Genomic DNA, 1142674 nt, shown 5'->3' with positions numbered 1-1142674 from the left:
TGGAGGAAAGCAGTCTAAGATCAAGGTGTGGGCAAGTTTGGTTTCTCCTGAGGCTTCTCTCCTTGGTTTGCAGAAGGCCACCTTCTCTCCATGTCCTCACGTGGTCTTTCCTCTGTGTACTTGAACCCTGATGTCTCTCCAGGTGCCCTAATCTCTTCTTGTAAGGATACCAGCCATATTGATTGGATTAGAGCCCACCCTAATGGCCCTCGTTTTAACATAATTACCTGCTTAAAAGCACTGTCTTTAAACAGTCACATCCTGAGGTGCTGGAGTGTAGGACTTCGACATGTGAATCAGGGAGAGGAAAGAAATACAGCTCAGCTCATAGCATCAATTAAGGTCCAAAGGATGCATAAGACGGAGAGATGGGGCAAGAAGAACCTTCCAGGCAAAGGGAAGAATATGTGTAGAAATCCTAGAAGGACTGTGACAAGTCGGAAGAAATGACAGGCCCATGTGGCCTGAGCTCAGAATGAGGGATCTTTATAGGAGGGACCTTGGGCCTTGGGGGAACAGCCTGTGCAGGGTCTTGGAGGCCACTTAGGTCTGTTGGTGATGTGACGAATTGTCCCATGAAAAGATGACCCTGCCCTGGCCGATTTGGCTCAGCGGTTGGAGCATCGGCCTGCGGACCAGAGAGTACCGGGTTCGATTCCCGCTGGGGGCACATACCAGAAAAAAAAAAGAAAAAATGACCCTAACTACAAATGGGTTGGAAGGAGGCTACTCCTCGCTCCAGAGTGGGGTGACAGTGAGGTCTCCCTGCATGTGAGTATCTCACAGTTAGGGTTCAGGAAGCGGTTAACTATGAATATTTTTTTAATTAAATGTAGTGGGATAACATTGGTTAATAGGGTCATATAGGTTTCTTTTTCTTTTTTTTTTTTTTTTTATCCTCACTCGAGGATATTTTTCCATTTTTTGTACAGATAGAGTGGGAGGGAGAGAGAGGAAGGAGAGAGAGAGAGAAACATCGACATGAAAGGACACATCGAGTGGCTGCCACCCGCATGACCAACCAGGGCTGGGGACAAACTGCAACCGAAGTACGTGCCCTTAGCGGGAACCGAACCCGGGTCTCTCCAGACCGCAGGCCGACGCTCTAACCGCTGAGCCAAACTGGCCGGGGCTGGGTCATATAGGTTTCAAGCGTACATTACTATGATACGTGACCTGTATATCGCATTGTGGACCCACCACGCGTTGCCGTGAGTATTCTTCATAATGCTTGCGGCGTACAGTTGATGGAAAGACTGAATGAAACAGAGGCCAGCAAGGGACTTCATAAATTGAAGTGGTGAACAGATAAATGTAAGAGCACACTAAGGGATTCAGTACATTCAAAAGTACTGAATCTCTGTATTTTGGGGTGCCGGATACAGTTTAGATAGATGTGATTTATGGTGAAAACTGAACATTTTAGATGAAATTAGTACAAATGAGACAAGGTGTAGATAGAGTAGCTGAATGCTTACCCATATGTCTGTCTACTGGGAACCAAAACACAATGGAAATGATTTAGTGAGAAGGAGCACTCGTCTTTATTTCTTTTCTTCCAGTTCAGCTAAAAGCATCCCTTAGATTTACCTTTGGGGAACTGATACACAGCAGGTATTGCTAAAAGATTCGGGGTGAAGTGGGGTGTTCATCCCCCACAGGTTCTCAGTAAGAGTTGTGTTGGGCAGCCGGAAAGTTTCTCATTTCATTCCCAGAATTCAGTGTCAGGAAGTGGAACCTGGTGTGGCCTCCCATCCCCCTTCAACTTGACGGGTGACTCTACCCTTTGATGATTTCATGCAACAGACTCATCACCTCTTTTCGTTGGAAGGAACCACAGTGAATATTTCATGCCAGTAGCCAAAGGACAATGACTATCCTCTTTGAGACCCTGGACAGAGGGCCATCTCCAGTGATTGGGAAGGTACAAGGCAGCCCGTTCTAATTTGGGACAGAATTGATTGTTAGAATCTGCTCTGTAATATTAGGCTGCATCTATGTCTTATAAGTCCTGGTCTGGCCTTCAGGAGAGACACAGACCCTGGTCCCTCCTCTTTATAGCATCAAGTATTTGACAGTAGCTGTATGGTACCCTTCTGAGGCCTCGAAGTCTTCTGTTCCCAACCGGAACCGCAGCTCCAAAAGTGTTCTTTTCTTCACAGTGCTTTTGTGAATATCCTTGTACATAAACCTTTGCATACTTGTCTTTGGATACATTTCTATAAATCAAACTCTGGGACAAATGGTAAATTTTATAGGTTTGTTGTATATTTACAGATTGTCCTCCAGAAAGGGAGATTTTGTTTCTACGCCCTCCGTGGTTTACCAGAGAGTCTATTTCCCCAGGCCTTAGCCACCAAACATGGGGATTGTCCTTCTTTTAACCATTGCCAGTCTGATAGGGGAAAACAGTTATCTCATGGTTGCTTTAATTTGCATTTCTTTGATTTGGGGTGAGGTTGGACATGTTTTCCAACTACATCCTATACTTTTGCAATCAAGTTTTGGAGCTAACTGCAGGACCTTACATGTATTCCAGTTAAATTTTATCTTGTTGGATAAAATCATTCTTTCCTGTTGAGATAATTTGGATCCTGATTCTGTAATTCCAACATATTGGCCTTCCCTCCCAGTCTCATGTTATTTGCACAGTTGATAAGCAGTTATCTTTGGCTTTATCCAAGTTGTTGATAGAATGTTAAAGAGTTTAGGGCCAAGGACAGAACTGTTTGGCGTGCCATTAGAGGACGCCTTGGGACAACGCTGTCCCATCTGCTGTTAACATTCCACCTCACTTTGCAGTGGGGGGAGCCTGCACCTGGGACAGAGAGCCAGGTGTGGACTGCGGCCTTGACACTAATTAGCTATGTGGCCTTGAGCAAGTGGCATCACCTTAAACAAACATGTACTGCATGATTTTAATGTCCCTTCAAGCTCTAGCAGTCTTTTGTCACTGTTTTGTCCATTGGGAGTTCATGAGAAACCCTCAAGCTGTTGTCAGAAGTCACTGCTTTGGGGCATAGGAAGTGCTCACCCGATTGATAAATCCAGTGAGAGATACTCCTGTGAGCATCAATACTGACCTTCATACGCGCCCTTTCTAAATACTGGTCAACCATTCATTTGATGATGTGCTCTGGAATTTGCCCATGATCAAAACTAAGCTCACTGGCCTTAAGCTTATCCAATCCATCATTTATTTTTAATTGAGGACATTTACTTTGATTCTCCATGATGCCTCCAAGTTCCCTGAGACCTCAGAAGTGCTCAGCGCTCCCTGCCGAGGCTTGTCAGCTCTGTCGCCCTGGCTCAGTTTACTTTCGTATCATGAAGAACAAGTCACTGGGCTTGCCTCCTCTTGTCCCAGCAGGAACAGAGGGCCCGGGTATAGAGAGGAGGGTTAATGAACAGCTGTGACAGCACGGAGAGGGAACAGGGCCAATGGCGTGGTTTAAGGGGAAAGGAGGTCTTTGTGAGACTGAAAAATGCCAATTGCTCTGGTCATCCGCTGGAGGAACAGCCCCTGTGACCTGTGACAGGAACCTCCGGTTACTCAGCTCCACGCATAATGAAGAACATCAGCATCAACGGAATTGTCTTCAGATGAAATGATGACACATCACAGCGCCTTTTTTTGTTGTTCATCCTCACCCACAGATACTTTTCCATTGATTTGTAGATAGAGTAGTGGGAAGGTTGGGGGGCAGAGAGAGAGAGAAACAATGTGAGAGACACACCCATTGGTTGCCTCCTGCACGACCCGACCAAGGCTGGGGGTCGAACCTGCAACCCTGGTACATGCCCTTCACCGGGAATTGAACCTGAGACCCTTCGATCCGCAGGCTGGCTCTCTAACCGCTGAGCCAAACTGGCCAGGGCATTGGCACCTTTCTTTAAGTTACTTCACTATCAACAATCAGACAAGACAATTCTAAAGAAGGAATAACAAACATTAACCCCATGCAACAGATATAAAGAAACTAAAAATGAAATCAGGTAACTGATTGAAGTGATATAATGAATCAGTCATAAGTGAGTCACCTGGCTGTTTGTCACCATACCTGGGATATAGCTGTTGATTTATGCCTCGTAAAGGCATCACTGAGCTATGTACAGTTATGGTCATTCCATATTGTCTGCTCTTACTCCTTCAGACTAATAATGACAGTGACAGAGCTGCTTAGCTCTTCCAGGTGGCAGGCATTGTTCTAAGTGCGTCACATGAACGAACCCTGGACGCCTCACAGCCGGCACCCCTGTCCGGTGGGTGCTGTTTCCACTCGCTTTTCACAGGTGATGAGATGGAGGCGTGGAAGAGAGTTTACGTGACCTGCCCCAGGTCACCTGTCCAGTCAGGGGAGAGCCTGGGCTGGAACCAGGGACTCTGACCACACGTCAGTTCTGCTGCCTTACAAGTAAATGAAGATAAGGAAGGAGCGGCTTTTGACTTTTTTTTTAATCCTCAGATATTTTTCTATTATATAGAGTGGGAGGGACCGAGAGAAATACCAATGTGAGACACATCCATTGGTCGCCATCAGCACTACCCGACCAGGGCTGGGGACTAACCGCAACCAAAGTACGTGCCCTTGACCAGAATCGAACCCACAACTCATTGGTCTGCGGGCCACCGCTCTGCCGCTGAGCCAAAGCTGAGCCAAACGAGCCAGGGCAGGAAGGAGCAGCTTTTGGAAATTATTTCTCTCCAGAGTGAAACTGCAGTGCAAACAGTGGTCTCGCTGACTGTGGAGTAACAAACCAACTGTCCCATCTCCCAAACGGAAAGGAAGGAGGCGGAGGGGCGGAGGGGGAAGAGGGAAGTCGAGGCCACGGAGGACCTGTAACCTGGGTGCGCAGCCGCTGAGCTCCGGGGACCGTCAGCCCACAGTGAGTGAGTGCGCCCACAAAGTAGAACACAAACGCCGGGACTGAGATCGCACCGAGCCCGGATCATGGGACAGACCCTGCTCTCCAGCCCCGTCTTCCAATAACAGGACTCCAAGGCCAAGTGCGGTAACTGCTGGCACGCGGACGGGCCCGGGCTCAGCCAGGACTGAGCGCCAATCGACGGGCTCCCAATATTGTCTTCCAGTTGCTAGACTACGCTGCTTTCCAGTACATTATCTGGAGTATAAAAACTAAAATGTAAGTAAAGCATTTTCATACAAATAATTTCAACCGCAACAAGGCTATTGGCTTCTGATTAAGTTGGCAAGAAAAGGTAATGAACTCATTCCGATTGACATATTTAGGGTTTCTCTTGCCAAATCCAATTGGCAGCTTCATAATTATGGAAACGTCCATGTTATTTCCACTCCGCCAGGGTTAGGCCTGCTGGTATCTGATTCAGTGTTTACTCCATGAATGAGGTCAGTCCCCAGCACAGCTGGGGTTTCAGCAAAGGAGTCAGAGCTGCTGGTCAGCACACAGCGTTCCCGCTAGAATCTGACCGGACTTGTCAGGGCTTCCAGGGCAACCTGCTCACCGTCCGCCCAGGTTCGCCACTGTCTCTGGCCCTGCTCACCGCTCCGCTGACACTTCCCTGCAGAGACACACAGAGCCCAGGCTGCAGCCTGGCATGATGAGGTCACGTCCAGTTTCCCACGGCACAGCATTCCCTCTCCAACTTGCCCCCCTGGTATTGCAACATCGCGCCCCTTAGGAGCTTCGGAACTGCCAGGAAACAGGGTAGATTTCTGTGTGTGTGTGTGTGTGTGTTTAAAATTATTTACTCCAGGATGGCTCCACTTGTGTGGTGAGAGAGTGACTCAGATGGCTTTGGAAGCCACCTCCGAAGGTAACGATGTCCCACAGGCCGGCATGTCCTCTGGGCCGACTCCCCACACTGGTAAAAACAAAAACAAAGAGCTCGCAACACTTATTTTTAAGAACACACATGTGTGGAGTGATGTTCTCTGAGTCCACAGAGGTCACTGGGAAGACCGCAGAGGGCAGAAAGGAATCAGACACCCACAGCAGTGACAGGGCTCCCCTTCAGGCGACTTTAGCAGCAGCAAGGGGCTCACGTGTCAGCGACCTGTTCACCCGTGTCTCAAGCCGTGAGAGTGGGCCGTGGGCACCAGACAGCACGCGGTTGACGTCTGAAGCGGCTCCGTGACGATTTCTTCATTTCGGTGCCATCGAGCCATGGGGAGCTCAGAGATAGCAATTGGTCTGGACCCCAAAATAACTGTGGGCATCATATGCTCAAGCAGTGTTGCCTGGCACAATCTGGGGGTGAATCTGGAGTAGGAGGTGGTCTAAGAACTGGGTGCAAAGGCAGATCCCATGAGGAAGCCCCCGCTTTCTCAGCACCCACAAGGCAGAGTGTATCCATGCGCCACGTGCTCGCCTCCTAACGCAACGGTGAGACCAGCGGCTGCTGATGCAGCTGCAAGAATAGAACAAGGCGGAGCAGACACTGTCCCAGGTGCGAAGAGGTGAGCTCTCGCCCTGGCCGGTTTGGCTCAGCAGCTCCACGGTTAGAGCGTCGGCCCTGGGACCAAAGAGTCCCGGGTTCGATTCCGGGCCAAGGGCATGTACCTTGGTTGCAGTTCGTCCCTGGCCCTGGTTGGGGTCATGCTGGTGGCAACCAATCAATGTGTCTCTCTCACATCGATGTTTCTCTCTGTCTCCCTCCCTCCCTCCCTCTTGCTCTATCTGAAGATAAATGGAAAGCTATCCTTGGATGAGGATTAAAAAAGAGGTGAGCTCTCTTCCTTTGACCTGAATAGAGGTCACTTTAGAGTGAAGACTCCATTCTCTCTTATCTAAGGGGTCGGTCTGGCTGCCACCGGAGATTTCAGAACATCTCTTCCAACTTGAGGGTGGACATTCCTGTAGAGTCCAAAAAGCCTGCTCAGGGGCATTTCCGGTCTCTTCTCTTACGCGCTTCCTCACCCTGTCTCAGACCTGAGATGCTAAGTCCTCTCCCTGCCCCTGTTACCCCAGTGCTAGTTACTGGCCGTCAAGTTACTGGCCACCATTGTCACAGTCATAACACCTTACCATCTAAATGGTCTTTTCCCTCGAATATGCTTCTGGAAGCTTTCGAAGATGGAAACAAAGTTCATTCCTTCACGTTCTCTGCCCACTCAGCTGTAGCTACCCTTGCCACCCTGCTGATGCTTGAACTCACGGGACACTCACCCACCTCAGGGCCTTGGCACATGCTATTCCCTTCGCCTGCAACACTCTTTCCAGGCCATCCATACGGCATCCCTCTCCCTTTAGGCCTTCCTCACACACCCAATAATCAGTGAGACCTTCCCTACTACCCTCATCCCTGGGCACGTGTCCCCCTCCTCGTGGGATTTCCTGAGTCCCTGCGTTCACATCCCCTCCAAAGCGGCACACACTGCTTGCTTCTGCCTTATCTGCCTCCCCCATCAGAATGCCAGCCCCACACGGGCGGGGAACTTTGACTCATTTGTTCGCTGCCACAGCCCCGTGCCCAGAGCCATGCTTGGCGTGTCCACAGGACTTGTAGACGGGCTGCGTGCGCCGTTCAGTAGTCTAGGCACTGGGTGTTTGTGCAAAAGTCTCTCCAGTGATGGAGCAATTCACTCTCCATGAAGGAAGCTGTGTGTCGATTCCTCGGAGACGCCTGAGGACTTGGAAAGCGCTTTGCCTCTGTCCCCCCACCTCACTGCCCCTTGGAGTCTGTATATTCTGCTTTCCCAACAGACAGGCAGGCGGGGTCCCTCCGGAGCAAAGACAGCCTTCCATGACCTAGGAGCGCGGGTGCTCCCGCCGCCAGAGCCCCCCGGTCTGGCTTTTTATGAGCTCCCGGAGGAAATGCATCTGAAATGTCGCTCCCCCGGCCGGCCGCGAGCAGAGCCGTTTCCCTGGCGGAGATGTGGGCGAGGCAGCTGCGAGCAGGCGGGCAGCCATTACCCAGGCTTTCCAGAGAGCTGATGCCCAAGCCACGGGCACAGGGACGGCCGTCTGCAGCCAACAGCCCGACTGGAAAGTCTGCGTAAGGGACACCTGGAGGAAGTGGGGCCTCCTCGCCTCCTCCGCCTGACTGTAACCCTGTATTCCTCAGCCCAACATGGGTGCTCACCAGCCTCGCACCCGAGACACACTGGCCAGTCCCCAAGGCTCACCCCTCTTTCTAATTTGAAAGCATACTACTGGTTACTGCTAGCAAATCAGAACTTCGCTTTCATCGGGCTTGAAAAGCTTTTTGTGAGACTGGGAGTTACCCCAGAGTAACCTCTCTATTCCTGTCTGAAGGGAAAATATTTCCAGATCAGAGACCGCACTGCGCAGTGCCAAGACTGGGCATATATGAATACTTGATTATGTTCTGCAGCCCCGTCTGCTGCCCCCGTGCCAGTCACCGCTTCAGAAATGAACCAGAAGCAGAGCGAAGAAATCGCGAATCAAGAGGTTTATTATTTTCCCCTATTAAGTAGTTTGAAACCAAAGTTTCCACATTTTTCAGGGTTTGATGTCATAAAATTCCCATGTATGACTGCATTTTGAAAAACAGGGTCTGTGTGTGTGTGTTGGAATGTGAGAGGTTTAGCATGTAACTTAGAAAATAAACTCCCAAACCCGGAATGAGATGCGCAAACAGCGGGCCACCGGGCTGCAGCCTCTGCTACGGCGGACTCGTGATGCTGGGACTGTCCCGGACCGTCTGGGCGTTAAATGAGTCTCTGCAAAGACCTGGGGCCTCCCGGGGCCAGCTGTCGTTGTCCCAAGTGCAGTGTAAGCAGGCTTCTATTTAAAACTCACACCTGGTACTTGAATATTTCTCGTCTTCTGAAGGGCACCCTCTTCCCCTTGGATTCTTTCCCACCTCCTCTCCGTGTTCATCTGGTTCAGCCCAGCCTGCTGGCATGAAGAGAGACATTGATAACAGGAGCTAGGGAGTGGTCTCCCAGCGTCGCTGCTGCAGCCAGGCCCAGATGAAGACAGGACAGCCCTAGAGCTGCTGGGGGTGAGGCCGAGAGGGCCCAGAGACGGGGGAGAAAGTGTTTTCCTCTTCGCGTTTAAGAGAAGGTGAAGGTAGACCTGCAACATGATACGCCGTCACAGACTGCTCCGGGAAGGCTCTTGGATGTCCCTGGGCCCCAAGGGGCCTTATCTAAATAAGCTCGGATCTGTCAACATCAGCTTGTTTTGGAGGGGGAGGGTACTTTGAAAGGGGATGAGAGAGGCTGGAAACAGAAACAGAGGGATGTGCAGCAAAAACAGCCCGAGCAGGAGGGGGAAAACAGTGTCGGGACCAGCCATGGCTGGCACTGCCCTCCAGGTCTAACCTGCCCGGCCTTACTGTGGAGTGAGCGGTGGTGAGGCTCGGATGCGCGGGGGCTGGGGTTTAAGGCTGTGGATTGTGTCCCTGTATTTCCCCGATGCTATGAAACATCTGAGTTCTGCCCAAAGGGTCTCCTCCTGCGCCTGGGCACGGCCACCCTCGGAGGGCCAGGAGTAGCTCAAACAGTGGCAGGGCCGCAGGGCCCTGAGGTCGCCAGCCCGGAACAAGGCAGCGCTGTGTACAGGAGCTTTTCAAGTCGGGCTCGCAGATGCAGGGACGAGAGGAACAGAGAAATTCCAGAGATTTTTCACGTGCAAGCGGATATTTCCTCTGAGAGTTTCTAGACTAAATAATACTCCTTGTGTCTAAGGGACGGTGTATGCTGCTGACCTGGCAGTGTGCTGCGCTGGGCGAGCACAGGGAGCCCCACAGGGAGCCCCGCGGCCGAGGGAGCCGGGCGCAGGGGGAGCCGCCGTCGCCCGCGGACCTGTGTCTGCGGGAAGAACAGCGGGGCTGCTCCCCGCCCTGAGTCACATCCATTCAACACGGAGGGAGAGCTGTTGGCAGCCCTGGGGAACGAACGGGCTGCACTTCTGAGAATAAACATCCCTGGGCCTCTCCTTGGCCGTGTTCATGTATATTTTAATAGACTATTTTTTAGAGCAGTTTTCGGTTCATAGCAAAATTGAGGGGAAAGGACAGACATTTCCCATATGTCCCCTGGCGCCCCTACTGTGAACGTCCCTCACCAGACGGAACAGTGGCTGCCATCGATGACCCTACATCGGCACGGCGTCGGCACCCAAAGTCTGTGCTTGACGTCAGGGTTCACTCCTGGTGGACATTCTGTGGGTGGTGCTAAATGTATGACGACACGTGTCCATCCCGGCCCTGTCACAGAGGCGTTTCACTCCCTAAAAACCCTCTCCCATCATCCCCCCAGCCCCCGCACCCACAGATCTTCCTGGTGTCTCCATAGTGCTGCCTTTCCTAGGGCGTCAGGGAGCGGGGATCACACAGTCCACGGCCTTTCAGATCCGCTTCTTTCACTCAGCGGCAGCACGCACGCCGCCTCCCCTCCGCGGGGCTCGCCCGTCTCTGTTCGGTGCTGAATAGTGTTCCGCTGTCTGGGGTAGCCACCTTTATGTACAGGGTGGGGCAAAAGTAGGATGCCAGTTGTGAGGACACAAAACAGACCTTTCTTGTATTATTATTTGTTAATCATTATTTTCCATACGAACAACTGTGAACCTACTTTTGCCACACCTGTATATTTAAGAAGCCAGTTTTTAATAGAATGATATACTTTATTAATAACGCATAAAATCTATGATAACATAAAAGCAATACTTGGCTTGCCCTGGCCTGTTTAGCTCAGCGGTTAGAGCGCCGGCCCTTGAACCAAAGAATTTCAAATTCGATTCCGGTCAAGGGCACGTACCTCGGTTGTGGTTCGGTCCCCAGCCCTGGTTGGGTCACGTGGGAGGCAACCAATCGATGTGTCTCTCTCACATTGATGTTTCTCTCTCTCTCTATCTCTCCCTCCAACTCTGTCTGAAAACAAATGGAAAAATATTCTTGGATGAGAATTTTTTTACAAAGCAATACTGCAATACTTGGCTTAAATAGAACAATCCCTATAACAAGCTCTATGCATGAAGGCTATTATCATCCTTCCGGTTGTAATAAGCAAACTGAGGCACAAGAGAACCCAACAGTAAGTCAGTGGGGGAGATCCTTTGAACAACAACAGAAGAATCTAGAATCCCAGCATTCGCTCTAACGAAGATGAGACGAGAACATAATACACTGGCTTACGATTGTAATGTTCGCCGTTTACGAATGTAAACTTATTCCCAGCCCCTCAGGGTGCCCAGCAAGGGGTTTCCCAACACTCCCTGCCTCTCCCGCACCCCCTTACTGCTTCCTCCTTTCACCCATTTCTGTCCCAAGCGGGGAGGAGTCACTCTCCCAGCTGGGCAGTGGGGTGGCACCGAGCATGCTCAGAGTATCCCCCCATACCCCCCTCTCTGGGACGGCCTTGCTGCCCAGAACACGCTGGTCCGCTGGTTGGCTCTCAACCCCACCCACAGCACGTCAGATTCAGGAGCACAGCATGAGCAAGCCCACTCACCCACAGACCTTGGCCGTGACCTACAAACAGCTTTATAAAAATAAGGACACTAACTAACATCCCCATCTCCATTTTCTCCGACACCTGCATCTGCTTGGTTACCCTGATTTAAGTGGGGACAACACCCCCTCCCATACCTAATACTGTCATCATCAATAGCTTTTTGGGGGAGGGGAGAGCTTCTAGGAAAGCTATTTATTGTTTTTTATTTTCATTGAATTTATTAGGGTGATACTGGTTAATTAAATTATATAGGTTTCAGGGGTACAGTTCTATAATACATCACCTGTATATTGTATTGTGTGTTCACCACCCCAAGTCAAACCTCCTTCCATCACCATGTACCCCTCTACACCCTCTTCTACCTCCCCCACCCCTTTCCCTCATAATCTCCATACTGTTGTCTGTGTCTGTGAGGTTTTTTCCTTTGCTTAATCCCTTCACCTTTTTCACCCAGCCCCTCAACCCTCCTCCCCTCTGATAGCTGTCAGTCCATTCTTTGTATCTATGAGTCTGTTTCTATTTTCTTTGTTTTCTTCATTAGATTCCACATATAAGTGACATTATATGGTACTTGTCTTTCTCTGACTGGCTTATTTCACTTAATATAATACTCTCCAGGCCCATCCATGCTGTTGCAAAAGGTGAAATTTCCTTCTTTTTTACGGCAAAGTAGTATTCTATTGTGTAAATGTACCACAGCTCTTTATGCACTCATCCACCGATAGGCATTCAGGCTGCTTCCAAATCTTGGCTATTGTAAATAACACCACAATGAACATAAGGTGCATATATTCTTTTGAATTAGTGTTTCAGGTTTCTTCAGATATAGCCCCAGAATTGGAATCACTGGGTCATAAAGCAGTTCCACTTTTAATTTTTTGAGGTAACTCCATACTGTTTTCCACAGTGGCTGCACCAGTCTGCGCTCCCACCAACAGAGCACGAGGGTCCCCTTTTCTCCACATCCTGGCCAGCACTTGTTTGTTGATTTATTGACAGCAGCCATTCTGACAGGTGTGAGGTGATAGCTCATTGGGGATTTAATTTGTATCTCTCTGAAGATTAGTGACGTTGAGCATCTTCTCATGTGTTTATTGGCCATATGTATGTCTTCTTAATTTTTTTATCCTCACCCGAGGATATTTTTCCATTTTTTTTTTTTACAGATAGAGTAGGAGGGAGAGAGAGGAAGGGAGAGAGAGAGAGAAACATCGATGTGAAGGGACACATCGAGTGGCTGCCACCCGCACGACCAACCAGGGCCGGGGACAAACTGCAACCGAGGTACATGCCCTTAGCGGGAACCGAACCCGGGTCTCTCCCGACCGCAGGCCGACGCTCTAACCGCTGAGCCAAACTGGCCAGGGCTGTATGTCTTCTTTAGAGCAGCGTCTATTCAGGTCCTTTGCCCATGTTTTAATTGGATTGTCTGTTTTTTTGGTGTCGAGTTTTAGAAGTTCTTTATAAGTTTTGGATATTAACCCCTTATCAGATGTATCATTGGCAAATATGTTCTCCTATTCAGTGGGTTGTGTTTTTTTGTCGTTGATGGTTTCCTTTGCTGTACACAAACTTTTTAGTTTGTTTATTTTTTCTTTTGTTTCCCTTGCTCAAGGCGATATATCAGAAAAAATATTACTGAATGTTGAGATTTTATTGCCTATGTTTTCATTTAGGAGTTTTATGGTTTCGAGTCTTACATTTAAGACTTTAATCCATTTTGAGTTTATTCTTGTGTATGGTGTAAGAAGGTGACGTAGTTTCACTTTTTTTTTTTTTGCATATATCTGTCCAATTTGCCCCACACCATTTATTGAATAAGCTATCTTTACTCCATTGTATGTTTTTGCCTCCGTGGTCTAATATTAATTGACCATAAAGGTGTGGGTTTATTTCTGGCTCTCTCTTCTGTTCCATTGATCTATGTGCCTGTTTTTATGCCAGTATCATGCTGTTTTGATTACTATGCTTTTAAAAGGCCCTCATCAGCCCAGCTGGTGTGGCTCAGTGGTTGAGCGTTGACCCATGCACCAAGAGGTCACTGGTTTGATTCCTGGTCAGGGCACATGCCCAGGTTGTGGGCCTGATCCCCAGTGAGGGGCGTGCGGGAGGCGGCCAATCCATGTTCTCTGTCATCGATGTTTTTATCTCTTTCTCCCTCTCCCTTCCTCTCTCTCTCTCTCAAGTCAATAAAGAAAAGAAATTAAAAAAAAAAAAAAGGCTCTCAACACATATCAGCCAGTTCTTTCTGGTGTCGAAGTGGGCCTACCGTCGCTGAGGCTGGTAACTTCGAAGCTGTTTTAGGCCTGAAGGACAAGACTTGGTGAATGGAGTAGTAACTTACATCAGAAGCGCTGAACTAGCCTGAAAGTGTAGGCAGCCCACTGTCAGGAACTCATTCGGTTCCCTTCAAGAAATCTGGCAGAAAAACTAATTTTAGACCCGAAATTCAGCGCACAGCCTAGCTAGCAATTCTATCTAGAAAGGTCTACATACAACCAGTTACAAACTAAACATCCGGGAAAGAAAAGGGCTATTCCCATTTTTTTGCAAAGAAACTTCCCCTTCTGTCCTAATGGTTTGATAACACGTTTTCGTGCCTTGAAGTCCGTCACTTGGTAACTTCTGCATTTTCTTGAGCCAAGGTTGAAAGGCCACCCAACTTATTGACATGGGCCACGACAGTAAAAAGTGTCATGTTTATGTGTCCCGCTGCGCAGGGACCGCCCGAGAAGCAGGACGAGCCCCTTGAGGACAGACCCGCTTTGCCTGTGTGCAGCATGTTGTGGACGCGGCCCGCGGGGGCCGGGCGAGGAGAGGAAAGGCTTTCCCAGCACGTCACACTTGGCCGAGGCGGCTGCTCGAGACAGACACTAGCTGGCACCGTGACCGACGTGGACGCTCCCATCCCCCTCCTCCCGTGCCCATCCCCACTCAGGCTGGGAGGGCCGACAGTGCCCGGCCAAGTTCCAGCCAAGGACAGTGCATGGATCTCTTCCGGAGCCCCTCTGGAAGAGGCTTAGCTTTTCTTCTGTAAGAGACGGACGGGGCTGGCCGTGCCCTCCCCCTCTTCCCGCCTTGACGGTGAGCATGAGCCCTGGAGCTGCAGCAGCCCTTGTTGACCATGAGGTGACCCACCAACCCTTGATCTACAGCCTCCAGTAGCCTAGCGCACAAAGGCCACCCCGGCTGCCAACCTTCTCTCCCCTGGGTGTAACTATGGCAAAAGTAGGATATGGGCAATGCCTCGCACATCATCAAACCGCAGAAGACAAACTGTGCTGTTAAAACGAATGCTGGCCTTCTACGCTCAGCTAATACAAATGGAACAAGATGTCAAAAATCAATTCTGTTTCGCCCTGGCCATTTTGGCCCAGCGGTTAGAGCGTCAGCCTGCATTCCAGAGAGACCCGGGTTCGGTTCCCGCTAAGGGCATGTACCTCGGTTGTAGTTTGTCCCTGGCTCTGGCTGGTCGTGCAGGTGGCAGCCACTCGATGTGTCCCTTTCACGTCAATGTTCCTCTCTCTCTCTGTTCCTCTCTCTCCCTCCCACTCTACCTGAACAAAAAATGGAAAAATGTCCTCGGGTGAGGATAAAAAAAAAATCGATTCTGTTTCAATTCAGGTGAAGGTCCTGAGGCAGAGAACAAACCAGTAGGTGCCAACTACTCCTGTGTTCCCAAGTGAGGCGCTAGACCGGCTCTTCAAAGAGCTGTCTGAGAACCTGCGCCCCCCACAGGTTGGAGGCTGGCAAGGCCAAGAGGGAGAAATTGGAAATGAGATAATGAGATGCTTTCTTTAAAGAGTTGTTGGGTGCCATGGGACTTTCCCCCACACACATCCACCGCCACCATGGATCAGAGGAGGAGCCTGCAAGGACTTCAAGGAGGCCATTCAGAGACATGACACACATACCTAGTAGCTTGGGGACCACACAACTGGTGTCTGTCACATGCCCAAGAAATCTTAACTTCAAGAAGCCCTAAAGTCAGAACCAGGAGAGAAAGCTGCCCAGTTGGGTACAGAGTCCCACCCCCTGGCGTTTTCCCAGTGACCAGATCTGGGTCATGAGAAAGAGCTGGCCCAGAAGGGCTGCCAGGAGAGAGGGCTGAGCACATGCTAAGGCACCAGCTGAAGATGTCCTCATTCCCTGTAGGGAACCACAGGTGAACAGTCTCGCAGCTCATGGGGAGTCTCCAAGGAACCCCAAAGCTCGTCCCTGGAGAAAAAGTCAGCTTTAGATATTTTCCATGGCCAAAGGAAGCAAAGGCCAATTGCATGGATGCCCCCCACCCCACTTGACCCTGGAGGGCCTGAGGCCACCTAGTGAGTGGAAGGGAGGAGGGTAGTCAATGTGGGGAAATTGAGCATGAGGACTAATTTTGTGTGTCAACTTGCCTGAGCCACGGGGTGCCTAAACATTGGGCCAAACATCATTCTGGTGTGTCTGCGGGGGTGTTTCTGGGAAAGATTAGCATTTGAGTTGGTATACTGAGTAAAGCAGATGGCCCTTCCCAAGGGGAGTGGACCTCATCCAACCCATGGCCTGACCGGAACAGCAGGCTGAACCAGAAGGAATTCTCCCTGCCCGAGTGTCTTCAAGCCGGGACACTGGTCTCCTGCCTCTGGACTTGGACTCAGGCAGAAACTTACCCCTTTGGTTCTCCAGTCTCAGGCTTGCCACTTGCAGATCTTGGACTTCTCCGCCTCTGGACTCCTCGGAGGCTAATTCTCTACACTAAATACAGGAGTAATCCTATCAGTCCTGTTTCCCTGGAGACCCAGCCCCAGAGGATGCTCCGAGAAGGGCCTCGCCCCCATGTCCCAGCACAGGCTTCTGGCTGGGAACAGCGCAGCTGCACAGGACCCTGGAGTCTCAAAGTGACCAGAGGACTTGTTGTCCAGCAGCACCTGGAGAGTCACAGGGCTGCCAGAGATCTCACCAGGGGGCTGAGCAGAGACCAGCCCCCAGGTAGTATTGAACCGGCCCTGGAGCGTAAGAGGGTTTCTCTCCGGGACACCCACACACCTCGCCTGCGCCACACCCTGGTTTCCCAAGTGCGGCATGTGATGCCTGCCCTGGTGTTTGGGGATGGAACCCAAGTATTTCCCAGGTCCCTTTTCCCAAACACTGACCTCCTTTTCCCTCCTCGGGAACCTGCAGGTTCTGGAGCACAGCGCCGTGTGGAACGCAGGCCTCCAGCTTATTCCGTATTAAAAAGTAGCTTCCAGGAGCATCGGATTACAGGATTCCTTTTTAAATTGCACGGGAAGCAGCTCCTTTCAAAGCCATGTCACTTCCCATCCTGCAGGAGCCCTGCTGCCGCGGGAGGCTCGCCCCGCTCTGAGGTCCAAGCTGCGCCTGCGCCTCGGTCTCAGCCGGTGAGAGGCGAGCGGGCCTTTGCACCAGACGGCGTGTTGAAAACCACCGACCAGGAGTCGCTGACATTGATCTGTTTCTGCCGGATTCCCAGGAACACGGGGGTGGGGGGGTTCAGCCCATTTGGGAGCCTCGCCAGCCTGTGCCCGGAGGTGCACGAAGAGGGCCGTGGGGACGTTTCGGCGTCTTCACTCCCACCGCCCTCATCTCGATGCCGTTCACTCTCTCCAAGACCCCTGGCCCCTGTGCCAAGGCCGGCTGGGCCCGGCCGGGATGTTTATGGTGTTGGTACAGCACTGGGCAGCGAGTGGGAGCAGCTGCTTTCGGACATGGGCAGAGGAGGCTATTTATACTGGGAGTTGGATGAAAACTCGTCAGAAGGGAGGCTGCAGCCATAGCTGAGGTTCTGCCCTCCCGACGCTGGAGAAAGTTGCCCCGACCCTCAGGTGAAAACATTCTTGCCCTCCTGCCAGGCGGTTCCAGTCAGCGGGCACTACCGGGCGTCAGGCGAGCCGAGATCGCCCGGCTGCCAACTGCGAGCACCGTGGCAGCCCACGCGGTAGAGAAGGAGGAGGCTGCTGGGCCCGGAGGTGTGTGGGCGGGGGTGGCAGGGTGGGAGGAGGAGTGGTCACCGAGGGCCACAAGGCCAGTGAGCGCCGGCCTGGCCTGGACGAGTGGCGGGGAAGGTCCAGCCTGAGGCCTTCTGGGAACATCCAGGAGTTAGATGTGGTCTGAGGCCAGAGGGCTTCCTGAGGGTTTCAGAGGAGAAGGCTGAACAGGTGAGCTGGGACCAGGCTGTGAAGGGTCCTCCTGCAGGACAGGAATGTGCGGGTGTGGCCTTCGGGCAAGGGGAACAGGGAAAGCTGTCTACGAAGGGAAGCCACTGGTACTCCAGAGCGATGGGAACAGGTCTGTGAGCAAACTCCCCCTGCGGCTCCAGTGTCCTATGGCAGGTCCCACGCCCTCCCGAGGTTGCTTCCGATCCAGCTGGTCCCGGCCCCTGCTTGGCCGCAGTCCAGTGCCCGCCTTGTCTCCAGCTCTGGCTGTGTGTCACTGTATCTCCACCTCAGCACCAGCCCCAGGGTGGGGTAGCCTCCCTCTGATGGAAAACCAAGGGACAATAATAATAACAAAAGACATTTCTATATATTCCGGGTAGGTGTGGGGAGATGGAAAAGTTTACGATGCAAACGACTTCAAGTTGGACATTAGCCTTGTCCTTTTTTCTTTAATCTTTTTATTGATATTTTAGAGAGAGAGGAAAGGAGAGAGAGCAACATCGATGAGAGAAACATCCATCGGCTGCCTCCTACTGGGGATGGAGCCCGCCACCCGGGCGTGTGCCCTGACCAGGGATCAAACCGGGACCTCTCAGTCCATGGGACGACACTACCCACCGAGCCACACCCGCCAGGCTTTTTCCCTTGTTCTTAAATACCCTAAAGCCATTTCTGCCAACTCCATCCTGGCCTCACCCCACTTCATGCCTCCCCCTGTCCCTCAGCCTCTCCTCCCATCCTCTCGACCCAAGTGCCTACTCTGTTATAATGCAGAACAGTGTAAGTCGTTCTGAGGCTTGGTTTGGGTTTTGGCCCCCTTTTCATCTAACTCTGAGGGCCTCCCCTTTCACACCTTAGCTGGGTATTTTCCTAAACGAAGATGGTGTGTCCCCTAAGAACACTGGTTTCAGAAGGAAGAAACGCTGTGTCCCGCAGCACAGCGGTAAGGAGCACCAGAGGGGATGCGACAAACAAGTGCTCCCCGTGGGGCACATGCTGGAGGAGGACCGTCTTGGCTTGACCACACTCTCAGGCTCCCAAACCTTCTACTGGTTCATGTGTTCTTCCTCATAAAAACTAGTGTCAGCGAGCACGCCCCACCCTCAGTGTCCGATGGGGTCCTTCATCCTCCACCACCTCCCAGGGGACGTCTGACCACCCTGGCTGCCTTCAAGAGGACCCGTGAGGTCGCTTCAGCAAGAACCCCCTAACTGCTGATGTTCCCTCTTCGTAGTTTTCCAGCCACCGGCCCTGCCCTGCACTTTGGCCATGAATTCCCACGCTGTATCGGGAGACCAGTCCAATCTCCCCCCATCACTACAAGACCCCATATGAGTGTCCCTACAGCTACCGCCACGGCCCCCTGGAATGAAGTCTGCCTCACCACGGTCAACAACTGTCACTGAATTGTTCCTTCTCCACCAGGAGAAGAGGCTCAGCCCAGGGGACTGCAGCTGGGGTTTAATCTCTTGCTCAATGGGTGGCTAGACTGTATGTGGAAAGACAGAGATGAAACATGTCTGGGAGCAGCAGGGTGGCACATGCCCTTCCAGATGACCTTGACACTCCCCGGCAACTGACTGGGCGTCAGGGAGGGAGCTGAAGGGGGCGAGAGAGGGAGGGCTCAGGGTTAAACCATGGGGGCGAGGGGGGTGTGGGAGGCAGTGATAAAATGCAGAAGATGGAGAGAAGCTGCTGGGAGAAGGAGAGGCGAGGAGTTGCACCTGTTTGGAGGAGGAGAAGGAGCTGAGAGGCGCCCGGGCTGAGCGTGTCTGCGGAGCTGGGAACTCGGGCCGGCAGTGGAGGAGCCTCTGGAGCAGCAGACTTGGGTTGTGCTCAGCAGGGAGCCTGTCCACCGGCACCACCTCCATCCTCAGCCCCGAGTGGGTGTCACGTTCTCGGTGCACCTTGTCTTCCTCCAGGGCTTGGGGACTTGCTGAAACATCCTGTCACGTTCCTGACCTTTAGATGTTTGATTCAAGTCTTGGTTTCTTCTCGGAACGCTTCAGAAGTCTTCAGTAAACCTGGTCTGTTCCCTCTCGTTTGTATATTTCTGTCCCGTGTCCTGCATTTGGCTTTGTCAGGGGTTCGTGGAGGAAGCGGTGCGTGGAGGTCCCGGTTCGATTACCGGTCAGGGCACATGCCTGGGTTGTGGGCTCGATCCCCAGTAGGGGGCGTGCAGGAGGCAGCTGATGGATGTTGCTCTCTCACATCAATGTTGCTCTCTCTCTCTAAAAAAATCAATCAAATATATTTTCTAAAAAAACAAAGGAAAGAAAATGGGTGACTCTAGGAAGCCACAGATTTAAGGGCCCCCCAGGGCTGCCTGCACCTCCCCATCACCTGCTTGCGGCGAGGGCTTCGGGAGGAAGGCCTGACGTGAGGAGCAGGAGTTCTGACCTCTCCGCGTGAGTCCGAGCTCCCTTTCTCTCCACCACCCCCGCCCGCACCGTCCCCACCTGAAACCTCCGCGTGAAAATGCCCAAGGGCAGAACCTTGCTTAAACCAGGCTGAGGGACGGGGTGCACCCAGGCCAGTCCCATCCGGGGCAGTGGTGGCTGGAACACAGGCCCCTGGGGGACAAAGGGCAAGCTGACCCTTAGAGGCCACTCCCAGGAGTGGCCTGAGGACTGGGCAATTCAAGTGTGTAGACTGTGAGGCCTCCAGGGCCACCTCCCGTGTCCCCGGCCACCCAGAGCAGGAAGGCTGCCTGGGCCTGGTGCGGGCAGGAGCCTGTCCGGGTGGAAACGTCCCTGGACGGCACACTGGGAACAGACAGACCCACAGGCCGACACTGTACATTGTTCTCAGCTAAGAGTGGAAGCTTCACCTCCTGCGGAATTAGGGGAGAGGGGTCACCCCGATTCGCATCCTGGTGACTTTTGCACACACGCATTCACAGTGTGCACACACCAGTGTGTGGCACGATCCCTCCACCCCTTGTCCACCTGGTTGGGAGAGTTGGGATCTCTCTCCAAGAGGTGGCTTCACCTCTACCCCTCAGGACTCCTGGGCTGGGCACCCCCAAATATCTGAGCAGCTTTGTCTTGTGGGGCCCAGTGGACAGTGAGGGCTGTGACGATAGAGAGTCTGTCCCTGGACAAACCTCCCGCGGCCCAACCCCTGTGTGGCTGAGTGCTTCCATCGCGGTGTCCTTATAACGACCAACAGCCACGAGAAAGAGAAATGTCCTGATACCGTTTCTGGGCGGAGCAGCTGCACCAAGATCAACAGGGTCTGCTCGGAGACTCTTTAGAGAAAGGCTCCTTGTCGTCCTGTCCGCTTTCTCGGCTCTCTTTACATAAAAGACCCCGAATGGGATCGATGCTGCACTCGGAAAAGGGAAATTATTCTTGAATCTAAATTGGAATAAAAACACTGTGGTTGCTCAATATTAAAAAAAGGTTATTTTGTCAAAGACCTGTTGTCTGCTCAGCTGTGTTTTCTCATAAAGTCACCAGGACGCCCAGCAGGGAACTAGGCTCCCTATGCGTAGTTTGCAGATTGAGAGACTCTGGCCCGAGGCTTTGAACTTGGGAAGCAAAGGAGCAGGGTGGCCCCAAAGGAGGAGTGTGGCGCCCTCTGGCGAGAGCAGACCAGAGCACCCAGAATGGGCTCCCACCTGCCAGGGACTCCAGCCTCCATCTCCTGTCGCCTAACCTCTTCCCATCTTTGTACGAAACCCAAGGCTCATAGCTGTACGCCAGGCCCTCCGGAGTCCGCAACATGGAGCCGATGCGGTCCGATCGTAGAAGATCTCATTTCGATGTTGGCCAAGAGGGGCGGTGGGTGTGGGTCCCAGCGGGAGATGCAGAGCAGTGAGGGACAGAAAGCTGGACAGCTGTGGCGACTCCGGCCTTGTGGTCCCAGATGTCGCCCACAGGCGCCAGGGAAGGAAGCCCTAACCTGTCTTGGCTGCCGAGGCCTGGGTGTCCCTCCAGGGCAGGGACTAGGCAGACAGCAGGAAACCTCCAAGTTGAGTGTAGCACTTTGTCCACCTGGCATAAAAGTATTTATCAGATACAATTCTAGAAAGTCCCAGGAAGACTGAAAACAAACGTCACACACATGGTCTCGGAGCAACGCAGCGCCAGGTTTCGCGTTCTGGGTCAAGTGACAAAGTCCGGGCAAGGCCCAAGGAGATGGATCCTGTCTTTCCCAGGCCTAGACTCGAAGCCTAGAAGTACAGGGAGTGGGTTCTAGACATGGCCCCAATGTTATGAGAATCTCTCCGGGCTCAGATTTACATGCCTGCTGTTTCCAGGTCCCAGATTGAGATTCCGTCCAGGGCCGGACGACTTGATACTTCCCATAAATAACATCTGTGTCTGCGTAGTGTTGATAAGGGGCGCTCTGGGCGCGAACCCAGGGTCACTGGGGACCCAAGAGGAATTTCTTTCTCTGCCATATGTGTTATTCATGCGGCAGGCTCCTTCCAAACATTCTGAAATTCCTTGGAGGGGATCAGCCACGGACTGTAGGAATTGGGCAAGAGATACTTTGATGCACTCTGACACCTGGGGGGGGCCAGCCCCATGCCCATCTCCTGCAGCTGGAGGGCCTTGATCTGGGCTCTCAGAAGGCCGGGCAGGGACCCTGAGAACGAAACACAGAAGATGCCTTCACAACATAATCAGTTCCACCGGGAAAGACCTGGAGGTTGCATAGACACTCTGGTCTTAACATGCCAAGTCTCAGAAAGCTTTCTTTTTCTGCAGGTATAGGAATACCCATGATCAAACTTGAAAACGTCCTCGTGTTTTCAGTAGAGCAGAAAAGGAAGAGCCTCCTTAGATTCCGGGTCTTGGGGGTGATGTTGAGAGAGTGTCCCCCCAGAGAGTGACGTGGGCATTGGGAGAGGAGCTGGGGTCCCGTTCCCAGGTGTCCATCCTTGCAGTGCCTACAGCTCTCACCCCACTCCCTCATTTCTTGTTCCTACTTTTGTGGCAAGTCTTTTTTTTTTTTATTGAGATATCATTCGAAGACCATACAATTCACCTTTGAAAGCATGCAGTGCAGTGGGTTTTAGTGTATTCAGGGTTGTGCACCCATCACCACAATTCATTTCAGAACAATTTTATGTTCTAAAAGAACCCAAAAAAAGTCTGGCCAATGTGGCTCAGTGGTTGAGCATTGACCTATGCACCAAGGGGTCGCCGGTTCGATTCCTGGTCAGGACACCTGCCCAGGTTGTGGCCCGATCCCCAGTGGGGAGCATGCAGGAGGCGGCCATTCGATGTTCTCTCTCATCAATGTTTCTATCTCTCCTTCTCCCTTTTTCTCTCTAAAATAAATAAAGGGAAAAAATTTCAAGAAAAAAAATAAAAGAACCCCAAAAAGAAACCCTGCACCCATTAGTCATCATCCCCCATCCTCCCATCCCTTCTAAGCCCTAGGAAATGACTAATCTACGTCCTCTATGAATTTGCCTATTCCGGACATTTCTTATAAATGGCATCATGCAATACACGGTCTTCCGTGTCTGGCTTCCTTCCCTTAACATAATGTTTTCAAGGTTCATCCATGTCGTAGCATGCATGGGTATCCCTTTTTATGTCTGATTCATTTTCCATGGCGTAGCTACGCCATCCTCTATTTACCTATTTACCGTCTGTGGCCATGCGCGTTATTTCCGCTCGTTGGCTGTTAGGACTAAGGCTGCTGTGGACAGTTTGGTTTACACGCAGGTTTTCATTCTCTTGGCAGATATCAGGGAGCGGGGTTGCTGGGTTATATGGAAACTCCACGTTTAACCTCTCCAGAGACCGCGAACCATTTTCCACCCCTCGTCACGTTTTGGGGCTCCTAGGCATCGGTCCGTCCTCCTCGACAAAACAAGAGCGGCGCCACTGATTTTTCCAGAAACATTCTAAACAATCGCAGTTCTATCTGAGAAAGTTGGCCAACCAGCTGCTTTGGTTAGATGAAATTAATAATGATACTTTTTATAATCCAATTTTGGCCCTGGCCGATTGGGGTCAGCGGTAGAACGTCGGCCCGCGGACCGGTCAAGGGCACGGACCTCGGCTGCGGTTCGTCCCCAGCCCTGGTCAGGGTCATGCGGGAGGCAACGAGTCGATGTGTCCCTCTCACATCGATGTTTCTCTTTCTCCCCCTTTCTCTCCCTCCCACTCTACCTGAAGATGAAAAGGAAAATATCCTCAGGTAAAGATTTTTTTTAAATAATAAAATAAAATCCAATTTTGTTTTAACCTCTGTGGAAAAGTCTTCTAATTCTAGCTAGCATATTATAGATGCATCCCTCAGAAGGGAGGGAGCAGGGAAGATCACTGGACTGTCCTGGACATCAGCATGAGTGACTTCAGGGATCACTCATCCATCCAACGAGTTATCAAGGGGCAGGCAGAGGTCCAGCCTGGGCCTGGGTAATTCGGATCCAGAGGTGAACAAGACTGACACGGTCTCTGCCTTCATGGGCCAAGTTCTAGTGTGGGAGAGGGCCAGACGAAAGGACAAAATTGTTGCTTTGCAGAGAGACTGAGAGAAATAGCCCGAGTGGGGGGGGGCTGGCAGCTGCTTCAGATCAGATGGTCAGGGAAACCCTCTCTGAGGAGGGGCATTAGTTTTTCTGCCCCAACAAGTTCGCATAAACTCCGCAGCTTATTTATTTATTTTTAATCCTCACTCAAGGGTTTTTTATTTTACATTTATCTTCAGCTAGAGTGGGAGGGAGGGAGAGAGAGAAACACCCACGTGAGACAGACCCATTGATTGATTGCCACCCGCACGACCCCAACCGAGGCCGGGGACAAACTGCAACTGAGGTACGTGCCCTTGGCCAGAATTGAACCCTCAACCCTTCGGTCCATGGGCCGATGCTCTCACCGCTGAGCCAAACTGGCCAGGGCTAAACTTCGCCGTTTAAAACAGCACCCAGGTCTTAGCTCATGGTTCTGTCGGTCAGAAGTCCGGGTGGGCTCAACTGGGTTCTATGCTCAGGGTCTCACATGGCCACAAGGAAGGTATTGGCCAGCCTGGGGTGTTCTCTGGAAGCTCTCAGGATCCACTTCCAAGTTCATTCCAGTTTCTTGCCGTTGTGGGACAGTCTGTTCAAGCTGCTATAACAAAACACCATCGACCGGGTGGCTTAGGCGAGGACAACAAACACTCCTTTGCCGCGGTCCAGGAGTCTGAGGAGTCCGAGGTCCAGTGCCATCAGGACTGGTGTCGGGCGAGAGCCTGTTTGCTGGTTCCTAGACGGCCGTCTTCTCGCTGTGTCCTCACGTGGCTGAAGGGGCAGGACAGCTCTCGGGGGTCTCTGTAGGCACTAACCCCATCCTGAGGGCTCCACCTCATGACCTACTCACCTCCCGAATGCCCCACCCCCAAACACCATCACATGGGGGGTTCGTTTTCAACATGTGGGTGTATTGGGGGAGACACGTTCAGTCTTAGTACAGGGAGGGGACAGGTCCCTGTCTTCTTGCTGACTGTCAGCAGGGGGTTACCCGCAACAACTAGGGGGCAACTTCACTCCTTCTCACCGGGCCCCTCCCCCTTCAAGGCTTCAGTGGCATGCCCCGCCCTCTGGAACTGCGTGCTCTCCTTCATTTGCCTCCAGCCAGAGAAAGCTCTGGGCCTTAAGGGCTGGTGTCTTCCTGTATTAAGGTCAACAGTCTCATCCAACATAACACAACCTCAGGAACGATGCCGCCTCACAGTCACAGGTTCCCGGGGCTACAGGAAGGCAAGTGATGGGGTGCAGGGGCCTCGTGGACACCTGCGGACAGGATGGAGCCGGAAGGAACAGGCCCAAGACACTTGGAGGGGACTTCTTTCTAGAATTAAACCCCTGGAATTGCTTTTTAAAAATAGCTTAAGAGCCCTGGTGGGTTTGGCTCAGGGGTTAGAGTGTCAGCCTGTAGATCAAAGGGTTGCAGGTTCGATTCTCAGTCAAGGGCATGTGCCTAGGTTGCAGGTTCGAACCCTAGCCTAATCGGGGTTGTCTCTCTCACACTGATGCTTCTTTCTCTCTCTTCCCCTCCCTCCCTCCCTTTCACTCTATCTAAAAATCAATGGTAAAATATCCTCAGGTGAGGATTAACAAAAAATAAAAATGAATAGCTTAAAATATAAGGTATGATTGACATGTAATGAACAGTGCATATTTCAAGTATACAATTTGGTAACTTTTGACATATGTATACGTTCATGAAAACGTCTCCACAGTCAAGATAATAAGCGTGCCCATCGCTCCCCAAAGTTTCCTGGGACCTCTCTGTCATCTCTTCCTCCCACCCCCTGCTACCCCTCTTCTCCAGGCAGCCCCCCAGCTGCTTCCTGGCACTGTAGATTAGCTTACGTTTTCTAGAGTTTTCCATCAGTGCTATCAGAGTACTGTAATGGGACGAACCCATTTTGAATTCCTGACCCCTCATACCTCAGAATGTGACTGCATTTGGAGATAGGGCTTTTTAAAGAGGTAATTGCGTTACAATGAGGTCATTGGATTGGGCCCTAGTCCAATCTGGGTTGTGTCCTTCGAAGAAGAGATTAGAACACAGACACACACGGGGAGATGACCTTGTGAAGATGCAGGGTAAAGGTCCATGAGGAGCCTAGGAGAGAGGCCTCAAGAAAAAGTAGACCTGCCGATGTCTTTTCTTTTTTTTTCTTTATTGATTTTAGAGAGAGAGGAAGGGAAAGGGAGAGAGAGAGAGAAACATTGATGATGCCTCCTGCACGCCCCCCACTGGGGATCGGGCCCACAACCTGGGCATGCACCCTGAATGGGAATCAAACCGGCGACCTCTTGGTGCATGGGTCGACGCTCAACTACTGAGCCACACGGGCAGGGCTGATGTCTTGATCTTAGACTTCCAGCCTCCAGAATGGTGGGAAAACAGATTTCTCTCATTTAAGCCACATGGTCTACAGCCCTAACAAACGAATGCAAGTATGTCCTTTTTTTTTTCTGTCTGACTTATTTCATTCAGCATAATTATTTTGAGATTTATATGCTATTGCATGTATCAATAATAGTCCATTTCTTGCCCTGGCCGGTTTGGCTCAGTGGTTAGAGCTTCGGCCCGCGGACTGGAGAGACTTGGGTTTGGTTCCCCCTAAGGGCACATACCATGGTGCAGTTTGTCCCCGGCCCCATTTGGGGTTGTGTGGGTGGCAACCACTCGATGCGTCTCTCTCATGTCGATGTTTCTCTCTCTCACTTTCTCCTTCTCTCCCTCCCACTCTATCTGAAGATAAATTTTAAAAAAAGTGGAGGGACTTCCGGTCAAGGTGGCGGGTAGGTAAACGCGGTATCCGTCCTCCCACAACCACATCAAAGTTACAACTAAACTACAGAACAACCATCATTCGAAACCGCCTGAAATAAAGCTGAATGGAAGTCGTACAACTACGGAATTAAAGCAGCAGCCACATCTAGACTGGGAGGAGGGGCGGAGGCGCGAGGGGCGGGGCGGTGGCCGCGCAACGGGCTGGTCCCACACTCACGTGTGGCAGATAAAAATCAGGAGGACACCTCGGCTGGGAAGGTCCTCCCCGAGGACTGAGGGGTCCCCGTCCCACACCAGGCGCCCCGCTCAGGTTTCCAGTGCCAGGAAGAGAATCCCCACAACTTCTGGCTGGAAAAACCAGTGGGAACTGAGGCTCAGGGAGGCTGAGGCGGCTGGAGCCCCAGGCAGCTCCTTAAAGGGCCCGCGCACGGACTTATCGGACTCTCTCCCTCTAAGCTTGGAGGGGAGGCAGCTCCAGGGGCGTCATACAGGGAAGAACTGAGCGGTTTGGCACTGGAGCGAGGGCTGGAGAGGGGGCTTTCTCAGGGACAAACGTGCTATAAAAGGCCTTTGTTCCTTTGGTGAGCCCTTCCCTGGGGCGCAGACAGCTGCCATATCTGGGCCTCCAGCAACCTGGCTCACACTGGTAGCCCCGCCCTGCTGACTCCCTGAGGCCCCGCCCCACCCAACTTTCAGGCCCACCCAAGCTGTTGCCACTTGCTTTACCATAGGATTGGCCTGTCTTGGATCCTGCTTCAGATTTTTCCTAAATTCTTTCAAATGAGCTGCATCTAGTCTCAGCGAGCCCCATACCTCTCGTTAAGTAATACACTGAAACAAACACAGGGAGGCAGCCAAAATGAGGATACAAAGAAACAGGTCCCAAATGAAAGAACAGAACAAAACCCCAATAAGAGAACTAAGTGAAATGGAGATAAGCAACCTAACAGATACTGAGTTCAAAATACTGCTTATAAGGATGCTCAATGAACTTAGTGAGAACCTCAGTGAACTTAAAAAAGGACCAGTCAGAAATCGTGGATACACAGTTAGAATTGAAGGAGGCATTAACTGAAATAAAGAATAATTTACACAGCTTCAATAATAGAGTACGTAAATCCAAGGAGCAAACCATCGATTTGGAATATAAGGAAGCAAAAAATGCCCAATCAGAACAGCAAAAAGAAAAAAGAATCCAAAAAAATGAGGAGAGTGTAAGGAGCCTCTGGGACAACTTCAAGCGTGTCAACATTCACATCTTGGAGTTGCCAGAAGAAGAAGAGCGAGATCAAGAAATCGAAAACATGTTTGAAACAATAATGGCAGAAAACTTTCCTAACTTGGTGAAGGAAACAGACATACAAGTCCAGGAAGCACAGAGAGTCCCAAACAAGATGAACCCCAAGAGGCCCACACCAAGACATATCATCATCAAAATGCAAAAGGTTCAAGACAAAGAGAGAATCTTAAAAGCAGCAAGAGAAAAGCAGTTAGTTACCTACAAGGGAGTTCCCATTAGGCTGTCAGCTGATTTCTCAAAAGAAACTGCAAGCCAGAAGGGAGTGGCAAGAAATATTCAGAGTGATGAAAAGCAAGAACCTACAACCAAGATTACTCTATCCTGCAAAGCTGTCATTTAGAATCGATGGCCATATAAAAACTTTCCCAGACAAGAAAAAGTTAAAGGAGTTCATCACCACCAAACCGTTATTATATGAAATGATGAAGGGTCTTTTTGAAGAAAAAGGTAAAATGTATGAACAAACAAAATGGCAATGAATACATATCTATCAACAATGGAATCTACAAATAAAATCAACAGGTAGAACAGAAACATTCTCATAGATACAGAGAACATTTTGTTGGTTGCCAGTTGGGAGGGAGGTTGGGGGAATGGGTGAAAAAGATGAAGGGATTAAGAAGCACAGATTCATTGCTAGACTGACAAACCTCAAAGGGAAAGGGGTTGGGGGGGTGAGAAGAAATAAACCAAAGAACTCATATGCATAACCAGTGGACACAGACAATAGTATGGGAAAAGGTGGGAGGGGGGTGGGAGTGGGGAGGAGGGGGTCAATGGGGGGAAAATGTGGAACATCTATAATACATTTTACATCCAACAATAAAGATTTTTTTTAAAAAAAAAAAGTATTCTTGGGTGAGGATAAAAAAATAAAATAAAATAATAGTCCATTTCTTTTTCTTGTTGAGTGATATTCCCTTGCATGGATATACCACCATTTATTTATCCATTCACTTGTTGACACATGCAATAGCATATAAATAGCATATAAACAAACCCACAAAATGGGTTGTTTCCAGTTTTTGCTTATTATAAGTCATGCTCCTATGAACATTTGCATACAAGTCTCTGTGGAGTCGAGTGGCTGGGTCATATGGCAGTTTATGTTTAACTTTTTCTTTTTTAATATAAAACGCCTCACGAATTGGTGTGTCATTTCTGTGCAGGGGCCCCGCTAATCTTCTCTGTATCGTTCCAATTTTAGTATGTGTGCTGCCAAAGGGAGCACTATGTTTAAGTTTTTCAAAGGCTGCCAAACTGGTTTCCAAAGTGGTCATGCTATTGTACATTCCCACCAGCAACAGACGAGCGTTCCAGTTGCTCCATGTCTTTGCCAGCACTTGGCATGGTCATTCTTTTCCATTTTCATCTTTCGAATAACTGTGCAGCAGTATCTCACTGTGGCTTTAATTTGCATTTCCCTAATGGCGAATGAAGCACTTTCTCATATGTTTATTGGCCATCCAAAAAGGAACGCATAGCTTATTAAATAAAATGAGCATCTATTTGTTTGTTCAAATATTTAGCCCATGTTTTTAAAATAGGTTTTCTTATTATGAACTTTTTTTCTGAGTTCTTTAGATTTTTTTTTTGAACACAACTCCTTTATCAGATATATGATTTGTAAATATTTTATAACAGTCTGTGGCTTGTCTTCAGTCTCTTAACAGTGTGTTTCAAAAAGAAAACCAGAAGTTTTTTATTTGAATTAGGTCCAATTTCTATCAATTTGTTCTTTTATGGATTGTGCTCACGGTGCCATTTCTAGGAAATCTTTGCCTAACCCAATGTTATCAGACTTTCTCCTGTGTTTTCTTCTAAAGGTTTTATATTGTTACGTTTTATATTTAAGTCTGTTTGGGGTTGATATTTTTATATGATGCAAGGTATGGATCGAGGTTCTTTTTTTTATTTTATTTTATGGTTATTCAGTTGTTCCAGAACATTTGTTGAAATGATTATTCTTTTTCCACTGAATTGCCTTTGAACCTTTGTTGAAAATCTGTTGTCCATATTTGTGTAGGTCTATTTCTGGGCTCCCTATTCTGTTCCATTGATCTAGTTGCCTGTCTTGACGCCAGTACCACACTGACTTGATTACGTAGCTTTGTAAGGTCTTGAAATCGGGGCGTGAGAGACCTCTGCTCATTTTCAGAGTTGTTTGGCTATTCTGTGTCCCTGGCATTTCCATGTCATTTCAGAGCCAATTTGTCAGTTTGTCCACTGCTATCCAAAAAGAAGCCTGCTGAAATTTTGGCTGGGATTCCATAAAATCTATAGATCAATTTGGGGAGAATTGACAGCTTAACTGTATATTTTTTAATTGACATATAATTCACATACCGTAAAATTCACCCTTTTAAAGTGTACTATTCAGACCAACCAGTGTGGCTCAGTGGTTGAGCGTCGACCCATGCACCAAGAGGTCACTACTTCAATTCCCATTTGGGGCACGTGCCCAGGTTGGGGGCCCGATCCCCAGGCGGGGCATGCAGGAGGCGGCCAGCCGATGTTCTCTCTCATCGATGTTTCTGTCTCCCTCTCCCTTCCTCTCTCTCCAAAGTCAATGAAGAAAAAATATTTTTAAAAGAATGTTTTTGAATAATAATGAAGTGTACTACTCAGTGGTTTCTGGAATATTCACAGGGTTGTACGGCCATCAGCACTGTCGCATTCCAGAACATTTTCATCACCCCTAAGAGAAACCCTGTACCCATTAGCAGTTACTCCCCACCCCTTCCTCCCCCAGTCCCTGGCAACCACTAATCTACTCTCTGTCTCTCTGAATTTGCCTACTCTGGACATTTCACATCAATGGAATCACACAACATGAGACCTCTTATGTCTGGCTTCTTTCACTCAGCATAACGTTTTCAAGGTTCACCAGGTTAGAGCAGACATCTTAAAAGTATTGTGTCTACAGCACCTGAGTAAATGGATAAATATAACACCCTGGGACACTGCAGAAACTGCTTTTGAGAATTAAGCCTCTGAAATCACCTTTTTTTTTTTATCCTCACCCGAGGACATTTTTTTTTGGTTGTTTTTTGTTCAGACAGAGTGGGAGGGAGAGAGAGAGAAAGAAACATCGATGCGAAAGGGACACATCAAGTGGCTGCCACCCACACAACCCAACCAGGGCCAGGGACAAACTGCAACCTAGGTACATGCCCCTAGTGGGAACCGAACCCAGGACTCTCTGGACCTCAGGCTGACACTCCAACCACTGAGCCAAACAGGCCATGGCTGAAATCACCTTTTAAAACATTAGATAGATAGATAGATGATAGATAGATAGATAGATAGATAGATGATAGATAGATAGATAGATAGATAGATAGATAGATATGCTTATTTTTCCTCAAAGTAAACCATGTAATTAATTCCAAATAACTGGGGCTGGCTGGAGTGTGTAAAATCACTGAAGCTCAGAACTGATGGGAAATCGAGAACTCGTGTAGTCAAGAGCCTGCAAGCCGGTCGCCCAGAGGCCAACTTGGCAGTCGGATGTGTTTGTGTAGCCTCTACAGGATGTCCTTAATATGCGAGCCAGCATTTCAGAATTTGGGAGTCTTCACAAAAATTTCTTTAAAAACTCAGATGTCTGGCAGGCCAGGGCTCACCTCCTGCCTGGTGGTGGAGGGCTGGTTGAGAAAAGGAGCCTCCTGTCCAGGCCTCCCTGGGCCCCACCACCCCGCAGGGCACCTGTGCCCTTGCACCTGCCCCTTCACGCTCAGATGAGCTGCCTGGCCTGGCGGAGGAGTCCGCACCTCCCCCACTGTCCAGTCTACCCCTGGCTAGGTAAGCCCTGGGAGGTTATCTATTCCCCGGGCAAGCAGGGAGTGAGGGGCACGGCACCCACGCCGGCACTCGGTGCTACGCTTGTTCCTACCCTGTGGACATCCCCGCCCCCCGAGTGGCTTGGGACTTCTCCAGTCTGAGACGGCAAAGCCTGCAGCCCGGGAACCCTCTCAGACCCCGGCAAACAGGGGTGGGTGCTCTTCCTGCCTCTCACTTCCCATCCTTCTTCCCACCAAGAAACAGTTTCATTAATTAAATAAAATAAGTTAAATTGGAACGTTTTTAAGCCGGCTTTTGCTGACCTAAGATGTCATCTTTTCTCCAACCTGCTTGTTGGGCCAGACATTGTCGTCGTCACGACCACTGTCCCTAGTTTCTCTCTCCAAGAGGTGCTCCCTGCCACCCTCAAGGCAGTGACCGGTGGGACTCCCCACGCCGGGTTTGCTGGGGCCCGGCGCCTGACACCGGGCCTGGTGACACCTGGCCCGCGCAGGGACCTCAGTCCCAGCTGACAGCAGCACGCGGAGGCCTGGCTGCCAGATGGCAGAGTCCTCCTCTGTTTATGATTAGGTGGCTGACTGCACTCGGAACCCGGCGAGCCAATGATGAAAGCTGTGAAAAGAACATTGTTATATGACTTTTCATAGTTTCCCAAGTAAATATCACACTCGCTGCTGCTTGAATTACTAATGCCTTGGAAGTGGAGGCCGAAATCTGTTCCCAAACAGACTCCTCTTTTTTTCCCTGTCACCTAGGCGCTGAGCATTGTTGTCGAACTGTTTTCCCGGGCTCACCCGGACTCACAGCTCGGTACGGAGTGATCTTGGCACCCCGGGAGCCCGGGTTCACACAGTCACCTCATCGCAGTTCCTCCGCACAGCTCCTTGGCGGGCAGGTGACTCCCAGATCCCGTGATGTCACTGCAGACGAGGGAGCCGCGCAAAGGCAGCCAGGCTCCAGGGAGACGCCGCTGTGAACAGGCAGCTCCGGGCACCAAAGGACCCTGCCGGACACCTACCTCCAGGGGCCCTCCACGCCTTCCTCGGGCCTCCTGGAGCCGCCAGGGAAAGTGCCTGGACCCACAGGGCTCTGGTCCTCACTGTCGTTATTACTGCTTATAAAGCTAGTAAACAGATGGTTTGGTTTAGAGAAAATATGCAGCCGGGGTTATTAAAAAGGAAGAAAAAGAAGGAAAGCAGAGGAATGAGGAGAGGAAAGGGAAAGGCAAGAAGGCTTGTCCGCGGGAGGACCGGTGACAGCTCGTAAATCTCGCGCCGCGGTGCGTGTGTCTCTGCCGGGAGGGGTTACAGCGTCCGCACCAGGCCGTCTGTCCGTCCCTAAAGAAGCCCCAACAAAACCAGCCTCATGTAGTGAATGCACTCCGCCCCCTCCGACCACCAGCCCCCTCGCACACAGACCCGTGACATTCCGGTCAGATGCGCCAGGTGGCACTTGGGGCAGAGGAAGCATTTGTCTCTGTCCTTTGGGGAGGCTGGTCACACGGTTAGCTGGCCACGGAGGAGCTGACCCGGATGTAAAGGGGAGGGAGGATGAGCCATCTCAAAGGTGTCCCTGGAGTAAGAGGCGCTGAGACCAAGGATTTACTGCAGAACAGAGAGCACGTTGGGGGCGAGGGCTTGGTTCTGTACCTGGTGGTGACCTCGGCCAGAATAAAGCTGCTGCCACCTTGGTCCTGAGACCTTCCTGCGGGAAAAAGTCCAGGATGTGTGATCTCTCCACTGAGCCACAATACCAGACTCAAGCAAGGAGGGGGGCAAAGGTGCCTTCCCACACCCTCAGCATCTCCCTGAGGGGTCACCAGGTCGTCAGGACCAGTGAGTGGGGGCAAAGGGAGAAGAGAAGACTGGGGTGCAGCTCTGTCTTCTTGTCAGCAGAATATTCCAACCCAGCTCCAGGGGGAATCGACCCATCTGAGAGAGAAAAGCCACGAGAGGGCAAAAGAAACGAAATGCGACTCCAGGGTCTGTAGGCAGCTGGACAGAGCAAGGCTTGTATGCGTGCGATTGTGGACAAGTGTCCCCAGGCGGGCAGGCAGAGCTTCCTGAAGCCACATACGCAGGACCAGGAAGAAGACAGGGCTGGCAAGGAGCCAGGAGGGGGCACAGGCAGATACCAGCTGCGGGACCCTTCACGGTCAGCTCAGGGCAGGGCCGAGGTGGGTCAAGGTCACGCTGCCGCAAGGATGGACCTGTGCTTGGTCAGCTTGTCCTGAGTCCAATAACATAAGTACAGAAATCACAAGTAGCACTGAGAAACGTCCATGTGTCCTTCTCCCTGGTTAGCTTTGTCCTATTATAGATTATGAAATGCAGCTTTGTGACTGTTGAACCTGGTAAGAAAAAAGAAATGCAGGTTTATACAGTCAGCCCTCCCTCCATATGCCCAGGCTCCTGGATCAAAAATGCTCAGAGAAAAACAAAAGTTGCGTGGTTGCTGACACGCACCATGCCCTGAGGCCTAGAGCGGCTGCGTCTGTACAGAAAGTGGACAGATTTTTTTCTTGTTATTCCCTAAACAATACAGTGTAGCAGCTATTTACACTGGTACTTACATTGCAGGAGGACTGGGAGTAATCTAGAGGTGATTTAAGTATACAGGAAGGGGGGCATAGGTTATATGCAAATACTGTCATTTTATGTATAGGACTTGAGCATCCTCAGAGTTCGGTATCCGAGGGGGGGCCTGGAACTGGTCCCCCCAGATACGGAGGAACAGCCGTGGTCTGTAATGCTTTGTTTCTGGCGAAGCTGCTGGATCCCCTGCCCGCACCCACCAGGCATAAAAGCAGAGGCAACTGGCCAGCAAAGAGGGGGTGGGGAGCCCCCAGGCTCCTGCTAGGAGAAGTGAGGGCTTCTGGAGACCTCTCTGGTGGCCTTGGTATGACTCTGGGGTCACCTTTCTTTCTCCTTCCCTGCAAATCAGGTGGAAACAAGCCGGGGAAGTCCAAGTTGCCACACAAGGAAAAAGGATGCTGTGCCTTTTAGAAAAATTAAGATCACCCCCCCTCCTATGCATGCTTCCCAGTCCCTGTCTTGACACCCCCATGGCCTGTGGGACAGGAAGGTGCCTTCCAGTCTGTTCTCTCCTCTCTGGAGCCAGCGGTGAGAAGGGCCACTCAGGTCTCTCAGAAGCTAAAAGTGCTGTTGACTTCAACCCAGCAGAGAACATGGAGCATGATTCATGTATATCAGTACAAATACAGGCCAGACTCAGCTGCACTGTGAACAGCCAGGATAATGGTTACCCTGGGGGTGTGGTCACGAGGAGCCGGGACAAGGGAGCCTTGGGGGGCTGCGCCTGTGCTGTTTATGGATCTGGGTGCTAGTGAAAGGGTGCGTTCAGTTTGTGGGGGGGAAAAATGTACACTTGTGGTTTGCACATATTCTTTGTGTATATTAAGCTTCAGTAAAAAGTTTGAAGAACCTATTGGCTCCAACCCTAACGGCAAAAACAAGATGACTATCAGGACAGAGGTCTCGCTCCGCTTGTGTGAAAAGTGCTGAGTCATAGGAGCGCAAAGAACAATTACCCCGTAAGAGAGGCTGGGCTCTGGTTTTTGGGTCACTGTTTTCCCAGGTGTTTGGGGGGTGGGGGACGATTGACTCATTTTCCTTGTTCCCCCTCCTGCCCTCGTCCCCATCGTGTGGAGCTGGATGGGGGCCAAGGGCTGGGAGATTTGGGCTGTTGCCTTGGTAATGCTTAAATATTGGCTTAAAGTCACGATGGTAAAATAAATAAGCAGGAGCCTTGAGGAGCTCAAAGTGGCCCTGCCCATAGTTCCAGGTCCCAGGCGAAGCCCTGCACCGAGTTGGCTACCGAGTGGGTAGCTGTCTCTGGGGAGACCAAGGACAGGTCAGGGCTGCATGGGCCCAGGAGGCTCAGGGACCCATCCTCCCTGCTCCACGTCCTAAGATTCTCCTAAAAGTTTTGCTCATGGTGGCCTGGCAATTTTGTGGCCAAGAACCCAAATCCAGAGCCCAATGGAAACTCTCCCCATCTCTGAAGGCAGGGGGCACACGGAGGAGGTTTGCAGAACTCACAGCTCTCATGAGCCATGCTTGTCCCCAGAAGGTGACCGCAAAGAAAACAGAGCTGTTTCTAGAGGCCACGACTCGGGAACCAGGAGAAGGAGAGAGGAGCTGCCCCGCAGCCAAGACGAGAACGCCGGTGCAGGGAGCCGGGCAGAGCTTTGCCCAAGATAAACCCTCAAGTCCAATCCTCTGTCGCCAAGAAGTTCTTATCTCTTCCGGACCTCAGTTTCCCCATCTGCAAGCCATTACTTTGATAAAGACCAGCCCTGGGAACCAGTGCCTTCGAAGCTCGCCTCAGCAGGCTGCCGCCTCACAGCTGTGGCAGACGCACAGCGCGCAGTCCAGGGTCCACGGTCCGGCTGCCCTAGGGAAGTGGAAACCGTTCGCCTCGCCCATTCCAAAAGCATCCAAATAATAAGCCTCTGCGCAAGTCTTGGCTCAGAAGGTCTGCTTGTCCTGCTGTGTGTGCAGAGGAAGGGAACGCATGCACACATGGGCAGGGGTGGGGTGGGGACAGCTCCCTCTGGGCAATGTTGAAGCTCTGGGCGGTGCTGGGAGGGGCCCTGAGTATGTGACAACCAGCATTAGGTCACGGCCGTCCTCCCGGGGGTGCAATGTGTCAGCAGGCAGCCATTGGCCTGCTGTGCCGTGATTCATGGCGGTGAGCATTCCTCCTGCAGACCTCAGCCCTCAGCCTGCAGCCTCCCTTCCCAGACGACTTCTTGTTCTCGCTCCCTCCAGGCTGTCTTCCAGGGCCCCAGCCTCGGGCAGCCGGGTGGGCATGGGGCGTGGGGTGAGACAGAGCACCAGCAGGGCCGGGGTGCCCCCTGGGGACCCTGGGGGTGCTCCTTCTGACACGCTGGTCCTCTCCAGGCCACAGGCAGCACAGGGACAACAGTGGGGTTCACTGCGCACCTGCTACAGGCTGCGTCTCAAATGCTTTAGGTGGTCACTGTCCTCTGAGGGGTGTTTTCGTCCCCTCTGGCAGCCCATAGCAATGACCACAGACTGGGCGGCTTAAAGCAACAGAAGTCAGTTGTCTCCCAGCTCAGGAGCCAGAGTCGGGAGTCAAGGCGTGGGCACGGGGTTTGCTCCCTGCGGAGATTCCAGGGGAGAACCTTCCTGGCCTCCTCCAGCCCCGGGAGCTCCTTGGCTCGTGGCCACATCACTGCCCTCTCTGCCTCCATCTTCACACGGATGTCTCTGGGGTCCTCTCTTTCTTACAAGGACACTGTCGTTGGATTTAGGGTCCACCCAAAATCCAGGATGATCTCACCTGAAGGTCCTTAACTAAATCCTCTGCAAGGACCCTGTTTCCAAATAAGGCCACATTTTGAGGGTCTGGATGGGCATGAATTTGGGGGGGCCCCCTTTTTACAAATGATGACACTGGGGACCAGTGAAGTGAAGTGGTCAGTCTAGAGTCCCTGAGGTGGTAAGGAGAGGAATCAGGATTCAGACCCAGACCACACGGCCCCAGGACCCACCACACTGTCTCTACCAGAACCCAGCACCACAAGAATTGCTACCCTGCAGGTCCAGCAGGAGGGGAGCCCTCAGCCTTGGGGAGCAGAACACGGTCCGTTTTCTAAGTTCAGTTGTGCTGGAATCCCGAGAAGAAGCTGGTAACTTCACTCCCCGAGGTTCTGACCCAGGTGGCCGTGGCGGGGAGGGGGAGGGGACCAGGATCTGCGTTGTAAACAGCCCAAACCCCACAGGCGGTGCAGACCGGTTCAGGACCGTGTCCTGAGAATCCCCCAAGCATCCACTGAGCCCAGACCCCGGACTGGAGATCAGCCTGTCCCCAGCTCAAGGTGGGAGCAGACAGCACAGCTGAGCCAGAGGGACTGGTCCCTGCGTCCGCACCAACGTGCCCAATGCCAGGCCTGCGGGGACCAGGAGTCCTCATCCGGCCGCAGCCAGCTGGTGCTGAGCAACCCAAGGAGGAGGCTTTGGATCCAGCCTCCCGTTCCTGAAGGAGCCAGTGCAGGCTCATCTGGGAGAGGCCCCAGGCGGCTTGGGCTCTGCCCAAACCCCAGCATGGAGGGTTTGGGAAGGCCCAGAGAGTGAGCCAAAACCCTCTTTCTCCTTTATGGTTCCAGTGCGCATAGCTTTTCCCCAAGCCCAGCCCTTTCTCATGGTGGCGTCATGTGCGCGTCCTCGGTGCCAAGCGATGACGGAAACCGGCCCTCCGCGTCCCGCGGCTGGTCAGAGCTGCAGGGGCACCCTGCGCAGGGCAGCGCCCTCCACCGCCCGGCACCGAGGAAGACGGATACAGCTGGCAAAGAGACGTGCTTGGCATCTCCCTGGAGCTCCTTGGGCCAGGTCTCCTGAAAACACATGAGCTCAGCCTCTGGAGCAGCCCCAGGTTTCCAGCCCCTGCAGTGGGAAGAGACCTGCGCGCGGCCGCGCCCGGAATTACCTTGGCTTTGCTGCTGCCCACGGCAGGTTGCAGCCCCTCCGAGCGCCAAGCAGGGGGCGCCGGCGGAGGCGGAGGAAGGAAGGAGTCCACTGCCCAGCAGCACCAGGACGCCTGGGGGTGGATAGTGATTGTTTATCGAGGTGAGATTCGCCTAAGGTAAAACTGACCATTGTAAAGTGAACGGTTCAGTGGCTCGTGCGTTCACGGTGTGGTGCGCTCTCCACCTCATTTAGTTCGAAACATTTTCATCACCCCAAAAGGAAACCTCATACCCACTTAACAGCCACTCCCCACGTCCCTTTCTCCCAGCCCCTGGCGACCACCAGGGTGCTTCCCTGCCCCTTGGATTTACCAGTTCTGGACATTTCATGGGAATGGGGTCTTCCAGGATGTATGTGACTGCAGTCTGTTGCTTTTACCTGCTCCATGCCGTTTCCCCTTCTGATCACAGCACCCGCATTTTACTTTGGGGAAGTCATCCCAACCCCCTTCTCTCAATCCACATGGCTGCACCACCCCCTGCTCACAGGGGAGGGCATGTGGCCCAAGCCTTGCAAATCAGTCCTGTGATTGGTTCAGAGATGGGTTTGTACCTCAATCCCAGCCAATGAAAACAGCTGCAGGACTTCTGCTAGAGCAGCCCCTCACCTTCTGCTTGGCACCTAAATCTACGGGAGACTGAGGTTGCTGGCAGCCACCTTTACCACCAGGCAAAGAGTGTCCACCTCAGAATAAAACCCACAAGGAAGAAATCAGACAACCGGGGAGGCCAGTTTGTTCCTGTTGACACTGTCTGCGCGCCTAGATCCAGCTCTGCCTGAAGGTGAAGCCATCTAGGCGCAGACATTTCACTTGTGAAAGCTAGTCAACCTTTTGTGCTCAGAATAGTTGGAACTGGGTTTCTGTAATATGCAACTAAAAGGGCCCCAAACAATACGTGTGGCAAAGGTGACTCCACGTCACTCACCTGCCTTGGCATCTCCCCATCCCTGGTGGAATGAAAAACAGCTCCTTAGCTAGAAACACAAGGCCTTCTAGATGTGGCCCCTGCTCTCTCCCCTTCCTCCCGAGTACCCTCCACCTCTCATTTAATATGCCAGCCACACAATTACACACACACACACACACACACACACACACACAATGCTCTTTTCTGCCTTTGGGTCTCTGCTCTTGCTGTCTCCTCTGGCCAGCATGCTCTCATCACCCCACCTGGACCCCAAATGCTTATTCATTCTTTATCACTCTATTCAGGAATTACCTCCTCCAAAAAGCCTTCCCTGACTCAGTGCCCCACCCCTCCTCTGGCTGGAAGCTGTGTCCCCCGGCTCCACACAACCCTGTGTGTGGTTCCGCCACAGCACTTGCCTACACGTTGTTTTTAATTATCTGTCCGTGTCTCCTCTCCGCCCCACACACCCAAACTGGGATCCCGCAGGGCCAAGTCTGTGCCTGGCTCACTGCTGACCAGCACAATGCTCGGTCCGTAATCAGGCCTCATTACATGTCTGTTGAGTGAGTGAGTGAGTGAGTGAGTGAGTGAATGAATGAATGAATGAATTGCCTTCGAACACTGCTTTAAAAGAGAACTTATTTTCCAAGTGCTTCCCAAAAATACAGAGTTTAAATTTATACCAGCAGCCTTCATCCTGGCAAGTGTCCTATATTTAAGAATGCAATTTCTAATATTTCAGTGATTGGTCTTTGCTTTGGTTCAGATTGGACTCTGAGGCCCTCCCCTTCCTGGGGCCTCCCACTCTTGCTGTGTAAGGGATGGGGAGAGATGGAGCTCCATCTGACACCCACTGTTGACGATCCCGATCGGGCCTTTAGACACCACCCAAAGCTTATATAGTGCTTCTGGTAGCGGTCACCTTTGTGTTTTTAAACATGACAGGCCGGAGGTGGTCAGAGGGGTCATTCATCACCCCTCCTTCCTCACCGGGTGATTCTGATTTGTGGACCAGCTGAGGCAGGGATGCCAGGCCTCTGCCTGCCTCCTGCCAGCTGGCTCCACGCCCTTTGATTCAGTGTCTGGTCCTCTGTGAGCAGAGGGGCTGGGGAGGTGACGTTGGCAGGGGTGGTACAAGGAGCCTCCCAGGCACCTTCTTCTCTATTCCTGGGGCTCCTGGGAGGAACTGCACTTCCGGATGCCACTTGGGGTCTGAGCAGATGGGGCGGGGCTGAGCTGGGTCCCCAGGAGTGCTTGGGAGCTGGCTCTCCGGAGAGTGCCTGCGCCAGAGGGGCAGGTACAGAGGTGCCTTGACCCGAATGGTAGTCAAGATCAGTTATGGTCCCCGGGGTGATCTTCCCCTGCCTGTCCCTCCAGCTACTTGTCAGGGAGCAGAAGTTGTCTCTCTGGACCCTTCGTTCCTCCTGGAGCTGCTGGTTTGATGGCACACCCAGCCCCTAGAATTCCAATAGCCCGGTCCACCCTCAGACTTAATCAAGAAGAGCCCTATTTCGGGTTCTATTAGGGGACCCACCGTTGTCTGAGTGACCACCAATCCTGGGGTCTGCAGGGCAGGGCAGGGCAGGCCGGGCTGGCTGGGAGCCTCATCCTCTGGGGAGCTGCCCCCCTCCACCCGTGCTCCCATCCTGACATGCGTTCCAATGGGTCACGTAGCAGTCCCACAAGTTCCCAGCCAGACGCAGCCGCCCCAGGCACGGGCACTAGCCCAGCTTTAAAAGTCTTTTGGAAATTACTGTTGAGGGTTGCTTCTCAGGGATTTATTTTTCCAGGATGAGTGTATTAATTTGGGGAGAAGGGGGGTTTCTTGTTTTCTTTTTCTTTTTTTTTTTTATCCTCACCTGAGGACATTTTTCCATTTTTTGTTCAGATAGAGTGGGAGGGAGGGAGAGAGAGAGAGAAACATCGACGTGAAAGGGACACATCGAGTGGTTGCCACCCACATGACCCAACCAGGGCCGGGGACAAACTGCAACCGAGGTACGTGCCCTTAGCGGGAACTGAACCCAGGTCTCCAGACCACAGGCCAAAGCTCTAACCGTTGAGCCAAACCGGCCAGGGCAAGGGGAGGTTTCTTTCACTTATCAAACATTCATCCACAGCCCACTCTGAGCCAGGCCTCGTGCTAAGCCCAGCCTGGACCCAGGAGCACGGTACACATTCAAAACAGCTAAGTGTTGGGACAGCACATTGATAAAGGGAGAACAAGAGAGTTGGGGTCCCTCTGAGAACCACCCTCTTTTGTTTAGTTTTTGTGACAAGGACTTACAGAACATTCTATGCTGGATGCCGATCTAAGAACAAATGCTCAGCCGTTTAATTCTCATACCAGCCTGATGAGACAGGTGCTGTAATCACCACATTCTACAGAAGCTGAGGAAGCAAGGGGCACAGAGAGGCTGAGTAAGTTGCCCAAGGTCACACAGCCCCTAAGTGGCAGAGCAGGGCTTACACCCCAGCCGTCTGGCTCCGGCCCTTGCCCTCAGCCACTGTCCGGGTTACCTCTGTTGACGCAGGTCTCTGGCCAAGCTGCCGTCAGCTGCCCGGCCACTCGGGAACAAGGGCACTCTGCTCAGGTGGCCAGGTGCAGGCATGCGTCCCCACCTAAGGTCACCCTGGGGGCTGCTGGTCCACCCTGCTTATCAGGCCAACCCCGAGGTCAGAGGTCAGCCCAGCAGAGGGCTCCCAGGAGCCTTTAGGGTGAGCTCCAGGAGCCGCCCTGTTCCCGCAGGGGAGCGGCAGGAGGGGGCCTCCCTGCTCCGGGGACAACCTTTTAGACCTGCCCTTGAAGGAACAGCTTGTTCCAGCAGGGAAAACAAAGCAGTGAAACCTGACTCCAGGTAAAGCTCCTCCGTTCAGCCAGCGAGGGGGAGCTCCCCCGGGAAGGGCCCGTCTGCACCAGGGGGCTCCGGGCTGGCCTGGAGCATGGATGTCCCACCAGCATCACGCCAGAGGACCATCCAAGCGGCCCACTTGGCCCGAATCACCTCTCCTGGAGAGGGTTTGTGAGGAGGCCTCACAGGGCAGGGCCGGCCTCAGAGGTCACAGGCTCCCACGACAGCTGACGCCGGTGCTGGGCAAAGGAGCTGGTGAAATTCCAGCAGCCCGAGTGCTGGCCTCAGCATCGCGGGAACGGCAGCGCCCGACCTCCGCTTTGTCCGCCGCGGCCTCCGTCTGCACACAGATCGCACAGCCCCGCGCTCGGTGCAGGGCCCGGGGGCGAGGGTCCTCGGTGCGCGGGCCGCGGCCTCCGCCTTCGACAGCCATCAATGCGTGCGGATGAGTCCCCGTGCGACCTTCCTTATGGGCGCTGAAATTTGAATGTCATCTCGTTTTCAGAGGTCATGACATAGTATTCTTCTTCTGATTTTTTTTTCTCCCAAGCATTTAAAACAGTAAAAACCATCCTCAGCTTGCAGGTTGTTCAAAGCATGCCATCCAATAAGGTAAATAATAACAAAAGAAGAAAAGCAAGCAAGCAAGAGGAAAAAGGAAGGAAGGGAGGGAGGGAGGGAGGGAGGGAGGCTGTGGCCTGTGGCTGATCAGGGACCCTGACATGGTGGCCCCGACCCCTGGGATGAAACCCAGGCTCCAGCCTCCTCACGCTGGGCCACAGCGAGACCTCCGGGGCCACACGGACCCATCCAACATCTGCAGCTCTCAGGCCACACCTGTCCCGTGGGTTCTTCTGGAACGTTCTTCCTTCCTTTCCAGCACCCGCTGTTTTTTAAGACTCAGTCCGGAGGTCCCGCTCCCGGGAAGCCTCCCTCGATCCCCAGCCAGTTCAGATGCTCTCATCCTCACGGCTCGAGCCCCTGCATCTCCCCGTGCTTGGAGCTGGTCCCACGCTTTTGCTGCTTGGTCCCCGCCATCGTCCTGGGAGGTCCCCGAGCACAGGGCTGGACCTTTCACCCCCCATCCCAGCACCTCCACATGCTCAGGGGCCCCTTTTTTAGAGAATCGCTGTGCCCACCCCTAAGAGAACAGCCCCACCCCACCCCTCACTCTTCCCCAGGGCCCTTATCAGTCGCCACTGGTCAGGGGCTTGTTTTGCTCACCTGTGTCCCCAGGGCCTAGATCAGTGATTGGCACGTAGTAGGGGCTCAATAAACAGTGGGGAGAGCTGGTCACTCCCAACAAAGCAGACCCTAGAACAGAGGTTCTCAACCTGTGTGTCGCAACCCCTTTGGGGGGTCGAATGACCCTTTCACAGGCGTCGCCTAAGACCATCGGAAAACACGTATTTCCGATGGCGATTCATAACAGTAGCAAAATTACAGTTATGAAGTAGCAATGAAAATAATTTTATGGTTGGGGGTCCCCACAACATGAGGAACTGCATTAAAGGGTCGCAGCATTAGGAAGGTTGAGAGCCACTGCCCTAAAACTTTTATCTTGTAAAATGTTAACGATGCAAATTGTTAAAGAACAAAATTCAAGTAAAAAAAAAAAAAATCGAATTGGCTTTATTAAGTGATTCATGACCTGAGTGGCATCCCGCCCAGCAACCCAGAGGGTACTCCACAGGGTTATACAAAATGGGAGGTTTTATGGGCAGAAAGAGGGTGAGACTAAGAAGTTAAAAGTGGCTCAATGTGTGGCCGGTGTGGCTCAGTGGTTGAGCATCAACCCATGAACCAAGAGGTCACCGATTCAATTCCCGGTCAGGGCTCATGCCCAGGTTGTGGGCCCGATCCCCAGTGGGGCATGCAGGAGGCGGCCAATCAATGTTTCTCTCTCATCAATGTTCTTCTCTCTCTCTCCCCCTCTCTTCCTCTCTAATATCAATAAATAAATAAAAAAGAAGTTAAAAGTGGATTCTTTCAGGCGAGGACACCTTTCCTGAGGGCAGGGGTGGGGGACGTCTGGCACACATGCCACGTAAGCCCCGCGAAATCAGTGCCGGCTGACAGCACACACCTCACCAACGCAGCCCAACCAAATCCAGCAGGCTAATTTTTAAGTTGATAATTTGGTATGGCCCGAGCATGATGTCATAAATCTCCAAATGGCCCTTGGCAGAAAAATGGTTCCCCACCCTTGCAGTTTAGGGGACAGCAGGGGGTCTTATCAGGCAGATTACCTTACAAGTGTGGGTCAGGAAATTCCAGATGGATTGGTTTAAAATTCCACTCCTGGGAGAGGCAGAAACTTCGGTGCGTTTAGGCAGGGAGTTTGGGTTTGGTGACGTGGCTGAGCAAAAGTGACTCCATTCTGAAAGGTTTCTTGTCTTTAATAGAAGGAAGGAAGGGAGGGAGGGAGGGAGGGAGGGAGGGAGGGAAGAAGGAATGCTAACTCTCAATGAGACTGTCAAGAGCAGTGTTTCCAACCTGGATGCACATGGGAACCCCCTTGGAGCTTCTAAAACAAGTGGGCAGCCCTGGCCAGTTTGGCTCAGCGGTTGAGCATAGGCCTGCAGACCAGAGAGTCCCAGGTTCGGTTCCCGCTAGGGGCATGTACCACAAATAAATAAATAAATAAATAAATAAATAAATAAATAAATAAAACAAGTGGGCACCCCTCGCATACCAGTTGGAGCAGAATGGGGAGCGGGGGAGCGGAGCCTGAGCAAGCTGGGTTTCAAAAGCTCTGCTGCACACACACACCCCGGTCATTTTAATGCACAAAAAGCGTTCAGGTCACTGGCTGAAGATCGAACCCTCCTGGGCCCCCAGTCCAGGGATGAAAGGTGTCTCCATCCTCTGGTCTCACAGGTACCTGGAAGCGCGAGGTAGCAACAGTGCAAGGGGGCCTGTGGCAGAGGGGACGTTGACCTGATTTGGCTTTGAAACTCTTATCCATTCTGTTTTCTGGGCAGTGGAAAGAACAGAGCCCACCCCCTTGTCACTCACAGTGCGGGACGTGGACCAGCAGCAGAGGCATCACCTGGAAGCCTATTGGAAACAGCATCAGGCTCCGCTCCGTGAAAATGCATGACTCCTCGTACGTGCTCCGGCAGCGCTGCCCTGGCACGTGTCATAGCGTGGGGCCATTGCACCACGGCCCTGCATTTCGCATGCGCGGTCTGGGTGTGCTGGGTGCCTTTGGAGAAGTCACTTACGGGCCTCAAGTTCCTTGCCAGCAAATAAGAGATCCAGAGAAGATGATCTGAAAGTTTCGGCCCGCTGGAGGTCAGCCTCAACCACTAACAATGAGTAGACAAGACGATGGGCACGAAGCCTGAGAAGTTGAGGTGTTCTGACCAGTGGGCAGAGGGACCATAGACATCAAAACAACTGGCCCAGAAGAAACCAACAAATGTTTGCTCAGCTCAGACCAGAGGCCGGAGCCCATTGGTAATTCCAGGAGCATCCCCTTTCTCCGGCCCTGGCTCCCGGGGGTGCAGATGCTCTCTGCCTACCACTTCCATCTGCTCCCCGTTGCGGGGCTCTCCTCCAGGCTCCTGTGCACGGGCCAGAGCCCGGCCACTGCCCCGACGACCCGGGCTGCAAACTTGCGACGGCCTTTCAGACAGACCTGTGAAAGGCTAGGAGTCCGAGCTGGGGAGGGGCGGCCACTCCCGACAGAATAGTTCCTAAGACTTTGATCTTGTGAAACGTTCACGGTATCAAGCCAAGGAGCACGCCCATGGCCCTTGGGACGCTATTATTCTCCTAAACAGGCTTTCTGCCCAGAAATCGTCTTGATCCTCAGCCTATCACTTCCTTTTCATAATATCACATCATTACTCCTTCTTATGTCCTCCCAGACTCTCCCAACTTCTTCCATCTGGGACCCTGGGCAGCTGCCAGGGGGAGGCCTGGTCTCTCCCAAGTCCACGCAGCGGCCAAGCTGCTGTTTCATTCTCTTCGTAATCAGGCCCTCCAGCCTCTTCATCACTTTTATTGCCTTTTCTCCTCAAAATTCTCTCCGAAGTCAGTGGTGAACGCTGTATGTGAGACCCACAAGAAAATTCCCTGGCTAAGAAACACCGTCCTGCCCTGGCCGGTTTGGCTCAGCGGTTAGAGCGTCGGCCTGCGGTCCAGAGAGACCCAGGTTCGGTTCCCACTAAGGGCGCGAATCTCGGTTGCAGTTTGTCCCCGGCCCTGGTTGGTCGTGCGGGTGGCAGCCACTCGATGTGTCCCTTTCACGTCGATGTTTCTCTCTCTCTCTTCCTCTCTCTCCCTCCCTGTCTGAACAAAAAATGGAAAAATGTCCTCGGGTGAGGATAAAAAAAGAAAAGAAGAAAAAAGAAACATCGTCTTATTTCCAAGGGCGCAGGTACCTCTCTTCGGCCTGATTGCAGACCCCGTTTTGACCGGTTGGAGCATTTGGGATCCCCACAGGTTTCGGCTCTGAGCCTGCATTTTCTCCCCTCTCCTGCCCTCCCTGGTTCCTTTCCCCCGGCTGTCAGAGGAGTGGAATCCCCGGGTGACTCTGTGTCTCACCTTTCGGGGAACTGCCAGACCGATTCCCACCGTGGCTGCACCATTTGACGGTCCCCCTCACCATGTATGAGGGTGGTTGGGGCCTTTGTGAATTCTAACTGCTCATCACCCTGCTCTGATCCCTTGTGTCACCTTTGTGTGTACTGGGGGTAGGGGGGGTCTTTAGACTCTGATTGGGAGAAGCCAGTTTCATGGAGCCATCCAGGGAGTATAGGGGCACGCTGCAACTTCCACGTTCCAGGCCAAGCTTGCAGAGGGAAGGGGCAGGAGGCCCGGGCTCTTCCACGCTGCTCTCCCCACCAGGGGGGACAGAAGGAAGCCTCCTCCCTTGTCAGAACCACAGGAGATTGTCCAGGCTGGAGAAGTCTGAAGACAGAAAGTGGATTGGTGGTTGCTTAGGGCTGGGGCAGGAGATGGGAGGATAGAAGGGTGATAGCTAAAGGGTACACAGTCTCTCTTTTTTTTTTAATATGTTTTTATTGATTTTTTTAGAGAGGGGGGAAGGGAGCGAGAGAGAAACATCCACGTGAGAGAGACACATCTACCGGCTGCCTCCTGCACACCCTGCCACTGAGGATTGAGCCCAAAACCCAGGCATGTGTCCTGACTGGGAATTGAACCGGGACCTCTCAGTCCATGGACAACAGTCAATCCACTGAGCCACACCAGTCAGGCGACAGTTTCCATTTAAGGTGATAAAAAATGTCTCTAACAATCACAGAGGTGACAGTGTCATATATCTGTGAATATACTAAAAACGATTGAATTGTACACTTTAAATGGGAGAACTGTATGATATGTGAATTCTATCCTAAAGAAAGAGGTTTTGGAAAACACACACACACACAAGGGAGACTGGAGAAACTCTGGGACAGAAACCAAAGAAAGAAAGTTCTCTGAAGTGACACCAGGGTAAGAAAACAGTAAGAAAATCCAATTTTCATCTGCGAGTTTCCAGCGACATTCCTGCAGTCTTGGCCCTCGCCTTGGCCTCCTGCTCTCTTAGGTTTGTGCCCAGACTTTTCCCCACGGAGGAGTCTGAAATCTCTGCAGACTCAGAGGGGGTTGAGACAGACGGTGCAGAGCACAGCCCAGTCCCTCGGCCCTGGTCTGTTGACGTGGTCTCGAGCGCCCCCTGGCGTCCGAGCCATGGAAGGGGCATAGGAGGGAGCCGGCCGAAGAGCCTGGCGCTCTCTCCTAGCCACAGGAGCACCTCTCCCTGACTCAGTCCCTTTGCACCCGAAGTTGGTCAGTCCTAGCCCCTGTGTGACCCCCTTATTTTTTAAATCTTTTTTAAAATATTTTTTCTTTATTGATTTTTAGAGAGGGAGAGAAAGATAGAAACATCGATGAGAGAAAACATCGATTGACCGTCTCCTGCGTGCCCCCCACTAGGGATCAGGTCCACAACCTGGGCGTGTGCCCTGACCTGGAATCAAATTGGCATCCTCCTGGTGCATGGGTCGACGCTGAACCAGTGAGCCACACCGGCTGGGCTGATTTTTTAAATATTTTTATTATGGACATTTATTATGGAGAATTTGAAACATAAAAAAATAGAGAAATCGTCTAATGAACCCCCACATACTCACCACCCTGCTTGAACAGTTGCCAACATGTGCCCAAGCTCCTTCCCATTACATCCTGATTCCCATCCACTCCCTCCAACTGCATTATTCGGAAGCAAATCCCCGAGAGCACATTATTCCATCTGTAAATATTTACGAATATTTTTTAATATCACCACAATATTATTATCACACCTTTAAAAAATTCTTTAACGTCATTCAGTTATCACTGTCATATTATCAATAGTCTCATCAATGTCAAAGATGTTCCTTTTGTTTTTTGTTTTTCTTTTAATGTTTCTTTATTGCTTTCAGAGAGAGAGAGGGAGAGGATGGGAGAGATAGAAACACTGGTGAGAGAGAACATCGATGGGCCACCTCCTGCCCCCCACTGGGGATCGGGCCCACAACCTAGGCATGTGCCCTGACCAGGAATGGAACCGGCGACCTCTTGGTGCATGGGTCGACGCTCAACCACTGAGCCACATTGGCCGGGCCCCCCTTTTTTTTTTTAATAGTCTGTTTGAATCAGGATCCGTTGAAATTAGTTGATTTGCCATTTAAATTTCTTTTTTTTTTAGGTTCCCTGTTGATCTTGCAATTTATTCGTTGAAGAAACCTGCTTTCCTATTTTTTGCCGCTTTATTGGGGTGTCATTGACAAATGAAAAATTGTACAGATTTAGTCTATATAGGTGAAGATTTGATATAGGTGTACATTGTGGAATGATCACCACAATCAAGCTAATTAACACATCATCACTTCTCGTAGTTAGTTGCATTTGTGTGTGCTTGGTGAGAACACTTACGATCTATTATCTTAGTGTTTTTCTATTTTAACACACAATTGGTCTGGGATTACCGCCAGGTTAACGAACTACCTACCGTGTTTTATGGTTGGAGACATAGAGGTTTTGTTTGTTTTTCTGCCCCCGATTCCTCAGCCCTCTGTGGTTCTGGTCCTTTAATCATAGAAAAACTATTTTTTAAAACAGAAAATGCACCTGAGACAAAGTCAGAGTAAAATGAAAAATGCTGCACAATTTACCTCTTTCAAATGACCGGGATGCGTTCAAGTCCTGAGGTTTCTGAGCCTAAGAAGAAGAAAGATTCTGTCTGTGAAGATGGTATGAAATCCAAGGAGTGAGGAGAACCTGAGTCCAGCGGTGAGCAGGTGGGGTCCCGCTCGGCCTCCCACCCACTCACCCCGGTGCTTGGCCGCCGTCTGCGCTGGGAGCCCGCGACCCTGTCTCTCAGCTGCTCACCTCCTTGAGCGCGGATGCCCACGCTGCCGTCTCTGGGACGGCCGCCACATCTGAGCCTGGCTGGCAGCACCCGACTTCCAAGGCAACACCAGTGATATAAATATTGTGACCGACTCAGATGTCACTGTGGGCAACTTGGCCTTTTGAAATTTAGACAAACACGGCTCAAATGCCCTGATTTCACAACCTGCTCGAGCCCAGACTAAAACCGCAAACACAGACACACACTGTCTTCCAGTTGTCCACTCACTTCCGCAGGGGGCCCGCTCTGCCCTCCCGGCCGTGGGTGACGCCTCCATTCTGCTTCAGGTCAGCACACCTGTGCCCTTCGCCCATCTCCTCCAGAATCCCATCACACTCAGGACGTCCCAGGATTAGTAAAGGGCTGGGCTGGGGAACATTCACCTGAAAGATCTCATTGACCGTCCAAGGACAACACCAAGAGGGTTCTTTAGTGGAATTTAGAATTTTCCCCGAATGGTCAACCAATTATTTCACCAGTAGAATATCCCTTTCTTTTAATTTCTTCCTTTCATGAATTAAACTGTAGTGCCATCAATTTGAGAATTTGAAATATGTACTTTGCCAATATTTTCATCCTTACTTGGGGTTGCTGGAGGGGACGGGGGAGCATCATCCCTGCAAGTCTGGGTACTCAGCCTCCCTCAAAATCCAGGTGACAGGGCCCTTTCCTGGACTTCCTGCTCCTTGGGGGAGGGTCCCAGAGAGGACCCAACCCTAGCAGCTGGGCTTAGTGGGGTGGGGTGGGCTGCCCTGGGCTAGTGTGCGTGCTGCTGTGGACTTTGGTGGGGGCTCCCTCCACCTGGGGGGGGGGGGGTGTCCTGGAAGAGCCCAAAAGGCAGAGGGGGTGAGTAGAGACAGGGTAAAGGGGAGGGAATTCCCTCTCTGGTAAGTTTGGTTGTGGTGGGTGAAGAGGTTTGAGCACAATCTTGCATACTGACCCGGAAGCATCCACCAATCCTGTCCTGGGGATAGCAGCCCAGGACCCTCAAAACAGAAAGCTGGGAGAAAACTCAGTGTGGCCACCTTGGAGGACTCTTGATTAGTAAACGGTAGTGGCCACCCCCAACAAAGCCTCCGGGGAGGCCCAGCCCCAAGTTGCCAGCTGGCCGGAGCGGCAGCTCCCCCTGAGGCCATCAGGGGGCGCAGCGGCCAGAGCAGGACCGGCGGAGAACTAACAATTCCGCTGGCGACATCAGAATTTGAAACATGTACTTTGCCAATATTTTCATCCTTACTTGGGGTTGCTGAAGGGGATGGGAGAAGCATCACCCCCACCCCACCCCGTCCACGCTGAGCCTTCCACCTGTGTCATCTCCGTAATCTTCCCCGGCACCTGCAAGCGGTGCAGTTACTGCCCCCGTTTTACAGACGGCAGGGTCTTTGCCAAGCTTCCCACCTGGAAAGCGACGGAGCAGCATGGGAACCCAGACGCAGCCTACCCGGAGGAGAGAGACCACCCAGCCCTGGCTTTCAATCACCATGAGCGCCCCCACCATTGTCCCCTCCCAGGCTGATGAGGCCTGGGGACACGAGGACGACCAGGCAGGCCTGGCCTTGGGGCAATTACAGTCCTTTGCCTCCTTGGGCAGCCTCTCCCAGAGGCCCATTTCCTACCAACCCCTCCTTCCCTTTCACTCCAGCTCAGAGGCTCACAGGAAGGGGTGGGGGGTAATAGACTCTATTTTTCAGAGCAGTTTACAGCAACACTGAGCAAAAGGTAGAGATTTTCATATATGTCCTCACCTGCGCTGTCTCCCCCACTATCATCACCTACCAGGTTGATACTGTTACAACCAGTGCACCTGCACTGACACAGTATCGTCACGGGCTCCACACTTCATGTTGCAGTTAGACATTCTGTTGGTTTGGACGGCTGTGTATCTGCCACTGCATCACAGTCATTTCCCTGCCTTAGAAATCCTCTGCGCTGGGCCTGTTCATCCAGCCCTCCCCTCTCACCGCCGGAAATCACTAATGTTTCTGCTGTCTCCATAGCTCTGCCTTGTCCAGAATGTCATAGAGTTGGAATCACACAGCGTGTGGGCCTTTCCAGATCGGCTTCTTTCACTTAGTCATGTGCGTTGAAGGTTCCTCGGTGCTTTTTCACGGCTTGATAGCTCGTTTCTATTTAGCGTTAATGGTATTCCACTGTTTGCATGTCCACGGTTCGCTTATCCGTCCACCTACTCAAGGACGTCTGATTGCGTCCGTGTTTTGACAATTATGAATAAGGCTGCTGTAACACCCATGTGCAGATGTTTGTGTGGACATACGTTTTCAACTCCACTGGGTGTTACCCAGGGGTGTGATTGCTGGATCCTCCCGCAAGAGAATGTTTAGCTTTGTAAGATGCTGCTGAGCTGTCCTCCAAGGCGGCGGCACCGGGCTGCACTCCCACCAGCCGTGGGTGCGGTTCCCGCTGCTCCGCGGCCTCACCAGCGCTGCGGGTTGTCAGTGTTCCGGGTTTTAGCTATTCCAATAGACGTGTGGTCGTGTCTCCTTGGTTTAATTTGTGGTTTTCTGATGACATATGATGTCGAACATCTTTTCATATGCTTATTTGCCATCTGTAGATCTTCTTTGGTGAGGTGTCTGTCTGTCTCTGCTTATTTTTCTTATCATTGCATTTTAACAGTTCTTTGTATGTTTTGAATGACAGTCCTTTATCAGGCATGTATTTTGCAAAGATTTCTCCCAATCTGTGAATTGTCTTCTCATTATCTTGAAACTATCTTTCACAGAGCAGAACTTTTTCATGTTAATCAAGCCCAGCTTATCCGTTCTTTCTTTCATGGATTGTGTGCCTTTGCTGTTGTAGCTACCAAGTTATCACCATACCTAAGGTCATCTGGATTTTCTCCCATTTTATCTTCTAGGAGATTAATAGTTTTAGGTCTGTGATCCATCTTGAGTTAATTTTGTTGAAAGGTTTAAGCTCTGTGTCTAGATTTTTTTTGCGTGTGATGTCCAATTGTTCCAGCACCATTTGTTGAAGAGACTGTCTTTGCTCCTTTGTCAAAGATCAGTTGACTAGCCCGGCTGGTGTGGCTCACTGTTTGAGCATTGACCCATGCACCAAGAGGTCACTAGTTCGATTCCCATTCAGGGCACATGCCCAGGTTGTAAACCCAATCCCCAGTGAGGTGTATGCAGGAAGCAGCCAATTGGTGTTCTCTCTCATCAGTGTTTCTGTCTCTCTCTCCCTCTCTCTAAAATAAAGAAAGAAAAAATATTTTTAAAAAAGAACAGTTGATTATATGTGGGTCTATATCCTGGCTTTGTATTCTGTTTCGCTGATCTATTTTTCTGTTCTTGTGATAATGCCACACTGTCTTGATTACTGTAGCTTTACAGTAGGCCTTGAAGTCGGGAAGCATCAGTCCTCCAACGTTGTTCCTCTTCAATACTGAGTTGGCTATTCTAGGTCTTTTGCCTCTTTATGTAACTTTTAGAATTGGTTTGTTGATATCCACAAAATAACTTGCTGGATTTTTTTTTTTTTTTTATCCTCACCCGAGGACATTTTTTGATATTTTGTTCAGATAGAGTGGGAGGGAGAGAGAGAGAGAGAGAGAAACATCGTCGTGAAAGGGACACATCGAGTAGTTGCCACCCGCACAACCTAACCAGGGCCGGGGACAAACTGCAACTGAGGTACGTGCCCTTAGCGGGAACCGAACCAGGGTCTCTGGGGACTACAGGCCGACGCTCTAACCGCTGAGCCAAACCGGCCAGGGCAACTTGCTGGATTTTGATTGGGATTGTGTTGAAGCTATAGATCAAGATGGGAAGAAATGACATCTTGAAATTATTGAGTCTTCCTATTCGTGAACATGAAAATCTCTCCATTTATTTAGTTCTGTGATTACTTTCATCAGAGTTTTATGGTTTCTCATACAGATCTGGGTTAGATCTATACCTAAGCATTTCTTGGGGAGGGAAGCTACTATAAATGGTAACGTGTATTTTATTTCAAATTCCACTTGTTTGTTTCTGGGATACAACAAAGCAATCAACTTTTATGTATTAACCTTGTATCCTGCAACCTTGCTAAAATTCTTACTCCTTCCAAGGGTTTTATTTGTTTGTTGTTGGGTTTTTGGTCAATTCTTTCAGATAACCTACATGGATAATCCTGTCATCTATGAATAAAGACAGTTTTGTTTCTTTCTTCCCAAGCTGTATACCTTTTGTTTCCTTTTCTTTTCTTATTGCATTAGTCAGGACTTCCAGTATGATGTTGAGAAGTGGTGAGATGGATGTTCTTGCCTTGTTCCTGAGCTTAATGGAAAACCTTTGGGTTTCTTATCATTAAGTATATCAGCTGCAGGTTTTCTGTACATGTTCTTGATCAAGTTAAGGAAGTTCCCCTCTATTTCTAGTTTGCTGAGAGGGGCTTTTTTGTTTTGTTTTGTTTTTATCATAAATGGGTATTAGATTTTATCAAATACTTTTTTTTTTTTATCCTCACCCGAGGACATTTTTTGCATTTACCTTCAGATAGAGAGGGAGGGAGAGAGAGAGAGAGAAACATTGATGTGAAAGGGACACATCGAGTGGTTGCCACCCACACGACCCAACCAGGGCCGAGGGACAAACTGCAACCGAGGTACGTGCCCTTAGCGGAAACCGAACCCGGGTCTCTCTGGTCCGCCGGCCAACACTCTAACTGCTGAGCCAAATTGGCCAGGGCTATCAAATACTTTTTATCTACTGATGTGATCATGTGGTTTTTCTGCTTTAACCTGTTATGGTGACAGATTACATTAATTGATTGTTTAACATTGAACCAGCCTTGTATAGGGTAAATCCCACTTGGTCACTGTGCTGAAGGAATAGTTTTACGAACTAGCCCTGTGACAGGCTGTGGATCCCATAAGCTGCCACCCCAACAAGATCGACCCGGGAGATCGCGATGTTCTTGCTGACTCAGGCCTCCAGTGTAGAGTGCTCCTCGGTGGAACTGTTCCCATCATTTCCGAGCAGGTAGACATGGCCAAGGGCCTGCAATCCTGACATTTTTCTCCTCTCTCCTCTGCTGCCTCAGAGATATGCTCTCAGGATCTGCTCACTTGAACTGGAAGCCTCCCCAAACCTTATTCAGCAGAACAGAGGCCAAGCAGGTCTGCATCACCCTTCTGTTGACCCACCGCCACCTGTGTGCTGGGACCCGGCTCCGAGGCAGAGCCCCCAGGCCCACACTCATCCCCAGCTGCCCTTCCAGCCTTGCCTCCTCGTACCGGGCTCCTCACTCGGCCTCCCAGCCCCTTAAGCTCCGGCTACAACAGACAACAAATCGTCGAGTAGTACATTCATCCTGCAAACATTTATTGACAGCCCCTTTGCGCCAGGCCCTGAGCCTAGTTCTGGAATACAAAGCAAACTAGACACAGTCCCTGAGGAGCCCAGTGCAGAGAGGTGAGTGAGCCACCACTGTCACCCAGGGGCGTCCATGCCAGAACAGGGGCAGCTCAGGGGCCTTTGGAGTCTCAGGTGTCTAGATCTCCTTTCCTTTTCTGCACACTCCTTTTAAATGTTCTTCCTGGTGTCTTGGCACAGCAAACTCATATTCATCCTGCAAAGCCCAGCTCTAATGTTCCATCTTCCATGACACTTCTCTTGGTTGTCTGTTCTGCCCAGGCAAAATCAATTGCCTTTTCATCCTTGCTCTTGCAGCACTTGGTGCATGCTCCAAGCTCCGCCATGGGTGCACACTATACTGGATGGTCCCGACCCAAATGCCACTCCCTGCGGTAGCACAGTGCTGGTGTCCCTGTGTGGCTACCGTGTCCCACCAGGCAGCCTGGTCTTCTGCTTTCAGTTCTAGCAGCATTCCTCCCAACCCTCCTTCTGGTGCCAGCCTGAGACCTTTCCCCCTGCCCCCCTCCTTTCTGCTGTAAACACTCCACCACCCCCTCCCCCAGGACTGGCTTATCATCACTTAGATCAGAAACTCCTTGAAAGCAGGCAGTGGCACTGGGGCACTTTGGAGGCCTGGACAAGGCCACCGGATATGGTTAGGCACATCACACTTTGAAGGGAGCACCATGCACACGGCACGGACATGAGGGACATCACAGATTTGTACGGCCATGGCACCAGAGTCCTGCAGCCAAGGGTCTTAAGGAAGGGACGCCATTTACTCATTCTCACGGGGCAGTGTCCTCGGGCCTGGGATAGCGAGGCTGCAGGGATCCGGCTGCCTCAGGTACTGGGCAACACCGAGGACGCTGGGCCCAGGGAAACTGAGGCAGGGGTGGGTGGGCAGAGCACGGCTCCAGGTGCAGCTGTAGCTCTGAGGTTTCGTCTGTACTGTACTTTCTGCTCCCGTAGTACCCACTGGGCCTGGTGCAAGTGGCTACTGATTAACAGAGGCCTCCGGGCAGCTTTTAAAGTGAACTGTGGGCATGCAAACTCCTCAAAGTCAAATGTGGGTGAAGAGGCACCTAGCAGAGAGGTTAAGAACCAGGCTGTGGGCTGTGACGAGCTGCAGGTTCAGCCCTAGCTGTGTGACCTTGGGTGAGTTATCTGTGGGTTGGGGGTCGCAAGGCTCCCCACCCCATGGCCGTTTCAGAGAAGAAATACGACTGTGCGTGTAAATCACTTTGCACAGAGGACCATTAAAGAATGAAACAGCAGGGGAGGGAGGCCCCGGCGGCACCAGGGTGGACTCGACCTCCACACCCAGGAGGCCCAGGGTCCTGATACTGTTAGGAGTTCACAGAAATGTTTTGATTACTTTATAAAATCAGAAGAAAAATAAATACACTAATAATAAATATATAATGATGAATCCAGCCTGAATTCGCTTTGTCTTTGTACCAACACAGTTATAAAATATAACTTTTATTTTTATCCTCACCTGAGGACATTTTTCCATTTTTTGTACAGATAGAGTGGGAGGGAAAGAGAGGAAGAGAGAGAGAGAGGGAAACATCGATGTGAAAGGGACACATCAAGTGGCTGCCACCCGCACGACCAACCAGGTCCAGGGACAAACCGCAACCGAGGTACATGCCCTTAGCGGGAACCGAACCCGGGTCTCTCCGGACCGCAGGCGGACGCTCTAACCGCTGAGCCAAACCGGCCAGGGCTATAAAATATAACTTTTGTCCAGCTGGTGTGGCTCAGTGGTTGAGCGTCGACCCAAGAGGTTGCTGGTTCGATTCCCGGTCAGGGCACATGCCCAGGTTGTGGGCCTGATCCCCAGTGGGGGGCATGCAGGAGGCGGCCAATCAATGTTCTCTCTCATCGATGTTTCCATCTCTCTCTCCCTCTCCCTTCCTCTTTTTCTAAAATCAATAAATGGCAAAAAAAAAATTTTTTTTAATATAACTTAAGATTTTTTCTGGAGGAAGAGAGTCACAAAAGCAAAGCTGCCCGGGGCCCCAGGAATCCTGTGCCACCTGGAGCCCTGCAGCCCTGAGCAGACGCCGCCCCGGAGGCCTCTCCTCCAGGGGCCTGTGTTCTCGTAAACAACAGTGAGGCTCTGGTGTGTCCCGCTCTGAGAAGGACGCAATCCAGGACCGAGTGTGGGCAGCTGCTCTTGGGAGCACCCCGCCCCCCAGCCCCACCGTTTCCTTCCCACCATAAAGGGATCTATCCAGGAGGGACGTGGAAAACAAACTGGACGTTGGAACCTTCGAGGCCTTAACCTCGGCTGGCGAGCAAGTATCGATCCAGTGATTTGATTCTGGGTTTACCTGACTGAGTTCAGATTTAGATTCTCGGTGGGAAGGGAAAAAAATTTGGCACGGGAAACTCAACAAACCAGTCTGATCCCGGAGCTCGGGCGCTGCCAGGGCTTATAAATAACCCCGCGCCTGGCTGCCAGAGCACAGGCCGCCCGGGGGGGCACAGGGAGCAGCTCGGTGACTGTCCGGGGGCGCTGGTTCCGGCGTCACAGATGGACCAGCTCCCTGCAGAGGAAAGGTCACGAGACTTAAGTTACTGGCCTTGACAGGTGTCCCTCAGAGCCCCACACCCCAGGACCCACACCTGTCTGCTTATTTTTAAATGCTTTGTAACAACAAGTGCTTCTTATTTCTGGGGCACAAAAATGAGCGATGAGGGGTGGCCTGTGGGGAGAAGAGCCATCCATCCTTAGATGCTATGGCCATGCGCAGGGACAAGGGGTCCCCGCCCTCCAAGGTCTCGGTGAGCTCAGCCGCCTTGTACACTGTTTGTGACCACTGTCTCTTCTCACAGGGCCCCATGTGCGCCCCACCAAGCCTTCAACATCTCGCCATCACTTCTGCATGAAGAAACGGGCCAGGGGTGTCTCGCCTGCACTGGGGGAAGACGACCTCTGGGGTGGCTTCCGGCTCTCCCCTTATTCCCTGCCTGCCAGGCACCCCTGTCCTAACTTGGCCACTTGGGGTGGCAGCGGCAGCAGGGGGATCCTTCTGGGCAGGGTAATAGGGGACCTCCAGGATTATTTACCAGCCGGGCCACTTGAAGCTGGAGTTTAACCCTTGAATTGCCCCCTGGCCCCTAAGGTCCCTGCAGTGCTAACTGGTACACAGACGCGAGCTCTCGGGACGGACCAGGCAGAGGCTGGATGTGTGATTCGGTGTTCAGAGCAGTCGGGAGCCAAGGGCAGGGGGGGGGGCTCAGCACACAGCAGGCCCGGCCCGGCCTCCAGCCGCTGCGCCTCCCACCTGGGAATGTAATGGTGCCCACCATGCAGGTCACTCCAAGGATTAGGTGGGGTAAGTAGGTTAATGCTCAATCCCTGGCATGAGGTAAATGCTGCTCTATTTTAAATTAATATATTAGCTTCCCATCAGGGGTCCTAAAAGGCTCTGTTCAGTGGTTTCCAGAAAGAATGGAACAGACCCACAAAACCTCTTCACACCTGAATGCCTCTCCGCTCAAAAGTCTGAAACCGCCCAGCCGGCGTGGCTCAGTGGTTGAGCGTTGACCCACGCACCGAGAGGTCGCCGGTTCGATTGCCGGTCAGGGCGCATGCCCAGGTTGTGGGCCCGATCCCCAGAGGGGGGCATGCAGGAGGCAGCCAATCAATGTTCTCTCTCATCTATGTTTCTGTCTCTCTCTATAAAATCAATTAAGGGAAAAAATTTTAAAGTCTGAAACCATCTAGTTTGTGTGCAGAGGTTGTTCAAGTAAAGGAATAAATGTCTGTTAAAATAAATAAATACATACATAAATAAATAAAATTCCATTATTACAGATGACTCAGAAGGACTGCAGCAATTTCCTGGGTCTGTGGTAACAAAGGCCACCAACAGAGTGGCTTAAAACCACAGAAGTTGCCCTGGCCGCTTTGGCTCAGTGGTTAGAGCAATAGCCCATGACCAGAGAGTCCCGGGTTCGGTTCCCACTAAGGGCACGTACCTCAGTTGCAGTTTGTCCCCAGCCCCGGTTGGGGTTGTGTGGGTGGCGACCACTCAGTGTTGTCTCTTTCATGTCGATGTTTCTCTCTCTCTCTCTTCCTCTCTCTCTCTCTCTCTCTCTCTCCTTTCCACTCTATCTGAGGATAAATGCAAAAATGTCCTCGGGTTAGGACAAAACAAAATAAAACAAAACAAAAAACCACAGAAGTTTTCTCCCACAGTTCCAGAGGCCAGAAGTTCAAAACCAAGGTGTGGGCAGGACATGGCTCCCGCCAGAGGCTCCAGGTGTTCCTTGGCTTGTGGCTGCATCACCCTAACCTCTGCTCTGTCTCTGTGAAGGTTTGGCTTCTGTCTCTTAAAAGGACAGCAGTCATCTGAATAGTCAGGATGAGCTCATCCTGAGATCCATAATGCAATTCCATCTGCAAAAATGGAAGATTTATTTTCCAGATAAATCACATTCACAGGTTCTGGGTGGAAATATTTTTTTGGTGTTTTTTTTGGGGGGGGGCACCATTTGACTCAGCAGGAGGCCTAAGGCTCAGGTGAGTTAATGGTGAAAAGGGAATTAAAACCAGCTGTTGTTTGTTTGTTTGTTTGTTATCCTCACCCGAGGACATTTTTCCATTTTTTGTTCAGATAGAGTGTGAGGGAGAGAGAGAGAGAGAAAGAGAGAAACATCGACGTGAAAGGGGCACATCGAGTGGCTGCCACCCGCACGACCCAACCAGGGCCGGGGACAAACCACAACAGAGGTACGTGCCCTTAGTGGGAACTGAACCTGGGTCTCTCTGGACCGCAGGCCGACGCTCTAACCACTGAGCCAAACTGGCCGGGGTTGTTGTTGTTTTTTTAATCCTCACCCAAAGATGTTTTTTCATTTATTTGCAGGCAGAGTGGGAGGGAGGGAGGGGGAGAGAGAAACATTGATGCGAAAGAGACACATCGACTGGTTGCCTCCCACACGACCCCGACCAGGGCCGGGGGCGAACCGCAACTGAGGTACGTGCCCTTGACCAGAATCGAACCCGCGACTCTTTGGTCCGTGGGCCGACATTCTAACCGCTGAGCCAAACCGGCCAGTGCAAAGCCAGCTGCTTTAGCGACTCTGTCTGGTGGCAGACAGGGAGAACGGGCACCAGGAAATACACGGAGTGCCCAGGTTCACCACAAATGTGCTAAGAGGTTGCAGAAAGAGCTAGACTCTGAGCTAGAGTGAAGTTTTTGTAATTGCCCTGAGAGCCCACCTGGCCTCCCTCTGTGTCCCCCTGTGATGGGTCAGCCTCCGCGGCACTGTGCGTGTGACACTTCACTCAGATTAGCTTCTGGAATCGATGTCCTTGGCCGCTTTGCTGCAGCATCCTCACTCTGCTGCTGCAATCATGTCTGTGTTTGATCTGGCATCGGAAGGTGGCCTCTCTCCGAGCCAGGGCAGCCGTGCCACCGTCGGGGCTAACCTTCTGTCACTTGCAAAACTGTCCCAGGGTCCAGTCTCAAGTTCGGGTCTTCCAGCGGAGAGAGATGACAACTGGAAGCTGAAACGAGTGTGACTGTTTTTGCTTTACGTGCGACCCGTTTCCTTCGGGCTCCCGCTCAGTTTCCAGGACCCCACAGCCCGAGAGACCTCCCGGGTCCCTCGGGGTGCAGTGATAGGCACCTTTGAATAAACCACCTGGGCTGGTCCTATATCAGCCCAAGTTGGGGCGGTCATGAAAGTAACTGTCACTCTGAATCAGCCTGAGAATTCACACAGCGACACCTCCCCTGTTCGAGGTTACTAATGTAAATAAATGAGGCCCGCCCTGGCCGGTTTGGCTCAGCGGTTAGAGCGTCGGCCTGAGGACCAGAGAGACCCGGGTTCGGTTCCCGCTAAGGGCACGTACCTCGGTTGCAGTTTGTCCCCGGCCCTGGTTGGGTCTTGTGGGTGGCGACCACTTGATGTGTCTCTCTCACATTGATATTTCTCTCTCTCTTAAAAAAAATAAAAGAAGACTTCCGGTCAAGGTGGCGGGTAGGTAAACTCGGTATCGCGTCCTCCCACAACCACATCCAAGTTACAACTAAACTACAGAACAACCATCATTCAAAACCGCCTGAAATCAAGCTGAATGGCAGTCCTACAACTACGGAATTAAAGCAGCAGCCACATGGAGACTGGTAGGAGGGCGGAGGGGACGGGCTGGTCCCACACCCACGTGTGGCGGATAAAAATCAGAAGGGCACCTCGGCTGGGAAGGTCCTTCCTGAGGACTGAGGGGTCCCCGTCCCACACCAGGCACCCGCTCAGGGTTCCAGTGCCAGGAAGAGAATCCCCATCACTTCTGGCTGGAAAAACCAGCGGGAACTGAGGCTCAGGGAGGCTGAGGCGGCTGGAGCCCCAGGCAGCTCCTCTTAAAGGGCCCGCGCACAGACTTATCGGACTCTCTCCCTCTAAGCTTGGAGGGGAGGCAGCTCGAGGGGCGCCAGAGACATACAGGGAAGAACTCAGCTGTTTGGCACTGGAGCAAGGGCTGGAGAGGGGGCTTTCTCCTGGACAGATGTGCTGTCAGAGACCTTTGTTCCTTTGGTGAGCCCTTCCCTGGGGCAGCAGACAGCCACCATATCTGGGATTCCAGCAACCTGGCTCACACTGGTAGCCCCGCCCTGGTGATTCCCTGAGGCCCCGCCCCCCAACCCCCCCCAACCCAACCTTCAGGCCCACCCAAGCTGTTGGCACTTGCTTAACCATAGGATTGGCCTGTCTTGGATCCTGCTTCAGGTTTTTCCTAAATTCTTTCAAACGAGCTGCATCTGGTCTCAGCTAGCCCCATACGGCTCGTTAAGTAATACACAGAAACAAACACAGGGAGGCAGCCAAAATGAGGAGACAAAGAAACAGGTCCCAAATGAAAGAACAGAACAAAACCCCAAGAAAAGAACTAAGTGAAGTGGGGATAAGCAACCTAACAGATACTGAGTTCAAAATACTGCTTATAAGGATGCTCAATGAACTCAGTGAGGGCCTCAAGGAAGCAAAAAACGCCCAATCAAAACAACAAAAAGAAAAAGGAATCCAAAAAAATGAGGAGAGTGTAACTTCAAGCGTGCCAACATTCACATCTTGGGGGTGCCAGAAGGAGAAGAGAGAGAACAAGAATTTGAAAACCTGTTTGAAACAATAATGGCAGAAAACTTCCCTAACTTGAAGGAAACAGACATACAAGTCCAGGAAGCACAGAGAGTCCCAAACAAGATGAACCCCAAGAGGCCACACCAAAATGCAAAAGGTTCAAGACAAGGAGAGAATCTTAAAAGTAGCAAGAAGAAAGCAGTTAGTTACCTACAAGGAAGTTCCCATAAGACTGTCAGCTGATTTCTCAAAAGAAACTTTGCAGGCCAGAAGGGAGTGGTAAGAAATATTCAGAGTGATGAAAAGCAAGAACCTACAACCAAGATTACTCTATCCTGCAAAGCTGTCATTTAGAATCGATGGCCATATAAAAACTTTCCCAGACAAGAAAAAGTTAAAGGAGTTCATCACTACCAAACCGTTATTATATGAAATGATGAAGGGTCTTTTTGAAGAAAAAGATAAAATGTATGAACAAACAAAATGGCAATGAATACATATTCATCAACAATGGAATCTACAAACAAAATGAACAGGTAGAACAGAAACATTCTCATAGATACAGAGAACATTTTGTTGATTGCCAGTTGGAAGGGGGGTTGGGGGAATGGGTGAAAAAGGTGAAGGGATTAAGAAGCACAAATTCATTGCTAGACTGACAAACCTTAAAGGGAAAGGGGTTGGGGGGGGTGGGAAGAAATAAACCAAAGAACTTATATGCATAACCAATGGACACAGACAATAGTGTGGGAAAAGGTGGGAGGGGGCGGGAGTGGGGAGGAGGGGGTCAATGGGGGGAAAATGTGGAACATCTGTAATACATTTTACATCCAACAATAAAGATTTAAAAAACAAAACAAACAAAAAAAAAAAACAACATTTTTTTTAAAGATACTAAATACTGGTGGGCAGGAGCCTGTGGAGCAAGTCAAGTTCCGGTAAAATGCAGGAAAAGGAGCTGGAAAACAAGGGTTGGGAAGAGGGCTGAGTAGAAGATGCACAGGGCATTTGGGGGCGCCGTGGAACTGTCCTGTACGATACTGTGACTGCCTGACTGTGTGTTGTCAGAACCCCTGGGGCTCTAGCACAGTGGGAGCTTTAATGGGCACAATTTTCTTTGAATCAGTTAAGGAGCTGCTGGGATGAAATGCAGGCTGTGATGAAGAATCTAACCGCAGCCCTGGTTGGTTTGGCTCAGCTGTAGGAGTATCACCCCACAGACCAGAGTCTCGGGTTCGATTCCGGTCAAGGGCACGGTCCCTGGTCCTGGTTGGGGTCGTGCGGGAAACAACCAATGGATGTTTCTCTTTCTCTCTCTCACTCCCTCCCTCCCACTCTATCTGAAAATCAATGGAAAAATATCCTCGAGTGAGGATAAAAAAAGAATCTAGCCCTGGCCGGTTTGGCTCAGCGTTTGGAGCGTCGGCCTGCGGTCCTGAGAGACCCGGGTTCGGTTCCCGCTAAGGGCACGTACCTCGGTTGCAGTTTGTCCCCGGCCCTGGTCGGTTGTGCGGGTGGCAGCCACTCGATGTGTCCCTTTCACGTCAATGTTTCTCTCTCTCTCTGTTCCTCTCTCTCCCTCCCACTCTACCTGAACAAAAAATGGAAAAATGTTCTCGGGTGAGGATAAAAAAAAAAAAAAAAAAAATCTAACTGCATCACACGTGTGTGACGTCACTGAAGAGGTGGAGGAAAAGATGCTATCAAAGATGCCTGAGTAACTCTGGAAATGAGTGGAGACTACATTTTTACACGAAAGGAACTAGCCCTAAGAGGTGTACTCTAGCTGGGAAAGTCTTTTCTCCTGGCGCAGGGGCTAAAGAATCTAAACCTCTGTGAGCCAGGAGTTAATACACAAGTAGGTGGGTGGTGGGAGGGAGCCGGGATTCCCACTGTCAGAGAGCAGAGCTGCAGGTAAGCAAGGGTCAGGAGAGGGACTTGGAGACGTCCGCATGAACTCACATTTAGCTTAATATAAATACAGATGGATGAATACAGAAATCACAGATCGGCAGACACACACAGGATACTGATGTTTACACGTACGTTTCCAGGTTTGCCCCTCGTTACTTGGAAACAATGATGCCCGAGGAACCAAGAGCACACGCTGCACCCAGGTCTGGTGCAGGAACAGGACCGGGGCTCCTGGGAGACAGGGCTGATTCTAGGATGCTGGAGGGAAGATACCAGAGGAGCCTGAGAATCCTGTGAAACCACAAAGAAAGGAAGTGCTCAGAAAACTACGGGTCGATGTTGAAAGGACATCAGAAGAGCTCCCAGGGGCTAACGACGGAACAACATGAACAATAAAATAAAAAGTGTCGCATTGAATAATAACGTATAAAATAAGTATCCCCGAGTCCATACTGATACAATTAAATGACTGAATAGGCAAATAAGTGGGGAGACCAAGCTCCCGTACAAGAGAATTCCAAATAATTGATGTGGAGCCCGACCCCTCCAGGAGGTGCCACGTGACGCCCGCCACCAGGGCTGCGCCTGCTCACGGAGTGGAAGGGGCACGAAGAGGAACCTACGGCGGAGACACCAGCAAACACCACCTCAGCCAGGTGGTGATCAAGGGGCAACAGTGGAAGCCACCTTTGATGACTTGTGATGAGAATGATGAGAATTTGGTCTTCCTCTCCCAAAACACATAAGCCCAGTCTAGTCGCGAGAAAAACGTCAGACACATCGCAACGAAAGTGACAAAATACCTGATCGCTACTCCTCAAAACTGTTAAGGTCATGAAAAACAGGAACAGTCTATCCCTGGCTGCTGTGGCTCAGTGGTTAGAGCATCAGCCCACGCACCAAAGGGTCGAGGGTTCAATTCTCAGTCAAGGGCACATACCTGGGTGGCTGGTTCCATCCCCAGCCCCGGTGGGGGTGCACGCAGGAGGCAACCAATCAATGTGTCTCTCTCCCATCAATGTTTTTCTCTCTCTCTTTCTTTCTCCCCATCCCCCCCTCCCTTCCACTCTCTTAAAGAAATCAATGGAAAGTGAGGATTAACGACAACGCCAAAAAGATAGGAACAGGCTAAGGAACTGTCACAGACAGTTGGAACCGAAGGAGACATGATGAGTAGACGTCATGTGGTGTCCTGGGTGGACTCCTGGAACAGAAAAAGGCCATTAGGTAAAAACTGAGGAAATCTGAATACAGTGTGGACTTGGGTTAACAATAATGTATCGATGTTGGTTCATTCCTTGTGACCACTGTACCACATTAAGGATGTTATCTGTGGGGAAAACTGGGTGGGGAGGGACGGGCACAGGAACTCTCTGTACTATCTTTGCAAGTTTGCTGTAAGTCTAAGCATCTAAGATTAAAAGGTTTATTTGAAAACAATGCCTGGCCCCAGGCTGGTTTGGCTCAGCAGTTGGAGTGTCGGCCCACAGACTCCAGAGTTGCGAGTTTGATTCTGACCAAGGGCACGTACCTCAGTTGCACTTCGTCCCTGGCCCTGGTCAGGGTCATGCAAGAGGCAGCCAATCCATGTGACTCACATCGATGTTTCTCTCTCTCTCTCTTTCTCTCCTTCTCTCTCTCTGTCTCTCTCCCTCCTCCCCTCCACTCTATCTAAAGATAAATGGAAAAAAATATCCTCAGGTGAGGATTAAAAAAAAATGCCTGGCTGGTGTGGCTCACTGGTTGAGCATCAACCCATGCACCAAAAGGTCACTGGTTCAATTCCCAGTCAAGGCACATGCTCAGGATGTGGGCCCAAGTCCCAATGGGGGGCATGTAGGATGCAGTCAGTCGATGTTCTCTCTCATCAATGTTTCTATCTCTTCCTCTCCCTTCCTCTCTCTCTAAAATCAATAAAGAAAAATATTTTAAAAATGAAATAAAGTAGCCCTGGCCGGTTTGGCTCAGCAGTTAGAGTGTCGGCCTATGGTCCCGATAGAACTGGGTTCGGTTCCCGCTAAGGGCATGTACCTCGGTTGCAGTTTGTCCCCGGCCCTGGTTGGGTCGTGTGGGTGGCAACCACTTGATGTGTCCCTTTCACATCATTGTTTCTCTCTCTCTTCCTCCCACTCTATCTGAACAAAAAAAATCGAAAAAAATGTCCTCAGGTGAGGATTAAATAAATAAATAAAATAAAATAAAAGTAAAGACAAAGCCACTCTGTAGAGGAGGGGTCATGGATGGAGCCGGGGTGGGGGAGCACCTGGCCTGGGACGGGACCCTCCGCGGCAGGGAGGGGAGGGGAAGCAAGGGTGCTGTGTGGATCCTGGCGGGAAGCCACGAGTTCCAGGCCAGCAGCCCTGTCATCTGTTTTCTCTTGGAGGCCAAGCTGGCGTCACTCGGGGACACGGGCTGAGCAGAGAGGAGGCTGCGGCAGCCATCGCCGGGCGGAGAACCTGCATGTGTCAGCATCACCTCCTCCGCTGCGGAGTGACTGGCATCTCCTTCCCCTGCTCTGGGAAAGAGGAACACAGCCCTTCACCCTCCTGTTCCCCACCCGAACTCACGCCGACTGGGCTCGGCGGCTGGACCTCAGGAGTTCTGGGCTCTGGGGCAAAGCTCAGAGTTTTCTCCATCTCCTGAAACAGTTGAACTAGTTGGCTGTGGCTGGGGCTGAGGGAGTGGTGGTCAGGGAAGGGCAGACAGAGGGCCTGCCTGCGTCCTCGGGGCTTCGGGCGGATGAGGGGGAAAGACTGAGAGTCTGGAGACGCGGGGTGGGGTTCCCACCTTCATCGAGAAGAGGGCAGTAAGGACAGAGGCAGATCGGTGGTGACCAGGGAGGCCAGAAGTCCCGACGGTCCTGCCCCAACGGCTGGGCATCTCCACAGGTGGGAAGGCAGGAGTAACCTCTGTGTTCGTGCCTGACAACGCATCTCCCATCCATGCCCAAGGGCAGGATCCCTGAGCAGACACCTCTTGATTTAAAGAAAATTATTATGGACTGAATTGCGTTCTTCCAAGATTCGCACGTCGAGGTCTTGACTCCTAGTCCCTCAGAATGTGGCTGTATTTGGAGATGGGCCTCGAAAGCTGTGATTAAGGTTAACTACGGTCGGATGGGTGGGCTCTCAGCCAACAGGACACAGAAGAGAGAGAGACACCAGGAATGCACAGACAGACGACCGCGTGAGGCCTCAGGAAAAGCTAAACCTGCCAGCACCTTGATCTTGAACTGTCTCTGGGACACAAGAAAAGAACCGTCTGTGGTCTAAGCCACCCAGACTGCGGTACCTCGTTAGGACAGCCCCAGCAGACCCAGACGGTAGGTAATCTGACATTCCCAGCTCCCGGAACAGGGACTGCATTCACGCCCGGGCGGTGTGCTCCTGAGCAGAGCTGGCTGGGTGGCTGTCCAGGGGGCAGTTTCCTGAAGGCCTGAGACTTATCACGTGGGCACACCCCCACTGTCCAGAAGTGTGCAGGGGCCACGACCACCACGTCCTCCTTCAGTCACTGGTGCGCCTGGACCGGGGGACGACGGCATTTAAACCTGTGTGAGACCAAGTACCCTTGTTCGTTCACTCCATCCGCTCACTCATTCCCGGATACGGACGCACTGCTGTCTTGCCAGGCGCCACAGATGAGCGATACCATTAACGGCTTTGTCACCAGTATTGTAACCCAGGGCTCAACCAACTTTCTGTGCAATAGTAACAACTCAGCTTTGCAGCGGTCCCAGCTCTGCCTCTGGGGGGAAGGCTGCCCCAGACAACATGGGAATGAATGGGTCCGGCTGTGTGCCCGTAAAACTGTTTCTAAAGACACAGAAGTTTCCGTCTCTATACTTTTCACATGTCACAAAATATTATTCTCCTTGTGCTGTTCCTCCAATCATGTAAAAAACACTCTTAGTTCCCGGGTCATACAAAACAGGCCGATAGGCCTTGTTCTAAAAGAAAAATTCATCAAGCCAGGTGTATCACACACAGGATTGATCAGTCTAACTGACTGATCAGTGTGGCTTTGCTTCGATCCTTGCTGATGGATTTAATTCCCAGTGTCAAATTGGAGCTACAAGAAAACACAGCTGCCCTGGCCGGTTTGGCTCAGCGGTTAGAGCGTGGGCCTGCGGTCCAGAGAGATCCGGGTTCGGTTCCCACTAAGGGCACGTACCTCGGTTGCAGTTTGTCCCTGGCCCTGGTTGGGTCGTGTGGGTGGCATCCACTTGATGTGTCCCTTTCATGTCGATGTTTCTCTCTCTCTCTCTTCCTCTCTCTCCCTCCCATTCTATCTGAACAAAAAAATGGAAAAAAATGTCCTCGGGTGAGGATTAAAAAAGAAAATACAGTTAAGTCCTGGACGGTGTGTTTCATCAGTCAGAGCGTTGGCCCACCCACTAAAGGGTGACAGGTTCGATTCCCAGTCAAGGGCACGTACCTGGGTTGCAGGTTTGAGCCCAGCCCTGGTCGGGGTGCATACAGGAGGCAATCGATCAATATGTCTCACATTGATGTTTCTCTCTCTCTCTCCCTCCCTCCCTCCCTTCCACTCTCTCTAAAAATCAATGGAAAAATATCCTCAGGTGAAAAAAAATTTTTTAAAGTTAAGAAAAGTTGTAACCACAGATAGGTTCTCCCCCCTCCCCGCCCTCCCCAGGAGTTGATCCTGGGTTGACAACACCCACTCAAAGTCACTTTTCCAGTTGACGTCTCATTCAAGACATGTGACTTGTGACCAAATGTGCCATTCAGAAACAGCATACCATTAAAGTTCTAGGGAAGGAAAAGTGATCCCTGACTGTCATGGGGCCCAAGTCCCTGTGCCGTGTCCTTAACAACCAGGGTTGCAGAGCGTTGAAAGACTGGCGTGTCCCCGTGGTTGCCTAAGACGACCTGGCAGCCCCAGGCTTGTCCTGAGGTCTTAGCTAGTCCCCGTCCTCCGCAGGAGAAAGCCCGTGGAGAGAGGGGGGCAGCCGGAGGAAGGAAACATCTCCACATTCCCACAGCATAGCAAGTCCCGGGGACCGCTGCCAGGACCAGCCAGTCTCCCGCGCGGGGCAGCACAGTGCCCCCCGCACACCTGGCATACCCTGACCCGACGGTGCATTTAAAACCCCACTAGCAAATAGAAGGTGAATCTCAGCTCCATTTAAAGCGAAAACAAAAACGCTTTCAAGGGAGACCTGTTCTGCACTTCACAGAGTGTTTGAAAGAACTAATATTATTTTCAAGGCCACAGGGTTATTGAAACTAAGTTGACCAACTTTTGTGCAGCCAGGCTTTTGGCGGAGCTTTGAGAGGGAGGACTTCCGCGCCGCGCTCTCTGTTTATGTAACATGTATTTCCTGGGCTGGGCACAGGCGGCGCAGTAAAAACCAACGCAGGAAAGACACGTGTAAACAAAGAGACTGCATTGGGACATCCAGCTGCAGGGTCCGAGGGTGCGGAGGGAGGAGGCTGAGTCAGCTGGGGTTGGGGCAGGACAGCAGTGCGGGCTCCGGGGAGACTGACATTTGAGATAAATCTCTGAGCACAGCATGTACAAAGGCCTGGAGGCATGAAGGAGTATCCCGTGGCAGAAGAATCTGGAAACATCGCCAGGGGCAGGTTGTGCTTTGAGAAGGTGGACTTGAGCTCACATTCACCTGCGTACCTTCGGACGGGGACCCAGTGGAGCTGCTGCTGAGGGTGGGCCTTCTGCCAGGCCCCTGCCCCACCAGCACTGCTACCCAGGACTAGTGAACTTAATGGGTCAAACACTGCCAGGACCCATCTTGACCAGACCCAAAAGTCACAGCAGACATGTCCCTGGCAGGCCCCTGTGGCTTCCTGAACCTGTTCCTGGGCTGTTGAACCACATGCAGTCTGAGGGCGCCAGGATTTAGGGCCCCCACCCAGGAGCACCCTAAACGGCGATGGTAGTAGCCTCATGCCCCACAGGGGGACCCTCTGAGCTGCTCCCACAGACTCCCTGGGGCCCCAGCAGGATTTGGCCTTATGTCCCCACAGTGGTACCAGCTCATTATTATCCCCTGTATACTTTTGTCCCTTCCTTCGCCCCCCTGCTGTCTGGGACCACCCCCAAACCAACTACCCGCTCCCTAGCCTTGCCACAGGTCTTTCTGGGGAAAGACTAAGACACAGGTAACTTCCCGATGTGGTTCTTTCTGGGTCACAAAGGCGGAACACTTTCAAACCCAGACTCCCGTGGGACAGGACTCACACGGTGGGCACGAGTTTTCAGAGGAGCTTTTCTTCCTTCCTCCTTGAGTCCAGATGAACAGACAACTTTCCTCAGTGATCTTCACTGGCAGACACGTTCAAGTCCCTTCGCAGAGGCTGTGGCCCCTGGAGCCTCCCTCAACCATCTCCCTCCCAACATCTGGGCTACAGAGTTCAGCAAACAGCTGGAGGGCAGCCCCGACTCCCTCTATCCACCCCCGGAGACTTCCCGTGACTTCTGGAAGACGCATGGCAGACCTCCAAAGCCTCGCCCTCATGCACAACCAGGAGCTTTTGGAGCCCAGAGGCCTTTGAGGGGTACCCTGCACCCCGCAGGTGTCTGACTTTTGCCTGAGCCTCTCCCCAAAACCACTAGACATCCTTTTAACCACCCTGGAGCCCTCTCCCATGCGTTGGACCAAATGGAAACGATAAAGCTTTTTGCAGAAAAAAAAGAAAAGACTTGAAAGCAGCATCTTGAACAGATCTTTGTCGTGTTCATAACAACATTCACAAGAGCCAAGGCGAAAGCAACCCACAGTGACTATCAACAGAGGAGAAGCAGAATGTGGGAGGCAGCCACTCGATGTGTCCCTTTCACATCGATGTTTCCCTCTCTCTCTCTTCCTCTCTCCCTCCCACTCTACCTGAACAAAAAATGGGAAAATGTCCTCGGGTGAGGATAAAAAATAAAATAAAAAGTGATTTGTGACATCTCATCTGGGATTGGTAGGAGTTTCGTAGCAAGTGGGGCTATTTGGGATCTGAGGTCGGCCGTATTTCCAGAAGCAGAGGCTCTGGGACCAACGAGCAAGTCCCTCAGCATCCGCGCCGCCATCCCCTCTGCAATCTTGTCAACACCACTGGTCGCTTTGCAAGCCTGGTCCTCCCTGGGTGTGTGATTCAGCTGTCTGCACGGATGCAAATTCACGAGCTTGATTTAGTGACGTTTTAGCATCTGACCTAGGATGTGTTCAGACATGGGCAGCTGCAAAACAATCCCCAGACTAGGAGGCAAAACCAACTACCGAAGGTAGAAGTCCATGTTGTCAAACCAAAACCTTCGAGGCTGAAAGTTTTTCTGAAAGGGGGTTTCCTGAGCCATATGCTAACCAGACAAGGTCCAGGTCCTGGGCATGCAGCCTAAATCCTCAGCAGCAGGGCCGGAGGGAGAAAGACTCATCTGCCCTCCTGGGCTCTTCTACACGTTATGTTTAGGGGAAGAGAGAAGCCGTTTGCTCTGAACGAGGTACAATCGCTGTAAATAAAGGGGTGGGAGAAGGAGAAGCAGGGATAGCTCTGGGATAGATGCGTTGCTGTCTCTCCCTGGGGCCCCCCTCGGTCAGCGACACACAATGAACTACAAGCACACGCTGTTTGGAGTGAAGGGGAACATCGCAAGAGAACAAATGCTCCAGATCTCTGGACACAGTCCAATTTATTTGCAAAGTGGTCCCCCAGGTTATATGTTGATTTAGGTCATTGTTTCCTTGAGATGGTGTCTCTGCGGACCATACAGCCAAGCCCTGTCTCTGGCTTTTTACAGCGAAGAAACATCAAAGGAGATAAAAACATAATAATAATAACAAACCCATTTACGCCTGGGCTTCCATGCCCATTATCTTCTCGGGTGGTCTTCCAACCCACTGACATGCAAACCTAATCTATTCACATGCAAACGCCAAAATGTATATCAAAAGGTTACATTTTGTTCATCCACCAAACCCCCATCCCTACAATGTATCATCGGTAAGGAAGAAGTACTTGCTGTTTTCGATTTTATTTTGAGCAAAAGTTCCTGCAGAAGCAAGACGCAGTGGCGTCTGGTGGTGGGCTGATCTATCTAGATGGCAGGCTGGAAGTTGATCCAAAGTTTCCCCGTACATTCAGGAATACAGGCATTCTTTTGTTGGTTTCGGTGGGAATCTGTTAACTGATGATCGTTCTTGTCCCGTTCCCCCACCCTCTGATCTAGCCTGTTCTAATTTAATTCAGGACATCTCAGAATTTTTCCTTGACAGTATCTATGCACACACAGCCCACCTGGCCTGGTGCCGACTGCTTCTTTATCCCCTGGCATCCCTCCTGCCAGTGCTCCCCAGGCCCCAGCCCCACTGGCCTCCTTCTTCCAGTTTCTCACATAATTCCACCTCAGGGCCTTTGCACCTGCTGCATCTGCTAGATGGGACACTCTCTCCAGGCTCCTACAGGTCTGGCTGCTTTGCATCCTCCACATCTAGTATTCCCTGCCCGCCTTCTCCAAAGAAATGTGATACTTAAAGCAACTAACCACCACGGTACCCCACTTATTTCCTTCATGGCATCAGGCACGATGTAATGAATTCATGTACATTTATCTCCTTGTTTACTGAGGGTCTCCTCTACTGAAACTTGAGCTCCGTGAAGAATGGGACCACTTCTTGTCCTTACACGAGACCCTGGTGTCCACACCAGGAGAAATTCAGATAGAAGTTGTGGGGGGAAAAAATTGATCGGACTTTTCATGATTCAATGACACCGTTAAGCCCTGAACTGATTCTAGGCCTAGAAATCACCCTGTGGGTAGCAGTGTCCCTTAGTAGCCACTCTCCCATGGGGAAGACGAGGCAGGCTGGGGACAGCAGATGTGGGGAGGATGAGATGAGGGTTAGTCGATGTGCTTTGTCAGTGTTAAATTCCACCACCGGAAGTATCAAGTGGGCAGATGTTCCAGAACTTATCTCAGGGGAAGGGTGAAGCTCCGGATCGAAACTGGGGGTCGTATGGATGCTATATAGATGGTCTTTAAAGTTTGGGACTAGATGAGGTCACCTGGAGAGAGAGAAAGGCATTGGGAAGCTTAGCAGTCTTTGAGCTGTATGAACCATTTCATACCACTTTGTCAACTACCCAGTACACATCCTTCAGGGGTGGGCATCGGGACTTCCCAGAAGGGTCACGGAATCGGGAAGAATAAGACTCAGGTATTCTGTCCAGCCAGTGTGGCTCAGTGGTTGAGCGTCGACCCCTGCACCAAGAGGTCGCCGGTTCGATTCCCGGTCAGGGCACATGCCCAGGTTGTGGGCCTGATCCCAGTGGGGGGCATGTAGGAGGTGGCCAATCTATGTTCTCTCTTATCGATGTTTCTATCCCTCCCTCTCACTTTCTCTCTCTCTAAAATCAATAAAGGGGGGAGGGGAGTAAAAAAAACCAAAAAAAAAACAGGTGTTCTCTTATCTCTGTCTCTGTGTAGCTCAGAAAAATTCAACTGCTCTGAGTCTCAGTTTCCCCATCTGTAAAATTACCCTGGGTCACGTGACCCGCTTCTTGATCAACAACCAGACATTCCCCAGTGCACTCGAGCGCCGGCGCTGGGAAGCAACGCGCCTTCGTCCTGGGGGAGCCCACAGTTCAGTGGGAGGAGCCTGGAGGCAGCGTCCCAAGGAAGCGGAAGGGGCCGCGTTCTAACCCCGAGAGAAGCGTGTGATGGGGAGATGCTGAACGGCCGGTGGAGCAGGCGTTTGAAGCACCTTTCTCTGAAAGAGGCAAGTCAGGCTCAGAGACGGCAGGTAACGTGCTCCAAGTTACACAGCCTGTGATGTCAGTGGCAGAGCAGCCAGTGATGTGCGCAGCGATCGCCAGCTTTGACGACAAGGGCCGTGGCCGCTGCAGGAGAAGCCCTCTGACGATGAGACCCCCACTTGTCTTTCTTTCCTACCCCTGCCTGCCTTCCCCCCACTGGGAACAGATTCACAAATTAGCACCCGGGGTGATCAGTGGGAAGATGGCTTTCTCCAGAGGGAGCGTCTGAGGACGCCTCCTGCTTAGAGCCTCTCTCCAGTCCTCAGCGGGCTGGAGCACAGATGTTGGAGCCAAACCACACTGTCAAAGCTTCAGCGCCTCGGTCTCCTCATCTGTAAAACGGGACAATTATAATAGTGTCCACCTCTGGAGGCTGTTGGGATGGTTGAGTGAGTTGATACGAGCACAGGCTCTAGAAGCATGAGCTCAGATTCTGGGTCCCTTTTGCACAACTTCCTCCTCCCCTTGTCCTGGGCCCAGAGTGGCAGCCTGGGCTCTGCCCCACTTAGACTGTGGCGATGCCAGGCCCGCAACCTGAGCCAGCTCCTCCGGGAGGGCAGTGAACCTGGGCTACTTTCCAGGAGCTAATGAATTCTTCAAGGGGGCCTTTGTTCTGCCTCCCTGGGAGAGTGGGCCCAGAAAAGGACCCATGCAAAAGTGAGCCGTCCCAGCCTCAAGCCAGAAAAGAACCCATGCAAAAGTGAGCGTCCCAGCCTCAAGCCAGAAAAGAACCCATGCAAAAGTGAGCCGTCCCAGCTTGAAGCCAGAAAAGAACCCATGCAAAAGTGAGCGTCCCAGCTTGAAGCCAGAAAAGAACCCATGCAAAAGTGAGCCGTCCCAGCCTCAAGCCAGAAAAGAACCCATGCAAAAGTGAGCGTCCCAGCCTGAAGCCAGAAAAGAACCCATGCAAAAGTGAGCCGTCCCAGCCTGAAGCCCAGAAAAGAACCCATGCAAAAGTGAGCGTCCCAGCCTGAAGCCCAGAAAAGAACCCATGCAAAAGTGAGCGTCCCAGCCTGAAGCCAGAAAAGAACCCATGCAAAAGTGAGCGTCCCAGCCTGAAGCGGTGTTTCACAGACAGCCCTGTCTGTCCACCAGGAAGCCAGAGACCCGCCGCTTCTCAAAACCCCGGCAGGTACGTGGGGGTGAAGCTGCCGGAGAAAAAAGCTCTCCCCCACCCGGTCTCCTGAGCCTCCCCCGATAAGCCAGGGGCTCCCGCTGCACGGTGCTCCCCACCCTGGGCCCCTTCTCTTTGAGAGCTTGCTGCATTTTCTTCTACACAGACAAGCTCCAGGGACACAGGCCCTATAAAGTTCACCAGCTCTGGATGCCCTGTGCCATGCCCAGGTGTGCAACAGAGTAGGGGGCAGATCAGTACTGGTTGCATGAATGAATGAATGAATGAATGGGGTCTGCCCTGTTTCTCTCTCCTGCTCTGCCCACCCCTTCAGCCATTGGAAGCTGCTATATGTCCAGACACCATGGCTTCTCCCTTTGGGACGGGTACATCCATGTGGATGCTCCTGACCCAGCATCCCTCGAGTTCAGAGTGTCAGCGTTGGGCCCCAGGCTGAGAAGAACAATGGGCATCTCCCCTGTTCAGGGCCACACTCCGTGGATAAGAACCCAGACCCCACCTCTCAAGGTCTCCTGCCCAATAACCTTGCCAGCTGCCAGCCACCCCCCACCAATCAGTGTGGCTTAAACCCCTACTGAGGGGCTGGGAAGCTAAAATAGTGATATTCATTCAGAGGCTTTATTTACTGAGTTTCTCTGGTCCAGGCCGTCAGTTTTCGTAACCTTCCCTCCTCACCACAACCCTGAGAGGCAGGTACTATTAGCCCATCTCCCTCTCCCTCTTTTTTTGTGTGTGTGTTAATCCTCACCCGAGAATATTTTTTTTATTGATTTTTAGATATAGTGGAAGGGAAGGAGAGAGAGAGAGAAAAAAATATTGATGTGAAAAAGATACATCAATTGGTTACCTGCTGCGTGACCCCCACCAGGGCCGGGGATTGAACCTGCAACCCAGGTACGTGCCTAGAACGGGAATCAAACCCAAAACCCCTTGGTCCATGGGCCAGTGCTCTAACCACGGAGCAAAAACAGCCAGGGCATCCCATCACCTTTTTACAGTTGGGAAAACAGAGGCTCAGAGAGGTTTAGTGACTTGCCCAAGATTCTGGAATTTGAACCCATGTCCTGACTGCCCCAGCCTGGTGGTAAAGCGTACTCATTCTGCAGGCAGGGGTAGCTTGCTTAGCGTCTCCTAAGCTCAGTTTGCTCATCTGTAGAATGGGAATAATAAGAGGCCATGGCTCATTGGAAGGATTAGAGGAGATAGCCCTGGACCTGCTATGGTGCATGCTCTTCTCATTGTGACTGTCATGTCTCACGACCTCAGGCACAGCACTCAGCCTGGCCACCTTGGCCAGAGAAGACCCACCTCGCAGGGTAGACTGCGGGAGGAAGTGAACACCACTCCGCAAGCCCTAAGCCACAGTTCTAAATCCCAAAGCCGTGAAAACTGGCAGAGAACCTGACCTGGCTGCACCTCATTTGGTAACAAACCCTGACCTTGCCTGACCGTGGGCTATTTACAGGGTGTTTTTAAATCCCACGCGGCGTGACTATTCCGAAGTTATGTGCTGAATGACAGAGCGCTGCCCTGGGCCAGGAGCGTCATCCACAATGTCGTGGTATCCGCACCACCTGACATCTCGAACATCATCAGAACAGCTCTGACTTGTGAAGCACTCCCCGTTCGGAACTGTGTTATGGCATCCGCCACACAAAACTAGCACAGGGCAGGTGCCCTTCTGCTGGGATTACGTGTGTCCTTAACCTTTCCCTCCAGCCCACACTGCTTCCACGTTGGAAACAAGAGTTCTTGTGCATTTCGAAGGATTCTAATAGATACTGGTGAGAATCCTGGTTTATTAAAAAAAAAAATCACTGTGTGTTCAGTACTGGGCATGGGCAGGGCCCTAAGCCCACTGAGTGTCCTCCTTAGACTGTGCAGCTGGTGGTGAAGCCGGTGCCCTCCGCCAAGGCATTCCCTCTGTTCAGACCGCCAGGCCAGCTGTGTGCCCTCTCCACGGCATAGCAGATGGGGGTGCAATCACAGCTCCGACTAAACAGTCCTAGAAGGACTTAGAACAGTGCCTGGCACATATCAAGCGTTGGCAGATTTATCATTATCGACTTTCACTCTGAGATATGTACCATAACTTGCCTGGTTGTACAGGTGGGGAAACTGAGGCATGGGAAGGTTAAGTAATTGGCAGTTTGGCAACAGAACCCTATGCTCCACAGCCTGTCCAAAGCTGGGACCAAAGGGAGACTGGGCGGGAAGGAGGAGACCGGGAAGAGGGCACCGTCTGCCCTGGACGGTCAGATAATCCAGCTACAAGTGACTTTGGTTAATACTGAATGTCCCTCAAATGCCAGGCATTATTCAAAATGTATTGGAAACACAGGCCTGGGCCTCTTGAATGGACATTTCACCCAAGGTGCGTTCCTTCTAAGAAATGGCCAGGGAAACTGCGGTGCAGGGACGGTGGGCCGACAAAGACGGGGAAACACGCTGCAGCCTGTAAGACACGGAGAGAGCATGGCTGGCAGCGGCTGACCCTCGCAGACGGGCTGAGTGACACCACGCCGGCTTTTCCTGTAGAAGCCTCAGCTGGCAAAGCCTCGTTCAGACTGGAGCTGCTCTGGCCACAAAATTCAGAGCCTCAGAAAAGGGACCAGCTTTCAAGATAATGAAGGTGACACCAAGAGTCTCCTCCGAACAGGACCAGTTCTTTTTTGTTTGTTTTGTTTTGGTTGGTTTTGGTACGTGCCCCTAGTGCGAACCAAACCCCGGACTCTCTGGTCCGCAGGCTGACCGCTGAGCCAAACCAGCCAGGGCCGAACAGGACCAGTTCTACGTAAAAGTTCCTCCAGAGTAACTACCAGGTCTTGTGGAACAGTCTACACATCTCAGAGACCATCAGGAATGAGTTAGAAGTAGGTGGCCCAGCATGGAGAAAGGGCAAAGGAAATATTATTTTCTTGTCGAATAGCTCATATAAGGAAACGCCAGCAGAGGTGAGAAAATATAGGTACTGGCTGTTTAAAAAGAAATTAGGACCCAACCGGTGTGGCTCAGTGGTTGAGCATTGATCCATGAACTGAGAGGTCATCAGTTCGATTCCTGGTCAGGGCACACACCCAGGTTGTGGGCCCGATCCCCAGTGGGGGACATGCAGGAGGAGGCCAATCGATATTCTCTCTCATCGATGTTTCCATCTCTCTCCCTCTCCTTTCCTCTCTCTCTAAAATCAATAAAGAAGCCCAGCCGGTGTGGCTCAGTGGTTTGAGCGTCAACCCTACACCAAGATTTTGCTGATTTGATTCCTAGTCAGGGCTCATGCCCGGGCTGTGGGCTTGATCCCCAGTGGAGGGCATGCAGGAGGCAGTCGATCAGTGTTTCACGCTCATTGATGTTTCTGTCTCTCTCTCTCTCTAAAAAATCAATAAAAACATATAAAAAATTATGAAACAAATTTTTTAAAAAATCAATACAGAAAAAAAAAAGAAAGAAATTAGGGCCTGGCCAATGTGGCTCAGCAGTTAGAGTGTCAGCCAAAGGGTCATGGGTTCAATTTCCATCAAGGGCAGGTACCGGGTTGCAGGTTCAATCCCCAGCCCTAGGGGGTTGTATGGGAGGCAACCAATCTATGTGTCTCTTTTTTATTTTTTCCCTCACCTGAGGACATTTTTTTCCATTTTTTGTTCAGATAGAGTGGGAGGGAGAGAGAGGGGGAGAGAGAGAGAGAGAGAGAGAGAGAGAGAGAGAGAGAAACATCGACGCAAAAGGGACACATCGAGTGGCTGCCACCCACACGACCAACCAGGGCTGGAGACAAACTGCAACCGAGGTACGTGCCCTTAGCGGGAACCGGACCCGGGTCTCTTTGGACTGCAGGCCGACGCTCTAACCACTGAGCCAAACCGGCCAGGGCCATGTGTCTCTCTTACATCAACGCTTCTCTCTCTTTCTCTCTCTTCCTCCCTTAGACTCTAAAAATCAATTGAAAAAATATCCTCAGGTGAGGATTGATTAACAACAAAAAAAGAAAGAAAGAAATTAGGAAGACTTCAAATATGGTGACGATGACACGCACATGGACACAATTAGAGACACAGGCAACTTTGTCCAGATTGCTGTTGATGGGTCAGGAAAAACAGTAGCAGACGCAAGAACCACGTCTCCGGCGAGGACCTAGGTATTCTTCCTAATGGTTCCAAATAGTCAAGGAAATATACTGCTGCAAAAAATATAAAAGCGGTTCTGATATTTTAAAACCCAAACAAAATTTTCTGCTTTTCCTGAGAGGCGCTGTTTAAGAAATTGAAAGGTAATTGCAAGCAACGTTGGATCCTTGTGACTTTTCCATTGTTGTTCTGTATCAGTTGAATGTTTGTCTTCTTTTCCCTGTGTACGTGGGGATTCTCTTTTCCTCCAATAAAACTTTTATGAAAAAGAAAGAAAAGACTGTAGCTGAAACTTGGCTCTGCTTGGATCTGTTAAGGAGAAAGCAAAGAAGAGAAAGCAGCTGGGCATTTGTCCTTTGCTCCTAACCACACCACCTGCCCTGTAGCCCTCCAGCCCCTGAGAAGCCAAAGACACTGTGTGTCCTCTCCCTCTGGGTGGGGCCTCTCCGGAGAGAAACCAGCCCTGCTCCAGCCTTAAACTGCAAAACTGAACTCCACCTACCATTTCCTGCAAAGATATGAAACCCCAGTCCATGGGGGTAAGGTTGAGATTCCCCACCGCCAGCAGCTTTTGCAGAAAAACAGCATTCAAGAAGCTATTCGAGGTTTGACAGTCAACAGAGAAAGAAAACTGGCAGAGACCTTGGGGTCCTTTAGAATTTGAATGGTTACCAAAAAAACAACAACAAAGAAGCCTCTCCTCCCTACACCATCAAGCCTAGGAATGGTCCCCTGGTCTGTCACTCAGCTACACCAAGGGGATCTCTGTGAAAGCCCTGACTCATTTCCAAACTTGATATGTTGCACATATTTACATATGGAGTCTGCCTTGCCTTTTTTCTTTCTAATCAACTTTGTTGAGATATAATTCACATTTAATAAAATGTACCCACTTTAAGTATAACTTTTTTTTCTTGATTGATTTTAGAGAGAGAGGAGGAAGAGGGAGAGAGAGATAGAACATCAATGAGAGAGAACATCGATTGGCTGCCTCCTGCATGCCCCCCACTGGGGATTGGGCCCACAACCTGGGCATGTGCCCTGACCGGGAATCGAACCAGCAACCTCTTGGTGCATGGGTTGATGCTTAACCACTGGGCCATACGGACCAGGCGTTTAAGTGTAACTTTTAATGAGTTTTGACTATTGTATGTTTGTTAGGCCAGATAGGTAGCTGCTAGGGCAGTAGAAGGGGAAGGGGGTGAGGGGGGGAAGGGGAGTTTATCTCACATACTGAACAAAGAAGTCAGCAGTGTTGGGACTTGCCAAGATAAACTGCCAGATGTTCTCATAAATTCTAAGGAAAGCCACAACAAGGTAAAAGGGGGACCTTGAAATCTAGTCTGTTGCCCAAGATATCCAGCAGGAGAACCTGGAAACCTATGGGGGGGGTATAAAACTATTGAACCCTACCAGGTAGGGCGCTCAGACTAGCTGAGTTGCCTGCTTTATACCAAATGTATTCCGAATACATTTGCTTGCTTTGATTTAACAATGCTTTCTTTTACTCACCTGGATTCTTCCTTGTGAGCATGACAAGAGTTAGGAGGGGAGCTCTCTACAACTCAGTAGCTCTCTGGTAACACTGATCAGGATGTAGAACATGCCCATCACCCTAAGAAGTTCTTGCAGCTTTTTTGTAGTCAAGCCTTTCCCTAACCCAGATCCAGCCCTAAGTACCTACTGTTCTCTGTCACTATGGATTATTTTGGTCTTTCCTGGAATTTCATTTCAATGGAATCATGTACCCCTTTATGTCTGGCTTTTGTTGCTGCTGCTGTTGTCTTATGCTATTGTAAATTTCATATTCAAATTGTTTGTAGCTAGCAAAAAATATTTCTTTTTTCTATTTTGTCCTTGTCTTCTATGATGCTGCTAAATTCATTTACTAGTTCTAGTAGTTGCTATATAGGTACCTTAGGATTTCTTAGTTAACAACTATGTCATCTGTGACCAAAGATAGTTTTAATTCTTCAGAGAGATTTGTTCTGCTACTAAAAAGCCGGAAAGGGAACCTGGCCCTGAGCGGTCTGCCTAGGGCCAGCAGGTAGTATATGGGTTCTTGACTTCATGCAGAAAAAAATTTCACAACACGAGTCCAGGTGAATTTTAGGGGACGTTTATTAAAGCTGGGGACAATAAACATGGAAGGGCTGGGGAATGAGCCTAGGCTGGGCTGCTTTGGCTCATTAAGAAGCCAGAGAAGCCTGGCCAGTGTGGCTCGGTGGACTGAGCATATCATCCCATGGACTGAGAGGTCCTGGTTCAAGTCCCAATCAGGGCACATGCCAGGCTGTGGGCTCAATCCCCAGTAGGGAACATGAATGAGGTAGCCAATCCATGTTTCTTTCTTAGGTCAATGCTTCTGTCTGTCTCTCCCTTCCTCTTACTCCAAAAAATAAAAAAAAATACGCCCTGGCCAGTTTGGCTCAGCAGTTGAGCGTCAGCCTGCAAACCAGAGAGTCCTGGGTTCAGTTCCCGCTAGGGGCATGTACCACCAAAACAAACAACAAACAAACAAACAAACAAACAAAACCCGTTAAAAATAAAAAGAATATGTTTTAAGAAGCCAGGGTTCTCTGGCTTCTTAATGAGTCAAATGAGATTTGTTCTCTTGCCTTCATCTGTCCTTGGGTGTGGTTGGCAAATGGCACTAATTGGATTTCTGCTATCTATCTCCCTGAGTAGAGTGATTTAAGCTATTTACGCTCTGGCTGGGGAGAAGCGCAAACCAGTGTCCTTGGTTTAGGGAAGAGAAGATTTACTAGATGGCTGCAAACTACTGATTTTATTTATTTATTTATTTATTTATTTATTTATTTATTTATATCCTCACCTGAGGACATTTTTCCATGTTTTATCCAGATAGAGCAGAAGAGAGAGAGAGGAAGAGAGAGAGAGAGAAAGAAACATCAATGCGAAAGGGACACATCCAGTGGCTGCCGCCTGCATGACCCAACCAGGGCTAGGGACAAATTGCAACCGAGGTACATGCCCTAAACGGGAACCAAACCCAGGTATCTCTGGACCACAGGCCAACGCTCTAACCAACTGAACTACTGGGCCAGGGCTTTGACTTTTATTTCTTTCTCGTGCCTTATTGCACTGACTGGTATCACTAGTACCATGTTAAATAAGAGCAGATGTTTTTTCTTATTGCCTATGTTAGGGTAGTAGGCAGGTAGTCTCTTACCATTAAGTATGATGCTAGCCATGGGTTTGTTGTAAATATCCTTTATCAGGTAGTAGAATTCCTTCTTGTTCTCAGTTTGCTGAGAACTTTTATTTTTCTTTATTGATTTTAGGGAGAAAGGAAGGGAGAGGGAGAAAGAGAAATATAAACATCAATTGGCTACCTCCTGCATGCCCCCCACTGGGGGTTTGGCCCACAACCTAGGCATGTGCCCTGACTTGGAATCGAACTGGCAACCTCTTGGTGCATAGGTTGATGCTCAACCCCTGAGCCACACCAACTAGGCGCTGAGAACTTTTTCAAAAGATGGGTATTCAGGCCCGGCCAGTATGGCTCTGTGGATTGAGTGGTGTCTCATGGACCAATTCCCGGTCAGGGCACATGCCAGGGTTGTGGTCTCAATCTCCAGTAGGGGATGTGCAGGAGGCAGTAGATCAATGTTTCTATCTCTCTCTCCTTCCTCTCACTCTAAAAAAATCAATAAAAACATATTTTTTTAAAAAGATGGGTATTCGCCCTGGCCAGTTTGGCTCAGCAGTTAGAGCATCGGCCTGCAGTCCAGAGAGACCCAGGTTCGGTTCCTGCTAAGGGCACGTACCTCAGTTGCAGTTTGTCCCCGGCCCCGGTTGGGTCGTGCAGGTGGCAACCACTTGATGTGTCCCTTTCATGTCGATGTTTCTCTCTCTCTCCCTCTCTCTCTCTCTCTCCCTCCCTCCCTCTTACTCTATCTGAACAAAACATCAAAAAATGTCCTTGGGTGAGGAAATAAATAAATAAATAAAGGGTATTCAGTTTCGTCAAATGCTTTTTCTGCACCTATTGACATGATCATCTGGTTTTTCTCCTTTATGCTGCTCTGTTTCTGTTTTTGTTTTGGGAGATTGCAAAAGTATGATTTAGAAACAGTTTTGTCTTTGCCAGCCATTTATTTTTTTTTTATTTTTATTTTTTAATCCTCACCCGAGGACATTTCTCCATTTTTTGTACAGATAGAGTGGGAGGGAGAGAGAGGAAGAGAAAGAGAGAAACATCGATGTGAAAGGGACACATCGAGTGGCTGCCACCCGCACAACCAACCAGGGCCGGGGACAAACTGCAACCGAAGTACGTGCCCTTAGCGGGAACCGAACCCTGGGTCTCTCCGGACCGCAGGCCGACGCTCTAACCGCTGAGCCAAACCGGCCAGGGCTGCCAGCCATTTATTTAGCACAGGTTTGCTGTGAGAATTATAATAATTTCACAAGCCAAGAGCACACGGGATAATATTTCTTAGTAAGCCAAATGAAGAAATAACATACTCCCAACCAATGACAGACTAATCGCACTCTTGTTCCCTGCAAAGGGAGGTGAATGCATGGAGTTCAGATTTCAATCGAGGTGTATCTTTTTGTGCAAGGAGGCACCGGGAGCAATGGCAACCAACCAGAGAGCTGATTTCCTGCTGCCAGCTCAAAAGTATAAGTCCTCTGTTGCTAGGGCATGTTGCTAGGGAACAAAGTCACCAGTGTTGGTGGGTGGGCTGATCTCTTTCACTGGGAGCTGAGATATTTATCACCATTGTCTTCCAGGAGTACTTCACCAAGAAAGGACAGATGTCTCAACAGGTCTTCAAGATGTTCTTTTTTTAATCCTCACCCAAGGATATTTTTCCATTTATCTTCAGATAGAGTGGGAGGGAAAGGGGGGGGAGAGAAACAGAGAGAGAGACAGAGAAAGAAATTGATGTGAGAGAGACACATCGAGTGGTTGCCTCCCACACGACCCGACCAGGGCCAGGGACAAACTGCAACCAAGGTACGTGCCCTTAGCAGGAACCGAACCTGGTTCTCTCTGGACCGCAGGTCAACGCTCTAACCTCTGAGCCAAACCGGCCAGGGCGAGATACGTGCCCTTTGTTGTGGCATGAGAGGACCAAGAGACTACCAGAGCCAAATTAAAGCCAAATAGAGAGCCAAGCCGGCCAGCGACTGATCCCGAGCTCTCGGAGACCAGCCCTGGGGCCCCCAAATGTTGTGGTGCAACAGAGTCAAAGAAAGCCCACTCGAGAATTGAAGTCCAAATAAGAGCCGTTTATTAGCCAGCCGGCGTCTGATTCCGAACACCCCTGTGACAGAGTCTTCGGAACCAGCCCCGATGTGCTTTATTACATGCTTTTTACACTTTACAGCAAATAGGACCTTCTTGATAGAATGCCCAGGGCCACAGCAATGCTGTATAGAATTAGTTTGCTTTATGGATAACAGGAACACCTAGGCACACCCAGTTGCACCCAGGGACACCTAGGTATTTCAGGTATTTCAAGGTCTTTTGGGTCATACTTAGCCCCGAGCTGCACAAACACAATGCAAGCCTGATTCCTTGAGATTGTGGGGGAGGTTCAGTCTCTGACTCAAGACCTCCAGGCTCCGTGGACTCTGTCAGACATGCAAAAGGCTCCCAACAATGTCTTGGTTCAGGGAGTATTCCAATTTACTGAGGTTATTTTGACTAAACAGGTTCAGCTAGAGGGCATACAGTGACTTTCCCAATCAAGTATGGGGCAGCACAATAATTTACCAATCATCAATTATGGGGTTATAAACATAACAGCACACCTTGACTGGAATCGAATTCGCTACTCTTTGGTCTGAGCGTCAATGCTCTAACCACTGAGCAAAATCAGCCAGAGCTTCAGGAAATTTTTATATTACCAAGGAGTCCCTCTGTCCAAACTGAAACTCTCACATTGTCCTCACGAACTCTCAGTATTTATAGTCTAAATGTCTGCTTGCCATAGTTGCTTCTCCATGTGTGCTAATAAATAAGCCCCTGGGGGGCCCCTCAGCTGCTAGGCTGCTGAATGCTTATCAATGATAACAGGAGTAAAATGATGACATCCTGGTAGGACTTCATTCTTATATCAAAGCAACTTTTTTCTTTGTCATAAACAAATGGATTTGAAACCATATTAAACCAATACACAACATATGCTCAATTCTATTGACTGATTTTAGAATGTTAAACCAACCTCAAATTCCTGGGACATATCTCATTTGATCATGATGTATTATCCTTTTTATCTGTTGCTGGATTTGATTGCTACTGTTTGCTAAAGATTTTTATCCATTTTAATTCCTGCTGTACACCCTCCACTCCCCCACCCCTCACACAAGAGCCTAGAACACTGTCTTGAACAGAGTACAAGTTCAATAAATATGTGCTGAATGAATGAATGAATCAGATAGCTTCCTCCATCTGGCGGGGCAGCAGGAGGGGGCTTCCTAGGCAACAGGGCAACAGCATGTTCCAGAGCATGGAGTCACAAAAGATTGTTGCATCATCCACTAAATAGCTGTGTGACCTTGAGCAAATCTACCCTGCTTATCCATAAAAAGGGAACAAAAATAACAGGGCTGCCAAATGCTGTTGAGTATCCAACGAGAAACCTTGGAAAAACTCTAACCTGAAGGCAGAGCAACTATTAAAAAGGAAGTTGGAAAGCCTGCTTCTGTGTCTAGCCCAGCCCTAGACTGACAGTCCTTGGGGAAAGAAAGCAGGAAGCTGGGTGCTGCTTTGGCGTGAGAGGCTTGGGTCCCAGCCTCAAACACCTCTGTGAGACAGCAGCCACCATGGAGGGCTGTGCTCCAAAGATGGCAGCATCTCCTGGGGTTTAGAATTTTACCCAGGTGGGAACTGCTCTCTCCTGGCTAGGGGGTTGCACTACTTTCTCCTCTGCCTCATAAATCTCCTGCTGAGACCAACACAGACTTCCTAAACAACTAAAGCAAGGAATTTGGGAGATCCAGGAAGCATCTGAAACTTTTTCTTCCTGCCTGCCTGCCTTCCTTCGTTTTCCCATTTGTAGAGCGTATATGGTTTTCTCCCTTTCTAGGCCTGAGAGTAATAATGGTTTTAATATAGAGTACTCACTGTATTTGTATTTTGGATGACTGCCCCCGAGAGTTGTTTTTAAACAGTCCCAGCAATCAAATTCCCAGCTCCTGTGTTTGCACACAATTCCCCTTCTACTTAAGCTTTCTTTGTGTTTACACACAGGACAGCTAGCAGCTGGGCCTGGTTCAAGGTACTGCTTTGATTGAAATCACACCAGCAGTGGAAGGATCACAGAGAAGGGGATGAATTGCCAGGTGAATGATGGACTGCTGGAAGAGAAAGAGAGAGAGACAGAGAGAGAGAGGGAGAGAGAGAGAGAGAGGCACAGAGATGGAAAGAGGGAGGGGGGAGTTCAAGGTAAAAGGAAAGTTTCTGGCATTGGTGGCTGTGCAGATGGTGGTGTTATCATATTTCCAGGAAGGAAATAAAAGAGGCGGACAGGTTCAAGGGAGGGGAAGAATGGAATGAGGAGTTCAGTCAGGGACATTTCTTCATTAATTTTTTTTTCTTTCTTTCTTTTTTTTGTTAGTACGTGCCCCTAAGCGGGAACCAAACCCTGGACTCTGGTCCGCAGGCCGTCGCTCCAACCGCTGAGCCAAACCGGCCAGGGCTCTTCATTAATTTCTTGGGCATTACTCATCACAGATACTTTGTCGGGAACAACCGTGAAGAAATGAAACAAGGTCCCTGCTCTCCGGAGGCTTACAGTTCAGGGGCAGAAGGACAAATTGAACAACGAAGTAACTGCGGACACCTACACGAGGAAGTTAAATGGAGTCATGCGATGGACATGCAGCAAGGGTAGCCAGGGAAGGCCTGCATGTGAACACCTGGAGGTAAGAAGATGCCAGGCCGAGTTTGACAGTGACCCAAGGACATACAAGTAGAGAAGCAGCTTGGATATAGAAGCTTGGAGCTCAGCAGTCTTGGCTGGAGACAACCAGAGAAGATAGGCCAAAAAAGCGTATTGCAGCATGTTGTGCTGTTTCTAGAAAAATAAAAAATACACAAAACGATACTAGGGATACTGGGGGTTTTCGGCTCTTTTGATCGTGTTTTATCCCTGATCTGGGGAGTGCGTACAGAGCTGTGAGATGTCATCTGTAATTTATATACCTTTCTGCACATCGTGAGTATCACAAAATAAAATAAAATGTAGGCTGAAAAAGTAAAAAGGCCAGGGTCTCTCCAGACTTTGCAAGCCCAGTTTCTCAGCGAGTGAGCAGGCTGCTTCGGCCAGTTCTCACTGCACCCGCTGGGGCCCAGACTGGCCCCGTCCAGTCTGGCGCTCCGGGCGGAACCCCGCCCCGGGCTGTGTGATCGCCCCGCCCACGCCCGCTCGCCGGCCAATGGGCGCGCAGATCCAGGTCCGCACCCCCGCCGCTCACCGCCCCGGAGCGCGCCGCCGCGTGACGTCCGACCCGGCCCCCGCCACGTGACGGCCGCGCGGTGAGGTTCCACTGGAAGCCCGGCTCGCACCGCAGAGGCGGGTGAGGGGCCGGCGGCCACGCCGCGGAGGGCGCGGACCGAGGGAGCCGGTCGGGGGGACGCGCGTGCATGGGGACGGCGCCGGCGGACGCCTAAGAGCAGCGGGGTAGCAGAGCGGGCCACCTCGCGCATCCCTCGAGCCGCCTCGCGCCCGTGGCACCGGCGGCGGCGGGCCGCGGAACCGGCACGGCCATGGCGACGGGCACTCAGCAGAAGGAGAACACGCTGCTTCACCTCTTCGCCGGCGGGTGAGCGTCTCGGCCCGACCCCGCGGCTCTCTCGGCCCGGCTTGCGCCCTCGATGCGCCTGACCGGTGACCGGCCCTCCCCAGGCCAAAGCGCCGGCGCCCAGAGGAGGAGGTCCCGGCGTCGGGGCGGCGATGAGGCCCGGGAGGCGTTGGCCTTCTCCCCTCCTGGGTCGGCATCCCCCAAGGGTGGCTTTACCCGGAGCGGGCCGCGCTCCCACGCCCCATCCCCCTCCCCGCGGCGTCTCCAGCTATTAATTCTTTTAAACAATTACAGGCTGGTGTGACGAGTGTCACTCGGGGGCGGTCCTGCCTGGTTACTGTGGCTCAGCCGCCCTGGCGACGCTGCCCTTGCAGTCCCTCTGCCTGGGGCTCCCCAGGGCCTGGGCAGTGGATGGATGCCCGGGTTGGCCGAGGGGCTCCGGGGAGCGCAGGGCCGAGTTCAGACAGTGGAGAGGGCTGCAGGTGTTGCCTATCAGCAGGGGCCTGGGAAGTACTTGCGAACCGTGATGCAGGCCAGCAACCTGTGGGAGAGCTATTGGGGGACCCCGGGAGAAAGTAAGGTCCGGAAGGCGTGTGGAAATGCTGCTTTCCTGCTGGTAGACGCGTCCAAGGTAAGATGTTTCTGTTTTGAGAGCTGCATTCGTTTGGTCATCATGCTGCTGGTGTTTTTCAGTGGAGCCAACGCATTGTTATGGAGGTCACGGGATTAGGAAGGGAGCTGATTTGTTTGTTTCTTCAGAAAATAGTCGTTACAATGTTTTTGAGTATTAGTTTTTTTTTTTTTCTTTCAATACAACCGGTGGCTTTGAGTCCTGGAGTCTTCCAGATGTTTGGAGTCTTATTTGAGGATCTCATAGGCCTGGCACAGCAGTTTTTAAGTGTGTAGGACATTCTGTATTGAGTCAAATTCACTCTGGATCGTCACCTTGACTTGAGTATTTTAGTTGCAGCTTAGACGGCTATGTGCCTTAGATATGTGCCTTGTTACAAACTGTGGTGGTTGAGAACTTAACCTGTGGAAAGAACTATGGTGAAAGGGTTCTGAATTCTATGTATTTACCATAGGTGCTCAGGCAGTTTCTTTGTTTTTCCAGCCCCTTCATCTCTTCCCTATCATTCCCTCCCATTCTTTCACTTCATCTCCCTGTTGATATTTCAACTTGGAGGGGGGGTGGTGGTGTATCCTAAATTAGGACAGTGTATTAATTTGTTATTCTGGGGAAATTTATTTGTTTGTTTGTTTGTTTGTTTGTGTAAATGCTCCTAGTGGGAACCGAACCCAGGACTCTCTGGTCTGCAGGTGGATGCTCCAACCACTGAACCAAACTGGCCAGGGCTATTCTGGGGAATTTTAAACAAGTTGGCCATATTATTAAAGCCATTTTTCAAGCCAAGAAGGATAATTCTTTCTAATGATGATATACTCAGTGATATTGACTTATTGTTTTTAGTAAGGTGATCTTGTAAAAAATTCTTTGTATCTCTTACTGGGAGAGCTACCAGCTCTGGAGCAGTCTCCGGGAGGCTTGCTGCGTAATGGATTACCCTGTCTGGATGAATCTCCCTGCACGCCCTTCACAGTGCCCTCTGGCTGCGGATTCTCTTAGCCGGAGCACCAGCATTGTGATGGAGGAAAACTGATTAAAATGTAGCGAGTTCATTAGAGTAAAGCCTGAAGCCCTGAATTTAAAAGGTTTCAGTTCCTTCCTTCAGGATTACATCCAGATACTCAAAGAAGAAAATAAATCTTCCAAAAGGAGGCTTTTCAGAGTAACTAAATGGATTTAGATTCCTTCCCACTAGCCTAAAATATATTACTTCCATTTCTTTTCGGGAAGAACATTATAGGAGCTAAGTGTTGAATGGGTATATCATACAGTTAAAATCAGTCAACCCAGTGCTCCCAGCCTGGTCCAGAGGATGACATGCTGCTTTGCACCAAGTAACTAGTTTTCATGTTGTTAAATTGGCGTCTCTCCAAGGAACTAAGTTCACTTCCTTTGAAAAGAAGTCAGCTTCTGCTTTTTAATGTCACCATTTCTCTTGTTTATTGAATAGCCATTAGAAACTAAGAATCGAACATGTTTGATGTTATCGTTAATTAATGACATTGAATAAGTATTGTATCAGGTATCACAGGCTTATGAATGGTTAAAAATTAATTTTAGATCCTACAAAATAAAAACTACACCCCAAACAACTCAGTAGTCTTTTTAGATTTAATCTTTTTTTTTTTAAGACAATTTCTTGGGTTCTTTGCAAAGGTGAAAATAGTCCTACATTAAGCTGTAAATCATCTTTTTAATCCAGTGTTGCCCTTTAAGAAAGAAAAGAACTGGAAGATAAACTACTCACAAACCAGCACCTAGAAATAAGCACTTAGAAAAAGGCTCTGTGCGTGTATGTGTGTACCAAATGTAATTCCATAGTTCATTTTAAAATAGGCTTATATTTTCTAAATTGCTCTCTTCCTTATAATATATTATGTTTTCATGGTGAGTTCTCTGCGGGTGCCTTTAGTGGAGCCGTACTGTTCAGTGGTGGCAATGAAGAAGGCAAACATTTCCAAGCCCATGACGGGAGTTCAGTGAGGATGTTGCAGTGATTTATGACAGGGCTGCCTAACTTACTCTATTTACATAATTTCTGATCTCTCACTGCTGTGTGTGTGTGTGTCAGTGTCAGTATAAATAACTAGACATCCTTATGTGTATATGTGTGGTTTTCTTTTTTGTGTGTGGTTTTCTGATTAGTTCCTTAGGATAAACCATTAGAAATACAATTGCTGAGTCAAGCACATTTTTAAGACTTGATACCTATCAGTACTTTCATAAACCATCTCTCAGGATGGGTGATTTCTGTGTGAGTGAACCTCATTCATTTGATGTTGACTTTTAGTATCTTTAGGGATTTTGCTGTTTTCTGCTTTTCTTCTCTCCTATCTCAAAATACTCACACACATTTTATTGTTATCACATAACAAAACCTATCATTTTTTTTCTACTGCTTGAATTTAACATCCCATTAATAGAAACGCCGAAATCCTCTGAAGTGGCCCTTCTGTGTCTAGACCTTATGTTTGTTGAGAAAAATCCCTTAACTTTTCCCTGCCAAATGACTTGGGGGCTCTGGTTGTCCATGTGGTGTTAGTGATGTCCTTCCCCTGCTGAGCAAGCAGTAAATCACAGGGTGTGATTTAGGAGATGTATTCAGTACCTGAAATAGACTAAGCTGTCATTGGATTTCCAGGTTAATGGCCTGGATTATATGCTTTAGGTCTTGTTTTTATGGCATGAGTTTTTCTTTTGCCATCAAACCATATTACATAGTCTTTAAAATCTATTTTTAAAAACATAAAATAAAATCTGCCTTAATGGGACTATGGCATGTCACTAAGGTTCTAAAATATGTAATCCAAGATATTTTCAAAATTCAGTATTTTCTCCCCTGTGTGGACAGCTGTCACCTGGGGCACTCCTGTGCTGTGCTTTTCCCTACAGGTTTAATCTGTATCGGCTAGTGGTTACTTTCGAAGTGTTGGGCACGTGTTAATATATTTGCTAGGGCAACAATGTGGAGAAGATAGAAGACTTATTTCAAATGCTTAAGGAAATTGTGGTAAGACAAATATGTGCACATAATATGGTGTATATGACTTATACAAGTATACTAGGAATATGAATTGATTTCATCCCATGTATATCATACATATAACAAACATTTAAAAACTGTATGGTGTTCGGATGAAAGAGTCCTGCTGGAACGTAAGCTTCCTGAGGATAGCGGCATGTCCGTTTTCTTCACTGGTACATCTCAAGTCCGGTGTCCCCATGTCACAGATGCTTAATCAACACTTGCTTAATGATTAACTAAGTGAATAAAAGGTATTATGGGTCATGCCTGGGAGTGTAGATTGATGGGCTTGTTAAATTGTCCCAAATTAAGAGAAGCAGTACTTTGATTATTTGTGAGTTGTGAACATGGTTCTATATTAAGATTTGCTGAAACTGCATTGGCATAGGTACATTTATTTATTTAATTGGTTTGAGAGAGTGAGAGAGAGAGAGAGAGAGAGAGAGAGAGAGAAACATTTATTTGTTCCAGTTATTTATGCATTTGTTGGTTGATTCTTGTATGTACCCTGACTGGGGATTGAACCCACAACTTTGGCATATTGGGGCGATGCTCTAACCAACAGCTACCTGGCCAGGGCAAGGTAAAATTATTCTGGATTTGTGAATTTTTGAAAGATACTTCCGGTTCAGAAGGTACTAGAGAGATTTTTTATGCATTCCCAGTGCTATTTAAAAATTTCCATCTAAAGGAGCTAGAAGACAGGAAATCACATCTAAACTATGGATGATTAGCTGTATCAAAAACTGCATTTTCCTTTGACTGAGTGAATACAGGATTTGCATAAACAAAATCTTCTAAGCCTTATGCCAGAAAATTCTATGTGCAGAGGTACTGTTGTTCTTCCAGGAGTGCCTGTAGAGGTAGAGATGAAAGGTGAGGTGGGGTCACCGGCCTGGCAGTGCCCTTGGTTGATAGAATTCGTATCACAGTTTATGTAAAAGCCGTGAGTCTTGAACCCAGTTTCCTGTCAATTGGGTGATGAGTATAATAGAAAAGCACCTTGGTCTTAGCTGTAGCACTTCAAACAAGTTGGTATATATGTGGAAAACAGGTTCTTGTTGAAAATACCGAGTTTTTAAACATGGTACCTGTAACTTGAAACTCAGAGTTAAAAGGTAAACATTTGTGTGTATAATTAAAACTTTTTTTTTTTTAATCCTCACCCGAGGACATTTTCCCATTTTTTGGTTCAGGTAGAGTGGGAGGGAGAGAGAGGAACAGAGAAAGAGAGAGAGAAACATCGATGTGAAGGGACACATCGAGTGGCTGCCACCCGCAGGACCGACCAGGGCCGGGGACAAACTGCAACCGAGGTACATGCCCTTAGCGGGAACCGAACCCGGGTCTCTCAGGACCGCAGGCCAGCGCTCTAACCGCTGAGCCAAACCGGCCAGGGCTATAATTAAAACTTTTAATGTCTCTGATCACATAAAGATACATGTGTGTAGTAATAATCTAACTTTGTTCTGCTATAAACTGGAGGAGAGGAGCCTAATTCACAGGAGGGGTGGGGGTCAAGCCAGGCCCGTGTGAGTAAAAAGATAAATGGCTGAATATATCTTTATGTAACAAAAACAAGACTTCAGTTCTGGGCAGGAAGACTGAGGGACTCGGGGGAGGGATGTTTTTATAGAAAAGGAAATAAGTAGTAAAAGTGGGGAAAGGCACAGAAAAATCCAGGTGATTTTTTTTTTTTTTTTAAGAAAATTAGGCAAGTAGATTTCAGAGAGTAAGTACCGGTTGTGACTGCTGAGACAAGTAATGTAATACTCCTCGTGGTCCTGCTGCTGCTTTGTTCAAACCCTTTGGGTGGTTTTCTGAATAGACTGTCCCAGAGAGGGTCCTCTGGACTTTGGCATCAGCGATTAGAGCAATGTTACCTGAGGGGCGAATTAAATGAACATCCAGGGCATTTCCTCATAGCTATTAGAAACAGCCTAACTGCTTTTTGGAAGATTACTGAGAAGAATAAAGCCCCCTTGCCGGTTTGGTTCAGTGATTAGAGCAGTGGCCCGTGAACCGGAGAGTCCTGGGTTCGGTTCCTGCTAAGGGCACGTACCTTAGTTGCAGTTTGTCCCCAACCGGGGTCGTGTGGGTGGCAACCACTCCATGTGTCTGATGTGTCTCTCTCACATCAATGTTCTCTCCCTCCCCCTCTCCCTCCCGCTCTATCCGAAGATAAATGCCACTCTGGTGAGGATTAAAAAAAAGAGTGAATCCCTTTAGGAGCTGTCTTGAAAAGCTTGGGTGTAAGGCTCTTTTTTGGATGAGGCTCATTTAGGAGGCTTTCAGTTGTAAATAATAAAAAATTCAGTTCCAACTGGCTTGATTATTGGCACATACCTCTGAATTCTAGAGAAAGTGAGGCTTCAGTGAAGACTTATCTAAATAGCTCCTTTGTGTCACCATGGACCTTCTAGAAATACCTGCTTGACTCCAGTGTTGGTCCCTGCACGAACACAGCATGGCTTACTGCAGCTCCCAGTGTTTCTCCACCATTAGCAAGTCTAGCTGGAGCTTAACTCTGATTGGACTAACCTGGACATGCACCCATCTCTAAACCAGTCGTTGCTCCCTGGGGAACTAGGCTACTTGGGCTGACCCATTGCTGAACACTGTGATTGAGTCAGGGCTAAGCTAGAAATGGGTACAATCCCATCTAAACTATGGCTTATGAAATCTGAGATTGATCTTGTTAAGACAGGAAGAGAGAATGGAAGTTGAGAGACAGACAAGCAGCAGTGGCCTCCACATTGGTTCTGCTGCCTTCGAATACAGTGTCCATGTTATAGCTGCCTCAACCTCAGCCAGAGGAGTATTTGCTTGGGGTAGGGCAGGGCTGTCCTGTGACTTGTAGGGTGTTTAGCAGCCTCCCTACTACCTACTACATGCTGATACCTGCTGTCCCAATGTCAACAACCAAAAATGTCTCCAGACTTTGCCAGATGTCAGAGTGTGGGTGGGGGCAGATTGTCCTGATTGAGAACCAGTGGTCTAGAGTTGTGGTCTTCAGACTTTGGTCACACAGCCCTGTGATTAAAACATTTATGCGTATCCCATGAATATTTATGTTGCTCTATTAATTTTACACATACTAGAAAAGATGCACAAACAAATTAAATGGTAGAGATTATAATGGTTAATGTAATGAAGTTCTGTTTCTCTCTGTACTGTTTTCTTCCTGTATGCCTGTGGATCATTGTGTGCACCTCTTCCAGTATGTCCCCCACTTTGGATACTCGTGGTCTAAAACATTGGTATCTCATCAGGATTAGTCTGTTTCCTGATGCCTGCACTGTGTCACCGTGCGAGTGGATGTTGAATGCAATTTTTCCTGTTGGCTGAGCATTGGCGCCCGGGCTCTGAGCTGAACCCAGAGAAGCCTGCTCTAAGACAGAGAGAGGGGCAGAGTCTGCCCGACTGCACCGACCTTTCCACCCCGGGTGTATGTGCAGAGCAAAAAGGTTATAGTTGTCGCCCTGGCCGGTTTGGCTCAGTGGTTAGAGTGTCGGCCTGCGGTCCAGAGAGACCCGGGTTCAGTTCCCGCTAAGGGCACGTACCTCGGTTGCAGTTTGTCCCCGACCCTGGTTGGTCGTGCGGGTGGCAGACACTTGATGTGTCCCTTTCGCGTTGATGTTTCTCTCTCTCTCTCTCTCTCTCTCCCACTCTATCTGAACAAAAAATAGCATTGGCTGTGGCCCCCTATACAGTACACCGCCTGGGGGGCCGCAAGACCAAACCATTAACATAAGACCGCTTCTTCCTGTCTTCATGCCCGGAGGACCCTAAAAGGCAGGAAAGAGGAGGTGAAAGAGCAGATCAGTCTCCTCAAACCACATGTCTAGCTGGCAGTGGTTTTGAGTCAGATCTGGGATTGATGTTTTAGATGGTACTGATTTGAAAAGCTACCAGGAAGTCATGGAACCTGCCTGTGACTCACAGGTAGGGAAGGGGCATTCAGTAGAGCACAGCTGAGTAGCAGTGATGGGGAGGGCGGGCCGACAGAGCTGATGTCTCTACCCTTTCCGAGTTGAGACTGGAAAATTCCTGTTAATAAATCCTGCAGAGTCCTGGTGGATGGGGCTTCATTGAGTAAGGTTAGGAGCCAGGCTGATGTTGAAGGGCTTCTTTGTATCAAACAGCTGAGAATGGACAGGAATTCTTCTACAAAGAATGTAATTTGTTGTACTCTTAAGTGCTGTGGACCCAACATGATCAAATATTTTGAGAAAAGTTTGGAAAGCTAGTCTGGAGAAGTCAGTATTTTGATTCATGTATCTTCTCAGACTGATCGATGTCTTATATGTATTGGCTCATGGAGAAAGAAAAAGAAGCTGAGCTGAAAGATGCTTTTAAGATTCTGCTGTGAAGTATGAAATTTTAGAACATTGGAAAACTTACATGCTACAGAGTAAGATAAAGACATAGCTGAAACTCATTCATGTTCAATACCGGAAAAGAACAACTTCTGGGAAAATTCTTTCATCAGAAAGTCAACAAGTTCAAATATGGCACAGGTCAACCACTTTAGCTTTGTCCCCAAGTCAGCTGCACTCCTTATCTGGCCAACTGTCATCCAAATGTATGCCACTAATCAAAGGATGGCCTTCAGGATGGTGTGCTTGCCTAACAAGGCAAAGTCCTACTATCAATGAGTCGGTGTGCTCTTTGAGGATGGCCAGCCACACTCACTACCAGTCATTTGTTACCTGTTGCACACTGTACCCCTGGTAGAAAGCGGGGTGGTGGTGACCAGGTCCTGTCTGGTTTTCTTGACACTTATCAGGGGACATACTAAGGATTATAAACAATGTTACCTCTCAGAAGTAAGTCCCTCCTTACCTACTACGATGTGTAGATGAACAGCTTAATTTTAGGGTGTATTATTGTCATGGTTTTAAAGCAGGTTTACCCAGATAACCCAAAATGGCTATTCCAACCCACCCCCATACATTTTATTCTCTTTTTTGACATTTAGATTCCTTGGGGTGAGTTGAGGCTAAGTAATAGTTCCTATCTCGTAGGATTGTTGGAGGAAGGCATGCTTGTCGTGAGATAATCATTCACCCAATGGTGGGAATGCTAGGATTCGAACCGCTAGCTTCCAGCTCCGACTTACCAGGATTTGACTTGCTCTGTGGAACTACGTGTTCCGGATTATAAAATACTGCTCGGGACTTGACCCCGTTCCTTACTTGGGCTCTGTGCTAGGCGCTGGGTTCACTGCCAGACTTCCAACACCTACATGTGGTGGAGGAGGGAAGCCAACCAACGTGATGTTCTGGGAGCAGGGGCTGTCCTTCCTGCCCCTCGGCATCACTTTCCCCTCAGGTACTCGTGCCGGATCGTTCTCAGGAAGCCACCAGTGTGCGCCAGGTACTACTGTACCCCAGCCAGTGCTCCTGGGAGACCACCTGTCATAGCAGGCAGACAGAAGTGCTATCTTCAGACATTTAGATCCCTTAAAAGACACACTCCTTGCCCTGGCCGGTTTGGCTCAGCGGTTAGGGCGTCAGCCTGCGGTCTGGAGAGACCCGGGTTCGGTTCCTGCTAAGGGCATGTACCTCGGTTGCTGTCTGTCCCCAGCCCTGGTTGGGTCGTGTGGGTGGCAACCACTTGATGTGTCCCTTTCACGTTGATGTTTTTCTCTATCTCTCTCCCCCTCCCTCCCTCCCCCTCCCCCTCTATCTGAACAAAATATCGAAAAATGTCCTTGGGTGAGGATTTAAAAAAAAAAAAAGACACTCTCCTTGAAACTTCAGTTTAATCATTCCTTTGCTCCGCAAATGGGTTACATAGATGAATAAGACAGGTCCCGAGTCTTCGTGTTTTCCATGGAGTAGTATTTCATGGGCATTATTGTCTGAGAAAAGATGGAAGGAGATATTTTAGGGCAAATGAGTTGTCTTTAAAAAAAACATTTTTAATTCAGGTAATATTTTGATATGAAAAATTGTAAAGGAGAACCCTGACTCAGACAGTGTGACTGCTCAGAACAGAGGATGTGTTGATTAAATCTGACCTCGAGGGCTGGTTAGTAAAGGAAGCTTTAGGTTAACTTTCAATGGAGTCCAAATTAATTAGATTTTAATAAAAGTTTAATGTAGTAGCCCTGGTTGGTTTGGCTTAGCGGTTAGAGCGTTGGCCTGCGGTCCAGAGAGACCCGGGTTCGGTTCCCGCTAAGGGCACATACCTCGGTTGCAGTTTGTCCCCAGCCCTGGTTGGGTCGTGCGGGTGGCAGCCACCCGATGTGTCCCTTTCACGTCGATGTTTCTCTCTCTCTCTTCCTTTCTCTCCCTTCTGCGCTATCTGAACAAAGAATGGAAAAATGTCCTCCGGTGAAGATAAAGGGGAAAAAAAAGTTTATTGTAGTTAACATTGATTTTCAAATAGTAGCATAACCTGAGGAACAGTTGTGTTAGACTGTGAAAAAAATGCAGCTTTAGAATATTCATTGCAGCCTGGTAGTGAAATTGGAAATGACATAAATGTCTAACAGTAGGAAATTGGTTAAAGTATTATACATCAATACAGAGGAATAGTATGCAACTTTTACAAATGATGTAAGTGTGTTTATTGACATTCACAGTATCTAGATAACGGGGGGGAAAGAGCGAGATTAAAAAGCCAGTAATGAAAAGTCCTCAAGGATGTTCTAACATGTTAGCAATGTTTATCTCTTTAGCTGCTGGGATTTCAACTCTAATTTTTTACCTCCCTTTGTGTTCTAATTACGAAACGAATGTAGGTCTTTTTTTTTTTCAATAAAATAAGGATCAATTTCACATTGTGTGTGTGTGTGTGTAGGGAATTGTATGGCCTTTCTGACCCTGTTGTGATTTCTTTCCCTGCAGCTGTGGGGGCACGGTTGGTGCTGTTTTCACTTGTCCACTCGAAGTCATTAAGACAAGGTTGCAGTCTTCGAAATTAGCTCTTCGGACAGTTTATTATCCTCAGGTTCATCTGGGGACCATTAGTGGAGCTGGAGTGGTGAGACCAACGTCAGTGACCCCTGGACTTTTACAGATTCTGAAGTAAGTTCAGCCCCCATTCTGGACTCTTGCCACACACCCCACCCCCACTGTCAACACAGATGTTTGTTAACCATCAGTGGGGATGTTCTGTTTGTACAGCCTTTGTCCAGACCTAAGAATTAGGTTTCTGTACCAATACTTTGAATTCTGACCTTGCTCCCTTGCCAGAAGGGTACCCAGCATGCACGTGGTCACCATCCAGGGACAGTTAAAGCAAACTTAACAAAGCAAACAAAAAAAATCATGTTTAACTCTGGCCGGTTTGGCTCAGCGGTTACAGCGTCCGCCTGCGGTCCGGAGAGACCCGGTTTCGGTTCCCACTAAGGGCACGTACCTCGGTTGCAGTTTGTCCCCGGCCCTGGTTGGGTTGTGCAGATGGCAACCACTCGATGTGTCCCTTTCATGTTGCTGTTTCTCCCTCCCACCCACTCTGTCTGAACAAAAAATGGAAAAATGTCCTCGGGTGAGGATAATAAAAAAAAAAGAAAAGTTTCAGTATATAGTAAAATGGTCTTTAAATTTTTTGTTTCATATCTAGGCTACCTGCCTAATTATTTTTACTGCGTTAAAAATGTCTCATATGCCCTGGCCGGTTTGGCTCAGCGGTTGGAGCGTCGGCCTGCGGTCTAGAGAGACCCGGGTTCGGTTCCCGCTAAGGGCGCATACCTTGGTTGCAGTTTGTCCCAGTCCCTGGTTGGTTGTGCGGGTGGTAGCCACTCGATGTGTCCCTTTCACGTCGATGTTTCTCTCTCTCTCTCTCTCTCTCTCTCTTCCTCCCACTCTATCTGTACAAAAGATGGAAAAATGTCCTCGGGTAAGGATAAAAAAAAAAAAAAAAAAGTCTCATATGCTTAGGAAGTAGCTAAATATTCCTAAGTTGAATTTGACTTGTTGATATGTATGCTTAAGGCAAAATCAGAAATTCAGAAGAGTGCTTAAGGAATTTTACCTTGGGCTCTGCTTTAAAGATGTTCAATAAATGATAGTTGGATTTAACTACACCTGGTATTAAGGTCTTTGAAACTTGCCACTGGAAGAGGGTGTGTTCAAGAAAGACGTCGCTCTTTATCGGTGTCGTTGTTTAGCTGGGAACTTAGGAAAAGATGCAGTAAAGTGGAAATGCTCTGTCTGAATAACCACAGCACACAGCACTTGGGACCGAGTTCAGTCGCATTTTAGATAAGGTAGCATAAGTTGGAAAGCATTTCATTTACTTTAGGTACGTTTTGTTTGTAAAGCCTGCGTACAAGTCACCCGGGCATCCATGCCAAACGTGGATGAGGTCGCATCCAAGCTTATTGAGCAAAACTCAACAAAAGACCAGCTGCTGAGGGCAGAGTCCCAAGTGAGAGAATCAGAAGCCCAGCCAGAGAAAGGAGGCCGGCACCCCACACCCCAGAGACCCACTTTTCAAATTAAACGCTGAGAAGGAGAGGGGAGATCACAAAGGCAGCAGGTTAGGGATGGGCCTGGGAGACAGGGACGGGGCACAGATGGGAGACCCACTCTGATCTCAGGAAGGAGAGACAGCCCCACGTCCTCAAGTCATGACTGTGGAAACATCCCCATCCTGGTTCACCTTTTTATACCTTTGGCCAGTGGCAGTGTCTCAAATGACACTTTCTTCTGAGGAACATAAAATACTTTGGATGTAATGAAACAGACAAGGAATTTGTCATCTTTACTAACATCCTACATGAACTTCCTCTTACGTGTTTGCAAATAACTCATGACTAGTGAGTTTATAGGATCACTGTAACTGGGACAAGGTTACCCAAAAGTTGTGGGTGTCAATGGGCCAAGCCCGTAGGTAGATAAGGTAAATGAGAATTGTTTCTGTAGTTCAGGTGTTTGAGATTGCATGTTCTGTCTCTGGTGTCTCTAGCTCCGATAAATCTCTATATTATATGTATTTCTCTCCCCAGTTAGAACTCTTGTTTACTAAAATGTAAATCAAAAGAGAAAGGCCTCTCTGTCTTCTCAAGTCCAAGAGCAGTGCCCCCAGCACACTGCACACAGATGCCATTTCACTGGGGGCTCGCAGCAGTCACTGCGCAATCGTGAGATGCTGCTCACACGTGAACTCACTCTAAAACCATTTATTCTGTCTCTGTCTCAAAATACAAGTAATGGGATTTTAAGTAAAATTCTTATGATATTTTGTTAGAAAAGTGTTTATAAAGTGGCATTTTTCACCCAAGAGCTATTTCATTAACGCTTTATTTCATCAGCTTGATGGATGTACATTATTAAGGTTCTCAGCAGATATTTAATAGCTCTCAGTTAAAAAATGGCTGCTTTTATATAATAGTTTTTCATTGATTTTTTCACACCAGCCCTGTGAGATTAGCACTCAGTCAGGATATGACCCCCTTTTATAGATGAAGAAATGCAAATTGGAGTTCAGCAACTTACTCAAGGACATTTGTAATGTATATTGACCTATTTCAAAGAAATATGTGAAAGCAGTAAACAGTCCCGAAAGCCCTCTGGGGAGCTCAGCTTCTGCGGGAGACGAGGGTAGAGACTTGGGGCCGCGTTGTCCCCAGCTGGCTGCTGCTTCTGTCTCCTTTGCTGCGTCTCCTGCCTCTTGTTGGAGGGCCCAGGGCTCAGACCCCACCCTCTCCTCTGAGCCCACTGTACATCCAGCTGCCTGTTGGATACTCCTCTTGGGTGTATGGTGGCACCCAAAGCATAACTGCGGAACTGAGCTCCCCAACTCTGCTGCTCCTCGAGTCTCTGCAGCAGTTAAAGCAACTCTGGCCTCCACTGCACAGATCCCAGAAGCTTCCGTCATCCTTGGATTTTACTTCTCACAGCTGCAGCCACTTCTGTCCTCTCTGCCTCTGAACACGCACTGTGACCCTTGTCCCTGCTTGTCCACTGCTGTCCTGCTGGGATTCACCAGGCCGCACCTGGTTATCGCATGAGCTCGTCACTGGTCTGGCCCGAGACCTGCTCCTCTCCCCACCCTCAGTCTGTGCTCCACCGAGATCCTCGCTCACATCTCCAGGGACTACCCTCGCCTGCCCCTGCGGCCCGCCAGTCTCCACACAGCTGCCGCCCTTCCCGTTACTTCTCTGATGTTTCCCTCCCACGCTCCTTCGGCTGTCCCTTTAAAGGGCCAGGAACTTTGACACATTTTGCCTCAGCGCCTTGATACTAGATGATGTCTGCGTGGCCAGCTCCCAGGTGTTGCCCTTGTAGGAAGGCCTCGCAGTGACTGTGCTATTTAAAACTGAGCCTTCCCTCATGCTCCAGCCTTCCTCCCTGCCTTGTCTTTATCCCCAGCACTTGCCCAGTCCAACAAGAGTGTAGCTTACTTGCTCGTATTGCTTCTCTTCCCCCCTGTCCCCACCAGAATGGAGTTCCTCAGAGGCAGGGACTTGGATTTGTTTTGATCACCGAGGTGTCCCCAACCACCTAGAATGCTGCCTGTCACATAGCTAGCATTCAGTATAAATAGAATGAATGAATGAATGGATTTTGGCACACCAGTAAGATACCACATATAAAGAGCTCAACACACACCCCATGTAAATAATAAACACTGGCTGCCGTCATAATATGCGCTTCCTGTACCTTTTAAATGCAAGATTTATAACTGTGTTTCTTAGGCAAGGCAAAAGGGGGACTATCGTATTACATAGTTCTCTTCTAAAGAAGGCACGCATGCTCTTCAGCGTGCATGTCTTCCTGCTGCTGAGTTCCGGCAGTGGCCTGTCACTCACCCTGCGGGCAGTGCGCCAGCAGAAGCAGCTTCACCGCCGGGGTGGGCTGGGAGAAGGTGACTGCCTTGCACTCTGCCACCGCCCTGGTTGAAGCGCCTCTTCTCTCCCTGGGTCATTGTTGGGCTGCTTTCGGGTTTCTCCGGTAACCTTCCCTAGCAAGGGCAGGGGAGATGCTTAGGTGGTTCTTATTAGTCTTACTCTTCCCTTCTTTTTTTAATCCTCACCTGAGGACATTTTTCAATTTTTTTGTTCTGATAGAGTGGGAGGGAGAGAGAGAGAAACCACGACGTGAACGGGACACATCGAGTGGCTGCCACCCACACAACCCAACCAGGACTGGGGACAAACTGTAACCGAGGTACATGCCCTTAGCGGGAACCAAACCCGGGTCTCTCCGGATCACAGGCCGACGCTCTAACCGCTGAGCCAAACCGGCCAGGGCGAGTCTTACTCTTTCAGGAAGCACCACTATGAAAGACTTAATAGGCAACAGAATTTGGTTACAGGCAGTTTTTCAAAATGCAAATTGGCATTTGCTTGTCACAGGCTAACGTGTTCGAGAAAACATGTTCTCCATTGCAACACCAGTAACCTTTATGCTTTGAATATAGTTACTTAAAAAGGCTCTCCCTGCCCTGGCTCAGCGGTTAGAGCGTCCGGTGGAGCAGAGTCCTGGTTCAGTTCCCGCTAAGGGCACAGACCTCAGTTGCAGTTTGTCCCCGGCCCCAGTTGAGACCGTGCGGGTGGCAACTAGTCGATGTGTCTCTCACATCAATGTTCCTCTCTCTTCCTCTTCTCTCCCTCGCTCTGTCTGAAGCTGAATGCAAAAATGTCCTCGGGTGAGGATTTTTAAAAAAGGCTCTCACTGTTAAATTTGCTGAAGGGGAATAATATGTTTCAGGTATCTGTTTTAAAAAGTCTATGACTAATCTTTTTTTTTGTTTGTTTTTTAATCAGCTCCTTCTGTTTTACATTACTCAGATAATTTTTACTTGGATGCCTTTTTAATCTGAAAAGTAATATATTAGATCTAGTCTGTATCTTGTGAAAATAAAACTGATGTGTTCAGATGAGATCTTTGTCTTGGATCATGATCTGAAACTCACGAAGATGAAATGCTCCAGATGAGGCCCTAGCTTCTTTTTGCATTTCTTTCTTAAATGAAAGTTGCTATGACTGTGGGAAAATCAGTTTAGATCCTAACATGCGTTATTTTGAGGCTGAAGTGTACCATTTATAGTAGGCACTTGATTGTTCCAGAAAAGTTTTGTACACAGCCCCCAAGGTTAGAAGTTTGAATTATGTAACAGAGTTGACTTCTTGCCCACTGTTAATATGCGTCACCATGGAGACAGTCTCTGCGCAGTGCTGAAGAGGCCAGAGTCACTTGAGGACGGTGTTCCCTACTGCATTATAGATGGGAGGGTCAGGCTTCCTGGAGCCAGCGAGTCCGCGATTGTGTCTAAATGACCCCTGGGCTGGCCCCACTGTGTCCATTAGTGGGAACCACAGATAGCATCTCAACTTGAAACATTTTGTTTTGAATATACCGGCCATTTGAAAATCTTTTACATACTGTAAGGTATAGGTCACTTCAAGGGGTTACTTAAAAAAAGATTTTGTTCAGAGAGCTGGGCTTCTTATCAGTCCTGTTTGTAAGAAAGAATACAAGTCAAGTAATTCAAGTGAAACCCAAATGACTTGTTTTGGCCAGTGTGAAAATTCACTGGAACTCCATGAGCTTTGTTTGATGTGTTAGATTTACAGAAACCTAAGAGCTGTCTTCGCCCCAGCCCTCATTCCCATAACTTGAGGGCTGTAATCATGAGTTCAATATTTTTGATAGCCCATGGCCTATAGTTTATTTTTATTTTATTTTATCTTATTTTTTATCCTCATCCGAGGACATTTTCCATTTTTTACTCAGAGCGGGAAGGAGAGAGAGGAAGAGAGAGAAACATCGATGTGAAAGGGACACATTGAGTGGCCGCCACCCACACCACCCAACCAGGGCCAGGGACAAACTGCAGCCAAGGTACGTGCCCTTAGCGGGAACCAAACCCGGGTCTCTCTGGACCGCAGGCTGACGCTCTAACCGCTGAACCAAACCGGCCAGGGCACCTATAGTTTATTTTTAGTTTTTTAATTTTTAATTCTAAAATAATATCAAACTTACAGGAATGGTTCAGATAATTTGCTTATACTCTTTACCTCAAGTTGTAGGTTTTTAACACAGTGTCACATTTGGGTTTCATTTTGTTCTCTATACATCCATTTTTTTCTGAACCATTTGAAAATAGGTTCCACACATTGTGCCCCCTTACCCTTAATTTAAGCATTTATTTCCTAAGAATAAAGATACTGTCTTAAAACCACAGCAGCTTTCAAATTCATGCACCTTAATATTGATATACTACTTTTTAATCTGCAGGTTTTTTCAGTTTTCTGTTAGCTATTGTAGATGATTGATTTAGCACAGGGACTAAATTTTGTTTTAAACTCATTTCCTGCCAATTTCTTCTGCTCTCTCAACCCCCCCCCCCTTTTTTTTTTTGGTTAATCCTCACCCAAGGATATTTTCCCCTTGATTCTTAAATAGAGTAGAAGACAGACAAATAGACAGACATCAATATGAGAGAGACACATCGACTGGTTGCCTTCCACGTGGCCCCAACTGGGGCTGGGGTTCAAACCTGCACCCCAGATATGTGCTTTTGACTGGGAATCGAACCTGCGACCCTTTGGTCCATGGGCCAACACTCTAACCATCGAGCCAAACTGGTCAGGGTGCTGTCAGCCTTTTTAGTGAGTCTTTTCTTTCTTCTCCCTGTGGGTGTTTTTTGTTGTTGTTTTTTTTAAAACAGCTTATTAAAATGTAATTCACATACATTTACCCATTTAAAGCAGACAGTTAACTGTTTTTAGCATGTTCACAGAGTTTTGTGCAACCATCATGACAACGATTTCAGAGCATTGCGTCCCCACTAAGAGAAACCCCTCAGCATTTGTAGTCATACCCATCCTGCACCCCGAGTCCCAGCCCTAGGCAGCCAACCACTAATCTGTTTTCTGTCTCTACATTTGCCTCCTCTGGACTTTTCATATAAACGAAGGCATACAGTTTGTTTATGGCCTCTTGTGTCTGGCTTCTTTCACTTAACCCAGTGTTCCTTGAGGTTCATACTTGTTGTAGTCTGTATCAATGCTTTTTATTGTTGAATAACATTCCATTGTTATGGCTACATTTTCTTTTAAATACATTGCTTTGACCTTGCCCGTATGCCATGAAAAAAAAGAGAAAAGAAATCTATACTGTCCTTGTAGTGAGATGTGCCTCCCTAGTTGTCTGGTGTGGGGGACAAAGCACCTTTATGTGACATTTAGGGGTGGCAGAGGATTAGTTTGGACCACACAAACAAGGGTGTTTCTTGGACTCACTTAAAGGGTCTGGGTTTATACCTGCCAGCAAGGAAAAAATTTTATGATTAGAAAATATAACTATTCCTAATATTTTGAAGTAGCTTAATAGCTTTATTGAGATATTATTCACATACCATAAAATTTATCCTTTTAAAGTCTCCAGTTCCGTGGGTTTTAGTATATTTATAGTTATATGACCGTTGCCATATCTTTTTTTTTCCTTGATTGATTTTAGAGAGAGTGGAAGGGAAAGGAGAAGAGAGATAGAAACATCGATGAGAGAGAACATTGATAGGCTGCCTCCTGCATGCCTCCTACTGGGGATTTGGCCCACAACCTGGTCACGTGGCCTGACCGGGAATCGAACCTGCGACCTCTTGGTGCATGGGTCGACACTCAACCACTGAGCCACACTGGCCAAGGATCATCACCATATCTTATTTCTAGAACATTTTCATCACACCAAAAAGAAAGTCATTCCTCGTTCCTTCTCCACCAACCCCTGGCAACCATTCATCTAGGGATAAGTATTTTAGTCTTTTGATACTATTATAAATGGAATTACTTTTTTTCCTTTATTGATTTTAGAGAGAGAGGGGAAGGAAGGGAGAAGGAGAGAGAGATAGAAACATTGATGAGAGAGAACATCGATTGGCCACCTCCTCCATGCCCTCCCACTGGGGATCAGGCCCACAACCTGGGCATGTGCCCTGACCAGGAATCGAGCCTGCGACCTCTTGGTGCCTCGGTCGTCGTGCAACCACTGAGCCACAATGGCTGGGCTGGAATTACTTTTTATTTCCATCTTTAGATTGCTCACTGCTACTTGTAGACATACAGTTGTTTGAGGGTTTTTTGTACATTGATCTTATGTCCTTCAACCTTGCTGAACTTGCTTGTTAATTTTTAGTGGATTCCTTATATTTCTATATATAACGTGTATGAATAAAGATTGTTTTACTTTTTTTCTTTCCAATCTAGATACCTTTTATTTCTTGTCAAATTGCTAGCCTACTGCTTTTTAGGAAAGCTCTTGGATACAAATACTCTTTATTATCAAGCTATTGAACTATTTTATAAACAGCCAAAATCTGGAGAGGAGAAGCTAAGATTCAAGATTTTTTTAAGTTTGTACATTCAGAGAGTCTAGACCGTGAAAATTGCACTGATCTGAGGAAGGAAAGAAAACTACAAATGGAGAAAACTTTAACATTACCCACCATGCCAGGGACCAAAACATCAACTTAACCTCTTGTACACCAAAAATTCAGCTTGGTTTTTAAAACATTTTCTGTGTGGAAAAGAGGAAATTGGTAGAATTAAAATAGGCAGGATTCACTTTACTGTTAGTTTTATAGGAGTATCTTTTCCATAAAGTGAAAGATGTCTTTTTATCTTACCTTCAATGTCATAATGAAGGTAAAACAGTATATAAACCTTAAAAGTGATGTGATTATTTCTGAGCTTGACCAACTTAGAATGCTGTCAAATTGAAAGTACTAATTACCAAGAAAATTCTCAGTAAGGAAAGGAGATTGGATTAAAGAGAACCCTAATTTAACAATGTAGATTCTATTAGATACCATGAAAATTTAGCTATTGTAAAGAATAAATTTAACCAACTTAATCATTACGTTGGAGTGGGAAAATGCCTCTAAAGAATGTTCTATACAATGCTTTTAGGATTTTCTTAGTCACTTTTATTTATTTATTTTTTTTTTATATTTTGTTCAGATAGAGTGGGAAGAGAGAGAGAGAGAGAAACATCGATGTGAAAGGGACACATCGAGTGATTGCCACCCTCACGACCCAACCAGGCCCGGGGCCAAACTGCAACCGAGGTACGTGCCCTTAGCGGGAACCGAACCCAGGTCTCTCTGGACCACAGGCTGACGCTCCAACCGCTGAGCCAAACCAGCCAGGGCCTTAGTCACTTTTAATCAGAAACTATACTTAATGTTTGTGTGTTTGTTTGTTTTTATCCTCACCTGAGGACACTTTTCCACTTTTTGTTCAGATAGAGTAGGAGGGAGGGAGAGGAAGAGAGGGAGAGAAACATCGACGTGAAAGGGACACATCGAGTGGCTGCCACCCACACAACCCAACCAGGGCCGGGGACAAACCGCAACCGTGGTACATGCCCTTAGCGGGAACCGAACCCAGGTCTCTGGACCGCAGGCTGATGCTCTAACCACTGAGCAAACCCGGCCAGGGCTGTGTTTGTTTTTAAACCTGTTGGCTGGAATGGAAAATGGTGGAGCTGCTGTGGTGGACAGTGTGGCAGATTTGCAAAAAATTAAACCTAGAATTACCACATGCACCAGCAATTCCATTTTTGGGTATAGACCAAAAAAAATGTAAGCGAGGGACTTGAACTGGTATTTGGACGCTCAAGTTCATAGCAGCATTATTCACAGTAGACAAAAGGAGGCGGCAATCCAGGTGTTCATTGACAGATAAATGGATAAACAAAATGTGGTCCATTTATACAACGGAATGTTAGGTTAAAAAAGAAGGACATTCTGACTTGCTCTACATCATGGATGAACCTTAAGACACTATGCTAAGTGAAATGTGCCTGTCACAAGAGGACAAAGACTGTGTGATTCCACTCATGTGAGATCTCTAGAGGAGTCAAATTCATAGAGACAGAAAGTAGGATGGTGGATGCCAGGAGCTGGAGAGGGGAGGATGGGGAGTTAGGGTTTAATGGGTATGGAATTTCAGTTGAGAAGATGAAAAGGTTCTAGAGAAGGGCGGTGGTGATGATTGCGTAACATTGTATTTAATGTGAATGTACTTAATGCCTCTGAAAGGTACACTTAAAAATGGTTTAAATGGCAAAAATTTATGTTACATATATGTTACCACAATAAGAAAACGCAGGCACAGTATTCTCTTTGTACTTGAGGTACTAGGCTTTAAATAATGTCCATCCAGCCCATGAAAATTATGTTTTTCTATTCTCAGCATCTCTGTGTAGGGCTCTCCCACAATAGGTGAAAATCTAAAGATGGGATTATTATAAATAAGGAAACAGTCCAAAAGAAGTGCCATCCAAAGAAATCTCTGAACCTGTTTCTCAGTGAACCTTGTACCATGCAGACATGTTCCTACGTCAGACCCTCTGCCCACCGGGTTTCCGCACAGACCCTGGGCTCCCATGTGAACAAGGGAAAAGGCCCCTTGGAAACATGTCCGGCTGATGCTTCCAGAGCTTGGCTTTTAACTGGGTTGGTGTAGCCGTATTCTTCAGCCTTCCGATTCTGTATTGTAACATAATCAGATAAAGCTTGGCGTCCTGTAAGAAGCTCTTTATTCAAGGAACTAATGGCAAGGCTGACACTTGTTTTGCGAAGGCCTTGCCTAAGGATTTTAAAGATAGATTTTTTTTTTTTTATTGCTCAGGTCGATCTTGGAGAAGGAGGGACCAAAGTCACTTTTTAGAGGCTTGGGTCCAAATTTGGTTGGAGTTGCACCGTCAAGGTAAGCATTCAACTTTCCGCTGGTTCCCTGCGTATGTCTGTAAGGCTCGGGCCTTGCCTTCCGAAGGGCCCTCCTGCTAGGTGGCCGGTTTCTTCTGCGCAGGATTTGCCTAAACACAATCGGCAGATAGAAGTAGTGAGAACCACTGGTGTGTCTTTAGTGCATGTGTAAGAAAGAGATTCTTGCTCAGCCAGTGTGGCTGAATGGATTGAGCGTCGTCCCATGGACTGAAAGGTCCCGGTTCGATTCTGGGTCAGGGCACAGGCCCATATTGGGGACTCATTCCCCATTAGGGGGTGTACAGGAGGCAGTGATTGATGTCTCTCTCACATTGATGTTTCTATCTCTCTCTCCCTAAAAGAATCAATACAAACATTCTAAAAAGAGAGAGAGATTCTAATTATTTTATTAAGTTGAAAATGAATCTGCTTTCATCCCTGGGATCTTCTCTAAGTAAGTGTGGTTTGTGGTGAACAGCATTGCGCACCCCACCCCACCCTCACCCCCACATCACACATACTCATTTTGGTGTAAGGCAGGACAAGTGTGATATATTTTAGAAATAGTACAAATTTAAAAGTTACAGTATAGCCCTGGCCGATTTGGCTGAGTGGTTAGAGCATCGGCCTGCTGTCCAGAGAGACCCAGGTTCAGTTCCCGCTAAGGGCACGTACCTTGGTTGCAGTTTGTCCCCGGCCCCCATTGGGGTTGTGCAGGAGGCAGCCACTCGATGTGTCCCTTTCACGTCGGTGTTTCTCTCTCTTCCTCTCTCTCTCCCACTCTATCTGAGCGAAAATGGAAAAATGTCTTCAGGTGAGGATTAAAAAAATAAATAAATAAAAGTTGTAGTATATGTTGGTGCTCAGAGGATTGGTATTTATCCAGAGTGAAGAGTGGAAGTGGACTTTGTGTGTATCACCAGAGCCTCGGTTTCCTCAGTCGTTTTGGACTTGCCCACCATCACTGAGTAATACTTGGTGAGGGACGGGCAGGCCTTCCTGAAGGCGGCTGCGGCAGGTTAGCACAGAGGTCAAGCTTTTGGTTACAGGTTAACTTCCTTCCCATATCGTTCTCCTGAAATTTCCAGAGGTTACGGAGGGACATACCTATCTACAGAGCGACACGGATGTCTTTATAGCATTCTCTCTTTGTTCTAACAGGGCTGTGTACTTTGCATGTTACTCCAAAGCCAAAGAGCAGTTCAATGGCATTTTCGTGCCTAATAGCAATACTGTGCACATTTGCTCAGCCGGTTCTGCAGGTACGTAACCCCGCGGGTGGAGAGAAGCATACCACCTTCCAAAAGCATGTGTTGTGCCCAACAGCCTTTTCCAGGAATTAGAAATTAGCTTTCTGCTTCTTTTGCGTCTAAAATCATTTTTCTAATGCTTTAATGTTAGAACTGGTAAAATATGACTATTTTAAGATCAGTTTGTAACTTGGTTCCTATTTCTTTAACCATTAAAGCTTTTAATTCTTCCTCGAAAGGTACATGTTCCATGCATGCTAGTCATTGGTTCAATGCTGCTTTTCAAGGAATTTTAATGTGTTCTATGTCTATTTCAATACATTGTTTTCTGAAGTTGGAGCTGCTCTTTTCATGACTCATGATGTCCAGCACCCCCTGGGGCAGCACTGGGTTCCACAATGAGGGCTGTGGCTGGTGGGCTTTTCGGGGCTGGTGACGGACCGGGGCTCCTCGCGAGGGAGTCGCCCCCCCTTACTGCAGGAACTTTGTAACAGATATCCCCTCAGAAAATACTTGGCAGAAAACATGGACTTGTAGGTTGCTGAGAGAAGCCTGGTTTTGTATAGATAAAGTTTATGCCTGTTTAATTGCAAAGGTATTTTAGGGAACTTAAATTGGCATTTTATAAAAAATTTCCACCACCTGCCAGCCTGTCTACCTCTCTTACATCAAATAACAGTACTGGGAACCCATCTGAATACTTGCAGATCGTGATCATTTCTGGACCCCAATAGAAAATGATGTTGAACGAGGAAGCACGTGTGTGCTGAGCGCCGAGCTCTGAGAGCAAGTGTGTGTCCACTTCTGAGGCCAACAGTGGGTTAGCGTGACCCAGGCCTGCTCATCAGGTTGTAACTTCCGCGAAGTTCACTTAGAAGAACCTCGGTTTCTAAAGCGGACCTGGAGGCAGTTTGTTGTTGTTGTTGTGTTTATTTTATTTTTTAAACTTATCTTTATTGACGAATGTATTACAGATGTCCCCCTCTTTTCCTCCCATTGACCCCCTCCTCTCCAATCCTGCCCCCCCCCTGCCTACTCCACGCTATTGTTTGTGTCCATTGGTTATGCATATGCATAGAAGTTCTTTGGTTTATCTCTTCCCGCCCCGCCTCCTCCCTTCCCTTTGAGGTTCATCATTCTAACAACCACTTTGTACTTCTTAATTCCTTCATCTGCTTTGCCCATCCTCCCAGCCCCCTCCCATTCGGCAAACAACAAAAAGTTCTCTGTATCTATGAGTCTGTTTCTGTTCTGCTTGCTCATTTTGTTTGTAGATTCAGTTGTTGATAGATATGTATTTATTGCCATTTTATGTTCATATTTTTGTTGTTCTCCTTCAAAAAGACCCTTCAACATTTCATATAATAATGGTTTGGTGGTAATGAACTCCTTTAGCTTTTTCTTCTCTGGGAAACTATATGTCCATCGATTCTCAACGATAGCTTTGCAAGATAGCATAATCTTGGTTGTAGGTCATTGCTTTTCATCACTTTGAATACCTCTTGCCACTCCTTTCTGGCCTGCAAAGTTTCTTTTGAGAAATCATCTGACAGTCTTATGGGAACTCCATTGTAGGTAACCGTTTTTCTCTTACAGCTTTTTTTGTTTTTGTTTTTACTTACTTTTTTCCAGTAATACTTTTTTTTTTTTTGGTATGTGCCCCTAGTGGGAACCGAACCTGGGACTCTGGTCCACAGGCCGACGCTCCAACCACTGAGCCAAACCAGTCAGGGCATCTCTTATAGCTTTTAAGATTCTTTCTTTGTCTTTAACCTTTGGCATTTTGATGATGATGTGTCTTGGTGTGGACTTCTTTGGGTTCATCTTGTTTGGGACTCTCTGTGCTTCCGGGACTTGTATGTCTATTTCCTTCACCAAGTTAGGGAAGTTTTCTGTTATTTTTTAAAATAGGTTTTCAATTTCTTATTCTCTCTCTTCTTCTGGCACCCCCATGATGAGAATGTTGGTACGCCTGAAGTTGTCCCAGAGGCTCCTTACACTGTCCTCATTTTTTTTCTCTTTTTTTGGCTTCTTTTTTGCTGTTCTGATTGGGTGTTTTTTGCTTCTTTAGATTCCAATTCGATGGTTTGCTTCTTGGCTTCACCTATGCTACTATTGATTTCCTGTAAATTATTTTTTATTTCAGTTAGTGCATCCTTCATTTCTGACTGGTCCTTTATTATGTTGTTATGTTCTCACTAAGTTCCTTAGAGTTCTCCTTAAGTTCCTTCAAGGTCTCACTAAGTTCCTTGAGCATCCTTATAACTAGTGTTTTAAACTCTGCATCTGATTGATTGCTTATGCCCATTTTGTTTAGTTCTTTTCCTGGAATTTTGTTCTGTTCTTTAACTTTGGACATGTTTCTTTGTCCCTGGAGGCAGTTTTTAAGCCCCTTGAGGTTCCTGGTACCTGGCTGATGTGCTTAGGCCTGGGGAGGGGAAGGTATTTGAGGCGAGTCACTGGGTCAGGCTGATGCTGTGACAGTGCTTGGCGTTGGCTGGTCTGGAGTGATTAGCAGTGTTAAGATGGGAAGACTTACTAAGAAATGTTTCCTGTAAGCAGATAGATCAGTGTTAAAACTTCAGTTTCCTGCAGTGATGAGTCAGGTATTAAAATGCTTAAGTTTGGATTCAGTTAAATGGAAATTTAGTTCCTTCTATTAAGTTTACTATAAGGCAGCCTTTTGGATTAGGACAGCAACTTTTAAAAACAAACTATTTTTGGACCTCATGCTTATAAATTGAGTGTTAGAGTGGTTTCATATTTACCATAGGAGTCACATAGACAGTGTCAGCAGCACCACCTAGAGGCTGGAAGCTCTAGACAGGACTTGAGAAACTGGAGTTTTCTTTTAGGTCCAACATACCAGTGCAACAGAAGTTACATTTTAGGGGACTAGAGCTGCCGTCTGCAGTACAAAAATGCAGTTGCTTCCTACTACCCATTTTTATTATTAAACTATTGAAAGTCTGATGGCAACATTTATCAGAATAGACTTTAATCAGCATTGCTGTGTTCAGTGATGACGTTTTCTGTGTTTTTTTTCCTTCTTCCAGCTTTTGTCACAAATTCCTTGATGAATCCCATATGGATGGTTAAAACCCGGATGCAGCTAGAACGCAAGTAAGTTATTAATGGTTGCTCCCTGAATGTAAGGCTTCTTGGGGGTGTTTTTGCCCGCCCCGCCTGTGGAGTGCAGTGTGCGGAGTCCTTGTTCTTTCTGAATGCAGCAGCTCCTTTTATTTTTGGAGGCTCGTGCTGTCAAGCATTGTGGGGGACAAAGACCAACAGAGATGGTCAGAAGTTCGCTCAGCTGAGGCCCCTGGCGTGTAGTGTGCCCTCCGCAGACAGTCGGGGGTCTCTGCTCCTGGCCAACCCCACCCCAGTTGCAGCTCGATGCTTCTCTTTCAAATGGGAAGATGCCAGAAGGGCCCTTTAAACCTCCAGGCCCCCTGACAGGCTGCGATTCCTCTTCCTCTGGTGGTCTGATGAAGCCTGCAGGCCCTTCTCAGAATAATAGAAGCGATGAAACGTTACTGAAATACTGTTATTGATGTTTTTAAATATTATAATATAGTAATATGCCTACTTAATATTATTAAATCAAGCCATGACCCAGTAACTGCTGTAATTTCAGATAAGTGATGATGCTAAGCAAGGTTGATGGTAAGATTCTAGCTAAGAACCCCGTGTAGCTGTGTGGCCCAGAATGTTTGTGGGCACTGGAAACTTCCAGCTAATCAGGTCTAACCTTAAGCTACCTAGAAAGGAGAAGCGAGAACAGGAATACCCTGGAAGTGCAGGTAGGAGGTTGCTGTGGTTTGTTCTTCCTCCCTAATGACCACAATAGCCTCTAGATTGGTCTTTGATTCCATATCCCGCATCCCATTCTGCCTGCAAGACCCTTCTGCAGTGCATCAGGTCTAATCACTTGGAAGAAATCACTTGCTTAGAATCCTTCCGTGAATCTCAGTTACTCTCAGGTTTAAGTCCTAACTCCTTGGCTTACCATTCAAGGTCCTTTGCAGTTTCCTAAAAACGTCACATGCTCTTACATGTCCATCCCGAGTCAGCTGTGCCCCGCCAGGAGTCCCGTCTCCCTTCTTGGTTGTACTAACACCAACTTGTCCTTCCAGCTTCTGACCAGCATCCTCTCCTGGAAACCGTAGGTAATCACTCCCCATTCCAGGTGTGGGTGAAGGCACGCGTCACCGAGAGCCTCCGTGCGCACCCCTCTAAACCCACCTTGTCGTGATCCGAGGGCTCTGTTAACGTGTCCCTCAGCAGTGAGCATTTCTTGCATGCGTCCTGTACACTAGTCACTGGGGAAACGGCAGGGAATAAGACACAGGCCCTGCCTTCCAGAAACTTGGCGTTACAGAAAATAAAGAGAATTACAGTTCGGTGGATAAGGGTCCTACGTACTGCAGGACCCTGCAGGGTCCCTCACGCAGTCCAGCAGGGTAGACAGGCAGCTAGGGGCCTCCTGTGGCAGCAGCGTCCACCTTACCGTCTCAGAATAGCTGGCAGTGAGAGGGCTGCAGGCCGAGAACCGTGTGCCCAGAAAGTCTGGAGGCAGGAAAGCATCGTTGATCCTGGGGAACTGACAGGGCAGTGCGGTCGCAGGCGCCACGTGGGAATGTGCTGGAGCAGAGGGAGAAATGGAAAGATGAGGCTGGAGAAATGACCGGACCACATCCTTAAAAGCCCTGGGAAGGAATTTGGAGCTGGACCTGGGCTTTATTTGGAGAGCAGTGTGAAGCCATTAAGAACAGTCGATGGCAGCCCGGGGGCACTTTGCCCCCAGGGGACATCTGGCAATGTCTGGAGACATTTTTAGTTGTCCCAGCTTAGGTGGGGCACAACTGACATGTGGTGGGTAGAGGCCAGGGCCCTACAGTGCAGAAGACAGCCTCACAACAGAGTGTCACCTGGCCCCAAATGTCAGTAGTCCCCAGGCTGAGAAACCCTGCATAGAGAGAGGTAAGCAGGGAGTGGCGTGGTTGGATCTGTATTAGAAAGAAAGGTCACCCAGCTCGGGTGTAGAGTGGCCTGGGGGACACAGTGGAGAAGGGAGAGACCCGTGGAGACGGATGGGAGGAAGGGGGGGTCTCTGACTGCGACCAGTGTAAACACTGTCAGGCCCTGGGATTCCGTTTGTACGCAGGCAGTTTACTAACACTTTCTGTCCTGGGGAGGAGCACCCAGCCTAAGGCTTTTGATTAGTTGTCATCTAGTCTATTTCATGTTTATGATTTTGTAAATTTGGAAGTAATGGAGTCACTTGGAGATGAGCAATGAGAAAGAACACGCTTACACGTACCACCCTGTCGAAGGTTGTGGGTTTTCATTCAATATTTTCTGAAAACACATTGGTACGGGAGCTGTAATTATGCTTGACGTGTCAGTTTGTCCGGCCTTCCGCCCTCAGCACTTCACGCAGTTTTCATCTGGCATATGGGCCATAGTTGACTTGTCTGTGCTATTTTAGGTATTTGGATGGTTTCGATTCTGGTAGTTATAATTTCTCTGTGATGAATGTCTTCCTCCATGAAGCTCTTTCCAAAATCAGCTCAGAGGCTATGAACATGTTCTTGTGACTCTCGTACAGACACACACTCTGGGCTGGTCAGGTGGCCCAGCTCGTGGGCCTGGGCTCGCAGTGGGCCGGACGTAGCTGCCCACAGTGCAGGCAGGACACGTGTCCCCCACTGGTTTCCTTCCCATCCGGCGATCGTCTTCGGTGTCCGCTCACTTGTGTGTTCTGACGGCCTGTCCTTGGTCCCCGTTGCCAGGGTGCGAGGCTGCAAGCAGATGAACACGCTCCAGTGTGCGCGCCACGTGTACCAGACAGAAGGCATCCGCGGCTTCTATCGGGGATTAACTGCCTCGTACGCGGGAATCTCAGAAACTGTCATCTGCTTTGCTATTTATGAAAGTTTGAAGAAGTATCTGAAAGACGCTCCGTTAGCCCCTTCTGCAAGTGGGACTGAGAAGAATTCCAAAAATTTTTTCGGACTTATGGCAGCTGCTGCTGTTTCTAAGGGATGTGCTTCCTGTATCGCCTATCCACACGGTACGTGCTGCTTTCTCCCCCTAGCAGTGAGCGGCTGCCGTTTGTCAGTACCCAGACCCCTGGAGCCGGCTGAAACGCAGGTGCCTGCAGGTAGTGAAGGGGCAGAGCCCAGGTGGGTCTGGCCTCCCGTGTGCGTGCGTGCACGTGTGTGCACGTGTGTGCAGGCTGCGTGAGGCCAGGGCCTAGGTGTCACAGCCCCAAAACTTGCTGTGCAGAATGTGGGCTCTGTGTTACAGAACTTCTGATGTTTTCAAGAAGCCAAAGATCTGGATTTTATTTAAAATCTCTTGATTTTAAAAAAATGACATAAGAGCCAAACAAAAAAAAGCTCTCAGCTTCCACTTTGAATGGAGTGCTGAGTAAAACTACTTTGGAGTTTATTTTTAAATTATATGCCTAATGTACTTCTGACCTACTATTAAGAAAAATTGCTTTGCTTCTTGTGCCTTGAGAAACAGGCTTTGTTTTCAGAAACTATATGTCAGCTATGACCAGTGTGTGTGGGGAACCCAGTAACAGGTCTCTGGGTCGCGGTGTGTGCTCCGGGCTCGTGGGGAACCCAGTAACAGGTCTCTGGGTTGCGGTGTGTGCTCCGGGCTCGTGGGGAAGAGGGTGTGTGGCTCCCTGGCAGGGAGCCAGCTTGTGAAGGGGTCTGCTTGCCAGGAGGCGATAGGGAGTGGGCTGTGGGCGCTAGGCGAGGGAGAGCCAGGTGGGACAAGGTTTGGAAAAGAAGGCAGCAGCCTTAAGCTGGACAGAGTGGAGAAGGTTCCAGGAAGAGAAAGTTGGGAGTACATGAAAAGAAAGTCTTATGGAAGATATTCCCATACTTAATACAAATTCCACCTTTGGTGAAATTACAGCGTAAACTATCTTAAAATTAAGTCCCATTCAAACAGCTTTTTTTCTTTTTAATTTTCATCTGAGGATATTCTATTTATCTTCAGATAGAGTGGGAGGGGGAGAGAGAGAGAAACATCAATGTGAGAGACCCCTGCATGACCCCGACCAGGGCCGGGGACAAACCACAACCGAGGTACGTGCCCACCTTGGCCGGAATCAAACCTGCGACTCATTGGTCTGCAGGCTGATGCTCTTACTGCGAGCCAAACCGGCCAGGGCAAACTAAGCTTTTTCGTTTCTTTGATTTCTTTTTATTTTTTTTTTAGATAGAGGAAGGGGGGTGTGGGGGACATCAGTTTGTTGGTCCACTTATTTATGCATCATTGGTTGCTTCCTGTGTGTGCTCTGACTGGGATCGAACCCAAAACCTTGATATCGGGACAACACCCAAACCAACTGGGCTACTCAGCCAGGGCCAAACTAAGCTTTTTAAAATCCTTTCAAAGTGATTTTGTGCTTTTGTGTGTCTATCCCTAACTGACCGTTTCCCAGAGTCAGGAAATGCTCCGAGCCAATCTTCCTGTCCCTCGTCTTTGTGCGACCCCGTCCAAACAGCCAAGGTGGCAAGTGGGGGGGGTGTACGTTGACGATTGTGACGTGTGCTTTGAAGTCTCTCCTCAGACTGTCTGGAAATGCAGTGATTTGTCACCTCAAGTATGTGTTTCTCTCTGCAGAAGTCATAAGGACACGGCTCCGGGAGGAGGGCACCAAGTACAAGTCTTTTGTGCAGACCGCTCGGCTGGTCTTCCGGGAGGAGGGCTACCTGGCCTTCTACAGAGGACTCTTTGCCCAGCTCGTCCGGCAGATCCCGAATACTGCCATCGTGCTGTCCACCTACGAGCTGATTGTGTACCTGTTGGAGGACCGTCCTCAGTAACAGGCCAGACAACTGCGCTCTAGAAGAATAAAACTGAAAAACTCCACAGAGAATTTCTTTTCCATTGATGTTTAGAATGTTGGAGACCTAAACAGGAAAGGCCGTAAAATATATGGCTCATGTCACCTGTTGGACATTTCCTTTTGGATTCATGTTTTCTGGAAGGTTTAAATTCATTAACGTTAATAGTTAATTATTAACTTTTGTGTTGGTTTTTTTTTTAACTTAAGAGTATTCGGGATTAAGCGGCAAGTAAATTAAATCATGCTATTTAATTTAAGTATAAATTTGGGTTTTGTCCTCTTTCATGTTTACTTACTGTAAACTACAGGTCTTGAGTGAAACATAACCTTAGAAACACAGAGAAAACCTCTCAAGTCAAAGTACACTTGTTTTCTAATCTGAATGTCAGATCTCACACGGGACAGTAGGAGGTGTCACATTCTGGTGGCTCTGGGCAGACCAAGACAGACTTCCCAGCTATTTTCCTCCTCTGTACATTTCCAAGTCTCATACAGATTGATACTGCAAGCTTTCAGGCTGTTGAGTTAAAAGAAACAAAACATACAACTCCTGACATTAAGTATTTTTAAGCTATGTAGGTTTTCCTGAAGTTGTTATCCTCCATCCCCAGTTTGAACCAAAGGCGAGAGTCTTAAACTGTTTACCAGCAGCCTTGCTCCTGGCTGTATTTCCTGAAGTTAGGCCGAGTCGAGACAACGTACTTTGTAGCTAAGTCAGAGTGCAGCCACCCGAGTGGCCGGCTGTGGACGTGGAATGTGGTGAGTGACATTTCCTCAGGCCGGGAGCCCTGTTAGTCCCTACTGTCTGTCGGTGACACAGGTTGATGGCCGGCTCCTTGCAGAGCTCGATTTTATTCTGACTGGAAGTGGTGTTGGTGTTTAAATACCCGAGTTCAAAAAAATTTTTTTTAATCCTAGAAACGAGAAATTACCAAAATTATAAACCCACCCTACCATCTGAAGAGGAAATTTAATAAGGGACAAAATGCTAAGACAGAAGGCAGGTAAGACAGATCATCTCCCATCAGCTCTCTCGGCTGTACTCATATGTACACTGGGTTCTTGTTCAGTCTGAATATCTGGAAGGACACAACTCTGATAACCAATGCATGGAGTTTCCGGTTCAGTTCAGCTACTCTGGTAGCGGTGAGAGGATGTTTTCCAACTGTATTGAAATTGAGTTTTATTTGTTTCCCTTGAGTCATAAAGGGAGTTGGTTGGTGGTGTTGAGCTCTCTACTAGAACCTGCTTCAACTGTCAACAGCTAGGTAGAAGTCAAAATAAATGGCTTCAGTCAAGCCTCAGGGCTTCCAAAATGTGGGACAATAAAAATATTTCTATTCCAGAACCTCATTTTAGTGACTGTTTGATAGTGGCACCTATCACCATCCTTCTGTTTAAAACCTTAATTTTTCCTCAAGATTTTACCTAATATGAAGATTAAAAATCAGGTTGCTTAATATTCACTGATTAGGTAAAATAGTTATTTCAAAATAATTTTCAGTTACACATTCTTGAATTAATAAATGTGATGTTGACCTAGTACCAGTTAGTTCTCTGCTTGCTTGCCTGCACCAGGGTGCTCAAACACAAGAAACGTGGGCCCAGGGGTAGGATGGGAACAAGCAGGAAAAGGCGATGCTTTCTCTATAAAGGAGCTTGCTGGATTTTTTTTAGAGAGAGAGGAAGGGAGAAGGAGAGAAAGAGAAACATCAATGAGAGAATATTGATTAGCTGCCTCCTGCATGCCCCCTACTGAGGATCGAGCCTGCAACCTGGGCTTGTGCCCTGACCAGTGATCAAACTGGCAACCTCTTGGTGCATGGGTTGACACTCAACCGTTGAGCCATACTAGCCAGGCACTTGTTGATTTTTAAATGGGTAATGTCACTGTCTGAGCTGTTCATGGAGAAGTCCCATGATTTTTCTCTTCTCCACAAGCTTAGTCATTGAGATTTTATCATTTTTAAGTAATATAAATTATTTTAAGTATTATATACAAGAGACTTAAAAACCCCTTATGCTTACCCAGTGTGTGCCAAGCACTGTGCAAGGTGGTGTGTTTTCTCATTGGAGTTAATGCTGACAACCTGGTGAGGCAAGTAGTATCATTGGCCACATTTTACATACAAAGAGGCTCAGAGTTTTCTACGACAGGCTTGAGGTGTCAGAGATGGTAAGTAAACAGCCGTCCAGAAGCCGGTCTGTACTGCTTGTCCCGTAGAAGAATGAAAAGTATCAGGGCATCTGAGCCTGTGGAATGATCTGACTGAAGCCAAGTTCCAGCAAAGCTTCCATTCAGCTCACTTAAGGATTGTGTGTCTACGCCCTATTGCCTAAGAGCTCCATGGAACCACTCATGCCCGGGATAGCCCTGCCTGTGAGTGGGATACCGTGCAGACAGTCTTCCGTGGAGAGAGAACGGCACTTCAACAGGAAGCTGCGTGTTGAGAGGGCAGCTTCACCGCTGCCCGTTCCTTTGCGTGCTGCGCTGGTGAAAGCAAGACTGCAGACCACAGGCCTTCTCTCTGACGCCGACTTGCAAGAATGAGCTTTCTCTGCACACCAGTAGGGTGTGGGGCAGGTTAACTGGCCACAGGAAACCAGGCTGGTGACCCCCGAAAACACTGGAAAAGTTGTGGGAATACGGAAACATTGTGTGATTAAATATAAATATTTCCTACTCACTTCTTTTTAGTTAGAAAAGTAATTTAGCCAAATGCATAATACTAAAACACATAAAATATGAATCTTTCCTGCTAATCCCACCTCCTGGAAGTAACTTAGCAGTTCATTTAACCATCTTCTACTTCCTATAAGCATACACATTACATTATAGGGGTTTATTTAGTTAAACTTCTGAAATTATTAAAATTAATGTGCATGTTGCTGTTGCTGGACAGTGTGTTATTCATCCCTCCAGGCCAATAGCTCTGACATTCTAATAGTTGCATTATGTTCACGTTCAGATGTGTGGCTGTCCTTTGATTGATTCAGCTTCGTCCCTGTCCGTTTCTATAGACATAATCATGTCTCTATAAATTTTTTTTGACCACGGGAGTGGCTTCAGTGCAAGTGGCTTAAGGAGCTGCGCCTTGCAGCCAACAAGCCTTGCGCGCATCGGCCGGCCGGGTTGGGCTGAGGCGCCGGGAAACGGGAGCAGCAGGAGCGAAGACGAAGCAGTCCTAGCAGCGCAGATGCTGAGGTTGGCAGGCTTTGGGAGGGGCCTGAGGAGCGCGGGAGCGGACCACGCCGGCCAGGGCTCCGTGCCGCCTCCCACCTCCAGCCGCGAGGGGGCGCAGTGGGCCGCCGCCGCTCCCCCAGAGCCCCGCCCACCGGGCTCGCCCCACTCCCTCATTGGCTGCGCGGCGGGAGCGCGCCGAGTCAGGGGGTGGGCCCGCGCCGGCTACAAAGCGACGAAGGTCACGGCGCGAGGAGGTGCGCGCCGCCGCCGCCCTGATCCGCTTGCGGCCCTCCTCCGCGCCGCCGCCTGCTGCCCGCTGCCCGCCCGCCGCCCCGCCGGCCGCGCGGGGAGCCATGGAGGGAGTGAGTGCGCTGCTGGCCCGCTGCCCCACCGCCGGCTTGGCCGGCGGCCTGGGGGTCACGGCGTGCGCCGCGGCCGGCGTGCTGCTCTACCGGATCGCGCGGAGGTGAGTGCGCGCGGCCCGCGCGGCCTCGGCCCTGCGTCCCCGCGTCCCCGCGCCCGCCGCCCGCGGCCTTCCCGCTCGGCGGCTTCTGGGGCCGCACCGCGCCTCCCTGCCGGTGCCCGGTGCCCGGCGAGGTCGCGGCATTGCGATGGGGGCCGGGCCTGCGTGCCCACGTGCTAGGACCCGCTCTGCACGCCCCAGCCCGCAGAAGAGGACGGCGTTTGGGATCCGTGTCCGGAAGCGGCTGAGGAGTGGGCTGGGGACTCCGGGACTGCGGGGCGGGCGAGACCAGCCAGCACGTGGGTTACAAACTTCCTTCCCCACCGAGACCTGTGCTGGCGGAGGAGCTGCAGCCTCCCCCAAACCCTGCGGGAGAATCCCCGGCGATCAGACCGCGCTGACTGATCACACCCAGCCCCGCTCCCTGGTCCTCGAGAGCACGTTGGGGTGGCCTGATGTCGGGGGCACTTTCTGGGCTGCTACACTGCCTCGGGCGCCCTAATCTCGCATTAGCCCATTGCAGAACCACAGCCCCTGCTCTCCCTAGAGAAGCTGAGGGACAAGAGAACTAAGTCAACTCTTATTGATTGCAGGAGTGAGGGTATCATCTGAAGTGGTCTGACCCTGGAGCCCGCGCCCCTAACCCCTGGGGAAAGCCTGGCGCACTTCAGGAGTGTTTAAGATGGGCCGGTGCTGCGGCTGAGCTGGTTCGGGGCGGCCCCCAGCCCTAGCCCACACTCAGGGATCATGACGACCCCATTCAGAGCAGCCTGTCATGGACCTCCCTAGCCAGGGCTTACATACAGCTCTTGCTTCAGCAGGGACTGCAGCAGCTGGACTATCTCCCGATCTGATCCCCCTTCCCAGGCGACAGGGAAAAAAGGTTGTGGTTGTAAGAACATTCTGAGGACCCGGTGGGTGTAACTTCAGCGAGAGAGGTGTGAAGCTCAGATTTTAGGTGGAAGAAGCCAAGGCACTTGCCTGCGGTCACTTGGCAGCGAGTGGAGGAGCTGGGGTGTAAACCTGGGCAGTCTGAATGTCCTTCCTTCACCACCACCATGCACCAGTTCTCACCCAGGAGTAAAAGAAGTGAGGGTGACTGAGTCACAGGCTTCTCGGAGGAGAAGGGGTAGGAGGAACACCAGCTGTGTCTGCAGGATGAGCCAGACTGGTAGGCTTAGGAGGGGGCGGTCTCCAGGGGAGGCAGTCGGGATCGAAGGAGCAGGAGCCCCCAACTCGAAGGGTCCCTGACAACCCACATCTCTAGTGTCCCAGTTCCTGCCCTATTTCTGGAAGCTGGGAGGGCTTACAGAACGAGCTGATTGAAACCAGTCATTTTATACATGAGGTGCAAGGTGCTTTGCCCCGCCTCATTTGTGTGCAGTGTGGCTGCTTTTGGACTGGGTTGCGTGCTCCCGTGTCTTGTGCTTCGGCTGTTGTCAGGCGGCCAGGCACAGCTTTCCCTCTCCCCAGGGCCAGAGTCGGGGGCCTCTGTGCAGAGCTGGGTGTGCTGGGCAAGCTGGTGAGGGGAGCTAGGAGGGTCTGGCAAGGCTCTTCACTCCAGCAGCACGAGGGATGCCGTGGGGTGGCCTTGGGACCTGTTGGTTGTGCTAAGGACCAGCCCTTCTCGGGATGTGCTGATATGCTCACAGAGCACGGCATTTGTCTGGGATCATAAATTGGCCACTGTCACAATTCGGGAGCAAGACCAGCCTCGCAGAGACTGAACCTTTCTCCTTCCAGGGAGGAAAACACCTCGACAGAGGAACGGTGGCTTTGGCCACTGCACGGGTTTTGAGTGACCCTCTGGAGGACACATAAGGAGAATTGTTTTTGGAAAGTGACTTGACCTTGTGGGTGTTTGCGGGCCCAGCATAGAGGTGGAGGGACATGGAGGGAACGCTGGCCGGGGGATCCACAGGAGAAGGTCCCCTCCCTGAAGGGCCGACCTGGCTTTCCCACCAGTACTGATGGCCGGAAGCACCTGCACGCGGCCACGTGGTGAAACCTGGGGGCAGGTGCTACTGTTCTCCCCTTTCTACAGCTAAGGAAACGAAGTCTCGGAAGGTTGGGCTTCCTGTCCTTCAGCACCCAGCTGTTAAACAGCAGATCCTGCGCACCCATGGGAGCCCATGGCTGTCAGCATTGGCATAATAGGGTACACTTCCTGTAGCCTGCATGCCTGGGTCCAGGTGGCTTTGATGGCCCATCCCTCCCCCAGCCCCTGCTGCTCTGCACTGCGTCCAGGATCCATCCTCTGCCAGCACGCCCATGCTCAGGACTCAGGGGCCACCCACAGCATCCAGAGGTGTTTACTGAATCGTCCACTTTGTCCTCGGGAGGCCGAGGAGGTGCAGCTTTCAGGTTAAGGAGCAGAGCCTTGTCCTGGCACCGAGTCCCTGTTCCCCTCTCCTCTCTTCATGCTCTCCTCTCTGGCCGAGGGGACATGCTCCCTGGACGCACGCTGGGTGGTCCCCCTCTTCCCAGCACCCCTGCTTTTTTGAGTGCCATCTGTTCCTTTTGCCCTGCTGGCCAGCAAACCTGTTTGTTGGGGTGACAGCAGACGCTCTGCTTTTTGGCCTCTCTCCTGTGGCATCTGTCACCAGCTGCCCCGTGAGGTCGTCACTGTCTTGTGTCCAGGTCAGAAGTGGAGAGCTTGCTCTTGTCTACCGCTCCATGAGCCTAGCTCAGTGAGCACCAGGTGAGCAGGGCCCGCCCACTCCGGCAGGGCTGTCCCCCTCCCCCCAGAGGTGGGCTGGGCTTGCTCCCCCTGGAGGCCCCTGGGTCCTGGCTGGCGTTTTGATGCTATCGTTGCTACAGCCCAGGAGACACCTTCTTGGATTCTCCCTGTTGGGTGAGACAACATGTGTTATCCAGTCAGGGCACAGTGGAACAAGTGAGGAGCCAACTACGGGTCCAGCAAGGACCCCCCTCCTGGGGCCCTGCCAGAGGATGACCACTTGGCCCCTAAGGGACCCAAGTCTGGCTCTGAGAACACCCTCAGGGCCTGGTGGAAGCTAGTTGACATACTGGCCTGGTACAATGCTGGGCTGAGCAAGTGCCCAACCCCTGGCAGGGCCCTGGGCTAAGGACCTGGAGCTGCAGCCCCTATGGTGAACTCCCTCCTGGGGCACACACCTGCATCTGTAGGGAGCTGTGGGATGTCAGAACATGGGCTTTGTTTTAACTGAACATCTGTGTTCGGGGCTGATGGACTGATGGGGTGGTACTGCTGTTGAGGGCATATGTTAGCTTTTTCCCTGGTGTGTGTGCCGGCTTGTCCGGGACAGTCCAGCACACTGCTCCTCCCGAGGGACGCCTGCGCTCAGCTGCTCAGGCCCCTCTGGCCGCAGGAGAGCCAAGAGCTCAGCACAAGGGTGGTGTGGTGGGAGCTGAGTGGCTCCTGTCTGCCCATCTGCTGGGGCCGATGCTGCCTCCTGAGGCGAACAGGGAGGGACATTCTGTCCTGTCACATCGGACCTTCTCCACCAAGAGTGGTTGGTCCCAGAGCCTTGCTGGGCAGAGGTTTTTGCTTGGGGAGAGGTGGGTTGGGGGGAGCTGGGGGCATTTCCCTGAGCAAGAGTGGGGCCGGGGCTATGCTGGCTTGGAATAGATGGACCCAAACGTTGCTCCCTCGGGTCAGGTGGAGGTGGGTGTAGCCCAGAGACCAGGACCACAGGACCAGCATGGAAACCGGACAAGCTGTGAAATGGTCTGTCGAGTGGAGCCCCGGACACAATTCACAATCGCCCACGTGTCAAACGTATGGGAGGCCCAGACTGGTGCGTGGGGGCAGAGATTCAGCCCAGCTCCCACTGCTTTGCTAGCCCATCTGCCACTCATGGACCTGTGACCCCCGCCTGACCATGAGAGAGGACCCTCCCCCACTCACCTGGGCAGGGATTACCAAGGGCTGAGAGTGACAGGAGCTGGAGCTGCGCGCCCCAGGGACTTGGGCTAATCCTCCTCCCCTTCCTGCCACCAGCTTCCAGGCCAGGCTCATTTCCCTAGCAACGGGACTCCCAGTGGAAATGATGACTTCTGGGATGGGAGGGGCTTCGAGGCTGGTTCTCAGGACGGAGGCTGCAGTTCCTGCGCATCAGCCGTAGTCCCCTGGGCTGGCGTCTTTGTCCCCTTCCCCATCCCTCTCTTTATTCATGGGCTGCCAGCTCCTCTGCTTGGCTTCAGTCCAGATGTGGCGTGGTGGGGTTCTGGGGTGAAAGGGCTGGAGGGCCCCAGGGGGCCGATGAGAGAGGTCACCTAGGCATCATCCCCCCGGGACACGCCCTGTGCAGTTACAGAGAAGCCTGGAAAGCAGGTGCTGATTAATCAAGTGAAAGCCGGGTGCTTCATTGCCCAGCGGCGCCACGTGCTGGCATCTCCGAGTGGGGCGGCGGCCACACCTCCAGCCAGGGCTGCTCCTCCGTGCTCTGTGCAGGAAGCACAGTGAGGTGTCAGTGCTGAGCGTTGCTGGATCCTCTTAGCTCTCTGGGGCGGCATTGTCGTGATCCCCACTGGCCAGACGAGCAAGAGAAGTGGAGGTTTCTGGAGGCAGAATGACTTTCTCCGAAGGCCATGCCTGTGACCACATGCTGCTCTTTCCAGGCCCTGCCTCTGTTGTTGACAAGTTGTGACATGACAGTCCTTTGTCCATTGTGAGGGCTTTGGCCAGAGCTGGGGCAGGGGTTGTGGGGCTGTGGCTGCATGGGGCAATCCGGGTGCCCTCTGGACCCTGGCCCTTCCCTGCGGAGCCTGCTTTCGTCTCCTCTGTCCATCTCTGGCTTGGGGGAAGAAGTAGGTTGAGAGGATTTGGGGGAGAGCACTTTCCTGAGCCTCCTCCGCCCACCGCATGTAACTGCATTTCTGGGACATTTTGGCCAGGCACTGCTAAGCACCCCTACGCACAGTGCCCTGTGAGGAGTCGTTCTCGTCCCCAGGTAACAAGTGGTGAGCACTGGGGAGCTCTGCTAGCCTGCCGCGGTCGGTGGGGGCGGGCAGGAGGCAGCTGCGCTGTCCGGAGTGGGAGCCCTGCTCACAGGGACAGGATAGTGACAGAGCTGGCCCTTTACGGCAGAGCACCTTTGTGTGTCTTGTGTCATTGGATCCTTGTGAGGCACAGATAGCCTGGGCGCGTGCTCTCGCACTTTGCAAATGTGGCTCTAGGTAGTCGGGCGGGAAGGACGGACAGAGGGCCTGGAGCAGTGGGTCTCAACCTTCCTGAGGCCGCGACCCTTTAATGCAGCTCCTCATGTTGTGGGACCCCCACCATAAAATTATTTTTGTTGCTACTTCATAACTGTAATTTTGCTACTGTTATGTCTTAGGTGACCCCTGTGAAAGGGTCATTTGACCCCCAAAGGGGTCGCGACCCACAGGCCCTAAAGGGATAGGAGGCGCTCCCGGGGACTGATATCTAGAAGTGGGCAGAGCTGGGGCCTCTGGCTCCTGGAAGCTGGGGGGCCACCTTTGTGGTGTGGCTGCCCACTGTAGCAGGGTCCAAGCGGCACCCCCACAGCTGGTGGTGGCCTGGCCAGGACCCCAAGGCTCAAGCAGCTGCCTCCCATCACCCACATGTGCCTAGACCCCCAGGGCTGGAGGGCTCTGCTAGGCAGTTGCTGCGCACACCCTGCCACACCCACAGCCCTCGAGGTGACTGGAGGGCCCAGAGCACAGCTCTCCTGGTGTCTGGGCTGGGATTAGCCTGCAGACCCCACTTGTCACCACACGTGTGGCCAGGAATGCCACTGTGGCCTGATGGCTCTGTTCCCTCCACTAGGGAGGGTTGGCCGCAGGCCCAGCAGCTGTCTCTGGTCCCCGCCCCTTCGCCTGCTTGGCCCCATTCCTTGGAGACTTTTCTTCTGTGCAGCGCGGGAGGCTTCTTCCGGGTGGAGGCTCCCTGGGAGCGCCTTTTCCGCAGCCTGAACAGGCCTCTCAGGGTGGGTGTCGGGTCTGGCTGGGCCCTGGGATACCTGGGGGGCGGGGCTCTGCCTGGTCCTGCCTCCCACCCCCTTCCATGTTCTCCTTCATGCACAGGGGCAGGGGCTTCCTCTGACTCTCCTCTTCCCTGTGCACAGGACGAAGCCGACACACACCACGGTCAACTGCTGGTTCTGCGACCAGGACACAGTGGTGCCCTACGGGAACCGAAACTGCTGGGACTGCCCCCACTGCGAGCAGTACAATGGCTTCCAGGAGGTGCGCCCGGGCCGCAGGCCTTCGTCCCACCCCGTCCCACCCTCAGCACAGCCCTGACCCTGCGCCCCTCCTCTGAGAAGGAAACAGGCCCAGGGGACCGGGGGACTAGAGTTGGCAGGTTGGGTTCAGCCTGGATCTTTCTGGCCCACGCCCACTCTCTGCCTTGCACTAGACCAGGGGTCTGCGGGCTCTGCAGACCACGCTGTGCCCACGCCTCAGCTCTGCCCAGCCACCGCAGTTATAAACGTGGTGCACAGCCCTGCACCAGACGCCCCCTGGGGGCCGTGCCCTCGGCAGCGTGCCCACCGGGCTTCCTTGTGAGGTGTCTGCGGAGGGAAAGCTGTGGCCTCTGTCCTCGCGCGGAGCCCGCTCCGGCCGCTGTGGAGACTCGCACGTTGGGTTGGGGCTCCTCTGCTGACTATCCCTTCTCCCCCAGAATGGTGACTACAACAAGCCGATCCCCGCCCAGTACCTGGAGCACCTGAACCATGTGGTGAGCAGCGTGCCGAGCCCCCGCACCCCCGCGCAGCCCCAGCAGTGGGTGAGCAGCCAGGTGCTGCTGTGCAGGAGGTGCAGCCACCACCAGACCACCAAGATCAAGCAGCTGGCTGCCTTCTCGCCTCGGGACGAGGTGAGGCCGGGACAGGGAGGGGCGAGGACGGGCTGGGGTGCCTCAGAGCAGCCTGGAGGAGGCGCGCCCAGGGCTCTCCAGACAGTGCCCGCGGGGTCCCCTCCCACCCTGACCCATGCGGGCCCAGCATTCCGGGGGTGTCATCTTTCATCTCGCCGGGGTGTGCTCTGTTCCCCCTCCGTGGTTCCTGCTCTCTTGGCTCTAAGCCTGGGAACATCGTAGAAACCTGGTGCCTGCCGGTCCGGAGGGGTTTGTCCCTGGGCAGGGGCAGGTCGTTCCGCCTGGGCCTTGTCACATCCATCACCTGTGTGCCTCTGAGTCAGGCTTGTCCACAGCTGGCCAGACGCTTGGTTCTGCAGGTGGTGGAGGAAGCCCCTGGCTTCTGGGAGGGGAGCAGAGCAGGGTGCTGCTGAGAGGCTGGGTGTCAGGAGTCCACCTCCCTGGGCCTGCAGTGGAGCCCGGCAGCCTTGTCATCTAGCCAGTCCTGCCTCTGTACCCTGTGGCCAGTGGTTGTGACTTCAGGAGCTGAGGCCCAGAGACGCTGGCTTTCCCAAGACCCTTCCGGGGGCGGGGAGTGAGAGGGAGGAAAACCGGGATCTCGGGCAGGGAGGGTGGGGCGTCTGCAGAAAGGAGGAGGCTTGTGTGATTTGGCAACCGGGGTAGCTTTTCTGTGAGTTTGGTCCCAGCAAGGTAAGATCAAACTGATAGCCCTGCTGGCCTCTACAGGCAGGTGTTGGCGCCCTGGAAATGGGGAGGGAGAGGGGCGTCTCTGCATCCTTAGGAGGAAAGGAGGGGTTGCACTCAGTCTTCCGGCTATTCCTGAAGCCCCAAGGACCCTACAGCTCCCACTAAGCCGAGCCAGGGGCCCTCTAGTGCCTTCTGGACCCAGGGTTTACAGGAGGGGAGGCCCTGCCTCTGGGGTGTCTGTCTACTCGAGTCCAGAACCAGCTTCTCCCGTGGCTCACCACCTTCCTGGAGCTTGAGTCCAGGAGCAGGGCCTGAAGCAGGGGCCCCGCTGAGAACTCCGGGCCTCCAGGGACATCCTCTGGAGTAATAGAACTTGGCCAGAGTGTCTCACATCACCTGCGGGTCCCTGCTGCATCCTGAGCTCTGGGCTAGCCCTTGTTCCCGGTCACCATCCCTGGTCACTGCCTCCATGCGCTTTGTCCTGTTGGGCAGCAGAGGAAGCAGATCAGAGTGGGGACAATGACCCACGGTCACTCCACTTGTGAGTGAACTCAGGTTCAAGCCACTAGGCGGCAGCCTCAGTGGACCCAAGGGCCTGAGCCTCTGCCCCCGACCCCGCAGGGCAGGTACGACGAGGAGGTCGAGGTGTACCGCCACCACCTGGAGCAGATGTACAAGCTGTGCCGGCCGTGCCAGGCGGCCGTGGAGCACTACATCAAGCACCAGAACCGCCAGTTGCGTGCCCTGCTGCTCAGCCACCAGTTCAAGCGCCGGGAGGCCGACCAGAGCCACACACAGGTCTGAGCATGGCGCCCAGGAGCATGTGGGGCGTCAGCCCTTGGGCTTGTGCAGGATACCCCCTCACGGAGGGCTGGGCACCACTGACTGGAGGGCAGCTCTCCAGAGCTGAGACTCTTCTCCCTGGGGGACAACCTTCCCAAGGGGCCACCTTTCCACCCTGTCCCAAGCCTCGTTGTATCAGCAGCTGGAGCAGTGTCCTGAGAAGAGTGGCTCAGTATTGGGGCCCACCGTCATTGGCGCATTTGATGGTCTGGAGGTGCCCTGCAGTGTTGGCACCTCCCACACCCGTCATGGGTTCCCACAGCACCGCGCGGCGGCCATGCTCTTCGGCTCTGTCTCTCCCACTCACAGCCACAGAGAGCACGCGGGAGGGCCCCGGCCGGTGTGGCTCAGCGGTTAGAGCGTCGGCCCGGGGACCAGAGTGCCGGGTTCGGTTCCCGCTAAGGGCATGTACCTCGGTTGCAGTTTGTCCCCGGCCCTGGTTGGGGTCGTGTGGGTGGCAGCCAGTCAGTATGTCTCTCTCACATTGATGTTTCTCTCTCTCTCTTCCTCCCACTCTATCTGAAGATAAATGCAAAGATGTCCTTGGGTGAGGATTTAAAAAGAAAAGAAAAGGAAACCACGCAGGAGGCTAGGTGACTGACAGAGGGCCCCACACCCCACGCCCGCTGTGCCGAGGCACAGGGATTTAAACCCAGGACCCTTTGGCTAAAACGCGTTAGTTTTTCATCAGCATTTAGTTAGTGGAATGTTCTGGTTTTTCAAATCTGATATAGTAGCAAGTGAATTTAGACATAAAAGCCATCCCCCCCACCCCCCAAGGAAATTTCTACCCACACCCTCAGGTCTCCAGATGTGCCCTGTATCCAATTGGCGTGTGGTTTCCGTCTGCAGCCACGCCCCTGCCACACCGCCACGCCGCCCGCCTGCAGGCCGTGTTTGCGCGGGACGCTCAGACCCGTGGCTCTCCTCTTCACGTGCTCCCAGGCTGAACAACCCGGTGCCGTCTTTTTAACTTCACTTTGGCCGGAGTCATGTATATGTTTATTATAATTCCAGTAGAAGTCACAGAAGGGGAAGCTATGGTGAGAATTTGGCAAAATTACCAAAAAACTTACTTGAAAGAATAAAGTCACCATAATATCAACAAGATTTCTTTAAGAATGTAGTGAACTCCCCCACATAGTAACTTTCGTAGTGGGGTGAAGACCCAGAGATGGGACGGGTCAGCGGAGCTCAGCAGTAAGCCTAGGGACAGCTGAGTTTTGTTTTTGTTTTTTCTTTATTGATTTTAGAGAAGAAGGGAGAGGGAGAGAGAGAGAGAGAAACATCGATTGGCCGCCTCCTGCATGCCCCCCACTGGGGATCAGGCCCGCAACCTGGGCATGTGCCCTGACTGGTAATCGACCCGGCAGCCTCTTGGTGCAGGGTCGACGCTCAACCACTGAGCCACACTGGCCAGGCCCGAGTTTTGAGCACTGTAAAGGCGTCTCTGCTGATCGGGACTGGGTGGCTTCTTCAGTGCATGCTCTGGGGCCCTGGCCAGACCCCAGAGCATAGAGTGGGCACCAGAATGGCTCTTGGTGGCTCTTGCCATCTCGCTGACCAGTCTCTCCCTCCCCCAGAGCTTCTGCTCATCTGCTGTGAAGGCTCCAGCCCAGGTCATCGTGCTCCGTGCCCTCGCCTTCCTGGCCTGTGCCTTCCTGCTGGCTACCACACTGTATGGCACCAGTGACCCCTTTGCCCCGGGAGTTACCCTGCCTCCAGCTTTGCCCCCTGGCGGCAATGGCTCAGCTGCTTCTGACAACAGCACAGCCCCTGGGGCTGAGGGCTGGCGTGTGCTGCTGGGCCTGCTCCCGGAGCATGTGACAGAGAAGCTATGGGAAGCCTGGGCCTTCGGGCGGGGCCACCAGATGGGCATCGTCGTGCTGGGCCTGCTCACCTGCCTGCTGGCCATGCTGCTGGCCGGCCGCATCAGGTGCGTGTGGGCCCCGTCTGCTCTGGATCGCTGGTTCCTGCCTCGGGCGCGGCTGGGGAGGGAAGGGCTGGTGCTGGAGCCAGGAGGGCTTGCTGGGCACGCCGCCCTCGACTCAGCTTCGTGTCCTGAAGCATGTGCCCCTCTTCCCAGCAGCTGGGAGCCCAGTGGGCGAGACGGAGCAAACGACTTGCCTCACAGGGCAGCGGCACTCACAGCAGGCCCTCCACTTTCTGCTCTGTGCCGGGGCCCCGGGGCCGAGTCACCGCTTCTCTCCACCTCAGGTTCCCGATAACCACCCCCACCTAATGGGCCGCTGGAGAGGCGGGGGGCTCTTGGGCCCTTGATCTCCCACCCCCTGCAGTTGCATACCCTGTTCTGAACGGTGTCCGCATCATCTCAGTGACGGGGAGGTTGCTTAGCCCCGTTTTACAGGCTAGAACCCTGAGCTCAGGACAAACACCTGCTCGGAGTCGTGCAGCGTGTACGTGTTGGAGGCGGATTGAGAGGCCCGCGCTCTTCTTGGCCCTGGGTTGTGTCCTCGGGGCGGGGCCGGTGGATGAAGGAGGCAGGCCGGGGCAGCATGAGGAGGGGACTTGCCCCGCTGAGATGGGCCCTCCCACAACCCCTGCTTTTCTCTCAGGCTCCGGAGGATCGACGCCTTCGCCACCTGCTTGTGGGCCCTGCTGCTGGGGCTGCACCTGGCCGAGCAGTACCTGCAGGCTGCCTCGCCCAGCTGGCTGGACACGCTCAAGTTCAGCACCATGTCCCTGTGCTGCCTGGTGGGCTTCACGGCAGCTGTGGCCACGAGGAAGACGACGGGCCCACGGAGGTTCCGGCCCCGAAGGTCAGAGAAGCAGCAGTGATGCGGGGGGAGGACAGACGGACGGACAGCCCCAGAGCTTTGCCCCAGCCCGGAGCAGGGCACTTCTCTGTCTTGCATCTTTCTTCCTGCCTCACTCTCACCCCCGTCCGGGCCCAGCCCTTCACTTCCCTGAGGAGTCGGGCCTGCCCCTCTCCCCTTCCCATTCCACACCAGGAAGTCATCCCCAACCTGGGGTGCCCCCGGGGGCCCTTTAGCTGCTCACCACTGCCACCGTCTATCTGGCCAAAGACCCCCTCATTGTCCCAAGGCCAGAACACGGACAACACCCACACAGCCTGCCTGTGACTCGTCTGAGCTCCTGGCATGGCCTGGTGATGATGGCCGCAAGCTGGGCCCTTGCCACGTGGCCTGACCACTTGGGGAACTTGATATGGGCAGGTACTGCTGAGCGGGGCCCAGAGGAGAGCCCTGCACCGCGTCCCCACATCACTTCTCTGGTCTGTCCCTTTGGTCCTGCCCAGTGCCCGCCAGCCCCGCTTGAAGCTGGTGGGACCAGGAGTCTGGGCTGCCCCCTGGGCCCACTGCTCCATCCACTCCAAGACCTTCCTGAGACCCCTGTGACCCCGCAGCCTCCTTCCTTGGGAGTGGAGGGTGCAGTTCTTGTGCCCAGCTGGCCTTGACCACGAGTTTGTAGGGCGAGGCTCTTACAGTGAACAGTGGAAAGTCCTTTTCTGCTGTGGTCAGCGGGTTTCCTAACTGCCAGGCCATGGTGGGAGTTGGCCCAGGCTGGGGAGTCTGAAGAGTCCTGTGTTCATCTATTTATTTGGCATGACTGTGGGCCAGACAGAACAGGACACACATGCCCTGCCCGGTTTCTGGAAGCCCCTGGCTCTGCCCTGGAAGGTCAGGACCCCAATCCTCATGGCTGGGCCTTCCCCAAGCCCCTGCAGGAACTGGGGTTCAGGCTGCCCCGACTGGCCGGCAGTGCAGAGCCTGAGCCACCGCCCCAATGCCTGGGATGTCCCCAGCTCTCCACCCACCCTCCGGATGACACCTGGGAAAATATCTGGTTGCCCAAGGTTAGCACAGGGTAAGCAGCCCAAGGGACATGAGGTCCATGAGGACACCAGGTCGTTTGTCACTTTGTCACTCTGGCCTGTCACTGTTCTTCCAGCCCCTGGCATCCCTCACTGAGGGTGCTCAGGCTTCTACTTTCTGCTTTGCAGTGGGGCAGCCACAGAGCCCACAGGGGCCTCCCTGGGTCAGGTAGGAGCCCCATGGCCCGTGCCAGCCTAGAGCCCCCGAGGGGCTGCCTCCCAGAGCCGCTGCTCCAGGGGCCTCCCTCCACTCCACAGTCGAAGGCCAGAGCAGATGGCAGGTGCTTGAGGGCACACTGAGCTAGGGGCCACCGACTGAGCCTGCAGGGCAGCTGGGACAGGCCCCAGCCAGACCCCGGGTGCGGGCCCAGAGAGCACAGGAGTTGTAGTGGAGCCCCACTGTCACTAATCCTCGTGTTCGCGGACCCTAGAGACTGCCTCTTTCCACATATGTGTGCGAAGAGCCTGGGGGGTCGGGAGCTGCTCCCCATTGGCCCTGTGGTCTCAGACAAGGCCCTGCCTGCTTGTTCTGTGTGAGGTGAGGTGAAGACATCCTGAGAAGACGGGAGGAGGAGTGGGGTGGCCGAGCCAGGTCCTAGCCCTGCTGGCCCGTCGCCTGTCCCTTCACCCCAGCCGGCCTGCTGGTGGAGAGCCAGGGGTCTGTCGGCTAGGCGGTGTGCGTGCCCTTGCGTCTGGAGCCTCCTGTTGCAGGAAGCTGACGGCCTGTGGCTAATTACTGCTTTTCTTGGTGTTGAGTAGAAGCAGGACATCTGTGTGTGTGTATTTAAGTTAGATTATTTATGATAGCTGGCCGGAGCCCTGCGGAGCAGATGTCTGTCCTCACCCCCTGGTGGGGATGGGAAGACACCCTCATGAAATGAGCCTCATAGAGGAAGGCTTCCTGCCCTTTTAGAGTTCTGTGTGACTCTCTGAGTCACCTATCTGTCCCTTAAAGTTTCATTCCTTGGAACATCCTCCAGCACCTTCTGACATTACTGGCAACAGCTGAGGAAGTGCTGGAATACTGGGATCGTGGTTGATTAACTGGGAACGTGTCACCCCTGCCACGGACCTGTGTCGCCAAGACCTGGGGGAGGTGCACGTGGCTGTCTTCTCTCCCTCTGGGCCTAGGGGACCCGTATCCCTGTTTGACTGTCGCGTGTCTCGTCGTCTCTCTGGCCATGTAGTAGAACTGCAGATGATTGTCTAGTGACCCTCGAATCACTGTAACGCAGCTCCCGCCGTAGACGCTGTGTGTTTGATGTTGTATCTCAAATAAATGCCTCCAGGCCCTGCTCTGGCCATGGGCGTCAGGTGCCATGTCTTTTTTGTTTTTTCTTTCACGTTCTTTCCGAGGCTTCTGTGCCAGGGGTGGGGACTGGGGGACAGGCATGCCTGCAGGGTCAGGTTTGGGAGCTGGTGGCAGGGGCGTGGACCGGCACGGGGCCGGCTGTCCTCGCGTGCCCTGCTGGGTGGGATTCCCGGTCTCAGCAAACTGCTGCTTAGGACCTCCTTGCGCCTTCCGCTGCTGGCTCTGGCTGGGACTGGGTGGAAACACGTCCCTCAGTGTCAGGACACTGCAAGCACCGGCCCTTCCTCAGACCCCTTTATCCCCGTGACGTGCAGGCGTGGGTTCTGGCCTATTTGAGGCCGTTCCAGAGCGCAGGGTGGTCTGGGGGCCTTGCCGAAGGGAGCGCGGTTCTCGGGGGCCAGCGAAGACGGGGCCCCTTTGACAGGAGGCTCTGCGGAGCTGGTCTCACACTTGGCACCTTACAAGGGTTCACTAATTGAATGGTGTCATTGGGTGTCACAGCAAGAGGGGTCAGACCAAAGAACTGTCTCCGCCTCAGTGCCAAGGTTTTTAGTATAATCAGAGACAGGACAGCATGGGGGAGGCCCCAGGTGTGAGCAGGATCGGGGAAAGTGCTGGCAAGACCCAGCTTGTCCTGGGCCAGCTGACCACCTCTGAAACCTGCAGCCTGGCTTGGACCCTCCCTGTCACCCGCTTGCCTGGTGGGGGTGGCGCAGGAGTTCCTGGCAGAGTCCTGCTGCTGTCTGCTGGAAGGGCCTGGGTGCAGGCAGACCTGGGTCCCCTGGGAGGCAGGCCCCAGCAGGGCACAGCTTTGTGTGTGATCGGAGCAAGTTGGCCAGAGGCCCCTCGAGCCCTTACTGCCTCTGCTCGCCCGGAGCGACCCTCCTGCCGAATGGTTGCGCAGTTCAGAGATGACGGCAGGAAACCGTAGCTTCTCTTCGGGGTGGAGCCTTCCCCCGGTGTCTCGGGCTTCAGAACAGGTCAGCAGGTGGGGTTCGGGCACGTGCAGCCTGGGGCCAGCCAGGTTGATCAGACCCTTCTGCAGCTTGGCCTGGTGAGCTCCTCCCTTTTCTCCACGTTCTCCAAACACCAGCCCGCCTTTGGTTCTGAAATCCTGATGGGCTGCTGGCCTTTTGGAAGGCATTAAAGAGGTCACATGGTCTGCAGGAGGACAACTCTGACCCTGCACTGTCCTTAAAGATTGTTTTGTTTTGTTTTTATCCTCACCCGAGGGCATTTTTCCATTTTTTTGTTCAGATAGAGTGGGAGGGGGAGAGAGAGAGAGAGAGAAGCATCGACGTGAAAGGGAGACATCGAGTGGCTGCCACCCGCACAATCCAATCAGGGCCGGGGACAAACTGCAACCAAGGTACATGCCCTTAGTGGGAACCGAACTGGGTCTCTCTGGACCACAGGCCAACGCTCTAACCGCTGAGCCAAACCGGCCAGGGCTCAAAGATTGTTTAAAGGGAGGGGTGAAAAATAGCGAGGAACTCATCAAAGTGCAGCTTGACTGGCCGTGCCCTGGGCGTTTGGTTGTGAGGGGCCTGGTGGGTTCCTTGGCCGCCCGGCTCTGCTGCAGGGTCTCAGCCAGCCTGCCCGTCCATCGGCACATAGTCCATGGGCTCATTTGTCCCTTGGGACCGAGGTAAGGCTGGACCTCCCGCAACTCCATCCAGACAGTGGGCAGACTAATGTATTAACTGTCTCTGTCCTTCCTCCTCTGTAATCGGTTGCCTTAATCAGAAGCATGGTTGACAGTCTGGCTTGGGCCACCGGGTCCTGTTGTGTGACTTGTACCATTCTCGAGTTAAAGAGACACTGTCACCTTCTGTCTTTTGGGCAGCCTTGCGGTCACTTACGGGTCTTTCCTAAGTTTGAGTTTGGCTTGTGTCCTGTGTGTCTCTTCCTGGGGATCCTAACCCTGGCTGCCCGCCATCCCCTGCTCTGCAAGGGGCTTTAGCTCAGTGTCCAGTGTCAGGCCAGAGAGCAGCAGTCGGGCCCCGGGGAGCAGGGCCCCCGAGCTTGGCTGCTGTCAGGAGGCTCTGGGCACGAGCAGGAAGAACAAGGAGCCCACGGCCGTCACTGAAAGCCTGGCGCAAGGCTGGACGTTTTGGCTTCAAGGCGAAGGGTTGGCGTGAGGTTGGCAAGGGCGACAGTGTCACTTTAATATCGAGATTCTTAGTGGAATTAGTTTGCTGTGACGCTGAGGGGGAACGGAGGGGGCATGCAGGGAGGGGTGGGTCACGCTGGCACCTCCCAGCCACCCCATCCTAATGGTGTGAATGTGGTCCGACTGCTTTTCCGCTTGAACTAACGCACGCCTCCTCCAGGACCCCGACTCAGGCCCCACCTTGGACCAGGGAGAGGGAGCAGCTGGCCGAGGCGCCTCCAGAGCCCCGGGCTGACCCTCTCTCCCCGCCCACGGCTCTTGTAGGTTCCTCTCTGGAGACTCTGCCGGCCTTTTCCCCGCGTGCCCCAGCCTGGCCATGCCCTGCCCGAGCGGCACAGGCTCTTCGCCATCTCTCTTCCTCCCCACGTCACCTGGCTTCCTGCCCCTCGCCAACCAGCAACTGTTCCGGTCTCCCCGACGGGCCTCGCCCTCCTCGCTGCCAGGCCGCCTCAGCCGGGCCCTCTCGCTGGGAACCATCCCCTCTCTGACCCGAGCAGGTAAGAGGCACTGGGCGCGACGGGCAGCTGGGCACAGGGACTCCAGCTGCGTACAAGCTGGAAGAATTGGGTTCAAGTCCTGCTGTGCCCACTGAGTAGCTGCCTTTCACCAAGAGACTTAACCACTCTGAGCCTCAGTTTCCCTCAAGAAAAATAAGACCAGTAGTAGCGCCTGCCTGGCGGTGGTGGTGGTGGTAAAGCGAAAGGATGTGTTTCTTTATTTTTATTTTTCAATCCTCACCCCAGGATGTTTTTGCATTTATCTTCAGATAGAGAGGGAGGAAGAGAGAGAGAGAAACATCGATGTGAGAGAGACACATTGAGTGGCTGCCACCCACACGACCCCAACCGGGGCTGGGGACAAACTGCAACCGAGGTACATGCCCTTAGCAGAAACCAAACCCGGCCCTGGCCAGTTTGGCTCAGCAGTTAGAGCGTCGACCTGCGGTCCTGAGAGGCCTGGGTTCGGTTCCCGCTGGGGGTGCGTACCTCAGTTGCAGTTTGTCCCCGGCCCTGGTCGGTCGTGTGGGTGGCGGCCACTCGATGTGTTCCTTTCACATCGATGTTTCTCTCTCTCTCTCTCTTCCTCTCTCTCTCTCCCACTCTACCTGAACAAAAAAATGGGAAAATGTCCTCGGGTGAGGATTAAAAAAAAACAACAAAAAAAAGAAACCAAACCCGGGTCTCTCTGGACCGCAGGCGGACGCTCCAACCGCTGAGCCGAACCGGCCAGGGCTGAGGATGCATTTCAAGGGCTCCCAAGGGCAGTGGCATCCAGCAGCAGTAGGGCACGTTCATGCCCTTGGGGTGTCCTTCTGTCGCCATTCTTGCTGTTACTGCTGCTGTTTTCAGACCTGGGGGCCGGGGCATTTGCCCCTGGCCTTCCTGTGTGGTCCGGAGGGCAGGATTCAGTTCAGGTCAGGCATACTGACTACGTGCTGCACGTGGACCCTGAGGTGACCGAGACCTGGTCCTTGTCAGGAGAGACCGTCCCACTCGTCACGCTTCCCCACCGCGTCTCCCCGGGAGGGCGACTGTGAGTCCACCTGGTTTTTCCTGCTCGGAGCTCTGCGCCTGTTCTGTGCTGGCCCTCCCCCAGGGAAGCCTGGGGCGGGCGGGGCGGGCCTCACCCCTCACCCTTGGGGTGGCCTCGCCGGACCCCTTCCTCCGAGAGCACAGGCGCCTCTGGGCTGCACAGAGCTTGCCCACGCGCAAACTGTCACTTCAGCCCTTCAGCAGCGCAGGTGGGGTCCAGCTCAGTCAGACCCCTCAGCCTGTTTCTTTCGTGACTTGCCTGGGGACCTGCTGCTCTAGGAGGCGACCCTGTTGGGTGCAGGCGGCGTCCTCGTAGGTAGAGGTGGGTCACACTGCAGGAAGGACGCTCACAGGGGACACAGCGTTTGGGCTGAGGTGGGTAGAGTTCGAGGCCTTCGGGTGGGATCGCCCCGAGGACAGAGACCGAGACTGGACATCGCTGGAACCAAACGCGGCGGGTCGCTAGGAGGAGGGGCTGCGCCTGCCCTCCTGCCAGGAAACCATTAACCAGCAGAGGTCCTGGGCCCTGCGTGCCTGTCACAGCTGAGACCGCGCCCAGTTCAGGCCCTGGGATGCCCTGGACATGGGAACCTGGGAGGCCTAGCAGCTGGCCCTTCCCCCAAAAGACTGTTGTCTGGAGCTGCCCACCAGGAAGGAGCCAGGGTTCCAGGCCCTCCGGGTAGGGGTGCGGCAGCTTTGGGCCCACATGGGTGTAGACCCTGCTGGAGCCTTTCACCGATCATCTTGGAGGGAGTGGTAGACTGCTTCTTGTTTATTCCTTCTTATTCCTCACCCGAGGATACTTTCCATTGATTTTTTAAGGCAATAGGCATTTTCTTTCTTTTTTTATTTATGTTTTTTTTTCTCCTTTATTGATTTTACAGAGAGAGGAAGTGAGAGGGAGAGAGAGATAGAAACATCGATGAGAGAGAACATCAATTGGCTGCCTTCTGCATGCCCCCCACTGGGGATCGGGCCCACAACTTGGGCGTGTGCCCTGACCAGGAATCGAACTGGTGACCTCTTGGTGCAGGGATCGACGCTCAACCACTGAACCACACAGGCCTGACCTTTTATTATTATTTTTTTTATCTATTTTTTTCATTGATTTTTTTAGAAAGAGGGAGAGAGAGAGAAACATTGATATGAGAGAGACACTTCAATTGGTTGCCTCCCACATGACCCTGACCTGCGCCCAGGTGCATGCCCTTGACTGGAATCAAACCACCAGTCTGTGGGCCCTCGGCCCTCGGCCCTCGGGCTGGAAGGCAGGATGTAAACAACAAAGATTGGATTCAGCAGAGCAGCCTCGGGGCTGGAGAGGTGGGCGCCCGTCTCTCTGCAGGCCTCACCTGTGTCACCTTCCCTCCCTCCGCAGACTCAGGGTATCTGTTCAGTGGGAGCCGCCCTCCGTCTCAGATGTCTCGATCTGGGGAGGCTCCTGTTCCAGGTAAGTGGAGTGACGGGGATGTGGCCCCGGTGGTTAAGTGTGAGCGCGGGCATCAGAGGGTCTGTGTCTCAGCTGGGCAGCCTGGCAAGTGACTAAGTCCTCTGCCTCCGTTTCCACTTCTGCGAAACGAGCATGGTAGTTTCCAGGGTTAGATGTCGTGCTGTCCTCATCAGTGACCCCCAGTGGACATGGCCATCAGCAGGTCTTGGGTGAGCCGGCTGACCTTAAGTCTCAAGAGCTGGTTTCTGTCCCGACCTTGCTGTCAGCTGAGGGAGGTACCAGGGCCTTTGGGTAGAGATCAGGAGGCAGAGGGGCATGGCTGAGGTTCTGTGGCCCTCTCCCTCCCTCGGGTCCTGGCGGGGAGGCCCCCTCCCTCCGCAGCCTTTCTTCCTGGGCCAACGGGCAGAGTGGCTGTGGCCAGCTGGCTGTGACCGTTGCATCAGTTCACGCTATCGGCATTGTTTTTGTCACCCTCCCACCCTCCAGATTACTTCTCCCTGCTGTCGGGGAGCTGCCCCTCCTCTCCGTTCCCTTCCCCAGCGCCCTCCGTGGCCGGCTCGGTGGCCTCCAGCTCTGGCTCTCTGCGCCACCGCAGGCCCCTCATCAGCCCTGCCCGACTCAACCTGAGGGGGCAGAAGCTGCTGCTGTTCCTGTCGCCCCCCGGGGAGGCCCCCAGCACCCCCAGCAGCTCAGATGGACACTTGCCTCCCAACGGCAGCCACTTCAGCACCGAGCCCCCCCAGAGGCAGCCAGCGCAGGACACGAAGCACACTGTGGGTACGACCCTCTGCCAGCAGGGCTGTGGGGCGCGCTGTGGTCTGTGGTCAGTGTGGTGGCGGGGACTCCGTCAGGCTGCACAGGGCCCATTCTTGACCTTATCCGAGGGTGTGCCTCCGCTCTCCCAAGCCCCAGGAGCCCCTGGCCTGGCTTCTCATGGCCTTGGACCCTCCAGGACGATGCCCTCTGTTGGCTGCTTTTATTGTCCAATTGTGTAATTGACCTTGAGGGTTGTCTGTTCCTTGGGATGGATCCGAAACGTGTTACATCCTGACAAGCGGTATCTGGTAACAGATATTCTTGCTTTGCTGAAATAATGTTGGTCTGCAAAGTAGTTAAAGCTTTTTAAATTAGACCTCAACCTTGAAAATTTGGAATTCTCACGTGAACATGTAGATTTCTGTCTCTTACGATGTCAGACGACCTGGCCACCCTGGGCCTGAATCCTGGCCAGACTGGTGATGGGCAGGTGGAGGTCCCCTTCCGGTGTCGGCTACTCCCTGCCCCACTGACCTGGACGCCTTACCATGGCTGTCGTCCACCAGCACCCGCTGGCCGGGCATCTCTGCTCCTCTGCAACCAGCCCCCTTCCTGGCAGCTCGCAGCCGGGGTCTGAACGGGGAGCGGGGCGGGCAGGCGGGCGAGGGCTGTCCTGGGCCTGGGGTGAGCTGGGAGCACCCACCGCGACGCCCTTCTCTCTGCAGACATGAGGTCCGTGCCGGAGAGACGCAGCGCCTGCAGCAGCCGCTCCATCAAGAAGGAGGACGACTCATCGCAGTCGTCCACCTGCGCGGTGGACACGACCACCCGGGGGTGTTCGGAGGAGGCCGCCGCCTGGAGAGGTCTGCGCCCTCTTTGTTTCGGGAAGAGGGCGGAGCAGCGTGGGGCCTTGGGTTTGCAGCTGCATCACCCCCGTTCTGTCTGGGACCCTGCCCGAGAAGGACCCCTTGAGGGGCCCTCTGGTGAAGGGCGGTTAGGTAACCCACCGGCGCCTTCTGGTGCGGCCTGTGGCTCAGCAGAGGGCACCCCAGCCTCTGCGGGTCTGCGTCTTCCCCTTACAGTGGCCTCGGTCACGTGGTCACAGGTAACAGTAAGCGGTCAGTCCCGCGGCTGGTCCGCTGACACCGCCTTCAAGGCAGTCGGGGAGGGCGCTGCAGGAGAGCCTGGGCCTGCTGGGGCGGCAGGGGCTGCAGCTGTGCTGGGCACTCGGCTGCCTGGGTTCAGATCCGCCTCCGTCGGGGGCTGCGGGGCCGCTGGGAGATCAGGCCCTGGGTCTGTGTGAGCCTGGTGGGCACTCGGCTGCCTGGGTTCAGATCCGCCTCCGTCCGGGGCTGCGGGGCCGCTGGGAGATCAGGCCCTGGGTCTGTGTGAGCCTGCTGGGCACTCGGGTGTCGCACCCGTGACCCTCCCCTGGGAGCGGGGCACACGTATGTTGAAGATGGACACGGGGTTTCCTGGAAAGATTGGGTGCTGCCCCCAAGTCAGGTGGGATCTGGGGCTGTGACCTGGTAGCACTGAGGTCACCCCCTGAACACAGACTGGGGTGGGGAACCCCACTTGCCTGCTTACCTCTGAGGCCTGGTCAGGGTTCTAGTCCCACCGAAGCCCCATTTCCTGTCTGTAAAGCGAGGTCACATCCCTCCCCCTCCCGAGGTGCAGGCCCAGGTCACCCAGGCCAGTCCTGCCTGTGTGCGGGCTCAGGAAAGAGGTGCCTTCAGGGAGGCAGGACTGACCAGGTGACCGGGTTAGTGTCCAACAAGTAGGGAGGCCCCTGGGGCCAGAAAGAGAAGGGGTGTGGCCCCGGGGCCCCATGGCTACACCTCTGGTGAGACCCCCACCTGTCTGCTGACCTGCGCGCCTTTGACTGGGTCTCTCTACTCCCTCAAAGGTCGTGTCGGCCCCTCCCTGGTCCAGGGCCTCCTGGCCGTGAGCTTGACTGCCAACGCCCTCTTCACCTCGGCCTACCTGTACCAGAGCCTGCGCTGACCGTGCCGCGCCCGGGAGTCCAGAGGGCGAGCAGGTCCCTGCTGCGCCACCACTGCCGCCTCCGCCCTCCGCAGGGCCTGGAGCCGGGACTGAGCCCGCCCTCGATGCCTTCTCCTCCGCCGGCGACTGCGGGCTGTGGGTCCGCCAGGTCCCGCTCCTCCCGCCATCTCGCTGCCATCATTGTGTTTGGTGCTGCCCCAAGCCAGCCGGGAGCCCCAGGGGCTGCAGGGTCCGGCCCTGCCTGCAGGGACACCACCGCCACTGAACCTGCCGCAGGAGCCGGCCGCCTGACCCGAGCTGCGGGCCCTGGCCACCTCTCGTACTGTGCTCCCCGTCCCACCGGGCCTCAGGCTCCCTGGGAGGCGAGAGGGATGGTCCCGGTGTCACCCGCCGCCCCACCCTGCCGGAGGGAAACTAACTTTTCGCTGGGCAGGCCGCTAAGATCCAGCGTCCTCTGCCCCATCTTTACCCTTCTTCCCAGCCCTGAGCCAGGTCTGCCTGGGCTCTCCCCCTGGGCAGGGGCGTCGGGGATCCCTAGCCCCAGGTACCTCAGGATTCCAGCCGGGCCTTCAGGACCAGTGTAAGCATCTCGCCCCAGACTCCCTCTGCCTGAGTGCACCCTGTTCCATTACCTCCGGTGGCCTCTCAGGCAGCAGCCCTGTCACCTGAGGACACGACCAGGGCCCTCGTGCTGCCCGCGGGGCCCTGCTCCGCCCTTGGCCCCATCATGCCGTGGGCCCAGGGCAGCCCGCCGGTCACAGGGGCGCTGGACCCTGCCCTGCCGTGACCCTGGCTCCTTTCAGCTGCTGAGACCCCGCTGTCCTCCCTCTGCTGTCACCATGGGCTGGGTGTGACCTCCTGTCGTCAGGCCACCTTGGCTGGCTTTCTTTCCTCCCATCTACTCTCCATCCCGCCATCGCCCTTCCAGCCACTACTGCAGGTTTGCCCCCCCCTCCCCCGTCTGGGTCTGGTCCTGGCTGGAAGAGGAAGGAGGGTCCTCAGTCTGGCACAGGGGCCCTCGCGATGCTCTGAGGAATGACAGTGTGCCTGTGGATGTCAGACCCCGTCCCTGCTGCCCTGGGCCTTGGACCAAGGTGTGGGGCAACGTGTGTGCGCGTGGCCGTACATGTGTGTCACTGCACCTGTGTGTGCTCATGCATGTGCATATTTGTGTATGCCACTGCACATGTATGTGCATGTTTGTGCAAGTGTGTGGCCATGCATGTGTGGCAGTGCACTCTGTGGTCATGCATTGTGTGGCTGTGCATGTGTGTTGCTGCACCTGTGTGCTCATGCATGTGCATGTTTGTACAAGTGGGTGGCTGTGTGGCAGTGCACTGTGTGGTCACGCATTGTGTGGCTGTGCATGTGTGTTGCTGCACATGTATGTGCATGTTTGTGCAAGTGTGTGGCTGTGTGTGTGGCCGTGCATGTGTGTCACTACACATGTGGGTGCTTGCGTGTGTGTGGCAGTGCACTGTGTGGTCATGCATTGTGGCTGTGCATGTGTCGCTGCACATGTGTGCTCATGCATGTGCTGCAGTGCATGTGTGTGCTCATGTGTGCATACTTGTGCAAGTGTGTGCTCGTGTGTGACAGCCCGTTTGTGCCGCCTGGGGCGGAATTGGCTGCCTCGATGAATTCTGAGGCTTGGGGGGCTCATGAGGGCAGGAGGAAGGGTCTTCACTCTGTCATTCAGGGATAAAGTTTAATTTTATTTTTCTACACGTTTCTGCCAGATGAGGCATTTTGCTGGTAAGCAGGATGTCCCCAATCCTCCCGGCTAGGGAGGGTTTGTTTTTTTAAGCTTTGGGTGCTTTTTTAGTAATTTTTTTTACCACATGGGGAAGGAGATTGCTCTGACTTCCCTCTCTTCTTCCCCCCACTCCTGTCCCGAGAGCTACTGTCCCTGCCCCGTCTCCTCCAGAACATGGGGAATGGGGGCACACCCTGAGTCCACCTGCCCGGGATGGTTCCAACTCCGAGATGGTGTTTCTTGGCCCCCATTTATATAATGGGCATGTGTGTCGAGTTTTTAATTTTATTTTTTTGCCTAATAAAGCCAAACTCTGTTCTCAAATGCACTTCCTCTCTGGCTCTGAGGAAGCCCGGTACAGAGAGCCCCCCCAGGCGCGGCCCCTCCCGGACGGGCCTCACCCCACAGAGCCCAGAGCCCGGGCAAGGAGGGGTCAACGTCTCCTCTCAAACAAAATCACAACCTTATTTTTCTTTACAAAAGCAAAAAAAAAGAAACCAAAAAAGATAACCAGCCTTTGAACTAGACTCCAGCCTGTCTTGTCTTTACTCTACGTGCAGGGTCGGGGAAGAGCCAGCGAGGGGCAGCGCTCGCTCCAGGAGGGTCCTGGGCTCATGGGGTGGGGTGCCGGGTGCGGTGTGACAGTGTCCCCCGGAAGGCAAGAGATTTGAAGAGGAGACGAGCTCGAGGAGAGAAGGTTCTAGAACCTCAGAGCAAGGGCTCAGACAGGAAGCGCGGGCGCCCCCAGAAGCCTGTCGCAGCCCCTGCCTTGCCCGGCCCAGGTTGCAGAGTGAGGGTCACCCATGTTCAGAGACCTTGTTTCTCCTGAGCCCACTCGGGTGATCCCGCAGCAGGAGGCGCGTGGGGTGGGGGTGGGGCGAGGTCACGGCCAAGGCCACCACCTCCGCCGCAGAGAGGGAGGCTCCAGTCTGGGTTGTGCTCAGGCTGTGGGCGGCAGGGATGGCCCTGGCTCTTGGGATACTTGTTCTGTCCCCCAGACCAAGTAAGGACCATTAATGCCACGGAGCTGGTCATGGACCAGCAGCTCGGAGGGCAGACCGCTGGTTTCCCCAGGCAAGTTCTGGGGTTTGGGGGATCTCCAGCTTTCAGAACTGCTCTTGCTGCCCAGAAAAAGCACATTCGAGGTCGAAGATAGCGGCCCCCTGGGGCAGAAACGGCGGTCGCTGTGTGCCCTGGACTCAGAAAGCAGACGGGTGTGACAGGCTGGTTCAGTGCGCCAGGGAGTCCGGCGGCCCAGGGGGTGCGTGAGGACTTCCTGGGGTCCTTGCACTGCGCCCCTCGATTCTGAAAGTGGAAAGAGTTTTCTGGTGTTTGGGTGTCATTGTTTTTTGTTTGGTTTTTTTAACTAAAAGTCATTCAATTTTTGAAGTATCAGGAAAGATCTGAGTTGAAGATTTCCGAGTGTAGCAGCGTTTCTGTGTCCTGTGTTTTCCCTACGTGACTGAGTTAAACTGGTGCTTAGCTAGAAGCACGTGTAGAAATTAGTAAGTGTACAGCCCTGGCCGGTTTGGCTCAGCGGTTAGAGTGTTGGCCTTCGGACCCATGAGTTGCAGGTTCAGTTCCGGTCAAGGGCATGTACCCTGGTGGCAGTTCATCCCCAGCCCTGGTTGGGTCATGTGGGAGGTGGCCAGTCATTGTGGCTTTATCACATCAATGTTTCTCTCTCTCCTCCTTTCTCCCACTGTCTGATGATAAATAGGAAAATATCCTCCAGTGAAAAATTAGAAAGATAATAACAATTATAAAACATGTACACATACGAAGGGGCTTCCTCAGTGCCTGCGGCATCTTAGCCAGAATCAGGCAGCCTGTGTGACTGGGTGGGCAAGCTGAGGGTGTGTTTTTACTGATTTTTAGAGAGAGGAAGGGAAAGAGAGAAACATTGATGTGAGAAAGAAACATCCATTGGTTGCCTCCCATATGCACCCTGACCGGGGATGGAACCCACAACCTAGGTATGTGCCCTGATCAGGAATTGAACCCGAAAAGTTTTGGTGCATGGAGTGATGCTCTAACCAACTGAGCCGCCCGGCCAGGGCTCGGTGCCTTTTATAGAAATAATTTCTCTAAGGGAATGAATGTAACTCTTCCTTCTAATACTAGTGGGTATTTCCATATTAATCTCAGTTACACACAATGGCTCAGCTCCCCCAAGAGCTGCCGTGCTGAGTCCCCCTCAGCTGTCATCCCGATGTAGGAAGAACTACAGGTGGACATAAGCACATGGTTTCCAAAGCTGATTTTACAGCAAAGTTGGGGACAGAGCAGCCATCCCGGCCAGGGCTCTGTGGCCCTGACCCCTCCCCGCAGCTGCCAGAGGCCTGCTGAGCTGGGGTTTTGTCTGGAGATTTGGGTTGGTATTTTGTTGTTTTTCAGAGACACAGTTTGTCATGAACTTGCAGCTTCCAAATTCGTTCTGATGGGGCGTGGGGACAAGGGTTCTTTATTTTGACCTTGTAAACAGAAAAGGGGGGAGTTGGCTTCAATATGTCATTTGGCCCCTTCACTCAAACCTGCCCAACTATCCACTGCATTTGTTGGTGACTTTACCAAAGGGCCTGTGCACATGTCCCCAAGTGGCCCTGGCACCGCCACACTGGAGAGGAAGTTAGCAGATCCCTTTCTCGCTTCTGTGCTGAGTAAACAGCGAGCGGTCTGCAGTGGCTTTTAAACACATTTTATTAAACTTCTCCCCCCGACACACACAAAATTATTAGAATGTAATGTAATTAATATTTCCTATTACCCAATGTAAAAACGAGCTTATGGAGTTTTGCTGATAGTAACATCGGTTTACTTGTTGCGACAGATGCCATAATAATAGGGTAGAAACGGGAGCCAGATGTGGGACATCAGGAACTCTGTACCCTTTTCTGTAAATCTAGATCTATGCTGAAATGCAAGGTTTATCTAAAAGCAACTTACAGCCCAGCAGGTGTGGTTCAGTGGTTGAGCATCAACCCATGCACCAAGAGGTCGCCGGTTCGATTCCGTCAGGGCACATGCCCAGGTTGTGGGCCGATCCCCAGTGGGGGGCATGCAGGAGGCGGCCAGTCAATGTTCTCTCTCATTGATGTTTCCATCTCTTCTCTCCCTCTCCCTCCCTCTCTAAAATCAATAAAGAAAAAAGAATGAGTGAGAGCTATACATATTGGCATATAAACATATGCAAGATTCATTTTTTAAATAAAAATAAAAGCAACTTACAGAACTTGGGTGCCTCTAGCTGTCACAACAACACTGTTTACTGGGACAGTTGCTTTAACTGGATATTTATTTTTAATCCTCGAGAATATTTTTCCATTGATTCTCAGATAGAGTGGAAGGAAGGGAGAGAGAGAGAGAAACATTGATTTGTTGTTCCGCTTACGCATTCACTGGTTGATTCCTGAATGTGCCCTGACTGGAGATCCAACCCACAACCTTGGCTCGTCGGGGACAATGCTCCAACCAACTGAGCCGTCCCGCCAGGGCTGACTGCTTTTCTTCCGCATTTCCCCGGTAAATTTCCCGCTCTTCTTGGCTCCCAGCTGCGCACCGGAGCAGACCGCCAGCCAGACAGCTTTCCCGTGAGCACGGACACGGCGCCCGGGGCGGCGTGAGCTCGCACGCTCTGACCAGTGCAGACGCAGCTCAAGCTGGGCCGGCCTGAGAGGTCATGAGACCCATTTTGCAGACGAAGAAACGGAGCCTGTCTCCCCCACAGTAACGGCATCTCAGGCCACTGGATTCCTGGCCACTTCTCTGCTTTTTTTTTTTTTTTTTTTTTTTTTTATATGCTTTTATTGACTTTTTAGAGAGGAAGGGAGAGAGAGAGAAAAAACATCGATGTAAGGGAGAAACATCGACTGGCTGCCTCTTGTATGCACACAACCCGGGCAGGTACTGCTCTGCCTGGGAATCAAACCAGGACCTCTCAGTCCACGGGGCAACGCTCACACTGGCCACACTGGCCAGGCTCACTTCTCTGCTTATTTTTATTAAAAAAAAATTTTTTCTCTTTATTGATTTTAGAGAGAGAGGAAGGGAGAGGGAGAGGGAGAGAGAGAGAAGCATCGACTGGCCGCCTCCTGCACGCCCCCCACAGGGGATCAGGCCCACAACCTGGGCAGGTGCCCTGCCCGGGAATCGAACCGGCCGCGTGGTGCCCATCTACTCAGCAAGGAAATACACAGACTCGCTACAGGCAACATGGACGTACTCAGAGCGTGATAGGAGGAAAAGCCAGGCGCACATGATCACAAATATTTATGTATAAAAAGTTCAAAGTCAGACAAAAGTATTATCTAAGGTTAGAAGCACGATAGTGGTTACTCTTTAGGGAAATAGGAGTAATTGGAAGGGGACCTTTGGGGCGCCTCTAGGTGCTGGTCACATTTTATTTCCTGATCTGGGTGCCGTCAATGCCATTTGTGAAAACTTGTCAAACCGCTCACTTAGGATTTGTGTGATTTCCTGTATGGATGATGTCATGGGCTGAACTGTGTTCCCACTAAATTGGTATGCGGAAGCCCTACCCTCAGTGTGATTGTATCTGGAGATGGGCCCTCTAAGGAGGTAATTACGGTTAAGTGAAGTCATAGAGTGGAATCTTAATTCAATAGAACTGGTGTCCTTATAAGGAGAGAGAGAGCCCTGGTCAGTTTTGCTCAGTGGTTACAGCGACGGCCCTCAGACCAACGAGTTGCAAGTTTGATCCGGGTCAAGGGCATGTACCTCGGTTGCAGTTGGTTCCCAGCTCTGGTCAGGGTCATGTGGGAGGCAACCAGTCAATGTGTCCCTCTCACATCGATGTTTCTCTCTCTCCTTCCCTCCGTCTCTATCTGAAGATAAATGGAAAAATAGCCTCGGGGTGAGGATTTAAAAAAAAAAAAAGAAGAGAGAAAACACCAGGGATGTGCACACAGAGAAAAGGTCATGTCAGGGACACAGTGGGGAGGTGGCTTCTCTAAGCCAAGAAAAGAGACCTCAGGGAAAGCCACCCGCCAACACCTTGATCTCGGACGGCTAGCCTGCAGGACTGAGAGAAAATAAGTCTCTGTGGCTACGCCATTGAGTCTGTGTGGTGCTCTGTTACGGCAGCCGCAGAAAATGAATACAGATGATACATTTCAGTATAAACTTGAACAAAATTTAAGTCCCTCCAGCTATTCTAATGTAGACCCAAGACAGAACCACTGCATTAGCCCAAGCTGTCAAATGGAGACCCTGGTGCAGAAAGTGTCTTCTCCAGAAGTGGGCGGAGGAGGGTCACGGCAGGGTTGTCTACGATACAAGACAGCGAAGCCGCCTGCACGCCCGCTGTCCGGGGGCTGATGCAACAAATAGGACTCGTCTCCGTTCAGGAAGGAGACGCCTGGAGACGGCCCGTCCAGTCTGCAGCAGGCATAGCCAGGCAGCGGTTAGGTGGGCAAAGTCCAAACCAAACGGTCTCCTACCCTCCAGCCGCCACTCACACTGGCCTCGGACAAGCCACTGCCTCTCTCCGTGCCTCCGTCCCCTCGTCTGTGGTGGGGACAGCGGTAGCGTAGCTACCCCCTGTGACGCCCACCGCGTAGCGCTGAGAACGAGGTGAGTGTGGAGGGGCCTCTGCAGAGTGTTCCTTCAATCCTCCGTGAGTGGGAAAGCAAGTTGCAGAAGGACATGAGCAGTCGGCTGCCTCTTTGTGCGTATTTACGAGTGTTTTTCAGAAGCGCTCCTGGGCGTGAGACCCATTGGGTGGCACAGCCCCCGGGTTCAGAAGGGCCCCGTGGTCCACTCGGTTCAATGCTCGGCTGTCACTGTGTTGAAATTCGTTTTTTTGTTTTTGTTTTTAATCTTCACCCGAGGATATTTTTCCCTTTATTTTCAGACAGAGTGGGAGGGAGGGAGGGAGAGAGAGAGAACATCGATGTGAGAGAGACACATCAATTGGTTTCCTCCTGTACAACCCCAACCAGGGCTGGGGGCCAAACTGCAACTGAGGTGCCCTTGACCCGAATCGAACCTGTGACACTTTGGTCCATGGGCCAACGCTCTAACCACTGAGCAAAGCCAGCCAGGGCAAAAATTCTTTTTTTTTTAAATAAACTTTTATTGATTGATTTTAGGGAGAGAGAAAGAGACAGAGACATCCATCGATTTGTTGTTCCACTAATTTATGCATTCATTGGCTGATTTTTTTTCTTCTTCATTGATATTAGAGAGAGAGAGAGGAAGGGAGAGGGAGAGATAGAAACATTGATGAGAGAGAACATCAATTGGCTGCCTCCTGCATGCCCTCTCCTGGGGATTTGGCCCACAACCTCGGCATGTGCCCTGACCAGGAACCGAACCAGCGATCTCTTGGTGCATGGGTCGACGCCTAACCGCTGAGTCACACCGGCCAGGCAATGGGCTGATTCTTGTATATGCCCTGACCAAGGATGGAACCCTCAACTTCAGCGTATTGGGATGGTGCTCTAACCAGCTGAGCCACCCTGCCAGAGCTGTCTGGAAATTCTCACTATGTTTTGAACAAGGAGCCCCACATTTTCATCTCTACCAGGCCTCTCAGTTATGTAGCCCGTCCTGCCCTGAAGGACTGCTACCAATAACTAGGCCTGGCAGACAGGCATGTGGAGGAGTGAAGCAGGGGAGGATTTCCTGTACCCCGTGTACAGCAGACGTGTAACATGCGTGTATATGTATGCATATTTCCAGAGCACAGGAGGAGACGTTCAGAAGAAAGCTAGGTGCCCAGCAAAGCTCGTGGGCTCAGCAGGCACCTGGGATCCTGCCCCGCTCACCTTGGACGAACTAATTACTCCGCTGAGGCTCAGCTTCCTCCTGGGCAAAACGGGACCTGCTGTCCACCTCTTGGGGCTGCTGGAAGATGCAACAAGCCGCTGGTGCAAAGGCGCCAGGTGCGAACACGTGTGCCGGCGGCTTGTTCCATAGTAACTGTTACTGGGGGCGGAGGGGCGGAGAGCAGAGAGGTTAACAGCACAACAGGATTTAAACCCCAGCTCGGCCACTTCCCATATAAAGTTGGACCCTTTATTTAGTCCTACTGTGCCTGGTCTGTCACCTATGAAATGGGGCGCATAGATTGACAATCCCTTATTGTCAGTTTCGAAGCCCCAGAGCTCTGAAAATAGACAGTGTCGCCCTGGCTGGTTTGGCTCAGCGGCTACAGTGTTGGCCCTCAGACCAATGAGTCGTAGATTCGATTCCGGCCAAAGGCATGTACCTCGGTTGCAGGTTGGTCCCTGGCCCTGGTCAGGGTCCTGCAGGAGGCAGTCAGTCGATGTGTCCCTCTCATGTTGATATTTCTCTCTCTCTCCCTTTCTCTGCCTCTCTCTCCCTCCCACTCTATCTGAAGATAAATAGAAAAATATCCTCGGGTGAGGATTAAGAAAAAGTGTTTACATTGGGCACAAACTGGGCAAAACCTCTGACTGACCTGATGTGCACTACAATCTAACCCCCCCTCACTCTGCATGAAAGTGCACAATTCACTGCAGAACTGCTCGTGGTTTTGATGATGGCTGTGATACGAGATAAAGGTCTGTTGGCTTTCAAAAATCTGAACACTGCAATTCTGAAACCCATCGGGCCCCAAGGGTTGGGATGAGGGGTGGTAGAATCAGGTCTGTGGCAAGGGTCAGACGCCATGCAGCCGTCAGGCCAAGCAGAGGGGGTCCGTGGTATGGACCAAGGAGGACGATTGGTTGATGTTGTTACTTGGTATCATCACACGGACTTGAGTTCAGATCCCATCTCTGCCCTCTATTATCTGGGTGAGCTTGGGCACAGTACACCAGTCTCTGGGCAGACAGCTTAGAGGGAAGAGGCTGGACTCGGAAGGTGCATCTGAAATGCTCTCGGTGACAGCATGGAGAAAGGGACTCGCACCAGCCTCCCAGGATGAGGCCCTGGTCGGAGGAGGTGGGGAGCTGGCTGGGCTGGGCCTGGACCCCCAGCCCCGGTGACTGGCCCTCCCTCCACTTCCCCCGGCGCCTCAGCAATGAAGAAGGAAGCCTCCTCTAGGCCCTGAGCTCCCCAGGTAAGGGGAGAGGGCAGGGGACAGCGTGGCCACCAAGCTCCCTGCAGCTGCATGGTCACAGGACCTCAAGGGGCCTCCGCAGCCGACAGTGCCACTCCTGGGTGCTCCTGGACAGACACCTTCACTTTCCACCTCCATCCTCAGCACCTCCTCCCTCTTCTCTCTCTGCTGATGAGCTTGCTTCCTAATTAAAGGGGGAAAATACAAACTCGGGAGAGAAGTCCACATGCTTCTACATTACCTCTATCAGCCCAGGGACCTCTGTCCCCTGTCCTCTGCCGCCTGAACCCTCCCCTCTCCTCCTCCAGGCCCCGCAACCTCCACTTGGTCAAGGTCCGTTTTCCTCCAGGACCCCGACCATCCGATTTTAGACAGGCTGCTTCCTCCCGTGTGGAGGTATCTTTAGGGCAAATGGCATTCACCGAACGACTCAGCTTTTTGAAGGGTTTCCAAGTTGAGGGTCCGCTTTCTCTCCCTCTCCCCTTCCCATTCCTTCTCCTTCCTTCCTTAATTAAATCCAGGAGGCACTGTGGGGGGAGGGGCAGGCTCTGGCAGCTGCCCTGGGCGTCCAGGTGTGGATGTTGGGCCCCCAGCCAAGTTAGGAGGAAACCCACAGGGGAGGACACCTGGTGGGAGGCATCAGCGGTGGGGGGTAGGGAGGAGTCCTTGTGTGGGGTCCACAGCCCAGAGAAAGGGTGAGAGCAGCAGCCACATGATGTGGGGTGTGGAGGGCAAAGAAGGTGAGGAGGGTACTGGGGGTCTGGTGATGTGGCCTCCACCCTGCTTGCTTCTCCCTGGCACAGGTCACATGCAAGGTGTTGTGAGCGGACTTGTCCGTTTCTTGTTTATTTCTGTATCATCTGCCCCCCTCCCCAATATCCTGGAGGCAGGGCTTTGGGTCACCGCCGGATCCTCAGGGGGTAGGACCATGTCTTGTGGCATTTGACAGCACCTGCTGAATGAATGAGTGAAACCTGTAACCCCCCCCCCCCCCGGCGGTGGCACAGACGGGGTGGCTTGGAGACACCTGCCTGCGGTGGCCCAGAAGAGAGAAGTGAACCATGAGCAGGTTTCTGCTTTGGCCACAGGGGGAAGAGGGACAACTTTCACTGAAGCAGGAAGGAAGTGAGGAGCAGACAGGTTGTAGGGGGAGTTGGGTTGGGGGCTAACGCCAGTGGAGGTGACTGCCAAATGCCCAGTGGGGGGCTGCTGGGCGCTGGGGAGCAAAGCCCGGAGGGAGGTGCCCGGCAGAGCTGAGCCAGCGGGAAGAGAGAGGGGGCAGAAGGTGGGAGCTGGGCAGGACCACCCAACACCAAGCGACTCCGGAAAAAGCCGCCTCTTGCAGGCAGGGATTAGAAAGGACTAGAAGTTTGGGGAAACATACAGTGCATTTTCAGCAAAATGAGCTTTGCTGCTTCAATGCTGCCCCAAGTCACCGGCAGCCCAGGCATAGCCGCACTAGGTGTACGCTCAGTTCCCGTCGCTGGAGGAAACTGGGCAGGGCAGAGCGGGAGTTCGTGTCTGCACTTCGCTGGTTTGGCGAATCTAGCCCGCCGGGCCCAGGGAGCGCGCACGGCACCCAGAAGTGCGGCTGGGACGGTGGTGGCGTTCGCCCCTGTCGCCACCAGGTGGCGCCCGGGCCTTCCTGGAGCCAAACCAGGCGGGAAGGCTCCCCGACTCGGGGTCTCCGCCTCTTTGTGGGTGTGCCACCCCCTATCCCACCCCATCCCATCCAGTGCAGGTGTGTGTGTAGTGTGAGTCCAGGGGGGACTGGAAACCACGCCCCATCACGGAGACACAAGCTCCCAACAGACATAAGTTCCAATCCACTAATGCTGTGAAACAAGCATGTGGCTTCGCCTCTCTGCCTCTGTTTTCTCCCCTGTAAAATGGGAGCGTAATACTGACCTCACAGGATTGTTGTAAACATTCAATTAGATGATAAACATGTACTGAGCCCTCACTAAGGGTCAGGCCTCATTCTAAGCACTTCACCTATATTTTTAATAGTTTGCTTTCATAGAACAGCAGCTGGGCCCAGAGGCTGTCTCTTCCACAGAAGAAAGGAGGCCAGGCCTCCCCCATCATGTCCACCTTCCTGCTGGCCCCTGGGTGCTGCTCGGGGCTGAGGAACACTGCTACCCAAACAGGGCAGAGGGGAGAGGGAGCACTTTTAGTTTCTGGCTCTGCGGTCCAGCAGGAGAGAGCGATGGGGCAGAGCCCACCCACCAGAGAGCACAGGGGACCACTGAGGCAGGGGTGCCTCCCATCCAGTCCTGTCCCCAGCTGGTCTCTCCTGTGGTCTGACAGTCCCCAGAGGCTTCGAGGAAAGATGCCCTGTCATGGCCAGAGGATGGCGTGGTGGGTGAGTGAGCCACAGCACATCACCATGGCGTCAACCTCGGGGACCATGTGGGCAGCTGCCTTCCGCAGGGGGCGGTCAGGTCTGGTGGGTCTGGGAGAGCTCTGTGGAAAGTTGGGGGGATGCCCAGAGGTACTGAGGTGATGAGCGGGAAGTAGATGTGGGTGCTAAGGGAGCTGGTGCACAGGGTGGGTCAAGGACTGAGAGAAACCTGGGCAATAAGGGTGACACCCCTCCCCCCACCCCCACCCCCAAAAGGCCTCAGGTCCCCAGGAACCCTGGGCATGGAGAGGCCGGTGGATCTGTCAGGAGAATCACCAGAAGCTCTGGTTTGCGTGTTGTGATTGTTGTGATTGGTCCTGCGGCGGGGGAGGGGGAGCTGGGGTCCAGGTGAGGGCTTGGGCCTGGCCAGGAGTGGCCTTCAGGGGTCTCTCACTCTGGTCAGAGCACCTGGAATTTCACCTTTTCTTGGGGTCTCCTGATGATGCGTCTTGGGCACGAAGCTGTGGGATTGGGGTTACTCCAAGTTCCAGGCCAGACAGGGAACGAGGGATCTGAATTTACCTGAAGTTCTGAGTCCTTTGGCTGTCAGCTAGGTGAGGTCAGAAATGCCTGATGTGTACAGGGGGGTCAGCGCCCCCCCTCCCTGGTTCGCCTCTCCTGTTCTCTAACAAAGGGGCCAGGGCACTTGGTCCTTTCGGGTCACACGTTCCAGGAGCCTCAGGGGGTGGGCCCTCAGCTGCCACCCGCTCCCCTTTCCACCGCTGCCGCTCAGATGTGCTGAGATGAAGGAGCCAGAAACAGCAGCCCTCCCGCCCCCCTCACCCACTGCGCTCACAAGCCCAGAACAAAAACACACCACAAATAGAAATCAAAGTATGAGAAAGAATCGAGGAGCCACGACCCAGCGGAGGAGCCACGACCCAGCGTGGGAAAGGCTGTGTGGCCTCAGCCCAGTCACCTAACGTCTCGGCATCTACTTGCCCATCTGTACAATGGGGTCATGGCACTGACCTTGAGGCGTTGCCGTGAGAAGGTAAGAGAAGATGTAAAACGCAGGATGCAGGTGTGATGTTTGGTCTAAAAATAAAGCCCCACATGGCCGAAGGGTCCCGTGCTGGACTCTCCCCGCAGCGCCGCCGACGCCCCCGCAGCTCGCTGGGGCGGCCCCTCACCCTTCCCGGTAAGGCTGCCCCTGGCCCGGCGCCGGGCCTCTGCAGGCGGGCTGTCAGGGCCACTTCCTGTTTTTCTCCCCAACGAATTTTGCACCGGGCGCTTTCATCGCGCTGAGAGCTGGGGGTGGTGGGGTGAAGGCAGAGGCTGCCTGGGAAGGGAACCTGGGGGCCAGGGAACCCGGGGGCATCAGGAAGCTTGGAGAGGAGTGTGCTGGACCAACAGCCAGGCTCTGGACTCTGGTCTCCAGCTCAGATGCTGCTAGTGGAGAGGCTGGTGGGGGGCGGCTGGGAGGCTGCTGTCGGGAGGCTGCCTGACTGAGGCAGGAGCCGAGGGGTCCTTGTTCCCATCCTCAATCTGGAAACAGTGTTTTTCCCTAGACTTGGGGTGGGACCTAGGTGGGAGCCAGGCTCCTATCTGGTGCTGTGGGCGGTGGAGGGGCCACTCTGCAAGGTGTCAGGCCTCTGAGCATCCAGCTCCGGAGTCGCCGGGTGTCACCCTTCTCCTGGAAGGAAATGAAGGAGCGGTTCCCACACTGGCTGGGCCCAGGACCTCTGTCCTTCCTCTCCCTCCACTGCAGACCTCTGGCTCTTTCCCGGGCAAAGCCTCACTTGTCCAGCCATGATTGCACTACTCATTCATTCATTCACTCACTCACTCATCCACTCTCAGCTCTGGGGTCCCACAGAGCTCGGGCAGGCAGCCAGCGGGCATCGTGCAGGTCCTGCTCCCGGGGAAGCCAGGCACATGGCATCATGGTGGAGCAGGCGGTGGGGTGGCACAGCCCGGAGTGAAGACCCCTCCGGACAAGGGAGCCAGGTGGTTAATATCTGTGCTGAGTATTCAAGCAAATAAGGGGTGGGGGGCAGGAGGGAGAGCTGGGGACACTCAGGCAAAGGGATGGCAGGAGCCAAGGCCCAGAGTCAGGGGGAGAGCCTGGGGTGTCCGGAGCTGCAGGTCAGGGCTCGTGATGCAGGGTGGAGAGCTGGGGAAGTGGTGGGGTAACTCTGGGGGGCTAGCTGAGTCGGCCCCCTTGATAATCAAACGTCCACCTTGTCCTCAAGCTGCAGCTTTATCCCATACGCAGTCCAGGTCTCTGGTCCAGCATACAAGTGGCTCTGAGCATCGCAAAGCAGCCCTGACGGCTCAAGTAGGAAAGGGAGCACCTCATAGCAAGGGTGCAGGGTGCACCTGTGGGACCCAGAGGTGCAGCCCAGCTTAGCTGCCAAGCTGATGTATCCTGGATCCTTTCACCAAGAGAACTGTTTCCAGGTCCCAAGCCCACCTTCCTGGGAAGGAGCTGACTATTTTGTCTTAGATCGGGGTCTCTGTTCTGACTCAGCCACCTATAGCCAGCGACCAGGTCTGTGCACTGAGCACTGTCCTCAGGACCACAGGAGGGAGGGTAACTGGGGAAGGGAGCCAGAGAGACAACATAACAGCCTAGAAGGCAGTTATCTCCACTGTAGTCTGTTCTATTCCTTCCTGCCCGGCACATGCCCTTGCTTAGTTCCTTTGGCCTTTCCCAGACACCTCCATTCCTCTTGTTCTTGCTTTAACCTTTACTTCACCAAGTCAACCAAGAATACCGCTCCCTTTGCCAAATGTGAGGCATCCAAGTCACGGCAAACTATTGTGTCTAGGGCTCCATCCCGGATCTCCTATGTCCAGCAGACAGCCCCTACTTACGCTGAATTTCCTTTAAGGTGTCTCCTTGGGGTCCCCTCAATCGATAGATTGATTATGTGATCAGTTCACCTCTCCTGCCACCCTTGATCGATGGAAAGGGAAGCACCATCCAGCGTGCACATCGTGGTTTTCTAGATGGACAGAGCCAATCAAACATAGGACGCAGCTGTCCCAGGCAGTGAGCTTTGCCGGTCACCTCCGCTGGCTCCTTAGTCAGCAAACGTCGCTGCCCCCAGCTCCGCCCATCGGGAAGGGATCCCTCCTCCAAAGTCTTTCAGGCCTGCCCTTGGGAGATTCTTGGGAAGGCTTCTTCTCAGAGGGTGTAGTTGCCCCGCAGCCTGCTCCTTGTAGGTGCTGTGAGGGCCGAGGAATTGCTGGAGGGTGAGGCCCTTCAAACCCCAGGTTCCAGGTTTCCCAGTTCCCTGGAGTTTCAACCCCAGGGGGTTGCTGTCAGTTTTCTTGGGGGTCATGTCACTTACCAATAACCAATTCCAGGAACTCTTGTCCAAGGCTGTTCAATATTCACCCTTAGACTTTTTCTTTTTAATCCTCACGCTAGGATATTTTTCTATTTATCTTCGGATGGAGTGGGAGGGAGGGAGAGAGAGAAACATCGATGTGAGAGAGACACGTCGGCTGGTTGCTTCCCGAACAATCCCGACCAGGGCCAGGGACAAACTGCAACCGACAGATGTGCCCTTGACCAGAATCGAACCCATGACTCACTGATCCAAGGGCTGACGCTCAGCCACTGAGCAAAACTGGCCAGGGCTCTTCTTTTTTTTTTTTTTTTTTAATCCTCATCCGAGGACATTTTTCCATTTTTTGTACAGACAGAGTGGGAGGGAGGGAGAGAGAGAGAGAGAGAGGGAAACATCGATGTGAAAGGGACACATCGAGTGGCTGCCACCCGCACGACCAACCAGGGCCGGGGACAAACTGCAACCGAGGTACATGCCCTTAGCGGGAACCGAACCCGGGTCTCTCCGGACCGCAGGCGGACGCTCTAACCGCTGAGCCAAACTGGCCAGGGCAGGGCTCTTCTTTTTTTAAAAAAATTTTTTAAAATTGATTTTTAGAGAGGAAGGGAGAGGGAAAGAGAGAGAGAAACATCGATGAGAGAGAACATTAATTGGCCGCCTCCTGCGTGCCCCACACTGGGGATCGGGCCCACGACCTGGGCATGTGCCCTGACCAGGAATCAAACAGAAAATCTCTTTTTTTTAATCCCTACCTGAGGACATTTTTCCATTTTTTGTTCAGATAGAGTGAGAGGGAGAGAGAGGAAGAGAGAGAGAGAAACATCGACGTGAAAGGGACACATCGAGTGGCTGCCACCCGCACAACCAACCAGGGCCAGGGACAAACTGCAACCGAGGCACGCGCCCTTAGCGGGAACCGAACCCAAGTCCCTCTGGGCCGCAGGCCGACGCTCTAACCGCTGAGCCAAACCAGCCAGGGCTCACAGAGCTCAAACAGGCAGTCTCTTGGTGCGAGGGTCGATACTCAGCCACTGAGCCCCACGGCCCGGCTAGGGTTTTCTTCTTTCCACCTACAGGTGGGAGAGGAGCTTATCGACTGACTTGGGGTGGAAGGAAGGCTTTTTCTCCCATTTCTCCTGGAATGCTACCCCTGCCTGGCCTCACGCCATGTGACCAGTGACCAGCGCCGCTTCAGAGGCGCCAGAGGGTTGTTCACTCCTGTGGCTCTTCCCAGGTGTCCCCAGTCCAAGGGCTGAGCTCACAGGCTGTCCTGCTCAGTGTGCCCACCGTGGTGTCATGAACACGGCGTGTCGGGAACGCGCCTGCTGCCATGGAGCAGGGGCACGGTCACCTGACACGGGCAGTCACCGGCTACAGGGAAAAAGGACTCCCCTTCACAAAGGGGGACATTGGCCCTGCCTTTTCCTGATCTCGGGCAGAACTGAACGGAAGCCCGACTCCCAGCACCTTCTGAAGGCTGCTGGAGGTAACTGGCATATCCCCTGCCTGGATGTTCTGTTACCAAGTTTCTTTTTTTTTTTTTAAGGTTTTTATTGATTTTTTAGAGAGAGAGATGGAAACATCCATGTGACAGATACGTCCATCGGCTGCCCCTTGCACCGAGCCCGAAACCCAGGCATGTGCCCCGACCAGGAATCGAACCGGGACCTCTCAGTCCACGGGACGATGCTCAGTCCACTGAGCCACACCGGCCGGGCTGCAGCTTTGTTGGCGCAGGCGCTGAGTCCCACGAGACCATTGAAAATAGTTTAGCTGGTCTGTTGCCAAGTGGCGGGAACTGTCAGCGTCCCATCCAGGAATAAGGACTCCTCACTGCCCCCCACGGTGCCGCAAGACCTCTCATTTCAACCCTTTCTTTGAAAAACTGTCTCTTTCAACACCTCTGATGCCAATTTATGTATTAATCGGGATTTGTTTGTTTCAAATAGCGTAAACCAACTCGAGGGTTTGCACCGAGGTGAATGTTGTCTTCCCCAAAGTCATGCCCACTTGGAGTCTCAGCATGTGACCTTAAGTGGAAATAGGGTCTCTACAGATCAAGTGCGTTAATCTGAGGTCACGCTGGATGAGGGTGTCCTTGTAAGGAGGAGGCATTTGCACAGAGACACAGACATACAGGGAGAATGCTTTCTGAAGGTGGAGACAGAGATTAGAGTGATGCATCTCCAAGCCGCTGACCTCCAAGGACCGCAGGCGGCCACCCGGAGATAAGACAGAGGAGTGACAGACCCCTCCTGTGAGCCTTTGGACAAACCACCCCTGCCGGCCACCACCTTCTCTGCAGACTTACTGCCTCTGCAACCGTGAGAACACGTTGCTGTTTTTAAGCCACTCAGACGTGTCACAGCAGCCCCAGGAAAGGGACACCGATGTTCAGCAGAATAGGGGAGTGAGGCGTAAGGGGATGGGGGGCTTTCAAAAGAACCCCAGGGCAAGAATGCAGAGGGGCCTCAAAAACGTACAAGGACCAGGAGCTGAAAAGTTGCCCGAAATCTTCTCTCTCATCTCTGCCCCTCTTCCTCTCTGCTTCAGGGTTTTCTCTCAGCCTCTCTCTGTTTCCTTCAGGCCTTTTGACAGATGACGAGGTAAGTCCCACAGCTCCCCTGCTCCCGTGTCCCAGCGCCCCAGTCGGGAACCTGACTCACCCTTCGATGGGTTCTGACCCGTGTTCCTGGGGAAACCACTGCTTGGCTCACCTGGGACCGGGTGACCACCCCTTGGCCAACAGGCTCAAAGGCAAGGTCTTGAACCAGAGACTGTCTGCCGGGTAGCCACGCGGTGCAGGGAAGGGTCCCTGAGGGAGGAACTGGCATCCACCCCCAGCGCTGTGCTGCCCTCACCTGCCCTGTCCCAGTTGGCTCCCCTTGCTGAGAACAGAAGGGGAAAGTGGACGGAAAACATCTGTAACCCTAACCCTCCCCCACGGCTCTACGGCTCTACGGCCCTGCGGACCGAGCCCTGTGCCTACGCAGCACTTCGCAGTGTGACCCCGCAGAGGGGACGCTGCCGGAGCCTGGCCACGCGCTGACATGACCGCTTTCCGGGATGCCACAGGTCTCTGGATGGCCATTTTCTGTGACAGTACTGTTGCATCAACTGGAAGGCCCGTGACTTTCTCTGGACAGTCGTGGCCCAAGGGAGAAAGCAGACCCTCCAGGTGACACGTTCGGTTCATGAGCTAAGTCACTGCTACTGCTTGTCCAGTAGACCCCAGAGCCTTCCTGTCCCCTGACTACAGGGTCATAGGAAGGGGAAGCTAGCCACCCAGGGCTTATGTGGATGGGGCTCAGGAACCCCCACCTGTCAACAGGCTCTTCTCAGCCTCACAACTGAGGTTGGAGTAACCCACCCCACTTTTAGAGGAGGGGATGGGCTAGAAGGGGTGGGGGCAGAGCTGAGTCTCAGGGTCCCCAGAGAAGGTTCAAAAAAACCTTCCAGCCCTGGCCAGTTTGGCTCAGCGGTTGGAGCGTTGGCCTGCGGTCTGGAGAGACCTGGGTTCGGTTCCCGCTAAGGGCACGTACTTCGGTTGCAGTTTGTCCCCGGGCCCTGGTTGGTCATGCGGGTGGCAGCCACTCGATGTGTCCCTTCACGTCAATGTTTCTCTCTCTCTCCCTCCCACTCTATCTGTACAAAAAATGGAAAAATATCCTCGGGTGAGGATAAAAAACAAAAACAAACAAACAAAAACACCTTCCATCCTCACCTCCATCAGAGTCCAAGGGCAGACTCTCCAGGGCTGGGAACAAGGGCTGGTCTCTCTCTCTCCCTTGTGTGACTCAGCCCCTCCCCCGCAACCATTGTATTCCAGGCTGTTTACCATCATGCCCTTGCCCTCGGCACAGCCTTCCGGCCCCCAGGGCTTGGCCCGGTCCTGCCTTCCTCCCCACCCCAACCGTCCTGATGCTTTTCTTTAAGGAACTCTCCTTTTAGAATGAGTTTACATTTCCAGAGCCGTGGTTCCCATCCCCGTACCTAGTTTCCCACACTGCTAGCGTCCCCTGTTGTGTGGTGCATTTGTCACCACCGATGAACCAATATTGACACATTACTAATAAGTCTATTAGTCTGTACTTCATTCAGGTCAACGCAGCTTTTACCTAACGCCCCCTTTCCTGCTCCAGGAGCCGCCCCGGACACCGCGTGACATTTCATCGTCCCGGCTCCTGGGCTCCTCGGGCTCCTCTGGGCTGACAGCTCTCAGGTTTCCTTGTCTGTGATCTGAGGACTGGTCAGGGGTGTTGTGGGCTGGCCTCATTCTGTGTGGGTGCGTGTTCTCTCGGGACTAGACTCCTGTTTACAGGTTCCCGGAAGGAAGCCCACAGAACCAAAATCATACTTTTTTTATCCTCACCCGGGGACATTTTTCGATATTTTGTTCAGACAGAGTGGGAGGGAGAGAGAGAGAGAGAGAGAGAAACATCGACGTGAAATGGACACATCGAGTGGCTGCCACCCGCATGACCCAACCAAGGCCGGGGACACACTGCGATCGAGGTACATGCCCCTCGTGGGAACCGAACCCGGGTCTCTCCGGACCGCAGGCCGACGCTCCCAAACCGGCCAGGGCCAAAATCATTCTTGTCTCATCATGTCAAGGGCGCCTGCTGTCAACATGAGTCATCATGATGATACTGACCGCGGTCACCTGGCTGAGGCGGTGTTCGCCCAGCGTCCTCACTAGGAAGCTCTGCGCTCCCTTCACCCTGTCCTCTGTGGAAGGAAGTCACCAGCACAGGGAGTGGGGACTTGAAAAGCTGCTCTTTCTTGAGGGCAGGCAAGGTATCTACATACTTCTTTGGAATTCCCTACAAGAGACTAGATAAGTCTCCCTCATTTATTTAGTCAGTCTTTTTGTTGTTGTTAATCCTCACCCAAGTATATTTTTCCATTTATTTTTAAATAGAGTGGAAGAGAAGGAGGGGGAGAGAGAGAGAGATCAATGTGAGAGAAGCACACCTTTTGGTTGCCTCCCACACGACTGACCCCTGCTGGGGCTGGGGGTCCTTGGGCCAGGGATCAAACCTGCAACCCAGGCCCTTGACTGGAAATCGAACCCTGGACCCTCAGGTCTGCAAGCCAATGTTCCACCCGCTGAGCCAAACCGGCCAGGGCAGTCAATCATTACTTTATATCTGTCTGAACTCTATACCGAAGATGCTAATCCAATACTACTTCCTTTTTCTTTATTTTAAATACTTTTTTAAAATTGATTTGAGAGAGAGAGGAAGGGAGAGGGAGAGAGATAGAAACATCAATGAGAGAGAACATCGACTGGCCGCTTCCTGCATGCCCCCCACTGGGGATCAGGCCCACAACCTGGGCATGTGCCCTGAGCGGGAATTGAACTGATGACCTCTTAGTATGTAAGTGGACACTCAACCACTGAGCCACACCAGCCTGGCTTTCTTTTATTGCTCAGTTTGTCCCAAATTTGACCATTGGAAATTTGTTCAGGTCACTACCATGTCCCTTGGGCAGGGCCCCATCTTCGTGGGGTTTGTGTTGTTTGGGGCACTTTTTTAAAAAGTGTTTTTATTGACATTGATTTTTTAGAGAGGGAGGAAGGGAGAGAGCGAGAAAAACATCCATGTGGGAGAGAAACATCAATAGGCCGCCTCCTGCACACCCCCCACTGGATCGAGCGCACAACGGGGGCATGTGCCCTGCCCGGGAATCGGACCGGGACCTCCTCTCAGTCCATGGGATGACGCTCAGTCCACTGAGCCACACGGGCCAGGCTGGGGCACTTCTTGACTGGGTCTGGCATTCTAAGATGCTCCAGGCTCGGCTTATCAGTTTCCTGCCCCCATCCGAGAATCGGCCATTTCTCCAAGGCCTTTCACTGAGCAGAATGGGGTTGGGAACCCGGATCCAGCGCCGGGCATACCCTCACTGTTCCCTGGTGTTACTATTCCCAGGACACTAGAATTGGCAGGGCAAGAACATACCTGTGCGCGTCATAGATTTTTTCATGCGTAAATCCGAGCCCAACACTTCCCAGCTCAGGTGAGAACCCTCCTGTTTCTCATCACTTTCAGCCAAATCCCCTCCCAGCTGCCCCCTCCCCAGAGGCTCCCCCCAGCCTGCCTGGCCTTCTGGCTGGTCCTCCACATGCTACAGCTCAGCCCCTCTGCCCTGGTCCTGCAGACACCGCAGGCCCGTCCTCCCTCAGCTCAGAGTCATTCTGCTCCAACGTCCTGACCTCAGAGAGGCCTCCCGGGCTCCAGGGTTCCCTCCCCCAGCCCTCTCCCCTTCAACCTGCCCGATGTTTCTGCGCAGTACTGACTACTTGACGACACTGTGTCTTGTTTTTATTTTCATAGTTTCTTTTCCCACCTGAGTGTAAGCCCCAGGAGGGGAGGGCGGGTCCCCGGCTGCTACAGCGCTGTACCCCAGAGCCCAGAATGCAGCCCTGGGAAGAGTCAGTGTTGCAAAGCCTGGGTCGTCCCCAGGGTATGAGGCGAGAGGGTGGATCAGCCTCGTGACCCCAACCCTCCCCCCGCCGTCCCCTTCCACAATTCCCTGGAGCAACAGCAGTAGAAGATTTGTTTAAAAGCCAACTGCTGTTTCTTTCCTTTCTTTCTTCTTCTTTTTTTTTTTCCCCTCTAACATCTCTCTCTTTTTTATTTGATGAATTTTATCTTTCCAGTTTTGACCTTCTTTTCTTATTTAAGCGTAAAAAGACTTTTCAGTAACGACATCCGCTATCACTTTGCATTAGTTTCAGTGGTTCAGTGTTTCTGGAACGCCGATGACGGTATCCTCCCAAGTCAGATTTTCCCAGGAACCCCCAACGCTCTGTGCTTCCCATGAACTGCGACACCTTCATGCTGTCCAGGGCACATGAGACCTGCGTCTGAGCCCTGGCCGGGTAGCTCAGTTGGCAGAGCGCTGCCCGATGCGCCACGGCTGCGGGTTGGATTCCCGGTCAGCACACATCGGAGAATCAAGCAGTGAACGCAAACGTAAGTGAACAACACATCTCTCTCAAAATCAATTTAAAACAGAAATGCACTTGACATCTTGACTTGATGGGCACACAAAAGCCCTGAGGGTGACGCCCACTCTTGTTACACCGAATACAGTCCTTTATTGTCTCAGCTGCTTCGTCGTCATAACCTTGACCCGCTGAGTGGATCGTCGGTACACAAGTGTGTTAACGTGTCACAACCTGCTGCTGTTGCTATTGAAAAATTCTGTTCTAGAGTGGAAACACCCAGTCCTGCAAAGCACAAAGACTCTTCTAGAAAGATAACTCAATAACTAACATTTTCTGGGAGGGGGGTTGGTTCACTCTGTGCCAGGTACTGTTAGAAACAATTCCAGCCCAGCTGGTGGGGCTCAGTGGTTGAGCATCGACCCATGCACCAAGAGGTCGCCGGTTCAATTTCTGGTCAGGGCATGTGCCCAGGTCGTGGGCCTGATCCCCAGTGGGGGGCATGCAGGAGGCAGCCAGTCAATGTTCTCTCTCATCAATGATTCTATCTCTCTCTCCCTCTTCCTTCCTCTCTCTCTAAAATCAATAAAGAAAACAAAAAAGAAACAATTCCAAAAATTGAAACCCATTATCAGCATCCCTGTTTTTCAGAGGAAGAAATGGAGGCACAGAGAGGTTCAAGCATATGCCCGAGGCCTCACAGTCCCACAATGGCGGTGCTGGGCAGTTTGGCTACAGGGAAGGAATTCTTAACTGCTAAGCTCACCACACTTTTCCTGGCCAAGGCAAAATGACAAGGATTGGAGCTGGATACGTTTTGTTCTGCCTGGAAGGAAAAAACTCACAGCAAAGTGGGCTTTCTGCCAGGACGGGCCATGGAGGCAGGTGCCTGGAGCCCTAGCTCCTCACACTTGCACCCCTGTGCCTGGGTGCTCAGCGTGGCTCTGGCTGCCTGAGATAACTCTGCCTGTGGGCATGCGTGGGCGGCAGTGGTAAAGCTGCTCAAGGTTGAACCAAGCAGAGCAGTTCGCCGCATCTGTGAGAAGCTGCGGAGGCTTGTTGGCTTTGGGAGGGGGAAGTTCTGCAGGAGTGGGTGGCAGGGAAGAAGGAAACGGAGGCTGTGCATGCTCCTCTGAGTGGCCTGCAGCGTGTCTTCTGTCCATCTGAGCCTGTGCCCTTCCCTCTTTAATAATGGAGCCAGACTCCCTTTCCTCCCATAAAGTGGGGCCAAAGGGTTCCCCAGCTAGGAGTTCATGCCAGAAACACAGGGTGATTTCCTTACAGCTAAGGCGCCCCTTTTTTTCTAGTGCTGTAAATTCTCTACCAAGACTAGTCCATTTCATTTACGATTCAAAGGGAACTTGAAGAGCTTCCTTAAATCACACAGGGAAACAGTTAAAAATAAAGTGAGAGAGAGATCAGAAGCCACAGGGGAAGGCGGAAGGCAAGTCTCTCGGGACCTTGGGGGACCGTGATGGCTGGACTGGACATCACAGTTAGCCGACGTTTTCTGGCCCTCCAGTCCAAGAGTGTGGTTCCCAATAGGAAGTGCATCGAGGTTTCAGGAAAGTAAAACTTTCAAAGGAAGAGGATCTGGAAGCAGTTGGACACTTACTGTGTGCCTTCCCCAACTGGTGTGACCTCTCTGAGCCTCAATTTTCTTACCCCTGAAGTGGGGATGATAAGATTTACCTCGTGGAGCTGTTGCATGATACAAAGCATGATTTGAACGGTTGTCAGCAAATGCTTTGGATGATGGAAAAGCATTCTTCATGAGACTTTGTTGCAATGAACGCTGAAAACCAGGGACTAGTGTTTAAATTGCAACCTAGCAAAAGCGGGGCTGGGACAGGTGCTGGGAAATCCCAGGGAAGGTTACTTTCCCTGCCATCAGATTTTCTCTCTGAGAATGTTCATTTCTCTTCTGGCTTTTTGGCAGGATCTCCCTGGAGGGGGCTGGAGACCTCCGCAGAGCCCCAGTGATCCGGGCCTGGGGTCAGGGGGGGACTGGTAGCCTCAGATGATCCTTGGGAAGGATGTTAGGGTGCACTCCTGGTGACAGAACCAACATCCTTCTCCAAAGGGACCCCTTGTCCCTCCTGGCTCTTCCACAGGTATCCAGCTGGGTGTACAGAGCTAGCAGCCTAGATTTTAGAAAACTGGGACCGGTTAGTAACCCCCTCTGCTTTCCTGGCTAAAAACAGACTAGTCTCTGGCCCTCCCTTGTTGCAGCCAGTGCTAGACCTCAGCTGGTCCGGGGAGGCCAGTCTTGGGTAGAAAGAGCCTCTCTCCAGGCCTCAGCTTCCTCCTCTGTCCAAGGGAACAGAATAGCTGCTCTACCTCCCAGGCCCAGTTGTGGATGGAAAAAAACAACAACGGGGGTTCTATGGAAAGTAACCTCACAGGGTGATCTGATCATAAATTCTTAATGGGCTCATCATGGTGGGTAGCCATGCCCCAGGCATAGGACATTTTTGTTGTTATTAATCTTCACTTGAAGATATTTTTCCATTGGTTTTTAGAGAGAGTGGAAAAGAGGGAGGGAGTGGGAGAGAGAGAGAAACATTGATTTGAGAGAGACACATGGATTGGTTGCCCCCCGAATGGCCCCCATTGGGTTGGGGAATCTATGGAACCTGCAACCCAGGTATGTGCCCTTGACAGAGAATCGAACCTGCAACCCTGGGTCCTGGACCAGATGCTCTGACTGCTGAGCCAAACCGGCCAGGGCCCTCCTTAACTTCAAATGCATAGAAGAAACTGCAAAACTGTTATTCTGTGGAGCTTTGTGATCCTACTCTCAGGCATGTGTGTTCAGTTAGACTCAAATATACTCTTTTAAAAATTCTCTTAACGCCTCGGCCGGTTTGGCTCAGCGCTTAGAGTGTCTGCTTGCAGTCTGGAGAGACCCAGGTTCGGTTCCTCTCTAAGGGCACGTACCTCAGTTGCGGTTTGTCCCCGGCCGTGGTTGGGTCGTGAGGGAGGCAGCCACTCGATTTGTCCCTTTCACGTCGATGTCTCTCTGACTCTCACCCCCCCCCACCCCCACCCCACTCTATCTGAACAAAAAATGAAAACATGTCCTCTGGTGAGGATACAAAAAATAAAAAAATAAAAAAATTCTCTTACATTGACAGATTAAGCAATTGACCTGCTCACTCCTCCACCATCCCCTAGAGGGATGTGAAGTCACTGTTATAATCTGGGGGTGGGGGTAGGGGGGCTAGTCCCCAGACCCCAGCCTCTGGACTCAACAAAGCATGGAGGCCACTACTTTTCCCCAGAGCCGAGCTGAGTGGACTTTGAGCATTTAACCTGCTCCAGTGGAAGTTCTTTGGGTGTGTAAATGGAGAGGGCCGCGGAGGCGGGGTCTGTGGGCTCCTGGGACCTTTATTTGGCTGTTTTCCTTTGTGTGCAAGTACGTTTGTGTCCTAGGGGCAACTTCCAGAGGCACCTGGGGTGATGCCCCTCCAGATAAAGACAAGGGGTGGGGTTGGGGAAGTGGGGAGGGTGAGGGGGAAGATGAGGCTGCGGAGGACCTGTTGTTTTTCCTGTTGCAAGTAAAAAGGAAACAAAGTGGGAAGTGGAGTGTGCGGATTGTCAGCAGGCGGGGCGCCCCAACCGCGCCCCGCCTCCCTCCCTCGAGGCTCACTCGCGCCCTGCGCCCTCACTCCGGGCGGCCGCGGGCCGAGCCACCCAGCTCTGTCAGCTGCGCCGGGACCGGTAAGAGCTCGCCTCTGGCTGCATCTGGGGAGGTAGGAGAGGGGACTGGGGACAAGGGCTTCGGGGAGCCTCGCGAAGCCGTGGGGCCAGCTCGCAGGGGTCTTCCCACGCGCACGGCCGGTGCGCCCTGCTCCAATGCGCATCCCCGTGTCTAGCGAGCCCGGCAAGGGGCGCCCCTAAGGCCGGCCGTTGGGACCTGGGCCGAGGCTGAGCTCGGGGCCTGGAGCCACCCCCGGTGCGCCCTCCTAGAGGGACGAAAACAGCCCCCCTGTGCCTGTACGAAGCGCCTTGCGGAGTCCGACCCAGGAGCTCCCTGGGCCGGCGGCGGGGTCCGGGGTGCGCTCCCAGTGCTAGGGCGACCTCCGAGGCGCGGGAGATGGGAAGCGCTCGGCCAAGTGCGCCCTGCCCCGAGCACAGGCGAGCCGGTGGAGGGGGCGCCCCGGCCGCGCGGCGGGGTGCAGGCTGCGTCTCCCCAGCGGTGCCGACTTCCAGGCTCCGGCGGAGGCGCGGGCAGATGGGCGCGCACACCGTCCGGGCGCCCCGGCCCGGCCCGTCCCCCCAGCTCTGGCGGGCGGGGCCCCGGGCTGGAGAAGAACGGGGTCGAGGTGTGCCGGGCGCTCGCCCCGGGCTCGTGGACTTGCGGCCGGGTCCGTCTCCGGCCCGCCCCGCCGCGTGTTTACTGCAGCCGCGCGGAAATCAGCCCCCGGATCTGCGGCGGAGACGGGGTTACAGCGGCAAAACCGCCTCCAGCTTTGCATTTCCGAACTCTTTTTTTCTTCTTTTTAATACTCTTACCGGTAACTCAGTCTGAATGAGGCTTTTTTTTTTAAAGATCGAATTTCCTGCTTTTATTTAGGTTTCCTCCCCTGCACCTCTTTCGTGGGGACGAGGATGGGAGGCACCGCGTCCCGGCCGCGCTTTGCCCTGGTGGCGAGATGGGTGCCCCGAGGGCTGGGAAAGGTCCGCTGGGAGGCCTCGGAAGGTGCCCTCCCGCAGGGCAAGAGGGTGGGGATCGGGTTTGCGGTTCCGGGCTGGGAGCGCCCTGGAGCGACTTATGTGCCAGGGCCGGGCGCTGCACCCTGGGAATCTGCCCAGTTTTGGGATGGAGCGCTCTCGAACCCTCGGCTGATTGAGCAACTTTCACTTCGTTCAGGTGGCCCCTGGAAGGAGGGACCGGCTGGTCTGGGACCTCACCAGACTAGCAAGTAGGGCGTCTTCACCCAGGCTCCTACAGAAGCCCCATTGGGCACCACCCTCAGAAAGGCTGTGCACAGTCGCTCATGCACGGGAGGGCGGGTGTGTTTCTGGGCGCGCGGGAAGCCCTCTCTCTGAAGTGTTAGAGGGAGGGGAAGCTTCACTGTTCTAAAGGGACCTTGAAGCGGGGGACTGATCCCACTTCCAGAAGAGCTGGGCACCGCTCGAGTGCCTGGCGGTGCCCTGGGTTCTGTCCGGTGAAGGGTGCCCCAGGCACTTTCCCTCCAAGGAGTTGATCCTTTTTCACATGTGTGTTCTCAGTTAACCTTAAGGGCTGAATGATGTGGTCTCCAGTTTCCAGTGGAGAAAACTAGGGATCAGAAAAGTTACCTAACTTGCTCACGCACACAATTTACAAGTAACTGTCCAGAATCCGAGCTGATTCAGATGCCAAAGCCGTTATCACCTGGAGACACTGTGGTGTGCAGATTAGGAAGATGTTTCCTGATAGTTCTCCGGGTGTGGGGATGGGGAGACTCAGGGTGTCCTTTTAGAGATGTAGCCTCTAATGCACCCCCCTGGATACCCAGTGTAAACCCACCACCACCATTGACCACCAGGTTTGGTGGATGTGATGAGTGGGGATGAAGATACTTCCGAAGCTGCTGCCAAGCCCAAGGAGACAGAAGTAGGCCTTTCTCTTCTGCCCTCTCTAAAGCAGACATTGCGACCACCTACCATGTCTGAGTCCTGTGGTTTGAAGTCTCCACCTCAGGGTCACGGCCCAGAGCATCCTCAAGTTCATTGCTTGTTGCTGCTTTCACAGACTTCAAGTCATGGAAGATGCTCTGGGTGCAGGGCTGGGTGCTCTTTCCACCTAGCGGGCAGTCACGTGCTCTGAGGGCAGCCTCCTTCGGCGCCCCACTCCCCACATCTCCTCTGTCCCTGTTGTTTAAAGCAGCTCTGGCCACTCTGAGAATATAGGTGTTTCTGGAATTAGGGCAGGTGGCCCAGAGGTGCTCCTGGGTGTGTCTGTTCCCTTCCAGAAGGAACACCCCTGCGGCCTCCGTCCATTCCTAGGGCAGGTGCAGAGAGCGCACCTGCAGGGTGCTGTGGGCGCCCTCCTTTCTCTGGCTGTGCAGCACATGTTTTCTGAGGTCCCCCCGGAAGCCAGGGGCTGTGCTGAGAGCCAGGCCGGCAGACCTGGAGGGTGCCTGCCCCGGGGGCCGGTTTACAGGACACACAGTCTACACCTACTGGGAGACCAGCCTCAGACTGTTAGCTTCTGCACCCAGCAGCCCAGCACTGTTGTGTCAAGGGAGTTTGTGGGGGTGTAAATGAGGGGTGAGGGGTCAGTTCCTGCTTCATCTTGTTTTTCTTCAATTGCACAGTTAAAGGGAGAAGTGAATGTGCAACTCGTGAAGCAATTCCCCTTTGGCCGGCTGATTTTTCAAAACCGTTTTTGTTTAGCGAGCAGTTCCCGCCCTCCCAGCCGCCAGCTGCTTCTGTGGGGCTCGGGGCCCTTCAGATGCCTCCTTCCCGAAGTTCCTTAGAAAAACTCTCCCTGCCACTCCTGGGGAGGCACACATGCTTCTCTGCAGCCCCCCTGCAGGGTCCGGAGCACCACCCTGTCCCTGTCCCAGGACCTCCAGCTGCAGGGTGGCAGGAGCCTGCCTTGTTGGGCGGGAGAGGAGCATTCTCCATTCAAATGACAAAGGTTGCACAACTCCTCCGTCTCTCCAGGCAGTTGCTGTTAAAACGAAATTTTCTTTCATTTGGTTGGTGGAAATCCCCCGCAATCATATCAGAAATGCTGCCAGTTTCAAGATGAAAAAAAGAAAAAAATGAAAACCTGGGAACCTCCCTCCTCACTGTTTCCTTGCAGACAAACACCGACTTTCTGTGGTTTGTCCCAAAGGATGGCTCCTCTGCCCTCCCGGAGGCTGCAGGGAGCCTGAGGTTGGGCAGCGGAGGTGCCCGCCGGCGGCACTGGTCCCCGTGTAGGAGAACCCCCCTAGAAGTGCTAAGTTCACCCCTCAGACAAGATCGGGGCTTCTCCTGGATGTGGGTGCTTTCCAAGGCCGCCTACCCTCCGGCCCCAGGGAGAGTGATCGGAGTCCTGGGCGAGGCGTTGCTAAAGCGGCGCTTTAGTTGCTTCTGTTTCACGCACGTTGGGGGAAACGGCTCTCCACTCAGACAAAACACCCGGAGAGCGACACTGGCGGTGGGGGTGGGGGGCAGCCACCGACGGAAAGATGCCGAGCTGCCTGACTTGGGAAGTCCTGTCCTGGAGGGCTGCGGCATCCTTTCGGTGGCCCCTGTACCAAATGCCCACATGTGGCTTAAAACAACAGGAATGTGTCCCCTCACAGTTCTGGAGGCTGCAAGCTCAGCGTTGAGGTGGCAGCGGCGTAGGGAAGACCCTTGTGGTGGCTCCAGGTGTCCCTTGACCTGGGGCAGCAGCACCCCAGCCTCTACCTCCGTCTTCACACGGCCTCTCTGTGTCAGTCTCTCCTCTTCTGTCCCTTGTTAAGGACACTTGTTACTGGATTTAGGTCCCACCTGGATAATCTGGGATGAGCTCATCTCAAGATTTTTCACTTAATTCCACCTGCAAAGACCCTTTTCCCACCTAAATATGTTTCCAAGTCATTCACAGTTTGGACGGGAGTGTGTTTCTTTTGATCTTTTCTGGGGAAGCTGCTGTGCAGCCATGTTTGCAGGGGACCAACCGCTCCCTGCCTCTGGGCCCTGGGCTGCTGCTTCCCCTGGGGACCTACGCAAGGATGTCGGAGTCCCCAGAGATCTCTGCTGTCCCGTAGTCTCTAGCCTCCCTCTCCTCCCTCGAGTGAGTAGTCAGCTCCGCTAACAGCAGCCTCCCGGCTCCCAGGGTGCCCATAGCAGAAAAGCGCATTTCTGCATACCCCCACCCCCACCCCACCCCACCCCACCCCACCCCCACCGACCTGCAGTCCAAGTTCTTTACCTGCAGAGAGCTGCTCCTTCCTGTCCCTGGTCCTTATTCCAATGCTCTCCCTCCCTGCGCTCCCCGCTTTTCAAGGACGCTCCCCGCTTTTCAAGGACGGCCTCTTCTGGGCTCAGGGCCCCTCCCAGCCAGGCCACCCTCTCTCTCCAGGCCCCTCCCATTTCAGAGTGTTCCCCGTAGAGCAGGCTCTGGGTGAGGTGGGTGCAGGGCTCAGTTTTGCTGTTGTGTCCCCATGTCCTCCAGGGATCACAGCTGTAAGAAGGCGCTGGGGTGCTGGAAGGGGTTCGGGAGCCCCACCCCCAACATTGGAGCTTGTAGGAGGGGAGGATGAGCACCCCCTTGGGGGTGTGCCAAGGGGTTTTCTCCTTGGCTGTCTGGAGCAGCAGACAGCTCCTCTTGCTTGACCCCTCCCTGGGGAGGGGCATTGATTATTTATTTATTTTTGCTTTGGTGTGAATTCTGGGGGAAGTGCTTTCTTATCAATAGGGAAACAAGATTGCAGTTCAGTTATTGACACTTTGAAAAGTCATTTATGTATGGGAGGGGAGGGGCCGAGTGGGCTACAGGGTGGGGATAGGGGGATTTTTTTGCTGCATGGGAGACAAAAGTGTCATCATTGGAGTCAGCCAGACTGGGTTTTCATCTCGACCAATTTCTGTCTGCTCCGTGAGCTTCGGCAATCGCTAACCCATCTGAGCCTCAGAGTCCCCAGCTGCAACCCTGGAATAGCAGTGCCTACTGTCAGACTTGAAGATTTCACGTATTGCCACGTGTGACATGCCAGGCTCGAACCGGCGACCTCTTGGTGCATGGTCGATGCTCAACCAGTGAGCCACACCGGCCGGGCCATAAGTACTTTTTAATTAGCCCACTATCCCAACATATTCACTGCCAATCTTTCCCATTTGTATGCATGTTTAATTTGCTTGTAACTAGTAGGCATGTGCTTTCTTATCTTAAATTTTAGGTTTTACCTGTGGTAAAATATACATAACAAAATGTACCATTTTTAAGTATATAGCTCTGTGGTGTTTAGTACGTTCACATTGCTGTGCATCCCTCCTTCATCCATCTCCAGAACTGTATCATCTGTACCCATTACACACTCAACCCCCTCCCTCTCCCCCAGCCCCTGGCACCCACCATTCTGCTTTCTGTTTCTGTGCATTTGACTAGTCTCTGTACCTTATGTAAGTGGAATCACACAGCATTTGTCCTTTTGTGACTTGTTTATTTCGCTTAATATAATGTCCTCAAGGTCCACCCATGTTGTAGCAGGTGTCAGAATTTCCTTCCTCTTTAAGGCTGAGTAATGTTCCATTGTATGGATGGACCACATTTGGTTTATCCCTTCTACGTCAAGGGACACTTAGTTTGTTTCCACTTTTGGGCTCTTTTTTTTTTTTAATCCTCACCCGAGGACATTTTTGCATTTATCTTCAGATACAGCAGGAGGGAGAGAGAGAGAAACATCGATGTGAGAGAGACACATCGAGTGGGTTGCCACCCACACGACCCCAACAGGGGCCGGGGACAAACTGCAATCAAGGTACGCGCCCTTAGCGGGAACCAAACCCAGGTCTCTCTGGTCCCTGGGCCAACGCTCTAACTGCTGAGCCAAACCGGCCAGGGCCACTTTTGGGCTCTTTTTTTGCTGCCGTGAACACAGATGAACAAACATCTGTTCGTTTCCTTGCTTTGGATTCTTCTGTGTATTACCTGGAAGTGGGATTGCTGAATCATAGGGAAACTCCTTGTTTTACTTTCTGAGGAGCAAGGCATGTGCTTTTGTTATTTGCTTGACTTCATTTATTTTAAAATCATAGTTGACGTACAATATTGTATTAGTTTCAGGTACACAACATAGCGATTAGATAGTTAGATACCTTACGACGTGATGGCTCCGATAATCTTGTACCCATCTGACTCCTTACGTAGTTATTACAGTGTCATTGACTATATTCCCTATGCTGTACCTTACGTCCCCAGGACTCCAGACCTGCACGTTGTACTTCTTAATCCCTTCAAGTAACTTGCTTTTTTTTTCATAACATTGACTCATCAGCATTTTCCACATTGCTTATAACCTAGCCATCTTTTTTTTTAATCCTCACCTGAGGATATTTTTCCATTTTGTTCAGATAGAGTGGGAGAGAGAGAGAAACATTGATGGGAGAGGGACATACTGACTGGTTGCCTCCCACATGACCCTGACCAGGGCCGGAGAGGAACCGCAACAGAAGTATGTACCCTTGACCGGAATTGAACCCGCAACTCATTGGTCCGCGGGCTGATGCTCTAACCTCTGAGCCAAACTGGCCAGGGCCTAGCCATCTTTTTTAGTGGCAATATATGTGTCTTAAAGCAGGACACCATCATTTTCTCAAGCATCCTCCATTGTGGGTCACTTATTTACTTACACACACACGCACACTCACATACACCAAACACCCCACTCTCAAAATACTGTAATTGATATTTTCAAGCATATGACTTTTTTTTAATTTTTAATTTTTTAGAGAAAGAGCAAGGGAGAGAGAGATAGAAACATCTGTGTGTGAGAGAAGAATAAATTGGCTGCCTCCTGCACAGCCCCTACTGGGGATCGAGCCCACAACCCAGGCGTGTGCCCTGACCGGGAATCGAACCAGGACCTCTCAGTCCATGGATGACGCACAGTCCACTGAGCCACACTGGCCGGGCCCATATGACTTTTTCATAGTCAAAAATGATGGCATGACTATTTATAGCTCTTAGAGCTAAATGGTTTTCCAAGAATGATTGGACCAATTTACCCCAGGAATATGTAATAGTTTCATGACACTTTTGTCAGCATTGAATAATATGGAAAAACAATGTTTTACTAATAGATCTAAAAGGCAATCATCTCTTTTCTCTTTTTTATTGTTGAGAGAATTATAAATGTCACCCTTTGTCCCCCTCAACCTGGCTCCCCACCCCACCCCGGCCTTCACAAACTAGTCTGTGTCCATGGACTATGCATATAGGCATGGAAGTTCTTTGTTTCATCTCTCCCACCCCACGCCCTCTGAGGTCCGTCAGTCTGCGCCCTGTTTCCACGTCTCTGGACCTGTTTTGTTCGTCGGTTTATTTTGTCCTTCAGATTCCACATGTAAATGAGATCCTGTGATGTTTGTTCAAAGGTGATCATCTTTTGTAATCTTCACCCAAGGATATTTTTCTGTTTATTATCAGATAGAGAGGGAGGAAGGGAGAGAGTGGGAGGGAGAGAGAGAGGGAAAGAGAGAGACATTGATGTGAAAGAGACACACGGACTGGCTGCCTCCGGCATGACCCAACAAGGGGGAGACAGACTGCAACTGAGGCACGTACCCTTGACCGGAATCGAACCTGAGGCTCATTGGTCCACGGGCCGATGCTCTGACTGCTGAGCCAAACTGGCCAGGGCCAAAGGTAATCATCTTAAAGGCATTTCTTTTATGACGAATGAGGTTAAATAGTTCTCTTTCCGGTCATTAGCTATGGATAGCATAAAGTTTGCAGCCCTTAAACCCCCGAATTCTGGAATCGGATGGATTCACATTCAAACCGTGGCTTCCCCACTTCCCAGCTGTGTGTCCTTGAGTGGAATCCTTACCTTCTCTGATCCTCCATGTCCTCTTCTGTAAAATAAAGCTAATGGACCTATTCCTAAGGTTGTCTTAAGAATGAAATGAGGTGGCCCTGGCCGGTATTGCTCAGCGGTTAGAGCATCGGCCTGCGGTCCAGAGAGACCCGGGTTCGGTTCCCGCTAAGGGCATGTACCTTGGTTGCGGTTTGTCCCTGGCCCTGGTTGGTCGTGCGGGTGGCAGCCACTCGATGTGTCCCTTTCACGTCGATGTTTCTCTCTCTCTCTGTTCCTCTCTCTCCCTCCCACTCTACCTGAACAAAAAATGGAAAAATGTCCTCGGGTGAGGATAAAAAAAAAAGAATAAAATGAGGTGAACTAGATAATGAACATTACCTAGCACATAGTCGATACTCAGTAAATATTAGCTGCTCTGTTAATATCCTAATTCGGGCTAACATCTCCATTCTCCCTGGAGGTTCTTGTTGGAACAAGGAGGGATGTTTTACACCTCAGCCATAGGGATTTAGGTTAGGCATAGGGTTCAACTTTTCTGCTATAGAGGCAGACAATCCCAGCTCCAGAAGGAGCTGAGGGAAGGGACCATTCCCTTCGCCGTCTGGCTGGATTTGGGTGTGAGCTTCCCTGGGACAAGAAATGAACCATTGGGTGATGCTTCCTCACTGAGGTTCGAACAGGGGCCGTGACGGGCGGTGGGAACTCTCGAAGCCCCAACAGGGCAGTTTCTCCAGGACCTGTCCCCATTGGTCCTGCAGTCTGTCATGTGGAAATGGGACCTAAAGACTTACTAGTGGTTATATGCATGTATGCATGAACAATGGACATGACAACAAAGCTGGGGACAGGGTGGGGAGGGAGGGGGAGGGGGGAATGAGTGTGGGGGGGAGAAACATCTGTAACAAAAATAAATTAATATTTTAAAAAAAGAATTAAAAAATTTACTAGTGGTGACTGTCCCACTGTTGACATCCAGAGGCTCCTTCATGCAGTTTGGGGAACAGCGGGCACTCATGGGCGGACCCTCGGGTTCTGGCACCAGCTTCGGTTCCTGCCCGCGGAGGCTCCTTCTGCAGCTCTTGAGAGCAAAGTGGCCTCAGGGAGCCTCAGGTGAGGGGGCCTATGTCAGGGACATGGCATATTTTATCCGTGCTCACTGTACCCATTTTCCTCTTTGCTTCTGACCTGTGTCTGAGGAGGAAGTTAATAAAACCAGCATCTTGGTAACTGCTTCAGAAGAAATTTCTCTTAGAGGGGAAAACACCAAAAAACCCCTACTTTCCCCCTCGCCTGGGGAAAAACCTCCATTGAAAACGTTTCTTGGGTTCAGAGCCCCTGAAAGGAGGGGAGGGGTCCACACCTCCTGTTCCTGATGGTTCCCAGGCAGGCGCTGGAGCAGCAGGTCATAAACATCTCTCCCTGTCGCGTGGTGTGACCAGTGTTTGAACGGTGCAGCCCCTGGCTGTCGCTGGGAAACCGGTGATGGGGTGGGGTCTATTTTTAAGTTAGGTGCTGCACCCGTCTAGGACTGCGTGGCTCCGTCTGACCAGCAGGGGGCGCAGTGCAAGGCACAGCGTTTCGAGAGTGAATAGAAAGCAAGCTTAAGGGCTTAGTGTCAAAAGCAGGAGCTTTAGTCCTGGCCGGTTTGGTTCAGCGGTTAGAGCATCGGCCTGCGGTCTGGAGAGATCCGGGTTCGGTTCCTGCTAAGGGCATGCATCTCGGTTGCAGTTTGTCCCCGGCCCTGGTTGGTCGTGCGGGTGGCAGCCACTCGATGTGTCCCTTTCACTGTGTCCCTTTCACGTCGATGTTTCTCTCTCTCTCTCTCTCTCTCTCTCTTCCTCTCTCTCTTCCTCTCTCTCCCTCCCACTCTATCTGTACAAAAAATGGAAAAACGTTGGTTGGGCATCCTTGCTGGGCATCGAAAAGGTTGCCGGTTGGATTCCTGGTCAGAGCACGTGTCCAGGTTGCTGGCTGGATCCCCGGTAGGGGGCGTGCAGGAGGCAACTGATGGATGTAACACGCTCACGCCAATGTTTCTTTCTCTCTCTCTCTCTCCCTCCCCCCCCCTGTAAAAATCAATAATATCTTTAAAAAAAATGAAGGGAAAACCTGTACAAAGTAAGGGTACTCTAAAAGTTGCTATTTTTGCCACTGGATGAGTGAATCTTTGCAACCCACACTGTAGGAGCAAATGGATTTGAAATGAACAGGTGTCTTTGTCTTAAGTCACTGAGGTTTGCATTGTAAAGTGAAATGTATTCATCTATGATCTTATTTGACCCGCCACGAGTGATGTGTGGAATGCATGGAGTGTTAGTAAGTGTCCCCAGGTTACAGGTAACAATGGGAATTGCTTTGTCCTTTGTGGTCAGCCTGCCCTTCTCCTCCGTGGTTAGTGTTTGCAGCTTTTTCTAACCCTCTAAGGTGTGAAGAAGCTTGGGGACAAGAGCTGAGGATTGTGGAGGGGAGATCTCTTCCAGGCCATTTTCTTCCTTTACCCCCTGTGGGGGGGGGGTGGCAGGAGCAGCCCCTGGACTAGTTCACCTGGCCAGACTGGTAGGTAAGAGCAGCTCACCATTGAGACCTATTGAGTGACCTTGGTCATGGCAGTGGACCTGGTTTTGCCCTGTCACCTATGAGCCGTAGCAGCGAGGTGGGAGTCCCAAGTGGGTGGGCTGCTCTGAAGGCAGCCTCCCCAGAAACTGTTACGTAGGTCTGTGGGAAAGCGGTTGAGAGATGGCCGGGCGCCTGGCAGTGACCCTGACCCTCACGGATTGTGTTTCTCAGACTTTCCCACCCACTCCCCCAGCCAGAGGATGGGATTGGTGCAGCCCTGGCCTGCAGCAGCCCCCCCAACCATGACCTTGCTTTGAAGCTTCAAGTCTTATTTTTAACACGAATGTGAACTTTACATCCTAGCCCCTGATAATCCATGTTTATCTTACTGTGAGGAGCAGTCCCCCCTAACTTTTGTGTTAGATGGACGCTCCGGGAAGATGTTTATGTTTTCTCTGTGGCTTCCGCTACTCCCAGCACAGTGTCTCCAACCACGGTTTGAACAACATGGAATAGGGCAAAATAGTATGAAGCTGCAACTTTGGTTTTGGTAGAGAATATTCAAAGGCGACATCTCAAATCTAAACATTTCGTTGTAACCTAAGACGTATAAATGTGCATTGGTTCGCTGGCCTTGTTAGCTAGGCTCATCCCCACACAAGGCGACAGCAGTGTCCGCTCCTAAATTTGTATCCTTCTCCCTAGTCCCTTACAGTCGCCTCTCCCAGTGTCATTCAACAGGAAGTTTGTTTTAGTGACTTGTCCTTATTAAGTAACTAAGGCATTCTGCTTTGTTTTCCTGGAAACAGCTCTTTTTCTTTCACACCCGTTTCATCCACTTATCCACTTGCTGTGTTGTGTAATTGCAAAGGTGACGCCTGGCGTGGGCACTTGGTGACATGCATGTCTAACTCTCAGCCCGCAGGGGCCTGGCGTCCTGGCAGCTGGGGAGCAGCCTGCTGGCCCCGTGGTCAGCACGCTGAGGCCATCGTCGGTCAGGATGTTTTAAAGTTGGAATAGGGAGGAGAATTCACCCCTGATTCTGCTAGTTGGAGGTCAGATAAGACGCAGAAATCACAGAGCCTGGGACAGGTGGGTTTGACTGAGAACTCCCACCCACTCTACACAGCCCCTCCCTCTGACTATGAGCTCAGCGGGCCCCAGGAGGGAGGCCTCAGGCCAGATGCTTTTCCGTGGCTCCCATCAGCAGCATTTGTATTTAGGAGCTTTGCTATTAGCCAGTTCAGAATTGACCCCTTCCTTAATCTAGCCTGCTTTTTGGTCTAATAATAACAATAGCAATGGCAAACACTTTTGTAGCTTCCACTGTGTGCTAGGCAGTGGTCGGGCACTTTGGAAATACGAATTTATTCAACATTATATGATACGTGTTATTGCAATTCCCGTGACGCAGAAGAGGAGCCTGAGGCATGGCAACATTTAGTAACGTACCAGGACCTAGCTGCCGGTTGCAGAGCCGGCTCAGGTCCTGTTCCTCTGCAGGTCCTGTGCTCTCCAAATGTGGGCCATTGTTTCCCAGGCGGGGGATGTGATTGGGGCCTGGGGGTCTGGTTCATGGTGAGGAGAGGTGTCAACTGGCTGTGCAGGGAGCTTCCCAGCTCCATTCTCACCGGTCCTCGGTCTCAGGACAGCGTCCCTGTTCTTGCGGGTCCTTCCTCTCTGGTTGAAGTTGGCTTCCTGGGCTCTGTTCCTCTGCAGTGGGAGAAGCCAGGAGGAACCCAGCCCGGTCTGCCCAGGGTGGTACCCACTTTCTCTGGAGGAAGCAGGGCCTGACCTCTTGCCTTCTTGCCCAACACTTGAAACTTTTATGAGAAATCGACCTAAGGATCCTTGAGCCGGGGGGGGGGGGGTGTGTGACACAATCAGGGCAACAGGACTCGGGCGTCGTCTTGGCCAATGGCCCAAATCTGGTTTCTTTGCACTGACCCAGGAGAGGGTGCCACAGTGGTAGGAGCGGGCTCAGGAGTCACCCTGGGCTCACAGCGGCCTTTCCCGTTGACCGGCTGTACAGCTGGATCCTCCATGGCCCTCGTTCCCCTGTGCAAACAGAAGGGGCTCACTGTGCTGACTAAAGGAGAGGATGGACATGAGGCACCTGCATCCTGCTGGCTTGTGGCAGGTGCTCGGCCATGGGCTGCCCGCTGTGGCCTCAAAGACAAGCCCGATAAATGATGCGGAGGCTCTTGTTCTGGGACAGAGTCTGACTCATCCCAGAGGCTGGCAGGGGAGGAAGGGCCTGGGACCTGCTCTGGGGGTGGGAGGAGCTGGCACGGGGCACCTGCTGAGGACAGATGAGGATGGGCGATGGAGAGGTGTGCAGAGTACTCCATCATCGTCCCCAGTGTTTACTGCTTGTCTGCAGATCGGGGCTTTCACGGGAGCTGGAGAGGAGGAGGAAGCAAAGCCGGGGCCGGTGGGGAGGAGGCCAGGGGCTGAGTGCCTGGGTGGGCGGCCAGCTGCAGAGCAGACCCCAGGAGCCTGGAGTGCACTGGCCAAGTAGCTAAGACCCTGGGGAGGGGGACCCATCTCCACTGCCACAGTGAGTGTGAGTGTGAGTGTGTGCGTGTGTGTGTAGGTCAGCCTTATAGGACTGAGCCTTAACCTGGGGAATGAGATGTTACCTCTGGGTAGATTACATCAAAATTGAGTTGCATTCTTGGGCTCCCCACTGGTGTCTGAGAATTGTTTGTTGTTGGTGGGGAGCTCTACCCCCACATTAGAATTGGGCCTGGACTGCTGGTGGGAATGCAGATGGTGCAGTCACTATGGAAAACAATATGGTGTTACCTCAAAAAATTAAAAATTGAACTTCCTTTTGACCCAGTGATCTCGCTTCTAGGAATATACCCTAAGAAGCCTGAAACACCAATCAGAAAGAATATATGTACCCCCATGTTCATAGCAGCACTATTTACAATAGCTAAGATCTGGAAACAGCCCAAGTGTCCATCAGTAGACGAATGGATAAAAAAGCAGTGGTACATATACACAATGGAGTACTATGCAGCTGTAAGAAAGAAAGATCTCTCATCCTTTGAGACGACATGGAGGGACCTGGAAAGTATCATCCTAAGTGAAACAAGCCAAGCAGAAAAAGACAAATACCACATGATCTCACTTATATATGGAATATAATGAATATAGCAGTCTGAGGAATAAGATAGACCCAGAAACACGGAAGTAGGGCACAGACTGACAATCCTCAGAAGAGGGGGTGGTGGGGGGAGGGAAGAGATAAACCACAGAACTTGTATGCATGTATGCATGACCAATGGACATGGACATCAAAGCCGGGGATGGGGCGGTGGGGAGGGATGGGGAGGAGGGTGTCGATGGAGTAAAAAAGGAGAAACATCTGTAACAAAAATAAAATTTTAAAAAATTAAAAAAAAAAAAAATGAGTTGCGCCTGGGAACCCCGTTTGTCCACCTGCCCTAGAACTCCACCATCCAGTGGTTTCCTAAGCTTTTTCAGATCTCAAATCCTTTTGAAAAGCTGCTGAAAATCGTGAACCCTCTCCCTAGGAAATGTTCTGTAAATGAGAAATTCTTGCATAAAATCCCATGGGGTTCCTGGGCGCATCCCAGGCTGTCAGGGTGCACTGAAGGGCTGTTGGGGTCCCACCGCTGGCTTCTCTGCAAGGAGATTCTGACTCCAAAACCAACCTCAGAGGCAGGAGAGGGACCCCCTTGAAGCCTCCGGAAGATACGCGCACCCCATGACTTGTTCCAAGTCTGCTTGGAAGCTGCTTCTATTTCCAGTCTTGACCGCCTCCTAAGTATCACGTGCAGGTTTTCTCTGTGCCGGTTAAGTCCTTTTCTTTGTCCTAAGTTCACTGGGGAGCACGCAGCAAGGACCAGCTTTCTGGACTCTCCTCTGTGACTCTCCTCTGTCGGGTGGCTCAGTCGCCAGGCCAGCGCCCTTTGGGACGGTTGCAGCTATGGTTTTGTGGCCGCCCTTCTGCATAAAAGGCTTTGGCTTGGGCAGTGGAAAGCACCTGTGCGAGCTGGTGCACATCATGGGCCGGTGGAATCATCCACGGAGCCTGCGATGGCAGAGCCCTGTCCAGGCTTCCAGGGTCTCCTGGAAGATTAGCCTGCAAACTCCCCTTTGCCAATGAGAGGGGCTGGTGCTGAGCACCCCATACCACGGTGCCCCAAGCCTGGGGAGGCTTTCCCCAGCCCTGTGGGTGGCCAGCCTCCCTGGGCCCACTCCCCTCCTACTCGGACCTGTGACATTGCCTGAGCTCCTCCTCCACCTTATTTAATATAATCAGCCTCATAGAAATAGAATTCACGTGCCATGACATTCATTTAATGTGCACAATTCAGTGGTTTTTACTATGTTCACAGAGTTATGCAGCCATTGCTATAATCCACTCTAGAACATTTTCATCACCTCTGAAAGAAACCCTGTACTCACAAGCAGTCACTCTGCATTTCTCCCCAGTCCCCCCAGCCCTGACAACCTCCGGACTTGCTTGTTTCGGACATTTCACATCAATGGAGTCACACAGGATGTGGTCTGTTGGGGTTGGCTTGTTTCACTTAGTCTCTTTAGGAACGTGTCTGTCTGACTCGTACAATCACAGTGAGGGGGTTGTTTGTTCTGACAGTTAGTCAATCACAGGTATGGATGGAACCTCTGCTCTGCTAATTCTGAGCAGGGGCTAGGCCACACAGCAGCCACGGTGGTGTATTAGTCATCTGCTGCTGTGTAACAAATAGCCCCCAAACTTAACTTAAACAACGAACACTTGTCATCTTACAGTCTCTGTGGGTCGGGAAGCTGGGGGAGCAAGGTTGTATTGGCAGGCCTCAGTGACCTGCCTGCTGCTGGCCAGGCACCTGTTTCTCGCCATCTGGACCTCACAGGGCAGCTTGCACGTCCTTACAGCATGGCTGCTGGCTTAGTTCAGAGTGAGAGATGACAGAGGAAGAGTTAGTGCCTAAGACGAAAGCCCCGTGGTCTTTGTTAGCCTAATATTGAAGGTGACCTGCCATCCCTCCACCATAGTTTGGTCACACAGACCAATCCTGCTGTTACATGGGAGGGGGCTGCAGAAAGGTGTGAAGGCCTGGGGGGGGGGGGTGGCGGCGGCACGTGACTGGGTGCAGTTTCGTGCAGAGAATGGGCCTTGGGATACCCGGCACCCAGCTGGATCGTTCAGAAAGGGATGAGCCCTGCGTCAGCTCCGACCTCTGGTTCCGACTTCCCGCACTCTAGTTAGGGAAGGGTGCCGGCAGGTCCATACAGCCTTGCACTCGGTTCCCACGGCTGGACCCACTCTGGCAAAATAGTTTGTACAGATGGTTTCTCAGGTACCTGTGAATTCTGCTTGCATTTCTGTCAGACTGATGAGCTGGTTTTGGGGTTTCCTTCCATTCATGTTGTGGAGAGGATGGTGACTAGAACAGGCCCCAGGACCCATTCCAGTGCACTGGACACTTCCCACCATGGCATTGGGTCACGCTCCCTAACGAAAGTCACCGGAGACCCCTCCTTTCCTGAGGGGTCCCTGAAATTGTCTTAAGGGGCAGGATCAGGTCTTGATAAAATGGGCATAATCATGCTTTAAAAACCGAGGCTCAGCCCTGGCCGGTTTGGCTCAGAGGTTAGAGCTTCGGCCTGCGGTCCAGGGAGACCCGGGTTCGGTTCCCGCTAAGGGCATGTACTTCGGTTGCAGTTTGTCCCCGGCCCTGGTTGGGTCGTGCGGGTGGCAACCACTCGATGTGTCCCTTTCACGTCGATGTGTCCCTTTCACGTCGATGTTTCTCTCTCTCTCTCTCTCTCTCTTTCCCTCCCACTCTATCTGAACAAAAAATGGAAAAATGTCCTCGGCTGAGGATTAAAACAAACAAACAAAACAAAAAACCGAGGCTCACCCAGCTGGTGTGGCTCAGTGGTTGAGCATCAACCCATGCAGCAAGAGGTCGCTGGTTCGATTCCTGGTCAGGACACACGCCCAGGTTGTGGTCCCGATCCCCAGTGTGGGGCATGGAGGAGGTGGCCAATTGATGTTCTCTCTCATCGATGTTTCTATCTCTCTCTCCCTCTCTCTCTAAAATCAATTAAAAAAAATTTTTTTTAAATAAACAAAAAACAACTGAGGCTCTTGCCCTGGCCAGTTTGGCTCAGCAGTTAGAGTGTGGGCCCACAGACCAAAGGGTTGTGGGTTCGATTCCTGGCCCTGGTTGGGGTCGTGTAGGAGGCAATCAATCAGTGTGTCTCTCCCGCATTGATGTTTCTCTCTCCCTCCCTCCCTCCCTTCCATTTTCTCTAAAATAAATCAGTGGGAAAATGTCCTTGGGTGAGGATTAAACACACACACACACACACACACACACACACAAACATTAAGGCTCCTGTCCTATAAAGATCTATTGTTAGAAACAGTTTTTGGTTGTTCAGTGTGGATCTCCTCCATTTCTGCCACTTACTGTGTAGATTTGGGGAAGTCATGGGCCTCAGTTTCCTCATAGAGTGGTGATAATAAGGATCTCAGGGAGCTGTTTTGAGGATTTAATGAGAGAATCAAAGCTGCAGGCATTTATTGCTGCATAGACAACCACATCAGACTTAGAGGCGGGAAGCAACCACTGTGTGTGCTCACAGGTTCTGTGGGCCAGGAGCTGAGCAGGGCTGGGCAGGACAGCGTGGCTCTCTCCAGGATCAGGGTCAGCTGGAGAGACGCTCAAAGGGCTGCCGATGAGCTGTGGAATCACCTAGATCGGTGGTTCTCAACCTTCCTGATGCCGCGACCCTTTAACACAGCTCCTATGTTGTATGTGGGCGTATCTGCAGGTGGGCGGACCCTCTACAGTGAATGTTGTACCAAATTAGAAGAGGAAGAGCCAATCAATTCCAGGAAGGTTGGTGGCTGGGGTACTGGACAGCCGGGAGAAGCTGACATTTCCTCCGTTGAGGTTACCTGAGAGTTCGGGAAAGAAAAGAAACTTCCCTCTTGTTGAACGTGGCGAGTTCCTCTGGCTTCCCGCCTCGTGATCTGGAACTTCAAAGAGGATCTGCTCTGGCCCTGGCTGGTCTGGCTCCGTGGTTAGAGCGTCGGCCCGCGGACCAATGAGTCGCAGGTTCGATTTTGGTCAAGGGCACGTACCTCGATTGCAGTTCGTCGATGTGTCTCTCTCTGATCGATGTTTCTCTCTCCCTCCCCACTCTATCTGAAAATCAATGGGAAAATATCCTTGGGCGAGGATTAAAGAAAAAGGATCTGTTCTGTTCGACCGGAGCAAGTAGAGGGGTGGGAATGTAATTTTTCTATTTTCTCTGATTTTCTCACAGTGGTAAAACAAATTTATCCAGTAAACTACAATAGCTCCCCCACCTTATCTGTGGTTTTGATTTGTCACGGTCACCCTCAGTCTGAAAATATTAAATGGACAGTTCCAGAAATAAACAACTCATGTTTTCAACTGCATGCCCTTTTGAGTGGTGTGATGAAATCTCACGCCACCTGGGATGTGAATTGTCCCTTTGCCTGTCGGATCCATTCTGGTTCTAGGTACTCTCCCCAGAAGCATCTTTTTTTTTTTTAATTTTTTTTTTTTTATCCCCACCTGAGGATATTTTTCCATTTTTTTGTACAGATAGAGTGGGAGGGAGAGAGAGGAAGGGAGAGAGAGAGAGAAACATCGATGTGAAGGGACACATCCAGTGGCTGCCACCCGCACGACCATCCAGGGCCGGGGACAAACTGCAACCGAAGTACGTGCCCTTAGCGGGAACCGAACCCGGGTCTCTCCGGACCGCAGGCCGACGCTCTAACCGCTGAGCCAAACTGGCCAGGGTTCCCCAGAAGCATCTTTGCTGCAAACATTTTTACTACACAGCTAATTGCCGAAAGACAGTTCTGCCATAAGAAAAAATAAAATAAAGGTAAACTGGTTGACAGTTTGGTACTTCTGTGTTCGGTTTCATTTCTCCATCGATGAATCAATCAACCCCTGTAAAAAAAGATATAATAGCCCTGGCCGGTTTGGCTCAGCGGTTAGAACGTCGGCCTGCGGTCCAGAGAGACCCAGGTTCGGTTCCCGCTAAGGGCGCGTACCTCGGTTGCAGTCTGTCCCTGGCCCTGGTTGGTTGTGCAGGTGGCAGCCACTCAATGTGTCCTTCACGTAGATGTTTCTCTCTCGCTCTGTTCCCCTCCCCCCCCCACACTCTACCTGAACAAAAAATGGAAAAATGTCCTCAGGTGAGGATAAATAAAAAAAAAGATAAAATAACTGGTTGGCAGTTTTTATATTGTTTGTTTGTTTGGTTTCATTTCTCCACTGATGGAGGTCTCACAGTTCCTCCCATTTCTGTCTCATGCATGGATCCTCTCTAGCTCTCAGAATGGCCTATACAGTGACCAGAGGTGGTGATGTCGGAAACAGCATTTCTTCCAGATAAGGGTGATTTTCTCCAGCAGCTGGTTTCTTAGTTTGAAATGCATGGCGTTGGGAGGAGGAAGAGAGGCCGAGGGCCCTCTGTAAAAACACAGAGTTAGTGGAACTCACATTTCTCATAAAACATAGACAAGTGCTTATGTACAATCCACACATTTTTAAAAAATCATTTATTTACGCAGTCTTGTCGTGAATCAACACACATCTGAAGTCTCAGTAGCCATGAGTGCTCCTGGGTTATCAGACCGACTGTTGTCCTGTTGCAGTGCTTGTGCTTAAGTGACTCATTTTACCTAATGGTGTCTCATTCACCTCACTTCATCTCCTCCCGAAGGTATTGTGTCTTCCCACCTCATCACGAGAAGGGCGAGTCCACTACAACGAGATATTCTGAGAGACCACATTCATACACTTTATTACAGTACCTTGTTATCATTGTTCTTTTATTATTACTAGCTGTTGTTGGTCTCTTACTGTGACTAATTTATAAATTAAACGTTATCATATGTGTGTATGTGTAGGAAAAGACAGTATGTATAGGGTTCGGTACTATCTGCGGTTTCAGGTATCCACTGGGGGTCTTGGAACGTATACCCGGTGGGTAAGGGGGAGACTACTGTATTTTATTCATAATCTCACTTGTATCTCAGAGAGGACTTCATATACCTGAGCCCTGAATGAGGAATCAGGAGGTTTTGGGTTTTCTTCTCTCTATCACTAGCTGTGTGACATTAAGCACTGGATCTCTGCCTGTTGCCCATCTGCGAGAGCAAACACTTACTGAGCATCTACTGTATGCACCAGGCACTAGAGACTTTGTATCTGTATTAGTTCACTTGATTCTTTCCCAAACAACTCATGTGATGTGTCTTTCTGGAATGTGTCAGTGCAGTTCCAGGATGTTTTTGTAATACAGGCAAGATGACTGTTTGTGGCTTTTGCCATTTCAAAGAATCTTGGATTTTTCTCTGGGCTCCATAGGAACCAGTACCTGAGACACCCGCCGCCCCAGTCTGAACCCCAAGCCAGTCAGGTCACCGGGTTCCATTGCTGATGAGGACCTTGTCTTTGAACTTGGTTTCCCTGCAGACGCACGCTGGAGAGAAAGGGAAGTCTGCAGGACTGGGCCATTAGGGAGAAGGGCACCCACGGTTGGGATCGGGGGAGTGGGACCACCAAAGCCTGTCTGCCCCTTGGGAAATCTTTTTGGTGGCGTGGCACTGAAGGTCATTATCTTTTTCTGGTTGGGGGTTGGTAGGAATTCCACCCCTCCCCAGCCAGGATGGCTGTCAGAGAACTCTCAGCCTCTCTCTTCCCATCCAAGGTCCAGCTGTGAATTCCCCGCTGCTTATTTCTCATCTGGAGAAGCCCCACCCTGTGGGTCAGGAAAGCTCAGCAGGGGGCCCAGGCATTCCTCCATCCCACTGAGTCAAGGGCCCCAACCACCAAGCCATTGGATTGTCTTGTGCTGCAGGGCTCCCTCCCCAGGCGGGGACGCGGGAAGTGAGAGGGTGGGGGGACGCTTAGATCTGAGCCCTGGATTGGACCTTGGGTCTCCCTGGGGCTCAGGCTACGCCTTCTCCAGAGGTTGTCTGCCAAGTGCACAGCCCCGCCCCGCTCTGGGGGTGGGTGATCAAGGTTCAGTGTGTGGATGTGCACGAGTGTGTGTGTGTGGGCTTGGTGTCTGTGACATTGTGTGTCAGTTTACATAATTGTGTGTGTATCTGGGTTGTATATTTGTGAAAGTGTGCATCTGTGTGTTTCTTTGGTCTCCGGCTGAGTGCGTGTGAGGGAGTAAGTGACAGCGTTTCCCTAGGTGTCACTTTACATAATTGTGCCTGCGTGTGTGTGAACACGTATGTAAGTGCGTTTTTCAGTGTGACTGGCTTCTGGGGACGAGATGTGGAGGGTTGCCTCCTCCCATCCTGACATTTCCCCCTTTTGTCTTTTTCAGATTTTCTTTTTATTTTATTTTATTTTATTTTTTTTATTCTCAACCGAGGACATTTTCCCCCCCATTTTTTGTTCAGATAGAGCAGGAGGGAGAGAGAGAGAAACATCCACGTGAAAGGGACACATCCAGTGGTTGCCACCCACACGACCCAACCAGGGCTGGGGACAAACTGCAACCGAGGTACATGCCCTTAGCGGGAACCGAACCCGGGTCTCTCTGGACTGCAGGACAACGCTCTAACCGCTGAGCCAGACCAGCCAGACCCCCGCCCCCCTTTTTTCTTCTCCTTGAAATGCTTGGGGTGTTGAGACCCTGGCCCTGACAGGTTACTGGGTGATTGGGGCGGGGACCCCCTCATTACCCGGCCACCTGGTCCTCTCCTCCCGCGCCTCTGGCCGAGTTTTGCTCCTTGCCCTTCCCGCTGGCTCCCCGCTTGCTCCCCGCCGGACCTGCGACCTGTGGAGGCTCCTGCGGGCTCAGGTGGGCGGGCCCTGCCTGGGGCGCCTCACCGGGAACACCCGACAGCGCCGGACACCCGCAGAATAACTGGCTCTCCAACCACTTTCCTCCACTCACGTCTGCTCCGCCCGATGGAACCCGCTGGGGTGACTCTGAACCTCACGCTCCCCTCGAGCTCCACTGTGGCAAAGGTTTACATGCAGGGCTGTGACCCGAAAGCACATTCTGCGGGGCACGGGGCGCCGCAGGGCAAGGAGCGTGTGGGTGTAGGGATCGAGTACCAAACCCACGCAGTTCCAGTGCTCTGCCGCTAAGAGGCAGTGGGATTGTCTGCGGGCTGGCTGTCTGCGTGTGCGTGTGTGAGGCTAAGTTCCTTGTCCTCGAGCCCGGTTTTCTCATTTACAACCCCAGGGAGACCACAGCCACCTTAGTGTGATGCCCGGATAAAAACTGCAAGGCGGGTGTCAGGGCAGGGGGTGGGCGCTGCGCCGGCACGCACGGGTCGTGGTAATGAAAAGATGCGGTAGTGAAAGTCCCCGGGAAACCCATTCGTTTTCTAAATCCGGCTTGTAACGGGAACCTGGATGGAAAGGAAGACTGGGAGGCTGGGGAACAGCCCGCAGCTGGATTTGAGCCCACAGCCCGGGATAGCCAGTTATTCGGGTGACCCCGGCTCCAGATCTGTGACAGTCGTGCCCCGCCCTTTCTGGTGATTCCCTGGGAATCCGGGAGCGGAAAGCGGTTGGCAGACGACCAGTCCTCGCTCACTTCGCATATGGCATTTTGCCCCTCTGGTTGCAAGGCGGGAGGCGGGCAGAGGGCAGCGCGAGCCTGCCGCCCGGGTGCCGCGGCGGCGCGGAGGCTCCGGGGTCCTCCCTCGCAGGTCGGCCGGGTGCAGCCAGGGTCGGGAAGGATTTGCCGTCCACGGCCACTCCGCGCCTGGCTACCGCTTGCGCTCCAGTGCTTCGTCTGGCTGTGCTGTGAGAATTTGGCGACGGTGCCCGCGCCGCGGCAGGCCCTGGCCCCGCCCGAGCCCCGGGGACGCCCCGCCCCCGCCCGGCGCCCCGCCCCCAGCCCCGCCCGCGCCCGCGCCCTCCCCTTGTCCGGGCCCCGCCCCGTGCCGCGCCCCTCCGCCGATGCCCCGCTTGCCGGCTCCGCGCCGCGGCCCTGCCCTCAGGCCCCCGCGGGCTCCGCGCCGCTGCCCGGAGGCTCGTGCCCTCCCGCCGCTCCGGGACCAGCCTGCCGCGTCCCCTGGGCAACCGTCTCCAGGGAGACCGGGCCCCGCCCCCGGCACCGACACCCGGTACGGTGCCCACCTGTGCGCGCGTCTGCGGGGTCTCAGTGGCCCCCCCTCCCCCCGCCGCACGCCCCGCCCCGCCCCGCCCGGCGCCGGGCTTTGTCCGAGTGGGGAGATCAGGGGTCCAGGGACGTGGGGGCTGGGGAGGCGGGCGCGTTCCCGGACTCCACCGGGAGGCCGAGGCAGGGGGCCGCGCTCTGGTGTGGGCTGCTTCGCGCTCTCCCCCTCTCTTAATCTCATTGCATCCCTTTTGTGCCTCTGGGGGGCCGGGAATCGGGGTGTCCCGCTGTCGCCCTTCATGGGTTGAGCAGGGCCCTCAGCCGTTCAGGGCAAGCTGTTTACTTGTCAGGGACCAGCAGTTGCTATGCGCGTCCTCCCCTCCCCCTGCCCCCGATTCGGGACGGAGCATCCTACTCTGTCCATTCCTAGCGTTGCCTCCCAAGCTTTGCCCTTGAACCCAAAGGGACAGAGGGCGGCAGACCCAGGTCCTGAAGTCCTGGCTAGCGTGAGAACCATAGCAGAGACCCACCTTACTGCCGAGGAAGAGCCTCCTCCCTGGCCGCCCTCTTGTGAATTCTGTCCCGGCTCCGTATTTCCTGACCTGAATTCCTGAGGACGAATTTCTTCCTTGCCTTCTCTAACTCTTCCCTCTCTCGGCTCCATCATGCTCTCTGCTTTGTTTTCCTCGGGTTGAAAGTGCTTTCTCTGTTGTCCTGCCTCATTTCCCTGTGACCGAGCTGCTGTTTTTCCGTCCCCTTGTTAACTCCATTGGTCATCAATGGAAGTTATTTCTTCCTTAGCTCTTGGCGCTGACCTCCTACTTCTCTGGTGGCAGTGCCTTGGGAAGTCCTTGCCATCGTCCCCTGGATGCTGAGTGAAGGGACCCTCCATGCCCACGTTTCTGGGCTCCAGCATCAGGGTCCCTGGGGTATATCCTTCCAACCAGTAGACTGGCAGCAGGGAGAGTTTCAGTTGTCCTTGGGAAATGTGTTCTTGGAATGGATACCTTTTCCAACAGCTTCCTAGCACTGGACTTTTGTCTCATGGGGAAGCCAGTGTTTTTAAGTTTATTTCTCCTTAGCAGCCCTCCCAGGCCACGCCTAGTGGGTTCCAGATAGGCGATTTCTTGCTGTGTGGAGGTAGCTGTGCCCAGGGTCTGGGGTTAGGTAAAGGGGCTGGTCCTAGTCCCTCTCTGGGGCCAGATTATTTCCAGGCGCGGCCCCTCCCCATACTCCCTTTTCATCTCCTGGAGCTGGGATGGATCTTCCTTGATGATGTAATTTGGGTCTGGAATGGGGACCTCGAGTTCAGGAACCTGCTGTTTGCAGCGATTAAATGGAACTCAAATCCAGGCTTGGCTCAGATCACTTACTTTGCTTTCAAAAGCCAAACAAAACCAACAAACAACTCTAAAAATGATCTGAGTCATCTGTATGTATATATATTTCTGCTTCAGGCACTGGAAATGTTCCTGTGGTTTGCTTCAGTGCCACCAAAGGGAGCTGGGGTTGCATCGCCACAGATGGTGAAAAAGGCCCATCCAGCAGAATGTGATTGGTTTGCAAAAAGGGAGCCTGGGTGAAACAGTCACTTTTAAGTTAAAGTTCTGTAAGAGAATGCACAGAAGGTTTCTGAGACTAATTTTTTTCCCCTTTTTTCAAACAGATAAGGATCTCTCAGAGTCAAGCAAGGGTGGAATGATGCTCACTGATTCCAAAGCATCTTTAATCTGCCAGGCAGAGGGGCCTTTGCTGCTGGTCTTTCTTGGACCATTCCAGAGAGGTAGGTTGGGTGAAGGAGACAAGTGAGATGCTGGGAGGAGAGATGTTATTTTGTAGATAAGTTGAAATTTGAATGTAACCCTCTGCCCTCCCTGACCATTCAGCCAAAGGAGAACCTATCTGTAGGACTAGAACCGAAAGGAAGGGAACGACCCACATTTGTGCTTGGAGTTGATGAGTGGGAAGTGAACTAGACCTTCGCCAGCTTCCCAAGAGAGGGATGCTACTGCCTGGGAGAGGAAGGGGCGGCTGTGCTCCGAGGAGCCCTGGAGCCCATTATTCTGCTGCAACATTTGGTATTTGACTTGTTCTGGTCATGGTAGACTTGGGCTGGCCTATTTGGGGAGAGAAAAAGTAAAATATTCATTCTTCCAAAGGAAGTAGGTTGAATTTTGATAACTTGGTATCTTGCTTCTCAAGGAGTCCTTACTGGGGACATTCTGTTTCTCCAGAGAGTTGGCAATCACTGTATCAGTAATAGGATGCTCCTTACAGCTTCTAGAACATTAGTTTGGAAGATGAATGCAGTCCTTTCATTGTGCAGGTGAAGAAACTGAGGCCAGAGACTGACACTGGCTGGGCATTGGCTGGGCACTGGCCAAACACCCTGCCTCTGGCATCTGGGAGTACCTGGGTATGGTTAGCGAGCTCTAGATCCATAGGCCAGCAGTCTATGGGTACATATGTATTCTGTTCCCATCTCTCCTTATCCAGACCCTTGAACAGTTAACCATCATTTCAGGATGGAAAGCTTTGGGTTATAGCCTGGTGTCATCCTTGGAGTCCACCCCTTCCCCCAATCTCATTTTCTCTAGATCTTCATTGATACTTTCCAAACATTTTTGTTACATTTGTATCTTTTTTGAAAGATCAAAATGGTCAGCAGAATTTTAACCCATAAAGCTGGTAAAAAAACAGAGCCACTGCGGCACCAGCTAGCTGAGAGACTGGCCCAGAATTTCTTGCACTCAGCACCTCTCCCACTCTTGCCACCCTCTGGAGGCTTCGGGTACTTTCTTGGGACCCCTGGCCCTGGAGCATAGGTGAAGCCATGGCTTGTGTAGAACTATGTTGCAGTGATTAGAGTTTCTTCTACACACCTGTTTACACTATCTTGAGTCTTGTTTCAGAAGATGCCTTTTAATAATCATTTTAACCCTCATATGTGTTCATTTATAAAAATACCTATTTACTATAAAAAAAAATTGCAAAATGCAAAAACACACGCAAGCATAACTCTCCTTTTTTGCCCCAACCATTGTTTCCTTGTAGGAGTATACTCCCCCCACCTAACAGAGAGTCTTCGGTGTGTATCTTTGGAAACTTGGTTTTTATTTATTAAGTATTATGGACTTCCATATAAACATAACTGAATGTATATGTTTGTTTCTGCCCTCAAAAGCCCACTAGATGAGAGTAAAGGTATATATCTGTAAGGAAGAGGAAAGGAGGAGAGAGGAGGGAATGTGAGCAAAAATGTTGAAAGATACTAACCAGGTTGGGGAAGAGGCCATGCACAGAGAGCTGGATGTCCTGTGCTGTGGGGGGGCAAGCTGGTGTGTCCACAGGAGGACGTTCTCCCCAACCCAGGCTCGAGAATGGGGCTACAGAGTGTTCCCAACCTGGGGCAGAGGTGGCGGTGAGCTAGAAGATCGGTTGAAAGTGTGTGTGAGAGCGACAGACGCCTTGCTCAGCCCACATAGCCATGTGGCTCCGGGCTCCACCCCAGCAGAAGGTGCTGCTCAGGACCAGCCTGGGGCAGAGGGAGGCTGAGGAGGCTGAGGAGGCGCTGTGCTGAGAATGGAGGAGTCAGGCAAGGTCTGTGTACTGACTAGCACGCCCTCGCCTGGTTGGCTCCCGGTTCTCGTACTGACTAGTAGGCCCTCTCCTGATTGGCTCCCGGTCCGCGTACTGACTAGCACGCCCTCTCCTGGTTGGCTCTCGGTCCGCGTACTGATTAGCAGGCCCTCTTTTGACTGGCTCCCGGTCCACGTAATGACTAGCACGTTCTCTCCTGATTGGCTCACGGTCCATGTGCTGACTAGCACGCCCTCTCCTGGTTGGCTCCCACCGGTTTGCGTAGACTAATAGGCCTTCTCCTGATTGGCTCCTGGTCTGCGTACTGACTAGCACGCCCTCTCCTGGTTGGCTCCTGGTCCGCATGGTGACTAGCAGGCCCTCTCCTGGTTGGCTCCTGGTCCGCATGGTGACTAGCATGCCCTCTTCTGGTTGGCTCCCGGTCCGCATGGTGACTAGCAGGCCCTCTCCTGGTTGGCTCCCGGTCCGCGTACTGACTAGCACGCCCTCTCCTGGTTGGCTCCCGAACGTGGAGCCACCCACCCTCCAGGCAGGGCCTTCAGGAACTTCTGAGAAAACTGACCTCATGAGAAAAATGACCCTCAGATAACTGACATTGAGGGGGACCCTTTGAATAACTAGGTTGCTACTTTGTCACTTCATAGTGACACCTACGAGCAAGTAGCCCGACCTGTGCACAAACAGCTTTGAGTACCTTGCTCTTCAATTCGAATGGGCGGCTGTGGATCATGGTGCGTAGAAGGAGGCTCTGCCCGGAGAAAGAGACCCAGACAAAGAGAAAGACGTGGTTCAGAAGTCATAAACATGGTTGTTCTAAAAAAAGAATATTCAAAAAACAGCAATAAGCTCTTGGATATAAAACTATGATAGGAATGGTAAAAACTTCAACAGGATAGTGCTGGAAGATTGAAAAATGCATTTCTGGAAAAGATAAGAAAATTAGAGAATCAGTTTGGGTGGCCCACTATCCATCTCATCGGAGGTCCAGAAAGAGTGGAAAGACATGGAGAAGGGGAAATTATCAAAGAAACTACAGGGGAAAATTCTAGAATTGAAGGAGTTCCGGCATTCAGCGTCTTTGAGTCGAACTCAGCACAATGAATAATAAAAGAAACACTAAGTAAAATCATGAGATGCACTGTGGGATATCATCATCAACTCTCAAAACTCCAGAGGTAGAGAAAAGTTAACAGACAAGAGGCCAAGTGGAGCTCAGAGCGCATGATGCCATTGAACTTGACAAAAGCATCGCCAGGAGCTGCAGCACAATAGGGCCACTCTTTCAAGTTTCCAAGGGGGTCCGGCTGGTGTGGCCCAGTGGCTGAGTGTCGACCCATGCACCAAGAGGTCACCAATTTGATTCCCGGTCGGGACACATGCCCAGGTTGTGGGCCTGGTCCCCAGGGGGGGCCATGCAGGAGGCGGCCAATTGATGTTCTCTCTCCCTTCCTCTATCTCTATAATCAATAAAGAAAAAAAATAAAAATAAAAAGTTTCCAAGGGAAATTAACACCCAACCCAGAATTCTGTAATTGTCATTCCAGCGAAATAATAGACTAAAGGTATTTTTTATTTATTTTATTTTATTATTTTTTTTTAATCCTCACCCGAGGACATTTTTCCATTTTTTGCATAGATAGAGTGGGAGGGAGAGAGAGGAAGAGAGAGAGAGAGGGAAACATCGATGTGAAAGGGACACATCGAGTGGCTGCCACCCACACGACCAACCAGGGCTGGGGACAAACTGCAACCGAGGTACATGCCCTTAGCGGGAACCGAACCCGGGTCTCTCCGGACCGCAGGCGGATGCTCTAACCGCTGAACCAAACCAGCCAGGGCGACTAAAGGTATTTTTTAGACATGAATTCTCAAAAACTTCACCCCCACCTCCTTTGTAACTTTTCAAGGAAGATACTGGAGGATGTGCTCCACTAAAACGAGAAAGTAAACCAAAAAAGAGGAAAGAGTAGTACAATATGCAATTGTCTCTTGTTCTCATTTGGCTCAGCTGCCAAATGGCTTTCTGGATTTCAGCTGTCATCTTACTTTGTGTCTTGGAAGTGGGGAGAAAAACAAAACGAACACCTACCTCACCATGGGAACTGGAAAGGATTCACTTCCAAGCCTCCTCCACAACCAGGACCTGTGACCTGGGCTCCATTTATGAGATGCACTGATGTGATATTTGACACAGAAGAGAGGGATGACTCGTGGACTGGATCCATGCAGCAGTGATGGGCTACAAGGTCAAGTTCTTGGCACCGAGTAACCGGGATACAGACTGACACCTAGTCCTCAGTGGCAACAGGAGCAGTTTTGCCATCAGATAAGCAGTATGGAGTCCACATAGTGGACCACATCATATTTTCTTGTCCAGCTTTTTGTTTTTCCAGGACTTGATAGTTGCCTCATCTTTTCATTTGCTTTGTTTTCAATGTACTCATCACTAATCCTTCCTCAGACCCTCCAACAACAGAACTATGAACTCCTCATAGTACAGCAAACATGTCATAGTCCGTCAGTTCCTTTCCTGCTTCGTGGGTGAGAGTTGGCTTCTTTACTTGCAACCAAGCCCCCTGACTGGGGGAGAGCTGGTGAAGGGAATTTGTATGATGGTGGAGAGAAGTCCCAATGCTACAGCCGAGCAGCTGGTCTGAGAGCACACAGCCCCTCTTGGGCTGGGGAGGAGTAGCTCCAAGAAAAAATGGAGCTGGTGGTTTTTCTGACATATTTGCTGCATTACAAGGAGTTTTATAGTTCTGTTGGAAAGTTTAGGGCGGAATTACATATTCGTACATAGAAAACAGACAGTTAAAGGTGAGGCAACTATTAACTACAAGAACAACAAAAAGTTGAACAAGAAAGGAAATAAAATCATAGTATACTGAGTGGCCTAGCTTTGAACAATATTTACATAGTTGTAATCATGTAAGCACTGACATTTAATTAACAACGATCGCATAGCTGTATTCGGAAGATGAATGAGACGGTGTGTGCGTGCATGTGTGCGTGTGTGTAGGGAAGCACAGACACCTTCAAAGGTAAGAAGTTCAAAGTTGAAAATCCAGAAATACAAGTACAAACCTATTATTTAGAAATGTAGAGATAAATATCCAAAGAAAGAACTGAAATTGGGGGATGGTGTGTTTGCTTGTGAAGTTCAGAGGACTGCAAAATATATATATATATTTTTGCTGCAAGCATTTTAGTTTTAAGTAATTTAAAAAAAATCTTCACCCAAGGACACACCCTTTACTGATCTTTAGAGAGAGAAACGGTGAGAGAGAGAGAAAGAGAGAAACATCAATGTGGGAGAGAAACATCGATTGGCCGCCTCCCATACCTGCCCCGACTAGGGATCAAACCCGCAACCCAGAATGTGCCCTGACCGGAAATTGAACCCGAAACCTTTTGGTATATGGGATGATGCTCCAACCAACTGAACCACCTGGCCAGGACTACTTTTAAGTAATTTTAAAAATCATCTGCTTGTGTAACTTTCATAGATACTAAAATTTAAAAGTCCTTTTGTGGCATCCATATGCATTCATAATATAGCTGTTTTTGTTTCTCTCTGCTTTCTGAAATGTTTTGCCCATAAACGGGTTGTCACGATCAATGTGTGTGCGTTCTGGTGTCCTTCAACGTGGTTAATATTTGCAGTGCCGTGTGCACGGCGTCCTTCTGAGGACTGCATTCTCGCCTCTAAGTTAATGTGTCTTAGCCATTTCCTTATTGTTTTAGATTTATCACTTTCACAAACAATACCACAATGAATGTCTTGGTGCATGTACAGCTTTTTTTAATCTTTGAATTGCTTCCTTAGGACACTTCCTGAGTTCCCCCAAAGTACCAGACTGAGACCATGGGTTTTTCTATTGCGTTTGATGCGTAGTGTCAGGGGCTCCACTTGGGGCGGCCCCACCCTTCCTGGGTGGGCCTGGAACTGAACATCAGAAGAGAGAGTCGGGGTCGAATTTTTTGCAGGCTCATTTGTTCTGATAGTAACAGGAGTCAGAAGTCTTTCTTCTCCCATGTAGAACAGAATTGCTGGAGACTCGCACCTCTCACCTTTAATGTCTGTCTTGGTCTCCCCCATTTAAGGTTTTTTTTTTCCTTTTTAAATATTCAAATGATAAGTTACTATCCTTAAAAGAAAAAAACATTAAAAAAAAGTTACTGTCCTATTGGAAACAAAGGCCTCAAGGGAGACACATTTAAAATGGGAGAGAGTACAAATTTAAAAACAGAAGAATGAAAGCCCTGGCCAGGCGACACAGTTGGTTCGAGCAACGTCCCAATGCGCCAAGGTTGCAGGTTCGATCCCTGGTTAGGGCCCATACAAGAATCAATAGTGAATGCACAAACAAATGGAAAAACAACATGTATCTCTCTCTCTCTCCTCCCTTCTTCTTTCACTCTCTCTCGTCAGTAAATTATAAACATAAAGTAAAAATTAAAAAAGGAGGGCCCTGGCCAGTTTGGCTCAGCGGTTAGAGCGTTAGCCTGAGGACCAAAGACTTGCGGGTTCGATTCCAGTCAAGGGCATGTACCTCAGTTGCAGTTCGTCCCCAGCCCTGGTTGGGGTCGTGTGGGAGGCAGCCATTCGATGTGTCTCTCTCATATCGATGTTTCTCTCTCTCTTCCTCCCTCTCTCCCATTCCATCGGAAGGTAAATGGAAAAATATCCTTGGGTGGGGTTTAAAATATTTTTAAAAAATAACGGGGAGGCAGAAGTGGGTAGACAAGAAGCCCGGGGAGCGGGGCATTTCCCACTCCTTCCAAGCAGACGCGGGGCTGCCGTCTGCACGGTGGCACAGGACTCGGCTATCACGTCCATCCTCATCCTTCACTGCGCCACCGTTTCTCCTGTGGCAGGAGCTCAGGAGGTCAGACAGCCCTCCAGACAAGCCCCCCCTTCCTCGTCCTGGTCTTCGGGACGCCCTACCTGCCTGGTCTCTGGCTTCCGGATATTCCCTTCCCTTTCCCCTTGTGGACACGTCCGCACCCCAGGTGACCAGCACGGACAGGAGCTCCCCGTGGAGGACAGTCTGGCTGCTGCCGGCACCGGCTTTGCTCGCGGCCGCCCTCTTGCTGTGGTTGACAGCTGTGGTGGGGTCAGCTTTCCACCCCAAGGACCGTGGTGGCTACCAGGGAGGGGGCTGTTAGATGGGGCCTCCCCCAGAGACACACTGAGGTGGCTCCCATGCAAATTATTTTGGAAAAACAGCACATTTGTCCTAAAACTACCTGTTGGGGGACACTGGACCATCCACTTTTCCTTCTAGTTTGTAGCTTCGGTTCTTTGTCAAGAAAGCTCTGAAGGACAGGGAACTCCAAGGCCGAGTGCTGGGATGCTGGTCCTCGGGGAAAGCAGACGCTGGGTTGGGGTGGTGGTGACTGTGGCCTGGAGGGCCCAGCTCATTCCCCGTGGATCAAGCCTTACCTGGGACCCTGGCCAGATGCCCCTCCCACTTCCACTCTTGCTTCCCTCCCTTCCATTTTCCTCACAGCAGCCAAAGTGTCTTCTTTGTAAAGTATAAAATCCCATCACACCAACCTCCAGCTAAACACCCTCCGACGACTTCCCATTGCAGTGATGACAACACCTGGACTCCTTCCTGTCCCTGCCAGTCAACTCCCCTTCAGGCCCTTGACTCCAGGAACCTGACCTCAGGGCCTTTGCAGTTCCCATTCCCGCCACCTGGGATCTGTTTCATAGCTTTCCTGGATCCTTCTCGTCAGTTGAGCCTCAAATCCAGTCCAGTCTCGCCCAAGGACCCTTCTCTGACCAGAGACCCTCCCTGCAAGCTTGTTTTTATTCCATTCCAACTCTTTCACTATCTGAAATCGTCTTGTTCTTCATTGTCCTTTTCCTTGTTTCACTTTCCCGTTAGACTAACAACTTCGTGAGAGCAGGGATGGTGCCCGCCCGGCCCATTCCCATCTCGTTCCCTGATGCTCAAATCCAAATCCATATATTTGCGTTTAGTTTCAGATAGAGCGGGAGGAAGAGAAGGAGGAAGAGAGAGAGAGAAACATCGATGTGAGAGAGAGACACATCGACTGGCTGCCACCCACACAACCCCAACCAGGGCCAGGGACAAACTGTAACCGAGGTGCAAGCCCTTAGCGGGAACTGGACCTGGGTCTCTCTGGTCCATGGGCTGATGCTCTAGCAGCTGAGCCAAACTGGCCAGGGCTCAAATCCATATTTTCTGAATGAGTGAATGAATGAGCAGGACTTGGGGCCTGCAGCCTTCCGGGACCAAGAGGGGCCCAAGAGGGCCCTTCGCGTTCTTTTTCCCTGGGTCTCCAGGAGGGTGTGGTGGTTGCAGGGTCTCTGGGCTTTTCCTGGCAGTCAGAGCAGGGGCTGGTTTCTAGAAAACCCCTTCAAGCTGAATGTGCTGGAGCTCCGTGGGGAAGTGGGGCTCTGGGTAAACACCTTTGACTCTTTCCGAAGGGCCCACTTGCATCTGTTCCCACGTACGTGGGGCGATAGGAAGAGTATCTGTTTCATTCTCCATGGGAGACTAGTTGGGACACAGGACACTTGATTAGAAGGACTTTTTGAGGCTGAGAAGTACCTGGAAATAAACCCAGGTCAAGAGGCCCAGTGTGGACTCGGCTCCGTTCAGCACAGTGCGGAAGGCTGGCCCGTGTGGCCCCTGCCCCTTGTCATGGTGGCTGCTGGTCTTGCGTCCTCCCAGCCTGAGTTGATGGTAGATACTTGGGCTATGTGTATAACCACCTCCGAAAAGTTTCTGAGGCTCCTTATCTTGGGCTTTTGGGGTTGTAACTTTCAGCTCGAAACCCAGGCATTGGGCACATGTTTTGTCCCAGGATTAATGAGCATCTCTCGCTACAGACAGATTCGATTCATAGGAATGGCCCAGGGAACCTTTATTCACACCCTTGCTCTAGAGTAACCTGCTCTAGAGAAGGATGCTTATTGTTTAGATAAACAGGACACACGTCTCTTCCCCAGCACAGAGCCTGCCGGCTGCAGCGCCAGAAACCTGTCTTTACGTTGACAAAGGCCGGGCAGCGGCGGCTGGGCAGAGCGTCAGCCACATTGGCGATGACTCAGGAGACGCCAGCTCAGAGCCCCAGGTCTGTGGAGTTACAAAAGGAATGCGAGGAATTTTTTCAGCAGTTCTGAGCTTAGGCCACCAGCCAGCGGCTCTGCCAGCTCAGAGGACTGATAGGCTGCAACCTCATTCCCAGTCGGGAGGGAGCGTTTGTGACTCTGGGCTACTGCATCCTTGGCTTGCCCTCCTCAGAACTAAATCCAGGCCCCCTGGAGCTGCTGGCTGGGAAGGATGTCGGTGGCGTAAGTACTTTTACTGAAATTTGGAGGGACTCCTGTGCTGTCTGGGAAGGAAGGACTCGGGTCAGAAGCCCGAAACGTTGTCGGCCAGAGAAAGTACATCTAACAGGACATGTGAGAACGGCTCGCAGAGGGAGGGCCTGTGTCTGCACTGTGCTCGCCGGGAGTAGAAGGTGAAGGAGGGGAATCGAGCTCCTTCCTGTCCCGTGTTTGTTTGTTTTTCATATTTCATTAACGGTTCAGATGTGGACAGACGGAAGGAAGTCCGCCTCAGGATTCTGGGTGACCCAGAGTGAAGAAGGATCGGGTCCTCTCGGCTTGATCCCTAGTGCCTTGAGGGTGGTCCTGGCCCTTCTTACCCTATGTCTCGGCTATCTCCTCTGTCCCCATGGCTTCACATCTGTGTGTCACCTACTGACCCCAAATTATATCTCTGTGACCCCAAAGACCTCTACCCTGAGCTCCCACTGGGGACCTAACCCTTTGGCTGTCTTCACTGGGATGTTCAATTAGCAGCTCAGGGTTAATGTGTCTGAAATGCGGCTCTTGCTGTTTTATGGCCCCCAAAGTCGGTTTCTCCTTGACACCTCCCCATGTCCACCATTCATCCAATCTCTCAAGCCCAAACCTGGCTGTCATCCCTGCCTCCTCACTCACTGTCCCCCATCTGATCCACCCCAGCTTCTAAGTATACCTTGATTCCCTTTCTCTGGCCAGCTCCTAGGGCGAGCCACTTCGTCGGCGGCACGAGCCTCTCCACTCTCCGCCACCCCGTGCTTGCTCCTCTCCAGGCCTTCCCGCCGCAGCAGCGGCCTCGACTCAGATGCAGGCAGGGCCCGGCTCCCTTGCCCAAAACTTACCTCCAGGGCTGCTCATCACTTAGAGTGCGACTCAGGTGTCTCCCTGTTCTAAAGACCCTACAGGCTTGGTCCCTGTGACCCCCCTGAGCCATCTCGTCCCCGCCTCTCAATCCCCCCCCCCGCCCCCCAGCGCTCCAGGGGCAGTGGCCCACCTCCGTCGGTTCTGGATGGCACTGGCTCACTCTGGTCCTCAGCTCCGTGTCCCCTTCTCAGAAGGGCCTTTCCTGGCCTCCCTGCATGGAGTAGCCCCTCCGGCTGTTCTCAGTCACGTCCCATTTGACATCCTGTCCCCTGCGTTGATACAATGTGTGGCCATCCCTCTTCCCTACTGTGCACTCGGCTGTGAGTGTGTCCCTCCTGGAGAGTAAGAGGTTCCTGACACACAAAATAACCAGGTGAATAAACTAGTATATCTCAGATGAGTGATGGGTACAAACTGTCCAGTCCAGTAATGCAGGTGTGCCGATGATTTCCGCGAGATGGAATTAGCAAGAATAATTGTGAATTCCTGCCTTCAGACTCAGGAGTTGGGTTTTCGTACAGGCTGGGCGAACCTGGCTTATTCTGATAAATATCTGGAGGGTTGGCAGCCAACAGGCTCAGTGATCCCACCAGAGAACTTTTTGGGGGATGGGGTGGGGGAGCCTGATACACATTTAGGCTGAGCAAATGGGAGCTTGGTGCCCATAACGTTCTTCTACAGTTGGCCTGTCAGACCCATCTGGAGCCTTTTGAATGCTCGGACGACGGGACTCTGGCAAACGTCTGAAAACCGTGTTGCACAGAGAACAGTCAGGTACCGGGGCCACCATCCAGCCGAAGAGCCATTGGATAACAACTATGTGTGCCTCAATGGTGGCACAAAGGACAGGTTGACTCCAATTTCCAAGGAGAGAACTTTCTAAACATTAGAAGCTTCCCAAAATGCAATGTGTTGCTGCATAAATGTAAATAGATCATTTCAGCAGTGATTAAAGAGTAAACCCAACTCGAACTGCTGTAAGTTTAAAAAGAAAAAAAGCAGGGGGCGGGGGAAGCTTCAGGCATGGCTGGATCCAGGAAATCAAAAGGGTGGCCTCGGGACCCCACTGGTACTCTCCACACTGAGCTCTGCTTTCCATGTTGGTCTCTTCTCAGGTCACCCCTTAGGGCAGCAGGTGGGCACCACTAGGAGTTCTAGGTATACATTCTGTGTTTTCTGCTACCACAGTAGGAAGGCTCCAAAGAAGTCCAGATGTCAAGACCTACTGTACTGATTGGGTATTCACACGCACATCCTGGAATCACTGTAAAGAGGACGTGCAATGATTGGCTGGGCCTAAGTCCCATTCCCACTTCTAATCCAATCCCCATGACTGGGGAGATGGGGAGGGGGGATTCAGGGCATTGATTGGCTGGGCCTGGGTCTCGGGCCAGGAGTGAAGTCAACCCATCTGAACCACTTGGGCTGAGGATGTGTTGAGTTTATGAAAAGTCCCCAGCCTCCAGATCAAGAAACCAAAACTTCCCAGCACCCAGAGGTCATCACTCCCCATCCCCCAGGGTAACTGCTCTCCCCTGGGGGTAAGCCCCATCTCTTCTGCCAACATGGATAGTCCTGCCCCGGCTTGTTCTCTGTATAATTGAAATCATGAGCACACACTCTTCTGTGCCTGACTTCTTCCGTTCAGCTTCATGCTTGTGAGATTCGTTTATACTGTGTGTATTTGTAGACCGTTCTTATTGTTATGTAGCATTCCATTGGGAGTGGATACAATTTATTTTCCATTCTACTGCTGATGCGCATTTGGGAAGTTTCCAGCTTGGGGCTATTATGAATAGCACGCTCTTGGACTTGTCCTGGTACCCGGGCTTGCAATTGCATTTCCGTTAGGTGTATACCCAGGAGTGGAATTGCTGGGGCAGAGGGCATAGTTGATACTGTCAAACAGTTTCCCAAAGTGGTAGTACCAATTTGCATTCTTGGAGTGTTCGGAAGTCCCTGGATCAGCTGGCATCTGTGCCCTGTACAGACTGCAGAGCCATGAGTCTGGGCTTCATAAACAGGGGGGGCTTGTTAGCAGCTGCACCCTGGGTCCTGGGCCCACAATGAGGGAAAGAGCTCCCACTTTCTCCTGCCCCATGTCTGGCATCTGGTTATGTGCTACCCACACCATCCAGAGTCTTCCCCTAGCAGTGAGGGTTGTTTTGGTTATTGTTTTTAATCCCCACCTATAAATATGTTTTTATTGATTTTTTTTTTAAGAGAGAGAAAGGGAGAGGGAGAGAGAAATAGAAACATGCACGAGAGAGAAGCATCAACATTGACCGGTTGCCTCCTGCATGCCCCCTGCTGGGGATCAAGCCTGCAACCTGGGCATGTGCCCTGACCGGGAATCAAACCAGTGGTCTCGTGGTGCATGGGAATGACGCTCAACCATTGAGCCACACTGGCTGGGCTGTTTATATTGATTTTTAGAGAGGGGGAGAGAGAGATACATTGATGTGAGAGAGAAACATCGATCGGTTGCCTACTGTGAGTGCCCCTATCGGGGATTGAACCCACAACCTAGGTATATGCTTTGACCAGGAAACATACCCACAACCTTTTTGGTGTACAGGATGACGCTCAACCAACTGAGCCACCGAGCCGGGGCAGGAATGAGCCTTTGACATCAAGGTACTTCCCTGCATTCCAGACGGATGAATGTAGTTCAGGCTTTGTTTCCATGGTGCTAAGAGGCAGGGGAGTGAGGGGAGCCTTGTTTGTCCCCTGAATCATCTCAGCCTTGGGAATGAATGGGTGGAGGTTCTCCCGACTTCCCGAGCTCAGCCTAAGCACACAGAGCATTGTAAGTGGGTTCTCCAGCATTCCTGTCGAGCCCCAACATTTTGAATCAGGAAGAAAGCATGCCCTGGCTGGTGAGCCTGTTGGTTGGGTGTCATCCCAGGCACTGGCCTGTTGGATTCCCGGTCAGGACACAAGCCCGGGTTTCGGTCTTGATCCCTGGTGGGGGTGTGCAGGGGGCAGCTGATCAGTGTTTCCCTCTGACATTGATGTTTAAAAAAAGAGAAAGCAAGCCTTGGCCTGGTCCATTCTCAGAAAGAGGAACCCAAAGTAGGATGTGGTTTTATAATCAGAGGATGGGAATCTCAGTAGTGGTATCATGGTAGTGGGGGGCGAGGTGCCCATTGAGCTGCTCAGAGAGGCTGTGCATCAACCTTGGGCGAGAGGCCTGGGCCTACCTGGCAGACCATCTGTCTCCCACTAAACATTTCCTTTCAACTTTCTTGTTTTTTTTTTAATCCTCACCCCAGGATATTTTTCCTTTTATCTTCAGACAGAGTGGGAGGGAAGGAAGGCGGGAGAGAGAGAGAAACATCAGTGTGAGAGAGACACCTCGACTGGTTGCCTCCAGCACCAGCCCAACCAGGGCCGGGACAAACCGCAACCGAGGCACGTGCCCTTGACCAGAATCGAACCCGCGGTTCTCTGGTCCTTGGGCTGACTCTCTAACTGCTGAGCCAAACCAGCCAGGGCTATTTTTAAAGGTCATTTAAATCTAGAAGGATGTGACTTTAGGTTAGGGGAAGTATTTTTCTAAAGAATAAAAATAATAAGACAAAGGAAAAGGTTGATAAATTGGATTGCATCAACATTAAAAAACTACTCATCTTAAAAAAAAAAAACAAAAACACCCACTATAAACAAAATATAAAGATGATTCAGAGATCTTTCCAACGCATTTAATCAACAAAAAAATTTAATGTAGAGTATACAAAGGAAGTTACAAGCTCATAAGAGAAGGATAAATAACTCCACAGAAAAATGGGTATTTATAAGCAGGCTATTTGGAGAAGATTAACCTTTTACGGAAAATGGGGGAAATGCAAATTAAAATAATGAACATTTTGATGCTTCTCTGATTGGCAGAAATGAGTAAGTTTGATGATACCAAGTGTCGGTGAGAAAGGAAGATTGTGTTGCTGTTAGTGATGGGCGCCACCCCTTTGCTTTGGTGAAGTTCACGATGTGGTTATACCTGGGACCCAACAGCTCCCTCCCAGTGTGCACCCAGGAACTGTGCGTCCCACGTGGCCACTGGCCCCACGTAGTCCGTGAGCACCCGAATCGGTGTGATTGAGGAACAAAAATTTTAAACATCTTATTTACTTTTAGTTCATTTAAATGTAAGAAGTGAAACTTGAATTCCTTTCTTCGAAAACTTTTCGAAGTATATTTGGAACAACGTGAGTTGGTGAGCTTTTTGCTTCACCTGGCAACTGCATGCAATGCACTGAGACACGAGATGGAGAGAAAATCCGCTGTACGAACTGCAGTGTGCTCGCCGAGTGTTGCCGCCGCACCGGGTTTCGAAATGAAAGCGAAAAACAATGAATGCGAAATACTCCTTAGTACTTTTTCTATATTGATAACATCAAAATGACAATATTTTGGATATATTGGGTTAAATAAAATATATCACTACACTTAATTTTATCTGTGTCTTTTTATTATTTTTAATGTGGTTATAGGCAACTCTTTTTTTTTAATCCTCACCCAAGGATATATATTTTTTCATTTATCTTCAGATAGTGTGTGTGGGGGGGAGAGAGAGAGAGAGAGTCAGTCCAGGGCCGGGGACAAACTGAAACCAAGGTGTATGCCCTTGACTGGAATCAAATCGCGACTCTTTGGTCTGTGGCCTGATGCTCTAACCATTCAGCAAACCGGCCAGGGCTTACAGGCAACTTTTCCATTACCTGTGTGTTCACGTTGTATTTCTCTTGGACAACATGCATCTGGACTCTGACATGCCCACAAGGAGATGTGAGCAAGAATATACATTGTAGCATTGTCTGTAATACCTGAACAGTAGAAACAGACCTTGAGGTTCATCAGCAAGAGAAGGGGTAATAAATTGTGGTTTATTTACACAGTGAAATATCACAAGAGTTCAAATGAATGAACTAGAGCTGCATGTATCAGCGTGGATAAATCTAAAGGGTATAAGCAAGTTGGAAGACTTACTCCATAGGAAGTTTTTAAGCGTGCAAAACTATTAGGAATGGTTTGTGGATACATATTGGTATAATGCAAGTATAAAAACAGCCGTGGTCATTATAAACGATCAGAATGCAGGTGGTGGTAACCTGAAGTGCATGTGGGGTACCCTGAAGTGTCAGGGGTAATCTGAAGTGGGGTAGGGAGACACTCCGAGATCTTTCATTGTATCTGTAATATTTGTTACTTTCTGGGGAGGGTATGACTGGGGGGTTTGGTATGACTGAGATGTTTCAACAAATTGCTTGATGGTGCAAAGCCAATTTTAAGCCACTTGGTTTCTGGTTAGAAAGTTTCAAAGACCTAGAGCCTTCGAGTCCTGCTTCGTGTGACCAGTGTCCTGCCATTTTGCTTCTTTGCCCGTCGGTGGCCATGGCAAGAGGTCTCCCACTTGCGTGTGTTTCCGAGAGAGAAAGATTTGGAATGGGTCTGCTGGTGTCCAGGACGCGGGCCACCGCCTTGAGGGATGCAGACAGAGTTCTAGCCGCTGGCCTGGGGCAGTAGGAGCCACGAGCCACCCCAGGCAGGAGGAGGCCCAGCGGGAGGCCGGCTTTGGGTGCCCAGGCTCTGTCCCGAGCCTCCTGCTGTCAAAGGTCCTGACATCCTGTTTCCACCCAGCACGTCTGCAGTGGCTCATTCGCCTTCACTCCCTTTTCAGGACAACTGGTGTCTGAGAAGTGAAAAAGCAGGATGCCCCCGGGGGTGGACTGCCCCATGGAATTCTGGGCCAACGAGGAGAATCAGAGTGTGGCAGTTGACTTTCTGCTGCCCACAGGGGTCTATCTGAACTTCCCCGTGTCCCGAAATGCCAACCTCAGCACCATCAAGAAGGTATGATCTTGACCTTAAAACTAGTCCTTGGAACTCAGAAAGACAGACACACAGCCGTAATTTCTCAGATTTAAGATCCTTGGATATGAATTTTAAAAGCTATCAGCCCTGGCCGGTTTGGCTCAGCGGTTAGAACATCGGCCTGCGGTCCAGAGAGACCCGGGTTCGGTTCCCGCTAAGGGCACGTACCTCGGTTGCAGTTTGTCTCCAGCCCTGGTTGGGTCGTGTGGGTGGCAGCCACTCAATGTGTCCCTTTCACGTCGATGTTTCTCTCTCTCTCTCTCTCTCTCTCCCCCTCCCACTCTATCTGAGCAAACTATCAAAAAATGTCCTCAGGTGAGGTTAAAAAAAAAAAATTAAAAATAAATAAATAATAATCCAAGAATTGTTTAAAAGCTTGCAGTTAAGCCCGGCTGGTGTCGCTCATGGGGTTGAGCATGACCTATGCACTAAGGGGTCGCCCGTTCAATTCCTGGTCAGCGCACATGCCCAGGTTGTGGGCCCGATCCCCAGTGGGGGGCGTGCAGGAGGCAGCCAATCGATGTTCTCTCTCATCGATGTTTCTATCTCTCCGTCTAAAATCAATAAAGAAAAATTATTTAAAAAATGATAATAAAAATTAAAAATTTGCAGTTAGAGTCTGCCTAGCATTTCGAATTCGGCTTCCCCCTATGTGGTGCACGTGGGTTCCAGGAAGAGCTTAGGGTGCCGTTGGCAGGTGGTGGCCTTTCACTTTCTTCATGGCCTTACTGTTGTTTCTGGAACCACACTCCACCCATGACCACTTTGGAGTTTTGCTGGTCTTTTGTCTTTAGAGCTGTTATCCTAGTAAACATCTTTGGAAGCAGTTTTTGGTTTTGTTGCATAGTTTTCAGGGTAAATGACTGAGTCAAAGGATTCGACATCTGGATAGTATTTGGTAGTGACTGGCTTGTTCCACTTACAAAGTGTGAAATTGAATAGGTCATGCCACAGGGCAAGACCTTAGCTCAGAATTATAAAAGCTATACTTGGGAGCAGAAAAAGAGAGAGAGAGAAGCAGAGGACCAATGGACCATCCTTGAGGTTTATTGTTTGTTTTTAAAACATGTTTTCTTTTTTTCTTTCTTTACTGATTTTTTAGAGAGAGAAGAAGGGAGAGGGAGAGAGAGAGAGAAACATCAATGAGAACACTATTGGCCGCCTCCTGCACGCCCCCCACTGGGGATTGGCCCCACAACCTGGGCATGTGCCCTGACTGGGAACCGAACCAGTGACCTCTTGGTGCATGGGTCGATGCTCAATCACTGAGCCACACTGGCGAGGCTGTTTGGCTTTTAATCTTCCCTCCTTGGGAGATTTTTTTCTTTCTTTTTAAAAATCTTTATTGTTGAAAGTATTACAGAACCCCCCCTTCACCACGCTGTTTTCTATGACCATTGGTTATACATTTATGCTCGTAAGTTCTGTGGTTTATCTCTTCCTGCCCTCTCGTCCCCCTTCCTCTGAGGTTTGTCAGTCTGTTTCCTACTTCCATGCCTCTGGATCTCTTTAGTTCATCGCCTTATTTTGTTCATCAGACCCCACCTGGGAGGTTTCTTTACATATTACATGTACTTATTTATTTATTTATTTTCTATTTCAAAAGTAATATGGACACATTGACATTTAGGAACAGAAGAAAAAGTAGAAGGAAAAATGATCTATGATCCAGCCGTATCAGATGACCACAGTTAACCGTTTGGCTATTCCCTGTTTTATTTTTATATACAGTATAGGGTTGTTTTTGTGTGAAAAATTCTGATTATGAACTTTTATACCCTTTTATTTCAAAGTTAACAGGTAACATCTTTTTCATGTTATTAACTTTAGGTAACTATCGTTTTAAGGTGAATCTTAGTTTTCTGCTTACAGAGCTAAACTTGAGTTTTATTCCAACTCAAACTTTGTGCAAATGTAAAACTTGGCAGTCTCGCCCCACTTCAGTTCTACGGCCGTATCATATATTTATTTATGCCACGGGCCAAACTGTAAATATCTTAGGCTTTGCTGGAGGCCGTGTGTTAATTGCTGCAACAACCAAGTCCGCCTCCTAAGACAAAGGCCTGCTTAGGCAGCATGTAAATAAAGGGCGGTCTTCCAGTAACCAGGTGGCTTGTTGACTGAATCCTGATCTGTATAATGAATGTTTGTGATTGATGTTTTTATGCGATGGGTTCGAATCACATCTGCTGTTCTACAGCTTCGGGTTTTCCCCTTAACACGCCTCTGGAGCGCAGGCACCCCTAGGCTCACCCCGAGATCCCTCTGCGTCCATGGGTGGAAATGACCATCCCCCATGGAGGAAAACTAAGGCTGTTCCCTCCGTTTTGGTCTCTGTGACTCTGTGGCAAGCACCTTCACACTCAACCCTGCTGTTAGGTGACACCCCAGCGATCCCTGGGGACACCTCACCCGGAGGGTACACCGCCCACCGAGGGTTTCATGGCCCCTCGGTGCGGTAAACTTTTCTGAATGGGCTACCAGGGTGTTGAACCCCAGAACGATTAGCTGGGGATGCCTGGAGGTCGTGTCCGGCTGTCCGGCTCTTAGAGTGCCCTGCAGGGAGGCTGCCGGACCCACCGCTCAGTCCCAGGTCTAGAGCGTGCCTGGCATCCTGCTGCGACGGGCTCCTGGCGGGCCGTGCCCCAGGGGTCAGGAGAGGGTGCTGGCCTTGGGGTCCTGCCATTGCCTTCTTGTAAGGGCCACACAGGGTGGGACACCAGCCGAGCCAGCCTCCACCTTCCCCTAGCTCCCTGGGGCCGCGCCCGCCGTGGTCAGAGGGCTGACCAGCGACTGTCCCCCCAGGTGCTGTGGCACCGAGCCCAGTATGAGCCGCTCTTCCACATGCTCAGTGACCCCGAGGCCTACGTGTTCACCTGTGTCAACCAGACCGCGGAGCAGCAGGAGCTGGAGGACGAGCAGCGGCGGCTGTGTGACATCCAGCCCTTCCTGCCGGTCCTGCGCCTGGTGGCCCGGGAGGGTGACAGGGTGAAGAAGCTCATCAACTCGCAGATCAGTCTCCTCATTGGCAAAGGTACCCCGGCCAGGGTGGGCCGAGGGCGCCAGGCCGCCCTGCCCCACGGGCCCCCCCCTGGCCCCGCTGACCCGGCCCCTCCCTCCCCGCAGGCCTGCACGAGTTCGATTCCCTGCGCGACCCCGAAGTGAACGACTTCCGAGCCAAGATGCGCCAGTTCTGCGAGGAGGCGGCGGCCCGCCGGCAGCAGCTGGGCTGGGAGGCCTGGCTGCAGTACAGCTTCCCCCTGCAGCTGGAGCCCTCCGCACGGAGCTGGGGGGCTGGCACCCTGCGGGTCCCCAGCCGGGCCCTCCTGGTCAACGTCAAGTTCGAGGGCAGCGAGGTGAGCCACGGCTTCTGCCGGAGCTGTACCCAGGCTGCCGTGTCCACGGGGGACGCCGCCCCTGTGAGACTCCCCAGTCACCCACCAGCCCCCCAAATTCACTCTCCTCCCAGTAGCATCACATGTGTTTGTGGGGTATCCATGCTTGCCGGGGGTTCAGCTGAACGTCCCACCAGGCAAGTTTGACGAGGCAGAATGACCAGGTGACCGGATCCCGGGTCTGTTCACTCACTGAGCAAGTGTTCCCTGTGTGCCTTCATCACACCCTGGCCTTACGGAGCTCGATGGGGGCAGGGAGGGCCCAAGACGGCAAGTGGCGGTCCCACCCCGTGCCCAGGACCCTGTGGTCCCTCACAGGGCGGACAGCTGACCCTCCCCCTCCCCCTAGGAGAGCTTCACCTTCCAGGTGTCCACCAAGGACATGCCCCTGGCACTGATGGCCTGTGCCCTCCGGAAGAAGGCCACGGTGTTCCGGAAGCCCCTGGTGGAGCAGCCCGAGGACTACGCCCTGCAGGTGAACGGGAAGCATGAGTACCTGTACGGCAGCTACCCCCTCTGCCAGTTCCAGGTGAGGGCCGGGGGGCCCTGGGCTCCTGGGCGGGGCTTGGGGAAGCTGCTTCTTTGGCCCCTCTTGAACCCCGTGAGCCAGGCCTTTGGGGGTCCCAGCGAGAGTGAACACCGGGATGGCTCTGAGGTGGGCGAGGGCAGGGAGAGCCACGGGCGCGGCCCAGAAAGCCTGGGCGAGGCAGTGGTCAGCCTGGGGGAGTCCCCTGGTAGCCATTGTCCTGGGAATGGTTGGGACTGTTTGTCAGCCACTCACTGCCCCCCCCCCCCCGCCACCTCAGTACATCTGCAGCTGCCTGCACAGTGGGCTGACCCCGCACCTGACCATGGTACACTCCTCCTCCATCCTCGCCATGCGGGACGAACAGAGCAACCCTGCCCCCCAAGTCCAAAAGCCACGCACCAAACCGCCCCCCATTCCCATGAAGAAGGTGAGCTGAGCCTTCTCTTTACCTCCCCCCCCCACCCCTCCTCCCACCTCTGCCCATGGGGGGTCCAGGGGCCCTTGTCGCCTGCCCCTTGTTGGTCGGTTGAGGGCTGGGCTCTGAACTGGGAGCCAGCAGGGCTGGAGGGCCGGGGTGTCAGAGCTTCCCGGGAGTCCCCAGGCCTGGCTCCCGGCCGCCACCCTCCTCACCCTTGTCCTGCTTCCTGCACCGGAGACGGGCTCTGCCCTGCAGAGCTCGGGGGGTTGGGGTCCTGCCACCTGCCGGCAGGTGTCTGGTAAAGGGTGGAGTTGGGGAAGGTACCTGAGCCTCACCGCACACCTGCAGCACACTCACCCCCCGAGCCCCCAGCCCCTGGGTCCCTCTGCTCTAAAGGCCTGTGTCTCCTCTGCCCTCCCAGCCCTGCTCTGTGTCCCTGTGGTCCCTGGAACAGCCCTTCTGCATCGAGCTGATCCAGGGCAGCAAAGTGAACGCCGACGAGCGGATGAAGGTGGGGCCCTGGGCCAGGGGGATTGTGTGTTTTCTGCACAAACAAGGTGGCTGTGGCCTGGAGGGGCGGCAGAGGAAGAGGTGGGGGTCACATGAAAGCCACCTGACCACATTACCCAGCATCCCTGCCCAGGGTGGTTGTGAGCTGTTTCAAAACAGGAAGGGGGGAGGGGAACAGGCCATGGCCAGAGAGGCTGATTCGTAGAAACTGGGCGAGTTCTGGGTACTTGACTTTGGTGGAGGCTGTGGGCCGGGCCTAGCCCAGGGATGTGGAAACCGCAGCCGGGGAGGTATCAGGCGTTGGAAGAGGAGCCACTCCAGCTGGGCTGGGGGCCTTTGGGGCTCTGGGGGGCATGGGGTGGGGGAGGTGTGTGCACCTGTGGCTGGGCTTCTGGGGGCCAAGCCCACACCGTGTCCTTGGTCCTTGGGACAGTCTGCTAGTGTAGGTTCATTCCGTTGTCCGGTTTGCAGAATGTGCAACCTGGGTGCACAGAGGTGGGGTCTCTTTGGGGAACCCTTTTTGGGGTATTTTATCAGCAAACAGGTCTGGGTTCCCCTGGCAGGATCACAGAAGCTTTCTGTCCTTGGAGCTGGAGAAGGCTGGGCGTGGGAGTTGATGAGGCATTATCCTTCCCCGGCCACAGGGGGCGCACAGCACTGTGAGCTGTGCAGGGAGCCCAGCTGGGGACACTGAGGGCAGAGCAGGAAGCAACAGGTCCTGGGGTCCCACCGAGCCACCGGGTCGCTGAGACGGTCCCCCAGGCACAGCCCATGGCCTTCTCCCTCTCAGCCCACCCGGGACCACGGCCACTCATCCCACAGGCGCCAGCCATCCCCTTGCGTCCCTCCTTCCACGTGGGAGGCGGGATTGGACATCTGGAATGAGGACACCTCAGGAGGAGACTCTGGCCTTAGCTGGGTGGGAGAAGTTGGGAGGGGAGAGGGGACCAGGCCTCTGCCACCTGTCACCTGTGCCCGCACCTTCCCCAGCTGGTGGTGCAGGCCGGGCTCTTCCATGGCAACGAGACGCTCTGCAAGACGGTGTCCAGCTCGGAGGTGAGCGTGTGCTCGGAGCCCGTGTGGAAGCAGCGCCTGGAGTTCGACATCAGCATCTGCGACCTGCCGCGCATGGCCCGGCTCTGCTTCGCGCTCTACGCCGTGATCGAGAAGGCCAAGAAGGCCCGCTCCACCAAGAAGAAGTCCAAGAAGGCGGTGGGTGGGGCCGGCTGAGGGGTGGGGCCAGCCTCTGAGAGCCCGCCACGCCCTGCTGGCCCCAGTCCAGTCCTGCGCCTGGGGTCACTCAGCCTGGGGATGGGTCCCGGAGCCTGGGGACCCCGGCTCCCCAATGCCCCCACCCTGGCCACTGCCCCTGCTGTGTGACAGTTCTGGGTCCCCAGGCTTGCTGGCAGGATGACGTGGAATATAGGATAGGGGAGGACAAACACACGGTCCTGCAGGGAGCAGGGTGGCCTGAGTCAGCAGCTGGCCAGGAAGGAGTGGGGGTTGGGCCCTGAGTCACGGGCCCCAGAATGTGACTGGCCACGGAGCCATGCTGACTACCCCCCGCTGAGCTGGGCCAGCTTTCTGGGGCCCATGTGGTTGGTTTGGGGGTTCCTCCAGAAGCTGGGAGTGGGGAACCAAGGGGGGCTGACCTACCTGTGTTCCCTTCCAGGACTGCCCCATCGCCTGGGCCAACCTCACCTTGTTTGACTATAAGGACCAGCTCAAGACTGGCGAGTGCTGTCTCTACATGTGGCCCTCTGTGCCAGGTTGGCCCAGGCCAGGAGGGGGAAAGTGTGGGCATCGCCCCAATATGGGGGTGTCCCCCTGTAACTCCGCCTCTCCCTGCACCCAGACGAGAAAGGGGAGCTGCTGAACCCTACAGGAACCGTGTGCAGCAACCCCAACACCGAAAGTGCTGCAGCCCTGGTCATCTGTCTCCCCGAGGTGGCCTCCTGCCCAGTGTATTACCCTGCCCTGGACAAGGTCAGTGAGGGCCCCTCTCCACCGGGGTCCAGGACCTGCCCTGCTCAGAGGCTGTGGGGCTAAGTGAGGTGAATTTTCTTGCCCCTGGCCCTGGGGCTCCCCAGAGCGTGGTCCCTGCACTCCGGAGCAGCGGTGCTCAACCAGGGACCACTGCACCCAGGCAAACTCGGGCAATACCCAAAGACACGTTTGGCTTTCACAACTAGTGGGAGAAATGCCTGGCTTCCCAGGAGGCCAGGGATGCCCGTGAACTCCTCCAGTCACGGGACAGTCTCCCACGGAGTCACTGGCCCGCAAGGTCGGCAGCGTTGTCTCCGGCCCTGGGCTCCTCGGGCTGGCCCTGGTCCTGGAGCACCGCTGAGCAGGCCTCTCGTTGCAGATCCTGGAGCTGGGCCGGCACGGGGAGCACGGGCGCGCTACCGAGGAGGAGGTGAGCAGGGCTGGGGGTGTGGGGCGCAGGACCAGCGCAGAGCTGGGTACGGAGCCTGGCGTAGCCAGCTGCAGCCTCACCCCCTGCACCCCTCAGCAGCTGCAGCTCCGGGAAATCCTGGAGCGGCGTGGGTCGGGGGAGCTGTACGAGCACGAGAAGGACCTGGTGTGGAAGATGCGCCATGAGGTCCAGGAGCGCTTTCCCGAGGCGCTGGCCCGGCTGCTGCTGGTCACCAAGTGGAACAAGCACGAGGACGTGGCCCAGGTGGGCGGAGGGGCAGGGCCTGGAGAGGGGCAGCCCGGGGTGGGCACAGCCCCGCCCTGACCTCCAGCTTCCCCAGATGCTCTACTTGCTGTGCTCCTGGCCAGAGCTGCCGGTCTTGAGCGCTCTGGAGCTGCTGGACTCCAGCTTCCCTGACCGCCACGTGGGCTCCTTCGCCATCAAGTCCCTGCGAAAACTGACGTGAGTCCCACGGGGTCCTGCCCCTCCTCGGGAGGGTGGCTTTGCCCAGGCCGCCTGGCAGAGGGCACAGGGTGGGGACGGAACTCTCCCTGGGGGCCTGCTGCAGACCCCTGCCCTGAGCCACGCAGCTCCCGGCCCAGCCGGCCTCCCTTCCCTGCAGGGACGACGAGCTTTTCCAGTACCTGCTGCAGCTGGTGCAGGTGCTCAAGTACGAGTCCTACCTCGACTGCGAGCTGACCAAATTCCTGCTGGACCGAGCCCTGGCCAACCGCAAGATCGGCCACTTCCTCTTCTGGCACCTCCGGTAGCTGGACCCAATGTCCCTGGAAGGCCACGGGGAGGAGGGCCTCCCCTTCTGCTGGCCTGGGTGCCCGAGCGGGCTGGGAGGGGCCGTGTGGCCCTGCCCGGGGAGGCTCAGCCCCTTCTCCGCCCCCAGCTCCGAGATGCACGTGCCGTCGGTGGCGCTGCGCTTCGGCCTCATCATGGAAGCCTACTGCCGGGGCAGCACCCACCACATGAAGGTGCTGATGAAGCAGGTGAGGCTCAGGCCCCCCAGCCCCGTCCCCACGTGGGCTTCGCTCTTGGGCAGGGTGGGCCGGGCCTCGTTGGGATCACCTGGCCGGCCGGAAGCTCGGGCCGCCCCTCCGGCCTGCCCACGATGCCTCTGGTTCTCCTGCCAGGGGGAAGCGCTGAGCAAACTGAAGGCCCTGAACGACTTTGTCAAGGTGAGCTCCCAGAAGAGCCCCAAGCCCCAGACCAAGGAGCTGATGCACCTGTGCATGCGCCAGGAGACCTACCTGGAGGCCCTCTCCCACCTGCAGTCCCCGCTGGACCCCAGCATCCTGCTGGCCGAAGTCTGGTGAGCCCCCCACAGGCCTCCCCGCCCCCGCAGAGGCCCAGGGCCCTGCTGACTGCCCTCTCCCGGCAGCGTGGAGCAGTGCACCTTCATGGACTCCAAGATGAAGCCGCTGTGGGTTATGTACAGCAACGAGGAGGCGGGCAGCGGCGGCAGCGTGGGCATCATCTTTAAGAACGGGGACGGTGAGCAGGCCGGGCCTCCCCACACTGCACTGTTCTTGGGCTCCCTGGAGGGTGAGCCGAGGAGAAGTCGGGAACCAGTGCTGGGGCCTAGGCGTGGCTGGGAGTGCAGAACCCTCTAGAAACTCATGCGTTTTCTTCCGGGGGCCGGCGGCACAGACCTCCGCCAGGACATGCTGACGCTGCAGATGATCCAGCTCATGGACATTCTGTGGAAGCAGGAGGGGCTGGACCTGAGGTGAGGAGCCCGCCTGGCATCCGTCAGTGCCTGCACCAGCCCTGGGAGCCTGTTCCTCTGGAGGGGTCCCCTGCCAAAGTGGCATCACCACCTCAGGAGAAGTGGCTGTTCTCAGAAGTGCAGTTCAAAACGAGGGCGAAGGGGGCGGTAGGGCCACAGGCTGAGGGTGGAGGAGGCCAGCCCGGTGCTGAGCATCGGGCTCGCTGCTCCCTTTGCCTCAAGTGTCCCTGGCTTCCTGCCCCCTGCTTCCCAGCCACGTGAGTTTTTCTCTCTGGGCAAACGGGCTCAGCCGAGGAGCTGGCTTGTTCTGTCTGCATCTGAGTGTTGGCGTCTCCTGCGGCTGCTCTGGATGTCTCGAGTCCACTGGGGGTCGGGCAGCCCCAGGGACAGCCCCTGACCACTGCCTGCCCCCTCCCACCCGGCTAGGATGACCCCCTACGGCTGCCTGTCCACCGGCGACCGCACGGGCCTCATCGAGGTGGTGCTGCACTCGGACACCATCGCCAACATCCAGCTGAACAAGAGCAACATGGCCGCCACGGCCGCTTTCAACAAGGACGCCCTGCTCAACTGGCTCAAGTCCAAGAACCCCGGGTAGGTTTCAGGCCCTGGGGACAGATGCCCTCTCCTTTCCACGAGGTGAGGTGTGGGAGTCAGAGGTGAAGGGACAGTGTGTGACGGGCTCTGTGACTTCCAGGCTCGGCCAGGGTCCGGCCCTGGTCTGTGTTGGGTGGGCTGCGTGTCCGTTCCCCACGTGTCAGTCACCTGTTGCTGTGGAACCCTCCCCCCCAGCCCAGGGCCGGAAGACAGCCCTCGTGTGTTACTGGCTCAGAATTGTGCCCCTTGAGCTGGCTCAGCCGAATGGTTCTGCTGCTGGGTCACCTGTGCAGCTGCTGTTGTCTGGGAGCTGGGCGGGGCCTGCAGGCGGCAGGTCCAGGGCCCCACTGCCTCGCAGCAGGGAAGGCTCGGGGGCTGCAGGGTGTCTAAGGCCTTGGTTTCCAGTCTCCCTGCTCCCCCCAGGGAGGCCCTGGACAGAGCCATTGAGGAGTTCACCCTCTCCTGCGCTGGCTACTGTGTGGCCACATACGTGCTGGGCATCGGCGACCGGCACAGCGACAACATCATGATCCGCGAGAACGGGCAGGTAGGCGCGGCGTGGGGCGGCGGCGTGGGCGGCGCCTGTCCTCTGGCCCCTCCCTTGGCCTCTCTGCGCTCGGCTCCAGGCAGAGCCCTCCGCTGCCCGGTCTTGACCCTTCCTTCCCTTCCCTTAGCTGTTCCACATTGATTTTGGCCACTTCCTGGGGAATTTCAAGACCAAATTTGGAATCAACCGTGAGCGAGTCCCGTTCATCCTCACCTACGACTTTGTCCATGTGATTCAGCAGGGGAAGACTAATAACAGTGAGAAATTTGAAAGGTGAGGGTGCCTCAGACCCGCTAGATGCCCCTAGGGCCCGAGGGCACTGATCGGGTGCAGAGCCCACCCTGGAGGGGGCAGTGTGGGGAGGTTGCTGGGTCCGGTGGGAGGAGGCAGGCTGGCAGGTGGGACTGGTAGTGGCTGGGAGGACCAGGGCCGCCTCCCCCCGCAGGTTCCGTGGCTACTGCGAGAGAGCCTACACCATCCTGCGGCGCCACGGGCTGCTCTTCCTCCACCTCTTCGCCCTGATGCGGGCGGCAGGCCTGCCGGAGCTCAGCTGCTCCAAAGACATCCAGTATCTCAAGGTAAAGGCCCAGGGCCTGCTGGTCGGGAGGCCGCAGAGCCCCCAACGTCCCCAGGCCGGCCTCCCAGCAGTGTGACCTAGGGGACCCCCGAGTGTGGTGGACCCTACAGGGCACTCCTGGCTCAAGTGTTCCTCGTTCCACTCGGGACCCAGTGGGGTCTGGGGGAAGCCGCCAGAAACAGCCTGGTTGCTTCCAGCGGGCATCTTGTTTTGAGGGTGGCTCTAGGGACTTGCCTTGGTTTGGGATCAAAATAAAAAGATCTTTCCGAGGGAGATGTGGGGTGGCCATCTTCTCTCTTCACGGTTAAGAGGGAGCTTAAAACATCCGGAGAGGACAGACGTCTGGGGAGGCAAGAGGGGGTGCCTTGCTGGGCAGGGACCAGGCCCCTGAGCGTCCCCATTCTGCCCCAGGACTCGCTGGCCCTGGGGAAGACAGAGGAGGAGGCGCTCAAGCACTTCCGGGTGAAGTTCAACGAGGCCCTCCGGGAGAGCTGGAAAACCAAAGTGAACTGGCTGGCCCACAACGTGTCCAAAGACAACAGGCAATAGCAGGCCTCCGGCGGCACACGGACCCCTCCCTGCCGGGCTCGGACGTGAGCAAACCGTCCGTCTGGGGACCAGGCGCCAGCAGGCGTCCTTGGGGCCCGAGAGCCAGGACTGCGCCCAATGGGAAAGGACTCTCCCAACTGCCTTGTGTTTACACTGGTTATTTATTAATGACTTGAAACGTTTCAGGAACTAAACAGCCATACGTGGAAATGCATCCTTTGTGCAGGGGAGGGTGCTGTCCTCAGCGTCCCCAGCTTTGCTAAGACACTGTGAGGTGGGCACCTGGAGACAGCACCTTGTGGAGGACGGTAATCCCAAGTCTTCCAGCAGGGGGCTCTGGACCCAGCAGACTCATCCCCGCTGGGGAGCTCCCTTCCCAGGGCTCCCGGGACTTTACCTGGTGCCTGCTGTCCAGACGGGGCGCCCACCCGTCCACCTTCACGCCCTCCACTGACTGAGTTCTGGGCAGCTCCCTGAGGTAGCCTGGTACCCTCTCGATTCAGGGATGCTTGCTTTCAAAGTGACTCTTGGGTACGGGATTTCTCTTAGCGTTCTGCTGTAAAGTGAGTTGGTTTGCGGGTAAGAAAATAGCCAAACTACTTATGGAACCTCTGTGGCTCGGGAGAACAGCCTCAGCCCCACAAAGTATACTAAATGTTGGTCCTCAAGACGTATTTAAAGAAACCTGAGCTTGATTGAGCTCATCCTGGTCGGGGGAAGCAGGTCAGAGCATTTGTCGGCACCCGGAGCTTCCTCTCGAAACAGGTTCCAGGGAAGGAGCTGACCTTTCCCAGAACGCTCACCAGGCGCCCGAGTGTGAGTTAGGGGCGTGGTGATTTTCTGTGACAATATCCGTAGCCTTAGGTGGACCTGGGTAGCTCTCGAAAGGCACATTCCTGGGTTTGTCTGCAGCTGGCTCTGGAGACGGGCAGGAACCTGGGCCTTTGGAAACCCACGGGGACCCCAGTGAAGTGACAGCCGACCTGGGACCCCCCCCCCCCAGGCCTCGTGGGCTCAGGGAGCCGCTAGCAGCTGCCCTCTCAGCAGCCCAGGGACCAGCTTTCTTTTGGGAGGTGCAGTCCGCGAGCCGTCGGTATTGCCCAGACTCCACGGCCAAGGGCTGAATGCCTCAGACCCACCTCGCCGCCCGAGTAGGAGAAGCCGGGTGTATGTCTGTGTGTTATTTATTTAAAGGAGTCTGTGCTCCCTGGCGCGGACAGACACTTTGCATAGACAGAGCAATTTCTGACTCGGGTGCACAGCCTGTGTGCCTGGTGAGAAGAATACTATCTATTTTTTTAAATCATTTCATGTTTCTGTGTGGGGGAGGGGAGTTCGACGTAGCAGATGTAGGCTGACAACCAGCACTCTGAAACCTTGAACTGAGAGGTACAAGCGGATTAAAAGAAATAAAAAGGCCTTCGTGTTGCGTCCTCAGCTCCAGAGGAAACGGGGATGCGGGGTCAGAAAGCACACGCGTCCCACTGGAGTCACACCAGAACTTTATTGCACGGCAGACACCTGCCCTAGCGCCAGCGTACACACGGGGCGGGGCGGCTGCCGGGCGGACACCTGGTCCCCACCCGGCGTCTACCCACCGACTGAAGAGCAGCTGCAGCGAGGGCATGGGGGCCACACAGACAGGACAGCGGCCGTGTCCTTGACACTAGCAGAGGGGTCACAGAACAGTATTCAGAATTATCCCCCACCCCCCGTTTTAGAAATCTAAAATTTTACAAGTCAGATAAAACAAAGTGCTGCAGGGGTTTGCTGAGACTCGCTCCCTTCCCTTCACAGGCAGCCCCCACTCTGGGAGCCCGGGGCTCTGGGAAGGAGAGCAGAGCTCCGGCTGCTGGGGGTCGGGGGGTCTGATTTTGACTCTGGGCCACTGGGCGCCCGTTCAGGGGTGTCCCAGACTCCGAGTGCATCACTCAGGCCTGCCGGCTCCCTCAGGTCAGACTGTCGACCCTCCGCGCCAGCCACGCGTGTCTGAGCTCGAGCCCCGAGGCTGCACACGAGGGTCCCGTGCAAACAGGCCAGGGCCCCGCGCCTCCCCCTCGGCTCGTGAGAGGGTGGGGTCCCAAAGAGGGCCTGGCCATCTCCAGCCTCCAGAGGGTCCCCTCCACCAGGCAGCACTCCAGATCCCTGCCCACAACTGGCCTGGCCCCAAATGGGGACCGAGACCAGCAGCTGGGACAGTCCAGGTGCCCATGTGGCAGGCCCTGGTCTCCTTGTCTGGGGGGAGCAGGGGCCCGAGGGTCCCCCGATCTCTGTCTCACACTCCATCTAGCACCCAGCCCTGGGGTACACTAGCACAAAGGACACGAGGAATCCCAATTTATTTACAAAATATTAAAAAGTCAGTTCGTCATCTATAGATGAACCCCCATTTGGCCATTTTATACATGCACTAGTTGGGGGGGGGGTTAAAAGAGAAAGGAAAAAAATAAAACGAAAGGATTACCAGGTGGGAGTGAGCAGTTAACCCTTCGTCACCGGGTTCGGTGGAGGCGCCAAGGGGCCGCGCGGAGCGAGATGACGGGACAGCGTGTCAGCCCCTCGCGGGACAGGACCAGGTCGGGAGAGGGAGGGAGCCTGGGGTCCTGCACACCCAGCACAGGCAGCAGGCAGGTGGCAGTCGGCGGGGAGGGTCAGCAGACCTACTGGCCAGAATGACTTTGTACACGGTGGACCCTGGGGTGGACCCTGGGGCGGGCGCCATGCAGGACGGCGTCTCCCACGGCAGGAGGCAGGTGTGTGGCTCAGTAGCTGAGGGTGGAGTCGTCCCACTCCAGCTGCTGCTGCCGGCTGGCTGTCTGCTGGTCTCCGTGCTCCCCCTCCTCCTCCTCGCTGCTCTCTGACTCGGCGCTGGTGACGTCGTCCTCCTCCTCGCCATCCTCACTCTCCTCTTCCTCCTCCTCCTCCTCCTCCTCGCTGTGTTGGTCCTCGTATGTCTGACAAAGACACAGCCGCATGAGTCTGGCCCTCGCCCCCAGGACCCCAGCTCACCACCCAACTATCCCATGTCTGTTCACATCCCAGGAGCCACAGAGGAAGGGGCTCCCGTGTCACACCCACAGCGAGACAGGCTGGACCACACTGGAAGTCGTCTCGTCAGACGAAACGGGAAACAAAGCTCTGTCGCCACCCACAGGGTCTGTGCAAGTGGGGAGCGTGCGTCCCACATACTGGGCGGCAGACCTCCAACAAGGCCTCACTGGGCCTCAGTTTACCCACTTGAAAAACGGGAACACCTGCACCTCACAGAGTGGTCGTGTGGATCGCAGTGCTGGGGCTGCGTTGCCCCGAGGTGAGCCTGGCTCGACCACGGCCTGCAGAGTCACCATGGGGCCACCCGCCGTGCCTACCTCCATGGGGTTCACGGTGATGGTGAGGGCGGAGTCGTCCCAATCCATCTCGCTCTCCTTGCCGGTGTCCTGGTCCCGCATGGTCCGCTGGTGAGCGGCCCGGATCCGGAACACTCCCAGGATGATCATGAACACCAAGAAGCTGACACACACGACAATCACGATGGTGGCCGTGCTGGGGACCGCTGCAACGAGATGACGGGCGTCGTGACCACGGGCCCTAGCCCAGGGGCTCACGTGCTCATGACCGCTTCCACGCCAATGCCAGAAGCTTCCTCGGACCCCGCAGGACAGAAGGAACATCGGAAAAGCCCAGCACAGGTTTCAAATCTGGTCCGGCCACTGCCCTGAGCCCCGGCGGGGTCTGCGCTGTCAGTGCCTGTGGTCCCTCTGGGCCAGGGCTCTGGGCAGGAAGGGGGAGGGCCCCACAGTCCTACCTACTAATGGCTCATGGTTGGCCAGGCTGTGACCCAAGAGATCAACGAAGGAGCGGTGCTCAGGGTGGACGAACTGTGGCTGGGCGGCCATGTGGCTGGCGTGCTCCATGGGGTTGGCTGTGTGGATCACGTTCACCTGCAGCAGACACAGAAGGGCAGCCTGAGTCCATGTGCAGTTCAGAAGCTGACACCGGGGGCCCCAGAGTTCTCCCCGGACCGGGGCTGGAGAGTGGCGATAAAAGGGCAACCACTTAGAAACCGCTGTGACGAGGTGACGCTGTCACACGCTCAAGCACCTGTGCACGTCGGACCGGGAACGAACCCAAGGGACCGCTCCGGTCCTTCCCGACGGGCTGTGTGAGAAGCACTGGCTCGGACCGCCGGCCTCTCATCCCTGAAACCCGGCCCCCAAGGAAAGCACGCGTTGTAACCACTTGTTTCAAATCGTTAACCCCCCCCCAGACAAAACCCTTTCCTGTGCTAGGGGTCACGCTGGATGCAGCGCTCAGTTGCTGAGAATGATTCTGAGTTGGTTTGTCGGCACCACTGAAGCCCTGATGCTGTGCAGGCCCCTGAAGACTCAGAGGAGGATGAGGCCCTCTGGCCGCTGTCACCTGTCACCAGTGCCAGGCTCGGAGACCGCAGGCCTGCCCGCCTGGCCCTGCACCGGCAGCCCTCACCCTGAGGCGAGGACCTGCTCACAGTGCGTCAGCCGTCTACAGCCAGGGAACCTGGCTCCCTGGGTGCTGTTCTTTTTAAAAAAAATTTTTTTCTTTATTGATCTTTTAGAGAGAGGACCAGAGAGGGAAGGAGATAGAAACATTGATGAGGGAAAACATCAATTGGTCCCCTCCAGCATGCTTCCCACTGGGGATCAGGCCCACAACCTGGGCATGTGCCCTGACTGGGAATCGAACCGGCGACCTTTGGTGCAGGGGTCGACGTTCAGCCACTGAGCCACCCTGGCCGGGCAGGTGCTGCTCTTTCTCCTGTAGGGTCAGACCTGAAGAAACAGCCGTCCCCACCCCGAGGTGTCCACTCAGCCCCGTGCTCTTGACCACCTCCCTCCAAAGGCCACGCTCGCGGGCGGAGGCAGCTGTGAGCAGGGAGAACCCGCGGCACCCTGGCCGCCCCGCGAGGGTCTGACCAGCAGCAGCCCCCAGGCCGGAACAGACTGCACCCCGGGACCAACCCCAGTCGTTCCACCACGGATGCTCTGAAAACCAGCATTTGCCAACACCAGGGCCATGCGTGGGGCCCTGCCCAGCGGGAGCCCCGCGCTCACCTCCACCTGGAACTCATTGCTGATGTAGCGTCCATTGAGCTCGGAGCAGACGAGCTTGAACTTCCGGTCGAGCAAGGACCTGGCGCGCCAGTTGCGGTAGCGCAGGAGGTGCAGCACCTCCTCGTAGCTGGCCATGGTGTCCACGCCTGTGGGGGGAGGAGGTGAGGTCAGGGCCTGGGCTGAAGCTGGGAACACGGGCAGGGCCAGGGCTGGCTGCAGCCAGGCACCTGGGCCAGCTGGGCCAGCAGTCACGTTTCGCTTTCCAACTGCAGGAGCGAGTGCCAAGTGTGTGGGGGCCCCTCCCTCGTGAGGGGCTGAGCCACATGCCTGACCTCTGCCCTCGTAAGGACAGGGCACAAGGCAGCGAGGGCCTACACTTCGTCCGATCCCGGAAGACACCTCCCTTCCCATCTCCTCCGGGACGCGCTCCAAGCCCTGAGACAGAAGGGGGGGGGCGCGTCTAGGGCTCTTGCTGCCCCGGCTGGGTGCCTCTGGCCTCTCACCTGTGAAGATCACCCCCAGGTCGGAGCTGCTCACTTCCATGCCCTTGTGTTGCAGGCGGGCCATGTCCACCTCCAGGCTCTCCTGCTCAGGGTTCAGCTCCTCTCCCTGCACTGTCACCTCGCACGTGTCCAGGTCGTGCACGATCTCCTCAGACACCAGTGACTCTTGAACTGCAAAAACGGCCCAACCAGGACTAGCAGAGGCCTTGGTGCACGGGTGGGGTGGGGGGACGATACACTCCACAGCTTGAGGGGTCATCGTCAAACTCAGAGTCCTTTTCAGGACAAAGAAGGGGGGTACTGAATGTGTCCAGGTGGACTGGTCACTGGGAAGGCTGGAGAATGGGGCACCCGTCCCCCTGGGGGCAGGCCGGCCAGCAGAGGTGCAGCCCAGGCGCAGCAGCGACAGCGTCTCCTGGGACAATGTCCTCCTCTCTACCTCCTCAGAGCTCAGCTCGGATTCAGACCTCAAGCCAGAAAAATCGAAGGACCCCCCAGGTGGGTTTCCAGAGATCACAGTGAGCTCTGCCCTTGGGCCAGGTTCCAGAAGCCATCAAATCTCCCCAACTCCCAGAGAAAAGGCCGGGGACAAGGGCCGCAGTGCGGGGGCTTGGCAGCCGTTTCAATACAAGGTCAGGGCGCTGTCCCCGGCAGAGGGGCTGTTACCTGTGGGGTCCTCGTCCCCTTCTCCATTGGGCTCCACTTCTCTCGTGATGGTGCTGATGATCCGAAGCTCGGGGAAAAGGAAAACCCCTTCTGAGCTTTCAAATTCAGAAGCTGCTCGAGCAAAATGGTGGACACCACTGAGGCTGATCTTGGGCTCCTCCGGCTGCAAGACCATCACGTAGCTGTCGACCGGCGGGACCGGAGCACAGGTGGCCTCATTGAAACACCTGCCAGCAGGACGGGAACAGAGGTCAGGGCTCTGAGAGGCGGGCAGAGGTGGCACACCAGAGGGAAGCCACCAACACGGAGACAGCGCCACTCCCCGACACGCTTCCAACACCAACACACGTCACCCCGACTTTCTGGTGGTGAGAGAGGGCTCACCTTTCCTTACAGAGGGGGCTGGGCTGTCTTAAAACCTAAATACACATGTTTTTTCTCAAGTGTCAGTGAGCACAGAAGGCTTACTGTTAAAAACCAGCACAGCCCGGCCGGTGTTGCTCAGTTTTGAGCGTGGTCCCATGGACTGAGAGGTCCGGTTCGATTCCCGGTCAGGGCACGTGCCCCGGTTTCGGGCTCAATCCCCAGTAGGGGGTGTGCAGGAGGCAGCCTATCGATGTTTCTTTCTCACATCAATGTTTCTATCTCTCCCTAAAAAATCAATAAAAACATATTAAAAAAAGAGAAAGGAAACACCCAGCACATACTTGACGGTGCTGGTGAGCCTGAGCCTCCGGATCCCAGGCGTGGGGAACTGCCGGGCGTTCAGGTAGGCGACGCGCTGCACAGCCTTCTCCAGCTGCCCCGCGTCCTCGGCCTCCAAGGTCAGCACGGACTGGCGGGGGTCGGCTTGGACCTGGAGCGCGCCGGACGGAGAGAGGAGAGGAGTGAGGTTCTGGCCGGAGACAGCTGAAATCACAAAGGCTTCGGCAGAGAGCACTGATTAGCTGGGACTGACTCGGATTGACCTGGAGAAGAAAACTCACGTACTTCTGCTGCTCAAGACCCTCTTCTGGCCCTGGCAGGTTTGCTCAGTGGTTAGTGTCGGCCCACAGACCAGTGAGTCCCGGGTTTGATTCTGGTCAAGGGCCTGTACCTTGGTTCCAGCTCGTCCCCAGCGCTGGATGGGGTCGTGCGGGAGGCAACCAGTCGATGTGTCTCTCACGTTGATGTTTCTCTCTCTCTCCCTGAAGTAAAAAATGTCCTCGGGTGAGGACTGAAAAAGGCCCTCTTCTACAAAGTACTTCTAAGGCGCAAACGCATGTGGTGTAAGAAATACACTTGGTCTTTGGCCCTGGCTTCTGGCACAGAACTCCTTAACCCTAGGCATTTTCTGAGTGACCAGAGCAGCTCTTATTATTCATTCCTAAGTCCCTTCCAACCAGCCCAGAGTGTAGTTAACAAGGTGACTCTTGGTGGGGTCCTAGATAGTTTCAGAAAAGGGGCTGGTTGCCAGGGGAACCAACCATGTGACGAGTGGTTGGAGATGAACTGATCACCAATGGTCAGTGACAGTCAACCATGCCTACGTGATGGGACCTCCATAAAAACCCTGCACACAGGGCTGGGAGCTTCCAGGTGAACACAGGAGGTGCCGCAGGGAGACTTCTGGACACCAGGGAAGCTTCGCGCACCTGCCCTCACCGTGGCCCTGTGACTCTCTTCCGTTTGGCTTTTCCTGAGTTGTAACCTTTATAAACAACTGGTAACAGTAAACAGTTTTCTGAGCAGTTCTAACAATTGTTGAACCTAAAGAGCAGGAAGGTGTGAAGATTGTAGGAACCCCCAACTTCGTAGCCAAGTCAAACAGAAGTACAGGCCATGCAAGGGCCAGATTCTTGCAACTGGCACCGGAAGTGGGGGCAGCCTGGTGGGACTGAGCCCTTCGCCAGCTGTTGCACACCTGGAGAGCTGGTGTCCAGAGAGCTAGGGAATTGGCTGGGACGAGAGAAAAAACCCACAGCTCTGGGCCAGAGGTGTTATGAGGGAAAGAGTTCAGGATCAGTCACAGACCAACCTCTGCCAACAGCCTCCACCCGTGTGGTTTAGAAGCCGGCACCACTGCGCAGGCGGACGCGTTACCTTCACGCCTCTGCCGCCGTCTTCCGGGACTTGCAGGTCTAACCCCTCTTTGCAGGTATACAGACAATCGATCACCTTCTTGTCAGTGAGTCTGCCAGACCGGATCGTTAGGCCAGCCAGATCACCTCGAAAAAACTGGGTCATGTGCAGGTCACCACCTTTGGAACAGGGTGGGGGGAAAACAGGCGGTTAGGGGTGCAGTCCAGAGCCCCCCGCTTCCTTTCCCAATGCACTGTTACTGGTGGCAGCATAATGGATGGACATGCGGGTTAGTTCGGACCAGTTCTGTTAGCCTTGCGTCTACATGAAGAAATTAACGTGTGTGTGATCATGCACATGGCCTGGAGCAGAGGACTCGGGTCCTTCGCCCGAAGCCTGGAAGCCAAGAGGTCCCAAGTGTCCCCACACATCTGGCCACTCATTGGTGAGAGTGGCCTAGCCCACACCTGTCACCATGGTGCACAAGTGACATGTGCTATAGCACAGCCTCTTGTCAACCAGCTGGTTCACACTCTGGACTGCTTTTTCTGGGCAAACTCTGGGACACAGACCAACATGGCAGTGAACCCACACAGCATGCCTAGAAAAAGAAAAGGGTGCTTATAACCCAGCCTGCTCTTACAGGCCTGGGGCAAGGCCTTTCAGGGGGCTGTGGGGAGCCATCGCGCCTCCTCCTAAAGCTGAGGGTGTCCGGGAAGTGCGGACGTCAGAGGAAAAACCAACACCCAGAAACTGGCCCTTGACAGAAAGCACAGGTGACAGCGAGTCTTATTCTTACACGGACTAGAGGAGAGACCAGTTTTCAAAAGCATGTCTCACCCCTGATAAGGACACCAAACAGCACTATCAACCATCGCTAGGGACCGAGATTTCTTACGAACCTATGTTTAAAATTTGGCATCAGTCAGGTTAGGATCTAGAAACAAATCTTTTCTTGTCTCATGGTTCAGCCACCTGAGAGCCAGGAGGTGCCCTAAACCTGGCGCCGGAGACTTGGGCAGGGAGGAGCCTCATGTAGGGGGATCAGGGTAAAATTGGATGAGAAAAATAAAAATCCCATTAGTGCATGAATGAGTCATTGGCTCTCTGTAACGGAGCTCAGAGTGGGAAGAAAAGGGAAATCCCCTGAAGCCATGGGGGGGGGGGGGGGGTGCACGCAAAGCAGCTGCTAAGATGGTGTCTGGGACCAAATGCAACTTGGACATTCCATGCAAAATGTGCAATGAATCGATGTCTCGTGTTAAGTGAAACACAACAGTGAACCAAGAGGGGAATCCAGCAACCTGCCGAGGCCACAGGTACAGGCTCAGTGTCATTGTCAGTGTCAACTCCCGAGTACTCTGCAGAGAAGCAAGACAGAGACAACAGAGAAAGACCACGAGGTTAGGCTCTGCACACTGGACCTTAGGAATTCGTTTTGAAAAATTCCCCTCGCATCCCTCTGCCTTGCGGACATACTGCACCTGGAAGCAAGTCTGTACTTGATAACCTTTCCCCAGAGGGTGCCTCCCACCCCACACTTCCCGTACTCTTCTGGTCCACCTCTCACTCCCCCTGGCCAAACCGTAGGCTGGACTCAACGAGGAGGAGTCAGAGCACATGCACTGAGCTCACGTGTCTCCGCAAGGAGTCCGCTGGGCCGGACGTAAGGAGGGGCTCACACGAACTGCAGGGATGAACCAGACATGAGTGACACCCGGCCCGGACCCGAAGCACTGTCCTTCCTACCAGGGACACGCAGGTGTCCACAGGCTGGGGTCCAGTAACTTGTAAAAGGACATCTTTTTTGAAAGTTCAAAACAAGTTCGCATCAGTCTAGACTTAAACCTCTAAGTGAGAGAAAAGAAGGCATTTTCCTCCACTTTTCCCGAGCAGGAAGGAAGAGGCAGAGGTTAAGGAATTCACCCAGAGAAACCGGATTCATCCAAGGCGGGCCCGGGGCTCCGATTGCACACAGCTCCTGGAGCTCCAGGTCCAGTGGCCCGAGCACAGCGCCAGAGCAGAGAGGCACACCCAGCGACGGAGTCAGGACGCCCACCGTCCAGAACACGGTGTGGGAGCCCTATCTGTGTGCACAGCCCCGCGGTGGCTCGGGGCACACAGGGGTGGGGAGGGCAGCGGGGGCGGTGAGCCAGAGCACCGAGGCTCCTGTGACCTCGACACACCATCAGCCGTGGCTCTCGTGGCGAGTGTGTAAGGAAGAGAGTTCAAATCCACCGGAAGGACAGAGGAGAGCTTCCTCCCTGTCAACCAAATTTTATAAAACTGGTGTTTGATTTGGGAATTCAGGCCGATTTTTCTGGCCGAGGATGCTGAGGACGAAGGCAGAAAGAGAGAAGTGGGAACTGCCATGGCCGGTTTGGCTCGGCGGTTAGAGCATCGGCCCGCGGTTCAAGTCCGGTCAAGGGCATGTGCCTCGGAGTCATGTGGGAGGCACACTGATATTTCTCTCTCTCTCCCCTCTACTCTATCTGAAGATAAATGGAAACAAGTATCCTCAGGTGAGGATTGAAAAAAAAGGAAGTGGAAATTGGCGTTTTGAGGGCAGAACTGTGCCATAACAGGAACTAAGGAAGGCAGGGTGTCAGGATGGTCTATTTTAACCCAAGCAACAAGGCTCCCAGAAAATAAAACAACATTTATGTTTGTCCTTGTATTTTTAGTTGTAAAATAGTTTTCCAGAAATTTTTGTGTAATTTGGGAAGCAAATTCGAACTGAGAATTTAAGAATAGCAACTAAAAAATTCCTGTATCCCTAATAATTTATTCCTCATCCCTTGGTCTCAATGGATGAATTTTCACCAAAATTAAATCTGGGAATTTGCCAAAGAGATTCACTCTAAATTACTGTCTTACTCCTTTTCAATGGAAAAAATCTGCAGGAAAATCATGAAATTCAAATTCCTGTAAAAGACACAGCCGTCTTAGAAAGTGGGCTCATTCGCGAACATCTAACCTAACTCAGGGCCGACGGCGCTTCCACAGGGAGGAACTAAAAGGCCTGCCTAGCAGGTGTCTGTACGGCGGTGACGCCCTGAAGTGACACGGCTCACGGCCGAGTGCGAGGGCTGCTGCGGGGCCTGTGACCTCGAGGGCAGGCTGAGGGGTCCCTTCACTAACTTCTCAGATTTAGTTCTCTTTTGGTTGTAAACGGTCAGCCACCAACCACAGCGGTGTCGGCAGAAACTGCGCCTGTCCCGGCGCCGCAGACATCACTGGGCCAGCACCGCCCCTGCCGCTCTGAAGCCACGCAGCCCGGGGCCTGCTGCGAGGCACAGGTGACGCCATGCACACACCTGTCTTTCTGTGCTTTGGTAACTACATTTCAGTTTAATGGTTACCTGGGAAAATCTATGTATTCTATTTCATAGATTAATACGAAATTATCTGAGGGGCCCACACGCTTCCCCAGGCCACCGAAGGGCTCCATGGCACAGAAAGGGTTACACCTCCTGGACGCACCAGCTTCAGGGGCTCAAATCCTTGCTCCACGAGGACCCAGCTGGGAACACGGGCTCACTACTTCTCGGAGCTTGTTTCTGCAGCTATAAAAACAGCTTCCTCCCCACAGACTCACACAAGGATAACGAGACACTTATGCAAAGGAACTGGCACGGAGCTGCCACTTGGCGCAGATAAATGGCACCATGGCCCTTCCCGGTGCTCCAGCAGCATGTCCGTGCATCTCGCAAGCGCAGCGCCTGTCGGAGGCGCTCCCACCAGGCTGTCAAGCGCTGACCACTCTGGAAGTCCTCTGGCTGAAGCCTGTCGCCTCCGTGTTTTCATTAACTTTTCATCAAACGGATTAATTCACAGAATGTGCCTCAATTACAGTCTCCCGCTGTGCAATGCTCCCTCCCTCCCAGCCCCTGAACTTCAGGGAGCGCCCATCCACAGGGCCGCCGCGGAGCGGGCTCCAGCAATGCCCTGCGAGCGATGCCCGGGAAGGACGAGAAGGCGAGGGAAAGGAGGGGGAGGTACTGGGCACAGCCTGCTCCCACCAGCAGAGCAGACGGGACTCATCTCATTCCCGAGCCCGGGAGGCAAGGGGTGCTCGGGACTGTTACCTTGCCAGCAGGCGCCGACCACAAGCTGAGTCTCGATCTTGGCTGGGTGAAGCGGGAAGTCTTCGGTCACCGAGAAGGGCTCGTGAGAAACACCGTCCACGTAGAGCGTGACCCTTGGGATCTCCACGTTGAGGACGTAGTGGTGCCACTTCTCATCACAGACCTACGAGAGGCGGAAGGAGGAGTAGCGCGTGACGGCCCACCTCCCTCTCACCCAGAGTCACCACAGTGACAGCAATACAACCGCACATGGAGGACAAGTCACTGAGAAGAAATACGTGTCTTCCTAGAAAGAACAAGATTTTTAAAAAGTATCTAACAACAAAATACACCTCACCCAACATCTCACCAAAAAGGCCAAGGCAACACTATCGTCTCTAGGATATGTCAGACCAGGGGGCACTGCTCAACCCTCTTCCGCTGAGCGCGAACGTCCCATATCGCAGGATGGACGGCCCTGCCGCAGCCTGCCATGGGGTCACACTGACACGCCTTGTCTGCATCGAAGCCGCACACACCTCCTCTCGGAAGGCACACTGGTACATGTATTCTCCTTTCCCACTCAGAGTTGATGATCTACGTAAATAGGAATATAAGCTCAGCTGCCAAATTAAGCTGAGTTCCTCTCCTATCATGAAGGCGCATCTCCAGAGTGTCTCCCTGGCTGTCGGGGGGACAGTGGTCTGCAGACGCCAAGGCCCTTGCAGGTCTGGCGTCCCCTGACTTCTGGCTCTAGCGGAACAGGCAGACACTCAAGAACACAGAGAAAGAGATGTTGTGGGATAAAATTGTTTTAAATGTTCTTTGAAAAAGCTTACCCAATTTAAACTGCAAGAAACAAATGTGAAATCGAGACCCGAGACATCTGAATAAATGAAGTTACCAAAGCATACTCCCTAAAAAAGCAGCTGCAACTAATGTAAATTAGTTGAAATTATAGAAAAAAATTAACCCTTTAACACTGTATATTTATTATATATGTACACACATTACATGAAATATTTCTAAACAAAGGAACCACGCAGTAGTTCACTTGTGAGATTGATAAAACCGTAATTTTAGTTTAAGTCTCTATTTAAAAGAAGTTCTGATGGGAGAAGCTCCTTCAGAAAGCAGCTTTGCCCAGCCGGTGTGGCTCAGTGGTTGGGTGTCGACCCCTGCACCAAGAGGTCGCGGGCTCAATTCTTGGTCAGGACACGTGCCCAGGTTGTGGGTCCGATCCCCAGTGGGGGGCATGCAGGAGGTGGCCAATCGATGTTCTCTCTCATCGATGTTTCTATCTCTCTATCTCTCTCTCTTTCCCCCCTTCCTCTCTCTCTAAAATCAATAAAGAAAAAAAAGTATAAAAACAAAAAATTTAAAAAGCAGCTTCTATCACACCCTGGTTTATAAGTACTGCAGGTTTCCAGGGCGGCAGCAGAGTAACATTGTACTTAGCATCCAACACCCACGGCAACCCTGGCGACAAGGTGACCACTTAGCCCTGAACTGTGAGCAGGTGGGGAAAAGCAGTGGGCTTCTGATCCTGGGGCGGCAGAGGGCGGGAAGCATCTATTTTAACACCATGAAGATGCTAGAAAACAAGTCATTCTGACCAACTGTGTCTTTTGAAAGTAGTCAAACCTCGGTTTTCAAACATCTCCCATCTTTTAAAATTTTTTAATTTATTTTTCTTTATTGATTTGAGAGAGAGAGGAAGGGAGAGGGAGAAAGAGAGAGAAAAACATCAATGAGAGACTATCGACTAGCCGCCTCCTGCATGCCCCCCACTGGGGATTTGACTCACAACCTGGGCACGTGCCCTGACTGGGAATCAAACCAGAGACCTCTTGGTGCACGGGTCGACACTCAACCACTGAGCCACACTGGCTGGGCAAACATCTCCCATCTTGAACAATTCGGTTCTCAACCAAGTTGCTCACAAAAAAAAATGTCTCAGCTGTCAAACAAAACTTCAGTTCTCGACTCGACAACCCTTTCACACTAATACCTGTATGATCAGCCAACAGTCTCTCAGGTGACAAACAGGAGAGAATGCCTGAGTATGAGTCAGTTTACTGCTAAACTGCAAGTTGTTAACATCTCAGGAAATTGTGCTGTGAATATTTTTGTGGATTTTTTTTTTTTTTTTTGCTTTTGGGGGTCTGGAATGGATTTATTTCATTTACATTATTTCCAATGGAAAAAAAATGATGATTCGTTGCAGGTGTGGCTGCAGTGCCCCATTTGCGTCATGAGGTGGCAGAGAGCAGAGAGGCTGGTGTTCGCTCAGCGTTCTGGCCGTGAACGTCTGCAGACTGATGGCCTGACACTGGGCGCGGGTGCGGGGAGGCTGGTTTGTGCTGGCAGCCTGAACCCCCCCGGGTCAAAGCTCCTGCTTCTTCCCCAGCTCTTGGCGGCCCTCCGGTCACCAGGTTGTCATGCGCCCTGCAGCGGGAGGTAGGAGCCGGTTGCTGGCACAGGGATGAGTGGAAAAGGCAGATCAGAGGCCGAGGAGGGGCGTGGGCCTGGCCTGGTGCAGCCGCTCCGTGGGATGGACTGCAAGTGTGGCACAGTCACCCCAGGACTCCTTCAGGACAGGTGGGGGCTGCTGGACCAGCCCAGGTGTCGTCCTCGGTTCTGGAGCTTCTGGAAGTGAGCGGAGAGCCTGGGAGGGGCTGCCTGACGCCCCACAGCCTGCAGGGCAGCAGCTGCGGCAGCCCCGGGCCCTCGGTGCGGAGGGGTCTGCGGGGAGCCTTCCGACGGAACCAGCACATCATCGCAAGGGGTGCGGGGTAGCCCTGCAGTTGTGACTCTTACAATAAAGTAATCCACGTTTATTTACAAAAAAAAAAAAGATTCAGTTTTTCAAACAAATTGCTTCTTGTGCCCTGGCCAGTTTGGCTCAGCAGTTAGAGCATCGGCCTGCAGTCCAGAGAGTCCTGGGTTCAGTTCCTGCTAAGGGCACGTACCTCGGTTGCAGTTTGTCCCTGGCCCTGGTTGGGTTGTGTGGGTGGCAGCCACTCGATGTGTCCCTTTCATGTCGATGTTTCTCTCTCTCTTTCTCCCACTCTATTTGAACAAATAACAAACCAAAAACATTGCTTCTCGAACAGCCATCGGAACGAACTAAGTGAGAACTGTGGCCGCACCGAGTGCGTTCTGGCCCAGCTGCTGGGAAAGGCATGCCTGTGTCCAGAGGGGTGTCATGGGAGCCGCCTTAGCACCGGAAACTCCCTCCAGCTGGCGGCTCCTGCTGCGTCCGAAAGACGTCAAGCTTGCTGGTGCCTTGAGAATGTGAACACTCTCGGCACCGTTTGGGAGGCAAAGCCTTAAATGATGAATGAGCAAACGCAAGGATCTCAATCCCAACTTTTAAGCAAGGGCTGCTTTTTTAGAAAGTTATAACATGGTATTTTGCATTTAAAATATAATGTCTTTATATTACTATTTCATGTATAAAATACATATATGTAAAAATAACGTAGGCCTTCAGTGGACAGGAGTTCAGAGGACTTAATCTGCTCTCCTGTGACGCACAGACGCAGAACCAGAACCATAAGAATCCCTGCCCAGAAGCAGCCAGGCCCGGGTGAGGTCGGCACACCTTGTTCGTCTCTGGAAAGGGCAGAGTCGGCGAGTTTCCCATTCGCTCACCTGAGTCAACTTCCAGTGGAATTCTGCAGGTTTGTACTTCTTCTCTCCCGAAGGATCCTGACGGAGGAGGAAAATAAACCGGCAGCCGTGGACAAAGAGGGAATAATGGTGCCGGTTCATATCTGCAAAGAGAAATGTAACCGGTGAATTGCCAAATTAAGACCTGAGGGAGAAATAAAAGCTATTTCTTCAATGGATTTTGAAGACGGTTTTATCAACATAAATGAACTCCCCAGTTGGGCCAAGGCAGGGTCAGAAACAAACACAGTTGGGTTTCTACTTCAAATGCCCAAACACAGGGCGATGGTAGTACTGACAGGTGACCTGGTGCAAGACACAGAATGATGCATGTAACCAATCAGCCCCTGGGACCTCCGGGGAAGGTGTCCACAGCCACCGTGGTAGACACAGAAGCACCACCCTCCCCAGCAACGCTGACCTGCTTTGTCTGAGCTGCAGAGAATCGTCTCCTTCCTCTTGCCAAGAGGCCCGTGCCTCATCCACACAGAGATCGCAAAGGGCTCCTTCGGGTTAACAGAAACGACGCCATCGGGGATCCTGACCGCCTGAGTGCCATTGAACTCAAAGACCTGGTCGCTGTCGTGGCCGTTGTCAGTGGGGAGGCCGACGGTCCAGTTCAAGGAGCCATTCGGGGAAGGGAGCAGCTCCGCAGTGCCAGACGCTGCACCTAGAGCACCACAGTGACACTTGGTACGCAGCGTGGGCAGCCTCAAAGGCACAGCCCTCAAAGCCACGCTGATCACCATCCTTGTCTCAGGGTTTGTACAGTCACTAGATCCACTTTATTTTTCTCAAAAGGAAGGGCTTTTATTACAAGAAAAGTTCATAAATAATAAGCATGGATATTTGTTTAAAAGCTAGGAAGAAAAAAGAAGCATTACCTGTAAGCCACAATTCACATTTGCACACAAGCACTTCTAGTCCTTTATGAATATGTACATGTTGTAGAAATGGAGTCATGCGCACATACACACGTGCATTCCCACCCATCTCCTTCTAGAGCCTGAAGGAAAATGTCTGACCAGCAGTTCATCACACAGATACACCGTAACTGACTGAACCGACCTCCCTGGCGGACTGAGGTTGTCCCACATTTTTTCCTAAGATAAACCTTGCCTTGATGAACACGTTTGCGTGTCTCCATGATCACTCCCTTAGAATAAACTCCTAGAAATGGAATTACTAAGCCAGGGGAAAAAAAGCATGAAAAAATTATCAGCTATTTTACACACTACTTTTTTTCTTTCTTTTTTTTTTTTTTTTTAATCCTCACCAGAGGACATTTTTCCATTTTTTGTTTAGGTTGAGTGGGGGGGAGAGAGAGGATCAGAGAGAGAGAGAGAAACATCGATGTGAAAGGGACACATCGAGTGGCTGCCACCCGCACAACCGACCAGGGCTGGGGACAAACTGCAACCGAGGTACATGCCCTTAGCGGGAACCGAACCCGGGTCTCTCAGTACCGCAGGCCGACGCTCCAACCGCTGCGCCAAACCGGCCAGGGCACTACTTTTTTTCTTAAATATGTTTTTATTGATTTTTGAGAGAGAGGGAGAGAGATAAACATCTTTGGCCGCCTCCTGCACACCCCCTATTAGGGATTGAGCCCACAACCTGGGCATGTGCCCTGCCAGGAATCAAACCGGGACCTCTCAGTCCATGGGGCAACGCTCAGTCCACTGAGCCACACCAGTCGGGCCAAGCTCCCTTTTTAAAACAATCTGTCCGTATAAGACTTTGCAAGCGCTCCCAGCCACGCTCTCCTTGACGTCTCAATTCCTAGGAGCTACATGATTTGGCTGGAATAACCTGATCACTAGAATAATATCTGACCTTGGTCCACACTCCCGTTCTGCCACTTCCTCCTGAAAGTGTGATTTTGGGCGAGGACTTGGTCTCGCTCAGTCTCAATTCCTCTGAAAGACGAGGCCACTGCTGCCTCCGTCGTAGGCCCGATGGGAAGTCAATGAAACAACTCGCGGAGACACCCAGCATACAGGGAGCACTGACCAATAACACTCTTCCCCTTCTTCCCACCTTTACACTACTCTGCTGAGAAAATGTTCATGTAATACCATTAAAAAAATGGCATTACAAGAAGGTAAGTTTTATACATTATTCTTATATACATAATTCAATACAGAAAACATTCCAGACCTCTTGACTTACATGGATTGGGTACATGGTTATGAATACTTGGACTCAGAGTCGTAAAACACTTTGGTATATTAATCACTGGGAGGTGCCACGACACGTTTTCCCATTTGCTTATTCACCATATAGCACTTACCTGTAGTTTTTTCTTCCGTCCCCAAATAAACATCTCGTTTCATTTAAAACTCCCTCCACGTATATAATTTCTATTTTGATGATTCTCAATGTATGTCGGAAAAACAGTCTTCAGATCAGTGATTCTTAAAAATGCACATAAGCCTAGTCGGGTGGCTCAGTGTTTGCGCGTCATCCCATGCACCGAGAGGTCTCGGGCTCAATGCCCAGCAAGGAGCGTACAGGAGGCAGCCGATCGATGTTAATGTTTCTCTCTCATTAATGTTTCTATCTCTCCTTCTCTCTCTAAAATCAATTTTTAAAAAACGTATTTTAAAAAATGCACATAAAATAACATTTTCAACAGACTTTCATGGGGAATGTACCCCATCTGGTAGGACAATTAGCCGGAGAGGCAGCAACAGCCACGTCAGAAAGTCAGAGTCTGTTCTAGGTAATGACCATGAACACCCCCCCACACACACACACACTTCCACATGGGGGTGCCTCTGGCTCCTTACCACAGAGCCGGTGAAGGGACTGCTCAGAGTAGGTGTCGCGGTCACACCCTTTCCCTATGTGGCTGGTCTCCAGCTCCAGCTTCACCTGCACCGAGGCCACTGATTCCTCACAGGTCTCGAGGTGGGCGTTCGGGAAGAGGGCCAAAGCGCCGGTGCCCGGCTCGTACTCGACCTTGCTGTTCCATCCTACGTGGGCCACAAGTCAGTGGGAGGAGAGGAGGAAACACACAGGTTTCTGTGCCGTACAGACGTAGGAACAGGGGTGAGCAGAGAGATGCGAAGGGGCTCACCTTGCCACCCAGGGGTGCAGCTGGGCCTGATGCTGATCTTGACCAACACGTCCTCGGCTGCTCTTTTCTTCCCGCAGTCGTGGGCCGTGACGGTCAGCTTGTACTGGTGTTCCTTCCCATAGTCCAGCTTCTCCGTGTTCTTTATGTAACCTTCCAGGGAAAAGCAGCGGTGAGAACCCAGACCCAGGCTGGTTTCACTTCCGCCCTCTGCCGGAACTCGAACTGCACGTGTCCCGGCCCTGGACCCACTGACGGGAACCACCTGAGACAGCGCGCCGCCTGCGCTCGAACAGCAAGCCCGCCGCGGAGCCCGCGCAGCTCACCTCCATTTATTCTTAGACAGTTTCGGACTGTTTTCATATTTACTTCAAAATTTACATATAGCAGAATAAAAAAGATAAAGTAATTCAAGTTCTTCAAATATTAAATATAAGAGCAAGCTGCTTTAAATACTTCTTTTTTTATTTTGTTTTTTTATCCTCACCCGAGGACTTTTTTTCCCCGTTTATCTTCAGATAGAGCAGGAGGGAGACAGGGAGGAATGGAGAGAGAGAAATATTGACGTGAGAGAGACACATCGAGTGGTTGCCACTCACATGACCAACTGGGGCCGGGGACAAACTGCAACCGAGGTACATGCCCTTAGCGGGAACCGAACCCGGGTCTCTCTGGTCCAGGGGCTGATGCTCTAACCACTGAGCAAAACTGGCCAGGGCTAAATACTTTTTGCTAAAAGTTTACTTTATGACAGAGAGAGAGATTTCCTCCCCACCCACTAGAAGCGAAGCCTGCTTTTGACCTTGAGCAAAGGTGTCTGCAAAGTGCTTGCCGTGTCGGTAATTTTGGCAGATTCTGGACTGTGCATTAACAATGGAGACACTACATCATCCTGAAGCCATAACCTCATCAGGCAGTTAAACTCTAGAATGAGCTGATTCTATCCAACGACTGAGGATGGAGGGGCCTGCAAGCCTCATCCAGATGCATGCTGACTGAGAGTTCAGAAGATAAAAACAGCGACATGATAGGCAGGGGATTTACTAGACTTATGGGAAAGGAAAAGGAACCCCCAGCAGAGGTCACAGGCTTTCAGGGAACAGAATAAACACTGAACCGTGAAACACACACACCCTAGGTCTCTGCTATGGACCGGATGTTCCTGTCCCCCAAAGTTCACATGTTGGAGTCCTAACCCTCGGTGTGGCCATTTTAGAAAGTGGGGCCTTTGGGAGGAACTTGGGTTTCGGGGAGGTGATGAGGGGGAGTCCCCATGTTGGAATTAGAGGCCTTATCAGAGGAGGAGGAGACCAGAAAGCTCTGTCTCTCCTGCCCCGTAGACACAGAGAGGTGGCCTCTGTACGCCAGGAACGCGGGACCCTGAATGGGCTGCACCCGGACCTGGACTTCCCAGCCTCCGGAACTGAGACACAACTGCCTGTTGTTCAAGCTGCCCAAATGGACTGGGTGTCCAATCTGTGAGTCACTGAAACATCGAGTTTAGTCTTGAGACTGGCTGGCTTAGAAGGGACAGCCTGCATGGACTGCCCCTTAGAAGGGACAGCCTGCATGGACTGCCCCTTAGAAGGGACAGCCTGCATGGACTGCCCCTTAGAAGGGACAGCCTGCATGGACTGCCCCTTAGAAGGGACAGCCTGCATGGACTGCCCCGTAGTGGGGAGCGGCCGCCCCGTTCTCACCGTCCTTGTCGACAGTGAAGGGCACGTCCGGGGTGACGATTTCATAGCTGCAGATCTGGCTGAACTGAGGGGAGCAGTCTGCGTCCACGGCCTCCACCCTCAGGATGCTCTCGTACCGCTTCCCCTCGACGACTGTCGCTTGGTAGGACTTCTCCTTGAATACAGGTGCGTATTCATTAACATCGTTCACCTGGATGTGGACAGTTGCCCTGGAAGGGGAAAAAGAACTGCATTATCTTTTTATCCCCCCCAAATTCTGCCCTATTTTTAAATTTTCTTTTCCTGATACCTTTTATTAAATTTTATAGTAAAGATAAAAGTTAAAAATTAAACTATTCATGCCTGTCCGGTGTATCTCAGTGGTTGAGCGTTGACCCCTGCACCAAGAGGTCACCGGTTCAATTCCCAGTCAGGGCACATGCCCAGGTTGTGGGCCCAATCCCCAGTGGGGGGCATCCAGTGGGGGGCATGCAGGAGGCAGCCAGTCGATGTTCTCTCTCATCGATGTTTCTATCTCTCTCTCTCTCTCTATAAAAAAAAAAAAAAGATAAAAAAAATTAAACTATTCATTGTTTTTAGTTTAGCGTGGAGACAACAGGAAAGTTAAAATTTGGGTTGATTTTTCCAGGTCCTAGGAATAAGGCAGCTGGTAAGAAAGCAGTAACACAGTCCTGGACAGGTGGCTAAGTTGGTTGGTCCTATGTACCAAAAAGGTTTCAGGTTTGATTCCTGGTCAGGGCAATATCTATGTTGTGGGTTTAATCATGGTCGGGGCACGTACAAGAGGCAACCGATCAATATTTCTCTCTTACATCAATGTTTCTTTCTCTCTCTCTCTCTGCCCCCCACCCTTATAAGTTAATTCAAACATATCCTCAGGTGAGGATATAAAAAAACAAAAAAGCAGTAACATAAAATAAGAGACACCCAGGATGCTATCTGACAACACTGGACAGGGCATGCAGAAGGGGATAAACTATATCAGATGTGGGTTAGCTCTCTTTATCACAAAGTTAAAAATATTTTGTTGCAAAACACAGAAACAACTAGAGCCAAAGGAAGAAGGGGTGAGGAACAAGCTGGAAGATGGGAACTGGTGAGCACTGAAACGAGGCTTGTCCTGCTTCCATGGACAGGGACCATTCGCGGCGTGTGCCTGGGACACCACCCACTGTTGATTCAGCAAACAAGGGGCCTCAACGTGACCTCAATGCTGCCCTTCCTGACGAACCCCATGCTGCCAGGTTCCATCTCCCCAGCTTGGCACAGTCAGACCAAGACAGAAAACTGCTGGTCTTAAGGGCTATTGATCAGGACGTGTTCCGAATGAGACAAGATCTCTGACCAAAATAAGACCCTTTTCAAGGAAAACAGTGTGTAACAAGTATAAGGAGTGGTTCATTGGCACTCGCACCCCCACTGTTCACCAAGACCCTCTAGACCTCAACGCCATCCACCCCATCCGTCCATCCATCCACCCCATCCATCCACTCACCCCATCCATCCATTCACCCCATTCATCCATCCACCCCATCCATCCATCTATCCATCCATTCACCCCATCCATCCATCCACCCCATCCATCCATCCACCCCATCCATCCATCCACCCCATCCATCCATCCACCCCATCCATCCATCCACCCCATCCATCCACTCACCCCATCCATCCATTCACCCCATTCATCCATCCACCCCATCCATCCATCTATCCATCCATTCACCCCATCCATCCATCCACCCCATCCATCCATCCACCCCATCCATCCATCCACCCCATCCATCCACTCACCCCATCCATCCATTCACCCCATTCATCCATCCATCCACCCCATCCATCCATTCACCCCATTCATCCATCCATCCACCCCATCCATCCATTCACCCCCATCCATCCATCCACCCCATCCATCCATCCACCCCATCCATCCATCCACTCCATCCATCCATCCACCCCCATCCATCCATTCACCCCATCCATCCATCCACCCCATCCATCCATCCATCCATCCATCCATCCACCCCATCCATCCATCCACACCATCCATCCATCCAGCCATCCCTTACAGCTATCTATTCCTTCCATCCAGACAGCCATCCATCCCATCTATCCATCTATCCATCCATTTATCCATCCATCCAGCCATCCATCACAATAGTTACATGACATCCTCTCACCCACTTGCCCATCTTTCCTGAGTCAATGTACTAAGTAGAAACTGAGATGTAACAAAATTGAGTTGACCTAATGACAAAGGGCAGGTGAGTGGCAGAAGAAAGACTAGATTCGAGCTCCATGTCTTACCCAGAGCCCTCTCCGCTAGACCAGCATCCTCAACTGGTGGGAAGGATGTAATCACACCCTGGGCCAGACACGCAAGTCGCTTTCTTCCACCAGCTCAAATTTACAGACAAAAGATAAACATAACTACAAAATATCTTTCTAGGGAAAAGTGGGCTTTTTGTATTTTCACTGTAGGGCCTTTGTTTCTTTACTAGGGTATTTGGTGAATTCAATCACTCACATTCATCTAAACTACTGTGTGCCAAGTCATGTGCAAGGGTCTCCAATCAAACTGCTATGTCATGATGGACGACTGAGCACTGTTTTCTTCTTTTATTATGTTTTTATTGACTTTAGAGGGAGAGGAAGGGAGGGAGAGAGAGAGGGAAACATTGATGTGAGAGAGAAATATCAATCGGCTGCCTCCTGCACGCCCCCTGTTGGGGATCGAGCCTGCAACCCAGGCATGTGCCCTGGCCAGGAATCGAACCAGGACCTCTCAGTCCATGGGATGACACTCAATCCACTGAGCCACACTGGCCGGGCCTTTTATTTATTTTTTATTGATTTTTAGAGACGGAGCAACACTGACTTGTTGTTCCATATACTTCTGCACTCACTGGCTGAGTCGTGTGTGCCCTGCCAGGGAGGAAAACCTGCAGCCTTGGCGCATCAGGACAACGCTCTGACCAAGTGAGCTCCCCGGCCAGGGCTGAGAACTATCTTCCATTTCAAAAGACCACCGAGTCCTGGGGCCTGGGGCAATAACGGTCACGCCTGTCTTCTCCCACACTCTCTGCCCAGCTTACTTACTTATGAGACTTCTTCGAGTTGGCACTGCCGTCCGGCCCCCTCCCGCAGTCATAGGCCTGGATGGTGAACGTGTAGTCTTTCTGCAGCTCACAGTCTAGTTTCTCTTTAGAACGAATCAGGCCCTCGCCTGTGGATTTATCCACCACCACTGCGTCAAAGGGGACATTCTGCCCATGGATTTTAAATCCACAAATCTCACCTGGGGAGTCAAAGCAGCACAGGTTAGAATTTCTGCCACTCGCACCCTCTGCACGAGTCAGCCCTCCCCCCCAAAGAAATCAAAGACCACAATTCGGCAGCCAGGGGTTGAGAGGGTCTGTGGACAAAGCAGGGGCGTTTGTGCTTGGTAACAGGGTAAGTTCTGGGGCTTTAGTACAAAGAAGCAGGCTCTGGCTTTCCAAGCAACTTGTTTCACTTTGCATCCATTCATGCAGGAATACAAAAGAGAGAAAGAGAAAATATAGACAGGCATTTCACAGGAGTACTTAGGTCAGCTCCAGGGTCAAAGTGGTCTCATTAGCAAACAGCCAAGGCCTGATAACACGGAGAAACCGCCCCAGCTACCGGGGACAGCTGGGCAGCTATTTTGGTTTGGACCAGAGAGAAGGCTACACGCACAGTTAAGTGTTGAGAGAGGAAGAAGCGTGAGATATAGGTTCAGCACCATAATTACAGAAAGTCTGTCAGGAAAAAAATCAGAAGAAACAAGTCTTCCTGTGCAATGAGCCTGGCTAAAATTAGGGAATCAAAGCAAACTACTGAACAAGAAAGGTAGAAATACCAACTTTTCAGGCATCCATTTCAACAGCTAGTGTCTACCAGTGAGATGCAGTGCCCATTACGGGGAGATTTGCTAGACTGTCCCTTGTTTCGGACTGTTCCCCATCACACCCGAAAAGGAAGCCTGACTAGGAACTTAGGGTCACCTAAGTTGGCTCACCAGCATAACTAGGAGTTAAAATCTAGGTTCCATTCTTGCCCATGGGAGAACAAATAGAAATGTGTCGATGTATATATAAAACTTCGCAAAATATATTTCACTTAAAAATATGACAGACCTCTTCCAAAATTACAACTAATAGAAAATGGTTATGACGTGAATCTCTTAAGTTCAGTTATGAAAAAAAAGTACAATATTTTCCATATAGTTCAAATGGATGTCTGATTTCCGGATATTTCTAACCAAGGGTTTGGTTACATACAATTTCCATCAATATTTTTAAAAATAGAAACAAAGTAGGAGAATAAATAGGGTAAAAGAACATGACAGCTTCTTCTGTTTAAGGGCTGATTCCCAATTTTATAAACAAAGTTAGTGGGTTAATATTCATAGGAGGGATAGAAAGAACCCTTTATCACCTTCTTTGGTGACTGTCACCTCAAAACTCTCTAAAGGGAGAAAAGATAAACCCATGTCAGTAATACAGGAAAGAACGAAGACGGAACAACAAGGAGAAAAGTCAAAGATGCACATGTTACATAGAAAAGCTTGACACCACTGAACAGTGAGCTCAGAGCCAATTGCTGGAGGGGCTAGAGCAAAGCCGGACCTTCACAAAAGTCTCTGAGTCCCACTTACCATGAACTACTGCGTACTTTCTGAAAGCACGCAGACCTGCCCATGAAATACTGCTGCAGCGTCCTGACACCCTCAGACGCGGTAGGACTTCACAGGGACGCTTTCACGATACTAGTTCAGACACCTATTTGTTCTTCAGTTTTCAGATTTTTGTTTTCAATGTGAGTTCCTGTGGTTAGTCTGGTACCATTCAATTTACGATTAGAGTAAATGAAACAAACAGTTGGAGCCGTGCTTTTATTTTAATCCTTTGTTCTTGAGCTGAATAAATAACAGTGTTTTCTAATCTAATCTTGTTCTAATGCAACCAAGGCAACAAATATAATCACCTCTTTGAACGGAACATCTGCGTAAATGGGAACTGAAACCAGATTCGGTAGTCACGGTGGTGACGCCACAGTGGCCGGCGTTTCACGGTGGAAACACGGGGCCAGCGGGCCCACACACCCCCTTCCCTCCCCAGGACACCAGACGAGCAGCGCCCCACTGCCCCACCACTGGGGCCTCACCGGGGCACCTTCGCTCTCCCAAGGGTCTCACAGCCTGAATCCCCTTGCTTTTCTTAAAAAATGGTTTTACCATATATTTGTATACCCCCAAATAGTGTTGTTTCCTCGTGCTTGTGTTTGAGGTTTGGAAAATGTACCGGACAGTGTAGAATTTTTGTGACTTGCCCCCTCACTGGACCTGAGGGTCTGAGACCCAGTGGCCCGGATGGCGCGCAGCCACGGCGCACTCTTGGCCCGGCCGCGTGAGTGGGGACCCGGGGAGAACACAGGCGCGGAGGCAGGACGCTGCCGGCGGAGGGCAGCCCTCCACCGCTGTCCAGCGCCAGCTCTCGGCCGTCCACGCACGGCCCTGGACAGCGCTGTCCGCGTTCCTGCTGCACCCACACATCTGTGCTGCCAATGCCGCAGCCACACGGGCTGTGTCAAATTAAATTAAAATTCATGTTAAAATAAACAAATGCAGTTCCTCCGGCGCACTGGCCGCATTTCAACAGCCACACGTGCCTCGTAACCACTGAACGGAGAATGCGGACCGAACCCGGCCCGCGTCGCAGCGGCCTGCGGATGGCACTGCCCCGTCCGGTGGGCAACCTACGGCCTGCAGGCCAAACCCACCGGTGTCACTTTTTGAACAGCCTGTGTGCTAACGGTTATTTTTTTTTTTGGTACGTGCCCCTAGCGGGAACCGAACCCAGGGCTCTCTGGTGTGCAGGCCAACGCTCCAACCGCTGAGCCAAACCGGCCAGGGCTATTTTTATCTTTTTAAATATTATATGAAAATTGTATGAAATTCACATTTCGGTGCCATAAGCAAAGTTGTACTGGAACACAGACGTTCATTCGTTTTTGTATTGTCGAAGGCCGCTTCCCACTACGGTGGCAAAGGTGAGACCCGGTGGGCCCCGAACCTAGACACCTCATCGCCAGCCTTGACCGAGAGGCACACAGGAGCAGCACTCTGGGCACAGACACGCAGACTGTCTCCGGAACGTGCTGATGCTGCACTGGGCTCGCACCTCTGAGCTGCGTAACAGTCTGCATTTCAAAGTAGGGCGAGCTGCCAGCTTTCCCTCAGAGAAAACTCCTCGGTTTCAACCCGGGCTGACTGCTCCGAGGGGAGAGCACCGAGGTGTCTGCGTGATCTGAGCCGGCGGAGCTGCGGCTACTGCGCGGCTACTGCGTGGCTTCCGACAAAGGCTGTGCGCAGGCAGGTGGACGCAACACCTGGGCACACACGGGCCCGGGCAACGCCGCCCTCGGCAGGCACTGTTGGATATTAGTCAGGCCATGTCCTTGAGATGGTTTCTGTGAGAAGCAGAACCATCTACCAATAGGTTAGACTCCCGAAATCTGCCTCTGAGATTTCAGACAGGGAGGAGCAGGAGGGGGAATGTGGACGTGGGAGGGCAGTGGGTGCTTCATTTTACACCCCAGTGTTCCGGGGAGGCGTCACTGATAGAGGACACCTGAGTGGAAACCGGAAGCCACGGAAACGTGATGCCTGGGTGAGCACTGCAGGCAGAGGAGCCCGGAGGTCCCCGCAGCTCCGCTGGCTACACGAGACCTGCACCCTATCCCCAGGCGAGAAGGGAATGACCGAGAGTTCTGAGCAGAGAAACGACATGTTTCTTCCATTCCGAGTCTCCATCTGGCTGCTGTGCTGAGTATCTGTCTGAGGGCAACGATGGTTACTGGGGCAAGCCAGGCATGAGATGGTGAAGGCCAGAGCAGGGGAACACGGGGTGGACAGAAGTGGTCAGATGTGGGATGTGCTCTGACAGTCAGGCCAAGGCTGTGGGATTCCACGTGAGAAACTGCAAGGAGGAAGCTGCCTTCCGCCGACACGGGGGAGCCTTGGGGAGGTGGGGGGGCTGCACTGTAGCTTTTTTTTTTTATCCTCACCCGAGGACATTTTTCCTTTTTTTTTTTCAGGTAGAGTGGGAGGGAGAGAGAGGAACAGAGAGAGAGAGAGAAACATCGACGTGAAAGGGACACATCGAGTGGCTGCCACCCACACGACCAACCAGGGCTGGGGACAAACTGCAACCGAGGTACATGCCCTTAGCGGGAACCGAACCCGGGTTCCTCTGGACCGCAGGCCGATGCTCTAACCGCTGAGCCAAACTGGCCAGGGCTGCACTGTAGCTTTGAATATGCATCTACACTACAACGTCTGAAGGAATCGTTGTCTCAAAGGTATGGTCATCAAATATAAGAATATAAGTTATTTGGACACCCATTAGGTATTTCCAGATTGCTCTCTGAAAGATTCGATTCATTTACAATGGGAACAGCAAAATATATATATTTGTATCTTTTCCACACGATTATTACGTTGGCTACTCGAATGGCTGCATCAACAGATTTTGGTGCCTCAGACCCACGGGCACTTATTAAATGGGCAGGCAGGCCGGGTCCTTTTGCCTAGATGACGTATAAGCCCTCTGGCCAGGTGGCCACCTGCAGAGCTGGCGCAGCACAGGCTTCCCGACCGGACGCCTGACCCTATGCACCTGGGCTCAGCCGTCACCTGTAAACAGGCCAGGCGCGCACGTCACGGGTCCATCTATGTGCTCCACCTAGGAGCCCAATACCAACGCGGAAGACGAATCCAAGTGCAGCAAGGCCGGGGGCGAGTGGACAAGATGAGATCTGATGAAGGCTAAACTACGGCAGTTTCTAAAAGAAAGACTCGGGGACTTTTAGGAGGATGGACAGGACGCAGTAACAACTGGAGAGGGAGAGCGAAGGGCTCTGGAGCGACTCCCTGGGTTCTGGCTGATGGTGCCACGCAGGGAATGGAGGCACTGAGAAAGAGAAAGACAGGAGGAAGTTCTGCTTCATTTGTCCAACGCCTTGCTTCCGGAGGGTTTTAAAGCCAGACATTAGACTGTTTCTTCCATACAAAATTCACTAGATGTCTCTAACAGATAGACTTTTTCTTTACCATAACTACAGAAACATCACAGAGCTAACAAAAATTCCTCAGATGTTTCAGTGAGTTTCCTACTGTCTCTCAAAGGACACTCGGCTTTTGCCCCTCCTCCTCCACAGCAGGGACCAATTCCCATCAGCAACACCCCACTCTCCCAGGAGCTGGTTTTCCAAACTTTAGGTTGCCACTGACTCACTCTTCTTCCTTCTCTCCTCTACCACCGATGTACAGGTCTATTTGTTACGTACGGGACAACTGTGTACACGCAGCTACACGCACCGATTACGTGGCGTTACATGGTGGTGACTACCTGTAGAGGTGCATCTCCTCCCCTCTGCATTCTCAGACCTCTCTCCTGGACTCACCCTCTCTCAACCTTTGCGAGGAAGGCCTCTCAGAATCACCTGTCAGAGTCTGTCCTTTTTCTGCCCGGCCCCTTCCCACTCATTTCAGGCCACGTGCACCTGCTCTGCTAATAAGTCTACCTGAAGCCCTACTCTCCTTGTGCTGGAATGCCCACCAGGTTTCCGGGACAACTTCTCCAGCTGCGCTAGCCCCAGAGGGGACCACACCTCTCCCATCTCTCTCCTGCTCACTCCCCTAAGATCATCTAAAACAGTCTAAAGGGACTTTACCACCAAACTTTTAAAATGCAAAACATAAAACTATAACAACAGATGAACCCAACATAGTACAGATTTGATTTCTCAAGATCCAAAGTCACGTCCAGGGCTCCTGGTTGACAGTGTTTGGCCTTCATGTTCCTTGTCCATCCCTCTGAGAAACCTGGCTTCACTTCTTTCCAAGTCTCCTTCCAAACCCGGGTCTAACCTCAAACTGCACTGCTCTTCCTCGAGAGCAGGGGTGCCTCCGGAGCCCGGCCGACAGCCTCCCACTCTCGGGTCACCCTGCCCTCGCCCGCACGCTCATGGGGGTCACGAGTGCCGGCTCCAACAGTTAGCTTCTCTGGTTGCAAGCAACAGAAGCCCATTCCAGCTAACTCAGGCAAAAGGGACTTCACTGAAAAGCCATCACGAGCTCATGAAATTGACTGCAGGCCAGAGAAAGGGACTTGGAAACAGCTCGAGACCAGGAAACAGGGGCCACAACAAGCCCAGATGGACCACAAGCTCAACTGGTATTAATTAGCATCTTTGTCTCTCTGCTCAACATTCACATGCCAAGGAGAGAGCATCTGGTCAGCCTAGCTTGGGTCGTGCATGCGCTCGGCTGGGAAGGGCGCGGTACCGGGACCCACCGAGCTGGACCCAGGGAAAAGGGACCCCTGCTGAGCAGCAGCAGCTCCCACTTAGCAGTTAGCTCCCTGCTAACCCAACTCTCCGCCTCACCCGCTCTCTTTACTCGGCCATGGTGCCCGCTCGCCAGCCGACATCCAGGCTGATGCTTATTTTTGGTGACTGGTCCCAGGCTGGTTTCTGGGACCTGAATTATCAGTGCTTTGAGAACAAGGGCCAACTTTTATGCTTCTTTATATTCTCCAAAGACCTAGCACAGTTATCTAATAGTCAGTGATTACTGATCCCAAACCATCCCTGGAGGCAGCTGCATCCAGAGTGAGTTCCCGCTAGTCAGTGACTGACTTCTGTCTGCTACTCTACTGACACTGCCTTATATTAATTAGGCTGAGCACAGGAAATTTCCAATAGTCCATATTTTCAAATGTTTTGATCGTTTCAACATATAAAAATGGCAATTTCATGTGGCTTCACCAAATACATCCACCGCTGCTGCAAACACGTCAGCCCATCACATGTGCTAGGGCAACACTGAGGGCAGAGGCGCTGAGGGCGGAGGTGTGCGGCCCTTGGCCCCATTGGCCGCAGGGCTCCAGTCACATAAATGACAAAGACTATGGAGAAAAGGCTCACAGGCCAGTGTTGGTTCTAATAAACTATTGAAGAGAATCAAGTTTCCATTCTAACCCTGAAATGTCTTTTGGATTCCACTTATATCACAATTGTTCAACTAATCTTGTAAAATCTCTGTACTCAGTCTGGGAAATCAGGAAAAAGATGCTGGAATGAAACCACCTACTAAAAAGAAGCCTGAAAAAGGGGGGCTGACAAGGTGAGGTGCTTGGCACCTGACGTGGGGGGTGAAGGGACAATTGTCAAAAAGGCAACAATGTGGCCTGTGTAAGGGGTTCAAGTTCTGAGTTCCCCATCAAATACACAAAATGGACAACACTATTTCTTACCCACCTCCTCTCAGGCTTTTAGCAGATTAAGGAAAAGTGGTTGAATAAGAAATTTAATCATTTTAATTTCTTAAACTACTTGACAAATACAAAGACTTTATTTTCCTATTTCATCCAACAACAACAAAAAAAACAATTGGGGCCAGACCCTGTGTGTTCAATAGGAACTTCTGATTAGTGACAATTTATACTGCACTTTGGTGACTAAGCTGCCACCCATGTCCTTATTTCAGAAGTTTGACGAGCAGTCTCCGGCGGCTGCCCACACATTCTTGTGATGGGGTAAGTAAAACTGCGAACCAGGATGTTTCTAACGTTTTAAAGATAATGTCCTGAGAGCCGCCAGTGAACCTATACATCGAGGCTGGAGCCGGACCACCTGGAGGGAAGGGGGCGCTATCACTCATGAGCTGTGTGATCTTGGGCAAACTCATGCGCTCCTCCTACGATATTTACAGTGTCAACTAGTCCCAGGCCCTGGTCTAGCTACAAACACAGGGCTGTGTAGAGCTGACACTTCAGAATAGAGAGAGGCCGGAGAGAGTCAATACAGAGCTCCCGACTGCAATCACTTCTCAGAATGCAGGAAATGCCAGGAATGTGTAAGCCCGCTCAGAAACATAAGCTAGATAATCCGGTTAGAGTGGTTTCCAGAGACTGACCATCACTCCCCCAAAGAGGAACATATATGTAACTGAACATGGCCTGCAGGGGCTGTGTGTCCCTGCGCAGACACACACTCAAAAATCTATTAGTCCCAGAGGACACCGATATGCAATGCTAAAAATTATTTCAAATTCAGGGGAAGGAGGGAATAGACAGGAGAATCACCTCAGCTACTAGACAAATACCGTGTGCATTCATGGCATTGGGAGCTTCCTCTCCTGTCTATCTGATCGGATTTCCCTCTAAAAACCAATAAACAGCCCTGGCTGGATTGGCTCAGCAGTTAGAGCGTCAGCCCATGGACCAAAGAGTCACGGGTTCAATTCTAGTCAAGGGCACATACCTTGCTTGCGGTTTGGTCCCCAGCCCTGGTTGGGGTCAAGCGGGAGGCAACCCAATCCATGTGTCTTTCCCACATCGATGTTTCTCCCTCTGTCTCTGTCTCTCTCTCTCCCACTCTATCTGAAGATAAATGGGAAAAAAAATACAAATCCTCGGGTGAGGGTTAAAAACTAAAATAAAAACCAATAAACAAGCAAAACTACTGGAAAGGTCTGTGCCCATTGCTGACTCGAACAGCACAAGCTGGTTCTCAGGTTATTTTTCCAAAAATGGCATGAAACCCATCCGTTTCCCTCAGTTTACACACAGTAAAATTAAGGTACCATCTGATCTATGCAAGTTAATGGAATTTTTCTCATTGGTCCCCAAGCAAACAGCACACACTAACGCGAGAAATTTTGTCCTGAAAAAATATGGTGCAACAACTACTCTTTAACAACCAACTTCACAAGTCGACTGTGACTCAAGGCAAGGAAAGGGTGACATGGCACAATTCTCCACCAGTCAGGGGAGTTACTATGGATACAACTCAAGCAAGAACCGCTCTGATGTGCAAAGTGCTATTAAATGTCAGCAAAGCAGCAAATCCCCAGCAATCCCAGATTTGTCGCTATAGTCAGGTTACAATCTTATGAAATACCTCCACTTTAAAAATGTATTGAAAGTGAAATCTAAGCCAAAGGACTCCTCTAAAAAGATTGCTCGACATTTTCAAATTAGTCTGTTCAGGTCACTGAAACCAAGGTCGTCCAGGAAGACCCCAGCTACGATCACCCAGATCCTTGCCTGTCGAATCTGCATTTTAAACACGATCCTCAGGCGCGCTGTTCGCACGATTTTTTTCAGACACACCGGCCTAGGTGTTATCTGTCTGATAACATCAAGACAAGCAACATAATGATGCAATGAAATACTTTGCTTTTCAAGCAAAACTACAGGCTTTTTTTGGTCAGGTGTCCCAACTATTAAAATTAACCAGAAAAAAGTATGGCGCCTCAGGAGCCGCAAACCACCCTTAGTCATCAAAACACTTCGAGAAAGGGAGAGAAACATTCCTGCAGCATCCCACCCGGTCCAGGCGTATCGAGAGCAAATAGAACCAGGCTCATACCTGCGAACCGAAGAGGGGCGTCTTTGTCCAGGGCAATCAGCGGGGGGTCAAGGAGCACTGCGTTGTCATTTTCCGTCACTATGCCATGATAGGTAGGCTCGAGCCACGGCTTGTGCTTGTTAGCTGTGTTTGAAAACAGAAAGGAAATACAGCAGGTTAGAATGATTATTTCATTTTTAAAAGATTTTCATAAATTGGTTTTTCGAAAGAGAGAAAGGGAGAGGAAGAGAGAAACACTGATGTGAGAGCAGAACATCAACAGGCTGCCTCCTGCACGCCCCCTACTGGGGATCGAGCCTACAACCCAGTCATGTGCCCTGACCAGCAACCTTTTGGTGCACGGGACATAGCCCAACCAACTGAGCCACAGCAGGCAGGTTAAACTCAACTGCTTTGAAGACATACATCTATTTTTGCAATAAGAACACTCTCACCAGTCTGGAAAGCAATACCTGTATTTTTTGTTTGTTTTGTTTTTTTATCCTCACCCAAGGACACTTTTCCATTTTTATTCAGATAAGAGTGGGCGGGAGAGAGAGGAAAAGAGAGAGAGAGAGAGAGAAACATCAACGTGAAAGGGACACATCGAGTGGCTGCTATCTGCACAACCCAACCAGGGCCGGGGACAAACTGCAACTGAGGTACGTGCCCTTAACGGGAACTGAACCCAGGTCTCTCTGGACCGCGGGCCAACGCTCTAACTGCTGAGCCAAACCGGCCAGGGCTATATACTTGTATTTTTTGTTGCAGAGTTTGGTATCAAGACCCAAATGGGATGAAATTCTAAATTCTAGAGCAAGTAATGGAGAAACTATGAGCCCAGGAAGAAACTAGATTCTGCTTTAGAAATTAAGAGAAAAAAGACTGATGGGCAGTAGACAACCTCAAACTGTTTTCAGTCTAGCACAGAAAAGTGAAAAGAAAAATGTTATTTCTTTATTACAATAGTACTTATTTAAAATTACCATTACAAACAAAAATGTAAAGCAGAGATACAAACTAGATAAGACTTATGAATATAAAATTACAAACCTAAGGTATTGATATAAAACAACAAAATGCAAATTTCCTAAAATACTTGACTGAAAACAGTGTTTAAGAATAACCCACTTTGGAAGCTGATTTGGGGTCAGATTCCAGCCCCCCTCTGACTTTATTCCCTGTGTCACCTTGAGCGCGATTAGCTGACTCTCAGTCTTCATCTCCTCGTTGGTAAGCCAGGCCCCACCCCCAAGGCTGGGCCATAAGTGGAGCAGGGATGTGTTCCTTCCAGACTGGGCACTGTAACGCTCCCTTTGTTTCTAAGGTGAGCACTGCGCTGTTCCGGCAGGTGCTTAGCTGGTACTATCCCTCGTCAGCTCTGGTCGCCCGTCCGGCCTGCGCCGGCCTTGTCTGGTCATAGCACCACTCCCTCCCTGAGCACTAGCTCCGCCGGCACCTTTTGGGCTCCACCTCACGGCTGGAACTTTTTCATTCTCTCTACTCTCGCCCTGATGGTCACCAGCTCACATTACACCTCAGGACACGTATGAACCACAGAACCTCTCAGTTTAGCTGACCCAGTGAAAAGGAAGGGTACGGAACATTATTCTCAACCCAAGTAGGTTGTGCCTATTTGGTGAATGAACTACCCAGACTCTTTCCCGTGAGTGCAAATCAATCCAGAAGCATCTAAAGCTAAATTAAACACTTTCCTATGTCTGATGCAATGCCCCTCTGAGGAGACACTACTTTTCTGTCACAGGTGATGACTGTCACGAACCGACAGGACGTGGTGCTGAGAAGCACCTGGGCCTCGCCTGCACCTCCCAGCGAGGCGCAGTGAGGAGCACCGGGCTCGTGGCCAGCTCGCCAATGGAGGGCGCATCCATCAGACACCGTGCAGCCATAGCCGAGCCCAAAGCTACGGCAAACTCTCTGCCTTCACTTTCAAGGTCGCTTCACACCCACAGGACTAGTTTAATGGGTACAGAGTGTCTGTTTTGCAAGATGAGAAGAGTTTTGGGAATGGGTTGCATAACAATACGAATGAATACACTTGACACGGCTGAACTGTACACTTAAGATGGTTACGACGGGAAACTGTCACACACATTTACCGCATTTAAAACTCTGCACACACACAAAAGGCGGCCGCAGCCACTTCTCGGGCTCACCTGGACTATTGCCTACAAGAGCCAAGGGACCAAGCGCATCCTCACTCCTGTGTTAGGGCTTCGCGCGGCAGCCGGACACATCTGCTCTGAGCCGCGTCCTCAAACTGGTGCGCTCATAACCGGCCACACCAAAAAGGTACTGAGGACCCTCAGAGTTTTTGGGGTTTTTTTTGTTTGTTTGTTTGTTTGTTTTTTTTATCCTCACCCGAGGACATTTTTCCATTCTTTGTTCAGGTAGAGTGGGAGGGAGAGAGAGGAACAGAGAGAGACAGAGTTTTTGTTTATGTGGGCTGTATCTGTCTAATCTAATCTACCTACCTACCTACCTATCAGTATTTACTGTATTGAAAATGAAAACAAAGATAAAATTTAATATTAATTCATTTAAAAAAACAAACCCATTGTAAGTTAACATAAATAACCTTTTTAGGAAAACTACGTGTTTTGTTTTCTTTTCAGATGGAGTGGGAGGGGGAAAGAGAACCATCCATGTGAGAGACTTTCCCCTGGCTGCCTCCCACACAACCCGACCAGGGCCGGGGACAAACTGCAACTGAGGTTTGTGCCCTTGATCGAAATCGAACCTGAGACTCTTTGGTCCGCAGCCCAAAGCTCTAACTGCTGAGCCAAACCGGCCAGGGCTGAAAATTCCGCTTTTAAAACAACATTTCCTCAGGAGAGCAGCAGTCTCGTCCGGGAGCCTTCCCGCCGCCCGCCCGGTGCGCAGGAGCGGCCCGTTCTCAGCCCCCGGCCGCGCTCCGAGCGCCAGGGAAGCAAGGACAGCAGGCTCGCGTCCTCACAGCATGAGGCTCCAGCCTCTTCAGTCCCCTCAGGGTCTCGGGGACTTGTCGCCTCACGTCAGGTGTCTGTTCAAGTGTTTCCAGTCCAACTACGACAGCGCCTGCCACCTGGGCCTACTGCCGCCGCCTCTTCTGCTCATCGCCACCCGGGCCGGAGAGGGCAAAGGAGCCAGCCTGGGACCTCGGGCAGGTTACCTGGCTGCCTCCATGGGCCTGTTTCCTCATCCGTAAAGTGAGACAGGAATCGTACCCACCTCACAGACTGCTGTGCAATCAAACCCGTCACGCGTGACAGGCTGAAGACCACGTCAGACACGGGAGATGCCACAAGGTGCTGTTGTATAGTCACCTTCTCCTCCTCCACTCGGATGTGGACAAAAACAGATTCCAGGACGGGGTGACCTTCTGTTGTCTGCTAATTAACATCTCATCACTCAGAAAGTATTTGGCCAATGAATGAGTGTGTAAGGAACCTTATATAGTACAAATAAAATCAGTGTCCTAGCCCTGGCTGGTTTGGTTCAGTGGTTAGAGTGTTGGCCCAGGGACCAATAACTCGTGGGTTCGATTCCAGTCAAGGGCATGTATCTCAGGTGTGGTTTGGTCCCCCGCCCTGGTCAGGTCATGCGGGAGGCAACCAGTTGATGTGTCTCTCTCACATCAATGTTTCTCTCTGCCCCCCCCCCATCTGAAGATAAACAAAAATATCCTCGAATGAGGATTAAAAAAAAAAAATCAGTATTCTGGTTTGTAAAGTCTCCTAAAGAAGTTAGTTTTGGTGCTGAGAACGGAGAACCAGGTATGAGTTGGTGTTTTGCTCCAAGCAGAGACGACAGAATCTGGCAGTCCACGGGCAGCCAGCCCTGAAGGTGAGCTGTGCTGAGATCATGCAGGACCGACCACAACGCCCACCCCGACCATAAAGGCTGGAACTTAAAGTGCCTTTGGAGAACATCTCCCCACACTAAAGCAGCCCCTGGGACAAGAGACCTGGTAAAGAAGGGCGTTCCGAAGGCTGTGGTGCACCTGCCCTCTCCTTCAGGAGCACTCTGGGACGGCGGCGGGCTTGCTGCCGCAGTGCTGTGTGTGGGCCCCGAGTTTGCTGCAGCCTTCACTCGGGGAAGGTCCCCTGAACATAACCTTACTCTGCAGCCAGGCTGGATGCTTCTCCTAATGGCTGCAACTCCCACCTTCTCCAGCGAGCTCCTCGCGGCAGGCTGGAACGCTGCCTGGGCTACAGGTGTGACTCAGGTACACGGGCCATTGTGAAGAGGCCTCTGAACCTCCACTGTTTGTCACTAACCTCTCCTTTCCAAACGCAGAAGCTACTCATTCAATTTACTGTTAGTAATGTGCCACTAAGAGCAAGCATCAATTCCAATTTGTTTTCATATTTAAGGTTGTGTTAATAAAACTATAAGCATAGCAAATGAAGCGGAAGATTATTTCAATATATGAGTCCATAAAACTCCTTATACTTTAAATGAATTTATCTAATGCAATAAGAAGGGAAAATACTAGGCAAACTGCCGAAAACATAAGACAGCAGAAAACATCAAAAGGTAGTAGCATAAAATGTGCATTTCTGCTACTCCAATGGAAAGACCTGCAGCTGAAAAGGACTAATACTTCAAGTAAAAAGATAATGTCATAGCGATATCCCCAGTTCTTTTCTTTCTCCCCAGTATTCTAATTTTATCATTCAAATGTTCTAAATTGCTCCTTTAGGCTGGCAGCAGAATGAAGAGAGCTGGCCAGTTCCAAAGACTGAACTTCTAAATATTTAATAAATGATATTTTTAATATTTTATCACATTCAATTGGCACTATTAAATATTTATGGAAACAAGTGACTGATGTTTCTGTAATCATCCCCAAAGAACCCACAGACAGAGCGCGACTACCGACCAGAACTCTAGGAACTGGTCACCCACGCTGGAAGTCTTTACCTGACTCATTTCTTCACCTCTGAGACAATAAAAAGCCAACGCAGTTTCGCATGGCGCAGTATCCATTGAGCCAGGGAAGGTCTGGCGACCAGACCTTCTGTAACCATAGGCTGTGTCTGGGGTGTACGCCTGTTACTCTCAGACATGGCTAGTTTTTGTGGCTATGAAATTGCCAGTAATTAAAAAATCAAAGCGAAGCCCTGGTCTGTTTGGCTCAGTGGTTAGAGCATCAGCCCCTGGACCTAAGGGTCTCGGGTTTGATTCCGAGTCAAGGGTTACAGGTTCAATCCCCGGCCTCCGCTGGAGCATGTGTGGGAGACAACCAATATCCTTGGGATTATTAACCAAAAAAAAAGTGAAAAGTATACCATAGTCAAGTTCAGGGTTGATTTTAAATATAAAAATCTATACCTTCCTAGTACACCCCAACTCTGTGGGCAAAAGAGAGGTTGGCACCTTGTCTGGGTCACACAAGTCACAGATTCTGGGCAAAGCCTGTGTGCAGCCCTGACATCAACTCTGCACCAGCGTTCCTGTCTGATAAATTTGTTTACAAAGAAAAAATCACTTTTTCCAAAAACAAATTTGATGTGTGCCCCTTCTCATTCCAGAACATTTACGTTGGTCATATCAGCCCAATAACGACATAATAATAAACAATGACAGCTATATGTTTTAAGAGACTGCAGGCATTTCACTGATAAATCTTAGATAACGTTAACATGTTTCTCTTGCAGATTCAAAGGCTAACCTTGGTCCATCAAAAGAACCTGCAATTAAGAAACACTGACACTAGGTGGCGGTAAGTGCCTTTGATTAGTGCTGCAAATAATCAGGCTTTGATATTAAAATCCAGCTCTTGACTTACTGAAGGAGCAGAATGTAATGTTATCAGACTCCTTGTTAAAGGCAATATGCATAGAACAGTGCCTTAAATGATATAAATATAAAATCTCCAGCCCTGGCTGGTGTGGCTCAGTTGGTTGGGTATCATCCTGTGAACCAAAGGGTTGCCAGTTCAATTTCTGGTCAGGGCACATGCCTGGGCTCAATGCCTGGTGTGGGGTGTGCAGAAGGCAGCCAATCGATGTTTCTCTCTCTCTCTCCTTCTCCCCTCCTCACTCAAAAATCAATAAAAACATATTAAAACATACTAGGGAAGGGAACTCACTCAGTGTTGGGAACATCAACAGTCAGCAAAGACCAGTAAGACCGACCACGCAGCCTCCATCTCAATGTAGCCACGCCCCTTTCCAGGGGGACAGCAAGAGCATTCTGGAGGGTCTCCTCATAGGAGCTGGACCACCCACCCAGAAGAAACACCTCCTAACTCGTGGGCCAGAACTAGTCAGATGGCCCCAACCAAACCCTCCAGGGTGGGGAATGCAACACTAGCATGCGTCTGGGAGGGAGCCGGAAGTGTCCGAGATCAACTCAGGGGACCACCAGAAGCACAAGGTGACACCTCCGAAGGACATCTTTAAAAGGAATGTCCTTGTGAGGAGTATTTTACACTGAATAAAATTACTAGTAAGGTCAAAGGTGGGAAGGCTGTGGCTCATTCTGGGACTAGCGAGCGGGATAAGTGACGTACGAGGAGGCACACGGAGAGGGGCTTGAGCTGTGGTTTCGGGCAGCAGGGCGAGCACCCCTTCTCTGCTGTGCCAGTGGCTCCCTCTATTCTGTCAGGAGCTGTTGAAAGTTTAAACAGAGGGGTCTGGTAAAAAAAAGGCAGGAACGCAGTTAATCCACAAACCGCTTCTCACTCATCCTGACTGCGGCCAGCTTCTTTGACCACCTGTGCCTACTTCTACATCGTAAGTCGGGAATGGGAGTGAAGAGCCCACTCTATGCCTGCCACACAGGCACTCAACAAACGTGAGCTGGTAAGTTCACCTTAAGCAGGAGCCATGTTTTAGAAAAATAACAAGGGTAGAACGACCAGAGCTCGAGAGACTCAGAGGCATTCCCAGGACGGCCTCCCCACGAGCACCTTCCTAAATATAACCTACTGCTAACAGAAGTCCCTCTAGGCTCAGTCCCTGGAGAGGCTTGTTTTATCCCCTCTATTCAGAAGAGAGAAGCAGTACTACACACTGATACTCTTCAGTCTAAAACAAAAGGCAAGCAAACAAAAACACCTGGCGTTTTTTTTTTTTTTTAACAAGAAAAGAAACTCTGGCCCTGGCCGGTTTGGCTCAGCGGTTAAAGCATCGGCCTGCGGTCCTGAGAGACCCGGGTTCGGTTCCCGCTAAGGGCATGTACCTCGGTTGCAGTTTGTCCCCGGCTCTGGTCAGTCGTGCGGGTGGCAGCCACTCGATGTGTCCCTTCACATCGATGTTTCTCTCTCTCTCTCTCTCTCTGGTTCTCTCTCTCCCTCCCACTCTACCTGAACAAAAAATGGAAAAATGTCCTCGGGTGAGGATTAAAAAAAAAAAGAAAAAGAAAAAAAAAGAAACTCTGAATCAGCCACAGCTGGTAAGTGGACATTTGTCCCTTGATGACCACTCACTTCACTTAGCAGAGTGTCTTCCTGCAAGTGCCACCCTGAGGCTGAACGATCACCCACTGTATGTATGGACCACATCTTGTTCATCCATTCACCTGTTGAGGGTACTTGGGTGCTGCCACATTTTGGCTATTGTTAATAATGTTGTCATGACCAAGGGGACACAAATACCTGTTTGCTTCCCTGTTTTCAACAATTCTGGGTACGAACCCAGAAGTGGACTTTCTGGATCCCTCGGTAATTCCAGGTTTAATCCCTGGGGAACCACCAATATTGTCTTCCACAATGGCTGCGCCGTTTTTATATTCCCACCAACAGAGCACAAGGGTCCTGATTTCCCCCAGCCTTGCCAACACCTGTTATTTTCTGGGTTTTGACAGTAGCCACCCAATGGGTGTGAACACACAAGTTTTATATCAAGTAATTTTATCTTTTTATATTATGTAAAATACAAAAGTAAAAAGAACAGTACTCAGGACTCAACCACTACAGTTGTTAGCATAAAACCAGTCCTATTTGACTTACTCCCATTCCGACCACCAGTTTCAATGATTTTTAAACCAATCCCAGACATAACTTCACCCCCTCAATACTTCAAAATACAGCTCTAAAAGATAATGACTCCCTTTAAAACTAACCATAATGGTACTATCATCTAAAATATTCACAATTATTTAATGTCATCAAACATCCGATCAGGATTCATACTTACCACATTATTTTGGTATATTCCATCCTGAATTCTACTGCTATGAAAGAAAAACTCTAAACCATTTCATCACCCTTAAAGAACAATGTTTTAGTGGTTTCTACAACTTTCCCCTTTTCACATTATGTCTATTACACAGGTTTCTTTATAGATGTTCTTTACCAAGTTCCCCTTTCTCCCTAACTTGCTGAGAGTTTTCCATCATGAATGGGTGTTAGATTTTGTCAAATGCTATTTCTGCATTAATTGATATGACCATGTGACTCTTTTTTAAATACGATATGGTGAGTTACGTATTTAATTGACTTTTGAATGCTAAAACAGCCTTGTGCACATGGAATAAATCCTATTTGGTGATGGCGTAAAATTCTTCTTCTTTCTTTTTTTTTTTCTTTGATACATGTCCCTAGTGGGAACTGAACCTGGGATTCTCTGGTCCGCAGGCCGATGCTCCAACCGCTGAGCCAAACTGGCCAGGTAAAATTCTTTTTATACATTAAGATTTGACTTTATAGTATTTTACTGACAACTCTTTAACAGCTTTATTGAGATTGTCATTTAAAAATTCTGTCCCCTCAATATATTTCAATTGTTTTGACCTAAAAATTCAACTGACTTGAATATACCGTTTTACACAGTCAGCATCAAACACAACACACTGAGCGCCAACGACTCCCGGGTGCCGTGTGCTGCTTCTGCTACCACGGAGCCTGGCCTCCCAAAGATTCAGCCACACGGTTAGGCAGACAGCAACAGTCACTATGCTATTTTTGAGAAATCAGGGTGTGATGATCTCAAAGGTGCTTTTAAAAATTAGGATTAGACTTCCGGTCAAGATGGCGGCGTAGGTAAACGCGGTATCCGTCCTCCCACAACCACATCAAAGTTACAACTAAGCTACAGAACAACCGTCATTCCAAACCGCCTGAAATCAAGCTGAATGGAAGTCCTACAACTACGGAATTTAAAAAAGCAGCTACATCCAGACTGGTAGGAGGGGCGGTGGCGCGAGGGGTGGCGGCGGCGCGGCGGCGAGACGGGCTGGTCCCACACCCACGTGTGGCGGATAAAAATCAGGAGGCTCCCGCGGCTGGGAAGGTCCTTCCTGAGGACTGAGGGGGGGTCCCCGTCCCACACCAGGTGCCCCGCTCAGGGTTCCAGTGCCAGGAAGAGAGTCCCCAAAACTTCTGGCTGGAAAAAACAGCGGAAACTGAGGCTCAGGGAAGCTGAAGCCCCAGGCAGCTCCTTAAAGGGCCCTGCTCACGAACTTATCGGACTCTCTCCCTCTAAGCTTGGAGGGGAGGCAGCTCGAGGGGCACCAGAGTCATACAGGGAAGAACTGAGCTGTTTGGCACTGGAGCGAGGGCTGGAGAGGGGGCTTCCTTGGGGACAAACGTGCTGTAAGAGGTCTTTGTTCCTTTGGTGAGCCCTTCCCGGGGGCGGCAGACAGAAGCCATATCTGGGCCTCCAGCAACCTGGCTCACACTGGTAGCCGCGCCCTGCTGACTCCCTGAGGCCCCGCCCCACTGACTCCCTGAGGCCCCGCCCCGCCCCACACAACTTTCAAGCCCACCCAAGCTGTTGCCACTTGCTTAACCATAGGATTGGTCGGTCTTGGATCCTGCTTCAGGTTTTCCCTAAATTCTTTCAAAGGAGCAACATCGGGTCTCGGCGAGCCCCATACCTCTCATTAAGTAATACACAGAAACAAACACAGAGAGGCAGCCAAAATGAGGATACAAAGAAACAGGTCCCAAATGAAAGAACAGAACAAAACCCCAATAAAAGAACTAAGCGAAAGGGAGATAAGCAACCTAACAGATACTGAGTTCAAAATACTGCTTATAAGGATGCTCAATAAACTTAGTGAGAACCTCAGTGAACTTAAGGAGGGCCTCAAGAGCATAAAAAAGGACCAGTTAGAAATCATGGATACACAGTTAGAATTGAAGGAGGCATTAACTGAAATAAAGAATAATTTACACAGCTTCAATAATAGAATATGTAAATCCAAGGAGCAAACCATCGATTTGAAACATAAGGAAGCAAAAAATCCCCAATCAGAACAGCAAAAAGAAAAAAGAATCCAAAATAATGAGGACAGTGTAAAGAGCCTCTGGGACAACTTCAAGCGTGCTAACATTCGCATCTTGGGGGTGCCGGAAGGAGAAGAGAGAGAACAAGAAATCGAAAACCTGTTTGAAACAATAATGGCAGAAAACTTTCCTAACTTGGTGAAGGATACAGACATACAAGTCCAGGAAGCACAGAGAGTCCCAAACAAGATGAACCCCAAGAGGCCCACACCAAGACACATCATCATCAAAATGCAAAAGGTTCAAGACAAAGAGAGAACCTTAAAAGCAGCAAGAGAAAGGCAGTTAGTTACCTACAAGGGAGTTCCCATTAGGCTGTCAGCTGATTTCTCAAAAGAAACTTTGCAGGCCAGAAGGGAGTGGCAAGAAATATCCAGAGTGATGAAAAGCAAGAACCTACAACCAAAATTACTCTATCCTGCAAAGCTGTCATTTAGAATCGATGGACATATAAAACTTTCCCAACCAAGAAAAAGTTAAAGGAGTTCATCACTACCAAACCGTTATTATATGAAATGATGAAGGGTCTTTTTGAAGAAAAAGATAAAATGTATGAACAAACAAAATGGCAATGAATACATATCTACCAACAATGGAATCTACAAACAAAATGAACAGGAAGAACAGAAACATTCTCATAGATACAGAGAACATTTTGTTGGTTGCCAGTTGGGAAGGGGGTTGGGGGAATGGGTGAAAAAGGTGAAGGGATTAAGAAGCACACATTCATTGCTAGACTGACAAACCTCAAAGGGAAAGGGGTTGGGGGGGTGGGAAGAAATAAACCAAAGAACTTATATGCATAACCAATGGACACAGACAATAGTGTGGGAAAAGGTGGGAGGGGGTGGGAGTGGGGAGGAGGGGGTCAATGGGGGAAAAATGTGGAACATCTGTAATACATTTTACATCCAACAATAAAGATTTGAAAAAAAAAATTAGGATTAAAGTGAAATTAATGTTTCTGATATTAAATCTGCCTTAAATATAGCATCCCCTGACCTGAAAGACAAATAATCGGAGGTCCTGAAGTGGCAGGATCTTCTCCAGCAAAGTTCATTACTGTTTCATGGGCTCTTTGGAGAACCTTAAGAAAGCCATGGCCCTGGCTGGTTTGGCTCAGCAGTTAGAGCATCGGCCCGCGGACCAGTACGTCGCGGGTTCGATTCCGGCCAAGTGCATGTACCTTAGTTGCAGTTCTGTCCCCGGCCCTGGTCGGGTCCTTCGGGAGGCAACCAGTTGATGTGTCTCTCTCACGTTGATGTTTCTCTCTCTCTCTCTCTCTCCCTCTCTCCCCCCATCTCCCCCCCCCCTCCTCCCTTCCACTTTATCTGAAGATAAATGGGAAAATATCCTGAGGTGAGGATTAAAAAAAAAAAAGCAAGCCATGAATCCTCTCCGAAGGAAAAAAACAAGAAAACACAAAATACCGGGCAGGAGGCTTGAGGGCCTCACACCCGCGGAAAGCAGTCCAGGGAAGAACCGCTGTTTCCCACAGTGAAGCCTCCAGCTGATCCTCGGACACCTGGCATCTTCATCTAGCACAATGGAACTGGAATCAGGTTGGAAAGCTAGGTTCCTTTCATGCCGTGGTTCTCAGATTTTACTTGTATTTCATGGTGTTTTGCAGCAACATCTTCTCAGTTCCCCGGGAAACAGACCAGGGAGGAAACACAAGTCAGGTGCAACCCTGCTGCTGCATTCTGAGAGGCTGTCAAGGCCAGTGACACAGAGAGGTTCAGGGTAACACAGAGGACAATCTGGGGCTGAGGTGAGAGAGTGGCTTGAATAAAAGGGAGAGGTGCAGGGGAAAAGACAAACACAGTGCTTTTACTGAGAACACAAAAATAAGGAACTTCCAAGAGGGTTGCTTTCCATGCTCCTCCCCCAGTTACGAACTTCCCAGATGGGTGTCTGTGACACCGCTCAGGTTACGTTATTGAACATCCCTGCTGCACTGTTATGAGCAAGATGAAAAGGAAGCTGCATAGACAGATAGATGCTGGCTGGCGGGGGACGGATGGAGACGATACTACAAGGAGTCCCTTCTTCAAACAAGTCCCAGGAGTGTTCCGCGGAGGGCAGGGTCCGTGCAGACCTACTCCAGCCGTCTCCAGTCCGAGACCTGATCCTCGGCCATCAAGGATGGTGAGCACATTTTACTCAGTACTGTCATGAAAAATATGAAATTTTAAAAGACGTCTCCAACAAATGTTTTCTCATATGCTTACATTTGCTACCCTTGCCCTGGCCGGTTTGGCTCAGCAGTTAAGAGTGTCGGCTTAAAGACCGAAGGGTTGAGGGTTCCATTCCCAGTCAAGGGCATGTACCTGGGTTGCAGGTTTGATCCCTGGCCCCAGTGGGGTTTGTTCAGGAGGCAACCCTCTCGCTTTCTCCTTCCTCCCTTCAACTCTGTCCAAAAAAAGTCAATGGAAAAATATCCTCAGGTGAGGATTAACAAAAAAAAAAAAAGGCTACCCTTCAGTTACCCATTATCTCATTTTTCTACCACTCAGGTTTTTATTAAAAGTTATTATTTAGCTCTGGCCGGTTTGGCTCAGCGGTTAGAGTGTCAGCCTGCGGTCCAGAGAGACCCAGGTTCGGTTCCCGCTAAGGGCATGTACCTCGGTTGCAGTTTGTCCCCGGCCCTGGTTGGGTCGTGTGGGTGGCAGCCACTCAATGTGTCCCTTTCACAAAGATGTTTCTCTCTCTCTCTCTCTCTCTCCCTCCCTCCCTCCCGCTCCATCTGAACAAAAAAATGGAAAAATGTCCTCAGCTGAGGATAAAAAAAAAAAGTTATTTAATTTTCAAAGCAACTTAGTATCATCTTGTAAAGCTTTTCTAGTAAGCAAATAAAAACATTTCACTAGCATGAAATGCCGAAGTCAATTACTTTTCTAATCAAATTGTTTTACTCACTATTAAGAGTTACCCCATATACCCCAGCCGGTGTGGCTCAGTGGTTGAGCGTCGACCCATGCATCAAGAGGTCGCTGGTTCGATTCCCAGTCAGGGCACATGCCCAGGTTGTGGGCCCGATCCTCAGTGGGGGCCATGCAGGAGGCAGCCAACTGATGTTCTCGCTCATCGATGTTCCTCTCTCTCTCCCCCTTCCTCTCTCTAAAATCAATAAAGAAAAAAAAATTTTTAAAGGCATTACGCCACAAAATTAACAGGCCGGGCACCAACCCCAAACATCACCGGCGCCTCAGTGACTTTGGTACTCCTTATTTACTTCAGTCTCCTGAACTTCGCGAAGCTCCCATATCAACTGAGAGCCACCTGATGTCACAAACGTGCCTGACAGTCACTGGTGTGGGAACCTCACGTCCAGCTACAAGATTTTCAAGGGCAAAAGCTCCTGCATGGCTCTTCTAGATGTTCCACACGGTGACAGCGAGGTGGGCAGGAAAGAGTCCTGGAAGTCAGGTCCCAGGGGTCTCCCCGAGGGCTCAGCGGTCATGCTGGGAGGGGTCCAGGTGGAAGTGCTCCTGGGTCACAGGATTTCTCTCAGGTCCCAGTAATGAATATCCTGCAGCAAGCCTTGCTCCCTGGCCAGGGACACCTCTGAGCCCTAGGGTCTGGAGCCCTGCTCTTGGCTACAGTATCCCTGGAAACAGAGAAGGCACTTAGCCTGAATCCCACAACACCCCAGAGTGATGCATAAAGATGGTGTTTGCAGGCCAACATCCCCAGGAAGATGGGGATCTTCTCTGACCAATGTGGATGGGCACAGGTCAGGTCCCGAGGGTCCTCTGAGGGTTTCTCTGTTCCCTCAGGTGGAATAGTCAGGAGCCAGCCTTCAGAACTCAGTTTTGTGAGGAGTAATAAGGGGGGTGAGGAGAGAAAGGGACGGAGCTGGGAGAATGTGTGTTCCTCGTTCAGATGTTTGTCTCTGTAGTAAGGAGAGGTGGGAAACTAGAGAAAGGTCACTTATTAACGTTGGTATCCTAACAGACGAGGGAAGACCAAACCAGAGAGGGCCAAGAGCGAGCCTCGATGCATCCCCATTCAACAGCTGTGGTCTGTTCCTGGGAAGCAGGGCAGAGTGTTCTGGACACTTTCCCTCAACTACACCTCCTAGGCTGAACCCTGGAGTCTGGGTCGGTCAGGCTGCCCTGGAGCTGGGCAAGTGGGAACGGAACCTTCTTTAGTTCTGAGACCTTCGCCAACAATGAATGTGTCAGGAGGCTCACGAACAGAGGCATTTGGAGAGTTCTCGGAAAGAGAAACGGGCAGTTTTCACTATCGCTCTCTTCATTGCTTCCTTGCCTTCTATGTGCCCCCACCCCCTCCATCTCCAACCACCCCACAGAGCTACTGGCAGAGTGGGGCTGTTTCTGGTTTCCCTCTTCTAAGATACTGACTCAAAACTGCGATGTAATGTCTAGAATTGCTCACAGGCTACACGATGCAAAACTGCAAACTTGATCTTCACTCTGCTGTCCTCTGTGCATGCTGCTAACAGGTCCCCGGAGCGTCGCCCAGAGTGCACGACTGCCCACCTTGCAGCCCCTGCACCACATCAAACCCACCTGCTCCACCTTCCAGCCCCTCCCAACCCAGCCACGACTGGTCAGCTCTTCTGAGAAACTAGTGTGAGCTGGGTGCTCAAGAGTGATAATGACCTAAGGTACCCAACTTGCATTTTGCAAAGACCTTCAATGATATACTATAAAAGTAGAAAATAAGAAAAGAAACCCCAGCACCCTGCAAGCTGATGAAGACAAATATTTTTGGAATGGAGAAGTCCTTTAACACCTCTCAGTTCATATCTTGTATGCTTGGATATTATTCAGAGTACCTGAGTTTTTCTGCAACGTCCTACAGAATGAAATATATAGCATGACAGGAACAATTCCACCACCAAACCATGATGGAGCGTTTCACCTTGTTGATTTGTAGGAGCCTACTTATCAGTTAACTCTTACAATGCAAGTTGATCAGAAATCCAGTTATGCAAAAAAGCGCATGCCACGGTTTCCTGAAATTTCCTATTTTGCAATGTTATCAGAAAATACAGGCTAGGTCTGCCCTTTTCTTTATCATCATCACATTTGTCCTGAATTAAAATAGGACAGGGCGCTGTCCTGAATCGTAACATAATAGTCCAGTGGTAATTCCCAAGCTCTGCGTGTGCTTTCGGTCTCCTGACCTTCACCACAATGGAAAACTTTATCTCGTGTGGTTCAGAAAAGGGCGCACAGCATTTGAGATCTGCGGACATTCTCTACCAATGCCAAGTTCTGAACAGCTGTTACCAAGTACTGCCACGTGCTGACTAGACCTGTCCAATAAATCATGATGCTGGTCAGAAAAATCAACACGCCGTCCTTGCTACCCTATTTTTTGTTTCTTTATGAGTTACATTCTTACAACATTAATGATAGCAAGACAAATGCTTTTTACACAGAGTTCCTATGTTACTGATAAAATAAGGTTGTAACGTTTTTATGTTGTTGTTGTTTTTTTTTAATCCTCACCTGAGGACATTTTTCCATTTTTTGTACAGATAGAGTGGGAGGGAGAGAGAGGAAGAGAGAGAGAGAAACATCGATGTGAAAGGGACACATCGAGTGGCTGCCACCAGCACGACCAACCAGGGCCGGGGACAAAGTGCAACCGAGGTACATGCCCTTAGCGGGAACCGAACCCGGGTCTCTCCGGACCGCAGGCCAACGCTCTAACCGCTGAGCCAAACTGGCCAGGGCAAGGTTGTAACGTTTTTGAAATAAACATAAAATGGAACGGCTCTCTGTTACCTTGCCATTGAGTCTCTCAAGAAGCACGTTCATATTAAAGAGAGCAGATCCCATGTTGACAAGGGAACGAGGGTCGGGCTGGGAGGACAAGAAGAAGAAAAGGACATACTTCCCTAAGTGATGCTGGGTGTTTTGAACCCAGAGCCCTGAGACAATGTGCAGACAGAATTGCCCCCCTACACGATGGTTGCTCCTTAAGAAACGTGCCCAGCACAGACACCTGGTTCTAGCTGGGAAGAAGGACGTGTTAAAGTCTCCTTCAATGAGTGTCACTGTGGACAAAAGTCTACATTGGTTTTGGTGCCTTTAGAGAAGGAAAAGAAATCACCAAGAGTTGGAGACATTTTCACAAGAACAAAGTACCCAAACGTTTTCTTTGCAGAGTCATCAGGAAGGAGAGGAAGGCGGGGAGGCGGGGTAGGAGCAGCTGTGATTTATGAGGGGTCCAGCACCCTGACTGAAACCTGACTGCCGGCTCGTGGGAGGCTGGAAACAGGGTCTGGTCTCTGGGCAAGGCACCTGACGAGGTCGCCCTCATCTCCTTGTGACTGAGAACAAGCCAGGGAAATGGAAACTGGATGAAAACAAAGACAGGCGGACTTCAATAGGTTTAATGAGCACCCCAAAAGGCCACTGAACAATGAACCCGGAAACCCGGACGTTTCTTGTGACCTTCTGAAGGCTCACACTTGGACGGCTCTCTTCACATCAAATCTGAGGATGACATGGATGGACGGGATGTGGGGTCAGGACTCAAACCACTTGGCAGAAGGGCTGTGCGCAGCGAGACCAAGTGCCTGACGACACCTGTCGAGCGCTAGGAGGAAGCACCCAGTCCGAGGTGCGCCCGTGGCTCCACACCAACGTGCGCAGGGCCTGGGCCTCGGTTAGACTGCATCGGCTGAGGAGGCCGCCGAGAGGCTGCGGCTGGGGAGCTGGCGCAGGCCACTCCCACGCTGCTCCTGCGCGTGGACCTCTGTCAGACCCTCTGCCCGCCCGGAAGGTGGTATCTGCACACGGCACACGAGGAGAAAGAAAGCGGGCTGGCAGACTTTGGAATCACAGGCATAAGACCCAGAGCAGCCAACTCAATGTTGAAGGACAACAACAAAACTTCTATAAAGCCACAGAAATCAAGACAGCGAGCCAAGGGTGAGAGAGCAAACAGGTCAGTGGAACAGAACAGAGCCCAGGACAGACCCACACATTACAGTCGACCGGTCCTGGGCAAAGGAGCAAAGGGAACCCAACGGAGCAAAGTCTTTTCAACAAATGGAGCTGAACAACAGCCACATGGTGGTGAATGAATCTTGACACAAACCTTACATCCTTCACCGAAATCAACTCAAAATAAATCACATATCTAAATGTAAAATGCAAAACTATGAATCTCCTAGAAGATAACATAGGAGAAAACCTAGATGACTATGGATAAGGTGATGACTTTTAGATACAACACCAAAGGCACACGATCCATGAAAGAAAGAAAGAAAGAAAGAAAGAAAGAAAGAAAGAAAGAAAGAAAGAAAGAAAGAAAGAAAGAAAGAAAGAAGCTGAACTTGATTAAAATTAAAAACTTCTGCTCTGCAAAAGACAATATCAATGTCCTGGCCAGTTTGGCTCAGCGGTTAGAGCATTAGCCCACGGACCAGAGAGACCCGGGTTCGGTTCCCGCTAAGGGCATGTACCTCGGTTGCAGTTTGTCCCGGGCCTCAGTTGGGGTCGTGTGGGTGGCAACCAGTCGATGTATCTCTCTCACACTGATGTTTCTCTCTCTCTTCTTCCCTCTCTCCCTCCCTCTCTATCTGAGACAAAAATGCAAAAATGTCTTCAGGCGAGGATAAAGGGAAAAAAAAAAAAAAGACAATATCAAGAGGCTCCATACTGTGTAATTCCAGCTACATGAAACACTGCGAATCCAGAGACAGTAGCAGGGTCGGTGGCTGCCGGGGGCGGAGGGGAGGGAGGATGGTCAGACAGGACACAGAAGAGATTTACGGCAGTAAAACTACTCCAGTGGTGGACACACATCATGCATCTGTCCAATCACAGAGACTGTACAACACTAATGTAAACTTGGGCTTCGGGAGGTGACACTGTCAAGGAAGGAGTAATGAACATACCACTGCGGTATAGTGGGGACCAGGGTACATGGAAACTGTACTTTTCCCTCAATTTTTCTTTGAACTTAAAACTGCTTTAAAAAATAAAGTTTATTAAAATTTTTAAAAGCTATGTTCATTTTGCCCTGGCTGCTATGGTTGGGCGTCACCCTGTGTACTAAACAGTTGCCAGTTCAATTCCCAGTAAAGGGCACACGCCCAAGTTGTGGGCTTGATCCCCAGTAAGGGGTGAGAGGGAGGCAACCAATCAATGTGTCTCTCTCACATGAATGTTTCCTCTCTCCCACTCTATCTGAAGATAAATGGAAAAAATGTTCTAGGGTGAGGATTTAAAAAAATTTTGGTTTAATACTCCTAACAACCCTATGAGATAGGCACTAACATCCTCCTCTTACAGATAAAGAAACTGAGGCACAGAGAGATTAAGTAGCCTTTTTGACAGCACAATGCAAGTGAACAGCAGAGCTGGTTTGATCCCCAACAGTTTAGTTCCAGAGTCCATGTTCTTAACCATTCCACTACACTCCCAGAGGCAGAGGTCCTGACAATGAAGGCTGCCGTCCAACAAGGGCTTCCCTGACTGGATGAGCTTGGGCACAGAAGAAGTCACAGTAGAGAGGAAACCAAGGCCAGTGCTCGCTGAAGAGAGGAAACACCAAAAGCTGCACTAGATATTTCTATAGCTCTTGTTCAATCCAAAGCTGTGATCTGAACACAGTGTGCAAACTTCTGAGACATTCCCATAAAAAGTGCTACAAGATTCAAAAGAATGTTAACTTTGTTAATACAAGGTATACTTTCTCCAGAACTTTTAAAACTCCTCTGCAATTTTATAATCTTTCCTGACTCAACAACACACAAAATGTTTGTAACAAGTCACTCAAAGTTACAGTTTCTAAATATTATTACAGAAAGACACAGGGTTAAAGACACTCTAAGCCCATCTCTACTATATTCCTACTTTTCATATTCTGAGCTACAAAAATATCGTACTGACAACACCAATTGTCTCTCTTTGGTAAATGGGCGTATTGAGCCACATGATATCTAAAATATCATTCATTTCTAGAACTCTAGCTGTATAATTCAGAAGCTGATTTTTTAAAGATAGATTGACAGACTTTTGAAGTTTAGGGATTTAAAAGTACTTAATATTCTAATGCAATGATACTTGAGATTATTTAAGTGGGAAGAAAAAAAGGCAGATTTTTTAAATTTCTGCTCCTTAAAAAATAAATGTTTTTTTCTTTATTGATTTTAGGGAGAGAGGAAAGGAAAGAGATAGAAACATCAATGAGAGAAAACATCAAATGGCTGCCTCCTGCATGCCCCCCACTGGGGATCAGGCCCACAACCTGGGCATGTGCCCTGACTGGGAATCGAACCAGGACCTCTTGATGCATGGGTTGATGCTCAACCACTGAGCCACACCAGCCAGGCCAAATTGCCAGATTTTAAAAGCACAGACAGAACTTTACATAAAAGGAGAGAAAGGGTTAGATGACCTCGCAAGGGGAAACTGGAGTTGTGGGATAGAGTCCAGCCAAGAACTAGATCACAGGTAAACAAGAACAATGCAAAACCACCACCATTCCCCACCCAGAGTTAAAGGGCAGGTGCAAGCCCATGCATGACTTATTCCAGATTCTGAGAAAACGCCCAATGATTTTTCAGGAAAAGAAAGCAAACGGCAGTAAGTACAGGTTTCTCTTACTGTGGTAGTTATAAAAAGTGCTTTTACAATGAAAACAGCCATTTAAAGGTCTCGAAAGGGCCATATTGTGATTTTTTTTTCTAGATTTCATGCTACAGAAAATACTAATACGGGAAGAGTCTACTACCAAAGAACCCGAATAAACCCGATTTTAATGTGTACTTACACTCTCATCTATTCCTGTCTTCTCCCCCATTAAGAATGTGTCCTTTAATAAAATTAAAGAGAAAACTGAAAGTAATAATCCAGACACGCAGGGAGGTGCTGCAGGCCCGCGTCCTGGGCCCCTCACCCATGCGGCAGAGGTGTGCTGTGCACTATGGGCAAATCCAGGTCTCGAAGGGCTCTTATCTCTATGCCTTTTTTTTTCTTTAACGTTTGTATAGTTGACACTATTACAGATGTCCCCATCCTCTCCTATTTGCCCACCTCCACCCAGCACCCCCCTCCCCCACCATTACCACCCTGTTGTTTGTCTCTGTGCATTATGCATATGTTCTCTGGCTAATCCCTTCACCTCTTTATCCAGCCGCACCCCTCCCCCTGAGACCTGTCAGTCTGTTCCATGTATCCATGCCTCTGTTTCTATTTTGTTCATTAGATTCCACATGTAAGTGAGATCATATGGTATTTGTCTTTCTCTTACTGGCTTATTTCACTTAGCATGATACTCTCCAGGTCCACCCACGCTGTTCCACGCCTGTCTTCTCACTCAAGAAAGCAAGTGACAGTGTAAACGACAGACGTGGCTATAGGAAGCAGTTCAATTAACTCTAATTTCTTTTTTATTTTAATTTTTGTAGAGAGGGAGAGAGAGAGAAACATCGATGTGAGAAACACTGATCAGCTGCCTCCTGCACACCCCCTGAAACCTGGGCATGTGCCATGACCAGGAATCAAACCGGGACCTCTCAGTCCATGGGACGAAGCTCAATCCACTGAGCCACACCGGCCAGGCTCGTTTCTTCTTCTTCTTTTTTTTAATTAAATAATTTGCAAGCTTTCCTTTGCTACTTCAGCTATCATTTAGAAGCAAAATCACAGGTGATGCCCTGGCCAGTTTGGCTCAGCGGCTGAGGGTCGGCCTGCGGACCAGAGAGTCCCAGGTTCAGTTCCCTCTAGGGGCATGTACCACAAAAAAAAAAAAAAAAAAAAAAAAAAATCACAGGTGATGCAGCCCCCAACTGTCTTGTGACATCAACCACTGACCAATAGCAGCAGTTATCAGAATATGTCTGAGGACTCCTAGAGGTCCCCAAGACCTTTTCAGGGGGTCCACAGAGCCCCCCCTTTTCCAGCTATGTATCTGTGTAAGGCTGAATTTTCTTCATCTCCTTCAACCAAACAACATAGCAACAGACTGACAGCATCCTGCTGTCTTCTCCTAAACCCACGTTAAAGGGATGATCAGGAATGTAAAACAATGCCAGGCTTGCTACTAAATTGTTTTCTATTTTGGAAACTGTAGCTACTTTTCATTAAAAGTATGTTGTTACCATCTAATGGGTTTATCACTGCTATTTTAATGGGGTCTCCGTTCAATTTCTAATCCAGCCCCCCACATAAACACAAGCTCTCTGTGGTCCTTAATAACTTTTGAGAGTACAGGAGTCCTGACACTGAACAGTCTGGGAACCCCACAGATCCTACCATATCCCTCCAAAGCATTATTATACCCACCATACCCGGGAAGCATGTATATGAATGACACTGAGAACATTATAAAACACTCTGTATAAAATAAATTCATTTTGTTTAAAACTCTAGGTACATAAATTTTACAAGGAAAAAAATCTAGAGACACACCAAAGTATTATCTCAGAGAGGCAGTATTTTAGGTCATCGTAACTTTTTTTTCTTTATTAATTTGAGAGAGAGAAAGGGAGAGGAAGAGAGAGATAGGAACATCAATGAGAGAGAACATCAATTGGCAGCCTCCTGCATGCCCCCCACTGGGGATCTGGCCCACAACCTGGGCATGTGTCCTGACCAGGAATCGAACCGGCGACCTCTTGGTGCATGGGTCGACGCTCAACCACTGAGCGACACCGGCCAGGCTTATTCTTTTTTTCCTCTAAATTACACTTTTGCTACAGTAAGGAGTTAGGGGGACACCTGGAGCAGCATTTCCCAACGTGTGTCCCATGGAACACTAGTGCCCGAGATGCCTCAGGAAGAGGCCATGGTTGAGTTAGTTGCATAAATGCTGACCATACTCCCCCCCACCCCAGTAATTCTTCAACACACACAAAGATGCTACAGGTCTGTCAAGTCCTGCAGTAATGAAACCTGTTTAACACATTCCGCAAACTTAGGTGACCAGCAGACCTGTTCACGTGACATATTTAGGGAAACACTGCCTTAGAGATCAACTTGTCACCCTATTAGAACAATTTGGAGAGGAGGCCTGCAGTTAGTTGATCCTTTATCATGATCATTAGAAGTCACATGTCATCGTTCTTTTTTTTTTTTTTTTATCCTCACCTGAGGAAATTTTTCCATTTTTTTGTTCAGATAGAGTGGAAGGGGGAGAGAGAGAAACATCGATGTGAAAGGGACATATTGAGTGGCTGCCATCTGCACGACCGAACCAGGGCCAGGGACAAACTGCAACAGAGGTACGTGGCCTTCGCGGGAACCGAACCTGGGTCTCTCTGGACTGCAGGCCAACGCTCTAACTGCTGAGCCAAACCGGCCAGGGCACATGTCATCATTCTTTAGCATGGGTGAATTCTAGTAAACGCCACATAGAAATCCAATCAAGACTATTTGAAGGTGGTGTAAAATACATTTCTTACTTTATCCTTAGTAAAATACCTGTATACAAAAGAGCAAATTTGATACAGATTTAGGAGTTTAAAAAACTCAATGAACAGTTTTAAATAGCAATTCTTTTTTTCTCTCAATATTTTATTTAATTTTTTTAATTAGTTTATTTTTGTTACAGATGTTTCTCCTTTTTCCCCCATTGCCACCCTCCTCCGGATCCCCGCCCCTCCCCCCCCCCCCCCCCCCCCCCCGCAGCATTGTTGTCTCTGTTCATCGGTTATACATACACGCATATAAATTCAATGGCTTATCTCCGCCCCCCCCCCCCAAGGTTTGTCAGTCTGAATTCTACTTCTATGTCTCTGGGTCTATTTTGTTCATCATAAATAGCAATTCTTAAGTGAAATTTTCTTTGATGAAAAATATTAAGTACACGGACCATGAGTCATTCCTGGAGAAACATTACTAAGTCTTCTGGAAAGGATGACCTGCACGGAGACAGTTCCGGTATGCTGGCCACGCCACGTGTGCACACAGGTCTTGCTGGCCCGTCTCCTCCCTCCTGCTTCCTGTCTTCCAGGTCAAGATCACAAAGAACAGGCCACACCCCTCCTCCTGTCTCAGGCTGGGTCTCTCAGAAGCCAAGTCAAGGGCTCCTCCCTCCTTCTCGACCTGTCTCTCACTGCCTCTCCATTCCAGGTGCAGGCCAACAGATGCCTGATCATGCCTGATGCCCCCCCAGACTTTTAAAGCCACTCTTCCACTTCGAGGCCTACTTACTACAAAATGTTAATGCTCTTCCTTGTCAGTTTATATAATTAGTAATCCAGTGATGGGCATGTGCTGTGGTTTACTGCAAATCTGCCCAATTTTCGCTTTGTTATGGATTAAACAGGTTTCCCACAATCACTTTTGAAGTTTAAACAATTTATAACAATGTTTCCAGGGGAAAATACAATTTGAGTTCCAAGATGAATTCTTAATAGATCAATATAAATTGGTTTTCCAGGTCACCTGGGAACCAGAAACGGGTCCCAGGAAACAATACATCAAGACAGCTAAGCTAAGGCAGCTGACAGACCGTCACTAGACAGCAACAGAGCTGAGATGGTCAAGGAATCAGCCACGGTGAGTTCACGGGACCCGGGCAACCAAATCTGAGGATGGAGATCCTGTTTCAGGAGAAAAAGCTCAATCCGACCAGAATGGACTGATGTTTGTTAGCCAGCACCGGGGGTTCTCAGATGTCCATCACGGGTTCCATCACTGCCCACTGCAGCAGCTTGCCTCGGTTTACCTGTCTACTTAGGTTTCCAAAGATGAGCAGTCACGACTGCTCTGTTCCAAAGTAAGGCTTTGGCCCCCAACGCCCTTCTGCTCCCTTGCAGCACGCAGCTGAGCTTCTAGATAAAACGGGATCTTGGGGACCCTTCCAGCCTTTTCCCTTTCAGGCCGAACCAACCCACCCTGGCCTGATGGCCCATATTTGCTTTCTTACTGCCCCTGGCTTCACTCTGTCCATCAGCACTGAAAACCACATCTGCACATATTTAATAAGAAAAAAAACTCAACAAAGACACACTTTCCTTATGCATTACTTTTTTACAGGAGTAAAAAATCTCAAACCTTTCAAGAATACTCAGAAAGAAAAATTCTAGGAAAAAAATGGGGTTAAGAAACTTTATCAACTGAATAAGCAAACATGTATTAATCACTAGCATTTATGACCAATCTAAGACATTTCATAGAACAAACATTAATGTTGCTATTAATACAAGTCTTCATTAGGGGAACAGCTATGTTATAAAATTATCTCATTGGTACTTGTTCCTCCAGTTAGTAAGGTTTAAAAAGATCAGATTTCAAATTTTAAAAAGCATTTATGTCATTTTCTAGCCTAGGCTTTAAATATTTAGAAGATGCTTATTAGTTGCTTCTTTTAATTAAGCAAGAGGAGGCTCCACACACTTAGGAATGGACTTTTTAAACTTGCCAACTGAAAATGCTCTATTCAGGAATCCTGGCTAGATATTAACAGAAGCAAGATCAGAAATGTTGCCAACTCAGGGCTTCATAATCCGGGCTGCGGATTATCAAGGCGTCCTAACATTAGCACATCACTAGCAACTAAGGGGCTCAAATACTGAGCATGGCTGCTGCCCACCTCCTAGTCCCTGCACCATTCCTTCTATAACTGTAGCTCAATGTAAATGGGGCCTAGGGAGAAAATGAAATGCAAGCCCATGCATTCTGCTACTTATTAGCTAGCTCTTCTGGTAAATGTTTGAAATGCATGCAAAAAAGAAAAAAAGAGCCCTGGCCGGTTTAGCTCAGCGGTTAGAGCGTCGGCCTGCGGTACAGAGAGACCCGGGTTCGGTTCCCGCTAAGGGCATGTACCTCGGTTGCAGTTTGTCCCCGGCCCTGGTTGGTCATGCGGGTGGCAGCCACTCGATGTGTCCCTTCACATCGATGTTTCTCTCTCTCTTCCTCTCTCTCCCTCCCGCTCTATCTGACCAAAAAATGGAAAAATGTCCTCGGGTGAGGATAAAAAAAAAAGAAAAAAAGGAATTATCAGAGAATTTTGTGTGTTGGTTGGTTTGCTTATTTATTTGTTTTAATCCTCACCCAAGCATATTTTTTCTATTTATCTTCAGGTAGGGAGGGAGGGAGGAACATTGATGTAAGGGAACAGGGCTGGGGACAAACTGCAACCCAGGTACGTGCCCTTAACTGGAATCAAACCCATAACTCATTAGTCTGCGGGCGGACACTCTGACAGCTGAGCCAAACCGGTCAGGACTATCGGGGAATTTTAATTATTTCTGTTATCCTTGTTACTAAGTCTATAAGTAATAGGAAACCGGCATGAATTAGTCAAGGCATTCTAAAGGTAAACATAACCTGCTTGCTGCAAAGGCTCTAAATCCCCCAATCAAAAGCAACCCTGTTCCTCAATTAGCCTCCACTGTCTACTGTGAACTTAGTGTAGTCTGTCCTTTGTTAGGTGCTGAAGACAGAGAACAGTGTGCAGCCTCCACCCTGTGGCCACCAGAGAATAAGTCTTCCAATGAGGGGAGAGAGCATCAGTGGGGAAGTGGCCCCAGGGGGGCTGTGCATCAGCTGGCTCATTGGAAAGGGTGCCCCGAGGACCAAGGGCTCTGGCTACCGTCTCAGGGCCAGGCCCACACTCTGACTATGAATACTCTGCAGTATACGTCTGTCAACATCCAGGGCTGGTTTCCTGAGTGTGATGAGCCCCGTGCTTGGTTTAATGCTTCTGCCCTCTTGAAATTCTTAGTTTTTGAACAAAGGGCCCTGCACTTTGATTCTACACTGGGCCGCATGCATCATGCAGCTCAATATTCATCATTGACGGCATCTAAAATATGCAAAATTAAATGTGACTGGACTCTGCATTTAAGATGGAATAAATTATGTTCTTTACAGGCCACTTACACAAATCTTTGTTAAGTTTTACACACTTCAATTTAAGTTTACGATATTGAATCGTTTTTTCTTGGTTATACTTAAAATGAAAGTACTGTATTATATAAGAAACACTTTGGCAGTATTAGGAAGAGCCCAGAATAAATATGTCTTTGTTAGACTTTAAGTAGGTATTAAACAAAGATGGCATTCATTTTTATTGAGTTTTAAAAATTCTCTTTAAATCTAAAGACATATTTCTGTTTTATACTATGACTGAAAATTAGGTAAGTAATGAATAGTAAATTAAAGAATAAAAGTCAAAGAACCAGCCCTGGCCAGGTGGCTCAGTTGGTTGGAGTGTTGTCCCATTCACCAAGGGTTGAGGGTTCAATTCCCAGTTAGGGCACATACCTGGGTTGCAGGTTCAATCCCCAATCAGGTGCATACGGGAGGCAATTGATTGATGTTTCTCTCTCACATCAATGTTTCTCTCTCTCTCAAATCAATAAAAACATATCCTCAAGTGAGGATTAAAAAAAAATAAAAAATCAAAGAACCAGACAAAATAATATACTTGAACAAAGCACACATTTTAGCCAATTAGCCTAGCAAGAACTAAAGAAATGTAATTTTCTAAACTAGTTGTAGTTTCAGAATTCTAGTGATTCTTCTAGTCCCTTACATAAAGTTAAACCGGACCCAGAACCCAGCCAGCCAGTCAGCCTGGCCGTGACCAGGCTGGTCCCTGTCACTCAGCCTGCAGCACCCCCGCTCGCTCAGGTCAGAGCCAGAGGCCAGGGCCGGGGCGGGGCCGGTGCTGGACCGCAAGCGCAGCTTGGCTTGGTCTTTCTTGAAGTGACAGGTGGCGACAACAAAGAGCTGCAGGGCTGGATGTCACCAAAGATTTGAAGGATTGATAAGATTTAGTCCTAAGGAAAGCTGACTCAAGGCTCAAACAATGTTTTAAAGAACAGGGTTGATTTGTGCGCGAGCAAGTGCCCAGGCCGAGGGATCACTGTCGGGACGTGTGAAGACAGGTCTGTTTGACGGGAAGTCTGCTTACGTGGAGAGGACAAACCTTTCAAAGCTCCTTTCAACCAAAGTCGAAGGTCCTGGGTAGGAATGATATGGGAGATACTGGCAAAGGAAGAAGCTGGTTGGAGAAAGTGCCAGTTTATCCCTAGAGCAGGAAAAAAGTCAGTGACTTAAAACTCTAATAAGGAGCCCTGGCCAGTTTGGCTCAGCGGTTAGAGCATCGGCCCACGGACTGGAGAGTCCCAGGTTTGGTTCCTGCTAAGGGCACGTACCTCGGTTGCAATTTGTCTCCGGCCCCAGTTGGGGTCGTGTGGGTGGCAACCACTCGATGTGTCTCTCTCACGTTGATGTTTCTCTCTCTTCCGCTCTTTCTGAAGATAAATGCAAAAATGTCTTCGAGTGAGGATAAAAAAAAAAAAAAACTCTAATAAGGAAACTCTCAAAGGTCGCCAATTCAATTCCCAGTCGGGGCACATGCCCAGGTTGCGGGTTCAATCCCCAATTGGGGTGCATTCGGGAGGCAACTGATCCATGTTTCTCTCTCACACTGATGTTTCTCTCTCCCCCTTCCTCTCTAAAATAACTAACTAAATAAAAATAAATCAACAGAAGTCTGACAACTGTGAAATATGTATCTAGTCAGAAAGATGCTCCTGGAGTAATCTGGGGTCAAGAGGGAATGTAGGACGGTGCAGCCACTGTGGAAAATGGTCTAGCAGTGTCTCAAGATGTTCAACACAGCATTACTGAAAGACCCAGCAATTCCCCTCCTAGGTATAGACTCAAGAGAACTGAAAATACATGTCCACACAAGGACCTGTACACGAAAGTTCACAGCAGCCACGAAGTGGAAAGCAGCTCGTGTCCACCAGCTGGCGAGTGGAGAAGCAAACGGGGTATGTCTGCAGACGGAACACTGCCTTGGTCTGTTTGGGCTGCTGTAACAAAGTAACACACTGGACGGCTCATCAACAACGGACATTTATTTCTCACATTCTGGAGGCTGGACCCAGATCAAGGTGCCAGGAAATTTGGTGTCTGGTGAGAGCTCACTTTCTGGTTCTTCGACAGCCGTGTTCTTGCTGTGTCTGCACTTGGTGGACAGGGCAAGAGACATTTCTGAAGTCTCTTTTACAAGGGCACTAACCCCATCCATGAGGGCTCCGCCCTTGTGAACTAATCACCCCTCCAAAACCTACCTCCAAATACTGTGACATTGGGGGTTAGGTTTTGACATATAAATTTTGGAGGGACACAAACCTATAGCAAATATTATTCAGCCATAAAAAGAAATAAAGTTCTGCACAAGCTATAACATGGATGAATACTGAAAACGCCACGCCAAGTCCAAGAAGCCAGTTACAAAAGGCCACGTGCTGTATGCTTCCATTGCTGACATGCCCAGAACAGGCAGATCCAGATTAGTGGTTGCCAGGGATGGAGGAAGGGGAATTCGGAGTGACAGCTAGGGGCTATGGGGTTTCTTTTTGGGGTGATGAAAACATTCTGAAGTTAGATAGTGGTGACGGTTGCACACTGAATTGTGTACTTTTCCAAGGATAAATGTTGTGTATGAATTATATTTCAATAAATCTGTTTAAACATTTTTTTTTTTTTTTAAAGAGTAGATGTAGGGCCCAGCCAGTGTGGCTCAGTGGACTGAACATCGTCCCATAGACCAGGAGGTCCTAGTTCAATTCCTGGTCGGGCACATGCCCAGGTTGCAAGCTCAATCCCCGGCGGGGGGGGGGGGGGGGCTTGTGGGGAGCGGCCGATCAATGTATCTCTCTCACATTGATGTTTTCTATCTCTCTCCCCCTTCCTCTCTCTCTAAAAAATCAATTTAAAAAAACATAAAATAACAGAGTAGCCATTGCCAGTTTGGTTCAGTGGTTAGAGTGTCAGCCCAAGGACCAAAGAGTTGCGAGTTTGACTCCGGTCAAGGCAGGAACCTCAGTTACAATTTGATCCCCGGCCCTGGTCGGGGTCCTGCGGGAGGCAACCAATCAATGTGTCTCTCTCATGTGGATGTTTTTCTCTCTCCTCCTCCTCCTCCCACTCTATCTGAATAAAAAATGGAAAAATGTCCTCGCATGAGGATTAAAAAAAGAAAGAAAGAAATTATAGATCAAGGTAGACTTGAAAAGCCACAGACTCGAGAAGTTCTTGTCACAAGAGTCAGACTGGTCCAAAACAGACGACTGTAAGATGAGATTCATGTCCGACCAAAGGTTACAAAACAACATGACTCTTCCTTTATTAGGCTACCGACCACCTACTTCTTCTTTTTTTTTTTTAATCCCCACCCGAGGACATTTTTCCATTTTTTGTTCAGACAAAGTGGGGGGAGGGGGGGAGAGAGAAACATCGATGTGAAAGGGACACATTGAGGGGCTGCCACCCCCACGACCAACCAGGACCAGGGACAAACGGCAACCGAGGTACATGCCCTTAGCGGGAACCAAACCCGAGAGGGACCACAGGCCGACGCTCTAACCACTGAGCAAAATCGGCCAGGGCCCGACCACCTACTTCTTACAGGGGTTTTGGAATGGAAGGAAGGTAGCTTTCAGATGTGTTTTATAGATTTTTAAGATGTTCTAAATTCAGTTACTTTGAAATAACTAAATCTTCGCCTAGAACTTTAAAAATAAAAAAGCCTTAGCAACAGATCTAGTGACAAAATTTAATCTAATAATATCAACCTACAGCTAAATGAGAAAAATGAACAAAAATATTCCTGAAACAGGGGAGAAAGGACCCACAAACAGGAACAAGTGAACGCCACACTCCACTCCCCAGGTGGTGGGGCTCTGTGGAAGAGCTGGGCCCCCTGCCTCAGCCTGACTCCAGGCAGGGAGCTGTTGGAGTTTGAGGTTCCTATCCCTGGCCTGCACAGTCTCTACTGGTGTCAGTTTTGAGGGCTGTTTTTTGAACAGTGCAAGAATACAACACTGCATAAATCATTCCCACCACTCTTTTTTTATTTTTTAATCCTCACACAAGAATATTTTTTCCATTGATTTTTTTTTTTTTTTTTAGATGGAGTGGGAAGGAGGAAGGGAAAGAGAGACAGAGAGAGAGAGTGAAACATCAATGTGAGAAAGACACACTGGTTGGTTGCCTCCCACACAACCCTAACTAGGGCCAAGGATCAAACCTGCAACCCAGAAATCGAACCTGAGACTCTGGTCCGTGGGCTGATGCACTGAGCCAAACCAGCCAGGGCCATTCCCATCACTCTTGAATCCATATCCCTGAAGCTCTGCATTTTATAACAAATCAATATCTTAAATTTCAGTTATAAAAAGACGACATACCCTGGCAGGTTTGGCTCAGCGGTTAGAGCATCAGCCCACAAACCAGAGAGTCCAGGTGTGGTTCCCGCTAAGGGCGTGTACATCAGTTGCAGTTTGTCCCCAGCCCCAGTTGGGGTCACGTGGGTGGCAACCAGTTGATGTGTCTCTCTCACATCGATGTTTCTCTCTCTCTTCCTCCCTCTCTCCCTCCCCCTCTATCTGAAGATAAATACAAAAATGTCCTCAGGTGAGGATAAAAAAAAAAAAAGATACAACATTTCTTCAAGTACCTCTGCTCTTACCAAATGAGGACCACAGAAAAAGCAAGGCCTATACAAAAGCATAATAATTTAAAACCTCAATTAACCAGAACATATGAGAAACAAACTGGGTAATTTCTGGGATAGTCCAATCCCCTATTTTGTTTCAACTCTCATAAATGAAAACCTTATCCAAAAAATGACATTTTCCTGCCTTAGAAGGCAATAATAAAAATAATCCAATCCTTTTCCATGTCCTAAAGTTTTAACATCCCTCAGGCTCCTCATTTTAAACATGAAAAGTTGGTTTAATAAACATAAATAAATTCTGACAGTAGCATCATGTAATCACAGGATTTTCTTTTTTATTTATTTGCAAAAAAATTTTTTTAATCCTCACCTGAAGACATTTCTGCATTTATCTTCAGATAGAGCGGGAGGGGAAAAGGGAGGAAGAGAGAAACATTGATGTGAGAGAAACACATCGGGTGGTGGCCACCCACACAACCCCAACCAGGCCGGGGACAAACTGCAACCGAGGGACGTGCCCTTAGCGGGAACACAACCCAGGTCTCTCTGGTCCATGGGCCAACGCTCTAACTGCTGAGCCAAACTAGCCAGGGCTTTTATTTTATTTGAAATTTTTATTAATTTATTTTTGTTACAGATCTTTCCCTTCCCCCCCCCCCAGACACCCTCCTCCCGATCCCACCCCCCTGCCTCCCAGTATTGTTGTCTATGTCCATTGGTTAGATTAAGGAGAATACTGAAGTCTATATTCGAAAGACGTTTTCCTCAAAGTTGCTTCTGAAGAACAAGGTAACAAATTAAGAAACAAACCATTTTCTAAAAAGGTGTAGGTCCTGGCTGGTTTGGCTCAGCAGCTGGAGCATTGGCCCTTGGACTACAAAGTCGCGGGTTCGATTCCAGTCAAGGGCACGTACCTCAGTTGCGGTTAGGCCCTGGCCCTGGTCCAGGTCATGCAGGAGGCAACCAGTCGGTATGTCTCTCTCACGTCGATGTTTCTCTCTCTCTTCCTCTCTCCCCCCCACTCTATCTGAAGATAAACAGAAAAATATCCTTGGGTAAGGATTAAAAAAATAAAATAAAAAGGTGGAGAATTACAGTATTTTTTTAATGGACTCAAAGTGGTAGCCAGAGCTACAATCTTCAAAAGCTGCTATTGATTTTTATGATCTAATATCTCCAACACTATAATCATGACCTAATTACCTCCCCAAAGCCCCACCTCCAAATACTGTAACATTAGGGGTTAGGTTTCAACATGTGAATTTTGGAGGGACACAAACCTATAGCAAATATTATTCAGCCATAAGAAAAAATAAAATCCTTGAAAAATTACCTACTGATAAATTCTGATATCCATGTTGCAGAATTTACATTATTTCACTCATGTCTATAATGCTTTTTTCGGTACATAACATTTATTTGTCAGATAAAAACAGGATACACATTTGCAAACAAACAGACCAAACACCCTTCTATCTTAGGGCATATGTTGTAGCGAGACTGACAATAAACAAAATAAGTAAATAACAAAGGGTGTCAGAGCAAGCACTATGGGAAAAAGGAAAACTGAAGCAGGGAGGGAGGATTCAGGGGATGGTGAGAGGGATAAAATTTCAAATAGTAATAAACCTTCCTGAGAAGTCTGCATACAAACAGAAAAATAAGCCAATATTATTTATTTAGTTTTGAGGTGCATTACATGCTCGCATTTGGGTTTTTTAATATTCACAGAAGCTATTTTCTCTATTTCATTTTGTTTCCTCATAATTGGCAGGAGAGAAGGCAGGCTGTCTAGATTCTGCCACGGATACTTCTCCTAATATTTTGTTTTACTTGATGTTTTTTAAGAACTATAGCTACAACTAAAGTGAAATTTAGGATTCTCCATAAAACAATTAATAGTCAAAATGCAATTTATTTTATTTTGTAATTTTTTTAAATTTATATATTTATTGATTTTTTAGAGAGAGGAAGGGAGAGAGATAGAAACATCCATGTGAGAAACATCGATGGGCTGCCTCCTGCATGCCCCCACTGGGGATCAAGCCCCAAACCCAGGTATGTGCCATAATAGAATCGAACTAGGACCTCTCAGTCCATGGGATGATGCTCAATCCACTGAGCCACACCAGCCAGACATCAAAATGCAATTTAGATTACAAAACTTAACATTCTCTCTATGGCAATTTCTATGTGATCTATGTTATCTTATTAAAATTTATTAGAGGTAGCTAGAGTATGAACAGCAGTTCCTAATGTCACACTTTTGCAGCAGTAAAAAAAAAATTCAGATATGTGAAATGATTATCTTAAAATAAGCCCACAGAACGTGTCTCCACAAATTGTATATTTACATAAAAAATTAATTTGTAACATTTTGAAATGAAATTGTTTTATCAGCATTTCATGCAATATTCATGAAACCTTTTCTAACTTGCAAGCTGAAAAAAAATAACAAATGCAACAGAATAACTGATATTTAAATGTTTTTATTTTGAAGGCTAAGAATTTTTAGGAAAGCTTAGAGAAAGTTAGCAAATTACAAAGGACTCAAGTCATCTTTCACATAAGACTTCTGTTAGGACGTCATAATGAAGATATTTGATATTGAAATTTATACTGTTTAAGTTATGTCAATAATGCCAATGGGCTAATTAACCTATTTGCCAACTCAATAATGAGAAACAAATGTAGGTGAATAGACAAAAAAAAAGAAATAAAAAAAGATTTTAACAGGAAATGTCATCACTGACTACACTAAATACATCTGAACTATTCCCCAAATACCCAACCCCATGCACATACTTAAAAAATGTTTTTGAAAAAAAAAAAAAATGTTTTTGTCCCAAGAGAAGCAAAGCTTGGACATTTTTGCTTGGCTATATTAGACTTTCAGACCTACATCCCACATCTGGAAAGAACATTTCAAACCTAACTTGATGTAACTTTTCAAAATCACACTGAAAGCAATTCGATACTTTGTCTAAGATCTGAATTTGACGAAATCAACAGAATGTTAGAAATGAAATAAAAGAAGTACTCAAAGTTTATCATTCTCCATGTGAAGAAAGTAACATGGAACAAAAGACGCATTTGCCTCTTTTGCCCCTTAGATTCTTAACACCGTAGTTCTCTCCATATGTCATGCCAAGGAAGAGAATTTTTAAAAGCTTGCTAAATTGAAATACGACCATTTCATCTAGACTTGCATCAACCCTACCCCCAATTTTTTTAATTAAAAAAATCAGAAGAATAGATCCAAGTCCTCTATAAACTACGCCTGGATTACTTTGCTCCGAGGCCAAGGAAAACGGTTCCGATTCCAAGATCCGTTCGGAAGCATATATCTGCAATGCGTAAGCTTTTCGTTGGCAAGATTAGTCAGTATCAGAAAGCATGTAACATTTAAAAGGTTAAACGCACGAAGGTTGAAACAACAACATAACCAATTCACTAAGAAAGACGTGTGGCCAAGTCACCACGAAACAATTTCGGCCCTAAGGAATCAAAGAGGGCTTTCTTGTTTCTGTTGAGACCACGGAGCCTCTGCACGGTCTCAAGTACCCTCAGCAAAAGGTGCACCAAGGCGGCGGGGGTGTTGGAGACACAGGGTGAGACCTCGGTCGGGAACCTCATCACAGCCTCACCTTTGGGTGAAAAGGTGGGAGGGGGCAAGAAGTTTCCGCTTCTGCTCGCTCGCCGAAAGGACCCTGGGAGGAGGAGGGAAGGGGCGAAGACGCGGGGCCCGCGGTGGACGCGGGACCTCGGAAGGGATGCGGAGGAGTGGGCTCTTATGTAAGCACACACGGAAAGCTGTGCCGCACCCGCAGCCCCGTGCGCATCGGAGACACCAACACGTCCACGGCATCTCCCCCGGGGCGCAGCCCCAGCCTGCGGGCGCTGACGAGCAAGGGGACCGACCCTTCTGCCGGGCTGCACGTCCCCCAGATCGGCGCCGCCGCCGCCACCCGGGGCTGCGCTGGGGGCGGCCGGGACCCCGGAGCCCTGCCCGGGACGGAGCCCGCTCCCCCGAGCGCCTGCAGCGCGCGCCCACGGCCTCCCGCGCCCCGACCCCCGTCCCCGCCCTGCTCCCGGCCCCGGCCCCGGCCTTACCTCGCGCGGCCCAGACGCCGCCGCCGCACAGCAGCCCGGCCAGCAGCAGCCAGGAGGCCGGGGCGGGCGCGGGGCGGCGCAGCATCGCTCGGGCTCCCGGCGCCGTGGCCGGCCCTTGGCGGGAGGCAGGGAGGCGCGCGGGGCGCGAGCGGGGCTCTGGGGCCCGGGGCCGGCTGCTTCGCGCCGCGGCGAGCACCGGGGTCCGCGGAGGAGCCGCCGCCTGCCTCTGGGCCGCGCGCTCGGGCCGCGAGCGCCTCCCCTCCGCGGAGGCAGCGCTTCGCTGGAGGCAGCGGCACCAACTAAGATGGCGGCAGCGCTCTCTCTCGGGTCCGCCAGGGGACCCGGCTGGGGGCGGGGCGGCGGCGGGCGGGGACGGGCGGGAGGAGAGCGGCGGCCGGGCGCGCGCTCGGCGCCAGAGGGAGGGCGGGGGAGGGGCGCGCGCCCGCGGGGACGCGTCCGGGGGGTGGTTCCCGAGCGGACGGGAGGGCCCGGGACTGCACCCGCCCCGGCCGCCGCCTAGAGCATCAGCCCTGCATCCCCACGCGCGATCCCAGGAACCGGGCGAGCGGCACCCGGGGCCCGAGCCTCCCCTCCTGCCCGTCCCACCCCCAAGGAGCGCAGACCCCGCTGGAGGGGGCAGCCCGGGGGCCCTGAGCGCCAACACCTTGGCCATTCCGAGCGAGTGGCGTCGCCTCCCAGAACCTCGGTGTCGTCTTCTGCCAAGTAGAGGTGCTGAGAGGGAGCCCGCGAACTCGCGAAAGGTGCTCGAGGGAGGATGCGAGGCCGGCGGGCCGCGCTGTGTAAACAGCTGCCCTGCAGGGCCGGGGTCCAGCCCGGCGCGGGTGGGGCGACGGCCTGTCCCCGGAGTCCTGAATTGATCTCAAGATGCCTCGTTTGCTGAAGAAATCCGTTGTGGCTTTTTAAAGGTGGCTGTGCACTGGCCCTCTTTAGAAGATCTTAACGTGATGCTAGCATTCCTTTAGAAGTGCGGAGATCCAAATGGATAAAAGGGTCCCTCCGGTAGATCCCTACACGGGTCTTGGGTCCTCCCCTTTTCCTCCAGTCCTAGGCCCCCACCTCCCCTGGACCCCCTGGAGCACCCCACACTGGAGGAAAGCACTGGAACAGTGATGGAGGGCTCCTGTGGGCCAGATGAATACACTGGGCCGGATGACTTATCCAGTTGAGACAACTGCTGTAAAAAGAAATATGGGCCCCGGCCCTGGCCTGTTTGGCTCAGCGGTGCAGTGGTTCTCAACCTTCCTAATGTGACGACCCTTTAATTCAGGTCCTCATGTTGTGGTGACCCCCAACCATAAAATTACTTTCGTTGTTACTTCATAGCTGTAATTTTGCTACTGTTATGTCTGAGGCAACCCCTGTGAAAGGGTTGTTCCACCCCCAAAGGGGTCGCAACCCACAGGTTGAGAACCACTGGGTTAGAGTGTGGGCCTGCAGACTGAAGAGTCACAGGTTCAATTCCTGGTCAAGGGCACGCACATCATACCTTGCAGGTTGGATCCCCAGCCCCATCTGAGTCAGGCAGGAGACAACCAATCATGTCTCTCGCTCTTGCTCTCTCTCTCCCCCTTCTTCCCTTCCACTCTCTCTAAAATGCAATGGAAAAATATCCTCAGGTGAGGATAAAATATATATATATATTGGCCCTCTAGGACAGAACAGTGGCATTAGGGAGACACCAACAGCAAAAGTCAAATGAATTATTTGAATTATGTGAATTATTCCAGATTGTGCTGGAAGAACTGTCAAAGGTGATTCACTGCTCAAGGACTGGCACGGTGTTTGCTGGCTGGTGGGTGGGTCTGGCTGGCTGGAGGGCTTGTGGAGACTAGTTTGGAGTGGGGTGGAAGGAGTGGGCAGCGATGGAGGCTGGGAGGGAATGAGTCACTCCGTTTGTGGAGAGTGGAAGACTTATTTAGGAGAGTAGTGCACTGGTGAGGAGCCCAAAGAGCTAGCTTGAGGGACCTTAAGTGACAGGATGAGGGATTTGGACTTAATCCTACAGGGACAGCCTTGAACAGCAGTGAACAGGGGCGTGATGTGACTCGAGGAGGATTTCAAAGCAACCTAATGAAGCTCTTCCCTGTCTTTTGTCCCTCAAAGGCATCCTCAACCAAAGCCTGAAGATTCCACCTCTGCTTCTCCTGCCACCCCTCCCCTGAGTCCAGCAGGCCTAGGCTCTCCTTGGGTGGACCCTCCAAGGCAGCTGCTTGGCCACCCTCCACTCCGTCCAGCCAGGCATTGCCATTGCTTCCTTCCTTCCCTGGTTCCTAGTGGCTGGGGCCCTGCTGCTCCCCCCTCACATCCCGACAGCTCTGCCAGGCTTCCCACCTTTCAACCCCAGGCCACACCCAACTGACCTCAGGGCCTGCTGTGGCCATTATCAGCCTTCAGTTCATTTCTTCCCAGGACCAGCACCAAATGGCATAGCCTCCTCCACCTCTGCCCTGAGCCTCAGGGCCTTATAGTGCACCTCTGGGCTGCCTCCTCCAAGAAGTCCTCCTGACTATCAGGCCCTCCCTCTCCAAAGCCCACCTGCTCTTAACCAGCTGAGACTTGATAATCCAATACTATTCCAGTGGGAAGGACCCAGATGGTACAGTCAGACTGCCTGGATGGGAATATTGGTTCCTGCTCCTACGAATGACCTCGGAAAACTTATGGAATTGTCTGAGTCTCTTTCTTCTCCTGGGAAATGGGATAACAATACATTTTTTTCTAGAGTTGTGAGACTTAAATGAAATGATGCAACTGAAGTGCCTCACAGAGCCCAGTATACAGTAGGTCTAAACACTGGGCAGTTTCTTGTTCCCTTGAGAGCCTTCTGAGCTCCTAGTGTGTTCTGCTAAACACAGTAGGAACTCAATAAAAATCGAGTGATGAACCAAATGAATTGCTCTGTGTGTGTGTGCGTGAGAGAGAGAGAGAGAATTTTCTTTTTTTATGGAGATCACACATGAGACCCTCAAGATTTACAAAACAAACTCAGAAAGGTATAACCTCAGGACTGCATTTTGAGTCAATAGGTTGATGCCAAGAGGGAGAATGTAATGTATTCAATCCTGTTAGAAACACAAACAAAAGCTCTGGTGTCTGGAATCCTGATCCCTTTATCTTCTCAATCTCACTGTCCCTTAAAGAAACAAAGACATAGATCAAAAAGGTCCCGCAACAGGTGGGCAGACAGCGCAGTGTAGCCTGCACATGCTGAGATCTGCCGGCAGGAGAGTTCATCCAGGCTCAGCGTGAATGTCTTGGAAGCCAGAGAACCAGTGAAGTCTGTTTCCGGTCCGCCTGACAATAGCCTCAGCCATATTGGCACTTTTCAAAGGTCTCCACGTGATGGATGAGTTAATTCTCAAAATGGCCCTGCGATGGGGATCGATGCAGGCTGGTGCTGTGGTTAGCAGAGAGGGGCCACGCCAGGGGCCCTGGAGCAGTGGGAAGAGAGGCGCCCAGAGAAGACCATTCCCAGGCCCAGAGTTGCGGTGAGGATGAAACGAGATCGAGGACAGGAAAGCTCTTTGCCAGGACGTTAAGCTATGCTCAGGCAGCCGTCGTTACCGGCCTGTCCTTAGGGGGTACTTAGATGGGAGGATAAGTTAGTGGCTTTGTCAGCCAGACAAGGAGGACTTAAACTTTTGAACGAGCAGTAGGTAGGGAGAACACAGAATATCCAGGGTGCTGCCTTTTGTAAATGACTTGCTAATAACCACAGCCTCTGTACTAAGCTCGTGTCATTTATGTCTCCAGCCCCACTCTCCAGAAGAACTTTTATTGCTCCAGGGTAGAAAAAGGTAACCTTTGTTCAAGAGCCCATTGCTAGAAAGGACATCTGGGATTCAATGTCATGTCTGTCTGAGCCCCAAAACAGTGCCTTAGCCCCTATGTGAGATTATACCCCAGAAACCAAACAACACACTGCACAGGATCCCCCAGCTTTGCAGCCACCCTCCCGCTGCACGAGGCCCTGGGAGGCCGTCCTCATCCAGCCTAAACTTCCTCCCCGGGAAGACCATTCCCAGGTCCTGAGCTGCGGTGAGGATGGAAGGAGATTGAGGGCGGGAAAGTTCTTTGCCAGGAAGCCAAGCCATGCTCAGGCGGGCATCATCACTGTTAGTACAGTGAGCCCAGGCTAGTGCTTAGGGAGCCATGCGGGAGGCAGGAAGCAGCTGTCACAGCCGGTCCTAGCAATGTGCTGGGAGCACACCCGCGTCAGGGCTGCCGGGGAGAAGGTGGTGAGAAATCTGATGCGAGCCGCTGACCACAAACTCCTGAAGGTACTAAAACCACTGCCCCCAGCACCATCACCGGGATCCCCCTGGAGACCCACAAGGTGCTTGGTCTGGCCCCATCTCTGCCTTCCAGGGGCCAGACCAGGTTACTCCATTGCTATTGGAAGGCATAATGAGAGGCAAAAGGATGTGACCTAAGGCAGAGACTCTGGTTGGACAGATCTGGTTCAAAAGCATATCTGGCCTGACTGGTGTGGCTCAGTGGTTGAGCATTGACCCATGCACCAAGAGGTTGCTGGTTCGATTCCTGGTCAGGGCACATGCCCAGGTTGTGGGCCCAATCCCCCAGTGGGGGGCATGCAGGAGGCAGCCAATCGATGTTCTCTCTCATTGATGTTTCTCTCTCCCTCTCCCTTCCTCTCTCTCTAAAATCGATAAAGAAAAAAAAATTTTTTTAAAGCATATCTGTCCACTTCCTTCCCTTTTGTGAAATTTTAATTTAATTTTCTTTTATGGTTATGTTAAATATTTGCATAGTTCCAAAGTCAAAACTAGAAAGCAGGGTGCTCAGGGAAGTCTAGTCCATTCCTGTCTCCTCCTCCCTGATCCCTCCTCCACTTATAGATGAACATGTTGCCTATTTTGGGCTCATCCTTCCATTGTGGGTTTTTTGGGGATTTTAAAAAATACAAACAAATATTTGGATATGTTTTCTCTCCCCTCTCTTAGATAAAAAGCAGCAAATCACACCTACTGTTCTTCATCTTGCTTTTTTCACTTACTTAATAAAATATCCTGGAGATGGCTTCATCTCAGTATACAAACATAGTCTTCGTTTCCTTTTCATAGCTGTATAGTATTCCCCTGTGGGATTATGGTATAGAAATAAATAGATATCTATCCACCTTGGTTTCTAGCACAGAGCTCCTAAATCCCCAGGAGTTTCCTGGGGACTATCACGTTCTGTTCCAACGAAGCGATTCTTGGTGAGTTTTAGGATGAGAGCCAGTCACCAGAAAGACCAAGCCATGATTAGAAGCTTGGCAATTTCAGCCCCAGACTCAGGGAAAGGAGAGGGGCTGGAGACTGAGTTAATAATCAATCCTGCCTACATGAAGTTTCCATAAAAATCTCTGAACTACAGGATCGCAGAGCTTCTGGGACGGTGATCATCCACGTGCTGGGAGGGTGACACAGGACAGAAGATGCTGCATGCGGGACCCCTCCAGACCTTGACTTCTATGCCTCTTCATCTGGTTGCTCATCTGCATCCTCTATAATAAACCTATAAAGGTAAGTGAGGTGTTTCCCTGCGCTCTGAGCCTTTGTGACAAGTTATCGAAATTGAGAAAGGGGTCGCGGGAACCCCTGGCATTGCAGCCCAAACAGAAGAGTGGGTAACCTGGGGACCCACTGCTTGTGGCTGGCATTCGGAGAGGAGGCATTGGCAGTGTCAACATTAAATTAAATTGTCAGACACCCAGTTGTGTCACAAAGAATGAGATCATTGCTTGGTGTGGAAACCCCACACATTTGGTGTCTGAACCCTGTGAGCAGAGAAACAATTTTCCTTTATGTGGACATACCAGGTCCATTTCCTCGGCCCCCTGTTGACAGGGTGGTCGCCAGTCTTCCCTTTTACAAAGAGTTTGGCAGCCAGCCTTTCCATACCTTTTTCCTGCTGTGTCTCTTTCTCCCTCGGTGGCCTTGGGTAAGGTCCGCTCCGATCTCAGTATCTCCGTCTGTGAAATGGAGATGAGTCAGTGCCCGCCTCTGTGGTTGGGAGGAATAGATGAGCCACCACACAACATTAGCGATTCTTATTCTTTTTCTCTTTTTTTTTATGAGTCAATTTTATTATTTTCTTTCTTCTTGCTCTTCTTCGTCTTCTTATTCATTACTGTCCATGGCTCTGAGCTTGTGGCAGGAACCCTGAATCAGGAAGGCGTTGCTGTGGTCTCCAGGGAACCAGGCTGGGGCCTGAGGATTTGTTTTAGACTCTCTAACACTTTCTGTGGCTCTCTATTTGCAAAGGAGCCAAGAATTTCCACACATGAAGCATCAGCTTTTGCTGGGTGGTGAAAATTTCCAGGCAGCTCGCTTTTGCCATCCCCCCACATAGGTGGAATAAGGATTGGGGTTTCCCGCTCTACTCCCTCCCGAAGGTAACCCCTCTTTGGGTGGGCAGCTGAGGTATGTCTGTGAGCCGGAGTGGGGTGGGAGGGGGCGCTATTTAATTCTGCAGCACAAATTTCACACCCATGCACCATACACACACACATACACACACACACACACACAACATATGGGCACATGCAGCCCCCCTGGAAGCACACAAGCCAAATTTGCCCTGTCCACCCCGATGGAAAAGATGGGACTGGGTTTAATTGGGAGGGAAAGGCTAGGGCAGAAACAAGCCAGCCTTGCCAGGTCCACAGAGGAAACACAGTCACTGTCCCTGCACAGTGACAACGGCAGCAAACCTGGGTTCTTTCCATAGCTCCATCCTATTTTCTGGAGCTGGAAGGAACTTGTAAGGTGAAGTACTTTTAAAAATATGAGGAATGGCCCTGGCCGGTTTGGGTCAGCGGTTAGAGCATCAGCCTGTGGACCAGAGAGTCCCGGGTTTGGTTCCCGCTAAGGGCATGTACCTCAGTTGCAGTTTGGCCCCAGCCTCAACTGGGGTCATGCGGGTGGCAACCAGTCGATGTGTCTCTCTCTCTCTTCCTCCCTCTCCCTCCTGCTCTATCTGAAGATAAATGCAAAAATGTCCTCAGGTGAGGTTAAAAAAAAATGAGGAATGCCCTGGGCGGTTTGCTCCGTGGTTAGAGCATCAGCCCACGGGCCAGAGTCTCAGGTTTGATTCCAGGTCAAGAGCACATACCTCGGTTGTGGGTTTGATTCCCCCGCCCCCAGTCAGGGTCAGACGGGAGACAGCCAGTTGATGTGTCTCTCACATTGATGTTTCTCTCTCTCTCTCCCTCCCTCCCACTCTATCTAAAAAAAATAAAATCAATGGAAAAATATCCTCAGGGTGAGGATTTATTTTAAAAAAGAAAAAAAGGAGGAATGTTTTACTCACACGGTCTTGCTTCGGAGAGATCCGGGTTCCAATTACTAGCCGGGAAGACCAGACAGCCTAATCACTCTCGGCTTCCGCTTCCTCATCTGTAAAATGGACATAATGGACATAATGACAATAGTACTCCTTTGGACCATTGTGAGGATCAAATGAGAGGCTGCATACAAGGGGTCTGGCTCAGTAGGTGACTCGTAAAAGATACTCCATTAGTGGTGACTACTGTCACGATGATGATGGTGATATGTGCATTTTGAGAAGTCAAAGGGGGTGGTGATGGTCATGACTACTTTCAGACAGCACTTTACAGTTTGCATCTGTCGACCACATTCCCCTTCTCGGGGCATCTGTATGCATTCGGGACACAACAGTGTCCCTGGTGGGGGCTTACTCCTCTCTATTTAACTGGTGGGAAGCCAGGGTTCAGAGGGGTGGAGGGACTTTCCAAGACCATCCAGCCCTTGGAGGAGGCTCCTCTGGTCTGTCTGTTTGCACTTTTTCCTCGGCCCTGAAGCTCCCTGGGCCAGCCGACTCCAACAGAAGTCAAGACCCAGATTCCATAATTTCTCGCCCTTTCAAGCCTCCAGGTCATTTGGTTGCTCAGATGCCTCTTTCTTCTCCCTCCTCATCTGTATAGCAGGATTAATCAGCCCCCAGAGATCAAGAACTAATGAGCACTAGGAGCGGGTGTTTGCCGTGGGCTGGCCCCGCAGGAGGTACTCGCGCTGTGCATGACCTGCTCTCACACTAGCTGCAGTCACATGCAAGGACCACAGTGATTATCCTGCTTTTACAGAGGACGCTGGGGCCGAGAGAGGTTAAGTCATTTGCCCAAGGTCACAGAGCTAAGTGGTGGAGCCAGGATTCAAACCCAGATCTGACCGACCCCAAAGCTCTTACCCAGGGTATCACTCTCTCCCAGGAACTGTGCTCATGGCACAAGTGTCTGCAGAGCCATGAAAAGTCAGAGGGGCATCGAGATGGCAGAAGTGCTTGGCCGAGCCAGTCCTGCCTGGTGCTCCTCTAGCTCCGGAAGCTTGTGGTGTGGTGGGTGGTCAGGCGGGTGAGCTAAGACACTGGGGTGGAACAGTGATCGGAAGGGGACGTCCCAACCAAGGAGCAGGCCCTTCATCCATCCCAAGGATGGTCCCCTCTGTCTAAGGATGAGCCCGTCCCGAGCATCCCAGGCCAGCTCCCGCCCTCCCACACTGCACACATGACTTTCTCACCTGTGTGTGGCCCTTTCCAGGTTACTAAGTCCTTCTGGAGCCTTCTCGAATTTAACCCCAAGCCTGCCACTTCCTAGCTCCGTGGCCTCTCCTCTCTGTTTTGTCATCTCTAAAACAGGGTCACAGTGGCACAGGCCTTACAGGGATGTTGTATGGATTAAACGTGACACGACAGAGCAGGCGCTCTGCGCTGTTCCGGGTGCGTTGTGAGTGCTCAGTACGTGGTGGCCACCCCTCCAGCTAGGTCCCTCCTCGTCAGCCCGCCGGTGTGGACAGGAAGGAGTGACTCACACTCCTCTCTGCCTGTTCAAATCCTGCTAGTTCTTTTTTCTAATCCTCACACGAGGACATTTTCCCATCTTTGTTCAGATAGAGTGGGAGGGAGAGAGAGAGAAACATTGATGTGAGAGGGACACATCTACTGGTTGCCTCCCACATGACCCCGACCAGGGCCAGGACGAACCGCAACCGAGGTACGTGCCCTTGACCGGAATCAAACCTGCAACTCATCAGTCTGCAGGCCGGCACTCTAACCACTGAGCCGAACCGGCCCAGGCAAAATCCTGCCAGTTCTTTAAGGGGCCCGAGGCCCGAGGCCCGAGGCCTGAAGCCTGAAGCCTTGCATGTCTGACTAGGGAAGCTGAGTCAGGTGCCTACCGCCCAAGTTCTCCCCTCCCCAAAGCCCTGACCCCAAGCCTAGGCGCCTTCAAAGCTGAAACATCCCAGCAACCTTGCCCCCTTCTCCGTCCAGCCCCCAAGAAGAGAATGCTCACCTGGGGAGGCACTTCTGCTTCCGCCCTCCGTGCATGCCCCTGGGGCAGCAGGAAGGGGCGTGGCTCCTGCCCCCTCTCCCGCCCCTGCTCCCTCACGCTCCCTGGGGTTGCAGCGCTGGGCTTTCATCTGAGGACATTGATTAGGGGGTGCAAATGAGGCAGTCTTCTCCCCAACTAGCCTCACACAGGGCCCTGAGGATTTCCCATGAGCCTGTGTGGCTGGCCCAGCAGGAGCCAGGCAGGAGGCCCAGCAGCCAGAGAAAGGCAGGGTGGAGGCAGGGGCAGGTGACCTAGTGGCCTGCAGGGGAGGGGAGGACCCAGCTGAGGAGACCCTGCCCCCTGGCTGCACAGGCCCAGCTAGGCTTCTCCACCACCTGAGCAGCTAGGCCAGGGAGCTGGGGGCAGGGGTGGCTCTGCCTGGCACTGGCTGGGCAGGAGATGCTGCCTGTTAGGACTAAAGCTCATGTGGCCTCCTCAAGGCCTGGGAGGGTCCTTCCAGCTGAAGGATTCAACCACGAGCAGGGCAGACTCCAGACTGTCTGTCCCCGGACCAGAGACCTAAGGCCAGCAGGCCCGTGTGCTGAGAGAGCAGAAGAAGAGGGCAAAGAACATCTGTTACCTGCCCCTTGGAGGGGCCCTGCCACCTGCCCCTGGACTTGACCCCAGGAATGGAGGAAGAGAGGTTGTAGCACTGAGCCACCAGCCTCAAAGCCTGCCCCGAGGCCCCAGATAATCGCCACCACAGAGGCCTCACTGAGAACAGATCCCCTGTCCCAACCAGCCTGGGTGGGGTGTCTGCCAGCCCCAGTCAGGTCCACACCCTCTGTCGTGCCCATTGCTCCAAAGGTCAGGCCTGGATGCCTGGCTCTGGGCAGGGTCCAATCAGGCGGCCCTGCCGGGCATCGCCCTCCGGGGCTCCCCCACAGCGCCCCTCTGAGCAGGATGAAGGGGAAACGGATGTCAATTTGCTCATCGTTGCTAATTTGAAAAGGAGCATAAACAGTGGGCTCGGTGGCATGGCTCTGCTGAGGGTGTAGTTTAAGCCCAATTATGCGCTATTAGTGCATTTGCTCTTTGTTCCCGTGGCACATTAATTGCAGATCTGGTATTGTGACAATTAGCACAATTGCAGGCCCTCTCTGTCTTCCGGCAGGACGCGATCCGCAGGGGGTGGGCTGGCAAGACGGAGGGAGAATGACCACTGTTACGAGTTCACTGTGTCTCCCCAAAATTCATATATTGAAGTCCGAACCCCCAGGACCTCAGGTCGTGGCCTTATTTGGACATAGGGTCTTTACAGAAGCAATCAAGTTAAAATGAGGTCATTGAAGTGGGCCCCAATCCAGTGCGACTAGTGTCCCTATGGAAAGGGGACATGCGGCCACCTAGAAAGAAGCTGACAGGAGGAGACTCGGGAGAAGATGGCGTGTACACCCTGAGGACAAAGGCCTGGAGATTTCCCCTGCAGTCCTCGGAAGGAACAATCTGGCCCACACCTTGAGTTTGGACTGTTAGCCTCCAGATCTATGAGACAATAAATTCCTATTGTTCAAGTCACTTAGGCATCAACTCAGAGAAGCACCTGAGTCCCAGGCAGAGTCCTGTGGGTGGGACAAGAACAGGGTGGGGAAGGGGCATCCGCGTCGCTGTCTGCTCAGAAGTCTCCAGAAGGGATCAGCAGTAGCCAGCACCTCTCTTTCACCAGGCGCCTCTTCCCAGGGCCTGCCATCATGTTACCTCCTTTCTCCCCAGCTGCTGGGGCCCTCCCTCCCTCTGCACCCCTCCTAGTCACTCAGCTTGGCCAATCCTGGATGCATCATTTCCTTTCCCTTTGTAGTTTGTAATCTTTTTCTGTTTGTTTGTTAGTCCTCACCCAAGGATATTTTTCCACTGATTTATTTATTTTTTTTATCCTCACCCGAGGACATTTTTCCATACTTTGTTCAGATAGAGTGGGAGGGGGAGAGAGAGAGAGAAACATCGACGTGAAAGGGACACATTGAGTGGTTGCCACCCACACAACCCAACCAGGGCCAGTGACAAACTGCAACCAAGGTACGTGCCCTCAGCGGGAACTGACCCCGGGTCTCTCTGGACCACAGGCCAACACTCTTAATGCTGAGCCAAACCGGCCAGGGCAATATTATTATTATTATTATTATTATTTTTAGAGAGTGTGGGAGGGAAAGAGAGGTAGAGAGAGAGAGAGAGAGAGACATTGAGGTGAGAGAGACACATCAATTGGTTGCCTCCCACATGCACCCTGACCTAGGTGGGGGACCAAACCTGCAACCCAGGTATGTGCCCTTGACTGGGAATCGAACCCTCAACTCTTCAGTTTGTGAGCCAACACTCTACCCACTGAGCGACACCAACCGGGACTCTTACCCCCTAATCTTGATGATAGAGGGTTGCCTACCTTATAAGGTAAGCAGGGTACATGTTATTTTCCAGGTTACACTAGTTATAATGGTGCTTTAGTTACCTGTTCTCATTTCACACTTACAGCAACCCTGTGGGGGTGGGTATTATCACCTATTTCACAGATGGGAAAACTGAGGCTTGGAGAAGTCACACAGAAGTAGCAAGGCTCAGACGTGAGCTCTGATTTTGTATCTTCTGCTCTTTCTCCACAACAGCAGTTCTCATGGGACATTCCCCAGAATCCTTCAAAACTTAAGGGTTCTGTGGGCAAACAGATGAGGGAAAAGCTAAGTGAACTGGATGTCTGTATTGCAGGACTTCTCAGAACCTTTGATATACTGTGGCTCTAAAAGAATGAATGCAATGTGCAGTATTTTCTAGACTTTGTTTACTTTTGTGGGACACCTGCCATCTCAGGAAGGGCTGCATGCCACCGCAGAACTATTCAAGGGAGGCAAAACCAGGTCTCCGAGGGGCAGAAGAAAATTCTGATGTTAACGTCAATGGGCGGGTCCCCTTCCTGCCCCGCTCTTCCCCTTCCCTGTGGCAGGCTGGCTGAGCACCCAGGGCTGGTGTCACTGCGGGATTTCTCTCCCCTGGGGTTCGGCCAGCATCCGAGCCTGGTGGCGACAGCTGGTCTCTGCTCACTCGTTAGGCACCCCTGTTTCCCCTGGATGGGGCCCTGGTGGCGATCATACTCTCAATTGCCTACCTCACCCGCGGCCGCAGGAAAGGGATAGGACTAAATCACAAACCTCTGTGATTGGCCGAGCAGGTGGCACATCACCCAAGCAGAGCCAATCAGAGGCTGCCCTGGGATGCTTTGGGGCACTGAGCCAGGAGCCATGTTCTACTGTCGGAGGAGGAGGTCAGACTGAAAGGAGATGACGAGACCAAAAGGCAAAGTCAGGCAGGAACAAGCAGAGATGGACCTAGAGGGAGAGAATGTTCTAGAAGCATCCAGGCTCCAGTTTCAGTCCCTGAGGCCTTGGTTCCTGCAGCAATTGCCTTAATCTTATGAACTATCCTCAGAGCCTTCCTAGTGACACAGGCCAGTTGAAATTGGGTTTCTGTTGCCCACAAACCAAAAAGTTCTGGCCCACACAAGTCCCCAAGCCCCTTCAGTGGCCCAGAATTGATTTACCAGCCAAGACAGGCTAACAAAACTGGATATGGGGTGCTACACAGGAGCCAGTACCCAGCGCCGGGAAACATGCCCCGAGGCCTCAGCCAGAGAAACATGATGCCCTTTGCTCCAGGGCCCAATTTTAGTTCAGAAAACAGGGTCACTGTACCTGTAGATCACAGAGGGCTCAGCAAAAGAGCAAATTCAAGGTCAAGGTTACTCATTCATTCAACAGACCTTTTTGAGAGCCCGCAATATGTCAGGTACTGGGGACATAGCAGTGACGAAGGTTGACTAGGTCCCTGATCCTACGAGCTTACCTTCTAGTGGGAGGCGCAAGAAATAAGCCAGCAAGCGAAGAAAGAAATTCATAAATAAGGTTATCTCAGATAAAGAAAATCATCAGGAAGACAGGAAAGAGCATATCAGAGAGTGGAAAGCACAATAGGGTGGTCAGTGAAGACTCTTTGAAGGGGTGCTATGATCTGAATGTCTGTGTCTATCCCCCCAAATTCTAAGTTGAAATCCTAACCCCTAATGTGGTGGTATTGGCAGGTGCTTGGTCACGAAGGGAGAGCCCTCATGAAGGGGATTAGTGCCCCTCTGAAAGGAACCCCACAGAGCTCCCCAGCCCCTCCTGCCCTGGTGGGCAGGGCGGGTTCCTCCCCCCACGCAAGGGCACGGCGGTCCCTCCCTCCCAGGTAGGCATGGCAGAGAGGTCGACAAGCTGGCAGTCTGCAACCCGGAAAAGGGCTGTCGCTGGAACCTGGCTGCGGCCTGGTCCCTGGTCTTGGACTCAGCCTCCAGAACCGTGGGAAAGAACTTCCTGTCACCTACAAGCCACCCAGTCTGCGATGTGGTGACAGCAGCCTGGATGGACTGAGACGGGGTGCTTTTGAGCTGACATTGAAAAATCGAGGATTCAGACCTGTGGAACAGCATTGCAGGCAGAGGGAACAGCAAGTACAGAAGCCCTGAGGTGGGGGCAGGCTCAGCACGTCTGAGGGACCATCGGAGGCCGGGGGCTGGTGCACAGAGGCCTCGGGCTGCCCACGGGAGGGAGGGGAGATTTCATCCTGAGTGCAAAGGGCAGCCACTGCCTTGCAGGGTCCCAGGTGGGCCCTTGGCGGTCTACTTGTGATTTCTCAGGTTCCAGAAAAGCAAGTGGCTCCCGGACACAACTTTTCAGGGCAGCCCGTGGGCTAGGAGCCAACAGAGTATTATTCTCTGATACAGCAAGAGTCGAAATGCCACGTGACAATGAAGGCTCAGATCACGGATGCGATCTAGTGGTCAGGAGAGGCCGAGGGAGGCTGCGGAAGCACCCAGGCCCTCGGCCCTCGGCACAGCACAGTCACACTTTTACTCACTGTGTGCTGGCCAGGCCCCAGGCGGGGGAGCAGCGGCTCCGGAGCCTTACCCAGCGGACCGAAGGCTCCCCCTGAAGCAGCCTGTCACTTCTGCCCAGGTTTCTGCCCAAAGCAAGTCAGAGCCATACTTAACTGGGGGGAGGGGAGAGAACACCACCTCCACCAGCAGGTAGAGAGCTGGGAGTATTCTGGGGCAGCACCAATGATTTCCACACCCCATTTTCCGGGGAAACCGAGGCTCGGACACATGGACCGGAATTGCCCAAGGTTAGTGGCAGAATGGGCTGCGGCACCCAGACCCTGACCGAGGTCAGCGTTCTCTGTGATGCCCCACGGCCTCCCCACCCCCACACAGCCCCGGCCTCCCCTTCTGCCCAATGACCTTGAAGAGCTTAATCTCATAAGCTTCTCAGTGTCCACACTCCAGCAGGACCTGTCCTCCAGGCATCTCAGAGGAGGGGCATGTACGAGGACACTCCCTCGTGCCCGCCCCTCAACCTGAACAGATCCCATAGCCCAGGGGGTGGCAAGGGCAGGCCTGAGCCGGCTGGCAGCGGCCCACCAGCACCAGCAGGAATGCCCAGGCAGGGTGGGTAACAGTGCCTCCACTCCCGGGCTTGCCCCGACACATGCCCCCACATTCCCTCTTCAGAAGAGTTTCCAGCTTTCCTCAGTCTGACTGTGAGGGAGTAGCCAGGGACTGTCACCCTGTGGGCCCCCAGGCCTCTGCCGCGCCTGCCATTTGGGGGCAGGGCCTCCTGACCACTTCAGCTTCCCGCAGACAGGCTGGGCCCACGCGCGGGACCAGCTTTCCCCGCAGGACGCTGCCCTGCCGCTGCTACTCGTAGGGCGCGGGCTCAGAGGCCTCCGCCGCCACAGGGCGTGTGTGTCCCTCTTGAGCTGCCTCCCCAGCGAGGCCGGGGCGGTCCTGCCGAGCGCGGGGCCCAGTGGTGTGCCCAGCTGGGTGCGCTCTCCGGAAGTCTGGAGGGGTCCTGGGGACCCGCCAGCGAGGCCGGGTCGGTCCTGCCGAGCGCGGGGCCCAGTGGTGTGCCCGGCTGGGTGCGCTCTCGGGAAGTCTGGAGGGGTCCTGGGGACCAGCGTAGGGCTCGCCTCTGAGCCAGGCCACGTGAGCTGGGGGTACCCGGAGAGCAACAGAGACAGACAGGTCCTCCTAGAAACCTTACAGGGTGGGAGTCCAGGCTGTCCCTCCCTGAGCATGGGCTCTCTGCAGCCCAAAGCTCCGGATGGGGTGTGCGGGGTGATGCGGCCAGAGAAGAGCCCACAGGCCGCCTTCCCCGGGGCTGCCAGACCAACCCCGAGACAAGTTTCCAAAGGAGCAAGCCAGTGGGAACAATCTGGAGGGGAAGAGGTGGGTGGGCAGGGCAGCCAGCCTCCTCTGGGCTGGGGGCTGAGTGCTCCTGAGGGAGCCCAGGGCCCCTGCAAAACAGGTCTGGCCAGGACTGGCCCAGATGAGGCTGCCTTGGGCACCTCAGGGGGGAGGCAAGACCTGTGGAAACAGCTGAGGGGGGAGGCTAGCCCCAGGGGGTGGGGGCCGCTCTCAGGCATCCCCTGGGCCAGGCCCCTTCCCCACTCACAGCTCAGCTCCTCCCCGCGCCTGGGCCAGTCTTGCTGGCTCCCGCTCCCTAGGCTGGTTGGTGTTTTTCTTTCACACAGGACTCATGAGGATGTGCGCCCATGGTAAACAAAGGACTATTTTTACCGCCTATTGTTTCCTCCCTCTGTGTCCTAGGTCCCCAGCCAAGGTACACCTCAGTCCTCCTCTCTGCCAGGTGCCAGCAGCCCAGCCACCTGCTGTCCCTCGGGCACCTTGGAAGAGACCAGGCTGCAGGGTGAGGACTGCGGTGAGTCTGGGAAAGGGGGGGGTGGGCACCAGAGCCAGGTCTGGGAGACCCTTTGACACACCCACAGCTACCTAGATCCTCGGCCTGTTCAAAAGAGGCCCCTTGAGCAGACTCCAGCCTAAGGGAAGGTCAAAGGGAGATGGGGGGGGGGGAGAGGGGGGTAACCAGACTTTGAGTCAGTTTTATTGTTTTGAAATTCTCTCTAACCAGTTCATCCCCTATTGCCTGGTCCCAGGTTGGCACGTAACCAGCAAAGTCTGGATTCGAACCCAGGTCTGTGTAGCTCTGAGCCCAGAGTACAGAGGGTCTCCCCACAGGGCAGCCATCACACTAAGAGGCATTTAGGGTTTTTGTCCCAGTTCTGCTGGGCTCTGGGCAAGATGGGGTGGGGCTGGGCGAGAAGGAGAAGGACCCTCAGGCCCTGGGGGGTGCTGGGCACTCGGGGCTCAGGGCACAGAGCTCCCTGTCCCCTCCTTTTGGCTCTGAGGCAGTGCCGGCTGCAGTGGGAAGGAGCCTCTGACTGATGTTTTTTTTAACCACTTGATCATGATCAAAGATTTAATTTTATCCCCTTCCCTGACTGGCTCTGATTCTATTTGGAGTGTAAGCAGGAGCGCAAAGGAGGGTCCCTGGAACACAGGACTTCCACCCCCAGGCTCTGCGAGTCCCCTCCCTGCCTGTCCAGCCAGGACAAGTTCCCTCCAGGTTCGGGAAGGCGAAGGGGCTCCTGCCCCCCACTCTGCAAAGCTGCTCAGCAAAGAGGGAGGCCCAGGGGTGGGGGCTGGGAGCAGGAGGCAGCTCCTGCCTTAGCTTCTTTCAAGGGATCATCTCAGCTCTTTCATCCTCATCAAAAAAAGAGTTGAACAAGCATCTGGTTGAACCTGGGGCTGTGCTCCTCCTTGCCAGGAGCTGCAGACAAGGCCTTGCTCTGAATGACTTGTAAGCAGAGAGGATGGGGGTGGGGACACCATGGTGGTGACTTAATGATGACCATATGCGCTGACCACCCACTGTGGGCGGGTCACTCGGCTAAGCTTGTCATATCCATCATTTTACTAATTCTCAGCAACAGCCTCATGGGATGCTCTCGTTTTTCCCTTTTTCCAATAGACAATTTGTCCCAAGTCACACAGCTGCCAAGTGGCAGATCCAGACTTCAACCCCACCAGCCAGAATGTCTCCCCAGTCCCCAGGTACATAAAGACATGAAGATTTATACTTCGGGAGTGAACAGTCTAAACCAAGGTCAGGCCCTGGCCGGTTTGGCTCAGCGGTTAGAGCGTCCGCCTGCGGTCCGGAGAGACCCGGGTTCGGTTCCCGCTAAGGGCATGTACCTTGGTTGCAGTTTGTCCCCGGCCCTGGTTGGTCGTGCGGGTGGCAGCCACTCGATGTGTCCCTTTCACATCGATGTTTCCCTCTCTCTCTCTTCCTCTCTCTCCCTCCCACACTGTCTGTACAAAAAATGGAAAAATGTCCTCGGATGAGGATTAAAAAAAAAAATAAATAAATAAATAAACCAAGGTCAGGAGAGAATAATGTTCAACCAGGGTTTTATTGGGTTCAAAGCAACTTTTGTGTTGAGTTTGTTAAAAGTACAAATGTTTTTACTATTATTCCCATTTTACAGATGAGATCATTAAGGCCAAGAGCTGCCCAAGGGCACAGAGGTCACAATAGGGAAGCAGGTCAGAACTCTTTTGCCAACCTCACCTGGCTGCAGGTGTATTCCCAGGCTGGATGGCCAGGTGTCAGCTGTGACTAGGAAGAGTTGTACAAAGTGGAAAAGCAGCTTATTCTAGAACAACCAGCTTAGCCTGGAGGACGGCAGGGTCCCCACCAGGAGCTGGTGGGAGGCCAGCTCCATGCCATCTGGGAGGGTAGCAGCTTCATTCAGATGAGGGCTGTCCCCAGGACCCATCGGGAATTGACCCACCTGACAGATATTTGTTCCAAATGGACTACAATGGGGCACGAAGGCCTTTGAGATCAGGGCCAAATACCAGACTGGTCCTGGGAGTCACCGGGCTGGCAGGGAGAGGGTGCTGGGCACCTAGTGATCCAGGATTTCCCCCCACCCCTCTCCACTCCCTCCTGTCAAAGCGGGAAGTGGCTAGCGTCTGGGTCAGCCAGCCTGGTTCCAGTCCTGGTTGTACCACACTGACCTCTTCCAACTACGTAACCCCATTTCCTCTCCTGTAAAATCACACTGACCTCCCACGTGACTGGAGAGGGTGTGGACCAAGTGCTCACACCTGCACACAGGCAGCACCCGGTTCACACTCACTGTGTCCGCACTGGGACACAGAAACACCTGCTTAAGAGATGTTTGTGGCCCTGGAGGGGTGACTCAGTTGGTTGGAGCATCATCCCGTACACCAATGGCTTGCAGGTTCGACCCCTGGTCGGTGCACATATGGGCAGCAACCGATTGATGTTTCTCTCTCTCTCTTCCTCCTTCCCTTCCACTCTTTCTAAAAAATCAGTGGAAAAATATCCTCGGGTGAGGATGAACAAAAAACACACACACCAGAAAACCCCACATAACCTCGGGCGAGGATTTATAAGTAAATAAAAGAAAGATGTTGGTGAAAACCCACCTCCTTCCATAGCCAAGGCCAAGGGCCAGGACGCAGAAACCCTCCGAGGCCCTAGGTCTGAAGTCATCCCCTAGGGCTGTGCAGGGGGTGGGGCTGCCACAGGTGTGTACACAGGGCAGCCCCCTGTCGCAACTCTGCTCCTTCCCTGGGGACTCAGCAGGGTGGGGCTCAGCTCCCATCACCGGCAACAGTTCTGACCTCCCTGCCTGAAGGACTGGCCAACCACCCCTGGGAAACCATCGGGGAGGGGGTGCTTCCAATGTCAAGGAAAAAAGTGAAAGCACTTCACTGCCCTTGTCTTTTGGGGAGGCCTTTCTTTAAATTAGGACTAGCAGCCAGGGTCCCCCAAGCCCCACCTGCCCAGTTTCCTAAATACCCACCTGTTGTCCCAGAAGAGAAAGTTCTTTCGTTGGACAGAGAAGTGTATTCAGAACATGGCCTGGGAGTTAGTTTGGGCCCATCTCAGTCTCCAGGACAAGGAAAGGGATGGGTGGGCACGAGCAGCAGAGAGGGGGGGAGGGGAGATGGGAGAGAGGACCGGCCTGGGAAGGCAGGGCAGGTGGGTGGTATCGGGGTCTGCTGGGGCGCCCGGAGCTCCTGCCCCCACCACTCAGCCAGGTGCCACGGAGGGATCGTTTTCGCTGCTACAAAGGGCCCTCCCTGTTCACAGGCTGGAGCAGCCTGGATTCTCACAGTGGCTGTTCACCTGTGGGGACAGGGCGATGAAGCACTTCATTCATTCTCCACCACCCTCCCCCGCCCAGGGCCGGGAAGCACCAACAAAGGCAGGGTGCCCTGCCTCCGCTCTCAACCCGTCTGGCCTCCGCAGCCCCAACCCTGCCTGTTGAAGTCCTCACTGGCCCTGAGGTCTGCCTGCTGTGTGGGCTGAGGGGCCCTGAAAGACCCAGCACTGCCCCCGGTGCTGTCCCTTTGCCTGCTGAAGTGTCCCAAGTCATCTACTTCCCTCCCGTTAGAGGCCAGCTCTGGGAGGGCTCCCGCTCTCAGCTCCAGTCCCAGGGTCTCTGGGTGCGGGCGAGTAGGACCGGGCCGGCCAGCCCCTCCCTCTCTGCGAAGTAGCCCAGATTAGAAGAGCCCATTAATTCCAAGATTAACTACCGACAGTGCTGGGGTGGAGGGGGGGACTTCTACACCTAATGTGAGCCCTTGATATGTGTCTGTCATTTTTGGTTCATGTAGCTTGCTCTTTCTTTTCTTTTCTTTCTTTCTTTCTTTCTTTCTTTCTTTCTTTCTTTCTTTCTTTCTTTCTTTCTTTCTTTTCTTACCTTCCTTTCTTTTCTTTTCTTTCCTTCTTTCCCCCCTTCCCTCCCTCCCTCCCTTCCTCCCTTCCTCCTTTCCTTCCTTCCTTCCTCCCCTGTTTATCTATTTACTTAATCCTTACCCAAGGACATGGTTAGAGAGAGGAAGGGAGGAAGAGAGAGAAATTGATTGATTCCCTTCTGTATGCTCCCCAATTGGGGATCAAACCCACAACCAAGGTATATGCCTGGGAATTGAACCAGCAACCTTTCGGTGCACAGAACAAGGCTCAACCACGGAGCCACTCCGGCAGGGCCATAGCTGTCTTTCCTTCAATAACTGTCAACTCCATCCTGGAAAGGGAAGCTAGAGGAAGGCGGGCAGACAGTGAGGGATGGACAGGTGAAGATGGAATGCATCTCTTGTGAGGCAGTGCGTCCCCCAGGCTATTCAGGCAAAGGCGGGACAAGCCCTTTTCGGAGATGCGTCAGCGGGGACTCACACACCTGGCCACTGCACGGGCTGCTGGACAACCCAGTGTCCGTCTCCACGCTAAGATAAATGATGGCGATTGTGCCATCTGTCCCCGTATTCTATAAACCCACAGCATTTAGCACCCAGTGGAACTCTTTGAAAAGGACATAGTAGTGAGTCTATGTAATTAGCAAAAAAAATTGAGTAGAAATAAAAATTCTAGAAAATGCTTCCAAAGCAAACATTCCTAAAGCAGAAATGACTTGGGCCTCCAAACTTGCCGTCCACCGGAACACCGACACAGCTCGCTGCTGGGAGGCTCTGTAAGAACTACTGCCACCACGCGGGCGGCTGGCGCCTGGACAGAGGGGTCTCCACGGGGGTCTCCACCTGCGGATGCGCAGCGTCTGCCCGACAGCATGCAGCGAGGTCCTCGGAAGACTGCGCACCTGTCCAGTCAGGCGGTGTGTGGAACCTCCAGGTCAGAAGGCGGCTCGGCCTTCCTACAGACCGTCGGCTAGGCTGGGCCGACTGCAAGTTCTCCCGAACCCCGAGCTCCCTCCGGCTTGCAGAGAACTGAACTGCCATGGTGTCTCCGTCCCTCCTCGGTGGGGAGGCCCGGCAGCCCAGCCAACGTGATGCGTGGAGTCAGCAAGGGCACCGACTCCAAGGGACACACAGTGCACACAGCAAGCTATTAAAAATCTTTATTGCTAATTTTTTCTCCAACAGATATATTTTAGTTGAAATAGAAGCCACGGCATCACTTTCACTTTTCTTCTTCAGAAGATGAGACAGATCAGGGCGACCACTGTTACAAGAGGGAGGCCCATGACCTTGACGAGGACAGGCAGGGGCAGAGGACATGGGCCCTCTGTGGGAGCTACAGGTTCAGAGAGGGGGTAACCCGCAACACTGGCATCTACACCTGAGGGCAGATGTTACAACCTGGGGGAAGGGGCTGCAGGCCACTGAGCCGAGTGAGTGTGCTTGTGAGTGTGGGTGGGTGTGCACGTGTGCTCACACATGCACACACACTGCCGCCCCACCCCTTGGGAGGAAGATGCTCTGAGGCCCCCGCTGGGGTCCCCACAGTCCCTGTTCCCTGGGGATCAACAGTCTTTGCAGTGAACAGTCAGCAAACCAGGGCCAAGGGCCGTGCGCGGAGGAAGACACGGCGCTCAGGTGACACTCAAGTCCTCCTCCTGGGGTCAGACTCAGCACAGCGTGGACGTCCCCTGACCGTGGGGCTCTCCAGGCTCCTGCACTCCACGCCGGCCCCACGCCCTAAGAAGAGGGAACGGCTGAGAGTCTTCTCCCAGCTCTGCAGGGGCAAGAACGGGCTTTACTTTCGGGAGAGGGTGGAGGCTTCCCCTCCCTGAGGTCTGCATCTTCCTCGGCCTCCTCATCCGGAAGCCACTCCTGGGACAGATGAGGGGAGAGGGCAGGCTGCCTCCTGGGGGAGGGGGAGGGCAGGTGGGAAGACTTGGGGTGCTCCCAGCCATTCGAAGACTGGGGCTCTGCAATGTGTTTCTGGGGCAGGGGTTGAGGACCAGCCTGGGGGGCCTTGCTCAGTGAAGCGCTTCATAAATAAACACCGACGCTGTTCGTCCCAGGCTGACACAGACAGACGCACAGGCCCAGATGACAGCACCCGGAGCGCTGGTCGGAACCTACTGTCCCAGCGGCAGACACCCTGGGAGCCTGGCTGGGCGAGGTCTGGGTGGGTGTTTGGAGCCAAAGGACTCGCAGGCTTTGTGGGCCAAGCTGGGGGTCTTTGTGTGGGTTCTGGACTCCCAGGCAGAGACCTGTGCTGCGTTGCGGGGTCCCATAACTGGGGGAGCAGCTCCTGCGCTGTACAGGGGCAGTCCCCAGCTGAGGCCTCAGGAAGTGAGTACGGAGGGGTGCAAAGGACAGAGCTGCCCAGCACAGCGCGCCTCTGCTCGGTCCGGGCAGGCCAAGGGGCCGGCCAGTGGAGCAATTCCAGTATCGTCCAGGGGGGCGGGCTGGCTGCCAACTCCTGGAAGCGAGGCACATAAATCCTGGCTGATGGTCGGTCACCACTCACCTCTGGGCTGCTCCTTCAGGACAACACAAACCTGCTGGGGGCCTCATTTTTCAGCTGTGGATCCTGCTTAGGGACCTCTCGGTCCCCTTGCTGGTGGAGCCAGGTGTGGTCACTAAAGCAAATGCACTTTCCAGGTGGACCCAGGCTGCAGAAGGACTGCGTGCAGCAGAGTAGGGGGAGGCCTTGGCAACGGGAGTCAGGGGTGAGCCAGCGGGAAACCAAATAACAATCAAGTGCAAACACAAACAAAACACGCGAAAGCAGCAAGCTGTGTCATAAATATTGCAAAGCGCACTTGGTTTCTTTCTTTTTTTTTTTTCAAGTCAAATATAACAACCAATGTCCCAAACCCTGTTTTCAGCATTCAAAAGAGAGAAGCTGTTGCTATCAGCAGAACACCTGCAGCCATTCAAAGAAAAAAGAAAAACCGTTTTCCATCAGCCAGCCAATCAAAATCCTTTTCCAGTTTGAGCAGCCAATCGGACCTCTTCACGTTCCTAAAAAGTGACCTAAATAAAGCACCAGAGCTCGGGGAGCTTCCTGGGAAGCCATACACCCGTGGAGCAAATTTAAAAATAATTAAAAAAAAAAAAAAGTCAGAAATAAAAATAAAAGGTTTCTGTTGGTCAAGATTTAAAAATAAAAAGGTTTCTTCCTGCAGCCAATCATGAGTCTGTCCCTTTAAGCCAATCATAACTGCACCACTGGTGTTTCCCTCGATGCCAGCCCCGCTGAGTGGCGCGGGTGGGTGGGTGTAGGGGTGGGGAAGGTGACCTGCTGCCACTCAGCCAGACGAGGTCCACACGGATCTCTTGGCCCTCGCCAGCTTTCAGGATGTCCCGAGGGAGTCGTAGCTACTGCCTCCGGTCCTCTGTTTCCGACCTGGAAAACGCCATCACCACGTCCTCTGCACCTGCAGACCAGGGGGAGAGAATTGCTGCATGGGCCTCTGGCTTCGGGCTGCGACTTGGGACAGGCAAGGAGGCTGTGGCCCTCAGGTGCCAGGCGCATCACTTAGTGAGGTGCTTTCTGAGTACAAAGCGCTTCCAAGGAAGGCCAGCTCCCCTGTAGGCCTTCCCTGCAGCCTGGCCGGGGGTATGCCAGCAACCCTGCTGCAGGACTGTGGGGTGAGGGTCAGGTCTGCTCAAGGCTGCGCAGCTAAGCGGTGAGTGTGAGAACCCAGGTCTGCTGGTCCCGGAGCAGGGCCCTGCTCACATCTCTTGCTCCAAAGACACCAAAGCCAGGAGCCCTTCGGAACCTCCCTTTTTCTTCCTAAGATCCTGTCTTGATCCCTTTGGAGGCCCTTGCTCATCATGATTTCTTATAGCCTTTCCTCTTGGCCCAAACCCAACACCTGCTCCCACGAGCACGGCCAGGCCTGGTTCCAGTCCACGGTCGGCCTGGCTCCTACGGAGACAGATAATGGCTACAATCTTTATTATTGTTTTTAATCGTGGATTTGAGAATCTGGTCCAGGAACTCATGAAATCACTTCCTTTGTCTTGTTTTCCATAAGACAGGCCCTGACATGCAGCCAGAAAAGGCGGGGGGGGGGGGAGGGGGCCTGAAATTCGGCCCTGCTCCCCCACCCGAAGCTGCTGGGGAAGGAAGGAAGGGGCTGGCGGAGCCACAGACCCTGTAGGGCAGGTGAGGCGAGCCGCAGGCCCCACTGTGCCTCTGGCCCTGGCCCTGAGTCCTGCACTTTCTCCCCTTTTTCCCAAGGACAGTTCCCGAACAGTGGCTGGCGCCGTGGCCTTCCTGCGGCACTCCTCTCTGGGCTAACTGCAGGAGCTCTCCCTCCCGGAGGGGACTGGCGCAGCAGGCACAAAGGCCACAGGGCGAGCCCGTGGGAGTGAGCCTGGGACTGGGGCCTGTGAGCCGGAGCAGGGAAGAGGGCAGGATTCCGCCCTCCAGGCATGGAGCAGGCACTTCATCCACACCACAGGGCACTCTCTCCTTCACACCGGGGGTGTGTGTGTGTGTGTGTGTGTGTGTGTGTGTCCTAGTGACCTCCCTAACTTCCTGCCTCCCGGACAGTGGAGCCCCCCCCCCCCCCCCCCCCGCCACGGGTGCTGCAGAGGAGAACCTGTCCACAAAGCTGGAACATCGCAGAAAGGCTCCTTCAATTTGGCACCAAAGCACAAGGTGCTGTGACCACCCACACTGCTTGACGGGGTTCTGAACAGCTCGTTCGCCCTGGAAAGGGGAATGAGGTTCTGGAAAGGAGCTCAGATGGTCTCACTCCTTGGGATGGGGCTCCTTTGCTTGGGAAGCCCTACGACTCCTTCTCCTGTCTTCTTGGGGACATTCTGTTCTTCCCGCAGTCCCAGGACCACGCAGCATCACTGCAGCAGAGTTTTCCTAGCAACCGCAGAATCCATGATTGCATCATACCTTGCACGGCAGCTGAGCTGGGTACCTAACAGATGCCAGCCTGTCCCCAGTGCTGCTCCCCAGCGCGCTAACCAGCAGGGGGGGGGGGGGCTGGAGCAAGGCCAGGAAAGGGGAGCTGTCAGCACAAGCTGCCCGGCGGCTGCAGTGAGCTGTGGCGGCCGACTTGCTTCTTTCCCTGCCTGCCTCGGGGGCTTGCTCACAGGGACCTCGAGCCTCTGGACTGAGCTGCGGTCACACAAATAGCACCGGCTGCCCCAGGAGGGAATGAAGAGTCGACAGAGGCAATGGCCACTGGATTCTTGGAGGAGCCCAGACCCAGGGGCCAGGGCTCCTAGCACCACAGCTGCCTGGTGTGTGTACCAGGCTACACTGAGATGAGGAGGGAAGTAACCTCCTCAAGGTCACCTCCTCCAATGACTATGAACAAGACACCTGAAGCAGAGGATCTGCCAGAGCCCCGCCCGTGCCACACTGCCAGCTGGTCACCCGTCCTTGGCCAGGGCGGGGAAGGCTGGGAATCCGCGGGTCTCACTCAGAGCCACCCACTCGGCCGCTGAAGCCAGGTGCGGACAGGGCCCGTGAGCTCCGCCCACGCGAGACCCTGTTCTGGCCCTACAGAACCATTCTGTTTTCCAGGCCTCACCACAGGGGTGTGCGGTCCTCAGGCCCAGTGGGGGTGGGCTCTCCGACAGCATTCTCTGACCTCTCTTCACCACCAGCTGGCCTGGCACCCATCATTCAGCAAGTGCCTGACCCTGAACCTGGCAGGCCTCTAGGTGAGGATGCTCCCTTTCCTCGAAGGTATTTGAGCCAGTTACCTAACAGGGAGGGTGGCAGGCCTCTAGGTGAGGATGCTCCCTTTCCTCTCCTTTTCTCGAAGGTATTTGGGCCAGTTACCTAACAGGGAGGGTGAGCCATTCAGCTAGTTACCATGAGTCCAGCTGTTAGAGCTTTAGAGCCAGGAGGGACCTCAGAGGATGCTCAGCACAGTCCCTCCTTCTCCTTTGAAGGCCAGCATGAGGTGTCCCCCTTGGGTGTTCGCACCGTCATGGAATCGTGGGGCTCAGGACAGGCAGACACTGCAAAGAAGCCAGCAGGCCCAGCCCACTGCCTCTAGGTTAACTAGGCTTCCTGTCCCATTTTACAGAGGAGACGGTGTCCACAGCTGTGGTACTTCTGCCAACATTGTCTGGGCTCGGGCTCAGAGATCCTGTTTGTCTGTTTCCACCAGACGTGGGAAGAAGCTGATTGGTACCTCCTGTTTCATACACCCTGACATGTTAAAAGACAAAAATAGCCAGAACCAGACAAAAACATCACAAGAAAAAAGAACTGTAGACCAGAATCTCTTACGAATATAGATATTCATAATACCTGTGATATGTAAAAATACTAAAAAAATACTAGCAAACTGAAAAAAGCAACATAAAAATAATTACATACTCTGACCAATGAGATTTATTCCAGGAATGCAAGGTTGATTTAACATCAGAAGATCAATTAATAAATAGAAAAAAGGGTCCTGGCTGGTTTGGCTCAGCGGTTAGAGCGTCGGCCTGCGGTCCTGAGAGACCCGGGTTCGGTTCCTGCTAAGGGCACGTACCTCGGTTGCAGTTTGTCCCCGGCCCTGGTTGGGTCGTGCGGGTGGCAACCACTCGATGTGTCCCTTTCACGTCGATGTTTCTCTCTCTCTCTCTCTCTCTCTCTCTCCCTCCCACTCTGTCTGAAGAAAAAATGGGAAAATGTCCTCGGGTGAGGATAAAAAAATAAATAAAGAAAAAAGGACAAAAACCATACAATCATCTGAATAGACACAGAAAACACATCTAACAAAATTCAACACCTCTCCATGATAAAAATATCCAATACACCAGGAATAGAAGGAACTTCCTCAATCTGATAAAGGGCATTTACTAAAAACCCACAGCTGTTATGCTTAATGATGAAAGACTGACAGCTCCTTCCCTTCAAGATTCGGAGCAAGGCAAGGCTGCCTGTGCTCTTACGATTTCTATTTAACATTGTGTTGAAAGTTCTATCCAAGGCAATCAGGCAAGAAAAAGAAAAAACAGGCATCCAAATTGGAAAGGAAGAAGTAAAACTACATTTGTACATGACATGGACCTTATATATAGAAAGTCCTAAGGAGTCCAGTAAAAAACTATTAGAACCAATAAACAAGTTAAAGTTACAGGGCATAGGATCAATATACAAAAATCATTTGTATTTCTATACACTAGCAGTGAACAACCTGAAAATAAAATTAAGAAAACAATTTTGTTTATAATAGCATAAAAATAATAAAATTATTAGGAATAAATTTAACAAATGAAGTACAAAGTTTGTACTCTAAAACATCACTGTTTAAAACATCATTGAAAGAAATTCAAAACAATCCCTATCAAAATCTCTGCTCTTTTTTTTTCTTTCAAAACTTGACAAGCTGTTCCTAAAATTCACTTGGAAGCACTAGGATCCAGAATTGCCAAAATAACATTGAGCGGGAAGAACAAAGTTGGATTCACAGTTTTGGACTCCAAACCTCACTACAAACTACAGGAAACAACGGGGCAGCCCGGCATAAGGGTCGCCATGTAGATCAACTGACCAGAACTGTGAGTTCAGAAATGAAACCTCCCGTGTATGGTCACTTGAGTTTTAACAAGAGTGCCACGGCGACTCAGTGGGAAAAACCGAACAAATGGTCCTGGGACAACTGGATATTCACATGTAAAGAATGAAACTGGACCTTTACCTTGTACCACATTAAAAAAATTAACTCAAAATGGACCAATGGCCGTAAATGTAAGAGCAAGTTATTAAAAACCCTAAAAGAAAACATGGGAGTAAATCTTCATGACCTTGGTTAGGAAATGGCTTCTTAGATATGGTACTCAAAGAGCAAGCAGTAACAGAATAAAATAAGTAATTTGAGCTTTTTATGCTTTAAAGGATATCATCCAAAGAAAAGGCAACCCACAGAATGGTAGAAAATATTTGCAATGGGTTGAGCATCGACCCATGCACCAAGAGGCTGCCAGTTCGATTCCGGTCAGGGCGCATGCCTGGGTTTCAGGCTCGATCCCCAGCAGGGGGCGTGCAGGAGGCAGCCAAGGAATGTTGCTGTTTCTCTCCCCTTTCCTCTCTCTCTAAAATCAATTTTAAAAATTAAAAGAGAGAGAGAGAGACAATAACAAGTATTAGCAAGGATGTGGAGAAATCAGAACTCTCATTCATTGCTGGTGGAATGTCGAATGGCACAGCTCCCAAGCCTGCTCTACCCACCGCCTTCCCCATCTCGGCTGACGGCTCCTCCATTCCCTTGTTGCTCAGGTCAAAAACCCTGGTGTCTTCCTGATCCCCACCACATAGGTGCGCGTGCGTACACATTACATGCAACACATAGCAAACCCTCACCACCCTCCTGCACCCTGTCCTGGACCTCCTCACTCAAGCCCCTGGTCCATTTCCCACACCGCAGTCAGAAGGGAGTCCTTAAAAACACAGGTCAGACTTGCCACTCCTTTGCTCAAAACTCTCCAAAGGCTTCTTATTGCAAGATGCTTCATCCCACTCACGGTAAACTCCAACTCTACACCATGGCCTGCAAGGCCCAACATGATTTGGTCTCTGGATGCCTCTTTACCTCCTTTTATACACTTCTGCTCCCTCACTCCACTCAGCCACATAGGCCTCCTGACTGTCCTCCAGGCACAAGTATTTGCACCTCAGGACCTTTGCACTAGCTGTTTCCTTTGCCTCAATGCTCTTCCCCACGTCTATCTCACAGTTCTTATACTTCATGCCAGTCTCTGTGCAAAATCCCCTCCCCAGGCCCTCCCTGACCAAGCTTCTAAAATGGTGCCCCATGTCGGTCAGGCCACTGTAGTCAGCCTCAGCACAACTCTGGTGTTACCTATTGATGTGATCTCTGTTTCCTCACTGCAAAGTACATTCCATATGATCAGGGACTCTGTCTTGTTCACTCACATATTCACAGCAAAAGGGAAAGTTCCTGGGATACAGGATGAGTCGTTATTTTATTTTATTTTTATTTTTTTTAATCCTCATCCGAGGACATTTTTCCATTTTTTGTACAGACAGTGTGGAAGGGAGAGAGAGGAAGAGAGAGAGAGGGAAACATCGATGTGAAAGGGACACATCGAGTGGCTGCCACCCGCACGACCAACCAGGGCCGGGGACAAACTGCAACCGAGGTACATGCCCTTAGCGGGAACCGAACCCGGGTCTCTCCGGACCGCAGGCGGACGTTCCAATCGCTGAGCCAAACCGGCCAGGGCTGAGTCGTTATTTTATAGATGAGAAACCTGTAAGCTCAGAAAAGAGCAACTTGGTGAATCAGAGGCAGAGGGAGGACGGGACAGACCCCAAGGCCATGACTTCACTACACATTTGCCATTTCAGGAGAAGGAACAACTGACCTTCCCAGTCACCCAGAGCACTGGGTAGCTCAGACCTCCTGGCAGCGACTGGACCAGTCCATCCATCCCTGTCAGAATGAAGCCAAGACCCAGGATTTAAGAAACAGCACCAAAGCAGCCCTAGGATGCCTTGGAGAAAATTCAGCATGGGCCCCAGAATGCCACCCTGGGAGGAGCCCTGCCCCCCGATGCCTGCCCATTCCTTGCCCCTTGCCCTGGCCTGCTGCCTGCCAGGCACCTGCTATGGAATACAAGGCCAAGGTGCTGGTAAGGGCACAGCTCTGAACCAGGGCAGGGCACCCAGTGGGCCAGCCCAGCCCACACCCAATGCCAGCTTTGCCCCTTTAACAGAGTCTAGTCAAGTGTCTGAGAAGAGAAAAATGACAAGTATGCAGAAGCTTATAAAAGGGAAGCTGGCCCCTAGCTGGGGGTGGGAGGCAGACAATAGGGTCACTGGTCTGTTTACAAGCTCAGGATGAATTCACAACAGCAGCAGCGAAAGCCCAGAATAGTCTCAACACACCAGCACCACCCTGGGCCCCTTTCCCGCTGACTGAAGGGAACCTACACACTGTCAGGAAGCCCAGCTGTCTACGGGTGTTGGGGTGTAGGAACAAGTGTGATTTGGAAAAAGCCTCCATGACCCTCAGACACAACTTCCCACTTCTGGAGAATCGCTCTTGACATTCGCGGCTCTAAGTTAAAGTGTTTCAAAGGTCTTTTCATCAATACACTAGGCACCTCATCTGTTTCTGGAATTGTCAACATACCACTATTGGCCACATGGTTGCAGCTGGGTCAGTGGTAGGGGATGAAAAAGACCAGAAAGAGGTACACAAAGATGGCTGCAGCTCTGAGCCTCTATTTCCTAGACCTGGCTGGGGAAAGCCCACTGGAGCCCCTCGCCGTTTTCTAGGAGCTTGGAACTCAGTCCTGGAAAAGCAAAGACCCTGGAGCTCATAGAGAGCTGGACCTAGACCCCAGGGCAGAGGAGGACAGCTCCCAACACCACCCTCCCTCTCCAGGAGGGACCCTGCAGAGGGACCAGGAGAGGAAGGAAGGGACAGGCCTCCTAGCCATCTGTGACAGTGCAGTTCCTGCCATTCCACCAAAGCACCAGGCTGCGGGGGGCAGAGTGACCCCAGAGCTCTTCCAGCTCCGGATCTTGCACAGCCCAGCTCAGAGCTAGCACTCGGGTGGTCGGGGAGAGAGGAAACAGCCCTGAGGGCAAACCCTAGCCAAGACACTGACACAAGGTACAAAACGCCAAGTTCAGCTCAAAGGCAGCTGGCCCTGGGCGCCACAGATGTCACCAGAGAAAAGGGGCTACTCCTAGAAGCAGCATCAGCCATGGGCAGGGGTACCCACATCACCCAGTTCAGAGCCATGGGCTCCTCCAAGTCCAGCCCCCCATGGCCACGCACAGGAGCCTCTCTGAAACTGGCACACTTGCTGGCCAGGGCTCTCCAGGACTACTCCAGGGTCAGACGTGCTGGGGCAGAGATCTGTTGACCTCCTCGACCTCCTAAGGGCCGAACATCTTCCTCATGAGGGTAAACCACTAGGGCCTGAGAAACTCAGAAGTACAACCTGAAACCCCAGGCTCCAAACCCACACTGCTGGAAGCGAGAGACCGCGAAGGTGTTAACTTGGGCTAAGTGCTTCAAAGCCATCCTGGGAACCTGGCCTGCCTGGCCCCAGCCAACCTCCATGCTCACAGGCCAGAGAGGAAACAACCTCACGCTCCGCCGTCTGTCCCCTTCTCTGACCATTTGACCTTTGGCTGTGGTACCTCCTCACTGAATGACCTCACTGTCTTGCTGTCAATACCAAGACAGGCTGCTACCCAACTACTCAAAATGGCAGCGGCTCAGCTACCAGCTCTGGGGAGATGAGCCAGGCAGCAAGGCTCCTGGAAAAACAGGTCTCAGATGCTCCTCCAAGGAGGAAAGTTCCCATGGGGATGAGGCTTGAGCACCACCCTGGACCAGGGCTCCTCCCGGATGAACTCTGACCAGCTGGGGGCACTCCCTTCCTGCTTTTAGGAGCTGCAGCCTAGGAGCCCAGGGGTTCTATATGTCTCAGCTCTGATGCGCAAGGTTCCCAGGAGATGGCTTTTACTCAGAGACAGCAAGACACTGGTTGTCATGGAGACAGCAGCCCTGAACCACCAAGGTCTCAGCAGCCAAAGCAGGCTCCAGGCTTGGTGGCACCTACTGGGCTCCCAGCTGACAACAGATCACCAGGCACCCAGGCTGTGGGGCGTACCAGCCAAGAATGAAACTGGCTCCCAGCAGGGGCCCTGGGCCTCTGGACCAGCCACTGAGGGCCCTCCCCGGGCGTGGGCTGCCTCTGTGGACTCTGGTACCCTGGAACCCATTTCTGGGCCTGACCCTGCCTACTTGTGTGGTGCAGGGTGAGTCCCTGTACATCCACTTCCATTTCTTCATCTGCAACACGATGAGTCACACCACTCCTACCCCTCTGAGCAGCCAGGACAACGTCCTCGGCACAAAGCATCACAAACAGCATCATGTGGGGTCGCAACTCGGGTTCTACTACCTCGGCTCTTCTCTGGTCCCAGACCCGCTCCTCCAAGTCCACCAGCTGCAGCCCAGCCCTGCTCCCCCAAATCCATTGGCTCTAGTCCCAGACATGCTCCCATTGTCCCCGTCACCCTCCATATGCACCCCCGAGCCAAACACCCCCCCACCGCTGGAGTTTGTCTCTCCAGGTGAGTGAGATACCCATTCTCCTCATTCTAATTCTTTGGTCTCCCAAAATGTAAGCTCTCCTAGACCAGAGAGCTTGACTATGCGGGCAAAGGACAGAACCTGGAAGGAGAGGGTAGATCCCTCCAGGGGTCAGGAATGACCAGGCCTTCAAAGTCCTGGCATATTCTCAAATCCTAGCAGGCATCGCAATCACCTGGAGGGCTTTTCAAATGCAGATTCCTGAGCTATCTGTCTAGTTCCCTAGGACTGGGGTGGGGCCCAGGAGCCTGCATTTTTAACAAGCACCCTCGGGGATTTCACTCTGAGAACTCGATGCCACAGACGGAGCCTCCATCTCCACTCCCCAGCCCTGAGCAGCCAGCCTCTGAAAGAGACGCCTGTCCTGCCGCCACTTCCTCGCCCCTCACTTACCCCCGGCCCACAGCAATCTGGCTTCCAGCCGGGGCTCCACAGAAACTTCTCGGGAAGAGTCACCACTGACCTCCTCGTTGCAAGCCCAGGGAACCCTAGCAGCGACCCTGCCGACCCTCCCCTCTCCCAGAGACCCTAGGGCCCCCCGCTGTCCTCTGTGCTGTGCTCACTGTCTCCTTGTCCTCACCCCACCTGCTTTCCCCAGACGATCCCACCTGATTCCAGGCCTCACCCACACCCGAACCCAGTCCTCTGCTCCCACCTTCACCTGCGCGCTGCCCTTACTCCCGCCTGCTCCTGGACACCCACAGGCCCTCCCACTCGGAGCTCCCCTCCCTGCTGCATCCACACCTGTGCACCCAGCCTGCAGGTTCTCGGTCCTCAACGTCCGGCCTCTGAAACGAGTTTGCATCTCTCGCTCCCGCCATCACTGCGACCTTCAGGCTGTCTTCCTGCCTTACCCTCCGCCCCACGACCTCTCCCCAGTGCTCACCCTAATGGATGACAGCTGACCAGCCCATCTCCCCTTCAGGCCTGTGGTGACCCCTTGCAGTCTGCAGAAGAAACTCTGTCCTGAGCCCATCTGCCTTTCCAGCCACACAAGCCTCTTAGGGGGACACGTAGACACTCAGCACTCGCACACGCTGGGCAGGCTGCGGGGGCCCCTCAGGTTTCGTCCTGCTCCCCCAGGTTTCCCACGTACACGTTCCCCCACACCCTTCCAGGCCCAGGCCAGCGGCACTGCTTCTCTGCGGCCTCCGGTGCGGTTCCTCCCTCAGGACTAGGCACCCTGTGATCTGTGTGCCCAGAGATCTTTCCACATGTGTTCCTGTGCCTGGCCCGCGGGACCAGCAGCTGCAGGGGGAACTGTCATCTGGCACCACGCCTGGCACACAGGCCCGGGCTAACGTGAGCGAAAGGGCCCAGCCGCTGGGAGAATGGCCCCTTGGTGCTCCTGTCCAAGGCAGAGGGCGGCCTCTTACGGGTGTCTGGAGGCTAACTGGAGCTGCACGAGGGTTTGTTCTCAGTTCTAAACAACAGTCCCCATGACGCGGGCAAAGGGAGGGTCAAAACAGCCCTTCTCAGGCCAGAACCAGAAGGCAGAACTGAGCTACTGGCCTGCACTTCAGCACATTCCTGACCCTTTCTTGGATTTTTTATTTTTTTGTAACACAAGTTAGCACATACTAAGTCCTTCTGGTTGATTTTCCAGTTGGATTCAATGAATATGTGTTTTTTGGGGGTTCACTTTTATTACTGTTAGGTTACAGGTAATTTTCATGTAGTGTTGATTAAAGTTAGAAAAGATGAGCTTCCCATCCACAGAGCGGAATTCTCCCGGGGCCTGGCTGTAATTTCCGTCCAGAGTTTGTTACCACTTGGAGCCTCTAGGGGAAGCCTCGGTCCACGAAAGGATGCAGCAAACTCCAGCCGTGCCCAAAGCTGGACTCGGCTGGCCCTGGCCCTGTGGGGCTCCTGACATAATACGGTCACGGAGACCGGGCTCAGGAGCGAGAGGAGCAGGGAGGGCTGCCTGGAGGGAGGGGGCAGAGGCTGGAAGGGTGTTCAGAGCATTCCAGGAAGAGCGCTGCTGGCTGAGAGATGAGGATGGTGCCAGCACCTCCACTGAGGGCTGCTGAGAGGGCCGCGCGGGGTCACTGACTGCAAAGCTGTGCAACGGGTGGGCCATCCCTCGGAGCTGCCGGCTCCCCGCCGGTTTGCCGGTGACCACAGCTACGTTCCCAAGGTCCCAGTGCAACCGGGAGACCAGAGGACCTATTTCAGGCTCTCTGGCAGCGTGCCCGAGCCAGTAGCTTCGGCTTCCGAGGGGGACGCCAGCAGAGCCCTGAGACAGCCCAGCTGGCTCCAGGCTGGGGACCTTCCCTGGAAAGTCTCTTGCAGAAAGAGACGGAGGCTGGAACAGGCCTAAAGAGCCCCCGTGCCAGCACCACGGCTCCCAGGGCCAAGGAGAGGGGAAGAGAAAGGACAAGAGTGTCCTTAGCAAAATGGGCCATGTCTACACGGGGTCCCTCACAGTGCAGGACACCCGGACAGGGGCCTATAGGAAGCGCCGCACAAGGAAGACAGTTCTGCAGGTGACCGGCTACAAAGGGGCCTTTGCGAAGGGCTGGCCCCCGCGGGTGCCCTGTTTCCTGCACAGCGCTGGGCAGGAAGAGACCAGAGCTCTCAGAGAACCAGCATATTCAAAGGTGCTACAGGGCCCCAAATAACAAAGCAGAAAACTCTTCCCAGTTTTCTCTGTGCCCTTCTGAAATACCACGTCAACTGCCTAAATCACACCTGTTTTTCAGGTAAAACATTGCCCTGCTTAAAAATACATATGGTCCTAGCCGGTTTGGCTCAGTGGTTGGAGGGTCAGCCTGCGGTCCACAGAGTCCCGGGTTCGGTTCCCGCTAAGGGCGCGTACCTCGGTTGCAGTTTGTCCCCAGCCCTGGTTGGGTCGTGTGGGTGGCAGCCACCCGATGTATCCCTTTCACATTGATGTTTCTCTCTCCCTCCCACTCTATCTGAACAAAAAAATGGAAAAATGTCCTCGGGTGAGGATAAAAAAGAAAAAAATGCATATGGCCTGTAACCACTCCTAGAATGCATCTGAAAATAAGTGCAGGTTTATACATAAGGATATTCAATGTGGGGCACATCCCGGACCCACACTGACTGGGTCTATGGCCACGAGCTTGTTACTTAACCTCTCCAGCCTGTTGTCTCATCTTGACCCGTGACAACACCACAGCCTATCGTGAAGATTCACTGGGAAAAACCTTGACAAGAAACCTGGCTCAGAGGAGGACCTCAGTAAGTGTTTGCTGTTATGATTAAGAGCAAAAATGAGGGACAAACGTCCAACAGTAAAGGATTGGTCAAAAATATATGGCACAGCCATACGGCTGCATATTACACAATTGCTAAAATGTTTTCTTAGATTGTTCATGAACATTATAAAATTATCATAGGTTAAAAATTAATGTTAAAATGGATAGTAAATGTTTGTAGTGTATGTTCCCAACTTTATGATGGAAATAGACACGTATTTTTAAAAGGCTGATGGGAAATTTAACAAAAATAGTGATTACAGCTGTGTAACGGGATTCGCTCCCGTTAGCTTTGCGGCCGTCCTACCTCTCCCGGTTTCTACAGGGACGAGGCATTACTTCACAGCCAAGAAAGACGGCCAGTTTATGACACGGACAGCAGAGCATTGGCAACGATAAAGGAGTGAACTCAGCTTCCTGTCCGCCTGCTTTGGAAGCTACAGCTGGGCCTTCTCAGCAAGGCGACCTTCCCAGAGAAGGATGGGTTTCCTTTAGGTCACAGTCAGTTCTGCCTGGCTGTCAGGTCCGCTCGGCCACCCCAGGGACCAGAGGACAGAGCTGAGAACCGGCTCCAGGCTTCCGCCTCTGTGAGGGGCTGTGGGCTTCCAGCCCCACAAACACAGGGAGGGAAGCCCCAGTCCCAAGCTGGAGCTGCTCAGACCTGGTCAGGAGGCAGGCCAGGAGACCATGTGGGGAAGAGAGGAGGACCCTGGCTATGTGGGTGGCACATTCGTCACGACAGAGAATACAGGCGGGCAAGGCTATGAATCTGGATCTGCTGAGTGTGGATGTCTGTGGTGAGGTGGTCAGTAGGGTGCTGGGCCAGGCACTCCACCCTTCAGTTCAGTACTGGGGGGCCACTAGGGCCCTCTGCTGGAACCATTTAGTGAGCCCCTCAGGCACAGGCCCATGCTCCAGGGTCTCCAGCACCTGCCCGGACCAGCAGATACTGAACACAAGTTCACCAAGGGAAGAACGGGCACGGGGGAGGCTGGGAGGCATGAGGGCCTGGTGAGGGGCCAGGTCGCAGTGGACGAGGAACGCCCGGCCCACGTTCCTCCCTGATCTAGAGAGGACGAGCAGTGCCCTCCTCCCCCGTACTAGACCCCTTCAGCCCCAGAGGGAAAGCACAGACCACGGCCAAGCTAGGATCCATTGCTGGGTGGCCTCAGGCCCCCACTGAAGGAGCTGGAATAGCAATAGGTTGCAGACCCCCAAGGAGGGGAACGTGGGGCATTTGCTGAGAGACAGTGCCACCTGGTGGCAGGAGGCACTCACACCAGACTTCTGCTCCTAAGCCTTCGGGGGGCTTTCATGCTGGGGTCCCCTGCACTAGTGAACCAGGGCTTTTGCCACCTGGGCGGCACTGGAACCTCTGACAGCAGCATGCCCATGGCATCAGCTGAGGTCGGCTCTGCCAACAGAGAAGGTGGGTAGACTAGAATTTTAGCCGTTGACCCACAGCGAGGGCAGACACGTAGACCTCTGCTCTTAGGTCTGTACACAGTGGGGAGCCCGGACTGGCTGCTGCTTGGCTGTCACTGTTTGTCTGTGGTGTCTGTAGGCACAGAGAAATAGCAGCAAGCCTGGGACGCTCTTCCAGGCACAGCCACCTCCTCCCCTCTCCAACTCATGGTCCAGGGAACTCCCGTACGGTCTTCCTGTGCGGCTCAGGTCACAGAGAACCACTCCTGCCACCAGCCTCCCCAGAGATTCTGCCCTGGCTGCAGGTTCGGCTCCAGGAAACCACTTCCCAGAGATGTGTCTGAGGCCAGCCTGGACGTCCCGTGGGTGCCCCACACTCACAAGGGCCCAGATTCTGGGGCCCATATGGTCACACCCACACCCATGACTCACTGCTGACTGCTCAGCAGTTTCAGGCCAGGTGAGGTCATGGTGACCTCCTTATGTGACTCAACAGAGCTCATTTTTATTATCAATTGTTGGTTTGGCTGAGTGAGATAGAGTTCTCGTAAAAACACTTTTTTAAACTTCCCTATTACAAAAGAAATGTGTGTGCCATGTTAAAAAATTCGTTTTACAAGAATGTGTGAATTGGAAAGTGAAAGTCCCTTATATAGCTTTATCCTCTATCAAAATTTTCTATTAACAGCCTGGTGTATTTTCTTTCAGCTTTTTTTCCATACACGTACATGCATGAGTCGGGGAGGGAGTGTATGTGCTGTTTTCTATACTGACACAGTTCTACAGTTTATCTTGATTTTTCCATTGAGAGCATTCTACAAGAGGTGCTCTTACCACCCAGCCCAAAGTCAGGTTAACTCAGTGACCCAAGACCAGGGTGGGAGACCAGTAAGGCCTAGGGACTCAGAAATGTGAGGGTCTCAGGTGGCTATGGTTCAGCACTGGGGAGAGGGACCTGTTTTGGAAACCCCGATCAGCCTGGAAGAGAAGTGTGCTCCAGAGAACACCCCAGGAGGGCCAGGGCAGACTCCACGCCCCACACCTCCTTCCGGCTCCGCCCACAGTGCAGTCGGCACAGAACCGGCTGCCACACCAGTGTGGCCCAGGCAGGCTGTGCATGGCGCAAGGCTGTCCCAGGGAACCGCCTGAGCCACTGGGACGTCCTGTACATTTCTGCTGAGTTAGGTGCACAGGCTGGGTCACACCCAGTGTCACACCCAGTGTCACAGCTTGGGAACTGGGCCCTGTGCCAGGGCAGAGCCCTGTGACGTCCGGGAGAACAAGGGCAACTTCAAGGCAGGCAGCCCCATGTGCCAGACCTGCTCTCCCCCTGGCTTCACGGGGGCGCAAATATACCCCTCAGCACTCTGCTTATGCAGCCCCCCACAGTGGGCGTGCCACACTATTTTATGGCCAAAAATTTAAACTAAGTATAATAGGAACAAAAAAAATAACTAGAAGGAGATGCTGGTCAGTATACTGAGCTGCAGGGTCAGGAGAAGCCTTCCAGAAAGGAGGATCCCCTAAGAGCTCCAGGACGGCAGTGACGAACCCAGCACCCAGATCCAGAGTCGGGCTCCAGGTCTGCCCCCTGGGCCCCCCGGTAATGGCTGCCTGACCGAGGGCGGTGACTGCTGCTTCCGTACCCTTCCCTTGCTGGCTGAGTGGAAGTGACACAAATAGCAGCTATCTACAATGAAGTGAAATGCCCATCAAACACTCAGTTCACGCCCACTAGACAATATCCTCAAATGTCACCCACTACCATTACTCTGACTGGTTGAGGGCACCCAAAACAGATGCAACTCCCGAGGGCACACAGAGACTTCCAGGACCTTTAGGGCCTCCCCTGTGGACACAACCAGGGACACCCCTGCCACTGTGTAGCCTGCACCCAGGCCAGCTCCTAGCACACAAAGGAAGTTTCACTCCTCCTGGACAGGGTGCTGGGTGGGCAGGGGTCAGGCCAAAGGCTGAGGAATGCAACAATCAGAGCTTCTGCAGTGACAGGGCCCCCCGATACCTCCATTTCTTGCCTCCCTCAGGCCTAGAAAGGGATCCCACCAGGCTGAGACCAGGCAGGAGGCTCCCAGGGCTCTTGGGCTAGATGCGGCTGCCGCCTGGGGCTCAGCAGTGTGGGTGAGAGGGAGCTGTGGCCCCTCCTTGTCTCTCGCAGACCCCCATCTTAGAGGGCTGCAGCTGTGCTTTCTAAGGGAACCACAGCGGGTGCCCCTGGGAGCGCGTGGCCGGCCACCCTGGCCCTCGACTCACCCTGGTCGATGGAGTGCTGTGGCAGCTGGCTGAGCTGGCTGCTGACCACGCCGGCGTAGGTGCGCAGGAACTCCTCCTCGCTGGCCGTCAGCTGCGAGGGGAGAGAGCCACAGGTGAGGGTGACCGTCACTGAAGGCCTGTCCAGGCCTGCCTGATCCCCAGAGGTGCCTTCTCCTTTGCTCCCTGGAGATTTGACCCCTCAAAGTGAGCACCCCCTCCCACCCCTGAAACGTGGTCCACAGGGCCTTGCCACGCAGAGCAGACCTGAGACTGGACTCTGGGGCGGCGGCCCAGGGCCAGTGGGAAGATGCAGCCCTGCTTGGAGAAATGCCCCTGCACCTCGGCTGGCCTCTCAGGGCCTGGCCTGCCCAGCTCCCCGGGGACGCTCCCTGGGACAGGAGAGCTGGGCAGGCGTGAGAACTCTCACTCGTCTGGCCCAAAGTTGGCCCAGAGGTGGGAAGACTGCCCTGGCAGTGCCCCTGCAGCGGACATACCGGAATCTGTGCCACGTGAACCAGCCGCAAGCCAGACCACAGGCTCAGTATCCCCCTCCCCGACCACGGCTGCTACAGCCTCTGCTCTGGCCGCACCAGGCACCCTCCCTGGCGGCTGGGGCTCGACACCCCGCAGGCACTCACGTTTGATCCCATCTTCCTCAGCATGAGCAGCACCCGGACCTTCTGCTGAATGTACATCTCCTCCGGACTCTTCCCGGGAGTCCCCTCACGGTTCATCCCCTGGCCAGCTCTGGGGACTGCTGCAGAGTGAGAAGCACAGGGGGTCAGGACCGGACATACCCAGATACAGGCAGGGAGCTTGGTGGGAGTTGTCAGGCGGCCCACTGTGCTGCAGGGTCTTTTACTGAGAGCCCAGAGCAACAGACGAGTTGCCTGTTCCCCGCAACCCCATTAGCCCCAACCAGACAGTGCAGCTCTACCTAGGGTGGGTGCTGGCGGCGCCTCTGTGCGCATGGCTGTCGGGCCCAGGGGGACCGAGCTCACCAAACTTCTGGCCAGCTCTACCTTCCAGCCACCCCCTCAGCAAGGCCCCAGCTACAAGCCACAAGAAATGTGCTACATGACCCCACAATGCCCCAGGTTTTCAAAGCAAGCAACTCCCACAAGAAGCAAAAGTGGTACGGTTGGAGGCAGCTGGCCAGGCTTTTGCTGGAGAAACTGTGAGATCAATTCCCAGCCCCCAAACCCCAAGGCAGCTCTCTTAGGCAAAGCCCCTGCCGAGTTCAAGAGGCCAGCTCCTGGGCTGGACTCCAAGGAGTCCCTCGATGGGGACAGGCGGGCCCAGGGCTGTGGGGCACAGGACCCACCAGGCTCAATGCCACCACCTTCACAGGCCCACCCCACCTGTCAGAGGGCAGTTCCTGCAGGCAGCAGCTGTGTCCAGGTGCAACAGGGACCCAACCTGCAGAAAGGTCCCGGGAGAGAAGTCCCAGGGTTTCCCCTCCGGGAGGAGCTGGTGGAAAGGAAGCCAGGCGTGGAGGGGTTTAGATTACATATTTGTAACTCCTGGATGAGTCAGAAATAACGCAGCAGCTGGTGGGGGTGGAGCCTCAGCAGCCCCAGTGCCAAGGAGCTGCGCTTGGAGGACCAAGGGACTGGGCTGGTGGGCCAAGAACACTCCTCACATCATCCATCCCTCAGGAGCCAGCAAGCCCTGGACCAGCAGGGTCTCCCAGGCAGGGTGGCCCTCCTGGAGAGGGCAGCTCTCTGTGCAAAGGGTAGACTCAGAAATGTGCCAGAGCCCTGAACAGCAGCTTCCCTGGCTGCACAGTCACCATAATGTAACAGACAACAGAGGCCCTGGCCCTAAAAGCCCACACAATAGGCCAAAAAGCTGGCCAGTTGGGGTTGAAGTAGCAGCTCCATACCTGCTGTGATATGGTCCCCTTTCAGGGCCTTCCCTTCTGCCACTAAAGCCCCAGGTTCCCTAGTCTACTGTCTACCCACCTTCTACCTCCTTCAGGTGCAGAACAGGGTCTAACTCACAACTGGTACCTGGGACAGAGCGGAAGGTACCTCAAGAATGGTCTCTGATACGAGGCAGCCCCCACCACCCTGGGGCCAGGTGTGCAGAGTGCAGGGGACAACCCTAACTTCCCAGCACAGCTGAGCAGGAAAACTGGGTTCTGGGGTTTCACTTCTCACGCTGACCCCGTCTCACTGCCTTCCGCTCCAACACGCCACCAGAACAGCTGACACTGCTCCCCAGCTCACCTCGCCCCCAGTGTATCACAGTCGGCCTGCCCTTCTCTCTCCTCCCCTCTCCACTCTGCCTTCCTGGCCCCAGTATGTTCTAGAACAGGCCAAGAAGCCCTCTTCCCCGGCAGCCTTTGCCCTGAGTGTCCCCTGGGCCTGGAACTGGATTCTTTTCCTCCTTCATCTCACTCAAAGACGCCTTCCCAGGAGGCCTTTCCTGGCAGCACAGCCAAAGCCGGGTCTGTGCCCGCCCCCCCTTCAGCCACATAGCCCTGTCTTGTCCCAATTTTCTGAAAGCACTTGGTTGGAGCACTTGCTTTTGTCTCTTCCCAGCCTGACCGGAAGGCCAGGACATGTGTGCTTCGCTTACTCTGTCCTGCAGTCCAGCACCATGCCTGGCAGGTGCTTAAGGAAGACAGTCCACTGGCTGAATGCAGTATGGAGACTAGCCTGCAGTGTCTAAGTTTCCCCTCCCCTGCAACATCCACACCAATTTATGGCCAAATGTCATGTTGAAAGAGACCAAAGCTGCCCTGGCCGGTTCGGCTCAGCGGTTAGAGCGTCGGCCTGCAGTCCAGAGAGACCCGGGTTCGGTTCCCGCTGAGGGCATGTACCTCGGTTGCAGTTTGTCCCCGGCTCTGATTGGGTCGTGCGGGTGGCAGCCACTCGATGTGTCTCTCTCACGTTGATGTTTCTCTCTCTCTCTCCCCCTCCCACTCTATCTGAACAAAAAATCGAAAAATGTCCTCGGGTGAGCATAAAAAAAAAAAAGAAAGAGACCAAAGCAGCTAATCCAGTCTCCAGAACCAGATTAAGCTTTTCAAAGGACTCCTGTTCCTGTGTAGTTTGTGTGCTGTGGGACATCGTGTTCTCCAAAGGACATCTGAATGCTCCAAGAAGTCTCCAAACTGGGAGTTAGGGCTTCCAAGAGTAGACAGCATGGAAGACAAGTGACCTGCCACTAGATGTCGCTACACACAAAAGAACAGTGTTCTAGTGCGACCCTCTCCCAGCCACCAATATAACTCAACAGGCCCATTAGGCTCAAGCTCTTACTCTGATCCTACTGCCACAAACCACACCCAGCTGCAGGTCCCAGAGCAAGACCTAGTCATTCATTCAAGGGCCAGCTCTACTGGATGCTACACATCCCAGGAGCCAGGGGGTCCTGGATTCACAGGGGTTGGGAGCTCCCTCCTCACTGCCCTTCCTCCAAAGGAGACTCAGGCTCAGAACCAACAGGAGTGTGTGTGTGTGTGTGTGTGTGTGTGTGTTTTACATGCGGTCTATTTTTCAGAATTTTGCTCTGTCCAACAATTCTACCCCTGGTACCCGTCCAGAGAGATCAGTGTCATTCGTCATCTTCCACCTGTGTGGCCTGCCCCAGGGACCTCCCACACGTATGCAGTGATTACTAAGTTGGGGGGCTTACAGGGTGCCTTAGGTGCCTGAATGTGTCTTTGGAGCCAGATTACTCCCGAGTCAGCACACTTGCTCAGCACAGACTGGTTCTTGTCTGTTTCTTCTTGCTTTGGGGAAGGTTCTTGTCATTTCTAAAAATCACGATCTTCCAGGATTCTTTCACTCTCAAATGAACAGATTCCGCCCTGCCTCCTGACAGAGGGAACACCCAGAGCTGGATCTAGAGCCTAACGTGGCCAATGAACGTACATTCCTGCCCTTCATGCTCCCATCCACACAGACTAGCCCTTCACAACTGGTGTATATAATTTCCAAACAGAATCTGTAGCAAGGGTGTCAGTGTGAAAAAACGAATAATTGAAGAGAATAAGTCATAATATCCCAAACAACAGACATTTCAGTCGCTGGTATGCTACAAGAATGTTAAAGTGTGTTTGGGTTTGGTGCCTATCTAAGCAAACATGCTATTAAATTTTCATCACAATTCTGACAAGCATTAGATTAACTTTATTTGAGAATTCTTATTCTCCCCTGTAGGGATCAAGAACTCCATAAAAATGTGTTTCAATTACATAAGTCCAAATTGCAGCTAATTTAGACACGCCAACTTATTCATTCTGTCCTCAGCCAGAAGGGCCAAAGGCAAGGATTCTTCTCAGTTATGGTTTCCTGGCTAGCCCCATAAACGTTCCGTCACCTAGCGTGGTGGCACTTTCATTCTAAATCCTAAGAAAATCTCTGTGTTAACTGCCCAAGTCAGAGACAGACTTGCTCCCTCTCTTAGAGATACAACATTCTGGAAGCTTACTAGGGAAAGGCATAAATGAGCTAAAGAATAGAAAATGGAGCCCTGGCTGGTTTGACTCAGCTGTTAGAGCATTGGCCCGTGGACCAAAGAGTCTTGGGTTTGATTCTGGCCAAGGGCATACACCTCTGTTATGGTTCTTCCCTGGCCCTGGTTGGGGTCCTGTGGGAGGCAACCAGTCGATACATCTCTCTCACATCGATGTTTCTCTGTCTCTTCCTCCCTTCTGGTCTATCTAAAGATAAAAATGGAGACATCCTCGGGTGAGGATTTAAAAAAAAAGAAAGACTAGAAAATGGAAAGAAACAACTATCTATCATCCCAATGAATTGGGAGGAAACAGCCTGAGGCTATATATCATGCTGTAGATAAAAGCGCAGGTGAATTCAAAAAATTACATCTGATTGGGACAAATGCAATTAACAGATACTGAGGTACATACATTTGCTGCAGACACACAGGCATATCCACCCCCCACCTCCCCACATAAAAACACTCCTGTTGGTTCTAAGCCTGCATCTCTGTTGAAGAGAGGTTGACTGGTCATGAACAATGGGAAGGAGCTCACAACCACCGGTAAGGATCCAAAGTGACAAAAGGAGGCTGTGGCCTGAGAGGCAGTTTGTCCCTGGCCCTGGTTGGGGTCATGTGGGTGGTGGCCATTTGATGCGTCTCTCTCACATCGATGTTTCTCTCTCTCTTCCTCCCACTCTCCCTCCCACTCTATCCGAATATTAATGCAAAAAAAAAAAAAAAGTGATATATTAATGACTTGGGGTGGTGAACACAATACGGTGTACAGATGATGTGCACCTGAATTGTGCATAATCATGCATCTGAAACCTATGTAATTTTTTTTTAATCCTCACCTGAGGACACTTTTGCATTTATCTTCAGATAGAGCAGGAGAGAGAGAGAGAGAGACATCCACGTGAGAGAGACACATCAACTGGTTGCCACCCACACGACCCCAACCGGGGCTGGGGACAAACTGCAACCGAGGTACGTGCCCTTAGCAGGAACCAAACCAGGGACTCTCCGGTCTGTGGGCCGACCGCTGTGCCAAACCGGCCAGGGCAAACCTATGTAATTTTGTTAACCAGTGTCACCTCCAATACATTTAAAAAAAATTTTTAAATGTGATATATTTTAAATGCTCACATTTAAAAATGTATTTACATTTGTACAATGTTTACATTGCATACAAATAGATGCCATATAATTGTGCTATTCACAGAGCTTCTGTAACATATTAGTGCGAGATGCACACATCCCAACAGCCTAGAAGCACCCAGCAGTAGCACAGCATTCGCTGCAGGCACCCACTGTCTGAAGAAACGAGCACTGTTAGGGGAGATAGAGAAGAGAAACGAGATGCACTAACTTCGAGTCAGCCTTGAGCCCATACCCAAGGCCCCTCCCCCAAAACTGATCTATGGCCATGTCACCAGATCTCCTTCTCCTGGGGTCCTTACCTGCTTCTGGAAATTAACTTCAGGCAAACAGGTGCTCAACTGTGACGGGCAAGCTGTGGCCGGGGAGAAATAGAAGGTGCGGCCCTGTGGAAACACAGAACACGGTCATGGGAGGAGCCAGGAGGGCCCCAATGGCTGCCAGAGTCCAACCTGGAGCACACACCCCGTGCTGACAGATACAGAACCGAGGGCGGGAAGCTCACGCCAACGGGCTCTGCCGCAGTCCAGAAATACCTGTGCGTCTGGCCAACCCAGGGAACCTGCACCAACACCTCTGGGACGCGGTGCTGACTGCAGCTGCGCTCGCTGTCATTTCTGGCCAAAGCAGGTCAGCACACACCCTCTTCCCCTTGGGTTAGTTACCAAGTCCAACTGAGAGCTGTGCTGGGAGATGTTGTGGACCAGAGTGAGTCACTCCAGGGCAGCTGACCACCAAGTCCCCCACCTGCACGAGAGGTGTGCCCACCGAAGCGAACATGAGCCAGGCACAGGTACCTGGGTGCTCCACCTCCCTTGTGCCAGACGTGCATTGTGTCTGTGTGCTTGGTATACAGAAACATAAACTGACATAAACTAACACACACACACAACCCAGTGCAGATCATTGAAAACCTGCTAGCCTGGCCACATGTCCGCTTGTGCCAAACACCTCTTCCAGGAATCGAGGAACACTGTCTTCTTGTCTTTTGTCTCCCACACAAAACCACATCGTTCAGGCCCTTTGCAGGTTAATTTAACAGAAACATGGACTGAGGCCAACAGGCGGGAGACACAGGGCAGGCTGGCGGGGGTCACCAGGGAGACTTGCCTGCTGGCTGCCCCCCAGTCACCCCCTTTGCTGTGGCACACAGACCTCAGCGCGCCTGGGCTAAAGGTGGCCTCCCAGCTCTCAGCCCTACAGCGAGGACAGAGGTCTGAGGACAGAACTTTGGAGAAACCTGTTCCAAAGGAGGTACAGGACCAAGGGAAGCTTTGGAACCTTTTGTCCTCAACGATTTCTGCAAAGAAAGCTGCTCGCTTACCCAAGGGGCTAAGGAAAAAACGTGTTTTCCATAAAGAGTGAGATTTCAGAAGCCTCCCGACAGGCAGACGAGGCTCTACCCTCTGGGTCTCTGTTCCGCATATCCCTCCAACTAGCGATTGCCTGGGATGGACAAGACATCACCCACCACTGCCACCCCTCCCCCTCAGACTACCCCTGTGGGATCAGACATTTATAGTGATTAATTGCTCTTTTATTAAATACCAAGTGCCCCTGGGGAACTTTCCACCCAAGTCCCCACATTCCTTCAAAAAGAGATGAAAAGAGACAACCGTCTTCACTTCTGAGGAGCTTTAATTTCTTCACCTACCACAACAGCCAATTAGCCTCCTACTGTCTACAGGGCTCAGGCCCTTCCAAGGAGCAGAGGAGCTTTGTATTTGTGACTTTAAGGGGAAGGTGGCAAAGGGATGCTGAGTGTCCCTGGTGGGACTATCTGGGGACTCATGGCCGGTTGTTCTATGTGCCATTTAATGTGTTCCCAATTTACAGAGGAGGAAAGCGAGGCTTTGCCTGAGGGGCCCCAGGGCCAGTGGAAGACAGCACACATGCTCGGGGGCTGGGGGCTGGGTTCCGGTTTCCATTCTGCTCTGTCACTGATGAGCTGTGCAGCCTGAGGTCAGTCACTGCCCTCTGGGCCCCACATTTTGCCATTTGTGGAAAGGAAGTCATGACCTCTACCGTGTCGTCCCTCGAATACATGAGATCAGGGCTGGCTTCATGGGCATGAGGCCCAGGCGCTTAGAAGGGCCTCACTCTGGGTTTAAAGCTCTGCTGTCAGCATCTTGAAACTCCTACTAATGTCTGAACAAGGGGCCCTGCAAGTTACGTGGCTGGAGCAGACTGAGAGGAAGGACGTCAAAGTGCTCTCAAACTGCCAAGGGCCTCACAACCTTAAGTAGACACAACACGGAAGCAAGAAGGATTTATGAGTACACAGCCCATGTCAGCTCAGGGAGTGGGGATACAACAGTGGGCCTGTGACACAGCCTGCCTTCCAGGAGGCGACCGAATGGCTGAGGAAACCAAACTGCACAAGCTGAACAAAAACACAAAACACAAACAATAGGTAATAACCAGCCAGAGAAGTATGTCGGGTTAAGACACAGCTGCTCCAGAGTGCCAGCCGCGTGTAATATGCCATGCCAGCGCTCCCCAAACACTCAGAGGCAGGAGGAAAAGACCCTGCCCCAGTGTGGGACGTGGCAGAGTAAGGGGATGTGCAAAGCTCAGTGAGAACACACAGGAGGAGGGACTAGCTGCCAAGGGCTCTGGGGAGAAGATACAGGGCTGGGTCTTAAGGGATGAATAGGAGTTTGCTGGTAGAGAAGGGCAAGGGCATTCGTTACAGGCACAGGGAACAGACATTTCTCTGAACAAACAGTTACTGAGCATCTATAAATGGTCAGGCCCTGTGCTGGGCACTGAAGATACGCAGGTGAGCAAAACAGTTGCGGCCACTGTGACGAGTGGCTCCCCGTGAGCGGGTGAGACGGACATTAAGCAAGTCATAGCCGGGGAAATGCCTCCTCAGACACTGATAAATGACAGTCTTCTGAGCTGCTCCCTGCAGGATGAGGAGGAGCTGGGTTGGAGGCCACTTCTGTGCTCAGGGCACACACGTGAAAAGGCCCTGAAGCAGGAAGATTGGGCCTTTGGAGAAGCTGGAGGAAGCGAGGATGTGGCTGAGGCCTCGGCAGTCAGCCGTGGGCCAGGTGGTCTCTGAGAGGTGAGAGATGCTCCACAGTGGGGGTCAGGGAGCGTGAGCTGTGAGCGGTGAGGCAGCAGCGTGGGGGGACGGGCAGAGCTGGGGGAAAGCCCGCTGGGCCGGAGAGCTGGGGCTTGGGCTGCGGGTGACAGAGAAGGGGCGGTGAGGAAGGGAGGGTGTGGGACACTTCGGCAGGTGGAGCTGTGGGATGGGAACAGTGGGAGCAGCCTGGACTGCCACCGGCTGAGGGAAGGGGGAGGGGCGGCCTGCAGCTAGAGCTGCCTGGTAGGCTGGTGAAGGCCCTGCGGACGCTGAACTAGGACTGCACTCCATGGGCCACAGAAGCCCACGGGCCTGGAAAGCAAGTGGATTCGTCCTTCAGATAGTCAGTAACCCTGTGACTATCTGCAGAGACCATCAAAACATGCTGACCAACCAGATCTTAGAAGCTTCTAGGGCACTTCTGGGAGACACTGTGCACTGGGTGGGTAGGGGGCACACTTTGGGAAGAAAGAGCAACATAAATGAAGGTGAAGAATTGGTATCCTGGCAATGCCACTTACCAGCTGTGTGGCCTTGGGGAATGTATTCATTTATTCATTCAATAGGCAAGTTTACTGAGCACCTACTATGTGTATTGAAATACATTCGTAAAAACAGTCAAAATCCCTACATACATTCCAGTGAAGAGGAAGGACAGACAAAACAAATAAAAAATAATCAATGGGTAAGTTATTAAAAACAAGCCAGTGGGTGAGGGGAACAGGAATGTGGAGAGGTCGGGGTGGGCCTTCCTGAGCAGACACACGGAGGCGAGGGAGTGAGCTGGGGGAACCCTGGGGCAAAGCTGGGCAGAGGCCCTGGGGAGGTCACGTGGATGTGTCGGAGAAACAGAGAACCAGCCAGAAAGGCCATGGGGGACGCCTGAGGGGAGTGAGTAAGGGGCCAGGGCAGCAGGAAGCCAGGAGGCCTCTGAGAACCCGCCCTTGACCTCAGAGAAAGAGCAGCCACGGTGGCCTGGTCTGACTTGGGTTTTAAGTAGGACCACCCCAACGAAAACAAGAAGAGACTGAGGGGCGAGAGCAGAGGTGGGGAGACCAGCAAGAGGCCGTGGCAGAAATTTAGGCAAAAGGTAGGCAGTGGCAGTGGGACCCGGAGTGGGCAGGACAGACACTGGGGGGCTGGTGGGTGAGGTGTGAAGTGTGAGAGGAGGGGAGCGTGATGGTGGCTCACAGGTGTGTGGGCTGAGCAACTGAAGGTGGGGTTCCCCTCGACCGAGATGGGGAGACACAGTGGAGCAGCGTGGGGGAAAGACCAGGAGTTCGGCTTTAGACAGCTTAGCGCCTTCCCACCTCTAAGCCTGTCTCCTTACCTACAGAATGGGGGCGACAGTGGGAGCTGCCCCCAGTGCTGGCTGAAGATTAAAGGAGGCAGCACATAAAGCAGCACTGGGCACAGTGCCTGGCACACAGCAAGCACCCAATAAACATCAGCTGCTATTACTAGTGATAGATCACCACTGACAATGGAAGTAAGGTTATCTTCCTCACAGGATGAGGGTAAAATTAAACAAAAATAAGAATTCAAAGGTTTAAAATACCCCAGCTTCCCTTCTCCCTTCTTCTCTTCCAGGTGGCCCCTCAGCTCCCACTGGCTCAGAGGAATGATGAGGGGTGAAGAGCTCCTGGCGGCGGGGTAACGACCTCACCGCCACATTTTCTACGTGCTGTCCCAAGTCATTGGTTTCTGAACCTTTGGCACTGCTGACCTTTTGGACTGGATACGTGTCTGCTGTGTAGGATATTTAGCAGCATCCCTGGGCCCTCCCTCACACAGTCATGTTTCAGTCAACGACAGACCCCACACACAGTCATGTTTCGGTCAACGACAGACCCCACACACAACAGCGGTCCCAAAGACTAGAATGGAGCTAAAAAATTCCGATCGCGTGGTGAAATCATAGCCCTTGTAAGTACACAAATACCACTGTTATGAATGCCTACAGTATTCCGCACAGTAACATGCTGCACAGCTCTGTAGCCTAGGAGCTGTAGGGGAAGAATCTGTCACCCCCAAATATGTCTATTTGGCATAAGAATTATTTTAGGCTGGTTAATTTTAAGAAACAGCAAACATGGGAGAAGCTCTGAAAACCAAGTAGAAGCCATTCTTTATAAAATACATTTACATGCGTGAGGGAAATCTCCATTTGTACCAGGAACTGGGGCCGATCTTATCTCTAGACACTCCTATCAGTGCAGAAGACTTAAATCTGCATAGCAACCTTACCCTAGTTTATGTGCTTCTCTTGTAACCTCCCATGTCTGACTCCCCCACCCCAACATCTTTCGTCTTCAGCTGAAGATGGCATTTAAGGTGGTGGCCTCCACCATTTGGGTGAGTTACTCAGTTTTCCTGGGTCTCTCCCATGTATACAGGAAATATATCAGTTATTAAACTTGTTTGTGTTTCTTATGTTAATCTATTTTTTTTATTACAGGGATGTCTCAGCTAACAACCCAGAAGGGTAGAGAAAAAATTATTATTCCTCCCCTACAGAGCAATGGGCTACACCCTATAGCCTTGGTGTGCAGGAGGCCACACCATCTAGGTTTCTGTAAGTGCGCTCGGATATTTGCACAGAAAATCCTATCCATGCAGAACGTATTCCTGTCACTAAGCAGTATGTACGGTAGATGCCAGTAGCACCACCCATTTGGTTGTGACAACTGTGGCCGAAAAGGGGGTTCTACGGAAAAAACCTCACACGGTGACCTGATCATAAATTCCTAAGTGGACAGGTCCTGATGGGAAGTTAAGCCGCAGGCATATAACTTCTTTTGTGAAAGGTTTATCTTTGCGTAAGCAAGTCCTGTCTACTGTTTCTGTGCACCTAGACTAAACCACTCTCTCAAGAGAGCACATTATCTTGCTAAGGATCCTGTGACCCCATCCCCCCTTGCTTCCTCACCTCCGTGCAATCTCTTTATGCCCCTCCTTAGTTCAAGAGCATAAAAGAAGCTTAGATGGTCATCCTGCGAAGCATTTTTCTCAGGCTGCTCAGATCTCGCTTCTAGGCGTGTCCTGTTTGGCTCACATACATTTTTATGAAAATTCTCTATAGGTTTGGATGTTCTTATACGGACACAACCATGAATCTCTCCAAGATGTTGTCATATGTCCCCTAAAGGGCAAAGTCACCCCTGGTTGTGATCACCACTTTAAAGAAATGGCTGGCATTTTCTAGCTTACTATTGGCCAGGCCTTGTTCTTAACCCTTCACATATGTGAGTCCGTTCAAGCTTCACGCATTCAGTCTTCACAACAAACATCCCTATAAGGTTTAACAGGTGAGGACACAGATGCAGAGAGTAACCTGCCTGTGACCACCCAGCTGGTGTGTCCCACTTAGTTCTGGGGCAGGGGTCAAACCCGACTTGTCTGAGCTCTTACCCCTATGCTATCCTGCTCTCCAGTATACAAGTAAATGGACAAAAATGAGCTCAGCACCAGGAAGAGGGAGCAAGACTGAGGCCTGAACTGCGGCTCTGGCTGGGGGCCCCACATGGGGCGGCGCCTCGCGTCCTTCAGCAGCATGAAAACTGGGGCACAGAGAGAATTTCCACAAGTTCTGCTCTCAGTAATTAAGCCGCAACCTCCCGGGCTCTAGGCCTCATGAGCAACTGTCTTAATTAATGAATTCCACATTTCAGCCTCCTCAGTCCAGAGCCAGGTTCAGCATTCTTGAACCACACTCCAGCAGCATGAGCAACACAGGTCGGATGACGGCTCTTTGAGTCAGGGAGTTTGCAGGATGTGACACCATTCTCAGGGGATGAGCTTGGGGTGAGGAATTTGTCCTGAGGTTGCCAACCCCAATTCCAACCTGATCCAGAGCTCCTTCCTACTCTCTGAAGCCAGGCAAGGCTGCAGACCAGTGATAATTACTGTTGTGCTATAGCGTTTTCCAAGGGCCAGGCACAATGTCAGTCATGTTCATTCAGCACAATGTCTCATTTAATTTGAGTTCTCATAACAAGCCTGCAAGGTAAGAATTATTCTCAGTTAAAAAATTTATTTTCCTTTATTGATTTTACAGAGAGAGGAAGTGAGAGGGAGAGAGAGATAGAAACATCAATGAGAGAGAACATCGACTGGCCGCCTCCTACATGCCCCCAACTGGGGATTGGGCCCACAGCCTGGGCATGTGCCCTGACCGGGAATCAAACCAGTAACCTCTTAGTGCATGGGTCGATGCTCAACCACTGGGCCACACCAGCCAGACAACAATTGTTCTCAGTTTAAAGATCAGACAACTGAGGCTCAGAGAAGATAAGTAACCTGCTCAAGGCCACGGAGCTAATAAGTGACAGAGCCTGGATTGGAACCCATGCTTTCTTTCCACCCTATTGGCCCCTTCTGGCTCAGAAATTTATAGATGCATTAATCATTGTAATTGAACTTAAAATGAAAATCCACTTTACAAAAAATAAAAGACAGCCAGAACCTTAAACTACTGACAATCAGAAAATAAGATAAGGCAGCATAACAATCAAATACAATGAATGGTCCTTGATGGGATCCAGGGAGGCGGGAGGGCTCTAGGCCTCATGAGCAACTGTCTTAATTAATAAATTCCACATTTCAGGAGTCTTAAAGGCCGTTACTGGGCAATCACAGAAAATTTAATAGGGAATACTTATTAGATAATAGTATTGTATCAATGTTATATGTGTTGAGTATGATGATTATATTGTGATTATGTTGGAAAGTATCCTGGTTCCTAAGAGATACAGGCTAAGTATTTAAGGGTGAAATGCCTCAATGCGTGCAACTCTCAAATGGTTCAGAGAAAAAAGTGTATGAGTGTGAATGTGCCTAGTGACAGAGAATGCATAAGCAAATACGGCAAAATGTTAACACTGGTGAATCTAGGTAAAAGGCATAGATAGGGGTGTTCACTGTACTATTTCAACTTTTCTGTAGATTTGAAATCGAAATTCAAAGCCAGGAAAATACTGAAAGCCCCTGGGAGTGAGGATGGCAGTGGGAGGGGCCGCAGCTGCTCTCCCGTGGCCCCTGGATGTCCGTGGAGTTCTGTCTGTAACCCACCCTGATCGTCCCCCACCAGTCAGGTCGGCCGTCCACGAGTGGGGAGCAGCTGTGAAGCCCAAATATAGACAGGCCCTTCTCTCCTCCGGCCGCAGGTCTGCTGGCCCAGGACTGATTCCAGAACTCTCAATAATTACCCTGGAATTACCCTCAACAATTACCCTCAGAGCTTCGACCTGCCCCTTCATGGCAATGCAGTGTGCTCTGTTCCAGGCTTGAATCTCTCTGGTGAAGGCCCTTTGAGGAAGGTTTTTAAGGCATTAGAATCAGACCCACCCGACCTGATTCAAAACTGCCCAATAACAACCAGGGTGTGGCCACCCTTCCCAGCTGTTCTGATGACCACAGGGAAGGTATCAGCACAGAAAACTGCAGTTAGGCTGGACAGCAGCACCTGGAGGTGCCATGAGGGCCTGGGGGTGCATCCTCCTTTCTAAGGCGTGTCTTGCTCTGAGAAAGCCCCACAGGCCACTCTTGCACCTGGCACCACGGGCGCATCACACACACCAAAGGGCTCCCTCAGGACCTGCACACTGGACAGGAAGCGAGAAGAGAGGGCTCCCTCCACTTTGCCCTGGTGCAGGGGCAGATGGTCAGATCCTGGCTGTCCACCATGTTCCCTGCATGGCGATGGGACTCAGTCGGGGGCATCTGGCAATGTCTGGAGACATTTCTGACTGTCGTAACTGGGAGGATGCTACTGGGTAGGGGCCAGGGATGTTGCTAAACATCCTATGATGCACAGGACAGCCCTCACAACAAGGAGTTGTCTGGCCCCCACGTCCATAGCACCAAGAGAAAGAAACCTGGCTCGGTGGTCTCCTCAGAGTGACAAATTGCACGAGGCTCCTTCAACCCCTCAGGGCCTTTGCCTCTGCTGGCCCCTCGGTCTAGGCTACCCTCCCTACTGACTGCTCACCATTCTACTGTTACCCTCTCTGGGCAGCCTTGGAGCCTGTGTCTGCACATGCCCAAATGTCCTCCACTCACAGCATGGCCCTGGCATGGCATCTGGGTGTCTGCCTATCCACCCACCTCCAAACTGGAAGCCCACTAAGGGCAGGCACAGGCTGGTTTGAAGGCCTTCACAGGCCCCAGGCCGCCTTATTCTCAGAGACAGATGAAAATGAACCCACATCTCATTCATTAGAATTAATTCTCATATAACTCATAAGAGTAGTGGGAGCTGATACATTTTTTAGGTCTCCAATATTTTCATGGCCCCTCAAAAAGCCTCAGGGAGGGCCTTATGCTGAAGAATCCGAACTGATGAAACAGTGCTGCCGGTCACATCTGTTAGGTTCGCTTGGGACCCACGAAGGAAGCCTCCCAGCCTCGGAATGTCCTCCCCAGAGAATCGGAGACGCGGAGGAACTGAAGGAGCTGGTCTGTATATATTATGTATGTTGATGTAACTGGACTGGTGTAAGGCATCTGTTTAGAACTTCTAGTTTTAAAAAAACATATCTGTGATTTCAGTCTGATTCATAGAAAAAGTTACCCAGATCTCGCTGTCTCTTTGAGTCCTGAATTGGGCGAAACCTACCTTTTTACAGCGAAGAAAGAGTACCTGGCAGGCCAGCGGAAAGCTCCGAGAACAATGCAAACAGGAAGGGAATGTGGAGCCTGGGGAAGTCTCCGTGGCTGCAGCAGGGCACTCCCCATCCTGGGCAAGTCATTAGCTCCGGGTTCTGACCAAGGGACACGCAGGTGGCGGTTTTATCTCCTCTTCGCACAGTAGGGGAACAATGACAAGGGAGAAAAGGCATCTTTGACCTACTTAAAAAGATTCCTTTTCTTTTCCCAGAGAACAGCTGGAGCTCTGAAACCTGGCCAAGGCGGAGCCTGCGACCTTAAGTCAGGAACCAGCAAGCCTACAGAATCCTGCTCCAGATGGACCTCTGATTCAGTCTGACTTGTGACCTTTGACCTCTGGCAGGTTCCGTTGGAGTGGGTAATGCAGACTCCGAGCCCTGGTCTATTTATAAGTGAATGTAAGGGCTGGAACCCTCAGCTCTCAAGTGGATGAAAGCACCACACCCCCTCTTCTAGGCACGAGGCTCCCAGGCGGACCACCTTCATGGGCTGGCCACCTGGCAGTGACAAACACCCATCTGTACAAGTGGCAGAAGGACCCTCTTTCTCTCCTGTGATCTAGATTAGCATTTGAGGTGCCCCAGCATGTGACAACCCTCCTCCCTCTCACCAAGGGAAAACTCAGTTTACACTGCTGGTCAGTGTTCTTAGGGAGTTAGCTGAAGTCAACTTGAGGCTGGAAGGACCAGTTCCAAGCCTAACAATCCCAGAGAAGGAGCCTGGCCAGGAGGTTTCATATACCTTAGGTCACCTCCAGAGAAAGATGCCAGAATGTTCATTTCAGCCCACAGACGCACCCTCAACCCTGCTGCCCACGGCTGTGCTGAATCTTGCGGGGTCACCATTTAAAATTTTAATTGAGAAATTTTGAAGTTTGTTTTTATTTTTTATTAATTAATTTATTTATTTTCAATCTTCACCCAAGGATATTTTTCTATTTATCTTTAGATAGAGTGGGAGGGAAGGAGAGAGAGAGAAACATCGACATGAGAGGGACACATGAACTGGCTGCTTCCCACATGACCCCAAACAGGGCCAGGGACAAACCAGGGCCAGGGACAAACTGCAACCGAGGTACATGCCACTGACCAGAATTGAACCCACAACTCTTTGGTCTGTAGGCCGATGCTCTAACCCAGTGGTTCTCAACCTTCCTAATGCCACGACCATTTAATACAGTTCCTCATGTTGTGGTGACCCCCAACCATAAAATTATTTTTGTTGTTACTTTATAACTATAATTTTGCTACTGTTATTATCTTAAGCGACCCCTGTGAAAGGGTTGTTCGACCCACAAAAGCGTCGCGACCCACAGGTTGAGAATCCCTGCTCTAACTGCTGAGCAAAACTGGCCAGGGCAGTTTGTTTGTTTTTAAAGAGGAAGGGGGGAAAGTGACACAGTGCTATTTATTTATCAGGAGCTGCAGAAGATCCCTCCACTGAGAGCCATATGGACGAGTTCACGTCACCGTCACCCTCACCCTCGTTCTCACAGGGACAAGCCTTGTTCTCAGGCAGGCCCGGGCATGGCCCGCCAGGCCCTCCCACTGCCCAAGGGCAGGCTGGCTCGCCCAGGAATCACTGCCCTCCCCAGCTCTTCCCCTTTGCCTGGAATTGTGTCAAATAAATAAGACTCCTGAACCTGGGTCACTGCAGCCCGTCGGAATTCCAGGGCCAGGAAGGCCTCCAGCTTCCCCTTGCAAGAAGTAGGCCATAAATCAATCGGGTTGCCTGCAGGGCGAGAGCTCGGTCCCCAGTCGTGCATGCCCCCAGAGAGGCAGGCTGGCAGCCACTTGGCCTCCAGAGCTGGCCCCTTGCTCACTGTCCAGCTCTGGGGATGGCTGTCCTCAGGACCCAGCTGATGTCTCCTGGGGTTTTTGCCCTGGCCGGTTTGGCTGAGCGGTTAGAGCGTCAGCCCTCGGACCAATGAGCCATAAGTTCAATTCCTTTCGGTCAAGGGCACGGACCTCACTTGCGGTTCGGTTCCTGGCCCTGGTTGAGGTTGAGTGGGAAGCGACCAGTTGATGTGTCTCTTTGATGTCTCTCTCTCTCCCACTCTATCTGAAGGTAAATGAAAAAATATCCTAAGGTGAGGATTAAAAAAAAAAAAAAAATTAAAGAAAATAGGGTTTTGTCCTGGCTGGGTGGCTTGGTTGGAGCGTCATCCCATACAACAAAAGATTTTGCGTTCAATTCCTGGTCAGGGTATATACCTAGGTTGTGGGTTCAATCCAGAGTCAGGGCACGGACAGGAGACAATAATCGCTGTTTCTCTCTCATGTTGATGTTTCTCTTTCTCTCTCTCAAAAAATCAATAAACATATCTTCAAGTGAGGATTTATTTATTTATTTATCTATTTATTTATTTTTTATCCACTCCTGAGGACATTTTTCCATTTTTTGTTCAGACAGAGTGGGAGGGTGAGAGAGGAAGACAGAGAGAGAGAGAGAAACATTGACATGAAAGGGACACATCGAGTGACTACCTCTCGCATGACCCAACCAGGGCCGGGGACAAACTGCAACCGAGGTACGTGCCCTTAGCGGGAACCGAACCTGGGCCTCTCTGGACCGTAGGCCGACGCTCTAACCGCTAAGCCAAACCGGCCAGGGCTTCAGGTGAGGATTTAAAAAATAAAATAGGTTTAAGGGTTACTGCCTCCTCTTCCTATAGACTTTCAGCATACAGGTATGTGCTAATTTGCATAAGAATATAGGTATGTTGGTTTACCTTGAACAACATCCACACCATTGCTACAATTTGCAAGGATCACTGCTCTGCCCTGCTACGCAGGCAGTGACCTTCCTTCCCTCTCCTTTCCCTCCAGCTCCCTCTGAACAAAAAAATAATCCAAGGAAGGAGGAAACTTCCCCTAAGAGGCTGCTGAAGACTGGGTTTCCTTCCTTCCTAAATGTTGAACAAGCTGATAATCAGAGTAAAAAATGTTTTAAACACAGATAACTCCAGAATCTACATGAGCTTATTCCAGTAACTCGCTGGGGGAAGCAGCAAGAGTATGAGAAGTCCTGAGGGGTCATGTCCAGTCTGAAGGCAAGGATGGTGGTGGCAGGAGGCGAGGTGAAGGATGACCAGAGAAAATCCACACGCTGCTCTGAGAGGAGAAAACACAGCACCCAGCACAGCAGGAATCCACCCACAGCCACTTGGAGGGCCCGGGCCACCGTGGAAAAGCTCAGATATGTGCACAGAAATTGAATAGAGGCCACAGGGCCCCATGTGAGGGCTCCAAGAAACTGTCCCCATTCCCAATGGGTGTAGGCATAAAAACCCAGACTAGGCACACCCAGATAACCCAGTTCAGGAGCCAAATCCTCATCAACCATTTGTAATGACATCCCCGTTCCCAAAACCACAAAACCATTAGTCACCAAGCTACAGAAAGGCAGCTAGAAGCTCCTGGCAAAACTGGCCTATTAGCCCTCCCCTGGCAAAAAGACTCCTGGTTTCACAACCCAGCTATTCACCCAAGACTGTCACATTTCACAGGATGAAACCAAGGAGTCTGTTACAAGCCCATCTCCACAGAACCAAGCAGAACCTGACCTCTTGCAAAAACTCTTAGCCGAGAAGAAAAGCCTAATCGAGGTTCGCCAAGTGCGAGGTTAATTACCCTACACACCAGCGTGATGGTATTCCTAAGAATGATGACTTAAGTCTCAGAGAACTAGACTTCCTTGCAAATTTACTTGGAACACATAACGCAATATTACAACAAAACAAAAACAGGCACCAATGCACACCAGCCCTTACCTGCTTCTAGAAAAGCCATGTGTCTGCCAGAAAGATGATCATAAAAACGTCCAAGTCCAAAACAGAATAGCTCACCCAAAATAGAAATTCCTATGAGACAGGGAAACAGACTGTGTATGCTATAAAAGAAGGGGCAAGAAACCAGAAATCCAGGACAATGACCCAGGAGAGCCAGGCAAAGCCAAGGGGACTCAAACCAAAATAAATTCCACATGGAACGAAGTTGTTCTTTTCTCCTCACCTTTTTATTTTGAAAAATTTCAAAGCCACAGGAAAGCTGAAAGAACAGCACAAGGCACATCCTAATACTGGCCCCGAGAGTCCCCCACTGCGAACACTGCTGTGTTTGTCTCTCACCTCTCCGTGTTGTGGGTATATGAGGGTACGTCTGCTCTTCATCCTCCGCCATTTGAAAGTAAGTTGCAGATATCATGATACTTTGCTAAGTGTCTCATCATGTATCTCCTAAGGCCATTCCCCTGCAGAATTACTTTCACCCCTGAGGAATTTATAATGGCCCAGTAGTAGTCTCTGGTGTACAGCTCATCTCCAAATCTCCCCAGCCCCACTCTCCTCATTTTGGCCTTTACTGTTTTTTTGTTTGTTTAAATCCTCACCCAAGGATATTTTTTTCCATTTAATCTCAGATAGAGCGGGAGGGAGAGGGAGAAAGAGAGAAACATTGATGTGAAAGAGACACATGGATTAGCTGCCTCCCACATGATCCCAACCAGGGCCAGGGATCTAATCCCAACTGAGGTACGTACCCTTGACCAGAACTGAACCCAAGACTCTGGTCCTCAGGCTGATGCTCTAACAATGGAGCCAAACCAGCCAGGGCTACTACTTTTTCTTAACCCTCACCCAAGGATATTTTTCCATTTATCTTTAGATAGAGTAGGAAGGAGGGAGAGAGAGAGAGAAACATCAATGTGAGAGAGACACATCGATTGGTTGCCTCCCACAAGACCTGACCGGGGTCGGGGACCAAACTGTAACCAAGGTACGTGCCCTTGACTGGAATTGAACCGGTGACTGTTTGGTATGAGGGCCTATGCTCTAACGGCTAAGCCAAACCGGCCAGGGTGCCTTTACTGGTCTTTAATCCAGGATCCAATCCAGGATCTCGGTTGCATTTGGTTCCGGCGCTCTTTCACCTCCTTTAGCCTAGGCTCACCAGCTTTGCTTGTTTATCACATGAACATTTTTTAGAGTCCAGAACCATTGTCTTTAGGATATCCCACAATTTGGATTTGTCTAACTGCTCTTTAGGTGAAATATTATGGTCCGAAACTGCCACCGCCGATGTTGTCAGCATCCCACCGGAGACACACAGGCCGGTCTGCCCCGTTCCTGGTGATGCCAGGTTTGATGCCTGGGTTATAGAGCAAATTTTTAAATGTAAAGAGAACAGACTGATTATATTAGAAGAAAACACAGGCAAGAAAACAGTGGGGGAAGAAAAGAATATGAAATAAAACCCAGAACTGATAAAAGAAAATATTTAAAATTCTGATTATATAAAAAGCAAACTCTCTGTATGGAAAAAAAAATACTATAATCAAAAGAACAATGACAAATTGTGGAAATATGTGTAACGTATACTGCAGCTATAGGACAAACTTCCTTAATGTATAAATAATACCTATAGGTCAATAAGAAAAAGACTGCCAAACCAAGAAAGAAATGAGCAAACAATATAACAGACTGGTCATAAATGGCTCTTAAAGATATGAAATGATATTTTATTTCCTCATAAGGAAAATGTAAATCACAATTACAATAGTATACCACTTTTCACCAGATTAGCAACAATCAAAAAGTTTAACAATTTCTGCCAAGGTACCGGGGAAACAGGTATTCTTGGACAATTTTAGTGGGTACATAAAATGCTAGTATCTCCTTAAAGGGCAATTTGGCAATACTAAAAATGGAAACAGATGTATCCTTTGCTCTAACAATTCAGCCTGTAGCAATTTATTCTGTAGATACACTTACACGAATGCACAAAGGTATATGTAGGAGAATATCCCTTGTTAATAGTCACAAAAAGACAGAAAACTTAAATGCTCACTACCAGGGGACTGGTTTTAAAAAATTAATATATATATATAACCAATCAAAAGAATGCCATGGGCCCTGGCTGGTTTGGCTCAGTGGTTAGAGTGTTGGCCTGCGTCTGCCAAAGGGTTGTGGGTTCGATTTTCAGTCAAGGGCATGTACCTGGGTTGCAGGTTCAATCCCTGGCCCTAGTCACGGCCGTGCAGGAGGCAACTAATCCATGTGTCTTTCTCACGTCAATGTTTCTCTCTATCTCTCCCCCCTCTCTCCTTTCTACTCTATCTAGAAATTAATGGAAAAATATCCTCTGGTGAGGATTAACAAAAAATAATAATGATAATGCCAAGGAACCATTAAAATGAGTGAGGTAGTTCTAAATGACCTTAGACAAGTAACAGCCCCTCTGTGCCTGTTTACTTATCTGCAATCTGTTAGCAATAACAGTACTTAGGCCTGGTCAGTGTGGGTCAGTGGATTGAGCGTCATCCCATGAACTGAGAGGTCCTGGTTCAATTCCTGGTCACGGCACATGCCCAGGTTGCAAGCTTGATCCCCAATAAGGGGCGAGCAGGAGGTAGCCAATTGATGTTTCTCTCCCTTCCTCTCTCTCTCAAAAAATCAATAAACATATTTTACTTCAGACCACGATGAAGCACCACCACCCAACCAACTCCACGAGTGACACACTCAAGGAGTGGACTCAGTGGGTACCAGAGCCCTGCTGAAGTAAGTCTTGCTCTGTGTGGTGGGCCCCTGCACAGCTGGTCCTCCAAGGGAGTCAGAGGTCAGTGGACAGTGGGCACAGCAAGTCCTTGCAGCTGATCAGCCTGAGTAAATCCCTCCCATTAATGTGCCACCAGCAATCAAGACTCAATTACAACAGAAGGGTGTACAGTCCACACGAGGGGTGCACCTTGAGGGCCCAGCTGGGTGACCAGGGAGGCTGTGCCACTGGACCCTATAGGGCACCTACTACAACAGGCCACCCTAGGAAGCCTAGGAGACATAGTAGCTCTACATAATACATAGAAACAAACACAGGGAGGCAGCCAAAATGAGGAGACCAAGAAACAGGTCCCAAATGAAAGAATAGAGAAAAACTCTAGGAAAAGAACTAGATGAAACGGAGATAAACAATCTAACAGATGTAGAGTTCAAAACACTGCTTATAAGGATGCTTAATGAACTTAGTGAGAATTTCAAGGAACTTCGTGAGGACCTCAAGAGCATAATAAAGGACCAGTCAGAAATGAAGGATGTACTAAATGAAATAAAGAATAGTTTACAGGGAGTAAATAGTAGAGTAGGTGAAGCCAAGAAGCAAACCATCAATATGGAATATAAAGAAGCAAAAAACACCCAATTAGAACACCAAAAAGAAAAAAGAATCCAAAAAAAATGAGGATAGTATAAGGAACCTGTGAGAAAACTTCAAGCGTGCCAACATTCTCATTATGGGGGTGCCAGAAGGAGAAGAGAGAGAACAAGAAATTGAAAACCTATTTGAAAAAATAATGACAGAAAACTTCCCTAACTTGGTGAAGGAAATAGACATACAAGTCCAGGAAGCACAGAGAGTCCCAAACAAGATGAACCCAAAGAAGTTCACACCAAGACACATCATCATCAAAATGCAAAAGGTTAAAAACAAAGATAATCTTAAAAGCAGCAAGAGAAAAGCAGTTAGTTACCTACAACAGAGCTCCCATAAAGCTGTCAGCCAATTTCTCAAAAGAAACTTTGCAGGCCAGAAGGGAGTGGCAAGCAGTATTCAGAGTGATGAAAAACTAGGACCTACAACCAAGATTACTCTATCCTGCCAAGCTGTCATTTAGAATCAATGGCCATATAAAGTTTCCCAGACAAGAAAAAAAGCTAAAGGAGTTCATTACCACCAAACCAGTGTTATATGAAATGTTGATGGGTCTTCTTGAAGAAGAAGAAGATTAAAAAATAAGAACAATAAATACATATCTATCAACAATTGAATCTACAAACAAAACGAACAAGCAAAACAGAAACAGATTCATAGATACAGATAAATTTTTATTGGTTTCCAGATAAGAGGGGGGTTGGGTGAAAAAGGTGAAGGGATTAAGAAGTACCAACTGATTGTTAGACTGACCTCAAAGGGAAGTGGGGAGGTGGGGTGGGAAGAGAGAAACTAAAGAACTTATATAAATATATGCATAATCAACAGACACAGATAACAGTGTGGGGAAGGCGGTGGGGGGGTGGAGAGGAGGGGATCAAGGGGGGAAAACAGGAGGAACATCTGCAATACATTCAACAATAAAGATAAGTTTAGCCCTGGCTGGTTTGGCTCAGCAGTTAGAGCGTCAACCCGCGGACCAGAGTCTCCCGAGTTTGGTTCACGCTAAGGGCACGTACCTTGGTTGCAGTTTGTCCCCAGCCCCATGGAGTTGTGTGGGTGGCAGCCAGTTGATGTGTCTCTCTCACATCGATGTTTCTCTCTCTCTTCTTCCCTCTCTCTTTCCTGCTCTATCTGAAGATAAATGTAAAAATGTCTTCGGGTGAGGATTAAAAAAATAATAATAACAATAATAATAAAAAGATAAGTTTAAAAAGAAAAAACCCATATTTTAAAAAATAATAAAATAACAGTCCTTAGTTGATAGGGTTGTTGTGAAAAGTGAATGAGTTGATATAAGTAAAGTGCTTTTAACAATAGCCAGCATACAGGAAATGCTCAAGTGGTATTAGCTGAATGATGGTGATGGTGGTGGTGGTATGAACAGTTCTAGTATTTATTGTGAAGTGAAAAAGTAAGGTGCAGGCCCTGGCCAGGTGGATCAGTTGGTTGGAACATCATCGTCCTGTACACCAGAAGGTTTTGGGTTCGAAAAATAAATAAAGGAAAAAAAGAAAAAGGTTTTGGGTTGAATTCCTGGTCGGAGCATGTATGGGAGGCAATAGATAGATGTTTTTCTCACGTCGATGTTTCTCTCCCTCTCTCTCAAAATCAATAAAAACATATCTTTGGATGAGGATTAAAAAAAAAATTAAGGTACAGAACACTGTGTGTTACAGTATGAAAATAAAATAGTGCGTGTCTGGCCCGTGTGTGGTCACACATGTGCACGGTGCACTTGTACACATGCAGAATGTCTCTGGTTAAGATGCACAAGACAGCTAACAGTGGTCTCTTTCGGGGATTGAAATCCAGGGAAGAAGAAAGACATAGTTTTCCCATAGAGACTTTTGAATTCTGAACTATGTATATACATGCTTTACTGACTCCAATGAATGATTTTTTTAAAAAGGAGTAGGGTCAGGATCTCTTCTGGGTGGTTGGCCAGTCCAGTGCAGTGCCTGGTACTGAGCATTCAAGCTCCACCATCATTGCTCACAGACCAAGAAAACTCTTTTCTTCCAGGAGATGAAAAGGGAGGATGGGCAGCTAACACCTGGTACAAACATAAGGCGACAGGGCACATGCTGCCTTGCAGGTGGCAGCAGCAGCTTCATGCCAGGTGGGAGAAAGGACACTTGTCCTGGCTGACTCCACTCTACCCGGTCCCACCATAAGCGCTGGAAGACTGCTCCGTGCAGGAAAGCAAAGCCAGGGCCCTAGACAGACGCCCCCACAGCTGGCTTGCTGGCGTACAAGCCCCACCATGTCCTACTAAAAATCACTGGCTCCCCCATCTTCCTGAAATTCCAACAATCAGCCACTGGAACACCATGTGCCTTGAAAGGCCACCAGGCAGTGCCAATAATGAGGACAGACACGGTGGTGGTATGTGCGTGGGGGGCATAGCTGAACAACCTCTGCCTTCGTTGGGAAGTTCACACAGGTCTAGATCACAGCCTAGCCGGAGCTCACCTTGGCAGTTTCCCTACCTCACCTTTTGCTCCTTCCTTTGTAAATAAGATTGGATCAATCAGGGGCTCTTAACTACCACTTTATCAGCTCAAAATCCCCAAATCATCTTGGCAGTACTCACAGCTCCCTCCACCCCCAACCACACACAGGAGAAATATAAAATTACAAATGGAAAGTCATTCAAATGTCCTCTACCTGCAGAGAATGGAAGAAACCTAGAGGGTCCGGAACACATTTCAGATCATTTTCCTGCAGCAGAAGGACATTCTGCAAGATGAGGGTCAGGATAGGTCTGCCGGAAGCCAGGGCGGCCTGGGGCTGTGAGGTCTTGGTCTGGGCAGGGAGGTTAGGCTAACCCACCTCCTTGGAACCTGGGTCCCTGGTTTGCCTGGTAATTTAGCAGGAAGAACAAGGGTGGGGCTCACACTGCGAGAGGTATTTGAACCCACAAGGGACGCTGATCCCCACAGGAAGCTCCGCTGGCAGAATCCAGGACTGCTGAACAACAAGGCGGTAACTTCATCTGCTCGGGTTGTTTTCAGTCCAGGGGCACGGACCACAGAGTTTCACAGCAGGAAACATGTGGGTTGGATACTCAGGAGATACAGGCCTGAAAAAAACTTAATTGGAGCTGGTCTCCAAAAACCTCCCACCCGGCTCTCCACGTGGGAAAGGATATGAAAGTGGGTCATGTTCTCCCAGCTGAACTGGTGTCCCTGTGGGCTCCAACCACACTTGAAGAAGTCCAGGGACACTGAGTGAGCCAGTCTCCTTGCTGAGTCAGCCATTTCTTCCTGATCAGATGCTGAATGATTCTGGGGCCCCCCAGACTGAGAGGGCAGCCGATTAGCACCAGGCAGGCAGTGACATGTCAGGGTCTAGGTGAGAGTATACCACGCTGTCCTGGAGCCTTCCCCTCACTCCGACTGTGGGCATATGCCTCTGCCAGCCCTTTGCCCTCTTCACCCCAGCCCTGGCTGGAGGGAGACAGGAACACTGTGTGCTCTCTCAGGAACTGCTGGGCCTCCCCGGCCTTGCTCTTTGAAAGGACCCCGAGGCCTGGTGCTGGGCAGACTCAGGGAAGAATGAACCCCCCCCTCCCACACACACACACACACACTGTGTATATATTGACTCCAAACAGGGGTTCGAGGACACAGGTGTCCACAGGCATCAGTTCTTTCAGGAACCCCATGGACATGCCGGAAAACACGGAGCAGCCAGCCCAGCTCGCCTGCACCTTGTGCCTGTTTCCCAAATTCGGCAGAGGGAGACCGGTCAGGCAGGGGGAGCATTCTGGCGACAAGGTCTGGCAGTCATTTCATAAGAAGGCACTAGATTGGTGGCATAACTTCAAAAAACGTTGGAAAAAGCCCACTGCCGTGATCTTGACCTCTCCCCGACTTTAACTCCAGTAACAAAGGGTTAAGGCCATTAGGGGAAATCAGGTTCTTACTGACCACTGCCACCAGGTGCTAATTGTTTCTAAAGATGCCCACATCAAGAGCAGCTTTTGTTAAGTGTGGCACTGAAGGGCTCTAATCTGTTAACTCTTCCCTTGCTCTTCTTGGAAGCCAAACACAGCCCTCCACCTTAATGCCCTCCCAGGGCAGGTACCCATGGGGGCTAATGTGTACATCTGGAAATTATATCCTGACTCTCCCCCTGAGAGTTCAAAGCACCAACACGTTTTTTCTTTATTCACACGACTCCAACCAGATAATAAGCCTCTTGGCCCTAGACTATAAGGGAAGAATGATTTTTCCCCTGCTCACCACAGAATGCCCAGTGGGACCCAGACTGTGCTAAAAGCTCAGTAAACATTTATTAAGTGAATTAATGAATCACTAGAAGGGAGGAAGGAAAGAAGGAAGGACAAACAGAAGACAGCCATCACTCAGTATCTCTGTGTTCTTGGCTTTCATGATAAAGACATCATAGGCCGGATTAAAAGTCAAGCCCTTTAACCCCTTCTCTGTCCTGCTATGAATGGTCCTTGATCATGTCGTGATGCGTGGTATACCCACCTGCTCACAGAGGCTTACACAGCACAACACGACCATGAAGAATGGAGAAACACTCATGACCCTCAATCGTTAAGAAACTTCAGAAGGAGGAAAACAATGTTTTGGTCCAGCCATGCCCATCACAGAAGGCCACCTTTCCTTCTGTGGACTGTTGTCTGCCCCTTTTAACAAGGCTTTGTGGAGGATCAGGGCATAATAGATCTTTAATAACTGAGCATAACAGCAGTTGGTGCTCAGCGCCCTTTCATAAAAGAAGTTCAAAAGCACTTTGGCTCAAACATCATAATGCCCCTGCGAGCTATGAAGGTGCAGGTATCATTATCCACATTTACAGTTGGGGGAAGTAAGGCACATGGAGGTTAATGAGCTTGCCCAAGGTCAGAAGAGACAGGGAAAGGGCACAAGATTCAAACTCTTTGCAGCAGCCAGTGAGCTAACTCTGGACCCTAACAATGCCACCCAAGCTGGGCTTAAGCGAGATTTTTTTCTTCTCCATTGTTTCTGCTACAAAGCAGTATCTAATATGGTGCTCAGAGCTCACACTCAGGAGCCAAATCTACTTCCTCAGTTTGGATCTGACTCTGTTCCCAACTAGTTTGATCTCAAACAAGTTACTTAACCTTGCTAGGTCTCAGCTTCTGAATAAGTAAAATGTTAATAATGGTGCATATCTCAGAAACTACAGTGAAGAGTAAATGAGACGATATATGTGAAATGCCATTATCATTCATTTCCTCATTTTCTAAATGAGCACATATCACTCTTATAATAAAATAAACCAGTTACTTGAGAAAAAGATTGCACCCACTCAGTTTAGTTTTTACAAGGCTACAGCTGACATATGACTAACAGGCCTTTTGAATCCTGCCAATAAAATGCCCCAGGACCCTGAAGGTGACTTATACCACGGAAGTCCTATTTGGTTCCCACTAACTCCTGTTGGCCTCTCAAGGTTAAGAGCAAGTGACATCATGGACACTAACTGACAAGGGATGCCTGAGTGAGGATTTGAAAAGCTGGCAAATGCACCCTGTCTAAGGAGGCCAGCTCTGGATTCCTGGCAAGCTGAAGCCCTCGGTTTGAAATGCCACTTCCCTGAGTGCTCTGCTGAGCTTCCCGACGCCATTTAGCCCCGACCAAAGATAGCCAATGCTTTCTAGGTACCACTGTGTTTCTGATCAAGTGACCAAACAGTGACAGTGTGGCCTGACCCTCTATAGAGGGCCTGGCGATTCTCATCAGGAGACTGGAAGAGAAGGGTGTAGGGGAAGGGTGGGTAGGTAAGGAAAGCTGCCAAATCTTGGTATACCCACAACAGAAACACTGGGATATATTTGTGTGGGGGTGCCCTTGGTGCACATCTGAAGAGAATAGCAAAACTCCAAGGTTACTTTAGAGTCAGTGTCAAGATAAGAAGCTTTAACTCATGCAGAAATGAGCAGGGAAGGAAGGAAGGAAGGAAGGAAGGAAGGAAGGAAGGAAGGAAGGAAGGAAGGAAGGAAGGAAGGAAGGGAGGGAACGAACGAACATAGTCCATACCCTTGTATGGGACAAGATGCTAAGAACTGACAATGTTCATTCATTCAACTCGAGAAATGTTTACTGACTACTTATGTACTCAGGGGGAAAAGAAGGCCCAGTGGAGTCTGCAGGACACACAGGCACGCCTATACCTTCACTAACCTAGCAGATGGCCCCATATCTCCTAGGTACGTTGGCCAGAAAAATGAGGAACCTGATGGGAATAAACTCAACACTGCTGGCCTCCTGGCCTCCAAAAGCCTTCCTAGGATAAGGCGAGCCTGCTCACTGCTCTTCCTGGTATCCTGCTCTTTCTCCCAGGATGGACCACCAGAAAAAGTTCCTGAAGTGACTTCCCACTGTTCAGAATTAAAGAGTAAAATCCAAACTCCTGCCCTGGCCAGTTTGGCTCAGCAGTTAGAGCGTCGGCCTGCGGTCTGGAGAGACCCGGGTTCGGTTCCCGCTAAGGGCACGTACCTCGGTTGCAGTTTGTCCCCGGCCCTGGTTGGTTGTGCGGGTGGCAGCCACTCGATGTGTCCCTTTCACATCGATGTTTCTCTCTCTCTCTCTCTCTCTTCCTCTCTCTCCCTCCCACTCTATCTGAACAAAAAATGGAAAAATGTCCTTAGGTTAGGACAAAAAAATAAATAAGTAAAATAAAATCCAAACTCCTCACTATGGCCACAGATCCAGCCACTACCAACTCTTTATTCACCTCGTTCCAGCTCCACACTGCACTTATTGCTCCTGTTCCTGCTGTCCTCTCTGCCCATCAGCCGATGTCTATTCAGAGCCACCTCCTCAGAGCTAGGTAAAATTATGACCTAACCCTCATCCCAGTCACGCTCCATCTCATTGCCCAGTTTTATTCTCCCTGTATCTCTTTTCATCACTCTAGGTTATTTTGTTCACATAGCTACTTGTTTACTAGCTGTCTCACCCACTACAAAATAACCTTCATTACACCATGTATCTTGGCGATCTAAGCACAGTGCCTGGGGCTTAGTAGGTGTTCAGTAAGTCACAAATATTTACTGAGTACCTACAAAGTTTAGGCACTGAATTATAATAGTAGACCAAAAAAAGACAAAATCTCTGCCCCCAAAGAGCTTAAATTCTGTTGGGAGATAACATAAATTAATAATGGTAAAACGATAGCTGTTACTGCAACCAAGCAACTATTCAGTGCTCAGTGCTGTTCTAAGCATCTGATAGGTATTACTTAAATTTTTTAAAATTAATTAATGTATTTATTTTTGTTACAGATGTTTCTCCTTTTCCCCCCACTGATATCCCCTTCCCCCTCCCTCCCCGCCCTGTTCCCAGCTTTGTTGTCCCTGTCCACTGTTCATGCATACATGCATATAAGCTCTATGGTTTATCTCCCCCCACCCCCTCTTCTAGGGATTGTCAGTCTGTACCCCACTTCCACATCTCAGGGACTACCCTGTTCTTCAGACTGTTATGTTCATTATATTCCACAAATAAGTGAGATCATATGATACTTGTCTTTCTGTTTGGCTTGTTTTGCTTAGGATAATACTTTCCAGGTCCCGCTGTTTCATCTCAAAGGATGAGATCTTTCTTTCCCACAGCTGCATAGTACTCCATTGTGTATATGTACCACAGCTTTTTTTATCCATTCGTCTACTGATGGACATTTGGGCTGTTTCCAGATCTTAGCTATTGTAAATGCTGCTATGAACATGGGGGTACATATATTCTTTCTGATTGGTGTTTCAGGCTTCTTAGGGTATATTCCTAGAAGTGGGATCACTGGATCAAATGGCAGTTCAGTTTTTAATTTTTTGAGGTGGTATTACTTAATTTAATCCTCCCAACAACCTCATGAAGGAAGTATTATTATTTTATAGATGGGAAACTGAGGCATGGGGGGGGGGTTACATTACTTGCTGAAGGTCACACAGCTCATAATGGCAGACCAAGATCCAAATCCAGCAGCTGTTCCTTATGGACAGGGCTGGAGAGAGAGCATGCCCACCCTCGAAGGGCTGCCCTGTTCAGGGAGCTCGGTGAGATGTACTGCTGGGGTTACCAGTGCTGCGCACTGCATGAGGAGAAATCTGAAAGGAAGAGCAGTCTGATGAAAAGACGAGGGACAAGGGTCAGGATTCCTGGCTTCTAGGTGCTGTGAAACACCCAGGCATGACAACCAATACTTGACTTTACTTTTTGTACAGGACACTGATCGAGGCGCTGTGAGGGATACAAAGATGAACCCAATAGAGATCCTGCCCTTGGAAAGTTTACAGTCATGCACATACACATGGTGCTGAAATAGAGGCAGAAAGTGGGAGGTACCATAAGAAAATGTACAAACTGTTATGGAATTTCAAGAGTTTTTCAGCCTCTAGGGGCCACAGGGTGCCCAATCATAAAAGGGGCTGGCCTACGCAACCCCTGAGGTCTTCTAGTTCTAATGTGCTCTGACAGCACAGATTTGGAGCACAAGGAAATCAAGTTTTATTCTGGTTCATGGTTCAAGTTCATGGCCACTGAACTTGTTCATGTTCTCCTACCTAAGAACAGTTCCAGTTTCTTTGAGCAACATCTTACAGCAGCAGCAGGGCTATAATGCTCTCATGTAAATAATGCTACTAGATGTGAGAACAAAGCTTAGTGTGCTCTGCCCTCTTCCACTTCTTACTGGTTTTTAAACCCACAAACCCTCTTTCCATCAAGGAAGAGGTGCCCCTTCTGTGAGAATGTTGTTATATTCCCCTTGTTCATGTCTGTACCCCTAGAGTCTAGCATAGTACCTGGCTCACAATAGGTGCTGAATAAAGTTTGCTGAGCTAAACCTGAGTATGGCCAGGTCTGGAAATTCTCTGCTTGACATATAAATCTCAGTTGGTGTTCCCTGAAGTTTTGCTTTATAGCTCTCAGCTTCTCCTAGGGGAACAGACTGGTTCCACCTCTTCACTTTCACTGTTACCACACTGGTCTCCCAAGCCTCCATCATCTCTTGCCAGGCAGCTGCAATATAGTCTGTCTCCCAACTGGTAACCCAGCTTCTATGTTTGCTTCTTACAATCCAGTCACGATGTAGCAGCCAGAATGATTTTTGAGAACTTACATTTAGATCTTATAACCACTCTGCTGAAAAGCCACCAGTGGCTTCTAAGTGCATTTGGAATAAAACCCAGACTGGTTCTTCCCACATGCATAGCCCTTACCACTACTGAAATTATTTTGTCTGCTTATTTATTTATTACTCTCTCCTCTTTAGAATGTCAGCTACAGGAGGGCAGGGGCTGTGTCTACCTTCACCACTATAGCCCCATGCTTGGAATGGTGCCTGCCACACAGTAAGCATTCACTATTGAATGGATGACTCTCCATCCCATAGAGGAAACTTATATTTACAAGGACCACAAACTCCACCCAGAAACCATGAATGCCACACTAGCATTTAACAGCTGGCACCTTTATTTATGATTCAAAATCCTGCTTTAAATCAGAGGAAACTTGGTATCTCTGGATACTTGAATAGTCCAAAAGATCAGCATTACGTACAGTCTCCAGCCAGGAACTACAGTCCAGCAGTTGTAGCAGGAAGTTAAGAGTCAAGGCACTTGGGAACAGAACCTCAGAACAAACTCTGACTTGCCCCTGGGTCCCTTACCAACACACCCTGTGCCTCAATTTACCCAGCAGTCAGCCAGGCACACTTCCCTACATTCTGAGTGGCAGGAGACAAAATAATTAACAGCTACAGCACACTTAGATCTTCAGATAGGAGGTGCTGCAAACCACACAGCTCATTATTCATAAAACTCTTGATTTGCTGCCAACACAGGCCTCCTCGGCCTTCCCAGGGGCTAACCTGACAGCAGGTACTGCTCAGACAAGTTCAGCACACAAGAGAGAGAGGGAGGTATGTGGGACCTAACAGGTTGGGTCCAGAGCTATGTGTCTTGGTTACCAGGTTCAAGAAAACGGAAGGTGGCTGGGGTGGGGGTGATGAAAAGGAGGTGAGAAGCCAGTTTGGGGCTCCAAGAGGTTAATTTTGCAGGCTCACGTAACAGCTGGCCATACAGGTGAGACATGTGCCTGCAGTGTGTACCTTCCAGGAACACGCACCGGGGGAGGCGGAATGCAGGGACGACAGCTCGATCAAACTGGAGAGAGGAAGGGCAGCCCAGTGGCCAGACCTCGGCAGCATTTAGTTTGGGGAAACATGGAGGAGCTCGATACACAGGGTCAGGATGCTGAGAGTGGGGCTCAGGTGAGGGAAGAGACGAGAGGACGCAGGACCTGCGGCGCTGACAGACGATGACAACCGCGCCGAAGCGGGAGGTGAGCTCCCGGGTGGGCGCTCGGACACCTGTGGAGGCGTCCTCGGGGAGAAGGTGAGGACCCTGCAGGGTGGTCTTCGGCGGGGGCGGGCGGGCGGCGGGAGGCAGCAGCGGCCCGGCGGGGCCAGGAGGCCTGGCCCAGACCAGGGCGCCGCGCCGGGGGCCCAGCCGGCGGGTCCGAGTGGGGTCGGGGGTGCCCTCCGCGGGAGACAAAGGGCCGGCGACTCCCCCGAGCCCAGGCGCGGCGCGGGCCCGGGTGCTACGGGCGCGGGCTGGCCTCGGCGCTTACCTGGGCCGCCCGACCCGGCCGGGCCGGCGGGGGCTGCGGGTCCGTGCGCGGCGCGCGGCGGCCTGTTCCGGGGCACGCTCACCCCAAGCAGCCGCGGCGGCAGCAGCAGCAGCAGCAGCAGCAGAAGCAGCGGGAGCGGCCACCTCAGCCTCCGCCTCCCGCTCCGTGAGTCACCGCGGCGGGGAGGGAGGGAGGCGCCAGGCCGCCGGGGGAGGGACCGGCGAAGGGGGCGGCATCTGGCTCCGCGCGGGCGGTGGAGGCTCGGCCGCGGCAACGCCCCGCAGAGTGGAGGGGGCCGCGGAGGGCCGGGCGCTGGGGGCGAATCCTGCTGGAGGGGGCGGGGCACGGGGAGCGTGGGGATACTCATTGGTTACAGCGGACCGCGGGGCGGGGCTGTCTGCTGCGGGGCGGGAGCTGCGGGGGCGTTCGGGGACGCTCATTGGTTACATCGGCCCGTGGGCAGGGCTTCCTGCTGCGGGGCGGGCACTGCGGGGGCCTTGTACGCCGGGGTGGGGCCACGGGATGGGCGGGTGGGACGGGGTCGAGAGTAGCCGCGGAGCTGCGCTCAGAGCTAAGGGGAGGGCCGGGACCGGAGGTGGGCTTGGAGGAGGAGGCGGCCTGAGGGTGGAGCCGGGGTTAAGGATCGAACTGTCGCGGAGGTAAAGCAACTTTGGCCCTCGCTGCTCCCGGAGTACAGTGATCCCGTAAAAATAACGGCCCCTTCCGCACACGGGTCTGTGTTCAAAAAGGGGAGCTGCCAGACAGGCTGCCAGACAGGGCGGAACCCTAGTGCGGCCAGTTTACCCGGGACCACTGAAAAATCTGGATGGACAAGGTGGCAAGACATTTAGAGGCGTGGGCTTCCTGAGTCTTGGAGCTGGGAACGTTGCTACCTTTGAAGCGGTTAGGCCCACTCTTGAACTGGGGGCCTGCCGAACCTGGGGTCCACGGAACCTAGAGAGCCCAGGGATGGGCCTCCGGGGGTCCGTTAAACTTAGACTATCGTGTGCATTTACTGGACCAATGAGTGCATTTTTCTAGGGCAAAGGGGTCCGTGATTAAAATGCTTCTCTAGAAAGTCTACCTCTGCTATCTGGCTCCCCTGGAGAGAGTACAGGGAGAAATAGCCGTTTGTAGGCAAAATGTAAATTGCTTTGAACACCCACCTTCCCTTTTGAAGGGATGCATCTATTTAAATGTGGTCTCATTTTCAACATTTTAACTTAACAGTTACATAGTGTGACACTAACCGAATTTAAAAGTCCTCCTGCCTCGCTTTCCCAAACTTTCTTTTCACCCCTTTTCTGTCCTCTTCTACTCCCCTGACATTTCTTCCCATTCTCTATGCAAGAAAGAGACAAGATACTTAAAAATTTTTTTACTGTGTTCATATTCTGAAATGTCCTATTACTCCCTTGACACTGTATTGTAGTTACAATTGAGGACTATTTTAATCTTAACAAGAGTCATTAAATTACTAATTCTGAAAGGCCAGAAATAGATGTTAATCATGTCTGTATCCCCATCAGTGTCCAGACTACCATGCACATAGCAAGAGTTCAACCAATATTGGCCAATACAGTGTACCAGCTGGTCCTTCATGTTTTCCAGAGCACACCAATGCCAAACAAACAAACAAACAAACAAATCTTACACATTCAAATGATTTTTATGTAAATATTGATATTTAAACAAGTGAATTAAAGTTAAACAAGTCACTGGCTATTCAAGACACAATGTATAAATTATTTCTATAAAAGATATATACTTGAGGAGGAAGGTGAGAAAGGAATGCATAAAATAAAAATGTGTGTGAAAAGGACATTTTTCCTTTTTTTCCCCAAATTTTCATAAATATATTGTTTTTATAGTTCAGAATTATAATACGTTCATCAACACTGTCAGTGCCTCAACTACCCCATGAGCTCAGAGCTAGAAAACTCTGCATTTCTAGATAGCAGTATTACTTCAGGATTAACTCAGACTCCATCCATCTGTAGGGTCTTTAAATGAAACATTGAAGGCATAGGAGATAGGGAACATCTGTTAGTTTTGACAGCCCACCATCATCTCTTCTCCTTGGGGAACTGCTCCTGCCTTCCTGCTACCCCTCCAGAAGTGCTGATGAGGCTACCAATTACAATATATACACTCTCCCCTCCACAAAACAACAAATAGGGAAGACATAGGGCTCAAGTTGGACCAATCCAAGTGCTGCATTCGCTTGATTATTAGCTAAGAAGGATGTGACCTGAGCTAAGCCTATTGGAGTTCTTCCCTGACACTTTCTGACTTAGAAATGAAGGGAAGTTCTGTATTTCCTATTGGCTCAAGAACTATAAGGATGTGACCTCAGAAATGTTAGCATCATTCTCCAGCCATCACATGGAAAATTCTGAAAGAACAAGGCAATGTTACTGGACAGAAACAATTAATTTGGAGAAAGGGAAGGCGAAAGGGAGAGAAAAGGAGGGAGACCCCTAACAGTTTGTTCCATGGTTTCACTAGACCCTGCACTAGCTTTGCTCACACCATCTCATACTTAATAGGTCCCCAAATCTCCCTCTCCTCCAGCGCTCCCCTCTTCAGTAACTGGCACTGCTCCGCACCGTTACTTACAACTTAAAAGAGTATCCTTGACATCACTCTCTCCCTTACCCCACATATCCAGTCCACGCTCTTCCACCCCAAACCATATCTTGAATCTCCCCACTACCCACCATCTCCACTTCTCTGTCCCAGTTTAACCTATCGTCAGATCTTGCTTTGACTCCAGCAATAACTTCCGAGTATTCTCTCATTCAGGTTTTTCCTACCACCCCCAATCCATTACCACACAACAACTAAAGGAATCTTCTTTTTTTTTTTTATCCTCACCCGAGGACTTTTTTCCATTTTTTTGTTCATGTAGAGTGGGAGGGAGAGAGAGAGAGAAACATCGATGTGAAAGAAACACATCAAGTGGCTGCCACCCGCACGACTGACCAGAGCCGGGGACAAACTGCAACCGAGGTACATGCCTTGAGCGGGTCTCTCAGGACCACAGGCTGACGCTCTAACCGCTGAGCCAAACCAGCCAGGGCTAAAGGAATCTTCTTAAAATGTACTGATGTTGTCAGACTTCTGCAGTTCAATGAGTTCTCTTTCTTTTCATGATAAAGTGCAAAATCCTTAGCATGGCTGCAGGATCCTATGTAGCCTGGCTCCAGCCTGACCTTAAACCAGCTTTGCTGACCGGGCTCTAACGACTCACAGGCCTTCTTCCTATTCCTTGATCACAGGGTACTTCTTTGTGCTTCCGGACTCGTGACTGCAGTTCCCTCTGCCTCTATGGCTCTATTTCTCCCACTTCTCCCCACTTCACATGACTGAATATTTGGTCTTCTTCAATGAGACTTTTCTTAACCTATGTAAGATCCAGCCCCAGCATGCCCATAAATTCCAGGAGGGCAAGGAGGTCACTGTGAACCACCCCTACCTAACACAGTACCTGGCACATGCAGATGCCAAACAAATATTATTGCATGAATAAATAAATGGGCCCTGACCAGGTAGCTCAGTTGGTCAGAGCGCTGTCCTGATATGCCAAGGTTGCATGTTCAATCCCCGGTCAGGGCACATACTAGAATCAACCAATGAATGCATAAATAAGTGGAACAACAATCTGTTTCTCTCTCTCTCTCTCTCTCTCTCTCTCTCTCTCTCTCTCCCCTCTTCCTCTCTCTCTCCAAAATCAATCAATAAAACTTAAATGAATAACAATGTATAAATACGCCATCCAGGACTTTTCGCCCATTGGCCAGCCATTCCTAATTCCCCAACTCCAATGCTATCAACACAGTAAAATTTCCAGACCAAGTATGAAACAACGGGGGAGCCACAGTAGGCTGCAGGGAAGGAGAGCTATTTTGGAGCAGTTATGGTGACTGGGGTCCTCAAATTTTACTCCATTAGAGGGCCTTCCTGCCTATGAGTTGAACAGGTGCTCAGTGAGAATGGGAGAGAGAGGAAGAGACCTTCTACTGAATAAAAAGAGACATTTTAGTAAACAAAAAAATTAGAACCAATTTTTTTTGAGAACCAAATTTTAAGCATTAATTAATAATGCACAGTAATGTCCTGGATGATTTGGCTCAGTGGTAGAGTGTCGGCCTGCAGACCAATGAGTCACGGGTTCAATTCTGGCCGAGGGCACATACCTCAGTTGTGGCTTGTCCCCGGCCCTGGTCAGGGTCGTGTGGGAAGGCAGCCAGTCAATGGGTCCCTCTCAAGTCCATGTTTCTCTCTCTCGCCCTTTCTCTCCCTCTCTCCCTCCCACACTGTCTGAAGATAAACAGAAAAATGTCCTCGGGTGAGGATTAAAATAGTAATAATTTCCAGTGATATAGAAAGTAAAAAAAATTTTTTTTTTGCTTTGGTCCCTAAGTGTGTCATCCTGTTTACATTTGGTACAGCTCTGCCTTCTCTGAGGACAGTGATAAGGAGGCTAAGTGCACAGGAGACAAAGTGTGCCAGTCACACGCCATTCTCCTGTGTTTTGCTTTGGCAAATAACTTGTCGTCTAATTTTACTTTGGAGATAATAAGGAATTATTAAACACAACGATGAAAGCATTTTGTAGATCAGTGAATATACATATTTTGTGTCATGCATGGGGTATGTGCAGCTGTGAACATCTGGCTGTCTGCCAACCTGTCCCCAGAGTGTTGGCTTCTGTAGCCTCTGATGGCTAGATCCTCCCTATATCCCAGAATCCTGCTTGCATTGCGCTTGGGAACAGTATGAACATAATTATTCATTTCTTTCGCTGTTTTGATAAACCAACATGTCTTATAAGTGTATTTTGTGCAGCCTCTAATATTCTAATCACTTAGTAAAGACAAACCAACATAAGACCCCAATTTGGATCCAAATAGTCTGTTAGCCTTTAAGCATAGTAGTCTATCACCTTCCCCCCCCCCCTGCTGGTTATCATCCAATTAAATATAAAAAATTACCAGCCCTACAAGCAAATAGCCTCTGCTCTCTGGGAATAAATGATAAACAGCCGTCCTTCCCCCAGAACTTATCAATGCATGTCCTATCTCTAGATGTTGCAATGTTATCAGTGTATTCAGGTGAGACTGAAAAGACCCTTCCTGATAAACAATTCCTTCCGCCCCTGCTGAGGCACAGACTGCCCAGTAGTTTATTGTAAACAAGTAGCGGGCCTGTTACTATTAAATATTTGTAGCTTTGCTCCCACCCTTCACTGTGCCTTTTTTTAAAATGTTTTTATTTATTTGAGAGAGAGAAGGGAGGAGAAAAAGAAACAATGTGAGAGAGAAACACAGATCCTTGCCTCCAGCATGCACCCTAACTGGGGAGTGAACCTGCAGTTGAGGCATGTGCCCTGACCAGGAATCGAACTGGTGACCTTTTTGTGCACAGGATGACGCTCAACCACACTGGCCAGGGCCCCTTCACTGTTGTAAGAGTAGAAAAATGGCAAACCTACCTGAGACTATAAACTTTCCTGTTTGATATCCAATTGTTGAGCTAGGGGTCTTCTTTTATTTTGGTATGTGCCCCTAGCAGGAACCAAACCCAGGACGCTCTGGTTCGCAGGCCGATGCTCCAACTGCTGAGCCAAACCGGCCAGGGCAAGCGAGGGGTTTTTTAGACCCTTTGCTATTTGTAAGCCGGAGGCCTGGCTTTACAGTAATGTGACAGACACTTAGAGCTTGCACTTTGGTCCAGCAGAGATTGCTCAATCTAAGTGAACTGTGTAGTTTGGTCTTCTCCCCACCCCCACCCCTCACTTTCTTCCTTACTTCCCATCAGCAGTGTTTGCCCCCAGCTGGTGAATCAGATGGCACTCGTTTTTTTATAGTTAATAAGCACTAAAGGCTGAGGGCGGAAAACCTACACCCTGGTGCCAGCGAATGAAGAGCCTCACATGAAAGCGCATGCAAAGGGGACAGGCATGGTGCAGATGTCCTGGGATCCAGGATTACTCACTCACCTCCCACACCCTGCCGAACAGATTAATTATTTAAGCGAAGAACAGGAGAGTCAACATAGGCAGGACTCGAGGATCCTCTGTTGAAATAATTTTAATTAGCACAAGCTATAGAGCCAAGGGTAATAGAATAAGATAGTAGCTAAATAATTGTTCAAAATTCTCTACCACTTATTTTCCCATTTAAAAAAAAAAAAAAAAAGACAACTTAGGTTATGTTTGTGTACATTGCTGACAAAATGGAATATGAAAACGAGACGACTTCCACAGGCTCCCTTCTGTGATGGCATGTGTGGGGGTGACATGAGGCTCAGTCAGGTCTTCCCAGGTTCCAGTGAATTGAGGCTGTGAGTCCCAAGTCTCGAGATGCTTCTTTCTTGTTCATATACAGTAAGGACATCGAAACTCTAAAAGTTGTAACTCTTTCCATTCTGATTTTCTTTCATACTCTGAACTCAAAATTTCAAAGCTTGTGTCATTCCTGGTAGGTTTTCCTTTCTCTTTTTCTCTGTACATATGTGTGACACCTAAGGTTTCTCCCCACTAGATAAACTGTGACACTCTTCAAAAGTTAAGAACCTCAGCCCTGGCCAGTTTGGCTCAGCGGTTGGAGCGTCGGCCTGCGGTACAGAGAGACCCGGGTTCGGTTCCCGCTAAGGGCACATACCTCGGTTGCAGTTTGTCCCCGGCCCTGGTTGGTCGTGCAGGTGGCAGCCACTCGATGTGTCCCTTCACGTCGATGTTTCTCTCTCTCTCTCTTCCTCTCTCTCCCTCCCGCTCTATCTGAACAAAAAGTGGAAAAATGTCGAGTGAGGATAAAAAAAAAAAAAGTTAAGAACCTCAGCAGGAAGGGGGCGGGAGTGCAGAGGAAGGGGTCAACGGGAATAAAGGGGGGACATCTGTAATACATTCAACAATAAAGTTAAAAAAAAAAAATCAACCTTTGAACAAAAGCACTCTTACAGCTCGTGACTTAAATCCAAACGAGAAATCACATGTCGCTACATTTCTAAGCTGTGCTTTATTTATTTATTTTTTATCCTCACCCGAGGACATTTTTCCATTTTTTGTACAGATAGAGTGGGAGGGAGAGAGAGGAAGAGAGAGAGAGAGAAACGTCGATGTGAAAGGGACACATCGAGTAGTTGCCACCCGCACAACCCAACCAGGGCCGGGGACAAACTGCAACCGAGGTACATGCCCTCAGCGGGAACCGAACCCGGGTCTCTCCGGACCGCAGGCCGACGCTCTAACCGCTGAGCCAAACTGGCCAGGGCTAAGCTGTGCTTTATTAAATAAAAAATTAATAAAGCGCCCTAGCCAGTTTGGCTCAGTGGTTAGAGCGTCGGCCTGCAGTCCCCAGAGACCCTGGTTCCCGCTGAGGGCATGTACCTCGGTTGCAGTTTGTCTCCGGCCCTGGTTGGGTTGTGCGGGTGGCAACTACTCGATGTGTCCCTTTCACGTCGATGTTTCTCTCTCTCTCTCCCCCTCCCACTCTATCTGAACAAAATATCAAAAAATGTCCTCGGGTGAGGATAAAAAAAAAAATTAATAAAGCAAAAAAAAAATAAAGTTAAGAACCCCAAAAGACAAAGTTTTGACTTTATTTTCAAATTCTTGGACTATCTCCACTTGTTTGAAACTCATTGGTAGTTCTACTACAGTCCAACCTTTCCACATTGTCAGTCCCTCTCCAGCTAATGACATTTCCTCTTATAATCACAGTTTTCATTTCTAATTCAGTAACAGAAATCTAGCTCTCATTATAACTTCCCTAGCTCTGTGCCTAATGAGAGCGTGCTTCCTTTGCAGGTGCCTTTTTCTGATTGTTCCAATAGTCACACCACCTCACACTAAGTTCTTACAGGACCTTTCAATTGAACTAATTCAGAGCTTCATCGGAATCACATGTGACCTATTATGTAGCCCCTGGCTTTTGTTCAGCATAGTCTCTAGTCAATCACTCATTTAAAAAATATGTATTGAGTACTTCCCAGGTGCATGTCACTGTGCTAGGTAAGGGATAAAGACAGACAATGGTGTCTATCTTAGCCTTCATGAGGACAAGGACAAGTCAGCCACATAATGTCCTTGTCCTCATTAAGGGTAAAACAGACACCAATGAGTTACAGAACTGAATAATTAATTGCAACTATAGCTGAGTGATAAAAGCTGAAATACAACGGTATATGGAAAGACCATATAATTGGGAATCAAACCTTGCATCAAGAAGAGCTTCTATGGGATAGTGACATTTAAACTTACACTCGAGGTGTAAGCAGGAGTTAACTAGAGGAGAGTGGGGAGGACAGCACACAGTGGGACCATAAACAGGCCACGAGGGAAAAAGAGCTCGGTGACATCAAACTGAGCGAGACCAGATGGTTAGGTACAGTGATGAGGGAAGAGGCCCTAATGAAGCTGGCAGAGGCCAGGCCCGGATTATAGAGGACTTCAAGGTCTTTATTGCAAAAGTAATGAGAATGACTGAAAGGTTTAAACAAGGATCTGACATGGTTGGATTTGTATTTAAATAGACTATGGCTTTAGCATGGAGAACGGACAAAAATAGAACAAGAATGGTATATTAGTCAGCTATTGATACATAACAAACCACCTCAAAACTCAGTGGCTTAAACAAGAATTTATTTTTGTTCAGGCATCTGTAAATTGCCTATTACGGGTCTACTTCAGGCCATGGGTTGACTATGACTGCTGGGTTGGGCTGGTATCAGCAGGGTTTAGCTAAAGATTGGGATTATGTCTGTTCCACATGTCCCCTCAATTCTCTTTGGACCAGATGCTACACAGGGCATATTCCTCTTCTGATGAATGCCACAAGAGTAAGAGCATCAAGTCAAACTGAGGAAGCACATTGAAGACCTCTTCAGGAGTCATATCCATAAACATACCCTTGACCAAATCCAGTTTCATGGCCAGGCCCTAAACAGTGGGATAAGGAAATATATTCCACCCCATGATAGGGAGGTGAGAATATTTGTTGAATAACACCCAAATATATCAAGGCAGTTACGATGAAGGTATTTTGCATTGGGATGGAAACTAAACAGACAGTAGTCTATTGCTTCCCTCATCCTAAGCCATCTTGCTTTAGCTCCCAAACAAGAGCTTTAATTTCCCAAAAGCCTTTATCAGATGGGATGTAAAACTAGTGTAATATTATCAGCCTAGAATTACTCTGATCATTTACAGAACAGTGTAGGGTCCTTAACCCCAACTTTTTCATTGAGTCTGTGGATGTAGTAGATATGATTTGTAAGTGACCAGAAGCACATGCTGTAATGATGGTTTTACAAGTTTTAAGAAACAAGTTGGTCCCTTTTTACACTTATTTCTAAGGCAACATGAGATGAATTTCTTCCTGTCAAGGCTGGCTCCAGCTTGCCCAGAAATGTTCACTCTTCTGTCCGTTGCTCCAAGGCTACCTACCAATTCTACAATGTTTTCCAAATGGAAAGGCATAGTAGGTACTCAATTTACTGGGGTGGGTATGGCACACTGTTATGTACCCTCATCAATTTTTAATTTTTATTTTATTTATATTTTTGTGGTACGTGCCCCTGGCGGAAACCGAACCCAGGACTCTCTAGTCTGCAGGCTGACGCTCAACCGCTGAGCCAAACTGGCCAGGGCTCTCATCAATTTTTAGATATAATGTTATTATTATTTTTTCTTTAATGTATTATTTAAGGGGAAAAGAAAATGCTTTTTCCCCAGAGCCCTGATTTCTTATCCCTCCTTCTTGGGCTCAGCTTTAACTGGGGCCCATCCTTTTCTTCCCTTTTGCAGTTAGGCATGCATTCACAGCAACAGTCCTGGGTCTTTAATAAGAAGCTAGTCTTGCTGTGGACATCAATACTTGGGTGGGGTGGGAGGCTGAGGGGAGAGCAGCCCTGTGGGGAGTAAAAGTGAACTATTTTTAGCCAAATTCAAGTGGAGGCAATTCACTTAAAGAATCCAAAGGCTTCAGCAATATCTCAGATTGACTGTAATGAGTAGTTAGACTGAAATAGCTCCAGGCTCCAGGGGGTAGACCAACCTATTGAGGACCTCTCCTGGAAGATAAAAAGGCACTTTTATAGCTTGCATCATGTAGTGTCAGCCTCTTCCATGCCCCTAGCACAGCGCTCAGCAGGCAGTATTTCTGCTCATCTTACTAATTGGTGGCTAAATACAGACGGAAAAGAAAGGGACACTTATTTCACCAATAAGGAGAAAAGCTTTCTTAGGAAGAAGACAGGCTCGCAGAGAAGAGGAGGGAGTCCTTAAGAAAGTGTATAGGTGACACTTGTGACTTTTAAAAACAACTCTGAGCAGGCAATTTCCACTTAATTTCTTTTCAGAGTAGGAGACAGAGAAGCAGCACGCTAAAGGGGCTACAGTGTCTGCAAGAGATAAAGGAACCAGTTTTAATTTGCCTTCCATTTCTGCTGTTCATGACACCCTGCTGAGACAGACCATAATATTAACGCACAAATTCCCACAAACCCAGTAACATTCTTTCATTAGGTTGTCTTGGGTATTTATAAGATCTCTTTAGCACAACTTATATCATTAAGAGAAAATATAACAGAAAAAGTAAATTATCTCACCTCCAAGAAAGGAAAAAACAGTGGTAACAGAATTGTGGGCTTTTCCCCATATTAATTTTACATTATGATCTTTATTTCCCATTACTTCAAATATCTAGAATATGAACACAAGCTTCCTTTAGTCAAACCAAACACAATGCCTCCATATTATTTAATATTCTTAAAATGTATATGTTAACATTTTAAATAATTTTAAATAAAAGTAGTATCATTTAACTTTTATACAGTTCCTTATACTATAGTTTCAAAGTAATTTATACAGTTAATCACCATTTCTCATAAAATAGCTACATGAATAGCTGGAAGGTGACTTGACAAAATGGAATAAAAATTAAATATAAGAACGGCAGAATTTGAAAAATGGAATAATGAGGTTCAGGACATGCTACCCCAAAATCTGGCATCTTGGCATTTTAAGATGAAGGAATTTGAGAAATGGCAGGTGCAGAAAAGACTTTTGACCTTCCCCTGAAGGCCATCATAAAACCCTCTTAAGAGGTGCCTTCCCAATACCTGGAGGAAAAGAGCATCCCTATCTCCTGAAGACGAGGGACAGAGAGAAATCTGAACAAACAGATGTTGTTTTCCCATTTACTACATTTAGCTTGCCCTTGTTCTATCTCATCTTTCCATGACATTTCACTCTTCATCCAAGCTACCATAGCCCTGGTCAGGTGGCTCAGTTTGTTGGAGTGTTGTTCCATACACCAAAAGGCTGCAGGTTCGATTCCCAGTCAAGGCACACACCTAGGTTGCAGATTTGATCCTGGATTGGGGTGCCTATGGGAAATAACCAATGTTTCTCTGTCGCTCTCTAAAAAAATCAATAAACATATCCTTGGGTGAGGATTAAAAAAAATTTTTTTTTAAAGCTAGCATAAAAATAGGTTTAATTGTTTTTCTGGGTCTTTATTTCCTTATGAAGGATTCCATGTCACATAAAACTTACATTAAATAAATTTCTATGCTTTTCTCTTATTAGTCTGTCTCTTGTTATAGGAGTCTCAACCAAGAACATAAAAAGAAAATATATTTTCCCTCTCTTACAGTAGTATTTTAACTTTCTCTCCATTTAATATTCTCCAAAACAACTTACTAATACAAATGTTTTAATGAGCTACACAGTTTATAAGAGTGATTAAAAGATGAGATAAAATTATGGTTGAAAGAGATCACTTAGATAAAATTATATAGATCAGGATTATTTCCTAGCATAATATTCTATATAACTACACATCTGAAATAATGTTTCTAAGAAACCAGCTAACCATGATAGAGTAACATATTTTTTTTCAATTGTGAGGTCTATTTAAAACACAATTTTATCCCTTTAAAAGAAACCTCTTGGTGATGCAACTGGATATCTAAACTTCTATTATATATAAATACTTAAAAGTCTATTAAAAAAAAAGATTCAAATCAATATCAATTTTAGAAAATGTAACAGATAGAGCCGAATATTGCGTCTGCATCTATCAGCACTCAGTGTCTGAGGAAAGAGTAAATGACATAATCTGAAGAGGTAGCAGATAGAAACTTTCCTTGCTCCAACACTGTCATTAAGATTTTTCCAAAACATGTTTTATTATCCTCAATTTCAAGACATAATCCTCACCAGGGAAAAGCACATTTTTAGTTTTTCAAGCCAAAAGGGCTCAGTACACACAATTTGTCCAATGCTTTGATTGTAACAAAATTAACCTGGTACAATCAGCCTCCCACTCAGGCAGAGCAGCACTGTGGGAGGCCCAAGTGCCTTGTAGGAGCAATGACACTGGTCTTGTCCAACTCCTCCAGAAGCTCACAAGGTAAAAGACAGAGCCCACATTTCCAAGAGCGAAAAGTGGATTTAGGTACGTCTCCACACACACCTTCATGTGGAATCGTGCTCATGGTACCTTCTTATGGGGGAACAAACACTCATACTTCTGGCAGGATGAGAAGAAACGCCACAGGCTGAGTGTTATTGTTTAGCTAAGGGGCTGAGAGTTCACCTGTTTGTTCCAAATATACAAATGCTCCTTTCATGAGTAACTATGAAACAATATTTAAATAAGTGAATATATGCTCAGAGCTTTATAAACCAAATTTAAAATTTGGTTTATAAAAGTACAATTTACCAAGACCTGGAATAAACTTGATGTAAAATTTGAAATGCTAACAAAGTTTTCTTTTTTCTTTTATTTTAACGTATATGCCCTAACCGGGGATCGAACCCACAACCTTGGCACACCGGGACAATGCTCCAACCAAATGAGCTATTCAGTCAGGGCAGGTTATCTTCTTCTTTATTTGTTTTTTAAAAATATATGTTTTAAATGATTTTGAGAGAGGGGTAGGGAGAAAGAGAAACATCAATGTGACACTGATCAGCTGCCCTCTGCATGCCCACTAGGGAGGGATCAAGCCGGAAACCCAGGTATATGCCCTGACCAGGTATAGAACCGGCGATCTCTTGGTGCACAGGACAATGCCCAACCAACTGGGCCACACTGGCCAGGACAATTTTTTTTTTTAAGAAGTAGTAAAAGCACCACATTTTATAAGGTCATAATCAAACCAGGGTTAAGGCAATCAGTTATCATCTAATCCAGGCCAAATATCTACTTTTGCCTAAATTACCTATCTCTTTGATTATCATTGAGGATAAATTTCAGTTTTCAACTTGGCTTGGTTTATGAGTATTGGAGGAATAATACCAGGCCCAAAAGAACCAGGTTTTACACACAAACCAAAAAAGCATTAACCTCCTCTTATAGGAAAGAACACCCCCATGTAATATGACAATTGAACAGTAACAACAAAAATAGTACCCCACCTACTAAGATATATATATATATATATATATATATATATATATATTTTTTTTTATCCTCACTCGAAGACATTTTTCCATTTTTTGTTCAGATAGAGTGGGAGGGGGAGAGAGGAAGAGAGAGAAAAAGGGAAACATCAAGCTGCTGCCACCTGCAGGACCAACCAGGGCCGGGGACAAACTGCAACCGAGGTACGCGCCCTTAGCGGGAACCGAACCCAGGTCTCTCTGGACCGCAGGCCAACGCTCTAACCGCTGAGCCAAACCGGCCAGGGCTATTTTAGTATAAACAGACATAATTAAGATAACTTAAGCTCTTAAACCAAGTATTGAAATTATGACTATAACACAAAATCAGAGGTTCTTATGGAAAGGCCTCAAAAATTCAAGGCCACAGTTGCCAGAAGTTAGGGGTAGAGGATCTGTGGCTAACGCGTAATCTTACAAAGAACCCTTACTAGCAGCATCTTCCTCTTTTCTAACTCAAAATTGATGGCTCTCCTTGACTTCCTTTATGGAAAATAACTTTTTTACTAGTTTAGTTATTTTTCATTGTAGTCCACTGTCTGAGGCTGCAAAATGTGATCATCTTAGAGAAAGACAAGCATTAGGCAATTTCCAACTGACAGCCTCAAACCTCTCAACTTTCCTCCTTCTGTTTCTAGCAGCATGGACTCTCCATGGTGTACTCTTGAGAACACTACTGACCCCTTGTGTCCGAGGCCCTTTCAGCATTATAGTCTTTCCACTGTGCTATCAGCGTGAGCAGGGAGAAGGATTTCAAAAAGAGTTAGGATGCCAAAAGGACATAATCTAGGGGAGCATTTAGAAGAGCTATATTTTAAACCTGTGTTTTTAAGACTTAATGAAAATATTAAATGCTAGATAACCCAGCTTCTAAATCTTTTAATTCCAGGCCAAGACAGACTGGGAGCAATTACAGCTTGTTCAGGGTCTGTGGGAATGCTAGCAGTTTTAATTTACATATTAATGCTGGAAAACATTTTTAGAGGCAAAGATGAGCATTCTTTGGTCTTAATAATGAATAGAACAGGGGAAAAAATGGACAGGAATGTAGTTTAAAAGCTCTAGGCAAATCCTGGCTGGTTTGGCTCAGCGGTTAGAGTGTCGGCCTGCGGTCCAGAGAGACCTGGGTTTGGTTCCCACTAAGGGCACGTACCTCGGTTGCAGTTTGTCCCTGGCCCCTGTTGGGGCCCTGTGGGTGGCAGCCAGTCGATATGTCTCTCTCAAGTCGATGCTTCTCTCTCTCTCTCCCACCCTCTCTCCCTCTCGCTCTATCTGAAGATGAATGCAAAAATGTCCTCAGGTGAGGATAAAAGAAAAAAAAAAGCTCTAGGCAAAATGGTCTGGGTTTATCTTTTTCTGTAATAATTTAAAATTATCCATCATTCACTGTAATAAGATACCACAGCAATGGTGGGTTTTCAGTCTTTTCTTTTGCCCAAGATAACCATTCTTTGGTTGAGTGTTTTCAATAAAAGGTCTAACAATCCATCTGTCCCAACTCCAACTCCTTCTTGGGAACAACTCAATTCTATTTCTTGATTTCTTCCTCTACCACCCACCTAGAATGCTTATCTTACCGCTCACAGGATAAAACAAAACACTGAAACATAGGAATTGTTTTAAATTATTAGATTTCATTAAACAGCTCAGTTGGACACTTGCTCATTGGAATTTACTTCTGCTTCAACTCCACTTCTTTGAAAAATGCAAGAACTATTTTCATTAAAATATTAGCTTGACCCAAGGATGTAAAAAAGTTAGCTGCCTCAGCATGAGTTATTGCAGTCTGAGACCTCCCAAGAGGTCTTAAAAACTAGAAGATTAAATATAGCAAAACATGAACAGGAAACATAGTTTGCAAGTCATTTAATAACTATAGCTGTATAGAATTTTCAAATTATTTTTCTGAATACCAAATTTGTGAAACAAAATATATCATATGGCCCTTGAAAGAACTTTTAGTGGTGGATTAACTCCAATGCAAAACTTCTTTCTGTACTAAGGAAGAGAGGGGAATGCACAGTAATCCTATGTGCTAGGTAGGTCCTATTATCCCCACTGAAAAGAGGAAAATGAGGCTCAAGAAGATGAAGTAATCTATCAAAGGTCACATGGCCATGACTGGCAGTGTCTTGCCAGGCACTGCAACTTGACCTCTTAAAGGAAGATTACTTTTAAAGTGAGTACTAGTCATTACTTACAAAATGAATACATTTATGTGGTTAATTACAAAATATTTCACCTTTGTTGGTCTTATAGAAAGTTTAAGGGAAATCAAAATTAAGGACTCCAAATTCATCTAGGCCCCTATCAAATAAAAAATATTCCTACTTTTCCTCATCCTACTACTGGAGGGGAAGGAGAGAGCTTTCTATGGCTTAAAACAACAACACAGCAATTCCATTCCTAGATAAATGTCCAAAAGAAGTGAAAACAGGTCTTTAAACAAATACTTACACACAAATATTAATAGCAGCATTATGCACAATAGCCAATAAGTGGAAAAAACCCAAATGTTCATCAAGAAGTAAATGGAAAAACACATACGGTATCCATGCAAGGGAATATTTTCACCTGTTAAAAGGAATGAAGTACTGATAGATGCTACATTGTGGCTTAATCTCGAAAATATTATGCTAACTGAAAGAAGCCAGACATAAAAGGTCACATACTGTATGATTCTACTCATATGAAATATCCAGCATAGATAAATCCATAGAGATAAAAAGTAAACTAGTGGTGGCTGCAGGGCTAGAAGGGGATAGGGAGCAACTGCCAATAGGTAATGGGATCTAATTTAGGAGTGAGGAAAATGGTTTGGAACTAGACAGTGGTGGTGATTGCGTAACACTAAATGCCACTGAATTGTACACTTCAAAATGGTGAATTTTATGTTATGTGAATTTCACCTCGGTTAAAACAAAAAATACAGAATCATGAAATAACGATTGACCTAGAATAAGAGCAGGTAATTTGCTTTTTCTTGGTTTGTCACAATTTCAATGAGTTTTTAACCATCATAAACCAATATATAAAAAATTACCCATTTACAGTTCCAAATAAGGCATTAATGTAGCTGAGTTCCCCTAATCTGTCCAGTTGACAGAGCACCTAGTTGAATTTACAGTATATATGAAGCTTTAAAAATGTTTTACATTTGTATAAAGTGCAAAGAAAAAGAATACTGAGAAACACATGAAAGAATATAAAGTAGCCAGAGCCTAGGCAAGAAGCTAACATACATGCATATGGGGAAATCTATACACTTGAGCATACAGAGAGATGGGAACACTCAGAGAGAAACCTGCTTTTCCTCAGAATTTTGTTTCTCCAAAAACTGGCTAGTAAACAGTAATTTGCAGTTACCACCCAGTGGGTTTCAGCAAAGAGGTCACACACAGGGAGGGCCTCTAGCTGCCACTTCCAATTGCTTCCCTGGTGAAACAACACAGGAGGTTAAGTTACTTCAGGAGACTCTCAACAGGGCTCCCATTGTTCCAAGCTCAAAACTCAGAGATACAATAGGCTCCATTCATCAGGAGAGCTTACAGGCTAGGGAATGGTCTCTTAGTGACGTTTTGTTGGGACATCAAATTTTTATAAACACAGACTTGTACAAATATGTGTTAATTATTTTTAAAGACATCACAGAATAAAAAATAAAATTCAGTGGACACTAAGCTGAGATTCTGGACACCCAAATTTTATCCCCAGCTCTCTGATGTGAGTTTAAGCAAGTCACTTGCTGTTTTTGAGACTTGGTTTTCTCACTTGTAAGACAAAATGATTTCTAATATCACTTAGGACTCTAAAATTCTATGAACACATATGAGGTCTGTTAATGTTGCTACACTATTCACTCCAACAAGTGGGGATAAATTATGAGCAAAAATGAACCACTAGTTCACATCTTTTCATTTACTATCAGCACCTAAAAACAAAGAGCCTTAAAAAAAAAAGTCAGGGAAATTATTTTCTATTCTCTTTTAAACAGACAAATCATAATGAATAGGTCTAGTGATGCCCTCATCTCCCCAGTCCAGGATCACTCAAGCAGACAGCCCTACACAAAGCACAATGGTGAAGAGCATAAACAGAAGCCACAAGTATGTTTTTCTGTCTCTTTTTCTTAGGTTATTAATGCACTCCAAAAATCTCTTGATTTCTTTGCAATGACTCAAAATTACCAGCAATGACTCAAAATTACCAGAAGAAAAATGCCATTTACAAAAGGAATGTGATCACTGTCCCAGGTTTCCATACCATGTCATTTTTTGTTTTTTTCAACCTCAAAACTTGCCAAAGCTAGAACTTTGTCTCCAGAGCCTAAAGAGAAAGACATATAAAAGAAAAGGTCATTTAAAATGCATTTACAGTTCCAGATAAAGAGGCAAAACCTATCACATACAGATTAAAATAGAAAATAAAATTATCTTCTATTATCTGCAATTCCCCTAAGCTTTCCCCTTGCCACCCCAATTTCCTTCCTCCTGCACAAACACTCAGCTACATAGGGTCATTTACTGGTTACAAATGAAAATTTAGTTTGTTGCCCAGGCTGGTTTACCTCGGCCATTAGAGCTTTAGCCCTCGGACAAAAGGGTCACAGGTTCGATTCCTGGTCAAGGGCACGTACTTGGATTGCAGGTTTAATCCCTGGCTCCCCATCCAGGTTGTATGGGAGGCAACCAATCAATGTGTCTCTCTCACATTGATGCTTCTTTCTCTCCCCTTCCCTCCCTTCTACTCTATCTAAAAGTCAATGAAAAAATATCCTCAGGTGAGGATTAACAACAACAAAAAATTTAGTTTATTTTTATATTTATGTTTAGATGACAAATATTTTTAAAACACTAGGCTATATTAAATTTTTAAGTTATAAAGTACTGGAAAATAAACTCAATAAAAGGGATTTATAAAGAACACAATTCTAGCCCTGGCTGGTTTGGCTCAGTGGTTAGAGCATCAGCCTGTGGTCCAGAGACCCGGGTTCGGTTCCCGCTAAGGGCATGTACCTCAGTTGCAGTTTGTCCCCGGCCCTGGTTGGCCATGAGTGTGGCAGCCACTAGATGTGTCCCTTTCACGTTGATGTTTCTCTCTCTCACCCTCCCCTCTATCTGAACAAAAAATGGAAAAAAAAATGTCCTCGGGTGAGGATAAAAAAAAAGAACACATTTCTGGTTTTACCTCTAAACTCAAGAAAAGGCCATCATGCTATCTCACCCACGCTATCTGTCTATTGGACAGTAATTCACATCCGACTTTCAGAAATACTATAGTACTCACCAAGGTCTGTAGAGACTTTCTCGAACTGGCTGAGTATAGCACCTGCATTTGCTGACAAAAAGGCTTCATCATCTGCAGTCAGCTAAACAAAACAAAACAAAGTCCAGTGGAACGGGTCCAAATCTTACTTTTTTCTTTTCCGTATGTGTGTTGTTAGGCTCAAGAGCCTCTTCCATCCTTGTCAAGGGGAGTGCTAACCTTCTCTCCTTTCATACAACATAGGGTCTAAATCTTAACAAGCAGTTCTAGAAACCACTGTTAAAAATGTTTCAGGACCACAAACTAGATCACAGATCGGTAAGTTCTGCACCAAATACTTTACACTTTTTCTTTATGACTCATACTATATTATATTAAATTAAATACAGGTACCTTCTCTCCAAGTTTCCTGAGAGCTGTTAGAATCTCCACTTTCTGTTGAGTGTACAGGTCTCTTTCCAGCTTTCCTACCATGAGGTCTCTATCCATCTATAATGGATAAATACCAAGCATATGGTATTTCAGTTAAAACATTCTATGCATAAAATCCAACTTTTCAGGTCTACTTCTTTAAAAAAGATCCTCTAACTGATTATTATAAAGAACTATAGAAACAATTCAAGACAAACATGATGGAAATGCTATTACACATTTCTAATAAATCTTAAGATTAGCCCTGGCCAGTTTGGCTCAGCGGTTAGAGCATCGGCCTGCGGTCCAGAGAGACCCAGGTTCGGTTCCCGCTAAGGGCATGTACCTTGGTTGCAGTTTGTCCCCGGCCCTGGTTGGATCGTGCAGGTGGCAACCACTCGATGTGTCCCTTTCACGTCGATGTTTCTTTCTCTCCCTCTCCCTCCCACTCTATCTGAACAAAATATGGGAAAAAAAATCTTAAGATTAATCATAACCATTGTTTTGTTATAAACTCTATTTAGAAGTAGAGTTTAGGAATTAGGAATTAGTAAGTCAATAGCTTCCTTTAGAGAGGAGCCATCTTCTAAGAACTTATATCATTAAACTAAAGTGTGGTCTATAGGTTTGAATGAGATAACTGGTATCAGGTCTCCTGGAACTTGGGTTAAATATTGCCTTTGCATGTCTGGCCGGTGTGGGTCAGTGGACTGAGTGTCATTCCATGAACTAGGGGTCCCAGTTCAATTCCCAGTCAGGGCACATGCCCAGGTTTCGGGCTCGATCCCCAGTAGGGGCATGCAGGAAGCAGCTGATTGATGTTTCTATCTCTCTCCCTCCCTTCCTCTCTCTCTAAAATATCAATTAAAAAAAAAATATTGCCTTGGCCACCAGAAACACTGACAGTATATACTATGCATTGGTACAATTCAATGGGCTTTATATATGTTACATATTACACATTAATATGTGCTCTACACATATTACTTCATTTAATCCTCATAACAACCACAAGAGGCAGAAACTATCAACATCACCTTTTTATAGGTGGGGAAATTGAGGCACAAGAGTTTGAACAAAATAACTTCTCCAAGGTCACATACCTCCATATGGAACAGGAATACAAATCCAGCCAGTCTGACTTAAGTCCATGATTTTAACCACTAGCTACTGAATAATCAGTGGTTGCAAATAACTGTTAATGCCTTAAATACTATATTCAAGTCCTTAAAAAGACTTCTTCAGCCCTGGCCGGTTTGGCTCAGTGGTTGGAGCGTCGGCCTGCGGTACAGAGAGACCTGGGTTCGGTTCCCGCCAAGGGCATGTACCTCGGTTGCAGTTTGTCCCTGGCCCTGGTTGGTCGTGCGGGTGGCAGCCACTCGATGTGTCCCTTCACATCGATGTTTCTCTCTCTCTATCTTCCTCTCTCTCCCTCCCGCTCTATCTGAACAAAAAATGGAAAAATGTCCTTGGGTGAGGATTAAAAAAAAAAAAGACTTCTTCAACTATGAGGTTTAAAAAGATATTTGGAATTCTTAGGTGAGAAAGGCCACACACGCATAAAGCAATGCTGTTAATGAATTCTAGGTGGGATTTCAACTCGGGGCCTCCAGAAGTACATAGTAAATCCTTACAGGTGGAGTTCAAGTAAAAGCAGCAGTTGCAATTTAAACTGCCATTTGCTGTTTAACCTTCCATAATCATTATCAACAATAATTGCCAAAGAACTAATTTTGACTAATTAAAAAAAAGACTATTTTTTCGAGCAGTTTTAGGTTCACAGTAAATTGAGCAAAAGGTACTGAGATTTTCCATTTACCCCATGGCCCCACTCATGTACAGCCTCTACATTATAAACATCCCCCACCAGAGTCATACATTTGATGCAATTGATGAACCTATATTGATACATCTTAATCACCCAAAGTCCACAGTTTACTAGGGTTCACTCTTGGTGTATATTCTCATTTGACCAATTTTTAAACTTCAGAATAACATAATGAACAAATTCTTAGGCTAAGGAAAAAAAATTACACATAGCAATTGGATCAATGTAAAGAAACTTTACCTCCGCTAACCTTGTCCGAAGCTGACCTGGTTGCTTCTTTGCAAATAATCTGATGACCTCTGGGGTTTTAAAGGCCTGGCTGATAGCTGCTTGGATAGCCTTGAAATACAAGAAATAACCAAAATATTCCAATGAATCACATATTGCAATAATTGATTGACAGGCCTTCAATCATTAATAGGTTTTCTTTATTTATCAAATACTGTTATAATTTTAGTTTTCATGTGCTATTTATGTGCATGTCACCGGAGTCAAATACATAACTACGTAAAGATCTAGAAGCAGATGCTGTTTTATCCACAAGTAGATACTCATCTAGAACTTAAACGCAAAAAAGTATACATTTTCTATCTTAAATATACTTACACACAAAAAAAGTCACCAATATAAGTAAATTATGCTTACCAATTGCATTCCACTTAGTTCATCTACCAAAGTCATATTTCCGGACATAATTTTTTTCAGTGAATCATTAAATTCACTTAGTTGCTCCAGAGTTTCCTTTTTGGTTTCTTCATATTCATCTGTATCAAGTTCCTCTCTGAACAATAGTGAACATAATATAGAAAATACAGGGTTCCAAGTGAAAATAGCAATGTTAGTATCTGTACACTAAGACTTCAGATACATATAGGTATTTACAAAAAATATCTTAGGGGGAAAAGGCTGAAAGGAAATATCAAAATACTCATGATGGAGACATTCAGATATTAAATATATGGGCATTTTTCTGCAATGTGGTTACTTTGATAATTAAACATTTTTCTTTTATCAAAATGAGGGACACTTAAACCACATAATAACTTAACTTCCTTTTAAGCGTCTATAAATCAATAGTATAACCTTGGGCAAGATACTTAACACAGCCAAGCCTCAATTTCTTTATAAACTGAAGATAATGATAGTACCCTCTTTATAGGGTTGCTGGGAGCATTAAGTGAAATATGGAAAGTGCTTGGCATGTAATAGGTACTAGATAAATAGCTGTTATTATTATCATTAAAGGTAGGTAAAATTCTGTGCACCTTGAAATACAACAGCAATGCAGTACTTTCCATCTGAGTAAGAGGCTATTTTTATTCACCAAATAAAGCATTTATTAAACATTTACTACAAACAACAACAGCTAGCATTTATCAAGCACCTACTCCATGCCAAGCATTTTGTTGGCCCCTTCATCTGTAATATTTACCAAGGTTGAACAGTTGTGGTCCTGTAAGTAGCAAAGGCTAAAAACACACCAGAAGTTCAAGTAGTACCTTTTCAGCTTGATACTAAGCAGGGCTATTTAAATACTGAAGACAAGATAGGTATTATTATTTCCACTTCACATATAAGGAAATGGAAATTTAAGTATTTTGCCCAAACTCACACTCACTTTGTAATTAAATGAAAGACTTTCACATCCCAGCCTTTAAGACCCCAAAGCCTGCACCGTGTTTATTTCTCCAAAAGACAGCACATTATGAAGAATACTACAGGGGCCCAGCTGGTGTGGCTCAGTGGTTGAGTGCTGACCCATGCACCAAGAGGTCGTCAGTTTGATTCCTGGTCAGGGCACATGCTCAAGTTGTGGGCCCAACCCCCAGTGGGGGACATGAAGCAGGCAGCCAACTGATGTTCTCTCTCATCGATGTTTCTCTCTCTCTAAAAATCAATAAAGAAAAAAAAATTAAATTAAAAAAAAAAGAACACTACAGGGGAAATCAAAACCACACATGGGACTGAACCCATGGAGTTTATAATCGAGCTGCAGAAAAAAGCCATTTTACAGCATAACAGTATACAATTATACTATTACCTGCATTCCTCCAGATCTTGTAATTGCTGCATTAGTCTATCCAACTGCTCTTCTAAGTTCTGCTTTAATTTGCTTGTCTCTGTCTTTCCTCTGGAAGCCATTTTAATCTCTAAGTAGAACAATAAACCCACATATAGTATATATTTGGTTATTTGAAAGGATTCAACATACCAGGAAAATTTTAAATAGGTTATACTCCTTCTGAGCTATGGGTGTGGGAAAGATAGTTGTGCAAAGAAGCCTACAATTTATATATAAAAGTTAAAACTCATGTAGTAATAACACCCCACAAAAATGCCTGGCAGTCTTCTTAATTGACAAATTAATTAGAAGTCTTCACTAGTGATCTATCTTACTTTAAACAAATTTGATAGATGAAAATACAGATTTATAAGGAAATAGATCAGTTATGAATACAGATCCATTATAATTAATTATAATATTCTTTTTCATTCTTATTATGTTCCAGGACTTAGAACACTCCTAGTATTATCTTGCTGGTCTTATGTGCATTTATCTAATACCCTTACTAATTTATATAACACAGATATCAAGACTATAATTATGTTGCAAATATTTTCTCTTGTCTCCCGACTTTAAATTCTACTTATTTCTGTCACAATAAATTATTATTTTTAATGGTCAAACCTATATTCTCCTTAAGTCTTCTTAGTCTGTGCCCCATAAAAATAGGCTCTAACCATCAAGATTTTAAAATATATACTATTTTGTATTCTAAAACTTTTATATTTATTAAAATTTTTTAGAAATTGACTTTAAGAGAAAGGAAGGAAGAGGGAGAGAGAGAAACACTGATGTGACAGAGAAACATTGATTGGTTACCTCTTGCAGGCACCCCTACCGGGGATCAAGCCCACAACATGGGCATGTGCCTTGACCAGGAACTGAACCAGGGACCTTTCAGTGCACTGGATGTTCAACCAACTGAGCCACATTGGCAGGGTCTTGGTCTCTGTCTCTGTCTCTCTCTCTTGTGTGTGTGTATAATTTTTCCCCCATTTAGCTCTTTAACCCACCTGCATCTTTTTTTTGTTAATGCTGTGAAGTAAGGGTCTTTTATTTTCTTTCAAATGGATAGTCAATTGCCCCAACACTGTTTACTAGTCAGTATTCATTTATGCCACCTTTAATATACTCAATAGTAAAATTCAAGTCTGTTTCACTGATAATATTCTGGGCCTAAGGCATTACCATGCAATTTTAATTATTAAGCTTTAGAGCTGGTGTATACTGATAACTGATAAGAAGTTGCTTTTATTACTGTGGGTTTTTCCACCCAGTAATTCTTGGCTATCCGTGTGTATTTATTCTAGATGGATTAAGAATCAGTCCGTCAAGTTTCCTTAAAAATTCAATTAAGCCCTAGCTGGTTTGGCTCAGCGGTTAGAGCATCAGCCCTTGGACCAAACAGTTGCGGGTTTGATTCTGGTCAAGGGCATGTACCTCGGTTGCAATTTGTCCCCGTCGTCCCCAGCCCTGGTTGGGGTCGTGCAGGAGGCAGCCTCTCGATGTGTCCCTTTCATGTTGATGTTTCTCTCTCTCTCTTCCCCTCTCTCCCAGTCTATCTGAACAACAACAACAACAACAAAAAAATAGAAAAATATCCTTGGGTGAGGATAAAAAAAAGAAATTATATAAATTGAATTAATCCATTCCAGACTCCCAAATGATTCCGTTTTAACCTCTCAATTGCCTGTGATCGTTGTTTCATGAGCACTTTCACACCCTTAACAACATCAACACTCTTTTTTTTTTTTTTCCCCAATCCTCACCCGAGGACATTTTTCCATTTTTGGTTCAGATAGAATAGGAGGGAGAGAGAAACATCAACGTGAAAGGGACACATAGAGTGGCTGCCACCCACAAACCCAACCAGGGCCAGGGACAAACTGCAACCGAGGTATGTGCACTTAGCGGAAACCAAACCCGGGTCTCTCTGGACCACAGGCTGATGCTCTAACCGCTGAGCCAAACCGGCCAGGGCAACATCAACACTCTTCATGGCTTCTTTATGTTTTAAAAATGTGTTATTCGTCGATTCCGTCATGCCATACTCAGTAGCCAGATCAGACACATGAACACCTCTGTCATACTTTGCAATTATTTATTTTTAAAGCTCTATTGTTCTCACAACTTTCCTTTTCACTTGCTACTATTACTAACCTTCTTAGGACACATGGTGACTTACTATACGTATTTAATAATAATAAGCAGCAATAAAAGCAAAAAAAAAAAACACTAAAGTATTCCCAGCACAATTTATTGAGATGTTAACAATTTGAGGTTTAGTGGTAACCTGACTCATATTCTCACATTCACTCCCTTGTTTGTCACCTGAGAGATGTGTGACTGATCATACAGGTATCAGTATGAAAGGGTTGTTGGTTCAGAACTGAAGTTCTGTTCGACAACCAAGACGTTTTTTCCATGAACAACTTGGTCAAGAATTGAATTTTTCGAGATGGGAGATGTTTGAGAATCAAAGTTTAACTGTACATTAAAATTAGAGACTAATATGGAGAAAACCTATATCCTTGAAATTTAAAATCTTCCTACTAAGCAATATCTATTTATCTAGGCTTCTTTTTATGATTTTTAAAAAGAAAAATTTTTTTTCCCACAAAGGCCTTGAACATTGGCTATTTTTAGGTATTTTGTTTTTTTTGTTGTTGTTAATATTGGGAATGAGGCTTTCATTATTATAATTTCTGATTAATGCTGGTGTAGAGAAAAGCTGCTGATTTTGATGTTGATATTATATGTATTTACCTTAACATTTGTAGCACTTAAATTTTTCCATTTATAAAAATTGAACTTGCCCTGGCTGGTTCGGCTCAGTGGTTATAGAGCGTCGGCCTGAGGACTGAAGGGTCTTTGGTTCAATTCCCAGGCAAGGGCACATACCTGGACTGCAGGTTTGATCCCCAGCCCTGGTCAGAGCTGTTTGGGAGGCAACCAATAGATGTGTTTCTCAGAGGGATGTTTCTCTCTCTCTCCCTTCCTCCCTCCCACTCTATCTTAAAAAAATAAAATAAAATGGCTTAAGTCATCTACAGTCATTAATAACATATAAATATAAATGAGTATAGCCAGAGTGTAATTTATTATAGTTATATTTCAAGTATAATGGTTTAGCCAAAAGTGTTAATTTATTATAGCTATGCCTCATGTACAAATTCTCCCAGGAATACACATTTAAATTTTATTTTATTCTGTTGAATTTCCCAGTAAAATTCAAGGCAAACCCAAGATAAAACTGAAAGTGTCTTTTCAGAATTAATTTCCTATAGTCTAACCACACTGGACTATTTTCTATTTCAAAACATGCCCTCCAGTCGGTGTGGTTCAGTGGTTGAGCGTCGACCCATGCACCAAGAGGTCGTCAGTTCGATTCCCAGTCAAGGCACATGCCCAGGTTGTAGGCCCACTCCTCAGTAGGGGTCATGCAGGAGGCGGCCAATTGATGTTCTCTTTCATCAATGTTTCTATCTCCCTCTCCCTCTCACGTCCTCTCTCTCTAAAATCAATAAAGGAAAAACATGCCATGAACTTTCATCTTTCTCTTGTGAGGCTGCATTTTTTTCTGCCTTTCAAGTCCGGGTCATTCGGTCTTCAGGGTCTAGCTCAAGTTTCACCTCTTCTATAATGCCTTCCTTGGTTCCTCCCCAATCACTAGATTGTGTTATTTGAGAGTAGGGATTTTGCTTTCTCTTTATACACCAGTATTTAGCACAACATGGGGCAGACAGAAAGTACTGAATAAATAATTAGTAAATGAATAATGAGAAGAGACTGCTTCTTCCACTGTATTCCACATCTTATTCTCTATTTAACATTTATTTCTTCCTTGAATTCTATTAGTTCATTATAGCACGATTTTTGTCTGTCTTCCTCTCCAGACTGTAAACGCTCTAAAAGCAGAAAATGAGTCTGATTCCGCTTAACCTCGATATTCGATAACTGGATGACGTGTATAAAGGCACAACATAGTTTAAGGAGGTAAAGCTATTCTAAATACATTTCAGGAAAGCTGGAGGCACTTTAAAAGCCTTTTAACCTAGTTCTACATTCTTTGAAATTTATCCCAGAAAGATTAACTCGCTGGCACCACCTAGTATTCAATAAAGGTGGTGCATCTTTCACCGAAACTGCAGAAAATCTAATCTGGGGAGGAAAGCACTCCATTCATGCTCACCTGTCTCTTATTACTCTGAACTCCGCACAGCGCTGACGGGTCTCAAACTGCATAAACCTCCAATTCTTGAAGATCCAGTTTCATAAGCTTGAGGACAGCGAAACCGCTCATCAGAATGACAAAGGCTCCAAGTCCAAACCACGTTGGGGTGGAGCTGCCTGGAGAAAGAAAAACCCTTAACAAGCAGTTTTTATTCACTATATGTATATAACCTTGGCTTAAAACAGTCCAGATAACTTCCGCTCGAGCAGCCTGCAACTGAAACACACCCCTCTCTTTCTACAAAGACATCATGGGCAGCCTTTCCGAGATTTTTCCTAGTGGGGGTGTTTCCGAGGGAAAGCCCGCACCCGGACACGCCTTGAGCGAAGTGGTCAAAAGCAGAAGAGCACAGAAAAAATGAGTGGAGAGCACACCTTTTCCGGTTTCCCAGCTGGAAGGGAGCAGCGTCTGGACCTCAACCATCCGGGCACTGCCGGGGAGCAGCTCCAGCCACGGCCCCAGACCCTACCTCCTCGGAGGAACTTGAAGCTCCCGCACTTGGGTCCCGCTGCGGCCGGGCTCGACTAGGCCCTAGTTGCTTCCAGAGGCCGCCGTGAGCCCGCCACCCCCGAAACTTTTCCGGCCCTCCCCGATTAGAACCCGAAAACCTCCTCAGAATTTCGGGGTTCCCTCCCAGTCTGTCTCCTTGCCCCCGGAGTTCCGAGCCAGGGGCCCCGCCTACCTGGTAGTCCCGGGCTGGCGGACGCGCGCCGGGGAAGCACTTCCGTCGAACGTACGCACTTCCGGCCTCCTGGACCAATAAGGGCGAGGCCGCGGGTGTTCCCCTCGCTGGCGTCCGGGCTGCGGATCGTCTGTCAGCGGACTCGGGCCGGGTGACCCTGAGGAAGCGGTAAGTCTTCAACCCGAGCTCCTGAGAAACCCCTATCTAGGGGAGTCAGCTCAGCACCCTTTTTTTTCGCAAGCGTAGGGTAGTCTAAGGTGGTGGGTGTCTTTGAGGGTCAAATGCAACGGTTGCCGAGGCAAGGTCATATTCAGGTTTGGGTAGGGGAGTCTTCCCCGTTCATTCTTTCCATCTTCAACTGTGGAAGTGAATTTACCCTGAAAAAATGGCGGGGGGGGGGAAGGGGGGTTCCTCTAGAAGCGGCTCTGTGAGCTGGGGGGAGGGGGGGAGAGGCAGAGGAGGAAGTTCTCCATTCTGAATGACTTTTTGCTCCGAAATCTTTTCCAAATCTATGAAAGACTAGATCCACCTTCCTGGAAACGGTTTGACACTCACACCCCTTGAGGAGACTACTAACTGTTGGGCAGCACTTTAAAAATTACTCCGAAATTAGGTGAAAACCATTTTCGGGGATTCCCAGCCCATCTCCTCGAAGCGTTCATAGCGTTTCCGACAAAATTGTTTGCGACGCTATCTTTAAAGTTAATTCTTTATCAGGCGCCCAGAACAAACTTCCAATCGAAATGAACAGAGAACTCGACCAGAATGAGTTATTTCTGTCAGTTCTGTCTGATGGTAGAATTCCTTAGGTATTACCAGACATTGTTTTTCAGTTTCATTTTGGATGTGAAACCACTGTTCTAGCCCAACTTTGAAAAAAGTTGATGGGGAGGTATAGTACAGCATAGAGAATATAGTTAATACTATTGTTAATAACTAGGTATGGTGCCAAGTGGTTACTAGACTTATTGGGGGGGGGGTCACATGAAAAGTAATTGAAATGTCTAACCACTAGGAAAAAATCTCAGAAAAATTCACTCCCACCCCCACCCCCATGATGTCTTGGTAGAAAGAGAGGTGTGTGGTTTTGTTTGTTTTGTTTTTAATCCTCACCCGAGGACATTTTTCCATTTTTTGTTCAGATAGAGTGGGAGGAAGAGAGAGAGAGAAACATCTACGTGAAAGGGACACATCGAGTGGCTGCCACCCACACGACAAACCAGGGTCAGGGACAAACTGCAACCAAGGTACACGCCCTTAGCGGGAACCGAACCCGGGTCTCTCTGGACTGCAGGCCGACGCTCTAACCACTGACCTAAACCGGCCAGGGCAAGGAATTATTTCTAAAGTACACTAGTTCATTACTCTCTGTTTAAACCCTCTAACACTCCTGTTCCCTATAGTATAAAATCCAAACTACGTATATCCTATCTAAGAGTGGGGAGACCTTAAACACCATGTTCCAGTTGTTTCACGTTAACTTTTTTGGTTTGTTAATCCTCACCCAAGGATATTTTTTCCTTAATTTTTAGAGAGTGGAAGGGGGGCAGGAGAGAGAGAGAGAGAGAGAGAGAGAAACATCAATGTGAAAGAGATACATCAATTGGTTGCCTCCCACATGACCCTGACTGGAGCTGGGGATTGAACCTGCAACCCAGGCACATGCTCTTGACCAGGAATCAAGTCCATGACCCTTTGGTCCTTGGATGGATGCTCCAACTGATGAGCCAAACTGACCAGGGCCATATCTATATCTATATATGTGTGTATGTGTGTGTGTGTATTTAAAAATTTTCCCTTTATTGATTTGAGAGAGAGAGGAAGTGAGAGGGAGAGAGAGATGGAAACATCGATGAGAGAGAACACTGATAGGCCTCCTCCTGCACACCCCCCACTGGGGATCGGGCTCACAACCTGGGCATGTGCCCTGACCGGAAATCAAACAGCGACCTCTTGGTGCATGGGTCGACACTCAACCACTGAGCCACACAGGCCAGGCCATTAGTCTTCAATATATATTTTCTTCTGATATTAAAAATATAGATATGGGTCCGGCCGGTGTGGTTGTGGGCCAAATCCCCAATAGGGAGCATGTAGGAGGCGGACAACTGATGTTCTCTTTCATCAATGTTTCTATCTCTCTCTCCCTCTCCCTTTCTCTCTCTCTAAAAATCAATAAAGAAAAAATTTTTTTGTTTTAAAAAGAAGACTAATGGTATATTATATACAGCCAAGCTTTCAGATTAAGATGAGCATTTAGAAAATCAATATTCAATTGAATTCAATTAGTAATTAGAAGTTTTTCACTTCTAGGGCTTAGCAACTGTGGAAAAAGTAGTGTGAAGACTAATTTTAAATTTCAGTCTTTAAAAATTGTAAATAGCAGCAGATGTCAACCATCAAGTACTTTTTTTTTTATAGTATATTTAATGAATTTAGTGCTTGATGTTTTTAGTTTCTCAAACTTCCCTTGACATTTTCTCCCAGAAAGCCGCTCATATGAACACATACCCAACACCTTGCTTATAACTTTATTTTGAGGGGGTTAATTTTTTTCTTTTTTCTAATACTCACCTGAGGAAGAGGGAGAGAGAGAGAGAAACATTGACATGAGAGACATCGATCAGTTACCTCCACAGGCACCCCCACTGAGGATAGAACCCATAACCTGGGCATGTGCCCTGACCAGAATCAAACCCGAAACCTTTTCTTGGTGTATGGCATGATGTTCCAACCAATTGAGCCATGCAGCCAGGGCCCTGCTGCATTTTTGAAGAAGCAATAAATTGACCTTGTTCAAATACGCAGTGTGAATCATTCTTCTTTCAAAATGAAACCATTGGCCCTGGCCAGGCGCTCAGTGGTTAGAGCTTCGGCCTGCGGACCAATGAGTCACGGGTTTAATTCTGGCCAAGGGCACGTACCTCTGTTGCCATTCATTGCCAGCCCTTGTTGGGTCATGCAGGAGGCAACCAGTCAGTCCATGTGTCTCTCTCACATTGATGTGTCTCTTCCCCTCCCACTCTATCTGCTGATAAATAGAAAAATATCCTCAGGTGAGGATTAAAAAAATAAAATGAAACCATTGTTCGTTACTAAGATTTATATTTTCCTTCTTCCTTTCCAATACTTATTTCTATAGCAACCATCCAGTTGATGCTACTAACTTCATTGAAACTAAAAAGGAGGTTCAGAAAGTCAAAGTAATTAATGATCTTGAAAGTACTTAATAGGAGATCCTTATTTGGGGTGAATTTGGTTGAGATGTCAGTCCTGTGACATTGGTTGAACTCTTTCTTTTTATCCGTTGGCAGTGCTCGTGAGTACTTAAGGACAGCGTTCTTCCAAATGAGTGGTTTTGATGTGCCTCCTGCTGTAGCTCTGATGTTCAGCTGCCTGTCTCATCTCAGAGTCATAGGGTAGGAGGTGGTCATGTGCTTCCTGGCAGGGGGCAGGTGCAGTGCTGCTGGGGCAGGCTCAATCTGCTCGAGGCATATGTCTGAGGCAGGGGACCTGCAGGGCTCCACTGCCAGCTTCAGACTGTCAGTTTAGCATCCGGGCTAGCACAGGTCACGCTGGCCAGCCAGAGCAGCCCCAGGCCTGAGAAAAGCACTGCAGGATGAAGAATGGGAATTAATGAAGTGGAGTGGAAGTAACATGAGAAGGGTGGCTCTTTTTTAAAAAAAATTTTTTTTCTTCATTGATTTTAGAGAGAGGACGGGAGACGGGGAGAGAGACAGAAACATCGATGAGAGAGAACATCGACTGGCTGCCACCTGCACGCCCCCTACTGGGAATCAGGCTCACAACCTGGGCTTGTGCCCTGATTGGGAATGAACCAGTGACCTGTTGGTGCATGGGTCGAAGCTCAGCCACTGAGCCACACCGGCCAGGCAGAAGGGTGGCTTTTTATACCTCATTCTGACCCTCTCTGCTTTTTCCTCTTGCTTTTCAGACTTCCTTCACTTCCTGGGCTTCCCTTTGCCATGTAACAGTCCTAGCTGAACAGTTACTTCCCTTGAAGGACTGATGAGCCTCCGACAAAGATAGTAACTTGGGACGTTTCTTGCTTACCTGTAGAAACCAGGCTGCTCACTGACAGCAGCACAGACAAGTAGTAAAGTTCAGGAGTCGTTTTTTCCTATAGTTGGGAGGGAAAAAGACACTGTGAGGAATACTTGTCTTTTAATTGGAATGTATGTTTAACACCTTTTTGCCACCAGGATTTAGACAGAGGCACCCATTTAACAAGAAATGGAGGGCTTGCTGCCTCAGTGCCAGGCCTCATCCAACAGTTCCACTCTTGATCAACAGCTTAACTTTTTTTTTTAATTCTAGCAAAGGGAATTTACACGCAAAAGGAAAAACCTCTCATGAAATTTTTTGAACTTTCCCTAGTGAAATGTTCAATTGTGACACATGTCTAATTAGGAATTCTATCTCTACATACCTGCTTTTAGTGTGAGTAGAAAATAAGTATTAAAGACTAATGGTGTATTATATATAGCCAAGCCTTCAGATTAAGATGAACCTTTGAAATTCAATATTTGTTATTATTATTATTATTTTTTTTAATCCTCACTCGATATTTTTCCATTTATCTTCAGATTGAATGGGAGGGAGGGAGAGAGGAAGAGAGAGAGAGAGAGAAACATTGATGTGAGAGAGACACATCAATTGGTTGCCTCCTGCACGACCCCAACCAGGGCCAGAGACAAACTGCAACCAAGGTACATGCCCTTGGCCGGGATCAAACCCAGGACTCTGATCCAAGGGCCGACATTCTAACTGCTAAGCCAAACTGGCCAGGGCCAGAAATTCAATATTTAAAAACATTCACAGTCAACAAAAAATGGGAAAATGTCCTCGGGTGAGGATAGAAAAAATAAATAAATAAAATAAAATAAAAACATACACAGTTAGTTGCCAATACTGTTAACATCATGGTGCAGATTCCTTCCCCGAAGGATCCCACACCAAATACAGAAAACATCCTCTTTAGTGCCTGTGGGACCGGTTCCATGTGAGTAAGCAGCACAGTGAAACCTAAAAGGACAGCAGGACAGCGTCAGTTTCCTAGGATTAGTCATCTCAGAAATATGTTCCTGCCCGGCTGCTATGGCTCAGTGGTTGAGCATTGACCCATATACCAAGAGGTCACCGGTTCAATTCCCGGTCAGGGCACATGCCCAGGTTGTGGGTCAAATCCCCAGTGGGGTATGTAGGAGACGGCCAGTCGCTGTTTTTCTCGCTCATTGATGTTTCTATCTCTCTCTCCCTCTCCCTTCCTCTCTCTCTAAAATCAGTAAAGAAAAATAATTTTTAAAAAGAAATATATTCCTGAATGCAAACCCAAATAAAATGTTTCCTTGCTTCCCTCCTGTGGAGCAGAAACACTCAAAATCTAGCCAGGCTAAGGTTTTCCTTTGATAGGTCATATTCTTTTTTTTTTTATCCTCACACAAGGATATTTTTTGATATTTTGTCCAAATAGAGTGGGAGAAAGAGGGAGAGAGAGAAACATCGATGTGAAAGGGATGCATCAAGTGATTGCCACCCGCACGACCCAACCAGGGTCGGGGACAAACTGCAACCGAGGTACGTGCCCTTAGCGGGAACTGAACCCAGTTCTCTCTGGACTGCAGGCCAACACTCTAACCACTAAGCCAAACCGGCCAAGGCAAGAGATTTTAAAATTGTCCTTCACCTGAATTTTGGTGCACGGGACAATGCCCAACCCACTGAGCCACACCAGCCAGGGCTTCACCTGGATTTTAAATGTGAATTTTTTTCTACGTTTCAGTTTGTGAGCTCCTGAAAACAGGAAGTCCTATCTTATCCATTTAGTAGACATTTAATTAGTGCTGGACAGAGTGCACACTTACCAATTGAGAAGAAAGTAAAGATGATATTACCAACCAAGTTGTTAAGGAGAGGTTGACTGCAGTACCGAGAAGAACTGGGCCTAAAAAATCAATCCACTGGGTTATACATTCATTTATTACTTATTAGAAGAGACCCGCCGTAAGCATAACACCAGAATGCACTGCGACCTTGAATTCTAATCCTGACCTGGCTCTAAATTCATTGGCTCCAGACAACTCACTTCTCTTAAGAACCTTGCTTGGTTCCTTTAGCATGGCTGCAAATTAATACTGTAAAAGCCCACCAGTAATACTAAGAGATATTAATATTCATAATCAGTGGACAAATAAGGTTTTCTATTTTTCTAATTCATGTTTCTTTGCTATTTTGGTGAAAAATATTTTGTGGCAATTCTGGCCTTCTGGAGTAAGGAAATAGGCTTTACTGCCCACAAATCTGTGTAACAGAAGCCAGCAGGTTTGAAGTCAGCCAATTACAGCGAGTGTCAATTACAGCGAGTGTTGCAGTTCCTTTTCCTTCTTCATCATGTGAGTGGATTATCAGTTTTCAGATACTTTTAGAATATCAGTGTTCTTAGAACTGCAAGTTTCTTATTTTGAATGTACCAATTGCATTTACTTCATTTGTCCAATAAGAAAGTTAACTGGTTGACTTTTTCTGCCAAGACTGATTTCTAGCGTAGAATCTGAAATAACATATCAAGTCATAATCTGGTCTAGTGTTCCTGTGTCGCCCTCAGCCCTGCAGACATTAGCTAATACCAGCCTATTGGGACTGCTCTTTAGGGAATACTTAAATCGAAACATTGGTGCCCTCATTGTCTCTTCTTATACTAGAAGAAATAAGTATTGGGTACAAACTAAACTCAGTCTGCCCAAATCCAGTTATTCTCACTGTATTGAGATTTTTGACTTTTCAAAGAGGTGAAGCAGGTGACTTATGTTTGATAATAGAGGGAAACACAATGGGGCAGGCTGCAATTAAACACCTAACAAGAACTGCAGAGAACACCCAAACCACCTCCACAGGTAAGACATGGACATGCGGAGCTGCTAGGAGGGTTGGGTGATGAAGAACTTACCTTAGCAGGACATAAAACTGGAGAGCCAGAGTGGTGATCCCAAACAAGAACACTGTCACTTGGCTGCATGGGACACAGTGAGTTACATTTTGCATTACTGTTTGTCGATGGAATGGCTTCAAGAAACCAAAGTCAGGTTCTGTTTCAGGATAAGGTAACATTAAACCACAGAGATAAAGTTTTAAACATAGCAAAGATGAATTGAGATCCATCCCATTAGAGCTAAATTATGTCTAAGAATACTCCAATAAGAATATTAAAAGTAGCTACTGTTTATTCAGCTTCTACTATCACACAGACACTGTTCATGCTAGTCTCTAAGGGCTCTTCAGAACCTGGGTTCTTTGATCATGACTAAATCAATGCTGTAAGTCCATCCAAAAATAATAGCTTGAGTTTATTAACATTTATAATTAGTAGACAAATGTGTCAAACATTATTTTATCCTCACCTGAGGATATACATATTGATTTTTAGAAAGAAAGGAAGGGACAGAGAGAAAGAGAGAAACATAGACCAGTTACCTTCCATACGCACCCCGACGGGATTGAATCTGCAGCCTAGACACGTGCCCTGACCAGGAATGGAACCCGCAATCTTTTGGTGTGCAGGATGATGCTCCAACCAACTGAGCCACCTGGCCAGGGCTGTGTCCAACATTTTATATGCATTTTTCTCATTTAAGCACAAATCCTAGAAGGTAGGGACTGCAGTTTCCCATTTTATAGATGGGGAAACCGAGACTCAGATGAAGTTTCTTGTCCAAGGACAAACATCTCGTAGTAAGAGGCAAAGCTAGAATTTGAACCAGGTCTGAGAGTCCTTACTGCACCCCTATATAGTGTTAGCTCTGCCTCCAGGCAGATGGTTTGTGCTGAGTGTCACTTATAAACTGAGGGTTAACCTACCGACCATAGCTTCACCTGAATGTCAACTGAAGTCTGCTGTTACTGCTCAAACATTTTGGAAATTCTTTTGAAATTAAGTCTGTTTGGTTTTTATGCATAAGAAAATCTTCCTCATTAGCTAATAGTTTTATCCCTTTCTTCACCATAAACTCTGTTAGTCACTTTGATTATTTCATTAATTGGGTTTAGCACTGAAAGACTTTAGGGTATTTGTAGAAATCAGGTGTACCTTCCAAAGACAAAAATTTATCCCCGATGAAGGTGCTCAAAAAAATAGGCAATTTCGTAGTGGCTGCACCAGTCTGCATTCCCACCAGCAGTGTACTAGAGTCCCCTTTTCTCCACACCCTTGCCAGTACTTGTTTGATGATTTGTTGATGGCGGCCATTCTGACAGGTGTGAGGTGATACCTCATTGTTGTTTTAATTTGAATCTCTCTGATTAGTGATGTTGAGCATTTCTTCATATGTCTCTTAGCCATTTGTATGTACTGTTTGGAGAGATGTCTATTTAGTTCCTCTGCCCATTTTAATTGGATTATTTGTCTTCCCCTAGTACGCTGCTGGTGGGAATGCAGACTGGTGCAGCCACTATGGAAAACACTATGGTGTTACCTCAAAAAATTAAAAATTGAACTTCCATTTGACCCAGTGATCCCACTTCTAGGAATATACCCTAAGAAGCCTGAAACACCAATCAAAAAGAATATATGTACTCCCATGTTTGTAGCAGCACTATTTACAATAGCTAAGATCTGGAAACAGCCCAAGCGTCCATCAGTAGACGAATGGATAAAAATGCTGTGGTACATTTACACAATGGAGTACTATGCAGCTGTAAGAAAGAAAGATCTCTTATCCTTTGAGACTGCATGGAGAGACCTGGAAAATATCATACTAAGTGAAACAAGCCAAATAGAGAAAGACAAGTATCATATGATCTCACTTATTTGTGGAATATAATGAACATAACAGTCTGAGGAATGGGGTAGTCCCAGAGACGTAGAGGTGGGGTACAGACTGACAATCCCCAGAAGAGGGGGTGGTGGGGGAGAGATAAACCACAGAACTTATGTGCATGTGTGCATGAACAATGGACATGGACAACAAAGCTGGGGACAGGGAAGGGAGGGAGTGGGAGGGGGAATCAGTGGGGGAAAAAGGAGAAACATCTGTAACAAAAATTAATTAATAAAAAAATAAGGCCCTGGCCAGTTTGACTCAGCGGTTAGAGCGTCGGCCTGCGGTCCGGAGAGACCTGGGTTCGGTTCCCGCTAAGGGTACGTACTTCGGTTGCAGTTTGTCCCCGGCCCTGGTTGGTCGTGTGGGTGGCAGCCACTCGATGTGTCCCTTCACGTCGATGTTTCTCTCTCTCTCTCCCTTCCTCTCTCTCCCTCCCACTCTATCTGTATAAAAAATGGAAAAATATCCTCGGGTGAGGATAAAAATAAATAAATAAATAAGTAAAAACTTAGCTGGAAGTCTGAACAATTAAATAGAAAAAAAAATAGGCAACTTCAAAACATACCCCAGATTATTTAAAACAATGGCACATTATTAGAACTAGAATAATTACATGCTTAAAGTCATTGTTTTAAAAGGCACAGCTTCTCCTTAGAGGTGTAAATTTCGGAGGTTGTCAAGTTAGTACCATTATTTAAGTCAGCTAATGTAGCATCCTGAAATGTGACAAGAAAATCCAAACAATTACTGTTCTTTCTGAAAAAAGTTAATGTTTTACAAACTGGCTTAATGTTTAGAAAATGTTTCATTATTGTTTACACATCGGTGTTTTTAAAACCTAAGGTCAGTGAAATTGAACTTGAAAATTGAAAGTACATTTTAGTTAAACTTCAAGACTGCCTCAGAAAGAAATGACTTTTGTCCCAGTGGGCTAGGGACAAACACTTACAGCCTGAGCTGATGAGACCTCGGCAGCCAGCAATGCAGGCGATAGGCTGAGTGGGCCAGACAGAAGTGAATCATGGTGACACTGGTCCTTGAGCACCTGGAACAAAACAAGGAGGGTCCAGACAGTCTCGTTAGAGCCCTCAAACCACTTCACCCATTGTCACCTGCCCTGTGGGGATACAGAGGAAGTACTCTCCCATGGAGAGGGACAGATCCTTGTTTTTTTTTAAAGCCACTCTGGGCTATGATAGGAGCTCACTGTAACTTAAGTCTTCTGTGGCTTTGAGGGTCTAAAGTTTAGTCCGGGCTCAGGTTGGTTGTGTTCACAGTGAATTAAGAGGACTGAGCTAGATATTTGAGACAGGTCATGAATGTGACAAGGGAAAAAGCTTTCTTTAAGCAGAGAGATCAGCTTCCTCAGCCCCTTCCCCAGCCTTTCCCTTGGGGAGCACCTGGGAACCTGAGCTCATCCCCAAGGTCAGGGAGGGGCTTCAACCTCTTTGTTCCATCCTTCCCTGTCCTGTAAGCAGCTCCCTTGGGACCCAGTGCCTCCTGATCTCAGCCTTACTGTTCTTCCAGCTCATAGCGTAGTCTCCCTTGGGGACTGGTACCTGAAACTTGAGATGGGCAAGCCTGGAATCGACACGGGGCTCCAGCTGAACCCAACCCTTCTACCGTGGTCCTTGAGACCATGCTCAGTAGCTGGCAGAATACTCTGATTTCCTTGTGTACCCAGGGTACTGTGGGGATGTTGCTTTTACCCCCACCCCATAATGCCACAAGTACTTTGAGAATTGGGGGTGGGGTGGGAACAAGCCCTAAGTGAACTCTGGTTTCATTCTTGAGATAACTGAAAGGTAGGACATTTAAATCATTCTCACCATTGAACTATTTTTTTAAGTGTTTTTTTATTGATTTTAGAGAGAGAAGAAGGGAGAGGGAGAGAGAGATAGAAACATCAACATCAATAGGCCACCTCCTGCATATTCCCTTCTGGGGATCGAGCCTGAAAACCAGGCATGTGCCCTGACTGGGAATCAAACCAGTGACCTCTTGGTGCATGGGATGATGCTCAACCAACTGAGCCACACTGGCCGGGCTGAAGTCTTTTTTTTTTTTTTTTTTTAAGTTTTTACTTTATTGATTTTAGAGAGAGAGGAAGTGAGAGGGAGAGAAAGAGAAACATCAATGAGAACATCGACTGGCCACCTCCTGCACGCCCCCCACTGGGGATCGGGCCCACAACCTGGGCATGTGTCCTGACCGGGAATCGAACTGGCGACCTCTTAGTGCATGGCTCGACGCTCAACTGCTGAGCCACACCGGCTGTACTGAATCGATTTTTGAATGCCATGTGACCTCTCCCTCCTTTATTTCCTGTCAGTGATTAGCAGTGTCCCTGTGATCCCTACCACTGTGCTTTGTTTGGAGAAGGCCTCAAATATTTATTGAATAAATGTTTCTTATTTTCATTCCCACCTTCTGTACTTAAATTGAAGCACTCAGGATTTTGTAATTGGCTTTCTATCTTGTTTCACCCTTGCAGGATATTTGGTTCTGTCCAAAATGTCCCCAGAGACATTTGGCCTGTGATCCATTACAGAATGCAAACATTGAACCTTGTTCAAGTTGTACGGGCATTATTTTTCTTACTTTTACTGAGAAATCTGGAGATTTCATGTTGATTCTTGCTCTCCATCATCATGAAGTTGGGCAGGGATACTCTGAACTCTAAAAGCAGTTGCTGTCAAATATATATCAACTTGATCATTGGCCCGATATTCCTTATATCTGAATAGTTTCCGTGATACAGATCGATTCTGTTGGTATCGTCTCGATAAGGTTGGTGACCTTATTTGAGGGTGACCACGAAGAAACTGGATGATAACTTGTTCATGGCTCTGTTATTCATCTTTTCACACTTCAAGGATCTTTGGGTGTGGACCAAATGGGGATGTTTTGGACAGGACCGAATGTCCACTAATCATTTTGCCCCTTCCAATCCATCTTACAGCATCACCGTAATCAATGTTATCCCTTTCCTCACAAGTAACAGCTATCATTTATCTTAACACTGTGCCAAGCAATATGTTAAGTGCTTTGCCATGTGTCACCCTCAAAATCACGCCTCATAATAACAGAAGTCGCAAAGAGTGAGAAGGATATCCCCATCCTTTATGGTAGGAGCTGCAAATTCACCCTGAAAAGGAAGGGTGGGGAAACGGGGCCATTTTTGCACCTCATTTAGCACAGTCATTGAAGCCAGATATTTTAACGCATCTATTTGGAATGAGAACACAGAAGGATGTCAGAAGGCCTATAACTGGTGTTCTTTTTCCTTTGTAGACCACAAGGGAGGCATCAGACTGTTCCACTTAGATCAACAACTTCAGGTTCTTAACATGGAAAATTCAGAGAAAACAGAAGTGGTTCTCCTTGCCTGTGGTTCCTTTAACCCTGTCACCAACATGCACCTCCGGTTGTTTGAGCTGGCCAGGGACTACGTGAACAGAACAGGTAGGAACAGTAGCCAAAAGCAATGATGGGGTTCAGAACACACTATCCCCAAGTATGGCCCTGTGGCACAGTGAATATTTTAAACTGAAGGAGTTTGAGAAACTTGCACAATCAGGAAGGTCACTCTGACCTCCTCCCCACCTTTTCCCCCTGAATACGGTCACAAAACCCTATGTAAGAGGTTTCCTCCCTATACCCAGAGGAAAGGAGCATCGTTATCTCTGAAAACAAAGGGATACCAAGAAGAATCTGAATACATGGGCCTCAATAAGTTTTCCTGAATTTACAACATTTACCTTATGCTCTTCACCCTGTTTTGTTCTCTACTACTGTCTACTCTTCATCAAACCTAGCATTAAAATACTCAGCTTTGCCCTGGCCAAATTGGTTCAGCGGTTGGAGCATCGGCCCACGGTCCAGAGAGACCTGGGTTTGGTTCCAGCTAAGGACACGTGCCTCGGTTGCAGTTTGTCCCCGGCCCTGGTTGGGGTCTTGTGGGTGGCGACCACTCGATGTGTCTCTCTCACGTCGATGTTTCTCTCTTCCTCTTCCTCCCTCTACCCCTACCGCTCTATCTGAAGATAAATGGAAAAATGTCCTCGGGTGAGGATAAAAAAAATAATAATAATAATCAGCTTTGCTCTGGTTGGTTTGGCTCAGCAGTTAGAGCATCAGCCCTCAGGCCCAAGGTTTGTGGGTTTGATTCTGTGTAAAGGGCACATACTTGGGTTGCAAGTTGGATCCTCAGCTGTGGTCGGGTCACTTGGGAGGCAGCAAATCAGTGTGTCTCTCTCACATCATTGTTTCTTTCTCTCCCTCCTTCCCTTCCATTCTATCTAAAAATCAATGGAAAAATATCCTCGGGTGAGGATTAACCCCGCCCAAAAATAAATTCAGCTTTAACTGTTTCATGGGGTGGTCCTTTCCTTATGAAGGTTCCCATGTCATGTAAACCTTACATTAAGTAAATGTATGTGCTTTCCTCCTGTCAATCTGTCTTTCTCAGTTTAATTTTCAGACCCAGCCAGGGACCCTAAGAGGGTCAAGGAAAACTTTTTCCTTCCCTACATAGACAAGATTTATTTTGTTACGTAAATGATCATGCTGTATGCTGACAGATGGGTGGGTGCTCATACTCACTAATAATCAGGAAACTAAAATTTTAAATGAGATATATTTTTTCCGGTCACATGGACAAAACTTTTTAAACTTCATAGCATCAAGTATCAGAGACTGGGGAGAAATGGACTCTTTTTACCCTCTAGGTGGACAACACAACTCTATTAAGGTGTTTTACAAGGCAGTTCTAGGTTATGTCTATTTTACGACCATTACAAATGAATAAATGAATCTGCATCCCTGTTTTTAAAAAAAGAAAGAATCTTTCATTATAAAATCATATTGATGACAGCATTTTCTGGGCATAAAATCTAATTTGTTATACCTCACGTCAAACCTAACTCTTTATCCAGGAAAATACAAAGTTATCAAAGGCATAATTTCTCCTGTTGGCGATGCATATAAGAAGAAAGGACTCATCTCTGCCCATCACCGAGTTGTCATGGCACAGCTTGCCACCAAGAACTCCAGCTGGGTGGAGGTGGACACCTGGGAAAGTCTGCAGAAGGAGTGGATGGAGACTGCTAAGGTGCTAAGGTGTGTATGGGGAAGTCAGCTCTGCCAGTTCTCTGGGAATGGGGTGGGGCTTTCTTGGCATTTCCCACGGTTCAGTGCTGCCTGTGTCTGTGAGCATACAGTTTACAAAACTGTCACTAGGGTTGGCAAGGCCGAGGCTGTGCGTTTCTGTGTCAGGTTGTCACAGTCGTGGAGCACAGAAACAGGCAGCATGTTCTTTTGTGTCTTTCATTGAGATGTCTGCATGCTGGTCACTTGTATAGCTCACCTGCCTGGCCTGTCTGTGCCCCAAGTGAGAAAGGCAACGGTGTAAGATGACGTCATTGTCATCAGTCTTCTTAGGTATGAAAGAGGCAGTAATTGAAGGGAGGGGAGCCGTGATGCTTGTCATGGACAGAGTGTCTTTGTGCGCTGCTTCCATCACAGCAGATGGGCTTGTCACCTCTCTGCTTCTACCTTTGAGACAGTTCCAGTTAAGGATTCAGAAACCAGAGTAACATCTAGTTACTACTCCATGTGATCTTGAGTATAAACTAGAAGGACTTTTTGAAACCCTTTCTGTCGAACGTCCATCCTTAGGGTTCTGAGCCTTCCAGTTCTGACCGTATCGATTAGGGTTCAGACAGGAACTAGAAACTCTGAGCGTTTAAGCAGAAAGGGACATAGGTGCTTAGGCAAAAGTGTTAAAAGGGCTGGAGGAGTGGGAGTCAGAGCTTGTTCAAGGTCAGACCTCCTTCGCTACATTCGGAGTTCAGGAAATGCACTGTTCCTGCCTCTGTCACCTACTGTTGAACTGTCCCTGTCTCCTGAAGTGGTGGCTGGACAATGGAATATAGAGTCTGGCCACCACGTTCATGCTGTAATGTTACTTATCCGTCTTCACAGCTGCAAGAAGATGGCCTCTCTCTCTCTTCTTCCTTCCAAATCTCTAACAAGTGAATCTCACGGCAGAGTCTCCGTCATATGCAGGACCTGCTGCGAGGACCCTGGGGACTGTGTTGAGGGTGGAATTGGACACTGAGCGGCAGATGCTGTCTAGCACAGCAGCTTACCAGACTCCAGCTTCTGCGTCCCCACCTGACTCAACCCCTTGGGCCTCTAGTAACCTATTGTCCATTACATTTTCAACTCAGGAATTCAAGAGGGAGGGGATTTGGGGATACAAAGCACCCAGAGTTTGCTCCACAAGTGTAGCTCATGTTACTTAAATAACTTTGGGCAGTTGTAAATCACTGGGCCCTTGCTGCCTGTCGAGAATCAAGCCACATACAGATGCTGGCTGCGGGCCCTTCCTTTAGCTTCAGGCTCTTGCCCTCTCCAGGACCTTCTCTGTGGCACTGTGGTTCTCCACTAGGTCAGGCCCACTCTTCAGTCTGAAACCAGACTGCCAAGGTTTCAAATCCCGACTCTGCTGCTTAGAAACTAAATAACCTTGGGCAAATTACTCAGTGTCCTCTCTCAGTGGGGATAATAGACAGCTCTGATATAATGGTGGCAGTAATATAGTTGCTTTATAATAGCGCAGACATTCACTCAGTGAAGCTGTTACTGAGTGCTCCTGTGTCCCAGGGCCTCTGCTGGGAACTGGAGTTGGAACTCTCAGCTGTCCCCTCCATTGTGGAAATGACAAGACGATAGGGCAGATTTTGTGGTGGTGGTTGTTAATCCTTACATGAGGATATTCTTCCATTGATTTTTAGATAGAGTGGAAGGGAGAGAGAAAGAGAAACATTTATGCAAGAGAAACACATCTGTTGGTTGCCTCCCAAACAACTCCAGCCAGGGCTGGGGATCAAACCCGAGACCCTTTGGTTCACAGGTTGATACTCTAACTGCTGAGCCAAAGCAGCCAGGGCTAGAATAGAATTTATAGAATAATAATTATTTTAAAAGTTTTTATTGATTTTAGACAGAGGAAGGGATAGAGAGAGAAAGAGACAGAGAAATATCAATGCTAGAGAGAAACATCGATCAGTTGCCTCCGACACTCACCCTGACTAGGGATCCAACCTACAACCAGAGTATGTGCCCTGTCTGGGAATCGAACCCACCACCTTTTGGTGTATGGATGATGCTCCAACCAACTGAGCCACACCAGCCAGGGCTAAAATAATAATAATAATAATAATAATAATAATAATAATTTATTATTATTTATGACATGGGGTGTTGAGAACATTTAACCAAATAATCCAAGCAAAGGGTTTAGTGTAGTGCTTTGCACATAAATAATGTTAACTCCTATTGCTGTGACCCAGACACATAAAGCCTAGGATAAAACAACTACCATGTTGTGCTCCCAGGATTTTCCTTGCTTTCCATTCCCTATGTCCAGGACCCAGGGCCTCAGTGCCCTGGCCAGCATCCATTCTGACTGTCTGGGTACCGAGTGTACCAGCAGTTAAATGTTTTCAACACCACCCACCTTTAACCCTGCATTAGAGGCTCTTGGGCATCTGCAGAGGGACAGTGTTTCAGCTGAGCATTGTGAGAAAGAGGAACGCTCTCTTGCTTTGCTCTTTTCTAGACACCATCAAGAGAAGCTGGAGGCTAGCAGCTGTGATCACCAGCCAGACTCCCCTGTGCTGGAAATGCCCGGACGGAAGAGGAAGTGGGCTGAACACAGATCAGAATTTAGTCAGGAGAGATCCCCAGAGCCAAAAAGAAAAGGTCTGCATGCTTTACCAGGATTGCCGACTGGAGCTGATGAGATTCTAGAGCTGAGCAAGCCCCTTTCTATGTTCATTTTTCATTCAGTACATGTGGGCGCCTGGAAAGTGCCCCTTGTACATTTGCTGACGGGGGGGGGGGGTGCGTCCTGGCTCATTTCCTCTGCACTGTCCCTTAACCTTAACCTGTGAGTGTCCCAGGTCTCTTCTGAGAATCTGAATCTGATGAAAACTATGAACCTTATTCCCAGAAAAGTATCTCCACACATTCATTTTGACACAGGGAATTATTAAAAAGCAAAACCTGAAGCAGTGTTTTCTTCTCCCCAGCCGTGCCGAAGGTCAAGCTGCTGTGTGGGGCAGACCTGCTGGAGTCCTTCGGTGTTCCCAACCTGTGGAAGAGTGAGGACATCGCCAAAATTGTGGGAGACTATGGGCTCATATGTATTACCCGGGCTGGAAGCGATGCTCAGAAATTCATCTATGAATCCGATGTGCTGTGGCAACACCAGGCCAACATCCACCTGGTCAACGAATGGATCACCAATGACATCTCGTCCACCAAGATCCGGAGAGCCCTCCGGAGGGGCCAGAGCATCCGCTACTTGGTGCCAGATCTTGTCCAAGAATATATCGAAAAGCATAACTTGTATAGCTCTGAGAGTGAAGAGAGAAATGTTGGGGTTATCCTGGCTCCTTTGCAGAGATACGTCGTAGACACTAACTCAAATACTACAGCATGAAACTTTGGACTTCCCTTTGGGAATCTGAAACAGTCTGGGTGTTAGCAACTGGGAAAAGGAATCGTGATCCTGTTTCATAAACTAAAGTTAAAAGTTTGGTAAAAATCAGTAATAAATTAAAATCAGATTTATTTCTTTTTCTTTGCATCAGAAGTTGCGAAGATGAATGTCTTCAGCATTACGATCCTTTTTAGAATGTACAAATCCTTTTATCGTTGAAACGAGATGAGCAGCACTAAAGCCAGAAGTCAAAAGGGACATCTGGCTTCCCCACATAAGAGAAGCAAAGTATGAAAAGCCAGAGTTTGTTCAAAGTTCTAACTTTAGTCATGAAGGGAACTAACATGTATGCATGTCCATTTCTGGGCCGTCTTCACCCTTGGTGGCCAAAGAAGTCATTCTTAAAATTGCCATCTTGCAAAAGGCACCACCAGTCAGTCGTTTCCAGCTGTGCCGACGGGCTGGGAATGTGTCAGGCAGAAGCTCTGGGCCCGTAGTTCATTCTCTCTGGCACACGTCAGAATGGCTGGGTAAGCTTTGCCAAGACACACCTGCCCAGAGCTCCACCGTTGGAGGTGAGTGGGGCCAAACCCTGGAAAGGCACACAGTGCCCACCAGAGGTAGAGAGCCTCTGCCTCACGTGTTTGACACGTTTTCTTGGCACAGCCCTGTTGTAGCTCATGGTCTAACCCTGGCCGTCGGCCATCCCTTTGTACAATGCAATTGTACAGTCAGATCTGAATCCACAGTTCACAAAAGGACAAGTTCAGGAACAACTGCAGAGATGACATCACACGACCTAGGACAGCGAGAAACACAGAGAATGGGGCATCTTATACAAAAATGTTATTAAGTGTCTGTGCCCTAAGCTTTTATTGATATCTTAACAATTAAAAGACGAACGGAGACCCTAAAAACATGAGAAATGCCCCAGCGGGTGACCAGCAGTTTCAGCTCAGGATGGGGGCACTGATGAGTGGCATGAGGAGGCTGTCATCTCCGTCTGAAACTCGAGTCTGAAGGGCCCTGCCGTTTCTGTTCCAGCCCACTGTGAATCTGCCTTTGTGAACTTAAGCAGAAAAAGAGTGGGTATTTTTACACTTTTTCTATTTTTGTCTTTTGATACAGACTTTAACCAAAGTAGAACTCCCAAATAATAAAGTCATAGTTTTATATTAAAAGTACAAGCTTGTTATATGATCTGATACGGATTGAAATTTTGTGGAAGTTTTACCAATTGGTAAAGCAAAAAGACCACAGATAGTTTTTTTTATTCCTCACCTGAGGATATTTTTCCATTTATCCTCAGATAAAGTGGGAGAGAAGGGGGGAGAGAGAGAGAGAGAGAGAGAGAGAGAGAGAGAGAAACATTGATGTGAGAGAGAAACATCGATAGTTTGCCTCCTGCACGACCCTGACCAGGGCTGGAGACTGAACCACAACCAAGGTATGTGCCCTTGACTGGAATAGAACCCAAGACTCTTTGGTCCAAGGGCTCTAACCAATGAGCCAAACCGGCCAGGGCCAGAAATAGTTTTTTATAGAATAGTTTTATGGTTTATGAAAATTGTTCCATTATAAAAACAGGACTAAAGTTATATTTCTAATGAAAATAGAATACCTTTTGCAATTTATATTTCACACCTATACCACTCTAGATGAAAGTATTTATAATTGCAAAAGAAAAAACACTTATAACTGTGCAATTGTATAGTCAGCTCTGAATTCACAGTTTACTAAAGGACAATGTAAATTAAGTGACCAAATGTACTACCTTCAGCTCCTGACATTATTACTAATGCCAGCAGGTGGACTTCTCGAAGATGGGAGGCATGCAAAGTCGGGCACCCAGTAGTTTTTCTCTATCTGCTGAATGAGTGAAAAGTTAGAATCTCAAATAGAAAACAGGGTCATTCTTTTCCCTCCTTAGCTGTGTGTAAAGAGTTGGAGCAGTACAGGCCCACAAGACACACCATAATTAAAATGTAAAAGCTTAAAGATAAAGAGAATCTTGCCCAGCTGGTGTGGCTCAGTAATTGAGCGATGTCCCATGGACTGAGAGGTCCCCATTCAATTCCCCATCAAGGCATATACCCTGGTTGCAGGCTTGATCCCCAGTAGGGATCATGCAGGAGGCAGCCAACAGATGCTCTATTTCTCCCTTCCTCTCTTTCCAAAATATCAATAAAACATTAAAAAAAAAAGGACAGAATCTTAAAAGCAGCAAGAGAAAAGCAGTTACCTACAAAGGAGCGCCCAGAAGACTTTCAGCTGATTTCTCAACAGAAACTTTGCAGGCCAGAGGGATTGGCAAGAAACACACAAAGTGATGAAAAGCAAGAACCTACAACCAAGATTACTCTCCCCAGCAAAGATATCATTTAGAATTAAAGGACAGATAAAAAGCTTCCCAGACAAGAAAAAGCTACATCACCACCAAATGTACATGAAATGTTAAATGGTCTCTTTTAAGAAGAAGAAAAAATGGTAAAAAATATGAACAATAAAATGGCAATAAATACATATCTATCAATAATTGAATCTAAAAAACAAAATAAATGAACAAGCAGAACAGAAACAGACTCATAGATACAGAGAACATTTTGACAGTTGCCAGATGGGAGGGTGTTGGGGAGATGGGTGAAAAAGGGGAAGGATTAAGAACTACAAATTGGTTGTTACACAATAGTCATGTAAAGTACAGCATAGGAATATAATCAACAATATTCTTTTTTTCCCCAAAGGTTTTTGTTTGTTTTATTTAAAAAAAAATTTTTTTAATCCTCACTCAAGGATATTTTTCCATTGATTTTCAGAAAGAATGGGGGGCAGGAAGAGAGAGAAAAAAGAGACATCGATGTGAGAAAGACACATTGATTGGTTGCCTCCCACATGACCCCAGCCAGGGCCAGGGATCAAACCACAACTGATGCATGTGCCCTTTATCGAAATCAAACCCTCAACCCTTTGGTCTGCAGGCTGACGCTCTAACTGCTGAGCCAAACCAGCCAGGGCTATAATCAATAATATTCTAATAACTATGGTGTCAGATGGGTGTGAGATTTTTCGAGATGATCACTTGGGAAGTTACGTAATGTCAAATCACTGGGGTGTACACCTGAAACTAATATAATTATGTCAAGTGTAATTGAAAAATTAAAAAATGATTAAAAAGAGTTGGAGCAATACTGAGAAATAACTATCTAGAAGCAGATGAAGCTATCAAAATTTACCTTTGATTTCTTCTCCTAGAAAACTACAATTAGTTTATCTGAAATATTGTGTGAGCTGCAGAAAGGTTCCAATGGTAGAAATCTTTCTCATACTCTGTTGCCTCCTTACCTAGAAGTGCCCACTCCCTACCCAGCTGTGAGTATATTGACCTCAGCCCCATTGGGTAAGGCATGTGGGGACCCTCCCAGGAGAGCTGGTGGTGGTGGAATGGTCCTTTGTTGTACTATTTATGGATCGACAACTTTGTACATTGAATGAGCTGCTTGGCTTTTCGTCCCACTACCAAGGATGCTGTTAATGCCACAGCGTAATAGCACAGTTCTGGGTATTTTCAAGGACAGAACTTCCTCTTTGGACAATGGATATTAGAATAATGAACTTCACAGGAGAATAAATACTGATAAATGTTGTGACCTCTGTGGAGGAAGAAGAAATTATGCCATTGTTCATTCTGTACCATGCCTTTCTCATAATCTGCGTTTGTAAAGAGAGTTGGGGAAACGTGTAAAGCTGGTGTTTTGTTTGGCCGATGCTGGTGGAGTTACGGGTTGTGCTCCTTTACCCCTCGCATGGTGTGATTTAGACGCCGCAGACCTTCAGTGAGCCCTTTCCTGGCAGCTTCGCTCAGTTGAACGTCGTACAGCACATAAAGAAATGTTTTCCTGTTGTTTACCTGCTTAGTGGACAACTGGGAACAGCGAACCTGTTCGATGGGAGGAGTGTGCCCTTCCACCATGTGGGGATACAGCCAGTAGTCTGCAACCCCCAGAGAGGGCTCTCACCTGGCCATGCTGGCCCCTTCATGTCGGATTTCCAGCTTCCAGAACTTCGTATCCCCTTGTGATCAGGTACAATGTAGAAAAGCCTAGACCAGTCCCCTTAGCCAAGGGAATTAAGAGAAGGGATATTGTAGGTAACATAAAGGAACATGCTCAGCTGAAGCTGCATTTTGTGCATTTGTATTATTAATTATTTGGGGGCATATAATATTCCTAACAAAAGAATAAAGTCACACATTATGGAAACAAACAAACAAAAAGGAGTGGGTTTTCCTTGGTGATCAGGGTATAGAGACTGAACCAAAAGGATGATTTAGGAGTTCACACTTGCACAGCAAAAGAAGAGGAAAAGGGACCCAGATGCTCATGCGAGTCCCTGATGCCAGTGTGCAGGAAGACTGCCTGTGAGACAGCCAAAGAGGCTTCTCTCGGCCTGGGAGGCGGGGCCTAGTGCCAGGCATGCCAGTGGGTGATTGCAGAGGGAGTCACTTGACTCTCCCTTTCTCTAAAATCATGCAGCGATGTCCAGCCTGTGTGGCTCAGTGGTTGAGCCTCAACCCATGCACCAGGAGGTCGCCGGTTTGATTCCCGGTTGGGACACCTGCCCAGGTTGTGGCCCCGATCCCCATTGGGAGGGCGTGCAGGAGGCAGCCAATCGATGTTCTCTCTCAGCGATGTTTCTGTCTCTCCCTCTCACTTCCCCTCTCTAAAATCAATAAAGAAAAAAATTTTTTTTAATAAAATAAAATACTTCAACGATCTCTGAGGCCCCTTCCAGCTCTGAAATGTCGACTTGCTGGAGGGTTGGCCCTCACACTGGCTTCTCATCACCCTGAGCTGCCACCTGTCCCTTCCCTTCTGTGTGACCCGGAAGTACGTGTTGGGACACTATCACAAAGTGAAGTGCCAAGGGGGGGCACAGGTACGGGGAGGCAGGCTCTGGGGCGGGGCTGCGGACAGCGAGGTGGGGAGAAAAAAGTGCTGCTGTCTGCGCATCAGCAAGGGGCCCCCCAGGCCCGCTCCTGACGGCTTCCCGAAGAGGAGCCCCCGCAGGCCCTGCCGGGGAAGCAACTCAAGTTCAACCGCCCAAACCAATGGGTAACGTGACAAAAATGACATTTTCAAACATTCAGGAAAATACAGACCACGAACAAAACTAGTGATGATAGAACGAACCCCTGAGAAGCCCTTGCCAGCTTCCATTGGGACATTCTGCCCACCTGCTTCATCTACACCCTCCACTGTTTTTGTTTTGCTGGAATCTTTGAAAGCAAATCACAGATGTGTAATTTCATCTATAAATACTTCAGTGTGAGGTAGGTGTGAGTCTAATTTGTACCAAAGACTAGCTGGGGAACTGAGAAGCACAGGACAGTCACGGAAGAAAGGGTGTTTTGTTTTCAGGGTTTATTTTTATTTATTTAGGTATAATTGACATGTAACATATTAGTTCCGGGTGTACAACATAATGATTTGTCATCTGTATATTGTATAATGGTCACCATAATAGGTCTAACTAACATCCGTCAGCATACAAAATTATAAATTTCTGTGTGTGTGTGTGTGAGAGAGAGAGAGCAATGAGAAAAAGGTGGTTTTTTCTTATTATCCTCACCTGAGGATATTTTTTCTATTTATCATCAGATAGAATGGGAGGGAGGGAGAAGGAGAGAGAGAAACATGGATGCGATGTCAATGAGGGACGAACCACAATCGAGGTACATGCCCTTGACCAGAATCAAACCCGTGACTCATTGATCCGCGGTCCGATGCTCTCTAACTGCTGGGCCAAACAGAACAGGGTGAAAAATGTGTTTTTTAATTTTATATATTTCAATATGTTTTGTTGATTTTAGAGAGAGGAAGGGTGAAGGAGAGAAACATCAATGAGATGAGAACCCAGAAATTGACCCAAGACAATATGCTCAATTAATATTTGACAAAGGTGGCAAGAGCATACAGTGGAGTCAAGACAGTCTCTTCAATAAATGGTGTTGGGAATTGGACAGCTACCTGCAAAAAAAAAAGAAAGAAAGAAACTAGAACACCAACTTACACCATACACAAGAATAAACTCAAAATGAATAAAGACTTAAATGTAACTCGTGAATTCATAAAAATTCTAGAAGAAAATATAGGCAACAAAATCTCAGACATCATACGCAGCAGAATTTTCACTAATACAACACCTAAGGCAACAGAAACAAAGGAAAAAATGAACACATGGGACTACATCAAACTAAAAAGAAACAACCATCAAAATAGAAAGGGATCCCACTATATGGGAGACCATAATCACCAATGATGCATCAGATAAGGGGTTAATTTCCAAACTATATAGAATGCTCATACAACTCAACAAAAGGAAGACAAAGAACCCAATTAAAAAATGGGTAGAGGACCTAAATAGACACCTCTCCAAAAAGGACATACACATGGCTAAGAGACATATGGAGAAATGTTCAACATCACTAATCATCAGAGAGATGCAAATTAAAACAACTATGAGGTATCACCTCACACCTGTCAGAATGGCCGCCATCATCAAACAGCAAGTGTTGGCGAGGGTGTGGAGAAAAGGGGACTCTAGTACACTGCTGGTGGGAATGCAGACTGGTGCAGCCACTGTGGAAAACACTATGGTGTTACCTCAAAAAGTTAAACATTGAACTGCCATTTGACCCAGTGATCCCACTTCTAGAAATATACCTTAAGAAACCTGAAACACCAATCAGAAATAATAGATGTACCCCTATGTTCATAGCAGCACTATTTACAATAGCTAAGATCTGGAAACAGCCCAAGTGACCATCAGTAGATGAGTGGATAAAAAAGCTGTGGTACATATACACAATGGAATACTATGCAGCTGTAAGAAAGAAAGATCTCTTATCCTTTGAGATGGCATGGAAGGACCTGGAGAGTATTATGCTAAGCGAAACAAGCCAAGCAGAGAAAGACAAATATCACATGATCTCACTTATTTGTGGAATATAATGAACTAAACAAACTGCTGAACAAAATTAACCCAGAGACATGGAGGTGGGGTACAGGCTGACAAGCCTCAGAGGAGGGAGGAGGGGTTGTGGGGGAAGAGATAAACCACAGAACTTGCATGCATGTATGCATGACCAATGAACATAGACAACAAAGCTGGGGATGGGGCAGGGGGAAGGGTAGGAGGGTGTCAATGGGGAAAAAATGAGAAACATCTGTAACAAACACAAATTAATAAATAAAAAAAATTTTTAAAGAGAAAAAAATCTTAAAAAAATAAAGTCTATTTTGTCTGATAAAAAAAGAAAGAAAAAGAAACATCAATGAGAGAGAAACTTCAACATTGATCAGCTGCTTCCTGCATGCCCCCTGCTGGGGACTGAGCCTGCAGCCTGGGCATGTGCCCTGACCGGAAATGGGTGGTCCCTCAGTGCATGGGACAAGGCTCAACCACTGAGCCACACCAGCTGGGCAAGGAGGCGGTTCTTAAAAAATCATTTGGCCCTATTCAATCTGCCATAGGATCTCAAGATAAACAGCTTCGTGGGAAGTTGGTGAGGATGACTAAGACCCTCAGATTTTGGTGGCCTTGCTGATGTCTTTCCCTCAGCAACATAGCACAGATGAGCAAGGCGGAGGGGCCCCGTGGTCTTTCTGTCCCAGCTCATGGAAGCGTAACCCTAACTTACCTTTTTCAAGGTAGATTCTTGGGGTCCAAAATTTCTCTCTATTAATAGGCTATATTACAATAGTGCAGCTAAAAGTACCAGTGTCACAGAAGCAGACCTGAGTTCCCAGCCACATTCTTCTTTTGGCAAGACCAGTACTCACGAGGTATACGTATTTTATTGAACATTTGTTAAGTAACCTCAGCAAGTTCAGCATGCTCAGAAACAAACCATCATTGGCTTGTCTTGTGCCCTCAGACAGGTTGGAAAAGGCAAATCGTTGCTTATAGGGACAAGAGTACCTTGATTTTACGTCGCTATCAGGATGTTTTTGACTGCAAGTGACAGGAGGCCCAACTTCAAGTGTTTGAAACAGTAAGGACATTTATACCAGAAGTGGACACAGAGGGCAGGCAGGACTCAGGGTTCACAGGTGCAGTGAATCAAGAGTGTCATCAAGGACCCCAGTTCTTTCCATCCCTCTATTCTGCTGGTCACAGTGTCCTAAATCTGTTGCACCTTGAGTCCCAGGATGGTCACCAGTAGCAAGTCTTCCTTGTTCATGTTCAGAAGTAGAGAGAAGCTGGTTCTCAAGGTTCTGTTAAAACCAAGCCTCTTTCTCAGCAGCCCCACCAAACTTCTCATATCTCATCGGCTGATTCAGATCCACTGAAACCTGCTTGTCCCTAAAATCAATCACGGGCAAAGGAGGTAGGATTTCCATGATTAGATTAGCCTTAAACTTCTCCAGGTCTTAACCCTGGACTGGGCCAAGCTCCTGGAGGGCATTGCTTCCTTGCGCTGGGGAGGGGAGGCATGGACGCTGTGAGGCTCACCACAGCGTCCACCCCATTCTTTTTTTTTTTAATCCTCACTCGAGGACATTTTTTCATTTCTTTTGTTCAGATAGAGTGGGAGGGAGAGAGAGGAAGAGAGAGAGAGAAACATCGACATGAAAGGGACACATCGAGTGGCTGCCACCCACATGACCCAACCAGGGCTGGGGACAAACTGCAACCGAGGCACATGCCCTTAGTGGGAGCCAAACCTGGGTCTCTCAGGATCACAGGCCAAAGCTCTAACCGCTGAGCCAAACCGGCCAGGGTCACCCCATTCTTTGCGGGACTAGTATCAGTCTCCACGGAGTGACAGAAGAGTGGTCCGCCCACCATTACCCCTCATCACTTCCCATCCATTACTGGGTAGGAGGAGCAGTGTTTGAACACAGGTTTAGGACCTCATCTTGGCTATCTTTTTTTTTTTTATCCACACCTGAGGACATTTTTGCATTTATCTTCAGGTAGAGCGGGAGGGAGAGAGGGGGGAAGAGAGAGGGGAACATCGATGTGAGAGAGACACATGGAGTGGCTGCCACCCACACAACCCCAACCGGGGCTGGGGACAAACTGCAACCAAAGTATGTACCCTTAGTGGACACTGAACCCAGGACTCTGGTCCGCGGGCCGACGCTTTAACTGCTGAGCCAAACTGGCCAAAGCATCTTGGCTATCATTTTATGGTTTACTTTTGCTAGTATCAAAAGGAAGGAAAGAAAGTGCTCGAATTTGGTCAAATTTGTACCTTCTTTCCCTTCCAGAGATAATTTTGTCCTTGTCTGGAAGAAAGATTTTAGAATTATAAAGGAGAAAATTACTCCTTATCCCCAGGGCGAGTCCAATTGATGCCACCTGAACCAAAATTCAACCTTATCCCTGCTAGATGACCCTTGCCCGGGCTGGCCCAAAGCCATACCAACCAGCGCAAATGTTAAAGTCATTTTTAGTTATTTCTGTGACTTTCATTTTCTGGCCAAGATTTAGAACAATAAGATTTTAAGGATAGGAAGTAAGTATGATTTTTCCATATCCTGCTTATCTGGAACTTAAACAGGCTCTATGCTCCAGAAATCTGGTCAGAGTTCATAGTTTGTGCCCATTAAATGGCAGGTATAGCTAATTCCAGGCTTTGAAAACAGCCTGTCAGATTCCATCAAAGGAATCAATGTCTTATAGTTACAAGAATCAACAGCCTCATTCTGGGCAAGGCAAGGCAATGCCACTCTGTTTTCTCAGAAAAAAATGGCGTTTGTCCTTTAGAAAAGGTTGTAGCCATTCATTCAACAAACATTTACTGGACACTTGCCAAGCACTGTGCTAGGCCCTGGGGATGCTATAGTGGTGAATGAGATGAGCATGGTCTCTGCCCTTGAAATTTTAATGACAAAGGTAGTCAACAGGCCCTGGCCATGTAGCTCAGTTGGTTAGAGTGTCGTCCGGATGTGACAAGGTTGCAGGTTTGACCCCCCATCAGGGCACATACAAGAATCAATCAATGAATGCATAAATAAGTGGAACAACAAATCGATGTTTCTCTCTCCCTCTCTCCAGTCCTCTCCCTCTAAAATCAATAAACAAACTTATAAAAGGAAAAAGGCAGTCAACAAACAAACCAAAAATAGAGTTATGGATTATGACAATCGTGAAGGTAGTAAGCAGAGATGTGATGTGGAGTGAATGTACATTGGAATTATATCAAATTCTGTTCTGAAAAGGTGAAGTTATGAGATTTTTTTTTATCCTCACCCAAGGACATTTTTCCATTTTTTGTTCAGACAGAGCGGGAGGGAGAGAGAGGAAGAGAGAGAGAGAGAGAAACATTGATGTGAAAGAGACACAGGGAGTGGCTGCCACCCGCACGACCCAACCAGGGCCAGAACAAACTGCAACCAAGAAACATGCCCTTAGCAGGAACCGAACCCGGGTCTCTCTGGACCACAGGCCGATGCTCTAACCGCTGAGCCAAACTGACCAGGGCAAGATTTTTTAAGACACCCAAGGCTTTCTCTGTCCAAGTTCTAAACCACCGAAGAATAAGATGGAAAAAAAATAAATAAATGGAGAACCGAAACTGCGCTCTATTACTAATAAAGTCTAGGTTAGAAATCATAACTTAGTGTGAAGTGCAAAAGAGGGATCGGTGCCCATGACGGATTGTGTTTTCAAAGGTGGCCATTCTAAGATCTCCCATCCCACACACTCTTACATTGTGACACTGAGAGATGCAGTCCATGTGCCTCCCTTTGAATCCGGGTAGGTCTATGACCCTGGTGGACGTGATGCCACTGACTTCTGAGACTAGGTCGGAAAAGGTAGTGCAGCGTCTTCCTAGTTCTCCTGGGACATTCCCTCTCAGAACCCAGCCAGCCACCCATGCTGTGAAGGCACCCACATGAAGAGGGACCTGGCCCCGGCCCACAGGCCAGGATGGGCTTCCAGCTAAGAACTAGCCAGCACCCATTTACCAGCCCGGAGACTGAGCCATTTGGGAAGTGACTTCTCCAGGCCCCCAAACAGAAGTCAAGTGACCCCAGCTGATGCCTCATGAAGCTGAGATGAGCCGTCTCCTATAAGCCCTGCTCAAACTGCAGATTTGTGAGCAAATTAATGGTTTTTGTTATTTTTTAGCCATTACATTGGGGGCAGATAATAATTTAAACACTAATTCCCCCAGTTTAGACTTTGGAACAGCCTACCTGAGGGAAAGATTGGGTCCTCAAGTCCATGTTAAAAGAGGGGGTAGCCCGGCCAGTGTGGCCAGTGTGAGCATCAACCCTGCACCAAGGGGTTGCTGGTTCCATTCCTGGTCAGGGCACATGCCCAGGCTGTGGGCCTGATCCCCAATAGGGGGCATGCAGGAGGCGGCCAATCAATGTTCTCTCTCATCAATGTTTCTCTCTCTCTCTCTTTCCTTTCTTCTCTCTCTAAAATCATTAAAGAAAAACATTTTTTTTTTTTAATTTAAATACCCGGCATTTAGAAGTTTTGATGGATTCACTGCCGAGCTGATAAAAATGGATCATTGGCAAGCAAGTCATGAAGGTTGTCCCAAACCTTTCCAGTTTCAGCAGTGACAGGTTCACATCCTGGGCACTCTTTCCATTTTAGGGAAATTAGGGTGACGGCTGCCCTACTTGCTCTCAAACAGGTAAATCATTCCACCTCCATGAGGAGGAAGTAAGGGTTTGGAAGAGGCCAGGGTATTCAAGGAACATTCCTCTCTGTGGAGAGCATGATTAGAAAACTATACTTCAGCCCTGGCCGGTTTGGCTCAATGGTTACAGCGTCGGCTCTAGTAACTTTTGAACTGGAAGCCAAAGAAGCCAGCCATGCAAAACCCAGAAGAAAAACATCCCAGGAAGAGGGAGCACTATCTACAGGCCCTGAAGAAGGAAAGGGTTAGACTTCTGCTCAGAACCACGACCACAACAAAACTGGTGGGACTGGGGGTCCAGAGTCAGAATGTAACACTGTCGGAGAAGTATCCAGAAGCCAAAGCAGGAATAGCTTTATGACCCACAGCAGAGGGTGCAAATTTCCACTTAAGAAAAATAGGACAACACTGAAGGGTTTTACGCAGGGGAGTGATGAGATCTGAAGCACATTTCTCAAAAGCTTACTCTGATTGCAGTGTCTGGAGAACAGTTTGGTGGGATCCGAGCGAACACGGCAAGTCCGGGGAGGAGGCAAGACACGATAGAGGTTTGGGTTAGGATGGCAGAACCAGCAGGCCTTGTTAATGTGTTGGAAACAGGTGAGCAGAAAAGGAAGCAATCCATAATATCTACTGGGCTTTTGGCTTGAGCAACCAGGTGACTAGTGGTGCAACTGACAGAGATGAGGGAAGCTGGAGAATACTTTTGTTCTGTGCTTTCTGTCTTGGGTGTGTTAAGTTTGAGATTCCTTTAAGACGTCCAGGTGGAGACATCAAATAGGCAGTAACTGCCGGCACATGAGTTCGGGAAGTCAGGTCGCCTGGGTTTAAATCCAGACTCTTCCAACAACTATATGACCTTCAGCAAGTTACCAACCTCTTTGTCTCAGTTTTTGTCTCTGTCGAATGGAGTGGGATTTTGTGACACATGATATCATACACATAGTAATCACTCAATAAATGTTGGCTGTTACTATATTTCAGTCTAGAGCTCATGCGAGGGGTCAGAAATGAACGTATAAATCTTCGAAACGACCCATGTAGATGGCGTTTGTGGCTAACGTTCCAGGTTAGCCCACATTGCCAGCCCCCTTCCCTTCTGCTGTTCTCTACTGTCCAGGCTAAATCTAGATGCTAGGTCCTCCGGCTCCTTTGCAGCTGGCAGTGGCATATGACACCAGCTTTGGTCAATGAATGTAAAGAAAAACCTGAAGTGACCATGGCAGGTGGTGCTTTCCTTCCTGATCCCCACCTTGAATGAGGATGTCCGGGCTGCAAACCTAGCAGCCACCTCGTTGACAGTAAGGTGTTAAGGAACCAGAATAAGACTCAGAGAAGCCACTTCCGAGGTGTGGAGTTGCCAAATCGCGCCAGCAGCCACTTAGCCCAGGACTGCTTGACAGATGAGAAAAACAAATCTCTATTTATTGAGACCACCAGAGTTGGGTTTGTTAATATATTATTTGCAGCTGACACCGCAATTAATGCCATGAATTTGAAGGCGATCCCTTGGTCCTTAACATGTAGACAGAGAAACAAGTGTGGCCTTGGTCACAGCTGGGGGTGTGCGCGCGTTTGGGGTTGGAGGAGGAGGAAGGCTCAAGGGAAATAGGAGTTTCCAAGGGCGGTAGCAGAAAACCAGGAGCACGTGGCCAAGGAACCAGGAGGGACTGGGCCTCTCGGAGAGTGTCCCGGCTCCCCTGGCCGCCCCGCCCCGCGCGGTCCCGCCCGGTCCCGCCTCCCCGGCCCAGCATTTAGGGCCGAGCGCGCGCTGCCCGCCCACCGGGTGTCGCCCCCAGCCTCGCCATGCCCGCCGACCTCAGCGGCACCTGGAACCTGCTCAGCAGCGACAACTTCGAGGGCTACATGCTGGCCCTAGGTAGGCGGAGGGGCAGGAGGGGCCGCTGGCGGCCGCGCCGTCTCGGGTCGGAGCGAAAGCAGCTGGGCTCCCTGTCCCTCCTTCCCGCGTCTGTTCGTCCCCCCGCGCGTCCGTCTGCCAGTCCCCCAGTCTGTCCTGCATCCCTCGGTCCACCCATCCGTCCGCTCATTCCCCGGCTGCCGCGTCCCCCTGTCCTCTGTCTTCCGCCTCCTCTGGTCCCCCTGTCCCCCGTCTACCCTTCCGTCTACCGACCCAGTTTGTCTGCCAGTCCGCCCGTCTATTCGCCTGTTCCCCAGCCCTCCGTCTCCCCCACTCCCTGCCCCTCGCCCGGCTGATCGCCCCCGTCCTTGCTCCCCGCTCCCGTCCTTCCTCGTCCCCTCCACGATGTCTCGCTCCTGTCCCAGCGTGGCGTGGGCGTGGGCGGAGTCGCGGGTGGCGTGAGACACCTCGCAAGAAGACTCAGGGACACGATGGGGGTTCGGCCATGTGATGGGGCGCCCCGGACCGAAGCCCCTCCCCGGGCGCCCCTCGCCCCCCAGCCGCCTTTAACGTGGGGCTCTGGGCAGTCGCCCAGGGGTGCCCCCAGGGCGGTCCCCGTCCCGCAGCATCAGCCTCGCCTGGAGCTTCTCCGGGACGCAGGTAGGAGCTCCCGCCGCCGACGCAGGCTCCCAGCCCCGCCCCAGGTGACTCGGTGCCGCCAGATTCCGAACCACGGTGGACACCTCTAGTTTCTGACTTCACTTCGTCCCTCGAGGACTTCCGTGGGGTCAAGAAACCCAGGCCCCTTAGAGGCCGCTCCCCTCTCCTCGCTCCCCGCCTCTGGGACGCAATTCCAGCCGGAGGAGGGTCGGTCAGTGCCTGGAAGTGTCCCTTCGGTCGCCCGCCTGCCCTTTGAGACACGGAGCGAGGGACCAAGCCGGCCCTCAGGGGTGTGTCGGGGGCAGCAGGGTCTGACCAATGTCCTTGCTTCCCAGGGGGCTGGAGAATGTTTCCCGCCCTAAGGGTAGAAGGCCTTCCTTCCTTCCCAACCCCAGTTTGTCCTGCCCTGAGTCTCATTCTTCAGATTTGATGGATCCCAGCACCTACTTTGTATCAAGTGCTTTTGACTAAATGACAACAATCGGTGGCATTTTTGACAGATGGGTCAGAGTTGCTGGGAGTATGGGGGCTTGGGGGCTGCTCTGGCTCCGCCCCCTTATCAGACACCGCGCCTCAGTTTCTCCATCTGTAAATTGAGCCGGGAGTCCAATTTTTTATTGTGGTAAAATATGTATTACAGAAAATTAGCCATTGTAACCATTTAGAAATGTACCAGTTCTGTACATTCCGGTGTAATTTTCAGATCTCTGAGCCCGTGGTAGGGTTTCCTCCCCTCCCCTTCTCACACTAAGTAGGGAAGTCTGGAACTTCTGAGTAAAATCTGATTTATAGCGACACAAAACCTTGCAGGGAAGAAAAATACATATTTTCCTTCTGCCCATCTGCTTCATTGGCTGTGGCCTGTAAATTAGACTAACAAAGGACAGATTAACAAGAGGCAGACAGACAGACAGACAGAGGTTTAACACCTTCATCCTGCATATACACGGGAGCACTCAGCAATGAGTATCTCAAAGGAGTGGTTAGAACTTGAGCTTATACAGCATCTTAGCAGAGTCATACTTTTGTAGAGAAGTGACAAGACAAAAGGACTTTGAGTTTCCAGGGTGGCAAGTAATGGGAAAGTAAATATATGGGAAAACTAAGGGAAAATAAAGGCTAGTTAGTGAAGTTTATTATGTAGATGCTTCTCATGCCATCTCCAGACTGATGAGTCTAGAGTGGTCTCCCTAACTTCTGTCCATCCTAGTACAGATGGGAGCGGGGAGTGTGGAAGAGAGACCGTCCCATGATATGACCGATGTCTGTCCTACAAGCCGGGCCAGAAAGGAGGTCACTTTCTGTAAACCCCACTTCTGATTGTCTGATCATACTTGATCATTCTGACAAAAATCAGCGCCCCTCCCCAAGCGTCCTGCCATGTGCTGGAACAGGTTATTGTCCTGACCTGGTCAGGCATGTAACATGATTTCCCATACCTGGTAGCATTTATGTGACTGTCCCTTACTTTACCCTATACAATTCTTTGGCACCTGCCAAGCAGTGAGGGGATTCATTTCACCTTGTAGCTACCCAAGACATGCCTTGCATGTAAGTTCCCCTTAATAAACTCTGTTAATTACCGGGCGGAAGTGGCCGGCCCCCTTCTTCAGTCTCTCCTGCCCTCCACTTACAAAGGTAGATTTTCAGTCCTGAGACCTTAGCCTGGGTCTGGGTGTACGAACAGGGACAATCTTTACAAATTGATGACCTCTTTCAGGCAAGTGGAGGAGGGCAGAGAGCGTTCCTTCTATCTGCTTCTTCCCAGTGGTCTTCAGCTCAAAGGAACCAATGTGCCAAACTGGCATATTTGGGGGGTCCCATATTCTGCTACCCTTTCTTTCTTTCTTTTCTTTTTTTTTTATCCTCACCCGAGGACATTTTTCCATTTTTTTTTTTTGTTCAGGTAGAGTGGGAGGGAGAGCGAGGAACAGAGAGAGAGAGAGACATCGATGTGAAAGGGACACATCGAGTGGCTGCCACCCGCACGACCAACCAGGGCCAGGGACAAACTGCAACCGAGGTACGTGCCCTTAGCGGGAACCGAACCCGGGTCTCTCTGGACCGCAGGCCGAGACTCTAACCGCTGAGCAAAACCGGCCAGGGCCTGCTACCCTTTCATTTGAATCTCGTTTCCTCATCGTTTGCAGTGCATAAGGAGGAATTAATGCTTCTTTTCCCCAATGGGAGTAATTCCTGATATTTTACTAATCTCTCCACCCCAAATTAGTGGTGACATGTGACCATTTGTTCCTTGGTTTCTCTGGCTAGTATCTGACTACTTGTGTGGAGGAGAAAGTGTTAAAAATCAGGTGACGGCTTTGAACTGTGCCTTGTTTAGTAACTGTGCTTCCTGTTTAGCAATTTCCATGGCTTTGAGAGCAAACCTCTTAGAGAAGGAACCAGAAAAGCAATCCTTCACTGTCTTGCTTTTCTGCACACTCTGCTATGATCTCTCCTGTTTGACACTTTCCCCACTGATTTCAATAGAGGCTTATCTGTCACCTGCCATTGTATTAGACCCTGGAAGCTAACAAGGGCTATTTATTTATTTACATTAAGCCATAGAGTGTTGAGTCGACATCCTGCCTTGCAACTCCTTTTCTTATTTTGGTTCAGGTTCCAGAAAGAGATTGGACCCAAACAATACATTAACTTTTTTGTTGTTGTTGTGAATCCTTACCGGAGGATATTTTTCCATTGATTTTTAGAGAGAGTTGGGGCGGGGGGGAGAAACATCTATGTGAGAGAGACAGCAATTGGTTGCCTCCTGCATGAGCCCGACCAGGGCTGGGGATCAAACCTGCAACCCAGGCACGTGCCCTTGACCAGGAATCAAACTGGGACCCTATGAACCGCAGCTGACACTCTAACCACTGAGCCGAACTGGCCAGGGCAATACATTAACATTTAATGTCTATTTTCCCAAAGAAAAAGAAATGCACTAGGAATTTCTGGAGTAGAGGCTACTTAGTAGAACAGAGCATCAGACCCAGATAGTGAGCACTTGATAATCTCTTTGTTCCTTTAGTTTCCCATCTGTTAAATGGGGTGGTTGGACCAGATCTGATATTCTAAGAGTATCTAAATTAAAAACCAAGGGGTTGCTTAGCATTTTATACAATAGCTGAAATCAGCCCTGAAACCTACTGCCAATTCCCAACAAGCTGAGAAGAAAATTATTTGGCCCGCGTGCGTGTGTGCGTGTGGCACGCACTCTCTGCTGCCCTCCACATGTAAAAAACACACAGTCCAGAGTCCACCCATCTCCCCCTGGCCAAATAATGGGCTTGGGGCCAGATGAGTCTAGGATCTCCTTCCTCAAGGACCAGAAAGAGCTGCTTCAGATAGGATCCCAGATCTGTGCCATCAGAATCTGCATAATCAGATTCTCAGGTGATTCGGATGCAAATGGGAATTTAAGAGGTGCTATTCTTTGATATATCAAGTCATCCATGGGACAACTTGCAGACTATAAATACTGTAAAACGTATTGTCCCTACTTATGTATGTTCTGATGCCAACTTACACAGAAAATTTTGGACTTTTCTTGGGGATTTCTCCTTCTGGTAATGGCAAACAAGTTATTTGTACTAACTTTCACTGATGACAGCTAGACTAAGATATAATCTCCTTATGGAACTTCAGAGAACTATCAGAATAATAAAGAACTATCAGGCTGAGAGGTCTGGGAGAGAGTAAGAATCCAGACAGGTGAGCCCAGCACTTCAGATGCCTCTTACCTTCAGGGTGGTCGTGAGACTAAGCTACACTTTTGGGAGCTTCATGGGGTTAGGGGGGCATAAATTGGAGTCCCAAGTCAGTCAATGGTAGAGACCCTCTAAACACCTACTTTGGGCTACTTCTCTGAAAAGCTACTCCAGGGGAGAAAGGGAGACCTGGAAATAAATAGCTTTTGAATAGACTGTTGTCTGACTTGGAATCATCATTGTGGTCCAGAAAAATCTCAAGACCTGAACTTGAATGAAGGCACCTCTAGAGAGCTAGTGCCCTTAAAAGAAATAAAATTAAAAAAACACCTCTTTGGAGAAAAGAACATGCAAAATCTTAAATTGTTACCACAAATAACTTCTCCATACAATGTTCAGTAAACAATCAAAGTTATCAAGTATCTACGAGATAAGACACCATGACAAGGAAACTCTGGGAGGTGTTATCAGATATGACTATTACCTTGTTTATGGTGATGGTATTACAGGTATTTGCATATGTCCAAACTCATTAAATTGCCTACATTAAATACAGTATGTGCAGTTTTTGTATATTAAGTATACCTCAGCAAAGCTGAAAAATAAAGACTCCAGTAGTAGGACTCAATAGAAATAAACAACAGAAACAGGGTTTCCAGACACTGGAAATAGACGATAGTCAGAAATAGACTATAAAGCAGTTATGCTGAACTTAATTTTGGCAGGGAAACAGAATCTATGAAAAGTAGCATCAGCCCAGCCGGTGTTGCTCAGTGGTTGAACATCGACCCATGCACCAAGAGGTCACCAGTTCGATTCCCGGTCAGGGCACATGCCCAGGTTGTGGGCCTGATCCCCAGTGTGGGGCATGCAGGAAGCGGCCAAACAATGTTCTCTCTCATCGATGTTTCCATCTCCCTCTCCCTCTCCCTCTAAAATCAATAAGGAAAAGAAAAAACAAACAAACAAAAAACACATTCTAGAACTCAAAAGTAATCAAACTTAGAAACTTAGCAAGACCCGTCTTTCAGGTTCCTCTCTGTGTCCCTTGCTGATGAAGGTAAGGATGCTCCTTCCCTCTGTTATGAGGAGGGCACCTCTCGTCGGAGGGTTTTATGACCTGCTTCAGGGGAAGGTCAGAGGTGCCTTCCCGTACCAGCCATTTCTCAAATATTTTCGGCTTGAAATATTCACTATGCCAAGTTGTGCCAGGTCTTGAGGGAGTGTGTCTTGAACTCCATCACGTACAGAGTTTCTGTTTGGGATGATGGAAGAATTCTGGAAGTGGATAATGCTCATGGTTGCATAATATTGTGACTGCACAATGCCACTGAATTTTATGCTTAAAAATGGGTAAAATATGTTACAAAAAAAGAATTACAAGGAGACTTTGGTAGAAATCCTATACTTCACTTTAAAAAATGAAAGCTCCTTGTAAATTCAATTGTTGGATTACGTATATTTTGTATTAACATTCTCTCCATCTGAGCGATGTCTTATAACTTTACACAGTGAACTAAAAAGTGTTTTTTAAACACAGAGGTTTGTATTTCAGGTGAATAAAGATGGCTCCTGTAATAAAAACCAGAAAGTCCTTATCTCGTTCATGGGATGGAAGGAAAATACAACCAGGCGATCTATCCCTTTTGGCTGAAAACAGAGCTTAGCTTGAGGTCTTTGTCCCAGTTAAATATTTAAATTAACAAAGTGCTCAGTGAATTATTCAATCTCTTACATTCAGATTCTTTTTAAACTCAGCACATGGTATATAGAGGGATTTGTGGCACAAATAATCGAAGTGCTTTTAGGTTCAAGAAGGTTGTTTTCAATTTTCCTCTGATGGGAGAAGATCCTCTTCTTAAAGGGAGATTTAGATTCCCCTGTTTCCCCATCGTTCGTGGTTATAAATTCCTGAAGAACGGGGAGCAAGCATTTACAACCTCTGGCCACATAAGGTGCTCAAAGCTAATAAATGAGAAATGGGATTAAAATCCATTTTCTATATACCAAAATGCCGATCTTCTTAGTATTCCATGTTTTCATGTATGATCTTTTTTCAAGCTTATTCAAGATTTCTAAATGAATAGAATTATCTGCATGATTGCAGTGGTTTTTGAGTTTGTTATTTTTATAGTTGTTGTTCAGAAGCTATCCAAATGCCGTCTTTTTTTTTTTTTTAATCCTGACCCGAAGATTTTTTCCCCCATTAATTTTTAGAGAGAGTGGAAGGGAGGGAAAGAGGTGGGGAGAGAAAGAGAGAAACACATTGATGTGAGAGAGACACACATCGATTGGTTGTCCCATGAACAAGCTCCAGCTGGGGCTGGGGATTGAACCTATGACCCAGGTACATGCCCTTGACCAGGAATCGAACCCAAGACCCTTTGGTGTTCAGGCCAATGCTTTAACCACTGGAAACACTGGCCAGGGCTCAGATGCTGTCTTTTTTTTTTTCCTTTATTGATTTTAGAGAGAGAGGAAGTGAGAGGAAGAGAGAGAGAGAAACATCAATGAAAGAAAACATCGATCGTCTGCCTTCTGCATGCCCCCCGCTGGGGATCAGGCCCACAACCTGGGCATGTGCCCTGACCGGGAATTGAACCAGCAACCTCTTGGTGCAGGGGTCGACGCTCAACCACTGAGCCACACCAGGCTGGGCTCAAATGCTGTCTTAAATTTGAAGTGTAAATACATAAAGCAGAAACAGGCAGAGTTGCTGTGACTGAGGTTTGGTTAGGGGCCTGAGCCTCTGGAAGGATTCCCAAAACTGCTTCTGCCATGCCCAGCTTCAAGTCCATAACTTAAAGTGCCCAGCCAGCGTAGTAAGTCTTCCCTGAAAGCTGTTGATGACTTTAATCAGCCCATGGATGGAGGTTTGCCAGGGTAGCGTTCCCTATAGATCCAATCTCAGCAGCAAATTTCATTGACGTTGTAAAACAAACACCAGCAATCAAATGCAGTGATTCTGAGGACAGTTGCCAAGTTCTTTGCTTTGGTGTCTCGGGCGAAAGTTGAGATTTCTTTTTAAAATTGTCTTTAAGGTATCGACTTTGCCACTCGTAAGATAGCCAAGTTGCTGAAGCCACAGAAAGTGATTGAGCAAAATGGGGATTTTTTCACCATCCACACGTACAGCAGCCTAAGGAACTACCTTATTCAATTTAAAGTTGGAGAAGAATTTGATGAAGAAACCAAAGGCCTGGATAACAGAAAATGCAAGGTAAAGAAAGATTCAAGTAATAACGTAGGCTCTTCATTTTGCCAGGTTAACTGGCATTGTACTTAGTAATAGGCGAGGATCCTGCCAGAATAAATCAAGTTTTTCTCCCCTCTGTCATGCAGAGCTTGGTGACCTGGGACAATGACAGACTCACCTGTGTCCAGAAAGGGGAAAAGAAGAACAGAGGCTGGACCCATTGGATTGAAGGCGACAAGCTCCACCTGGTAATGGCCACATTGCTTATTTTTAGTGAGATGATATGGTATTGAAGAAAATGTTAGAAAGGAAAACGTGACCAGCAGCCCTATTATTCCAACCCAACATTTTTCTATTTGGCATGTTACCTTCTAGCCTGTCAGAATTTCTGCCTTTTTATTTAATATAAAAACATATTCTAGCCCTGGCCAGTTTGGCTCAGCAGTTAGAGTGTCAGCCCGCGGACCAATGAGTCGTGGGTTTGATTTTGGTCAAGGGCACGTACCTCGGTTGTGGTTGGTCCCCGGCCCTGGTTGGGTCACGCAGGAGGCAACTAGTCAGTGTGTCTCTATCACGTCGATGTTTCTCTCCCTCCCACTCTATCTGAAAATCAATGGAAAAATATCCTCAGGTGAGGATTAAAAAAATTAACATATTCCAGGTTTCTAAATAACTTTCCTATTGACGTTACCATGTATTAATTGAATATATATGTACAAAAGTAGCAATCTGGCTGCATGATGTTCCATCAGGTTAATGGACTCTCATCTTAGTAAACCATGTTCTTAAAAGTGTCCAGAGTATTGTTTCAGGGTGTTTGCTGCTGCTGCTTCCATTCATGGACATGGAGTTTTTTGCATCCATGGTCTTATTCCCTTAGGAAGAATTCACAGAGGGATCATGTTGTCGAGGCACATTCATCAATGCCATTTATATATATATATTTATTTATTGTTAATCCTCACCCAAGCATATTTTCCCATTGATTTTTATATAGAGCAGAAGGGAGGGGGGGGGAGAGGAAGGGAGGGAGGGAGGGAGGGGGAGAAAGAGAGAGAGAAAGAGAGAGAGAGAGAGAGAGATTGGTTGCCTCCTGCACAGACAGGGTTGGGGGATCAAACCTACAATCCAGGTATGTGCCCTTGACCAGGGATCGAACCCACACTCCTTCAGTCCACAACCTGACGCTCTAACCTCTGAGTCAAACCAGCCAGGGCTCATCATTGTCTTTTTTTTTTAATTTTTTTTTTCTTTATTGACTTTAGAGAGAGATAGAAACACCGATGAGAAAGAACATCAATTGGTTGCTTCCTGCATGCCCCACACTGGGGATCAGGCCCACGACCTGGGCATGTCCCCTGACTGGGAATTGAACCAGTGACCTCTTGGTGCATGGGTCGATGCTCAACCACTGATCCACACTGGCCAGGCTCATCATTACCTTTTTAATTTATGTTTTTAAATTGATTTTAGAGAGAGAGGAAGGGGGAGGCAGAGAGAGATAGAAATATTGATGAGAGAGAATATCAATTGGCCGCCTCCTGCATGCCCCCCACTGGGCATGTGCCCTGTCCGGGAATCAAACCAGCAACCTCACCATGGCCCGTTCGGCTCAGCAGTTAGAGCTTCGGCCTGCAGTCCAGAGAGACCCAGGTTCGGTTCCTGCTAAGGGCATGTACTTCAGTTGCAGTTTGTCCTCGGCCCTGCTTGGGTCGTGCAGGTGGCAGCCACTCGATGTGTCCCTTTCATGTTGATGTTTCTCTCTCTCTTTCTCTTCCTCTCCCTCCCTCCCACTCTATCTGAACAAAAAAATGGGAAAATGTCCTCAGGTGAGGATTAAAAGAAAAAAAGTACAACTTTGCTTAAGAATTCAGATTAGTGGGCGGTAAGAAGCCATGTTCGAACTGCGTGAGTCCTCCTTTGGCATATCCAGCGACTGACTCTGCCCAAGCAGAGCATGGAAGGACCCTCGCCCTAAGGGTACTCACAGGACAATTCTCACATTCTGTGATGTAATAAAAAATAAATATTTGGTCTTTGTACCTGGTTTCTAAAACCCTCGGAATTTCCAGAGAAATAAGAGTGTCTTCTGTATGCTAATGAGATGACTGGTGATGGGGGTCCCTAGACAGCTTCAGGATGGGGGCTGATCACCAGGTAGGTCAAGGAACAACAGAAGGGTTGGGAATTTCAGCCTGGCTCCTGACCTCTGGGAAGAGGAAGAGGCTGGAGGTCGAGTTAATCACCAGTAGCCAATGATTCAGTTAATCATGCCTATGTAGTGAGACCTCCATAAACCCCCCCTTAATGAAGGGGTTCAGAAGCTTCTGGGTTGGTGAAAACATTGCAGTGGGAGAGGGCATGGAAGCTCCCCCCACCCCAGTATCTTCTCTGGTGCATCTGTTCCTGAGTTGTACATGTAAAACACCTGTACATGTAAGTGAAGCATGTTCCTGAGTTCTGTGAGCCATCCTAGCAAATTATTGACCTTCAGGAGGGAGTCACGGGAGCCCCCAATTTATAACTGGTTCGTCAGAAGTATAGATGGCCTGGGACTTGCAACTGACGTTTGAAGTGGGGGCAGTGAGCCCTTCACCTGTGGGCTGTGCACTAACTCTGGGTTGTTAGTGTCAGGACTGAGTTGACTTCCTGGATACCAGCTGGAGTCAGCGCTGGAGAAGGGGCGTGGCAAAGACAGCACACCTTTGGTGTCAGGAAGAAAGATCCCCACTCATCGGGTGTCAGAGGGTTGTGGATAACAACATACGCCATGCCATCTCCTGTCATCTGCCCTGCCTCCCCACCCCTAGGAAATGTTCTGCGAGGGCCAAGTGTGCAAGCAGACCTTCCAGAGGGCCTGAGCGGATCCAGCAACAGCACGTGGGGCTGCAGCTGAGCCAACTCACAGTCCAGAACAAACAGGTGTGAGTCTGTCCCGATTTGGTGATGGGGCCTGTGGCCAGAGAGATGTCATACAGCGGGCACCAGAAACCATCTTGGTGGTGGGAAAACCTCTCAGCTTCAATAAACTTGTCCAACGACTCTGACTTCTTCCTTCTAAGTTTTAGCGTGTCCCACTATTTTAAGAAACTGTTGGTCTATGATGAACACCCCAATAAATAAGATGTCATTTCTGTCTTTGAGGTCCGGTGAGAAAATGGGTGAAATGAGCTGTCTGAACAGTGGCAATAAGGACGGGCAGCTGTGAGACCCAGGAGGGGCAAGCCTGACTTTGGGGGATGGGCAGGGGTCTGGGGTAGTGGAGTTGATCTTTAAGCCAAGACCCGAAACATAGGTAAGTGGAAAGCATTGTAGGGGAAAGGCTGGGGTTAAGTTGGAGGGATGTGTGAAGAACTAAGAGATGGCCTTAGCTGGGACATGAGTGTATGTGGGTGGGTGGGTGGGGAGAGATGACAGGGGAGACTGGAATGACAGGCAGGGACACTACCATGAAGCTTGAATGTTATCTTTAAAAGATAAGAGTTTTGTTCTCAAAATAATGGGGAGATAGTGACTGGTATTAAGCAGAAGCTCTGGCTCATAGAAAAAAATTCCAGCCCTGGCCGGTTTGGCTCAGCGGTTAGAGCGTCGGCCTGCGGTCCTGAGAGACCCGGGTTCGGTTCCCGCTAAGGGCGCGTACCTCGGTTGCGGTTTGTCCCCGGCCCTGGTTGGTCGTGCGGGTGGCAGCCACTTGATGTGTCCTTTCACGTCGATGTTTCTCTCTCTCTCTTTCTCTCTCTCCCTCCCACTCTATCTGAACAAAAAATTTTTTTAAATGTCCTTGGGTGAGGATAAAAAAAAAAAATTCCAACTGCAGAGGGAAGAAAGGATCGTAGGCTGGGGAGGCAGAAAGAAAGCCCTGCTGGGAATCACAGTGGGAACTGATGGTGGTCAGGGACGCTGAGAGCCCAGGTCTCAGATACAGGCAATGAACCTTGGAGCTGGAGAGAAACAATTATTTAGGAGGCAGAATCCATAGTCCAAATCGATTCATGAGATGTAGGGATGATGGAAGGGGGAGGAATCAGGGGCGATGTCCTGTTTTGGTTCAGGCAGCCGTAGGAAAGCTGGAGCCAATCAGAAAGAAGGGTAACACAGGCAGAAGAGGAAAGTGGCATTGGAGCTTTAGATTTGAGTGTGCCCAGTGAGAGCCAGGCTGTCAGGAGGCAATAGACAGATGGGTCTGCAGACACTTACAAGTTCTCAAGTACATGAACTATGCATATGAATGAGACCGCCCAGGACATTGTGTTTAAAGTGAAAAGAGAGAAACCTTTCTTTAGAAAACCTACCAAGAAAGGGTGATCAAAAGAGCTGGAGAAACAGGGTGATATGAGGGAAGCCAAGCAAGAAAGGGTCTCAGGGTTGAGGGAGTGTTCAGCACTTGCTGAGATGCCCGAGTACCAACCTGGCAAGGTGTCATTCCTTGATGGTTGTGAGAGCTACAAAAAGAAGAGAAAGAAAGAAAAAGCAGGATGTTGATGGTACCCTTTTAAGATGGTTAACAACATCTCAGAAAGATGTGACACTTAGGCAGACTTAAAGTGAAGGAACAAGCTTTGTGGATATCTGGGGGTAGAGAGCAAGTGCAAAGGCCCTGAGGTTGAGGGTGTGTGATGTGCTGGAGGTGCTGCCAGGAGGCAAAGGGAGCAAGGCCAAGAGTGAGAGGAGATGAAGCTGGTCTTTGGCAGAGCCTGGGGCTGTGAGCAATCTTTCTGCTAGACTGCTGCTTTGTAGCCCCTGGAGGTAATAACTTCAGTTTAGGGTATAGAAGCAGTTAATTTTTTTTTTTTTAGTCCTTCAAACTGCCAAGTTATGGGATGCTGAATGCTCAGGTCACAGGAAGAGAGTGTCTTTTAGCAAAGCTGTGTTTCCTTCCACGTCCGCTTGCCGACTGACCAGCTCTAGTCTGCCTCTTACCCATCCTTCTCTTACAGGACTTGACTGAAAGCAGCAACAAGTAACCAGCAATATTTCTCTGCCTTTCTTGTACAAACTGTAGTTCAGATTAAGCAATTAGTTAAGGAAGGGAAGTTCTTCTTAATATAAGAATGCCAGCTAATAGATACAAAAAGATAAATAGATTTAGATGATCAATACTTTTTAATCCTTAGAGAAATGATTATCAGTGAACCTTGGCAATAATCATCAGTGCTGCTAAAGCATTAGATGAAGAGTCAATCAGCTCTTTTAATTTGAATTTTTTATTTTTTAATCCTCACCCAAGAATATTTTTGCATTTATCTTATAGAGTGGGAGGGAGAGTGGAAGGAAGAGAGAGAGAAACATTGATGTGAGCGAGACACGTTGAATGGTTGCCACCCACACAAAACCCCAACCGGGGTCGGGGACAAACTGCAACCGAGGTACTTGCCCGTGGCGGGAACCGAACCCGGGACTCTCTGGTCTGTAGGCCAACGCTCTAACCTCTGAGCCAAAATGGCCAGGGCTATTGTTAATTTTTTTTATTTATTGATTTTAGAGAGAGATGAAGGGAGAGGGAGAGGGAGATAGAAACATCGATGAGAGAGAACATCAATTGGCTGTCTCCTGCATGCCCCCCAGTGGGGATTTGGCCCACAACCTGGGCATGTGCCTGACCTCTTGGTGCATGGGTTGATGCTCAACCACTGAGCCACACTGGCCAGTCTAATCAATTCTTTTAAATGGATGGGTCAGACTGACACTACCCAAAGGAATCAACTGATTAGTCTTGTCACTCAAGGTGGGGACAGGCACTGTGTGTAAACAATGAGAAGTATAGCAACAGCACCTGCGAGTCCTTTAGAAAAAAAGAAAAGACACAGATTTCAAACCAGCTCATAAATCTAACTACTGGTGTATAGGAATATAGGGGGATAGAGAAACATGTTACATGACACCATCACTCAAATCTAGAATGTGGGGAATTCAGTCCTACAAGAAAAATAAGTGGTGACTTCACCCAATAACACAACATAATAAAGATGGGGGAAGGAGGGTTGCTCTACATTAAAAGAGGAAAGAAGTGGGGGTCATATCAATCAAATGCAATATGTGGACCTTGTTTATATCTTGATTCAAATAAACCAACCATAAAAAATGTTATCTTTCAGATAAGCAGGGAAATTTGAACATGGAGTGGATAAAAATTGCCAATTTTCTGTGTTAATGATATTGTGTGTGTGTGTGTGTGTGTGTGTGTGTGTGTAACTTGTCTTTTAAAAACATCCTGACAGTCTAGCTGGTTGAGCATCAACCCCATGCATCAAGAGGCTGCCAGTTCGATTCCAGATCAGGGCACATGCCCAGGTTGTGGGCTTGATCCCAGTGGGGGGCATGCAGGAGGCGGCCAATCCATGTTCTCTCTCATCGATGTTTCTATCTCTCTCTCCTTCTCCCTTCCTCTCTCTCTAAAATCAATAAAGAAAACAAACAAAAAAATTTTTAAAATCTTCCTCAGATTAAAAAATAAGCCCTGGTCAGATTGGAGAGTTGGCCTGCGGACCAGAGAGTCCCGGGTTCGGTTCCCGCTAGGCGCATGTACCAAAAAATAAATAATAAAAAATAAAAATAAAAACATACTGACATAGCTATAGTTAAAAATATATGTTTAAAATTTACCTTGAACTATTCCAGCACACACACACACACACACACACAAACAAAACATTAAGTGTATAGATGAAACAGATAGTAATTTTTTTTCCTAATCCTCACCCGAGGATATTTTTCCATTTATTTTCAGATGAGGAAGCTTTTCCTTTCAATCGGGAGCCTGGGGTGGAGGGGCTGCGCAGGGTTTCTGGACTCTCTGGGAGCAGCTGCCACGTGACCCTTCAAGAAGGGCTGGTGGGGTGTCTGCACTGAGCTCCCGGCCTGCGGTCCAGGAGCCTGAGCGGTGCCAGGAGCTGGCTGGCTGGAAAGCAGCGATGAAATAGACGAAACAGAATAAAATCGGGAGCCTTGTGGGCTCTGCCGGCCTGGGAGTTAGAGGAAGGCTTCGGGAAGGGGGCAGTTTTCCAGGGTATGACGTGCGTTGCAGGGATGGCGCTGTCCACGCGACCCTGAACGCGGGAAGGGGCCGCGGGGCCACTGAGAAGAGGGGCCACGCGAGGTGTGCAGTTAAGGGAGCTCGGCAATGACTCGTCCTACTGAGGCAGCTCCCTCTGCGGCCGCCGCCGGGGAGCAGGAGGACCCCAGGCGCCCCCTTCTGGACCAGCTGCGCATCCTCCGCTCCTGGGCCCTCTGGGGAAGGAGGAGGGCTGTTGCTCGTTTTTTGTTTTTTAGATTTAGAGTTGTTGCTTTTTCTCATTAAACATTTTTTTTTCAATTACAGTTTACCTTCAATATTATTTTGTATTAGTTTCAGGTGTACAGCAGAGTGGTTAGACAATTATATACTTTACAAAGTGTTCGCCCTAGGGTTTTTAAAAATTGTGATAGCCTGGCTGGTGTGGACTGAGCTGCTCTCTATTTGATTCCCGGTCAGGGCACAAGCTGGGGTTGTGGGCTCGATCCCCAGTAGGGGGCGTGCAGGAGGCAGCCTATTGGTGTTTCTCTCTCACGTTTCTATTTCTCTTCCTCTCTAAAAAAGCAATAAAAACATACTCTTAAAAAATTGTGATAAAATTGCATAACAAAAATGTCATTTTACTATTTTTAAGAGTACAGTTAGTTTGCATTAAATGTATTCACATTTCTGTACAACCATCACCACCATCCATCTGCAAAACTTTTCATCTTCCCAAACTGAATCTCTGTCCCCATTAAACTACAACTTCCTCCTTCCCACAGGCCCTGGCACTCACCATTCTTCTTTATATCCCTATGAATTGACCCTTTATATGAGTGGAACCATTTAATACTTGTCCTTCACGTCTGGTTTATTTCATATAGCTTAAATCTCAAGGCTCATCCATATTATACCAGGTGTCAGAATGTCCTTCCTTTGAAAGACTGCATGATATTCCATCGTACTGCATGGATAGACCACTTAAAAAAATTTTTTTTTCTTTATTGATTTTACATAGAGAGGAAGGGAGAGGGAGAGAGAGAGAGATAGAAACATCGATGAGAGAGAACATCGATTGGCTACCTCCTGCATGCCCCTCACTGAGGATCAGGCCCACAACCTGGGCATGTGCCCTGACCGGGAATTGTACCGGTGACCTCTTGGTGCATGGGTCAACATTCAACCACTGAGCCACACTGGCTGGGCAGGATAGACCACTTTTTGTGTGTTCATTCACCCTTTGATGGACATTTGGGTTGCTTCCACCTTTTAGCAATTGTGACTCCATGGTGACATGAACGTGGCTGTATAAATATCTGTTTGAGTCCTGGCTTCTTTCAATTCTTTTGGGTATATATCTGGAACTGGGGAAGGGTAGGGTGTACATAGAAAGATGGAAAATGCTAGTTCACTAAAAGGGAAGTTGAAAAAATAGGTGATAATAATAAACCATTTACATAATGTTTATGGATCAAATACTGTTCTAAGTACTTTACATAAATTAATTCATCTAATTTTTACAACATATGAAATATTATTCCCATTATATAGATACAATTTGTCTTTTTTAAATGTATTTTTAATTTTCAGTTATAATTGACATTCCATATTATATTAGTTTCAGGTGTACAGCATAGTGGTTAGACATTTATGTAACTTGTAAAATTATCTCCCCGATAAATCTAGTACCCACCTGGCAGCATACATGGTTATTACAATATTATTATTAGTTGCTGCTGTTGTTGTTAATCCCCACCTGAGGATATTTTTTTCCATTGATTTTCCAAGAGAGTGGAGGGAAGAGAGGGACGGGGACAGAGAGAAACATGGATTGGCTGCCTCTTGCATGTGCCTCAACCAGGGCCGGGGAACAAACCTGCAACCCAGGTATGGGCCCTTGACCAGGATTCGAACCCACAACCCTTTGGTGTGAGGGCCAATGCTCTAACCACTTAGCAACACCAGCCAGGAATATTATAATATTATTGAGTATATTCCCTATGCTGTACTTTTCATCCCCATGATGATTTTTAACTGCCAATTTGTACTTAAAAAAATTTTTTTTCTTTATTGATTTTAGAGAGAGAGGAAGGAAGAAGGAGAGATAGAAACATCGATGAGAGAGAACATGCATTGGCTGCCTCCTGCATGCCCCCCACTGGGGATCACACCCATAACCTGAGCATGTGCCTAGACTGGGAATTGAGCCAATGACTTCTTAGTGCATAGGCCAATGCTCAACCACTGAGCCACACCAGCTGGGCCAATTTGTACTTCTTTTTTAAATTTATTCTTAATTTAATTAATTAATCAATTATTTTTAAGAGAGAGAGGAAGGAAGAGAGAGATAGAAATACTGATGTGATAGAAACATGGATTGGTTGCCTCCTGCATGCCCCCTACTGGGAATTGGGCCCACAACCAGGGTATATACCTTGACTAGGAATTGAACCGGGACCTCTCAGTCCATGGGACAGTGCTCAATCCACTGAGCCACACCAGCTGGCAATTTGTACTTCTTTTTTTTTTTTTATCTTCACCCGAGGACACTTTTACATTTATCTTTAGACAGAGTGAGGGGGGAGGGGAGAGAGAGAGAGAGACATTGATTGGTTGCCACCCACACAACCTCAACTGGGGCTGGGGATGAACTGCAACTGAAGTACGTGCCCTTGGTCGGAATCGAACCCAGAACTCCCTGGTTCACAGGCCGACACTCTAACCACCGAGCCAAAGCAGCTAGGGCAATTTGTACTTCTTAATCCTTTCACCCTTTTCATCCAGTCTCCCAACCCCACTCCCATCTGGTAACCATCAATTTGTTCTCTGTATCTATGTAGGAATCTGTTTCTGTTTTGTTTGTTTATTTTGTGTTTTAAATTCCACATATAAGTGAGATCATGTGGTATTTGTCTTTCTCTTTCTGACTTATTTCACTTAGCATAATATCCTCTAGGTCTATCCATGTTGTCACAAATGGCAAGATTTCATTCTTTTTATGGCTGAGTAATATTCCATTGTGTATGTGTACCATACGTTCTTTATCCATCTGCCTATCGATGGACACTTAGGTTTCTTCCATATCTGGCTATTGGAAATAACGCTGCAGTGCACATAGGGGTGCGTATATCTTTTCCAATTCGTGTTTTAGATTTCTTCCAATAAATACCTAGAAGTGGAATTGCTCGGTCATAGGTAGTTCTATTTTGAATTTTTTGAGGAACCTTCATACTGTTTTCTTTTTTTTATCCTCACCCGAGGACATTTTTCCATTTTTTGTTCAGATAGAGCGGGAGGGAGAGAGAGGAAGAGAGAGAGAGAGAAACATCGATGTTAAAGGGACACATCGAGTGGCTGCCACCCGCACGACCAACCAGGGCCGGGGACAAACTGCAACCGAGGTACATGCCCTTAGCGGGAACCGAACCCGGGTCTCTCTGTACCGCGGGTCGACGCTCCAACTGCTGAGCCAAACCGGCCAGGGCCTTCATACTGTTTTCCACAGTGGCCACACCTACTTGTATTCTTACCAAAAGGGCAGAAGAATTCCCTTTTCTCCACATCCTCGCTGACACTTGTTTGTGGACTTACTGATGATAGCCATTTTGACAGGTGTGAGGCGCTATCTCACTGTGCTTTTAATTTGCATTTCTCTGATGATTAGTGGTGTTGGGCATCTTTTCATACAGGGGTGCGCAAAAGTAGGTTTATAGTTGTTCATATGGAAAAAGACATGCAGGTTATGATTATTACAACTTTATTAACTCAAAAGAGTGTCACAGTGCCACAGTCCACGTAGGTACAATCTCATAAGTGCTCAAATTTCTGGGCTTTATTGCACATAAATAAATAATGATACAAAAATAAACTGTGTTTCCTGTACTCACAACACAACTATAAACCTACCTTTGCCGACCCCTGTATATCTAGTGGCCATCTCTTTGGAGAACAGACATAAACTGTCTTACATCGAGTGACTTGCCCAAGGTCACAGAGTTTGTAAACCAGGAGAACCCGTGTTCCTCACCTATGTTTCTCCTCTTCTGCTTTTTTGGCCACTAGAACACCGGGAGACTGTTTCCATGAAGAAAACTTTCAATCATTCATTTCTTCATTCCTTTAATCTACACTGTGTGCTCACTGTGTGCTCGAATGTGCTTGGAAGTCAGGGACACTTCAGTTTCTGGTAAGTTAAGTTTGCATATCCCAAGGTTCCATACACAGGGCAGTCTCACCCTCTGTTCTGGGTCACTGGTCCCCAATTCATGTTTGCTTCTGACTGTAGAAGCAAAGTGAGAAAAGAACTTGCCACCAATTGAACTGAAAACACAACTCTCCATCTTTACATACCGTGAGTTACACGTTCTTTGTCAAGGCCTCACGTGGCAGCTTTGCCCCATCGGCTCCTCGGCTAGGGCATGACTACCGCGTAAAGATAGTCTAGGTTCTGGTTTTGACCTGACAACCAGGTAGGTTGAATCAATAACATGATTAAAGCCCCTAATATATGTCAGTTACGCAGCAACAAAGCTGAAAAAGAAAAACAGCCCTGGTTCAGAAATGTGCAAGCCCAGTGTTTCTGTTGTTCATAAAGAAGCTTCACAGACCTTGATTCTGTCTGGGTCTCTCAAGGTTTGGTTCCAAAGATCACTGATCAAAGGTCTTCCTATGAAATCACTACCAGATGTTGGCTCTTCACACCACCAGGTGGAAAGGCTCATCCTTAGCAAAGAAATACCTTCGAGAAGTCATCTCTATTAGCTATACCTCCTGGATGCACTTAAAGAAAAAAAAGAAAGGAAGAGGAGGAGGAGGGGTAGGAGGAGGAGAAACAGCATTTTGGTTTTGCTTGCAATAAAAACATAACTTCTTAGAATATGACTCTTGTTAGTGTATTTTTCTTAATTTTAACAGCTTTATTGAGTTACAATTTGTGTCAATTTCACCCATTATAAGCATCCAGTTACATCTTTTTTAGTAAATTTATACAGTTATCCCCACAATCCAGTTTTAGAGCACGTCCATCACTCCAAAAGGTTCCCTTGAGCCCATTTGCTAACTATTATTTTATAAACTCTGTTTGGGATTTCAGACAGCGAGCTCAGTAGATGTACTTATAATGAATACTTTTTATATGTGCTTTCATTTTTGCCCAGGGCAAGAATCTCTATTTCATTCCCTGAGATCTTTTGTAGGATACTATTTTCCCTAATTTTCTTGCCCGCCCTTTATTTGAAAGGTCTTCAGTTCTCCACCGATGACAGATTTGCTTTTGATATTTACTCCATGTTCTCACTGGTATGTAATTATATCTTCTGGGTAGAGTATTTTGGGCCCTTTGAAAAACAGTCTTCTAATCAGTGACAATAAACAAGCTTTTGGTTTAGGCTGAAAATAACAGGTATATTCCTAATCCTGTTCTCTTGGTGAAAATGTTTTCTGCAAATATAAAAATCACCAGTCATCAGATTACAGGGTAACTTTTTTTTTTTTTTCATGAGGACCTGTAGGTTTATCTCATCACTTTGAGAAGTGCTTATTTTAGTATTAAGAATGACAGACAGGGCAGATTATGGTGTTGGCAGCTCCTAGAACAATTAGAACTGTTAGAGGCCCATCAGTAGACTGAACCCTGGACTCTGGTTATTCATAAATCTGGTGGAGTGGACACTGGGCTTGCCTCCCTAACATGCAGTTTATCCTTTCCCCACTTGGTTCCAGTTATATGCTTAGAATGGATGTACCCCTAGTTCTGTGAGTGGGCCCAGACTGGCTTAATCTGTGGTTGGCATTTCCCACATCTACCGTGATTGGCTCAGGGCCAGGGAATGAGAACATGGTTGGCCCAATCAGAGTGAAGGATTTGTATTGACTGACAATAGTAAGAAATTTTATTCTCCCTCCCATCTCCCACTTTTTCAAGTCAGGTGAGTCAAGAAAGGACTTTAGGATCTAAAACGATTTGAGTTAGATTTTACTCTGCATGTAAGGAGTCCTTATGGACATGCTTTACAATAACACTGTAAGGTAAGTAGCACTGTCCAAATTTTATACACTAAAAACCGGAAGGTTGGAGACACTAAACAATGTGCTGAAAATCTTCATGATCCTAGAGCCCATGTTATTACCATTGTGATGTACAATGGTCTCATCCAGTGTGAGTATTCCTGCTGCCCTGCACATTGAATGATGCTGGATAGCATCACTAGATTGAACAAACAAAACATATAGTCCAAATATTAAATATGAAACTTGAGCTTTCTATTTAAACACATAAATGTAAGCAAACCAAGAAAAATATTGGACATTTCCAGGAAAAGAAAACAATAATTCCATTATCATAAAGGAACTCTGTTATTTTCAAGTCAAAGAAAAAAAGAGATGCATATGCTTAGGGATGTCAAGATACAAAAACAAGCCCTGGTAGGTTTGGCTCAGCGGTTGGAGTGTTAGCCTGCAGTCTGGAGAGACCGGGGTTCGGTTCCCGCTAAGGGCACGTACCTTGGTTGCAGTTTGTCCCCGGCCCTAGTTGGGTTGTGTGGGTGGCAGCCACTCGATGTGTCCCTTTCACGTCGATGTTTCTCTCTCCCTCTCTCTCTCTCCCACTCTATTTGAACAAAATATTAAAAAATGTCCTTGGGTCCTGGCCGGTTTGGCTCAGTGGTTAGAGCGTCGGCCTGCGGTCCAGAGAGACCCGGGTTCGGTTCCCGCGAAGGGCACGTACCTCGGTTGCAGTTTGTCCCCGGCCCTGGTTGGTCGTGCGGGTGGCAGCCACTCGATGTGTCCCTTTCACATCGATGTTTCCCTCTCTCTCTCTTCCTCTCTCTCCCTCCCACTCTGTCTGTACGAAAAAGTGGAAAAATGTCCTCGGATGAGGATAAAAAAAAAAAAAATGTCCTTGGGTGAGGATAAAAAATAAAAAAAAGATACAAAAACAAAAATTCCTAACAGCATTGTTTCCAACTGCCCAAATCTGGAAAGAGATTCATCAAGAATGACATGGTTCTCTTCCCCCCTGGCTGCCTTAGACCACCATCATGCACAGCGCAGCCCCTATCTAGCCCAGGAAGTTCAGGACCAAAGGACTTCTTCAGCAGATGGGCATCACCTCCTTCACCCTGGGAAGGTGACAGTACCTAGGGCAGAAGTACTGGGAAAACTAGCCAAAATATGCAAGACCGTACCAGTCTTTATTTATTTATTTATTTTTTAATTCTTTTTTTTTTTTTATCCTCACCCGAGGACACTTTTTCATTCTTTGTTCAGATAGAGCAGGAGGGAGGGAGGGAGAGAGAGAGAGAGAGAGAGAGAGAGAGAGAAACATGGATGTGAAAGGGACACATTGAGTGGCTGCCACCCGCACGACCAACCAGGGCCGGGGACAAACTGCAACCGAAGTACGTGCCCTTAGTGGGAACCGAACCCGGGTCTCTCCGGACCGCAGGCCGACGCTCTAACCGCTGAGCCAAACCGGCCAGGGCGAGTCTTTATTTTTGTATGTGTAGTCAGAATCCATTTTGGTGGATGGCTTCAGCATGATTTATGAATTCTTGGATCAAACAAATAAAAATGAATCTGACCTTGGATGGAAGACATGGCCTGCATGAGGTGACTGCAGTTTTTTTCTTGACAGGATGAATAAATTGAAGAAGAAGGGAAAAAAGGGCAAAATGGATAAAAAATGGTGACATGTTCATGCAATGGAATATTTTGAGAGCGATGAACATGAATAAACTACTTAAGCTAAATGCAGTAATATGGGTGAATCGTAATGTCGAAAAAAGGCAGATACAAAAAATGCCATAGTAAAATTACATTTGCATACAATTCAAAAGTAGGTGAAATATAAGTCATATTGTTTTGGGATGCCTATGGAAATGGTAAAATTATTAAGAAAGGCAAGGAACTGATCAGTGATGAAGTCAGGACAGTAACCCTTCTAGACTTCAGGGACAGGGTGGTGATCAGGAAGATATGGGGGCAGAGCAGAGGTGACTAAGGTCTGGCAATGCCAGATTCCTTGACCAAGGTGGTGAGTATGCAGGTTTATTTACTTTATAATCACTTGTCTGCGCATTTCTGTAGGCGGGTTATATTTCACGATGAAACATTTGTTTGAAAGAGAGAAAAGGATATCCCGAGAGAAAAGGATATCCCTAGAGAAATGGATAAGAGGTAAAAATATTCCTTTGGTTGTTTGCTCTGCTATTTTACTGTTGGTTCAATTTTTCAGAAACAGCAGAGAAGTGCACTAGAACATCATTTAGAAACTTGTTTCTCAGAATTGTGCAAACCAGAACTGCTTTCTGGAACCTCATTTTAAATGTATGTCAGCTAAAGATATAATAAAACAGGAACCATATCTGCCCATGGAAATAAATGTTCAAATACAATCGGTTTATTTATAAGTATCCTCATATCTCAATACACAGATGGAAACTTGTGATTTTTATGTGGTTGCATAAAAATACAAATGTGCCTTGTGTTTTACAGTTTTACATGGTTGATTTACCTTCCTTTCAACAGTTCTATTCCCTTTCCATTGGTTCTTACAGACACACTGCTGGGAAGTTGGGGGGTTAGAATATACTCTCTCTATCCTTCCCTCACATTAACCTCATAACCTTATAAAACAAAACAAATTGTATGCTTTTATTTATTTATTTTTAGAGAGAGAGGAAGGGAGAGGGAGAGAGAGAGAGAAACATCCATGAGAGAGAACATTGATTGGCTGCCTCCTGCATGCCCCCACTGGGGATCTGACCCACAACCTGGGCAAGTGCCCTGACTGGGAATCAAATTAATGACCTCTTGGGGCATGGGCCGATGCTCAACCACTGAGTTATACCAGCTGGGCCAATTTGTGCTTCTTTTTTTATTTATTTTTAATTTTATTTATTTATTATTATTTTTTAAGAGAGACAGGAAGAGAGAGAGAGAGATAGAAACATTGATGTGAGAGAAACATGGATTGGCTGCCCCCTGCATGCCTCCTACTGGGAATTGGGCCCACAAACTGGGTATATACCTTGACTGGGAATTGAACGGGGACCTCTCAGTCCATGGGACAGTGTTCAATCCACTGAGCCACACCAGCCAGACAAAACTGTATACTTTAAATGGCTTTCTAAATTGAGTCTACAACTTCTTCCTGACTCTCTTGGGTTTGCTATGATGTCAGCCAAGTCACATTTGAGGATACTGGAAATAGGAAAAGCAGCAGGAGGGAAAAGGAGCACAATTAGTAATTTTTTGTTTGTGATTCCATGTACCTCGCCTTTCTCCCCAAATCCCTTGAATCTGATATACTCCCATGTGTGGTGGTCACTTTCCACCGTGTCCCTTTCTGGCTGACACATTTATCAATTCTTTTCTTAGAGTAACGGGAGAGGAAGATACGTGACTTATGGGGAAAATATAGCCAGGAGGTGGAGTTTCCTCCAGATAATAATTTCCTTTTTACTTAATGAAGAAATATAGATACTGAGTTGGTGAGTGGTTCACTTGATTATAACCGTATTCAATCTTTTTTTTTAAATTAAAATACAGCTATTCATTAACTTTTAAAAATTAAACAAAACTCTTTTAATGTTAATTTTTATTTTATTTTTCTTATCCTCATCTGAGGACATATTTTTTTGCATTTATTTTCAGATAGATCAGGAGGGAGAGAGGAGGAGAGAGAGAAACATTGATGTGAGAGAGACACATCAAGTGGTTGCCTTCCACTCGACCCCGACCAGGGCCGGGGATCAAACCCACAATCCAGGCAAACTCCCTTGACCAGGAGTCGAACCCTTGACTCTTCAGTCCTCAGCCTGACATTCTAACTGCTGAGCCAAACCAACCAGGGCTAATGTTAACTTTTACTAAAATCTGTCTTTTTATTGATTTTATAGAGAGACGAAAGAAGAGGGAGAGAGAAAGAGAGTAACATCCATCAGTTGCCTCCTACATGCACTCCAACTGGGGACTGAACCCCTAGGCATGTACCCTGACTGGGACTTGAACCGGTGACCCTTTTGGTGCATGAGACTACACTCAACCTCCGAGCCACACTGGCCAGAGCAACGTTAAATTTTAAGTATAATATTGAAGGAAAAAATTTTTATCAAAAAGATGACCTAGCTGGTTTGGCTCAGAAATAGAGCATTGGCCCTCATTCCAATGAGTCCTGGGTTTGATTCTAGCCAAGGGTACATACCTCCCGGGTTTGATTCCAGCCAAGGGCACGTACCTTGGTTGCGGTTCATCCCCGGCCCTGGTCGGGGTCGTGCAGGAGGCAGCCAGTCGACATGTCCCTCTCACGTCGATGTTTCTCTCTCTTTCCCTTTCTCTCCCTCTCTCTCTACCTAAAAATAAATGGAAAAATATCCTCGGGTGAGGATTTAAAAAAAAAAAAAAAGATACAGAGTCATATCTTGTATTTGGCTATAAAATGAAAGAGTGAAAGGTGGGGTTAAAATGTCCCTGCTTTTCAGGGGATTATAGAAAAGAAGTATGTTTTAAAATGTGGGAGAATGATGCCATAACTTGAGATCACTGTAAGGCTGTTGATAGATCTCCTTCAGAATAACTTCCTGCCTCAGTGAGCCAGAGCTCTGTCCTCCAAGCCAGGAGTAATAATCTCTTTTTCCTTTGGATTCCTCTAGTGTTCTTTCCTTGAATTTCTTTTACAGTACTTAGCACTTTCTACCATGTACCACAGCCCTGAACATATTTCATCTGTTTCCCTGACTGTGAACGTCTTGTGGGTAGGGTCATCACTTTGTGTGTCCTGAGTCACCGGTCAGTCTTTGTATCTAGCACAATGCTTTGCCCATTATAGGCTTTCAGTGCGTGGTTACCGAATGCAAGACTACACGAGAGACTGAGTCAGCAGCACTGGTTTCTTTCCTGGCTTTGGCGACCACATCTGCTGAGCGTATCAAACAACTGCAGACATTGGGCATGACCGTGTAACCCTGTGGAAATCAAATCCTACTCCAAGCAGGAGGAATTCTGAATTCTAAGCCCAAGTAAGAGTCAGAATAGACAAGTTTCAAGTAGTTCACTTTTACAGATGTTAAGTCAATCATAGGCATTATCTCTGATTATAGCCAGAAACCACATAGAGCTCTCAGCAGGCCTCATAACTCAGTAGGCGTTCCTTCGCCGCCAGGCTGCATCGTTTTATGCAAGGAGAACAAGGAAATTAAGACTATTGCTAACATCAGGCCAACAGCAATAGCAGACGAAGATCTAGTCTTTAAAGAGAAATTTCTACTATTCTCAAGAGGATATATCCTTTTCGCCCTGGCCAGTTTGGCTCAGCGGTTAGAGCGTCGGCCTGCGGTCCTGAGAGACACGGGTTCGGTTCCCGCTAAGGGCACGTACTTCGGTTGCAGTTTGTCCCCGGCCCTGGTTGGTTGGTCGTGCGGGTGGCAGCCACTCGATGTGTCCCTTCACGACGATGTTTCTCTCTCTCTCTCCTTCCTCTCTCTCCCTCCCACTCTATCTGTACAAAAAATGGAAAAGTATCCTCGGGTGAGGATAAAAAAAAAAAAAAAAAAAAGAATATATCCTTTTCAATTTATGAGAAAAGGATATATTTCTTAGAAAGTAAAGAATTCAAAGAAGACACCTATAGGGTACACAATCTAACAGTGTTGTTATTAATTCTCTCCTTTTTCAGAAATCTTCAAAGTTTTCCCTCTCTACTACTAATTCCCATTGACATGCAGAATATATCATTTCTCCCAATCTTAAAAACAAAACACTTTTACCCACTTCTCCCCTCAGCTATTGTCCCATTTCTCTTTCTCTGAGAGTTGTCTATACTTCCATTCTTTCTGAAATATGCTCTGATCAGGTTTCTGCCTCATCATTCCACAAAACTGCTCTCAAGGTCACAAAAGAACTGCTTGTTGCTAACTGCAGCCTTCATCTGACATGACCTGATGGCAGCATTTGAAACAGCTGATCATTTATCTTCAAACACTTTGTTTACTTGACGCAACCAATCCTCAGTCACCTGGTTTTCCTCCAACTCCAGGGCCAGTTCCTGTCAGTCTCCTTTGCTAATTCCTTAAGCACTCCTTGCTTCTTAATGTTGGAGGCCCCGGGCTCAGTCAGGAGACCTCATTCGTCTTTGCTGTAATCACTCCTTTGGTGATCTCATCCCATCTCATGGCTTTACATTTCATCCCTGCACCAGAGATGCTCAATTAATGTCTCTAGTCTGGACCCCTCTTCTAAGCTCCAGACCCATATGATCAATTACCTACTTGACATCTTCAAGGTCTAGTAGAAATTTTAGACTTAATATGCCTCGAGCTGAATTCCTTTTCTTAAAGTCTACTCCACCCATAGTTCTCTCCATCTCAATGACTGGCAACTTCATCCTTCTGCTAGTAGTTGGAGTCATCCTTGGTTTCTTTCTTTTTTGATTCCCCTACTCCTCTCCCATTCTGTTGGCTCTTCCTTTGAGACATATCCAGCCCGGCCAGAGTGTCTCAGTTGGTTGAGCTTGTCCCATGCACTAAGGTTGCTGGTTGGATTCCGGGTCAGGGCACACGTCTAGGTTGTGGGCTACATCCCCAGTAGGGGACGTGCTGGAGGCAGCCAATTGATGTTTTTCTCATTGATGTTTTTTTTCTATCTCTCTTTCCCTTTCCCTTCCTAAAATCAATAAAAACCTATTTTTTAAAAAAAGACATATCTAGAATCCAGCCACTTCTCCCTGCCTTCATTGCTGCCACCTTGGTTGGAGCTGCCAGCACTCCTCACCTGGATCACTGTACCTGTCACCTAACTGACCTCCATGCTTCTTCTCTTGCTTCCTTCCGTCTATTTTCAACACAGCAGTCAGAGTGATCCTGTTAAAACATAAGGGAGATCAGGTCACTCCTCTGTTCACGACTCTCCGACAGCTCCCATCGTAGAGCAAAAAGCCACAGGCGTCACCTTACTTTCCCTAACACTCATTCATTCCACTCCGCCTGTGCTGGCCACCTGCCCGCCTGTGCCTGACTCAGGGCCGCCGCTGCTGCTGTCCCCCGATACCCACTCATTCCTCACTCCCTTCAGGTCTTCCTTCAAATGTCACTTGCTTGGTTAGGTCTCCTCAGACCACCCTATTTGAAATGGAAACACCGATCTTCAGCATTATCCCCCTTCTTGGATTGATTTTAATCGACATTTATTATCTTTGAATAGACGGTACAATTTGAGTATTTTACTATTGTCTTTCTCCCCTGGTGGAAGTAAGTGCCACAAGGGCAGGGGTTTCTGTTTCTGTTTTATCCACTCCTACACCTCTGTACCTGGTCAGTGCTCGATAAATATTTGTTGAATAGTCATGTACTTTTCTAGGTACCCGAGTTGTAGCAATAACCAAGACTGACCAGGTCTCTGACCTCAAAGAGTTTCCATTCTCTTGGCGGTGCTGTGGGGGGCGGGGGGGATAAACGAGTAAATAAGCGAATGAAATTATTTCAGATTTTGACAAGTGCCATGAAAGAACTAAACAGTGACAGGGAAAAGAGTGACAGAGGCTGGCCAGTGTGACTCAGTGGTTGAGCGTCACCCCATGCACCAAGAGGTTGTTGGTCCGATTCCCGGTCAGGGCACATGCCCAGGTTGTGGGCCTGATCCCCAGTGAGGGGCGTGTAGGAGGCAGTCAATAAATATTCTCTCATTGATGTTTCTCTCTCTCTTCCCTCTCCCTTCCTCTCTCTCTAATCAATAAAGAAAAAAGAAATTGAAAAGAAAAGAGTGACAGAGAAAGGTGGGTGACCTTAGAGAGAGTGGTCAAGGAGAACTAACTCATCATTAGCGCATACACCCTTGGGTTTATGGACATTGTCCATCCTGTTCATAGCTGTGATGGGATTTTCCAGGGTGAGGGTGGAGATTCTCAATTTGAAACCTGTTGAGAAATAGGATCCAGGAGACAGAAAGATGGAGATTTTTTTTTTTTTTTTTTTTATCCTCACCCGAGGATATTTTTCCATTTTTTGTACAGATAGAGTGGGAGGGAGAGAGAGGAAGGGAGAGAGAGAGAGAAACATCGACGTGAAGGGACACATCGAGTGGCTGCCACCCACACGACCAACCAGGGCCGGGGACAAACTGCAACCGAAGTACATGCCCTTAGCGGGAACCGAACCCGGGTCTCTCCAGACCGCAGGCCGACGCTCTAACCGCTGAGCCAAACTGGCCAGGACAAGATGGAGATTTTTAAAAATCATCTTTATTACTGATAAAATGAGCTACTACTTCATCCCTAAGTGAGAAATACTTAACTAGTCAATGGCACAGTTAGACAGCCATAGCCTTCCCCACAGGGACAGAGCCTGCCCTAGTTAGCTTATTTCAGCAAGGAGAGCAGACCAGAATTTCCAGGCAAGCAGGTGGGGTACCAGAAAGGAAAGCGAGAAGACCCTGTGTCTCACACACTCAGTTCCTACTTCCAAGTTCAGCAGTCAGCTAATTCATTCCTCCTGTCCGGCGAGAGTGAGTTGAGATGGCAGAGTAAAGCTGGAGGTGGCACTGGAGTTCCCTCTCCTCCACGGAAACGGGGGGAATAAGATGTGTTTCTTCCTGACATGCCGTGGCGGGGTAGAAACTCCGATTTCCTGCTGAGGGGAGTGTACACTGTGATGAACTGAACTGAATGTTTGTGCCCTCCCCCTCCCCCCAAATTCCTATGTTGAAACCCTCTCCCCCTCCCCCAATAGGATGATATTACTTTGGGGAGGATAGATGAGGTCACAGGGGTGGAGCACTCATGAATGAGATTAGCACTCTCCTAAGAGTTACTAGAGAGCTTGCTTCAAATCTCTGCTCTCAGCCACAAAAAGTCAGCAGGCTGCAACCTGGAAGAGGGCCCTGGCCAAATCAGGCCATGCTGGCACCATGATCTTGTACTTCCCACCTCCAAATCTGAGAAATAAATTGTTGTTAGGCCACCCAGTCTACGATATTGTTATAGCAGTCCGCACTAAGACACATAGTATATGATTAAATACACCTTGTATTATGAATGTATTGCCTCAAAAGCACAATACAAAAGAAAAAATAAACTGAACTACATCAAAATAAAAAGTTTTATGCTGCAAATTATCCCATCAAGAAAGTGAAAAGACAACCCACCGAATGGGAAAAATATTTGAAAATTATATATCTGACAAGAGATTGGTATCCAGAATATATAAAGAACTCTTACAACTCAACAATAAAAAGATAGTAACTAAAAAAATGAACAAAGGACTTATATAGATATTTGTCCAAAGAAGATACACAAATGGCTAAGAAACACATGAAAAGATGCTCAACATCTGTAGCCCTTAGAGAAATGCAAAACAATACCATGATTAGATACCACTTCACATGTATTAGTGTGACTATAATTTAAAAAAGACAATAATAAGTGCTAGTGAGGATGTCAAGAAATTGGAACCTTCATACATTGCTGGAGGGAATGTAAAATGATACTATTGCTCAAAAAGTTAAGCTTATGCCCTGTCAGTGTGGCTCAGTAGATTGAGCATCGTCCTATGAACTGAGAGGTCCTGGTTCGATTCCCTGTCAGGGCACATGCCTCAGTTTCAGGCTCAAACCCCAGCAGGGGGCATGCGGGAGGCAGCAGACCATGTTTCTCTCTCACATCAAAGTTTCCATCTCTCCCCCTGCCCCAAAATCAATTAAAAGGGGTAATTAAAAAAAGAAAGTTAAGCTTAAAACCCAGCAATTCCACTCCTACGTATATACCCAAGAGAAATGAAACCCTATGTCCACACAAAAACTTGCACACGAATGTTCATAGCAGCATTTATTATTCATAATTGCCAAAAGGTAGAAACAACCCAAATATTCATTAACTGATGAACGGATAAACAAAATGTGATACAGCCACACAATGAGACATTTGGCACTAAAGAAATGAAGTACTGACATAGGCTACAACATGAATAAATCTTAAAAACATAGGCTAGTGAAAGCAGCTAGACATCAAAGGCCATATAACATAGGATTCCATTGATGAGAAATGTCCAGAATAGGCAAATCCATAGAGACAGAAAGTAGATTTGTGGTTGTCTAGAAGGAGGGGAGGGGAGCATTTGGAGCGACTGTTAATAGGTATGCAGTTTCTTTTTTTAAAATTTATTTTTCCTTTATTGATGTTAGAGAGTGAGGGAGAGGGAGAGTGGCAGAAACACCAATGAGAGAGAACACTGATAAGCCTCCTCCCACATGCCCCCCCACTGGAGCCACAACCTGGGCTTGTGCCCTGACCAGGGATCAAACCGGTAACCTCTTGGTGAATGGGTTGACGCTCAACCACTGAGCCACACCAGCTGGGTGGTATGCAGTTTCTTTTAAGGGTAATGAAAATGTTCTGGACTAAGTGAAGACAATTGAACAACTCTGAATATACTGACCACTGTGTACTTTAAATGGGTGAATTGTATGGTATGTAAATTATATGACAGAATTCCTTTCCTGGAGAGCAGATAATATGCAAAGCCAGCAGTGGTCTAATTTTACTCACAAATTCCTTACATATCTAGCTGTCAGGTTACTATTTTAAGCAAATACCAAAAAAAAAAAAAAATCTCTTTTAATTCTTTAATGCAATCTTTAAGATTATGGTTTAGTAAACCATCCAATTCAGTATATTCTTTATATATGACAAAATCAGGAATTACACGATACTGTTAGGTTGCTCAATTCAGATATGTATATTATAAAATATTTATATTCTTCAGAGAACAGATTGGTGGCTGGGGGTGGTGCAAAATGGGTGAAGGTGGTTAAAGGTACAAACTTCCAGTTTCAAGATACACCCTGGGATGTGATGTGCAGCACAGGGACTATAGTTAACAATATTGTATCGTATATTTGGAAGTAGCTACGAGAATAATTCTTAAAAGTTCTCATCACAAGAGAAAAATTACAACTACTTGTGGTGATGGATGTTAACTAAACTTATTGTGGTAATCATTTCACAACATGTACATATATCAAATCACGTTACACACCTAAAACTAATATGATGTTATATGTCATTATCTCCTAATCAAAACATGTGTATTGTCTGAGGATGGTTTCGTTTGACTCCAAAAGTCTTCCTTGTATATGCGTACCCATTTTCTGAGCGTCACCCACTGATACTCTCATATTGTACCATCACTCTGGAACACACTGGAAAAGAAAGCAAATCAGAAACGCTCTCTCCAAAGCAGTAAGAAATGAAGTTCTACTCGTGCTGATTCTCTTCCAATGGGCTCTCTTTGCAGAGGCGGCAGGGCAGCAAGTCGCGTTCCGAATGTGAGCGGGAAGTTTGCAGGAGAACGCTCGCCCCACAAAAGGAGGGCTCTCCCGTTTCCTTTACTTCTTTTCGGCGGCGTCGTGGAGATTCGCGGCGTTCGTGAGCCGCTAAAAGGCAAGCGCCTGGGGCGACGGGGGCGCTGGAAGGCCGGGTGGCGGGCGGGAGTCGCCTTCTGACCCATCTTCCCGACGTCGGAGCGGGCGGCGGGCCTCGTGGCCTCCCTGCCTCGTGGCCTCCGCCCTCACCCGCCAGCGCGGCCCTCGCGGGAGCCTACCTGCACCCAGCCCGCCACGCCGTCACCCCGGCGCCGTCGCCATGGCACCGCGCCGCCCCGCGCCGCACCCGCCCTCCAGCAGCCCGCTCGCCCCTCCCCCCGCCGCGCGCTCCTGCGGGGCAGGGGTGGTGCGGAGGTGGGAGGAGACGCAGGCGAGAGGAAATCGGCGGCGCGACGCCCGCGGCTCATTGGCTGCCTCGTCGTGGGGCCAGAAGCCCCGCCTCCCTGGCCGGGGTCACGTGATCCCTTTCAAAGATGGCCGCCCTGTTGTTTTGATGAATAATACTTGGTGGGGCGAGGGGGTAAGAGTAGGGTGGAGGGGTAGGAGGATTTACTCTTTCAGCCAGAGCATCGCGAGTCCCTTCCTCCTCCTCCCCCCTGCCCGGGCTCCGGCGTGGAGGCGGGGCGTGGCCGGCCTGCTTTGGGAGGGGAGGGGCTTTTCCCCTTCCCTGCTGGGCTCTGCCTGGGCGGCTCTGGGGTCGCGCTACCTCGGGGCATCCACTCTGCAGTCGAACAGTTTCCGCCGGGGATAAAGGGTAGGATCTGCTGGAAGAAGCGCAGCTGCCGCGCCGCCACCACCACGAAGACACACCAGGCTTGGGGCACGAGGCTAGCTGGAGACCAAGCTCCCTAGTCTGGGTAACCTGGGAAGCAGTGGGTAGTTAAGTGGCGCCTTAAGGTAACCCTGTAGCAGCAGCAGTGGCGGCCAAAGGAGGCTGCTCAGGGTACAAGCAGCTGTAGGAGTCTCTGGGGCGATCGGAGTGACCGACGCCAAGGCAGCTCAGTGCCTCTCGTGTTCTTATTTTTTAACCTCTGACTATGCAATTCTGAAACCTCCCCCATTCGGGGGACCAGACAGCCCGACAGACACCTTCCACTCTCCTCCCGCCCTGGTCTCAAGAACAGAAGGATCTCTCCTAACGCCTTTCACCATTAAGAGGAAAGCGATGGAGGAGCTGAGCGCTGATGAGGTGAGGAGGTTGGGGGACACCTTGGGAGATTAGTTGGCAACTCTTTGGCTCTTAGGAAAGGGATGATATTGCGCCAGTGGTGAGGGAACGGAGATGACATTTTCCAAGAATAAAATTAGCCCCTGAGAGGGTCTCTGATTGTATTCACCTGCATTCCTTGCCTTCTTTCATCTCTCTGGACTCCATTTGCTGCTTTTTGAGTCTTCTTTTCGAGTCCGTAAAGAAGGCGTTCATTCTTTTCTTCAGGGTATTAAGCCAGAAGGGCTAGATTTATATCAAGTTAAGTGTGTGTGTGTGTGTGTGTGTGTGTGCGTGCGTGGATGTACGCGCGTGCGCTCGCGCCTGACTGCAGAGATTTAAAGAATAATTTTGCATGAAATCAGTATGTATGGATGTATTTTTAAGGGAAGTATTTGAAAACCCAAGTATGTATGGCTGTTTCATTGTGTAAGTTGATTGAGCATATATTTGTGTTTGGGGGTGGCCTACAGACCGATTCTTTGATATTTATTTAACAAAATGTGTATCTTCTCAATAGCTTAGTGGATTCCAGTTAAATTATAGTAATATAACAGACCACTAATGACTTTTGGCATACTTCTCTTTAATTTAGCGTTTTTCTAGTTTTTTGTCCCTTTCAAACTTGGTGTTGCTGTGGCAAACTCAGAACAACAAGCAAATGGAAGCAAATGGCTTTGTAAACTGCACCCCGTTACGTTTCTGAAGGGAGTCTTAAAGATTCCTGGATGTTTTAAAGGTTTTTTAATACGATTGTCATAAAAATAGTGGCAATTAAGGTACAAGGAATTTCTTGTGATTCTACTGACTTTTCCCTTCCTGTTCACATATTGACCCCTGAGAGGGAAGCTCTTCATTCTGCCTCCTCATTTCTTCCACTGGTTCACATGAAACTTCCCTACAGTATTGTGGAAGTAGTCATCCATCAGGCTGGCTCTACTGTAAAACTTCCATGCTTCAGTTTTAGCTACAGGGTAGTCAGTATACAGGGTGGGACAAAAATAAACCTACAACAATACAATAATTAATAAATAATAATACAAGAAGAAATTCTGTTTTTCGGACTCACAACTGTAAATCTACTTTTGCTCCACCCTGTATTTACTTTGGGTCTAAAATTCTCTAGGGATGGGGCATGCAAGTGGTAGGTTAAGGGTCAGGTAGGAAAGGAAGCAAAGAGTTTTGTTGGTTGTGATACTTGGCTGTTGGGAAAGTCAGGATTGCCCATTCTGTGTTACTTACTGACTGTTCTCTCAAACACATCAGGAATGTCATCTTAAATTAGAAGAATACTGAACAATTTCTTTTATTCAGGTAGGAAGTATGGATTACTCTTAGAGGCACTTTGTTTTATGTAGTTTTTAAAGATGTTCCTCCCCTTTTTTTCTTTACTATTAATTCTAATAGTAATTTCTTTTAAGGCAAAGAAGTTACATTTTTCAGTAGTCCTTTATTTTTTTCCTTGACATTCTCTAAATTGTCCCTGGTTTAGAAGTTTATACATACTTGGGTTTTCACCACGAAATTGTTTTCAAACCAGTAAAGCATACAGACCAGTTAAAGATAATGTATATTTGAACTGTGGCTCTTTACTTTATCCAGTCTTTGAGGAAGGTCTAACTTTTTTGTGACCATATAAGGACAAATGTAATGGTTGTGGAGGAGATAGAAAAACATTCTTCAAGGTCAACAGAATATTAAAATAAATGTGAAAAACTTAATTCACTAATATAAGAGCAATATCAAATTACGTTAAAAAATTAGTTGGATTGAACACAAAGGGATAGTTCAATAACTGGTCATTTTACCCTCAGCAGAACCTAGAACAAATTTTTTTTGGGGGGGGGGATATCTCCTTAAGGTTTTTTTTTTTTTCTTAAATCCATTTTCTTTAATTCTGGGATTAGGTGACCAGTTCTCAACAGAAACAATTCCAAAACTTATACTCTGTTGGTGGAAACTGGTGTCACAGATAGGGTAGGTGGCATTCATTTAGTTAGAAAATAATGCAGTTATGTCATTAAAAATTCAAACATACATCTCAGTGAAAACAGACAACTCAGTGATCTTTCAGTCTAAAATAGGAAGGTAGGTAAAGCAGAGTTTCATATTTTAACAAAATGAGAACATACGAGAATATAGTCCATGAAAAATACGAGGCTGGTATAACCAAACCAGTAGGTCTAGAAGAGTTTACATTCTGGCACTTTTTGGTCTCTCTCATAGATCACCTTGAGTTCTTGTACTTTTTTTTTTTTTCTTCTTTTTTTGGTACATGCCCCTAGCAGGAGCCAAACCCTGGACTCTCTGGTCCACAGGCCAGTCCTCCAACTGCTGAGCCAAACTGGCCAGGGCAAGTTCTTGTATTTTTCTTCTCTTGTGCTAAGTATAGTACTTCGTTAACTCTGTTGCTGTTTGTTACATGTATAACGAATTACAGGGAGTTCATTGCTCTACAGAGCTGATCATGACTAAGTTCATTTCTTCACGAACCTACATTCCAAAGCGTTATTATTGACATTCGATTCATTCTGTACCCTGCTCAGGTGTTGTTTTTCATATACCAAGATGATGCTGTGACTAGGGCAGGTATTTTAAACTGTTTTTCAACTGTGGTGGTGAGATTGCATTGAAATGACTTGCTTTTTTGGGGTTTGTTTATTAAATCTTTATGACCTAGTTCATCTTCAAGATGGCTGGCTGGGATTTAGGGTGTGGTCAAGGTTTTAGAAGAGTGTTAGGTCTTCCCTCTCAAATGTAGAATACATTAACCTTGGACTTGGTGACCTTGGACTTTTCAGTGGTGTTCTCTAGGTAGAAAGGGACCGACATTTAGAACAGCTTCAGAAGCCTGCTCTGTGCCAGGCACTTTGAACCATTGTCTCATTTGATAAAACAGAGCAATCAAGACAGTCCTTCACTTTCCCTTGTTTTATCGGTGAGGCAACTGAGATTTGGTTAGTAATTTGTCCATAGTGACCTGGCTTAGAAGTGGTAGACTTGGAATTCAAACCCAGTGTTCCTAATCTGAAAGCTCTTTTTACTACATTTTACTGCTTAACAACTGGCAATAAATACACCACAGCTTCTACGTAAATATCCTACTAACATGCATGATCTGCATAGTTTTTCTATAGAAGTGTTATTTTTCATGAATACATTCATGACATGACCCAATTTATAGTCTTTTTTGGTACTGACTTTCATCACGCTTCTCCAGAATTGTTCACTCAAGAAACATGTTTTAAAAGGAAGCTGTGTATTACCAGCAATGTGTGAGGTTGGTTAGGAGAAAGCCAGTCCTTTTTCTTAAATTATAATTTAACCAGGGGAGAAGGTAGAGATAGAGGTAACTAGGAGTCCCACAATAACAGTACAGCATGCTTAGTACTATTGTGGGGGTATGCACAGAGACATAAAAAACAAACAAACAGGAAGGGACCCCTGGTGGGGTAGCGTATTAATGGAGACTTCCAAGAAAATTATGTTTATGCTGAGCAGTAGTTGTCAGGGGAAGGGCCCTTGGAACTGGCTGTGATACTAGGGAGCTCAGGAAAGAGCAAGAAGCAGTGGGACTGGAAACAGGATTTTGCTCGGGGGAGCAGGGTCTTGGAGGGTTTTCAGAAATGCCTAGGAGTTTGAACTTTCTTAGCCTATGGGGAGCCTTTGAGGGATCTTTAGGTATTAGAAAGGGCAAAAAAGGTATATTGGGGGAAGGTGGCTGCAGGCTGGGAGACCAGTTAGGAGGCTATTGCTGCTGTCGAGTGAGGCGGTGGGATCCAAAGCCAGGCAGTGCCAGTGGGGATGAGGAGGGCAGACGTCAGAAATATCCAGGATCTCAGTTAACCCACTTTGAGTGATCAGTTTGATATGAAGGAGGAAAGGAGGAAAGAAAAATTGAGCCCTTGGTTTCTAGCTTGGGAGAAGGATGGATTGGGGGAGGAATCAGGAAATCCAGACAAGGAACAAATTTTGGAGATGCAGATGAGTTCATTTGGACCATTGAAAGATGAGACAAAGTAGAGATCCCCATCTCTGGCCTTTCTACTCTGACGTCTCCCTAACATTTTTTAAAATCCTCACCTGAGGATATGTTTAGAGAGAGTAAGGGGGGAGAGAGAGAGAGGTAACTATCAATGTGAGAGCAAAACATTGATTTCAGTTGCATCCCATACACGTCCCGACCTGGGATTGAACCTGCAACCTAGGTATGTGCCCTGATCAGAAATCGAACCAGCATCCTTTTGGTGTACAGGACAACGCTCCAACCATTGAAGCCACACTGGCCAGAGTGAACATCTCCATCTTTTTGGCCTTGTCTTTCTTTGTGACAGGCCTCAGAACCTAAGCTCACTTTTTCCCAGTAGATGGTTGCTACCACCACTTTATGACCAGGATTCCTCTTCAAGCCTGGTAGGAGTATGGGATGTAGTTTCTCGGGCCCTCTTTTCACTCCTTTTGTTCATTTTAGGCAAGATCTTGCCAGAGAACGATAATAGCTGGCATTTATTGAGCTCTTAGTATGTGCTAAGCACTTAACTTGCTCAGCAGGGTGGGCATTATTATCCCCATTTTAAAGATAAGAAAATTGAGGCTAATAGAACTTATATAATTGGCCAAAAGACACATAACTTGTAAGCAGTGGAACTTGGATGCTAATCCAGAGACCAGTTTCAGAGAATCCCTTTACTAAACTACCTCCAAAACAGAAAGAACCTGAGCAAGTTGTACGGTTCACAGCATTTTTATTATTCCTTTTGAGATGGGAAGTGAAGCACTACTTACTGCTAAGGGTGACGTTCATTAAATAGCCTTCTCCTCTTGTAGGGGAAGAAGACAAAGACTTCCGGCCAGGGCCTGTGTCTTCAGGCCTGTGCTCGGAGTAGAGCGCATTTTCTCACAAGGTACTGGTAGTGCGTCTAGGTGGAGATGTCTTCCTGTAAGTAGCTCCTTCAAGGGCATTTACTGTACTTGCTGTGTGTCAGACTCACCTGAGCCCTGCTTGCATGGAGCTTCATTCTCGTCAGAGGAGACACGATCAACAAACATGACTGTACACCTCACAGGTCATTTGGTGATAAGTACCATGGAGAAAAATAAAGTAGGCTCATGGGATGGAGAGCAGTGGGCTGTGTGGAGTGTATGCAGTTTTAGGAGGTGACTTTTGAATAGAAATTTAATGTCGACAGAGCCATCTGTGGGGGAGAGTGTTCCCAGGTGCAGGGAACAGCAGGAACCAGGGATGCATCCTCGATCTGCTCCAAGAACAGCAAGGAAGCTCAGTGGTTGGAGCCTGCTAAGCAAGGGCACAGTGGCAGGAGGTGAAGTGATTCATTTTTTTAAGCAAAAATTGACTGAGTACTTTTAACTGGGTTTCAGTAAATTCTGAAGCACTCTCTCCCTATTTTGTTTTTTATTTTTCAACGTCTCTGAAATTGGGATGCTTCTTATAATGGTGTAATCACCATTCGCCAGGTGGCTGTTGGGACACAGTTGTCATTTCCTGTTTATCTGCGAACCTGGTTATACCTGTTCATATTATTGCCCCTTCAGATGAGTGCTACCTGTGTTTCCTTTTAGTTGCCGTTTTAAATGCATCCAAACAAATTACACTTTGATCAGCAACAAAGCAAATGTTACTTTGTATGGGGAGAGGAGTGGAAACAGCAGTGGGGTGTCAATTTGATATTTGTAAAGAAAATGTCTGTTGTTGGAGGAATGACCGCAATTCCATATTTTATTGCAAAACAACAACCAAGTGCATTAGGGAGCTTTAGACAGGCAGAAATCCACAAGTCTGTGAAGCTGTGTCACATTTTGCCATTGAACATACAATTAGAAGGATTGCCTTTCACACCCAGATAGTCCAACTGAAGGTCAAAGACACTCCACATTCCTCAGAAAGAAATTTCAGAGCAACGAGAGGCTGGTGAACTGATCACTATTCTGTCCCGGTCTATTGTTAAGGCATTTTGTTGTCGTTTAATGAGCAGGGTTTTTTATGTTTTGTTTTTTTTTTTTTGCTGGTGCAAAAAATAATGGGACCAGCTTATAATCAGTGACATCTTATATTTGGTGAAATATGATATATGCCCAGCATTGTTCTGGACCATGAGAATATGCCAATGAACAATACAGGCAGAAATCGTTGCTTTCATGGGACTTACACTCTGATTTATGTTTTATTTTATTTTATTTATTTTTTATTCCTCACCCGAGGATATTTTTCCATTTATCATCAGATACAGTGGGAAGGAGGGAAAGAGAAACATCGATGTGATAGAGCCACATCAACTGGTTGCCTCGTGCACGACCCCGACCAGGACCGGGGCAAACCGCAACTGAGGTACGTGCCCTTGGTCCGAATCAAACCTGCAACTGTTTGTTCCGCGGGCCGACGCTCTAACCGCTGAGCCAAACCAGCCAGGGCTGATTTTTGTTTTAAAAGGATTACTTTGGCTGCTGTTAGGATAATAAATAAAGGAGAAAGAGTAAAAGTAGAGGTAAAGCTTTGGAGCCATTACAGGGCCAGGGTCAGTGGTGGAGAAGGGGAGAAAGGGTCAGGGAGTGGATGACCAGATATTTTGTGGGTAGAGCCAGTAGGATTGGGTGATGGGGTGTATGTGGGGTGTGAAAGACGAGTCGAAACATCATTGGGTGGACCATTGCAACCGAGAGACATGAAGTAGCAGCTGCCTAAACTAGATGGATGTTGATTTCTCTCTAAATAGAAGTCTGGGTAGGAGGCTGGGGCTGCTGTGGCAGCTCTATGCTCATTAGGGGCCCAGGCACCTTCTGTCTTATTGTACCAACTCTCCTAACATATGGCTTCCGTCTCTTGGCCATGTGTGTCTGCATTCTGGCCAGAGGGAAGAGACGCGAGGGGAAGTCATGCTCCTTCTCTTTAATGGCACAGCTTGGAAGTTGCACGGTCCACTTCTCCTCACCTCCTACTGGCCAGAACCTAAGTCCATGGCCACGCTACTGCCAGAAAGCTGAGAAGTGCACTTTTACTGGGTGACCATGTGTTCAGCCAAACGTCCCCCTGTGTTAGAAGGGGAGAGCAGTCTAGGCCTTTCTTTCTAAAACCTTCTTCCTAAAAGTTAAACATACTCTACACCTTCCCAAAGGAGACAGCCCTCAATCAACTTCAGAGTCCAAACTCTCTGGGCGATATACAGGGGTGGGCAAAAGTAGGCTTACACTTGTAATACAAATAAATAATACAATAAGTAATAAAGACGAGTAAACTCTGTGTTTCACGTACTCACAACTGTGAACCTACTTTTGCCCCACCCGTACCGTCCAGGAACCTTTAGATTAAAAGATGAGTATCTGCTGGCCCCATCTCCACCATGTGGTGTAGTGGAATAGGGCAGGATAACAAAAATAAAAACTCCCATTTGGAAAAGGGAAGAGTGGGCGTACAACTCCTCACTGGTCCATGCCATTGTCAGCTCCTGCCAGGCTGCGCTGTGGGCTTCCTGTCCTGGCAGGAGTGGGAGTTCCTGACTCAGCCTGGCAGCAGCTCTGGGTCTGTTCTCTTGGAGGAACTCCCGCGTCTCTTGCCACCTGTGGAAGGTTTCCAGTGTTTTCCTCTGGGGCAAGGTCTTTGGAGAATATCCCTTTCCTGGGCTGAACAGTTTCTCCACTTGTTCTTGCTAGATACTGAAGAAGTTAGCCTCAAATCACTAAGCTCTGAGTGAACTCAGCCCAGAGACCATGGCCATGCCTTAGGCACATCTGTATTCCCTTTACCCCTGCATGCAAATCGGCCAGCTGTAGCTTGAGTCTGTCTCATTCTTGTGGGACTGCTTGCTTAAAATGGCAAGAAGCCAGTAAGCACCCAAATTCTGAACTGTTCAACCAGTTCCCCTAGAATTTCGGGTGTGTTGGCAGGTGTTTTCTAAGGTGTCACAGGTTTACCAAATGTTTTATTGTGGCCTAACAAGGGTCACCAGCCTTCCCTCCTGCCACGGCTGTGTCTGTGTGATCCCGGCTGTGTCTGTGCTGATCCCTAAGCCATTGCCACATATAAATTCTATTAAGGTTGATTACTTCCAGCTTTCAAATTCTGTATACTCATTAGGATGTTGGTTTGGCTGCTGCAGCAGAGCGAGCCAACATAATAATGGCTTAAACAAGATAGAAGCTTACTTCTCCCCCCTCCTTTATTTAAATCATTTTTTATTTTTCAGTTACAGTAGACTTTCAATATTATAATAGTTACAGGTGTACACCCCAGTGATTTGACATTATATAGCTTACTAAGTGATCATCCTGATAAATCTTGCATCTATTTGACACCATACATAGTCATTAGAATATTATTGACTATATTCCTTATGCAGTACTTTACATCCCTGTGACTATTTTGTTTTTTATCCTCACACGAGGACATTTTTCCATTTTTTGTTCAGATAGAGTGGGAGGGAGAGAGAGAGAGAAACATCGACGTGAAAGGGACACATCAAGTGGCCACCCACACGACCAACCAGGGCCGGGGACAAACTGCAATCGAGGTATGCGCCCGTAGCAGGAACCGAACCCGGGTCTCTCTGGACCGCAGGCCAACACTCTAACCACTGAGCCAAACCAGCCAGGGCCCCGTGTCTATTCTGTAACAATTAATTTGTGCTTTTTTTAAAAAAAAATTCTCACCCGAGGATATGTTTAGAGAGAGGGAGAGAAACGTCCATCAGTTGCCTCCTGTATGCACCCTGATGGGGCTTGAACCCACAACCTGGGTTTGTGCCCTGACCTGGAATTGAACCTACAACCTTTCAGTGTATGGGACAATGCTCCAACCAACTGAGCCACTCGGCCAGGGCCAATTTGTACTAAACCCTTCACCTTTTTCACCGATCCTCCCACCTCTTCCCATCTGTCAGCCATAAAAATGTTCTCTGTATCTGAGTGTGTATCTGCTTGTTGGTTTTTGTTTTTTAGATTCAGTCTTTGATATGTATTTATTGCCATTTTATTGTTCATATTTCTTCTTTTTTTTTTTCTTCTTTGTCTTCTTCTTAAAGAAGACTCTTTCCTATTTCATATAATAACTGGTGTGATGGTGATGAACTCCTTTAGCGCTTTTTCTTGTCTGGGAAGCTTTTTATCTGTCCTTCAATTTTAAATGATAGCTTTGCTGGGGAGAATAAATTTCTTGGTTGTAGCTCCTTGCATTTCATCACTTTAACTATTTCTTGCCAATCCCTTCTGGCCTGCAAAGTTTCTGTTGAGAAATCAGCTGACAGTCTTCTGGGCGCTCCCTTGTAGGTAACAAACTGCTTTTCTCTTGCTGCTTTTAAGATTCTCTTTGTTTTTAACTTTTAGCATTTTAACTATGATGTGTCTTGGTTTGGGACTCTACGTGCTTCCTGGCCTTGTATGTCTATTTTCTTCACCAGATTAGAAAAGTTTTCTGTCACTATATTTTCAAATAGGTTTTCATTTCTTGTGTGCTCTCTCTTCTTCTGGCTCCCCCATGATGCTAATGTTGGCATGTTTGAAGTTGTCCCAGAGGCTCCTTACGCTATCCTCATTTTTTTTAGATTCTTTTTTCTTTTCACTGTTCAGATTGGGTGTTTTTTGCTTCCTTATATTCCAAATTACTGATCGGATTAGCTTCCTCTACTCTACTGTTGATTCACTGTAAACTATTCTTTATTTCAGTAAGTGTAGCCTTTACTTCTGACTTATTCTTTTTTATGGTTTCCATATCCTTTTTTATGCTGTTGAAGTTCTCACTAAGTTTCTTTTAAGTAAGAATCTGGGTAAATGGTTGGGAGCTGGTTTAGTAACTGTGTGATTACTAGGGAGCCAGACTCATTCTGTTCTGTGCTCCATCATCCCAGTTGAGGCATCAAGCTTGTACTCCAGGGCGGCTGCCCCAGGTCCTACAAGCACATCCGAATTCTAGCTGCCAGGAAGAGACTAAAGGGGAAGGGGAAGGCGTGCTTCTGTCCCTTAAGGACTTGATCAGAAAGTGTCACACATTATTGCTTATAGCTCCTTGGCCAGAAGTTAATCATATGGCCACAACCAAAGGCAAGGGTGGCTGAATGTATGATAGGAAGCAGTTAGCTGTCTTTACCACAGCAATACCAAGAGCTTTAGCCTAAGCAGCTTGAAAATGGAGTTTCATATACTGAGATGAGGAAATGGAAAGAGAACGTTTGGAGGGAGAAATTAAGCTATCTGTCTCGATCATATTGTGATTTTGTTGTTTATTATTTATCCATGTGAAGCTGTCAAGTAGGTTATAGGATATAAGTTGGGTTTTCTTATTATCTGAGGAAGATCATCTGAGCCTCCAGCCACTCAGAGATAAAGAGGAAAAGATCTCTGGAAATGCCCAGAAAAGGAGACTGATGAGGGGCAGCCACTGAGGTAGGAGGAAAGTCAGGAGAGCCTGGAGCCTTGGCATCCAGGAGAAGAAAGTGTTTTGTGATGGACGGGAATGTTCGGTTCCGTTGAATGTCAATAAAGTACGTTAGAGAAGGATCAAGGCTTGACCGTGGATTTGGCAATGTGGAGGTCAGTGGTGACCTTGACAAGTTTGACTTCATTGCTGACTGGGACATGTTCAAGGTGCAGACTCCAGGGATATACTGGGAAGCCATCTAAGGATGATGGAAGCCATGGGTTTAAAAAATGAGAAGAAAATATTTAGTGAGCATATCCTTCAAAATTTTATCTTTTACCAGTCCCTGTTATAATCACGAATTCCTTTATTTATTCAGTAAGTATTTACTCCATGTTTACTCTATTCCTCTTTCCCTGAGGTAGGAAATAAAGATATGCTGATGGATGTGTATATTATTTCTAGCAGCATGTTTTGGGCCTGAAGAGTTCCAAATATAAACTTTGAGCCATAACCTGGATCACCCTGGGGCATAGTATAGTTAGTTATTTTTTAGAGCTTTAAAAAACAAAACAAAATAAATAAATACCTGAGTGGCAAATATATATGTGGTAAAAGATCTGAATATTATTAATTCTTTTTGTTTAATTTCAATAAATATATGTGGGCATTGCTCCTTGGCCTTTTGGCTGAGATCAAGTGTAATAAATCTATGTGGGATGCTTACTCTTGGCTGGGTATTGAGGGTGACACATGTGGAAATGTCATGTTGAAACTGAGTGAGACCTGCACTTTACTTTCAATGAGCTCTGGTGGGGAGACAGGACACAGCCACTGGAGTTCAGGTGTTAACACAGATATTTTAGTAAAGGGAATGCAGTTGTTGGAGCAGCTGATTCTCACGGGAAATCTGGGAAAGGCTCTGGGAGGATGTGATTAGTCTTTAAAGATGATTAGGATCTTGATATTTAGAAAACACTGTGGTGAGGGTGAATGTTTCACTCGGGGTAAACTGTATTACATGTATTTTTTTTTTTAATCTTCACTTGAAGATATGTTTTTATTGATTTAAGAGAGAGAAACATTGATGTGAGAGAGAAACATCAATTGGTTGCTTCCAGTATGCACCCTGACTGGGGACCAAACCTGCGAACTAGATATGTGCCCTGACCGAGGATCAAACTAGCAACATTTTGGTGTGTGGAATGATGCGTCTAATTCAAGATGCACATGTGTTCTTTTGAAATTGATTGTAAAAATATGAGAACCCTTGAGGGGAAACTGAAAATGGTGGAAAACCTCTGATATTGATGGAAACTTGCAGATCTGAGAGGTTTTGTGAATATCAGGGTCAGCCAATTGTGTGACCCCAGACTCTTTTAACTGGCCGGGAGTCAGCAGAAGCTGAAGGAGGAGGAGGTGGGGAGAATTAGGAAGAGCAGAAAAGGTGTCTCATTAAAATGACTTTGATACTAATCACACTGCACTGAAATTATTTGCTGGGTGTTTTTCCTTTTGCAGTATAATCTCCTTACTATTCTTGTTCATTGTTTTTTATCCAACTCTTCAAACAGGACTTGGCACAGAATGACCCACAGAAAATATTTGTTGAATGGCACAAATTGAATACAGTGTTTCTTTCTGTGACCCTCAATTTTTATGTTGTGATAGTTGTTTTGTTTTTGCTGTTGTTACATTAAGTTGCAGTAGTTAGGTTAAGGTAGGCTCTTGAAAGAAATCTTAAATCAGAGTTGTAATTGAGAGTCAGAAATAGCTGGGTTTTATTTGGACCAACTAGTTGGAGGACCCAGGGCAGAATATTTAATCTTTCTGAACCTCAGTCTCTTTACTTCTAAAATGGACTTTTGAATACTTATTTCATAGCATTGTTCAGATTAATTACCGAATGGCAGTGAACCCTGAATGCCTGATGCACTGCCCTGGCCAAGTGAACTCCTGGGACATATTAGCTCTCTTTTCCAGAGTAAGATTGAATTGTACATAGTTAAAATTTCAGTTGGTGCACATACAACATTTAAGAAACCCTTTGTATGTAATAATGCCAAGATGATAAGAGGCAGCATCTTGGTCCGTGTTTCAAGACGGGTGGGGTGGGTGGCCGACACGGCTTTCGTGCGAGCCCCTGACTCGTGCACGTGTGAGACTCCTTGGTGGAGGCAGCATCTTAGCGGTTAAGGCAGCAGTAAGCCCTGGCTTGTGTGAAAGGTTGTGTAGGAACCCTTTCACACCACCCTTGTGCTTCCTCCAGCCTCTACTCCCCCAGGGGCCATCTTCTGTGGAAGCCACTGTCATCCCTTCTCAGGGCTCCTCCTCTCTCTCTAAAACCGGGAGTGATCAGGTGGCTGGAATGTACCAAGGAGGAGGGTGGAGCCAGGAGGTTTGAAAGGAAGGGAATTGGGCCACTGGATCTGAGGAGCCCCAGGAGAAACATGCTGCATATCAGAACTAAATAAACTCAAGGTGACTCAGTTGACTCCAGTCAGATCACTTATTTTGTCTTCTGAAGGCACTGGCCCCTCCTGCAAGGCTGGGGCGGGGAACTTTTGAATTGCACGTCCGTCGTTGTGTAAACTGCTCACCGGGTACCATAGCTTCAGCTTCTGTTCACTTCCTCGAAGGCAATTGTCAGGCCAGGAAAAGAGGTATCTTTGGGGTCCTAGTATTGAGAAGTGCTCAACTCTGACTTAATTAGCTTTCTAATTAAACATTATGAAATGTATTCAGTGTACATTGTTTGGTTTCTGTCATTGTTTGGTATAAATTCCAGGTGTGTAACAGTGTCACGGTGATTTAATTAGTCAAATTTTCTGACTGGCTGAGGTAGCACTTTGCTTATGGTGACCTCCTAGGATTTCCAAGCACACCATACAGCCCACCTGTCATCTGCCAGGCACTCATCTGGAACCATCAGGTCAGGGTCTTTGGTCAGACCCCGTGTCTGCACTTGTCATTGCGTCCAGCTTCCCCGACATGTGGCCTGGAGTCAGGAGTGCCCCGCCCTGGTATAATGCTCTGCTGTTGCTGTCTTAAAAGTCTTAACACATTTTGAACAAGAGGCCCAGTGTTTTCTTTTTTTGTTGTTGTTAATCCTCATTTGTGAATATTTTTCCATTGGTTTTTAGATAGAATAGAAAGTGGGGTTGTGGGGAGAGAGATCGCCGTGAGAGAGACACATCGAGTGGCTGCTTCCCGCATGACCCCAACCGGAGCCAGGGATCAAACCTGGAACTGAGGGTTGATGCTCTAACCACTGAGCAAACTGTCCAGGGCGAGGCCCTGTGTTTTCATTTGGCTCCAGGCCCCAGAAATTCTGTAGGTGGTCCTAATTGTCACTGACTTGGTCTGTGCAATTGGATGTGACTGGGTAGAATTTGATTAGGTCCTAAGGTTATAGAAAACCACACAAAAGCTCACTGAGAGAGATTGTTCCTATTTTTCTTTTTTATCCTCACCTGAGGACATTTTTTCATTTTTTGTTCAGAGAGAGTGGGAGGGAGGAGGGAGGGAGGGAGTGAGGGGGAGAGAGAGAGAGAGAGAGAGAGAAACATTGACATGTAAGGGATACATCAAGTGGCTGCCACCCGCATGACCCAACCAGGGCTGGGGACAAACTGCAACCGAGGTACGTGCCCTTAGCGGGAACCGAACCTGGGTCTCTCTGGACCGCAGGCCAATGCTCTAACCGCTGAGCCAAACCGGCCAGGGCTGATTGTTCCTGGTTTTTTTTTTTTTTAATCCTCACGCGAGGACATTTTTCCATTTTTTGTTCAGATAGAGCAGGAGGGAGAGAGAGGAACAGAGACAGAGAGAGAGAAACATCGATGTGAAGGGACACATCAAGTGGCTGCCACTCGCACGACCAACCAGGGCCGGGGACAAACCGCAACCCAGGTACATGCCCTTAGCGGGAACTGAACCCGGGTCTCTCTGGTCCACAGGCTGATGCTCTGACCGCCGAGCCAAACTGGCCAGGGCTCAATCGGGTATTTTGACCAAAAATAATCCTGTGCAGATTACTGATTTTCAGAAATAATAAAGTACATATGATGTTAGAGATGAAAACATTCTGTACATAAGGATGTCCTAGTGGTGAAAACTTATTTCTGAGAGGGAAACGAGAATTAATGCAACATTAAAAAATATCTAGCAATCTTTATAATCTACTCAGCAGAACATAAAAAGTTCTCTGTGATTTTATTTATATTATACTTACATGATTGTCATGTTCAGGGTATTGAGAGATAAGAATGTCCAGAAAAGCCCTGGCCGGTTTGGCTTAGCAGTTAGAGCGTTGGCCTGTGGGCCAGAGAGTCATGGGTTCGATTCCTGTCAAGGGCAGGTTACCTCGGTTGCGGTTCAGTCCCCAGCTCTGGTTGGCGTCATTCGGGAGGTGGCCTATCGATGTGTCCCTTTCACGTTGATGTTTCTCCCCCTCCCAATCTATCTGATGATAAATGGGAAAAAAGTATCCTCTGGTGAGGATTTAAAAAAAGGAATGTCTAGAAAAAAGCAGGCAATACAATTTTTTTGAGGCAAGATGAAGGAAAAAATTAAAAATGCTAAAAAAAAGTTTTTGTTTTTATTTTATTTTGTTTTGTTAATCCTCACTGGAGGATATTTTTCCAATGGTTTTTAAACAAAGTGGAAGGGAGGAAGGGGGAGAGGAGGAGAGAGACACATCGATTGGTTGCCTCCTGTGCAACCCTGACCTGGGCCAGGGATTGAACCTGCCCTTGACCAGGAATGGAACCCTTGACCCTTCGGTCCGGCACAGGCTGACTCTCTAACTGCTGAGCCAAACAGGTCAGGGCTAAACAAATGTTTTTTAAAACCTTTTTTCTGCCCTGGCCAGTTTTGTTCAGCGGTTAGAGCGTCTGGGTTCGGTTCCCACTAAGGACACGTACCTCGGTTGCAGTTTGTCCCTGGCCCTGTGGGTGGCAACCACTTGATGTGTCTTTCTCACATCGATGTTTCTCTCTCTCTCCCCCTCCAGCTCTATCTGAAGAGAAGTGCAAAAAAGTTCTCGGATGAGGGTAAAAAACAAAAACAAAAACGTGTTTTCTTCCTGTATACATATTCACCAGAGAAATTGATACTTTGGTTTCAGAGTAATTATTTTGTGAACCCATTAAAAAGTGTTAACACTCAGCCCTCACAGGGAACAAATTTATGGCCCCTGTGAACTGGGCACCTCAGTTATGCAGTGTGGAGTGGTAGTGTCATTTATGGCTTTTTTGTTTTAGATTTGTATTTGGTGACCATTAATTAATTAATCAACCTTTTACTTAAAGTTTTTTTCTTTTATTTATTTTTCCATCACCATTTATCCCCTCTGTGCCCTTTTCCACCCCCACCCCCCTTTACCTTTTACTTATAATAAAGAGAGAACAGGCGTCACTTCTTTGGAGTTTCATCAAAAGAAGTGCCACTTTGTTCCTCTCTTAAAGATGACTTGGGGGCCCCTGGGTGGTCATCTGCAAGGGCTTTTGTTTATTTGTTCACTTTTACTTTGTACAGATGTCCTCACACAAAAAGGTTGGTGATTTCTGGTTTAGGGGATAGCGATAAAGCAGCCTTTGCTTTGTGTTGTGATTAGAATGGCTTGTGAGGGGTTGAAGTCTAGTGGATGCCAAGTGGAAAAGAGGCTTGTCCAAGTGTTCGTTGGGTTCCTCTTCACCTGTTTTGATGTTAACGCACACAAGTGACACAGCACAGTCCCCCACACGGGAGCAATGTGATTATGTGAAAATGTTGCCATTTCGGATCGCAAGAACGGCCTAGTGGCCTGGTCGAGGGATGATGCTTAACCTGTAGGAGGAACTTCAAGGTTAGTGATCCGTGTTAGGAAGGAAACCTTTCTTCATTGCCAGGAATTCGATGGACATGTAATGGCCAGAAGTCAGTTTTTCTCTTTGAAAGGGCCACGTTCTCCAACACTGTTGCACAGACCTGCTGGAATGCTGGCTTTGGAGTATTCAGAGTGAGTGTGAATGTAACTTGGGTAGAGATTAGGGAAAATACATGTCTCCTGCCCCAGAAGAGTTTACGGTTCGGGTTCAGCAATAATTATTTTGTGAGTCAATTTAAAAACTCTTTCCACATAGCTGTATTTTAAAAATTTCTTTAAAAATGTTTAACACTCTCTGTTTTACGTGGTCACTTTTAAGTGACTAGAATCTGTTTTATGGACTAGCATTTGAACTAGCTGCTATGTAGGCTCCTGTAGGTTCATCTTGTCTGTTTAACCAAGTGGGATCAAGGATGGGAATGGGGACCACACCGTCCCTTTCTGTCACTTGGAATGTTTGGGGTGAGGACACAGTTGCAGCTGCAGGAATCGTTTTATAAAGACCAGATCCAGTGGGAATGCTCCTCTCGGGATGTGTCTTTGCAGTGTAACGTTGATGGACTTGATCCTCGGGTTTCTCCTGCTGCTGATGTCCGGTCAGCTAACAGTCTGGTCAGCCTTTTAGTAGCTGTGCTACATGTTCATGTTGTTTGGGTGAAACAGAACCCAAAGCCAGAGGAAAACAATGTCTGGGTCTAAAAGGAAGGTGGAAGGAGCAATGGGAATGAGAAAACTCCGAGGCTGAAATTATAAAAAAGATGGCAACTGTTTACTGTGTGTCAAGGGGACACTTTTCATTGTTCAGCAAATATTTACTGAGTGCTGTCTGTGTTAGGCATTGTTATAGTTGCTGGGCATGTGGCAATGAACACAATAGACCAGGTCCTTGCTTTCTTGGAGCTTGTATTGTGCTGGGGGAAGATGGACTGTAGACTGATGAATAAATGCCAGTTCAGGTAGTGCATTACATTACCTTTATCTTGCAAGATAACTGATATTTATGTAATCATCTTCTAAACGGGGAAAGCAAGGCTCAGAGAGGTAACACAGCTGGGGTTGTGACCCAGAGCTCACCAAGTAGACGACTTTGAGAGACGGGGCATAGAGCAGCCAGCTGTTCGCTCGGCCACTGCGTTTGGTTCCTTGTTAACTTTCAAGTGGAATGCTTTTCTCTTTTTATTTATAATCCTCACCCGAGGACATTTTTCCATTTATTATCAGATAGAGTGGGAGGGAGGGAGGGAGAAGGAGGGAGAAAGAGAAACATTGATGTGAGAGAGAGACTACAATTGGTTGCCTCTGGCATGACCTGACCAGGGCCGGGGACAAACCGCAACCAAGATATGTGCTCTTGACCGGAATCGAACCTGGGACTCATTGGTCCGTGGGCTGATGCTCCACCACTGAGCCAAACTGGCCAAGGCTGCTTCTCTCTCTCTCTTTTTTTTTTTTTTTTAAAAATTGCTCTAACATCAAATGTTGATGAAGTGTACAGAATAAGTTCTTAGCATTATAAGCTATTTATCATTATAATTTGAAGTAATAATGTTAATATTTTGAATGTTACAGGCAACTCAGGAAAGTACTTTTGGTGATTGAGTGGGGTGTGCCTTTGGTTGCTAGCCCTCACCAGCTGGCAGAACATGGTTAGGCATGCTTAATGTTTTCCTTAGTATTGATCAGGCAAAAAGTATTACGTCAATAATATTTGTTGCAGTGCATAAAACTCCTTGTCATGAAAAAGAAAATGCAATCACTGGATTACACTGTAGAGTTATAAGGACCCGCCACCTTTTTTACTCTCTAAGAAAATACGTTTTGCAGTCTGTTTCTAATGACTGTGAAACCCTTTCTTTGTCACGGACCACAAGGGGTTGGCGAGTAGGAAGGTGTGAGTGTCTTATGGTAAAAAAGCCAGGGCAGTAGGACATCAGAGGACGACCTCTGTGAAACTTGTGTATTTTGCTATTGTTGCCAGGACTTGGCCTGTGAGAGAATTTTGAGAGAGATATTGAACTAGAAAAGTACTTATGAAAGAAGTAAGATAACTTGCCTTGTCTGCATTTCTTTCGAAGGGAATGGGAGCATGGCAGGCAACGGAGGGTGGCAGGGTGGCCGGCGAAATCAGCACCAGCTAACATCACACGTCTCACCAAATTAGCCTGACCAAATAGAGCAGGCTCATTTTTTTTTTTTGGTATGTGCCCCTAGCAGGAACTGAACCCGGGACTCTCCGGTTCGCAGGCCGACGCTCCAACTGCTGAGCCAAACCGGCCAGGGCGAGCAGGCTAATTTTTAAGTTGATAATTTGGTATGGCCTGAGATTTATGCTATAGATATCCAAATGGACCTTGGCAGAAAAAGGGTTCCCCACCCCGATAGGGAGAGAGAATGGAGCACTAGAATGGAGCACCCGCTGCACGTGATCTTACTGTCCTTTGGAGAAGAAATATGGTAGAGAAGTCAGGCTTTTTGTAACTTTGCGTAAACATTTTTTGAGTTGGGTGAGTAATCTGGAACGTGACGCAGAAAATGATTGGAAAACACATCACAAAAGGTGTCAGTGCTGCTTTAGTGTTGTCCCTTTCCATTGTGCCCTGTGCGTCCTGTGACAGCTCTCAGCTGGTTCAAGGGCTTGGTCCTGTGCTTGGTGGTGTGGGCCAGGGGCTGGGCTTGTCGAGCTGTTAGATTCGCGTCTGTGAAAGCAGGGTGCACAGTTACAGGAAATGACCAGTGGTCTGTTCTTCTCTTCTAATGCCTCCCGGTTATGCTTTGCAATTAAAAGAAGACTCAGAGCCCTGGCCGGTTTGGCTCAGTGGTTGGAGTGTTGGCCCCAGGACCAAAAAGTCGTGGGTTCGATTTCAGCAAAGGGCACATACCTTGGTTGTGGTTCGGTCCTTGGCCCTGGTCAGGTCGTGCGGAAGGCAACCAGTTGATGTGTCTCTGTCACATCAGTGTTTCTCCCTCTTTCTCTCCCTCCCACTCTGTCTGAAGATAAATGGAAAAATATCCTCAGGTGAGGATTAAAAAATAAAAGACTCAGAGTACTGTAAACTCTATAATTAAATATACTTTAGTTTCACTATATTTTTATTTATTTATTTTCTTTATTGATTATATATAGAGATAAAGGAAGTGAGAGGGAGAGAGAGATAGAAACATCGATGAGAGAGAACATCGATGGGCCACCTCCTGCATGCCCTCACTGGGGATGGGGCCCACAACCTGGGCATGTGTCCTGACCAGGAATCTAATTGGTGACCTCTTGGTACATGGGTCACCGCTCAACCACTGAGCCACACTGGCCGGACTAGGTTTACTATATTATGAGGTAACAGTAAAAATTGGAAACAGGCCCTGGCCGGTTTGGCTCAGCGGTTAGAGCGTCGGCCTGCGGTCCTGAGAGACCCGGGTTCGGTTCCCGCTAGGGGCGCGTACCTCGGTTGCAGTTTGTCCCCGGCCCTGGTCGTTGTGCGGGTGGCAGCCACTCGATGTGTTCCTTTCACATCGATGTTTCTCTCTCTCTCTCTGTTCCTCTCTCTCCCTCCCACTCTACCTGAACAAAAAATGGAAAAATGTCTTCGGGTGAGGATTAAAAAAAAACAAAAAACAATTGGAAACAGAAGGTAGAAACAAAATCTTTGTTCAAAATCTTACTATCCAAGGATACTATTTTTTTCTGTGTTAGGGTTTATTTTTTCCAGGTTAGATGTTGTAACATGATCTAGACCCCCCTCCCCTCATTCTGATCCCCCCAGAATCATAGATCTTTAGAACTTGAAAAGATTTTAGAAGTCTTTGTAGCCTACCCTCTTAATTAAAAAAATTTTTTTTCTGGTTATATATTCAGTAGTATAGATTTACTGAGCGCACACATGCCTATTTGCTGTTCCACTCATTCATGCATTCATTGGTTGTTTCTTGTGTGTGCCCTGACAGGGCACTGAACCCACAGACTTGGTGTATAGAGACAACGCTCTAGCTAGCTGAGCTACCCAGCCATGCCAGCGTTTTCATTTTTAAAATATCCTTATCTAAGGATCTGTTTGATTGATTTTGAGAGAGAGAGAGACATTGAGTGATTGCCTCCCATATGTGCCCCAACCAGGTATGTGCCCTGGTTTGAACCCTCAAACTAGTTATATGCCCTAACTAGGAATCGAACTCGCAACCTTTTGGTGGATGGGATGACGCTTTAACTAACTGAGCCATCTGGCCAGGGCCACATTTTCATTTTTATTTCTTTTTAAATGTCTTTATTGTTTTGTGTTTTTTTTTGTTTTTGAGAGGAAGGGAGAGAGATAGAAACATGGATGTGAGGGACAAACATGGATCAGCTGCCTCGCGCAGCAATTGAACCTGGACCTCAGTCCCTGGGACGACATTCAAGCCACTGAACCGCACTGCCTGGACCACATTTTTTTTTAATCCTTACCTGAGGATATTTTTCCTTTTATCTTCAGATAGAGTGGGAGGGAGAGAAAGAGAGAGGTAAATCGATGTGGGAGAGACACATCAATTGGTTGCCTCCTGTACGACCTCAACCGGGGCCCAGGGACCAAACCGCAACCGAGGTACCTGCCCTTGACTGCAATCAAACCCGAGACTCTTTGGTCTTCGGGCCGACACTCTAACTGCTGAGCCAAACTGGCCAGGGTCTCATTTTCATTTTTAAAGACTCAGCTGAAATGTCACCTGTCCCTGGAACCTTCCTCTATGACACCCCACATTCCTGCAGACCTCACCCTGCTTTGGCTTCACTTCTACCCTTACTGTATTGCATCAGAGCAGTTCTACTGTGTCTGTTTCCCCTACTAGATTGAAGGCAGAGACCGAGTCCATTCATTTATCTTCAAAGCCCATTTATCTCAGTGCTTGACACCTAGGGGCTTGGCTGAAGTGAATCAATGAATAAATCATTAGGATCATATTGTGTGCAGTTTTTTTATGTTGCCTTTTCACTTCACATTGCATTTGAAGCATCTCCTTATCCTTTCAAATTAAAACATTTTTTAATGGCTACAGGTTTTTGTGTCATTAGGTGTACTGTGATTGATTTTGTTTTTCCTCACATATAGGAAATTCAGGTAGGTGTCAGGTTTTGATTTTTGTTTTTTGGTTCATCTGTTTGAATTTTTACTATTATACATGATTTTGTGATGAATCTTTGATTTTCCCAAGAATTCTAGAAGCAGTATTACTGGGTGGATCAAAGGGCACGGTCACCTGTACGGCTTTCTCTAGAATATAGCACATTGCTTTCTAGAAGAGGGGTAGCGCGACCGCCTGTCAGTGTGACTGGTGTTTCTGATGTCACCTCTTGATCCACCGTCACCTCTGAAGGTGTAGGTGCCAGCAGAGTGCAGCCCAGCTGCAGCTGAGGTTTGGTCGGAATTAGGGTGAGAGAGAGGCCATGTGGAGAAGGGAAGGAACAAATTGGAAGGCGAATAGAATGTAAATGGCACAGGGCAGAGTGTTGTTTTTCCTTATATGTCAATTACACCCAGAACGACTATGTTTGATCTTTAATTTGCATTTTTCAAAAGAAATTTACTAATTTTTCTAATTTGATACTTACAAGTTATAGTTTTTGGCCTTTGAGAAATATTTTTTTTGTCGTGCCAGTAATAATAACAATAATAGCTGATGAAATCGGCGCTTAGGACCGGGTGATAGTTACTATAACTATTTGACCCTGTGAAGTGAGGTATGATGACCATTTTCATTTTATCCGTAGACATTAAGTCACTTGCTCAGGGTCACAGCCATTGTATGATGGTAGGTCGAGCCCTGGTGCCGTTGCACAGCAGGTATGTCCTCTGGTGTCCAGAGAACAGAGTCACTTATCCCAGCAGGAAGGAGCTTTAAGTAGCCCAGAGTCACCTAGGAATACCCATAGTGTGTGTCTTTCTCTTCCGTCCCCTGCTGGGCCATTAGGAGTACCCCTCCCCTCCCCCATTCCCTGTAGGTGGTGATGTCGGGCTTTTCTAAAGAAATAGAAGTCATCAGGCACTTCCTGCCTGTTCTTCTCACCTCACAGTTCACTTCGTTCTCTCCCAAGTCTTTCCATTTTCAGGGGATCAAGCCATCCTCTTTCTAATAAAAATAGCCATTGTGGTCATGGTGTCCTGTGTTCTGTCCTGCTCTGCCCTGTGCCTGGCTTTCTTGGTAATCATCTCAATCTTCTGTTTTTCCTTCTCTCCTGCTTCCGATTCAGAAAATCTCCAGTTCATTCTGGTTATAGAACAAGATGCCACCCCTGGTCCTGTACTCCCCTCTGGCTGTCACCCTCTCCCCTACCTCCCACTCACAGACCAGACTCTTACAAGATAGGCCTCTTATCCCACTCATTTTTCAGCCCCCCTCCTTCCCTAGGCTTTTTGGGGAGGCTTTTTCTTTTCTTTATTTTTTGTTTGTTTGTTAATCCTCAGCCTAGTATATTTTTTCCATTGATTTTTAGAGAGTGGAAGGGAGGGAGAGAGGAAGAGAGAGACATATCGATTGGTTGCCTCCTGCAAGTGCCCCTACTGGTGCCGGGATCGAACTTGTAACCCAGGTACATGCCCTTGAGTGGGAATCGAACCTGTGACCCTTCAGCGCATGGGCTGATGCTCTAACCACTGCGCAACATTGGCTAGGACTAAAATTACGAATTTTTAAAAGTTAACGTGGATTTTAGATTACAGAGATGTGGTGTTCAGGTATGAATGTATTTATTTTGGAGTATATTTTGGGCTTAGATACAGGTATATTGTGAAATTGTCAAAGCATTTTATAAGTTTTAGATATGGCCAGTTATTTAAAAAAATAAAATCACAATAGTAATTGAAATAGGAAACATCTCTAGAGGACCATTCCAAAGAGTAAATATTGGAAAGCATTTTTTATTTTTATTTTGGGATTTAATTTTTTGAGTAGAAAAGTAAAATACACCCTGGCCTGTTTGGCTCAGCAGTTAGCGTTTCGGCCCACGGTCCAAAAGGTCTCAGGTTTGATTCCCGGTCAAGGGTACATACCTGGGTTGCAGGTTCGATCCTTGGCCTAATTGGGGTCATGTGGGAGGCAATCAATTGATGTGTCACTCTCACATTGATGTTTCTCTCTCTCTCCCTCCTTTCCTTCCACTCTATCTAAAAATCAATGGGAAAATACCGGATTAACAAAAAGAAAAGAAAAAAAAAGTAAGATGCTTTTGTAGAATGACTGTTTACTAAATTGAAAACAATGCTGTTTGGATTTATTTTCCCCCCTACAAAGTGCTAAAAATAAGAGGAACATTTTGGCCCATCCTGTCCTAGGTCAGCCTCGTGCTACCACAATGGCCCTTGCTGTCCTGAGCTGGAGCTATTTTGAGTCTATTCTTAGTTCATCAGTAACGTGAGGGTAGGAAATGCTACATCAGGAGAGAACAATTCTGGGGAAAGCCCCACTTTAATGTCATCTGCGAATAAGAACTGAAACAGTCAAGACGAAAACTCCAGGAATGAGATTTCATTATTAGTGTATTTGGGTTGACTTGTGGTTTAGGACATAAGCTGAGGAATTGGAAGTTCCTTTTTTATGCTTTTTAGTGTTTTTTGTGACTTCTGGGGAAACAATTTTTTTTTAAGGACTTTTGCTTAGCTCGCAGTGGTTTAACACCAAGAGGTCGCCAGTTTGATTCCCAGTCAGGGCACATGCCCACTTGTGGGCCAGGTCCCCGGTGGGGGGCATGCAGGAGGCGGCCAATCGATGTTCTCTCTCATTGATGTTTCTCTCTCTCCCTCTCTCTTCCTCTCTCTCAATAAAGGAAAAAAAAATTTTTAAATAAAAATAAAGGACTTTTGCTTAATTGTACCAATTGTGTGAGCTTAGTGTAAAAAAGTAGAGTAAGCAAAGAGAAAAAAGTTTAATAATATTCTGATATGTTGGGGCTGTTTAGTTTGGGTCCCATGTGTTCTGTTTGTGATGAAAGTGAGGTCACATCTCTTAGTCCAGTTACCTAGACAGGTCTGTGTGCCTGCAGTTGCTCGGCCATTTTCTTGGGAGCCCCCTGTCCAGATATTCCCAGGATCCTCAGGTTGCCAAACCAGTTCAAAGTCACCACCATTGTAGAGAGTGGTCAGTCCACTGAAGGGTGTCGCAGTCATGGGCAGCCCAGAGCACTGCTCCGTTCATGGCTGTTTCTTCTCTAACAGTAGGTCTTTAAGACGGGGAGTCAGGACAGTTCCTACCAATCGCCTCCTGCCAATTCATGTCTTTTTTTAAAAAATATGTTTTCATTGATTTTTTATTTTTTTGAGAGGAAGGGAGAGAGAGAGAAACATCAATATGAGAGACAAACATCGATCTTGATTGGCTGCTTCCTGCATGCCCCCCACGGGGAATCAAGCCCACAACCCAGGCACGTGCCCTGACTGGGAATTGAACCAGGACCTCTCTGTTCATGGGATGTCGCTCAATTCACTGAACCACTCCGGCCGGGCACCAATTCATGTCTTGCATGGACCTGCCTTTGTTCCTTTCTCCACTCTTCCCTCTCCCTTAATAGTCCCCAGTTTATTGCACAAAGTTTGAATCTTCATTCTTATTTTAAGCCTGTGTTGTAGAGAGGTGGGGGTAGGGGTTGGGAAATACCAGTATGGTGGAGATCTTCCTTGGGAAACTTCCTTTCTTCCTTCATGCTCATATTGCAATAAGTCGGGACATTTATCCTGTGTGTAAATCACTAAGAACATCTGAAGTTAACATCTCAGGCTGAACTTGGTCCCCGGAGTTAAACTGACTTCATGTTTTACCAAAAGATGATAGTTATTCCATAGACAGTAAACTTTATGTGCAATGCATTTTCCAGTAGTTTACATTTCTTCTTTCATTCATGTAGCAGATATATATATATATATATATTTTTTTTCCTTTATTGATTTTAGAGAGAGAGGAAGTGAGAGGGAGAGATAGAAACATAGATGAGAGAAAACATTGATTGGCCGCCTCCTACATGCCCCGCACTGGGGATCGGCCCCACATGGGCATGTGCCCTGTCTGGGAATCGAACAGGTGACCTCTTGGTGCATGGGTCAATGCTCAACCACTGGGCCACACCGGCCAGGCATGCAGCAGATATTTAAAGAGCACCTACTATGTGCCAGGCACTGCGCTCTTCTAGGCACTGACGGGACATCAGAGAACAAAACTAAGAGAAGTCCTTGCCTTAAGAAACTTCAAGTAGGGGGCTGGTGAGTAAGCATCGCACGGAAAGCATCACATAAGTAGTAGAGCCATGAAGGCATGACCTGTGAAGTAGAGAACAGAGCGAGGGTGTTGGTTTTCTCACAACTCAGAGAAAGTATGTTTTATCCCCACGGAACTGAAGCTCAGAGGTTAAGCGACTTACTGCAAAACTACCTGGGTAGCCCTGGCCAGTTTGGCTCAGCGGTTGGAGCGTCGGCCTGCGGTACAGAGGGACCCGGGTTCGGCTCCCGCTACGGGCACGTACCTCGGTTGCAGTTTGTCCCCGGCCCTGGTTGGTCATGCGGTTGGCAGCCACTCAATGTGTCCCTTCACGTCGATGTTTCTCTCTCTCTCTCTTCCTCTCTCTCCCTCCCGCTCTGTCTGAACAAAAAATGGAAAAATGTCCTCGGGTGAGGATAAAAAATAAATAAATAAGTAAATAAAAAACTACCTGGGTAGTAAGTAGTAAAGGCTGAATTTGACTTTGAACTCACACATGGGCTCCTAAATTTAGCTGCCTCTAAGGTAATGAAACTTAACTCCTAGCCAGTTCCCAGATGCTGGTTGTCATGAAAATGTAGTCTCTCTTTATGAGATGTTCTGTTGTATTGGTGTGTATACAGGAACACATTTAAAAATATTAAAATACTGCCCTAATTTCAAAATATATCCCAAATTGACCACTTACCACGAGCTTCACAGCTACCTGCCCTAGTCCAAGTCATCACCCTACTCTCCTAGACTGGGATTAGCCTCCTAAGTAGTCTCTGCTGACCCCTGTTCTCCCCTGCAATTACTCTTCCCAGCGGCCAAAACAAAAACTACAAAATGTAAGTCAAATCATGTTCTGATCAAAACTCTTTGGTGGCGTCCCAGAACCAGAGCTCTTACAGTGGCCTTGGAGATCCCTTCGCATCCTCTGAACTCAGCTGCTCTTTCTGCCCTTGCTCATTTTGCTCTAAACACTGGTCTTCCCAGGTTCCCACACACCTTGCTTTCTTGCTTCCTTGGTGTTTCCAGACACCACTTTACCAGAGAGGCTTTTCAATCCACCTCATATAGAAATACTGGTGCCCTCGCCCCAGCATGCCCTGCTGTCCCTCCCCTACTGTGTCTTTCTCTAATGGTGCTCTTAACCACCTGGCGTTGTTTTTGGTCATTGGGCTGTTGTCCTTTGGCCTCTAGAATGGGAGCTCCATGGGAGCAGAACTGTGCAGTTGACTGTGGTGCTCGTTGAATGTGTGTTGAACATGTGGGTATCTGAAGAGGAGTCAGTATGAGAAGTCGGAAGGCTGCCCGGGCTTTGACTATTCAGTTAAACACTCTCGTGTATGGTTTCAATCCTTGGCCTCCCTCAACTCCACGTGTGAGCGTCTCCCGTGCAGCCTGCACAGCGGCGACGTGCTGGCACTGCTCAGAGCTGGAGCTGCACAGTGAGCAGGTAGACCTGGTTTCCTCATGGAGCGTCTGCTCCACTGGGGAGCAGGCAGTAAGTAGGACAGCGAGTGAGAGATGATCTTTACAGACCACGAGGAGTGCGCAAGGGATGTGACTAGAGGCCCATAAAATCAAATAAGTATGGCAAGGAGGGTCGTGCTAGAGATGATGCCCAGGGAAGTCCTCCCGGAGGTGACATGCAAGCTGAGGGTGGAGGGAAGGACACAACAGGCGGGCTAAGAATCAGAGAAAGTGCTCCTGGGCAGCTAAAGGAATTGCTGGTGGCCAGAGATAAGACAGAGCTGGAGATGTTCTCGGGACTGCTGGAGGGCCAGTGTGTGGCTGCCATCTGGGTGGGGCGCAGGGAGCCAGCGGCTGTGGAGGACGCGGTGAGGACTTTTATTCCAGGTGCAGTGCAAAGCCACTGAAGGTTTGAGCAGGGAAAGTGATTTGTATGTCGAAAGAATTCCTGTGATTGCTGTGTGGAGAATGGAGTGTAGGAGGAACTATAACATGCTGTCTTTTTTTTTTAACCTTTTTTTTTTTTCCTTTATTGATTTTTCGGAGAGAGAGGAAGGGAGAGGGAGAGATATAGAAACATTGATTGGCTGCCTCCTGTATGCCCCCCACTGGGGATCTGGCCCCCAACCTGGGCATGTACCCGGACCGGGAATCGAACCAGCGACCTCCTGGTGCATGGGTTGATGCTCAACCACTGAGCCACACCAGCCGGACTAACATGCTTTCTTTTTATTTTTTATCCTCACCAGAAGACATTTTTCCTTTTTTTTTCAGGTAGATTAGGAGGGAGAGAGAGGAAGAGAGAGAGAAACATCAACGTGAAAGGGACACATCGAGTGGCTGCCTTCCACACGACCCAACCAGGACCAGGGACGAATTGCAACTGAGGTACGTGCCCTTGACCGGAATCTAACCTGCGATTTATTGGTCCGCGGGTCGGCGCTCCAACCACTGAGCCACACCGGCCAGGGCATAACATGCTTTCTTATCACTTAGGATTTTATTCTATTTTTAGATTTAAAAAATCTTGCCTGGCCGGTGTGGCTCAGTGGTTGAGCGTCGACCCATGCACCAAGAGGTCTCCAGTTCGATTCCCGATCAGGGCACATGTCCAGGTTGTGGGCCTGATCCCCAGGGGGGACATGCAGCAGGCGGCCAAACGATGTTCTCTCTCACCCATGTTTCTATCTCTCTCCCCCTCTCCCTTCCTCTCTTTCTAAAATCAATAAAGAAAAAATTAAAAAGAAATCTCCCCAACCCTTGGTAGCCACCATTAAGCTCTCCGTCTCTGAATTCCAGTGGTCTAGGTTCCTCACATTAAGTGGAATAACAGCGTTTGTCTTTTTGTGACTGGCTTCTTTCTCTCAGCAAATGTCCTCCGAGTTCACCATGTTGTTGTAGCGCATGTCAGAATTTTTGTCCTTTTTAAGGCTGAATAATAATTTCATTGTATGGATAATATCACATTTTATTTTATTATTTTTTAAATCTTCACCTGAGGATTTTTTTCTTTCCTTTTTTTTTAATCCTCACCTGAGGACATTTTTTCATTTTTTTGTTCAGATAGAGTGGGAGGGAGAGAGAGGAAAAGAGAGAGAGAGAGAGAGAGAGAGAGAGAAACATCGATGTGAAAGGGACACATCGAATGGCTGCCACCTGCACAACCCAACCAGGTCTGGGGACAAACTGCAACTGAGGTACGTGCTCTTAGTGGGAACCGAACCCGGGTCTCTCTGGACCGCAGACCAACGCTCTAACCGCTGAGCCAAACCGGCCAGGGCTGAGGATGTTTTTTCCAATTGGTTTTTAGATAGAGTGGGAGGGAGAAAGGGAGAGAGAAACATCGATTTGTTGCCTCCCACATGACCCCAACTGGGGCTGGAGATCAAATCTGCAACCCAGGTACGTGCCCTTGGCCAGGAATTGAACCCTTAACCCTTCGGTGTGAGGGCCAACATTCTAAGCAATGAGCCAAACTGGTCAGGGCTCATTGTGGTTTTTATTTGCATTTCAGAAATCTAAAACTTAGAAAGTGTTTGGGGAAAGGAATATGGCCTCTATCCTCTCCAGGCCGGAGTGGACACAGGCAGATCCTTTAGGAAGCCTCTGCAGAGGTCCTGGTGAGGGAGCGTGGTGGCCGGACAGGCTGGTGGCCGAGGAGCTGAGAAACGAGGCGGACTCAGGCTTAAGGAACAAGACTTGGTGATGCATGGTCTGTGTTTAGATGAAGAGATTGAGGAAGCAGTGAACACAGGCCCTGGGTCTCTGCCCTGAGCAGTCGGGTGGAGAAGAGGTGGAGGTGAGAGTTTCTGGTTTACTTCCCTCTCCCTCTCCCCAGTTAAGTGTTCGTGAGAAGTACTTCATTGCTTTCTTTCAGTACGATTTTCATCACAGTACTAGTTCTCCTCGGATGATTTGTGATGCCGTTCACGGTTTCCCTTCTGTGTTCAGTGTAGGTCAGCGAGCACTGAGCTCCCATGACAGGCCAGGGGCCGTGCTAGACCTCAGGGGGTCCAGATGAGAGAGAGGCGCAGCCTGGCGGGGAGCAGTGGTCCCCGCAGGCCTGGGGGCCAGGATTGCCTGCGCTGTTGCAGTGCTGAGGCTCACAAAGAACTTTGTGCAGGTGGGTTTTATTTGTTGATATTTGCCACATCAGAAATGAAAGTTGAGTGAGATACTTTAAAAAATTACGAATTCTTTAAAAAAACTAATAAAAGCTGTTGTATGTGAATATAAATAATGTTTTTAATGAAAATAGCTACATTTCCCCAAACAAATTTAATGAGTGACTTTGTTTTTGCTCTTTCAAATCTTTTCAATGTCTGATTTATAGGAGACAGCTGGATTCACACACTAGCTTTTTTATTTAAAGAAGCTGCAACACCACATGTCATTTGGCCTCTGGAAACCTCCAGTAGACACTTGTGAGAGAATGAGAGTGAAAAGGGAAATGTCTTAGTGTTGTTATAAAAATAGTTTGGCTTCACAAAACCTCTGGAAAGGCCTCTTGGAAGCCCTCCAGAGGTCCCCAGACTATTGGTTTAGGGGTAAGAGCACAGATACCGGAGCCAGATTCCATGAGTTCAAATCCCAGCTCTGCCAGTAACTCCTGAGTCAAGGTATCTAACCTTTCGGTGCCTCAGTCTGCTCATATATAAAATGGACACAGCCCGGCCGGTGTGGCTCAGTGGCTGAGCGTCGACCATGCACCAAGAGGTCGCCGGTTCAGTTTCTGTCAGGGCACATGCCCAGGTTGTAGGCCCGATCCCCGGCGGGGGGGGGGGGGCATGTAGGAGGCGGCCAGTTGATGTTCTCTCTCATGGATATTTCTCGCTCGCTCTCTCTCTCCCTTCCTCTGTCTCTAAAATCAATAAAGAAAAAATATTTTTAAAATTAAAAAAATAGTAAAATGGATATAATAGAAGTACCTACCCCCGTGGTTATGATGAAGACTGAATAAGTATGTATTTGTACAGTTCTTAGAACATTGCTAGAAGATGGTGAAGTGCTACATCAGTGTTGATTAAATAAATACAACCTAATCCTTTAACTTTCCTTCACCGGGCTTAATCTAGTTAAGTAGATAAACAACCAAACGACTTCAGGGATTTGTAGATGTTCATTGACAGCTGTATTTGCAGCAGGGACACAAGTAGGGGCTTCTGAACTTGGGGGTCAAGAATCAGCATGTTCTTGGTTGTCTGAACAATAAAAGGAGCAGATTTTCTGCAATGTTAGCATGACAGACAGCTTCTTAGTTCAGATGAGGTCCTTCCCTGTTAGCATTTGTCATAATTTAATCCGTCATCTTCCTCATTCATAATGGAAAGCCTGTGAGCAGCCCGGTTGGTTGGCTTCTGTGATGCCTGCTTGGCTGTCTTCTGGCCTGGGACAGACAGCCTGGGGTCAGTGAGGGTTTATTGACTGGTTATGAAGTTAATGCCTCTCAAAATGTCCAGGAAAGAGTTCTTTGATCTGCTGGGATTTTCTGGACATATCTGTAATAACTTCAAAACTCTGGAAGATTGGTATAAAGAAGTTATAGATTATATTTTTATTGAAATGAAGAAAAACCTAATCATTCCGCTCTTGAAAGTGATAATAAGATTTGTACCTTAGCATAACTTGTGTTATTTTCTGTCATTGTTTTAGTGAATAAATTGGATATTTATTTTTCATCTCACCTGTTTAAAACGGCCAAGTTATATAGTTTTATTAAAATAGCAGCAAGTTTGAGTGTGTTTAAAAGTGTGGTGTGCTAATTGCAAATTCACAGTATCAGTCAAGAAAGTGTGATAAACAGAGAGAAGATGATTAAGGCGATTGAGATGCAGTTTGTATTTATTTATTTTTGCCTGTGTGAAAAATGTGTTTATTCTACCCACACATGTAATTTAAAATTTGGTTTGGGTAGAATTTAGGATTTAAAATAATTTCTAAGCTGCAGTCTTTAAAAAGTGAAGTGGTGGCTTGCAGAAATATTGGTGTGCTGAGTTATTACGTGTCTCGGATGGGTGCTTTCTTCGCAAGGCATGTTCAGTTCAGCTCCAGCATGGTTATTGACCGCGTGGGTGTCCTCGGGCAGCCTTGTTTCTGCTGTGGACTTACAGTGTGCCCTTTCCCTCCCTAGATCCGACGGAGGCGCCTCGCTCGACTTGCTGGTGGACAGACTTCCCAGCCGACCACCCCGCTTACCTCTCCCCAGAGAGAGAACCCTCCGGGGCCTCCTCTAGCAGCGTCAGCCCCAGGCCCCTCCCAGAGTCTTGGTCTCAATGTCCACAACATGACCCCAGCTACCTCCCCAATAGGTGCATCAGGTAAGCCTTCTCTTCATACCGGGGTGTGTTTATAATTCTAATCATAGTTTTTTATTAGCTTACAGTTGTGACATGTCCACAACTGGGTAAATTAAGTTGAACAGCAATTTTTCAAAATCCTGCATTCAGGCCCTGGTCCATTTGCCTCTGTGGTTAGAGCATCAGCCCTTGGACCAATGAGTCGCAGGTTTGATTCTGGTCAAGGGCATGTATCTCGGTTATGGTTCGTCCTCGGCCCTGTTTGGGGCTGTGCTGGAGGCAACCAGTCAGTGTTCCCTCTCACCTCGATGTTTCTCTCTCTCCCTCTCTCTTCCTCCCTTCCACTCTATCTGAAGATAAACAGAAAAATATCCTCCAGTGAGGATTAAATAAATAAATCCTGTAGTCAGTGGTTTTATTACAGCATGACTTGTTAATGTCTGTTCACTTTGATAGTGATCTGTTGTGACTCCTTGTTTTCCTTTCCATAGCTTATCTTTTTTTCCAAAGAGGGTCAGGTCTTAGCTTTGATAGTAAAGTGATTAAGACTAAATTTGGTTCTGCTGATGTGATGAATTTGGCTCATGCTTTTCTTTTAAGATAAAATAATCTGAAAATGCAGTATTAAAGTAATGGTCAAAGTAACAAGTCTGTAATTACGGATTCCTTGTTTTCATTGTACATTGGTGTAGAAGTCTTTCTCTCAATTTTCAGGGTATAAAAGTTTGCTTAGTATGATGTTTTAGGACTGTCTCATTAACAGTTATTTAACTCTCATAAAGGTTTATTTCTTTATAATTAATGAGTTCATGGTTGATATCTAGGAGTATCTTTGTTGGGAAATGATGATATTGGCTCATACTGTATATTTGAAATATCTGTCCTTTCTCTAAATGAGCATTTCTATCGAACATAATAATTATAACAATTATTATAATTACTTAAGATTCTAATTATGAAAAAGCAGGTGCTAAGAGACCTGTATTAATCGTCATATCATGTAATAACGGAATATCTGGTGTTTAGTTTCACAGTCATTTAATATGCTCTCCCTTCATCCCCTCCGAATAACCTGTCCTGATCTAGGCTAACTTGTCAATTAAAAGTGTTTACAGCCCTGGCTGGTTTGGCTCAGCGTTTGAGCGGCTGCCCGCAGAACAGTGAGTTGTGGGTTTGATTCTGTTCAAGGGCACATACCTCAGTTGCGGTTTGTCCCCGGCCCTGATTGGGTTGTGTGGCAGGCAACCAGTCCATGTGGCTCTATCACATTGATGTTTCTCTCCCTCCCCCTCCCCCCTCTCTCCCTTCCACTCTGTCTGATAATAAGTAGAAAAATATCCTCAGGTGAGGAATAAAAAAAAGTGTTTACAGAGTTTTTGTTGCTGTAACTCTTGTTAGACATCATTGTAGTCTCCTCCTTATGGAAATATAGGTGCTTATACATAATTCTGTTACTTATAAAAGTGAGAGCAGTTCAGGCCAAAACGTCAGTTAGTAATGAACAGTGCCTTTGCCTGAAATGTCTCCTCTGTACACCTTTGAGAAGCTGTGCTGGTCCCCTGGTGCGGGAAGGGTTTGGGATTCTAGTTGTGTTTTTCACCTTCCCCCCCGCCCCCCATACTAGAAATTGTCCAGGGGGAGCTGGTTTGATGGGGAGTCTCACTGCGTCGGCAAACGTCAGGGAGGAGACCCAGCAGCACTCTGTGTGCGCCGGGTAAGCCCCCAGCACTCCTGCTCGCAGCACAGTGTCTCTTCGGGACCACCAGCAGTAACTGCAGCACCCCCTGTGCATTGAAACCAAGTCAGAGACAAGCCAGAACCATGCTGTCTGTCTCATTTCAGATTCATGATCACAAACTCAAGGAGACCCTTAACAGGGGTAGGCAATTACACCGTTATTTCCTGATTTTCTCTCCCACTCTGCTAATTATTCCACACCGTCTTCCGCCTGCAGCCTCATTCTCTGTGTGTACTCTTAGCTGATAGCCCATCTTCCTATTTATGGAGAAAAGAGATGTGGGAGAAGGGACCTCCTGACGCTCGCATCATTGCATCCCCTCCCTACCTGGGTGTGCAGCCAGTTGTTGCTATGCTTGCACTGTCCCCCCCGTCCCAGGCCTACCCTAGATCCCAGCTCCTCTTACCTGCTCAGAGCCGTTGCCCCCCGCAGTCCCGTTTCTCCTGCTTTGTCAGGTTTTCCAGCTCAAGTGGAAATTTTTTTTTAATCCTCACCCGAGGATATTTTTTCATTTATCTTCAGATAGAGTGGGAGGTGGGGGAGAGAGAGAGGGAGAGAAACATCAATGTGAGAGAGACACATTGATTGGTTGCCTCCCGCAGGACCCCAACCAGGGCCAGGGACTGAACTGCAACCCAGATATGCGTTCTTGACCAGAATTGAACCCGTGACTCTTTGATCTGCAGGCTGAAGCTCTAACCACTGAGCAACCGGCTAGGGCTTTTTTTTCTAACTTAAAAAAAAAACACATTTTTATTGATTTCAGAGAGAGGAAGGGAGAAGGAGAGAGAGACAGAAACATCGATGATTGAGAAACATCAGCTGGCTGCCTCCTGCACATTTCCTACTGGGGATCGAGCCCATAACGTGTGCATGTGCCCTGACTGGAAATCGAACCAGTGGCCTCCTGGTGCGTGGGACATTTGTCAACCAACGGAACTACACCGGCTGGGCAAAATTTTATTTTTTTAAATGACCATTAACATGCTTTTCCTTCTCGCATCATAGGAAGAAATAAAAAGGAACTCTTGCCCTGGCCGGGGTGCTCAGTAGGTTGGAGCATTGTCCCATACACCAAAAGGTTGAGGGTTTGATTCCCGGTTAGGGCACATACCTAGGTTGTGGGTTCAGTCCCCGGTCAGGCATGTATGGGAGGCAAACTGATCATGGGAGGCAATGAAAGGGACTCTTGGTCTCATTTCCCCTGCTTGCTTCCACCCACATCTCCGCACCCGTTTACAACAGAACTTCTAGAAGGAGTTGCCTGTGCTCACTGCCCTCCCTCTGTCCTTATACCATCTGCTGCATCGACCCCCGTCAGGTGAGGCCTCTCGTGTCTGAGTCACCATCCGGTCTGACCTGTCAGCTTCACTTGAAATGGCTGTGGCCCTCTTTTCCTTGAAACACTTCTTTCTTTCGTCTTCCAGAATACCACCCTCTCCTGGTTTTCCTCCTGTCTCTGTCTGTTCCTGCTTAGTCCTCTGTCTGGTTCTTCTTCATCGCCCTGAGCTCTGAATGTCAGGGTGCCAGGGCTCAACAGTTAGCCTCCCATCCTCTCCTGTGTGCATTCTCTTATTGCTTTGTCTGGTTTCTTGGCTTTAATTACTGTCTCTAATCTGATGACTCCTACGTTTGTCTCTGCAGCTCAGACCTGTTCTCCGCGGTCTGTTCTCAGTGTGGACCCAGCGGTCCCACTGCAGCATAAGCACCATGTTTGTGAAGTTAGACTCCGTTTCTCACATAGCCACCGCGCTGCACAGTCACAACAGCTGTTGGTTATTAGCCAGGTTCTTGGCAGGTTGCAATAGCAAATTTGCATGAATTTATTACATAAACGAGTTTAAACAGAACAAAACAAACCAGACCCCTCATAAGACAGGTCACGTCAGTTCTCTGTTTGAAACCCCCACCTGCTCCCTGCCTTCACCGGAGTGTCTGTAGTCACCACGACCAGCGCTGAGTGTGACCTGGCCCTCCTGCCGCTCCACCTCCTCTCAGTGCGCTCATTCCCTCTGCTTCGGCCATGCCGACTTCCCTGCTGTTCTGGAACTTTCCAGGCACGGTCCCTATCTGGGCCTTTATACTTGCTGTTTCTAGGCCTAGAATGCTCTTGCCCTAAAATCCACAAGACGTTTCTGCTTAACTTCCCGGATGTTTGATCAGTTTCTCAGTAACACCTTCCGTGGCTTCCCTGCCTAGAAGCACAACCTCTGTCTGACATGGTCACTTCTTGGGCTCTTATCTCCGGCAGGTGTCCACATACCTCATCTGACGTCCTGTTTTCTCTGCTCCCCTCCCAGAGTGCAAGTTCCACAGGGACTAGTGTCCACTTTATTCTCTGCTCTGTCCCCAGCACCTTTAACAGCACCTGATGCATGATGGGCACTGAATAAGATCTGTTGAATTAATAAATCAGTCACGAGAGGAAATGACCAAAACTACATAAGCTTGTGTAGCTTAAAGAAAAGAACTCTCAAGAGGATCGGACAGCTTTCCGTGAGGAAGGTGGTGGCTTCTGCTTGGTTTCTGGGGTCCTCCATGGTAGGTGTAGGGCCGGCGGGTAGATTTGTCATCCACTGAACGTGCAGGAGACTAGACTTTCTGTTCCAGAATCAAGACGCAGGTGCTGACAGACACAGCTGCCACCGAGCAGGAGTCCCTCGTCCAGGCGCGGGGTCCCTGCAGGCATCTTAGTTGGACTGCTCTCGGGTGCACCGGGCTCCGGCAGTGCTGGGAGGCTGAGTGCGTCCTGCGAGTTGCTCCCCCCTGTGGTCCCAGCTTCTTGCAGTGCCATCGGCTTGGGTTTAGGATTAGTTTCCTAGGACTACCCCAACAAAATGACACAGACTCGGTGGCTCACGTCAGCAGAAGTGTCTTCTCTCACAGCTCTGGAGGCCCGACGTCCGAAGACAAGGTGTCAGCAGGGTCGTGCTCCCTCTGAAGGCCCTAAAGGAGGTTCCTTGTCTCCTCCAGCTTCTGTTGGTTGCTGCCATCCTTGCTGGGTCTTGGCTGGTGGAAGCATCACTCCTATTTCTGCCTCCGACTTCTCATGGCCAACCTTCCTTTCTGTGTGTCTGTGTCCAAGGTTTCCTCCTTTTATAAGGACACCAGTCACTGGATTAGAGTGGCCTTAATCTTAACTTGATTGCATCTGCAAAGACCCTATTTCCCAGTAGGAATATCTTTTTTTTTTTTTTTTAATTTAATCTCCATTCCCTCCTCTCTTTAGAACATAAGTTAGGAGCAGGGACCTTGTCAGTGTTATTCGTTTTCTTGTTCCCCAGAACCATGTTAGCACATAGCAGATACTCTGTTTGTTTGTTTTTTGTTTTTAAATCCTCACCTGAGGAAATTTTTCCATGTATCTTCAGTTAGAGTGAGGCAGAGGGAGGGAGAGAGAAACATCGATATGAGAGAGCCACATCGACTGGCTGCCTCCAGCATGACCCAACCAGGGCTGGGGACCAAACTGTGGCCGAGGTATGTGCCCTTGACTAGATTGAACCTGGAACTTGTTTTTTTATTTTCTTCCCACCTCCCTACCGCCTCTTCCCTTTGAGGTTTGTCAGTCTATCAATCAGTTTGTACTTCTTTTTTTTTTTTTAATCCTCACCCGAGGATATTTTTCCATTTTTTGTACAGATAGAGTGGGAGGGAGAGAGAGAAAGGGAGAGAGAGAGAGAAACATCGACGTGAAGAGACACATCGAGTGGCTGCCACCCGCACGACCAACCAGGGCCGGGGACAAACTTGCAACCGAAGTATGTGCCCTTAGCGGGAACCGAACCCGGGTCTCTCCAGACCGCAGGCGGACGCTCTAACCGCTGAGCCAAACTGGCCAGGGCCAGTTTGTACTTCTTAATCCCTTCACCTTTTCCACCCATTCCCCCAAACCTCCTCCCATCTGGCAACCAACAAAATGTTTTCTGTATCTATGAGAATGCTTCTGTTCTGCCTGTTCATTTTGTTTGTAGATTCAGTTGTCCATAGATATGTATGTATTGCCATTTTGTTTGTTCATATTTTTGATCTTCTTTTTCTTCAAGAAGACCCTTCAACATTTCATATAATAACGGTTTGGTGGTGATGAACTCTTTTTCTTGTCTGGGAAACTCTTTATACAGTATATCCATCGATTCTAAATGACAGCTTTTCAGGATAGAGTAATCTTGGTTGTACGTTCTTGCTTTTCATCACTCTTGAATATTTCTTGTCACTCCCTTCTGGCCTGCAAAGTTTCTTTTGAAAAATCAACTGACGGTCTTATGGGAGCTCCCTTGTAGGTAACTAACTGCTTTTCTCTTGCTGCTTTTAAGATTCTCTCTTTGTCTTGAACCTTTTGCATTTTGATGATGATGTGTCTTGATGTGGGCTTCTTGGGGTTCATCTTGTTTGGGACTCTGTGCTTCCTGGATTTATATGGTTGTTTTCGTCACCAAGTATGGGAAGTTTTCTGCCATTATTTCTAATAGGTTTTCAGTTTCTCGTTCTCTCTCTTCTCCTCCTGGCCACCCCATGATGCGAATGTTGGTATGCTTGAAGTTGTCTGAGATGCTCCTTACACTAACCTTATTTTTTTGGATTTTTTTTTTTTTTCTTTATGCTGTTCCGATTGGGTGTTTTTTGCTTCCTTATATTCCAAATCAATGGTTTGTTTCTTGGCTTTACCTACTCTACTATTGAATCTCTGTAAATTAATTTTACTTAGTGCCTCCTTCATTTCTGACTGGTCCTTTGTTATGCTCTTGAGGCCCTCACTAAGTTCACTGAAATTCTCACTAAGTTCATTGAGTATCCTTATAAGCAGTGTTTTGAACTCTGCATCTATTAGACTGCTTATCTCCATTTTGTTTATTTCTTTTCCTGGAATTTTGTTCTGTTCTTTCATTTGGGACCTGTTTCTTTGTCTCCTCATTTTGGCTGCCTCCCTGTGTTTGTTTCTGTGTATTAGGTAGAGTTGCCCTGTCTTCCTGGACTTCCTAGAGTGGTCAATTGTAGTAGGTGTCCTGTAGTGTCCAGTGGCACAGCCTCCCTGGTCTCCCAGCTGGGCCCTTCAGGTGCACCCCTAGGGTGGACTTTACACCCTTCCGTTGTAATTGAGTCTTGATTGCTGTTGGCACATCAGTGAGAGGGTTTTACTCAGGCTGATCAGCTGTAAGAACTGGCTGTGCCCACTGTCCACCGACCTCTGACTACCTTGGAGGATCAGCTGTGCAGGGGCCCACTACCCACAGCAAGACTTACTTCAGCAGGGCTCTGGTACCCACTGAGTCCACTCCTTGAGCGTGTCACTTGTGGAGGTGGTTGGGTGGTGGTGCTTTGCAGTGATCTGAAGCTGTCCACTGGGTGTGCTGGCTCTGGGGCCAGGGCAGCCACTGCTTGCATCCTACCCGGGGCCACCAGGCATAAACTGCAGAGTGATCTGCAGATGGCTGCTTCTTGTGCTGGGCTTGGAGTTGCCCGGGCAAAGCCAAGTTGTGAACCAAGGCTGGCTGCTCCTAGTGCCAGGCCTGGGGCCACTTAACAAGAGGTTTGGGGCTCTTTGAGACCAGATGCTGCTTGTTTAGAGAATTTCGGAATATCTGAAGCAGGATTCAAGACAGGCCTATGTTATGGTAAAGCAACTGGTAACAGCTTGGGAGGGCCTGAAAGTTGGGTGGGGCGGGGCCTCAGGGAATCACCAGGGCGGGGCAAACTGTGAACCAGGTTGCTGGAGTCCCAGATATGGCGACCTGGCCTTGTGGGGGAAGGGCTCACCAAAGGAACAAAGGCCTCTGACAGCACGTCTGTCCAGGAGAAAGCCCCCTCTCCAGCCCTGGCCCCAATGCCAAACAACTCAGTTCTTTCCCGTCTATCTCTGGTGTTTTTCGAGCTGCCTCCCCTACGCTGGAGCCCCGAGGGAGTAAGTCCATGGGCGGGCCCTTTAAGAGGAGCTGCCTGGGGCTTCAGCAAGCTCAGCCTCCCTGAGCCTCAGTTCCCACTGGTTTTACAGCCAGAAGTTATGGGGATTCTCTTCTTGCCCTGGAATTCTGAGTGGGTGCCTGGTGTGGGACGGGGACCTCTCAGTCCTCAGGGAGGACCTTCCCAGCCGAGGTGTCCTTCTGATTTTTATCCGCCACACGTGGGTGTGGGACCAGCCCATCTGCCTCTGCTCCTTCTACCAGTCTCCATGTGGCTTCTTTAATTTCTAGTTGTAGGACTTCCATTCAGCTTGATTTCAGGCGGTTTTGAATGATGGTTGTTTTGTAGTTTAGTTGTAATTTTGATGTGGTTGTGGGAGTACGCAATACTGCATTTACCTACCCGCCACCTTGACCAGAAGTTGAACCCGTAACTCTTTGGTCCACTGGCTGACGCTTCAACTGCTGAGCCAAACCAGCCAGGGCCATAGCAGCTACTCTGTAACGCCACGAGTCAAATAACTAAGTGAATGAGAAAATACTTTTTGTTGAAAACAATAGAAGAAAAATAAGACTTGTGTTCTATTTAGAGAACATCTGTTAACATTACTCTCTCATTGTGTCCAACAGGTCTATGTCTACATTTCCTGGTACTCTGAGTAGAATTAAGGAAAAAAATCCCTTTGCCTATTTATTTTCTTCTAAAATTATACAAAAAAGTTATTTAGAAAATATTCTGGACATACATAATAATTTCTGTGAGACAGAGTAACAACTATGAACCCTCTGTCGAATCTCTGCTGTCCACCCCCACTCCCACTAGCAGGTCACTGCTGTTCTGAATTTTGCGTTTATCCTTCTCAGAGAGTTCTTCTTATTTTTTTTTTTACTGTGTTGTTAATATGATATCCCTTATTCCTGTCTTAAAACTTTGTAAATATAGGTGATCTTTTTCTCATGGGTGATGCCACGATTTTTTCTGAGGATATTTTTCCATTGATTCTTAGACAGAGTAGGAGGGAGGGAGGGAGAGGGAGAGAAATGGAGATGGAGATGGAAACATCGATTGGTTGCCTCCCAAATGACCCTGATCAGGGCCAGGGATCGAACCTGCCACTCAGGTACGCTTGACCGGGAATCGAACCCTAGATCCTCCATTCCATAGGCTGACACTCTAACCAATGAGCCAAACCAGCCAGGGCTCATCACCATCTTTTCTTTTTTTTTAAACCTCATCCGAGGACACTTCTGCATTTATGTTCAGATAGAGCCCTTGGGGGCTGGGTGGGGGTGGGGGGAAAGAGGGAGGAAGAGAGAGAGAAACATCGACGTGAGAGAGACACATTGAGTGGTTGTCACCCACACGACCCCAACCGGTGCCAGGACAAACCACAACTGAGGTACGTACCCTTAGCAGGAACCGAACCCGGGACTCTCAGGTCCGCAGGCCGATACTCCAACCACTGAGCCAAACCGCCAGGGCTGATCACCACTTTTTACAGTCATCACTGATTATGTGCTTTTACATCCCAGTTCATGCAGCACTTAGGGCTCCCTGCAGGTCAGGCACAGTGCTCAGGTGTGAGAGCGCACAGGTGAGAGACTTGGTGTCTTTCCTGGAAGAACTTAACAGTCCAGTAGGAAAGTGTTCTTTTGTTTCCTTTTAGAAATTTCATTAAATCCTGGGAGGACAAACTGGGTTTCTTAGTTCCTTTCCCCATCTTTTGATCATTTTGTTGTTGCCCAGTCTTCAGAAATTCTTAATGCTCTTGGATGATTGTTATTCTACAGTCTTGTTTTGTAATTATGCTTCTCTTCCCTCTGTCCTCTTTGCTGTTTTCCCATCGCACATCTTGAATATATCTGACCAAAGCCATACCCTCCCTGCTGTCATGACCTCTCTGAAGATGAAGTCTCTCTTACTCAAGAGGCCCCCCCAACAAGTCCTTTAGTGACCTGTTTTATCTGGACAGAATTATCAGGTCTGCTGGAACAAGTTCTCTGCTTGCCTTTCCCTACCTTCAAGAACGGGAGTTCTTTTTGTTTTTTAATATGTTTTTATTGATTTCAAAGAGAAGGCAGAGAAGATAGAAACATTGATGACAGCGAAACTTTCATCTGCCTGCTGCACGCCACCTACTGGGGATCGAGTCCGAAACCCTGGCATGTGCCCTGGCCAGAAATCAAACTGGCGACCTCATGGTGCATGGGACAGTGCTCAGCCACTGAGCCACACCAGCAGGCAAGAACTGGAGTTCTTAATTGTTGTTGCTCCATTAGTCCCTTTGGCAAAGCGAGAAGCCTTTGATCAATTTTTCAGAATACATTTTTAAATGCATATAGTAAAACAGGATTGCCAAGGAAACCAAAATATTTTTAAAGATTGTAATTTAGTAACTTATGGGCTTCTTTATTGAACGCTTTAAATACAAGATCCAACAACTCGCCTGGTGTGGCTCAGTGGTTGAGCATCGACCCATGCACCAAGAGGTCACTGGTTCGATGACCAGGTTCTGGGCCTAATCCCCAGTAGGGGCCATGCAGGAGGCGGCCAGTCAGTGTTCTCTCTCATCAATGTTTCTATCTCTCTCTCCCTCTCCCTTCCTCTCTCTCTAAAATCAATAAAGAAAAAAAAATTATTTATTTATTTTTATATTTTTTATCCTCACCTCAGGATATTTTTGCATTTTTCCTCAGACAGAGTGGGAAGGAGCGGGGGGGGGAAGAAAGAGAGAGAGAAACATCGAATGGTTGCCACCCGTACAACCCCAGCCGAGGCCTGGAACAAATTGCAACCGAGGTACATGCCCTTAACGGTAACCAAACCCGGGACTTTCTGATTCTCAGGCCAAAGGTCTGATCGCTGAGCCAAAATAGGCCAGGGCAAGAAAAAAAATTTAAAAAAGAAAAGATCCAAAACTAATCAAATAGCTACTGTAATTTCGAGCCCTGAGTTCTGTCTCCATCTGTGGTAAGTGACCTCTGCTCTGGGAGCAGAAAGCAACAACAAGGCCTGTTTGGTACAAATAAGTAGCCCAGTGAGCCCGGCCAGTGTGGCTTAGTGAATTGAGCGTTGTCCCATGGACTGAGAGGTCCCGATTCGGTTCTCGGTCAGGGCACATGCGTGGGTTGCCGGCTGGATCCCCAATAGGGGGTGTGCAGGAGGAAGCCAATTAGTGTTTCTCTCTCACATAAGATGTTTTTATCTCTCTCTCCCTTCCACTCTCTCTCTAAAAAAAATAAAAACGTATTTTCAAAAAGAAGCAAAATGATATGTTTGCCTTTGGGCTAGTTCTAGGGTCTGGGTTACAAACACAGATTCATTTCCTCTGTCTGACTGCCAATCTTTATCATACTAAATAATAATCTAGCATGACTTCTTCTTTAACATTATGTTTACAACTCTTCTCCACCTTGTTTCCGTTCATGCCCTCGAACACTTGTTTAGTGCCTTCCATTTGCCAGGCACTGTGGTAGGAGCTCCGGATGTTAAGATGGGCCGCTGTCATTTGGGGGTCTCTCGGGGTCACTGTCCAGCAGGATGAGGGGACTTGTCCGGAGTTCTTTGTGCTAGGGTGCACACCTGACACGGCAGGGCCACCAGTCACTGCCTTGGGCTGGCAGCTACACTGGTTGATTTTAGGGGTGAATTTTCATACAAGTTGTTATCTGATTGAACATTCTGTCTTTAAAGAAAAACGGGATTATTACTTTTGAAAATAGGTAACATCAGTATCCCATGTAATATCCCATTGCCGCTGGTTATTCTTATCTCTCCATCTTGGCTTGATATGCCTTATTATCTGTTTTACATTTGGTTTACGTTCATTGTTTCCAGTGGCCTACTGAACACTGTAAACTCACTACATGTTCAAATTCTACCATGTGTGTGATTAAAAACAAACAAACATAAAATCTTTCAGGTGGTGCCCTTTCCGGTTTGGCTCAGCAGTTAGAGCGTCGGCCTGCGGTCCAGAGAAACCCAGGTTTGGTTCCCGCTAAGGGCACGTGGCTCGGTTGCAGTTTGTCCCCAGCCCTGGTTGGGTCGTGCGGGTGGCAACAGTTGATGTGTCCCTTTCACGTCGATGTTTCTCTCTCTCTCTCTCTCTCCCCCCCCACCCCCCTGCCTCCCACTCTGTCTGAACAAAAAATGGAAAAATGTCCTTCAGTAAGGATAAAAAAAAAATCTTTCAGGTGGTGATAATTGTGGAGAAAACTAGAGAATTATGTTGGAGTAAGTACTGCTGGGGGAGGAAGGCATTGCTATTTAAAATAAGGTAGTCAGCTGTAGGCCCCATTAAAAAGGTGACACGTGCCCTGGCTGGTTTGGCTCAGTGGTTAGGGCGTCGGCCTGCGGTCCGGAGAGACCCGGGTTCGGTTCCTGCTAAGGGCACGTACCTCGGTTGCAGTTTGTCCCCGGCCCTGGTTGGTCGTGCGGGTGGCAGCCACTCGATGTGTCCCTTTCACGTCGATGTTTCTCTCTCTCTCTCCCTTCCTCTCTCTCCCTCCCACTCTATCTGTATAAAAAATGGAAAAATATCCTCGGGTGAGGATAAAAAAAAAAAGGTGACACGTTAGCAGAGGCCTGAATGAAGTGAGGAGGCAAACCAAGTGGGTATCTGCGGGGTGAACTTTCCGACAGCGGGACCCACAGATCAGAGATCCTGGGCAAAATGGGCTTGGTGATGACTTACACAAGGCCTGTGGTAGACCAGTCCTCCTCAATTTCCCCTCAGTTCCCTTCTCCATTTTTTATGGGAAACATCATTATGGCATAGTGGTACATTTGTAGGAGTTTCAACCAAGTTAGAATCATTCTTTTATATTAATTGTCTTTGGCTGACAATGCTATCAGGCATGAAAATAAAATTATAACCTTTGTCCTGTCAGTTGATTGCTAAGCCTGTGTTAAAATTATTTTCTTCTTCAGAAGGAAGACCTGTTGTTTTCACTTGGTCTTAAGCTTGAGAGAGGGAGAGGGTTTGAGGGTGATTCCGAAGCTAGCTGCTGGCAGAGGCTCAGGCAGAAGCCCCAGGGCCAGAGGGCTGCATTGGGACCCCTGAAACGGTACTGGGCTTGGGAGGTTAGTTGTGGTTGAAATCCTTTGCTTTTAGCTTGTCCATTTTACGTCCCTGTCTCGTAACAGGTGTATTCTGTGCTGGCGCGGTTACTTATCTGACTGGAGTGGCCTTTTGGCTGCCGAGAGGGAGGGTGTATTTTGTATATATTTTGGCCACCAAAGTGGAGGATATTTTTATATGTGTTTTTATTATAAGGGGCTCCATTATACAGTATTACTCCTAGGGTTATACTAATTACTTTATGAATCTGGAAAATGTACTGATGTCTTGTTCATGGGAAATGGGAATCAGCTTCATGTTGATTGAGGTTGGTCCCTCCCTCCTTCTGTCTCCCCGTTTTAGCTGACTTGGCCCTTTGACCTCTGTTGCGGCTGACTCCAGACTCCTCACTAGCTCTCCCCTCACCTTGGGATGTGAACTTTATGACAGTACTGATTTCATTACTTAGGCCATGCTTCCAAGTCCGTCGAGGCACAGGGGGGAGAGAGAGAGAGAGAGAGAGAGAGAGAGAGAGAGAGAGAGAGTGTGTGTGTGTGTGTGTGTGTGGTGGTGGTGGTGGTGGTGGTGGTCCATAAAATGTGGTTCCTGCCCATTAGGGAATGTATGTCTTAGTAGGAGAGCTGACTTGTTACGTGTTCAAAGTCTCCCTTGTCTCCTTATTTCCGACTATAATCTAGTCCAAGAGGTTTCAAGGTCCTCTGTAATCAGGCCCCTCCTCCTACTTCTTGTATCTCCCATGTCCTGATTTTCATAGCACATTCTCTGTTCCTATTCCAGTCTTGGCACTTGGCCTAGAACACTTATAGGCTTTAGAGATTGTCATACAAACTATTCTTAGTTTTGTATGCATTTACCATGTTTTCTTAACTAGCTTGAGCCAGGAAGTCAGTCTCTGTGATGCTTTGCGAATATGCTGGGAATAAACTTAGGGAGTGAGTTTTAAAAAATTAAGGTTTTGCCTTGGTTGGTTTAGCTCAGTGGTTAGAACAGTGACACTTGGACCAGAGAGTCTCCGGTTCCATTCCGGTCAAGGGCACATAACTTGGTTTCGGTGTGATCCCCAGCCCTGTCAGACTCGCTCGTGAGGCAGCCAATCGATGAGTCTCTCTCATACTGATGTTTCTATCTCTCTCTCGCTCCCCCCCACCCCCATCCCTCCCACTTTATCTGAAAATCAATGGAAAAATATATATCCTCAAGTGAGAATTAAAAACAATATATTAAGGTTTGGAAATCTTTGGATGCAGAAGTGTCTGTCATCTTTAGTTCCCAGAGTTGGATTTTCATACTTAAAGGGCTTTTAACGTTGGGCCCCAACCAGTCTCCAGCCAATGGATGTCCTTCCGGTTGGGCAGGATTGGGCACTTGCTGTGGACTCTGAGCCACAGCCTTCCTGTTACCGTATCTGTCCCTTTCCTTAGTTATGCAGGATTCCCTGCTCCCTTCTGCCTCTCTCAGCGACCTGAGATTTTGTGATCCCAAAGAAAGAAAAACATTTGTCTTGCCCCAGGCCTCTTGATTATGGGCAGTTCTTTTAAATGGGGTGACTGAACATGGTAGAACAAAGGCCCCAACTCAACAGTGGCTGGAGCAGAAACCTTCGTGAAGCCCCCAGAAAATGTTCGATGTAGTGGTGGTTTGTTTTTTTTGTTTCTAAAATTTGTATGTTTTAAGAGGAGGAGATACAATACAGTATTTTGATCTGTTACTGTAAACTGTGCAGCAGTTTTTCAACTGAATACATGATTTCTAACATTAATAGAACTAGAAGGGGCTGGAGATTTTTCTTCTTTGATCTCATCATTCTACAGATAGAGAAACTAAGCCACTCAGAACTTAAATAACTTAACAAGTTACAGAGTCACTAATAGCATCCTTCCCATATGATACTGCAACTGTGAATTTGGGAAGCTTCCCCTCCCCCAACCCTTATTGTATTCAGTGAAAATTTATTAAATATGAAGGTATTGAGATGTGTTGACTGTTTGGGGGGAACTCAAAGTTCAGTTATATACATACATTCTTTTTATGCTACAAGAGTTAGGAAGAGTATAATTTACAATTGTTTGTTCATTCTGAATTTTTAAAACAAGGTTTATTGTAAATCTAGAAGCACCACTGCATCAACAGGAATAAACACTGTGAGATTATTTGAACTGATGGGTTGGGGATGAATGTCACTGAAGACTGGTGCAATACGTTTGCCCTTGTGTTCACCTGGTCCTCAGACATGATGAAAATGGAATAGGCTAGATCAAATACTGCGTTAGCAAAGACTCACCTTTAAACTCGGGGCTTTGCCCTTGTTCTTACTCCATTCTTAGCTGATGCATGTAGGTGTGTCTGTCCTGTTTATACACTTTCACATTGGGTATTTCACTGGAACTTCACAGCAGGACTAAGAAGTAGACTCTACAGATACTAACACTATCAGTTTGTCAGTGAAAATATTAAGTAAAGACACTTGCTGAAGGTCACCTAACTGGAAATAATGGGATCAGGGTTCCAGCCCTAGACAGTTTGTGAATTAAACATTTATTTTGGTTATTCCAAAAGTTGTTCTAAAATATGTTTTAGATGAGTAGAAGAGTTACAGAAGTAATATAGAGAATTCCCACATGCCCTTTCCCCGCTTTCACCCAATGTTAACGTCTGGTATCTTTGTCAAGACTAGTAAGAACCTCAGTGTACTTCTGTTACACTAAACTGACCATGAGTCTCCTACGTCCCTTTGGTCTGTGATATTTCTCAAATCTTTCTTTGTTCTTTATTATCTTGGCAGTTTTGAACAGTACTTTGTAGAATATCCCTTCATTTGCCTTTGTCTGGTGTTTTTCTTGTGATTAGGCTGGGTTTGGGGGGCAGGCTATCACACAGGGTGCACGACCAGAGCACACCCTGTGCACAGGACACCCTGGGCGTTGTTAACCTTCACCACGTGGGTAAGCTGGTGCTCGCCGGTCTTCCCACTGTGCAGTCAGGGCTTCCCTTTCTGCACCCACTTCTTTGGGTCTGATCCTAAGTTGAGCTGCTCAAGCAGTGGCTTTACCTCCAGGAGTGGGGGCGGGGGGTGTATCTATATTATTTGCAATTCTTCTGTAAGGAACATTTGTCCCTTTCCCCCGGTTACTTGTTTAATCCTTACTTATGTCAGTATGAACTCACGTATATTTATTGTATACTTTGAGTTATAATCCAAATAACTATATTACTTACTTTCCCATTATTTATTTTTACAAATGGTTCCAACTTTGGCCATTGGGAGCCTTTGCGGCTGACCCTCTGTCTGGCCGACAAGCCGTCATTTCTTGGAGCTGTTTTCGGGTCCCAGGCCCACCCTCTTCTTCCCTGCCGCAGCCCTAGAATCAGCCACTTCTCCCAGGGGCACTCACGGTCTTTTGACTCCAGATATATGCTTCTTTGTGTGATTCCCGGTTTTGACACTAAGGAAAGGCACACTCTAGCTCATAAATATGAAGATAGAAGTAGTTTGCTAATTTTAGTTGTTGATTTTATTGCCCCAATATTTTATTTCACTTTTTTTATCCTCACCAGAGGACACTCCTTTGTTTTTTGTTCAGATACAGTGGGAGGGAGAGAGAGGAAGAGAGAAAGAGATAGAAACATCGATGTGAAAGGGACACATTGAGTGGCTGCCACCCGCACGACCCGACCAGGACCGGGGACAAACTGCAACCGAGGTACATGCCCTTAGCGGGAAACGAACCCGGGTCTCTCTGGACCGTAGGCCGACGCTCTAACTGCTGAGCCAAACTCGCCAGGGCATTTTTTGTTTGTTAATCCTCACGCAAGGATATTTTTCCATTGATTTTTTTTTTTTTTTAAATTAAGATAGAGTGGAAGGGAGGAATAGGGAAAGAGAGAGAGAGAAACATCAATGTGAGAGAGACACATTGATTGGTTGCCTTCCACATGACCCTAACCAGGGCGAGGATTGAACCTGCAATCCAGGTACGTGCCCTTAACAGGGAATCGAACCCTTGACCCTTGGGTCCTGGGGCCAGTGCTCTAACTGCTGAGCCAAACTGGCCAAGGCTGCCCCAATATTTTAGGTACTACTGTTTTTCTTTACAGGTTTGAAATTTCACTTTATTTGTGTTTATTCAAAGAACAAAATGTTTTCACCAGGAAATTAGCTGCTGGCCAAATATGTCAGTCTGTTTTATGAAATTGAATATGTTCATTATAAGTACATTGAGGAATGAAGCTTGGTATTGGCCAAATAAAATACAAGCATATTTTGTATTTTCCATGAATGTTCACCCTTTAGCTTAATTGTCAAGAGTTTTAGAATTTTGATTATTAGTAGAATGAATGATTCCTTTTATAACAATATTTTTATAAGTTTAGTGTTTGTAATTTTAGAATGTAGAAAACATATAGCTTTGGTTTAAATAGCTGTGATAGAAAAACTGTTCAGCAGTTTGGAGGAGACAAAATAGCATTTTTTTTAGAGTTAAGAGACCTGTGTTGTATTCTTTGTTTCTAACTTGCAGAAGGTCTAAAGGGAAGTTCTTAGACTTTGTAAATCTCAGTATTCTTTTTTTTTTTTTTTATCCTCATCTGGGGACATTTTTGCATTTATCTTCAGATAGAGCGGGAGGGAGAGAGGAAGGAAGAGAGAGGGAGAAAAACATCTATGTGAAAGAGACACATCAACTGGTTGCCACCCACACAACCCCAGCCGGGCCCAGGGACAAACTGCAACTGAGGTACATGCCCTTAGTGGGAACCGAACCCTGGTCTCTCTGGTATGAGGGCCAGCGCTCTAGCTGCTTAGCCAAACTGGCCAGGGCTAAATCTCAGTATTCTTAACCTGTAAAAGAAAAGACCTGGACTATATCTTTACACTCACCCCATTGTCTTCTTTTTAAAACAGCTTTACTAAGGTTTCAAGGCCCCTTTTTGGCAATTCTGTTCTTTTTTACTAGAATTTAGCAAGAGTGTGTGTGTGTGTGTGTGTGTGTGTGTGTGTGTGTGTGTGTAAAATACTAGAACGGAGCTAGTGTTGTAGCTTAACCACAGGCATTGGTCTGGTTTTTACCTGAAAGGGAATATCATTTAGGAAATACTTCAATGCTAGGAGGAAAATCTTACAGAAATAAAATCCTTATTTAAAAAAAAAAATTCTGGCCTTCCCACATAGAATGCATAATCTACCTTTAACAAGCTGTTATTAGTCATAAAAGTTTGGAAAGCTGCCATTTTGAAAGTTGTAATTTAGCTTTTATTAAGCAGACATGGCTTTATTCGTTCTTTGTTATACACATCCTCACTTTTTTTGTTTTTAGAAATACATATATTTTTTTAAATACGTTTTTATTGATTTTTTTAAAGTGAGAGAGAGATAGAAACATCTGTATGAGAGAGAAACATCAATCAGCTGCCTCCTGCACGCCCCCCACTAGGGATCGAGCCCGAAACCCAGGCATGTGCCCTGACCAGGAATCTAACTGGGACCTTCCAGTCCATGGGACTGAGCTACACGGCGGGACACACCCACACTTTTTGAAGTTTTGTTTTTAATTTGATATGTAGAGATTTTACTTACCTTCTCAAAGGGTATCAAAGGTTTTGTCTGTGTTTTAATTCTTTAATGTCTGGTTTTATAGACATGAAGGGGGGTGTATTCCTTAGAGCTTGGCTTTCTGATAGTGATTTCTCAAGTTGGGAGTGGGAGAGGGTGAGGACAAAAGTTTTTGTTTTTTAAAAAAATGTAAGTCTCATTTTCCTTTCAGCACAGTAGGTATATGTTTGTAAAGTACTTGTAGAGCCCTGGTCTGGGTCAAGGGCACAAAAATCCCCAGCCCAGTGGAGGTTGCAACCGATTGATGTGCCTCTCTCACATCCATGTTTCTTTCTCTCTCCCTCACCCCTCCTCCCTCCCTTCCATTCTATCTAGAAAAAGTGTGGTTTGAGAACAAAGTGATATTTTGTACAATTGCTTTGATTTATTTTTATTCATGATATTTAATTCATATTGATTCTAAATAAAATCAGAGGGACCATCTAGTTTTTAAGTTTCAGGAGTGGAGGCATGTGGTTTGTAGAGGTTGAGGAACACTAGTATGCATAATTAATTCTGGGGATAATTGCCCCACTTGACCCAGAACATGAAGATCACATGGAGAATTCAGGAAAAGAGAATTCAGATGATATCATTGATGTCTCATAAAAACATTGCAAATACAGTGAGTGTATTAGACTATGTGGAGTACTCTGACGCTGTATTACTATAGGATTATTATAGCCCTGGCCAGTTTGACTTGGTGGTTAGAGCGTTGGCCTGAGGATCGAAAGGTTTGGGGTTCAGTTCCCAATCAAGGGCATGTATCTGGGCTGTAGGTTGATCCCCAGCCTGACCTGGGTCATGTGGGAGGCAACCAATCTATGTGTCTCATCTCACGTCAATGTTCTCTCTCTGACTCTCTCCCTCCCTGCCACTCTATGTAAAAATCAATGGAAAAATATCCTTGGTTGAAGATTAACAAAAAAAGGGGTGGGGGGATTATTGGACACAGAGTATAGCTATAGTATGCTATGTTACAAATACAGTTTTTCAAAAAACTTATTATAATTATCCATTTAATTTTGGAACTGGTTTTATCATGTAGACATTTTAAAGCTGCATAATTGCTATCCCATAAAAATTGTTGAACTTTATTATTGATTGATTTTAATTATAAAATTGTCAGACCTCTTATTGTGATAGGTATACTAATATTCTATTAAGGACATTACCAGTGCTCTATTATCTAGTCCTTTGTTCAGTAAATATTTATTGAGAACTTACTGTATCTTACACTTCTTGAATTAATGAATTTAAAGTTCTATTGACTTCCATAAGCTTCTTTTAGAATTCTCACTATGTTAGATGTTTTCTGTATTTCACCTGAGTGTACTTAGAAATACTGGAGATTTAGTTTCTCTTTTCCTCCCTGAGTCCTGCAGAAGTTTTAGTAAAGAGGTACATGTTAAAACCTGTTATCAGGAATGGATAAATGTTTTGTAATATTCTTCAATGAAGAGACATTAAAGGGTGGCAACTTTTCTTCCTTGTAATGCTGGGGTGGTTAAAATGTGACCCACTTGGTAGTTGTTTCAGCTACAACTGGTAACTCAAGTTGTTTTGTTTTTATTTTTTAAAAAAATGTAAGTCTCATTTTCCTTTCAGCACAATAGGTATATATTTGTAAAAGTACTTGTAGAGCCCCGGTGGGGTCAAGGGCACAAAAATCCCCAGCCCAGTGGAGGTTGTACAGGAGGCAGCCGATTGATGTGCCTCTCTCACATCCATGTTTCTTTCTCTCTCCCTCACCCCTCCTCCCTCCCTTCCATTCTATCTAGAAATCAATGGAAAAATACCCTGAGGTGAGGATTTACAACAACAAAACAGTACTTGTAGATGTATATTCATAGCATTAAAGTAATTTTTTTTTTTATCCTCACCCGAGGATATTTTTCCATTTTTTGTTCAGATAGAGTGAGAGGGAGAGAGAAGAAGAGAGAGAAACATCGACACGAAAGGGACACATCGAGTGGCTGCCACCTGCACAACCAACCAGGGCCGGGTACAAACTGCAACCAAGGCACGCGCCCCTAGTGGGAACCGAACCCGGATCTCACCAGACCACAGGCCAACACTCTAACCGCTGAGCCAAATCAGCCAGGGCTAATTTTTTAATTCTATGAAAAAAACATGACTTTATTTCTTTACTGATTTTTAGAGAGAGAGGAAGGGAGAGGGAAAGAGGTAGGAACATCGATGAGAGAGAACATCCACTGGCCGCCTCCTGCATGCCCTCCACTGGGTGTTAGGCCCAGAACCTGAGCCTGAGCCCTGACTGGGAATCAAACCGGCAACCTCTTGGTGCTGTTTGTCCCTCTGCTCGTGGCTGAGGGTTACTGTATTGTAAGCTCCACTAAGGCAAGGACAGTGTCAGGTATCTATGTCCCCAGCTGCCACGGACTAGGTGCTCACTCAATAAGGGGGTTGGTCTGTATTTAACAACATCGTTTAGATGTATCTGTTTGCATGTTTTCAACATTTTATTACGAAATTTGTATGTGTGTGTTAATTCTTACCTGAAGATATTTTTCCATTGATTTTTTTTAGGGAGAGTGGAAGAGGGGGAGGAGAGAGAGAGAGGAGCATCAGTGTGAGAGAGACGCATTGATTGGTTGCCTCCTGAACGACCCCAACTGGGGCCAGGGATCGAACTCGAAACCCAGGTACGCTCTAACCGCTGAGCCAAACTGGCCAAGGCTATTATGAAAATATTTTGTCTTTTTTTTATTCCTCACCCGAGGATATTTTTCTATTTTATCATCAGATAGAGTGGGAGGGAGGAAGAGACAGAGAGAAACATTGATGTGATAGAGCCACATCGACTGGTGCCCCCTGAAAGACCAGACCAGGGCTGGGGACAAATTGCAACCGAGGTATATGCCCTTGGGCGTAATTCAACCTGCGACTCGTTGGTCTGCAGGCTGACGCTTCAACCGCTGAACCAAACCAGCCAGGGCTATTATGAAAATTTTAAGCATACAGCAGAGTTGAAAGAATTTTTGCAGTGAATATGTATATACCCACCATGTACATTCTACCATAAACATTTTAGTATATTTGCTTTATCTCACACATCTCTCCATCCATGTGTCTCTGTATCAGTTCATTAATGTAGCTTATTTTTGGTACAGTTCATGGGTTTTTCTGTCCTATGATGGAGGCTAATTTGTATTCCAGGATCATAGTTTAAATTGGTGAAAGAAGTATGATGAGGAATCAATTTTAGATATTAGATGTAGCTTTGTTACTGACCTAATATGACATATATTGCTAAAATATGATTTCTTGCTAATGTTCCTGTGATATATATATATACTTTTTAATCTTCACCTGAGGATATTTTCATTTATTTTTTTAGCGTAGGAGGGAAGGAGGAAGGGGGAAAGAGAGAGAAAAACATTGATGTGAAAGAGACACATCGATTGGTTGCCTCCCACACATTTCCCGATCAGGGCTGGGGGTCAAACCTGCAACCAAGTACAAGCCCTTGACTGGAAATCAAACCTGAGAATTTTCGGTTCATGGGCCAATGCTCTAACCACTGAGAAACACCAGCCAAGGTGTGTTCCTATGATTTTAACATTGTGCATTTAGTGTAACTTTTTCATGGAAATTCTTCAGTTGCGGACTGTTACAATGGTATCAATACCAATTGTGTATACTTAACTGTTGTCATTACAAATAACTTTGCTGTTATTTCACATGAGACTTCATCTTTCCTGTCTTTTTGTGCAGGAGTAGCCCATCGAAGCCAGAGCAGTGAAGGAGTCAGTTCTCTCAGCAGCTCGCCCTCCAATAGCCTTGAAACACAATCTCAGTCTCTCTCACGTTCCCAGAGCATGGATATCGATAGCGTCTCTTGTGAGAAAAGGTAAAGTAAGCCAGTTTTCCAGTAAACTGTACTATGGGAAGGGAAAGATCTATTCGCTTTGGTCTAGTCCCTTAGATCCATGCCAGTCCATAGCAAATTAGGGCTAAACGTACGAGATTTAAAGGTCTTTGTATTATTCTGAAGTGTTATGGTCTTTGTATTATTCTGAAGTGTTTTTAATACCATTTTATGTTTTTGGTATTGAAATGTCTTTTGTGAAATAATGGTGTAGGTGGTAAAAAATGTCTTTGGTTCTGTGATGTCTTTATGAATACAAAGTTTAATTTATTAAACTTTGGCATCATCTATAAATCCCTAAATATTACTTCAAAGTTTTACTGATCAGTGAAAATTAAAAATGTGGAAGGGTACAGACAGGTGAGTCAAAAGCCTTAAGAGCTCCGTAAGGATCAGGGTATCCTAGAGCAGAGCCTTCTTAGGCTGCAAGTGTGCCCTACCCAGGTGATGGAGTGGCTGAGGTGTTGATTTCTTTATTCCCCTACTCCCAGATCCATCTCCTCCACCCTCAAGCTGCCCTCTCTTTTATGTCAGTGAGCCAGACAAGTATTATTTTGTGTTTGTGTTATGATGTGAGAAAGGTTGAGAAGCACTGGAATAGAGCCTCAGTACTTGGTGGGGTTGGGCTGAGGAACCAGATCAGAGATCGCACACCTTAGGCAAGGATTCAGGTAGGTTTGCACTCTGAATGAAAAGGTCAAGTAGAAAAAAATTAACCCCATAGGATAAAAACAATTGTGATCTTACAACCTTTGCTCTGAATACATGTTTTTGTTTTTTTGTGTTTTAAATCAAGTCAACTCTGATTTCATGGCTAATACATAACTTTTATATGGGTTTAGCGTCTAGATTAACACTATTGGTATAGTCTGAAACACCTCAAGCTAAGAAGTGTCATATGCAGTGAACCAGGGTATCTAGCAGAAGAAAACATGAAACATTACGTCCTCAGAGAATTTCCTTAGAAAAATTTCCAAGAAATATGATCTCATGTCAGAAATCACAAAACACAGTAGAAAAAAGCCACCATAACTAATAGTCATAGAATTAGTAACAACAGAATTATTTCACCTAGAGTTTTAGGGTTTTGGAATTATCAGATACAGAATACAAAATATGTATATTTAAATAAATTAAAAAGGGAATTGAAAACATAAGGGGCAAGTGACTATAAAAACAACCAAGTGCATTTGTAAAGAACCAAATACAATTTCTAGAAATGAAAAGATAATTCAAATGGAAAAGAGTTAAAATTAGACATAGCTAAAGAGAGAATTAATGGATGGAATGATAGAGCTGAATAAATTACTCAGCATATACCACAAAGGGAAAAAGAGATGAAAAATATGAAAGGTAGAGATATAGAAGACACAGATTCAATATATGTTTAATTTAAATATCAAAAGGAGCCCTGGCCGGTTTGGCTCAGCGGTTAGAGCATCGGCCTGCGGTCCAGAGAGACACGGGTTCGGTTCCCGCTAAGGGCGCGTACCTAGGTTGCAGTTTGTCCCCGGCCCTGGTTGGTCGTGCGGGTGGCAGCCACTCGATGTGTCCCTATGTTTCTCTCTCTCTCTCTCTTCCTCTCTCTCCCTCCCACTCTGTCTGAACGAAAAATGGAAAAATGTCCTTGGGTGAGGAAATAAATAAATAAATAAATAAATAAATAAAATATCAAAAGGAGAGAATAGAAAGACTCGGAGAGATTTCCCAGTCCTCTCCTTATTGGTCATTTTTTCCTCTACTGGGTCGGAAGCCATTATCATAAAATAAATGGCTGAAATATGAAATAATATTGAATGGCATCTATAATTTTTTTTAAAAAGATAAATGGCTGAGAATTTTTCTAGAGTTGATGATATGAATATTCAGATTCAGGAAGCCCAGCAACTTGCAAACAGTTTAAACAAAAGTAGACATCTTTTAGTAAAATTGCAGAATGCCAAAGACAAAGACCTTTAAAACAGTCAGAAGAGAGATTATCTACAAAAGAACAACATTTAAATGTCTGAATGATGGAAGCCAGAGGATGTTGCAATAATAGAATTAAATAATGAAAGTGTAAGTAACTGTCAGTGGGGAATTGTGGACCCTTATGGAACTATCTTTTAAGAGCAAGGGTGAAAAAAAGACATTGATGAATTTAAAAAATAAACACCCAACCAAACAACAACCTGTTAGCTTGCCACTAAGAGACCTCCAACTTTTAACAGATGTAGTTAAGAAGGAAAATGATCTCAGGAATAGTGTCTGAAATGCAAGAAGGAAGGATGAGTAAAGAAAATAATAGATGTGGTAAATTGAAACAAATACTGATGGTATAAAGCAATAATAGTGTAGAAAATAACATGGGTGTGTATATGTGTACAAACATCAGATAGATCTTACATGCTGGACAGCAGTAGCAGGTAAACAGGGGGGTTATTCAAGCAAACTCTAAGGTCTTTGTATACTTGAGAAAGGGGTAAAGATCCTGGCCAACTTTTAGATTTTGAGTTATGAAAACTTGATTAAATTTCAAGGGTAGCCACTAAAAGACTGGAGATAGAGTATATCTTCCAAACCAGCAAAAGGGAAATATGGAATGGTAGTGAGGAGGTGGGAGAGTGGAGTTAAGTCACTTCAAAGAAAAAGAAGAAACACAAATTTTAAAAAAGAGACAGCACAGGATAAGGTGGTAAAAACAAATGAAAATGTGTCAATAATTACAGCAAATCACAGTGAAAAGGCATAGGTTGAATTGAAAACAAAAAGAACCCAGCTTTATCCTTGTTTACAGAAGGATACCTGAAACATTAGGTTAGGGAAAGTTTAAAAGTAAAAGAAAAATATACCAGGCAAAAGAAACTTGGGGTAAGTTTATTAATAAATCAGACTTTAAGGCACAAAGTATTACAAGAAATAAGCAATATATAATGATAAATGTTTAGTTTACCTGTAGGCTATAACAGTTTCCAAAGTATAGATACTTAGTAAAATAACAGCACCATATAATAAAGCAAATATTGACAGAACTGGAAGAAACTGACAGATTCATGGTGGGAGAGTTTTAACATGTCTTTCATTTATCACTAGATCAGAGTATGTGTAAGCATATGGACAAATTAAACAACACAGCCAACAAGCTTGATCTAAGTGAAGGATACAGAACTTTGCTCTCCACAGTTGGAGAATACACATTTTTTTCCTAATACTCATTGATCAAAAAGTTTCAACAGTCAGAATCATACAAGTCATGTTTTCTCACTAGTATGTTAGGTTTGATAATTAATACAGGGAAAAAAATATTTTTTAAAAAGGTTTTTTTTTTCTGCCGTGGCCAGTTTTGCTCAATGGTTAGAGTGTTGACCTGTGGTCCAGAGAGACCCAGGTTCAGTTCCTGCTAAGGGCACGTACCTCGGTTGCAGTTTGTCCCTGGCCCTGGTTGGTCGTGCGGGTGGCAGCCACTCGATGTGTCCCTTCACGTCGATGTTTCTCTTTCTCTCTCCCTTCCTCTCTCTCCCTCCCACTCTATCTGTACAAAAAATGGAAAAATACCCTCGGGTGAGGATAAAAACAAAAAAACAAACCAAAAAAAAAAATGGAAAAATGTCCTCAGGTGAGGATAAAAAAAAAGTTTTTTTTCTTTATTGATTTTAGAGAGAGGAAGGGAAAGGGAGAGAGCTAGAAACATCAGTGAGAGAACATCGATTGGCTGCCTCCTGCATGCCCCTTACTGGGGATAGGGCCCACAACCTGGGTATGTGCCCAGACTGGGAATCGAACCAGTGACCTCTTGACGCATCGGTCGACGCTCAACCACTGAGCCACACCGGCCGGGCGGGGACAAAAACCTTTTCAAAAATCCCTCAGACATTTGGAAATTTCAGAAACACAATATATTTCTACATACAGGTCAGAGAAAATACTATAATGAAAATTTGAAATTATGTTGAACTGAAGAATAACAGATACTATAAATCATGATCTGTGTGTTGCAGCTAAAAAAGTGGTCCTTAGAAGAAAATATAAAGCTATAATATAGTAAAAAGGGAAAAAAAATACAAGTAAATATTGGGAACAAAAACCCTTTGGGTGGAGTGCTCGTCCCCGGGTATGTGCATGGCTGACCTTCATATTCTTGCTCCTCTGGCGCTTCTCAGTGAGGCTCCCCCATTTCAGAGGAAAGCCCTCCACTCTCAGTGGCCTTCCCCTGTGCTTTGTTCTTCCAGTTCCCATAGCACTTACTGTACTGTATGCTTTGCTTATTTATGTTTAGTGTGTATTTTCTGTCTTCTCTAGCTAAAACATAAACTCCACAACGCAGTAATTTATGTTCCCTTTTTGTTCACTGGCATCTCAGACACCTAGCACAAGGCCTACACAGAATGAGTGCTCAGTGCTGTTTGTTATTGGAAGGGAGAATTCCATGAAAAATGTAAATATGCTAATGCAAATACATTTGAAAAATTGGATGAAAATCTAATTTCTAGAAAAACATGATTCTCCCAAAATTGACTCAAGAAGCAAAGACCTAAATAATAAAAAAACCATGAAATAAATTTGAATCAGTGTTTTAAGATTTTCCAACAAGAGCCTTGCTCATATGATTTTATAGGTAATTCCACCATTTTAGTTTTACACAAAATTTTTCAGATAATTTAAAAAAGGGGGATACATACCAATTCAATTTTTGAGACTAATATGACCTTAATATCAAACCAGACAAGAATAATATAGATGAAAAAAAGTAATTGCACAGTAATCACACTCATGAGCATATTTGCAAAAGTTATAAGATACTGACAAAATAACTGCAACACACTAAAAACACACAAAACATTGCTAGGGCTAGACACTAGTGTGGTGGTTACTGTGGGCTAGTGTACTAGTGATTAGAAGGGTCATAGGAGGGCTTTTGGGGTTTGGTAATGTTATATTTCTTGATCTGGGTACTAATTACAGTGGTATGTTTCCTTTGTGATGAAATGGTCATCTATGCACATTTTTTACAGATACTTTAACTAAAAGTTTAGTTAAAAATAATATGTGATGTGATCTGATATAATACAATATAATATGATCAACTTCAGTTTATGTCAGTAATGCAAGGGTGCTTTAACATTAGAAAATGTATAACAGGAAACAGAAAGGTACTTCTTTAAACTGACAGTATGGCAGAGACAGAGTTAACCAAATAATTGTATGCTCCCCTGCATTTCCCGTCTCCTTTGCAGTTAGATTGGGGTCAAGTGACTAATTCTGTCCCATAGACTGTGAGTGGAAGTGACGTGTCACTTTTAGGCAAAGGCCGTTGAGCCGATGTTCCTCCTCCGTCCCTCTCTTCTCTTGCTCCAGTGACCTGGGAGGCTGTGTATTGCAGATGGCATAGATTAAAGCTGGAGTAAGGATGCTTCACTCTCACCAGACTTTGCGTAAGCAAGAAATAAACCCTTATAGTGTTAAGCCTCTAAGATTTCAGAGTGTATGTGTTACCACAGCATACCCTATCTTATTCTGAGTAATACAAAGATAAAGGACATCTATCAAAAAACTACAGCAACTCTCATATTCAGTGGTGAGAAATTAGAAACACTCTCTTTAGAATTAGGAATAAGAACAAAGATGGCTGCTATTTCTGCTTCTGTTCACCATGGGGATCCTGCCTCGTGCAGTAAACAAGTGGGGATTGGAGTGGAATAAACAGAATACTTCTTATTCAGAGATAAAATGATTGTCTACCTAGTGAGCCCTATGTATAAATAATGTTGCTTAAAACAGGTCTGTTTCTAAAATTAGTTTCATTACTATGTACTAGCAACAAAAAAATTAGAAAACTTAATTTTAAAAAAGGTATTCATAATTTCATTAAAAAATATATGGTACATAGGTATAAATTTAGCAAAAGAAGTAAAAGATTTATGGAGAAAATTATAAAAATTTATCAAAAGACCTTAAAGAAAGCCTGAATACTTGGAGAGAGATACCATAGGTAGACTTAGTAACATGATGACATTTCTCCCCACTTTGACCTCTAGAGTCAGTGAAATTCTAGTCAAAATCCCAACAGAATTCTTAAGGAACCTGGCAAGCTGATTCTTAATGACGTGTGCAAAAGCAGAGGGCTAAGAATGGCCAAGACTTTCCTGAAGTAGAAGAACCTAGCAGATATCAAAACTTAGTGTGAAGTTTTAGTAAGACAGAGTGGTATTGGCTCAGGGACAGACAGATTGTCTAATGGAACAGAAACGAGTGTCCAGAAATAGACTCACACATAGATGATAATTGGACACATGAATAAGTGACTTCATATTAGTGTAAACATGATGATATTATCAATAAATGGTGCTGGGACACTTATTTACTGTGGGGAAAATACTACACATCCTTAATAAGATTTTGTAATCAAGCTGTGATTGTATATTGTTTAACATATTATATAGAGAAAACATGCTCCAATTATTTTTTTGAAAATGACAACTTGGGAAAAATATTAAAATTATGATAGAATGTTTACATCTTAATATATGAAGAGCTCTTAAAAATTAATGGAAAAAAAGATGAACCTTTATTATTTTGCTTTCCTGACTGATTTCGATTGCTATTTTAAAACTTCGCCGACCAGCAGCTAGGACATTGGGTGGATTTATAAAAGGTAAAAAGACTTATTTGTCTTTTATACTTAAAGCATGTCCCAGGTGGATGTGGATTCAGGAATTGAAAATATGGAAGTTGATGAAAATGATCGAAGAGAGAAAAGGAGCCTCAGCGACAAGGTTGGTAAGAGATGAAGCCTTGCTTCTGTTTCCAGTGCAGGTGGCACAGGTAAACACTGTTCCTGTCCCGTCCCTGCCGAGTCTGTTAGAGCTGGCCCCCGCAACCAGCAGATCACAGTTAGGTGATGTTTTGTTTTTTGGTTGTTGTTAATCCTCACCTGAGGATATTTTTTCATTGCTTTTTAGATAGAGTGTAAGGGACAGAGGGAGAAAGAGAAACATCAATGTGAGAGAGACACATCAATTAGTTGCCTCTCGTACTGACTCCTGGATTGAACCTGCAAGCCTGGTTTGTGCCCTGGGCCGGGAATCGAACACACAACCCTTTGGTCCGTGGGCCAACGCTCTAACCACTGAGCAAAATTGGCCAGGGCAGGTGATTATTATTATTATTTTTTAATCCTCATCTGAGGACATTTTCCATTTTTTGTACAGATAGAGTGGGAGGGAGAGAGAGGAAGAGAGAGAGCGAGAGAAACATCGATGTGAAAGGGACACATCGAGTGGCTGCCACCCGCACGACCAACCAGGGCCGGGGACAAACTGCAACCGAGGTACATGCCCTTAGCGGGAACCGAACCCGGGTCTCTCCGGACCACAGGCCGACGCTCTAACTGCTGAGCCAAACCGGCCAGGGTCAGGTGATTGTTTTTTAATTTTGAGGAAAAATGGGTAGCCTAGCTTGCCCTTATTAATGGAAGTATAACTCAGTCCTTTTCACTGATAAAATCCTTCCCTTTGTTTCAGGTCCATGTTTTTGTCAGTAAATTTGGTTTGTAAGAGGAATTCCCTTAGAGCTAATCTGAATTGTTTCTGTTGGTGTTTGGCTGAAGCAAGTAGGTCAGCACATCTTTGGTGCTATTCTGAGGACAATGACTGGGAATTGAGGCAGGAATACAGTATGTGGGACTCAGAAGCAAGTAAAAGCTTTTTGAAAACATGAGACCTTCATATTTTGTTATCATCTGAGCTTAGTTCCTATATTGCAGAAGAGGGTGTTTTGGGTTTTTGGCCTGTTTGTTTGGTGTGGTGTAGAGCTGGTTAGGTAATTGCATCACTTTCTGTTCAGTTGTTATTGGTGCTCAGCAACATGTACTGATGATGGTTAGCAGTTGGACTGTGAGTAGTGGGAGGCTTTATTTTGTATAGTTCTTTAGTGTTGGGAAAGTTGTAACTCTGAAGTCATAGTAACAAGTCTATTTTTCCCTAAGTCAGTGGGTGAATAGTTCTATGCATTTCGGAAATGAATTAAATCAGCATTAAGTATCTATTGAAGTCTAACTCATACCTCCTACCATTTGAAATTAACCCCTAATTCTTCTTCCTCACAAGGAGCTGTCATCGGGTTCTGAAGTGTCTGAAGAACAGGCCTTACAGCTGGTCTGTAAGATCTTTCGAGTCTCTTGGAAGGACCGGGACAGAGACGTCATCTTTCTTTCTTCTCTTTCTGCACAATTTAAGCAGAACCCAAAAGAAGGTAGGAACCTAGCTCAGCTGTCCTATTTCAGAGTACGGTGCTTAAGAGAAAACAAAAATGTAAGACCTTTTGTCCTCGTCCGCTATCTAAAGCCACTCTGCCTGTGCTGGGGTTGTATTTTTGAATACAAGGGTTTTTCCTGGTGAGGACATTTTCCACTAATCTATTGCTAAATTTCTTTTTTACTTTTATGGTTCTCTGAAAGAAAACTATATAAATAAGTTAACGATGTTCATAGTCTCAGAGTTGAAATTTTTTCCTTTGCAATAAGAAGATGCTTAGAGCATTAGCGCCTGTTTAAAGTAGGAGCATACTGGGTGGTCTGCAGGGCCCTGAGAGAGGCGCTCTGTGTGACCTGCACCTGCCTTAAGTGCCTGCCAGGTCCTGTGTAGACGGTGGAGTAAATCTGCCTGATTGAACTGCTTAGCCAGATAGGACATATTGCTATTTTGCTATGTTTCCAGGATTCTATTTTAAGAAACTACACTTATAACAAAGTAATAAAACTCTTAGTGTGCCAGAATTACAGGGCATTTGGAATACAGAAGAGGTAGGCGAGGTGGGGGTGTGCCAGGTTGTCCTTTTGCACATCACAGCAACATAGCCTCCCTCCTGGCAGGGACTTTTGTATGGCTTGCTCACTGATGTGTTCCCAGTGCCGAGAAGGGTGTCTGGCAGTTAATAATCCCTCATTAGATGTATTTCATTATTTCTTTGTAAATCCTCACCCAAGGATATTTTTTCATTGATTTTTTTTAGATAGAGTAGAAGGGAGGTAGGGGCAGAGAGAGAGAGAGAAACATCAATGTAAGAGAGACGCATCGATTGGTTGCCTCCCGAACAACACTGACTGGGGCCAGGGATTGAACCTGCAGCCCAGGTCTGTGCCCTTGACCGGAAATCAAACCTGTGACCCTTTAGTCTGAGCGCTGATGCTCTAACCATGAGCCAAACCAGCCAGGGCTCATCAGATGGATTTTAAGTGAGTGACTGAATATCGGGGAGATCGCCTTTCCCTTCCCTTCCCTGCACTGCCTGCCTCCCCGGCAAACAAGCAACGTCCCCTGTGCTCCTGCTGGGTGCACAGCTTACTTCCGATCTTACTGGGATCTCCTCACTAACTCTGGTTACAGAGATGAGCTCAGCATCCCGGTGTTTCAAAGCCCCGCCTCTTGTTACTGTTCTTAGGATAAATCTTAACATTCTCACATTTCTCTTGTGCATATATAAGTGGTCATTTTTATTTTTCTAGTCTTCATCTGAGGATATATTTTCTCTTCAGATAGAGTGGGAGAGAGAGAAACATCAGTGTGAGAGAGATGCATTGACTGGTTGCCTCCCACATGACCCTGACCATGGCCGGGGACGAACCGCAACCTAGGTACATGCCCTTGACCGGAATGGAACCCATGACTCATTGGTCCACGGGCCAACACTCTAACCGCTGAGCCAAACTGGCCAGGGCTAAGTGGTCATTTTTTTTTTTTTTATCCTCACCCAAGGACATTTGTTCATTTTTTGTTCAGATAGAGCGGGAGGGAGAGAGAGAGAAACATCGACATGAAAGGGACACATCGAGTGGCTGCCACCCACATGACCCAAGCAGGGACGGGGACAAACTGCAGCCGAGGTACGTGCCCTTAGCGGAATCAGAACCCGGGTCTCTTCGGACTACAGGCCGACGCTCTCACCGCTGAGCAAAACCAGCCAGGGCTAAGTGGTCATTTTTAATAACCAAATCAGATAAGATTTACATGGGTTAGAACTGTTATTTACATGGTGATCTTTAGAATGTGTTTACAGACCTACAGTAAAGCAGTTGGGAGCCACAGAGAATAAGAAGTAAGCTAGAAAGTGGGGTCCACTCCAGAAAGCCAGGTGGTGACTAGAAATGAGACCCTTCGTAAAATACTTTGAACTTTGTACTTGATAGTTTCACTGGATATAAAACATATATAGGGCCCTGGCCGGTTTGGCTCAGCGGTTACAGCGTCAGACTGCGGTCCGGAGAGACCCGGGTTCGGTTCCCGCTAAGGGCACGTATCTCGGTTGCAGTTTGTCCCCGACTCTGGTTGGGTCTTGTGGGTGGCAACCACTCGATGTGTCCCTTTCATGTCGATGTTTCTCTCTATCTCTCTCCCTCCCGCTCTATCTGAACAAAAAATGAAAAAATATCCTCAGGTTAGGATTAAGAAAAAAACATAGGGAAGAAATATTAACCCAATTGCATTTCTAGTGTGATAACTAATCTCTGTAGTTGGGAGTAACTTTTTTTTTTAATCCTCACCCGAGGATATTTTTCTGTTTATCTTCAGATAGAGTGGGAGAGAGGGGGAGAGAAACATCAATGTGAGAGGGACACATCAACTGGTTGCCTCCTGCACGATCCTGACCAGGGCCAGGGATGAACCGTAACCGAGGTACTAGCCCTTGACCAGAATCGAACCTGCGAATCTCTGGTCTGCGGGCCGATGCTCTACCTGCTGAGCCAAACTGGGGCAGGGAGTAACTTTTTTTATAGTTAATATATATCAGCAGTGACTCATTGCCTGTACTCCAACTTTTAAAAGAATTTTTATAAGCTTTGTGTTTTGGAATAGTTCTAGATTTCCAGAAAAGTTTTGGAGGTAGTACAGGGAATTCCTGTATACACTTCACCCAGTTTCCCCTAACGTTAACATCTTACATAACCATAGTAGATTTGTCAAAACTAAGATATTACTATTAACTATACTCCAGACCTTATTTGGATTTCTCTAGGTTTCCACTAATGTCTCTTTACTGTTCCAGGATCCAATCCAATCCAGGGCACCATATTGAACCTCGCAGGTTCCATTTGGCTTATTCGAGGACTGTGTGTATGAAGGACCATGTGTAACCTCCTTTTTATTCTGCCTTTCCAACAGTGTTCTCTGATTTTAAGGACTTGATTGGCCAGATTTTAATGGAAGTGCTAATGATGTCTACTCAGACTCGAGATGAAAACCCATTTGCCAGTCTGACAGCCACCTCACAGCCAATTGCAGCGGCAGCTCGGTCACCGGACAGAAATCTCACGCTAAATACTGGCTCCAATCCAGGAACAAGTCCCATGTTCTGCAGTGTGGGTTCCTTCGGTGCCAGCTCTTTGTCTAGGTCAGTGTGGTTCTTTCTGCACATCTAATTGGTAGTAAAATAACCACGAGTATGCAGGAGAAGTGAACGTTCTTTCAAGAGCCTGTATCATGCAGATTTTAGCATGTGTCATATTTGGAGGGATGGGTTTGGTCATTGCAGGAAGTATTATTTTTTCCAGATCGGTCTTTTTGGCTTTCCATGGTTTGACCATTGGTAAATTAAAATTTAGAGAGACATGGCTGTATATTGCACATTCTTCTTTGGCAAGAGGGCTTTAAAATATTCTAAGTGTGACCTGTAGATCTTTATAGCAATTAGATGATACTTATTTAGGCATCTGAAATAACTGTACACATGAATGCTTAAAAATGTGAAGTTGAATATACTATTCTTTAAAAGCTTGATATTTTCCAGTTTAATCATTTATCATCTCAAGTTTTTCTTCAATTTTCTCTTCTTTCCTTCCCTCCTCAACTAATTTAGCCTCTATGAGACTAGTCCGGCTCCCAGCACGAGTTTCTGGAGCTATGTGCCAGTGATGAGTCTGCCTGTTGCCTCCCCCTCCGGCGCAGTCAGCCACTTGGCTGTGCCTTCCATTTCCCTCGGGGGTCCTGGCGCGGCCCCCGGGACTGCGGCGGCAAGCCAGCCCCCCTCTCCGCGGTATCGCCCCTACACTGTCACCCACCCCGGCGGGGCTTCAGCTGCTCCCAGCCCGAGGTCCTCAGGCATCTCCATTCTGTCCGGCTCACCAAGCCTCCCTGCCCTCGCTAGTAGCCCTCAAGCAGTGCCAGCCAGCTCTTCCCGACAGAGAGCCGCCAGCACGGGGCCAGCTTTCCCGCCCGCCTCACCCAGTGCCGTGAGCAGACGTCCCTCGCCCCTAAGGATTTCTCCTAGGTATTTCTGCAGCAGGAGAGCCGGGTGCGTGTGTGCCATGCAGGGAGAGCAGCTTAACACGGTTTGGAGGAACTGCCGCGTGGCACTGACTTCAGTCCCCTGGGTTTCCTGTTTGGGGGTTTTAACCCGTGTGTCTAACTAGTTTGTAGGCTCACGCCTGAGTCCGTGCTTCTGCCCGGCTTTGGTAACCTCGGAAAGTCTGGGTGGCTCTGTTGTGGGTGCCTTTCTTCCCTACTTTCCCTCACTTTTTCTCTGTTCTGTACCCAGAAAAAGGTAACTTAGTTTTTAAAATCTAATTCACGTGTCATTCCTCATTACAGGTGAATTTCAGTGTCAGCAGTTTGTATTTGAGAGTTGGGGATCACAGAACCACTTTTTGACTTTTAATGCTGTTGACAGTCATAGCTGAAATATAGTTAGAACAAGTAGTGGTGGGAGCAGAGCTGGGCCGGGAGTCCCTTTGCTCTGCTCACTGGGGCTGGGCCTTGACACTCTGATTCCAGCTACTTAGAAAGAAGCAGTCTCAGAATTCCATTAACCCAGTGCCTCCCCGCAAACGTCCCTGCGCATTCTCTAATTTAGGTGAATTACTGTTCTGCATGTCAGTAGATAAAGCTTTCAGCATAAGATTTAACTAAAAGGACAGCAGTTGCAAACGCTTTCTCCCTCGTGTTTTTCTTTGTTCCCTGATGACCTTTTTTGCTTTTGTTGTGGTGTAGTATGTACGACAGTCCTTTCTCCTTCCTCTTCCTCGCGCTTTCTGGGGACAGTAGTGATGAAGAAGAAGAAGAAGAAGATGATGATGATGATGATGGTGGTGGTGGTGGTGATGAGTTTTCTTGTGTCCAATTTGGGTCCAGGTATCAGAGGAATGGAGTCTCACCCCTGCATGTGCGTAGGTGCTTAGGAACTAACTTCTCTAAGCCCTGATTAGGGGTGTGCTTTGAATTCAAACAGGGTAGGGTCAGGCGAGACCACCTGGAGAGTGAAGATGGGAGCAATTTGCATGTACTGAAATGTTAAGACCCTCTCATGGGGTAAAGCTCACGTAGGAACATTTTCATGGTTGTTGCCTGGTAAGTTTGGAGAAAACTTACATATAATCCTTTGTCAGAAACATGAATAGCAGATTAAAGATCAGTCACATGCAGTTCATCCACCCTGCACTCTAAAAGCCAGAACCCTTCACTATCTATTGCGAGAAGGTTCTTGTGAACAATCAGACGTGAGCAACGCGTACTCTGAGAGGCATGTTTTCTCATGTACAGTTGCATGTTACTGCTATTCAGGAATGGCAGGGGGGCTGGTGTGTGTGCGCGTGTGTGCGTGTGCCCTGCCCCAGCTCCGCCTGGGCATACTTCCGGTATAATTGTGACTCTGGTTTCACTTCTGACCTTGAATTCTACTGATCACAGGGAACTAGACTCTGTTTGTTTAGATGGCCTTTGGAATGGCAGCAGAGGCCAGAACATAGCTCATGATGTTGCTGCATGTTCACTCCTGAAATTTGAGTGAAAAAGACTCCTTAGGTTTTCTAGGTGACTTTGAAAAAGAAGATACAATAGCACTGTCTTTCTAACACTCTGACTCATTGTCTTACCATTTTACTCTTAAATTGAAGTTTCCTCTGGACTGAGTTGGTATTTGTGCCCAGAACTGTTCAAAAATAACTCCAGGCTATAAATAGAGATGGCGGTAGGAGTTAGGTACACTTCATTAAATTGGACAGTGTGCAGGAGAGTCATTAGAGAGTATATATAGAGAGGGGAATGTCAGTGCAAGGTGGAATATTGATTCAGGAAGGCTGATATTTGTATTAGATTGAACATTATATCACTCTTTCTCAAGTAAGTATCCCAGAGGTAAAAGTACCTTTTTCTTGTAGAAAAATCCCACTGCATGATCATAGTTATCCATCAGGCATCCTTGTTAGGAATTAATTTCCGTGCATGATAAAAGTGCTTTGTTACCTGTTCTACTGTAAATTATCTGTGGGAGAAATGCTCTCTCTAACTGGCCTATTTAATTCCGACTTTCACCAACAAAGATATCAGATGGTGTGCTGCTGTCACTAACTCCTGTCTTTCTAGACTTACAACATGCCAGTCTTGTCTCAGATCTAGATTCTGTGCCCACGAGGAGAAGTAAACTCAGTAGTTTTGTGATAATACTAAGTATCGCACCCAGACGCTGTCAGCACTGCATACATTACCACCTAGATCCACCCAGCAGCTCTCCTTACTGTGAGAACTGGGCCACCGGAGGTGAGTCACGTGACTGGTCGGTTCAGAGCCTCGGTCCAGAGCCCACGTGCTGCCTCTGGCTCCTCCAGCTTCACCCAATAGGACTTGTGTTCTCGACCTTACTGGTTCTCTTGCTGCCAAGAGCATCTACTCTGTTCCTGGGCAAGAACATTTTACTCCTTAATTGCAGATTCCATACTAGGCAGCTGGCACGTCCTTTGCTGCTGTTAAAATGAAACCTGATCCATCCTGATTTTGGCAGTTTATAGAGTCCAAATAGATATCAAAAAGAAGATAAAAGGGTGGGTAAAAACACATAACTGATCAGACAACTGGAGAGGAACCCGAGAATGCGTGTGGGGCTAGGAAGAGGCAGCAAACCTGGTTCATCTGGGCGCTCAGCAGGTAGTTTTTCTTCCCCCTTTCTGATCAATCATCTCAGAATTGTATCTACTTTGAAGGAAGCGATTTGAACACCCACTTCGTGCTTGTGAGACTAATGCAGAGGAAGGAGTCAGCGGGGCTTGTATCTGTTCCCTGCTGCGTACCTGTGGATTGATGTCTTTCCAGAAGTAGTCTGGACACACGCTCATTCTTTGTAGTGGTGATGATGAGGATTGATTTAAGAAAGGAAGACTTGCCCTGGCCGGTTTGGCTCAGCGGTGAGAGCATCAGCCCACGGTCCGGAGAGACCCTGGTTCGGATCCCGCTAAGGGCACGTACCTCGTTGCAGTTTGTCCCCGGCCCTGTTTGGGTCGTGTGGGTGGCAGCCACTCAATGTGTCCCTTTTGCATCGATGTTTCTCTCTCTCTTTCCCTCCCACTCTATCTGAACAAAAATGGAAAAATGTCCTCGGGTGAGGATAAAACAAAAAGCAAGGAAGAATCACTCCTTCTGGTTCGTCGTCCCCTGAGGAAAGAGCTGGCGAGTTGCGAGGGGCTGCGCCTCCCAGGAGTGAGTGAGCGACGTGAGAGCTGTGCAGCATAAAGGGACAGGAGTCATTCCGAAGAAAATGTTCCTGGACAGGAAGTTGATGACTAGAAAGAAATTCAGGTTTTGGTTTTTTACTGCTTAGATATTGCAGTGAAGGAGGTCGAATCTTGCAAGTCATGAGCTGATGTGAACAGTAAGAGGAAAATGAGCAGATAGTGAAAACATTGATGGTTACCCTCTGATTTCTGCTGGGTCACTACTTGGAGAGGAAACATGGAAATAGTCTAAAAGAAATCTTTCATGCTATGCCAGTCCCCAAAACCTCCCAGTGATTTCCCTCCTCACACGGAGCAAAACCCAGAACCTCTCACCCTGGCCTGCAAGAGAATGCATCTCACGCACACACACAAGCACACGTGGGTGCACACACCAATGCACACACACTCACACTCCTGCTTTCTAACCTCACCTGCTTCCCCTCCACTTGCCCACATCCTCCAGCTCATACACTCCATTCTGTTCTCAAACTCAGCATAGTCCCCTCCTGCCTTAGGCCTTTGCTCTTGGCCGGCTGCCTGACTCCCTCAGGTCTGTATGCAAATGCCGTTTTATCAGATGGTGTCCCTGTATTAAACATGGTGTAACACACACACACACACACACACACACACACACACTTTCTGCCTCTCTCTGCCCCCATCCTCTGCTTTTATTTTTCCCCAGAGCTCTGCTGTATTCAGGTGGTTTCGAGCATCTCTCCTCTACAACATAGGTGCCTGGGAAGAGATCTGCATCTGTTTGATACAGTGTGTTACTGCCCCAGGACCCTCAGCAGTGCCTGGAAGCATCAAGCACACCATGCACCTTGTTCACTCAGTGTACATCACTTAAAGCTGCACAGCTCTGACTTTACCTTGCATTGAGAAGATATAAAATTCCATGAGCTGCATGCAAAATAATAAGAAAATAGGAGAATGATTGTTCCCCTTATAGAAGAAAAGAAACTGCAATGAAATCTTTTTAAGAAACAAGTTTTTGTTGTTGTTAATTCTCACCCGAGGATATTTTTCCATTGATTTTTAGATAGAGTGGAAGGGAGGGAGAGGGGGGAGAGAGAGAAACATATATGTGAGAGAGACACATTGACCAGTTGCTTCTCCCATGACCCCGACCAGGGCCCGGGATCAAACCTGCAACCCACATATGTGCCCTTTGGGAATCGAAAATGCGACCCTTGGGCCAAAGGGCCGATGCTCTTAACTGCTGAGCCAAACCAGCCAGGGGTAAGAAATAAGCTTTTAAAATGGGGTTCAGTTTGCACAGATCTAATGGGTGTTTAAAATCCCCAGGAATATTTTCATTTTGTTTTCAGAAAGATTCAGCTATCATGTGATTCTATTATGTGAAGTTATTAACTTGGACTAATGTAGTTATCAGAAAATGGTTCCTATCACCTCCCAGAGGGAGGTATACTTTTTTGATACTCTTAGGACTTAAATATGACATATATCCAATGTCATATTTCATATATTAGCAGTTGTGAATACATCATGCATTTTAACATTTTTTTAGGAAAAAATGAAATATTATTTAAAAACTTTTAAAAGGTTTATCAATAGCATGAATTTATGCATATAAACTAAACACCATTCTCTCCTTCAGCATCACACATTCAGAATTTGAATTCAACTCTTTCACTTTGAATCTAAGATCCTTGTGAGTGACTTTTGACCATTGACACGTGTACATTGTTGGCCAGATGGGCCAGTTTGCGTACTGTGCTCATGACCTATTTTAGCACCCTTAGGACTGACCTTATAATTTTGAAATACATTGATGAATACTAGGGTTAACTCTACATTTCCTATTTGGTTTCTCTCTCTCTCTCTCTCTCTCTCTCCTGTTGAAATCAACTGGAAGTGTCGCTTGGTGCCCGGCAGATGATCACCAACGTACACCAATCTCTTAGCTTTGAAGGCGCTATTTCCTGAGTGCCTTTAATTGCATTGCCTGGCATATGACAAGCAATCTTCTATGTGCGTTGTCACTTTCCATGTCTTAGTGAAACATTTGGGAAGATATTTCAGTTGATTTTGAGGTGTTCACATGTAAGTTAAAATGAAATGGGCATGTTGGCTGAGAGTGGAACCCAGTTCCAGAGCATGGGCAGCCACCTTCCAAGTGTGCTGACGTCACACAGATCGCCCCATGCTGGCTGTGGGCACTGCATCAGACTGACTCCCTGCAGCTGGCAAGGAACTACCAACATCAGATACAAGGCACTTTTCACTTCAGAAATCTAGAAATTGAGACTATAGCACTTATGATCCAGGAAATGTATAGTTTTAAATAGTTGTAAACACAAGGGAGGTCTGTTTTCATTGTCATTTGCAAGAGCTGCTCAAAGGACAGCTGACCATAGCTATGTGTAAGTATGAGCCCGTGTTGGCACAGTTCATCTCTGAGGAGTGTAGTGAAGGTAGTCGCTGAGGCACTGATGTCAGAAGGAGGGGGAGGAGTCACAGATATCAGGATCTGTGCTTTATTACAATACTCCTCTCTCTGTTGTCAGGCCAGTGAACAGACAGCAGGTCCTGTCGTTAATGAGTGAAGTATGCCCCAAAATTAATGGATAAAAAGACACCAAAATTAATTGTTTTGGTTTTTTGAGGGTTTCCATGCTGGCCTGCCCATCTTTGTCCTGTCTCTGTGGGGGTACTGTTTGGTGGCTCAGTTACCTGCCTGGTCAGGTGGGTCTCGGCTGCCTGGTGCCTTAGCCTGTCTCTCAGCCTTGACTTCTCTCTCCCTTCTCTACCAGACCTGTGTAGTGAGACCTATGTGGTAAGTTCTGCAATAGAGAAGACCTATATTGTAGGAATTCAAATTTACTAGAAGCCTTAGATTTAAAACTGGCATTGTTTTCACCTTTTTTATTGAAATACTTTAATAGCATGTTTTTCATTCCAAGGTCAGTATGTTTTTCTGAAATTCTAAGGTCAGTAATATATTCCAAAATGAGTTTTGTATACCTGCTCATCTGTGTGCATAAAATATTGTTAACATCTCAGTTCCTCTTGAGCTTTTTAGAGTCCAGGCTTTGTAGGACCCGCGTTGAAGTAGGAATGGGTCTCTCAGGTTCCTGATGTTCGTCCCATCATTTATCATCTTTCATGTGTAATTTTTTACTAAGCTTATGTTTTCTCATTTCATCTTCATTTCAAAATTCCTGGCCTCTTCCTGTGCCATGATTAATCTTTTTGTATCTTTTGTGCATATCAAATCAATTGGTTAGTTAATATCAGATTTTGCATATGGCCTATTGATGGTTGAGCTAAACTTTAATTCCCTCAACCTAACCTTTGTGATAATGTTGGACTTTGGCCTCAGAGAACAGGTAGACTGATCATAACAGTGCCTCACGCTCTGTCCTGCTTGTGTTCTGCAAAGCACGTCACGTGATTTCACTTAACCCTCGCTGCACATTGTGATGAGGTCTGGCTTCAGGTAACAAGTAAGCTGCAGGGCTGGGAAGAGAACCCAAGTTGGGGTACTCCTCATGCAAGGTTTGGTTTGGTTTTTACTCTATTACTTTGCCTTTTTCCCTGAAAGTTTTGGAAGATTTGTGTTGATAACAAATATTTTCAGGTTTCCTAACTTGACAGTTTTCCTAAGCTCTGGTCCTGATGCCAAAATGCTAGATGAATGAAGGCTTTTAAGATCTATGCCAGAAGTTAAGAGGAGGATGGGTATTTTGTCAGTCCCTTAAAACGTCACTCCTAAGAGTTCGATGACAGTGATAGCATAGTCTTGGCGAAGTCTGCCTGAGCGACACTGGCCACTTGGTTTAAGTATATGATATCCCTTCACATGCCTCGCCGTTCTTAGGCTCCTGGTTTTGTAAGTTGCCATTCCCAACAAGATAAGATGTTGGGTTTCTGGTCAGGCTCTCTTCTTAGTCAGAATAAAAATGCTTATTGAAAATGACCCTGGTTGGACTTGGAGCAGGTGAAACAAGTAGTGAGCTCCAGCCTCGGCTGCATGGGTGTCTGCGCTTTGTCGTGGTGCCGGGTCCGAGCAGGCTTTCTGCTGCAGAAATGCAAAATACAGTAATGCTCGGAGAAGAGATAAGAATCATCGGTTCTCTTTTCTCTTCTCCAAAGTTTGGGAGCCTCTGGTGGGGCAAGTACTTGGGATTCCTACAGTGACCATTTCGCCATTGAGACCTGCAAGGAGACAGATATGCTGAACTACCTCATCGAGTGTTTTGACCGAGTTGGAATAGAGGAAAAAAAAGCACCAAAGGTAATAAGAAATAGATTCATTTAAAAGAACCCACAAGAACCTGGTTATTTGTTTGCTAAATAATGGTTTCCACCCCCTACTCCGCATTTATTTATTCAATCAATAAAGTGGTTATTGAGTATGTACTGTGTGCCAGGCACTGTACCAGTAGCTTAGGATGTGAACAAAACAGACGAAGATCCCTGCCCTCATGGAACTCCTGTCCTAGTGGAAGGAAGAAGTGACAGAGCCCGGCACCATTTCTACCAGCAGTTGACATGGCCCTAATAATTCCTGATAGTCTGTCATAGTCATTGTAATAATGAAGAACACTTATGTAGCACCTGTAGACTGCCAAACACTGTGCTGGGTCTACGTTAGTTCAGATTCAGTTCATATGGCTTAATGTAAGATAGACACTATTTTAACTTTGTATGAAGAAACAAATGAACCTCGGAGAGATTAAGTCACTGTCCAGAATCACATAAATAATAAGTTCCAAAACTATGTTCAAACTTAGGAGGCTACACCTTCTCTACTGTTTTGTGCTGACTTCATTATTGTTTTATTTTATTCCTACTTCACTTTCTAGTTCTAGTTTTCCTTTAGAAAGTAATCTGGCTGTCCACCTGTTAGTTTCATATTTGTGACGGGCCTCTTTGGGGTTTGTTGCTCTTAACCTTAGCAAAAGCAGAGCGAGGGGCACATGTCTGAGATTCCTGAGTGTCCCCTCAGACTTCCAGTTCTTTACTCTCTTTACTTTAGGCCCCAGCAGAGGCAGTGAACTTGGATAATTGAGTTACTCTGTGTATTTGTATGAGCAAAGGAAGAGCAACGCGTGCCATTTTCTGCAGTTCACTCTCTTCTGACTCTTGTCAGTTTTCAACAGTATGGGATTATTTTGTTTGTCTTTTTTGTTAGCCCTAACCTCTGCTTTTCTTCTCAGATGTGCAGCCAGCCAGCAGTCAGCCAGCTTCTGAGCAACATCCGCTCACAGTGCATATCCCATACTGCATTAGTACTCCAAGGTTCCCTCACACAGCCAAGGTAGGAAAAACCGTTCTGGGTTGATGTTAGCAGGGAGGATCCTGTCCTTCAGGAACACAGTGGCTACCCAGCCATTTTGCACCACCTCAAATCCCTCACTTCTTCACCTGTAGAAAGAAAGGGGTTGACTGGATGATCTCTGAGATCTTTTCCCTTCTCTAAAGTACTACGAAAATAAAACACTCTCTGGGCGCTTTATTGAGATAGACCATTATTGAAATATGTTGACAGCAAGGTAGAAAACTAGTAATTTAGTTTAAAAGCAAATAAAGATAAATTTAAAATAATAATAATAATGACCAAAAAGGAAAAAGTAAACCTTGGAAATCTATAATTTCATTAAAAATGTAAAGGGAAAACTAAAATAATAATGATAATAAAAATAAATAAAAGCAGCTGCTTTAAATCAGTGGCAATTTTTGATGAAATGTGATGATCATCATGTATCACACAATCAGTTTCTGTTATTCACTGATAAAGAATAGTGGTGGAATGCCCAGCCAGTATGGCTCAGTGGATTGAGCAATGTCCCACAGACGAAGAGGTCCCAGTTCGATTCCCGGTCAGGGCACATTCTCAGATTTTGGGCTCGATGCCCAGTGAGGGGCATGCAGGAGACAGCTGATTGATGTTTCTATCTCTCTCTCCTTTTCTCTCTCTAAAATATGAAGAATAGTGGTGGAGCCCGACTGGTGTGGCTCAGTGGTTGAGGTCGACCCATGCATCAAGAGGTCGCCAGTTTAATTCCCAGTCAGGGCACATGCCCAGGTTGTGGGCCTGATCCCTAGTGAGGGGCATGCAGGAGGTAGCCAGTTAATGGGCCTTCTCGCTCATCGATGTTTCTCTCTCCCCCTCTCCCTTTCCCTTCCTCTCTCTCTAAAAAAATCAATAAAGGAAAATAATTTTTAAAAAAAATAGTGAGTGGTACATTATTTGGGAATCACCCAAAGTACTACATTATTGCTTGTTTCTGAGAGTCTCATAAAGGTTTCAAGTTTAATAAAAGAGTATTTATTTTATTTCTTTTTATGAAAAATATCTGAAGGAAAAATGACAAAGTTACATTTATTCATTCATTCTGTGTGTTCTTATATTGTTTTCTGTACATGGCCATATGTTTTTGAAACTTGTCAAAAAGAAAGAAAATGATATACATGTACTACTAAAACTTTAAAAATGTCCCATGGTTAAAAATACTAAGTGTTTTAAAAAGTCCTCACCCACTGTTAATTAGTTTATAATTGGATAAAGCATAAATCAATAAGTAAAAGAAGCATCTTTTTTTTTTGAAATGTGTCCCTAGTGGGAACCAAACCTGGTACTCTCTGATCCACAGGCCGAAGCTCCAACTGCTGAGCCAAACCAGCCAGGGCAAGAAGCATCTTTTTTAATGTTTTATTTTTAAAGGGTTATATGTTAGAAAAGATTGGTCCTTTGAAATATCCTATAGCCTCATGTTTTAGACAGAAGGGCGTTGTTTATGATAAGAATGCTGATCTTTTGCCTAAAACTATTGTGTAGAATATTTAGGAGATTCAAGTTTGACTTTTGACTGGCATTTGCTGCTGACATGACATTCCATGTGTTCTGTTGTTATGTGGTGATGAGTCGATTCATTGCAGTTCTTGACTTTCGTCGATCCACAGGTCCATGCAGCAGCCATCCTTCCTGGTGCCGTATATGCTGTGTAGAAATCTCCCGTATGGCTTTATTCAAGAACTGGTGAGAACCACTCACCAGGATGAAGAAGTTTTCAAGCAGGTAAGATTTTGTGAATTTCCTACCAAAACTTTTAGCTTAGGAGTTTCTGTGACGAGGCACCATGTATTGAAATGTCTGTTCCTGAATTTTATTATGCATGTGTTATTTGCTCAGAAAGAAGACCTATCTGAGGTTCCTTTCTTAGGGAAATTAGATCTATAGCTGCATTGTTCAAATCATGCCATTTCAACGAATCAGTGAAGCATGGAGTATTTTGAACAGGATTTGTGCTAAGTGCTTTGGGAGATAAGAAATATAAGGCCCTGTTCCTGATTTTAAGAAGCTTTTAACACAGGAATACCAAGAGATAGCATAAGGCACGCTGTACATTTGCCAGATGAGTAGTTTTGAAAATTAGTTCTCTGCATTTACAAAAAGGAAATTAATAAATTAATGTCCAAATTAGCTCATTGGCAGTCTGTACACCACATAGAATCTTTATCTTCTTATCAGTACACTGGGATGATGTCTCCGATCTTACTGATTACTTCATTCATCAACCATTCAGTTTTGATATTTCGTGTGTAAAGTCAAGTCAAAATGTAGATATGCAATATTTAATTTAAAAAAAACTTAATAATAATAACTAATAAGCTTAGCCTTGCAGGGGTTGTTAGCCTTACCTCTGGGTTGCTGCTTTAAGGCCTGCCTTGTGAAGTAGGTGCTTTACCACAGCAACTCTCAGACAAGCTGCTTCCCTCCATGAAAGGATTTTTATGACATTTTCTCTCAATTTGTTATATGATCATTTCTTGACTAGGAAGAATAACAGAGGCAAAGCTATACTTGGTATGATTCCTTTCAATATTTTTTTAAAATTTCTTTCTTTATTTTTTATTGATTTTAGAGAAAGAGGAAGGGAGAGGAGAGAGATAGAAACATCAGTGAGAGAGAACATCGCTTGGCCGCCTCCTGCATGCCCCCCACTGGGGATCGGGCCCACAACCTGGGCATGGGCCCTGACTGGGAATCGAACTGGCGACCTCTTGGTGCATGGGTCGATGCTCAACCACTGAGCCACACTGGCTGGGCTCAATACGTTTTTAATACTTAATATTATTTATAACTATTAATTTTAAGGCCCTTGAATTCTCAGGGGTTGTGTCTTTAAAATTTTAGTAAGAGAAGAATCCAGGAGTAGAACTCCTGGTCATTGTTGTGTACTCTGTGTCTGGATTCATTCGCTGCTTGTCTTTAGAGCAGTGGTTCTCAACCTTCCTAAGGCTGCGACCCTTTAATACAGTTCCTCATGTTGTGGTGACCCCCAACCATAAAATTATTTTTGTTGCTACTTCATAACTGTAATTTTGCTACTGTTATGAATCGCCATCGGAAATCATGTGTTTTCCGATGGTCTTAGGCGACCCCAGTGAAAGGGTCATTTGACCCCCAAAGGGGTAGTGACCCAACAGGTTGAGAACCACTGCCTTAGATGATGGTCTTGTTGATTTAGGGGAACATTTAAGGTACAAACGTTATCTCTAGAAAGATAAGTGAACTCTGATGAAAATAACCATCTTGAAAGGTTTAAATGATACACTATATTACATGTGTAATTTGCATTAATTAGAATCCTTTTCCTATTCAAAAAGACATCATTTGAGGAGCCCATAGTAGCTTCAGTTATATAAAATCAGCCCAAAGATGAGCTGAAAGGAGTGTGTTATGCCTATTTTTTTAATAAAGAAATTTGCACAGAGGTTATGAAATGATTTTGTTTTTATAAAATTGATGTGAAATTTATATAACAAATGTAACCATTTTGAAGTGTACAGTTCAGTGGCATTTAGTATATTTACAATTGTGCAACCACCGCAGACCTGCTTATTTTTCATCACAGAATATGATGCCTTTTCTGCCACTTAAGTCTTGAACACAGCTTTTTTCGTCTTAGGTATCCCCAGGTGTCTTTTCTAGAAAGGATGGGTAGCATGGAGTTGCTGAACTGAAAAACACCACTTCATCTTTTCGTCTTATTTGAATTATTAAATCTTTTGACTGAAATTTCAGTGTCCTTTTAAATATTTGAGATATTCACAGAAAAATAAAGATAAACAGAAATAGTCGCTAAAATTTGAGATTGGAGATGAATACTTATAGCATTTTTTTATCACTGCTGGGAGCTATTTATTTGAATATAAGAATTATTAAAATGTGTAAGTCACAAATAGTATATCATCTGACTATGGGAAAAACATGCTTAGCAGTATTTTGTCTATTATAAATTAAACTCTATATAAGAGGATCACTCTACTAGAAAGAGTAAAGATGTTTTACTTTATAGCACTTCTGAAAACAGTGCTTAGAAATTTTTCTAGATGACCAGTTAAGAAATGTATTTTTGGCCCTGGCCGGTTTTGCTCAGTGGTTAGAGCGTCAGCCTGTGGTCCAGAGAGACCCGGGTTCAGTTCCCGCTAAGGGCATGTATCTTGGTTGCAGTTTATCCCCAGCCCTGGTTGGGTCGTGCAGGTGGCAGCCACTCGATGTGTCCCTTTCACGTTGATGTTTCCCTCTCTTCTCTCTCTCTTCCTGTCTTTCCCTCCCGCTCTGTCTGAACAAAAAATGAAAAAATGTCCTCGGATGAGGATAAAAAAAACAAAGAAATGTATTTTTGGTAATTCTGAACTTCTGTTGGTTTTTCCCTTGATTGCAATGTTGGCATTCCCCACCTGAGCACTGCCTCTCAATTCGCAGCTCATTGACGCAGGCACATTACTTCTACCCTGATTGCTTAGTTGCAAAAACAAAAATGATATTTGCCGTAGCTGTGTTGATACCACCTCAGGACACTCCAAGGCACTTGGTAATCCAGGGCACCTCTTTGTAATACCATGCTTCTTAAATGATGAAGATGTTCAGTACAATGGGATGAAAATTAGTAGGAAAGGGAATTTTTCAGATTTTCTAGTGGCTTCTCCCTTCTTCAGCTTGTTGGCATTCAGATTGTCAGCTGCTGTTTACAACGTTTTCTAGCTGATGGAATTATTAGTCTTGAATCCCAACCAAATCCCTAGATGTGTTGATTAGTGAGTGCATTGTGAAATTCAAGGATGAATTGTGCTGAGCTCATCTTGTATAGTGTTCATGTGCCTGTATTCATGTAAACTTGGAAAAGTACATTTGAGTGCCCCAAAGCTCTGATACCAGGTTATTGTTAATTACATCATATATGGAGGAAAGACATTCTGATAGTTTTCTTTTTCAGTTTGAACATTTACCAACTATCTCTTTGTTCCACATACTTAAAGTTAATGTAATAATAATATTCATTACTGGTCTGTTTTTCTTGTGCTCTTCAAAATAAACAGGGAAAGATGGAAGGAATTAGGTGGAGATGGGAGGGTGGCGACAAAGAATTTTTTTAACAATATTGATAGAGTTGAGGAGTTGGAACGTTGGGTCCAGTTTCTCTGCAGATTCTAGGTGCTCGGTGCGCAGAAACGTGTTGCTGAGATGTGCAGAACCAAGCTGATTAAAGCAAGGACCCCCGGAGAGTCCTACAGCAGGCTATGAATTTATGAGTGTCTATGGAATCTCTGGGAGTCCTGCCAGAACATTAGGGTTCGCCAGATCCTGTTGCTTCTGGAGAATCCGGCCGCATTACTTTATGGTTAGCCGTGAAGGACAGCAGCACCCTGGTTGGCGTCCAGACTCCTTTATCTGCCCTCAGCGTCTCCGTGGGAAGGAGCGGGGTGGCCGTGCGTTCACATTCAGCACTTTGTGATATGCCTCCCGTTCTTAACTGTTCTTAAACTCATATTTCTGGTTTTGTTTTGTTTGTTTTCTTGCAGATCTTTATCCCCATTTTACAAGGCCTGGCTCTTGCTGCCAAAGAGTGCTCCCTTGATAGTGACTACTTCAAATATCCCCTCATGGTAAGCCTTTGTGCTTTTTTTTTTAACCTATTCAGTAGATGCTTTCTTTCAGATTATGCTAATGCACATTTTTCTTTCAGGTCCATGATCAACCTTGTTTTCAAATTTAAAACGTGAAATTACTGTGTTGGTCATGTGGTGTGTGGTGTGCAGTCAGTGCATCAGCTAGGGCAGTTAGCAGGCCGGTATCCACCCCGCCCATCTGAGGCCTACACAGGCAATGATGCAGTCATTAAAATGTCCTTCACTGCTTGGCTAGCTTATGAAAAAAATTAATACTGGTGACATCCTTCTGATTCTCCAGCAGAGAGCATACCATACTATTTGGGATGAAATTTTGTTGTTAAAAAAATTACAAATGTGCCCTGACCAGTTTGGCTCAGCGGTTGGAGCATTGGCCTACAGACCAAAGAGTTGCGGGTTCGATTCCAGTCAAGGACAGATGCCTCGGTTGCGGTTTGGTCCCCAACCCTGATCTGGGTTGTGCGGGAGGCAGCCAATGAATGTGTATCTCTCGCATCGATATTCTCCCCCCCCCCCCACACACACACACACGTTATCTGAAGATAAATGGAAAAATGTCCTTGAGTCAGAATTTTTTTTATAAAAAGTACAAATACAAATAAAAAGGCAGGGCCATGCTAAGAAAAGTATACAGCTTTATAACTATGTAGTGCCTTTGTCCAGAATAACTGAGCAGTCTTCCTGTTCCCCGTTTCCTGCGGCGGTACCCTTGTCTGCAGCTCTACCGGGGCAGGAAGGCACGGCCTCCCTAGCTCCCACTCACAGCAAGCACACGTGGGGCCCGGCTCGTGCTCATCCCGGACCTTGACTGTTCTCAAAACTCTGGACCACGAACAAAATAACAGGCCCGTCTCTTCTCTGAATTTGCTTCTTTGAAATTTTGGGAGAAAAATACTTGGAACTGTTACCGAATAGTTTTCATTTTAGAACTAGGAAGGGAAATAAGGTGCTCTTATCTCCTAAAAAATCAAAATGGAACTGAAAGGCTAAACGTTAAAGACACTGCTGGGAAATGGGAATTCCTTCTAAGAATGATTTTGAATGGATTTATACAGGGCTCTTTTTATTGCCCATGTTCTTCGGGTTCCTAATAAAATTCACTCATCCTTACGCACTGTTCTGTCTGGCAGATAGAGGGAAGTGGAATAATCTGATTGTTTGATTCAGTGATGAAATGTTTCAGTGTACATTAATTATTGCTGTGATCTGTAAATATTTCTTCGTGAAACTAGACTTTTCTGTCGTGGTTTGAATTAGCTTGATGTTTCAGTAGGGAGATTTTAGTGTCAGATATCAACAAAATGTTCTGTGGTCAAAAGACAGAGGCCTTCTTTATGATAGACAATAGTTTTATTTCGTACCATTATCGACGCTTGTGCAGCAGTGAGAGTGCATTCTGTGAAAGGACAATAGTGAGAGGCAAGCAGAGGAAGTCTCTAGGGGTCAGAATCAGAAACAGTTGTGATTATTCTCCAGGTCAGTGGATCCCAGCTTTGCCATACCTTGGAATCACCTGGGGATTTTTTTAAAAATCTGGATGTCTGGCTCCCAGACATTAATAGAATTCATCACGTGTGCAGCGAGGGTGTGGGCTGGCACTGGGACTTCTGAAACTTCCCAGGAGATGGTAAAGTGCAGCACAGTTTGGGGACCCTGCCCTGGGCAGCGAGAACGCTCCCTTTTCAGGGCCACTCTGAGCCTGAGCTTCCCAAAGAAGTTACACCCACAGTTTGAATGGTATTTGATTGGATTACCGTGGCCGTGGTGGGTTGTGTTTGTTCCCCAAAACTACTTTTCGTGATTCTAATATGAGAGTGATTGACACTCCAAAGGAAAATGTTGGAGTTCTCAAAAATACCAGAGACGGTGCAACCAAGGAATACTTTTAAATATGCTCTGAATTTGATAGCTTATTAAATTATAATTATTTGAAGTCCTGTTCAGCAATGGCAAGACTACCCATCTAAAGTTTATGAAGCATCTTTTTGACATGGAAAAATTGTTAAGTAAAAAAAAAAAATTATTATTTTTTTCCTTTTTAAAAAATCCTCACTCAAGGATATATTTTTCCATTTAACTTCAGATAGAGTTGAGGGGGCCGCAGGAGAGGAGAAACATCAATGTGAGAGAGATACATCGACTGGTTGCCTCCTGCACGACCCCAACCAGGGCCAGGGATCGAACTGCAACCGAGGCATGTGCCCTTGGCCGGAATCAAACCCCCCGAGACTCTTCAGTCTGTGGGCCAACACTCTAACCATTGAGCCAAACCAGCCAGGGTAAAAAAATTATTTTTTATAAAAATATACACATTTAGCCCTGGCCGGTTTGGTTCAGTGGTTAGAGCGTCGGCCTGCGGTCCGGAGAGACCCGGGTTCGCTTCCCGCTAAGGGCACGTACTTCGGTTGCAGTTTGTCCCCGGCCCTGGTTGGTCGTGCGGGTGGCAGCCACTCGATGTGTCCATTCACATCGATGTTTCTCTTCTCTCTCTTCCTCTCTCTCCCTCCCACTCTATCTGTACAAAAAATGGAAAAATATCCTCGGGTGAGGATAAAAAAATAATAATGATATATACACATTTATTTCTGTGTATATGCACAAAAATATGTCTGGAAAGTGTTAACGGAAATATCAGTAGAGGTTATCCCTTGGTATAAAGTTTGAGTGACTTTTAGTTTCATCTTGTATTTCTGTTTTATCTGAAGTGTTTTACAGGGCCAAGTTTGACTTATTTATTAGGTAACCGTGAAGCTGTCAGGCACTGGAGAGAATACATACGTGTTTATGGCAGCAGTTAAAGGTCTTCCTTGGTGTTCACACTGCGGTGAAATATGTTTAAATGACTCCTTCTGATCTGATTTCTAGGCTTTGGGTGAGCTCTGTGAAACCAAGTTTGGGAAGACACACCCCGTGTGCAATTTGGTAAGTGCCTTCCTGATGGGCTTGTACATTTTTAATGAGCATATAACTCAGCTATTCCTTAAGTACATTATCTGGACCATGTCAGTTGGAGGACACTTAGATATCCACGTAGGTGGCATGGGTGGGTGGCTCTCGACTGTTAAATTGATGTTGATACATTATTTCCTGGGATGAAGCTATTTACTTTCCTTTGTGGTTTTTTTTGGATCAGTATTGTGCATCTAGAATAACAAGCCCTACAGGAAGAATTTTCTTGAATCCTTTTGTAGTATAAGAACAGTTCGTTTAACTCCATCAAGGAGTATCTTGAAACATCAAATTTATAAGTATATCTTATGAAAATGTGGAGTCGGAGGGCTTTCCTCTGTTCGAGAGCAAATGCCAGCAGGAATGCCAGCACACGGGGAGCCTGTGTTTGGGATGTTAAGTGTCCTGTGGCTCAGGACCCGCTGAAGAGGTCGGCTGTTGAGAGCTCTGTTCATTGCGTTTGCACTTCACTTGCCAGGGCAGCGGCTTGATTGGTCTCTTCCGCTTTCACACAGGTTGCTTCTTTGCCGTTGTGGTTGCCTAAGTCCCTAAGCCCTGGCTCCGGGCGGGAGCTGCAGCGACTCTCTTATTTGGGGGCTTTCTTTAGCTTCTCAGTCTTCGCAGAAGATGATGTAAGTACAGTGGCCATTTGCACTTTGCTGCTCTAATGTTCAGATTCCTTCCCAAATGTACATTATATGTCAATTGAATTTGTTCCCTCTTTTTCAGGCTAAAGTGGTTGAAAAGTATTTCTCAGGGCCTGCTATTACCCTGGAAAATACGCGCGTGGTTAGCCAATCATTGCAGCATTACTTGGAGCTGGGAAGGGTAGGTGTTCAGAAGATGACCCCAGGGGGTGACTAAAAGAGAGGCTGTAGACCAGTAACTGCAGCAGGAACACTGTGTGTCCTCATGAGCACCACTGGGGACCAGTCCTGAGTTAGATGGCCAGGCTCTCTTTTAAGCTTGTTCGTAGGCATTTGATATATGGGGGTGAGTGAACACTGTTAGTTTGCTTGTCCCAAATGTAGATGATATGTCTTCATTTCTCAAACTTAAAAGTAGCAAAATTATAGGCTAATTATAGTGTAATTAAGTTGATTTTGATCCTATCTGGAAAGGAAATAGAAAGGCTATTTTATTAAAACTATACTTACCTTCTCCACTCCATATTCTGCTTTCATGCTAATTATATTGACGCAGTTGAATGTGGACTTTTCTATTCTTCCTGTAGTCAGGTTCTCCCAGAGAGCGGAAGTGGGAGGGGAGAGAAAGCAGGAAGGAAGCTATCTGCTCTTAGGCCAAAAAGGAATAATTTTAGTAAAATTATTAAAGTAAAGTTTAATAATAATTAAAGTAAAGTTTTAATTTTTTTCTTTGTTTTAAAATACATTTCAGCAAGAGCTTTTCAAGATTCTGCATAGTATTTTGTTAAACGGTGAAACCCGTGAGGCTGCCCTTGGTTACATGGCAGCTGTTGTCAATGCCAATATGAAAAAAGCACAGATGCAGGTAGGATCCCTAAAGCCTCCTTTTATCCATTCATTCAATTCATCCCTAATCATTCAGTACCAACCAGACATTGTTCTAGACAATGGAGATGCGGTGTTGAACAAGAGAGCGACGCTTCCTATTTCTGTGCAGCTGGTGTTCTACAGGGTAAATGCATATAAACATTCCTTCAGACAGTCATAGCTTCTAGGAAGCAAATAAAACAAGGTACAGGACATGAGCATGGCCGGGGAGGTACCAGAAGGAAGCTATGGGGTGAGTGTGATTGAGTGGCAGAAAGGCCCCTCTAAAGAGATGACATTTGATCAGAGACCCGACTGATGAGAAAGAACCAGCCCTTGCAAGGCTGGGAAAGGACTTCCTAGATATGTGTAAGGCACTAAGGCAGGAGTGAACTAGCTTTAGAACAAGCCTCATGTGCCGGCTCTTGTAGCTGGAGGACAGGGAACAGGAAAGGGAAGGGTGGGTCGTGGGCCAGAGGGTGGGCAGAGGCTCCATCAATTTGGTCGATGTGGTAAGAAACTCTAGTGAGAAACAATTGGCAGGGTTTCCAACAAGGAACCCACCAAATCTGTGTGGAGAATGGACTAAAGTAGGGGGAGGGCAGCAGAAGCAGGACCAAGGAGACCGGTTCCAAGGCCATGAATGAACCAGCCCTGGTGAGGGAGGCTAGTGGGTTGGACTGTTTTGCCAGAATAGAAAAGTTACAAGGGTATCCTTCCTGTATTATTAATGAATGATATGACATTTCTGCCCAGAAGAAGGAAAAAAGTGTAGAGCAAAGCATGGACCTTGTGTTAGACTGCCTGGATTCTCAGCTGTGGTTCCATTGTTTACTAACAGTAGGACCTTAGACTGTTACTTCTCTGTTTCTCCCTTTCCTTGGTGCTAAATGAGGTTAATAAAAATACTAATCTTGCCCAGTCGGTGTGGCTCAGTGATTAAGCATCGACCCATGCACCAAGAGATCACCGGTTCAATTCTTGGTCAGGGCACACACCCGGGTTTTGGGCCTCATCCCCAGTGGGGGGCGTGCAGGAGGCAGCCATTCGATGTTCTCTCTCATCGATGTTTCTATCTCTCTCTCTGAAATCAGTAAAGAAAGAAAAAATAAAAAATAAAAACATCTTATGTATTTACTATACATAGAGCTGTTAGAATAGTGCCTGCTACATGGTGAACACTTGGCTGATGTTAACTCATTAATATTGTTATGTTAACTAATGCAGGACTATGCTAACGCTGTTGGCTAGAGAGACTCTAGCCAGGTTGGACCAGTGACACTCCTGAGGGGAAATAAAGGAGAGAAAGGTAGCAACATCTAGTGTATTTTTCTGGCTAATATTAAGGGTCTTAGGAAAATCACTTAAATTCTCTGAGCCTTAGTTTCTTCCTCTGGAAAATGTCAGTAGTAGTGTAACTGACTTCAATGGGCTGTTGTGGAGGTTTGGTGAGAGGACATGTAGATGATTCACGTATGATGGACACTCAGCAAGTAGCACCTGCTAATAGAGGGACAGTGGTGACGTGACATGTGTCCTCCCACTGACTTTAAGATGCTCGTTTGGTCTTCTTTCTTGTAGAGTTGTGCCAGACTTTCCTATTCAAGCATTATTCTAATATTTCCTTTCCTGTTTCACAGACAGATGATAGATTGGTTTCTACAGATGGATTTATGCTGAATTTTCTCTGGGTGCTGCAGCAGCTAAGTACAAAGATCAAGTTAGAGACAGTTGACCCCACGTATATATTCCACCCGAAGTGTCGGATTACTCTGCCCACTGATGAGACCAGAGTGAACGCGACAATGGAGGATGTGAACGACTGGCTGACGGAACTTTGTGAGTGATGTGTTCATTATTAGGTCCTTAAAATGCTGCTCTTCCATGTTTTTAATTAAAAAAAAAAAATAGATACACATCTGTTTATCAGCAGGATACAGTTGGACTCGGAGCGTCATCCCATAGCTTAGATTTGACACCAACCCAACATCCCTGTCTGTCGACTCCTGCCCATCACCTCCTTACGTCCTCCGGCCCTTGCTCCTGTCCTCCAGGAACAGTTTCACTGACTCCTCACCCCCACAGCAGTGACATCAGACTCAAGATTCACTCTGAGGACTTGGTTGCTTGTCTTGCTCAGGCAGTCAGCATTGCTGAGACTTATCCATCATGGCTTTTTTATTACCAGATTTTTTTTTCTTTATCGCTTTTTTAGAGAGAGAGTGAGGAAGAGGGAAAGAGAAAGAGAAACATCAATGAGCGAGAACAACAGTGATTGGCTGCCTCCTTCATGCCCCCCACTGGGGATTTGGCCCACCGCCTGGGCATGTGCCCAGACTGGGAATCAAATCCGCGCCCTCTTGGTGCATGGGTCGATGCTCAACCACTGAGCCACACCAGCTAAGCTATGACCCGATTTCATTGGCCAGTACAAAGCTGTCTCTGAGTCATGAGAAACTTGAACCACAACATAGACAGCATCACAACCTGAGATTTTAGTGTGCCTTCCAGTTTGACCTTCCCTCACATTCTATAGGAAATTTTCTGTTTGTAGGCTGATCAGGAAAAAAATGTTAATAAGTATCTTAACAGCAACTATACTGTATTCTGGTTAAACATGAGGAGACTGAGGTCCGAAAAGGTGCTGAGCATGCCCAGCCTGTTACCCAGCACATTGTGCTGCTGCTCAGGTCTTGTGAGCCAACTTCAGGGCCTTTGTGCTCTACCACATGGCCTCATCTGGGTTCACCCTTCCGATGTGCAGTGTGGTTGCAGTTTCTCATATTTGTAAATAGTGAAGGAAGCAATGTAATTCTTTATGAAATTTGTTTTACCCAGGGGACCAGATTTCAGATAAGCCAGGCAGACTCCAGAATTAGGATCTGGACTCTTGGGGTAGGGTGAGTTGTGGGGCTGTGGAGGAGAAGGCCATGGGGGCTGCCCAAAGAAAGGCTAGAGCTAAGGAAGAACTTCTCTAAAGAAAGCCCCTTCCAGAGGGAGGCCTGTGGAAAGGAGGGGGAAGAGCAGAGCCTACGTTGCTGGACCTCGATAGTTGTCCTGGCTCAGTGCAGGCAGAGGGAGAGAAGGCAAAGGAGTAAAGCTAGAGGAGACAGCAGGAAAGGAAAGTTATGGAAGCTTGTAATGATACAATGTATCTGGGAGACAGGCGATCAGCAAGACAGAAAACTAGAAATGCAAGAGAAATGTTTTATGTTGCAAAATCTCAATATTCATGATACCTGGTTCGAGAGTGAAGCCTAAGTGGGCTGAAATTGACTTTCCGCTTTTCCCTTTTGTTTTCTTGTTCAGGTACAATCTCAAAGGATCTCAATTCTGGGCATCCACTTAAGTGGCCACATACAGCTTCTGTGGGTGGGTGGTTCACAGCTGCCTCAGTTAAGAAGTTAGAAAAAGGATTTTATTTGGATGCTAGTGATTCCTCACAAATTATTACCTTTCCAGAAAATGAAATTATGAGTTAGAGATATAACATGTAATAAAAATCAGTAAGTAAAAAAAAGTTCTGCCCTAGCCAGTTTGGCTCAGCTGTTAGAGCATTGGCCTACAGTCCAGAGAGCCCCAGGTTCGGTTCCTGCTGAGGGCACGTACCTCAGTTGCAGTTTGTCCCCCGCCCTGGTTGCGTTGTGCGGGTGACAGCCACTCGATGTGTCCCTTTCACGTCAATGTTTCTCCCTCTCTCCCTCCCACTCTATCTGAACAAAAAATGGAAAAATGTTCTCAGGTGAAGATAAAAAAAAAGTTCTTATTTGAATTAGCCAAAATCAAATAGATATGTATAGCAAATGGGAGGAAATATACTGTTCTGAGTTTATATATATATGTATGTATGTATGTATGTATGTATGTATAAAACTGATAGCAGCAACATAGTTACTATATTGATTTTATATATGCCAATTAAAGTGCTTATGAAATATTTCATAGACCTTGATGAACAGATGGTATGAAAATATGAATATCTTGAAAATATGATGGCTATTGATCTTTTTCTCTATCTTTTTTTTTTTTTTTTTAATCCTCACCCGAGGACATTTTTGTATTTATCTTCAGATAAGGGTGGAAGGGAGAGAGGGGAAGAGGGAGAGAGAAACATCGATGTGAGAGAGACATTCGAGTGAATGCCACCCACACGACCCCATCCAGGGCCGGGAACAAACTGCAACCGTGGTACATGCCCTTAGCGGGAATAGAACCCGGGACTCTCTGGTCCGCAGGCCGACACTCTAACCGCTGAGCCAAACTGGCCAGGGCTTTTTTCTCCGTCTTGTGAAACATGTTATTTAATAACGGACATCAAGACGCTAGGGCGTTATTTATGGGGTCGGATAGAGAGACGTGCTACCTGGCGGTGGCAGCTCCGGGATCAGACATCCACATTCCAGAAAAGCGTTGGACTCCTCAGAACTGGTATCTGATGAACAGTCAAGGCCGTTTGATTAGAGCCGTTAATGTGTAGCGTTGGAATATCTCACGGACATGAACTCAGAAGAATCAAAGGTTAAACATTTTTCTAAAAATCAAATGCAGAAAACATGAAAACCCCAAACAGAGGATTTGACCCCGCTGTGAGAGAAACTTAGTCATTTTTGAGATGAAATGCATTATCACAGACAGTGTATGTGTGTGATATATACGATATATATACACACATATATACATCTTAATATATAAACATGCCTGTGTAGAGGGAGACAAAATGAATATGTAAAATAAAAGAATGGAAGAAAATACATGTCGTATAACTGATAAAATCATACCATTCAAGCCCTGGCCAGTTTGGCACAGTGGTTGGAGCATCAGCCAGAGAGTCCCAGGTTCAGTTCTCGCGAAGGGCACGTACCTCAGTTGCACTTTGTCCCCGGCCCCCGCTGGAATCGTGTGGGTGGCAACCACTCAATGTGTGTCTCTCTCTCCCTCCCGCTCTATCTGAAGATAAATGCAAAAGTGTCCTCAGGTGAGGATAAAAAAAAAAATCATACCATTCAAAATATAGAACTGTTATAAATATGTAAGGCGTAAACTATTCCAACACTATATACATTAACGGCATTAATCAAACACTGCCTTGACTGTTCATCAGATACCTAGTTCCTACGACAGTTTAAACCAAGAGAACGGATTTTTCTGTAAGCAGTATGTGTCATAGGAAATAAAATACGCTTGTAGAGAAATATGTGTGTACTCAAAGGAAGAATTAGATACAAATTGAAAGAAATTCAAGTTATCATATAACTATAAATTGTCCAAAAACAACATGATAAAGCAGAATGTAAGCTTGTGAAGAAATAGAAGGCAGCCCTGGCTAGTTTGGCTTAGTGATTAGAGCATCACCCTCAGACTAAAGAGTCTTGGGTTCAATTCTGGCAAGGGCACACACCTCAGTTGCAGTTGGGTCTGGCCCTAGTCAGGGTTGTGCGGGAGGCAGCCAATCAATGTGTCTTTCTTAAGTCGATTTTTAAGTCGATGTCCCCCCCCCCCCCCACTACTCTATCTGAAGATAAATGGAAAAGTATCTTCGGGTGAAGATTAAAAAAAGAAGAAGTGCCCTGGCTGGTTTCGCTCAGCGGTTAGAGCATTGGCCCGCGGTCCAGAGAGACCTGGGTTCGGTTCTCGCTAAGGGCACGTACCTCGGTTGCAGTTTGTCCCCGGCCCTGGTTGGTCATGCTGGTGGCAGCCACGCGATGTGTCCCTTTCACATCGATGTTTCTCTCTCTCTCTCTCTCTCTCTCTCCCTCTCACTCTATCTGAACAAAAAATGGAAAAATGTCCTTGGGTGAGGATAAAAAATAAAAAGAATTCTAAACTTCTTGAAAATTCAAGTGTAATTTTGCTTTATTAGTTGTGCTTTTTCTCTAATTTAGCCCTGTAACCAATTTTATTAGGGGGTTATGTTATTTTTCCTAGATGGAGATCAGCCTCCATTTTCTGAGCCGAAATTCCCTACGGAATGCTTCTTCCTTACCCTGCACGCCCACCACCTCTCCATTCTGCCGAGTTGCCGTCGCTATATCCGCAGGCTCCGGGCCATCCGGGAGCTCAATAGGTACGTGCGTGATGCTGTGTCCGGAGATGGCCTGAGTCGCCACGTGTTCTCACAAGCAAGCAGTTCCACTCTGCCCACCTGATTTTGTGGGGGTACATAAGTTTCAGTGTACCGTGTGCCTCCACATCCATGTTCTCGTTGGCCCGAGTTCTTTACATGGTGACGTGATCCAAACTTCAGTTCCTTGGAGTTCTCAATCCTCAGTATGAGGTTACTACAGGTTTCCATTAACTTTTTCCACTGTGTATGGGATTACCAGGAGACACTTTGAAGGGTCTCTTGGATTTTAGACAAGACCCTCCTTTGGGCTGTGAAACAGGAACACTGGTTTCTCTTGATAAACAACATAATTTACCTCTGCCAACACGTAATTCACTTTTGCATGTTGCCTGTGGCATAAGGAGTCCAAGATGGTCAAAAAGCAGCCTCAGTATTCAATTCAGTAGCACCGTTGTTTTACTTCCTCTAAGCATTTCTCCCCATATACCAGCATCTCCAGACAAAAAGAAGTCACAGGACCTGAAAGCAAACCTTTTTTTGAACAGGTCATCTTGAAGTATAATGGAATGGCCATTTCCATCGTTTGATCCAGGACACGGTAGTCTGGCTATGACAGAGAGTATCCAATCTATATCTATAATTCTATATCTACCTTGCTAAAATCACTTATTTCTAGTAGTTACTCTTTAAATTCCTTAAGATTTTCTTTCTACACATAATCATATAGTCTGTATATGATGACAGTTTTCTTTCTTTCTTACACTTTTTTTCATGCCTTAGTTTCCTAGCTACAATATCTACTACAGTCTTGTGTAGAAATAACCTTGAAATTTCTCTTTTATTCCAATTAATAGGGGAAAGCTTTTTTGTATATTCTGTTATCAGCTTAAGGAAATTCCCTTTTATTTCTAGTTTATCAGTTGGTTTTCTGATACCAAACCAACCTTTCATTCGTAGAATACACTCAGTTTTTATATTGTTGCTTTTATATCTCATTGGATATTCAATCTGTTAATATTCTATTTAGGATTTTTGAGTCTGTGTTCAAAAGAAAGATTGACCTCTAATTTTCATTTCTTAAGTCCTCATTTTTTTTTTTTAGTCCTCATATTTTGGTATCAATATTATGCTTGTCACATAGGATGAGAAGGGTGTGTTTCCTCTTTTCATATTCTTTGCAAGAGTTTATTGAATAAGAATTACGTTACTTGTTTCCTTAAATGTTTGGAAACAGTCATTGATGAAGCTGTCTGGGTTTAGAGTTTCCTCTGGGAAGGTTTTTAATCATGTACTTTATTCACTTACTAGATATAGGACTATTTAGATTTCCATTTTATATTGTGTCAGCTTTCTCATGATTTGTAAATTTTTAGGCATAAAGTTGTTCATAATACCTTCTTTTTATCATTTTAATGTCTGTAGGATCTTTGTAATTTCCTCCCACTTTCTTTTAGTTTAATTTGATTATTGTTGATATTTCTATTTCCTATTAAGATTGAGACTTAAGCCCTGGCCGATTTGGCTCAGCGATTAGAGTGTCGGCCCACAGACTAGAGAGTCCTGGGTTCGGTTCCCGCTAAGGGCACATACCTCAGTTGCACTTTGTCCCTGGCCCTGGTTATGGTCGTGCGGGTGGCAACCACTTGATGTGTCTCTCTCTCTCTTCCTCCCTCTCTCCCTCCCGCTCTATCTGAAGATAAATGCAAGAATGTCCTCGGGTGAGGATTAAAAAAAAGATTGAAACTTAAATCATTAATTTGCAGTCCTTGTATATTCACTTAAGGCTGTTTGGTTTCCCTCTCAGCATGGCTTTAGCTACATCCATCATTCTTGGTATGTTGATTTTTTAAAAATTGAAATATAATTGATGTATAATTGACACATAGCATTAAATTAGTTTCAAGTATTCAACATTATGATTATATATTGCAAAATGATCACCACAATAAGTCTAGTTAACATCATCACCATTCATAGATACAACTTTTTTTTCTTGTGATGAGAACTTTTTAGATCTACTCTCTTAGCAACTTTCAAATGTGCACTACAGTGTTATTATTATTATTAACTATAGTAACCATGTTGTACATTGTATCCCAATGGTTGATTTATTTCATAATTGGAAATTTGTATCTTTTCACCCATTTTACTCATATAGCCCCCCCGACCCCACCCACAACCCCACTCTCTACCTCTGGCAACCACAATCTGTTCTCTGTATCTGTGAGCTCAGTTTTTGTTTTTTAAGATTCCTCATATAAATGAGATCGTATGGTGTTTGTCTTTGACTTACTTCACTATGCATAATGTCCTCCAGGTCCGTTCATATTATTACAAATGGCAGGATTTCACTCTCTTTTTTTTGGCCGAATAGTATTCCACATATATATACACCACATTTCTTTATCAGTTCATTTGTCAATGGACACTTAGGTTGTTTCTATGTCTTGGCTATTCTAAACAATGCTGCAGTGAACATAGAGATGTATATATCTTTTCAAATTAGAGTTTTTGTTTTCTTCAGATAAATACCCAGAAGTGGACTTTCTAGATCATAAGGCAGTTCTAATTTTAATTTCATACTGTTTTCTGTAGTGGTTACACCGATTTACATTCCCACCAGCAGTGTACAGGGGTTCTCTTTTCTCCACATCCTCACCAATACTTATTTCTTGTCTTTTTGATAATAGCCATCTAATACGTGTGAGGTGGTACCGCACTGTGGTTTTGATTTGCATTTGCCTCCTGGTTAGTGATGTTGAGCACCTTTTGGTATGTCGGATTTTCTTATTCAGTTCAATTTTTTTTTTCTAATTTTTATTATTTTTTGTTTGATCTATGGGTTATATAAAAAGTTACTTAAATTCCAGATTCTTGGGGGATTTGTCCGTTTATTTTTTGTTATTGGTTTCTAGCTAAATTCCATTGTGATCAGCTGATATATTCTGATTTGTGTCCTTTGAACCTTATTGAAATTTGCTTTATAGCCTCACATTTCCATTTGTAAATGTTTCATTTAGGTCAAAGGGATATGCCTTTTGTGTTGGTTATTGCAGTGTTTCTGATGTCAATTCAGTCAAATTTGTTCCTCTTTTGTTTCAATTTTCCTTATATCTGCTGATTTTGTCAGCTTATAATAATCAGTTATTGAGAGAGGCTTTTAAAAGTTTCAAACTATGATTGTGGATTTGTCTGTTCATCCTGGAATGGATGCCATCCTGATATGCCATTGCTCCCACTGACTTTGGAGAATACATTGCAGTGGCATCGTCTGCCCCCTTCACTCACAGCTCACAGTGAAGTGACGATGTGCTTTCCAGAGATGTTGGTGCCCCCTCACCTGTGTGTATTTGGGGAGGTCAGTTATCTGAGCTAGCCATAATAGGTAAATCTGTATATTCCCTGCTTCTTAAATTTTTGAATTTCTTCCTCTGAATTATATCAAGGAATTCCTGACAACTCAATTTCATTCAGCATAGGTCACTGTCAGTTCAAAGTTTCAGGTACTGGGCACATTTAGAACCCCTCCCAGCTACTCAGGATAATGCTGCATCCAGAATCTTTGGTAGGTATAATCATGTCAATGAATTTAGCCCTACACTCCTGTCTTGCTGATGAAGCATCATAGAATGCATTCTCACACATACTCCCACATTTCTGTCACTTCATGTGTAGTAGGTAGAATAACGGTGCCTCAGAGATGTTCACATCCTAGCAGAACCTGTGAATGTGTTACCTTACATGGTAAAAGAGACTTTGCAGATGTGATTAAGTTTAGGATCTTGAGATGGGAGATTTTCCTAGAGTCTCTAGCTGGTCCCAATATCACAAGGGTTTCTATAAGAGGGATGCAGGTGGGATGAGCCAAGGAATATAGATGACCTCGAAGCTGCAAAGGGCAAGGAAGCATTCTTCCCTAGAACCGCAAGAAGGAACGCTGACCAGTTCAGACTACTGACCTCCAGAGCTCTGTGACTGTAATTGGTGTTTCAGGCCGCTGAGTCTGTGGAAATTTGTTACAGTAGTCATGGGAAACTCATGTAATATACTAGCAAATCTTACCCTTCTTTTTCTTCCAATATGAACTCCTGCATATGACTTTGTAATTGGCCCATAAGGACAGTACTTGATCTCTGGTTCTGATTTTGGAAGGAACAACCTATGATGGGTTAGAACCTAAGGGAATTGGCATTTGCCTGCAACATGACTGCCTCGGGTACGAGCATTGCAGGAGCTGCTTCTGCTAGCAAGTGGGGCTCAGAGGATTAAGGGGCTTGGGTACTTGGGGTCATCATATTCTCCCAGACTCCCCCTTTTGAATTCTTGGAGTACCATTCTTTGTTCTGCCTTTTCAGATACGAGACCCAGTAAGGTTATTCATTCAGTTTATACTATAATTTAGTATTTTGTTGGACCAGATTCTACTTTATGGTCACCTTAGAAAATCCTGGTTCATTGACTTTTCCTTGAGGTGAGATTTTAATATCTGGAGCCTGTCATTTTGTTCTATAAGCTCTCCAGTGTAGTAGAAGTCGCCGCTCTGTCTTCGATGGCTGGTGGTCATTCGTGCAGCTGTGTTCCACTGAGAGGGTTGGGCTCCCAGGGTTCTGTCCTGCAGTGCCAACGGAATCTTCACTGCTGAGTCAAAGAACTAGTCCCAGAGGCCCTTGTCTGAGGCCTGTTGGCTGTGTAACCTCTTCTGGTGCCGGAAGCATGTAGATCGTTTTCTATTGCTGCTGCAGCTGATCACCACAACTTTCATGACTTAAAACAATGTCAGTGATTATCTTGCAGTTGTGGGGGGCAGAGTTCCTAAGATCAAGGCTGCATTCTTTTTGGGGGCTCAAGGGAAGAATCGACGTTATGCCTTTTCCAGCTTCTAGCGGCCACCCTCATACCTTGGCTCGTGCCCCTTCGTCCATCTTCAGAATGAGCAGCGTGAGCATATTGAGCTCTCCCTTAACGGCCTGTGCTGTCACTTCTCGCTCTGACCCCCTCTGTCTCTCAGAAGGACCCTTGGTGACAGTGGGCCCACCCAGACAGTCCAGGCTAATCTCCCCATCTCGAGGTCCATACCCTTAATCACATCTTCAGAGTCCCTGTTGCCATGTAAGGTAACAAAGTCACAGATTGTGGGAATTAGGACGTGACATCCTGGTGGGGGGAGCGTTATCCTGTGTATCCCACTCATGTTGTTACACACAAAGGAATCTAGCTTATCTGAGATAAAGAGAAAGGATCATGAAAGTTACCCTTTGGTTTGTTGAGTCCTTGAAATGGCTGGAAAAATGGTTCTTTGAACCTGGCCTGGAAGGACCCTGCTTCAGGGTTCAGCCAGACAGGACAGCCTCCACCAAGTGCTTCCAGAACCCTGTGGCTGCCACCTGACAATATTCACTGTGGCCTTTTGTGAAGGTTCGTCTCTTCGTGGACTAGGTCACGGGCAGAAATGCTGACCGCAGGGGAGTCTTGGAATGGTAGTTTTAAAAAAATGTATCACCCTCTGGTTTCCTCACAATGACTTGATAGAAAGGGATTGAAATAGTGTTAAGGGCAGTCTTTAAAATGTGCAGCATATTACGTGATCAGGAAAGACAACCTCGCTGACAGGTGATACTTGGACAGGGGACACCGAAGGAAGTAGAGGAACAGGCAGTAACAGTGACCTCAGAGAAGGGCCTTCCAAGCAGAGGGGACGATTGTAAAAGAAAAGGAGGACATGCCATCAGTAAAGTCGCCTGTTGTTTTGGGTAATTGAGTAGGCATAGTAACCTTGAATTTTCTTGCAACTTCTTTCACTCTCTTCCAGAAAAACGGGAATCATCTATTTCCTTCCCAAAGAGCTAACTATATTTTATCACATCCAAAGTGTCATCAATTTTAAGACATCATTTTAGGAATCAATAAGAATGAAAAATGCTGCCCTGGCCGGTTTGGCTCAGTGGTTAGAGCGTCGGCCTGCGGTCCTGAGAGACCCGGGTTCGGTTCCCGCTAAGGGCATGTACTTCGGTTGCAGTTTGTCCCCGGCCCTGGTTGGTCGTGCGGGTGGTAGCCACTCGATGTGTACCTTCACATCGATGTTTCTCTCTCTCTCTCTCTCTGTTCCTCTCTCTCCCTCCCACTCTACCTGAACAAAAAATGGAAAAATGTCCTCGGGTGAGGATAAAAAAAAAAAAAAAAAAAAAAAGAATGAAAAATGCTGCTCTGATTAAGCCATAATTTACCATCGTTGTAAGATATTCTCTTATTTTAGAAATGCTAAAATTGGGGGGCAAATATGAGAATCAGTGAAATGTTCAAAATGAATAATAAGATAGGTAATGGATCTGTGTGTTTTCTTTAATTTGACCATTAGTTTTTTATTTCAGAACCGTAGAAGATTTGAAAAATAATGAAAGCCAATGGAAAGATTCCCCACTGGCAACTAGACACCGCGAAATGCTGAAGCGATGCAAAACTCAGCTTAAGGTCCGTATAGTTCATTGCAGTACGTATTGACCAGCCTCGTAATAGTACATTTCCCACTGGAATACATGCCTTGAGTAAGCACTTTCCTGTCCTTTCCTTCTCTTTATTATTCTTTCCCCCCAGGATAAAACGGTACATCTAAAAACTTGGTGCTTTGCATGTATCTGTATAATATTGAAATCTCAGGGCAGACTGTGCATATACTCTGCCAGTGACATCAGGCATTCTTAATCGATTCTGTCATCCTCAGTTTAACATCACCTCCCTTTCCCCTCCTTGAGCAAGATCCTTCCCATCCACTACTCAACCCTGCACACCAAGACACACTCCATCCTATCTGTCCATGCATTTTCATGGTGTTTGACAAAGATTTGTGGTAGTGGAGAGATTTCTTTGCACCTCATTCTTCTTTTGTTGTTTGTTTTGTTTTGTTAATCCTCACCCAAAAATATTTTTCCATTTATTTTTAGATAGAGTGGAAGGGAGGGAGGGAAGGGAAGAGAAAGACAGAAAGAGAGAGAAACACTGATGTTAGAGGGACACATTGATTGGTTGCCTCCCACATGACCCCAACCAACCAGGGCTGGACATCAAACCTGCAACCCAGGCACGTGCCCTTGACTGCTAATCGAACCTACAACCCTTCAGTCTGCGGGCCAACGCTCTAACTGCAGAGTCAACTGGCCAAGGCTCATTCATTTTTAATCTTCACCCGAGGATACTTTTCCATTGATTTTTAGACAGAGTGGGAGGATAGGAGGGAGAAATAGAGAGAGAAACATCAGTGTGAGAGAGATACATCAATTGATTGCCTCCCACATGTCCCTGACTGGGGCCAGGGATCAAACCTGCACCCTCGGTATGTGTCCTTGACCTGGAATTGAACCTGTGACCCTTTGGTCCTCCAGCCAGTGCTCTAACTGCTGAGCCAAACTGGCCAGGGCTCCTTCTTCATTTTCAATTGAAAATGACCCATCACACAGAACCTAACTATTAAGAAAAAGTTGTACAAGGAAAGCACAGATAGCAAATTTATTCATTTTTCTTACGTTTATGTTCAAATCAGAAAGCTGAATGTTAGCTGGTCATGCTTCCTGTTGTTTGGTGGGATAATGTGTAGAAATTTTATCTGACTTGGATTTCTGTCATAAGTTAAGAGTTTATTTTTGTTTTATTTACTACGAGATTAGACCTCTTTGAGATGCAGGATAAACCATGGGCTCTTATCTGTGCTCTGTAGAACCCTTAAGCACTCCACAGATAATGTTTCAAGATGTCTGTAAACTGTTAACGGTGTCAGTATGTGCGCACACATGTGTGTGTATTCTCACAGCGATCCTCTGAGGTTGGTGGTGCGCCCTTGGTGGACAGGCATTTTACCCAAGGGCAGCTCGTAAGTGGTGACCTGGAATTCTACCTTGAATTTGTCTGGCTTCTTCCCACTAACCATCCCTGACACCCGAGAGCCTCCCCTGCCAGCCCCTCCCCAACCACGTTATTTAAATCTGGCAGCAGTGACCTGCCTTTGAGCACTCAGCGTGTGCAGTGGTCTGTATGACATACCTTTTGTTTTTCTTAGAATATGACCCACATCCTAAGCTAGTTAGCGGTGAAGCTCTTGAAGTCCCAGACTGCCCCTCCCCTGGCCCACTCCCCACCCAGCGCCGCAGGAACTAGCCACCAACTAACCATGGCTGGGCCATGCCTACTTCCACAGAAACTGGTACGATGCAAGGCCTGTGCTGATGCTGGTTTACTTGACGAGAGCTTCCTGAGAAGATGTCTGAATTTTTATGGCCTTCTCATTCAGCTGCTGCTCCGCATCCTGGACCCTGCCTACCCCGAGTGAGTGTGCTCTTTCCTCTTCCCTCGCGTCTGCTCGTCCGGGCTCTGCTGTCTTTACTGTTTCTTCACAGTCCGCAGCTGAGAGCCAGAACCCTTCCCTACCAAGAATCCATTTCTCAGTTTCCAGATTGCACATATGTCGACTATGAAGTCAGTCATTTTGTTGTTGTTATCCTCATCCAAGGATATTCTTTCCATTGATCTTAATTGTTTTCTTTTGTTAATTCTCACCCACGGATATTTTTTCCATTGATTTTTGGAGAGAGTGGAAGGGAGGGGGAGAAGAGGAGAGAGAGAGAAACGTCAATGTGAGAAAGACACATTGATTGGTTGCCTCCCGCACAGCCCCCAGAGGGGCAGGGGATTGAACCAGAGACCCAGGTACATGTCCTTGATGTGTAATCGAACTCGAAACCCTTCAGTGCCTGGGCTGATGCTCTAACCATGGAGCCACACTGGCCAGGGCTCCATTGATCTTTTAGAGAGAGTGGAAGGGCTGTGTGTGTGTGGGGGGAACATTGATGTGAGAGAGGCACATCAGTTGTTTGCCACCTGCATGTGCCCAGACCAGGGTCAGGGATCAAACCGGCAACCCAGGTATGTGCCCTTGACCGTGAATCAAACCCATGACTCTTCGATTCATGGGCCAAGCACTTTATCTGCTGAGCCACACTGGCCAGGGCTGAAATTAGTAATATTAATCAATATTTTCTCTGTAATTAGTTACAGTAATAAGGCAATGTCAACACCTGCAATTTTAATTTTGACATGGTGCTTTAAAAAAATTGGCTTTATTTTGATTTTTACCAATCTTTGATTATAGAAAATGAAATCTATAAATTAGAAGCTAGAAGCTGGAGTTAACAGGAGGTTGGGCTCTCCTCAGCGCTGGGCCCTGGAAATTGCCAGTTTGGAGAATCAGCACCCGCACAGCTCCTCCGGGCAGCCATTTTTATTTCACTTATTATTACCATTTTATCGTTAGTATCGAGTGCATCCCCGACGTTGGCCCGAACCCTCTGCCAGAGTGGAAAGTGTTATTAAAGTACGGGTGTGACTGTCGTCTCACACTGTCCCTTGTGCTTCTCTTCTCGTTGACAGTGTGACACTGCCTTTAAGTTCAGACGTCCCCAAGGCGTTTGCAGCATTGCCTGAGTTTTATGTAGAAGATGTTGCTGAATTTTTATTTTTTATTGTACAGTAAGTTCCTTTAACATACTACATAGCTCTAATGTGGTTTTAAATGTTTTATATATATTATAAGATGGATTATATTGCAAACCTCCATTTTATGCCTGAAATTTTGTGTAGCTGCTTTAACTGCTGCCAGGAGATTGAAAACATAAATCCAAACTGTAGCGCCAGGCCAATTCCAGTACTGCCTCGGAGCCAGGAGAGGCTGGCAGTGCTGATGATGAGGCCTGCGAAAACTGAGTTCAGTTTCTAACGGTTGAGGGTGTGTTTCTGAGAAAAAGTAGGAGCAGTTTATAAATATCTGCGTGAACATTCAAAAGCCAGAAATACCTACATCTTTATTTTGTCCCAAATATTTTCTCTATGGTAGAATTGGAGAAAGATTACAAAGTAAAGGGTTGAGTTTATCTAATTTTTAGATGTTTAAAAATTAAAACAACTCCATTAAAAAAATTTTTTTAAGTATGTTTTGTGTTTTTTTTTTTAGAAAGAGGAAGGGAGAGGTAGAAACATCGATGTAAGAGAGAAACATCGATTGGCTGCCTCCTGCACGGTCTCTACTGGGGATCTAGCCCAAAACCCAGGCATGTGCCCTGACCAGGAATTGAACCCAGACCTCTCAGTCCATGGGACAGCACTCAATCCACTGAGCCACATGGGCCGGGCCATTAAAACAATTTTTTTTAAGTGTTCTGGGTGGTGAAGATCTTTTTTGAAATCCACAAGATGATTTTAATTGTAGCTTTAGTTTATTTTCGGAAACATAAATTAGTATAAAATGTTATGGCCAATAGACATGATGGGTTTTAAGTCTGTCTAGTTATAATGTAAATGGTCACATTAAGCTCAGCAAGTTCAAGGGAATCCAGCATCCTGGCCCCTAGAGCTGTCCGTCCCCTTCCCCTCTTCAGGACACCAGCATCCACCCAGGTCGAGATTCTCAGAGCTTTATTTCCTGTTCCCTCACCCCTCTTCAGATACTCGCCTCAGGTGCTCTATGAGCCCTGCACTCAGGATATTGTGATGTTCCTCGTTGTGATGTTGTGCAACCAGAACTACATCCGAAATCCATACCTGGTGGCCAAACTGGTAGAAGTCATGTTTATGACCAACCCTGCTGTCCAGCCACGAACCCAGAAGTTTTTTGAAATGATTGAGAACCATCCTCTCTCCACCAAATTATTGGTCCCTTCCCTGATGAAGTTTTATACAGGTAGGTTCCTGGGATTACAGGTAGGAAGGCCATCAAAAGCCAGTGGATAAAGTTATGCTAAACCTGTTACCCAGCATCCTGACATCACTGAAACGTCTGACCTAGTAGCCCTCGGCCAGCAGAGCACGTGCTGCTGGTTCTCTCCTGGGTTGTGGACTGTTACACGATCGTTCTCGTCCTAGTCCTTGAGATCCAGTTGCAGTCAGCAGCACAAGTTGGTGTTTTTATCTGAAAATACCAGGTTCATTTTAGCTTTGAACTAACAGCATTGATTTTGTAACACTGTCCTGTAACCCAACATTTTGAAACTAATGGGTAAAACAGGGAGCTTGTTTAAAATGCTTATTCTTGGGGACCCCTGTCAAACCAGTGGAATCAGGATCTCTGGAAGTCTCCCGCGTTCATCAATTCTCCACATTTGCTGAGTGCCAGGCCATGGTCTAGGTGCTCGGTGACAGTGGTGAACACGGCTAAGAACACATCAGACACTCTGCAAGGAAGGCCTCCGCTCCCGGTGGGATTGTATTCCACATTTTCATTTTTCATTTGCAAAAGTGTTTTCATAAAGCCCATTGCCTATGGGACCTGTTCACCTGTCCTCTCCTGAGGGCACAGCACTGTACTGACGGAGAATTTTCCTCCAGTTTATACATTTCTCGGGAAAGGAAGTATGTCTCGCCTGTCTTCTGTTGAACCTGCACATTCTGGGCACTCAGTGTCTGGCGTTTGGTAGAATACGCTCGCCGTGCGCTCGGAAGAATCACCGGTCTCCAGAGCACAGTCCCTGGCTGTTCACAGCAACAACAGCGGTTAGGATTCCTCTGTGTTCGGTGACAGCCATCCCTTCCCTGTTGACCAAGACCCGCTTCTGCTTATTTGGGCCGATACAGGCATCTCTCTTCACTTCTGAGGGTTCTGGGAATCTCTCTGCGTCCTTTCCCCGTTGTCACAATTATTTTGTGGCATCCAAGTGTTTCTGAAGCCCTTTGAAGTTTTGTTAACAGCCTCACTTTGGCAACAGCAGAGAATACTGCTGGGTAGAAGGCCCTTCTTGGCTCCCCAGGTCTCCTTTTGTCTCCGAGCCCTGGTGGGAAGGGCCACAGGGCCTTGCACCTCTCAGGCTCAGTCGAATGGAAGATCATTCTGCATTTCTGGAAAGAATGATGAGGGACCACTTTCACCTAGCAGATGTATCTTTAAGATGAGACTGCCTCCTGTTAATATGCTTGTAGAGAAAGAAGCTGACCTTCAAATGCCTGATGTCTCTCCCCGTGGCTAGTGTGCAGAGTTAGTGCCGTGAAACACTGTGAGAATGCACACTGAGGAAGCCTTGCTGGGAGGCGGCTTGGCCGTCCGCAGCAGAAGCCGTAAACGTGTGTATCCTATTTGTCAGGCAAGGTCCAGTCAGGAAAACAGAAACATACCAGTTTTTTAAAAATAGAATATGGTAAGGAACTGGTCAAATAAGTATCTGAAGGCAGAAAAGGCAAGTAAGGAACGTTGGAGTAACACAGATGGTAAGTGCAGGAAGCAGCCAGCCATCATCTGTCCCCTGGGCTGTGGGAACCGAGTGAAGAGACTGGGGTTCTTGGAGTGTAGAGGCTCAGATGAGGGCTGGGACAGTACTGGGACCTAGGCCTCTGAGGAAGGACACTGGCCAGCTGGGTTGGTGTGTCTGCGGGGTGCAAGGTTGCTAGTCCTGTGAGTATGGAACACAGCTGGGAACCAGAACCAACCACTGCTACTGCTGGGGGAGCAAGCCAGCCAGAGATCCAAGTCCCTCAGCCTCAGTTGGCTGGTCTCCCGCAGCGCCCCCTGTTGGCGAACCTAACAAGTGGCGAGCTGCAAAGAGAACTGTTTGCTGCAGCCTCACAAAGTCAAGTATAAAGGATGGATCTGGGGCAGAGAGACAGCAGCTAAATAACCAGCACATCCTCATACAGATGAACTTAATATTTAGTACTCTATTCTATGGGAACAATTATAAATGTATGTAAATGTTTAAAATAATAATCAACATGCCATGGCTGGTTTGGCTCAGTGGTAGAGCGTCGACCTGCAGACCAATGAGTCGCGGGTTCGATCTGGCTAAGGGCATGTATCTTGGTTGCGGTTCGTCCCCGGCCCTGGTCTGGGTCGTGCGGGAGGCAACTAATCAATGTGTCTCTCTCAGGTCGATGTTTCTCTCTCTCCCTTTCTCTCCCCCTCCCTCTCTCCTACTCCATCTGAAGATAGAGAAAAATATCCTCAGGTGAGGATTAAAAAATAATAATAATAATAATTCAGTATTATATGTAGTTCAGTGTAGTGAAAATATTAAAAATAGCCTAATTGTGGATAAATTAATTACATTATAGTTTATCCATATAGATCTATATGAGCCAGGAAAAATAGTGTTATTTACATTAAGTGGATAGGTAATAAAAAGTCAAGAAAATGCCAAGTAATAAAACAGTATGTAAATTATGGCCACATTTTGATACATATATATGAGATAGAAAAAGTATAAAAGAATATATACCAAAATATTAATAGGGAGTTGGTTACTTTTAAATGGTAGAGTTGTGAGTAGTTTCTTTCTTTCCTATTTTTTTTTTTTAGCTGTCTGAACTTTTTAATTTTTCTACCGTAAACATGTATTGTTAGTATTAAAACCACAGAAGTTAAATGTATTTTGTACTCAGTGCCCTGGACCTGTTACTGTGGTTCTGCATAAAGGACAAGGGGGTGTGTAGGTGTGAGGGACGGAGCTGGGCCTGGTGGAACCCCTCTGGGAAGGTCCCTGTTGCTGGTGGGCGGGTGTTCTCCCTCCCGTCTCCCACCAAGCGGTGTGCCCTCTGGCCCTGGACGCCTCTGTAATCATGGAGAAATGAGACCCGTGCTAAGAATAGCCACCATTTATTGAATACCTTTTACTGATCCTTTCACTTAATCCCCACCGCAGTCCTCAAGATGGGCGCTATAAATATCTCCATTTTACAAATGAGGAAACTGGAGCTTAGAAAGGTCAAGAAGTTTGCTGAAGGTCAACAGCTAGCGAGGGGCAGCAACCTCAGCAGTTGGACTTGAGCACAGGTGCTCCTGGCTGCTGTGCTTTTCCTCCTACAGTTACCAAGGGATTGGCGCCAGAGAGCCTGCAGTGGGGTATCCCAGACACTCCCCACATGTCCATCAAATCCATGCTGAGACCTGTGATGTGGGGCCTGACCCCTGAACATGTCTGACTCGGGCGTGTGAAACAGATACGGCACAAGCACCTTTTTATACCCCAGGGAGAGTAGGCTAGCTTAGAAAATGCTTAAGATCTGTTTTTTGTTTCAAAAATAAAGTTTTGTTTCAAAATGAGAGTATCTTATTTGTATCACAGTGGTCAGTTCCTTTAAGGACCAGCTGTCAAAAGTTGGCTCCTCAGAACTTAAAGGAACACTCATAACCGAAACTTACTTCAAGACTCTTCTCTCCCCAAGCTGATCTGAATCAGCAAGGCCAGCATTCACCCAAGCGGAGTCCATCACTAATTCAGCAAATAGTTATGAAGCTCCTGCCGTGTGTTGATGCTAGGGCCAATCGGTGAAGATTTCAAAATTTCTGCCACTGCGGATCAGATGTTCTAGTTGAGAGACACTGAACCACTTAATAAAATACTTTTTAGTAGTGAGTTGGGGGGGGGGGCATGGTGCTACTTTAAGACCTATCGTCAGGGAAGGTCTCCAAGAAGATGACTTTGGAGTAACATTGAAAACGAGACAAAAGAGTGAACCATAAGAGCCCAGCCACAGTGTGGCAGGCAACTGAGGCAAGTGTAAAGGCCCTGAGGTCAGCCAGCTTAATGAATCAAGAAGGCAGCCAGGAGACGGCAAGGTGGGATTGCAGCCAGCAAGGGCAGGTGGGGTCAGGTCAGCAGGGGTCTAGTTTATTTCAGGCCTCTTAGAACTAGGGCTTGAAATTAGAATTTGGGCTAAAGTCGTTTTGACGGAACATTAGGAATGAATTTTTTTTTTAATGTTGGGAGAGATGTATATTGATGAGTAATAAGCTAACCGTAGGTACTTAGCCTCTGCTATGTTCAGGATACAGTACAGATATTAAGTGCAATTTAGCGGGTATAAGAGGCTCTGTGTGTACCCCCTGGGGTCTTTCTTTTGTGGACTCTGCTAAATCAGTTCACACTTACGTTCACACTTTTATACAATTAATAAAATGACACTTGCCCTGGCCGGTTTGGCTCAGCGGTTAGAACATCGGCCCACAGACCAGAGAGTCCTGGGTTCGGTTTCCGCTAAGGGCACGTACCTCGGTTGCAGTTTGTCCCCAGCCCTGGTTGGGGTCGTGTGGGTGGCACCAGTCGATATGTCTCTCACACATCGATGTTTCTCTCTCTCTCTCTTCCTTTCTCTCTTCCCTCCCACTCTTTCTGAAGATAAATGCAAAAATAAAATGACAATTCCTTTTTTTTTTTGCTTTAATTTTTAAAAACTTTTTATTATTATTTTTAATTTATTTTTTATTAATTAATTTTTGTTACAGATGTTTCTCCTTTTCCCCCTACTGATTCCCCCTCCCCCCCTTCCTGCCCTGTTCCCAGCTTTGTTGTCCATGTCCACTATTCATGCACATGCATATAAGTTCTGTGGTTTATCTCTCCCCCACCACCCCCTCTTCTGGGGATTGTCAGTCTGTACCCCACTTCCACGTCTCTGGGACTACCCCATTCCTCAGACTGTTATATTCATTATATTCCACAAATAAGTGAGATCATATGATACTTGTCTTTCTCTGTTTGGCTTGTTTCACTTAGCATGATACTTTCCAGGTCCCTCCATGTAGTCTCAAGGATAAGAGATCTTTCTTTCTTACAGCTGTGTAGTACTCCATTGTGTATATGTACCATTGCTTTTTTATCCATTTGTCTACTGATGGACACTTGGGCTGTTTCCAGATCTTAGCTATTGTAAATAATGCTGCTATGAACGTGGGAGTACATATAGTCTTTCTGATTGGTGTTTCAGGCTTCTTAGGATATATTCCTAGAAGTGGGATCACTGGGTCAAATGGAAGTTCAATTTTTAATTTTTTGAGGTAACACTGTATTGTTTTCCATAGTGGCTGCACCAGTCTGCATTCCCACCAGCAATGTATTAGAGTCCCCTTTTCTCCACACCCTCGCCAACACTTGTTTGATGATTTGTTGATGGCTGCCATTCTGACAGGTGTGAGGTGATACCTCATTGTTGATTTGCATCTCTCTGATGATTAGTGATGCTGAGCATTTCTTCATACGACAATTCCTCTTTAAAAAGGGTTTACCTAATGAACATTCATAAGAGATTTCAGGTCTTTGTGTAGTAAATGTGAATTAGCTTGTTCCTTTTATTTTTAAAATAACAGTTTTTAGTCACAAAAAATGTGTTTGTTGGGAAATATAGAAAATACCAAGAAGAAAATAAAAATCATTGATAATCTCTGCATTCAAGGGAGAATCTTTATTAAGATTTTGTTCTGTATCTTTCCAGTCAGTTTGTGTATATATATAGAATGTGTGTGTTTTAATATTATTGGGCCAAACTATGTATTTTGTTTGCTAACCTGTGGTTTTCACTTAATATATCACAAATATTTTCTCATGTTCTCTTGCCATTTGGATTACTTACATTTTTTCTCTGATGTAAATAGTACTTTAGTGTGTATCCTTGGAGATCAGTCTTTGAACGGGCTTGTATGTGGGGGTTTTGTTTGTTTGTCAATCACTTAGAAAGAGATTCTGATTTTTTAATCCTCACCTGAGGCTATTTTTCCATTTATCTTCAGATAGAGTGGGAGGGAAGAAGAGAGAGATTGGTTACCTCCCGCACAAGCCCCCTTCCCCAACAAACTGCAGCCGAGGTATGTGCCCTTGGCCAGAATCGAACCCTGGACTCTCTGGTCTGTGGGCCGACACTCTAACCGTTGAGCCGAACCAGGCACGGCTCTGTATGTTTTCTTGAATAGAATCGGTGGGTCAGAGAAATGGGCACATTGACGAGTTGTGATACATTTTATCAAATTGCCATAAAGAAGGTGCATCACCATTCACTCCCACCTGCATTTATAGTGTCTGTTTCCCCAGATTCTCACCTACACTCAGTATTGTCATTTTGGAATGTCTGCCAATTTGATGGGTGAAAAAAAAAATCTGATTTTACCACATTGTAGACCGGCAATTTTACGCAGAAGTTATCTCATGTCACCGGCTATTTTTTCATAATTGCATATGAAAGTGAAACAATCTAAATAAACTTCAGTATACTTTATACATAATTAATTTAAATGAAACTTTGTACATATCTTCTATATATTATGTTTTATACAAATTATATATTTTAGTAATTTTTTTGGTGTGGTACACTGTAGCAGTCACCTTTTGAAACACACACTTTACACATTCTAGTTGGATTATTTTTTTTTATACCAGTGACTATGTTTTTAAAATGCTAAAAGACTGCCCTAAAAGCCTAAAAGGTGAGTCATGTAAGGAGCTCTTTTAGAAGTACCAGAGGAATGTTAGGTTCTGAGCTGCACTCATTTAAACCAGCAGATATCCATTCCCTTGCTACTCCAAGAATATAGAACGGGTGCTGGTTTTTGAACTTCAACCTTCAGGGCGAAGAGTCACAAATACAGCCCTGGGCCCTGACCGGTTTGGCTCAGTGGTTAGAGCGTCGGCCTGCGGTCCTGAGAGACCCGGGTTCGGTTCCCGCTAAGGGCGCGTACCTCGGTTGCGGTTTGTCCCCGGCCCTGGTCGGTTGTGCGGGTGGCAGCCACTCGATGTGTTCCTTTCACATCGATGTTTCTCTCTCTCTCTCCCTCCCACTCTACCTGAACAAAAAATGGAAAAATGTCCTCGGGTGAGGATAAAAAAAAAACAAATACAGCCCTGGCCGGTTTAGGTCAGTGGTTAGAGCATCGGCCCGCGGACCAGAGAGTCCTGGTCGGTTCCCACTGAGGGCACGTACCTCGGTAGCAGTTTGGGGTCATGTGGGTGGCAACCAGTTGATGTGTCTCTCTCACATCAATGTTTCTTTCTCTCTCTCCCTCTCTCCCTCCCACTCTATCTGAAGATAAATGGAAAAATGTCCTCGGGTGAGGATTAAAAAAAAAGTCACAAATACAATAATCCTATATTACCCTGAGTTTCAAAAATTGAAATAGCTAATGGAAGTGCAAACACGAGTTAACTCATGAGCGGTCAGCAACGTTTGGGCAGGAAAACACATTAACTCGTGAGCGGTCAACAATGTGTTAATTTACTTGATCTTTTTCTTAAGTCTTACTGTCTTTACCTAACAGTTTTTCCTCTGTTGAAAACTTGTCACGAATTCAGGAATTTCTCAGACTTAAGCTGTTTGTCATTTGAATAACCATTTGATCTGTATCGTATTTGAATAGGTGCATGGATGTTGGTCATTGTAGATGAGTGATGAGTACATGGGGATTCACTCTGCTCTTCTCTGCTTTGGTACATGTTTGAAAATGTCCCTAATACAAAAGTGTTTAAAGTAGTAGTCACACTTGATAGGTACGTGGCCCTTGATAAAATTTAACGCAATCATTATAGCAGCCGTAACCACCTTTAAGGAGGTAAGGAAGTATCATCCTTCAGTCCCTTTGTCTTTCTTTTCTAGATGTCGAGCACACCGGAGCTACCAGTGAGTTCTATGACAAGTTCACCATTCGCTATCACATTAGCACCATTTTTAAAAGCCTTTGGCAAAACATAGCTCACCACGGCACCTTCATGGAGGAGTTCAAGTGAGTATTGGGCCCCTAATCTCACGGCTTGTTCTTGCAAGTCACAGGCAGAGTGGCTGCTTGACAGCTCTCCCAGCTGGTTCTCGCTGACTGCTTGCCTGGTCTCTGCCTCCTTTCAGCTTTCCAGATGGTCCTGCTTCATGTGAGTAGGGTTATTTACATGCCGGTGCTTATGGAGATTTTGCTGAAGGTTAGATTTGTCAAGATACCTTGGGGATGGTGTACATAAGGAAAGATCAGTAAATATTCTGAGATGATGTGTTAAGTGTTTCTGTGATTACAGTGTTAAAGGAAGTTGTCTGAATGATTACAATGAGATCTTACAGTGTTGTTGAACACGATGTCGAGTTGTAGAGTTAGAAGTGTTAGGAGGAGTTTAGACTCAGAAGCAGTTAGGTTAGGCCTGTCGTTTGTTAGGCCTGTCGTTTGAAGTGTCCGTCTTTGTAGTAAGGCCCTATACCTTGATTAAGGACTTTTCATTGCCCACCTGGAATATCAGCACCTACAAACCTGGACATTAGAAATTCCACCTAAATTACTTTAAAAAGAAATGTAGACGAAAATGTTGAACTCTCTAATTATTCTTCAGGAGAAATTTTATCCCATCTACTTGGATCTTTTTTGCAATCCCTGTTAGATCTTTGATCAAGTCTGGCTGTCACTCGTTAACTGAGTTGCTAGTCAATAATATACATATTACCAGTGGATTAAGCATCTGCTGAATAGCTTTCTGCAAAGGAAACTGAATAAATTCTTTGTTTCCATGAACTGCTCTTGTAGTCAGGATTATGTTCCAGCGGAAGCCTGGCACAAGCTTAGGAAACCAGGCGGGCCCACAGCTTGATCTGTGTGGTGCTCGGAACTTTCCATGTTCCTGAAATCCAGGCCTCCGCCCTTGTTCACAGGAACTTCTCTTCCCCAGGCCTGGGCTGACCGGCCCGGTCCACAGTGGGAGGTCCCGAAGTGTAGCCCCTCTTCTCTCTAGTAACCTGGCCCTGCAGACTGACTCAGGTTGGTCAGGCCACCGGAGCGCGCCAGCTCGTCCCTGCACCAGAAGCTGGGGTGCAGGGCGGTGCCGCAGATGGGAAGCGCCAGCTCGTCCCCGCACCAGAAGCTGGGGTGCAGGGCGGTGCCGCAGAAGGGAAGCGCCAGCTCGTCCCCGCAGGAGAAGCTGGGGCGCAGGGCGGTGCCGCAGAAGGGAAGCACCAGGCTCTGGAGAGGGCGCAGCCTTGTCAGCACTGCAGCTTCCAGGTTTCCTGCGTGCACCCCCTTCACAGTGGGGATTGCTGTAGCTCTCTCGTCCCTGGGGGGTCATTGGGGCTTTCTTTTACTCTGGTGAATTCAAGCATATTTTCTTTTCTGGTCTGGAAGAGTGTTTTCTCTACTTAAAGTCACTGAGGGAACGAGCCAGGGGTGTGCTGGTAAACCTGCTCTCTGATGGAGAAAGCAGCAGGTGCTGATTTTCTGGGTTCCAAGATGGCCGAGTGTTAGCTGCCGTGGGAACCTGCTCACAGAATTGCGGAGCATCAGCAGCTGGCTCTCAGGAGTCTGCAGGGGGCTCCAGACATCCCGGAAACGAGCTCATCACAGTTAGTTACAAAGGACAACAAAACCTCAGGAGACACTTGTCCTTGACCTGCGTGGTGTTCAAGTTGAGCTCAGCGTTTCGCTGCAGGGAGATGTATGACCACATCCCATGTAATTGCCTTTTCAGTTCTGGGAAGCAGTTCGTTCGCTATATAAACATGCTGATCAACGACACGACGTTTTTGCTCGACGAAAGTCTGGAGTCCCTGAAGCGGATCCACGAAGTGCAGGAGGAGATGAAGAACAAAGAGCAGTGGGAGCAGCTGCCCCGGGTGAGCGCAGCACAGGGCGGGCGCAGTCCTGAGGGCGGCCTCGCCAGGCCGCCTGTGGGGCCAGGACTGCACTTGGCTCCTTGTCAGTGCCTGTCCCTCTGCCTGTGGGCTGCCGTGAAGTTACAGCCCCGGTCGGGGCAGGAGAAAACGTAAACACTTGCTCTGAAGCTAGGAAGTGAGTTGTGGAGTCTTTCCAGATGTGTCCAGGAAACTTGCTCTGCCTTTTTATTGCAAAAGGCTTTTTGGAAAAAAGCTTTTAGTATCTGAATATGTTGATTAAGATTTATGAAAACAACAAGGAAATCTCAAATTCTGTCTACTAGACAAGAATTGCGTATGATCTTTAGGCATCTATGTGGATCACTCAGGATTCTGGTGGGTTCCTTTCTTTCAATTGATCTTCGTTTTTCTATTCAGTTGTTAATGGAAAAGAGGCCCTGTTTCGCCAGGTTCCATGAGAAAATCCTGCCTTGCCACTGATGGCCCAGTGCCCTGCCCTGCCCTTTACTGCAGCCGTTTAGACTGTTCCCCGGTCAGTACCAGGCCCTTGAGAGCGACTGCTGACTTCATTCATTGTTAGTTCTGTTCCGCTACTGTGAAGCTCAGAATCAGAACTGCTTTCCAGAAGGGGTTCATATGCCCAGGTGGGGAAGACCAGTTTTTCTCCACCTGCAGTAGCTTCTTAAAATGAAAACGTTGTTGAGGTTCTCATGCTGTGGCATCAGAAAGTTCATTAAACGTAAGGTCCTGAAGCACATTTGGGAAAAGTTTTTATTCCACGCATACCTGCGGTTTTGAGAATTTTGTATTGTGGTCTAGCCAACGTGCTTAAACTACAAACTTAAACCTTTTGGGGGGCTTTGCCCAGGGTCTGTGAATGCTGGGTTTCTCCTGCCTCACGCTCCTGGAGCCCCTCTGGTTGTGTTGTTGAGATAACACCGTGGTCTTCGTCTTCCTCGGCACAGTACTGACACCCCCTGGGTGCCTTCTTACCCCTACGCTCATACTCGTTTCCAAACACACCTTAACGTTTGCTACTGTGCCTCCAAAACCTCCCTCCCACAGCTCCCCATCCCCCAGATGCCTCCCAGGGCAGCTCCAAGACATCCTTCCAAGCTTACCTCGCACCACGGCCAGTCAGCTCCAGCCCACGCCGCTCCCGGCCCTCGCACGACACACGGGGCAGGAAGAGAGGCCTAGTGGGATGACCCCGAGCTTTGGCGTCCAGGGCCCTGGGTTTGAGAACTGACCCTGCCTCACATTCAAGTTTCTTAATTTCTGTTTCCTCGTCCGTAAATCAGATCAGTCCTCCCGTGCCGGGAGAGGCGGTGGATGGCACGTACGCAGGAGGGCTGGCCGGAGAAGGTGCCCAGCGTGGGTAGCTCCCCTTGTTTCTTTTGCCTTAGACACTCCTGTCCGTTATACATATTAAAATCCTGCCCATTCTTTGAGTAAGGTCTTATCCAGATGCTCCCTCGTGGTTGGCCTTCCCCGGTCGGTGTCACTGCAAAGTCTCGGCTTTGTCTACACTGTGGCGTGCCCGCTCCGGAAGCTTTTCCTGGACCAGCTTATATCGTAGATGGTGGACATTATCTTGTTTCCAGTCAGAGCTTAATAGCATTTGTTTGAGATGTCTGCACAGATAGTATTGATTTCGTCTATGTTAATGGGTGGGGAAGGGCATGAATAATCCCTAACGAGTGCAGTTTCAGAGCAGTTCTGTTTGACTTTGAAGTCTCTTCCTGCCTCCCACCTCCCTGCCGCTCATCTCCTCGCCCTCCGAGCTCCTGTGCTCAGCACGGGCATCGCTGCTTTTCCACACTGCTCCCTAGCCCAGTGTTTCTCCAGAGTGCTACTTGGTGTTTGGAATGTAGTGGAATTTTGATGTAATAACAATTCTTTCTCATGCACGACTGTCATGTACACTGCAGGACATTTAGCATATCTGGCTCTTGTCCATTTAAAGTCAGTGCTGAGCCCTCCTCCCTTGAGTCTTCAGGCCACCGGAAACCCCTACACGGGGCTGATGAAAATCACCACTGGGTGGTTTCTTCTGTTCCAAGGCTTTACATTTCTCTGTTCTGAAGACTCCAGAAGGTGTCTTCCCAGCTCAGGTCACTCCTGACGCTGGTGACCTGCCTCTCTGCCGGCGGCCTCGTAGGTACTCAGACTTGACTTGTCCCAAACTGAACGCTGGTGGTCCCTTCACCTCCTCGAAGACTGCCCAGTCTCTGGGTGACAGCTGTGTCCTGCAGTTGCTCCGGCTCAGCACTCGGTGTCTTCCTCGGTTCCTCTCCCCTCAGCAGAACCTCGAGGCCCCATCTCAAAGCACGTCCGTATCTGGCCTCTTCCCCACCTTCGGGCCTCTGCCGTCTCTTGTCTGGGTTTTGTCGTTGCCCCATCTGCTCTCAGCCTCCCCCCTTGCCCATCTCCATACATACCAGGGGGTGCTCATTATCACGGCACTGTCAGAACCCTCCCGGGTCCCCATCCCTCACACCCCAACTTAGAGTGTGGCCGTGAGGGCACGGCGGTGCCGGCCCCCCTTCACTCACCACCCAGCCGCACTCCTGACTGTCCCGCTGCCGGACTTGCTGTTCCCTCCGCCTGACGCCTCCCTCCCGGTTTGTGCTGGCTCGCTTCCCTCAGCTCCCACTTAACCGTCACCTCCTCAGGGAGGCCTTCCCTGACCACCCTTTCTGGAGTAGATTTCCTGGCGCCAGCTCCCTTCTCTTCCCTTGCCTGGTTGATTCTTCATCACTATCAGACTTGTGTCTGTTTGGGTGTGTCTTGGTTCATCCCTTGTCACCCTAACTGGCATCTAGGCCCCACGCGGGCAGGGACCTCATCGGTCACGTTCTGCACTCTCGGGTGAGCGGGGAGAGGGCTGGCCTGCAGGAGGGGCTGGAGGATGTGCGCCAGTGACGAGCGACACGCCGGGCGCACGCTGAGGCACTTCTCACCTCGCCGCTCTCGTGGCCCCCGCCTCAGCCTTTCGTCCTGTGGGCTCCTCCTTGCCCAGGGGGAGGGGGAGGTCACCCAGAATGACTGCAGCATGTCCACCAAGCAGGTCCTGGGAGGGCACTGTCTAGGGTCACTCGCTCAGACTCTGGCGATTCCAGCCCCACTGCCCTCCCACGTGCAGGTGACCGGCCCCTGAGCACGTGGAAGCCTTTCTTCACAATGGCTCCGTGTTACCCATCTCTGAGCCCCCAGTGTTCCACCTTCCTCCGCCCACGATCCTCCCAGCTCAGTGTCTTGTTCCTTGAAGTGGCAGAATTGAAGGAGGCGACGTGCCAGGGCGAGCGTGCTGCCAGGCGCAGGGCGACAGCCCAGCCGTGGGAAAGACGGGATTCAGCTCAGCAATTTACAGGCGCTTGGTGCAGGGCAAGACCCAGACCTCGGTTTCATGTCACATGTTTTGTTTTGTTCTTTTAAAAAAACACTATTATGGGAGCATTTGAGATCTTGCTTCCCAGCCTGTCATCAGTCTGGCTTAAATAACCTCTTAATAGAAATTCTCAAAAAAAGAAATACAAAACACTGTTACTTGTTTTTAAATATGTTTTTATTGATTTTTTTAGACAGAGAGGAAGGGAGAGAGAGATGGAAACATTGATGTGAGAGAGAGACATTGATCGGCTGCCTCCTGCACGCCCCCCACTGGGGATCGAGCCTGCAACCTGGGCATGTGTCCTGACCAGGAATCGAACCAGGCCTCTGTGCATGGGATGACACTCAATCCACTGAGCCACACCGGCCGGACTGTTTTTGTTTTTGTTCTTTAATTTTTTTTTTTCTTTATTGATTTTAGAGTAATCAACTACTGTTTTTAAAGTAATGACGACCAAGTCAGAGTTGTTACTAAGGGAAATAAACCATCCCGTTAGCACCAAGGTGTTATCAGACACGACGTAAGATTCACATATTTCATCCTGCATAGAAGTTGATGGTAACTTCTTCTGTCATAGGGGAAACTGAGTCCATGTAAGTTAAATAATGGACCAAGGTCACCTTACGCAAAGTCTGAAAGAGTTCTGGTGCCGACAGGAGTGAACGTCAGTGATCTGGAGCATTCACTGGGGCGGGTGTCCTGGCCTTCCCCGGGGCAGCTGGCTTCGTGGTGCCCTTTCCCCTGAGCTGACTGCACTTGCCATCACACTCGGCGTCGGCGAGCCCATGACCAGTACTGAGGTTTGTTTGGTCTCTGCTCAATTTTCCCAGGACCAGCAGCAGGCCCGTCAGTCTCAGCTCGCTCAGGATGAGCGGGTCTCACGCTCCTATCTCGCCCTGGCCACAGAAACCGTGGACATGTTCCACATCCTCACGAAGCAGGTCCAGAAGCCATTCCTCAGACCGGTGAGTAGAAACTTGGGAGTGTCGGCTCCGTCTGGATCCCACAGTCAGATTCTCTCCCTTGGAACCGAGTGGACTTGTTGAAAGCCTGCCCGTTTCAGTGCCAGTCGCTGCTGAGTGAGACACTGTTCCCAGTGAGCTCAGTGACACACAGCAGTGTTGATAGACTGAGGTCACCTCCAACTTCACTCACTTTCTGCTTAGGTAGCACTTTGATTGTTAATGTTAAAGCTGTGACATATTTTTATCATCATTGATACCTGTATTTTATTTATATGAAAAGATAACATCAGTTGGAAGTGAAAGGATGTTAAGTAGAAATAATTGATAATGTCTAAGATCTTTGCTTCTCTTAGGTGCAGCTTTGTTACACTCAAGAAGCCAAAGGTTAATGAGAGCCATAATTAGAGTTTATGATAGATCAAAGGTTGTCAAAATGTTTGGCCTTGACGTGATTAATAAGACCTGCATCCTGTTTCTGAAATTTAAACTGAGAGACATAACTGAAGATCTCTGCTGCACCTGAACCCCACCCCTTCGCCCCCCACTCACAGTGTAGAAGCATTAGGGTGTGGCCAGGACAAGGGTGGTGAGGAAGGCAAGTCGGGCCTGAGATTTGGTAGAATTCCCTGTGTGGAGACAAGTGTCCAGTGGAATGTAATTGGGTTACCTGTTTCCTCCATATTCACTCTCACCTCCAACATTGTCCCCACAGCCTGGCCTGTGCGCAACTCAGAGATGAGTCTCCTCCTCACTCCCCATTCCCTTTCACGTCTCTTCGTAAATTCACTGTGGTGCAGGCGCAGTGGAGCATGACAGCATGCCGTCGAGAGCATGGGAACACTGCAGCCCATCTGAACGGGGCCTCCTGGCACAGGCCTCCCTCCAGGGCTGCAAGTGGACTTTCTTCCAGTTCACCTGGAAGCGCCAGACAGTGTGTGCCATGGCTCCTCCCCTTGCCCTTGCCCTTGCGCTTGCGCTGTGAACGCCGTCCCAGACAGTGCACACGGTCTCGGACAGTGCGCGCAGGCACGGACGGTACACATGGTCTCGGACAGTGCACACGGTCACGGACAATGCATGCACAAGTGGGTGTGGCCGTGTTCTAACATTGAGCAGCTTAATCCCTGCCCTGACTGTGTTTGATTTCATGTTCAGAGAACCAGTGGCAGGGCCATTTGATTGTAAGAAGGTAGAAAACAAAAACTAAGACTGAATTATCATGAAGCCCACATTTAGTTTTGAAGTCTTCATTTTTTATTTTATTGATTTATTTTTTCTTTATTGATTTTTTTTTTTTAATCTCACCTGAGGATATTTTTCCATTTTTTTGTTCAGATAGAGTGGGAGGGAGAGAGAGGAAAAGAGAGAGAGAGAGAGAAACATCGACGTGAAAGGGACATATAAAGTGGCTCACAGCCACATGACCAACCAGGGCCGGGACAGACTGCAACCGTGGTACGTGCCCTTAGCGGAAACTGAACCCAAGTCTCTCTGGACCGCAGGCCGACACACGAACCGCTGAGCCAAACCGGCCAGGGCTTTATTGATTTTTTTTTTTTTTTTTTTTTGAGAGAGAGAGATAGAAACATCGATGAGGGGGAACATCGATTGGCCACCCTCTCATGCCCCCCCCATTGGGGATTGGGCCCTCAACCTGGGCATGTGCTCTGACCGGGAGTCGAACCAGCGGCCTCTTGGTGCATGGGTTGACAGTCAACCACTGAGCCACACCGGCCGGGCTGAAGTCTTATTTTTTAAAGGAAATTATTGAAAGTTAAGTTTCATTTTTTCATGTAGTTGAAATGAATGTTTTCAAGACCTGTGCATAGACCTGAGCTGTTTACACACCTGGGCCGTGATGTCTGCCTGCCTCTGCTCCTGCGCCTGCTTTGCTGTGTTCTTTTCCTTCGCTGCACAAAACTCTCCCACTTGAGAAGGAAGACAAATGGCTAGCTCTATACTATTTTCATCTCTCCTTTATGCCACAAATTCTTTTTTTGTTTATTTTATTTTATTTTTTGGTACATGCCCCTAGCGGGAACTGAACCCAGGACTCTCTGGTCCACAGGCCGACGCTCCAACCACTGAGCCAAACTGGCCAGGGCTATGCCACAAATTCTTAAATGCAGGAGTACTTTGTGTGAAAGCAGAGTTTAAGTTGAAAAGCTGAGTTTAAGTTGAATTTGGATAAATCCAGTCACTAAATTGAATGAAAACCTTGTAACTGAAAGGCAAGCTTGCACAGCTCCTTGTTCACCGGTGTTGGCTCTGTCTGTCTCCACGGCAGACTTCCCTGTGTCAGGTTTGCTGGGAGCAGTGTGTGCCCAGCAGCAGTCGTACTGTGTCAGCTCGTGGGGGACTGCATTATGCTTCTTTTCTAGTTGTTTTGTTTCAGTTTGCTGTGTCTTACTGGCCAGATTTAAAACTATTCAGATCATTTTATCTTCCACTTCTCTAGCATTTCTCTCCTCTTTGCATCTGATAGATAAAGAGGAACGGTGCCCACTGTCTGAACTGTCAGGGCCTTTCAAAATTTATACAAAAGTAAAGCAGAAAATGATGGCTGAGAGCATACTCAGAAACTTGTGACTTGTGTTATGATAATGGAAGTTTGAATAATTTTCCCTCTGTTACCTGTTTCTTACAAATTTAGAGTGATCCTTGTTTTTATAAATTAAAAGCATGACTTTATAGAAAAGGTTGTCTTTTGTTGGTGTTTATAAACACTCCCATCAACCTGTGACGTTCTATTAAGTATTAGAATTTTTGGATTAGAAATAGAAAGTAAAACACTTTATGAATATAATGTTTTTCTTCAGCACTTACAAGGAATTCTTTGAAGACCAGTCCAGCCAACGCCTGTTTCTCCACTGAAATGGGAGTTTTTAGTCCTTCTCACTTGTCTCAACAGCATGAATTGTCCTATTGCCCTGTGATTTCCTAGGAACTTGGACCCCGATTGGCTGCAATGCTGAACTTTAATCTTCAGCAACTCTGTGGCCCCAAGTGCCGGGACCTGAAAGTTGAAAACCCTGAGAAATACGGCTTTGAACCAAAGAAGCTGTTGGACCAACTGACTGATATTTACTTGCAGCTGGACTGCGCGAGGTTCGCGAAAGCCATTGCCGACGACCAGGTCAGTGCCGCGGGCGCCGCGGGCGCAGGGGAGTCGGGCTCGGGCTGCTGCTCTGGTTTCCTGGCAGCCCTGCGCAGCTGCGCGGCCGTCTGCTCCTGAATTGTCCCCACTTGACATCAAGGAAGGTGATGTTTTTCAAAATACGGTTTGAGACATTTTTAGTACATAAATGGAATCATGAGCACAGCAGCCAGGGGAACTTGTCTGCTGTGAATGGAAATGTAATGGCTGTTTTCCTTTGGGCATAGAGAGCAAGATCTGGCCCTGGCCGGTTTGGCTCAGCGGTTAGAGTGTTGGCCCGCGGACCAGTGAGTCTCGGGTTCGGTTCCGGTCAAGGGCAAGTACCTCAGTTGTGATTTGTCCCCGGCCATGGTTGGGATCATGCGGGAGGCAACCACTCAATGTGTCCCTTTCACATCGATGTTTCTCTCTCTCTCTCTCCCACTGTATCTGAACAAAAATGGAAAAATGTCCTTGGGTGAGGATTAAATTTAAAAAATGAATGAATACAAATTTTTAAAAAGAGCAAGATTTGGCTCCCAGATCCACCTCCAGTTGAATTCTGAACTCAAGGTCTTGCCAAGGGCCTTTCTCAACAAGTCTTCGACCTTCCCAGAGAGAGCCCTGCTTCCCAGGTAGCCAAGTCCCCTTCCCAAGGCCTGGGCTCTGGTGCTGCCGTCATGTCTGTGGTCTTCCAGCTTCAGACCTTGACGGTTCTCTTCTCATTCCTGCCTCCGCTTCCTCCCTGCGTCCCTGTGACCACATCTGGCTTGTGTTTGTCATTTCCACGGCTGCCAGTCTTACCTCCTGCAGGGCTCCCCTCCCCTGAGCTCTGTCCTGCACCATTTCCACATGAAATAGCTCGTGTTTATTAACTGAACACCAAGTCTTAACCACCCTCCGTGTTTTCAGTCATTTAAGCCTCACAAAATCCCATGCTGTAGGTTCAGGTAGGTTCCTCTCGTGACATGAGGTAGAGATTAAGCCCGTGTGAAGTCGGCGTGGGTGGGGAGGGTTCCCATCCTGCATCTGGCCTGAGCCCACGTTTCAGCCTGTCTGCCCCCCACTTAAACCCAGAAGTTCCATGCTTGTTTCAGTCTCTCCATCTCTGTTCACACTTTCTCTCCAAATATTGCTCACATCTCGGGTTAACCGTCGGTAGGCATTCTAGAAGGTTCTTCACCCATACCTCATCCAAACGTTAAAATAGGGGAAATGTAGGTACTGTTGAAAAATAACAGCTTTATTGAGATATTGTCCACGTATGTAGGTGCTTTGGGACGTAAGCAGCAGATGTGGTCTTGACAGAGGGCCTGCATGAGGAAGCCACACGGGTCCGAGCAGTTTCTCCGTCAGCAGTGGTGGAGGACGGGGCATGGGGCCCCGCGCTATGTCGTGCTGCCCGTTAGATGGACAGGAAGTGGTCGCAGCGAGGGAGGCACAGGAAAGCGCTCCCCGGGCCTGGTAGGGTCATCACGGGGGCTGAGAAGTCCCCAGGGGGTCTGCTGTCTTCACTGAGACTTGGAAGCCGATCAGCCCGCTGCTGCTTCTGGTAGGTCTTCCTGGGCGGCCACTCGCAAGTCGCTGACGTCACTCAGTTTGCGGTGTGAGTGAACCCAGCTCACCCAGTGAGGCGGCGACAACCAAGTTGGGGACAGAGGAGTGCTGCCAGCTGTCTTTCCTTGGTGTCCAACAAAACGTCCCCACGGCCTGGCACTCCCTGTTCGTTGTGGTTGGTAGTGGCCTGTAGTGGCACCTGACAGCGTTTCTGCTGGGACACGCCGGTCTTCTCGAGTGCCTGCATAGCCTTGCTCTTGACCCCATGCAGCCGACTCCGGTGCCAGTGACAGTGCAGAGGCTCTGCTCCTTTCCCAGCGCTCTGTCCTGACTGGCACCGCCCGCCGTGCTGCCTGGCGCCGCGTGGGCCGGACGGCTTGGTTGTGTGGAATAGGGCCTCGGGCTGAGGGAGGCCGGCGGAAGGCTAGAAAGCTCCAGAAAACAGGTAGTGGAAGTTCACTTTCTCCCTTGGGAGCACCGGTCCTGTTTGCTTTGGCTTGGTCTGGTCTGTCCGTTTTCCTGGGAAAACAAAGGAAGAAGAAACTGGCAGCTGTTCAAGGAAAGAAGCTGAGGGGCTGAAAACAGGTGCCAGCCCAGCGGGCCACTGAGCTTTACAGTCGCAAACCTGCGGAGAGAGCCAGGGTGGGGAGGTCTTAGGCAACCCACGAGCCGTATCCCGGCTGCATGCGGCTCCACTCTGGGTGGACTGCAGGGCCGATGTCGGGAGCACTGTCTGCTGGCGCCGTGTGCTGTTCAAAGGGGACAGTGGCCCTGGCCGGGGGCTTGGTTGGAGCGTCATCTTCCCATGTGCCGGTCTGATCCCGGTCGGGCTGTGTGAAGGGCAACCAATTGATGTTTCTCTCTCTCTATCTCCCTGTCCCTCTCCCTTCCCCTCTCTCTAAAATCAATGAGCATGTCCTCAGGTGAGGATTAATAACTAATAAGATAAAAATAAACAATAAAGCCCTGGCCAGTTTGGCTCAGAGGTTAGAGCGTCGGCCTGTGGTCCAGGGAGACCCGGCGGGTTTGGTTCCCGCTAAGGGCATGTACCTCGGTTGCAGTTTGTCCCCGGCCCTGGTTGGGGTCGTGTGGGTGGCAGCCACTCGTGTCTCTCACATCGATGTTTCTCTCTCTTCCTCCATCTCTCCCTCCTGCTCTATCTGAAGCTAAATGCCAGAATGTCCTCGGGTGAGGATATAAATAAATACGTACGTACGTGCATACATACATAAAATAAACAATAAAAAGACCATCTGAGTTCATTTCTCCTTTGCAGTCTTTCCCTTTTTAAAATTTGGGATGAAATTCACATAATGTAAAATGAACCATTTTGAAGTGTACACAGTTTGGTGGCCTTTAGACCATTCACAATGGTGTGCTGCTATCACCTTTGTCTGGTTCCAACATGTTTTGTCACCTCCAATAGGAAATCCTGTGTCCCAGCCCGTTCCCCTCCCCCAGCCCCTGGCAAACATTAATCTGCTTTCTGTCTTTACTGTGCTTCGCCTTGGATTTACCTATTTGCCTGTTCTGGAAAGTTCATATAAATGGAATCATTTATATTGCCTTTTGTATCGACTTTTTTCACTTCCTGTAATGTTTTCGAGGTTCATTCATAGTGTAACACATGTATCGGTGCTTCATTCTTTTTGTGGCTGAATTGTCCTGTTATCTGGATGGACCATGATTTGTTTATCTGTGCATCACTGATGGACATTTGGGTTGTTTCCACCCTGTGGCTATTACGGATGGGGCTCCTGTGAACATTCATGAAAAAGTATGTATTTGAATACCTGTGCTCAGTTCTTCGGGGTGTAAACTTGGGAGTGGAATGGCTGGGTCACATGGTAATTCTCTTTGACTCTGAGGAACTGCAAACTGGGTGCCACAGTGGGTAAGGGTGCCAGTGCTGCCTCCCCAGCAGTGCTAAGGGGTGTGTGATGTGTGTGGAGGGAGGTGAACTTGTGCACCTATTTAGAAACTGATAATTAAAAAAAGAAGGGGCCAAACGATGTGGCTCAGTGGTTGAGCGTCGACCCATGCACCAGAGGTTGCTGGTTCGATTCCCGGTCAGGGCACATGCCCAGGTTGTGGGCCCAGTCCCCAGTGGGGGGCATGCAGGAGGCGGCCAATCGATGTTCTCTCTCATCGATGTTTCTATCTCTCTCTCCCTCTCCTTCCTCTCTCTCTAATATCAATAAAGAATAAAAGATTTAAAAATAAAAAAGAGCCCTGGCCGGTTTGGCTCAGCAGTTAGAGTGTCATCCTGCGGTCCGGAGAGACCTGGGTTCGGTTCCTGCTAGGGGCATGTACCTCAGTTGCAGTTTGTCCCCGGCCCTGGTTGGTCGTGCGGGTGGCAGCCACTCAATGTGTCTCTTTCACGTCGATGTTTCTCTCTCTCCCCCTTCCTCTCCCCCTCCCACTCTACCTGAACAAAAAAAATGGAAAAATGTCCTCGGGTGAGGATAAAAAGAAAGAAAGAAAGAACAATTGATTTTCAATGCAGGTCTCTAAGAGAATAAAGTATTGATTAATTCATATTCTCTCATATGCCTAACTACAGATATCACTGTGAATCCTCAGATAGAAATGACAGGTCCCAACTATGGTCTCAGATTTAGTGATTCTCCTGTTTGAGATGTACTTTGATCATTTGAAATGGCCATGATTGCTGTGGGTTAGACACCTGCGAGGTAGTTGTCACTGGCCCCATTTTACACAAGGAAACGGGGGCGCCACAGAGCTAGGGTTCACCTGAGACCACGCAGCAGGTCGGCGGTAGAGCCAGAGTTCAAGTCCAGGTTCGTCGGGGTCTGTGGTGGGCTCTTGTCCCCTAGATCGTTGCCTCCTGCTCCCGTGTCTGCTCCCGTGAGCAGAGCACCTGACCTTTGCTAGTGCTGACCTGCGAGGTCTTGAAGACGCGGGAGACTCCGATTATGACATGTACTGGGTGGTTTTCACTACATTGACCTTCAGGGAAAGGAGCTGAAATAGACTCGATTTCATCCTCTTTAATATTCACATTTTAGAAGAAATGCATATTTGCTGTAAAAATAATTCAAAAAATTTTAAATTCCCCTGGTTTGCCTCAGTCCTGAAGCTCTCCCCAGAGGTAATGACCTCGTACAGTTTGGTGTGTATTATCCCATCTTTATGTACGTATAGCTATGGAAAAGTATTATACTCATTAGAATTTTAGGGCTTTTAAAAATAGATCCTACTCGGGGTATTTCTGTAGCTTGTTTCTTCCCACTTAAACTGTAGCCACATCTCACATCGTCTTTCCTCGTGCAGAGATCCTACAGCAAAGAGTTGTTCGAGGAAGTCATTTCGAAGATGCGGAAGGCAGGAATCAAGTCCACGATCGCGATAGAGAAGTTCAAGCTTCTCGCCGAGAAGGTGGAGGAGATAGTGGCCAAGAACGCGCGGGCCGAGATCGACTACAGCGACGCGCCGGACGAGTTCCGAGGCAAGCGGCCCGCTCCTCTCGTGCCGTCCTTTGACTTGAGTTCCCTGGGCACAAGTAACGTGGGCAGAGGGCCTTCTGTGCTCTCAGCTTTCTGATGCTGTGCTGTGGGTGCTTTTGAGACACTGTGTCTGAAATTACATTTGCCTACTTTTAGTCCATATTGTAAATTAAAAGAGGAGGAAAGTCCTGAGCCTGATTTCCAACCAGGTCACCCTGAGCAGCCTAAGGTCCACTTGCCTTTGCAAGTGCGGACTGGCGTTCGCAAAGGATCTGGAGGCGTGCAGATGAGGGGCCAGCCCGCCGCCTTCGCTGCGCTGCGCCCAGCCCGCTCTGCTGTCCGTTCCTTCCAGCGGTACTGGCAGAGGCTCCTCTCCCTGCCACCCGAGGCTGGTGTCACCCTGGCCGGCGTGGCTCAGCGGCCAGACCGTCGGCCGGCAGACCGAAGGGTCTCGGGTTTGATTCCGGGTCAGGGCCACGTACCTGGGTTGCAGGTTCGATCCCCAGCCCCAGTTGAGGCCATTTGGGAGGCAGCCAATCAATGTCTCTCTCTCTCCTCCTCCATCTCTCCCTCCCTTCCATTCTATCTAAAAAAAAAATCAATGGAAAAATATCATCGGGTGAGGATTAACCTTAAAAAAAAGGCTGATGTTCCTGAACCCTTGGGGCCCAGTCAGGGCCATCTGGTAGCTGTTCCTGGGGGTTATGTCCATTTTTCACCGGCAGGGGCGGCTTTGTTTCAGCTGCAGGTCCCGTTACTAGATTAGAGGTTGCTTTGCTTTGTCTCCGTAGACCCTCTGATGGACACCCTGATGACTGACCCGGTGCGGCTGCCCTCCGGCACCATCATGGACCGCTCCATCATTCTGCGGCACCTGCTGAACTCCCCCACGGACCCCTTCAACCGGCAGACGCTGACCGAGAGCATGCTGGAGCCAGGTACGCCCGGCCGCTGGCACGCCCACCCAGCAGCCCGCGGGAGCCAGTCACGTGGTGTCGGGGGTAATCAAAAGGGGGATCTCATCAAACCCACAAACTCCGTAGTTTATGACACTTAATGGAAAAGACACGAAACGTCTTTGCTCTTTTCCACTGTAGAGATCTAGTCCTTCTCGTGTCCTGTTTCTTTCTGCTTCCGTCTTCATTTCACCAGGCAAATGAAGGGCCTTTTCTCCATCGATTCAGATGGCAGACGTCAGCTCTCAGGAAAAGCCCTCCCCCCGGCACTAACCCCCCTCTCTCCCCTCAGTGCCAGAACTGAAAGAGCAGATTCACGCCTGGATGCGAGAGAAGCAGAACAGTGACCATTGAACTGTCCCTTGGCCGGCCGGCCGGCAGGCGCAGCATCGGTGGCGACATGCTCTTCACACGCAGAGGCCAAACGTGGCAGACACCGAGCCCACCCACCGCGACCAAACGGTGGCCGTCTGGAAGGACATGAGTGAGAAGAGGAGCCCGATTCCTGTACATATATTTAAGTGACAAACGTGGTCAAAAGCTTGAGGGACACATTTTATGATTGGTTGCTTGTGTAATGAAGCACGTCCTTCATGTGTCACAATTTGGGGCTATTGCAGCGGAAGTTTTTTAGTGATTGATAATGAATGGGTCTGGGCAGCATCCCCTCCATTTTTTTTCTTTTATTTTTTTTCCCCTAAATCCAATATCCACTGATTTGATTGTGATTAGAGAACCTTGGACATTTTGCTGCTAAAGAATCTTTCCCCCCTTCCCTTTCCTTCCTGACCCTACTTGCACTGCTGTGGATTTTTTTAAGAGAAGCAAAAACGAAACTAAATTCCTTTCCTTGGCCCTCCAAACATATATTCTGTGAGATAACTGTGCCTGCAACAAAGTGTTAATCCTGGGATCGTATTTTTATATCATATTCACATATTTGTTTTTTTAATTGGTGTTAGATGACATGATTAATAAAAAAGGCAAGATATTTTCAGAATTTGAATTTCAGTTTTTATTTTTATTTTTCTTTCTATTTTGAAATGTCCCTTAAAAATTTTTTTATGCTAAGCAAAATGAAGAGAATCCTGTTGCTCTGGTCCTTGTCATGAGCCCTCTCTTAGGAACCGAAGGAGCAGCTGCAGCAAAGGGCATGTTGAAGTCTATCAGGATTAAACGACTTCGGGTTGGGGGGAGGGAGGGGGGTGTTTTTAATGCTACGTGACAGTTCGAAACCGTTACAGTTGTCCTATGAGGGTACATAAATTCCTCAACTCGGGGCCTGTGAGTTCAAAGCAGGGGTCATGTATATGATGTGTCCTTTGGGGCTTGGCCTTACCAAAGCAGAAAAGGGGTGCAAGAAATGTGGAGGTATGTCTGCTTGTAAAACACACACAGGCAAACACACCCACACACACGCACAGAAACATAAGACTTTTTGTATTACTGCTCCCTACTTCACATACTTGAATTCTCGAATTTCCTTTGGGGTAAAAAAGGATTTGAAACCATAAAGTGTTTTGAAGAAATTAAGTCTACAAAAACATACTTTCTTTTTCTCTTCCTTTTTTCCCCCTCCACAGACAATGTCCTCTGTTCAATTCCTAATGCAAACTACAATAAAAGGTGATACACACTTAGAAGGCATCTTCTTCGAGTCTCTTCTTTTTGTGGAAAGCAGAGGGGTGGGTGAACCACAGAGCCAATGAGTGTGCCTGGGGGGATTCTCTTTCCTGGAGCCCTTAGGAATGGCTGTTTTTACCAGAAAACTTTCGGATTTGTGTCAGTCTCGAGGTCCCCTCGGTTCCCATTCCACCGTCTGCTTGTCTGAGGGTATTGAGGTTTGTCATCTTCAGTCGCTGCCCTTCTCAAGTTGCCCTCTGTCTAAAATATCGTTCCCCTGACCTTCAAAAATCTAAAGTTCAACGCATTTCACAAGCATTTTCTCAGGCACTGCAGTTATAACACTGTGTCTGCTGGCTCATGTAACAGTGAGCACCTTCCCCACCATTGACTGGGGGCCGGGCACTATGCAAAGGCCTTCGCACTGATGGTTTGAGCAGAAAGAAGGTGGTGTTACCTGTTTGTTGTTGTGAATCCTCGCCTGAGGATATTTTTCCATTGATTTTTAGAGAGAATGGAAGGGAGAGGAGGGGGAGAGAGAGAAACATCAATGAGAGAGACACATCAATTGGTTGCCTCCCGTATGCACCCTGACTGGGTCCAGGAATCAAACCTGCAACCCAGCTAGGTGCCCTTGACTGGGATTCAAACCCATGACCCTTCAGTGCATGGGTTAACTCTACAACCACTGAGCCACATCAGCCAGGGCTCGCTCTTTTTTCAAACAGGTTAGGGTATAGGGCGTGGAGAGGTTAGGTATTACTTGGCCAGTTAGTGGAAGAGCAGGTGCCCAGGCTCAGAGCCCATGCCCTTGGCCACCATGTCTGCTTTTCTTTAGCATGTTTGGACTAAATCTTTTTTTTATTCCCCAAAAATGTAATGTATTCTTAGACAATATAAACAAAAAAACTAAAAGCATCCATAATCTCCCATGCAGATAATCCTGCATGGTTTCATGAAACCATATTATATGTCTATAAAATTATGGTGTCTGCTGGCTTCTATGCCTATTTTTTCTTTTTTAAATATTTTTCCTTTATTGATTTTAGAGAAAGACGAAGGGAGAGGGAGAGAGATAGAAACATCCATGGGAGAGAACATCGATTGACTGCCTCCTGCATGCCCCCTAGTGGGGATCGGGCCCACAACCTGGCCATGTGCCCTGACCAGGAATCGAACCAGTGACCTCTTGGTGCATGGGTCGATGCTCAACCACTGAGCCACACCGGCCAGACTAATTTTGTTTTTTTTTTAAATCCTCACCCAAGGACATTTTATTCCATTTTTTGTTCAGATAGAGTGGGACGGAGAGAGGAAGAGAGAGAGAGAAACATCGACATGAAAGGGACACATCGAGTGGCTGCCACGCACATGACCAACCAGGGTCGGAGACAAACTGCAACCGAGGTACATGCCCTTAGCGGGAACTGAACCCGGGTCTCTCTGGACCACAGGCCGACCCTCTAACTGCTGAGCAAAACCGGCCAGGGACTAATTTTGTTTCTTTTTTTTCATACTCACTCGAGGACACTTCAATATTTTGTTCAGATAGAGTGGGAGAGAGAGAGAGAGAGAAACATCAACGTGAAAGGGACACATCGAGTGGCTGCCACGCACACGACCAACCAGGGTTGGGGACAAACTGCAACCGAGGTACGTGCCCTTAGTGGAACCGAACCCAGGTCTCTCTGGACCGCAGGCGGACGCTCTAACTGCTGAGCCAAACCAGCCAGGGCCTAATTTTGTTTCTTTAATCCACCTCATGAATGTGCATCATTTGTCCCCTCTCCATCCAGATTATAAATCTGTAGGCACAGATTCTGTCCCCCACAAGTAGAATAGGATGCTGCTTTATTCTCCATGTACACACATCATTCTGAATATTTAGAATTCAGAAGCTTCAAGGACCTTCTGCCGAGTACTATGGATGGGGAAAGATGTTGGGATTTTTATTTTTAGAGCCAAGGTTGCTATTTTATAGCAACTTGTGATTATCGTCAGTGTGTTAATTATAGATAGTAAAATAAATTCGCAATAGTCTTAAAGTAGGTCTTGGCTCCAAGGAAGATGATCATGTAGGAAGGACGTTCTGAGGACCAAGGAGCAGAGGAGAAACAGTCCTTGCGAGAAAAGATCAAATTAATTTACTCATTTTATGACTATTGTATGGGTTTTAAAAAGGAGTTGATAAAATAGCTTTTGAAAAGATAGCTGTGCACATTCTTTTGTTCAGATTTTGTAACATTTGGGTTTGGTTCATAAAAGAGTGAATTTCGTAGTGTTTTGTTGGTTCTCAGGGGAGACAGGTAAGCCCCACTGACGAGCTAAGTGAAGGAAATACTTCGTTTCCTTCCTAGTGGCCTATGAACTTGACATTGGTATCAGCCAGTGTTGGACGAACGGCAGCCACCTTGCGAGCATTTCTCGAGCATATTCTCTGAGTGAACCACTTTTGTGTATTAACTGTTTAACCTTCAACAGAGGTATGAAGGGGCTAGTGTAGACTTGTCATGTGAATCAGGCCGTCTGGCTTCAGAGGCGGATCCCTCCACCACCCCTGCTATCAGGCTGTGTACCAGGCATCCGAGTTCAGAATGCCCAAGGACATGTGGAGAAGCAGCATCGCCTTCTGGAAGGGGCTTTGACCTTGGGGTCAAGCTTCAGACCCAACTCTCCTCTTAAATGGTTAGGAAGTTGAATCTCCCAGCTTTGTTACCAGCCACCCATTGGTGACCCCTAGGTTTATATCTCTAGCCCTGACCTCCCTTCTGCATGCAGACCCTGGACATCCCAGATGTCTGACAGGCCCTCAGATTGAACGTAGCCCAGCCAGTTCTGTATACTTGACCCCAAGCCTGCTCCCCTTAGTCTCTCCATCACAATGAGTGGCAGCTCCATTCTTCCAAGTCATGCAGGCCAAAAACTTTGGAGTCATCCTTGACTCCTGTTGTACGCTCTTTCTATCCAGTCTGCCCACAAACTTATCAGCTCTACCCACAAAATGTTCCCCCAAATTCAACTCCTTTTTCACTAGATCCACTGCTGTTGAGTCAGTATAAGCAATTTCCTGGATTATTGCAATAGCATCATAGCTGATCTTCCTGTTTCTCCCTTCGTCCTTTCAAACACCAGCTGAGCCCTGGCCGGTTTGGCTCAGCGGTTAGAGCATCGGCCTGCGGTCCAGAGAGACCCGGGTTCAGTTCCCGTTAAGGCCATGTACCTCGGTTGCAGTTTGTCCCCAGCCCTGGTTGGGTCATGCAGGTGGCAACCACATTGATGTGTCCCTTTCACGTCGATGTTTACTCTAACCACTCAGCTACCCTGGCCTCTTGACCCTCCTGAGACAGGCTTGCTCTCCACCCCTGCTGGGCCCTTCTACGTGTTACTCCCTCTACAAGAAATTCTCTTCCCAGATACCCCATGGACCACTCACTCCCTTACTTGCTTTAGGTCTTGACCCGGGTAACACCTCCTTGAGTTCTGCCTTGTCCACCTATTTAAAATTGCAAATCAGCCCAGCTGGTGTGGCTCAGTGGATTGAGCGTCATCCCATGGACTGAGGTCCCAGTCGATTCCCAATCAGGGCACATGCCCAGGTTGCGGGCTTCATCCCCAGTAGAGGACATGCAGGAGGCAGCCGATGGACATTTCTCTCTCATATCGATTTTTCTATCTCTCTAATCAATAAAAACATCTTTTTTAAAATAATAATACTCTGGCCAGTGTGGCTCAGTGGTTGAACGTCAACCCATGCATCAAGAGGTCGCCAGTTGGATTTCCGGTCAGGGCACATGCCCAGGTTGTGGGCCAAATCCCCAGTGGGGGGCAGGCAGGAGATGGCCAGTCGATGTTTCCTCTCATCGATGTGTATCTATCTCTCTCACTTCCTGTCTCTCTAAAATCAATAAAGGAAAAAAAAATTTTTTTAATAATAAAATTGCAAATCATTCACTTTTTTGTCCGTTGCTCTTCCTTTCTTAATTTTTTCCTTAGCATTTATCATTATCTAACATGGTGTATCTGTCTTTACTTATTCACAGTCTGTTTCCCCCACTAGAATGCATGTTCCATGAGAGCAGAGATTTTAATCTGCTCTGTAGCCACAGCACCTGCAGGAATGCCTGGCACAGAGTAAGTGCTCAATGCACCGAATGAATTCTCTTCATATATTTGTTTGTTATTCCAGTTGTATCAGTTATCTATTGCTACATAACCAAATCATCCCAGGATTCAGCGGCTTGATACAATAACAGTGACTGTACCTCCCAGGATTCCAGAGGTCCCAAGAGCAAGCATCCAAGAGGACCAAAGAGAAGCTGTTTCTCCTTTTACAACCTAGGCTTGGAAGTCACATAGTGTCACTTGTGCCTGAGTCACAAACCCACCTAGATTTAAGAGGAAGGTAGAACCCACCTCATCATAGGAAGGATGTTAGGATTACACTGTAAGAAGGGCATTTGAGATGGGAGATAATTGTTCTGGACATCTTGCAAAATAAGATCAGCCACGTTCCTCTTGCGAAAATTTAGAATCTTCCTATATACAAAATACATGCATCCCTCGCCCAAAAGACTCCCAAATTTATGACATCAGCTTGAAGTCCATTGTTTCATCATCCAAATCAAGTTTAGGTGCAAGCAAGATGGGATTCTTTGGGTATAGCCCCTTGAGTGTCATTCCTCTGGATCTAAAGATATGTGAACTGAAGAGACAAGTTATCTACATACACACACTGCAATCACCATACAATGATGGGACAGGCATAGGAAAAACACTATAGATGCTCCTGTTTAAAAAGTTAGAAAAGGGGACACAGGAGCCCTGGTCCACAGTAACTCTGAAGTCCAGACAGTCATGTGGTGCCAGTTCCTTGGTCAGGGATCAGTCCTACAGCCTGTTCACCACGGCTCAGTTCCACCTTCCGGGCTCCTGTTTGCCTTTTAATCTTTTCTTCCTTTTCCATAAGAAAATTGAATTGCAACGAGGTATTCTTCCCAGCTTGTTTCCTGCTCATCAAAAAAGGCTGAGTTCAAAAGTCTCTTCATGTTGTTCTTTCTCTGTCCCTTTTCATTTAAGCTGGAGAGACTTTCCTCAGGACAATTCTCTTAAAATGCTGTGGGTTTTCAATGCATCTCTTGGGGTTCACTCCATTAGACAAAAACAACCACACATCTCTTCATGATAAACTCTTTGCTGTGTGAGGTTTCATCTTTCAAAACCGTAACAAAGGGTTTTTAAAGTCATGTTCTTGGCCCAGAAGCTACTTTTCCACAGGCAATGAGAAGAAGCCAAGTGACATGTTCATTAACCTGCCTTGAAATCTCCTGACCTAGATCATCGCGTTCACTCTGTCAATTTCCTCTTTTCCACGTTCCCACGGACGACCGTGTTGCCAAAGTTTCCACCACTATATAACAAGTGTCCCTTCCTCCAGCTTCCAATAACATTTACTCATTTTCCTTTTATAAAGTGTCTTTGATGCAGTCTCCTCAATGCACTGTGGCCACCATGCAGGCCCAAGGCCAGTGCCACAGGTTTCAGGCTTTGTTGCAACCACACCCACTTCCAGGAACTAAATCTTGCTGCTAAAGAGAGCACTCACATTTAACGGCTTAAAAACAACAGCTATTATTTGATCGTCATATATTACGCTTGTGGGATGGACTGAGCTCAACCAGGAAGTCTATTGCAGCACTATGGGTGATGGAAGCTTAGACCAGTGGCAACAGAGCTGATTAAGTGGAAATTCTGGAAATATTTTGAAGCTAGAGTCAAAAGGATTTGCTGATTGACTGGATGTGAAGAATGAAAGAAAGGGATTAAATTTGGCTGTAAAATTTTTGGCTTGAACAATTTGAAAAGGTGGACTTGACATTGACTGACTTGAACATTTGGAGTTAGGGGAATTCAGTTGCTTCATTTTGTTCTTTTTAAATGGACAATGACTTTAGTCATCCAACTGGCCTTCTCAAATAAGTGATTGGATATTTGAGCCTGGAGTTTATGGCAGAGGTCCAGATTAGAGAGATTAATTTGGGAATCATTCCTATACTTCACAAATACTGAACTGTTTTATCTATAAACATAGTAACTTTTTAAATTTTGTTTTTAATATAAAGGTTTAAATTTTCTTTATAATGACTTTGTATATTTGTTAGGTTATTTTCTGATCACTTTACAGTGTCTATTGCTATTATACAATATATCTTTTATATGTTCTAGTTAGATATTATTTCTGTAGAGATGATTTTTTGAAATTTATGTTGTATACAGCAATCTTTCAGAAATATTATTTCTATTATTTTGGGGATTCTAATGGATTTTCTATGTAGGTAAATGTATTAGTGAATAAAAACAGTTTTGCCTCTTTTCAATCTTTATACCATTTATTTTTCTTCTCTTATTACATTGGCAAGTACTTATTACATTTTTCAATGTTTTGTTTAATAGAAAAAAGTCATACTAGCCATCTTTGCCTTGTTACAGAACTAAATGGAAATGCATAAAAAGATTTTCTGAGGCATGTGACAATTGTAGGTTTTTGGGAGATAGTCTCTATCAAGTTATGCAGTTTCCTTCTTTTTTGTTCTAAAGAAAATTTCTATGTTTAATTATCAAGGGCTTTTTCTTAAACTCATGTTATTTTCACCATTAGATTATTATTGCTGAAAATTACACTCTTAAACTTTTTTTTTTTTTCCCATCCTCACCCAAGGACACTTTTCCACCCTTTGTTCAGGTAGAGTGGGAGGGAGAGAGAGGAAGAGAGAGAGAAAGAGAGAAACATCGATGTGAAAGGGACACATCGAGTGGCTGCCACCAGCATGACCAACCAGGGCTGGGGACAAACTGCAACCGAGGTACATGCCCTTAGTGGGAACCGAACCCAGGTCTCTCTGGACCGCAGGCCGACACTCTAACCGCTGAGCCAAACCAGCCAGGGCCACTCTTAAACTTTTTAATCTTAACTCAATCTTGCATTCCTGCTTTATTAGTTTCATCTAATTAATATTTTATTTAGGATTTTTGCTCTCATGAGCAGAGGTAAAATGAACCCATGCTTTCCTTTTCTACATTTCATTCTCATCCAGTTTTGGAATTAAGTATTTTATTAGTTTTGTAAAATCAGTCGAGGATATTTAATTCATTGAATAAATATTCCAAAGATATTAATTGAGAACCACTATGTGCCAAACACTGTTCCAGGTGCTGGGATACAAAATCCTGTCATCATGGAATTTATATTCTAGTGAGAGGAGACAGATAATAAACAAGTAGAATAATGGTATGATGGATGGCGGTAAATACTAAAGAAAAAAAAAGGAAGAGGGAGGTGAGTGGAATTTAGTTTTATTGAGGGTGGACAGGCAAGACCCATGGCGAAGGTGATATTTGATCTTTCCCCTTTTTCTGGAACCACGTATAGATGATAGGGGGGATCATGTATGTTTTGAATGAGTGATAGAACTCTCATAAGACAATATAAACTTGAGGCTTTGTTGTGGGATATAGTTAGGGACAATAGAGAGATCTAAGGAATGTTTCCCTTTCTTTAATGGTTAATGTAGGCAAAGAATTTGAACATATTCCTTTATGTTATAGTTACATCTGTAATTACTTTCTTTTTTTCATTATGAATTGTATATACTTACATCTTTTCTCTTTTTTTATTATTCTTGTCAAATATTTCTCTAGCTTATTAATTTTTCCAAGAACCAGCTATTTATTTCTTATTAAAACATAATATACATTCAGGGAAGTGCACATATCGTAAGTGTACAACTTGACCTTTCATGGACCTCTCATGTAATTAGCACCTGATCAAGAAACATCACCTCTCCTGTTCCCCTCCAGCTACCATTTTCCCCCACGACTCCGAGAGTTACCCCTATCCTGACAAAAACTGCTGACTTGCTTAGTTTGGTTTATTGTATTCTTTGCTCTTAAACTTTTTATTTCCTCTCTTTTTGTTCTTTGGGTTTACTTTTGTTCTTTTTGTAGCTTCTTGAATTGAACAGTATCTTATATACTTTCTGTTTTATTTTCTGTAAGTGTATTTAAAGTTATAACTTCTCCTATGGTACTGTTTTAACCATAGTCCACCAATTTTAACACGCATGCAGTATTTATACTATTCATTTCTATGTCTTTCATGATCCTCTTTATGATTTTATTTTCAAGTGTTAGAAGTATTTTTTAAATTTCTGTTCACACATCTAGAGTTATATTTAAATCGATTTAAAATTTATTTCTCATTTTATTGCATTGTGCTCTGAGAACAATCGTCAAAATGATGTTAATTCTTAGGAATCTATCAAGGCTTCCTGTGGCCTTGAACATGATTAAGTTTTGTAACTGTTTCATGCACCTCATTATGTAGTCTTGGTTTATCAGGTATAAAATTCTACAAGTATTTATCAACTCTAGCTTATTGATTGTGTTATTGAAATCTTCTCTCTTTTTGCTTACTTTTTTGTCTGGTTTCTAGTTGGTCTATTTATTTCCAAGACTATATAATAAAATCTTTATTCCAATTGTTGACTTAATCTATTTCTCTCTGTGGTTTTATCAGTAATTGTTTCGTATCTTTGAGGCTATGTTATAAAGAAGATATACACATAATTATATTTTCTTGATTATCTTTCCTTTTGTTATCTTATTGTCTCTTATAAAGTTTGTTGTATTCATTTCTATCTTCTTTAATATTAAATTGCTACTCTGGTGTTGTTTGGGTTGATATTTGGTTTTAGTATATCTTTTTCCTTGTTTTCCTCCTACATTTTTATTATGAAATAGCACACTTATTCAGACAAATGCATAAAACATAGATGTACAACTTAATTATTATAACGCTTCACTTGGGTAAATACCACTCAGGCAAAGAAACAGAACATTTCTAGTACCCAGAAGGCCATTCAGTGCCATTACAACCTCCCCACCCCATCCTAAGGTAAGTATCATCCTGATTTCTGTGGTCATCACTTCCTTACTGTTCTTTATGGCTTTGTCACTTAGCTCTATGTCCCTAAACACTGTAGTTTCATATTGCCTATTTTGAAATGTTATATTAACATATTTAAATGTAATATATTTAAGTCTGACTTTTCTTGTTATTTAATCGTAAGAATGAGTATAGTCAGTATTGCTGCATTACTTATGATTGATTCATTTCCATATATTTCACTGTATAAATATACCAAAATATTTTTTATGCTTTTTACTGTTGATGGACACTTGGGTTGGTAACAATTTGGGACTATTATATATGTTGTAGCTATGAGCATTCTTACATGTGTTTCAAGGCCCATTTGATGTTGAATTTTGAATTTTTGTCAAATGCACTTTTTGCATCTATTGAGATCTTTTAATTTTTTATTGATTGATTGATTTGAGAGAGAAACATCAATTTGTTATTCTACTTATGCATTTTTGGTTGATTTTTGTATGTGCCCTGACTGGGGAATCAAACCCACAACCTTGAGTATCAAGATAATGCTCTAACCTATTGAGTTACTGGTCAGGGCATGTATTGAGATCTTAATATAGTTTTTTATTTTAGGCTGTAAATATAGTGAATTACATGGATTAAAATTTGGGTGTTAAACAACCCTTATAATCTGGGGAAATCCCAGTAGGACATCATGTATTATTCTTTATATATATTGTTTGAATCAATTTGCTAAAATTTTTTAAGAATATTTGCCCTGCCCTGGCCTGTTTGGCTTAGCGGTTAGAGCATCAGCCTATGGACCAGAGTCCCTGGTTTGGTTCCCACTAAGGGCACGTACCTCGGTTGTAGTTTGTCCCCAGCCCTGGTTGGGGTCATGTGGGTGGCAACCACTCGATGTATCTCTCTCACGTCAATGTTTCTCTCTCCCTCTCTCTCTCCTGCTCTATCTCAAGATAAATGCAAAAATGTCCTTTAGTGAGAATAAAAAAAAAGAATATTTGCACCTATTTATATCTAATATTTGCATTATAAGGGATATTGGTTTTTGGTGTTCATTTCTTTATTTTTAATTCTGTTTTATTGATTTTTTTAGGGATAGAGGAAGGGAAAGGAAGAAACATCGATTCGAGCCTCCGGGGATTGAGCCTGCAACCCAGACATGTACTCTGACTGGGAATCAAACTGGTGACCTTTCTGTGCACAGGACAACGCTCAACCAACTGAGCCAAATCAGCCAGGGCTGGCTTTCATTTCTTATAATATCTCTTTCTGGTTTTAGTAACTTCCCCCACTTTTACTCTACATTTGAGATGACAATTTTCAAAGTCACTACATTGCATAATTCAGTGATTCAGCATTATAACCTATGATGCCATTTCCATATATATACATATATTTCTTTCTTTCTAATGTTTTCCCTCATTGTCTCTTCTTGGTGTCTTCTGATGGAGCTTCCCAATCTGGCCCTCTAGCTCGCCGATTCCTTCTTTGTGCATTTTCCTATTCGACCCCAAAGCTCCAGTTAGTTTCTCTGAATACTGATTCTATACTTGTTCCCAGTAGTCTTTCATTCTTTTTTTTTTTTTAATCCTCATCCGAGGACATTTTTCCATTTTTTGTACAGACAGTGTGGGAGGGAGAGAGAGGAAGAGAGAGAGAGGGAAACATCGATGTGAAAGGGACACATCGAGTGGCTGCCACCCGCACGACCAACCAGGGCCGGGGACAAACTGCAACCGAGGTACGTGCCCTTAGCGGGAACCGAACCCGGGTCTCTCCGGACCGCAGGTGGACGCTCTAACCGCTGAGCCAAACCGGCCAGGGCCCCAGTAGTCTTTCTTTGAAGATATTTATCATGCACATTTGAAATTTTTATTGTGTCTAGTCCATTACTTCTGCTCCCTCTAAGGTGTCCATTTGTTTGTCTCTGATTTATAGCTGTTTTGGCTCCTTAGATGTGTAGTTATTTTCTCATGAGCTCATATTCCCCTGGGCCTTATAAACTACCTGGATGATACTAGTAATGTGTAGTGAGCACTAAAGCGTACGCCCTAGCTTGTACCCTTGGTGTGCCTGTGTGTTGGGATGGGGAGTGTCTCTGAGGGCAGAATTGCTGGCATTAAATCACAGGTCTCCTAAGTCCCCATTGGCATCTCACAGGTCACCTTGCCCTTCAAGAAGCCTTTTGGTCTTCCCCAGCACTGCTATTTCCTGAGAGCCTTCCCCTCCCTTGTGCTGTCTGGCCCTTAGGAGCTAGAGGAAGGGAACACTTGGGGTCAGGCTGTCTGCTCCTCCCTCAAACTGCTCCTGCACCCCATGTTGCCAGGTAGTGATCAGCGTAGCAGGTGAGGAATACAAGAACTCAAGAGCTCTTCCCCAGCCCCCCTTCCACCTGCAGTACACCCTGTGTGCTCCAAGGTGCCGCAGCTCCGTCCCAGAGACAAGCCCCTTCTGTCCGCTCATGGATTTCTCCTCATCTGTTCTCCCAAGACCTCGTGTGGTAGATCCAGTTACCCATCTCATTCTGCTAGTGAAGAAACTAAGTTCGGAGGGGTTATGTTACCTGCCTGCAACTACACAGCTGCTATCTGTTTATTTATTGATTTCAGAGAGAGGGGGAGATTTGTTGTTCCACTTATTTATGCATTCACTGGTTGATTCCTGTATGTGCCCTGACCCGGGATTGAACCCGAAACCTTGGCCTATTGGGACAACAATCTAACCAACTGAGCTCCCCGGCCAGAGCCTCCAGAGCTGCTAAATACTGACACTAAGGCCCATCCACTTTTCCTTGCCCCCGGCCTGTGGGTTCTCTCTGGAGAATGTTGTCTCCGAGAATAAAGAAACCGGGCCAGAGCCCCACGTCACTCGTTTCCAAATCCCTGGTGGTGGTGCCGATTCCCAGAAGACAGACTCTGTCCTTTTGTATTGTGTATCACTTTTTATGGTGGTTTGAATTATTTATACTGTTTTGTTGAAAGCTAAGCACGTTGGATAAATTGCTACCGATTGAAAGGTAGAAACTGAACAGGCAGGCTGGATTGTGCTAAAAATAAATGGTCTCTCCAAAACGTCCACCCTGTGACACCTTGAAACTCTTTTCATGTAGGGTGAGAGAGAGAGAGAGAGACAGAGAGAGAGAGAGAGACAGAGAGAGAGAGACAGATGGTTGTTAGACCCTGTCTGGTCACCAGGTCTCTGCTCACTTCACTGGAGATTATTTCTCTTCTTTTTTTTTGGGGGGGGGGGGGGCAGGGACACATCAAGTGGGGCTGCCACCCACACGACCCAACCAGGGCCGGGGACAAACTGCAACTGAGGTACGTGCCCTTAGCGGGAACCGAACCCGGGTCTCTCTGGACCGCAGGCCGACGCTCTGACCGCTGAGCCAAACCGGCCAGGGCTGGAGATTATCTATACCTTTCAGTCTTTTATAAAATGAGCATGTTACCTGTCAACATTGCATGCGTGGAAGGAAATTGCTGATGTACTGGCTTTTTAAAAATAACCTTGAGCTCTTATACATAAAAACAATATAAATAAATAGGTTTAATGTTGAGCTACAAACGTCGGCTATTTATATAAAGGTTATAGATCGAAATGCTGAGCTGTCTTCCCGGAGCGCCTTGCCCTGGAAGGCGGGGCTTTATCTTCCTTTCAACCCACAAGCTCCACGGGGAGGTGAGCTCGCTCTTTTCCGTGGGCTTCTTCCTGTGACGGAGAAACACTGGAGCCAGGGCCTCACCCTCCGTTCTCTCCTTGCTTACGGCTTTGTGCCCACGGATCAGGGTGAGAATGACACTTAATTTAGAGCATTGTTGTTAAGACACTTATCTCAAAATTTTGTGCGAATCCATTTAAATGGTCTAAAAAGGATGAGCAGAGATAAGGTGAATGAAGTTGGTCGGCTGGGGGACATGCAGCGGTGACTGGCACAGGCTCGGACTGAATGCGTGTTACGAGTTGGCCCTGAAGGGCCCGTTCCTACAGAGACACACGTGAGCGCATTTGTGGTTTAGGATTCAACGCAAGCCCCAAATCCCAGATTTCTTACTAGAAGATTTGCCTGGGAACCCAAAGTCAGAAAGGTAGCAAGTGAAAGGAATAAAAATCAAGTTCTCAGTTCTCTCTCATTTTCCTTTTAAGAAAATTGAAGACAGAGTCTCATTTGAAAGGGGGGGAGGGAAGGAAACAACCCTTTCAAAAAGATAAGCAACTTCTGTTTCTCTGATTGCCACGCATGGACTAAGAGCCCGAATCGGCTGCCAAGTAACCTCTTTAGCTATAAGCTAAATGGATCGTCTCTCTTTTTTTTTTACCAATTGTATCTTCTCGTGGAAGTACACACATTCTTGGCGGTGATGTAGGCAGGGACTAATTTTGATGTAAAGTGTGTGGGAGAATGAACTTTCCAAGTATTGCCTCTCAAGCTGAGATGTTTGCAGCAGGGAGAATGAATTTGGTTGGTTGCCACCTTGCTACTGATGAAATTCCAAATGCTTTCTCCCCGCTTCTTTCTTTTTTATTGGTTAATAGCTAATCTGCTTCTGTTTGTTTTATGTATGAGAAAGGGCTCACAGTGCTGAGCTGAGAGCACAGGATTTGTTTTGTTTTTTTTATTTTTTATTTTTTATTTTTTTTAATCCTCACCCGAGGACATTTTTCCATTTTTTGTTCAGATAGAGTGGGAGGGAGAGAGAGGAACAGAGAGAGAGAGAGAAACATCGACGTGAAAGGAACACATCGAGTGGCTGCCACCCACACGACCGACCAGAGCCGGGGACAAACTGCAACCGAGGTATGTGCCCCTAGCGGGAACTGAACCCGGGTCTCTCAGGACCACAGGCCGACGGAGAGCACAGGATTTGAAGTCTGCTGTCCATGGGTCCGAATCCTGCCCCCCCCCTCACTTATTGACTCTGACCATCTCTGTACTGAGTTTACTGTGGCCGCCAAAACAAATTACCACAAACTAGGTGATGTAGAGCAATAGAATTTTATTACCTCACATTTCATGGAGACCAGAACTCCAAAATTGGTATCATTGGGCTGAAAAATCAAAGTGTTGACCAGGCTGTGCTCCTTCCAGAAGCTCTAGGGGAGAAATTGTTCCTGGCCCCGCCCAGCTTCTGGAGGTTGCCTGCATTCCTTGGCTTGTGGCCGCATCCGTCCAGCCTCTGCCTCCATGGCCACTCAGCTGCTCCAGTTCTGCCTGGGTAGTCACATCTCCCCCTGCCTCCCTCTTAGGGATACACGATTGCATGTAGGGACCCTCTTGATAATCCAAGATAAACTACCCGTCTCAAAAACCTTAATTTACATCTACAAAGACCCTATTCCCATATGCGGTAATATTTACGGGTTTCAGAGATTAAGACCCATGTTGTTGAGGAATCATTAATTCTAATCTCCACAACCTCACTAGGATTCCTTACATGTGAATTTGCAACAATAAGAGTACCTACTTTTGCCCAGCCGCTGTGGCTTACTGGTTGAGCATTGACCTGTGCACAAAGAAGTCGCTGGTTCAATTCCCGATCAGGGCACATGCCTGGATTACAGGCTCCATCCCCAGAGGGGGCATGCAGGAGGCAGCCGATGGATGCTGATGCTTCTCTCTCATTGATGTTTCTATCTTTCTCTCCCTCTCTAAAAAATAAATAAATAAAAACATTAACAAGAAATTAAAGAGTGCCTACTTGATAGGACGGTTGGTTGTGAGGATCAAATGAGATCATTAATGTGGAGTGTTCAGTATAGTTCTTGGTGTATAGTAAATGCTCATAAAATACCAGCTGCTGTCATCATCAACACCATCGTCTATTTAAATTCTGCTTCTCTCTGGAGAGGAAGAAAAAAATGTAATAAGTGCAGAGGACTAGGCTATTAGAACTGGACTTACTGCAGAATTCATCTACTCTAGTTGCCTTATTTTATAGATTAAAAACTGAAGTCTAGAGACACCAACTTGCCTAGGATCCCACAGCTAGGAATAAACAGATTTATTTCATCATAACTTTTTTTTTTCAATGGATATTTTGGTTTATTTTCAATATACACTTATACAAAACAGATTCTGTACCTGTGTGTTCTCTAAGGAGTGGTTTTGATTTCAACTGAAGAGTTGAGACTTCCGGACAAGGTGGCGGGTAGGTAGAGGCGGTATCGTGTCCTCCCACAACCACATCAAAGTTACAACCAAACTACAGAACAACCATCATTCAGAACCACCTGACATCAAGCTGAATGGAAGTCCTACAACTACGGAATTAAAGCAGCAGCCTCATCGAGACTGGCAGGAGGGATGGAGGTGGATGGGCTCATCTCACACCCACGTGGGGCGGATGAAAATCAGGAGGATACCTCGGCTGGGAAGTATATACCCACACCAGGCGCCCTGCTCAGGGTTCCAGTGCCAGGAAGAGAATCCCCATCATTTCTGACTGGAAAACCAGTGGGAACTGAGGCTCAGGGAGGCTGAGGCATCTGGAGCCCCACCAGGCAGCTCCTCTTAAAGGGCCTGTGCACAGACTTACCAGACTCACTCCCTCTAAGCTTGGAGGGGAGGCAGTTCGAGGGGCCCCAGAGACATACAGGGAAGAACTGAGCTGTTTGGCCTTGGAGCGAGGACTGGAGAGGGGCCTTTCTCCAGGACAAACATGCTGTCAGAGGCCTTTGTTCCTTTGGTGATCCCTTCCCTGGGACGGCAGACAGCCACCAAATCTGGGACTCCAGCAACCTGGTTCACACTGGTTGCCCCGCCCTGGTGATTCCTTGAGGCCCCGCCCCACCCAACTTTCAGGCCCACCCAAGCTATTGCCAGTTGCTTCACCTAGGATTGGCCTGTCTTGGATCCTGCTTCAGATTTTCCTAAATTCTTTCAAACAAGCAGCATCTGGTCTCAGCTAGCCCCATACCTCTCGCTAAGTAATACACAGAAACAAACACAGAGAGGCAGCCAAAATGAGGAGACAAAGAAAGAGGTCCCAAATGAAAGACCAGAACAAAACTCCAGGAAAAGAACTAAGCGAAATAGAGATAAGCAACTTAACAGATGCTGAGTTTAAAACACTGCTTATAAGGATGCTCAATGGATTTACTGAGAACCTCAGTGAACTTAGGGAGGGCCTCAAGAGCATAAAAAAGGACCAGTCAGAAATGAAGGAGGCACTAACTGAAATAAAGAATAATTTACACAGATTCAATAGTAGAGTAGGTAAAGCCAAGAGGCAAACCATCGATTTGGAATATAAGGAAGCAAAAAACACTCAATCAGAACAGCAAAAAGAAAAAAGAATCCAGAAAAATGAGGATAGTGTAAGGAGCATCTGGGACAACTTCAAGTATGCCAACATTTGCATCTTGGGCGTACCAGAGGGAGAAGAGAGAGAACAAGAAATCGAAAACCTATTTGAAACAATAATGGCAGAAAAATTCCCTAACTTGGTGAAGGAAACAGACATACAAGTCCAGGAAGCACAGGGAGTCCCAAACAAGATGAACCCCAAGAGGCCCACACCAAGACACATCATCATCAAAATGCAAAAGGTTCAAGACAAAGAGAGAATCTTAAAAGCAGCAAGAGAAAAGCAGTTAGTTACCTACAAGAGAGTTCCCATAAGGCTGTCAGCTGATTTCTCAAAAGAAACTTTGCAGGCCAGAAGGGAGTGGCAAGAAATATTTAGAGTGATGAAAATCAAGAACCTACAACCAAGATTACTCTATCCTGCAAAGCTGTCATTTAGAATTGATGGACAGATAAAGAGTTTCCCAGACAAGGAAAAGCTAAAGGAGTTCATCACCACCAAACCATTATTATGTGAAATGTTGAAGGGCCTTCTTGAAGAAAAAGATAAAAAAATATGAACAAACAAAATGGTAATGAATACATATCTATTGACAATGGAATCTACAAACAAAATGAACAGGCAGAACAGAAACATTCTCATAGATACAGAGAACATTGTGTTGGTTGCCAGATGGAAGGGGGTTGGGGGAATGGGTGAAAAAGGTGAAGGGATTAAGAAGTACAAATTCATTGCTAGACTGACAAACCTCAAAGGGAAGGGGGTTTGGGGATGGGAAGAAAGAAACCAAAGAACTTATATGTATATATGCATAACCAATGGACACAGACAACAGTGTGGAAAAAGGCAGGAGGGGGGTGGGAATGGAGAGGAGGGGGTCAATGGGGGGAAAATGAGGAACATCTGCAATACATTCAACAGTAAAGAAAAGTTAAAAGCCCTGGCCAGTTTGGCTCAGCGGTTAGAGCGTTGGCCTGCGGTCCGTAGAGACCCGGGTTCGGTTCCCGCTAAGGGCACGTAGCTCGGTTGCAGTTTGTCCCCGGCCCTGTTTGGTCATGCGGGTGGCAGCCACTCGATATGTTCCTTTCACGTTGATGTTTCTCTCTCTCTCTCTCTCTCTCTCCCCCCCCCACTCCCCCTCCCCCCCCCCCCCCACTCTATCTGTACAAAAATTGGAAAAATGTCCTCGGGTGAGGATAAAAAAAAAAAAAAAAAAAAAAAGATAAGTTAAAAAAAAGATTTGAAGGCTTTTTAAAAATGAAACTTCACCCTCATCCCCCTTTTCTGACAGATGAACCCTTGAAGAAAAAGTATGAAAGGAGAGTGAGTCTGTACCCTTAAGATTTCAAATTCACATATCGTTTTTTTTCTTTTTTTATTCTTGAAAGTATTACAGATGTCCCCCTATTTTTTCCCATTGACCCCCTTCTTCCCACTCCCACCCCCCTCCTGCCTTTCCCAGCCTAGTGTCTGTGTCCACTGGTTGTGCATATATGCATGTAAATTCTTTGTTTTATCTCTTTCCTCCCTTCCCTCCCCTTCTCCCCCTATCCCTCTGAGGTTTGTCCGTCTTCCATGATTCTGGATCTCTTTTGGTGGATAGCTTATTTTGTTCATTATGTTCCACAAATAAGTGAGATCACGTGGTACTTGTCTTTCTCTAACTGGTTTATTTTGCTTAGCGTGATACTCTCTAGGTCCCTCCATGTTGTCTCAAAGGGTAAGAGATCTCTCTTTCTTACAGCTTCATAATATTCCATTGTGTAAATGTACCACAGTTTTGTTTTGTTTTGTTTCTCTATTGATTTTAGAGAGAAAGGAAGGGAGAGGGAGAGAGAGATAGAAACATCGATGAGAGGGAACATTGATTGTCTGCCTCTTGCATGCCCCACACTGGGGATTGGGCCCACAACCTGGGCATGTGCCCTGACTGGGAATCGAACCAGCAACCTCTTGGTGCATGGGTCGACACTCAACCACTGAGGCACACTGGCCAGGCTGTACCACAGCTTCTTTATCCATCCGTCTGCTGATGGGCACTTGGGTTGTTTCCAGATATTAGCTATTGTAAGCGCTGCCATGAATATAGAGGTGCATGTATTCTTTCCGATTGGTGTTTCAGGCTTCTTAGGATATATTCCAAGAAGTGGGATCACTGGATCAAATGGCAGTTCCATTTTTAATTTTTTTAGGAAACACCATATTGTTTTCCATAGTTGCTGCACCAGTCTGCATTCCCACCAGCAGTATACTAGAGTCCCCCTTTCTCCACACCCTCGCCAGCATTTATTGTTTGAGGATTTGTTGATGGCAGCCATTCTGGCAGGTATGAGGTGATACCTCATAGTCATTTTCATTTGCATCTCTCTAAAGATTAGAGATGTTGAGCATATTTTTATGTCTCCTGTCCATTTGTATGTCGTGTTTGGGGAAGTGTCTATTCAGATCCTCCACCCATTTTTTTCTTTTTTATCCTCACCTGAGGACATTTTTTAATTTTTTGTTCAGATAGAGTGGGAGGGAGGGAGGGAGAGAGAGAGAGAGAGAGAGAGAGAGAGAGAGAAACATCGATGTGAAAGGGACACATAGAGTGGCTGCCACCTGCACAACCAACCAGGGCCAGGGACAAACTGCAACCAAGGTACATGCCCTTAGCGGGAACCGAACCTGGGTCTCTCTGGACCACAGGCCAACACTCTAACCACTGAGCCAAACCGGCCAGGGCATGTTTCTTGAGGTAGGCCTGTAGTTCTATGAACTTCTCTCTCAGGCCTGCTTTCGTTGCGTCCCATAGATTTTGTGTTGTTGTGTGTTCATTTTCATTGGTTTCCAGGAAGTTCTTTATTTCTTCCTTGATCTCCTTGGTAACCCATCCATTATTGAATAACATGCTATTTAGCCTCCATGTGTTTGAATGTTTTTGAGTGTTTTTATTGTAATTAATTCCTAGTTTCATGCCATTGTGATCTGAGAAGATGCTTGATATTATTTCAGTCTTCTTGAACTTGTAGAGACTTAGTTTGTGTTCTAAAATGTGGTCTATCTTTGAAAATATCCTATGTGCACTTGAGAAAATGTGAATTCTGCAATTTTGGGGAATAATTCTCTGTAGATATCTATTAAAACCATTGATCTAATGCAACATTTAGAGTCTCTGTTTCCTTGTTAATTTTTTGTCTAGAGGATCTATCCAGTGATGTCAGTGAGGTGTTAGAGTCTCCGGATATGATTGTATTGCTGTCAACCACTCCTTCAAAGTCCTCCAGAAGTTTTAAAATATATTTGGTGCTCCAATATTGAGTAGATTCTTTCAATATTATGTAGTGGACTTCTTTGTCTCTAATTATGGCCTTCTTTTTTTTTTTTTTAATCCTCACCCGAGGACATTTTTTTCATTTTTTGTTCAGATAGAGTGGGAGGGAGAGAGAGGAAGAGAGAGAGAGAGAAACATTGATGTGAAAGGTACACATCAAGTGGCTGCCACCCACATGACCCAACCTGGGCCATGGACAAACTGCAACCGAGATACATGCCCTTAGCGGGAACTGAACCCGGGTCTTTCTGGACCGCAGATGGCCTTCATTTTGAAGTCTATTTGATCAGATATCAGTATTACTACCTCAGCTTTTTTTCCTTTCCCTTTGCTTGGAAAATTTTTTCCCACTCCTTTACTTTCAACTTGTGTGACTCTTTTGTTGTGAGGTGGGTCTCTTGTAAACAACATATATATGAGTCATGCTTTCTTATCCATTCAGCTACTCTGTGTCTTTTCTCTTTCTAATTCTCCTGCTTATTAAAGCAGTCCTTTCAACATTTCTTACAGTGCTAGTTTGGTGCTAATATATTCCCTTAGCCTTTTTTATCTGGGAAGCTCTTGATTTCACCTTCTGTTTTTAATGATAGCCTTGATGGATAAAGTAGTCTTGGATTCAGATCCTTGTTTTTCATTACCTTGAATACTTCATGCCATTCCCTTGTGACCTGTAGAGTTTCTGTTGAGAAATCAGCTGATAGCCTTATGGGGGCTTCTTTGTAGGTAAACTGTTGCTTATCTCTTGCTGCCTCTAAGATTCTCTTTCTGTCTTTAATATTTTGACATTGTAATAATGATGTGTCTTGGTGTGGGCCTCTCTGGGTTCCATCAATTGGGGCTCTCCGTGCTGCTGCTGCTGCTGCTTCTTCTTCTTCTTCTTCTTCTTCTTCTTCTTCTTCTTCTTCTTTTTTTTTTTTTTTTTTTTGATATTTTGTTCAGATAGAGTGGGAGGGAGAGAGAGAGAGACAAACATCGATGTGAAAGGGACACATCAAGTGGTTGCCACCCACATGACCCAGCCAGGGCCAGGGACAAACTGCAACCTTTAGAGAGAGAGGAAGAAAGAGGGAGAGAGAGATGGAAACATCGATGAGAGAGAACATCGATTGGCTGCCTCCTGCATGCCCCACACTGGAGATTTGGCCCACAACCTTGGCATGTGCCCTAACTGGGAATCAAACCTGCCACCTCTTGGTGCACAGGTTGACACTCTACCACTGAGGCACACCAGACAGGTCTGTCACTATTTCTTCAAATATATTCTCTAACCCTTGCTCATTTTCTTCTTCTTCTGGAACTCCTATGATGTGGATGTTGTTACATTTCATATTGTCCCACAGTTCTCTTAAACTGTCCTCTTGTTTTTTTCTTTTTGATTCTCTGATTGGGTGACTTTTTTTTACCCTGTCTTCTAAGTCACTGATCCGATCCTCGGCTTCCTCTAATTTGCTGGCTATTCCTTCCAATGTGCCTTATTTCTGCTGTGTCATTTCTAATTGGTTGATTTTCATTGTTTCTATATCTTTACTAATGCTGTTGACCTTCCTCATGGTCATTACTTTGAATGCTACCTCTGATATCTTGCTTAATTTCATTTCATGTATTCCTTCCGTAGAATTCTCTTGTTCTTTCATTTGGGATTTGTTTCTTTTTTTTTCAGCATTTGGCTGTCTCGGTGGGTTTTGGAGCCTGCCAGATTTCCCCTGTGGGTGTCGGTGTTCCACTGATTGTGGCTCCCTCTTCTGGGTTTGGATGAGTGTGGGAGGGCCCACTTTAAACACCAATGTCTAGTCTTACTTCCCTGGGTATATTCACAGGCCAAGCAAAGATTCAGTTATTCTACAGCTTTTGCCTGCAGGCTATTAGTCTCAGTTATTTAAAGAGTCTTGGCTTGTAGCCCTCAGCTGAATGAAAAATCCCTCAAGTGGACAGGGTAAGAGGATTTCCAACGTGTAGGGCAATTGCTTTCTCCTGGGTTAAAGTTGCTTTGATAAAAAAGTGGTTCCTTCAGTGTGGAATATTGGCTCACCCAACACAAGGGTCCAGGCTTCTGCCTTCCCAGCTCAGTTCCCAGAGCCACCAGGTGGTGTTAAATTCCTGAGGGAGGGGCAGTTGCTTCTCCCCCAGGCTAAAACAGAGGGCTACTTGACAGAGATGGCTACTGAAGCCATGGGGGAGGAGCTCAGCATAGGAACTCAGGCCTGAGCCTTCATAGCTTAGTTCTCTGGGTCAGAACCCCCAACACTTAGAGCCTGGTCCAAATTTTAAATCTTTTTTTCTTCCTCCTTGCTTGCTGGTAGTCTCTAGCTGTTAATGAGCCTCAATTTGAATTTCCCCAGCTTGGTGGTGTTAAATTCCTGAGGGAGGGGTCATTGCTTCTCCCTGGGGCTCTGGGAAGGGGCTCTTTGATTAATATGGCTACTGTCCTATGAGGGAATGATTCAGCATAAAACTCCCGATGGCCTCCTTCCCAGTTCTCTCCTCAGTGCCACGAATCCCTGACTCTCTTCACACAGTTCCAGACCAGTTTGCCCTCCCTCTGCTGGAGCCCAAGGTGAGTGGCTACAGCTGATTTAGTGCCCTGGCCCTTCAGGGAAGAGCCGGTGTTCCCTGAGCCTCTCCCCGCCAAAGCCTCAGCTCTGGTGATTTTCTCTCAGACAGGCATTATGTGGGTGCCTTTCCCTGTTCTATCACTCTGTGCTGGGGAGCCACCACTCTGTGCTGGGGAGCTGGCTTGGGGTTTTAACCTCCGACTTCTCAGAGGGAATTGCTCACAGCTCAGACTGCACCCAGCTGCTGCCCATGGGCACCCAGCCAGCCCGCTAGTGCCTCAGCTCCTACCAGGCTTGATTTGGGGGCCTCTTTCTGTCCCTTGTTATAAGGGTTTGCTCCAGCTGCTCTTCGGTTGTTTTTTTGCGATGACTTGTCTGTGTTTTAGTTGTAATTCCAGTTTCGTCCTGGGAGACGGTCTGTGTAGCTTCCATTCCCTCTGCCTATATTTTTCCAGTCCCATCGTAACATTTTATTTATTTATTTATTTTTTTAATCCTCACCGGAGGATATTTTTCTATTTATTTTCAAATAGAATGGGAGGGAGAGAAAGGGAGAAAGAGAGAAACAGCAATGTGAGAGAGACACATCGACTGGTTGGTTGCCTCCCGCACGACCCTGACCAGGGCCGGGGACGAACTGCAATTGAGGTACATGCCCTTGGCTAGAATGGCCCTCATAACATTTTAGATAGCGTGACTCTGTAGTCCGCAGATGGGGAAACCAAGGGAAGGAGTAATACGGGGTCACTTAGAGTGAGAGAGAGTATAAAGATTCAACTAGCTCGTTTTTTGACTTGAGTGAGACCGTGGCTTTATTATTATTCATATGATAGTGCACTAAACATTGTACTTTATACCCACATCCTATTTGATTCTCACAATGTAAAGAATAAATTCAATATTATCTTCATTTTAGAGATGAGGAAACTGAGGGTCATGTGCTCAAGGGCACATAGCAAGGGACAGAATTAGAATCCAAACAGTCCGATTGTAAAGGCCAAGTGCCCTCAACCCTCTTGATGCCCTCTTCTCTGTAGATGCTTCCTCTCAGCATGAATTATATATTCATCTCAAGAGGCTCTGCTCTGAGCCAGAGTAATGAAGTGCAGTGGCCATAAGACACTGTCAGAGCGGTGGCCAAGGGGCCAGCTCAGTCTTCAGGACAGACTCCTTGGACTCGGGTTTGGGAATGCTGGAAATGATGGGGTCATCTGAGATGGCCTTGTGCTCCCAGCTCTCCATTTCGCCTAGAAGGTCCCCATTCCTGGGCCCCAGGCACCCCTCCTGGCAGCTGTAAGAAGGCCATTCCAGGCAGCATCTTCTGCCCATGCGTTCCGGAGCCATCTGTCACTGGCACAGCAGTTCCCAGAAACAACAATTTGGTTTCTTTAATCATGGCTTTAAGACCAAAGTTAATTGATACACGGGTGTTCCTAATTAGCAAAAATGCCTGTTATAGAAAAATGCTGCATAAACTGCAATTCAGAAGAGGGGAATCGACGCAGAGTGTTCTTATCTGGCCGACATGATAGATCCCCCACATAACCGGGAGCCAGCGGGCACACTGATCATGGCTGACCGTCTGGGCGAAGAGCCAGCAGCCGATTAAAACAAAATCTTGCACTAATCATCGAGATCTAAGAGAACACACTCAATTAAAATTCCCCATTCATTTAGCCTTTACAAAAATACCAGTGTTTCATTCTTGATTCATTACTTCTGTATGCATGGGATGGTATTTACTATGTGGTCTCAGACCTAGGGTGATCTCAGCAACTGTGCTAACTTGCAGTGTGATATCTATATTACTTTTTAAACCGATATTCATTTAAATATAACTGAATATTGGAGGAAAAGGAAAATGACACCAATGGACCAAATTTGCTACTGCCTTTAGGGACTTGAGAAAACGTGGTTCAGGCAGAGACCGCTTTTTCTTTTCAAGGCTGTTTAGAAGACTCAAAACTTATCAAATATGTCACCTTTCCCCATGACTCAACATGTTGTTGGAATTACTCTCCTAAAATTGTGTTTATATCCTGCAGCATGATTTTGACTATTCCAGCCGATGTCAAAATTCACTTTTTGTATTAACTTGTTTTTTTATTTTTATTTTTATATTTACTCCTCACCTGAGGATATTTTTCTACTTATTATCAGACAGAGTGGGAAGGAGGGAGAGAGAAATGTTGATGCGATAGAGCCACATCGACTGGTTGCCTCCCACAGGACCTGACCAGGGCCAGGGACAAACCACAACTGAGGTACATGCCCTTGACCGAAATCGAACCCGTGACTCATTGGTGCACGGGCCGATGCTCTAACCATTGAGCAACCGGCAAGGGTTGTTTTTGCTTTTTTGAATAGCCAAAACTCATTTGCATCCAAATGTTGTTCCTTGAGATCGTGCATATGCTTTCAAAAATTTTAATTTCTGTTGGAACAAGCCCCACTTCTACTTTTGCAATTCCCCCATTTCCAATTTGTTCCTCCCAGTCTCGTTAGCTAAGAATTCAGGCAACTGAGCTTGCTAGAATTAGTGGTGAAATATAAGTCAAGAGACATTGAACGCAGTTTTGAGGAACTTTCCAGTGAGTAAGATAAACCAGTTTTGTAATATCTATTTTGGCTGATTTTCTTTTCCTTCCTTCTGGATTCTGAGTAGTTGCAGCCACCAAATAGAAACCAGTTCTCAGAGGCTTGCTGTGCTCATGGATTTCCTGATGGGGTGAACTAACCAGTTCTAAAGTATGTTCCAGCGTTGATTGTCTGATTCCAAATAATCGCAGCGTAAATGGTGTCACCCAATATTAATATTAATGAGTTAAGCCAAATCACATCTTGTTTAAGTATACACTGAAAAACCAGGGCATTTATTGATTTGTCCCAAGCTCCATATTGTTGTTATTTAATACAGTGTTTAATACAATCTGTACACACATACTTATGTCAGATAGACATCAATTAGTTAATATTTACAAGGACTTTGTATAAAAAGAACAAACCCAGATAGCTTTAATATGGTAGCCGCCTAAGTCCAAAAATATAAATAGTTTCTATTTTTAAATGTGCAACATGATCTAGGACTTAAGTACATGTGTTACCTGACCTTGGTTAAAATAACTGGAAAATAAAATTATCTTTCGGCAGTCTTAATTTTCCCAGGAATAAAAATGGGCTTTTCCTACACTTCTTGGTCTGTGCTAGTGGCAACATGTAGCAGTTTTTAATGAATATGGATCCTGTATCAGGAAGGCCAACTGTTTGGCTAAGACTTGGTGGCCTTTTATAGTGCAGGCTGTGACCAGTGTATCTTAAAACTAGGTCAGAAAAGGATTATGACTGATGATCACCCAGCCCCTCATGCCCCTCCCAACCCCTCTGGTTCAGCTGCTGACCCAGCTTTTTTTGGTTAATCCTCACCTGAGGATATTTTCCCACTGATTTTTAGATAGAGTGGGAGGGAGGGAAAGAGAGTGAGAGAGACATGATGTGCAAAAGATACATTGTGATAGCTGCCACCTGCACTACTGCATGATCTGATGGGGGCAGGGGATCAAACCTGCAACCCAGGTATGTGCCCTTGATGGGGAATTGAACCCTCAACCCTTCAGTCCAATGGCTGAAGCTCTAACTGCTGAGCCAAACTGGCCCGGGCTGGATCATTCATTTTTTTAAAATATATTTTAATTTATTTTTTTAGGGAGAGAGGAAGGAAGAGGGAGAGAGAGATTGAAACATCAATGAGAGAGAAACATCCATCATTCCGCTGCCTCCTGCACGCCCCCTACTGGGATGAAGCCTGCAACCTGAGCGTGTGCCTTGACTGGGAATCTAACTGGCGACTTCTTGGTGCATGGGACAATGCTCAACGAACTGAGCCACACAGACTGGGCTGGATCACTCATTATAAATGGCCACATAGTATTCCATTTTATGATTATATCACAATTTATTCATCCATTCTCTTGTTTGGGCATTTCAATTGTTCCTTATTACAAACAATGTTGCAAAGACCATTCTTGTACTGTTTCCTTACTTACCTATGGAAGAGTTTCCTGAGGGCATATACTGGAAAAGGAATTGCTGGGTTAGAGGGCTGTGTTTATCTTCCATTTGCCTACTTTCTTACAAATTTTCCAGAGCGGTTGTACCATTTCACTTTCTTACATCACTTGATATTGTTACACTTTTCATTTCTGGCAACTTGATGAATGTGGCTTGGTATCTCATTTCCAGTGAGTTAAGTGTCTTTTCATACCTTCCTCTGTGAACTACCTATTTGTATCCTTTTGCACACTTTTTTCCATTTGATTTTTTATATATATTTTCTATTTATTGATTTTAGAGAGAGAGGAAGAAAGAGAGAGAGAGAAATAGAAGCATCAGTAAGAAAGAACATCTATTGGCCACCTCCTACATGCCCTCTACTTGGGATTTGGCCCACAACCTGGGCATGTGTTCTGACCAGGAATCGAACTGGCGACCTCTTGGTGCATGTGTCAATGCTCAACCACTGAGCCACACTGGCCGGGCAGATTTTTAAAAATATTTTTCAGATTAATTTGTATTATTGTAAGGTGATCAGGTTTCTTTATATATTCTGAATAATTTTCTTGTTATATGTGTTGCAAATATATTTGTCCAATCTACAGTTTGTTGTTTTGTTTTATAATGTCTTTTGTAGTGTAGAAGTTGGTTTTTTAATTTAAAAAAATTATAGACAAATTCATCAGTCTTTTGTGGTTAGTGTTTTTTTTCTCTTAAGGTATTTTTCTTTATCTCAAGGTCATAAAAAATTGTACATTTTCTACTAAAATATTTAAAGCTTTGCTTTTCCGATTTAGATTTTCAGTTCACCTGAAATTTATTTTTGTATGGTGTGATGTAAAGATCTAATTTTTAACCAGTTAAGCAATTATTCCAGCATCACTTATTATTATTCATAGTTTATCTTTTCCCCACTGATTTGTAATGCCGTTGCTATCACATGTTACATTTCCATATGCATGTCGTCTGTTCTGGACTTCATTCCGTTCCATTTCTGATTTGTATATCCTTGTGCCAATGCAACAGAGTTCTAAATAGTATGATGTTATAGAGAATTTTGCTAACTATGGGCAAGTCCCACACCTCATTTTTCAAAATAGCTGTGGATATTCTTGGCTTTTTCTAGCAAGTGAATTTTTATAATATGTTTTTATTGAATTTTAGAAAGAAAGGAAGGCAGAGGAAGATAGAGGAATGTTGATGTGAGAGAGATACATAGACTGGCTGCCTCCTGCACGCACCCTACTGGGAATTAAGCCTCAAACCCCAGCATGTGCCCTGACTGGGAATCGAATCGGACTGGGAATCGAACTGGGACATCTCAGTCTATAGGACAATGCTCGCCCTGGCCAGTTTGGCTCAGCGGTTGGAGCCTCGGCCTGCGGACCAGGGTCCTGGGTTCAGTTCCCGCTAGGGGCACTTACCAAAAAAAAAAAAAAAGATATTTGTATAGGACAATGCTCAATCCACTGAGCCACACTGGCCAGGCTAGCAAGTAATTTTTTTTTTTATCCTCACCCAAGGACATTTTTTCATTTTTTGTTCAGATAGAGTGGGAAGAAGAGAGAGGAACAGAGAGAGAGAAAAAAACATCGACGTGAAAGGGACACATCAAGTGGCTGCCACCCGCACGACCCAACCAGGGCCGGGGACAAACTGTAACCAAGATACGTGCCTTAGTGGGAACCAAACTCTGGTCTCCCTGGACCGCAGGCCAACGCTCTAACCGCTGAGCCAAACCGACCAGGGCGCAAATGAATTTTTTAAATGGACTTGAAATAGACTTATCAATTCAATTTCACCATCACCTAGTCAAATTCCATAAAAAATCCTATTGAAATATTAATTGAACCTACATTGTTTACAGATTAACTTGAAAAGAATTAACATCTTTATAACATTTCCTTCCAGCCCAAAAATAAAGAACATCCCTCCATCTATTTAGGTCTTCATTAATGTGTTTCCTTAATACAGCTGTATAATTTTTTTTCCATATTGGTCTTGCTCATCTTTTGTCAATTTACCCTTAAATATTTAATAGTTTTATTGCTGTTTTTAATGGGATCTTTTAAAATCACTTTTTCTAATTGGCTACTCCTAAGAAACACTTTAGATTTTTGTATATTGATCTTGTATCGGGAAACCTTGTTAGTTGCAGTAATGTGGCTGTGTGCATCACACTAATAGATCTTCTCGTGCTGTTCTTTCCACGTATTCTAGGGGTAACTGTGCTGGGCTATGGCTAAATTCAATTTTCTAGTACTTTATGACTTTTAACTGGTGCCTTTGTACAAAATCTGTAATCTGAGAAACTCAATGGCTCTGCAGAGTGACTCCATCTGTCAGAGGGACAAAAGGCTTAGGCAGAGCAGACTGTTTTGGCCTTGGAACCTAGAACAGCCTTATATGCTTATACTGACCCTTCTCCGTGTGCTTTTGTGATGATTACCTTCCCTATTTTAGGTTCTTTTTAGTTTGAGCTCCATTAAGAACTCAAACAAGATTCACTACCCTGCAGGTTTGTGTAACTCTCCATGGTGCTTATCATAGTACTTAACCAAAGAGCTTCAAGCTAGGAAAAAGTTTGTATTTACCGAGGAATTGATGAGCTTCTGTTTATTAACCCATTGTAGTTTCCTTCCCCCCTCCCTCCTTCCCTCCCTCCCTCCCTCCCTCCCTTCCTTCCTTCCTTCCTTCCTTCCTTTTTTCTTTCTTTCTTGTTAATCCTCACCTGAGGATATTTTTTACAATGATTTTCAGAGAGAGTGGAAAGGAGGGAGGAATGGAGTGAGAAAGAGAGAAACAAAAACAGTGGTGTGAGAGAGACATATCGATTGGTTGCCTCCTGCACACACCCTGGTGGGCTGGGGATTGACACTGCAACCCAGGTACTTGCCCTTGACTGGGAACCGAACCCAAGACCCTTTGCTACGTGAGTCAACCCTCTAACCACTGAGCACACCATCCAGGGCTGTAGTTTAATTTTTATCTTGGCCTTCAGGAAGCTAAGAACTGAGTTTTTGCTTGAGTCTGGTTTTTATTTTTAATTAAAATTTTATTGATCTTAGAGGAAAGAAAGGGGAGGGAGAGAGAGAGAAACACTGATGTGAGAGAGAAACATTGATCAGTTGCCTCCTGCACACAACTTGACTAGGGATTGATCCTGAAACCTGGGTATGTAGCCTGACTGGGAATGGAACCAGCAACCTTCCTGTGCACACGATGATGTTCCAACCAACTGGACCATACTGGCCAGAGCTTGACTCTGTTATATAATATTATTTTTCTTTATATGTATGCCCCTTATTTATACAGGCTTCCCACATACAACCTTTTATTACACTATTATTCATATTTTAATACAGTTTTATTGTTTATATTCTGCAGTGTAAGCTATGTCAAATCTGGATAGGTGGACTTTAAATTCTAAACAAAATGAGAAATGGTCAATAAATGTTGACTGGATGCAGAGTATAAGGACTTTAAGTTGGGGTGGAGATTTTCCAAAATCATTAGTGTTGCAAATTATTTTTGATGTTTTAGTTTCTATGCCAGTGATTTTCAACCTCTTTCATCTCATGGCACACATAAACTAATTGCTATAATTCTGTAACACATGAAAAATGTATTTTTTGTCGATCTGACAAAATAATAAGTATAATTTTGATTCATTCACACTAGACAGCTATTGTATTGGCTCTCGTCATTCTTTTATTTGACAACCTAAAGGAAAAGAGGTCAGTGCCCCTAACTAAAGGTATTGCTTGTTTTAAAAATTCTTGCAGCACACAGGTTGAAAATTGCTGGTCTATGCTAATAAGTTAGGCTTTTTACACCCAATACTGTATTGAATTCGGGGAGGGGGGAATCTGATTTTATTTTCAGTTTCTGCTGGTAAATAAAGTATTTCACAACATTATAAAATAATGGTGCTTGGCATGATAATTGCACATATTACTGTTGAATATTATATTTTATTAAGTACTGAACTGGACCGCTCATGAACAGTTGCAGCCCTTTCTTTTGAGGTGAATCTAAATCTGATTTTTAAAAAATCTCTACAGGAACTCTTGTGTTCTCCGGGTTTTTGAATTCCAAGAACCCTCTTTCATGGGCATCTTCTAGGGTGGAGCTCGGTTCATTAACTCCGGGGCCATACAAAGCATTTTATTCCTTTTTTTCTCGGCCCTTACAGTCTACTCTCTTCCAAGGAGGCAAGTTGAATGCCCACTAAGTCATGGTTTTCCATTACTCATTCCTCCTTTTTTCCCAAGGTGGCGTGTGGGAGGTGTTGAGATCCAGCTCGGCAAGAATAGGCCAGAAAGCTTTCTGCGGGAGACACACTCATCCCTGTGCGTGTTTCAGTTCCGACTGCACCGCGATGGGAGGCTTCAACGTGAGCGATATTTCCGACACTGACAATGATTCCACACTCCACTGCCTCCCACGTTTATGTTAGCTGCTCCGCAGGCATCTGGACCCCTAGTCCTGCCCCGCCCCACTTCGCCAAGCTTTGTCCCTTTACAAGGCACATTGTCTGGTTGGCCAGGCGCGGCTGCTGCCGCCTAATGCGCTTCGGGGGTCGCCTAGGAGGGGACTCTGGGCACCGGCTTCTCCCACCCCACGCCCCCGCACAGGAGCCGGCTTCTAGGCCACTAGGGGGCGCACCGGCGTCTCCGCAGCGCTTCACCACAGCTCACCGTACGATTGGCCGGCCGCCTTGAGTTCTGGGCCCCGATTGGCTACTTTCCGCGTCAGTCTCGGGCGCCGGGGCGGGCCGAGGTGACGCTAGGTGGCCGGCTCGGGGCGGTGTCCAGCGCTGGCGGCTGCGGGCGGAGCTTCTAGAGGACCGACGCGGGCAGTCAGACGGCGGTGGTCCTGGGAGGCGCCCGCGCGACGACACCGAGCCGCTCGGCAGCCGCCACTGTTGGCTGGTCGTTGCGCCCTGGTCGCCCGCGCTACCGCCCTCCGTGGCCCTCGATGCGGGAGCGGGCCGCCGCGTGATGGGGCTGCGAGGAGGTGCCCTGCGGCTCGCGGCGGCCGCTGCTCGCGCTGAGGAGCGTCGGTGCTCGGCCCCCCGCACCCCCACGCGCCGCGGCGCCTGCTGACCCGGCCCGCTCGCCCGTCGGTCCGCAGGCGGCTGAGGTAGGACGGGTGGCGTTTGGCGCCACTGCAGCCTGGTTGGGGAGGGCCCGCCCGGGGGGAGGGGTGGCCGGGCCGGGGTCCGGCGGCGTCCGAGGGGAGGAAGCGTGGGGCGGGGCGGGAGCTGCAGGCACTGTGGGCGCTTCCCCACCCCGGCACGGAGTGGGTTGGGGAGCCTCGCCCGCGGGCAGTGGGGGGCCCTCTCGAGGCCAGCAGCGAGCCCCGGGCTTCGGTCCAGCGGCCTGCTGGGTCCCCGCAGTGCCCCGCACCAGCCCCCGTTTCCCTGGAGCTGCCCGGCCCCGGCGGTGCCCAGCGGCCGGCAGGCCCGCCGCTGACTCCGTCCCCGCGGCTCTGCGCGCATTGCAGCCCCGTGGGCGCGGCGCTGCTCGGTGTGGAAGCCCCCTTGCTCGTTCCCCCATCCCCTCTCCCCCATTGTGGTTGGCATCGGGGCTCCGGCTAGGAATGTGGTAGTGCCCTTCTGCCAGAGGAGGGCAGGAAAGGGCACCGGGTAGCAGGGAAGCCGATGGCGCAAGGGCTGGAGAGGGAGCGCCGCGGAAAGGGAGGGAGGGGGCTTGCTGGAGGCTGGCCAGCCGCGAGGCAGGCTGCTGTGGTCGCCGCTCCAGCCCGGGATTACTCTGGCAGCCATATTGGGAGGATGATCTGACAAATCCTTTAGGAGCCAAGTCCTGTTGCTGAAGGCACCGAGTGACAGCCCTGGCAGCTTTCAGGGTGACTAGCCACACCAGAAGCCAAGTTGTGGGGGTTGGGAGGCTGCTCCGGCAAGCTAGTCATTGTTCAGGCAGCACAAAACATTCCGGGCCTTCAAACCAGAATTGAACTCCAAAATCACTTTTTTTTTTTTTTTCCCTCCGGATGAATTGCTCACTGAGCTTCCAAGGTGAAGTGTCTGCAAGATTCCGTGCTTGTTGGGGTGAAATACTGAGTTTCTGTAGTCTTCGTTTACGGCCAGTGTTGTGGGGGGTGGGGGTTGATGATGCCTTTCTTGTCCATAGCAGATCTGAGGATTGGTAAGGTCAGTACTCCAGTATGGAAGCCTCAGTGTATTGCACTGGATGGATAGATTTTCCACAGTAGCTCAACGAGCAGTGATTAAGTAATCTGGAACATTGTGACAGTGGGAGAGGCTTGCAGCAGCATTTCTGAGCATGCAGGTTGTCATCTTTGTGGAATCTGGAGGTAGCTGAAATTAGAGTGTCAACAGATCCCTTGCTCACTGTTCTAGGCAGCTGTTCTGCTGACATTGACCATGTTGCTTTGTGTCATTGATGGGTCTGTGTGAGCCTAATGAAGATACGGTGATTGGATTTGAACAGCTCTTAAGAAGTGATATCATGGTGGATGTTTCATTTAAAGGCTGGCATTTTGTCAGCTTAGTTTAGCCATAATAATATCTTATCTAGAGTTCTTTAAACACTGAGGTGATGCTTTCTAATTAACTGGGTATGGTGGTTGGATTATGAGGCAGGGGGAGTTGTCAATGTATTGTTTAAGGATGGAATATGAAGAATGCACACATGTTGGCACTATAAAGCAGATCTGAAAATGATCACTAACTGAATTCAGTGTGAACCTGTAAATCTGTCTTTTCCTACCTCCTGGATGTGGATGCCTTCTTTGTGCCCTTTGCTTTCATTCAAACACAACTCTTAATGAATAAATTCCTATAACTTTTTAAGTTGAAAAATAAAAAATTTTCAGATAGGGTTTTCTGTTTTATTTTTTATTATTAAACTTTCCTTTTAAAATTTGGTTGAATCAGAAATGGCTTCAACAAAGGTTTTTTTCTTTTTATTTTTTTTAATATTACATGAATATAAGAGAAGTACAGAAGAATGTCTGTTTTAAAATTCCATGACCCGACTAAGAAATACTTCTAGCCCTGACCGTTTTGGCTCGGTGGTTAGAGCGTCAGCCCACGGACCAATGAGTTGCGGGTTCGATTCTGGTCAAGGGCACGTACATCGGTTGTGATTTGTCCCCAGCCCTGGTTGGGGTCGTGCGAGAGGCAGCCAGTGGATGTGTCTCTCTCATGTCAATGTTTCTTTCTCTCTCCCTCCTACTCTATCTGAACAAGAACAAAAAAAGGGAAAATATCCTTGGGTGAGGATTAAAAAAAAAGATATACTCTAAATTTTAATTTTTTAGTTACTTTATTAGTAAAAAATAAATCTGAAAATTTGTGGTTAAATATAATTTTAGTATTAGGTAAAATCAGACCTGATAGTAGATCTGATTTGGAGACAAGATTTTATGAATCTGTGCAGCTCAGTCCTGATGAATGTTTTCCCAAAATGTATCCAATTAAGTACAGCTTCTAAGACTTAGAAAAGACTGTTTTTGCTTTTCAAGACCTGAGATGAATACAGTTTTCCTTTTCACTCATTTTCCTCTTCCCCACTTTGAAATTGTGCTGGGATAAACTCCCAAGAAGAATGCCAACAGAGTGTCTCCACGGCCAAAGCTTTCTAGCCCACTTCTCTGCTGTGGTCTTGTCCTGGGTACAAAGTAGAGGACAACAATGGGCCCTTCCTTTTTGTAAACCCCTTCTCAGGCTGCTAATCACAGCAGGTCTTTTCCGTGCATAAGCATATCCTTTTGGTCTTGTAAACTGATACAATATAATTTCACAAGGCTCTGAAGTGAAAGGTATAGCATGTCTATTTCATGTAGTTCTCTTTGAAAAATGGCCTTATTGGAACAGATGCTGGTGAATTTCTGGATCCACAAGAGTGTGAATAATTATAAATATGTTTGGAACTTTTTCTCATGTAGCTCATTAGTATAGAAGATAAATGAAACAGATGTGACTATGGAAAAAAATCTGTAAAAGGTGTCTTGTACCTCTCTCACTTTTTGGGTAATGGTCCAGTGATTCATTTATGCTCACTTTTGTGACATTCATTGCTAATTAATTGAGAGTGTATATAGAGATTTAATTCTTTACCTTCAAGGAACTTACATTTTACCACTTGTAAAGATATGGTAAGATAAGGTAATTCCACCTCTTTTCCATTTTAATACAGTTGAATGTGCTGCTGCCCATGCTATGGTGGTTTCCATGATTTTCAGTCCGAGCCTTTCTCCTATAGAATACTTATTACTTTGATTTTTGTGTATATGTTTTAATATTTATTTTTATTGATTTTTAGAGAGAGAGGAAGGGAGAGGGAGAGAGAGCTAGACATGTCAGTGAGAGAGAACATGGACTGGCTGCTTCCTGTTTGCCCCCAACCAGGGATCAGGCCCACAACCTGGGCATGTGCCGTGACCGGGAATGGAACCAGCCACCTGTTGGTGCATGGGTCAACGCTCAACCCCAGACACACCGGCTGGGCTGTATATATATTTTAAATCACAAGATTGTAAATGAAGGATTTTTTTAAAATTAATTAATTTATTTTTGTTACAGATGTTTCTCTTTTTTCCCCCCACTGATTCCCCCCTCCCTCTCCCTCCCCGCCCTGTCCCCAGCTTTGTTGTCCATATCCACTGTTCATGCGTACATGCATATAAGTTCTGTGGTTTATCTCTCCCCCCTACCCCCTCTTCTGGGGATTATCAGTCTATACCCCACTTCCACATCTCTGGGACTACCCCGTTCCTCAGACTGTTATATTCATTATATTCCACAAATAAGTGAGATCATGTGATATTTGTCTTTCTCTGTTTGGCTTGTTTCACTTAGAATAATACTCTCCAGGTCCCTCCATGTCATCTCAAAGGATAAGAGATCTTTCTTTCTTACAGCTGCATAGTACTCCATTGTGTATATGTACCACAACTTTTTTATCCATTCGTCTACTGATGGACACTTGGGCTGTTTCCAGATCTTAGCTATTGTAAATAGTGCTGCTACGAATAGGGGGGTACATATATTCTTTCTGATTGGTGTTTCAGGCTTCTTAGGGTGTATTCCTAGAAGTGGGATCACTGGGTCAAATGGCAGTACAATGTTTAATTTTTTGAGGTAACACCATATTGTTTTCCATAGTGGCTGCACCAGTCTGCATTCCCACCAGCAGTGTTCTAGAGTCCCCTTTTCTCCACACCCTCACCAACACTTGTTTTTGATGATTTGTTGGTGGCTGCCATTCTGACAGGTGTGAGGTGATACCTTGTTGTTGTTTTGATTTGCATCTCTCTGATGATTAGTGATGTTGAGCATTTCTTTATATGTCTCTTAGCCATTTGTATGTCCTGTTTGGAGAGGTGTCTATTTAGTTCCTCTGTAAATGAAGGATTTTAAAATATTTTAAATAATGTCACATTGTTTACTTCAAAGCACATCATTCAACTATGCCATCCTCTACCATTGCTCTTTTGATGACTTGGATACTTGACTTAGTTCTCCTGTTCATCTGAATTTCTGACATCATCCCAGCAGATGTCAGTGACTATGTAAACAATAATAACAACAATGATAATAAAATAGCTCACTCATATCAGGCTCTTTCTATGTGCCAGGCTCTTTTCTAAGCGCTTTATATTTATTCACTAATTTTATCCTTACGGCAACCATATGAGATAGGTACTATTATCCTCATTTTACAGATGAAGAAACAGAAACAGAAGCTAAGTGACTTCCTCGGGTCACGAGAAGTAGTAAGTAACCACTATGCTGAGCTTACTTTGTTAAGTACCCATAACCTTAAAATTCCTTGACTTTATCTCAAGCAAAGGCAGGTTTCATTCTGTTCCAGTATTGTGGCCACATCTTCTAACACCTTGTCTCCTCAGATCTATTGCAGATCCCAAATTTGCCTTCAGATTTTAAACTCTAATAATTTACAGCTTTTACTTTTGTAGTCTCTTTCTGTGTGTTCTCCCAACTCCAGTCTCCTGGACCATCAGCCTCATCAAGATTTTACTTCTTTGTCTTCCTTTTGCATACTGTAACTTCTGGGGTGCATTGCTTCAGCTATTTTCTTGTCATGCAGTTTTGTTGCTGTTGTTAATCCTCATCTGAGGATATTTTTTCCATTAATTTTTAAAGAGAGTGGAAGGGGGGAGAGGGAGAGAGAGACAGAAACATTAATGTGAGAGAGACACATTGATTGGTTGCTTCCCGCACACCAGGCTGGGAATCTAACCTTCTACCCTCTGGTGTGCAGGCCAGTCGTCTAACCACTGACTCATGCCAGCCAGGGCACTATGCAGTTTTTAATTCTTTATTATTCTGCAAGATCCACTGTGCAGATGCCAGCCTTGCATCACTTCTACCATTCGTACCCTCCATTTTCGCTTTGTGTTGTGGAGAAACTTCACACAGTACTGGGATTAGTGTCTTGATTACTGTGTAGTCTTAGGTCTCATCTGAGACTGCCTTTGGTATCTTTTCAAGCAGGTCTGCTCAGTTCCTTCCCCCATTCTCCACAGTGACTTTCTAAAATCTTGATCACTTTACTCAAGCCTCCCCACTGCTCTGTGTTTGGCATAAAACCTTACCTGCCACATCATAGGGGAAAAAGACATAAACTCCCTCAGTTTCTTCTCCCGCTGCTTACAAACAACTTTGCCTTCTTTTTTACCCTCTTTCCTCCAATGTAGAGGAAAGATTACCCACCCAGACTTCAGCTAATCCCTTGGCCTATATCCTGGATATCACTGCCTTGTAATTTTAGGGACTCAGTGTATTGGTTACTCCTCTTTTCCCCTATCAGACTGTTTCCCCACAATTCCTTGAATATAGCAGATACATTCCCAGCTTGGGCCTTTGCTCTGACTCTTCTGCTTGGAACACTCTTCCCGGAAACCTGCTTGGCTAACTCCTTCACTCTCTTCGAGTCTCACCACCTCAGTAGGCCTACCTGAGCTCTTTATGCACACACACAGTACTCCTCCCCACCACACGCCAGATCTCCCTGACGTTGCTGTACTTTACCTTCCTCGTAATGCTTATCATCACCCAACACTCGGTATAAGTTATTATTTTAATATTCTCTCTCTCCCTACTAGAATGTAAGTTCCTTCATGGCAAGGATGTTTATGTTTTGTTCATTGATTTATCCCAGACTGCTGGAACTGCCTATCACATTGTAGGCACCTAATCAATAGCTGTTGAATAAAGTGTAGAAACATGCAAGTCTTTCTTATTAAACAAAGGGATGTGGGGGGAGAAAAATTCCTCCTTTGTTCCTGTCTGCTCCTAATCATCTCTCTCCTGCCCCTCACAGCCAGGTTCTAGAAGCAGCTAGGATACTTGCGTTTCTGCTTCCTTGCCTCCGAATTACTCCCCAAACCACCACAGACTGGCTCCACTTCATGTGACTTTTGCTCAGGTTTCCAGACCTTTATTGCTGAGAACAGGGGGCCCTTCACACCTTTGCAGTATTGAAAGTATTGCTCACTTCACTACTCTTTGTTGAACTTGTCTGCTGGTGTTTTGGTGGGGCTAGTTTCAATCTCGTGCGCCTCCTGCTTTTCTGGCCACTCACACGACTATTAAATTCTTTCAACACAGATTTTTGTATAACTTTATTTGTATTAAAGGCTTACTTTATTTGGTTCTAGGAACCAGAATTTGAGTACATACCACATTTTCAATGTTAAATAGCAGAATAGGCTGTTACAGGAAAGTTTTCTTCATTTACAATTTATACCACTTATTGCTTCTAAAAAGGATTTGAGCAGTGTACTGCAAACACCATATATACAATGAGGCTGTTAGAATATGGATAAGAAACAAAAATCTATGTTACAGGAGGAAAAAGTAAGTATGTACAGACTGCAGCAATTTGTATAGAGTAGTTATAATTTAGTTGTGAAACTTTTGGAATTCAATGTAAAGGGAAAAGATAAATTATACAATTTTCATTTCTGTAAAAAAAGCCTAATGGTTTGTCAAGAGAAACTTTTTTTTTCTGGTAATAAAATCTAAAGATATTCTAAAAGAAAAGGGTTATAGTCATCTTGAAACAAGGATGTGTACATACCGTTTCCAACAGGTCAATAAAAATAAGGAAAAAATGTTCTTTGAAGACCTTTATAAAAGTAACCCACCTGCTTTCCAAACTGAGAATACAGCATTAAAATATGACTAAAGGCCCTGGCTGGTTTGGCTCAGCGGTTAGAGCGTCGGCCTGCGGTCCTGAGAGACCCGGGTTCGGTTGCCGCTGGGGGCATGTATCTCGGTTGCAGTTTGTCCCCGGCCCTGGTCGGTCGTGCAGGTGGCAGCCACTCGATGTGTCCCTTTCACGTCGATGTTTCTCTCTCTCTCTCTGTTCCTCTCTCTCCCTCCCACTCTACCTGAACAAAAAATGGGAAAATGTCCTCGGGTGAGGATAAAAAAAAAAAATATATGACTAAAGTCTTTTCTATGAAGGATATTACTAATGTGGTCAGGTGTGTAACTTTATATAAAGATAAATATGAATGTCCCAGCAGCAACTCATTATTTAACCCTGGAGAGAGCTTAAAGTACTTGTGTTCTTTTTTTTTTTTTACTATCTTTATTGATTTTGAGAGAGAGAGAGAGAGAGAAACATTGATGCGAGAGTGGACCATCAATCAGCTGCCTTCTGCACACCCTCCCCCCCTCCCTGGGGTTGGTTCCTACAACCTGGGCATGTGCCCTGACCTGGAATCGAACCAGCAACCTTTTGGTGCACCCAACCAACTGAGCCTCACTGACCAGGGCTACAGTACTTGTTTTCTATGTTATTACCTAAATGAAAACATACTGGTTTATCATGTGGCAAGACTGACATATTGTTGACACATAGAAACCTGACCTGCATTTTTGCCCAGATAGATAGGTGTAGTCAGGGGCAGATTTCAGAAAGATTCCTGGACGTATATCACATTTTAGTTCATTTGAGCCTGGAGTAGATATCTTCATCCACTTTGACAATAGACGAGCCGCTGTGCTGCAATTTGAGTAGCAGAGTTCCCAGCAGATCTACCGAAATAAAATGATAGGGTGTAGCTTCAGATATTAGAATGAATTAACTGTCCAAACTTTGAGAGAAAAGAAAACATGAAAAAAAAAATTACTCTAATTTAGAATAGTTTATTTTAAGCCATAGGAATTTTTGTTCTCTTGAGCACTTACTGGTTTATGAGAATAAAATCATATCCGTGAAAAGAAGGATCCTTGGATTTCTTAATTGTAGTGGCAGGAGGACATGTGTCTAATAAGTCCAAAAATTATATCAAGTTTTTTTTTTTTTTTTTTTTTTTTATCCTCACCCGAGGATATTTTTCCATTTTTTGTACAGATAGAGTGGGAGGGAGAGAGAGGAAGGGAGAGAGAGAGAGAAACATCGACGTGAAGGGACACATCGAGTGGCTGCCACCCGCACGACCAACCAAGGCCGGGTACAAACTGCAACCGAAGTACGTGCCCTTAGCGGGAACCGAACCCGGGTCTCTCCGGACCGCAGGCCGACGCTCTAACCACTGAGCCAAACTGGCCAGGGCATATCAAGTTTTTTTACATAGTAATTAAAGAAAACAGTTAGGGAACCTGACTGAAGTAGTTTAACCCTATTTGAGACTGAAAATCTGATCTGTCAGGAGACTCTTCCTGTGCAGTCTAATTCTTTGCATTGGGTTAGAATGCAGAAAGGAGCTTTTCTAACGTGTGATCCATTTTAAGCTTTCACAGCTTGGCTTACGGCTGATTTTTATCTATAGTCAGAAACAATAGGTAAAACCAAGAATAGACAGGTAATTCATATAAAAAATACGTTCTTACATTTTGAAAGGGGTCATTTTATGAATATAGTATGGACAGTGACACAGTACTGGGTCCTAAAACCTGCTTGGTCCTCATGGGAAATATTAGAGAGATGCAAAACTGATAATAAGAAAATATTCATAGCATCTCAAAATGGACTCAGTAGATACAGATACTTACTTTTGGGTACCCATTCTTTTTTTTTGGTAATCCTCACCCAAGGATATTTTTTCATTCATTTATTTTTAGATAGAGTGGGAGGGAGGGAGAAGGAGAGAGAGACATGTCGATGTGAGAGAGACACATGGACTGGTTGCCTCCCACATGACCCTAACCGGAACTGGAGAACGAACTTGAAACCAAGGTATGTGCCCTCGGTGGGAATTGAACCCGAGACTCTTTGGTCCTTGGGCCAGTGCTCTGCTGAGCCAAATGGGCCAGGGTGGGTACCCATTCTTAAGTTATAATTCATTCTTTAAAATGTAATTCAGTGGAAAAGATTATCTTTTAAATAGGCTGCTTGTTGATATTATTAGTTGCTATGTAGCAAATTATGTGAATATTGATTTAAAAAGACTGTTTCTTGGTTAAACCTTATTTTCACTTGTGACACACATGTACTGAATAATGTGTCAGTGTATGAGAGTTAGTGAACTACTGACTGCATCATAGGGTAAAATGAATTCAATAGAAAAATGAGGTATCAGCACAGTGTTGGTAGGGAGCAAAGAGAAAGAAGGTACAACTTTTGGCTCAGGAAGGGGGATATTAATCAATGCATGAATTAATGCTTCCTGCTTCATGGTGACATTTGACTTTGTCCTCAAAAGATATGGACTTATAATAGGTTAAGAAGGGAAATTGGGCTTCTTGGAATTGCATGTAGTAAGATGATGTGTGGTGGAGAAGGCTAAAGTTGGGTATTGAAAACAGAGACTGAGAAAGGTGGTTGAATTGTGGAGGCCCTTGAATTTTTAGTTTATGTTCTGAGGCTGTGGAAACCCATAGAAGGTTCTTAAGGATGTGAACCAACCCCTGTTTTAGGAATATAATCCTGGCTGTTTTCTATAGAAAAGGGGTATTACAAAAACAAACCAACTAAAATTAGTATTATTTTGTTCTTGTTTACTCACTTTGCTGAAAGGTCAATTTAAGAATTAGTCTTCCCTTAGGTTCCTAATAATCCAGAATACTTCTGAAGACAAGTGAGAATTGCACAAGATCAAAATTAAGCAATTGGGTAAAATTTTAAAAAGTTAAAATGATCCTGGCTAGTTTGGCTCAGCAGTCAGAGCATCGGCCCATGGACCAGAGAGTCTTGGGTTTGATTTTGATCAAGGGCACGTACCTTGGTTGCAGTTTGGTCCCTGGCCCTGGCCGGGTCATGCAGGAGGCAACCAATTGATGTGTCTTTCTCATATAAATGTCTCTCTCTTTCTATCTCCCACTCTGTGTGAAAATAAATAGAAAAATATCCTTGGGTGAGGATTAAAACAAAAAAAAATTAAAATGAATTAGACCTAAGTGTTTTTATTTTTATTAAATGTTTATCCCTTTACTGTTAGTGAATGCTTCTGGAATTTTTGCTCCATTCCGCTTTCCTGAGGCTTCTAATTGTATGTCATAGGAAGGAAAACTGGTCAGAGGAACAGTCTATAACAGGCTGTATAAGTGATCCAGAGTATGTATGTATGGTTGCCTTTCCTACCTGTCTTTCTTCTTTTGGCTTTTCAGAACTTGGAAAATGTATTTTTATTGTTTTCCTATAATTTCTTTAAAATAGTCTGTAATTATTGTTTGTCACTGGAATTTAGGCTTGATATCAGATTTATATAATTGGTCATTTTTTAAAAAAAGATCAGGGAGCCCTGGCCGGTTTGGCTCAGCGGTTAGAGCATCGGCCTGCGGTCCAGAGAGACCCGGGTTCGGTTCCCTCTAAGGGCATGTACCTCAGTTGTAGTTTGTCCCTGGCCCTGGTGGGTCGTGCTGGTGGCAGCCCCTTGATGTGTTCCTTTCATGTCAATGTTTCTCTCTCTCTCTCTCTCTCTCTCTCTCTCTCTCTCTCTCTCTCTTCCTCTCTCTCCGAACAAAAAATGAAAAAATGTCCTCGGATGAGGACAAAAAAAAGAATCGGAGTTTTGAAGCTGTAAGCCTTTAATAGACATCTCTATTAAAAGAGATACTGTTTATAATGGTAGGGAAGTAACAGAGTAACACTTTCAATTGTCCACTTAACTGTAGTTTCCTATTACAGGATAACATTTTAACTCACTGTGGGGATGGTTGTAGTTTTACCACAGGACAGTTAAATCAGAAAAAAAATATATCTATTTAGGTTCAGGTTGTTTTGGGAAAGTAATTTTAAAATGTGCACATCACTTCTAAAAAAGAATGTTAGCTTTTTTAATTAGGAAGAAATTTGAAATTAATTTTATCCTTTTTTCGGGCTCTATTTTGGAACAACTTTTTTTTTTTTTTTTTTTAATCCTCACCTGAGAACATTTTTCCATTTTGTTCAGGTAGAGTGGGAGGGAGGGAGGGAGGGAGGGAGAGAGAGAGAGAGAGAGAGAACGCAACATTGACGTGAAAGGGACACATTGAGTGGCCGTCTCCTGCATGACCCCAAACCAGGGCCCAGGACGAATCACAGCTGAGGTACGTGTCCTTAACCAGAACTGAACCCATGACGCATTGGTCTGTGGGCCAGTGCTCTAACCGCTGAGCCAAAATGGGCAGGGCTGGAACAACTTTTTTTTATAGTCTTCACCCAAGGATATTTTTCCATTTATCTTCAGACAGAGTGGAAGGTGAGGGGAGAGAGAGAGAGAGACAAACATTGATGCGAAAGAGACACATCATTTGGATGCTTCCCACACATCCCCTGACCAAGGCTGGGGACCAAACTGCAACTGAAGTTATGTGCCTTTGCTTGAATCAAACCTGTGACTCTGGTTCATGGGCCGATGCTCTACTGCTGAACCAAACCAGCCAGGGCCAGCTTTTTTTTTTTTTATCCTCACCCGAGGATATTTTTCCATTTTTTGTACAGATAGAGTGGGAGGGAGAGAGAGGAAGGGAGAGAGAGAGAGAAACATCGATGTGAAGGGACACATCGAGTGGCTGCCACCCGCACGACCAACCAGGGCCGGGGACAAACTGCAACCGAAGTACGTGCCCTTAGCGGGAACCGAACCCGGGTCTCTCCGGACCACAGGTCGACGCTTTAACCGCTGAGCCAAACTGGCCAGGGCTTTTTTTTTTCCTTCTTCTTCTTTTTAATACTATTCAAACATCATTCTGTTGACACACAGTAACTAGGAATTCAACTAAAATATTTTAACTGCTATACACAAGACCCTGTGATGTGGGGGATTGGAAACATGACTAAGATTCTGTTCTTATCCTCAAGGAACTTAACATCTACAGTAGAAATAAGAAAAGTACTCTTATCTTATTCTGCCCTAGGTAGGATCAGTGAATTGAAAAATAGTAAATGGAGAAGCATTTGTATTTGGTTTGAGTAGAAATCTATGAAGGCTTTAGCGATGTAGCATATGAGATGGTCCCAAAAAAATAAATTGAATTTTGAGATGAACAGGAGAGGAGCAAGCGCACAGTGGGTAGAGAGAATGTCAGAACAAAGGCATAGAGACACAAAACCAGATGCTTTCAGGAAGCCCTCTGGTGGGTGGTTGTTAGGAATTTGAATGGAAGGCAGTGTTTTGTGGGCTAGTAAAAATAGATGGTTTATGTTGCAAAACACATTGAATGCCACCACAGGGAGTTTCCATCATTGCTTGGTAGACATTAGAGAAACTTTGAGGATTTTTAAGTGGACAGTTGTATGAACAAACCCATATTTCAGGAAGATGAGTCTAGCAATGTCGTGTAGTAGGGATGGATTCAATGAAAATGGAAGTATTGTGTAGTATGATTGGGTAGGAGGAAGAAAGTAAGTGGTTAAGAAGGTTAACGGTCTTGCCCTGGCCAGTTTGGCTCAGCGGTTAGAGCGTCGGCCTGCGGTCCGGAGAGACCTGGGTTCGGTTCCCGCTAAGGGCACGTACTTCGGTTGCAGTTTGTCCCCGGCCCTGGTTGGTCGTGCGGGTGGCAGCCACTCGATGTGTCCCTTCACGTCGATGTTTCTCACTCTCTCTCCCTTCCTCTCTCTCCCTCCCATTCTATCTGTACAAAAAATGGAAAAATATCCTCGGGTGAGGATAAAAAAAAAAAAAAAAGAAGAAGGTTAACGGTCTTGGGTGAGAAGTATTGAAGCCCTACAAGGGATAGTGTTGGTAGAAATAGAGATTTTGTAGGTAGAAGCCATATAATTTGGCAGTTGATTAGATGGATAAAGGACGCAAGCTGTTTGACCTGTGTGGGAACAGGAGAATGGTGAGAACATCAAAAGAAATGGAAAAGAGATGCAAGAGCCTGTGCTATTCCAGGGAGATGGAGAGATACTTTAATTTGGTTGTATTTGAATGAAATACTGGCAGGATAGCTAGGTAGAGGAGTTAAACATTATTTTGAGAGGTGTATGTATGGGGACAGTACTTTTATGTCTAAAACCCAGCAAGGAGGTTTCTGCCTTCGTTGTCTGCATGTCAGTCAGCAGCATCCAGCACTTTGGTAGGCCATGGATAGAACACACAATAAAGTTTTGTTTTTAAAATTTAAATATCTACAATATTCAATAGTTGTTGACATTTTGGCAAACTTGTTTCTTCTGTCTTCCCCTATTAAATTCCTTAATATTATCTGAAACCCAGTCTATGTTCAGACTTCTTTGATTATATAAAAAAATGTGTTTTTACAGATTTTCTTGATTAAAAAATTAGTGCATTTGGTTGATAATTAACATGAGTCTCTTTTATAATGCCCCCCACCCCCATTTACTTGAAGAAAATGGGTGACTTTACCTGTAGATTTTTCCATATTCTCGGTTTGGCTAATTGCACCTTTTAGGTGTCATTTAAGTTGTTTCTTTGTTCAGTATATGTCCTGTAAACTGGTAGTTAGGTCTGAAGCTTGATTCTATTCAGTCTTTTTTTTTTTAAGGGCATGGGATCTTAATAGGTGGTGCTGTATTTCCTATTTGTAGCACATAAAGAGGCATAAACCACCTAGGTGTCCCACTTTTAGAAATGGTAACTTTGATTCAGATGTTGCTTAATCCATATGCTGTAATATTTTTACATCAACCAAACTTTCATCTAAGGCTTTAGCAGCTAGTGATGATTATTGCAGAGGGTTGGAAAATTGTGACATTCTAATTGTCATTTTTTCTGCATTTATTAACTGGGATTTTTTTCTGTAAAGAAGAACTTGTCCACATTGACTCTTTGGCTATCCTGGAATATGGTTCATACAGGATATACAAATTGGATATGTGCTTAATTCTTTTGTCAGTCTTCAGAATAATGAAGTTTTTGAAAGTATTGTGAATGCATGGATTTATATATTTGATATTTTTCAATTCATTTGCAATATGTATGGTATGTATGTATTTTTATATTCTAATTATTCCATCTTTGGCCAGTAAGAGCCCCTTTAAGTTGACATCTGTGTTCTTTTGCCATGACCTTATTCATCTTTGACAGATTTCTTGCTTTTGATTCCACGAACATGTCCTAGGGTCATCTTGAAATTTCTTGTCCAGACTTGGAAATAGCCATTTTTTCAAGAAGCTCAAGTTCAGTCCTGGCTGGTTTGGCTCAGCAGTTGGAGTGTTGGCCTAAGGACCAGTGAGTCGTGGGTTTGATTCTAGCCAAGGGCACGTCCTTGGTTGTGGTTTGTCCCCGGCCCTGTTCGGAGTCGTTCTGGAGGCAACCAGTGGATGTGTCCCTCTCATGTGATCTCTCTCTCTCTCTCTCTCTCTCTCTCTCTCTCTCTCTCATTGTATCTGAAGGTAAAGTAGAAAAATGTCCTCAGGTGAGGATTAAAAAAAAGAAGCCCAAGTTCAAAGAGATTTTTGAGAGAATAGGATTTTTACTTTGAGAAGCTATAAAAGAACAAGACAAGATAGAATACAGTCATGTAAAATTATAGCAGTGTTCTCGCAATGTGTTTGGGACCATAAATGCTGCAGGAAATACCAGTGATTCCTGAAACATTTGGGTAGTCCCTTTGGAAGAGGTAAGACTGGAGGTGAACTATCAAATAGAGGAGAAAATGAAAATTCATATGCCCATTGTAGGGGAGAAATTGTTAGGAGGCATGAAAGAACATGTGAGTGGGATAGCAAAGAAGCTCGACTAGAGCACAGAGTACCTAGACTTTGGTCTTGACTTTGTAAGCAATGGGGAATGAGAGAAAGTTGTTGAGTTTGGAAGTGAGATTGAAAGTCATGCTTTGGGAAGGGTAATATCACAGCAGAGTTAGGCAGTTTTATAAAGCAGGGTTCTCAGATGGAGATTTGCAACATAATCTTTGGGAAATCAAACCCCAGCTGGGGCCTATCTCAGAACTATCCAATACCAGTCTGGGGAGTTTAGGCTCATTTGCTTTTCTAAAAACATTAAATTTATTGAGGTAACATTGGTTAATTACATCATATAAATTTCAGATGTACAGTTTTATGATACTACGTCTGTATGCATTTATCACCCAAAGTCTATCTCCTTCTGTCACTGTCACCATATACTTTTCAAAAGACCCTTGCATGATTGTTTTATCAACCCTAATTAAAACTAAAAGTTCAAAGATCAGTTCCGCTATTCCAAGTATGCTATACATGAGGTAGTAAGGACATAGATTGGGATAATGGCAATGGGAATGAAAAGAAGGAAGGGATAGAAAATGCAAATTCATTTAAAAAATTTTCATATGGCATTTCATTAATGATATTAACACTTAATGAAATAATTCAAAGATAAGGAAACAGATGACTCTAAAATTTATGGTATGGGGCCAGATATAAATAGGAAGATTGGCAGGTATTGCTAGTTTAGGGGAGAAAGTAACAGGACATGTTGAGTGTTGAGATGATAATGGCTGTGTATCAAAGTGAACTCTGGGGGTTGAAATGTGTTCTCTTTTCCTGAATGCTTCATTCATTCTCTCTTGGCAAAGTACGGTACTCAACTTAGTGACTATCGGGCATGCTATATTGATTGGGAGGGTTACAAACTCTAAGCTTTCATTTGAAAAATGCGATCACAATAAAAGTTTGATACATTTAAAAAAATTATTTGTTTAATATAAAATAAAATGGGAAAGGGACTGGAAAAAAACATTGTAGCAAATATAAAAAAATAATTCAATAAATATTGTAATCATTTGAAACAAAAACAAAGTCAGTAAATCAGGCAAAATATTGAACAGACAATTTTTACAACTGGAAAATACAGTTCATTAATTCATTCTTTCAACAAACGTTTACTGAGTTCCTTCATCAGGTACTGTTCTAAGTGCTAGCAAATAATATCTCTGAACATTCTGGTGGTGGTAGTGTGGGAGAGATGGACAATAGATGTGTTTCAAAAAATAAGACTTTCAAATAGTGATAATGCTGTTGAAAAAATAGGTAATGAAGTAGAGAGTAGCTTTTAGTTTTTATTTCTATATATTTGTTTATGCCTTTTCTTGTGGAAAACATTTGTAGTTGTGCAACTGGAGGTTAGCAGTCCTAATCTCTACTTAATTATGTGGGAAAAAATTGGCCAGATTTAAGTTCTGCTTGGATTTTCTGATAATTGGACTCAAAAGTATTTTTCTTTTCTTTTTGTTTGGTTCTTGAAGATGTTTATATAATGGATTGAGTACAGATTGAAATCTGATTTTTTTTTTTTTTTAATCCTCACCCGAGGCCCTGTCCGGTTTGGCTCAGCGGTTAGAGCGTCGGCCTGCGGTCCGGAGGGACCCGGGTTCGGTTCCCGCTAAGGGCACGTACCTCGGTTGCAGTTTGTCCCCGGCCCTGGTTGGTTGTGCGGGTGGCAACCACTCGATGTGTCCCTTTCACATCGATGTTTCTCTCTCTCTCTCTTCCTCTCTCTCACTCTCACTCTATCTGAACAAAAAATGGAAAAATGTCCTCGGGTGAGGATGATAAAAAAAATAATAATAATAATCCTCACCCGAGGACATTTTTGCATTTTTCTTCAGATAGAGTGGGAGGGAGAGAGGGAGGAACAGAGAGAGAGAAACATCCATGTGAGAGAGACACATCAAGTGGTTGCCACCCACATGACCCCAACCAGGCCGGGGACAAACTGCAACTGAGGTACGTGCCCTTAGCAGGAACCGAGCCTGGGACTCTCTGGTCTGTGGGCCAACGCTCTGACTGCTGAGCTAAACTAGCCAGGGCTGAAATCTGCTTTTTCTTGTGGAAATTACATATGTGTGTTCTTTTCACAGAATAGTGTTTGTTATATTCTGTTGGAAGGGAAACTATTCCTCTGAAAAATGCTCACATTTTTTCCCGTGAAAAACATGAAGTTCAGTGCATTTCTTTAAACTAATGCCGTTTATGTAGATGGGAATTTACTTGTGTAAGGAACTCTAACAAATACACGTTTTGTGTTTTTCATCTGTTACTGAAGATTGATTTGGAGAAACAGCAAGATAGATGCCTGTTACTTTGCAGTTATCTATATTTTTTATTACTGAGTTTACGGACTTTTTAGATATGGTAAATAGGTAATGGAGTAGGAAAACAAATTTCAGTTTAAATTTTCTTTAAAAATTTTTTTTTCTCCTTTATTGATTTTAGAGAGAGAGGAAGTGAGAGAGAGAGATAGAAACATTGATGAGAGAGGACATCGATTGGCTGCTTCCTACATGCCCCACACTGGGGATCAGGCCCACAACCTGGGCATGTGTTCTGATCGGGAATTGAACTGGCAACCTCTTGGTGCATGGGTCGACACTCAACCACTGAGCCACACTGGCTGGACTGGACTTAGTTTTAATTTTCTAATTGATAATTTACTGTTGAGAATACAAGATTTACAGTGAAGAAATTGAATGGAGTTTTTAGAAATGGAAACAGAAATAGTCTTAAGATATAAGATAATAGCTCTTATACTCAAGTTAGCCATTCTTTAATTCTGATTACCTTCAATGGATTTTTTTTTCTTTTTAAAGGAATCTTGAACATAACTTCAAAAGAAGATTTGATCCTTTATTTCTGGACTGCAGTTATATAACAAGACCATCACAATGTCGGGAGCATCGGTGAAGGTGGCTGTTCGTGTTCGGCCTTTCAATTCTCGAGAGACCAGCAAAGAGTCCAAGTGCATCATTCAGATGCAGGGCAACTCGACTAGTAAGTACATGTTGTTTTTTCTATCAGTTAATATCTCACTTTTCTATTCTTCCTTCTTTCCCTTCTTGCTGTTCATTTATCAGAATAAATGAACATTTGGGCATTACCATTTTGAACTTTACTATTTTGAATGATCCATTGAATGCTTCCCCCCCATGGTATTTTTCTAGCAAATTTAAATGTGAACTATTTATTTTGTTCTTTACAATTGAGAAATCCCTGGAGAACTGAACCAATTTAGCTAGTGTTATTAAGTAGAAATCTTAATCATAATAAAGATGTAAGCAGTGATTTTTACTAAATGATAGCATGAAATATACCTGTTTAGGTGTCAAGACTATATAATTTTTTCTTGATTTTAAATAGCACTTCAGCTTGCCAAAATAGTCTTAAAACTCTTACAATGGTTCTTTGAATTAAACAACAGCTATAAGCCCTGGCCGGTTTGGCTCAGCGTTTAGAGCGTCGGCCTGTGGTCCAGAGAGACCCGGGTTCAGTTCCCGCTGAGGGCCCCTACCGCGGTTGCGGTTTGTCCCTGGCCCTGGATGGGTTGTGCGGGTGGCAACCACCCAATGTGTCCCTTTCACGTCGATGTCTCTCTCTCTCTCTCTCTCTTCTGAACAAAAAAAAAAAAAGGAAAAATGTCCTCCGGTGAGAAAAAAACAAAAACAATAACAGCTTTAGCTATAATATATAGTAAACTTATAAATTATTACTAAAATCATGTCATTGTTTCCCAGCTTGTTTTTGTATATAATTGCATAGCTGAAAAATGACTTAAGCGGATTTCTTTTGTACTTGCATTAATAATTACTTGATAAGAATATGTAGCCAAATTATTATTGAAAATAGTGGTAGATCCTACCATCTTGAAACCTGTAGCTTTGTGATAAAGCAATTCTTTTTTACCTTATTTTGATTGTATAGAAAATAATGTCAGTTAGAGGGGAAAAGTAAAATTACCCAAATATGATATTCACTCTGGATGGAGGATTTCAGATGTTTTCACTTGTGGTAGATAGCAAACTGAAGAAGAAAATAAGATTTCTGGTTGGACACCTATTTAGGATAGGGCCATAAAATTTAGATTTTGTGAAGATAAAAGTTGTATTCACTCTTTCTTGGTTATATTCCACAAGAAAAATTCAGAACTACTGAAAATATTGATGACTTTTGATAAAATATTAAAATATTTTTATTATAAGTATTTAATACTTTGGTTAAAGTAGTTCTGGATATATTTTACTAGTGCTATGAAAACCAGTTTGTGGACCACCTTAAGGGCAGTGCCGAACTACTAATGACTTTTCATTATATTTTGTCCAAAACTTTTCTAGACCATAGGCTGAGTAGTTCTGCTCTGCCCTGCCCTTTCTGAATTTCCCTTCCTCTTTTGAGAGTCTACTATAATGTGTATCTGAGGGATTACAGAGTTGTAAGTACCGTAGGACGCTGCCCATAAGGAGTTTTTAGTTTGTGGTAGGAGAGACAAAACACACTAAAATAACCTCAGTACAAAATAAAAGTGGCCCATGGTGATAAGTGCCATAAATAAGAGTTTTATTTTTATTATTTTAATCCTCATCCAAGGATATTTTCCTATTTATCTTCAGACAGAGTGGGAAAGAGGGAGAGAGAGAGAGAAACATCGATGTGAGAGGAGGGACACATCGACTGGTTGTCTCCCGCACGACCCAGACCAGGGACAGACTGCAACCTAGGTACATGCCGTTGGCCAGAATTGAACCTGTGAGTCATTGGTCTGCAGGCTGATGTTCTAACCACTGAGCAAAACTGGCCAGGGCTAAAAAAGAGTTTTAAAAAAGTGCAGATATGAGTTTGGCAAAGGGCACATGTAAGAGTCATAGATGATAGGGTATTTCAGCTAGACCTTGAGGAATAAGTAGAATTTAAACTAAACATCCATTGTGGGGAAATTTTCAGAATTGTAGCTTGTTAGAATTTACTTGTGCTATGACTAGATACTGGTACTCCTGACCATCATCTGGCTTTAACAGGTTGCCTATCGCACATAAACGTTCAGCATGAGTAATTTGACTTGTAAATTAGCATTATTCTACTGAAACAGAAATCCTCATGAGCTGAATCGATCAGCCGTTGAAAAAGTAGGGCCACTTTTTTAGCTAAATACTTATTTTGTCATGGCTCAGGGCTTGGTGTGATTTTGGTTCCTTTGAAAGGTGTTTGTTCTTAGAAAGTTGTCTAATTGTATTAGAGATGTTTTCCTCTAGGATTTTTGGCATTTTTGGTTTTCTGCTATCATTTTCTATTTTTGTTTTTTATTTTACATGGCACTTTATTAGTAATTTGACTAATATGTAATCCAAATAATTTTTATGTGAGATATTTTAAGTGTGCCACTTGCTATGTTTAGAAAGTATTAATAGCTTTTAAAAAAAATTAGATTTAAGATTGGGAGAGAACCAGCATTTTGAACCTAGAATTGTTGGAAAAATGAAATGAATTTGCTACAGCTGCACGTGTTCGCTGTTTTAAAAGACTTCTGTGCTGGCAAGCTGGCCTCGACGGCTGCTCACAGGGATTATGGTGATTGCAGCTGGAGTGCCCTGGAGTGTCCCTGCCATCAGATCTCTTGTGGAAAAGTAGAAGAGGGTGAAGGGTATTTTAAGGACTCTGCCTGATCTGAAAACTGAGTAGTAGCAGTTTTTTTGTTGCTTTTTAAAATCTCACCCAAGGAGCCCTGGCCGATTTGGCTCAGTTGTTGGAGCGTAGGCCTGCAGACCAGAGAGTCCCAGGTTCGGTTCCCGCTAAGGGCATGTACCTTAGTTGCAGTTTGTCCCCAGCCCCGGTTGGGGTCATGTGGGTGGCAGTCACTCAATGTGTCTCACACGTTGATTTTTCTCTCTCTTCCTCCCTCTCTCCTTCCTGCTCTATCTGAAGGTAAATGCAAAAACAAACAAACAAAACAAAACAAAAACTCACCCAAGGATATTTTTCCATTTATCTTCAGATAGAGTTGGGGTTAGGGAGAAACATTGACATGAGAACGACCAGGTCCGGGATGAACTGCAACCAAGGTACCTGCCCTTGACTGCAATCAAACGCGACTCATTGGTCCTTGGGCTGACACTCTAACCCTTGAGCCAAACCAGCCAGGGCATAATGTTTACTCTTTACATCGCATGTCCACATTGGTTAAGTGATAGTCACTGGAATGTTAGAAGGTAAATAGGAAGATAAAGAGACATACAGCAAAGGAAAAAGAGGTCAGTAAAATATATTGGGATCAACTTGAGCACCAGAGGCACTTATCCTGTAATGTCAGGACTTGGAGCTATAGCAGTGTAGGGTGTGTGGGGGTGGGGGGTTAGGGGGAGAGTTCAATTGTCCTAGAAATGATACTACATTTACTCAGTTAGTGGTTGAAACCAAGTTTGTCCTTGAGAATTACTTTTGGAATGGGTATATAAAGGGAGATTATCCCTTAGTGTCAGTGTTGGGGAAGGCTGTCACCTTTGAGGTCCCTTCTTTAGCACAGGCCTGTCGGCTGGCCACTGACTTTGCTGTAGACCTTTTTACATTTGGATCCTTCTTCTGCACCCCGTCTTTTTTTTTTTTTTCTTTTAAACCTTACCCGAGGATATTTTTCCATTTATCTTGAATTTACTTTACCTTTCTCTTGTCATTTGCTACATATTTTTTTCTGAATGTCTCTTTTTTCAAATATCTTGGAAATATTTACAAAACATTTATTTAAACGCTTTCTTTTGAAGGTATGAGAGCAAAATGAGGCTTGGAGACTCAGGAGTGCCTGGCTTAAGTTCCTTGTTTTTTGTAGCAAATAGTAGCATATTGCTATTCTTCCCACATACTGACAACTTCTCTAACTCTTGCTGAGGCATCATCCTCTGGTGTTTTCCCTAGTGCAGTTATACTGTATTGGTCTTCATCATAGTTTAATGCCTTACTTAGGGGGGGAAAACACAGTAAAGGAAGACAATTTGTTAGTTCTTGTAATGCAGGTTCTACTTTCCTTACCCCCTGTTTCAGAACAATTTATTGAACATATTTATTCAGTATATCCATAAATAATATAAATCAATCAGTTCTAAAATTAAAATTGTTTTTTCTTTATTTATTTTAGAGAGAGAGGAAGGGAGGGGTATAGATAGATAGAAATATCCGTGAGAGAGAACATAGATTGGCCATCTCCTGCTTACCCCTGACTGGGGATTGGGCCCACCACTTGGGCATTTGCCCTGACCGGGAATCCAACTGGCGACCTCTTGTCACATGGGTCAGTGCTTAACTACTGAGCCACACCAGCTGGTCTCAGTTCTAAAAGTTAAAGAACACATAACGCCCTTTATTTTCCAAACAAAAGCAGTTGACAAATTGAAAATTCCGAAAGCACAAAGCAGAAAGCAAAATCACTCCTAATCTTACCACTCAGAGAGAGTTATTACTAACATTTTGTTGGATATTTCTCTCACTTTTCCTTGTACCCTCACATATTAAATCTGTTATATAATTGGATCATTTTATATGTATATATATTCTTATAACTTGCTTTTTTCCATTTTTAATTTTTTAATGTAATTAAATGTTTTCTGCATAACTTGTAACATATAAAATTTCCTAATATGGATATATCACAGTTAAATAACTGATTAACTAATTTTGTTGTTATTTTTTCCTTCTTCTATTTTATGTAAGTAACATTGTGATAAACATTCTGGAAGAGAAATGTTGTGTACATTTGCTGAGCAAAAAATTCTTAAAATAGGGATTACTTGGTCAAAGATACCAAATTTAAAAATAACTTTTATAGGTATTTAAAGGGGAGTAATATATCTATAGGTATGTTTTATAGAAAGTTTTTTTTTTTTTGGCCCTGGCCGGTTTGGCTCAGTGGTTGATGCGTTTACCTGTGGTCTGGAGAGATCCGGGTTCGGTTCCCGCTCGGGGCACATACCTCGGTTGCGGTTTGTCCCCGGCCCTGGTTGGGTCGTGCGGGTGGCAGCCACTCGATGTGTCCCTTTCACATCGATGTTTCTCTCTCTCTCTCTTCCTCTCTCTCCTTCTCACTCTATCTGAACAAAAAACGAAAAAATGTCCTTGGGTGAGGATTAAAAAAAAAAAAAGAAAGTTTATTTGTGTGTGTGTGTGTAATTACAGGTTTTAATATCAGAACAGACATCAGAAATCTATAGTGTTTTTAAATAGTGAACATTCAAAGTTTCATAGTGAAATAGATGTATCATCTCAAGTAGTGCCGAAAGTGCAAAAAGGGAATTGCATGGAGTTAGATGCAAATGTGGAAATTACCTTAAATGTTGTGTTCTTCCTGTGATATATTAGTTATAAAATTTAATAACATATGACAAGTCATCTGTCACATGTTTTTTTATAATGTGACAAAGCAGTACAAAGATGGATTGGCCCTGCCCCTGGCCTGTTTGGCTCAGTGGTAGAGCATCGGCCTGCAGACCAATGAGTCCCTGGTTCGATTCCAACCAAGGGCACATATCTAGGTTGTAGTTTGTCCCCGGCCCTGCTTGGGGTCATGCAGGAGGCAACCAGTCGATGTGTCCCTCTCACATCAGTGTTTCTCTCTCTCTCCCTTTCTCTCCCTCTCTCTTTACCTGAAGATAAACAGATAAATATCCTTGGGTGAGGATTAAAAAAAAAGATGGATTGGCCATGGCTGGTTTGGCTCAGCAGTTAAAGTGTTGGCCCGTGATTCCAGTCAAGGGCATGTATCTCGATTGTGGTTTGATCCCTGGCCCTGGTTGTGGTCGTGTAGGAGGCAACCAGTTAATGTGTCTCTTTCACATTGATGTCTCTCTCTCTCTCTCTCCCTCTCTCCCTCCCTTCCTCTCTATCTGAAGATAAATAGAAAAATATTGTCCAGTGAGGTTTTAAAAAAAAGATAGATTGAATGGATTTTTATTTAAGAATTTGTGTGGCACTGGCCGGTGTGGCTCAGTTGGTTGGAATGTCGTCTTGTATACTGAAAGGTGGTGGGTTCAATTCCTGGTCAGGGAACATACCCAGATTTCGGGTTCTATCCCCGGTTAGGGCATGTGCTGGGGCAGCCGATCAGTGTTTCTCACATTGATGTTTTCCTCTCTGGGTCTCTGTCTCTCTCTCCCTAAAATTAATTTAAAAAAAATAATTTTTGTAGATCATTCTTCTTCTTTTTTTAATCTTCACCCGAAGACATTTTTCCATTTTTTGTTCAGACAGAGTGGGAGGGAGAGGAAGAGAGAGAGAGAGAGAAACATCGACGTGAAAGGGACACATCAAGTGGCTGCCACCCTCACGACCAACCAGGGCCGGGGACAAACTGCAACCAAGGTACATGCCCTTAGCGGGAACCGAACCCGGGTCTCTCTGGACCGCAGGATGGCACTCTAACGGCTGAGCCAAACCAGCCAGGGCGTGTAGATCATTCTTAAATTGATTATTTCATCACAGTTAATCTAAGGGCTGACTCTGGTTAAATTTATCTGCTTATTTTTACCTGAAGGACAAATTGAGGCTAACATTTTTTTTTTTTAAGAATAATGTGTTAGGCCCTGGCCGGTTTGGCTCAGCGGTTAGAGCATCGGCCTGCGGTCCTGAGAGACCCGGGTTCGGTTCCCGTTAAGGGCACGTACCTCAGTTGCAGTTTGTCCCCGGCTCTGGTTGGGTTGTGTGCGTGGCAACCATTCGACGTGTCCCTTTCACGTCGATGTTTCTCTCTCTCTCTCTCTCCCTCCCACACTCTATCTGAACAAAAAATGGAAAAAATATCCTCGGGTGAGGATAAAAAAAAAAAAAAAAGAATAAAGTGTTAGCCCTGGCTGGTTTGGCTCAATGTTTACATCAGCCTGAGGATTGAAGGGTCTTGGGTTTGATTTCTGGTCAAGGGCACATACCTGGGTTGCTGGTTTGATCCATAGCCCAGGTCAGGGTTTTGTGGGAGGCAATCAATTGATGTGTCTCTCTCACATTGATATTTTTCTCTCTCTGCCTTCCACTCTCTGTAAAAATCAATGGAAAAATATCCTCAGGTGAGGATTAACAAACAAAAAAGAATAATGTATATTCATTAGTGTCCTTTAGTATAGTAGTGCTCTTTTTCAATAATAAATACCTTCTATCAGCTTGTGGTTTTGTATTCATTATCTTAATGCATATAACATTTTTACCTCTGTATCTCAATTATAATAGCATGTTTAACTATGTCTTTCTTCTCATGTTCTCAGAACCCAGCTTTAGTGCCTGTTGTTTAATAAGCATTCAGTGAATGAATAGGTGAATCAATGACTGTAAAGTAAGATCTACACATGTATACAGAACAAAAAACTTTCCCCCTTCACCTGAACACACCAGCCAGGGCCATAGATTTAATTTTTGTTTGTTTGTTTCTTTGGTACATGCCCCTAATGGGAACCGAACCCGGGAATCTCTGGTCCGCAGGCTGACGCTCCAACCGCTGAGCCAAACTGGCCAGGGCTAATTTTTGATAGTATATCAAGAATTATGCTTATTTTATGAAAACGTTTGTATTGTTTATGGTTGAATGATGTATACATTGAGTTGGTAGAAATACGAAATTACGTTTTCGAGAGCATCTATAGGACATTTGATTTTTGTTATTCAACAAGCATAGGCTGGGAGGCCACTAAGCTCCCAGAGTTTTTAGTCTTGTCTTGGAGATAAATAGTAAAAGCAGAGTGATGACTGTTAATTAAAGCATTGAGGAGAGACATCTAAACAATTGAGGGGTAGGGCCAGGAAAGGTAGGAATGTCTGTGAAGTCCTTAACTACATTTACTGTTTCCCTGTGACTTTGTTCTGGTCTGAAACCCAGGAGTTTCTTTTGTAACTGAGTAAACTTGAGTAGGCAAAATGGATGAAGGGAAAAACAAGCAGCTTTTACTTTTAAAATTGCCTTTTTAGTGGGCTTGGGTTGGGGAAGTGTGATTAGTAATCAGCAACAACAGTAATAACACTTCAGCTGTTATCAGGCACAATTAGGCACTTACAAATTTTTTTTTTTTTTTTTTTTTTTATCCTCACCCGAGGACATTTTTCCATTTTTTGTTCAGGTAGAGTAGGAGGGGGAGAGAGGAACAGAGAGAGAGAGAGAAACATCGACGTGAAGGGACACATCGAGTGGCTGCCACCCGCACGACTGACCAGAGCCGGGGACAAACTGCAACCGAGGTACATGCCCTTAGCGGGAACTGAACCCGGGTCTCTCGGGACCGCAGGCCGACGCTCTAACCGCTGAGCCAAACCGGCCAGGGCGACACTTACAAATTTTTAACTCATTTTATCCTCATAGTAGTCCTGTGGCAGACACTCACTCTTATTTTCCCCATTCATAGGTGAGGGCATAGATACTGGCTAACTTGCCTGGGGTCCCACATCTAGGAAAGTGAACTCGTGCTGTCTGGCTCTGGAGCCCTCACTCTCAACCTTTGTGCTATATATACTATCTCTCAAAATATTTATTGTTTTGCTATACTGTATAGTAATACTGAATGTCTATGTCTAATCTGAATGTAACTGTTAGATGAAAATTTATTTTAATGTTCTTTCTTTTTATTTTAAAATCCTCACCTAAGGATATTCCACAGTTTATCTTCAGATAGAGTGGGAAGAAGGGGTGGAGGAGAGAGAGAGAAAAAAACATCTATGCGAGAGAGACACATCAATTGTTTGCCTCCCGCACTACCAGGGCCGGGGACCAAACCACAACCGAGGTACGTACCCTTGACCAGAATCAAACCCGCAACTCTTTGGTTCACAGGCTGACACTCTAACTGCCGAGCAATAACTGGCCAGGACTTAATGTTCTTTCTTGATGCAGGAAAATTATGAATGAAAAGGATATTAATGTTAGTTCAGACAGCTTTCTTCCACTTAGATTGAATGAGTGCTAGGCCTTCCGAATGATCTCCCTTCAAAATCATTCAAAATTTGTTTAGGTCCTGGCTGGGTAGCTCAGCTGATTAGAGTGTCAGCCCGATACACCAAGGTTTTAGGTTCGATCCCAGGTCAGGGCACATATAAGAATCAACCAGTGAATGCATAAATAAGTAGAATAACAAATCATTGTTTCTCTCTCTCTCAAATCAGTAAATTAAATTTGCTTAGGAAGAGCAGAATTTATTGTTAACTGAGAGTTTAATATTTATTATAGGTAGCATATTTACTTTATACCCAGTTAATGACATTGTGATACTACAGAGTTGGTGGTTTTTCTTCCTATTGTATATTTATTTGTAATATAATTGGATTTAGTATATAGTGAACACATATAGTACATTTATTCTGTTTATACAATTTGAAACCTAAGTTTGTTATTTTAAATAATTAAGAAATGTTATGATTGTAGGTCTTTTGCTCAAATCTACCTTATGGCAATATGCTTTATTACTTTAATGTATTTCTAGAGCCCAATAGGTGTGACTTAGTGGTTGAGTGTTACCCTGTGCACCAAGAGGTCACCAGTTTGATTCTTGGTCAGGGCACATGCTCTGATTTCAGGCTCGATCCCCAGTAGGGGGCATGCAGGAAGTAACTGATTGATGTTTCTCTCTCATTGATGTTTCTATCTCTCTCTTGCTCTCCCCTCCTCTCTCTCTTAAAAAAAAAAATCAATAAAAAATATATTTCTGGCCCTGCCCAGTATGACCCAGCGGTTAGAGCATCGGCCTGTGGTCCAGAGAGACCTGGGTTTGGTTCCTGCTAAGGGCATGCAGTTTGTCTCCGTCCCTGGTTGGGGTCGTGCAGATGGCAGCCACTCCATGTGTCCCTTTCACGTTGATGTTTCCCTCCCTCCCTCCCTCCCTCCCTCCCTCCCTCCTTCTTCCACTCTATCTGAACAAAAATGGAAAAATGTCCTCGGGTGAGGATAAAAAAAAAATTTCTGGAAATACATTACTCTGAGTAGGGTGGGGGCTATTTATGGATTTTGGTTTTATGGTTTTGGAATATAAATGGTGTATAAAATATTTTTATCATGTGCTATTTTTCCTAATTTGGAACATAGGAAGCTTTTGGAATATAAAGTTTGTGCTGAAGATGTCACTGACTGGGATTTTTATTTTTTATTTTATTTATTTGTTTATTTATTTTCTCACCCGAGGACATTTTTGCATTTATCTTTAGATAGAGCAGGATGGAGAGAGGGAGGAAGAGAGAGAGAAAAACATCCATGTGAGAGAGACACATCGACTGGTTTCCACCCACATGACCCCCACCAGGGCTGGGCCAAACTGCAACCAAGGTAGTACCCTTAGCGGTAACTGAACCCAGGGCTCTCTGGTCTGGGGGCCGGCGCTCTAACCGCTGAGCAAAACTGGCCAGGGCCTGACTGGGATTTTTAACAAACCCCAAACATGCTGTGATAAAAAAGTTAATATAAAGTTACAGTGTTGCCACACTGATAGGTTAATTTATAGTTGCAGGCAAATTCTTTAGTAGTTTGCCAACAACAGTATAATTGCTATGTAGAGACTTTCAGATATTAGTTAAACAAAAGTAGAGAATAAAAGGCTTTTAAGTACAAATTTTGTTTTGACTGTCTTTTTTTCTAGTGCTTAGTAATTAAAACATTTTTTCTGCATCTTTTTCCTGAAGTAATAAAGTTGGAAAAAAGACGAAAACAAAAATGGGTAAAAATGAAGTGTCTTAGTGAATTTTGTAAGGCTAATTTTTACTTGCAGGGACTCCAAAAAGAGAAGATAATTTTGTGGTTCATCAGTAGACTAAATCCTATGAAACATTTATGATAGTCGGTTTAAAAACATTTCCATTTATCTTCGATATGCATCTTCAAGTAAGCCTCTTCACCTCTCCGAAGGTAATGACAGCTACAGCATGAGGAATATAACATTTGAAGATAAATGGGGAAAGATGTGAAAGATGTAGAGAGAGGGTAAATGTGGGATCATCTTCCGTTTGGACTGGGGGAAAGATACAGTAAAATCTTCAATTTTGAGCTGCCTTTCTGATTTATGAAGGGGAACTTAAGAAACCAGTCTTGAAATTAGACAAGATCTGAATAGTGATAGGGAGCCAAGGCCCAGAAGTGAGGGTAAGCAATGTGAGTTATTGGGGAAGTCAGGATGTGGCCTGAACAAAGACTCCTTCCTCTCGGGAATCCAGAAGATGGTTATGATCAAATGCATTGTAATAGTAGTAGCTAATATAGCTTGATTTCCTCCTTGAAACATTTCCATCTCTTGGCTCTCAGGACCTCAGGCCCTCCTGATTGCCTTCCTTACTCACAGGCCATTCTCTGTTCTTCCTCACCTCCCTGTTTAAAGTGAACCAGGACTTGGTCTCTTCTCTTTGAGTTCTTCTCTGTCTGTACAGAAGACAGACTCCCTAAGTGATTTCATACAGGCTCAAGGCTTTAAATGCCCTTGAGGTGATGGTAACTCCCAAATTCATTTCTCCAGCCTGCACCTCTTATAGAACTCTGGACTTGTCTGCCCTGCTGCTAACTTAGTTCTACCGAAAGCCTAAAAAGTATCTCAACAGAACTATTTTTCCCCTCCCTGCCCACCTAAAGTGGTTCTTCCTTCAGTCTTTGAGTTTCTGAGATAGATGCCTCCTCTTTTTCTTACAGGCAACCCATAATTCACCAGGAAGTCTTGTCATCTCTGCCTTCACAAACTATCTTGAGTCCAGTTACTTTTTACTGTGTCTACTCTAGTCTAAGTCAATACTGTAGCAGCCTCCACCCCCAGCCCCACCGCTCTTGTTCCTATGCAGGAGCCAGAGTCATAGTTTGGAAATGTAAATTAAATTATGTCACCCCCCTCTGCCTAAAATCCTTCCTTGGCTTTCTGTCACTTTTAGAATAAAATTGAAAATTGTACTTTGGTCACAGGGAACCATAGAATTTGGCCTCTGGCTAGCTATCTGATTTCACATCTCATCATTATTTACCCCTTCGGTTACACTGGTGGTCTTTCTTGCCTGTTCCTTAAATGTCATTCAGATCCTTGCTTAAATGTTACCTTCTCAGAGGTGACAGCCTGCCCACTCATCTAAAATAACTACCCCTACTTTCACCTTTTATCTCCTAACTCTTTATTTTTCTTCTCCAGGTTATATACTATGTATTAGTTAATTATCTGACTTCCTTATTAAAATGTAAGGTCCTTGAAGTCAGGGCCTGGTTTTCACTAGGTACCTTCAGGCCTGGGACATGGTAGAAACTCAAATATTGGTTAAATGAAAGAATATTTTGAACATTTACTTTGTGCTAGGCCCTGAGCTAAAGCTCAAAATATGAATTATCATTAATTCTCACAACTTGATTTGGAGTCTATAGTTAGTCACTTTTTATTGTACTCATTTTTCAGATAAGAAAATTGAGTCTTACAGAATGTATGTCCTCAAGTTATAGATGTATCCTATAATAATTTTGGATACGTAGGATGGGTTTAGATTAAAGCCTCTACAGTAATTCTATTTCCTTTATTACTAAAATCTTTGAAAATGTCTTCTAGAAATATTTTCTAGGTCAACTCAAGTTTTGATGATTGCCTATTGGGTCAAATTTTAAGACAAAATTCAGTTTTGGATCAGGAGACACAATACTTTTTTAAAAAAATTTATCTCTATTGCCCTGGTTGGTTTGGCTCAGCGGTTGGAGCATCAGCCTGCGGTCTGGAGAGACCCGGGTTCGGTTCCCACTAAGGGCACGTACCTTGGTTGCAGTTTTTCTCCGGCACCAGTTGGGTCGTGTGGGTGGCAACCACTCAATGTGTCCCTTTCACATCAATGTTTCTCTCTCTCTCCCCTCCCACTCTATCTGAACAAAATATCAAAAAAATGTCCTCGGGTGAGGATAAAAAAAAAAATTATCTCTATTGTTGAAAGTATTACAGATATCCCTCCTTTTTTTCCTCATTGACATCCCCTTCACCCCCACCCCCGCCTTTCACCACACTATTGTCTGTGTCTACTGGCTATGAATATATGCATATAAATTCTTTGGTTTATCTCTTCCCATTCACCCCACCCCCCTTCCCTCTGAGGTTTGTCAGTCTCTTCCCTACTTCCATGAGGAGACACAGTACTTTTGAGATAGGAATGAACCTTTCTCTCTCCCCATTCCCACAAATGCCACATATTATAATTCATGGATTTCAGATGCAGCTCTCATGTCGTTGTGCAAATGGCAAGAGCTCCCAAACATCTGCCTCTATGTGATTGGTCTCTACACTTCCATTGAGGCCTAACTTAAATCCAGTCTCTATGGTGGCCTGTAATGGAATTAAGTCACTCCAGTGACTTCTCATTGCTCAATGGTTCACCAATTCCTTCAAATCTATTTGTTATTTGACCATGAGATATTGGTGCTTTTCGACCCTTTGCTGCTCACTGCACTTGACTGCACCTGCCAAACCAGTACCTGGGATCACATGCTTCTTTTTACCCCAGGACTTCCTCATGCAGTTCCGTCTTGGGATGCATATGGCCCAGTGGTTCAGGACCCTGGCTTCAGATGGTCCAGATTTCAGTCCAGGATCTGGCCTTGGGCAAATGCCTTTATTTCTGTCTCAGGTGCTCTGAATGTAAACTGGAAATGACAATTGTACCTACGTACAATTATTGTGAGGATTAAATGAGTGAATACATGTAATTTTAGCATAGTGCTGGGAAGATAGTAAGCATTCATTAAGTGTTAGAAGTTATTGTTATCACTTCACATTTCCTAGCTATCTTCCTCTTATCCTTCAGCCCAGCCTTCTCTGTTTTATCAAATCAAAAAAATTACCTTTTTTTTTTTTTCTTTAATCCTCACTCGAGGATATTTTTCCATTTATTTTCAGATAGAATGAGAGAAAGGAGTAGAGAGAGAGAAACACCAGCGTGAGAGAGACACACTGATTGATTGCCTCTTGCCTGACCCTGACCAGGGCCAGGGACAAACTGCAACTGAGGTACATGCCATTGACTGGAATCAAACCTGTGACTCTTTGTTCCATGAGCTGAAGTTCTAACCGCTGAGCCAAACCAGCCAGGACAAAAAACTTACCTCTTTTATATGTTTTTTTAAATACATTCCTGTTTATATATTCTGAAAAACTTGTTTATCTAGCATGGTTGCGTGTCATAATTTGAAAACATGTATTTATTTTGTGTGATTATAGATCTGTCTTCCCTAAGGATAGAAATAACATTTTTGCTTGCTATTACATCCCCAGCACAGTGTCTGGTATATAGTTTGTACTTAATACATGTGCTCAGTAAATGTGTCTAGTGAATGAAAGTGCTGTTTAACTTTTCTTAGAATAGGATCTTGAGATCTTTTATAACAACCCTTCCTTTAGAAAGATTATTAGCATGGAAGCCAATTTCAGACTTGGGATACTTGGAGAGCTGAGCACACCGAATAAAAGCACAGAGGGCAAAGGGTCAGGGACTATTGGAAGACAAGGCAGAAGATCAGGAAAATGGACTTGTTCAGGTGTATGCCATTGTAACATAGGGTTTTTGTTGAAGGCCTTTGAGTGATGCACTTCCTGGTTAGAGTAATGACATTCAGCAATGATTCAGCTAGTGCTGATTGAGTCCCTGCTCTGTGCTAGGCATTGGGCCAGGTGCTGAGTGCCTCACCTTTCTAAACAAATGGATGTTTCAGGGGAACTACTTGGGAAGGTGAATGCTAAGAATATTAATATTTATTTATGTCTTTTGTTGCTTACCATATGGCAGTTCTTTTTGGGTGTGTGTCTTACGTGTGAGATCAAGAATCTGTTTTATACCTACAAAAGAATGCATATGTAAGGCATGCTCATCACATAGAACACTGGAGAAAATTTTGCAGCAATAAATTTTAATAGTGAGATACCTCGCCCTGGCTGGTTTGGCTCAGCGGTTAGAGCGTTGGCTGGCGTCCTGGAGAGCCCCGGGTTTGGTTCCTGCTAAGGGCATGTACCTTGGTTGCAGTTTGTCCCCACTCCAGTTGGGGTTGTGTGGGTGGCAACCGCTCCATGTGTCTCTCTCACGTTGATGTTTCTCTCTCTTACTCTTTCCCACCTCTCCTTCCCACTCTATCTGAAGATAGATGCAAAAATATCCTTGAGTGAGGATAAAAAAAAAGTGAGATACCTCTGTCTGCCATGAGATTTCTTATTTCCTGCAAAGTGTAAACTGTAAGAGACAATCCTAAAGATCTGGGGAAGCCCTGGCAGGTTTGACTCAGCGGTTAGAGGGTCAGCCTGAGGTCCAGAGAGACTCCCGGGTTTGGTTCCCGCTAAGGGCGCGTACCTCAGTTGCAATTTGTCCCCGGCCCTGGTTGGTCGTGTGGGTGGCAGCCACTCGATGTGTCCCTTTCACATCGATGTTTCTCTCTCTCTCTCTTTCTGTCTCTCTCTCTCTCTCCCTCCCTCCCTCCCACTCTATCTGAACAAAAAAAAATGGAAAAATGTCCTCAGGTGAGGATAAAAAAAAAAAAAAAGATCTGGGGAAGATCTTTATCTATTCCACTCTCCTGCCTCTATTGTATTTTCTTTCATTCTTGCTCTTCCTTGTGACTTCTATCAGCACATCTTTCTTTGCCTGTGCTATTTCAAACCTGGTCATCTTTCTTCCTTCCCTATTTACCTATAACTGCTGTTTCCTAGAAGTTGTATTTCTAGCCTGGCTGGTGTGGCTTAGTGGATTGAGCCTCGTCCCATGGACTGAGAGGTCCCGGTTTGGGTCCCAGTTCCATTCCTAGTCAGGGCACATGCCCGGGTTACGGGCTCAGTCCCTAGCAGGGGGCATGCAGGAGGCAGCTGATCGATGTTTCTCTCCCACATCGATGTTTGTGTCTCTCTCTCCCTTCCTCTCTCTCTAAAAAATCAATAAAAACATATTTTTTTAAAGAAAGTTGTATTTCTGTTCTCTAGACTGGAATGTAGATTCTTCCTCTCCCAGAGTGTAATGTTTCTTGCCAGAAGCTGAATAAGGTGGCTGTTCAGGGATAAGAAACTCAGTGGTGAGAAAGCTACATTATGGTTCACAAGTAAGCATCACCTAGTGATGAAGTCAGCACTGTGAGTGATACAGAAAGAGGAGTCACGGTTTCCAGCCACAAAGAAGTGATACTCTTTAAGGAACGATAAAACTAACATATTCGCTTGGCCGGTGTGGCTCAGTGGTTGAGCATCAGCCCATGTACTAGGGGGTCGCTGGTTCGATTCCTGGTCAGGGCACATGCCCAGGTTGTGGGCCCAATCCCCAGTGGGGGGCATGCAGGAGGCAATCAGTGTTCTCTCTCATCGATGTTTCTATCTCTTTCTCCCTCTCCCTTCCTCTCTCTAGAATCAATAAAGAAAAAAAAAAACTAACATATTAATTGGTCTGTTATCTACCATGTGTCTGGCACTGTCCTGGGAGCTAGGGATATAGCAATGAATGAAACAGAAGTTCTGGCCTCATTCATGGAACCTACATTCCAGTGACTCATATAATAAGTCAGGTAGTCATGAGTAGGATGAAGAAAATAAAGCAGGGTAAGAGGATGGAGAGTGAAGTGGGTGCTAATTTAAATAAGAGGATGGTCAGAAAGGGCCATGTGATAGGTGATGTGTGAATATTGACCTATATGAAATTAGGGAGTGGGCTATTCAGATATCTAGGAGAACAGCATTCTTGGTGGAGCAGTAAATACAGAGTCCCTGAGATGAGAGTGGGTCTTTAGTATAAAGGCCAGTGGGACTGGGGTGAGGGGTGAATCTTTGGAGAGGAGGTCAGAGAGGGAGTGGGAGATGGGACAGTTATAAAGCTTTCTGGGGTTTTGTTTGGTGTATGATGGGAAGCCATTGGAAGCTTTTCACTAGAGGCATGATGTGGACATCTGAGAAAGCTCACTGCTTGCAATGTGCTAATTAGACTGTTCCAGGGCTTGGGGTGCCGGGGCAGGGAACCCAGTCAGGAGGTATTGCAGGCATCCAGGTGAGAGAGATGATGGCTTAGCCTAGGGTGGTCATGATGGTCATGGTAAGAAGCCATGGGATTCTGGGTACATATGAAATGCGAGCTGACAAGATAGATCAGATGTGGGGATGAGAGAAAAAAGTCAAAGATGATTCCGAGATCATCTTTGAAAAGTTGCTTGTGGAGGTGAATTAAGGTCTGGAGTATAAGGTGCGTCCAGAGAAATTTTGATTGGAGAAGAAGCCTCAGGTGCAGAGGAGTTTTTAAACTTTAAAAAGGGACCTTGAAAAGTGGCATGAAAAGGTAATTTTATAGGAAATAAAGCAATATGAACTACATAGTTAAAATGAGAGTTACGTTCTAACTCAGTCTCCAAAAAGTCTGTCCTTGCAGGGAACGTGGTCATTTTGATGCTAGTGTGGCACATGGGGAAACCAAGGGAGGCCTCAACCTTCTAGGTTCTTGTCACAGAACAAAAAAGGGTTCAAGCCCTGGCTGGTTTGGCTCAGCGGTTAGAGCATTGGCCTGAGGACCAGAGACACCCAGATTTGGTTCCTGCTAGGGGCATGTACCTCGGTTGCAGTTTGTCCCCAGCCCCAGTTGGGGTCATGTGGGTGGCAACCAGTTGATGTGTCTTTCTCACATTGATGTTTCTCTCTCTCTTCCTTTGTTTCTCCCTCCACCTCTATTTGAAGATAAATGCAAAAAAAAAAAAAAAAATATGTCCTTGGGTGAGGATAAAAAAAAGAAAGAAAGGATTCAGAAGTGTGACAGGCCCGTCTGACTCAGTATTTAGAGTGTCGGTTCTCGCACCGAAGTATCTTGGGTTCAATTCCTAGTCAAGGGCATGTACCTGCGTTGCAGATTTGATCCCCAGCACCCGGGTCACATGCAGGAGGCAACCAGTTTATGCGTCTCTCTCACATGGATATTTCTTTCTCTCTCTCTCTGTTTCCCTCTCCCTCCTTTCCTTCCTTTCCCCAACCTCACCCCTCCTTCTCCCTCCCTCTCTTCTACTCTCTGTAGAAGTCAATGGATAAAATCTCCTCGGATGAGGATTAATAAAAAGAAAAGGTGTGACGGGGATTTAGCAAAATACAGTAAATGTATTCAAGCAGTAGTATGTACTTGAGAAGTGAGAGCAGGTGACCTTGGAGAATGAGATGCCATTCGATGGGGTCTGGATCTGGGTGGGTTTTTTGTTTGTTTTTTTAATCTTCACCCAGGATACTTTTTCCAGTTTTTATCTTCAGATAGGGAGGGAGGGAGGAAGAAAAAGAGACAAACAGACATTGATGTAAGAGAGAGACATCAATTGGTTGCCTCCCACACGACCCTGACCAGGGCCGGGGACCAAACGCAATCAAGGTATGATGTGCCCTTGACTGGAATCGAACCTGCGATTCTTTGGTTTGAGGGCTGACACTCTACCACTGAGCCAAACTGGCCAGTGTGGAAGGTTTTTTTAAGTGTGGGCAAGGGGGGTATAAGGTGGTCCTCTGCTTCTGACACTGGTGGGGTGACTGCCGATGCGGTTCTTTCTCGTCTTGTCTCTTGAGATAGGGATTTCCTTTTGGTCCTCCCAATTACAAGAAATTGCAGAGGGAGAAGCAGGGTAACAGGTGGTCAGTAAAGGTCGTGTCTGTGATGTTCCAGCCAAGACAGAGAAGGGGAGGGGTAGATCTTGAGGCCTTTGTTCCCTATACCAGCTTTCCTGCCTCAATATGTTCTGGGCAAAGCCTACACACTCATGACACATGACCCTGGGAAACATGCTACATTTGTAACAGCTTTTATAATTTTATATTGGTGAAACTACAGTTTATACATTGAACATATTTATTAAGTACTGTGGTAATTCCATTTTTATGTGCATGCTTTCTGAGAAACGAAAGTCCTACACACTGTATTTTTAGCTCAGTTGACTTTGATACAAGAACCACTGCATTAATGTTGCTCAGTATTTCAATAGTCACTCATTAATACAATTCTCTCTATATTGTTTCTGTGAAAGTTGACAAAATTTGCTGGTATTTTATGTATATATTGCACTGGCCTGGACTGAAAATGGTACAGAATGTAATCAAATTAAAGTCATAAGTGAAACATTCATTTGAGTGTCCGTTCAGCATAGGGCAGTATAGACAATCCACAAGACATGGTCCATGTACTGAAAGAGTTTGTAATGTGGATGTAGTACTTGAACCCTTGCCAAGAAACAGAATTCTTGTATTGTGCTTTAGATTATTTTATCAATTAGTGAACTTTTTTCACTTTGGTTTAAAGACCATGGAATATGGTTATATCTACCAAACATTGAGAGAATTTAAAAACAAGATAAAATAGCTCTGGCTGTTGTGGTTTAGTGGTTAGAGCATCGGTCTGTGGACCAAAGGGTTGCAGGTTCGATTCCATGTTAAGGCCACATACCTGGGTTGCAGGTTTGATTCCCGGCCCAGATTGGGGCATATGTAGGAGGCAGCCGATTCTTGTATCCATGTGTCTGTCTCTCTCACATAGATGTTTCTCTTTCTCTCTCTCTCTCTCTCTCTCTGCTCCCCTCTCCTTCCTTCCTCCATCCTTTCCACTCTCTCTAAAATCAATGGGAAAATATCCTCAGGTGAGAATTAACAAACAAACAAAAAAATTTAAAACAAGATAAAATAGCTTTTTCACCTTCTCCCTTTTCCTGGAGCACTGTTCGCTCCAAGCTCCGGGCTCATGTTAAACCAGCGCCTCTGTCAATCTCCTTCCAGCCACCACCATCATGATTATGTACTGGGACCTCATTGGCCATGAGGTGTCCTCTGACATCTACAAGATCTGGGAGATAACAGGCGGGCTGTGCCTGGAAGTGGAGGGGAAGATGGTCAGTAGGATAGAGGGTAAAGTAACATTGAGGGCAAAGGTATTGAAAGCACGGTAGTCACTGCTGTTGATATTGTCATGAAGCATCATTTGCAGGAAACCAGCTTCACAAAAGAAGTCTATGAGAAGAACATCAAAGATTCTATGAAATCAAAAGGCAACTTGAACAGAGACCAGAAAGAGTAAAGCCTTTTATGAAAGAGTAAAACCTTTTATGATGGGCTGTAGAACAAATCAAGCACATCCTTGCTAATTTCAAAAACTAACAGTTCTTTATTGGTGAAAACATGAATCCAGATGGCACGGTTACTCTGCTAGACTACCATGTGGATGGTGTGACCCATATATGACTTTCTTTAAGGATGGCTTAGAAATGGAAAAATGTTAACAAATTTGGCAATTTGTATCTATCACCTGTCATAATAAGTGACTGCTGCTTTTCTTTTCTTTCTTTATAAAAAAAAAAAAAGGGAAGGAATGCTTGCCCTGGTTGATTTGGCTCAGCTATTAGAGCGGGAGGCAACCAGTCCATGTGTCTCTTTCGCATCCATATTTCTCTCTCTCTCTCTCTCCCTCTCACTTCCTCCTCCTCTGTCTGAAAATAAATGGAAAAATATCCTCAGGCGAGCATTTAAAAAAAATAAATGGAATACTGCATGAATTTGTGTGTCATCCGTATGCAGAGACCTTTAATCTCTGTATTGTTCCAATGTTAGTATATGTGCTGCCGAAATGAGCACCTGGCTGCTGCTTTTCATCTGCACTGGAGGACTAGAACAATGGGACTGATGTTATCTGGAGTTCTGTATTTTGACTTTGACATATTTGGAGCAGAGGCATTGTTTTAAAGAAAAATATAACATGTAGGTTATCTAAAAATAAATTGCATTTAAACTCATTTAGGAGAAAAAAAAAACAAGGTAAAAATACCTATTCTTGAAAATTAACTTTTGAGTAGTGCTTGACATATTTAATCCTGTAAACTACATATTATCTCAGTTTTTGAGAGGACATAAAAGTAAAACAATACCCAAGATCACAAAAAGAGTCTAAATATATTTTTAATTGTTTTTTGTATGTTTAGAATGTTAAAAGATAACCAATATGTAGGTACTGATGCTGGTCTTTTGAGTCCAAATCCTATACCCTTTCTATTAAATGTACTGTCTTCCCCTTCCCCTTTTAATTAATGGTTAGAAGCATCCTATTTCTTAGTTGGGTTAAAGGAAGTGGGTTAGATCTCAGACTTTACTAATCCAGAAAGAAAACTCCTTTGGCATATTTGAAAACATTAATTTATTGTGCATGGAAGTAATAGTGGGTTTCTGGTGAGTTCAAGTGCTGTCATTAAAATTTTATTTATTTATTTGTTTGTTTGTTTGTTTATTATTTTTTATCCTCACCCGAGGACATTTTTCCATTTTTTGTTCAGAGAGAGTGGGAGGGAGAGAGAGGAAGAGAGAGAGAGAGAAATCGACATGAAAGGGACACGAGTGGCTGCCACCCACACAACCAACCAGGGCCGGGGACAAACTGCAACCGAGGTACATGCCCTTAGCAGGAACTAAACCTGGGTCTCTCTGGACCACAGGCTGATGCTCTAACTGCTGAGCCAAACTGGCCAGGGCTATTTATTTATTTCTATTTTTATTTTTTTATCCTCACTCGAGGACATTTTTGCATGTATCTTCAGATAGAACAGGAGGGAGAGAAGGATGAAGAGAGAGAGAGAAACATCGATATGAGAGAGACACATCGAGTGTTTACCACCCACACGGCCCCAACCAGGCCTGGGGACAAACCGCAACCGAGGTACATGCTCTTAGCGGAACCGAACCTGGGACTCTCCAGTCCGCGGGCCGACACTCTAACCGCTGAGCCAAACCGCTGAGGGCAATATTTTATTTTTATAAGTTTTTTTTTTAATCTGCAGAGTTTTGGGGTTTTTAAATCTTTTATTAGGAAATATGTATTACAAACAATATGTGTATATATAAATATAAAGAACACTATAAAACAAACAACTTTATAAGTACAACCCAACCTAACACAGAAATTATTGATACCTTCTGAGGCTTTCTGCTTACAGTTTCCCCTTAAACAGGTAATAACAATATTGAATTTTGCATTGTTCTAAGGTGTCTTAAAGAAAATATTTTTCGCCCTGGCCAGTTTGGCTCAGCGGTTAGAGCATCGGCCTGTGGACCAGAGAGTCCCTGGTTCGGTTCCCACTAAGGGCACATACCTTGGTTGCAGTTTGTCCCTGGCCGCGATTGGGGTCCGTGTGAGTGGCAACTGGTTGATGTCTCTCTCTCACATTCATGTTTCTCTCTCTCTGCCTCCCTCCCTCCTTTCCGCTCTATCTGAAGATAAATGCAAAAATGTCCTCCGGTGAGGATAAAAAATATATATTTTTTTCATTTAGGGATTTAAAATTTTTAAATATTATGAGTAACTTTAATCTTATTTGACATAATTATTATGTAAATAACTCTTTAAAATTATATTTTGTTTTACTTATTTATTTATTTTTTGTTCATATAGAGTGGGAGGGAGAGAGAGAGAAACATCAACATGAAAGAGACACATCGACTGGCTGCCACCCGCACGACCCATCCAGGGCCCAGGGCCGGGGACAAACTGCAACCGAGGTACATGCCCTTAGTGGGAACCAAACCCGGGTCTCTTGGGACCGCAGGTCGACGCTCTAACCGCTGTGCCAAACCGGGCAGGACTTATTTATGTTTTTAAAAGGGGTTTTGTTGCCTGGCCAGTGTGGTTCAGTGGTTGAGCATCGACCCGTGCACCAAGAGGTTGCCCTTTCGATTCCTGATCAGGGCATATGCCCAGGTTGTGGGCCTGATTCCCAGTAGGGGGCATGCAGGAGGCAGCCAGTCGATGTTTTCTTTCATTGATGTTTCTATCTCTCTTTCCCTCTCCCTTTCTCTCTCTCTAAAAATCAATAAAGAAAAAAAAATTTTTTAAAGGGTTTTGTTTAAAAGGAGCTTGGTTTCAAAGCTGGAAACTAGGAAATTTTATTAGTTTCAGAAGTTTCAAAGATCTGGGAGAATATTGAGGAAGAGGAAAAGGATTTTATGTAAATCAAGGAAATTACTGACGTAGTTTTTCTTTTTCTTTACTAGGGAAAAGGAAACAGGGCTAGGATATGAAAATTAGATCTTCCTTAAGTTGTTTGGCAGAATTGGTACCACCAGTGAGCAGGCAGCTAAAAGACTGAATGAAACATGGCTTAAAAGATTTGTGACAGCACATTTTCTAGAAGTGTTTGTTTTAACCATGTTTTTGAGTGGTGAAGACTTTGTCAGCAGTCATATGCTACCTCTCATCTTGTCATTGTCCTTATTGCTGAGCCACTGAAACCTGGAATCTGATTCATGCAGTATGACACTAACTTCCTTTTTTTCTTTTTTGTTTTTTCAATCCTCACCCGAGGATATTTTCCCATTTATCTTCAGCTAGAGTGGGAAGGAGGGAGGGAGCGGGAGAGAGAAAATCTATGTGAGAGACACATCGACTGGTTGCCTTCCGTACAACCCCAACTGGGACTGGGGACTGAACAACAACCAGGCTATGTGCCCTTGACCAGAATCGAACCCTAGACTCTTTGGTCCGAGGGTCTATCCTCTAACTGCTGAGCCAAACCGGCCAGGGCACTAACTTCCTTTTTCTTGGTGGAGTTTGTATGTGGTCTGTCATGTTTTAGGACCTATAATCCTCAAGTTCCTAGTTTTAAATGGGTAAGGAGTTTTAAACAATGTGGTATAATTTTAGGGGGTAGTTATATATATGTGCATTCACATACACATCTGTGTGCATATTCATAAAGATGTCTTACTGGCAGTGGCTGCATGTAGGAAATAAGCATTTAAATGATGGGTGTCCCTCTATGAAATGGTGATAATTAACATCTGCCTTATTGAGTGGTTGAGGGAGATTAAATAGGTTAATACACAGAAAGTACTTACAGCTTGGAGTAAGTGCTCCATGAATGTTGGCTGTTATTTAAATATTACATGTATTGCCTTTTGCTTGGAAACATTCTTCTTTGCTTAGGTTACCATTTGTGTGTGGGGAGATGTTCTTTGTAGAACCATGTCTCCTTGTCATATGATTATGTGTAGTATGAGCCTTATTAATACACTCTCAGCATTTGAGGTTGGAACGTAAGTGTGTGGCATACCCAGCGGAATCCAGCAAGAGAGAACTAAGCACCGTAGCAACTGTTGCTATTTGTGTCCTGAGCAGCAGCTGCTCTGGACAGATTTATTTTTTAATCCTGATCTCACTGATACCCTGGGATGTGGCCCAGCCTTAGAGAAGTAGATTCATCTAGATGTCTGGTCTTTGAGGAGATTTCACGACCACATGTTACAAGGATTCTACTCCACGTGAAATATGAAGAGCCAAAGCTTTATGTGTATGAGAAAAGGGGAAGCAGCCAAGCCTCAGCGTTGTCAGTCCCTGAAATGGACTGTGACTGGATTAATCACATGCGAAATCACTGTTAATATGGGTAGTGAGACTTCATGCTTTTCAGTCAAAAAGTAATTTTGCTGTTTATAACATTCTACAGAAGATTTAGTGGTCTGTCATTCCACTGTATACACTCATATTCACAAATGTACACACATACAACTTAGGGATTAGTTATCAGCTATGGATTTCAGAAATAAGACAGTTTTACCAATGAATGTTTTATTACCAAAAACTTTCCTGAAGTAGATAAGAACTTTAAAAGAGAGTTTGTTTCAAATAGTGGTTAGATTAATTCAGTAATTTTCTAACTTTTATTTCTGATATGTTGAAATATTTGAAACCTTATGAAATACCTTGAAATAGTAATGTAGCCTATTTTCAGATTTTGGCTGCTATCTTACCTTGGGTTCAGTCATAAAATATTTAATGAGCACCTACTGTCTACCAGGCTCTGTTCTGAATCCTGGTGACACTTAATGAATGTTATTGGTCTGATTCTTTTCAAATTATGTATGTAGATCACCTATTAAAAATGTGATTATTTTTATTTTTGTTTGCCCTATTTAGATTGAGTGGTATGAATTTACTGATTTGGATGTTTTGAATTTACCATATAACATCATGTTGAATGAAAGAACATGTAACTGAGTGACTTATAAAATCAAAACATTCTCATCCTCTAGGTATTGTTAACCCAAAGAACCCAAAGGAAGCTCCAAAGTCCTTCAGCTTCGACTACTCCTACTGGTCTCACACCTCGGTGAGTGTACTTGTGGTGCCTCAGAGGAGAACTGTGCTGGCTTTGAAGGGGGTTTTAACATGTTTTAAAAGAGCCTGCAGGTCCAACAAGCAAACGGGTTATCACCATCTAGGAAAATGGAGAGTTGGGCCCTTACTCAGTATAGAACCCTCAGTCTCGGTGGCTTCTAGGGCTTGTTCCTAAACTAGAGTTTGCTTTTGCATCTCCTTGTTAGGCATTCTTTTGTTTCCCCTCCCCCCTTTTTATGTTGGAATAGGAGATGATTTAAACTATTTACAAAGCCTAATTGGCAAGGGAAGGCCTAGGCAAGGGATTGGAACATTCTTCACTGAAAGCTGCATTTATTGAGATATAGCTGCACTACCTGTAGCAGTTCAAAAAGTATTTTTATATGTGGACTTGACCTTTGATCTTTTAGTCTCATTTCCTCTTAAGAAAGTCTTCTTGCAGCTCCCTATGAATGGAAGAGTGATATTTGTAAAGTTATAGAAAATGAAATGTAATCATGCTAGATAATTTCATGTAAATATTTTTATGTATGGCTGACCTGGATAATGGATAGCTCTAATAGTGTGTCTGCAAGTAAATGTGTGTGTGTGTGTGTGTGTGTGAGTGAGAGTGAGTGTGAAATGAGAAAAATAATGTGTAGGGGAAACTTTAAAAATGTATAATATATTTTAGGTGACTATTCTGCTTTGAAACACTCGTATTATAGCAGTAATCAAATGAGCATAGGAAATAATATGAATAAAATGTCTTTATTTCACCTTTTAATCTTTACAGCCTGAAGATCCCTGTTTTGCATCTCAAAACCGTGTATACAATGACATTGGAAAGGAAATGCTCTTACATGCCTTTGAGGGGTATAATGTCTGTATTTTTGCCTATGGGCAGACTGGTGCTGGGAAATCTTACACAATGATGGGTAAACAAGAAGAAAGCCAGGCTGGCATCATTCCACAGGTAAAAAAACAAAAAAACAATGAAAATCCTCTGTTCCTCGTTACTTTTAGTCTTCAGTGGCTTTAACAATTATTTTTACTTAGCAAATGTTTATTCAGGGACTATCATACCAGGCACAAAGATAAATTACCTGCCTCTTTCCCTCAGAGGAGCTAACAGTCTAGTGGAAGAGGTTGACATGTATACATGTCTACTTTAAAGGTGGGAAAGTTGGTGTTTTGTAAAGGTTTTGCTGTGTATCCAATTTTTATGTTATCTTTTTTTTTTTATCCTCACCCGAGGACACTTTTCCATTTTTTGTTCACAGAGTGGGAGGGAGAGAGGGGAAGAGAGAGAGAGAGAAACATCGACGTGAAAGGGACACATCAAGTGGCTGCCAACCGCATAACCAACCAGGGCCGGGGACAAACTGCAACTGAGGGACGTGACCTTAGCGGGAACTGAACCCGGGCCTCTCCAGACCGCAGGCCAACGCTCTAACCGCTGAGCAAAACTGGCCAGGGCTATGTTATCTTTTGAACAGTGTTACCAGCTTCTTCAAAAAGAGATAGTGTGTAACAGGCTCTATTCGGAATCCTGGGGACACCTAATGAATGTTGTTGGTCTAATTTTTTTTTTTATCCTCACCCGAGGACATGTTTCCATTTTTTTGTTCAGATAGAGCGGAAAGGAGAGAGAGAGAGAGAGAGAGAAACATCGATGTGAAGGGACTCATTGAGTGGTTGCCACCCGCACGACCAACCAGGGCCGGGGACAAACTGCAACCGAGGTACGTGCCCTTAGCGGGAACCGAACCCGGGTCTCTCTGTACCGCAGGTCGACGCTCCAACCGCTGAGCCAAACCGGCCAGGGCCTAATTTTTTTTTAAAGTTCCATATATAGATCACTTCTTAAGAATCTGATTTTTGTTGTTGTTAATCCTTACCTGAGGATATTTTTCTTTTGATTTTGAGAGAGAGAGAGAGAGAGAGAGAGAGAGAGAGAGAGAGAGAGAAACACTAATGTGAGGGAGACACGTCAGTTGGTTGCCTCTCGCATGTGCCCTGATGGATGCCAGGGATCAAACCTGCAACCCAGGTGCCCTTGACTGGGAATCAAACCTGAGACCCTTTGGTGTGTGGACTGATGCTCTCACCACTAAGCTATACTAGCCAAGGCAAGAATGTGATTATTGCCTGGCTTGTGTGGCTCATTGGATGGAGTGTCGTTCCATGGACTGAGAGGTCCTGGTTCGATTCCTGGTTAGGGCACATGCCCAGGTTGTGAGCTTGACCCCCACTAGGGGGTGTGCTGGAGGCAGCCGATCGATGTTTCTCACATTGATGTTTGTATCTCTCTCTAAAAAAAAAAAAATCAATGAAAATATATTAAAAAAAGAAGAATCTGATTATTACTTTTTTTCTTTCTTTCTGGTACGTGCCCCTAGTGGGACCCGAACCCAGGACTCTCTGTCCGCAGGCCGACGCTCAACCACAGAGCCAAACTGGCCAGGGCTGATTATTACTGTTTTTGATCACCTTATTTAGAGATATTTTCCTTTTATTATAGTAGTTTAATTCTATCACTGTAAGCTTGAACAGTCTGCGATTTTTTTTTTTTTTTGAGAGGAGTTAGTCTTTTGATTTTTGTATTATTTGGAGAATAAGATACATAAGGGAGCAATAGCTACTTTTTCTTGTAGATTACTGGACTATAATTTTGAATTCAGCTATGTAATTGGAATGCTTAATTAGTAACAAAGATTAGAAAAGTTTTAGAAAAAATTGAACATAATAGCATATATATGTTTTTTTCTGTTAATAATACATGTATTAAGACATACAGGGTGGAGCAAAAGTAGGTTTACAATAGTTTGTATGGACATTAATGCAGTAATTAATAAATAATGCCTGGCTAGTGTGGCTCAATGGTTGAGCGTCCACCCATGCCACCAAGAGGTCACCGGTTTGATTCCTGACACATGCCCAGGTTGTGGGCCCAATCCCCAGTGGGTAGGATGCAGGAGGTGGCCAGTCTATGTTCTCTCTCATCGAGGTTTCTCTCTCTCTCTCCCTCTCCCTCTAAAATCAATAAAGAAAAAATAATAATAATACAAGGAAAAACTGTTTTGTATACTTACAACTGTAAACTACTTTTGCCCCATCCTGTATATTTGGGGATTTTCCTTCTCTGCATATAGTAATAGCAATAATTACAATGCTTATTTATTTATTATTATTATTATTATTATTTTTTTTAATCCTCATCCGAGGACATTTTTCCATTTTTTTTGGACAGACAGAGTGGGAGGGAGGGAGAGGAAGAGAGAGAGAGGGAAACATCAATGTAAAAGGGACACATCGAGTGGCTGCCACCCGCACGACCAACCAGGGCCGGGGACAAACTGCAACCGAGGTACATGCCCTTAGCGGGAACCAAACCCGGGTCTCTCCGGACCGCAGGCGGACGCTTTAACCGCTGAGCCAAACCGGCCAGGGCTACAATGCTTATTTAGAGAAAACATTCTGAAGCACTCCCCATGTGCCAAGCACAGGTCAAGTGGTTTACAAATACTAGCTCATCTAATTCTCCTCATGTGACCCTAAGAGGTAGGTGCTGTTGTTACCCTCATTTTACAGATGTGGAAATGGAGGCACAGAGGGCAGTGTAACTTGCCTAAGTAAGGGCAGAGCCAGAATCCAAATGCAGGAAAAGCAGTCTGGAGTCTGCTTTTGCTCTTATGTATTACTTCTTGGGAAACAATAATTGTAGATTATGCCAAGTTATACTAAATAGTGATATTCATTTTATCCCACTATCACACTTAGTTTCTCCTTCTTTTTCCTTTAATTTGTTCGTTACTGGGATTCTTATATAATTACATGTATTTTCTGGTAGAATTTTGGAGTATTTTATTTTAATACAAAGGCATGGGTTTTTAAAATGGTGATTATTGTTTAGGAACTGCCATTTGTAGTAAATTTTAAATTTTATTTAGACTTCTAGAAAATTATGAATAGTTTGTTTTCCAAATATGTATCGATTGCCTTAATACTAAATGTATAGCAAATTAAAATTCAGTAGATTTTTATTCTTTTAAAAATATAATATTTTAAATAAATTTAAGGGCTTGGGTGAATGAAATTTTATAATTTTCCTCATCTAGGAAAATTAATGTTTTTTGTTAGAAATGTCACTGTATAGTGGAATAGCTGCTCATGAAAGATTTGGGATCTTAAGACAGAGGTAAAGGGGAAAGTTTTATAGAGTCAAAATGATTATTGAAAATACCTTCATTTACTCCCTCTAAATAGTATGTATTCTTTCTATATATGTATGTATGTATAAATTTATAATGTATATTAATTTATAATGTAATTTATACTATTAATAGAGTAACTGATAATTTATAAGAGTAAAATTTATAGTAAGTAATGTGTGAGCAAAATATAGTTGAATAGTAGTTTTACTGCTATAATACTGTAGAGTTCCAGTTACTATAATATAATATGAAGAGTTGAATTCATATTCAACACAAATTAAATGTCATTGACATAACACTATAAGAGACATGATTCCTGAACCCTTCCTCTAAATGTGCCCTTTTTTTAAAAAAAACTTTTTTTTTTTTATTGATTTTAGAGAGAGAAGAAGGGAGAGGGAGAGAGTGTTAGAAATATCAACGAGAGAGAACATCAGTTGACCACTTCCTGCATGACCCCACTGGGAGAGTTGGCCTACAACCTGGGCATGTGCCCTGACTGGGAATTGAACAAGTGACCTCTTGGTGCATGGGTTGACACTCAACCACTGAGCCACACCAGCCAGACCAAATGTGTCTTTCTTTCCGAGGAAATATTGTTGAGATGCTACAGTTCAGGGACTATATAGATAAGAAGAATATAATTTTGAGGGCAAAAAAGGGAAAAGAGGATAATGTTAATTTGTTTAGCAGTCCTGGATAGCTTAGTGCTTCTCTGATTTATGCTATTCATGTCTCTCTCATTCTGTTTCTGTAGTTATGTGAAGAACTATTTGAGAAAATCAATGACAACTGTAATGAAGAAATGTCCTACTCTGTAGAGGTGAGTTCAACTGTGCGTTAAAACCAGAGGCCTCCATACTCCATTGCCTCAAACGTTGCTTTTAAATGACTCTAAGTTATGACTGTGCTATAGATCACTTAACCACTCCCCCAATTTTGTACTTTTAGGCTATTTCTAAGTTTTGGTTATAAAGAAAAATGTTGCAATTAAATCCGTATTTATTATTAATATTTTAAAATCCTCACCCAAGGATATTTTTACGTTTATCTTCAGACAGAGTGGGAGGGAGGGGGGAGAGAGAGAGAGAGACAGACAGACAGACAGACATCGATGTAAGAGAGACACATCGATTGGTTGTCACTCGCACCACCCCAACCGGGGCTGGGGACAAACCGCAACTGCTGTACATGCCCTTGGCTCGAATTGAACCCGGGACTCTGGTCTAACCGCTAAGCCAAACAGGCCAGGGCTAAATCCTTATTTTTAACTCTGGCATTAATTTAATTTATTTTCTTTGCATATATGTTGGTTGTCAAAAAATGCATTTGAATTTCCGAAAGAAGCCCCATCAGGGAACTATAAGCATTCATTCTGCCCTTGCAAACTTAGTATTTTCAGTTTTTAATCTTTGCCAATTTGATAAGGGAACATTTCTCACTGTTATTTAAATTTGAATTTCTTTGAATATTAGTGAGGTTGAACATCTTGTAAATGATGCCTGTGTCCATTTACATGTTGAAACTGCAATGTTTTTCTTATATATTTGTGTGAAACCTTTTCCTTTAATATTATTAATCATGATTTTTGACAGACGTAAGTTTTCGCAAACATATATAATCAAATTCCCCCCTTCATAATTGCTTATAATCTTGGAAAGTTTTTCTCCATCTGTTGTATACACTAGCTCTTTTAAGAAGAGGTTTATAGAATTACTTGATATATATTACTTTATTTGATAAATATTTTCACTTTTTTGTATGTGCTTTATGAAGCTATTATTTTACACCTTCCTTATTTTTTGGTATTTAATTTCATAGTCACTAATAATCTTAAAGTGTTTAGACCCCACACATGTATGGGCAATTAATTTTCAATAAAGGAGCCAAAAACATACAACAGAGAAAGGAAAGTGTCTTCAGTAAATGGTGTTCAGAAAACTGGCAAGCTGCCTTCAAAAGGATGGAACTAAGCTGCTATCTGACATCATAACATAATGTTCAGTTAACAGCCTATTCTGAGAAATCAAGTTGCTTTTAAAGAAAACTAATTTTCTTTATTTAAAAAAAAAAGTTTATATTTGATTATCTTTAGGGCTGACACAATTCCTAGATGATCTACTTAAATGCTTTGGGTTTTTTTCTTTAAAGTGTTGCATAAATTGATAAACTTTAAATAATTATGACCATTTTACACCAAAAGGGGAATGTGCTGCTCTAACAATATTTTTTGTTAAAATGAATTTTCTTGTCTTACCCTGTAACTTCTGTTTTGAATCATGTGACAGAATTTTTTGAGCTTGTAGGTAATAACAAATGAGCCATTTTCTTTCATACTAGTCCCAGTTCATAGACTTATTTGGAGTGCAGCATAGATCCCTAGTTCATACTGTGTTTCCTTAAATATATGGGAACCACACCATATATTGCTGTTTCTGGAACACACCAGGAATGTTCCTACTTTCAGGTCTTTACTTTTTCTTCTGCTTGAAATTTTCTTTTCCTGGATATCTTTTGGCTAGGTTTTTCACCTCCTTCAGATCTTTTGTTCAAATTTTACTGTCTCTATGAGGCTTACCTCGACCACCTTATATAATACTGCAACTTGCCTTCCACCCAGCATTCTTGATCTCTCTTGCCTTGTTCTTCTCCCCCCCGCCCCCCGTAGTACTTACCACATTCTAACCTATTTTATATTTTTACTTATTTTTTATGTTGTTTATTTTCAGTCTTCCTAGCATCATAAGCTCACTAGTGCAGGGGTCTTTGTCTGCTTTATTAACTGATGTATGTCAGGTGTCTAGAAAGACCTGGAAATGCCTAGTGCTTAATAAATTGAATCTGCCAAGTCTATAATGGTTGGTTCATTCAGAAGTAAAATCAATAGTGATTACGTAGATGGATTTGCACATTAGAGAAAAAGTAATGGAGCACATCAACCTTGACCAGGTTTTTTTGGGTCCTCTTAACCTTATACCTGTGTGAAAAGAGATAAGTTTTCCAAGAAGATGTATTATTTTCCTGGGATTCAGGATTGTATGTACAAATTTAAATACATGAGAATGATTCAGGTACCATCTCACTTTCTAGGGTGACAGGCTTTTAGAAAGATTATCCGTTGTCCTCCTGTTTTACTCTCTTAAAAGATCGTGATTTTATCTTTCAGCATTCTCATTTTTTAAAAAACTAATTTTGAAATATAGTGTAAAAATACAGTCAGATCTGAGACTGAATAAAAGAAAAAGGCAATAGAAAAAGAGATAAGGTTCCATCTGAGATACACTAAAAATGTGTTGATAGAAATTTAAAGTTGAAAAATATAGAAGTTATATTGTATGCTTGAGTAGCTCAATGATAGAGAAGTGCCTGATTCCTAGGGAAGCATCATAATTAGGCTTACTGTGGTGAATTTACCCCAGTTCAGAGCCTTGTTGCTTAGAAATCTGATCTTACAGATACCTCAGGATCAGAACCATCATTCTTCAAAGTCAGACTCTTGAGTGAAGCTCATTTGATTGATGTTAAGAAACCAACAGATTGTTTTGTTACTTTCCTATGAGGAATAACTGTTACCCAGACCGGACACTCATGTGAACAAGAATGGTGTATTATCTTCCTGTGGGCAGACCTCTGTTGAAATGCTGGTAGTTTTTTGGTGAGGGTGGAATTTGAGGGAGAAGAGTTGATTAGACAAATGTTTAATTGCTTCAGGTGAAGAAATGATAACTTAGCACATTCATCTCCATGATAGGTAGGAATGGTCCTGCTGATAGGACAAGAATTTCTGAATTATATTGTCTGAGACTTCTTCCACTCTGAGGCTTGGATAGGTCCTGCCTGTGCCGGACCAGCCCTTACCACTTCTGGTAGACATACTGTTTTTGTCCATCATCAGTCACACTGTGGCCAGTCTTAAAGTATTAGAGTCGCTGGTCACTTTTGTCTTTAACTGCTCTGGATTATTGATACTGTTCCTTGGTTTTAACACTAATTAAGAAATCTTGGCCCTGGCCGATTTGGCTCAGCGGTTAGAGCGTCGGCCTGCGGTACAGAGAGACCCGGGTTCGGTTCCCGCTAAGGGCACGTACCTCGGTTGCAGTTTGTCCCCGGCCCTGGTTGGTCGTGCGGGTGGCAGCCACTCGATGTGTCCCTTCACATCGATGTTTCTCTCTCTCTCTCTCTTCCTCTCTCTCCCTCCTGCTCTATCTGAACAAAAAATAGAAAAATGTCCTCAGTGAGGATGAAAAAAAAAAGAAATCTTGTTTCCAAGCTTTTGGAGTAAACTCACTGTAATCCCCAATTATTGAGAACAGCATATATTTTAAAAAATATTGACAACTGATAAGTTGCTACTGAAAATGATTTTTCTTCTGCTAGAACAGGTAGCCACTGTGTGCTAGATAGCCTGTTTACCTCTTTTTCCTTCCTGAGAAAGTCAGAAGGCTGGTTGTAACCTACTCAGTGATATATGAGCATACTGTTAATAGAGTAAAGGGGACTGGGACTATGGCATTTCACTTAGTAAAGGTTGCTGATCTCTAATTATAGAGTTTTTAATAAAAGTTTTAAAAAAATCTTTTTAATGTAGAGGATTTTCGCCCTAAGTTTTCATTCACTAATACTTTGTTTCTAGGTGAGCTATATGGAAATTTACTGTGAAAGAGTACGAGATTTACTGAATCCAAAAAACAAGGGTAATTTGCGTGTACGTGAACACCCACTTCTTGGCCCATATGTGGAGGATCTGTCAAAGTTGGCAGTCACTTCCTACACAGACATTGCTGACCTCATGGATGCTGGGAACAAAGCCAGGTATGATAGGAAATAGACAAATGACTGAGGTCTTTGGCACATTTGAGGCCCTTTGTAGATAGAACAGTTGCTGTGTAGAGTCCGCTTATCCTTTGGCTGTGCTGGAGAAATGAGGGCTTCAGCACATTCAGTATCTATCTTCCTATCAAAACAATGTACTGCTGAGACACAATAGAGTTTTGGTTGAGTTTTTCTACTAGGTTTTGGTCAAGTCCTGCTAAAATGTTGCTTATCACATGCCTATGGTAGTAATTGATTCTGGAATAAATGAACGCCTAAAAAGAATGAAAATTAAATGCCTCAGTGGTTTCCAAAGGGACAGCTGGAGTATGAAAAATAATTCTGAGGAGGTACCTTTGGAGTTGGAGGGTAACTTGACAGGCTCATAAACAAAGTGTATAGAGAATAGTTTTTGAGACGGTCTTGCAATCTGTGAATTAAAGTTGTTGCTTGTGATTGTTATGCCTGTAATGTGGAGCCTGCTGTCTCTTTTAACTTTCATTTAAGAATTCCATAGTCACATGGTCACCTTTATGTTTATTTAGGACAGTGGCAGCTACCAACATGAATGAAACAAGTAGCCGTTCCCACGCTGTGTTTACAATTGTTTTCACCCAGAAGAAACATGATACTGAGACCAACCTTTCCACTGAGAAGGTAGGAGAACTTCAGTTTCTGGGCTTGACTTGTGTTGAATTGGGATTTTCAGAAGTCCCTCTTGCTAGCCTCTGCATTTTGTGGAAGGGATTTTTATTTCATGGAGGGTATTTTATAACTTCTGCTTATCATTTTTATTCCTCTGTAAACCAGTTTTGAGTATGGGTTCCTAAGTGAAATTGCAAAAGAGAAAATAGGGTTAAGAAAAAACAATCCAAGACTTTTGCTCTCGAAAACTTCTCTATGCAAGAGAGTTAATTAAGCAGTTCTGTGGAAAGGAAATCCTTCCTTTTCTTCTTCCTGACTGGAAACTCAGTAATTATCTTATTAGCTTCTTTGGTCTGTGTATTTTATTTTTTTAAGCTCTGATAATGTTACTTGGGATTAAGTGTTTAAGCATACCATGGAGCAGATGAGATGTATTTTATTCTTGGAAAGGAAAAAACTGTACAGCAGTTCTGATATTCTTCAAATATCTTTGCTTGTTTATTTCTCATTTTCTACAGTGATGACATAAATATATAGACTTTGGAATTAAAATGCTTGCTTTAGATTCTGGCTCTGCTGCTTTTTAGCAGTGTTACCTTGGGCAAGTTACTTAACCTCTTTATGCCTCAGTTTTCCCAACCTCATAGGATTATAAAGAGGATTAAGTAATATTATAGATTAAGTGCATATAATTGTGCTTGGCACAGAGTCACCACTTAATAAATGTTAATTTTATTGTCATTATTGTTAATAATTCATTTATGTTGAATTCTACTCTGCCTGTATTCCTAAGTAGCATACAGCTGGATTTTTAAATCTGAAGTTAGATTTATTGTACTGGTAGTTATAAAAGATCCTTTGCTTATAAAATTAGTACTTTATGATACCAATATCACTAAAAACTAGAATTACCTTTTACTTGGTGACTTATTTTTTTCTTTAGCTGAAAATTATTTTTTAAAGTATACTCTTTAATATAGGTGATCAAATAACTTGACACTGCTTAGCCAGAGGTTACAGTATTAATGCTATGTAGCAGTCAGTATTCCTCTGAATGGCACCAAGGAACGTCTTATGTGGAAGCATTTTCTTTTCCTATGATGTCCAATCTACAAAAATAGTAATGTTAATCCCATAACCATAGCTTCCATCATAATTCATTTTAGATACTTTTGTCTAAACTTTCCTGAAGCATTTTTTAACAGCTTTATTGAGGTATTATTTAAATACAATAAACCACATATTTCAAGTATAAATCTGGATCACATATGTATACACCTGTGAAAGCAATACTACAACCAGATAACCAGCATTTCTAGTAGCCTGCAAAGTTGCCTCATGCCCCTTCGTAATTCAACTATATTCCTTCTTCCACCCCCATCCTCAGGTAATCACTGATCTACTTTCTGTCACTATAGATCAATTTACATTTTTCAGGATTTTATGTAAATGGAATAATATAGTATACTATTTTTTGTCTGACCTCATTGCTTAGTATAAAGATTTTGAGATTCAGCTATGTTGTTGTGTGTATCAGTAGTTTATTCATTTTCATATTGATGAGTATTCTATTGTATAGATGATATTAATTCATCTGTTGATGGGCATTTAAATTATATCCACTTTTTGATCTTACAAATGAAGATGCTATGAACATTTGTGTACAAATCTTTGTGTGGATATTTGTTTTTGTTTCTCTTGATTAATACCTAGGAGTAGGATGGTTGAGTGTTATGGAAGGTGTATGTTGAACTTTTTAAGAATCTGCCAAACTGGCCCTGGCCAGTTTTGCTCAGCAGTTAGAGCGTCAGCCTGCAGATCAGGGAGTCCCGGGTTCAGTTTCCACTAAGGGCACGTGCCTTGGTCGCAGTTTGTCCCCGGCCCTGGGGTTGTGTGGGTGGCAACAACTTGATGTGTCTTTTTCACATCTATGGGAAGATAAAGGCAAAAAAAATGTCCTCGGGTGAGGGGAAAAAAAAAAAGAATCTGCCAAACTGTTTTCCAATTTTCATTATGAAATGATATAATGAAACAATATAATTTTATATTCTCACCATCAGTTTTTGAGAGTTCCAGTTTCTGGAAGATTCATTTTTAAATATTTACATATTTATTTATTTATTTTAATACTTATCTGAGGATATATATATTTTTTAATTGATTTAGAGAGAGAGGAAGGGGGAGAGAAAGAAACATTGATGTGAGAAACATGGATTGGTTGCTTCCCATATGCACCCAACTGGGGATCAAACCTGAAACATAGATGTGCTGTGACCATGAATCCAAACCCCATCTTTTGGATCACAGCATGACACTCCAACCAACTGAGGCACCCAGCAAAATGATCACCACAATAAGTCTAATTAACGTCCTTCACTATATATAGCTAAAGAATTTGTTTCTTGTGCTGAGAACTTGTAGATTTACTTTAGCAACTTTCAAACATGCAAAACAGTATTATTAATTGTAGTCACTATACTATTACATCCCATAACGTACTTATTTTGTAACTGGAAGTTTGTACCTTTTGACTCCCTTAGCCCATTTTACCTACTCTACCCCATCCCCCAACTCCTTGCTTCTGGCACTCACCTGTCTGTTCTCTGTATCTGTGAGCTCTTTTTTCAAGATTTCAAATATAAGTGAGATCATGTGGTATTTCTCTTTCTCTGTCCAAGTTACTTAACATAATGCCACTGGGGTTCATCCATGTTGTTACAAATGGAAAGATTTTTTTTTTTAATGACTTCATAATATACCCTTTTATGTATGTACCCCATTTTCTTTATTCATCCATCAATAGATACTTAGGTTATTTCCTATCTTGGCTATTGTAAATAATGGTGCAATGAATATTAGGGTTGCGTATGTTTTTGAGTGTTTAAATTTTTTTGGATAAATATCCAGAACTGGAATTTCTGGATCATACGGTAGTTGGTAGTTTTATTTTTAATATTTTGAGGAACTTTCATACTGTTTTTCTTTTCTTTTTTTTTTTTTATCCTCACCTGAGGACATTTTTCTATTCTTTGTTCAGGTAGAGTGGGATGGGGAGAGAGGAAGAGAGAGAGAAACATCGATGTGAAAGGGACACATCGAGTGGCTGCCACCCGCACGACCAACCAGGGCCAGGAACAAACTGCAACTGAGGTACATGCCCTTAGCGGGAACCGAACCTGGGTCTCTCAGGACCGCAGGCCGACGCTCTAACCGCTGAGCCAAACCGGCCAGGGCTCATACTGTTGCTACAGAGTTTTACATATTTAATGACATATCATTATGTAAAATATGTTTATCCTAAAATTACATCTTTTGAACAAAGATAATTGTTGTGATCTTTGTGTGTGCTCTTTAAATTGACAAAAAGTATATGTTTACTTTGTATTATGTCATATGAGTCCTAATCAATATTTTTTAGTCTTCTCCATGTCTTAATCTTTCAATTTTCTGCCTCTTAATGGTTTCTGCTTCTACCGTGCTTATTTTTGAATTGTCCTAATGTTATTGTTCTTTACCAGGTCAGTAAAATCAGCTTGGTGGATCTAGCAGGAAGCGAACGAGCTGATTCAACTGGTGCCAAAGGGACTCGATTAAAGGTATTTATTTTGCCAAACAAATGGCTTCGTCAATAATTGTTCTATAACACAGGTCAACCAACTGTGGCCAGTAGGCCATATCTGGCCCACTGCCTGTTTTTATAAGTACAATTTTGCTGGGACACAGCTATATCTATTTATTATCTGTGGCTGCTCTTATGCTACAATGGTAGGGTTGAGAAGTTGCGACAGAGACCACAAAACCTTTACAGAAAAATTTTGCTGACTTCTGATCTATAATTTCTAAGAAAGGTTAAGTTATATAACATAATAATTAAGGAGGGCTTCATGGTCCAGGTGAGAGTTTAATTGTATTTTGAGGAACAGACAGACTGGCTAGATGAAAGGAAGGGACTGTAATGGAAAGAGGATACACGAAATCCAGATGTGAGAACAAGTATGGACTCCTAGAGATCTACTTGATAAGAGCAGAAATTCATGTTGGTGAACTGTGGGAAGAAGGCTGCATCTGAAAGTTTTTGGAGCATAATCATCTCAAAGATACTTTAGAACTTTGCGTTAGGCTTGTGGTCCTGGCATGTTATCAAGTAGAGAGGAGGGAAGATTGAGAATTAAAGGAGGTTTTTTGAATTTGTTGTCATAAATAAGCTCATAATGGTAGCATATGTCTAATTTGTATTTCGTCTATTATATATCATGTGACAATAGTAGAAATTCTTAATTCTGTCATGTTTGTAATTGATTTCAGGAAGGCGCAAATATTAATAAGTCTCTTACAACTCTGGGCAAAGTCATTTCAGCCTTGGCAGAGGTGGTAAGTATTATACTTTATTGTAAGGGAAAATTTGTCTGTTCAGCAATGTACTTGTCAGATATTTTATGATTATTTATGACAGCTGTCCATTTTTGGCCCTCTTATGTGGTCTTACCTTTCTTCTTATAGAGCTTTTTGATAAGATACAAGGTATAATAAACTTTGTACTAAAAGTAAAAGAGATTAAGGAGAATGAAAGTACACATAGATGTGTATAAGATAGTGTTAAGGACTAGGTCTTTACAAAGACCTAACAGTTGACTCTTTTTTAGCCTTATTTCATATCTTTCATAAAAACCACAAGTATTTATTGTATATTCTTTTTCTATACAATCCTTTCTAAGTAGGATGCAGTACTTTTTTGGAGTATTTTGAACAGTTTGCCTTGTTAAATGCTATTGATTTGGGGGCCAATAATGTATTTTAAAAGAGTCGATTCTTTCTTATTCCTTAACAGTGGAACACTAAAGCTGAAACAATTCTCTTACAAAGTGCTTCATTACTTACGTTAGAAGCTAAGCAAATGTTAGTCATATGTGTTCTAATTTAGTTTAGTACCTTATTTGAATCCTTAAAAATAATTAAATTCTTTTTTTGCTCATCTCTGAGAAGTCATATTCAATTTAGAACTATAAAATTACACTATTTTCTGTGTGGAGGCTTATCCTGTGTTCTCATTCTCTCTTTGAAATGCTTTCATCTGTAGGATAACTGCACCAGCAAGGTATGGTGGAGATTGATAAAAATGAACTAGCTGTAGAATCAGGTGTGATGATTTTATATCCTTAGCAGGGTGCATGGCACATAAGTAGGAATGGAACCTTCAAAAACATTTTTGTCATTTTCTGGCTCTGGAATTTAGAATTGCTGTTTGGAGTGACCATGAATCATGAGACTTAATAGCAAAATTAATTTAGGGAATATGATGTGCTTTGGAGAAAGAATTCAGAATAAAGGGAAAAAAATTGAGGAAGCTTTTACATTGTGTTATCTTACAATATCTCTTCTAGTGATCTAAAGGGCTGTCTCTTGAGGAAGTCTATGAACTTCTCAAATGGACAATAAAAGAAATTTCTTAAGGGTACCGTTCTAAAAAATAGCTGGCTTCTTGAAATTATTAGGGTATTTTTCTTAAACCTCTTTGTATTATATTTACTTGTTTCCTACGATGAAAAGTCACAGGTTATTTAAATGGTTAAATGTTTTTGTTTTTTTTCTAGTTATCCATGAAGTACAGGCTATAGAATCAAGTTAAAATTCTAACTGCATCTAGAAAACATATTTTGCATCCTTTTTTTTTCTTTTTTTTTTTTATCCTCACCTGAGGACATTTTTCCATTTTTTGCACAGATAGAGTGGGAGGGAGAGAGAGGGAGAGAGAGAGAGAGAGAGAAACATCGATGTGAAAGGGACACATCGAGTGGCTGCCACCCACACGACCAACCAGGGCCGGGGACAAACTGCAACCGAGGCACATGCCCTTAGCGGGAACCGAACCCGGGTCTCTCCGGACCGCAGGCCGATGCTCTAACCGCTGAGCCAAACCAGCCAGGGCTATTTGCATCCTTTTCAATCCAAATACAATAGATTTTTCCTTTCCTTATAGTTCTGTAGAAATACTCTAAAACTTATTAGTGCTGTTTTGCATAAATAATAGATCACCTAACGGTTTGTTCTGAATTACAGAGTAACACTGGGGATAGAAGCAACTGTGGTGAAATATTTTATGTTCATATTTTCAAACATTATTCTCTATTTCTGCAGAAAATAACTTAATAAATAAAAAGTAATACCCCTTTTCTGTTTTTCTCTGCTATTAGAAAAAGCTGCCTTAGATTAAAAATCTGCTATTTGATGTACATTTAAGGGTATTTTTCAAATATTTAATATGAGTCCCAGAACCATGAAGACTGTTAAAACTTATTGATTATTCCAACTTGCCCTGTTCATTTGCTTATCGATTAACATCTGTGTCAAACCGAGGAGAAGTTTGCCTGTATATTTCCCACATTGCTCTGTGCAACAGTAATTTGCAAATGAGTTTTATAATCAGTTTTGTAAAACACAGTTTTGTATTTTGCATTTATCTTATAACTGTAACAGACTGGAAATACATTTTAGTTTTTATGTAACAAGCATAATTTTTAGTGAATTAAGATTGTTATTTCCACTGGGGAGAGAAACAGGATTATTACTCTTTAAACTTAATATTTCATTTTAGAGAGGTTATTGGTGTAAATAATTTTTTTTAATGTAACTACTAAAGCACTTATTTTTTTAAATTACGGATATGAGACAGATGAGATTCATCTGTATAAGAGAGAAAGTAGAAAAGAAATGGCTAAAATTCCAGGGTATTTGCACAAAGAAAAACATTGTAGTTTTATGTATGCATATTCATTTAGCTACCCCTTAATTTAGTCTAATTGACAGACATGGAAAGAGAATGTTTTTGGCAAACTCACACTCTTATTTTTAGAGTATTGTTTGCAGTCATTGTAACTACCTTACTTTACATATTGCAGCATTTTCAGTACTAACCATAGGCAAAGTGGAGTGAGTGGGGAACTAAATAAGGATTAACTGAGGTCTTGCGCCTCAAGGATTTTGTAGTGGAGTGAAAGTTCCACTAGGTTGTAAATGACCGAGTGAGTTCAGGCCTGTGTAATACAGAACCTGCTATTGGAAATGACTTTCTAATGTTGGAATTTGTGTCTGTGGGTAGAGTGGGATGAGATGGAGGGGATATTTTTGATAAGAAGTGAAGCTAAAGTGCTGCCTGCCTACTTCCTTTCCTCCTCAACAAACCAGAGGTTAGCTGCTTAGTATTCCTTTTCTGCATACCTGTGCTTTTGCAAGAACTAGATCATCCTTAGTATAATTTAAACTCAGATTATACCAGGAATGGATTATAAAACTGCCAGTTGCTGGGGAAATGTCTATCGGTGAACTCTGGCTTTTTCCTTAATAGCTTCTTAACTTATCACAACACGTTAGTCAGACAGAAGATACTAGAGCAGCTCTTATCTGCAAAAGATTTTACTTTCAAAGGATATAGCTTCTCCATTGCAGCATTGGCTTTGTAGTAGAGTTTTTTGCTTTATTCTGTGAAAATGAGAAATGTTACAAAGAGAGCAATATAAGTAAATTTTTAATATATATAGAAAATGCATTTTTCAGTCTTTACAAATCTCCAGATTAGCAAATTATATCATTTTCTTAGACCTTCTACTCTAACTCTAATGGTTGGATTTATTTTGGTCATAATTTTCACTCAAAGAATCCAAATGTGTATTTCTTTACAAGAGTACTAGATATGTAACAACCCACTTGATTATTTGGTGGTTGGTCAAGTAAATGCATTGACTGAATGACTCGCTCCTTCCTACACATCCGGCCTGGAATGTACAGGAGTCATATTTTCCCCTCTGTAAAAGTAAAAATTATTGTTTGAGGATTGGGTATTAGATGATATTAAGAAATTACTGTTAATTTTGTTAAGTATATAATGGTCATGCAGTTACGTTTTTTATTTTTTTTTATTTTTTTTTATTTATTTTTTTTAATCCTCACCCGAGGACATTTTTGCATTTTTTGTTCAGACGGGGGGGGGGGGGGGGGGGCATCGACGTGAAGGGACACATCGAGTGGTTGCCACCCGCACGACCAACCAGGGCCGGGGACAAACTGCAACCGAGGTACATGCCCTTAGCGGGAACCGAACCCGGGTCTCTCTGTACCGCAGGCCGACGCTCTAACCGCTGAACCAAACCCGCCAGGGCACGTTTTTTAAAAGTCCTCTGTTACAGATATGTACCTGAAGTATTCATAGGTGAAATGTGGATTTGTTTTAAAGCACTACCAGCCATAAAAGATATGACAAGGCCCTGGCCGGTTTGGCTCAATGGCTAGAGCATTGGCCTATGGTCGTGGGTTTGATTCCCAGTCAAAGCACATACCTGGATTGCAGGTTTGAGCCTCGGTCCTGGTCAGGGTGAATGTAGGAAGCAGCCAATTGATGCGTCTCTCTCATATTAGTGTTTCTCTTTATCTTTCTTTTTCCCCCTTCCTCCTTCTCTTCCACCCTCTAAAAATTAATGGAAAAAATATCCTTGGGTTTAACAACAATTAAAAAAAAGACATGACATGGACAGGATATTAGAGAGTATTATGTTGATGTTAAATTTCCTTTATTTGGTCTTTGAACTGTGGGTAAGAGACTATCCTTATCTGCTAAGGGTTTAGGCATTCAAAGGGCATGATTTCTGCAATTTATTCCAAAATGGTTTAGGAATGAAAAGTATAGAAAAGTGCTTGAGGGATAATTAAACATGATTGGCAAAATATTGAAAATGGTTGGAGCTGCATGATAGATATATGGTAGCTCATCATACAACCAAGAGTGGGGAACCTTTTTTCTGCTGAGAGCCATTTGTATATATATAACATCATTCTCAGGCCATACAAAATTACCAACTTAAAAATTAGCCTGCTATGTTTGGTCAGGCTGATTTGGTGAGGCGTGTTATGTTAGTGTGGTATTGATTTTGACGGCAGTAGGCCGGACATTCCTCACCCCTGGGAAACTGTTGTATATGTTAAGAAATATTTCAAAATAAAATATAAAAAGAAACAACTACTTTATTGCATGAGCTTTGGGTATTGTGAAGAATTGAAGCTGTGAGTATTAAATTTCTATAGTGAGGGTTCCAGTGTAATTTAATTTACTTGGGAATTTTAGGCTAGTTTACCTGTTTTGTTGTTTTTTATCTTCACCCAAGGACATTTATGCATTTATCTTCAGATAGAGCAGGAGGGAGAGAGGTGGAAGGGAGAGAGAGAAACATCGATGTGAGAGACACATCGACTGGTTGCCACCCACACAACCCCAGCCTGTGCCAGGGACAAACCACAACCCAGGTATGTGCCCTTAGCGGGAACTGAACCCAGGACTCTCTGGTCTGCAGGCTGATGTTTTAACCATTGAGCAAAACCAGCCAGGGCTAGTTTGCCTTTCGTGTGAATTTTTCCTTTTTAACAACACTAAAGCCATTTCTTTTTGTTTAATAGAGTAAGAAAAAGAAGAAAACTGATTTTATTCCCTACAGGGATTCTGTGCTTACGTGGCTCCTTCGAGAAAATCTAGGTATGTTGATCACTGGTGTGTAATTATCTTTTTGATTTAAGCTGATTGGATTTCCACACCTCTATTTAAATTGGGTCTTGACTTCAGGACATAAACTGTGGAGTAGTTGTCTTCCTCACTATGCACCTACTTCACACTATTGCTCCTTCTTCCTCTTTGAAAACTCCATGCTCCTTTGAGGCGCACATCATTAGCTGCTACCAGTCCTTACTCATCCTCGCTGATGTTCTAGGACCTTCGTTCCCTGTTTCTTTAGCCCCTCTCCCTCCTTGATGAGAGGGAGGGCGTGAGCAGCCGTGTCAAACATTGCTGCTAGAAAGAAGAGGCTGAGGGGCTCGTGCGGCTCTCCGCGTCGCCAGTGACCTATGTTGCTGAGTGCGGCTTCGGTGGCGTGACTGAGGTCTTGACTGGCGTGGAAAGGGGAAAACTGGACGCAGTAGATTCAGACACCAAGATTTTGAGTACAGTGCCTCACTTGTGGACATTCAAGAAATTTGTTGACTTTTAATTAAATCTTAGGCTCTGAGGTTGTGCTGTCTGATCTGACACATTCAATAAAATTTTTCTAAAATATGTATGTTTTGAGATAATCATGATTCATCTTTTCAGGTGGCAATTCTCGTACTGCAATGGTTGCTGCTCTGAGCCCAGCAGATATCAACTATGATGAAACTTTGAGCACTCTGAGGTACTCCAGTTCGGTCTCAGCAGCTAAGTAGAACACACTGCTATGTTAAGTCATTTTGTCAGGCCATACATTTTCTTAGGCTGTATGGCTAGTCATTTATGTAGGTAACAATCCAGCCTTCTCATAATAGGGAAAATTGGAGGGAAAGAGATTCTTGTTATAATAGAATTGACCTGTTTATGGTTTTCAGTTTCATTGGGAAAGGCAAAAACATTTTCATATGAAAAGTATTAAAATTGTTCAGGTAAGATTTTTGGATAACTTTTAGATAAGTGAACTTTTTTTATAGTTCTCATATTTATAGAAAGAAGTGCCCCCTCTGGTGTTTGTCATTATAGAAATGCTCAAGTCGCAACAAGTACTACAATTATGACTACGTGCAGCATTAAGAAAAAGTAATGACAGAATGTTTACTAGTAATTTCTATATATGAATAGGTTTCATTATTTTAACCCCAAACTATCTACTCTTCTCTCATTAAAGACACTTTTGATATAATGAAAGGAACACTACATAGTCTGACAAATCAGTTTTGAGTCCTTTCTCAGGTATTTATTTCCTTTGTGATCTTGATTAAATTACTTAAATTCAACTGAGCCTTTTTTTCATGTTTATATAAGGTACTATAAAACTTTATACAAATGGGGAGCCCAAGTCCTTCTGATTGAGGCCCAGCCTGTGGACGGTGTGAGGCTGGTAGTGGCCCCTGGCACACCGGGCTGGGTCTTCTGGAGTCGGGTTGCTTGGGAATGCAGCCCAAAGCGGGTGGTAAACTCCATCTAAGGCTAAATAGCGGCACGAGACCAGTAGTCAACAAGTACCATAAGGGAAAGTTAAGAACTTTGAAGAGAGAGTTCAAGAGGGGAAAAAAAACATACACACACACAAAAAACTTTATACAAATGTGTTATGATTAAGGCTCATAAATGTATAAATACTCAAGCTGTTTGCTTTAAAAATAATGGTATGTTACTTATGAGAAGTGGAACATCTGAGGAATGGCAAAAATGTGTCTTTGGATCTAGATATGCCGATCGTGCAAAACAAATTAAATGCAATGCTGTTATCAATGAAGACCCCAATGCCAAGCTTGTCCGTGAATTAAAGGAGGAGGTGACGCGACTGAAGGACCTTCTTCGTGCTCAGGGACTGGGAGATATCATTGATAGTAAGTGAAATAAGAATCAGTACAAAATTTAATCCTTTCCTCTTCAGGGCTCTTCTATTTAAATTTAGATTTACGGAACTTGATGAAGCTAAGTGGTAGGGAAAGAGGTTTTTTTTCTTCTTAAAAACAATGAAAATAATCTCAGAATTTTTTTATATAGTATGCACCAAGATATCCATTTGAACTCATGAAATAAATTTTTCATGAATATATTACTACTTGTATTTTCATTAGATTTCTATTTTAGATCAGTAGTGAAAAATTTATTCTCACTGAGAAACTAGTTACTTTGTACAAATATTACTTGAAATTTTGATTTTTGTGTTAGGAGTTTCTCTATAATAATGTAATAGCAGTGATATAGGTGCGAATGCTCCCCACCTTGCTCCCTATGAACATATGACGGGAAATAATCAGTTCATCTGAATTTCAAGAATTAGACTTCCAGAGAATATTGTCTTACAGTGTTGTCTTAAAATGAATCTAATTTTAATCTAATTCATTTGGCTTAAAATGAATCTGCTTGTGTCTTATTAGGCATAATGTCTAATCAAAAGTTCTTTTAAGTGAGTTAACTAGATTATTCAGACAGAATAGTATTTGGCTTTACTTAATACAGCATGTTTGTGGGGGGTTTTTTAGTGTAAAATTAATATTATATTATTTGGAATTCTAACTTTCAAGACCTCTTCTGGTTTTCTAGTTTAGTTTATCTTACTGACTAGCACTTGGTTTTAGATGAATACAGTTTGTAAAATGGTAATATATTCTGTGTTAATATTTTCATCTCCCCAAATGCCAAAATACTGCTCTGTTCCCTCTCTGTGTCACTACTGAACCTGAACTTTGACCCTTCTTGTATTTTCCCTCCTGCTTACCTTCAGTTGATCCATTGATCGATGATTACTCTGGAAGTGGAGGCAAATGTGTGTATTTTATGTATTGGTCATTTCTAGTACTCTGATTTGCTGATCTAACTCTGCTGGATTAGTCTTAAAATGAGCTTTGCATGCCAGCAGTTCTAACAGTGAAATCGCAGACAGAGCATACTGTATGTGGATTCAGAAATGATCCTGTTTTTTCCTGCTACATTTAGCAAAACTGTCTTTGTTGAATTTCAGTTTGTGTCTTGAATCAACTCGAGAGGCTTAAGAATCTCATGTTGCTTCTACCCTCCAGTTTTTCTACTTATGTGATTAAACTGAATCCAGAGTCATAGAATGATGATAGTGATGACAGCAGCTCACATTTATTGAGTGTTTATAATGTGTCAGGTCCTGTTCTAATATCGTGGATATATTATCTCATTTAATCCTGTCAATAACTCAAAAATTTTTATTATGCCAATTTTACTAATGAGGACACTGCTACCTGGAGTTGTTAGTTGGCCATTGAGATCCCATGGTTTCTGTGTGGTTAGGTTGAGTAGTGTAACTTAGAGCCCTAGCTTTTAATCATTATTACACATTTTTTGCTCTTGAGATCTCCTTCCGACCTAATTATTTAATAGAAAAATTATTTTCACTTAGCTGTGTGTATATCTGAGCCTTAGTGTATGTATATATATATGTAATTAATTAAAACAATCACTTTCAATCGTGGAGACTCTGTGATGAGCAGCTCTGTGAATATTGGATTAGCACTCACCTGTTCTTACACTAAGTTGGCTTTCTTCACATCTTGGGCCTCAGCTTGCTGACTTGATAGTTAAGTAAGCTCATTTGTCTTTTTCATGAAATACAAATTAAATTTTAAAAACTTATGTGAGTAAAATTTGTGCTTAAAATGAGGACATTTAAAAAAGGATCACATACTAATCTTTCCATATATATACTAAGTTGGTAAGGAAATAATTTCTTACCCTTTTAAGATAATTTATCAAGGAATTATTGATTTGTTGGCTTGACAGAGAGTGAGAAAATACATAGAGGAAGCCAAATGTAGCCCTGGCTGCTGTAAAGAAGTTAGACCTTGAAAACACTAAAACACGCTAATTCAGAGTGACTTTGGATGGGAACGGCTCTGTCTGAGATTTCCACAGCTGACCACACTGGTGGAAAGACACCACTTGTTTCTGCTTTTGTGCTCCAGGAGGTGCTGCTGCCAGCTTGTTGCCTCACTCTTTCCTGAGCAGCTGTGGCATCTCCCTGAAAGCCATGCATGACTTCAGTTTTAATTCTGTATCGTGCAGGAAAGCAGCCCGACCACTTCGAAATTTCCATTTTGATCTACTACTCTTGATTCCTTTGAAGGGCCTGCATGTGTCAGTTGGACCTTCTAACTTCATCCTTCCTATTCCTTCCCTCCTTGCTGTCATCACTTGATGGCTAATTTTTTTGCTCTAGTTCTTACCTTCCTTTTAAAATTTGCTTGTTTTCCTATGTTCTGTATTTGCAGATGGTGGTTTTCAAACTGTCTTGAAGCAACCACTAGTTTTAAGGGGCTTCAAGAACTGAATAGGCTAGAGAGGACTTATAATATTTTTTCTGACTCTTTGTATTGACTCATAGTCTTTAAGGAAAACTTAGTTTTGATATGAATTTTAAGCAATGTAGATTTTCTTAAATTTAAAAATGAGCTAATTTTAAAATAGGGATGCACCAGTACCTATGGTTTTTCTCTGGTGTCTATTTGAAAAGGATGATTAGTGAAGAAAAGTACAAACAGCAAATTATTGAATTTTGTTGTTTATGGCTCGTTTGCCAAAACTAAGTTTAAAAGCAAAATCTACAGCTCTATTGAAGACCTTAGTAAATTGAAGTATGTCTCTAAAACTTGTATTTCATACTAGGAACTTGGCTTACCAATGACTCATGGTTATACTGTTAGGAAAAGTGAGAGCCTTACTAAGCAGATACTTAGCCTTAAATTTTGTGTGCTCTAGTAGATGAATGTAAACTACACCAGATTCATTAATTAGCTAATTGTTCTTCCCTGCTGAGGTCAGCAATCAGCCCAAAGTTCTTAACCAGGACTTACACAAAATTCCTGTCATTTCTGCAATTACCTCTCCTTTTTTTTTTTTTTTTTTTTTAAAGAAAAGGTTATTTACAAAATTCTTTTTAGCATATTGATATGTTGCTAAACAAAGGATACTTCTAAGTGCTCAGGTTTTTGTTTTACACTAACATTTTGGGGGAATTTTTGCTGAATGCTATAAAACACTGAGCCAGGCTGATATGTATTATTATTGATAAATAAGTGATCATCTTTTTTCCCTAACTGGGGCAGACTATTGGGATTTAAGAGTAGTGTAAATCTAAGGCATTGTAATCTGGAGCCACAGAAGGAACAGAAGGAACGTAACTAGGCCATTGAGGGAGAATGCCTAAGCATTACCCTTTGAGGCCCTACCAGATACAACATTAACCCATGTTGCAATTTTTTAGTTTCTAAATTCAGAATTGGTTCTTAACCTTTAGTATACCAGTGTTAAAGACAGACATGTTTTAGAACTGCCATCTAGAACAGTTACAGCTTGTCTTTGTATTGTAACACGTCTTTGTCTTGGCACTTTAATGCTTTCCTTTCTTACACGGGTGTTCCTTCCTGTCTTTTTTCTTTCTCTGTTCCTTTTCCTCTTTTCCACTTTTTCTGCCTTTCCTTCTGTCTCCCAGATCTGAAAGATTTTCAGAACAATAAACATAGGTACTTGCTAGCCTCTGAGAATCAACGCCCTGGCAATTTTTCCACAGCATCCATGGGGTCCCTTACATCATCTTCATCTTCCTGCTCACTCAATAGTCAGGTGGGCTTAACGTCTGTGAGCAGTATTCAGGAGAGGATCATGTCTACACCTGGAGGAGAAGAAGCCATCGAACGTCTAAAGGTAAGAAAGAATTCAGACTGAATGAAAGTATTTTGTGTAGTTCCACAAGGCAGAATTAGGACTAAAAATTACTGAGCTTTTGGCTCAGCATATGAAGAACTTTCTAACTTTCAGAGGTGTCCTGAAAATGGAATTTGCTGTTTTGTAAGATAATTTCTATTCACCAGAATGCCTGAGTCTGACATGGCCAGGCAGAGTGGAGATATACAAGGGCAGTTCAGAGGTAGTTTATAAGTCACAGTGAAATTGTTTAGTTAGAAATTTGGTTGAAAACTAATTAATTAGTTGAAAACATTTGGTTTCATTGGAAGAATTTTCTGTAGAGCCATGCATTTATGTAGTAAAATAAATATACAATCAAAAAGTTTGAACATTCAAGTAGCTATACCAGTTTTATTCAGAGACACGTGAAGTGACATCTTTTGAAGTCCATAGAAAGCCTTGGAACCATGTGGTCACTGTCATGGAAGGTACACATGGGGTCAGAGGCCTTAGTGCTGTGCACTTGAGTCCTGCATGTGCAGGTCATCTGCCATGGCACTCGGCTTTGCTTTCCCAGCCTGTTGCTGGCTCAGTCAGGTACTTTCTTGCCTCTCTCCATGAATGTGGAAGTTAGGAACAGCAAAGTCTTCTGACTCATTGGTGCTTCCTTCCCCTCAGTGACTACAATGGGAGCAGACAGTTGTCACCTGTGGTGCCATCTATCAAGTCACTGTGACAGCATCACAGATGTTTTTTCTTTCCTTGCTTGTCACCTCCAGGTTGGTGGCTTGATTCATAGCCTTTGGCCTTTGTGTTCAAGAGTGCCAGGGTAGGGAAGACAAGGGCGAAGAGACTGGGTAAGGAGCTGGGAAGGTGCTGCCAGCTAGTAGTCCCCTTTGCCTCCACGACTGCGGCTCGTGCAAGGACTTGGGAAAGCGGCGACGCTGGCGGGTGAACGATGGGAAAGGGTTGCTGAGCCTTTTCATCACTAAAAGGAATTAAGCTTAATAATACTTCCGTTTTTAGGTGAGGCTGGGAAAGCTTTTACATGAAGAATGGGCTTATGCTTCTTAAGCAGCCTGCCTTTTCCCTTGGCATTTTATTCCTAAATAAGGTGCCTTGGAAAGCAAAGTAATGATCTTATGTCTTTCTCTAGAACACGTTAGTGGAAAGTGACTGAAGTTCTGAATACCTGGCAAAGGGAGAGGGAGTGAGAAATCTTTTCATGTTGCAAATTGAAGGGTAATTTCTGCTTTTGTAAAATTGACTTTGAAATGTTACTAAAGACTTTAGTGAAGCCCTGGGCAGGAAGGCTTTACTCACGTATTTTATCACAGGTATCAGTGACAAAGGTGCTGTGCAGGGGCCGGGGTAGGGAATGCAGGGGCTCTGTGAGAAGGTAAAGGGAAGTCTCCCACTTACTGTTTAAAATGTCCTTTTCTTTGGGGATTTTGAATCTTACTGTTTGCTTATTAAAGCCTTAGTGTACAAATAAGATTGTGCTTTTCTTTAACATACATCTTGTAAAAGAGAAAATTCTTCCTAACTACCAAGTGGGTTCAACTGAAAATAATGTTGAATGTTAAGAGTTAAGACATTAACCAGACTCTGTAGAGTTAGGTCATCCATTGTCTTCCAAATCGTTTCTAGGGAATAACACTGCCATTATTCAGGGAACCCTCCCCTCAGCCTCCCTACTTCCCACCAAAAACAAAACAAAACAAAACAAAACTGTAGTACTTTTATCAGAAAGTAATACATTTTTCTGTTTTAATTCTTTAAGCGAACATAAATGAAATCATCCATTTTCCCTACCTTTAGGAAATAGCTTCTTTGCATTCAATCTTGAGTTTTTAATGCAGCATGGGAGTTCATTGAAGCTTAAGCGCCTTAGTTCTGCTCTTACTTTGTAAATAGTGAGAATTCCATTCTGGTAGACCTGCATTTTAATGCTGTGGGCAGATAACATCTTGCATCCACAGCCAGGCAGTGGTTGGATGATAGAAATGCCTGAGAATTTCTCAGTTTTGGATAATTTCATTGTTGAGTGTGAAGGAGCCACGTTCCTAAGACATGACACTGTAGGAGAAAAATACTGTCATGGAAAACAGTAATAAAGGAAGTCAATTCATTTTCCTAACATATTATTTCCCTTTGCTTCTTTTTTATTAAAAAAAAAAATCAGTTGGTAGAATACTTTTACATTGGATGTTGCTACTGCTTTGTTCATTGAATAGTCTGTTTTCATATGGAAGAGGTCCATCCATGTTACCCCATCATAAATATCTTGAGCCCTTCATAACCCTCTCTGGCAAAACAGAATGACATGTAATTGCATTCAGTTTTTAGTTACAGTTCAAACTGAGTTCAAAAGTATGTATCCCTGATTTAGATTCCTATTCAATAAGTTTTTAAATAATGTAGCTATAGCCACTGTGTGGTGGCTCTGGTGTTTGTTTATTAGTCTAGCATCAAAGTCAGTACTGTGAGTGCCATTGCTTTGGCTTAGACTATAAATATCCACAAATATTTATTATAGAAGCACGAAAGAGCAAATGCTGTGCAAGGCAGCCCGAGGGCCCCACACTTGGAACTCACTTATGAAGCATGCTGTGTTCAGTACAGTAAAACCTTGGCCATCTGATGGCTTCAAGGAATGTTCCATGTATAAGCACTTAACTTTTAAATATCACAATTTAAACTACTTTTTTTCGTGGACATTTTTCTGACTTTTTTGTGGATTTCTTTGCCGCCATAACTGAATCATAGTGAAGAGATTAAATTGTGTTTAGCCGTATAGACATAATTATTAACCAGTGCTGTACGGATAGCTAGACATATGTGATGTGAGACTAAAGTTGAATGACTCCTGAGCCCAACACTCCTTGGAGCTTAAAAAAAAAAAATTCCTGATGTCACACTGCTTTTCAGAATTTTTATATGTATAGTACTGGCGGGAAGGAAGGACCTTCTAAAGATTTTTGTCTCCTCGATTCCTCATTTCTTAAGTGTGATTTCCCATTTTAGTTTAATCTTCGATCAGACTTCTAGAGTGGGTTCTGGGCAGACTGGACACCGGTGTGCCAGGCCTGCCTGCAGAGTGAGTTGATGACTCAGAGACCAAGCTTTCTTCCTATTGGCGTCTCTGTTTTAGTCATACTGTTTGTTATTCAGGCTTGAAGAAAGAATATCCTTCACTCTAATTTATGGTGAGTTTTTTTGTACAATATTTTCTTCAAAGCTTATCAACTCCACCTTACTTGAAGAAAAAACACTAAGAGTTAGGAAACCCAGTTCTAGACCGGGCTCAGGAAGACATGTACCTCAGGTTAATTGCTTAGTTTCTCTGATCCTTAGTTTCTTTATCCTTAGAATGGTTCTGGAATAAATGGTTTTCCCAGCATTGAAGTTTTGCTAATATGATAATATCATTTTCTCTAATCTTTCTTCAAAGTTTTAAAAAAAATAATGTTCTAAATAATATAAACATTTCAACTTGAAGCTGATTAAAAAGTAAAAGTAGTACCATACTCAGCTGACTCAGCAAATCTCTCTTGATTCTACAAAGAGATCTTTTTTTTTTTATATCTCTACTGAGGATATTTTTCCATTGATTTTTTTTAGATAGAGTGGAAGGGAGGGAGGAGGAGAGAGAGGAACATCTATGTGAGAGAGACACATCAACTAACTACCTCCTTTACAACCCTAACTGGGGCCAGGGATCGAACCTGCAACCCAGGTATGTGCCCTTGACCAGGAATCGAACTTGTGACCCAACACTCTAACCACTAAGCCAAACCGGCCAGGGCAAAGAGATCATATTCTGATTTACCCTGCAGGTGGAAAGTAAAATTAGAGAGTCACATCAGAGTTGGCAACAAAATGGTAAGAGGATTCCTAGACAGTAACTTTGCTTCCTTTGGGTGAGTTTACAGTTACCCCAAAATAGAATTGCTTTAATATAGCCCGATAAACCTCTGCTTTGACATGATCTTTTTCTGAAAACCAACCAGGAATAAAAATATTTTAAGTATCTCATGGGTCACTTTGTATATTCCATAACAGTCATCAGTGGCTTGTGGGCCACACTTTGTATACCTAAGCACTAATGTAAGTGCTCTGGTTTGGTCAGGGGCATTCTATTCTGTTTATTTTTTTTCCAGATTGTCATTTTGAGACTATAACGGTTTCTACCCAGCTATCATTAATAAGCCTTAATGTCATATAGTTTGTGGTGCCAGCTTGTCTTGTACTTGCCCTTTTACAGTCATTTACAGAAGCATTTAATACTACCCTGTTAGATTTGTTCAGTGGCTTTTCTGATGCTTTATAAGACACACTATTGACTGCTTGGTACCTGGCACACTTCCATTCCTGGCCATCTTACTACTTACCGAAATTATATGGGTTTTTCTTGGTTGCTGGCCCTCTATAGTGGCATGTTGGGTCCTCACTTAGCTTTGGAGTGGCACATGCACTGCATATTAATAATTCCTATTGGAAAACTGTGGAGATGCCACTCAGGTGGTTCTCAGCCTATGCATCTTTGGAAGGTTAATGAGAGCCAGTGGATAGTTTTGTCTTTTTTTCTTCACCTCTCCCCACCAAAGACTTGTTCTAGCTTAATTTACTCTTCTTTCCTGAAAGTACACATCCTACGTGGCCCTCTTTATATTGACCCTACTGATGCCCATGCTTGTTCTAATTTTTAATCAGTTTTGCCCTTTGCCTAGCTTAGCTTGTGGTAGTCGTAGCAGTTGTTGTTGCCCTTCTTTTTCTTCCCCTCCTCCTCCTCCTCCATCATCATCATCATCATCATCATCATCATCATCATCATGCCCTCAGTTTGTTTCTCCTGACTCCTGTACTCCTTTGCTTTTGCAGGTGCTGCCTTGACTCTTTACTCTTGGCTGAGTTTTGCATGGACTTGTGCAAACGCCAGATACCTAGGGTTTATTGTATTTCATATTCACAGTTTCTTTCTATGTAATTATGTTTGGGGATCCCAGAGGCTTCTTACAATAGCCAAATGAATCATATTATTCTGTGAACTATTAAGACTAATTACTGTTATCATCACTGTTAGTATCTCATCATGGTTATCATCATCATCATCAACTAGCTTTCTCATTTCGTCTCCATGGCTAGCATTTTCTCCCGTTTTTTGCATATGCTCATCTCCTGTTTTGGTACTCCCTCTCCCTCCATCAGTCAATTCGTACTTGTCTGGCATTCATTGATATGAGCATCACTCAGCCTTGACTCACCTACCCTCCATCAACCTTTTAATACTTCAGTTCTAGCACTTAGCACACTGCCCTGTTGTTTTCTTGTACCATACCCACTTACAGTCCTTGAACATGCTGCTCTAGCCACATTGTTGTTCCTGGAAGATTTCAGGCATTTCCTACTTATTCCCTCACATACTCGTGTGGCAGCTCCTGCTCATGTAGAACTTTGTCAGTGAGTCCTGTCCTGGCGACCCCACTCCACATTGCTCCCTCACTACCCCTCCCCCAACATTCTTTTCCTTCCTTGCTTTATTTTTCTCCAAAGCACTTATAGTCTGTCGTACCGTGTGTTTGACTTACTGATTATAGTTGATTATTTCATTCTCTTTACTAGAATGTAAGTCTCATGAAGGCAGGGATTTTGTTCCCTGCCATACCCCTAGTTGCCTTGAATAGGGCTTGGCATAAAATGGGGTTATATATAATTATTGAATGAATGAGTCATCAGTTACTTCTTTCTCTTTCTGGTATACAGTAAACTCCTTGAGAACAGGAAAGATGTTTTACTTCTTATTTTTTGACATATGCTAAATAGGAAATTAGGAAATTGTCACTCAGTGGGGCAAAATGCTTTCAGTTGGGATTAATACTGAATCTTTATATACAGACGTCCCTTGCCACTTCGCACTTCGACTTTCACGGTTTTACTCTATTGCAGTTTTTTCAAATATATTCATTAAAAAGTTGATCGAAACAGTAAAAATGATACAACGTGCGCTCGGTTGTCTGAGTCAATTATACACCCCTGTATTACAATTAAAATGAAAATTACTATACGTATGGACTGTAGGCCTATGTATTCGAGCACCCAGGACTCCTTCAACGCCAGGGCCAACCGCTAAAGTCTGGAACGGATTAACCGCGATAAACGAGGGACGCCTATATTGGGCATTAGTTTGTGTTCAGAAAGTATTGTGTAGTAGGGGAGGAAAAATATTTTTCCTTCTACCCTTCCAGGTTCTTGTCTGTGGCCCCTGTAACAAAAGACAGATTAATCAGAGAAAAGCATACAAATTTATTTAACAAAAGTTTGACATGACACGAGTCTTTCTTTATAAGAAGTGTTGAACCTGAATATTAAGTTTGATGAAGAGTGAATAGTTGTGGGAAAATGTGATAGGACAAAAGGGTGTGAGCTAAGAATAGTAAATTGGGGGCAAGTTATCAAGGCCTGTTTGGTCAGATTCCGCTTGGCGTTCCTCTGCCTTTGGAGGTGTGGATGCTCCTTTCCTCCAGGTATAGGGACGGCACCTTTCCTGAGACTCTAATAACTTGCTTTAGGAGGAGCTCAGGGTCCTTCCTACACATACAGTTTTTCAAATTACTTCAGCTTAAAATATTTAGTACACCAAGATGCCATGTTTTGGGGAGCATGCTCGGAATCCCATCAGTGTTACGGTGAAATAATAGTGAAACAAAAGCAATTAATACCTTTGGGTACTTTATTCTTTTGTAGAAGTGGATTCCAGAAATAGTGCCTTGCATATTGGGATGTTAATATTATCCTTTCTTCTACACACATGTACTATTAAGATTTTTTTTTTATCCTCACCCAAGGACATTTTTCCATTTTTTGTTCAGAGTGGGAGGGAGAGAGAGGAAGAGAGAGAGAGAAACATCTACGTGAAAGGGACACATCGAGTGGCTGCCACCTGCACAACCAACCAGGGCCGGGGACAAACTGCAACCGAGGTACATGCCCTTAAGTGGGAACTGAACCCGGGTCTCTCTGGACCGCAGGCCGATGTTCTAACCACTGAGCCAAACCAGCCAGGACACTATTAAGATATTTTTATTAGGACTTAAGAAAATTAATATATCTGGGATTGATTTAGTGTTAGGCCTCATCTTTATGATTTTTTCTTTACATATTAAGAAAGGATGCCCTGCCCGGTTTGGCTCCCCCCACCACTGCTGTATCTGAAGATAAATGCAAAAAATGTCCTCGGGTGAGGATAAAAACAATAAAAATAAAGGAAAAAAATATATCATATTAGATTCTGCCTCATGTTCTCAAAGGACATCGTCTACTTCTTGCTGTCCTTTCCAGACATGCTATGTTAAATTATGAGACTGTTTGCCACTTTAACTGTAGACTTCCTCCCATAGGAATCAGAGAAGATCATTGCTGAATTAAATGAAACCTGGGAAGAGAAGCTGCGTAAAACAGAAGCCATCAGAATGGAGAGGTCAGGAGGTTAAGCTCTGGGAATGTTTCTAAATTTTCTAGGAAATTTTGATTACTTTTATAGTAAGAAAAGATAAAATAGAAGTTAAAACAAAGAACCTTCTATCTCAAAACAAAACAAAAATCTGGCTGGGGCCTAAGGTTAGTTGAATTTTCACTTTGAAGTGAAATTCACATATTTAAGTGTTCTCTGAGAGTCATGATACTTCAGTAGTTTCCATACTGCTTGTTGCTAGGGATTTATATATATATGGAAGATATTATCAAGGGATAGAGTTTTTAATTTGCAAAGAGACTGCCTTTGATAAAGGCCCAAATTTAAAAAGCTGTTCTGAATATTGTCTTTCAAAGTTTTATAGAATCTCTTTGGTAAGAAATGAAGTAGTTTGAGTTGCAAACTATTAAAATCCCTACTCTATTTCTACCCTGAATGTGAACATAATGAAACTAATACTTTTGATATTGGAATAAATATACATTTTGAAAGGTTGGTTTCTGTCTTTTCTCTTCATAGAAATGAGGCAGAAGTGAGTTCCAATGTACTGATACAGTAAATGTATCAAACAATTAGAACTTTCTAATTTATTATAGAGATTTTAAGCTAGAATTGTTGAACCAGTATTATTCTGGGTACGGGAACATAACATTCGAGCAAAATCACATTTATAGATAATAGTCCATCTATCAAAATTACTTTCTGATTGTTTTCCTAGATTTTGAAGAAAGGGTTGAGTTTTACGTAGAGCCTTAAGGAATATCCCTTTCTTCCTTTTTTTATACAAATAGACATATTATTATGAATTTTTTCTATCTCCAAAGTCAGATGAAAACAAGTTCTTATTTGGGTGACTGTAACTTTACCTAACATAAGAACATAATTTATTTTTAATGTGCTGTTTCTCTTAAAAATAATTTCTCTGATGAAGGGATAAGCAGATCTTTCACATGTATATTACTGACTTTAAACATGGACAATTGTTTTTGCTTTGCTTTATTTTTCAATTTATATTAGACTGAGTTAATTGACATTTTGGTATTAGTATTCTGATGTGATTGTTGTTTTTTCTAGAGAGGCCTTGTTGGCTGAGATGGGAGTTGCCATTCGGGAAGATGGAGGAACTCTGGGGGTTTTCTCACCTAAAAAGGTAGGAAATCATGTTGTGAAACTCAGCCAAACAAACTAGACTAGTTTGTCTAGTCACTGGGGTGCTTCGTGTCATTCTGGGCTGGCCCCTTGTCCCCTTTTATTTAAATCTTGAGACATAACTTACTTAATTTCACATATTTCTGATTTCATCTTACAGTCCAAGGGCAGCCTATTATGTTTACTGTTTAAAAAATAAAACACAAAGCAGCAAATCTGTAACTTTTGGTCATGATTCAGTATGTTTAATCATCTTCGTTGTTGCTTTCTCTTAAATTCCAAGCCTAGTATATGTTGCTTCAGTTTGGCCACTCTTTCTATGTAGATTTTCACACAGGTGCTGGCAGCCCTGATTTATAACTCTCTGGAAGCAATTTCAGCTGTTCAGGTTTGTTTAGAAAAATAACTACTTCAATGTGCTTCTACAGTTTGTGTTATAGACAACCGTGTTCTGAGCAATGCAATTCCTGTCCTCATCCTAGCCTCTGTGCCTTTCCCAGTTACCAAAAGGACTCTAGTAGTTACCTTCCTACTTACATAATCATAGTTATGAAGTAATAGATACCTTGTAGTTAATTAGAATAGTAAGGTGTTTGTTTGTTTTTTTGTTTGTTTGTTTGACTGAGTTCTTCTTAGTTGTAGTTAGATATTGGAAAATATTATCAAGTGATTATTTTGTGTGGTTATTTATATATTAATAGAACATATGTTGATGTACAAAGCTTATACTTTATCCTTCATTTCAAATGACCTCAAGTTGGCAGTTAGAAGCGTAAACATCTTCATGTAAGGGTCTGATAATGCTCTCTCTGGGTTAGCATAGAATGGGTACGGAGTTTTCAATTGGTACTTTTATTTTATGTGATATAAAATATTCCTGTAGTTTTTGCTAGGATTATTTTGGTTAGGTTTTTCGCATAACTTTTTAATAAATTCTACTGTGTTATTTTCAACAAAGAAGATTGATTTAGTGAAATTTTAGATATATATTATAAAACTGGAACAATAATGAAAGTGTACTGTATATGTTTGTATTGCTTAAGGTCAATGATTTTCATTTTCACAGTTTAAAGGTTTTTCCTTTAGTAAGACATTATTTATTCAGATATATTACTTATTATAGAGATTTAGCAGTTATGGGTTTGATAGAATAAATACAGGGCAATAAATACAATTTTTATTTGTCAATTATACCTCAGTAAACTAGGGGGAAAATTCTTTTAAGGCAAGAAAATAAAAAAAATAGAACCTATTTCAGAGGTTCCTTTTTTCTTAGTCCAGTGTCATGATGGGCTCTAAAGAATGCTGCCCAAAGAGGCCTTTGACTGTCTCAGTCAGCAAGCTCTCAAATGGCAGAAACAGGATGTGAGGGCGATCTGGCTGCGACATCTGTCACCCCATTGATCGCCAAGGGTTGATTCGGCCTATCTGGCTGGCTAGACGGGTGTCCCCCTCCTCCCTCAACCGATCCATGTGCGTCCCTCCAGAAGGTGCGTGCTCGGTGGAAGAGGACGACCTTCCCCCCAGAGGAGAGGACCGGTCTTCGGTCAAGGGTATGCGAGTAGCTGTGCTCCCCTGCTAGAACCTCCAAACAAGCTCAAATGGCAGAAGCAGATACTAGTTAGAAAGGTGTAGATGTTTTTCTCATTTCTTTTTTTTTTTTTAAATCCTCACTTGAGGATACTTCCCCATCCATCTTCAGATAGAGTGGGAGGGAGAGAGAGAGAGAGAAACATCGACATGAGAGGGACACGTTGACCGGTTGCCTCCCGAATGACTCCAGGGCCGAGGCTGAACCACAACTGAGGTACGAGCCCTTGACTGGAATCAAACCTGAGACACATTGGTCCACAGGCTGACGCTCTAACTGCTGAGCCAAACCAGCCAGGGTTCTAATTTTTTTTTTAACTATCTTTTGTAGTTTTTTTTTTTAATTCTCTCTTCTGACTCTTCTTTCATTTTCCACATTTGCTGACACTATTTTGAGTAAATTTTGACCCCAAGACCATGTAACGTTCTTTTGGATTCCAGTGGGGTATTTTCACCAAAGAAGGTTGGTTTTTAAAAGATTTTAGAAATATTAGAGTTAGATGAAGAGGATTTTTACAAGATGTGTATATTAATTGAATGCCAGTCATTTTAATTTCTTCTTTAAGGTAAAGACTAATTAATAAACTAAAGACAATAACTGGGACCAAGGAAGAACTGATCAAATTAAAGAGGGAGGTGATGGGGGTGGGGTGGGGACATACTTATAAAACAAATAAAAAATTAAATATTTATTGAAATTGTAGAAGAGGAAATATAATTTTTCCTCTACCCTTCTGAGTTCTTGGCTGAGAGCCCTGTAATAAAAGACAGATTAACAAGAGAAAAATAGTCCTGGCCGATTTCGTTCAGTGGTTAGAGCATCGGCCCAAGGACCAGAGTGTTCTGGGTTCAGTTCCCACTAGGGGCATGTACTTCAGTTGCAGTTTGTCCCTGGCCCTGGTTAGGGTTGTGTGCGTGGCAACCACTCGATGCATTTCTCATATTGATGTTTCTCTCTCTCTCTCTCTCTCTCTCTCTCTCTCTCTCCCTCCCTCCCTCCCTCCCCCCCTCTTGCTCTATTTGAAGATACTTGCAAAAATGGCCTCGGGTGATGATAAAAAAGAGAGAGAGAAAGAAACAAAGAGAAGTTTATTAACATGTTACTTTTTGTATACATGGAAAATACCTGGGGAATAATGAGTAACTCCTTGATGTGGCTTAGAGTTCAGACTTAGATATTATCTTTTTTTTTTTTTTTAATTCTTTTTTTTTTTATCTTCACCTGAGGACATTTTTCGATATTTTGTTCAGATAGAGTGGGAGGGAAAGAGAGAGAAACATCGATGTGAAAGGGACACATCGAGTGGTTGCCACCCACACGACCCAATCAGGGCCGGGGACAAACTGCAACCGAGGTACGTGCCCCTAGGGGAACCGAACCCGGGTCTCTCCAGACCGCAGGCCGACGCTCTAACCACTGAGCAAAACCGGCCAGGGCTAGATATTATCTTAATAGGGAAAGCGGAAGGGGAAGATAGACCTCCGAGGGAGAGGAAATGGTTTTTAGGGAAGATGAATGGCCCTTAGAAGAGTAGGTGGGAGGTATGATAGATACTTTGTGACAAAATTTGTCTGGGTGTGATGGCGACTTCTGGGCTTCTCTCCTGTGATAAGAGCCAGTCTTCCCTGGTCATGAAATTCCTGGAAGGATTTATAATCATTGAGCTCCTTTTGGAGGATCTGTGTTGAAGCAGATGAGGAGAGTACAGAGAAACCCTCTCTATGCATTGGCTGTTTTTCAGGTGCCTACTGCTCAAAATGATAGGTCAAAGCGGCATATTTTGGTGTGGTGTATTCTGCTACCCTCCAAGAGTTTGTCCAGGTGTTTACAAAAATTATGATTACCCATCCAGAGAATCAGCATGTCATAATTTTTCTTTTGTGTTCTGAACATTTTGACCTTGTCAAGAACTGGATTTTGTTCTTTATACCAGAACTCATGTTTTTAGATAGACTGTATTAGTGCAGTTTGGAAAGGCCTGGAGAGAGTATTTTCTGTTTATGATGGAATCGCAGCTAGGAAGGAAGGCGTTCTCTCCCAGCCACCGTGGGTGATTCAGGAAGCCACCAGCCTCCTGTTGTCGCAGCGCTCTGAGGGCGCTTGCCCTGACTGATCGCCTGTAACCTTTTTCAGACCCCACATCTTGTTAACCTCAATGAGGACCCACTGATGTCAGAATGCCTGCTTTATTACATCAAAGATGGAATTACAAGGTATATTTTTTTCTTTTGGTCACTTAATGTTTTCTTTCTCTTAGATGATACAGTAAAGGGAAGTTGTTGAAATATTTGTTGTAATAATTTGTTATTTTTCACATCTGAAGTAGTTACAAACTATTCTCTCTACTCTTCCCAAATTATGTTTTAGGCAGCTGAACCAGTTAACATGAAGTTTTTCCTTAAAAGACTCTAAGTAAAATTTTTTCCTTCTTGCATCTTATACAAATTCATTAGGGAGATTAGTTTTCTCATGACTTTTTATAACATGTGAGTTACACTGTTAAATCATTGTTTTTTGATTTCTTATTCTGATGTGGGGAAGCTGACCATATATGAAAATCGAATTTGCAGTTGAAAGCCTCTGATAAAAAGGTGGTACCTTTTTTGTACATACCAAAGCATATTCTTTGGGAGAAAGGGTTTCATTGTTGGTAGTGTTTTCTGTGTCTGAATTTCCCTGGGAAACACTTTCCCTTGTGTTCAGGGTTGGCCAAGCAGATGCCGAGCGGCGCCAGGACATCGTGCTGAGTGGGGCTCACATTAAAGAAGAGCATTGTATCTTCCGGAGTGAGAGAAACAACAGTGGGGATGGTGAGAGTCCTTGGCCTGGCTTTTCCAACAATGTTTCATTCTATATTATGGGAAATCCATCGCAAGACTTGGTATTCCTTGTTCCTTTCAGTAATACTTACACACTCCAATATTTGAAAATGGAGAAACCTAGGCTGCTTATAAATGCAAGGACGACCGAGCTACTCTACATGAAAATAGCCTGGACAGAAGGAGCCCTTTGTTACTGCCAAGAACTAAGCAGGACATAGGCAATTAGGCTTGGTCTTGAATGTTAATTATTTGATAGACAAGTAAGCGAAGAACAAATGTCCTGGGTAGTGGGAGATTTGAAGGACCTCTAGCCTTAAACCAGTAGAATTTTATCTAAAAAGGAAGAAAAAGTCAATCTTGTATTTTGTCCAGGTTATTAACAGAACAGCAGCAATCTAGTCATATTTTTGTGCTATGTAATTCATTCCTTCCTTAATCAGAATATTAGCTTTTGATTTTAAGTTTCTGGTTATAACCTATCTCTCATACTTAAGATTTCTGATAGTTTTCAGTTTTATAGACTGAACTGTCAGATATTACCCAAACTGAGATTTCATATCATTTGAGATTTGTCAAATTCATTTAAACGTTTCTGTCTTAGCTACAGCCCTGGTTATAGCACTCTCTTTTAACTTATATAGATGCTCAGCCACTTGGTTGATTACAGGAATTTATTCTAGTTACCCTGAATCCTGATAGTCATCTGCTTTCCATTATTCCAGTGGTTTGTGATGCTAACATTAATTTGCATTCCTCTTAGTAATCGTGACTCTAGAGCCCTGTGAACGCTCAGAAACCTACGTAAATGGCAAGAGGGTGGCCCAGTCTGTTCAGCTGCGCTCAGGTGAGACTGGGGCAGGTTTGAAGTCTTCAGCAAAGATCACATGGCTTTTGTGAGCAACTCTATAATTTTTTCTTTTTTTTTTAGTCCTCACCTGAGGATATTTTTTCCATTGATTTTTCAGAGAGTAGAAGGGAGGGGGAAAGAGAGAGAAAAACATCGATGTGAGAGAGATAAATTGATTCGTTGCCTCCTCCACTGGGGATGGGGATCAAACCCAAGACCCTTCAGTGCACGGGCCAACGTTCCAACCACTGAGCCACGCTGGCAGGGTGCTCAACTCTTCAGTTTCTGAATCTTTGTTTGAAGGCTGAATTGATAGTCAGCATTAGAATTTATGCTCTTATAAAATTCCAAAAGCTGTCTTTTTGCAATAGGAAGAGGGGGGTCATTACTCTAGATACTGTACATTTTAAAAATAGTTTCTTTGTTTTTGTTTTGTGCTAGGAAACCGTATCATCATGGGTAAAAACCATGTGTTTCGTTTTAACCACCCGGAGCAAGCACGGGCTGAGCGGGAGAAGACTCCTTCTGCTGAGACCCCCTCTGAGCCTGTGGACTGGACATTTGCCCAGAGAGAGCTTCTGGAAAAACAAGGAATTGATATGAAACAGGAGATGGAGAAAAGGTAATGTACAAATATGATGTGGCCCACATGACTATCACGTCTTTTAAACATACAGTAGTAGCATTTATACAGCTCAGTGATTTCACCATTATTCTGTTCCTCTCTTGTTTTTCTTTTTCTTCTAGGTTACAAGAAATGGAGATCCTATACAAAAAGGAGAAGGAAGAAGCAGATCTTCTCTTGGAGCAACAGAGACTGGTAGGAGTCCATCATGAATCCTCTCTTGGGAAAGGGCAGCTTGCTCTCACACCTTCCCTGTCCCACAGATGAGCACTTGCCCACATGGCTTATCTATCTCTCACTGATACCACAAACTGTTCTCGCATTTCCTTCATGGAGAATGAACTTACAGCTCCTAGTAGCCTTAGCCCGAAAAACTGTCCATAAAGGTACTGTTTTGTGCCTTTCATGTCTTAAAGTCAAATCTTCTGTCAAAACCAAGTGCTATAGTGGGAGCTTTTCTGGTAGCTTTTGCCTCTTGATAGTAGTTTTTGAGTATGCATCAGTGGTGGTTCTTTTAGTAATAACTACTCTGTGTATTGAATTTGGTGCGAATTTTGCCTTGGTTTTGTTTCTGAGCACCTGATAGTACTAATTCTCTGCTCTTGGGCTGACCTGGGTTTGTTCTCGTGCTGGGCAGACTTTTTTTTTTCAGTTAAACTGTTTCTAAAAGTGTTGCTGCACAGGTGCATGTGTTAATCCTTTTCTGTTCCCCTGCATGGAGTCTGCATCCTCAGTAAGGTCTCCGTGGCATGTGGGATGATAGTGGAAGCAGGGGCTGTACAGCCAACCAGATAGGAGAGGGAAGCCTGTTTTCTCTGGGTAGCAGCTGAAAAGTCAGTTTAAGGTTTTAAGGTTGCATCTTATAATGCTAACGGCTTTAGCATTTTAGGATGTTAATTGATTTTCCAAGTTTGGTAGAAACTGAATCTCAAGAATAAATAAGTTGATTTATTAGTTAGATTTTCATTTAAAATATTTTACTGATTTTTAGAGAAAGAGGAAGGGAAAGGGAGAGAGAGAAACATCGATGTGAGAGTGAAGCATTGATCGGCTGCCTCCTGCATGCCCCCTACCAGGGATCGAGCCCCCCAACCTTTCAGGGCATGAAACTGATGTGCAACCAACTGAGCCACACTGGCCAGGGCTAGAATTTAATTTTTAAAGCCACCCAATTTTGGTCAACAAAGCCCTTGTTATAAAAAACTTCTTGGCATTCATTTGATATGTAAGGAGAAGGTATAACAAACCTTTAAGTACTATGGGTGTAATATAGGAATTTTCCATTTTTTAAGATTCGTGAACTTCTTTTAAGTTAGGTTAGCATAAAATACAGCATGTAAAACTGTGTGTAAACTACAGCCTTGTAGCCATGCTCTGCTTTGGAGAAGAGAGGCTGTTGCTAAATGGGACAGAAAAGCCAAGGGCTTAAGCAAAAGCAGCCTTTTCCAAGGCAACTCAGTTCTGGGGCATGGCAGTAGGTAAACCAGTTCACTTGTTATCTTGGAAATTATAATAAAGCCAAAAAAATACTGCATTGTAAGAATAAATCAAGTGTTTGGGGCAAGATAATAGTAGTGTTATACACATAGAGTCTCTTTAGGAGGCCTAGTTGGCATTAAATTTTTAATAAAATCAGAAAGATTTAGCTACACTGTGATTAGGGGCTTGAAAGGTTTACGACACATAAAAGAGCCTTTTATCTTAATAATGTAGTTTAATAACATGCCTCTGATGGTCTGTGAGAGATCAAATGAAGACAGGTATAATTAAGCAGTGTTTATTATTAACAATAGTGCCTTGTAATTGTGTAGTGCTTTATAATTTCCAGAGAGCTTGACTATCCATCACTTTTTTTTTTTAATTCCTGAAACAACTCTCTTTAATAGATGTGTATATACATAAAATTAGTAATATTGCGTCCAGTTTATATTGAGGAAACCAAGGCTAAAAAATGCTTTCTTGCCCACTCTTAAAACCCATTAAGTCTTGGGTCTGAAGCTTAAACTTGGGTCTTATGACTTTACTGTTCTGTTCAGTAGAGCAGTGCTTATCAGCCACCTAGGAGTCTTGTTAAAATGTAGGTGCTGACTCAGCAAGTATGGGGTGGGACCTGATATTCTGTACTCTTAACCCCAGGCATGCCCATGCTGCTGGTCCTGGGACCATTTGTTGAGTAACTAGGTAGGAAAGAATGATGGCTGGTGCTCTCCATAATCAAGAGCTGGTGATCATTCTGTGCCGTGAAGTAAAATGATGGCCATTCACAAAAAGAAAGTAAATGTCTCTAAGACATATTTAGTTTCCAGGAGACATACTTAGTCTGTAAGTAATCAGGTTCTGATTGTCATTTGGTCTGTGTATCTTAAAGCAAGCTGGGATTTCAGGAGCTTGCTTGCCTCTTCCAAGTCCAACTCTGTATTCCATTTAAATTTCTTGTCCTCAAGAGGAGTTGATTTCTAATGCTTTCGCCTGAAGAGTGTCTAGCAGTAACAATATTGAATGGGAAATGTGTTTTTATGATTCCTATATTGGTCAACCTACAGATATATTTTGGATGCACCCTATGAATAAATGCTGAGAGGATACAAAAGAATTATTATTCAGTAAATATACTTATTCAGTAAATAAATATTCATTATATGTAATCATTTTTGCCTAACAACAGCATTAAAAAATGGAGTCTTCTGTTACCTTAGTACCCCATATGCGTCACACTGTTACATTCTCTTACAGTTAGTGCCCTATTGTACACCTGGTCCTTTCTGTGCTTGCTTTTTTGTATTTTGGATATTGTGTCTCTTCTATTTGTATAAGCTTCTTGCAGAATCTCTTCAGGAGGCCTACTTTGCATTTGGTACTTAAGGAAAACACAAGGATCTTTTAGTGACTTGTGAATTGGCCAGACCTGAGTAGTTTTTTCAACCCTCTAATAAATGAATCTAAATAGGTTTTTTTTGTTTTTGACATGAGATAGAATTTACATCTTGGCATGTAAACTTTGCATATAGACTTTCTAGTATCATGGTCAGTATGTGAGGGGGGATATATTTGAACCATATGGAGAATGTAGTCTACAGAGTCAATATGACCATATTTTATAAAAAAAGGAAATTATGGCCACTTGATTTAATATGAGTTCTTTTGGATTTATGTAGATTCTCTCATTTGTTTATGTTTTATTTTGGAGTGTAAAGATTTTTTTTATCTCTCATTCATGATATTAAAACAGTGATTAGAACATTTGTTATTTCCTAAACTAGGTAGTACTCATTTTATCCTTAATCGATTTTTTTTAATCCTCACCTGAGGATATTTTTTCATTGATTTTTAGATAGAGTGGAAAGGTGGGGGGAGGGAGGGACATTGGTGCAAGAGAGACACATTAATTGGTTGCCTTCGCACTACCCCGACTAGGGCCAGGGATCAAACCTGCAACCCAGGTATGTGCCCTTGACCACAATCAAACCACTGACCCTTGGGTTCATAGACCTCTCTAACTGCTGAGCCAAACCAGCCAGGGCTATCCTTAAGCATTTTTTTTTTTTTTTATCCTCACCCGAGAACATTTTCCCATTTTTTTGTTCAGGTAGAGTGGGAGGGAGAGAGAGGAACAGAGAGAGAGAGAAACATCGATGTGAAAGGAACACATCGAGTGGCTGCCACCCGCACGACCGACCAGGGCCGAGGACAAACTGCAACCGAGGTACGCGCCCTTAGCGGAAACCAAACCCGGGTCTCTCAGGACCGCAGGTCGACACTCTAACCGCTGAGCCAAACCGGCCAGGGCTCCTTAAGCAATTTTAAAAGGAAAAGGAGCCAGGAAAAAAAGTGATAGTTGTCAATTATGTGGGAAGAATCAGAGAGAGTTTGTGTTTTGTAAAACTCTCAGTTTCTTCATATTTGCATGAAAACCTTTTTAGGATTCAGATATACTTTTTTCTCTAATGTTAATTAATATGATCTTTCATCACTTAAGATTAGCCATTCTGATTTTTAAAACTAAAAATGAAAAAAGAAATTAATCTACAATCTATAAATACAACTTTATCTGCTTTTGTTGCCAAATTTTCAAATAGGTGGGGGTTATAAATTGGTTCAGACCCATTTATAGACCAATACAAATCAGTAGTAACAACATCAGATTCAGAGACCAAATTATTGTCATTGTTGAAGGTTACTTTTTGTCCTCAGAAAGTACTTGTACATGGAAATTTTGATATAGAAAGCAAGATATTAATTATCAATTTTGATTTTTAAAAACTTTATTAGAGATAATTTTGGTAATTTCAGCCAAGTAAAGGAGACTGTTTAATACTAAGTAATATTTCATTTACTAGGCTATATAAGGACCCTAGGCTAGCTTGAACTATTCTAGTGAGTAGTGTCTTTTCTAAGGAACTTTTATTTCCTCAATAGAAATTCTTTCTTTATTCTGTTCTTCATAGGGAATTGTAAATCTAACATTGCTTTCACTTGCATCCATGTTATCAAGATTTGCTTGTGTTAAGAATTTTTGGTTATTATCCAAACTCAGGCTGCAGTTTCAGGCCTAAGTAAAATGTTTTGAAAAAGAAGTAATGGTGCAAAGATAGCCAGAAAGAAAGTTAGAGAAACCATTTTAAAGTGGCCTATTTCACATAAACATTAAAATCTTTGTGTTTTATGTGTTGATAGGAAGAGTTGTCACTTAAAGTGACATTTCTCAAATAGCTAGAGATCACATGGCTTTTCATAGAAAACATCTCTTAAGTTGTATTTATTAAAATATTACTTGGGGAATCTTAAATGTTGTTTAATAAAAGTATGTTTGCCTGGTTTAATTTATGTTCTAGAAGTTTGTTTCCTAAAATTTTGGAGGTGAGGTATTTATTGATTCAGGTGTGGAAAACAAAATAGCAGACCCAGTATAAGGACCCTTTCGTACCTTCTTGTTCTCTGGATAACACCTCTAATTGTAAAAGTGAAATAGATCAATTTGATATGAAAATAACAAACCAATATATGTTCATGGAAAGACTAGTTTCAAAACCCTCTTGTTTTCTAGAAAAACAATTTGGTTGATGAGAACTTCACATGGTCTGCTAATAGAGATTCTTAGCATTTTTAACATCATCCCTGTTTGCTTCTTTTTCTACTTTCTCATCTTCTAACTTTTTTCTAGGGCTGCTCTTTTTAGTAAAGCTAAACAAAACGTGGCATCCTACAGCCTTACTAACCTTTGTTAATCCGCCTGCTCGTCACATCTTGTATGGCATCTGTGCTCACTCATGGGGAAAGAGTTTCTGGAAGAAGCAACAGCAATAACCAAGGCAAATGTGGGGAAGTGGCTGCATGGGTGTTAGCATGGATGGGACGTAGGTTTTACTTCATTTTCTTGAGATAGTGGAGATGTTTTATATTATTTTATTAATAACTTCATATGACCTTAGAGTGAGAGACTCACTTTCGGTGTCAGTCTCCCTAAGAAATTTGCTTGCAGATTTCATCACTTATGCCAGAAAGTGAAACTAAACAGACAAACTAATCTTTATATTAATAATATTGTACATATGCATACGTCTTAATAGACTTGCACATCATTTAGAGTTTTTGTTCTATAGGGGTTTGTTTTGTTTTTAAATTTGGTTAAGGCTTTTTTGCTTGCTTTTTCTTCAATTTGATTTTCGTTTTTTACATTTTAATTTTGGTTATTTTGGGGCCATTTTTTGATTTTGTTTTCCAAAGGACGCGGATTCTGATAGCGGGGATGATTCTGACAAGAGGTCCTGTGAAGAGAGCTGGAAACTGATTACTTCTCTGAGAGAAAAGCTACCTCCCAGCAAGTTGCAAACCATTGTTAAAAAATGTGGCCTCCCCAGCAGTGGGAAGAAACGAGAACCTATTAAAATGTACCAAATACCCCAAAGAAGGCGCCTGAGTAAAGATTCCAAGTGGGTCACCATCTCAGATCTTAAGATTCAGGCTGTAAAAGAGATTTGCTATGAGGTTGCTCTCAACGATTTTAGGCACAGTCGGCAGGAGATTGAGGCCTTGGCCATTGTTAAGATGAAAGAGCTTTGTGCCATGTATGGGAAGAAAGATCCCAATGAGCGAGACTCCTGGAGGGCAGTGGCCAGGGATGTCTGGGACACTGTTGGTGTAGGGGATGAGAAGATTGAAGACATGATGGCCAGTGGTAAAGGTGGAACTGATGTAGATGACCTCAAGGTTCATATAGACAAGCTGGAAGACATTTTGCAAGAAGTCAAAAAGCAAAATAACATGAAAGATGAGGAGATAAAAGTCTTAAGAAATAAAATGCTCAAAATGGAGAAAGTCTTACCACTGATTGGATCTCAGGAACAGAAAACCCAAGGAAACCACAAAGCAAAGGAACATGTTGGTGCTGGTGTCAGTAGCAATGCTGAGAATGATGCAAATAAAGGAGACAGTGGAGAACTTGGGAAAGAAGAACGTGTTTCCCAGCTGATGAATGGGGATCCAGCTTTCAGACGTGGACGTCTGCGTTGGATGAGACAAGAGCAAATCCGGTTTAAGAACCTGCAACAGCAGGAGATATCAAAGCAGCTTCGTCGGCAGAATGTACCTCATAGGTTCATCCCTCCTGAGAATCGGAAGCCCCGGTTTCCCTTTAAGAGCAACCCTAAACACAGAAACTCTTGGAGTCCTGGGACACATATCATCATAACAGAAGATGAGGTTATAGAGCTTAGAATTCCAAAAGAGGAAGATGGAAGGAAAGGAAACAAGGAGGAGAGCCAAGAAAAGGGTGGTCGAGCAACTTCTAAGGATCCCCAGTTACCATGGGGCTCTCAGGGCACACGAAGTCAAGATCACATTCAAGTTAGCAAGCAGCATATTAATAATCAACAACAGCCACCTCAGTTACGCTGGAGAAGCAATTCTCTCAATAATGGCCAACCGAAAAGTGCGCGTTGCCAGGCATCTGCCGCCTCAGAATCGTTAAACTCCCACACTGGTCACCCCACTGCTGACCTGCAGACTTTCCAGGCAAAGCGTCATATGCATCAGCACCGTCAGTCTTACTGTAATTATAACACTGGAGCTCAGTTAGAGGGCAGTGCAGCCAATTCTTATCAGAGGCAGACTGACAAACCCAACCACTGTAGCCAGTTTGTAACACCTCCACGGATGCGGCGACAGTTCTCAGCACCCAATCTCAAAGCTGGTCGAGAAACCACAGTATAAATCACTGGACAAACTTGAAAACCTGGTGGAGGAAACAGGCGATGTTAAGTCGATTTGAGTTGGTTCTAGCCTTGGCCTTGAATTCCTACTATTTACGTTATTATTTGAATGTTGCGTTCCTACAGATATTAACTGATTTTAATATTGTCAAAACATAAAACACTGGTAAATGTTTCAACACCTCCCTTTTGTTTGAATATCATAATGGACAGTTTCTGGAATTTTGGACAAAACACTGAGACCTCCTTTTTTTCCCTGAGACTTTCCTCCTTTTTTGGTGCCTAAATAATATACTTACACAGACTGCTCTTGTTTTGGTGTACGTTTATTATGTTTTTATAATTCTCCTAAATTGATCTGATAACCAGAAAGACCTGCCTCTTGGTTTATGCAGACATTCAATGGGGAAATTTGATATGTAGAATTAAATGTCTATTATTTCCCCATGCGTGTTAGACATTAGTTTAAAAATAATAACATGCAACTATGTGGACACAGTTTTGGATTTCTCATCCATGTGTGTTTTTTAAAAAATAAAATTGGACTTTTTATAAGCCAAAACTAAATGTCTTCAGACACATTTTATAGGATACTGCTTTGCATCTTCCACAGGACTTCCACATCTTACTCTTCTACATGTACACAGAACTGACTCAGTAGGTTTTTTTCTTTTGACTATATCAGTATATGTAAGAAATTTATCAAAATACTGAAATCTTTAAATTGGCACCATATCTGGATTTCTGTTTGTGGTTTGTATTTTGAAATTTAATGTATCATTTCTTACACACACTGAACTATTCGCCAAAATCATGCCAACAGAAATTCCAGTGAAATATTTGGTGGAGAGAGGAAAGGGAAACAGGAGAAGGCTACAGCATATGGCTGTGTGCTGCATGTTTTTAGGAGATGATGAAATAATGAAATAGGCTAACTTTGGTTGGGTTTAGAATAAAGGAGATGGTGTGTAATGAACTATTCTTTGGTTACTAGTAGAAATGCTCACAAGACACCCAAGCAAGCAAAGAGAAGTCCTGATGAACATTTATTGTATCAATACCTCATTTACTGTGTTGTGATCCCAGTTTGCCTCACTGGAGAATCCACTAAAAAATGGATTTTAATGGGAAGAAAAGAATAGTTTTCTACATCTCTAGAACTTGTCAGAAACTTTCTTAAAAGGCAGTGTGAAGAGCCAGCGACCTCTGCAATCGCCTGACTTCAAGTTGTTGAAGATTCCCAAGTCACATTAAGTCATCTATCAGATGGTGTGAAAAATTGCAGCCAAGATAGCAATTAGCATTCAAGGAAACCTTAAAGATTGTGATTATATAGTGTGTTTTTTTTCCTTTGTGTGTGGGCACTATGCTTTATTAGAACATTATTTTTAATCATAGTATTTTTTTCTTTGCCTCCAAGAAAATGCTTTCTTAATGCACAGAAAGTTGCTTCCAATTAACTTTGGGGGGATATTTTTGCTTTTGTAGCTGAAGAGTCCTAGTCTTTACTTGAGGTTTCATGGCAGGTTAGGCCTGGGTGAATGATGTTTGTAACGGTTGACTAATTGAGATGACGATATCCTGTACCATGTGGTTTGAATGTACTCAGTGGGCTGCTTCAGATCAGTCACTTCATTGCATCTCGTATAAACTCCATATTTGTCCTTCTTTATTCTTCTTAGACATAGATACGTTAACTAGTCATTTCTTGCAAAAAGTTTATTTTCTAATATTAGTAATAATGATAATTAGTCACCTTTCACCTCTGGAGCTAAAGTGGGCTCTTATTTCCCTAACTTGAGATAACTTAGGGATAAGTCTACATATGTTCATTTTTATGATAGCCTTTTCATCTGTGTGGGCAGGTGCCTTTCTTTTTCACTAAACAATGGGACTGAGGTTCTACTGGTGACCAGATGACACTGTAGAGTGTAGAATGAAAAGTAACACAATATTTTCATTTGCAAATGTGGGTTGTGATAAACAAACTGGTGTTCTAAAGAATTAGGTTTGTATTTGTGCTTCATCTGCTGGTCCAGGTGCCCTCATCTTGCTGAAATGTTTAGATATCAAAAGGAACCCTTAATTTCAGATGACCAGGAAGAAATGAACCAAAGTTAGATTGGTTGCTACATATGTCCCTGAATTCATGCATTTGAGAGCACATGATTGTCTTAGAAAATAATTTTTGTTTTTAAAATTATTTCATTGACTCTTTTTACTAAGCAAGTAACCTTTGTCATGCTTTTGGTATAGCCTATAGTAACATTTGTTTTTTAATTTGACAATATTTCTCTGTAAGCTCAAATACAACAAGACTGAAAAGAAATGGTTATTATTAAACTGTTATTATATTATTAAAGTATTCCTGGCTATTACCATAGCGAAATGAAAAAAAAAACACAAAACACAGTGTTTTTGTTATTGATATTATATAATCTGACAATAATGGAAATGTAGAAGAGTCCTGATTAATTGGTATAATTTCACAAGCCAAAATGGTATTCCTTGGAGAGTCAAAGACATTCAGCTTATAAGTCTAAACCAGAGGGCTTTTTCCTTTATATCTGCTTCTAAATCTTTTTAGTGCTTGGCATTGCTTCTTTCACTAGCAATGCAGTGAAGTATTGTTTATTCCACTGAAGTGACTTGAAGTGACCTCTTGTGGTTTAGGTGCAGGTTAATGCTGAAAAAAAAAACAAAATAAAACAAACCACAGAGTTGCCACACTGGTGTCTGCATTAAAGGCTGTTAGATATTAGACTACAGGAAGTTACATAGATTTCCTTCGGTCAGCTGCTGTACCCCTGTGCCTTACTGGTCCTTTGTAGACTTGCCTTAATGATTTGTACAAAAGACTGGGAGGAGGGGAAGCTGCCATGTCCTGGTGTACCTTAATGAAGATGCCTTCTGAGGCACAATGCAAAGCAAGCATTTGTTCTAGACTGTCAGAGCCATTTTCTGCATTATGAGCAGTTTTCATAACTGTCCAGTTTATGTCACCTTTCAGATTTTATAATCTGCTCTAGATACTTAGTTTGAACCACTTTAGGTTGTGAAATGTATTGGTTTCCTCCCATTGTTACTGTAAAATCTTGTTCATAAACAATGGATTTCTCCTTCAATATCTTTTTAAAAAATGGTTGAAGATTGTTTTTGAGTGTAAGATCTACCTTATCAGAAAAGGAGAGTTTGTAATGTTTTAAAAATAATAATAATAAAGTCCTCATTTAATAAAAGCTGAAATCTTTTAAGAGTGTGATTTCTCTCTGACGTGGGAGGCGGAAAAAGTGAAATAGGGTGATGCTAATAGGCCTGTTTATTAAAATTCAGTCTTAAATGGGGTCATCAACTTTATGCTACATTTTATTTAAAAACTTTTCTAGTAAGGGGATAGCAAATACCACTTTCTGATCTCTTTGAGTTTACCTTAAAATGTGTTTTCAGTGTTTTTTATTTTTTTTATTTTTATTTTTTTTATTTTTTATCCTCACCCGAGGACATTTTTCCATTTTTTGTTCAGGTAGAGTGGGAGAGAGAGAGAGGAACAGAGAGAGAGAGAGAAAAATCGATGTGAAAGGGACACATCGAGTGGCTGCCACCCGCACAACCGACCAGGGCCGGGGACAAACTGCAACTGAGGTACGCGCCCTTAGCGGGAACCGAACCCGGGTCTCTCAGGACCGCAGGCCGACGCTCTAACCGCTGAGCCAAACCGGCCAGGGCTCAGTGTTTTTTATTAATCTTGGTTTGAAGTTTTTAAAAATGAAAAGGTATACTTCCTTTCATATAGATAGGAACTAAATTTCTAAAACCTTTGAATAACTGTTTAGCTCTTCTTGTTTTGCTTTAACCATTGCTTTTCTCCACCCAGAATATTGGTGCTTTGCTAGAGGTGAAACAGGACAGAGTAGAAGATTTTTCTGGAGTGTACCATCTGTCTTTTTGAACATTTGGACATGACATTTTTATATTGAAAAACACAACCATACATTATGGATGAAAAAACCCAGCAGGAGGTCCTCCTGAGTTTTTTTTTTTTTTTTTTTTAATAACCCGAGGACATTTTTCTATTTTTGTTCAGATAGAGGGGGAGGGAGAGAGAGAGAAACATCGACGTGAAAGGGACACATCGAGTGGCTGCCTCCAGCACGACCAACCAGGGCCGTGGACAAACCGCAGCCAAGGCACATGCCCTTAGCGGGAACCGAACCCGGGTCTCTCCGGACCACCGGCCGACGCTCTAACCGCTGAGCCAAATCGGCCAGGGCCCTCCTGAGTTTTTAAAATGAAACTTGGAACTCGAGAGAAGTATTTTGCTTAGATTGATTTGCTGCAGGCAACATATTCTTTCCCTTCAGGTACTTTGTATTTTTCTGCTTTTGGAGAAACTGGTGGAAAAGTTGCCGAGACCCGACTACTGCTAGGGCGACGCACGATTTCCATGCAGTATGGATATGTGCAGTGACAGCTGTACATGCATGGTGAGAATGAAGAGAGGGAGAAAAGGGTTTTGAAGGAGCAAGCCCTGAGCCAAGAGCAGAGTCCCACAGTACAACCAGGAATTTATCCAAGTGAAGAATGGCAGGGGGAGAGAGGAAGCATGTCAGGTCCAGGGAACCGGGCGTGGGGGGTAAGTTGGGGTGGTCAGAACACCAGCTGTGTTGGGAGTTACGGTAAGAGATGAGGGCAGTTGGGTGAACAGGGCCAGATCCTGAAATGCTAAGGAGTTAGGATTTTTTTTTTTAATACCTTTTATTATGAATTATATAAAATCAAAACTCCAAACAAGTATTACTTATAAGATCCACTGACATTATATTTTAAAATAACACCATATAATTAGCTTCTTTAAATCTGAGTTAGTATAATATCATTTATCTTTACAAAACAACCACAACACATTAATACTTGACAGAATTTTTGTGTCTGATAATCCTCCCTACATCTCAGACTGCATCCAATTAAAATATCAGTATAGCTTTCATTCATCAAAGAAAGTATTTTATTCAAGTTCCTGAAACAAATTTGAGGAGTTATGTTCAGTTTGAATTGAAGAAAAAGGCCCAGTTAAAATATGTAAACAGCTCGGGCCGGTTTGGCTTAGCGATTAGAACGCTGGCCCGTGGACCAGAGAGACCTGGGTTCAGTTCCCGCTAGGGGCACGTACCTCATTTGCAGCTTGTCCCTGGCCCCTGTTGGGGTCGTGTGGGTGGCAACTAGTCAGTGTGTCTCTCTTACATCAATGTTTCTCTCTCTCTCTTCCTCCTTCTCTCCCTCCCACTATATCTGAAGATAATGCAAAAATATCCTTAGGTAAGGATAAAAAAAAAAAAAAAGTAAACAATTTTCATTTGGTGAAGCTGAAATCAGTGTATACGTTCTAATCAAAGATCTGTCTCAGGTGGCATTTTTCAAGATTTAAAGGTGTACCAGGCTGCTCTGGCCAGTTTGGCTCAGCAGTTAGAGCGTCAGCCCTCAGACAGAAGGGTCATGGGTTCAATTCCCACTCAAGGGCATGTACCTGGGTTGCAGGTTCGATCCCCAGCTCTGGTTGAGATCATGCAGGAGGCATCCAATCAATGTGTCTCTCTCACATTGATATTTCTCTCTCTTTCTCCCTCCCTCCCTTCCACTCTATCATGGAAAAATATCCTCTGGTGAAGATTAACAAAAAAATAAAGTGAAAAGGTGTATCAGGCCAAGCCCTTTGCCACCTTTACTGCTTTCCCCGTCCCTTTTTCTTGCTTTGCCTTCAGCTTTTTCTTTGACTCTGGTTCATCCATATTGGGTACTGTGCATTCTAGTCTACTCTGTTTCTCTTAATATCAGTCTCCGTTTTTATGTTGTCTTTTTCATCTTTCACCACATACTGGGTTTTCTCTTCAGAATGTTTGGGGATCACAACCGTTGCTATTTCTTGAACATCTTTCATTAAAATATCAGTATTGCCCTGGCCAATGTGGCTCAGTTGGTTGGATGTCGTCCCATGCACCAAGAGGTTGTCTTGGTTAGGGCACATGCCTGGGTTGCAGACTTGATCCCCGGTAGGGAGCATGTAAGAGGCAGCCGATTGATGTCTAGCTCTCACATCGATGTTTCTCTCCCTCTCTTTTCCTCTCTCTAAAAAAAAGAATCAATAAAAAATCTGAAAAAAACAACAACACGTCACTATCTACTTAAGAATACTTTTGTTTGTTTGTTTGTTTTTTATCCTCACCTGAGGACATTTTTTCATTTTCTGTTAGATAGAGTGGGAGGGAGAGAGAGAGAGAAACATCAATGTGAAAGGGACACATTGAGTGGCTGCCTCCCACACAACCCAACCAGGGCCAGGGACAAACTGCAACCGAGGTACATGCCCTTAGTGGGAACGAACCCTGGTCTCTCTGGACCGCAGGCTGATGCTCTAACCGCTGAGCCAAACCGGCCAGGGCCACTTAAGAATACTTTTAAGTCTGCTAAGCTCCTTTGGGACGTTCTCTTTTCTCTTTTCAGCATTTATCTACCTTTTCCACTTATTCTGTAAGGTCTAGCCATAGTTTATCTGAAAAGGTTCACCACTCATGGTCCACACACTCACGACCAGGAGTTGGGATTTTATCTTAAATGTGTTGGGAAGCTACCAAATGATTATATACAGGGAGATTGCACTATGAGATTCACCATTTAGAAATGGCCAGAGTTTGGGTTGGAGGGTGGATTGGAAGGAGTCAAGTTCTGAGCCCAGTGCTCCAGTTGGGAAGTTGCAGTATGAACTAAATGAGAAACTGTGCTTTCCAAACAAAGGCAGGGAGAAAGGAGAGAAACTCTGATAAATTATGTTCACGAAGAATCAACAGATCAGCTTGCAGGTGGGATAAACTCTGTGCATACAATCCACGAGGTGATGAAGGCTCTTGCTTCCATCATGGTTGGAAAGTAAAGTAGATGAGACCAAGACAGTACTAAGAGATTGGGAGAAAAAAGGAGCTGCTCAGGTCTAAGAAGGATCGATCTGAAATTGTGTCTGCACAGTGCTGCTGGTGGTGTGCAAACTGAGGCTCTGACAAAAACTGGGTCATTAATGTCTCCTGGCTATTGCTTGCTAACCTGCTATTAAAGAGGAAGGCAATATTAGCAAAAGGAGCCAAGCCTGGAATGTGAAAAAACAACCTAACCAGTAAACCCAGAATGGTGAGGTTGATTTTACCTTAAATGACAGCTCCTTCAGAGATGCCCTGTCCTAATTGTGGCACCATCATCTCTCACCTAGCTTATTACAGTAGCCACCTAACTTGTTTCTTTGCTTCTATTCTTGACCCATATAATCCATTGTTCACATAGCAACCAGCATCCTCTTTTAAAATAAAAAATCAGATCATATCAATGGCCTCCAGTGGCTTTCCATTGATTGCACTTTACAATCTGAACTTATTTTTATTAAATTTACTGGGATAACATTGGTTAATGACTTTATATAAATTTCAGGTGTTATAACTTTCTAATACAACATCTGTATACTCTACTGTGTGTTCACCGCTTGAAGCCTGGTCTCCTGTCACCATATGTTTGATCCTCTTGACCCTCTCTGTCTTCTCCCCACCTCCCCTTTCCACTCTGGTTCCACCTGTTGTCTGTATCGATGTAAAATATGAACTTCTTACCGTAGTCTACGAGGCTTTCCATGTTTTGGCTTCTTGGCTGTCACTGACTTCATCACTTAACGATTTCACACTGTAAGCACTTTGTACTTTTGTTCCTTCAACAAGTTTGTTCTGACCTCAGTGTTTCTGCACTTCCTCAAGACTGGGATCCTTTCTCATCATATTTAACTTCTCTTCCAGATCTGCGCTCTGTGCTCATGTGCACGCTTTTTTTTTTATCCTTCTTTGTTTTATAGAGAGGAAGGGAAAGGGAGAGAGGTAGAAACACCAATGAGAGAGAACATCAGTTGGATGCCTCCTGCATGTCCCTCACTGGGGACCGGGCCCACAGCCTGGGCATGTGCCCTGACTGGGAATCAAACCTGCAACTTCTTGTTGCATGGGACAGCATTCAACCACTGAGCCACACTGGCTGGGCTCATGTGTCCCTTTTCCTGCCCCAGGGTGACTTTCGTTATTTTAACAATGGTAACCAAGTGGTTGTCTGTGTACTTGTTTGGTCCTTCCATGAGAATGTAAACTCACCTGGAATACTGTCTTGTTTGCTTCATCATTCATCTGTGTATATTACCCAGAAGAGTGGTTCTCAAAGTGTAGTGCGCATCAAAATTCCCTAGGGGGTTTAGGAGACCATATTGCTGGGCCCACTCCCAGAGTCTCTGATTGGGGACAGGTTGGGGGGTGGCGTGCAATAGGGCCTGATTGTTTGCATTTCTGTTAGTTCCCAGGTGATATGATTCTGCTAAATCTTTGAGAACCATTGGTCTAGAATAGGAGTTCACAAGTTTTTTAAAAATATATATATATATGTTTTTATTGATTTTTTTTTTTTTTTTTTAAGAGAGGAAGGGAAAGAGAGGTAGAAACATCGATGTGAGAGAGATACACTGATTGGCTGCCCCATGCATGCCCTTACCAGGGATCGAGCCTGCAACCTAGGCATGTGCCCTGACCGGGAATCTAACCAGGACCTTTCAGTCCATGGGATGGAGCTCAGTCCACAGAGCCCCACCAACCAGACCACAAGCTTTGTGTAAAGGGTCAGATAGTAAATATTTTAGGCTTTGTGGGTCCTTCCTTTTGCAACTATGCAACTCTGCTGTTGTAGCAGGAAAACAGCCATCGACAGGAATGCAGAGCAGTGGGCATGCCTGTGTTCTGATAAAACTGTTTGCAAAAACGGACAGTGGGCTGGGTTTCCCACTGACCGTAGTTTGCCGGCCTAGAGATAGTTTGCTGATCTAGAGATAGTCACTTTTGAGAACTGTTCACTAGAAGATCAATGCATAGGACTATATATCTGAGCTAGAAGATAGTTGTGTGCCAGATGCTGGTGATTCAGTGGTGAGTGACAGGTCTCCTTGTGAGGTTCACAGAGTTGTGGAGGAGACTGGCATTAGAGAGTCACATCAGTAGTTAGTTATACAGTACAGTTGTGCCAAATGATGGGGTGGGGGAGGGGGAATACAGGGTGCTCTAAAAGTCTACAACCAGGCACCTTAGGGGCTGTAAGGAGGCCTTTCTTTGCTCTCAGCTGATCATTTTTGGTCTCACTGAGAAAAAGAAGTGATCAGAAGAAAATTTCCTTTTCTTTCCACTTCTAGTTCTGCATGTATCCATACATGTGCTTGGCCTTGCTCCTATCTTAGCCCAGCTCTTGTTTCTATATCCCATCTATCACCTTCTCAAGGACCTACTGTACATTGTGTGTGTGTATAAATCCTCACCCGAGGATATTTTTTCCATTGATTTTTTTAGACAGTGGAAGGGAGGGAGGGAAGAGGAGGGAGAGAGAGAGAAACATCAATGTAAGAGAGACACATTAATTGGTTGCCTCCCGCATGTGCCCCCACCGGGGCCAGGACCCAACGTGCAACTTAGGTATGTGCCCTTGACTGGGAATTGAACCCACGACCCTTCAGAGTGCTGGCTGATGCTCTAACCACGGAGCCACACTGGCCAGGGCAGGACTTACTGTATATGTATTCTTCTCCTTTACAATATAAGCTTCTCTCCTGAATTATTCCTGTCACATATAAGTGTGGTTTTATTTCACCAGCTTCCAAAATGTCCCATGTCCCCTGTGAGCTGTCACTGTTTCTTTTTTATAGGAATTCGCCTTGAGAGAGTTTTCTGTACTTATTTTCCACTTATCCACCTCCCACTGATTCTTTTTAATGTCTTCTCCCCATTCTTGCTTGAACTCACTCTAGTCAGACTTTTGTTTCCATCCTACCACTCACAGGGTCCAAAGATATTCACTGACAATTGCGGGGGTGTTTTCTCAGTCCTCATCTTACTAAATCTGTCTGGTGTTTGACACAGTTGCCTAGTCTTCTTGGGACAATTCATTCACTTGGCTTCTCATTTTCCTCTGGCCCCACTGGCTGTGCCTTCATGGTCTCTGTGGCCACAGACATTGGCTACATCTGTATCTCTCCATCCTCTCATGCATTTCTGTGGCTTTTCCGTCCATGTTCACACAGAGGAGCGTGAAGATAATAACTCGTGTATTGAGCCAGTAAACCTTTTATATGTATTAACTCATTAAATCTGTAGAGTGCTCCCTCTTTGTCAAGTAGGTATTGTCATCCTTTCTCACTTGCTTTCCCACAGTCACACACTACTGAGTGGGGATCCAGGTCCAGTCTCAAACAGTCAGTCTATCCGCAGACTCCCTCTGCTGACTCTCAGATGTGCTCTCCAGCCTGATCCTCTGTCCTGACCTCTAGACACAAACACAACTGTGACCTGACATCCATACAACTAACTGGCATGTCACATTTAAACTATCTGAACGGAGCAACTAGCTCAGGCCAAAATGCAAGTCATCCTGTTTCTTCTTCTCACACCCCGTGATTGCATCATCCATAGGTCGCATTTCCTCTGCCTGTAAAACATATTCCAGCTTTGTTCTCTTTTTACCACATTTGTTGCCGAGACCCTGGAACAGGTCACCACCATCTTCCTTGGCATTACTGTGTCAGCCTCATGGCTCAGGTCCTTGCTTCCAAGCCCCCAGGCTGTTCTCCATGGAGAGCAGTGTCTTTAAAACTTAAGCTAGACCATGTTACTTTCCAGCTCTAAGCCACCCAGAGGCTTCCTGTAAAATAAAATCCATAGTCCTTACCTTAGCCTATAAGGTCATCCATAACCCAGTCCTTGTCTGACTTCTACTCAGCTGCGTCTCTAATCCTTTCCACTCTGCCACTCCACCCACACAGGTTTTCTTGCTTTTCCTTCAACACACCAGGCAGCTTTCCATCTCAGGACCATTGTACTCACTGTTGCTTCTACTTTGATGGGAGTAACATCCACCCGGCAAGATCTCAGCATGCTGGCTCAGTTCTCTGATTCAATGTTATGTCTACACAGAGACCTTCCCCTACCACCTAATCTAAAAGTCTTTTCCTGTTTCTCTCTTTTTCGTATTAACCCCTAATATCTGCCCTTCTTTGTGGTACTTCTCTGTGCTGAAATCATAGTGTACTGTGTCTGTTTACTGTTTATTGTCTCTCCCTCACCCCACTGTGTTCCTAGCATCTGACACATGGTAGGGGTGAAAAAGTATTTGTTTGTTGACTGGACGGATGGATGGATGGATGGGTAGATGGATGGTTGTTAAAAGAGTGCTCTAGCCCTGGCCGGTTTGGCTCAGTGGTTAGAGCGTCAGCCTGCGGTTCAGAGAAACCTGGGTTCAGTTCCCGCTAAGGGCACGTACCTCGGTTGCAGTTTGTCCCCGGCCCTGGTTGGTTGTTTAGGTAGCAGCCACTCGATATGTCCCTTTCACATTGATGTTTCTCTCTCTCCCTTCCTCTTTCTCCCTCCCACTCTATCTGAACAAGAAATGAAAAAATGTCCTCGGGTGAGGATAAAAAAAAAAGAGTGTGCTCTGGAGTCCAGTTGTCTGGGTTCAAATCTCATTTCCACTACTTGCTAACTCTGATCTTTGGAAAGTTACCTAATTTCTGTCTTTCTTCTTTAACATGAGGATAGCAATAATATCATCTTCATAGAACTTCATAGTATGAAAGTATTTCAAACTACTGAAGTATATACTTAAAAATGGTTAAGATGGTAAACTTTATGTTACTACAATAAAATAATGGGGGAAAATAAAAACAAAAAAATTCTCAAGATATTAACATTTTTTTCTCTTGATGCCTTCTAGGTAAACCAACAGTCTTTCTCTTTTTGCCTCAAGAATCCCATATAACATATAGGTTTTTTTTGGGTTTTTTTTAGGGAACCCCCCCTTTTTTTTAATCCTCACCCAAGGACACTTTTGCATTCATCATCAGATAGAGCAAGAGGGAGAGAGGGAGCAAGAGAGAGAGAGAAACATTGATGTGAGAGAGACACACATTGACTGGCTACCACCCACGCGACCCCAACCGGGCTGGGGACAAAATGCAACCGAGGTACGTGCCCTTAGTGGGAACCATACCTGGGTCTCTCCAGACCGCGGGCCAACACTCCAGCTGCTGAGCCAAACCGGCCATGGCAAGAGCCCCCTTTCTTATTTTGAAACAGTTCAAACCTACCAAGAATCTTTAAAAAAAAAAGTAGTACAGTGAAACTTGTATACCCATATGTATATAATTTTCTTGAATCATTTGAGAGTAAGGTGGGGACATCTTGGCAGTTTACTCCTAAATACGTCTATGTGTATCGCCTAAAACCAAGGATATTTTCTTGATATCATTGTCCCACCCAAGAAATTTAACATTATTCAAAATCATGTAATACACGGTTTATTTTCAAATTTTTCTAGTTGTCTAAAAATATGTGTCAGAAGTGTGTATATATGTTTTAATACAAGGTCCAGTTGAGGTTTGTATATTGCATTTGGTTTTCATGTTTCTTTTATCTTTCATTACATTGATATTTTTGAATGGGTCTAGGCCCCATTCTCATTTATTAGATTCTTCCCTCAAGGTTAGATTTAGGTTAAACATTTTTGGTAAAAATGGTAGAATAGTGGCATCGTGTACTTCTATTGCATCACCCACATCGGTACACATAACATGTCAATTTGTCCTATTGTCAGTAACATTAGAGTTTCATAAATTTAGTTAATGTGATGTTTCCCAGTTCTTTCTCTTATTAAGAGGTATGTACAAGGGAACTGTATTAGTTCTGGCTGCCACTGGCCCTCTTAGAGGAGCCCAGTCCTGTGCTTGGGGCCTGGCGACACCAGCTGGGGCTGGGAAACCCTCACTGAGACAAACTTTCCGGGAAGCATGAGATCTGGGGTGATTCAGGGCTGCCCACGCCCCTCACTGGTTCCAGGGTACAGCAGCAATAGTAGTTCCAGTGGCTAGCACCCACTAGGACAGGACAAGCTCTATTGTACTTTAAAAAGTGGTAAAGTGCCTGGCCAGTTTGGCTCAGCGGTTAAAGCGTCAGCCCGTGGACCAGAGAGTCCCAGGTTTGGTTCCTGCTAAGGGCACGTACCTTGGTTGCATTTTGTCTCTGGCCCCAGTTGGGTTGTGTGGGTGGCAACCAGTTGATGTGTCTCTCTCACATTGATGTTTCTCTCTCTTCCCCCCTCTCTCCCTCCCACTCTATCTGAAGATAAATGCAAAAAAATGTCCTCGGGTGAGGATAAAAAAAAAGGGGTAAATAAATCTTGCATTTAAAAAAAAAGGTATCTAGGGTGACACATTGGGATTGTGTGAATATTTTGTCTTCCATCCACCTTTCACTTAATTGATCCTTGCCTGATTTGATTACTATATCTGGGGTTGCAATATAGTCATTTTCTAATTGTCATTTTCTCTTCATTTATTAACTGGCTTTTTTTTTTTTTTGCTAATAAGAGCTTTCCCTTTTTCCTTCTTTCATATCACTGTGGACTCAAGGAATCTTTTTATACTAAGAATGAGTTATGTTCTTTTTCTGTTATTCTTATTGGCCAGTGGGAATGTGTGCCCTTTTGAAATGGCTCCATTGGTCTTTTGCGTACTCTGTACCCAGGCTCCCCTGGACTTTCCTTATTCCAAACCTGGAATTTTCCCAAGGAATTTTGGTTCCTTTTAGTGGGGAATGGTATTTAGAAACCAAGATCTGGGTGCTAGCTATATTTGGAAAATAAACTTTTTGACACATCATCTGTTATTTTCATAGTGTGTTGATACCATTTAAGAAGACTTTCTCATGTGTTTTGAAATGGTTCATCATTTGATCCTTCTTGCAGTCCTGTGTGGTAGGCAGGTCAAACACTAAAATCTTCATTTTAAAGATGACATACGTGAGGTGTAGAGAGGATTTAACTTTCCCAGAAGTATAAGACTACAAAGCAGGTGCCAGGGGCAAAACCCAAATCTTTTACCTGCTAGTTTAATTTTTAAAAGTGCGTTTAGATATCGAATAAAGCTGTGTTGCTGGCTCTTGGTCACTGCAAGCTCCACTAGAGAGAGAGCTTCCTCTGTGGCGTTAAATGATACAGTACTAGAGCCTTGAGAATATTTGCATCCTCCTCTGCATTGCCATTGGGAGCTCCTTTGGTAATGGGGTTTGCTGGGCAGGCTCTCAGTGGTCCTGTATAAATGCAGAGCATGTCCGATATGTGACTTGGAGAGCTCTTTGGAGCAGCACATAGTCAGACCTAAGCCCTCTGTCTCATAACAGCCTATAGTAAGGTCTCCCCCAAGGAGGCAGGAGATCTGAGCAGTATATTTTAACATGCTGTGCTTATGCTATGATTTGGTATTTTGCTATGCCTAGGTCTCTTTTCTTAACTTTACATGTTTTATTATTTTTTTAAACACCAGGGTTTTTTTCCCCAACTAATACTGTAAGGAACATTTTAAAACATTTTCCCCCCACTATGTAATTTTAATACCTCAGATACATAGTGTGTCTATTTACATATGGTATGTATATTTGTGCTTTACATACAAAAAGAATACATTTTTCTTTATCCCTCAAGAACAATATTTTGCTTACTTCCAGGTGATACCCTCATTGAGAAAACATGGAGTAAATAGAGAAATGAAGGATAAATCTGATTTGTATTATAATAGTACATTTTGTATTATAATAGTATACTTTAAAATAAAATACTTTGATTAAAAAACTAAGTGCAGTAGATAGATTATTCCAACCCTAAGAGCACCATGATCTTTTGGTGGCCTGAAGGCTAAACTCATCCTCCACCTGCAAAGACAATAATGTTTCATCCACAGGGAAGTGCGTTCAGAGTCAACAGACTTCATTTTTTCTCATCAAACAGCTAGATAATTGGAACTGTTGCTGATACTGGTGAATTTAATCTTTCCCAGTATTGTTTTTCTCTGGAATTGCTTGATATGTAAAGGTACTACTTAAATGTATTTTAATGTTTAAGGAACACATGCATTTTATCCCTCAAAATCTCTCCTTTCTGTACAAAAACCCCAAATATAGAATTCTTGAGTCCTGGCCAGGTGGCTCAGTTGTTTGGAGTATTGTCCTATACACCGAAAGGTTGTGGCTTTGATTCCTGGTCAGGACACATACCTAGGTTGTAGGTTCAGTTTCCCAGTCAAGGCATATACAGGCGGCAGCTGATCAATGTTTCTCTCTGTCTACCCCCTCCCCGCTCTGTCCAAAACTCAAAACGTATCCTTGGGTGAGGATTAAAAAACAACAAACAAACTATGAATCTGAGAAAATAGAGACTGCAGTTAACTTTTTTTAAAGCAGTTACTCCTTAGAGGCTGTCTTGTGTGCTTTGAGGGTTTTTCCCTCTAAGTGTTTATCTGCGTGTCTGTCTTTTTATTGTTTCCTGCCTTTACCTTCTCTTTTTTTCTTCTCTCTCTACTTTTCCCAATAGTCCTTTCCTTTTCTTTCCCATGTATCGCCTATCTCCTACATGTTGTTTCCTTTCTCTTCCTTCAGGACTATGAGAGTAAATTGCAGGCCTTGCAGAAGCAGGTTGAGACTCGATCCCTGGCTGCAGAAACAACTGAAGAGGAAGAAGAGGAAGAAGAAGGTGAAATCTAGAGACACTTTTCTGTGCATATCTTTTGTATCTGTATTACCAAATTAGTCCTTTATCTATGATCAGAGCTAGATTTGACATAGTTGGCCCTACCATTTATGGACATTTTACTGTGCCAATTTGAAGATGATTTGTTAAAGATGCTCAATGCTGAGACTCCAGGCTGTTATTCTATGAGGCAGGACTGGGACTGTGATCCTCAGAACACAAGATTTCTGAGCAGGCTTCATATAAACCTTTGGGCGTTTTACTTACACTGTCCAGTATTACTATACATATGTAGTTCATGTGTATATTGCCGATAAACACAGAGCTTAATCTTTGTTAATATGTTCTGTTTCCTAATTTATAATCTGTTCCCTGATCTATGGTTTATGTCAGGGATTTTGCAGTGAAGGCTTTGGAACATATCAATTTATATCTCTTAATTCGTCCAGAATTTCTTAGCTGAATTAAGGCTTTATTAGTTGTTGTCGTCTAGTACAGTGTAAACATTTGTCACATTCCTCTCCACTTAGCCTTTCAGTGCTTTCAGGATCCAAATTAACTTTGAAGCAACTCTTAATTTATGTACTAAATTCTCCATTTTTAAATTTCTAGGTGAAATATAAGACCTTAATATACTAGGAGGTTTTCTATATTATAGTCTACACATTAGAGATACCTTTTTTTAAAAAAGGAAGAGAGCCCTGGCCAGTTTGGCTCAGCAGTTGAGCGTCGGCATGTGGACCAGAGAGTTCCGGGTTCGGTTCCCGCTAGGGGCACGTACCACAAAAAAAAAAGGAAGAGAAATCTATTCTTTGATGTTTTAAAATAAACAGATTTTTTGGAAGTTCTCTGAAATGTATGTGCCGCTTTCATAATATCAGCAGAATTTAGTAAGCTTTCCTGAGAATAAGAAAACAAAAGCAGCTGACTGAAGGAGACTGGGAAAGACTGTGCTTGATAGAGAGGTGAGATAGCGGAGGACATGGTTTCCACATGATTATGAGGTCACTATTCAGTCCATTTCATTTGCTCTTCCAGTTCCTTGGACACAACATGAATTTGAGCTGGCCCAGTGGGCCTTCCGGAAGTGGAAGTCTCACCAGTTTACGTCATTGAGGGACTTACTCTGGGGCAATGCTGTTTACCTAAAGGAGGCCAATGCCATCAGTGTGGAACTGAAGAAGAAGGTACGGAGGGAGGAAGAACATGGACCGTCAGGAGGCAAAGCTGAGCCTGACGGGTTCCTGTCGCTCATCTTGAATTAACTTTCCCTTGGGTTAACTCGGCTGCTTTTTGCTATGAAACAGGGTTATATATGCCTTTATTTAATATATGTGCCTAGCACATAGCAGGTACTAATTATATGTTTATTATGTGAATTTTGAAAAGTAACATGTTTTCTAGCTTATTTTATAAATAAGGAGACTGTATTTCTGACAAGACCCAGAAGCATGTTAGTGGAAATGTGCTTCTCTTGGGTTTCTAAAATTGTTAGTGTTCACCATTAAGTCTGTACTTGTAAGTCCCTTGTGCCCCTCCTCTCCTGGGGCCTCAGAGCCAGTTCTGCGGAGTGGACAGAACTGCACGTGCTCTGCGCTCACCAGCCAGGTGCCCGTCCTGGCTCTCCCGGTCGTGTGACCAGTAATAGCCCTGTCCTCCATTCCCTCGGCTACAGAATGGGCTTGGCAAGGTGTCTGCCACCCAGGGCTTTTGTGAGGGATGAAAAAGTGGGTATTCTACGTGTCCCACTGTTTAGCAGTGTTCTGACTACTAAGGTTGCAGTGGGGGCGATATTGTGTAGTAGGTAAGAACACAGACTGCCTGGCTCGGGGGAAATTCATTATCTTCTCCTGGAGCTGTATTCTGGTTCCGTAAGAAAGGGATAAGAAGTCTTCTTCATTCCTAATCTCGCCCACCCATCTCAGTTTATAATTATTTGTTAATTACTCCTTCCTTCAAGCAGACTAAAGGAAGGCAGCGACTATGTCCTTTTTAAATTACTATTGTATGTTAGCATTTAATTAAATATTTGTTGGTGAAAATATAAGGTGGTAGTGAGGAATAAATGACATGGTGCATGCAAAGCACTTACCATATAGTTGTAATTCTCTGAATTTAAAATTGAAAACTGTGGCATGTTCCCCTCCACCCACCCATTAGTGAGAGACTAGATAGAGATGCATTCTTAAGTCTTTTGTATAAGTTCTACAAAAGTCTTCATTCAGTCAACCAAAATACATATTGCGATTTTAGTTTGTGCAAAAACGTTGTCCCAGGCTAGGAAAACAAAATCTTAAAATAGCTTAATTTGAAATTAGGATCATTCTCTATGATGAGTTTATAAGTGGCCAGTGTTTTACAGTTAACACAAGCTATTTGTTTAGGATATATACTATATGTTTGACTTCTTTTTCATTGAGCATGATTATATCACCTCATCTCTGATGCTTACATGCTGAAAACAAAGGCCAATTGGTCAGTGGTTTGTTCTCCCCATTTAGGTGCAGTTTCAGTTTGTGCTGTTGACTGACACGTTGTACTCCCCTTTACCTCCTGAATTACTTCCCACTGAGATGGACAAAACGCACGAGGACAGGCCTTTCCCTCGCACAGTGGTAGCCGTAGAAGTCCAGGATCTGAAGAATGGAGCAACACATTATTGGTCGTTGGAGAAACTCAAGTATGAAAACATTATCCATAAAGCCAGCTGTTTTATTTAGGAAATAGTAATGGGCTCGGGTGGGCTCCCTCAGACTCTCCTCTCTGAGATGTTGCTGTTGCTTCCTTTTTTGTGCTTCTAAATGCTGGTACTGGCCAGTGATATTACTCTTCTTCCATTTTCTTCTAAGTGAGTGAACCCCACTCGGCAAACACCTTTGTCATTTGTAGATAGGATTTAAATTTACCCTCTGTAGACCCTCTTATATTTTAAGTGTTTCAATTGTACCTATTTATATCTTGGATCTAGTAATTACTCATCTTTTGTGTCCTGGAGCTCAGGATGACCAGTAATAAACAGGAAAGTTATCATGTAGCTTCTTTTGCATTAACCATGATGAGGTACTTTTCACTGTTTCAGTGTATTTGAGATGTCCTACAACATTGAACAACATTTCTCCTGTGAGTTGGTAGAGGTTAGGTAGCCATTCTTGACTTATCTGTAGACTCAGACACTTTGAATACTGTTTTGGTTTCTGTACCTTTGGCCTTTCATTTTATTTAATATCATTAAATGGTGGGAGCAGTTGGTTTTTTTATTTGTTTGTTTTTTAATTTTGCATGGAACATACTTCCAGAGTGAAAGTTGAATGCATTCTTACGCTATCAACCCCGTGCACTGTATGCTCACTCCATAGGCAGAGACTGGATCTGATGCGAGAGATGTATGACAGGGCCGGTGAGATGGCCTCCCGCGCCCCAGAGGAGAGCGAAGCCACGCTGACTGGCAGCGATCCCTTTTATGATCGGTTCCATTGGTTCAAACTTGTAGGAAGGTATGTGATGATTTAATTTGATGTCTTCCTTTTAAGTAATGAATGGTATTGCTTTAATTGTTTAAAATTCAGCAAATTTTACAGAAAGTTAAAAGCAAAAGAGTATACAACAGCCCCATTTATAATCTGGTCCACTCATACACAACCACTCTGTCATTTGATATTATTTCCCTTCGGTTTTTTTTTTTCAACATGCATATTTGTTTAAAGTCTCAAAATTTCAAACCAAGTAATTGATAGTCTTCCCAGAATCTTATCTCATTCACAAAATGTCTTACAGTTGAACAAAATAGATTTAAAAGGAAAAGAAAACCTGTGTCTGCATCGTGCAGTTTAATACCACAGTGTGACTTACAACTTATCAGACTGCATCCTCTCCATGAGCTGAAATGTCCTCACCTTTTTATTTTTATTTATTTTTTGGTTAATTCTCACCTGAGGATACTTTCCATTAAGTTTTAGATAGAGTGGAAGGGAGGGAGGGAAAGAGAGAGGGAAACATCTATGTGAGAGAGACATACATCTATTAGTTTCCTCCCACATGACCCTGACTGGGGCCAGGGTTCGAACCTGCAACCCAGTTATGTGCCCTTGTCCAGGAATTAAGCCTGTGACCCTAAACCAGCCAGGGCATGAAATGTCCTCATTTTTTTAAAAGCCATTCCTCTCACCATAGTCTTTGCCAAGGGTGAATTAATTGCACATTTTGATAGTCCCCTTGAGCCTTCGAGGGTTAGAGTTTAAAAAGCCGAAAAATGTAAGTTTTGAGCCTAATGATTTCAGAATTTAAATTGTTTTAAAATTGCAAAACGTTTCTGAAGGTTTTTTTTTGTTTGTTTGTTTTTTGGGTCCATGCCCCTAGCGGGAACCGTACCCAGGACTCTGGTCCGCAGGCCAACGCTCCCAACTGCTGAGCCAGATAGGCCAGGGCCGTTTCTGACAGTTTTAAAGGAAGAGCTGAAGTCATAGTGAAAAAGATGAAGTCTTTTCCACTTCACTCTGATAGTGGAATGTTTTTAAAGAGATGAATTGGCCAAACATGTTTACCTACACAAGGCACATCCTTGCTTTGCCATATACCAGTTCATCCACTCTGTTTTCTGCTCCCGGATGATACGGGAATTGGAATAAAAATTTAGACCTCGTTATTTCACCTAATGTTAATACTCAGTGGCTCCTTTGAAGCCTGGCTGCTGATCTTTTGTGCATACTGAGGAATAAAAACCTTTCGAGCACATTATTTTCTGGGGATATTCTACTCACGTGTTTCCTTTGCTTTCTTATTCTAAGGGTCAGTCCATGTTCCCTTTCACCTGAACCAGATGATTTATGCTTATTTTATCCTTTTGCTTTTCCACTTGCTTTTATTGTGTTGATTCCTCAGTGGGTTCTGTGCTGTTGGCATCTGTAGCTTCCTGTTTAACCAACTGTTCCTCTCTCCTTGGCTGTGTCAATCTGCATCTTACCTGGTGTCTAGCTCCCCCATTTTCCATGGCTGTGTGAATGAGCGCCTTGCCGACCGCACACCCTCCCCCACTTTTTCCACGGCCGATTCCGACATCACTGAGCTGGCTGACGAGCAGCAAGATGAGATGGAGGATTTTGATGATGAGGCGTTCGTGGATGACACCGGCTCTGACGCAGGGACGGAGGAGGGATCAGATCTCTTCAGTGACGGGCATGACCCGTTTTACGACCGATCCCCATGGTTCATTTTAGTGGGAAGGTTGGTGAGGTTACTGTGAGAAAGGCAAAAAGGGACCAGCTCTTGCTTGAAAGAGGCTCCTTGTGTAATTTTGGATGGTCTTGCTTTAGCCCATTCAATTCATGACATGCTGATCTGGCTGGAGAGAGTCCTCAGGCCTGTTCGTGAGGTACTGGGTCTCCTTGCTGCAGCATACGGCAAGTGTGTGAAGACTACACGGAGGACCCCTTGTCTTCAGTAGCCCAGTAATATTCTTCTGAAGGAGGAAACCCCAGAGGAGAATGTGGTTAGAGTCAGATGTTGTAGGATTGAAGAACGGGCCTGTGGTCTGGTGTTGCCTTTCAGTAGGAATGCGGGGAAGGAAGCACAGGTGAGAGCTTGAGAGAGAGCAGAGCAAGCCCAAGGTTAGGCTCAGTGATTCGTGGCATCCGCAGGAATCAAGAGGACCAAAGTGCAATCAAGAGTAGTATCGGGTTTTACTTTTTGCTAGTCTGAGTCTAAAAAAGAATCAAGAATATGAAGTTTCCTTTTCATCTCAAATGGATGCCTTTCTTTGGCCAGTTTCACTCAGCCTGTCTACAGATCTTTGGCTTCTGCTAAACTTTACCTACAGGCTTTGTAATGATGAATCTCATAAAATTATCTGTTGACACCATCAACAATGGATATTTGTTCAGCAGTACATGAAACTGCTTTGTGTTACGTTTAGTTCACCAAACTGAGGCATTGTCTCTGACTCCCTGTCAGTGATGCAGAACTCCGTGCACGTGCTCTTAACCCCGGTGTCTTTGTCTATACCCAGTGTTCACGCCGAAGTAATTTTAATCACAAATTCAACAGAGCAGCACTCACTGGATTAACCAAAGAGTATGTTCAGGTTTTAAGGTATTAAACTTAACTTTAGTGGTTGATTAGAACCATGTATTGTTAAACCCTTTCAAAATAAGGGAATTATGTCAACGTTAAATGGATAAGCACAAGTTATCTACAAATTGAAGTGCAGTGAGTCTCCTGACCCAGTAGAAACAACATAAGGTTCTAACACTTAGCTTATATTGTGGTGTTGGTTTCCTGGTGAGAACTATATAAGTAATGTAGAAGTTGATCCCTATTATGGAAGTGGGGAAAATAAAAGCTTTTTGATAGAAATGAAAGCCCCAATTATGACACTGAGTAGTAATTTTAGTCTCAGGGTTTTTCAGTGGTAAGGAGACATTTGTTCAGTTTTCCACGAATAGAAGGATCACACAGCCATGAATGCTGTTTTCTACTGGTGTATTGCCAGGAATAGACGCTTAGAATTTCAGAGAAGCTGATTTATATTACAGTTGAGAAAGGTAATTCTGTGTACAAATAATGGGATCATGATGCTTTCTTTACTTTATGACTGCGTATGTGCTTCAGCACATTTCATCCTATGCTACAAGGGTCAGAAGCTAGCACCAAGTTTCTGTCCATAAACGGTTTGGTCCTGGGGCCAGCTGCACAGCTCCCAATGCTGCTTGCTCAAGTTCTGCACCACACAGTGGGGGATGGGGAGGAGCATCATTACTTAGCTCTGTGGGAAGAACACTGACCTACTTGTCAGGAGGGGCCTGGGTCCTAACTTTGGACAGGCTGCTTAAACTGAGGCCTGCTGGGTTCTCAAGTGTAAAATGAAGAGTTAGGTAGGAAAAAAGGAGCCTTAAGGATCTTTTTTATCTTTCAGATTCTGTCATTCACACTGGCAGGGGGTATCCTGGTTAAGAGTTCTACTCAGGAACATTTGTGTTTTTAATCAGTTGTATAGAAAACTTAAGTCAGAGCCCCACTTAATGTGGACATTGACTGGCTTAAGATATATGTATTATTTTCTCTCTAGTTTTATTCATTTTAATCATATCAGATTTAAGTGAAACTATAAAGCCATCAACTGTACTTTGATTTTCAAATAAAATATTTATGGAGCTATGGCTCAGGAATTGACCTTTCCATTTGTTTGGGTTCCCAGGTTCTAAACCTAACCTTGGCTTGTAAGAAAGACGTTAGAGGAGGAGGTGAACTCATAGCAGTTAGTAAAGTGAAGGGTAGCTCTTTATCTTCCCTCTTGACTGCATTTCTCATCTACAGATTATTACAACAGTGCAGCATCCTAGTTATAGAGTGGCCATTGTGCTTGCATGGGGAATGCCTCCTTTCCTGTTCTTGTTACTCACAGGATTGGGTTCCTCTATTGGCATGTAATCACAAATACAGTTCACTTGTAAAAATTTCCGGATTTTCTGAAATTCCATTTGTAACTTTCATTCCTTGGCTGCCTCCGGTGAATTTTTATATGAAAATTATAAGAGCTTGTCCCTTTAGCTATTCTCTTATGGCATGCTGGGATGTTATGACCATCCTACATAATTTGGGATGACATGTAACATATTTAAGATACTCTTCTGGGTTAAAAGGGAGCAAAAGATGATTATTCTGTGACCTAATTACCTGAACTGGCACTCTTTCTGTAACTAGAACCATAATCATGCTGATTTTTCCTATCTTTATGTTGACAAAATTTGTTTCCGTTTTTGAAGTAACTTCACAGAACTTTCTGCTAATATATCCTTTACGTCTTTCCTTCTTTCATCCCTGTTCTCCTTCAGTCTGCTAGGTCAAGGTTTAAGGACTCTCAAGAATCTGGAGCAATTAAACTTCAGAGGAGAGTTTTTATACAGCGTTGATACACCTGCCACTACCATAGAATTACAGAATTCTCTTCTAAAAGGAGACATTTATACCAGTACTTCTAGTCTTCCATATTTGGGCTAGCCATGGCCATAGGCAGAAAGGAGAGGCTTGTCTTTAATATCTGCTCAGACAGTGCTTGCTTGTGATGTGCGTGTGTGAACATGATAGGCGGTGCCTTCAAGTGGTACACTTTTAAAATTAAAAACAGGGTTCCTGTTTTTGAATAGCTATTTTTACGTATGAAAAGATAACTATACAAGTTTAGTTAAGAATCTAAACATATTCTATGTAGTTTTAATATTTATTTAATATTCATTGTGAGTAAGGCTTCGAAAAATCAACCTAGTATAAAGTTGAATGGCTTTGCTTCTGTTTCCGGTGGAAGCCATTTTTCTGGAATATCTTCTACCTGTACTTAAAGATAGAGGACAATTTTCATTTTCCCATTTACTCATATATTTAGATGTTTGATCGCTCACCAGTGGCCAACAAGACCAGACATGGTTCCTACCCTCATGGGTTTCCAGTCTGGTGGGTGAGACAGACAAATTAAATAATCACATAAAGAAGGAAATGTAAATCATAGCATTGCTGGAATCATGTGTTACTGAGTTCATGTAACATTGCGGGGTCCAGTCATGAGAGATTGGTGTTTGGAATAAGACCTCAGGATGTGGAATTAAAGGCACGAGATGGGTAGTGGGTTTCAGAAAGGACTGCAGGGCAGGAATGAGCATGTGCGATAGCTCTTTATGGCCAGGGCGTTGAAAGTGGGCAAGTCTGGCTGGATGTGTGCTGACTTTGGAAGTGAAATTACCCATTCGGGACCTTATGCCAAATTCTTAGTCTTTAAACTCTGTCACAGTAATTGATGTTTGAGAGTCTTGTTTGTAATTTTTAAGAAGATTTTTAATTTTTTTGTGCAACAAAGCTTTAACCCTTTGTTTCTTAGCATTGCCCTCCCCCACCTTTGGAGCAGACTGAAAGGGAAGTAGATATCGTTTGATCTGATTTAATGTTCATTTGCAGTTATTTTATTATACTTTTCATTCATATTTCATTTATGCTCTTAAAGTTTTAACATTTGTTTTTCTGTGGTGTATTTTGTCTACTTTCAGAAGTATTTTCATTACTTTGAATTGAAATCCCAAGAATCCACTCATCTTCCTTTTCTCTTTGTTTTAAAGTAGATTTTTCAGAGCAAGAATAGAAGCAAACAGACATGTGTGTCACATTTATTTATGTGTGATTTCTTGATGCAAATGTTTACTCTTTGTCTTGTGTTCAAAGATCAGCATGTACTAAGTGGGATAACAGGAGTAACAGTAGGAACTAGATTCTATTTCCCATTCACTAATGGGGATAAACACACTTAAGCTTTGTGATCACCAGTTTTTATTACTTACAAAAAAATCAATAGCTACAAAATAATGAAAGAAGAAAAAAAAAGAATATAAATGTGATAGGACTTTGCCAGTTTGTTTGAAATAGAAAATGTTAGATCCGTAACTTACCTTTTGTATATGCATTTCTGAATTAGGTTTTGGAATTGGGAGCAAAAAAGCAACCCTTTAGGGATCAGCTGTCTTCTCCCTTGGCGTTTATCTAGATTCCCGTCCAGAGTCCCCTATGAGCTGGCTACTCAGAAACTCCTGACTACATAGCCTCTCTGCCCACATGTGTCATAATCCTGCCTAAAGATAATAGTCATTTTTCAGAGTAAAAATAAAGACCCATAACACTGTGACTTGAAATCTAATTTAGACCTATTAACTGTATTTCAGGCACATTCTTCTGCCTTTTTGTCTCCCGATTTCTGTTTTATCGGGAAAAACAAAACAAATCTCTTTATAATTTCTTACATTAAAAAGTTAAACTCTTTAATTGGCTCCTTTTCCCCCACCTTTAGCAGTATTTATAGACCAGTATCTTCACAGTCTACTTCCAACTGTTACTCTTCTACCTACAGTAGTAATTTTTATAGGGACTAATTAATTTGGTGTAAGTTGGTCTCTGTCAACTGTTACCGAGCATTTGCATTGTTTATGTATTATCTGTGCTAAAGAGACACTCGAGGTAGTCTGAGAGTCCAGAGCAGAGAGAGAGGTAACCTCAAGACAGAACCGAAAAGCCAACTCAGTTTCAAAGGTCTTTTCGATGAATCTGACAGCCAGCTTCTCCGTCTGTGGGATGCTCAGATGTTTGTCTCCCGGTTTCTGTCTCTAGGGCATTTGTTTACCTGAGCAATCTGCTGTATCCCGTGCCCCTGATCCACAGGGTGGCCATTGTCAGTGAGAAGGGTGAAGTGCGGGGATTCCTGCGTGTGGCTGTTCAGGCCATTGCAGGTAGGTGGCCCTCTTCTGAAGTGAGAGCTGGGTACTCTGCCTGGAGACAAAGCAGGCCCTTCTGTATGGACCACGCTGCAGTCACACACACGGCTGCGGTGTGTCTGTCTGTCCTGGGGAAAGCCTTCATTGCTTCCTTTCTAACTGTTGTTGCTGTGTGTCAAACACAGATTCTGTTCAGTCTGGGCTACTGCTATTTTGGAAAAATGGGTAAAGGGATTTTCTTTAACATGAAAAGATAACTCTTGGATTGACTTTATAAAACTATTTGCATTTTAAATAATGTATATTAACTTCTTTAGAAGTAACAGGATTTTCAGGACTTTCTCTTGCCTGATTTTCTCTCAGGATACTTCTAGACCTTTCTGTCCTTTGGCTATTATTTTGTAATACATGTATTGAGAGTGATGCTTCTCCATGATCCAGCCTACATTCTGAGGAAAGAATGTGGCCATTTCTTGTAATTAATTTTTCTGTCTTACTTTCTAAAGCTGTGCTGTGTGTGGTGACCTTTCAGCTTCCCGCTGGAAATCTGTGACACGGTCTCCAGTGTGGGGTCAGGGAAGTCTCCACAAGTACAGTCTAGTATTCTGAAATATTCATTATTTTCACTATAACCCTGCCAAGTGAAGGGATCAGTACTTTAGATAGGACATTTGAACAATATCAAGAATAAAACTGATTCTTTGCTAACTCGTGTCATTTGAGCTGAGGAGATTGGTAAGGTTACCTGAGTAGAGTTAGAAGCAGCCCATGTGACTTTATGCTTAGGTCTCATTTTTTCTTTCTTAAGCAAAAGGACTTATCCTTTGGCATCTCCTCTAGTATTCAAGTTCTTGGAACCCAAGGCTCCACTACTTCATTATTTATTTTATAATCCAGTAAGAGTCATACACTCTCTGCCCCATATGTAGTCTTATTTGATCTTTGCTTATTAATATTTTTTTTTATCTAGCGGATGAAGAAGCTCCTGATTATGGCTCTGGAATTCGACAGTCAGGAACAGCTAAAATATCTTTCGATAACGAGTACTTTAATCAGGTGAGAACCCTTCCAGGGAGAGGAAAATCTAATGGAAGTAGAAGGAAGTAGACAGGTTTATAAGAAGGATGTTCAGCACTGGAGAACAGTTTTTCTGCCTAGAACTACAAGGTGTAAGTAACCATAGGATGTTTGATAGACTTTGGTATATGTCTAAGAACTACAATGGTAAAGGTAAAGGCCCAACACGTATATTGCCTTTTCTCAGGCAGCTCTTAATCCACATAATTTTGCAGTCACTGTTGGTTGTTAGGCAAATGAACAAAAGAAAGGAAACTGGGGGGAATGTATTATTATACGACTTTATCATCTACTCCTCCCCACCCCGCCCTTGTTTTCAGAGTGACTTCTCTTCCGTTGCAATGACTCGTTCTGGTCTGTCCTTGGAAGAGCTGAGGATTGTGGAAGGACAGGGTCAGAGTTCTGAGGTCATCACTCCTCCAGAAGAAATCAATCGAATGAATGACTTGGGTACGTCACCACAATTTACTGTGATTAGGGACATTTTCAGAGAGGTAAAAATATTGACCATTGTCAGGGAGATTGTCACTTTCATTCACTAGGAATAGGAAGACTGCCCTACTCTCTCCTCTTTGAAGGTGGTCTGTGCATTATTTGAACCAGATGTGTGTTCATTTGATCCTCTTCAGATTTGAAGTCAAGCACTTTGCTGGATGGGAAGATGGTAATGGAAGGGTTCTCTGAAGAGATTGGCAACCACCTGAAACTGGGCAGTGCCTTCACTTTCCGCGTGACAGTGCTGCAGGCCAGTGGGATCCTCCCCGAGTATGCCGATATCTTCTGTCAGTTCAAGTAAGCCGTCCCTCGCTCTGCCTGCCCAGGGGTTCACCTGATGATGGATGTCCTTGGTGCTTGTAGACTGCTTTACCTTTGTAAGATACTAACGCTCCTGAGAAATAACGACTCCAGTCTTTGAAAGCAAATACTTTCTTCACTCAAGAAACCTACAATAGAATGAGACAGAGTTCATTGTGTCTCAGAATGAGCAGGAGGGATGTGGCCATGCCCCCTGCTAGAAGGTTCCATTGTGGCCTGTCCCTCTCTGCTAGGAATATAAGCTCTGATCCAGATAAGCCTATTTATTAGTTTTTTAATGCTCTTCGTGCTGAATTGTTTAGTCACCAATTAATACTTGGGAAAAAGGAAATTTAAACATAAACTAATATTTTACATCAATCAAAAAAAGAAAATGATACTATGTAGAGAGGCTGTGACAGGTTTTATTTATCTTACACTTAATAAGCTCTTTCTATCCTGTAACCCTCTTGACTCTATATTCTAGGTGCTCACTTCTCACAACCTCCTGAGGAAAACACTTTTTTGAGAATGTTGCATATTAATACCTCCAAGCATCAATATATTTTGCACAACTTGGAAAGGGCCATAGTACAAGAGAATGAAGTCCCATTTCTAAAGCCCAGTTTGCCACTGGTGCCACCAAAAGGCTGCTTCAGAGTTCTGCCATCCCTGTCCCTCATTATGTGGCCTTCCTCGGGGTCCTAATGCAGTTTATAAAGTGTTGCTTTTAAATAGAAGTTAGCCAGGTCCTGAATTAAATGTGATTACTACATAGTAAGCCACTAATGTAATTTGCTGTGACTCATAATTGTTGAAATATTATCCATCTAGTATAGGTTTTGCCCATTTAACATATTTTCACTTAACCATCTTAAATTTGGAGTGGGAATCATTTTTTTAAAACTTTTACTATTCTAGTCAGGCAACTGATATATTTTATGGGAAAAACCTACTTGGTTAACGGATGTCTGAAGTGACAGTGGTATGTTGACTTTTGTCCTAAAACCTCCTAAAAAGAGCAGCATGTCCACCTGGCGTCGTAGCTCTGGAGAAAAGGGCAAGGTGACTCATATTGAGAGAAGACTCTTAATTCTTTTAGAGTGTTTATAAACTTCTGGCCAGCATGAGGAAGACACAGCTGTAGAGCAATGTGACTATTTCACATGTCCCCCATGTGGAACCCCAGGGTAATTGCACCTGCTCCAAGCAGAGCTTGGAAGAGTATAAATCAGAGATCACCCACCTCTGGTGGGTGCAATGTGTATAGTCCTCGGACTCAGTAATTTGGAAGACAAGGAGTTTATAATCCACATCTCTCTAACCCTTAGTCAACTTATTCTTTTTCCCTTTTTCCTTTTGGGAGTGTGGGATGTCCTTTTGGGTGGATATTTCCATCATATTAAGGATGCTTTAACTCCCATTTTTTTTTATTTGAGATTTATAGTAGGGAGGGAGAGAGGATAATGAAACCTCACTATTTGCGAGAACAAATAAACATAGCCCACTGATTCAACAAACATTTCAGGAGTATCTTCTAAATCTCAAGCCCTGTGGGAGACACTCACTCTCTTTTGGGGAGATAAGCATATAAATACAAACAGTGAAATCATCACTATTGAAGAAAAATAGGTTTCTGGCACTGTGGGAACACAGAACTATTTGGGCGAGTCAGGCAAGAAGTGGCATTTGCATCTACTCATAGCTGGTCTGAGAGACTCCTAGGCAAAGTACGCCATCCACTGGCTTTAGTACTACCTTGTAGAAGCTCGAGTCTGCCAAATCATTTCTACACAAACCAGTTTCATAATTCTCAGTGAAAAACTACAAAGAACAAAGTTCACTGAATTCACTCTCCACACTCTGAGTCAGTCCTGCATATACATCCACATAGCCAAGTGATCAGGGTCAGTTAATTTTCCATTTTTAAAATAAAATGTAAAATGCTATCTGAGTGATATGGGAATGTTTTGACAAAGATTTGTAAGTAACTTGCTCAATTAAAGACTGCTTAAGTAGGGGTTTCCATATGATCCAAGTCGAGCTGTTACAACATAGATCCCCATGAAACCATTTAATGAAACATTCATGTATCTTATTTTCCATTAAGCTTTTTGCATCGCCATGATGAAGCATTCTCCACTGAACCCCTCAAAAACAATGGCAGAGGAACTCCTCTGGGCTTTTATCATGTGCAGAATGTAAGTGACATGGACACTTTTGCCAAATGTATTGTGGGTTTGTGGTACCGTGAAGTGGCTGGTGTGAGGCAGTCCTGTGTGGGTGCCCTTGGGCTCTCTCAGCTGAGGAAGGATGATGATCCGAGCACAGGGGCGCTCTGTGGGGAGAATAGACAATGGAGGGAGTGGCCAGAGCAGTGAGCTCATCCTCAGAAGATAGCAGCTGGCCTTCTCTGAATTACAGTGGGCCCCATGAGTAGTGTCCAGGTTCATCTGCTAATAAAATCTTCCATCACTTTAAATGTAGTGAGTTGTTTTTAGTGTTTTCTTCTTAGAAAAGGAAGCATTTTAGTATGAGTTTTGTTAAAGTTAATGTATTTATTGTCCTTTAAACTGTAAGGTACTTTCATTGTCCAGTTGCAAATAAGATAAAAACTATTAAATACCTTTGTAACTAAGATTCAGATTCTGCCTTCCTTGCAGCTGACACTGTGACTCCGTTAGTGCCTCTCGGCTCTTTCATGTGTGGAGTAAGAAAACAGACCTTTCATCTAGGAAGGCTCACTCAGACTCTGTTCAAAAGTCATCTTCCTCATCCTAATAGCTAACATTCATCGAGAGCTTATTTTGTGTCAGGCACTGTTAAAAGGGCTTTTTTGGGTCTTAATCCATTTAATCCTCACCTTTATGCCATAGACGGCCATAATCCCCATGTTGCAGCTGTGGTGACGGAGGCCCAGAGCAGTTAAAGCACTCCCCAAGGTTACAAAGCTAGGAAGAGGCGGCAGTGGGCTTGAACGCAGAGAAATGTGGCTCTGGCTTCCAGGATCTTCACTGCTGCGGGAAGCGGTCTCTCAGTCTCTTGTTGGCCTTATCCACTCTCTCAAGTATGAGGGGCAATGCCAACTTCGGAAGTGGAATAAGCAAACAAAACACACTTTTCTATGTTTCATTGTATAAGCATGAGCATGCGTATGTCCAGTAAATATTGGTTAGCTTCTGTGCACAAGGACTGGGCCTGACACCCTGGGGAAGGCACAGGTGAATCTCAGACAGTTATATTCCCAACGAGCTCACAGTTAGGATAGGGACATAAAATGCTTATTGAAACAATAAGACTAAAGACATTAGAAAGGTATTTATTAAATGCAGTGGGAGTCGAGAGAAGGGAAAGCTATTTCCATTAACAGAAGATACTTTGAGTTACTTTTTTTGTTGGGGGTGGATGGTTGGGTATGGAAAGGAGGTGAGAGAACTTCCTGGAGAATGTAGTATAAATAAGAAAAGGTGGGTCACACTTGGCATTATACCTGGCACGTGGTGAACAGTCATGTTTTCCTTGTTGTTACTGTTTGGGCTGGGCCTTGAAGTCTAGGGATGACTTTGAGGTATGGAGCGATGGAAGGCCTTGCAGGCAGGGCTACAGCCTGGGCCATCTTAGGGCCCAACAGAGGAGCGAACAAGTGAGTGATTAAGCTGAAACAATAAGTGTGTGAAGGGAGCAGTGGGGCGGGAGTCAGTTCAGGCGGATGATGGAGGGTCTTGAATGCCTGAATCTCAGTAAAGTTATTTCAGAATGAAAACCGTAGAGGAGCCCCTAGCTTACCTTCGTTGTGGGAGGCATGCGCAGTAAAATACCCTGCACATTCTTAATGCTCAAAAGTGCTCAGTTCTGATTGCAGCAGAAATGTCTGTTTTCTCATATCTTTTCCTAATCTTGCTTGGCTTTATTCTTTCTTAGATTGCAGTGGAGGTCACTGAATCGTTTGTGGAATATATCAAAACCAAGCCTATAGTGTTTGAAGTCTTCGGGCATTATCAGCAGCACCCACTTCACCTGCAAGGACAGGACCTTAACAGGTTTGGGCCAGATGAGCAAAGATTTTTGTTGCTGATATTATCATTGTTGTTGTTGTCACTTGCTAGAAAGGAGGAAACCTTGAGGAATTAAGATAACTAAACAACAGCTTTATATGTTACTCTGTTTTCTCTCTTCAGAAACTTCACCGTTTTTTCTAAGCCACCTAACCACTAATTGTAGGTAGAGTGAGTTGAATTTTGCCCAGGTTATCTTGAGGACCATATTGTTGTAGGAAGAGACTTTGAGTAGGCCAGAAAGTTGAGGTGACAGGGATATATAATATGAATCGTATATAATTGTTTCCTAACCACTTAGAACTTTATAGAGACATCAGCATTGGTGAGAGCATTGGGGGCACTTTGGGATGATGGCAGAGGGTCAGTGTTAACAAAAAGCTTTCCTATTTCATTTATTAGCTATGACTTAGAAGGGAACTTTCTTCAGAATGACTTAGCCTCCGTTTTACTCCATGGAATTATGTCTGGTAACTGATACTATGCTGGAGTTGAAAATACAAACCATGTGTGTCTAGAGGGGACTTAAACATGCCACTGTTATCCCTGTGGGACTCTGTTTTGGTCTTTAAGGGCTTTGTCTTCCTTCCTTTGCAGTCCACCTCAGCCATCCCGACGATTCTTCCCTCCGCCCATGCCGCTCTCCAAGCCAGGTGAGCGCTGGCTGCGTCCTTTGCGTGCTGTCCTCTGTGTGACTGCCTCTCTCATTCTGAAAGGCTTTTCAGGCAAAAATCATACGCAGATTCTGCTCCATTTCTTGTGTCCTTTCATATTCTTGTATCGAGTAAGAACTGCAATTCTTGGCTCCTGACTTAAAAGAAGTAATGAGAAACAATAGGACTCTATTCGTGCCAATTCTCTGGACTTACTGTGAATTTTCATAAGCTCCCTGTTCCTAAGTCTCTTCACTTTGTATGTAACTCCCCATAACTGTCCGGGAACTGGGCGTTTCTTTGCATATTAAATTTATCCTGCATGTTCATTTATTGTGTTTTGATTTTTCTTTGTTTATTTTCATCCTTTTCCCTCGTTGCCCACATTCCCACCCCACCCTGTTCTCATTCTCCGCCTCTGTACTCCCCCTCTGTCCTGCCTCAGGCCACGAGAGAAAGGTCGAGCTGATCCGATTTCTCGTGTCTGGCTATGTGAATGTGCATGTGTTGGACACGTTTTCTGAGCACGCCAGTGTGCTTGCATCCTCTGCCGCTGCCACCTTCCAGGATGGGGCTGACCCCGTGCCACCTTTTCTCTTTCTGCCAATCCCCAGCTGCCAGAGCGAGAGGGTACCTAAACGAGATGGTTAGTAGCTAGATTAGCTCTGCCTTAGATGTAGAACCAGCCTCAGGGCTTATCCTAAAGCCTGGCCCTCTGTGGGGAACGTCAGCCTTTCTGTTTGCTACTTGAGCTAAGTCCAGAGCTCAGCACGTTGACAAGATCACATCCCATTTGCCTGAGAGAGATTTCAGGAAGCACCCTGTCTACTTGGGCCTCTTTCATATCACCCTGGGGATGAGCGCTCCTTACATTTGTTTGTTTGATGTCTTTGCAATAGTATTCTGATTGTAAAGGTTTCTACTAGTACATGTTTTTGTTTTTGTTTTTTAATGCTTCTGGTTTTGGTTTCTGACCCTTAGATGACCACTAGAATCAATAACCCTATTTTCCTCTTGACTAGCATCACCGACTCATGGAATTCAGCCAGACTACTCACATGAACAGGGCTGTGTTACCCATAAAGCCCCTTTAGGTCCATTGTGTCAGTGGGCCCTCATACCACCTTTTAGAACTAGCAGGCGAAATATTATCTACATTTTATAGATGAGGAGACAGACTCCCAGAGGTTAAACAACTCAACCAAAGTCACATAGCTCTTTAGTGGTTGGGCGATAATTAGATATAAAGACACTGGACTCTAACTCCAGTGCTCCCAGGTTCTGAGCAGAGAACCCCCTTTGTACTGCCGATTTTAGGTTTTCTCTGCAGTGTTTCAAAGTGACCATTATGTAGAATCTGAAATTCTTGGAAATACTGGATTTTGGTTAATGTATTTCATCAGTATAGGTAAGAATATGGAATTTAAATCTGAAGAAAATATGTAACAAGAGACTTACAGAACTCTGTGTTTAGAGATCAGACCAGTGGTTCCCAAATTTGTCTGCACATTGGAATCACCCGGGGAGTTTCAAACCTCTCAGAGGACTGAGTCCCACCCCTAGAGATGGATTTAATTGACCTGGGGTGTGGCTTGGGCTGTGCTATCTTTAAGAACCCTGGGTGACTCTTGTGGGCAGGGAGGTTCAGGATCCAGTGGGTTGGAGGGTGGGTCTGTCCTTCCCCACCCCAGCTGTGAGGTATGGGCCCTGCCCACGTTGGCTTTCGAGATGACGCTCTCTGCGTGCCGCAGAATTCAAGCCTCTGAAGGTTTCTAACGGGTTTGTGAACACATTCACGCTACACGAAACCTGTTTTTCTTATCATCAGATACAGTTTGCTGAGAGAGAAAAGATACTCTCCCATCTCCTTGTTCTCTGAATTTGAGATTCTGACATAGTTGATGCTGAGGTGTCTCTGGGTCTTCTGTGTTGATATGTATCCCTGACTCTTGCTGCCTTTCCCAAGTGTGTCCTTAAAGACTGACATTAGAGAAGCGTATGCTTTTACTTAGTAGACTTGGATCAGATTTTGACTTTTGCTAAAACTTTTAAAAGTTCCAGCCACCAAGTTAAACACCATGAGCAAAACCAGCCTTGGCCAGAGCATGAGCAAGTACGATCTTCTGGTTTGGTTTGAGATCAGTGAACTGGAGCCTACAGGAGAGTAAGTCCAACTTTCTAAACTTTTAAATAGGTAGAGTTTTTCAAAATTAGAAAATGTAATTTTGAGTCTCTATTCTTGTATTCAGATTCTTGAATCATTCTCACTGTCAAATTCTAGTTTTGAATTGCATTTTGGTGGTCTTTGAATCAGATGTTTGTCAGAGAACTGACTACTTAGTATAATAAGTTACCCTCTTATTAGCAACAGCAAGATCATGGAGACTGGCACTTTGCTACCAGAGACTAGAACCTACATAGTGGGTTTTTGCACACAATATGGTCAAGACTTGCATTAATAATCTCAGTGAGGAGATTGGGGGACAGAGTGTTCCCCTAAATCAGGATTTCTCAACCTTGGCACTATTTGGGGCCAGGTAATTCTCTTCTCAGGGGCTACCCTGTGCATTGTAGGATGTTTAGCCACGACCCTGGCTGCTACTCACTCTATGGCAGTAGTGCACTGCCAAACGTCCCCTAGGGAACAAAACCACCCCCAGTTGAAGAGCATTGTCCTAGATCAAAATGGTCAGCATCAGCTTACTTTCTCTGTGTGAGCTGTGTTAGAGCAAATGGCGAATATAAGTATCATTTATAGTTGTCTCTAAAATTTAGCTTCTGAAAAACCACAGAAAGAAAGTTCCCCTCCTGAAATAGAGGCAGGGGGCTATGTTAGCTAACGTAGAGGGTACGGAATGAATGTTACAATGTTATCCTGATGTTCCTCTGTTTATAATGCCGAGTACCAACATCATCATGCTCATCTCCATGGAACAGTTATTGAGTGCCCGCTATGTGTGCGGTATGGCTCTGTGGATCCTGTATGTAGTTGTCAGTAGAGACATTGCTTTAAGGAATGTGACTTTCCATTAATAGATCTATAATGTGGTTACAACTTGTATTATGAGGGAGACGTAGTTACAGTAATGCTTTCTACTGAATTAATTTCTTTCAGATTCTTATAAAGTGATGCAGAATCTGAAATGATCTCTTATCTCCTCACTTGCCATTGCAGTTGTGCATTATTTATGGAATGTCTGTTATGCAAGGGGCTGGGATGGAGCCAAAAGACGTTACTGTCCTTTGAGCACTTTATTCTAGTGAGGATGAAGAAACATAGGTAACGTGGAAAGGTTTACTAGATCTGAATGACCATGTGATTAAATGCCCGGATGGTGAGAAAGACATGGGTCGGAGTTTAGAAAAACAAAGACCACTGGGGGATGGCAGCAGCCAGGGAAGACTTGTGGTGAAGTGGCACCTGTCAGCATGAGCGTTCTCTCACGTCTTCCCATTGCATTTCTGTTTCATAGGTACATCCCAGCTGTGGTTGACCATACAGCAGGCTTGCCCTGCCAGGGGACATTTTTGCTTCACCAGGTACTAATCAGGGAGCTAAAGAGGGCCTGGGAAGAAACACAAAACACGAGTTTAGAATAAGAACCATAACTCTGATTCTCTGCTTTTCTTCTCCATTTATAAGGGATTTGAAGGTGGGGGGACATTGTCTTACTCTTTTTATTTTCCTTTTTGTATATTTCTTCCTCAGACCTTGGTTTATATATACATATCTTTGTCTTTACATATCAATATATAATAGAAGAGCTATTTTGATAAAAGATTTGCTTTATTCATTTGCTATAATTCGTGCAGCTTCCATGTCATTTTATACAAGTTTCATTTCTTGATGTTTGGAAACTGCTTTCACAGCCAAAAGGTCTTAATGGGGATATAAGATGAAGGTTTCAGTGGGTGAAAACCTGGCCATGAAATGTAGGAATGTAGGTTGACCCCTGTGGGCAGAGGAGCTGGGAACCTCATACTCTGGGACATAACAAGCTGGGCGTCTATTCTTAAAGCCGTATCAGAACCTGGCTCTTCCTGAGTTCCTGACCTTTGTCGCATTGTTTAGAATAACAGTGTGGAGAGCATTTCCATTCTCTCTCCATACCTCTCCTTCCTGCTCTCTGCCACACCAAACAATCCAGAAAACAACAAACAGGGGGAAATAATAGGTTGTCCCAGCTGAATACAGCTCTGCTCCGTTACCTAGGGCATCCAGCGAAGGATCACAGTGACTATTGTCCATGAAAAGGGAAGTGAACTCCATTGGAAAGATGTTCGTGAACTGGTGGTAGGTGAGTACGTTCCGTCGGCTGAGGACAGAGCCAGGCTCGATCACATTGTTCCTGCTCGGAGCACGGACTGTGCGGAGGTCATGCTGGAGAACACACTAGGGAGAATACAGAGGCCTTGAGATTGAAACTACTTTTTTTCTCAGCTCCACCATTAGGGATACGTTATTCAACCATTATTTTACTCAGTTACTGTGGAAATAGTTCTGTGCTAGAAGTCTCTGCTCATTGTGAGCGACAACATGTATATGTGCAAAGCAGGTTGACAAATAAGTACCAAAGTGAGAACAAGCGAAAAAGACCTGTGATGAGAGATTTCACAACACAAAGGATCCAGGAGGACTGGATTAGCTTTGTGGGAGAGGATCTGAATAGGTTCCAGAGAAATTAGAGGGCTTTTGTTCTGTTTTCCATACATGGAAACATTTTAAGTAAGATAGTCAGGAGTATGTCTAACATGCAAATGGCTAGCAACGCATGGGCAGTAGAGAAACTAAACTAAGGCACAGTGAGAGGAAAAATTGGACTGAACAGTATATGCTTTAGAATGGTCAGGCAGAGGTTCTGAGCCTTCTGTTGCCTTGAACCCTGTGGCAGTGGTGAAGCCTCAGAATTATGTTTCTAAATGTAGGAAAAAGTACTTAGGCTTACAAAGGGAACTAATAATACTGAAATACAATTGTTAAACTACTAAACAAATGTGTAACCTAAGCTCTTCTTTATGCTGCATCAAATAGCAGTGTGTTGAATTTCTATTGTTTCAGAGTCATAGGTACTGCTGATTCTCATGTGGTTTGTCCCCTCCCTTCCTAATGGAAGAAAATGTCCAATTTCCGTTAGAGGTTCATGAAAATAAAGTTTTAATTTTTTTTTTCTCGTCAAGTTCACAGACATCTTGAATTCTATCCATAGCCCCCCTTGGGTGTGTGAGGACCAGATTAAGAACCCCTGGAAGGAAGGTTATACTCTCAACTGTCTGGGACAGTGGTTTTCAAGCTTTTTCCAAATTAGTTTTTAAGTGGAACATTACTACACAAAGCAGAAGAGATGCTTTCTTTTTTAAATGTACCTATGTTCTGATTTGGTTATTTCTTTTAGGCCGGATTAGGAATAAGGCTGAGGTGGATGAAGCTGCAGTTGATGCCATCCTCTCCCTAAATATCATCTCTGCCAAGTACCTGAAGTCTTCCCACAACTCCAGCAGGTGGGGCACCCTAGGGAGTGTGATGAGTCAGCCCTGGGGACTGATTGGTACACCGTCAGATTCCTCATTCATTAGTGACTCCTGTTCAGTTGAGGAACTAATTCCCTCCTCACTTCAAAATCCTTATTTCTTCCCCTGCCCACCCTGCTCCACGCAAGTAAGTACATAAGTCGTGGGAGATGTGTGTGTGTGATGTGACCTTCACGGAACAGAAAGTTCTATCCTGTGTGGAGTTTGAGTAGGTGTGACACAGTGAAAGAGGAAAAGATAACACAGCATGCTATCCAGTGGTTTAAAAGTACAAATTAATTATTGCTAAGACTAAAGCTTTTCTGTGAAGTGGTTGCTATGGAGAAAGTCTCTCCATCCTAAGTGTCCTGGAAACAACTTCCCAGGGGTAGTGCACCAACTTGTGTGTAGTTTTTGCTGCTGCCAATATAGGCCACCTTTTTTTTTTTATCCTCACCCGAGGACATTTTTCCATTTTTTGTTCAGGTAGAGTGGGAGGGAGAGAGAGGAACAGAGAGAGAGAGAGAGAGAAACATCGATGTGAAAGGGACACATCGAGTGGCTGCCACCCGCACAACCGACCAGGGCCGGGGACAAACTGCAACCGAGGTACGCGCCCTTAGCGGGAACCGAACCCGGGTCTCTCGGGACCGCAGGTTGACGCTCTAACCGCTGAGCGAGACAGGCCAGGGCTAGGCCACCTTTTAATTTTCAATTAGTTTCCTTCAAATTCCATTTTATAATCAACTGATGACAGACAGTACATAAAGTACATAACTACTCCACTTTCCCTTGTCGGACTGGAAATACTCTGCTGGTCCCTGTTCTCTCCCCAGGAAAGGAGTTGCACCTTTGTGCACAGCGAGCCGTTTCCTGATGTAGTAAGGGCCGGGAACGTGTGTTCTCACACGGGCTTAGAACACTGCCTTCGTATCGCAGGACTTCTCTGTGCTTGTCTGCTCCTGGAAGACTTCCTTACAGCTATGTTGGGAAGAGGGAAAGGAGAAAAATAAGACAGTAGGAAAAAACAATTAAAAGTTTGGGCCAGGATTCATTTTTTTCCCACTGTTTCCTTGAGTTACAGTTTTGCATAGGAAAGAGAACAAAGAAACAAGCATCTGCCTTTTGCCTAAAGAGTCACTGGCGGGGCCTGGAGAAGAGGGAGGCAGGAGTGGAGGGTGTGGGTGCAGAGATGAGTGCAGAGATGAAGAAGAGTGCATTGACTCTCCCTGGCCGGTTCCTGGGCAAAATCTTGAACAGTTCCGTTCTCTAAGTCAGTGTTCTCTCTTGCTGGACATTTATAGGAGTTATTCAGCAGCATTCACCACATTTTCTTTGCAACTACGATAAATGTATCTTAAATTTCCCTAGAGTACTTGGCAAACTACACAGGAAAGGTGGTGATTGGTTGAAATGCTGATTGTGCTAACCTTTTTTTTTTCCTTTGAGAGAGAGAGGAAGGAAGAGAGAGAGAGAGACAGAAACACTGATTTGTTCTGCTTATTTATGCATTTATTGGTTGATTGTTGTATGTGCTCTGACTGCGAAACCCTGGCATATTTGGACAGAGCTCTTACCAGCTTTGCTATTCGGCCAGGGCAGTTGTTCTAAACTGGCCTACATTAGAATCACTTTCAAAATAATTTTGTTTCATGCCAAGCAACGAGTCAGGTGCTGTAGGAGGTGGATTTAGCTTTATCAGAGCAGCTTATCTTTCACAATAGAAGCTGAGAGTTAAACAAAAAAAGTTGACTCGAGAATAATGAAAAAATACACACTTTAAACATTTTTATTTTAATTTAAACTATATAAATGTACATTAATTTGTCAAACCCTTGCTGTAGGGCCATGGCCAGTTTTCTTTTATAGTAGGATCATTTATTGGATGTCTGATTGTCTTTCTTGCAAAACAACATCCATAATTCATCATCTATGATTTTCATTTTGGTGGAGCAAGAACTAGAAACCTATGAAGAAAATCTGAGTGCCAAATCTTTTCAACTTTTTATCATTTAGCATTAAAATTTTATCATTTCCTTTTTGTTTTTCATTGATGTCACCCACACTTAATTTAACAACTGATTTTACACAACTTACCACGATCAAATCTTTTAAAAATGGTTCACTGTTTATATTTTGTTTTGATTTACACTGAACAAAAATTCTTTTTTGCCCTAATGTCTCATTGATTTACCAAATACTTAATTAAATTAGATGATTATGTTAATACGACTACATGAACTGGTTTGGGACCAGATATTACCAACCCTTGATAAGCTTGCTGCTCACCTCTTTGGAGCAAATAGTCTGGATATATGAGAGATATCTTTAGTTTCCAATGGTCAATGATAAATGGATATCAGTTTTTATACTTTAGGGACATGGAGAGCATAAGTAAAAGTGGTAAGTTACTAAATGGAGTTTGGTTAAGAGAGCTTTTATTCTATTTGCTTAGGGTTTAATGTTTACAGTTGAACTTATAGAACTCCACTTTGGGTGTACCAGGTATGTATGTTAGAGGGCTTTTCTGATGTATTGATAGTGGAGTGTGACTCACAAGGGCCGTTACTCCTTTTCTTCCAGGTCTGACATTTATGTTACGTAGTTGACTTGTTTCCCCTTAACTTCACAGCAACTTCCTGTCATTTCCAATATTCAAAAGGGATGTCAAGAGAGGTGGTCTCCACATTCCCTCCTGTGCCCAGTATTTTCTGTAATTGAATGTCTCAGGAGAGGGACCCATGTCATTATAAGCCCTCTATAAATTGTGTCCCATGGAGTTCTCTGTTAATTGTCTGGCCACTTGAATTCATGTTGCTTAACAGCAAATTTGTCTTTTTTATATATTTTCTGCTTTTCTCTTTTTTCTTACCCTTTTTTTCCTTTTGCTGCACTAATAAAAGCTTTTTTCTATGTTTTTGCAGGCTCTTTCTTGATAAGGATATTCCTAGGTATTTTCTGTTTGCTTTTTTGCACATAGAGATTTTAGTTTATCAGAATGCTTTATGTCTTATGTTGCTTTGACTGCTATTTTAATTTAGTGTTTTCCGTGAGCAAACCTAAGCAAACTTAGAATAGAGAAAGACTGTTCTCCACCTGTTGTGTCCTGGGCTTTCTAATGTGTGTACAATTTCACATACAGCTTTTTTTTTTTTTTTAACGTGTTTTGATTGATTTTTCGAGAGAAAGAAAGGGAGAGGGAGAGAGAAATATTGATGAGGGAAACATCGATTTGCTACCTCCCCTACGCCCCCCACTAGGGATCAAGCGCCAGTACCATGTTATGTGCTCAGACCAGTAATTGAACTGGTGACCTCTTGGTGCATGGGACGACACCTAACCAATCAAGCCACACTAGCCAGGGCCACATACAGCTTCTTAAATGACTTGTAGACTTCATTATTTTCTCATTCCATTTACTAAACTTTCCATTTTATTCTTACGCACATTAGGGTTTCCCCTTCTACATTACAAAATAGAAGGTTACTACCCTCATTTCACAGGGAACTCAGGCTTTGTTTTCTGTTCTTTGTCCTCTCTCTGTCAGAAGCTTGAAAGGCTTGTTGCTCTGTATGTAGCTTTGCATAATCTTATGTTCAGTGTTTTCTGTTTCTATCCTGTGTGATAGTAGAAACCAATTTAGCGATTTGGGTAGCTGAGTTTGTGAGAAGTATTTTTTTATTTTTAAACTTTTCTCTTTCTCCTGTTAGGGTTGCTTGTCTCATCTATTTATTTTCCTCTTTGGAATAGAAAAAAAATCCTGGTTCAGTAGTGAAGGAAACTTTTCCCTTCTCTTTCTTTATCTGATTTAGGGGAAAGAGAAAAGTGATACATGACAATATAGCCTAAAATGTTTTAATGTGGTTTTTAACACACACACACACACACACACACACACACACACACACACAGAGACATTATTCAGACATTCTGGAGCATCCATTTGAGATGATTTCCTAACCACTGTAGGAGCCACACAGGAAAACATGTCTCAGGGTCCAGCCCTGTTTCTAACTCTTAAGTTCTCATGCTAGCTTCATTCAGTTGACATTTATCACTAGTGTTGGTTGCATTTCTTGCAACTACCTCTCAAGAATTGCCACGTTTGGTGGGTGTTCCAAAAGAATGTGCTACCGTAACTCCCAGGTACCAAACCAAACCCCAAACCCTCCCTCCCACCCCCCAATACAGAAAGATTTTAATGGAGTCAAAAATTGCTTCATGTTAACCAAGTTTCTACCAGTAAAATTTTCTCTTTAGGTTAAGTGAAAAAAAACCTAAAGACAGAATTATGAAGAAGGTTTCTTACACATTTAAATCATTTGCCTCATTTGAAAAGGAGTCATGAAATGTAAATAGGGGCACTGCGAGGGCTAAACTATGGCTCCAGCTTTCAGGCAGCAGTGAGGGTTGTCTGTCAGGGTCCCCATGGTAACAGTGCCTCCCTCTAAGGCAGGGTTCCCTCCACCTCCGCTGGGGTGTATCCAGACCTCGTGACAGACAGGAACGCAGTAGGAGAGCCAGTTCAAGGTGACAGCCCGCAGGTGGCTTCCGCTGAAGTGGTGGATATTGCCACCCAATACTGAATTTGTCTTAAACCGAATTAAAGTGAAGATTGGATTGAAACAAGGCTTTGTGGATACATAAAGGTTCTCTGCTGAGTCTGGTGAGCTCAGGAGCCGTGGAAAGACTGCCATGGTCCTTTGTCGTGGTAGCTATTTGGGTCTCTTCATTGTCTTCTCCGTCTTTGTCTTGTGTACATCCCTTTGATGGCCTCATAGAGAATTTTCTTGATCCGTACACGCCGCCTGAAGAACCGGGTGTTTGAGAGCGTCAGGTACTTCAGGAATACTTCGTCTGGCAGCAGCTGCGAGTGGGAATGTCAGGCTCCACACCCTGGCAGCTGGAGGTCAGGTGGCTAAGGGGCTCTTTGAGCAGTGGTGGTTTTCCCTGTGATGGTTTCTGGAGAAAGTAGCATGGAAATTAGAGATCAGATACACCCGCGGCAGTGAGGTTACCATTGGGGAAGGAGTAAGGGAGAATGCACTGGGCATGGAACAAGGTGTCTAAAAGCTTCTGTTGAGTTGGGCGGGGTGTATTACACATGCAGAGAGCTAGTGGTGATGGGAAATCCACTCTGCTGGGTAGACAGGTGTCGTTCCCAGGTTGTTAGGGCTTCTGACAGGGGAGCCGGTAGCTCTGGGAGCTGATGTGTAAGTGCTGTTCCTCATTCCAGTGTTTCAGAGGAGACGTGCTGGTCTGGAGGGTCTGTGGTGTTTTACCTGTAGGAAGAAAGAAGTCTATTAGAACAACTTTTTAAAAGTTACGGGTGTTTATTAAATTGGGCTTCTAGTTACTTAAATATAAGATGAACTTTCAAGTGAATTTTTTTGGAAAACTGACAAATAGTAGTTGGCTAACTCTGGTGTTAAAATCATTTTACTAAAACATCAGCTAAGAAACCTCTTGTTCTTTATGTAAAACAAAGCTGTCTGCACTGTTTTCTCCATTAACTCTCAGACATGTTTGTGGCATTTCTGAGGCTCAGCAGAACTGGACTGTGATATGGAGACTGCAGCTTACAAATTACTGAGCATTCCCTTCCTGTGCTCAACTAACAGATAAGCGCACATAGTCTTCTTTCATCTGTCAATTTCTGTCCATACTCACTTATCCTTTTTATCTTAAACCCTTTGGCTGATCTCACTGCTTTTATGTTTTAGGCAAAGGAGAAGCAGGCTTGTCCAAAAAATAAAAAAGCAGAGCTAACTGCCCCTTGGTGGTGGGGGCGGGCAAGAGGAGGGGTCCTACCTTTCCCTCCCAGGAGTAAAGATTTTACTCTGATGTTAGAGTTCCATAAATTGAAAATGTTGATTGGCATAGGGTTCTGTGATATTACTGGCAGTGACAGTACCTGGACTAGGTGACTTCAGCTTCTTTTGAATGACTCCCTCTTGCCTTTCTGACCTTAGGACCTTCTACCGTTTTGAGGCCGTGTGGGACAGCTCCCTTCATAACTCCCTCCTTCTTAACCGAGTGACACCCTATGGGGAAAAGATCTACATGACGTTGTCGGCCTACTTAGAGGTGAGGAGACCCAGAACTTGAGTTGCTACGAACAGCCAGCCCTGAACAACAGGCAGGTTACAGCAGGAAGTGGAGAGGAAAGATTCCACTGATGTCCTTTCTCCCTCCACAGTCTTAAGTAATTTATTTATTTATTAAAGATAAGGGTTTTTTTTTTTAATTGATTTTAGAGGAAGAAAGAAAGAGAGAGAAACAGTGATGTGAGAGAGAAATAAGGATTGGTTGCCTCCCGCATGTGCCTGGACCGGGGCTCGCATCTGCAACCTGGGCATGTGCCCTGATCGGGAATCGAACACCTGCCACCTTCCCATCTACGGGACAGTGCTCCAACAAAGTGAGCCACCCAGCCAGGACACGTTAGTTCTTTTATTACACTTTGCTGAGTATTCTGATTAGATTAGATTCTCTTCCTAGTCTCTATTTAATCAAAGTCACATGACTTTTCTTATAGCCTCAGCGTTAGTACCCTGATCATCATTCTTCAAAGAAAGTATGATTTAAAAAAAATTTTTTTTCTTTATTTAGAGAGAGAGGAAGGGAGAGGGAGAAAGAGAGATAGAAACATCGATGAGAAAGAACATCAATTGGCCTCCTTCTGCATGTCTTCTACTGGGGATTTGGCCCACAGGGCATGTGCCCTGACCACCAGCGACCTCTTGGTGCCTGGGTCACTGCTCAACCACTGAGCCACACCAGGCCAAAGAATGTATGTTTTTTTTTTTAATGTTTATCTGAGGACATTTTTGCATTTATCTTCAGATAGAGCGGGAGGGAGGAAAAGAGAGAGAGAAACATTGATGTGAGAGAGACACATCGGGTGGTTGCCACCCACACGACCCCAACCAGGCCAGGAACAAACTGCAACTGGGGTACGTGCCCTCAGTGGGAACTGAACCTGGGACTCTCTGGTCCATGGGCCAACGCTCCATCTGCTGAGCCAAACTGGCCAGGGCAAAGAATGTTGTATGGTTTTAGGGAAACTTCGCCTCCTGCTTTTGTAGTCGTGGACAAAGCCTAGTAGTGGTTAATAGCACAGACTCTGGAAGCAGCCTGAGTTCAAATCCTTGTGCTGCCACTTATTGCCTGCATGACCTTGGTCAAGTAACTTCATCTCTCGGTGTCTCCGTGTCCTCATTTCTTAAGCTGGGGCATAGCAGTTACCTCAGAAAGCTGGTATGATGTCATATGAAAGAATTTAGAAAGTGCATGTCACATAATAAGTAATACATGTAAGTCATTATTACAGAAACAAATTTTGAAAAAAGTTTGTGAAAAATAAATGCATCTCCCAGGAATACCACCTAATCTTGCCCATAATATATGCTGTGTTGCTGTTGAAATAATTGGTAGAGCTGAAATCCTCCAGCCCCCACATCCGGGACCAGCGTTCTAAACGTGGTGGGGCACAGACACTTGTCACACATGCTCTGTCTGCATCTAACGGAGCCCACTCCTGTCTGCTTTCAGCTGGATCATTGCATCCAGCCAGCTGTCATCACCAAGGACGTGTGCATGGTCTTCTATTCTCGGGATGCCAGGATCTCACCACCACGCTCTCTGCGCAGCCTCTTTGGCAGTGGCTACTCGAAGTCACCAGACTCGTAAGTTTTTTTTGTTTTTTATTTTTTATCGGTACGTGTCTCTAGCGGGAACTGAACCCAGCACCCTCTGGTCTGCAGGCCAATGCTCCAAGTGCTGAGCCAAACCGGCCAGGGCAGACTCATAAGTTTTTGAGACAAGTTTAGTTTCCAGTTAGTTTGCCCCATAAAGAATTAGCAGAGCCCTCGGTACCCCCGGATTGTTGTTTCAGGGCTAATTTACAACCTGTAAGCCATTATGGCATGAACACCCGGAATGCAGTGACTTGAATGTTATTGTTCAATAAAATATTAATGACTAGATGAGTTAATGAAGAAAGGAAATTATATTACATTGTGAACACTTCCAAAACAGTTTGCAGGGATTAAAGTTTTTTTAAATGTCATTATTATTCTCATAGATCACCATTGGGGTTTTTCTTCTTTTAAAGATTTATTTATATTTAAGATATACAAAATTGTATCAAGAATAATACAGTGAATACTTGTGCATCACCTCCCAGCATAAAATATAAGTATTACTAATATAATAAGAAGTTCAGTACCCCCTCCTAATCACACTCCCCAGAATTGGATGTTTATCATTTCATTCTAGTCAGACTTTTCTCCCCCTCTTCTCTCTCGCCGTAAGAAAAGGTACATTTTTCATTTTATATTTGTATTATAAACTGTCTAGTTTATCATTCAACTTTATTCATGGTATTAAAAATGTTCAAAAGATTGAGATGAAAACAGACTCCTTGTAGAAAAAAAGTAAGTTCTTAAGTTCAGAATAGGAATAGGAATGAGAACCTTACATTTGAGGGTGGTTGTGATCTCTAAGGAGGCGACAGTGCTTTAAGTGCAGAGAATTCACACGTTCCTGTTCCTGTGCTGTAAGATATTGAGCAGTTGTTTGTTTCCGTTCCAACAGCAATCGAGTCACTGGGATTTATGAACTCAGTTTGTGCAAAATGGCAGACACAGGTAGCCCAGGTAAGATCTGATGGCGGGGGGAGGTGATAGTGGTCTTTGCATATTCTTGGAGTGTGTTATATCAAAAATTTACCTTACCCATGTAAGATGGATATAAACTTTTTTTAGAAACCAGGCATATTTTACAAGACAAACTTTTGGTACTGGGAGTTATCTTATCTGAATTACAACACTGGTTTGTGACGTGCAGTACAGTTATAAAAACTCGACTGAACAAAATGTTGGCCAGTTACGGAGTATTATAAAAGATTCAGCTGTACCACAGCTGGTGTGGTGCAGAGGACTGAGCATCATCCCATGGACTGAGAGGTCCCTGTTTGATTCTCAGCAGGGCACATGCCCAGGTTGTGGGCTCGATCCCTAGTAGGAGGCGTGCAGGAGGCAACCGATCGACATATCACTCTCACATCAATGTTTCTATCTTTCTCTCCCTTCTTGTCTCTCTAAAACATCAATAAAAACATATATATATATATATTTATATATATTCCTTTTTTTTAATCCTCACCTGAGGACATTTTTCTATTTTTTTGTTCAGAAAGGTGGGAGGGAGGGAGAGGAAGAGAGAGAGAGAAACATCGATGTGAAAGGGACACATCGAGTGGTCGCCACCCGCACAATCAACCAGGGCCGGGGACAAACTACAACCGAGGTACGTTCCCTTATCGAGAACCGAACCCGGGTCTCTCTGGACCACAGGCCCATGCTCTAACCACTGAGCCAAACCGGCCAGAGCTGTAAATTATTCTTTATTTCAGTTAGTGCCTCCTTCATTTCTGACTGGCACTTTTTTATGCTTTTAAGGCCCTCACTAAGTTCATTGAGCATCCTTATAACCAGTGTTTTGAACTCTGCATCTGTTAGATTGCTTATCTCCATTTTGTTTAGTTCTTTTCCTAGAGTTTTGTTCTGTTCTTTCATTTGGGACCTGTTTCTTTGTCTCCTCATTTTGGATGCTTCCCTGTGATTGTTTCTGTGTATTAGGTAGAGTTGCTCTGTCTCCTAGGCTTTGTAGGGTGGCCTATTGTAGTAGGTGTCCTGTAGGGTCCAGTGGCACAGCCTCCCTGATCATCCCAGCTGTACCCTCGAGGTGCACCCCTCGTGTGGACTGTACACCCTTCTGTTGTAATTGAGTCTTGATTGCTGTTGGCATGTCAATGGGAGGGATTTACTCAGGCTGATCAGCTGCAAGGACTGGCTGTGCCCACTCACCACTGGCCTCTGACTCCCTTGGAGGATCAGCTGTACAGGGGCCCACCACACAGAACAAGACTTACTTCATCAGAGCTTTGGTACCCACTGAGTTCACTTCTTGAGTGTGTCACTTGTGGAGGTGGTTGGGTGGTGGTGTTTCGATGTGGTCTGAAGCTGTTCACTGGGTGTGCTGGCTCTGGGGCAAGGTCAGCCACTGCCTGTGTTCTACCCGGGGCCACCTGGCATAAGCTACAGAGTGATCTGCAGATGGCTGCTTCTTGTACTGGGCTTGGAAGTGCCCAGGAAAAGCCAAGTTGTGAACCAAGGCTGGCTGCTTCTAGAGCCAGGCCTCGGGCCACTTAATGAGAGGTATGGGGCTCACTGAGGCCAGATGCTGCTTATGTGAGAGAATTTAGGAAATTCTGAATCAGGAGCCAAGAGAGGCCAATCCTATGGTAAAGCAACTGGCAACAGCTTGGGAGGGCCTGAAAGTTGGGTGGGGCGGGGCCTCAGGGAATCACCAGGGCGAAACAAACTGTGTGAGTCAGGTTGCTGGAGTCCCAGATATGGCGGCCGTTTGCGTGCCCCATGGGGGAAGGGCTCACCAGAGGAACAACAGCCTCCACCAGCACATCTGTTCTTGAGAAAGCTTCCCTACCACTGTCACCCCAGTGCTAAACTCAATTCTTCCCCATATGTCTCTGGTGCCTTTCAAGCTGCCTTCCCCTTGCTGGAGCCCAGAAAGAGCGAGTCCAAGTAAGCCCGTGTGTTTGGGCCCTTTAAGAGGAACTTTCTGGGGCTCCAAGAGCCTCAGCCTCCCTCACCCTCAATCCCTGATGGTTTTACAGCCAAGAGTTATGGGATCTTCTCTTCCTGGCACTGGAACCCTGAGCTGGGGGGCGTGGTGTGGGACAGGGACCCCTCACTTCTCAGGGAGGACTTTCACAGCTGAGGTGTCCTTTTGATTTTTATCTGCCACAGGTGGGTGTGGGACCAGCCTGTCCACGCCTCCGCCCCTCCTACCAGTCTTGATGTGGCTTTTTAAATTTCGTAGTTGTAGGACTTCCATTCAGCTTAGCATCAGGTGGTTCTGAATGATGGCTGTTCTATAGTTTAGTTGTAATTTTGATGTGGTTGTGGGAGGAGGTGAGTACTGCCATTATATGCTACCATCTTGACCGGAAATCCAAAAGCAGGGTTTTTAAAAACCATTTGGTTAAATTTGCATTTGAATCATTTTAGAAAACATATGGAAAGAGGTCAGGGATTGCAGGTAAGATTTATATTTAAAAAAAGAAGACTTTGAGTATGAATCTAAGTCCCAATAGTAGCTAATTATAGTGTTCAGAGAGTTCCTTGAGGAATTTTTTAATTAACACAAATTCATGTGTTTTGTATGTAAGAAGAGTTTATTAACATTTTAAAACACTAATGAGTGATGGTGGGGGTTAGAGCCATCTGTCATTTACCATTCTACTTGAACTACTAAATGTGGGGGTGTGTAAGTGCATGTGTACAGACCCTCTTTTTCAGACAGGTGTAATTTTATATATTGGGAACCATACTGTACAGACTATTTAATTTCCTCTATATTTTTACATAACATAACAACATTTTCTCAAGTTGCATTTCAGTCTTCATAATTATCAGAGAATATAAACCTTTAAAAGAAATTCAGAGAGTTACTTTGGGAAAAAGGGGATGAATTGTTATTAATTGACAAAATCCCATGTTTCTGGACCAAGTCTGTCTTAGTTCACCATGTATATGCATTGTTAATGCATTTTGAAGTTAATTGGAATTGGATAGTTCTCACTAAAAAGTTGTTTCCTCTTGTCTCAGGCATGCAGAGGAGGAGAAGAAAAATCTTGGACACATCAGTGGCATATGTTCGGGGAGAGGAGAACTTAGCTGGCTGGCGACCCCGTGGAGACAGCCTCATCCTCGAACACCAGTGGGAACTGGAGAAGCTGGAGCTCCTCCATGAGGTATGGTGGAGGTGCTGAGGGGAGGAGATGCTCAGAGAGACTCTGGCAGGAGTCCGGAAATATCAGTCATCCGGTCGCCGCCCCTGTTTTCGATCACAGTGAGGCCTAACACTTTACTACTAAAATCATAATGAGCTTGTGTTTGCTGAGGCAACAGTGTTGTTCTTCTTAGGTAGAGAAAACCCGCCACTTCCTGCTGCTGCGTGAGAGACTTGGTGACAGCATCCCCAAATCCTTGAGTGACTCGTTGTCCCCCAGCCTGAGCAGTGGGACCCTCAGCACCTCCACCAGCATCTCCTCTCAGATCTCCACCACCACCTTTGAAAGTGCCATCACACCCAGCGAGAGCAGTGGCTATGACTCAGCAGACATCGAAAGCCTGGTGGATCGAGAGAAAGAGCTGGCTACCAAGGTGTGACTCCCTTCCCTTGGCTGGGCATGCTCCCAGTGAGACTCGGAGCTGGTCAGTCAGTTTCATTTTCATTTCCTTCTTTCTTTGAGGGTCTCTGTTTCAAGGCCTACTCTAATACTATGAATATAGAAATAAATAAGACTCAGTTTCTACTCTTTTTTTTTTTGGCATTTATCTTCAGATAGAGCAGGAGGGAGAGAGAGAGAGAGAAACATCGATGTGAGAGAGACACATCAAGTGGTTGCCACCCACACGACCCCAACCAGGGCCGGGGACAAACTGCAACCGAGGTGTGTGCCCTTAGTGGGAACCAAACCCAGGACTCTCTGGTCCGCGGGCCGACGCTGCAACTGCTGAGCCAAACTGGCCAGTGCTCAGTTTCTACTCTTAATTAGCTTACATGCAAATGGTACCAAGCATATAATAGAGGTGTATGTCTAGGTGCTGTGGGAGCCAGAGGCAAGGCCTCCACTGGAGGGAGCCAGCCAGGGCACCGTGAAGGGTCTGTGCACTGTACTAGAGAGTTTAGAGTGTCTTCAGAGTGACGTGGAAATATTTTACACAGGTATTTATGTTTTAGAAAGACTTCCTTGGCAGTAATAAAGAAAATGGATTTGTGGTGAAGAGATAGACTACAGGCAGAAAAAACTCTATTTTTTTTTAAATCCTCACCCAAGGATATTTTTCCATTTTATTTTCAGAGAGAGAGAGAGAGAGAGAGAGAGAGAGAGAGAAACATCGGTGTGAGAGAGACACATCTACTGGTTGCCTCCTACACAACCCTGACCAGGGCCAGTGACCGAACCACAACCGAGGTACGTGCCCTTGACCGGAATTAAACCTGTGACTCTTTGGTCCCCAGGCTGACGCTCTACTGCTGAGCCAAACCGGCCAGGGCAGAAAAAACTCTTTATTGCAATAATCCAAATGAGGAGAAATAATAAAAGTTTTTATCTAAGACAGGTGTGTGGGGGTGAAGAGGAAGGAGAATCATGGAAGAGACATTGGGAGGCAGAATTGGTACTTCTTGTTCCCTGAATGTGGTGGGCGAGGGCAGAGGGGTCATTGAGGATGACTCCCAGGCAAATGAGAGGGGTTTGTGTCTATTTTGTTTTAATAATCGAATGGTGGTCTAATTGACTTAGGAAAATATATCCTTTCAGAAGTGTCCATGCTTTTTAGTGCCAGGACACATTACGAATGAAAGGGATGCTGTTGCATTCTTAAACACTTCTAAACTGTGGTGCTGCAGTATTCACTTTTATAGATTTGAGAATGACTTTTTATCCACTCATTTTATCTTCTTTATTGGGCATGTACAGGCTCCCTTGCTATGTGCTTAATTTCTAGTGCATCTGAGCTCCACTATGGGTCTTCGACATGTGATTTTCCCTTCCTGCCTTGCATCCATGGCTTTAACCATTGAAACTCACACTGCCCTCTCTCTTCCCTAGTGCCTGCAACTTCTCACCCATACTTTCAACCGAGAATTCAGCCAGGTGCATGGCAGCATCAGTGACTGTAAGGTGAGCAGCTCAGATTTCCTGTCCCCCAGTTTACACTGCCTTTAGGTGGCTTGATGTGGGCACAGTGTGATATTTGAGGATGTATGACATACCTGCTCTTGTACCTGATTTTTCAGAACACCGACTTCTGAAGATAAAATTATGTTTCTGTGTCTCTAAGTGATTATCAGATGGGAGCTATATTGGCTTTTCCCTGAATCCCTTGGAGGATGCTCTGTAGGGGGTGGTATGTTATTGTGTGACAAGGCATGGGTAGTCCTGATGTTCTTGGTGGCCTAAGATTATGTCACCTTCCACAAAGAGTGAGGTGAACACTTTAAAGAACTTCTGGGTTATTTACTCTGTTCTGGTCATCTTGACCTTTCTTGCCATTCCTGAAGCTACTCAAAGCTCATTCCTGCACCCTTGCTGTTCCTTTGCCCAAAATAGTCTTCTTCCAGATGTTCCCATCATTGTTCCCTGTGTGTTTCCTTTCTCAGTTACAACGTTGCTGCCTTAACCACCCAGTGTGAAGCCAACAGCTCCCTAAAACTTTCTAACCTCTTTCCCTGCTTCATTCTTTCTGTAGCACTTACTGCTCCCTGACACACTTTTTTTAAATCTGAGGATATGTTCCTACTGATGAGAGAGAGAGAAAAAGAGAGAGGGAGAGGGAGAGAGAAAGAAACATTGATCAGTCACCTCCCATACATGCCCTGACCAGGAATCAAACCCACCAACCTTTGGTGTAGGGGACGACACTCCAACCAACGGAGCCACTTCTTAATGTGTAGGTTGACTGGTTAATTGTCTGCCTTACTCATTTGGAATGTAAGCTCCCGCAAGGCAGGACCTCTGCCGTATTCTTAGAACAGTGCTTGCTGTGTCAAGTGCTCGGCTCATACAGACAAGGTCATTTCGTTAACCCAGGAGTCAGAGGCAGTATAAAAAGCCAGCCTTGCCTCTTCTGTAAATGTCTTGACTTCTAACGTGACGCTCAGGCCATAAAATGTTTATTTGTAAGGCTTGTTTTCTTGACTGACCTGAAGCAGAAAATTTATGAAAGTGAGGTCACTGGTTGTCAAAGCTTCTTATTGCAGAAGCAGTTTTTTCCATCCGAACCTCACTTGCTCTGTTCTGTTTGCTTCCAGTTGTCTGATATCTCTCCAATTGGACGGGATCCTTCTGTGTCCAGCTTCAGCAGCTCAACCCTCACGCCCTCCTCCACCTGCCCCTCTCTGGTAGACTCTAGGAGCAACTCTCTGGATCAGAAGTACGTGCCTAGATCTCACTGAGAGAAGCTAACCTGAGAACCAGGGGAGTGCCGGCCTCCCCTAGCTCGGTGGTTCTCGCTGAGGCAGCACCATCCCCTAGGCAGCATTTGGAAACATGGGGGAGCCTTCTCCGGACATCACAGTGCCTGGGGAGGTGCTGCTGACATCTTTCATATCGTGTCTTCCCAGCTTTCTACACCAAATCATTGGCTCCTCTTCTCATTCCCGATCTGCTCCGTTGTCCTTCTAGTCCCACCCTGTTATCCCGCCAGTCATATCAGACATAGGGAGCCCCATCTTGGGGGAAATATTTCAAAACTACTTTGGAAAAAAAAATTTTGGTGACACAATGAAATATATAGGTAAGGCTAATGGAGACAAATTTAGTCTGTAGCCCATGAGTTCATCAGTACGGTCACTTCTTTGCAGTGCATGTCAGACCCTTGCCCTGTCTCCATTCGTCACGTTCACCTGTCGGAACTCACCTAGTTACCATCTAGCTGTCTGTCTGTCTGTACCAACACTCACACAATTGAATGTGGCTGGAGAAGATTACAAAGCAGGTAATTTAATTAATTCTAGGATGCCATTGACTGTCCGACATTATTTTATGTGCCACTAAAAGAAAAAGCACTGCCAACTAAAATGTCACACTATCGATTACAAGATGCATCGCAATTCGAGGAATGGCAAGGCATTGGAAAATGGGCCTTCTGGAATTGACGAAACACAGCGAAGCAGGCTAAGCTGCTCTCTAAAGATGACTACACTACAGAGCACCGGAGTTATTTCTCCCATGACAGTCCTGGACGGTCCAGGGCGACGTGCAGCTTGAATGTGCACCTCATGGCCATCCAGGAATTTCCCGTCGGTTGGCTTTCTCTGCCATTCCCTTAAGGCAGTGGTAGCGTACGTTGCCGGGGAGGCTTGTTAAAGCCACATGGCTGAACCCCACCCAGAGTTCCTGATTCTGTAGGTCTGGGTTGGAGCCTGAGAATTTGAATTGCTACAGAGTTTCCAGGTGCAGCTGATGCTGCTGGTTAGGGGACCTCACTGTGAGAACAGCTGCACTAGAAGTGGCCTTGGGACTAAATAGAAACAAAACATAATGGCATTCATGTTCCAGACACTTCTGTTCAGAGGGCTTCAGAATAAGAGGGGGTCTGAGGAATGCCATGTTCATCAATGATCAGTTTTCTTTTGTAACTTTTTTTTTTTAACCCAAGGACATTTTTCCATTTTTTGTTCAGATAGAGTGGGAGGGGGAGAGAGAGAAAAACATCGACATGAAAGGGACACATCAAGTGGTCGCCACCCACACGACCCAACCAGGGTCAGGGACAAACTGCAACCAAGGTACATGCCCTTAGCGGGAACCGAATCCGGGTCTCTCTGGACCACAGGCAGACGCTCTAACTGCTGAGCCAAACCGGCCAGGGCTCCTTTTGTAACTTTTGAAGGATGACACCAGTTGAATTTGGAATTACCCCTCTGACGCCAGTTTGTCTTCTCAGCCTTGCTCTTTGAAACTGATGTTTGCTGGGCCCCTGGTGTTCCATGAGAGGCCTTGTTCCTCCCGGTGGGCTGGTTGTACGTATTCTGCACCGACCTCACTGAAGCTCTTGTTACCCCTAACCTCTCTCTTTTAAAGGACCCCAGAAGCCAGTTCCCGGGCCTCTAGTCCTTGTCCAGAATTTGAGCAGTTTCAGATTGTCCCAACTGTGGAAACACCCTACTTGGCCCGAGCAGGAAAAAATGAATTTCTCAACCTTGTTCCAGATATTGAAGAAATTAGACCAGGGTGAGTACTATATTGACCAGAGAGGCGGGTATAAAAACAAATCAGGAAGAACGTACTCCCAGCTCTTCCCTGAGGTCTGGTCTGTGTTACAGTCCGATGCACATGGATCCGGCGTAGACGCCCTGGGCTAGGTTTCTGTGTCTGCTGTGTCTTACAACACCCCGCAGTCAGCCAGCACGCCACTGGTCCTCTGTTTGCTGTCGCTGGGTTGCTTTGGCAAGTAAAGTTCTAGGCCAAAAAGATCACTTTCCTGTGTAGTTCACATGAAGAACTTGGCCTAGGTGGGACATATTTGGATGGTCTTCAGCTCATGATCACTGTTTTTGTGAGAAACGGACCTGTCTTGTCTTGTCCTTTTCAGCTCCGTGGTTTCTAAGAAAGGGTACCTGCATTTCATGGAGCCACTTTCCAGCAACTGGGCTAAACATTTTGTTGTGGTCCGTCGCCCTTATGTCTTCATCTATAACAGTGACAAAGACCCAGTGGAACGTGGCATCATTAACCTGTCCACAGCACAGGTGGAATACAGTGAGGACCAGCAGGCCATGGTGAAGGTCAGTCCTGCCCTCTCTTGGCTTTCCATTGCCATGCATGCCCTTCCTCTTTGAGTTCTGGATGCTGGTGTGTATGTGGCATCTGTCCTGTGATCTGGCTTTCTGAACCTTCAGTGTGAAGTGCTGTTAGCCCTGTGAATGTGGCAGGTGGTCCCCGTTGCTCGTAGTCCTCGTAACTTTCTCATCTACCTGCATCTCTTTCAGACTCCTAACATCTTTGCTGTATGCACAAAGCACCGCGGGGTCCTTTTGCAGGCCCTCAACGACAAGGACATGAACGACTGGTTATATGCCTTTAATCCACTCCTTGCTGGCACAATACGGTAAGAAGCTGTCCCTGTGTTTCTTTCCTCTCCTTGGCTTTTGGTCCCAGGGACATCAGTATAAATAGGGAAGGAAGTCTTGTTGCAAACAGATTTAAAATAGAGGAAGGACAGGGGTGTAAGTGTGGTTGTAGGGTGGTGATGAGGCCTCAGCTTCTCATAAGCTGTCATCTGGTGTCCTGAGCAGCTGAGGAGACTGGTCACATTTCCATTCAGTTGATGTCCTGCTTTGACTTTTTGTTCTCAAGGGATCTGCAGCCAGGGTCTGTGGGACTAAGGGAAGGTGTGAGGCCCTTAATGGTCTGTCAATCAGTAGTCAACACTATGATCCAGACTCACATCCCAGGAGGGGCTTCTGTTCCAGGGCCCCGGCCGGGAAGACCACAGCCCAGCCTGTTTGTTCAGGGAGCCTGGAGACCTGGGCCTGCGGTGCAGTTTAGGAAGAAGTCCAAGGAGGGAACTACGGGGGAAGAGACCTGTGAGGGAGGAACATCTGAACCCAGTTTTCTAACCCGCCTCTCTGTATGTCGCCCGTAGGTCCAAACTCTCCCGCAGATGCCCCAGCCAGCCGAAGTACTAAGGACTCCCTGAGCACCCTCACTGACTTCCCAGAGATAAAGGAAATGTTACCTCTCATTTCTCTTTGTGATTCTTGACGGTTACTCTTGTATGCAATCCTGTGGCTTAACTACTTTTCCCTCTTGTCCAGCACTTTTTCTAGCTCCTGTTCCCATCTCCATTGCTCTGTACTCTCTTTCTTTTTCCTGTGCTGAGAATCTTGTTAGTAGCATGTGGCCTAACAAAAGGGGAAAAACAAAAACAAAAAACAAAAACCCAGAGGTAAATCCAGTGAATCTCCAAATTATTTTTGGTATATTTTGGCTTCCTTTTGTATGACAGCTCCCCATTGTGACCACCTCTGATGTCTGTACTGCTGTCTTCGGGCATCTGTGTCTTTTTTCAAGATGAAACATATCTATTTTTTTCTTTTCTCTGTTTGTGATATCACTTTAATTTTTCTTGGGTGGCTTAGAGACAAAGGGAGGAGACATCTGGCCTTTTTAGAACTTGAGAGGAAAAAACTTGCCTTTTTTCTTCTGTTGCTTTTTTCCATCACTAACCCCTGCATTTTCCATTCAGGGAGAAGGTTGTGGTTAGCTCAGCAATGGGACAGGTGTAGTCCCTGAAATCGAGGCTCAGTAAGAACATGGTTATGCAGCCTCCAGTTAGTGGAAGAGAGGAGGGGAGAGGTTCTCAGCAGGCCCCAGAGAGTAGCCACTGCTGACCTTGTCCGAGGGACGAGCCAAGGATATCGGTGGTGGGCCATGGGTGGGGACGGTCAGTACAGGGTGCTTGTGGTGGCTCAGAGCAGGGTTCCTGTGAATCGTGCTTCACAGCTGGGAGGGGAGCCTCTTCTCTCCGTTTCTCAGTCCTGTCCTTGGCATTGGTGATGGTGAAACAGTTTGGAATCAGTGAGATGTCATACACAAACGTCCCACAAGGGGGAGTGTTTCCCTTTCTGATGAGGAACTTGATGGTCATTGTGTAATGCTGGGTAATGACCTTATAAGTGTTGTAGCTCCTTTTGATCAAGGAAATGTAGCTTTCAGGCATAAACTTGGAAGTCTCTTCTGAATCCAGTGGTTATTTTCAATCATCCACTGAAAATACTTTCAGTGACGCCTGTGCCCCATACTCACAAATAAGCAAACATGGCAGGCTTTGCTTTCTGGATCCTAGGGTTAAACCCCGCTGCCTTCCAGCACTGAGATCAGAACAAAAGGACATGTGGGGGCAGAGAAGAGAGGCCTCCCCTTGCCCCTCTCCATCGGGCGTGGAAATGTTGCCGGGGAGAAAGGAGGAAGCTGGCCGTCTCCTGACAGAGTAGGCCAGCTGCTTCCGGAGGCCAAACCCGAAGACACTGTCTCCGCCGCCAGCGAGTCCCCCAGAGGGCCACGGAGGGCAAAGGCCTCCTGGCTCCTTCGAATGGCTTCACAGTTAGTTGACTCTGCAGTTAGTTGAGTGGTTGTTTGATATCATCCTTTACCTCACTTGCTCAGACCTCTCTGTTTGACCATCTTCCCTCGGGCATTCAGGATAGGATCTGCTTGTTCCCACTTTGTGGAGACTGAGGGTCCTCAGCCTTGAGCTTGCTGACTCTCAGGTGCTAGGGAGCTGGAGGGTTGTGCACTCTCTGCAGGGTAGTTGCTGGGCAGGCTCATCATCACCCAGACTGTTTCCTCCCCATCCGGGTTGGGCTCATGGCAGGGCGGGCTCCCAGCTGCACTCCTGTGATTGCCTTGCCGAGAGGAGGCGAGGGCCTTGGAGAGCTTCGTGTGAGCTAGCGTGGGAACACGGGCTGCGACCTTGTCTGAAAAGTGGGCGATCAGAACTCTAGATTTTTAAAACTAACTTCTTCTCCTTAAAATATAGGTCACTAATAGTAATGTTACTAGTTTTTCTAAACGATATTTTTAATGTAGTTAGAGGTTTCTGCATTGTCTAATGGACACCACATGCCCTTCTGGTGTGTACTCAAAGCCAGGACCTGTCGGTGTTTAAAGACAGCTTCCTGGGCTGGAAATGAATCTGATTTCAGGGAAATGAATTTGAAGGTTGCTTTTAGAATTAAATTGTGGATGCTGCTGCTGCTAACAAAGTTTGATGGAAGGATCCATGTCTGTCTGATTGGAGGTGGGGAAGACTGAGAGAAAATCCTGCGATACACTGAAATGACTTTGTTTCTTCTAACTCAGTCAAAACTGGCCTGGAAAGTCTTTGCTTTGGAAGTGTCAGCTGTTAGAACAGGCTGGACCGGACTGTTCACAACATGCCAGGTGGGAAGGCCTCATGAGGACGCGGGGTCTCTGGCAGGTGTGCTTTCCCCGTCTGCGGGCCTCTGCTGCTCTGACAGGTAGACAGCCCCTGTTGTACCCCCTCTTTCTCTAGGGGTCCGTCTTCAGATCGGAGTTGGAACAGTTTCAGGGTTGGTGTTCCTTTCTGGACGGTTTGTTCCCAGTTTGACTCCCAGAGAGGGTTTATGACAGGAGCTCTTCACGAGGCTTCAATGAAGCCGTCGCGGCAGGAAAGTTAAGGAATGAACCTAACCTTTTAAGGAAACCACCTTTTGACGGTTTTTAAATTTCTTTTTCCCTAAATCACTCCTTTAAACAAGCAAACAAAAAGCATGAAGGAAACTCTTACACAAACTAAGGAGAAATGGATGCTAGTTAGAAGTAATGGTCTGCTCCCCTCCTTCCCCATCCTCCTTTCTCCTGCCAAAGCAAAATATGGCCTCACCACCCGCACCAAACCAGTGCTCACACCATCCTGCACCTGCCTGGGGGTCAGCCAGCTCTCAGGCCGGTGGGCGGGGCCAGCCAGCCTCTGCACACAGCCAGGAGCGCAGGGAAGGGCTGCTCTGGCAGCCGGCGGGCACCTAAATTCCAGTGCGCTGTTAAAACGGGGTGATGGCAAGGGAAAACGATTTTTCCCAGCTAGGAAACCACTGTTATTTTATATATCTCTTTCCCTCCGGCTCCGTAGAACTTACACAGATTCATATTTTTGATAGTTTCCAGCTCTTTTAAGATGAAGGAATAAATTAAGTCATTGTGAAAGGTCTTTTGGGATCTAAAAATACAATGACCTCCTGGTACATATTTCAAAGCAAAGACTTTGTTGCCTGCTGCTTGTTCTCTAATTTACAGGGATATTTAATTTTGTAAGGTTTTTGTATATTTATACAGCTGTGATTAATTGCACATTGGACTGGAAAAGAAAGGATGACCTAGCGTGTCGCACCTGTGGGTACTCGGCAACCTCGTGCTGTTCCCCTTGGGTTCTCCTAGACAGTGTCAGGGCTTGTTTGTTTGTTTGTTTGACTTGGGTCCTTCATTTTTCCGTTTGGTTCCCTTTTTAAAATGTGATTGTTAACCTGCTCCTTTAAGAAATTCTAATTCTGCTGCTGCTCTCAGAAGGTGTGCCGAATGTATCAAACAGGACTCTAACTTGTGTACTGCAGCTGTCCACTGTGGCCAACAACGACTCAGCCATGTGTGTGGCCAAACTCTTACTGTATGAGGTAGGCATGTATTGATTTGTGTTTCCTTAGAATTAAAATATCAGCTGAGAGATTATCTGCTTTTGCTGTTCAAAAGGCCATTTATGAAATTCGTATTCGAGCCCCATAAAATCTTATGAAAGCCTCTAATCATTGCAGGGAAGAAATTAGAGATGATCCAAATTTCATGTTAAAAACTCACAGCCAAATGGCTCTGCTCAGATGGGAAGTCTGAGCTGAGGTTGGTCTCTTGCCAAACCCTGGCTGTCCTGTGCTGTTTTCATGTCTTCGAGTTCCTTTTTCATGCTGCGTTTCTGGCATCAGTTCACCTGAGGACTCCTCAGCCTTCTCACGCCGGAGGCATCGTCTTAGACTTTGTGGCTCTAAAGCACTTGTTCGTTGAGATGTCAAGTCTTGTGTCCCACCCTTGAGCACTACAACAAAACCCATGGACATAAGTGGCCTTTTTGAACCAGGACTTTGCAAACTGATCTCTCCCCAGTGAAGGAGTTGAGCACATAACAACAATGGATGTACATTATTAATTTCAGATTTTCATTTTCATGTTTTATTATGTAAATATTATCTGATGTTTGGAGCTTGGGTATACAGAATGTAAATATAGTTCTCGTATTTGTACTAATTCTGGTTCTTTTGCTGTATAGCCTTAGATGTGCAATGCAGACATTATCTAACTGTGTATGGTAACCTTGCATCACGGAACTATTAGTGAACGAGGTCAAATAATAAAGGTACAACCAGTGCATCAGAGGGCTCTCCACGTGCATTTGTTGTTCACGCTGTAAGTGATATTTACACAGAGACTTTTCTTGACTTGTGAAGAAGATACTACTATTCCAGGACAAAAGTCACGATGCCATGGCCTACCTGTTCTTTCGGATCATTCAGCACTGCAGTCACTGTATGACCAGGAGAGCTAATGAGGTGCTGTTTCTTTGAAAATACTTTCTTCCCAAGCAGTGGCCATTTTAGATAGAAGATTTGTCTCCCTCACTCCCCTCACCCCAAAGCCTTTCTTGATATACCTACCAATGATTCTGTAGTGATTCTGCATTGGGGTGGGGTTGAAAATGTCACCATGTCGGCTTAATTTAACAAGCTCCTGTTGTTGAGCAGAGCTTGAGCTGGGATCACCATCCTGGCTGTTTGGGGAGAAACAAGAAGGAAGAGGGACCAGCATTCAGGCAAAAAGCAATGATTCTCACAACACACATCCCAGTGTCCACCTGTCCTGGTGCCGTCCAGATGCTGATGTGGCCTTCCCGTTTGAGTGGGAAGGACATTCCTTACACAAGTTATGTCAAGTGTCAAGTATCCCAGAGCAAAATAAAGCAGTCAGGGAAGGCCTCTCTTAGGGGAAGACATTTGCACTGACTCCGGAATGAAGGAATGGGTAGGCCATGCAAGTTCCCAGGCAAAGAGGTCTCCAAGCAGAGAAATCGAGCCCTTAAGACAACAGTGTTCTGTGTAGGTTTCAAAAATAGCAAGGAGACCTGCTTGGACAGAGCACTGGAGTCGTGCAGTCAGAAAGGAGCTAGGACTCAGGTGGCGTAGGCTCAGGTGATTCTCATTTCATTAGGGAAGTAGGGAGTCAATGAAAGGTTTTGAGATGATGACATGACCTTATAAGTCATGTGTCGTTTAACGATGGGAATGCAGCCCAAGAAACGTGTCATTAGATGATCTTGCACGGACATCATGGAGTGCACCCACACTGACCTGGGTGACCCAGGCACCTAGGCTCCTGGCAGACCATGTTGTAGTGGGTCCGTCATTACCTAGAAGTCCGTCGCGGTGTGTGACTACATGTGTTTTTAAAAGGCCATTCTGACTATAGAGGGGAAAATAGTTGGGGGGGCGGGCAGAGAAGGATAGGGGGCAAGTGCAAGAAGGGAGACAAACAAGGACATCGTTCCCCAATAATCCAGGGAAAGGGTGGCAGCTGGGACCAAGTGCGAGCAGCAGAGGCGGGGAGAAGTGGTCGCATTCAGGACATGCTTATTTTTTATCCTCACCCAAGGACATTTCTCCTTTTTCTGTTCAGATAGAGTGGAAGGGAGGGAGAGGAAGAGACAGAGAAAGAAACATCGACATGAAAGGGACACATAAAAAGGCTGCCTCCCGCATGACCCCAACCGGGGCTGGGGACGAACCACAACCAAAGTACGTGCCCTTGACCAGAATCGAACCCGCGACCCATTGGTCCGCGGGCCGACGCCCTAACACTGAGCCAGACCGGCCAGGGCTCAGGACACGTTCAACGTTAGAGCTAACAGTTGGCTGCGGAGCTGCACGTGGAGTCGGAAGGAGAAAGGTCGCTCAGGATGCGGGCTGAGCAGAAAGCGCCCGGGGCAGTCTCCGGGCTGGTGCTGAAGTCGAATCTGATTTTGGTCATGTTCACGTTGAGATACCAACGTTCCCACCTGAACGTGTAGTCAGTGAGGCCGCTGGGTACAGGACTCGGGGTAGAGGTTGGGGCTGGAGACATACATTTGGCAGTGGCCGGCCTGCGGGTGACAGCTGACGTGATGGTGAGTAGACCTGGCGAGTGTAGCTGGCGAGGACCATGACTTGGTCAGAAGGAGGACACACAGCGAGGATGGAGTGGCCTGCGGAGCCAGAGAGCCGGGCAACCCAGTCAGGAAGCGCTCGCCGGGGAGGAAGTGCTAGCTGTGCCCGCTGCGGCTGGCAGGTCGGGTAGGGCCGGCTGTGCCCGCTGCGGCTGGCAGGTCGGGTAGGGCCGGCTGTGCCCGCTGCGGCTGGCAGGCCTCGAGAATAGGGGTCTGGGAGGTGCGAGGGAGCCAGTGGGCGCCGCCTTCTCCCACATCCAGAGCCGCCCAAGGAAGAGTGAGGCAGGTGGGAGATCAGAACAGCACCTTTGTCACTGTTACACGTGTGGTTGGAGAATGTGGCGCCCTCGGTGGATACATGTTTCCTGACACCGAAGCCCGAAGCCCGGATGCAGAGGGTTGGGAGCAGCGCTCCTCGCACTTGAATGTGCACCAGACTCATCAGGGATGGCAGCAGACTGCAGGAGCAGGCCCGCGGTGGGCCTGAGACTCTCCATCCCTCCTAAGCTTCCATGTGACGTCTGTGCTGCCACTCTGAGTAGCAGCAGGACAGAGGCACAGCAGAGTATGTGGCTGGAGGCAGCCCAGGGCCTCCCAGAGGGCGGAAGTGGCGGCTGCCCATGCTCCGGGGCTCCTTCCAAATTCCCAGGACCACCCTTGCCCTCCTGGGGGTCTGTGGGAAGCTGACAGACCAGGAATGTTCCAGTGGGGGAGCTCACTCCGTGTGGGAGGAGCCACCGGCAGTGCCTGTGCCCCAGCAGGGAGTCGGGGAGCAGAGCATTTTCCCCAGTGGAACTGAAGACAACCAGCTGGAGTGGGTCCCCGGGAGAACAGAGAGGAGGCTGAAAGAATGCGTACAGATCTTTTTTTCAGAGGTTTTTGCTGTCGAGGGGAGAAGAGAAGGAGACACGGGGTCAAGGAGAGGGTTTGTGGGAGGAGCTAGCCCAGCACGTGTGCTGACTGGACTGAAGGAACTGGGAGACCTGACCTCAGGAAAGGAGTGGCCCCTTTGAGGAGGACGGTGGGATGGGGCCCACACGCCCTGGAGAGGTAGGTCCTGACCCTCAGGGAGCACTGCGGTTTCCCCCAACGCCAGGACGCACCGCAGTGGGCGGCAGCCGCCCGCCCTGATGGGAGTGTAGCTGTCTCCGGAGCATCGCCTTCTCGCCTTCTCGCCTTCTCGCCTTCTCGGGGACTGGCTGGTCTGGGGCAGGTCATTCCACCGGGCTTTTCTTTTCATCCTCACCCCAGGATGTTTTCCATTTATCATCAGATAGAGTGGGAGGGAGGGAAATGGGTGGGGAAACATCTATATGAGAGAGACACACCGACTGGTTGCCTCCCGCACGACCCCACTAGGGCCGGGACGAACCACAACTGAGGTACATGCCCCTTGACCTGAATTGAACCTGGGATTCTGGTCCGCAGGCCAACGCGCTAACCGCTGAGCCAAACCGGCCAGGGCGTCCACTGGGCTTTTCATTTAAACTGAATCTATTTTGTTTGTTTTTTTTTAATTGATTTTTAGAGAGGAAAAGCAAGAGAAAAGAGAACCATCAACTTGTTGTTCTACTCATGTGTGCATTCGCTGGTTGATTCTTGTATGTGCCCTGACTGGGGATCGAACCTGAAACTTGGGCGTGTCAGGATGACGTTCTAACTAGCTGAGCTACCTGGCCAGGACCTAAACAGAATTAGTTTTTATGAAGCTGTAACTGGAGGTTTGGTCCCTCACTTAGGGTCGCTCTCTGAGTCACCATGCCTTTTGCAAAGTTGATACTGTAGAATGTCAGGAGGTCCCAGGGAACGGTGCACATTTCACTCATTGCTTTTCTATCTGATTTTCTTGTCATTCCATTTTTGACTGAGTGGAGAGATTTTTCCACTTTCCCTTAGGACTGTCTCTGCACAGTCCTAAATTTTTAGCTTTTCTGAGCGCATCACACGTTTATCTGGCTTAAGAATGTGTGGTCTTTGGGTTTTTACAAAATTTGCTCTTCTACCTTGCATGTGAAGAAGTCGTTTGAATTCAGTTGCAGGAATTATACACCAAGTGAGTGGCAGAGTTGGGATTTTCAAATCTGCCCCAACTAGTATGTTACACACCCTCTTATGTAAGTCAAACAAAGGATTCAGCCCTGGGATGTTTGCAGAGAAGGGCTGTTTTTGTAGACTCTCTGCCCGTGCTTTGAGTTGGGATTTGGGGAATTAAGGCAAGGCCAAATGTTGTTAGGTGAACAGTAGTGTGAGTTGACTTTAAGCATTATAAGCCAAGCATTTGAGGATTTTCTAAAAACTAAAGGTCAGCATGAAGCTCTAACTCCAGCAAGCCCTGGCTTTACTGTGTCCATGGGGGCTGAGGGACATGACAAGGGGTACTGGCCTTTGTCCCAGCCTTGCTCTCCTGAATCCAGGCTGCTGTAGTTTTCCAACAGTCTTGGGAAGCAGCAATTTTTGCTGGTCGTTAGCTCCTTAACAAAGAAGTAAGAAGGCTATGTAGCATGTAACATTCGTAATAGAAGAAAAAAAATTATGGCTGTTTGATTAGAATTTATACATCTGCCTTAAAAGAAGCCTATTTAAGTCCTGGCCGGTTTGGCTCAGCGGTTAGAGCGTCGGCCTGCGGTCCAGAGAGACCCGGGCTCGGTTCCCACTAAGGCACATACCTCGGTTGCAGTTTGTCCCTGGCCCTGGTTGGGTCGTGAGGGTGGCAGCCACTTGATGTGTCCCTTTCCCGTCGATGTTTCTCTCTCTCTCTCCCTCCCACTCTATCTGAACAAAATATCGAAAAATGTCCTTGGGTGAGGATAAAAAAAAAAAAGAAGCCTATTTCATAGTAACTAGGGTGTGTCCAGATGTTTAGTCACATTGACTCAGCATAACTTCTCCCTTGACAAATCTCAGACTAGAGCAATCAATTTGTTCTGCAACATATCTGATAGTTGGCTTCCTTATAACCCAACCCACAGAAAGAGGAAGCAGTTGCAACAAAGTTGAAAGGTGTGAGAGGCTCTCTTGAAGGGAGCTGTTGTGTAAAGTCGGCTCTCTAAAATTTCTACAAGTACTGTTCAAAACTAGTCATTGAAAGTTAATACTAGTTTAGCTCTCCATTTAAAGCAACTACACATCTGTAATACACAGCTGTACCCACCTTCCCGGGGGAAATGTACGTGAGTTCGCATGCTGACGGCCTGCTAATACGGGCAGGACAGAAGGGTGGGCTGGCCCTCGGAGACCTGGGCTAAAGTTCACTTCTGCCGCTGGCTGGCTGAGAAAGTCAACTTCCCTGAGCTGAGTTTCTTTTCACATTAGGTAATAATAATGACATCTTAGAACGGTATAGCAATGTGAAGCTTACAAGCGTTAGGTCATTTTGACACGGGGAAGGAGGCGGGATGGACAGGAGGAGGACCCCCTGCACCCAAGGAGCCTGCAGATTCAGCCCCTAGAGAAGGGCAGGGGCTTGGGGTGGTCCCCTTGTCCTTTCTGAAGCCACTTCCGGCTCTGACCCTTGCTCCGAGGCTGTGCTGAAGCCAGCCTGTGGAAGAGGGATGCCAGGGGAGGCAGCACCCAGCTCAGCATCCAGCTCACTGTGCCCCGTGGTCGGTGCCTTCAGTTCAAGTCCCCAGACCCCGACCCCGCCCTGCTGGACTCGGTGAGGCTCTTACTGCAGACAAAAGGACTGTGCTGTGGGGGGTGGGGGGTGACTAGGGCAATACAAAGAGAATAGGGAATGCTCACTGCAAAAAATAAGAAAGCATAAAATTGGAAAAAATTACTAAAAACGTTTTAAGGCTCTTGAAATGGATCAAAAGCAGGCAAATTAAAAACCTTTTATTCTGGGGAGAAAAAACTACTAGACTTTCAGGTAAGAGCAGTAGAAGCCTGCAGCCTTCTTGCTCGGGACTGCTCCCCATTCCGCCTCCTCTCTGCTGGTAAGAAAAGTTGTTTTAACCGCTCAGGGCTTTGCTTAGGGGGCCGGGAGGGGAGGAGACGTGTAGCTTTTCTGTTGGCTACAACTGGCAACCTTGGTGAGAAATGAATGGTAGGAATCTGCAGCTTGCTAGCCTGAGGTCTCAGCCGGGCAGCGGACCCGTGGGAAACGAGAGCGCCGAGGGACTAGAGAAGCCCTCAACACACCCCTGGCTGATGGAAGCTGTCCGTGTGCAGGGGAGGCTCGGAAAGCCCGGCCGAGAGTAACCCCAGGAAAGCTAGACAGGCGGGTGCGCTGTGAAGGCAGTTCCCAGTGCACACACAGACACAAGGCCCAGGTGTCTGCACGCAGCATTCCCAAGTCATTGGCTGGCAACTAAGTTAAGGAGACACCGGGCAACGCTGAGGAAGCCAAGCTAAAAACAAGCATAAGAATAAAAAATCTGAACAGAGTACCAGCATATGTGAAGTGAGAGTTCTACAGGAGAGGAAAGAAAGGAAGGCCAGAAAAAATTATTTTAAGAACTAATGGCTAAGCCCTGGCCAGTTTGCTCAGTGGTTAGAGCATCGACCCGAAGACCAAAGAGTCTCGGGTTCGATTCTGGTCAAGGGCACATACTTGGGTTTCGGTTTGACCTCCAGGCCTGGTCAGGGTCGCGTGGGAGGCAACCAATTGATCTCTCTCCCTCTTTCCCTCCCTCTCTCCCTCTCCTCCTCCCTCCCACTCTGTCTGAAAATAAATGGAAAAATATCCCCAGGTGAGGATTTACCAAAAAAAACCACAAAACTTCTAAATGTGTTGAAGGACACTGATTTACAGTTCTGACTGTGAACCCCACAGGGATAACCACAAAGAGATCCACACCTAGACACCTCATAAGCTGCTGGAAACCAAAGGGACAGTTTTCCAAACAGCGAGAGAAACAGTACAGCATGTGCTGGAGCACGACAGTGTGGTTAGTTTGACTACTCATCAGAAACAGTGAAAGCCATAGCCACTGAAATGAGATACTCAAGGTGCTGAAAGAAAAAACTGTCAACCAAGAATGTTTTTATCCAGCAGAACCATATTTCAAAAATAAGGGCAAAATAAAGACATTCCCTGATTTAAAACAAACAAAAATAACATCGAGAGAAATGCTGGCACATCTGCCCTACAAGAAATACAAGTCACACTGGTCAGCCCCATGGACTTAAGCTCAGACTGAGGTGCATGTTCCCAGACGTACTGAGATGCACTTAGGGGGGGTATTTTTAATAGGGTGTGCTGGTGCCCCCTATTTAGGGCACCCAGGAGGGGTGCAGAACAGAAGGTAATGGGCATGGGGAAGAGGGGAAGACACTTGGGATGATGTGTGTTTGGATTAGGAAGATACTGCAAAATTCATGGCTACGTCATTGTCAAATGGGAATATTTTCTATAGCAAACAACTCAATTAATGGACCATTTCCACACCAGTCTTAGCTGGAATGATGAGACTCTTGCTTTGCAGGAAGCTGCAGAGGTGCTTGTCTGCCTTCTCCGGGTTTCACAAGGAAGCCTAGGAGCAATTGCTTGATTCAGTCCTATTTTCCACTTCAGTTATGTCTCCCGAGTCCTTTCCACTAAGAAGACAGAAACTAGCCTGGCCGGTGTGGCTCAGTGGATTGAGCGTCGTCCTATGGAATGAGGTCCTGGTTCGATTCCCAGTCAGGGCGCATGCCCGGGTTGAGGCTCGATCCCCAGTAGGGGATGTGCAGGAGGCAGCCGATAGATGTTTCTTTCTCACATCGATGTTTCTCTCTCTCTCAAAATCAATAAAATTATTTAAAAAATAAATAAAAATAGAGAAACTAGTATATGGGTACTAAGTACCAGACACAAGCTTCCATTTGTTTCCTTGAACCCTAGAGCTACCCTGTGAGACTTGGTTTTCCACATAAGGAAATTCTGAAATCCAGTAACTTGCCCCAAATTGCACAACTAGAAAGAAATGAAACTGAAGCCGGCTAAGGTCAGTGCAACAACAAAACTCATTTCTTCCCTCTCTCAGGCGCTTCCAGGGAAGATGTTCCAGATAATTTGTGAAGCCATCTGATCCGACTTGATAACATGCCGTCCTACCACCCAGGCTGTGTCTGAACCCCACGTTTTATTGTGAGGGACTTTGGACAGCATCTAATCCGTCCTCAGAGGGGCGGTTCTGGAGCCTCGCTATGTGACTCAGCAAGTCTGGGCTCACAGAGCCCGTTTCCTCAGCTCCAAAACACGAGCGTGGCTAGATCAGTAGTTCTCAGACCGGTTGGTCTCAGGACCCTTTACACTCTTAAAAATTATTGCAGACCCCAAGAGCGTTTGTTTATGGGAGTTACATCTATATATACCGTTTAAAGAATTAAAACAAACTTTTGAATAACGGTTTCCCAAAACAAAAGGAAACTGAGTGAGATCAGTGGTGTTTTAGACAATTTTGCAAATCTAATGTCTGGCTCAAGGCAGTTTACACAGACTGGATCCGCCTATCTGCCCCCACAGTTCATCTCTTTCATATCACGGAGCCTCTGGAAGACATTGAACACTTGTGAGGGAATGAGAATGAAAAAGGAAAATATGAATGAAAACTGGAAATAGTTTTGTGCCCACTTCCCCCTGAAAGGAGGGTCTCAGGGACCTCCAGGGGCCCCAGACCACCCTTTGTGAATTGTTTCCAAAGGTGATCCAAAAAAAAAAAAATAGACCACCCCCAATCAGAATCACCTGGGGGTCCTATAAAATGTAGGTTTTCTGGTCTGTGCCAGACCTGTGGTATCAAAATTCACATTTCACAAGCTTCCTTACCCATTCGTTTGGGGACACTGGCTGGGAGAGCTCACGATTCCTGCCAGCCTGGTTCAGCTGAGCCGACTATTATTTTCACCTGCTGTGGCAGAGCTGGGATTCAGACCCAGGTCTCAGTGCAGGGCTTTTGCCGGGCAGTGATGAAGCTACTTCACTCACCCTGGGTTGCCTAGATTACCTGTTCATCATCTTTGTAGTCACTCCTCTCCCCACTCAGGGAAGCACTTTGTGTGTAGCTTTAAGAATAAATTCTGGGTTTGCTTACAACTCTCTTTCTGCATCCAGTCAAAGCAAGAATAAATTCAGAAAAGGACCCCAAAGACAAGGACCTCTCTTCCCCTCAGGAGGAAGTTCTGTTCTAACCTTAGCCCCACCTGGAAGTCTGTACAGTGAGTCAGCCACAGTCCATGATCCCTATACCAGGATATGGGAGAGAGAAAAAGAAAAGGAGTGTGAGGCCTGGCTGGCACAGACCAGACAAATATGGAAGCAACGCAAGGAAAAGGACAAGTTCATATAAAGACTCTCTAGCGAAGAAAATCTAACGAGAAAATATTTACATACAAGATAAAGTAGATTGTGACATTTTGAAATTTCAGGGTAACATTCCATTATTGCATTAAAAAATATTGTTACTATGATTTGATGCCTAACTACTAATAGGACAAAACTGCCATAGTGGGACATTTGCTAACATAGGAGTATCTGTTAAAACCTATATGACAAAGTAATCTCTGCAATTAGTGTGATAGAAATAGCACCCACTGCGCAGGCTCCTTGAGTCAGTCACAGCTGGGCCACTAACTGGCATTAACTAGCTGTGTGACTTTTGTAATTGAACATCTGTTGAGCACGAATTATGTGTGAGCAACTGTTAGGTGATACGAAGCAAAAAAAAAATCCTAAAAAGTACTGCTGGAGCTAAGCCTCCTTCCCAATCATCTGCTGGAGATGGCAGGGTTCAGTGGTGAGGTCAAGATGCCTGGCACCGGGAGACGTTAGAGAAGGCATGAAGGACATGGTATTTATAATGCCCTGGACCGAGGGTTCCCCCTCACTCGGCCTCTGGTTCCTCAGCTGTGCAGGAAGGGGTTCAGCGACAGTATCTCCTAGCCCAGCCATCACACTCCCAGGAAGTCCATTCCCCGCCGGCCCTCTGCGCCTGTTTCTTCCCCTGCAAAAACGGGCCAGTCTCCCACACACGATCGTGTGAGGCCCAGCTTTCCTGCACCCCTTACACTTGATCAGATGCAAAAAAAGTAAAACCTGGGTCCCTGCCCGGAGTTGAGCGTACGATGCGGAAGCCCCACGTGTTCGGCAGCGAGGGGAGGAAGGAATGATGGACACTCGGACAGCAGACATCCCGGTGATTGGAAAACTGGAAAGGGCAGCCCAACCTGAAACACCATCCCGCACGGAGCTGCAGAGCAGAGCCCCGGCCCTGGGTGTCCCCCGAGTGGCTCCATCCAGTCCCCTCCGCCTGTCCCCGCGCCCAGCCCCCACCGGCTGTCAGGACGCACCCAGCCCTCTGCCGTTCGGGGCGCACCCTGGACGATGTCATCGATGCGCTCGGCACTCTCCTGAGTCGGCCCCGGGAGTGGGCGTGCCCGTTGCCTCAGGTGGTGTAACAGGCGCCAGGGAGGGCCAATGGTGTGTCTCCATAGCTCCACCCCTTCCTTCCGATTGGCTAGTGCCGGAAAGACCCGGCCAGGGCCTCGGGAGGCAGGCCACAGCCCCATTCAACCTGGGTCGCTGGTGCCTGCGTCCCCTCCTCTCCGCTCTGCGCTCCAGCCGGGTCCGCCGCCGCCGTCGCCATGGCTCAGTGAGTGACGGCCCGCGGCGGCCGGGGAACTTTCCGAGTCGGCTCGAAGGGCGGAGCCGCCCCCGACGTCGCCTCGGCACCGGGGTCGCCTGAGCCCTGCCTCGTGGCGCCCAGAGCCCCGGGCCTCCGGGGTCTCAGCTTCCTCCCGCTCGGGCCCCCGAACTCCCCGGATCCGGAGCCTGCCCTGCAGCCTCGCATTTCCCTGGGACCCAGCCCTCTGCTCCTCGCAACGCGCAGGCGCCGGGAGGATCCCATTGCTAGAAGGGGCCCGGGGTCGGGGGCAGGCATGGCCAAGGGAAAGCAGGGCCCGATCCGGAGGGGAGGGGGCTGCACGGCCGCGGCTCCGCCTGCAGGGGTTCTTCCCTCTGTGGGAGACGGGGACCCTGGAACAGTCATTTCCTGATAGACTAGAGCTTGCACGCTGGGAGATCCTCCTGCGTGCCTGTTCAGCGGATCCCGAGAGGGCTTGAGGCCCCTTGCAGAGCTGGAGTCGGGGGAGGTCTGCCGGTAGTTTCAAGGAAGGTGGCGTGCCGGGGTTCTAACGTGTAGAAGGGAGTAGGGGGCCAGAGACGTTAAGACAAGTTATTTATCGTAGCCAACGCTGGAAAACTGGGTCCCTGAGTTGGAGTGGATTAAGTGGAGATGACACATTTCCCTTTGTTCCCTTTTCTGGTCTTTCAGAGCTGATATTGCACTGATTGGACTGGCTGTCATGGGCCAGAACTTAATTTTGAACATGAATGACCACGGCTTTGTGGTAAGTCACAAGGGACACTTATGGGTTCTTGGTGTGCCTTAGCCCCAGTGCTGCCGATTTGCTGATTTCAAAGGTCCCATATAACCTGGAGGGTACCTATGCTCTGTGGGTGCTTCTGACAGTTTTGTAAAGGAGGGAGAAGCACCACTTGACATGTGGGTGTGGGAGGGCTAATATCACAGTTCTCTGAGGAAGAAGAGTCCTGCTAAATGTATCTGTCAGTTCTGTAAGGTTTGTGACCTAAAGAAACCTATCAGTGTCTTGAGAAATCTTGCTGGGTATGTAGAACTCTAACTTTATCGTCTAAGGAGGTCTGGGGATAGTGAAAAGTTTAGGTGTGAGTATTAAACAGGCTTAGATACAAGGATCATCAGCGACAAAGGGTGTTAGTCTGGAAACAGCTAATTCCTGTATTTGCATTCTGACCAGCTTGGTAAGACATGGGTAGTTGACTTTTGCTTATATAGGTGGGGCAAAAGTATGTGTGCTGTTGTGAGTACGAAAAACACAGTTTGTTCTTGTATTACTAATTATTGTATTACTTTCCATAGGGACAACGGTAAACCTATTTTTGCCCTACCCTGTATTCTGTCTCATCCACTAAGATTAACATTCCAGTGAGCAATCAGCGCTTGGGTGGAGAAAGGCAAAGGGCAGGGTCCAACCTCCCCAAAACCTTGGGCTGAGTAGAAATTTCATTGTCTCTTAGTCCACAGTCTGAAGGTCTTGTATGCCCTACATCTCCTAATCAGCTTTTTGCCCTTGTAGGTCTGTGCTTTCAATAGGACAGTCTCCAAAGTTGATGAGTTCTTGGCCAATGAGGCAAAGGGAACCAAAGTGATAGGCGCTCACTCCTTGGAGGAGATGGTCTCCAAGCTGAAGAAGCCTCGGCGGATCATACTGCTCGTGAAGGCTGGTCAAGCTGTTGATGATTTCATTGAAAAATTGGTGAGGCCAGCTCTGCTCCCAGCTGCTGCTACAGAACTTTTCTCATTCTTTCCTTTAGTGATTTCACTTAAGAGATTTCCCTGTCCCCCTTCCCCCTTCCCACTCACCCACCACTTCAGTTTCTGGATATGAACTGCTCAGTTCTTACAAAACAATTGCTTAAATATCTTGGTGTTGGCTAACTTAATTGGCACTAATTAAGTAACAACATATCCTCAGGTGGTAATAATTACAAAATTCTGAGGACAAGAGACATTCCGATAAGAATTCATTAACGAGAGTAGAAACAATACAGTCATCTGCTGCTTAATGATGGGGGTACATTCTGAGAAAGGCACTGTTAGGCAATTCATCGTGCAAACATCACAAATCTGGTTGGTGGAGCCTACTACACACCTGTGCTGTATGATCGAGCCTGTTGCTCCTGGGCTATAAGTCTATAGAATGTTACTGTACAAAACAACAAGAGATTAAATCAAGCTCAAGAGCAAATGGCTGTGATCAAGAGAAGCTAGATGCATGAGCGTGTTACATGAGGCGTGTAACACGGCATACTTTTTTACAGCAAGCTTCTTTTTTAATGAGTAGGAAGAGTACAGTAATAAATAGTATGGTATAGTAAATATGCAATCCAGTAACATAGTCATTTATTATCATCAACTTTATACTGTACAAAATTGTATGTGCTGTACTTTTATATGACTGGCAGCACAAATTTGTTTATACCAGTGTCTGCACAAACACGTGATTTAATGAGTTGTGCTATGATCAAAATGCCTATAACATCAGTAGGCAATAGGGTTTATTCAGCTCCTTTATAATCTTACAGGACGATCATGGTATATGTGGTCTGTCGTTGACCAAAATGTTAGGCGATACATGACTATGGTAATCTTAGTCTCAACCTTTGACATTCAGAAAAAACCTAGTTTTGATTGTATAGTATGAATGTTTAGTGCTATTCACTAATAAGCTCAGTGTGCAAATTTAGAAATAGATTTCATTTTTCTCGGTGTTCCTGTAAAGCAGGAGTGGGGAACATCCGGCTTGCAGGTCTATAAGGCCCTCGAAATCAATACCGGCTAACGTCACATGCCTCCCCAAATTAGCCTAAGCAAATATAGCAGACTTATTTTTTTTTATCCTCACCCGAGGTCATTTTTCCATTTTTTGTTCAGATAGAGTGGGAGGGAGAGACAGAGAGAGAAAGAAACATCCACATGAAAGGGACACATCGAGTGGCTGCCACCCGCACAATCCAACCAGGGCCGGGGCCAAACTGCAACCAAGGTACGTGCCCTTAGCGGGAACCGAACTCAGGTCTCTCTGGACCGCAGGCCCATGCTCTAACCACTGAGCAAAACCGGCCAAGGTAGCAGACTAATTTTTAAGTTGATAATTTTGTGTGGCCCGTGAATGACGTCATAAACATCCAAATGGCCCTTGACAGAAAAAGGTTTCCCACACCTGCTAAAGCAACAATTCCCAAATCGTTGTATAGTTTAATGTAAGTGACAAGAGATCCCCTTAGAGAATCCTAGGAACTGCACATTGGGTACTTATTTTTGTACCAAAGCATTTGTTGGCTTTAGGAAGTGTGTCTTTTGGAGGAAAACAAATACACATATGACTGGTGGCCGTGCTGGGGCAGGTGGGTGGGTGTGCCTCGTGCTGAGTTCCCCGGAGGGCTGGGAGGCAGGCCTCGGCTGTCGTTTTGGTCCCAGGTCATCAGCTGAGGTGGAGTGGGTTTCACGTAGGTGCTACGCCTGGTTCTTATTTTTTTTTTTTTTTTTTTTAGAGAGCGAGGAAGGGAGAGGGAGAGAGATGGAGACATCGATGAGAGAGAACAGTGATTGGCCACCCCCTGCATGCCCCTGACTGGGAATCGAACCGGCCACCTCTTGGTGCATGGGTCGTTGCTCAACCACTGAGCCACACCGGCTGGGCCTACACCTGCTTCTTTAACACATTGTAGTCTGATGCCTCATTGAGGCTTTTCCCCACCCGGGATTAGGGGATAGTGGGCCCTTTCCCGTGAGTGGTCTTCACAGTCATCTCACGCTCGTTGCTGTCCATTCGTTCCCCACCGTGTCCCCACCGAAGGCCTGCCGGCCACGCTCTCACCGGGATGGCTTTGGCAGAGGAGCTGCCGAGGGAGACAGCGGCAGCTTGTGGTCGAAGCACTGTTCCTGGAAGCTGTTTCTGGGAGGCCTCTAGGCCCCTCCTTCAGCCCACCTCTGGGAAAGAGCAGCCTGTGTTCGCTGGGAGGGTTTTCCTCTCCCCCAACAATCGGAGACAACCTCACTGCTGTGTCCTGCAGCCTTGGGGCGCTTTTCCCTCAGGCAAAACGCACATGGATGAAGGGGAACTAGTGGAAATCTGGATACTGAAAAACAGTTCTGCCGTCATAGTGCTAAGCAAACCAGGGCCTGTGCCGTTGGGAAGAAATGTCCCGTGGGAAATGTAGTGACAATAAACAAAGGCAGGGGACGGCATTCCTGCTCTGGAGCTAACGCTGGGTTGTTTCTGCAGGGAGAGGAATTTGTAACCAGTGTTACCATTTTTAAGACGAAAGTGACCTTGAAAGGAAGAACCTTGATGCAGGACTTAGCCAGCATGTGTGTCAGGCTGCCCAGCTGCCCATGAGGAGCTGCAGGCAGAAGGGGCAGGAGAGTGGCAAAAAGATTATTTCCGTTTGTGGAGAGTTCTGGCTGGGTTTGCTAGCCCTCAGCTTTGAGATTGGGTCTAGCTCTAGCCAGGGAGAGGATTATTGAGAATTACATAATGTATACTTTTAGATCATGTGTATTTGGATGAATTCTTGTTTGTTGTAATTGGCGAAGGTGTATTTTGTTATCTTTGTCTTTCCTGTGTGTGGTCCACCTTGATGCTGGTGTCTGGTTACAGGTACCGTTGTTGGATGCTGGTGACATCATCATTGATGGGGGAAATTCTGAGTACAGGGATACGACGGTGAGTATTCTTCAGTCCACATTCTCCCAGGTTCTGAGAACACGCTGGGGAAAGTATTAGCATTGCACGTGTGACAGAAGAGCGGTCTGTCCTTCCGTGATGCTGGCGTGGGGGTTGGTGTGGTCATTCTCAGCCTTTGTTCCGCTCCGGTGTGCTTGATGGAGGAGGTTCTCATCGGTCGCACGTGTAACTCAAGTGACTGCTGCTTGGATGCGCGGGCTGAGAGTTTGTGGCTGGCTTCCCTCCTCTCCCACCGACGCTCGTGCCGTCCGCGTGCAGCGTGGCTGAGGCCCAGGCGTGGATGCTCTCCTGCTGGGAGAGGTCCCCGCACAGCCTCGAGTCTGAGCCGCGGCCAGTCGCCCTGGCATTAAAGTAGCTCTTGACCAAGGCTAATCGCACAAGGTCCTTTCCAGGAACATGAGAGTGTGTGTTGGGCATAATGACGCCCTTTGGGGACAGGGTAGCTCTCTTCAACTTCCGTGGATTTTCTTTAGCTCCCAAAGGGAGGGGAATCACATTTCTTTCATGACCAGGTTATTCATGGGCCCTGGTCATTTCGTGACTCATGTTGGCTCTGCATCCTGTCACCCCGTCCTTCAGGGGGAGACAGGTACCTCAAGGAAGCGTGACGGAGTTCCTTTCCTCTCGCGCAGAGACGCTGCCAAGACCTCAAGGCCAAGGGCATCTTGTTTGTGGGCAGCGGCGTTAGTGGTGGAGAGGACGGGGCCCGGTATGGCCCGTCGCTTATGCCCGGAGGGAACAAAGAAGCCTGGTGAGTAGCAGACGTGCCACCCGCATTTAACACAAGGGAGCGTGAACACAGAGTGCGTGAGCCCTGAGCACTCGGCCACTCGGTGTCCTCTGTGGGACAGTGCTGACGATGGGGGAGGCTGGAAGTAGCTTGTCCGTACCTTTTGTTGCTTTGACATAATATATGTGCACATCCCTCCTTTGCTTCCCCCCGTATTCTCGCCAAGACGGGTCATGGGAGTTCTGGGTAGGCCTAAGGGGCTGGAGGCCCCGAGGAAGCAGCTTAGACGATGTCCTGCGCACTGTCCGGATTTAGAAGTCCGGTCTGCCTCTAACTGCACGCTCCCAAAATAACTTAGTAACGGCGAGTGATGGGAAAATCTGGCGGGGCCTTAATGTCCCTGGGAATGAAGGGGGCGGTATTTGACTTGGGAAAACCAGCTTCCATACTGTTCACCGCTGTGAACGAGAGGAGGGGCGGCCACGGGGGTGCTCGGGATGGAAGAGACGGGCCGTGGAAGGTGGGAGGCCAAGTGGAAGGCTGCGAGGAGCTTCCAGACGGGACTTGGACCGCGGCCCGGCGGCTGAGACTGCAGAACAGGAACGCCCGCAGCGGCCTGGGCGGCAGGGAGAAGTAGAAAAGGAAGGGTCCCTCTGAGGGACACGTGGAAAGGTACCCTTTTCTGAATGAGTTTGACTTCCGAGTATTCTGCAATTACATTAGGCATTAAAGTAAGGAGGGCCTTACTGTGATTTTTTTTTTTAACCCTCACCCGAGGATAGCTTTCCATTTATCTCAGATAGAGTGGGAGGGGACGGAGAGAGAGAGGGACATGGATGTGAGAGAGACACAGCGATTGGTTGCCTCCTGCATGACCCTGACCAGGGCCGGAGACCGAGCTGCCTTGACCCTTGACCGGAATTGAACTCACGACTCCTTGGTCCGCGGGCCGATGCAAACCGCTGAGCCAAACCGGCCAGAGCTTGGGGAAGGTTTCTGTTTAAAGCACCTCCCTGCGGAGTGAATCTGGGCTTCTCTTCCATATGTTGAATCTGGAAGCAGAGGCCTTCCTGCCTCTCAAAAGCTTAAGAACACGTCCCTTGGGGTAGTGCCCAGTGGGCTGACAGACGCGCCGGTGCTCCGGGTCACGGGGTCTGGCCGAGGTAGAAGGGCCGTTGACCGACAGGAGAAGTTCAGTGAAGGACTAAGGATTAGGGTGCAGCTGCCTGGCTCCCTCGTCCTGAGCGTTGCGTTATCTTTGCCACCCTGCCAGGTTTTGTCTTTACCCAGAACTGAAGCCATCTGTGGGTCACTAGTGGGGAGAACAGGAAGGGGTCCCATCCTCCTGGGGGCGCCGTGCTGTTCTGGGAATGCCGCAGGGCCCTGTGGGCCTGGTGACGTGTGTCCTGCCTGACAGCGGGGACTCGTGGGGCTCTGCGGGAGCCACAGCCTCTGCGGCGATGGAGAGTCCTCCGGGCTCTGACCATGCTGCCGCCCAGCCTTTTGGTCTCAAGTCAGTCTGCAGCGCCTGCCTCGTTCACCTGGAGCGCTGGGCACTTCGCTGCTGTTTTTTATCCTCACCCGAGGACATTTTTTCATTTTTGTTCAGATAGAGTGGGAGGGAGAGTGGGAAGGAGAGAGAGAGAGAGAGAGAGAGAGAAACATCGATGTGAAAGGGACACATCGAGTGGTTGCCACCCACACGACCCAACCAGGGCCGGGGACAAACTGCAACCAAGGCACATGCCCTGGTGGGAACCGAACCTGGGTCTCTCTGGACCGCAGGCCGACGCTCTAACCACTGAGCAAACCGGCCAGGGCCACTTCATTACTTTTTCCTGGGTGCTTCCGCTGCCCATTCGAGAGAGCGAGCACTGGGGTGCGGGGCGTCCTGGAGTGTTTCGCCGAGGCCCCAGCCGCTGACCCACGCGCTCTCTCCGCAGGCCCCACATCAAGACGGTCTTCCAGGGCATCGCTGCCAAAGTCGGGACCGGAGAGCCGTGCTGCGACTGGGCAAGTGCCGGGCTCCTCTCCTGACCGGTCGGCAACACGGGCACGGGCGTGGCCAGGCGGGGCCACCTGGGTCCCAGCGGTGGCTTTGTGCCACGCAGCCTCAGTCCTGGCCTGAGCTGTCGCTCACGTCCTTGTATCTGAATGTGCTGTTCGTCACCTTGACGGGGTATTAAAAGCGGCCCTCCTCACAGCTCCTAAAAGATGGACTCCCAAAACAGGAACAGGAAGGCCCTGGCTGGTGGCTCGGTGGATGGAGCATCAGCCTGGGTACTGAAGGATCTCGGGTTCAATCCCCGGTCGGGCATGTGCCTGGGTTGTAGGTTCCATCCGGCCTCAGGGAGATCGCGGGAGGCAGCCAGTCGATGTGTCTCTATACTAATGTCTCTCTCTCCCCCGACCCCCTCCCTACCTCCTTCCTTTCCACTCTCTACAAAAGATCAGTGGAAGAAATATCCTTGGGTGAGGATTAACAACAACAACAACAGAAAAAGGAACAGGAAAGATGGGGTGAAGTAAGGTTTTTAGCTATGTGTCATCATGGCTGAGGAAACTGTCAAAATCAGAGGTGGGGTTTGCTGGCCTTGGAGGTTTCTGTGCTTGAAAGTAGGCCGCAGGGTGGCCGTGCCGGGCCTGGGCTCATGCACACGTGCCCCTCCTTCCTGTACTCTGTTCCCGTTAAAGCAAATGCTGTCCCTGTGCAGCCTCTGTCCAGACCGAGGATGGAACAGCACTAGGCTCGGGAGACCCAGGCCGTCGTTCTGGCGCCCCATTAACTGACTGGGTGACAGTAGACAAGTCGCGTCCCTACCTGGATTCAGTGTTCTCACCTGTAAAATGCGGGGTTGGACTGGATGATCTCCAAGATCTCTGTAGCTCCTAATCCCCTTTCATGTAATACCAGCACTTACACGTGCTGTGTCCATATCAGGCTTACTTTATACGTGGTAAGAGGTGGAGGTGAAACGGACTGAGGCGTATGCGGGGCGAGGGACGCTCCCGCCTGGGCTGCCAGTGCCTGGTGACGTCCTTACTTCGTAACCAGTGGTCCTCGGATGCCGTCATTTCCCGCTGTGGGCTGGAGAGGCCAGGGCTGTGATTCAGGGCATCGGCTAGTGTTCTCATCGGTATGAAGGACGGGAGGGGGCGTCATCGTTCCCCGACAGTGGAGTGAGTACTTGCAATGAAAGTACAGTGACGGGGACTGTTTTTTACACACAGTTAGGAGGAAGAAAGACAGGACTGGCCTTGACATATCTTGATCCAGTCAGATCGACGTTCCCTAGCTTTACGGCTTAGTCTCAGGGTATTGAAAAACTGGTTTCATGCCCTGGCCAGTTTGGCTCAGCGGTTGGAGCATTGGCCTGCGGACCAGAGAGCCCCGGGTTTGGTTGCCGCTAGGAGCATGTACCAAAAACAAAAACAAAAACTAGTTTCATACAAAAAGCAGGGACCCTTTCGTTCATTTTGAAGTTACAGGAAGAATGGGATGGAGTAAGATGTTATTGACCATGTTACTTCATGGCCACAGAAAGTGTCAAAATCAGAGGGGGTTGGTCAGCAGTGGAAACAGACACAGGAGGTCTCTGATGCCAACGTTCGTAGTGTCGATCTAAGCAGTGACTGCCAGGAGGGAGACTGATCGGCCATCCGGGCATCTGATCCCCCTGCAGGTGTCCCCATCATGGACTGCAGAGGCTGGTCCGTTGAATGTTTGGCCCGTCACCCCTTTGTTCTGAGTCCTTGCCCACTAAATTTCCAGATAGTGGGGCTTCCCAGTAGCTTGTCCGTAGGGACAGAACGTGTTGATCGACGGATACTTGCAACCGCTAAGATCCATGGTTAAATATCTCATCACAAGTTCATAAACTGTATTGTGATTTTATACACCTTCCTGACTTCGTTATAAAATCAGTATCTTGTCAACTGTGAGACCTTGGCAAGAATACCTTTCTGCGCTTAGAAGGTCGAGGGCCAGGCGTGGGAGCCAAGGTCGTTTTCACCTCTCAGAAGCCCTTGGAAACAGCCCCAGTGCCTTCACAGTCTTTCAAAGTACAGGTGGTTCAGCCAGCCCGCTTAGTGTGGAGGGCTAACCTCAGGAAAAGAACGGCTTCTCTTACTGGGAGCGGGGAGTGAGTTGCTTTTAATAACTGAGAAAGAACGGAAATGTAGGCTAAAGAGCTTTAGGTACTTTCTGTGAATTTGGGAGTTTTGAAAACGTGTGGAGGAGTGGATGTGGAATTAGTTTAAAATAACACTGGGCTTGGATTGAAGCTTGCATTGAGTTGCTGTATATTGAGTCTTTTTTTTAAATCCTTACCTGAGGATATTTTTTCCATTTATCTTCAGATAGAGTGGGAAGGGGAGAGGGAGAGAGATACATCGATGTAAGAGAGACACATTGATCGGTTGCCTCCCACACAACCTTGACCAGGGCCGGGGATCGAACTACAACCGAGGTACATGCCCTTGAACGGAATCAAACTCACGACTCTGGTCCACGGTCCGATGCTCCAACCGCTAAGCCAAACCAGCCAGGGCTTGATTCTTATTTTAAAAATACTATAAACATTTGCCTCATGCTTGTTACTTTCTGTGAGGGAGGGAGTCTTGCTGGAGAATTGGATGTGGGCCGTTCTGTCGTGTTCTCTGTCTGATGGCCTCTGGGTGCTTGGGCTCCAACAGGTGGGAGAAGAGGGAGCCGGGCACTTTGTGAAGATGGTGCACAATGGGATCGAGTACGGGGACATGCAGCTGATCTGTGAGGCTTACCACCTTATGAAGGACATCCTGGGCATGGAGCACAACGAGATGGCGCAGGTGAGCTCGGGCCCTGGCACCCCGCAGGGACAGCAAAGCCTCCCTCGTTCATTTTCCTTCGGTCGTTCTGGTGGCCTGCATGGACGCCGCCTAATTGCAGGGAAGCCATCAGTTATAGGACCACGAAATATGATCACTCTCTAAGCCAGAAGTTCCCCACCGTTCAGTGACCCTCCTTGCGTGCCAGGCGCTGTCACTTTACATGCATGTCTTGTGACCCTCCCGTTGTCCCTCGTGGGAGGCGCAGTCCGGTGCTGGCCACAGAGCTGGGACAAGGGACAGAGCCCTCGTCCACAGACCACCCGGCCGCCGCGGATGCTGACCGCACTCGCTTTGTCCAGTGTCTGTCCTCCTCCGTCAGTTCGGGCTTGTTTTCCGTGCGTTTCAGAGCAGACTGCAGGCAGCAGCGGTCTTTGCTCAAAATACTTCAGCGTCCTTAACTAGGTAAACATCTACTGTAATTGAAAATAGTGGAAGGTACATTCCGTTCACCAATCAAGTCTGAGGCTCTGCCGATTAGTATCCTAGCTGTCGGTCTTTTCATCCAGAATTTCTAGTTTCGGTTCCTTCAAGTGGCACGTGATTTAAAGTTCACAGTGCAGAGTCATTCTAGGTTATTTTACGTCGTTTTCTAATCTTTAAGTTTGTGTCATCCCCACTTACTTTGTTTCACTGACTTGCCGTTATTCTTTCCAAAACAGTCTAACTTAGTTTTCATAGAAACAGTGCTTTTCTCTTCGTGTTCATATTTGATTGGTTCCCATAGTGTTTACTATATTCATTCAGTGTGTACACGAGTGCTTTACTGTATGCCAGGCATCTGAATGTTGGGGATAAAATAGTAAAAAAAAAACAAAAACAAAGTCCTGCCCTGGCGGGTGTGGCTCAGATGGTTGAGCTTGTCCCATGCATCACAAGGTTGCTGGTTCGATTCCCAGTCAGGCACATGCCCAGGTTCCGGCTCGATCCTGGGGTGGAGGGGCCGTGCAGGAGGCAGCTGGTCGATGTTTTCCTCTCACATCAATGTTTTTCTCTCCCCCTCAAAATCAATAAAAATAAAACTAGTTAAAAAAAAAAAAGAATGAAATGAGATGTTAAAGTCCCTGCCCTCAGGAAGCTGGGAGGACAGTAGTGGTTGAATACAGAATATTAAAGTGGTTACTGAGCAAAGGACCCGGGTGTAGCAGGTAGATCTAGGTCGGGCAGGCAAGGCAGGCATCTGAGGAGGTGGCAGGTACGGGCACCTGAGCGAGGTGGGGGAGCGGGGGTGGTCAGAACGTTGGCATAACCAGGTGAGGAGACGGTGGACTCCTGGTCGCGCCAGCCTCAGCTGGTGGAGCGCTCGTGAGCCTCGAGTGTCGCGGGTTGAGCGTGGGTCAGTACTGACGGGAGGAGCGGGGGTCCGTCGCGGGGGTCCCCTGCCTAACCCTTGTTTCTCACGTCTCGCACCTAGGCATTTGAGGAATGGAATAAGACGGAGCTGGACTCGTTCCTGATCGAAATCACAGCCAATATTCTCAAGTTCAAAGACAGCGACGGCACTCCCCTGCTGCCGAAGATCAGGGACAGTGCGGGGCAGAAGGGCACGGGGAAGTGGACGGCCATCTCAGCCCTGGAGTACGGCATGCCCGTCACGCTCATCGGTAACGCGCCTTTCGTGGGCACCTCGCCTCCCTGCGGGTGGCTCCATGTCCTGCTGAACATTGGTGTAGAGGCAGCTGAGGACCAGGTCTTTCACTAGCGAATCCGTCCAAGCCCACCTCGGGGTCCTCTGCTCTTCGCAGACACAGTATCAGGAGGCTGAGGCTGCTTTTCAATGGCATTCTTTTTTTTTTTTGGTACATGCCCCTAGCGGGAACTGAACCTGGGACTCTCTGGTCCGCAGGCTGACACTCAACCGCTGAGCCAAACTGGCCAGGGCTCTGAGGCTGCTTTTGAGCCTCTTCTCTGTGACCCTTTTCCCCGGTCGTCGTTGCTGGGGATAAGTTCAGGAGTCACTGCCTTCCGATTCGACCTTTGGGGTTGTTTTAGTGATTTAATTTTAGTCAGTGACCCAAATCTTTTTAATGGGCAAGCAAGTGACTAATTTTTTATGTAAAAGTTCACAGAGTAGCATAAGCTTGTGTACTCAGCATTTATTAGTTTTGGCTGAGGTTTTCCTTCTGAATATTTAAAAATTAAAATATTACCTATACATTTCAAGTCTTTTAATATTCTTCTAAGTTCCTTCCCCTTCTTTTAGAAGAAAACTATCCTAAAATAGGTGTATATCTTTCCCATCCATGTTTTTTTTTTTAATCTTATATTAATGAGCGAAGCATCAAACTCAAAAAGATGTGCAGGGAAGGGAATAATAAAACAGAAATAACAGATGATAAGAGGACTAACAGAACTACAGTTTGGTTCTTTAACATAAAATAGATACACTTCCGGAGGCTTGAAAAGGGAGACTGAACCAAGGTCCTCGTGTCTAATGAAGGCCCCCGGGCACCAGTCAGAACTGTTCTCCGGAAGCCAGCCTGCCTTTCCCTCCCTGGCCTCCTCCCTCCTTTTGATTTCCCGACTTCTCCCCCTGAACTGAACTGGGTGACCCTGAACTGGGTGGGGGTCGGACACAGTTCAGGAGGGAAGGCGGCTGCCTAGTCTGGCTCCGTGTAAAAGGGAGTTGAGTTGGCTGCTTTCTAGCTCATCCGAGTGACAGCATAGGCGGGGACCAAGGGGACGGTGACTGGGAGCAGCTTGTCCATCGTTTGAGAGGCTGTGCCCTTTCTACCAGATGAAAGCAGGCCAGGGTGCATCCCTGGATGGGCGCCCTCTTGCCTGCGGGACGAGGGGCGCCAGCTCTCCAGCAGCCCTGGCCGCCGCAGGGTTTCGCCACACGTGCCCCCTTGCGCCAGATCTTACAGAGCTTCCGCCCACAAGTGCTGGGTCATTGTGTGTGCGCTGCAGGTGCGATAAGCTAGGACACAGGACACGCCTTGTCCTGGCTACAGTGCATCCTCAGTTAGCAAGTAGTCTTTTATAGGGGGTAGTGTTGGAAGATTCCAAATGCCTTATGCTAAAGCACTATTTCGAAATGTTTCTCATTCCGTCTACGGTGGTACCAATCTCCACTGAAATGTTTCTCATACCAGTGAAGTAACATTGTGAAACTCGGGTAGTAACCATGGACACACCGAACATTAAACTCCAGGCACACCTTCAGAGGGAAGGCAAGACCTCCACCAGCAAAAGGATTAGGGCTGTTTATCGTGCCACTTGCCTAACTGCGGTGGCCTGGAACCGAACTGCAGTGTCTGAGGTCGGCCTGTGTAACGGTTAGAACACAGAGCTTTCTGAAGGGTGAGTCTGTCAGTGTTACTTCTCAGTGTCATAGTTATTTCAGATGGATGGGTAGTTAAATGTTTCAAAAGAAAATAAATCGAGTCTTCGGTGAGCATTTAAAAATTAAAGCCCTTGCCTGGCCGGTGTGGCTCAGTGGTTGAGTGTCAGCCCATGCACCAAGAAGTCGCTGGTTCGATTCCCGGTCAGGGCACCATCCCAGGTTGTGGGCCAAATCCCCAGTGGGGGGCATGTAGGAGGCAGCCAGTGGATATTTTTCTCTCTCTCTCTCAAATCAATAAAGAAAAAAAAATTAAAGCCTTTGCAATTGAAATTTTACTCATGGACCAAAACTGAGTAATGATAGTGGTTTTACCACTTTGTCCCTGAAAATTCTCCTTTGAATTTCATGTTGATCTTCATGGTTGAATACCTGTATTCATGTTGAAAGATTGACTTGGAGGTTTAGTTATCAAATTGACTGTTTAGAATCCCCCACCCCCCGAAATCTGCACTCATTTTTTTTTTCTTTATTGATTTGAGAGAGAGGAAGGGAGAGGGAGAGAGAGATAGAAACATCAATGAGAGCCCTAGCTGGTTTGGCTCAGCAGTTAGAGCATCGGCCTTTGGACCAGAGAGTCCTGGGCTCAGTTGCCGCTAAGGGCACGTACCTCAGTTGCAGTTTTTCCCTGGCCCCCATTGGGGTAGTGTGGGTGGCAACCAGTCAATGTGTCTCTCACATCGATGTTTCTCTCTTCCTTCCTTTCTCCCTCCTGCTCTAGCTGAAGATAAATGCAAAAAAAATGTCCTCAGGTGAAGATAAAAAGAGGGAGAGAGAGGGAGAAACATTGATGAGAGAGAACATCGATTGGCCGCCTCCTGCATGCCCCCCACTGGGGATCGGGCCCACAACCTGGGCATGTGCCCTGCCCGGGAGTCAAACTGACAACCTCTTGGTGCGTGGGTCGATGCTTAACCACTGAGCTCAACCATACCGGCTGGACTGTTTAGAGTTTGTTATAAAAGTTCTTTCTGATCCAGGTGAAAGTCTGTGGCCTAAGGTTGAGACTTTCAGCTCTTTAGTACAATTGAAAATCTTGCTTTCTTTCTCTCTCATCCTCCCCTGCTTGTGTCTTCTTTTCCTCTGGATTTGTGTGTGAACTTTGGCAATATACCATCCTCCCTCCCCCATGTAGGAGAAGCAGTCTTTGCCCGATGCTTATCATCTCTGAAGGACGAGAGGATTCAAGCTAGCAAAAAGCTGAAGGGTCCTCAAAAGTTCCAGTTTAAAGGGGACAAGAAATCATTCCTGGAGGACATTCGAAAGGTGGGGCCTGTCCGGATCGCAGCCACAGTTCATCCCTTCAGGCAGCGGGAGTGGGCTGTTCGGGAGAACGGACTGAGGCCACAGGGCGGAGGTGGAGTCCGGCAATTCCAGCTTGTCCTTTCCGGGGTCCCACTGCCCGGGGGTAGGACTGGTGGTCGCTGGTGGTCACTTCGCTGGTGGCGGCTCTAATAAGTCTCTGTGTCGTCCTCCAGGCACTCTATGCTTCCAAGATCATCTCTTACGCTCAAGGCTTTATGCTGCTGAAACAGGCAGCCACTGAATTTGGCTGGACCCTCAACTATGGTGGCATTGCCTTGATGTGGAGGGGGGGCTGCATCATCAGAAGGTACGTGAGTGACGGGAGGGACCTGCCGGGCTGGAGAGCGGAGGCCCTGGGGCACTGTGAACAGTGTCACTACAGCCGGTGCCCTGCGTGCCCTCCTGGGTGCACTGGCCACGGGACGGGTTTAGACGCTCACGGCACTTCCTCCCTGTACCGCAGGGTTCTCCCCGGGTTGTCCCCCCGTGCCTCTGAGGGAGTTCTGTGAAGGCTTCCGCGCCCCCCGGCCTCCCTCCCGGGCTTCGGCTGTTTCCACTGAGCAGCTGGCGTTCCGGCCGAGAAGGGCAGCGGGTACCTCTACAGGCTGAGCCGGCCGCCGGCCCTCTGCCCTGCTCGGGTCACACTCCCGGACTCGGAGGACTGTTCCTCCTCCTGCCTTCAGACCTGGCACTGGGACTGTGGGTCATCGGAGATTGACACTGATTTCCTTCACTCAGAGAATATCCGGATAAAGGATTATCTGTGTGTGCTCTGGAATTTGCGGAATCAGACACTTAGGGGAAAAGAAGAAGAAAACGAGAAGGATTCGTTGACCTCTCCTCTCGCTTGTTTCAGTGTATTCCTGGGAAAGATAAAAGACGCCTTTGACCGGAACCCAGGACTCCAGAACCTTCTCCTCGATGACTTCTTTAAGTCAGCTGTCGAAAGCTGCCAGGTGGGTAGCCCGGAGGGGGCGGGGATTCTGCTCGGTGGACTTCGCTTGGGCATCTGGGGACCAGCTGTCCTGTGAGCGGGGCGCTCACGGGGGGCCGGGTGTTCCTCGCGCAGGACTCCTGGCGGCGGGCCGTCGGTGCTGGTGTCCAGGCGGGCATCCCCATGCCCTGCTTCACCACGGCGCTGTCCTTCTACGACGGGTACAGACACGACATGCTGCCCGCCAACCTGATCCAGGTGAGTGCTGGGGGAGGTGGGCGACGTGCAGCTGGGGTCCCCGAGGGTCCTCGCCAACCCCATTTCTCGTTTTCCAGGCTCAGCGCGATTACTTTGGGGCGCACACCTACGAACTCCTCACCAAACCGGGAACGTTCATCCACACCAACTGGACAGGCCACGGGGGCAGCGTGTCGTCGTCCTCGTACAACGCCTAAGCAGGCGGCCTCCCCAGGGCTCACAGGCGGGGACATTCTCTCTGCCCCACACCACTGCTTACACCGCCCTTTGCCCTGCTCTCTGCTCAGATCTTTCCAAGTAAAGCGCAAGGAGGGACTCCCGAAAAGTCAGCCCAGGTTTCGTGTGGAGCAGCTCCGGGAGAACCGGCCCTGGCCTCGGCTCCAGGAGGAGCAGCGCCTGAAGCCGTCACTGTGCACACGTCCCTGTGGACGGGTCTCGTGGACTCTGCTCCGGGACTTTAGTATCGTGCAGCTGAATTCCCTTTTCTCTACTTAATAAAAGCTACGTTATATTTCAGCTTTTTCTCCAGACTCTTAAATACGCTCACCTCCACCACTCCGAGCCGTACCCCGTTGGCAGAACGGCCTGCAACCGGTTTCATGGTGTTTGAATCAAGTTCGTTCCCTTCCAGCTTTGTCTCCTCTGTTTTCTTTTCTAAAAGACTCCAGCCCGGCCGGTGTGGCTCAGTGTTTGAGTGTCCTCTGTGCACCAGGAGGTCGCTGACCGGATTCCTGGTCAGGGCACACGCCGGGTTACAGGCTCCATCCCCAGTAGGGGGCGTGCAGGAGGCATGATCATTGTTGATGCTTCTGCCACCAATGTTTCTTTCTCTTCCTCTCCCTTCCTGTCTTTAAAAAAATCAATAGAAACATTTTTTTTAAATTCCAGAACAATGCAAGAACCATCAAAGTTAGGGTAATGACTAACTCCGGAGGGGAGGATGAGGTGGTCAAGGGGTGAGGTTACCGGGGACTTGGATGTATTGTTTTTCTTTTTTTTTTTTTTTTTTTTATCATCCTCACCCGAGGACATTTTTCCATTCTTTGTTCAGGTAGAGTGGAAGGGAGAGAGAGGAACAGAGAGAGAGAGAAACATCGATGTGAAAGGGACACATCGAGTGGTCGCCACCCTCACAACCAACCAGGGCCGGGGACAAGCTGCAACCGAGGTACGCGCCCTTAGCGGGAACCGAACCCGGGTCTCTCCGGACCACAGGGGGACGCTCTAACCGCTGAGCCAAACCGGCCAGGGCTGTATTGTTTTTCTTAAGTTGGGCAGTGGGTATATGGATGTTCATTGTAACATTCTTTATGCCTTTTTTAATATTAGATATTTCCTAATAAAGATTTCAGAGAATTACATTTAAATGATGGGCTCAGCTTGGTCTGGCTCATTCTCTCCCGTGCCTGTCTCTGTCTCAGCTGGGCCCCGCCCTGGTGCGGGATTGTGAGCACCCTCACTGCCTTTTATAAGAAGACAGTGTGCTGACTGATGCTGTTGCACGGCCTGGCGCCCACGTGCTGGGGGTTCTCCAGCAGCTCGGCTCCAGGAAGCTTCCCTGGAGTGCTTCCCGAAGTCCTAACAGGCGCAGCTACCGACGGCAGAGAGCTTCCGTGTTTTAACAGCCAGTGTCTCTCGTCTGACCTCTGATCTCTTTCCGAAGAGTGCAGGGGGCAGGTGAGCTGACCTGGGAGACAAACCTTTTCATTAAATTATCAACTTTTTAAGCTCAGTCTGGGCAGCGAATACTTAGAGCTGCCCCTCCCACTCACTGCAAATTCAGGAGGTGCCGAGCCCTTGCTCCATCCGGGATTCTCTAATACAGGTTTTCTCAGAGTTACCTATTGACCACTTGCTCTGGGGCTTCTAGAATAGAGAGTGGGTTCCTTCAAAGAGAACAGAAATGGGGGACCAGATGTCAAAAGGCCCCAGCCCTGGCCCAGCGGTTAGAGCCTGCGGTCCAGAGAGACCCGGGTTCGGTTCCCGCTAAGGGCATGTACCTCGGTTGCAGTTTGTCCCCGGCCCTGGTTGGTCGTGCAGGTGGCAGCCACTCGATGTGTCCCTTTCACATCAATGTTTCTCTCTCTCTCTCCCTCCCACTTTACCTGAACAAAAACCGGAAAAATGTCCTCGGGTGAGGATAAAAGAAACTTTTTTAAAAAGGCCCCAGCCCAGCCCTGGCTGGTTTGGCTCAGCAGTTAGAGCCTTGGCCCACGGACCGGAGAGTCCCAGGCTTGATTCATGCTGAGGGCACGTACCTCGGATGCAGTTTGTCCCCAGCCCTGGTTGGGGTTGTATGGGTGGCAACCACTCGATGTGTCTCTCTCACATTAATGTTTCTCTCTCTTCTGCTCTATCTGAAGATAAATGCAAAAATATCCTCGGGTGAGGATTAAAAAGAAATGGACCCAGTCATCGGGCCAAACCAGAACTTCCGGCCCCTGCTTTCACCCCAGAAGCTGTGAGTGGTGAACCGGGTTCACATCCAAGCCCCTCTGCCTAGAAGCCGTGTGACTTCGGGCAAAATACCTGCTGTCCCTGGTCTCAGTTTTCTCATTTGTAAAATGGGGATAATAATGGTTGCTGCCTCCTTAAGGCTATTTTGAGGGTTCACCCAGTAAAACTAGACCCCAGGTGCACATGATAAGCACCTACGCAAGTGTCAGTTATTAGCATTACCTCGAGGGTGTGTCTGCCCTGAAGCAGGGGTATGTCTGAGAGCCGGGAACCAGATGTTATTCGGGGCACCCAGCCGTGACTTTGCAAACCAGCCCTCAGGAGGTTCCTGGGGGGCGTCCTGTGTGCTGCACAATAGCTGTAGGTAAGACAAGTGGAGGTCAGGAGGTCCCCTCAGCTAATCAAAGTGAATATGACCCCCCCCCACTCCTGGGGGAGCCAGCTGGGAGCAGATTCTGGGCCTGGGGCCACCGCACACCTGCGTTTCTGGCGCCAGCAGGCGACCCTGATCTCCCAGCGAGGCGCTGCAGCGTGGAGTGGTTATTTTAGCAAGAAGACACCGAGTTCGAATCCTAATTACTGTCTCCTGGCATTGTCCCCGTGGGGGTATGTAAGCCCCCTGCTTTCCATTTCTTCACCTGTAAAACAGGGTTGTCGAGACAGTAAGTGAAATTACATAAAGTGCTTTGCACGGTTTCTGATACACAGGAGGACATAATCAATGGAAGCTGCTTGTTTTTATTTATTTTGGTTACAGGTGTTTCTTCTTTTTCCCCCACTGACACCCTCCCCACCGCATTGTTGTCTATGAATGGAAGCTATTTTTATCAATGTATCAGTCCTCTGCCTAGGCCCTTGACAGGACCACTTTTTTTTTTTTTTTTTACTATATATGCCTTCATACCTTTTGAATTTCTCACGCCATGACTTATTTGAAAGACGGATCAATAAGAAAACTCCCGCCTGGCCAGTGTGGCTCAGTGGTTGAGCGTCGACCCCTGCACCAAGAGGTCACCGGTTCGATTCCCGGTCAGGGTACATGCCCAGGTTGTGGGCCTGGTCCCCAGTGGGGGGCATGCAGGAGGCGGCCAATGTCAGGCACCGCGTCATGACGACGTTGGGGTCAATGCCAGACCACATGTACGTAGGTGGCATGCCACGCGGCCTAGATGTGCCATGCACTGTACCAGCTGGGTTTGTGTAAGTGCCTCTATGATGTTCGCACAACAACAAAATCACCTGACAACACACTTCTCAGAATGTATCCCTGTTACCGAGTGGCGCGTAACTGTGGACTACGTTCAGTATATGACAGATATTAGTATATATATTTACTATGCAGTAATCTTATTTGCTGTTCCGGTTACTACTGAATAGCATATAACCACACTCAGAGGCATAATATAACCACCTTTTTTTCCTCCTAATTCTGTGGGTTAGGACTTTGGAATGGCAGGTTGGGGAGACGGCTCGTCTCTGTTCCACAATGTCCGGGGCCTTAGCTAGGAAGACTTGAAAGCTTGGAGGTGACTTCGAGGCTCAGATCACTTGGAGGTGTCTGTCTTCTTCATTCACCTGGTGGTGCATGCTGGCTGTTGGCTGGGACCTCAGCTAGGACGACGATCAGCTGGAAAAGGTACAAGTGGCCGCGCCACGTGGCCTCAGGCTACCTCAGCACATGGTGGCCTCAGGCTCAGCAAACTTCCTACCTGGTGGTTCAGGGCTCAAAGGGGCGCTTTCCAGCGAGGCATGTGGACACGACATTGCCTTTTAAGCCCTAGCCATGGATGTCACATAGCAGTTTCAGCCTCATCACATCAGGAGCCAATCATAAGCCCCAGATTCAAGGGGAGGAGGATTAGACTCCACCTCTCAATGGTGGAGTGGCAAGGTTCTAGATGGAAGAGCCAGTGGGTCAGGAGATACCGTTTTGTTTTTTAAATATAATCAGCCTCATATGCTAACCTTGAAAAAATCAATTTGTTACTTGGGGAAGTTGGGAAGGCTGGCCCTATTTAGGAGTTTTCCTGAGGGTCTCATACAGTATAAATGGCATATATAAGAACACAGGAGCCCTGGCCGGTTTGGCTCAGCGGTTAAAGCATCGGCCTGTGGTCCAGAGAGACCCGGGTTCGTTTCCTGCTAAGGGCACGTACCTCGGTTGCAGTTTGTCCCCGGCCCTGGCTGGGTCATGTGGGTGGCAGCCACTCGATGTGTCCCTTTCATGTCACCAGGTTGTGCAAGTGGCAACCACTCGATGTGTCCCCTTCACGTCAATGTTTCTCTCTCTCTCTCTCTTTCTCTCTCTCCCTCCCACTATATCTGAACAGAAAAATGGGAAAATGTCCTAGGGTGAGGATAAAAAAAAGAACACAGGAGCACCCTGGCCCGTATGGCTCAGTGGACTGAGCAGCATCCCATGGACTGAGAGGTCCCAGGTCAACTCCCAGGCAGGGTACATGCCTGGTTTTCAGGCTTGATCCCCAGCAGGGGGCGTGCAGGGGGCAGCCAATCAACGTTGATGTTTCTCTCTAGTGGATGTTTACACCTTCCTCTTCCTTCCTTTCTCTAAAATCAATAAAAAATTATTTAAGCCCTGGCCGGTTTGACTCAGCAGTTAGAGCGTCGGTCCTGGTCCGCAGACCAATGAGTCGCGGGGTCGATTCCCGGTCAAGGGCATGTACCTTGGTTATGGTTGGTCCCCGGCCCTGGTGGGGTCGTGCTGGAGGCAACCAGTCAATGTGGCTCTATCACGTTGATGTTACTCTGTCGCTCTCTCTCTCTCTCCTTTCTATCTGATGATAAATATATATATTTTAAAAAATAGAATATAGTAGCTATCAATGTATGCCAGGCACCATTCTAAGTTAACTCATTTAATACCACCCTCTGAAGTAGGTACTATCTGCTCCACAATTCACAGATGAAGTACATGGATATTAAGTAACCTGTTCAAGGTCACATAGCTCCTGAAGAAGAACTAGAATTTGAACCCTGGAAATCTGGTACCAAAGTCTGCACAGTTAATCAATGAGTACAATCCATGTCCTCATCGGCATCTTTATTGTGTATGTACTATATGTCAAGCACTGCGTTGGGTACCATTGTCCATGCGTGAGAAAAATCAAAAGTCCTGACCTCATGAGCTTATAAAATACATATAACAGCCCTGGCCTGTGTGGCTCAGTTAGTTAAGCAACCCTGGTCAGGGCACATGCCCGAGCTGTGGGCTCCTCCTATAGCTGATTGATGTTTCTCTCTCATTGATGTCTCTCTATCTCCCTTTCCCTCTCTAAAATCAATATATATATATTTTGTCTGTTTGTTTTGTTTTATCCTCACCCAAGGACATTTTTGCATTTATCTTCAGATAGAGTGGGAGAGAGAGAAGGAGGAAGAGAGAGAGAGAGAGAGAAACATCAATGTCAGAGAGACACATCAACTGTTTGCCACCCACATGACCCCAACCAGGGCCGGGGACAAACTGCAACTGAGGTACGTGTCCTTGGTGGGAACTGAACCCGGGTCTCTCTGGTCTGCGGGCTGACGCTCTAACCGCTGAGCCAAACCGGCCAAGGCAATCAAATATATGTTTTAAAATACATATAATAGCTGATGGAGATTGATTTTGGGGGGGGGGGATCTCAACCTTTTCTTTCTTTCTTTCTTTTTTAGATTTTTAAAGATTAGTTTTAGTTACAGATGTTTCTCCTTTTTTCCCCACTTACACCTCCTCCTGATCCCACCCCCTCCCCCAGCATTGTTGTCTATGTCCATTGGTTATATATACATGCGTATAAGTTCTGTGATCTATCTCTTCTGTCCGCCCCGCCCCCCTCTTCTGAGGTTTGTCACATCCATGTTTCTGAGTCTATTTTGTTCATCAGCTTATTTTGTTCATTATATTCCACACATAAGTGAGATCATGTGATATTTGTCTTTCTCTGACTGGCTTATTTTGCTTAGCATAATACTCTTCAGGTCCCTCCATGTTGTCTCAAAGGATAAGAAATTTTTCTTCCCTACAGCTGCATAGTATTCTATTGTGTATGTGTACCAAAGCTTTTTTATCCACTCATCCATCTATTGATGGACACTTGGGCTGTTTCCAGATCTTAGCAATTATAAATGGTGCTGCTATGAACACAGGGGTGCATATCTCCTTTCTGATTGGTGTTTCAGGCTTCTTAGGATATATTCCTAGAAGTGGGATCACTGGGTCAAATGACAGTTCCATTTTTAATTTTTTGAGGAAACACCATATTGGTTTCCACAGTGGCTGCACCAGTCTGCATTCCCACCAGCAGTGTACCAGAGTCCCCTTTCTCCACACCCTCGCCAGCACTTGTTTGAAGATTTGTTGATGGCGGCCATTCTGACAGGTGCGAGGTGACACCTCATAGTCATCTTAATTCGCAGGAGATTGATTTTTGAATCAACATTTCTACAGTGCAATTTTAGGGAAAATAACTGATGACTGCTATTGAACTGAATGTTTATGGTACCCTATTTAATGCAGCCGAAGAGGATTCAGGAAACCCACAACTGTCTGCCTTATTTACGGTGAGAACAGAGACTCAAGAGAGGCTCCTCGTAATCAAATCTGGGCTCTTCCACTTCCTAGCAGTTTTACCTCCAGCAAAGTTCTTTAACCTCTGTGACCCTGCTCCCTCATATAAAAAAGGGGAGGTGAGGGCAGCTGAAATATAAAATGGGCACCTAGAACTAAGCCAGGAGCAAGTCAGTACTCGGGGTTACCTACCACCACCAGCAGCGGCCCACCCACCTTATTCCATTGGGTGGCTCAGTGCTGACATCTAGTGGCCAGTTTACACTACTCACTTCATCCAGGAAAAGTACTTCCAACCTAAAATGCTCATTTTCTGTAATGTAAAAGCTCAGCCCTGGGGCTTTTTCTTCAGACTCTAAAGTGCCTGGGTATTCCATAAGTGTCACTAGAATAATGTTCTTTCGCCCTGGGAAGCAACTGCTTTAAAAATGAGATAACATGCAAGGCACAAAGCATAGGAATGGCCTGGGAAATAATGGTTACTATTTCTTGAGCACTTATATGAGCAATTTAAACCTCACAACTAGCCCTCGCCAGTTTGACTCAGTAGTTAGAGCGTTGTCCTCTGGACTGAAGGGTCTTGGGTTGGATTCCCGGTCAAGGGCATGTACCTGGGTTGCAGGTCCGATCCTCAGTCCCAGGAGGCAACCAGTCGCTGTGTTTCTCTCACATCGATGTTTCTCTCTCTGTCTCTCTCTCTCTGTCTCTTCTCTCCCTTCCACTCTATGGAGGGGGGGGGGGAAATATCCTCAGGTGAGGATTAACAAAAATAAATAAATAAACCTCACAACTACCCCGTGAGGTGGGTACTGATTCCCCACTTTATGAATGAGGGGACAGGTTTGGAGAGGTTCTGTAATTTGCTCAGGGTCACAAGCCTGTGAAAGAAGCTAGGCTCTGAACCCAAGGTCTGGCCCTAGGGCTGAAGCTCCTCCCCCCTTACCATCCCACTCCACCCCTCCCAGCCCACCTTCTTTCCTGCTATAGGCCTGGGATGGATCACCTCCCAGCTTGCTGCTGGAGAGACCAGGTAGACACAGGGGTTAGGGAGCAGCTAGGGTCACAGGAGGGCAGAGTGAGCCTGCTAAGGCAGGGACAGCAGAGTAGGGAAATCCTGCCAGAGGTCTGCTCTGTGTGGCACTGAGGACCATCCCAGGAGACTGGAAACTGGGATTCCCCCAGGGAGCAGTAGGGAGAAGAGGCCACAGGCGCCTGTCTCTCAGATGCAGTGGAAATTGATCAGAAGGCCAATTCCTCCAGAAAGAGGTTCTCCATTCTTGGCCCTCTGCTCGCTTTTGGAGCTTGGGGGCACTTAAGAGGATGAGGAGGACAAGGAGTGGCTTATGTGCTTACCTTTAATTCCAAAAGAAATACATGCTTGTTTAAAAATGCAGACTACAGCCCTGGCCGGTTTGGCTCAGCCGTTAGAGCGTTGGCCTGCGGTCTGGAGAGACCCGGGTTTGGTTCCCGTTAAGGGCACGTACCTTGGTTGCAGTTTGTCCCCAGCCCTGGTTGGGTCGTGTGGGTGGCAACCACTCGATGTGTCGCTCTCACGTCGATGTTTCTCTCTCTCTCTCTCTCCCTCTCACTCTATCTGAACAAAATATCGAAAAATGTCCTCGGGTGAGGAAAAAAAAAGAGTAAAAATGCAGACTACAGAAATTTATAAAGTGAAAATTGTGAGAGCCCCTATCTGCCTTCTCTTCGACCCATTGCTCAGAAGTTAACTGTTTGTCATGTATCCTTCCTACTGTTTTCTATTCCTTTCAAGTATCCCACACCCTCCCTAGAGATCTGTGTGCTTTATTTCTTAAACAAAAATAAGATCATTTGGTACATACTGGTCTGCAAATTGCTTTCTCTCAATGTCATAGAAAACATCGTTCTATAAACTGCAATTTAAATGCATTAGAGCTTTGTGTTTCCAAGAACCCTTTATAGATTATTTTGAAGGATAAAATCCTGAGGTTATGTGAATAATCAACCCCCGTATCGTTGCATATTGAATCTCTGCCTCTTCAGCCCCCACCGCTTAGGAGTCAGCCGAGATGGGGGTGGGGGAGACTGCGAGTTATGCCTAAAGGAAACCCTGTGAGATTCCTTATCCACAGTTTCTCGCTCTTTTTCGTCTGTCCCGGACTTTCTCCGCAGACTAAGAGGGGAAGTTGGCTTCCAATTAAGTATAAATAAAATAAACACTGAGCACCCTGTCTGGCCGGTGTGGCTCAGTGGTTGGGCGTCGACCCATGTACCAAGAGGTCGCCAGTTTGATTCCCAGTCAGGGCACATGCCCAGGTTGTGGGCCTGATCCCCAGTGGGGGGCATGCAGGAGGCGGCCCATTGATGTTCTCTCTCATCGATGTTTCTATCTCTCTCTCCCTCTTACTTTCTGCTTTCTCACAACTCAATAAAGAAAAAATATTTTTTCAAAATAAAAAGAATATGTAACTAAATCTAGTTTATTTTAAAAAATCGGTGCTCGGCCCTGGCCGGTTTGACTCAGCGGTTAGAGCGTCGGCCTGCGGTCCGGAGAGGCCCTGGTTCGGTTCCCGCTCAGGGCACGTACCTCGGTTGCAGTTTGTCCCCGGCCCTGGTTGGGTCATGCGGTGGCGACCACTCGATGTGTCCCTTTCACATCGATGTTTCTCTCTCTCTCTTTCCCTCTCTCTCCCTCCCACTCTATCTGAACAAAAAATGGAAAAATGTCCTCGGGTGAGGATAACAAAGAATCAACTAATGAATGTGTGAATAAGTGAAACAACAAATCAATGCTTCTCTCTCTCGTAACAATAAATAAAAAAAAGTAAATAAATAAAATTTCAGGAATACTGCAAACCAGACAAACACAATCATTACTAAAAATTAAGGCACATAAACTTGGGCTTAAATAAATACATTAAAAGCAAAGGCGATGAAAAGTCAAAACTCATCACTTCCTAATTGTTACTACATCGTACATTTTTCTTCTATGTTCTTGACATTATTTACATCTATCAGACCTATATGGTGGATGCAGCATCCCTTCCCAATTCTGAATGGTAGTTTGAAATCTGCAATGGTGGAAGTATTTACACCAGGGAAATCAGCAAGTGCTACAAATCAGGGTTTGATTTGTTGTTGACTGTTACTGAAGTGAGAGGGAAAATGTTAATTATGAAGATTAGACTTGAATGTGTACCTTGTCTGGAGCCTTTTACATTGTGAATAGCACAAAACCCTGAGAAAATATTGTTCCAGTACTTGAATACTATTATTTGATTTGGCAAAGAGTTTCCTTGCTCACGTCACTGAGATATGAGTGAAGCTCTAGAAGGGCGAAGCTGGGAAGGTGGGAAATAACTGAAGGAACTGTGGAAGCATGAACATCCAAGGAGGGGTTTCACTGTTTCACTTAAGTTCTTCTTCTTTTCCTTCTTTTTAAAATATGTTTTTCTAAAAATTGATTCTAGAGAGAGGAAGGGAGAGGGAGAGAGAGAGAAATGCCAATGTGAGAAACAGTCAGTTGCCTCCTGTACACACTCCAACTGGGGACCAAACCTGCAACCTGGGCATGTGCCCTGAGCAGGAATCGAACCAGTGACCTTTTGGTGCACAGGCGGATGCTGAACCAACTGAGCCACACAGGCCAGGGCTCACTTAACTTCTTTTTTTAAAATCCTCATTCTAGGATATTTTTCTATTTATCTTCAGATAGAGTGGGAGAGAGGGAGAGAGAGAGAAACATCAATGAGAGACACACATCAATGAGAGACACATCGACCGTTTGCCTCTTGCATGACCCTGACCAGTGCTGGGGACAAACCTCAACTGAGGTATGTGCCCTTGACTGGAATCAAACCCACGACTCTTTGGTCCGTGGGCCCACACTCTAACTGCTGAGCCAAACTGGCCAGGGCAACTTCTTAAACATAAAGGAAAAAAATCAGTCAACATTCATATCAAAACTATACTCTTTTGTCAATGGCGGTGGAGAATTGCTGAATGGGATAGTAACCAAGCATTTATCCGTGGTCTGATTTTGTAACACACTGTTGTTGGCAGAATTATAAACACTCACTATGGATTTTGCAAGGCACACGGAAGTTAGAGCTGTATGGAAGCTATAATAAAGAATGTTGTGGAACAGCCCTGGCCAGTGTGGCTCAGCGGGTTAGGTGTAGCCCAAGCACTGGAAAGTTGGGGGTTGGATTCTGGTCAGGACACACAGCCATGTTGCTGTCTGGATCTCTGGTAGGGGGCATGCAGGAGGCAGCTGATTGATGTCATTCACACATGGATATTTCTCACTCTCCCTCTTCCTTTGTCTTTTTTTTTCTTTATTGATTTTAGACAGAGGAGAGGGAGAGGGAGAGAGAAACATGATGAGAGAGAACACTGATTGACTGCCTCCTGCATGCCCCCTACTGGGGATCGGGCCCACAACCTGGGCATGTGCCCTGAATGGGAATCGAACCAGCGACCTTTTGGTGCTGGGTTGACGCTCAACCACTGAGCTACACCGGCTGGACAGTCTTCCTCTTTCTAAAAAATAAATAATAATGTTGGGGAACAATGTTGTTCCCCTCCCCCCTCCCCCCTCCCCCCTTCCCCCTCCCCTCTCCCCGCTCCTTTTTCTAATACTGGTGTTAACCATTGTGCCAGGAACTGAACTTGGCCTGGGTGGCCGAGTCCCCTCGCCCAATAGAGCAGAGTGATTGGAGCTGACTGCGAAGGGCCCTTCCCAGAGTGGCCGCCAGGGGGCGCGCGCGAAGCACATGGAGCTTCGCGGTTTGTCCCTCCGCGCGGCCCGTCGCCGGCGCCGCGGCGGGAAAATCTGACTGCGCCGTCCGGGTCGCTGTCTACACGCACTCGCGCGGGGCTGGGTCGGCCGCTAGGATGGAGGAGGAGGTGGAGGGGGCCGAGGAGCAGCAGCGGTTCTCCTATCGACAGGTACAGGAACGCCGCGTCCCGGCTGCGCCGGGAGGATGGCGTCGAGTTTCTGGAGACGAAAAGCCCCGGAGGCCTCGGCCCGGCCTTGCCTCGGTGTCCGCCCGCCAGGGCCGGGGGGCGCGCGCCAGCTCGGCGGCCTCGGGGGGAGGTGGGTGCCGGAGACGGTTTCCACGGCAACGCGGGCGGGCGCGAAGCTCGCGGAGTGCGGCGCGCCGGCCCCCCGGCCCCCCGGCCCCCCGGCTTTGTGACAGCCCGCGCCCCTGCTCCGAGGGCCGAGTGAGGCTGCGATGCGAGCGTTACAGGGCGTCGCGGCGAAGGCTCAGCCCGTGCCCGGTCGTGGCACGAGCCCGACATGCTGGGCCCCGCGAGCGGCGCCCTCCCCGCTGCCGAGCCGGCCGGGGCCACCTGCGGGTGGGCGTTCGCGTCTCCGCCCCGCGGCTCGGGGCTGGCGTTACCTTTGCCGAGCTCGGTTTTCTTGCGTGGGAAGTCGGGGTCGATGCGGGTACTCAGGCCTTCCTTCCACCAGCCGCGGAGCAAGCACCGTGCGGCGGCGGCTGACAGCGCTGGAAAGAGGTGGAAAGCGAGGACCAGGTGACAGCCCCAAAGAGGAGGAACGGAAGGGACACGCGACTGAGCCCAGGACGTGGGGTTTCCTTCCTATGAAGTGTTACATTCCAGAAGCTGCTTTCCCGTCCTTTTATTTTGAGAAACCTTCGGGAAAAGTTGCAAGGCTGATGTGCCCAGTGCGCATACACCTCTCACCTCTCTTAGGTTGTGAACTTTTTGCTGTATTTGCTCCCTTGCCCCCCACACGAATTATTTAAGAATTAATGGCAAATATCTTGACGCTTCACGTTTACATTTTGAAACTTCAGTATGTATCTCCCAATAACATGGGCATTCCACAACGTAATCTTAGTTATTACACTCAGGAAGTTTAATACTGATGAAGTTTTATTATCATTAGATATTGTTCAGTCCATATTCAATTTCCCCAGTTGTCCCAAAGATTTTTTTTTTTTTAGTGGCCTTTTTCCCTTCCTCCTGGACCCAGTCAGGCAAGGATTATGCATCACAGTCAGCAGATCACAGTCAGCAGTGCTGTTTCTGTGGTCTTTTGGGGAACAGTTCTCCAGCTTTGTCTTTCATCACCGATGGTTTTGAAGAGTCCATTCGTGGCAGAAGTGTAGTGGAGATCAACTCTTGGAGATCTGGGGCGGTCCTTTCCTCCTTTTTCCTTTATTGACTTTTTTTTTTTTTTTTGAGAGAGAGAGAGAAACTTCAGTGAGAGAGAACATCGATTAGCCGCCTCCTGCATGCCCCCAACTGGGGATCAGGCCCCCAACCTGGGCATGTGCCCTGATCAGGAATCGAACCTGATGCATGGGTCAGCACGCAACCACTGAGCCACACGGGCTGGTCTGGGGCTGTCCTTTTCATTTCTGTATCCTCAGCTCCTAGTACCGGGCCTAGCTGTCAATAAACAATAAGTGCATACTGATTAAATGAGTAAGGCTGCAAAGATGGGCTGAGAATTTTATTTTTTATTAAGTTTATTGGGGTGATAGTGGTTAATAATATTATATGGGTTTCAAGTGTACAGTTCTATGATACATTATCTGTATATTGCACTGTGTGCCCACCAACCAAAGTCAGATCTGTCACCATGTATTTGACCTCTTGACTCCCTCCCTGTTTTCTGGGCTAAGGTTTTGGAACCTCATCCTCTATGCATTGGTGAGGAGGTTGAGGATCCTTCATTCAAGTAGCCTTCTTGGCACTGGGTGGATAGTAGTGAACAAAACTAATGGGGTTCTGCCCTTGAGGAGTTTAGAGTGTAGTGATTTAGCCTCTACTTATCTGTGGCATTGAAGAAGGCTCTTAGCTCAGTCCAGGAGGCTCAAAAGGAGGAGAGACAGAGAAAACTGCCTGGAGCATTCAGAAGGACCCCTGTCCCATTCTCTCACCCCTGACCCCACCCCACATATACCTAAAAAAGATTACCTTGGAGGGTCTTTATCCCTCCCAGGGTGATGATCCCTTTGTCTCCTTTGACCAAAGCCTCAATTTACCTAGCCTTGTGAGGTCTGAAACTAAGGAAGGTAGGGGCCTCACTTTCCTGCCTGTCCCTTACCCCGAGGTTGTGGACTTGTGTTCTTGCAGTTCCTCCTCATCTTGCATCTACTGTGAACACTTGCTGTCTTGGGTTCAGCTGTCACCATGTCCTGTTCACCTCTGTCTCCAGCACAGAGATGGAGCAAACACAAGCTAGTTAACATGAGATGGAGACCTTGGCTTAGCTTGTTTTGCTTCTCTACTCCGTTGCATGGGGAACAGAGATGTCTTCCAGCATCTAAAAGGATTGCTGAGAAGCTGTGATGGTCCAACACTCCAAGTAGGGTCAGGCGTGACCTCATGGGCCTTTCTGGTGTTGCCCTGATCATTCATCTGTCATCACATGCAAGCATGGGGATTCAGGGACTTGCAGCAGAGGGATGGGGTCCTTTTGCATTTACTTGATTCACCCTGGTCCAGGCAAGAAATCCCGGTCTGGTTTTTCGTTGTGTTCCCCAAGCACCCAGCATCTGCCTTTACTCGGTGGGAACTTGGCACTTACTTGTGGACTGAGTCAAGTCACGCAGATACGTTGCAAGGGCCATCTGACTTCTCTCCCCGTTGACCTGCCATCGTAATTCCTTATCTTTACTTGACCTAAATCATAACCATTAACCAGGAAGTAATGTTTCTACAAGTCACACTCCAGAGGGCCTCATTAATTTATTAGTACACTTGGAAAGTCACTGAGCCATTATGGAAAGTGCTGCAGGAATTGGACTGAGCAGACCCTCTCCTTGGTCTTAACTTTTTAAGATGGGAAAAGCTCTTCTTTGCAACCTCCCCCATGAGGTATTTTGGTTTTTGCTTCAGAGGCTGAAGGCAGCGGTCCACTACACCGTGGGCTGTCTCTGTGAGGAGGTGGCCTCGGACAAGGAGGTGCAGCTCAGCAAGCAGACCATTGCAGCGATTTCGGAGGTGACATTCCGACAGTGCGGTATGAAGCCCTGGCCTCCCTGCATGTGGACAGACGCCCAGAGGCTGGTTGCCGGGGAGAACTGAGGGGTGGGCGCTGCGGGGCGGGTCGCCACTGGCGTTGCTTCCTCTCCGGACACTTCAGAAAACAGTTCTTGGCTGTCAGATGGGTAGTTTATGAAAGAACTCTTTTTTTCTATTACACTAACACTGGGGCATTAGCACCTTCATTTTATTGTGTTTTAAACTGCCTGGAACATTAGACATAAAATTTTTTATTTCATTGCTTTATAACATTTTTATATCATCCATAGTTTATTTGACAGGTGAACTGGTGGCGTTGGTATTTGCTTGACTTCACAGGAAATTAATGTTCTCACAAGCCCTTACTTGTAGCAAAATGTAAAGTTAAGGGATAGTTTCTAGGAATGAAAGGTGCAGCCACAATTGCCAGAAAGCTTGTAATAAAGGGTCCAGGGTGCCAGAAGGACAAGGGGGTCATAATGAGTCACAGGCTGAAGGCACCTGTGCTGTGGGGCTCCCTGAAGTGCCTCTGGCACCTCGGGAAGGGTTTGTCGCGGCAGTCACCGTACGTGTTTAATGTGGACGTTGAGATCTCACTTTTCCTTCTGAAATAAGACTGAGGTACGGGTAGCTGAAGCACATCTCTTTTTCTCTTTCAGATAACTTTGCCAAAGACCTTGAAATGTTTGCAAGGTGGGTAAAGAGCCTGATTATCTGCTGCTGTGTTTGTTTACATTCTATTGATACTCCATCTGGTGGTCTATTTCAGGAGAGCTGTAGCTGTTCATTTAAAAGAAATTTTTTTTGTATTTTGTGGAAGCTCATCTCTAATCATGATTCCACAAGAATATAACATCTGCTTTAATCATGTCCATTCAGACTTGATTTGGCATTTTTTGAAGTTTTCCAAGTATTTTTTGTTGAGAACTGAAGTTATTCAGTTCCAGGTTAAAAAGGCATGAGTAATGTCTCTAGAACTCGGAATGTGCGGGGCACACGTGCTTTTAAGATTCTTTCTGCAGGATGGTGTGATCCCAGGGCCCGGGCCTGAGCCGGGAGCTGGGCTGCGCTGTGCTCCAGGCGGTGATTGCTGGCAGGTGGCTGGATAAAGACAGCACGGTCCACATCAGGCCTCATCTGCCACGTTGTTCCCAGTGAGACTACACTCCTTGAAAAGGGGGTGACTTGCTTTCAGCTGGCAAAGCTGTAGCCTTTACAGGTGATTTATGCTCATGTCTTCAATTAGTACCTCAGGTAATTGAAAACAATTGCAACGAATTGCTTTTATGAAGCGGTTTGAATGACTAAGGCCTGAAAGGGCCAAAGCTTTTCTAATTTGCTACCATTTCTGATTTGGCGCCAGCCTCTCCCACAGCCCACCCTTTTCACCTTGCTCCTGGTAGCTCTTTGCTTCTCGGGTGAATACTTTGAATGCATTAAAGCAGCCGGTTCTCAGGGGGCAGGCTCTAAATCTTTCCCATTCCTGCATCCGAGTCCCTAAAAACTGCTTAGCATCTTCAGCTTGGGCAAAAGGGATAATATTATGGGATACTGATAGCTCATGTGCTTTATTCATTGTTAATTCAGGCGGTTGTCCCTTATACGTGGCCCATTATCCCCCCCCCCCCCGTGTCTCCTGTGAAATAACATTTATCATCTCACTTGCCATTTCTTTTCTTCCTTTTTATTTTGAAAATATAACTTTTTTTTTTATTACAAAGGGAGACACAAAAGTGTAAATAAGTTGCCCTGGCTGGTGTGGCTCAGTTGGTTGAACATTGTCCCATGCTCCAAAAGGTCTCAGGTTTGATTCCTGGGGTTGTGGGCTTGATCCCTAATAAGCCATATCTCTCTTATCCATGTTTCTCTCTCTCCCTTTTCCTTCCTCTCGCTCTAAAATCAATAAAATGTATTTAAAAGTGTGTAAATAAGTAGACAAATGATTATTAGATTTGAAGGGAAAGTTTTGTCAGTGCAGAGCAGGTTTCTCCACTTCAGCACAGTTGCCCTTCGGACAGCATCATTCTTGTGGTGGGGTCGGTCCTGTGCACTGGGGAGTGTGCCAGCCAGTAGTCTGTCCCCATTTTTGTGCTAACTATGGGGAAGACAATGAACATTTTTAAATGTTTCTGCAAAAACATTAGAAATAAAAATGAGTCTGGCCCTGGCCGGTTTGGCTCAGCGGTTGGAGCGTCGGCCTGCGGTACAGAGAGACCCGGGTTCGGTTCCCACTAAGGGCACGTACCTCAGTTGCAGTTTGTCCCCTGCCCTGGTTGATCGTGAGGGTGGCAGCCACTCGATGTGTCCCTTCACGTCGATGTTTCTCTCTCTGTCTCTTCCTCTCTCTCCCTCCTGCTCTATCTGAACAAAAAAATGGAAAAATATCCTCGGGTGAGGATAAAAAAACTAAAATAAAAATGAGTCTGGCCGGTGTGGCTCAGTGGTTGAGCACTGACCCATGCGCCAAGGGGTTGCCGGTTGGATTCCTGGTGAGGACACAAGCCCAGGTTGTGGGCCCAGTCCCCAGTGGGGGGCATGCGGGAGGCTGCCATTTGATGTTCTCTCTCATTGGTGTTTTCTATCTCTCCCTCTCACTTCCTCTCTTTCTAAAATCAATAAAGGAAAAAAAATGAAATTAGAAATATTTAGCACAGTAATCATTGAGTGCTCAGTTCCTTTGTGTTTTTATAATTACATTAAAAGGTCAAGCCCTGGCTGGTTTGGCACAGCAGTTAGAGCGTTGGCCTGCGGTCCAGAGAGACCCGGGTTCGGTTCCCGCTAAGGGCATGTACTTCGGTTGCAGTTTGTCCCCGGCCCTGGTTGGTCATGTGGGTGGCAGCCTCTCGATGTGTCCCTTTCACGTCGATGTTTCTCTCTCTTTCTCTTCCTCTCTCTCCCTCCCACTCTATCTGTACAAAAAATGGAAAAATGTCCTCGGGTGAGGATAAAAAATAAATAAAAAATAAATAAATAAATAAATAAATAAATAAAACATGTTTTAAAAAAAAAAAAAATGCCCTGGCCAGTTTGGCTCAGCAGTTAGAGCGTCGACCTGCGGTCCAGAGAGACCCAGGTTCGGTTCCCGCTAAGGGCATGTACCTCAGTTGCTGTTTGTCCCCGGCCCTGGTTGGGTTGTGTGGGTGGCAGCCACTTGATGTCTCCCTTTCACATCGATGTTTCTCTCTCTCTCTCCCCTTCCTGCTCTATCTGAACAAAAAAAATGGAAAAATGTCCTCGGGTGAGGATTAAAAAAAATAATAATAAAATAAAAAAATAAAAGGTCGAATTTTGCCCTGGCCAGTGTGGCTCGGCGGTTAGAGCATTGTCTCGAGGACGAATGGGTTGAAGGAATATACCTCAGTTTCAGTTCGTGCCGGGCTCTGGTGGGGGTCGTGTGGGAGGCAGCAAGTCAATGTGTCCTCCTCCCCTCCCTCCCACTCTATCTGAAGATAAATAAAAAAATATCCTCGGGTGGGGATTGAAAAAAAAAAAGGTTGGGTTTCTTTTCCTGAGTATGGGGGGAAAGTGGTGTGTGTGTGTCACTTAGACTGTAAGCCCCACTAGGGAGGACATCCTCTAAATAAAGGAGTCTGTGTGAAGGCTGTCAGCTGCTGTTCTGTAGGTGAGACCATCTGAGGACTTACTAACTATAGGCGCTGCCTCAGCTTCTGCCATGTCCATGCGTGTACTCGCTGCCCTCAGACTTGCTCCCAGGGCCCCGAGAGAACGCGTGTACTCGCTGCCCTCAGACTTGCTCCCAGGGCCCCGAGAGAACGCGTGTACTCGCTGCCCTCAGACTTGCTCCCAGGGCCCCGAGAGAACGCGTGTACTCGCTGCCCTCAGACTTGCTCCCAGGGCCCTGAGAGAACGCGTGTACTCGCTGCCCTCAGACTTGCTCCCAGGGCCCTGAGAGAACGCGTGTACTCGCTGCCCTCAGACTTGCTCCCAGGGCCCTGAGTGAACGCGTGTACTCGCTGCCCTCAGACTTGCTCCCAGGGCCCTGAGTGAACGCGTGTACTCGCTGCCCTCAGACTTGCTCCCAGGGCCCCGAGAGAACGCGTGTACTCGCTGCCCTCAGACTTGCTCCCAGGGCCCCGAGAGAACGCGTGTACTCGCTGCCCTCAGACTTGCTCCCAGGGCCCCGAGAGAACGCGTGTACTCGCTGCCCTCAGACTTGCTCCCAGGGCCCCGAGAGAACGCGTGTACTCGCTGCCCTCAGACTTGCTCCCAGGGCCCTGAGTGAACGCGTGTACTCGCTGCCCTCAGACTTGCTCCCAGGGCCCTGAGTGAACGCGTGTACTCGCTGCCCTCAGACTTGCTCCCAGGGCCCTGAGTGAACGCGTGTACTCGCTGCCCTCAGACTTGCTCCCAGGGCCCTGAGAGAACGCGTGTACTCGCTGCCCTCAGACTTGCTCCCAGGGCCCTGAGAGAACGCGTGTACTCGCTGCCCTCAGACTTGCTCCCAGGGCCCTGAGAGAACGCGTGTACTCGCTGCCCTCAGACTTGCTCCCAGGGCCCTGAGTGAACGCAGGAGCAAATTTTCTCCGAAGACTCAGCCTTTGTCTTAATTTTATGTTGTTTTTTATAATATTCCTGTTTCAAAGTTTATCACTGAATGAAATTGGTCTTTCCAGAAGGTCAGCTTGGTTTATCCTGTGGTTTTGAGCTTTCCTTTTCATCCAGTCTCTACTTCTAGAACTACGGTCACCGTGAGAAGTCTGCAGTACCTACTGTTTGGGCTTCTCATAGCAGTCAGAGTTCTAGACGTTTTCAGTGGTCTTTGTAGGCTGGCTGGGAAGCTAACCAGTATTTGAAACATTGTTTCTGTGAGAAAATACATTTAAATAGTCAATTCACCTATAAACTTTGGAAAATCATCTCTCAGTTTAGGTATGACTTTCACTTATTTAGCTTTGAAATCTCTAGTCACCTAGTAATGTGTTAAAGATGCAACATTTTGAAGTAGATAGGTATTCTGTAGAAATAAACTCGAGGAACATTTTGGGAATAATTTCTAAAACCTATGTTGCTAAAAGCGTTAGACGAAAAATCACTTAGTTCTTTTCCCTAGAAATTTTCAGTATGCTGCTTCCTTTTACTCATTCCTTTTACTGCACTTGACCAAGAATAAAATTCTGACACAGCAGCCTGATGGCGTTATTGAGGTGAGGGCCACACTGTGTCCACGGCGCTTACCCTTCACCCAGGATGTCTGGACGGGCTTTGCACCTTGTGGCTGCTCGTGTACCACCTGTCTGACCTCCCCCCTCCATCCTGGTCCTCGCAGGTGGCTGACTGGAAGTTTTCTCCTGAAGTGGATATTATCATCTCAGGACAGGCAGATATTATACATCATGATGAGATGACGTGATATTTGCACTTTTAGCAGGATGTGAAGGAATAATTTGGCCAAATTATGGAGTATAATTTCTGTGTGACTTTATCTGTAATTTAACAGATACTCAGCATTGACTACTATGTGTTGGCCACTTTGTTAGTTATTAAGAATACAAAGAAGCCCTGACCGGTTTGCCTCAGCGGTTGGAGCGTCAGCCTGCGGACCTGAGAGTCCTGGGTTTGGTTCCCGCTAGGGGCACGTACAAAAAAAAAATAAAATTTTTTTTTAAAGAGTACAAAGATTCCAATATATTCATATGTACAGAGTTCCTACTTATTTTTAGAGGAAGTTAGAAATGGCAAGAAAGGGTGTAGAGTCTTAAATTATTATTTATTTAAATAATACTTTATTTATTTTTAGAGAGAGAGGAAGGGAGAGGGAGAGATAGAAACATCAATGAGAGAACATCTATTGGCCGCCTCCTGCATGCTCTCCACTGGGAGTTTGGCTCACAACCTGGGCATGTGCCCTGACCGGGAATCAAACTGGCGACTTCTTGGTGCATGGGGTGACGCTCAACCACTGAGCCACATTGACTGGGCAGAGTATTAAATCATTGAATAGAGCGTATCTCATTACCTTAATTTTTAAAAATTTATTGATTTGAAGGAGAGAGAGAGAGAAACGTTGATTTGTTCCACTCGTTTATGCATTAATTGGTTGCTTCTTGTATGTGCTGTGACTGGAGATTGAACTCACAACCTTGGCGTATCAGGATGACACTTTAACCAACTGAGCTACCCGGCCAGGGCTCAAATGACCTTTTAGAGCAAAGGTGAGGGGACTGGAATGAGAATTTGAGTCCAAGTTATGAGCAAGAAATAGATTCCTGTATAAAGAATGTTTTTTGTTCTAACCATGCTCTTGTGGAGGGAACGCATTCCCTCCTCGTTGGGAAATGGGATATTAGGAGACAGCGACAGAAGCTTTTTCCTATAATTTAGCTCTTGGAGAAAAGCTTCAGGATCTTGGTCTAAGTGAAGCCATGCCTCATGGACATTCTCTTTATTCTTCTATCTAATGTCTCTTTTAAGCAGAGGTGATCTTTGTATTGTAAGACTGCCGTTTTCTCTTTTCAACAAAGGTGCACAGTGACCTTGCTTTTTCTGTGGTGCTTGCTGTGACCATTGTGCCAAGCAGGGCCCTTCCCAAGGTTAATGCCTCAGACTCCTTCCCATGCTTGTATTCCTCAGGCACCCTTGGCCTGCAGTGGAGGTGGACAGATGGGCTTCTGCTTTCTCGCGGTCTCTTTATTTAATTGGTATCGTGGCTAGTCACTTCATTCATTTTTGTGTCACTGTTGCTTAATGACCATAATCTGAAAAGATGGGCTACTTAGAGATCCTTGCTAGCCTGAAGTCTGACCATGAACTTTTGTGTTTCTCAAACTAAATAATACCAAATATTTTGGTGAATTGTTTCTGCCCTTTCTACAGACATGCGAAGAGAAGCACAATTAACACAGAAGATGTGAAGCTCTTAGCCAGGAGGAGTAATTCACTGGTGAGAGATGAATTTCTTTCCTCACTCCCCTTTCCCATCAGAATACATTATTCCCAATTAATCACTTGCAGCCATGAAGTGATTCCCCAGGGCACCTTGCATTAAAAACGAGAGATGGTTGAACCATTCAGACCTGCCTGTAATTTATAGTCTTTCTTTCATTAAGATGGATCTTGCCAAGCCAATTTGAAATTTTCTAATCAGCACTCTCTGGATTTCATAGTTTGCCTTTTTGTAATATCTCAAAACTTTGGTCCCATGTTTCATTTATAGCATTTATAGCATGATGTCAGAGACGGGTCGCAGGCTAGAGTGTATGGGGATAGTCTCATCATAGTGGCCCAGAGGCCAGGTGTGGAAGGAGTGTCTGTGTATAGCTGGGATGGGCAGGAAATACTGTATCTTTTCACTGGAGTCTAGAAGTCATCTTGACCAAGCCCTCATTTTATAGGTGATGCTGTGGTCATCCAAGCCTGTGAGGTTTCCTGACTTAGTCTGATCCTAGCAGTTAAATTACTTTCTGCTCCTCCTCAGAATGTGAGCTCTACGAGGGCAGCCATTTCTGTCTTCTCTGCTCCATCTGCTGTGCCTGGAATAGGGCCTAGCACATAGTAGGTGCTCAATAAATTGTTGTTGCATGACTTTCTATAGAAATTGACTGTTCACAGGGGGCTTTTATGGATATTTAACATATATTATCTAAGCCTCACAACCACCCTATAGGGTTTTTAACAACACTACTTATTAGCTCATTTTATAGGTCAGGCAACTGGAGTTGATAACTTGCCAAAATTAAATAGGAAGCTCTCTGGTTGACAGCTGACCCTTGACCTTCTAACCCTGAATTAGTGCCTTTTCTACTAGGCTCTTTTCAGCCTTTGCTCTTCTAACATTTTTTCTCCAAAGTTTAAGTCAAGGTTAAGGCTTTTATGATTCCCAAGTAAAATAGCTGAGATGCCTGGTGGTGCTGTGTATCACAGAGAGATCTCTCTCTTTGTAAATTCTGTCATAGCTGTTACTTGGTCAGCTGCAGTGAGCAGGTTCTATCTTTGCAAAGGAATGGTCAATGCAGGTACTCTTAGAGTATTAATTGTGAAATTATCTGCTGTTGTTTATTTGTTTACATCAGAATACTGTTTTTATTTATTTTTTATTGAAAGTATTACGGATTTCCCTCTCTTTTACTCCATTGACCCCTCCTTCCTGTTCCCACCCCCTCCTGCCTTCTGCACACTGTTGTCTGTGTCCATTGGTTATGCATATATGCATGTAAGTTCTTTGGTTTATCTCTTCCAACCCCTCCCACCCCTCATCCTGTTTTTATTTTGGACTCTTAATTTTTTTATGTGACAGAAACGTATTAATGAAGACATGCAACTAAATTTGTGCATTTAACTAAATCCTCCCTGAAGACAGGGACCTTGTCTTATTTACCTGTATCTCTAGTATGTGGTACATAATAGTTGCCAAACAGTTTTTATTGGATAAATTGGGGGGAATTTGACCTAATTTGTGCGTGGTAAAGTGTATTTGTGACTGGCATGTCTTCTGCAAGCTCCAAGTTTCAATTCATTGATTACTCAAGGAAACTCTTTCCTGTTTGATAGCATATGTGAGCAGCAGTGAGTTGATTTTTGTAGTTGATTCCTGCTACCAGAAAAAATTTGAAGCTCTGTTTAGCTGTAAGGAATCTTTGGGTGGAAGTGGTTGGGAGAGGGTGTAGACCCTCCTCCCCCGTCTCGGCTTATTAAAATGGCTTTACAACCAGAGAAAACCATAATTTTTAAATTTTTTTGTAGCTAAAATACATCACAGGGAAAAATGAAGAAATCACTCAGTTTAATGTAGAACAAAAAGCAAAGAAGAAAAAGAAGTTAGAGGATGAAAACAAAGATTCACTGGAGCCAGCAGAGGCTGGAGGAGTGAGAAGTGAGAATTAAACCCTGTCACCTTCCGAAGAGCAGCCCTCAGCATGTTGCCACAAAAGAAACTTTGAAGGGATAAGTGGAGATTAAAAAAAACACGGCAAGGAGGCTTGTTGTGCTGTGATCTCTTAAGTCATTGACCACAAGGGCTAGTTTTGAAGATAACTGGAAATGCTTAAGCAAAATACTCCTGTCCCGTGTCTTACTGAAGCCCATAAAAAAGGTTCGTGTTTGAAGAGTATATAGAAGAAATTATATCTATTGCAATTAATAAAATTGTGTTAGCAATTAAATATGGTTGATTTTTTCCAAGCAAAAATCAGTTTCTTTGTTCTCTTACATAATTTTTCAGTCTGACAATTCCTGAAAGCTGAATAAAGCTATATTTATTTAGTTCTTTTGATTACCAATGTTTTAAACCTGTGTCACTTGTGATCACAAGGTAAAAAGGGTGGTGCTGGGAAATGATCCTTTTAATCTTTTTTTTTTAAATATTTTTTCTATTGATTTTAGAGAGAGGAAGTGAGAGGGAGAGAGAGATAGAAACATTGATGAGAGAGAACATCTCCTGCATGCCCCCCACTGGGGATTGGGCGCACAACCTGGGCATGTGCCCTGATTGGGAATCCAACTGGTGACTTCCTGCTGCATGGGTTGATGCTCAGCCAGTGAGCCACACTGGCTGGGCTCCTTGGCTTATTTTGTAATTAAACTGTGGTTCTGCTGGGAAGAAGTTTTCCTTGAGAGGAAAACCTGGTCTACGACTCCAAACACTTCAATGTGTTGTCCTCTGTTTTAGCTTGTGAAAGGTGACGTTTCCAGGAGCCTCAGTTCTGCTCTTTGGGGTTTCTTAGAGGTCCAGGGCTTGCCTCTTCCCTGTTGGGGCAGCGGTCAAGAGAAGGGACTGGCATTTATAGAGCCTGTTCTGTGTGCCAGGCCCTGCTCTGGGTGCTCCGTATCATACTGCACTGGAGCCCGTTCAGGGCATACCTGCTTATCCCATTTCACTAATGGGCAAGCTGCAGCTTGAAGAGGTTAACAATTGCCCAGCATCTACTGACCGGTAGAGACTGTATACATTCGGGGTGCTGACTCGAGGGGGTAAGAGGAAATAGGGCATGCATTTGGGATAGCATTTTTACCATCCATGCCCAAATATGATTAGCAAAAGACACCCCTAAGTCTGATTGTCAGAGGTGGTAAGCTGCGGTCATAGTAAAGCATTGAATTAAAACTTTAGTTTCAGCTTCTGCAGATAACGAATCACTTGATCTTAGATGCTAATTGTAATACCTGTGTGTCATATCAGTGAAGGAAAAGGGAATCGCACACTTTCTGCACTGAAGACATACTGTTCTTTCATTTGTGGAGTATGGATCCTATCCTTAGCGAGGAGTAACCGTGCCGTCGGGTGGATGGCATGTTATACATGCGAGGTGCTGAGAATGTGTAATGAGGCCATCGAATAAAATCTGCAAAATACAGTAAGGATGTAAGATGCTGGTTGAGCTGCCATGACTCTCCCATCTGCAAGTATGTCTCAAGAAGTTGAATATCGTTTATGGGAATCCTATTGGGCAAAACTAAGCAATGTGCAGTGAGTGTGTGAGCCAAGGGTCCTCTGGCCATGGCGAGTTTAAAATGGAAATTTCCCTTGTGGAGTATGCACCAGGCCTTTGGAAAACTGAAAACATCAATGCTCATGTCTGGGAAGAGCTGTCAGTACTTTGGTTGCTTTACTTCCACTTAGAACCTTGCCTTGGATATTGGTCATCTTTGGTAGGTGTGCGGTGGATAGTTCAGATTTTAGTAGCGATCTCAGTTGGGGGCAGAGGGGCTGTGCATTTGTTTGTGATTCCAAAAGTGAGACCTGTGAGGAAAAGCCAGGAGGTGACACAGAGGAGGAAGCCCAGGAGCCAGTCAAGGGCAGGCCGTTCAGTAAAAATGTTTTACACCTGACGCTCCTTGTACCACATCAGAATCCGCATTTTAATCTTAATTTTAGTCAGGCGATTCGGGTTGACATCAGAGTTTGAGGAGGCCTGGGCAGGAGGAGTGTCTGGCCTGCTGGGCTGGAGACAATCACTCAGGTGGTCCCCGCCTGAAATTCTGTGGAGCCGGGCGGTACTCTGAGCGGCAACCAGACCCTCATCGCCTCCTTGTTCCTTCTGCGCATAGCTGATTCAGTCCTCCTCTTCTGTGGGCAAGATTTCAGATCACAAGCTCCTTATCCAGGGCTAAATTTATGCTGTGTTAAATCACTCCGTTTTGTTCTCATGGCCTCCTGCTTGCTGTAGGCATGATTATGGGGAAGTGCAACTTCAGAAGCAAGTGCACATGAATTGCAAAGGAAGAGCAAATCTGCTCTAAACAAGACCTGCATCTTTAATGAAGGGTTAAGTCCCATCCAAAAGCGCTTTTGTGGGCACTGATTGCTCTGGCATATGCGTCACTGCTTGAGTGTGGGGGAAGTGGGGTGTGGGCTTTCCACAGGTACGTGTACAAAACAGCTGCAGGTCGAACAAAAGATACCCTGCTCCCAGCCTCTAAAGAAGAAACCTACGTCCACAAAACACGGATTTCAGGGCTGCCAAGAAAGATGCACAGTCGCAGAGCTGGAGAGGAGCGCCCCTCAGCCCGCAGAAGGCCACTGCCCCTCTGCCTGCTGCTGCTGCTGCTGCTGCTGCTGCTCTCGGGGGCCGCCGCCGCCCCGCCTCCGGAGGGCGGCCTCCCTGGCCACCACAGTGACAGCGGGGTGAGTAGCCCCTGACTCCGCCGCATGCTCGCCCACTTTCTGGCCATGCCTGTGGACTCCCAGCATCCCCACAGCCACGTGTGTAGGACAGGCCGCAGGGCTGACCTTCGTGGTGCTCCCCTGCTGCCCTGCGGTCCTGTGATGTCCACACACAGCACGGGGTCTCGTTTACCTTCAGTTGCCCCAGCCTAGGAGGTTAGAAGGTTGTGAAACTCGAGTGGGGCTTCTTCGTGCTAGTTGTCTCCATCTGCGGGTGTTTGAATGGTGGGTGATTGTACCCGGCTGCTGCAGCGTGATCCTGGAGCTCACGCAGTGTTAGTTACCACGCGTCTAGAATCTTGACCTACAAACGCAGCACATGTTCTTACTGGCTTCGTTGCCAGTCAGTTATTCATTCATCTGAATGAATTGACGTTACATTTTTCATTGTGAGAACTTGTAACTTCATGAGGTGATTTTTTTTTTTCATTTTGAGAAAGTTCCAAGAAGAGTACATAAAGTTGACCATTAAAAATGGATTTTTCTCTGAAATTACCAGATGAGTTTCAGACAAGCCATTTATCAGATTACTCCAAGAAGCTTTCCAAGGGGTTTGAAAGACCAGAATATAATGTCTCAGTCTGATGTCTTCAAGTGCAATTTGTGGATAGCTGGGAGTAAGACCAGAGATGGGAAACCGTACTTAATTAGCCGGATTCACCTCAGGGGCTTCTTAGCTGCCAGTCACTTATCGGGGACAATGATAGATCTCCTGACCTCTTTGAATTAAGGACCTCAGCAAAGATTATGGGCAAAATAAGCAGTCTTTTTCTTTCCCTGGTTGAAAATCCTCAACTTTTCCTTTTTTTCTAATTAGAGCAATGGTGTTAAGGTGTTCTCTTAACTTTCTCATCCTTTAAATGGACATCTGATTTATTGTTCCAGAACAGATTTTTTTTTGAGGGAAGGAAGTATTTATCTTCAAATGCCGGCTGAGCCAGATGGTTGATTTTTCTTTGTCCTCTGCTTTTTTTTAAAAAGCATATGCAGGAAGTGGCAGAAATAAAGAAAAACAGCCTGTTGACTTTCCTTGCTTGGTGGTATGAGTGGACCTCCCAGGCCAGTGTGCCCTTCACGGGAGGGGAAGCCAGGGAGGTGTCCAAGCGGCAGGAAGGCCCGCCCCCTCAGCAGTCCACACGCCCAGATAAAGCGCCCTGCAAGAATTTCTTCTGGAAGACCTTCTCCTCCTGCAAGTAAAACTCCACCCATGATTACTCATGCAAGGAAGTGTAAAGATGGACCCAAATAAAATATCTTAAGCCTCTGTGACCTTTCTTTATGTACTTGACTTCTCGTTTCTGTGTAATCTGAAAAGTATTTTTTATTTAAACTACAGTAACGTCCAACACTGAGTGTCTTGAGTAATCTAGAACCCAAAGTGAATTATTTTTGATAGATTTTTGTGGGGTTTGCTGTGTTGTACTGAGTGCAGCCACGGGGCTTTCCCTCCACCTTCATTATATCTTCCTTTCTTTGATTTAAAATAGCTAAAGGCTATGTATTTAAGAGTTCAGAATGACATCTTCAGTTTATATTGATATACGTTGTCTAATTAAAAAATATTTCCCTCATATTAAAAGCAAATTTTTAACATTGCTCAAAGAGAAAAATGGTATTCCTCATGCTTTAGCAAAAATGAATTTAAAAACAAATGTCATGCTGTTAAACAGACATCATGCTGACATGTTTATAGAAGTTATATTTGAACCTGCTGTTACACACATACTAGTTTTAATTAGTAAGTTATTCATTTGTTAGAATTCTTTTCATGGATGAGTGCTTCAGGTTTATTTCATACCAAAAACGGTGAGCAGAGCTGCTGCCCAGCCTATGTAGCCTGCTTGCCTCGACTTGTAATCCGAGGACCTGACTCACAGGATCTGGACCTCGTTTGGAGACAGGTGCATATGTATCGGTATGTATTATGTGCATAATTGTAATTCATGTCTCCCCATTCCTCAGCGATTCCCCACAGAAGTGACATGAATGATTGTTAAGGGAGGGGGCGTTGCTTTCCTGTGATACAACGCAGAACAACTGTTGAGCCCCACGTGGAGCAGGATTGGGGCTGCTCAAATGAAGTTAGGAGCAAACAAGCTGCTCAGTTTCAAAACCTTAATCAGATTTTTAATTCTTCCTCCATAGCACTGAAGTCCTTGCTTGATTACATAAGTTTACAACTCTTGAATCATAGATTCTAAAGAAAGTTTCCAGGGTGAGGTTTTTAGATGCTGAATTTGAAAGCTTAACGATTCACTCCTGGAGTTAGGGAAAGTGTGAGGGTCAGGCATAATATTGGGAAAACTGGCAAAGGCTGGCTGGAGGGCACTGTGATATTACTCTCTTCTCTGACACCAGGGGAGCAGACTCTAGGAGTCTGACTGCTGACCATTCCGTTCTGTTTTCCGCAGAGCCGAGCTCATATTCATAATTACTAGCTGAGTAAAAGTATAATGTGATAGCAGAGCCATAATAGCATCCACATTTCCGAGCACAGCAGCTTTAGACCAGTAACTGGGTCAGCGCACTGATGGAAGATGTTTGCCTGAAGACCAGCTAATCTTCAGAACTTTGTCTTATTTTTCTAGAAGAAAAGCATGGACATTGTTTTTCAGTTTCGATTGAGGTCACATACATAGTCCTTAAGACTGGGACTTTAACTTTGAACTAAGTAATACCTGAAGGATAATGAGGCTAAACTAATGATACTGCCAGGCAATCCATCAAGTCTGAGCCTACCTTAGTTCAGGGGAATTAATGAAATGTTAGCTGGCACCAACTGCATGTTAGATTAGATTAATATGCTCATGATGAACAAAGTAAGGTAAAATGGGTAATTAGGGTAATTTCCTACCATCAGGTAGGACTTTTCTTGAAGTCTACCTTTCTGTAGTTAGGTATAGTCCGAAGTGTAAATCTGGACGTCAGTACCTGGACAAGTTCTAATTCACTGTCTTCCATTTATTTCTAGCATTTATCACCAGAATTGATCCCTCTTTGCTGAGGAAGAGTTGTGACATAAGCACTCAGCAGAAATCCCTTCCTACTATTCATATTTCAGGGCTGACAGCAAACCATTCCAGGCTTTAGGAAACTCAGGCCAGGAAGCTCACAGGAGATACTTAAACAACTGATTGAACAGCACCTGCTGAAGGGACAACCCACATCTTAACTGTAGTAACTTCTTCTGTGGAGATATAGATCCCATTCTGAACACACCAGAAGAGGAAACATCATCTAGGTGGCAAAAAGAAGGACGTTTTCTGTTTCTAGGCTAGAAAGGAAGAGGCAGTCTGGCCAGTATGGTTCAGGGGTTGAGCATCGACCTATGCACCAAGAGGTCGCTGGTTCGATTCCCTGTCAGGGCACATGCCCAGGTTGTGGGCCTGATCCCCAGTGCGGGGCACGCAGGAGGTGGCCAATCCATGTTTCTATCTCTTGCACCCTCTCCCTTCCTCTCTAAAATCAGTAAAGAAAAAAGAAGAGGCAGAGGACAGCTGAGAACCCACCTTTTTGTTTCTCAAAACCCTAATAAAAACAAAATATTGACCCTTTTACTTTTTTTTTTTTTTTATCCTCACCCGAGGACATTTTTTGTTCAGGTAGAGTGGGAGGAAGAGAGAGAGAGAGAGAGAGAGGGAGAGAGAAACATCGATGTGAAAGGGACACATCGAGTGGCTACCACCCGCACGACCCAACCAGGGCTGGGGACAAACTGCAACCGAAGTACATGCCCTTAGCGGGAACCGAACCCAGGTCTCTCCGGACCGCAGGCTGATGCTCTAACCGCTGAGCCAAACCGGCCAGGGCTAATTTACCCTTAAAAAAAAAAAAATTAAGCAGTTAAGTAGTCAAGAGTACATGTGCAGCCTTGGCTGGTTTGGCTCAGCAATTAGAGCGTTGGCCCTCAGACCAAAGGGGTGCAGATTCGATTCCCAGTCAAGGGCACATACCTCCGTTGCAGGTTCAATTCCCAGCCTCACATTGGTGTTTCTCTCTCTTTCTCTCCCCCTCCCCCGCCTCCCCAAAGTCAATGGAAGAATATCCTCAGGTGAGGAGTAAGAAAAATACATGTGTTTATCTTACAATAATTATAAACTGGAGAAAAGGTAGAATTTTTTTGGTTCTGGGTCTTGTAACATGGTATTGGAAAATTTTGAAGAAAACCCAGTATCTATGCATTAACTTGTGTGTGTACTTCCTTGTAATTACATAAGTGTTATCTGATTTAATTCAAGCAAATACCCAACTTTAAGGTTCTGCAATCTGAAAATCCAGTGTGCCTCCTGGGGAGTGAGTCTCTTCCCCTCATTGGAGGCTTCCACATAGGATGGGGGGACCCCCAGAGTCAGCTGTGTAGAGAACTCAGGCAGTGGATGGGTGTTCAGACTAGATCACGTACAAGGTCCTTAAAAACCTCAGGATATAAAAGATACAACCAAAATAATTTAAGGCAAGACCATACAAATAAAATGTTGAAAAACCTTGAAAGCAAAAAAAAAAAAAAGGGGGGGGGGGAATTAAACAGCTAAACAATCTGGTTAGCAAAGGCACATTGGTAATTCTTGTATCAATGCAGGGTTTTTTTGCAGACAACTATTATTTTATTCCTTTCTCTCTGGAAAATGAAAAATCCACTAGTTTTTTTCCTTTTGCTTTTACTCAGAAATTAAAGGTTCGTAAGTGGTAATTAGCACAGCTCCTGTCAAAGCCAATTGCCTAATGGGGACCGACATTTGACTTGAGTTGAAAGAACAGAATATGGCAAATGCAGAGTTCATTAGTCCCAGCTGCTTTCGTTGACGTTTTCTCATACCAAAGAACAGGCATGACCTGCTCTCCCTCCTATTTTCAGACATACTGCTGTGCTGCTGCTTTTCTTTTTCTTTATTGATTTTAGAGAGAGAGAAACATTGATGAGAGAGAACATCGATTGGCCGCCTCCTACCTGCCCCGCACTGGGTATCGGGCCCACAACCTGGGCATGTGCCCTGACTGGGAATCAAACTGGCGACCTCCGGGTGCATGGGTCGACGCTCAACCACGGAGCCACACCGGCCGGGCTACTTTTCAATTTTAGAAGGTCTGGAGCACAGTGGTGGAGGGAGGGTAGATGGTTACCAGGGCCAATCCAGTGTTTACACTACACATTTGGGCTAGAGTTTGCAGACTAAGGTCTTTGCCCTACAGACCCATAGACAGGTGTCTCCTAAGAACACATTCCCATCTTTGCTCCCTCCCCTATCTCTGTCCTGGGAAGTGAAAGGGAACCACTCTATAGTCTACTATGCCAGGTACTGTGCACCTTCTCACATATCATTTAGCCCTTTCAATCTTGGGGCCTTACACTAACCTTATATTTTTGGAAACTAAAGTCCTAAAAGGTTAGACTCAACATGGGTTTGTTGCACTCCAAACCCACAGTATTTTTTCCATTATCCTGTGCAGCTGAGATGCTTGGTAAATTTAAGTACAAAATACCAATAGCCAGGCCAGTCAACCAAAGCTCCACTGTGTATTTGACGGAAATAAGATGTTGATAGAATTGATGGAGAGAGATACCATTCCATAGCTTCCTTTACTATTATGGTAACTAGTGTTCATGAGGTTGATTTACTTTTCATACCCCACCAGTACAATGACTATAATTAGAAACCTTTGGCAATTATGTTATAGACATTAGGCATTTTCCGGTGGGAGTTGACTCCAACTTATTACACTGGTATAATAAAACCAGTGCTTTGGATGTAGAATCAGAGTGTGGGGACCTAAAAGAAAAGACAAGTGGAAAAAGCACTGGAACTAGAATCAGAAGGACCTTGGCCACCCAGCTGTAACAGGCCAGTCACTGAACCTCACTGGGCACAACTTTCTCATGTATAAAATGAGAGGCAACGGGCCTCGCCTTGCCTGGCCCACTGTTTGTGAGGCGCCGGTGTGGTAGGTGCTATGGGAATTCTTAGCTGGCATTACTGCCCCTTCAGGGACATTTTGAACATATGTGGGGAAGCTTTTAGTTGTCATAATATCTGAAGGTTGCTGTTGGCATTGAGTGGGTGGGGGTAGGGGGTGGGATGCACGTCTTCCAGCAATTTATAGGACAATTCCATACGACGAATTGTCTCGCATCCCGTGGGACTTCTGAATGTTATGTTGGGCATTCATATGGATGAAAACCTGTTCCAGTTATCCTAGCCTGAAACCGAATTCTGTTTTATATAGAAATACAAAGTATTTTCCCTAGTTTTAATGTTCCCTAGATTTTTCAGGAATGCAGATACCTAGTGAATAAAAGGACAAATGGGCCAGCTGGTGTGGCTCAGTGGATTGAGTGTCATCCCATGGACCAAGCAGTACCGGTTTGATTCCTGGACAGGGCACATGCCCGGGTTGTGGGCTTGATCTGGGATTGGGGTGTGCAGGAGGCAGCCAATTAATGTTTCTCTCATATCGATGTTTTTATCTCTCTTAAGAAAAAAAATCAATAAAAACATAAAAAAAAAAAAAAAAAAGACAGATGCCCTGGCCAGTGTGTTTCAGTGGTTAGAGCGTTGACCCATGCACTGAAGGGTCATGGGTTTGATTCCCAGGTTCCATCCCGGGTCCTGGTCAGGGTGCACCTGGGAGGCAACCGATCCATGTGTCTCTGTCCCTTCCCTCTCTTCCTCTCTTCCAGTCTCTCTAAAAATTAATGGAAAAAAAAATCCTCAGGTGAAGATTAACCACCAACAACAAAGAAACATGTTTTTTTGTTCAGAAGGTCAATGATAGGGGAAATCCCATTATAAGGGCAATGCTGCTTGTGGTATTTGAATTGACAGTCACTACATACACGTCTGGCTGCCCCTGTCAAATTCACAGTAATTCAATATCTAAGTACAAGCATCTTACAGCTGCATTGTGCCGTCGGTATAGTCATGTCCAGACAGAGACACACTGAGATACATGCCATTTTATTGGAAAGTTTTTTTTGTTTCTTCTGAGTTATTACACTTGGGATATTATATCAGTACTTTTGAAAGGATGCATGTAGGTAGGTTATCAGCCCTGGCTTTCATTTAAGGATAATTAAGGAAGCATAATAAAATATGCCATTAAAAAAGGAAATGTTGGGGCTAATAAGTGAGAACCAGGGGTGTAAGGCATTAGTGAAAGGATGCTGACTACATCTGAGCCCTCCTTTAAGACCACAGGAAAAGGAAACAGTTCTTTGTGTTCTGTTGGTTTTCTGCATCCATTCTGGCCCCAGGACTTACTGTTATACTTCTTTGCTTAATAATTAGTCAATGTATCTCTTAGTAGAATTCTATTTTCCTCTAAGCATGCTTAAAAAAAAATCCAAACAAGTCAATGATAACCCATTATCTTTTCCCTGCAAGGAGAATGTACTGGAGATGACAAAACCTGAAGAGTAAATCTGTACAGAACAGGAGGTATGTAATCCAGAGTCTGCTTTGCACCCAGAGACTCGGAGTCATATCTCATGGAAATCGATTTAATGACCTTTTCTGCCCCCTGCTGATAAAACATATTAGAAAACTGAAGAGTTTCAGATATAATTTCACAATACTGAACTGGATATTAGAAATGGTGAGACTCTCCATATGTCCCTGTGGTCTGCAAACTTAATATGTGCCTTTGAACAAACAAAAAAGTTCATTAACTGGAGAAACAAGTTTGTCACCATGATCAACACTATTATGTCACCTTCTCTACCATTATTTGTTTAAATTTTGCATTTCTATCCTAAGAACAGGATAGTGAGTTTCAAGTATGACAATTTCTTTTCACTGCCCTTCATAATTACTTTAAAACAGAGAACATAAGAACATGTAACTAGAGGAGGTGGGATATATTGATGCATCATTCAAAATGGGTAGACGGGCAGATGTTGAGATCTAGAATAGCTTTTCTGGAGGGGGCATGGAGCCAGTCTTCCAGCCTCTTCCAGGAGAACATGCTCCAGGGCAGGGGGCAGAGTAGTATACAGGGAGCTGAAAAGGCTGAAGGGATTTACTGATAACAGAACCAAGGTCACAGGGTTCTCTTTGGCATATTTGCAGCTACAGCTATGTGGCATCTTGCTTAGCTCGTTTGGGATTCTGCAGTTCTCCGGGCACTGAGTTCCTCCGTGCTGAAATATTCCTGAGAGAATGCAGACTCTGCACCTGCTGGAGGCGCAGGCTCAGCTCCTGATTACAGGCTTGTTGAACAGCTTCCGTCTTCTTTACGTCCCAGTTCAAAGCAACAGCCAGTGCTTGGGGGTCTTCCTTGGTAACCAACTGCGGCAAAAATAACAACCACTGAGAACCACTACCTCTGCCTGCCTCAGTGCTGCTCCCACGGCTTCTTTAGGGGAATGAAGTTAGGCAATACGGGTGTGTTATGTCCCTGCAGAAATGCCAGGTCTCCTTCATATTAAACTATCATAGGCCTTCTCTCACCATACAACACCAACAGGAAAGGCTCTTTGGAAAGTTTACTTGGAGCAAATACAAGTCCTCTACCTACAGGAAATTTAGCCAAGTTCAAGTCAATACAGTTTCCTTCCCTTCTAGCCACAATTGGGAAGGTAGTTGGGAAAGGATAAAGACGAAGAATAAGAAATGGCCCCCACTGTGATGGGTTCTCTTTGTCAGCTTGTAGTTCCCTGGTCTTAGAGCCAGCACAGTGCGGTCTCCTTTCCCTATGACAGTTTATGTGCCTCGATTGCTGACAAACCACCGACAGAACCAGAAGCCATGTCACAAGCGGAGCCCCGCTGTTCCTCCCTGTCAGCTTTTGTCACTTCATTACCCACTTTGGGTCAGAAAATAATGTTTGATGACCAGTGAGCGTGCATCCATTTTGTTTAAGCCATTCTGATTCAGATTACATGAGATGTTGCAAGTGCTCTGGCATACAATAGGCAAATTGGCAGCTGCAGAGGTGAAAAAAATCCCACAAGCCTCTGTAGAGCTATACTACACCTCCAGGGGGAGTTGTTCTCTGTAGTTCAGGGTCCCTGGTTCTTGCCCACCTCCAAATCCTGACTGGATAGACTCAGCTCTGGAGCAGGCTTCTCCTTCAGTGCAGTAAGGATCTGGCTTGCAAGGGCAATTTCGGAGGAGCTCTCTCTGCTCATACCCGTGTCAACTGTATCCATCTCATCACCGAAGCCAGCTTTGGACTCTGCAAAGCACATGTGAGACGGAGATCAGCAGGTTGTGTAAACACACAGCCACACAAACCAACAGTAGAACAATCAGGTGTGCAAGACAGAAACATGTCATTTCAAAGTGCCAGCAACTGTGGTTTCACTGTTTTTGACTACGTTACATTTGTTCTCTCTCAAGGAAAGCCTCCATAGGCACCAAGTTCTCAGTTACTCCCCCAGCCAGTGAGTCCTACCTTGCTGCTGGGACAGAATGCTGCCCTCCTTCTCCAAAGCCTGGAGATAAAGCTCCAAGAGCTGCTTGGACTGACGGGCTTCCTCTCTCTGGTCAAGCACCTGCTGGAGGGTGTTCTGCAGCCCCTGGACTGTGACACAACTTTGGCATAGTTCCTGAGCCAGTTCTGAACAGGGAACATCGATGAGCACCTAACAAACAAAGATGGACTTTAAGAAACCTGAGTGCTTTCTAAGCATGGTGTTAACTTTCAAATCCATCGGTTTCAGAGACTCATTTAGTCTATGTTCCAGTTACCTACTATGACTGCCTAAGAGTCAAGAGAGAGGCGTGTAATTTTTTCAGTTTTCCTCTGGTGAAAAAATTTAAAAAATGATGCCCTAGTGCCTCATTAAAAATGAAACAAAATCCTGATTCTTAAGAACCCAATTGTACAGAATATAAAGGAAGTGTATGATTATTTATTTATTTATTTACTTATTTTTATTCCTCATCTGACGATATTTTTCTACTTATTATCAGATAGAGTGGGAGGGAGGGAGGGAGAGAGAGAGACAGAAACACTGATGTGATAGAGCCACATCGGCTGGTTGCCTCCCGCATGACCCCTGACCAGGGCCGGGGACGAACAGTAACTGAGGTATGTGCCTTTGATCAGAATCAAACCCGCGACTCATTGGTCCGCAGGCCAACGCTCTAACTGCTGAGCCAAACCGGCCAGGGCAGTGTATGGTTATTTATATAATGAATCAATCTGAGGTTGTTTTTTAAGTGAAAGTTTTCCTAATGATTCTAACCTTAAACATTTTTATTATGCATTTTCATAGCTTTAAAAGACTCTTATTTTTAAAATATAAACTATACTATCGGATCCAGCAATACATCAAAAAAATTATTCACCATGACCAAGTGGGATTCATCCCAGGGATGCAAGGCTGGTACAATATTTGCAAATCAATAAATGTGATACACCACATAAACAAAATGAAGGATAAAAACCACATGATCATATCAATACATGCTGAAAAAGCACTCGACAAAATCCAGCACCCATTTCTGATAAAAATGCTCAGCAATGTGGGAATAGAGGGATCATATCGCGACATGATAAAGGCCATATATGAAAGACCTACAGCCAGCATCATACTCAATGGGCAAAAACTAAAAGCATTTCCCTGAAAAACAGGAACAGCCCTGGCTGGTTTGGCTTAGTGGTAAGAGTGTCGGCCTACGGACCACAGAGATCAGGGTTCAGTTCCCGCTAGGGGCATGTACCTCGGCTGCAGTTTGTCCCCAGCCCTGGTTGGGTTGTGTGGGTGGCGGCCACTTGATGTACCCCTTTCATGTTGATGTTTCTCTCTCTCCCTCCTGCTCATCTGAATAAAAAATGGAAAGGTGTCCTCGAGTGAGGATTAAAAAAAAAAAGAACAGGAACAAGACAGGGATGGCCACTTTCTCCACTCTTATTTAACATAGTACTGGAAGTCTTAGTCACAGCAATCAGACATGAAGAAAAAAATAAAAGGGATCCAAACTGGAAAGGAGGAAGTGAAACTGTCATTATTCACAGATGACATGATATTATATATAGAAAACCCTAAAGACTCCATCAAAAATCTACTAGATTTAATACATGAATTTGGCAAAGTAGCAGGATACAAAATTAACGTCAGGAAATCGACGGCATTCTTATACACCAATGATGAACTCACAGAAAGAGAAACTAAAAAAACAATCCCATTTACCATTGTGGCATAAAAAAATTAAGATACCTAGGAATAAACTTAACTGAAGAAGTAAAGGACCTATTTGCAGTAAACTACAGGACATTGAAAAAAGAAATAGAGGAAGATATAAAAAAGTGGAAGCACATACCTTGTTCATGGATTGGAATAATTAACATCATTAAAATGTCCATATTACCCAAAGCAATCCATAGATTCAATGCAATCCCCATCAAAATACCAACGACATATTCCACAGAACTAGAACAAATATTTCAAAAGTTCATATGGAACCAAAAAAGACCCCGAATAGCCACAGCAATCTTGAAAAAGAAGGACAAAGTAGGTGGGATCACAATACCGGATATCAGGTTATACTACAAAGCTACTGTAATCAAAACAGCCTGGTACTGGCACAAGAACAGGCATATAGACCAGTGAAACAGGAGAGAGAACCCAAAAATGGGCCCAAGACATTATGCTCAATTAATATTTGACAAAGATGGCAAGAGCATACAGTGGAGTAAAGACAGCCTCTTTAATAAATGGTGCTGAGAAAATTGGACAGCTACATGCAAAGAAATGAAACTAGACCATAAACTTACACCATACACAAGAATAAACTCAAAATGACAAAAGACTTAAATGTGACCCATGAATCCGTAAAAATCCTAGAAGAAAATGTAGGCAACAAAATTTCAGACATCATACGCAGCAGAACTTTCACTGATACATCACCTAAGGTAACGGAAACAAAGGAAAAAATGAACACGGGGGACTACATCAAACTAAAAAGCTTCTTCACAGCAAAAGAAACAACCATCAAAATGAAAAGGCAACCCACTGTATGGGAGAGCATAACTGCCAATGATACATCAGATAAGGGGTTAATCTCCAAAATACGTATATAGAGTACTCATACAACTCAACAAAAGGAAGACAAAGAACCCAATTAAAAAATGGGCAGAGGAGCTAAATAGACACCTCTCCAAATAGGACATACAAATGGCCAAGAGACTTAAGAAGAAATGCTCAACATCACTAATCATCAGAGAGATGCAAATTAACACAACAATGAGGTATTACCTCACATCTGTCAGAATGGCCGCCATCAACAAATCATCAAACAAGTGTTGGCGAGGTGTGGAGAAAAGGGGACTCTAGTACAATGCCGATGGGAATGCAGACTGGTATAGCCACTATGGAAAACACTATGGTGTTACTTCAAAAAATTCAAGATTTGAACTGTCATTTGACCCAGTGATCCCACTTGTAGGAATATATCCTAAGAAGCCTGAAACACCAATCAGAAAGAATATATGTACCCCTATGTTCATAGCAGCACCATTTACAATTGCTAAGATCTGGAAACAGCCCAAGTGTCCATCAGTAGACGAATGGATAAAAAAGCTGTGGTACATATACACAATGGAGTACTATGCAGCTGTAAGAAAGAAAGATCTCTTATCCTTTGAGACAACATGGAGGGCCCTGGAGAGTATTATTCTAAGTGAAACAAGTCAACCAGAGAAAGACAAATATCACATGATCTCACTTATTTGTGGAATATAATGAACATAACAGTCTGAGGAACAGGGTAGACCCAGAAATGTGGAAGTAGGGTACAGATTGACAACCCTCAGAAGAAGGGGTGGGGAGGAGGGAAGAGATAAACGACAGAACTTATATGTATGTACACATAACCGATGGACATGGACAACAAAGCTGGAGAGGGGTGGGGAGGATGGGGAGGAGAATGTCAATGGGGAAAAAAGGAGAAACATCTGTAACAAATATAAATTATTATAAAAATAAAATATAAACTATACTAAGCTTTTACTTATTTTTATACTAAGCTTTTAAATAACATGTTCAGTCTGAAATAAGAGAGACCTCACTTATATCCTAAATTGGCTATAAAGATATATATATTTTTTTTTATCCTCACCCAAGGACGTTTTTTCATTTTTTGTACAGATAGAGTGGGAGGGAGAGAGAGGAAGAGAGAGAGAGGGAAACATTGATGTGAAAGGGACACATCGAGTGGCCGCCACCCGCACGACCAACCAGGGCCGGGGACAAACCGCAACCGAGGTACATGCCCTTAGCAGGAACCGAACCCGGGTCTCTCCAGACCACAGGCGGACGCTCCAACCGCTGAGCCAAACTGGCCAGGGCAAAGATAATTTTTAAGAAGGCTCATTCTTTTGGCATATACTAAATTAAAAATAGTTTTCATAGCCTGGCTGGTGTTGCTCAGTGGTTGAGCGTTGACCCATGCACCAAAGGTTGCTGGTTCGATTCCTGGTCAGGGCACATGCCCAGGTTGTGGGCCTGAGCCCCAGTGGGGGGCATACAGAAGGCGGCCAATCGATATTCTCTCTCATCGATGTTTCTCTCTCTCTCCCTTGCCCTTCCTCTCTCTCTAAATCAATAAAGAAAAACATTTTAAAAAACAGTTTTCAGCCCTGGCTGGTTTGGCTCAGTGGTAGAGTATCGGCCTGCGGTCCAGAGAGACCCGGGTTCGGTTCCCGCTATGGGCATGTACCTCAGTTGCAGTTTGTTCCCAGCCCTGGTTGGGTTATGCAGGTGGCAACCAGTCGATGTGTCCCTTTCACGTCGATGTTTCTCTCTCTCTCTCTCCCCCCTCCCCACTCTATCTGAACAAAAAATGGAAAAAAATGTCCTTGGGTAAGGATTAAAAAAAAAAGTCTTCAGCCCTGGCCAGTTTGGCTCAGCAGTTAGAGTGCCGACCCACGGACCAGAGAGTCCCAGGTTCGGTTCCCGCCAAGGGCACATACTTCGGTTGCGGTTCATCCCCGGCCCTGGTTGAGGTCGTGTGGGTGGCAACCAGTCGATATGTCTCTCTCACATCGATGTTTCTCTCTCGTTTTCTTCCTCCTCCTCTCCCTCCTGCTCTGTCTGAAGATAAATGCAAAAAAAAAAAAAAAAGTCCTCGATTGAGGATAAAAAAAATATAGTCTTCATAACAGAAAGATCCAATTGTTGAAAATCTTGGGAAATTACTAAACTCTTGCCTCATTTTCATCATCTGTAAAGTGGAGTAATACTAGTACCTCCATCATCAGATTTGTACTTCCTGAATTTCTTCCCTTCCCTTCCATCTGTTCTCACTGCCCGAAGTCCCTGCTGTGATGGTGCCTTTTCTTTACCTGCAGAGCCAGCCTCTGCAAGCCCCCTTTAAGTGTCCCAAACCTCCCTGCGGAGCCCAGCTGTCAGGGCTCATGCTCACTCATATTCTGATGTCCCTATTTTGTAAGGACTATGGTGCTTTTTATTCTAAGGGTATACTATAATACTCTACTCCGTTGGGATGGGGAGGCATCTCTTGGCCCTTTTCTGTTTCTGAAAAAAGAAAAAGAACTCAAGCTTGCTCCTGCCTTCCCTCTGCCTGGAACTCTATCCCCAACTTTCCAAGGCAGGCTCCACTCTGTCCCTTCAGCTCTCAATTTAATCGTCACCTCTTGGAAACCTGCCAATGTTTATCAACTATGCTTATATATATTTGTTCTATGCACAAGTATGTGTGCAAAATGACACTGTGTTTTTGCAGTATTGTCTGATGACAGCCCAACCGTCCACCAGTGGGGGGGACTTGTTAAACCAATCGTGGTACATGCACGAAATGCAATACTATGCAGTGGTAAAAAAGAACCAAGATGTCTTTTATATACTGATCTGGATATTCTCCAAATACTTCTTTAAAAACAGAGTAGATGCGCTTCCATTTGTGTAATATAGGAGAAGAGAAAATAAATATGTATTTGTATATGAAAATCACTGGAATAGGCCCTGGCTGTTTTGGCTCAGTGGTTAAAGCGTTGGTCTGCGGACCAAAGAATCTCGAGTTTGATTCCGGTCAAGGGCATGTACCTCAAACCTCAGTTGCGGTTCATCTGCGGCCTTGGTCAGGGTCACGTGGGAGGCAACCAACTGACGTGTCTCTCTCACATTGGTGTCTCTCTCCTCTCTCTCTCTCCCCCCCCCCCCCATTCCTCTCACTCTATCTGAAAATACATGGAAAAATATCCTTGGGTGAAGATTTAAAGTGTACAATTAAGTGGGTTTTAGTATATTCAGAGTTCTACAATCATCAGCACAACTATTTGAGAATATTTTCACTACCCCCAAAAGAAACTCTGTACCTACTACTAGTCACTCCCTATGTCTCCTTAGAGTTCCCCACCAACCGTAGCCCTAGGCACCCCTAATCTACTTTCTGTCGCTACAGGTTTGTGTATTCTTGGCCTTTTCACAAAAGCAATAATAAAATATGGCCTTTCATATCTGGCTTCTTTCCCTTATCTATGTTGCAGTGTGTATTAATAATTCATTCCTTTTTATGGCTGAATAATATTCCATTAGTTGGATATATCACATTTTATCATTTTACTTATTCATCAGCTGATGGGACACTGGGCTGCTTTCGCTTTTTGGCTACCTGGATATCAATACTTCTATACCTCTTGGATTTTAAACATGTGAATTTTTAAACAGTGCTGCGTTGTTCACCACTGGACCCCAGTGTACAGAGGCATGCTAGACATAGGACAGGGTCTCAATAAATAGTTTTTGCATTAACACATGCTATTTTATTCCAACTTGACTGGAGAGGTAATGCTGGCAGAGAAGCTAAGTTACTGGCTCAAAGTCATAGTGATAGAGCTGGGACTTTTAAAATTATTATTTTTTAATCCTCACCCAAGGATATTTATCCATTGATTTTTAGATAAAGTGGGAAGGAGGGAGAAAGGGGGAGAGAGAAAGAGAGAAACATCAGTGTGAGAGAGACACACTGATTGGTTGCCTCATGCAGGACCCCGACCAGGGCGAATCTGCAACCAAAGTACATGCCCTTGACCAGGAATCAAACCCGAGACTCTTCGGTCTACAGGCCGACGCTCCAACTGCTGAGCCAAACTGGCCAGGGCTGGAACTGGGATTTAATCGAGCTATTCCATCTCTACATTCTCTGGCAGAACATCCTCGACCCCAAGAGTGGCCCTAGGTAGGTCTAGGTTGGGGCCTGGGCATCTGTATGTTTTCAAATCTCCATAGGTAAAAAATAAAAATAAAAAGCTCCATAGGTGATTCTGATGCAAGGTGAGGGTTGAAAAACTCCTACTCCAGGTGAGCATATTAGAAAAGGAAGACTCTTGGTTGTCATCTAAGAAATATGTAAAACTTAATAAATAATAAAATATTATGGCAAGACACCTGGAAACTAAGAAACTGTTGGGGCGGCAGAGACCAGAGGAGTGGCTGTAAGTTACAGAGGAGGCTTACTTGGAGGTCCTCCTCTGATAGGAGGATGATGCTGGACAGGTCTTCTTTCAGCTGCCTGGCCACATTCTTCCACTTCAACCCTGCCCCGCTGTCTGTTTCATCTATATCCACGGACTCCTGGGAAATCCAAGCAGTACCTCCATCTGATATACAGGGGAAAAGGCCAGCCACGGTCAGATGAACTTGAAGTGCTGTTTTACGTCCTACCCCAACACACACAGCCCTCCAGGATGTCTGCACAAACTTCTGACTGACCTTTTAGAATAATTTCAATGGAGAAGGAATCACCTTTTCTCAAGGATTTATGGTAAAGCCAATCCCCAACTAGGACCTTAGTTTTTCCTCTCCTTTCCATCTTTACTTTATTTCTGTATGTAACTGCTTTTTATTCTTTTATGGGAAGAAGCTACTTACACCCAGTGTGTGGTCATGCATACCCAGGATCCTGCCATACTTCCCTTTAGGTTAGTTTTTATGTCTCTGGATTCTGCCTTTGTATACAAAACATTCACCAGCATGTCTGTGCTTGTGGATCGGTCTCACCCTTGACTGGAGGAGCTTCGGCTCTGCTGTCCCTAGGGCCTGAGTACAAAGGTGGCTGGTACAGCCATTGCTGAAGGTTAATTCCTAAATTTAGTGGCATGAAGACTTTTCTTAAAACATTTCTTTAGCTCTTTGATCCTTGTTCATCAATGTTAGTTCCCTTTGTCAGTGATTTTGCTCCCCTGGGAGACATTTGACAATGTCTGAAGGCATTTTTGGTTGTCACAATTGGGGTGCGAAGATGCTACTGGCACATAGAGGGCAAAGGCCAGGGATGCTGCTAAACTTTCTTTCTTTTTATCCTCTCCCGAGGACATTTTTCCATTTTTTGTTCAGATAGAGTGGGAGGGAGAGAGAGGAAGAGAGAGAGAGAGAAACATCAATGTGAAAGGGACACATTGAGTAGCTGCCACCCGCACGACCAACCAGGGCTGGGGACAAACTGCAACCAAGGTATGCGCCCCTAGTGGGAACCGAACCCGGGTCTCTCTGGACCGCAGGCTGACACTCTAACCGTTGAGCAAAACTGGCCAGGGTGATACTGCTAAACTTTCTATGATGCCCACAACACCCCACAACAAAGAATTCTCCAGCCCATGTCAATAATAATGTTGAGAAACCCTGGTTTGACATGTACTATGTTCTATTATCCTTATAACAACCCTAGGAGACAGGCACCATAATTATCTCAATAAGGTGCTAAGAAGTTGGGTAATTTGTCCAAGGTCACAGGCTAGTAAATGGCAGAGCCAGGATTTAGATGGGGCAGCCTGACGCTACTTGTGGCACTGGTCTCTCTGCCATGCTGCATTTTAGTTGCTGTCGGTCTGTGAGTTATTTGAGAACTGGACCCATGTCTCATTCATCTTTATCCCCAGACTCAGCACCACACCTGGCATACAGAAGGTGCTCAGTAAACATCTGCTACATAAATGCTTAAACAGCCAGGCAAACAGTAATTAGCTGCCTGTGCAGTAAAATGAATCGTGATGGACGTTGTATTGCATAGATCATTTTAGACATGGTTAGCATTTCTTACCTGAGTTGTTGTACGCCCACTTCTCATTACCGGCCAATGCCACAAACTTAGTATTAGAAGGTAGACACAGGAAGTAATCATCATCATCCACTATGGTGCCATCCTCTGCCAGGACCAGGGTGACTGGTGCCAGGGACTTATCAATGGCCAGGATGTCATAGGCTGAGAGAAATAAAATATTTGGCAGTTGGCAAGTATCCATAATAAAACTACATGTTTCCTTTCACCCACAATTTGTATGCCCTTAGAGCCTAGCCGACTTCCTGGTAGGTAATGATAACTACAATAAAACGCACAACTTTAGTAGCACTAATATAACACTTTCATGTGCATGGTACTGTTCTAAGTGCTTTACAGATAGAGTATTTAATCTTATAACAATCCTATGAGGTAGGTACTATTGTTATTCCCATTTTACAGACATCAAGCACAAGGCTCAGAGAAGTTAAGTAGCTTGTCCAAGATCACACATTAAGCGACAGAACTGGTATTTACACCCACACAGTCTGACTACATTCCTTGTAAATAAGCAGGCTTTCAGTCATTTACTCGGTGGTCATCTTATATCCTCCTCTGTCGAAGAAGAAAAAAAAAAAAAAGGAAAAAAAATGTAATTCTTTTTGTTCTTTGTAGTATCTTTCTTTGTAGCCTTCATAACCTATAGGAAAGTATAAAGAAGCAGGAGTTTGCATCAGTAGCCTAAAATGCTAATGGGACTAGCGTAAGTAGGTAAGTAGCCAAAAGACTACAATATCCTCTGGCAATGTTATCTATAGGTGGAGCTCCAGAAATAGCACTTACATACACAAGCCTCTGCTAAGTGCTACCAGGAAGTGCACTAAAACTTTACCTAATGCCAAAAAACAAACGAACAAGCAAAAAGAACCCAACAACAACAACAACAAAATGTAAACACTTATGTCGCAAAAGCTATGTCCCCAAAGCACTGAAAGTACTTAGGCTGCTCCTGGGTCTCTCAAAGACTTCTGTTTGCCTTCTCTCTGGGCCTGGCGACCTTGAGAGGTAGCCCTGAACACTGGCACACACTGGGACCACATGCCTGGGGCCACTCACACGTCTAGCAGGCACAACTTCTTTGGTTAAACAATTTATTTCTCGGGACTATTAACACCTGTAAATTACTTGCATGTATCATCTCCTTTGAGAGTCCCGACAATCCTGGGAATATACCCACTTGGCCAATGAGAAAACCGAGGGTGGGGAGATGGTGGGTTGAGTGCAAGGTCAAGCAGCTAGTAACAATATGGGCCGGGGCTCAGGACTTGTCCACTCGGTCACGCAGAACACGCGATTCTTGTCTGGACCTCGGGAATGCGGTAGCAGCCCCGCCGTGACCGCACAGGTACCTGCCAGCGCCGAGCGTGGGAACGCGCCCCACCTCGCCCTGGGCTCATCTGAGCCCGAGTGCCGGGAATACACTGGGCCGGGCACGGTCCAAAATCTAAGCGATTTCAGGCAAGGTACCTAAGTCTGCCTTAATTTGCGTAGTGCTTCCCGTCTCCCTTTGCACCGTGATGGGTCTCACACGAGATAAGCTAAAGCGCGTGGAAACGCTTTGAAACGTGTTAATCGCTATGCCCACGTGAGTCATTTCTGTCCCCAGGCTCCAAGAGCTTCAAGAATCCCAACTCGCCTCGCCTCACCCCGCCTTGCCCGCGCCGGACATCCTCCCCTGACCCCGTCCCCGTCCCCGTCCCCGGCCCCGGCCCCCCAAGGCCTCGCTCGGGTCCCGTGCCTACCCTTGCTCCTCAGGTCCTCGAGGCAGGAGGCCGCCACGCCGTGCTGTTCGCGGCTGTGGTTACGGCGCAGCAGACACCGCTTTAAAGCCTGATTCTCGCTTGGTTCCGCAGCACTGGCACCCGAGAACACCTCCATCCTCTACAGGACTGGGACCTGACTGACACTGGTAAGTCAGGGAGGCTCGAGCCGGCGGCCTCCCCGCCCCCCACGCCCGCGGCATGCCGGGAGCTGTAGTTCTCTCTGTAGCAAGTCACGCACGGGACCGAGGCACGCCGGGAGATATAGTTCTAATGGACGCTGATGGCGTGCGGCCCCCGAGCCATGCCGGGAGCTGTAGTCTCTGGGCGCAAAGCCGACTTCGTGTGTCGCGCAATTCGACCCGGGAGGAGTTTTTTTTTCCTACCTTATATTTAGTAGTTGCAGTTGCGCGTTCGACAGGAGGTCTATGGGGATTTATTTTGCATTATGGAGGACACGCATGCATACTCCCTTGAATTGTTAGAGCACTCCTATTTGCATATATAAATGCATAATATTAATACTTAGATAAAAGCCTGTCATTGTCCTGTGTTAATTTGTTTTCCCTTTCCACCCTGAAAAGATCTGTAAGATATCCATCTTTCAGGCTGATCTGAAGGAAGTCAATTTAAAAAATTGATGAATGTAGTTTTCAGTCTTGCTGAAAGCTTAACAGAGAAGCATAAGATATTCGCACATTTCCGTTCAGTTCCCCGCTGCAGCTGTGCAAATTGGGTTGGACTCATAACAAAATGCTTGAATAAGTAAGTTAAACATTACGGTCTAAAAGAAATCAGAGAGGAAAGTGGAAATGCGAACCACATCACTGCGGTTGTCCAGAAGCTACTTGACAGTGTATTCGTCCTCGTTGTAATACTGCTACTTACAGAAAAGTCTGTTTTTTTCTCCCCATGAAAACCCAATATTTAAGATTAAAATAATAATAAAAATGATCAAAAACGGTTTCTCGCTTTAAAGGGGTCCTTTAATGTCAACAAGAAAGAATTTTCCGTCTACACTCATGCAGGGTCAGCCTCACATTTTGTTTATGAGAGGAAATGCGATTATTATTTCATAAAAAAGGGTAATTTTTTTTTTTTTTTGTATCCTCACCTGAGGACATTTTTCCATTTTTTGTTCAGATAGAGTGGGAGGGAGAGAGATGGAGAGAGAAAGGGACATCGATGTGAAAGGGACTCATCGAGTGGCTGCCACTTGCACGACCAACCAGGGCCGGGGACAAACAGCAACCGAGGTACGCGCCCTTAGCGGGAACCGAACTGAACCCGGGTCTCTCTGGACAGCAGGCCGATGCTCTAACCACTGAGCAAATTGGCCAGGCCAAAAAGGGGTAGTCATTTAAAAGTGTTTGGTGGGGCCGACAGGTGTAGCTGGGTGGTTGAGCGTCAATCCAATCGCTGGTTCCATTCTGGGTCAGGGCACATGCCCAGGTTGTGGGCCTGATCCCCAGTGGGGGGCATGCAGGAGGCGGTCAATCATGTTCTCTCTCATCCACGTTTCTTTCTCTCCCTCTCTCTTCCTCTCTCTCTAATATCAATAAAGGGAAAAAGAAAAAAAAAAAAAGACACTCAGAGTCTACTCTGTCCTCTCTCTTCTTTGACCCTTCTATCTAAAAAAATAAAATAAAATAAGTGTTTAGTGGAAGGAACTGTTAATTGAGGCAACACTCTTGGGTACTCCACAACCCATAAAACACAAGTTCCAAAGTATGCAACACTTTTGTGTAAATTCCGCATTTACACTCTCCTGTCAAGAAGCCTCCTGTTGTGTTCTAATGGATCTGAACACTTTTATCAGATTCCTATCTCCAAGATGCTGTAATTGTGTGTGTCTTTGACTTGGACTTGGGAGCAGGGGTTCAGTCTTGGATCTTTTTATTTCTAGCGCCTAAGCACGTGCCTGGCAAACAGTAGTAGGCACTCAACAAATGGTACTGCACTGACCCATCAATTTCCAAGTTTCTTCCAACATTCATTCATGCATTAAATACTTAGCGAGTCCCTACTTGTGCCCAATGCGCTGTGGGGACGGGCAGAGACTGACTTCCTTCAAAACAATACACTTATAAGAATGCAAAAAGGACAGACCTCCGATCTTCCTGGAAAGCAGAGACCGGATGAAAACTGTGCGAGGTAACTCGGACGTGGGAGTTCCCCTACCTCCGCCCTGACCCCCATCGACAGGCTCGGTTCGGCTACTTCTGTCTGGGCAGGAGAGCGAGAGCGAGGGCGCTTGGGAGAAGCCTCGCCCAGCGGCGATCGATTAATCAGGCCTTAGGAAGATGGCGTCCTCGGAGCAGGCAGAGCAGCCGAGCCAGGTGAGGGGAGTGGGACTGCCCCTTCGTGGTGGCGGGGACCCCAGCTGGAGGGGGCGCTCGGTGTGCGGCTGGGAGTCGGGTGGGGACCCTGCGCCTCTGAAACCCGAGGCCCGGACCTTTTGCCCCCTCCCGGGCCCCGCCCCTCCCCAGGTCCTCGCCACCCGGCCCCTCCCCCGGTGACCCCTCTTTGACCACATTCCCGAGCCCCGGCTCAGGGCGCCCGCAGGTCCCACGACCCGACTGCCGGCCCCTGGGGTGTCATCTGAGCTTGGCCCGGGGGGTGGCGGGGTCCTTGAGAAGCCCCCAGCCTTGAGCCGCGAGAGCTCCTGCTTGAGGAGAGGAGTGAGAGGCTCGGTGCTTCGGACTGTTCCTCCCGGGAGGGGCCCGACTCCATTAGGGTTCCCACCCCCCACCGCCTCAGCCTCGTGGGGTGGCCCCGCTGTCAGCCTCTTCGTCCTTAGTCACATTTGCGCGTCCCTAGTCCAGTTGGAGGGTCGGACCCTCTCTGCGCGTTGGTGGGAAGGGCACTCCGTGTAAACAACAGACGCCACCAGGCTTCCGGCCGAGGATCCGTCCTGGCTCTCCAGAGTTTGGCTTTCGCGGCCCCAGTCCAGCTTCTCAGCCACAGGTTCAGCCAAACCTCACTCCCGTAAGGGGCCTTTGAGGACAGCGCTCCTGCCTGTGGTCTGCTGTCCGGAAGCAGTGCACGGTGCGGCCTCTGGAGGGGTCGGTAGGCCAGGGTGGAGGGGGCTGCGATGGGCATGGGGGTACGCGGCACCTCACATTTCCTGCGTGTGTGCTGTCACGCAGAGGACAGATTACGTTTATTACCTCGTTTAACAGTCATTAGAACCTTTACAAAGTCCAGGCCGTTAACCACCATTTTGCAGAAGTGGATCCTAAGGGTGTGTAACATGCCCTTAATCGTGTGCCTGCCTGAGCCTGGATTTAAAGCCAGGTGTGTGCGACTCCACCGGTCCCCCAAACATGTTTGCATTTCGTTGGAATTCGAGGAAGAAGAACAGGGTTTCAGTCTGGACCTCATCTCTCACCTCCTTGAAACACCTGTGGACTTCTCAGCTGCTTTCTGGTATTTTGCTTCTTTCCTAGGCAGAAGAACGCCGCTCAGTGTTTCTTACTGTTTTATTCTCCATGATACATTTATTATAAGAATTGCATTTAGAGTTGTGTGTTCCCCAGACCAGGTTCTGTTAGCAGAGTGGATGATTCAGAAAGATGTCTGGATTGTAAAACATGGGAAATAATGAGGGCTGATTCTGGCCTTCTCACTGTCAGAAATTCTGGGGTGTGAAGAGTGTCCTGAGAGATGGTCCCCTCCTTTTCTTGCCTTATCCCATTTAGCTTGAGGCCCCTCAGAATCTGGGCTGCTTTGAACTGTTATATGTTAGGAATGTCCCCCAGGCTGGGATTAAAGGGTGCCTTCATGTTCTAGAACACCTTTCTGCCTTTGCAGTGAACATAAGGATTTCTTTGCTTCTGGAAATTGCCCTCTCTGTACATGTGGAAAGCATCTGAGGTCCTTTTTTTTTTATCCTCACCTGAGGACATTTTTCGGACATTTTTTGATATTTTGTTGAGATAGAGTTGGAGGGGGAGAGAGAAAGAAACATCGTTGTGAAAGGGACACATCGAGTGGTTGCCACCCACACGACCCAACCAGGGCTTGGGACAAATTGCAACCGAGGTACGTGTCCTTAGCGGGAACCGAACCTGGGTCTCTCCGGACCGCAGGCCGACGCTCCAACTGCTGAGCCGAACTGGCCAGGGCGATCTGGGGTCCTTTAAGGGAGCTTGGCCAGCACGTGTTTGGTTTTCAGCTCTGCTTCTCCTTTGCCCTCCTTTCCAAAGCTGGTAGAGATGGGATTGCATCAGAATATGCTGGCAGCCTGGACAAAAACTGGAACTCTAAATGCCAGATTCTCTCACTCTCTAACAATAAGCTGCAAAATCATATTTTTTAAGTGAACCAACTCTTTTTCCAGTTACTTGCCATTTCATTTTTTTTTTAAAAAAAGAATAGTTTATTAATTTTTAGAGAGAGGAAGGGAGAAGAGAGACACATCGATGTGAGAGCATGGCATCGATCTGCTGCCTCCTGCATGACCCTGGGGCCAAGCTGGCAACCCAGGCATGTACCCTGGTCTGGAATCAAACCAGCAACTCTTTTGTGCACAGGACGAGGCCCAGTGAAGTCACATCGGCCATGGTGCCGTTTCATTTTTTTATATTTTTTTTATCCTCACTCGACATTTTTTCATTTTTTGTTCAGATAGAGTGGGAGGGAGAGAGAGGAAGAGAGAGAGAGAAACATCGACGTGAAAGGGACACATCGAGTGGCTGCCTCCCGCACTACCCAACCAGGGCCGGGGACAAACCGCAACCGAGGTACATGCCCTTAGCGGGAACCGAACCCGGGTCTCTCCGGACCACAGGTGGACGCTCTAACCGCTGAGCCAAACCGGCCAGGGCACAACTTTGTACTTCTTAATTCCTTCATCTGCTTCACCCATCCTCCCAGCCCCCTCCCATTCGTCAAGCAACAAAAAGTTCTCTGTATCTATGAGTCTGTTTCTGTTCTGCTTGCTCATTTTGTTTGTAGATTCAATTGTTGATAGATATGTATTTATTGCCATTTTATTGTTCATATATTTTTAGCTTTATCGTCATCTTCAAGAAGACCTGTCAACATTTCATGTAATACTCTTTATATGTCCATCGATTCTAAATGACAGCTTTGTAGAATAGAGTAATCTTGGTTGCTTTTCATCACTTTGAATATCTCTTGCCACTCCTTTCTGGCCTGCAGAGTTTTTTTTGAGAAATCAGCTGACAGTCTTATGGGAGCTCCTTTGTAGATAATGAACTGCTTTCCTTTTGTTGCTTTTAAGATTCTCTATTTGTCCTTAACCTTTGGCATTTTGATGATGATGTGACTTGGTGTGGATCTCTTTGGGTTCATCTTGTTTGGGACTCTTTGTGCTTCCTGGACTTGTGTGTCTGTTTCCTTCACCAAGTTAGGGAAATTTTCTGTCATTATTGTTTCAAATAGGTTTTCATTGTCTTGCTCTCTCTCTTCTCTTTCTGGCACTTCCATGATGCAAATGTTGGCATGCTTGAAGTTGTCCCAGAGGCTCCTTACACTGTTCTCATTTTTTTGGATTGTTTTCTTCTTTTCGCTGTTCTGATTGGGTGTTTTTTGCTTCTTCTTTATATTCCAATTCGATGGTTTGCTTCTTGCCTTCACCTATTCTACTATTGATTCCCTGTAAATTATTCCTTATTTCATTGAGTGCATCCTTCATTTCTGACTGGTCCTTTTTCACATTGTTGTTGTTCTCCCTAAGTTCCTTGGAGTTCTCCTTAAGTTCCTTGAAGATCTCACTAAGTTTCTCGAGCATCCTTATAACCAGTGTTTTGAACTCTGCATCTGATTGATTGCTTATCTCCATTTTGTTTAGTTCTTTTCCTGGAATTTTGTTCTGTTCTTTCACTTGGGACATGTTTCTTTGTCTCCTCATTTTGGCTGCTGCCCTGTGTTTATTTCTATGTATTAGGTAGAGTTGCTATGTTTTCTAGGCTTTGTAGGGTGGCCTGTTGTTGTAGTTGTCCTGTAGGGTCCAGTGACACAGCCTCCCTGATCACCCCACCTGGGCCTTTGAGGTGCACCCCTAGTGTGGACTGTACACCCTTCTGTTGTAATTGAGTCTTGATTGCTGTTGGCACGTCAATGGGTGGGATTTACTCAGGCTGATCAGCTACAAGGACTGGCTGTGCCCACTGACCACTGCCCTCTGACTCCCTTGGAGGATCAGTGGTGTAGGGGCCCACCACACAGGGCAAGACTTACTTCAGCAGGGCTCTGGTACCCACTGAGTCTATTCCTTGAGTGTGTCATTTGTGGAGGTGGTTGGTGGTGCTTCGACAGGGTCTGAAGCTGTTCACTGGGTGTGCTGGCTTTGGGGCAAGGTCAGCCTCTGCCTGTGTTCTACCAGGGGCCACCAGGCATAAGCTACAAAGTGATCTGCAGATGGCTGCTTCTTGTGCTGGGCTTGGAGGTGCTCAGGAAAAGCCAAGTTGTGAACCAAGGCTGGCTGCTTCTAGTGCCAGGTCTCGGGCCACTTATCGAGAGGTATGGGGCTCACTGAGACTAGAGGCTACTTGTTTGAGAGATTTTAGGAAACTCTGAAGCAGGATCCAAGACAGGCCAATCATATGGAAAAGCCACTGGAAACAGCTTGGGTGGGCCCAAAGGTTGGGAGGGGCAGGGCCTCAGGGAATCACCAGGGCAGGGCAAACAGTGTGAGCCAGGTAGGTTCCTGGAGTTCTAGATATAGCTGCTGTCTGCTGCCCCAGGGAAGGGCTCACCCAAGGAACTACAACCTCAGCACTCAGCACGTCTATCCTGGAGAAAGCTGCCCCTCCAGCTCTCGGCCCAATGCCAAACAATTCAGTTCTTTCCGTATGTCTCTGGTGCCTTTCAAGCTGCCTCCCTAACACTGGAGCCCAGAAGGAGAGAGTCCAAGTAAGTCCATGTGCGGGCCCTTTAAGGGGAACTACCTGGGGCTTCAGCAGCCTCAGCCTCTGTTCCCGCTGGTTTTACAGCTGGGAGTTATGGGGACTTCTTTTCCTGGCACTGGAGCCCTGAGTTGGGGGGCCTTGTGTGGGAGGGGGACCCCTCACTCTTCAGGGAGGACCTTCACAGCTGAGGTGTCCTGATTTTTATTTGCCACAGGTGGGTGTGGGATCAGCCAGTCTGCGCCTCCGCTCCTCCTGCCAGTCTCGATGTGACCTCTTCTTTAATTTTGTAATTGTAGTACTTCATTCAGCTCAGTGTCAGGCAGTTCTGAATGATGGTTGTTCTGTAGTTTAGTTGTAATTTTGATGTGGTTGTGGGAGGAGGTGATACCATGTTTACCTATGCTGCTATCCTGACCGGACTGCCATTTCATTTTTAAGTCCTGATGTCCTTTTTCTCTAGTCAATGCAGAGTGGACTTGAAAAAACTATTTGGAGAATCCCCCAAACTTGGTTTGTATGTGGGAAGAGCTGCATTTACATCTGTGGGGCTGAGCCAGTATTCTGTCTCATAGAAAGTTTGTTAGTTGGCTTTGTGGCATCAATAGCTCATTTTGAAAGATTAAAGGTGGCCCTGGCCGATTTGGCTCAGCGGTTAAAATGTCAGCCTGTGGTCCAGAGAGACCCTGGTTCGGTTCCTGCTAAGGGCACGTATCTCGGTTGCAGTTTGTTCTGGCCCTGGTTGGGTCGTGCGGGTGGCAGCCACTCGATGTGTACCTTTCTTGTCAATGTTTCTCTCTCTCTCTTCCTCTCCCTCCCACTCTATCTGAACCAAAAATGAAAAAATGTCCTCGAGTGAGGATAAAAAAAAAAGAAAGATCAAAGGTGAATAACCAATCCTTTTTCCCTTTAACAGGCAGTGTGGAGCAATGGTAAAAGTATTAGCTCTGAAGCCATTCCCATTCGTTTAGAGTCCTAGCTCCACTATTACCAGCTGAGGGGTCTTGGATAAATTACTTAACTTCTCTGGCCTTAGGTCTTCCATCTGTAAGATACTAATGAAACTAGTGCCTATCTCATTGGGTTGCTCTATTGAGGATTGAGTTAACTAATTTTAGTATAGTGCCTGACATAATGTCTTATATATTATTATTCCATCCAATAAACTCTGTCTTTATTCACAAGTGATCTGAACCTTTCCTCAAGCCTCATTATAATATCTTTTGGGATATGATTGTTCATGTTGTCTACTTAAGTTCTTTTATTGGTTCTAAAGTAATTTACTTGAAATTTAAAGGAACACCCCAAGTGCTGGTGTTTATCTTAGCTGCTCTTTGTGACTTTCAGATTTCAGTGACATACTTGCTTTTTTCATAATGGCATAGTTGTTTAGTCTGTCTTCAAGACAAGCTGTTGAAATTGCATTTATTGCTTCATTTCCTTGTTCTGTTTTCCCCATGTTACTGTCTAATCTCTGATCAGAGTCCCATCTAGTCTGTACATGCTATGGCCCATAGGAAGAGGAAATATTATCCCTATTTCCATACTTTCCCACCAGCTTTTCTGTCTTCAGTGGAGAGCAGAGGCATGGTTCAATTTGACTGTCTAATGGTTATTGAATATTGACTATTATTACAGAACATAGACTTCAAATCTGTTGAGGCTCACTGGACATAGTAAATTTTGCATTGAACAGAAGCAGGGAAAGGAGAAGAGCCCAAGGAAGATGTTATGGAGTGGAATAGCAGGGCCTGTGTCTGACACACTTCGGTTTGAACCCCAGCACTCTCTAAATACTGGACTTGTCCCTCCACCTCTCTGAGCATCAGTTTTCTCATCTGTAAACTGGGAGTAATAACACTTACTGTGGAGGGTTGTTGCTCTGAGGGTTGACTGAAATCACATACGTAAAGAGCATGCTGTGCCCTGGCTTGGTAGCTCAGTTGGTTAGAATACATATTGTCAGGTTGCGGCTTCCATCTCTGATCAGGGCACATACAGGAATCAGTGAATGAAGGCATCTGTAAATGGAGCAACAGATGGATGTTTCTCTCTCTCCCTCTCTCGTCAATAAATTTTTAAAAATGTGCATACTAAGAGCTCAGTGAGAGTTAGTTTTCTTCTCCAAGTCTCTACACGCAGCTATGGAAGGCTAAGAACTCTTGAAAGATAGCAGTGCAAACAAGAGCTTTTTCTCCTCAACTTTTTATTTTGAAAAATTTCCAACCTATAGAAAAGTGAAAGAATAATACAGAGAACTGTAAAACTCCCATAAGAGCTTCACAAAGATACACTGTTTTCATTTTTCTGAATTTGTTTTATCTCAAGTCTCCTTATGTATCTTAAAAAAATTTTTAGAGAGAGAAGGAGGGAGGGAGAGGGGGAGAGAGAGAAACATCAATGATAAAGCAGAACATCAGTGGGCTGCCTCCTGTATGTTCCCTACCAGGGATCAAGTCCACAACCCAGGCATGTGCCCTGACCAGGAATTGAACTGATGACCTTTCGGTGCACAGGATAATGGCTAGCCAACTGAGCCACACTGGCCAGGGCTTCTTATATATCTTTTTTAAAGGATTTGATAGTAAGTTACAGACATCACAATATTTTATCCTGTAGTACTTCACCTTGTCTTTCATAAGATTAAGGATATTCTCTTACATAACTATAATATCATCACATAAGAAATTTAGTATTGATAAAATATTACTTAATACAGTCCACATTCAGATTGTCCCAGTTAAAAATATCAGAATCCAATCAAGAAACAGAGATTGTATTGATTTATCTCTTTTTTTCTTTTTTGATTTTTAGAGAGGAAGGGAGAGGGAGAGAGAGAGAGGGAATATTGATTGGCTGCCTCCTGCAGGCCCCCACTGGGGATCAGGCCCACAACCTGGGCATGTGCCCTGACTGGGAATCAAACTGGCAACCTCCTGGTACATGGGTCAGTGCTTAACCACTGACCCACACTGGCCGGGCAATTTATCTTTTTAGTTTGCTTTAATATAGAATGATTCCCTAGCCTTTAACATTAAAAAAAAAAAACTTTTACTAAAGTTTAACATACATCACAAAAACACACACACAAAAAACTTGGTGAATTTTATGTAAACAGTGCCCAGATCAATAAATCAGACATTACTGGGACCTCAGAAGTCCCCCTTAGCATCCCTCCCATCACTATCCAACCCCCAAAGGTTTCTCCTATTCTGACTTAAAATCCGTAGGTTAATACGTATTGCCTTTTTTTTTTTTTTTTTTTTATCCTCACCCGAGGACATTTTTCCCATTTTTTTTTTTTGTTCAGGTAGAGTGGGAGGGAGAGAGAGGAACAGAGAGAGAGAGAGAAACATCAATGTGAAAGGAACACATCGAGTGGCTGCCACCCGCACAACCGACCAGGGCCGGGGACAAACTGCAACCGAGGTACGCGCCCTTAGCGGGAACCGAACCCGGGTCTCTCAGGACCGCAGGCCGACGCTCTAACCGCTGAACCAAACTGGCCAGGGCTGTTTTTGAGCTTTATATAAATAGAATCATAAAGTGTTTCTAGCTTCTTTCACTCATCATTACGTTTACGAGATGATCCATATTGTGAACAGTGACAGTTCATTATCACTGCTATATATAGTTTTTACATTGTGTAAATGGTCAACATACTTGACCATTCATTTATTAGCCATTCTGCTCTTAATGGACATGTAGGTTGTTTCACCTTTTGGATTATTACAGTTAGTGCTGCTGTGAAAATACTTAACATGTCTTTTTGTGAACATATGTATGCATTTCTGATGAGTTCATCTGCCTTTTTGTTTCTCATGGTATTGACATGTAGGAGAGTTCAGACTATTTGTTCTGTAGTGTCTGATGTCTGGATTTGTCTGATTTGTTTCCTTACATTTAGATCCAGGTTAAACATTTTTATTTTTATTTATTTTATTTTTTTAAATCTTCACCCGAGGATATTTTTACATTTATCTTCGGACAGAGTGGGAGGGGGGAGGGAAGAAGGGAGGGAAAGAGAGAGAGAGAGAGAGAGAGAGAGAGAGAGAAAGAGAGAAACATTGATTAGCAGTGGTTCTCAACCTTCCTAATGCCGCGACACTTTAATATAGTTCCTTATGTTGTGGTGACCCCCAACCATAAAATTATTTTCGTAGCCACTTCATATCTGTAATTTTGCTACTGTTATGTCTTAAGTGACCCCTGTGAAAGGGTGGTTCAACCCCCAAAGGGATCACGACCCACAGGTTGAGGACTGCTGGATTAGAGAGACACATCAATTGGTTGCCACCCGCACGACCCCAACTGGGGCCGGGGATGAACCTCAACTGTGGAATTGAACCTGGGACTCTCTGGTCTGCGGGCTGACGCTCTAACCACTGAGCAAAACTGGCCAGGGCCAGGTTAAACATTTTTTTGTGAGAATACTGTATAGCTGTTTTAGTGTCCTTCTCAGTGAGTCACATCAGGAGGTGTGTGATACCATTTTGCCCCATTATTGAGGGAAAGTTTGATGTCTTGGTTAAGGGAAAGGTGGTGTCTATCAGATATCTCTATTGTGAGGATAACTTTTTCTAAACTAGTCACTTTTTTTGCAACTCTTGTAATATTAGTAACACCTAAGATTTAGCATCTTATTGAGTCACAAAGTTCTTGTGGCCAAAAAATTTACTGTGGAATTCAGTAGATGTGTTATGGTCAGTTTAATGAGTGTTAACAGACATATATACCTGTGTAACCACCACCGCAATTAAATTGAAATGATTCCAGTATTTCTAAATGCTCCCTCATTCTGCTTCCCAGAAATTCCTGATCTTTGGTCTCAGGAAATCTGAACTGCTTTCTTTACTTTTTTTTTTTTAGTAGAGAAGAAGGGAGAGAGATAGAAACATCAATTGGCTGCCTCCTGCACACCCCCTACTGGGGATCAAAGCTGGCATCCTGAAACTTGGGCATGTGCCCTGACCTGGAATTGAACTGGGACCTCTCTCAGTCCATGGGACAAAGCTCAGTCCACTGAGCCACACTGGCCGGGCTGAACTGCTTTCTATCACTATAGATTATAATGTCTTTCATAGAATTTCATATGAGTGAATTCATAATGTAAGTATTCTTTGGTGTCTCACTTCTTTTGCTCAGAGTAATGTTTGTGAAATTTATATTTAGTGTGTCAGCAATTCATTACTTTTAATTAGCGAGTTGTATTCCATTGTATTGTTATACCAACATTTGTTGATCTATTCATCAGTTGATGGGCATTTGGATTATATTAATTATCTATTGCTGCATAACAATATCACCACACACTTAGCTGTTCAAAACCTACATTTATTGTCTCAGTTTCTGTGGCTCAGGATCAGGACACAAATTAGCCAAGTCTCACAGGCAGCCATCAAGGTGTCTGCTGGGCTGTAATCCGAGTCTGGACAGGGGAAGGATCTGATTCTAGCTCGTGGTTTTTCATGGCATTCAGTTCCTTATGGACTGCAGACTGAGGGGCTCAGTTTGTTGCCACGTGTGTCTTCTCAATGTGGCCACTTACTTCCTCACAACCAGCAAGGGAAAGAATCTGTTAGCAGGTTGGACATTACATTCTTATATATTGTAACCATGTACATGTAATTACAAGCATCCTATCTCCTTTGCCAGAAGCAGGTCACAGGTACCACCTACACTCAAGGGGACAAAACCGGCACATGAATGCCAGGAGGTGGGGATCATCAGAGTCACCTTAGAGACTGTTCCCACATGATTGCTTCTTGTTTGGGGCTACTATAAATATTCATGTATAAGTGTTTGTGAGGATATATGTTTTAATTTTTCTTGATAAATATCTATGAGTGCAGTTGCTGGGTCATGTAGTTGCATGTTTAGCTTTATAATAAATTGCCTAAGAGTTTGCAAAGTTGTGCTAGTTTTCATTCCCACCAGCAGTGTATGAGAGTTCCAGTTGCCCCATACTCACAATTCTTGGTGTTGTCCATCTTTTGAATTTTAGCAGTTCTAGTGAGTGTGTAGTGGTATTGTGGTTTGAGTTTACATTTCTGTGATGACTAATAATGTTGAGCATCTTTTCCTGTGCTTATTGGTAAAGGCTGAGGTCTGTTTTGTTTTCTTCCATATGGATATCAGTTCCATCATCATTTGTTGAACAGATTACCCTTTCTGCATTGAATTATCTTGCCACCTTTGTCAAATACTTAAAAACGTTGTATATACATAGATCAATTTCTGGACTCTATTTTGTTCCACTTTACTATACACATGTCTAACCTAATGCAAATTAAATAATCTTGACATCAGGTAAAGTGTTCTGATTGTATTCATTTTCTGAATTGTTTTTATCTGTATATACATCTTAGAATCAGTTTATCAGTTCCTATGTAAAAGGTTCATGGAATTAAAAAAAATTTTTTTTTCTTTATTGATGATAGAGGGAGAGGAACAGAGAGGGAGAGAGAGAGAAACATCAATGAGAGAGAACATCGATTGGCTGCCTCCTCCACACCCACACTGGGGATCGGGCCCACAATCTGGGCATGTGCCCTGACTGGGAATAGAATTGGCAACCTCTTGGTGCATGGGTTGATGCTTAACCACTGAGCGACACCACCCTGGTGCATGGTGGAATTTTTATTGGGCTTATGTGGAATCTATAGATCAATTTGCGCGAGAATTGACATCTTAACAATATTGATCTTCTGATTCATTAACATGGTATATGTTTTCATTTGGGCCTTCTTTGATTTTTTTCCAAGTGTTTTTTAGTTTTAAGTGTGTAGGTCATATACACATTCTATTAAATTTTTCTATAAATATTTTATATTTTTTCAAGTTATTGTATTCATGGATTTTACTTTTTTTGTTATCCTCACCCGAGGACTTTTTTCCTTTTTTTGTTTAGATAGAGTAGGAGGGAGAGAGAGGAAGAGAGAGAGAGAAACATCGACGTGAAAGGGACACATCCAGTGGCTGCCACGCGCACGACCAACCAGGCCGGGGACAAACTGCAACCGAGATACGTGTCCTTAGCGGGAACCGAACCCAAATCTCTCCAGACCACAGGCCAACGCTCTAACCACTGAGCAAAACCGGCCAGGGCCCCTTATTATCTTATAAATGTCTGTAGAAATGCAGTGATTTCCCCTTTTTCATTTCTCATATTGAAAATTAGTGTCTTCAAAACACCAGCTTTTATTTGATTGTCTTCTATTTATAATTTTTATATCATATATTTCATTCCTTCTATTTACTTTGGGTTTCATTTGGTCTTCTTTTTCTGTCTTCTTTTCCAAAGTCAGTACTTAAAACTGTAAATTTCCCTTTAAGCACTGCTTTAGTTGCATTCTACAATTTAGATGTTTTGTTTTCATTTTCATTCAGTTCAGAATATTTTCTAATTTCCCTGTGACTGATTCTTTGACCCATAGATTAGTTAGAAGTCTGTTGCTTAATTTCCAAATATTTGGGCTTTTTCTAGGTATTTTTCTATTGGTTTCTAGTTGAATTCTTTTGTGGTCAGAGAACATGCTCTGTATGTTTTCAGATTTTTTTTAGATTTGATATTTTGTGGTCTGTCTTGGTAAGTTTTCCTTATGAACTTGAAAATAATATATATTCGCCCTGGCCGGTTTGGCTCAGCAGTTAGAGCGTCGGCCTGCGGTCCTGAGAGACCCGGGTTCGGTTCCCGCTAAGGGCGCGTACCTCGGTTGCAGTTTTTCCCCGGCCCTGGTCGGTTGTGCGGGTGGCAGCCACTCGATGTGTTCCTTTCGCATCGATGTTTCTCTCTCTCTCTCTGTTCCTCTCTCTCCCTCCCACTCTACCTGAACAACAACAACAACAAAAAAAGGGAAAAATGTCCTCGGGTGAGGATAAAAAGAAAGAAAGAAAAAAAAAAAGAAAATAATATATATTCGGTTATCATTGGAGTGTTCTACAAATGCCGGGCTATGTTGGTTGATAGTGTGTGTTATTTAGGCCTTTTATATCTTCACTGACTTGGTTAAAGAGAGAGAATATTTACTTATTTATTTTTTCTTTTTTTGTTGTTCTTGTTCAGATAGAGTGGGAGGGGGAGAGAGAGAGAGAGAGAAACATTGATGCGAAAGGGACCCATCGAGTGGCTGCCACCCACACAACCCAACCAGGGCCGGAGACAAACAGCAACCGAGGTACATGCCCTTAGCGGGAACCGAACCCGGGTCTCTCTGGACCACAGGCCGACGCTCCAACCGCTGAGCCAAACTGGAACCCGAGACTCTCTGGTCCGCAGGCAGACGCTCCAACCGCTGAGCCAAACTGGCCAGGGCTACCTTTTTCTTTTTTTAATATGTTTTCATTGATTTATTTTAGATAGAGAGAAATGGAGAGATAGAAACATTTGTGTGAGAGAGAAGGATCAGTTGGCTGCCTCAAGCCCACAACCCAGGCAAGCTCCCTGACCAGATCGAACTGGGACCTCTCAGTCCATGGGATGATGCTCAGTCCACTGAGCCACACTGGCCGGGCAACAATCTCTACTTTTTAATTGGAGTGTTTAATTTATGGTTGGATTTAAGTCTTACCATCCTGCAGTTTTTTAAATCTGTTTTTTGTTCCCTGTTTTCTTTTGGGTTGAGTTTTTTTTTTAAATAATTTTTTTCTTTATTGAATTTAGGGAGAGAGAGATAGAAACATCTGTGAGAAAGAACATTGATTGGCTGCCTCCTGCATGCCCCCAACTGAGGATCAGGCCCCCCAAGTGGGGATCAGGCCCACAACCTGGGCATATGCCCTGACCAGGAATTGAATCCATGATATCTTGGTGCATGGGTTGATGCTCAGCCACTGAGCCACACCAGCTGGGCTGACTTGTTTTTTAGGATTTCATTTTATCTCTACTATTGGTTTAATTGTACCTCTTCTTTTTTGGTTGTTTTTTGTTTATTAGTGATTGCTCTAAGGTTTATAATATGTTACTTTAAGTTACCACAGACTACTTTTCAAATGTTGATCTACCAATGAACATGTAATGTAAGATACTAACAACGGTATGCTTCTAGTTCCTCTCTCATCCACTGTACTGTTAGTGTCATTGATTTTACTTCCATATATGTCATAAACCCCACAGTACATTTTAAATTATCTTTTAAAAATGAAAAAAATATATTTAAAATATCTTTTTTCTCTAATCCTCATCTGAGGATAATTTTCCATTGATTTTCAGATGGAGTGGGAGGGAGGGAGGGAGAGAGAGAAACATCGATGTGAGAGAGACACATCGGTTGGTTGCGTCCCACATGACCCCGACTAGGGCCAGAGACCGAACCGCAACTGAGGTACATGCATTTGACTGGAATCGAACCTGTGACTCTGGTCCATGGGCTGACAATCTAACCGCTGAGCCATACCAGCCAGGGCTATTTAAAATATCTTTTAGCCTGGCCAGTGTGGTTCAGTGGTTGAGCATCGGCCCATGCACTGAGGGTTGCCAGTTCGATTTCGGGTCAGGGCACATTCCCAGGTTGTGGGCCACATCCCCTAGGGGGCATGCAGGAGGTGGCCAATCGATAGTCTCTCTCATTAATGTTTCTATCTCTTGCTCCCTCTCCTTTCCTCACTCTCTTAAAAAAAAAAAAATCAATAAAGAAAAAAAATGTAAAATATCTTTTATATTTACCAACACAGTCATAATTCCTGGCATTGTTCTTTTGTGTAGACCAAGCTTCCATCTGGTGTTTTTCTTTCTCCTTCTGCTTTAAGAATTACTTTGTTGCCCTCTAGCTTTCTTCTCTCTTGGTGGTGGTACAACAGAGTTCTCATCAACAAGACTCAAGACCTTAGAATGGTCTTTGGGTCAGCCCTCTCCCTCATCTTCTAGGTCCAATTCAACAAGCTTTACATTCTTTTTCTGAATAGTCAGATCCTTTACTTTTTCTTCATTCCCACTGATGACATTCCAGTGCTGACCCTCATCTGACATCTAGAAACGATTGCACAAGAGTTCCCTAGAGAAGCCTCATAGGTTTTAGTTCACCTTACTTATTTAAATGTTACCTTGGTCATGTACAAAGCATCATTCCTGATACCCATTCCTGTCCTCCTTTCTTTTTCTTTTACTTTCTCAACTGCCCTAGGTTCCCTCTTTGAACTTATTTCCCGCGTACTCCCAGGATCTTGCGTAATTCCAGTCACACTGGCGGAGTCCTACCTCGGGACTGTGCACTTTCTCTTCCCTCTGCCTGGAACGCACTATTCTTTAATTTTCTGATAGCTCGGGCCTGCAATTTCCAGATTCTTGCCCACCTTATCAAATAGTCTGTGTCTCCTCCTCCATCATTCTCTGTGCCCTGGCACTGCACTTAACTGCCCAAATATGACGTATTTATGTATTTACTGTTTCAGCCTTTCAGTCACTGGAATGTAAACTTTGAAAATGGGATTTATTTTTCCTTCCTTCCTTCCTTCCTCTTTTCTTTTCTTTTTACTTCTTTTTTTATTTTGAATTATCTCCAGAAATTATAATAGAATTGAAGCTCAATAAATATTTGTTGAATGAATACACAAAGAGAAACAAGAATTTCTTTGAACATTTCTTATGGTACAAATATACTGTTGACATATTCTTCCAGCTGCCCCCCACTGGGGATCGAGCCTGAAACCCAGGCATGTGCCCTTATCAGGGAATCAAACCCGTGACCCTTTGGTATGTGGGCCGATGCTCTAACCACTGAGCAGTGCTGGCCAGCTGATCATATTTTCTTTAAAATATTTTTTTAGCCCTGGTCGATTTTGCTCAGTGGTTAGAGCATCCGCCTGTGGACCAGAGAGGCCCGGGTTCGGTTCCCGATAAGGGTGTATACCTCTGTTGCATTTGTCCCCGGCCCTGGTTGGGATTGTGTGGGTGGTAGCCACTAGATGTGTCTCTCTCTTTTCCTCTCTTCCTCCGGCTCTATCTGAAGATAAATGCAAAAATGTCCTCAGGTGAGGATTAAAAAAAAAATTTTTTTTTTTTAATTGAGGTATAATGGACATACAACATTATATTAGTTTTGTGTACAACATAATGATTTGATATATTTTTTTTTCATCCTCACCCGAGGACATTTTTCCATTTTTTTGTACAGATAGAGTGGGAGGGAGAGAGAGGAAGAGAGAAAGAAAGGGAGAGAAACATCGATGTGAAAGGGATACATCGAGTGGCTGCCACCCGCATGACCAACCAGGACCGGGGACAAACTGCAACCAAGGTACATGCCCTTAGCGGGAACCGAACCCGGGTCTCTCCAGACCGCAGGCCGACGCTCTAACCGCTGAGCCAAACTGGCCAGGGCTTGATATTCTTTTTTTTAGTTAAATTTTTGAATAAAGTTATAACACCTGTGTTAATGTTCTTGTCTTTTTTTTTTAGTTTTCTTATTATTACGGGTAACACTTTCCTACTTCTTGATATATATTGAGCTTTTTGACTGGACGTAGGAGGCTGTGAATTTTACATTATTGAGGGTGTGGATTTTGCAGTCCTTACAGTGTTGAACTTTGTTCTGGTGGGTACTTAAGTTACTTTTGGTTCATTTTGAGTCTTTCAAGTTCTGTTTTTAAGCTTTTTAGGGTAGACCTGAGGTTGCTTTTACCCTAGGGATAATCTGACTCCCCTACCAAGATGTGGCCCCTCTCGGTTTCTACTGAGTGAGCAGTGAGGACACTCCACTCTGGTGCTTGGGACTTGTGAGACCTGTGAGACCTGTGAGGGTTCTGGGCATTCTTCAGCTTACAGCTTCCTCCTCACTTTTTTTCAACCTCATGGAGTTTTGTTCTGTGCATGCACACATTTTAATATTTAGCAAAGACTTACGGGAACCTCTGTGCAGACTTCTGGAGCTATCTTTCTGTATAGCTCTCTCCTCTCTTGAAACTCTGTCCTGCAATTTTCAGTTGCCTAGGCCTCCCTGAACTCCAGCCTCTGTTTCCTCAACTCTGTGCAGCCAGAGTGATCTTAGGGCACATATTACTTGTTTATGTCCTGTCAGGAATCACAGTCCTGTACTGGCTGCTGTCCAGTGTCTACAAACAGTGGTGCCATTTATTTTATTCAGTTTCCTAGTTGTTTATGGTAGGAAGGTAAATCTCGTCCCTGTTACTCCATCAGAGATAGAGCAGCAGTCTGTTGGTTGATTTTGAGCGAAGCAGTGACACTTCTTACCTCAGCTTATCCTGAATGTCAGGTGCTGGTAGTATTCCCATTATTCCTATAGATGAAGAATCTGAGGCTCAGAGAGGTTTTTAATTGTATACCCACAGTCACTCAGCTATTAATGCCAAAGTTCCATACACTTGCCGCTGTACTAATGCCTCTCAAAAAATATTTGTTGAATTAAATCTTTTTATTTATTTATTTATTTTTATTTGTTATCTTTATTGTTGAATGTATTGTAGATGTTCCCCCACTCCCCCCCCCCATTGATGCCCTCCTCCCCAATCTTGCCCCCCTCCTGCCTTCCCCACACTATTGTCTGTGTTCATTGGTTTTGCGTGTATGCATAGAAGTTCTTTGGTTTATCTCACCCTGCTGTCCCTCCCCTCTTCCCTTTGATGTTCATCAGTCTAACAACAACAAATTTGTACTTCTTAATTCCTTCATCTTTTTCACTCATCCCCCCTGCTTCATTCTCCTCCCATCAGTCAAGCAACAAAAAGTTTCTCTCTATCTGTAAGTCTGTTTCTGTTCTGCTTGCTCATTTTGTTTGTAGATTCAGTTGTTGATAGATAGGTATTAATTGTTCTCTTATTGTTCATATTTTTTTTGTTCTTCTCCTTCAAGAAGACCCTTCAACATTTCTTTTTTTCTTTTTAGTACGTGCCCCTAGCAGGAACCAAACCCGGGACTCTCTGGTCCGCAGGCCGACACTCCAACCGCTGAGCCAAACCAGCCAGGGCTCAGCATTTCATATAATTCTGATTTGGTGGTGATGAACTCCTTTAACTTTTTCTTGGAAACTTTTTATATGTCCATCAATTCTAAGTGATAGCTTTGCAGGATAGGGTAATCTTGGCTGTAGGTTATTGCTTTTTATCACCTTGAATATCACTTGCCACACCTTTCTGGCCTGCAAAGTTTCTTTTGAGAAATCAGCCGACAGTCTTCTTTTTTTTTTTAATTAAAAAAAAAAATTTCTTTTCTTTATTGATTTTATGTATTTATTTATTATTATCCTCACCTGAGGACATTTTTCCATTTTTTGTTCAGATAGAGTGGGAGGGAGAGAGAGGAAGAGAGAGAGAGAGAGAAACATCGACGTTAAAGGGAAACATTGAATAGCTGCCACTTGCACGACCAACTAGGGCCGGGGACAAACTGCAACCGAGGTACGTGCCTATAGTGGGAACCGAACTTGGGTCTCTTCGAGCCACAGACCGGCGCTCTAACCATTGAGCAAATTGGCCAGGGCTTCTTTATTGATTTTAGAGAGAGAGGAAGGGAGAGGGAGAGAGAGACAGCAACATTTATGATAGAGAACATTGATTGGCCGCCTCCTGCATGTCCCCCACTGGGGATTGGGCTCACAACCTGGGCATGTGCCTTGACCAGGAATCGAACCGGTGACCTCTTGGTGCATGGGTCGATTCTCAACCAGTGAGCTACACCGGCTGGGCTCGGCTGACAGTCTTATGGGAGCTCCTTTGTAGGTAATGAACTGCTTTTCTCTTGCTGCTTTTAAGATTCTCTCTTTGTCTTTAACCTTTGGCATTTTGATGATGATGTCTTGGTGTGGACCTCTTTGGGTTCATCTTGTTTGGGACTCTTTGTGCTTCCTGGACTTGTATGTCTGTTTCCGTTACCATGTTAGGGAAGTTTTCTGTCATTATTTTTTCCCTCTCTTCTCCTTCTGGCACCCCCATGATGTGAATGTTGGCATGCTTGAAGTTGTCTCAAAGGCTCCTTACACTAGCCTAATTTTTTTGGATTCTGTTTTCTTTTTGCTTTTCTGATTGGGTATTTTTTGCTTCCTTATATTCCAGATTGATGGTTTGCTTCTTGGCTTCACCTACTCTAATATTGATTCTCTGTAAATTATTCTTTATTTCATTGAGTGCATCCTTCATTTCTGACTGGTCCTTTTTCATGTTGTTGATGTTCTAAGCTCCTTGGCGTTCTCCTTAAGTTCCTTGAAGTTTTCACTAAGTTCCTTGAGCACCCTTATACCCAGTGTTTTGAACTCTGCATCTGATTGATTGCTTATCTTCATTTTGTTTAGTTCTTTTCCCGGAGTTTTGTTCTTTCATTTGGGACATGTTTCTTTGTCTCCTCATTTTGGCTGCTTCCCTGTGATTGTTTCTATGTATTAGGTAGAGTTGCTATGTCTCCTAGGCTTCCTAGGGTGGCCTACTGTTATAGGTGTCCTGTAAGATCCAGTGGCACAGCCTCCCTGATCACCCTAGCTGGGCCTTTGAGGTGTACCCCTAGTGCGGATTGTACATCCTTCTGTTGTACTTGAGTCTTGATTGCTGTTGGCACGTCAATGGGTGGGATTTACTCAGGCTGATCAGCTGCAAGGACTGGCTGTGCCCACTCACCACTGGCCTCTGACTCCCTTGGAGGATCAGTGGTGTAGGGGCCCAGCATACAGGGCAAGACTTACTTCTGCAGGGCTCTGGTACTCACTGAGTCCACTCCTTGAGTGTGTCATTTGTGGAGGTGGTTGGGTGGTGGTGCTTTGACAGGGTCTGAAGCTGCCCATTGGGTGTGCTGGCTCCCGGGCAAAGGTGGAGGTGGTTGGGTGGTGGTGCTTTGACAGGGTCTGAAGCTGCCCATTGGGTGTACTGGCTCCTGGGCAAAGGCAGCCCCTGCCTGTGTTCTACCGGGGCCACCAGGTACAAGCTACAAAATGATCTGCTGACAGCTGCTGCTTCTTGGGCTGGGCTTGGAAGTGTGCAGCAAAGCCAAGTGGTGAACCAAGGCTGGCTGCTTCTAGTGCCAGTCTTGGGACCACTTAACGAGAGGTATGGGGCTCGCTGAGAACAGATGCTGCTTGTTTGAAAGATTTTAGGAAAATCTGAAGCAGGATCTAAGACCGGCCAATCCTATGGTAAAGCCATTGAAAACAGCTTGGGTGGGCCCGAAGGTTGGATGGGACAATGCCTCAGGGAATCACCAGGGTGGGGCAAACTGTGTGAGCCAGGTTGCTGGCCCTGTGGGGGAAAGGCTCACCAAAGGAACAGCTGCCTCTGTCAGCAGGTCTGTCCGGGAGAAATCTGCCTCTCTAGCCCTTGTTCCTAGGCCAAACAACTCAGGTCTTCTCCACGTGTCTCTGGTTCCTTTCAAGCTGCCTCCCCTCCGAGCTTAGATGGAGAAAGTCTGAGTAAGTCTGTGCCCGTGCATGGGCCCTTGAAGAGGAGCTGCCTGGGGCTCCAGCAGCCTCAGCCACCCTCAGCCTTAATCTCTGCTGGTTTTACCCCCAGGAATTATGGGGACTTCTCTTCCTGAACTGGAACCCTGAGCTGGGGGCCTGGTGAAGGAGGGAGACCTCGCACTCTTCAGGGAGGTCCTTAACAGTGGAGGTATCCTCTTGATTTTTATCTGCCACGGCCCGTCCACCCCTCCTACCAATCTTGATGTGGCCTCTTGTTTAATTTCATAGTTGTAGGACTTCTGTTCCACTCGTCATCAGGTGATTCTGAATGATGGTTGTTCTGTAGTTTAGTTATAATTTTGATGTAGTTGTAGGAGGAGTTGATACCGCATTTACCTATGCTTCCATCTTGACCCGAATTAAATCTTATTCTTCTTTTCAAAGAACTGTAGGCCAGACTGGCTTACGATGTACCCAGAGTTACACAGTTACTTGGCAGATGTTGGATGAGTACACCTAGAACTTAGACCTGAATGTCCTTCCGATGGTTCAGGCCTGAGCTCTGTTTGTGGTTGACCTTTGCTGTGCAGCAAGGTTAGCATGTAGGCACACCTGGCTGGGGAAGGTCAGTGCCTGGGCAGCAGAAGTGAGAGCATTTTTGTCTCTTAAACTGAAAGCCTTTTTCTCTCTGTCATGTGCTTTCTTTTGTTTGTCTGTGTTTAAAAGCAGGCTTACCACCTGACCAGTGTGGCTCAGTGGTTGAGTGTCAACCCATGCACCAAGAGGTCTCTGGTTTGATTCCCAGTCAGGGCACATGCCCAGGTTGTGGGCCCGATCCTCAGTGAGGGGCATGTAGGAGGCGACCCATTGATGTTCTCTCTCATCGATGTTCCTATCTCTCCCCCTCTCCCTTCCTCTCTTTCTAAAATCAATGAAGAAAAAAAATAAATAAAAGCATGTTTATGATTTTGCTCTTCTTCTCTTCTGCTCTTGCAGTCTGGCTCCTAAGGATCCTGACTGTGGATTGCCTAGATCCTACTTCTTATACCTTTGCAATAGACCTCAACTGTGATTTTACATTTGTTTTATAAATATGTTTTTATTGCCCTGGGTAGTTTGGCTCAGCGGTTAAAGTGTTGGTCCGCGGACCAAAGAGTTGCAGGTTCAGTTGCAGCCCAGGGTATGTTCCTTGGTTGTGGTTCATCCCTGGCCCTGGTCGGGGTCATGTGGGAGGCAACCAGTTGATGTGTCCCTCTTACAATGGTGTTTCTCTCTTCCTCCCTCCCACTCTATTTGTGATAAATGGAAAAACATCCTCCGGTGAGGATTTAAAAAAAAATAATAATAAAAATAAATATGTTTTTATTGATTTTTTTTTTTTTTTTAGGGAGAGAGAGATAGAAATATCAATGTGAGAGAGAAACATTGATCGGCTGTCTCCTGCACATCTTCTGTAGGGGATTGAACTTGCAACCCAGTCATGTGCCCTGACCCGGAATTGAATCCATGGGATGATGCTTAATCTACTGAGCCACACCAGCGGGGCTCAACTGTGAATTTTTAAAATTTTTTAATCCTCACCTGACGATATTTTTCCATTTGTCATCAGATAGAGTGGGAGGAAGGAAAGAGAGGGGAAGGGGGAAGGGGGGAGGGAGGGAGGAAAGGGGTAGAGAGAGAGAGAGAGAGAGAGAGAGAGAGAGACATCAGTGTCAGAGAGACCCTGACCAGGGCTGGGGACGAACCGCAACCGAGGTACGTGCCCTTGACCAGAATTGAACCCGGGACTCATTGGTCCGCGGGCCGACACTCTTAACCGCTGAGCCAAACTTGCTAGGGCTTAACTGTGATTTTTAAACCTTACTATTACTATTACCGTTTTTAAAATCATAGACCATCCTGTCAAGACTTCTAGGATCCAGTTGGAATTTAACTTGTAGAGATTTGTCTGAAGCCAGAAAATAGATTTGACTATGTAAAGGGGGTTGATGTAGGGGCGAGTGTTTGAGAAATGTTGGGCTTTCGTAAAAGCTGGACTGGCAAGATTAATGAGCTTGGGGATGCAACTCTGACAAGCAGCGGTTGCTCGGACGTTTGCGTTATTTGAAACAGCACGTAGAACTGCATGTTAAAGATGGGGGTCTGTTCTCCTCCCCAGCATAAGGAAGCAGAATGGCTGGGATTCTCTAAGGGGGCCTCTTGGTGGTTTGGATGGAGTATTCTTTCCGTGCTTTGCAGGATATTTAGCTTTCCAGGCTCCTGCCCTCTAAATGGGGAACACTCTGATCATTGTGACAACCAGAAACACTTGCACACATTTTCTTTTTATTATTATTATTATTATTTAATCTTCACCCAAGGATATTTTTCTGTTTATCTTTAGATAGAGTGGTAGGGAGAGAGAGAGAGAGAGAGAGAGAGAAGCATCAATGTGAGAGATATACATAGACTGGTTGCCTCCCACATGACCTTGACTAGGGCAGGGGACGAATTCCAATTGAAGGAGACATGTGCCCATGACAGGAGTCGAACCTGCCACGTTGCTGAGCCAAACCGGCCAGGGCCGCACACATTTTCAAATGTCCCTCGGGGGTGATTCTGCCCCAGGGTTGAGAACCATCAGATCACAACAGTGCATTGAGAATAGGCCAGGTTTGTATTAGGTTCTAGGTGAAATGTTCCCGGGGAAGACGGCACTGCCCTCTCCTCTGCTTGCTTCATTTGGGATTATGTATGTATACAGAGTAGTTCCTTTGTTTTAATTTTTTTAGATTAAAAAAAAATTAAGCACATGTTTATTCAGTACCAATGATATTCTAAGTGCTGAAGATCAGCCTTCAGTCAAGTCACGTGCCTGGCCTCAAGGAGCTTAAAATGGAGTGGGGAGAGAGAGATAATAAACGAGTTATCCAGTGAAGAATTTCAGATGGTATTATCAAGGAAATCAATATGGAAAGGAGTAAGTATGAAGGCTATTTTGGTCATTAAGAAACACTTTTCTAAAGTGAGACAGGAAATGGGGGATGGGTCATTCTAGACTGCAGATATGTTAGAGAATTATCTAGAATATACTCAATATTGGGCAATTTCCAGATTGGCAAGAAATCCTCTGTGTATTCACTGCTAAGATCCGACTGACCTCAGAGAGCACTATGAGTTGGAATACGGTTCGGGGAAATACTTGCTCCTCTTTTAGTAGCCCTGAGATTGAGGTCTGGCTTTGGTATGCTGGACCCCAGAAGGCTTGGGGAAGCCAGACCTTGAGGAATTTGTGGGGTGTTGCTGTTTGAAGTTTCTTGGTGGGGACATGTACACATATATGTCCTTCTTAGATGCTTTGAATATCCTTGGAAGAATATATAAGGAAGTAGCATCAATAGCAGGTTGCCTGAGGAAGAAGGGACTGAGTATTGGGATGAGAGGAAAGCTTCCTTAAAATTTTTTTTTTAATATTAAAAAATTTGAAAAAGCAGAATATACTTACACGGCTCACAATTTCAAAAGAGTCTTGGTACTGTATACTGTTTAAAGTTATCCTTGTGGCAAATATTAGCTATTCAAGAGATAAACTAATTTAAGGGAAATTCCTTGACAGTCTCTCAGGAAGAGAGTTTTGGGTTAAGTCAGAATGAGGCTTCCTAAATACTAAAGCTGTTTGCATTACATTGTTTCATTTAGTAAAAAACCCTACATTATTTATGGGGCAGCATTAAAGTTGTTGCTTAATAAAGTGTGGTCTAAACAGAACTCGATTATTTTGATGAATTAGAAAGGTTCAAGTCCCTTTAGTACCAGTTACTAGCTGAGTCATCATGGGTGAGCTTTTTAACCTCTCTTACCTCAGTTTCCTCATCAGCAATACGTTTATAAATTTATTGTGAGAATTAAATGAAGGAAGAGCTTAATGTTAGCACTTAGTATTTACCAAATGGAAGGAAGCCCCTAGGAAGGTAATCAACTTTAATATTTAGTCAATTCAGTTGAGTTAGAACCATGGCTCTCCTTTTCGTTGCCCATCACTCATTCTACAAATGTCTGTGGAAGGCCGAGTGTGCCTGACACTGTCCTAGGCCGTAGGGATACAGTGAAAAACGAACAGTTCTGGAGTTTATAATCTGATGAGGGACACAGACATCAATCTTGATAGTCACACGTGTGAAACTGCAGTTCTGCTTAGTTCTTAAAGGGGAAGTATAGGCTGTTAGTGTATAATAGGGAGATCTGAGCCTGTCATGGGTGTCAGAGAGGGAATGTTTCCCGGAGGAAGTGACTTAGCTGAGATCTGAAGGACAAGTTCAATCGTCAGAGGGGAAGGCAGGAATAGCTTGTGCCAAGGCCCAGTTGACAGAGGAAGCAAAGGCCAGTGTATCTGTTGTGGGCAGAGCTGGGGGAATGTGGTGCCGCACAGACCTGAGATGTAGTCAGAATAGATGCAAAGCCTTGCAGAACATGCTGAGAAGTTTTCTCTATATTAGAGTTGTTATTTACAGGGGTGAGTGGGTTGATGGGAGGTGAGACGATTGGCTTATCATTTCCAAATGATAGTCTGTTTGCAGTGTGGAGAGTGAATCGGAAGAGAGCAGCATGGATGTGGGTGAACAGATTTTAAGGCTGTTGCAGTGGTCCAGGCAGGAGATTTTGGAAGCTTGGACCATGGTGCTGGCACTGGTTATGGAGAGAAGCGAATGGACTGAGTCCATGGATATTTAGGAAGGAATATTGGCAGGACTTGATGATGTGTTAGTTCTGGCGAGTGGTGGAGAAGGAGCTGTCAAGGATGGCCTTGTGGATTCTGCTTCACGTATTTTGGTGGAAGGTTGTTCCATTCATGCAGATAGGGAACACTGGAAAAGGACATGTGTGGCCGAGGGAAGGGATTATGACTCTGCTATGGATTTAAGTCCAAGAGGAGGAAGAAAGGCAGTTGAATGTAGGACTCAGAGGGGTCTGGGCTAGAGATGGAAATGCAGGGGGAGGGAGGAAAAGCATACTCAAGTGCTCTGAGACTTGCTAGTTAGTTTCATGCTGGCTGGCCTTCTTGGCCCAGCACAAGAAGGAGCTTTTAAGACAGGACTTTGGATGAGGAGATAGAGTCCATTTTCCAGCAGAGTCCTTGCCACTGTGCTATGTGCTAGCTATGGGGTGGCAACTGGCATAAGGAAATCTTGGGGACCCTCTGTGGACTACACTCTTCCCTTTCCTGCCTCCTATTTTTTTTCCCTAGGAGGCCTGTAACTTGCCATCTTGAACTTGCTGAAGGACTGTGGAGGTTGGAGTCTGACTCCTAAGACCCACATATTAGCTGCACTTGTCTGTCTTACTCTCTCTCCCTTTCTCTAAATTTGCTAAGATCAGCCAGGGGTTGAAGGCAGATGAGAAGGTGAGGGGGAGATGCAGAGGAGAACGAAACAGAATAGGTGAGAGCCCGGTGAGTGGGCCACAGTGCTGCCTGCCGGTGTATATCTGTTAGCCTGTCATTAGCTTATTTTGAAAAAAGGATTTAAGCCTGGCTTTCTTTTGACAGAGGCCCAGAGGAAATCCTGAGTGTGGGCAACTAGGGCCCCCTTGTGGCTGGATCTGGTTCTCCACTTTTGCTCTGCCTTTCCTGGGCAACATGTTGGGAGATGGCAAAAAAGGAGGTTTTGCTCTCACTTAAAGCCTTTTCTCTGGACTTTGCTACTTCCATGGATTTTGTGATGGTCCTTAGCCTCTGCTGCTCAGCTGCTGGTCTTGGGCCCTCCTAAGCCAAACCAGCCTTGTTGAGGTGCTGACAGTGAACCCAAACAGTCTCTTCATGTTTACTGGCACTTTAGACTCTTCGGGCTACTTCTTACAGGTAGCCCACCCAGCACACTATGCAAGTGTGAAAACACAGAGAGAAATATGACAGAGGTTTGTGTGTGTTGCTTGAGAGTTTGATGTCCATTGGGTGGCACTGTGATCTTATTTTTGTTTCTGTTTTTCTTCACAGCCCAGCTCTACTCCAGGAAGTGAAAATGTGATGCCCCGAGAGCCACTGGTAAGAACCCAGCTTACATATGTGCCATTTTCAGATAGTTAAAATACAGTGTGAGTGCCAAGAAACCCTAGGATCTTACAGTTTTACATCAATAGTGTCCCTTTAAAAGTAGGTGTGTGGAGACTTACCCTGTCATGACCTTTGACTTCTGACTTTCTGGCATCAGGGATTAGTGAGATCTCTGTAAAACCTGGTCTTCTAAAATTTTTTAATTTATTGACGAGAGAGAGAGAGAGAAGCAGAAACATCGACTTGTTGTTTCACTTATTAATGTATTCATTGGTTGATTCTTGTATGTGCTCTGACAGGAGAGTGAACCCACAACCTTGGCATTACCGGATGACGCTCTAATCAACTAAGCTATCCAGCCAAGGCAAAGCCTGGTCTTTTCTGGAATTAAAAGCATCTACCCCAGTTCGTGTTATACCACTTGGTTTATTGCTGATCAATAGTAATTAGTGGGGTGCCTGAAACCTTTGGGGGCTGAGTTGGAGTGAGGTTCCTGGGCCTAACCAAGTTGCTGCTTGTTGTCTGGAATAACAAGGGTGAGAGCACCTCAGGTAACCTTGAAGAACAGGTAAAGGGAGGGAGCTTCGTTTTGCCTGGTCAGTAGTTAGGTTTGTGACATTTGTTTCCAACAGTACCTGCTTATACTATTGACAGGGAAGAAGCCTGCTAAGTACTGAAGGTAATTTTCTTGACAAAGTGCAAATTTTGCTCTGGGGGTCGGAGCCAGAGTGCCTGCCTGCCTACCCCATTTTTATCCTATTTTGCATTTCAGGGCCTGTTGTCAGTCCTTTTGGCTGGGTAGAGAGACCTGTTCTGTACAAATCAGACACATTTTATGTTGGAACCAGCTTTAGGTTGAACTTATCAGAGCCTTTTCTCTCTTTGAATATTGACAGCAAGCTTAGGGATGTACCGCCAAGCTTTTGTTTCCATGGGGGTGGGCGTAGTTTCACCTATTTTTCTTCCTTCTCCTGGCAGTAGTGGGAGGAGGTGACGTGAGGTCCTTAGCTGGTGTGAGCAGGTCTGAATTCTAGCCTGTTTGGAGGCTTTTCAGGGCAGAGGGGATTTGGATTTGGCTGAGCTGCAGAAAGACCAGGGTAATGGCAGGCCTGCCTGGACTGTTTCAGGAGTGTGCTACTGTCATCATGTTACTGTTGTTGTCAGGCACGACCCGTTCCCCACTCCCCCCCCCCAACTCCCCCTCCCCGCAGTGGCTTCATTTCACCCTTTTGGTATTGTCTGAGTTCTTCCTTGAGGCCACAATGGTGTGAAGCCCGAGGAGACTTTGCTTTGTCAGTCTCTTAGATAGGAAGCTCAAATATTTCTCATGGGACTGCCACAGTGCCCCTTGGGCTGAAGTTGTGGTTGGTTTTGGACTAACATCCAAGTTGAACATGACAGTCTTCTTCAGTCCTTGACTTCCTCAGTCTCTTTTTACATTTTGATCTCCTGATTTAACTATTGAGCACCAGGAGAGTGGCTGGTCCATTTTGGGGGGCATGATTGGACAAACTCTGGGAGGTTCTTGCTAGCAGTGAGCCCTAAGCAGCTGGCAGCCTCGCTGATTTCTGGGCATTCGGAGCCCTGCAGCGCCTTTGCTGTGCTAACGCTTCTGTGCACTGCCCTTTTCCTGCTGTACTGTGCAGCTGCTTGTTGGTCGGCTGTATTTTTATTTCTTTCTTTTCTGGGAGGCCCTGAGCAGTCTTCAAACCCTGGTAGCCTGCGATTGTCCAGAGTTCAGACTCATTCTCTCCAGGCCAACTCTACAATTACCTTATATTTAATTAATATTTTTTCTCCTCTTTACGTACTTGCTGCATAATTGCTCAGAGGAAAGAAAACACATAGCAGCAATTTATATATATATAAAAAAAAACAATAATTAAAAAAAAAACCCGAAATAAACTCCCATCTCATTTGGGCTGATCCTATGAGTTGGGTAATTAGGGCCCTATTAAAAGGTAGACCCCTCTTTTTTTATTAATTTTTTTATATTAAACTCCCACAGTCTCTCAGTCATGGTCTTATTGCTTTTGGCCAACCATTTGCAGCAGCCTGATTAAATGAGGGCACCAGCCGAGTTGTATGGTCTTGTGCGAGCTACTTCTGCCTCTTGGGAGTGGCCGTGGGAGGGTGCCAGGCAGAGGAGCCCGCCAAGGGGCTAGCAAGGGCTCTCGTGGCAGGTTGTGGGTCTAGGACAAGCTGCTGTGAACTGGCAGCAGGCCTGGGAGAGTCACAGGGTGCTGGGAAGTGATGGGTGGTAGCCCCCAGCCACAGAAAGCCTGACAGCACTCAGCCTGAGTCACACTTCCACAGGGTTTCTCTGGCCATGTGTGTTAGCTATTTCTTGGAGGCTCAGGAGGAACAGACAATTGAAGAATAAAACTAAGTCTTCTTCCCAAGTAATTTATATATTTTATTTGGCGGGGGGGCATTTGTATACATGAAACAATTAGCAAACAGCACAAGGGTGTATATAATTTTAGCAAACAGTACAAAATTGTGTATAATTTGGTGCAGAATTGCCTGGCTTGGAGTCTGAGAGAGCCCTCATTATTCAGAGAAGGAAGAGTTGCAGAGGAAGTAGGGTGTGGAGTAAGGGGTACTTAGGGTGGGTTTTGTGGAGCTGAAAGCCAGGTCTTGAGGAATGAGATATTTTAGTGCTGCGGGAACACCCTGCTATGCTATTTTTGTTTTTGTTTTTAGCTGAGTGCAAAATTCCTTAATGGGCGCTGCCTGTTCTCTACAGTAAAAGTGCTAAGCGTGGGATGCTAAAGGCAAATACTCTTATTCTTTGTTCCCAGAACTAGATGATCACTTTGGAATAATTTTCCCCCTTATTAAAAAAGTGGGTTACAACAGAAGAGGCTCCATTGAATAGTGTCAGTGCACGTGACCCTGACAGAAGGTGGATGTACTTGGGCTTCTGCATTATTGTGTCTTTATTTGCTGGGGAAGGAGGGCCTGGTGTTCATTTCTGTCCTCTCTGAACCATAAAAACAGACTTGTGATTTTGTGCTGAGAAGTATGGTCTTGTAATTTCTAAATGACATATTTGTGTTTATATCCATCCCCTTGTCTTGATTATACTCAAGTAGTAACACTGCATATTACCTTCTCTTGCCCCTTCAAACCCCCTCCTCACAAAAAATCAGCCCAGCAACCCTGACCATTTTAGTGGGATAGTTGCTCCATAATGTTGTAATGTTCTCACGGCTAGAGATGGGTGAACAGACCAGTCTTGATAAATTCTGTAAACTCCCAGTTGAAATTCTAATTGTTAATGACAAAACTGTTTGCCAAAGTTAAAATGGCTGATTACATTTTATTCTTTGTTCTTTTTCACTGAGCTTTTCCTCCTAGGGCAAAGAGTTTTGGCAGCCCCCGGAGTACTGCCAAACCTGTTCAAACCCTTCTGTAAATTTCCTGTAGACCTCAGTTTTCTCGTCACCTGTGTGGACACATGCTCAGGCTCACACGGAGGCTTTGGGTTGGGTTTGCTCCAGCAGGATCAAGTCCTGCCTTGCTGATAGGTCTCTAAGAATGGGTGGACATTGTCTGCATGGAGTAACTCAGTTCCTGTCTTGCTTGGATATGGAAACTGGGGTTAAGTAACCTTCTGAGAGTCCTTTTAGTCAGATGATTTTAGTTTTTTTGTTTTTTTTTAATCCTCACCTGAGGACATTTTTTTTCATTTTTTGTTCAGATAGAGTGGGAGGGAGAGAGAGGAAGAGAGAGAGAGAGAGGAACATCAATGTGAAAGGGACATATCAAGTGGCTGCCGCCTGCATGACCAACCAGGGCCGGGGACAAACTGCAACAGAGGTATGTGCCCTTAGCGGGAACTGAACCCAGGTCTCTCTGGACCGCAGGCCGACTCTCCAACCGCTGAGCCAAACCGGCCAGGGCGATTTTAGGTTATTTGAAGTAAGCAATAAATAAGTTTCGTTCACATGTCTGCTTGCTTGTTTCAGCACGGCAGGTTCCTCAGTATTCAGCACATTATTGCTCATCTACTTTTATACAGCGCTTATGGGTTTTGGCTAAACTAGAATTTCAGCTTTTTGCTCATTGACAACAAGTTCTTTCTAATGGATGAGTCTTCTGCCATTTTCTCTTCTTTTACTGGAAGGTATAGGGGTTTTGTTTGTTTTGTTTCTATCCTTTACCTGCATCCATCCACCAAAAAAAATGCCAAACTACAGGAGTGTATTTTTATAAACGACAATGGTAATTTCTACCTGATCACCTTCTCTAGGACTGATATTTTTTGGTATGCTGAATTCTTAAAAATATGGATGCTCTGCTCTTGCTGACCGAGGCTGTGTGTCAGTCAGTAGCTTTGCCCTCAAAGTACAGAAATATTCCTGTCCTCAGGTTTCTCCTCAAGGCTAAGACGGAACCTCGCCGCCTGGGCTTCTGCAGCATGTATTTGATCTCAGGCCTTCCAGGGGAGCTCATCGCCTTATACCTGGACACCTTTGGATTTTCTCTTTACTTCTTAAGTCAGTTAACCAGAGACAGGTAATCAAAAGGCCATTAATATCTTGATGAATTCAGGGAGCTAGTCTGTGAGCTTTTCCTTCTTATAAGAATGCCTATAGCTAGTTGTCTGTCTTCTAGAGACCTCTCACCTAGTATTGGCGAGTACCGCCCTGTGTTTGTGTCTTTTGTGGTTAGAGTACTTTGGTGAACTTGCTGGTGGGCACACTGTAGCTAGGTGGTTCTCATGTTTTTTCCCCATCAAGACATTTCTGAAGGATGACATTGACATGCTCAGTGTTTTCTTTGTATGTACACTCATGTACATTATGGATGTGTGTATATAGGCACATGTAGAACATGTAACACTTTAAAAGTATAAAATTCAAAGCACTTGGTGGGGAAATAAAATTGATTTTAATATTGTATTCATGAACATGTTTTATAAGCATAGAGGCAATGAAACTAGCTATTGAGATTTTAGAAAATATTTTCCCCCCAGGAAAAATAAATAAATATGGAAAATCTACAATATTAAGCATTATTATTTTAAAAGTATGTAGTGGTTGATTTCTGTGGGGTATAGCAGAGTTAGGTTTGCTCACATGAACTGTAATTTTTAGCTCTGTTTCTTACTCAGGAATTGGATGTTGGTGACGGGATGACGTTATAGGGATAATCCTAAATCTGCTCTCTTATTTATTTATTTATTTATTTATTTATTTATTTATTTATTTATATCTATCCTCACCTGAGAGTATGTTTATTGATTTTTTTTTTTTTTAAGAGAGGAAGGGAGGTAGAAAGAGAGAGAGAGAAACATCGATGTGAGAGAGAAACATCAGTCAGTTGCCCATAAATGCCCCGACCAGGGATTGAACCCAAAACCCAGGTATGTGCCCTGCCTGGGGATTGAACCTGCACCATTTTGGTGTATGGGACAATGCTCCAAACAACTGAACCATCGAGCCAGAGCTATTTATTTATTTTTTAAAAGTGAGTTATCAGTAGATCTTGGTACTTAAACTGTTACTAGCAACACATGCTGGGAGGGCACCCTCATAACTGCTGCTGAGAAACTTGGGACCGAAATGTAGTGTAAACACTGGAGGGTGGGGCTCCTGGTGCAGTTCTCTGCTGGTGACATTGTCGGGTGCCCAGAGCCTGCATACTGGGCCTGTGGCCTGGGTACCTTCCAGATAGGAAAAATGTTGGCTTTCCTTCTTCTCCACTCCCCTCTCATCAACAGTGTAAAAGCTCTAGTGAAGCAAACATTGCTGTTTTAACATGGACACCCCTCGTTGTGTGGGTGCCCGAGATTCCCACCTGTCCTCTACCAGCTGGGGGATGAGTGCTGCTTAGAACTAAATGCTGAAAAGGATGAACTTGAGAAAAGTCTCATTCTGTCTCTGGGTGGCTTCTCTGTAATCTCTAGGCCACTTACTGATTTTGAAATGACTGCCTCTTCCTACTCGTCCTTCCTATTATGGACTGGTAGGGTTTATTAAATAGACTAGGCGGTTGCCTTTCAAGTTCTTTCCTCTTTCAGGTAAATGAAGAGGTTGCTTTTTCAGTTTTAAGGTATCCTTTTACAAATAATTATTAGATGAATCGAAACTCTTAGGAGTAATAATTAGAGAAATGGAATTTGAAATAGTTATTCAGCTTTGTTTATACTTTGGGCTCCTGGCTTTCCTGGTAACTCTTTACATTTGCTGTAGTTCCTGTAATCAGAGTCCCTGACTCTTGGATAACCACAGAGTGTCCTTATTTTGGAGATGTGGGAACTGAGGAACTGGGCACTCGATGCCTTTTTTCAGAGCAGCACAGTGCTGGGGAATTCAGTCTTTAATTTTGTCACCAGCATAGTGACAAGTGGTCCATGTCCTCCTGTTTCTCCTGGAGATATAGTCAGGTTTTCTCAGGAGCGCTGTACAAAGCTCTTATTTGGGCAGAGGGACATTCTCGAAGGTTCTTTTGTTTAAAATAGATTATTAATCTCATTTGAAAGAAGTTTCACTTAAAAGTGCCTTTTTAATTGTGACCTAAAGGATGAGTGTTCCATGTGGCAAATGCAGTAAATCCTCCACGAGCCCCCAGTTTGAGGACCACGGAATGTCATGTACTTTGGACAGCCGTGGGCCCTGTGTTTCGGAGGATAACTTCAATTTAAAACATTTTAGCCCATTGTCAAACCACATAGACCAATTTGTGTTTGAAAATATGATCTTGTAGTTAATCCCGCTTCTGCACCGTGAGAAGCCGCAGGAAGATAAAGTGGTGCTTTGGAGAAGGACGCCTTTGCCGCCCTTCCTTCTTCCCTCCCAGCTCTCCTCTCTTTTATGGTTTGTAGTTATAACCAAGATTTATGCTTGTTGCTCCACAAATCTTCTCTCTGCCATTATGAGTTTGTCCGAACAGTGGAGAGATGGGCCAACACAGTGATTCTTGAGTTAAATCTACCTGGGCACTCCCTGACACTTAGAGTCAGAGAGGAACTAACTCATAGGCCCCAGGGGACTGGGAGCCAGATGAATTGCTCTTGTCCAGTAGACGTGCTGTCACCTTTGTGACCTCGTGCCTTGGCAGTGACCCTGGTGCCACAGCTCTCCTGTTTGTGCTGAGTCTGGGGGTGATGCTCTGGGTCAGCGGTCACTCCCTTAACCCAGCAGTGTCCACCAAGACGCCTTTTCCTCTCGCTCTGTGTTCCCTGTGACTGAGTAGGGTCACAGCAAGAGGGTCTGTAGGGACAGGGCCACTTTTTCCAGCTTGGTGGGGAGGAGCTGCTAATAGAATCAGACACATAAGTTGGTTATTTGTGTAAATGGTTTAGTTTTTTCCCAGTTTACCGCAAATGGATTTTGATGGAGAAGGGGAAAAAGGAAGCAACATTTGTTAAAAGATCTTTTTTCCCCCTTCCTTATTCTATCCTTTTGTCTTGTGTGCACTTTTGAAAGTCATTTCAGATCTCTTGTGCAATGAAGTGGCAGCCTCAGTAAATACATATATTTTTTTAGTGTTAAGACCTTGTATTAGACACACTCCCCAAAGCAACCAACTAGCTGTTGTGGCGCTGGGGAACCTACTCACCCAGGCCTGGGGTGCCCTGCACGGGCCGCTCCTTGGCCAGCTCATCCTGAACGCGTGTGTGCCAGTTGTTTTTGTTAACAATTTAGGCAGTTTACTAAATATGCTGTAAACAGGTGAAATAGAAATAAATGTGAACAGAGGAATCTACAAATATTGTGTGTGTTATAAACAATCATGAAAAGAGTGTTCTCTGAACACTGAGCTAAATGGGAGTCGCTAAAAAGATTGCTGCCTTTTGAGGTATGAGCAAGATGACAGTTAAGCTAGGGAAAGATCATAAAAATCTAGAAGTATTTGGTACTTTGATTTGCTTTACTAATTTATTTCAGTTCTCACTTTGCTTTAGAAATTGTGAAGGGTGTGTTATGGGTGGGGTTCATGCAAGAAAGACGTCTGTCTGGGAACCTCAGTCTGTGGGCCCACACTCAAAGAAAAGGCCTTGGCTCCACATCAAAAGATTAGCAAATGACTGTACGTTTATAGGTTTTAAGTTAATGTGAAATGTTTAAGGTATGCAGAGGAGGCTCCATTTTTAATGATTCCCTGCTTTAACTGATTTTTCGATTAACTGACCAATTATGAGCTCTGGTCACAAAGGCCAGAAGGGCTTGTGCTGTATGAATTGCTGGTTTCTGTAACAAACTGGTGAGAATTACTCTTTTCCTCAATTTACAGTGAGGAAACAAGCCCAGGACAGACAGTTTCCCACGCTAGTAAGTGGCAGGACTGGGATTTAAGCTCCAAAGTCTGCACTGCTGAGCTCTTCTCAGGACTGCTCAGTGTGTGGGAGAGGGGCTAGGGCTTAGGTCAGGGGCTGCCTGGTGATCCGTGCTTCCTCTGAAGCTGCTGCCTGCGCACTCTCCCTGGTTGGAGTCTTTTGTATGCATCGTAGCTGTTGAAAAGGCACCTATTAATTTATCACAGGTGATGTGGGCCTCCTCGTTCTTGGAGGAGGCGTCTGCACCCATGTACCTCACTAATGACAGGTTATGGGATCGAGTCGAGATAATAGGATCTTTTCATCTTCTGTCTGTAGTGCAAGGTGCTATGTCCCTGGTAGCTTCTAGGGGGCAGCAGCTGCTTGTTATTCCATCTCCTGCTGGCAGAGGGGGAAAGTTCCACAATTGAGCAATTTGCTTTTGACACTAGCTCTTGAAGTGGTGCCGTGCAGGTCTTCAGGGAGTCACCTGAATCCACATAAGAAAGTACAGTATCCAGCTTCCATCTCTGCTTTCTCTGCCCCCAGGTAGACCCTTTATCTGCCTCCCCATCCATATCCACAAATCCCTCACTGTCAGAGTTAAGGCAGCAGAGTTCACTTGCTTTGAAATTAAGAGAATAGAGATGTCTTTAAGAGAGAAAAATCTTTTTGGCAGATCTTGTTGCCATTGATAACCACTCTAATAATGTTTAGATGTTTTGAAACATTCCCCTGTGGGTACGTGTCTTTATTCTGTTGGGAACACCACTGTCATATGGTTGATTACCTGTTTTTCCTGTCAGCATTTCCCTCAGCCCCACCCCCACCCCCCAGCCAGGTTTACAGAGCTTTCTCTTCAATTTCCAGTGACTCATTTCATAAGCACATTAAGGGGGGGACTTCGGATGTATCATTTTTTTAGACTTTGGGGCCCAAGACTGACAACAGGGGCAACTCATGCCTTGTCGAAGTGAGTAACTAACTCCCAGTTCTCCCAGGAGCACAGATTTCGCCATGGCCCTGACACAGATCTTCCTCCAGTTGTGTGGCTGAAGCAGTGATGAAAAGTAGGGCTGGTTGCTGTCAGGACTGGGTGGTTGCAGTACACACGGAGAAGCAAATTGGCCATGACATTTCAGCCCTATGAGGTTTATTTAGGATTAGCTAAGAATTCTCAGGCCAGACTCCACTGTGGAGGAGCTGGTGACCGGCGGCCCCTCTTGGGCTTTGCATTCTCCTGGGCTTTCGTCTGAGGATCTGAGCACCAGGGAAGGGCAGGAGTTTCCATTCTGCCTCCAAGAGTGGCTTTCCTCAAAGACAAAGGCATGCCTCTTAACCTCACCTCTCCAGCTCTCTCTCTCTGTTGTCTTGTTGAAAAATGGCAGTTAATAGATCTGCTAATGAACAGAAGAAATAACTGGAAATAGTGGCAGATCATTTGACAGTGAAGTGGTTTATAACTTCTGTTTATCAAATGATTATTACCATTATTGTTATTTCTGTTGGAGTTTTGAAGAATTCAGCCTGGTCTCCAGAGCTCCATTTGACTTCTCCTTTGTAATGCCTAGAAATACCTTTATTTCAGAGAAATCCAGATCTGTCTTCTCTCCGCCCCTCCCCAGCTCCATTTCCCTTCCTTCCGGCTCCTCTTGCATTACCTCAGCGGCTCCGTCAGGTGGGGGTATCCCCTGCTGACCAGACTGCAGAGCTCATGTGGGCTGGAGGGATGCTGCGGTGTTTGTTTTTGCAGTTCCTGGATTTGGTTTAATGTACAATTGATTTTTTTAATGTATTTAATCATTTTTTTCTTACCTCTTAAGGATTAACCTGCACAAACCTCATTTTATCCTAAGTGTGGCTTTGGGAGGAAGGGAGAAGAAAATTAGGTTTCTCTAGCTTATTTTATTCTTTCACTTTTTATTTTCCAAATGGCTTTTCCTGCCGAAGCAGCTCTGTAAAATACAATGTATTTTAGTGGCCATTACTTACTCATTACTAACTGGTCTCTCCTGCTTCCCTTTGTCTGTAAACTAAGTACAGGGGGCCAAAAGATAATTGGTAGCTCTATCACAGACTCACCAATTATAGATCAACAGGGAAGCAGCCCAGTGATGGTTTGTGGTTGGCACGGCTGCCCACCTACAAATTTGAGTTGCTCTGTATCTGCCACCGCGTTGGGCCTGACTAGATGGGTCCTTTCCTAATTTTGTGCTTGGCTTCCCTAATTCCATAACAGGGTCTCCCTGATTTCCAGATTCCAACTTCATTTTACCTGTAGTATGGTTCTCACGTCCACGTTGTTCGTTCTTAGTTCCTGCCTCTTTGCCATGTCCATTAGGTGTGAATGCAGAGTGGTTTTGTTTTTGTTTTTGTTTGTGGTTCTCTGGTGCCTACAATGGTTAGGTGGCAGGCTACAGATAAAAGATTCTCTTGAAACCAGTGGTTTTCTGCACAGTTTTGTTTGCTGAGTCCAAGTAAAGGCAAGTCTTTGTGGATATCAGTTTCACCCCCTTTTGGGGCATTTATCTGATTTGTATTCCAGCTTATCTGCTTTGCTCTGGCTTAGGAGTGGGGGGGAGTTGCATCTTACTGTTGGGCTGCGGAGTTCTTGTGTAAGGCTGTTGTTAGATGCTGAAGCAGCAAAGGAGTCCATATGTTGTATGGTCATATTTCCAAGCAGAATACATTTTTTGTTGTTGTTAATCCTCACCTGAAGATATTTTTTCCATTGATTAGAGAGAGTGGAAGGGAAGTGGGGGAGAGACATCAGTGTGAGACACATCTGTTGGTTGCCTCCACATGCGCCCCTACTGGGGACCGGAAATGGGAATTGGGATTGAACCTGCAACCCAGGTATGTGCCCTTGACTGGGAATTGAACCCACAACCCTTTGGGACGTGGGCCAAAGCTCTAACCACTGTGCAACACCGGCCAGGGCAGGAAGACATTTTTTGTTTGTTTGTTTCCTAGGTATTTGGCATGTAGGCTCCTTGTTAAATCCTCTGTGGGATGGGCATGTATCCTTATTGCTCAGCTCCTGGCAGGAAGTAGGCACTCAGTACATATTTGTAGAATGTGTGCATGTGTGAGTGTGTGTGAGAGTGTGTGTATATCTTCACTTATGTCGGTGGTGGTGGTGAGCCAAGGAGCTGGAGTGCACAGTTGCTGCCTGGCTGCCAACTGGGAACTTAGGGTGCCCCATTCCCACTGGTGTGCATACCCTTTCGTGGGTGTGTAGAGTATCATTGCCATGTAGGCAACATAAAGTGGGCATTTTATGAAAGCGAACATCAGAGGAAACATTATAGCTGAGACCTTTATAGCCTTTCCATTATTATGGTTTAAATCTTGACAGTCTTTATTCGCAGTGACACTGGAACCAGCAAAGACACTGCTCACTCCCACCTCCCGCTCTCTCTCCACATCCTGTCTGTAGCTGCGATAGGCATCGTTAAGTGTGCAGGCGCAGAACTGCTTTGCGCTTTGTCTAGAAACAGCCCCTTTTGACTCAGAAGTTGGAAACTAGATGACTCACCATTCTGCTTGTTTTATTGCAACTGTCATTTTGTAAAATGCCCTGAAAGTTTTAAACTGTAAATGCCAAAGTGACGTTTTTGTCTTTTATTTATTTATTTTACCTCTCTGTTATCTCTAATCTTTTGTTTCATGTGACTCTTTCCCTTTCATAATTATTTTCTCTTTCCTTACTCTCTTTTTCCTCTCCTGGCAGCCCCTCCCTCACTTTTGGTAGCTGTCATGGCATCTGTAGTTGGAGTGGTTTTTTTATTTTTTTTTATCATCACCCGAGGACATTTTTCCATTTTTTTGTTCAGATAGAGTGGAAGGGAAAGAGAGGAAGAGAGAGAGAAACATCGATGTGAAAAGGACACATCGAGTGGCTGCCACCCACACGACCCAACGAGGACTGGGGACAAACTGCAACCCAGGTACATGCCCTTAGTGGGAACCGAACCCGCATCTCTCGGGACTGCAGGCTGACTCTCTCACCGCTGAGCCAGACCAGCCAGGGTTGGAGTGGTTTTTGCTAGCACCATGGTGTATTCTCTCTCCAGCTGTGCTGCCACCTGACTGAGTGTAGATTCCCTCTAGTTTTGTGCGGTTTAGAAATGGGAATGACCATGCACATCAGCGTTCATAAAGTGTCTGTTGGCTGCAAGCTCCAGAAGCTGAGTGTCATGTCAGGTCATAACAGTATCTCACTTTTTGTGCTACTGCATTTTGTAAAATTGTGGGTTGCATCCCAGCTCTCCCCCACAGACCCATCTCCTCCCTTGAATGGCTGCCATGGTCACAGTAGGACTGAGAGCACAAGGCTGTCCTCCAGTGGACTATAGAGGACCAGTGAATGCTGGTATCCCTCATTTGATAGGAGAGGGCCTGGATCATATTTTCTTTTTCTCTCCTGAGATGTTATTTAACTGGACTTCCTGAAGTGGAGAGCTCAATCTTCAGGCTTAGGTAGGGGGTTGAGATCTAAATTTTTTAGCACTTGAGCTCTCAGACTTACAGGATCTTTTTTTTCCTGCAGTTTCTGACACTGGCATTTGCCCTAGTCACCTGATTGATGACATGAGTATCACTGGGTGTTAAACACCTGGCTGGGGAAGCAGGGACCCTCTGTGGGTTTACCCACAGGATGGCAGACAGATTGTGGAATTGTAATGAAGGTGGGAGGGGCGTCCCTGATGCTCATCTGCTTGGAGCGTAACAGTCCCAGCATCCACCTCAGGAGTGCTGGTTGGAAGTTGGCACTGGTGTTGGTGGTTGTAGTCTACATCTGTCAAATTCATAATCCAGCAGAACTAATTTTAGAAGTAGCTACTTATCACAAAAAAGAACAGTGACTTTAAATGCATAGAAACTTCTCTTAATCAGATGCTCCTTGTTTTCTTTTTTTTTCTTTTTTAAAGGCCTTTGGTGTTTTGTTTTTCCCTTCAGAGTGAGCCATCCTCCGAATTCTCCAGTAAACTTCTTTCATATATGTCTCCAAGGAAGGAGAGTTATTTCCATGTTGTGAGGAGGGGGAAAGATGATATCGTTATAATATTTAATAGATTCATGGCTGTGAATTTTAAAAATAGATTCTATATATCTGCTGCGTGGCATTCAACATAGAATGCCATGTTTTTCACCCACTTGGCTGGATGTCTGATTCTGACACAACCACTGTCCCCGTTTCTGGAAAACAGAAAACCACAGACTGTTAACTCAATACTCTTCCCTTCTGGGGCTAGGGCAGGATGAACAGGTTTCAGATCAAGATATTCTCACTCCCCACCTGAGACAGATGTTCCCTTATGCCAGGTCTGTGGCAGTCTCAACAAGGTTTCTAGACTCTCTGGCCATTTTAATTAAACCTCATTGAGGGGTGCCCTCTGGCCTGCTTATGACCTGGACATTTACTCCTTGGGACTGGGAGCAGCCTGCCAAATCCCTTGCAGGCTCTCTGCCTGTGATGTCTTCTCCCTTCCTCGGCAGGGCCTGTTTGAGCACAAGGATCATTTAGTGCTCATGGCCTGTTCATTCCTTGGCTTCTCTGCTGAGCTATCCAGCAGGGGTGCCAATTCTTCCATTTAGCTGACTATTATATAGCCCTTAAAAGGGAAGGGTTTATTTTAGCTGGCTGCTATATTGATTGCTATAGGGACATTTCTATTTTCACTGGCTGCTATATTGACTGGGAAAGGGAAAGGGGCTGTATTGCCGGGAGCTGTCATATTGACTGTTACAGAAAAGATCTGTATTTAAGCAGTACCAGTGCACTGGGATCTCCCAGGCAGGATATTAATGCTAATTCATCCGCTCACCCCCTGCTGTGAGTGTTATTTGTTTAAATCTGTAGATTCCCACAGCGCGTTTATATCCTCACTAGAGTGAGCTCCGGCTCTCTGTAATTATTTAACGTTATATGCTGATATAAATTGTAACAGTTAAAGAATGGTAATGAGTAGCCAAAAAAGAAAATAAAATAGAAAAGAAGGAAACAGGAAATAGAAAGAAGAAAGGGAGAAAATATATGAAAAACACAAAACAAACATATACTTTTAAATGTGTGCATATGGGTTGCATATATGACACGAGAAGTGTCAGTCAGATTCTAAAACAGCAGTGAGCAGCGTCCTTTCTCCCACTCCAACTTGATTTCTACAGTGTTGCCCAGTTGACATACTGTGCATCTGTGTGTGCGTGTGTGCGCATGCGCTCACGTCACCCGCCAGAAAGACTATACTGGTGTGTGCTCTCCTGTGCACTTTGGACACACGTGCGTAGTTACTCTGTGTGTGCGCGTGCGTGCGCGCACCATGTAGCAGCAGGAAATTCATCCATTAGCGACTCAGCTTTTTGATGAGCAGCTTATACTTGATTATCTTGTGAGCTTCCATGTTCATGCAGGAACTCCGGGCCTGAGACCTGTTGGGGGAAAGCCAGGGGAACACTCAGCTGGGATTGAACTAATAGGCCATTGGGTGTCACTGTCGTTCTGCTGGCTACAGTTGAAAGAAGGCTTTTCTGCTGTGGAAACTGGATTTCAAAAGAAAAGTTTTTCTGCTCAAGTTTGAGGTGCTGTGTGTCTGAGATGTTTGTCTGCATTTTGAGATTCCCCTTTTAAAATTAGTTGTGTAGTTTGTTCGTTTTTGCTGTGCTAAACTCTGGCGTTTTGATTATTCTTGAAAATTGTGTGCTGATTATGAACTCTGTTTGGGAATCATCTAGAGGCAGCTCAACAGCATTCTGGAAACCCATTTAACAGGGAGAGAGGACTTGGGCAAGAACTTTAAAAAGGAGGAAGACAATCTCTTTGCACAGCCTAAATTTGGCGAGCACGCCTGCCTGCAGCCCCTCTGCTTCCCATCCAGCCTCCGGGAGGTGGGCTGTGGGATGAGCGCTGAACCAGCCGCCTCTGGTCGCAGGGAGCGGGCGTGCTCCTCCAGCTGGCTGCTCCGGCAGCGTGGAGCCGTGCCAGGCTTCACCACAATTCATACTGTGTCAGTTTAATAAATGCACTACTTAAATTATGAAATTACAAAAGAAAAAAGAGAATGCACTTATTCAGACTCTTAATACATTAAAAATAAGGCATTAAAACTCGGACTTTTTTTTTTTTTCTTCCAGAATCAATAATGAACAGGAAGGGTTGTAGACATTAACAGTCATGGACATTCAAACTCTTATACATAAATTATCTTAGAAAAATGCACATAAGACTTGAATAATGTAAATACATTAATGCATTTAATAATTTAAACATTAAAGCGCAAGCAGGAATTTGAGGCAGAGGCTGTTCTGAGGTAAGGGATTGGTCCTAGAACGCGTGTGCCCTAGGATCGATGGGTGATTTCCCCTTGAGACACCCTGGAAAGAGAGTGCTTGGCTGGCTGGTGTGAGCTCCTGTGCCAAGAATCCCTGGACATCAGCTACCTCCCAGCCCCTGTTTTCATATATACTGACCTCCGTCCTCAATTTTGTGTTCTCTCTAGTCCTGTGCTTCTAATTGTTTGTTTGTTAAAGAATTAAATGCTTCCACTTCAAAGAACAATGAACTTTGAGAATGTCTTGGAAAACCAAACCAAATGAAAAATCCTTCACCCAGCTCTGACTGCTAGTGATTTGGGAACACAGCAGCAGTGGCTCCTTGCAACAGTCAATTGGGCTCGCAGCCTGGAGCTGCACTGTGGCTCCGCAGTCAGTGAGTCCAGGTGCAGTATGCTGATGGATTTGGAGATGGATCTAATGGGAGAGCAGAGATGATGGACTGTGTTAACCCGTGAGTGTTGTGTATAGAGATGGCAGGTCACATGCCGGGAAACGGGACATGCTGTGGAGAACTGTGTTAACCCGTGAGTGTTGTGTATAGAGATGGCAGGTCACATGCTGGGAAACGGGACATGCTGTGGAGTTAGACTCAATGTCAGTGATCATGCCTTGCTTTGATTGGAGGGTTTAGTCACTGGATAGACTGATGTTACTATTTTCCCCCTTTCTTTCCAAAATTATATTCACAACAGCAGAAGCTCACTGGAATGTTAACATCCCCTTTTCTAGCAGAATCTGAATGACCAAATTCATTTTATTTTATCTTATTTATATTTTCAATTGATTTTAGAGAGAGGAAGAGATACATAGATAGATAGATAGATAGATAGATAGATAGATAGATAGAGAGATAGAGAGATAGAGAGACAGACAGACATACATCAGTTTGTTGTTCCACTTACTTATGCATTCATTGGTTGATTCTTGTATGTGCCCTGACCCAAGATTGAACTCGCAACCTTTGTGTATCAGAATGACACTCTAACCAACTGAGCTACCTGGCCAAGGCCCCAAATTCAGTTTTGGACTTCTGCCCTGTAAAGTGTCCTGGGAAGAACTAAGAAGCCAGGATAGTTTGCCTTAAGTTTTCATTTATTAACCCCAGTGCTGTTCTCTGATACTTCCCCAGCCTCATTTGGTAGCCCAAATCACAGCTAAGAAACTGGGAAAACTGCAGAAAATGTGATACTGGGTATGGAGTCTGAGAACTTTTTCTCTACCTGTAGAAGAAATGTGTTTATTGGTCAGTAATGCAAACATTCCCCCACTGGGTTTGCTGTGGTGCTGAGGGACCCTTGAGAAAGGGTTATCAGATGGTAGTGACTGAACAAAACCTGTTTTCATTATTGCCACATCCGTTGGAGTCTTTTATTGGATCTCAAACCTCCTACCTGAAACTTTACATTGGGTCGTCTTGACTTGACCCAGGCCTTGTCTGTTCTGGCTTCTATGGCTTTGTTTGCAACCATTTCCAGTCTTTGTAGCAGCCAAAGGCAGCCTGCTTTCCAGCGAACATGGTTATGAGCCAGCCCAGAACCACTTGCAGGAGAGCAGCTATCTGCTGTCCTGGCACGCACAGCAGACACAAACAGTACTGGGCTGTGCTGTCCAGAGCAGCCAGAGGGAAAACCAGTTCTTTATAAACTGGTAATTAGGTATTGGTTTCGAGAAGAGTCATATCAAAAATGGGCACGGACCACCTGGGAACAGACCTTGAGGCTAGTTTATTGTCCTTGGGATGTGCTCAAATTCTTCTCCAGACCTGTGAACAGTAGCTTCATGCCATGACCCATTTCCACCTGTTTGCTTTAAAGAGGCACGGCCTTTTCTACCAGTTTTACTTCAGCTTTGGGATGAGTGTCAGGCCCAGGTCTGTTGTGTTCATTTCTTGCCCAGAGTTTTCAAAGCCCAGGCTGCTCTTTGTATTGCTTGTCCAGCCTGGGACAGCAGCTGTCTCTCCTGCCCTCATTCCCTGCTTCATCTCGGCAGAGGGGAGAAAGTGAAATCAGGGGAGCACTCGAACCAGGGAGCATCTAATTCTTTTTGGATTTCACTGGTCACACCCAGGAAACCTTCCTTCTCTTCCCTCAAGTTCCAAGAAATGTTTATGGCCTTAACCGTGTAATAGGCTTGTTTCAGATTGGAATGTGAGTGGAGGTGGGGAAATAGGGTAGTTGGGGCAACTCCACTCTCCTGTGGAGGTGCAGAGTGCTAGCTGCCATAGGGCACAGTGAGCAGATAGCATGAACGGGGTCAGTCACCCCTGTGATATATCCCTTATGCAGATTTCCTTTGAAGACAGAGGAGTCAGGTTCATTAATTAAAGGAGCCTGGCTCGAGCGCCCTGTAATTATAGGTGCTAGAAATCTGAATTTTAAGAGGTCTGTGCAGCTGCATTTTGAAAAATGTCGGGAGGCACCGAGAAGTACAGGCTGTGGGCAAGAATGTGGCTGAACCAGATTTGGGAGGTGTAGGTTTTGGCAGAATTCCCCTATGAATTCATATTTATTCTTTCTATTTTTCTTCCCTTTTTTTTTTTTTTTTTTTTGTTAATGGGGAACCTGAAGCTCTGAATTAATTTTTTGTTGTTGTTCAAGGTTATACCCTGTGACAGAGAGGCTGGTATTGTCAGAGTATGGAGGGCAGAAAGGAGTTGCTATAAAGTAGAAGATGCTTAGTTTTTAAGAAAGCCAGGGATATCTTTGGGCCCTCAGGATGCAGTTTTGATAAAATTAAATACGTTCTTTCTTGAAATGAGTAAAAGGAACAGAAAGCAGAAAGTACATTTGAATCTTATATACAGAGATAAGTCTTGGGCATAAGTGAATCTTGGTCCCCACTTCTCTCCCCCAGAACAGCATCTGCTCCTCTGTCATAAATCACTTTTGATGTGAAGCCAGAGGTGCAAACAGAACATTTCAGACCTTTATGGGAAGTTCTGACCTGTCCCTTTTCTTTCTCATTTCCTCAGTTATTTGTAGGTTGACCTTTTGCTTTGGGCTCGCTCTCTCTTTCTCTCCCTCTCCTCTTCTTTTAAAAATTTTTTCATTTGATTTATAAGGTTTCTTTTACTTCTTGTCAAAAACCTTTATTTCAGTCTGTGACTATTTGCATCTCTGTTAATTAACCATGACTAATTTGGGATGTGGATAGGAATGGGGAGAGTTAAGATGAGTAGGAGTCCCCTCTTGTTTTCTCCAGAAGGAGAGAATAGACTATGGTGAGTGGGGGCTCGCCAAAGACCAGCGTGACTGAGCACACCGCTGAACACAGCTGAGCGCAAGCCTAATGTCACCACGAACCTCCTTTCTCCTGACTGCCTTTGTCTCCTTGGGGCATCACAAGCATTATCCCATTTCACAGCCTGGACCCTCTGCCCCTCCTTTGGGGATTGCAAGGGGCTGAGAAAAAATTATATATAAATATGTATAAATACAAATATGTATATATTTTAGGATAATTCTCTGTACCCTTTCCTTACATTCTTATATTATGTGTGTGTATTGAGAAATCTACCATAAACTGAAGCAGAAGTCTTGAAGACTGTTATTTGGTGCATTTACAATATGCAGATTGCAATTCCAATTAGATTGAAACCCCTATTTAGCAGAGTGGTTTTCTGAAATAAATAACTTGAAGAAGGCCTACTATATATAATAAATACATATTTTTCCTTCAGTTGCTGGCCTGGAGCGTCCTGCCTTCTAAACACTTGCCCTGAAATGCTGATTCAGAAGCAGGCGGCATCTCTGGGCTCTTTACAGAAGAAATGCTTCTCCTTTGCTTTCCTGGCACAGGGATTTCATCCTTGATTTACAGTGCTCAGCTGGTTAGCGCTGGCGAAGGGGAGATGGTGTGAAGGTCATTATGTCCGTTTTGTCCTCTCAGAGAGAGTGAGGGGTGTGAGTTTCTTCCTGTGTGCTTGTGGTGGTGGTGGGGTTTAGGTGCCCCCTCTCTGTCCAAATGAGTCAGTCAAAACTCTTGTATCTCTCTTTTCCACCCTCCATACTGTGTGTCCTCCAACAGGGGTGAATGGTTTTGAAAGCCTAATTCAGAATTTCTGGAAGAGGAGCACACCACCTAGTAGAGAGCTTCCTCCCAATACCCCCCTTTTCATAATCCTTCTCAGCCCAGCCGTGACAAACTGACAGATAATTAACAGGTCAGGTCCTCCTGTTAGGCGAGTCCGGTGCTGGAAGCTGCTCCTGCTTTATGCAGGTCCTTTAGAAGCTCTGTGCATGTGGGTGGTGTTGCTCTAAGTGGTCCTAGCAGAGGGCAGAGTGCTTTGGGAAAAGCACACAGAATGCTCTTTGGAGGAGAGTGCTTAAAAGGGAGAGAGGGGCAGTAAGGTGCCCAGCTTGAAAGCACCTGGTGAAAATACTTGGACTTGCAGGGTTGCGGTTCTGAACACCCCGCCTGTCTCAGGGAATGGTGATCTGAGTTATAATAGGATGCCTGATTGCAAAGAACATTTTTAAGGCCGCTTAGTCCCAGGTTGGGCTGTGCATTAGGCGTGCTAATCCTTTGCTGTAACAGTGGACTGGAATTGCAGAATTGGAAGTACAGTCTGTTGTGTTTCAGCTTTGGCATTAAATATTTCTACAGAGATGCCGCCCTGTGTGGCTTTTTCTCAGCTGCCCAACTTTTCTTTCCCCAGTGGAAAGAAAAAAACTCATTGTGAGAGTATTATCTTCTGCCGATCAGTGACTTCTAAAAAAGTACTTTTGTACTTCTCTCATGTGGTCACTTTTCTCTTCTTCATGATTTGAAATATTAACGTGCAGATAAATATAGCAACATGTAGGGGCTACACATAGACTCAGGTCCTTGGGCCTGGCATGTTGGAGCAGAAAGAAATACCTAATTGCATCAAAACCACTCTAAGTTCATGTATGTGGAGCCCATCAAGCTGAAAGCATCCAGACAGCATCTGCTGTTATCAAATCACTCGTGAATCCAGCTAATTAAAATAGAGCTTCATTTTTCTGAACCATTGTTTGGCAGGAATTCGAAACGGGTCTAACCCAATTTCTGCGTGTTTATGAGCCTTTATTATATCAGGGGTACTTTTCTGTAAATGTACAGGGCAGCGTTAAATGAATTGATCCACGCAGTATCACTGTAGACGCACGGTGGACTTGCTAATGATTTCTCTTCCAGCTTTCTGGTTTCCAGACACATTTTTGAAAGCTTTATGGTCTCTTTTTCCATTCTCTACTCTTTGTCCTTCTCTCTCTTTTTAAAAAATTTTAACTTTTCTCTTACCTTTGCCTTTTTTAATCTTTGAAAACGAGATGTACTTTTTATTTGTTCTGTCCCTTAATAAAGATTTTTTTTCCATTTTTCTTTTCTTCCTCTTTTGCTATTTTTCCTCTTCTAAGGATAGGATTTGCCTTTTCTTTATTTCTTTCTGTTTTCTATTTCCTTCTGTTCTTTTATTTTTCTCTCTTCTTATCTTATCTCTCCCCCCTTTTACTTTTTTTTTTTTTTTTTTGGTACATGCCCCTAGCGGGAACTGAACCCGGACTCTCTGGTCCACAGGCTGATGCTCCAACTGCTGAGCCAAACTGGCCAGGGCCCTTTTACATTTTTTTAAAAATGCCTTTTAACCTTGTCTTTCTCCTCTCTCTCTTCTTTCCAACTCCCCCCATTTTTCCTAATAAAACATTCTTATACCTTTGTCTCCATGTGCAAATACAGATTAGGGCAGCTGGTGGGTGCCCATGGCAGTGGAGGGATCTGGCTGTTGGGAGATGATGTCAGCTTGTTTTGCTCCTCTGAATTTACTTGCATGTTTGATTTTAGGTTTTTAAAAGATTTTTCAAACCACATCTACTCTGCTTTATAGCCTCATAATCCTACTTTGAAGATCAAAAGTGTTACATAAATGCTAACTAATTACTCCTTGTAGCACTTTGGGGAGTCTCTGGACAGTACTAGTTCCATTTTACAGATGAGGAAGCAGAAACAGGAAAGCTGAGTAACTCTGGAAGTCACTGAGAAAGTGGGTGACCAAGTTAGAATTAAGACCAGGTTATCATCTTTGTCTTTGATTCTTGATCACCACCTCCTGGCTGTTTACTTTTCTCCCCATAAGAATCATGTATCTTTAAGATGATATTCATGTACTTATCTTCATGTACTTTAGCCTTCTGAAGTTTCATTTGTAGTCTTCAGATGTTAAATGAATTTCTAGGTAATTCCTGGGAAAGAAGGATGCCAAACCACTTATGGGCTGGTAAAAACCCGTCCATTACAGTCTCAAAGCAGAGCGCTCACTTTCTGATTCCAGCAGCTTCCAGTAAGTGGGCCCACGTCACACACGCTGGCCCCAGTGATCATAGCATTGTAGGAAGTGCTGCCATATTTGATTGAATTTAGCCATTCTGCGATGACGTGTGTATGAAGTCGTCTCTTGCATTACTGTGGCCTTTATTATTGCTAATGAATTCTGACATTACAGGTGTAGTCTTGGCTCTCCCAGAAAGGGCAGGGCTGCTCTTTCCAAGCTTAAGAGCAGAATTCACGAAACTGTTATACAGTGAAACCGGTGGTCACATTTAGTTAATAAGCAGAGTAAGGGAAATGCTTTTATAGAAACAACATCCAAGTGGCAGAGACCTATTGTAATTCCTCACCCAGCATTGTTTCAAAAAGTGGACTAGTTAGTATTGTTTTCCTACAGAGAACTAGGGTCAATGGATAGAAGGTTCAGGAAAGTAGATTTCAACTCAGTTTAAAGAAGGACTCCTGAAAATGAATTGACAGTCTCTTAAGAGAATGAGTTCTCTGTTCATTATAAGCATTAAAGTGGAGGCTCACCGATCATGTGTCAAGGTTGTTGAAGAGGGGAGTCCTAGACTATTTGCAGGACCAGAGGGCCTAAGATCTCTTTTGGCTTCTCTCCTTACTATAACAGCAAAAGCAACATTTTAGCTTGTTCTACTTGGTTTTATAAGTGCCTGGTGTGCTGTACGGACCCAGTGAATGCTTAGTAGCTATTCATCATTTAATCTCTGGCTTCCTGTTTCTTAATCTGACTTGAATAAAAACTGTTCTTGTTCAGTTTAGGAGAACCACCATTTCTGCCACCTCCTGGAGTGAGTCATTCTGGATAGCTACATTTTCTAGAAATTGTGGCCACATTTTCTAGATGGCCATTGAAATCCACATGAAAAGAAAGCAAAGTCCTTTAAAACTGTTGGCTAGAATTACATAAAATGGGCTATATACTTTTTCACTTTTTAAAGCAGAGTATATGGAATATAGTTTAATCCTGATGACTCAGTATCATCATTTTAGATGTAAATGTTTATGTTGTATGTAAGTATAGCTCTGTTTTCAAAACCTGTTGAAATATAGATATGTTGTCCACTTTTTCTGACTCCAAATGATTCCACCTGTGCTAAATTACCCCAAACTAATAAACGTTTTGAGGTTATTGTTTGCTTTTCATAGATGTTTCTCCCTTGACATTTCTTGCCCCCCCCCCCCCCCCCTTGTGGTCTTTGTTCTGCAAGTATCTCTTTAGAAGCTGGCTTGTTTCTCCTTTCTCATTCGAAGTTTCTAATCCTCTATGATTTGGATACCAGCTATCTAAACGTGTATATAAAATAAATAGTAAGTAGTATGAGTCAAGTTTTGCTGTGTGTATAATATATGGAATTTGTAATTTCTTTTTTGGCAGCAGTGATATTTTTTCTTCCTTTCTCTCTCCTTCCTGCCCTGTTGGTTTTCTCTCTCTCTCTCTCTTTTTTTTTAATTTGGATGAGATTGGAAAGCTGAGCTTCAGAACAATTGGGTCTTGCCCTTGACCCTCCTTGACTGAAACCTATATCCCTGGCCCAAGTTATCATAGGCTGCCTCATGGAGTTAATGTAGGAATTATAAAATGGCATGACTGGAGGGTCCAGAAGGTCATCTGTTTAAGCCCTTCTTTCACAAAAATGAAGCAGTTGGAGGCACAGCAGGGGTGTGAGAGTCTGGGTTTCAGGACCTGTTAGTGTCAGGGTTGAACTCAGTGTGCATGCAGGTTTCCTGAGACCCAGCCCGCTTTCTTTCTGCCTTGCCCCTCTGCCAGGTTCCCTTCCTTACTAACTTTGAGCAAAACCCGTGGTGAATGAGGAAATACAGGGTTTGTTTAGGTAAAATAATGGAGAATAATTTTCTGCTGGCTACAGGCAGGTTCAAAATTAAAGTACGTAAACCAAAACAAGGCTTGTTTGTTGCGGTGTTTGGCTGTGTTTGCACTCAAGGCTGATATTGATATTGCAGGAGAAGGTTTAATCCTTTCATTCAAATTTACAAGAAATGCTGTTTCCTTTTAGTTAAAAAAAAAAAAAAATTGTCCAAGAGAGCATTTGATTTGAGGAACCAAAAGTCTAGAAAATGTATCCGGGAGTCCTCGTCAATTTGGGGCATAATGAAATATAAAAAATACTCAATAAAAGCTCCTTTATTACTTTAACTGTTTAAATGTGGAGTTTTTAGCCATCAGGTTAATGTTTTGGTATCATTTTTTTATTTGATTGTGAGCACTTTTCCAGGTAGCTCTGCCACTCGAGCGCTAATCAGATTCCCACAGATGAATGGTGCGAGCTGCAGCCTGACATCACCGCATTTTTGCTTCGACATTATTTTATTTGGTTTTCCTGTAAAAGTTAATAACTCTGTGTCCATGTGTTTAAACAGGCAAGAAGAGAGGGAGAAAGGACAATGAGCAGAAAACGATGAGTGATGTCTCAGGAAGCTTTTGCCAAATTGAGGACACAGGGGTTTTTGTAATTTCTAAGTATCTTACCCTGTGAATGGGGTGTGGAGAATAAAGAAGGCTGAAAAGTAGGATGGTAGTTTGTAACCCTTTAGATAAGTGAACTTGTCTCTTTCCCAGGCAGAGCTGGAAGGAATTAGGAATGAGTTACTACTGATTTAGGAGGAAGAAGGAGGGTGCTCAATAGAACTGATTTGCTTAATGGTGAGGATTGTTTAAATTTTGCGTTAATTGTAAGTAATTGTAAGTAAACTACATGCTCATAAGAACATCTGATGTAGAGCCTAAAGACCCTCCCCTTTTAACTTCCCATTAGAGGTAGAGGACTTGTAGTGAGCTTTATGACCAAGATGGCTCTGGTATCTGGTAGGCCTTTGTGGAATTGTTTATTTTTAAAAGTGTGTTGGCTTTGCCCTGGCTGGCTTGGTCAGCGGTTAGAGTGTCGGCCTGCGGACTAGAGAGTCCTGGGTTTGGTTGCCCCTAAGGGCACGTACCTGGGTTGCAGTTTGTTCCTGGGCCCCGGTTGGGGTCGTGTGGGTGGCAACCAGTCGATGTGTCCCTCTCACATCAATGTTTCTCTCTCTCTCTCTTCCCCCCTTTCCCTTCCGCTCTGTCTAAAGATAAATGCAAAAATGTCCTTGGCTGAGGATAAAAATATAAATAAATAAATAAGTAAGTAAGTAAGTAAATAAAAGTGTGTTTGCTTATTGGTAGCTGTGGTTGTTAGTGGGAATACTTATGATGTTTAGTGAAAGGTTACTGAATAGTTCAAAGCCATGATGGTGACCATTTGATTCTTCCTGTGTGCTATGGATTTCCTTGCTGAGCTAAACATTTCTAAATTGGGGTTTATTAGGTGACTGGAGTGATCTTGTTCTTATTTTAAACGTATCTTTATTGTTGAAAGTATTGCAGATATCCCCTCTTTTTTCCTCCTTGACCCCCTCCTCCCTATTCCCACCCCTCTCCTGCCTTCCCCACACTATTGTCTGTGTCCATTGGTTATGCATGGAGTGATATCTCTTGATTTGGATTCTATTCCAAATGTACACCTTGGTACTGTGGATACAGATCTGATAGTGAGCATGAGAATCAGTTCCATAGTAGAAAGTGATGACTCTTTCATCATCTGTGTCAGGCGTGGCTTCTCTCTGTCGTACTCTGTGTAGATGTTACTTCTGAAGTCATCTAGAGAGGTTCAACCTATGTTAGATAACGCTTTCTTAGAAAATAGAACCTGGCACCAACTTATTTCATGTGGATGTGAGGTACATCTGACATCTGTCACCCCCAGTTTTCTCCAGAGTTGGTTCCACTGACTTTATAATCTTGGTGGATAACCTCTTCCTATCTGTTCTCGGACATTGTATGCTTGGTGAGGAGGGTAACTTTCCTCCGAGAGGAGTTGATTTCATTTGACCATTTGAATGGAGTTTCTAATCCCTGTCATCTTACTGTAAATTTGAAAATTTTTGAGTCTGCCAGCTTACTCGATTATGAATCATACTTTTGGAACTCATACTTTTATTTTTTTTCCTTAGACCAGAGAAGAGTCTAAAATAATATCAGGAACTAGGACTTGGTGGTCTTCTGTTAGTAGCAGATCCTAATTGTTTACTTTCCTCTGCTTTCCAGTGGATCTAAAGGCGATTTAAAGACTACCCACATTTGCCATTTTATTTTTAAATTTTTTGTATGCAAAATATTTTAAATAGCCCTGGCCAGTTTGGCTCAGCGGTTAGAGCGTCGGCCTGTGGTCCGGAGAGACCCGGGTTCGGTTCCCGCTAAGGGCACATACTTCGGTTGCAGTTTGTCCCCGGCCCTGGTTGGTCGTGCGGGTGGCAGCCACTCGATGTGTCCCTTCACGTCGATGTTTCTCTCTCTCTTTCCCTTCCTCTCTCTCCCTCCCACTCTATCTGTACAAAAAAATGGAAAAATATCCTCGGGTGAGGATAAAAAAAAAAAAAAAAAAAAAAAATTTAAATAATATACTATCCGGTTAAGCACTATCTAGCAAAAGCAGTTGCAGGTCAGTTAGAAAGGAGTCCATGTGGGTCTAGCTGAAGATAACTCTTTTTATGGGAAGGGGGTAATACAAATTAATTCAGTAGATTAAGTAGGGAAAACTATATGCAGAGAGGGAAGATCAAGTATAAAAGCAAAAGACAAATAGAATGTAACCATATGGAAAGAGCTAGACGTTCTTCCCTCATTTGTCTTTGGCACAGTACAAAGGAAAGTCTGGAGGTATACTTATTTCTGTTTTTTAAAAAAAATGATCTCTTCTTTCTTACCACAGCCCATCATCTGCTTGCTCAGTCCTAGTGTACATGTATAGTGGTATCAGAATGGTTAACCTGTACTCCCATGGGAGATGGCTTTATTAACTCAGTACATATAGTTCCTTTAGTCCTTAGTCTTGTAGTCTCTATTCATTTTCTGAGTTACTTAGGTAAAATTTCTCCCACTCACTTCAGTGCAGTTATGTCATACAGCTGTAATACAGTTAGATTATTTAAAAAATAAATAAATTTATACCCCCTGTACCCCTACCCGTTCCCTACATCTGGCAACTACCATCCTGTTTTCTGTATCCATGAGCTTGTTGTTTTTAATTTTTATTTATTGATTTTTTTTTTAAGAGAAAGAGAAAAAGAGAAACATTGATATTGATGTACTTATGCATGTACTCATTGTTTTTTTTCCTGTATGTGCCCTGACCAGGGATCGAACCCACAATCTTGGCACATCAGGACAACGCTCCAGCCAACCAACTTACCCAACCAGGGCTGTGAGCTTGTTTTTTGTTTTTGTTGTTTGTTTTAGATTCCACCTATAAGAGAGATCCTAGGGTATTTATCTTTGCCTGACTTATTTCCTTAAGATACATCCATGCTGTAGCAAATAGCAAGATTTCATTCTTTTTTATAGCTGAATAATATTCCATTGTATATATACCACAATTTTTTTTATCTGTTCATCCACTGATGAACACTTAGGTTGTTTCCATATCTTGGCTGTTATAAATAATGACACATTTGTCTGCTATCTTTTGGATTCATACTATTTCTAACCCATGACTACTACTTGTTTTGGATTCAAATTTATTTTTTAACATTTAGTCTTCAATTATTTTTATTTTTTTTTTGGTAGGATGTCTGATAGGAGTACCATTTATTGACTCCTCAAAGGTTTTAGTTTTGTGCTGTACATAGGGTAATGGTAGATAGGATTTCTTGGTCCAGAGCTTATCTTCCTTGGAATCTAGGAGCCCATCTCATTGTCCTGAGAGCAGAAGGTGCTAAGCCATTGTGAAGGGTCCCTGCCCTGCACCACCTGGTGGCCCACTCTTTAGTGTCTAGCCCCCAGTGATGACTTCATGCCTGGAGGTTTCACTGTCCATGGCATAACCTTTCTTCATCCCCTTCCTAATCACCTCACATCTCAATCGTGCATGCTAGCCTTCACTCACCTCCATCTGGCCCCGACTTCAAAAGAAGCAGGGACTACAGCATTTCTTCTGCTGAGCATTTGAAGGATTTGGAGCGTAGAAGTATCCTTCAGAAACTTCCTGTGGTAGAGAGAAAAGGGACTAGGAAGTAGAGGTGGTTGTATCATTAGGAAAGTCCTGGGGACTATATGCTACATATTTTTAGTGTTGGAGTCACCAGCCACCGTCACTGAGTGAGCTCACAGTTCTCCTAGGGAGCATCTTGGACACTGAGTCATTACATTCCTTTGGAGTGATTCAACTCAACAGCTTGACACCTTCATTAATTTTACAACATGAAGCCTGGGTGCTCTGTGCTTCTTTAACAGTTCAGGGAAATTAGAGGAATATAGAAAATATAAAACCAAGCGAAACTGGAAGGAAGGAGCAGTCAAGGAGCTCTTGAAAGACATTGTGTTGAGAAACTGAACTCCTTGCCTTTTCTTTGTATCTCCTGGGACCTAGCACCCAACTCTTGCCACATGTCTCTGGCACATAAACCCTTTATTTCTGTTCCTGGCACACCCGCTGAACCTCCAACTTGCAGCCAGCTCGTTTGCCTTCTCTGCTGAGGTCACTGCTACCGTGATCCGTGTATAATGGCATTTTCCTTCTCTTTTCAGTATGGAGGCTATTACAGTTTCTTCTCTAAACAGGACTTCAAACAATTTGCTGCCAGTTGGATTTCAAAGCCAAGGAAAAGGCAAATGTCATCCTTTTTTTCTCCCCTCTTTGGGTTACTGCTTTGTTGGTTGCATCAAGAATTAGAGGGGCTGCTTTCTAAATTCAGGTGGGGATGCATGGGGACAAGGCATTTAAATGTGCTTTTCTTTCTCTCTGAAGGAGAAAATCCTTTTCCTTCTCAGCCTTTCCTAAAAAGGAACTTTGATCTTCTCAACCCAGAAGCAAGGGTTTCATTTCCTCTACGGCAAGTGTGAGCACTAGAGCCGTTCTGTGGTGTGGTTCCTGTCGGCCTCCGAATCAGCAGCTTTGCTTTCTAAGCGCTGCTGCTCAGCTGCCCCAGCTCCCTCGGGGCCGGCACCCAGTCTTCTCCAAAGTCACCCGTACGTCCCTAATATCACATCACTGGATATTAAATCATACTTGTTGGTCTAAATGCTTTTTATTTCCACATACATTTCTGGAAAAACTAGTTTAATAAAATAACCAAACAGTGACATTCTGTCTGACAAGCAGTTCATGCAGTATTTTTAACTGGGGCCAAGAAAAATTTAAATGCAGAGATATTTCACTTGGAAAGGTGGTTTTTGTTCATATGACATCGCCACTTTTCATAAATGCTTTTACTACATTTATCAATGTGCTTTAAGAGGGAATAGGGTCAGTAATGCATGCTTTGGAATTCCCTAAATACAGATTTACACAATAGATCTTAACAATACTACCTTCTATCATGCCAACTCTTGTGCACTTCTACCAGAGGTATTTTATTTCTTTAATGTGAAAAACAAAAGGACCGAGGAAAGTAAAACAAAGGAAATTAGGGCCCACGGCTTAATTAGTATAGGGTTGTAACCCAGATCAACAATGGGACAGACACAATGACAAAAACCAGGAAATTCCAAGTTGAAAGAGAGGCTCTTTCCTTTAACTCCTTGAGTGCCAGGGCACTTGCTGGCACGCTCCTCACTCAGGCGCAAGAGGCTGTCTCAAGCACAGTTCACTGTCTTTATTTTTGAACTTCCTGGTTTTTGTTGACTTTCCCCCTTGATGCAAATAAAACATACCTTTGCGTGTGTGTTAATTGTAGATAACCGGGCTGAAAGTACCTCTTGATTTTGTAACCCTCAGAGGAGGAGAAAGAGTAGGGGAAAAAATCCTGTCACTGTCATCTGTTCATTTTTAATGAGCAATTTTAAAAAATTGAAAATAAAAGAGGAAAATGAATAGGTGTTGAACCAGCCCGTGATATGTAAATGCCAACTAGTAATTACCTAAAACCTCAATTTTCATTCTGTTTCATCTTGCAAAACATTTCATTTTCCCTGAGTGAAAACACTTCATTTGGGCGGTGCGACTTAGCGGAGCGGCCAGCCGGCCTGCGCGGCCGCCGCCTCCGGCTAGGGGGCACTTTGGCTCCGCGCTGGGCCGCCTGAGCGCGCGTGTCCACCTCAAGGTTATTCCCCTCTTGCCATTCCAGTGGTTTTGCTCCGAGCAGTCGGTGGCGCCCCTCCCCCACTCCCACTCGTCTGGTTTCGGGGAGCCTCATTCCTCCTTGTCCTTGCGGAGGATCGTATTGAATTTTGGCTGACCGAGCCTTCCTCTGCATATTAACTTTCCCCTCTCACCTGCCTGCTAGACCCTCGGCTTCCCCGAGTCGCATTTCACACTCGGAGAGCAGCTTTCTGCCAGTCTCCCTTCCTCCCTTTGACAAGGATGTCGGACACAGTGGTCTCTGTTTTCTTGTTTATTGCCTCCTCTTTTTATTCTTTCTTTCCACTTTGGCAGCTGGGGGCAGGCAGCTCTCTATTGTAGCTCACACACATTTGCTCCCCTGCCACACTTACAGTGGTAATTGCCACATTTCTTTTGCACGCCCACAGCTTTTCTTTTACTCTGGTTTAGGATCTCAACACCTTTGGATGTGTTTGTGGAACGTCTGGGGATGTGGCTGTGGATGGCCTTGCTCCCAGGGTGGCTGCCCTCCTCAGCTTGTTCCCTAGCTAGAAAGAGAGCCTGGGGTCGTGAACCGCAGACCAGAGAGCATTCCGGATGCAGAAAACCAGAATTATGTTGTCCTAGGACCCTGGCTCCGAGAGTGCTTTGCCTGGAATCTCAAGGAACACGGCCTCTTTAGTGAGATATATAGCTTCATAATTAGCCCGTTGCATTTTTTTCACAAGTGCTAGCATCAGCGTTCTACGATGTGTTTCTCTGATTAACAGCTGCTTTGCAACTATTTCCTTGTGCCACCGATGACCACATTTGTCAAGGAACTCCTGACAGAGTACTGATTTCTTACTAAAATGTAGCATTTCTATTTGAAGAGGGTTCTCTCATTTTTGGCAGTGCCCAGCTTTTAAAGTCAGTCCTTGTTAAAACTTGCGTTTCTTTGGTTTACCGCTTGTTAACAGGATTCTGGGTATCTATCTACTTCGGAGTACTCGCGGAGGGCCTTTCACAAGCAGTTTCATCTCTGAGCACGCAGGTGTAGCAGTGCAGTGTTGGGATGGGTTTCCGCCAGCATCTCGGTCATTTTCTTTTGCCCTGTAGTTGTGATCTCTCTGGGTTAAAAGGGGCTTGGCTTTGGTTGTTAGTGTCATTAATTTTTGAATATTTTTTAATATTTTAAAATGGCTAATGAATGCTCACATTTTAGGAGATAGATGTGTATGTAGCACACAGGAGTGCTGGAATTGGTGACATTCCAAATAAGTGTCATTGGAGACAATGCATCAGGTTTACATGTCAGGTGCAAAGTGCGAAGGTTCGTTATTAGGCAAGCTCCATCCTCCTGTCCCCCCCGCCCCCCATGTGGAAAATAAAGTGTGCATTCTGGAGATGACAGTGTGCAGGTCTTTTGTAGGAGAGCAGAAAACACATAGGAAGCAGCTCTTCCGCGAGGACTGTCAGGAACCTTGATTCTTCTCACTAGGGATTACTTATCCTACACAATGCATTTAACAGCACATAGTTCATCGTAGATAGCCCTTGAGTATACTGTATTCCATTGATTTATACAGTTACGAATCCTGGTCTCTCAAACACAAATCTCTCTCAGTTGGCCAATCATCTTGGATGCAAAGGTGTTTTCAACTTGAAGTCCCCCCTTTTCCCCGGTTACTAACAGTCACTCCAGCAGAACCATTGCAAAAGCAAGACTTTACTCCTCTTCCTTGTACCTCAGTTTCACCTCTAGCTTTAAGTGATAAACATTGAAAATGATCAAATTTCCCTAAAATCATGGAGTCGATGATGACAGGGTTGTTTTATTTTGCTTTTTAGGAGAGGGAGGCAGAAGATAGGGCCACAGGAGTAGGGGTGGTGAGAAACTTTGCTTCTGTTTTCTTCTGAGTTTGTCTTTATTTTTATGAAACCGGCTACACTGGTGACTCAAGGTGCACTCATTAAGAACTCTCACGGTGCAAGAGGAGAAGAAAGGAAAGCCAGTGAGTGCCATGTTTATCATGGTCTCAGCAGCAAGTGGCTTGGACAGTGGGCATCAGGTACTTGGCACTAGTATTTTCCCTGGCTTGCTTACTCCCACAACACGCACAGTAAAGTTCCTGTTTCCGTTTTACATCTTTGACACTGAGGCGGAAGATTTGGCCTGAATTTATGTAATTTAGTTGGGCACAGATATAACCCATGAATAGTCACATTTATTTCCTAATTAGAAAATCAAATGATAATACAGGACAGGCTGCAGGCACCCCATCATTTCATCCAACAAAAGCATGTTGTGTGTGCTGGACCTCTGCAGAGGAGAGTCCATTGAATTGCTTCATGAAGTTAATGAAAAGTGTCCCACAGTAGGGGAATGCAAGATGCAGACCAAGTGCACTGTCAGTGTGTTAAAATCTTTGCACTGGGGGTAAAGATTTTTGGGAAATCTGTGTATGAATCCTAGGACTTATGAAATTCTAAATTGGATAGTCCCTCATCCCCCTATTGTAGTGCCAGTTCCTGTGCGGAGGGAGGAGGAGAGTAGAGAGTAGCCAAAGAAATTAGTGGCAGGAGGAGAGAGGTTTTCATATGTTCACTTACATGTAGCTGCTTAGCTGAGTCTCTTTCCTATTCAGCACATTATGTTGAAGCTGTTAGTTTGGATGCTTTATATTTTTGCATCTGGCGTAGTGATATCGACGCTGTTAAATATGTGATTTGCCTGTCGCCTGCATTTTCAGACAAAGATCAAGAGGAACATAAACAAACCCCAAACATACTTTATGTAGGTGTTTGGCAGTATTATTTTATATGGCTTGAAATTAGTGAATGGAAACTTTAAAAGAAATTGTTCATATTTTTGCAAGTTTGAAGTGTGCCGGGACTTTGTCAAATTCCCGTTAAAATAAATACGTCAATTTCATCTCCCTTCCAAATTCATTTATCTTGCTTTTTTAAAAGGTGTTTTCTACTTTACCTGATGTTTAAATTGGATTCGCTCGTTTATGCTGTTCTTTGCTATATCCCCCGCGTTTTTCTTAAATGAATTACTAATGACAGAGCACTCCATCATCCCCTCTCTACAGCCACTTTAAGGAAAGCATGGTGATCTAAACCTTTTAACCTATTAAAGATGATTTTTCCCAATTGAATCAGACCCACCACAGGTGTAATAACTAATCATTTAAACTACACCTGCTATTATGTATTTTTAAGCCATTATGCGTGTTGGATAGATGATAATTCATGTTTATTGCATTGTCCGATGGATCCGTTTTGCCTACACTAGGCTGATTAATGTATTTAAAGAAATAAGGGATGCAATTTTAAAAAAAAAAAACATTGATGGAATGCGCCAAGCACTGCATTGAGTGCACCATTAAACCCATCAGAACTTTGCTCTCTGACCAGAAATGCATATACCAAGGACTATATTAAAAAAGCAAGGTGAAACCTGTGCGTTTTAGTGGTGGGGTTCTGTTTTTCTTCTCTGTCATGGAAAATTTTGGAAGGCAGAGGGAAAGGTGTATGCTTATGGGTAAATGAGGGGAGCTGTGCTATTAGCGTCTCCTGCCTAGGACCTGCTCAGCCATGTTTCCTCCGACACCTGGTCCACATGCCCCAGCTGCGGAGACAGCCAGATGACATGGACGCTCTAATTGTCTCGTGTGTCAAGGTGTATTTTTTTCCTCCAGGTGAAGAACAATTATCCCCAAGCCATCTGAGCTGTGCACATTGGCATTGACCCTGTGGGGCTGGTGACACTGTGACTGACTGTCTACGCTCTTTCCAGGGCACAGGCCTCTCTGCCTTTTGTTTTCTTTCTCCTCCTTGGCCGCTTCCCCTGCGCTCTTCTCCCCTTTCCTCTTCTTTTGCTTCCCCTTCTGCTCCAGCTCCTCTGCTTCCTCCTCGTCTGATTGCCCCCCTTCTTCTTTTCCCTTCCTTTTCCCTACGTCTCTCCTTTTCTTTTGATTCTTTTCTTTCTTCCCCTCTTCCATATCTTTATTAAAATGAACCCATTTTGGGGGTGTTTGTCTGATTTTGGTGCAACCTGAAGCGATCTGGTTGAGGGCTGGGGGGTAGGTATGTAGTTTTGGGGTTCTCTACTTTTGAGCATTGGTTTTCTCTGGTCAAGAACTGGTTGGTGATCACTGCAGTTCATGATGGTGGCTGATATGTTTGCAGATTGTAAGGAGCACTAGGTTTCCTATCACTCACAGGCTCAAACCTTAACAACTGGGGTCCCTGAGTTCATTCTTCAGGGAGAATGTGTTAGGGAAGCTTCCCAGGGAAGGACTACAGGAAAAACATATAAGGAATTGCCCTGGCCTTTTGTTTTTCTTTCTTATTTATCCTCATATATTGTGTCATCAGAGAAGTCTGGTCTCAAGATTAAATTCAGGTAAAATATGAAGAGAATATTTGTAATTTGTATTCTACTTCTAGTCACAGTGCTTTCTCTTTGACTCTCTAGAGAACCATTACCCTTAGTTAGAAGGATCTTGGTAAACTTCCATCTATTTAGCCCCTTAGAAATTTTTTCTTTCAGCAGCTTATGAGTGAACTGCAGGGCCTGTTGACTTTACCTGTAACATGAGACTATATTATTCTTTTGGTTTTGACGAAATGAATAATGGCAGTCGTTCAAAATGGCCCTTTTCCTACCTGGGGCAGGTTCCCGTTGTGGTTGTCTGGAATGGAGAGCAGACAGGTGGCGCGCAATCACGTTTAGTGTGTGCTGAGTGATGTGAAGGTACATACCTTCAACACTGCTCCTTCCGTCCTCTACCTGGCTCATTCATAGATAGGAAGATTTCTTAACCATCATGCCAAGGTAGATATATAATCAGTCAGTCTATGAGCTTTTAGCCATGAAACCCCAAACTTTGTCCTTTGAAGGCTCTTTAGGATTGAGTGCCATTGCATGAGAGGGACCAGTGTGCATGGCTGTGCATGTTGCCTCAAGTAATTGAGGTGGTAGATGCTCTACATTTTGCTGGGCTCTGTGGAGGCAGCACGGTCTCTTCCCTTCAGGTTTGTGCAGTGTGTTTGGGGAGGCATCTTGAGCATTAGAAGACAGTGTAATTATGTCTTCAATTATACGGTACAGACGACAAGCATGGAGGAAGTGGAGAGAATAGGGAGATCAGAGATGGCTTGCTTATGGAGGGAGGGCTTCAGGGAGTTAGAACAGGCTGTAAAAGGACTGTGCTGGGGGTGTGTGTGTGTGAGAGAGAAATGTTTAGACAAGTAGAGGTGGGAATGGGAGGCCTTCTAGAAAAAGGGCATAGCATGAACACAAGTGTTGTGACGTGGATGAGCTTGGCCAGGAGAGAGCTGCCCGCCGAGACGTATGCAGAGTTGGCTTGGACAGGGAGAACAGGAGAAGATTGTTGCAGGTCTTAGAAGCCAGGCTGAGGGGATTAGATTTGATAGATACAGGAAACCAATGAAGGCAGGGAGTTGATGTAGTATTTTGTTCAGGTAGATTTTAAATGTGAGAAATACCTGGTTATAAATGTGACTGCAGCAGTGTGTTATTTCTGTGGACGTGGATAAACTTACAGGATTTTTAATCTTGAAATTCAGGCTATTGAAGTTTACTTTTCTCTGTTTTATCTCCCCCACCAGATTGCCACAGCAGTGAAGTTTCTACAGAATTCTCGTGTCCGCCAGAGCCCACTCGCGACCAGGAGAGCATTCCTTAAGAAGAAAGGTACAAGTTCCCTGTGGCCATGCACAGTGACTTGCAGGAAGTGACTGGGGACAGGGCAGATGGAAGCCAGTGTTGATGAAAGGCTCTCCTGTAACTTTCCCAGTAATGTGGGGGTGGGGAGGAGGGGTGCCCCCCCAGGGACACCCTAGCGGTAGAGCAGAACGATGATCTAATTTGGATAATTGAGCTCCAGATATAAGACCAGCAACTTAGCCCAGGTCAGCCCGACACAAGCAGCAGTCAGCAGCAGAAGAGGCCCGTTGGATAAGACTTCTGCTTTCTGCTCAGTTCTGACGATGGCCCTGGCTGCAAGATGATGGCCGTAGGTCAGCTGCTTTAGTAAAGAATCAGGAAGAAAGAAACTAAGGAAAAGGGAAATGAGAGGGATAAACAAGGTCAGGTTAAGGTCAAGATTGGGGTCCGTCTGATTTGCAGATCAAAGTGATTAATTACTGGTTTTATGGTATTTCTATAGGTAAGGATTAAATGAATCTTGACAAATTCAGTATTGTTCGAAGCAGAGAGAATCTATTCTGGCTCTGTTGAAATTTAGGATATTTTTCTTTTTGTTCAAAAAAACACACACCCAGCCCTGGCCAGTTTGGCTCAGTGGTTAGAGCATTGGCCCACGGACCAGAGAGACCCAGGTTCGGTTGCCATTAAGGGCATGTGCCTCAGTTGCAGTTTGTCCTTGGCCCTGGTTGGGGTCTTGTGGGTGGCGACCAGTTGATGTGTCTCTCTCACACTGATGTTTCTCTCTCTCTTTTCATCCCTCTCTTCCTCCCACTCTATCTGAAGATAAATGCAAAAATGTCCTCGGATGAAAATAAACAAAAACAAAAACACACCCAAAACAAAGAAATCCGATTTTTCATTTAATTCTAGAAAGCTTATAATCATGAGGGAGGAAAGAGAGTTTCCTTTCCCCCAAAACAGAACTCTCTTTCCCGTAAGAGCTAGAATGCTAGCCTCAAAATTCTGGGTTTTGAGCGTTCTGTCATTTGTGGCTGGAAAGGCAGGTGGAGTGGTTTGGTGGTATTTCCTAGGTCTGCTCCGTGGCATCCCACCGAAGTGACCTGCAGGACCGTGTTCCAGGGGTGCGCTTGCAGGGCAGGGCAGAAGAAGCCCAAGCATTTCGTTCACAGGCAGCTGTTCAGAGGCAGCCTCAAGGCTGGTGCCTGGGACTGAGCTGGAGAGGGGCGCTGTGCGCTTACTGGCGGCATCCTGCTCGCCCCCCATCAGTAGGAGATTATTAAAATTTGGAGTACGTTGGCTGGCCTCTCCACTCCGCAACCATCATGCCATAAAAGAGTTTTTCCTTGAAATATGTGTACCTATGGGAGTAATTAATCATAAAAGCTTGGGGATTTCAGCTCTCTCATCAAAGCATCGAAGCTGGGGAAAGCTGAGCCTAAAAGCTGTGTTGATTACCCGGGGTAACCTGAGACAAAATCTATGGTTGCCGAGAGATCCTTCGCCCCAGTATATTGTGCAATATTATAACTGCCTGATCTTCTCTTCCACTGACAATGACCAGTTATTCCTCATTTTCTCTCAAACGCAGCTGGGTTAGAATTTCATTTGCAGAGGGTATTTAGAGCAATTTAGAGACAAATGTCTCTGGTGTTTGCCCGGCACTTCCCCACCGCAGGCTTTGCTGAGCAGTTTTAGTATCAGGAGCTCCATCTAATCTGTTTAATTTTAATAAATCCCTGACTGGGAGAGGGAGAGAGAGAAAAAGAGAGAGAGAGAGAAACTCTGGACCAAATAATACTTCTTTTGAGTTAGTTGGCTGTTCATCACTATAGAGAGGAAACTGTTTTATGCAATTGTTATTTGTTGCTCCTTTTTAAAAGAAAACACAGCTGATTGATTAATGCATCCAAGAGCAAGTATTTACCTTGTGCCACGCCCTGCTTTGGTCGAAGCAGACGAAATCTCTGCCCTCTCAGCTTCACTTCTAATGGGGAAGGCAGACACATAAATGAAAAAACCGAAACATGTGGCATGGCAAGTGCCCTGGCACAGGGGTTGAGGATCTCAGTGTTGGTGTGGGCATGGGTTGCAGGAACCTTAAGAGGCATCCTACCCTTCTTCTCTGGAGTTTACCTGTACTTGTTTATTTATTTAAAAAAATTTTTTAAAATTGATTTTAGAGAGAGGAAGGAAGAGGGAAAGAGAGACAAAAATATCAATGAGAGAGAATGTTGATTGGCCGCCTCCTGCATGCCCCCGACTGGGGATCGGGCCCACAACCTGGGCATGTGCCCTGACTGGGAATTTAACTGGTGGCCTCTTAGTGCACTAATCGACCCTCAACCACTGAGCCACACTGGCCGGGCTGGAGTTTACCTGTGTTTAAACCTGAAATCGCACTCAGCCAGTATAGCTCAGTGGATTGAGTGTCATCCCATGATCTGAGAGGTCCCGGTTAGATTCCCAGTCAGGGCACATCCAGTCATTGTACATTGCTGAGGTAAATCACAGTAGGGTGGGTTCTGGCAGGACCTTTCCTAGGCAGAGAATTCTAAGGTTTGATTGGCATCTGAGGAAGAAGAGCCCTTCATGGTTTTAAACTTCACTTTTTAAATTTCCAGTTGTTCTCTGCGTCAGGAGGAACATGATCAGCGTAGCTGGGCACCATCTCTGATAGGATGAGGGAGGAAGGGCTTTTTCAAGGGAGTGAGTGTATACCTGTTCCTAACAGAAGTTGGGAAGGAAGGAGATTTGGTCTTTGGGATGGGGAGGGTGTCTTTCGGGGAGGCAAGGTATCTGATAGCCTGATCACCAGTGTCCCCCGAAGGACTCCTCGCAGTGGGTTGGGAGTGCCGGTGTGGGGCGAGCTCACAGCTCCTGTAGTCTTGGCTTTTCCTAGCAGATGTCACTTCGGGGAATTGCAGTAGAGCGCTGCCTTGAATTATAATCTTGACTTTCTTTTTTTTTAATAAACATCTCTTTCCTGAAAAGGCAAATCCAATTTTGTTTTTCTTTTAATATTATTTAATATTTAATATAGAAATTGAGGTCCCTGTAGTGCATGTCAGTTCAGTGGAAAATGAGGGTAACTTTAGGCGCATCAGCTGAGTTTGTTTTATTGTGAAACTGCAGCCTGGAGCAGGGGCTGCTTCCTGCCTCTGTTGCTGACAGGTTAGATGTGTGCTCTCTGATTTCGGGGGCCTGGGGAGGCCGGGGGGACTAGTAGAGAGAGGCATAGGGATGGAAGAATATGGTCTGAAAAGGTCTTTTGTGTTTGTGTTTTTTTTATTTTTGTTTTTTTGGAGATCTCTTAGATGCTTTAAAGTCTGAATATGGAATCATTAATGAGAAACATGAAGTTATTAGACTCGTTTATCATTTTCTTTGAAGTTTGTACTGCCATTTTGTGTAATTTACAACATTTCTTTTAACGGGATTTTTTGGATGAAAGAGGAAAGCAGCTGTTCACCTTCAGAGTATTAGAATAAATGCTTTTCCCCCAACCACTCAACTGTGCAGATGACACATCAACTACAGAGTCAGTGCCACATGAAGGGAAGTGGACCATACATGGGGTTTAAGCCCGCACAGAACTGGTCTATATATAGAAGCACTTCTTGCCTGGCAGGCATCGTATCTGGGCTTTAAGCAGGCTGCAGTCCAGCCTACAAACAGCAATCGAACCAGCCCAGAAAGTTAAAGGCTTGGTCATTGTTGTCAATAGGCTTATGTTGATCTGACACCCTATCCGACCACAAAATGTAGGAGGCAGTCTGCTTCCAAACATGTGTGGCAGGCTGAGCGTAAGGTGGGGAAAGGTAATGCCTGTTTGAGGGGGAAGGGGGACTGAAGGGATAGATGAGGTGGGAGGCACATGCAGTTGTCTATTAGCTTACTTTGATTGGTCTGTTCTAAAGCAGGCTTCTAGAGAAAAGCTGAGCACTGCACGCTTTTCTGTGTAGTCATGCGTAGTGGGGCCTGGTGGTGTTGGCTGCACTTCTGCTTACTGTGCCCTCTCAAGTGTGTAAGTCAAGTGCTGCATTCTCCCTCATCTAAAGAGTAGTCCAGGGTAGGAGGAAAACTAACTAAATAAAACACACCACTATACTTGCTCGTTCTAAATGGTGAAACAAGATCTTATCTTTCTTCTGTTCCTGGAACCGGAACCCCTAGTAGCAAAATTGCCTTCTTGCTGGAAGTGAATTTGAGGAAGAATCCTGATGGTCTCAACCTTGGAAGTGGGGTAGAGGTGAAGGGCTTCTCTCACTGGAGTGTTTTAAGGGGAAGTAAATTCTTACACAGATTTCAATTTAACTGTTTTATTACTTTTCTTTTTTATCATTTACGTCCTTTTCACGAGGTAGTGTGCATGTCCTTGAATGGAATCTCGTTACCATGAAAGCTTTTTTAGCATTGATTTCATAACAGTCTTAATTTAATAGCTCCGTCATTACTGAGAAGCTCTGGGAGTGGGGCCCTGGCTTTCCAGGTCACTGACCTTTTAATTACAAACCTTGTTCTGATGGCCAGGTTATCGACTGGACAGCTCCCAGCTTGTGCCCCTAGGATGAAAACGAAAATAACTGTGTTTCCTCCCCCATCTCCAGGAAAAAAAAAAGTAACCTCATGTGTTTCTAAAATTAATTTTCTCCTTCAGCAATTAATCCTTTAATGTGTCTTAGAGAAGCCAGACTTCTTGTTATAACGCTGTTTTTTTCTAGAGCTTGGGTCCAGCAGATAGCTTGGAGGGGGCGGGGTTGGGGAAGGAGATCTTGCCAGCTATCATCTCGTGCTTGATCGTGGCCCATTTCCTCGTCCTCAAAACTCCTGCTGCTGAGCTGGAAGGAATAGCCTTGGCCCTGTGAGGGGCGGCCTGGCCCTTCTGATGCTTTGTTAAGGAGGCATGGATCGCTGCATCAAGACTTAAATTCATCCCCGTACTGCTGGAGTAATTGAGCCCTGTATATCATGGACATTGTAAAAAGGTGTTCTTGTTCCGAGAAAAGACAGGGTTGGATGATTTTTCTTGTCGCGTCTTACTTCTCCGTTAGCTTCAGCTGACTGGAGGAAACAAGTGCCCTACAGGAGGAGTTCTGCTCAGCCACGAGCTTGAACTGAGTAGGCTCTCTCTCACTGACCATGAAGAGGGAGAGAACAAGGAGAGGACCGTGGCTCCTAAGTAGGGTGACCATTGGTTCCAGTTTGCCCCAGACTGTCCTATTTTTAGCACTGGAAATTTTATGTCCTGGGCAGCTTCTCAGTCCTGTGCAAACATGTCACCACAGCAGTGCAAGAGCTACCAGAGAGACAAAATGGGTATGTTTTTGGAAGCTGGAGGAAGTCCACCAGTAGTCAGTCCCGAGAGTCCAGTTTGCAGTTGAGCGGCATCTTCCTCACACACTGCCTGCTGCTGCTCCCCCAGCCCTGCTCTGGTGTAGGTCCCGTGCAGAGCCCCTGGGCGCGGGAGGCCATGCCCTGCAGGTGTGGGGAGCCGCCGGTGCCGAGCAGACAGGGCTGTGTGGCAGCCACGTGTGTGTTCCTGAGGATGATTGAGCATCTCCATCCATCTGTTGTGAACGGACCATCTTCCTTCCCTGCCAGTCTTGCATCTGCATATCTGTCACCTGCTGCTCTGGACCAGCCCATTCATCATACTGACTGGTGTTCCCCCCATCAATTTTCCTGTTCCCCTTGTTATCCAAACTTGTCCTGAACTCCGCAGATTCTCCTCAGCATCCAGGGTGAGAGCTATAGCAGTTAGGCCAGGTGAACGCTGTAGAAGTAGGGGTGCCATGGCTGACCCTTTCAGAGGGGAGCTGAGGATGCTTGCTCCCCAAAGCAGGCTGAGTCAAGTAGGTTCCAACACTTCGCCCAGTGGCACAGCTTGAGGGCGAGAAATAACAGAGCTCTCAGGATTTACCCAGTTGCTTTGAGATTTTTCCCTGAAAATGAGAAATGATTCTTCTTTTCTTTAACTTGTGTACCTGCAACAATACTACAAAGAAAAGTGACATTGTCATGTGCAGTAGTGCCCCTTATCTGCGGTGGATAAGTTCCAAGACCCCCAGTCAATGCTTGAAACCGTGGGTGGTACAGAACCCCACATACTTTGTTTTTTACTATCAGACATACCTTTCACTTAAAGGAAGCACTTTATGGCTTCTCTTTGGCATATCTGAGTTGCCAGTATCGCTGTCTCTGTGCTTTACTACGAGGTAAAATGAGGGTGACTGGAACACAAGCGCTGCAATACTGCGACAGTTGAGCTGCTGATGGAGAGGGCTACCGAGTGACCGGCAGGTGAGCATGTGCCGCGTGGACGCAGTGCACAGAGCATGATTCACATCCTGGGCCGGGCCCAGCGGGATGGCGCAAACTTTCAGCTTGCTACTCAGAAGGGTGCGTTCTTTAAAATTTATGAAATGTTTATTTCTGGAATTTTCTGTTCACTTTTTTCGGACTGTGGTCGACCATGGTTAATTGAAACTGTGAATGGGGGCTACTGTATCAAAGTTTTTCTGTTAACTTTTTGAAATGGTAAGAAATGTACATGGCTTCAGAAATTCAAAACAGTAAAGAAGAATATACAGTGAAAAGTAAGTCTTCCTCCTGTCTCTTGTTCCTGCACCCCCTCCCACTTTTTCCAAATCAAGTTTTTTACATATCATTCCAAAGATAATTTATCCATATAAAGCATGTTAATATCCATTGCTCCCCTACAGAACACACACACTTTTTACATATAGTAGTAGTAGGTTTTACACTTGACCCTGTATCTTTGCCGTCATTCCACATCAGTACATACAGGTTTGTTTTGTTCTTCTCTGGCTGCATAGTATTCCATTATACACATCTCATACCTCTTTCAACCAGTCCCAAATTAGTGAACATAGAGGTCGATTCTTGTGTTTTGCTGCTTCAAAGACTGCTGCAGTTACTGTTCTTGTGTAGGCATTGTTCAGCTCGTGTTCGCTGGGCACTGTGCTTAAAATAAAAGCATTTTGTGTATGGTGAGTAGGCTAGACTGTATTTTTATTGCTTAAAATGTCATCAGATTATGTTCCCCTAAAGAGACTATAAAACTGTTTTCTAGTATAAACATGACAATAGGTAGAAAGAAATTAATAAGAGAAAAAAGACAGCACAGCAACTTATTATTAACACTTAGTACAGGTTTGGATTCTGAGAGGACATTCTGGTCATTGGTTACATGAAAAATGCTTTCTTTCTATAAGAATCCTCTTAGCCTGTTTCTGAAGGGATATGGGTTCATAAATTAAATTTTTAAATTTTTATTTATTTTTTTATTTTTAAAATCATTGCCCAAGGATATTTTTTCTGTTGATTAAAAAAAAAAAATGATTTCATTTATTTTTTAGAGAGAGAGAGAGGAAGGGAGAAAGAGATAGAAACATTGATGTGAAAGAGACATCCATCAGTTGCCTCCTGCACGCCCCCCCCCCCCAGGGGGGGGGGATTGAGCCTGAAACTGGGGCATGTGTCCTGACCTGGAATTGAACCAGGACTTCTGTCCATGGAATGACGCTCAGTCCACTGAGCCACACCTGCTGGGCTCCATTGACTTTTTAGAGAGAGTGGAAAGAGGTGGGGAGAGAAACATTGATGTGAGAGAGAGACATTGATTGGTTGCCTCTTGCACATGACCCCAACCAGGGCAGGGGATCAGACCTGAAATCCAGGTATGTGCCCTTGACGGAATCAAACCTGTGACCTCTGGTGTATGAGACTCTAACCACTGAGCAACACTGGCCAGGGCATAAATTTAATTTTTGATTCAGAATAAACATTTAAATACGTGGAAAGCGCCTAGCTGATGTGGCTCAGTGGTTGAGCATTGATCCATGGACCAAGAAGTTGCAGGTTCAATTCCTTATCAGGGCACATGCCTGGATTGTGGGCTTAATCCCCAGTAGGTAGGCAGCTGATTGATGTTTCTCTCTCATGTTGATGTTTCTATCTCTCTTTCCCTTCCTCTCTAAAAAAAAAAATTAATAAAAACATATTTAAAAATAAATAAATAAGTGGAAAGCTTCAGAAATTGAAGGTGATCTTTTTTCAGATGAAGTATACAGCTTAGTTTTCTTTATCATCGCTGGGTATTTTATGGGTCCTAGCCCATTGGTTAGGTGGGCAGCCTTTATTTAGTGCCTGTTGTGTGCAGGGTATTATTCCATTAGGCACTTCATGAAAGAAAAGTGAAGTGCCTGTCTTTTAGGAGAGGCTTGTCCGGAGGAGATGGGAATGGATGCTGAGTGCTTATCCACTAGATCCATGTATATCCATGAAATACAGCAGTATCTCAGCTAGAAGTCCACAAAGTCAGATGAGGGAGAGACCAAAGTATAAAGCTCACTAGACTGTGAGCTCCTCAAGGGCAGTGACCATGTCTCATTCTTTCCAGCATCCTCAGTGCCCGCCTTAGCCAGCCTCAGCCAGGGACAAGTGAATGAGGGAGTGAATGCATGCATGACTGGAATGACAAGACCCTGGAACCGGTTTCAAAAAGGAGCTCGGTTTTTCTTCTCTACAATTTAGGTATTTGATCAACTCTAGTATCATGTAAAGTAGTTTCAGGATTGCTAATCTGCATGCCTTTACCAACTGGAGTACAGTGTTTATTTGCAGTTCTTTTTGTCTTTAGTCTTATAGTATCCAGTGAAAACACGCTTTTTCAAAGTTGCTTAGATCAGCACAGCTCAATTTTGACCTAGACATTAGGGAGGCAGTGGGCGTAGATGGTCAGAGAAGAGTGGGAAGGGTGTTGTTAGTAAGGGAGGCTCATGCACAGACGTGTGTGCAATTAGCTGGGTTGGTCCAGGGTGTCTGCACAGAGAGAGAGAATTGAGGTTGGTGAGATGAGCAGTGAGGGAGGAGCAAGTGTTAGGACTCAGTATTAAATATGTCTTTATTGATTTGAGTGTGAGAGAGAGAGAGAAACATTGATGAGAGAGAAACATCGATCAGCTGCCTCCTGCACGCCCCCTACTGAGAATCGAGCCTGCAACCCAGGCATGTGCCCTGACTTGGAATCAAATTGGCAGCCTCTTGGTGCATGGGACAACGCTCAATCCACTGAGCCACACTAGCCGGGCAAGGGCTCAATATTATAAATAACAGTTAATAGTGCCTTTTGAACCAATGGATACTGTGAAAACTCTACCTGAGGAAGTTCACTCTAGGCTCTGTATTTAAACTGAATTGGCTTGGCAATAATAAAACTAGCTATAAAGAAGGTCCTGCTGAGTCCATTGTCAGGTATGCAGGACCTGACTTGGGAAGGTGGCAGTAGAAATGGTAACAGAAATGGTAATATATTTATGTAGAGACTTTTATGGTTTATAAAACTCATATATTAAAGTTTTCTTCACTATAATCTTTGTAGTAGGCAGGTTACTAAACGTGTTGAATGAATACATGATTTAATGAATGTCCCATTTTACAGATGAGGAAAACTGAGGCCTTCAGAAGGGTTAAGTAGTGCAAATAAACACAGAATCAGAACTAGGACCCAGTCTTCTGAGCTGTATCACATACTTTCTGGAAAGGAAGGGCAGAACCACAGACACTGTAGAAGAAAGAGTAAGCCATGATCAGTAGTAGATTGGATGAGGAGGCGAGGGAGACAGGACTGAAGATGACTCTCAGGGTTGTTTCATTGTGGTAAGCAGCTTTATTGAGGTATAAATGACATGCAGTAAACTATATGTATTTAATTTGTGCAATTTAAAACTCTGCGAATTTTTAAAAATACCTGTGAAACCATCACTGCAAGCAAGGTAATGAACTCACCAATCACCCCCACATGTTTCCTTATGCCCCTTGCAGCCCTTCCTCTGCCTGCCTCCAGCACACCCTAAATCCTGGGCAAACATTGATCTGCTTTCTTTCACTATAGAGTAGTTTGCATTTTCTAGAATTTTATGTAAGGAGAATTGTACAGTATGTTCCCATTTTTTGTTCTGGCTATTTTCTTTTTTTTTTCTCCTCACCTGAGGACATTTTCCCATTTTTTGTTCAGGTAGAGTGAGGGGGGGGGGGAGGAGAGGAAGAGAGAGAGAGAGAGAAACATCGATGTGAAAGGGACACATCGAGTGGCCGCCACCCGCACGACCGACCAGGGCCGGGGACAAACTGCAACCGAGGTACGTGCCCTTAGCGGGAACCGAACCCCGGTCTCTCAGGACCGCAGGCTGATGCTCTAACCGCTGAGCAAAACCGGCCAGGGCATGTTCTGGCTATTTTCACTCAGCATAATTATTTTGAGATTCATCCATGTTGTTACATGTATTATTTTTATTGCCGCATAGTATTCCATTATTTGGATACAATACAATTATTTACCCATTCACCTGTGAGGGTTATTTGAGTTTTTCTAGTTTTTAACTATTAAAAATAAAGCTGCTTGGAATGCTTGTGAATAAATCTTTGTAGGGACATACAATTCTTTTTTTCTTGGGCAGGTGCTGGGGGTGGAATGTCTGGGTCATATGGTAGGTGTATGTTTAACTACTAAGAAGCTTCCAAACTTCTTTTGGAAGTGGATGGACCATTTCATGTTCTCGCTAATGGTATGTGCATGTACCAGGGCTCTGAGCAGGGAGAATAGGCAAGTGGAGATGTCATATTTGTAATTTGTTTGCATTCGTAAAACCACACGGCTTTGGAAGCAATCTTGAGTGACTAAACAATTGTTCATGTTTGGAATACTTCAGCTTGGGAGGGAATAGGGCATAGACTGCCTGGGTTCAAATCCCAGTTTTTCATTTCCCACCTGTGTGACCCTCCATAAACTACTTAACCTCACGGTACCATAGTTTCTTTATCTGTAAAATGGGCTTAATGATAGTATTTACTGCAAAAGGTTCTTGTAAGAATTAAGTGAAAATAATGTGACAAGTGCTTAGCAGAGTGTCTGGCACTAAAATAAGGGCTTCATTGACAATGACATTGATCATAGTATAGTTTCTCTTTGAAGGTATATTCTTAATAGGCTCTTCTGAGTTTGCTGTGATGTTATGTTCAAAAGGCAAATTTGTTGATAAAAAAAATCATGCAGTAGGAATCGCTACGAATTTTGAGCAGAGAGGGGTTTAATATAGGCAGTTAGGACCGTATTCACTGTTGACAGGACCAGAGGAGTGGACTCAAGGTCAGGCTTCCAGGGATGACTTCCAGAACACTGAAGGGTAACTTCCCAGGGGAGCTGCTCCCTCTGCTTCCCGTTTAGGAAATTGGGGGATTAGGAGGCTACCACTGGAACTTTTGAGTTCAAGAGCACACCCTCATAGATCTGTGATCCAGGAATCAGAAAACCATCTCTGCAGCGTTCTGACATCCATAGAAACAGTGACAGGACATTGGAATATGGACTTGGCTTCTACCTCTGTGGGAAGCTGGGGGCTAGAGACTGGACACTGCAGTGGGGAACCTCGGCGTTTCCCTCTTGCTCGCCTGTCTGCTGAAGTTTGCAACAATCAGCGGCTCCAGCTCCTCTGCCTCCTTCCACTTTCCAGATCACCTGCGAGTACAGCGCATTCCCATCCAGGACTCGCGCTGCCAGGAAGTCTGGAAATCATAGCTTTTGGCATTCCCATGTCTCTCGTACAGGAAGGCACACGAAAAAGAGATAGGAATGATTGCTGGGTGCTAGCAGAGGAGTCATAGCAGAAGAAGGATTCACAAATCTGCCCTAGTGGTGCAGGCCCACTTAGATCACAAGCCTCTTTCTTACTGAAGGCTTGACCTGGGATTCTTCATGGCATTAGATGAACAGCCCACAAGATGAGGGGAGTGTTCATTTTGCTCCAAAGCACGCTAAGAAAAAAGTCAGACAAAAGAGAGTTCGTGTTTTCAATCTGTAAGCAGGTGGCAGTCGTTTATTGTAAATCTAAAGTACTCCATTCAACACAGCAAATTGTGTGTATATACAAGGGAAGGAGACTTTTCTTAGTCAACTATTTTTGTTGTTTTTGAGAAGAGCTGGGCCTTAAATTGTTAACAAAAGCTGTAGTGATGTATCTCCAGTTTGTCCAAGAGATAAATATTGATGTGCTCTGTATTGCCACTGGCTTTCTGAGATGTCTAAGAATGCTTGTCACTCCGTTCTGGCCTCACTTAGGTCTGGGAGTTCTGATGAGATTTATCTGTTAAGGGCAGGCAAAGGGATTCTCACCGAAGGGGCTACATGATATGTGCGTTTATTGGAACTGTTGGAAAATGTGGAAGTAGGGGTTTCTGAAATCTAACATACGGTACAACATAAGGCACTCTCTACTGAAAAATATTTTATGTTGATTGGATTATAATTAGGGAGACTTTAAAATATTGCATAGTATTCATTTGCCACGCCACTGTTATATTAACATTTTTTGAGCCTATGCCTTATAAAAATGAATTTATCTGCTACTGCTGCTACCGTGTGTGTGTGTGTGTGTGTGTGTGTGTGTGTGTGTGTGTGTTGGAGATGTCTGTATTTGTCAAGTGTAAGTTAGTGTGCTTTTATTTTAAATTTACTTTTTGCTGTAGGTTTGTTAGGTTGGTCATTCAACAGCTTTATCATCTTTGCTTTTTTTTTTGAGGTAAGTAGAGGTAACTTGCTAAATGTCCTCAGTAAATAAAATGATGGGTGTGTAGGCTTATATTTAAATTTGCTGAGACTTGAACAGCACTACTAATTTTTTCCTCCCATCTTTAAACAGACCTGTATGTGGTTTCTAAAACATTTCTGGTAGAAGCTAATCTTCTTGGCTCTCACCCCTTTCATCAGACAGAATACTTAAGAATGCTCTAGTCAGTTACTGTTAATTATTCTTTTTAGTTTTAGAGTCCTTTAAAGTAATCTTTCTATAATTAGATTGTTGGTAGATTGTCTTTAGTAAGTAATATTGTGGTCTTTAAATTTTGTGTAGAGCCCTGGCTGGTGTGGCTCACTTGATTTGGAGCCTCATCCCATATACCAAAAGGTCAGGGGTTTGATTCCTGATCAGGTTGTGGGTTCGATCCCTGGTCGGGGTGTTTATGGGAGGCAACTGATTGATGTTTTTTTCTGACATCAATATTTCTCTCTCACTTCTCCCTTCCTCTCTCTCTAGAATCAGTAAAAACATATCCTCGGGTGGGGATAAAAATTAATTTTGTGTAGATTTTCAGTTTGTTAATTGATTGCAAAAGCTTTCATCAGTTAAGTTTACCCTATCATAGATTTTCAGGGGGAAAAATCATGACCCTGTGTAATAAATTAAATATCACAACCACATACAAGTCATCTTTTCAATGAAACCTAAAGCGCATAGGAATGGGACTCTCTCCCACTTCGATTTTGGCTTCAAGCTGGATCAGTGCTCTTAACCAACAAGAAACACATTTTACTGCTGACAGTGGTAAACCTGTGAAGCTGAAGAACAAAGCCGTGTCTTCTCCTGCTTTGTGAGTCACACGCACAATTGTCGATTAAATTATTCTAATTGCAAGATTGGGGGTCTTGGCCCAAAGAACACAGGTTGAGTTTGAAGAAGAGGCAGTTAGAAAAATTGGTTTAGCTTACAAACGGAACTAATTTGTACAGAATGTAATTGAGAGAGAATAAATATGGAGCTACATGATGACCTTTTTTGAGTCCATTTCTGATATTTACTTACATTTTTAAAATCAAACACTCTCCTTTAAGCAGTCCTGAATAGAGGAGATGAAGTACTAAATGAGAAATAATAGAAAGTAGTGCTGTTGTTTGGAAGATCTTAATACTTGATTTTGAAAGATTTTTTACTATTCACTCATCAAGTATGTATTGAGTGCATATTTTTTACAAGGCACTGTACTAGCCCTGCGACTGAGAATATATGGTAAATAAATCAGTGTTTTGGAGTGGATACACACTCTCCCAAAAATGTGAAACGTGCAGGGTTTTTACAGTTCAAGTGCTATGATAGAGATTATTGGGAGGGCAAGGGGGCTGGAGGGTGGGAGGGTTGTTGAGACTGGAACCTGAAGAACTGGAGCATCAGCAGAGGGACATCCTGCCCAGAGACTCTGAGGCAGGAAAGGAGCTTGATGGGATCCAGGACTCCATGGTGGGACTGCAGTTGTCAGTGGTCATAAGAGTGGCATCTTACCAGCTTCCATCTAGAGACGCCATTTAAAATAAGTTCTATTGAGTTTTATATCCCCTGATGTAGAGTTTTTTATATCACCAGTGGCGAAGTTCAACCTGTTCACTGAGCACTCCTGGTCTTCTGCCTGCTGAGCACTATGCTAAGTGTAATGGGGACACAGGCGTCCATGCCCTCAGAGAACTTGGCGATGAGATGGTGGGAACTACAGTGATATAGGCATTGTAATTTATAAGCAAGGCTGAGATCATTTGATACGGGTGTAGTGACAACCACTGGCATATGTATTTTGCTATATAGTTTAAACACACTCTCACATACATTTGCTCATTTAATCTTCATGGTAACCCAGAATATGTGCACGAGCGTGGAGAATTACAGAAGCCCACTGAATTTGAGGACCAGTCTCTGTCCTCAGTCCGTTGTTGAATTTCATTGCCTTGTCTGTTCTTGTGGACTAGGCTCTCTCCTCGAAGAATCACATAATTAGAAATGAAACCTAGAATCACCAAGGAGTTATTTCATCCACGCCTTTTCATATACATTTCTATGATCAGGAATAGAAGATGAATTTAATTTGAGTTTTATTTAGTGTTGGACAATTTCTTGGTGCCTTCCATGAGGGCTCTAAACCCAGAGAGCCTATTCTTGGGTTGGAGAAAAGGAAGGCTTGGACTTGAAGAGGATGACTCTGTTAGTAAATGCTGTTGACTCTGTTGTTCTGTACGGACGGTTTTATCAGGACAATAAAGGGTAAATAAGGTGATCTCTGCTCCGGTGGAGAGGTCGAATGGTTACATTACACAATCTTCCAGAGCATCTTGCAGCAAATACATGGGTTATATTAAAAATTGCAATCATATCATTTTTTATAGTAAATTGCTGACCTTATGCAGTAGAATCAGCTTTATTGAATTTCGCCAAAAATGCGTTTATAATTCTGCCATACACACATGATATTCATGTCCTTGCTGTCCATGTAGAATTGTCCCTTTTTATGATATTAAACAAATTAAATCGACTTTCTCCTGAGCTGCTGCACCTCACCTTTAAGATCTGCTCTCAGGAGCCGAACGTCCACGGAGCAGAGCTCACCTCCATCAGCTCGGATGTCATTACACAGAGCACTGGAGTCTGGTACACCAGGAAGCCCTACCCTAGCAGCACAGATCTGCTCTGAGATTATTTCGAGGTGGTTCCAGGGCAGTTAATGTATGCCGCATGTGCTGCTGAACACTAGCACAGTCTTACCATAATTACTCTGTCTGCTTTGAGGAAATGGTAGTACCTGTTTAAAAGGACTTTATAGTAAACCAAGATTACACAGGTCCAGTTAGTTCCCAGCTATTCACTTGTGACTATTCACCACGAAAGTTTGTTTATTTTATTTTTTAAAATATGTTTTTATTGATTTTTTTAGAGAGAAAGGAAGGGGGAGAGAGAGATAGAAACATCCATGTGAGAAACACTGATCTGCTGCCTCCTGCATGCCCCCCACTGGGGATCGAGCCTACAACTGGGCATGTGCCCTGACCGGGAATCGAACCGGTACATCTCAGTCCAGGGGGAGGACGCTCCATCCACTGAGCCTTACCGGCTAGGCACAGCAGGAAAGTTTAATCTTAAAACTGTTTTTCTTTGATTTCTCTGTAGCTCTGCTCCCTTTCCAACCCGTGTGGGATCAGGGATACAAAATGATTTCAATGTTAGTCTAACAAAAACATAATCAGAAAGTTATAATGAATATGTAAATGAAACATAAAAGTTTTTAAATTATCTGCTTTTTGGAGTCATTTGCTCTGAGTTTGTTGCTCATTTTCGTATGGCTGTTACCTATATATCTGTGTATGTGTTTGTATAATTGCTAGTTCCCGGACAGTTTTGCACATGGAGGCAGTATGATACAGTGGAAAAATCATCCATCCATTCATTCATTCACTAATCATTTATTAAACATACATTTCTTTCATGTCCCAATATTTATGCTGAGCACAGAAAATACAAAAATGAGATTTAATGTTTATAGTCTAGTGGGGTTTCACAATGTGTAAGTAGGGGTAGCAAGGATGATAAAACATTACAGGTGCTATGATAGATATATGGATAGAAGTCCAGAGAAGGGAGAGAGCCGTTTTTGTGGTGGGTGAGGAGGACTAGTGGGGAAGGGTAATTTTATTTATTATTATTCTTTTTTAAATTCTCACCAGCGGATATTTTTACATTTATCTTCAAAGAGAGTGGGGGAGGGGAGAAATCCCAACTGAGGTACATGCCCTTGGCTGGAATCGAACCTGGGACACTCTGATCCGCAGGCCAACACTCCAACCTCTGAGCCAAACTGGCCAGGGCGGGAAGGTTATTTTAAAACGGAGTGTTGCCCTGGCCGGTTTGGCTCAGCGGTTAGAGCGTCGGCCTGCGGTCCGGAGAGACCCGGGTTCGGTTCCCGCTAAGGGCGCGTACTTCGGTTGCAGTTTGTCCCCGGCCCTGGTTGGTCGTGCGGGTGGCAGCCACTCGATGTGCCCCTTCACGTCGATGTTTCTCTCTCTCTCCCTTCCTCTCTCTCCCTCCCACTCTATCTGTACAAAAAATGGAAAAATATCCTCGAGGGAGGATAAAAAAAATAAAAAATAAAAAAAATAAAACGGAGTGTTCATAGAGGAGGTTACTTTTGTAGGAGTCCTCCAAGAGGGTTAGTTGTGTTTGGGGCTTGGGAAGCAGTGTGGTGACTCTCTATTCTATGCAGGAATAGATGGGAACATATGTTCAAGGCAAGGAATGGTCCAGAGAGATTCAGGAAACAGGCTAAGTTGGAGGGGTGGGGGGAGAGGTGAGAAGACCGTATGTGTGTTACTCAAAGGTTTGGGTTTTGTTACGTGGGCAGTGGAGAAGTCATTGAAGAGTTTTATGTAGAATAGTAGTGTATCATATTTGTATTTCACAAAGCTCTCTCTGAAGGGAGGGTAGGCAGTTAAAAACTCACTGCAGTAATTCAGGTGAAAATCATGGATGAGCAAGGGCAGTTGTGGGGATGGAGAGGATGGATTAGGGAGAACAGGCAGTAGAGTTTGGGAATTGGTGGCTGAGTGGATGCAAGGAGTGAGACGAGGGAGGAAGCTGAGGTACTGTCCAGGTGTTTGGCCTAGGGAGTGGGCATGGAGGAGAACAGGAGTGGAGAGGGTATGGGACCAGGGGTCAGAGGCTGTGTGAGGGAAAGAGAAGGCCCGGAAGGGAATCCCTGGAGACCCTGTAATGTGGCTGGTGATCATGCAGCCTGAGACTCCACGGCCAGGCCTGTCACCCCCAGACATCAAGACGTGCAGTGCAGCTGTCCTGGCTTTCAGAGTTGCTTCCACAGAGTGACTGTGAGGCTTGCTCCCTACACAGACACCGTTAAGTGGTCTCATTGAAATTTGAGGCTCTGAAGAAAGGGAAGACGGCATTTGTGAAGCAAGTGCTGTTTCATCTGGAAATGGCTTCTCAACGAAAAGCCAGCCACTGCTTCCTGATGCGTCTCCAGCCAGGAAGAGGGTACCACTGAACTGGACTATGATCACAGTGGGCTGCTACTCCGACCTGCCACTGGAGACTTGTCTTCCAGATGCTCCCCCCATCATCTGCCTTTTATTTGCTCTTCCCTGAGTTTCAAAGTTTGGGTCGTGTTTGTGTGTATCTCCACTGTCTTCTCATGATGTGGCCTCCGTGGGTTTCAGGCCTCCCTGCACTGAGTGGCACAGTGGTGACCTGACCCTGCATGTGCCTTGGTTTTCTGGTAGCAGGTGGCCTTCTCTGACAAATCAATGAGTCTGAGGGGTAAAGGCTGTCATGGAGCTATGACAGACAGCCTAGGTCAGAAGCTCCCAGGAGTGAGGGTGAAAAAGACCTGGTTAGTAATTAAACAACTTTCTGGAAGATCGCAGAGCAAGCGGCGGTGGGTGACCGTCCTGTGGCTAATTTCTAGTCACCGGTAGGAGGGGTGGAAAAGATCATTTCCCTTCTTCAAGCCCCTCCTCTTGTGCTAGTCCAGCCCCACCTCAGGGCCTCAGGCATCTCTCCTGCAAGTCTTACAGGACTGCAGATCACCGAGGGTCCTGTGCCTGTGGCACAGGTGGACTTGCTTTGACAGTGAATTATGGTGTGCAGTTTGGAAAGGGAAAGAGGTTGTATATTTGTGGGTTTTTTTATCCTCACCTGAGGACATTTTTGCATTTATCTTCAGATAGAGCAGGAGGAAGAGAGGGAAGATGAGAGAGAGAAACATCGATGTGAGAGAGACACATCGAATGGTTGCCACCCACACGACCCCACCAGGGCCGGGGACAAACTGCAACCGTGTACATGCCCTTAGCGGGAACCAAATCCAGAACTCTGGTCCATGGGCCGAAGCTCTAACCGCTGAGCCAGACCGGCCAGGGCTGTATATTTGTTTTTTAAAAGTATATCTGCAAGCAAGCTTCTTCTCTGTAGGTGTCTCACTCACTTGGGTTTTGTCCAGCTTTTCCATGGAAAACAGCTTCCTTGTTTGACTTGGGGTGGCATCTCTGGAACTCACCCCCTCCCCCCGTCCCCTCAGTAAAACCACTGACCCCACTCCCCAGTATGCCAGGTCTACCTAGTGTACCTTGTGTACTAATGTGGTCTCTCATTGACCTTTTCTGCTCTAGACCGCCACTCTCGTGATCCACTTTGGTGGCTTTCACCTCTTCCTTCTGCCTTTTTTTTTTCTTAGTTAAAAATTTAAAATATTAAATTAAAAAGATTTTTTAATGAATGGTTTGGATGTTGGTATTATCCATTCACTTCTGAACTATTCAAACTATTGACTTAAAGTACCTTTCTCCTTCCCTACATACATAGTGGGGGGAGGATGGAGGAAAAGAAACATGTTACAAATGGCTTTCAGTGTAATACTAGAGGGGGAAAATCAATGTTTAAGGAAACCCCCAAAAAGCACTCTCATTTCAGCCATTAAATGGCTGTATTTAACCTATCAGAATGTTCTACACGTGTGAGAGACAAGCCAAGGAACTGTGAGTCTGAAATTAGAGCTCCAATCCTCAGGGACAAGAATAGTTAACTAATTTGTTTTTGAGATGTGAGAGCAAAGCCGGCTAGGTGTGCGAGTATGTGCGCACATGTGTGTGCATGTGTGTGCATGTATGCGTGCACCCGTGACGGCGAGGGGCCCGTGTTTACTGAGAATACCCTAGAGGTCGGCATTTATCAGCACCTGTGTGCTGTCACGAACACAAGCCGCTGTTTCCCGTTCGTTAGGTTTCCAGCGAGTCCGGGCTTTACCTGTGGCCAGGCATTGCATCAGAACAGTAGAACTTGCTTCATTCCAGCCCCTGGGACACACAGGAATAGATTTGAGAGACAGGACACCACAGCCAGAGAAAGAGAGATGCAGGAATTAGGGGAACGAAGGAAGTGGAATGATTTTGAAGAACGTACATGGCACTGACTCTCCAGGCCAAAGCATTTCAGCTTACTGGACTGGCACTCATGACCCAGGATGGGCATTCCACAGAGCCCTGGCCAAAGGGACAGCTTACAGGCAGCCTTCCCCACGCAGGCATCCCCTGCCAGCGATCACTGCTGTTGGCAGGGTTCTTCTGTACTGTGGTGGGGTGTTGGGATTTATGGGAATGGTGGGGATTTGCAATGTGTTCCGTCTGCCCCTGTGATGGCACAACCTGTCTGTCTGTCCCCCTGGCTGCAGTATGTCATGTTCTCAGTGCTCTGCCAGTTTCTCCCTAGATATTCCCAGAGCTTGGCAGCTGCCATCAGAATTCCACAGGATAGGCTGACACGTGGCGGAGGGGAGCCATGCACATCTGTCCCTGCACCCTCATTAGGGGATGGGCTCTAGAGTGACTGGGGGGTGTTGATACACATGTCCTCCTGTTAGGTTCAGCCTCTGTCGGGCTCTGTGTGAGCGTGAAGGGTTTCTTTATACTAATAAAGAGCCCTGGGGACGCAGGTTGCAGTGTGATAATCGTCCGTGGAGGCCAGAGGCAGTCGGTGTGCGCTGACTTCATCCTGGGGGAGTGCTGATGAAACCTGGGCCCTGCCTCACCCTGATGCGGGGAGAGGGAGGAGGTTGCCGGGTGTTACTTCTCCTGCTTCATTATTACAGGCTTGCTTGCCTTTGGGGCATTTCATCAAAACTTCCTTAGTTTTGCTTAAGAACTTTAAAGAGCTGATGAGCCTGATGGAAAATTTTCTATAGTAACTCAGTACAGTACCACACTTCACACATACCAGCTAATTAATCCTCAGAGCACCCTGGGGACAGCGGAGGGGGGATGATAGTGGCTCTTGTGTTTTTTACCCCCATTTTATAGATGGAGAGACTGAGGCACTTGGCCGGGGGATGGGGGCAGGGGAGACGCAAATCTGGAAACTGAAGTTAGAGCTCTCTTTACCTTTTGGCTTTTGTTGGAACTGTTGGGTCCTACCTTAAAGTCATTCAGAAAATCACCCTGGGTTTTGCCTCTCCTCCCATCTTTTAGAAAAAATGTTTTTAGCCCTGGCTGATTTGGCTCAGCGGTTGGAGCGTCAGCCTGTGGTCCAGAGAGACCAGGGTTTGGTTCCCGCTAGGGGCACGTACCTTGGTTGCAGTTTGTTTCCTGTCCCTGTTCCTGGTTGGGTCATGTGGGTGGCAACCACTCGATGTGTCCCTTTCATATCGATGTTTCTCTCTCTCTCCCTCCCACTCTATCTGAACAAAATATTGAAAAATGTCCTCAGGCGAGGATACAAAAAAGTAATAATAAATAAATAGTATAAAAAATGTTTTTATTAATTTTGAAAGGGAGAGAGAGAGAGAGAGAGAAACATTGAGAGAGAAACATTGATCCGCTGCCTCCCACATGTCCCCCTCTGGGGATTGAGGCTGCAACCTTAGCATGTTCCCTGTCCTGGAATTAAACTGGCGACCTCCTGGTGCATAGGACTATGGTCAACCAACTTGAGCCACACTAGCCAGGCTCCTACCAATTATTTTTATTTTTATTATTATTTTTTTGTTAATCCTCACCCAAGAGTATTTCTCCATTGATTTTTAGATAGAGTGGAAGGGAGGGGGAGAGAGAGAGAGAGAGAAACACTGATGTGAGAGAGGCACATTGATTGGTTGTCTCCTGAATGACCCCAACCAGGGCTGGGGAATTGAAGCTGCAACCCAGGCACGTGCCCTTGACCGGGAATCGAACCCACGACCCTTTGGTCCACAGGCTGAAGCTCTAACTGCTGAGCCAAACCAGCCAGGGCTCTTTTTATTTTTCTTTCCACTTGATGCTGTGCCTTGGGCATAGTTCATGTCCAGAAATACAGATCTCTCTCATCAGTTTTAATTACTGCCTAGTATTCTGCTGAGAGTATATACTATAATTTATTTTAACCAGTCCCCTTGACAGACATCTAGATTATTTTCATTTTTCACTATTATAACAGCTCTTCTTTAATATTCTTGATAAAGGTATTTTCTTTTGTGGTTACTTTTTTAGGGTAAAAACCTTAGAGTCAGAACCCTGTGTTAAGAAAATGGGGTTGTTTTCATTTTCATCTGCGTTGCTAACCTGCCCTGAACAGGCTCTGCCGGCCGCCAGTCTCAAGGGCAGGGATCAGTGCTCTTGACCACAACCACAAGAGCATAGAGTTATTTACCTACTTTTTTTCTTTTATGAAATTTGTTTTGTTGTTAATCTAGCAACAGGGGATATAACTTTATTTTTTCCTTGTCACTGACCTGATTGTTTCAGCACCATTTTGTCGAACAATTTATTTCTTCCCCCACTCAGTTTGTTGTCACCTTTGGCATATGAGATATTCTTCACTACACTGCTCTGTGATCTAGGGCAGCATCTGTTCTCATTCTTGATATCCCTGTTGCTCGTTATGCTAATGCTGCAATGTCTTTATTGTTGTGGATTTGTTATACAGTTTTTGTTGTTGTTAATCCTCACCCTAGGATATTTTTTCATTGATTTTTAGCTAGAGTGGAAGGGAGAGAGAGAAAGAGAGAAACGTCGATGTGAGACACATTGATTGGTTGCCTCGTGTACGACCCAGACTGGGACCAGGGGTCAAACCTATAACACAGGTACGTTACGCCCTTGACTGGGAATTGAACCCATGACCCTTCGGTCCGTAGGCTGACACTGTAACACCTGTGTCTAACCAGCCAGGGTGATTTGTTATACATTTATCTGTTATTTTAAGTTGTACTCTTCTCTTTTACTTTTAGAATATTCCTGGCTTTTCTGGCCCTTGTCTACTTCTAAACTCAGTTTAGAATCACTTTATCATGTCTCCTCTTTGATCCCACCCCACCCCTACCACGGCCAAACTTAAAATCCTTTTGGAATTAAAAAAAAAAAAAAAAATTTTTTTTTTACCTTTATTCATTTCAGAGAGAGGAAGAGAGGTGGAGAGAGAGATAGAAACATCGATGAGAGAGAACATCGATTGGCCACCTCCTGCATACCCACCACTGGGGATTGGGCCCACAACCTGGGCATGTTTCCTGACATGGAATTGAACCAGTGACCTCTTGGGTCTGCGCTCAACCACTGAGCCACACTGACCGGACTCATTTTGGAATTTTGATTGTGTTACATTTGACTTAGAAACTACTTTGGAAAGAATTGACGTCTTTGCAATATGCCATCTTTCCATCCCTCAATGTGGTGTGTCTTTCAAGCAAAACATGTTTTTCATTGATGAAGTTCTACGCAGTTCTTGCATAGTTCCTACACCTTTCCTTTAAGTACTTTTTATTTATTGTCGTTGCTATAGGGCTTTATTTTCATTATATATTTTAATTGATCTTTGCTTAGTATTTAGGAAAGTTACTGATTTCTGTGTGTTTAAAATGATCTTATTGTATTCTTTTTAATAGTGCTAATTGTTCTTATTGATTCTCTTAGGTTTTCTCAGTAGCATGTCATGAGAAAATAATATTTTCCCTTTCCAATGTTCTGTGACTTTATTATTATTTAGGCTGGGCCTTCCAGAACAGGAGTAATTAAATCCAGGTGCTCACAGAGGTAAAATGGTTATGAGAGCTCACTACCTTCTTTTCTTCAAAGCATTAATTTAGAAATGAAGGGCATAGGAATATGAAAGAATAATTGTAATGATCCCTAGACTCTTGCTATCCAAGGGACTCTGTTTTTCACTTCTTTTGGCCAATATTTATTCTTTAGCCATAATTGTTTGACAAGCTCATAACAGCCTTGTATTAGAGGAGAAAGTCTGCGTTCTTTCTGTGTGTGTGTGTTATTTTTTCCAGACAGAAGAGCTGAAAGACAGTGGACATGACTTCCAAAGTCACTTGGTGAATAGCTCGACGGCTAGACCATAATTGTCGCAGCCTGACTGAAACTGGGGAGAGGGATGTGGAGGGTCTGGTGGCTAAAATCAGAGCTGCCACGACGTGCCAGCCTCCCTGCAGCACCTCTTACAAACGAGAAACTCCATGTAGAAAGGGCAAGTTTTTGGCTGAAAGAGTACATGAAACATGAACACTGTGGGACATCAAAAGTGACTATTTATTCTATGGAAGTAGAGAGACCTTTCTCGTCTCAAGGACAAGTATACTAATGGCAGCTTCTGTGTCATCAGGCTGCCATTACTCTCACCCTGAGACAGATTATGGTAATGGATGGAACAGTGGGGTCATTTTATTAACTCTGGGCTGGGTAGCTGCAGGCCAGGCACTTGTGTTTCCCGTCTGGCCACTTCTGGTCGCCTCTGTACAGCCACCAGATGGTAAGACTCAAACTCTGCTTTCAGCTGTCTCTTCCCTGCACAGAAACTTTGAGTAGTTCTTTATTTCTTACAGGATTAAATCCTGTCTGCTTATACTCTTTCCAGCCTGATTTTTTCATCTTCTTATTTTGAACAATTTCAAATTTATAGAAAAATTGAATGGTGCAGTAAACACCCAGATACCTTTTATCCAAATTCTTAGTTAACAGTTTTTAAAAAAAAAAAAAGTTTTTATTGATTTTTAGAGAGAGAGAAATGGAGAGAGAAAGAGAAAGAGAAACATCAATGAGAGAGTAACATTGATTGGACGCCTTCTGCACACTCCGTACTGGCCCACAACCCAGGCATGTGCCCTGACTGGGAATTAGACCAGCGACCTCTCGGTGCATGGGACGATGCTCAATCACTGAGCCATACTGACCGGGCCTTCGTTAACATTTTGCCATTTTGCTTTATCTGTCCCTCTGTCTCTCTTCTCTCTCTCTCTCTCTCTCTCTCTCTCTCACTCACTCACACACACACACACACACACACTTTTTCTGACTATTTAAAAGTTGCGGATATCATGACACTTGAGCCCTAATTGTTTCAGCATATATCTCCCAAAATAGGACATTCTCCCCAATAACAACACATTATCACAACTAAGAAAATTAACTAATTCCATAAGATCATCTAAAATATATTCCATATTTAAATTTTCAGTTTCACCCACATTTTTTTTGTGGCATTTTCCTGCTCTCCTTATCACAACTAAGAAAATTAACTAATTCCATAAGATCATCTAAAATATATTCCATATTTAAATTTTCAGTTTCCCCCACATTTTTTTGTGTGGCATTTTCCTGCTCTCCTTATCACAACTAAGAAAATTAACTAATTCCATAAGATCATCTAAAATATATTCCATATTTAAATTTTCAGTTTCCCCCACATTTTTTTTTGTGGCATTTTCCTGCTCTCTCTCCTTATCAAGAACTGTCCTCCTGCCTTTGCTTATTTTCCTTGTCATTGACTTTTCAGAAGTGGCCGGGTCAGTTTTATAAAATACCGCACATTGTGGATTTGTCTGATTGCTTTTTCTTTATAAGAGTAAGATAAAACATTTTGGGCAAGAATACTTCATAAGCAATATTGTATACCTGTTTCTGTGCCATGTCCGAAGGCAGGCAGTGTCCGATTCTTCCCACGGGTGAGGCTACATTGATCATTTGGGTAATGAGGTGGCTACCAGATATCTCCATTGTAAAGGTACATGTTTCTCTTTGTAATTAATAAGTAATCTGAGAAGTGCTTCTTTGAGATCATGTTATCTTGTTACTCAACAATCTTTCATTCAGTGGCTTTAGCATCTGTTGAAGATCCTTGTTTGAACCACTATTTCTTTTGGATTTTAAAAATTGTAAGTCTCTAATTTTATTATTATTATTTTAACAGTTATTTTTAAAAAAATATTTTTTATTGATTTTTAGAGAGAGAGGAAGGGAGAGGGAGAGAGCGATAGAAACATCGATGAGTCACATTGATTGGCTGCCTACTGCATGCCCCCTCACTGGGGATGGAGCTTATTACCGGGGCATGTGCCCTGACCAGGAATCAAACTGGCAACCTCTTGGTCTATGGGTTGATGCTCAACCCCTGAGCCACAATGGCTGGGTGATCTAATTTTATTATTTTTTAATTAAAGTTATTATCTAGTATTCTGTAAAGAAAAGCTTTCTTACCCCACCCTGCTTTCATTTGCTTTTGAGTATCACTGTATACTCTTTAGTTCAGTGTTATCATCCATTATTGTCATATTTCTTTTTAATGCTCACAGTGTTCCAAATTTGGTCATTTGGTTGCCTGTTCAGGTTGAATCCTGGGTCCCTTGCTTTTTGGCACAGATGTCTCAGGTATACCTTGTACTGTCTATGCCCCAAGTCTGGAATCAGACATTTTCCCAAGGTTTCTTTTTAGTAAGAATGATACTTAGAAGCCAGGATCTGGACACTAGTTATGTGCATTGCTCCTGGGCGGTCTCTGCTTCCTTGTTTTCTTTAGTGCAGGGAACCATACATATACACACACATACACATGCATGCACCCATGCGGTTTTGTTTGTATTTATTTACATGATACTTGTGTGTATACATATACATAAATTGCAAAGTTAATATTACAGGATTTTTCTTACATCTCTTACCTTACATTTATGTCTTTTTTCTTACAGTTAAAAACTAAGTTCTTAACGAGATTGATAGATTATCATTTACTATGTCCCGTAGTATAAATAAAGTGGTTTTTAAATGACAAACTAATATTATTATCAACATTTCTTTGTAAAGTTTAAGATTTCTTTGTGTCCTTTCTTGTCCTTAGATTAGATCGGTAGTTCTCAAAACCTTTTTGGGGAGTCTGAGATCAGGACCATTTTCAGTAGTAAGACATTATTTGCCTTTTTCATTGTGTTGACATTTGCAGTGATAGTGTGAAAGCCTTGGGAGTTAGACTGGCTGGCCTCTCTCTGTATTTTTACTGCCTGTACTTGCAGTTTTATTTATTAATTTAAAATATTTTTTATTGATTTTTTTTTTTTTTTAGAGAGAGAGGAAGGGAGAGAGAAATATTGATGTGAGAAGTATTGATGTGAGAGAGAAACATCAGTCTGCTGCCTCCTGTGTGCCCCCTATTGGGTATCAAGCCCACAACCCGGGCGTGTGCTCTGACTAGGAATCGGACCAAAGTTTGAACCTGGACCTCTCAGTCCATGGGACAACGGTCAACCCACTGAGCTACACTGGCTGGGCTGCACTTGCAGTTTTTAAAAAAGCCCATTTCACTTAAAAGTGTCCTGGGGAAGAGAGTAAAAATGATGCCACTTGAGCATGCCTATTTGTAGTGTCTGTGTGACACAGTAGGAAATACACAGGAAGTACTTCTGCTTTGTGCTGAAGTACAGAGGTTGTCCTGAGGAGCCGTACTTAACACGATTGCCCGAGTTACGAACTGACCTTGCTGCTTTGTTCTTGGACATCATTTTTACTTGAATCAATGACAGAGAAACTGTGATAAGTCAGACTTCAGTGTTTGGAAGATATTTTCTCAAAAACGAACAAAGTGAGCCTGTATTTCAAGGAAAACATACTATTTGTTGGTCATTAATAAAATTTAAACTTTCACATGAAATTAGAATTTTGGAAAACATGTATCTACCATTGTGAGCTAGGCAGTTTTATGATACTTAAAGAATCCTGATGAAATCATGGTGATATTAAGTGTGTTCTTTTGATATTGTGTTAGAGTATGTCAATATTTGGAGGCTCTATATAAACTGATATTTCCTGAATTATCAATGCATGATTTTACCAAATTACACATGAATAAAATATTCATTCAAAGTGCAAGCTAGACCTATGATTTTTAATGGAACAAGATATGAAAGTTTATTGATACGGTTTCAGACACCATATTGCAACTTATCCTTCAGAAACTACCACTACTCTGGTTTGTTGTAGAAACACAGAAGAATATCCACGATTATCTGAGAAAGCTGCTAAAAGACTCCTTGCACTACATATTTGTGCTAGGCTGTTTTCTTCATTTGCTTTAACCAAGCCAACTCAGCACAACAGATTGGATGCAGGGCAGATATGAGAATCCAGTTGTCTTCTATTAAACCAGACAGAAAAGAGATTTGCTACTCTTCTCACTAATTATTTTTTTGTTTTGTTTGGAAACTAGTTATTTTTTGTTTTTTAAAGTGTTATTCATATGAACATGATGAATTTATTGTTTTTTATTATGAATCGATACTTTAAAATTTCTCAGTTTTGATTTTAATATAAGTATGAAATATATATGATCCTCACCAACAGAAGTTGTTTGGGATCCTTAATACTTCTTTTGAGAGTAAAGGGGTGTAGAGACCAAAATGTTTGAGAAGCACTGCCCTAGAGATTTCAGATCATGTCTTGGACTTACTAGTCTCATATAAACAAGGATCTTGACCGTTTTCCCACGATGCCAGCACCTTGCAGCACTCCAGTTCCCGCACCCTCTTCCTGCCTTTGTGTTATTGTGGGATTTTTTTATTTTTATTTTTTGCAGTTTAATATTACATAGATTTCGAACCTTACATATTGTTTTCTACAGTCAATATGTACTTATATTCTTTTCTTTGCTCCTTACATCTTCCTGCATTCCTGTGCTTCAGCCTAGGATCGTGTTCCTTCTGTCTGACAAACTCATTTAGTATTTCATTTAGTGCAGATATGCCAGTGATGAATCCTCTGATTTTGTTTGTTGGAAAATGACTTCATTTTTCATTAGTTTTAAACATTTTGAAGTGATTCTTTTAATAATAATAATATATTTTAAAATAATTTGCAAGAGTAATTCTTTATACCCTTTACCCAGATTTCTGAAATGTTAACATTTATTTCATCACATATATTTTCTTTCCACTTTTTCCTACCCCTGCCACACTTTTCCTCTCCTCCCCTTTCTCCCTCTTTGCCCTTTCTTTTCCTCCTCATATCCATACACATATATACACAGGGGTGGGGTGGGGTGTGTGTGTGTGTGTGAAAATAAAGAAAATAGCCCAGCCGGTGTGGTTTAGTGGGTTGTCCGTTGTCCCATGGACTGAGAGGTCACTGGTTCGATTCCCGGTCAGGGCACATGCCTAGGTTGTGGGCCCGATCCCCAGTGGGGGGCATGCAGGAGGCGGCCAGTCGATGTTCTTTTTCATTGATGTTTCTATCTCTCTCTCCCTCTCACTTCCTCTTTCTCTAAAATCAATAAAGAAAAAATATTTAAAAAAAATAAAAAATTAATAAAAACATTTTTAAAAAATCAAGAAAATTTGGTAAAATCCTATTATGTAATCTATAGACCTTATGCAGATTTAGTCAGTTATCCTAATAATATCCTTTGTAGCAAAAAACAAATTTGTTTTCCCTCATCTGTGATTGAGCCCATGACTACGAGTGGCTTATGCCTGTCATATCTCTTTAGCTGTCTTTAGCCGTGTTCCTTGGGCATTCTTTGTCTTTTACATTCTTGATGTTGTTGTAGGATATATAGGCCAGTTTTGCACCCTGTACCTGAATTTGGATTTGTCTGTTTTTTCCTGCATTTTGGGGAGGAATACCACAAAGGTGATCTCATGTCTTTCTCAGTGCGTCGTATCAGCAGGCCTATGACATTGATTTGTTCCACTGATGGTGACTTCACTTATTCTGTTGGTTGACACAGTACCTCCCATGTTTCTCCACTATAAGTTTATGTTTTTTCCCTTAGTAATTAATAAATGTCTTTTGAGGAGATACTTTGAGACTCTGTAAATATCTTACTTTTGTCAACTTTTACCCACTAATTTTAGCATTTACTAATGACTCTTAATCAGTTGTTATGAGGATTTAGCAATATCATTTATATGATATCATTTCATATCATTTATATATGGTGATTTTGTACTCCTCTTATTTTTGAAATATATTCATATACCATGTTTCAACCAACGACAGACCACATATATGACGGTGGTCCTATGAGATTATAATGGAGCTGAAAAACTGTCGCTTAGTGATGTTGTAGCACAGGACTTCAAAGGATTTGCCAAGGATGAGGAGATTGCAAAAACCCGGGAGGCTGTGGTTCAGATGGCAGACGGCTCAGCCCGGGTGGGGTGAAGCTGACGTTGAGGAGCTGCTAGAGGCGGGTCCTGAGGAATTGACTGAGTTGTTGGACTGGAGCAGGAGCGCGTAGCTGAAGGAGAGGAGGAAGGGAAACTGCGGGGAAAGCAGAACCCCCAGGAAAATTCACAGTGGAGGGTTTAGAAGAAGCTTCTGCAGACCTCAACAAGCTCCTTAAAAGTTTGAACACATGGACCCCCAACACTGAAAGGTTTTCATTTCTAGAGAGGAATGTTCATGGTGCATTCCTGCTCACAAGCTCATCTGTGATGGAAAAAGAAACTAGCCAAGCAAACCACCATGGTCATATTTCTGAAAAGAGGGACACCTCCTCAGGCAGCCTCTGGAAGAAGGCCTGGCTGTAGGAGATAACAGCTCCATGCATATTTCTCTTAAAAATTTCTTCTGCTCAGATCTTTAATTTATAATAAATAGTGATTTTGGTTTCTGACTATTCTTTTTCTTTCTTTCTAGCATTCTGTTCTTGTTTCTTGAGTGCAACTTCTTCTTTTTTGGTCCTGGGAATTTTATTTCTGTTTTTCCCTAAAAAGTTTGTTTTCTCTTAGGTTTTTAATTATGTTTTGGAGGCTCTGATTTTCATTTTCAAGGTTTCTCTCAAAATCTGGTGATCCCTGGCTGTTTGTTATTTAAGAAAGAGGCCCTAAAAAACATGTTGGAATGTCTCTGGGCATGAATCCTTTTTAACATGGTAATTAATGTAGGACGAGTTAAAATCAGAATCAGAGCTTTGTGTTCAAGCTGCCATGTCCAGCTGGAAGTCTCCTTAACAGGGACTTCAAGAGCAATTTTGACTCTACAAAATTTTCACTGTATATGTAGCTTTAGAATCTTTGGCTAAGATGTAATTTCATTTTGTGTTCAAGATATTAACAGTAATTGCTTCTAGATGGTGGGCATGTAAGTGATTTTTCTCATCTGGCTCCTTTCAGCTTTTCTCTATTAAAACAGTTGTTTTCAATTTTTGAATATCGCTTTCATAATCAGAAAAATATCAAAAGGAGTGAGTTTTCTTCATGCTCCTTTCTTTGACGACCATCAATCTGTGGGAAAAAATTGAAGCAGAACCTGGAGTTTTCAATTAATTTAGTACAATCAGGTGGCTAGATACTGGACACAAGTTAAAGAGATTTTACTCAGCTGCTTCCTCAGATCAAGAATTTTCTGAAATTAAGGGTTGACAGATCCATCTTGTTAAACTGCTTGCTAGATTCCATGAGGGCAAGAATATCTTTTTTGTTCACAGATTTGTCTGTAACTCCAGCACAATGTCTGACTTAGTAGGCTCTCTGTAATTATATGTTGATGAGTAAATACATTTAACAGAATGTGCCACTGCTTCAAAAAAATAAAATGGTACGAGGGTAATCAGATACTCATGTGAAAAATAAACTTTGACCCTTATCTCACAACATCCATAAACAAGAATGGTAAATCTATAAAGCTTCTAGAAAAACACAGCAGAAGATCTTCTCGATCTTGGGGTAGGAAAATACTTCGTAATTAGGCTATAAAACCCACTATCATAAAAGGGGGGGAAATATCAGAACTAAAAACCTGTTCATACAGAAAGTGAAAGGACAAGCTATACATTGGAAGATAATGTTCCTAATATATGTCTCTGACCAGAGGTCTTATACTAGAATACGTAAAGAACTCCTACAAATCAGTAAGAAAAAAGTCAAATAACCTAATTTTTAAAAGGTATGAAAGGCTTGAACAGGTATTTTATTAAAGGGAATTTCCAAATGGTTAATGAGCATATAAAAAGATGCCTGGCATCATTACTCATCAGAGTAATATAATTTGAAGCCACAATACATTATCATTGCATCCTACCAGAATGGCTTAAATTAAGGACCGAGAATACCAAGTGTTGGCACAAATGTGAAACAACTGTAGCCCCTATACATTGATGGTGGGAGTGCATCCACTTTGAAAAAACTGTTTGGCATTTCCCACTAAAGTTAAATATATGCTTGTTTTGTGACCTAGCAATTCCATTACAGTGCGTAGATCCAAAAGAAATGAGTACATATATTCATGAAAAGACACAAGAATATATGTAGCAGGTTTATTTAAAATAGCTCTCACATCAGTGTTTTCTCTCTTTCTCTCCCCCTCTCCTTTCTCCACCCTCTTAGAAAAAAATTAATAAAGTAGTTACAATAAAAAAAAAAAGGCCAAAACCCAGGGAGACATTTCCATCAACAGAAGAATGGGTAATGTGTGGTATAGATACACAATGTAATATTACATGGAAAGAGAAAAGGATAAACTACTGGTCTATGCAACTTCATGGACGAATCTTCAAGAATCTGCCAAAAGCCCTGGCCGGTTTGGCTCAGCGGTTAGAGCGTCCGCCTGCGGTCCGGAGAGGCCCGGGTTCGGTTCCCGCTAAGGGCATGTACCTCGGTTGCAGTTTGTCCCCGGCCCTGGTTGGTCGTGCGGGTGGCAGCTACTCGATGTGTCCCTTTCGCATCGATGTTTCCCTCTCTCTCCCTCCCACTCTGTCTGTACAAAAAATGGAAAAATGTCCTCGGATGAGGATTAAAAAAAAAAAAGAATCTGCCAAAGAATCCAGATATAAAAGAATATATACAATTATATGCAAGTTCAAGAACAGGTAAAACTAGTGTTGATGATCAGAGTCATAGAGGTTGTTACCTGGAGGAGGCTATAGTTGGGAAGGGCTGCCTTATGGAGTACTAGGCAGTGTTCTGGATCTCAGCCTGAGTGTGGTTATAGTATATGCATACCTACAAATTCTTAAAGCCTTATACTTAAAATTATATATAGTATGTCTCAATTTTAAAAAATTATGGCTCATATTTATTAGACTAGAAGAAAAAAGATTTAGAAAATTTAAGCTACAATCAGCGGGAAGAAAAGAGGATCAGATCAGCAAAGGTCAGGAAAAGGGAAATAAATAAATAAATTCTAGCCCAGCTGGAGTGGCTCAGTGGTTGAGCGTTGATCCATGTACCAAGACATTGCCAGTTCGATTCCTGGTCAGGGCACATGCCCAGATTGTAGGCCTGATCGCCAGTGGGTGGTGTGCAGGAGGTGGCCAATTGATGTTCTCTCTCATCGCTGTTTCTCTCCCTCTCCCTCCCTCTCTCTAAAATCAATAAAGAACAAATACTTACCAAAAAAAAAAAAGGTGGATCCCCGACTCAAGACAATCTGAGGACAAAGCAAAAGCCAGTTTTGTGCTGTTTAAGAGACAAAACTAAAACAGAACACCATAGGAAAGTTGAAGACATGGGACAGGAAGATGTTGAGAGCAAATGCAAACCAAAAGAGAGAATTGGTAGCAAATTAGACAGATTAGAAAATATTAGAAAGAATGGTCAATTTATGCCATTACAAAGTTCACTCCCCCTACAAGGCAATAATCGTGAAACTTTATACACTTAAACATATTTTGTCAAAGTATACAAAGCAAAAGCTATTAAAAATACAAGAAGGCCCAGCTGGATGGCTCAGTGGTTGAGCATCCACCCAGGCACCAAGAGGTCGCCAGTTCAATTCCCAGTCAGGGCACATGCCCAGGTTGTGGGCCAAATCCCCAGTGGGGGGCATGTAGGAGGTGGCCAGTTGATGTTCTCTCTCATCGATGTTTCTGTCTCTCTTTACCCCTCCCTTTCTCTCTCTAAAATCAATAAAGAAAAAAAAATTCTTTAAAAAAAAAGGAAGAAGTCCTGACCAGTGTGGCTTAATTGACTCCCAGTTTGGTCCCCAGATTTCTGGTTGGGGCACATGCCCAGGTTGTGGACTTGATCCTTGGTGGGGGGCATGCAGGAGGCAGCTGTCCCTTACTCTCTCTCTGGATTCAATAAAAACACTTAAAAAAAATACAAGGAGAATTTAAAACCACTTAGTTGAAAATGTTAACATACTCCAGAATTTAATAAACCAAAAGGCAAAAATAAATAAAAAATAATTGGATAACATAATTAGTAAATTTGTTTTATATGTAAATATATAGAATTTTGTACACATCAAACGGGATATTCAGGTTTTTTCCAGCACCCATGGTACATTTATAAAAAGTTAAATAAATTGGCCACAAAGAAAAATCTCAAAGTCTAAAAAGCAGAAATTGTGTAGCCTGCCCTCCCCACCTTCCATAAAGCAATAAAATTAAAATTTACAATAAGAAAAATTTGACTACTTGGAAAATTTAAAACACTGTTCTACAGAACTCCTTTTATCTACGTTGGATGTTTCCGCTGTTTGTCTTTGAGCTTCTTCAAATGAGTGCTTAATATATTTTCTACATAAAGGAATTAGAAAAAAATGGCAAATAGCACTGTCTGATACTCCCTCCAAATAGGTTCCTGAAATGAGGAAGTATTGAATCACAGTATATGATCTTTTTATACAAAGCTGCAGTTTTCCAAATAGTCATACGGTTCCTTTACCGCAGTCTGTGAGTACCTGTTTCAATATGCTAAATGTGTCTGGCCACTAAAAATCAACCAAACAGCAACAGGATCACTTTCTCAGGTTGTTTTAATTTGCATTTATTTGATTAATAACACAATTGAACTTTTAAAATATGTTTATTCTCAGAAATGTTTATTTAATTCTTTATTTTCTACTGGGATGTTAGTGCTTTACTTACTGATTTTTAAATGCTCTGTATGTATTAAGAATATTAATTCTTTGTCATGTTTGCAAATATTTTCTTTGTTCCTTGCCTTTTATGTTTTTTAATATATAAAAGTGATTATTTTCACATAATCAAATCTATCAATCTTCTGATATTTTCTCTATTATTTTTATGAAAGAGATTCCTTTCTCATAATTATTAAATAATAATAATTACAGTAACAACGATAGCAACAGCTAACATTTATTGAGGGCTGATTATGTGTCAGGCAATGATCCGAGTTCCCTTATTTTACTTAATCACCAAACATCCTATGAGATGGGCATGTTTTGTTAATCTTCTTGCCTTTGAGAAAATAAGTGAAGGAGGGGGTTTGATAGTTTGTCCACAAACACCAAACCAGTGTGATAAATTAAATGTTCACTCCTTTTATTTTCATTTTTATGGTTTATGTTTTGATATTTAACCCTTTAATCTGAAATTAATAAAGTGATAAGAAATGAAACTACTTTCAAACATCACTTTTTCTAAAACTGCCCTTTAAATAGACAAGTAATTTTCCCCATTTTTTTGTTATACTCCATTTATTATATATTAAATTTCAGTATGTTACAAGGTCTCGTTCAAGAGTTATCTATTGACCTATACACTCTTACACAAATGCCTTAGTGTTTTAATTGCTGTATCTTTATCCTCAGTTTTAATATGTACATGAACAAGGCTCACTTATTCATTCTTCTCTTTTAAAAACATTCTGAGTTAGAGTCTGGCTTTCAGTAGTGACTGAGTATGTTGTATCAGCATAACAGTCCCACCAATAACAATATAAATTCTGGACAAAATATTTTAGAAATGTTGTTTGAAGGCACAGGAGAGCAACCAGAAGCAAGCAGAAATTGAGTGGATTTGATTCTTGAGAGAAGGAACCACTCTGGGCGAGAGTCAATTAACTGTATATTCCTTTTTCCTTGAGACATTCCTCAATTTATCAGGTTCTGGCAAATAGAACTCAAGCAGAAAGCTGTTGTAGTATTGGTTCGAGGAACTGGGGGATGGGTTTTAAAGATGCCAGAGTGACTGGAACTTGAGGATGGATATTCCAGGAAGAGAACCTTGGAGAAGGTGGCAACTCCAAATTCTGCATATAAACATCCCTCAAATTCTAGACTAACTCCTGAGCTGCCCATGCACACAGCAGGGTCACAGAGTACAGCAGAAATTTCTGAAGCTACCTTCTGTAGGACAAGCAGAATTTAGAGTTCTAAGTCTTACCAAGTTAGATAGGTCTTGGTATACACTTTGGACTTTCCTTTGAAACCCCAGAAGGGCCTTTGAAACCCCTTAGAAACAACACTGCTTCTGGGACTTTTTCCTGGGACTAAGCACACACACAAAAAATAAAGCTTAAAACAGCCTGCCCGAAATCAAGGTGATATGCTAGTAATTTAATGAAATTCAGTTCTTCAGGAGAAAACATAATCCAGAGCTTCTCCAGCCTGTCATCCACAATGTCCAGTGTAAAGTAAAAACTCACTAGACATGTGAAGATGAGAAAACAGGAACTTGTGACCCATGCCAAAGTGAAAAGTCAATCAATAGAAGTAGACCACGGACAAAAAAACCCAAACTAAAATAATATGAAAAATTATGTGATAAGAATATATATCAAAAAATGGCAGGCCTGGCCAGTGTGGCTCAGTTGTTGAATGTCAGCCCATACACTAAGAGGTTGCTGGATTGATTCCTGGTCAGGGCACATGCCCAGGTTTTGGGCCAAATCCCCAGTGGGGGACATGCAGGAGGCGGCCAATTGATGTTCTCTCTCATCTATGTTTCTCTCTCTCCCTCTCCCTTCCTCTCTCTCTCTCTAAAAAAAATAAAATAAAATAAAGGGAAAAAAAATGACAGGAAGGGTAAATGGAGAATTGCAGTAGAGATATGGAAGTTGTAAAAAAAGAACCACGTGGAAGTCTTACAACTGAAAAATGTAAAATCTGTCACTAAAATTTCACTGGATGGACAAAGTATCAAATTGGGCACAAGAGAAGAAAGGATCAGTGATCTTGAATACAAGTTTATAGAAATCATCCAAGTTATAGTACATAGAGGAAAAAAAGATTGAAAAATAAGACCAGAGTCCCAGTGATGTGTGACACAAAATCAAGTTGCCTAGCATGTGGGTAATGGCAGTCCCAAAAATTGAGAAGGATGAGGCAGAAAAAAAAATACTCAAAGAAAGACTAGATGAAAAATTGTCAGTTTTGATTAAAACATCCCTGTTCCTAGCAATCCAGGAAACATGGTCAGCCCCAAGCAGGATAAGTACAGAGAAAAGTACACCTAGGTATATCATAGTGAAACAGCTGGATACTGAAGACAAAAAGGAAACAGTGATCAAAATGTTGGCTGACTTATAGTCTGAAGCCATGTAGCCCACCAGACAATGGAACAACATCTTCAAAATGCTAAAAAGAAAAAAAAACTAAATTAGAATTCTAAACACAGTGAAAATATTCATCAATCATCAAGAAGAATTAAAGATATTCTTAGATAAAAGCTCAGAGAAGTTGTTGCCAACAGGCATGCATTGTAGTAAATATCAATGAAAGATCTTCATACTGAAGAGAAAATAATATCAGATAGAAATTTGAATCCTAAGAAGAAATAAAGAGCACAGGGAATGTTAAATATGTGGGTAAATATAAAATGCTATTTTAATTTTTAGTCTTAAATCCTGTAAAAGTCCATTGTCTATAGCAATAAGATAATGTTGGATTTATAGCAACTTGTATATATGTATATGTGATGAACATTAGAACATAGGCCAAAGATCAGAAGTGGAGGTGTAAATGAAATTATTATTGCTTCTTAATGAAATGTATCCATCCATACAATATGGCACATATAATATGCATCATATTAAGATTCTTAATATATAAAGTAGTATAATATTAATTCAGAGTAGAATCTGATAAGGATGCATAGTGTAATCCCTAGAGGAACCAGTTTTTAAACAATGTAAAAAAGTATATCTAAATGTCAAGTAGATGAGACAATGAACTATCAGACATTCCCATTACTCTTGGTTGTGCATTCTTCCCTCCCTGCAGTTGATGAGAGAAGAAAGGAGAGAGAGAGAGCGAGAGCGAGAGAGCGAGAGCGAGAGAGCGAGAGCGAGAGAGCGAGAGAGAGAGAGAGAAACATCGATGTGGAAGTAAAACATTGATCTGCTGCCTCCTGCACACCCCTTCCTGGGGATTGAGCCCATAACCCCAGGCGTGTGCCCTGGCTGGGAATTGAACTGGTGACCTCTCGGTGCACAGGATGACGCCCAACCAACTGAGCCACACTGGTCAGGGCATCTTACTTGTGCGTTCTTATGTGCTCATATATAAGCAAGATAAGCTTTTGGAAGTTTTGAGAAAATAATTGGAATCTTTATTGGAATTATGTCAAACCTTTCAAGTTACTTTGAAAAGCCTTTTCCTTTTTTTTCTTTATTGATTTTAGAGAGAGGGGAAAGGAGAGGGAGGGGAAAAAGAGAGAGAGAGAGAGAGAGAGAGACATTGATGCAAAGAACATTGATTGGCCGCCTCCTGCATGCCCTCCACCATGGATCGGGCCCACAACCTCGGCATGTGCCCTGACCGGGAATCGAACTGGTGACCTCTTGGTACATGGGTGGACGCTCAACCACTGAGCCACCCAGCTGGGCAAGCCTTTTTTTTATTTTTTATTTCAGTATCCTTTTATTTCTCTAAGTAAGAATTTCTTTATATAGATCTAACATACTTTAAGGTTATTCATAGTAACTTGGTTTGTTTTGCCTTTTCAGTTATAGTTTATATTCAATATTGTTCTGTATTAGTTTCAGATGTATAATAGTGGTTAGAGAACCATGTACTTTACAGAGTGACCCCCCCAATGTTTCAAGTACTCACCTGGCCTCATACATAGTTATTACGATATTATTGACTATATTCCCTGTGCTGTACCTGACATCCCCTTGACTATTTTGTAACTGCCAATTTGTACTTCTCAATCCCTTCTCAATCCTTTTTCACTTATCCCCCTTAAGCCCCTCCCCTCTGACAACTGTCAGTCTGTTGTTTATATCTATGAGTCTGTTTCTATTTTGTTTATTTGTTTATTTTCTTCAGATTCCACATATAAGTGAAATCATATGGTATTTATCTTTCTGCATCTGAAGTCAGGCTGATTTATTTTATATTTCTTGTAGCTACTATGAAAGGAATTTCTTTTTATTTAATTTTTAAATTACTTATTGCTGATGCATAAGAGTGCTACTGAATTTTAAATAATATATAGTATATATCTAGCCACTTCATTAAATCTTATGATTATATTGACTTTCTAAAAAAAAATACAGGGTGGGCAAAAGTAGGTTTACAGTTGTGAGTACATAAGACAGAGTTTATTCTTGTATTATTTATTAATTATTGTATTATTTTTCATACGAACAACTGTAAACCTACTTTTGCCCACACCTGTATATAATCATATTGTCTACAATCGATTATTTTGTGACTTTCTTTCCAACTCTTAGACATTTTCACTTTATTTTCTGCTTTATTGCATGGGATGGGACTTCAAAAATAATGTTAAATGTCTGAACAAATATTCAATTAATGCTCTTTGCAAGTTGGTCAGTGCTTTAAGCTTTGGGGTACAGCAGTGAATAAATCAGGCAGTACTGTCCAACAATATTAGAATCCTTAGAAAACCATACAAGACAAAAGAAAGGTAATAAAGCAATCTGTGTTTGACAGCCAAAGGAGTATTGTGTAGCAGGTAATTGCTTTAGAAAAGTGCTTCCGGCTGGGTAAACAGAGAAAGTCCTGGTGGTGAGAGAGATGACCCAGAACAACCGGCTGAGTCTGAGTAGGACTGGGAGGAACCTGCTGTGATGGGCGAGTACAGGGCAGAAGACTAGAGACTGCAAGGTGTGTCAGGGCCAAGGCTGCAGACTAGTCTGCCTTAGCACAGGGTGAATACATGCCAGCAGTTTGTACACTTACTTAAGGCTCCTTGGAGGTTCTAAAGAGATGTTTCAGAGGCAAAGAGGGGACATGAAGGTGGGACTCTGGGTTGTCTCCATGCTCTAGCTGGCTCCCCAAACCCAAGCAACATTACTTTTATGTTTTGCATGTTGGGATTCTATTTATTTATTTTTCTACACAGTTTTGTTGAACACCTGCCAGCTGCCAATAGAACCTAAGCACTGTTCTAGGCACTGGGAATGGAGCCATGAATAAAATAGCCCCACCTCTCTGCCTTCGTGGAGCTTACATTCTAAAGGTGGAGAGGAAGGGAGACAGCAGTAAGTGGAATAAAATGTAAGCATAATGGAAGTAGAGTAAGAACAATAAAGAGTTCTTGGAAGGTTGTGATTTTAAATGGAATGGTATGGAAAGACCCCACTAAGGTGACATTTGAGCAAAAACTTGAAGAAAATGAGGAAGCAAGCCATGCAGGTTTCTGGGGAGCGAGTTCCAGGAAAAGGGAACCATTCCTGCAAAAGCCTAAAGAGGGAGCCTGTCTGGCCAATTTTAGGAACAGAAAGGAGGCCAGTGTGTAGGCAAGGTGGCTCGTAGGGACAGGAATTGAGGCATGCAGAGCAGTATCGGTCCATGTGAGGGCTTTGGGTTTGCTTCCAAAAAATGGGAACCATCAGAGAGTTTTAAGTAGAGGAGTGATGTAAGCTGACTTAAGCTTTATTAGGATCACCATGGCTGCTGCATTAAGAATAGACAGTTGTGCCTGGTCGGTTTAGCTCAGCAGTTAGAGCATTGGCCCACCGACCAGAGTTTCGGGTTCAGTTCCTGTCAAGGGCATGTACCTTGGTTGTGGTTCGATCCTGGCCCTGGTTGGGGTTGTGCGGGAGGCAGCCAATCGATGTGTCTCTCTCACATTGGTGTTTCTCTCTCCCTCCCTCACTCCCACTCTGTCTGTAGATAGATGGGGAGGGGGGCAGGATAGACAGTTGGAGGACAAGGGTGGGAGCTGGGAGACTCGTCCAATGGTGGAAGCCCTCAGTCAGATCCCTGAATATTGTTTGAAAGTAAACCCCACGGCATATCCTGGTTTGTTAGATCTGGAGTCTGAGAGAGAAGCAGAAATTAAGGATGTATCCAAGGTTTTTGGCCTTGGGCCTGGAAGGAAGGACTTGTTAACTAGGAGTGGAGTGGTTCAGTGAGATGGGATTAGGAGCTCAGAGTTAGACACACTAGGTTTGAGATTTCTATTAAATATCCAAGTGGAGGTATAAGGTGGGCAGATGGGTGTATTCGAACTGAGGTCAGAGGAGAGGTCTGAGCCACAGACATAAATTTGACAATGTAAACTTCTGGATTTTGATAATGTACTGTGGTTATGTACAAGCATAAACTTCTCCCTCCCCACATCAGGAAATGAATACTGAAAATATTTAGGAAGAAATGGGCATCGTCCTTGGCTGGTTTGGACCAAAGAGTCATGGGTTTGATTCTGGTCAAGGGCATGTGTGGGAGGCAACAAGTCGATGTGTCTTTCTCACATCAATGTTTCTCTCTTTCTCTCTCTCTATCTCTCTCTCCCTCCCTCCCTCCCCCTCCTTTTCTCTCTCTCCCCTCCCCCTCTATCTGAAAATCAATATATCCTTGAGTGAGGATTAAAAAAAAAAAAAAAAAAAGAAATAGGCATTATGTCTGTAATTTATTCTCAAACAGTTCAGGAAAAGTAATTTTATTGATAGATTGATAGAGATTAATAAAAGGTGATAAATGTAACCTTTGAAAGATCTGGGTAAGGTATATGAGAATTCTTTGTACTATTCTTGCACCTCTTCTGTAAGTCTGAAATTATTTCACAATATAGCACTTGTTAAAAGCAAAGGAAAATACCAACATTTCCAGATAAACAACACTGAGAGACTCCGTTGCCAGCACACCTGTACTGGCAGAAACACTAATGGGGTTTTCAGGCAGAAGGAAAGCGATCCTGCATGAACACAGAAATGCAGGAGGGAGTGAAGAGCCCAGGAAAGGGCAAGTAGCAATGACTGTTTGTGGCTGTAGTAGTGACATCTTTGTGGTAGTGTTTAAAATGTGTGGCAATAACACAAAGGTGGAAGGAGGGAGTGCAAGTGTTCTCAGTGCTAGAATTGTGGGCAAAGTGGTAACATTTCTCACTTCTAAGAAACTGGTACTTCAAGGATGGATTGTGACATCCAGGATATTGATTCTCAAACATTTTAGTCTCAGGACTTCACTCTTAAAAACTGAAGATCCCCCACTATGCAAACAGCACAGTAATGATCACTGCAAACAGGATCAATTGGTGCTGCTGAAACAAGAGGGGGCGTTTGCAGAGAAATAGTGTCTCCTCCACGCTCTTTCATAAGGAAAGTTAGTAACTTTACCATGAGAAATCCATCAGAAACCACCTTGACTACAAGCTAACAGAGGGAAAACCTGAGTAAAAACGTTGGCAAGAAGAGAGAAGGAAAACAAATTGTAAGATGAAAGCTATCAATCCCCAAATTTCAGTATTTACAATAAATGTAAATAGACTACTCCATTAAAAGCAAAGTTTGTCAAGATTAGATTAAAAAAAAAAACCCCAAAACCACACAACTAAACCCAATTCAGTGCTGCTTATTTTAAACATACCTTTAATGAAAAGACACAGATTAAACGTGATAGAAAAAGATAACCATGCAAATATTAACCAGAAATAAGCTGGTCCTAGCATCAGATGAGATAGACTGAGAGGCGGACTGAGAAATAAACTGCAGAGTGGTCATCGTGAGGAAGGGTTACTATTTCTCAGTAAGCAGACCTTCAGTGTACATCAAGCAGAATTAGACAGACCTTGGAGGAGAACTACAGGAATCTATCATAATGGAAAGTTTTAAAGCATCTTTCTTGATAATTGTTGGTAGTATAAACAAAACATTCTAACAAGGGAGTTCACAAACTTACCTGTTTTTATATAGATATAAATATCATGTAGGGTGATCACTTTATAAGATGGTCACTATGTTGTACACCTAAAACTAACATAATACTGTATGTCAGCTGCAACTGAGAAATGTTTTAAATTTTAAAAAAGTATTATATATACACATACATATATATATATGACTAGTAAAGACAGTAAATGTACAAGAAGGATATTCAGTCTCAGTCATCAGAGAAATGTCAATTAAAGTCAGAATGAGCTATCACTTCATACCCATCGGAATGGCTGAAATTGAAAAACTGAGGGCTTTGGTGTTGGATGTGGGACAGCTGGAACTCTTGTCCTCACTGGTGTGAGCATAAATTGGTGTAACACTTTGGAAACTGTTGACAGTATCTGTTGAAACCGATAATATGCATACTTCAGATGATCCAGCAGCTCCCCTCCAAATAGATCTGTGAGAATGTCGATAGCAACAGCTCTATTCATAGGTTGTCCCAAATTGGGAACAGAGAAATTGTGGTCCATTCTTGTCCTGTGTAAGAGTTTCACATAGCAGTTAGAGCAAGTGAACCAGGGCTGCAGCCCCAGCATGAACAAACCTCACAGCCATAATGCTGAGCCACAGAGGCCTTTATAGAAGAATGCTTTCTGTGTTCTTCCATTTATATAAGGACGGAAAATAAGCAAACTTCTCGGTGCTGTTAGAAGTTACATGGTGGCTAGGAAGAGATGTGGATGCTCCTGGGAGCTGTTACTCCACATTTTTACCTGGGCGGTACTTACACGGATATTTTCACTGTGTGAAAATTCATTAAGCTGTACATTGAAGATGTGTGTGCTTCTCTGTGTATTGAACACCAACAAAAGTTTGCTTAAAACCACAATGAAACCATTTTTTTTACCTTTCAGTACAACAAAGATGAAAAGCGCGATAGCATCAGAGCATCACGCAGTCAAGGTTGTGGAAAGAGACATGCACACTGGTGGGAATGGAAGTGGAGGCAGCCTCTGCAGAGGGCCCTTTGTCAGTACTTATCAGAATGAAAACCGCCTGTGTCAGGCCTGCCTGCAGGGCACACTGGCTCGCTGCAAGGGGCACATGCAGGATTTGTACTTTAAGATTTGTCTGTAGCAGTAAATGTTCAATAGAGACAAGTTAAATAAATTATAGTACATCCATCTAATGGAATACTGTACAGCCATTAAACAGAGCGAGAGAACTCTATAGATACTAATATGGAATGCTAACATATATTAGTTAAAAATAGCAAGGTGTAGAATAGTGTTCATACTGTTCTTTTATTTGTATAAAAATACACACCCACATATATAATATATAAAATACATATTATATGAGTATATAAAAGCACTTTCATATTCATAGACTGTCGAGAAGGTATGTAAGAAACTAGTGGCCTTGGTTGCCTCTGGAAGGTCTAACTGGTAGCCAGGTGGCAGACTGGGAAGGAGCTTAACATCTCACTATACTCTTTGTATCTTTACAATAAGCATGCACTATGGGAATGTATCTATTAAATACTAATTTTAAAAATAATTTCTAAGCCCTGGCTGGTGTGGCTCAGGTGGTTGGAGCGTCGTTCCATGTACCAAAAGGTTGCTAGTTTGATTTCCCTTCAGGACATATGCCTGGGTTGCAGCCTCCATCCCCAGTAGTTGCTTGCAGGAGGCAGCAATATTCTGCTCTCACATCACTGCTTCTCTTTCTCCCTTTCCCTTCCTCTCTCTAAAAATCAATAAAATTATTTAAAAAGGTAATTATTTGTGGAATATAGTGAACAAAGTAAGCTGCTGAACAAAATAGATCCAGAGACAGGGACGTAGGGAACAGACTGGCAAACCTCAGAGGAAGGGAGGGAGTGGAAGAGATAAACCAAAGAACTCATGTGCATATATGCACAACCAGTGGTCACAGACAGCAGTTTGGTGAAGGCACTGGGGGATGGGAAGTGGGGGGGTGGAATCTAATACAACAATAAAGATCAATTTAAAAGTTTAGAATAACAAGAAAATAGTAATAATTTCTAAAAATCCTTTAGAAAGGTTTAAGGCAGGAGACTGGTGTTTTGCCTTGCAATAATAAGTCTAGTAGTCTTTTCCTTCACATTGAAACAGATCTTTGGTTTAACACTAAACTACATGGTTGGTTTTGCGTACGGGTGTCAAGATGTATGGGGGGCAATGCCCTGTGACAGGGTGCTCAGACCGCAAGGGTGTGTGGAAACGAATGAGTTGATGAGTGGGCAGTAAATTCAAGCTTCCCTCTGTGGCTCACTTGAAGACACCACACTCCTTGAATGAAATGGTACCCCCCCCACTCCCCCACTCTGTTTTCTTCTCTCTTTCCTTCTGAATGTTCTAAGTTGAATTCAGATTAAGTTAAAAATGATGCAACCCTACTGCTTCCTTTTGTTCTTTTTAAAAATGTAATTGAGATCATGCTATGAATATAACATCTGCTTTTTATGTCTTAATGTATCAAAAGCATTTTCCTATGTCATCAGAAATTGTTCATATGAATGTGAACGTTTGAATATTATTACATTATTGAAATATATCATAACTTGTTTAATCATTCGTCTTTGGACATTTACATTATTTAAATTTTTGCTGTTGTCAAAAATGTAGAGATGAGCCATCTTTGTTTATTATACTACATTATTGCTTCTTAGAAGTAAAATTGTTGAGTCAAAGGGTATGAACGTTTTTAAATGCTCTTGAGATGGAGTGCCGATTGTCTTCCAGAAATTTCTTAGTTTTTACTCTCGTAGCACCCTTGTGAGCTTTGAGTCTTCTCATGCAAAATGTCATTTTTAATTTGACAGAGTTCAGTAACTTCACCAACATGTCTGATATGCTGTAAGTCCCTGCCAAGTTGAACAGAGGTCTGGAATATTTGGGCTTTGACCCACATCTGATGGGATTTGCACCCTGCTCCCCACCATGGACACTGGGACCTTAGATGGGCCATGAACTGTTTATGTGCCTTGGCTTTCTCATCCTTGAGAACAAAGTACCTGCTTCATGAGGGCACTGCTGCCACCTCTGGCCACGTGGGTTAGGCACTGCACAGCTCCACAAGGTGCCACGGATGCAGTGACGTGGAGCCCAGGGTGTGCACCTCGGCGGGCCTGCACAGGGTTGATGTTGGGATTCAAAGAATTAAAAATGTAAACAGCTCCTGAGACATTCTTTGACACTGGGTTCAATCAGTTTTGGTTGTTATTTCTGGGTGGAGATTGGAACTATGAAGTGTTTGTTTTCTCTGTGCTTTTCTTTATTTTCCATGCTTTTTGAAGTTGTATTATTTTTTTATCAATGATGTCATATTTATATTATAGGTCATATATCTATATATTAGATAAGATTATGTGTATTATAGTAGAGGACAGACAAAGTACTTATTCAGCATAAGAAATTGGGGGAAGAGGTCTTAGGAAGGCTGCCACATGAGGGGGCGAAGATGAGATCTTGGCTCTCTCACATTGCCTAGCAGAATAAGCACTCAAATATTTATGGATTTGGTTGAGTGCTAAATATATGTCTCTCTCTTAACAAGGTTGACAATAGCAACCAATACCAGGTTCATTTGAGCTACACAAACAGGTGGTGACAAAATAATTTATGTATTAACCTATCAGAATGTAGCACATTTAAAGTGTTAATATCAGATTAACATGAGGACTTCAAACATGATCATTTAAAACTTTAGGGAGTAAGTTGAATACCAAATAATAAACCTGATCGCATATCAAAGATTTGAGATGTAAAAGAAAACCAAAGATGAACATGAAACATTTACAGCATTCAGCTAAGTGACCACAGAGCATGCTTTGGTGCCCTGGACTCTGGTGGCTGGGTTTTCCTAAGGAGCAGAAATCTCCACCTCAGTTTGTGTCCTGCAGTAGTTGTTTCCTGAGTCAGGCTGTTTCAAGTAACATATGAAACAGCGTATGGCTGTCCCTTACCATCCCAAAGCAAATGTTTGTTTTGTTGCAGTGATGGAAACATTTCCATTGGCGAAGCAAATATTTAGAGCTGGAAGAAACATTTGGGCAGCCAGGATGTGTCAAAATAGAACAGATGCCTGCCTTTTAAAACACATTTTTTAAAAAGCCACCTTGTACTTGGCTGCTGTGGTTACAGCCACAATGGGTTAAGTAAGAAATCAGAAATTGTATATGCCATTCTAATCCCAGCTCCTGGGCACATGTACACACCCTTTTCTGTTTTGGTTTTTCTCTTCCAGAAAGTGGGGATAATCATTCTAAGTGGTTTTGTTTAGGATTAAGGTCCCCCACCCCAAATATTTTTTGTTCTTAAAAATAAATTTATCCTTTTGCATCAGAAATATATTGCCATGGAACATACTCCATAAGAATGAAGTCAAAGTCTGCCTTCAATCTATCCCCAGCTACCAGTCCCCTCTTCATCCATAACCAGTGTTACCCATTTCTTATCTATATTTTATGCATGAACACATGGCTAAATAGATGTGTTTGTATGTATGTATACATATGTGTGTGTGTGTGTGTGTGTATATTTTTAAATTCTTACCCAAGGATATTTTTCCACTGATTTTCAGATAGAGTGGGAGGGAAAGAGAGAGAGAGAGAGAGAGAGAGAGAGAGAGAGAAATATCGATATGACTGGTTGCATCCCACACGACCCCAACCAGGGCCAGGGATTGAATCGCAACTGAAGTGCATGTCCTTGACCAGAATTGAACCCAAGACTCTTCGGTCTATAGGCCATTGCTCTAACTGCTGAGCCAAACCGGCCAGGGCTATATTTTTTTATGACAGCGGTCCCATGTACCCTTTACCTAGATTCCCCTCGATCTATATATACTTTTTCTTTTTCTTGTTTTTTGAAGTGATTGATTCTAAGACTTTGCTTATTTAACGTGTTGACTGTCAGAGAGCAGAGGGGAGCAGGCATGGCAGGCTGCTTGTGCTCACTAACCCCAACACACACACACACACACACACACACACACACACGCGCGCGCGCTCTCTCTCTCCCTTTCTCTCTCTCTCTGTCTCTCTGTCTCTCTCTAAAAAGAGCACCGTGCTGGGAATTGGGTTCTGCCTCTGTGGTCCCTGAGGGCTGTGGTAAGTCACTGCCAGGCTCTGTGATCTATAAAACAGAAGGGAAATAAAATAAAGAGAACAGGAGATAGACTGGATGAGCCCCGTCGTTTCCTCCAAATCTGAATTTCTTTCTTTGTTGGTCAAAGGTGGTTTTTTAAAAAGAAACTTCACTGCCTCTTCTAAAACAGGAGGAAGATTCAAGTATAGTTAAAGGTGTTTATTAATTTGGCTTTCTGCATATGCACAACATACCTTTGGCTTACCTGGCCTTTGACCTTCAGGTAGCAGTACCCCTTGGTCTTTAAAGATGGTGCCTTCCCCAGGACGTGGTCAGTGCACTGCAGCAGGCGGACTTCCAGCCTGTTGCCAAGGGCCTGCAGGATTCCACACTGCTGTCTGTGACAGCAGCAACAATATTTGTCATGCTATTAATCCTTTGGAATTGATGATCAAATACCAAAATCACTCCTCTTTATTTTTGTTTTTAATTTAGCGGAGAGGGATTAAAAGGGGGAAAAAAACCCGTTTAGACTATAGATCTAAAAATAGACATCATGATGCTGATTGGAACCCCTCCCAGTCTTTCATATGAGAGATCTCAATTTGTGTTACACAGAGGGGCAGCTCACTTCTGTCTTGTTCACCAGTTATACTACTCCCCAGAGAAGCTCAATAAATTTTATAGGGAAATTTCCTCCTTATGCGGAAGGAGCTAAGCTCAGCGACTGGTGTGGCTGAAATAATTTAGGGCTCCAAGGGAGTGTGTCTGCCTTGTGGAATAACATATCAGAAGTAAACGTCCAAAAAGTTTTGATCTTGTTGAGTTGTCCACATCACTGATACCGCTGGGCCCTGGATCCTCTGACCCCAGCCTGTCTGGTTTGGAATTAAACTACTTCCTCAACTTGCATTTAGTTCACTGCTAACATGGCCTTTCTGTGTGCTTCACCGGCAGTCACCACGGAGCTCACCTGCTCACCAGTAACTCTGTGAAACCTCCAAACTTGGACGTGGCTGCGTTTTCACATCTCGCTTCTGCCTGTCTGGAGTCAGGGAGATCATCTCCCACCAACTTAGGAGAGCAGACCTGCCTTCCCTTTCAGACTTCCAGCGGAGCAGGAGCCTGCCAGGTTCCCAGTTTTCAAGCTATCAGTGCAGTACTTTTTGTACTGGCTTTTTACTCGGTGATTTATACTAGGAGACGTGGCTGGGTGATATCCAGTGTCCTTTTGTCTTTGTGTTTATTTTTCTTGCACGTTTAATGTATTTAAAGGATATATTGCCTTTATGGTTCACTGGGATGAGGAGGGGATTGGTGCAAGTTTTAATGAGAGGTCCCCGGCTCCCTGGGTTGAGATGAGAATTATATTCTCGGTTAGATATTTTTCTTTCTTTCCTTAGGTGGCAGGAGGCAGTGTTTGGCTTGTTTTTGAAATAGCATTTTTACCTAGCGATTTTTAGAAGGATACTGAGAGGACATTCACTCTCATGTATCATCAGCAACTTTTTTCTCCTGTTGTTTGAACTTCCCTCATTTAGGAGAGGCGAAAGTCTCCCCTCTTCTTGAATTTACATGTCAGCATCGGGATGGTGGGAACCAGCCTTGTCCTCAGACCAATTTTTTAAAAACTCTTCTTTCAGTCTAATGATATTTGAAACTAGTTTTCTCAGAAACTGTTTTTACTGCTTGGGGATAGTTAATCAGCAGAAAAGAAAGCATTTGGCTTATTTGCTTAATATTTTAACCGAGTGAATTAGACAGGTTGGGGGCCTGGGGGAGGGGATTAGAAAGTGGGTAGGGGAGGCCCCATAAACAAGGTGATATATAATATTTTTTTTGTTCTCCTTTTAAATAAATACCGATCAGCTTTATGTTCAGAGACAATAGGAGCCGTTGGCTTAAATTTGCAGTTTACTGTATTTATGGCTGTAATATCAAGGTGCTGCCGTCGTAATTTCATGCCCCAATGAGAAGAGCAAGGTCGAAGCAAATGCTTCCATCGGCATCTGCTAACACACTAACTCATAAACAAGGCCCGGCTGGATCAGGTGGCACGGAATAATACAGGCTAATGAAATACAGCACAGCTTTCCATTACTGTTAGTTTTTACAGTGTCGTCATTACGTGTAATTTATGTTTAAAAAATTCAATTTTATACAAGGCACTGGGAAATAGGGGTCTACAGGTCATCCAACGACTTTTAGAGGCTCTGAGAGTCCTTATTGTACTCCACTGTTTCAACAAAATGTTAATAAAATAAAACAAAAATACTTTTTTTTCTTTCCCCTCCCCTAACCTTTTCTGAGAGAGTTGATTTTTCTTTTAATTTGGGGAGTCTTTTTAACCAGCTGTCTTCTCTGCCTTGTCTCCTTCCAGAGTGTGCACGGGTAGGTAACTAGTTGTTCTGAGAGAGGTGACCCCACTCGGTCTGTGTGAGCCCTGGATGAGTCACCTGAGTCCTGTGAACAGAGGGACTGTGGTGGGGAGGAAGCTGGCCAGAGTGGCCAGCCCAGAACTGCCGCTCTTTGCCACTGGCCCTCTGCCCTGTTCCCTAATAAACCTTGGGCTGGGCTGGAAGGTGCTGTCAGGCGTTCATTATCTTGCTTATTTCCCAGCTCTCCCTGACCCTGCTGTCCCGGTTGTTGTCTGACCTGAAAGATGCAGAGAACACTGCTGTCTGCTGTCATCTGTCTTTCTGCTTCACCTGCACAGGGCCAGGCCCGGTGGCAGTGCCGTGCGGTCACTGGGGACCGTGTTGAGGTTACTTATTCTGAGAAGCCTTTGCACAGCCGGTCCCACAGAAAAAAGCCAGCCCTCCCCTGTACCCAGTCTGTCTGTGTCCTGGGAAAGGACCCTGCATCCTGCAGCTCCCAGAGTCCACCAGTTTGGGTGTGTTTGCATTGTAACAGAACCTGTAGAAAAAGAAAGCAACTTTGTTTATCTTGTAAGGCGTAAAAATAAGCAGGGGTGGCAGCCCTGAAGCCGATCGCTTCAGTGGTCAGTAGACTGTAGCTCACTAGGCTGCTCTTTGAAAAGGCTCCCGCCCCGGAGGAAGTGTTGGAAAAGGAGTCCTCTGCCGGCTTCTGCACAGGGGCAGTGGATGGCTCCCGGTGAAGGGGGCTGACTCTGGAGGTAAATTCCAGAGACCCAAGGTCAGGACTGGGACTTCATCTGCACAGTGGGTCAGAATGGAGAGCTCTCGGCTTTGCAGGTCAGGCAGCTGTGGCCTTGAAAGTAAAATGACACAAGTCCCCTCGTCCCTTTCTCCTCCCCTGACTGACGCTAGTGAGTGGACGAAGCACTGGGCAGGACTTCCTTAGTTTTGCTCCCTGTCAGTAATATATTTTATTTATCAGTGTCACAGATCAGGGGAGGGCTGGTGGCTCTTGGAGTCAGCAAGCAGCAGAGGTGAGGTTACTAAACGAGCCTCTAAGTACAGTGTCAGTGATATCAGGTAATGCAGTTGACACCCCGAACTGAAAATTTTTAGGTTTTATTGAAATTGGCTAATTCTCCCAAAGGCAGCAGCTAAAGGAAGACTTGCGGCAGACGGGAGGGGAGGTTTGCCTGCCACAGACTGACACCCTTGCTCCATCTCTGCTCAGCTCAGCCCTTGCTCAGTCCCTGGGCGGTTAGATTATTCCTTGCAGATAGCAATCAACTGGAAGGAAGTGTGTGTGTCTAATTTGCATGAGATTATTTAAAACAAAAAAAAAAAGGTCTGCATTAGTCAGGGTGATGGTAAACAACGCAAAGAGATGCCTTTTATAATATAGCCCGTGTCTCAGCTTTCAGAGCCAAATATAATTCTCTTACAATTGGCAGTTTCCTTTATTATTTCTTTTAACCTTTTGGATTCTGCAAGGTCTCACTCTAAGCTCTCCAGTGTTTCTCGGGGAGGAGGGTGGCTGGGACCTGGATATGTTATGTGTGGGCTCCGTGGCAGGACCTCTTCCCTAAAGGCAAGGGCCATGCAGCACCGGGAGCTCAGGACTGGTAGATACTGGTTGTGTTCCGAGGGAGATTTCTTACCTACCCACCCCCCACCCCCGTCCCCTGTGTCCAAAAGTCCTGATAAATCACCTGAGAGATTCACCTGTAGAGTCCTGAACCTGGTCAACCCTCCCTGAGCTGGGGACACGCCAGAGGAAGAGAACACTGTGGAAGCGTAGGCACCAGTATGTGAGAGGCCTTTGGATTTATTTGGGGTTAGAACATTTGAATGAGGTGAGGTCACTCTACCCTTGTCACTCCAGTGGTGTTCAAAAAGTTGTCCCGGTGTCATTGCCGAGAGGATCCAGGTGTTAGGCTCCTGTGCTGTTTTGGTATAGCCTCGAAACAGCATCCATGGGCTCTTACCTGGGGATGGGGGCCCTGCATGGAGAAGAGGTTTAGTCCTTATCTAAACCTCTTTCATAAGATGGAAGGCTGCTCTTCAGTGTTTTGTAACTGTGCTGCAGTGGGAAGCCACCAGGCTGGAGATGGAAGCCCTGGCTTGTCATCCAGCAGTACCGTGCTCTTCACTGGTATGCTTCGAGGCATATTTTTCACCCTCCTTGGGCTTCAGTTTTTTTAATCTGTTAAATGAAGGCAATGACTGGGATAATGGTCCAGCTCTGAAATTATATTATTCAGTGAGATCATTAAAATGCTTATTTTTTTTAAAAGAAGAAAAATGATTCACTTTATGTAACTAAATCAAAATCCTGACTCTCCAGAGGACTAGGGATATCAGAATTCCAGCCAGTGTAAATTTAGAGCATCAAATGATAAGGTCTCTGAAAAACAAGAGCTTGGAAGGATGTGCTGATGCCCTTTAAACCACGGCCTTGTTCGCGGACTCGGCTGCAATAATGCAAGAAGCATGTTTTATTAGGAAAATAGGCTTTGTCAAAGCTCAGGGCCAGAGGGCAGAACAATGGGCAGGGAGTCCTGTCCCTTTAACCAGCTCCGGCTCTCAGGGCCACAGCCCAGCCTGTAACTTACTGTATATTTCCCCAGTGTTAAACATTATCGTACTTGTTTATATTTGAAAGAGCCAAAAGGGAAAATGAGAATGCAACTGAATGCTCCTTTTGGGAAAATTATCCTCGTTTGCAGCCAGCGGCTGACAAGGCACACGAACCAGCAGGCTTGTAGAATTCCGTAGTGTGCTGGTGACCGGCAGCTGTGCTGACGTCGCATGTGCCGCTGTCTTTGGTGGCTGACTGCGAACTGGTTAAAGCAGTATCTTTTCTACTAGAACCCTGAACGGGGTTCTCCTTCCTGTTTAGGAGGAGACGTAGTCTCCATTTTTTTCTGGCCTGTCTGTCTGTCCTGCCCCTGTTCTTGGGAGGTGAGATGATGATAAAGCAACCCCTTTGCAGTAAGCTGGGGAACTGGGGAAGAGGGATATCCCCCGTCTTGCCCCATATACTCAGATTTAGCCTTTGCATTTTGAAGGTGCTAAGTGCCAGTAAATGACCCTCTTTGCACCCTGGCGGCCTTTCCATCTACCCATCAATCTGATGAGAAACTTCACAGAGGTGTGGCCTGGCCTGCCACACCAGCTCCACTGTGTGTGTGTGTGTGTGTGGGGGGGGCTGCTGCAGTGTTAAATGGGGTCAGTTCTCAACTGCCCAGTGCAGAGAGGCGAAGGGGTGTGGGGCCATTTAGAAGAGTTCAGGCATTCTCCCAGAAAAGTTCGTGTGATGGCTGCAGCCCACTCACGCTGGTGTGAAGCAGGGCAGCGCCATGCTTTAGTGTATTAACGTGCTCCATCTAGTAGCCCCTTGGCACAGAGCATGCAGCACCAGGCTTGGGAAGATGCTGATCCTCAGAACCTCCTGTACTGACTTCATCTACCCCCAGGGGCAGATAGACCATGTTGTGGGCCTCTAATGGAGAGCTGCCGACCAGATGTGGAAAAGCTCCCAGCTCTAGTTTAAAAGCTCTGTGTTGCGGCTGGACTGGATATTGGGATTCCCGTAAGAGCACAGGCTGGCCGGAGTGGTCTTTTGCAGCGACCTCCCACCTTCCTTTCCTGTTCTCAGTGGCTAGAGCATGTTTGCACGCACACGTTGCTTCCAAGCTGGCCCGTGGGAAAGTTTTTCTCCCACCTGTGTGCCCTGTGTGCCTTTGTTTTGTTTTTTGGGCAGGTTGGTGCCCTCACCCTCTTCCCACAGAACCAGTGTCCCCAGGCTGCCTTGGAAAATCTTCCAGCTGTGTGCCCACTGGAAATGTGGTCTCCATGGGTCTTTCACTTGCCTTTTATTCCTCCGTGGGCAAATCCTCTCCACATGTTGTAGCCACTGCAGATGGCGCCCTGCTATTTCCTGGTGTCCCGTGTGCAGTGTGGTGTAGAGTGTCGGGAAGATTAAAAAAAAAAAAAAAAAAAAACTAGCCAAAGGCGATACAGGCAGCCTGTGATAGGCTAGAGTAATAATCATCTGAAAGTTTGGGCCTGGCCTTGTTTTGATCTGTTTTCTTGTTTTATTTTCTTCTTTACATTCTATATCCCATTCATACTAATCACAGTCAGTCCTGATTTTTCTTTTTATTTCTGCATTTGTCATAAAATAAAGCAAATTATTCCCGTCTTCGGAAACGATCTAGACTAATTAGTCGTCTCACCCAATAATTAGTTTTTTGTTTCCCTGTCTGTTTTCATGCATTATTGTTAGTTTTTTCCCCTCTTTTTTTTTTTTAACACCATTACAGATTAAAATGAGCCACATTTGCAGTTGATGGTATCTGTTTTCGGGGGAAGAATGGAGAATTGCAGTACGGAGCGACTTCAAAAGCAGCAATAAACTCAAGGATAAATTAAGGAAATTGAATGAGCCACATTTGGAAGCAGTGTTGAGGCTAATATTCTGTCGCTTAAGGTTAAATTGCAACTGAGAGAGGTTCCAGAGAATCCGAAATTGGAGAGGCAACCTCCCAGGATGCTAGGCATTCTGTGGCTCTGAGAGTCAATGAAGATGTTCGTAGTGGCCATGGACAGTGGCAGAGGCACTCACCTGCAATCATGTGCTCTTCTCCCCCAGGGCTGACAGACGAAGAGATCGATGTGGCTTTCCAGCAGTCAGGCACGGCTGCCGAAGAGCCTTCGTCCTTGGGCTCAGCCACACAGGTGGTTCCTGTCCAGCCCCCTCACCTAATTTCTCAGCCATACAGTAAGTCACCCACTCCAACTCCTGCTTTCACCTGGATTGGGGTTCAGGACTCTGGCCCAGAGCAGTGCTCCCGGTCTCCCAGACTCAGCAAGCGGGGAGAAACTGGGCGTAGTAGCCAGTGGCTCTTGTTTTTGTTTTTGTTTTTGCAGAAGAATGTGACACACCCAAATCTTCTAGACACACGTTGAAGTATGTGACAAAGGTTTAAGGAGAAGAGACGGGGGACCAGAATAAATGAGTTTATTAATGTGTTGTGTCAAGTATTATGGTTATAAGCAAGAATCTATAAAAGTACTTACTGGTTCAGTTTCCATTTTCTTAGAGCAGTGCTTTTACTCGTGACTAAGAGGAGCGAACAGGAACGTCAGGTTCATGAGTGTGTTCTCGTTTGCTCCCAGTTTTATTTTTTTAAAATTAATATTAGTAGATTTACACTGCCCCCTCCTTCTTCCCTCTTCCCTCGCCCTGCCCTCCTGCCCGCCTTTCCTGCCTTGTCCTGGCCATACCATGTACATTTATATAGTGGTAGTCTATTAAAGAATTTCAGATTCAGTGTAAAGATACTGTCTGAATGTAGTCTTTAATTGTTATGTGAGACCATGACCCACAGGAGGTTTTGTTGTTTTTAAATAAAAGCTGTTTTAGAAATCAAGGTTCTTCGAACCAGTAATAAATGTACATCTCCAAAACCCCTTCTTTAAGTCACTTGTACAAACTCTAAAAAGGTTAAAATTTACTCCAAAGTGATGGAAAATAGCTCAGTTTTGTATCTAATGTAACAGCCTCAGATCTGTTGTCTTTCAAAATGCCTTTTCTATAATTGCCTTCATTTTAATTGTCTATCTCAGAAGTTTTATTTTTTCAAAACATGATTTAAAACGGTGTTAGAGATCAGATTTTAAAAGGCGTGATTTAAACCCCTGCCGCGTGGTCTGGAGCTCCCTTCTGGCTCACTTTGCCATCCTTTTCCCTGGCTCAGCCGTAGTGGGGGCCAGGCAGGGGGTTAGAACCCGCTCTTTGTGTCACAGGTCTCATTTAGATCACTGCTTTCTTTTGCTTTACGGGTGAGGCCAGGTAGCATGCACATACAGGTGGCTCTCATCCGTGGTCGCCTTGTCTAACAAACCACTAGTGTTATGTGGCCTCTGAGACCAGAGGAACAGTGCTTTGTGGTGAGCCTTGTATGGGGGCTACTGAGTCAGCAGCAGCTACTTGTCAGCCTGGGACTCTTTGCTCCTTCCCGGCCAGCATTCTTTCCCATCCATTGCGTGTGCCTTGGGACACTAACCATACTCTGTGTGTTTCTTTTAAACCAAAGACTAAGCCTCCACAGTTTCTTGTTAGTTGTGTCCCAGGCCCAGCCGTTGAATGGGATTTGTTGAGGATGGGCAGTGGCAGCTGGGGTGCACATCTGTTCTATTCCAGCTGTTTCCTCTATGGCTTAATACCAAACAGGTCTCCTGGCTACTTGAAAACTTCTTGCTCAGAACAGAGTGTTCTGGCTTGTCACAGAGTTGGCCTAAACCATCCGGCATGTGCCTGCTGTGAGTAGACACAAAGGGTTAAACAGTTAGTCTTTCTGAAAGAGGCAAGAGCTGGGATGGGGAGGGGCAGTCCAGTCATTTAAATCATCCTCCGTGTAGATCTCTCTGAGAAAAAGCATTACAGTTAGGTATTTAGGTAGGAGTATTTTTAAGAGTCTCCCAGCCCTAAAAATAAAATACATCTTCTTAGAGACAGACTCCTTCCTGCTCTGACGCTAGTATAAAAACAATGGTAATGGCAATTTTAAATACCTGCAGTTTTTAGTTGTCACCGGTGAGTGTCATTCTTCTTGTGCCTCTGCCCTGCTCCCTTCAGCTCCTGGCTGACTCTACCTCTTCACTTCTGTACTTTTGCCAAGAGGTGTCAAAACTGCTCCAAAAAAAAAAAAAAAGCTTGATTTTGATTAATATAGAGAAAGAAGACTTTGCCTGACTGATAATAAAACTGATAAATGACATTTGAATTACTTGTAGCGGTAATTTATTACATAAAATATCTTTTATTTGACATGCGATTAGTTGCTGGAAGCATCACTCAACCTGACGAGTTTAAACATGCTCTAAAATGAACCCCAGTAAAAACCAGGGCTGTCTGCACCGGCGTTATGAAATATACTAATCCCGGAGTGAGGGGGAAATCTGACTTTAAATATTTAAATGATTAATTGGGTTTATATATTTTTTTTACCTTTCTAACCCCCTTAATTACAAGCAAACTCAGGGGAGTTTCTGAACTAGGTGTGCAATCTGCATGCTTATCACTGAGGCATTGTCTGCGTCCTGGGAGGGATTTATGGCCTCCATCCACGTGTGTTCCCGCCGGCTTCACATCTGGAGCTCGGACAGCCCTTCCCTCCGCGTTGCTTGACTTTTTAAGGACATTCTCTCCCTGAGCCCAAGTCTAGAAAACGGGATTCTCTGGGCTCAGCTCCAGATGCTCATGTCTTGGGGAGGGTAGCTTTTCCAAGACCACTGCAAGAAGCCCAGTGCTCCTGGATGGTCACCTCTGGACTTGCCGGTCCTCCTGCTTGGTGGCAGATGTCCCACTCGGTGCCTCTTTTGATGTCTCTGCTCTTTGGTGAATGTGGTTGAACTTGGGATGCTAGTAAATGCTAACGTCAGCGGAGAGAACACGGAGACCTACGAGAACGTTCAGTTCCTCAGTGCTTGTTAAGCACCTACTGTGTGCTCAGGATAGTGTGGTGGGATTCAGAAGACGATCATTAAGAATCTCATAGACTCTCAGGGAGAGAGAAGATAAACTTCTAAGAAAAGGATAATATAAGACATTGTGATTTAATGCCAAAATTAATTATATAGACAAGAAAATGCTGCAAGAATACAGAAAAGAGAAGAATTCATGTGGGCTAGAGAAGTCAGAGAAGGCTTTGTGAATGTGGTAGGAGGTGGCACCACGGGGAAGCTTGGTGTCACATGGCATGAGAATGAACCACTGTGTCAGGGCTCAGAAGAAAGTCAGGGGGAGCTCGGGAAAAGCCAGGCCCGAATTCGAGGGGAAACGTGGCATTCCATGTTTCTCATTCTGGTTTCTTCTTGCTCGACTTTGAAGCAGGACTCGGTATGTGTGTGTCTGGTGCCTCGCACGGTCCTGAACGGAAAGTCCTCATAAATGCTTGCTCGACTGACCGTTCCGTGCTGGTCTTCCTTCTTTCCTCCCAAGGAGACAAAAAGCAAAGTAGCTTTGAGAGATAAGCGGGGCCAGTGTGAATTTTGTAGGATAACATTTTTTTTTTTCTTAGACCTTTCAAAGTCAGACCTACAGCTTCAGGTGCCTCCTAAAAGAGGATGTAGATATCTGGGCTTGGGAAAAGGTTTTGACATTTCATTAGAAATCAGGAGAAAGAAAGTATATTCTTTTTCAGTCCATGGGACGACACTCAATCCACTGAGCCACACCGGCCGGGGTACCCTTGATTTTCTTAATTCAGTGAGTAAGCTTGTATTATTGAGGGCCTGCTATGTGCCCAGCACTGTGCTAGACCCCTGGGGTGCAAGGGTTATTAATAAGCCTAGCTGGTCGCTCTCTCTAGTTGCTCCTACCTGGTAGGAAAGGCAGTTAGCGAACGCAGCTGTGCTTGTGAGCTTGGCCCAGGAGAGGACAGTGGCACAGAGGAGGTGAAGGACGGTGGGAGGTGTTTATTGGACCTGGGGGGATGATTGGTTCAGTGACCAGACAGGATGGACAGAATTCTCCAGGCAAAGGCACTTGGATGTGAGGCCAGGTGCTGTTGAGAGCAGCCAGCGCATGTGATGGGAGCGTCAGAAGGGACACCCAAGAGGGAGGCAGCAGCCAGGTCGACACCCTGATGGAGGACAGTCAGATCACGTTAATTTTTTACTTTGAAATGCACCACCTAATTATTTTTGAGGCAGTATTATCTATGTGACTATGTTATCTTAGGCCAGTGTTAAAATTATTTGTATCATCTGAGCAGATGCTGCAGGGGAGCTAGGGAAGACCTCCTGGGAGTTGTGGATGAGGCTGTGCCTGGCCAGCTTGTTGCTGGTCGTCAGGTGGGGGCAGCTGCAGCTCCTGCAGGGAGACTTCAAATGCCTCCACTCCGGCCAGGGTGGTTGTCCCCCTGGCTTGGTCAGCCCCCTGTTCCCCTCACAGTGCTCTACAGTGTTTATTCACCGTCTTCCCCCTTACACTGAGTTCCTTAAGCTCAGAGGCTTTTTTATTTTCTCAGTCCATGACCCGAGGCTGTCTTAGCAGGTGTTCTAGAAATGCTTGTTGAACAGATAAGTGGAGATGGAAGTGTGCATCAGAACTAAAAGGCCGTCTGGTAATAACCATCAGCTCAGGCAGCTCCGGGAGCCAGGCAGCGGCCTCCTGTGTGCTCGGCCATGGGCTGTGACAGGAGAGGCAGGCCTGGCCACCAGTCAATGTGGAGGGAGTCCCTGTGCTTGGGAAGCACAGTGAAGACCAACCCATGCCCCTTGTGTGGTGTGGCTGGTGAAAGATTTTGGAATTTACGAACAGCGGAACCCCAGAGTGCCAGTCTTGGGTGAGGCCTTGTGGGGGAGGCAGGGCTTGGACTAGGCTGGAGTAGGGCAGAAGGGGTCCCTGTAGAGAGCACAGCCAGGGCTGGGCTGGGTGCTGTGTGTGTGAGTCACTCTGGAAGCCTCCGTAAATGAAAGGCATGCGTGGACATTCCCACCAAGAAATGACATGGGGAGCCTCTTCCATTGTCTCTCTCTCCCATTTCCCTCCGCCGGTGTGCCACACAGATCTCACCTGTTGCTACATAAGAGTTACTGGTTTGTGTATGAAACAAATATTTCTTTAATTTTTTGAGGAAATGGTATTTTTTTCTTTTGTCCAGGTGACTGGCCTAGAATAGTAGCTTCTCAGGGGCCACCACCTGCCCGCTGTGTTGGCTGTGCGTTTCACCCGGCGTGGTGCTGTGTGGGTCCAAACAGTGTGTGTGAACGCTGACCAGGGCCAGTGTCACAGGAAAGACCTGAGCGACGGCACCTTTCCTTAGTTCCTTAGGCCGTGAGAGTCCCCGGTGTTGGTGGTAGCTGGGTCTATGGCTGTGCTGATAGTGAGCGGTGTCAGTTTTATAAGATTCTTCAGCAGTAACAGAAAACCCAAAATAAAAGTGGCTTAAACAAAATAGAAGGATATCTCTCTGTTATGTAAACCTATGCAGTCCAGGCTCTGATCATCAAGGACCCAGCTCCTCTCATCCTTCTGCGTCCCTGATACCTGGCAGCTGGCATCTGTCTTGTGCTCTGGTGTAACTGCTCCAGCTCCAACTGTCCCCTCTGCTATCCCCCCAGCAGGAATGGGGGAAAGAAAGGGCAAGTGCCCTGCTAAGAACACTTCCTGGAAATTGCCCACATCACCGCCACTTTCTCCACTGCTGGAGTTCAGTCACATGGCCATACCTGTCTGCAGAGGGAGGCCGAGAGACAGTCCTTGTACTGGTGGGACATGTTCCCAGCTTTTCGCAGCTCATAGGAAGTTTGAGTTCGAATAAACACTAAATTCAGCACAATGGTTGCCTCTGGGTGGAGAGAAGCACATGGCTAGCTTCAGTGGTGGTTGGAAAGTTTTATCTGGTAAAATAGATGGGTTTGGGATGGCTAATTTTATTGTCATGCTTCATAACTTACATAAATGTTCTATTCTTTTGTATGTATCAAATGTTACAAGATACATTTTTATTTTATTTTATTTTTGTTAATCCTCACCTGAGGATATTTTCCATTGATTTTTAGATAGAATGGAAGGGAAGGAGGGTAGGAGGAAGGGGCGGGGGGAGGAGGGAGAAAAAGAGAAAGAAACATCCATGTGACAGAGACACATCGACTGGCTGCCTCCCACAGGACCCTGACCAGGGCTGGGGATTGAACCTGCCACCCAGGGCGTGCCCTTGACTCAAAATCGAACCCAAAACCCTTTGGTCCGCAGGCCAACACTCTTACCACTGAGCCAAACCGGCCAGGGCTACAGGATTCATTTTTAAAAGTTGAATTAGAATTCATAGATCTTGCTTTTTTTCTCACCTGCTAACTGAGCAGAGAGAAAACTTACAATCTACCCTGCTGGGTATTATTCTCAGTCACTGCTGACTTCCTTTAGCTCCCTTTTTAAAAAAATTCTGAACACACTTAAAAAACAAAACAAAACAGCTTTATAGAGGTATAATGTGCATGAAATAAAATGCACCAACTTTAATTCTATAATTTGAGTTTTGACAAGTATGGACTCCCATGTAGCCATCACCACACTGTAAAACATTTCCAGTACCCTAAAAGGTTCCCCTGTGCCCTGTTCTCAGCCAATCCCAGCCCACCCCGACTCTGGGGCAACCACTGGTCTGCTTTCTGTTATTTCTGATTAGACTTATCTTTCCTAGAGTTTGATATAAATGGAATCATACAGTATGTACTCGTTCGTGTCTGGTTTCTTTCGCTCAGCATAATGTTTTTGAGATTCATCCAAGTCGTTGTGTGGATCAGAAGTTCCTTCCTTTTTATTACAAGTGTTATTGCATGGTGTGGACGCACCACAGTTTGTTTATCCATTCACCAGTTGATGGGCTTTGGGCTGTTTCCAGCTTTGAGCTATTATGAATAAAGCTCTTGTGAATATTCGTGTACAAATCTTTGTATGTTTTTTTTTTATCATCTTCTTCAGTAAATGCCTAGGAGTGGAATTGCAGGGTCATGTGTTAAGTGTAAGTTTAACTTTATAAGAAACTGCCACACTGTTTTCCAAAGTGGTTGTACCATTTTGCATTCCCATCAGCAGTGCGTGAGAGTTCTAGTTTGTTTCATAGCCTCACTCGCAGTTGGTATTCTCAATCTTTTTAATTTTAGCAACTGTAGTGTGTGTGTGTGTAGTATCTCATAGTGGTTTGAGGTGACGTTTCTGTGATGACTTATGATGTTGAGCATCTTTCCATGTACTGATTGTCACGTGCATATCTTCTTTCATGAAGTTTCTGTTTCAGTCTTTTGCTCATTTTTAATTTTCTTCTTCTTACTGAGTTGTAAGAGTTTTTTAAGTACTCTGGATCCTAGTTCTTATATATATTGTCAGTGTTTTCTCCCAGAAAAAAAGTGGCTTGCTTTTTTTCTCTCTTAACATTGCTTTTTAAAAAGCAAAAGATTTTGAATTTGATGACATCCATTTATCTTTTCTGTGTGTGTGTGTGTAATGTATGGATTTTGAGTCCCAAGAAGCCTTTGCTTTTACCCCAAGATTGGAAAGATTTTCTCTTGTATTTTCTTCTAGAAGTTTTATTGTGTTCACTTTTATGTTGAGATGCGTTTCATTCTCCATTGTTTGTGTGTGTGTAAGGTAAACTCAAGGTTTGCTTTTCCCCAGGTTGTGTCAGCATTGAATTACTTGTTTCTCCAGTAAAAATCAGTTGTTTATATATGCATGGGTCTGGGTCTAGACTCTTCTTTTTAAAAAATTATTTTTTAAGCCTGGCCGATGTGGCTCAGTGGTTAAGCATTGACCCCTTCACCAAGAGATCACCGGTTCAATTCCCATTCAGGGCACATGCCCAGGTTGTGGGCCCAATCCCCAGTGAGGGGCATGCAGGAGGCAGCCAATCGATGTTCTCTCTCATCGATGTTTCTGTCTTTCTCTCCCTCTTCCTTCCTCTTTCTCTAAAAATCAATAAAGAAAAAAAATTTTTAAATAAATAATTATTTTTTTAAACAAAGTTATTAAAGTATATTTTACATATCATGAAACTCACCCATTTTAAATGTACAATTCAGTGATTTTTAGTGACTTTACTAAGCAGCACAACCGCAGTTTTAGAGCCCTTTTATCTGCCAAATGAGATTCTGTGTGCCCATTTTACTGTTAGCCTCACCTCCAGCCCCAGGCAACTGCTAGTCTTCCTGTCACTCTAACATACCTGTTCTGAACAATTCAGGTAAATGGAATCTACACCACATGATTCCTTGTGGCCTGCTGCCTTTCACAGAGCACAATTGTTTTGAGTTTCATCCATGTTGTGGGACGTAGCAGTCCTTCATTCCTTTTTATTGCCGGATAGTATTCCCCTGTGCGGATGCACGTCTCTCGGCTCACCAGTCTATGGACATAGGCTGTCTCCGGTTTCGGCTAACAGGAATCACGCTGCTCGGAAATTCCGTGTGCTAGTCTTGTGTCGGTGTAAGTTGTCATTTCTCTTGAGTTGCTGGGTCATGTGGCAGTTTTATATTTCTGGATTCCTCTGAAATTTTTTCTGTCTAATCAGCTTTTTTTAAGTAAAATTTACACACAATAAGACTAATTATTTCTAAGTGTACAATTTGATGAATTGTACAGGTGAGTCGTAACTTATATAACAGACACTACAATCACAATACAGAAAACTTTCGTCACTCCCAAAACTTTCTTTGTGCCCTTTACATCAGTCTTTTCTCCAACTCTTGGTTCCTGTCAACCAGCAATCTCTACTCCCTATCACTAAAGTTCTGCCTTTTAGAAAATTTCATGTAAATGGAACCATATAGCATGTAGTTTTTTGTGTCTGGTTTCTTGACCATCATACATACATACATACATACATATAGGACCAAGTCGTGAATATTTTAGACTTTATGAGTGACACATATTTCTGTCAATCTCCCCCCCGCCCCCCATCCATTGTATAGATATACCACAATTTGTTTATCCATTGACCAGGTTCCATTTTGGAGCTGTTATGAATAATGCTGCCATGAACATACAAGTTTTTGTATGCAGGTATGCTTTCTTTTCTCTTAGGTAAATACCTAGGAGCGGAATGCTTTGGTCATACTTTAGCTGTATGTTTAACTTTAAAAAAAATAGTTAAACTATTTTCCAAAATGCTTGTACCATTTTACCTTTCCAGCAGCAATGAGAGTTTCAGTTGCTCCACATCCTTGACAGCACTTGGTATTATCAGTTTTTAAGTTTAGCCATTCTAATGTATATGGTATAGAATCTCATTGTACTTTTATTTATTTATTTTTATTTTATTTTGTTTTATTTTTTAATCCTCACCCGGGGATATTTTTCTAATTATCCTTAGATAAAGTGGGAGGGAGGGGAAGAGAGGGAGACAGAGAAACATCGATGTGAGAGAGACACATCAGTTGGTTGCCTCCTGCATGACTCCAACCAGGGCTGGGGACAAACCACAACTGAGGTACGTACCCTTGGCCAGCATCAAACCCATAACTCATTGGTCCATGGGCCGATGCTCTACCGCTGAGCCAAACTGGCCAGGGCTCTCATTGTACCTTTAATTTGTATTTCCCTAATGACTGATGATGTCAAGCATATTTTCATATGCTTATTGGCCTTTCATATAGCTTTTGTGAAGTGTCTCATCCAGTCTTTTGCCCATTTTAAAAATCACCTTATTTGTTTCATTAACGAATTGTAACAGTTCTTTATATATTATGGTTACAAGTCCTTTATCAAATATATGTTTTGCAGATATTTTCTCCTAGTCTTTGGCTTGCCTTTTTATATTCTGAATAGTGCCTTTTGAGAAGCAAAAGTTTAAATTTTTGTGATGCCCACTTTATCAAATTTTTTTTCTTTTATGGCTTATGCTTTAGTATCTTAAGATGTCTTTGCCTAACCCAGGGTTGCAAAGATCTTTTTCTGTTTTTATAGTTTTTTTTTTAAACAGAAACTTTATAGTTTTTACTTTTTTGTCTAGGTGTGTGATTCATTTTAAGTTAATTTTGTGAATGGTATAAGATGAGGGTTGGGTCCATTCCCCCACTCCCCCCACTGATTTTTAGTTGTTTTAGCACAATTATTGCAAAGATTACCCTTTCCCCATAGAATTACCTTGGACTCTGTCAAAAATCAGTTGACCATATAAGCATTGGTCTATTTCTAGACTCTTCTGAATTCTTCATTTAATTAGGGCTCATATTTTTAATCTGTGAGTGAGGATATAGATATGCCTCAGTGTCCTTCCTGCCTAAAGATGACACTGCTGATAGCATCGCAGCTCGTGGGAGGTGAGGAAGATCGTCTTTCCCAGGACGCTCATGTGAAGAGGCCTTGGGTTTTCAGATGTGACCACCATGGGGCTACTGTGCTGCCTCTGCTAAACAGGCTGCCCAGGTGGTTCTGCTGCTTGGGGTCGCTTTGTCTCTCCTGCCCCTGCCAGCCTTCCTCGGCTCAGCCTGTAGTACCATTCAGCTGGTCACCCACCGCTCCGTGCTGTAACGAGCACTGATCTGGCTCTGTCCAGGACCTCACTGTGGATGAGCCTGCCTGATCAGTGAATGTCCAGGGTGGCTTGCAAGCAGAGCTGATGGGATGATTTGAGAAGCTAGCTAGATGCACTACCGAGAGAAGTGGAGGCTCCAGCCTCGATGAGTGTGGAGGGGACCACAGCTGGGCTTGCCCAGTCTCTGCTGCTCGCCCCGCCCCCCTCTCAGCCAGCATGCTGATGCAGATTGCCTCAGCGGGAGGAGTCTGTGGCAGCTTTCAGCCCTGTATCAAGGAGTCTTGACTGGATTGTGGTGTCAGCGAGTCCCTGACCTGGTGGTTTCAGGCTCAGCATTGCTGTGTGGTGTGCCAGCTTCCCAGCCCCACGCGCGTGTTCTTGCTAATGGTGCTCGTTCTCGCCTGCCAGGAGAGAATCTCTTGGGCGATGTAGCTAAAGGAATGGAGTGATGTTGGTTTAGTTGGTGTTCAGGGAGGTTAAGGAGCCACGGGGGCAGTTTTCATTCCCCTGACGTGGCTGCCGTAACTGTGGATTCACCCAAAACCTCTGAGACTGTCAGAGCTCAAGCCAGTTTGATGGAATCCGTGGAATGTTAGGGAAGGTGTTGACTTTCACAGAGCCCTGTCCCTCTCCCTGCGACAACTTGTCCTCTGACCTCTTCGCAGCCGAAGGCACAGGGCAGTCCCAGAAGCGCTCAGTTGTGCAGGTGAGATCGCTGCCACCGTCGCCCATCTCTGTCCTTCACGAGACACCCGTGATGTGGTGCTGGTGAGGCGCTGTCACCCCGCCAGTTAGCTGTCCTGCCTCTGGGGAAGTGCTGTGGGGATTTCAGTCTGGTGACAGTCAGAGGTCACTGTTTCTGGGTTCTTTAAGTCTGGCAAAGCTCTGCCGCCGCTGTCAGCTGGTCTGTGCTTCATGAGAAGAGAAGGTCTTTGGGAACCTTCTGGTTGGCGGTGTGGAGCCAGGGCCTGATCTCACACACCCTGCCTGGTTGCCTGCCCTGTCTGTGGGCATCTGCTTCCAGACTGGGGGCTTGGAGCTTCCAAACAGCTCATTTCATTTCCCTCACTTTCAGGCTAGAGCAGAAGCGTGCCCTGCTCCCCCCTGACCGGGCCTCCCTTCAGGCGGGGCGTGGTGACGAGAGGCTCTCGTAGTCCCTCCTCCTTCCCTCCTGGGGTCTGCACTGGGCGTGGGAGGCTCTAGGTGGTCGTGGCTGGGTGGCTGGGCTCGGGCCATGTTTGGAGCACACTGCCTGCCTTCTCAGCAGCCCTTTCGAAAGGCATGCAGTTACCTCCACCTTAGTTTTTCTCTTTTTTCATTTTACCACAAGACAGAATTGTATCACACATCTCCAAAACGAGTAAAATGGCATTTCAGCTTCTTGTCTTTATAGACTCTCTGAACTTTAGGAAAGATCATTCTGGTCCCTTTTCATTAATAATGAAAACCAGGGGGCAATAAAATGTTCTTAACGGGAGCATGGCAGGAGCGAGGCGCTGTGCGGGGTGAAGGGTGCGGCTGGCAGAGAGCCACAGGTGTTTCTCGGTGCTTGAGGAGGTCAGAGCTCTGGGAAGGTGGGGGCAGCTGCAGGAGAGGTCCTGGTCCTCAGACCCTGACCTGCTAGCCACTGTTCAGTCTTAGCCACTCCGGTACCTGGATGAGAGGCTCCCTGAGGTGCGGCATGTTTGCAGGAAGGGGTCCGGCACACTCGGTTCTGGTCTGGTTGTTGCAACTATTTTTTTTGGTAAGGTATTTAGTGGGTATTTGAGAAACTACTGGTGAATATAAGACTCTGGACGTGTGCTCTTTTTAAAAAGTATTTTTAACTGATTTTTTTAGAGAGAGGAAAATAGAGAGAGAAACATCAATCAGTTGCCTCCTGCGGGTGCTTCAGCCATGGATCAAACCCACAACCTGGGTATGTGCCCTAACCGGGAATTGAACTCCCACCTTCTGGTGCACATCCCAGGACAATGCTCCAACCAGCTGAGCCGCTTAGCCAGGGCCACGTGCCCCTACTGTAGGTGCCTTCTCTGAGGGTTGGCTGCACAGATGGATGTTCTGGGTGTGGACCATAGCCCTCTTGAATGGTGACTCTCTTGAAGAGTGGAAAGGTGGTACAGTATTTTCACTTTTTCCTCAAAAAAGAACTTGCCCTTGATGTTGAATTTTGCAACAAGGCCGTCCTAGAAGGGGAGGTCAGATTAAGAGAAAAGAGAGGCTTGCCTGGGACAAAAAGCTTCCGGGCTCAATTTAACAAGCGGCTATTGCTTATCTGCAAAGATTTGTGTTGGATGGGGTGTCGCTACAGGTCAAAGCAGGAGAGAGCCCTTCCAGAGATGCTTCTTAGAGGTGAGCACTGAGTATCCCTGCACAGCCTGGAAGGGGTGGTGAAGACCTGGCCGCCATAGCCCAAACCCCGGAGCCCATGAAGGACAGATGATAGTTTGTGTAAATAGGAAAACACCCTCCTGCCACAAGCACCATAAGCAGAGTCCAAAGAAAAGCACAGGAAAGATCGTCGTAACTCCTGTCATGGAGAAAAGAGCCTGCAGCCCTGAATGTGCCCCTTTTTTATTTTTTAAGATTTTTTTATTGCTATTTAGAGGGGGAAGGGGAGCAAAAAGGGGAGAAAGCGAGAGAGAGACAGAGACATTGATGGGCTGCCACCTACACCCCACCTACCAGGGATTGAGCTCACAGCCCGGCCATGTGCCCTGACTGGGAATCGAACCAGTGACCTTTCAGTGCACAGGACTAGGCCCAACCACCTGAGCCACACTGGCCAGGGCTGAACTTCCCTTTTTGGTTTCAGTTTTTGAACAGGTAACACTCACATGTGGTCACTCATGGAGAAATATTGCAAGTCCATATAAAAAGTTTCTATAAATTATTAAGGAAGTGGATAAAGAAATGGAGTAGGAAAGTATGGAACGTGTACAGTATACTGACAAGGAAATACAGATGAAAAGACGCTCCGTCCTCACTCCTAATAAGATAAAGCAAATTAAAACTGGAGTGGAGTACTGTTTTCCTACTCCTGTAGTGGCCGAGTGTGCTGAGCCTACTGTCGTGTGGTTATGAGGGAACAGGTGCTTTGTGGACGGGGCTGGGGGGCCGAGGCAAGCTCATGGAGCGCGGTTGTAGCATCTCTCAGAATTGCAAGTGCATGTACCTCTGACCCAGCCTCCTAGGTGTTCACAGTTACAGATGTGCTTACACGTGTATGTGAGATGACTTATGTACATGGTCACTGCCAGCAGGCAGCTTCATGGGAAATAGGAAAAGACTAGAATTATGTAAACGTTCATCGGAAGGGGATTGGTTAAATGGAATATTGAGCAGCCTTAGGAAAAAAAGAAGGATGAGAAATAGGGAAAATAGAGAAGGAAAATAGTACATATCTCTGTTCCCTTATATGTGCGTTAAACCCCCCGGCCAGATAAACAAGAGGGTCTTAGCAGCAGCTGTTGGTGGAGGAGCCTGTTGGTGGAGGACTGAGTGTGCTACTTCGGGCTGTGGATGTGGAAGCACCTTGCAGTCGTGTGTGGGAATGACTGTGCAGTAGAAGACTCCTGTCCTCGTGGAGCCAGAGTCGTGGGGAGTTTTCGTTCAGGCTGCTCTGAAGAGGGCTGGCCAGGAGCTTGCCCTCCATGAAGGCTGGCTGCCCACTTCCGGGGTTCCCCCACGACAACAGCACATGGTCCTGAGCCGCTTCCGGCCTGGTCCCAGCCCCCCTTGGTCCCAGCCCTTCTTGCCTGTTGTGGCGCCTGGCACTAGCCACCTCCCTGCTCTCTCCCCACTTGGAGCTGCCCTACATTCTCCCTGCGAGAGCTGGCCTCACACCCTTCTTCAGACCTTCTGCTTGTGAATGACTTTGGGGTCCCTCAGTCATGCGCTTGGCCTGGCCCTGCCTTCCCCACCCCTCCTGCCCAGCCTTACTGGACCCCTGTCTGTTCTTGGGGCTCTCTTGGCCGTGGTAGCCCTTCCCACTTGGTCAGGCCCACATGCTCCTGTCCGCGCTGGCTGCCTTCTGTCCTTGGAGCACAGGTCTGCCTGAATTTGCAGTTGCTGTTGTCTTGCCTGGACAGCTCTCCCCTGGGACCCCAACAACCCTGCCCAGCACCCCTGGCCCTTCCTCTGCCACCCCCCTCTCCCAGCACCCTGTTTGGCCTTCTGAATCTCTCCGGAGTCAGCTTGTTCCATCATCTGTCGGCTGTCTCCTCTTCACCGGCTCAGTGGGAAAGCAGAGCAAGACAGGGCAGGGGGCCTCATCACCGCTGCCCCTTCCCGTACCTGCAGCTCTGCCAGGCACACAGTCCACCCTGTCCACGCACCCCCGCTTCTGAAGTGGCTCTAGCTTAGCCCTGTCTGTAGCAGGGCATGTGGCCGTGTATTTCTGCACATCTGAGTGTGTTTACGTCAGCCTCGCTGGGGTTTTCCTGTCTTGGCATGGACACCGTGCCCTCTGTCTTCAGATCGCCTCAGCCACATGGCCCCCAAGCCAGGACTGAGCTCACTGTAGACACCACACAGCAGGTGCACAGCGAGGCAGGTAGTTCCGAGAGTCTGGAAGGAGGAGGGAGGCGTGGCTGGGCCGGTATCTCTCATGGTCACACCGCCTCCTGCAGCTGGAGTTGCCGGTCTTTTGAGACTGAGCATGTGTGCTCTCTCTGGCCTGGGGAAGGACGTGTGTGCCTTGTCTCCTGACATGCCTTTTCTCACTACAGGCCCTGGGGGTTCCCGATGGAGAGACTACAGTGCCTTGGCTGTCATCATGGCGGGCATTGCATTCGGCTTCCACCAACTCTACAAGGTCAGTCCGCCTTCCCATGGCCCCTGTTGGCATGCAGCCCCATTCTTCCCTCTCCTGAGCTATATCTGAATGGAGGCTCTCACCCCCCAAAAGCCATTGCAGGAGTGGGGCTGTGCATAGAGGCAGAATGTCCTGCTGAACATGCTCTCTGGAGGTTCAAGTCCAGGTCCTGCCCCACCCTGGACAGGTGCACTTGGCAGGTTCAGACCCCACCTCATCCGCTGGACTTGGCATCTCTCCTGAGAGTCCCTGCCCCACAGGTGACTGTGGGCCCATCAAGCCGTAAGCCATGTTAAGTACTTAAAACAGTGCCTGGAACATGCTAAGCAGCCCCCATTTAAGAGGCAGGATGACACTATAAGGGCTGAACAGTGGAGCCCAGCTGCTTGTATTACATCCTGGCTCTTCCATGTGCTAGATGTGTGACCACAGGCTCAGTGGTCTCATCTGTAAAATGAGGACAATAGAACCTACCTCATGAGGCTGTGGTGAAGCTCAGAGGTGCTGCTTTGGGGGAATGCTGTGGCCTGGCTTACAGGAAGTGCTTAAACCAGCTTTGAGCATCTCAGCATAATCTTATTGATGGGATCTACTTTTATCTCTTACATATTGTGCTGGCATCCATGTGAATGTAGGATTTCCCCGACTACCCAGTCAGCCCTCAGGACCCAGAGGTCATGGCTAACAACAGAACTGCAGGCATGAGTGAGCATTCACGGCCTTGATCAGATACTAACTACCAGGTGCTAACTTTGATTGATTGATTGATTTTTTTCCTTTATTGATTTTAGAGAGAGGAAGTGAGAGGGAGAAAGAGAAACATCGATGAGAGGGAACATTGATTGGCCACTTCCTACATGTTCCTTACTGGGGATCCGGCCCACAACCTGGGCATGTGCCCTGACTGGGAATTGAACTGGCGACCTCTTGGTGTATGGGTCCATGCTCAACCACTGAGCCACACCAAATGGACACTAACTTTGATTTAAAGCGGATGAATCTCTTGCCCTGGGCGGTTTGGCTCAGCGGTTAGAGCGTCGGCCTGCGGTCCAGAGAGTCGCAGGTTCGGTTCCCACTAAGGGCGCGTACCTCGGTTGCAGTTTGTCCCCGGCCCTGGTTGGGTTGTGCAGGTGGCAGCCACTCGATGTCTCCCTTTCACGTCGATGTTTCTCTCTCTCTCTCCCTCCTGTTCTATTTGAACAAAATACGGAAAAATGTCCTCGGGTGAGGATTAAAAAAATAATAATAAAATAAATAAATAAATAAAGCAGATGAGTCTCTTCTAGCAGATGCAGTGCTAGGGTGGGTCCCAGGAGCAAAAGGTAAAACACGGCCAGAGGACTGCTCTCCCCTGGTCCTGGTGAGAAGCTCCTTTCCTTTCAAGGCTACCTGCTCCCACACCCCCTCTTCGGATATTATTTTTAAAGAATCTGCATGAGCAGCCAGGTTCACTCTTGTAACTTTTACCACACAAAACATGTTTCAACATTGCACTCTGGGACTCTTAATTTTTGACTTAGTACAAAATCTAATGACAGACTTGTAGCAGAATATATTTTTTTCGATGTAACATGTGTTCTTGGAGTTGGAAATTTCCATCTCAGAAACCCAGAAGCAAAATGCTCTGCGTCCTGGGACGCCCCACTCCGACTGGATGCCTCCCCTACCTTGTGTGCAGAAAGCCTCCCCGATCACTGACTGCACAGTCTCCAGGAAGAACATGCTCACGAGACTGTCCAGGCCGCACTCTAGGCGGCGACCACCAAGTGGCTGCCGGGCCGGCCGTGATCTGACGGGCGTGCAGCAGGAGCAGTCGCTCACGTGGCGACAAGAGAATGTCTAAAACATCTGCCCATAGTGTCTTTAAATTTAAAAAAAGAGAGGTCAGCTGGCATCTTGTTTTATAAATACTTCAAGCTTTGGGTTGGGGTCGTGTGTGTGCCTGCTCTCGGCATATCTGATCTCAGAAATGGAATCTTTAGTTCGTTATATGTGTGAGGCTTTCTTGACTTTTATACTTAGGGAATTTTTAACCTGGAGCGTAAGGCTACATTTGATGAGTTTCGGCTCAGCTGTAGATAATAACTCACACGGTGGTTGAAAAGCACTTTGCAAAATAGAAAATGCTTCTGCACATATGCTAAATAATGATCTCCACTCAGGAGCTGCTCTTGGAGTGCGTTCTCCCACAAACCCCTGTGAGAGACCTCCTTTTCCTTTCCAGTTCAGAACCCTTAATGGAGAAGTTGCTGTCCGTCGTCCTATCTGGGGCCCAAGTGGAGTAAGAGCCAGAGTTCTCCTTGGCCACTCCAGCCAGTCCCCATGCCTGACGGCCTGCGGGCGCCAAGCGGTGCCGTCGTTCAGTGCGTGCCTGGCCTCAGGCTCTGACGTGGGAGGGCGCCAGGTCCTGCCTCTGGGCCTGCGGAGCGCATGTCCTTTCTCAGCTCTCCCAGCGCCCCTGCTGCCTGCCTGCCACCCCTCTGCACCTGAGCCGAGGGCAGTTACCAGCTGCGCCCCACCTTCTTTCTTCCTGAGTGCTCCGCAACCTCATCCTCCCTAGTCTGGTTTCCCGAATTCAGGCTCCTGCTTGGTTGCCCTTTCCCCCTGTGGTCACTTTCCTCAGGTTCTGGCCCTGCCTCTCCCTTCTGCCCCTGGGCCTCAGTTCCGGGGCAGTTGGACTGCACCTGACTCATAGCTGAAGGAAGTTGGTTCTTCGGATTCAAGGCTTAACTTTAGAAAAAGACCAAGGTGATGCTCGACTGGTGTGGCTCAGTATATGGAGCGATGTCCCATGGACCATGGACTGAGAGGTCCTGGTTCAATTCTCGGTCAGGGCACATGCCTGGTTTGCAGGTTCCATCCCCAGTGCGGGGTGTGCAGGAGGCAGCCAATCAGTGTTTCTCTCTCACGTCGATGTTTCTATCTCTCCCTTCCTCTCTCTCTAAAAAATCAATAAAAACATACAGTCGGCCCTTGTTTATCGTGGTTAATCAGTTCCAGACTCTACCGTGATAAATGAAAAAATTGCAATAGAGTGAAGTTGCGAAGGTCAAAGCGTGAAGTGGTGAGAAACGACTGTATTTAAAAAAAGAAGAAGACTAAGGTGACCTCTTCCGACAGCTTCAGAGTCCCCTTACATTTCCCCTAGTAAAACAAGCGGAGGTCCCAGAAATCTGTTGTGGATTCTCATCTCAAATAATTTCTTATTTATTTAATTTTGCCCATTTGTTTCTGAGTGGATAATTCATTCACATGGTTCAAAATGTTCAAAGTTCAGAAAAGTGTAAAAAGCTTCTCCCCTACTCCTCCCTAGAGACCACCCACGGTCTCACTTTCTTGTCTGACCTTTTCCATTTTTATCTTACAACTTTTAAAGTAGAATTTTAAATATTTTTGTTGCAGAAATAGTATATATAATACCATTAAGAAAATGAAATGAAGGAACCAAAAAAGTTTTTCATAAGTAAATCAAATGATTTGACTTGTCCCTGGTTCCCTGGTCCTTGGCCTTATTCAGACAGAACTTTTACGTGGTTGGAATCGTGGTCTCGTAACTTTTTAATATCTTGTTCATTTATGGTGTTAGCTTAGAGAGTTTCCAAAACCCAGGGATGACAGAGAGAAAGTTGGTCTGCAGAATGAGAGATTGTTGGATAGTAACCGAAATGTGCACCCACCCCTCCTGCCCACCCTGCTTCTTGTAGAAATACCTGCTCCCCCTGCTCATGGGCGGCCGAGAGGACAGGATGCAGCTGGGGAGGATGGAGGCGAGTCTCTCGGAGCTGAGTGGCAGCGTGGCACAGACAGGTAAAGATTAATGACTCCATCAAGTCACCCCTCAAAGCCTCCTCGAGCAGCCCCTTCTCTGCCCCTCCCCTCTCCCCTCCGTCTCCACTTTATGTGGTGACTTCATTTATCTGCTCTGAGAATCTGTTCACATTTGCAAATGAAGCTGCCGTCATTTCGGTTTAATTTGAAATTGCTTGTTTACTGTCGGCGCGGCCTCAATTAATTATGTTTTTACGGAAAGGCTCCCAACCTCAGAATATTAATAAGGGGAATAAAATGACAGCCTTTCTAAGGGCTGTAAAGTTCATTTTTAATTTCTGCTTCTATGAGGTTTTCAGGGGGGTTTTCAGCGATTTTCCCCCTTCCCTCTAAGAATCCGATGCAGGGTCAAGAGAGGCTGTAATTACTGCGGCTCCCAGGACCCCGGCCACCTCCTCTGTCATCGACTCCACGAGGCTCGCATTCATTACCTAGTGCCCCAGTGATGGCCCAGATTAGCTGGGACCTGTCGCACCAGAGGTGCTTTTCTCCTTGATAAACTTGTTTACTATAGAGGGAGTCTCTTAATCTAGAAATATAGGCCAGTGAGAGTCACTGTCCCAGGCAGGCCTCAGAAATCCTCCAGAGTCCATGCGACCGGGAGCTCCAGCACCTTGGGCTGGGGGAGGGCGAAGGAGCAGCAGGGAACTGGGATTTGCAGTTCCAATCACTCCTGGAGGGTGTGGGGCCTGCGGTGCACCTCTGCCGGGGCTGGAGACTGCACGAGCTCTGTGAGGACATGGTGCGGCCGGGATGTGGACTTTCTGAAGTTGGAGAGCCGGGCAATTCAGCAGATATAATTAGAGGGGAGAGGTTGGGCGGGTGTACATGGACAGCTCCACAGGGGAGGATGGAGCAGAGACGGGAGGCTGATACAGTGCAGGTGGATCACCCAGAGCGCAGATCGATGGTCTGGGCTGTGGGCTGGGGGTGTCTGAGATAAGTTAGATGCTGCAGCTAAGGTGTGGGGACATCATGAGGAGAATCTGTATCATTTAACAGAGACACTACTGTTCTTTTCTCCCAGTGACTCAGTTACAGGTGACATTAGCTTCTGTCCAGGAGCTGCTGATTCAGCAGCAGCAGAAAGTCCAGGAGCTCGCCCATGAACTGGCCACAGCGAAGGTACTGGTCCCTGACCCCCTGGTCCCTCCAAGTGTGCTCTTCACTCTTGTCCTTTCTGTCCAGTTCACCGTGTTCCATGGGGTCTGACTTGGTCTTTCTCACACTGGTTGCATGATGAGCCCTCACTGCCTTGTAGAGGGAAATGGCATTCAGCAATGGAGGCCGCCTGTCTGTCCCGTCACCTCCAGTAGATGGGAGGAAAAGCAGCTCTCTGCCCGTGACCTCCTGTGGTGGCACCTGCTCCAGCTCTGGGCCGACGGTGTAGACACAGAACCGTCTCCACCTGCACGTTAGGTCACAGGTCACAGTTTCCAAGAGGCCTGGGTGTAGAAGGTGGAGGGAGTCCCAAGGCACTGCGGTAATGCCTAGGTTCTCGAAGCCCAGGTCTCGGGGTCAGGTAACCCCCAACGGAGTGTAGTGCCAACTAGAACTGACTGGAGCAGTTCTCATGTCTCACTTCCAAAATCTGAAGCTGTTAGTAATATCAGACCCTGGGATCAGACTGCCTGGATGAAAATCCTCCTCTGCCACGTGATAGCTGTGTGACCACAGGCAAGTTACTTAACCTCTCTGGGTCTTAGTTTCCTCACCTGTAAAATGGAGCTATAACGATACCTTCCTTCATTGTCTTGACATGCTGAGAACAGGGCCTGGCTGCAGTCAGCCCCAGGATTTCAGGTCTCTGTTCTGGTTCTGTGGCAGTGTGACAAGGTCATGTCTCAGACAGATGGGCCAGGAGACAGGTGCAGTGACTCCAGGACGTCTGCTGTCCTCTTTGCTCCACCCCGTCTCCCGTGTTGCTTTCTTCCGCTTCCACCCGCGGTGCAGTGTACGGCTCCACTCGTGAGTGGCTTTCCTGGGGAGGCCCCACTGCTGCGCACACCTAGAAATGAGCAGCACCCCAATCGTTTGCATTTGTAAAAACCCAGCTAAGCGGGAGTCTTTCCATTTCCCATGGAATCTGGGGTGCCTCCTGTGAAGAAGGTCCCCAAGAATGCCCTCCTCAGATCCCCCCACACAGAGGGGCTGCCTGCACTTTCTCAGATGGCACTATTGCCGGGTGGCCCTCCAGCCACCATGTGCACCATGGGGGCCGGTGGCCCACAAAGTACCCAGAAGGCCGGTTACGACCCCGCCCATGATCCTCTGTTATCTTTCGGAGCGGTGGCCTGCTAGTGGCCAGAAGCCATTCCGGAAATTGGAAAACTGTTTTCAGACCTTCAGCATTACGATTAAGACCACATGTTGCATGTTAAGAGAGGAGGGGCCCAGGATGGTGCTTGGTGGTTGAGAGCTCCTGAGTCTCTTATGCTTGTTTTTCTGATGGTCCCCCGCCCGTCCCGGCCCCTTTCATCCATTCTCTCTCATACTGAAGCGGGGCTCGCTGGTTTGGTGCCTAAACCCATATGTGTGAGGACTGGTTACCCCATAAACCAAAGACTCGGAGCTGTGTTTTCTCAGCTGTAATATAAGTTTTTATATCTGGCTTCCAAGCTCCTACTGCAGCACTGTAAAAAATTAAAAAGAAGAGCATTAAGTAATTAAAAAACCTACATAAAACTGAAGGCTGGGAGTTTTCTACAACTGTTTTTAAAGAGACTGGCTAAAAAGCCCCAGATGTCAGATTTTATTTCTAAATCCTGGCATCTGGCCCCACATGCGTTTGGAAACTTGAGTCCTTTGTCGGCCTGTGAGTGGAAATTGCTCCCTTGTTAATGGGTCGCGGTAGCTTTCCAGGTTTCGGAGAAGCCAGAACAGTGGCTCCGGGCCCGTGCTGTCTGGTGGTCTGGAGGGCCCCAGGAGGGTGTGAGGGCGGTGGGTGTTTGTACGCACCCGCTCTCAGACTGCCCAGCTCTTCCTTCCCAAGCCCTGCACCCCGCTGAGGGCCTTTTCCCTGCGAAGGTGTGCTGGGCACTGGAGCCGCACCCCACGTCAGAGGCCCAGAGCAAGCTGGCAGGAGTGTCCGGGGCCCCTCCCCTCTGCCAGCCTGGGGCCCCCCTACATTCTCCTGAACTTACTGCTGGGGTTTTCTGTGTCAGGCAGGGTAGCCCTGTCAGGGAAGCAGGGGCCTTGCATGATTGATCTGTGGCCTGAGGCCACCACCTGGAATCGGCTCATAAACACTTCATAGGCAGTCTGGCCGCTGGCACCCGCCATTTGGGGAACCCCCGATTTCCTCTTCTCTGTTCGTCGCAACCAGACTTGCCAGAGAAAGATGGGTCTCTGAAATTCACCTGGAGACGGCACCGCGCTCCAAGGGAAAGGCGTGTGTGGAAGGACGGTGTCCGTCCAGGGTCCTTGTGGCTGTCTGCTCTGTGTGCCGTCCTCAGGGAAGGAGTCGAAGTGCAGTCCTAGGATGGCTTCTCTCTCTCTGCTGAGCCTTCAGTCATCCCTGAACAGCTACTGTGGATGGGTGGCCTGGCTCTGCAGACAGCGAGGCCCGTTCTGGCTGACCTCACGGAGCCAGGGCCGCACGTCTCCGAGCAGCTCCGGGAAGTGCGCCTGGTGCCCCCTGTCTTCTGGGCCTGCTCTGGGTGCAGCCGGGACGAACCGGGCAGGCACTTGCTTGTGATCATTTCCCTGACCCTCCAAGGCGGCTCCCGGGTTCCAGTCTCGGGTACCTGTGGGGGGAGGCCGCTGCCTCTCTCAGCCCCCAAGTTCTCCTGTGTGTGGTGTGATCCTCTTTACAGGGAGAGGGGACTTGGGTAGGGGGCATAGTTGGTGTAGAGGTAGATTTTTTTCATCCTCACCTAAAGACATTTTTCCATTTATCTTCAGATAGAGCGGGGGGCGGGAGGGAGAGAGAAACAGCGACATGAGAGAGACACATCAAGTGGAGTGGTTGCCACTCACATGACCCCAACTGGGGCCGGGGACACACTGCAACTGAGGCACGTGCCCTTAGCAGGAACTGAACTCAGGCCTCTCTGGTCCACGGGCTGACGCTTTAACCGCTGAGCCAAACTGGCCAGGGCGAGAGGTAGAAATGTATTTATTTTATTAGTTTTTTTTTTCATGGAGCATTTCAAACACACCATGGAAGGGACGCATGGCAAAAGACCCCTCACAGTGGCAGCTGCTGCCTCAGCCCGATCCGACAGGTGGCTTCTCAGGGCACAGTGCAGACACTTCAGACTCCTGTGGTCGTGTCATTTTGTTTTACGTAACCAGAATACCATTATTACACCTAGATGCATGGCATGGTTCCTTAATATCATTTAAACAGAGAGGCCCAGGCAGGCAGAGCCCTGAACGGGCAGAGGCAGAACCTTCCCAAGGGGTCACCAGGCTGGTGCTCAGGACAGTGCCCCCGGGGACGCCCTGGGTCCCAGAGGCGCAGCCCCTTCTACCTCCCCAGCCACCTGAGCTCCGAGGGCTAGAGGGAGGCACCACTCTGATCTTTGTCCCCTTGTGTGTTGACTTTCAGGCCACCACATCCACCAACTGGATCCTGGAGTCCCAGAATATCAATGAACTCAAGTCGGAAATTAACTCCTTGAAAGGGCTTCTTTTAAACCGGTAGGAGATGAGAAGACGGGCTCTGCTCTGCTCTGGGCCTGGGCCTGGGGAGTGGAGCGCCCCGTGGTCTAGCTGTTGGGAAGGGGGGTGCATTGTCCCAGGGGTCCCGAGTGAGCTGCATGGTTCAGGCATTGATTGAGTGTGGGAATCTCTCCCACTTCACTTTCTGTCCCCAGTAGCCGCCCCCTCTCCTCTCCAGGGCCATAGCCTGCAGCCCAGAGTTCTGAGATGCAGACAGTTCCTTGGCCTGTCGAGACTTGGTCCCCTCCCTCCAGACAGGGCCACCTCCTCCTCCATCCTGAGTCCAACCGGTCCCAGAGAAGATCCCCACAGAGGGCCGGGGTCCTTAGTTTGAAGGGTCCTAGGGTTCAGGACAGGGGCAGAAGCATGCCTGCCTCCCCACCCCCAGCTAGGGTCCCCCTGCAGAGGGACAGCACCTTCCGTGAGCCCTCCAGGGGAAGGGCACAGGATCGGTCTGGTTATGTTACTACTCACCCAAGGACATACTTAGAGGGGGAGAGAGAAACATTGATGAGAGACGGATGGATCGGTTGCCTTCCTGCACACCCGACTAGGGGCTGAGCCAGCAGGCTTTTGGTGTACAGGGTAACGCTCAGCCAGCTGAGCAACTCCGGCCGGTCAGGGACCACCTGGTTTTATTTTTTTTTATTTTTTTATTTTTTTTATCCTCACCCGAGGACATTTTTTCCATTTTTTGTTCAGGTAGAGTGGGAGGGAGAGAGAGGAACAGAGAGAGAGAAACATCGATGTGAAGGGACACATCGAGTGGCTGCCACCCGCACGACCAACCAGGGCCGGGGACAAACTGCAACCGAGGTACGTGCCCTTAGCGGGAACCGAACCCGGGTCTCTCTGGACCGCAGGCTGACGCTCTAACCGCTGAGCCAAACCGGCCAGGGCAGGACCACCTGGTTTTAAAAGTGAAAGGCCTGTGTCCCAGGACATGAGATTGGTAGGTCCCCCAGCCTGCAGGGCACCTGGTCGGCCTTGTTGGGCGCATGCTCCTTTGCAGGCCTGGGGCTCAGGGGGCAGTGTGAAGGCACATGGTGGCCGTCACTCAGGATCAAGGATGGGGGCCCCGACCAGAGGACCCAAGCCACCTACTTCCAGGCCTTGAGAGCGGTGTGACTGAGCTCAGGGGCGGTCATTAGGAGAAGCCCTTTTTGTGAGCTTAGGACCCAGGAGGGAGCCCCAAGGTCCAGGGACAGAGAGCAGGTGTTGGCTGATGTTGGGACCAAGAAAACTGCCCGTTGAGTTTCTCCTTAGCGTCCAGTGATCTTGACATGAACACCAAGGTCTTGGCCAGGCGCTCCCCATACAGTAGGGTCAGCAGGAGGGGCTGTCCAAGGCCCAGTGCTGGGGGTGCGGGGCAGCCAGGAGGGGAGCAGGACTTTGTCTGCTTGGCTCAGGCAGAGATGGGCCACCTGTCCTAGAGCTTGGTTTCCAAGTTGTTGCCAAGAGGACCTGACTTCCCAGGTCCTTTCTGGACTTGGCTTTGGTCTGGGCTGGCTGCTGGCCCGTCTCTGGGCCTGCAGGAGGTGGGGTGGGGAACTGATTTCCCTCTCAAATGCTGGCTCAGAGGTTTTCTAAGAAAGTGCACCAGTGCCCCCCTGCAGTGCTGTAGGCAGTTAGAGTCGGAGGCCCAGGTGGGGATCCCCACCCCCACCTGCTCCCTCTTCTGGGGTGGAGGTGGGATGGTGGACGGACCAGGATGGGAAGGTTCCAGGGCATGGCAGGCCCTCCAGGCGGCTGTCCAGCAGCGGTGAGGGGCCAGGAGGCAGCCGAGTGGGCCGGGTGCTCTGTGAGCAGCCCTGGGCCTCCCTGGCATCGGTCTCAGCTGCTCCGGGCCCTTGTTTCTGAGGGAGGGAGTGCGAGGGGGGTTGGGCGTGGACTGAGCTCATTTCTGCCCCCTGCTCCGTGGCACTGTGGCTGAGCACTTGAGATCGGGGAGGAGGGTGTGCCCCTGCTGAGGGGGAGCCCCAGGATCTCGTCCTGACCCCCCCTCCTCCCTCGCCTGCCAGGAGGCAGTTCCCACCCTCCCCTTCAGCCCCGAAGATCCCCTCCTGGCAGATCCCGGTCAAGTCTCCGTCGCCCTCCAGCCCCGCCGTGAACCACCACAGCAGCAGCGACATCTCGCCTGTCAGCAACGAGTCCGCGTCGTCCTCGCCCGTGAAGGAGGGCCACAGCCCCGAGGGCTCCACGGCCTACCACCTGCTGGGGCCCCAGGAGGAGGGCCAGGGGGTGGTGGACGTCAAGGGCCAGGTGAGAATGGAGGTGCAGGGCGAGGAGGAGAAGCGGGGGGACGAGGAGGACGAGGACGAGGACGTGAGCCACGTGGACGAGGAGGGCTGCCTGGGGGTGCAGCGGGAGGACCGCCGGGGCGGGGACGGCCAGATCAACGAGCAGGTGGAGAAGCTGCGGCGGCCGGAGGGGGCCAGCAACGAGAGCGAGCGGGACTAGGCCCACGGGTCCCTCACGAGGTGGCCGGGGGGCGCTCTGAGCCAGGTGGGCACCAGGGCCTAGGGCAGTGTGAGGCCCAGGCACACCTGGCCTTTCTCCTGGGCTGCATTTCTGTCCACCCAGCCTCCCCTCACCTGCCGCTTCCTCAGCTCAGCCTGGACGGCCGGCCTTGACCTTGTTGTCATGTGGGCTGAAGGCCCGACTCTGGGCTCGAGGCCCCCTCAGCCCGGTTTCCTGGACCCCTGGACCCCTGGCTTGTCCAGGGTGTGTCTGCTGAGCGTCTTAGCTAACCTAACACCGTGCATGACAAGAGGTACTTCTTACCTGACTCCCTGCTCTCCAAGGAGGAGGAGCTGCTTTGACCAGGTGTCCGCTGTCCGCCCCTGCCCCTGCCCCGTGGCTCCTCCCTTCGCTTATGCCAGGGCCAGGGGCTCTCGTCTGTCCCCACCGCTCCTCTCTCTCCGGTGAGAGCCTCCCAGGCCCATGGCCGGGCCTGCCCGACTGATGCCGCCCTCTGCCTGTCCCAACCCCACCGTGCCTGTCGTCCTCCCCGTGAGCCCCTGCGTGTCCAGCTGCCCCTGCTTCCATGGCCTCAGCTGCGGCCCGTGGCAGACGTGGCTGTCCCTCCACGCGGAGCCGGGCCTCGGGCCTTCCTGTGGTCCTACCCACCCAGAAACATGTTCATTTGTGCGATCAGGTATAGGTTCAGAATATAAGATACGACTGTATATAATTGTAATAAATATGAGTTGCCACTATTTAATTCCCGCCTGTGGCTCCCTGTCTGCTCACGGCACCCAGTGCCTGGGAGGTGGGTCTCGGCTGAGGCTGCACCAGGTGAGCCCTGAGGAGGACCCGGAGGGGGTGGGGGTGGGGGGCTGAGCCTGGGCAGGTTTCTCCGGCTGCTCACCTAGAGCCCAGAGGGTTTTTTTCTCGCCCGTGTCTGTCGAAGGGCGACATTCGGATCCGGAGGAGAAGGACCTCACGTTACTGTATATAGACCTGATGAGAAGTGTGATGAGCTCTTCCTTAAATGGATGAATATGCTCCCAGGAGAGCGAGTCTTGCTCTCTCTTCCTCCCCCATCTCCTCTCCCTCTCACCCTCCCTGTCTCCTTTTAACCTTCACACAGCATTTAGCTAAACCCAGGCAAACAGCGCATGATGCTCCTCCCAAGGCGTGCTCTGCGCCCTGCAGCCCACGGCGCGGCGGCCGGGCGGGCATGGGGAGGCACGGTCACGTCTGGGTGCCCTGTGGACGCAGGCTCTGGAAGGCTCTGGCTCTGGGGGTGGAGCTCACAGCGAGCCGCCCCTCGCTGGCCTCCTGACTGCTGGCTGCCACCGCGGGCCTGCAGCCTAGCGAGGGAGCAGGCCGACGGCCAAGGGCCGAGGGGTGAGTGACTTGGCATTAGGGCTGTTTTGTCTCAGAAACATTTCACCTCCTGCCTAGGCCCTTTCTAGGGCTCTGGGCTCAACGCCCTCCCCCAGTAGGAGGCCCAGGGGCCACTGCGGAGGTGTTAGGTCATAGTGGCTTGGGCTCTCCCTGACTGAGTGTCCACCCCCTGGTCTGGCTCCTCAGGTCTTACCTTTGATGCTCGACCCTCACATCCCTGTGGTCTGTTTCCCTGCCACACGCTTCCTGGGCCAGCAGAGCCCGTGCTGAGTCACCCCTGCCTGTTACCCCAGGAAGCCAGTGCTCTCGGTCCCCTGGGCCACCAGCCTGTGGTGGTGAGGACCCCACTGCTCGGGGGCCAGGCCAGCAGAGCCCGTGCTGAGTCACCCCTGCCTGTTACCCCAGGAAGCCAGTGCTCTCGGTCCCCTGGGCCACCAGCCTGTGGTGGGTGAGGACCCCACTGCTCGGGGGCCAGGCCAGCAGAGCTGACCTGGAGGGCAGAGGGCTGGAGGCTGGTCTGGACCGCCCTGGCCTCTGCGGGACGGGTCCAGAGTGGGCGGTCATGGGGGTCTCCCCCTTTAGCTTGGTGACCATTTGTCATCGTCTCTAATTTCCCAGAGGTTCATCCTGCCATGGGACCAGACAGGGTGACCAGAAGGCAGATGGTCTGGGGTGGACTCAGCCAGAGCCACGGTGGTGCGGCTGGTACACCCACAACGGCCAGAGGCTGCCCTGGGCCTTGCCACCCCGGAGTGGGGGCCGCAGCTGGGGCTTCCTCCTACCTGGGGGTCAGCAGGCTCGAAGGGCCCTGGGGCTCACACGCAGAAACCTGGGCCCCAGGCCTTTGGCCCCTCGGGTCCTGAGCGGATGCTGGATTTTGAGGATAGAGAGCCTGGCCTGATTTCAGGGAGAAAAAACCCCTCCCCAAAACAGCATGAGTGCTGCCTAATAAAGGCAGCTGCTGGACGGAGGGAAAACAGCCCTTTGAAAAAAGCCTTTCATTAGAAAAATAATGCATTTCATCCAAATAAGGTAAAAATATTTGGAATGGGGCAGAAGTGAGCAGCAGGCAGCGCCTGCCGGCCCTTTCTGGAAGGGAGAGATCATTATACTCAATTACAGTGTATTTTTGTAGAGTGTCTTTCAGGAAAGCACTCGTCCAGTGCTGGGAGCTGGGGAGCTGCAGGGCACCCTCCTGGCCCCGGGTTCCCTGCCGCCAGCCAGGGCTTCTCTGGGTTTGCGATGCCCAGGTGGGGCGCCGGGGTGCATCGGGAACACCCCAGGGCTGCCCCTCCGCTGCCCTGTGGTCAGTGGGACCCCAGGGCTGGGAAGGGGAGCACTGTGCCTCGGAGGAGGGGATGCTGAATTTGTAAATGTGCGTTTGTTCTGTGGGCGTTTATGTCAGATGTTTAAAGGGAACACGGTAAAACCCCTTCACCCCATGTGGTTTCACAGGTATAGGTGTGCTTGCGGGCTCACTCACTGTCTCTGTCTCTTTTTAAATAAAACCGGAAACTCCTCTTCAGTGTTGTGTGACTTGCTTGTCTCACTGAAAGTGAGTCCTGTGTCCTTGGGGACTCACACCAGGTGGTAGTTGGTGCCCAGCCAGGACACTGAGCCTTTTCTCTGATGATTGCCCCAGCCCAACCCTAGTCTAGCCCCAGCCCTGTCCCTACCCCAGCCCTGTCCCTACCCTGCCCTATCCCAGCCCCAGCCCTGTCCCTATCCTGCTCTGTCCCAGCCCCTGCCCTATCCCAGCCCCAGCCCTGTCCCTACCCCAGCCCTGTCCCTACCCTGCCCTATCCCAGCCCAGCCCTATCCCAGCCCCAGCTCTGTCCCTATCCTGCTCTGTCCCAGCCCCTGCCCTGTCCCTACCCTGCTCTGTCCCAGCCCCTGCCCTGTCCCTACCCTGCTCTGTCCCAGCCCCTGCCCTGTCCCTGCCCCAGCCCTGTCCCTATCCTGCTCTGTCCCAGCCCCTGCCCTGTCCCTACCCTGCCCTGTCCCAGCCCCAGCCCTGTCCCTACCCTGCCCTGCCCAGCCCCAGCCCTGTCCCTACCCTGCCCTGTCCCAGCCCCTGCCCTGTCCCTACCCTGCTCTGTCCCAGCCCCTGCCCTGTCCCTACCCTGCCCTGTCCCTACCCTGCTCTGTCCCAGCCCCTGCCCTGTCCCTGCCCTGCTCTGTCCCAGCCCCTGCCCTGTCCCTGCCCCAGCCCTGTCCCTATCCTGCTCTGTCCCAGCCCCTGCCCTGTCCCTACCCTGCTCTGTCCCAGCCCCTGCCCTGTCCCTACCCTGCCCTGTCCCTACCCTGCCCTGTCCCAGCCCCAGCCCTGTCCCTACCCTGCCCTGTCCCAGCCCCAGCCCTGTCCCTACCCTGCCCTGTCCCAGCCCCAGCCCTGTCCCAGCCCCTGCTCTGTCCCAGCCCCTGCTCTGTCCCAGCCCCTGCCCTGTCCCTACCCTGCTCTGTCCCAGCCCCTGCCCTGTCCCAGCCCCAGCCCTGTCTCTACCCTGCTCTGTCCCAGCCCTGTCCCTACCTTGCTCTGTCCCTGCCCCTGCCCCAGCCCTGTCCCTACCCTGCTCTGTCCCAGCCCCAGCCCTGTCCCAGAGCTCAAGGAGGAAGGGAAGGCAGGAGATGTTTTCTGTGGGCCTGACAACCTGATCCGTGGGAGTTTACTTAATCCTTAGCGTTTCTTGGTCTGTTTGTTTAAATGTTTCTGCCAAGGCACCCAGAGGAGAGGTCTGGAGGCTCCGGTCAGCAGGCCCAAAGGTGCCCGGAAGCCTGTAGGTGGGGTAACCAGCCCTAGGTGACACCTGGGGTCACCGGAGTCCTGGCTGACCACCCCCTCCCTGCCCGGCCCCTCTCTGGCTCCCGCTTTTCCTCCAGTTCGGGGTTTCCCACCCCAGGCTCCCCACCCCCGCCAGGCAGACACTCCAGGATGAGGTGCTGATGTGTGGCCGCCACCTTTACGCACCAGCTGCCCCCCCCCCCCCGCCCTGGGCTCTGGGCTCTGGGCTCTGGGCTCTGGGCTGTTGGGTGCCTTCACCTGAACCATGAATAGTTTACTTTCATTGAGCAGAGTTGGTGCCTTTCTAGGGGAGGTTTTACTACTGTTTCATACAGAAAACGCCCGAAGCCTCTCCCTGCTCCCTGGAGCGCTGAAGGCTCTTTACAGTTCTCCACACATCTTGGAAACTCAGCCCCGTTTCCCAGCCCCGGAGAAAGTACTTCGGACACCCCAGAGCGGCTGCTGGGGCCCGGGGCTCGGGGCAGGGCCAGGGGCTGGGGGTCGGGACGGGCCCCCGAGGCCGGGGATCTGCAGGGGCTGGGGTTCGCGGTGCGCAGCGGTAGGGGCTCGGGGCAGGGCCAGGGGCTGGGGGTCGGGACGGGCCCCCGAGGCCGGGGATCTGCAGGGGCTGGGGTTCGTGGTGCTGCAGCGGTAGGGGCTCGGGGCAGGGCCAGGGGCTGGGGGTCGGGACGGGCCCCCGAGGCCGGGGATCTGCAGGGGCTGGGGTTCGCGGTGCGCAGCGGTAGGGGCTCGGGGCAGGGCCAGGGGCTGGGGGTCGGGACGGGCCCCCGAGGCCGGGGATCTGCAGGGGCTGGGGTTCGCGGTGCGCAGCGGTAGGGGCTCGGCTGCTCCACGGCGAGCCTTCCTCCCAGGGTGGCACAAGCCTGGGCCCTGCTCATCCCCAGCAAGATCCCAGGGCTGCTGCCTGCCCTGCTCCCTGGAGGCCTGACCTTGATCTTGGAGCTGCAGCACCTGGTCCCTTGGCCCCTGGCTTTGGGCCAAGGCTACCTGTAGGGCCAGGGCCACTCTCATGAGGTGGATGGGCAAGCAGCCTTCCCCAGGCTGACTGGGCATGTCACTCACTCCGAAGCCCAGGGAGGGGACTGCTGCTGGTCCAGGTGGGCTGGGGCAAGGCTCCCGTGGGTGACTCAGTGTTAGTGGCACCTGAGCCCTGCCAGGTCGATGGGAGATGGGCGGGCTGCTGGGCTCAGCCTGAGCCTGTGCAGCTGGGTCTGAGGTTCCAGGAGGTCATGAAAGTCTTGCATCTGCCGCGTGGGGTGCAGGAGCATCACACCAGCACAGCTAGTCAAATCCCAGAGGGAAAACATGCTTCAGTGCATTTCCTACTGAGTCCAGCAAGCCACCGGAGTGTTGCGGGGCAGGCCCCATCGGAACCCCTGGGCGGGGCACCATCCCCGCTGTGGGCCTCTCCCTCCCAGGGGTGGGGACACGGGCTCCGGGCATGAGCTCCTAGAAGGTGTGATGGGCACTTCTCATCTGGGGCAGTGCTTGGGAGTCAGTGGGAAGACCCTTGTCCCCCTGAAGCTTTTCTGAGGGGTGTCTGGGACCAGTGCACCCTTTCCTGGGCTAGGCACAGGGCTCTGCCTTGTCCTGAGTCTCACTTGGAAGCGGGCCCTGCCCACTTACTGTGTGTGGGTCTGCTGAGGTCCACCCAGGGCCCAGAAGACCTGGGGACAGCAGAGGAGGGGCAGTTTGGGGGTGTCTGCCCCGAGCACCCATCTGCCTCAGGAGTGCCTGAGAGGCAGCTGAAGTTGGGGCCCCTGGGAGCTGCCCGCCAAAAGGTGGGCCCCACCCCACTGCCCCCCAGTGCAGCTCCCAGAGCCCGTGGTCTCACACCCACCCACCAGGCAGCCGAGGCCCTTGCCTCCCCCAGGCCCCATGGGAGGGCTGCTGCCCGCCAGGCCCCTGAAGCCTCCAGTAATGGTTTTAATTTGTTGAACTTGTGTTTTACCCCATAAATTAGTCACTGTTTTATTTAACAGAAGTGAGATATCCACAAACAATAGGCGAGTTCCAACTTGAAGATTTTAATAAGACAGAAAAAAGTATGTATTTTCGTGTCTGTTACAGACTTATTTATGTAAATAGCCCGCGGGCTGGGATCCAGGAGGGAAGAAGGGGGAGGGCCCTGCGTGGGGCTGGGTGAGGAGCTTGGTGGTGGGGATGCTACTGAGCTGGGTGCTGGGCGTGGTGTGGGCCCGAGGTGTGTGGGGAGAGACAGCCCTGGTTCTCTCCTCGTGACAGTGGTGCGGTCGCTGCAGGAGCACAACGTCCAGTGAGAGGCCCTCCCTGAACCCTGGGCCGTCTGGCCACCTAGGAGGAGGTCAGCCCAGGGCAAGGCTGGCAAGATGGTGCAGATGATGAGGATTGATGAGGAGCAGGTCACCATTCAGGAGTGTCAGGGTCAACGAGGCGTGAGACCCGCACCCGGGGCAAGGCCCCACGGGAGTGCTCACCAGCAGGCCTGGGCCTCGGGCTGGTGGCTAAGGACCCAGGACTCAGCCCCTCTGGCTCTGCCCCGGAGTGCTGCAGGCAGGAGCTGAGCCAGCATCCGGATTGGATCCGGGTACGCGCCGTCCCCAGCCCGGGCAGGTCTCTGCAGGAAGGAGGAAGGAGCTGAGGGAGGAGGCAGATGGATGACCCTGGCAAGAGCCTGCCCAGTAGCCTGGCTCACAGAGGAGAGGGGCCCAGGGTGGGGGCCCAGGGAGCCCAAGGAGCCTTTGCCGGAGGCCCCAGGCCTCCATGCCAATCGCTTTGCCTGAGGGAGGCTCCGGAGTCTCGTGGGGCCTTCAGGCAGAGCTGCGGGAGGAGGCCACCCTCCAGACGTGCCAGGCCCACGCCCCCCACCCTCTCCCCCAGCCACCTGGGAGGACTTGGCCCGAACCCAGGGGCAAAACTGGTCTTCCCTGCTGGGGCTGAAGGGTCACCCGCTCCCTCCTCTCCTGCCCTGGCACATGGAGCTTGTCCCGCCAGGGCTGTGCCAGCCTGCACAGCTGGGTCACCGCCAGCTGCTTGGAGCTGATTTTAAAAATAAAAGATAGCTTGATAGATTTTTTTTCCAGTTTTTATTGAGTGAAAATGTCAAACCTTGCATCAGTCATGCAAAAAAAAAAAAAATCAAATAAATAAAACACATATATTAAATTTCTAATAGCACTAAATTCAAGTGGAAAAATATTCAGTTCTTAATAACCAGGTGCCGAGGAGACCAGATTCAAGTAATCAGAGCACACGCTGTTCAGTTCGGTTCTCACGTTCTGCATTTTTCGTCTCAAAACCTCTCTATATATCTCTATATATCTATATATGTATATACATATAGATATATACACACATATGTGCATACATATTATTTTATATTTATATATATACACATACATAGTTATAAAACATTAAAAAGAGCATTGGTGGATCAAGCATTGTTTTCCCCACAGAAAGAAAATAAAACAAAAATTACACATTAAAATTCAAAACGCGCTAGCAATGGCTTATAGTCCTAGTGTGCAATATGAAGGTTACAAAAGGCTAGACTCTGCACTGTCGGCGTCTTCTTCTTTTCTTTTTTTTTTTTTTTCCTGTTTGATTTTGCTACATTGAAAAATGTTTGTTTTTGTTTTTTTCCTTTATAGACTCCTTCCACAGACTCACCAGTTCTGTGGTCGGGCACAAAGTCTGGGCGAACGCTCAGCAGCAGCACGTGGTGCCCACAGAATTCAGGAGGCTCTGGTGGGGGCTTAGAAACGCTGTTTCCTGGTGAGTCAGGTACACTCCGTCTGACCGCTCCTCCCTGCCTGCTCTCTCCAGTTCAGGTGGTCCTGGCTTTCTGGCTGTGGGCAGCCAAGAGGACAAAAAAGAAAAGAAAAGGAAAAAACAAAAACAAAAAAAAACAAGAAAGAAAAAGGAAACCTGCCCCTCGGCTGGGTAGGCCCCTTGGAGACCCGCAGGGAGGTGGCTCTGGGTGACAGGCCCCCCAGACCAGGCCTCGCTCTCTTCCTGTGGCCAGTCTCAGGGTCCAACCCAAGACCAGCTGGCGGCCTGCAGTGGAGAGAAGGGGACAGGAGGGGCCTTGGGCTGCCTGTCCTGGGTCCCTGTCACCCTCATCGCCACTGGCCAGGCGAGTGCCTCTCCGGTGAGGCCCCCTCTCTGGGCTTGTGACATCATCATCATCTCCAGGAAGGGGGGATGTTTTGAAAAGGGAACCAAATCTGGGTGGGTTGCACCAACAAAGAAGCATCCCAAACAAAATAATAAACTGGGAGGGAAAGAGGAAAAAAAAAAAAAAAAGCCCTATAAAGCCACACACATAACCAATAGAGAAAAACTCAAATGTTAAATTAACTACAAACTTGTATCAACAGTACAGTCCTTTCCTCTGGCCTCTACGAAATTCAAGTTAGACGCGGCGTCGCGCGCCCGATGCGCTCGGCAGCCCGGTGGCCGCGCTCCGCTCCGCCCGGCTGGGGCGGCGGCCCTGTCCTCCGCCTGCTCTTTTCTTTTTGTTCTACGTAGAATAACCACCTTGACAGGAAAACACTGTACACCTTTCTCCACGTTTTCCATTCCGAACAGTAAAGCCCGCACAGTCGCCGCTCGCGTCCCCAGCGCCGGCCGAGACCGCGGCGGCACCCGCCTCCGTGGCGAGCAGCCCCTCGCGGCAGGGCGGTCGGCAGTCACCGCGGGCCGCGGCCCCTCCGTGCCCGGGCCCCGCAGTGGGGCGGGGACCGCGCCCCCGGCCTCGCTGCTTCCGCGAGGGCTCCTCCGTGGTCCACGTAGTGTCACCGAGCGGCGCCTTCTGCCCCGCCCTCCCCAGGGCCAGGAGGCCGGGCCTGGCTGTGAATGGGGCGCTGCCGGATGCCGAGGTGCCCGCCCGCCTCCGGGGGTTAGGGGTGGGGGTCCTGGTGACCCCAGCGCCCGCCCCCGTCCTGAGCAATGAGGAATCCCACCGGCGTGGGCGTGGGCCCGGGGTCCGGCCCTGGGGAGGATCGCTTGGGGCAGCTGCGCCCGCCTCGCCCTGGGGACCCCGCTCCCCTCTCCCACCCCGGACAAGAGCACCTTCTGTTTCCCTGAAGAAGATCCCCGAATTGCAGCTAGAGAGGGGAGCTCGGCGGCCTGTCCTTCCAGCCGCGGAGCTGCGCGGGCGGCGGGCGCGGTGGCGGCCCCGGAGCACCAGACGGGGCCCCGCCTCTGCCCTGAGACGGACTCGGGGTCCGGAAGCACCGGCGGGGCGGCGGCGGGGGGCGGGGTTGGGGGGGCGAGCCCGGAGCACCCCCCGACGCCGGAACCACAGCGAACATCTAGCTCTGTACAGAGGGAAGCTTGACGTATAAATACCATTTCTTACAAAATTAATAACAATAATAAACAAAGAGGAGCGCCCTCAGGGCGGGCCGCCCCCTGCTCGGCCTGGTGGCTAGGGCGAGGCCGCGGGGGGCGCGGGGGGCGCGGGGGCGCCCGGGGCTGCCCGCTCCGGGCTCCGTGTCCCCGGCCCCGCCTCCGGCAGCGACTCCTCCGAGTCGGTGCGCAGGTCCTCGTCGTCGTCGTCCTCGTCGTCGTCGTCGTCCTCCTCCTCGTCCTCGTCCTCGTCGTCCTCGTCGTCCTCCCCCTCCTCCTCGTTCAGCTCCAGCTCCTCCTCCTCGTCCTCCTGCGACGACTCCCCGGCCGCGGGCCCGGGCGCGGGCGCTGCGGGGCCGTCGCGGGGCCCCGGGCCGTCGAGGGGGCCGGGGTCGCCCGCGTCGCCCAGCTCCAGGCCCAGGCCGGCGGCGGCCCTCTGCAGGAAGAGCAGCGAGCCCCCGGGCTCGGTGCCCAGCGACAGCGAGCTGTCCAGGCCGGCGGCCGCGCCGCACGCGGGGCCCTCGGGGCCGGGCTCCCCTCGCTCCTGCTTCTCGTGCTTGCGCTTGTGCGAGTCCATCTGGGACATGCCCACGACCGTGTGGCGGCAGCCCGGGTAGGTGCAGTGGAAGTGCGAGCACTTGAGCTTGTACTTGCAGTCGGGCACGGCGCAGTCCGCGCTCGAGCTGAACTGGCAGAAGCCGGCCGCGCTGATCACGTCCTGCTTGCCGTGGTGCTTGCGGTGCGCCGTGACCTTGGTGCTGTCGGTGCAGCGGAAGCGGCAGCGCAGGCAGTGGAAGTGCGTGCTGGTGCCCGAGAAGGGGCAGTCGGCGAAGTGGCAGCTGAGCGAGGCCTTGAAGCGCTTGAAGTCGTCCAGCACGAGGTTGTCCACGCGGTCGTGGTGCTGCGCGTGCTTGTACATGTGCGTGCGCCCGCAGAACTTGTAGCCGCAGTTCTCGCGCGTGCAGTGGTAGTGGGTGACCTTGAGCGAGAACTGGCAGGCCGCGTCCTTGCAGTCCTCGTAGAGGTCGAAGCGCCGGAAGCCCTCCAGCATCATGCCCTCGTCCAGCATCTTGCGAGAGGAGGCCGTCTTGCGCCGCTTCCCAAAGGGCGACATGTCCTCGATGATCCAGAAGCGCTTTTTGGCCCCTGAGGCTGTCGGCATGGAGATGGTGTTCCCTGGGGAGGGGCAGGGGAGGTCAGCGCCCCGGTGGGCACCATTCCCGGATCCCACCCACACAGGGTCCCTGACTCTGGCATGGTGGCCAGAGGGCAGCATTTAGGTACAACCCCCTGCCTTCCTGTGGCAGTCAGTGTGTGTGTGTGTGCACGCGCGTGTGTGCTCCCACTACCCCCCCCCCAACGGCCCCGGAGCCCCAGGCTTCCCCCTGAGTCATCCACGTCTGCAGGATGCCACAGGCGTCTGTCCTGGGTGGCAGAGTGAGCAGCTCTGGGGGATGTGGTGGCTGCTTCCTGGCCAGTTTGGGTGGGAAGTGAGGACACGTCCTGGTGCTGATTGAAGCTGAAGGGGGAATCTAGGTGGGCTGCGTGTGATTACCCAAGTTGGACGTGGGCCAGGACGCCATCACACTCGCCTCTAATGAGGGACAGGCGGGCTCCTTCTGCGGGCTCCCCAGCTTCCCCGGGGCCCACCTGTCTGCAGGGGACCAGCCTACTCCTGAAAGGGATGCCAAGCGCCCTGGGGCTGTTTGTGGCTCTAAGTCCTTGCCTCAAGGAGCATCGTCTTCTCCTTGGTACCAGAAGGTTCTTTAAGGTTTTGGGGTTCTCTGCCCGCAGTGAGCTGGGAGAGGACAGTTCTGCTGGGAGCTGGGATTGGAGCAGGAGCTCAGGCAGGGGGTGAGTGCCTATCAGTGCCCCGCCCCCCCCGCCCCAGCTGCCTCCCTGGACTCTGAGTCCCCATTGCCAGAGCTGTCCAATCGACTGGTTGTGCTTGTCACACCTTCCTGGGAAGCACAGCGACCCTTAGAGCTGCAGGGTGAGGGGAGACCAGCCCTGGGCTTCATGGTCCCACACCTGGCACTCCCTGCCCCACACCCCAGGAAGAACAGAGAAGCCCTCAGGCCTGGCCCTACCAGGAAGGGGGTGGGCATCGTCTAGGCTCTTCCCATGTGGCTGACCTGCCTGGAGTGGCAGCCTCCATGGCACCACCCTACCGCACTGCCCATTTGAGACTCAGACACGCACTCTTAGCAGGTGAAGAGAAACCAAGGACTGCAATGAGGGAGTCCCTGGCAGGGGGCATGGGACCCAGGTGGCTGAGCAGTGGCTGCTTTGGGTCTGAGGTCACAGATCTCCATCTGCTTATGCCAACAACGGAGCTTTCCATGTGCTGAATTCCACAAGAGGGGACCCCGGCCCTGCTCTCTGCCGTACTCCTGGGCCTGGTACAGTGCCTGGCACTCAGGCAGAATGTGAGGCAAGACTGAAGGGGAGGAGAGGCAGAGCCAGATGACGACACCATGGACGGGGAGGGCACAGACGGGGCGGGAGGCACCCCTGCCATGGAGCTCTGCCTGGGGCCTGGGCCGCAGACTCTCCCTCTTCCTGCTTGGCTCTGGGACCGGGGTGGGCAGGGGGGGTTAAGGCAGCTGGCAGGACCCTCTGAATCCGGGCAGGTCCCAGGCACCAGCAACCTTCCCAAGAACACCTTCTGCCTCCCTTGTGCCAGGTCCCAGGTGAACTCCCAAGAGCAGAAGGGGGGGCTCTGCCTGGCTGCAGGAAGCTGGGGGTGGGGCAGGCACCCATCTTGGGGCTCTGGCCAGTTGCTGAGATGGGGCAAATCCCAGGGGACCCTGGGCGACATTCTGGCCTGCCCAGAAGCTAAGCAGAAGCGGAGCAGAGCAGACCTCGGATGAGAGACCAGGCTCTCTGGTGTCGAGGGTGCTGGGCTGTGAGGGGCAGAGGGTGCCCCTGTCCTCGGCCAAGCGGGCCACCGAGAAAGGTCAGGTCCTGAGCCCCGGCCTCGAGGGTCGGCGGGGGGGACAGACGCTGGTGAGAAGGCACGTGTGAGTTACCTGCAGCATCCTGAACTAGGGGGACGTCACTTTTTACTGGAGTTGGAGTGGCAGTGACGGGCGGGAAGCTGGGCGGGCTGCTGACGGGGTGGGTCAGGCCCCGGGCGGCTCCGAGAGTGGCACTGAGCAGAGAGTATGAGAGACAGGGTGGAGAAAAGAGGCATGGGAGCGGGGGGAGGGGTGCCCGGAGCACGGCCGGGGAGAAGGAGGGGGTCAGTGGGGGCTGTGGAGCCACGCGGGCAGCCTGGTCACCGGCAGCAGCAGGAGGAGGAAGAGGAGGAGGAGGAGGAGCCGGGCAGCCTGGAGAGGGTGGAGAAAAGCAGAAAAAAAAAAAAAGAAGAAACAAACAAAAAAGAACCAAAATGAGAAACCCAATGGTAGAAGCAAGTATGACATGAAAACATGTGGACAGATGAGGAGCAGAGAGGTGCACAGAGAAGAGAGGGGAGGAGGGGCGGGGACAGAACGGGAGGGGCAGTGCGCAGAGCGGCCACGGGCTTGGCGAGGCCTGCGGCAGAGCCCTGCCTGGGGGGACCCTGCTCTAGGGCCCAAGGACCATGCTGGGGACAACGGCAGAAAGGCCAGAGGAGGTGCCAGGGCTGGGTGGGGCGGCCTGCCGGGCCCTGGGCACCCACAGGCCTGGCACTGGCGGGGGCTGTGCTGCTCTATTCCGTAGCTCAGAGCGGACCAGCCGGGTCCCTGCTGGAAGCGGACCCCGGGGCAGAGTGTGCTGGGCAGGATGACAGGAGGTGGCCACAATGACCCACGTCCCAAACCGGCTGGCTCTGCTGCACACTGGCCTGTCTTCCTTGGAGGCCACGTACCATGAACCTCCTGTCCTAAAATGGGCTCGGCAGTGGTGGCCTTGGGAGGAGGCGCCTGACCTAGGCTGGGAGCTCCCAGGCCCCTCTGCTCCTCCCTGGCCGGCCCCTCACCCGCTGTCCCCTTGTCCCCTGGCCGCGCTCACCTGCTGCTGTGCTCTCGTTGCCCACAGGGGTGCTGGAGCAGCTTCTGTCCATGGTGGACGACTCCGAGGACACGGCGCCTGGGCTGCAGCCCGTGTAATCCATGTACTCATCTGTCTCCGTGTCCATCAGGCTCGGGGGGCCCTGAAAGGAAGCGGGGGCCCTGAGGAAGCTGGGCTGTGGGTTGTGCTGCCCACAGGGGGCAGGCTGTTGACTCAGGTGGCAGAGCCCACCGCCCGGAAGCAGGAATGGGACCCTGGTTGGGGGAGGGGCAGCCTGCCTGGGCGGGGCTCTCACCTGGGAGGGGGGCACTCGATCGAAGTTCTTCCCCAGCATCCTGCGCATGTGCTTCCGGGCGTGGGAGGTCATCTGGTGCTTGAGGAGGAAGGAGAACTGGCAGCCCTCTCGGATGCAGTGGAAGTGGCTGTTCACCTGGTTGTACTTGCAGCCTGTGGACACAGCCCTCGGCCGTGAGCCCCCAGCCGGCCGCAGCTGGGCACCTGCTCCGTGTTGGCACTGTTCTGGGCACGGGGGAGTGGGCAACGAGGCCCGCGCTTCTGGGGAAAGGGCCCTTTCCGGGGGTGGCATTCCCAGGAGGGCTTGGACCCCACCCCACCCCCTCCCAGGAAGTCCCAGGCCACCTGGCTGCCCAAAGCCTGGGCCCTGCAGCCTAGCACAGGCATGTGGCAATGGCAGGCTGGCCCCCAAGCCCTGCCCCAAACGCGGAGAGGTCCGCGGGATCCAGGGCAAGGGACCCTGCTGACCCGTCCACTACGTCAGCCACATCTCCCCTGCCCCCAGACCTTGTTTAGATGGCTGCAGGCCGGTGGCCCTCTGCCCTGCCCCCTCCCACCTCTGCTTTGCTTTGGGCTGAGAACAAACAGAACAGGCGGGATTGAAACAGTATCAGCGAAGGGCAGGTGAAGGCCTGTCGGTTGCCATGGCACCTGAGCTGGCCAGGTGTCTTATATCATCTCCCAGCTTTGTTTGGCCCCAGCTACCACCCAAAACACCCAAAGTTGAGTAAATAACAGCAACTACAGAATATCCTGACACCTGTAAACTGAGCCCAAGAACAGCATAGGCCACCGTTGTTGACATCTGTTGCCATGGTTACCAACCCTCTCCCAGGCCGTGAATTCTTCTTGAATGAATACTTGAAGGAAAGGCTTGTTCCTTGTCTTTTCTGGCAGTTGACTGTGAGTGTCTCGGCCTGCCCCTATGGAAGGGCCTGGGCTGCCCCACGGCCCTGCTGCCATGACCCCCGGAGGCACAACAGGGCTCACCTACCCTGCAGGCGTCTCTGCCCAGCCTGCCCTCCACCACCTGCCCTCCAGGCTCCAGTCCCTTCCTGGGCAGGTTCTTGCCCACACCTGCGGGCCTGTGAACACGAGGCTCCATCCTGAGGCAGGAGGGTAGGCTCTGTCCTGCTGCCCGCTGGGCCTGGAGGCCCCTCCCCACAGCCATCCCCAGGGCACGCTCTGGGAGGCTCTGTTCTGGGGCTCGCTTCCCCGCTGGGGGCCAGCTCTCGGCCGCAGAGTTAACACGAGGCATCTGCTGCCGAGCTCGGGGCCATGTGTGCCTCCTCTCCTCAGCCCCATGGCCACTGTCCTCTGGGCCACCCCAAGTCAGAGAGGCTCTGGGCTTAGCTCGCCATGTACCTGCTTGTCCCACAAGGTCCCCAGCACTGAGCACAGAGCCTGCCACAGAGGATGACAAAGCACCTTAGCTGCCACCCCAGACCTCCTGCAGCGGCAGAGTCGGCACAGCTCCTGAACAAGCGCCTGCTGAATGAATGGATGAACCACCGGGCAGGCCGCGGCTCCCTGGACAGACGCTCGCAGGGAAGGCCGTGGGAGGGGACCCTAGGGCACCACTCCGGGAGCGCCTAGCGCTCACCGGGAAGCTCTCTTGAAAACAAAAGGAAAGGGAACCAAGTCTAGGCCTGGACACCCCGATGAAGCCCCACGCATTTCACTGGGTGGGTGCAGTGCACCCCCTTTTCATGGGCCCTTGGGATTTGACTGTTTTCCTAGTTTGACCATGCCTGGCTTGTGATATCTGTGACAGTTTTAACAAAGCATGGAACCTGATGTGCGGGGGCAGGAGACAGGCGCGGAGAGAGGTGACCGTGGCCACCAGGGCCTCGGGGCCAGAGCCAGGGGCCTCTCACCCGCTGCAGGGCCCTGCCCCCGCCTTCCGTACCTAGCCGGCCGCACTCCTCACGCTTGGTGAAGTACTTGAACCCGTTGGCTGCCCGCCGCTCCGCTTTCTCGTGCTTCTTCAAGTGCCACGGCAGCTTGGTGGTGATGTTGGTCACAAAGTAGCAGCCGGTCCGGAGACAGTGGTAGTGCCCACGCATCCGGAACTCGCAGTGCTGCAGGGAGGAGCAGGAGGGTCAGGACCAGGTAGGCACATTCCAGGAGTCCCGCCTGCCCCAGGCCTCTGCATGTGTGTTGCCCGTGCTCAGAATCAGAAAACACGATCCGGTGAAGACTACTGTGTTAAAAAGCAGTAGTGTGTCCCTTTTGTCATCTGACTAGAACATCCTACCTGGTCTTGGTGCAACCCATCTCTAGGTCCACGCTCACAGCAGACATCACTAATCTATCCCAGCACTTCTCGTCTGCCTAGATCTTGGTCCAGACTCCTCCCTGTGCTCCCCACAAAGTGGGTAGGATTTTATGATGAATTTGACCTGCCCTTCCTATCTGGGCACAGACAGCTCAACCTCGTTATGTGTGCAGTGTGCCTATTTTAAAATCTAGGCCTTTGGGGAAAGGGAGCCTGGCTAGTTCCAGGACGCAGAATGATGCCAAGGGCACAGTGGCTCCCCTGAGGGTTAGGATAAAACGACAGACCTCACCAACTGAGCACCAATCTGAACCCCTGACCAAGGCCGCCAGGGCCCTGGGGCAGACAGCATCCTTCCCAGAGTCTGGAGGAGCCAATTCGAAGAGGGCGTGAGAAAGAGACTCTGCCAGGAGGAGCTGGTCCAGGGGCCTGTGCCTCCCTGCCCCCTGCACCGCCCTGCTCTGCCCCGCCCCCCGCCAGCGCTGACCTGGTTGGGACAGAGGCACTGCAGGGAGTAGTAAGCAAACTGGTCTCGCACGTTCACCAGGTTGTTGTTGGGGTTGATGTGGTCCAGGCAGTGGGACTCGGCCTTGCCGGAGGTTTTGCAGACGTACTTGCAGTTCCCAAAGAGACAGTGGAAGTGGAACTTGTTGGCATACTTGCAGTCCGTCGCGAGGCAAGGATCGCTGGAATGAAACCACAGCCCAGAAGGTCATTGGCATTCCCGGTACCCTCCCCGCCAGTGTCCTGACACTTGCTTGCCTTGGGGTTCTGCTCCCAGTGGTGCAATCAAGAGGAATGGCCCCTGGGCTGCCCTCCTGCTCAACAGGATGATTCAGCCTGCGGAGACTACAGATCCCAGCATGCATTCTTGCCTTCTTTTTGGAGCTCTGAAGGTGTATAAGGGACTACAGTATGCAGGCTGCCCAGAGCATTGCATGCTGGGACACGTAGTTTCCATGGCCACGCCTCAGGATTGTAGATAAGGATGTCTGCAGTAACTTCTTGGATATGAAAATGAGCAATGGTGCTGCCAGCCCTGGCGGGAGGCCAGCGAGGCCTGGCTGTTATGGCACCGGCAAGGCCTTGGTGTGGCTGGCTGGCAGGGTGCAGATGGGTGGACAGCCCTACCAGGAAACTGCTACCACGGGCCTGGCCAGTGGGAATGTGTGCCTGGTGTCAGGTCCTGCTGAGGTTCAAACCGCTGGGGCTCCCAGGGTCAGCTGGGGGCGTGGGGCACCCACCCACTCACAGAACCTCATAAGCCAGCTGCGTGATGGGGCTGGCAGGGGCAGGGGGAATGTTGGGCCAGCCCATGAGGGGCGGCCCTGCCCCAGAGCCCTGCCTCCGGGGCTGCAGACGGGCATGGAGGGGGCTGCGCTCAGCCTCCTGCTCTGGCTGCAACGCGGCTGCTCCCGCCTCGACCCAGGTGGGGACCCTGACCAAGTCTGGACAACTAAGAGGGCTGCCCTTCAGGAGGTGACAGAGGAAAGGGGGGCTAGGGAGGGATGGAGAGGAGTGCAGGTCCCCTTCCAGGCTGTGAGCCCGGCCCCGGGTGCTCAGAGAGGGAGGACAGCTGCCACTCAGGTGGTGTGTGTTCACGTCCAATTTATTACTTTTATTGAGAACAGGAAGCCGCACACATAATCATACAGAGTCACCGTTCTCGCCGCGAGTAGCCACCACCATCCAGTGAGGAAGGTCCCTTCCAAACCCCTGAGAGCTCAGACCATTGTGCAGGTGGATGTGGGCCTGGAGGGGGCCTAGCCCCCTCCCCCCAACCCATGGCTTTGCTTGCCCTGCAGAGACTCAGCCATGGTGTGAGCCAGAGACCAACAGGTGGCCTGGAGGGACAGGCAGCCGTCCTCGCGGCGAGGACCACCACTCCCGGCCACCTACGTTGGTCCTTGCAGCGTCACCACTGGCGCACTGGAAAGTGGCCCCTACCACCAGCGTCTCCCCCGGCCACCTGCTCTGGGAACAGGCAGTGAGGTCAGAGCAGCAGCATCTTTGGCTAGAAGGACACTGCCTGGTGACCGTGTCCCAGAAGGCTGAGGACAGCCAGGGCTAACTGCAGGCTGGGCGGCGCCTCGCGCGGTCCTTGCTAGCACCTACTCCCGAACACGCAGGGCACACGGGACTCCCGGCTCATCGAGGGACTCACTTCTCCTGGAACTGGAGGAATCCGGGTTTGACCTGGGGCTTGGCGTTTTCTAGAGAAGTCGTGGCCAAGGGTGAAGTGGGCAGGTGAGGCACTGACGTTGGAATCTGAGGCATCTGGGGTATGGTGGAAGCCAGCTGCTTCCAGGCGAGCAGGGTGGGGGTGGAGGGCACAGCGGCCAGGCTGGGAGTGGGTCCCTCCAGAGAGGAAGCCACAGCGGTGGTGACGGGAGGCGCCGGAGGGGACGAGGGGGCCAGGGGAGGTTTGGTCTCCGCAGCCGAGGCCGGGAAGGGGGCCTCTGTGCTCCCTTTCACGGCTCCTCCCTCTGTCCGGAAGTGGAAGCTGCAAGAGGCAGAACGGGGGTCTCAGGAGGCGGCGGAGAGGGCCCGGCGCAGGTCCGCCTCTCCCTGCTGCCCAGGCCTGGCTGGGGCCCTGCCTGTCTGCCTCAGGGGCCTGTTCCCAGTGCCAGGACCACCAGCAGCGAAGGACTGAGAGAGCTGTGTCCTCCGATCCCGAACCCCGGCTCCTGGTCCTGGCCTAACTGCCCCACACGGAGGGGCTGTGGACAGCAGGTCCTGGCTCACGGGGCCCATCCTTCCAGAACCTGCTTCAAAGTCTGAAGGTGGGCTCGGCATCTGAAGTCGGCTCTTTGCAGACCAGCAGCTGGGCCTGCCCGGAGCTCGGGGCACTGCTGATCTGGTTTACATGTTCATAAGTTCTGGGTTCAACTGCAACAGGCGCTGGGCTTGCCGCTTTTCGGCTCAGTGGGTTTCACAAATTAATTTCATTATTTTTAGGTCAAAGAGAATCTACAAATGCCATGTTTGGGCTTGGAAAGGCCTTCCCGAGGCCCCGCCTGGGCAGAGCTGGGTCTGCAGGGAGCACTTGTGCAGGGCTGACGGCCACACTGGGCCTGGGGGAGCTCAGAGGACTGGGGGGGGCCGAGCCCACGAACAGGTGGGGAGCGGGCCTGCTTTCGGCAGCACCGGCCGAGAAACCGGCTCAGCTCCCGGTCTGGTGGGAAGCGCACGGCTCTTGCTCCGGAGGCACGAGGGGCTGTGCAGTCCCGGCCGCACCCAGCCGGAACCAAGCATGGGTAAATGGGGCCACCTTTAAATGGGCCCCTTCGAGGACCCCAACTCACTTGGCATGCTTGATGGCCCCGTCCAGGGTGCTGAAAAGCGCTCCACACTCCTCCACCACGCAGTGGAAGTGGGCCTTGTGAAGGAAGTCACACTGGGCGTCGCAGAAGTCCTTGGTACCAAACCTGGCCAGGGAGCCGGCTGGTTAGAGGAGACCCCGGGCTCTGGCGAGGCGCCAGCCACCAGGACAGGCGGGCCGGCCCCCTCCCCCTGGCGCTCCCAGCCAGCCCCTCACCTGCGAAGGTACAGCTTCCAGGGCTCTGACAGCTTCTCCTGAGCCAGCGCCTTCGCGGCCTTGCCCAGGAAGGGTGAGGCCTCCCCGGCGGGGCTCCCCTCTGCTTCCGTCTTGATGTTCAACAGGCTGCCGAGGTTGGGGTTGCCCTGAGACATCTGCAAGGAGACGGGGCCATGCTTGGTGTGGGGGGGCCAGCAGTGGCTCTGGGCCCTGGGCCCTCTCACCCGACCGAGCACAGCAGAGCTGAGACAGGGAGGGGGCTGCCCCGTCGGCTCTGGCGGTGCAGGAGCCCCCTGGATGGACGCTGCCCGGCCTCCTGCACACAGGCCCCGAGCTGCTCGGTGCCATCACTCACGTGAGCCGAGACTCGCGGCTCGGGGCACACGCCAGCCCAGCTTTGCCCAGACTTCGAGGCTCCCTGGTTATTTTCCTGCCAGGTTTTCAAAAGAAGGGCAAGAGGAGGAGGGACGGGGGACCCTAGGATTCCTTGAGAGCAAGAGAAGACACACAAAGGGGCAGAGAGGGAGGGAGGGAGGCTCCTGGGGTCAGACGGAGACAGCTGGATGCTGCCGGGCAAGCAGGGAGGCAGGGACGAGGGGCTGCAGGGGCAGTGACCTGAGAAGGGGACAGAGGAGCACAGAGCCGGCAGGAGGGGAGGCAGAGGTACCAGGTGCAGGGCGGAGGGCGGAGGGCAGAGGGCAGCGGGAGGCTCCTTCCTGCCAAGGGCCGGGCCCGGGCTCCCACCCGCGAGGTCTGGCCCAGGCCCCGCTCCCTCCTCAGCAGTCACTTGTGCTCAGTAACCAAATTAATCTTGCTGTAGTCAAATTTATCATGTGGAGGGGGAAAATATATTTGATATGATGTATAATTTACAAAGACCCTGCATTATTTAAAATAAATATTCCGGAGCGACCTCTGCGGAAGGCGTCCGAGACCATTACTCAACCCGAAAAGTGGAAATTGATGCTTTGCTCCCACTTTGGTCCCCCACCCCCACCCCTCTTTAAACAAACAAAAAATATATAAAATAAATAAATACAATTAATAACGCGCAGTGAAAGAAGTTGGAGGGCTCGGGAGAAGCTCCGGAGCCCTCCATCTGAGGGGGAAAAAAGGGTGTCAGAGGCTGGAATATATTTCTTCAGCCAGTTCATTAAATTAATTTGTAAGCAGTGGCTCTGAAATTATATCCGATGAAAAATGGCCTCAAAATTTAAATGGTACAAACTCATCTTATTAGAGGCAAAACATTAAAAAACAAACACATCTCCCCCACCCCCCAACACAGCTTTAATTTCTCTGGGTGGGGGAATGGGAGGCGTGTGATGGATGGTTCTTACCTTATTCATAAGCGAGGATAAAAGAGATGAATTTGCCGGGACTGCGTGGCCATTTGATTCATTACTGGAACACACAAACCAAGGGGCTTTAGCGCAGGCGTCCGTGGGCCTGAGCCGGGCCCCGTCCCTCCCAGCCCAGCCCTGGGGTCCGGCCAGCCTGCTACATCTGCCTGGGGGGAGATGACCCCTTGGCAGGGGGGCTCGGCCCTGGCCCCTGTGGGCGTCTGGCTCTGAGGGTGCTGTACCCTGAGCCTCCTGCAGGGGGCAGAGTGGGAGGCCCCGGCCTCGCCTCACCTGGGCTCCTTCACAGTCAGGTCTAAACTGCGGTCCTGGGAGGCCTCGTGGGAACCTGGGGCGCCAGCGATCTCACCGGGCTCCTGCTTCACCGGGGCTGGGGGGAACCTGGCAGGGGTGGCCTGCTGCCCATTGCCTACGTGGGAGGGGAGGGAAGATGTGTTAGAGGGGTTGAGGGCTTCCTATGGGCACGCACCAGAACCCCCCAAGGGGAGGGCAGTCGGCCAGGTGGGCTGGGGCCCCTGGGGAGCCCTGGCTGCTGGTCAGCGATTCTCCCCACTGACATGATGGCCTGTGATGCTTACTCCTGTGTGGCAATTCTTCAAGTGATAATTATTGCAAAATTATGTCAAAGTTGTCCAGGCTCAGGGCCTCCTGGAGGAGAAGGGCGGGAGGCTGGGGAGGGGGCTGGGCGGGCGTGGGGGCCCTTCGTTTTCTCCACTGACTGTCACAGTCAATTTGTGGGGCTGCCGCTTAGGCTTTTATTAAAGACTCTGTTAACGCTGAGGGAAAGTGGCAGATCTAGACTGGGAGCTGCGTCCCCTCCGCAGGTCCCCTTCCCCCTGTTGCCGGGGCGACAGCCCTGCCTTCCACTGAGCATGCCTAGGAGGGGCATCTGCTGGGTCAGGGCTATGGAAGCTGACAGCCAATCAGAGCGGTTCAAACTGTGTGACCTCGCCCGTCAAGCTGTCCAGGACGGTCCGAGGCCGGGCGGGGCCGGGCGGGTGGGAGCTGTGGGGTGGGCGTGGGGGAGGCCGGCAGGGTGGGCCGAGGACTTGGGAGTCCGAGCAGAGCAGGGGCGGAAGAAGTTGCTGACAGGAACGTGTCCAAGGAGCCTCTCTCCATCATCCCCCAGGGACTGAAATGTTAATCTGCCCCCAGGCGCTGCAGCTGACAGAGAGCTGCTTCACAGACAGCAAGTGGCATTTTATTAAAAATAAAGGAAGATGAGCCCTCTTCCTCTTTGCTCGACCTTTCTTTTGGGGAAAGGAGAGTTTTCTATTGAAAGGAAGTACTTGACAGTCTGGCCACTGAGCCTAGGGTGGCCTTGGCGGGGCCCCACCCCAGCTGGCAGGCACCTGACCAGAGGGGCGTGGCCCTGCGCAGACCCCATGCCCCTCCCAGGAATGTAAGGTGAGTCACTCCAAGCTGCCAGCTGAGCGCGTCCCACTGGGGAAGGATCGTTTCAGAACTCAGAGTGTCGACATTCCGGCAGCTCTCCAAAGTCACTTGCCCAAGGTCCCCAGGGAAAGAGGGCCCAGCCCCGTCAGGCACTGGTGGCCCTCTGGGAGTCCAGGCCACGGGCCCTCAGTCCTGGCTGGTTTCAGGACAGTCTTGCAAGGAAGCAGGGCGCATGAGCTCAGGGGCCAGACTGCTGGGGTCCGAGTCTCAACTTGACCACCTTCTAGCTATGTGCCTGGGGCCAGACTAGCCCACACCGGTCCACCAGCTCCACAAGGCGGGGCTTCTGTCTGTCTTCTTCCCCACCACGTCCCCAGCACCCGTTCGGTGCCTGGCCCTTGGCTAGCGCCAGTGGTTGTCGGATGAATGAGTGAATGAAGTGAGCCACATCCCAGACCTGAGCCGATCTGCTCAAGGATTTGACTAATGCTAAGTGCCCGGAGGTGGGAAAACGGGAGAGGAGTGAGGGAAACAGAAAAGCCAGAAAATTCCAGGGAAACAGTTCTAAAAGAGCAGAAAACTTGAGAGAGAGGAGGATCACCCTCCTGGAGAGTCATCGGTGGGGACAGAGCTGTGCCTGGCTCCCTGGCTCACACATGGGAGCCAACAGTGTGGCAAAAATGAAAGAAATTGCAGTGAATCCAGTTCCCTGGTCACACTGGCCACGTGTAAGCCGTCGGCAGCCACACGGGACCCGTGGCTGCCATGCGGGACAGTGCAGAAGAGAACGTTTCTGTTGCTACAGAAAGTCCGCTGCACAGGACGCACTGAGGCAGGGCCTGGGAAGGGCGTCCTCGGCCTGGAGGGCTGTGCAGGCACGAACGTCCCTGCTGGACTCACGTCCCCTGCACATCCCCTGGACGAAATCCTAGGGAAAACGGGCTCTGGGACTGCTCCCATCAGGGCTGCACGGTGACCGGGCAGAGGAGACCAGGGTAGGGGGCAGCTGGCAGGTGCCTGGGACACACAGGCTCCCACGAGGCCAGGATTATTGCCCCACTGCACAGATGCGGAGACAGAAGCAAGAGCTGCCTGGGGTGGGCAGGTCAGAATGAGGAGCCCCAACAGGAAATAAACAGGATGGAGGCAGAGACAAGGCAAAGAGGAGGGTCTGAGGGGCGACTGGGGTGTAGGGAGTAGGGCGATGGGTCTGAGGGGTGCTTTCCTGGGCAGGGCCCAGCCTGCTCACCTGGGTCAAAGGTGGCAGAGGGCTTGAGGGCGGCCGCGGCCAGCCTGGCCATCATGGGCGAGATGAGGCCCTTGCTCGCAGAGATCCTCTCCATGATGGAGGCGGGGGGCACCGAGACAGAGGTGGCAACCGCGGGGGCTGAGTCACCAGCTCCCGAGGCGGCCAGAGAGGGCGTGTCAGGGGTTGCTGAGGCTGCTGCCCCAGATGACATGGCACCCATGAGACTGGGGGTGCCCACCGGCAGGGAGGCACTCCCCCTGCCCGGAAGGATGGGGAAGTAGGAGGCGGCGGTGGGCAGGCCCGGGTTGGAGAGGGCCAGCGCCAGGGGGATGGAGCCGGGCAGGCCCTGGGCCAGCAGCCCGGAGATCTTGCTGTTGGGGGCCTTGGTGGCGCCGGGCACGGCCTCGGGGGCGGCGGTGGCAGCAGCCAGGGAGGCGGAGGACTGCTGGCTGGTGGGGGAGGCGCTCAGGCTGGAGTTCTTGCTGCTCAGGGCGGAGAAGTCCACCAGGTCGTCGTTGCTGGACTCCTCCTGCTCCGCGTCCTTGGCGCCCAGCAGCGCGGGCGGCAGCCCCAGGGCGCCCGAGGAGCGCACGTGCCTGCGCTCGTGCTTGCGCTTGTGCGAGGTCATCTGGCTGGTGGAGGTGAAGGTGAAGCCGCAGCCGGGGCGGATGCAGTGGAAGTGGTTGGTGGCCTTGCTGTACACGCAGCCCTCGTACTTGCATTCCTCGTACTTGTAGAACTTCTTGAAGCCGTCCTTGGCGTAGGCGTCGTCCTTGATGTGGTAGCTCTTGTGCTTCTCGATGTCACACTTGTTCTTGAAGGTGAACGTGCAGCCAGGGCGCCTGAAAGGGACGTCAGGGGCCTGTCACAGGGCCTGGTGGGCCCAGAGAGGCCTGCCCGGCTCCCACCCGAGCCCAAGCTGGACACGGAGGTGGAGCCTCTGAGCCGCCCTCTGCCCGTCCCAGCTCCTGGAGGACGCGGGGCCCCAGCCGGCCGGGCCGGGTCCCGCCTGGCTCCCCGGCAGCGGGCCGCACCTGCAGTGGAAGTGTGTGGTCTTCTGCCCGTAGAACTGGCAGTCGGCCGTGCCACAGTCCTCGGTGGCTCGGAAGCGCTGGAAGCCATCGTTGATGAGCTGGGTGTTCTTCTTGTGGAAGTTCTCGTGCGTCATCACGTCCGACGTGCTCGTGTAGACCTTGTTGCAGCCCACCTGCAGGGCCCAGAACGCGGTCAGGGGGCGAGGCCAGGCACCCCGGGCCAGGCCAGGGAGGTGGCTCCGGTGGACGCAGCTGGAGCTCGGGGCCTCGGGCCTCTGACCACCCTGCTCGGGGAGCTCCCGCCCCGCCCCCGTCCAGATGGGGTGACGGAGCAGGTTAACGGAAGAACCACAGTGGAGAACGTCCAAGGAGCTCTCAGGCCCCCAGGGCCTGGCCCTGCCTGTGCTCAGGGCCGAGTTGTCTTCAGGGACCCAGGACACCCCCCGGCATAGGCGTGGGAGGCCCTTCCGTTAGAAGGTGGGTCTGGAGTCCCAGTCTGTGGCTGTGCCTCTAATGCCCCCAGGGGTGGGCAGGGCTGGACCCCGGGGCCTGGTGGTCACCTTCAGCCCCGGGACTGCTCAGTGGATGGTTCCCGGCACAGGGCCTTCCCCACCCCGCCCGGCTGGGCCAGGCAGGCAGCGTTGCCATATTGAGTAAAACCCGGTGGAATCCGCACTCGTGAAGGCTGGGCTGTGCCAGTGTCTGCACCATCTCAGAGCCCAGAGCGCGAGCCCCCCTCTCCGCCTGGCCCAGGTTGTTCCACCGGGGCCATAACAACCCCTGACAAACACCGGGGGAGGCACGACGGCTGCTATTTGCGACCCGAAGTCGCTCCCCCTGGACCTGACACCTTGAAAAAGCCCAGACTCTGCATGGCATTAGAGCGAAGAATTAAACAAAAACCGCCTCAGGAACCATTTGCAATGCTGCTCTTGGTGTTAAAGCCTGAAAAATGTCGGTCTGTATAAACAGCTCGCTGAATTTCACCCGCACCAAGTATGGCCATGGGGCAGGCCCCGCCCTGGCCGAGCCGAGCCCCCAGGACTCCCGGCCCTCCTCCCTGCGGGGGCGGGGCACCTGCATGCAGTGGTAGTGGGTGCTCTTCCCGTTGAGGTGGCAGCCGTGGTAGTACACGCTGCAGTCGTCCAGTGGGCTGAAGCGCATGAAGCCGTGCTGCAGCGAGTTGTCCCGCTTCTTGTGCATGTTGTAGTGCCGGATCACGTCCTGCTTACTGGTGAACCTCTGCCGGGAGAGGGCCGGGTTGGCAGGAGCCCGGCCGCCAGCTGCTGGCCCCGGGCCCTCAGGTCTCCCTATCCATAGCCCTGCTTGGGGTCGAGGCAGCCCAGACCGCCCCAGGGAGGCCAGCACACCTTGGAGGGAACAGTTCCAAGGGCTCCAGAACCACAGACCCCCCTGACCTCCCCCAGGCTCCCGAGAGCCATGCCCGGAGCAGAGAGGGCGAACTGGACCGAGCCTTTACAGTAGGGGCTCTGATGGAAGCATTTTGCCCAGTGCCCCCTGGGGGCTGTGCCAGGCCAGGCTCCCGGGGAGGGGCAGCCCGGTGCAGACTGCCCACTCCCATCACCCTCACTGGCTCCGCACTCACCAGCGGGCGGCTCTGAACACACGTGACCACCTGTCTGAACCTCAGTGGTATCGTCACACAACAGGGCAGTGACACCAGCCTCCCTAGGGCACTGGGAGGACCGATGCAAAGGGACGAGGCTGCCTGGCCGTCCTTGGTGCGAGGCAGACCCAGGGAGTGGTAAAGCAAATCACCACCAGGACCAGATGGCCCCAGGCCCCGCTAGACGCCTTGTGGGCAGGAGCCTGGGAACGCGGACGGCTTGTCTGCTCCCCAAGTTCAGGCAGCCCAGGCAGACGGAGCTGGCATGCCAGCCCGGAGGCTGCGGGCGCGGGCGCGGGCGCGGGCGGGCGCCGAGGCATTACCTGGTAGTTGCACTCGGGGTCGAGGCAGTGGTAGTGCTCGCGGTACTGGTAGGCGCAGTGGATGTGGCCGCAGTGCTGGCTGCCCGAGAACCTGCAGAGACGAGGGGCAGGCTCAGACCTCCGGAGGCCAGTCCCAGGGAGGACTCTGCCGGGGGTCTCGGCCTGCGCAGCCGCGGGGCGTCTATGTTGATGCCCCAGAGAAGTGCCCTGGGCCCTGTGGGAGGCTCCCCAGAGGTGGTATGCTGGGGTGCAGTGGCAGAAGCCCGAGAAGGCCGACGATGACGGAGCCCATCAGGAAGCCTGGAGCCACTGACCTGCAGACCCGTCCCTCTGCCCTGGGAGTGAGGGCCAGGGAAGGCGCAGAGAGAGGCCTGGCACCAAAGTGGGGAGGAAGGACCTAGGGCAAGCCAGAGTCAGAGCAGAGATGGGGAAGAGACCTGGACGGGAAGGAAGGGAGGGTGAAGGCAGGGGCCCCATGGTGACCCACTGCCTCATGTGCAGCTGCTGGGGACCCTGGCTGAGCCAGCCCGGGCTCTGCCGCGGAGACGGCGCTCTGTCCTGGGCTTTCCTGACGCGCGAAACAGTGCAGAGTGATGCATTTTTAAAGCACAGCATCTGTTTGGTTCCCGAGGCAGGGAGCTCTTTCTCCAGCCAACTCTGTAGCCAGGAGCCAGCTGCCTGGCCGCTGCCCACCTCCCAGAAAAGCCCGTGTGCCTTCTCCAGGCCTGGGCTCAGGGTGTGGCTCAGCCTCGGGGACGCCACCCGGGGAGAGCACGCCATGACAACCGCGGAGAAGGTGGCAGGCTCAGCCCGCCTGCCGGGCCAGGATGGCGGGAGACTGCGGGAGAGCGAGAGGGAACCCCCTTGTAAGGGGGAGAACCACTTGCAAATAAATATTTAAGCTGAAGCTGCCAAAAGGGCCATCTGCTGAGGCACTAATAATAATGATAATAATAATAAAGAGAGCAGAGCAAAGCTGAAAGACAGGGACAGGGGGTGGAGACAGAGCGGGACGAAGAACCTGGAAGATCAGCAGAAAGACGGCTGCCGGGCACGGCCCCTGCCGTGTGCCGCCCCATCAGGTGCTGGCAGCCAGGGGCCTGGTTTGGGGGCATCTGTGGAGGTGAAGTCCTTTACCTGCCAATCCTGCGGCCTTGAGGCTTAAAGGGGCAGGTCTGGAGTCAGGTGGTGAGGTCAGGCCTGGCCTGGGGAGCACACTGAGGCCACATCCCCGTCTCATTCCGGCCGGTTCCACAGTGGCCCACACCCCAGGGCCCCGTGTGAGCTTGGAGGGGCCTGCACTCACCTGTGGCCGGGCCCTGCCATGTACCCGTCCTGCCTGGGGTACAAGCTGCTGGGGGGGGCATCACCCCAAGGGGTCGGGGCCTCTGGCATGGGGAGGGGGCAGTCCCTCGGGGAGTGTGGGGCAGGAGTGTGTGGGAATGCGGAGGCAGCAGGCGCCTTGGCACTACTGGCCATTGGACACGTGGTCCCACAGTCCCCAGGCATCCCTGGTGCCCCCACCTTCTCTCCATGGCGGTCCCCTCCCCGGGGGCCTACCTGGCAATATATTTCTGGTAAATGTTTACGTCTTCGGTGACAGCTGGCTTATCTGTGGGCAATCCGTTCCTGGCGAGAGACACAGGGCACAGCCGATTAGCGGACAGGGGGTGGCCTCATGCCCCAGGAGCGTCTGGGGGCAGCTCCCTGCCCTGGGCCCTGGCCCTTCTCTCCCTCGCGGTGCTGTTGAGGCGCTCAGGGTGGGACTGGGCGAGTCTGAGGGCAGAAGCCTGGCAGAGGTTCAGTGAGCTCAACTCCAGCAAGAAGACTAGCTGGTAGGGCTGGAGGGCTCCACCCTGGGCACAGGCCTGGCCTGGTCTAACTGGGCAGAAGCCTTGAGAGTGGGGGCCCGGCCCCCCTTGCACACTGGGCGTCAGGAAGCTGCAGGCTGAGGAGGGGTACCAGGCGTCCCTGGGAAGACCCAGGGGATGGCCAAAGCGGCACCAAGCAAGTGTTGCTCAGTGGTCAGAACGCCTCCCCCACCAGAGGGCGGCCCTCGGTCTGCTCCCAGGTTTGTGGCCCCATCCCCGGGGCAGAGGGTCTCATGCGGCCCCGCACGATCTGTGAACAATCATTTTACCATCGCCCGGGGCAATGAGTTCCAACTTTTTTCATCTCATGGCACACATAAACTAGCTACCAAAATTCTGCGGCACACCAAAAAATATATTATTTTGCTGATCTGACAAAAAAAAAAAAGGTGTAATTCTGACTCATTCACACTGGATAGCTATTGAGTGGTGGCTGCTGTCATTTTTTAGAGCTGACAACCAAAGGGAAAGAGGTCCTGCCCTCGCGCCGTCTAAGAACCCCTGCGGCGCCCTGGCTGGGAGCACTGGCGGGCTTAGCGCTGAGGGTGCCGCCCAGCTCCCCGCCTCTCTGGCTGCCTCCCCACGGCCCAGACTCCACCCAGGAGCCGTGGTCCCCGGCTCGGACTCCAGAAACCCCGACCCAGAACAGGGCCTTCCCAGCCACCATGGCCTCTGCTTGGCCCCGGTGGGGGCAGGGAGAGCAAACGGGGTGACAGGGGCCTGGTGTGTGTCAGCGGATGAGCACATGCACAGGATACCCAGTGTGCGAGACGTGTGTATACAGCAAGATGTGTAGGGTGTGGGTCCATGAACTGGGTCTGAGCACTCACACACGGAGGGACAAGTGTGCATGGACGTGAGTGGAAGCACGGGCGTGAGAATCTGAGTGTGTATCGGTGTGGGCGCACAGGGGTGTGCACAGGGTGCGTGTCCACAAACACGAGCCTCACAGGCAGGGAATGGCCTCAGCTCGGGCTGGCGGCGGGGGCGGGGCGTGCCTTACTTGACAGTGGAGACGGTCCCCGTGGTGATGGAGTCCGTTTTGGAGAAGGTCGACTTCAGGTACTCGGGAGTGTTGAAGGGCAGGGAGGCAGGCGGCTCAGGCCCTGGCCCAGCGGCACTGGGAGCACTGGGCACGCTGGCAAGGGGAGCAGGAGCCAGGCTGGGAGTGGGTGGGACCTTGGCAGGGCCCGGCTTCTGGATGGCCCGGACGTCGTACTTGGAGGGGCGCCCCACCTTGCCTGTCTTGAAGGCGATGGCCCCGCCCATGTCAGGGCTGCCCTCCCCGGGTTTGAAGAGGTGCAGGTACTTGACGTTCTCCAGGTCGTACTTGGATGGCTTCTTGTAGGTGCTCCCGTTCTGGGGCCGCAGGTTCTCGCCCGTCTTCAGCTTCTGGATGAAGAAGTCGTACTTGGAGGCCCGGGCCACCAGGCCCTGCATGGGCACGCTGCTGTGTGAGGGCAGCGGGAGGATGGTGGCCTTGGTCTCCAGGTGCGCCGTGCTGCTGGGCAGCCGCAGGCCCGGCAGGGGGCCCATGGCCTCCTTGCCGGCTCGCTCCTCGGCCTTGGCGCCGTGGGCCGGCCAGGAGAGCTGCTCGCCCGCCTTCAGCTTTCGGATGTACTCCTCGTACTTGGAGAAGCGCGCCCGCTTGCTGAGGGCGTCCTCCGAGGTGGGCAGCACGGAGGAGGTGGCTGCCTCGGGGGCGGGGCCCGCATGCAGCTTCTCGAAGCTGATCTTCCTGGCCAGCTCGTCCCTCGTGTTCTGGTCGTCGTAGCCGAACATGCCGAGGAACTCGGTCATGGTGGAGGCCGCATAGTCCCGCAGCGAGGAGGCCTCTCCTACGGCAGAGAGCACGGCGGTCACCTCTGGGAGGGAGCAGGGGAGCCAAGGCTGGGAGCCCCCCAGCGTATGAGCCCCCACCTAGAGGGGAGGGGCCCAGCCTGGGGAGGGGGCGGAGCGGGACATGATCTATGGACATTTGGCTCACTTGTTAGGTTTTACGACTCTTAAATTAATTTGTTTTAAAAAAAAGTAATTAATACTGGGGTAAAATAAAACGAGTTCATCAATGCCAGGAAAATCAATTTCCTAAATGTTCTGGCCGATGGCTTTTCAGTACATTAAACAAAGTTTCATAAATGTCTCCGCTCTCTCGCCTTGGCCTGATATGAAAGAGAAGTCATCTTACTGGAAGTAAGACCAGGTCCCAGCCGACCTCCAGGGCTGGGGTGCAAGCAGGGGCCGGGGACAGGTAGGGCGTGGCCTGTGTCTGCGCAGTCGGGCGGGAACCCAGGGGCTGAGGGAGCCACTGTGGGTGGGGCTGGGGGTGGGCCTGGCTGAGCCTGCCTGGGGCACCCTCCCTGAGCCCCTCAGATGGACACACACACCTTATCCCAGGGAGGACCTGGCCTCTTGGCCCCACCCAGAACCCCATATTACTAACGGCCCCGGACAATAGGCTGAGGGGGGCAGAGACCCTGTCCATGCGCTTGCTTGGATTCACTTAGGGCCCCCCACCCCAGCCAAGACCTGAGTCCTTCAAACCTCCTGCCACCCTCTGGTCACTGTGCTCATGTACAAGGGCGGGTCACCGTGAGGAGCCAGGGCCAGAGTCAGGGCACACTGCGAAGCCTGGGGCAGCCTGCCCCGGAAACCCGTGCTCACACACTCAGTGAAGAGCACATGCCTACTGCCTCCCTGCACACACACACACACACACACACACACACACAGCCCCGAACTCCATGCCCGGACACCCGTGCTCACACACTCAGTGAAGAGCACATGCCTACTGCCTCCCTGCACACACACACACACACACACACACACACCCGAACTCCATGCCCAGCTTCCTAAGACTCTTCTCAGGATGGTGGGAAGTAAGATGGTCCCATTCTCCCGGGGTTTTCTCTGGAGATGCCCCTTCTTCCACACACGACCTTCCACCCAGCAGACTGCGACTCCTCAGCACACACACGACACTCCTTCCTGCTCGGGCTGAACACCTGCCCTGAGTCAGGGTGGGCACAGGAGGGTGAGACCCACGCGAGCCCCAGGCCTGTGTTCTCTCCGCTGTGTCAGAGCCCGTACACCCAGGCACGCTCAGTGGGAGGACCCCCGCTGGGAAGATGTGGCCCAAGGCGGGGTGGGAGGTGCAGGACTCCGCAGCACAGCAGATGGGGGGTCTCCTCCCGACACCCCCACCCCCCCGCCAGACCACACCTGGAGGTGGTCTCATAGAGCAAGGCTGGGCCTGGGGACAGGAGAAAACCCAGCCGATGTGCAGAGAGCTTTGAGCTCCCGGGAGCAGGGGGACAGCAGTCCTGGGAGGCTGGGACCCCACCAGGTGAGGAGAAGACAGTCATGGGCAGCACCTGGCACCTGAGGTGGGCAGTGACTCAGAGCCCACAGATGGCTGTTCCCCTGGGGGTGGGGGGCAGCCTGTGGGCTGCTGTCTTGACCTGAAGCTGCGGGGGTTGGGTTCCAGCCCGGGAGGAGTGGGCTCTCACTGTTAGATCCAGTGGCTCAGGGACCGGGAAAGGGGCTAAAAATAGCCGGAGGCAGCTGAGCCCACACTATATACGGCAGAGAACAGACGGCTTTGAAGGGCAGGCGGCTTAGAGCAGGGAGGGGCCAGGCCAGGGTCCCAAGGGCAGCCCACAGGCCTGCATTCCTCATCCCCAGGGCCCGGGAAGGTGGCCGGGGGGCCGAGCCCACACTGATCGGCTGGGGCTCTGGTGGATCTCTCCATGGCCCAGGCCCGGGGCTGAGCAAGCCTTCCCAGGTGTCACCGGGCGTCCCACTGGGCCCCACACCAGAGGGCTGAGGCCTGAGGCCACAGGCTGCTGGTGTTCGCAGCCCTGCCTCCTGCGTCCGGCCTTCCACTGGCCAGAGCAGAGGAGGCAGGAGGCAGGGCAGAGCTGGGCTCGGCAGAGCCGGGCGTGGGAAGGGCTGGGACACCAGGGACAGAGGCCCTTGTCCCTGTCCCTCCCTCTCCTCAGGCCCCAGTGCAATCACCTTGTGTCTGGGAAAGGCAAGGGTTTTTCCTATCAGAGGAAACTGAAGGTCACACTTTTCCTCATTGATCTTGCAATGTTTGTTAATTACTCTGTCACTGATGTGGCGAAGGATAATTAAACAGCTCTGTTTATATCTTATATGCATAATTATGTGGCTGCGCAGGGCTCCCTGTGCAGGGAGGAGATGTGCCCCTCACTGCAGGGGGAAGGGGTAGGGGAGCGGGCAGGGGCGGCTCGGGCACCAGGCACAGCTTGGGAAGGAGACTGGGGAGCTGAGGAAAGACCCCCGATCCTGGGACTCCAGTCCTAGGGGTGACTCCTTCCCTCCCCAGAGCAGAGGGGCTCAGTCAGGGCTGCTCTGAGTCTGAGGACCAGGGGACACCAGAAGAGCCGGCCTCAGCCACCTCGTGGAAAGAGGTCAGCCAGAGGACCGTGTCCAGGGCAGAGCGTGTGACGGGAGATTCGGTCCGGGCCATCCTGGGGCCCCGTGCCTGGTCTGAGCGGTCCCGCTGAGGAGAGCCGGGACCCTGGGAGGAGGTGGGAGGTCAGACAGTGGGCAAGACGTGGGGAGTAGGGGGCAGAGTGGGCGAACAGGCCCGTCCTGGAGCCCCCGGAGAACCCTCCCCGAGAACCAGTCTCTGCAGGTGGCCAGGGAGTGGGGTTCGAGATGCTCGGACTGCTGCTCCCAGACGCACACCCTGTTACTATGTCGTCCAACGGGCTCCTCTCCACACAAGCGTGTAGCTGTCTACCCACCACTGTCCATCCATCCGGCTGCCTGTCCACCCACTATTCCTCCATTCATTGCTTCCTGAAGACCTACTGTGTGTTTGGGAGCCCCGACCCCCAGACCTGCTCACATACTCGAGCTGCCTTCTCAGGCCCTTCCCTCCCCTGGTGCTTTGCCCGCACCCCTGTCCAGCTAGTCTCCCCATCCTGGTCACGACTCTGGCCCAGCTCCCCTCCTCAGGGGTCTTTGCTGGGTTGGACGAGGGCCGACATTTGGAACAGGAGTGAGCGAGGTGAGCATGTCCCGTAGACACCCCGCTCCTGCCCCACCGGGCGTCCTCCCCAGGCCACGTCCCCTCGGGGCTCAGACACCCACCTGACGGCTGCTTGGCACTGGGGCCACTGCTGTCCTTGGAGGCCGCCCTGTCTGTGTCCTTCTCCTCCGCCGCACCGCCGTCCTTGGGGGGCTCCTCGCCGTGGTCTTCCTCATCGCTGCAGCCCTGGGGCTGCACCATGTAGACGCCCTCGGGCGGCAGCTCCAGGCCCTCGCGCGGGGTGCGCCCCGGCAAGGGCGTGGGTGCCGGCTCCTCGCTGTACTCTCCGTTCACCCACTTTTCGATCACCGCCCGCCTCTTGTCTTCTTCACTGCGGGGGGTCCGGGCCACCCCCGACTCCGGGCCACTGCGCTCTTTGTCCTGGGGCCTCAGCGGGCTGCCCCCGGCGTGGGCGCCAGCCTCTGCCCCCTTCTCCACCACCACCTGGCGGCTCAGCTTGGCGCAGATGGCGTTGAGCTTCAGGCCGCCTTTGCGCTTGGCGGCCATCGCGGGCTTGCCTGTGGGCGCGTCGGTGCACCGGGTGCCTTCAGCTGCAGCGGTGGAGAGAGGGCGGGGAGCAGGTCAGGCACCGCCACCCACCTGGACAGCAGGGGCGGGGACTGTCCCCAATCCCCCAAGCCAAAGGTCTTCCCAATCACGAGTCGTCACAGCGCGACGAGACTGCCCAGCGCGTGTCTGAACCCCTCTGAACCCCTCATTAGACTGGGCTCTGGGGCCCACGCTTGCCCACGGCTCTGTGTCAGAGCCTGACTCTAAGCCGGGCAACACACCGGCTGGTTCAAGGAGTAATTGGTGAATGAACGAATGAATCAACCTCTTCACACACAAGGGGCAGGCTCCTTCCCAGCACCTGGCCCCTGGGAGCATTTCCTGCGTGGGCGGCCGGGCACCTCGCCTGAGGGCAGGCTGGCCAGGCCCACTGCACAGAGGGGCTCGCAGGCGAGGAGCCGGGATGGGCGCGGCTGGCAAGCCCAGCAGAGGCAGCCTGACTCCGGCCGTGAGCGCCCTCCCGCCGCATGGCCTGCTGGGAAGGGGACAGCAAGGGGCCGGGAGTGGCCGTGGAACCTCTGCCCTAGCATCCAGCAGCACTTGGCTGGCACTGTCCCCACCCGAGGGTCATCCCTGGCAGCTCCTGTGTGTGGTCCCGGGACCCCTCCAAACTCCAGCCCCTGCCACTGAAGAGCCTGAAGATCTCCTGGTCTCTAGCCTTCTTGCCAGGGCCTCGCAGCCCCTCGCAGCCCCTCTCGTCTCCTCTGGCCACTTCCTGTCCCCCCCTTGCTCCCAGCCTCCATCAGGGCACTCCCTACTCCCCACAGCCCTCCAAGGGCCACTCATCGGCCAGTTCCTCAGCCCTGGAAGGCCTGGCCGGTCCCAAGAGCCCACTCCCCAGCCCCAAGGAGCCGCAGGTGCGATGCCTAATCCCTGCACGCGACAGACAAGGCAGCCGCCCCGAAAAGCTCAGGAAGCTGCCCGAGTGCTCCCCCCAGCCACAGCAGGCGGCCCAGGGTCCCGGACGGCATATGGCGAGCCCGCTCACCACACAGCCTGGGACCTGCCACAAAGGCCAACACAGGGAGACGCATACATGTCTGTGGGTGCTTCGGTCTGCCTGTCTGTCCGCCTGGCCATCCTCCATTTAGTGAGCTACTCCTACTGTGTGTCCCTGTGGTCGAGCAGAGGCAGGACGGAGGCCACGCCAGACACGCTCTCGGCTCACACTGACTTTGTGCACAGGGAGCCCCGGCGAAGCTTCTCGATGCCAGGGCTCCCTCGCAGGTCCCCAACAGGAGTGGGCACGTCCAAGTCTCCACATGGGTCAAAGGCTGAGTGAGGGGAAAGCTCCGCCCCCCAGTCCGTGGTTAGAAGAGGCTTCACCATCCACACTCTAAAACCTTCATACCTGCAGCCCACTGAGAGCAGGCAGACAGGGACGGCCACACCTGTGCCGGCGCAGGGGCAGACTTGGCTGGTACACATGCATGGCTGTCCCCCACGACACAGACGATGCCCAGAGACCCTAGATCCTTGCCCGAAGCCAGCCGCCTGGGTATGGCCTCACTGGCTCAGGGCCCGGTGACCTGGTACAGGCCGGCATCAGGGAAGGGTCAGCTTGGCTCACTCCAGGCCTCCCCGTCCTGTGGCCCTGGCTCTGCTGGGCCCCACCCTCGCCCAAGCCGGATGCCCACTGTACCCATGTTTGTCTACATCTCCAAGTCTGTGCTGCCCGCACCCAAGTCTCCAAGCACCAACATGGGGTTCCTTCTCAAAGCTCAGTGATGGCCCCTAATCGCACATCTCACCCAACCATCGGGCCAGCCGCCAGGCTCCGTGACAACAAGTTCCCTCCAGCAGGCCTACGGAGAACAGAGCAGGCCTCACCTGGTCCCCTTGTCCCCTGCCCTGGTGAGGAAGGGAAGGGTGGGAGTGGGGAAGCCTGCTCTATTTTTACTGGGAGGTAAGCAGCCAAGTGTGTATGGCAGACGGCAAATGAATCTATAAATATTTATCCCAAGGAAGAGGGAAGCAGAGACTCCCAGGGCTGCCCTTGCTGCTGGTGACACCCCTCCCTGGGCCCCCACCCGTCCTGGAGCCTCCGGCACTGGGGCCCACCCAGCCCAGCCCACCCTCTCCTGATCTCGCCTGTGCGCCTGGCTCGGTCCCTCCTGGGCCCCTACCAGCTGCGATGCAGCTGTGTACCCAGGGCCCACCCCCAGCCTGCAGGCCCCTTTGCTCCACCTACAGCCCCTACACCTGCCCTCCAGCTGCTGCTCTGCCCCCGCCCACCTGCCTTCCAGATGTTGCCCTCCCTCTGACTCTGCTGTTGGCCCCAGGGGTGGAAGTGAAGAACGGCCTGGGCCTGGGGTGCAGGGCGGGGGGCAGAGACTGGCCTTCCTCAGTAAGTGGAAACGCGTGCGAGGCTGGGGCGCGGACGGGGCGTGAGAGCTGAGATCCAAGTGGCCTGTCCGTCCACCCCATGGGGCCTTCCTCCCCCCCTGGCCCATCAGGGCCCTGGGCCCTGTAGACTACCCCCCTCGTGGCCTGACCCCAGGCTCCTGTCCATGTAAACACTCCCAACTTTCTTCCCTGGAATATAAACGCCGTGGCCAGGCCTCAATGGGAGGAAGCCATCCGTCCCGGCCCTGTCACTGCCCCTTTCATCTCCTTCCCACCACCAGCCTGCCCGCTGCTCTATTTACACTGGACACTTCCTCTGGGAACAATGCTGCCCGGGAGGCAGGCCTGGCCTGAGGGTGGGAGGCGGGGGACTCCCGTGCTGCTGACCCAGGGACGGCGCCCCCAGCGAGGGAGGGGCGGGCCAGCTGTGCCAGCCCAGGGGCTCTCCCGGCCTCCAGCCTCTGGCCCGGTGGCTCTGCCCCGGGAGGTGGCACAGCATCGTGGTTATGGCCTGGCCTTGGGGGTCAGACAGTCGTGTGTTCGTAGCCTGGCTCTGCCCCATGCTGGCTCCGGGCCCTACACAAGCCTTCTCCCTGTAAAGGGGCCGTAGGACTGTAAGGTCACAGGTGCCCGTCTGTGCCCCGCACAGGGCCTGGCAAGCAAGGACCTGGGAAAAGGCAACTGAGTCCCAGGAGGGGACAGACAGGCAAGCGTGGGCCAGACCTGGGCATGAGGAACCAGGAACCCCCCTGGCCAGGAGAGGTGGGGAGAAAGGAGAGGCGAGAGGGCCGGGCGGGGCGGGCTGCCTTCTCAGTGCCCTACGGCCCCTGCCCGGCTCCCAGGACCTGGCCCTTCCCTCCCAGGCGCACACTGAACAAGCCGCCCCCAGGCGGCTCCCAGCCTCTGACCCGAGTAGATCCTGCTCAGGGCAGACAGGAGGGCAAGGCTGGGCCGGCCTGCCCCGTGATGCCTCCTAACAAGCCAGCGTGGCGGGGGCTTCACTGTCCCATCTGAACAGGGAGGACACCGATCGTGGAGCCGTGAGGACACCCGGAGCCTGAGTCCACAGATGCCAGGGGCCGGGGCCACCATGATGTCCCCACTGAGGCTGCTGGGTGGGCTCCAGGAAGTCCCAGGCCTCCCTGCTCATCGTCTCCACACCCCCGCTCCCTACCCCAGAACACAGAGCCCCTAAAGTGTTAACTCGATGGGTAAAATGGTGCAGCAGATTGCTACAATAAATAATTTACTGATATTTATAAATATTCAAATCAGCCAGCTTCAGAAATCGAAGGAGGGAGGGCCTCAGGAGAAAGGCCCGTTATGGCAGGAGTCTCATTGCCCCTTCCAAAGGCTGGGCAGCGGGGCTCCTGCGGTCTGGGCCAAGGCTGGGCTCCTGCAGCTGCCCCTCGGCCCCTCCCCCTGACCTCTGGGACTAAGGTGCTGGGGGTGAACCGGCTGCCCCTCCGTGCCTGGTCAGGGCCAGGCCTTCCCCGGCCCTGGGCTCAGAGGGAGCGGAGGCTCCAGTGCCCAGGGCCCAGTCTCAGATTCGCTTGTCCTGCCTTGTGAGGGGCAGTCCCCAGGGGCTGGGCAGGCCTGGCAGCCCCCCCATGAGTAATGTGTTTCGAGGCTGGGCGGGCTGTCAGCTACCAGGCTCTGGGTGCTTTATGGTCTCTGCCTGGTGGCTCTGAACTCCCTGGTAGGAAATAAAGTTCTCCCTGCGCGTCCCTTCTAAACATTTCACTCAGTGGAAACGGTGTTTAAGAAAAATGAGGACATATTTCTTCCTAAGGATGCAGTGTCCCCTTTGGGCGGCCTAATGCCCGCTGTATATCAGGAGGTGGTGAGGCAGGGCCCAGCACCCGTCCCCTGGGTGGGGGTGGTCCAGGGCTCGCCTGCTTGCTGCCGGGCAGCGCGGGGACCACGGGTGCCACGGGGTCACTCTGGTGCTGTCCTGGCGTGGGTCACCCACGCTGCCTAGAGTGATACAGTAGCTGGCGCCTCTGAGCACCCCCTGGGGCAGGGGATGGTGCTGGGCACTTCACAGTGTCACCTCAGTGACCCCCCAACATCTCCACATGGCCATTGTCCTGTCTCCGTGTCCAGGCGAAGAAGCAGAGCCCAGCGAGGCAGGTGACTGCCTGGGTCACCCAGTGTCAGTGCTGGAGCCACATTACTCCTACTGGGCTCAGACGTCCAAGGTCACGCCTGGGATTCCGCCCCCACACCTCCCACAGCCTCCCATCCAGGTGCAGCAATGTCAGGGCCTCCACCGTGCTATCCCTACGAACTTGAACTTGACAGGCCACAGCCCCAGTGTCCAGGGCTCTGCCCACGTTCGCCCATCACACTCTCTGAGCACGTTCTCCAGGCCAGGCCCTGGGTGGAGTCCTGAGGGTACAACATGAGCAAGACTGCCTGTCCTGTCCCTGCATCATGGGCTGTTTGATTTAGAGGGGCGGGCGGTTATGTCATTACAAGCAAAATCACGGTGGCAAAAAGTTTAGGTGCCACAGGAGCCAGGAGTGTGGGAAGCAAGGAAGGATTCCTGGGACATCGGCTCCAGGCCCTGCTCCCCGACAAGCTCCCAGGCGGCTCCACTGTCCCTGCCTGTCTCTTCTTCCCCAGCACACAGCTCTCTCCACCTTCCCGGTTCCCTTCCCTGACCTTCCAGCTGTGCAGGACCTGTCCCCCGGGGGAGGGGGTACTTCCCTCGTGCATTGACCCCCAGCGGGGAACAGAAGGGCTGCCCAGCTTCTTCAGATGGGAGGAGTGGACACTGCTCCCCCAGGGCGCTCAGCCAGGTCCCCTGGCCCCAACAGCTCCCAGCTGGGGGTGGGGTTGCTGGGCCCTACTTGCCCCTTTTTGTTTATTTATTTATTATGATTTTTTAGTCCAGTTAAAAGGTTTACTATCCAGACGCGTCTAAGTGGCCTCACTTAGCGTAAGTAACTCTATAAATCAGGGGAACTGTTAGCATCCACCGCACAGGCTGGCTATCAATCTCCCCCAGGTCACAGCCAAACAGGAAGGGGAGAAAAAAAGAGTTACCACCCAGGGGAGATTTAAAACACACACACACACACACGGCGCACACACGGGCCATGCGCACACACACTCAGGCGTCTCTGTAGTTGTACAATCGCATTATAGTCACACACGCACACACAGAGCAGCCCGGAAACGGGCCATGCCGTGTGGGCACCGTAACAGGGCACAGACTCGGCTCCTGCAGCCCGAAGGGGAGACGGGGCCTGGGGGGGTTAACGGGCACTGGTTCTCTGTGCCCACGGTGTCCTGCTCGGGCTTCAGAGGAAGGGGCTCTGCTTGGTCCCCGTCCCTTTCTGTGGCCCCTGCCTCTGCCAACCCAAAGGGACCAAGCTTTCCCCTGTTGTGTGCCCAAGGTAAGCACTCGGCGGGAGACGAAGCCAGGAAAGGGGCAGGGAGGCTGTGGGTTTGCGGGCCACTGCAGGGGGGCGTGCTGTGGTCCCAGGTCCTTGCCCACCTGCCCGAGGCTGGGTATGCTGTAGACACAGCGCAGGATTCCACAAGGGCAACACCATCCAAGGAAGTGACCAGCTGCCGTGCAGAGGACACAAGAGTGCCAAGGAGAGGCGGGTGCCCAGAGCGACCTCTCCGCAGCGGCCTCAGGAATGCCCTGCCGGTTTACTTTTGAGGATCGGCGGATGCGCACAGGGCTTGGACACAGGCTCCCCCTCACCCCCGGGGGGCCTCAGACCTAGAGGACCCCATTAGGAAGTGGGGTGGGGAGGCCACTCCCGGGCACCCCTCAGCTTCTCCTGGCATCCCTTCTGGGTCTCCCAGGCAAGGCGAGGCAGCCGGAGGGTGGCAGACCCCCGGCCCGCCCCCTCTCCCACCTTGCCCCAGAGGCCTCCGGCTCACCCGCTGCCTGCCGCCGCATCTCCCCGTGAACTCTATTTCTCTTTCCCCTCTGAAAACAACTGAGCTGTAAATACTGTTTAACCTTCTCTCCCCCTCCCCCCTCCCCCTCCCCTCCGCACTATAAAAACACAAATATGCCATAACTCAGCCGGCCAGGCCGCCCAGCCTCCAACATGCCCTGCGCCCGGGCCTCTCAGGAAGGTCATTACAAACGACTTTCCGATTCACTGCTCCTGAAATAATTTTGTGTATTAAAACCTGAATCTGCACTTTCTGGGGCCGAAAGCCTCGCTTAATTATGGCGGGTGTCCTTGGGACGGACAGTGATCCTTCACTCGCTAGCCCGCGCTCCAGCCGCCACCCGCCAGCCCGCCCCCTCCCTGGGCCCAATCTGTTTTCAAAGTGTGTCTGTCCTTTATTAAATTGTTTTCTTTTCCACATTATCAGTTGCCATGGAGACCTCATCTCTCGGATTATTTGAATTTCATTATATCTATTGATTTGGGAGCATTTCATCTTTTTTATTGTTTTTCTGTCAATTTTCAAAACGAATAACCATCTAATTTGCGTCAGTGCTGATTATGTTTGTCCCTCAATAGAGGTCGGCAGCTGCGCTGGGGAAACAAATCAATGAAAAACCATCATAAAACTCCCCACTCCAGTCTCCAGGATGTGTGGGTGACATTCCACGCCTGCGAGAGACACACTCATCAGCTCCAAGTTCGGCTACGGTGGCGGCCGCTCCGCGCCACGTCCGCCTCCTCTGGCCTTAATATTTAATTTTGCGATTTGGGGCATTATTAGTGGTGTTTTTATTAGCGCGTGTGCGTGTGAGTGTTTGGTAGTGGGCTGGCTGCCGCGCTAATTTGTGGGTGAGGCAGGGAACCCCGCGGAGGGCAGGGCGGCGGGCTGGGGTGCGGTGGGCAGAGCGGAGCAGGGGCAGAGCCCGGAGGCCGGGCGGCCGGGATGCGGGACCAGGATGAGGGGCTGCGAAAGGGGGACGCAGAAGTGGGACCGAGCGAAGGGGAGGAAAAGAGGGAATTCAAATTGCTTACTTTGTTGGTTTTTTTTAAATAATTTATGCAATTTTAAGCATTTATGTATAAATTTTTTAATAAGCCACCCTGGAGCAGGATGGCCATTAACATCCCAACGTCCTTCTGTCCAATGGGCTGGCGGAGAGGATCAATTTCTGAGAGTACTTTCCCTTTTTTATGACATGATAAAATGCTTTTAAAGCAACTTACACAAATATGGAAATTTTTTTTTCTTTCCCCGTCCCCTCTCCCTTCCCTACAGCCTCCTTGCCCACCGGGAGGGTGGGCCCGCACTTGCCAGCACACAGCTCGTGCCCCCCTCTCCTGCGGGGGCGGGGGCCGCGGGGCTGGCAGGGAGACAGCCCCAGTTCTAACTGGAACTGGCCGCCTGTCCTTCTAACAAGGGCATAAACTTTCATTACCCATGCACGCAGTCAAAGACAATTTAGGGAAACGCGCTGCTCGGAAAAGGAAAACCTCAGCGATTTGTGGCCCACGCTGCTGCCATCTGGGGGGCTCTCGCCTCCAGCGCCAGGGAGCCCGAGCCCTGAGCCTTGGGCACGGCCAGGCAGGAGGCAGGGGAGGAGCCCTGTGGGAGGCAGGGGGTCAGGACAGACCAGGGAAGTGAGCACAAGGTCTCTGCCTTGCCTACCAGGGAGCACCCCGGTGAGCAGGGGCTGGGCCCCCTTGGTCATGCCCCCTCACACCCCTTCGCTAACCCCATCCGGCGTGGGCCCTTGAGGGCAAGCACGGGGCTCTTCGTGTCTGCCCCCATTGCTGGCACAGAACAGCAGCTCAGCTCTGAGGATGGACGGACAGACAGAGGGACCAAGTGCAGACAAAGCAGAAGAGCAGGCCCAGGCTCCTGAGGTCTGCTCTGGAGACCCGCCCGAGCAGGGGGGCCCCTCCAGCTGTCACCCACTCGGGAAGCAGGTCTGGGGCAGGAATGCCCCGGGTGTAGAGGACTGGGGTGACCGGAACGAGACGGGGTGGCCCGGCCACCATCACCCCATCCAGGCCTGAGTCCCTGCTCCCTGAGACTGAGCCAAGCCTTGTGAGAGAGAACACGTGGCCCTGCCCAGCCGTGGGACAGCCCTCATTTTCTTGTCCCTTTCACCTTGCAGCTCCTCCTCCGGACGGGGAGGGAGGAGGGGCCTGAGGGGGGAGCCCTGCCCAGGGCCGAGAGGGATGATCCTGGTTTCCTTCCCCGCCCTGTCACTGCAGGACAGTGTCCAGCCCTCGGAGACCACACTCGGGCACCTGGACTTTGGCAGCTTCCAAATAATACACAGCGACATTAGAGACTTGGCCCCTTTCAAAGCGTGCCACTGTAAGCCGGTTCCGTCTCTGCGCTGGGCCTGTGTTCTCATGGGACGGGGTTGCTGCAGGATGATGTGGTCCCACAGAGCCGTGGAGTGCACGGTGCCTGCCACCGTGCTGGGTGGTGACTGTGAGCAGGGTTCCCGCCTCCGGAGCCGGAAAGGCTGCTTCTTCCCCAACCTAGCGGCTCAGTCCAGCCCCGCATGGCCCTGCCTTTGCCCAGGGATCTGGGAGCCCTGGTGCCCTCCTGCTTCCCCCGACTCTCAAATCCCAACTTTTCCCTTGGGCCCTCACCGCTGAGGCCATCCAGGCCCAAGGACCCTCTCAGTCCGGGTCTCCCGAGCATCTCCAGGAGCATCCCCACTCTGGGTGAGCCTGGCTGCGGGCAGCCCAGAAAGGGCCCCACAGCATCCCGGACGCTTGGCAGTGCAGCGAAGCAGCACCCCTGGTGCGGCCAGGCCACCCCCAGCCGTCACTGGGGACTTGAGGGGAGCGGGGCCGTGCCCACCCGCCTCCTCTTCTGTGCTCAGATCCCCCCTCCCCAACTGTCATTAAAATAACAAGTTTCTGTTACAATCTAAACATTCCCACATCGCATAAAGGGTTATATTACACCCGAGTCACTCCCGGGCCCATGTTTGCACAGAAAAGCTCACGGCAGGTCCCCCCTCCTGACGAAGTGACTTATTAAAGTTTAAACAGTAATTAACAGAACAATAAAAATAAAGGGATGTTTGGGGAGTCATAGCGCACACAGGGTTTTTGGCAGTGCCAGCAGTTTTTCAGTGCCCTGCGCTGGCAGCAAAATGCGACTGTGAAGCCAGGGGGCCGGAGGACCGGGCCAGGTTTGGGCCAGGGAGCCTTCAGGCCTAAAGGGTAGAAACTCAGGCCAGACTGGAGGGATGGGCGGAGAGTCCGAGCCGCTGGCCCCACTGGGGTCTGGGAGGCAGGGGCCCGGCGGGAGCAGGAGAGAGGTCTGACGGGCAGGAAACCCACCCAGCCGGGCGCAGAAGCTTTTCCATGCAGGGCCCAGTGCCTCAGTCACATCCAGCAAACTCCAGTGTGGGCCTGGCTGGGGGAGGTGTCAGGTACCCAGGCAAGGTGGCATCATCGGACCCTGCCGGTGATGATTCCTGGGGCTGGACACCAGCCAGTCGGGCAGGTACCTCTCCTTGCTCCTGTGGCTGGGGCGGTACAGTGCACATCTGAGAACTCTCCTGACGCCCCTGGCCTCTACTTAGCACCAGCAAGGGCTCCGGGGGTCAGCCTTTCTCTCTCCCTCTGGGAGGGTGAGGCCAGCCACCCAGCTGGGCCCCACATAAAGGGAGGAAGCGCCTGGCTAGCTGGGCGCCTGCTGGCGGGGTCCTCATTGGCAAAGGTCCTCAGGGAGCTGGGCCTGGGGCTGGTCTCAGGCCAGGACCCCCGGGGCAGGCAGGCCCGGCCAGTCACCCTTCAGCCTCTTCTGTTCTCCCTGCCCGAGTTCCACCTGGCGGCTCGGACACCTGCTGCGGGATGGCAGGGAGCCAGGGAGGAGCCTCAGCGAGAGGAGGGCTGCATCTGGAGGCGGCCGGCCCGCCTGGGGGCCGGGGAGGAAGGGGCAGCAGGAAACCTTGGTGGCCACAGTACATGTGTGTTACCTCATCCAGTCAGGTAACGGACACCAAGGTCCTGCGGGGCTGGCCCTGGACCTACTCAAGCTGCCCCCTCTGCCCCCTCACTTCTTCCCTCTTCCCTGGGCCCCGTCACAGGCTGTACTGGGGGGGGGGGTGCTCTCCCATGGCTGTCTTTTGACCTTACTACCCCCAGAGCCCATGCCCAGTTTTGCTGTCCTTGCCTGCCCTTCTCTAAGGACAGCCACTATCGAGTTAAAGTTGTCTCCTCGCTAGACAGCGCTGATTTCCAAAAGCAGTTTTTCAGTACGGTGTCCCCACGCAGGTTCTTCCCACGAGGCAGAGCAAAGGGTTGACCTGGGGACACCAGGAGAACTCGCCACCCTCCTCCTGGCCTTCTCCATCACCCTCTGTGCCTTAGTGCACCAACCCGCCCGGGCCTGCTGTGGCCTCGGTCCACCTTGGTGCCTGCCTGCGACAGCCTGGGCCAGCCTCAAGCCCAGAAACCAGCCCCTGGCCCAGGGCAGGCAGCCCCAGCAGTCCCTGGCACAGGCTCCGGGCTGGTTCCTCCCCAGCACAGCCCCAGGGGCTGACCTGAGCAGCTGTGAGTCGCACGTGGAGGTGAGATGCTGGGCTGAGGCCAGAGACTCTTTCTAGCCTCGTGTCTCCTAAGATCTGGTTCCTGGGCAGCTGGCAGGCACAGAGGGCAGAACTCTGGCCCTGGCTGGGCCCCCATGGTGCCTGGCAATGCCTCCGCCTCTCACCAAGGCCCCTGCAGACACAGTCAGCAAGGGGAGTGCGGGGCCCCAGGGACCTCAGTGCCACCTGGGCTCTGGGCACGAAGAACTTTTCCCTGAAAATCCGAACAGGAGCCAACAGCTCCCCCCCTCCCCCAACCAGCTCCTGGGTTGAGCTCTTTGGGGCTCCACCTCCTGCTCCAAGAGGAGTGACTCATGTGAGGCAAGATTCGAGGGTCGAGGCAGAGAGAGCAAGGGGGTAGGCGATGCTACCCAAGCCCCAGCCGCTCTGCTTGGGGGCCAGGCTGGAAGGAACCGCAGCCACTCATGCCCCTCGCTGCTGGAGGAAGCCAACTGCGTCACCAGCACAGAAGCTGGCGAGGGGCATGGCAGGCACACTCGGGGTGAGAAGGGCAGGTGCAAGGCAAGGCTCCGAGGAGGGCTGGTAGGACCGAGGCTCTCCTACAGGTCCACTCTGAGCCGGGCATCCTGACCTGCTGTTCCTAGAACCCCCACCTTCTCCCTGTCCCAAGGGCATGGCAAGGAGCTCCCCGGGCGGCAGCTCTCACGCCAAAGGCCATCCTGGACTTGCACAGAACTTTAGAGCTGGAAGGGATCTGAGGCCCAAAAGGTTGAGGGACTTGTCGAAAGCCCAGGTCACTCACTCGCTTGTCAGGACCAGACAGATTCAGAAACCCAGTTCCCAAGCCGGGCCCTCCTCTGACCGGCAGATCAAACTGCTACACGCTTGTGCCGTAGGGGAACGGCCTGCAGCCTCTGGAGACTGTGCCAGGGCCCGCCAGCCCCCAATACCACAGGGGTCCTCTGCTGGACGGCTTCAAGCCATCCTCTGGCCCACCTGGCCGAGGACCCCAAAGGGCTCTGAACCAACACCCCTGGGGAGCAGGGCCTGGCATCCAGGCTCCTCAACTCTCTCAGGGAAGTACAAGCAGTCTGGCTCCCTGTGGCCTGGTTTACCCACTAGAAACGGGTAGGACAAGTGAGCGGGTGGTGGTGTGGGGGAGAGAGCCTGGGCACAAAGAGGGTGCCCAGTGTCGGGGGAGGGGCCTTCCTCTCGCGGGATCTGTGAGGTGTGCTGTGAGGGGGAAGGAGGGCAGGGACCACTCTGGGGTGAGGGGAAGGGCCTGGGAGGGACAGCCCCCAAGGCAGCCCCAGAGAAGGTGGGGATGGCAGAGGGGTGCTATGGATGACGCGGCCCACCCAGCTCCCTAGAGCCCATCTTCACAATCCCCTTGCTGAGGCCAACGAGGATGTGAGGGGACTAATTTAGGAGTATTTTTAAAACTGTGGCCCTGGTGGAGGGGTTTAGCAGTTGTCAGCCATCTGGAGTACGGAATTACTGTCACCTCCCTGATCCTATAGTCCCTAAACCCAAAGCTGGTTACAGCGCGTGGGGGAGGCAGCAGGTGGGTGGTGGGGGCCTGTTGCAGACAGGAGCCCACCCAGGCAGCACCTTCTCCCCGCGGCAGGGCCCGGAGAGCCCGGTGTCCTCTGTGCCCACTCTGGCTCCCCCACCCGCTCACGCACACTCGCTCCCTCGGCCGCGCCGGCTCGCGCAGGGGCCGTCAGGTAAATTAGATCTGAAAGCTGACAATTTCTGACCATATTTCCTTGATTATTTCAAACAAATGCACAGCAGCCGCTGTAAGGAGATTAAAGTGACATAAACGTCCCGAGTGGGAGGGGGGAGGGCAGAGGATTCAGGTCACCCCCATCCGTCCCCCGCCTGACAGACGCTATATCGCTATCCAATCCAATAAAAAATCCCCCCCTTTTGCTTTAATTAATTTTACAGCTAGCTTGCTTAATTACTTTCAATCAAAATCCTCCTGCCATCGCAAAATTAGAGATGGTTGAGCTCCATTAGCCTAAATTCTTCATTTCCATATAGAAAAGAGGCTGTCTGCATAGCCAGCCCGGGCCCCTGGCAGGACAGACGCCCGTCTGCCCGCCCGCTGCCAGCCAGCCCGCTCCTGGCTTCCGTTCCATGGCTGCCTCTGGTCTGCACATTTCCCCTCGTTCCCCTCCACCGCTGCTCCTCGGGTTGGAGGAGTGAGGTCCAGGAGGGGTACACTCTGCCCCCAGCTCTCCCCATGATTCACGTGGGGACCGCAGCGCTGGGCTGGGTCACCAGGGCGGCTGCTTCTGGCAAAAGGCACGGCCAGTTCTGGAATCCCGCTTCTCGGTGGGGCCCCTGCAGCTCCCCTGATGCAGCCCAGCCCGGGCTGCCCAAACGTGGGCATGCAGTCTGGGCCCTCTGCCCATCCCCCTGCAGGAGGCAGAGCTCCCGCAGGATGGGGCCCTTCCAGCCTGGGACTTTGGCCCTAGTCAGTATAGATCCCTTGAACCAACGGCACCCAGGGTTCCCTCTGTGCTGTTTCCTGACTGAAGTCCCTGCTCCCTATCAGAGGGACCCCGGGGCCAGCTGTTTCGATGATGCTAACAGGCAATGTAGCTGCCCCCAGAGACTCTGGCGTTCTCTAGGGGGCCCTCCTTGCCCTCCCATGTCCCTGGTTCCCAGCCTGCAACAGCTGCTCGTCCACCCCCAGCCTGGGTCCGGCGGGTGGTGGGTCTGGGCTCTGTCCACATCCGGTGCTTGCGCTGGCTCCTCTCCTCCCCTCCACCTGCCTCGTCCTCACAGCCCCACACCGACTCCGGAAGCTCCACGGCAGGTTTTCCATGCTGCAGCCCCGAGTGTCACCACAGGGTCCAGCCCAACCTGGGCACCAGCTGATTAAGGATCTGCAACAGGATGTGGGGATTACAGTAAAACCTGGCTCCGGATCTGCAGGGGCAGAGGGCCAAGTCCTGTCTCTGGGACTCCCCTCCCCTCTCTTTGGGCATGCCCCCTCCCTCCCAGATGCCAAGTGCCTAGGAGGGCTGAGCCTCTGGGCCCTTCCTTTGGTCTTCCTTGGACTCTGGGGAGTGGATGACAAAGGGGAGCATTAGGGGACCCAGGCCAAGTTTAGCAAAAAGGCAGGACCAAGATGGGATGGGAAGGGGAGTGGAGGCTGAAACCTGCCCTGGCTCCTTCACTGGGACAGGAGGACAGGAAGTCCTCTTCTCGGAGACTGGTATGGAGGCAGGGTGTCCTGGGCACAGCAGGAAGGAAGCGCCCCAAAGGCTCCATGAGGCCCGTCTGGGCAGCAGGCCTTCCAGCTGCCCCATCGCTGGGCTGAATGACTGGGCTGTGAGGCCAGCTCTGGGGTTGGGTGAGGAAGCTGAACTTGCACCCCTGGAGCCTATCTTCCTGGACACCAGGGACCCACAGGTCAGTCTGCCGGCTCCTCGCTGGTCTTGCTCAAAAGGTTAATGCAAGTCCTTTTCTTCCTGGGCCAGATGAGTTTCTCAAATAAACTCCAAGCACCTACTAGCACTGTCCCCGCTGGCCCTAGAGACCCAGGGAGAATGGCTTCAGGTGTCAGGGAGCGGAGTCTAATGGGGAAGACAGAGCAGCACCAGAGACACAGGAGGGCTTCCTGAGTCCAGGCCCGGGCTGGTGCACAGGGAGGCAGGGAGGCAAGCAGACACACAGGCCCGCTGCCAACCCCAGCCCGGCCCCCTGGGCCCTGCTCCTCCTGCAGCCCTGCCCTGCAGACAGGTCTCCATCCTCTCTTCTGCCCCCGTTTCAATAAGCCATCAGAGAGATGGCTGAAAAGGCAGGAGCAGTCCCAGTCCTTGGCACTTACTGGTTGCTCTCTGTCCGCCTGGGGCAGGGTTGAGCCACATTCCTGCTCTGCCTCTGCCCACCATGCCAGGCACAGATGGGTTAAGTTGGTAGAAAGGCAGCTAGAAGAGCAAGTTCTGGGCCAGTTGCCCAAGCTCAAAGGGGCCCAGCCACAGTGAGGAAGCACAACTCACCATCCGTCTCTGGCCTGCCCACCAGCACCCAAGGAACAGGAGCACCTGCCTCCTTCAGCTCGGGGCCTGGCTACCCCTCCCTCCTGTGCATCCTTCCGAGGTCCCAGCTGAAAAGGCGCTTCCTCCTGGAAGCCCTCTGAGATGATCACTCTGCAGGGCCCCTCCCTCCCTCTGCCTTCTCCTCGCACCCTGCTCAGTGTGGAAGCACTTCTGCAATAACTTGTTTAATCATCTCTCTCGCACTCGCCTGTAGGATCTGTGGGACGGGACCACTATTGTAGCACAGCGCCTGACCCAATAAATATTTACTGAATGAATACAGAAAACTAAGTGCTTCTCAAGTTCATTAAGGGAAGAGCTGGGATTGGGGGTGTGTGGCTTGACTTCTGTACCAAGCCCCGTGGGGCTCGGATAACCTTTCCTGTCTGCAAGGGTGGGGACTCCCTGGGTAGGACTGAGGCTCAAGCCCCTTCTCTTGGGTCTCGGACCCTCTTTGGGCTTCCCGCTCACCTCCAAATGCCCTTCACAGGGCTCTGCCAGGAGAACAAAAGAGGCCCCAGTTGTTCCAACGTCTCTGGGAGAGGAGCAACTGTTCCCAGCCAGGCCCTATCTGAACAAATCCAGCAACTGTTTGCAGCCCGGTGCAACTCTCTCCACCTCCTGTCTCCGTCCCGAAAAGGAGAAAAGGAAATGGAAAACAAGACAGGGAAAATCCCATCCCAAGCCCCACAATCTCCCTGCACCCGCTATCAAGTCTGTCTGAAATGTTATTAACACAAAGAGGACACAGGACAGCCACCTGCCACTGCAGACAACTGGGACAGCCGCAGCGAAGGGTGAGGCTGTGACATCAGGGCCCAAAAAAAGGAGGTGAGGGAGTGGGGGGAGTCGGGACAAGAGAGGAGGGGCAACAGGAAAGATCAAAGACAAGGGAGAGGAGTCACAACAGTGCGCCCCTGGCCCTGCGGGGAGAGACAGTGAGGATGAGGGAGGGAGAGGCCCGCAGAGACCCCGGAGTCCGAGGCCCAGGAAGGCTCCTGGCGGCCAGGCTGAATGGGAGGCAGGAGGTTTCTAGGGGGCAGGGGATACAATGGGGTGGGGGCGGGGAGGAGGCGAAGAAGGGAAGGAGAAGTTGACTGGGGAAGAGGGAGAGAGGTCTATTAAAAACCTCTCAGTGCATAACACAAAATGTCAGGGTTTATAGCTTCATTCTTGGCATTGCCGGGACTGAGAACCCTGCACAGAAATGTCACCGCTTGTCATGTTTAATCACCTGCTGTTTGTTAACACCTTCCCTGCAAGGAGCCTGTCTCAATCTGCCCCTGGGCCCCCAAGGGACCAGGAAACAGAAAACATCCCTGTCTCCTTCCCTGGGCTCTTGGCCCTGTCTCAAGGGAGGAGCTCCATTTGCCATCCATCCGAAGGCCTCCCAGGAGCCCCAAAGTGACCCTTTTCCTATCAGGGAAGGGACTCGTGGTCCTAGCGAGGGGCTGTGACCTCCAGCTGGGGACAGTGTGCTTGGAGGGGCTGGCTGCCTTTCCCCTGCTCCTTCTGCCTCTCTCCAGGGCTGTCTGTTCCGTCTAGTCCACTCCCGGTCCCGCAGCCGGAGGTAAGAGAAGGTAAATAAAGAAGGGCCCGCTCAGATCCCCACAGCCTGGAATTCACCAATCTGTCTGCTTGAATAGCAACTACCACATAACATGGAACATTCAAAGCCACCATCCTTCAGTTACAATCCCGGATCACACCATCTGTGGGTCTGGCTTGGCTCTCTCTCTGAGCATGCTTTGCTGGGTTGTTTAGACTAGGAATTCTCAGTCCTACTGCCCCATAATTCCTTCCTCTGGGGTGGGGGTGGGTGTGGGGTGGGAGGGTGGAAGGGGCCACTCTGGCGGTGCAGGTCTTCCCAAGAACACCTGGCTGCTCCCACCTCTGAAAGCACAGTGTGGTCGACACCAGGGAGAGCTGGGTCGGGGCTCAGACTCCGCCTGCGCAGACTCGGCCGTCCCGGGGCTCCCCGCGCACAGACCCGTGCAGAGCAGTGAGGTGATCCTGCACAGTGCCCCAGGCAGCACCAGCCCTTTCAGCGGCAAAGAAGGCCAGTGGCGGGCTGAGCTGCAGGGTCTCCCAGTGAACTGGGGGCAATGTCCCGACCTCTTCCAGCTCAACCAAACACATCCGGCAAACGCAGCTGCAGCCCCGTCTCCGCGAACACCCGCTCACTTAGACTTTCTTCCTGAAGAGCCCTACGTCGAGTCCATTCACTTCCATCTCACCGGAGACCAGCGCGAATGTTTCCACCTGCCCTCCCCCCGCCCCTGCAGACAGACAGGAGCGCCCCTTTCTCAGGAGATGGGCAATGACGAAGGCCTTTAGAGGAGTCTTCCTTCAAAAAGCTCAGAACGCATTTGCATCAACAATTCACTTTATCTTGTGCGGAAGGCCCAGGGATGTGTCCGCATGTTGGGGCAGTTTCCATATGGGACCCAGGGACTTGGGCCAGGCAGCACAGGACAAATCCGGCCCGGGAAGTGTCCCCTACTCCACGCTGCTATGGGAACGTCCCGAGGAAGCCCCTCTTCCCCATGGGAAGGAAGCTCTACTCCGTACGTGTCTCCCAGCATTTGGGAACAAACCCGCCAGTGTCTCTGGGCCTCCTGTTTCCCCACCTGTGACACAGGACAACTCCCTGTGTCTTTCTCCAGGGGAGCTGATGGGGACCATCGGTCTCTCAGAAGGAAGCCCCTGGGTAAACCCATGGTGTTCTGTCGCCATGAATCTGTGTGGGGTACCATGTCCTCTGCATGGGGGGAGAGGGCCAGTGGCAGGGGTGAGGAGGAGGTGGGCTGCAGCTGCAAGGCCTTCTCTATGCCCGGAAGAGGTTTTCAGGCAGGCCCTGTCGTGCCTGGGGAGGCTTGTGCGCACACCCACTCGAGTTCACATGTACCCAGTGGAACGCAGCAGCTCACAGGACATGCCTTGGTTAGTGTTGGATGGCTGTAGGGGGAGCCCGTTGTAAGTAACCCTTCCTGGACAGAGGCTATTGCAGTTCGTGGGGTGCCCGGGCTCCCCAGGACCCTGAGGGGAGGGTATGTCAAGCAGCCCATCCTCCTGCCTCAGAGACGGGGGCAGGGGGTCACAGGATGTGGGTCGTTCCAGGCAAACCAGGGGGGCTGGTCACCACACAGCTGACTACAGAGAGTCGCCCATCTCTTGGGTGGACTGATGACACAGGACCTTCTCATGCCGACGACAGGCCGCACTTGGGCCTCTTACCTGGGGGCTCGGAGAAGTGGGTACCCGCCACTGGGAGGGGCCCTGTGCACCCATGGAGCACGTCCTGCCAACCCAGCAGGCTACAGTGGAGCCCAGAAAGAGCCAGGGCGGGGCCTGGCCTGAGATTTGGGGGAGTCCCCGGTCTAGAACTATTTTGCCTGAGTCACTTGGACATATCAGATGAGCACAGCCTCCAGCCAGGCCCTGGCTATAATCCTTTCATTAATTTACTATTGGATGGAAAATTACTCCTCACCCAGGAATTTAAGTTTTCATCTTAGTTTAAGTTAGATTCTTAAAGCAATTACCAAGGCATCTGGCGATGACTTCACCGCGGTGGCCGGGCCCGGAGGGGAGAAGGGCAGTCCTGAGGCTGCACAGACCCCGGCTCGGCCCCAAGGGGAGTGCGAGGCGAACGGGGGGCCCCTGACACCTGTCCTGGGCCCTGGGAGGGAAGTGGGGCTACCCTGTCATCTCTGATATTTGCTGTTTGTGGAAAAACTCCGTTCTGGCACCACCTGCCCCATGAACTTGCTGGTGACAGTTGTTGAGCAGCCTCGGCAGCTGGTGCCGCGGGAGCATTTTCTATTTTTAATTGTTTGATCAGAATATTAACTCATCTGGGCCCATTCCCGAGACACGCTTCCCAGCCAAAGGGTTTCCCCCTGTTCCCAGACCTCCCTCTCTTCCTCCCTCGCTAGTCAGAGATCGACTTTGAAATAAAATCACTGGAAACACAGACCTCCGTGGGCCTGCAAAGGGCGGAGCGCCGGAGAGAGAGACAGTGGGACCCTCGCCCAGAGGAGCCCCCGAGCACCCCCTGCTCTCCCCTCCGAGCCCCCAAGGGCCAGGCTGGCTCAAGGAGCCAAAGGCACCGCCCCTCTGACCTGACCCCCCTTTCCCTGGGAGAGTCAGCCGCATCCTCACCCCTCTGGTCGCCCCAATGACCCAATCTGCTCGCTTGTCGGCTCTGAGGGCCACTCAGAGGCACCTGGACACTCAGGAGGCCCCCAGGGAGGGGGCATGTACCCCTGGGCTCAGAGGGGCTGGCAAGAGGCTGACTCTCCTTTTAGCTTCCGTTTCCGCGAGGAAAGATGGCCTGGTCTCTGCGGAGCCCCCAGGAGAACCTGCCGGCACCTCCTCTGGCCCAGCCCATCAGTGAGAAAGTCACACAGCCCAGCCCCAGACAAGTGTCACTCAAGCTTGAGACAAACCACACTGCTGGGAAGAGACTGGTGGGGACAAACCCAAGCCCCTGCTCCCTCACCCCGCCCTAGGAAGGCCTCTCACCCTGCACAGGCCCACTTGGCCTCCTGGCTTCTTCACCCTGAATGTCCTTGGCCCCTACCATGCTCTTCCCTCTCAAGGTCACAGGGCTGTCCGCACCAGGAATATTTACTCACCAGCTTGGCCCTGTTAGCAACACTCACCACAAATATGCTTTCTGATAAAGTGGGCAGAAACAAAGTTCTAGAGCTCAAAACAATGTCAGAAATCACCTCCCACCCCCACCGAGCAAACAGGTCACCCAAGCAGCAGGCTCGCGTCCTGGGGAGGCGCTGTCACTCTCGCTCTCACTGTTCCCCTTCCTGCTTTACTTCCCAACGTACAGCCTGTTGCCAGGGGACCGAGGGCTGGGGAAGGTTCTGAGCCAGTGCTACGTCTTGGCCCCCAAAGGGCAGAGCCCAGGAGCAGGGGTCGGGGCAGGCCCTCTGCTCCCTGCAGCAGGGGCTCTCTGGGCCTCTGGAGGACGAGGCCTGGCGGCCTCCCCAGGCGGTCTCACCTCACTGAGCCCCCTTCCCACTGCCCGCCCTCCTCTGTGCACATGGGCTTTAATGTTTTTATTACCTGTTTGACTCGCTGCCTTATTGCTTCTCCCCTTAATGGGGCCGTAACCGTGGAAACGAGGAATAAACGGCCACCAGAAAATGAGATGATTAAACAGGTCACCCTGGCAAAACAAACTCAGCCAGGGAACCTCTGGGGGTGGGGAAGGTAGGCTTCCCTTCCCCCACCCAGGACCAGAAGGCTTGGACCAGACCCAGGACCAGTGTCCCTATCCCTAGAACTGGGGCAGGTACGATGGGGCGCCCCCTGCTGGGCAATGTGGCACTTGGCCAATTCTCCCCCAAGGCTCCTCTGTTACCCCCCTCCCCCACCCAGCCCTCCAGGCTGGCTGTGGCTTTAAGCTCCTGGGCTGAGGGGATGGCAGGGAGGGAGGCCCCGATCTAGAGGGAGCTGAAAATCATAGCCAAGTGCACAAAGTTTCTGAATTCCCTCCCTGCTGGCTCCTGTATGCCTCTGGTGTTCTCACTGTGTTGGGCCCCGGGACCCAACGCAGCTCCTGCTAGCACGGAGCACATCCTCTCCCGGGGCCCCGGGACCCAACGCAGCTCCTGCTAGCACGGAGCACATCCTCTCCCGGGGCCCCGGGACCCAACGCAGCTCTGCTAGCACGGAGCACATCCTCTCCCGGGGCCTCAGTTCATGGAGAAAGCCCTGTAAGAAAAGGCCAGCACAGGCTGAGGCTCAATTCGGGAAGGTTTCCTCTGGAACTCCCTGGAGCCCCAGAATGTGCTGGTTCCCCTCCTCTGTCCCTCTCCCCCAAAGCCAGGCACTGCCCTCTGCACCTCAGGGAGGGGTCTCAGCAGCCAAGGGCCTAGGGTGCTCACTGACACTCGGGGGTCAGAAGAGCCCTCAGGAGGCAGCCTGTGGGAAGCTGTAAGGACAGGCCCCACAGCCAGCTCAGGAGTAGCCAAACCCCACGCCAGGGGCCTCTGCCCTGGCCATGTGGGTGGATCCTCTGTCTGGCACTGGGTCTACCTGACTGGAGGGGTCCTGGGTCTGGAAGCAGGACCTCGAGAGGATGGACATGCGCAGTGAAGTCTGCTGGGGGAGATGGAGATGACAAGGGAGGAAGTACTGCCCTCCTGCCCCACACAGGCCACAGACTTCATGTGCCAAGTCTGGCCTCCCAGCTCCGAGCCACCGTCATGGTTCGTAGATAGCATGGGGTCCCCATCCAACCATTCAACGTCTATCTTTATCTTTACGCCTCCTTGCCTCCTTCATGTCATCCCTAATCCCGGCCCCATTCATTCCTGTAAATCAGGCTGTAGAATGCTCTCCAGGAGCTAAAAACCCAGGTCCCAAGGGAATCGGCCAATGTTTCCTGCCTGCCTCCTCCTGGCCCCACTAAGAAGCTGAGGAGGCACTTGGTGAAGAGGCACATCAATCAATCAATTCCACCGGCACTAACAGTGGGAAGGCGCAAGACCAGCCCTGGACCAAGCCCTGGGAGGTGTCCGTGCAGAGCTCACTCTAATGGTCACCATTACGAGCAGTAGTAGCAGAAGCAAGCAGGGTTGCTGGCCTGGGCCTCCTGGGCCTCCTGGGCCAGGGTACAGAAGTCTGAGTGCTGCCCTGACACACCAATGTCATGGGCATGACCAGATCCTCAGAGGAGCAGGTCTCCAGCCAGCCTCTTATCTCTTTCCAGGGCCAGCTGGATATGAGGCTGCACACGGGGAGGGGCAGGACAGGTAGGCAGGAGGGGCCTGGCTTCAGGGAGCTGGGCAGCCTGGGCAATGAGAACAGAACACCGTGTTTGCACAATGGGAGCAAGCGCTGTGCTCTCAGGGCGGATGAGGAGTACAGGAGGAGAGAGGAGAGCCTGGGTGGAACTCTAGAAGGTGTGGGTGGTTCTGGGAACATCATTTGCCTATCTCCAGCAGTCCAATACCTCCCATCCTCGATCAAGTTCAAAAACAATCCTTCACAAAGCTCCCTGGGCCCTCTGCCTGGCGTGACAGACACCTGTCTCCCTCCACCAGGCAGGCCTCAAAAACCTGGGAGGGACCAGTGGTCTTTATTTCTGTAGCTTCTACAGAAGTGTTTCTGAATGCTTGCTGAATTTCGGACCTCACTACCTGAATGGGGTCTCTTCCCCGCGGGGGAACAAAATGTCTGGATGAATCTGGGGTGACGATGCTCTGCTGTGATCAGGCAGTTACAGGGGTGAATGCTGAACCACCAGGTCGCACCTTTCACAGTCACGCCGAGTGAAGCAGTCTCCTCCTCTGCACACTGGGGCCGCCAGCCCTCCTCCTCGTCCCCAGCTCCTTCCTCCTCCTGCTGTACCCTGGCCCGGCTATCCCAGAACAGCTGCTGCTTGCCTTGGGGACCCACAGGCTGTAATTACTGCAGAGCAACTTCCTTCCCCCTGAAGAGGAGGAGGAGGAGGGTGGGGAAGAGGAGGGTAGGGAGGAGGAGGGTGAGGGGAGGAGGGGGGAGGAGGAGGAGGATGAGGGGGAGGGTTGGGAGGAAGAGGAGGGTAGAAGGAGGAGGGGGGAAGGGAAGGGTTGGGAAGAAGAGGAGGGTGGGGAGGAGGAGGGTAGGGAGGAGGAGGGTGAAGGGAAGAGGGGGGAGGAGGAGGAGGGTGAAGGGAAGAGGGGGGAGGAGGAGGAGGAGGAGGGGGAGGGTTGGGAGGAAGAGGAGGGTGGAAGGAGGAGGAGGGGGAGGAAGGGAAGGGTTGGGAAGAAGAGGAGGGTGGGGAGGAGGAGAAGGACGAGGGGAGGGTTGGGAGGAAGAGGAGGGTGGAAGGAGGAGGAGGGGGATGAAGGGGAGAGTTGGGAAGAAGAGGAGGGTGGGGAGGAAGAAGAGGGGGATGAAGGGGAAGAGGAGGAGGAGGAGGGAAGGAGGGGGGAGGAGGGAGAGGAGCTGCAGCCTGGGTCATTAAGGTTTAAAAACCAGCACAGGGAGGACAGTTAAAGAAGAAGCCTTGGGGCAGGGGGGTGGGGTGGAGGGGCAGGAGAAATAGCCTGACCCTTCTAAGAATGGTGGGCCAGCCAGGGGAGGCTGACAGGGGGCAAGCGCATCACTAACCTGGCAGGGTCTAGGAAGAGGAGGAGTCAGGGCCCAGAGCCTCTGGGGCTCCACCCAATCCCCTGCCCAGGGACTTGAGCCAGGGCAGCAGCTTTGAGGAGGAGATGCTGCTGCCATGACTCAGCCCTCCAAAGGTGCCTCCATTTATTTCATTTTTCCATCATAAAAACCCAAGCTGCAACTCAGCCAGATTCCCTGGCCATGGGGGATGGGGGGACATGGGAGGGACAGCGAGGCCTGCAGAGATCTGACTACCACTGGCCCCAGCGCCCTTCTTGGAGAGGTGAGTGGATGGCTTTCCCTGGCTGGTCCACACAGGGAGAGGGCCTGGGGCGGGGTCCCGCAGGGATCCTTTCAGACCTGCCCTCGCTGCCCTGCGTCCCGTTGGAGGGAATGGGCTACGCCAGGCCTTTCACCTTGAGGTTTGCTCTGACAGCTGAGCCAGGGCTGGTTCAAGCGGCCACTTCCAAGACCAGAGCTGCCCATCTCAAATGCTTTCTTCCAAAGAGAAGGTCCAAATGATGTGCTTCTCACCTCGTCCACTCAGCCCCTCCCACCAGATTGCCCCCATTGAATCCCTCTGGTAAAATTAAGTTGGGAGTCAGAGTCCCGCAGACCTTAAAGGTCATCTGATGCTCAAAGCCCTCCGAACACACAGCCAGCCTCTGTTTGAATGGCACCAGGAAACTCGCCACTTCCAAGACAGCCCATTCTGTCCTTGGCTCTGACTGTTCCTTCTTGCCAAGATGGTACTAAAGCACCTACCCCTACAGCAGACTGGCAAAACCGGTGCCCAACTTGACTGCAGGGATTGGCCCCAGCTTAGACTGGTCGAGTGGGTGTACCTGGCCAAGTAAAAGCTTGAGGAAGGAAAATCGAGGGCAACCTGCTCTGCCCCAAACCCAGCGCAGAATCTCTTCTCCAAAACAGCACACGAGCCGTCCCAAACCCCAAGACACACTGGTTCTGAGGGGCAGCCATGGCCAGCAAGGTTTAGAAGCCTCCTGGCAAGGTGCTGGCTTTGAACAGGGGGCTCACAGAAGTCCTGAGAGTCCGGAGGTGGGCTGACACTCAGGTCAGCAGGGGCCAGGCTGGGAAAACCAAGATTTTTACCCCCTGGGGCCCGATACCTCCCCCCCCTCCCTAGAAGAAGTCTGCAGCCTTTCTTCTACTTTGAGACTGTGTGCCCCGGAAGCATGCGGCTACTAGGAAATTCCACCCCAAGAACCAAGCTCCTGAGCCAGCTCCCTTGACCCCATCCTTCCTGGCCTCCTCCAAGCTGTGGCCAGGGCCAGGAGGCGATGGGGGGTCTGTATGCAGCGCAAGGGGGACTCAGCCTGGAATCCCAGCAGAGCTTAGTCCGGGGGGGGGGGGGGGGAAGCAGCAGGCCTGGCTCCAGGAGCACACTGATTCCTCCCCCTGACTCGCCTCTACAACCTGCCTGCAGCCCCTCACCAGCTCCCCCTGCAGTCCCTGGCCATCCCTTTGAACTTGCCTATTTGGCCCTTTACCTGCCAGAGCCTACCTTGGACCCTCTGATGGACAGCCCTAAACCTGAACAGCCCCGCCCCTTCTTCTCAAGTCCCCCCAAGGGAGAGTGGGACAATTTATAGCTAGCTCCCAGAAAATCAAGGGCAAGTTCCTTTTCAAAACTCTGCCACTGTAGAACAACCACTTTCTCTTGGCCTCCAGCTTTGTCAAGGGCCTAGGAATCAGCCTAGTGGGGCCTAATCTTGGGGAGCTTCCCAAGTGCAGACCGATTTACCTGTGTCTGAAGCTTCCTCTTGCCTCCCCTCCCCCTCCTGACTCCCTCCTCCAGGGAAATCACTCTAAAAGGGCCTAATGGAACTATGTCCTCCTCTCTTCCTCTCTCTCCTCTCTCCCTCCCTCTCTTTCTCTTTCCCTTTTTTTTTTATTAGCATTTGTGGAATTTATTCCCAAACTCTCCTAATCTTCCGTACACAACCATTTGATTTGCATAACCCAACCCCCTCTCATAAAAACTGGCTGCTAGTTTAATTAAAAAATGTAAATTTGCTGTCATCTCGGGGCCTGGTGAATTAGGACGACATCGGCATTTTTTATTGCTCAAGACGTCCAGATTGATCCAGCCCTTGGCTGAACTGTGGTGGGGGAAAGGGATCCACATGGCCCCTGAGGGTCTTGAGATCCTGCTTGTCTCCTCTTGAGAAGCCTTGGTTCTCCCACGACTGGATTACTTATAGCTGGGGAGCATCAGGACCTAGACCTCGCTAAAGCTGGAGGTGATGTTGATCCATGATCCAGTGCTTACTGGGTCCCTGGTGTCAACAGTCGTTTGGGGCCTGTGTTTCCAGCCTCGTACTATTGCTAGAGAGACCCTGGGTAGCAGCTGCCCAAAGTCCCACAAAACAGAGCCCCTCACTGCACCAGCCATGATCCCTGGCCACAAATGGGGCCCCGGGCTTGGCTGTGTCCAGGAGTACAGTCCAGAGATGGAGGGAAGAGGACCATGGAGTCAGCCGGAGATGGCTCACAGGGGATCTCAGAGTTCCCACCTGCTTCCCTTTTTTTGTGAAGAGGGGAAAATGTGTTTTTCTTCTGAAGTTCTGAGATTAAGTGAAACTTCCAAGTTCAAAGAAAAGGCTGAGATGGTATCACTAGATGACTCCTCCAAGAAACAGTCAGAACTTTGACACCCTGGACCTCCCCTCACTGAGTGGCAGAGTCCAGGCCTGGGTCCTGCTGGGAGTGCCTCACTCCAGCTACAAGAGGGACCTGCTGACCTCAGGGGCCCTTCTAGCTTCTGGGGAAAGTTTCCCAAGCCTGTCCCTGGAATGCTGGTTGAAGTGAGTCTCCCTAAGGCCCAGAAGAGATGCTACAAGAGGTCCTGCCACCCACAAGCTCTCTCTAGTCAGGGACACCCTACAGAAGGGCTCTGCCATCGTGCCCCCACAGTAGAATGGGAAGGCTGGTTGGGGTAGGGCAGGAGGATGGACACCAGGTCCAGCTGGTACCCAGGTGAGAAGGAGGAGAACGAAGAGGGCCCCGCCTTCCAGCTGAGTAATGCCTGGGTTCCAAGTGCCCGCCCACAAGCAGAGGCTCGGCCTGCTCCAGGTAGGGAGTGGCGCATCACCCAGCCCATCTGTAAGGTCTGCTCCTTATAGAAATGGGTGGGGGCCCCATTTCCGTAGAAGGGGGTTGGGGCCTGAGAGGGAGGTGATGAGACACCTGATTAGAGGTGGGGGCGGGCTGCTTCTCTGTGGGAGTGAAGGGCAGGGAGAGGCAGGGAGGGGCAGGGTGGCAGCAGAGGCCTTAGACACCTTCACCACTTTGCCCAGCAGGGGGTGTCACACCCTTCCTGGGCACAAAGGTCCTCAGGACCTCCACATCAGAAACACCAACATCACACCTGGCTGGACATAGTCTTGGCACTGTGAACCACCCCTTCTCCCTCGCACATCCCCTATCCAAAGCCAACCACCATGTCACCCCTCAGGGCCCCCCAGTGCTGCCCTCCTGTCCTCTCTGTCCAATCCCCTTTGACCTCAGAAGGTCAAGTGTCGGTTCATGGGTCCCAAGGGACAATGCTATGAACTTGGGCCCATTATAAACAACAACTCTAACAGCCACCAATAATACTACTTATCCTTCTATAAATGAACGAGAAGGGTTCAGAGATCAGTCTTAATGAACTACCAACCTGTTTTAAAAACATTTAGGAAGAAGCCAGCTGCTCTTGTCAGACCAGGCTCTTGAGGGTCCTGGTCAAAATTTGGTTTCAAGAGAGAGCTAATGGAAAGCCTATGGTAAATCTGGCTCCGACTTAGGTTAGAACCCCAGATGGGAAATGAAGAGAAATATTGAATAAAACTAGATTAAAACCAATAAAACACCCAACATCTCTGGATACACTCTGCCCCAGGCTGGCACCATGCTATCTGGAACCCTAGCCTAGGTGCCACCTAGGTCCGCAAAACCCAGAGGTCCAAATTTAGTAGTTTGTTTGTTCTACCCCTACCCAGGGTGGGGGCTAAAAAGGGGGATGGGGGAGAGTCCTGGGCCCAACACTTTGAACTGATAACAGCCGCCTCATCCCACGGATTCTCAGGTGAAAAATACTCATTAGCCATAATAAGCAGCTTGATCATCCGACACAGCCTTGTCCCAAATAAATTAAATTCCTTTACCTTGAGACAGTCGCCCCGAAACCAGACTAACCACCTTTCCCAACAGGACGCTGCTTTCAAAAACTAAACCACCCCCCACTAAAAAAATAAAACACACACCCCACAGCCAGACACACAGAGATCTTTGCAGGGGAAAAAAACAACAACACAGAAAACACACGGAGCCATTCAAAAAACATGGAGAACAAAAACCCCACGAAAACCCCCTAAATCCTCTCTCCGGGTGCCCCCCAGCTCCCTCTCCCCTCCGTTCTTTCACAATGACAAGCATCAAATTAGTCATAGTCACCAAGCAAGTAACAAATAGTAACAATAATATCATCCGAAGCCTCGCAATCCAGAAACCGGGGCGAGCGGCGCAGCGACACCGGACCCTCGCCTGGCCAGCCCCCGCCCCCTGCCCAGCTGCTACCTCATTGGGCTAAAAATAATAACTTCCGTAAAAGAACCGAAAGAAAAGTGAAAGAGCCTCCCCTGGTTCCCACCGCCGGTACCTGTACCAAGATCCATTCTCCTCTCTTTGGTCCCAAACTCTTCGAGGATCGCCGAAAACAGAAGGGGAAAGAAAAAAAAGATCCGTTTAGTCTCTCGCCGTGCTCCCCACTCCACACCCCCTCCGCCCCCTCCGCCCGCCGCGCCCCCCATCGGGGGGCGGACAAGTCCCCGGGACTGGGGCAGAAATGCGAAGGGGGCCCGGGGAGGGAGAGCGAAACTTTCCCTCCCTCCCCTCTCGCTCTCACGCTCCGGCATTGCACACGCAGAGCAGCTCCGCTCCGCTCCGAGTTTATTAAACTAAAAGAGAAACTATTTATAGACGCGGCCCGGGTCTGGGGGCCCGGCCGGCCCGCCAGGCGGAGGGGCGCCCCCGCCCGCCCCGCCGGCCCGGCTCCCGCCGCCCCCGCCCCGCCCGCGCCCCCAGCCCGGCGCTGGGGTCGGAGCCCCGCGGCGCGCCCCCGGCCCTCCCCCGCCCCACTCGGGTACTCACCATAGTCGGAGAGTCGAAAGCCGAATTCACTTAAATAATCAACTTTCATAATACTTAATTAATGCCTAATTGCAACTGATTACTCCCCGAATAACAAGTTGTTTTAAAGCCCTGATGTCATTGCTCCTGACGGTAACACTCAGGGTAACAGTTTGGCAGGAGGGAGCGGGCGGGCGGGAGCGGCCGGGGGCGCTGCCAGGCGCCGAGGTGATTGGCAGGGCGGCCGCGGCGCCGCCTCCTTCGGGCTTGGCCCGCGCCGCCCCGGCAGGTGAAAGAGCAGAGCTCGGCCCGCCCGCGCGCGCGCCCGCCGGGGTGCCGGAGTGAATGGGCTCGCGCTCGCCCGCTCCCCGGCGCGCGCCGGCGCCCTGCGCTCGCCCTGCGCACGCGCCCGCTCCTCCGCGCGCGCCCGCTCCCACACGCGCCGGCTCCCGCGCGCGCGCGACACCTCAGCGCACCGGCTCGGGCGGCCGGCCTTATGGGCTCAGTGATTCCCCAAACCTCAGACTTCGGGAGGAGGGGGGCGGGGACTCTGCGAGAAGGGGCTGGAGGCGGGGGCTCGGCGGCCGATGCTCGCGCCCCGGTGCCAACTCCTGTGGGCCGCCGGCGGGCACGCGCTCGCACGCTCCCCTCTGCGCTCGGGCCTCGCGGGCGCGACTCGACGGCGGCGCGCGGACTCGCCCCCGGGCGCCGGGCCGTCCAGGGCTGCGGCTCGCGGCCGCGCAAACTTTGCCGCGCGGGCGGGGCGGGGCGGGGGGGGGGGGCGCGCAGGTGTGAGCGCCGCGGGGTCGCGCTGCCGAGCCGCGCGCTCTCGCGCTTCCCTTCGCGCGCCCCGCGGACTCGGAGTGCCCGGGTACAGGGTTTCGTTTCGCCCGTGTCCCCGAACCTCATGGTGGTGGGGTTGCCTTTTAGTGCGAAGAAGAAAAAACTCCGGGGCGGTGGGGGTGGGGGTGTCGGCCTCGTGCAGCTCTGCACATCGCAAGGGCTGAAGGGTCGGGGAGCGCGTGGGACCCCTCCCGCTCCTGCCCCCGGTTTCCACCACTTCGGGTTCAGCTTTGCGTTTAAAATGGGCCTTGGTGCCCTGCCCACCCGGGCCGACCCGGGCTGCTGCACAGCCCTGCTCTAAGGCCTTTCTCCTCCTCCTGCCCCAAGTTTAGCCCCCCAGCCCCGAAGACAGGACTCGAGGGAGGTCAGCACCTCCTTCCTCCTTCATCCCGCCAGGGCAGAAGTTTTTCTCTCTTCTCGGAGTGCCATCACTTGGGTTTTCCTTCCCACCCTCTCACCTCTGCCGATGTGCCCCGTGAAGGGCCCTGGCAGATGGGGCACAGGCACCCCTCAACCAAGAAGCCAGCATCCTGCCACCTCTGTCCCCTCCTTGTCCCTCATTTCCTCTCAGAGAAGGCACTTTGCTGGATCTATCTGCCATGGCCCCCAAACGTCCCTGCTGTGGCGGGATAAGTTGAGATTCCTTATTAGTGACCGAAGTTACTCGCTGGGCATGGGGAGGGGGTGCTCAAGGAAGGAGGCAGCCAAGCAAGCAGCAATGTGAAGTACTTGGAGGGCACATGTCACTAGCTCTTCCTCTGTCCCTTCTGCATCCACCCTGTTGCTTTCCATCCCTCTCCTGTTTCAGGGGAGGCCACGCTGCCTTCAATAGGAGAACCCCCGCGGCTTTCTCTGGTCTTTGGGCCCCATTCAGCAAAATGGTGCTGGCCTATTTTTGCAACAATTCTATTTGCAAAGCCAAGGGCCCACGGAGGCCTTGGGGCAAAGAAGTCAGAGAGTTAACAATCTACTCTTTCTCCCACTTTCCCTTTGTTTTCTTCTCTTAGATTGCTCTTAGTTTCAAATGGTCTCACAGGGAGGTTAGCATCCCTCACCCACTTCACTGCCCTTCCTGATGCCTTCTTGGCATTCCTGGTTGCCACACAACCCTCCAACCTTCAAGCCTGCCTCATACCTGTAGGAACAGTAGGTGGAGGCCCAGAAGCTTTACTGAGTGTCCTCTGACCCTAAAACTCTGAATAAGGGAGCAAAGCTCTTAAAACAAACCAAGCCACATGCTACCCAGAAGCTGGTACAGCTGCTGGCACAGGGCAGAGAGGACCATGAGCTTCTGCTCCCCATGCAGGATCTCAGACAGGGCATCTCTTCGTCCAGAACTGCTCTGGGGTACACACATGACTCTGGGTGCTCCCACCCATGACTTCCCAAAGCAAGATCTGCAGCTTTGGGTTGTAACAACAGAGAGTCGATCCCAAACCCCAGTCCTGAGTGTCCGATTCCCTTTCAGGGCAATTGGGACACAGAAGGAAGCCAGAAGACACAGGGGCAGAAGGGTGATTTCTGGGTATGTTTGAAGGTGTCTGCATGTATGGGGAGCTCTCTGCATATGTGACCCACAGGCCTGCTGGGTACTTCTGAAGCCCTTCTGGGCTTCTGCTGAGGGCGATCGGAGCATGGAAGGACACACCTTCCGGTTACTGAGGCAAGGCCAACTGGATTGGCTGCACGATGCCTTTGAGGCCTCTGGTGGACAAAGACTGGAGAGGAATGGCTGAAAGGGCAGACCTAACAGAGCGGAAGGCAGGCAGAGCAGGCAGGGCCAGCCAGAGAGACCCACTAAGTGCAACCAGTGGTGGAGGGAGGTGTGGGCTGCCCGGAGAGCCTCCGCTCGGCCAAGATTATGGCCACGATCAGCTGCTGTAGGTTTAAGAGGCCCTGCCCAAGGGTGAGAGGCCTTCGGTGAACAGACCAGAGAGGCACAGAAAATGAGGCCATCTCGTGTTTTGATTTGAGAAGGTCTGAGAAGGTTGAGGCACTGAGGTCTTGGGTGTGAGTCAGAGACCGCATAATGGAGGGGTCCCAGGTTTCTGTCTCTGTCTCTTTGGGCGTATGCTCATAGGAAGGCAAGAGGCCCAGAACTTTGGTATCTATGGCCCATTTCGGACTTGAGAATCCTGATGCAGTAACATCTCCTGAGGCCCCGAGGCCAGGTCACAGTGAGGACATTTGTGCCCAGGACTTGGGGGACGAAAAGCCCAATACCACAATTCCTCCTGGTCTCAAGGCCCTGGGCCCAGAGCCACCAACTCCTCCTTGCTCACCTCACCTCCAAGAGAAAAAGTGGAGACCTGCAGTCCCACCACCTAGCACCTTCATACGAGTCCAGGGGAAACCGTGGGCTCTCCCCGGGGCAAACTGCAGTTGCTGGCTCCCAGTCCCCTCACACCCCCAGTTTGCCCACTCATTCTCTCTCCCTCCCGAGCCTGGGGCCTTCTCACTCACCAGCCTGTTTACACACCAGGTATCTCATGCTTTATCTGCTCTCATTTTGAATTTGTAACTTTCACATAAACTTGAACAAAGCTCCTTTTGTTCCTGCACCCCACCCCAAGATCCCAATAAACTGGTTCCCTCCGAGGCGACTGGGCCAGGGCACAGAAGCCTTGGCCAAAGGGCTGTGTGTGCATGTGAGCAAGCATGTTCGCACCTGCGAGGGAGTCCGTGTGTTTGTGTGTGTGTGCACTCGCCAGGCTGATGGAGGGAGGGCGTTAGGGAGAGCAGCGAGCCAGCGAAGTATGGACAGGAAGCACGGTGGGGACACGGAGGGCAGAGCCCAGATGCCCTGGCACAGGGACAGGGTAGTCTGCCAGGGCACGAGAGGTGGTGGGCCATGGAAGGGCGGGTGTCAGGGCAGGGGGTAAACAGGGACGAAGGAAGCAAAGGGCAGAGAGGAGCAGCGAGACGGGTGGCGGAGCGAGGGACTGAGGCCAGGCTCAAGCTAAGTGTAAGGCAGATACAGGGATCGCATTATGGCGGTGTAGGGGCTGGCAAAGCCGCACGCTTGGCCCCGTAATCCTGTTAGCCAGCAATCTCCATTCCGAAAGAGCTTCATTTCTTTGTGAATATTTGTAAACTAGATATCTAATGGAAAATTATAGGAAAATTATAGTGAAATTCATGACGGAGAAATCCGATTATCCCTAATTCAATTATGCCATCTTAGCCCACACAGCACATTTCCCATTTTTTTCCCATAAATACCGATGCCAGGGGTCCCGGTAATCAAATAAAATTGAAAATCATCTTCCCATTAAATTCAATTAGCCGCAATTTCTAAAGCCTATCAGAGATTTTAATTACTAAATTATAAAATTCTCCAATGCTAAATTGAAACCAAAAAAATTGCACATCCTTATATTTCATAGAAAAAAAAAAAAAGGGCCAGCAAAATCCTTGAAAAATGCCCTCCTCTCGGTGCCCAGCTCCAAAGCAGGTTTCTCACCTGGAGGGACCTCACATTGCTGTCTACTTGCCCACTTGGGGATGAAGCCAGTGGGCAGAGGATTGGGCCCTGTCAGGGGAGGGGCCGAGGCAGAGTAATTTAGAAGAGGGGCAAACCACACCTCCAAATCCATGCAGCTGGGGCTGGGCTGACCCTTGGAGAAAACCTGCCTTCCTCACTGGCTGTCCCAACTCCTGAGAAGCCCTCAACTCTGTCCCTAGCCAAGAAGTCTGTGACTGCCACCTTCTTGACCTTTGGCCTGCGCTTGGGCTCGGATCACAGCTTGGCCTCGGGGCTCTCATGGTTCTAGGGCAGCAGACCAGAGGTAGCTAGCTTCTTAACCAAGTGCCAGCTCTCTAACCACACTGCCGGCCCCCAGATGGCCTGGGCTGGGTCAGAGGTGGCAGGCCACCGAGCCTGGTGTTGAGGGTGGACGGATAACATGGGATGGTCCCATGGCCCCGAGTCTTCTCCAGAGTATCCCCAAGGGCCATGGGTCCTGGCAGTCTCCCACCCTCCTGGAAGAAGAGCTAAAGATTGACATGATCCACATCTGGCCTCTCCCTGTACCTCTCGCCCCTTGTCTCTGGGAAGCCGACAGCCCTGAACTGGCCAGAAGACATAGCCCTGCCCCATGGGAGAGCGCATGCTTTTACCCCACTTACTTTTAGGGAAGCGATGGCCACAACCCCAATGGGAGCCCCTCCTCTGTCCCCCTCTCCCCCACCCAGACCACTTACCCTGCTCTAAAGGCTGCTCTAGGAGTCAGAAGAGCCTGGGGAGGTAGCATCAATGGCAGCATAAAGTGACCCCGGGTCTGAAACCCAAGGTAGGTGGCTGGTGGGCAGCTGCCGGGCCTGGCGGTTTCGGGGCAGCCAGCAGTTGTGAGTTGTGAGTTGCAGCAGCCCAGCACCCAGGGAGCAGGTTTAATTTGCCAGGCAGTCAGGAGTGCCAGCAGGGGAGGTACCCGCAAACAAAACAAAAACAAAAAAGTTAATTATCTTTGGCTTTTTCTTAATAAATATCCAAACTGGCCGGGCCGGATCCTCCACTTTGGAGGGAGAGAGAAGAAGGAAAAAACCCCAAACCAAATCCAACAGACATTCATTCTCTCCTGTGTACCTCTCCTTTTGTCTCTCACCCTTGTATTTATCTCTTATCAGAGGCAGTCAGTTTCACATTAATTCCCAAATTTTGCAAAGGCAAGAGTGTGGTCCAAAGCCTTTGTTGTTGTTTTTTTATTTTAAGTTTTGGGGTAGGAACATGAGAGTGTGAAGAAGAAGAAAGAGGCAGATGGGAAGAAAAGGGTGAGAAGGAAAAGGCCAGAAGCAAAGGAGAGAGTGGAAGATGGAAGGAAAGACAGAGGGTGTGATTCGGGGAACAGAGCTAGTCGAGTTGCCCCTGTGGGCACGGCCCAGCCTGTGGCCCTAACCTGGGCAGGGACCTGTTCTGGAATGTTGTGTTGGCATTTTATTTCAGTTACAATTATCAGCTGCAGGAGATACGGGGATTTCTCATTTTAAAATTCCGAAACCACCAAGGTCTCACCGGCCACTGCAGCTTCCTGTGGCTGTTGGTTCTTGTGCCAACCCTCCCTTCCAGAAGCCGGGCTGGGGAAGAGAAGGCTCGAGAGAAGGGGAGGCTGGCTGTCCTGCCGAGGGCTGTGAGGTTGTTCTGTGTGGAATCGCAAGCGGACCTGCAGAGAGATGCGTGTCGCCGTGGGGCCTGCGTGTTCGGATGGTGCTCATACACGCCTGAGCTCATGCTGCTGGAAGCATGTGGGCTGCGGAGGGCAGCCAGGACATCGGGCAGCCCCTCATGGAGCTTCCTGCCTCGGTTCCGACCCCAGCTCCATCACTCACTGGCTGTGCAACTTGAACCAAGTCACCGACCCTCTCTGAGCCTCCACATCCTCAGTATCAGAGGGGCTAATAACTGCGAGTGCTTAAGGCCGGGTCAAGGGGAACGGAGAGTGACTGCTGACGAGCACTGGGTTTCCTTCTGGGTGATGAAAATATCAGTTAGACAGTGGTGACGGCCACACAATCTGGGGCATTATACACTTGCATGTAAATTATGTCTCAATAAAGTGGTTGTTTTAAAAGTGGGGCAAAAGGGAGAATAATAGTAGCGTTTATTGCATCGAGTTGTCATAAGGGCGCAGTACAGAGCCTGGCACAGAGGAAGTGCTCAATGAGAATTAGTGATTAGTGCCTGCTGTGGACCTGGGAGGACGGCTGGCCTAGGGCCTGGGCTGGTGCCCGTGAATGTATACTGCTGAGTGCTTACAAGCGTCTACCTGGGTCCCTGGTGCCCAGCCAGTAGGCTGTCAAGCAGCTGAGATGCCCTCATACTTGTTCGGGGCTCCTGGGTGGCTGCTCCCTGGCAGGGATGGGAGAGGGCATGGCCCTCCTCCTGCCTCGCGGCCCGGGTCCCTGGAGAGGAGGCTGCCCACTGTGGCGGGCAGGCTGCCGTTCACTCTCCCCGTCTCACAGAACACTCATATTTTCCATGTGCAGCAGACCGTGAATTCACCTTCATACTAGTTACAGGGTTATTTAGCTTCTCCTGACACTGACAATCACCAAACTTTAATTCGCTGCTTGTCTTCTCCCTGCTGCGCCCTCTGCCCACCCCCAAAATCCCTGGGAGAGGATAGGAAGGACCTAGTCTGGCCTCCTCTTGCCAAAGCTTGCCCTTCGGCGTGATGGAGTGATGGCTGGGGGGCGGGGGGGTTGGTCAGACGTAGAAGATGATGGGGGCGGGGTCAGGGATAGAGACCAGTGTGAGAGAGAGAAAGTACCAGGGCTAGGGGACCTTCCGGCCTGCTCCTCCGGCCTGACATTAATGTATTCAACCGACATCCATCCTGTTATGAATGAAGACTTAGCAGACCAGACTGTGCACTGAGGGCTGGCAGCCCCAGCCAGGACCTACAGGCCAGGACTCACTGAGCTCCCAGGACCAGGCAGCTGGCATGGGCCGGTTCCTTCGCCTTCTGCTAGACAAGCAGGTGCCCATCAGGGAACCAACTGGAGGACGCTCATTCTTACCAAGCCGAGAAGCCAGCTCTCATCCTTTCCTGCCTCCCCTCCCAGCCTCCGTCAGGCCGAGCTGTCCTGCTCTCCAGCCCGCTGCTCTGTGGCTTATCACGTCTCTTCCCTTGATGAAGGCAGGTGATCCTGTCCAAAGCTACTCCAAACCAGACAGGAAACAGAGACTTTGCGACATCTCCCACGGAGCACCCAGATCACGACCCCGGGACCAGAGTGGGAAACAGGGTCCAAACTGGGCATCTGAGTGCCCACTGGGAGAGGCTGCTGCTGCCCAGTGCCCATGGCCAGACCCAGCAGGGTCTTTGTCTCTCTCTTCCCTTGACTTCAGAAGATCCCCTTCTTTCTGTCTCCCCTGTGCTCCCACACCCTTTCCAAGAGTGAGCCCAGCTTCCAGAAGGTCCACAGAGGCCTCCAGTTGGGGGCCAGGCAAACCCACATGGCTCAGACTTCTCTTCTCGGCCACCCTCCACCTCCTGGTCACCACTGTCCTTCCCCCAAAGCCTCCCAGGCAAGCAGGAGAGCTCGGTTTGCTCTGAGAACTATTTGGTGGAGCCAGGGGACTCTTAGTCCCCAGATCCAAGCTGGGCCCAGCAGCCACTCATTATGCAGAGTCCCAGAAGCAGAGCGCCGAGCTGAGAGGACTTGAAGACCAGAGGCCTGGCAGGGACCCAGCCGGCCCAGGAGCTTGGACAAGCAGAGGCAGGGCGGGAGGCAGAGCCAGGAGAGGAGGCAGGGAAGGCCATGGGGGGATCAAGCTGTGTCTGCTTCTTTCCTGCCCTATTCTACTGCCCCACCCCTGCTGGCAGGGGAAGTGGCCACGATAGCCTGGGCAAGAGAGATGTCAACGGGACCGATGGCAGAGATGGGAGAAGGGGCTTGTTGACTGCAAACTGTCCATTACGGCTCAGATTATAAGCATATTGCGCAGGGCTCTCTGCACGATGCCGAGGAAATCCAATACGCTGAAAGGTTAATGCAATCAATTAGGGTGACAAGGAAGTAAAGTAAAGCCTTCGGAGTAGATGAAAAGGAGAGAGAGAGAGAGAGAGAGAGAGAGAGAGAACTATGGAGTTGGGGTGTAGCAGTCTGGGTGGTGGGAAGGCGTGGAGGAAGAGAAACTAGTGAGATGCAGAGAGAAGGCTGGAGGGGAAAAGAGGTGCACCGAAGGCCAGGCGCCCATGAAGAGGGACAGTAGGGAGACAGCAGCAGAAGCAGCAGGAGAGGGTGGCCAGTGAACCGTGCTAGGACGCAGCTCCCGTCTCAGACCTCTGACGGCTGCCCAGCTTCATTTCCTTCCCCTCCCCCGACCTCTCTCCCTGCCAGCCTTTCCTCGGGGGCTGGGGCTTGCAGCCTGGCTCCCGCACGAGCTCACAGCAGCAGTAACGTGCCAGAGCGCCTTGGTCCCCCTGCTGAGCAGGAGCCCACCTGCTTCCCTCTTGGCAGCCGCAGCACCCCTGACACAACCTGCACAGCTTCCCCGCGGTGTCCCAGTTTCTACTTGCAACAACCTGTGACGGAAGAGTGTGGTGGTCAGGACCCTTTTACAGATGGAGACACTGCTGCCCAGAGAGGTTCTGCAGCGACCCAGGCCCCGGCAGCAGCCGTGGAGGCCCCAGGGGGCCGCCAGACTCCGAAGGTTGGGGCAGGGGTGGGGACCTCCATGGAACCTGCCCAGGGGGAGGAGGAGGGAAGGCTGGAGAGAAGGAGGGTCATGGGCACCAGCTACTTGTCAGGCCTCAGGCTAGACACCTTTGGCTACATTAACTCATTTACTTGTCTCAACCCCGCAAAGTCGATACTCCGCTCAACTTAAGGAAGAGAGAATGGTGGAGCTGAGAATCTGCTAAAGGCTACAGGGTGGAGACACAGGGGGTGCCGGGAGCAAGAGGTCTGAGGAAACAGTGGCTGTCGAGGAGAAGACAAGTGGGGACTTCTCGGAAGGTGGGACTGAGCAGGGGATGAGGCCCTACGGACAAGAGGGAGAGGGGGCGGCTCCCATAGGTCAGGGCTGTCCTGAGCCTCCAACCTCAGGGCAGTACACTCAGACAACAGCCGGGGCCCTCAGAGCCATCCCACGGAAGACAGGGAGGAATGAGGTTTGTACAACATTGTGAAAGTTCTTAATGCCGCGGAACTTAAAAATGGTTACAATGTTAAATTTCATGTTTTGTATATTACCACTTAAAAAAAAAAAAAGAGCAGAAGGCAGGAGCCAGCAAACTTTTTCTGTTAAGGGCCAGATGGTAAATACTTGAGGCTTTGCAGGCAAACATCTTCTGTTGTAGCTCCCCAGCTCTGCCATTGTAGAGTGAAAGCAGCCACAGCCAATAGAAAAAGGAGTGGGCATGGCTGTGTTCCAATAAAACTTTATTTATAAAAACAGGCAGTGGGCCACATTTGGCCCACGGGTTGTACTTTGCCAAGTCTTGCTCCAGAGAATGAAAACACGCAGGGATGACTTCCAGGATCAGAGATACCAGGCTCCCTCCCACTGTTTGGGGGACAGAACTGTCCAATCAGGACCTTGCCAAGAAGTGGAGGAAAGGGATGGGCAGAAGCCTCAGGACAAAGTCAGCTTCTCCTTACCAGGAGAGGATGGAGAAAAAGAAAGGAACAAGAACAAGCACTGGCATGGGACACGGATGTCCAGGAACCCATTTGTCCCAGCTCCCATCACCCCAAGAGGCCCTTCACTGTGCTTCAGATTCTCCTGGATGATATGAAGGGTGGAGACTTGCAGCTCCCCACATTCTAGGTGGCCCGATGCCATGAGAGAGGTGTGAGGCTGTGGCTGAGAGGCCGGGAGAAGGGCAGCGGGCTGGGCTGGTCAGCAGGGATGCCAGGGGAGAGGAAGGCGAGGACAGAGGCCCGGGGAGCAGAGCTGTAACCAGGGTGGTGCTGGTGGCAAAGGGAGGAATCCACGGGCCCCAGCGAGAGCGCAGGGCGCGGGCCGGGCCTGCCCTACACTGGCCGCCTCTGATCACGTTTTCAGGGCCACTGCCCGCCGGCACAGACAATGCTGGGGGAGCCTTTGAAGTCCAAAAGGGATGCCGCGGTGGGAGCCTCTCGAGTCTCCTCCCTTCCCCCCTTCCTCCAGGGGGAGGGGGCCAGCAGGACAAAACCCGGAGCCAGTCGCAGGCGGCCCAAATGCGTGAGACAAAGGGAAAACAAACAGGTTTGGAGCCAGGCGCACGGTGCCGTGTCTGTCCCCCGCCCCGCCGAGCAAGGATGATGGATGGCTGCAGCCAGCCAGCTCGCCTGCCGGGCAGGCCCCTCTATTTACATAACACTGGCGTTCCACCGGTCACCTCTGACACGGCGCTGCCTGGGGCCTAGGCCCGGTGGCCCCGAGGTTCCTGGAGCCACTCGGGGTCTGAGACAGCCTGTGAAGACCCAGCCGTGCCTGGGGAGCCCTGGGCCTGGGGAAGGGCAAGACAGCAGCCTGCTCTGGGCTCAGGGCCTCAGGGCCTCAGACCTCCTCCCTGCCAGCCTCTCATGGAGGAAAGAGGCCACTGGGGGCCGGCAGCCTCCTCGGGGAGAGGGTTTTCATGCCAGCGAGGTTGCCCACGCACCCAGCTACAAGCAGAGCACCAGGGAGGGCCGGCAGCAGCCACCACAGCAGGAACGCCGAGCTGCAGAGAGTGGTGCGTGGTGCCACGGGGTAATCGAGCCCTGGCATCACAGATGCCGCTTTGCCCCACGCTGTCGTGAACACATTCAGTGCCCCGAGACGCAATCCAGGTGTTCCCAGACCTTTCCAGCTTAAGAGCCAATCTGACACGTTCCTACTGAGGTCATCTTTTCCACCAGGTTCAAATGGGCCACGTGACTCCAATTCTCGGTCTGCACCTTCCCAACCCTTCCCAGATACTCACCATGAGCACACCCAGCCCAGGGGTTACCTGTCTTGGGAGAGAGGACACAGGATCGGGGAGGAGCTCAGGCCTTACCTTGTAGCGGGTCCTAGAGGCTCCTCTTCTGCAGTAGGGGCGTCACTTCATCCTGAGGAGGGAGAGAGAGGAGCCCATTAGCCTTTGGAGGCAGGATACCCGCCATTCTGCTGTGTGCCCGAGGGCTCCCTGCCACCTCTGGCCGAGGGGCTGGTGCTCGAGGGCCAGCCAAAGGGTCAAACATTCAGACACACTGAGTGGGCACTGACTTTGTCAAGGGCTGATCACAGTGGGAATATGATCCTCAGGACGCCCCTAACCAGAGATGGATCAGAGGCAGAGATGAGAGTATGTGGGTGGAGGTGATCCCGAGCATTGGGGCCTGGGGACAGTGACAGAATCCAGCAGCACCCACTCCTTTACTCTCTTCCCCTGGCCCCTGAAAATAAAAATGACGGATGCCAAGCAAGTGGGTGCCAGAGGGTCAAGGGTAGACCAGGGGTCATAGCACTGAGAAGCCTCAACTCCCAGAAACGGGCTGCTGACAGCACCTTCCACCCTGGGGTCCTACCCATGAGTCACAACAACCCCCAGTGGGCCCACTTAGGAGAGGGTAGATGCTGCGAGAATGTAGGTCTTTCGTCAACGCACTACTCGGCCCAGCTTGCCTGGCTCAGGCCCTCCTCAGGGTGAGCTCGGAGGGCCAGGGTCAGATGGGACAGGCTCCCTGTGTGGATGGAAAGCCCAACCAACCCTCTGCTTGCTGACCTGGGCCCCCCTCCCCTTCCCTGAGCCAGGCCCTGCCACCCAGCCCCGCTCCCACCCCTGGGCCTCAGAACTCAACCCACATCAGGAAAGAGTTTTCTCTATATTACGGGTTTTCCTCCCCACCCCTTCATTTCTGGCTTATCAATGATGCAGGAGGAATAACACCAATTTCTTTAGGCTGTGTAATCCCCGAATCAGCTTGGGGGATTGAGAGAGGTGAGGTGACCTTGTTCAGGGCTCCCGGAATGCCGCCCAAGCCTGCTGCCCGCCTGCCCTTCTCAGGACATATTTAGACAGATAATATTAATTGTACTTGACACGGCCTCCTAAGGAGGGCTGGGTCTTCTGCCAGCTTTGGCTGCCTTTGCTGGGTTGCCTGGGAAGAGGGTGCCCACCAGGGCAGAGCCCACTCTGCCGGACACAGAGCTCTGGTGGGCATCAGGCAGTTGGGGAGGGTTGCCCCGTGGGCCTCTGAGCTCTGCCCATCCGATCCAGATGGTGAGAAGCTGGGGGTCCGCAGAGAGCTGGGCTGACTGACACAGGGGGCAGCAGAGAGGAAGGGGGAGCCATGCCAAAGTGGTAGGGGGCAGAGGTCGGAAGAGTGGAAAGGGGAGGAAGTGGGAGAGGAGAGCTGGAGGAAGTGGAGGCCACGCGGGGTTGGGCCACGGGGCAAGGATGGAGATCCCGGGCTCCACTGAGCGGCGCTGGGCGGGCTTGGCTGTCAGAGCTCACATCCCAGCCAGCCAGCCCAGGGACCTGGCAGGGCGGCATCACTGTCCTGTCCATCCCACACTCGCCTGCCTGAGATCTCTCCAGGCGCCCTGGCTAGCCTCCCTTGAACCCCCAAAGCCCCCCAACTCCACAACTCCAGTATCTCCCTTCCACCACCTTTTTCTCCCCTCCCATCCTCCCCGGCAACTGTGCATTTATTAATTCATGAGGCACTAATTAGTTCTTTGTTTAATTTTGTGTTAAACAGACTGACCGGAATGATAACGACTTGCAGCGCAGCGTTGCGTCCCCAACCAACCCTGTTTTCTGACAACAAGGGAAAGCGGGAGACCGGAGCGCTGAACCCAAATCCCTCAGCAGTTGCACTTCATTAAGTCAAAATGTGACAAGAAGCTTAGAGAGCAACTTGCAGATCTGATCACACAGAACAATCAGGGAGGAAACTTTCCAGGAGTTGGTTGGGGTGGAGGAGGGCGAGGGAGGGGCAGGCGTGTTTACCGCGTGGGGACCGGGACGTGAACCGGGTTCGGTCCCTCGCCCGCCCCCGGGGCAGGTGACCTGGCTGATGGGAACAGAGAGATTGCATCTGGGTGGGATTGGGAACCCCAGTGGGGACCTGACAAGTTCGACTTCATCTCTATTCTTGCCCCAGCATCGTCTCCCGTCTCTCTGTGCCTCTCACTGTCCTGTGTGAGTGAGTGAGTGAGTGAGTGAGTGACGGCACACCCAGGACCCGGCAAAGAACGAGACAGCTGCTGTAGTTAAGGAAGGGTTCTGTGAGGCCAGGGAAGGGTACAGAGCAGGAGAACACGGAGGGCAGGAGCCCCTACACGCAGGAAGGGTGACGTTAAGCACACCCTTACTGGCTAGAAAAAGAAGTCACATGCTCAGGAAGCATGACCAATGTATCCATTCTTTGCTAGCTGTCCACCCACCCATCTATCCACTTGTCCATCCATCTATCCGCCCATCCATCCATCTGCCCATCCATTCATCCATCCATCCATCCATCCATCCATCCATCCATCCATCCATCCATCCAGTGTTGTTTATCTTAAGTACCCTGACCAGAAAACTGAGGACCAAGAAGTTGAGTTCTTTGTAGAAGTACCCGGCAAATTAGAACCAGAACCGGGCCCCGGAGCTTCCAGGCTGTGGTGGCTGAGTGTGGGCAGACAGCTGAGCTAACAACAGCCTGTGACCACTCCCTCCTGTCCACATGACAAAGCAGGATGTCCACCCCTGGGGTGTCGAGCTGCTAACCAGCTCTGCTCATGGCACAAGCAAGGACGATGGATCAAATCAAGCCCTGCCCCAGTCTAAAGGCAGGACCCCGCCCTCATTTACCGGACCCTAATCTCTGAAGATGCGAACTGTCCTGCCGCTGAACAAGAACACGGAAAGGGGGGAGAATAAGAACTCAGGGAACCTTGACAAACATGAGCCCCAAAGTGTGCGGAGATCCTGTTGCCTTCTCCCCATTGGCCGCTGCGCCCGCCCGTCCAGGTGTGGCCGGCCCCTCCCTCTGAGAGCTCGCCCAGGCAGCCCACAGGCCAAGGGAAAGTCCGCGGGTCAGCCTTGCCCATGCCCTCCCCTGGCCAGGCCTGGCCCGGAGCACGGTGGTCTCTCACTGGAGCCTGGAAGCCCTGGGCTGGCTTCTGTTAATTTGCTGTTAGGCTGCCTAAGCAAACCAATTAAAACTAATCATTACTTATAAAGGAGAGCAAGAAGAGAGAGGAGAGGGTGAAAGATGGAGATGGGAAGGAGGAAGAGAGAAAGTGGGGCAGAGAGAGAGGGAAGACCCAGGGAGCTCGCAGGGAGCTGGAAGTGGGGGTGGTGGGCCCGGGAGCTGGGAGGGACCAGCGGCTCGCCTGAGTGGAGGGAGGGACGCAGGAAGGAAGGCAGAGATGGTGGAGAGGGGGCTGCCCAGCCAGGGGCAGGAGGGCGGGCCAGGGGAGGAGAGGGGGCCAAGGGAAGGGTGAAGAAGCTGCTGGGACCGGCGTACCAGGACCCGAAGAGGCCTCATCCATCTGCGGTCCCCTCCGTGGAGCCACCAACATCCCAGGACTTGGCTTCTGAGAGTCTCACCCGGGCTCCCAGGCTCCATATTTATGAGGCGCAGCTGATTATGCAGCACCAGGCCGGGCTCCGCGCCCCTGGCCTACCTGCTCCCAACCCTCTCAGGCCAGGGGAGCTGGGGCAGCTGTCTGTCGAGCCCATCTACCCCCAGCACTGCCCTGCCCCTTCCCCCCTGCTCACACACACCCTCTCCCCGGCCGGCGGCGCTTTCACAGGGGCTGAGACCGTGTCAGCCCGGCAGCCCGAGGAGGGGGCAGCGCAGACAAGGGGCAGTGTCATGGAAACGGGCACTTTCCCCAAGAAATATTCTGTTTGGCCTCCTTCCTGCATTGAGGGGCTGTCAGGAGCCTGAGTGAGAGCCACACCACCCCGGGACCAGGCGTGACAAAACCTATTTTCTGCCTCAAATTTGATTGATTAAAAAACTTTTTAGGAAAACCATGTTAAAAGAGTGAAAAAAAGAGAGAGGGAGAAAGAGAGAGAGAGAGGGAGGGAGGAATAGAGGGGAAAAGACAGAGAGAATAGAAATGCAAGGGGGGGGGCCGGGGAGAAAGGGGCCGAGCAGTTACCCTGGCAATGATGCCGGGGGTGCGTGTCAGTGGGACAGCCACAGCATAACCAGGCAAAACAGAAAGGTCAACGGAAGCCCGAAACTTTTACACAGTGGTTAGCGGGACAATGAGGGGGCCCCGCACCATCCAGCAGATGCCGGGTCGGAACGAAGCAACAGCCCGGGTAGGTTGCCTACCCCAGCCTCGGGAAGGAGCCAGCACCCCAAGGCAGGCAGGTGGCAGATGGGGGTGGCCACCAGCACCGGGAGCGGAGCAGTCTCTGGACAGGCTCTGGAATTTGGCCTGAGTCCTGAAAAGTCTGTCCAGGGTCAAGAGGGAGGCTCCAGCCCTTTGGGGACAGGAAAGGGGTTTTCCCACCTTGTTCTCACGAGCCCTGGCTCAGGGAACATTTTTCAGTGAATAAATAAATAAATAAGCTGGCTTCTCCCCCGCTCAGACCTCCCTGCCCAGGCCCTCGGCTCCTAAGCCGGGTGCTGCCCGGTGTGATCCCATGCCCAGCGTGCCCTCTCTTCCCATCTCAGAAACTGGGGCAGACCTGGCCTCACTGGGATGGGAGGGGGCCCCGCCTTCCTCTCTGAGGGCTCCCTCCGGGGAGTAGCCAGCCCCCCCCCCCCCGAGACTCCACAGGAGGACGAGATCCCTCCGTTTCCCAGAGGCAGAGGTGCCCAGGGCTTCCTGGCAGGACTCGTCCTCTCCCCAGGAAAAGGGGACCAGGTTGGTGGCCAAGTCTGTTCCCCCTCCGTCTAAGGGCCTCAGAAGTCGAGGTGAGGAGTGGTTCTGGCCAAGGAGTCAGCAAGAAGACTTCTCCAGGGTGCCGAGAGGGGTGCCTGGCAGCGTCTCACCTGGCCTTTGCCAGTTCAGGGCTCAATTCGGCGAGGCAGCACCTGGCGGGGCAGACAGGTGCACAGAAAGACGACACCGCTCCCGGCCTGGCCCCAGAGCTCTGCCGGGCACTCTGACCCTAGGTCTCTCCCGGTCCCTGTCCCTGTTCCACAGCCACCGTCAGGTAGTGACGGAGCACATACTGCCTGCGCGACACCGGCTAGGCTCGGGGAAGATGAAACCTACGGCATCCAAGACGGGCAGGGTCGGCGAGCCTCGGGTTTGAAGCTGCCTCTGTCACTTACTGCGACGTGACCTGGCGGGGTCACCTCTCTCGGCCTCAGCTTCTTCAGCTGAAAGTGAGGCTACAAGAGTCCCTGCCTCAAAGGTAGCTGAGTCACTACATCTTTCTCGAGCACCTTATGCCCGACCCTGTCCTCGGGCTGGAGAACAGGGGTATACCAGGCAGCCCTCACGGAGCTGCCGTTCAAGCTGCTATTTAGACCCACGGGAGCCATGCCTAGCACTGCGGTCTGGCACATGCCAAGGGCTCATAAAGATGGCCTACTTTAGCTTTCAGGACCCCTGCCTGTAAGAAGCCAGGGAGAGCCCGGCTGGTGTAGCTCAGTGGTCGAGCATCAACCCATGCACCAAGAGGTCACTGGTTCGATTCCCGATCGGGGCACATGCCCGGGTTGTGGGCCCGATCCCCAGTGGGGGGCACGCAGGAGGCGGCCAGTCGATGTTCTCTCTCATCGATGTTTCTATCTCTCTCTCTCTAAAATCAATAAAGAAAAAAAAGAAGCCGGGAGAGATCGAGCAGTTTCAGTCCCAGGAGCGGGAACACAGGGACTCAGACAAAATCTTGCACATTAATGTTCACAGAAGCTCAATTCTTGACAGCACAAAGGTGGACACAACCCAAACGTCTGTCCATCAACAGGTGATGGACACAAACAACAGGTACAACAGGTACCATAGCCATCCAGTGGAATATTATTCGGCCATAAAAAAGAGTGAAATCTCAGACATGCTACAACAAGGCCGAAGCTGGAAAACCTTCATGCTCAGTGAGAGAAGCCAGCACAGAAGAGCATGCGTTGTAGGGTTCCGTGTCTATGAAATACCTGGCATAAGCCAATCCACAGGGACAGGAAGCAGATGAGTGGTCGTCAGGGGCTGGGGGAGGGGGCGTGGGGAGTGACTGCTAACGGGGGAAGAGTTTCTGTTTGGGGGGATGAAGAAGTTCTGGAACTGGACATTGGTGGTGGTGGCACAACACTGTCACTTAATGCTACTGAATTGTACACTTTCAGATGGTTACAGTGGCAGATCTCGTTACGTGCATGTGACCACAATGAGGTAGAAGGAGAAGCAGGCAGGGAGGAGGAAGATATTCCCAGGTGGCAGCCCGGCACAGGTGCTAGAAAAGCCCGGCAAGGGGGTGGGAAGGCCACTCCACAGTCCCAGGTGGGCCCTCTTTCCCTCCTGTCCTCCAGAACAGCGTGGCCTACTGCCCAAGGTGTGCCTAAGCCTCCTCAAGACCTTCAAGGGAAAAGACCGTATAGAAAGCCTGGGATGGCTCCTGTGACGGGCCTCCCCTTAGGACACGTCACTCAAGTGCCCGTGATTCCGTATCCCCAGAGCCACAGTCTGCAGCCCGCACACTGCGTCTGCTCTCACGTGTGGCTCCCAACATGCAGGGCCCGGCCCATCCGTCTCTCTGCCAGGCTCCAGATAACTTTTGCTGCTGCTGCTCAGCATCGTAGCTTAACCAGCTGCGCTCTGGATGGAGAAGGAGGGTCTGAGCCCATGACGTCCCCGCCCACAGGGCTCTAGGGCTCCCCAAGGTCAGGGAGTTCCACCTTGCAGGGAAAGCCTAGGACAGCCAGAGTCAGGCCTTCGGGAGAGCCCCCCAACCCTCACCCCATCCCGCTGCCTGCTCCTGAATGCTGTGCACACAGAAACCCTTGCCTTGGCCCAGGAACTGTCAGGAGATCAACAAACAAAAGCTGCTTCTTGACAGGGAGTCATTTATATTTTAGCTTCGTTCCATTATCCTAACGAATCCTTCATCAGCAGATGCAATATTAACAGCAGAAAATCAGCTCATTACATCTGGGGGGATTTCATCAAGACGGCAATCATGTATGCGGCTCCCCAAGCCTTCAAGAGGCCAGTGTGGCGGTTATTTATTTATTTTGCTACTTATTTATTTAATTTTGGGGGGTTCTTTGCACATAATTGCACCACATCTCAGTTCTTTAATAAATAATTTGTAGGTCCTGCACTGAGACCTCTTTGCTCTGTGCCATGAGAGCCTGCATTAGCCAAAATATTTACCAACATTTAGACGTCATTAGAATTAGGAGGGAAGTGGGGAGGGGGTACCCTGTTCTTCCAGAAACAGCCTGGTGTGGGGCTCCGGAGCTTGGCCCTCACTCGGGTCCTCTCCCCCCACCTCGTGGTCTGAGCGGAGCCTCGTGGACTGGCAGCTCCTAGTGGGCAGGCCCACGTCACTGTTTGGGCTCACTTAGTTTTCGAGCAGGGGATTCCTTAGAGAACGACGTGGCCATCCCTGAGGGTCCCACCGTGGGCTTCTCATGGCGGAGGAGGCCTGGCTGCTGCTGGTGCAGCGGCAGGAACTTTCACACACCTGAGCCGGGGCATTCTTTTTTTTTTATTCTCACCCGAGGACATTTTTCCATTTTTGTTCAGATAGAGTGGGAGAGAGGGGGAGAGAGAGAGAGAGAAACATCGACGTGAAAGGGACACATCAAGTGGCTGCCTCCCATACAACCCAACCGGGGCCGGGGACAAACTGCAACCGAGGTACGTGCCCTTAGCGGGAACCGAACCCGGGTCTCTCCGGACTGTGGGCCGACGCTCTAACCGCTGAGCCAAACCGGCCAGGGCTGGGGCATTCTTTTGGGGTGACACTCCCTGGGTTCACCCAATGCTGGGGAGCTCAGCGAAGGAAAACGTCATGGTTCTAGCAGGCCCTGGCTCTAAGGCGACCTGAAGAAAAATCTAACCTGTTCCTCTTGGCTTCCCAAGGTTAGGGCTCTAACGTCAAAGGAAAGGCAGTTCAGTTGGTCCAGAAAGCAGACTTGTCCCATTTCACAGATGCGAAAACAGAGCTTCAACCAACGTAAGCTCTCTCCCCAGGGCTGCACAGCTAGGAAAAGGCACGGAGCCAGGAGTTGTACTGGGAGAGGTTCTGCCATGCCTCCGCTCTTTCTGCGAGGCCTGAGCCTTCCAGGGACACAGCCGGCCTTCCTAAGGCTGCTGGCTCAACCTGCAGGCCGACGTGGCCACTGGGGCCCACAGCCACCCCCTGCCACCACCGCGGGGCTGGCCAGGCGTTCACAGGTTTTTCCCAGCGGGGTCTGGACTTCTGCCCAGCCAGGAATGTGCTCCCGGGATGTCAATTCTAATCTCCCCAGCGCTCTGACAGAATTAAGCTCCAGTTTGTCCGACAACATCCCAAAGTTTCAGAAATCCAGGGCAGACTCTCTAATCAGGCTGCAGGACAAAGGTCTGGCCTGACCCTGTCACTTCCATTTACTCCTCCTGTCTGTCTCCCGGCCGCGGCCTTTCTGCAGCTTCCTCCACCCTCTGCCCTTCCCTGGCCAGCTCAGCCCCCGCCTCTCCTCCGAGCTCCCCTACTTCTCCGCCCCGCACTTCCCCTGTCGGAGCAGCTCCACTGGCGAAGGCAGAGGAATTCCCGAGAGTCTGAGCTGCGCCGGCCCCTGGCCTGCTGGCCTCACCTCGGCTGGGGCTCCCTCTGCTTCGCTGCCTCCAGGGAGCACGCAGACTCAGCCCCTCCTGGCTCCAGGGAGACGGTGCTCTGTGCAGAGTGGTTCTCCAACTCCGCTTCCCCTTGCCTTCGGTCGGTCGACTCTGGCCTCCCTGTAACTGACCCCACGCATCCTTTAGCCTCCATCCTGCTCGAGGGGCCCGCTCATGGGCCCTGGAAAGCCTTGGCCCCTTGGCCCTGTTTGGGGACACACATGTGGGCGGAGACCTCCTTAATCAATCCTTTGAGGCGCCCAGAAGAACAGGGGTGAAGGGCGGCAGAAGCACTGACCCTGGGATAGGCAAGGCCCACAGTGAGGACCCCAGGCCCTTGGCTCCAGACTGTGGCCATTAGAAAGGGATGAGGGGCCCAGGAGCTGGACAGCTTGGTGGAGAGAAATGCCCTGCGCAGCCAGACCGAGGACAGCCCCCTCCAGGATGCCAGAGAAGAAGAGGCCTCTTTCTCCTCCAGCCCTAACTCCCAGGGCTCTGGCACGGACGCAGAGCGCCGATGCCTGCCTCAGTTTCCAGAGGAAGCGAGATGTAGGAGCCAGCTGTGGGTGGGGTCACAGCTTCAGCTCACACCAAAAGATTCTCAGGAATCAGGCGGCAAAGGGAGGGGTATGGGCAGTCGAGAGGATGCCAAGCGCTGTTACACGTGAGCCTGGGCACTGACCAGAAAACCGGATGAGGGCCAGGGCTCCCCAGAGAAAGCGGGAGGAAGGCACATGCGGGGTGCAGAGAGAAGGCTCAGGAGGAAGGGACAGAAATGGGAATGTCGCTCTGCCCTTCTGCTGACCCTCCAGAAGGCACAAGCAATCCAGAGTGGCCAGGATGGGGGGGATCCCCAAGAGCCGCCCAGCTGGCAAGGAGCCGGAAAGTCCTGGAATGCCACAGGTAGGCAGGGCCACGCCACCGCTCCCCTGGCTGCCCCCTGTGAGCCAGGTGGAGACCTCACGCCGGGCAGCAGAAGCCCTCCTCTCCCCAGCTTCCCTGGCCACAGTGTAAGGAACGGGGACCCCCTTTCTCAGAGTTGCCCTGATGGGCAGCTCCCCACTCCCTGACAGCCTCTCCTGCATCCTGCCACCCCCCTGCCCCCCGGTGGCGCTGCCTTCACTGGCACAGACGGCCCAGGTGGCTGAGGGATTCCCCTAGAGACCTGGGCGGGCTGGTGGAGGGACAAGGGCAGGAGGAGATAAAAGCAGCCGAGGTGGACTTCGTGTCTATTTACCAGCCCTTTCTCTGGAAGAATAAAAATAATTATAGTATTTTTTTTTACCTAAGACCAGAAAATCCTACTGAGGCCCCCTGGAGACAGGCCGGATCGCCTGCCTGTTAGCACTTTGGAGCAAGCCCTGCAGTTCCCACCGTACCCGCCCTCCACTCCCGCCCCTGCGACTCCGTGATCCCCCCAAACTTCCAGCTGCTGCCCTGCCCTTCCGTCTGCCTCACCTTTCCTGCCTTGCTGTGCTGGGTGTTGGTGAGACGTTGCTTTTTTTCTTTTTTGCAATTTATCAGCAGATTGTGTGGAGCTGAGTGGTGTGAGCCTCACCCTGCTAAATAAAGCTTTGGTATTTCTGATAAAGCCATCAAATTCCTTATCACACTGACACAAAGTGCATTTAAAGAGACAGACACCCTGTTCCTCCCTCCCCACCAGCCCCTGCTCCCTTCACTCAGTTCAGATTTCCACCTGCTCAGGCTCTTCTGGATCAAAGACACCAAATACGGCTGCTGACGAGGTGAAGGGGGCGAGGGGACAGGCTGCCGCTCTTGCCAGCTCCCACCCACCCATGCGGCTGGCACCCTGGCCAGGGACGCGGGTCCACAGGGACTAGCATGTACTTCCTGCCCCAGCTCTGGAACCAGAAGAGAGCTATCAATAGACACGTCCTGCAACAGGGGATGTCCTCATAAACAGAACAATCCTGTGTTAGGACAACAGCCGGCAGCCGGAGGAAGAGTCCCCAGTAGGCTGCTGGGCCTGCGAGGCTGCTCGGGAATGCCACAGCAGTACCAAAGCGGGGCGGCCAGGGCAGGACCCAGAGGTCGACCAGGGTTCACATCAGGCATGACCACGGGCTCAGCACAGCCCTGGTTCCTCCCACGGCCCTGTGAGGCAGACAGAACTATCACCCCATTTGACAGATGAGGAAACCGAGTGGGCCCCAGGCTAGCCCACAGCTCCACTGAGCGAAAGACACTCTTCCCCGAATTTGACGGCAGAGTTCACCCCTAGGCCGAGCGCCCGTCCACCTCCCCATTTACGATCCCACAAAGACAGGCCCTCCTGTGTCCCAATGCCCTCTCCCACCTCCCTAGCCCTAGCTTGCAGCACGGGCCCTGCGCCCACACGGAGCCCGTTGTTTAAGGAATCAAATTTATTATTTTTAATTATTTTGATTTATCAAAGCAGCAGCTACAATCATATTAAACCCACTTGGCTTCTTGGCATTTAACAGAGACAGCTGCTGCAGGACTCCCCCAGACTCCATAAAACATCCAGCCTGTCCACCTGCTCCCCAAGGAGGGCACCCGAAGCCCCCCTCTCCAAGAATCCTAAATTTGGGGGCAACCAGGCCCCCAGGCCCCCCAGAAGTCATGCACAGCCGAAGTCACCGAGGAGCAGGCCGGGGTGGAACCAGCTAGGACAAAGCTGCCAGGTGCTTCAGGAAAATCACCTCCGTCCCCAGCCCAGGAGACCCTTCCAGCACCCTGACCCACTGGGGAGTAGAGTAGACCCAGGCACCGCCCCCAGCTGGCCCTATGGGGCCTACACTATCCCAGGCCTGAGGCTGGGCACTCGACACAGATAAGCCAATTACTCCTCAGCCCTCTGCCCACGGGGGAGTCACTGTCCCCTTTTGCTAGGGAGAAAGTGAGGCTCCGAGAAGGAAGGGAGAAGCCCAGCTCATAACAACAGCCAGGCCAGAGTCTAAACTGATTCATGTAGAACGAAAGCCCCGGTTCTTTGGGCCACACCGCACTGCCTTCCCCTTAGCCAGGAGCAGTATTCCTGCAGAGAAGGTGGAGAAGAGAGGGCCCCGAGGTGCAAGGCTGCATATAGCAAACATTCAGAACATGGTGTCAGCCTGGCCGGTGTGGCTCAGTGGTTGAGGGTCGACCCACGCACCAAGAGGTCGCCCGTTCGATTCCCAGTCAGGGCACATGCCCAGGTTGTGGGCCCGATCCCCAGTGGGGGCATGCAGGAGGCAGCCAATCAGTGTTCTCTCTCATCGACGTTTCTAGCTCTCTCTTCCTCTCCCTCTCTCTCTAAAATCAATAAAGGGAAAAAAATGTTTTTAGAATGTGGTGCTGGGAAGAAGGGATCCTTGGGAGGCAGCACCAAACCAACAGGTTTGCCCAGGTGGTCCCCCGGAACGGCATAAGGTGCAGGGGTACACAGGTGAGCAGATTCATGGCTCAACCTAGAGCTGGGCCCTGCCCTCAAGTGTGGCCTAATTCCTAGGAGTCCAGGAGTCCGTGGACAGCGAAGCCAGAGCCAGCAGGGTAGAGCGGGACGGGGCCCGTCAACATTCTCAGCAGAACTGCCCTCAGAGCGTAGGTGATTCTGGCAGGGCTGGAAGGGGCGCCTCCTGGCTCAAGCCCCCTCCCCCAGTGAAAGCAGCTCTTTACCCCGCAGGGGAAGGCAAAGCCTGTGAACATGGGCAGGGCTTCTGGGGTGACAGGATGCAGTGGTGCAGGGAGACAGTCTCAACACAAATCCTCTGTCTTCATACGCAAACATCACAGTCAGCGGCCATCGAACCAGGACCAGACGCTGGTCCCACTGCACGGCCCGGGGGCCCCACAGCCTGGCGTGTAAAGCTCGGCTCTGGCTGCAAGTCCTGCTCTCTGATGGGCACCGACGGGCATGTGATCTGGCCTCTCGGAGGTTGACTTTCCTTATCTATCAAACGTGTGCAATGATGGTGGCTGTCTCAGAGGGCTGTGGGCAGGATTCGGGGCGACCGTGAATGTGGAGCTCCTCGCGAAGTGTCTACGCATTTTCTATACGTGAAAAGTGGTGGCAGTCATCGTCATCATCCTCACCAGCATCACCTGAGCACCTCTCCAGCCAGGACACAGCCACAGGGATCATGGCTCTGGGGCTGGTTCCGGCACAGAGACTGGGAAGCAAGTGGGATGTTGCTGACCAGCCTCCCTGCTAGGCTCCCCCAAGAGCCAGGGGGAGCCCAGGAATGTCTCGAGGAAGTGGTTCCTGGTGCCTGGTGCCCAGCCAACCGGCTGAAGCAGCCATCAAAGACCCAGAGTGTCAGGCAGGAGGGGAACCCAGGATGACCGGTGGCCGTCGCATTTGCCTATCAAAAACTGCCCATTCCCTTAGCTTTCCGCGGGGACTCATGCCCTAATATGGGCCCAGCAGCTTTCTGGGTTATTTCGAGTGTGTGTGATAATGACTCCAGGCTTTGCTTCTGCTGCCCCCAGAAAATTTTCCATCTGGGGGGAGGGAGGATTGTTGGCAACGAATGAGAAGGGCATAGGGAAGCCCAAGGTCAGAAAGTATGCAGTAAGCGGGCACAGATGGGTAAGCCGAGGGACAGGGGAGAGCAGGAGGCTGGAGGAGTGGGCTACCCAGGGGCCAAGGTGAGAGGAGGGCAGAGGGCTGGGCAAGGCAAGCCAGAGCTCCAGCGACCACCACACTGCCCACTGCCCACTGCCTTGGGCAAATGCGCCAAAAGAACAGCAATCAGGCCCGGAGCCTGTCTCCTTGCCAACAACTCCGGTGAGGACCCCTTTTGCCCAGGGGCCAAGCTGAGCTCCTGGGCCTTGGGCCACTACTCAATGTCTGGGGGCCCCTGGTCTCCTGGACTTATTTACATATTAATGAGCTTCTGCCCAGGCCTGGCCCATCAACTCCAGGCTCCACAGGGTTAACTCCAGACAGAAGGACTGGCTGCCTCTGCCTTCACTCTACCTCAATTTCTACTGCTCCCATCACCTACCTCCCCCACCCCCTGATCTTAGGGAAAAAAAACCCATCAAAATAACTATTTTATGTCTCCAAATATGCAGATCATTTTCTTTAATGAAAGATGCTTGACGTCTCCGATCCAATTAATATGCAAATGCAGGAGAGGATTTATTTGTGACATTCTGTCTGGGTGAGAGAAAACAAAAAAGGCCTGTTAACCAAAACACTAATTGCTGTGACTGATTGTCACATATCATCATTTTCATAGGATCTCCTCCATCCCTAGCTCTCAGGGAGCTCAAAACTAGGCCTCGTCCACGCAGGCTCAAGGAGAAACAGGGCGACCGCCTACCTGTCGGCCCCTTCCCACCAGACCTGTGTCGGGGGCAGTGAGGTTGGAGGTTCCCACTGGTCCTGGTCCCATGGGGTCCGTTGCCAGCTGCCTATAGAACTTGGCCATATCCCTTCTAACGCCACACTTCACCACTGAGGCGCTGACCCACAGCCCAGAGGAGGAGGCTCGGTCTCCCTGGACCTCACAGGCTGCAGGAGGCCACAGTCACACACCTTCCTGTCCTGCTGCACTGAGTTTCGGTCGCCTGCTAGGAAGTAGAGGACTGTCCATGCTCAGAGACAGGAGAGGGAGCCCCTCTGGGTCCTCTCACTTACCACACTCCACTCTTTCCCTCTTCTCTCACTTTTCATGCGGTCTCCTACACCTCGAGGTCCTCAGGTCACTTGGTGAAAGAAGCCACCTGGGGAAACTGAGGCATGGTATGGCATCTCCTCCTTAAGATGGCACAGGGAGTCTTTGGAAATGTCTGAAGATTACCAGGCACCCACTGCAGCTGGGCAGACACCTGCATGCTCCCCCCCTGGCCCCCTGTCACCCAACTGAAGTGGGTGGGTCAGCTGTCACGGCCTCATCTCCCCCGAGCCACTCAGACCCGTCAGTAGGACCACGAGGCTTCATTTAGGGAGAGCAGGAAGCAGAGTGAGTGCTGACAAGGCACCCTTATTCCCAAAGGCCGATGGGGAATTGAAGGGGACGTGTCTTGCTTAAGATACTGGGGAAAGGACAAGAGAGTTCGGGGTGCCATGCAGTCCCCAATTCAAGGCCCAGGAGCAGAAGAAGACGTGGGGACAAGGGGAGAGTCCAGGGCACAGACTTGGGGCCCCAAAGCCTGGAAGACTGATCTTTTACCACTTGAGTGTGAACGTTCGGGGCGCTCAAAGAAGACCTCTTGTACCTTCCTGTCCCTTCCCTGGAACCCCCCTAGTTTCTAGGGACATTGAAAACGGGGTTGGCAAGCCACAGTGGGCAATGCTAAAGAGCCATGAGGGTCCCTGAGCCCCTCCACGGATGCTGGGCCCAGCGGAGGGCACCGTGGGGGGCTCTGTATCTTATAGGAAAAGTTCCGACTGAGCCCCAGACACTGAGGGTCAGTGAAGTAACAGCCGTCTGGTGGGCACCGACCTAAATCGGCCCAGGGCTCCGAGACTGCCCCCAGTGGGGCACGGTGGTGGCAGGAAGACAGACGCATCCCGGGTGACTCCCAGCTCAGAGGTCCGTCTCCTGCCCTGGCCCAGCTGCCTCCCTCCGGCAACTGCGCCATGGCCTCCAGGAGGAACTGGCGCCAGGGCGGCATGGGGCAGACACTCTCCCCCCAAAGGGCCTGCCCCCGCATCCCAGGAACAGGCTCAACAGGATGCCGTGCGGGGGAGCTTGGAAGCCTTCCGGGAAGAGCGCAGCGCTGGCACCAGTCCCGCCGGGAAGGAGGTGAGTTGGGTCTGCCACTCTGTCTGCTGCTCACCTGACTCGCGCCCACGGTGGCCGAGCACCAATGGGGTGTGCGTGGGTGCAGACGGGAGGCGCGCATCATGGCGCCAGGAGCCCAAGGGGGAAGGTGGGCGGCTGGGGAGTGGCAGCAGGTTGGCTGGTCAGCTGGCCGGGCTCCGGCTGTAAATCGGAGGTGTGAAGGCCCCACCCACCTGTGTGGGATGGGATGTAGGGTCCGCATCCAACGCTGCGCCCGTCTTAGCCCGAAGCACCCGTGTTTCCCTGCCCCTGCCTGCCACCATTAGCTGGATGAGAGGCCTTGCTTCTCCTTGGCGTATGCACCCCGGTCGGTGCTTCCAACACAGCCTACAGGACGCTGGAGGTCAGGGAACACCAACTTGGTCTCACGGTGCCATGATTTTGAGTCCCTTTAAATCCAACCCATCTGTACACTAAAACCTCCCATAAAACAAAGGAGTAAGTGGATGTGGCTCTGAGCCGTCTATTCAAGCCAGATGTCTGCCCCCCACCCAGCGCTCCGCCCCTCCCCCTGGTGCCCAGCCTGGGGGCAGCACAGGCCCCACCCCGCATGGCAGCCCTGGTACAGAAGGTCGCGTCAGGTTAGATGGGCCCTCGCACTGTGGGGAGAGAACTGGGCTTTGCAGACCTTGCTGTCAGGGCTAGAGGGACGGCCCGGACCCCGGCGCCCAAGCTGCAAGCTCCCTCTCTGTCTCTGCGTCCCTTCCCCATAGTACAGAGCCCTCCAGGCACAGATGTCTAGATAACTGGTCCAATTGTTGATTTCCCCTAATTCCCACCTGCAGCATGGCTATTCTCGCAGTCAGCTTACTCTGACCATCTCAGGCGGCCGCCCCACTTCAACAGAGCCTCCCTTCCTCTGGACCTCGGGGTTCTTCCCAAGTCCAAACCACGTCAGCAGGGGTCAACCCCAAACTCACACCCACCTCAGCTTCTGTCCAAGTCTCCCAGATCATTCCGGTTCCTGGTGGGGACGAGTCTAGAATCTGTCTCCCCAGTGGGGAGCTTGGAGCTCTTACCCACGGGGCACTTTCAGAGAGGTGGAAGAGTCCCCCCACCTGTGCTAAAAGGGGTATACGGTTAACACCACGCCGGCTTTGAAAAGAGCCATCGTACAAGCCACGGGGTTGGAGCAGAGGACACGTGGTCAGGGCTGGACTGTAATTAACCCTCAGATCATTCCTCACAGCCACGGCCCCCTCCCCAGCACCAAGAACCTTTCGGAGGAAATCAAAGCGAACACAACTGTTACCAAGTCACTACTAAAATATTTACCAGCCTGGCGAAGTGCCGAAGGTGCTTGGCACCGAGTGTTTGCTTATTTACAAGGCTGTTTTAAAGGGGAGAAAGCAAAATAAGGTAACCTGAGCCATGAACCCCAGGGACCAGGTGGTCCCTCCCAGCCGTCAGCTGTCCGAGGCGCAGGGGTGCTGGACCCGCACTGGCGGAGATTCCCCCAGAACGGGTCGGAACAGCGAAAGACACGTTTTGGAGCTCTGGAATAACCCAACCGGCAGGGCGGGCGTTCGGTCCAAGTTAGAGGCACGTTTCCCCCCGGCTCACACCACCGGGCGCGGCAGGAGCCCCGGAACTGCCCCTTGCTGCCCCTCACTCAGAGGGGCAAAGCGGGGGCACCGTGCCTTATGCAGGGGGGCCTGGTTGGGAGAGGGGAAACACAGGGGAAGGCAGGCAGTGGGGGCCCCCAGAGGCTGACATAAGGGGGACATACGGGGACCTGAGGGAGAAAACACACTCGAGTTTCTTCTTCTTCCTCTTTCTTTGAAGTTCCCTTGTGGTTTGAATTTAATTTTGATTTTCTCAACTTTAGCAGATTGAAGTTGAAATAACCTACAAATTACTTAATGTGTTGTAAATCTGGGGGAATTCAGGAGTAATGGGGACCACATGTGGGCTGGGAGGAAGCCCACGGAGGGCTAAGCGAAGGCAGCCCTCGCAAACACGCAGGTGGCTCTTCTAGACGGGACACTGGACGCCCGTGCTCCCCCGGAAGGAGGGGGCCCGGGCTCCCCTAGGGTGGGGGCAGGACTCCCGAGCTGGCCAGGGAGCCCTGGACGGACACGGCGAGAACGTAGTAAGACCTCGGACTGACCAAGTCGCTGCCTGGGGCAGCCTGGTGACCGTGGACAGGGGGCAGCCAAGTAGGCTGGGCGCCAGGCGCCTGCCAGGCCCCGTGGCCGTGCCAACACCCCTGTGCTGGCCCTGCTCCCCTCTGGCCTCGCGCTGCATGTGTGTGGCTTCAGCGCAGCTCCCCCCTCCCTGCTCCCCCTCCCGCCCGCCCTCTTCAGCAGATTTCTCTCAAGCACTAAGCCATATGGTTCCAGTTAAGCTCCATATTTTTCCTTGTCGATTGAAGAGACACACTTTCCTCTTTGCCAGACAGTTTGCAGATTGCTCTGTTGGCTCAATTTCTTATTGGATTTCTCAAAAAACCTGACATTTTAAATTAATTTACAGCCACAACAAAAAGAGTTCAGAATTTTAATGGTGTTGTAAGTAATTTTTAGGTAATCCACTCCAGATTTTGATATTAACCTTTGAAACCCGAGTTCATTCAGCTACTATGTTACAATACCCAGTCAGATTCCAGGCCTGGTGCTTGGGGGGTGGGGGGGGCTGGGGTGGGAGGCAGAAGCAGGGTGCTGGGGAGCCCATTCTGCCAGGAAACCCCAGAGGGGTGGTGCCTGGGGAATCCTGGACGGGTGAGTGACAGAGTGACTACGGGACAGGAGGGGATGGCCGGGAGCCCGTAAGACAGCGGGGCCAATGTTACAGAGTAAATGTGGGGGGAAAGGGGCCTGTGGAGCATTTTAGGACCAGCCAGACTCAGCAGGGGGCAGCATGCCCAGGGTCCCCATGCAACAGCAGGACTCATGGCTCGCGAGAGGAAATAATAATGATAATAGTAATAATAATGATGACAGCTAACATTTGCTGAGCACCGGCTGTATGTCAGGCAGCGTATTAAGTGTTTTACATACATTATCTCCCTGACTCCTCGGAACCACCTATGGGGTAGCTACCATCACTACCGCTCCTACTAATAATCATTAGCATCTATCGAGGGCTTACCACGTCCCAGGCAGGGCGAAGCCTTTTCTATCCATACACTGCCCCGTGCAGCGGTGACAGGAACGCTCGCAGGGAGGTGCGCTCCTCAGACCCCCATTTCACTGAGAGGTGAAGTCAGGTCTCCCCTGTTTGGCTGCTACTGTCCAAGAGCCAGAGCTCTGGCTCCCTGTTTCTCTGGCTCACCCGACACCTTTTCTCCTTTCACAACAAGCTATCCAATGTCGATCGCTAGCGTGGTCCTTCTGCCGGAGCTGAGGGAGGCGGCGGGGAGGTGTGGTCCTCCAGGCTGGGGCCTGCCTGGGATGCACCTCTTCCCTGAGCTGCCTCGGGCTCAGCGGAAGGCCACACGCCAATTCGGACAGAGGAAACTCCGAGCATGGGGAGTGCAGCCCTCGCCAACGTCTTTACTAGGCTCTGGCACTGAGCGGCCCTCGCCTGGGTACGGTGCCAGCTTACTACACCAGCAGATTGTTAGCATTCCTTTCCTGCAGGAGCTTCCCAGGGCTCCCAGGAAAGGAGATGCAAAGTCGGGGCCCCAGCCAAAGCCGCTCTAGTCCCTGGGGGGGTCCTCCCTCCAACAGGGATCCAGGGCTCTGAAGGGAGGCCGGAGAGAGGCTGGACAGCAGCTGCCCCAGAACCAGGGCATCTTCCTTGGCCTTCTCCTCATCTTGAAAATGGTTCAGGGGGTGAGTCAGCCCCTGCCAATCCCACTGAGATGTCATGTAAATAGTATAGGGCCTCGGGCCTGCTTCCCACCATCAAAGCTAAGACAACAGAGAGAGCTGGTGGCTGGGAAGGGGCGGAGCGGGCAACCGGAAAGGTTTCAGTTCGCACTGGAAGTGGACAGAGCCCAGAGCATGCGAGTGAGCAGGGCTGAGGACGGAAGTGAAGGCAGAGAGGGGAGCCTGGAAGCCAAGGTCAAGTCCGCAGCCTGTTAGGGAGGGCGGCACGGACAGGCCCCGGGCAGGAGAAGCGAGATGACTATGGGAGAGCTGGGCAGAGGCAAGACGGGCCCTCGGAGGTTCCGGGCCTGGGTAAGGCTGGCACCTAGGGTGTCAGAGTAGTGGCTGCAAAGCCATGAGGCCCACGTCCTTCAAGCCCAGCCCACAGTGCTCAGTGCAGGAAGTGCCCTGGAACCCCGTGCTCGGGCCAGATCATCCGTCCACCCCTCCGCCCACACGATTCCAGGACTGAGTCGGGCCTTGGGAGTCCTGGACAGATCTAGCCTCTCCAGAACGCAGACTCAAGAACTCAAGCCCCGGGGACCACGCCGATACCACGCCGAGGCCCACGCTCTGAAAGGTTCCGCCCTCTAGGGTCTCCTCCTTGCTTCGCCCTCAGGCCCCACATTGGATTCCTAGGAACCGTGAGAGGGACTTCTGTCCTCCCGCCATTTCCATGGAGAAAAGGGGTCTGAGCTCTCCATGTCAGGGTGCCCGCGGCCCCGAGACACGAAGGCTGGGACAAGAAGCTGGCCTCCGCCTCCTTCCTCATCAGAATTCTCAGAAGGGCCAGGCTGCAGCGGCCAGGCCTGCCTGCTGCCCGTGCCCAGGCCACGCCCGTGCCCGGACTGTGCAGACCTCGGAACCTGTGGGGCCCCTGGCTAGCGGCCAGGCGACACGTATTAGTGTCAGGGGGCAAGGTAGGGGGGAATTCAGGCGTTCCAGGCCTCCGGCACCGCGCCAGCACGTGGAAGGTTGAACTCACCCCTGGCGGGAGGCCACGTGCCCAGGCAGTGGGCATCTGCTGGCATGGCATCATATGAAGAACGAGGGGGTCCTACCACCGCCTGTCACTCCGGGCTTCCCCTGACACGTCGCAGGGTAGATCTGCTCCTTCCCTCAGGGCACCGAGTGTGGGGGCCCTCAAATGTCCCCTTGGCGCCGTGCCCACCACATACCGTGGGCCATCCCCATTGGCACCGAGCCGCACATGGAAGGGCTCAGACACTGCTGGACTCCAGCCAGGCTCCGAATGGCTCTCCTTACTGGCTTGAGGCCATAAACTGGGCATCTCTGGGTTGGGCCATGGTCCTGTCCATTCACGATAACGTCCTCCCTCCCACTCTGCTCACAGATGACCACGTTCCGTCACTTTATAGACACGGGAAGAGGTCAGAAGCCTTCCTGAAATGAGTTGCAACGTCCAAACTATATGTGAAAATTAGAAATGAAGAACCTTCCCCTCCGCTCACTGGGACAATCCCAGCCAAGGGATTACATTTTCCTCTGCGTTCCCGCTGAGGGAGCAAACCCTGGAAACTTCCTAAATAGTCTCCCCCTCCCCAGTTGTCTACCGGCCCTTCGCTCTCTTTCCAAGTCTTTCTTTTCTTGGCTTTTAAAAATTATTTTATTTTTTATTTCCCCCTCTGGGTCAGGTTAAATCGCTCCTGAGGGGTGATTGACGGGGGTTGCCATGGAGACCCTGGCTTGAAAAAAAGCCTCCTTAGTTGCCAACTCTGTGTGTTGTTGTTTTACAACTGTGACCGACCGTCACATGAGAGGGGGGACAGCTGGGGGCCGGGCAGCACAAAGGGGAATGGCTTTTTAATGGAGTGCCTGGCCAGCGCTTGAAGACTCAATAAAGAGTTGCTGGTGAGTCCCCTCGCTGGGCCCAGCCCGGCGCACGGGGCCGTGGGCCTTTGTTTCTCAGGAGCTGGGATGGGAAAGTTGGGAAAACCAGCCGCTGAGAGGTGAAAACAAGAGCCTCCCCCCACTGCTCACCTCCCCCACTGCTCACCGACAGCTATTTTCTCTCACTCTCAGGGTGCCCGATCCGAGGGGACAAAACCCAGTGTCTTGAACAGGCTGCCATGCTGGGGGAGGTGGCTGGGAGGCAGCTGGGGGAAGGGAGTGGGAAGCAGGGGGAGAGGGGCCGCGGGCCTGCTTCTGGCTCCTGCCCCCACCTCGGCCCTCAGCATGAAGGCAGGTGGCGGATGGGAAACTGGGCCACCAAGGGGAGGGGGACACGGAGGGCCGAGTCTCAGGACAGGCCTGCGCCCCAATGGGGGAGGACCAGACTGGGGGAGGGACTCACGCCGGGGGCCAGGAGAATGCTGGGCACACAGGCCTGGGTTGCAGGGGTTCCTGCCCCTCCCTGCAGGCTGCTCATGAGGACCCTCTGTGGTCCCCCCACAGAAGCTCCGAATGGGCCCAGGCAGAGGCCAGGGAAGCCAGGAGGAGGTGCTGGGTCAGGTCAAGAACTTAGCCCTTTCTGAGGGCAGAAAGCACGTACCAGAGCAAGACACTCAGCCCTGACCAGAGAGAGCGACAGCGACAAGGAGACAGAGGGTGAGAGAGTGGCCGTCCTCAAAGTGTGGTTTGTAGGCCTGTAGGTGCTCCTGAGACCCTTCCATGCCTTTCCCGCTGTGGTGACCTTGGCATCGATGGCACTAAAGCCCTGGTGGGTAAAGCCCTCGTACAAATCCGCGTCGTGCACGCTCGGTTTTAAAAAAGCCACAGTCACTTAAGAATGTCCTTGATGAAGCTGCAAAAACTGTTAATTTTTATGAAATTTTGACCCTCGACTAATATGTCTTTTTCATATTCCGCAGGATGGAAGGGGAGAGTGTGGAAGGCACTCGGGCTGAGTGTGGAACCGGCGCTTCCCGCGAGGAAACGGACTCTGTGACCGAGCCGAGCGCTGGACCAGCCGCTCCTTTTCACAGAAAAACCTGCCACTTGTACTGGAAACAGCAACTGACAGACAAACTGTGCTTTTTCGGTTTTGAGTCTTCGGTAGACATTTTCTCAAAAGTGAGCAAAAACTCATTTCAAGGGGGGGAAAAGAAACTGATGATATTTGTTGCCAGGGATCGACTTGGAGCTTTCAAGTGCAAATTAGACTTTTGGAAAAATATTTGCCACTGTGACTTTGACAGCGTCCTAAAACTTGACAACTTTCCTGATGAGATCAGCGATGGTACTAAATGAATGTCATTTTAAAAAATATCATGCAGTGAAATGCATCAACATTTGGAAGATCTGCATTCCTCAGCGAACCAGGATATTCCAGATGACAAATGTGTGAGGTTACAAAACCACACATTGTGGAATGATTCATTCAAAGTGCAAGATGGACCAGTTTCCTTAAATATTATTTATTTATTTATTTTTCGTTATTGATTTTATTCTTAAAAACTTTTTTGTTTATTGATCTTTAGAGAGAGGAAGGAAGAGGGAGAGAGAGATAGAAACATCAATGAGAGAGAACATCGATTGGCCGCCTCCTGCCTGGCCTCCATTGGGGATTTGGCCCACAATCTGGGCATGTGCCCTGACCAGGAATTGAACTGTGACCTCTTGGTGCATGGGTCAATGCTCAACCATTGAGTCACACCGGCTGGGCAATACTTTTTATTGATTTTAGAGAGAGAAACATCGATATGAGAGAGAAACACCAATAGGTTGCTCCCATACACACCTTGACTAGGGATCAAACCCACAACCTGTGTATGTGCCCTGACCAGGAATCAAACCTGCGACCTTTCAGTGTTCAGGACAATGCTCAGCCAATCGAGCCACAAGAGCCAGGGCTAGACCAATGGATTAGAATGTAACAGAGTACGCAAAGTTCATCAATGAGGTCTCAGACTGCACACTGCAATGAACTTGAGAGGAATTCCCACTTGCTGAGTTTTAGTGTAGTATCAAAGAAGAATATCCAGTTATCTGCGAAGGCTATGAAAATAGTCTTCCCTTTTCCAACTGCACATCTGTGGGAAGCTGGATTTCCCCCATAGACCAACCCTGAGTATCAGCCAGCAGCGTGGAGGCAGACGGGGGGGGGGGGGGGGGGGGCCCGTCCAGCCTGTTGGGTCAGACATTACAGAAACTTTCACAAATACGAAGCGATGTCCCCTCTTCTCACTAAGATTTTGCTTTGGAAAATATGGTTTCACAAAAATATGTTCTTAATGTCAACATGTACTAGATTCATCATCGTTTGTAAAGGAATTGATACGTTTTACAAAAATTTCTCGGTTTTAATTTCTAATACAATAAATGTCAATAGATGTAAGCACATAAACGAAAGCACTGAATACTTTTTAAGAGGGTAAAGGGGTGCTGAGACCAACGTGTTTGAGAACCATTGGCTTAAGGCAGCTAAAACAGAGAGAAAGAGGATTTACATATATACACACACATATATACACACACATATATATACACACACACACACACACATATATACACACACATATACACACACATATACACACACATATATACACACACATATATACACACACACACATATATACACACACATATATATACACACACACGTAGCCAGGTTTTGTGGATCGGGGCTCTGCAGGGAGGATTCTCTGGCCCCACCGTTGTCCTTGCACTGGGTGAGGCCCTGCCTGACCAGCACTGCCAGGACATTTGAGAATTACACACCACATCTATGGCAAGAGATACAACCCAGGGCAGGATGGTGACCTAGGAATGCAAAGGCTACGGCAGGGTGAGACTGTACTGGCAAATATTCAAAGAACCACCCAGGGGCCCTGAGTGAGCAGAGGGAGAGCGAGAGGAGGTGGCCACTTCCACCCATGGCCAGAGCAGGGTCCGGCCTCGTGGGGTGGCCGCTGGGAATAGAGTCACAGAAACATGACCCTGGCCCCACTGCCCCATCAGAATGTGGAGAGGAGCTGGTGGGGGGGGGGGTGCCCAAGAATTTAGAGCAGAACAGGGATTCTTGCCACCAGTGTGCAATTCACAGGACGCCCTGGGCCCCTTCCCAGGGACGTGTTACTTGTCTCCCCCTCTGCTCCCCATGGATAACCAAACTGGAAATGAGCAAAGGCCAGCCCAGCTTACTCTGCTCTGTTCTGCCTGGAAAAACCAACGGTCCTCGGCCCCAAGCTTGCCTCCAGTGTAGAGATGTGGAATTTTCCAGGAAAACTTCAAAATCATCACTGAGAGGGGGAGATATTTGAAAACTGATCTTGAAGAGGAGAAAGAAAAGAAAACGCCGGCCAGGGTCCCAGGGTGCCTAGAACACAGGGGCTGGGGATGCCAAAGCCCAAGCTCCTGGTGTTCATCTCACCCAAAGTCACCAGGACAGAACCCAAACGTGACCTGGGGTCCCAGGTCATCCCTGCCTCCTGGGATTTGAAGTTCAGGGACCCACAAGCCCTGTGGCTTCTGCTGAGAGGAGTCTCTGGACATCCGGCCAGACAAACGTCTATGAGCAGCGTCCCTAACACCTGATACCCTGGGCAGAGGCTCAGGGTGCAGCCCCCTCTCAGACACACCTTCGTGCTCGTCCGGCCCACAGACTGCACATTACATGCTAGGGTTCATCGGGGACAATGGCAGGAAGCCCTCCACCCTCACAGGGCCCTGTTCTCAGAGAAGTAACCGGGCAGCTGCAGCTCAGTGAGACAGGCACTCTGACTGCAAAGCTGTGGGAACACAGGGGGAGAACCCTAACTCCAGATTGGGCAATCTGAGACCTGCTCAGAAGAGGCAGTGCAATGTAGCCAGTAGGACCCTAGGCTCCAGGGACAGACTTGGGTTTCAATCCCACTTTTTAGCTCTGTGATCCCAAGCCTTGGCCCCTCCTCTATAAATCCCAGATGATATTAGTACCTGTCTCCTAGGGCGGCTGAGGAATTAAGTGAAATAATTCAGGTAAAGAGCATGACACAGGGCTCAGCATATACTAAGCACTCAATAAGTGTTCACTGCTGTATTTATAACCATGCAAGGCCCTTCTGCCCTTCTCTCACCCCCACAGGTGCGGCCTGGTCAGACCCCAGACTGGCCCATGCCAGGCAGAGATGCTGGCCCAAAGCAGGGGCACTGATAAAGCCCTGGTCCATCAGCTCCTGACCTGCCCCTCTCTACACATCAGGCACATGTGGTGTGGGAGGGGCAACTCCAGGGCCCTGTCTAGCAGATGACAGGCAGAGGTGGCGCTGCCCACCTCTCCTGGGTCTGTGGCGTGTTAAGCATGACTCAGTGATGATCTTAAGGAGTGTATCTTCCAGCACGGAAACTTCGAGTCACCTGCCTATGAAGAAGCAGGGGAGAAAAAATCCCACGACCATTGCCTCCCCCGGAAAAAAATAAAATAAAATAATTCTAGCAAACAAAATACAACGACATCTTTTTATTTTGTTTTTTTTCGGTAATTATACTAAAGATGAAAAACTCATAATAAACATCTCCCAGTCCCCACCTGCTAACAGTAATTATAATAGACTCAACAATAAATGGTAAAGCAGGGCAGAGCTGCATCTCGGGGAATTCTCTAGGGCATGTGGATTAGCTCGGAAAGCCTGAATGATTAAAATACACTAATTAAAATTTTGTGTTCCTTGGTAACTCGTCTGCCTGGGCCCCTGGTGTTGGCAAAATGGGAATTAACGTGACAAAAGCAACACAGGGTTTTTGTTTTAAATAAAGGAAAAAAGAGAGAGAGAGGGAGAAGGGACGATCTATATAAACAAGTTAGACACCAGGAAAAAAGAAAGACGAGGTGGTTTTCTCTCTCTTTTGAACTGGAGCACCTAAATGCCCCGGGCAAGAAAGTGTAAGGGAGAGGGTCCTGGCCCTGGAGGGAAATCCCTTGGCTGGTCCCGGGGTCCTGTGCGGGGCACGGAGCAAATGCGTCCAGGGGTCACTGTTTAAAAATAACTAGTGGAGAGAAGAGGGTGGGAGGGAGAGAACGGGGGGCAGCAGGCACCCACCCGTGCGCTGTTCCAGCGGCATTTCTCTAGGGCGGGCCACACACCCCCAGCTCCCCACCTCACAGCCAGTGGAACCCTGGGAGGACGCAAGGGAGCTTCTACCCCATTGCAGTTGCACAAAAGAAATTGAACACTTTTGAGTTGCCCTTAGCAACCTAATTGCATCAGTACATTGCACACAGGAGCCAAAGTAACTGAATTTTGATGAAAAGACGGCGGTAATTTACGGCATCACAAAATTAGTTGTCATGGCGACGGGTTAATTACATCTCAAATTAACAATGCAAGTGTGGTGAAATTAAATATAAATCATATTTTCTGCATAAATTATAGGGGTTGATTAGACCGGGGCTCTGGGAGAGGGAAAGGTTGAGCCGCCACGGGCCCCAAGCTGCATTCTGAGCTGACGAGAGAGGCCCCCTGCAAACGCAGTTGCGGATGGGGAGCCCTTGGAGGGGACCAGGGACCTGCGGAGTCAGGCGCTGGGGCTACCTCCCTCTGCTCCCGCTGCCACTCGCAGGCTCAGTTGGCTCCACGCAGCGCCAGGGCTGTCCCCAAAGTTTGCTTCTGTTTGGATCAAACTTTGGCTGGGGGAAGAGGGGTGGGCAGGCAAGAAGGAAGGACGCTCGTGCCTCTTAGCTGAGCGCCAGGGACAGACGTTCTACCTTCACCCGTGCCAAATGACTCCCAGTTTCTGTGCCCTAAGCCCTTGGAGGACCCACTACAGATGGTGGGCTTAACCTCACCCTCTGCAGTTAAATGGGGTCAAATGGTTTCTGAGTCACAGGCATCTGTCTACCAGGGGACAGGCCCTGTGCCATCGACAGGCTTACAGCACATGGCCAGGGCTGCACCAAGTGGGCAGCGTGTGCTGCAGGTGCCCAGGGTATCCAGAGGCAGCAGCTTCTGACTATGGATGGTGCAGGCACATCTGGCTGGAAAATGTGCTTTTCTAGCTGGCTCTGGTCAGGCAACTATGCTACTGATGTCGCCCCCTCCTTCCCAGGGTCAGGGCAGTTTGACCCTGCCTTCCCTAAATAAGGGAAGAACTGTGGAGAGTTCCAGGCAGAAGGACCCTGAAGACCACTATGTCCACCCCTCCGGGGCCTCTGCCTGGTAAAATGCTGCCCAAGTCGTGGAAATACTAAAGGAGGTGCCCGCTGCTGGGAAGTGGACAGTGCCCCCAGGTGCCCACGCTCAGTCCCACCCACCTGTCGCTGAGGGGCAGCTTTGGGCGCATTTCTAGGCTGCTGAGCACTCCCGGACCATGTTCGGGGAACCCCCAAGCCAGACAGCTTCCCCAGAAGGCCTGGTTGATAGGTGCCTTAGAATAGCCTCTCTCCTCCCACTCCTGGCCCCATTTCTTGAGTTCTGGACAAAGGTATCACGAGGCGATAAGCCAGGAGTTCCAAACTTTAGTGAATCACCAGACAAGCTCATTTAAACCTATAGAGTCCTGAGGCCCTCGCTCCAGATTCTGATTCCGACCCTGGACGGACTCAGAATCTGCGTTTTTAACCCATTCCACCAGAGAGTCTGATATAGGTGGTCCCAGGCCCACACTTAGGAAGCACCAGCAACACTGTTAATAATCCCATTTTGCAGATGCAGAAACTGAGTCCTAGTGAGGTTAAGTCACTTTCAAAGACAGGGCCGGGCTGATATTCAAAGCCACTTCTGAGTAGTTACCCATCCCACAAGGCTGTGGCAGGCACCGGGCCAGGCCACGTGGGTATACAGGGACCAATGACCCACAAGCTTGTCCTTGACCAGAACACGGTCTATTGGGGACACCAAGCATCAGCCAAACAGCCACAGCCCAACGTGTCCAATCCCTCACCAAGGGACAGGAACATAGCAGCAATGGTGGGGACAAAGAGAAGGCAGGGACCAACAGGCACCGAGTCAGCCAGCCCAGGCTAGGAGACGCTCCCTTGGGGTCCCAGTGCCAGGCTGAGCACCCAGTGGGGCTGAGCCACATTTCGCCTGGCCCAGATGGGAGGAATTTCCTGAAAGGCTTCCGTAGAGACATGGGGCGAAGGAAGGAAGAGAAGGCCGTTGGCAGCCCCCTGACCACGGATGTGCACGCACAGTTCATGAATATTTCAGCGCCATTTATTTATCCCTGCACCATCCAGCTGCTGGGCCACAGACCCAAGGTGGATAAATATAGCCACTGGGCGATCAATGAGGCATCCGCTCCCCCCGAGCCACATCCATTAGGCCCCTCGTTCCCACAACCTGCTGGCTGGGCACCTTGTCCTGCTCAATTGGTTTCCGATTTTCATTAGTGGTGGAGGCACAGCCCTGCTCCAAGCCTGGGCGTCCCCCTCACCCTTCGGGGCCCTCCCCCCTCAGGCCGGGCATGGAGCCGGAGGCTGCCGTCAGCCTGGAGGGGCCTTTCAGAGAGCCCAGCCCACCAGGGCCATGAAGCAGGAGGGTGCAGAGCTCGGCAGCCAGACGTCACTTCCCTGGTTGGCCCCTGAGCAACACAGGGCGTTTCCCTAGGACTCTGCCACCCACACGGGGTCAGCCGGCAAGCGCCACCAAGTTACACAAAGCTGGGGCTCTCACTGGCTCATCCTGAAATCTCCGGGGGACCTCCACTTCCCACACCTGGAGAGGAGGTGCCCAAGGGGCCATTCCGTGCAGCAGGGTTGGGGTTCTCTGGGCTGCCATGAGGGGATCCCTGGCTCCATCCCCCCCACCTGGAACTTGCACACAGAGTACCCTGGCCTCCTGGACTCCAGGGCCAGACCTGGCTCCAACCTACCACCCAAAGGAACCAGAGTGGGTTGCGCGCTCTCCTTTGGGGGTGGGGGTGCAGAACAGAGCCAACTCCCAGCCTCTGCTCCTCGTGCCAGCCTGGGGCTCAGCACCTGGGGGCACTGTAACTCCAGAGGTAGTCTCAGTCCTGACAGGGGTCCGGGACCCTCTCATTCATTCAACGCCAGGACGTGCCGGACATTGTCCCAGGGACAGAGCCGTGAACAAGACAGACCCAAACCCCTGCTCTAGTGGGGCTTGGTGAGCGTGGGAACAGGCAAATCATCACACAGACAGCTCATGAGCTCTAGAGGACAATAAAGCAAACAACTTGATAGAGTGACAGAGAAGGAGACATTTGAACCAGAGACCTGAATGGTCAAAGGGAACACGGCCATCTGGGCCTTCCGGGTGAGTAAGGTGGGGAAGGTCTCAGTCCCAAGGAGCTGTCACAGCAGAACAGGACAGAAGGAGCACCCCACCCACTCCCTCCTTTGGTGCCAGGTGGCTGAAGGCTCAGGCCAGTGGCTGGCAGGACAGGTGCCCCTCGAAGGCTTGTTGAGCAGAGAGGGGGAAGGACAATGGCTGGCCGAGGACCAGGGGCGTGAGGCCACCTGCCTGGTGGCTGCAAACATAGGCCCCTCCTCCAGAGCCACCACCAGGACAGAGGGAGCCCAGCAGGCCTGAGAAGGCTGCAAGGCCACAGGGGTGACCAAGGACCAGGGCTGTCTCTAGCCCCTCAACTCTGCCCTGAGCCAGCTCCGAGACAGAGCCTTGACCCTCCTGTTCATTCGGGATGACCCAAAGGATGGGGTGGGAGGTGAGAGCAAGAGCCGGTGCATCAATCCCAGAGGGAGAGGGAGAGGGAGGCAGGTCTGTGTCTTTAAAAGAATTTTCATTTAAAGGCTCTTCTCTCTTCCACCATTTCAGTGATCTATATGCAAATATGCTAATGAATGCAAATTAAGACACCACTTTTAGTCCCAATTTAATAGAAAGCATTAAAATACCATTTTTTTTTCCAAAAAACTCCATATGCATGAAGGAAGAATTTTTTTTTTTTTTTTTTTTTTTTTTACTTTTTGCTAAAGTCACATTCCAGCAGCAATTTTATGCTGTCAGAATGTTCTCAACGAGGGGAGATTTGACTGGCTTCTCGGAGAGCCAGTCACAGGAAGCTTCTTGAGTTTTTCTTCTTTTTTTTTTTTTTTTTTAATTTGGAGAGGTGGGAGAAAAGAAAGAAAGAAAAAAAGCAACAAAAAACAAGACGCCCAAGAGCCTTTGGAGGGGTAGCTTCTACTTTCAGGCCAGCGTCCAATCCCCTGCGCACACCTACGTGCCTGAACCCACAGCCGCCTGCGCTCGCGTGCTTGCGTGGCCTGTGGGGCGGTCCTGCCCTCTGGGGTGGGTGCAGATGAATCTAGAGCGCCACTCGGTGTGCTGCTGGGCAGTGGGAACATCCTCCCAGGGCCCCGGAGTCACTGGCCCTCGTCCACCACAAATACCCCGGAGGGCAGTGCCCTTGGTGAGGGTGGGGTGGCACCAGAGCAGGCAGGACCCGGGGGGTGTGGCACGCACACCGATCCCAGCCCAAGCGGCCGTCAAGGGCTGTTTCACTCCGTTTGCTGCTCTCAGTGGGGCTAACAGACCTTTCCCAGACCTGCTTCCTCACTAGGCCCGTTCATCCCCCCCCAGACCCTTCAGGAGACTCCAAACCTTTGACCTGAGGGGCCCCTGTCAGAACAATGGGCCACCAGCCTGAGCCGCGGCTGCGGTCCACCTGCCCCGTTTCTCTGGACCCTCTCTGGGGGCCCAGGTCCCGGCAGACCTGGATGACTCCAGCACGTGCCTTCCGTCAGCTCCTCCGCTGCTCCGGCTTCTTCCGCTGAGTTAGCCGGGGCCTGAGCCCTGGGCAGCTGCCAGGTGCTCTGATCCTAGCGGGTCCCCCGAGAGGGGGACACTCAGCCACCAGGCAGAAAGGGCCAAAGAGATCCCGCCGGGTGGGCGGCACCCTTCGTGGGCACAGCGTGTCCTGGTTTTACAGTCAAGTGCACCACCCCACAGCTGGAGAGTGCCAACGCTTTGGTGCCTTTACTCGTCCAGGCAACCCCAGCGCACGAGAACTACCAACTGCAAGTCACAGACGTGGAAAAACAAGGCTCAGAGAGGTGGCACTGCTTGCCCAGGTCTCACAGAGATGCTTGCCAAGTGGCAGGGTGAGGCCGTGCGTCTTCCACGCTCCCAGAACCAGCTAGAAGGCAAGGGGCAGCAGCACCTCCTGCTCCCCCTGCCCCGCCCCCCATCTGCCCCACGCAGGGCTTCAGCTCCCCATCCGTATAATGGGAGAGGGGGTCACCGGCATCTCTGGCTCCTTCTGGCTCCATCTGTTCACCACCGTGTAACAGATGGAAGAGAAACAAGGGTGGGGGCGGGGGTCTCCCCAAGCCCAGGAGTGAGGCAGCCTGGCTCCCCAGGGCCACCCCACACTGCGGGCCAGGAGGTGAAGCAGAGCTTGGGAAGGTGGGGAGAGAAGGGTCTGGGAATGGGAGAAAGAGGAAGAGAAGTGGAAAACTGGGGGTAGGAGGTGCTTAATGAAATCAGAGAAATACTCGGAGGGGGCTTTGAGGGATACTAAGGCGGAAGCCCCATTCCGGGGAACTGTCCAACAAAGAGCAAAGCGAAGACCTTTTGGGAGTGGTCCTGAGGCCAGGTGAGGATGGAGGGTGGGGGCCTGCCCCGAACACGAGGTGCAGGAGTGCCCACATGGGACTGAAGCCCGGAGCTCGGGCGTGGGGCGCAGGGAGGGACTTTAGTACGTTTCTCCAGCGACAATGAAAAGGCAGGGCAGGAGCGCCGGGCTGGGCAGGCAGGACGCCCGGCTAGCAGAGCCCACAGGGGGAAAAGGAGAATAGATATTTAAGGAAAATACATCTGTTGGTGCCAAAGCCCTGGTTTTATTGTCAGGGAAAGAAACAAACCCAACCACCGAAACTCGTCCTCAACTGAGAATCTACATGGAGGGAAACGATTTCCCCATCAACCCAGTTTTATTGGATATAAATATCTAATTATTTGTACCAGGCCCTGGAATGCCAGACATTTTGCAGCTTTTATAACATGTGTAGGAGTCTTTACAAACGATATATAGTTATATATTCACAAACCTGATTTGAATTTTATCTGAAGTGTTTTGTTTTTTTTTGCTCACTGGGTAGTTTTTTGTTTTGGTTTTCTCTGTGTGTGTGTGTGTGTGTGTGTGTGTGTGTTTTATGAACCCAGAAAAGAGCCAGAATGTTTTGGTGCTGTTCGCACCCTCTTTCTGGGGGGGCATTTTCTGAGACCTCATGTGCCCAAACCAGCAAGCTCTGGGGAAAGGGACCACTTCGAAGTGACACGTGTCCCCGCCCCACGGTGGCTCTGAAACACACACTCGCTCCCAGCACTTTGCGACCACAGGCCCCACAGCTGCAAGTCAATACCTCACGCGTGACACAACATGATGTCCCAAAAAGACAAACAAAAGTATTGACTTTTCGAGCAGAAAGCGCAGCAGCCCCGTGTCAGCTTTTCCACAAACCTCGGAGCCGCGCGGAGTGGCGGGGGGTGGGGGCGAAGGAGAGAGGGGAAGTCGTCTTGTGGGGAATCATGTGGATCAGCCTGTCATCCGGAGACCCATCTTCATCTCGAATTAATGCACTAAAGTTCTTTTGTTTTCCCTCTAAATGGTTTTAAAGAGGCAGTGAATTCTCGGCCCGGACACGTGGGCTGGGTGTGCAGCTGGTCCAGGCTCCGGGAAGGGAGCAGGCAGCCGACGCCAGCCGACCCCATCTCTGTCCTCGCCCCAACCTCCTGCCACTGTGTTTTCTTCCAACTCGTCGAGGTGGAAAGAAGTTTAAAATCTCGGGCTATTTTTTTTTGTTGGTGTTGTTAATCCTCACTGGAGGATATTTTTCCATTGGTTTTTAGACAGTGGAAGGGAGAGAGGGAGAGAGAGAGAGAGAGAACCATTGATGTGAGAGAGACAGAGAGAGAGAGACACACAGAGAAACAGAACCATTGATGTGAGAGAGACATCGATTGGTGCTTCCCACAGGACCCCGACCATGGCTGGCCATTGAACCTGAATCCCAGGTACATGCCCTTGACCGGGAATCAAAATCCAAGACCCTTCGGTCTGAGGGCCGATGCTTGAACTGCTGAGCCAAACTGGCCAGGGAAAAATCTCGGGCTTTTATGGCTCCCAACAAAAAAGCTGTGTTGTAGAGGCGTGAAGAACGCAAAAGCCCTTAGCTGGGCAAGATGAGGGGCAGGAGAGGAAGGGGCCGAGTGGCCGGTGATGACCTCTTAGCAAGGTGCCTGGGTCGGCACCTGGGGGTCGGGGCTGGCAGCAGCCCCTGGATAGTGCTAAACGAGCACACACTAAGTGCTGGGAAGGCCCAATTTTCCCCCGAACCGGAGTCTCTGAGCCCCTGAAGCTGAGGACAGAGGGGCAGAGGCTGGGGAAAAGAAGTCTGGGCTTGAACCAGAGAATCCCAGGGGGCCCTAGGGAAATCAGGGTAGAGGAAGCTGTCCCTGGAGGCCCAAGAGCTGCAGGAACCATTCAAGTTTGAGTGATATTTGGGGAGACTCCAGCCGGAAGCCGGCCATCCGCATGGACAGCGAGAAGGAAACCAACCACGTCCCCAGATGCCCACGCTCGGACCTATGGAGTCCCAGGGAGAAAGCGTCCGAGATGAAGAGCCCCGGGCGTCTGCCGAGAGCCTTCTGAGAAGTCACACATGTTCTCCGCCCAGAGACCCGCACTCAGGGGGGCGGGCTGGGGGCCGGGGAGCCGAGAACAAACAGCAGCAACAGGAACAGAGTTGAGCCATTTCAATTATTCATATGCCAGATGGATTCTTTTCCTGCCCTTTTTTTTTTTTTCCCTACGAAAATAAGAGGGGAGGGAGTAGGTCTATGACAGTCTCTCAAATGGGGGGAGAAGGGGAAAGGGGAGAAAAAAGACCCCAAGACCCGGCTTGGTACCCATCCCCTGCCCTGGAGACCCCCAATCTCCTGATGGAGAGGGAGAGGGATAAAATACCCTCCGTCAGGCAGGGACCAGGGTGTCATCCCGGCTTTCCATGAGCAGAGGGCAAGAAGCAAGGAAAATTGTTGAAGAAAGGGAGGGAGAGAGAGAGCGAGAGAGCACAGAGCACAGGGTGGGGGGAGGCAGGCAGAAGAGGGTTCCGACCTTCTGTGAAGGATATAAAAAATCCAGCCGCCTCAGGGGACACCCAACTATCTAGCATATTGCTGTTAAAATGTCTGCAAAATTTAATACACTTGGCATGTCATCTAATCAGTCCTTGGAAACTCGGGCGCTCCCCCTCCTAGAGTCAACCCGCTTCAGACCTGACGCCTGTGGCATCCCCACCCCCTCCCCGCCCCCTGATTTTAGACAAAGTTGTTCCCCTTTCGTAAAAACAGCGGCTGTGGCTTTTAGAACACATTTCATCCTGAAGTTCGTCCAAGGTCCAGACTCTAGGTTTTCTGGGAAGCAGGTGAGAGAGCCAGGGTGGGGTCCTGGGGCCAGGACTCGGGTACCCAGGCTTCTTGGGGAGGGTGCATTAGCAAGAGAGAGGAAGGGCCTGAGGGACAGGCAGGTGCTGACAAGGGAGCACGGTCCCAGATGGGCAGGCCTGGGAGAGAGCGCCATTCATCCCGACAGCTTGTGTTGAAGTAGCTGCCCGGCCCGCAGAGAGCCGTGTCCTTACCAGGACGCAGCCACACACCAGTGTGCACGTGGACGCATGCCCAACCACGTGCTCCATCCATCCATCTGTGAACCCCACAAGAGTCCACGGCTATTTCAAGTCCCCTACAACCAGCTAGGAAGCTTCCAGATTGGCCCAAGGAACGGCCACCTGATCTTCCAGCCCAAGCGCCGCAATCAGAGCCCAGCTTGCCGTGGATATGCCAGCAGATGGTCACATGTTTGGCCTGACAGAGACAGATCCTGAATGGGACAGGAAGGATCAGTCCCCAAAGACCTTTACCCTATGCCCCAAGGAAAGAAAATTCTTACCACATCCTCACCTCTGACTGACCTGAAGTCTCAGGCAGGCTTAAATAGGCCAGGAGGACCCTACGAGGCTCAGGGAACCCCAGGAAGCCCTCACACTTCTTTATAAGAAGGGGTAAGGCACGTCTGACCAAGAATCGGGAGAACCCAGAGTCCCCTCCTTGTGCAGGAGAAGGCCACAGCAGCGCAGGTGGCCCCGTTAAACTTACCTCCCCCACCAGGCAGGTGGGAACAGAGGCAAACAGAGGAAGGGGGCGCACAGAGGTGTGGGCAGGGCCAGCTCCCTCTGTGGGCAACCCACACAGCCGCATAGTGCCCGACGCTCAGAAGAGCTCAGACGAGACAGCTTGGTTTAATACCCTGCTGTCACCGTCCTGAAATTCTCAATAATTTTAAAACATGGGGCCCCACGTTTTCATTCTGCACCAGGCTTGCAAATTATGTAGCTGGTCCTGGGTGTGGGTTTTGGAAGTGCAGAGGGCCTGGGTTCAAATCCCAAGGCCCTTATAAGCCAAGTGACATCAGAAAAGCCATGAATTAACCCCTCCCCCACTTCCCGGCTGCAGGGAGTCTCATGTATAGAGTGGGGTGATCACACCTGCTCTCGGGGTGGCCAGGAGAGCCCGGAGGGGTAAAGCAGGAAGCAGCTTTGGGACCACGACCACGTGCTCTGTTCAAATGCAGGTGTGTTGACGGAGAGGGGAAGGGAGGCCTGCTCACGGCAGTGGTGGCTTCCTCCCGCCAGGATGGCCTGCTCCGCTGTGGCCACAGGTCTGCTCGGAAGCATCCCCAGCTCGCTGGCCGCATTCACAGGTGAGGACACTGGGAGAGTCAACAGATGACCTGCCTGTCGTCACGGAGCCGCCTCTGGGCAGGGTGAGGCTGAGGACATACTGTTCCTGCTACCCAGGCCCTCCCTCGGCCATAGGACACTTGAGATGGGGACAGTGAGGAGAAGTAGGCGGCAGGATTTGGAAAAGGGAGGAAGGAAAGCCCTCATTACACACACACACACACAGAGTGAAATTGAAGCTGAGAAATTAGCCAAAAAGAAAAATCCAACCCTGTTCCATCGAAACTTATTTTAGGGCAGGAGGTAATTGCCAAGGACCCAAATAAAAAGCCAACCACAGGCTGTAAACGGCTCCAGGTCTTTAATTAGACCCCACAAGAAAACAGTGGCGAGAAGAAAATGAAAGCAGGGAAAGCTCCCCGCGGAGGGAGACGCATGTGCCCCCTCCCCCTTCCCAAGTCCTGGGCTTCGGATGAATGCCCTCTCCCTGGGGCAGGCACTGCCCATCTTGGGGCGGACACGGAACCGAGACAGCATTTCACACCCCAGCCGCGGGCCAGACTTTGTCCTGGGTCCTTCTCCCAGGGCCTTCTTAGGCCCCAGCCCGCGGAGGCTGGCCTGGTGTCAGGGGACCAGGGGGCCGAGGGGAAGGTGAGCTACTCCTACCAGCCCTGGAGGGAGCGGGCAAGGACAGCAGCCGGCTTTGGGTCTGGGGTGGGCTCTGATTGGCTGAAAGCGCTGTCTGCCACGTGAAGCGAACCAGCTCCTGGGCCACTGACCAGTCTACCCACACAGCACGTGTCCCACTCACGGGGCTGTCTTCAGGCGGTGACCTCAGGCCCATCTCCTGGGCCCACATCGATTTGGGTGGCTCTGAGGCTGTGTGAGCAAATCAGAGTTCCCTAAGTCTTCTCCCCGTATGGTCTCCTTGAGTAGGAGTGAGCAGGCAGAAATGCTCAGGATGACAGCGTCGGGATGGAGACTCCAGTGGCCGTGCCTTCCCCCAGGCAAGGGAAGCACACACAGAGCCCTCCCTCAGGTGGCACCGGCCACTCCACCGCCCCCTTCCAAGCCCAGCCTCTGGCCCTTGAACACAAGGGACCTTTGACTTTTTTTTTTTTAATCCTCTCCCGAGGATATTTTTCCATTTATCTCCAGATAGAGTGGGAGGGAGAGAGAGAGAGAGAGAGAGAGAGAGAGAGAGAGAGAGAGAGAAATAGAAACATCGACGTGAGAGAGACACATCGATTGGTTGCCTCTCACCTGACCCAACCAGGGCCGGGGACTGAACCACAACCAAGACACATGCCCTTGACTGGAATCAAACCCGAGACTCTTTGGTCCTCGGGCCAACACTCTAACCTCTGAGCCAAACGGGCCAGGGCGGGACCTTCTGACTAAGGTTGGGGCTGGGGAGAAAAGGGGATGCTGCCCTCGGGAAGGTGGGGTGGACGGGGGAGCGATGCTCACACTCTCAGTCTCTCATATAAACAGGCACAACCCCGTGGGCCAACAAATCCCACGGCAGGGAGGTCTTAGTGAGTGCCAAGACCAGCACGCGCCAGACCACGGCAGAAGCAGTGGCCTCAATCGATGTTACACAACGGCCAGGTCCCAGTGGCAGAAGAGAGGCGTCCATCCAGACGAGCGGCGAGGAGCCAGGGACAGAACACATCCCAGCCCGTGCCGAGCCCGTGAGCCAGGCTGCTATCACGTCCCCGCCTTTGCAGACTGAGGGGATGGGAGGTGGGCCTACGATCAGGGGAGGGACAAGGAGACCCCGCCTCACCACAGCTAACATCAAAGGCAGCCAGGGGCAACCACACCAAAGATCCCCGTCCTCTGCTCCCCCAAGGGCCACTGCGGCCACCTGCAACCACAGCTGTCACACCCACACCTGGCTCCCCTTCCAGAATGAGCTGTCGCTGAGTGGGGTGCACCGTGCCCCCCTTTCGAAGGCTCTCTTCTGCCCCCCTGCCTCTTCCAAGCCTCATATAGGAGGATGTGCCCCAGAAACCCAACGGGAAGGACCGGCTCGTCTTACCTGCTGCTATAACTGCCCCCAGCAGAGCGGAGGCTGAGCCCCGCTGTCCCCGCTGTGTTCTTTGCCCACTTCCTTTCCCCTTGCTGAGCAACCACGGGTTAGATGCAGGTCCGGACCCAAGGGCCCCAGGCCCACCGGTGGGCACTTTGGAGACCACATCCCTGCAGAGAGGGTCTGAGTATGCCCGCTTCACAAAGCAGGACACTGAGGTGGAGCACGGTGAAGTGCCAGCCACACATCTACAAAGCGGTCGGCCCGACTGCAACTCAAGGTGGCCTGGATCCCAAGTCTGTCTCTCTCCATCGGACCCTTCTCCCAATGAGTTCTCCTGTCTGGCCACTAGAGCTCAGCAGGCCGGGCCGGCCCCTTCCCCGGGATGCTCCTGCTCTGGGTTCCCTGGTCACGGGTTCAACGCCTGGGCCTCGTGCACTCAGAGTGCAACGCGGCTGATAAGCAGGACTCCATTCCCAGCTGCCCACCCCGCCCTGCCTGACGGCCGAGGCCTGCAGGGCCACAGCAAGCTGGAGGGTCTTCCCCGGAGGCTGTCCCAGCGTCAGCACATTGGTCAGGCGGGGCCTCCCTGCTCTGCCCGGTGGGGTGGTCAGGCTTCCCACCCTCAGGATGAGCAGCGACATTCCTCTTGGACGAGGAGCCCTCCGGCCACGTCCCCCTTCCTTCCCAGCTTGGGACTAGGCTGCGAGAGGGAGTCCAGGCTCCTGGCAGAGGCGGCAGGAGTCCTGCTAATTAATTAGCTCTCTGTCTTCCTCACAGACACAACCAGATGGGCCCAGCCACGCGCCCTCTACCCCAGCCTCTCCTTGGACGCGCACGGCATCTTCACCCCACACCCCCTCCAGCTTTCCCTGCTACCCTGCAAACCCCAAGAGTCCCTTGTCCCCCTCAGCCAGGCTGGGCCCAGAAACCCCACGTGGACCGGGGTAAAGTGCCGACTGGAGCCAAAGTTTAGACAAGGCTCCACGTTCTCTTCTTGCCTTCGGACAATTCAGGTCGGGGGCTGGAGCGGGGGGTGCCCAGGGCTGAGTCTGCCTCCATTTCTTAAAAGTGTTAAGAGATGGCACTACATCGAAGAAACACTAACTTATTTATTTATTTATTATTTTTCCTCACCCGAGGACATTTTTCCATTTTTTTTTGTTCAGATAGAGTGGGAGGGAGAGAGAGGAAGAGAGAGAGAGAAACATCGACGTGAAAGGGACACATCGAGTGGTTGCCATCCACATGACCCAACCAGGGCCGAGGACAAACTGCAACCGAGGTACGTGCCCTGAGCGGGAACCGAACCCGGGTCTCTCTGGACCGCAGGCCGACGCTCTAACCGCTGAGCCAAACCGGCCAGGGCAGAAACACTAACTTAAAACCCCAAACAATCAAGGCCTGGCTGGTTCCCCCCAGCCCCCCTGGAGGACACCACAGACAAGTTGTTCCAACCCAAAGCAGACGCTGCCTGGGGCCTGTGCACCCCACCGCTCTCTGCTGGCACCTCCCACCGCTCTCTGCTGGCACCTCCGGGTCCTAGGTGGGGTGCAGGCTGTGCCTGCATCGGCACACTCACCCAGGCAGGGACAGCATGGAACAGAGTGGCAGGGTCCTGAGGGCAAGGAGCGTGGGCAAGACTGGAGCCACAGCTGAGAAGCTCGGGAGATCTGAGGCCCAGGAGCCAGGGTGGCCCCTCCGCACCAGGTCCCGTTTTGAGGGAGGCGGCAGCTGTCCCGGGGCCAGCACCTGTGTGATGTGGGTGGATCTGCCTCCCTTTTCCCACTAAAACGGGGAGCCCGCGCGGGACGCTCCCTGGGGTCGCGGGGTGGTCAGCAGACAGCCTGTCAGCACTCAGTGAGCCTCGGCAGCGAGAACCGCCCTTGCTGTTATTTTCATGAGCGTCGCTCTCTTCCTTTCTTTCTTCATTAATCCTCATCAGAGGATATTTTTTCCACTGATTTGATTTTTTTTTAGAGAGAGTAGAAGGGGAGAGAGAAGACAGAGAGAGAGAGAAACGTCGATGTGAGAGAGACACATCGTCTGCAGGCACCCCGACCAGGGCGGGGACCGAACGTGCCACCCAGGTACATGCCCTTGACCGGGAATCAAACCCACGACCCTCCGGTGCGCAGGCTGATGCTCTAACCATTGAGCCACGCCAGCGAAGGCAGCATTGCTCTTTCGGATTCCAAATATGCTATGAGCCTCCTTTCAGACAGCACTACAAAGTAAAGGGGAAGATCTGAGCCCTTACAGACTTAAAAAAAAAAAAAAGCCACATTTCTTGAATTCTTTATGCCCAGAATAAAAAGTAGTGAGGAGCGGGTGATAAAGATTTGATTAGACGCTGTGAGGCGTCTGGCCAGATTTTGTGACCCCAACGGACCCAGAACTGGCCCACGTGTGATCCCAACGGCACTGACCTCAGAGCAGCCAGGAGATTGAGGACGTGCGACTGGTTCTTCCAGGCCTATCTCGGGGGGAGGGGGTGGTCTTTGGGGTGAAGTGTATTTACTAGGGCAGCAAGGGTTAACGCCGGGGCTGGGAGAGGCCGGGCAGCATGGAGCACTCCCTGTTTATTAATAAGCTATTTATCACCAGCTTTGCTTTTAATGCCATTTGGGCTTAATGTCGTTAATGAAATATAAATACCCACGCTAACGATGTCGGTCAGAGGCAGCACGGGCAGCAGACGGCTTGCGAAACAGGGCCAAACCGCCGGGCACGCTGGGGAAGAGGCTGAGAGCTCGGGAGCGGAAGAGGTTCCCACCAGCTCGGCACCCCCAGCCCCCCTGCTCCACCACAAGACGCCCCAGCTGGCTGTGCCGGGAAAGGCTGGGAGGAGGGCAGGGGGCTGGAGGCGAGGCCTCCCAGGGCACAGGATGCTGTTAACTCCTGGAGAACAGGGCGGGAGCGAGAGCTCCCACCTCGGGGCAGTGCCCGCCTGGCATCAGGCCCCTTGGCTGTAGGAGGCCGGACTAGCACCAGCTGGCCACAGGCCCCCCCCTCATTGCCCTGAGCTCCCTGACCACTAGGAATGGAGCTGGGGTGAGAAGGGTCATGAGTGGGAGCCGTAAGGACCCCATCAAGTTCTCCTATAAAGACCACCCTCCTGGTCCACGGAATGACATTTCAGGCAGCCCTGTCCCGTTGGATGGCACACCCTCCCTGAGAAGCTGGCACAGAGTTACTCAGAGGTGTTGGGGGTGGGCACGGAGAGGTCGGCGGACAGGTATTTCTGTTCAGTGCCCAGGGGCCTTAAACACAGAAGGCTTTCTGTGACCGTGCGCCTGACCTGGCCTGCCCGTCCTGCACAGTGGGCTCTGGGCCGTTGTCTTTAGCGGATGACCACCTAACCCAAATTACCCCAGGAACTACAGGCCCTCCCCTCAGGAGAGGCCCCAGACTGTTCCTAGACACCAGCCTCACCTGGGGGAGGTGGCCCTAGGACTTGTTCCCCAGCCTCGGGGCCACAGACCCTTTGCAGGAGACTTGGACTCTATTCACCCAAGGGCCACCTGGGCCCAAATATAGGTTGGAGCCTCTGGTGAGTGGCTGACCTCTGCTCCATCTTCCTTTCCCTGTAGGAAGACAGAGGAGGTCACAGTGCCCAGCCTCACCCTGCTTGCCAGGTCTCCAAGCAGCTCCTGCAGGGTGCCACCTCTTCCCAAGGGGCCTCCGCGCTATTCTCGGGAGGGGGCCCACAGCTGCCGGCCCTCCTTGCTCGGGGTTGTCAGAACACGAAAGAGAATCGGTGAACTGTGAATTTCAGATCAATTGCAAATACTTTTTTTTAGTGTAACTATGTCCCAATATTGCGTAGAACATACTTACACTGAAATTTGTTTTGCGGTTTATCTGAAATTCTAATTTTACTGTGTGTCCTATATTTTTATTTACGAATTGGGCGGCCCTATCCCACTCTGCAGCAGGTGGGTTTCCAATGGGTGAGCAGGACTGTGAGGGGCAGTGAGGGGGAGCGGGGTCCCTGCCCAGCTCCGGACAGCAGTCTCCTTTCAAGGGGCTCTAGTCATAACTGCCCCCCTACCTGCTCTCTCCCCTCACTGGTCACTTCGGCACTGTTCAATGCCGCAGCTCCCCTTATGGGGGGATCCCCTCTCCCTGCACCCCCCAAAGTCACCTCCATGTCCCCAAGGAGTGCAGGGCTCATTGGCTGGGGCTTGGTGGAGCTCAGCTCAGCTGCTAATCCCCTGGGTGGCTCCTGTCAGATTATTAATTGGCTAAAGCGGATCGGTCTTGGAACAACATGCACTTGGACTTCAGATAAAGCAGGCCAGGGAAGCCGGGTGGGGGGCTGCTTAAAGCGACAAGACCCTGTTTCTGAACAGTTCCCTGAGGTGGGACCAGGGCAGCAGGCAGAGGCTGAGGCAGAGCGATTTCCAACAGAACGCTCAGCAGCCTCTCGCCTGCTCAGAGCACATGGGAGGGGGCGGGGGTGCAGAGGGACCTAGATTCGGGCACAGATGGGACCCGTCAGGAGGAGTTGGCGACAGTTGGGTCTTGCTTTTTAATAAATAGCTTGTGCTTAATCAGATCATGCCACTTGGAACTCTTCAAAAAGCCTCTTATTTCAGTCGAAGCAAAAGCCTTAGTTCTCACAATGGCGACGAGGCCTTCAGGATCTGGGGGGCCCCCACCGGGACCCCCTTGACCTCACACGGCATCTCCCCCACTCGCTTCCCTCCCATCCGTGCTGTCCTCCAGCATGCCGGGGGAACACTCTTCTCCCAGATATTAATCGGGGTGGCTCGCTCCCTCCCCTCCTTCCATCCTTACCCAAAAGTCACCATTCAGCGGTGCCTTCCCCGGATGCCACACCTCAAATTACAACCACCTCCCCTGCCACACACACCCCCCTTCTCTGTTCTCCAAACTGGCTTTAGATTCCTCCTGGATGCACGTTGCCATCTACCACGTACGTTACGTCTTTATCTCACCCTTCACGGGCCTCCCTCTGCTCAAACTGCACACGGACAGGAATTCTTGCCTTGTTATGCTCACCACTTCATACAGTTCTAGTTCTCGGCACCTCTCAGCCACGCCCGAGGAATGAATGAAAGCCAAAAGCGGATGGCCAGGGGTCAGAGCGCAGGTTTGGACTACCACTCCTTCTGGCTCTGAGTCCCCTGTGTCTGGGCCCCAGCCTGGCCCAGTGGGCTCCCCAGAACCCTGTCTCCTCCCCTCTTCCCCCATAGATTCCACCCTTCCCCAGTTCTGCCCCCACACTAGGTGATGCTCACACTCCAGTCCTCCCTCGCATGTTTCCTAAGATGCATTTCCAGGCTCTGGGTCTGCTGAGGGATGTCCTGGGGGACCCGTCTCTGTGCCACCCAGACCCTCCCCTACCAGCTGGGACTGCTGCTTTCTCTGCCCAGAAGCAGCATGAGGGGACGGCGGGGCGCAGAGGGGACGCCCGGACTCCCCGCTGCTGCCGGGCCCGGCCCAGCTGCCGGCGAACTCCTGGGCTTGCATTGTTTTGACTTGAGTCGGTGAAGCTGAAATATTGAGTCACAACGGCCCTAAACTTCATTACCAGCTCTTAACACAGATTACTAAGGGAAAAAAAGTTGCTTTTAATTGCTTTTCCCTATTAGCATTTCTGGAGTAGAAACTAGTGATTAATTACATCTTCCTTCCTCTCACCTGCCCTGGTCACAGGGGTCCCACCCTCGGGCTACCGGAAGAAGGCGCAGGGTCAGAAAAGGCGGCTGCTCCTGAAGGACCCAGACACCGGACCAGAGGGAAAACCTGGGTGCTGAGTGCAAGTGAGGAACACGCCAGGGCTGATTGACCAGAGTCCAGGAAGCCAACGGTATGGGTGGCCCAGGTGGTGGCCACCCAAGGGTCCTCCTGTTGAAGGTGGGGCTGAAAGGGACCCCCACGGACCACCTCAGGCCTTAGTGTGGCGTCCTCTGGGCTGAAGGTTCCCCTTGGGCCAGGTGGTCTATGCCTGGGTAGATTCTAGAAAGCTGGGAGAAGACAGAGTAGGAGTAGCCGGGATATCTGCAAGAGAAGATGATGCATTCACAACCACCAGGCCCCTCCCTTGTGGAAAACCTCTCCAACGCCGGCAAGTCCTGCCTGGGAGGCTCCAAGCTCATGGGGACAGAAGCAGGGCAGACATGCCTCTCCACACATCCACAAGACGTCAGTCCTCCCAAAGCCAGGGCCCTTGTCCCCTTCGGGGCGAACAAGTCACCAAATGTAGCTTCAGGCAGGGCAGGGGCAGCTGGCCCCTCCCAACTCCTGTCCCTTTGGCTCTGTGCCTGGTGGGACCCAGGGGCTTCCCAACTCTGCGAGGAAGACGGAAGGCACGAGGGAGAAACTGAGGAAGGAGACCCCGATGTCGATAACATCAGGCAGAATTCTCACAGATTAGAAACCAGGAGGATCAGTAACTCTTCCCAAACCATCTCCCCATCACGACTCCACCCACCCCAAAGGGGCTGTGACCTGGAGCCCACTCATCCCCAACACGGCAACCTCTGGGGGGTGGCAGAGGACTCGGGCCCCCATTCACTTGAGCCAGCACCTCCCTCTCCCGATCCTGCCCCTCCGCACCCCCACCCCGGCTGTGTGCTCTGGAGCGCCAGCCCCATATCAGATCAAAGCCTCTGAGGACGGAGTTAGAACTGTCCAGTCCAGTTACGAGTGAAGGCCACGGATCGAGTGCAGGCCACCGAGGCAGCCAGCAGATGAGCCTCCCACGCATGCACAGACACACACGCCCGCCCACCCAGACACACCCTCCCCCGGGGCTCAGCCAGTGTTTTGATACCAGCAGATACACCCAGGAGACTAGCTGACACCCCCTTGGAAATAGGCAGAGGCACCAGCTGCACACTTAGGACATCCCTGTCACCCCCTGCAAGACGTCGACAGCCTGCTCCCTCCTGCCATCCCCCTGGAGGTCAGGCCTCCAGAGCTTTCCTGGAGGGCTGACCTGGCCCATATGGCTGGAATATGTTGCCAGCATGGGCAACTACTCACTGGGGCCCCTGCAGCTGGCTGCGACGCTCCATGCTCATGCCAGCCAGGCTGCTGGCTTGCTACCTGGGCTGTGCAGTGCCTACCCAGGGGTGTAGGGGATCACTGCTGTGACACCATCGCTCCTGGGATTGTCTGCCTCGTCCTGGCCCAAGCAAGTGATACCAGGACCCAGGAGAGTGAAGCCTCCTATCAGAGACCCTGGAAAAAGGGACAGTGGCCCAGGTCATTTCTGACGGGGTACCTATGGCGACGCATACCATGAACTGTGCAAAGATTTTCCACGTGGAAAGACTGCTAGGATCTCTGCCCGTGAGCTGAGGCTGGGGGCTAAGCTGGCCCCATGGAAATCAGGTCTTAGCGTCTAAGACTTAGACAAACCCACGGCTCGGTCCACGTGTCTGGGCGCACAGGAGAAGACACGCAGCCCTTGAGAACACAGATCACATCTAAAGCCACAGTGAGAGGAACTGTATGAGCTTCTAGGCCCAACCTGAGACCCTGCACAGAACCCATGGACCAAAGGCACAAAACGGGCTTCGGGGCAGGGTCTCGGGGCCAAACGGACAGCGAGCTCGGAAATCCTGCTGAAAACGGTGTTGGAGGAAAGCAGGCCCCTGGCCTTCCCTCCACGTGGTGCTGGCCAGCCGATGCCTAACCCACTCAGACCGCTTTATTAGCCACTGCGATGGTGTTTCTCTCCCTAATCCACGAGACACCAGCCTCGAAAGCCACGGGTCCTTCTTGGCACTGTCAGGCCTGAGAGAGGAGAAAAGGAGTTTCCACGCATTGGGGGGGCCGGGAATGCTGGAGTCCCCCCTGGGGTCCTTTCTGCCCATCAGCAAGTCCTGGTAAGTCCCTCTGAACACACGACTCTGCCCCTTCTCTCCATTTCCACTTTCTTGTCTCAGCCACAGTCTCTCACTCCAGTGGCCACGCAGCAGCCTCCCCTCTGGCCTGCCGTACCCCCCTTGCCGACCCCCAGTCCAGTCATCTCAAACAAAAATCAGGCCACTTTACCTCCCTCTTTAAATACTCTCCTGCGACTTTCTGCCACCCTAAGAGAAAAATCCCATGTTTCCTGGTGCACCTAAGCCCCGTGTACCCCAGCTCCCACCCTGTCCACCTCCTGGGGACTGGGACCCTTGTTCCGCTCACCAAATGTACTGAGCCCCGCCCACCTCAGGATCTCTAGACTAGCTGCTCTCTCTCTGCCTGGACTAGTCTTCCACCCGCCCTCCAGGTGGCTGTCCACTTTCTATTCTTCAATTTCAGCTGTCACCTGCCGTCACCTGCCGTCTCCTCCCACCACCGCATCCCATGTCCATTCTGCACTAATGGTTTCCTTGCTCTTTTGTGGATTTGTTTCTTGTCCACCCGCCCAACCAGAACTCCAGGAGAGCCAGGGCCATCTTGCCCCTCTGTCCCCAGTAACTGGCAGACGCCAGGCCCTCCGTCACCGAAGACTGAATATAACCAGATCTTCTGTGGCGGAGCCAGAAACGAGGAGAATCTGAGCTAGACAGGGTGAGGCCTGTGGACCAGGCCCAAGCACGGACTCATCCCCTCGCCCACGCTCCAGTGTCGTGAGGCAGGACACCTCTGAGACCACGGGTCACCCCTGCCACAGAGGACCCAGGACCTGGAAGGGGCTGGGTGAGCGAGGAGGGGCTTGGTCATGACAGTCCCTTTTGGAGCCCTTGGAGTTCCCAAGCTCATTAGGGCCCCCAAGTCCGCTCATGCCAGGATGCTGGAGTCCCAAAGGACCCATGGAGCCCATACCCCACGCCAGGTGCGAATCCCAGCTGGCACGGCCCTGGGGGTCAGCACTGAGTGGAAACTCCGGGAAGGAAGAATGGAATGGGCATGTTTTGCCGAAGGAACAAAGTAAACCAAAGGCCTACCACTGAGAACAGCCCAGGCAGACGTGCCCCCTCGTCGGGTGCGCTTCAGGGCACGAGCAGGGAGCCCACGCAGAGGCTGAGGCACGGGCCTGCTGTCCCAGGACCCGTGCTCACGGAGGAAGAGCCCAGGAAGGCAGAGACACGCAGATGCTGGTGCCGAAACCCAACAAGACGACCCCCACCCCCACCCCCGCCATCAGGGACAACAGCGGCACAGCCTGCGTGTGGACAGACCAATTCCTGGAGTGCGATTGCATGCTGGACACCAGGACGAGTCTCGGCCACATGGCTGCTCCATCATGGCAACCAAAGGCCACATTTGCATCCAATTTGCAAATCCCTGGGCTGTACCTAAGGAGTCTGTTAGTCCCCGAGGTCGCATGGCCTGAAATGAAGCTGGCCTGCTGCTGTGGGAACCTCTCAAACCCAGTGGACACCAAGGCACCATCTCTGCAAGTACTTCCTCCCTGAAAGTTCAAAGTCCAGAGGTGCAGAGCCTAGCCACAGAGGGTGCGGCAGGCCACGCCTGCCGGTAGCACCCATGGGGAGGGAGAGCACAGGAGGATGACCCGGGGCTGCTGACTCCCATCTGGCACACACTGGAGGAGCGGCCCCCAACCTTGCCCTCCCAGCCATTCTCTCAGCCTCAGCCCAGCCCTCAGACCCTGCCCATCAACTTGACCAACACCTAGGCTGCTCCCCTCAGCATCTTAAGAGAACAGTGAATGATGATCAATATGTGAAGAGTCACCTGCCATGTGTCAGCCTTCAACCCTGGAAACCACATTTGATTGCTGCAGGTAAATATCTGACAGTATCAGCTCCATGGACTCCCCATCCCGGGCACACATGACCTTCTTTAGGCAAGGGGTGATTTCCGAGCCTGGGTCAAGAGATACTTGTGGCTTCCCCTCCGAAGGGGGTCCTGCCCAGCTGGAGGCCCACCTGAGAAAGCCCCACAAGTCCCACGTGAGCTCAGAGCGAGCAGCAGCCTCTGGACATGCGGCCGGGCTGGACCTACCGTGCTCAGAGATGACGCTGAGAAATGACCTGATGCTTTGCTCCGGGAGTAGATTGTGCTAGAGCCCAGGCCTCACCTGGGGCACCTGCTCCATTCGGTGTCGCCCATGGCAAGGCTGGCAGGGTTCTTAAAGGTCAGTCCTTCCGATCTCTTTATGTTATGGGTGGGGGGCCGAGGTCAGAGGGGAGGAAGCAGTGAGTGGACGGCCGACCGGGGCCAGTGGCCTGGGTGCTTTTCTTAATCCCACTTTCTCGCTTCCAACTAGGGAGCTTAAGCTACCACCATCCGGGTCAGAAAGGCCTAGGCAGTTCCTCCCCGAGCCCCCACACTGGCCCACCACAGCCCCTACCCATGTCTCCCAGTGACATCTTGGGAATCAGGAGTGGCTACCTTTGCATCCCAAGGGGCTGGGGTCCAAAGTCCATTCCAAAGCACACCACTGGAGCTGCGGGACCCCTTCTGTAGGAGGGGACAGCTGGGGCTGCTGGAAAGGCAGATGGGCTGGAGAGGTCTTGGCCTTCAGTCAGCGAGGTCTGTTCGCCTACCGAAATAAGAAGGGAAGGGGAGCATTAGGCTACAGTGAGACCCACAAAGCTACTCCAAAAAGAAAGGCAGCTGAGGTATGGTTCGGACACCTTGCGCAGTAACCGGCCGGCAAGGTAAGAGATTCTCCAACCTGCCTGCCAATCAGCAGATGGCCTCGCTCTGTCTGGTGAGTGCTACGCCTGACCCTACGACCAATGCATCCTTTCCATAATTATTAGCCAATTGCTTCACAGTTGGCACACCTAACAAAAAACATCAACCAGGTAGAAACAATAATAGACCAGTCAGGTGTCACCCCAGGCAACGATAAAGTGATCATACTCGAATCCCGGCACCAGGGGTGAGAGGTCAGCCCGACGGTGGATCGAGCTAACACTGGAAACCAGATCAGACCCAGATCCATGCGCCCAAACCAACCCTTGGGCTCCCCAACCTCCCGCTCCCTCCAGGCTTTCCTAGCCAGTTCCCAGCTGCTCCCATGACCCCCTGGTGGCCTTATGGGAGACTCTAAAAATGGAATCAACAGGTGTCTGCAGCTACCCAGGATGGAGAGTTTGGTTTCTTTTCTTTTCCTTTGCCCTCTCCTCTGCTACTGCGTCGTTTCACACACACTCAGGAAGGGAGCTGTTGAGATTCATTTATTATAGGTGCTGGGCCAAAAAAATATGGCCAAAAAAAGTTGGTGCCCTGCTACCGGCAACCTTTGTATCAATTTAAGCAAATATTGTGGTGTTTCCATGGTGATTCCTGTTTTGAATATCCACTACACTCACTTTTTAAAGGGCTTTTCCTGTTTGCGTTTCAACTTCAAATCTGTAAATATTTTCAGCCTTTTTAGAAAAATGAGCCCCATGTGTGTGCAAATACGCAGATGCTACCGACCTCGGTGCACGGCCTCCCAAGCTTGGCAGTCCAGCCTCCTAGGTGTGAGAGTGGGGTGCAGGTGCCCAGGGGGTCCTGCGTCCACTCCTCCACCCACCCTGCCTATGGGGCTGGCATCAGGGAAGGAGTAGCTGAAATTCAGGTCCTTTCCTCCCCCCTTGGCTGGGAGATTGCAGCATCCACAGCACCTATGTGTTCCTGAAGCATGTGAGTGAGTGGGCTTGGCCCTGACTCCACAGTGTGGCATGGTGTGGGCAGCTGCCTGGCAGGTTCTCCAACTTGGTCCAGCCCTTGGATCCCCCAGGGCCTCCCCGGAGTACACGAACCTCTCCTCTTCTGCCTCCCAAGGTTGGGCCATAAGTGGCAGGGGGAGTTGGTGCTTTGAAGGCTCCTCCAGCATCAGCTCTATCCCACCTCTGCTCTAGGGCAGTGTCACCGAGACCAGCTCCCTGGGGGAAGCCCTCGGGAGGGCCAGTGACAGTGGTCTGGGGCCTGGATCAGCCCAGCTCCCACCCCACCCTTCGGCAGCGCACAGGGTTAACGGCGGGTTTCCTGGTTTCCATGGATTCCCGCCAGGCCCCTAATGTGAGTTTCGTGTGATTTGGGGGAAGTGGATTTCCTTTGTTTTCCAGTTTGGGAATATTTTTTTCTTTAAAAAAGAGGAAAAAACACTTTAATGGGAACTTCAGGGCCACTGGGAGACTCACTCCTCTGGGCTCTGACACTCCCTTGATTGTTGGCCCAGATCCCCCAAAACCCTGGGGGAAGCCATCGGGAGGGCCAGACACCTCTGAGCTAGAGGAAGGGGTGTCTCAGACCACCTAAAGCTCCCTGCCCCCAGAATACCCTTCGGCCGGGGGCCTCTACTCCAGTGCCGTCGGAATGACCCTCGCCCCACCTGACAGCCAGCATCTTCTACGGGCGGCCGGCACGCCCCGCCCAGGCCCACATTTCCTCAGAGAAAGGGTCGGGAGGAACACGCCCACCTCCCTGACCCTTGGCAAGGAACTTGAGAGACCGGAGCCTGGCCACACATGAACAGTGGACATGAACGACCGCAGGGTCTCCTGTCCTGGCTCAGAAGAGGTTCCAGCGATGGGGAAAAGGGCGTTCCAGGTCCTGGTCAGGTCTCCTCGGCGGAGGGAGAGGCAAGCCCAGGGCAGCAGGAGCAACTGAATAAAGGGTGTGGCCAGGCCGCCTCCTCCTCCTCCTCCTCCTCCTTCTCCTCCTTCTCCTCCTCCTTAGTCTTCCCCATTCCTGCCATCCTCCAGCCCTGCCAGGGTGTGGCCTCGTTCAGGACTGACCCCAACCAAGTGGCCTGACCCATTTACCAAACCAGGGCACAGGCCCCAGGGCGGCGGCGCCAGCAGGAATCCCGGTCAGGAGGTGCAGGGCCCGAGGCTGGGGCGCTCTGGCCGGCGGCTCGAGGTGAAGGTGGGAGAGCATGTGCGGTCACAGAAATAACACTGGGCCCAGACTCAGAAGCCATGGCCCTGAGTCCCAGTTCTGCCCCTTAAGTCACCATGGGCTCCTGGACCAGCCATCTCGTCCCCCTAGGGCCCAGTCTTGTCACTGGTCAAATAGAGCACCTCTTCCCTCCTACCGAGCAGCGGGGTGGGGGATCAACGGGGGAGGTGAAAGTGTTAACAGTGCTCCAGAAATGTCCCACCTTCTTCTTCCAAGTCTCTTCAAGGTGACCTTCCAGAATCTGCCCATACGCGCCTCTGCCTTGCTCCTCGGGCGCCCGTCACTGTGGCATTTAAATCCACACTAGACCGAAGCCACTCGCCCAGGAGTCTGTCTCCACCACTGGGTCTGGAACTCCTGAAGCGCAGGGGCCAGGTCCTAGTTATCTGCGCGCCCCCAGCACTTAGAACAACACTTGGTCCAGAGTCGGCAGCGTGAGCATCTGTGGAACGGAACTAGTCCCCGATTTCACGTCCGAATCAGAGGGGCCCGAGCGCCTCATCCCTCTCGGATGACAGAACACTTCACTGGCGACTTTCACGCTCCATCCTGTTCAGCTCTCCTGACCCCCAGCCTGCGTCTTGGTCTCTCCACCCTCCTTCATTAGCACCAGGGATGAATAACGTTCAGGTTCACGGTGATTGCTTAGTTACTTGATCCTCCTCAACTGATTCCAATAGAACTGACCGGGCACCGACTCTGTGCCAGGGGGCATGCTGGCAGCGGAGGGCACACTTGGATGCGTGGTTTTCACCCTTAGCTGGTAGGCCTGTGTGAGAACTGAGCACGTCAACTCACCGGACGCCTCCTGTTTGCCAAGCACCGTGCCAAGGGATCGCACTGACGCTTTACAGCACGCCAAGGAAGGGCAGATTAGAAAGGGCAGGCGCAGAGACACAAAGTGACTTGCCAAAGGTCACAGCTCGCAAGTGTTGCAGCCAGGCCTGGGCTCAGGCTGACGGGCTCCAAGGCCCAATCACTTAAAAGTTCCTCTTCCTCCCGGCCCAGGATCTCGGCACCCACCCACACGATGCTGTCTTCCCTCCTGAATCTCAGCTCTGCCCTCCAAACAAATCTCCATCCAACCCCAGAGCCGCCAGGAAGCACCCGCGATCGCGACCAGCAGCGGGAAGGCAAAGGCCGTGTTTACGCGCTTCCTTCTGGCCGGGCTCCAAGTGCGGGGAGGCGAGCCCTACCCCGGCGCACCTGGCGAGCGGGAGAATCCCTAAACCTACCTGGTAAATGGGGTCCCAGCTGTGGGCATGGCCTCCTGGACGGGGAAGGGGCTGGGGGGCCCATTGCTACCTGTCATCTGACAAAATGGGGACAAGAAAGCCACCCAGGAGAAGGCCACTCCAAGTGAGGAGGCTCAGTGGGGATGGGATAACTTCCATTTCTCCTCTCCAGACGGGACAAGAGAAAAGGCTTTATCCTGGGGTGGGGGTGGGGGACAGAGATTTCTCCTGCCTCCCCCAAACATCAGGACTGCAACGAACATGGGCCTCGGAGACATGGGGTTGAGAACAGGGGCACGGGAACCCGATTTTCACCCGGGTGAATGTATGTTCAGGGGCACCCATCACCTCGCGAAGGAGAGAAGACGGTGGGAGGTGGTGGGAAAAGATCTAGACTCAGAGGACAAAGGCGTGGAAGAACAGGCCGGGGGTGGGGAGAGGACAGAGCCCTAATGAGCAGATTTCATAAACCACCCCGAGTGAAAACAAAACACAGACGTGCACATTGCCCAACTCCAGGGCTGTATGGAAAAGGAAAAAAAAAAAAAAACACAATAAAAAAATCCACATCTTAATACAAAAATCCTATGTGATGTGTTGTGGCACGAAAGTGTTTTTCACTGCATTTTTCATCTGTGATCTCACACAGCCGACGACGGGTACGCCCAGCGCAGTAGGTATTTGATGGTAGGTACACAAACAGCAAACATACACAATTAACCAAAACAAGGGCAGCAGGCATGCAAATGGGTCCACGCTGGCATCTCCTGGCTTCAGGTGGCCTCTCTGGAAGGCCAGGTTGGCTCCACAAACGGGCCCCTTCAGGTGTCGGAGGGAGAGATGAATGGGGCACGAACACAGCTCAGAGGGAAGGAAATATGTGAATTTTCAGAACTCCACAGGCGGAGCTCAGGGCCAGCTGGGTATGTGGCCTTTCTGCACAGAAGGTGCTGTCCGCTGCCGGCCGGGGACAGAGAGGGGCCCCGCACCTCAGGGGCCCTCCCGTGTGTCACTGACCCCACACTTGCTATCTGCCTCCCTTTTGTTCCTCCCCTCCCCCTTTTTAATTGTTGGATGAGTTTACAGAGCTGTGTGCCAAAAACAATCAACTCCAGGGAACAGAGTTATACAGAAAAGGGCGTGTCACCAGAGGGAGACGGATATCCATGGAAACCACCTTTTCACGGCAGCCTAGGTGAAGCCAGCGTGAGGGGGTGGCGTGGGGGTGGGGAGATACACTCCCCCCAGAACAGGGCCCCAGAAAATGCTGGGGTCACTGAACCCGACGTGGCCACAGATGGGGGGCGGTCAGAGGTGGGGCCAGCCGGAGGTTCACACGAGGGCAGGGCCGTTGGCATGCACGCGGGCACACACACAGGTGCACACACCTACGCCGCCCACCAGACGACTGGGACAGCGAGAGCTGGTGGGTCAGTGTACAAGCTTTGGAACCAAACTGCCAGGTATGAATCCTGGCTCTGCCATTCACAAGCTGTGTGACTCTGGGCAAATTACTTTAACCTCTCTGTGCCTCGGTTTCCCCCTCTGTAAAGTGGAGATAATAATAAATCAAAAAGGCTACACGAGGAGAAGGGGGAAAGGTTCCCAGACTCTGCCACCGTAGAGGAAGAATGATGTTTATTAAGTACTAAAGATTTTAATACATTCATACATATAATGGTCGCAAGAACCCAACAAGGTGGGTTATTATCTCAACTGGACAGCTGAGGAACTAACACTCAGAGAGGTCACACCCCTGGAAGTGACTTGAACCCAGGCTATCTGACACTCTGCTTGGCAGGGAGAGGGAGGAGGCGGGGAGAAAGCAAGGGACCGAAGGGCTTGCAGGAGGTTCTCTTTCCTGATCTGACTTGTATGCACAGCAGTGGGACCCAGACACATTTTTCCCAAGCTCACAAGGGAAAACGGAAATCCGCCAAACCAGTGACAGCGAATGGAGGGAATGAGAAGCTGGACAAGCTGAGGTGGCCAGCAGGCCCAGGTGGCCACATTCCTCAGGAGTTCCTTTCCCAGTCCTGACCCCAGGAGACCAACAATGCCCTCTGACCCTTCCCTGTGCCCGGGGAGCATCTCCAGAACCAGGAGGTCCCTGGAGAGCAAACAGCTGAGCTTGGGGCCCACCTCCCAGCCACAGAAGCCTGAAGCCTGGGAAAGGTCCTACTTCTGGGTCAGAACCCTGGGAATAACCCAACTGTCTGCCTCCCCAAAACCTACAGTTTCTGGGTGAGCAAAGGGGAGCTACGGCCTCCCCTGCTCAAAGGCCAGGCCAGGGAGGCCCAGGGAGGCCCAGGGAGGCTGCGAGCTGGTCAGAGAGGTCTGGTCTTCACCCTGCTCGGAGACAGAGGCCACGCAGGCTTGGTGGCTCAGCCCTTTCTGCCATCGACCACCCCAACTCATTCAGATATTTCCTCTCTCACTTGCTTTTTTAAAAAAATTTAATGTTCTCTATAATTCATCCATCCCAGAAGATAATCGATAGAGCCCGTAATGAAAATCTGAGCCATATTTTATGATCCGCTTCGAGCAGAAAGGGCCACATCAGCAGGTCCAGTTTCGGCTCTCCCTATCTGTCTTGCCCACCGCCCCGGGGATTACTTCCCTCGCTGGTCCTGCCCGTAGCCCCCCACCCAGAGCTCGGCCCTTGACTATGCGAGGAGGGTGTGGACTCCCAGCTGGAGAAGAAGCTCGGGCCACTACCCTGGCACCCCAACACTCACTCCACCAGCCCGTCACAGGATGGTCACCCGTCATTGCAAGGTCTTCCTGGAGGTGCCCCCTGACTTGGGACCCCAGCAGCCCTGCCCTCGAATCTTTTTAGTCAGGGCCCTTCTGGAAGCCTGAAGACCCTCACTGGGATCTGGAGGCCGGCCCAGCCCCCCATCATGTCACTCACTCCCTACCAAGAAAGGCCACCTGGGGGTCCCCTGGGGCTCCTGGGGGGCTCAGTGTAGGGTGGGTCCCTATTGCTTGATTTTGCTACCTTAAGCATGTCCCTCTTTTTCCTGGTCTCTGCCCCGTGGGGTGAAGGGTGAGATGAGCCAGCCTGAAGGGGTGCACTGGGGGCTGAGGGGGCAGCCCCTCCTGTTCTGTCAGGGCCAATGGGGGGAAAGCAGAGCCCTGCTCCTTGCTGGCTGGCACCAATCAGCGTGTCACAGCTCCAGTGCCTGGGAAGGGTAACCCCAGAGGGCCAATCAGAGCCCAGAGGATGCTCCAACAGCCACAGCACGGACTACTATGCAGCCATCAACAGACATTTATGGAAAGCAGAAAACTCATGGGAAAAACTCAGATGACGCCACTGTGCCGCATGCTCCCCCGTAGAACATGCGGTGCTGTCCGGCGCGGCAGCCACTGGCCACATGTGGCTACTGAGCCCTTGAAATGTGGCGGGTGTGACTGTGGAGCTGAATTTTTTATTTTAGCTTATTTTAGTTCATTTAAGTGTAAATAGCCACATGTGACTAAAGGCTACTGTACTGGGCGGCACAGGGTTAGATCATTTCATTGATATAAAAAAATTCTTAATAAGAGTTTTAAAGCCTATTATCTCAAGGCAGTGGAATAATCATTATTAACTACAACAACAGAAATAGTTCATGTTTAAGTGTGCTGTGTGGCAGGCTCAGGGCTGGGTGTTTTTACGAACCCTCACACTGAAACCCTCCAGGGCTCACACCGCCCTCCAAGGTCATGTCCCCCACTTCACAGAGGAGGAAACAGGTTCAGCGATGTTAAGTAACGCACCCAAAGTCACACCACTGGGTGGCAAAGCTGGGGTGTGAACCCAGGTCTCTCTGTTCCTCCATACTTTGAACAACTACACGACATATTAAAAAATTATTTCCTTCATGCTTCTTTGTATTTTCCAACAGGCATAAATTATAATCAGGGAGAAAAAAAAAATGTTAAAAGACCCTAACAAGAGGCAAATCTTTTTTCCCCAGGAAAGGAGTGTATGGAGAGGTGACCGGGCCCCCTGGCCAGCTGGGCCTCCAGCTCTCACATGGGAAAGGAGAAAGAAGGCAGTGTGGCCACAGGTCCCCTCGGTCCCTCATGCTCCTGCCCAAATGCCCAGCATTCAGGAGGCCCACAGAGGATGCCGGGCCTAGGATTTTCCAGCAGCCAGGCTGCCAGTGGGATCCAGTTTCCTCCCAGCCCCACCCTGGAGTCAGTTCCTGACAGGTTTCTCAGCAGTTTTGCAATCACCATCCAGGTCTACATCTTTAAAAAGGCAGCAGGCCATGGGCTGTCTGCAGGAGACAAGGCACACCATTCTTACTTTGGACCACCCTTTCTCACCGCCTTCCTGTGGGCCAGGAACTCCGGGCCAGCTGCCCAAGCCTGGGACACACCATCTGCCCTCCGTGGGCCTGGAGAGGCTGGTTTTTCCCAGGGGAGACAGTCACTGCCCCCTGTGCACCCCCCCACCCCATCTCCTGGGTATTGCATCTCGGTTCAGAAGGGAGAGAGGAGAATCCTCTTAAAGGGTCGATGATGAAAGAAGATGCTCCGGCAAGTACAGAGCCCAGTTAGCAATGGAATCAGGGAAGACTCCAAGCTGGTTTGGCTTTTTATCCCTAGTACCAACTGAGATGTCGGGGACAGGGACCGACTACCCCGCTTGATCTGGTTTGCATTACAGCCCCCCCCCCCCCGCCCCCGCCCCCGGAGGTGCACAGATTGTTCTGGTTTCGGGGTAGACAGGAGAAATGTCCTGACTTAGAAGATTTTTTTTTATTATTATTACTATGGATTTTTGGTTCCCAGCTGTCTGCAATTCTCTGCCATTTCCAATCTACCTGAACTTCCCCTTGGATTTATATATTTATTTTTGGGGTTGGTTTCAGGTGCTTCTAGTTTATCAAACAATCAGCCCTGTGAGGTACGCTGGGTGTTTCCAGAAATTACATCACAAAAAATCATGCAATTAAAGTGTAAGGGAAAAAAAAACATCGCTGTTGCTTAATTTTGTATTTTAATTAGCGACTTATTGTAAACGTAGACTTTTAAAATGGAGGCGCCTGAGCAAAGCCAGTAAACAAGTTTTTCTAATGAATTAATTTCACCTCTTCCCTCCTCCTCCTCCTCCTCACCAGCCCAACTGTCATCTTCCCGATTTGCATTGCCCTCTTTCCCCGTCGCCTGTCACTCCTTGCCCAACACACACGTGAAAAAGAACACCCCAAACGAAATCGAGACCCCAGCACCCAGGACTCCTCCGAAGCCCGGGCTCATGGGACTCCAGAAGCCCCGGCAGTCAGGGTCCTGGCGGAGGACGTGGCGTGACGTGTGTGGCTGCGCCTTCTGCCCCATCCCCGGCCCTGCTTCTTCGCTGTCACACCCTTCTCCGCTGGGTCCCAGAGATGCCTCTGCCCTGTGAGTGCCCCGGCTCAGGAAGGGAGACAGGAAAGCCCAGTGCAACACTGACTGCCAGGGCAACGGTGAGAGGGTGGAGACACGGGCCACCTGGAGCCCGAGTGGGATGGAGGTTCGCAGACCTGGAGAGAGGGAAGCTCTCTGTTGTGAAACCCAAGAGACCTCGGGTTGCCTGGAGGAAGGAGGAAGGGGCACGGGAGGAAGCAAGCAGAGGGAGTCTGTAGCCAGGGACAGAGAAGCTGAAATTAGAAGGGTCTGTCCAGGTCACATGGCAGCGCGGAGAAAAGACACATCCACGGGTCCCAGGCACCCTCCGTGGGGTAGATCCAGGCCACCAATGTTGACCAAGCTGCCACCACTGGTGGAGAGTCCTGCTCCTCCCTGTGGAAAGTTCCCAGCTCGGGGCACCAGGGGAGTGAGCTAGTTTGCGTCCTTTAACCTCGTTTCTGGAAGAGAAGACAGGATGGGGCAGAGCTCCCTGCTCTGTTCAGTCCCGCTGTCCCAGGAAGGGCAGGCAGCCTCGATGTCCTGTCGAAGGGAAAACCCCCGAATCGGCCTCAAGAATGGATTCTCCTGGGAGCCCCAATGTCCCTGTTCACTGGGGAGCACTTGAGCTGTCCTGTCACCCCCGAGGCTAGGCCATGTTAAAGAGGGCAGGTGGCCCTGGCCAGTCTGGCCCAGCTGGTTGAGCGTCATCTCATGTACCGAGAGGTTGCCGGTTTAATTCCCAGTCAGGGCACATGCCCGGGTTGCGGGCTCTACCCCAGTGTGGGGCGTGCAGGAGGCAGCTGATCAATATTTCTCTCTCATCGATGTTTCCCCCTCTCCCTTCCTCTCTCTCTCTCTAAAATCAATGAAAATATATTTAAAAAAAAAAAAAAAAGCAGGCAGGTGTCCACCCAGAGGTGCCCACTGAACAGGAGCACGCCTCCCTGGCGCTGTTGTCACCAAAAGCAATGGGGAGACACGGCGATGGACAGGTTTGCTTTAGGGACTCTCCTAGGACGAGCCAGGGTATTCAGTGGCCACTTTTATTCCTAGTGGGAAGAATCGTAACGGTAGGCTCAGAAAGGGCTGCCATTAACCTGCTCATTCCCACCTCCGGTCATTTTTAGCTGGGCTCCCCCTTGCCAATCTCGGGGCCCCCTCCCCTACATTACAGCATGTGGCCTCATCACCTCCCCGGCAGCACGGGGGTGGGGGCACTCAAGAAGGCTCTGGAACACCTGGTGGCAGAATCCTGGCCCCCACTTACGAAGATTCCCCAAGAAAGGAAGGAGGAGAGGAAGGAAGAATCGGAGAGGAAGGGGCTGGACCTCCATGTCATCGTGCACCGGTGGGAACCCAGACCCAACCCCATGACAGATCCTGCTCGGTTTCAGCTTCAGTCGGAAAGGAAAGCTCCCATCAAACACGGGCTGGGCAGGGATGTGGGCACTGAGATTAGGAATTTGGAAAACCATCTGAGGAAGCTGGCCCTGGGAAGACAGCAACAGGATTTAATACCTTATCCCGGCTGTCTGGTAAACACCCTGAGCCATCCCCGAACTCCGTTAGGCAGCCTCGGATCCTCAGGTGTGCCGGCGACGGGCAGGTAGAGACAGACGTGGGCAGAGACAGGAAGGGCGGGAGTGTGGGGCTGGGGGAGGGGGAGGGGCGGAGCTGGCCTGGAAGCACAGGACGGGTGGCAGCCAAGCCAGACAGTCAATGAAACAGCTGACAGGTGCAGGGAAGGGGGGCAGGGAGAAAGGAACGTAGAGCCGAGCAGGGGGCTCGGGAGACTTGGGGATGCTCTCATCACACCCCAGGAAGCTGAGCAGGGTGAGAAGAAGCAGAGGCTAGTGGGCTAAAGACCTAGGCGTTCTGGCTGCCTTTTCTCCCAATTAAAGGGGAAAATGGGGCGGGGGTGCTATGGACCAAGCCATGGGCACCCCCTCAAATCAAACAGGACAAAGCAGCAGGTGGGGGCCAGCTTCCAGGGCTTACTGTGGCCACCTATGAGAGCGATCCACTGGTGTACTTTAGGGTCACCCTCTCCCCAATACACACACCTGTACCCCATGCAAAAAAGGAAGTCAAATCAATCAAAATGGAGCATCTTTCTATCCCAGGCTGGAGCTGACGTGTGACAACAAGCATTGAGAAGCAGCAGGAAGGATGGGGAGCAGCCCTGGAGCTTCTCAGAGGGGCCTCAACTCTCCAGAGGTGCCTGGGGTCCTGGTCATTCCAGGGTGGACCACTTTGCCTGCAACCCCCACACAGAGGTCGAGTGTAAGAGGCAGTCCTGGGGCCACTCCACCACCAGGACCAATCCAGGGGGCCCCACTACCAATCCTCTTGGCCCATTTCTGTCTGCTCCTTGATCTAATTACCGTTTTGGATTGAAATGCACCTGGCGTGTGACCCTCCCTGCCTGATAACACTCTCTAAATCTGCAGGCGCACAGTAGTGCATCGCCCGGCCCTCAGAGCATCAGAAACCATCTCAAAAGCTAAAAGACGCACCACTTTCATTGTTATTTTTAAATTCTCATCCAAGGATATTTTTCCATTTATCTTCAGATAGAATAGGAGGGAGGGCGGGAGAAGGGGGGAGAGAGAGAGAGAGATCGACATGAGAGGGACACATCGATTGGTTGCCTCCTACACGACCCGACCAGGGCCGGGACCGAACCACAACTGAGGTACATGCCCTTGGCTGGAATCGAACCCAAGACTCTTTGGTCTGCAGGTCGATACTCTAACTGCTGAGCCAAACCGGCCAGGGCAAGACACACCACTTTTAAACGTTCTCATCTCTGGCTTCTTTCAGCAACACTTGCAAAACTGCCCGAGCCGTAACCACGTCCACCAGCTCAAGTCTTCCTCCTCTGCCCCCTTAGCTAGAAGCCCAGAGCCACCAGGGCCTCCTGTATACCCAGCAGTGAGAAGGAGGTTCCTGGCCTGTTACTGGGCTGGGTTTAGAGTCCCTTGCCTTCTGTACATTCCCTAAACTCCACAATCCCAAGAAACCCAATCCATAGCCCCTTGATCCAAAAGGAAGCCAGGAGGTAGATGGAGGACCTTCCTGCTCCAGCAATGACCACATGGGGCGCTGGCGCCGCTGCTGGAGGCAGGCCTGACCCTTGTATATTTCCCACCACCCAAGTCTGCTCCAAGGGTGACCCTGTAGACACCAGAGGAGCCACCAGGAGAGGCTGGGAGCCCACCCTCCTCTGCCCAGTGCCAAGTTCCCTCCTGCCCCCAAGCAGATGCGGACACCCGAGCGCGCACCATCTGCGGTCCAGGGCCCTCAGGCGTCTTCTGCCACCATTTCTCCTCCAGTTTCTCAACTCGGGCTTTGCCAGTATCAACAGTTTGAATCTTTACTTTATTATTATTTTTTGAATCTTTACTTTAAACACACACACACACACACACACACACACACACACACACCCAAATGAGGGAGAGACAATACACTGAGAAAAAACCCACAAGACCTAGGGTTGGGGCTGGAAACCGGTGTCACCGGCTCCCCGTTTCCCCCGCACCAGGCAGGCGGCCAGAGAACCGTGGGCAGTACATGCCGCCGACCTCGCCAGACATTAGAACACTTGTTCGGGTCCCTACCTCTGGAAGCTGGTCCCCCAATGCATCGCTTCGGGCCACTGCTGCTGATAACTTTTCAGAGATAAACAAACCGGTTTGGATAAAACAAGAACCAACCTGAATTCTTCTCCCAAAACTCAAAATGAAACTCTCCAATCACCCCTTTCTGTCCCGTCACCTTCCTAGGCCATCATCCAGGTCCCTGAAATTCTGACAACTGGATGGAAACATCAGTCCTCTCGTGTCCTCTAGTTCATGGACACCACCACACCTGGGAGCATTCGGGCCACTTGAAGGGATGCTGGCCTACTGACGATGTCCTGCTCCGAGTTTCTCGAGTACGGCCTGGTCAGAGTGCAAAATGAAGACGGCGAGCCTCTGCCAGGCTGGTGTCCGGCTGGGTCTTTTCCCGGCTCCTTTCGGGCTCGGGTCTTCCCGCCAGGCTCCTATCACTGCCCTCAAATGACAGCCCCTTTGCAAAGGGTGTGAGTGGATGGTACATCTAGTCAACCCCTCGTTTCTAGGAGCAGAGGCAAGAGGCTGCTCAGTTCCCTTTGGGGGTTCAGTGGGTTTATTGAGGCTCCATGTCAGGACGGGGAGGAGGCCAAAGGGCAGAAAGAAAAGACACAGCCCCCAGGTCTGTGGCCACATATGTCTCCCCACAGGCTTGACGTACCTGGTCACAACCAGAGTCGTTCACACCTGATACGTCCTCAGCCATCACCCCATCCCACCCGATCTGGCTCCCGTGCCCTCCCCCGCCTCTCCAGTCCCCATCAGTGGGGTCTGCTCGGTCCCTGCAGCTAATTTACACCCGTCAGGGTTTAAAATAGCAGAGGCATAAATGAAAAGTCCAATTTCTTCAAATTTGCATTGTAAAACCATCCTTCAACTTCCTTGAAATAAATTTTACTATTTTATTAGTGCAAACAAAATGGTAATAAAACACTAATACAGCGCCTTGTATCCAGGGGAAGAGCTAAAATTAACATAGAGCGAGCAGTGTTTGCTATTACATTCAATTACCTTTTTACTTGAGATTTACATTCTCATCCCCTTAATCTCCATAGTAGTGGCTTCAAAATCATTCCTGCCAGGCTCTGCCCTTCTGGAGCCCCCACAGCTGGAGGCCAGGCCTCCTGCCCAGATGGCACTCACCCTGGGCATCATGCCTCCCCCTTCTCCACAGCTGCCTCTCGTCACAGGTACCACTTCTCCCCCCTGCTTGTAATTTCCTCATGTCTCAGCCTCCCAGTACCCGGCAAGTCCAAGCCAAAGGGCTCTGACACGAGGCACATTCAGACACGAAGTTATCCCTAAGCAGGTACAGCCCTGGCCGGTTTGGCTCAGCGGTTAGAGCGTCGGCCTGCGGTCCAGAGAGTCCCAGGTTCGGTTCCCGCTAAGGGCACATACGTCGGATGCAGTTTGTCCCTGGCCCTGGTTGGTCGTGCAGGTGGCAGCCACTTGATGTGTCCCTTTCACGTCAATGTTTCTCTCTCTCTCTCTCTGAACAAAAAATGAAAAAATGTCCTCGGGTGAGGATTAAAAAAATAAAATTAAAAAAAAAAAAGCAGGTACGGGGGCATGGGCCAGGGGCCCTGCTTAGCCAGCCTGCAAAAGCTTTCCCTGGCAGGGAGCTCATGGGCGCCCCGGGGAAACTGGCATCTCTGGTTTGACAGGTTGTGGGAGAGGGTTTGCTGCATGGCACAGCTGGGGACTCTGAATTGTGGCAGGAAGCTCAGCCATCCTGAAGTGGGAAGGGACAAGGCACCACCGGGTCCAGCTTCATACTCCACAGACAGCAAAGCTGAGGTCTTGGGAAGGGGCTGCTTGTGGGTGACAGGTGGGTGCTCTTTCCTCAACAGAGACAGTCCCTAACACCAGAGGACCAGTCACCCCCCACCACAGCCACAAAGCATCTGATCCTCCAGGAGGGAGGTCCCTCTGTCTCCTGGAAGTGAAGGAAAGCAGAATTCCCTGTCCAGGACTGGTCATCCTTGCCCTGAGCCCCGGGGAGAGAGGACCCTGTTTGCAAGTGGCCCAAAGACTCTGTCCTAGTTCCAAATCTGTCACTGACTATCTGTGTGATCTTGGACAAGCGACCTCCCCTCGCTGGGCCCATTTCTCCATCTGTAACACAGGCACAATAATCCCTGGCTGTCTTCTCAGGAATGAGTGGTCACAATGACTGAAAGATCAAGAAGACACAGTAAAGCCCACAGAGCTCTCAAGATGGCCTCGGCGAGGGGGCGCAGGGGAGCAACAGAATAAGGGACCCTCATCAAGGCCACAGACATGGCCATCTGAGTCCTAAGCCAGGCCACCTCAGACCTCTGTGACTTTCTTTGCCTCTAACTCACAAGCCTCCTTTCTCTTACTGGCCTAACCTCTGCCAAAACCCTGGATTATTCTTACAAAATCCTTTGAACTAATTTTGAAGAATCATGGAACAGCCCAAGATCCAGGTGCTTCGTGGGTTCATTAAAGGAGCTGGTCTGGCCCTGGCCAGTTTGGCTCAGCGGTTGGAGCATCTGCCTGCGGTATAGAGAGACCGAGTTCGGTTCCCGCTAAGGGCACGTACCTCGGTTGCAGTTTGTCCCCGGCCCTGGTTGGTCGTGCGGGTGGCAGCCACTCGATGTGTCCCTTCACATCGATGTTTCTCTCTCTCTCTCCCTCCCACTCTATCTGAACAAAAAATGGAAAAATGTCCTCGGGTGAGGAAAAAAAAAAAAAAAAAAAAAATTAAAAGAGCTGGTCTGGGCTGTGGGACAAAGTGATACAGGAAAAAACATGAAAGGCTCCATGAGTTGTATTCAGCCTGGCTCTTACCACCAGAAAAACAGTGACTAGGTCTAAAGGGGAGACACGTGCACACACCACCACATACAATCACATGTACAACCGCTCAGTCTCACACACAGTCACTCATAGAGTCCCACACAATCACATATACAATCGCTCAGTCTCACACACACAATCACTCAGAGTCCCACACAATCACATATACAATCGCTCAGCCTCACACAGTCACTCACAGAGCCCCACACAATCATTCACACACAATCCTTCACACAGCCACATACAATCTCATACATAACTATGTACAATCACTTAATCTTACATCCATAATCATGCACAGGGTCACCCAATCATTCCGACAATCTCACACAGGCATACACAATCTCACACAATCTCAAACCCACACACAATCATTCACACACAATCTCTTACATGGTCACACACAACCATGCATATAATCTCACACACAGCCACACACAATCACATATCCAACAGCTCAGTCTCACACATACAATTTCTCACGCAGCCGCACATAGTCTCACACATGACCATATAAAATCGCATATACAATACTCAGTCTTCTACACACAATCACTCACGGGGTCACACAATCTCACGCTGTCACCCAATCATTCACACAATCTCACACAGTCACACAATCATTCACACAATCTCACACAGTCACACAATCATTCACACAATCTAACACAGTGGTACACAATCATTCACACAATCTCACACAGTCACATAATCATTCACACAATCTCACACAGTGGTACACAATCATTCACACAATCTTACATAGTCACACACAAGCACATACGCTTTTACACACACACCCATTCCCAACTTTCTCTTTCCAAGGGCTTTCTTCCTGAATCTTATTCTTAAAATGACACTTGGAAGAACGTTCTAGTCCAAACTGGTACGAGGCAAACTCATCCTCACCCCTGACCGCAAGGAATTCTGAGTCCCACTAGAACAGAGCCACTTCTGGGACGCCAGGAGATAGGAATCTTCTTTAAACCCTACTGGAAGTGAGGGCAAAAGCCGTGGGCAGGTGGGCATTTGGGCCAGAACAACCCAGGGAATCATCCACGATCACCAGAGCCCAACCTGGCTGTCCTTGCTCCAGCCCTTTCTGCCTGGGCCGGTCCACTCCCACCCTGTCACATTCTGGCCCAGAGGCGAACATCACGAAATAGCTTTCATGTTCCACAAACAAAAGGCAAAACCCACTGCAAGAAGCAAGCCCACGCACAAAACGTGAGGCGTTTTACGTGGTTCAAACAGCTTCTCTGCATTTTCCCCCATTTTCCTCTCCCCACCGGAGAAACAAAAGAAAGTTTGTTGTTAAGGCTCAAACGTTTCTTGGGCCTTGTCCGAGTTCTGCCTTGTTTTTCTTTTCCTTTCTGTCTGCCCCCCGCCCCCACCCCACCTTCCCTGCCTCCCCACCTTGAATAAATAAAGCGCCCGAAGCTGGCACAGGCCAGTAAGGAAAGTACAAACTATCTCTTAATTTTATAATTTTTTTTTTTAACACGCTGGCCTAGGGTTTTGGGCAAAGGACAAAAGCTATTGTTGAACAGCACAACATGAAGGTCTGAGTCACCGATACGCCTCGGCTTCTGGAGATCTCATAGGTTTCTGTGGCTGGCACAGGGGTGAGCTCAGCACCCTGCGGGGGCCGTGGGTGCAAGCGTCCTCTCGCCTGGCGCTGCCCCGCCCCTCCCCCTCCCCAGGGCTCCCTACTGGGCCTACACTTCGGCTTTGTTGGTTTTTTAATCATAGGGGAGAATTTAAAGAAAATGTTATGAAATAAAAAACAAATCACCATAGTACCATCACTCCAACGCTATAATTTTCATTTTGGAGGATTACCTTTCAAGCTTTGTCCGTTCGCATTTGTGATTTTTACACCATTTCTATCACGGCATTCACAACACTTGGCCTTCGTTTGTTTTTTTTTTCCCCCACTCACATAATAAACATTTTTCCATGTTTCAGAATCATCTTCAGGATTATTACTCGTAGGGGCGACAGTATTTCTCCTGCCGTGTTATTCTCGGGCCGACGCTCTGAGCCAGAGTGGGAGAAGGGACCTCTCCACACACGGGATCGTTAGCCACGTGACTCCAGCCAAGGCGGGGGCTCCGCCTGAGTGATCCAGATCACCTTGGCCTTGGAGTGCGGATTGGGGGACAGGCAGAGGCTCCAACCAAAACCCTGCCCATCTCGTAGCGGGCCACGTACGCCCCTGCCCGGTGCCCAAGAGACGTTGGCTCCAGCGGTGGCCTTCATCCTCACGCTGACCTTCACCCCCTGAGCTGCACTTCCTCTTCGTAAAGAAGCCTGGCAGCAAAAGGCCCATGACAACACTCTGCTCTCTCCTTTTATATCTGAATATCTCAAAGCACTTAGCAAAGACTTTCATTTTCTCATTACCCCAAGGAGAGGAGGTCATTTGGGAAAATGGTACAAATATTCCCATTTGTCAAAAGCAAGAAGGAGGTGAGTTAAAAGGAAAATTCTACCACTTAACGGAGCAAAACCAACCCAGGAGAGACTGCAAGGGTCTTTTCGCCTCCTCATTCACCCAATTTGCTTTTTCCAACGCAACTTCAGGAACCTCATTACCGAAAAGATGGCGTGGGGCCAAAACCAGGTTTCCATTTTGCTGAGGATCAATCACTCCCCAGTGGCCCCAGCTCAGGAGACCCTCCCCTCCCACCTCGTCCTGGGTCTCCACCAAACCCATATTCTCTTATGATTATAATTACATAGAATGCATGTCTATAAATATATACAGTCACCGAAGGAAAAAGACACCAGAAGGAACTACATTAAATGCTAAACCAGGTGGTGTATCTTAGTCAAATTATTGGTGATTTTTCCCCACTTTTATCTTCGTCCAAAAAACAGTTGTATTTTCCCAGTGCATGTAAAGAAGTATTCGTTCCAGAGTTCTATTAACCCGCATTCAAACTCCGGGTCCCCTTTAAGCAGCTGGGTGATCTTGGCTAAATTACTTAACCTCTCTGAGCATTAGCTCCTGACCGGTACGGTGGCAGCTGAACCTGTAGCTATCTCGTGTCTTTCAATCCCACAGCATCCGACACCTAGTTGGTGCTCGATAAATGGCTATTTCCTCCTTCCTTCCTCTTTTCATAAAATGGACATGTAAAATCAACTCCGCCTGCTTGCTGCCCCGTGGGGACAAAAGTAAGACACTTCACCTGTACCCTCTCCGATCTCACCCACATCCCTTTACCGGATCTCCTCTCGCCCCCTCCAGCAAGCCCCCAGCACACAGACCTCGGGGTGCCGGTCCTGGCTTTCCTGTGACTCACCTGCAGGGTGAGAAGGGGACCTTGGGCTGGAAAACACGCCCCTCTGACCTCTTCCTCCAGGGCAGGCCCAGGCGAGCCCCTCCGGGGAGCAAACAGGCCTCATGCAAGGGCTCGGAGGACATACAGGGCGATCCCCAGGTTTGCACCTTCCTGGCAGCCGCCCTCGGGAACAGGTGCCAGGCTGCAAAGGCCACCTGCTCCTGGGGGAGGGCAAGGGCCACTCCCGCCGCGGAGGAAAAGCCAAGGAAAACCAAGATGGCGCCAGCGCCTGGGACAACCCCACCCTGGGCCAGGCGGGCCACCCCAGGGCAGCCACCTCCGGGACCCAGCCCAGCCCCGGGCATGCAAGCCTTCTCCCTGCTCCCCCCGGGCTCCGCACGGGCCGACACGTTGGCTTTGCTGCTTCAGCAATTGTGCCTACAGAACTGTGGTGGCCTTCCTGGAGCCTGAGCCCAGGGACAGGCCCGAGCCCCCACCTTCCTGCCTTCCTGATGACAGCTGGGGAGGAAGGAGTAGCAACGGCCATCGTAGCAACAACAGCTACCCCTTGTTACCCAGGTACCTGACCAACACTATGTCACTTCGTCTGCACAGAAACCCCATGCTACAGGCACTGTGAGTGTTCCCCTTTCACAAATGAGGAAACTGAGGCCCCCCAAGGGGTAGGGAGGTGCCCGAGGTCGCAGTACTAATACAGGAGGAAGGGGGGATTGGAACCTGTGCACTTAACCACTTTTTCATGGTGCCTGTGCGTGGGGGCCACTCTCCCAGCTCAGCTCCTGAAGCCTCTGCACTCCACCAGGCCTTTCCCAGAAGGGGGCTCCTGGCAGGCATCCCCAGCCACGGGCACCACGCGAACCCCAAAGGGCAGGCTGTAATTCTGCCTCTTACCCCCCAGAAAGAGGAGAAACTCCACACCTCCACCATGAGAGGCTAAAGAGATGCCATTTTATAAAGATGGCGTCTGCGAGGTGGCAGGGTTCCCTCCCTGGCCCTCTTGAGAATGTGTAAGTGGGGAGGTCTAGGGACATGAGACCATTGGCAAGGGCCAGGTACAAGTAAACAGCTGTTGACCGATTTACTGGTTTGGACGTGGTAGAGAGGAGAAGTACGGGGGGGCGGGGGGCCGGCGAGGCCCTTGGCACACAAAACCCTCAAAATCGCAAGCCTTTTTTGCAAACCGGGGATGATGCCAACTCAAAAGGGTGCACCCTTTCTTTTAACATTAAATTAGGTCTCTAATGGGAAGCTGGTCGTGGGGAGGGCACCCGGCAAGGTCCCCACAGCATGGGCCACCAGCTCCCCAGTTGTGAGCAGCAGGTCCCAGGAAAGCAGGTGGAGCCCAGCAGGGTGGGGGCTGGGTGGGCCACGGGCTGGGGGTGGGGGCAGACAGTCTCCAATCATGCTGAACACAGCACATCGCTTCATTCAGGAACCCAGTGTAATGTGTACAGCTGGGTCTAGAGTGGATTCAGCCCTTAACTCATTGGAGATCGCTGGTAGAGCCACCCAGGTGACCGGAAGGGAGGGGTGCAGCAACCAGGGGGAGGGGTAGGTCATCCCTGGGAAGGGGGGCAGCCTGGGGTAGAACCCCTGCTGATAATGTTGATCCCTACAAGAAGAAATCCGAGTTCTTTTCCAAATCCCTCTAAAAACCAAACAAGTTTCAGGCGATGAGGGAGGGGTGAGTGAGGGTGTGTGTTAGGTGGGGGGCGGGGGGTGGCGAGCCTGTTTTCCACCCGCTGCCAAATTCTCATTGACTGTCAGCTCCAATCCGTTCAGAACTCACTGACTCAATTGCCTTTTCACGGGGAGAGGAGCCTGCACAATGCAGGGGGCTTTTCTGTTCCACGTCAGCACCAGCCACTGCGCAGTGTCAGGGATGAACACGCAGCCCCTCCCAGAGGCCGCCAACTCCCCCCCCCAAACAGCCCAGCCAGCCCGGCCAGGGGGCGTCTGCTCTCCTCTACTTCAATACTTTGGGGATGTTTTCAAATGTAGTCTGACCACTGGAGAACTGGGGTTGGGGGGCACGTGTGCTGGGCGGGGTAGGGGCTCTAACCTATGAGTAGAAGGACCTGCGAGAGTTCATTTGGGGGAAGTTCCAACTCTTCCTGTTGCCCACAGAAAGGAGGGATGGGGAGAGGTGGAAAGATGGGATCCAAAATAAGTTCCCGGAAGAAAGGGATGGGGAGGGGGCAGGTTATTTAAACTAATTGTGGGGAGGATTGATTATGGAGAAATCAGCATTTGGTCGGGGAGCATCCCCAAGAACTTGGTAGCCACAAAAGCGCTTCAATAATCATTAGGAAAATAATATCAACAACAATAATAATAATGATTACAATAGCGCTGGTGCCCACTGTTCGAGTGCTCACGCACTATCGCCCAGCAGTGCACCAAATGCTGCCACTCGTCAGCTCACTTAATGATCACACAGCCCCAAGGAGGCAGGTACTGTTTACTGTTAGCCCAGTTCCACAGGGTCACAGAGTTAAGGCCCCTGCCCAAAGTCACAAGGACCATAAGCGGGAGAAGGATTTGAACCCGTCTGCCCGACTCTAGACCCACCATATCACCCTACCCCAGGAGAGAGGAAACCCGCAGTGGAATCTGAAGAGAAAGCATCCCCAGTACCGCAGAGGCCTTGGCACCAGGTAGGGAGCCCTTCTGACATGTAGGTATGTCCCTGCTGCCCAGCCCCCACCTCCATCACTGTCCGTTGGGGTCATCCCTTTAGTCCGAGCTCTGCAGGAAGCATCCCTCTGACACCCGTCCTGTTCAGTAGAACTTTAGGTGATGATGGGAACATTCTTTTCTGTGCTGCCCAACACAGGAGCCACTAGCCACACGTGGCCGCAGAGCCCTTGCAATGTGGCTGATGAGTTGAACGGAATTTTTCATTTCGTTTCATTTCAGTTGTCACATGGGCTAGTGGTGACTGTATCAAACAGCACAGATCCAGAGTCCCTCCGGCTTTGCCCCTTTTCCCCGCAGCACTAGAGCTATTTTGGAAATAAACTAAAAGCATCGGAAGACGGAAGGAAGCATGGCCCACCAGGAAGGCCTCCGCCTCAGCACAAGGCCTTTCAAGAATCACTGGCTCTCTTATCTTTCTTTCCTTCTTTCTCATTTTAAAAACTGACTTGAGAGAGAGAGAGAGAGAGAGAGACATCGATCGGTTGCCTCTTGTACACACCCCAACCAGAGATTGAACCTACAACCTGGGTATGTGCCCTGATAGAGAATCAAACCTGCAACCTTTTGATGTACAAGACGACGCTTCAACCGAGTCACACTGGCCAGGGCCCTTCCTTCCTTCCTTCCTTCCTTCCTTCCTTCCTTCCTTCCTTCCTTCCTTCCTTCCTTCCTTCCTTCCTTCCCTCCTCCCTCCCTCCCTCCTTCCTTCCCTCTTTCTTTCTTTGAAAAAAAGCATCAGTTTAATTAGATAAATCCTCTGAGCACGTGGCCTGGAGTTCGTCATGGAAATTAACCTGCTCCCAGATCTCAGATAGTGAAACAGGAACCGGGGTGTTTTGGCATAGCACAGTGAAATGGGAGAGGCCGATGGAGTTTCATACACCTCATCTTCCATAAGTGCCCCTCGCCCCTCCAGGGCTCCCCGCTTCACGGCCCCCATGCCCTTGCCTCCTTCGGTCACTGCCTCTAGGCCGCCTCTGCCTCTTCTCCTGCCCTTCTCCCCCACCTCCGCCCAACCTGGGGAGTGCCCCCCAGGGCAGGATCACCCAAGGGGGGAGGCGGGAGAAACCTCAGCTCTATATAAGCCTCCGCAGTTCGCGCGTCACCCAGGGACCCAGCTTCGGCCCAAGGCCAGCCTGTTACTCATCTCCCCCTCGCCGCTGCCCCTGCGGCGTGCTGCTCACTGGGCTCAGCGCACTCCGTGAAATAATGCTCCAAGTCGAACCCCAGCAAACGGTTGATGTGATGACTGTCCTCTACTTCATTCTCAAAAGAGAGGAATTCGAATCCCCATTTTACAGATGTGGAAACAAAGGACACGAGGAATTAATCTGCCCACCTGGGAGAAACATGATGCACAGGGGCTCAGCCGCCTCCAGCAGCAGGCTCCTGACCTCCGCCGGCCTCACCGGCTCCATCAGAGCGGAGCCGGAGCATGCAGGCCTCTGGGGACCCCCAGCACTCAGCACTCAGCTCTCAGGCTGTGCCAACACAGGGCCTTGCCCCAGTTCCCAGGGTCTGCCCCCACCCCAACCCTCTTGCCTCCTGTCCCCAAATTCCAAACCACACCCCTTCCCCCAAGCTCCAGGAACATCAGTCTGGCCACAGCAGGGAAGAGAAACCAATGGCCCCTGCCCTGTTTGGGAGTCGGACTCCAAATGTGGGGGCTATTCTGCTTCTTGTCCTCTTCTGACTCATCACCAAAAATACCAGGAGAACCCCAAGGCACCTCAGAGAGGTAAAACACAGAACCCAGAATTTCTAACACACACCACAGCACCTCATGCCCAGGAGAGTCCCAGATACACAGAGGGGGTGCTCTCTCCAGTCTCCCACCCACAGTACCCCCTGCAGGCAGCAAGTGCATCCATGCTCACCTCCACACAGGTGCCAGGCCTGCTCGAAACACTTCACATGTCTCAGCTCACCTAACCCCAAAAGGTGGGTACTGCTATCCCCATTTTACAGATGAGAAAACCAAGACACAGGCTAGTTAACTAAGTGATATAAGGCCACAAATTTGCCCCCGAGCTAACTCGCTCCAGAATGCACAATCTAGAATATATAGAGCTCTTCAAGGAACCCACGGTTCAAAACAGCTATGTCTACCCCACATCCTCAATGGGATCCCCCCCTAGTGCCTAAAAACAACCCCCCAAGTTAGCCCAAGCTCCCAGTGATAAGAGAACCAACCTGCAACCTGATACAAAAATGCAGCCCCTGCGCCACACACTACATCCAGGCCCATGGCTTTCTGGAGTGGAAGTCACAGGGGTCCCCTTTGAGATGAATTCCATTTTATATGAACCCAGCTTATCTGACATTGAGGGCACCCTGCACTTGACAAGGTGACCATGACAAATTCTTCATTGTGCTTAATTATTTCAAAGACCTTTCAAGCTATGAGGCCAGCTGACCATCAGGGAGACCCTATGAAGGCGGCAGGGTCATTTGGTAAGAGAGGAAACTGAGGCCCAGAGAGGTCAAATGACTTGCCCAAGGCCACACAGTGATTTACTGCAGAGTTAGAACTGGAACAGGGTCTCCCGATACCTGGGACTAGACCTCATCGGAGCTCTGGACCACCCAAGTCTCACCCCATCCCTGCATCCCAGACCAGGTACCCCCCAAGGATCAGATTTCCCAGAAATTCCCAAAGGAGCCTCTGGGACTAGTGGGCCCGGAAATGGCCCTCATATAGCAAGCTGCACAGCTGAGCTCCCCGCGGGCAAGGGGTGCGGGCGGAGCTGGAGACGCTGGCACAGCCCCTGTGGGTACTCTGCCAGCAATTAGTGCTGGGGAAGGGTGCCAGCCTGGCAGAGCTAATCCCCCACCCCTTCTTCTCATTTACACACACACACACACACACACACACACACACACACACGCACACACGCGCGTGCACACACACATGCTCGCCCACCCCGAGACCAGTAGCAGAGAGGCAGCGCAGCTTCCTTTCGGTAAATCTCGTCAGCAAGGCACATGCAGGGCATGCAATTTGGTTATTACTGCTTTTAAACAACAGAAGCGCAGAATCCACCCTCCATTAACCCATCCTGCTCTCCCTCCGGGCTTCCCACCAGCTCAGGCACCAGCCTTCATCTCCAACTCCCACACACCCCCTTTTGCATGCTCCCCGAAGTTGTTTTCCAAAAGAAACATAGAGTTAAAAAAAAAAAAAAAAAAAAAGCAAAACCTGACTACAGTAAGTCAAACCTGAATTGTGTCTCCTGCCTACCTCTGTCCCCAGGGAAAACGATCCATGGTTCGAATATGACCTTGGCTAAGATCCTTCCTCAGACACCCTCGGAGCCCTAGAGAATGCCAGACGGATGAGGGGGGGCTGCCTCGGCCCGGAGTGGGGCATCTACTGGAGCAGATAGGGTCCCTCAGAGGGGAACCTGCCTGTGGCCCCGACCCACCTGCCGGGGTCCGTGTCACAGTCCAGTGCAGCCCTGCTCTCCTGGACTGCGGCAGGCAGAGGTGGGAGTGGCAGCCATAACCGATTCTGCCTCCTCACCGCCCCCCCATGGACCTCCCCCAGTCTTAGAGAATTGGAAAGAAGCCCACCAGAGCAAGGGACCCTAGAGGACCCTTAGCTGGGTTTATAAGATCTGTGAAACCCCTTAAAGTATAAGCAGTATTTATGCTTATGAGATTTTTGTTTTTATTAAGAGGATTCTCACAGGGGGCACGTGAACTCAAAAGGGGAAGAAGCAGAGACATCTCCCATGGGCTCGGCAGTGTGTCATGCCCAGGTGGCAGAGCACACAGGACTGGGCTCCAACTGTCCTCCTGCAAGTGGCCCTGACTGGCTGCCTCCTCCCCAAGGGAGCTGCACCCCACCTCATCCTCGCTTTGCCTGGAAGCTGGTATCTGGGAGCACCAGTCTGGGAGCTGTGCCATGCCCCTGGGCCAGTCCACCAGGGCTGCCCGCACACCCAGCAGAGGACAGGCACAGCGGAGCCCACCAGCGAGGAGAGAGGGAGCCGGAGCGCCTCTTGAAAAACCTCGCAGAACCTCTCAGCCACCTAGTGTCCGGAGCTGAGCTCTGGCCGCTGCTCTGTCTCTCTGCTTCCCAGGGAGGACAATGCAAGGGAGCCCGCAGGAACCTGAGGCAGGGGACAGGGGCTGAGCTGGCTGGGGAGACAGAGCCCAGGAGGAGCAACCCCAGGCAGGGCTGCCCCAGGGCACATGTTCCCATCACCCCTGCTCCCTGCCCCAGTAAGTCCCCCTCTCCTGGAGATCCCCAGTGTCATTTCAGACAACGGTCTGCTCTGGGCTCCTCTGGGTCCCCCCACCCCAGCCTCCAGGCCTCCTGCACAGCCTCCCAAACCCTGGGCCTGCCACTCCCCCAAGGCTACTTGGGCCTCCACCTCCCACCCCCTCCCCTGCTCTCTTTTCTGTGTCCTCAAGACTCCTGTCACCTTGAGAAGTGTTAGGATTACCCAGCATTTACACTCAATGCTCTTCTTTATTCCTTAAGACTTATTAAGAATGATAATGAGTTCTGAAGGAGCCACATTCTCTCTCTCTCTCTTTCTCTCTCTCTCCCCTCTCCCCTTCTCTCTCTCTCCCCTACCCCCCTCCTTTGCTCTTTTTCTACGTGTCTTTTCCACCAAAGACACACAGGACAAATCCAGACCAAAAGGGAAAAGAAATTCCAACAACATGGAGCAAGGGCACTTGCGGATTTATATTAAGCAAATCCCTCTCTCTTCGTCCCTCTCCTTAGTTGTTCTCAATTACTCAGATGAAAAAAGAGCGACCCCCCCTTCCCTTCCCACTGCTCAGGCGGCCCTCGCTCCGCAGGACTCTGGACAGGGTTGCGGGAGAAGGGCCTGGCTGGCCTGCACAACCTCGCTCCGCACCGCTCTTCACCGGCTGATTAATTTTTGCAGAATTTATGACACCCTTGTGTGCCCCCCCCAAACACTGTGGCCTCAGAACCACAGTAACTTAACTTGGTGAACTTGAGGGGACCTCTCCCCAGTGGCCTCCTGTGGCTGGAACCACGGGCAGCCTGGCGACAGACCGAAGACACACAGATAGATGCCAAAGGCCAGGCAGGAGACAGATCGGATCGCCCGAACAGCGTGGTACCCACAGGAGACTGGCTAACTTTCGGCTTGGGGGGACTTTTTAATTTCAAAATAAGGAAGCCAGCAGAAAGTGGGCAGATGAAAAACACACCCTGGGAGCTGGCAAGGATGCCCAAGTTCGTGCCCACCAAGCCACGCCACGTATCCCGGCAGAGGGATGGCCTTATCGGTCTGCCGGGCTGCCCTTCAGAGAAGGGGAAGAACATATCCTAATGAAATTACGGTTTTTAAAATGTCTATAAATTAAATCTCTCTCTCTCTCTCTGTGAATCTCCCCCTGAGCTCCCTCCTCTACAAGGCTTGTTTGCCTCTCCTCGCTCCCTCTGCTCATGTCTGTTTTTCTAATATAGACATCAAGAGGTTACGGGCTCAATTACAACTCGGCTGGAGTCTCAGCATCAGACTTGCCTGGCCCTTCTCTTCTCCACTTCAGAAACCAGATACCAAATAAATCTCTCTTCTGCTTGATATTTTTATTTTTAAAGCCAAAGCCGAAGGGTTCATTCAGCCGACTCACAGCCTTTTTTAACTTACTTCACATGAGGGGGGGAAACCTTTTTAATCACGTTGGAGTATAAATATAATATAAATGCTTTTCTCTTCATCTCCTTCCCCTTTCTTAAGGAAACACACAAAACCCTGGCTATCCATGGAATTTCAAAAAGATGGGGACAGAGTACAAATGTCTGTTGGGGGAGCATGTCTGTTGGGGGGTGGGCATGTCTGTTGGGGGGGGCCAAGGAGCTGCTGGAGATGATTAGTTGGGCATCTAGTATATTTCTAAAGTTAAGAAGTGATATCATAGGGATTCTTATTAGCAAAAGGTCCACTTGAAAAAAGTGGAAGATAAAATTTTTTTTTTAAAGGAAAATATTGCTTCTACCTTCCCCAATAACTGTCACTAGATACAGAAGGGAGATAAGCTCTCTATCATTTCATATCCTCAAAAGCCACCCCCACACACCAAAAAAAAAGTTTAAAAAATCCAAGTCATAGTCAGTCATCATAGCTCTTGATTCCTGAGAAGCAGAAATCAGCTTCAAACTGTAGGTCTAACGGGAAAAAAACAAAACCAAAACAAAACCCCACTATAATTCTGGAAATATTAACCAGAGGGGATTCCAAAAGGTACTTTTCCAGGAAAAAGCACTCGAGACAAAGGCTGGAGAAAGTTGAAGCTCAAGGTGAATGGAAATGAAAAACTTTGCCTTTCCAATGAACTAGACTGGGGGAAAAGAAGGGGTGCAGGGGGGAGCATTACTACCAACTCATTAATTCCTTCCTGTAAACAGTTTAATTAAATTCTGCCAAATACAGGAGAAAGACTCATTTTGGAGTGCTTCCCCCCACCTTAAAAGCAAATTCCTCCAGGTTACTCCCCACCATGCCAACACTTCCCGGCTACACAACGTTCAGATGGATTTCCAACCCAGGCGTGGACTACACTGCATTGCTCACGGCTGCAAGAATGACAGCCTCATATGTCTGAAAGCTGACACTTTAGCTTTTAAAAGAAATGGAGGAAAATAAGCTGTTGACTTCTTGGTTAAAGTATTTTCTTGTTCTAACTCATGTTCTTATGTCACCAGGCTAAAAAAGAGAGAGAGAGAGAGAGAGAGAGAGGTGAGAGAGAGAGAGAGAGAAGAGAGAGAGATATGACTTTCCTTGAATGATCTGTTTAACCTAAGCCAGGGGAAAAAAAAGAAAGTCATTAATTACTTATGTGAGCTATTGCTTCAGAAAGACAATAAACCTGCCCGGTCGCCATGGATATGACATATTTGCTCTGAAAACAACACAATAATTAGCAAAGGGGAAAGATACAAGGAGAATATGCAAACTCCTGCATTTAAAGCTACAGTGTTCTTTTCTATGCTTAAGCCCCTGTTCTGTTTGAAATCCAAATCAAACACTTTTTTTTAAATATAGCAATTCTCCTTTGAGCTAAGAAGCAACACCCATTCCACCCCCTTCCAAAATAAAATAATATAAAAGAGAAGCAGGATGGCAAGAGGAAAGAAAAAAAAGTCAAGAATTACCTCTGTTTTATTTCCTATAGCAGGAGTGGAGTCTGAGGTTTGTTTTATCTCTTCTTTTTTTTTTTTTTTTTTTTTAAGTGTGCTCTTATTTAGCATTGGACCTTCTGGCCAGATATAAATTTATTTATGAAAGCCAAATGCCCTGTGTGTGGCTCACCCCTCCCCAAAGTGAATGGAAATGGGCAGGGGTGGAGGTGGGGGGCTCAAGTTGGAAAAGGAAAGTATACTCAGAAAGCATCCGCTCTAGAGAGGGACATCCACTCCCCCACCTCTAAGAAAATGGAACCCAGGCCCTTACTTTAATATTAAAAATGCATTGAATGGTTTTACCTACAACTTAGTCCCAAAGGATCATTAGGAAATGCAATCGCTTTGTATCATATCTGTCAGTGTGATAAACATCGGAGTTCAGAGTAGGTTTGCAATTTTTCAGAGTGTCACAAACCAAGATAATTTTTTTTTTCTGCTTTACTTTCTTAATTCACTGCACCCACTCCCCTCAAAGTCACAAGTCCACAGAAGACTAGCTGAGGAAGGCAAGAAAGAGAAAAGGTTGATATGCTCTCCCATATCAAACAGAGGTTACTGATATTCTCTTTTAAAAAGTAGGAAAATTGGGGCTTTAAAATATTTGGGTGAGTATTTTTTAAAAAATTAAAGCATTCCATTAAGTTTGAGTAAAAAACTCTTCCCCTCTTCCCAGAGGCTAATTTTCTAAAAACAGATGGTCAGGATCTAAAAGAGAAGCAAATATACCTCAACCCCCACAGGCAGAGAAATCTAACTTTGAACTTCTTTTTAAATTAAGAAAGGGTGGGGGGGGGTAAGATAAACTATTAATAAGTATGAAAAATTAGCTGAGCTACAAGTTTTGTTTTCCTTATTCAAAAAATTCTTTAAACACAAGGGGAGCAGATATAAAGGAGAGGTTCACATTTGACTGACTTCCTATTTTTTTAAACAATAGTTGGTGTTTTTTTTTAGATTGGACTCTTTGATCTTGAAAGAATTTTGCTCTTATATGATGGGGTAGAAGGGGGTGGTGGTGAAATGATCTGTTTTAAATGATGATGCAACTTAGGGATCAAAGCCTTCGCTTTCTTCTAGCCATAATAAGCTGTACTTGCCACAAAGCGTGAGTCTCTGGGCTCCTCTCCTTCGCAAGAAGGAAATAAAATGCATCGAGACTCAGAGAAAGATGCGGTCTCTGCAAGGTGCAAAGTCTAAAAAAACAAACAAACAAGACAAAAAAAAAAAAAAAAAGAGGGAAGTACTGCCCCTTTAAACGTTTTAGTGCATATGGAGTTTGATTTCTGAAAGAGATCAGTTTAACATCTCCATAGAAACCAGCAACAGATTATCATCAACAGAATAAATAACTAGTCTAATAAATTAAACAGGAGGCATAAGATCGCTGGAAACCTGATTACTGAAGTTCAACAATATTCCCCATAAACTCTGTTAACCGCCTCTAAGGTGGCTAACAAGGAGGGGGGGCGGGTTGCTATCTCTCCAATTCGCTGGGTTCCAGGGAGAGAGATGGTGGCCACTGCCCGGAAGGGAGAAGTTCCCCATGCTGCCCTGCAGAGGGTCTGAGAGCTCGAGGCAGGGCAAACCGTAAAGCGAAGTTTGGGAAGTGGGAACGCGGCGGGTGTAGGGGGAGGTAGCCCGAGTCGCAGGAGGCGCGGGAAGCGCCGCCAGCCTTGGACACGCCGCCTCGCTGCTACCAGGGCGCAAACCCCGAGCTTTGCGCTCCGGCGGGCGCCGAACGGCCCAGCGCCCCCTCTGGGCACGTGGAGCGCAGCCCGGGCGCAGCCCCGGGGGACCAACTACCCCCCTCACCACGCCCCGCGCAGCTGCTCCTGCTCAGCCCGGACAGGTCCCTTTAGGACTGCGACGTGCGTGGTGTGTGTGTGTGTGTGTGTGTGTGTGTGTGTGTGTGCGCGCGCGCGCGCGCGCGCGCCCGCGTGTGTGTCCGCGCGAGCCATGGAGTGGGCAGAGGGTGGGGGGCGCACCAATTTACCCGGCGATCTATTTTCCAGTCCCCTCTCGCGCTCTCGCCGCGCGCCTGTACCAGCTTTGAGACCTCCTAAATTTACCAACTTTGCCCATCAACTACCCTGGCCTTTTCCCTCTCTTTGAGTGTGCTGGGGTGTTGGTGGGACAACCACACACTCTGAGGGTCGTGCCTCCAGACTCTGCTGGGGCAGCGACGCAAATCCCCCAGTCGCCCCTTGGTCCGGCCGGTTTTGGGGGAGCTCCAGACTCTTTGGAGGGGTGTTTTCGCTGTTTCCCCGGTGAACAAATCATACACACCCGCACCCGCACCGGCACCCTCCCCAGCGTGACTGGAACGAGGTCCTTCGCCGCACCCTGGGCAGGCTTCCCAAGCTGAGGCTGGCTCAGAAGGAACTTGAGTGTAGGGAGAAGCGGCCCCCTGGCTGCCTCGGCACTCTTCTCCTCCCCCAACTCCGGACCCGGGTCGGGGATGGCTTGGAAGAAGAATCTGCACCCACCCCCTAGAAAAAAATCTATTATTATTATTTTAATCTACGCCCCCAGTGTCCCTCCTGCCGTGATTGACGGCGCATACACCTGTTCCCCTCGCCGAGGAGCTTCCAACGCTGGGGTCGGACCTTCGCCCAAATGCTCCGCAGCGGCCCAGCGCCAGCCAGCCGCCCTCGCCGAGCCAGCCCCTGCCTGCTGTCCCAGCGCGCCCCTGCCCCACACCTTGCCACCCCAGCAGTCGCCCCCTCCCCTCCCAGGCCCTGATCCCGGGTCCGCCCGCTCCCGGCCGCACTGGCTTCGGAAAGAGAGAAAGAACAGAAAGCAAAACTTCCTGGCGGCCGACGGCCATCAGCTGCACATTCTGCAAATGCCACCGAGTAAAAATAAACCGGCCGCCGCTCCGCCCGGCCGGCTAACCCCCGACGCACGACTCGGCCCCCTGCCCCAGGAGCTCCCTGACTGTTTGTAGGGCCCGATCCCCCATTCCCGCGCGCCCCCTGGAGCCCCGCTCCCCTATACTCCTCTGCCGGCCACCATGCGCTCCTTTGCCCTGAAGCTCGACCCCAAGTGCCCGGGTGGCCCTCTCCTGTTTGGTACCCCCCTGCGTCCCACAAGCCACTCTTCTCTCTGTCCTCCACCTGGTGCCTATTTCAGCTGTGCGCTCCTGGATTCGGGGCTCCCCTTCCCCAAATGCTAAGCCCTGATGTTACCCTCAACCTACCCTCGGAGCACAGACCCCCGCCAGACCCAATCCCACCGCATCCGAGCCCCCTGGGAGCGCACTTCTCCATCCACCCACCGGCCCGACAGCCCAGCGTCCCATGTCCCGGGGCGCAACTTCTCTCCCAGCGCACACAACCACCACGGCAACTCCCCCGAACTTTTCCCCGGACCCAGGCGGGCTCTGGCCGACAGCCGCACGGCTCTGAGCCTCAGAGCCGGTGCAGAGCCGGTGCCCCGGCTCCCTGTGCCTAGCATTGCCAGCTCTGCGCCCGGAGAGACTGGGATGGGGGGTGGGGGAGCGAGGAGAGCCACTTGCCGCGCCCGGAGCAGCGCACTTGAGACAAACTTCCCAGGCACAAATGAAAAAGGGGAAGCCGCTCCCCTCATCGAAACAACCTCTTCCCTTCCTTTTCCCACCCGGAGGCCCCCCTTGCCACTCTGCACCTAAGTGAACACTGCCTACCTCTGCCGGTAGCACCTATACCCAGGTAGTGGGGCACAAGAGCCGGCTGGAGGGTTTCTCCCACCCACTCCTTCTTCCCCTGGGCAAAGTCTTGTAAAGTCACCCCGGCGCCCCTCACCCCTGCTTCATTCTCTGCCCTGAAGAGCGCGTGAACCCCTGCAACTCGGGGGGGGGGGGGTGCGTAGAGGGAAGAAGTGATTACCCGGTATTGGCAAGCACCTGCCCCCCCAACCCACAGCATGAGGGGCGCCCCCACCTTATTTGCAAAGTCCTGTACTGGCACCTAGCACCTCCCCCTCGTCTCCTCTACCCGCTGCCCCCTCATTTGGAGTAAGTGACCCCCAGCAGGAGCAGCCCTCCCCTCCCCTGGAGCCGCGCGCTGAGCATTCCCCTGGCCAAGGCGGGCGACGCGCCGCCCCGCGCCTGGGTGCCAGCCCTCCGTGCCCCCTGCCTCCCGCACGGCCGGAGTTGGGTGGCAGCCGCGGCGCGCTGGCTGGCTGGCTGACTGGCTCTCTCGCTCGCTCGCTCGCCCGCTCCAGGCTGCAAGCGGCAGCCCCAGGGGTGGGGGGCTGCACCGGGACAGGGGGCAAGACGCAGAAGCACCCGGGGAAGCCCTCGAAGCTGAGGGGCGTGGGGGGGGCGCGGCGGAGGGAGCGCTGAGTCTCTTACCTGCACTTGGGGCGGCTTTGGGTGACTTTCCAAGTCCGGGGGAAAAATGTGTGTGTGTGTTTGGGATGGAGCGCTGTGGGCGCGCATGCGCTGCCCAAAGTTGCCGGATCCCGGATTTTTCGCTCCCAGTCTCCGCTCTCACCCGCTGTGATTATGGAATTCTCCTCGGCTGAGCCTGCGATTGGGTGGCATGCAAAACCCGGGCCGGATTGCGGGGCCGGGCTCCGCTCCACCCTCGCACCCCAGACCTTCCCCTCTCGGTTTCTTCCCACCCACCTTCCAGGGCTGAGTTCTGCTTGCGCGCCCTGAGGCGAGGTCTACCAAGGAGCATCTGAGCCCTGGCTCCCTTTTGCTACTGGAGAAGCTTTCTACACTCCCCAACTGAGTGGACCTGAGGCTAGAAGAGAGAAGGGTGGGAGTGGATTACTTTTCACCTGTTCTGAACCCCAGAGAGCCAGTGGGCTTGCCACTTTTCCTGAAGAACTAACTCTTTTCTGCAAGTTAAAATGTTAGGAACGTGATGTTCTCACTGTTCCGTACCCTTCTTTGCACTTATTCTTTGCAAGGGAGTTTTTCATTCATTCTGTTGTGCAAGAAACAAATCCTTAAGTGACCAAGATAGGCTGTGAAGAATGGAGGGGCATGTGTGTATGCAGATAATGAATGTTAAAACAAATGAATGACATTATTTCAGAGAGCGAAAAGATCCGTGAAGAAAATAAAACAAGGCAATAGGATAAAGAGTGTCCTGGGAGAATTAATTTCTTTCCTCCAAGTGAAAAAGGAGGGCCTTTTTGAGGGGAACCTTCATTCTCCATTGGAGAAACTTCTCCCTTGGCCCAACCTGCCACCTCCCAGTTGGCTTGAGGTGGCCACACCAGGCTGGGCCTGGAGGTCACAGCAGCCCTCTGCCCAATAGCTCTGGTCCTGTCTTTCTTGATCAGGCACGCCCATCCCAGGACTGAGCTAGTCACTGTACCTGTTTTTCCTTCTAAACAAGGACAGGATGCAAATAATGTCAGACTTGAAAGAAAGGGGGAAACACTCATATGGTGAGATAAGTGAGAAGTTGACACAATAGTAAACCAAATAGTTAAATGATTCCTAAAATAAATGAATGAAAATGCAAAGTACGACCTACAGGTTTGAGAAGTAAGTGTTCAACAGAGTGAATTAAACTAAGGGCAAAATGCCACAGGCTGATAAATATGTTGTAGGCTGTAGGCTTTGGGCCTAATCTGCAAGGTTTCAGCAAAGCTTCTCAGGACTGGAAGTGACCAGAAGCCCTGTATGGTAATTGTCCAAGAGAGACATCTGACGGGATGCATTCCATGCCCTGCTTAAACTGGAAGTTAATTGGTAAATTGATAGAGACTAGAGATTCTATGGTCCTCTGGCCCTGAGGTGGCCAGGATATGCCTTGTCCCCTAAAAAGCCTCCAGATTTGGGGGAGGAAGCTCACACATCCCACACCCTTTAGATGCTGAGTGGTCTCTGCTTATTTTAGACTAGCTGGGAAGAAACCAACTCAGGAAGAGAGCTGTTCTCTTTACTACTGGAAAGGGATCTAGAGTGAGTTCAGGATTTGTCTGCACAGGAAGGCCAGATTTGAGGGTGAGACACACCTCTCCAGTTCATTTAGTTTTCTCCCCTCCTTAGCCCCATAATTAACAAGAAGCATCAACACATCAATAGGTAACAGTCCCTATTGACCACTGACTCATTACTCTCTATTGCCATCCCCACCCCACCCCACCCCCATCAAAGCCATCCTCAGTTCCCCCAGTTGGCTGCTGGCCTATAAGACCCTTGTGCCTAGTGACTCAGCAGAATGCCCAGCCCCAAAGGTCTCAAGCCCAATCCTGACATTCTGAAGAAGGAGAAACTGAGGCACAGTGAGAGGTAGTGACCTGAGAAGTGGCAAGGAAGGTCTTCTAACTTTTGATTCGGGACTTGTTCCACTCCTGGACAGTATGAAGAAGTGGTTAACGACTTGGGTTTTGGGGGGTCACACCCCAGCAACCCACCAGCAGAGTGACCTTGAGGAAGGCATTTGACCCCTCTGCGCCTCAGTTGCCTCAACAGTAAAATGGGGGTAATAATAGTACTTACTGCCTGGGCTTGTTGAGAGGCTAAAACGACTTAATGCAGGAAAAGTGCCTGGGCCAAGAGAATGATCGATAAATGCCAGTAATTGTCATTGCTCCTTGGGACATCCAGTGCTCCTTCTGCTTCTCATTGCTTCCTGTCCTCGCTCTCTTTCTTTTTTTCCTCTGTCCTTTTTTCTTTCCTCCAGCAACAGCTTGCACTCATTCATTTAGCAGGTATTTTCTGAGCCCCAGTGAGGAGCAGATCCTTACCAGGGCCGGGAAGACCAAAGTGAACCAGACAGACCAGGCCTTTGAGGAGCTGGTGAGGAGTCTGCTAGTCAATCCCCTCCCTGCTTCCCCACTCTGTGCCTCCCCCTCCCTCTACTCCAACAGCCACATTTCACCCATCAAACTTTTATTAAAGCATTTATTCTTCCCTCCATTTTTTCTCAGATACTTCGCAATTCTCCCATCCCCCAAGGAGTCTTTCTACATCCTCCGAAGGAACCTCATCTAGGGTGGGGGAAGCTGGAAACTGTCACCAAAGCAAGGGGCTAGGAGAGAAAGCACCACACCCGAACAGTAGCCCCTGGTCTCTCGAGCCTCTCAGTGCCCTTGCAGGGACTGAAATTAGACGCTCTTTTCCTCCTTTGCCTCATTTGCGCATTTCCTGAGCTTTTCCTAAAATAATACATACTCTTTCTCATGGTTATCAAGGTTTCAGTGACTGCCCCTGGACTTTACCTCCCTCCAGCCTCACCTCGGTCATATTGTCCCCCAACACAGTAGCTTCTTGCTGTCCTGGAAAACACCACGCTTGTCCCTACCTCAGGGCCTTTGCACTTGTTCCCTCTACCTAGAATGCCCTTTTTTGCAGCTGCCTCTTTGGCAGCCTTCAGGTCTCTGCTCGCTAAAGTAGCTCTCCAGCCTTTCTCTATCACTGTACTTTGTCTGAGCGTCTAAAATGAGCTTGCTTATTCGTGTGTTCCCATATTTCCTGTCCAGCTGTCCCCGCTAGTTGGGAGCTCCTTGGAAGCAGGGACATTGTTCTGTGTCCCCTCGTGTTCTCAGCACCTCAAAGAGTGCCTGGCACATAGTAGGTCCTCACTCTCTGTGAGTCAGGCACTGAATGAAAATAAGCCCAGGTGGTCCCTGCCCTGGAGGGCCTATGCTGTAGGAAAATAACTAGAAAGCTCCTAGGACAACGTCTGGGGGAGAGGGGAGGAGCTGGTGCAATCCAGGAGTTACCAGGTTGGCACAAAGGCTTTGCCGACTTCTCCACTTTCTGGCTTTTGGCCAGGGGTTGACAGTGGGGAAATACATGGCTCTGGTGAACTGTACCCCAAAGAAGAGCTGCACGGGCTGGAGTGGAAGTGGGGTCAACTGAGGACTCTATCAAGGTCACCTATCTAGCCCCCTGGGTCCAGGTGGACTGCAAATAACCCAGCACCTCCCCCATTTCTAAGTCTCCAGGAGGGACTCCCGCCACTCCCACTAGACTGTGAGCTTCCTTAAGACAGGGTCTGTGCCTTTATGGCAGAAGGCAAGGAGCCAAGCACAGTGCCTGGCACCCAGGAGGCTCTTGGTGACTGACGAGTGAACAAATAAATGTATGTCCATCTATTTGTGTCTTTGGAAAAGGCTTAAAAATAATCACAGCTCAGCTTCCTGGTCAGGTTTTTGATTTCTAATCCTCTGCTGTGATGGAAACCAGCACCTAATTGTACACCCATAACTTGTTTACTAAGCGGTTATGATGCTAAGCACTTATTTTATTAGACTCTGGTCACTATTAGGGATATACTCATTATACAGATGAGGAAGCCAAAGCACAGAGAAATAACTTTCCCAAGGAAGGCTGAGCTAGGCTGTCTGACTCCGCAGCCAACACTTTTCACCCCCAGGACCAGCTACTTGGGGGTGGGGAAGGTGACAAAGACCTCTCTCTCAGACTATCCCAGTGCAACAAGTACTTTTTACCTTTACTCTGAGTTTCAGAAAGAGATGGAACTGGACTGAGAGGAGGAGGGAGGAAGTAGAACAAATCTGCCCTTTAACTGTAAATTGTATTTCAATCTAGTAAAACACAAAAGGAACCCAAGACGTTACACGACCAACCACCAGATTTTGTACACAGTCAGCACTCGATAAACACTGACCCCAAATCACTATCTTTACATTGAAAAAATTACAGACGGTGTGCTTATTTTCCTTTTTCCTAAGCTATTCTTGGTTTTGAGGTTCTCCTTGGGCAAGGTCTGTGTTTTGGGGTCCACATTGGACCCAGCGTGGTGCTAGCATCACGCAGAAGGTGCTCACTAGATGCTTGTGACAATAGACAAACCAATGTTCGCGGTCAGCACTGGGCAAGTTGTAATTAAAGTGTGTTTGAAAAGCTCAGTGCTTTTCTTTCCTTTACAAATGTCTCTCTCTCAGGAATCCTGAGAAAGGAGGAAAGGAGAGGGGCTTTTTCTCCAAACACTAAGCAGGGCTCCCAAATCCCATTCAAATCCACGAACGTGGCAAGTCCTTCCTCCCCGCAAATTCCCTCCTCCTTTTTGCGAAACACACGATCATTTGCTTTTGACTCGATGCCTAGCACGTGTCTATTGCAGAAAATTCAGAAAATACAGATAAACAGGAAGAAGAAAATCTAAATCATATCATTGCACCACCTGTGAATAATCACTGTTGATTTTGCTGTTTTTCCTGCCAGTCTACATTTTTTGTTGTTTTTGTTGTTGTTGCTTTTCGCTTTGTTTTGTTTTATTAAGTCAGAATCACATGGAATCTAATTTTTTTTTCACCTGTCACGTGTGCATAGCATAAACCTAGTCTCATGGCCTCAAATATTCTTCCACAACTTGCTTCTTAATGGCTGTATTATAGCGTTTGATTATAATTTACTTAACCAGTCCTCATTATTGAAATTTTTAGACCTCGAACTTGTTTCCAATTCTTTTCCTTATTATAAATAACTCGAATGGCTAGCCTTGTCCAGAAATAATTATGCGTGTTCCTTAAAGTGGAATTGCTGAGTGAGAGAGTGCACACACATCTCCAAGCTTTCTGTCCCGGGTGTCAAACTGCCCCTCCCAGAAGGCTGCGTGAATTTGCCCTCGCACCGGGAACCCGTCTCTGCATACCCTCTCCAACCTTTGGTACTCTCTCCCTCTCTCTCTTTATTTTTTAACCCCTGTTAATTTAATGGGTGAAAGACTCTGTGATTCTAGTAATGAATCCTTATTAGAACTGTGCTGGCCACAAGCAGGGGCTGTTTCAAGGTTTGAGCGGCCTTGTCCAGGCCACAACCTGGGGGGAGATCAGAGCTGACGCCTGGGAGGCAGGAGCTGGAGGTGAGGGCGTAGCCCTCGCACAGGTTCTCGGGGGGCTTCCAGAACCTCTGCCTGAGCCCAGGCTTCTTGGGCATCTGCCGAACTCTTGGGGGTTGGAGGGGTGAGTCTATCCCAGTCTTGCTGCCTCCACAGAGATGAGCTCCAGCTTCTTCCTACCTCCCCACCCACACCTTCCAGAAACCTCTCTAGACAGAAAAGCCTCAGGGATTTCTAGGCTATAAATACTACCTGTTTTCCGAGCTCAGGATCCATACTTTGCGCCTGTTTTCATTTTCCCTGTTTGAGCGCTCACTCAACCCCAGCCGAGGGAAGGGCTGTTTTGCTCTCTGGTCCCACCTTCTCCTTTCCCAGGCTGTTCTCATTCATTTACTTCGTTGGTGTTTACATTGACCGAGAATAACTGCAGGTGACTACTTTTATTTCTTTAAAAAAAAACTTCTCTAGTTCCAGGGTCTCTGATCTCTATGGCCTCTTCTAGTTTTAATATCCTCTGAACCATCTACCTTGGGAAAACAAAATAGCTTTAAATGTCTGGAAAAAAGAGGGAGGGGGCGGGGTAATTCGCATGCTTTGCTCACAGTTCGGGAGAAACAGAGATATACAAAGGTAGCCCTGGCCAGTTTGGCTCAGCGGTTAGAGCGTCGGCCTGCGGTACAGAGAGACCCGGGTTCGGTTCCCGCTAAGGGCACGTACTTTGGTTGCAGTTTGTCCCCGGCCTTGGTTGGTCGTGCGGGTAGCAGTCACTCAATGTGTCCCTTCACGTCGATGTTTCTCTCTCTCTCTCTCCCTTCCTCTCTCTCCCTCCCACTCTATCTGTACAAAAAAATGGAAAAAATATCCTCCAGTGAGGATTAAAAAAAAAAAAAATTCCTCCTGCCCTGGCCGGTTTGGCTCAGCAGAGATATACAAAGGTAAATATAAATGCAGAAAAATAAAAAACACCCACAGTCTGAGAGGTATGTATGTGGGTGTGAATTGGACTTAACACATTAAAAGAATGAATGTCAATGAAACCCACCGGGTATACCGTTTCGAGCCCACCCAGCAGCCTGCCTGGGCGATTTGAGGATGTAAGTGGGTAGGAATGTCTCCATGCCGGGTGGTGAGCCTGATTTTATCTGTATGGGAGAGTGTGTGTGTACGTATGTGTGAAGCCACATGTCCCTTTAAAGGGAGGTCTGGGTCTGTATGGGCAAGGCTGTGCTCGGCTGGGGGACAGAGCCCGTGCTGTCAGCAGACACGATTACAGAGACATGCAGCCAGGTGAGGCGCAGGGCTGACCACTGACATCACCTCTCATGGAAAGGTCTGTGGGCTACACCTGCCCCCTCGGTGCCTGCCAGGGAGGGGCAGGCCTGGCACTAGAGCCCTGTTGAACAAGGGAAAATGAGTAATGGCAAAGGCAAAGGGACCACCCGTCCTCAGATCGAAAGCCCCGTGGTTTCTGCCACATACCACGTGGGCCCCTGTCAACTCCTGCCGTCCCTCCTTCCCCCCACTTCTCCCAAATCTAAAATCAGCGCAGACCTCTGAGAGCTGAAGCGACATGGACCAGTCATGGCCGTGCTGCTCCTGTCCCGGGATGCAACCCACCGGAGGGATGGCGTGGCCCGGACATGGGCAAAAGCCACCCGCTGGGAGACTCCGGAAGTAGCCATGCTTCCTGCCGACGGGCACCTGTGCAGGTGCCAGCCGCCGCCCATGGCACGGTGTCTCACGGAGGGCGGGGCTGGCTGGGGAGGCAGGAAAAAGCTGTTTTGTTGATGAGGTGCCCTCATGTCACACAAACAGGAGTGCCAGGCAGCTCAGTGGGTGGGGGAGGGCTGCCCGGCTCTGCCAGCCTGGCCCGGATGTGAGCGGAGGCCCTGCCTGCCTCTCTGGCCTCACCTCGCAACACTCTCTCCGTCTGCACACATACAGCCTCTGCTCCCCACACGGAGCGATTAGCGCTCCCCAAGTACCCTCCTCGGGCTCCCCTCCAGCCTTGGTCCAGGCCTTCCCTAGCCCTGAAGGCCGCTCCTCCCCTTCTTTACTTGTCCTTCTCCCACTCACCCATTAAGACCAAAGCAGGTATAACCTCCTCCAGGGAGTCTTCCCTGATGTCTCCCTGTCCCACACTGGGTTAGATGCCTCCACTGGCCTCCCACAGCCCCCTTGTTTCCTCTGCCACAGGGCTTCCCACGGTGTCCCAGGAGACATTGTACATGTGTCCTTCTTAAATCTAGGTTTAAGTAAATGGTATATTGGAGCATGGAGTTCTGAACTGGGTCATGTGGATACAAATCCCAGCTCTGCTACTTAGTGGCAGTATGACCTTGAGCGAGTTCCTGACCTCCCCCAGCCTCAGTGTCCCCATCCGTCAAATGGCAACAAACTCAGTATCTGCCTCACGGCACTGTCAGATGAATTCTTTGAGATGATTCGGGCAAAGCTCTTAGCCTGAATTCACAAAGAATAGCTGTTGTCATTATTATTTCCAGCATCTGGCTTAGAAACTGTCAGGTGGACGGGCAGCGTCTCTGTGGGATGTGCGTGTGTGTGTGGACACGTGGCCTGTGCCGGGGCCTGGTGGCGTGGGGGCAAACCAGCCTGTACAAGGAGGCAGGTCCCGCACAGCCGTGTGTGTCCACTCTGAAGGGTAATGGGCTGGTAATTTATGGTCATGGCTTAAGAAGAAAAAAAAAGACAAACCAGTGTTCAGTAATGACAAAGTAATTACCTTTTTATTATTTTTTCAATAGGATTCAGAGGGAGTATGGGCCTTGGCCATGGCCAGAACATCCAACCTGGCTTTGAGAATATCTTGATGCTTTGAGCCACCCCCCACTGCAAGTGTCCGACCGGGGAAAAGGCTGGAGAAGGCTGTGTGATGCTCCTGAACACGGCAGGGGTCAGGCACAGAGGTACAGGGCTGGCCAGGCTGCAAACCAGGACCGGCAGAGGTAGGGTTCTTCCCAGCTTTGGCTGAGTTGTCCACACAGAAAGGGCCAGACCCAGAGCCTGGGACGTTTAACAGAGAACATTTCAGAGTGGGGAAACTGAGGCCCAGAGAGAGGAAGTCACTCGCTCATCAGTGACGACGCAGCGAGTCAGTGACAGAGTGGGAGCAGAGCCCAGGTCCTTTGACCCTGGGCCAGTGCTCTCAACCACCATTTGACTCGTGAAAATCAGGGTCTGCCTGGCCCCAGAACTTTGCATCAAATTTCTACTCGGAAGGGGTCTGAAGATGATTTTTTCCCAGAGTCCTTCAGGGGACTGTTGGAAACATAACTTCAAGGCGCCGGGTCCCCAGATCTTAACTAGACTACACTGTGATTGTCATGATCTATCTAGTCCTAGCTAATGGCGAGTGAGGGAACCAAACCAGCTTTAGCCTCTTATTTGTTCATTTATCCACTCATCTATCCACCCATCCACCCATCCAAACTTCCATCCATAAATAAGCAGACACCGGGCCTGTGCCCCCATGTGCCAGGCCCCTGAGAGTCTGGAGATGCTGAGATGCACAGCCTGAAATCTCAGGAACAACAGTGAAGAAGGTTCAGTGGCACAGAAGGCTTCTCGAAAACACCTACCGGTGAGAGCAGGTAGAGGAAGAATGAATGACCTGACGGAGCCAAGCCCCCGGAGTTCTGCGTCCAGCTTTGTCACCGCTGGGAGGACTTGGACAGGTCCCTTCCATTCTCTCTTTGCTATGTTTTCTTCCTCTATCAATGGAGAGGTTGGACTAGCTCAGGGAGCAGGTGGATACTAGACAGAGGGGGTTCCCTGGATGGATAGCCCTTGGAGTGGGAGATTATGGAGCTCCACGGAGGCCGGGGACAGGAGTTCCTTTGGTTTACAGTGACAGGTTGAGGACCAGAAGGTTATGAAAGAATAAGGAAGAAGAAATAAAGCATGAAGAGTCTGTCCCACTCCCAGGATCTTCAGACCATGGCTGCTTTTCTTCACCTGCCTGTGGCTGTTCTGGATCTGGGCCTCCTATTCCAGGTAAGTGAGAAGGTCCTGTCCCTTTGTCCTCTCTTCCCACCTCCCTGCCCCCGCAGCTGTGACAACCCACACGTAACATTCTGCCCT

General features: G+C 48.1%; 16 protein-coding genes, 3 long non-coding RNA genes, 5 other non-coding genes and 2 pseudogenes across 71 annotated transcripts; 16 read left to right on the top strand and 10 right to left on the bottom strand.

Moving 5' to 3' along the window:
• Positions 1 to 29244: 29244 nt before the first annotated feature.
• LOC118627326 lies at positions 29245 to 29351 on the bottom strand. Its single transcript, XR_004959087.1, has one exon. It is a non-coding gene; the product is annotated as a U6 spliceosomal RNA (small nuclear RNA).
• Positions 29352 to 87564: 58213 nt separating this feature from the next.
• Positions 87565 to 118529, top strand: SLC25A33 (solute carrier family 25 member 33). The gene is made up of 7 exons (XM_036256260.1): positions 87565 to 87834; positions 98324 to 98503; positions 109063 to 109140; positions 110301 to 110401; positions 113446 to 113512; positions 116185 to 116465; positions 118040 to 118529. Exons 1-7 carry the CDS (start codon positions 87779 to 87781, stop codon positions 118240 to 118242), a joined length of 966 nt encoding a protein of 321 aa, XP_036112153.1. The 5' UTR covers positions 87565 to 87778; the 3' UTR covers positions 118243 to 118529.
• Positions 118530 to 121797: 3268 nt separating this feature from the next.
• Positions 121798 to 143679, top strand: TMEM201 (transmembrane protein 201). Its single transcript, XM_036257422.1, has 11 exons — positions 121798 to 121915; positions 127987 to 128107; positions 128544 to 128738; positions 130047 to 130223; positions 131852 to 132204; positions 132845 to 133048; positions 137874 to 138106; positions 140520 to 140591; positions 141078 to 141368; positions 142073 to 142210; positions 143257 to 143679. The coding sequence occupies exons 1-11, from the start codon at positions 121803 to 121805 to the stop codon at positions 143352 to 143354; spliced, it is 1995 nt and encodes a 664-aa protein (XP_036113315.1). The 5' UTR covers positions 121798 to 121802; the 3' UTR covers positions 143355 to 143679.
• Positions 143680 to 163511: 19832 nt separating this feature from the next.
• LOC118626023 lies at positions 163512 to 165829 on the top strand. Its single transcript, XR_004958833.1, has 3 exons — positions 163512 to 163663; positions 164803 to 164890; positions 165606 to 165829. It is a non-coding gene; the product is annotated as an uncharacterized LOC118626023 (long non-coding RNA).
• A 3654-nt stretch (positions 165830 to 169483) lies between these two features.
• PIK3CD (phosphatidylinositol-4,5-bisphosphate 3-kinase catalytic subunit delta) lies at positions 169484 to 222501 on the top strand. Of its 6 annotated transcripts, none has more exons than XM_036256997.1 (24): positions 169484 to 169544; positions 193692 to 193808; positions 209518 to 209690; positions 212517 to 212745; positions 212838 to 213067; positions 213456 to 213635; positions 213913 to 214062; positions 214475 to 214564; positions 215554 to 215775; positions 216236 to 216332; positions 216419 to 216549; positions 216929 to 216979; positions 217079 to 217243; positions 217320 to 217441; positions 217602 to 217745; positions 217878 to 217977; positions 218122 to 218300; positions 218370 to 218482; positions 218639 to 218717; positions 219144 to 219311; positions 219738 to 219861; positions 219989 to 220134; positions 220307 to 220439; positions 220850 to 222501. In XM_036256997.1, exons 3-24 carry the CDS (start codon positions 209550 to 209552, stop codon positions 220985 to 220987), a joined length of 3132 nt encoding a protein of 1043 aa, XP_036112890.1. In that variant the 5' UTR covers positions 169484 to 169544; positions 193692 to 193808; positions 209518 to 209549; the 3' UTR covers positions 220988 to 222501. The 6 variants fall into 6 exon arrangements, with proteins under 6 accessions (XP_036112890.1, XP_036112885.1, XP_036112889.1 ...); XM_036256992.1 differs by having other exon boundaries at positions 217076 to 217243; XM_036256994.1 differs by having other exon boundaries at positions 169487 to 169576; positions 217076 to 217243.
• CLSTN1 (calsyntenin 1) lies at positions 222473 to 289122 on the bottom strand. The gene is made up of 19 exons (XM_036256845.1): positions 289038 to 289122; positions 254285 to 254407; positions 246284 to 246313; positions 244925 to 245123; positions 241829 to 242037; positions 240132 to 240281; positions 239842 to 240027; positions 237471 to 237719; positions 237032 to 237153; positions 233396 to 233558; positions 230612 to 230668; positions 229329 to 229486; positions 227954 to 228102; positions 227247 to 227473; positions 226581 to 226751; positions 226078 to 226223; positions 224793 to 224928; positions 224356 to 224540; positions 222473 to 223941 (listed from the first exon to the last, which is right to left on the bottom strand). Exons 1-19 carry the CDS (start codon positions 289120 to 289122, stop codon positions 223750 to 223752), a joined length of 2937 nt encoding a protein of 978 aa, XP_036112738.1. The 3' UTR covers positions 222473 to 223749.
• LOC118627424 lies at positions 235584 to 235708 on the top strand. The gene has a single exon (XR_004959167.1). It is a non-coding gene; the product is annotated as a small nucleolar RNA SNORA17 (small nucleolar RNA).
• A 21328-nt stretch (positions 289123 to 310450) lies between the features above and the next one.
• On the bottom strand, positions 310451 to 361321 carry CTNNBIP1 (catenin beta interacting protein 1). Of its 3 annotated transcripts, none has more exons than XM_036257501.1 (5): positions 361274 to 361321; positions 333980 to 334063; positions 328703 to 328821; positions 328065 to 328155; positions 310451 to 312465 (listed from the first exon to the last, which is right to left on the bottom strand). In XM_036257501.1, the coding sequence occupies exons 3-5, from the start codon at positions 328796 to 328798 to the stop codon at positions 312407 to 312409; spliced, it is 246 nt and encodes an 81-aa protein (XP_036113394.1). In that variant the 5' UTR covers positions 328799 to 328821; positions 333980 to 334063; positions 361274 to 361321; the 3' UTR covers positions 310451 to 312406. The 3 variants fall into 3 exon arrangements, with proteins under 3 accessions (XP_036113394.1, XP_036113396.1, XP_036113397.1); XM_036257503.1 differs by lacking the exon at positions 361274 to 361321 and adding an exon at positions 343388 to 343421; XM_036257504.1 differs by lacking the exon at positions 361274 to 361321 and adding an exon at positions 334214 to 334235.
• On the top strand, positions 336613 to 343812 carry LOC118627234. The gene is made up of 3 exons (XR_004959034.1): positions 336613 to 336750; positions 338362 to 338697; positions 343649 to 343812. It is a non-coding gene; the product is annotated as an uncharacterized LOC118627234 (long non-coding RNA).
• Positions 361322 to 376038: 14717 nt separating the features above from the next.
• Positions 376039 to 389259, bottom strand: LZIC (leucine zipper and CTNNBIP1 domain containing). 6 transcript variants are annotated; one of them, XM_036256336.1, is made up of 8 exons: positions 389215 to 389259; positions 388491 to 388644; positions 384275 to 384383; positions 382879 to 383014; positions 382474 to 382572; positions 380388 to 380483; positions 380016 to 380097; positions 378847 to 379055 (listed from the first exon to the last, which is right to left on the bottom strand). In XM_036256336.1, the coding sequence occupies exons 3-8, from the start codon at positions 384373 to 384375 to the stop codon at positions 378997 to 378999; spliced, it is 573 nt and encodes a 190-aa protein (XP_036112229.1). In that variant the 5' UTR covers positions 384376 to 384383; positions 388491 to 388644; positions 389215 to 389259; the 3' UTR covers positions 378847 to 378996. The 6 variants fall into 6 exon arrangements, with proteins under 6 accessions (XP_036112232.1, XP_036112230.1, XP_036112229.1 ...); XM_036256335.1 differs by having other exon boundaries at positions 388491 to 388648; positions 389215 to 389253; XM_036256334.1 differs by lacking the exon at positions 389215 to 389259 and adding an exon at positions 388907 to 389203 and having other exon boundaries at positions 388491 to 388648.
• Positions 380114 to 380235, bottom strand: LOC118627431. The gene has a single exon (XR_004959173.1). It is a non-coding gene; the product is annotated as a U6atac minor spliceosomal RNA (small nuclear RNA).
• A 67-nt stretch (positions 389260 to 389326) lies between the features above and the next one.
• NMNAT1 (nicotinamide nucleotide adenylyltransferase 1) lies at positions 389327 to 406623 on the top strand. Of its 2 annotated transcripts, none has more exons than XM_036256517.1 (5): positions 389327 to 389382; positions 401346 to 401516; positions 402989 to 403172; positions 405679 to 405821; positions 406151 to 406623. In XM_036256517.1, the coding sequence occupies exons 2-5, from the start codon at positions 401402 to 401404 to the stop codon at positions 406561 to 406563; spliced, it is 855 nt and encodes a 284-aa protein (XP_036112410.1). In that variant the 5' UTR covers positions 389327 to 389382; positions 401346 to 401401; the 3' UTR covers positions 406564 to 406623. The 2 variants fall into 2 exon arrangements, with proteins under 2 accessions (XP_036112410.1, XP_036112409.1); XM_036256516.1 differs by lacking the exon at positions 389327 to 389382 and adding an exon at positions 395965 to 396258.
• Positions 406624 to 419995: 13372 nt separating this feature from the next.
• On the top strand, positions 419996 to 430724 carry RBP7 (retinol binding protein 7). The gene is made up of 4 exons (XM_036256770.1): positions 419996 to 420110; positions 427501 to 427679; positions 427802 to 427903; positions 430466 to 430724. Exons 1-4 carry the CDS (start codon positions 420038 to 420040, stop codon positions 430514 to 430516), a joined length of 405 nt encoding a protein of 134 aa, XP_036112663.1. The 5' UTR covers positions 419996 to 420037; the 3' UTR covers positions 430517 to 430724.
• Positions 430725 to 452525: 21801 nt separating this feature from the next.
• On the top strand, positions 452526 to 579516 carry UBE4B (ubiquitination factor E4B). Of its 7 annotated transcripts, none has more exons than XM_036255584.1 (29): positions 452526 to 453208; positions 484757 to 484943; positions 506967 to 507102; positions 513785 to 513872; positions 515205 to 515349; positions 518256 to 518484; positions 526697 to 526838; positions 527764 to 527864; positions 529511 to 529625; positions 533417 to 533500; positions 536390 to 536446; positions 536989 to 537105; positions 537203 to 537301; positions 537872 to 537985; positions 539628 to 539826; positions 543913 to 544051; positions 546742 to 546823; positions 549677 to 549801; positions 550420 to 550519; positions 552237 to 552364; positions 553466 to 553564; positions 554536 to 554771; positions 562433 to 562559; positions 564274 to 564418; positions 568643 to 568777; positions 571722 to 571913; positions 576765 to 576939; positions 577729 to 577875; positions 578186 to 579516. In XM_036255584.1, the coding sequence occupies exons 1-29, from the start codon at positions 453185 to 453187 to the stop codon at positions 578245 to 578247; spliced, it is 3729 nt and encodes a 1242-aa protein (XP_036111477.1). In that variant the 5' UTR covers positions 452526 to 453184; the 3' UTR covers positions 578248 to 579516. The 7 variants fall into 7 exon arrangements, with proteins under 7 accessions (XP_036111477.1, XP_036111478.1, XP_036111480.1 ...); XM_036255587.1 differs by lacking the exons at positions 452526 to 453208; positions 484757 to 484943 and adding exons at positions 497568 to 497643; positions 512455 to 512531 and having other exon boundaries at positions 513785 to 513921; XM_036255586.1 differs by lacking the exons at positions 452526 to 453208; positions 484757 to 484943 and adding exons at positions 505853 to 505894; positions 512455 to 512531 and having other exon boundaries at positions 513785 to 513921.
• Positions 579517 to 610569: 31053 nt separating this feature from the next.
• Positions 610570 to 756706, top strand: KIF1B (kinesin family member 1B). Of its 21 annotated transcripts, none has more exons than XM_036255557.1 (51): positions 610570 to 610833; positions 628613 to 628793; positions 653771 to 653847; positions 654631 to 654810; positions 658809 to 658874; positions 662685 to 662863; positions 663409 to 663520; positions 667027 to 667104; positions 667814 to 667879; positions 668586 to 668603; positions 672950 to 673025; positions 673635 to 673713; positions 674739 to 674881; positions 675766 to 675807; positions 678577 to 678710; positions 686093 to 686172; positions 687241 to 687316; positions 691040 to 691119; positions 691610 to 691716; positions 692489 to 692572; positions 693017 to 693197; positions 693323 to 693395; positions 715939 to 716032; positions 717068 to 717216; positions 718531 to 718709; positions 719386 to 719523; positions 721001 to 721249; positions 726167 to 726285; positions 727241 to 727326; positions 727668 to 727797; positions 727977 to 728139; positions 730253 to 730343; positions 732064 to 732182; positions 732795 to 732850; positions 733296 to 733496; positions 734906 to 735014; positions 736324 to 736390; positions 737064 to 737148; positions 738244 to 738349; positions 741283 to 741309; positions 744331 to 744445; positions 745913 to 746046; positions 746957 to 747018; positions 750055 to 750200; positions 750373 to 750612; positions 752067 to 752138; positions 753269 to 753390; positions 755043 to 755192; positions 755554 to 755746; positions 755951 to 756069; positions 756607 to 756706. In XM_036255557.1, exons 2-51 carry the CDS (start codon positions 628688 to 628690, stop codon positions 756647 to 756649), a joined length of 5601 nt encoding a protein of 1866 aa, XP_036111450.1. In that variant the 5' UTR covers positions 610570 to 610833; positions 628613 to 628687; the 3' UTR covers positions 756650 to 756706. The 21 variants fall into 21 exon arrangements, with proteins under 21 accessions (XP_036111450.1, XP_036111445.1, XP_036111451.1 ...); XM_036255552.1 differs by having other exon boundaries at positions 678499 to 678710; XM_036255558.1 differs by lacking the exon at positions 675766 to 675807.
• On the top strand, positions 648490 to 648978 carry LOC118626180 (annotated as a pseudogene).
• On the bottom strand, positions 649229 to 649330 carry LOC118627344. The gene has a single exon (XR_004959102.1). It is a non-coding gene; the product is annotated as a U6 spliceosomal RNA (small nuclear RNA).
• On the bottom strand, positions 706105 to 708612 carry LOC118626152 (annotated as a pseudogene).
• A 4171-nt stretch (positions 756707 to 760877) lies between the features above and the next one.
• On the bottom strand, positions 760878 to 771028 carry LOC118626183. Its single transcript, XR_004958873.1, has 4 exons — positions 770995 to 771028; positions 769849 to 769888; positions 768113 to 768197; positions 760878 to 761295 (listed from the first exon to the last, which is right to left on the bottom strand). It is a non-coding gene; the product is annotated as an uncharacterized LOC118626183 (long non-coding RNA).
• Positions 771029 to 771203: 175 nt separating this feature from the next.
• PGD (phosphogluconate dehydrogenase) lies at positions 771204 to 787950 on the top strand. Its single transcript, XM_036255573.1, has 13 exons — positions 771204 to 771296; positions 771978 to 772053; positions 772822 to 773001; positions 775909 to 775974; positions 776628 to 776746; positions 778669 to 778738; positions 781421 to 781555; positions 783009 to 783198; positions 786073 to 786203; positions 786416 to 786549; positions 787099 to 787198; positions 787312 to 787434; positions 787512 to 787950. The coding sequence occupies exons 1-13, from the start codon at positions 771289 to 771291 to the stop codon at positions 787629 to 787631; spliced, it is 1452 nt and encodes a 483-aa protein (XP_036111466.1). The 5' UTR covers positions 771204 to 771288; the 3' UTR covers positions 787632 to 787950.
• Positions 786898 to 787039, top strand: LOC118627429. Its single transcript, XR_004959171.1, has one exon. It is a non-coding gene; the product is annotated as a small nucleolar RNA SNORA79 (small nucleolar RNA).
• An 11323-nt stretch (positions 787951 to 799273) lies between the features above and the next one.
• Positions 799274 to 811513, top strand: LOC118626182 (centromere protein S-like). The gene is made up of 5 exons (XM_036255574.1): positions 799274 to 799390; positions 802319 to 802442; positions 803104 to 803137; positions 809279 to 809345; positions 811145 to 811513. Exons 1-5 carry the CDS (start codon positions 799337 to 799339, stop codon positions 811283 to 811285), a joined length of 420 nt encoding a protein of 139 aa, XP_036111467.1. The 5' UTR covers positions 799274 to 799336; the 3' UTR covers positions 811286 to 811513.
• A 2033-nt stretch (positions 811514 to 813546) lies between these two features.
• On the top strand, positions 813547 to 815261 carry LOC118626836 (cortistatin-like). The gene is made up of 3 exons (XM_036256844.1): positions 813547 to 813563; positions 813764 to 814025; positions 815046 to 815261. The coding sequence occupies exons 1-3, from the start codon at positions 813547 to 813549 to the stop codon at positions 815259 to 815261; spliced, it is 495 nt and encodes a 164-aa protein (XP_036112737.1).
• A 5740-nt stretch (positions 815262 to 821001) lies between these two features.
• DFFA (DNA fragmentation factor subunit alpha) lies at positions 821002 to 834015 on the bottom strand. Its single transcript, XM_036257395.1, has 6 exons — positions 833827 to 834015; positions 832067 to 832228; positions 830485 to 830627; positions 823455 to 823644; positions 823084 to 823235; positions 821002 to 822346 (listed from the first exon to the last, which is right to left on the bottom strand). Exons 1-6 carry the CDS (start codon positions 833960 to 833962, stop codon positions 822134 to 822136), a joined length of 996 nt encoding a protein of 331 aa, XP_036113288.1. The 5' UTR covers positions 833963 to 834015; the 3' UTR covers positions 821002 to 822133.
• A 2117-nt stretch (positions 834016 to 836132) lies between these two features.
• PEX14 (peroxisomal biogenesis factor 14) lies at positions 836133 to 979037 on the top strand. 6 transcript variants are annotated; one of them, XM_036256436.1, is made up of 9 exons: positions 836140 to 836183; positions 862026 to 862073; positions 897708 to 897792; positions 952092 to 952220; positions 967215 to 967300; positions 971005 to 971107; positions 972156 to 972253; positions 975681 to 975772; positions 977815 to 979037. In XM_036256436.1, exons 1-9 carry the CDS (start codon positions 836148 to 836150, stop codon positions 978251 to 978253), a joined length of 1116 nt encoding a protein of 371 aa, XP_036112329.1. In that variant the 5' UTR covers positions 836140 to 836147; the 3' UTR covers positions 978254 to 979037. The 6 variants fall into 6 exon arrangements, with proteins under 6 accessions (XP_036112334.1, XP_036112329.1, XP_036112335.1 ...); XM_036256438.1 differs by lacking the exon at positions 836140 to 836183 and adding an exon at positions 836624 to 836892; XM_036256439.1 differs by lacking the exon at positions 836140 to 836183 and adding an exon at positions 860459 to 860546.
• Positions 979038 to 987858: 8821 nt separating this feature from the next.
• CASZ1 (castor zinc finger 1) lies at positions 987859 to 1133240 on the bottom strand. Of its 4 annotated transcripts, XM_036256575.1 has the most exons (21): positions 1133152 to 1133240; positions 1100069 to 1100219; positions 1051821 to 1051872; positions 1040039 to 1040077; positions 1011873 to 1012361; positions 1007752 to 1008586; positions 1006438 to 1006506; positions 1004878 to 1004968; positions 1004005 to 1004169; positions 1002928 to 1003100; positions 1001894 to 1002735; positions 999523 to 999658; positions 999229 to 999292; positions 997889 to 998043; positions 997656 to 997778; positions 996515 to 996853; positions 994838 to 995036; positions 993982 to 994153; positions 992074 to 992225; positions 991779 to 991920; positions 987859 to 988955 (listed from the first exon to the last, which is right to left on the bottom strand). In XM_036256575.1, the coding sequence occupies exons 4-21, from the start codon at positions 1040052 to 1040054 to the stop codon at positions 987859 to 987861; spliced, it is 5259 nt and encodes a 1752-aa protein (XP_036112468.1). In that variant the 5' UTR covers positions 1040055 to 1040077; positions 1051821 to 1051872; positions 1100069 to 1100219; positions 1133152 to 1133240. The 4 variants fall into 4 exon arrangements, with proteins under 4 accessions (XP_036112468.1, XP_036112470.1, XP_036112469.1 ...); XM_036256577.1 differs by lacking the exons at positions 1100069 to 1100219; positions 1133152 to 1133240 and adding an exon at positions 1052609 to 1052664; XM_036256576.1 differs by lacking the exons at positions 1100069 to 1100219; positions 1133152 to 1133240 and adding an exon at positions 1052030 to 1052522.
• Positions 1133241 to 1142674: the final 9434 nt, after the last annotated feature.

This window comes from Molossus molossus, unplaced genomic scaffold (assembly GCF_014108415.1).
Source record: "Molossus molossus isolate mMolMol1 unplaced genomic scaffold, mMolMol1.p scaffold_m16_p_12, whole genome shotgun sequence".
NCBI lineage: Eukaryota > Metazoa > Chordata > Mammalia > Chiroptera > Molossidae > Molossus > Molossus molossus.
Note: the sequence above shows the minus strand (reverse complement) of the source record. Positions and strands in the feature narration are given on the sequence as shown.

Excerpts from the sequence above, each read along its gene's own strand:
- PIK3CD (XM_036256992.1), top strand. The coding sequence starts at position 209,550 with ATGCCCCCGGGGGTGGACTGCCCCATGGAATTCTGGGCCAACGAGGAG. Across the intron at positions 217,442-217,601 it reads AAGTCCCTGCGAAAACTGAC|GGACGACGAGCTTTTCCAGT; the intron begins GTGAGTCCCACG and ends CCTTCCCTGCAG. Across the intron at positions 217,746-217,877 it reads TTCCTCTTCTGGCACCTCCG|CTCCGAGATGCACGTGCCGT; the intron begins GTAGCTGGACCC and ends CTCCGCCCCCAG.
- CTNNBIP1 (XM_036257501.1), bottom strand. The coding sequence starts at position 328,798 with ATGAACCGTGAGGGGACTCCCGGGAAGAGTCCGGAGGAGATGTACATT. Across the intron at positions 328,156-328,702 it reads TGAGGAAGATGGGATCAAAC|CTGACGGCCAGCGAGGAGGA; the intron begins GTGAGTGCCTGC and ends CTCCCCTCGCAG. Across the intron at positions 312,466-328,064 it reads ACAGCACTCCATCGACCAGG|GTGCAGAGGACGTGGTGATG; the intron begins GTGAGTCGAGGG and ends CCTGGTCTGCAG.
- CLSTN1 (XM_036256845.1), bottom strand. The coding sequence starts at position 289,122 with ATGCTGCGCCGCCCCGCGCCCGCCCCGGCCTCCTGGCTGCTGCTGGCC. Across the intron at positions 237,154-237,470 it reads CTGCAGCTCAGACAAAGCAG|ATATGAACCGGCACCATTAT; the intron begins GTCAGCGTTGCT and ends TTCTCTTTGCAG. Across the intron at positions 230,669-233,395 it reads GGTCGGCGCCTGCTGGCAAG|AGTACTCGGGAGTTGACACT; the intron begins GTAACAGTCCCG and ends GCTTCTCTGCAG.
- LOC118626836 (XM_036256844.1), top strand. Across the intron at positions 814,026-815,045 it reads GCCACCACAGTGACAGCGGG|CATATGCAGGAAGTGGCAGA; the intron begins GTGAGTAGCCCC and ends TTTTTTAAAAAG.
- RBP7 (XM_036256770.1), top strand. The coding sequence starts at position 420,038 with ATGCCCGCCGACCTCAGCGGCACCTGGAACCTGCTCAGCAGCGACAAC. Across the intron at positions 427,680-427,801 it reads TGGATAACAGAAAATGCAAG|AGCTTGGTGACCTGGGACAA; the intron begins GTAAAGAAAGAT and ends TCTGTCATGCAG. Across the intron at positions 427,904-430,465 it reads AAGGCGACAAGCTCCACCTG|GAAATGTTCTGCGAGGGCCA; the intron begins GTAATGGCCACA and ends CCCCACCCCTAG.
- SLC25A33 (XM_036256260.1), top strand. The coding sequence starts at position 87,779 with ATGGCGACGGGCACTCAGCAGAAGGAGAACACGCTGCTTCACCTCTTC. Across the intron at positions 87,835-98,323 it reads CTTCACCTCTTCGCCGGCGG|CTGTGGGGGCACGGTTGGTG; the intron begins GTGAGCGTCTCG and ends CTTTCCCTGCAG. Across the intron at positions 113,513-116,184 it reads CGGATGCAGCTAGAACGCAA|GGTGCGAGGCTGCAAGCAGA; the intron begins GTAAGTTATTAA and ends CCCCGTTGCCAG.
- PGD (XM_036255573.1), top strand. Across the intron at positions 781,556-783,008 it reads AGCACAACGAGATGGCGCAG|GCATTTGAGGAATGGAATAA; the intron begins GTGAGCTCGGGC and ends TCTCGCACCTAG. Across the intron at positions 787,199-787,311 it reads CAGCTGTCGAAAGCTGCCAG|GACTCCTGGCGGCGGGCCGT; the intron begins GTGGGTAGCCCG and ends TTCCTCGCGCAG.
- TMEM201 (XM_036257422.1), top strand. The coding sequence starts at position 121,803 with ATGGAGGGAGTGAGTGCGCTGCTGGCCCGCTGCCCCACCGCCGGCTTG. Across the intron at positions 121,916-127,986 it reads CTCTACCGGATCGCGCGGAG|GACGAAGCCGACACACACCA; the intron begins GTGAGTGCGCGC and ends CCCTGTGCACAG. Across the intron at positions 140,592-141,077 it reads TGGGGAGGCTCCTGTTCCAG|ATTACTTCTCCCTGCTGTCG; the intron begins GTAAGTGGAGTG and ends CCCACCCTCCAG.
- KIF1B (XM_036255552.1), top strand. The coding sequence starts at position 628,688 with ATGTCGGGAGCATCGGTGAAGGTGGCTGTTCGTGTTCGGCCTTTCAAT. Across the intron at positions 662,864-663,408 it reads GATGCTGGGAACAAAGCCAG|GACAGTGGCAGCTACCAACA; the intron begins GTATGATAGGAA and ends ATGTTTATTTAG. Across the intron at positions 737,149-738,243 it reads TGTTCGTGAACTGGTGGTAG|GCCGGATTAGGAATAAGGCT; the intron begins GTGAGTACGTTC and ends TATTTCTTTTAG.
- LZIC (XM_036256336.1), bottom strand. The coding sequence starts at position 384,375 with ATGGCTTCCAGAGGAAAGACAGAGACAAGCAAATTAAAGCAGAACTTA. Across the intron at positions 382,573-382,878 it reads AACTAAGTGGAATGCAATTG|GCTATCCAAGCAGCTATCAG; the intron begins GTAAGCATAATT and ends TTGTATTTCAAG. Across the intron at positions 379,056-380,015 it reads GAAAGTCTCTACAGACCTTG|GCTCTGGAGACAAAGTTCTA; the intron begins GTGAGTACTATA and ends CTTTCTCTTTAG.
- NMNAT1 (XM_036256516.1), top strand. Across the intron at positions 403,173-405,678 it reads GAGACTGCTAAGGTGCTAAG|ACACCATCAAGAGAAGCTGG; the intron begins GTGTGTATGGGG and ends GCTCTTTTCTAG. Across the intron at positions 405,822-406,150 it reads CCCAGAGCCAAAAAGAAAAG|CCGTGCCGAAGGTCAAGCTG; the intron begins GTCTGCATGCTT and ends TCTTCTCCCCAG.
- DFFA (XM_036257395.1), bottom strand. The coding sequence starts at position 833,962 with ATGGAGGTGTTCTCGGGTGCCAGTGCTGCGGAACCAAGCGAGAATCAG. Across the intron at positions 823,236-823,454 it reads CATTCTGTCCCAGCAGCAAG|AGTCCAAAGCTGGCTTCGGT; the intron begins GTAGGACTCACT and ends TGTGCTTTGCAG. Across the intron at positions 822,347-823,083 it reads TATCCAGTCAGGATTTGGAG|TTGGTTACCAAGGAAGACCC; the intron begins GTGGGCAAGAAC and ends TTTTTGCCGCAG.
- LOC118626182 (XM_036255574.1), top strand. The coding sequence starts at position 799,337 with ATGGAGGAGGAGGTGGAGGGGGCCGAGGAGCAGCAGCGGTTCTCCTAT. Across the intron at positions 802,443-803,103 it reads GGTGACATTCCGACAGTGCG|ATAACTTTGCCAAAGACCTT; the intron begins GTATGAAGCCCT and ends TTTCTCTTTCAG. Across the intron at positions 809,346-811,144 it reads CCAGGAGGAGTAATTCACTG|CTAAAATACATCACAGGGAA; the intron begins GTGAGAGATGAA and ends ATTTTTTTGTAG.
- CASZ1 (XM_036256574.1), bottom strand. The coding sequence starts at position 1,040,578 with ATGAAAGTTGATTATTTAAGTGAATTCGGCTTTCGACTCTCCGACTAT. Across the intron at positions 999,293-999,522 it reads CTGACTGTGAAGGAGCCCAG|TAATGAATCAAATGGCCACG; the intron begins GTGAGGCGAGGC and ends TGTGTGTTCCAG. Across the intron at positions 998,044-999,228 it reads TATCCTCGCTTATGAATAAG|ATGTCTCAGGGCAACCCCAA; the intron begins GTAAGAACCATC and ends GTCTCCTTGCAG.
- UBE4B (XM_036255584.1), top strand. The coding sequence starts at position 453,185 with ATGGAGGAGCTGAGCGCTGATGAG. Across the intron at positions 507,103-513,784 it reads AGCGTCTCTTGTGAGAAAAG|CATGTCCCAGGTGGATGTGG; the intron begins GTAAAGTAAGCC and ends TTATACTTAAAG. Across the intron at positions 515,350-518,255 it reads TAAGCAGAACCCAAAAGAAG|TGTTCTCTGATTTTAAGGAC; the intron begins GTAGGAACCTAG and ends CCTTTCCAACAG.
- PEX14 (XM_036256436.1), top strand. The coding sequence starts at position 836,148 with ATGGCGTCCTCGGAGCAGGCAGAGCAGCCGAGCCAG. Across the intron at positions 862,074-897,707 it reads TGATGCCCCGAGAGCCACTG|ATTGCCACAGCAGTGAAGTT; the intron begins GTAAGAACCCAG and ends CTCCCCCACCAG. Across the intron at positions 975,773-977,814 it reads AAAGGGCTTCTTTTAAACCG|GAGGCAGTTCCCACCCTCCC; the intron begins GTAGGAGATGAG and ends CTCGCCTGCCAG.